Below are 1,153,433 nucleotides of genomic sequence, written 5' to 3' on the forward strand. Positions count from 1 at the left end.
ATTTACCACATGGCTGAAGATCTTCACCTTGGCTGTCAAAACTTAGAAATAATTATTTTAAAACACACAATCTAAACAAGGCATCTCAGATGTTTACCTCATAGCATAGCACTGATTTGAATTTTGTCGCTCCAGCACGTTTAGTGTTCAACTAAAACAGCTTTGTTTTTTCTATTCAGCATTCAACTTTTCCTTTAAGGTCAGAGTACGTCTGCTGCATCAGTGGCCTCCTTGGGCCAAATATTAGGTACGATGTATTCGCTAAGCCAGTTAATTCTTACTAAAAGTAGATCTTTGCTTACATCTGTACCTTCTTCCCTAGGAGACAAACTAATAGGTAAAAATGCACTCACTTTAAAAGTTGGGGCTCTCAGCAGATGACTGAGTGCTGTGCTAGGGGTAGTCTCACGAGCTACCTAACCCAGGCTGCTTATAAAGGTCATAGAAAGTTCTTCAAGGAAAGTATCAATCTGGCCAACCCCCTAACTTTACCTGCTCCCAGGATTGCTAACTTCAACACAAGCTATAATTCTTCGACTACTGTAACTATAAATAGTAAGCTACTAACAATGGAGAAAAAGAAAACAACAATAAAAATAGAAAAACCCTTTATGTTCTTTTCCACAAGTTGGTTCCCAAAAGTTCCTTCTTTTTTGCTGAAAAATGATATTGTTAAGCTTGTCAGAAGAATGCAAAACACAGATAGATCTCTCCCTCAAGGGCAGTGTGTAACCAGTAGCTGACAAAGATTTCTGAATATAAGAAATAATCATATGGCAGATTAACTTTTGGCTCAATTTCTCTACTTCAAAGTGTCCTTGCCTCAAAGTGGGATAACAAAGACCACCCACTTAAGCACAGAAAGACAAATCTTAGAACGTGTGTAAACGACTATTCTCATGCTTTTCCATTCTTGTTTTTGTGATTCAAAATGTAATACATTTGTGTGGTAATAAATGTTTCTCTTTGATCACATTTAACCTGGACATTGTTAATTCATGGCAAAGAGTCAAAGAAAGGAGAATGGATCAAAAAGCCTCTAGGTAATAGTTTCTAAGATTCAGGAGAGGAGCACCTACGCAGTAGTTTCAGACCTGTATAGCCAACGGCCTGTTACATTAGGTTATCTCAAAAGCACATCAGATGCAAGGTGTTATAACCAAGCTCATTATGTTCCTCTTCCATCCTCTTCGTCTTCCAAAGTTCTCCTAACTCACTGAATCAATAGGCCATCTTTGACTCACCCCTTTCCTCCCTCATTCACCCTATCCCAACCCATTAAGATGTGTTATCAAATTAACCCATTATTGTGTTAATTTTATCTACTTTATCACTCTGGAGATGGCCGCTGTCACCACCCTAACTGCTCACCTCACCAGTCTCCTAAGTATCCACACTATTTGCCATCAGCCCTCTAGAGTCTATTCTTCACATTAATGCAGGTTACCCGTTTTCCACTGAAATTTGCAATCAGGATTTTGAAATAGTTTGCAAACACCAAAGAAAAAATTGAAATATGTACACTATAGAGCATAATGAAATGAATATTCATACACCTACCACCCAAGGAAAAAAAATATATATATATGCACAAATGTAACTCCCCTGTGTAAAATCCACATCATTCAGAGAGGTTTTGATTCTTAGGTTATAGCTGGTGCTTCTTACTTCAGGATCTTTGCTGTTACTGGTTAGAATATGCTCTCCCTGTCTCATTTCCTGCCCTTCTAACCTCTCTTATGCAACCCTTCTCAAAGTACCCAAGGCTTTCCTTCATAAGCGTGTACACTTGAAATGGTGTATTTATGACTGTTACAAGTCTAAAAGTTCCATGTTGGCACAGACTATATCTTTTTTGCTTATCACTTCAGCAATTGTACTCACATAATACCCTGGCACCAGTAAATGTTTGTTAGATGATGAAAGGTGAATTGGCTGAACTATGGATGGAGAGCAGGGGAAGGAAAAACCCTTAGAATTTCCTGTGTCATATAGTCACTACATATAAAAATGACTTCTCCCCATCAGTGAATCCTACCTTTAATGAAGTCTAGCCCTTGAGGTTGTATGTCTCACATAAAGATTGCCTTATTTAATTGCTTCAGCTTTAGATATGCTTCATGAACTTCAACCAGTGGACCTCTCCATATTTTTCTACTCATTTAGCTACAGTCTATGTACAACTGCCCTTAGGCCTAGTATTTTAAAAGTTCACATCTTTACTTTGACCTTGCTCAACTAAGAATGTGTACTAGGTACCAAAGATTAAGAGCTCAATAAATTATCCACTGCTACTATAACTCAAAAAATTTTAACCGAACACAGGTTTGCATTAAGTATATGTATATTAAGGATATATATATATATACACTTGAAATAGATATTCTATAGCTGTACATGTGAAGGTAAAATATTAAATTCACAAGTACCTTCCGCCATGAACCAGCTATGAGCAAAGTTGCTTAACATGTATATTTATATCTTAAATATCTTAAGAAACTGAAATATGAAGTGTTTAAAAAAAGTTTTTTTAATGTTTATTTATTTTTGAGTGGGGGAGGGCAGAGAAAGAGAGAGAGACACAGAATCCAAAGCAGGCTCCAGGCTCTGAGCTGTCAGCACAGAGCCTGACGCGGGGCTCAAACTTGTGAGATCATGCCCTGAGCTGAAGTCAGACACTCAACTGACTGAGCCACCCAGGCATCCCAAATATGAAGTGTTTATTCTCACAAATCACCTAGAAACAAATTTTTGCTCTGAAAAGTCAGGAAAAACTATTCTTTATGTATAAAATGAAGTTACTTCTATCTTACAGGCTATTTTATATATAGAGTGAGAGAGAGAGAAAGAGAAAGAGAGAGACTGTATTTATTAGGTCCACAATTTTGACTAGGATTTAAATTCAGGTTCTGCGGTCCCTGACAATGACTCCTGGAAAACTCTTCATTTGGTTTCCTCTTCTATGAGAGAGGAGCATTGCCTGGTTAACAGGATTATCGGAAGGTCAAACAAAATAACATATGAGGAAGCACCAGTCACAGTCTGTACTCAATAAAAGTTAAAAAAATTAACAGAACTTTATAGCATTGTAGCATATACAGGTTATAAAATCCTATAAAGGTAGTACGTTATAAATAAAGCAAAGCACAAACCCCAGAGTATATCTTTGTTTATATTAAAGCAAACGGTCATAAAATCTTAGACTAAACCCCTAGAATAAAACTACAGCAGCAATTAAAATAATCTGGTTTCAAAGAGAAGGACAGAACGTGAACAAAAGCAGCATGCTGTCTGGCTGGAAAATGTATCACTGACTCACACATTAACTACCTCAGTATTAATAATAATTTTTTAAGAACTTCTGAAAGTTTTGCTCACATTATTTTTGTTTTCCAAGATAAAGCACAGAGAACCCTTTCCTCTCCTTCCGCTTCTTCCCCTTTTGTAGCTTTGACCTCCTCTGCCCACAAGCACTAGGTACCGTACACAGGGCCTGTCAGGTTAGTGCTCTGGGCTGTGTGCTAGGCTCGTAATGATTTCAAGTGCCTGACCTAACTTGACAAGACTGCAGCCTTCCCTTCATTCTCCTCAGCAGAAGGTCTGTGCTAGAATTCATTCTAAACGCTGCTCCCTCTTGGATGGTGACTTGGTTAAGTGTATCTGGCCTCTTCCTCCTCATGCGTGAGTATATCTTTAATGTTTCCTTTCTGGTAAAATGAGAAAAAGATGTGAAGAAAACTCTTGGCAGTCACTTCTGTAGACCTCAGCACAAGTATTTTGTCCATTTTTCAATATAATATATTTTCTTGACAATTTAGATACCAAGACTTAATTTAACATTTATAAATATTTAAGAAAAAAGGAGTCAATTTGGAAACTTTATCAACAAGTCATCAAAACAAGGTTTGTTTTTTGACAGTGAATGTACAATATTGTATGGTTTGCCATTACTTCCTCTCTAGAAAGAAAGGTAAAATGAGAGATACAGTTTATAAGTAAGTCGTTATAAGCTTAGATTTTTCCAACACTTAAAGAGACATGAGTCAGAAAAAGTGCAATCGAACAAACCAACTGCAGAAGCCATTTTTGCAACAAGACCACATATTAGATGATATTAAGTAATTATTTTTTGTTAGGTGTAATAATGTCATTAAAGTTGTGTTTTTGTTGTTTTTAAAAAAGATCTTATCTGTCAGAGATACAAACTAAAGTACTGTAAGTAAAATGATTCACATGGGATACCCTTTAAAATATTCCAGCTTATAGATGGGTAATAAATATAATAGACTGGAGTAGTCTAATACTGTTGTTAACATATATAATAAACAAAATAGTGGAATTTCATGTCTATAATAAGTGGCATCCGGTGTAATGCACCATACAGACAAAAACAAAGGTATTTAGGTTACACATTGCTAAGCACACCTGTGACTTATGAGAGTGAATTTAGTATCAAAATGTATAGGGGTGTAAGGGTAATACACAGGTAAGAGAATGGAAGGAATACACTGGTATCACAGGATCTCCTATAACTCAGAGAAAGGTAGAAGGAGAGGTAAGACAGCTGGGTATCTGTCTACATTAGAATTAATGTATTATGAAAATAAAAGACAACTTCTGGATGAGAAACACTTTCTATCCAGACTTGAGGCCACCACATATTCTCCTCATCCTTTATTTCTGCGGTGTAAGCATATCACCAGAAACTCTTGATAGAATTAAATCCTCAACATTCAAAATGCTCATATCCAATGTAGTTCCAGTCCATAAAAATAAAACATTCTTTATGTTGAATGCATTTTTATGCATTCAAGAACAATAATCTAGACATTTTTCATGTAGGACTTAAGTAGGAGTAAAAGCGAGTTAAACCATTCAGATAAAAATGCAACTAAAGCTTCATTAGCTGCTTTGATGACTCATGAACATTTATATTTATACTATTATGTGTGATGCTCCATCCACATAAAAAAGGCATTCTATTTCTTTATTTTTTTTATTTGACAAGCAGCAATATCATGTTTGTCATTTTAATGTAGATACAATTATTAGGTTATCTGTCATATTACAATATTTAAGTTTTTTATTTTATGTCCTTTAAGATACATTAAAAAAAAAAACAAAAAACACATCAACTGCAAACGTGAAGGGGAGAAAAAGCATGGTACCCAACCAAATTTCCACATTTCAGCAATACTTCACTCATTCTTTTAATAAAGTTTTAAGAAATGTCATAATGACATGAGCTTGAAATATCTCTAGGCATTTTCTCTGACGCTCATGACGTGGCACTGGTGATGTTGTAAACAGCAGAAAAACAGGGGCTGCCAAATGACCAAATTATGGAGGCACAGGCCTGCTTTTTCCCACAGGAACACACCAAATGGTGATGGCAATGATCTTCTCACACCCACACTAGAGGAGAGCGACATCACGCTACGTAACTGTATTCATCTGCTGACGCTTGGCTGCGTTCGATGTACTGTTTGTCTATCAGAACTTCAATACACTTCTTAATCATGCTGATACTAGGATTAAACCTAGCTCTTGACTGGCTAATCACCTGTTGGAGAGAGACATTGATGTGTCAAACTACTGCTAATCAGTCAGTTATAAATCATTACTAACTAATCGGATATGACATGCTTCCAATGCATTGAGTGAGGTTCCATCAAATAGACCTAATCCATATGGGAAAAGTATGCTTAAAGTAATTATGAAATTATATTAATTAAACTGAATAAAATCATCCTAAATGCATGGGTATGATACATCAAACAAGTGAATGCCATGAACAGTATTAAACTGTTTTAGCTCAGAGGGCATTACACAAGGGGAGAGGGAACAATTTAAATCAATTTTGATGACATAAAATTTTTATGTAAAATAGGGGAAAAGCCTAATGTTTATGTTGTGAAGGAATTAAAATGCAAAACACAGATATAGCAAAATCTAATAATTTTCACACATAACAAAATTAAACTATTCACTAATCTATCTAAATACATGTACACATGCTCCAACTTCCATTTCACCCTTGCCAAACTTTCAAGTCCTTGCTGAACTAACACTTTCTCCAGAAACCTTCCCCCCAAATCCCCTAAGTCAATGCTTCCGTGTACATTCTCACAGTACTGTATCTCTTTCTCAGTGCATGTTAATGGAATTTTATATTTTTTGCTTGCATACTACTTCAGTCATGTATTTCTTCCCTATTAGATGGTCAGGAACCATATCTTGTGTTGCTCTGCACCACATCCCTAATGATGTGCATAACCCTCTATCACATGGTAGACACTCCTATATTTATGGAATGAATGAATACTTGATACAGTCAATTTCCTTCAATAACTGGACAGGAGGCTCAATATACTGGTGAACTTAGCTCTCTAAATCTAAGCCAAGGGAAATCTGAACTTAATACTGAAATTATAAGTGAGTACTGTTCTCATTAAGTAATGAGACATTTCTTTATGCTATTTGGGAATCATATTATTTCTGTATCATGTTTACAAAGAAACATTCCTAATCCATACATTGATAATACCCTTTGCCCCAAAAAGCCTTGAGGACTTCCCTGCCTTTTACCTCTTGAATAAGGGCATTATGCCGAAGTACTTTTCGTGCTTTCATGATACGAACTATAGCAGCTTGGAGATACATTTTCCGGTCCTCATCTACAGCACTTCTAGTCTGCTCCATTTCCTGTTTCACAGGGGGGAAAAAAGAGCAAATGAGACACTAGTCACTGAACTTTTCATAATTCATTCTATCAATGAGTTTAAATAAATTTCCAATCAATACTGAGCATCAAATTATGTAGTTAACACGTGCCCATTACCACATAACCATTACCAAAGGAATATCTACAGTGAGTTATTTATAATTTCTTGGGTTAAAGTTGGAAGGTTATTAAAAAAATTAACACTACTGTAAAATGTATTTAATGTAAATAAGCAATAAAGGAGAATTTAAATGATTTTCAGATTTTCAATAATTTTCAAATTTCTGTCCTGTCGGGGAGTACAGACTATATACCACATATATGCTTTTAGATGCTTTAGTAACTGTGCATACTGGATCAGGCCTCAAGGAGAAGAGCTGTGAAAGATTCTATTTGGCTCAAGCAGAGAAGCAGGGAAGGATGAGCCACAAAGGGCCTATCTCCACACAGCTCAAGGAAACACAGTAGAGTGAGGCATAGAAGCAGGCAATGCCACATTAATAGGGCTCTCATAACAGCTTTTAAAAGACAAAATACAACCCACATATTATAAATTATTATTCAATAGCCTAGAGAAAAATGAGATCTCAAACATTTTTGTGTTGAAATTTAGTCATAATTAACTAACATCTGTCTCCCATGGGGGAATAAGTTCTTGGAGAGGGCCCGACATCCTATCTTTTAACTGGACATGGGGCAGGATGTAAAGTTAGAAACATTTTCAACTTCTCTTTGAAAGAAATAGGTTATAAAGCTTTTCTTTATTTTACAAATGAAAAATGTGAGAGATTATATCACTAGTCAAGGTAGGAATTTTTGTGAAGAATGCAAAGCAATGCTCCACATTTTGTCTAAAAGCAAATGTGACAATACTACAATACCCTTTTCCTTAAATACCCATTATATTACTATTTTTATAATCTAAGATACTGGCAGCGGGTTTGTTTGTTTGTAAGGTTAGTAAATGCAGAGAATAAACCAGAAAAAAAATGCATCAAATTATTACTTTTGATGTGCAAAGTTTTGCATTCTCTCAGTTACACTTGTGAAGTCCAATGCTTAAATATTTCCAAGAGAAACAACATTAAAAAGCACTTACCTGTGGGGTGTCTTTCTGCATCGATGTAGTAATTTTAAATTTTGTTCTTTTACTGCTAAAGTTCATATTTAATGAAAATGAAGATTCTGCATCAATGTCTTCCTATAATTAAAAATAATTCATTCATACTTATCAAAATTAAAATCATTAAATAGGAGTTGCTGCAAATAATATGCCTTAAAATGAAATGGCCAAGCAAAGAAGACTCAACTCTCATCATTTTACATTACAAAGATTATTTAAGAGAAAAGTAACTGTCTTCTGTCAAAGAAAGCAAAAAACAATTCTTTTCTAGTTTTACACTTGAATTTTAATCTGTTTAACATTTAGAAATAAGCTATTTTATGGCCCAACTATTATGTATATTACCACTAGATAAAGGGTCAAAGCTCATTGGCTTAAACAGAATTTAACATTTTAATTTTTATGACCTACTGTCACCCCATTTTGAAAAAGTGAGCAACCAATGGTCTTGTGCTGCAGTAACAAAATATCGATGATAAATAACTGGACTACAGAAGCAACTGGTTTCCCGTGGCACACGTGACTCTGGCGTGGTTCTGATGAAGTTTACCCTCCAATTCATGTTTTATTCACTCTGCCAGAAGCAAGTGGCCTGTTCTCAAGTGAAAGTTGTCAAACCAATTTTTATAATCACAACTTCTCTATCAGGCTTAAGAAAGCCACTCATGTCCTATAGTGAGTTTTCTCCATCAGCGGGATCAAAAAGCACTTGGCAAATGAACCATCTTCAATAATAACCTAAGAAGTTCTGCTAAGGAATGGCATTCATAATTAAAATTTAATGTGCGAATAAGCAATCTGTATTTATTTTGAACACTCCTGGGCAGCAAAAATAATACATTTTAGAAAACTATACAACTTCTTAAGCACTTAATTTAGCTAAAAATTTACACTTCAAATTTTAAGTTTTAAGTTTAAAAATTCATGCTTAAATTATAACTAATTGCATTAATTAAAATCTTAATATTAAGAAGTTAATATTTTGTTAAGATTCTGAAGTCAGAAAAATTAATCATTTCTCAGTATTAAGAAAAGCTTTATTTGACTTTCAGAATACATGCTATTTAAAGCTGCTCAATGATAGGCTACAAAATATCATCGGATTAAATGAACTGATGAGAGAAACTGTAGGCTATTAACTTCACCAAAACAAAAATGAAACACAATTTATGAGAATTTTTTCTTATAGGCACAATTTGAAATAGGACACTTAACTCATATCTGCTTCTTAAACAACGATTTAAGTGTCTAAAATATACTGTAACAACAACAAAAACTTGTTATTAGGAAAAAAAGCTACAAAGAAAAGAAGTAGATTGCTGGCTTGCTCTTCTTGTGACAGATATTACAAATATATGGTGGTTATTAGTTGAGTCCTGGAATGAGGGAACAGGAGATTGAGAGCATTTGGGATGGTTACACAAACTAAATATGCACACAAATAAACATCAATAGATGGTCATTTCCTATTACAGAATCATGTAATTAAATATCAACTAAACACATGGAACAAAAAACAAAGATTTACAATATGCTACTGTTTTTAACCTCAATTAACCAGAATCTACTCAGTGGCAATTCTTACACAATTTTCAGGAAACTGTCACAGTATAGGACAAACAAAATCAAACTGTAAAGGGCACACAGTCACCAACTTCTCTGTGACTGCACAAGCTCACAGCTGTAAGGAGCCTACAGTAATGCAGCTGGCTCCGCACTCAAGTGTGTTCCAAAGTACAAGGGACATTGCCAATTATAACCTTACTTGAAAAACTGCAAACATCTCATGAAAAAGCTGTAATGTTTATAATGCTTAAATTCCCCATACCTTTTCTGAATCATGGTTAATCATTTTCACATCAAGTAATGATTTGATTGTTTTTGTCAGTTCCTTTTCATTCATTTGAGTGCTGTCTTGAAGCTCTTTATAGCTGACAGTTTCACTGTTGTTAAAGGCAAGAAGAACTGCCATTTGGTATGTTGTAACCATGGCTACATATGGTTTGCCCAAATAGTTCATTTTAACTTCACCTACAATTAAAACAAAATTGTGACAATAAACTTATCATCAAAGAAACATTTCAAAATTACTTGAGTAATTGTTTATTTCAGCTACTTTCTCCTGAAAGAATGAGCCAAGGACTTATTAAATTGTTATAAAGCCATTCTTGCCAGCAATGTAATCATTTTGTTTGTTTGGGGGGTGGAGGGAGGACTGTTAGTTTTGAGTAGGCAGTATAAATCACAATTAAACTAAAATACCTCTACCAGTAAGTAACAATGTCTCTAAAAGTTAATAGGAAAGCTAAGACTTAGGCATGAAAAAAAGCAGTAAGAGGAGGTGAGGGTAGGAGGAGAAATGGACAAAAGGAGAGAATGACAGCCTGCTACCAGTAACTGCCTCAGGGGTGTCTATCTGGCAAGGTTCAAGCACACAGGGAGGTCTACAAGCACACGGGAGATGCTTCTCCTGTGGCTCTAACCTCCAGTTTCTGCCAAAATTTAACAATGCTATTTTGTCTCATAAACAAACATTTTTCTTCTCAGTAACTTTCTAGGGGCAAACAAATGGGAGAAGAGACAAAAAGATACATTATTTTGATGAAATAGTTGATAGAATAAACAAGTTCTAGATACTACACTACTCTGGAAAGCTATAAAGGATACAGCGGGTTTAGGCTCACTGAAGTTCTGCAACACCCCAGGGAGGCAGTGCACTGAAAAGTTTATAATAAACTGTATGACAAACATGTATGCACTCTATAACATGTAAAGTTAACGCAGGTCAACCAACAATTTCCTTTAGGACATAAAGCATAAAGCTGTGGTTTAGTGGCTGTATTTCTCTCTGTCTCTTACACACCCTGAATTATTCGACTATTAATGGATTATAAACTAAACCATTACAAGATCTGGTTTTAAAGCTCTACATTATACTCAAAGAGGCTATATTTCACATGAACTTACCCCAGAGGCTACATTCTCCCTGTGAGTGGTAATTAGGATCTCTGATCAAGATGTTGTGCTTATTTATTCATTATGTAATTAAAAAATTTAAAGGATATCAAGTCAATTTGCCACTGATTATCATGCAGATGCCTATTCCAATTTTTATTGTGCTTCAACCTATTTCAAAAATAACTGTTATTCAGATAATTATTTAGAAACCCTAAAGAAAAATATGCCTTATCTCTGAATTTTCATGAAAGGAGGGCTTAACAGAGTTTAAGTAAAAAGTTAACATTAGGAGTGTCCTGCCAACAATCAGTACCAAAAATACTTTAAGGACTCTCACCTCAACATTTCAGTTTGGGAAATATGGTGAGAAGCAAGATATCACATAAACTGTACATAATTTGTGTAATGACTGTTTCAATCATATGTCAGAAACAAGTACGAAGCAATGCATCAAACATGCAGATGATGAAGTGGGACCTCAGGCGACACTTTATGGATGCTATAACACGCTGCCATGGGTTTGGACACAGAATGCATCTCCTGCCACACCAATGTGCCATGGGTTTGGACACAGAATGCATCACCTGCCACAGTCTTTCATCACCACCAGAACCCAAGGAACATTAAGAGACAATGCAAGGAAAGGGTCAATGTAAATAAAGGGTCAATGTAGCATTTATTATTAAGTTCATTCTGCAACATTTAATAAGAGGAAAACTAGTTTTGTAATACTTTTTTTTTTCCCCTGCTATTTTTTAGTTGTCAGCATTAGGGGCACATGGGCCTCTTGCCACCTTTTCAGTACCACTGAAAAGCACCACAGTACTCATTAGCTCACAGAAGAAAAAAAAATGGGAAAAGCATAGAGGGAATATGTGGGGCAGGGTAGGAAATCCCAAATTTGGACGATTCATTTAGTTACTGCCATAAACAGAAACAGAAGATACAAACGAGGTCATTTTACCTACAGAACAGGCTGGCAAACTTGATGAAACTTCAAACTAGAACAAAACATTCTGATACACACAAACTTTGAAAAAATAAGCCAACCATAACTCAAGAGGTATTTACAACTACAGGAAGTTAACAAGTGGGCAGAACTCTCTTAATAGTTTCATCCAAGTTACTTTCCCATTACCTGTCGGCTCCTTAGTCCCTAAGGGAAAGCTTTTCTTTACAGAAGAATGTCAGCTACTAAATGCTGAATGAGTGATAGAGTATCGCCAATTTGCAATCAGTAATGAAATAACTGATTCAAGCCATGATCATCCGTGGGTGCCAAAACCATTAGATAGAGCTGTTCCTGAAAAAGGGTATTCATATGGGACCTAGGTATCTCCCCTCAGATCACCTGTTAATTGAAAAGGGAAAAGAGTATCTTTACAATGAAGCTATCTGGTGGTCACCACCTTAACCAGGTGTCCAACATTAGAGTCTCTAATAGTGGGATAACCTGATATTATATGCCTTCTGGTACATTATGAAGTATATAGAGCTGCCTAAGAAGTATTCTTGCCGACAGTATAATTTGAATAGAATCAAACTTTTGAACCTAATTTCAGAAATACTAATTTACAGAAAGTATAGGGAATAGAAAACAAATCAAATACATCTACAATAATGTGACAAATCCAAAACACTGTCTGGTCTTTTCAAAAAAGTATGTCAAGAGGGGTAAAGGGGGTTAAGGAAGAGGTGGTAGGGAAAGGAAGTAGGAAGACACAATAACCAAATGCAATCAGTGACCTCTGATTACATTAAAACAGGCATTAAGGTCTCTTTGGGGACAACCAAGGAAACCTAAATATGGACTGGACATTAGGTAATATTAAAATCCCTCACAATTTTAACTGTCAAAGTATTTGAAATCAATAATGAAAGAGAATTCAGTCAAGGATAGGATCATTACCTTTTAAGGTATGTGCAATATGGTGGGATTTTGATTTTGGCAAATTTGCCAGATTAGATTTTGGCAAATAATCAATACTTATATGACTAATAGTTCATTAATTGCTTATATAATCTAATTATATGTATTATTTATGTATTATCTACATAGCTATGTATTAACCAATGAAGTGTTACTTCCCTTGAATTTATTTCTCAACTTATCTCTCAGCAGCTGACTTGGGATTCCTATAAAATCTTGATATGCCATAAATAAAATTTATTTATATCCAGTGTAAGTTTCCAGGTTCTGTATTTGTCATTTCTTCATCCAGTTGTTCTCTCAGAATAATTCTACCCAATGTCCTAGTCATAAATCCAATGGAATTTTTATCTTTCTCTCATTCAGTATCTCTGTCACATCTGATAGCATAGATTGCTTACTTCTTAAAATTCTTACCTCTGTTGGTAATATGCTCTCAACATTCTTCTTTGCCTATCTTGGCTAAGTCCTATTCATCCTTGAAAACCAAGTTTAGATGTTATTTACTCAGAAGGTTTCCTTCACCAGGAGCTATTTGCTACCACCAATTTATGGGAAACTAAAACCCTGGGCTCACCTATTACAACATTCAAAACATTTACCATAATTATTTACTTGTCTATCCTCCCATTAGATGTGAGCTTTTTGAGGGCTGAGGCTCTGTATTTTATCTGTACTTGGCATACAGAAGTACTTGGGACAAAGATGTTCTCTGGGTTATAAATGAATTTTTCAAAGTGAAAGATGAGGCAATAGGCTCAGAGAAGTTAAGTAATTTGCTCAAGGTTATAGACTTAATAGGCTAATAACCTGACATCTCCTGATTCTAAGTTTCTCCAAATATCACTTTATACCCCATCTCCAACCATTTGTAAAGACTCTTGGATTACAATACAAATAATACCTGGAATAATGTACAAATGGATTAGGAAAGAATAATTTTGATTATATGTAAAGGTATGAGTAATAGGGGTTCTCAAGAAACAAAACTCTTAGTCTAGAATGAGAGCCAATGTTTTAAAGGAGCCCTGGAACCTTATGACAAATGTGGGAACCACAGAACAAGCATCTTAAAGACAGATGGTGTTTGACAACTTTTGCTAATGAGTAAATGAATAAATGAGAAACAAAACCAAAATAAAATTTTACCCAATGGTTTCACTAATAGATCACAGGTATTTTCAGTGCTTTCAGTGATTCAAAACAAAAACGAATTTACAAGGTTAACAATATCTTTTCCAAGGAATAAACTATTTGACTCTAATGAAGACACATATACACAACATTGAAACAAGACAAAAACAAACAAATGAGCTCCAAAAATCTGGTTATCATGGACCAGCTTTGGAATTCTGTATGTTCAAAAACAGAAAAGGAATGTTGTTCTCTTTCCTACCTAGGTGTCATCAGTAACAGTTTTCAGGTCAAATTCCAAGAGCAAAAACTATGTCGTTTTTTTTCTTTATTTCTATTACAATTAAGTTGCTGAACACCAAAAAAGTGAGCCCCTCATTAAAATACTTTAGGAGGTTGATTACTGCTGAGGTAATGAGAAAAACAAAGAGAGTTTAAACTCCCCAAGACAGATATTCATGGATATCAAAAATAAATTAAATTCGGGGCGCCTGGGTGGCACAGTCAGTTAAGCGTCCGACTTCAGCCAGGTCACGATCTCGCGGTCCGTGAGTTCGAGCCCCGCGTCAGGCTCTGGGCTGATGGCTCGGAGCCTGGAGCCTGTTTCTGATTCTGTGTCTCCCTCTCTCTCTGCCCCTCCCCCGTTCATGCTCTGTCTCTCTCTGTCCCAAAAATAAATAAAAAACGTTGAAAAAAAAAATTAAAAAAAAAAATTAAATTCAAGTACATTAAGATATATTAGTTCTTTTAGTTATCTAAAACACTGGTCGAGCATGTTTTTTCTTAAAACCCATTATATTTACTAAATGAGAATAGAAAAAATTCATAACAGAATGTAAAATTAAAGGTCAAGTACAAATTGGCCACTTATTAAATATCATTTCTGGGGCGCCTGGGTGGCTCAGTCAGTTAAGCATCTGACTTCGGCTCAGGTCATGATCTCGTGGTTTGTGAGTTTTGAGTCCTGCTTAGGGCTCTGTGCTGACAGCTTGGAGCCTGGAGCCTGCTTCGGATTCTGTGTCTCCCTCTCTCTCTGCCCCTCCCCCACTCACGCTCAGCCTCTCTCAAAAATAACTAACGTTAAAAAAAATTTTTTTTAATCATTTATTTCACAAACTGCTGAAAAAATGTAAATGTCCAACTTGTTCAATAAAGTTAAACTTGTGTAAGTATGTTTTATCGTGTACTGATTACGTACTAATATGTATTACTAACAATGAGACATCATATTCCAAATATAAATTAGTCAAATAAATGGTAAGATAAATTTTTCTTAAGTGAGTGAATAGAATTTCCTAATAAAGATTATGGCACCTGATTGATCAAATTTTCTTATACCATTTCTAAGAGCTACACCCTTAACAGAGATACCTTTTCCTTCTTATAGAAAGAGAAAGTTGACTCAATGAACTTTTCAAAGCAGAGCTTTAGCAAAAGTAGAGAAATTTTTGAGTGTTTGCTTTGGCTAACATCTTCAGGCAACTCAGATCAACTGCACACAGTCTACAGTCATTCAGTTATGAATCCTACTGTCAAATAAGTGGACCCCACTGTTCCAGAAAGAAGCAAAGGACCAGATTCTGACTTTTCTAAAATTAAAAACTACTGGAAATTAATTGGGACACTCTGGAAAAAGTATTTACTATTGCAGTTCACTATAGCACCAAAAAGAAAAATCAAATGCTTGTATCTCCTTATGATCCTATAATGTTTAATGAAATTTCTGAGGACATTTGACATATTTAGAGAAAATAGGTTTTTTTTAAGAGTATCTGACCTGTCAAGTCTTGGTTTCTAAATAAAATTTCTACTGTCTATATAAAGTGGTTTGTTACAGAAATGTAAGAAACCATTACAAAATTCAGACATTTTCTTACCAAGCAGTAATAAAAACAGCATAATTTTATACTTATACTATTAAAAAGTGCTGCACTTGAACTTCATTATTAGTTGCTTTAATGATAACCAGCAAGGCAAACAGAGGAAAAGAGGTTAAAAACTATCGTTAGAAAAAAATAAAACAAAACAAAACTATCATTAAGCTGTAAGAAATCTCTTCCATTAAATTATTAACATAATTATATCAGGTAAATTTCACTACACTAGATATAATTAAATGCATTTTACCTGTACAGAGATAATGTAACCATGTAAGTTTCCTTCCACTAAAATGCTGGCTGTAAAATAATTCAAACTGTAGAAAAAGAAAAAAATCAAGTTAATTTCAGCTACTATAACATAACTACCTAGCTATTACTACATTGAAAAAGTAAAAAAAATGTTCATGTTAGAAAAGACATTGTAACCCATCTGGTATACTTACTCATTGTATAGATGAGAAAACATATCCATGGCAAGTCCCTGACCAAGATCTTACAATTATTAGTCTAGCTCTTTTCACTTACAACTTTGTCCAGGATTCTCTCCACTAAACCACAGCCCTGTACAGTTGACTATTTGTATAAATTCAGAAATGACATAGTCAATGATTCATCTTGAGTTTGGAATGATAGCCATTTGGACTTTACAAATACAAACTACAGACCAAAAACATCATCATATATTTCCAATATGAAAATGGAAATCATACCTTCATTTCTAATCTCCTATTTGCCAACATATATACTCTTGCTAAAATGACAGGTTGATTAATATTTCTGTGGTTACCTATAAGGTGACATCTACAATTTAACTTTACATCCAGTCAAACACAAATACAAACAAAGTTTCAAGGTACTCATCTTTGTATCTTCTTTTGTTGATATTATTATTAAAAAATTAACATTCTATTATTGTGGCTTTGAAAATTAAAAAACATCTTCCTTGAACTGAATGTATAATTGTAGGACATCAATCCAAAAAGTACCTTTTAAAGAGCCAGTACATAATTTATAGTGAGAAAACAATGCTGAAATGTAAAAAAAAACAAACCTCAATTTCATTATAACACTAAAAAATAAACGCATCATGTCACAATTCAGAATTATGGACATACTTTCAGCCATGATGTGCCACATGTAATAGTTACACCTAAAGCTTTTATCTGTATATCAAACTTAACCTTTTTTATTCCCAAAACAAAGTTTCAATAAAGCAATCACCAATGTTTGACCTGCCAGCTGCATACTTTCACTCTTTACAGCAGAAGTTTATAGCTGTCAGCCAAGAGAATTAGTGAATTCTTTTCAGCAGTTTATTCCAAGTTTGCCTGGTCCTGGGAAGCTAAAACTTGTTGAGCACGCTTTCCCTCCAATAGCATGATAAATAGGAAATGCCTGGCACCTAAAATACTTAAGATTTTCTGCTTGGTTCTAATCTAGACAAAGAGAAAAGTCAAAATAATGTCATCAAAGAATCCTAGAAGCGGGCTTTGACTAATCATCTCCAGGGGTGTCAATAAATTCAATTACTACTACATAACTCATAATTTTATGATGAATAATTTACAATGAATTTGTGGACAAAAGCAAAATAAAACATTTTGAAATCAAGAAAATCAAACTTTAAAATGCTCTTTATAAATTATTTAAGTGCAAAACTAGCTCCAGGATGTATATTCCAAGCTCTGAAGGCACTTGCTTTGCCTCTTTATACTCCTAGATCTATCAGTCAAGTTTTATTGATAATGATATAGATACATCAACAGAAAACATTCTTTTACCTTAAATTTAAAATCTGATTATAAAGATTTTCATTTCTGTAAATCATCAAGAACAAAAAGTCTCAGTTCCAAATGGAAATATTATAATATTCATCTGGTATTCAAAGATAAAAGCTATAAAACTTTGCTTCATTATATCATTAAACAATTATGTTACCAAAGTTTAGTAGTAAAAAATATGTCTTGCCTCAACTTCTAATTTTAAAATAAGTAACAGGCTAGGACAGCATCTTTTAAATGCCGTTTGAGGGTATTAATTAGAACTCAAGAGGCCTTAAAAATGAATAATTCCTATTCACTTCTAATAGCTGAATTAATACAGATTACTTTATATTTCTTCAGTATTATTCAGATTTATGGACCACATACAAAGGAAATATAACAAGATTTAATGGTCTAATATGCAAAAATAAATTATTTTTTATTGTTTTAGTTTTTTAACGTTTATTTATTTTTGAGACAGAGAGAGACAGAGCATGAACAGGGGAGGGTCAGAGAGAGAGGGAGACACAGAATCTGAAACAGACTCCAGGCTCTGAGCAGTCAGCACAGAGCCCGACGCGGGGCTCGAACTCACGGATCGCGAGATCATGACCTGAGCCGAAGTCGGACGCTTAACTGACTGAGCCACCCAGGCACCCCAAAAATAAATTATTTTTAATTAAAGTTTAATTTCCATAGTTTTAAGATTCACATGTGTAAAATGAAAGTAAATTTTTTGTGAAATAACCACATATTTTAAGATGTAAAATATAGAAAATATCACTAAGGCAAGATGAATTATTTACATGTAAAAATGTACACTGTTAAGTACACAGATGGATTTTCATTCCTATGTAACTGAACCCTTGGATTTACTAGAAAAAAAATAGGAGGACAAACTCCCTCTACTGGTAATTAGCAAAAATCCAAATGGAGAGGACAATATTCTTGGAATCATAAATAGTCAGAAAAAAAAAAAACCGCTGTTTATAAGTGAGGAAAGTGAAACCTGATAAAAGTTATACATTAATAAAGGCTGAAGGGTTTAAAAACCTGATGTTGGAAAATGATTATTTCAAGAGGAGAGAAAAAAAACAACATAAAGTTAAAAGGAAACTATTTGTGGCAGCACCTGTTTTCTGCCTTAATTGTGATTCAAAAACTTGGGCCCTTAAGAAGTAAGTTTTAATACTGTCAAAGATGAGAGGTTAATTTTCTTCCACTTGCCAGATCACAAATACATCAAAATGCCTTACCTGGCTACCCAACCCCTACTCCTAGCTTGCATCTATCCTTTTTGGAAAATCCGTACTAACCTGGGCTCACACTATGCCCACCCAAATGAATGCTTTTCTTCATGTAGTTTCTAAGATGGTCGTGCCACCATGCCTTTCTAAGGAAGATGCAAGAAGTCCCTAAGTTCAACTCCTATTTTGAAAGCCTACCTTATGCCTCGTATCTTGAAATCTACCTGGTTGGTTACACTACTCTAACTCTGCTATTACCATTACTACTATAACTGTTACTTCTTCTATATTAGCTACCATTTATTGAGTACTTATTATACACCAGGCTAAGTGCTTTACATGATCTCATTTTATCTTTGTATCAGCACTCTGAGGTAGTCCTCTTATCAGTTAAAATATTAGAAAGTTATGTGCCCAAAGTCACAGAGCATACATAGTAAATAGCAGCATAGGAATATAAAATAAAAAACTATGATTCCAAAGCCTGTACTGTTATTTTATTTATAATGCTTATTTTGAAAGAAACAAAAAACATACTTACTTTAAAACATGACTCAAAATATCCATTACATATATCTCTAGGGAATAGTGTAATGAAATACCATTTTCATTTTTAACTTCATAACGTATGCATAACCCACTGGTTCATGAACAACCTCAAGTTAGTGTCCAAATAAGGGACTATAAACAATAATGAAGATTTCTCTAGAAAAAAATGTTACCCAAACTTCTAATCAGTCAAGAAATAAGAAACCTCTTTTGGTGAGTTAGTAAATCAAAAAGGGTTAGTTGCAAGAGAAATGAAAACATGTCCACTAAAAAACTTGTACACGAATGTTCACACCAGCATTATGCATATATTAAAAAGGCGGAAACCACCCAAATGTCCATCAACTGATGAATGGACACATATGTGGTACATGCATACAAGAGAATACTATTTGGCAATAAAAAGGAATTAACTACTGATACATGTTATAACATGGGATGAACCTTGACATTATGCTGAGTGAATGAAGTCAGTCACAAATGATATGACTCTGTATGAGATGTCCAGAATAGGCAAATCTATAGAGAAAGAAAGTAGACTGCTTCAGGATGAGTGGAGTGGTGAAGGGAGTTAAGGAAAAATGAGGAATGACTACAAATGGGTAGGGGGTTTTGGAGGGGCGATTTTGGGGTAATAAAAATGTTTTAAAATGGATTGTGTGATGGTTGCACAACTGCGAATATACTAAAAACCACTGAAATTGTACATGTTAAATGGGTGAATTGTATAGTGCTATGGTTTGAACATCTGTGTCCCTCCCAAATTCCTATGCTAAAATCCTACTGCCCAATGTGATGGTATTAGGAGATGAGGCCTCTGGGAGGTGCTTGGATCATAAGTATGGAACCCTCAGGAACAGGATTAGTGCTAATAGAAGAGAGACCTCACAGAGCTCCTTAGCGCCTTCTACCACGTGAGGACACAAGAAGTCTGTGGCCTGAACATGGCCCTCACCCAATCACACCGGCACCCTGTTCTTAGGTTTCCAGCGTCCAGAACTGTGAGAAATAAATTTCTGTTGTTTATAAGCCACCCAGGCTGTGGTCTTTTGTTACAGCAGCCTGAACAGGCTAAGACATATGTTATACGAATTATAGCTCAATAAAGCTGTAAAGATACAGTCTCTACAGTCTTTTTAAAAGCTTTTTGGTAAGCATTGTAAGGTTTATTTACAGTTGCACTTTAAAGCATTTTTTCTAGGTTATTTCACATTCCATATATTTACCTAAATCACAGTCCAGAAATAAAAATAACTATCACAGGGGATAAATGTGGAGGCTCAAAAATGGCTCCAAAACTGAATGAAAAATTAGAAAATGATCATTTTAAGTACTGTGTTCTAAGCTGTCTTCTAATATCAAAATTTCTATAACTTAAAACTGCTTAAGAGAAGATAACAGATTTAATAAAAATGAGACACACTTGACAAAGAACTGGATGACACACTTAGCATTTTAGTTTTTTTTTTTTAGTTTATTTACCTTGAGAGAGCAAGACATGGGGCTCAGTCTCACTAACCTTGAGATCATGACCTAAGCCAAAATTAAGAGTCTGACTTGGCCACCCTGGCAACCCCTTAGCATTTAGCCAACTTAGTATTTAACTGACTGAGCAACCGAGGCACTGCCTTAGCATTTTAGTTTTAATATTAGGAACCACAATAATTTACATTTTTCCTACAAGGCAGACTAACTATAATTTGTGAATATACTTTTATATCACATGAGCCCTCAAGGCTTTGTAAAAATATTTAAATATAACGTGAAGACAATTATTAAAATTTCTTTGGTCTTCTAATATATTTTCTGCAAACTTACCATCTGTACACTTTTTTCCAATTCCTGGGGAATTGCAAATGTAGATGAAGGAGCCTGAGTAAGAGGCCATGCACCAGCCTACGAGGAAAAAAGTTAAACAAATAAATATCTAACTTAAAAGTAAATATTTTTAAAATGATTTAAGCAACTAACACCTTTTTTCTTTAATCTCCCTTAAAATGTTGATAAAGCCCATCAACATTTCTATCATGACATATTTCATTCCAAATCAATATAACATGTAACTTTAGAAGATAGCATCCACTGACTGAAAGAAATGTAATCAGGCATCCATTATTAATCCTTTGTATCAGAGTTTTTGAAATGGTTAGTCATACCTGTAGAACATATATTTGAAAACTAATTCCCAAATCTATTACTGTGTCTTGATTTTTGATAAAATTGTTGAACTTATTGTTGAGATCAGCACTGACACTCATATCTGTATACATCCGATGAAGCTTGCTGGTAAACTCATAACCACAGGCTTGCTGTAAAAGAAACAGTTGTTTTTAAAAATAAAAATAAAAAACCACATTGATTATTAAAAGGATGTGATAGGTCTACAGTCAAACATCCTGCTTGTATATTTACACCAGAGGCCTATATTATTCATAATCTAAAGCAGCTATTCAAAACAAAACCTTTCAAAAAAATTTTTCTGTTTAAATGCAGAATAAATGAAAACACATATTTATGAAACAATAAATTTCCCTTTAAAACAAAAACTTTTCTATAAATTCATATATCCTATTTCAACACTACAAAATGTCCACTATATGTAAGACACCTTTTAAGGTTTATATATAGTATTAAACACACATGAAAGATGACTGGGAATATTTGAGCCAGTAGTCAATTTAAAAAGGAGGGTATTTAGACATATTTTTAATGCCGTCTATTGAAATCTACCTCTTTGAAATTATTTAAAACTCTGTCATCACCAGGTCAGAAAATTTGGATCTCTAATCTTGGGATACAAAACGCTTTGTGTTAACATCATTTTTAAAATTTAAAAAGTTATTGATATATTTAAAAAGGACCACATATTATATTCTGTGTCTACTATATAGGAAAATGATCAACTACTGAATAACACAGGATAAGAACCAGCTACTACTTATCTCATCAGTCCATAAGCTAAAATGATGTAGAAATATTTACAAAGGAAATCAACTGTACTCCAAACTTGTACTTAAAAGAATAATTTCGGTGTATTCATTTATAAGTAATACAAGTCTTTTGTAAAATTAACACTGTTTATATCTTGTGGATAATTTTATATCAATATATAGAGAGGGATTTTGTCCTTTCAATGCAGAATTTGCATATCCTACCACACAAATATACATTCTACATTTTAACCAATCACCTATTGATGAAAGATTTCGTTACTACATATAATGCTGCAAATAAATATATTTATGTGCTAGTGGAATAATTTTTAGGACATTATTAGATCACAGGTTTAAATTACCTTTAATTTATTGATCATGGCTTCTTCAGAATCCATAGACATAGATAACCCGTGAATTAAACGCTTCGCCAGCATTCTTGCGTAGAACTACATTAAAAAATTTTTTTAAAGATTACTTCCTTTCTGATGATTTAAAGTTCAAAACTAAATCAAAGCAGACTGAAACACAAATATAACTTCCTTATTTATAACTTACCTTTTGAAAAACATCTTTATCATCGATATACTTGAAAACAGTGATGAAGCTCGTGAGTTTGTCTTCTACTTCATTCTCAGTCATCCCCTTCGCTGACTTCTTTAGTAAGTTGTCACAGTACTTGGCAAGCTGAAGTAGAAATTGACAGTAAGTTTTAGAAAGGGCCCTTCTGTACATATCATGCCTCAAAGGAGGCAAGGTGGCAAAAATACAAAATAAGATCAATGGACAGGGTCTCTGGCATCCTAAAGCTTTTATTTTAAAAACATGAACATGACCTTAAAATATAGGTCTTAAGGTAAAAACCAAAACAACAACAACAAAAACAAAAACACGTAGAAACAACCCAAAAATCTAATCAACATGTAGTGACCAATAAAGCATTGATACAAATAATGTAAGTTTCAAAAGAACACCTAGATGAGTTTTGAGAGGCTCTGTAATTTATTATGTTAAATAAGTACTTTTCTTTTAGGCTATCAAAAACTTACCATCAATTTTTTTTAGAGTTCAGATAAAAAAAAATCCCTAATGCAAATTATTTCAAAGCAAACGTATTTTAAACCCCAAACATAAAATGGAATATTTTCTCCTTCAGTTATTCCTTAAAAACAAAAAAGGCTTCAGCATATGGCCAATTGCATTCCTTAAATATATGCCAAATTATACACAATGTATATAATCACTTTTATTTTTAATAATTTAATTTCATCTATTTTTCTGAAAGAGACTACAAAAGCAAATTAATTTGATGTTCTCCTCAGTTTTCTTTTTCTAATACTGATTTTCCGTAAGATTATTTTTAAGCAATCATCAAACTTACCAGTTCAGGTGCTTTGCAAACAGACTTGGGTTCTCTGTAATTTACAACCGATGTAAGGGCCTACATAAGAAAACAGACCAATAATTAGTCCCCAGGAATAGGGGAAAAGTGCAGATGGTTCAACAGAGAATGTTATTATCTGTAAATCCAAAAATTAGTGGCTCACACAAAACACAGCATTCTGATGGTAGTGTTCTTGTTTTCATATTTAACACAGGGTAAATTTCTCTAACTCTATTCCTCATGGTAACTACATAAAAATTATATATATTGTTCCTACTGAAAATATTCTCTATAACTCATTATTGCTATTTGAACACAGATAAAATAAGACTACATTTTAAAAAATTTTACAATAGCTATGTAAGCAAATTTTCCTTTAAGGTATACTAAAATCCAAAAGTTTGTAAAACGTATTTATTTTTCTTTCAAATATCATTGTTATTTCAAATATTTCAAATATAGTAGCCTAAGTATTATATTTAAAGGAAAAATCACTACGAAAGAATATTAAAATTACACATGCATTTTTGAAGATACTAGTTTATTAAAAATTTCCCCTATATTGCATACTCATGGGAAATTCAATTCCCATATAATTCAAACATTTGATTTAACCACTCAGTTATTAATCTAAAAGTTTTATTTTGAGGCGCCTGGGTGGCTCTGTCGGTTGAGCGTCTGACTTTGGCTCAGGTCATGATCTTGCAGTCCGTGAGTTCAAGCCCCGCAATGGGCTTGTTGCTGTCACCTGTCAGTGCAAAACCCTCTTTGGATCCTCTGTTCCCTCCTCTCTCCGCCCCTCCCCTGTTTGTTCTTTTTCTCTCAAAAAATAAATAAAAAACATTAAAAAAGAAAAAGAAAAAGAAAAAAAGAAAAGTTATATTTCAATTTTGACTTTGTCTAGATTAGAAGTCATACACATAATCAGTTAGAAGCTCAAATTCTGAAACTGCCTAAAGAATAGTGATTAAATAGAATTATATATACACATTAAAAAGTTACCTTATCCAATGCACTCATAAAGTGCTGATCACCATTTAAAACAGTGTTGATTAGTTGAACAAATTTACCATGTACTTCCAAAACTGACTCCACAAATAGTGTTGGCATCTACAAATATGAAATACAAAGTACAAAATCACATTTTAAGAAGGATAAAATTAGGCTCACTAAAGAATTGCTTCATTACGTGTAAAGTTTTTCCCAAGCAAATTAATGTTATATACACATTATATATCTAGATATCTAGATAACTAGATATCTAGATATATATCTACATATAGACCCTCAAAAATGTTTTTAACTAAGATGGCTTTAAAAATCTAAAACTTTGGTATGGAAATTAGCTTGTCATTCAACATCATTGAAATGCAGGACTCTAGTTCTTTTGCCAGAAAAACCGACTAAAAACACTTCTGTGTTGGAATACCGTATCTTAAGGGTAACAAGATACAGCCTCTCAACTACCAGGCCTATCACTTTCATAGAGGATAATATAAACAAAAACTGCCTTCAAAGCTACTGAAGGCTGAGAGGGAAAGGAGAGCTAAAAAGCCAGAATCTGTGAAAACAGAGACCCCTGGAACTAAGCAGTACAATTCCCTACATCTCAGAGGGAAGAAGTATCTAGCAGTGCAAAAGTGAGTTTTTGATCTTAATGGAGGGAACTATGTCAGCTAAAATTATCTGGGTCTACTACAAATGTATTCTCTTACACTCCCACCCCCTTGTCCTTGACACCAATCTCTGCCTCTTTGCCTAGTACCATTTAACACCCAGAATCTAAAAAATATAGATTAATAAACCTAGGCTTTACAAAAACGGAAAACTTATTAGTGTGGCAAAACCATTACTGTGGCAGGATATAAAAATCACTGGAGTGATGAGCATTTAATAAATGCTCCTAAACAATGACATCCCTATAGAGATTACTGCAAATGAAGAGCCAAAAGCTCTACTTCAGGAAAAGAAAGAAGTAACATTTCATGTCATGTCTATCTTATTTGTCAAGCCATCACTAGTGATAACAAAGGCGGTGATCCAAAAAGATTTGATGATACGAACACATATTGAGAAGAAAGACACCTTGTTGTAAACGGTCATTTGACTGACAAGGAACTCTTCAGAAAGATGGGTGTTAGGAACATGAGGATACTGCTGGATATTCTGGGTAGTAAGCATATATTTAGGGAAGATTGTTTCAATTTAAATTTGCTTCCTGGACTACCAAATTCAGAGCATTTATAAAGAAAGCAAATTGTAATTTGCCTATACTGCCTTTGATAGATACCATTACTACTATAACTATTAATGCCAGTTACATAGAAACACAATCATTTACAAACAGCAAACATATTTTTCTGTGAGAAGTTAATTAACAATTGCTAAATGAACACATCAGTATAACTAAGAAGCCTATCTCATTCAATGACTTTCTAATAATACGGTAATTCCAAAATAAGGACAACAAACTATAGGTTTAAAACATATTTTAATAAATATGTTTCATTTGTTATCATGGTAGGACTCTTCTGCCATTGTTTAAAATAGTGAAGTCAAAAGAAAAACTCCATGATATTCTGATTAAGAGAAAAACATCCCAGCTCCTTATATAACTCACATTTTCCTGAGTAAGATTACTGGTTGCTCTAAGGCCCTCATCATGGATATGATTTTGCAGCTCCTGAATCATATGAGGTAAACCAGTGGACACAGCACGAAGTAAGACATACATATTTGCCATGTCTGAAGAGAAAAAGAAAATTTGATTATTAAATTTCCAAAGAGTTCAAATAATATTTTAATGCAATAGGTAATATATGGTTCAAAATGCAGAGTTACAAGAGAATGCAGAGAAAGTCCCCCACACCCATCTCCAACCATCCAGTCCTCCTTTCCCACAGGAAAGGAATACTGTAGTTAATACCTTTTCAAAGATGTTTCATGCACATTCAAACAAATACAGATAGTCTTTCCTCTGCATCTTTTTACACAAAAAGTGTAGCCCGTTTTATGTATTATCTGCAATTGTATAACACACTATTTTAACTTAAGAGATCTTTTTATATCATTACACAGTGTATTTCACATATTTTATAACTGCATAGCACATTATATGGCTATATTACAAATGCTTACAAATTTATGAAAATTTGGTTGTTTCCAATCTCTTGCTATTACAACATTACAATTACTAAACCTGTATATTAGCAAGCATATCTGTAGTATAAATCCCTGGAAGTGGGATTGTTATGTCAAAGCTTCATCCTCTAAACAGATCCTTATAACACAGCTCCCAACAGCAGGAAGTTCCCTTGCCAACAATGTGTTATCAAATGTTTTGATCTTTCCCACTGAGAGGTGAAAATGATGTCTCCGTGCAGTATTTTTAAACTTTTTATTGAAATATAACACACGCATAAAAAGTGTGCAAACATGTATCTAAATGAATTGTCATAAGTGAACACATAAACACCCACGTGATCACCCTGGGTAAGAAACAGACATTTCCTACACCTACAAGTTCCCTGCACGCCTCCTCCCAATCACTACTCCTCTTGCTCTTCCTCAAAGGCAATCACTGTCATGACTACCAACCCACAGATTAGTTTTGCTTGTTTTGATTTATAAAAATGGAATCATACAATTCCTTCATGTTTGGTTACTTTGGTTCAACATATTTATAAGGTTGATCCACATTTTGTATGGTAGCTGTAATCTGTCCATTTTCACTCCTCTATAATATTTCACTGTATGAATATACTGTACTTCATCTATTCTGTTATTGAACATTTGAACTGTTTATGGTTTGGGGCTGATACAAATAACACTGCAATGAACATTCTTGTACCTTTTTGTACGTATTTGCACACAGTTTGGGCAGGGGATTATGTATCTGGGAGACAATGTCAGTGTTTCAAAGCAGTTGCATCAATTTATATTCTGAGCCTAGTGTATAACAAGCTCTCTGTACTCCACACATTTCCTAATGCTTATTATATTCAATCTTTTAAATTTTATATCAAAATGTGACTATTGATATCAGTGTGGTTAATTTGTATTCCCCTATTTTAATAAGATTGAGGGCCTTTGTATATGTTTACTGGCTACTTGGATACCCTCTACTCTGCAGTAACTGTTCAAATTTCTTGACCATTTTATACTTTAGACATAAACCTTTTTCAGTCATTGCAAATATATTACCCTATGATTGCCTTTTGATACTTTTAATGGTCTTTTAATGACCCAACGTTTTTAATTTTAATGCAGTCCACTAGATCAATCTTTCCTTTGTGGTTAGTGCTTTTTGTGTCTTATTTAAAATTATCTTTCCCTACCTCAAGGTCATGAAGTTATTCTCCTACATTATATTCTCACAGTGTTACTGTTTTACATTTAGGTCAAAAGCCTACAATGTATTGACTGATTCTGGACATGCTGTCTGAGGTACAGATCAAATTTTACTTTTTTCCCCAAGTGATTATCCAATGGACTCAGCACTATGTGTTAAAAAGACTATACCTTTCACCCATTGCTTTACAGTGTTACTTTGGTCGTAAATCAAGTATCTATTGTATGTATGCATGGGTTCTTTCTATGCTATTTTATTCTATTGGTCTATCTCTCTACCCTTACACCAATGCCTCGATGTCTTAATTACTGTAGTTTTATCATAAATCATGCTATCCTGCAGTCTTCCCATTATGGTCTTTAAGACTGTTTTGACTTTTCTTAGTCTAAGAGTTTAACTTTCAGAATTAAAACAAACAAACAAACAAACAAACAAACAAAAATCAAACCACTTCAGTTTTGAGTATATTCTCCTGATCTATAAATCAATGTTGCTTTCAACAGTGTTTAGTTTTTTGGGGCGCCTGGGTTTGTTAAGCGTCCGACTGTGGCTCAGGTCATAATCTCACAATTCATGGGTTCCAGTCCCACAACGGGCTCTGTGTTGACAGCTCAGAGCCTGGAGCCTGCTTTGGAGTCTGTGTCTCCCTTTCTCTCTGCCCCTCCCCCCACCTCTCTCTCATGCACGCACACGCGCGCACACACACACACACTTTCTCTCTCTCAAAAAAACATTAAAAAACCAATGTTTAGTTTTTTGTGTAAGTCTGGCACATATCTTGTTATGTTTACTCCCTGCTAGTGAAAATTTTTAGTGCTATTTTGTCTTTTTTAAAAAAAAATCCCATTTTTTTACTGCTTATTACTAGCATCTCATTGCATCTTTATTTTGTATTTTCTTCTATTTTGAGTGAGATTAAGCATCTCCGTGTATTTACAATCTATTCACGTTTCCTCTTCATCTTCTTTGCTTTTTTTCCTGTTTATTAGAAACTCTTAATGTATTAAGGAAATTAGCCCTTGTGATACACAAAAATGTGCAAACACATTTTCCTAGTTTTACTTTTGACTTAGGAATATACTTTGAACATATACTTTTCCAAAACAGTCTTTCAATGTAGATTATTAAAAATCTGTAAAAAGGCACATCGAATATCTTAGAGACTATTACTAAAAATACTTGAAATCTAAGGAAGTTTGAAGATGATGTAAAAAGTGGGTTTATAATTTAATATCTATTCATAGTTACTGTTTCATATCACTTACCATTTTTTTTCTCTTGTCGGATGATATTATGACATTCTGCATGTAAGAACTGTAAGTGGTCTGCTACCATTCGTTGCTGACATTCATGAATCACTTTAGTATATGAACTTGGATGCAAGTATTTTCGACATCGAATTTCTTCATCTTTTAATCTACCTAGAACCTTTAGAAATATATTCTTACAGTCATGACCTACTATGAGGAAAAACCTGTTATCAGTAAGTAACTTAGGTAGCCTCAATTTAATGGCTCAATTAAATATGGCCAGGTAACAAATAAAGATTATATAACCAACGTAAGTCCACATTCCATAAATGATTTCAATTTTTTATTTAGGCTACTAGCTATCACCTACATTTCACCAAAATCTTATGAATAAGAACTAATAAAGTTAAGTGGTCTACATTTTGTCTTCATTTTAAAGGCAAGTTAATATGCAACAGGAAAAGTGGGTAAAAATTATTAAAAAATAGAACAGGTGGTTACTTTATGAATATTTAACTATCAAACTAAAAAATAATTTACATCAACTGGATCAAGTAGATTAATCTAATTATTTTATATTGGTTCCTCTTATAAAATGTAAATGTAAACAGTATGTACATTAATTATCACATTAAAGATTTCATTAAAATTTTTGACAGTCAAATATATTTAGTCTTAGTTAAATATGTCAATCAAGATCTTTAGTAAAGCTTATCCTATATAAGAAACTTTGGGCTACAAACAATATACTGATTAATATTAATAAGAACCAGCTAATAAAGATAAAAGCTAGAGAATCTGGCTAATTTCTACCTCAAAACAAAACGGCATTTGCAATAAAAATCATGCTAGCATAGTATAGACTTTGAAAATACCCTGCAATGCAAAGCTATATAACTAGAGTTTTTGAACTTAACAGGTCCCAGAGAACTATGTATAGGTAAGCCTTTAGGGAGTACTACTGATTTGTCTGGGCATAATTAGATAATACTGGGGGGAGGGAGTGCCTGGTGGCTCAGTTGGTTAAGCATCCAAGTCTTGGTTTCAGCTCAAGTCATGATTTCATGGTTTAGAGACTGAGTCCCACGCTGATAGCATGCAGCCTGCTTGGGATTTACTCTCTCCTCCTCCCTCTGCCCCTCCCCTGCTCACACTCTCTCCCTCTCTCTTAAAGTAAACAAACAAAACTTAAAAAAAAGAAGCTAATACTGGGATGAAATGTGATGTTGAGAGGGGAAATAAGACATCATTCCTGGATACCTCTCAGATACCTTTTGATGAAAATGAGGTAAAGATGGAAGAGAGATTCATGGTCCTATCTTTGCTACCCTGTGGAACCAGGAGTTCAGAGCAGACACAGAAACCAAAGGTAGCCAAAAAAGTATCCAGACTAAAAGATGATGGGGCATCTGGGTGGCTCTGCTGGTTAAGCGTCGACTCTTGATTTCAGCTCAAGTGATCTCATGCTTGTGAGATCAAGCCGCACATAGGGCTCCAGGCCCTGTGCTGGGCATGGAGCCTGCTTAAGATTCTCTTTCTTCCTCTTCCTCTGCCCCTCCCTGCTCATTCATGTGCATATGTGTGAACTGTCTCTCTCTCAAAAAATAATAATAATAATAATAGCCTATAAGATGTTTATAGCACATATTTAATCAACGAAGACAGTCATTTTGGTCAGTAAGTTTTTCTTTCAAAACAAAAATATCCCTTAAAAGGATTATGCCTATTAATCATTATAGTGCACTGTAAGTGACTTTAGTGTTTATGGGTTAACTAAATGCAACAGGAATTAGAGTCTGGAGGTGAGGAAGGATGAGTAAAGGAAAAAAAAAATAATGACAATCGGGAGAAGGGTACGTATCAACAGGAAGGTAGACAAGAGTGGAGTATCTCCGTGCAAGGCTTCAAATAGTTACAAAATCACTTATAGCTGGGGAGGAAAGGCCAAAACTACAGGTAAAATACAGAAAGAGAAGTAGGACGGCTACATTAGTCTGTAAATTAAATGAACTACTTTTATATATGCTATTTCCCAAACATAATTTCCAAAGGCCCTCCTTTTTACAGTTTGAGATATAATTTACTTATTGTATGATTTACCCATTTAAAATATAATTCAATGGTTTGGGTGTATTACATTATTAGTGTTTTCAAAATTGTGGTAAAATATATATAACATAAAATATGTCACTTTAACCACTTTTTGACTGTGTTCGGTGGCATTAATTACATTCACAGTGTTGTGCAACTATTTCTAAAACTTTTTCACCACACCGAACAAAAACTCTTTAACCATTAAACAATAACTCTCTATTCTCTCCTCCTCCCAGTAACATCTCAACAACTTTCTGTCTCCATTAATTTATCTATTCTAGATATCCCACATTCTAGACAGTGTATGGTTCTACATAAGTGAAAATACAGTATTTTTGCCAAGGGCCTCCTTGTGAACCAAATGTAACAAGGAGTGTACGTATCACTGATACTCTGTGCATACTTTTCAGGATTGGACCTAGAACCTTTAACAAGAGTCTAAGATGCAAAAAGGGCTTGGAGCTAAGAACCACTGACTTAATGTAACCTCTTAATAGATGGAGAAACATGTCCCAGAGGCTTACTCAAGGTACCAGAGCTAGTGACAACAGCAGGAAGAGAATAAAAGAGCTCAGACTTCTAGACCTGGGCTTTGTGGAATATATAATGTATCAGGAAGTACAGATATTTCTTAACCTGTCATCTATGGAGGCCAGTCTATAATTATTCCACTTATAATACGTTATTTTTCTTGGCTAAACAAACTAACAGATATCATCCTATAATAAAATGCTTGAAATTCAGTACAGCAAGTGAAAAAACCTGGCTAAAAATTTAATACATCTTATATGATGGCTGACTTTATAACTATTCCTTTACCAAGAAAATACACATACAGTTTTAAATATGGTAATCAATAAATGTTGGTTTAAGGATTAATTAAAGTTTCTTCTGGAGCTTTTACTCAGTCTTCCAAAAGTTGAACAGACCCAAAGAGTAACCTATCCAAATATCTAGAATTATTATATTTTTCCTTATTTTCACTTCCATTTTAAAGAAGAAAAGATAAAAACCCACATACCTCGCTTCTATGTTTATCCTATGCCTTAAACTTATCTACTAAGCATAAATATAGTTTATCCTTTAGCCAAGACTGTGAATATTAATTTTAAAGGCAAGCAAATCAAGCAATCAGGATTTATCAAAAAGCATCAACCATGATGAAAATTGGATAGCACTTTTTCTCATGGAAAATGCCACAGCAAGAACAATGATTTATCAATAGGAGGAATTGCACATTAATTATAACCCAGAGTAATGATCAAACAAATAAAAGCTTTTTCCACTTTCTTAATTAAGAAAACAAATGTTAGATAAAACCATGCCTGACATATAAGAGATGATGCATTTAACATAATATGCTTTCTTACCTTTTCCATATACTGTGAGCAGTTTGATTCTTGTAATAAATTTGAAGCTTCTTGTTTGTAATATTCTCCTGTTTCAGTCAGAAAGGGAGACTCAAAGATTTCCTGATAAAACTAAATAAATCAATTAAAATTTAATTAAAAAATGAGAACAAGTAATTTAAAAAATTAAAGGTCTGATTATGTTTTTAAAGGAGGCTTTTTACCTTTAAGGGGAATTTTTTCTTATACTGTTCAACATGAACAAAGGAGTTAATAACCCCATGGATTACTTTCTGGTTTGGGTCTTCTCCACCACGATCACTAAAACAAGGTATAACAAAAAATATTGAGAATACAATTATCTATGGAAAAATAGCAAAGAATGCCAAAATATGGCTGTTAATATTCTATTGGTCTAATCAATTTATAAAGCATTTTAAACTTAAGAATAATTTTTTTCATATCATAGCTGAATTAATATTTATGATAGTTAATGTAGTCATTAGATGTCATTTCAATAAATGAGAAAAGTGTTAATCATAAATACTACATTGATACTCGGACGATACTACTTTCATTTTAGAGTAGACATGAGGCCATTAATTCAAGACTTTTAAGACTGATGGTTAAAAATATTTGAATTTGACTTGCCACAAACTGTTACTAGAGGATTTGGTCAGAATTCAGTCTGGACCATTACAAGTATGCCCATAATAATCTGACAGTACACATAAACTCTATATATTATTACTCCCTGAAGGGACTAATAGGTGCTATTCTCTAAGAGATCTGCCACTGAGTTGCTTCCCATGCAAACACAAAGGTTTTTGGAAATTTTAGACATTTAGTGAGATATGTTTCAGTATTTCTATATCCCTTTACAGCTGCAAAGGAATCTAAAATCACCTCAATTATTCATGTGACATTTGGTAAGTTCCTACTTAGCCAAGGCACTATTTGTAATGCAAGTTTTATTTATCAAAAAATTGTTTTTAATGTTTAATTTATTTTTGAGAGAGAGAGAGACAGAGCATGAGCGGGGGTAGGGCAGAGAGAGAGGGAAACACAGAATCTGAAGCAGGCTCCAGACTCCGAGCTGTCAGCACAGAGCCCGACGCAGGGCTCGAACTCAAGAACCGCGAGATCACGCCCTGAGCTGAAGTTGGACACTCAACCAACTGAGCCACTCAGGCGCCCCTAAGATGCAAGTTTTAAACATGGTAACAAGTGTAGGTGAATGTCAGGCTTTCTAATTACAGAAAGAGGTAAATGAAATAGAAAAAAATAGTTTGCCTAAAGCCACAGCCCAACAGTCTGGCCCAAAGTTGGGAGTTTCTGACTCCAGTACTAATGCTCAAATCAAACCATTATGCGGTCAAAGGTATACCTTCCTCCTGGCAATCTTTCACCTCACTTTAAAATGTCTTTTTTTTCCCTCTGAGTTAATATTTATTTTACAGAGAGAACAACAGAAAATACATCATCACCATTCCATTGTAAAAATATCTTGTTCTTTACAGTAGGATAAAAAGACTTTCTAACATTTTTGAAAAGTGTTGAGGCAATGATGTTTACATATTAGTGTCCCTCCCTGCATCTCTCTAATACTCTTTCATTCTTTCTTTAATTATCTGGATAGTCTGGGGGAAGGTTTTTGTACTTGAATAAATATAGGTATAATAATTCTGTCAGTTATAAAATCTCAGATACAAAATCTACATTTTGATATTACTAATAAAAGCAATGAGTTCCTATAATGTCACATACACTGCTCTGCTCACCTTCTATTAGTTCCTTCCTAAATCCAAATTAAATCTGGTGAAATAATGATCTAACCTATCTCATCTATTTGGAACACACCAGATTTTTTTTCTTTTAACTTTGCCTAGGGCCAAACAAAAATCAGTCAAGAATGAGAAACGTCTGAATTTTTGGAAAATTAGACTACTAAAATTCTTTTCATGACCAAAGTCTATTCTCCCTGCTCAGCACCAGGGAAACTTCCACTCCTGATATTCTCAGCATTCTTGCCATTTGTTTCTGATCCCAAAAGGCCCAGGTAAGCTGGAATTGGGTAACACACTGTCTAGAAGAAACACAGATATTCCTAGTGCTTAATAACTAAGCTGTCCTCCCTAGAAAGGTAACAGCTGAATTCAGAAACTCTTAGGCATAATTATTCAATCTTTAAATCACCACACACTTTTATAACTATACAAAACATTATAAATATACAGCATTTCTATTAGGCTGACAGATAATGAAAATAAACTGAAATGATACCAAGTTAGTAATACACAAAAGCACTGACTAAATTGGTCATCTGAATAAACTCTAGTTTTCATCTAAGAACCTTGGTCCCAAGAGATAAACCCTGAGAAAAGAAATGAATTTTTAGAAATATCGCTAATTATTTTATCTTAACAGGACTGTGTGGCAAATGTCTACAAAAGTCATAATGAAATTACCAACATAATGAAACCAATCAGCTGAGATGATAGGGACCAAAAGAAATATTTAGCATAGACCTTAAGACCAGGATTTTAGAGTCAGGCTGCCTGGGTTTGAGTTCTGGCTGCATTAATATGTCACCTTGGGCAGGCACTTCTTAACCTCTTGGTACTCACTCCGATCTCCTCTTCTGTAAAGTGGGGATAATAAAAGTACCTACACCTCATGGCTGTGAGGATGTGGTAAAGATTAAGCATAACGCAAGAAAGCATGTAACACAGTGCTTGGTGTAGGAATAAACAATTAATAAATACCACCTATTATTTTAAGTACTAATAGGAACAAAATGGAAGCATTTTTAATATATTAGAGAAGAGAATAAAGAGGCCAAAAAAGCACTGATTGTCATTTTAAAATCAAAGCTTTTGAAGCCTATGAAATGAGCTTTTAACTCAAACAGCAGACCAAATTTTTGACAGTCGTCAAAAGTTAGGCTGGAACTCTCAAAAGTCTTGATACTGATATATGACAAGGGGTACATTAATCTCTTAGTGAAACCTTCCCTTTACCCGTATGTTTAAATGAAAGTAGCGTTCCAGCAAACTAAATGCAGTCCCCTGTCCCTACTGTAAATCTGGGAAATGACAGGAAGGTTACTTTTTAGTACCCCATTGTTGGCGGTAGCCCTTGGACTTAAAGAAATTGAAAAAAGATGGAAAGAAGACAGGACAGTGTGGGAAAATAAAACTATACGCAAAAATGCACAAGAGAATGAAATGCTACAAGGAGAGGATGGGAAGGGAGTAGAGGAAGACAGGCAAAGAAGTGGCAGACACCGAAAGCTGGACAGCACAGAAAGTTGATAAAACCATCCAGGACATGAGGAGCAAGAGTCAGTCTCTGAAGCAAGACGAGTCGCAGCTCTGTGTGTGTGACCCTCTGGGGCGGTAAGGCGGGGCATGAGAGGCAGCGGAGCTCAAGAAGGGAAACCGCTGCAACCAGAAGACTTGCTGCGGCCCTCACCTGAGAACACCTTCTAGTTTCCCCTATTCCCACCCGAGAAAGGCAATGGGAAATCGAGGAAATGTTTTACCTTCAGACTGGCAAGATTTCCTAACAGCAAGTATTGCTGAATGGCAGAGAAACAGGCATTCTCACATTCTGCTTGTGGAAGAACAAGCGCATCAGAGGGCAAACTGGCAAAATTCTAAATGCATGTACTCTATGGCTCCAAACAAACATCTGCATTCATGCATGATAAAAAGCAAGAGTTGGATTAGTGGGTAAACTGGAAACAACCTAATATACACCATGAGAAGGGTTTAATAAAATGAGGTAGGACCATACTAAATAAATACTAAGTAGCAGTTTAAAAAGAATGTGGTATAAACTAACAGAAAAATTATCAAGATATATAATTGAATAAAAAAAGAAGTTAGTAAGTATGTACATCATTTATGATTTTCAAAAGTTAGAAAAAATCACATAAAAAAGAAAACAATCTCTGTATTGTACTTATTTCTGTATGTAAACATAAAAAGACCTAGGAAAAGGTTTGTAAAGACACTTAAGCAAATAATAACAGGGATTATTACCTCTGGGAAGAGAAAGCCTAAGAAAAGGATCTGGAACATTCAAAGTTTTTCAAGAATGTATGTACCACTTGTGTATTTAAAACTAAGTTTTTCATTGAGTAGCTAATTACATGGTCCAGGGAAGAAAATGTACAAGGTGAGTCTGGCACATCCTGACACACTAGGTAACAAGAAAGGTTGCAAGGATGACTAGGATCTTCTCAAAAAGACCATGGTGCCACCTAACCAAATGGAAGCAATTTAAACTTTAGTAAAACACCACAATGAATAGAAACAAATCAAATGTATTTAGGTCTATAAGATCATCATAATATACTGGGGGAATAAGGCTAATTGGTCACTTTCTGAGGATAACAACAACCCAACTCATTATCTTGACAAATGGGTAAAGAACAAACTGAGCAGTTATTTTACCCTTCCTATATGAACTTCACCATTGGGTAACCAAATAGTAGACGAAGGGAAGCATGTCTTTATAAAATTATTGCTTCCAGGTAGGAGTTAAAACAAAATGATAGAAATAAAGTGACAGTTTTATAAACCTCATTAAACAAAAGACGTCAGTATTCAGCATCAGTGGTTGCTTATATCCAAAACAAGTGAAAAAACAGACATTATGAAAGAACAAAGTATCTATAGTTTCGTCCGAGGGAACCAAGGAGTCTGCCAATTTGCAGGAAATAAAGAGGACAAAGGAACATTTTTTGGATGGACAAAACTAAACTCTTACAGAGTCTAGGAATATACACGTGGGTGATAAAATCATAAGAAATAGAAGAAAGGAACTACCTTACAAGTCAGCATAAAGGTAACTTTTGCATAAAGGAAGGGATGGGACACATATAAAGGTTTCAGGGGTGGCTGGCATGGTTCTATTTCTTGACTTGGGTGGTAATAACAAGAATATTCACTTTATAATAATTCATTAGGCTGTACAATTGTGTTGTGCAGTTTTCTGTATCTTAATTTACATTTAAAAAGTTAAATAACGCACACACAGCAAAATCCCCCCAAATACAAAAGAAAACTGATATAACAATATTAATATGTGCCAGAATAAAGAAAAAGAGCACAAGATATATGATGTTACAACAATAAAAATAATTAACCATGAAGATAATAATCCGATATTTACTCAACTAACAAACAGAGATTGAAAATGTATGAAACAAAAACTATTAATTGCAAGGAAAAAAGTCAATAAATCTAAAACTGAGCTGGGAAATTTTAAAATACATTTTTCAGAAACTCTGAGATTCAAAAGAATAAAGATTGAGTTAGATTTTTGTCTTTATCTAAGACTGTATTTTTCCCTCAGTGAAGTCTCTAGGGTCTAAACAACTAATAAATAAAAATGACAAACACATGGATGCATCAGAGAAAGCATACATCAGCCATACCAGGCTATGTTACAAAGTGTTCCAAATTCAAAGAGGAGAATTTCATTTCAATTTTTGCTTTTGTTTACAGAGTACTCAACACTAAAAAGTTAACTACAGAATTACTGGGGAAAAGAAATGCAATTCTGAATCCTTCTAACATTAAAAACTCAGGGTTTTCAATGGTATCCTTAAGTATCTAAGTAATTCCTTTTATAAGCATTTAAAAATATATCTATTTATTTCCTTTTTATAATTTCATATATCCAATTTTAATTTTAAGTAAAACTAAAGTCCTTGCAGAAAATTTATAGCACAATATTTATTTTCCATATTTATGCTTGCCTCTTTATATATTACTGAAAATATTCAAATTCTTATACTACAACATTTGGATCCATGAAGTTACACTATTTTATTTATTAAAATTATAAACAACTTTAGGTTGTTACTGCACTGAAAGTCCCAGTTGGCAATTCTACTATATTAATATGAAAGATAGATAAGTTACCATATGAACAAAATTACTTCTATCTTTCCAAGTGAAGTAAATACTGAAAAATATGCAATATACAATCTATGGTTACATCATGTGTTTTCTTCCTTATATATATATATGAAGGAGCACCTTTACTTAAAAATTCTACAACCTACATTCCACTTTTAAACCTAATATTTCTCTGAAACACTTTTCTTCAAAATGAATGAAACTGCGATTATTCCTATAGTGTTTACATAGCTCAAGAGAAGCCATCTTTATAAGAATACAATTAAGCTGAAAGAGTTCAGTCCCAGTTTATATCTTAAAAGCAGATGATGCATGATCTTTAAGCCATCAGCTCCTCCTTTTCTCCTTTTACATCATTTTACATTGCTGTCTTTTCTGTCTGTCCTTTTAAACCTTCTTCTTGTCTTTCCTGCAGAGATCCACTTCACCCAACTGAAAAGTCATGAAATTCTAACTATAGTTTACTAAGTATTTCAGCATTCATGCTCCGTAAGAATCCTCACTTAGTGGAACATACTGATTTCACAAGGAAAAATCTTCCATTAGTCTGACAGGTAACTTTACTTCTTCAAACGCTGAGATGGGCCTCAATTTTCTGAAATCTTCAAAGAAGTTACCTCAGGACTGGAAATGCTATAATCTATATATTTTTATTATAATATGGGAAATGTAAGACAATTGCATGTGAGATCACATACAAAAATTCCTAGGCTCATGGGTGGTGGTAGGGCATAAAATATATGTAATACACATAACCAAACTTACATTAAGAAGTAATCTTTTCTTTAAAGATAGCAACCAAATTAATTCCTTTACTGATGAGTTTAATACTACACAGCTGAAAGAGGGAAAAAGTGTATTACTCTGCTTTAAAAAAAATTATAATCATTATAAAATTAACTGAGGTAGAGATTATCTAACCCAAATTGTAGGAAAGAGCAATCACATTAGTATCAGATAACTACCTATGTGGAAGAAGCAAGCGTTTTTAGCTAAAGGACAGTGTTAAAAATCATAGGGCCAAAAAAAAAAAAAAAAAAAAAAAAAAAAAAAAAAGAAATGTAGACAGCTGCTGGAACACAGTTTCAAAGTACCAGTATCTGGTATGGTGAATATCTAAGAGCAAACATGCTACTAAGTATTTAAGAATTAGGAAAGACATATGTTTTTATCTTTTAGCAACTCTTGGCCATTGTGATAAAAATAATCTTTCAGACTACATTAAATAATTTTAGTATTAAGTGAGACCCATCTACGGAAGAAGGAAACGAGTTCTATCTGTCAAGGATTGCTGGTTCGTTAGTATTCTCTACTCTGAAGTTTTTTAACGTATAATCTTCTCTTCACTTCTGTGCATTGTTTTCAAACTATGTTTCCTAGTGCTCTCAGCAATTTACCAGTCTCTTGTCAAAGTCTCTTGCATTATTGTCATCCTATTTATGACAGTTGCTTTCTTATTTAAATCTAATTAGACCTCATATAAAACCATATACTGGAAAACAGAAATTTCAAGTTGAAAGGGGCCTCCAAAGGTCAGCTGATACAACCTTCCCTATTTCACAGGAATCCAATGAGGTAATTTATTCAGGAAACAGAATTATAAAAGAAATTGGAATGCCCTGATTTCCAATCTGTCTGTTGTTCATACAAATTATTTAGAGAGGGTTGCTTAAAATTTAAAAGGAGGTGGCGGGGGGGGGGGGCAAGAATCTAGACCTAAGGAATCAAGGAAGATTAAGACTATGTAGGCTGAGAATCATTTTTCTGAAAACATCTATAAATACTTTCTCAAGAGTTTGGGAAGTAAAAAAGCATAACCCCCAAGGATGAAAAAAAAAAAACAAACTGATCCAACCAAAAGGCGTTTCAACCTGTTAAATCCATTACAGATTTGAAGAATAACAGATAATGTTAACTGAATTCATAAGAAGTGTTAAAAGGTTAAGCTGTCTTGACAAACTTTACATAAGAACCTGTTTAAAGAAAAATACCTACACAAACTGGATTGCTTTAAGGAGTTATTATAAAAAGTTTTCACTTGGATATTAATTTTACTGAATACTTATTGTACCTTATTATGCCTCAGGGAGTGTAGTAAATACTTTACATAAAGCATCTCATTTCATCTCAACAACAGCCATATAAAATGGGTATTGTTAACACTCTCTTTTAGTAACTTGATTTAGACAAAATTCTTTTGGCATCAAGGGAAAAATAGCTGGCAGCTAAATCACAGAAGTGTGTAAAAATATTCCCTAGGGAACAAGTTACTCTACTCTGGTATTTTAAAAACTTGTAATTTTCAATCAATTTTCACTTTATTTTACTTCTTACTCCTAATCGCTCTTTTTAAAAAGTAAATTTCATCATTTGCAGTAGGAAGTATGGGCAGTAATTCAACTATTTCTTATGCTTTTAAAAATTATTAATGGAGCTCTAACACAGGGCTACAATAAGCTAGGTAAATTATTAATGCCTTTATTTTCTTTAACTGAGATTACCAGATAGAAAACAATGCTTAAATATCAGGAATTCTACATACTGTCTCACATTAGGAACCCTTCCTCAACCTCCACACTATATAATCATATCTCAGCTGAACGAATACACAGATTCCTGTAAAAAAAAACCAAAACTTTGGTTAGAGATTTTAAAGTGTCCCTCTCACCAAAGATTCTATATCCATTTCAGTCCAATCTAAAAACAGTCTTGTCTCCAAGAAGAAGGAAAGAAAATAAAAATAAGAATGGGATAATAAAAGAGAAAGAAAGATACAACAGGGAAGATCAACTGAGACAAAACTGATTCTTTGAAAAAAAAAATCCAACAAAATACACAAATCTCTAGTAAAAGTCCTCACGAAAAGATACATGCAAGCAATATTATGAGTGAAGACATCACTCCAGATGGGGATTAAAAGGAAAATAAAATACCAAGTGACTAAAGTTAGTATCACAAGTGAAAAAAAAGAAAGTATTGTTGATATACTCTACTCTTTGATATTATATGATGAGAAGGGCATATATATCACCATGTGGAATTCCTCCTCCAAACCCATCATCTCAGTCTAATCTGACCCAACATCAGAGAAATCAAAGTTGACAGACATACTACAAAATACCTGATCACTAATTTTTAAAAAAAAAGTGTCAATTCATGAGAGACAACGGAAGACTAAAAATATCTCCACCAAGTAGAAGAGACCAAGAGAGACATGACAGCTAAATACAATGTTGTGATTTAGACTGGATCCTGGAGCAGAATCAGTGAAAAACTGAGAAAGTACAAATACAATCTGTAGTTTAGTTAACAGTTTTATACTAATGTTCATAAATATACCATGGGTTGTGAGATGGTAATATTAGGAAAAGAGAAGTATACAGGAACTTTCTGTATTGGCTTTGCAACTCTTCTATAAATTTAAAGTTCTTTCAAATAACAACTTTTTTAAAGTAAATACTGTCAACAACTACTTCCAAAAATTCTGAAAAAATAACTCACAACGGACTCAGAAGAAATAAATATCTGACTACTGAAAAAACTACAGGCAGTGTAAAAAATTCTGAGACAACTGTTTTGGGATCCAGCACTCTAAGATTTGGCAAAAAGCTGGAGATTGGAAAGATGGCAGAGTAGGAGGATAGTGAGCTCACCTCATCTCATGGACACACCAAGTCAACAACTACATCTACACAATTCTGAAAATAATCTGAAGACTGGCAGAACAAATCTTCCACAACTAGTTGTAGAGGAAGCCACATCAAAAAAAAAGTGTGAGAAGGGGCGCCTGGGCGGCTCAGTTGGTGAAGCTTCTGACCTCGGCTCAGATCATGTTCTGGGTTGATGGGCTCGAGCTCTACATCGGGCTCTCTGCTGTCAGCTCAGAGCCTGCTTTGGATCCTCTGTCTCCCTCTCTCTCTGCTCCTCCCCCTTTCTCACTCTCTGTCTCTCAAAATAAATAAATAAAAACATTAAAAAAAAAAAAAAAAAAAAGATGCGAGAGACAGAAATGCAGTCAGGAACCAAACCCTAAGCAACTAACCACAAGTGGGAGGGATATCACAAACAAGAAGGTGTGAGGGGATTAGACCCTACACCAGGGACCTCCAGCCCTGGGGACCCACACTAATAAGATGAGTCCCCATAATGTATGGCTTTAAAAAATCATCTGGCTTAATTTCAGGAGCATTAAAAACCAGCAGAGCTTAACCCCTGGAGACCTGGAGGGCAATAGGAAACCGAGTCCTTGCCCTTAAAGAACCAGCACACTAAATAACTTGGCAGAGACACAGCATAGAAATAGCAGTTTCGGGGTGCCTGGATGGCTCAGTTGGTTAAGCATCCGACCTCAGCTCAGGTCATGACCTCATGGCTCATGAGTTCAAGCTCTGTGTCAGGCTCTGTGGTGATAGCTCAGAGCCTGGAGCCTGCTTCCGATTCTGTGTCTCCCTCTCTCTCTACCCCTCTCCCGCCTGCACTGTCTCTCTCTCAAAAATAAACAAACATTAAAAAAAAAAAAAAAGCAGTTTGAAGGTGCTTGGGGTATATGTGAAGATTTACTGACTAATCTTAGAATATGTTGACGGGGCAGGGATCTGCAGGAGACTTCTCCAGGAGCTAAAGTGTTGGTGGGTGCCATTTCTCTTCTACTCCCTGATCTATATAATTGGACACAGTTCTAACACTCTCCCATCTACACTGCTACCACAGCTGGTCCTCACCGCCCCAGTGTTCCCCTACTGACCTGCTCCACCCAAGAAACCCATCTCAGCAGACAGCCTTCCAAAGTGGCTCTTGCCCTGTCACAATACCATACACTAGCTCATCCGCAGTTCCGGCAGCCAGGCCTCTTAGCTGGCTGCACATGGAGCCAGCCCTTGTTCTTCAGTATGCTAACAGTGGTGGCAGAGACTAACTGCAGACAGCTAGGGTGAGTGCTGGCCCCAACTACCAGTTAGCCCAGGCACTTAACAGCTGGGCCTCTCAACAGTGTGGGGAACAAATCCTGTCCAGTGCCCCAACAGCAGGCAAAGTAGGTTACTGTAGACAGTTGGGCTGAAGGCCAGTCCCATCTACCACCATGCCCACAGCAACTGTGGCTCAGCCACAACAGGAAGGCCCATGCAGCTTACACAGGGGACACCAATGGAGCACCTGGTTTTGCTGACGAGGGGGGGATTGTGCTGCAGGGCAATACAGGACTTCTTCTACACAAGTCTACTACTTTCAAGACCAAGCGACACAGCTAACCTACTATATACAGAAACAGATTTAGACAAAATAAGAAGGCAGAGGAATACACCTCAAATGAAAGAACAAGACAAAATAACAGAAAAAGAGCTAAATGAAATGAAATATTTCTCATAAAGAGTTCAAAGTAATGGTCATTACGATACCTGACTTGAGAGAAGAGTGGATTAATTCAGTGAGAACTGCAACAAAGATACAAAATATTAAAAAGAGTTGAAGAACACAATTAGCTGAAATAAAAAATATACTAGAGGGAATCAACAGCAGATGAGAAAATGCAGGAATGGACCAGTGATCTGGAACAGGATAATGGAAAGCAATCAAGCTGAACAGCAAAGACAAGACAAAACAAAACAAACCTAAAAAAGAGAGAGAGAGAGAGAGAAAGAGAGAGAAAAAGAAAAAAAATAAAAAATAAGAATAGGTAAGAATAGGTTAAAAGAACTCTGCAACATCATCAAGAGTAATAATTTCTGTATGACAGGGATCCCAGAAAAAGAAGGAAGAAGAGGTTGGAGAATTTATTTAAAGAAACAATAGCTGAAAATTTCCCTAATCTGAGAAAGAAAACAAACATTCAGGTCCAGGAAGTATAGACAACTCTTAACAAGACAAACCCAAGGACGCCCACACCAAGACACATAATAACTAAAATGGCAAAAAATTTTTTTTAATGTTTATTTATTTTTGAGACAGAGAGAGACAGAGCATGAACGGGGGAGGGTCAGAGAGAGGGAGACACAGAATCTGAAGCAGGCTCCAGGCTCTGAGCTGTCAGCACAGAGCCTGACGTGGGGCTCGAACTCACGGACCGCGAGATCATGACCTGAGCCGAAGTCGGCCGCTTAACTGACTGAGCCACCCAGGCGCCCCTGACAAAGAGAGAATTTTAAAAGCAGCAAGAGAAAACAGTTTTATACAAGGGAAATACTATAAGACTATCAGCTGATTTTTCAGCAGAAACTTTGCAGGCCAGAAGAAAGTGGCACAAGATGTTCAAAGTACTGACAGGAAAAAAACCTACAACCAAGAATACTCTACCTGACAAAGTTATCATTCAGAATTGAAGGAGAGACAAAGAGATTCCCTAGACAAACAGAAGTTAAAACTTATCACCACTAACCCAGCCTTACAAGAAATGTTTAAAGAGAGTTCATTAAGTGGAAAGAAAATAAAGGTATTTAATTTCACATCAATTTAAAAGCAATTATATCTACAAAAATCAGTCAAGAGATAAATTTAAAAGATGTAAAATATGCTATCATATAAGTAAAATGTGGAGGGAGGGAGTAGAAATTTAATGATTTCACAATGTATTCAAAATTGAGCAACCATCAACTTAATATAGCCTGCTATACACATAAGATATATATGACCCCAATGGTAACCAGAAATCAAACACCTATAGTAGATACACAAAAAATAGAGAGGACAGAATCTAAGCATAACACTAAAGCAAGCCATCAAACCACAAGGGAAGAGAGTGAGAAAAGAAGAACAGAAAAGAACTACAAAAATAACCAGAAAACAACAAACAAAATAATATTTAATAAGTACATACTTATCAGTAATTACTTTAAATATTTATGGACTAAATACTCCAATCAAAAGACGTAGGGTAACTAAATGGATAAAAAACCAAGACCCATCTATATGCTGCCTACAAGACTCACTTCAGATCTAAAGACACATCATACAGAGTAAAAGTGAAGGGATGGAAAAAAACATTCTATGCAAATGGAAGTGGAAAAAAAAAAGGCTGGAATATAAATACATATATCAGACACAATAGACGTTAAAACAAAGACTGTAGCAAGAGACAAAGAAAATCAGTATATAATGATAAAGGGATCCATCCAACAGGAGAAGAGAACAAGTGTAAATATCTATGCATCCAACATATGAGCACCTAAATATAGAAAGCAAATATTAACACACATAACGGGAGAAATTGACAGTAATACATTAATAGTAAGGAACTTTAACACTCCACTTATATCAGTTGTTAGATCATCCAAACAGAAAATCAATAAAGAAACAATGGCTTTGAACAACACCTTAGACCAGATAGATGGACCTAACAAGATACATATAGAACATTCCATCCACAAACAGCAGAATACACATTCTTTTCACATACATATAGAACATTCTCCAGGACTGATCACATGTTAAGCCACAAAACAAGTGTCAATGAATTTAAGAAGACTGAAACCATATCAAGCATCTTTACCAACCACAATAGTATGAAACTAGAAATCAATTACAAGGAAAAAAAAAACACTAGGAAAAAACACAAATACATGGAGGCTAAACAACATGCTATTAAACAATCAATGGGTCAACAAAGAAATAAAAGAGGAACTCAAAAAATTCATGGAGACAAATGAAAATAATAGTCCAAAATCTTTGGGACACAGCAAAGCAGTTCTGAGAGAGACGTATACGTTCATACAAGCCTATCTCAAGAAACAAGAAAAATATCAAATAATCAAACCTTACACCGAAAGCAACTAGAAAAATATGAACAAACTAAGCCTAATGTTAGTAGAAGAAAGAAAATAATAAAAATTAGAGGGGCGCCTGGGTGGCTCAGTTGGTTGGGTATTTGACTCTTGTTTTCGGTTCAGGTCATGATCTTATGGTTTGTGAGTTTGAGCCCCACACTGGGCTCTGTGCTGACAGTGCAGAGCCTGCTTAGAGTTCTCTTTCTACCTCTCTCACTGCCCCTCTCCTGCTTGCTCATGCTCTCTCTCTGTCTCAAAATAAATAATTTAAACGAAAAGAAAATAATAAAGATTAGAGCAGAAATAACTGGACACTAAAGAAAACACAAGAAAACACCAATGAAATCAAAAGCTGGTTCTTTGAAATATAAACACAACTGATCAACATTTAGCCAGACTCATACAAAAAAAAGGGGGGGGGGTGCTCAAATAAATAAAATCAGAAATGAAGGAGGAGAGATAACAACCCATACCAGAGAAATACAAAGAATAAGAAACTACCACTAACAATTACATGCCAATAAACTAGACAACCTAGAAGAAATGGATAAATTTCTAGAAACATACAATCTCCTAAACTGAATCAGGAAGAAATAGAAATTTGACCAGACCAATTACTAGTAATGATAATGAATTGGTAATCGAAAACTCCCAACAAACAAAAAGTCCAGGACCAGATGGCTTCCCAGGCAAATTCTACCAAACATTTAAAGAAGACTTAACAATGATCCTTCTCATACTATTCCAAGAAATAGAAGAGGAGGGAACACTCCAAATTCATTCTACAAAGTCAGCATTACCCTGACATCAAACCAAGACTATCACTAAAAAACCAAAACAAAAACAAAAAAAAAGAACAAAACAAAAACTACAGTCTAATATCCCTGATTAACACAGATGCAAATATCCTCAACAAAGTATTAGCAAACCACATTCAACAATGCATTAAAAGGACCATTCAACACAATCAAGTAGGATTTATTCCAGAGATGCAAGAATGGTTCAGTATTCATGAATCAATCGATGTGATACCTTACATTAACAAGAGGAAGGATAAAAACTATATGATCATCTCAACAGATAGAGAAAAAGCATCTGACAAAATACAACATCCATTCATGATAAAAGCTCCCGACAGGGGCAACTGAGTGGCTCAGTAGGTTAAGCGTCAGACTCTTTGATTTCAGCTCAGGTCATGATCTCACAGTTCGTAGGTTCTAGCCCCACAATGGGCTCTGTGCTGACAGCATGGAGCCTGCTTGGGATTCTCTCTCTCTCCCCTCTCTGCCCCTCCTCTGCTGTCTCTCTCTCTCTCAAAAATAAATTAATAAACATTTAGTAATAAAAAAAAAAACCCGACAAAGTGATTTAGAGAAAACATACCTCAGTATAATAAAGGCCATATATGAAAAACCCACAGCTAACATCATATTCAATGGTGAAAACCTGAAAGCTTTTCTTCTAAGATCAGGAACAAGATAAAAATGTCCACTCTTACAACTTTCATTCAACATAGCACTGAAGTCCTAGCTGCAGCAATCAAACAAGAAAAAGAAATAAAAGGCATCCCAATTGGTAAGAAGTAAAATTGTCACTATTTGCAGATTAGGAACAAGACAAAAATGTCTACTCTCACAACTTTCATTCAACATAGCACTGAAAGTCATAGCTGCAGCAATCACACACAAAAAAGAAATAAAAGGCATCCAGATTGGTAAGAAAGAAATAAAATTGTCACTATTTGCAGATGATATGATACTATATATAGAAACTAAAAATCCCACCAAAAAACTGTTAGAACTAATAAATGAATTTAGTAGGCTTGCAGGATACAAAATTAATATACAGAAATGTGTTTTGTATACACTAATAACACAGAAAGAAATTTAAATTTTTTTTTTGAAGTTTATTTTTGACAGAGAAAGACAGAGTACGAGAGAGGGGGTGGGGGGTGCAGAGACAAAGAGAGGGAAACACAAAATCTGAAGCAAGCTCCAGGCTCTGAGCTGTCAGCACTGACCCCAACAACCCTGACGCGGGGCTCAAACTCATGGACCATGAGATCATGACCTGAGCAGAAGTCGGACGCTTATTTAACCAACTGAGCCAACCAGGCGCCCCAAGAAATTTTTTAAAATTTCTACTTGTAACTATACCAAAAAGTATAAGATGTCTAGAAATAAATTAACCAAGGAGGTGAAAAACCTATACTCTGAAAACTGTAAGATATTGATGAAAGAACTGAAAATGACATAAACAATGTTCATGGATTGAAAAAATCACTACTGTTAAAATGTCCATACTACCCAAAAGGAATCTACCAATTCAATGCAATCACTACCAAAATACCAATAGCAGTTTTCACAGAACTAGAATAAGAATCCTAAAATTTGTATGGAACCACAAAAAACCTCGAATAGTCAGAGCGATCTTGAGAAAGAACAAAGCTGGAGGTATCACAATCCCAGATTTCAAGATATACTACAAAGCTGTAGTAATCCAAACAGTATGGTACAAAAACAGCCATATAGGGCAATAGAACACAATAGAGAGCCCATGCTTCTGTGGTCAATTTATCTATGACAAAGGAGGCTAGAATATACAATGGGGAAAAGATGGTGTCTTCAATAAATGGTGTTGGGAAAACTGGACAGCTACATGCAAATAAATGAAACTGGGACCAGTTTCTCTTACCATACACAAGAATAAAATCAAAATGGCTTAAAGACCTAAATGTGAGAGGTGCTTGGATGGCTCAGTTGGCTAAGCATCTGACTTTTTGGCTCAGGTCATGATCTCACAGTTCATGAGTTTGAGCCCTACGTCAGGCTCTGTGCTGCCAGCTCAGAACCTGGAGCCTGCTTTGGATTCTGTGTCTCCCTCTCTCTCCGTCTCCCACTCGTGCTCTGTCTCTCTGTCTCTCAAATATAAAATAAACATTTAAAACATTCTTAAAAAAAAAAAAGACTTAAATATGAGACCTGAAATGATGAAACTCCTAAAAGAAAACACAGGTGGTATCAGTGTTAATATATTTATGGATATGTATCCTCAGGCAAGGGAAACAAAAGCAGTAAGAAACTATTGGGACAACACCAAAATAAAAAGCTTTTGCACAGCAAAGGAGACCATCAACAAAACAAAAAGGCAACCCAGTGAATGGGAGAAGTATTTTCAAATGATATATCCAAGAAAGGATGATATCTAGAATACATCAAGAACTTCTACAACTCAACACCAAAAAACCCAAAAAATCCAATTAAAAAACAGGCAGAGGATTTGAATAGACATTTTTTCCAAAGAAGAAGATGTACAAATGGCCAACAGACACATGAAGAGATTCTCAAGTCACCAATCATCAGGAAAATGAAAATCAAAACCACAATATCACCTCACATGAGTCAGAATGGTTAGTATCAAAAAGACAAGAAATAGCAAGTATTACTGAAGATATGGAGAAAAGGGAATCCCCATGCACTATTGGTGGGAATGTAAATTGGTACAACCACTGTGGAAAACAGTATGGATGTTCCTCAAAAAGTTAAAAATAGAAATATCATATAATCCAGTAATTCCACTGCTGAGTATTTACTCAAAGAAAATGAAAACACACATTCAAAAAGATATGGGCACCCCTATGTATATATAACATTATTTGCAGTAGCCAAAATATGGAAGCAACCCAAGTAGCTACTGATAGATGAATGGATAAAGAAGATGTGGTGTATATATACAGTGGAATATTACTCAGACATAAAAAAAAAAAAAATGAGATCTTGCCATTTGTGAGAACATGAATGGACCTAAAGGGTATTATGCTAAATGAAATAAGTCAGACAGAAAAAGACAAATGCCACGTGATTTCATTTATAGGTAAAATCTGTAAAACAAAACAAGTAACAACAAAAAATCCAGACTCTTAAATACAGAGAACAAACTGGTGGATGTCAGAGGGGAGGTGAATAGGGGAGATAGGCGAAATAGGTGGGGGAGTAAGAGACATAAACTTCCAGTTATAAAATAAGTAAGTCATGAAGATGGAAAGTACAGCATAAGGAATACAGTCAATGATAATGTAATAATGTATGGTTACAGATAGTGACCACACTTAATCGTGATGAGCGCCGAGTAATGTATAGAATTGTCAAATCACTATTTTGTACATCGGAAACTAACATGTCAGCTATACTTCAAAATAAAATAAAGGCAAAAGGTTATTTTGTGAATGTGCAAGAAAAAAAAATTCTTCTTACAAAGAAACCCTAGACGCAGATGGTTTTGCAGGGAGTTTTACTAAACACTGAAAAATTTTACAGAAACTCATCTACTCAAAAGAAAAAGATGGAATAGTTCCTAATTTAACCTACAAGAATGAGCCTAATACCAAACCCAGACAAAGACATTATGAGAAAGAATAATTATAGGCCCATTCCACTCATGGATATAGATTCAAAATTCTAAACAAAGTATTAGCAAATCAAATGCAGCCATGTTATAAAATTATTACAGACAACAACCAACCTGGGTTTTATTCTAGTTATATGAGGATAGTTTAATATTAGAAAATTCATAAATGTAACCTACCACACTAAAAGATTAATAGAAAAAAAACTTTATCTCTCAATAGAATCAGAAGTCATTTTATACAATCCAACACCAAATTCAAATTAACTTCATCATTCTGATTAAGAGTATCTAATAAAAAGTTAAAGGAAGCATCATTTTAAATAGGGAAATGTTACATATGTAACCTTTAAAATCAGGGGTGAGACAAAGATGCTCATTATCCATCACTCCTCTTCAACACTGCTGTGGAGGTCCTAGCCAATGAGGTGTTGTGTGTGTGCACAGGCAAGTGCACGTGTGCGCATGCACACACACACACACACACACACACACACACACACACACAAGGGAAACAAAACTATCGTTTACAGATTATGATAGCTGACATAGAAAGCACAAAAATGAGCACAAATTATTAGAAATGATCTTTTTTTGGGAAAAGAAGCTACAAATGACGGAAGTTAACATGGAGGCTAAATGTTAAGATTTATATATTAAAGAGCCTGTTGTATTTAAATATACTAGCAGAAAACAAATAGAATGCATAATTACACAGAACAAATTTTTTCTAACAGTATCAGAAAATACCAAGTATCCTGAAATAAATCAAACAAAGGAGTGAAGAACCTTTATAGATATATTTATAAAAACTTAGGAGACATTAAAGAAGGCATTAAAAATAGCAGATATGTTCATGAATAGGAAGATTTAATACAGTAAAGATGTAAATTCCCTCCAAATGAACTTATATATTCAATTGAATTTCAATCCTACAAAAAATTTATTCTAGGCAACTTATAATCACCTTTACAAAATATGACCAGGATCTGTGCGAAAAAAAAAGTAAAGGGGGGCACCTGGGTGGCTCAGTCAGTTAAATGTCTGACTTCAGCTCAGGTCATGATCTCAGTTTGTGAGTTCGAGCCCCGCATTGGGCTCTGTGCTGCCAGCTCAGAGCCTGGAACCTGCTTCAGATTCTGTGTCTCCCTCTCTCTCTGCCCCTCCCCTGCTCACACTCTGTCTCTGTCTCTCAATAATAAATAAACGTTAAAATAAATAAATAAATAAAAAATAATAAATAAACGTTAAAAAAACTAAAAAAAAAAAAAAAAGTAAAGGGCCTTATGAAAAAGTAAAGGGCCGAATAACAGCCAGAACACTTCTAGCTTATGGAGGGCAAGTCTGTCTGACCAGATATCAAGACTTATTATGCTATAATAATGAACAGAGTGAGATATGGGCCAAAGATAGACAAACAAATGGAACAGAGCCCTCATATGGAACCACACTTGTAGGAAAACTTTGGTATCTAACAGAGGTCTGATGTCAGAACAGAAAGTAGGAAGAATTAAAAAAAAAAAAAAAAAAAAAAGGAGCAGGGAGCCTTGGTGGCTCAGTCAGTTAAGCGTTGAACTCCTGGTTTTGATTCAGGTCCTGATCTCACGGTTTATGAGACCAAGCCCAAGCTCAGGCAGCACACAGCCTGTTTGGGATTTTCTCTCTCCTTCTTTCTCTGCCCCTCCCCTGCTCATGCTCTCTCTCTCTTTCTCTCAAAATAAATAAACTTAAAAAAAAGGAGCTATAAAGTTAAAATTTTTTTCTCATTTGTCACTTAAACTCTTGTCTTTGTTTCTGATTATGCAAGAGAAAGGATACTAAAGTCATGATTGTTTTGCTGCTGAATGATAATGTCAGAATAAATAAAAACTTTTCCAATTCAACAAACATTAAGCATAGAGACTTATTTCAGATTGCAATCTGCCAAATGATTCTCTTAGGGAAAAAAGAAATCTGCCATATAAATGTTAAGGCAGCAATTCTGATCCTAGGAATCCATAAACCTTCTAAAACGTACATAAAGTTTTGTGTGCATATGCATATTGAGTATTTTTATGTGAGGAGGCTCTAAAGCTTTCATCATCTTCCTAAAGGAATATAAAGTTTCCACAAAAAATAAATATAACCACTGTACTTAAATAAACAAATATTTAAGTACAAACTATTCTCAGTAGTTACTTATGAAGAGAAGAAAGTTACAGCTAAAAGGAAGAAAACAGGGATATTCACATATTATGTGCCATTTAAACTTAAAAAAATTTTTTTTTAATTTTGAAATAATTACAGATTCACAGGAAGCTGCAAACATAACAAAAGCAGTCCTGGACATGTTCACCCAATTTTCTCCAATGGTAACATCTTACATAACTATGGCACAATGTCAAAATCAGGAAATCAACATTGATACAACCTATAGACCTTATTCAGATTTTGCCAGCTTTAACACATAATCATTTGTGTATATTTGTATTTATGTAATTCTATGAAATTTTATCACATACCTAGATTCATGTTACTACCACCATATTCAAAATATACATCTACTGTATCACCATAAAGCAACTCCCTCATACTTATAGCCTCATACCAACCACTAATCTATTCTAATTTCTAAGAATATATTATTAGGTATTCGTAATACTTCTATAAATTCCCCCAGTGCATGTACATATGTGTGTGTAATACTGTATGCAGTATTTATACGTATGTAGATATATACATATGCACATTCATATAAACAAATGTACACACAATCTTAAATGCATAGAGAATTTTTTCAGAGAATACTTTAAATCCTTAATAGTGATTTGCTTTAAATAACAGTATTGAAGGTATTAGGGGAAAAATGAAGGCCTTCTAATTTTTTTTTTAACTTTCTATATATTTTTAATTGTGTACAATCAACATATTTTATAATTTTTTTGTAGAACAATACTTTTAAATATCCCTTGTGTAAACTTTTCACTGGCCAGATTTAAGAAACCATTAGTTCACAGTAATTTTTTTTTTTTAATGTTTATTTTTGAGACACAGAGAGACAGAGCATGAACGGGGGAGGGTCAGAGAGAGAGGGAGACTCAGAATCTGAAACAGGCTCCAGGCTCTGAGCTGTCAGCACAGAGCCCTACGTGGGGCTCGAACTCACGGACCGTGAGATCATGACCTGAGCCGAAGTCGGATGCTTAACCGACTGAGCCACCCAGGCACCCCTATTCTTTAGACACTTGTAGAAAATTCCTAGGAACGCAGGGGTGATTACAGGAAAGGAAACTAAATAAGCTGATAGGAAATCAAATTTGTAATATGCTCTGCTAAACTTTAAGTTTAGTGGAGCTCTTTCCAAAAAGAAGTTGTAGGTACATATAATAAAATACCTCTCTGTTAGCCTTAAATCCTAATTCTCATTCTGCCATGTACTAGTTATGTGACCTGAGTAAGGTGATTGCCTTCGCAAGCCTCATTTTCCCCATTTGTAAATGAGTCTATGATAATATTCACCTTCACATCCTGTTCAGACAAGTTTATCAATGGGGAAATACTTAACACAGCCACTTGTCCATGTAACGGAAGTTATATCTGGCCATATTATTTCAAACAACAATGGGTAAAGCAACATAGTGGAAACAATACTAAACGATACTAACAATACTAAAGCAACATAGTAGAAAGACCCAAATTGGAAGTTTCTAGGCATGGACTTTCTTTCCTTAGCTATATCAAATTCAAGAAGTCGTTTCTCTCTATTGAAAGTTCAAATTATTTACTTATAAATAAAACTGCCTCCTTAAGATCATACAAAGTACTATGTGTGAAAATACTAGAATACTCAAAGCACTATAAAACTCAAATGTATATAAAAGCTAAAATATTGGAACTGGGAATGAAAGAAATATTCTGTGAATTAAAAAAACAAGCTTAATGGATATAGAGTTGGTAAGTTGGAGACAGGAGCTGAAGAGAAAAAAAAAAAAAAGAAAATAGGGGCTGGAGTCAAATTAGTCTTCTTAGAGTGCCACCACTGATGTCTTCATTTGTAAAATGGAAATGGAAATAGTACCAACATCCCAGCGTGGTGAGGATTAATGGGATAATGGCAGTAAAGCTTTTAGAACACTTCTTGGCACATAGCTCCCATATTTATTATTTGTTGTCGTTACTATTTACTGATTTATTATTTATTATTTTAGAGAGCAAGACAGGGCGCAAGCAGGGGAGATGAGCAGAAAGAGAGAGAGAATCCTAAGCAGGCTCCATGCTCACTACAGAGCCTGATGCAGGGCTTGATCCCATGACCCTGGGCTCATGACCTGAGCCAAAATCAAGAGTCAGACACTCAACCAACTGAGCCACCCACGTGCCCCATTATTGTTATTATTATTATGCCTTAGCTTACTTAGCTGTAAAAGGTGGGATAACACCGACCTAATAGAGTACACATGAAAAATAAATGAGGTATTAGTAGGGCATGTCAAATAATACTTTAATGGAAGCTGATTATAACAACAAAGCTAAGAACAGTTGGCCTAATATCTCTAACCAAATAATCTATGCATCTTTTCCAGAATATCATATACTTGCATTATTTTTCTTATACAGTTAGAAAATTTCTTAAAATCTTCCATCAAATTCATTTTTAACAAGCTAACAATCACACTTAAGAAAATTTACTAGGTTGGGACAAACATATTAAAAGAGACATTTCAAAAAACTAACATTCAGAAAATTTTAACAATATTTTCAATAAACTTTCAATGTAAAATAACTGAATTCCAAGTTAAGAAAAAAGTTAATATTTAATAGAAAAATAAATTATGTTAGAACCTATAAATATTGTTGGGAGTATTCTTTTAATTATTGTTTAGTAGAGAAAAGAGAAGAAAAAAATTGTTCCACCCTACTGCTTTAGTATTGCCTTTTCTTTCCTCACTACCTAGGGAAGCGACAGGTTTTTAAAACCAAGTTATTAATTGCTACCATCTACTTTCTACTTAGCATTAACAATAAATTTTAAAATATTCCATTACCCTTTTTCGTGGCTTTATGTTTTTCTTTAGTTTTTTGTTTTTAAGTCCCTTATTTCCCAGTAGGAGCTCACAGAAAGAACAAGGCTTTCCTTTTTTTTCCCTCACATAAAAAACTCCATATTTGGGTATTCTTTAGAGAAAGCATTTTCAGATGGAGTGGCCGTTATCACGTTGCAATTCACTGGTCTAGATAATTCCTACAATATCAGTTCCAATAACCTGATATTTATTATATACACATCTGTGTGAGTGACTTTTAGTGCTTTAGGTTCCCCAAAGCTGAAGCCTAGTAAGAATCTTTTAGGCCAGAATGGATGCAAGGATGTTCTATTCTGGACTCCACGGGAAAACTTACTTTGTCTCCAATTCTATTCACAAAGCAATTAGGTAAAGTCCAAAACACTGGGTCCTGAGTAAAATGAGAAGCCATTTTCCCATAAACTAACCTCACATTAATAGGCAAGTTACTGATTTAACACTGGGGCTAAGAGGTAACCAACTACCTAGAAAAATCTGTTTTCTTGAATAGGTAGGTTACTCTCATCAGGATTTAAACTGACAGAACATGTTCAAACAATTCAGCACTGCCCTGGAAAATCCAAGAGGGTACCAGGCTTGCAACAACAAATTATAGGTCACTTCCTTCAGGGATTTATTTATTTATTAAGTATATTGGACCAAAGACCTGCCAAAAAAAATTATGAAACAATTTAAAACATTGCCATTTAGATGGAAAATGAGGCTCGTTTAAGTAACACATGGCCTATGTCTAGTCAACACCCATGCAACAGTACACTATTTGAAACCATTTCAAACAGCAAATTAGAATTGACTCAAGAAGATAAGTATCAGTACTCACTTTTTTATTTCTCGGAGCAGCATTCGGATAAGGATGGTCTGAAGTGGTTCAACCATCAATTTCCTCCACATATCCAATGCTAGCTGCCAGGAAAAATAAAAATTATCAAGGCTGAACTACTTTTAACATTTGTTAAAATGTTAAAAGACTCTTCAAAGCAAACATACTCTTTCAAGTATTTATAACCAAACTTTCAAAATTCAAATGAAAACTGAATATACATAAAAAATAAATTTCTAAGTTATTTATTTTTTTGAAAGAGAACGCACGCAAAAGAGAGGGCAAGCAGGATAGGGGCAGAGGAAGAGGGAAAAAGAATCCTAAGCAGACCCCACACTCAGCACAGAGCCTGAGGCGGGGCTTAATTCCACAACCTACAGAACCTGACCTCAGCCAAAATCAAGAGTTCAATGCTTAACCAACTGAGCCACCCAGGCGCTGCTAAATTTCTAATTTAAAATGAAAATGACTACCACATCAGACTTGTACAAGAAACAGAATTAAGGTTTTATCATTAACTGAAAGTCTTAAAGACATAATTGATTAGATTTTTATGAAGTAGAATTTATTGAATGTTAAATGCCCAGTATTATGGAAAGGCTAAGACTAATAGAAATAAAGGAATTATGTTAAAGTGATTTAGCTGTTGGCTGATTTTGAAATTACAAAACCTCTCATACAAACATAAAAGGAAGGTCAACTAAAAGAATAATAAAATAAAACATTCCTGTACTCACCACTCAGTTTAAGAAACACAACTTCCACATTACCATTGTACCACATATCCTCCTACTTTCCCCTCAAAGGTTACAACCACCTTGAAATTTGTGTTAAATCATTCCCTTGCTTTATAGTTCTACCAAATGTCTACATGTCCCTATAGTATTTTTCTTGTCTTAAGTCCAGTAGAGTCAACACACAGTGTTCTATTAGTTTCAGGTGTACAATATAATGATTCAACAATTCTATACATTATTCAGTACTCATCAAGGTAAGTGTACTCAATCTCCTTCACCTATTTCACCCAGCCCCCACCCACATCCTCTCTGGTAACCAGTTCTCCGTAGTTAGGAGCCTGTTTCTTGGCTTCTTTTTTCTTTCCCCATTTGTTTTGTTTCTTAAATTTCACTTATGAGTGAAATCATATGGTATTTGTCTTTGTCTTATTTCATTTAACATTATACCCTCTAGATCCATCCATGTTGTTGCAAATGACAAGATTTCATTTTTTATGGCTGAGTAGTATTCCATCGTGTGTGTGTGTGTGTGTGTGTGTGTGTGTGTGTACCAATTCTTAACCATTCATCTATATCGGTGGACACTAGGGCTATTTCCATAATTAGGCTACTGTAAATAATGCTGCATATACATAGGGGTGCATAGATCTTTTTGAATCTGTGTTTTCATTTTCTTTGGATAAATACCCAGCAGTGGAATTACTGGATCATATTTCTATTTTTAATTTTTTGAGGAATTAAAATTAAATTACAAATTTTTAATTTTAACCACTGTTTTCTTCAGTGGTTGCACCAATTTACATTCCCACCAACAGTGCTTGGGAATTTCCTTTTCTCTACATGCTCACCAACATTCACTCTATCTTGTCTTTTTGATACTAGCCATTCTGACTGGTGTAAGGTGATTTTTCATTGTGGTTTTGATTTTTTCATTTCCCTGATAGTGATTTGAGAATCTCTTCACGTGGCTGTTGGCCATTTGTATGTCTTCTTTGGAAAAAGGTCTATTCAGGTCCTCTGTCCATTTTTTAATTGAATTGTTTTTTTCGGTACTAAGTTGTATAAGTTCTTTATGTATTCTGGATATTAACCCTTATTAGATATGTCATTTGCAAATATTTTCTCCCATTCACTAGGTTGGCTTTTTGTTTTGTTGATGGTCTCCTTTGCTGTGCAAAAGCTTTTTATTTTGGTATAGTCCCAATAGTTTCTTACTGCTTTTGTTTCCCTTGCCTGAAGGAAACATCTACAAATATGTTGCTAAGGCCGCTGTCCAAGATTTTACTGCCTGTTTTTTCTTTTATGAATGTTATTGTTTCAGGTCTCACATTTAGATCTTTAACTCACTTTGAGTTTATTTTTGTGTATGGTGTAAGAAAGTGGTTGTTTCATTCATTTGCATATAGCTGTCCAGTTTTCACAACACTATTTACTGAAAAGACTCTTTTCTCCACTGTATATTCAAGCCTCCTTTGTCATAAATTGATTGACCACAGAAGTGTGGGTTTGTATGCATGGGCTTTTTATCCTATTCCATTGATCTATGTGTATTTATGTGTCAGTACCATACAGTTTTGATTACTACAGCTTTGCAACATAGTTTGAAATTAGGGATTGTGATACAGTTTTGTTCTTCCTCAAGATTGCTTTGGCTATTTGAGGTCTTCTGTGGTTCCATACAAATTTTAGGATTATCAGTTCTAGTTCTGTGAAAAGTGTTATTGATATTTTGTTAGGGATTACAGTCAATCTGTAGATTGTTTTGGTAACTCCTTGGTTTTTCGTTTTTTGTTACGTTTCTTTATTTTTGAAAGACAGAGAGAGACACAGCACGAGCAGGGGAGGGACAGAAAAAGAGAGAGACACAGAATCCGAAGCAGGCTCCAGGCTCTGAGTTGTCAGCGCAGAGCCTGACGCAGGCCTCAAACCCATAAACCATGAGATCATGACCTAAGCCGAAGTCATACACTTAACCGACTGAGCCACTCAGGTGCTCTTAACTCCTTTTGGTTTTAACTGGCATCTTCTTGAGCGAGGCTGGGCATCTTTTTATATTTTTATTGTATGTCTTAGTTTTTTTTCTGTGAAATGCCCATTCATCCTTTTTGCCCATTATTCTATTAATATTTATCTTGTTTTCAGTAAAAACTAGGAGTTCTTAAATACTGTAGAAATTAATCCCTTGACATATATACTGCAATTTGTCATAGTTTTGTGACTTAACTTTTGAGTTCTTTTAAAAGTGTTTAGTAAAAATACATTATATTTTAATGTCTCCATTTTATCAATCTTTTCCTTTATTGTTTGTATTTTTCATGTCTTTTAAGAACTTCCCTAGCCTAATGTCAGGGATATGTGTGCTCTTATATTGCCTTCTAAAAGTTTTCAAGTTTTGCCTTCCACATTTAAAATCCAATATATTTTTCCCATAGAGAGTACAAATTATTTCAGTATCAAAAATTGACTGCGCCTCTGTTTCCAACTTAATTGCATCTATACAGCTATTAGTCTGGTTTTAGCCTCTATTCTGTTTCCCTGGGGTAACTTTATTCTGATCAATTGGTAATTCCATTTCAAATAAGTAAAAGCATCTGCCTTCCCAGAAGGAACATTCTTCAAGTTTCCCCTTATTTTTATATTTTTAAATAGCACCAACAGGGAAAAAAGAAAGTGATACAAAAGAAAATGTGATCTTATAGCTGTGGTGGGAGAGAAAACTAAAGCCTTTTGAAAGCAAGCTGGTGGTGCTATCAAAATTCAGGATGCTTTGACTTCCAGGTACCAACTCTACGACAATTTCTGCTCATGTACAAAGAGATGTATACTTAAATGTTAACTCTCTGAGTGTGAGGTTTGTGTCTATTTTGTTCACTACTGAATTCCTAGCATATAGAAAAGTGCCTGGCACACAAATGGGTTTAAAAAATACTTAATAAATGAACAAATGAACAATGATATTCACAGTGGTATTTTCAACAAGAACTGTAAACTAAGGAGAATAGTCTAATAAATGATAAATAAATTATTTTATATCCCTATTATAGAATACTGAGCTCTCACAAAAATAAACTTATATGAAAAGAACACCTCACGTGGATGGAACTAGAGGGTATTATGCTAAGCGAAATTAGAGAAAGACAAATATCATATGACTTCACTCATATGAGGACTTTAAGATACAAAACAGATGAACATAAGGGAAGGGAAACAAAAATAATATAAAAACAGGGAGGGGGGCAAAAACATAAGAAACTCATAAATATGGAGAACAAACAGAGGGTTACTGGAGGGGGGATGGGCTAAATGAGTTAGGGACGTTAAGGAATCTACTCCTGAAATCATTGTTGCACTATATGCTAACTAACTTGGATGTAAATTAAAACAATAAATGAACAACAACAACAAAAAAGAACACTTAGACACATTAACCAAAAAACAAAACAAAACAAGCAAGAAATACAAGTTCCAAGATATATGGTGTGATATCATTATGGTATATATGCTATGATTCCATTAACATTTAAAATTAAACTGTATGTATAAATATTTACATGCAAATGTGCAGGTAAAATTCAGAAAAGACAAAAACCAAATGGTTTATGGTGATTTCCTCTGGGAGAAGGAGTGAGCTTGACAACGCTGGTGATAAGGGACCATCATTAAAATATTCTTATAATCCTACTAACTAAAGCAACTACTGTTAAGATTTTATTTCCCACTAATCCATTACTCTGCATCCTTTTTCCCCCTGCAGTTTTATTCCTATTAAACATACAATGTGTCCACATTTTTTCATAAAATATTTTCCCCTTTATTAAAGTTTCTATGAAGTATTTTCTATTACTAATTCATCTCTTTGCCTTTATAACAAAAGCATATTGTATATATTCTTCTATGTATGATTTTTTTACTATTGGATATTGGACATTTGGATTGTTTACCCATTAGTCACCCTTACTAACAATGATTACAAGGAATACTCTTAAACATTTAAACTTTTTTTTTCCATATTTATCATTTTCACAGTGCAGATTACTAGACATGGGATTACCTAATTAACAAATATTAAACATTTTAAAGTCTACTGAAAGACGATGACAAATTTCTTTCTAAAAGGATTATTCTAGTAAAACTTTCCTCATGCTGCATCTTAGCTGTTTATTTCTTTCATTAACACCCATCACAATTTAACATTAATTTCTGTACTTATTTGGCACTGCCTCCCCATGAGGACAGGGAACTTCTGTCTGTTTACCATTGTATCCCCAGTGTCTGGTTAGTCAACAAATACGTAGTACGTGAAATAAACAAACATTGTACTAGAGTATTTCTTTCACAATGAATATATGCTTTATGTAATTCCCACATTTAAATTTGCACTGTGCCTCAAGAATCTGAATGAATTACTTGACCTGCACACTTAATTGTTTCACTCTGGATTTAATTACTTTTTAAAGTTAAAATAAATTTGTCATGGGACACCTGGATAGCTCAGTCGATTGAACGTCTGACTCTTGATATGGGTGCAGGTCATGATCCCGGGGTTGTAAAATAAAGCCCCACATCAGGCTCTGTGCTGAATGTGGAGCCTGCTTAAGGTTTTCTTTCTTCCTTCCTTCCTTCCTTCCTTCCTTCCTTCCTTCCTTCCTTCCTTCCCTCCCTCCCTCCTTCCCTCCCTCCCTCCTTCCCTTTCTTTCTCTCTCTCCTCTCTTTCTTTCTTTCTCTCTCTCCCTCCCTTCCTCTCTCTCCCTCCCTCCCTCTCTCTCTCCCCCCTCTCTCTCTGCCCCTCTGCCACCCGTGCATGCACACACACATGCTGCCTCTCTCTCAAAATAAACTTAAAAAATAATTTCTTATATCCATAAATCTGTATTTCCTCTCAAGTCCATGACCTTTCCACTTTTTAACTGCAAGAGTCTCAACATTTTTAAAATGCATTTTATGAGCTTTTTTCACAGTGGAACTATTAACCTTGTCATTTATTCATCCATCATTAATCTAATTATTAAAATAATACTAATCACATCTCTTCTGTTCTCATCTATGTGAAGATTCTTAGGAAATCACTGCAGTGTTTTATTAACATTTAGGATGTCTCAAATCTTGACAATTTTGGGGGTGCCTGGGTGGCTCAGTCAGTTAAGTGTCTGACTCTTGATTTCAGTCTAAGTTGTGATCTCCTGGTTCATGGGTTTGAGCCTCATGTCAAGCTCTGCACTGACAGCACAGAGCCTGCTGTGAGAGCTTTCAGATTCTCTCTCTTCCTCTCTCTCTGCCCCTCCCTTGCTCGTTCTCTCTCAAAAATAAATAAACTTAAAAAAAAAATTTCGACAATTTTAAGGTAGTCAACACAGTGTCCTTGAAAAAAGGACAGTGAATGAAATTACCTCAATATATATATAAAAACACTCCTATGCTTGCCAGTCATTTAAAGAATTTCCTACCTCTCCTATTTCCATAAGTGGTTCATTCATATCTACACCACCGTAGCCATACTGAAGGTCAGCTTCTGTCAATTTATTCTTTTTAATAAACTGGGTGTTGAGATACCTGAAAAACAAATATAATATTATTATTAAAGTAAGTAGGAAAACAAATAACTGTTAAAATCAGTAGTAAAACAAATAACTTGCAACTTTAAAACAATAATTTTGGGTTATAAATCAACTATAAAATAGTTTGGTAATATATCAAATTAATTACGCAGAAATTAGAAATATAATTAAAAAGGAACAAAAGTATTAGCCAAACTTTCTCTGCAAGGCCTTAAGAGCCAAAATATATGACCTCTAGAGTGGGGGAAAAAACTCTATCACCCCAGTTTCACTTCAAAAAAACTCAAGGGTAGGGGCGCCTGGTGGCTCAGTCAGTTAAGCATCTGACTTTGGCTCATGCCATGATCTCGCAGTTCGTGAGCTCGAGCCCCACATCGAGCCCCACATCGGGGCTCTGTGCTGACAGCTCAGAGCCTGGAGCCTGCTTCAAATTCTGTGACTCCCTCTCTCTCTCTGCCCCTCCCCTGCCCATGTGCGCAGTCTCTCTCTCTCTCTCAAAAATAAACATTAAAAAAAATTTTTTTAAAACTCAAGGATTTGGTCTAAAACTTTTCAGTACTCATATAGCCCAATAACTCCTCCCTAAGGGGCTTCTATAATCCTTCTACCATCTAATTAACTCATTCCCAGATTCTCTTGGTAAGTTCACTTTGTAAAGAACTAAACAAAAAAAAATGCTTAAAAAATAAAAATCCAGGTAGTCATTCAACTTATATTTCATCACCAGGAAAAGATGTAATTAAACAACAACAAAAAGAGATCATGATCAGTAGACAGAAAATGAAATAGACTGTTACAGACAGTAGAAAGTATGGGCAAAACTGACAAAGGTAAAATCACTTTGTCTACCACAGGACAATAGCTTTATAATGTTTCAACATATTCTAAGACAAGTAACTAAGAATTACTGAAATGAATAGAGTTCTTTAAAGTAAATAAAATATGTAGAAAGGGCTCAAAACATTCTAGTACTGGGGTACCTGGGTGGTTCAGTCGGTTGAGCATCCGACTTAGGCTCAGGTCATGATCTCACAGCTCGTGAGTTCGAGCCCTGCGTCGGTCTCTGTGCTGACAGCTCGGAGCCTGGAGCCTGGAGCCTGCTTCGGATTCTGTGTCTCCCTCTCTCTGCCCCTAACCCACTGGCATTCTGCCTCTGTCTCTCTCAAAAATAAATAAATATTAAAAAAAATTTTAAAAAGAAACATTCTAGTACTCACTTTTCACAATCCTAGATTTCACTATAATGCCTTTGATACATATATTTTTAACATTTATTTATTTTTGAGAGATAGATACAGCACAAGCAGGGAAGGGACAGACAGACAGGGAGACACAGAATCTGAAACAGGCTCCAGGCTCTGAGCTGTCAGCACAGAGCCCGAGGTAGGGCCCAAACTCACAAATCACAAGATAAAGACTTGAGCCAAAGTTGGACTCAACCAACTGAGCCACCCAAGCGCCCCTCACTACAATGCCTTTAATGCTTACTTACCACCTGAAAGGTTCTGTCATGTGTATATAGTTAAAGACATATAAATACTTAGGCAATAACCACAAAATCTTTATATTAAAACGCACACTTTCTAATGTTTGTTGCATCAAAATGAAAAGTCCACTTTACGTGTGCAGACAACTAAAACTGAAAACAAAGGCAACAAAAATTTCAACTGTGTTATTTTACCACCAACTCTAGGAGATGATGCAAAATACAATTCTTGAAAGTACAACTCCAAAGCTGTATAGACACAACCATGTACACAAGTTGCACTCCCACACTAATTTCAAGCCTCTAGACTCCAAGGCTTAAAACCTTGGTACTTTGTTTGATATTTTAGTCTCTGCTACCCATATGTGCAGTGTCCTAATATATTTTTCCTGCAAAATGTCATTTCATCCTTCCTTCTATTCTCACTACGATCCTCATAATTTTATCCTTCCAATTGAAGAAAGGGAAATAGGACTGACAGAGACAGAAGTAAGAGATAGAGAAAGAATGGCTTTTTTTTTTTTTTTTTTTTTTTTTTACCTGAAATAGAAGATTTGGGATATCTGGCCTGAAATGAAGATATATAAATTGGAGAGATATTTTAACCTCTGGCCTCTCATTCAGGTGTCAGCTCAAACACATTTCTCTCAGGCCTGACCTGATCCCAATCCAAATGAACTTTAATTTGCCACTTCACTCCCACTGAAGTGACTATACACAACTGTTTTATATTCTTCATGGTACTTACTACTGTGTGAAATAATCCAATTCTGTTATTTGTTTACTTGCTTTGTACATCTGTCACCTCTCTAGATTATAACAACTACAAAGCAAGGACCTGGCTCACACACAGCATCCAGAACCAGTGGCAGGTAAATATGAAGTCCTCAAAAAATATTTCCTTGATGAATTACTGAATAAATAAATGGTAACATTCCAGACAGCAGGAATAACAAAAGCTAATATTAGAACACAAACTTGGAAAAGCAGCCTGGAGCCAGATCATAAAAGCCATGAATGCCAGGAAATACAAGTAATCACTAACATTTATAGAGCTTATGTTACATGTCAGGCATACCCCTAAGCATTTTATACAGCTGAATACTATCAGGTACATACATGTGGTACTATTATGATCCTCCTTTTATATGTAAGAAAATTGCAGCTTAGAGAGCTTAAGGAACTTGCCAACAGTCAATGTGCTAGTAAGTGGAAGGGCTGGCACAGAAACTCATGAGTTCTCCCTTTCTCATTCAACAAATATTGACTGAGTGTGAACTCTATGTCAGGTACAATGCCAGGCACTAGGGACAGAAAGATGAAAAACAAAAATGTGGTCTTTCCACACAGAGTTTACACATCTGGGAGAATATACAAATATGAACAAATACAATATTTCAACTGTGACACATGCTCCCTGAGTGGAGGGACTTAATTACCATATCTTTACCATTTCTATGTGCCTTCCTATATGAATCCTTTGCTCTCAACCAGTTTCTTTTTTGGTCTGTGGTACCACCACGGCGATCCCAGTAAAAGATTAGAAACACTTCTCTCTCATCCTTCCATTCTACTCTTTTAATCAGCCGGTCCTCATCTCCTCCTAAACTATTCATTATTCTCTCCCATTACTTTCCTTCTCTCTTCCAATGTCTCTTGTTAATTCTCTGCTTGGATCATGTGCAACACTCTCATGTGCAACACTCTCATGACTGGTCTCTTTTTTCTGTTTTGCCATCTCCAATTCATCTAAAAATTCCACTTTCAGGATGTCACTAACCCATTCAGAATCCTAAGTAGCTCCCTTATACCTATAGAGTAAACTTCTTAGCATAGTGGTTTGTTAACTCTGAAGAACTAGCTGCTAGACCTGAAGAAGTCTGGAATCACTAATCTGTTTCAATGATCTGTATGTATATTCTTGAGCCAATATACTGGTTTAGTGGAGCTTTATGTTTCCATTCTGACAGGACAAGTCACTATTCTCTTTACCTCATGGAATAAAACTTTAACTTCCATTAATTGTAGCTTTCTCATTCCAGATTTCTACCCTTAATGTTAAATTTAAGCTTGACAAGACAAGCTTTTAAAATAATTTAAAGATGTAACTTAAAATGTAAATAGTGTAAGTTTTCATTTTGATATGGATACCTTTTTTTTAAGTTTATTTATTTTGAGAGAGAGAGAGAGAGAGAGAGAGAGAACAAACATACACAAGCAGGGGAGGGGCAGAAAGACAGGAAGAGAGAGAATCCCAAGCAGGCTCCACACTGCCAGCCATGGCCCAAACCCATGAACTGAACCCATGAATCATGAGATCATGACCTGAGCTGAAATCAAGACCTGGACTTTTAGCTTAAAAGACTGAGCCACCCAGGCACCCCGACATGGATACAATTCTTAACTGGAATATTTTACAGTCAATTTTATTAATGACACATTTGTTTTTAAAGACATATGTTCTAAGAAATTATAAAAGAAAATAGGTCCCAATAATTTCTTAAAGGCAATACCTGATTGTTCTTCTCATGTATGATGCAATAGTTTTTATAATTTTTGTGTTTTTATAATTTATTTTACCTACAAAGTGCTTAATAAGTATCCTTCACTTTTCTGGAGTATTAGCACTGACACAATTAAAAATAGTACTTGCCAATAATGAACAGCCTAAAGTAACTCTGAAGCCTCAGAGAAACCAAGCATTTCAATCTATCATAGGAAATTGCATTACAAAAATTGTTCTCATGCTAATACCTACTGGATTTCAAAAGTCGTTAATACTCCAAGGGCCAGCAGGGTCTAAAGAGCTATGTAGTACTGGGAAAGGCAGGCAGGAGTATCAGCATTTTCCTTATAGTCAGAATCCTTAAATTACCTATATTAATGCATATCCATCTTAGAAATCAATCAGGATAAACAAGAGGGTAGAAATTACTTCATAAAAATATTTAAAAACACTTTTGAAACAAAATTGAATTCTTCCTTTATATTTCTCTACAAATATATCCTTCTCTACAAATATATCCTTACAGACTATGATTAAAAATGATAGCTAGCCTGGATAACCTCACTACCCTACAATTAAAAACTATCATTAAGCAGTTTTCATGTAATTACTGCCAACTATATCCTCTATAAAAAGGATCTTACCACCTATTCTACCAATATAATTAAATAAATGATGGTCAGCCACATGATGCCAGCATCACAGAGGTCAAATACAATTCTCTGTATGTGAATCCCATTAGCCATTAGTTCTAAGTCTTTGCTATAGATAGTGGAAAGTTACTACATGATTTTAGAGAGTGATCAAATTTGCATGTTAAAAAAAATATGAGTTTAGTAAATAGGATAAATTAGCAATCAAAGGTTGGAAGACTGGTTATAGGGACTTTATCATTAATAGTCCAGGTGAGAAATGATAAACAGCTTGAACTATAATAGCAATGCAAAGGAAATAATGAATTTAAGAGACATTTGGAGGATGTGACCAATAGAGATCAGGGAGAAAGGACAACCCTAAGTGAAGGAAGAGTAACTGAGACTTTCGGCATTTATGCCTGGGTGTACAGTATTACTACCAATTAAAAATAGTAATACTGGGGTCAGTATACTGGGGACAGTATATAAAAGATTACATGCTCAGTTTTGAAATCTGCAATACTACAATGTACCCACAGAATAACCTGGAGGTATAGACGGGTTAGGTAAAAATACTCCTCTGAAACCTAAGACCACCCGGGATATACAAATATTTTGGTGGTTAGTAATATGTAAGTTGTAGCTAAAACCAGAAGTAATTGAGATCATCCTAGAAAGAATGCAAAGTATAAGATAAAAGATGAGAAAAAATCTACCTAAATGACTAGAAGAGTGAATCTAGGATGAGACGAAGGTAGAATGAAGAAGTTGAATGGGTTTAATGTGACCAATCTGGGTTGGTATTAGCACAAATTTTTTTCCACTGAATGACCTTGAGCAAAATCATTTAACCTCTCTGAGTCTAGTCTCTTCAGCTGCAAATTTGGCAATATCAACTACCTCACATGGTTTATATACACACACATTTGTGTATATACAATATATATTTAATAAAAGTTCACTAATATTACCAATTTTTTATTAATATTACCATTAATTTAAATTACCAAATTAATTTTGGTAAACAGAGATGCAGATATAGGAGAACCTAGAAATCTAAGAAAAAATAGAAAAACAACTTAAATCTTTACCAAAATGTCTCAGCTCAAGAGGTATCCCACTGCACACAGCATACTGCACTGGCATATAGTCTTAAATACTCTCTCATGTTATCTATATACCAGTGGCCCAAGCTTCTCAGCAATAGCAAAGCATGCATGTGCTCTCAGTTTCATCCTCAAAATTCCTGTAATTCTCCTAATTTAGCTAGGGAATTCTTAAAGTTCTATTTATGCCTATCTCACTTTGGTGGATGAGGAAAAAAAAAAAAAACATGAAATGTCAAGATGTTTAATGTATGGCAAACACTGTTTTATAAAAGCCAAAGCCACAGTAAATCTTGTGCCTGTCAGCAATTGCTGGCTTCTGATTTTATTACACTTGGCTCTTCTAAGAAGATATAAAAGCTAATGGCTGTTGAAATAAGTTCCAGTTTCTAACAGAAGCAACTTACAGTAAGTAAACTCCAGTGTTGTTATAAAAGCCTACAGGAATATGAATCAGTGACAAAGGACAAACACGCCAAGCAAGAGAACCAAGCCCTGGCCTCAGTGTGCTACTCCAGCAATGCAGAGTGTAACTGTACAGATGATGTTTTGAGAATCAGCTTCACTCCTCGGTTTCTCCCCAATGAAAAACTAAGGCAGGGGTCCATCTCAGCCCATGCCACAATGCAGATGCCAAAATTATCACTGCCTCATCAGAGGCCACAACAATTTCAAGAGCAGACACCCTAATTCCAAGGGTGAAAGGCCTAGGTTACTTAATGCCACTATTCCTTATTTATCCAACATTCTTCAATAAATAGGTCTCTGCTTCATGTACCCAGAAATTTATTTCCATCGTCTATGTGAATAGGTTAGAGAGGATCAGTGTGGACTACCATAGGAACATGCAGGAATGACAGTTAACACAAAAGATCTACGCAGGAGACTAGGTAGAGCAAGGACGAGGGAAGTTCAGAGAGGAGAATGTGGAAAAACACAACAGGATTACTCATTCAGAGGGGCGCCTAGGTGGTTCAGTCGGTTAAGTGTCTGAATTCAGTTCAGGTCATGATCTCACAGTTTCTGAGTTCCAGCCCTGTGTCAGGTTCTGTGCTGACAGCTTGGAGCCTAGAGCCTGCTTATGATTCTGTCTCCTTCTCTCTCTCTGCCCCTTCAGTGCTCGCACTCTCTCTCTCAAAAATAAATAAACATTAAAAAAAAAAAAAAAAGAATTAGTTCTAGAAAAGACTGGCTTCTAGAAAAGCCATCTAGATAGATATGACAGCATCAAGAAAGACAAAAATGTGAGAGACCATAGGGCATTAACACACTGTAGGTAATTCAATATGCCTATAGGATAGGGTAGAACTTCAAGAGAAAAACTGCTGAGTGCTTTGACAAAGAAGTGTTTCCACAAAACATAAAATACTGAATCCTAGAGTCCAAAAAGAGCATACTGGCAGGGAACACAGGCTTGGATTTACTCTGCTAAGCTTCATCCAAGCTGAAGTTCCACTTTGGAACTCTTGTCAAGATTTAGCACATAGAACTACAGAATTAAATACAGTTTTAGTTTTCAGAGAATAACTTTCCACACACTGCCTGGCTCCCATATTCCCCCATGACCCAGACTACATTTTCCCCATAGCAGACACAGTCCATATAGCAGGGAACACTTTAGCTCTGTTTATTTCTATGGGTAAGAGGTGATTCAAAAACCAAAAACCAAAACTCCTTCAATTACTGAATGCAGGCAATACTATTTATAGATTGTCAAGAGTTTCAAGGCATACTTACCTATACAAGCAGTCCATATAGTCTGCACCTTTGCTATACTCCTCCCAATACCTATGATACATAACAAGTACTTGCTCTTCAGACTCCAGAACTCTCTATATAAAGAAGAAATATACTTTTACTTGCAAAGCACTAATTATTTTCATTTGTAAGGTATGAAATTTATCAAAAATTAATGTTCTAAAATGACATAATTCTATTGTAAATTACATTTACAAATTACATTCTAATTTAACTACTTTTAAGAACACTGAAATGATCAGAAAAAAATGTGCCTTAGATATGAAAATAAAGCATACATACTAAAGAGTAAACTGTTTCACTCTCTAAAGGGACAAAATGTAATGGTGTGAAGCTGTCTTCGGGCTAGAATATTTTATTAAGATCAGTTTATTTTTTTTTATTTTTTATTAAAAAAAATTTTTTTTAATGTTTATTTATTTTTGACAGAGAGAGAGAGCATGAGGGGCAGAGAGAGAGGGGGAAGACAGAGCATGCATAAGGGGCAGAGAGAGAGGGAGACACAGAATCAGAAGCAGGCTCCAGGCTCTGAGCTGTCAGCACAGAGCCCGACACGGGACTCAAACTCACAGACTGCGAGATCATGACTTGAGCCAAAGTCAGATGCTCAACAGACTGAGCCACCCAGGCGCCCCTAAGATCAGTTTAAAGTAGGATGTAATTCTACTGCCATGTATCTGTGTACTTCCTCAAATCCCTCACTTTTGATCATCCTGCTAGTTACATAAGTATATTATCACTCTGAATTATTCACTTATGTAAATAAGACTACTTATGAAAATTAACACCTTTTCTATATTCCCCAAATAAGCTGTTTTATATTTACTTAGTAGAAATCTATTATTTTTTGAAAAATGAAAATGAAACATTTAGTGTGAGGTCTAATTTTTAAAATAAATCTATTCTCACAGTAAAACTAGACTGAAATGATGTTCAAAAGATCTTAGGTTCTTTTATCTCAGTTCTTTTATTAACTGTCCATATGACTTTAAGTAAGTCGACCTCAATTTCCATCTAATTAATTCTCTGATAAAATACTATGCTTTTAAACTTGGGATTTTAATAATTAAGGCTCAAGAGACACAAATAACCTATAAATAGTATTTTTTGCCTATCATATTAATAAATTAATTAAAAATAGCAACTGCTATTAATAATGCTAGAGAAAAGAGCACCCATAGGAACTGATACTGCTGGCTGAATAAATATAAGAACAATTTGTTACTGTAGGTCAAAACAATAAAAAATGTTCATGACCTATGACTCAATAATTCTATGTCTAGGAATTCATCCTATAAAAAACTCAGCTGCACAAAAATAATTTAGCTACAAGGATATTCACAGAAGCACTGTTTATAAAAACAAATTACATAAATTGGAAATAATCCATATGCCCAGCAGTATGAGAATATTTAAACAAATCATAGTACCTCCACACAATGAAAACTTTTACATCATTGCCAGGATTATAAAAGTTCATTTAATGACAAGAAAGAGACTTACATTATTATTAAAATCAAAAAGCAGATTATAGCTAAGCAAAATTAGTCAGAGAAAGACAAATACATATGACTTCACTTGTATGAGGACTTTAAGATACAAAACAGATGAACATAAGACAAGAAAAGCAAAAATAATATAAAAACAGGGGGACAAAACATACGAGACTCTTAAATATAGAGAACAAACAGGGTTGCTGGAGGTGTTGTGGGAGGGGAGATGGGCTAAATGGGTAAGGGGCACTAAGGAATCTACTCCTGAAATCACTGTTGCACTATATGTTAACTAACTTGGATGTAAATTAAAAACTAAATAACTAGGAAAAAACCTGTATATGACTCAGTTTTCTAATAAAAAAATAAAGCAAAAGTATGCAAAAGACAAATATCAAGTTTTATATATATATATTAATATATGCCAAAATAGATGTAGTTAATTCTGGAGGCATGAGTGATGTTTGGGTGATGATTTTCCTGTTTTTGCTTACCAGAATGTTCTAAATTATCTAAAACGGCAATGTAATGCTTTAGTAATTTAAAAAGTTCCCTCCCCCAACAAATCAAATTTTCTTCTCACAGGTAAAACTGCTTCTAATCTGTTGATTATGTTAATAATTTACTTTGTCATCAATAAATTAGCCAACTTCTTTTTTGTCACAGGATCTGAGAAAACATATGGTGTATAATTATATAAGTAATCTAAACTTTCCTAAAATTATTTCACAGTATCATTTTTAAATGCAATTATACCACTATTAATTTTGAAGTTTTTTTTAATGTTTATTTATTTATTTTGAGAGAGAAAGCAAGGGAGGGGCAGACAGAGAGGGAGAGAGAATCCCACGGAAGCTCCGTGCTGACAGCCCCATTCAGGGCTCGATCCCATGAACAGTGAGATCATGACCTGGGCCGAAACCAAGAGTCGGATGCTTCAACAACTGAGCCACCCAGGTGCCCCTCCTAGCTTTAATAATTGTACCACTGCTATGCAAGACGTTAACCTTAAGAAAACTGGTAAAAAGGATACATGAATTCTGTATTATTTTTGCAACTTTTCTGTAAGTCTGAAAAGTATTTCAAAATAAAACATTTAAAGAAATGCAAACTATGCTAATATATAAAAGTACAAAATTGATAAATGCCTCATACAGGTAACAATCATGGTATAACCAAAGTTCACTAGATTATCATAGCAGAACTTCAAAACTTCACATACTAAACATTTTAAGAATAATTTAAAGTATGTTATTAAAATTGCTTTTATCAACTAACAAATGTACATATTAGAACACTAAAATGTATCTGCCATATATAATAAAAAGTAGAGCATTACCTTTAAAGGTTTTAAGGGAAACATCAAACAATCGATTATGCTCTGGGGTTATCACCACTTTAAAACATAACTGCACCTAGCCATGCCCAAGGTCAGACACCTTATTATATAGTGTTGTTTTATCTCCATTTTAAAGATAAAGAAACGGGGCGCCTAGGTGGTTCAGTTAGTTAAGCATCAAACTCTTGATATTGGCTCAGGTCATGATCTCATGGTTTGTGAGATTGAGCGCTGAGTTGGGGTCTACGCTGACAGCTTGGAGCTGCTTAGGATTCTCTATCTCTGCCCCTCCCCCTGCTCACATGCTCTCTCTCCCTCTCTCTCTCAAAATAAACTTTAAAGAGAAAAAAAAACAAAGAAATTTCAATCCACAAGGTAGATTAAGTGAGTTGCCCATGGTCACATGGCTAATAAAAGGTAAAGTCCAGTTTATAGCCCCAACATGGAAATTCTTTTGTTCATACAAAGATCAAATCTGTGATGTTGCCCTTGTACATATGACATTACTAACTAAAGTAACTGGTCACAAGGACAGTCTCTATCATGCTTTTTAATTTATCATTTCCCTTTTTAGTTTTAGGCTTTTGTAAGACTTTATGTAGGATATGAAGAGGCAGCTAAAAGGTTGAAAATAATAGAGATTTACCAAGAGGTGGGAAGAATAAGAGAAAATTTGGTTCTAGTAAACACCATCCAGAGGACATAGAAGCAAATTTTAAAGTTGAGCAAACCTTGATTTGAAACCCCACTCTTTCAGTTACTAATTATACAATCTTGAATAACTAAACCTGATATCCTTTGGAGAATCTAATAACGTAATGCTTAACTCATAGATCTTAAATATATATAATCAGAAAAATGTTATTTAGGAAACAAAGCAAATAACCTTAATCTGATATAAATTCTGCACTGGAAAACAGTAAACTAGTCAAGTGACTACCCAGGTACAAACATATTTATATCATGTATGTATCACTCCTTACCTTGTGCAAATGCCGTACGTGATTTTCCAAAAAAATCTTAGTTTCTGTATAAAGTCTTTCTCCAAGGGGTTCAGGATAGGCCACACATAAAGCATAGATATCTCTAGTTAAGTTGTTAAGGTTTGCATATTCATTAGCGATATTATTTTAAAACAAAAGATTTAACTCAAGTTTGCCATTAAAAAGTGAAATATTTCAAGCAATTTAGGATTCTACAGATATAGAAAGAGTAAAATACATAGCCATGCTTACTTTAAAAAGCACTGAGTTATTCATTTACTCATTCGACAAATATTTCTTGAGAATTATTAGACAGCATTGTAAGGAAAATGGTTCTTCTCTAAGAGGTTAAAATTCAGAGTGGGTTCTGGGAAATCAAGTTACCCAGAAACCTACAAAATAAAGTTTATGTAAGAATGGACATAAGCATAATATCAACAAAAGGCTATAGAATATCATAAGAAGTAGATATGTATAAGCAATTCTGAGAAACAAAAGTTACAAAAATTACTAATGTGACACATTTTCCTACATCATAGTACTCATCAAAATACACTGCAACCGATACACTATCCTTCAGCATTTATTCCATTAGAAGAATTGTAATATGAATAGTAATATTAATCAATTAAGTTTTTGAATACCAACTAAGTACCCTGCTAGGTATCACAAATGGTAGATATATACTGTAGCAGAGTTTTTAATCCTGAGACAGAGGAAATGGGATCTGAATGAGACTTTAGCTTTACTAGCCAGTGATCTTGACCAAGTCTCTTAACCTTTCTGCACTGTCATTTCCTCATCTCTAAGGTAAGGGTAACAAACCGTCTCTTGATATCTCTTACAGAATCTTTGTAAAAACCAAATAAACTCATCAATGTTAACATGCTTCATAAACTGCATTACTGACCAGATGGTTAAGATAAAGAACACATGAAGCAATCTGGGAACAGCCTAACTGGAGATGCAGATAAAAACTGAAAATAAGGTTAATTATTTGGGATGGATTCAATTATTTAATATGCTTTTCTTATATTATAAGTAAAATTAATATAGTTAAAATAAGGATCCGGAAATATGGCAAAATAAAAATTATAGAGGTAGAGGGGACCTGGCTGTGACTCTTGATCTCAGGGTTGTGAGTTCAAGCCCCACATTGTGTGTAGATCAGTACTAAAAACAAAAAACAAAAAAACCTTAAAAAAAATTTCCATTATTAAAAAAATACAGAGGTAGGATGCAGGTTCTTCCTCTTCTATAGCCCCATAACATTTTACATATTCTTCTTATACAGAATTTATTTTTATATAATAGAAATTATTTATACCTTTTCCATCCGCACTAGCCTGTTCTTAATTATCTCTGTATTCCCAGCCTCAAGGCACAATTCCTGGCACATTATAGGCATTTATTAAACACTTGGTGATGGAAGGAAGATAGGGAATCAGTATCACATGCTCTGCCTATTTACCTAGTAGCCTTACTCCAGAAAGAATAAGCAGCCCTCTCCACATGAGGTCACTGACAGGTAGACTTTGGTCAGACTTTCCCAGGTTCCTTCTAAATCCTTTTATTTTTAATTACAATTAGTAATTGATAAAATATTTTCATGTATATATGTACATATTTCTTCGGTATGCTATTATGCTAAACATAAACAAAAAATGTTTACAGCAAAAAAGAGAAGCAAAAATATCCATATAGTGCAATACTGCTGCACCAGATTTTTTTGTAGAAAAAAGTACAGTATGAAACAAACTATTACAATTTTATTTTTTTATTTTTGTTTTAATGTTTATTTATTTTTGAGAGAGAAGGGACAGAGTGTGAGCAGGCAGCACAGAGCCCCATGTGGGGCTTGAACTCATGAACCATGAGATCATGACCTGAGCTAAAGTCAACACTTAACCAACTCAGCCACCCAGGCACCCCTTACGATTATTTTAAATCAACTTAGATACAATGAAAATTTTAAAAATAGAAGATTAAATATAATAGTATATGAGAACTACTTACCAACAGCAACAAAAATATATTAACCTATATTACAAAAAAAGTAGAAATTTTAACATGCATCGCCTAAGAAAGAATTTAGAAATTTATTTCTATATAAATTTATTTCTATATAAATATAGAAATTTATACCTAAATTTGTAAAAATTTAGAAATTTTACAGAAAATTGATAGTAGCGTGGGGAGAGAAGAAGAAGAAAGGTATAAATACAGAAGAAAGCTGCCCTAAAATAATGTATTAGATGAGCTCCTGGATCCAGCTTGGAGCCCCTCTAAGTTTGTTATAAATTCCGTGGGGAAAAAAAGAAGTCCTAGTTCACTACATAATTTAAATCTCTAATAGTTTTGTGGTTTTTTACCATAGAGATTTATATTCAGTCTCAATTAGGTATCTCAATCTTACCCTAGTAAAATCAGATATAAAAGTGTTGTCAGAATTAAACGTATTAGAAGTGAGGAGAGGGGCGCCTGGGCAGCTCAGTCAGTTAAGTGTCCGACTTCAGCTCAGGTCATGATCTCATGGTTTGTGGGTTTGAGCCCCACATGGGGCTTTGGGCTGACAGCTTGGAGCCTGGAGCCTGGAGCCTGGAGCCTGCTTTGGGTTCTGTGCCTCCCTCTCTCTGCCCCTCCCCAACTTGTGCTCTGTCTCTCTCTAGGTCTCTCAAAAATAAATAAATGTAAAAAAAAAAAAATTTTTAAAAAAAAAGTGAGGAGAGTGGTTACTTCTAGTGACTGAGGGGGTAAGAAAGGGTGCTCTGGGATGCTAGGAGTGTTCTATTTATTGGGTCCATGGGTATGTTTATGTTATGAAAATTCACCTGTGCATTAATGAGTCAGTGTATACTACACTTAAATTTAAATTTAATTTTTAAAAAAAGACTAAATTTAGCCAGGATCCAGATCAACAATTCTTTTAGCAGAGATATGGTATATTTAAGATCTTTTAAGTTCTGAATACCTACTTCAAGAAATTTCATCCATATTTGCTCTCTTCTTCCTGAAGCCATATATACACTTAATTCTAGAATACACAACTTACTTGATACTGAAAAATTAACATGATTCAATACCTTAATTTCAGCATGATATGCTAATTATGTGCCCAAATGGTTTCTATCACCAAAATTAGTATCTCAATTTATCCACCACATGTACATGTAAACAAAATTGATTAAAAGGACTTTACACTTAGGGTAAAAGGATCTGTGCAGGGCAGGAAATACATGGAAACTATTTCAACCCATATACAGGACTTATATACTGTTTGACATCTTCAGTGAGAATGTACTTTTGCATTTTTCTTTTTTTTTTTTTTAATGGTATCTCTGTGCTTTTTGGGTTTGTACTTTTTTTTAATTTTTAAATGTTTATTTATTTTTAAGAGAGAAAGACAGCTTGAGTGAAGGAGGGGCAGAGAGAGGGAGACACAGAATCTGAAGCAGGCTCCGGGCTCCAAGCTGTCACCACAGAGCCCAACGTGGGGCTCAAACCCACAAACCACAAGATCACAACCTGAGCTGAAGTTGGATGCTTAACTGACTGAGCCACCCAGGTAATCCCTACTCTTGTATTTCTTTTTAATGGCGTCCACCTTGATAAATCTTTTAATTGGTTATCTCATCATAGTTTGGGGTCTCAGTTAACCACTGTATCATGTCACTTAACTGTCTAAAATATATTCCTAAATGTTATTTTTCTCTAACCTACTGAAATATCTAACCACCCTGAAAATGTTTAGGCCTTAGGAAGAGCACCCAACTCTCTACCACTCAATTGTGATTTGGTTATAGACAAGGCACTTTTAAAAGACAAAAAAATGGGAAATAACTGGAGGTCAGATTTAAACATTGTCTTTTCCAAAGTTCTTTTCCTCAAGTTACTCCTTAGTAATCCAGGATATAAAAATCCCTCTATTATGAACTTTCCACTTAAAAATTCACACCGTCAAAAAACAAAACTGTAGGGGTGCCTGGGTGACTCAGTCAGTTAAGTATCTGACTCTTTTTTTTTTTTTTAATCTTTGAGAGAGAGAGAAAGATTGAGAGAGAGAGAGAGAACAAGAGTGGGGAAGGGCAGAGACAGACAGGGAGACAGAGAATCCCAAGCAGGCTCCATGCTGTCAGTGCAGAGCCGGACTTGGGGCTTGAACCCACCAACTGCAAGATTCCAACCTGAGCCAAAATCAAGAGTCAGTCGGCTTCTGACTCTTGATACTGCCTCAGGTCGTGATTTCACAGGTGAGATCAAGCCCTGGGAAGGTCTCTGCACTGAGCATGCAGCCTGCCTGGGATTCTCTCTCCCTCTCTCTCAGCCCCTCCCCAGTTCAAATGTGTGCATATGCATGCGCATACTCTCTCTCAAATAAATAAACATTAATTTTTTTTTTTAAAAAAAGCACACAACTGTTCCAGAGGAAAAGTTCTGAACGCTGCTACAACCAAAAGACAGTGCTGACCAGCAGCAAAACTATTTTAGTTCATTTTCTCTATTAAAAGGTGCTTCCTATGCTTGGGTTTAATTTTGAATTTTAACACTATTAATTCTGTTGTGCCGTGGGTCAAAAACAATGAGTTCTACAATGGGAATGAAAGTAAAGATCATCCAAAGCAGCAAGACACACACCATCAACCATTTTCTAAGAAAGAAGGAACACTGTATTATTACTTTTGGGGTCTTGACACTGGGATGCAAAATCCACCTTCCTTTACTCTGCCTCTCCTTCCCCTCAACTATCACTATCCCTGTCTTGTCTTTTTCTGTCTGGGCTCTTGCCTCCACTTCCCCCACCCCACGGCCCTCATCCTGTGTGTCCTGGTCCTGCTGAGGGCCACTGCAGGTGACTCTCATGAGAGACAAGAAAAAGAGGGGCACCTGGCTAGCTCATTCGGTGGACCATGCAACTCTTGATCTTGGGGATTACTTAAAAATAAAATCTTTAAAAAAAAAATTAGGGGCGCCTGGGTGGCTCAGTCGGTTAAGCGTCCGACTTCAGCTCAGGTCACGATCTCGCGGTCCGTGAGTTCGAGCCCCGCGTCAGGCTCTGGGCTGATGGCTCAGAGTCTGGAGCCTGCTTCTGATTCTGTGTCTCCCTCTCTCTCTGCCCCTTCCCCATTCATGCTCTGTGTCTCTCTGTCTCAAAAATAAATAAAAAAAACGTTAAAAAAAAAATTAAAAAAAAATTAAATGGCAGAACACCTGGGTGGCTTAGTTGGTTATGCATCCTACTCTTGGTTTCGGTTCAGGTCATGATCTCACAGTTCATGGGTTCGAGCCCAGCTACTAGCATGGAGCCTGCTTGGGAATTTTCTCTCCCACTCTCTCTGCCCCTGTTCACTCTGTCTCTCTCTCAAAATAAACATAAAAAAAAAAAATTAAAAAGAAAGAAGAAAAAGGGAAAAAAGTGAAGACAGAAAACCAAACCCTGGTGAAAAAAATAGTTACAGAGAGGGAGGGAGGCAAACCATAAGTAACTCTTAAATACAGAGAACAAACTGAGGGTTGATGGGGGGGCAGGGAGTGAGGGAGAGGGGAAAACAGGTGATGGGCACTGAGGAGGACACTTGCTGGGATGAGCACTGGGTGTTGCATGTAAGCGATGAATCATGGGAATCTACCCCCAAGCCCAAAAGCACACTGTATACACTCTGTTAGCCAACTTGACAATAAATTATATTTTAAAAAAAGAAAAGAAAAAAAGAAAACCAAGCCCAAGGAAGAGAAGTACAATGGGTTCTCATTATGAAGATATAGCTTGCAGATTTGTAAAGATGTGCTTTTAAGTTATTTATATTATATATAATAGGAAACAAACTTTAAACAATGCTGGTTTAGTTTTTTTTTTTAAAAAAAGGTAAAGATGATCTGAAAATTGAAAATGGTACAATGACCAAAACAGTAGCGGCAATAAAAGATAAAGATCTTCTTTATTGACATTTCTGAAGAGGAAAAAAAAACACACAACATGTAAAAGATGCAGTATCTATGAAATCATCTACTAGCAAGCATGGATATAAAATTATTGGTTAAATGGAAAAATTTTAAGTGTAACTACAGAATCACAATAACTGAATTATTGATTCACAATAACTGAATTAGTCTGATTTAATTTGGAATAGAGTGAAAATGTTACTGATGCTTCAAGCAGAGACAACTACAGATAAAACCTTTTCCAATCTGTACAATCTAAGAATGATGGGCTACTAAGTGCCAAGGTTAGTAAGAAGTTCTCCTAAAATTTTTGTCAGGATTGTCAAGGATGGAGACGACCTACTTCAATATTTTTCAATGTAGTCAAACCTGGTGTGTGTTGGAAAACATGCCTGACAGAATATATATTAGAGGGGGCGCTTGATTGGCTCAGTCAGTTAAGCATCCAACTTCGGCTCAGGTCATGATCTCATGGTTCGTGAGTTTGAGCCCCACATCAGGCTCTGTGATGACAGCTCAGAGCCTAGAGCCTGCTCCAGATTCTGTGTCTCCCTCTCTCTCTGCCTTTCCCTGGTTGTGCGCTCTCTCTCTCAAAAATGAATATTAAAAAAATTTTTTAAAAAAGAGTATAAGGGGACTTGAGCATTTTACCTCCGCATTCTATCCTACAGTATCAGTAAAGCATCTTATCACATCAGTAAGCCACAACATTCTCAACTGTGAAATGGGGCTAGTAATGCATATTTCACAATATCACTGGTAACAAATTAACTGCATACATATACATGTTGAAAGAAAAAATTACGACACACAAAAAAAATGTACCACAGTATGATTCCATTTATATATATAAAGTTCCAAACACAGAAATAACCAATAATTGTTAGGGCTGTATATATAAGCAGTTATACTATTAACAAACAACAACAACAAGGAAACAACAGGTGCAAAACTCAGAATAGTAGTTACTTCCAAGGTAAAGGAGTGGAATCGTGAACTGAGACAGACCTGTAAGTAGGGGGGAGAATTGGATTCTGGCAGTGTTCTAGTTCTTAACCTGTGCAGTTATTATGCGGGTGTTTGCTTTATAATTATCTGTTCAATCCCACGTGTACATCTTAGGAATTTTTTAACATATGTACCAGTTAACCCTTGAACAACATGCGAGTGAGGCCCGCCAAGCTCCTCAGAAAAAAAAACACGTATAAATTTTCATTTCCCCAAAACTAAGCTAATACCCTACTGTTGACTTTGCCTCAAGTGAAACATAAACAGTTGGTTAACACATATACTGTATTTTATATGTATTAGATACTGTATTCTTACATAAAGTAAGCTAAAGAAAAGACAATCTTATTAAAATTGCCAAGAAGAGAAAATACATTTACAATACTATACTGTATTTATTTAAAAAAAGAAATTTATAAGTGGATACACAGAGTCCAAACTTGTGCTCTTCAAGGGTCAACTGCTTCAGATTCTGTGTCTCCCTCTCTCTGCCCCTCCCCCACTCATTTTCTCTCCCTCTCTCTCTCTCTCAAAAAAATAAACATTAAAAAAAATTTTTTTTTAAATCACGTACTATCACACATAGTGATACACAATTTGGGGGAGGCTTTCCATTTTCAAAAGATTAAAGTTTTATAGCCTCTAAAATTTATACCTAAGAAATCTGAGGGTCAGAAGTCACCTTATATTCTTAAGCAAAAATAATAGGGAAAAGGTGAGAATTTTACTTCAAAACAATTAGTAACACAGTCCTTTATTTTCCAAAATAAAATTTAAAGTAAGAAATTCCATTCTTAACTTTACCATTTCTGCAGCTTTCTGTAAAGGGAGGAGAAGAAAATTCACACACAGGTCAAGAATAACTGGATGAATCACACAATAAATATCTTAGAAATAATAATGACTGGACGGGCACTTTCCAGAGAAGTTGGGTATTTCTAAGACCAACTCCTTTCTCTGTTCATTATTTTAGTTGAAATAGCCCTAAAACTACCTATGTACTCATCTAATGAAATCTCATTAACACCCAAGTGGCCTTTAACACTTGTTCCTTTTTATTAAGATCCTACGCAAAAAAGAAAAAAAAAAGATTCCTACCCAAAACCAATCCATGATGTTCTACGAAAAAATTAATTCAATAATAAGTTCTTCAAAGGCAGAATCTATATCAATTATCCTCTAGATACACTGGCAAGCATAGGAATTAGATGCTGAAAATCTCATATTCAAGTCTGTGCTCATTCAGTTACTACCTGCATGAGTCTGGGCAAGTCCTTTAATCTCTGAATATCAATTTCCTCATCTGTTACATAAAGACAATAATTATATCCGCCCCACAATCTGACAGTCTTGTTTGAGGTACCAAGTAATATAAAAACATCTTTGCAAACTATGAAAGCTCCCAGGAACATTACCATCATTTTATTTATCTTAGTGCCTAGAACATAGGTAGCCTAACAAATGTTTCTTACTAACGACTACAACTGTAATGAAAGAAATGGTTTGCTACTGGTCTAAAAGAACTTCGCTGTTCTTGTATCAATATTCAGCTTAATATAAAAACTGAGTTAGGCATTGAGAACAAGTTGAATCACTGTTATAAAATCCAAGCTTTTCTAAAGAATGTATGCCTACATAGAGAGGGTAGCCACCCTTTAGACCCAGAAGACGGCTAGAGAGGGCAGCATAGAGTTTGAGAGAACTCTGAACCTCCACACACATTCTGGTTAATACCTTCACATTTCAATTTCCCTTTCTGGGGAAAGAATCTGGTTTTTACAGTATCCACCCAGTCGTCAAGGCCTCCTTCAGGGCCCTGGGTTACTGCCATGCCATTTGGACCCAGAGACAACCAGATCTCAACCCGATCCCTTTTCTTTACCCTGAGACATGACATGTGTGGGGTTTCCTACGGTAAATGACTGAAGCAGTTCAGGAGTCTGACAGTAAATATGTTCCAAAGTACATATGTTGCCCCCATGCTCACCCAGCCTTGGGCCCTGGAAGACACTGCGTACAGTTGGTGAGACTGCCATCCATAGCTTTGCCCCAGATACCCAGATGCCAAGGGTTCCTAGAGACCCCTTTAACTTTCCAAATACCAAGAAGCTGCAGTATTTTAATATTTTAGAGTTTTTTCTTGGTGCCAGAGTTTATACCCCAAGTGCTGGGGTAGAATAGTAATTTTATATATATTTGTAAGTAATATATATTATGTATATATTTTAAAAAAGAAAAAAGATAGCTGTCATGTAGGAATGCAGGACATCAGGGTTCAGATTGTTCTAGGGAAACCACAAATTTGTATTTTCATATAAAACTGCTAATTCATAAATGTAAACAAACCAATTAAGAAACATATTTCTAACTGTCAAGTCATTAAACTTGCCATTCACTACCTAGAACACTCTTCTCCCAGGTATCTGTATGACTTGCTCCCTCACTTTAGTCTAGTTCAAATATCACCATCCTCAGAGAGGCCTTCCAAGACTATCCCATCTAAAAGAGCTGCCATACTCTAATCACTCTCCATGGCCTTACCCTGCTTGATTTTTCTCCACAACATTTATTACTACCTGTTAGTAGAAGCACTGGCATTAGATTATTTTAATACCTGTTTATTGTCTGTTTCCCTTAGTAGAGTGAAGGGAAAGTGGTTTGTGTTTTACAACTGTGTTCCCAAAGTCTCAAGCATACCTGCCATATACATAAGTGCTCAATAAGTATTTGTTAAATGAAATGTTATCAGATTGCTGACTGCCTCATACAGGTGATGAACTTAGAAATGTAAACAATACATTTGAAAGTAATCACAAAAGCATAAACCTGTTCTCACTTTTCAACAAGTTTGTCAATTTTAGGACATTTATCAACGTTCACTGATACCTTTATTGATACAATATCACTATCAATACAAGAACATTTATCAATGCCACTAAAGGATACGAGAAGCGATCGTTCCATGTTGCTCTTTCAACGTATTCCAACATGACAACAGCTTTGATTGTCGTTAAAAGTTTGTTCCATGTCTCATCAAAATCTACTACTCTTGGTTTCAAAGACATTGTGCAAGTTTAGTGTTGAAATCTGTTAATTAAAAACAATAGTAATGTTAGCATGAATTCTACAGACAAGTTAATTGTTTTCAAAGCATCGCATAATTCAAGAGCATGATAGACAAAAGAGAGGAGAACCTAGCACATAGTAAAAAGACAATAAACACTGGCTACTATCTTTTCATGACTACCCAGATGAGGAATTACATAGAATATTTACATTCATTACAAACTCTGGGAAATGGAAAGCTTTTACTACAAACTGTTTATGACCAAGAATGTTGTTCCAAAGATTTAGAAGCCTCACTTAATGTGTTGAAGAAAAAAAGGCTGGACTGTATTAGCCAAAATGCCAACTCCTCATGAGAAACTCATCATGAGAAATATGCAAGAGACACTTAATAAAAAGGTTTTGGCTCCAAATCCTCGTATGTGCTTCTTAAACTGGGGAACGAGGTAGTATGTGGGGGAATATGAGAAGACACAAGAAAGTAAAAGGGTTTATTTTCCCAGAGCACTAGTTTAGGCAAAAGATTAGGGGAGGAAATTTACATTTCTATCAAAACAAATGAATTGTAGAGTAGAACGCAAAATTTATAGGAACTTAAAGATTTTTTAAAAAATGTATAGATTTCAAAGACTAGCAGGGCCGCAGCAGAGAGCTGAGGCTCCATCTTAGACTCTCGGAGTATCCAGTCCCATTCTCCTAATGAAAGCACAGCTCTAGCATGGAACCTCTGGTTCAGGTGACCTGACCTGCCTAGCAGCAAGCTAAAAGATTCCTTTTGCCTAACAGACAAGCTATACTCTACAAGTTAGCTGGTTTCTATAACAGAAGGATCCTAAGGTTAGCTGGCTCAAGTGCTAGATTCCAAACACTTCTCAATATCATATCAGAAAAACAATTAAAAGAGACCTCTTTTAAAGTTAAATTTAATTGCTGAAGGGAATACTTTTCTGACATGTGTTTTAACACACTCCCCAAAGTTTTCCATTATGACTGGAACTGTGAACACCAAGCTAGTCTGTAGGCAAGGGCCAACTAAGGAGGAAACCCTTTCTCTTATCTCCTACTGTGGGAGTAGGAAATCAATGGGGAGGAGGGAAAGAAGCATAAAGAAAAGGAAGAGAAGACAAGGGGAGGAAAGTAGGTACACAACCGGAGATAGCCCTAAGCCCTTCTTACACTTCTGTTCTGAGAAGAATCCAAGGAGTCCAAGAGACTTCGAGGAAGAGAAAGAAAAGGAATCAGAAAGAAACCAAACAAAATTCAAGAGGATATGTCACACTGAATCAACATACCAAAGACTAACCACTGGGCTTTATTTAAACTTCTGGTACTAACCAGAATGGATAAGCAGTAATCTGTGAGAGCGAGAGGGAGGGAGGGAGGGAGGGAGGGAGGGAGGGAGTGTGTGTGTGTGTGTGTGTGTGTGTGTGTGTGCGCGCGCGCGAGCATGTGCTGGGAAGGGGTAGGGGAGAAATGGGAGGGCGGGGAGAACCTAAATCTCTAGCTTTACATCAGGGAATTAACCTTAACTCCTTGCCACTCTTATTTACCACATCCTATCCGACTGTGTTCCTGAATATTTCTTAAATCCATCCATTCCTGTGTAACCCTATAAATGCTCTGGGATCAGAGCCTTACCAACTCTAGTTTGTATTAAAATTTCATTCACCAAATAAATAATAACTTAATATTTATATGGTACTTACTATGAGCCAAGCACTACTCCAAGTGCTTTACATAAACTCATTCAATTCTCCGAATCATCTGATTAGGTAGGTCCAACTCTTTCCTCCATTTTCCAGATAAGAAAAGTGAGTCAGGGTGATTAAGGCTAAGAAACCCACTTAAGGTCACAGCACTACTTAATGGTGGCATCAGGAGGATTCAGACCTGTGTTGGATCCCATGCTCTTAACTGCTATATGCAACTATACTGCCTAACTAGCATCTTTGGTGAATACTTAAGTACTTGCCAGGTACCATTCTAGCCTCTGAGTATATACAGTGGTCAATAAATAAAATTCATGACCTTCAGGGCACCTGGATGGCTGAGTTGAGTTGGGCATCTGACTTAGGCTCAGGTCATGATTTCATGGTCTGTGCTGACAGCTCAGATGTGGAGCCTGCTTCAGATTCTGTGTCTCCCTCTCTCTCTGCCCCATCCCCACTTGCGCACGCACATGCGCATGTGCTCTCTCTCACAAAAATAAACATAAAAAAAATTTAAATTCATGACCTTCAAGGTCAGAATCTCAGAACTGACACTCAAAGACAAATTACCTACCTAAACCAAAAAGTTGACGTCACTCTTGTACTTACAGCCGCTTGATATTTCCCACTATAGATAGCACTAAGTTTAAGCTCATTGACAACATGATTCTATGATTTGACCTTAGACTAAAGCCTCTCTCCAGGTTCCTCTTCTCATGCGACTCCCTTCCTTAACATCACAATCCAGTAATTTCTCTCTGCTTAGAGGTCACTGAACACAACAGGCTGATTCATATAACCAGCCTTTACATTTTGTTTTCTATACCTAAAATTCTTTTTCTTCCTCCCTCCTACCCATTCACCTAACTCCTACTGACACTATATAGCCTTGGTTCAGTATATCTGCCTTTAAAAAACTTTCTTGGGCCCATTTAAACTAGGTTAGGTGCCCTATCTTACGTATTACATGAGAATTCTATGCTTATTTCTATTAGAGCATTAACCAACCTGAACTGTAATTATCTGAGTATTTCCTGAGGGTAGGGCCTATTTTGCAACTATATATCAAAAAGTTGTCAGTGTTCCCTTCATAACAGTTTTCTTCCCTTAAAAAAATGGGATATACTATCCACTGCTTGTAAATTATTTTAATGGTTGCATAGATTGCCTTTTAGCTTCATTCAAGTTTTGATTCAAATGAATCATAGTGCCATTGACTTCTCTTCTGAGGCCAACAGATTTATGGTAAAGTGGGATCATGTGCAGTGATAATCCATACTTAGAGGTCAAGGTGAAAAAAACACCAGCCTAGTGAAACATACTAGAAATTCATGAACCAATAGCTGAAAGTATGCTAAAACTGTCTACTAAATTCTCTGCTTGTACAATAGAAAGTTCACATAACTAAAAAAAATCTAAGTTCTTTTATCTAAATTGCTTACATGATAATTTATTCATTAAGAACTTATGTAAGAATACTATAGAGCAAATAAAGAAACAGGGCCACAATCACTGCACTATTCTCCTACATCTTCCAAGCTGTCTGGTAACTCATAAAAACAAGTAAGAGTCTTCTTCATCCCTGTGCTCTACTAGGGACCACACCAAGGTCCTATGCCTGACAGCCTGCCAGGACCATTTCCATCCCCACTCAGATTATGTCCCACTGAGTATCCACAAAGTTCAAGTGTCACATTACCACTTTAGCTTTCTTCTGAGTTCCACTCATGCAATGTTAGGATTTGCAACACTTAGGCAGTACATAGGTACCATGCCTAAGGCCCAGGAGTATTATGAGCCCTAAAAACAAATCACAGGCTCCAAATAAAAAAACAAAAAAAAAACCCAAAAAAAAACAAAAAAAAATTCATGTGTCATTTTATTTCCAAATAACATCATCACTATTAATTATAGTATCTGTAAACTTTTCATTGCATTTGAAAACAACTTATAGACTAGATTTTCTCAGAGAACCACTTCTTAATATGTATTATCAATAGTAAATTTGGGGCGCCTGGGTGGCTCAGTCGGTTAAGCGGCCAACTTCAGCTCAGGTCATGATCTCGCGATCCGTGAGTTCGAGACCCGCGTCAGGCTCTGTGCTGACAGCTCAGAGCCTGGAGCCTGTTTCAGATTCTGTGTCTCCCTCTCTCTGACCCTTCCCCATTCATGCTCTGTCTCTCTCTGTCTCAAAAATAAACGTTAAAAAAAAATTAAAAAAAAATAGTAAATTAAATAATTACAAAAATTATTTACATAATTATAGTTATATGATCCAGAAATTCCACTCCTACATATATACCCAAAAGAAAACATGGCCACACAAAAACTTGTACACATATGTTCACAGCAACATTATTCATAAAGGCAGAAATTCATAATTATTCATAACTCAAATATCTATCAACACTTAAATGGATAAAATACATTATATATATAAAATGGATCATTCTTCCTCAATACAAGAAAAAGAAGTATTGATAGATGTTACAAAATGGATTAACCTCAAAACCATTATACTAAGAGAATGAAGTTCGTCATAAAGGCAGTCTTCAGAATGCCTTCTATGCTATGTACGTTATATATTCAAGCATTACTAACCTTCAACCTGCAAGTCAGCAAATCCAGACTGTAGGAAACTACTGGATAATCAGATTTCTTCAATAAACTATGCACACAGATAAGAGAGAAGAGAAAAAGAGAGAGGGAGAGATATACGGAGGGGGAATTTAACTAAGACTAAAAAGCACATTAATCAATCACAGTATGAATGACTTTGTTTGGGTGCAGATTTGAGGTCTTTTACATTAAATTATGATACCCCTGGAAACTTAGACAATGATGGGATATCTGATGACCTTAAAAAATTATTTTTTATAGTTTTTATAATGATAATTTGTTTTAATGAAAGTCCTTATCCATTAGGGTCATATTCCAAAATATGTATGAATGTAATGAAATTCTGAGATACGCTTCAAAATTAATAGCTTGCTTATGAATTAATAATTGTTGAGAATGAGTGACAAGTACCTGAGGGTTTATTTTACTATTTTTTTGGTATATATTTGCAATTTTCCAAAGGAAAAAGGTAAAAATCCTCCTCCTCAACAGCATTAATAGTTTCATAAACATGGGGTAGGGGAGCACATAAAAGAAATAAGAATACTTAAAAAAGAAAAAAGATATTAATCTAAGTGGTCCAACATGCAATCAGTATGTATCTAAGAAAATCAGAATGAGAGGCAATCATCAGAGAAAAAAATATCCTAGAATGAAGAACATGAGTTTTCCATCTAAAAAAGATCAACACAATACCCAGAATATTTAGTTTTAAAAATAAACAAGAGGCACCTCTCTTTGACATATTAAAAGACTGGGGATGAAGAAAAGATTCCAAAAGTTTTCAGAAAAGAAGAACAGGTTACAACAAACCCTGAGTTGGAAAGTCTTTAGATTTATTGATAGCAACGCTGGAAGCTGGAAAGTAATATAAAGCAATGTTTTCAAAATTCTCAGGGAAAATAAACTAACCACCTAGGATTCTCTGTCAAGAGTGATATCAATTTACTTCCCATCCAGTCTCTTTTCGTAGGAAAATAAAAAATATATTCTATCAGGAGGAAATGAAACAAACAAAAAAAAAGACTTGGGATTCCAGAAAGAGAGGGATCTAACAAAGGAGAAAGGAACAGGAATTTTTCAGAATAGCACCTATGCAGATTTTAAAAACAATCTGCCCAGGGGCACCTAGGTGACTCAGTTGGTTAAGCCTCCCACTTTGGCTCAGGTCATGGTTCATGAATTCGAGCCCCATGTCAGGCTCTGTGCTGACAGCTCAGAGCCTGGAGCCTGCTTTGGATTCTGTGTCTCCCTCTCTCTTTCCCTCTCTCTCAAAAATAAATGAACATTAAAAAAAATTTTTTTAATAAAAAAATAAAAACAATCTGTCCAGATAGACACAGAAGAATAAAGGGCTCCAGGAGTGTTATCCTCAAGAAAAGGAGAAGCAGGAACTAATAGACTATCTCAGGTGTCAAACAAACTTTTCTTGTAAAAAAAGTAGAAAGTAAATATTGTAGACTTTGAGAGCCATTAAGTCTCTGTTACAACTACTCAATTCTGCCACTGCAGCACAAAAGCAGCCACAGAAAACAAGTAAATGAATGAGCATGTTTGTACGCCAATAAAACTTTACTTATGAAAAACAGGGAGAGGGAAAGATTTGGCTGCTGGGCCATATTTAGCCTGGACCCTTCCCTCCACACCCTCACTCTCATTGGGTGCTATGTTTGGACACAGAAAGAAGCTGGCAGCTCTGGTGGAGAATTTGGGGGCAATTTAGGTGCATTACATTAAAACGTAAACAAAGGATTAAGTAAAGACTTCCTAGTTAGGACACAAAAAGCCTGAATCATATCAACGATATAGTGTTGTAGGACACAATATCAGTGTATAAAAATCTGTTGCATTGGGGCACCTGGTGGCTCAGTCAGTTGAGCAGTCAACTCTTGATTTCAGCTCGAGTCTTGATACCAGGGTCGTGAGATTGAGCCCAGCACTGTGCTCTGCACTGAGCGTGGAGCCTGATTAAGATTCTCTCTCTCCCTCTGTCCCTCTCTTCCCAGCTCATGTGCCCTCTTTAAAATTAAAAAAAAAAAAAAAAGTTTTATTTCTATACACTAATAACTATCAGAAATAGAACTGAAGAAAACAATCCCATTTACAATTGCACCAAAAAAAAAAAAAAAAAATACTTCGGAGTAAATTTAATCAGAGGTGGAAGACCTGTACACTAAAAACCATAAGACACTGAAGGAAAAACTAAAGAAAACAAATGAAAAGATATTCCATGCTAAAGACACTCCATGTTAAAATGTCCATACTATCTAATGCAATCTACCAAGTCGATGCAATCCCTATCAAAATTCCAATGGCATTTTTTTCCCCACAGAAATAGAAAAAACAATGCTAAGATTATTATGGAACAAAACAATAACACAAACTCACACATACAGAGAACAGACTGGTGGCTGCCAAACATGGGGAGTGAAGGGTGAGCAAAATGGGTGAAGGTGGTCAAAAGGTATAAACTTCCAGTATTAGAATAAACAAGTCCTGGGGATATGATGTACAACATGAAGACCACAGTTAATAATACCATGTTACATATCTGAAAGTTGTTAAGAGAGTAAATCTTAAAAGTTTTCACCACAAGAAAAAAATGTTTTATAACTATGTATGATAACTGATGTTAACTAGACATACTGTGGTGATCATCTGGCAACATATACAAATATTGAACCATTATGCTGTAAACCTGAAACTAATGTTATATGGCAATTATACCTCAACAGAAAAAAAAAATGAATGAAAAGAAAACGAAAAGCTGCAGCCTGGGAGAAAATATTTTAAGACATACCTGGCATAGGACAGATACACACACACATACACACACCACACACACACATGCACGACTAGTATCCAGAACTCTCAAAGAAGTCTATGTAAAGAACTCTCAAACTCAATTAATAAGAACACATACAATCTAATTAACAAATAGCGAAAAGACCCAAAGAGTTCAGAAATACCGATGGCAAATGAGAACATAAAAGAAATTCAACATCATTAGTCATTAGAAAACTGCATATTAAAACCTCAACAAGATACCACTATACACCTATTGGAATGGGTCAAAAAACCTGACAGAATCAAATGCTGATGAGGATGTGGAGCAACAGAAACTCTCATTTGTGCAAGTGGAAATTTAACATGAAATAACCACTAGGCAGCTTCTCTTAAACATGTATCTTTTCATTTGACCTAGTAATCCCATTCCTATTAGAAATAAAGGTAGACATTTATAAAGAAACCTAAACACAAATTTTTAGAGCACTTTAATTCATAACTGCCCCAAACTGGAAACAACCCAAATGCCCATCAACTGGTGAAAGAAAAAACAAAATGTGGTACATCCACACTGTGGTATACTATTCAGCAAAAAATGGAACAAATTACTGATATATGGATGAGAACAGATGATGGATTCTCAAAAGCATTAGCTAAGCCAAAGAAGAGATTCATTAGACTACCTATTGTAGGATTCACTTTACATGACATTCTGGGAAAGGCAAAAATAGAGAGACATACATCAGATCACTGATGTCAAAGGCTCAGTAAAGACTACAAAAGAGCAATAGGAAACTTTTGGGGTGATATTAACTATGATGGTAGTTACATGACCATACAAAATTATCAAAATTCAAAGAATTTTTTAGGGTAAATTTTTCTAGGTGTAAATTACACTTCCGTAAACTTGACCCCTCAAACTCAAGATGTCCATTCTTCTGCAATATTCCACATCTCAGTAAATGACATCCTCATTCACTGAATTGATCAAGCCAGAAATTTTATTAGTCATTCTTGATTTCTCTCTTACTGTTCTTTACAAATCAATCCAATCAATAAGTTATTCCAACTCTATCTTCTAACCACTCTTGAATTCATCTGCTTCTTCCCATTCCCACTGATAACACCTTAATCCAAATCACCACCTCTTACCTGGCTACTGCCATAGATTCCTAAGTGACCTGCCTATATCTTTTTCTGATGCCTTGGTACATGCCACATATCATGGCCAATGTAAGCTTTCTAAAATGCAAATCTTATCATTTCATACCGTCTGCTTAAAATTCTTCAAAGACTCTAACTTAAAGTCTTTAGTATGTATCAAATATTTTACTGTTTAACAAAAAATAAAACTCTGTGCTGTCTTAATTTGATACTCTAACATCCTTCCCAGAAAATTTGGTAAATATTTTACTAATATTCTGAAAACAAAAATTTTTTAATCAGTTACCAGTTCTAAGAGAATAGCTAGGCAACCTAAGATAAAGAGAATAAAGAAATAATCAGGAAAATCACATAGATAGGCTATCTAGATTTCTGACAGAACTGTTCTAAAATCTCAAATTTTAAGTTTTTCTCCTTACTACACATACTTCACTCCTCAGAACACTAAAAGGTGACCTGTCACTAGCCTTTCCTTTCTCCTGAGAATCTTAACTTTCCAGTAAGTTTTAGGTTTCTGAGGCTGAAAGAGAGCTCCAAAAGAACATGTTACTGCCCAAACTATGATGTGGTAACACAGCCTGACAAAATTCCTATCCCTAAAAATGTTTTAAAAACAAATTTACTGGGGCGCCTGGGTGGCTCAGTAGGTTAAGCGTCCGACTTCAGCTCAGATCATGATCTCACGGTCTGTGAGTTCGAGCCCCACGTCAGGCTCTGTGCTGACAGCTCAGAGCCTGGAGCCTGTTTCAGATTCTGTGTCTCCCTCTCTCTCTGCCCCTCCCCTGTCCACACTCTGTCTCTCTCTGTCTCAAAAATAAATAAACATTAAAAAAAAAAATTAAAAAAAAAATAAAATAAAAATAAAAACAAATTTACTAATAATAACAGAAATTTAAAAAAAGATATAACTGCCAAGATCAGATGGATTTTAACTTGAATCAATATTGTTCTTCACTTAGACATTTTTCATATAAAGATCTAATTTGGATAATTACATTTCAGCAGGTAAAGCAGTTAACAGAATCTCAAAACACTGAATTTTAAGTATAGAACTGAGGTTGGTACATAACTGGATAAATATTTTATTTGAAGTATAAACTATTTTAGTAAAATGTATAACCATGTTTAACATCTTGATGAAGGTGACTGTAGCTTAACTACTGATAAATGCTTTAGTGTGCCACATTTCAGCTGACTTCCAAAAGTAGGATTCATCAATAATGTAAATAGCTAAACACTTAATATTGTGGTTCTCTTTTTAGTAAAAAACAAAACTACCAAATGACTTTTTATTTCAGTATTGAAATACAGGCAAAAATTTGACTATTCCAAAAATTACCAATAAGATATAATACTGGGGCCTAAATTAATTTCAGGTAAGTCAATATACCATATAATTTTTTTTCGGTAAGCTTTATGCTCAGTGTAGAACCCAATGTGGGGCTTGAACTCACAACGTATCAAGACATGAGTCCAGATCAAGAGTCAGATTCTTAACCAACTGAGGCACCCAGACGTTCCCATAATTTGTTTTTAAGTTTTTAATGTTTATTTTTGAGAGAGAGACAGAGAGAGACAGAGCAAGAATGGGGGAGGGGCAGAGAGATGGAGACACAGAACCCAAAGCAGGTTACAGGCTCTGAACTCTCAGCACAGAGCCCGATGAGGGGCTCGAACCCACTAACAGTGAGATCATGACCTGAGCTGAAGTCAAAAGCTTAACAGACTGAGACACCCTCGCGTCCCCATAATTAGTTTTTTAAATGACATTTAGCGGGCTTACAGCAGGTTATATTTGAATTAATGTAATTAGAATATAACTAATTATAATTAATATAAATTGAAAGAAAATACTTTAAAGCCTAATACAGAGCATTATTAACTTTGGAATATTTTCCATTTCCATAAGAAATGTTACCTCTACTACACACTGACTAAAAACACTACTGTTGTTTCATTTAAAAATAAGCTCCAGGATTCATCTAAACAATTTCTTCTTGCTCTATTCAAATGAGAGAGCCATTAGATAGAGCGAAGAGATATCTTTATTGTTTGGAGACATGCCGTACAATGCTTTTTGTTGCAATAAGATTTGATCCACAGAGCTCTAAGTACTCTACAACGGTCATTTCTGTATGTTCAAAAAAAAAAAAAAAGGAGGAGGAAGTGGGGGAAAAATAATAAAGAGAAATACAGTAGTCTCTCATCAATCTTGGTTGGCAAAATGTAGATTGCAGGAAGAAAACCCGTAAGTCTCAAATAAAAAAAAAAAAAAAGGAGGAGGACAGTGGGGAGAAAGGGATTATGCTATAATAAATAAGTTATAGAAGGCAAGTGCTTCCAAACTAAATCCACCTGACCAGAATTAAAGACCCTTCTTTCCTCAATGAACTTGAAATTCTCCTGCAAGTCAGTATAGACTGTACTTTTTTTCAAGTTTTCACATCGCTCTTATCAGCATGAAGTTTAATGTCCTTTTTACTTGCTTTCTCACTTTTTTCTTTTCTTAATAATTTAGGCAAGGACTTTAAGACATCAACCAGCCTTAAAAGAAAAAACAAAAACATTCTCATATACCTATCTCAAATGAGTTACAGAATGTGAATCTAACTCCCTCATGGGTAGGCAAGCTCAAACTGGCATGCATACTAGACAAAGCCATTACCTTTTCACAATAATTGCCTTTTCACAAATAATTGCAACATCCAGAGCACAATTTTTCCTAGGCCTGATCTCCTACCCAAACATTGAAAAGGATTACACTAATCACCCTGTCTTTACACTACCCAAAGACTTGCAGTATTTGTTATCCTATTCTTTTGAAAGATAAATCATATATATTTTAAAATATTGGACTTAAATTTTTTTCACAAATACAAGGATTAATAGTAATTTGCTTTAGCCAAGTTTTTTGTTTGTTATGGGTTACATGACTTTTATGGAGGAGGGGAATCACATTCTGAACAGTTACTACTGGTTTATTATTGGCTGTAATAAATTCAGAGTCCTTGCTTCACCTTCCAATTCTTACCAACTTTATTTATCACTATTTCTCAACTGGTCCTTTTTTCCAAACAAATTAATGTACTTGCAAGCTCCTGTATATTAATTCCCACTTAAGTTCTAGCACAGCTATAGAAGACACAGACATGGGAGAATAAGAAAAAAGTGATACAGGGGCGCTTGGGTGTCTCAGTCAGTTGAGCATCCACCTCTTAATTTTGGCTTAGGTCATGATCTCACAGTTCATGAGATGGGCTATAAGTGCAGAGTCTGCTTGGGAGTCTCTCTCCTCTCTCTCTGCCCCTCCCCCCTCGAAAATAAATAAACTTAAAAAAAGAAAGAAAAGGTGACACAGCTATGGCAGATACACATCAGCTTTGCTGACCACCACCTCCTGTTTAAAATCCCCAACACAGCTTGAACAACACAACCTCTTACCATCCCATTCTTTCACTTAAGTGTCCCTTAAGGTAAAGAATAAAGACAATCCAACATAGCAAGTTGTAAAAATAAATGACACCATAATGACACCAATTTTCCCATAGGAGGGACACTAAGCAGGATGTACTTTGCCCATTCTTTACCACCATCGTAACACCTAACTACAGGGTTGTTAATAACAATAATAATAGCAAACCTTTATTGACTGCATATGTTCCAGAAACGATGCTGTATACATTTTATACATTATCTAATTCCTCAGAATAACCCAAAATGGCTATTATTAGAAACTACAGTTGGCTCGGAGCAAGTGGATGGATGATAGTTAAGCCTTCTACAAGAAGGCAAGTAGCACCTAAAAAGTCAAATGTCTCAGAGTGGTGGAGGAAGTTTCTGCTAGATGTCAAAACATAAGAAAGAGGGGCTCCTGGGTGGCTCAGTTGGTAGAGCATATGATCTTGATCTCAGGGTTGACTCTTGTGGGTTGAGCCCCACACTGAGAGTAGAGTTTACTTTAAAAAACAAACAAAACATGAGAAAGAAAGAAGGAAAGGAAGGAAGGAAAATACTAGACTCAAAAATGAAAGGGTGTGGGGGTGCCTGGGTGGCTCAGTCAGTTAAGCAGCCGATTTTTTATTTTGGCTCAGGTCATGATCTCATGGTTCGTGAGATCGAGTCCCATGTCAGAGCCTGCTTGAGACATTGTCACTGTTTCTCTCCCTCTCTGAAAAATAAACAAACATCTAAAAAAAAAAATTAAAGGGTGTCAATCAAGAAACTATTCTGTCAATGGCAATGTGATCCTAGACTAGTTACTATTTCATTTTTTCCATCTGCACAACATAAAAACAGTATGGGGGCACTTGGGTGGCTGAGTCGATTAAGCATCTGACTTTGGCTCAGGTCATGCTCTTGTGGCTCATGAGTCCGAGACCCGCATCAGGCTCTGTGCTAACAGCTCAGAGCCTGAAGCCTGCTTCGGATTCTGCATCTCCCTGGCTCTCTGCCTCTCCCCCACTAATATTCTCTCTCTCTCTCTCTCTCTCTCTCTCTCTCTCTCTCAAAAATAAACATTAAAAATCTTTTTAAATAACATAAAAACAGTATAACAAGGCAATATTTATAAATACATTTCAAGTTTGCTGGACAATGCTAAGTTCAGGTAGTATTATTTTCTACTCTTTTCTGTAATTTAAATTTTCCATCCATGCTTTTGAATCTAATGAAGACCAAAACTGTATCACTGCTGAGATCTTTATGCCTTTACTCTTTCTCATACTTTATTCCCAAACTATCAATTAAAGACTTTCTTTCATTCTACTTTTCTCATAAGCAGTTCATTTTAATGTTTATGGGTTTCAGATAGGAAAAAATACAATTCCTTTCATCATAATGCCAATTTCCATAATCCTCAATTATCTTCTTCATAACTGCTTTTTTTAGCCCTCTAAACTTTAACTTCCAAGCTCTAGTCAAAGTTTGGAGATCTCTAAGTGCCAACATAAAGCCATCTACAGAAAATCCGTACAAAATACCCTGTCCTTACTTACATTATATGCAAAACTTAACTCAAGATGGAAGAAAAACAGGGGCGCCTGGGTGGCTCAGTCAGTTAAGCATCTGACTTCAGCTGAGGTCATGGTCTCCAGGTCCGTGAGTTCAAGCCCTGTGTCAGGCTCTGTGCTGACAGCTCAGAGCCTGGAACCTGCTTCAGATTCTGTGTCTCCCTCTCTCTCTGCCCTTCCCCCATTCATGCTCTGTCTCTCTCTCTCCCTCAAAAATAAATAAAAGCATTAAAAAAATTTTTTTTAAAGATGAAAGACATATACTTAAAAGATGAATATATATAAAATATAAAAGATATAATATATAATAAATATAATATATATAAATTAATATTTAATATTTAAAATATAAAATAAAATATAAAAATATAAAAACAAAAAACTCAGGGGTAGGGGCACCTGGGTGGCTCAGTCAGTTAAGCATCCAACTTTGGCTCAGGTCATGATCTCATGGTCCATGGGTTCAAGCCCCACATCGGGCTCTGTGCTGACAGCTCAGAGCCTGGAGCCTGCTTCGGATTCTGTGTCTCCCTCTCTCTCTGCCCCTACCCCGCTCATGCTCTGTTTCTCTCTCTCTCAAAAATAAAAAAACATTTAAAAATTTTATTTTTAAAAAATCCATACTTAACGAAAACAAAAACTCAGGAGTGCCTGGGTGGCTCAGTCAGTTAAGTGTCAGATTCCTGATTTGGGCTCAGGTCATGACCTCACGGTCACATACAAGCCTTGTGTCAGGCACCGAGCATGGAGCCTGCCTAAGATTCTCTCTCCTTCTGCCTCTCTCTTGCTCACTACCTCTCTCAAAAAACAAAAACACACAAAAAAACAAAAACTCATAGAAGAACACACAGGGGAAAAGCTTTGTGACACTGGATTTAGCAATGATTTCTTGTATATGATGCCAAAAACACAAACAAAAGAAAACATAGATAAACTGGTCTTCATCAAAATTTAACTTTATGCACCAGAGGACACTATCAAGAGAGTGAAAAGAATCCACAAAATGAGAAAAAATATCTACATCTTACATGTCTGATAAGAGATTAACATCCAGAGTATATAAAAGAACACCTTAACAACAACAAATTTTTAAATGGGCACAGAACCTGGGTATTTCTCCAAACATACACAAATGCCCAACAAGCACATGAAAAGATGTTCAACATTCACAAGTCACTAGGGAAATGTAAATCCAAAGTACAGTAAGATACCATTTCACATGATGTCTATTATCACAACAAGCAAACAAGCCAAAAATGAAAAATAACTAATGTTGGAAAGGATGTGGAGAAATTGGAATCCTTGTGCAATGCTGGTAGGAATGTAAAATGGTGCAGCCACCATGGAAAACATTTCAACAGGTCCTCAAAAACCTAAATACAGAATTACCATACAAGAGCATCAACTGCTCTTCCAGGTACACATCCAAAGGAACTGAATAGTAGGCAATGGAAAAGATACTCGTGTTATAACATTTACTGCAGCATTATTCGCAATAGCCAAATGGTGGACAGAACTCAAGTGCCCATTAACAGAAGAATAGATAAGTAATTGCAATACACATGAAAGAAGTATTATTCATTCGTTAAAAAGGAGTAAATTCGGATACATGTTACAACATGGATGAACCCCCAAACAGTATGTCAAGTCAGATAAGCCAGATGCAAAAGAATAAATACTGTATGATCCTCCTCTCATAAGGTACCAAAAGAGGCACATTCATAAGACAAAAAGTAGACTAGAGGTTACCAGGTGCTGGCAGGGGAGGGAATGGGGAGCTATTGCTCAATGGTTGCAGTTTCTATTTGGGATAATGAAAAAGTTTTGGAAATACATAGTGGTGATGGTTGTGAAGACATTGTGAGTACAATTACTGTTAGCGAACTAACTACACACTAAAAATGGTTAAAATGGGAAATTTTGGTACGTGTGTTTTACCACAATAAAAAAAAATACAAAAGCAGGTACTGTCCTTTTCATTTATTTGTTTTGAGAGCCAGAGGGAAAGAGCATGCATGTGAGCAAGGGATGGGTGGAGAGAGGGAGAGAGAGAATCCCAAGCAGGCCCTGTGCTATCAGTGTACAGCACGACGTGGGGCTTGATCCCACAAACCACGATCATGACCTGAGCCAAAATCAAGAGTTGGACATTAACCAACTGAGCCACCCAGGTGCCCCCCTAAAAAAGATGCTGTCCTTATAAATGCTTAAAATCCAGATCATATGGACAACAAAGTTCTGATGCAAAAGAGAGTATCTGAATCTCAGTGCAAAGTGATCTCCAAAAAATTTTAAATATAATCAAGACAATATTTAGAAGTTCTAATACTTGGAATACTTCTAATATTTAGAAGACAAAATGTCATTATTTTTGGTTCATATAGACTTCTACCAAATAAAAGAAATACTCTGACAGATAGTTTAACATGTTTCTTAAGGCTCAGGACTATTTGTGGATCTTTTTCTTGTCACATTCATTATTTTGGTAACTTCATACTACTTATGTGATTATTAGGACTGTAAGAAAAGTATGCTCTATTTCTCAATGTCAGAAAATAGTTATAAAAAAGGGGGATGGCTAACATAAACTCTACAGTGTCTAACTGGAATCAGTTATCAGTATGAACTCATGGTTTTTAATACAACATACATACACACATACAAATAAAAAGGTACAGAAATAAACATGGATGTTTTTGCACACATGGATTAATGTGTATACATAAATATATTTCTAGCTCTGCTGGGAGGGCCTAGGAGCAATGACACCTCAGCAGTAATAAGCACACATAGCATCCAGATCTTGGTTTCTAAGTATCATTCTCCAGTAGAAGGAACCAGAGCTCCTTGGAGAAGTGACTGATTCTAGGGCTGCAGCAGAGAAATATAAGATGAACCTGGAAAATTTTTGGTGCCAGAAAAGTAGAGCTTTCTTAAAAAAAAGAGAATGGAAGTATGTCGAAAAGACAAAGAGCCAACCTGAAGGCCACAGCTGGAACAATCTGAGCAACAAAATAATGACAGCATTAGATTATAAACCACAGAATAAAATAAATATCTATGACTTAGTACAGATATAAACAAATTACTAAATAAAGAGAAGGGGCAGTTCTTCTTTACAGAAGAATTCCAATTAATAAATGTAGAAGGGGGACACATAGGAGGCTCAATTGGTTGAGCATCTAACTCTTTTGATTTCGGCTCAGGTCATGATCCCAGGGTCATAGGATTGAGCCCCATGTCGGGCTCCATGCTGAGCATGGAAACTGTTTAAGGTTCTCTCTCTGTGTCCCTCTACCCCTCTCCCTACTTGTGCACTCTCTCCCACTCTCTAAAATTAAAAAAGAAGGAGGGGGGATCAAGCTGGAAACAAAAATTTAAAAATAAATGTAGAAGGGAAAACAAAATTTTAAAATAAATTTTGTTTTTTTGAAAACAAAAATTTAAAAATAAATAAATACAGAAGGCAAACAAAGAAATATAGAAAGAAATGAGAAAAATAAAATCACCATCAGGCAAACACCAATATGATAATTGCTTCAGGAAAGATCTACCAAGAATACTGAAATGACTGAGCAAAAGTTTGAGAAGAACAAGGATATCTGCACGTTTTCAAAGACTCTCCCAAAGATATCTTATAATTACAAAAGGAAAAATAGTGACTCTACAAGGAGAGAAATATGACAGACACGACTTCAACCATATAAGAATTAACATCACCTCAAATAGGATATACTGACATCCTGTACTCTGTGATGTGCAGGACTCAACATTACTTCTGTAGTATCTTTGCCAAACACGCATAACTTCAATAAATCAAGGAAATATCAGACAAACGCAAACTGAGAGACATTCTACAAGATAAATGGCCACACTCATCACAAGTGTGAAAGTCATGAAAGATGAGAAAAGATCATATCATATGAGACTAGGGAAACACAACAACTAAATGCAATGTATGATTCTGAATTGAATTATGAAACAGAAAAATGATACTATTGGAAAAACTAGTGAAATTCAAATAGGGTCTGTAGTTAGTAGTATTGTACCAATGTTGATTTCCTGGCTTTAATCACTGTGCTCTAGTTGCATAAGTTATTAACATTAGGGAAAGCTGGATAAAGGGCACCTGGGCGAAGGGTATATGTTTCAAAATTTAACAAAAAAAATTTTTTTAAGTATTCTATGCATGTTCTCAACTGAATTAAAACAAAGTTGAGAAATTCAAGAAGTATTTACACAGCATAAATCCAACATTTCATTATTAGAAAAGCAACCTACATTGAAACAAGACTTAAAGTATTAATAGATACTTATTATGTATTTACAGATGCCAGAGATGTTGCCTTCAAGAAACTTACAGCTGGTAAGAGAAACAATAATAACTGTCGACCTCAATAATCAAAAAACTCTGACACAGACACAATCAGGTTATAATCCCATGATTAAATAACAATTAGTCACATCATTCATAAAGTATATAAATGAAAATCATTTAGATAACTAAAACCTTGAAATAGGACATTAACACCTACACATTTACAGAATTTAAGTTAGCTTAACACACTCACTACATATATTTCACATGGTAGTCTTATACCTAGTAATTAGTGTCTAATACTTTAAAAAGGACCATTAAATATTTTCCATCAAAGATTATATTTCTCCAATGCAGAAATAAGTTGGCTTACTTTTATCTCTAGCAAAAAGAATACAAGAGAATAGCAAAAATAACCACAAAAATAGAACTGAACTAAGTTTTTAAATCAAGAAAAATCGCAGAAAAAAAAAACCAGGTAAATTTAAAATTTATATAGCAAGTAGCTAAAGACAGCTAACAGGAATTCAAAATGTCAACCAATATATAAAGTGTTATACATTCAATAAAAAATATTCCATCTCCCCAACTCCACATAAGTCAATCAACAGAGTTCAATCATACCACAAAAGGTGTAGCAGATGCAATATCATGATCTTAACACTACTCATTGTCTCAAAACTTTTAAGAATCAAAAGAACTGCAGTGTTCTCCAATAAGCCTTCCTAAACAAAAAGTAACAGAATGACTCTACATATTCTTTTTTTTTTAATTTTTTTTTAACGTTTATTTATTTTTGAGACAGAGAGACAGAGCATGAATGGGGAAGAGGCAGAGAGAGAGAGAGAGAGAGAGAGACACAGAATCTGAAGCAGGCTCCAGGCTCTGAGCTGTCAGCACAGAGCCCGACGCGGGGCTCAAACTCACAGACCGTGAGATCATGACCTGAGCCGAAGTCTGATGCTTAACCGACTGAGCCACCCAGGCGCCCCAACTCTACAGATTCTTAAAGATAGTAATACAAGGTTTACACTAACATCTGCAATGTAATAGAAACATTACTACTAAGATTCAAACCCAGCAAAGAGCCAGATTGCTCTGAACAGATATTGTGATTAACTGATTACTGAGAGAGGATTCACTCATACATCTTAAATATCAGTAACTTGTTATAACCTCCTAACATTCCAAATCTGTCTCTTTTTCCTAGACTTAACAATAGCCAGTCAAAAGTCTTCACGATATTAAGATTCCAGGGCTGATCCTGTCATTAATTTACTTGAATTTAATTGACAGTATATACAGGAAAACACTGCTCCCACAGATATTTTCCAGCCAATAAAGAGAACAGGAAGATAAAGTGAACACAAAAGAAACAGAGCAAACTTTTATAAAAAGTCTCACAAAAAGTAACAGCTCTTTAAACAACTCCACATCTGTAGGTCCAAAACTCAGAGAGCAGGGACCAACTTACAAAATGTTGCAGTATTCCGGAGCCTTCTAAAATTCTTTCTACATTTTTTCCTTAGGTGGTCTCATCCTGTTTCATTAACTTTTAAATACTATTTAATACTCTAAAAAATACATGGTGTCAAAGCAAGTGAAGTATGCTACCATTTTGGCAAAGTGGAGAGAGGGATATATACATATTTGTCTGTATGTTCATAAAATATATCTTTGGAAAGATATGTACGAAAACTAAAACCCTGTTTGGCCCCAAAAAAACTGGGTGATGATGGGAGACAAGAAATAGGGAAAAATTTCTCTAAACCCCACCAAACATTTTCTGAATCATATGAATGTAGTTTCTTTTCAAAACATAAACAAACCAACCAGTAACTGCTGATGACTCCCCATCTCTTTCTCTTCCCACTAGAATTGAAGTCCTGTGAAGACAGAGATTTTTGTCTATTTTTGCACTACTATATCCCCACTGCCAGGACCATAGCTGGTGCCTGAAAAACATTTGTTGAATGAATGACTTCTTAACCTCTCCACTAAATTCCAGATTTGTATATCCAAATCTGGATATACAGATGTTCTCACCTTCACTTGAACATCTAACAGGTCTTACTTAACATGTCCAATCCAACTTTATCCCTATGTTTCCCTCACCACCTTCTCATCTCAATACATGGCATCACCAGCCTCCAGCTGAAGCCCAAAACCCAGGAGTCACTGCTGATCCAAGCAACTACACTCTCATGCAAGCCACAAGTTCAATCAATACATTTAGCTCCAAAATATACCTCAAAAATCTTTTGTAACTTGTCTCTAACACGCCAGTCACTATTCTATTCAAATCTACCACAGCCTTCTCTCTGTCTCTCTGCTTCTCTTCTCCTTTTATTCAATCTCCTCCTCCAGTCATGTTGCAAATCACTTCCATCTTGACAAAAATTCCAACAGCTTTTCAATGTACTTTAAGAATAAAGGCCAAACTCCTTTGGACAATAAGACCTCACAAGATCTGGCCCCTGGCTATGACCTAACCTCTTATTCCCCACTACGGTCCACCTTCACTGAGCTTCTTTCAGTTAGCTGACCCCAAGCTTGATATCATCTCTGAGAATTACCACGTGCTGTTCCCTCAGATAGGAATACTCTCCCCTCAGACGTCCAAAGGCTAAATCCTTCTGACTTTTCAGTTATCAGGTCAAAGGTCCCCTAAGACCGGTTTTTTTCCTGACCACAGCATCTCAGTCTTCTCTTAATACCACAACTCCCCTATTTCCTTCATAGTACTTAATGATTCTCTGAAATTATTTTTATTCCTTATGTATTATGTCTCTCTCTCCCACACCAGAATCGAAGCTCCAGGAGGGCAGAAACTCCACTTCTTGCTTACTGCTCTATCCCCTAATGCCTGTGATAATGCTTGACATACAAACGAAATACTTAATATTTAAGTGAAAAGGCAAAACCAGCTCTAAAGAAGGTCCACAACATTTAATTTAATGACAAGACTGTTGAGGATTAAAGACATGGATAAACCATCTTAATAGTCATAAAACACTGAAAATCACCAGAGGATGGAGCCTGAAGTAAGATTATTTCAGATGCATCTGAACATTCAAATACATAGAAAAGGTATTTTTCACACACTATGTGCATGCACACTGCAGAAATGTTCCCCCAAGTTATAAACAGCATCTGAAAAGAAAAAAAGGATAACTCAAAACACTGTACATCTGTTATTTCATCTGGGACTCTTTTGGAAGGGCCTTCCAAACACTGTATTTGGGCAAAAGAGGCAAAGGATAACCAATTTGTTCATTTGTCTGTCTTAGAAAGGAATGTGAGATTCTAAAGGGTAGGGTATTGCCCTTTGAGTGTTTTTAAATTTCTATTAGGTAGTCAGTAGTCAATCAGAACAAAGTGATTATTTCTCATATTTTACTTTGTACATTTGGAACAGACCTAGTTCAAAGATTTTTATACTGTCAAGTCAAAACACCTACAGTGAATGTTAATAGTTTATATCTTATCTCCAAAACTTAAACTTCTACGGTATTGCCCATCAACTGGTAATAGTAATATCCGAGGGAAAGGAGATGATTTAACAATAATAACAGTCTGCAATTCAGAGATATTTTATTTACATGAACGTATCTGTGGGGTTGTAGGTAATGGTCCAGACTCCCTAGTGTGTAAATGCTCTGAGGAGTCTAAGAATCTTATTTCACCAGACCCTAACTGTAGAGACAGGTCTGGCGTGCACATAGGATACTCCTCCCCACAGCTATCAATCTTCGCTGTCTGCGGAAACAAAAGTGAAAATACTCGTGGTAAGGATATAAGAGACTGATGCCCCCCCCCACACCCCCAAACACAGAGTTGTGTATCCGTATGAGCTCGTAAACAAGCAGAAGAGTACACGCACTCTCACCTTCCCTCCTTCGGAAGAAAATGGGGCCGAGGGAGGGGCGGCCAAGGCCGGGTAGGGGAGGCCCGGGATCCAGTCCAGGGGGTGGCCGGGCTTAGGGGTCAGCGCTCCGGGGAGCCGGGGTCCCTTATAGGACACCATCTTCCCTAGCCGCCCCCCTTTCATCCCTTTCCCCTCCCCCCTCCCCGCCCCCAACTCCTTTCCTCCGCCCCATCCCCGCCACCCATTAACCGGGAAGCGAAGTTTCCCGGCGCCTGCAGCCCGGCTCCCCGACCCTCAGCGGGGTTACCTTCTGCAGAAGCGGGACAAGGGACAGGGGACAAGGGGAGGGGGAGACAGCCCGAAGGAGTGAAGGACGAAGCCCCGGGCGAGGAAGGTGGGCGGCGGCGGCGGCGGCTGTCAGCTCGCGTTCCCCTGCTCACAGCGCTGCCATTACTGTGCGCCGAGGCCGCCTCCCCGGCCGGCCGCCGCCACCGGCCCAGGAGACACGGGGGGTGGGAGCGAAGCCCGGGGAGACCGCGCGCCGGACGCTCACCTGCCACGGCGCGCAAACACAGCAAAGCTCAAGGCCGCCGCCGCTCCAGGACGGGACAGGGGCGGCGGGGAGAGGGGAAAAGGGAGTAGGAGGGGCTGGTTACGGGATCCGTAAAACAACCGTCCTCCTGATCGCCCGGTTTTTCCCCCCGACACACACGCTTCGATCTCCTTCTTTCGCTACCTCCAATACCCCCCTCAGAAAGCAATGGTAGAGTCCGCGTTACGGCAAGCGCAGAGAGCCTGGTTTAGTTCAATTGCGAAAGGCCACGGAAATCGGCATTCAAAGTGACTCCTTGCGGTACTCCCTGCGAATGAGGCAGTCGTAGTTGGCTGAGCACAAGAGACTCGACCCACCAAGTTTTGGGACTACTAGTCACAATACTACTAGTCAGGTATTTTCAACAGAAGTATTTTCCAGACCTATGTGAATATTCTGATACCCCCACAATGGGGGATCTTTTCAAATGATCAAAAATGTATTAGCAAAACTACCTTCCCTTCTGACATACTCCTTTAGCAGGTTTTGTCTATAGCCAAATTCTAAAACCTTTTCCCTTCCAACGCTCTTTCTTAAAACTATCTGTGCCAATCCTTTAAGGCCCATTAAAAAATCCTGTTTGCTTCCTTGTCCAGGATATCAATTCTCTGCTATTCTCATAGAAACCCATCTTTTGCTGGTAAAATAATTGGCAGATTGATTTGTGAGGTAAACAGAGTTTGAAGACTTTCCTGATGAGACTTTGGTGCTGTTAATAAATGTGACTTTTTGATATTGTGAGATGAGATATGTCAACGTATGAAAGATCTACATGACACAGTGAGCCAATATTTTCCAAATGTCCGATGCAGGACATCACAAAATCATGCATAGGTAAAGGATACATTCAAAGTTCCAGGTAGACCAATGGAGATAGTTAAATATATGTTTGAGTGTGTTTGTGTGTACACATACATAAAAACAAGGTACAAAAGATTCCTTGATATGATTTCAGATTCTTCATTGCAAATAACCTCTAAGAAATTACCACTTGTCAACGTTTCTGTAGCATCAGAGAAGAATATTCACACTTAACTGAAAAGACTATTAAATTCTCCTCCTAGAGCCTTCTATTTTCTTCATATACTTGAATCATAGAGAACACTTTTATTAAGCCAGATATTAAAGAGATATGCGGGGGCGCCTGGGTGGCTCAGTTAAGCGTCCAACTTCGGCTCAGGTCATGATTTCATGGTTCATGGGTTTGAGCCCTTTGTCAGGCTCTGTGCTGACAGCTCAGAGCCTGGAGCCTGCTTCAGATTCTGTGTCTCCCTCTCTCTCTGCCCCTCCCCTCCCCTTCTCTCTCTCTCTCTCTCTCTCTCTCTCTCTCTCAAAAATAAACATTACAATTGTTTTTTTTTTAATTTTTTTAACGTTTTTATTTATTTTTGAGACAGAGAGAGACAGAGCATGAACGGGGGAGGGTCAGAGAGAAAGAGGGAGACACAGAATCTGAATCAGGCTCCAGGCTCTGAGCTGTCAGCACAGAGCCGGACCCGGGGCTTGAACTCAGGAACCGCGAGATCATGACCTGAGCCGAAGTCGGACGCTTAAACGACTGAGCCACCCAGGCGCCCCACAATTGTTTTTAATAAAATAAAAAAATAAAGAGATATGCAAAAATGTAAAACCATGCCATTCTTCTAATTTTTATTTTGGAAAATATAGTTATTATTCATAAAAATATGTGATGTATGTTGAAATGTGTAGGCATTTATGACTTTTTAATAATTAGGGTTTTTAAATTTCCCTTGTTAATTCTAACATAGTAACTATTGCTGGATATAAACCACATAAACATAAGCTCTTTGAGATCCTCAATAATTTTTAAGAGTGTGAAGAGGTGCAGAGACCAAAAAGTTGAGAACCAGTGCCCTAAGTTCTGAACTGCCCCTGCTCTTGCCACTTTCCTTTTAAACCCTAGGTGGAAGTGAATTAGCATGAAGGGTGACAGACATGAGTCACTATCATTGTAACACCCCCTATTTCTAAATTCCAGAAACCTCTTATCCCTTCATAGCTTATCCAACCTATATAATACGGAAATTACGTTTTGAAAAAAATTGTAGCATCCGAGCCTTTTAATATTAAATTGAGATTAGTTCTTCATTCCAGAAAAAAAGATATTGTTTCTGGCCAACACTTCAACCCACTACTTCAAGCAATGTTGGTCTTTACCCTCAAACCTAACCTCAAACCTTAGTTCATCTATGAATCCTTTCTTTGTTTTAATTTTTAGAAGAAATTACATATATTACTTAAAAAATGTGTTTTCAGGGCACCTGTACGGGTCAGTCACTTGAGCATCTGACTCTTGATTTCAGCTCAGGTCATGACCCCTGGGCTGTGGGACGGAGCTAAGGGTGGAGCTTGCTTAAGATTCTCTCTCCCCCGCTCACACTCTCTCTGAATAAATAAATAAATAAATACTTAAATTAAAAATATTAAAAAATTTAAAAATGTGTTTTGGCCTACATAATATTTATTGAATTCTTTTATTTGTTTCTTGATTTCTAAAGTATACATGTGTTTTTGTAAAAAAAAAAAAAAAAGCAGAGAGAGAGAGAAAAAAACTTTACCTATATTGCAGAAAAAGATGACCATGTTTAAATTGATAAATATTTCTCAAAAATTTTTCCATGAATATAATTAAATACATTTATGCAAATCAGATCCTGTTATAGATATGCTCTTTAGTAGTCAGTTATTTACATTTCAAAATCTTTATGATTTTGGTCTGAGACCATTAAATAATTCTTAGGCACAGTAATTTATAAATTAGTATTTAAAGAAGAAAACTAATGAAAAATATTTTATGTAGAATATCCTAATATGTCATTATATAAATCAGTAAAAAAAAGTGTGTCTATTTCATTTCCCACTTGTGAGTATACATAATCTTCTCTTTAAAAATTTTCCAAGTTCATTTCCTAATCTCCCTGTACCTACTATCTGAGGAGCCCAACCAGAATCATCTTCTGCCTTTATAAGCTTCCTTTACACACATGAAATCCAAAAAACCCTTATTTTTCCTGGACATTTGTGATTTCAAACAATTTGTCTCATTTTTACATTCTGTATACTAAATCTGACTCATCTGTCCTTGAATCTTCACTGGGAATTTGCATTTCCTGGTTATATAGTTTTTAAATGTTTTTCCACCATTTGTTTCTAGTAAACAAAAAAATGAGATATTGGGGGCGCCTGGGTCGCTCAATTGGTTGAGTGTCCAACTCTGAATTTCCGCTCAGATCATGATCTCACAGTTCATGGGATGGAGCCCCATATTGGGCTCTGCAGTGACAATGGAGGCTGCTTGGGATTCTCTCTCTCCCTTTCTCTCTCTCTCTCTGCCCCTTCCCCACTTGCTCTCTTTTTCTCTCTCTCAAAATAAATAAAACTTTAAAAAAGAGAGATATCGAAAAACAGTTTTCATGTTTGGAGTAGCTGATTAAGAAGCTGCTTTGTGCTTATAAAAGTGCAAGGCTGCTCTTTGGGGAAATATCTGACTGTAGGACAGGGGCAGAAAATACACAAGATGAGCCTGGAGCATCTTGTAGTGTAAGAAGGTAAGGAAGTCCTCAAAAATAAAAACATCCATATTGATTGGAGTATGTATGAGGGCACAAGAGCCAAGTGAAAGAATTTCCAATGGCCATAACTAGAACAATTTGGGAAAGAAAATAAAGTATTAGTGAATTATAGCCCAAAGTATAAAATAAATAACCGTGGATTCATACTAATATAAATAAATGATAGAATAAAGTAATAAATGGGGGGGAAGAAACAATCTTATCTCCTGTAGGAGAATTCCAAATAAATTATGTAGATACTCCACCTAAAGGAAGGGGAGCATCGGGGCTCCTGGGTGGCTCAGTTGGTTAAGTGTCCAACTGCGGCTCAGGTCATGATCTTGCAGTTCATCAGTTCGAGCCCTGCATCAGGCTCTGTGCTGACAGCTCAAAGCCTGGAGCCTGTTTCAGATTCTGTGTCTCCCTCTCTCTCTGTCCCTCCCCCACTCACACTGTCTCTCTCTTTCTCTCTCTCTCTCTCTCTCAAAAAAATTAATAAACATTAAAAAAAATGGAAGGGGAGCATGACTCCCCATTTTGGGGGTGTGCACCATAAAAGTGACTTGCTTCCAAAAAATAAAAAGAGTAACTTTACAGTGGAGAAATATCACATAGCCAGATGATTAAAGTCAACATTAACAAGATAACTCATTGTTGATAATATGTTCCCTTGAAGTGATGTGATGAGAATGGCACTTGACCTCTGTGATCTTCCTCCCCAAAATGCACAATTCCAATCTAATCATGAGAAAAACATGAGACAAATTTCATTAGAGGGGCATTCTGTAAGATACCTGAGAAGTACTCTTCAAAATTGTTAAGGTTATCAAAAACAAGATAAGTCTGAGAAATTGTCAGCCAAGGGTAGACATGACTAGTGAATGTAATGTGCATTCTGGATAGGATCCTTGAACAGAAAAATACATAAGGGAAAATCTAAGGAACCTAGAATCATATGGATTTTAGTTAATTATTGTGTATCAGAATAGGTCCATTAATTTTAACAAACATACCATACTAATAATGTAAGATGTTAACAGGGAAAACGGGCTGTGGAGAAGAGGGTATACAGGAATTCTTTCTCCATTATCTGCTCAATTTCTGTTTAATATGAAAGAATTTTTTAAAAGTCTATCAATGAAAAAAACTCATACAACTGTACACTTAAAAAAAGAAAAAGTACAAGGTTTCTAATCAGAAAAGCTAGGAGCCTATGAGATTTTTCTGCATGGTAAAGTAGAACCAGATGAACAGGTTATATCTCTGCCTCTCCTAGACAATTCTGGTTGAAAGCTATTTAAAGAGGGGAAAAAAAGTATTCTCTTTCAAAAAAAAAAAAAAGGAGGGGTGCCTGGGTGGCTCAGTGGGTTTGTGAGTTAGGACTTTGGGCTCAAAGCTTGGAGCCTGCTTTGGATTCTTTGTCTCCCTCTCTCTCTGCCTCTCCCCTTCTCACACTCTGTCTCTCTCTCTCTCTCTCTCTCTCAAAAATATATAAACATTAAAAATTTTTTTATTAAAAAAAAAGCCTTTAAATCCTTTGTATTTCTTTGTAGTCACATTCAGATAGGTAATTTAACAAGACCAAAGACCAAAACTGTGTTGAAAGAGAGCTCATTTTAAAGAATAACTTTCACGATTTAAGATAGTACATTTAGAAGGTAATTTCTAGGAATTGGAAAGAGAGAGTGAATCTGAGTAATGGATTACAATTAGTAAGATGTGATATGTGAATGAAGGAGAGGTGACATTTTCCTCAATGGTTAGATCGTATGAAAATATATGTGTCACTAAGCGTAGAACAAGAATCATGATCCACCCAGATAAATGCAATGGGGAAGTTGGGAGAACTTGTAACATAACAAAAATAAGTAATATAGGCCATCCTATTTAAGGAGAAAGGGACAAAGCAGAGCAAATCAAATGTGGCAAATCTGGAAGCAAACTAATTTACAGAAAGGGTAAATGGGCTAAAAGACACTCTTTGGACAGAGGAAGGTGGTCAGTCAACAGTGTTAACTTGTGCCGAGTGGGTCCTAAATGCTTAAGCATGCTTAACATCAATGTTGTATAGGAACTATACAAGAATATGCAACCAGATTTCTAAAGTAGAGTATTAAGTCAAAGCAAGGTTAAGAGCCTTAGCTGGGCATCAATGCCTTTTCCAATAAGTAGCCATACATGAGTCAAGTAAGCAAACACACACACCATCATTAACCTACAGTTTACTTGGCTAGATTTCTGTGGGAAACAAATAAGACTACCATTATACTAAGAATTGCACAATAGCTTACTATTTAATAAAAACATGCTGTGAAAACAATTCATGTATCACACCAACCTAAAAAAAGTTACCAACTACTTCCTTCCAAAAAGATGTACTTTGCTGGTAAAAAAAGATAAAGTGAAACACTTACAATATATAGTCTTGGAAATCAGTGTATGTGTAAATTTGGTAGATCTTTTAACCTACACTATTTGTGACAAGGATTCACTGTATAGCCTAGATCCTCATCACATTTCCTCTAAGACTGTTCAGGAAAGACTGGAAGTGTGGCCTCTTTGCCCTGTTTGACAGTTTGTTTTCCGATCTTATTTATTTATTTTTATCTTAAATTATCATACAGCAAAACTGACTGGGGGAGGGGTCAATTTTAACACCCGTGTAGATTTGTGTAGCCACCACAGAATTGGAACTCAGAAGAGTTCTGTCACCCTCAGCAAGCTATTTCATGCTATTTCTTGATATTGCTTTGTTTTCTTTCCATGTCATCCTGGGTTCTCATCCAAGTTCTTTCTCATTTAAGTTTTTCTCTCATCTTCTCTGATTTCTGACCAATTGATCCTAGCAAAGAATATGGGAAAAGACAATGACTGTTATTTGTGGATGGGTATCTGGTAGTAAAAAGAAAGAGGAAGAGGAAATAGGAGAGGAAGCCCTCTGGGTAGTGGAAAAGCAGGAAATGTATTCAGAACAGAGTTTCCAGTCTTCCATCTGGATAAGTCTCATTACCAAGGAAGTCTCTGCTTCCTCACCTATGAAAGTAAGGAGTTGGGAGAGCTTAAATTTATGTAAGAGACACAGCCCAGCACCTGGAAGTCAAGATGTTCTACAGGATTACGATGAAAAAATTCTTTTACAATTTTAACAGTTAATATGTAATTTTATTCTAATTCAGTTGCTGTCTTATCTAGATTCTATTTTCTAAAATAGAAACCACAAACTGTGTAAAAATTTGAAGATAAACAGAAAATTTAAAGATTATGTCTACTAGCCTAACGCTGCTTCTTACTAAGACAATTATTTTTTTTACCGTTAGTGATAGAACACTTAAGTCCAGGTTGCAGAAGAATACTAGGTTAGAAGAGTCCCAATTCCACATTTTACAATTCTATTACAGGCTTTACTTATGTACAGGAAAAGAATATATAAGTTGAATCGATGAATGAGGAGCAATATTGACGCTGACCTGCCTATCACCACCACCCCTCTCTACACTATGAAATGTGAATGTGCCTCTGAGATAAAAGGGTGGCATCAATGTCACCACATGCTTATAACTTGTGACTGTCAGTCATCACTAAGTGTACTCCTTCCTGTTGAGACCTGATGCTAATCTAGAGTCCTTCTCAACACAATGACTGTGGCCAGGGAGCCATTAACAATCGACCAAGGTCAGCACGAGAGTTGAAATGCAATTGCTCTTCTTGATGTATTTGTTTTGTGATCCAAGCATATATAATTGATTGATTCCATTATAAGTTCAAAGCAATAATAATGTATGAATCACTGTAAAGAATGAAGCACCTAACAATACATGTTTACTGTTTGGATCAGTCAGGACTCTTTCAACCATAAATGGCAGAAACAAGTTCAAGCACAAAAGAAAAGTATTGGTTCACATTTAAAAAAAATTTTTTTAATGTTTATTTATTTTTGAAGGAGAGAGAGACAGAGTGTGAGTGGAGGAGGGGCAGAGAGAGAGGAAGACAGAATCCAGAAGGAGGCTCCAGGCTCTGAGCTGTCAGCACAGAGCCAGATGCGGGGCTCAAACCCACAAACTGCGAGATCATAACTTGAGCCAAAGTCGGACACTTAACCGACTGAGCCCCCAGGTGCCCCAGTATTGGTTCACATTAACTAGGAAGTCCAGAGAGCTAGCTGGCACAGGTAGATGCCCTAAAGCAGTACTTTTCAAATTTAAATGTCCAAACAAATGCCTAGAGATCTTGTTAAAATACAGATCAGATTCATAGATCTGGGAAGGGCCTGATTCTGTTTCCGACAAGCTCCTTACTGACGTTGATGCTACTGGTCCACAACCACACTTTGAGTAGTAAGCTCAGGAAAAGGTGCTGAGAAAGTCACTGAGAGAGTGAATCTTAGAAGTTCTCATCACAAGAAAAAAAAGAAAAAAGAAAAAACATTTTTGTAACCATGTATGATGATGGATAATACACTTGCTGAGGTGTTCGTTTCATAAAGTATACAAATATCAAATCATTGTTGGTACACCTGAAACTAATAAAATGTTATATGTCAATTATACCTCAAAAAATGCAACCAAAATAAGTGAAGAGAAAAGGTGTTAGGCAACCATCATATATGCAATATATTGCTCTCAAAGAGTTTTCAATCTAGTCACTGTTTTTAATATACATGGACACCATCTAAGTTGGCAAAATATAATAGAATATACTCTTTGCATTTTCATATCCACTACTACACTTCAAATCTGCACTGATTATAGCATTCAAAGATATTCCAGTTGGTCTCATTTACTGGGTACTATGAGGAAAATAAAAAAGGAGCATCTAATCCAGTCTCAGAGATCAGAGATACAGACTCATTCAGCACCCACTCAATTCTCTTCTCCTTTGCCTCCCTCTACATAGAGCAAACACTTCCTTGCAGCTAGGGATAACCATGTGACACATTTCTGGCCAATGAGGAGGTAGGCAAAAGTCCCAGGGGAAAAATTATCTTTCCTGAGTAAAAAAAAAAAAAAAGTCTCACAAGAGGCTTTTGTTCTTTGCCCTTTGTCTCTCATTATTTTCTTCCTGCCTGAACTTGGGCACAATGTCTTTAGATGCAGCAACCCATCCAGTGATTTTAAGGACAAAGGACACACCCTGAGGATGGCAAGGCAGAAAAAAGAATCCCCAGTCCTTATAAATATCTTTAAGCCACTGTTTCATCCCTATATTTGTTATTTTGTGAGACAAATAAACCCATTACATCTTTAAGCCACTGATGATTTTATTTTACTCCTAGCTAAATGCATTTCTAAACAATACAGATGCATTCCTTTTGGAAAGATATATAACCTGAAAGCTAAAAGCTAAATACTAGATATTAACCAGGCAAAGGAAGAACTATGCTATTTGTGTTTAAATTCATATTCAATTATTAAACTTGAAGTCAATAGCTGAGTTTGTCAGAAGCCTTTAAGCTCCACTAACAAATCTTTGTTTATAAATCAAGTATACTCTGTATTAAAATTTTAAAAATACCTGCCTTCACTTCTTCTTGTTATTAATGCTCAGTTTATAATTTTGATGGATTAAACTTCTTTCCCAAACATATACAAGCTTTATTAAGTAATTTCTCTTAAACGTTTTAAACCATCATCACAAAGTTAATATATAAAAATTGTTCAAGCATTTCACACACTAAACAAAGCAATGTCAACTTTACTGCAGTAATGACAAATCTTCCTTAGGACATAAATACTTTTACAAATCTATTCTAAACATACCAGCTTACTAATCAGATCCTTACCATCATGTTCTTTTAAATATGTCAAATTAAAACTATATTCCATCAGTCTCAAACTTTTTAAAGTACAAAAATAACATAGACAAGGTACACAATTACCATAAAGCTTAGTCTTTTTTTTTTTTTTAATGTTTATTTATTTTGAGAGAGAGAAAGAGCAAGCAGGGGAGGTGCTAAGAGAGAGGGAGAGAGAGAATCCCAAGCTGACAGCATGGAGCCTGATGCTGGGCTCAATTCTGTGAACTGGGAGACCATGGCTTGAGCCGAAATCAAGAGTCGGATGCTTAATTGACTGACCCACCCAGGCGCCCCAATAAAGCTTATTCTTAAACCAAGCAATGAAGTATTAATACCATGGGCTTAATTTACCTTTTCTACATGTCTGTTTATTTCTACCTCTTCCCAGGCCTGCAAAGTCACATTCTCAGCATAGAAGAACAGAAATATTCTCAGACTTGCTGAAGTCACCCCATATGCGATTCAGAACTGGGCACAGGGGGAGGGTTGAGTTGTAGTCAGGACTCTGGACTGGGACATGGGTTCAGAATGCTACTTCCAGCATGATTGTTTTATTTTGCAGTAACACACTAGCCCTTCCTGCTGTCATCACTGACCTGCTTTGGTAACAAGGGATCCCACCCAAATCCCTGGCTTTCAATTAGGATTTAGAGTAAGTTTGAATTTTGTATAACTTTAACGTGTCCTCTGGGTATACCTTAAGTTTCAATCTTACCCATTTTCTTACTTTGGTTTGCTATATAATTTCATGTGGCCTGATTGAGATAGATTAGATTAACATTCTTATCTGAATTACAACCAGTACCCGCATTGCCTGATTTACACTGAAGAGACACTGTGGCTTCTTTGTATATTCCCTAGAGATCTCATCAACCATCATTTTACAGCTATTTTGTTGATAATCCCCCTCTTATTAATGAGCTACACTATTACTCTTCAATTTTAAAGCTGGACTTCTAAAGTAAAACTTAACATAATAATTTGTATTGTTCTTTTATAATAAGCACAAAGCAGCAAAACTAATACTAATACTAAACAGCAAAAACAAGGTGAATAACAAGATTTAATGTGAATATATCTTAATAGAGCCACTTTTTGTGTGTGGAAATTTACAACTACCATTTTGGTGCATTGTTTTTTGTTTTAGGGGTTTTTGTGGGAAAGGATTGTATTTACTTACTAATTCATTTAATTTATTTTTCTAGCTTTATTGACATAGAATTGACATACAACATTGTGCGAGTGTAAGGTGTACAATGTAATGATTTGATATATATGTATATTGTGAAATGTTTCCCATAGTAAGGTTAGTTAACACATCATTCATCTAACATAATTATCATTTTGGTTTTGTTGTTGTTATGGTGAGAACATTAAAGCTCTACTCTCATAGCAACTTTCAAGTATACAATACAGTATTGTTAACAATAGTTACCATGCCATATAATAAATCCCCAGAATTTACTCATCTTACACCTCAAAGTTCGTTCTCTTTGACCAACGTCTCCCCATTTCCCCCATCATTCAGCTACTGACAGCCAATCATTCTACACTATGTTTCTAGGAGGTCAATGTTTTTAGATTTCACATATAACTGAGATCATACAATATATGTCTTTAACTAAGGCTATTTCACTTAGCATAATGCCCCCAAGGTCCATCCATGTTGCCACGATAGGAGGATTTACTTCTTTCTCATGGCTTAATAATATCCTATTGCATATATGTACCATATTTTATTTATCTATTCATCCACTGATCAACACTTAGGTTGTTTCCATGTCTTGGGTATTGTGAATAATGTTGCAATGAACACGGGGGTACAGATATCTGTTTAAGATAGTGACTTTATTTCCTTCAGATATATAATCAGAGCTGACATTGCTGAATCATATGGCAGTTTTAATTTTTAAAACTTACTTTTAATTTTTTGAAGAACCTCCATACTCTTTTCCATAGTGGCTCTTCCAGTTTACGTTCCCACCAACAGTGCACCAGGATTCCCTTTTCTTTACCTCCTTGCCAGCATTTGCTATCTCTTTCTGATAATAGTCATTCTAATAAGGTGTGAGGTAATATTTCACTGTGGTTTTGACTTGTATTTCCCTAATGATTTGTGATGTGAAGCACCTTTTTATGTATTTATTGGCTATTTTGAATGTCGTCTTTGGAAAAAAATGTCTGTTCAAGTGCTCTGCCCATTTTGTATTTGGATTTTTTTTTTTTTTTTTTTGCTATTGAGTTTTAGAAATTCTTTATACATTTTGAATATTAACCCTTTATCAAATAAATGATCTGCAAATATTTTCTCCCATTTCACAGGTTGCCTATTCATTTTGCTTATTGTCTCTTTTGCTATGCAGACCCATTCAGTTTGATATAGTTCTCCTTGTTTATTTTTGTTTTATTGTTTATGCTTTTGGTGTCATAGCCAAAAAAATTATTGCCAAGACTGATATCAGAGCTTATCATTTATGTTTTCTTCCAGAAGTTTAGTTTCCACTTTTAAATTAAGTTCTTAATCCATTTTGAGTTAATTTTTGTGAGTGGTGTAAGACAGAGGTCCAATTTCATTCTTTTGTGTGTGGATATCCAGTTTTCCCAGCACCATTTATTAAAGAGACTCTCTTTTTTTCCTACTGAATATTCTTGGTTCCCTTATCAAATATTAATTGGCAGTATATGCATGGGTTTATTTCTGGGATCTTGATTCTGTTCCATTGGTCTCTGTGTCTGCTTTTATGCCAGTACTACGCTGTTCTGATTACTATCACTTTGTAATGTATTTTGGAATCCAGAAGTCTGATGCCCCTAGCTTTCTTTCTCAAGAATGCTTTGGTTATTCATAGTATTTTGTGATTCCATATAGATTTTAGGATTGTTTTTTCTATTTTTGTAAAAAATGCCATTGGAATTTTGATAGGAATTTCATCAGATTTGTAGATGGCTTTGAGAAGTATGGACATTTTAATAATATTAACTCTTGTGATCAATAAACATGGAACACTTTTCCATTTATGTGACTTTAATGTCTTTCAGAAATGTCTTATAGTTTAAAGTGTATAGATCTCTCCTTCTGTGGTTAGATTTATTATTCCTAAGTATTTGGTATTTAAAAAAACTTTTTTAATGTTTATTTATTTTTAAGAGAGAGACAGAATGCGAGTTGGGGAGGGGCAGAGAAAGAGGGAGACACAGAATCCGAAGCAGGCTCCAGGCTCTGAGCTGTCAGCACAGAGCATGACGTGGGGCTCGAACTGGTGAACTGTGAGATCATAACCTGAGCTGAAGTTGGATGCTTAATCAACTGAGTCACCCAGGTGCCCTAGTTATTTGGTATTTTTTATGCTATTTTTAAAGGGATGGGTTTCTTTTTCTTTTCTTTTTTTTTTTTTCAGGTAATTCATTCCTAATGTATAAAAATGCAACTGATTTTTGTATGTTGGTTTTGTATCTGAAACTTTGCTGAATTCATTTATTAAATCTAACAGTATTTTGGTGTAGTTGCTTGAAGATTTCGTATATATGTATCATATCATCAGCTAACAGGGACAACTGTACTGCTTCCTTTCTAATTTGGATGCCTTTTTTTTCTTCTTCTTGCCTAATTGCTCTGGTTAGGACCTCTAGTACTATGTTGAAAAAGACTGGTGAGAGTGGACACCCCTGTCTTGTTTCTGATCCTTAAAGAGCAAGCCTTCAACCTTTCACGATTTAGTATGATGGTTAGCTGTGGCTTTGTGATATATGGCCTTTATTAAGTTGAAGTGCATTCCTCTATATCCAATTTGTTGAGTGTTTTTATCACCAATGCATGTTAAATTCTGTCCAATGCTTTTTTCTGCATTTATTGAGATGGTCATATGGCTTTTATTTTTCTATTAATATGGTATATCACATGTATTGATTTGCATATGTAGAACCATCTTTCCCTCCTCATAATAAATCCCGTTGGATTATGGTGTATGATCTTTTTAAAGTACTGTTGAATTCGGTTTGCTAGTATTTTGTTGAGGATTTTTGCCTATACATTCATCTGGGAAGTTGGCCTGTAATTTTGTTTTCTTGCAGTGTCCTTGTGTGGCTTTAGTATCAGAGTAATTCTGGCCTCAAAATGAGTTTGAAAGTATTCCCTTCTCTTCAATTTTTTTGGAAGAGCTTGAGAAGAATTGGTATTTTTTGAAGTTTATTTATTTATTTTGAGAGAGAGAGAGAGCACGAGAGAGCATGAGCAGAGGAAGGGCAGAGCAATAGAGGGAAAGAAAGAATCCCAAGCAGGCTCCATGCTGTCAGCAGGGAGCCCAAAGTAAAGCTCCATCCTGAAAACCGTGAGATCATGACCTGAACCACAATCAAGAGTTGCACACTTAACCATCTGAGCTACCCAGGTGCCCTGGGAAGAATTGGTATTAACTCTTCGTAAAGTCTTTGGTATCATTTACCCATCAAGCCATCTGGTCCTGGGGTTTTCTTTTTTGGGAGGATATCGGTTACTAAATCAGTATCAATAACAATATTGGTCTGCTCTGATTTTCTATTTTTTTATGATTCAGCCTTGGTAGCTGTAGGTGTCTGTATAGTGGCAAGAGCCAGTTGAATATACAAATTTAGTTGGTGGGAACCAGGGCAAGCAACAAGAACCAGGGCCAGCTGTGGGGCACACTGGTGGCTGTAGGGGTGCTGGCTGTCAACATGCACTGCCATGGCTTATGGGTCCTGCCAAAGGTACAAGGCAATGGAGTTGGAAGTTAGTCTGGACTCATGCAGGTATATAACTAGACAGGCTAGCTAGCTGCAGGTGAGCCTCACTGTACAGACCAGTGGCAGGAGGCAGGGCCAGATCTGTACCCACATGAAGCTGCAGGAGCCTAGGCTATGTGCATGCACTCCTGTGGTGCCATGGTCTCTCCACAGGTGCATGGCAGTGGAGGCCTGTGACGTGGGTTGAAGCAGGAGCATACAGGCACACAGCAGGGATGGGATAGCTGCAGGTGACCCTAGTAGTGCCAGCCGGTAATAGGAGATGGGGCTGAATCTGGGCCCACAAACAGCTGTGAGAGTCTTGGCTGTGAGCATGTACTTCCCTGGCTGCAAGATCTTGCCATGTTCTTTCACACATCAGTGGAGGCCAGTGACAGACATCAGGCCACTGGCATGTGGGTGTACACCTAAAGGGGCTATCCTCGACTGTACACACATTGGTGGAGGACAGCTGTCAGGGTCTAGGTTGGCATCCTGTATTTGTTGGCCGTAAAGGCCTGGACTTCAGCAGGCACAGGGAAGGGGGTAGTGTGGGTGGAGGAGAGGATGTTTATGAAGCCAGAAGAGACTCAGGCACCTGGCATCTGGGAATGGGAATACCTATGGGGTGAAAACTGGTAAAATCTGGAGGATGCCTGTGACAGCTGTGCTGGTCACTGGTTTCTTCAGTGGTGAAACCTGCTAGAGTACTCTGTAGTACTGGTCACTGGGAACCAAGGTCAATCCCAATGAGAGACTGACATTGGTAGTTCCTGTTTTTATTCTGTGTTCCTAGCCATCTCTGTAAGTCTCAACTTTGCCTGTCTCTGAGTGGGATAAAACCAAAGCAGGTCCTTTATGGGGTGGGGTGGGGTGGGGAGTGCTTGAAAGGCTGGGAAGCTGATTACTCACTCTGCTCTCCCTTTCCCAGTGAAGGGAACTATTTCTAGCTTGGGAGTTCCTATTTGGCACTGAGTAATGCCCATTTGGAAAATGGAATGATGCAGGAAAAATGAAGATGTTTTCCTTCCCCTTTTGTGCAGTAATTCTCCAGTTTTTTGTTCCACAGTGTTTCTGGAGTTTTTAAATGGACTCCACATCTCTCCCAGAGCTGGTTTTGGTCATGGATAGCTATTTAATTTTTTATCTTTATAGGGAGACAGAGGCTAGAGTCTTCTACACTACCATGTTGATCTGGAACATTGCTTTTAATACTTTTCCTTTAGAGTATCTTTATGCATTCATAGCCTTTTATAGATTAAAATTATTCCAATAAATATAATTATAATTCTTTGAGTGCTCAAATTATTACAGTTTGGCCAGGGAGATCTTATTTGTTCCTATGTTTGTTCACTGGTACTCCAGAATTTTGATTCTGGCAACAAGATGCTCTGTGCCCATTTAAAAATTCCCTGTATGGAGATAAGAAATCAAGAAACTTTATAAGGAATACCAGTTCCCTATAGTAGTGACTAGTATTAGAGACTAAAATTTGAGTATTAGGGATATATGTTAGATTATTCTTCTTAAACACTGGACCCAGAGTAACAACACAGCAAAGGCAATTCAGTAACAAAACTAGAAACACAGAATTTCTTATGTGAGAAATACTATGCAGCTGTTAAAAACAATAAGATCAAAGATTCTTCATGAAGCACATATTCTCAGGAACTAAATAGACCTTCTTTCTTCTGCATTTCCAACCCCAGCCTATTTCCTTCTCCCACACGAAATAGTTCCTGGGATCAAAAGCAGCTGGGGGAGGTGTTGGTCTTTATTGGGAGTGATGACTCATGTGAGGAGATCAGAACTCCACGGTGAATACCAATATTAGTATGCTAAAAAAGGGCTACTCTTTTAGTAGATTTTTTATCTCCCTGCCCCCCGGCTCTGAGGCTAGAAGAACACAGGGGAAATGGGGAAGAGAACAGTTCCCGGCAAGAAAATGCTAGCCTGCCTGAACACTGTAACAGGCTAGCATTTATTCATCTTTCACCTCCTATAGCCTTTCTGCTCATTAATATACCTTGATAAGCAGACCTGAAGTTCAATGATAAAATAAGAAAAGGAATAGTCATTCTATAGCTCCCAAAGGGAGAAAGGCCAGGCAGGACAAGGAGTTCTAATAATGATTAAACTGAAGTGCTGGAAAAGACAGATAAAAATCTGAATATAAAAAAAAAATGAACAAACAAAAGTACTTAAAGGGATTCAAGTACAACACTTAAAAATAATTTTTCAATTAAAAAGTTCAGCAGACCAGTTCAACAAGTGGTACTGAAGTGACTGGACACCTACAGGCAAAAAAAAAAAGAAGAAGAATTTCAGTATAAGTCTCATACCTTATATAAAAATTAACTCAGGGGCGCCTGGGTGGCTCAATTGGTTAAGCATCTGACTTTAGCTCAAGTCATGATCTTGCATTAATGGGTTCAAGCCCCGCATCAGGCTCTGTGCTGACAACTCAGAGCCTGGAGTCTGCTTCAGATCCTGTGTCTCCCTCTCTCTATGCCCTTCCCCTGCTCATGCTCTGCCTCTCTGTGTCTCTAAAAAATGAACAAACGTTAAAAAAAATTTTTTTTAAAAACTCAAAACTGAATAACAGACTTAAAACTATTGAACTTTTAGAAAGAAACAAAGGAGAAAGTATTCAAGATGTAGGGCTAGTCACAGAGTTCTTAGACTTGACAATGAAAACGTCCTATGAAAGGAAACAATTGATAAATGGGTTTTATCAAAGTTAAAAACATTCTGCATAAGATTCTGTGAAGAGGATGAAAAGACAAGCTACAGGGTGGGATATTGTATGCCATATACCTGACAAGGGGTTTACTACGGTCTGAATGTTTGTATCCTCCCAAAATTCATATGTCAAAATCCTAACCTCAGAAGATGGTATTAGTAAGTGGGGTTATTGGGAGGTAATTAAGTCATGAAGTTTCCATCATCATGATAGGGATTAGTTCCTTACAAAAAGGCTCCATGGAGGTCCCTAACCCCTTCCACCATGTAAGAATACAATGAGAAGTCTACAAAGAGCAGGGGGCCTTCATTTAAGTATGCTGGCACCCTGAGCTCAGACTTCCAGTCTCTAGAACTGTGAGAGATAAATTTCTCTTATTTATAAGATACCCAGTATGTGGTACTTTGTTATTGTAGCCCGAATGTACTAAACCAGTGCTCACACCTGGAATATAAAAAGAATTCTCAAAACTCAATAGAAAACCAAAAATTCTAAAATAGAAAATAGACAAAATATGAAGGGACATGTCATTGAATAGGATATACATATGAAAAATAAACACACCAATGTTCAACCTCATTAGCTCTCAAGAAAATGCAAATTAAAACCACAATGCACTATCACTATATGTCTTTTAGAATGACTAAAATAAAAAATAGTGATAATACCAACTGCTGGTGAGAATGCAAAAAAACTTGATCAATTATTCATACATTACTGATTGGAATACAAAATGGAATCAGTCACTCTAGAAAACAATTTGGAGGCTTCTTTAAAAAACGAACACCTATGTGGCTCAGTGGGTTAAATGTCAGACTCTTGATTTTGGCTCAGGTCATGATCTCACAGTTCTTGAGTTTGAGCCCCACATCAGGCTCTGTGCTGACAGTGCAGACCCTGCTTGGGATTCTCTGTCTCCCTCTCTCTCTCTGTTCTTACCCCACTCATGCTCTGTCCCTCTTTCTCTCTCTCCCTCTCTCTCTCTCAAAAATAAATAAATAAACATTAAAAAAACTGAACATACAACTACTCTGCAACCTAGCAATTTCACTTTTCAGCATTTATATTAGGGAAATGAAGACTTAAATTCACACAAGAAGCTGTATATAAATGTTCAAAGAAGATTTATTTGTAATAGCTCCAAATTGGAAATAACCCAGATTTCCTTCAGTGGGTGACTGGGTTATATGACTTGAAAAATAGAATGAAAAGAAAAATAGGAGGAGCAGAGGGCAGAAGGAAGAAAAGGATATGAGAGAATGAACTTACTCTATGGACCTCATTTTGTTCGGGTAAAAGGGCAATCCTTCTTGGGTGAAATAGTGCATCTTACTGGATGAAATAATATGTATGTAAAACAATAGCAAGAAAAAAAACTTATACAATGATAAAAGGTACAACTTTGTATATATAATATTTATATTACACATAAAGCACAAATAATCAATATGTAAGGAAAGATAAATATAAATACAACATATATACAGCTTTTAGATTTGGATATATATACTGAATAAAAATAAGTAGATACAAAGTTAAGTAATTTAAGGAGGCCCATATGGTAAAATAACACTTGAGCTATATCTATACCAACAATCAGACCAAACCTAATGAAATTGGTCTCATTTTGTGATAAACAATATTTTTTTCTTTTAAGATTGTTTTGATCACAAGATGAGAGATTATAGGGAAAAATTTTGTTTCAAAGGAAAATCAGGCACATCTTGTTTATAGCACATCTTTCTTGCTTATCTGTTTTTTGGGGGAATCTGCTTTTCATTGTCTTTGAATATTTTATACTCTCCAATTTGTAAATAACTTATAGCAACTGAAATACTTCTTGCACCATAAACATGCAATTGATTTCACTCTTCCCTCTCTTCTTTACATCAATAGAAAAAACCATTTCACAAGTCTCAACAAGTACAAAAAGTTTGAAATCATATCCTGCTTCTTTTTCAACCACGCTGCTATCAACCACAAGAAAAAAATCTGGAAAGACCACAAACACATGGAGGTTAAATAACGTGTTACTAAATAATAAATGGATCAACCAAGAAATCAAAGAGGAAATAAAAAATACATGTAGAAATATAAAAATGAAGATGCAATGGTCCCAAATTTATAGGATGTAGCAAAAGCCATTCTAAGAGGGAAGATTATAGCTATGCAGACCTACCTCAAGAAGCAAGAAAAATCTCAAATAAACAACCTAATCTTACACCTAAAGGAGCTATAAAAAGAAAAAAAAAAAGCCCAAAACCAGTAGAAGGAAGAAAATAAAGATTAGAGCAGAAATAAATGAATTAGAAACTAAAAAACAATAGAATAAATCAATGAAACCAGGAGCTGATTCTTTGAAAAGATCAACAAAATTGGTAAACCTTTAGACATACTTACCTGAAAGAAAGAAATAGAGAAAGAAAGAAAGAAAGAAAGAAAGAAAGAAAGAAGAAAAGAGAGGACTCAAATAAAATCAGAAATTAAAGAGGAGAAATAATAATCAACACCAGAGAAATACAAAGGAGTGTAAGAGAATTATCATGAAAAATTATATGCCAACAAATTGGACAACCTAAAAGAAATGGATAAATTCCTAGAAACATATAATCTCCCCAAACAGGGAAGAAATAGGAAGAAACAGAAATTAGGAAGAAATAGAAAATTTGAACAGACCAATTAATAGCAATGAAATAGAATTAAGAATCAAAACCTCCCAATAAACAAAAGTCCAGGACCAGTTGGCTTCACAGGTGAATTCTACCAAACATTTAAAGAAGAGTTAATACCTATACTTCTCAAACTATTCCAAAAAATAGAAGAGGGAAAGCTTCCAAATTCATTCTATGAGGCCAGCATTACTCTGCTACCAAGTGAGATAAAGACACTATGAAAAAAAATAGCTACAGGCCAATATCTCTGATGAACATAGGTCCACAAATCATCAAGTATTAGCAAACAGAATCCAACAATATATTCAAAAATTCAGTCACCACAATCAAGTGGGATTCATTCCCAGGATGCAAGGATGGCTCAATAGTCACAAACCAATCATTGTGATACATCACATCAACAAAAGAAAGGATAAAAATCATATGATCATTTTGGAGCTCCTGGGTGGCTCAGTTCGTTAAGCATACAACTCTCTTGATTTTGGCTCAGGTCATGATCTCATGGTTTGTGAGATTGAGCCTTGCATTGGGCTCTGCACTGACAGTATAGAGCCTGCTTGGGATTCTCTCTTGCTCTCTCTCTCTCTGCCCCTCCCCCACTCATGCTCTTTCTTTCTCTTAAAATAAATTTGAAAAACGTAAAAAATTTCTTTAAAAATCCTATGATCATTTCAATAGATGCAGAAAAAGCATCTGACAAAGTACACCAATTAATGATAAAACCTTCAACAAAATAGGTTTAGAAGAATCATACCTCAATGTAATAAAAGTCATATATAAAAAACCCACAGCTAACATCATACCCAATAGTGAAAAAATGAGAGCTTTTCCTCTAAGGTCAGGAACAAAACAAAGGTGTCCACTCTCACCACTTTTATTCAACATGGTACTGGAAGTCTTAGACAAAGAAATTGGATAAGAAAAATAAATAAAAAGAACACAGGTTGGTAAGGAAGAAGTTAAATTATCATTATTTGCAGATGACATAATACCATATTTAGAAAACCCTAAAGACTCCACCAAAAAACTACTAGAACTAATACAAACTCAGTAAAGTTGCAGGATACAAAATCAATATACAGAAGCCTGTGGCATTTCTATGTACTAATAATGAAACAGCAGAAAGGGAAATTAAGAAAACAATCCCATTTAAAATTACACCAAAAACAATAAAATACCTAAGAATAAACTTAACCAAAGGGGTAAAAGACCTATACTCTGAAATCTGTAAAACATTGATGAAAGAAATTGAAGATATTCTATGCTTGTACATTGGATGAATTAATAATTATTTTTTTAGGTATTTTATTTTTTTAGGTAAGCTCAATGCTCAACATGGGGCTTCAACTCATACTCCTGAGATCGGGAGTTGCATGCTCTACTGACTGAGCCAGCCAGGTGACCCAGAAGAATAATATTCTTAAAATTTCCATACTACCCAAAACAAATTTACAGATTTAATGCAATCTCTATCAAAATACCAATAGCAGTTTTTACAGAAATAGAGAAATAATCCTAAATCTTATATGGAACAACAACAACAAAAAAAACCTTGAATAGTCAAAGCAATCTTGAGAAAGAACAAAGATGGAGATATCACAATCTGAGATTTCAAACTATACTACAAAGCTATAGTAATCAAAACAGCATGGTTCTGGCACAAAAATAGACACATAGATCAATAGAACAGAATAAAGAGCCCAGAAATGAGCCCACACTCACATGGTCAATTAATCTACAACATAGGAAGCAAGAACATACACTAGGCAAAAAGAGAATCTCTTTAATAAATGGTTTTGGGAAGGGGTGCCTGAGTGGCTCAGTCAGCTAAGCATCTGACTCTTGATTTCGGCTCAGGTCATGATATCTGAGGATTTGTGGATCCCTCGTGGGATTCGTGGGATTTAGCCCTTCATCGGGCTCTGTACTAACAGTGTGGAGACTGCTTGGAATTCTCTCTCTCCATTTTTTCTCTGCCCCTCCCCATTCATGCTCTCTCTCTCAAAATAAATAAAACATTAAAAAAATAAATGGCTTGGGGAAAACTTTACAGATATCAGCAAAAAAATAAAACTGGATCACTTTCATACACCATTAACAAAACCAAAATAGATTAAGGACCTAAGGGGCGCTTGGGTGGCTCAGTTGGTTAAGCATCTGACTTCAGCTCAGGTCATGATGTTGCATTCCTGGGTTCAAGCCCCACATCGGGCTCTGTGCTGACAGCTCAGAGCCTGGAGCCTGCTTTGGATTCTGTATCTCCCTCTCTTCTGCCCCTCCGCTGCTTGCATTTTGTCTCTGTCTCTCAAAAAATAAAATAAAATGTTAAAATATTTTTTTAAAAAGAACTTAAATGTGAGATTTTAAGCCATTAAACTCCTAAAAAGAAGACATAGTCTTCTTTGAACATCAGTGTTAGCAATATTTTTTTGGATCCGTCTCCTTAGATAAGGGCAACAAAAGCAAAAATAAACACTTGGGGCTATATCAAACTAAAAAGCTTTTGCCCAGCAAAGTAAACCAAGAACAGAATGAAAAGCCATGAAGATATTACTGAATGCAGGAAGATATTTGCAAATTATATATCTGATGAGAGGTTAATATCCAAAATATATAAAGAATTCATACAACTCAATACCAAAAACAATGCCAAATAATCCAGTTTAAAAAATTGGGCAGATGACTTGAATTGACATTTTGCCAAAGATGATATACAGATGGCCAACAGACACATGAACAGATGCTCAACATCATTAATCACCAGGGAAGTGCATACCAAAGGCACAATGACATATCACCTCACACAAGTCAGAATCGCTAGTATCAAAAAGCCAAGAAATAACAATTGGCAAGGATGAAGAGAAAGGGAAACCTCATGCACTGTTGGTTGGGATTGTAAATTGGTGCAGCCACTATGGAACACAGTATGGAGATTCCTCAAAAACTTGAAAATAAATATATCATATGATCCAGCAATTCCACTTCTGAGTATTTATACAAAGAAAACAAAAACACTAATTCTAAAAGCTATATGCATCCCTATGTTCATTGCGACACTATTTACAATAACCAAGATATGGAAGCAACATACGTGTTCATCAATAGATGAATCAATAAAAAAAATGTGGTACATATATATGGAATGGAATGTTACTCAGCCATAAAAAGAATGAAATCTTGCCATTTACAACAACATGGACGCACCTATATGTTAAGTGAAATAACACAGAGAAAGGCAAATATCATGATTTCATTTATATATGGAATCTAAAAAATGGAACAAACAAAACAGAAACAGACCCATAAACAAAGAACAAACCAGTAGTTTCCAGAGGGGAGGTGTGTGGAGAAATGGGTGAAACAGGTGAGGGGGGATTAAAAGCTAAAAATTGATAGTCATAAAATAAATAAGTCACAGGGTTGTAAAGTACAGCATAGGGAATATGATCAATAATATTGCAATAACTTTGTATGGTGACAAATGGTAAGTAGAGTTATCATGGTGCCCATTTCATCATATAAATAAATATCAAATCACTATATTGTACATGTGAAACTAATGTAATATTGTATGCCAACTATACTTCAATTTTAAAAAGTTAACAAAATAAAAAATAAAGAAATGAAGAAGACACAAATAAATGGAAAGATATTCTCTGTTCATGGATTGAAAGAATCAATATTTATTGTTAAATGTCCATACTACCAAAAGCAATCTACAGATTCAATAAAATTCCTATCAGAATTCCAATGGAAGTTTTCATAGAAATAGGAAAGACAATCCTAAAATCCATATGGAAACATATGAGGTCCCAAATGGCCAAAGAAATCTTGAGAAAGAAAAAAGCTGGAGGTATCACACTTCTTGATTTCTAACTATTTTACAAAGGTGTGGTAATCAAACAGTATGGTACTGGCATTAAAACACACAGAGATCAGTGGAAGACTATAGAGAGCCCATGCACATATGGTCAACTAATCTTCAACAAGGACACAAAGAATACAAAATGGGGAAAGGATTGTCTCTTAAATAAGTGGTGCTGGGAAAACTGGATATCCACATGCAGAAGAATGAAATTGGACTCATATCTTATACCATACATAAAAATCAATCCAAAATGGATTAAATATTTAAACCACAAAACTTTTTGAAGAAAACATAGGGGAAAAAATCATTGACATTGGTCTTGGCAATGATTTTTTTGGATATAATACCAAAAGCACATGAAGCAAAAGCAAAAATAAACGAGTGACAGTACATCACACTAAAAAGCTTCTGCAAATCAAAGGAAACAATTGACAAAATGAAAAAGCAACCTATAAAATGTGAGACAATATTTTCAAACCATATATATGATAAGGGGTAATAACCAATATATATAAGGAACTTTTACAACTCAATAGCCCCCCAAAAAATCCAATTTAAAAATGGTCAAAGAACTTGAACAGCCATTTTTCCAAAGAAGACATACAAATGGCCAAAAAGTACATGAAAAGTGCTCAACATCACTAATTATCAGGGAAATGCATATCAAAACCACGATGAGATATCACTTCACACCTGTTAGGATGCACATTACCAAAAAAATCAGAAAATACCAAGCATTGGTGAAGATGTGGAGGAAAGGAAACCCTAGCATACTGTTGGTGGGAATGTAAATTGGAATAGCCACTAAGGAAAACAGTATGGACCTCAAAAAATAAACAATAGAGCTACCATATGATGTAGAAATCCCACTTCTGGATATTTATACAAATGAACTGAAATCAGGATTTTGAAGAGATACTTGCACCCCCATGTTCACTACAGCATTATTCACAACAGGCAAGATATGGAAACAACCTAAATGTCCATTGATGGATGAATGGGTAAAGAAAGTGTTTTATATACATACAATGGAATATTATTCAGACTTTAAAAAGAAAGAAATCCTGCCATTTGTGACAACATGATGGACTCGGAGGACAACATGCTAAGTGAAAGAAGTCAGAGAACAATAAGATATCACTTACAGTATGTGGAATCTAAACACTTATAGTATGTGGAATCTAAAATAGTCAAACTTGGGGTGCCCAGCTGGCTCAGTCGGAACAGTGTGAGACTCTTGATCTCAGGGTCGTGAGCTCAACTCCCATGTTGGGTGTAGAGTTTACTTAAATAAATAAAACTTAAAATAAAATAAAATACGGGGTGCCCGGGTGGCTCAGTTGGTTGAGCATTCAACTCTTGATCTCAGCTCAGGTCTTGATCTCATGGTTGTGAGTTCAAGCCCTGTATTGGGCTTCATGCTAGGCATGAAACCTACTTTTAAAAAAGTAAATAAAATAAAATAAAATAAAATAAAATAAAATAAAATAAAATAAAATAAAACACCCAAACTCATAATAAAATAGTCAAGCAGAGGCAAGAATGGTGATTTTCAAGGTCAGGGGGTAGGGAAAATGAGGAGGTGAAGGTCAAAAGGCCCGTAGTTTCATTCTGTTAGGTAAATAAGTTCTGGAGATCTGCTATTCTGCATAGTTCCTTTAGCTAACAATACTGCATTATGTACTTAAATTTTGCTAAAAGGGTAGATCTTATGTGAAGTGTTCTTAAAATGATCACCATTATCTATGTCATCATATCATAAAGGGAAAGTAAGGAAATTTGGGGAGGTAAGGGAAATGTTTACAACTTTGATGGTGGTGATAGTTTCATGAGTGTATTAATCCCAAAGTAGAGTTGAGTACATTAAACATGTGTAGGTTTTTACATGTCAGCCTCAATAAAGGGGCTTAAAAAAAAAAAGGAAGATAAATAGCAACAATTTTAAAGTCTTTGACATATGGTATTCCTACATGAAAGGCATGATTTTTACTTTTTTTAAAATCATATTTCAATACAGGAATACGAAATAACTGAACTAAATTTAGCATTTAAACACAGAACTTTATGTATATTGGATGCCCTAGACTATTTACAAGAACTGATGTTACTTTTTAAAAAAAAATGTTTTTAATGTTTATTTAATTTTGAGAGAGAGAGACAGCACATGAACAGGGGAAGGGCAGAGAGAGAGGGAGACACAGGAACTGAAGCAGGCTCCAGGCTCTGAGCTGTCAGCACAGAGCCCAATGCAGGGCTCAAACCCACGAACCATGAGATCATGACCTGAGCCAAAGTCAGATACCCAACCGACTGAGCCACTCAGGTACCCCAAAACTGGTGTTACTTGACAGAGGAACATTTAGAATGTTTTTAAAAGTAGAATTAAAAAAATTATAGGTCATATTCTCTGATCATAATTTCCTCAAAATGATTTTCATTTTAAAAATTTGTTAAACTTATTTTCACCATAACTACCAGAATTGTAATTTCTCACCCAAACTATAATTACTCATACCCATTTAGTTTATCCATAAATGAAAAATAATTACGCTTAAGTTTCTAGGTTGTTGATGGTGATCCTAGTGCCATTCACAGAGCTAGAGGATATGAGGAGCCCATACTTCATGATCTCATCTGTGGGTAATCAACCATGCATAGCACAGGTAATATACAATAGGGAAAATATAGTCTCTTTTTTATATGAGGTTTATTTATTTATTTATTTTGAGAGAGAGAACAAGTGTGGGAGGGGCAGAGAGAGGGAGAGAGAATCCTAAGCAGGTTCCATGCTGTCAGTGTGGAACCTGGTGTGGGGCTTGATCTCACAAAAAAGGTGAGATCATGACCTGAGTGGAAATCAAGAGTTGGAGGTTCAACCAACTAAGCCACCCAGTGGTCCCTATAGTCTCTGTTTTTAAAGTTTTGATTTAAATTCCAGTTAATTAACATACAGTGGAATATTAGTTTCAGGTGTACAACATACCAATTCAACACTTCCACAAACACCCAGTGCTCATCAAAGCAAGTGCACTCCTTAATCCACATCACCTATTTTACCCATATTCCCATCCACCTCCCCTCTAGTAACCATCAGTTTGTTCTCTGGAGTTAAGAGTCTATTTCTTGGAAATGAAGTAGATGTTCATATACCATCAAGCTAATAAAGGGGAATTCTTTGGGTTAACAGATTTGTGGGGGTGGGGGAGGTATTGCTGGGCTGTATGTGCATGGAAGAACATGATGTTGGCAGAGAAAAGACTGCTCATAACCTTAGCAGTCAGTTAGCCAACACTCTGATCCCACAGTTTCTAGGTACTTGAGCAGTATCTCAACAGCAATCTTTTACTTCCAGGTTTAGACATCTTCTGGGCTTGGGAGACCTGCCTAGGTCATTTTCTTGATAGGGAGGGTATCACAAATATTAAATATTCTTCTATAGCTTCCTGTGACTATTAACTCCAGCCCTACCCTCTTTAACTCTTTTCTCCTAATTTTTTTCCCATTTTCCTGCTAAAATTCCTGATCACCCTCTGGGAAATCAAACCCAAATCACTAGTACCTTTTCATTCCATTCAGGAAAATGTTCCCTTCCAACTTTACTCCAATTCCTACCCCCTAAAAATGGGCGGGAGAACTCCCAAAGCAGGAAAGGAAAATAAGAAGCCATGCTAATTTTTTTTCAGTGTTAAATTTCCACACCCTGCTACAAAGAACACAAGAAGTATGAGTTAATATATAAAGAAAAGTATGAGTTCATGTTGTCCAATTTTGTCCTTCAATCTCTGAGATAGGCAGGACAAGTGTTATTATCCCATTTTACAGAAGAGAAAATTGAGGTCTAGAAAGACTAAAAGACATAATTTCATCAGAGATGAGAACTTTGTCTGTGAGAATAATAACCAGAATTTAAAAATCTCTATTTCACCATTCTCAAAGCCCATTGCTGGGTCACTATTTCTTTCTTTCTTTCTTTCTTTCTTTCTTTCTTTCTTTCTTTCTTTCTTTCTTTTTCTTTTTTAATGTTTATTTATTTATTTGAGAGAGAGAGTGCAAGTGGGGGAGGAGCAGAGAGAAAGAGAGAGAGAGAATCCCAAGTAGGCTCTATGTGCCCAGCACAGAGCCTGATGCAGGGCTCTATCTCACGACTGAGAGATCACGACCTGAGCCTATATCAAGAGTCTGAGGCTTAACCAATGGAGCCACCTAGATGCCCCAAGGGTCACTATTTCAATATCAAGAAGAGCATTTTAGAATGACTAATTGAGCACGTAATTTGACTTTCTTTTTTTCTAGTAAAGATGATAGGTATTAAGCCATCAACAGACATTCATTTACCTCATCTCTTTTGGCAACAGTGGCATACAATTGTGGGACAGACAGTCCGTGGCTACAGAACCAGTTGCTTTCACCACAGAACTGACTGGTATAAATGAAGATCAAATTTTGACCTCATTAGTAGCATAAACTAGCCATACATGAAAAACTGTTTTAATATTATCATATTAATTTAATCAATGTCACTGATTTGATTTTTAGGGTAAATAATTATCCCTGCTATTCTGCAAGTTAGAATGAAGAGCTGAGTAATGAAAGTGCCAACACAATAGATTCGTGCCTATTAATTTCCAAGTGTAGAACCTCTGAGACCAAGATTTCAACCCCTCTCAGGTAATGGCATGCTGGATCTTCTTACAGCCCTGTCACCACTCACACAAACACTCCTGTTTCCTCTGAATCAACTCCTACTTCTCCTATAATACTCCAACTCCAAACCAATCTTTTGCACAATTCAGTCTACTCCAGTGACAAAAACATAATGGGAAGATGTGCCAGATAAGCCCAGAATGAGAGCAGCTGCTTTTGATATTGGTAGTAGCACAGCTTGTGCTCAGTTCATTGCTCTAATTCTGGCACACCAGAGGGGAATGGTTTCTAATTAAAGGGAGTAGTAATAACAGACCACAAGAAACAGGAGATCCAATTGTAGCTCTAACATCACACAAGTCACTTAAATGTCTGTGAGTCAATAATAAGAAACTTGAATTAGGTGATCTTCAATGTTAGTTCCAGCCCAAACTGTTGAAATTCCATAAAAACTAAACTAAATAATGGAAAGGGAAAGAAAAAAATCAGTATGAAAAGCTAATATTTTTTCATTGTTTAATATGTTGGGTCTTTGTAAATGACCTAAGCAAGAAACCAATGAGATTTCCGGATATTCCACCCCAAATCTACTTGGTGCATAATGTTTATTTCAATGTATGATTTTCTCCAGCCTGATTAGACTAATATTGTTCTCATATACTGCCCCTTACTCATCCTTTCCCAGATGTATTTAAAGTTTCACAATGAGATGAAACTTCACCAAATCCAGGACTTGAGGGCTCCTCTTTAAGAAAAAGAACATAAAGTTACAAATAAAAAATATTAGGGCCACAGAGTGCCTGGGTGGCTCAGTCAGTTAAGTGTCCGACTTTGGCTCAGGTCATGATCTTGCAGTTTGTGAGTTCAAGCCCCCCATCAGGCTCTGTGCTGACAGCTCGGACCCTGGAGCCTGCTTCAGATTCTGTGTCTCCCTCTCTCTCTGCCCTTCCCCTGCTCAGGCTCTCTCTCTCTCTCTCAAAAATAAATAAACATTAAAAATAAAAGTAAATTTTAAAAAATATTAGGGCTGCAAGAAGGGCCTTGAAAGGAAATTTAAGCTTCACTAGATTTATGGTAAACCACTTCAGTCTCCAACATTTAGAAGAGTTTAAATACACCCCATTAGTTGCAAGAAAAGAATGCTACTATGATACACACATACACATTTACACACACATACCCCCAAGGATGCACAAATCCAGAAGATGGCGCCAGATGCTTCTTTACTTTTTTGTTTTGTTTTGTTTTTAAGTAAACTACTGCCAACGTGGGCTCAAACTCAGGATCCCTAGATCAAGAGTCACATACTTTACTGAGCCAGCCAGGCACCCCTATTTTTTTACTTTTCCCATTGAGTTTCACCCCTTGATTTTCTGGTCTCCTTCCCTTTTCTCTCCTCCCTCTTCACTTCCTGTTTTCTACTCCTGTTTATTTTGGCTGCCTAGAACCTTGGTGTGGCAGAGGAAGGGAGATTGCAGGCCCTCTTTTCTGGTTTTTGTGTTAAAGATAGGTGAAATTTTAGGAAAGCATAGTAGTGTGCAAATACTAGGCATTCAATAAATCAATGTCAAATTAATTCAATTTATAGGTCAACACAGAATCAAGATTCTTAAAGGTACATTCAGGCTCCAGAAATAGGTTAAAACAAATAGCGTGACATTTAGGAAGGATTAAATGTGATGCCCTGGATTTAGGTTCAAAATAATTAAATAATTACACACAATAAAGAGAGTACAATTAATGTTAGTCACAAGCTTTATTTTTTTCCTCTTTTTTTAAAAGCTTATTTATTTTGAGAGAGAGAGAGCAAGAGCGTGTGCACTTGCATGGAGGGGGGCATCTTACCCTCCATGAGGTAGAGGGAGAACCCAAGAGAATCCTACATGGGAGGTGGAAGTTGTGCTTGATTTCACAAACCCTTGAGCCAAAATCAAGAGTCTGGACACTTAACAGACTAAGCAAGCCACCTAGGAGCCCTAATCATAAGCTTTAAAAGAAAGCCACAAACCTACCTCCTGAAAAAGGTAGTCTCCTTAAAAAAAAAAAAAAAAAAAAAATCTGTGAAAATGTAAACAACATCAACAAACACGATAAACACCATAAGAAAAAAAGCTTCACACACAAAAAAATGAGATGTTGGCATGGGACAATGTCTTTTATATGTAGATAGCTATGAAAGATGAGAAAAGTATATCCTCAAGAATACTGAAATAAAGGATTAATGGGCTAGAGGGATGCAGGCTAAATCAAAATGTGTAGATCTACTGTTACCATTATAACTCCTTTGGGCAATAAAGAAAAAAGATAAATTACGTCTGCATTGCCCTTACCTGGTTTTGAAAGAAGAGTGATTTTAATCTAAAAAGAGACTATAGGCAATATGTTTGAAAGCAGGGTGAAGGCCAAAACTTTAGAGACAAGGTACGTTACTTCAAGCACTTCCCATAATTGCCAATAAACAGATACGCATAAAGTGTAGTGCGTAAGTGTTACCTCTGGAGGCAATTAGGGACACAAAGATGGGAGAGTTGTATCTTCACTGCAAACCCTTCAGTGTCACTGAATTTTGTACCAAGGTTATGTATTATCTATTAACAAAACAAGTACAAGACCTTGTTTCTATTCTTAATAAGTTTGTTGCTCAGAGATTACCTCTGCTTTAGAATTTGTCATAGTTCATTGTAATTTCTTTAGAGGAATTGAGGAATTCATGAGATTTACGTGTTTGGAAAAGAACATGCTAACCTCAGAGTGGAGAACAGATTAATTAAAGGGAGGCCAAAATGGATGCAGGCTGACCAGGAAAGAGACTATTGCATTTGCCTAAGTGAGAACTGACAGTAGTTTAGAATGGGATCACGGTGGGAAACACAGGGAAAAATGGAAGGTTTGGGAGATATTTTGATGGCTTTGATATAGGAATTGAGGGAGAAGAAAGTTATCGAGGAAGAATCCTAGTTTCCAGATTTGTGAACATATTAGTTATCTGTTGCTGGGCAGCAAATTATCCCCAAACACAATAGCTTAAAAGAATATTTATTTTCCACAGATTCTGTAGGTTGGGAATTTCAGGGTTGCTCATGAGGTTTCAGTCCAGATATTGGCCTGGGCTGCAGTCATCTGAAAGACTGACTGTAGTTGGAGGATCCAAGTTCACTCGCATTGCTGCTGGTGGAAAACATCACCTTCTCAGTGACTGTTGGGAGGAGGCCTCAGTTCCATGTCGTCTGTATGGACCTCTACAAAGGACTGCCTGAGTCTCCTCATAACATGTTAGCTGTCACATAGGAATTCAGTGTTCACTGAACTAATGTTAAAAAATAGGGGTGCATGGGTAGCTCAGCTGGTTAAGCATCTCTTTATCTCAGCTCAGATCTTGATCTCATGGTCATGAGTTCAAGCCCTGTGTTGGGCTCTGCACTGGTCGTGAAGCCTACTTAAAAAAACAAACACAAAAAAAACCTCAGAAACTAAACATTTCAACAAGAATTATACATTTATGTACCCATCCTTTCATTCATTGATTCACTGTATCATTATTGCCTATTCTGTGCCATGCAATGTTCTAGGTGTTGGGCACAGCATTCACAGAGTCCTGGCCTCAATTAATTTACATTCTAACAAGAAGAGACAGATAAAAACTAGGTAAACAAATGAAAAAGATAATTTAATCTAGTAATTAATACTCTAAAGAAAATTAAACATAGTAGTGGAATAAGGTGATAGGGGTGATAACTAAGGCAATTGGGAAAGGCCTCTTTGACGGGGTGACATCTGAGCTTAATTGGCAAGAAGTGGCCAGTCACAAAATAATATGCAGAACATGATTTCAGACAGAGGGAACAGCAAGTGAAAAAAGCCTGAAGAATGGATGAGTTTGGTATGTTTGTGGAATAGAAAGATGGCCACTATGATCAGAGCATAGTGAACACATAAGAGAGCATTACAGCATGAACTGAAAAGGAAGACAAATACCAGATCTTCTAGGAAGAAGAGTTTATAAACCATGGTAAGAAGTTTAGGTGTCATTTTTTAAATTTCTTCTAATATTTATTTATTTTTGAGAGACAGAGAGAGAGAGAGAGAGAGAGAGAGAGAGAGAGAGAGAAGACACAGAATGGGAAGCAGGCTCCAGGCTCCAAAATGTCAGTGCAGATCCTGATGTGGGGCTTGAACTCACAAACTGTGAGATCACGACCTGATCCAAAGTCTGATGCTTAACCAACTGAGCCACCCAGGTGCCCCATTTTAGATGTCATTTTAACCGCATGGGAAGTCATTGGGAGTTTTTCTGTTTTGTTTTTTTAATTTTTTTTTTAACATTTATTCATTTTTCAGAGACAGAGACAGAGCGAGAGGGGGCGGGACAGAGAGGGAGACACAGAATCCGAAGAAGGCTTCAGGCTCTGAGCTATCGGCACAGAGCCCAATGCAGGGCTTGAACCCACGAACTGTGAGATCATGACCTGAGCTGAAGTGGGACACTCAACTGACTGAGCCACCCAGGCGCCCCGTCACTGGGAGTTTTTAAGCATGGGCAATCTAATCCAGTGATCTGGTTTACCATATTTTAAAAATCCACTTGTGTTTTCTAGGGCTGCCACACAAAAATACAACAGGTTGGGTTGGCTTAAACAACAGAAATTTATTTCCCCACAGTTCCAGAAATTAGAATTCAAGATCACAGTATCAGCAGTGTTGGTTTCCTCTGAGGGCCAGAAGAGAAGGGTCTGTTCCAGGTCTCTCTCCTTGGCTTGCAGAGAGCTTGCTGCTTCTTCATGTGTTCATTCCTCTGTGCATACACCCTCTCTCTCACACACCTTATCTTTTCCTCTTCTTGTAAGAACACCAGTCGAACTGGATTAAGGCCTCACCTTAATAGCCTCATTTTAATTTAAAGACCTTATCTCCAAATATGATTACATATTTGAGGGTTGGGACTTCAACATATGAATTTGAGGGGGACACAATTCAGTCCATAATAGAGGGCAAAATGAAAACAAAGGGGCACATGGATGGCTCAGGTTAGGTGACCAGCTCTTGGTTTCAGCTCAGGTCATGATCTCATGATTTGTGGGTTTGAGCGCGGTGTCAGGCTCAGCGCTGACAGTGTGGAGCCTGCTTGGAATGCTCTCTTCCTCTCTCTCTGCCACTCTCCCCCACCCACCCCCCCCCCCCCGTCTCCAAATAAACGAATACACTTAAAAAAAAAAAAAGAATGGAAACATAGAGACCAGTTGGGATGCTACTGCAGTGTTGTAGCTAAAGATGCTAGTGGTTTGGATTAGGGTTTTTACCATAGGAAATAGTGAGGAATGGTTGGATGTTAGAAGTAGCATGAATGAGTCGAGAGAAAGAAAGGACTCAGGGATTATTATCAAGTTTTTGGCCTGAGCAACTGGGTTGCCATTTGCTGAGACTGAGATGACCAGGATGGGACAAGTCTGCAGAGAAAACAAGAATCAAGAATTCTATTTTGAACATGTTACATCTGAAATACCTATTAGGCATTCAAATAGAGATGTTAAATAGAAAGTTACACATGTGTGTCTGAAGACCAGGGACAGATATATATTAATTTATTTGGGAATCATCAGTGTTTCAGGTATCATACTACTCAACAAAACTTTTCTTGTTGCCTGATTCAATTTCTGCAGAGTACAAACTTCCAGTCTCCTGTCTAGAAATTGAGACTGCAGTCAGAGAGGACTGATTCACTCAAATGCACAAGGATCTCTGTGTGAAGAGGAATCCAAAAGTGTACCTGATGCCTCTATAAATTCTCAACTGAATCCTACTTTCAGCCTCCATATTATGACATACCTGGTACCTACTTGTCATGAACCTCTTTGAAGTTCCTCACAGTGAATCAAATTGCTTCTCAGTGGTATGCCCTTCTGTAGCTTCTATCTACTATTAGCTATCATTCTTCCATATATTCAATCTTACAAAAATTTGCAGAAATCTCATCTGCTAGATCTCTGCTTTTAGCCAAGATGGAGAGACTAGAATTGTATTTATCCTCCTGCCTAAAACAAGAAACTCAGACAAAACACATAAAACAGCAGTTTTCAGACAATGGATAACAGGCAGTGCAGGACTGTGATCCCTGAGGGAAGGGGGAACAAATGGTGAGCCCTACATTGAACCAGTTTACTTCTGCCTGGAGGCAGTTTCCAGGCTGCAGCACAGATGAGGAGAACCCAGACAAAGCCTGGATCTTTGGCTGAGTTGAAGAGATAGATATGAGAGTTCAGGGAGGCTAAAGTCCCCAGAATTTGCAGGACAGAGTAGTTCAGAGGACAGAGCTCTGTAGGGACAGGTTGAGACCTGAAGGAGACTGGCTGAATTTTGAGCTGTGCGTGCAGGAAAAGAATGTAACTGGGTTCAAGGAAATGACCTATGTAAAATAGTAGACAAAATTAATTCCTAGACCCTACACAGGGCTGGGAATAAATTATTTGTGATCCCATAAGACACAGTGGAAGGATCTTGCATTATACAGGGAAGTCAGATAGAATTCTCAACAGATTATTGCCTTAATTATGGGATTAAAATCATCCAAGACTAAAGGCTGCTCTTCACCTAACTGACTAATCTTAATTTCAAAAGGATCTGATTTCAAGTACTTATCTATACACTATTTAAAGAAATTCAACAAAACCCAGTAACAAACAATGCAAAATTCACAATGTCTATCATTTGATTAAAAATTATGAAGCATGTAGGGACGCCTGGGTGGCTCAGTCGGTTAAGCGTCTGACTTCGGCTCAGGTCACGACCTCACAGTTCGTGGGTTCGAGCCCCGTGAACCCCTGTGTCGGGCTCTGTGCTGACAGCTCAGAGCCTGGAGCCTGCTTCAGATTGTGTCTTTCTCTCTCTCTGCCTCTCCCCACTCGTGCTCTATCTCTCTCTCTCTTAAAAATAAATAAAAATTTAAAAAATATTTTAAAAAATTATGAAGCATGCAAAGAAACAAGAAAATATCCATAATCAGGAGAAAAATAGAAAAATCAATCAATAGAAACAAATCTAGAAATAACAGATATAATGGATCTAGCAGACAAACTATTTAAAACAGATTTTACAGATACATGTGAATATATATACAGATACATATTCACAAAGGTAAAGGGAAACATGACCATGATGAAGAGAGAAAGAAAAATATTTTTTAAAAGCCCAGGTAGAACTTCTTCAAATGAAAATAGGTCTGAAATAATAAAAATACATTGTATAGGATTAAAAGCAGACCAGATATTGCAGAAGAAAAGGTCAGTGAATTTGAAGAAAGAGCAAATAGAAACTATCCAAAATGAAGCACAAAGAGAAAACAAAATGAAGAAAGCATCAGTTACCTGTGGGATACTATGAAATGGTCTATATGTGTGTAATTGGAGTCTAGAAACATGGAGGCGGCAAAAAAAGTTTTGAAGAAATAATAGCTAAAATATTTTCCAAATTTGATGAAAACTAAACAGATCCAAGAAGTTCAAAGAACCACAAACAGAATAAAGAAAAACATTATAAGGCACATCAATAATACACTATATAGAAAAAACAGAATTAAAACATAATTCTCATCAGAAACAATGAAAGTGAGAAAAATATGGAGAGGTATCTTTAAAGCATTGAAAAAAAATTCAATATAGAACTCCTTATCCAGCAAAAACACCTTTCAAAACTGAAGTCATAATAAAGACTTTTTCAGAAAAATAAAAGCTAAGAGAATTTGTCACCAACACAAACAGGACTTTTTAAAAATATAAACCCATAAGGGAAAGGAGAAAACAAAAAAGAAATTAGGAAATACCTTGAACTTAATGAAAATGAAAATGTAATGTGTAAAACTTTGTAAGATGCTGCTGAAGCAGTACTTAGAGGAAAATATGACATTGATGCTTTCACTACAAAACAAGAAAAGTGTCAAACCAATGAATGATTCAAGTTTCCACCTTAAGGAATAGAAAAAGAGGGCAAATTATACCCAAAGTAAGCAGAAGAAAAAAGTAATAAAAGAGCAAAAATTAATGAAGTAGAAAACAAAAACAGAGAGACGTCAATGAATCCAAATACCATTTCTTTGTAAAGGGCAATAAAATTGATAAAGAAAAAAAGAGGGAAAAGGAAAATACAAAAATTACAAATATTAGGCTTGAAAGAGAGAACATCACTACAAATCCTACAGACATTAAAGGATAATATGAGAATACTGTGAACAATTTTGTGCTAATAAATTTGACAACTTAGATGAAAGAGAAATTCTTTACAAAGTACAAACTACCAAAATTTACTCAAGAAGAAACAGATAACCTGAAAATACATATATCTACTTTTTTTTAATAGTCTTTATTTATTCCAGGTTTATTGAAATATAATTGACACATAACATTGTGTAAAGTTTAAGGTGTACAATGTGACTGTTTGATAGAGGAATGTATTACAAAATGGTATACCACAATAAGGTTAGTTAATACATCTATCACTTCAGTTACCTTTATGTGTGTGTGTGTGTGTGTGTGTGTGTGTGTGTGTGTGTGTGTGTATGTGTGTGTTGAGAACTTTTAAGATCCGCTTTTAGAAACTTCCAAGTATGCAATAAAACATTGTTAACTGTAATTCCCATATTGTACATTAAATCCCCAGAACGTATTCATCTTATACCTGGAAGTTTGTACCCTTTGACCATCATACCACCCATTTCCCCTACCCCCCAAGCCCCTGGCAACCACCAGTTTACCTGCTGTTTCTATTCTGATGGTCTTTAATTTCACAATAATGTGTCTGGGTGTGACTTCTCCTCTTACTTCTTGTTTAGCACTCTTCAAGCCCTTTCAATCTGAAACTATTCTTTTTTTTTATAATATAGGAATATGACTTGTAAGAATTCTAAAACACTATGTCAAGTGTTTAGTATGTGCACTACTCAGTAAATTTAAGTGCTATTATTCGTCTAAGTGTTATGACTGGCCAAATAAATGAATATTTGGCATTTCTTTCAATACTGCTAGCTCTAGTAGAATAATGACATTGTCTTCTTTACTACTCAAAGGCTGGCTAACATAATACACTGTGTGTCTTCTATTGCCATCTCTATGCTAACAACTCACAAATATGTATCTTCAGCCAATCTCTCTTTTTCTTTTTACCTCCATACTGGTATATCAAATTGTCTACTTCGACATTTGCCTATTCATAAGCATTTTAAATCAACATGTCCAAAAATGAGTTATACTTACTGTCGAACATGATGTTCTTATAAATTTCCCCTACTTGATGTGACTTCAAACCCATCAAAAACCTAGAAATTTTCCTTAGATTTCCATCTAGCTTTATTTCTCCAATCCATCAGTCATAAAAGTGATTTTGGTAAGTCCACTTATCTGCATTTCCAATGACACCATTGAAAGACAAGTCACCATGAACTGACACCATACTTACTAGAATTCTAAATGTTTCCCACCTCCAATACATCCCTCCAATTCATTTTCCCAGTGCTTCTCAAACTTGAGTGAACATAAGAATCATCTGAGGAGTTAAAAAAAATATTAGTTTCTGGCATTCATGCACAGATATTATACCTCAATTAGTCTTAAGCAAGGCCAGGTATCTGTATATTTTAAAGTTACCCAGAGTTGACTTTCAGTTTGTTTTGGGGATATAGAGAGCTGGAAGGAGCATTTCTCTCATCACTGCAATAGAAAAGAGGCAAACTGGGGTGCCTGGGTGGCTCAGTTGGTTAAGTGTCAGACTTCAGCTCAGATCACGATCTCATGGTTCATGAGTTCAAACCCTGGGTCAGACTCTGTGCTGACAGTTTAGAGCCTGGAGCCTGCTTTGGAATCTGTGTCTTCCTCTCTCTCTGCCCCTCCCCTGCTTGTGCTCTGTCTCTCTCTCTCTCAAAAATATATAAACATTAAAAAAAATTTTTTTAATTAAAAAAAAAGGAAATCAGGTAAACTAACCTCAAATGCCCAACTATATTTGAAGCTGTCAGACAGCTGAGGTCACAGAGCAACCAACTGGCCCAAAATCTAAGGAAATACAAATGTCCGCAGAAAGAGAAGATATATCAGCACTAACATACTGGGATGGACACAACCAGTCACTGGTAAGATAAGTTCAGCTAAAATAATTGAGAAATTCATGAAGGCTGAATGTGAGCTGTCAGCACAATATGAAAATCATAGTGGCTGCAGAAATGGACCGTGTCTACACCTTCTTATGGGCTCTTTCTCCACAAACCTTACCAGCACTTATAAGAAAGATTGGAAAGAGCCCTAATAAAGTGTCCATTGGTGTGCAATCTAGAAGAGGACAGCTCATTCTGTGATTCTTCACTATGGAATGAAAGTCTTAATCTTTCATTAAAATGAAGAGCAACACATACTATTGTACCCAGGGTGCTGAGGAAAAGTAATTTCAGCAGGGAAGGAACAGGGGGAAAAATCCCACTCTTGGTGGAGAGACAGGAGAATTGAGAAGAACACAGCCTCAGAGATCTAGGGATCCATAGATTCTGCTTGAAAACTAAGGCTTAATCAGAAAAAGAGAGAGAGTATGATCAAACCACTTCTCTCTCCCCCTCCCAGCACTGTTCCCCTCCAAGTTAACAAATTTGGAATAAAAAATAACATCAAAATACTGCTGGGTGAATGACTGCAGATGTAAGAGTATGCAAAGAGATCTCTGAGACATATAACAAAGCAAGACCTAAAGCTCAGGGTTGAACAGACATTACTCTAGGAACCCAACCCAGCCCTAAACACAAAGTCTAGCTACAGAAATTTTAAAATTAAACTCAGCTCAAGCCCTACCTAGATTAACCTCCTGCCTCCCCTCCAACTAAAGGCCTAGGAGGAGGAAAGGTACCCATTTCCAGGCATAGAAATTATTCTACTGCCCAACACAAGAAGTCCGGTCTTCAACCAAATATTACATGTCATACAAAAAGGCAAAGAAAACACATTCCTGAGAGACAAAGCAATCATCAGAACCAGATTTAGATATGACACATATATTGGAGCTATCTGACAGTGAGTTTAAATAACTATGATTAACATTTAAAGGTTCTGATGGAAAAGGTGGACAACATGCAATATCATATGGGCAATTTTAGCAAGAAAGAATCAAAAGGAAAATGTTAGAACAAAAAGCACAGTAACAGACATGAAGACTGTTTCAATATGCTCATTAGTGGACTTGACATAGCTGAGAAAAGAATCAGTGAACCTGAAGATAATCAATAGAAAGTACCCAAACTAAAACACCAAGAGAAATAAAAGTAAAATATAACAGGGCAGAAAAATCCAAGGGCTGTGAGATATCAAGCAGCCTAGCATCTGCATAATTCAAACCCCAGAAAAAGAAGAGAATAGGGAAGCAGAAGAAATATTCAAGCAAAGGACAGTTAAGAATTTTCCAAAATTAATGGTAGACACCAAACCAAAGATCCATGAAACTGAGAGAACACTAATCAAGATGAATTAAAACACACATACACACACCACCATCACCACTACCAGTGGTATATCATATGCAAATTGCTAAAAACAAAAGACAAAGATAACATCTTGAAGGCAACCACAGGGGAGAGGAGGGAATGACATGAAGACATGAATTACAGCAGACTTCTTGTTAGTAACCAGGCAAGCCAGAGGACAATGGAGTAGCATCTTTAAAATTCCGGGGGTGGGGGGGGGGTGTGGGACTTATCAACCTAGAAATCTATGCCTAGCAAAAATATCTTTCAAAAATGAAGCAGAATTTAAGACTTCTTTAGACAAAGAAAACAAACAAACAACAACAACAAAAAAACAGAGATTCCATTGCCATCAGATCTATTCCACAAGAAATGCTAAAGGAAGTTCTTCAAGAGGATAAATTATGATAATGGATTAAAACTTGGATGTACACAGGGGCGCCTGGGTGGCTCAGTCGGTTAAACGTCCAACTTCAACTCAGGTCATGATCTCATGGTTTGTGAGTTTGAGCCCCTCATCAGGCTCTGTGCTGACAGCTCAGAGCCTGGAGCCTGCTTCAGATTCTGTGTCTCCCTCTCTCTCTGCCCCTTCTCCACTTACACTGTGTTTCTTTGTCTCTCAAAAGTAAACATTAAAAATATTTTTTTGAAAAACTTAGATGTACACAAAGAAATAAAGAATGATGGATATGGATAAATGCAGATAAAATATTTTTTATTTTAATTGCTCTAAAAGATAACTGTTAAAGTAAAAGCACTGCAGTCTTGTATATTTAGAGCATATGTAAAAGCAAAATATATGACAACAATAGCACAATGAATGGAAGGGAGGAATTGGGAATATACTGTTGCAAGGACCTTACGTTATATGTGAAGTGGTATATTACTAGAGGATTATATTAATTCTGTGTAGACCATAGGCGTGAAAGAAAAAATTTACAGAAATATGTGACCATGAATTCCACAACTGCATTTCATTTTATGTATTTTATTTATTCTGGGATTTCTGGAAAATTCTCAACAATAATTCCTCCACCTTCCCTTAGCTTTTTTTTTTTTCAATTGGGAGATTTTCATTAGGAAAAATATTTATACTTCTACCTTTCATATATTTCCTGTTTTGTTTTCCACTTCATAATTCCTTCCTTGATCTGACCATCCAGTTCATGAAATAACTCTGGAATTATACTGTTCTGTTCTTCAACCCAATCGAACTCACAAATGTTTGTGCATTGTGTTTCCAAAATTCTTCCTTCTTTCTCTGAAGCTTTTTATGAAGCTTATTTTAAATGTTTACTTATTTATTTTTGCGAGAGAGAGAGAGGAGAGAGAGAGAATCTCAAGTTGGCTCAGTGCTATTAGTGCAGAGCCTGACAGGGGGCTCAAACTCTTGAAACTGTGAGATCATGACCAGAGCTAAAATCAAAAGTTGGACACTTAACTGACTGAGCCACCCAGTCACCCCGAAGTTTATTTTAAATTCTTTTCCACTTTGATCCATTAGTTTGACTTCCTCTGATACAAGTAGTTTCTATAACCATTTTACTTTAATTGGTTATATTGCTCCTTATATGTTTCAGAAGATTTCCCCCTCTGTTTATATTTACTCTTTGGGATCATCAGCTGCCTTGGCTAGTAATGCCTATCCAAAGGAAAGGAAGAAAAGCCTAAATATTGGTTCATGCTCCTCCAGAAGAGGTTAGGACTGGGGAAATGGTGTCTCTAGGGCAGTGATCTGGCTCAAGCATTCACTGTTTTCTCCACTTTGGGCATCACTCACCTACCCTCCAGGGTGTCTGACAATCCCTCTCCACCAGTCACTGCTACTGGTGGGAGAGTACAGGTGCAGGCCAGCCAGTCCATACTCATTGTGCTCTGCTCCTGTCTCATAGGCCACACTTCCAAATGTCTTTGGCAGTTCTTGTTTTTTCTACCTACCCCTTAAAAGTTGCTATTTTCTAAAGCTCCTTGCACATTCCTATTTTCCGTAACACTGGGCAGGTTTACATTTTTATTGCCTTTACACTGTGCCTGCACAAAATAACATTCAGTGTTTGTTAAACGATTTTCTAATTGAAAAAGCCAAAGGACCTTTCCAACCACATCTTTCTTCTTGGAGGAGCTAAGTACTCTCAGCTTCAGAGTACTTGTTTTTAATAGTTCAGTTATTTATCTTAAAAAGGAGTTAAACTGCTAAACAAAACTTAAATGCAGAATAATTCTAAAGTTCCTCCCAACTCTATATTTCTGTGGGTCCACATTTGTACTGTAGAGTTGCTTGAACCATATACTTTTACCATGTTTAGTCTCTGATGGATGTCAGCTTAACATTGAGAGGATTCATTGCTAATTTTTAGCTCTCGGGGAAAGTCACTGTGGCTAGCCTTCTACACAAATATTTTCGTATTCACATCTAGATTTACTAGAAATCTTCAAGGAGGGTTTTTCTTCTGGAATGCTTTTCCTTACACTAAATTGCTCTTCTGAACCATTCTGAAGTGATTCTGTTGATTCTTTTTATTAACATCCGTTTTTTACTATTTTCAGAACATAACAAAAAAGACTTTGGCTTCTGATTTCTTATTCATAACCTAGTTAACCAGATATAAAGAAAATAAAGAAAGAAAGAAAACTGACCAGTAAAAGCTGAAATTATTATCCTTCTTGAAGAAAACATATGAAAAAATCTTTGCTTTCTAGGAGAAGATTTCTTATGTATGATACCAAAGGCTTGATCCATAAGATAACAAATTGATAGACTGCATTTCAGCAGTTAAAAACCTCTTCAAAAGGCTTTAGTAGGGTAATAAACAAGCTGAGAAAGGGAGAAAATACTTGCAGAATGCATATAGAATAAGGACATTTATCAGAATGTGTAAATAATTCCCAAAATTCAATAATAAAGTAAAAAAAAAATTTTGTTAGTGAGCAAAAATACTTCACCAAAGAAGATACAAAGAGGGAAAATAAGCACATAAAAATGCTCAACTCAACATCTTTAGACATTTGGGAAATGCAAATAAAAATAACAGCAACATATCTCTGCATACCCATAGAATGGCTAATTGCAACATAATTAGAAATATGTTTTTGGTTTCTGCCCCTGGGTTCCTGACAGAGCTCCTAAAACTCTTGTAATTTGCATAGTGATAGGGATGTTAGGAGCATCTTTTGTTTTAACATTTGGTCTTTGGTCTTGGTTCCTGACATAGGGCTCCTACCTCTTTTGGATTTCCTGAGTGATAGGAGCATCTTTTGTTCTAATGTTGCAACTCTTGGTGGCCTCCTGGATAGCTTCAGGATGGAGGCTGGTTATCAGAAAGACCAGGCCATGATTAGAAACGTGGAACTTTTAGAACCACCCCCCTCCTCTGGGGGCTAGAGATTGCCTATCTGATGCAGCCTCCATAAAAATCTCTAAACTACATTCTGAGAGCTTCCAGGTTAGTGAACATATCCATGTACCAGGACAGTGGCACACCCCAACTCCAAGGGACAGAAGCTTCTGTGCTTGGGATCCTTCCAGATCTATGTATCTTTTCATCTGGTTGTTCATTTGTATCCTTCATAATAAACTAAGTTAAAAAAAAACCTGGCCACCTGTAGAGACCGCATGAATCTTCAAACTATTATATTCAGAAAGTTTCTTTTTATCTCTACGTGAATGTTTACAAATTCTTCATACTAACAACTCAGATTCAGAAATCTCAAGTGAATCTATACACAGTCTTAGAAATCAATGCTAAATTATCAGTTGTCATGCCTGGATGTGGGTAACTGGGTTTCTCAACCATGAAAATAGTTTCTATTACAAAAAATGTTACATTTCATTTTAGGAAAATGATATCCACATGATGGCACTATAACCTACAAAATAAGAGGTTGTCAATTTATGAAGACTAAGAACTTGGTAAATTCTGGAGTACTTGCTATTGATGAAGCATGCTTAAAAATAAGGCATTTTATATACAGATAATATGGATATCATTTCCCTTATATTTTATAGAGACATACTGGCTAATACTTAATTTCCAGTGCATTTTTCACATGTCTCATTTAATAACAGCATCTTAGTTCTGACCTTGTAGAAAACAGTTATTAAACATTTTTAGCATATGGCACTGAACTAGATAGGTCAAACAAAACCAAACGAAAAGGTATTTAGAAGCCTGTTGTGAGCATTCAACTGTTTTGGAAGCTACTTAATGCATTCCCATAATGTCATGTCTTCCCATAGGTTATTTTAAAGGCTAATCTAGGAATAGGGACAGAGCCATCATGAAGTTATATTCTGGCAGGGGAGATAGGCTTTAACTACATGTTGACATTATTAATTACAATTATAGTAAACACTACAAAGGAGATGTCTAAGTAAAATAAAAACATATAAATGGTTAAAGGGTTTTAATCCAGTCTGCCAAATAAAAGGAAGCTTCACTGAAGAAGAGATCATGAATGAGGCAAGCTCTGAAGGATGCTTAGAAATTAAAGAGCTAAGGGGCACCAGGGTGCCTCAGTCAGTTAAGGTCTGACTTCGGCTCAGGTCACGAACTCGCGGTTTGTGAGTTTGAGCTGCACGTCGGGCTCTGTGCTGACAGCTCAGAGCCTGGAGCCTGCTTCAGATTCTGTGTCTCCCTCTCTCTCTGCCCCTCCCCAGCTTGCACTCTTGTTTCTCTCTCTCAAAAATAAACATTAAAAAAATATTTTAAAAAAATTAAAGAGGTAAAAGAAAGGGAAAAGCATTATAATCACAGGGAATCGCATGTGCAAAAGGACCGAGGCAGCATATATCAGTAACTGAGAACATTAACAAAAAGCCATCCCATCTTGATTGATCTATACAAATCAGCATTTAGTTCAAATGTTTTATTATCAATTCATTGATCTCTAAATGTGAACACTGTATCCAATTTACGGATGAACTATATTTTAAGTTTGATAGAAAACTAGCTGTTTAGAAGGAAACATACTTTTCCATGGCAAAAATAGTATAAATAATAGTACTATGAAGCCTATCTAAGCCACACTGTAATTACAATGGACTGTTCTCCTTGAATAAAGTATGTTCCCCATATATATTTCTCAATGCCTTAAATAAACAATAGTTCTGCATTATAAGTAATTAACAATAGAAGAAAGATAAAGTAGAAGTAATTTTAGAATGTATATTGTATGCTGAAGATAGAGAATAATTTAATTAGAAAAACCTTTAGGTGATCAATGGAGGCTTCTGGAAGTTCTAAACAGAACTTCTATGCACATTAAAGAGTTCTTTACAGACAGGGCATTGACTCCTGTTTTAGCCTAATTTTACTTTAAAACTTGAAACTTTCTTTTCCTTGGTATAGTTGTATTACTAGCTCTACTTTTTTTTGCCCAAACAGCATGATTAAATGTGTTCTAGTTCCTAAATGAAATAGAATCAGAGAAAGTAAGAAGAAAGGGTTTTTTCCCATCCTTTAGCAATTGAGCAGGAGTTCAAAAGAGGAAAGGAGAAACTAAAGGATGAGTGTGTGAACATGGGGGAGTGGGCACAGGTGTGGCTGTGTAAGAGGAAGCCACCGCATCCCAGTGACAAAAGGAGAGTTTTGCAGCCTATAGTGAACCTGAGTTACATGAGCACTTAAAGGCACCAAGAAAGGGAGTATGGCAGATGTTAAAAAAATCTCTTCAATGAAGAAAGTAATAGAAGGAAGGTAGATCAGAACCCCCCTTCCTCTGTCACAGGTAGTGAGGTCAGCCAGGGATATTTAATAGCATCCTGTGACTTGTCAAAGATAAAGCTGGACACTAGTGAAAGTGGTAAAGACAGGTTTTTAATCATATCTCTACTATTGCAATAGAGAAAAGAGTCCAGCATGAACTGAACTCAACTTGGATTTGTAGAGAGGCGACTGGGTGCTTTAAAGGGAGGAGGGGGGAATAGAGAGGGGGAAGAATGGAGCTCAACAGAGTCTGGGAAGTGATCAGTTACAAAAAGTGACAAGGCAGAGTTGAGCCATTTAGATTTGTTAACTGGTACTTATGGAATCTCTTACCCTCCCACAGAGATTGGGAGACAGGGGTCCTTTCTTTAGGTGTTGGCAAGAGAACAAGCTATAATTTCTTTTGACAGCTTTGAGTTTTCTTGGACAAGCAATTCAAGTGGAGCTAGAGTCATTCTAGGGCTGACACCTTGAGCTGTTAGAAACTATGTTTGCTTGTGTTTTGTTCAAGTCTTTAGAAGTCAAGGATGAGGCTTAGGTGAGAAAAGGGCTCAGAGCAGCCTGTGTAAAGTTTGGTTAAGGAGAGACTATTTGTCAGGCTAAAGTGCAGTGGACAATTGGTTATTCCTCTGGATACCATTTTCACATATTGTAAGTTCAAAATGTAACTACTGTACATGTCTTAAGGATTAAACTTTACTAGATGATTTCAAAATGTTTCTACCACGTCTTCTACCATACTATGAATATGATATAAACTGACTATATAAATAATGATAGCGAATAGTTACTGAGCTTTGTACTATATTAAAGCCCTTATATTTATTAATTGATTCTTCACAAATGCCTTATGGGATCAGTATCATGATTCCTCTTCTACAGCTAAGGAAAAGTAGGCTTGAGAGTGGGGCTAAAATTTTTGACATAATTTTGGCAAAAATTGTGGCACAGAGCCCTTTTCCAATATGAGATGTATTGGTAATAACAATCTCTCTGTTCTTAATGCCTGGCCTCTCCCATGCTCTAGTTCTTAAAGGCTTGAAGAGGGCTGTGTGTGTATGTACATATATATGTATATATACATGTATGTATATGTACATATGTGTATGTATATATACATATATATATGTCTGTATGTGTGTGTGTGTGTGTGTGTGTGTATATATATATATATATATATATATATATATACATATATATACAAACAGTCTCTACCCTGTTACTTTTCCTCTCTTATTCTTTCTTTCCACCCCTAAACCTTTTTGCTGATAACCTGATTTATTTTCCAGAACAGTGACCCCAAGTCATAGCACTGACACCTTCTATTCCTGTTAGCCTAGTCTTTTTTTCCCTTCCTTTTGATCTGATCAGTAGCCCATTTCACCATCTGAATTGATCCTGATGCTTTTTTACTCAGTTCTTGCTGGCTCTTGATATCTGTTTTTAATTTGGCTTACTTGATTTCTCCTTTTTCTGACAACCATGCACACATCTGAGTTTCAATAGCTGCCATTTCAATGTAATGGAATTTAGTCTTCAGAATTTAGTCCTGATGAAACAGTTGTTGAAATGAGCCCTCTTTGTCATGGGAGATGCTGTTTTATTTCAATCCAGTAACTTTCTAATCCTCTCGTAACATGGGGCTCAATTCTTTTAAAGGATTTTACATTGGATTTAATTCTGAGACCAGTTTCAAATTTCTTTTCAATAATTAAAATAATTAATAAAGTACTCAGCAGTTCATATGCTCTATGAGTCATCATTCATGTCTCTGCCATGCTGGTGTTCTTCTGGCATCTCATTTACATACTTAAAAATAGAAAAAAGAAACACTAATTACTATCATTTTTATATCAAAAATATTTGGAGAACTAATTCTATCAAATTCTGCAGTTTCCAAGGTTGAACAGTGGTCAGTTTTAGACAAGCTTCTTAGTTTTCCAGTCCTTATGGTTCTCTCTGACATTAGCTATAGTGTGATTCTATGTGAAAAAAATAAATCTTGGCAGGCAACTGAATTTGTGGTCAATAAAAACATGTAAAAAACATTTGAAAGTAGATTTTCATGATTTAAAAAATGATACATGACAGTTTAATGACTGCAAACAATCTCCTAGTTTTAAAGAATTCAGTGGCCTGAGTTTGTATTATAATACTCATCCTTTTACCATGGTTCTAAGTATTCTGCTGAGTTCACAGCCAGTAGATATTGATGTTTAAGTTTATAATCCTCAAAAAAAAAAAAAAAAAAAAAGAACACACCCCCACATATAAAAGGATATTTCCTATGCTGGAAGTAGGACTGTTAACTTTCTTGTAGCAGGAAACATTTCTTCCCAAACAGCAAATTGGAGACATCATAAATCAAGTGCATATTACATTGACTTCTTTTCCTTTTCTCAAATTTTTAAACTGGACACACTATATTTGTTAGAGTCTCAAATCCTAAAGCTTGAATAGAAAGGGCCTGTGTAAATACCTTTCAAGTGAATCCATTTTCTAATTCTCTCCTGCGGTAAATTAATAAAATAAACAAAAAAGGAGTGTAGCCATTTAAACAATGCAAAATTCTGAGATCTTGTGGTATAGTAGTAGTAGCACAGGGTTAAAAGTCACAAATCCTGGATTCTAGTCTCGATATTACTATTGGTTAGCCAAAGCAAGTATTGTAACTACTCAGCCTCCACGTCCTAATTTAGTTTCCTTAAATTTTATTTATTTATCCGGGTGCCTGGGTGGCTCAGTTGGTTAAACGTCTGACCAGCTTAGGTCATGATCTCATGGTTCGTGAGTTCAAGCCTCGCGTGGGGCTCTGTGCTGACAGCTCAGGGCATGGAGCCTGCTTTAGATTCTGTGTCTCCCTCTCTCTCTGCCCCTCCCCTGCTCACACTCTGTTACTTTCTAATCCTCAAAAATAAATAAACATTTAAAATTTAATTTTATTTATTTTTAGAGACACAGAGCGAGTGGGAGCGGGGGAGGGGCGGAGAGAAGCAGACAATCTCAAGCAGCCTCTGCACTGTCAGCATCAGCGCAGAGCCCAACACGGGTCTGGAACTCATGAAACCGCGAGACCATGACTGAAGCGGAAATCAAGAGCTGGATGCTTAACCGACTGAGCCACCCAGGCGCCCCTCCACTTTCTAATTTATAAAACAAAGGGGTGGATTTAGAGCTTAGATTCCACACAAGTCAATGAAGGAACTTGCACAAGTAATAAGGTATTAATTATAACTCACATTTATTCAGTGCTTACTCTGGGCCAAGCACAAAATTCTATATACTTACATGAATTAATCTTCACAACAACCTATGAGTCAGGTACTAATACTATCTCCATTTCATAGGCGAGGAAATGGAAGCACAGAGCAGTTTAGAAACTTGCCCAACATTTGCACAGCTAGTAAAGTATCAAAATTGGAATTTTAACTCAGAATTCTGGCCCTGTTTCCTGACAACAATCATTTATCGCAAGCAAAGAGGAGACATTTTATTTCTAAGAAGATCAGTAAAGGAGATAGCATGTAAGCTAGGTCTTACAGTATGCAGAAGATTTTAACCGGCAGATATAGAGAATTGAGGAGAAAATGGAGTGAATAAAGCCCAAAAAGATTGGAAAATATAAGGTAATTATATGGAACAGTAAGTAGTAAGGTTTGGCTAAAATGCTGCCAGCATTTAATCTTGCAGCACACTAGACTCATCTGGAAATCTTAAAAGAAGTGGATTTATAGGTTCTTTTTTTGGGGATTCTGACTCAGTAAGTCAACAGGTAGGGCCTATGGCCTAGGAACATCTTTTCAACAAGTTTTTCACATGACTCTGCTGTGCAGCAAGGTATAAGAAGCAGTGTGGTATAAAACACAAAGGACTAACATGGAATAGGCCTGTATACCTAAGTTGGACTCAGATCATCAAGGGCTTTATGCCAAACTAAGATACTTGGACTCAGCCAGTAAGATCTCACTGACTTTTTTGCTTTAATTAAAATTTTACATTTTTAGAATATGTAATGCATGCATGTAGCAGAAAATTCAAGAGGCCAACAAAAGGAACTCAATCTGCTTTCCACCTTTGACTCCTTAAGTCCCAGTCCCTCTTAATCATTCAGGATTTTTAAGAAGAGAAATCACAAGAGCCATGTATTGGGAAAATGAACCAGATAGAAATATTTAAGAAGAACTATATTGGAGGCAAGGATGACCTCAGTCACACTGGTCATAGTGGGAATGAGAAGGAAAGGATGGATGCAAATTTCTACACATGAAAGCAATAGGATTGGTGTTAGCATAGGACCTAGAACATAGCTTTAAATTATAAACTAAATGGATCCTCAATGATATGAGTATACAATGACCAAAATGACTCCATGATTTAGGGGCGCCTGGGTGGCGCAGTCGGTTAAGCGTCCGACTTCAGCTCAGGTCACGATCTCGTGGTCCGTGAGTTCGAGCCCCGCGTCGGGCTCTGGGCTGATGGCTCAGAGCCTGGAGCCTGCTTCCGATTCTGTGTCTCCTTCTCGCTCTGCCCCTACCCCCTTCATGCTCTGTCTCTCTCTGTCTCAAAAATAAATGTTAAAAAAAAAAATTAAAAAAAAAAACAAAAAAAACCAAAATGACTCCATGATTTAAAGGCAGGATGACTGGAAACTGAAAAGTGCTGCTACATTGTTGAAATAAAAACAATGTTCAAGAATGGAAAGGGAAGATGATATAGTTTTGAATCTATTGAGTTAGAAATGATCATAGGCCATGTAAGTGAAACTTCTATCAGATAGATGGAAATATGATTTGGTGCTAGGAAGAGAAGTTGGGAGCTTGGGGTATAACTTTGAGAATTTCCTTTCCAACAGAAATGGGAATGATGAAATAAGGAGGACGATGTAGAAGAAAATGATCAAGGGCAGAAAATTCATAACTATCTGCATTTAGAGAAACAAAGGTGAGTGAAGCCAAGAGAGTCAAATGTCATGGAAATTCAGAGGTGGGGGGAGACCTTAAGAAGGTAGTATTAATTAGGAAAAGAGGTCAAGGAGGATGAAAAATGTAAAAAAAAGTTTCAGATTCTCTAATCAGAAAGAAGGGGGAAAGAGGGCAAAAATCAGACAGCCAGGAAATAAGAAATGAGTAGGTGGTAAGGAAGTGAAAATAGCAAGTGCTTTCTATTCTTGAGAATTCTGATAGCGAGAGGATTGGCAAGAGCTGGAACAACAACCATCTGGGCAAAAAAATGTTATGTGAACGTGCACCCTAGAGCTAGAAACTCTGTAGCCTTCCTTCTGGGAAAAGCAGTGTCAACAGTTTTCAAGTAGAGGCAAAGATATGAACACATTTGCAGGGAGAGGAGAAGGAGCTAAGAGGAAGAGAGAGAATAAAGGTACAATATGGGAAAGAAAAGACACCTATTTTGGAGTGGTGTGGTGGCTCAGTTGAGCATCCAACTCTTGATTTCAGCTCAGGTCATGATCCCATGGTTGTTGGATCAAGCTCTGTGCTGAGCTTGGAGCCTGCTTAAGAGTCTCTCTCTCCCCCTATGCCCCACCACTGCCTCTCTCTCTCTAAAGTAAAAAAATAAAAAAAAAAAAAAACAGTAAACATCAAAAAAAATGACACCTATCTTACAACTGTATTTGGAAGGAGGTGTTCCTCCTGACTCACAAAGGGAGGGATAATTTAAGAGATTTTCAGGGGAAGAGGGAGTATTTGGGTGTGACTGACAGCCCGTACTTTCTCAGGAAAGTAGGTGCTCTAGTTGTTTCTCAACAGAGAATTAAATATTGCCTAGGTGAGGAACCCAAAAATCTAGACACTAGACCAATATAAAAATGGCTAGTTTTTTTTTTTATTGAGCACACACTTTATGGTAGATACTTTATTTAATCTTTGTAACAATGCAAAGAAGTAGGTACTATTATTCTTCCTGTTTAAAAAACTTATGTCTTCATAACCTGCTCTTTTTTATCTCTGATATCCCATTAAAATTTTTTCTACCTTTATCTTATGTAAAAAACAAAACAAAAACAAAAACAAAAAAACCCCTGAAAAATCAGCTATTGGCATTTCTAATGAAATGTTTGAATTATTTGAAAGGGATACCCCTGAGAGGCAGGTGATTTGTCTCAGAGCTCAAGCTTCTTTTAGAATCCTTCACTATGGGATGCTCCCACTCCCCAAAGATGTCTACATTGTAATCACTGTTAACCTATGAACATGTCAGATTACATGGCAAAGGGAAATTAAAGTTACAGGTAGAATTAAGCTGTATTACAGATAGAATTAAGCAGCTGATCAGCTGATTTTGATACAGGAATATTATCCTGGATCATCAGGATGGGCCCAGTGGTTCTACCAAGGAGAACTGGGACGCAAGAGAATCAGAGAGATGGCAGCATGAGAAAGAACCAGCTGTTGCTGGCTTTGAAGATGGAGAAAAGGAGTCATGACCCAGGGAATGTGGGTGGTCTCTAGAAGATGAAAAATGCAAGGACATGGACTCTTCCCTGGAGCCCACAACCCTTTGATTTTAGCCCATTGAGATGTTTATTTTTTTTTTTCTCAGCAACTTTTCTAAAAAAAAAATTTTTTTTTAATATTTATTTATTTTTGAGACAAAGAGAGACAGAGGATGAACGGGGGAGGGTCAGAGAGAGAGGGAGACACAGAATCTGAAACAGGCTCCAGGCTCTGAGCTGTTAGCACAGAGCCCAACGCAGGGCTCGAACTCACGGACCGCGAGATCATGACCTGAGCCGAAGTCGGAGGCTTAACCGACTGAGCCACCCAGGCGCCCCTCTCAGCAACTTTTCAAGTGGTGTCCTTGACACTGGCTTTGTGCATGACACATTCCTGAGTACTATAGGACTGTTAGATAATAAATGTGTTGTTTTAAGTAAGTTTGTGGTAATTTCAAATAGCAGCACTAGGAAATTGCATGTACCTTCCCCGCTGCTATGTCATGCCCTCTCTTTTCAGATCCCAGGTACTCTCCTGTTCTCAAAAGCAGGTACTCTCAAGGATTTGACATTTACATCTTAGTGTATGTTGCTTTACCACTAATTCTTACATTTAAGCCCTTTATTCATTTTATCCAGAGACAGACAGACAGTGTGAGTGGGGGAGGATCACAGGGGGAGTCAGACACAGAATCCAAAGCATGCTCCATGCACTGAGCTATCAGCACAGAGCTGGATGTGGGGATGTGGGGCTTGAACTCAAGAGCCTATGAGATCATGACCTGAGCTGAAGTCAGAGGCTTAAGGGATTGAGCCACCCAGGCACCCCCATTTTAAGCCCTTTAGAATGTGTACTTTGTTAAAGAAATTTAGGAACAAACAAGTAGGTGGAGAACAATGTTCTGGGAAAGAATGATCACAATTTCCCCTCAATCACTTGTAGATAAAAATCCATTCATCTTGCACTGGTCAACCTTGACCACAATGAATGGTATGATTTTGAAGATTTGGTAATCCTTTTTTATTTTCTTCCCTTCTAATGACCCTCCCCCGAGCTAAAATGAGCTGTATTATGGATGCATAAATATTCGGTGCCAGCCTTGTCTTACTACAGACTTGGTTGTTTTGTAAATTTAATTTGTAAACTCGCTAGTGTTCCTTAAGAAATTACTATTTATCAGGCGGTGATGGGCTTTATCTACTATACTGCAAGGAGGAACTTCAGAATTCTGCTTATGTCAGTAGGAGGAAGTGAACTTACCAGGTTTTCCTCTTATTTCTGTTAGTATGCATTACAGCTGAAAGTAGTTCAGGTTGGCCAAAAACTGGCAGTGAAGACAGTTCAGAATTTTCTCCCACTCTACGGGGATCCTAATATTTCACAAAGCTTCCCTTTTCTACCTGCTCTACGTTGACAGATTTTTTTTTTCTCAGTAACTTTTCAAGTGGTGTCCTTGACACTGGCTTTGGGCATGACACATTCCTGAGTACTATAAAGTTGGGTGGTAATCATTGTTTGAATTCGTTTTTCCTTAATGTAAAGAGACTTATCTATAGGCTACAAAGCCTCCATTTCTGAGGGCTTACTCAGCCTTACAATTCAGTACGTTCTGAGTATGCGTAAGTGGGTTCCTAGTTTATAACGGGTCAGCAACGTTCCTCTTACTGGAAAGCCCTCGGTTTCCACTGGATGAAAACTAAACTCTCCTCTTTTTAAAGGCAGGGATTTTTGCTTGTCACCAAAAGCCTTCCTTTCCTCTGTCACATCTCCAAGTGGGGACTGTCGCTGTTTCTCCACGACACTGACGCACAAAGTCACTGTTGAGGCGGCAGCAGTCTGAGAACAAGCCAGCTGGGTTTCCCAGAAAGCTCAAGTCCAGGACCTAAAAGCGTCTTTCAGAATGGCAGACGCTGCAGGAGCGTGTGAGTGGGGACGCTCCAGGTGTCCGCTCAGCAGCCCCGGGAATCCGCAGGAAGCGCCTCTGGCCGGTAAAGACCCACAACGCCCGCGTACCTCAGCTTGGGTTGGGATGGGAGACGCTCTAGGCCGCAGCCCAGAGAACAAGAGACCTCGAAGCAGAGAACCCAGCACGGCCGTTAGCTTAGTTTGTAATTAACCAGGCTTCCGGCGCACGCGCGGCGGGGCGGCTTCCGGCTTCCAGCCCACCCCTCAGGCCCTGCCCTGGACTGGGTCTTCCTCCCGGGGCAGCCTAGTTCCTCCTCCGGCCCCGCCCCCCCGACCTAGTCCTCCTCTCCACCCTTAGGCCCCGCCTCCCTACCTCACTACCACTTAGGCCCCGCCCCCTGGCCCTTCATTCCCCTCCCCCCTCCCTCCGTTCCATTTAATTGTTGGATTGTCAGCGCTGCACTCCCGCTGGCGGCCAGCAGGGGGCAGAGTTCGAGCTTGGATTTTTCCGCCGGGCGTCCCCGGGGAAGCAGTCGTGGAGTGGGGGAAGGGAGGGCGGGGCGCGAGGACGCGGTTCGGTCGGCTGCTGCGCTACTTTTGGTCCCGGCTCGGCAGGGAGGCCGCGGCTGCCGCATCAGAGCTGACGTGGGGGCGACGTGGGGCCGCCGCCGGCGCCGGCGCCGGGTTGCTGGGCGGCGGCGCCGCTCCTGAGCGGCGGTCGGGCTCGCCGTCTCCACCTCCTCCCGTCCGTAATCAGTGACGAGGTCCGCTACGTAAATCTCATCGCGGCGGGTAAGTGGTGCGTCGGCCGGGACCCACAGACCTAGGAGCCGGCGACGCGGCGCAGGAGGCGGACGCAGGAGGCGGAGCGGAGCCGGGTCGGGGGCGTCGGGGGCGCGGGGCAGCGGGGCCGCCGGAGCCAGCGGGGGAGCGGGGAGGGCGGGAGCAGCCCGGCCACGGGCGCCGGCTCCGGGGCTACCCGGCGGTGCGGCGGCCTCTCAGTCTCCGGCTCCGCTCGCGGACTGCCTTCGGGTTAGTAGCAGAGCTCTCCCGATAGGACAGCGGGGCTGGTCTGCTCTCTCAGCAATCCTTGACTCCTTTTGAACTTGGTACAAGTTGGACAAGTCTTTCGGAAAAAGCCTTATTGCTCTGATGAGTGTGGTCCTCCCTCTTTGAGAAGAAAAGGAAGCGAGAAGTAAGGACGTTGGTTTTTATTTTCACAGCCGACGATTAGTAGCACTTTTGTCTCAATTTTACGTACTCAGGTTAGATATAAATCAGCGTTAACCCCTTTCTTCTCCGAAACAAGAGCCGGGGACAGCAGTGTTGAGTCACTGGGTCTTCACACACGATAGACCTGATGATATAGTGCGAAGACTTTTATGATAGCCGAGAAGGAACAAATCCGTGACAGCGAACAGAAATTTCAGGTTTTGTTCTGTACTTTCGACGTTTGCCTTTCTAGAACCACCTAGCAAGATTCCCAGAACTTGCGGAAGAGGGAATAGACACATTATTCACCTTACTGCCTATTACACGTATGCTAGATCCCTAACTTTGAAATCGCTGAGACGTTTCCTGCACTGCGCTAAGCAGAGCAGCTGTCAGCTTACGATCACATTTTCGGCAGTTTTGACTTACAGGATCAGCCTGAAGGTGACTAAAACTGAGAGAGCCCCTTTTAACAGTACCTCTTACCCACGTAACTTCTTAAAATGTCTTCCTTTTCAAGCTTAATTTGGCGGGCTGATGAGAGTGCAGCCAGCTTCCCTTTAGAGAAATACAAACCTAGATGCACAGCGATAGAGGTCCGGTATGAAAATCGTATTAGATTACATTAATAATTCATGTTCTCTGGTTCCCCTCCCCCTTCCCTCCCCCTTCCCTCCCCCTTCCCTCCCCCTTCCCTCCCCCTTCCCTCCCCCGCCCCGCTTCGGATACCACATTTTTCTCCTGGTCTTGGTCCTATTTTTGGTTAACAAGCTGCTTTCCCTTCACAGTTTTTAAATCTTTGAATTTTTTTCTCCCAAGGAAGGCAAACTGCAAATAGTGTGTTTTGGCCAATAAAAGCTAGGTATTAAAACAATAGTGTTTAAAGAACTGCTTACTGATCCAGATACAACTTTAAAAAAGATATTTAAATGGAAATGGGTTTGATCTTGAATGAGTGAACACTTAAAGCATTGTCATATTAAAATAATTACACAAACATTTTTGGTACGAATCTGTAAATAGATCAGTGTAAGCAGAGGCTTTCCCAATGACTTTGCTGGTCAACCTGGTATCGTTTTGTTGAGTGTGAAGTTGTAATTATACCGATGTTTTTGTGTACATATCTTGTAAGAGTATATGAATAAATTTTTATTCAATGGATAAACACAGAGGAGCTCTTCAGTGTTTGTTTTTGCATTGTCCTGGAAAGTTAATAAAATTTGCTTCTACTGATGAATTTAACAAACTCCAGACTCCATGGACCACTTTAGTTTCCTACGGAGGCAAGTCGTTACATGATCAAAATATGAAATCTTGTTTAGAATTCTGGCCATTTCATGAAAAGTAGATTATTAACATACATAAGGAATCCTGACTGAAACTTGACTAGTATATACATATATTTCTGATCTGTTTTCTCCAACTTGATATTCTCTCCAAGCGAATAATGAGCCAGAAAATTGAGCCAGGTTTATTGTTGAAGTGGTAGTCCGTTGGAAAGCACTCAAATGTCCTGTTCCATATAGATAGATTTTTTTTAAGTAAAACTGAAGAATCCTAACACTCAACCGCTGAACCTTTGATATTTTGACATGTAATCAACATTGGTCATTAAGGAAATAAGCCTGAAATATCTTTGAATTCTGTTAAGTATTTTCTATTGAACTAATGGATTCCATATATGTATTAAAAAGTCAACCTTGAGAAGAGTTATTGTACATTGAATGCAGTTTCAATATTATCAATACAGATAGATTATACAAGTAAAGATTTCAGGGAAAGTTTCTCATCCAGTACACATAGGTAGAAAGAAACATTTTAAATCATTTTGTTAGCTTCCTTTTAGAGACTATACAAGATATTGTAATATATTTAAAATACTTTCTATCCTGAGAACTGTGCAATAAAGAGTGCACTGTTCTTAAGAGTAAATCCTTTCACACATGGGTTTTCTTTTTCTGATGCTTTAGGATATCCAGGAGAGAATAAGGGAGAGTGAAGAGGAAAACCCAAGGATAACACTAAGTGTGATTTTATCCCACTAAGTGGAATATTACTCATGAAGACAACTTGAGTCTTATTGGTATAATTCAGTTATAGCAAAGTTTAAAAAGTAAAATATCGATCTTGCACATCTTTTGATTGACCTTGCCCGGAGTGTTAGAGGAAATTGTCAGCAAGGTGAATGTAAAACAGTTTTGAGGAAAAGCATAATCTAGGAAGTTATGTGGGAATTTTGCTTAAAGTCTATTGGAATAACTCACTGGTTAGGGCAGATACTTGCCTCCGAGAAACCTCGCTAGGAGCTCTTTTGTGAGGCTGTTTTGAAGTATTACAGCTCTCCCAAAGTGGGAAGCATCTTCATGCATATTTTCTGAACACTGATAACCAGACCAATTAAATGTCAAAATCATGTGAAATTCTTTTTTTTTCATTTTTTAAATTTTTATTTATTTTTTTTTGAGAAAGAGACAGAGTACAAGCAGGAGAGAGGCAGAGAGAGAGGGAGACACAGAATCCAAAGCAGGCTCCAGGCTCTGAGCTGTCAGCACAGAGTCAAACGAGGAGCTTGAACTCATGAACTGCTAGATCATGACGTGCGCTGGAGTCAGATGCTTAAATGACTGAGCCACCCCGGTGCCCCAAAACCATATGAAATTCTAACAATGGAGCTCGTGTGATTCTGATATTTTACTTTGAGAATTTCATAAAATAAACTCAGTTTTTTCAGTTCCCTTATTAAAACTTTGTTTTTAAACACAGCAGACTTAAATTTAGACTATCCAAAACTCAAAGTCAAATGTCATACAGTTTTGCTCATAATCTCAAATAGCCTCAATTTTTTTCATTGATAGCCAAAATGTTTTTTTGTTTTTGTTTTTTTTTTTTGCTTAGAAATGTTTTAAACTGGAATTTGTGTCCTAGCATTGATATGATAAAAGCTTCTAGCTCAAGTGTTGGAAAACTGTATCATGCATAAAGACCAATATACTGTATGTGGACAGTTGGGATGCGTTTGCTCTTCTTTATACTGATGGAGTAATTAAATTTAACACATTTAAATATGTTTCAGCACTTTGAAAGGTAGCAGTTTTGTTCATATACACAAAATAGGACCTATCTAGTTAAGTATAATAACGTTGAAATTCATTTCTCTAAGTTTTAACTAATTCAAGTGTCTTATCTACTCTTTCCCAGATTTACTAGTCACTGGAGTTGTATTTCATGTAGATAAGTATTTAAAATGTACTTAAAGTGCAGTAATATGATGCTGAACAAGAAAGCCCTGCAATGACTCTAGTCAAGCAAATAGCTCCCACAGAAGATCTTTAAATTTATTTCCTTCCCTGAACTGGTGGTAGTGGAGAGGGTGGTATTTGGAGAGATGGAGGTAGGCGATGATTATTTGAATTTTTTCATTTCCTCCCCAGCAGCCAATTTTGCTGTTCATTGACTGTCAAATAGCCAAAGGCAGGTGCCCGGTGGGGAGTAAATTGAGAAAGTGATACTGAAATAGTTAATCCTTTGGTGATTTTATAAAGAGTTAAGATTTCTTAGACAGTAGCTCTCTGAAGCAGTTAAATTGGAGTGGCCTTGAATCTGTATTAAAAAACCACTTGATGTTTTGTTTGATTCATGTTTAAAATATTAAAGACATTATTTACAAGTGTTTCAATTATTTCTAAGTACTGTTCCTGGGTACTTCTGTTTTTACACAAAAGTGTAAAGAATGTTATTGGAAAGTTATTTTAACTTTGTGTCACAATGATTACAAAACTTTAAAAGTGGTATAATGTCCTGTTACTGCTATCCCACTTTGTTTTTCCTGGATTCTCCTTCACCTAAAATGCACAACAAGCGTAGGTTCATCAGTGTCAACTTAAGGTATTTGGCTTTTTGGAATTAGTTCTCGCTTCTAGCCAGCCCTACCTTTCCCTAACTTTTTAATGATTGAAAGTTTTAATGATTGAAAGTCATGATTGAAAAGAACCAGCTTTATATGCACTTCTATTCTTCTTCCCTTATCTTTCAAACCTTACTTGCTGTTGGTATTTAAATCATGATTAACCTATGGAGATCTACTTTCCCAAGGAAGTAACACCTTGCTTCATCCCAGAACCAGAGAAACATTGTATTTTTCTGTGGTCTCTCTTTCTGCTTCCATAAGAGGGTATACTGCCTTTTATTCCATGTTCTTTTCTTTTTATTTTGACCCTAGTCCAAAAGCAGGACTTTTTTTTTTTTTAAAGGAACTTGCCTTTATTGTCTTTCCAAGGCATTCAACTTAGTTTTCATAGAAGCAGCTCTCCTTTTTAAATCTTTTAAATCTATTTAATAATTTAATCTAACATATTTAACAGAATAGCAAAATTACAATAGTAAGTATGGCTGGCATAATCAAGTCTGGTGATAAATATGACTAACTCCACAGCTGTTAGGAAGACAAGTGCTTGGGAACACTAGAGAATAACTTGTGGACATTATACTGTAGGTTTTATAGAAGAAATAGAGAACATTGGCTAATAACAGAGAGTTGGTTGGGGAGGAGGAAGTTGGTTAGGTAAGTTTTTATATTCTAGTAAAGTTGCTCAAGAAGTTTGATTCTTACATAAACCTGATTTTTCCAAAAAGTTAAATTAAGATAAAATGTAATTAACCACAGCATGGTAGATACTCAGATTTTGTAAGTGTAAATATAATGCTGTTTTTCTCTAATCAGCATATCTTAAATCCCTGTTCTGGAGAGCTCTATATTAAGGGGTACTTGAAGCAATGAAATTAATTGAATCTGTACGCTGGAGAATGAATAGAACAAGACACTGATGAAGAGTAAGGTGAATGTCAAATGTTATTTTGGTATTCAAACCTAATATATGATAGGAAATTTTTTATCAGTGTAAGTGGTTTTTCTCTAGATATAGCACAGAAATTTACATATAGGCAAAGATTTTTTAACTCATTTTCTCCCTTAATATAAGCTCTTATTTGTCTATAAAAAACTAATCTGTGATGTGCTTTCTACTCTAAAAGAGAAAATTTCTTTAGCAGATAGGACCTTAAAATTATTTTTGTAGAAAATTGGTAGTATACAGGACATTTCATCAGTACCCTTTGTGATTTTTAGGCATAAGGAGATCAGCTTAAAAATGATAACCTCAGACTATATCATGAAATATGATGAATTCAAGGGGTATGTTTTAGGCTAAGTAGAATATTTATCATATTAAGCTCAGTATGAGAACACATTAGGATATTTGTGCTCAAAACCATTCAGGTGTTTGGGTATGTGGGAGCAGGGGATGCTAAGTCAATCCTTGTCTACCCAAGGATAGCATGTTCTAGGACATTAAAACCAGATTTTGGATGAGATCAATAGTATACAGCTAAGTTTTCCAAAGTATGCATAGTTTATGCTTTAGTAAAATGGGATCACCTGGTTTACAAATCCCCACAAGGTAATTTTGGACTTGGAAAATTGACGTAATGGAAAGGTTTGGTATACTTTAAAATCTGAATGCTTTTGCAACAAACTTTATGAAGCCTCTACCAAGTACCTCAAATTATAATGCCAGAACTTTGGCTATATATGTATACATATATATTTTTTAATTTTTTTAATGTTCATTGATTTTTGAGAGAGACAGAGTGTGAGCAGGGGAGGGGCAGAGAGAGAGAGGGAGACATAGAATCTGAAACAGGCTCTAGGCTCTGAGCTGTCAGCACAGAGCCCAACGTCGGGCTCGAACTCACGAGCCGTGAGATCATGACCTGAGCTGAAGTTGGACACTTAACCAACTGAGCCACCCAGGGGCCCTGAACTTTGGCTATATATTAAGGCAAGGGGTCTATTGGAGGATTTTGAATAAGGAAATAAATAGCATGTTTGGATTTGCATTTTGAGTAGAGTGTTGTGGTCTAGTGGAGTGGATTAAGAGGGGTTGAGGGAGAGGTTTAGTGAAGTTATAGGGAGAGATGAATTGCTTTATAGGGAGGCAGTTATTGCTTTAATCATGTCAAATAATAAGTTTCAGAACTAAAGGAGTGGCAGTGAGGACAGAGAGAATACAGCAGAGTCAAGATACAGGAGACATATTTATTGAGGCCCATTAAGGTAATGGTCCTTGCTTATATTCCAAGCACAGTTAGACATTTTGTGTTTATTATTTACATTTTCTCCTCACAACAAGATCTCCATTTGACAGGAAAGAATGCTTGGAGAAGTTTCTAATTGTCTGATCTCATATAGCTAATAAACAATAGAACTCAGGTTGACTGTTAATAGTGTGTTTTTATACCACACATTGTTGCTACTAGGCCATGTTGGAGGACTCCCAGATTGGGTGGCTGGGGTGGCTGAGGCAGTGTTGATGTCAGTCACTAAGATAAGAGTACAGCAAGAGGAAAGATTTGAACATTTGGGGCTTGAGGATCTGTGAGCAAACCATTAAGAGATATATCTAAAGGCAGATACATATGGTTGGAGCTCAGGAGAGAAAAGTGTAAGCTGGATATGAAATCTGAGATCTATCAAGTAAGGATGAAGTAAGCCTAGGGAATGTGGGGGGGGAGAATTTTATGATGGGAAGCCTGGGAATACCAGCCTTTACAGAGTGGCCAAAGAAGACTGAGGACAAAGGGCTGGATAATTTGGAAGAAAAGCATGAACACGGTGTCCTAAAGAGTTCAAGGAGGACAAAATTTGTGGAGTAGGAAATGCTGTAGGAATATAAAGATAGGGACTAGAAAGCATCCTTTTAGATTTGGCAAGCAGGCAGTCAATCTGTGATGATTTCTTAGACAGTAGTTATGAAGAAATCATTCTTTGATAAGCCTGAGTCAGAATCAGTTTTATCTGATGGTCATTATTTGGGTACGAGACTAGTCATTTTCTCATTTTCTCTTGGTATCTGTGGTGACTGAAGCTCGTACTTTATTCAATGCTGATTGCCTCTGGGAAGAGCAAGTGGGTGGCTGTTCCTAGACTTCAGTGAATACCTTTTGCTACTTTTTGAATTCTGAACCATAAGAATTTATTACTAAGTCAGAAATTAAACAAAGAAAATGGTATTTCCAAGAGAAATATAGAAATTAGTAGTTTACTTCTCTATTATTCAAATAATGTTATTAGTATTCTTTGTTTAAATGTCTGTCTCCCTCATTAAAATGCAATCTCCTGGAGAGTGGGGACATTTTATCATTTGAAAGGCCTGACATATCATGGGTGCCAATCACTGTTTAATAAATAAATGGTCCCTGCCTTTAGGTTACACAATTTTTATGGAAGGTTAAGTTGTCCCCATGTAAAACGACAGTAGAGTATAGCAGAATAAGATTTAGTCCAAAGGACAGCGCCATCCTCGCTTTTTGTTCATGTTGTAAGTAGCCTGGTTCAAATGACCATCTCCTGTTGTCCCTATGCTGGGAGATGGGGGACAGATGGTAGCTATAACCGTTGCCCTAGTGCCCTTAGGCCAACCTGCCCACTCAGTTTTAAAAGGACACCATTTTAGAGGGGGCCACTTAGGAGGGAACCCTGAAAGCAGTATGTCTGTAGCTAAGCACAACCATTGCTGTTGAAGATGCCTAGAAGATACTTAGGGCTGTGGACATTTGTCTTTTCCACCTCTAAAATAAGCGCTCCCAATTCCTTTGTCTTTTTCTTTGCCAGTTTTACTTCATATTTTTAAAGGATATTAGTAACAAAAAATGGGTTTTAATTGGTAGAGTGTCTAAAACAACTTTTTAAATGGATTGAAGGCTAGTGGAGGAGATTTTAAAGGAACTGGTAATATTTTACTTACAGTTAAAATTCTTTGACAAAAGCCAATTTTGACGGGCACCTGGGTGGCTCAGTTGGTTAAGTGTCTGACTCTTGATTTCCACTCAGGTCATGATCTCACGGTTCATGAGATAGAGCACCTCATTGGGCTCTATGCTGACAGTGTATAGCCTGCTTGGGATTCTGTCTTTCTCCCTCTATCCGGCTCATGAGCACGTGTGCGTGCTCTCTCACTCTCTCAAAATAAATAAACTTAAAAAAAAAGCCAGTTTTAAATTTAAGGTAAATAAAAAATGGTTGACAAATTTGTTGCAGTGGAATGAAATTTAAGTCAATGATAAATTCACTCCATTTATTAAGTGATTATTATTTTAAAATATAGCTGATTCCATGAACTATATGTAGCATGTATTAAATGATTTAGACAACACTACTTTCTCTTTGGTAGAAAATAACCTGATAAATAGCTCATGATTTATGTTTTAAATTTTTTTCCTAGAACAAAATTGCATAGAAGTGAGATTGAAAAAAAAATACAGACTTGTTTTCAGCTTTCTATTCTTTTTTTTCTGTTTTATAGAAATTAGGATATTCTCGGGTATTCTGTTATCGTTTTGAGAGACTTTTTTTAAAAATAAAATGTTATGATCTCCCAATTCAACATCATAATTTTTCTGCAGGATAAATAAAGAAGAAAACAGGGAAGGAACAAAGCATTGATTACAAATGTCTTAATAATGAGCAAATGTGGCAGGAAAAAATATATTAAGACAAATCTAAGGTAAGTGGATATATGTTTTTCTGTTCTTTTGAAAATTTTGCTTAGGTAAAAATTAAAATAATAGATAAGTGAATAATGTATATATGTTAACATGCATCCATAAATGTATATGTATGTGTATATGTGTATATTATACTAATAGAGAATGGTAGTGTGTACCCAAAGTGGTCAGCCATTCAATTAAGACATTCATTTATCTTCTACCCTGTACTGTGCTAGGCAATGGGGGGAGCAGTGAACCTTTTACATTCAGCTTTTTTTTGCATGCTGGCCTTTTCATTTAGAAAGGAGACCATGTATAAGGATGTGGACAGAGTCTTAGTTTTTTTCCTTGCCTTTAAGCTATGCTTATACCTAACGTAAAACAAAACAAAGTCTCTACCATATTTTTACAAAAATCCGTATAGAGTTTTTCAAGTTTTCTTTTTGGCTGCTTTCAAAAAGCCTTGGTATTTCTATAGTTATAAATATAATTTTATGAATATATGCCTTCGTATTCATTTCTAGAAGGTATATAATAGGTTGTCTACCTATTGTGTTGTACTATACAAATAGTACTCTACTGCTGTACTTCAGAAGTTATTGCAGTGTGATGTAGTTCTATTAAAGTTCTGGAAAATAACAGAGTAAGCAAACAAATACAGGTCTCTCCCTCTGAAAGTAGTTCAGCCTAGAAGTCTTTGAAAATTGTGCTAATGGATGGATCTTATTATTTTAAGACATAGCTATATTAACATTTTATTAAACTGAATCCTGATATATTCAGAGCATATTGGGGTAACATTTATTTTTCTATCAAAGAAGAAAATGGTTTGCATTTCAGAAGAAATTTAACCTTCATTAAAAAAGTATATTGTTACTATTAATCATTTATAAATTCAAATATGCCCATTTTAACAATCCTTATCTGTTTTTTAGAATTGTGGAACCAACTACTTGCCAGTATTTTGCTTGCTATTAGTTTATAGTGCTTAATGGACTTTTGTTTTTTTTAGTTTTTTATTATTTTCTATGTCTTATTTTTAAATATTGTATAATTTATAATTACTAATTGGTCTATCTTTCTAATAAGGATTATTATTTAAGATTAAAATATTGCTTGGGGCGCCTGGGTGGCTCAGTCGGTTGGGCGTCCGACTTCAGCTCGAGTCATGATCTAACAGTCCGTGAGTTCGAGCCCCGCGTAGGGCTCTGTGCTGATAGCTCAGAGCCTGGAGCCTGCTTTGGATTCTGTGCCTCCCTTTCTCTCTGCCCCTCCCCTGCTCATGATCTTTCTCTCTCTGTCTCAAAAATAAATAAAAACATTAAAAAAATTTAAAAGATTAAAATATTGCTTAATTAATTTATAGATTATTAACTATAGTACAACTATGTTTAATATTGATAGAAAGTGAGATTTTAGGGAAAATACCTTATGATACCTCTCTTCAATTTTAACTATAAAATACATAATGAACAATGAAGGATTATAATGGATTTTTCTCTTACACTTTATTTAAAAAAATTTTTTTTTAATCTTTCTTTTTGACAGAGAGAGAGAGAGAGAGAGAGAGCGAGAGAGCAAGTGGGTTAGAGGCAGAGAGGGAGACACAGAATGTGAAGCAGGTTCCAGGCTCTGAGCTGTCAGCACAAAGCCCGACGCGGGGGCTCGAACTCATGAACCATGAGATCATGAGCTGAACCGAAGTCGGACGCTTAACCGACTGAGCCACCCCGGCGCCCCTCTCTTATACTTTATAGATGAATTATGTCTGGACTAGTGAGGCTGATTTACAGGTGTTAGGATTTTATGTACATCATTTATACTGAGTTCTGGGTCCTGTATCTCCTGCTGGGATACTGTTTGAAAATGCTTAGTATAGTGCTTGACCCATATTCAACATTTAACTCTTAGTTGACTCTTCTTCCCTGAGTCCTGGGGTTGGATTTTAGTGGGTTTAAGAGAAGAGTTGTACTAGAAAACAGTTGGATATTGACAGTAGAATAAAATTGCTTGAAAATGATAAAGTCTGTATTTTAAATTGATAGTGCTGGCTTTACTCTCCTGTAAATGATTTTTACCTTCAAATAAATAGATTTTATTTTATTTTTTTAATATGCTTTTATTTTTTATTTTTTATCTTTAAAGTAATCTCTGCACTCAGTGTGGGGCTCAAACTCATGGCCCTGAGACCAAGGGTTGCATGCTTTTTTGACTGAGCCAGCCAGGTGCCCCTCAAATAAATTGATTTTAGTATCAAACTTTTACTGAATGATCTGTACTGGGCATTATACTAGGCATTCCTGAAGAATACAAATGGCATAAAATTAGATCCCCTATATCCCAGTGTAAAAACAAAGCATGTCTGGATGAAGATTATAACAACAGTTGCAGCATACTCAAAAGCACATCTTTATTATAAAATGTTGTCTAAACTGGAATGCCCAGAACGCTAGCTGTGGAAGGAACCCTAGAGTCATAATCATAAGACTTCTTGTTCACTCTCTGTCATGCTACCTATTATGTACCCTATAGAAAGTCACTTGATCTCTCTAAACTGTACTTTTATCATTTTAGTGACATCTGACAGTTGCATAGTCTTCCCAAAAGTTGATTAGTTTATTTAACAATTATGGTAGATTCTGTAGTAGGCACTAGGAATACATTGAAGTATAAAATGTAATCCCTGTCCTTGAGCTTCTTACACTAGTGTTAGTACTTTGTGAACAAATGCATTCTATGCTAGACAGGTGCTATAATGAAAGTACTGCATAAAATCCTTTGGGAACTCAGAAAAGAACAACTAATTCTGTCCCTGGCTGTTAGAATAGGCTTTTGAAAGATGGTGTCCTTCAGCCAGGCCTTGAAAAACTAGTAAGAATTTGCCTATTGGACAAAGAATGGATGAAGGGTATTTCAGGAAAAAGGAAGAACAGATAGCAAAGATTAGAACTGGGGGAATAGGATGTTTACTTGAAAGAAATGGCTTATGAGGAGGCTGGAATAGAGAATGTGGGAAAGAATAGAGTGACTGGAAATGAGGCCATAAAAGTGAAATGGAGTCACATTGTGAAAGAGATTGAATGGCAGTTTGGTTTGGTTTGGTAATTGAGAATATGGACTTTGGAAAAAGACCTTAGTGTAGAACCTGGCTATGCCGCCCAAAACTTTGATGGTAAGATCAGATTCTTAACTTCCTTATATTTGCTTTTTATCTCTAAAAGAAGAACTAACTATACAGGTCTTATAAAGTTGTTAAGGATTAAAACTAGTATGATTTTACCACATGGTAGGCACCAACCAATAGTTGTGGTTATGATTATCATAAGAACTTTGAATTTTATCCTACAGTCAATAGGGAGCTACTAAAGATTTTTAAGCAGAGTAGTATTTTAAGCAGAAATGTATGCTTGAGAAAGGGAACTGTTAGCAGGGATTGGAGTAGGGAGATTGAGTGGTGGTGGAGAAGGGGATTAACTTGTTCATTAGTAGGTACAGTCATCACACTTGGTAATAACGCTGTAGGGAATGAAAGAGAGTCTCACAGATGACACCCAGCTTTTCTACTGAGCAATTGGATGGATGGTGAGGCCCCATTTTCTGAGGTAAGAAACTCAGAAAAGGAACATATTTGTGGAGGAATAAGAGGAAGTTAGTTTTGGATCCAGTGAGTTTGAGGTACCTGTAGGGCACCTATTTGGAGATGTTAGGCATTCAAATATATGATTTTGGAATTAAAGAGAGACCTCTGGGCTAGAGATCTAGATTTGAGAGTGATAACCCTGAAGCTTGGTGTTTGAATCTAGAAAAATGGATGACAATACCCAGAGGGAGATTTGAGAGTGAGGTGAGAAGGCAAAACAGATTCCTGAAGACATGCAGTGTGAAGGTTAACATTGAGTAAGGGGAGGAATTAATTAGCAAAGGAGCTTGTGGAATTGTCAGAGAATCCGATGAGAGCAGAAAATGCAGTATAATGACATCAAGATAGTGTTTAAGAAGGAAGATATCAACAGTTTGGAATACTGTTGAGGGATCAAACCAGATAAGACTTAAAATGAACATTAGATTTAGTGACAGATTGGTTACCTTTACTAGAGAAGTTTAGTGAAGCAGAAGTCAGTTTAGGGTTGTGTAGGAATAGGTGAGAGGTAAAGAAATGGGATAGTGTTGGGGCGCTTGTGTGGCTCAAACAGCTGACTCTTGGTTTCGGCTCAGGTCATGATCTCACAGTTCTGTGGGTTTGAGCTCCACATTAGGCTCTGTGCTGACAATGTGAAGCCTGCTTGGGATTCTCTCTCTCCCTTTCTTTCTATTCCTCCCCTGTTCACACTGTGTCTGTCTTTCTCAAAAAATAAATAAACTTTAAAAAAAGAAAGAAAGAAAGAAAGAAATGGACATAGTGTTGGTAATTCTTTAGTTTAGCAGTGAGAGGAAGAAGAGACATTCAAGGGAATAGTTAGAAAAGAACTTCTGGTTCAGTGTGTGTGTGTGTGTGTGTGTGTGTGTGTGTGTGTGTTTGAGATTGAAGAGATTTGAATAGGTTTAAATCTTGATAGGAGGAAACCATTGGAGAGGGGAGAGGATAGTTGATACTATAGTGCCTAGAGATCCAGAGGACAGATAAAAGAGTTTAAGAGTGGGGAGGCAGGAGGCAAGGTAAAATAGTGGGTATACAGGTAAGTGGCTTTTGATATGGTGCCAGGAAATTGAGGGAGTACTCATCTGAAACAGGAAGCAAGGTCTTACATTGAGTGTAGGTGAGCTCAGGGATTTGAGAAGAGGGAGAAACATTTGAAAGAGTTGTACAGAATGGGAAAGTAAGTTCACTAGGGAAACAGTAAGATTGCTTCCCATTTGAGGTTAAAAACCACGAATTCAATAGCCTTAATAATATTGTTTAATAATTTTATTCAGTATTGTTCATAGAGTCATAGAGGAGATTGAATTGGTTTTATCTGAAATTGGTATTTACTAGGCAGATACAACAAAAAGAAAAGGGACAAGAGAATTTAGAGTATTGGGAGACAGTAATTGAAATGAGAAACCATGGATTCTAAGCTGAGTAAGATGAGATATGAAGAAAGGGGGAGGCTGATGGAAAGGGAGAAAGTGGTCTGGAGATCTCAGTGTGGTGGAACAACAGGTGTGATGGGAGTAATCAAGGGTGGGTGTCACCTGGGAGAATAGAATGTTGTAGTTAGGGTGGGATGTCAGAATCATTTCATAGGTGGAATAGTTTGGGACATGGTCTAGGTCCATTGTAAGACCAGCTAAGTAGATGGCTGAAGTGGAGTAGAGAAAATCTTGCACTAAAGCATCAGGGTGAGGCAGGGGTCCTTCCTTTGAGTGTTGAACATAGAATAGTGGAGAGGAAAGCTCTTAAGTCAAGTGCTAAAGTCTTCACTTTACATCCTGGATGTAGAGAAGATGATTATCATATGGATGAATATAAGATGGTACACCTAATATCCTTGGGCCTCAACAGAACAGGGATTTCTACAAAGACACAGAGGAGGAACAGCTGAGAAATAGTGGGGAACAAAGAGGATACCAGGTCAACATTCTAATCCTGATTAGGTGTGGGAAGACAAGCTGGTCCCTCTTGAGAGGACCGAAGGGGGTGTTGGGAGTTCCAGATAGCACATTGCAAGGGCTTGGAAGAATAGGAGTAGGAATAAGCAACTGAAATACGGAGGGAAAGGAAGCACTATTTATGAGAGGGACAGTGGAGTATGGGAGGAACTTACATCTTTGGTGGTGACTGGGGAAATAGGAATGTGAGGTATTAATGGATATGATTCTGGCATGGAGGAAGGGGCATCATGGTTTAGTCATGGCTTACAGGGAGGCCAAGTGTGATATGTCATCTTTAGAATGGACAGCAGCAGTTGTGAGGAGCAGCAACTCAGCAGCTTGGTCCAGTGTTGGGAAAGGAAGTTATAATGGATGACACCACATGTGGCGGGGAAGATGAACAGGGGTGGCTGCTGACCTCCCAGTTCTGCCTTTCTTTACTGGGAGGCTCAGCTCATCACGGCATCCTGATTTGGCTGATATTTAGCTCTGTGGGTTTTTGTAGCTGATCTGGTACTGACTCACATGTAGACACACGCTTGTAACCTGTAGCTTTGGTGCTTGAATACTCTTGACTAAAAGAAGGAATATTAGGGAAGGGACAGGTATGTGAAAACTGTAGATTGAGGTGCATCATAGGAGGGGAGTGTGCACAAATACAGACTTGGGAGTCATCTGCATACAGGACTGAAGGAGCCATAGTAAGTAGATTGAAAAAAGGAAAAGGGCAAAGAATTGAACTGTGGGAAATACCCAGGAGAAAAATGGTCCAAGTAAGGTGATTGAGATAATGTATATAAAAACACTTTCATGTGTAAAACAATTAAAATGCTTAATAACTTACAAAGTCTTTTATTACATCTCAAAAAATGAGTCCTAGTTTCAGGTGACCTTTTAAGCATTAAAGTTTTTTTTTTTTTTCTTAAATGTTTATTTTTTGAGAGAGAGAGAGAGAGAGAGCGAGCACGAGCAGGGGAGGGGCAGAGAGAGATGGAGAGAGAGAATCCCAAGCAAGCTCTGTGGAGTCAGCACAGAGCCCACTGTGGGGCTCAGTCTTAGGAACCATGAGTCATGACCTGAGCTAAAATCAAGAGACAGATGATTAACCGACTGAGCAACCCAGGTGCCCCCAATAGAGCTTTTTATGATGAGAGTCTTCCTGCATTCTATTATGTGTATCTCTTTCCTTAAAGTAGACTGAGTATATTAACCTTTAGTTGATGACTCAGGATAGGTATGATACTTATCATTATTGAATTTTAACTCCTACATTTTTCAATTTCTTGAATGTAAAGAACTTGGCAACTTTATGCTGTATGGACCCAATTGCCACACACTTGGAATTCTAGATCTGCTTATTATATTCTGTATCATTCCCCCTCCATCCCTGCCATTGTCAGCTGTCACTTCTTATATCTAGTATTTTTAGAAACTAGATGATTGAGAATTGTTTTGAAATAAAAATCAATGAGTTTAAAGTATGAACCCGTGAGAAGTTCTCTTTGTTTTATAAGTTTTAGTGTATGGATCTTAGGCCATTTGTTTTGCCTGTTACCAAGTAACTTTGGCTTATTGTTGACTTGTTTACTGAATTCTGTATAGATATCAAATAGTTGAAATGTTATACTATATAGATGGACAAAATACACTAAAGGACCTAGAGTAGAGGAGGCATATGAGTGAGGTGGAAATTTTTTTTCTTTCTAGATCATTAAAAGCTATTCTTTCTCTGGTTCCGTTCAACCTTTTCTAGCCCTACTTCTACAGTCCTGCTTTGCCTCTTCCTCACTGAATCTAAGTAGGCTCCCTTAGCAGCCAGATTCTCTACCACCATCAGCTATTGTGTTTTCTAACTATGCTCCATACTTTACTTTCTCTCATAGTTCTCCTTTCCTCTTCTACCTGGTTAAATTCTTCTTCTTGTTTAATATACAACTCATATGGCCCTATCCTCAGGCAGGTATAATCCTTACTTCCTATATTTCCCAAAGCATTTTATGCATAATATCCTTGACACAATTTAAGAAGTTACTTTGGGGCTCCTGGGTGGCTCAGTTGGTTAAGCGTCTGACTTTGGCTCAGGTCATCATCTTGTGGTTTGTGTGTTTGAGCTGAGCCCCACATCAGGCTCTGTGCTGACAGCTCGGAGCCTGGGGCCTGCTTCAGAATCTGTGTTTCCCTCTGTTTCTGCCCCTCCCCCACTCTCACTCTGTCTCTCTCTCTCTGTCTCGAAAATAAAATAAAAATAAACATTAAAAAAAAGTTACTTTACTTGTGTTCCCCTTTTGTGGGTCTACCTGATAGAATTGACCAATAAGCTAAGTTTTTCCTAAATTTTAATATACATCAGAATCTCTTGGATTTAAAAAAATTGGATGTCCCAGAAAGTTTGATTCAGTAGATTTGGGGTTGAGCCTGGGAATCTGCTTCTCACCCCCCACCCCAAAACAAGTACATTAGTTACTTCTGATAAGGGTTGTCCAGGGACCCACTAATGAATAAATTCCTTCAGGGCACGGACTGTGATTTACCCACTTTTGTTTTTTTAACGTTTATTTATTTTTGAAACAGGGAGAGACAGAGCATGAACAGGGGAGGGGCAGAGAGAGAGGGAGACACAGAATCAGAAGCAGGCTCCAGGCTCTGAGCCATCAGCCCAGAGCCCGACGCAGGGCTCGAACTCACAGACCGTGAGATCGTGACCTGAGCTGAAGTCGGACGCTTAACCAACTGAGCCACCCAGGCGCCCCAACCCACTTTTGTATTTTCAGGACCTGTCATGTAGATGGAGCTAACTAAATGTTTCTAAAATGAATAGTTTATTGGAGAAGGCCTTCTAGCATATATAGTGTTTGAGTTGAGACTCAAGTTCTTGGCGGAGCCTTAAGAGAGCTTTAAAAGGTGTAAGAAATAGCATAAGACAACATTTCTCAAGTTGTTTTCAAAACACCACTTCTGGGACCTACCAGGTGGAAAAAGTCTTTGGTGGGCAGATACTTTTGGAAAATGCTGCCTATTGCACCCTTCACCTTCTGAAAGCACACTAGCATATTCAGGCTTCTTAGAAGTTCAGCAAAGAAAACCTTTTAACCCTGGATACTTACAACTTTTTCATTAAGTGTTCCATTACCCTCTCTTTTTTAAAAAAAAGTTTATTTATTTTGAGAGAGAGAGAGAGTGCACACAAGAGCAAGATGGGGAAGGGCAGAGAGAAAGTCCCAAGCTGGCTCCATGCTGTCAACACAGGGCATGCTGGGCTCATTCTCACGACCACAAGATCATGACCTGAGCCGAGATCAAGAGTTGAACGCTTAACTGACTGAACCACCCAGGCACCCCACCCCTTACCCTCTTTTAATGATAATACCTTTTCATATCCTGCAGAACTAATGTTCTGAGGTATTCTTTTGGGAACTGTTCACATAAGCAAAAGCAGAGCCTTAAGAATTGTCAGTTGATACAGGGTGATGATCTATCCTTAGCTAGACTATTCTGGAAAATAATGAGAGATAAGGGGAATTGGGGAGTGTTGAGGGAAAGACATTTTTTTATAGTAGACTGTAGGTTTTTATCTTTTATAATTGCTCTAAATTGTCATGATCAGTTGTAAGTACTGAAAATGCTTTTCAGTAGTGAGGAGTAACTCATAGGTTTGAGGATGGAAGGCTTGGATTCAGGTAATGACTATTGAAATACAAAAGAAGATAATTGAGTGCAAGACATAGATGAAAGATCTGTAGGATCTGTAACTACCTCTGGAAGAAAGGTCTGTACATTTTAATTCAAAGTTCTAAGTGGCTTGCATACTTATGGGCTATGTATTTAGACTACCAAACTGAGAAAAACACATTGTATCATTGACAGTTGAAAAGATGTATAAGAGTAGGCAACACAGTTCCTATAAGTTTGTAAAATTTGATTTTGTTTAATTTATTCTGTTTGTAATTTCTTCTAGCAGGATAAAATATAGAAATATAGAAATATAGAAATCATTAACTTAAATTGAAATCACAGACAAAATTATGTCAAAAGTTTTTCCTGAAAAAATTAGATTCTCTTTTTTAAGGAACTGGGGAGTTGCAGAATATGTGGTCAACCCTGTGTGATTCAGTTTGAGGGGCTTATCAGAAACTTAGTGCTGGCAAAGCTAGACACATCTTTATATTATAATGCATTTAATTTAGACAATGGGGAAATTCTTTGATAGTATATATTATCAAGCAGGTATATTAGGCCTTGAGAGTCCTAGAATATTTATACTCACTGTAAGATAGAAAACCTACTTTTTTCACTCATTTATACTAGAGGGCTTAAAATAATTATCAAGGAGACATTCTTATAAGGTTAAAAAAATTTTTTTAATAAATGAATTCCCATAAAACATTTTGCAGGGCTCCCTTGGTAATGTTTGTGTGTGGTGAGCAGAGTTAGTTTGGAGAGTTAAGACTGCCACTGAACCTATTTCTTAAAAAGTAAGGCAGAACAGTTGGATGACAGAAATGAATATCAGAAGGCCAGGTAAAAGCAGAGAAATCTTTCAGAAAGGGCCTTAATACTTCTTCCTTTTTATTGTCTTTTCAGACAAATGACCATGGAAACAATTGAATCTCAGCAGGATGGAAGTGTAACAGATTCTGTGGCAGAGAGAGAATCTGCTGATATGCAGACCCAGACTGGTCAAAATTCAATCCCTACCTTAGCTCAGGTAAATTTAATGTAGGCAGTAGGCAGGCACTGATGAAAGTTAAACTATATGGAAATTCTATTTTCTTGAAGTTGACCTTAAGTTTCCTCTGTTCCCTGGTTATCAGCCATTCTTGCTGATTTGATTTCAAAGAGAAGATACGTATTTTAATTACTTTTGCCTTGTAACAGACACTTTGCTGTGCTCCCTCCACCACCACCACTTATGCAAAAGGAAAAACAAAAACCTGTCTACGACATGTAATCCTCAAGTTACTGTTTGAGAAGTTTGGTAATTCCAAGTTGGTATAGTCTTATATTCTCGGGTAGAGATACTGCAGAAATCTTCCCATTTGCCTGGTATATATTTGCTTTGATCTTTATTTTCTTTTTAGCTAGATCTTTGAATTGGTCTCATTTAGAGACTACCAGTATGAGTTAGTGCCTGGTTTTCAGCTCCTAAAATTTATTTCTGAGATATGTATAAAAATATGTAGTAAAAACAAACACATTTGTTTATTTAGCTCATCAAATATTTATTGAGTACCTACAATGTGTAGGTATTTTGCTAGATGCATGGGGAGGTGTAGTTTCTGGCCTTAAATATCTCATGGTTTAGTGGGGAAGACAGGTGTTTGAATGATAATTCCAATAGTGTAAGAAGTGCCATAAAACTTTATGTAAGGCTGACAGAGGAGAGGGAGCAGCTGCTAACTGGGAGTACTTTGCGGAGGATTCTTACTTTTGAGCTAGATGTAAAGGGTTTGATGTAGGAGTCTGCCATGCGGACAAGGATAGGGAAGCATATGGTAGGCCAGGAAAGAGTGTGTGCAGAGGCACAAAGCCAGAGAGTACATGGTGTCAGGGAACTACAGGTGTAGAAGCTAATTGGAGCCCAGCCTCAGGGCTAGGATGCTGAGTTGGTAAAGGTATGCAGAGGTCATGTACATTTGAGAGTGTAGAGTATCCTGGATTCTAAATATTCTTGAAATATTTTCCATGTTCACTATGTTTAGAACACTAGTAGCTGTGTGGACTATGTGGAGGTTGGATTGGAAGTCAACCAACGGGTAGAGAGGACACCATTTATGTGGAATCATGGTATTATGGGATATGGTGGAGTGGTGAGATTTTCATAGGATCTTGAAGGGAGGATAGAAAGGACCCAGATGGCTGACTGGAGGTCCAGGGGGAACACCAGGTACTTCCTGGGTTGTTTCAGGCCAGACTGGTTCTTGTGAGGTCCTTCATCCCCAGGACAGGACCCCAAGCACCCAGCCTGCTTTTCCTTCCTCCTTCAAACTTCTAACACCCACTCACCCCCTGGGGGTTTTCTCACAAGTGTTCTGTGGAACTGCATCTCCCTGGCAACACCCCCTCTTTGTTACCCTGACACAGGCATGCAGACCTTTTGCTATTTAAAAGGGGGGGGCAGCCTTTTTCTTATTAACAAAATGTATGTTCATTGTAGAGAATTAACAAAATATGTATTATTATAAAGAAGAAAATAAAAACTGTCCATAATCTTGACATCCAGAAATTTAATCATTGTTAACATTTTGGTATATATCTTTTAGTCTTATGATCCGTATAAATAGAATACAGTACGCATATATTTTTTCATAAATTTGTGATCCTCTAGAGCTTTTATCACTATGATTCCTGATCTGTAATTCTGCCCTTCTTTGCTGAAGCAGTATTTGAAAGCAAATCTTCCTTTCGCCTCCACCACCCTCCTCTTAGGTACTGGCTCACTTACCCTCACAGAGCCTCCCCCTCCCTCTTGTGGGCCTGCACAGTCAAAACAATAGCTCTCCATTGTCTAAAACTGATAATTTGCAATTCTGAGGACCTTCAGCCGGGGTGACACCCAGCTCTGTGAGCGTCAGTTCAGAAGTTGGTAAAGAGTTCAAGTAATGTGAAGTCTGAAAAATAAAAATAACCTTGAATTTATGAGGTCTTAGAATTAAATAAGAGCCCAGCGAACAGAAACTAGATTTTAGTAGATTAGAAAATGAATAAGAGGTAGAGGAGGTAGAAATTGGGAGTATAGATTCTTCAAGAAATTTTTCTGTGTAATTATAGAGAAAGATGGATCTGTGAGACAAAGGAATGAGAACAGGGGTATGAGAAAGAACAGGGGTATGGGAAAGTTGAGTGTTTTGAGGAAAATGGAAAGAGAGAGACGTGTGAGAAGGCTGAATCAGACCTAGGAAAAGCCTGTGACTTACATTTATAATGCTTGCTTTTTTAACTGTCTCAACTAATCAAATGTTGGTATTTATTAAATCTGAATAGCAAGTACATGAACTTGCTCTAGTATTTTATTTTCTATGTGTCTTAAAGATTGGATCAAAAAATAAACTATGGTTTTTATCTTACACACATTAAGCATGTTGAGAGATTAAGATAACCCTTGTGTCGAATCATTGATTATTTTGGTTAACTAAGAGTTATTCTCTGTGCCATGCATGGATCATGATTTTTTGAAGAATTAAGACACAGTTCTTAGTAGTCAAAATTTTCTAAACATGATTACCAATTTATATTCTTGTGATGCCTGAAGCTGTTCATTTATGAGGTATTCATTATTATGCAATACTATATAAGTATTAGGAAATCAGGTTGAACTCTTTTTTAAACCTATAATGCATACTAAAAGTGACTACTCTTCTGAATAATTCCTGATGTCAATGTATACTTGCCACCTGTTTCATTTTTTTTCAGATTAGAGGACTATTTTGTATAGAGAGGAATTTGTAACATTTAATTTCATTTTTACATGGTCAAATTATCATTAACTAGTATAGGAACAAAAAGACCAAAAGATTTGATCAGTTTGATCCTTTGCATCTGATCATTTGTTAGTAGTAGTTTTGAGTACCCTGGCTTTTCCAAAGCTTCTGCTAATCAAGGGTACTCCAAAAACCAAATCAAGGGTACTCCAAAAACCATCACATTCATGAAGATCTGACAGCTTGAGCTTGCTCTGTGCCCTCAGGCCTCTGTGTGTACAAAGGGAGGCTAGCGTTTTAAGTTTCCAGTTTTTCTGTTTTATAACTTCCCAGATATGTGGAGTCTTTTCCTTCTGTGTATCTTCAAAAGTATATAGAAGTCACAGTGGTGATAATGTCAAAGAGCTGGAAAGCAGGAGTTTCCATAAACAGACCCTGGGGTGGCAAATCCTGGAGGTTAAATTGCGAGTTGGCTTTCTTCTTGCCTGAGTTATTTTTCATGTTGATTTATTTTTAATTGAAGCTGCTTTCTTCTTTGTTAAGTGTATGTGTTGCCATGTAAGACTAGATTCCATTCCCCTCTCCCCTTGGAAAAACTCTTGGTAATAAATTGGAGAGTTTATTTTATTTTACTTTATTATTATTTTTAAAGTTTTTATTTAGAGAGAGAGAGAGCGCAAGAGAGAGCACACACATTCAGGGGAGGGGCAGAGGAAGAGAGGATCTGAAACAGGCTCTGCACTGTCAGCTCAGACCCCTACTTGGCTTGAACTCACGTGCCGTGAGATCATGACCTGAGCTGGAGTCGGACACCTAACCCAGCTGGGCCACCCAGGCATCCCTGGAGAGTTTATTTTAGATAACCAAACCAGGAAAAAACCCTGTCCAAAAGCCAAAATGGTGAAAAGCAAAATTACTATATATGTGTATATATATATGTGTATACACATATATATATACACATATATATATGTATATGTGTGTGTGTGTGTGTGTGCGCGCGTGTGTGTGCATAAGTATATACATATGTATATGTTACTGTATATACAATTAGTTTTAAAATAGTCACACATCCTCTGGAAATAATATAATCTTTAAATGGATAATGGGAAGTTAAACTTTCTTTTATAATGTAAGCTTTCAAACATATACAAGACTAGAACAATGCTACTATAAATTTATATGTATGTATATATAAACAGTTACTAAGATTTTATAGTCTCATCTACTTTTTTTGTTGAAGTATTTTAAGCAACTCTGCAAATTGCAGACATCATGTCATTTTACTCCTACTTCTGAGTATACAACTTATAAAAGATTATGGACTTTTTTTACTGTGACAAATGTCACAGTCATACCTAATAAAATCAAGCATAATTCCTTGACATAATATGTACTTCTTATTCACATTTCCCATTTATCTCACAAATGTGTACTCTACTCTGAAAGCAAGATTGAGGACACCCTGAACTTCACTTGTTGTAAGCCTCTTGGGGATTGTTAGTGCCACCATGAAGATGTGGGTAGGTGAGGTAATAATCCACATGGAGCCACTGGAAAGGATGGGCTTTAAAACTAGCTTTCTGGAGCCTCATTCCTTAGAGCGGCTGATGAAGTCTGTGGGCCTGAGTTTGGCACCTCTTCTCTGAAATACCTCTTCTTTATAAATGACCAGTTCTCAAGCTTTCAGCAAAGATGAAAGGAGCAGAATCACAGGAGTCATGGAGCTCGAAGCTCTGGAGATAATCAGGGTCATTATATTGCCTCAAGAGAATTTGTTCCAATATAAAATTTAATCTTTCCTTTGGACCTGTGTATTTTTGGAAACAAGGAGACTATAGGCAGCAGAGAAAACCACTGGGGACTGTTCAAGGATCATATGCTCTGCTGATCTCCTTTCTTATCCTGTCTGTTCTAAATGCAAACAGTATTTAAAGAAGCACCTCAGAATAAAGCAGGCCCAGGGGCGTCTGGGTGGCTCAGTCAGTTAGCAGTTAGGCGTCCACTTTGGCTCAGGTCATGATCTTGCAGTTCGTGAGTGCTGACAGGTCAGAGCCTGGAGCCTGCTTCAAATTCTGTGTTTCCCTCTCTCTCGGCCCATCCCCTGCTCGTGCTCTGTCTCTCTCTCAAAAGATAAACATTAAAAAAAAAAAATTTTTTTTTTTAAAAAAGAAGAAGAAAGCAGGCCTGGCATGCAGCAAGGGGTTGAAGCAGGAATGATTTAACAAAAGACACATTTCAGTGTATGAGTTTTATGTTTTCTGTTTCAATCTGGTGGACAATTACGATGACATTTCTCATTGCTTTGGCTAGCTGTGCCAAAAATCCACCTTCTTGGTCCTAAGTAGGACCAGGAAGGATGTGTTTGGCTATCACAAAATGAAACAAAATAAAAGCAACATTTGCTCTTGATAATGGGTCAGCAGCTTCCTATTTGTATGCTAATGATCGGCTGCATTGTGTTTAGTTTATTTAGTATATTTACTGTTACCTAACTAAATCTAGTTTAAGCTTAGTGTTTAGTTGAATCTTGGTTTTCCGACTTCAACTTACTAATTCCGTTACTTGAGGGATTCTTCCTGAAGGAGAAAAATATTCCTCTCAAGATTTTGAGGTAAAAATTTTCATTTCAGTATTAATTTTCTATTGCTCCTTATTTTTATGTATTCCTTCTTCTGGCTCTTTTTCATTGCCTTAATTTAATTGTTTATGTAATGTTTTATTCACTTAGAATGATCTCAAAAATGAACAAAAGTTGGAGGAAAAAGTAAAACTGAATTTTTTTCAGTAAATGTGAAATCTGCATTGTATGATATTCTTTAGTCAACTAATTCAAGAAAATACAGTTTTGAAATATAACTCATTCATGAAGGTAATTCAAGGTTTGAGGGACATAAGTGAGAGTAATTTGTGAACTTGTTCAGTTTGAACAAGAACGTTATATTTCTATATCTGTACTCATATTTTGTAATTTTGTATATAATAGCTAAGTACATTTCTTTAAACGTTAGTTTTTAGTTGTAGGATGCACTCTACATTTGCATCTTAGTGATAAAACTTTGAATAAAATTTAATGTTTCAAAGGTGCTTTAAGCAGGTTTAAAGCAATCAGAGGCAAATTGCAGAAAAAGATTTAGTTTTTATACTTATTATAATCAGAAAGAAATACATACAAATTAGTTTTAGTGCTGGAGAGATTGTTAAAGATTTTCCCTCATTTGTAATGATTTTCTATGAGGTTTGGATACCTTTTGTTTCATGTTCCAAGTTCTCAGCTTTAGTAAAACATGTGGTTTGTCACTAGCAGTAATGGAAAAAGAACCGAGTGTAAACATTGTTATTCTTTTTACCCTTTTCTCTGTGATTGTTTTCTAGTAAAAGAGTAGGCTCAGGGAATGGTTTATAGGTAAGCTGACGTTTAAGAGGTACAGACTTTCAGATTTGCCAGATGAAAATGTTCTGAATGAATGTTTCACAACAGTGTCAATATAACTTACTGCTGAATTATAAACTTAAGATGGTTAATGGCAAATTTTATTCTAACTTTATGACAATAATGGAAAAAACAACAAAAAGTAGACATTGAAATTTGAAAAAAGGGAATGTTAATTTTTGTGGTTTCTTCTTTGAATAAGATTCAGAGGTTATTTAGTTTGTCTGATTTTAATTTTTAACATTGCTACGACCTTTGTAAACTCCAAACTGTTAAAGGAATTAGATTTGTTAAAAGAACTACAAAACACAGAAGCTTTTGGAAATTTTCACTTCATTGATTAATTGTGATGGCAGCTTAATAGTGCTCTTCAGAAATGTGAGTTTTATAAGCCTGACAGCTAAATCTCTCATGGTTCTCCAAAATGGCATTGGAGAGAAAAGCCTGCTTATGGTAGTGAATGTGTTAAGTAGACACAATATCAAATGAAGATGAAGCAAACAGAAATAGTTCAGGAAAAAAAACTTACCTTTAAATAGGTATGTTCTATACAGCAGTAGACCTCTACTTTGGCAGATAATACCTTTTTTAAAAAAAAAAAAAAGATAATGGGTATATATTTGATAATCAGATATGTTAATACACTGATAGGTATTGCTAGTGTAAGTTGGTCTCCCAGGTCCTTAGAACTTTCTAGTTTTACCTTTTTTAAGGACTTATTTACTACTTTGCACTTGGTGTAAGGAAAAGGAACTCTCATGAATACATATATGCACAGTTTGAATTAAATGTAGCTGTTTACTTAAAAGTAGTGAAGTATTTTTCGTACTATTTTGTAACACTAAAGACACAAAATTAGTTTCTTAATGTTTATATATAGTTTTAAGTTAATACTTAACACTGAATTCTTTGATCTTCATTTCTTAAAAACATAAAAATACTAATTTCATAGATTAAGGTAAAGGAGATGCGGTGTGTGAAGTGCAAGTACAGTGCTTGGCACCTGTTTGCTTTTATCATTACACCAACCTGCCTCAGATGGTTAGAGTGGTAGCAGTTAGGCCAGTGGTTGCCATTAGGCTTTAAGACGAAGTGGCTTATACTGGTTTAAAAATACATTGTATTAGAAATTCATTCAAAAGTAATATAAATCTACTGACTATGCTCAAATAGGCCTCCAGAGGGTATAGAAAAGGAAAGATAATTTATAGTTGTTTTATAAGCAACATTCTGCTATGATGCCATGAACTTTCTTTAATTGGTATGTTTTATGCTCCTAAATTAAAAAAAAATTTTTTTTTAATGTTTATTTTTGAGAGAGAGAGATAGAGCGTGAGTGGGGGAGGAGCAGAGAGAGAGGGAGACACAGAATCCAAAGCAGGGTCCAGGCTCTGAGCTGTCACCACAGAGCCTGACACGGGGCTTGAACCCACAAACCATGAGATCATGACCTGAGCTGAAGTCGGACGCTTGACTGACTAAGCCACCCAGGCGCCCTTATGCTCCTAAATTTTTATACTTTGGATTTCTTTTAGGGATTTTAAAACATTGCAAGAATTTCTGTATGCCATTTGGCTCTAAAAACCTAAATTATGATTTATTACTAGACTTTAGAGTTCATGTTAAGACCAAGTTTCATTATAATGCGTTTTTTAGGAGCAAAATTCTTTGACTTGCCTGTGTATGTACTCTGACCTTTGGACTGAAACTGAAAAAACTTAAGGATGCAATTTGGTCTAGTCATATTCTGTCACTGATTGGGATTTTGAATTTTGTTAACTTCCCACCTGAATTTTCAAGGAAGACTTAAAGAGTATTTTAACCTTTGCAAATCAGAGGATTAATACATGTAAATTAATTAACCTCTAAATTCGTGACTAAATTATTTAAATGAAATGCAACAATAATAAAAATAACAAAAGTGAGTATTTACTGCATGCTCAGTATATGCCAGGCACTTGGGCTCTGTCCTCATAACAACTCTGTAGAAAGGTACTTCTTTCATTCTTAGCACTTGTGGAAAATAAGTTATAGAGAGACTGAATAACTTTTCATAGTTCACACAGCTAGTTAGAGGCAGAGCCAAAATTAGAACCCAGGCAATCTGGTTTTAGATTTCATTAAGCAGTCTACTTGTAATACATAGGGTACTCTGTGTTGAACCAGACAGTACCTTGGAAATTCCATAATAATGGAATATAATAAATACATGTTACATATAGTTGCTGTATAAAACTATATGTGTGTCTACATACACACACACACATGCAGTACTATGCAGTATCTATTACATATAGACTGTATACTATTATCCCTTCATTGTTTAGTGGCAGATTAAGATAGTTCCATTTTTTTAAGTTTATTCATTTTGAGAGAGAGAGAGAGAGCATGTGATCAGGAAGGGAGAGGCAGAGAGAATCCCATGCAGGTTCCACGCTTTCAGCACAGAGCCCGATGCGGCACTTGATCTCAGGAACCGTGAGACCATGACCTGAGCTGAAACCAAGAATCAGACTCTTAAATGACTGAGCCACCCAGACACCCCAGGATAGTTACATATTTAGATTCCAACTCAGCTTTTCATCTGGGGTGTGTGAAGAGCATAGAAAATTTAAATTTTATCCATTTTGATGTATTATTAATTATTTCCATGTTATATCTAGCGCCAGTACCCATTTTAAGTGTTGAACCATAACTCTGGGCCTAGAGCACCCAGAGTTTTAGAATTATATTTTATAAGATGATGAAGAAATCAGTCCCATTGCCTTTGGTACAATCAATTTATTGAATGCTTTCCTGCCAAGAAGCTAGTTAGTTACTATATCCACCAAATATGGGGCCATAGTTATTTATTACTTTTTGTGTTTGGTAAAAAAATACATGAATCTGCAGTCTTAACAAGTTTAAGTGTACAGTTTAGTGGTGTTAAGAATATTCACATTGTTGTGAAACAGATCTCCAGAATATTTTCATCTTGTAAATCCAAAGGTCTGTACCCATTAAATACAAACTTTCTTTTACCTCTGCTTTCACCCCTGGTAACCACCACTCTACTTTTTATGAATTTAACTACTTTTAGATACTTCATGTAAGTGGATGGATCAGTATTTGTCTTTTTGTGAATGGCTTATTTCACATAGCATTATGTCCTCCAGGTTCATCCGTGTCATAGTATGTGATAGGATTTTTTTCCATTTAAAGACTGAATAATATTCCTTTGTGTATGTGTGTGTGTGTGTGTGTGTGTGTGTGTGTGTGTGTGTGTGTGTATACCACATTTTGTTTATTATTACTATTTTTTAAAGAAGTTTATTTTTGAAGTAATCTCTACACCTAATGTGAACCTCGAACTTACAGCAGGAATCACACATTCTTCCAACCGAGCCAGCTAGGTGCCCCTGTTACTACTTTTTTTACGGGGTTTTGTATTTGCTTTTGTTTTTGTTTTTTTGCCAGTTCAGTACTCTTTAGGAACTTACACCAAGTTATTGCTTGAAGAAACAAAATAAAATAATTCAAGTGAATTGCAATTTGCTTTATAGACATTCTTACAAAGAGTTTTTTGCTCAGAAATAAAGATTAACCTGAAGTTTGGCTAATAAGTGGTTTTCAACATTTGTTCTGTGGTTTCTGGCTTTTGGCATATACATTTTTTATTCGTTATTAGAAATGATCTGTATTATTGTTAAGAGTAGTTTCAATATTTATGATTCTTATATCTGCTCGGTAAATGCCATTTTGGGCTCAGGATTTCACTGCAGCTTCATTAGGTGTGCTTATTTGCATCTGGCAAATATGTAATTATGATCAGTTTTAGTTTCAGTCTTACTGAAACCAAATATAAAATTGATTTTTAAAAGTTCTCAAGTTAAAAGAATTATGACTTCTTTAAGATAATACTCATTTTCATAGTGCTTTTAAAATATAGTATGATTAATGAAGCACATCTCATATTGGTTAGCATAAAAAATGATGTTCCAACTGTTACAAATAGGAAGTTCAAGATACTATAAGGATCAGGTAGGAGAAACAAATCAGCTAGAACATTGTTTTTCAAAGGCTGAAGAACCCCTAATTTTAATTTGTGCTCAAATGATCCTCCATTTGATGTATGTATAATCAAAATAGACTCTGTATAATTGAGAATGACTTGATTCCAATATTTGCTTTGCTTTCAAGAGGAGAATTTAAAAAAAAATTTTAGTTTTTATTTTTATTTTATTTCATTTTTTATTTGTTTTGAGAAGAGCACGAGCGAGATGCAGAGAGAGGGAGAGAGAGAGTCCCAAGCTGGCTCTGTGCTGTCAGTGCAGAGCCCAATGTAGGGCTTGATCCCACAAACCCATGAGATTATGACCTGAGCCAAAACCAAAGAGTCAGATGCTTAACTGACTAGGCCATCCAGGAGCCCCAAGAGGAGAATTTTTTTAAAGAGACTTAATATTCAGCCATTTATATTTACAGTACCAGAAACTGTGACCCACTTCCCCCTTCTTATAGTATTCAGGTTATAGATTTCATATAGTATCTGTTTATGCCCCCTACATAATAAAAGCATGTGACACAACAGCATTCCCATGGAGTTCTCTTTAGAATTTTAACATAGTAGATATAAAAATCTGAGTCTTACGTGCTAAGTGTGTTATCAGTAAATATTTGAAATTCCCAAGGTAAAATTAAGTAAAATTTAACTGTATTGAATTTTGCAGTCTGTTAGCCACACTTAAAAATAGAAAAGAAAAGAAACTCTGTAGGAAAGAAGGACGCTAAAAATGAGACGAAGTCTATATTTTCCATTTTGTGTTTTCTTCATTTAGTACAATTAAGAACAACTTTTCATTTTTTTAATGTTTTTATTTATTTTTGAGATACACACACACACACACACACACACACACACACACACACACACAGAGTGAGTGGGGGAGGGGCAGAGAGAGAGAGAGGGAGACACAGAATCAGAAGCAGGCTCCAGGCTCTGAGCTGTCAGCACAGAGCCCGTCACGGGACTTGAACTCATGAGTTGTGAGATCATGACCTGAGCCGAAGTTGGACTCTCAACCAGCTGAGCCACCCAAGTGCCCCAAGAATAACTTTTAAAAAAATAAAATGAAATATTTTGCATCTTATTCAGGTGTTCACTTTTATAATGTTATCTCCCTGATTCCAACCTTAAAATATGTGAAATATTCTGTAAACACTTTTTTTCTCATAGAAGAAACAGACTCTTTTAAGAATCTTGTTTTAATACACAGAAATCAAGATAGTTTCCCATCTTCTTGCTTAGAGTATTAGTAGATTTTAATTGTAGTCCTTAAAATAGGTAATGTGTAGATTTGATTTCTCAGGAGCAGAAGTGACAGTGAGATCTGCTATGATGTGAATTCACATTTTTTCCCACCCTTTATTAACTGTCTTGAATGCAGGCCCAATAGCTCTGTGACATTTGCAGCTGCACTGTGACATCATAAACCCCATCATAAGGGAACCTGGCTACGGATTGGAGGTAGTCCACTAGGTGCTAATCAAGTGCTGTGTTACAACATTGTGAGGTTTTCCCAGTTACGAGTGTCATTATAAGGATTTTTAAATTATTATTGCAAAGCCAAGTAAGGCTGTCGGTTGCATCAGTTTAACTTCAGATCAACTACTGTCTAGTGGGGTTGGTGGTGGATGTGGTGGCATCAGCATAATCTATGTTTCAGGCACCCAATAGAAGAGGATTATTCAGGGGATCTGGAAGAAAAGGTAAATTATGTCTACTATGAGTTCATTCTACACACTTTTTGAGCCTCATAAAAAGAGATATAAATATGAAATATAAAATATACCCATTTTATTTTTTTGTTTTTTGAGGAGCTGTCTACATGACTGTTGGAATGTGATGAATATACTCATAGATCTTCCTATGGCCTTCTCCCTCTCTTCATTTAAGCTTTTTATAAAAGCAACTGTTCCCTCCTCTGAGAAGCTTTCCACAACAGGTATATTTTGATTAGCCTCCTTCCACACTACCCCTGCCTGTCACTCTCTGATCTCTTACTCTGCTTCATTTTTCTTTGAAGAATTTAACACCACCCAAAATGATACATTTGTCTCTTCATCTGTTTTCTGTCTCCTGATCTGGGAGAGCAGAAACTTTTTCACTATCTCCACTGTCTAGACTGGTCCACATGGCAGGCTCCCAATAAGTATTTGTCAAGAGAATAAAAGAATGAGTTAATTCATAAGTATGACTTGTTTCTGTGAGATTTTTTGTGTGTATTTAGCCTTGGAATGAGTAGTTGACATTTATAAGAAATATTTCTCTATTCTACCTGCAGTATGCATATTTTAGTTCAGATGAACTAAAGTTTATGTCCCTTTACCAATGTCTTTTTAGGAAAGACTTAATTCTCTTCTTTTTCCAGAGCTTCTTTAGAATTCTGTTTGCACATTATGAATAAAGTAATTATAATACTTTTAATAGATTGCTCTTTCTTAGTGTTGCTCAGATCTTTGTTTTTTTGGCTCTAAGGCATCAGTCACACAATTCTCCTTCTTATTAGCATTTTCACTTCGTTGCCCTACCATTGCTTTCAACCTGGCCTACCTAAAACTGAATCTACCACCTGACACAAAACAAAAAGATGCTTCTTTATTTACCCACTTTTGGCTTTAGAACTTCCATGCATGTTCTTGAATCATTGCCAGTGTTCGTTCTATGCCACCTGTGTACAATACACCACTTCAAGGATGCTGTATATTGCACTTGTGGCCCATGTGATCAGTATAATAGAATGATAATACTAAGATGTAAATGTAGGGAGCCACATGAGGTTTTGTTTTGTTTTTTAATGAATAACAGTGGTTTAGCCTATTAACTCTACCAGTTCAGTGATAGGACTAATACTAGTCACATCAGTTTTGGTAAAATCAATGGGAATAGAATGTCTGAGTATAGAATGTCTCTAGATCTAAGGGTTTTTTTCTGTTTTTGTTTTTGTTTTTTTTTTTCCCAAAGATATATCTTAATTCTAACTCTAGGGTATGTCATTTCTGCTGGTTCTCTACGTGTATTTCAGCAGTTTAACAAAAGAGCTGACCCGTGAGCTTTTGCACTGCCCAGAGTTTGGACATAGAGAAGTTTCACTGTAGTTATAGAATTCCTATAACTCATCTCCAGAATTCTAGGAATACAGTTTGTATTAGCTCCCTTTCCACAGCAGGTATTCTTGATACTAAGCCACTTTGATAGAGTGATTATTTAATAATTTAAAATCTTGAAAATTATACTTGAAAGGTAAGTAAAGCAACTTAGAACATGATTTATATTTATCAAACCTGTATGAATCTTTCTTGAGTTGTTCATTCTTCAAAATATCTAACGTCTTTGAAGCTGGATTTCCAAAATTTAAAACTTTGCTTAAAAGCTTGAATTTTATCACTGACCATAAACACTGTCAGTTGTTTTTCTTGAAGTGACAAGCTCACTTCATTTGCTTTTAAGAAAATGTTTTCCTAAAGCTCAAGTTTGAATAGCATAATTTGTTTGGCTATTGGCCATTCTTTTGAGAAAACTGATCTTCCATCTCAATCTGCAGGTCCAGTCTATAATACTTATAGTACCCTTGGGTATAATTCATATTCTATTTTACTCAGTCTGACATCTGAACTATCAGGGTTACTGGATATATTGGTTCTGGCTGTGCTGCTGTGGTGTAGTTGATATCACAGCCTGCTGTGGTGCTCAGTTCTTTACGCTGCGAGCCAGGGCCTAAGAGCTACATTGGGATACAGCAGCAGTTTTCAAAGTGTGGTGTGCACAACCCTAGGAGAGACTCCAGGAGACTTTCAGGAGGCTTAGGAGGACTAAAGTATTTTCATAATAATGCTAAGGCTTCTTTTCCTTTTTCTCTATATTGATACTTGCACTGATGGGTGTAAAAATAGAAGAGGGTAGGGGTAAAGCTGTTGGCACCTTAGCATGAATCAAGTCAGAGGCATCAAACTATGCCAGTAGTCATTGTGTTCTTCATGGACATTCTCTTGCAGTTTTCAAAAAATACCAGTTTCACTTAAAAATGCCCTGGTGAAGCAATAAATATTACCCATTGTATCAAACCTTGACCCTTGAGTACATGTTATTTTTATATTCTGTGTTAGGAAATCGGTATGTTTACTGAAAGCATTTCTGTGTAGTAAAAACTGACGGTGTTCTTGAAGAAAAACACTTGAGTAATTGAGTGGCGAGATGAACTAGCTGGGTTTTTTTCCCATAGGACATCAGTTTTCTTAAAAGAATGGCCAATAGCCAAACTATGCTATTCAAACTTGAGCATTTGGAAAACGTTTTCTTAAAAGCAAATGAAGTAAGCTTGTCACTTCAAGGAAAACAATTAACAGTGTTTATTGTCAGTGAAAAAATTTAAGCTTTTTAAGCAGTTTGAATTTTGGAAGTCCTGCATCTACCATTGTGAACTTGATAGTTTTTCAGTATTTATAGTATTCTGATGAGATTGATGTTGATTTTAATGAATGAGATTTTCTGATAAAGTATCATGAAATGTGTCCGCATTTGGGAGATCTGCTTAACTGAGTGAGCCATTATTTTCCAGATAACTACTGCATGGTGTTACAGAATCATGCATGGGATCCATTCAAAGTATAAGACTGGTCCATGGATGTAACTGATATGGTTCCAGATTCCACATTGCAACTAATCTTTATGTGAAGCAACCACCTGTTGAGTTTTGGTGTAGTAACAAAGAACACTATCCACATATTTTGAAAAAGCTATTATATTACTCTTCCTTTTCCAATGATATGTCTGTGTGAGGTCCAGATTTTCTTCAGGTATTGACTAAAATAACATATTGCAACAGATTCAGTGCAGAAGTAGGTATGAGAATTCAGCTGATTTAAATTAAACCAGACATTAAAAGAATTTATAAAAAAGTAAAGCATTGATACTCTTGTCACTAATATTTTGTTTTGGAAATGTAATTATTTTTAGTAAAATGCTATTTATGTTAGCATGTAATGGAATTGTTATTTTTAAAATGTAAAAATGTTTCAGTTTTCATTTCTAATATGATAAATATCAATGCACATAACCAATGGTATGCTGGAGCTGACTTGTGAGAGCCACTTATGTGCATCTTTTTCCAACTTTATGTTCAGTGTCATCCATTGGTAACTTGAAATCTGCCACAGTAGGAGTTTTTACATTATGGAAATCAGCAAACCTTTCAAATCAAGGTTCTCCTTTCCCAAAAACTGATTGACAAATGTTGACAGCACCCTACTGGATATAAATCACATAAACAAAAGCTTTTTGAGTGTTCAGTAATTTTTAAGAGTATAAAGGTGTCCTGAGAGACTAAAAAGTTTGAGAATTATTTGTGTGGTGAAAAGAATACCTTTTGGTAACTGGCCCACAAAGGGGTGGATGCCCTTTTATTATTCGTACAGCTTTGTCTTTTGTGCTGGTTTGTCATTTGTAAAACAAATCCTCCCCCTTTTTTTTTTAACTTCTAGTTATTAAATTTATCGATTCTATTATGGCATGATCTTTTTCTTTCCCCCAAAATCTAACGTAGGCAATAATACTGCAAGGGCGGGTGGGCTGAATTTGCTCTGTGGGCTACATTTTGGGTGTCTCTGCCCTTTTCTGTTGGTTATGTAAGCTCATATCAGGGCCTGGCTCAAGTTGTGGCTTCTACACAAAGCCTCTACTTACTGTTCAGGCCCATGCTGATCTTTCTATTCTGTATTCCTTGACTTTCATGACCTGTACAATGGAGCAATTAGTTCTATACTGTTTGGCGTGCTATTGTTTCTTAGGTGTTAGTTTTGTCAATTCTACTTTATACCCTAGTGCACCCAGTACAATGCTCACCACATAGGTTCTCTTGCATGGATGAACGATTTTTACTTCCAGGTTACCGAAGAAGTTTGCTTTCTAAGGAAATGATCTTGTAAATAAATCTTATTATTTGTTATAAACCCAGTTTTTAGTAATTGCTTTAAAGTATAAGTAGATTGGAAAGTAGATTGGTGTTTCTTAATGTGAGGCACTACACAGAGACTTCCTTCAAAGTTTGTTTTAGATCTTGTGGTTCTACTACCATTCATGATAGAAGCTGGTAGCTTATTTCACTTATTTCATATCCAAAGTCTTTGGTTCTTGAGTAAGTTATAATGAGTAGTGAAACAGTAAAAAGAGGCAAAGTTTCTAAGATTACATTGGCCTATAGGATTGGGTTGTTTAGTCAGTAGGAAACTTAGCAGGTTTTAAATCCAGGGGAGTGGAGGTATTGTGTTTTGCTGGTACAGGTCTCTGTTGAAAGCACTCAGGGGTGCTGGGAGATGGCTGTACTCTGTGCAAGCTGAATGATGGTTCTGGCCCTCTTCTCTAGATGCTCGAGCTAGCAGGGAGGGAATCTGTAAGAGGGCCATACCAGCTCCAAGGCATGTACTTTCTCTGGATCACACACACTAAGGGCATGAGGGGTCTTGGAATTCCTCTGGCCTGTGCCTTTTTTGTGATTATGGGGGGATAACAGTAACTGATTTCCATTAACATAGAGACAAGGCATTAACTTGCATCTGGAGTAATACTAGAATGTGGCAAACGTTTCATTTATTAAAAAATAATTCACCGCATTTAAGTTCTGTCTCTAATTTCTCTTAGGAAGTTAGGTACTTTATACTCTGGCCAAAATAAGGATTCACTGTTGGTAGTCTTGAGGTTGTAGTGAGGTAGTTTAACTGCTTTAGAACTTTGCGCTTGGAACATTCTTAGCCAGCGAAGCATGGGAACTGAAAGTGAGGAGCATGGGTTCTTTAATATCTATCACATCAGAGAATGACTGTTCCAGCACAGTAACCGCCTCCTAATGGTAAGTAACCCAGCACGCTCATCGTTTCTTAGAAGCAGAAGAAAGAAAGGAAGAATTGGCCAGTCCTAATAGTGATTGGTATTTCTTTAAAACAAAAACAAAAACAAAAACAAAAAGAACAGAAAATGATCCAGTCTTAATCCTCAATGATGATCGTTTTTGCAGGTTTCTGTAGCTGGATCAGGCACCGGAAGAGGCTCCCCAGCTGTAACTCTAGTGCAGTTACCTTCGGGCCAAACTGTGCATGTCCAGGGAGTAATTCAGACACCACAGCCATCGGTTATTCAGTCACCACAAATACAAACTGTTCAGGTTAGCTTCCTTCCTGGATGATTGGTCTTTGACTTTCTTCAGTTTTTTTTTTTTTTCTTTTCCCTTTTACGAATTCATTTATCATCTTTTTTTTCTTTGTGTAGCTTTTATGCTCAAATCTTTTTATTAGAAGTTTGGAGGAATTTCCCTTTCCTATGTGGAGTGTGTTGTGCCCTGTGAGATACATAGATTTGACCAAAGATTTGCAGTTTGGTTGTTAGCTCTCAATTTGCAGAATGAGTAATTGTCAGATGAGTAATTCTTTGAGTTGTTGCTCTGTACTCAAACACAGATTTATTTAGCAAAGCTCTCCAGTGGTGCTTAAAAATATTTTGAGGATTCTTTGGCAAAGATGTCTGATAAACACAGTAAAGATTATAGTATTGGCTGTTTTCATGAATACTGACATTAGTAGGTAGGTGGAAATTTCAGTTTATCTTTAATATGTGTAATTTGTAGGAAACATAGGATATTATTGTCACCTTGGTGTTAGACTTCTACATCACGAACCCCACTCAGATGAAACCTTGGTTTTTGTAGACAGGATTATTGTGGTTATGATCTGGAGATCTATTTTATTATTTATTATTATCAAAGTTGGTCACGAATCCTTAACATTTCTTGAACCTAAAACATTTTTTTGCATCAATAGATATAAATTAAGTATGCATTTTTTAAAGTTTTTATTTAAAAAAATGTTTTTAATGTTTATTTATTTTTTAGAGAGATAATGTGAATGGGGGAGGGGCAGAGAGAGAGGGAGACAAAGAATCTGAAGCAGGCTCCAGGCTCTGAGCTGTCAGCACAGAGTCCGATTAGGGGCTCGAACTCACAAACCATGAGGTTACGACCTGAACCAAAGTTGGATGCTCAAATGACTGAGCCACCCAGGTGCCCCAAGTTTTTATTTTAATTGCAGTTAACAGTGTAATTTTAGTTTTAGATGTACAATATAGTGATCTGACACTTCCATATATCACCTGATGCTTATCATAAGCACACTCCTTAATCCCCTCTAGCTATTTCACTCATCCCCCCACTCCCCCTCTCCTCTGGTAACCAACATCAGTGTGTCCTCTGAGTCTGTTTCTTAGTTTGTCTCTCTCTCTCTTTTTTTCCCTTTGCTTGTTTGTTTTGTTTCTTAAATTCTGCATATGAATGAAATTATATGGTCTTTCAAATCAATCATTTGTTTTTCTCTGACTCACTTATTTTGCTTTCCATTATACTCTCTAGCTCCATCCACGTTGTTATAAATGGCAAGATTTCATTCTTTTTTATGGCTAAGTAATATTCCATTATATATATATATATTTATCCATTCATCAGTTAATAGACATTTGGGCTGCTTCCATAATTTGGGTATTGTAAATAATGCTACATAGGAGTACATGTATCCCTTTGAATTAGTGTTTTTGTATTCTTTGGGTAAATATCCAATAGTGCAATTCCTGGATTATAGGGTTTTTAACTTTTTGAGGAACCTCCATACTGTCTACCACAGTGGCTGCATCAGTTTGTATTCTTACTAACAGCACATGAGGGTTCCTTTTTCTCCACATCCTCACCAAGAAGGATGTTGGTGTTTCTTGTGTTGTTGATTTCAGCCATTCTGATAATTGTGAGTAAATATGCATTTTTAATTTAATTTTTTAATTTTTTTAATTTTTTTTTTTTTTTTTTTTTTGAGAGAGAGAGAGCACACACGCATGAGTGGGGGAGGGGAAGAGAGAGAGGGAGACACAGAATCTGAACCAGGCTCCAGGCTTGGAGCTGTCAGCACAGAGCCTGACAAAGGGCTCAAACCCATGAACCATGAAATCATGACCTGAGCTGAAGTTGGACACTTAACTGACTCAGCCACCCAGGCACCTCAAGTATGCATTTTTTAAAAGCATACTTTCTTGGTTATTGAATTTATTTCTGTTCCTTTTTTACTTCAGTAATTATCCTTTAAATGTTGAAATTTACTTGAACATAGTTGATGACAGAAAGATCTTGAGGAAAACATAGATATGCATACTTAATCTCATCCCTTGCATATTTGAGTACAGCTTATTGCAGAATAATGAAACAGTTTGCAAAATTATATTTGAAGTAATAAATCCACATTCATTAAAAGCTTAGCTATCTTTCCTACACAGCTATCTTTTCAAAAGAGTAAGAGTCATTCTTAGCAGTCTTTTTTTTTTTTTGTTCTTTTCCATAATGACCCTTGATTCCAAGACTTTCTGAATCTTTCTGACTGTAATTATAAAACAAGAAAGTCTTTCCACTCTCCTTTTTGAATTATGACTTCTGTTGGGGTGCAGGTATTTCTACTCTAGTTTTAACTTGGCTGCTGTTGGAAGAAAGTATTATCTTATATTCAGTAAGCTTTTTTGGATTTTGTTATGTGGATGATTTAATTGTCTTGGTAGAGGTAAGTGCCAGTGGATCTTGTCTTAGAATTCCTACTTGTTGAACAGTGGTCAAGTCACTTAATGTCTGTACATGAACTTCGGCTTCACCTTTCTAAAATGGTTAAAATAGTATCCTACCTCACATAAGGGGTTAGTTATAATTATATGAGAGATGTGTGAAAGCCCAGTATAATGTGGTAAATGTTTGGTGGTGATACATGATTGTTGATTGCAACAACATTTTTTCTAAGTTCTATTGGTATGTGTGCTTATGTGTGGAGTGCCTATGACCAGAGATGCATAAGATTGTATGTGTAGGTGAACATAGATGTACATCAGTGTGCCTTGGGAAGTATATATTCCTGCTCATATTGTTGACGTGTTAATAAGTTCTTTTGATTTTGCCCAAATCAAATTTTCATATAATTATAACAATAAGGAAAGTGAGTTTTATAAACTCAGAACTACCCTATGCCCTGAATTGGCTAAATATATTGAGAACTGTCATGTTGTAGAGATCCGTTATTTTAGTTTTCACCCTTTCCTTATAATCATGTTATTATCATGTGACTTGAAAAATGAAACCTTACTTAAAACTCTGACCTTTCTTTTAAGGAGAAATTCCTTATTTTGACTTTCAGGAGTTACCACCATCAAGCTCCAACCTTCTTGAAATATAAATCTTAACTTTAATCAGGCTTCTTTATTTTTTTTAGTATTTCTTTTTTTTAATGTTTATTTACTCTGAGAGAGAGAGAGAGAGAGAGCGAGAGAGCGAGTGAGCAGGGGAGGTGCAGACAGAGACAGAATTCCACTCAGGCCCCACACTGTCAGTGAAGAGCCCAGTGCAGGGCTTGAACCCATGAACTGGGAGATTATGACCTGACCTGAATGAAACCAAGAGTCGGACGCTCAACCAATTGAGCCGCTCAGGCGCCCCTTTACTTTTTTATTTGCTTCTTTGAACCTATCTGATGTCTAACTTGAAGACCTAGCTCAAGTCAGCTGTGGTATTGTGAAGAGGGCAGTGAGGTAGAGATGCTTTATTTTGCCTCTCAATCCCCCGCTGGATTTGTAAGAGTATGTTCAAGGTTGAGATCTTAGGTCTTACGTATCTTATATTTAGTCCTTTCCTGTGAAGCCTCACCTGCCATTCCAATGACTTTCATTTGCATTTCTGTACTATTTATTATCTGTCCCATTCCTTTCCACACATACCTGCTCTACAACTGAAATGTGTATGTCTGTGCTCCTTTTCCTAATGCCAGGTGTGAGCTGCTTTAGTGTAGGTTCTGTGTGTTCTGTTGCTGGATGCTTTGCCAGCAGCTGGTTTAGTACTGCACACACAGACCCTTCAGCACCATTTTTTGATTGAAGGAGGTCATGTATTTTCTGATGCATTTCAGAAACTTTTGTATTATAGGTAGCAACAATTGCAGAGACAGATGAGTCTGCAGATTCAGAAGGTGTAATTGATTCTCATAAACGTAGAGAAATCCTTTCACGAAGACCCTCTTATAGGTAAGTCTCCTACTGTAATGATACTTAAAACAAATTTTTTTTTAATGTTTATTTATTTTAGAGAGAGAGTGCAAGCAGGGGAGGGGCGGAGAGAGAGGAGGAAGACACAGAATCAAAGCAGGCTCCAGGCTCTGAGCTGTCAGCACAGAGTCCGATACGGGGCTCAAACCCACAAACCGCGAGATCATGGCCTGAACTGAAGTCGGACGTTCAACCGACTGAGCCATTCAGGCGCCCCTGTAATGATACTTTTTCCAAAAAAGGAGAATAATTTTATATCAAAGCAGTTAGTCCATTATAGCTTTTTTGTTTTAAACCTCATTCAAATATCTTAATTATTTCTGTTGTTTAATTATGTTTTAGAAAAATACTGAATGAACTTTCCTCTGATGTGCCTGGTGTTCCCAAGATTGAAGAAGAAAAATCAGAGGAAGAAGGAACGCCACCTAACATCGCTACCATGGCAGTACCGACTAGCATATATCAGACTAGCACGGGGCAATACAGTATGTATGCTGCATTCGATATGGTACAGTGCTAGCTTTAACTCTTCTCTAGTTACATTGAAGCAACTTGGGTTCAGCATTAAACTGTTCCATTTTAAAATGCATCATAATATCCAAACTATGTATCATAGAATTAAAAGTAAATGTTAAAGAAGGGAGAGATTTGTACTGACAGCTGTCATATACTTTTGAAAAGTCAAAATTTTTTGACTGAATATAGAAGAAAACTTTTGGGTGAAAATAAAGGGAGGGTTTGCCTATTTATATGTTTATATTCATGTCTAGTAAAAGTTTAAAACTTATCTGTTTTTTGTTGTCTTTATAAGATGCATGTGAACATAAGCTATAAATGTCTGTATTTCATTCTTGTTGGCTTTTGTTACCAACAATTACAATATTATGCTTCCTAATCTAAAAGAGGTACATAATGTTTTCTAAATTATGTTTTAAATGTAATTATGTTTTCACTACTCTTTGTTAATTTGTGCTGCAGCTTTTTCTAGAAGAGAATGGAAAAATGATTTATTTTTAAAAACTGCAGCCATTGGACAGATCATTTTATTTGAAATTTTAAACATCAAAAGCTGTAAATAAACAGATACATTCACATTTAGTCTTGTGCATTTTAATGGGCTGTTAATTCTGTGCTTTTTGCTCTAATTAAAGCACTAATTTTTTCCCAAATCAAGTACATTTGATATACATAAAAATGCTTTAGTAAAAAAACAAGAGCTAGGAAGAAAAGAAAAAAGGGGGAAGAAAAGCCAGAAAAAGGACAGAAAAAAAAAAACCCATCTTTAAAAAAAGCTACTTAGGTAATGGAATATGTGTGGTAATAAGTACTATGTTGGTTTAAATATGATGGTAAGATTTTACATATGTCTTCTGTTTTCCCTTTAAAAAAAAGTAATACCTAGAAAAATTCTCAAATCTTAAGATGTGGCTGTTAAACTATAATCCTTAATATGTGAACAGATCTTATGTAGTCACTAGTTTTTTTAGAGGTTTTTCTTTTGGTGGTGGCAGATTTGCAATATTAAACTAAATCTCCCTTGGTAATTCTGGTTCTTCAGGTAGCTCGTACCATGATACCTAGCAGAATTGGGGTATAATTTGTCCACAGCCTCTATAGGGTGCTGAGTGGACATGTCCAAAGTCAATATTAGGAAAAGGAAACTCCCCACTGTCTCTGTAAAGAGTTACACCTTGAGGTTTTAACTGTTATTTTTCTTGTATTACTTCTCTGATTTAAATGCCTTTTTGTCTGGCCCAGTGGGAATATATGGTGGGAGTTTTAGAACTGTAAGTCAGAATTTGCCAACTGGTATGCCTCTGCAGTGTAGCACACAGGTACGGGAGTGTGAGTGCCTCATGCCTCCATCCCCAAGCGTGGCCCACCAGGGCTTGGAGCTGCTGGAGACTCCTGGCTATTCAGATCTGGCCTTGAGCAGTGGGCTGTGTACATACTATCAGTTTCTATTTGTGATGTGGTAGGAAAAAGGTTGGAAATCACTGATAAAATAATGCTAAGACATCTTAAAGTTTGGGGAACGATCTAAGATGCTGTCACCTTAAATATTTCCTGGCATTTCCCAGTGCTGCTTCAGAGTTTATAGAAGTGGTGATCTCTTTACAAGTGATACAGAGGGGGGTGCTGTAGTTTATTTTGCCTAGTTTATTAGCTGAAAATCTGAAATTGTGAAAACATTGGGTTGAGAGAATTTTGAGGCTACAGATGATGTGGAGGAGGCACTGGGTCCTGCCATTCACTAACTGGATCAGAGAGAGAAGCTTTATTTTCCCATCTCAGGGTCTTTGAATTGGGAATAATACAAAATTGTCAAACTCTGGGCAAAAGGAAATAACAGGTAAAAGTGGGAGAAAGCCAGACATGCTACTTTTGACACAAAACAGAGCTGTAAGGTAGCTATGGCAGTGTCTCCTACATGGTCATTAAACTTTTCCCTCCAGCTAACAACAGAGCCTTTATTTCTTGTGCTCTGAGTGTGTGTGCCTGCAGCAGGGGCTTTGTGTGAAACGTCAGTGTGGGTGTGGGGTGGTCAAGTCAGGAGAATAGCAAGTCAAAAGTTTAGAAGTCGGACGTTTATCTGTTTGCCACATTAGAAGTCATGGACTGTCTTTTATTGAGGTTTCTTTAATTTGGACCCATACACTAGATCCTGGTAGTTATTTTAATTAAAAGCTGTGGTTGTTCTGTATGTGCTGTCTGCAGGTAAAAATTACCAGTTTTATTGGTTCATGAAAAGTGACACTAACTTTGTTAAAAATGCATCTGTTAACACTTAGCGACACTTGCTTAGGTTTATAATTGTTTCTTCTGAAAGGTGAATACTAACATTTAAAGTTTTTAGAAGACATTTACTTTAATTGGAGGGTAAATGTATATTTACATATAGACAAGATCCATTTTAATTAATCGTATTTCTTAGTAGGAATAACTTCACAGATATTAATGCTTTCACGTTGTTCCTGGATATCTAGAAATAGAAACAATTACTGGTTTTTAGACTAGAGGAGTTTATTTTACTAGAATTTTTGGAGATTCTTCTGGGTATCTGTTTTCAAGACCCTTTCATAAAGTTTTACTGTAAAATGTGTTTTTTTTAGGTTTAATTCTTTCTTCAACTTTTATTTGTGGATGACTTTCCCCCAACTTTGTTTATTTTTTCAAAGATTATCATTTTTTTTTAATGCTTATTTATTTTGAGAGAGAGAGAGAGAGCAGGCACATGAGCAGGGGAGAGGCAGAGAGAAAGAGAGAGAAAAAGAGAAAATCTTAAGCAGGCTCCATACCCAGTGTGGGGCCCGACATGGGGCTTTATCCCACGACCCTGGGGATCATGACCTAAACTGAAATCAAGAGTTGGTCGCTTAACCAACTGAACCACCCAGGCTCCCTCAAAGATTATTATTTTAGATTGCTTATTTTTAATTTGGTATAATGAGGAAGTTGGGGTTAAAAACAAAAAGAAATAAACTAAAGGACTTTGTGTGTCAAAGTTGAAGAAATAAAATATAAATGAGTGTACTCAGGCTTTCCCATATATAATCAGTTATATTATTAATAATTGAAAGTTAGCTATATGACAGAAGTAGGCCTTACTGTTTCAACTTACTTTTTTAATCACAGAAACTAAGAAGTGAAAGTTAGAATAGGCTACTCCCAGGGAATAGTAAAAATAACTCTAAATAGGCAGGGATTCATTATTGCAACACCACGTAAAAGACCTACACTTGCAAAATCTTTACTGGAAGTACAGATCTTAGTGATAGGTTCGTTGTATGCCAATTAAGTCATTCTGGCCAAAGAAAATCTTGTATGTCTCAAGAGAATATTTCTGAAAGATAGCAGTTCAGATAATCTCAGAATCAGCAAAGAATGTTACTTGTGCCGAAGACATTTAAGATCTCCATTAAATGAGAGTCATACACATATATCGAGTAAAAGCAACTAAAGACATTTAAGTTTGCAGTTTCTTAATTCATTAAATTTTCTCTAATGAAAAAGGGTTTTTTTTGTTTGTTTTGGGTTTTTGTTTTCTAATCCCTTACTCTGCTATACCTGACCTCTTCTCTTACCAATTAAGGACTATCACCCAAGATTTTTTTTTTTTTTTTCCTAAATGTCCCTTGTCTCCGCTTGCTCCTACTCTATTTTATGATGAACCTTATTAAAATGTGTCTGTATTAACTCATCCTTACTGGAATTCTTACACATTAAAGGTAAGTGGCTCAGTCCAAAATCCATTATAAAAAGAGATCTATGTGAACTTTTTGGGCTGCCTAAAAGAATTTAGAATTCTCAGGAGACCTCTCCTGTGAGTAAACACCAATTCCATTCCCTCATAAAAGGAATTTGCATGATAGGTGCATACATTCTAAAGTAAATGCAGTTGCATTTATAATTCTTAGTAGTGACTTTGCTTAAATTCTCCCAAGATAGCTTTCAAAGCAAACATAGAAGGTATCTGCTTAATGTAAATCTGACTTTTTAATCTTGGTGTTGCTATTGTTACAGCATGAGGCTGTTTTGGTCTTTCTTTAGCTGTATGCACCTCTTGGCTTTCAAGGCACAAGTACTCACAGGTTCTGTTCTATGCTCACTTTTTATTTATTTATTTATTTATTTAAAAAATTTTTAATGTTTTATTATTTATTTTTGAGATAGAGAGAGACAGAGCATGAACGGGGGAGGGTCAGAGAGAGAGGGAGACACAGAATCTGAAGCAGGCTCCAGGCTCTGAGCTGTCAGCACAGAGCCCGACGCGGGGCTCGAACTCACAGACCATGAGATCATGACCTGAGCCGAAGTCGGACACTCAACCGACTGAGCCACCCAGGCGCCCCATCACTTTTTAAATTTAAGTCAGAATTCACTGACTTAGGGTCTGCTGTTCTTTTTTAAAATTAATTCAGTGAAGTTTTATTGACATTTTTTTTTTTTTTTTGCAATTTGGAATAAAGATGGTTTTAAATTCTAATTAAACATTTACATGTTTATGTGTTTGAATTGGCTCCTACATACAAGTTTAGGACTGTAAAGATGTTAGTATCAAGTAGAAAGAAGTCAGATGAAATCTTAATTTAAGTAAATTTTATTCCTTCCTCTTTTGGTTATGAACTCTTTTTTTTAGTTTTCCACCCTTATTTATCTTTCTCTTCTTCATTTATTATGAAGGCTTGAAAGTACTACTTTTTTAAATTAAATATTATTTTTTTACCAAAATCCTCAAATTTTCATCCCACACATAATCTTTTCCTTACTCCTATGATATTAGTAGCTCTAGGGGAGGAGTGCTCAATGGCAATGAGTAGAAGTCACAGATTTTTTAAATACAGGAATTTTAAAGAACTTAATACCTAGACTAGTTGATATATCATACTGGTTACTGTGATGTATGGTAAGTTGGAGATGGGGAAACCATACTTGGGTTAATACGGATTTGAAACCAAATACCATGACTGTATAAGGATGTACACAGAGACATTTGTATAACCACTAAAACCACCTTAGTAGAGCAATATTTAGTGCATTAATGAATTACACTCTAGACATACTCTTCATGTGAGGTCAATGTGCTCAACATTCAACCTGTGTATAGAGTGAGCTACTTAATTATGGGGTATAGCTTACCTGACACTTTAGGAGTAAAAAAAAAAAAAAAAAAAAAAAAAAAAAAAGCTAACTCTCACAGCAACTAGGACAACTACCCTCTACCCACCATTACTACTACCAATAATATGCTAGCAGGCTTGAATCACTTACTAACAGACATTGAAGTAGAATTTAATTGATTATATAATCTACTGTTCAATTTTAATTCAGTTTAGATAATTTTATCAAACTAATGTTTGATGACTTAAAAGAGGAAAATCAGTATGCATATAATCTAAAATAAAAACGCTTTTAATTATGCTTGAGTCCCAATCAGTCTTCGTGGACCAGTGTGAACTCTTCATTGTGATCAGCAGTGTGGCCACAGATATAAGCTTTTATGCCCCAGTTGCATGTGTCATAAGAAAACATTAATAAAGCCTAGGTCCCCAAAGTAAAATTAGTAGGAAATACAAAGGTATTTTAACTTCATTAGTTACTAATGGCCTTCAGAGGGGCCTATCATTTTATTTAAAAATGATTAGCCAGATGTATCTGGGATTTGCTTTGAAATACTCCAGACCAAAAACAGAAAAAAAAAAAAAAAAAGTTTGGGAATGAGTGGGCAGGGAAAATAGATGACACAAAATTCTTTGTACTTCTATGTTTGCTAGAAAATGTCCATAAGTTTTAAAAAAATAATTAGGTAGGGTCTCCTGGGTGGCTCAGTCAGTTGAGAGTCCAACTTTGGCTCGGATCATTGTCTCGTGGCTTGTGGGTTCGAGCCCCGCATCGGGCTCTGTGCTGACAGCTCAGAGCCTGGAGCCTGCTTCGGATTCTGTGTCTCCCTCTCCCTCTGCTTCTCCCCTGATCGTTCTCTGTCTCTCTCTGTCTCTCTCAAAAATAAATGAACATTAAAAAAAATTTAAAAATAATTAAGTAAAACAAAAGATGTGACTAAACTCAGTTAATTTCATCATAAATTTTCCTGCTATGTATCTTGATGTGTGTTTACTGAAAGCACATATTTTGCTATCTTTGAATATTTTGTAGCCTAAAAGTTTGCTCTTCAAATCTTGAATACACACACACACACACACACACACACACACACACACAAAATCTAATTCTAGTATCCTGAAGCATTGGGAAATCTTGTTAATTGTCAAATGAGAGGTAACATTTTGAATGGGAAGATCTTCTGCCATTTGATAATGCCAAAATCAAGAGGGCCTTTGGTATAAAAAATAAAAGCCAGGTTAAAGTACAAGACTTATCAGTAGAAATGTTTTCCCCTAGAGCTAGGTTGTATGCATATGTGTGTTTAGGTTTATTTTCCACATCTAATTATATAATGACCAGAAAATAAAATGCTGAGAGGAACAAATTCTTGATATATCAACTTTTCACTGTGTGAAAGCAAAGAAGTTTTGATGGGAATTATGAGGAAACATTGAAAAAAAAAATAAGAAAATATGGAAAGAAAAAAGTAAGGGTCTTTGTTATCTATTTCATGTTCTTACCCTCAGCAGCAACTACTCTCACCTTAGATTTTTTTTACAAAAGGCTAGTCCCAAAGCTTGCTAATTGCATTGGCATTGAAAATTAAGTTGTAGTTAGAACGTAAAGCCATACTTTATTGAATTCTAGATTCAGGAATGGCTCAGTTGTTTATGATACAGTTTGTCACGAAATGATAACCATCATTCATCGTTAATGCCTGCTATACACTCAGCTTTGTGCTTCTCCCACACTGTGCATACACGGCCGGTGCCTCTTCTTCTGACACTAAACTGTCAACTGAAAACACACATTCAAATATATGATAACATATGAAATTCATTCACATCCAGGCATGAAGATCTGAGGAAGCAATACCTCCTCTTTTTCTTACTTCTCTTTTAAGAAAGTAGGCATAGTTAGGTTTCTTCCAAACGCTTTTATTTATTATAAAGGGTGAACCCTGAGACCCTTGAAATCTTATTTTTAAAATGTGTACAGAGGGGCACCTGGGTAACTTAGTTGGTTAAGCGTATGACGCTTGATTTCAGCTCAGGTCATGATCTCACAGTTTTTTGGATTGAGCTTCATGTTGGGCTTTGCACTGACTGTGTGAAGCCTGCTTGGGATTCTCTCTCCCTCTTTCTCTCTCTGCTTCTCTCCCCCACTTTCTCTCTCTCTTTCTCTCAAAAGTAAATAAACTTTAAAAAATAAAATGTGTACAGAACATAATGCTCTACATGAGCCAGATGAACAAAGGGCTATTACGTGAGTTTCTCAGCCTCAGCACTGTTATCATTCTATAACTGATTCTTCACTGTTTGTCAATCATATCCTAGTGGTGGCCTGTCAAAGAACAAAAACACAGAGAATGCATCTTGCTGAAACCTTTTGAAAATATTAACCCATCTTTCTCTTAATTTAGGCCCTAGAACTAAAGATTTGTCGTTACTCTTTCCAGTAGTTCTGACAGATTTATACAATCTAAATGGGCCTAAACCTAAATGGGCCTAAACCTAAATGGGCCTTTGCTTAGATCCTGGAAAAAAACGATAGAGAATAAGTTGGAAATATTGACATACATTCCCCCACTACTGTAACATTCCTGTAAGGCATTTGCATTGATCTATAGGCCTTGTGTTATTCTGATGTGTTGTTACCTTCATTGTAAATCTAGTGAGCTGATTTATATGTGATTTTTTTTTTTTTTTGAAGGGTTCTACTTAATGTCTGGTACTTAAACTAAAACATAGGGTCATACTATTTATGTTAAACTATACTGAAGTCTCGGATATTTTAACAGGAATTGAAATTGAATTACCATTGAATTGAATTAGAGTAAAATTCAAAAAGAAAACATTTGATCCGTTCTTTGGAAACTTTTGGTTAATATGTTAACTTTTAAACATGGCTGGCAGGTCTCAGTGTTCAGAGGAAGTCTACCTCATTATCTGCTGCTATGAGCTGCAGTTATTCAGGACATTTGGTAGACATAAATATTGTAGCACAAATTCTTTCAGTAGTTATTTTTTAAGATCCTTTCCAATGTAACATTTTATATTTCATATTTTATATTTCATCACATAGTCAAAATGGTAAAGGTTGCAGTTTTGTAGACTTAAGTTTTAAAACCAAAATATATAGTAATATAGGTTCCATTAAAAGCTACTTTCTTGGGGCGCCTGGGTGGCTCAGTCGGTTAAGTGTCCGACTTCAGCTCAGGTCATGATCTCGCGATCTCGCGGTCTCGGTCTGTGAGTTCGAGCCCCGCGTCAGGCTCTGGGCTGATGGCTCGGAGCCTGGAGCCTGCTTCCGATTCTGTGTCTCCCTCTCTCTCTGCTCCTCCCCCGTTCATGCTCTGTCTGTCTCTCTGTCTCAAAAATAAATAAACGTTAAAAAAATAAAAAATAAAAAAAAAAAGCTACTTTCTTTTGATAGGTTAGAAAGTAGTTAGCTGAATGAAGGTATAAATTCATTGTAGTTGTGATGCTCGATAGAATTGCACTGACCGTGTTTTAAATATTAGAAGAATGCTATTTATCTATAACTAAAAACATCTGGAAGAGTGGAGAAAATCAAGAAGCTGAACTTTCTCCCTGTCTGCATCTCCACTCTTCCTCTTAAATAATTTAGTTGGTTGGATACCACGGAGGAGGGAAACTCCGTGGGTTCTATGTATTTCAAATAATTCTGAATATAACATATCTTCAAGGGTTGATGAGATTTTTCAGAGTGTTTTCCCATGAAGAAGGACCTCCCTATCAATTCAGCATAGAGAAATAAGGGTAACTTGAGAATGAGGAGTGTTGGTAATTAATATGCCCGCAGTATATTCTTCCAATACGGGATTATTAAAAATGAATCTTGAAATTCTCTAATATTTCTTTTCTCTTTCTGTTAAGTTGCTATAGCCCAAGGTGGAACAATCCAGATTTCTAACCCAGGATCTGATGGTGTTCAGGGACTACAGGCATTAACAATGACAAATTCAGGAGCTCCTCCTCCAGGTGCTACAATTGTACAGTACGCAGCACAGTCAGCTGATGGCACACAGCAGTTCTTTGTCCCAGGCAGCCAGGTTGTTGTGCAAGGTACATTTTATTAATCTAATACATTTAGAATACACTATCACACCATTTAGTGGTGATTTTATAGTTTTATGAAATATACAGGAGGCAGATTTGGGGTGGGGGGAGGCACTTTAAAAGGCTTGAAGAGGGAATATTTTAGTACGTTAAACAAGCTAAATTATATGATTTTTACTTTTTCGTGGGCTTTATTGGCTCTAAAGAGAGGTTCCAATCAGGGTGGCATGATGGGGAAAAAGGACTTGGACACATGAGAGAATTTTTTAATTAATTAAATATCCTTTCTCTGGGGGTTATAAATATTATACCTAATACATATTTTTATTACCTGGTCTATGAAGATTTAAGTATCCAGTGCATGGTGTACTGAATTGGGGGTTTTCCCCAGATGTTACACTCAAGTCTAAGTTCTAGACATCTCATTCCAAAACAAATGCTGATATTTGTTTCTCTAGACCATTCTAGGTATCCACTCTATTTCATATGGAAGTAGTGACATAAAATAGTTGGGATGTAGCCCTAAGCTTTCAGGGTAACCTAAGATTTCAGTTAAATTCAAGTTATACATTGTTTTAATATCATTCATTTGTGCTCATAATAACTATAATGTGTTTAATACAACTTGCAAAAACCCTATATTTTAATTTAATAACTCTATTCCTCTTGGCATTTGCTTAGACGTTCGATGTAGCACTAATTTTAAGGGGGGTAATATTCATTCTTTTGGTTTGAAAGTCTTGCAAGTGTGGAAAAAAAGCAGATTCTGACTGACGAGTCTCTTGATAATTAGCTTTACCGTTAGGTGTTTTGGAGGTTAATGTGGACTATAATAAAAGTATATGAAGAACTGAAGGAGTTCATTTATGGAGTAAAAAAATCCATAGTACTTCCCTAGTATTTTGTTTTCTTTACTTTGTAAAATCAAAATCATCTGTTTTATTTCCCGATTCCCATGAACCCTCTATGTCTAAATAAATAATCATAAAAAGTCATCATTTCTTCTAATTTATCTTTTTTTATGTGGAAAATCTACTGTAAACCTGATATTTTAACATAAGGAGAGTTTAAAAATGTTTTGTGTTTTGCATAGATAATACAATAATGAGTTTTGTGCTTTTGGGGTTTTATTGAAGGAATCTTCTCTTCTGTAAGCCAAAGACATTTTTCTATACTAGTTATATTAGCTTTATAGCTTTACCTTTCACATTTATGTCCTTAGTCCACCCCAGGTCCACTTCTGTATATGGTATTAGGTGGGAATTCACTGTCATTTTTCTCCACATATGGAGCCAGTTTTCTCCTACTAATGGCTTACCCTTTCCCCATTAACTTGTGGGGCAATGTTAATTATATAGTAAGTTCTCATGTATTCTCAGATCTGTTTCGGAACTGTCTATTTTGTACTATTGGTCTCCTTTTCTGTATGCCAGTACCATACTGATTTGTTCTCAAACAGAACAAGTTTCCCTTTTTTATCTTAAAAAAAAAAATTCTATTAGTGCTGATTTAGCTTGTATGACCCATTATTCTTCCATATGCATTTAGAACAAATTTGAGTTTCTAAATAATGATACAATAATAAAACCAACAATGAGGTTGCATTTAACTTATAGATTAATTTAGGGGAAACTGAAGTCTTTTTTTTTAATTCAAATATAATTGACATATATCATTAGTTTCAACTGTACTGGTTTGACATTTGTTTAAAATACAGTAAGTGATTACAAGTAAGTCTAGTTAACATCCATCACCACAGTTACAAATTGCTTTTTTCTTGTGATGAGAACTGTTAAGATTTAGTCTCTTAGCAATTTTCAAATAGGTGACATAGTATTATTAACCGTAGTCACCATGCTGTACATTATATCCCCAGGACTTTTTTGTACCTTTTGATCCCCTTCACCCATTTTACACCCTTCCTGCCAGCACCTCCCTGGTGCCAGCACCTGCCATCTCTGGCAGTCACCAGTCTGTTCTCTGTATCTGAGTTCTGGGTTTTTTGTTGTTGGTGGTGAAGATTCCACTTGCAAGTACCATCATACAGTGTCTTTCCTTTGTCCGACTTCACCTAGCTTATTGCCTTCAAGTTCCACCCATGTTGTCACAGATAGCAAGATTTCCTTCTCTTATGTATAATAATAATCCAGTGTGTGTGTGTGTGTGTGTGTGTGTGTGTGTGTGTGTGTGTACACATACTACATTTTCTTTATCCACTCACCTATCAATGGACACTTAGGTTGCTTCCATATCTTGGCTATTGTAAATAATGCTGCAATGAACATGGGAGTGAATATATCTTTTCCAGTTAGTGTTTTTGTTTTCTTCAGGTAAATACCCAGTAGTACAATTGCTGAATCATAGGGTAGTTCTATTTTTAACTTATTGAGGAACTTCCATACTGTTTTCTATAGTGCTGCACTGATTTACATTCCTACCAACAGTGTACAAGGGTGAGGGAGAACTGAGGTCTTCATAATGTTAAACTGACCTATTCCAAAGCACAGAATGTCTCATTTATGTAGATCTTATTTTAACTTTTTTTAACAGTTGAAAATTTTCTGAATGGAAGTCTTCCATATTCTTTGTTAAGTTAGTTCCTAAATGCTTTATGGTTTTTGTTGCTAGTATGAATGATACATTCTTCAGTAGTTGCTGGTGTAGGGAAATATCACTAACTTTTTAAAAAGTTTTTTTTATTTATTAATCTTGCCAAACTGAAAATTACTTCTAGTAACGTGCATATTCTTTGTGAATCTATCTCTGATAGTATGTGAATGTTTATATCAAATACTAGTAAGATGTTTGTTTCTTCTCTTTCAGGCTTTATTCCTTTTGTTTTCTTTTTTGTCTTTTCCTTTTTTGCCCTTTCCTTTTTCTCCCTTCTGTTTAAAATACTGGTGGGTAGGAGTTCCACTTCTATGTTCAATACAGGGTCAGTGGGCATTCTCATGTTCCTCCCTATCACCTTACATCCTGTCATTCCTTTGGAAGGTCACAGCAATTTGTGAGTTCTCAGACCTTTTCTAGATTGATCCCTCAGCAGTATTTAACACGGTTGACTTCTGCTTCCTTCACTTTCCTGATACTGCATTCTTACCATTTTTTCTTCTCTTTCTTCTACATCTCTTTCAGTCTCCTTGGTTGGTCCAGTCTTCTGCTGCTCATCTCTTCAGTGTTAGTGGTGTTAGTCAAGATTGAATCCTGGGCCCTCTTTCATCTGACTTGAGCACTCTGCCTGACCATGGCTTCAGTTCAATGTGACCATGCCCCTGATTCCAGCTGGCTACTTAGAGGTTCCACACACATCTCTTGACTTTTTAAGACCAAAACCACATCCATTTTCCCCACCCCAGTTCTCCTTTGGTTTACCCTATTTCAGCAATGAACTACTGCCCAGCCTGTTGCTTCAGGCTAGAAACCCGTGTGTCATCCCTTCTTCCTCCCAGCCAAACCACACATCTCTCCACACCTCTCCACTCTGTCCTCATTCTACTTCCGGCTACCGTCCCCTCTGACCTGTCATTCCCTCTGCCAGGTGGCTGCCCTGAAGCTGGTAGTTGTGGAGTAGCTTCCTGATTTTCCTAATCATGCTAGAGGTGGCAGATCCCTTTTTGGCCCAGTTTTTTTGAGAATCGTTCCTGAAAGTTCAGGCTCCCTTTCTTCATCCCTCTCAGTAATTCTGGGAGCTACTAATAATCCTTAAAAACAAAAGTCTCTGCCTTCAACCTTTTCTTTTTTCCATTTTACTCTCACTTCTGCAGTTCAGAGTGGTATTTCTAAAATTCAGATCTAATCATGTCAGTCTCCTGTTCAGAATTCTTCAGTGATTGCCTGTTTCTTGTTAGACAAAGTCCAAAATCTTTAACACCCAAATTGCTGCTTGATCTAGGCCTTGCTTCCTTTACTAGACTTCTCCCTCTTTTGTAATGCAGCTGTGTGCTGGTTTTCTTTAATTTTCTGTGCTGTGCCATGCTCTCTCACCTTTCCAGGGCTTCACACTTAGCCATTGGCCTGACAGGAGCACTTATGCCCATCATTTGCAGTATTTGGGCTTCATCTTAGATAGTATGTCCTCCAGAAAGCCTTGCCCGATCCTGCAGATCTGGTTCAGGTAATGTGCGGTCAGTTCCTACTGTACCTTCTTAGACTACGTGAGACATGCTTAGACAGTAACTTCTGTTTCGATAGGGATCCTTAGTACCTAGCACAGTCCCTGGCATATGATAAATGTTTAATAACTATTTATTAAATGAAAGTGAAATTCTCTTCTTCTGTGAAAATGTTATTAGTTCTATGTGCTGGTTAACTGAGTTTATCTGGTCCATGGAATGTATTAAAACTTCACTAACAGCAGTAATCAACCAAACAGCGAACTTCCTTCTTTCCTTTCTTTCCTTCACCTTTTTTTATACTAATATTTATTGAACACCTAAGTGCCAATTTAAAGAAATTAGATTAAAATCAATTTGAACTTTCTGAAATTGGTAATAAAATTGACCAGTACCCTTGAACCCAAACCGTTAGGTAGGGCTGGAATGGAAAAGAGTCTGTCATGGAGCCTCTGATTGGGATCGATGTCCGGGTTGATCTCCAGACTTTCTTACTTAACTAGATGTCTTCAGTTCATGTGCTTTGGAGAATTAGTAGAATCTTGAATACTCCCAGAAATTCCACCTCCATCTGAGTATAAAGTCCTGCCTTTATTAAAAAGTGCTTAGTTGAATAAGGCAAAAATGTGGTGGAATGCCCTTTCGTTGGCATAAGGTTAGGTTGAATTCTAATCATGTAAGCGAATGGGTTTTATTCAACCCACTGGAGAAGATAAAAGTCCTGAGTGCCGTGTCACTTATTTTTGTGTAGTAGACATGCAAATCATTTCTTTTCCCAGACTATGGTCTGTTATATGGAACAAGACCTAATTTTTTGTCTAACCTTGCCACTGTTAAATCTCCTGTAATGATCTAGCTCTTCATGCACTGAACATTCATTAAGTGATCCAAATAACATTTGGCATTAAAATAAAAATTATGAGGGGCACCTGGGTGGCTCAGTTGGTTAAGCGTTCGACTTTGGCTCAGGTCATGATCTCGCAGTTTGTGAGTTCGAGCCCTGCATCAGGCTCTGTGCTGACAGCTTGGAGCCTGGAGCCTGCTTTGGATTCTGTGTCTCCCTCTGTTTCTGGCCCTCCCCCACTCACACTCTATCTCTCTCTGTCTCTCTCTCAAGAATAAATAAACATTAAAAAAATTTTTTTAAGAAAAATTATGAGTAGTAATTGTGATTTATTTATGAATTTTTTTTTAAATCCCCGAATTCTTTTCATGGGATTTTAACTTAATAAAATAATTGAGCCTCATGAAGTTGCTGTTTTGTGGGTCAAAAAGATCAAATAGCAAATTCCTGTGGTTCAAACTAATATTTATGGAAGAATGCTACATAATAGTGGTTACATTTGGCACAGTGAATTTTTTAAATGTATTTACTCCTTTTAAGTGAAATTAGCAAATTCTGTGTCACCTTAGGAACAGCTGGATTTTATGGTGCTGTAGCAATAGTACAACGAATAAAACTGTTAAGTGAACGAAGGTGGATGGATATTTCTTTCTTGATGAATTTAGAAGTGTCTAAGAAATACATTTCTGTGTATTTCACAATGTTTTTCTGGGCTGATTATCAGGTTTTTGTTGTTTTTAATCTCCATGTTTTTTCTCCTAAGTTACGAAAAATGTAGTTTATACCTCGTTGTTTTTCTAGAAACCTTGGATAGAACAATAATAAAGAAGTTAGTTGCTCCATAAGAAACAATCTTTGAACTTAATGCTAATGAGTTGGGGTTTTTTTTTGTTTTGTTTTGGTTTTTTTGCCAGAGCCACCACAGATTTCTATGTAAAAATAAGAAACAAAAACATTAATATGGTTTATTACAGGAAGGTTTTTTATAGGGGTTTGGTTTCATTGAGCTCCTCTGTGACAAAGCAAATTGATGGCAGTGATAGGCTAATGATGTCATTGTGATGTCAGTTACTCCTACTTATCCTGCACATGCTTGCTAGTTTGGAACACTGTATGTGGACCTGTGATAGGGGAGGCAAGACAGTTCTGTATGCAGAAGCCCATCATGGCTGTAACTGGAGATGAAACAGGTAAGGATTTTAAAGAGAGATTTAAATTAATTCTGATTTTTTTTTGAAGTTTAGAAAAATGAGGACCCTCAGTGTTTCAAAAAGTGCTAATTTTCTATTAGCTGAGGGGTAAGAAGTTTCCTTTAATATGTATCTGTATGTATTCAACACACTCTGTTAAAGCATCTTAGTGTAAGTGCTTCTTTGCTCAGCATATCGTTTGTTTGACCAAGGCAGTAATCCTGTCTCTCGTCTTCCACATACTGCTTTACTAAAATAAGCTGTTACTTCATCTGCAACCTGTTGCAAATCCAATGCAGCTACAAGTTAAACATACGTAGTGTTCAACTTGTAAAAAATTAAGCTTCCGATTTCATTGTTGTGTACAAACGTTGCTCCAAAACAGAATAGGAAAACCCATCGTGTTAGGGGTGTTTGTGTGCCTACTTGTTTCTTTCCTCCTGTATTTAAAATGGTCTGTACCTCAGCTAATCGAGTTCAAAGAGCTGACGTCACTACATTTCCTGGAATCGTGTTCCGCAGGGAAGTGGAAAAGTTAAACTCCAAGCGAGCTGCACATTGACGTCAGCCCCGAGTCATGCTGTGATTTAGTCAGTTCCTTTCTGCTTTGTCAAGTGCTGCTGACAGATTTAGAGCTGTTAACTAGCTCGCCGCTGCCACTATCTCCAAGATCGCTCTTAGACTGAATAGCTTTTCTCGTAAGCCTTACTTTAACATTTCTCTTGATCTTGAGGTAAGTATCTGCTTGACGAGGGGGAACGCTTTGTGAAACCTGTAATGCTTGGCTGAGCAGAACTCCGCAGCCGTCTGTCCCGCTGTGGACGGACGTGGGAAGGCTGCGCCTCCTGCTCAGGCCGCCCGGCACGTGCCCGGGGAGAGGTGGGCTCAGGAGCTCCAGGGTTTCCGTACCCTTTGGTGGCTCCCGGCACTTGCTAGTCAGAGTGCCCTCTAGTGCTCAGTCAGGGAAGTGCTGGGCTTAAATTGTTTCCCACCCCGTCACAGTGCTTTAAAGTTGTGGTCTGAAATCCTTCCGTGGTTTGCTTTTCTTAAGTACAGGTAATGATTCTGACTTAGTTACTAATATCCTGTATGTGGTTGCATCGTTGTTTATTCAGGGATGTCTCATTTCTAACTCTGTTCTGAATTTGCACTTGAATTCCTGTAGAATGGATGATTATGAACAGCTTCACCACGGTTTAGTTTTTCAGAGTTAGTGGGTCTCGGTTCTCTTCCTAGATGAGAACATTCCATTGTTTTGAGCAGCTAAAACCGGTATTAAAGCGTTTTGAAAATTATCTTGAGGCACTATTATTTTTCTCAGGAGTTTTTATGAAATTTTAGAGAAGCTATAGATTACAGAAGTTCTCAAATAACAAATTTATTGTAAGATATAGATGGACTTAATCTCAAATACTACATGTCATATGCTAGAAGCAAAAGGCATTTTGTGCATATGTTTATTTGCTAAAAATTTTAATTGGTTTATATCTTTCTTACTTTTAATTCCAATTCTCATGTCTAACCATGAGAGAAAAGTAAAATATAAAAGATTTGAAAATACACAGAATATATTTAAAGATGAAAGTTAAAGGTAAAAATTTGCATATATTTTTAACCATTGTTTGTAAATAAGTGAACATTTTTATACATTTATGTGACAAAATGAGCATGCACCATCCTTGAATGGATTTTTTTTCACAGTTTTATTCATAATGGTTAAACATGAGTTAGTTTTTCCAAATTAAAAATTTCCAAATGCTAAAACTAAAAAATGTCAAACTTTTTTCACAAGACCTCATTTAGTTTTGGAAATCATTATTTTTAGAATCTGATTAGTTTTCACAGAACCAATTCTATTTTGAAATGCTGTTTAAAAATGAGAAACTTTTTTTTTTTTTTTTTTTTTTTTTGAAGAACCCAAAGAGCATAGGGTTTAAGAGACTTTTTTGAAAGAATAGTAGAGCAGCTTTAGGACCCACCTTTGGATTATATCATTTTGGGCTACTTGTGTGGATTGGTGAACCAAATGGATTGATCTAGATATTTGGCTTATGCACTTTTTTTACCATGGCCCACATTTTACATCATGATGCAGTAGACCTGTGTGTGTGTGTGTGTGTGTGTGTGTGTGTGTGTGTGCATAAAACAAATTTTAAAAATAATGCTTATCTTTACATATAGTAAAGATGATGTACTTTTCTATTTTTTTTTTTAATTGCTATTCTTGGCTCATGAAATTGATTTTATAGCTTACTAATGGGCTACAACTTGTAGTTTGAAAAACTGATATAGACCAAAATCAGGTTCCTAACAATGACTGGTCTGGGAAGAGTTTTTATGAGTTTTTAATGTTTAAAATTGAGAGAGAAAGAGAGAGCACAAGCAGAGGAGGAGCAGAGAGAGAGGGAGACACAGAATCTGAAGCAGGCTCCAGGCTCTGAGCTGTCAGCACAGAGCCCGATGTGGGGCTCGAACCCATGAACTCCCAACTCATGGATCCTGACCTGAGCTGAAGTTGGACACTTAACCGACTGAGTCACCCAGGAGCCCCTAGGAGTATTTACTTATAGGATCATAGAATCAAAGGCAGAAAGCGAATACCTAAGGTTTATAGAATTGTATTATTGATTCTTTTGGGTATAGTCTAATTTTTTGTTAGAAATAGTTTTTGGCTTTATTCATAAGCTGATTATGTTAAGAGCCTAATTCCATATGTTTTAGTCTCTGAGTCTAAAAAATTCTAATATGTTGTATTCAGCCTGGATTTCTGAACTGTTAGAAACAAACGTTCCAACTTATTCATATTTGGAAAATAATATCTTAGTTAATATTTGATGCATGAGAATAAGAATACGTTTCACGTTGTGAAAGGGGGGTACTTGAAAAGGTTTTCGTTTGGGAATTTTCACATAAAGAATGGTTTGGATTAGGTGTAACAGCTTAAATTTGGTAGCAAAGCAAGTTATAATTATGTTGTAAGTGGGGAAAAAACCCCAAGTCATTTATCTACCTTAAGTTTTAATTAAACTCCAAATGTGTATGGAGGTTTACTGACATTTCTATTGTGCTATTTTCCCACTATTTTTGAAAAAATTTCAGTGAAATATTATTTGGGATGATTGTAAAACTCTGCCTGGTTTTATTTGCCTATATGACTATATCACCTAATAAAATAATTATACTTTGCATTTATGTAAGCATGAAAATAAAAAAATAACAATGTTGCAGTATACGTACAAATACAAATGTGGTCAGTGCTATCAAAGAAACTATCAGATCATGAGAGACCTATAGGAAGCAGGTAATATAGGTTAAGGTAGGCCTCACTGAAGAAACTATATTTAAATACCCAAAAGGAGAAGCATTTTCCATGTATTCTTACTGATGCACTCCGAGCAGATACTATTATGTTCATTTTTTGTATGACAACATGGATCAGTGTGGTAAATAACTCTTCCAAGTTTACAAAGCTAACAAGTGGTGAACCAGTTTGGATCTTCAGACTTCCAGAACAGACCTTGTCTCGTTCTGTTTCCACAGAACATTCACACAGAACATTGCTCCACAAAGGTCACCTGAGAAATTAATGCTAATGTTAGATGTTAATGTTAATGTTAATGTTAGATGAGTTACCTATCACAGAATACTACATGCTAGTTATAAAACATACAAAATTAGGTTAGCATCATTTTAAGTAGTCAAAGTGGATTTTTTCTAGAGTATTTATTATTACTCTCATAGGACAATAGAGTGTATTTGCTATGATATAGAACCTTTAATTTCAATATTTATAATTTCTCATCTACGTAAACTTTTTTTGACTCAAGATTTTCACTTAAACAATTCAGGAAGTTCCCTCTATGTACCTTAAAGTAAAAATATTTAATGGCTTAATTCTTTGTGGTCTATGTGTCATAGTTATCGTAACAAGTTTGAAAATGTTCAGTGTTTAAACAGTCATGTTTATATAGGGTTTAATTTTCCTGGGAAAAGTAGAGCGGTGGAGAAGGAACAGTCTCTGACAGTGTGAGACACCAGGCAAGGACACAACTGATTTGCACATTGGGAACACTGGTGTGGTGGTAGGAGAGGAGTGAACCAAATGAGAAAAGTGAAGACATCGGTAGCTTCTTGGAGCTACAGAAAAAGTCCCCCGCTGTATAAGTATGACTTCAAACTTACCTCTATTGCTTGTTCCTTAGGTATATTTGGGATTAGGGACACCTAGCAAAGTGACACATGAAGGTAGGAAGCTCCATTTATAAGAATGTTGTTATTCAGTTAATGCGGTCAGTACTGCAGAGATCTCAATAAGATATATACACAAGCAAGATCACCACCATTTGGGATGCGGAAAAGTTGTTCCACTTTGAAAGCTATCAGGATAGGCATTTGGCTGAATTTCTTATTTCTGTCTTTGTTAGGAAGAAACAAACACCTCTTTGACTTGTGAGGCTTTTCATTGTCTTATTGCCAGTCTGATGAGCTTGCACCATTTGGTTATTTGTATTTCTCCACCTTTGAGGTTCCATTCTAAATGATTATAAACATTGAAAAGGACATTTTATATTATCTTTTAATAACTTATTTTCTAAAGGAATATAATACAGCATAACAATTTTTAATAGGCATATTTCTGGACAAAATAAGGAATAAGAGCCATACATTTCAATCATTCTACTACCCAGGTTTGTTAGAAGGGAAACTCCAGGGGAAAATATATTTATGGATGTTATATGCCTTTTAACTAATATACAGCATAAGCATAATTTGGAACATTGTCTTTCAGAACTTAAGGAAGGGAAGAGGAAGGGAACTAACATTTGCTGAATGCCTACCATGTGCCAGGCACTGTGCTAGACACTTTGACATACATTACAGGGGTTATTGTGAGTATTAAATGAGATAATGTATCCCCATTTTACAGATGAGGAAACTGAACTTGCCCCAAGTCACATGGCTGGTAAGTGGCAGAGCTGGACTAGAATCCAGACTCCAAATCCCGTGCTTTTTCTCCTATACCGTGTTTATAGCTTGCAAAGAGAGGTATGAAGTTAATGACCAAAATTGAGAGTTCTAGGAATTTTCTTTTCCCATGAAATATTGATACTAAACCTAAAACACACTAAAAAATTCATGTCAGGATAGTTGGACATATACTATAGTTAGAACTCATCTGCTTCTCAGGTGCCAGATGACTAGTATCTAAGGGAAGAGTAGGAAATAATGCCACTTTGAATAAATACAGAGCATCTTGTAAGGGCTTCCCATGTCTCAGTGTTAAAGACTTAAAGACTTAGCTATAATAACAGCTAATAATAGTCTTAAAATAATAAGACTGCTTATTTTAAACATTCAAATGACAGCGGGCTTGTGCAAAACCCTGGGAAGTTCAAAATTTTTGTAGTGTATGTGTAAACCCATCAAGCATCCATTATATGCCAAGTAGCATGCTAGATTATAGAGAGTACCAAAGTAAAAAAAACATATCCTTGACTTGTATTTAAAATTTTTATTGCCTTAGAATAAATTAGTATGTAAATATCTTTTTCTTATTATCTTCAGTCATAACTGTAAAGCCCCCACTGATGACTCATTTATTTTCAGAAATAATGTATACAGTGAAGTACTAGAACAAAAAATAATGTGGACACTTTTAGTAGTTAGATGGGACAGAAATTGGCCTTTATAGGAGTACAGAGATAAGACTGTGTCATCAAAGAATGTAAGATGGTTCTTTGAACTGTGATTCTAGGTATCCAATCTACTTTAAATTACCACTGAATTCATACTTCTGGAAACTGAAGTTAACTAAGAGAAAAACTTTTTTTTTTTGCCACTTGTTTCAACAACAACATTTTTTGACATTTGGATTTTCTCAAAATAAGAGATTCTCTTTGCCCATATCTTTTTAATGTATTTACTAAGATCATAGTTGAATATATGGAATTCATCCATTGACATTTACTCTGTGACCACTAAAAGTGTACCATCATATAGATTCTTTGGGATATTACAGACATTTCTGAATTCCTACTAATTAATACTAATTCATATTTCTGTCATAAACTACTGAGCTGCAATCTGATTTTTACTGAAGGAGATAAATATAGAGTATGTCTCAAACATTGTGATAAAACCCAATATATTAGCTGACATCGCAGAACTAATACATCTAAATATATCATCCCCTTCCAAGTTATCATTTTGAAGTGGTATTTTATTTCCCTAGCTGTTGGCTCAAAATCTTTTATTAAAAATTTTTTTAATGTTTATTTATTTTTGAGAGAGAGAGAGAGACAGAATGTGAGCAGGGGAGGAGCAGAGAGAGAGGGAATCCGAAACAGGCTCCAGGCTCTGACCTGTCAGCACAGAGTCCGACGTGGGGCTCCAACTCACAAACCGTGAGATCATGACCTGAGCCGAAGCCGGACGCTCAACCGACTGAGCCACCCAGGCGCCCCTCAAAATCTTTTAAGCATACTTGCTTTGAACTGCTTTTATCCTCCATGGTACCAAATTTGGTCCTTTGAGGGTGGTTTCAGCTTTTGGAAACAGGCAAAAGTTTAGAACCATTTCTGGTTTTAAGACCAATGAATGAACTTTATTTTTCATGTGTGAAGTATACCTGCCCCCCTTTTTTCCTTTAAAAAAATATATATATATCCTTAAACAAACTTTTATGGATCATATAAGCATTCTGCTCTAACTTTATAGTATAGAAAATAGCAGATGTATACAAAAGGAGAGAGAGAGTATAATGAACCCCTCTGTACCTTCCTATTAATTTTGTTGCACTTCTCTGTGACCAGTGTGTGTGCAAAAGAACAACCCAGACCAAGGTCTGCATCCACGCTGCCTGCAAATGTCAACATGATGACATGTAAACTTCTCATCCGTCACTGGCTATTGTTCCAGTTTTAGAAAGTCTGTGTAGCCTCCAGCTGTTCTATTGTTTCAACCTTTATTATCCCATAACCTTCTTCCCTGGATGTGGGTAAAGAGAAAAGAGGACAGAACAATGCAATTCTATGCTCCATTCTATCTCCTCTGACAATGAGATTAAAATATAAAAAATCTTTAGTCAGCAGTTTATAACTGTTTATAAAATTATCTTCTTAAACATTTCCAAGCTGTAAGATAATATGGCATAGAATGAGATATCTGTGTATATAGTATTTTAAATAGTCACAAAAACCAATTTAGGATTTTCCCCAAGTTTATTAATAGAGACTTTGCTGGTGATCATTATATTTGTCACAGTTACTATTAATCACCATTGTTTTTCAAATTATAGAAGGAAGGGGCAGTGCAACCTTTTAAATGGTATTTTTGTTAATCTTATGAAGACCGTTAAGTGATCTTCCCCCAAAGCCATTTTTAAAATTTTTTTCTTTATTTTTCACCTAATTCTTAAGCTCTGGGGGGGGGGGGGAGTGTGTGGCGGGGAACTGGCATTTACCCAAAAGGAGCACACAGATTAGTTTTTGACTGACCCTTTAAATTGGTTGGCTATTTTCAGTGATAATATTCCATTTAAGTGGAAAAAGTCTGTGTCCCTTTGGTGTAAAAGTTCAGTTCTTACTCAATAGTTAGAATACATTTTAATGAAGCATGGAAGTGATGTGTTTTACATTTTGATTGGCATTGGTTCAGTCCAATTTTTGTAGGATTTAATAACTTTAAAAACTCTTTTTCTTGCCTTTAGCTTTGAGACAGCATGAATTTTGTAATATGTCGGAGTGTCAAATTAACTCTGGACAATACCTTCTCAAAGTTGAAACAGTGGTGGTGGAAACATATTTCATCACTTAAATCCATCTGCCTTTTCTAGGAAGCTATGTTTATTGTAGTAGAAAAGCAAATTTTGAGTATAAATTAGGAAACTTGGAGGACTTTTAGTATTCAATCTGAATACTAAGTAAATATTAAGTCTGTCATTTGACTATGATTGTACTATAATTAGAAAACCTTTTAAATGAATACGTAGAAATATATTATTTTCTCAAGAAACCCTCAAAAGACAAAAATTATCATTCCCCAGAGAAACTAGATTTAAGTAGAGCTTTGCTGTTTTGTTTTTTATTTTGTTTTGTTTTTTAAACAAAATATAGTAAGCTAGTATTTTCCTTCCAGTACCTCACTCATCTGGTAGTAGGACTTGTATTTAAAGACATTCAGTAACTGTTTCAGGCCTGATATAGGGTACAGGAAGACCTCTTATCTGGAATATTCAGAGAATGGAGATATTCTGCTTAGCTAAAATTTTTGCAGTGGTATGCTAGAACCAGCTCCCACTGGTATGTAGAGTGATTATTAAATTTTCAGGGTTTTTGTAAGCTGGTTGTAAAAAGAGCCATTATTAAAGATTATATATAAAGAAATACATACATATTTAATAAATAAGTTACATTAAAAAACAATGAATACTCAAAACTCATCACTTCTCATAATTTTATCTCTGCTCTTGAGGTTATTTACATGTCTTTTATCTGTATGTGCTACTTACTGTGTATGTCTTCCCATCTCTACATTCCGGGAGGCCACCCTGCTAGCCTGAAATTGGCCATGGTGAAAGTATTTCCGTCATACGCATTGGTAAACAGGTCAGGACTGTTTTCCCCCGGAGAGCTGGTTATTAAACATTTGTCAGCATGCCACTGAGTTTAGGCTAAATGAACTATCAGTTGAAGCACTCTCTACTTTAGCCTTTGATAAACACCTTTCTAAAATGCACTGGGATGTTTTTCCACCTTAAATGTATAGAGCATGCTGAAGATTATTGTTCCAAATTGTTCCAGGTGTCTTTGATACCTCAGACTTCTTTAATGCTCAGAATAATCATCTTAAACATTAGCAAGTTTATGACATGTAAAAAGAAATATGTTATTTCCAGGTCAATTTTATATAAAATATCACGTTGTAAATTGTTTATATAAATTTGTAATATTTTGTTTCATTGCAGCAGCCACTGGTGACATGCCAACTTACCAGATCCGAGCTCCTACTACTGCTTTGCCACAGGGAGTAGTGATGGCTGCCTCACCAGGAAGTTTGCACAGTCCCCAGCAACTAGCAGAAGAAGCAACACGCAAACGAGAGCTGAGGCTAATGAAAAACAGGTAGGATGTTTCACTGGGAATCAGGAACCACTTACTGGGCACATAATTTATTGCTGTGGGGCTTTTAAAGAAATTGCTTTTTCTAAGCCATTTCTCCCAAGTTAACTGTTATGTGGCATATTTGGGTTTGTGCTCTGCATGTGATGGTAATTAGATTGTCTTCTAATGAGAGTGCCTAGCCATGAAACCATGGTACATCCTTATGTGTCAAAAGGGTAATGTGTGAAAGATACATTAATGTTTTTAATCATGATGGAAGTACTTTATTACAAATAAAGATTTTTTTTAACTTGGTACTTTGTGAAGTAGGTAATGAGTATAATTTTTTAGTTTCTTTATGGGCAAAATAAATGTGTGAGTTAAGCATTTCTAAACCTTTTAGGGGCACCTGGCTGATTTAGTCATAGAGCCTTCTATTCTTAATCTTGGGGTTACGGGTTCAAGCCCCATGTTGTAGGTAGAATTTACTCAAAAAAAATTAATTAAAAATCTTTTTTCTAAGCCTTTTATATGTAGTTTCCTTCTTTTTAAAAAATTTATTCTTGAGAGAGAGAGAAAGAGAGACAGAGCATGGGCTGGGGAGGGGCAGAGCAAGAGAGGGACACAGAATCTGAAGCAGGCTCCAGGCTCTGAGCTGTCAGCACAGAGCCCGACGCGGGGCTCGAACTCACAAACCGCGAGATCATGACCTGAGCTGAAGTTGGGTGCTTTACCAACTGAGCCACCCAGGCGCCCCTATGTAGTTTCCTTTTATCTAGTTTGTAACTTTGTTGGTTCTCTGTTATACTGAAATACATACTAATTCTGATAAATTTTAGTCAAGTGCAAATACAAAGCAACAAAGAAATAAAATTACTCATAGCCCCATCATCTAGAGATGCCTATTAATGTTATAGTATATGTACTTTCAGTTTATGCTGTCTCCTTTTCTCACTTATTCTTGTACCATGTCTCTGTATTTTTATTTTTTAAACAGGAGTATGTCCTAAAAATGCTGTTTTCCAAAATTCTTTAATTTGACTTGTATATTTCTTGGTTAAGTTTTTATGATGGAAAATGGTGCAAATTAATCTGATTTTCAAAATGAACAGAATAGTCTAAGAGTTCTCTCAGTTAAGTCTTGTTGCCTTATTCCTAATAATGTTCTCATTGTAAGAACACAAAACATTTCAGAGGAGATCATGTGCTTACCTATGACCAGGACCACATGGCGGTAGTTTGTTTAGTAGGCATTATTAGCAAGCTAGTTAATCTAGAAATTGTGGCCTCTGAGCCGCTATGATTCAGAAATAAGTGGTGACTTCCTAACTGTCCTTTGTAACTGAATGTGAACCAGTAGCAGCTATGTTCAGTTTACTAACAGCCCTTAAAATGTCACATTTTTATACATTATAGAACTCCTTAAAGTGGCTTCAGTTCCCAAGCAAATTAATTATCACAGACCACTAGGTGGAGTTTTGTACAGATTATCAGAAATAGGATTATTCAGGTATACACATCTTTCCCAGGGCTTGTTCCAAATTAACTAAGTCATGCTGGATTCATATTTTCCATTGTCAGTGTTTTGCTCAGAAATCCTGAAGGAGCTGAATGGATGGGGCTCACATGGTATCATACATAGTTGTTTTATGGATGGTCTCTAACTCAGATGTGATGGAGGAATATGGATATTATGAAACTGTACTTTCAGAGGTCTCTGGAGCTGTGAACATAATTGCTTGTGTGGTCACAGCAGGAAGTTTTGAAGTTCAATAAGAAATATAAAATGTGATCATAATGCAGACTGTAAAATTATTCATTGGTGTCTTATTTTCCTAAAGAAAATAAAAAGACCTAGAAAGTAGCATTCTTCTTTCCCTTTTGTCATTATTTTATACCTTTATTTTTAGATTAAAAAATTGTGTCAGTAGAACTATCAAAATGAAATTGATGAACTGTTAGGCAGTGGGTTCCTATAAATGTGCCCCACAAGTACCTACACATGCATAAGAAATTTCCCTGGCCAGAAAAATCATGAAATTTTAGGTTTTAAAAAAGTAATCAGCAAATTACAACTATTGGATAGCGTTTGTGTTTGGGCTGTGAATAACCAAGGGAAATGGAGCCCTAACCTTGTAGGTGTTATTTTGATCTTCTATGGCTGGTCCAGAGATATGTACAGCCAGAACAAAAGCTGAGCAGTGTCATCAGGGATCCAGGTTTCTCCTCCCTGCTCTGTCATCTTCAGCACTGACATTTGTTCTTATCATCACAACATGGCTGCCACATATCTAGGCATTTCATCAGGCGGGAAGAAGGGTAAAGGGCTAGAGCCCAAAACTGGGGCTGGCTGAGTCTAACCTTTCTGAAAACTTCTCCTGGAAGACCCTCCCAGCATCTTTCTTTCCTTTTTTTTTTTTTTTTTTTTAATGTTTTATTATTTATTTTTGAGAGAGAGCATCCACGTGAGTGGGGAGGGGCAGAGAGAGAAGGAGACAGAATCTGAGGAAGGCTCCAGGCTCTGAGCTGTTAGCACAGAGCCCGATTTGGGCTCAAATGCATGAACAGTGAGATAATGACCTGAGCCAAAGTTGGACACTTAACTGACTGAACCACCCAGGTACACCAGCCCCCCTACCCCCCTGCATCTTTCACCCACATTTCCTTGGTTAGAAATAGCTAATAGAATCCCTAGCTCCAAGGGATTCTGAGAAGGATCTATTCTAGCTTTCCAGATCTCAACTTCAGAGCAGGACAAGGGAAAAGCAGATGATCAATGGCTAATAGGTTGCTCACTTGAGCAAGTACCATAGGTAGGTTTTAAGTGCTTCATTTCTACTGTTTCTTTCTTTAACTCTCATGTAACTTTCACATAAGAAAGGGTGTGGTTATGATCCTTACTTTACAGAAGAGGAACTCAGGTTCAGAGAGGTTAAGTAGTAAGTTGTAGCATCCTGCACTGGACAGAACCTGGGTATGCGATCAGGCAGTCTTTATTCCAGAGCCTGCCCGCTGTACTATACCAGAGTCATCTCAGAAAGACCTCAGAGTAAGCTTCAGATTTAACTTCATGGAACGTATGTAGGTTTTACTTATTAACCTGAAAGACCTCTTATACATTTCCTTTTTTATTCTTTGGCTGGCATTTATGATAGATATGATAGATATTTCTCCCAGTCCAGTGACAGTTTGTGTTTCTTTACAGCCGTGTCAACATTTCCTCTTTGCTATGTATTTCCTCTTCATGCTGAGGATATATCCAAATAAATGCACGGCCTGAAAACTGAGCTAACTATTAATAGAAGAAACAGGTGTTTTCCATAGCTGGGAAATACTTAGGAATGTACCATCTACTGGTGTGATCATTTAAAGCTTTGTGTTTGGAACATTTTCACTGGTAACATGCGCCTGCACCCACATGAGATATGAATTATGATATTTATGACAAATAGTATACTTTGGTAAAGAAAATGAAAAAAATAAATATTTCACAACACTGCTATTAGATATTTCAAATTTCATTTAATGGTAACTTGCTTTGTAAAATGACTATCTCCCTTCCAAATCTAGAATTTAATATAATGATCCAATCATGAAAATCTTGGTATTAATAAATGTATTTTAGTTCCTTTATAGAAAAGTTTAATTATGTTCTCAAACTGGCAAATTTATGAGCGTGCTTGGATTTATTCTCAATTTTTCCCGATGCATCATTTAGATTAAATAAATCTGTATTAAACAGATTCAGTTCACTTTTTACATTTTTTTTGTTGTTGTTGTTAACTAGTTGAGAAGTCTGAGAGCTTTGTGAGTTCACAGGGTGAGGGCATTGTTCTTGGCTAGGAAGTAGGAGTTGATCTTTTCCTGCAGTTCACTGGGATTTCAAGGTCTTTTTTCTGCTGATACTGGGTCCCACGGAGAAAACACAGATAACAAGTTGTTAGTGAGAGTAAACCATCCTAAAAATACAGCAGAATTGGCCAAATCTATTGTGCACATCACTCCTGGTTCAGAATTGGGGCACTGTGAGTCGGCATTATAGTAACTGGTGTTCAGCCATCCAACACAGCTTTTGTTAATATATGTGTGAGTTATCTGTTTCAGTGTAGGCTTTTTTGATATGAAGCACACCCCAAAGGCAGTTATTTTCAGTTGACTACTCCAAAATAACACTGTTATCAGAGGGTGCATTCTACAGAGGACTTAAATGATGTGGTTGCCACCCCCTCCCACCCTAAAAATCAGGAGAAAGAGAAAAATGTTGGCTGTATTTATTCTTTTTTGGTGGGGCTATACATGAAAATGACTAGCTCATCTGTTTGTGTTTGTTGCTTTGGCTGGTCTGTCCTTTGGGCATGCCTACAGTGCTTCAACAATCTGTATATTGGGTTATTAATGCACTTGATTAGAAAACAGTCTTGAAATACACTTTTGGGTTATATAGTAGCTTCCTTTCCAAAATTTTAATTGTGGTGCTTTGACTTCATGGCTTTAAATTATCTGAATTACTGAGTGTTGTATTATGTACCCTCCCTTCTTCTCTTCCTTAATTTTCAAAAGCAGAGTCCATTTCATTTTGGTTCATGAAAATGTACATGACTTGCTTCCTGTTGTCTGTATCCAGGTTGTTTTCTAGCCAATAAACTGCTTCTTGCAGTCGTGGTTGAGCTTATTTGTTTTACTGGTATTTAGTCTTGAAGAATCAAAATCTCCAATAATGACATTTCAAGTTTCTGAGGATTAATTTTTTCCAGTATTTTTGATCAAATAAAGTTAATTCATTGTGATGGAATATGTGGCTTTTGGTGGACAAAAATAACGAAGAGACTTAAAAGGATCTGTAAGTGTTTTTGTAGAATTTCCACTTGGGAATGTGGTCCTATTGTTTTAGGTTACTGAAAACCATTCTGGTCACTGTGATCATGGAATGTGTGCCCTAAGAAAACACCATGTACAACGAATGATGGGCAAATTGTGCTCTCAAGTTGGTCCTGTTGTTTTAAAGTAATCTTATAAAAGGCATGTGCTTGGTTACATTTGTTGTGTGGCTTTGTATAAACCTTACCTAGGATTGATTGGCTGTTGAGTTTGGGGGGCAGAAGTTCATTTGAGCTGGTCTGAATTGTGCTGGGAAGTTGTTCCTGTAGTCATTTGCCTTGTGTTGGTTCCAGGGAAGCTGCCCGGGAGTGTCGCAGGAAGAAGAAAGAATATGTCAAATGTCTTGAAAATCGTGTGGCTGTGCTTGAAAACCAAAACAAGACTCTCATTGAGGAACTCAAGGCCCTCAAAGATCTTTACTGCCATAAAGCAGAGTAACTGTCTTTGACTTGGACCTTGTTTACTATGAACTCTAATCAAGGCAGGAGATGCAGCAATTCTACTAATTGCCATGTGGACTTGTGGAAGGGACACTTGTGACCCTTAAGAATCCAGTTTGGCTTAGTGTTTGACATTGAATTGGGAACGCTGTTCCAAGATTTGGAATGCAGCCATGATCACATTTAGCAAGCTTACTTCAGCCTGCTTGTCAATAGCATGCAAAAAAGTGTTTTGTTTCCCCCTTTGCTTCTACTTTTTTTCAGGGAAGCTGCTAAAGAATGTCGACGTCGAAAGAAAGAATATGTAAAATGTCTGGAGAGTCGAGTTGCAGTGCTGGAGGTTCAGAACAAGAAGCTCATAGAGGAACTTGAAACTTTGAAAGACATTTGCTCTCCCAAAACAGATTAGTAGAAATATTTAACTATGAACTGATTACAACATGTACAGTTGCTTTTGAAGGCAATACAATATATAGCCAGCAAGAATTACGGCTTTTTTCCTTTGTATCATTCATCATATTCTCTAACCTCTGACATTCCTAAAATGCCTCACTGTACGTAGTTAACTATTAGCTATAACTTCAATTTTTTAAAAAGAGACAGCTGTAAAAAATGTATGTAACATTCTTAAAATGCAATATTTGTAAGACTTGTTCCATTGCCACATATTTGCAGTTCCTAACCTCTGTGTCATGAATAGTGTCCTATGCAATAAAATTTTTTTGCAGGTCTTTAAAAATCATTTTAGGGAAGGATGATCAAGATAATGCATCCAGCAGTACAGTAAAAGCAAACCACAAACAAACAAAAAAATACCTCAGGAAAGAATTGAAAGAAAAAATTGAAAGAATCTAATGATATGCCTATATGAAAATAATAGCCTATAAATGAATTTATGGCATTTGCAGATTTTTATATTACTTGCTTTGTAAAGAAAATATTGTATTGCTGTCCTTGAATGCCATAGTTGAAGAGAGTTTTTAATAGAACCATGTTGGTTACACTTTGTAGTGTGTGGTGCTCATTTAACTATCTGAACCTTTACTACAGTTTTTACTCTATTGTGTAATATAAAAGATCTTGCAGAAAAGTTCTTAGTGTCGGTTTGAATGAATGAGCCTAATGAAAGTTATGACAAATTTTTAATATTTGGAATGTGTTAAAAGTTGACGTTAAAAATGTATCTGCATAGCTTCACGTGTGTGGAAGCCTGTTTCTACACTGGGTCATGCTCTTTGCAGATGCCCTTTGTGCCATCTCATCAGTAGGATGGCCCCAGAGCTGTTACACAGAAGAGCGGCTGCTGGAGATTCAGGTTGTGTGATGGAGTAGGCCTTTCTGCAGATAGTCTGGAAATCTCCTGTTGACGGCCCCTGGTTGTGAGTTTGAGCTAACAGCCATAGGAGTTTTAAAGTAAAAACCAAAACAACCCAAGATTTTATTTTCCCTTTCAAAACATCTTGAAATCTACACCAGATCAAAGATTTTTTTGTCAGCACATCCAGATGAAGTTCACTACCAGCGTTATTACTGGTATTTACATTTCGTTCTGTTTTTATAATAAAAACCTTCAAGGTATAAGCCCGAAGCCCTACTGGTAAGATGCTCTGTCATCTCTCCTTCACTCCTGAGACATTTGTTGAATGCCTACCATGTGCTAGACTCTGCTCTGTGTTCTCTCATAACTTGTGATTTGTTCAGGGTGTGCCCCCCCCCCCCAACCCCTACTTTCAATAGTGGAACCTGGTCAGTATGTCAGGGAGGTACAGAAACAGGAGGTCATTTGTTTCGTGTCTAACTGCTGTACCCCCAGCCCCCACCAGCCATAATTCTTTCCCTTATCTGTAACTCCCAGAGGTAGGGCCTGCCATTTGGGCCTTTCTTTAGAAAGACCTACCTACCTTCAGAATCTGAGCTCCGAATCTCTTTTATCTCAATTTTTGTCTTTTCTTCTACAGAGAAGTAAGATGAGGAAAGAAGACAAGAAAGAAAAGAGGAAAGGAAAATCCCAAGTTTCAGGTGAAAGAAAATGGGGCTTCATATTCAGTCAGTCGCTGTAAATCAAATGTGTGCTCAGTGTGGAGCTGAGAGGGAGACACAAGGATCAGCAGACAAGATGTAAAAAAGTTAGAGGCAGTGAATGCCATATGTTAGAATTACAGACAGATGTAGGCAAGGATTAAATAAGAAACTATCATGGAGGAGGCAGATTTTGAACTGGGTCTGAAGTACGTGATAGTGTGGGGGAGGAGGGTATTCGGGACGGGGCATGCAGCGCATGCGCTATACTCCAAGGAGCTTGAATTTAGAACGTTACTCCTCGCACAAGAGTTTAGTTTCCAAGAGAGGGAAAGCCTGTGCATGTGTTCCTGTGTGGTCTCTGCGCTATAAAATAGCTTGTTATTTCAGAGGAAGGAGATTGCATCTGATTACTTGGGGCCACAAAAAGCAGGTGTCTCCTCATTCCCCAGTGGTTTAAACTAGGAGGAGATATTATGCCCTCCCCAAACAAGAAGTGCAGAGGTAGGAAATCCCATGCTTGTTTAATTTAGTGACTTAACAATGGGCTCACGACCAGATCATTGCTCCCTGTTTTGGCTGGTTCCCCCAATCTCAATATTGCTGCTACAGATGCAGGCACCAGAGAGGGGACAAGTGGCACACCCCATTCTTCTGTCCTGTTTTAAGAGCAAAGAAGACTTGCACACCAGACCTTCAGCAGCAGATTCCCTTGAGTTTTACCAGCTAGATTTTCACCAGAACCTCCCTCCATAACCAATCACTGGCAAGAGGAGTGGATTACTAGTGAAGATTCTACCCTTGGGGCCGAGGGGGTTTCAGGCTTCTACGAAGCATATGGCCATCAGTGTTGGATCAAACTGGGGCTCTGGGAGAATGGTGTGTGGGCAGCTGACAACGTAAGGAAGACACGTGAGTGCTTCAACTGTCCAGGAAGTTAAGTGGCGGTTGTTAAGAGGGGACTTGGGCCAAGCTCTCAGAGGTGTGTGGGAACTTTTAATTCTTACTTCTCCAGTGTGTCCCTGAAACAAAAACTTGTGCTACTAAAAATACAGTTTGATAGCTCTCCATTCGGCCTTCAACAGATACTGACTACAACCTCTCGCTAAACAGCGAGCAGCGAATTGGAAGCTGCATGGATATTGTACACCTTGTAGAACAGTGTTGCATAGAATCCACAGCTGTCATTGCATTTGTGTCTCTTTTTTTTTCTCCTATAATTTTCAGAATCTGGACTTATGCATGTAGAAATTACTGATCGTGAATTGTGGGATTACGCCTCCTTTTCAGATTTAACTAGGTAGTTCTCGATGTTAAATCATTTGAAGCGAGAAAATAAAGGAAATGAATTTCTGCCGCATATTTAAATGTGTTTCAGCTCTAGGCTTGCTTGAAGGAGGACCTTTCACATCAGCAACCACACTTCTAGGTTTTCTTCATTATATTCTTCTTAACGTCCAGTACGGTCTGTTTCCTACGTGCTGAAAGTACACTTTGAAAACAAATGAGGACTTGTGAAACCAACACAGTTTTTCTAGTCTACAACCAAAAGAATGAAGCAATTTGGACACGTGTGAGCTAAGCAGAGTTGCAAGCCAGCTGGCTGGCCATGATGCACTGATTTTCCTGTTTTATAGTATGTACCAAGGTTTTCAGGAACTTAAATGTGGCTCATCTTTTCTAAGGTCGTCCCAAAGACACAGGCCTGATTCTGAACTACTTGAGCATGGTATATTTCAATATTCTATATAAATCCATTTTATCATAGCTACGTTTCATATTTATGCATTTTAGAATTCCAAATGTATTTTAGTGCAAAGCATTTTTAACATGTTTGTTCTTCAAAGATCCATTTTGCCATGGGGTGCTGTGTGACAGCTTACAATGAGATTTAAGATATTTCTTTTCAGGGCCATCTTCTTTACACATCCACACATAATTAATTCCATCAGGGATGGAAAATGATGAGTAAAAGGAGAAAGCTAACCTTGTTATATAACTTTGTTATACTAGATTGTACTTGCTCAAATAAAGTGCGGCCCTTGTTATTTCCAAGCCAGTCTTAATTTTCAAAAGGATGCCGAGTTTTTTTCAGATTTCTTTATCAGAAAAATATTTGGGAAAAGAGCATCGAAAAGCTGAGCCAGCATGGGTTATTTGGAGTACACACACACACACACACACGCACACACACACACACACACACTTCATTCACTCTCTGTTCTTTCTTTTAATTCAGGTCTTTGCCTTCCCTGGGCAGTAGAATAGAACTGGACATAAAGCCCTGCTCTAAATCTACAGTAGGTATTCCTTTGATTCCTCTGTGCAGAAACCAGTCAAAACCTGAAATAATTCTGAACCAGAAAGATTTTCCTTTTCTTTGTCCCACCTCCCATGGGGTCTGTCCATCACCTCCCAGTTGTGGGGGTGCATAGGCAGGGTAGCAACCACGGGCACTCAGATACTCTGAAGGGCATGTGAGGCTGGACTTTCAGCTTCCCAACTCTCATGAGGGGAAGACATATGCTCTTCTAAGTTACAAATTGACTTTTTACTTTTCAAAAATTAGCATGTTAAAGAACATTTTTTAATGTAGGTAACACATATTTGAGGTTCAAATTTCAAGAGCTACAATGGCATATGGTGAAAAGTCAGTCTCCTGTCCCTGATTTGATGCCACCTCCTGGGAGGGCAACCACTATTACCAGTTTCTTTTTTGTGAAAGAGATACCTTTAATTCATCGATCATGCCACCTGCTTCCTTAAATTATTATCCCATCGTCAGAGCTGTGTGATCTGTAGTTTCTGGAAAGAGATATAGAGAGTCAGCACGTTCATTCATTCCTTCAAGTCAACAAGTGAGGTTGCATTAGTAAGAGTAAGTCCAGAAGGAGAGAGGACCAGGGGCTGTGACAACCATGTGACTTCATGGACTTTTTTGTTGTTGGACTTTCTTCAGTCATGTGCTGAGTTCTATGGATGCTATAACCATGCGGCTGTCATCAAAAATAATTGCTGCCATTTACAGAGTGCTTACTCTGTGCCAGGCACCAAACAATGTGCCATATAGGGCTTATCACAGTTAATTCTCATAACCCAACAAGTGTTGGTGCTTTTATTGTCATCCCCAGTTGGCAGATGAAGAAACAGGCTTGAAGACAAGGGCAAGTAACTTGCCCAAGGTTCCATAGCTGTCAGAGCTCAAGATCAAGAGCAGAACCAGGCAAGGGGAGGGGCGCCTGCATAGCTCAGTCAGTTGAGTGTCAGACTTCGGCTCAGGCCATGATCTTGCAGTTCATGAGTTCAAGCTCTGTGCAAGCTGTGTGCTGACAACTCTGAGCCTGGAGCCTGCTTCAAATTCTTTGTCTCCCTCTCTCTCTCCATCTCCCCCCCTCGCACTCTGTCTCTGTTTCTCTCTCTCTCAAAAATAAATAAACATTAAAAAAAAAAAAAAGAAATAAAAAAATGAAAGAACCAGGCAAGGGACACAATGCCTCTGCCTCAGGGCTCTGACCAGCCTGGATCAACTGTAGGAGAGGGACCATAAGAAGTGCATGCTGGCCAAGCAGGTGATGGCTGCTGTGGTGATAGTTCTGTGGTTCCAAGTGGTTATATCTAGAAATCTCCAAACTTTTTATTTCCTAATGAGCAAAAGCATTTATTAGTTTCTCTGGTTTCTAAAATCCCTGATTTTGATCAGAAGAAAATGACTCTGTAGTTTAACTGGCTATTGGCACATCACATCAACAGTTGTACTCATTGAAGTCAAATCATCAAGGTGAAAGAAGTCCCGAAAGTGTACAGTTGACCCTTAAACAATATGGTTTGAAGTTCATGGGTCCACTTGTACATGATTATTTTATGGTACAAAACTGTAAATGTGTTTTATGATCTTCTTAACATTTTCTTCATCTAGCTTAGTTTATTGTAAGAATACAGTACACAATATATAAAATGTGTTAATTGACTGTTATCATTAAGTCTTCTGGTCAATAGTAGGCTATTAAAGTTTTGCGGGGGGGTCAAAAGGGTTGGATTTTTACAGCAGGGAAGGGGATGTCGGCACCCCAACCCCTGCATTGTTCAAGGATCAACTGTAGTTTACTCCTTTAATTTTATAGACCAGAAAGCCAAATTTCAGGTTAATTTACTTAACTACTGATAGCTCTTGGCCATGGAGAGACCAGAATACTCAGACCTTTTAACTAGTATAGTAATCTATATTACCATGATGCCTTGATTTTTTTTTTTTTTTTTTTTTTTTTTTTTGCCCCTGTGGTCTGATGAGAGGGAAGCTCATGAAGGAATGCCTTGTCACTCACTGTAGGAAAGTCCTGCTGGTCTCTGGGAAACAGTGGGAGGATGCAGGGACCCTGTCAGGTCTGTCGTGGCCTACTACTTTATGAGGACATTTGACATACGGTGTAAGGGTCTCTAGAACAAATAGCTCTCAACAAGCCTTAACACCAAACAAGTGTTTGATGAGCTCTGGAAAGCACGGACTTATGGCAGACCAGTGTCGGTTTGACTTAGGAATAAACTTTAAAATTCTTATGTTTTAGGGGCGCCTGGGTGGCTCAGTCAGTTGGGTATCTGATTTCAGCTCAGGTCATGATCTCGCAGTTTATGGGTTTGAGACACGCATAGGCTCTGTGCTGACAGCGGAGCCTGAAGCCTGCTTCAGATTCTGTGTCTCTCTCTATCTCTCTGCCTGTCCCCTGCTCATGCTCTGTATCTCTCTCTCTCTCAAAGATTAACATTTTAAAAAATGTAAAATTCCTACCTTTTAAACACAGTAACTATTGGTACACTTTTGAGGAAGTAAGTAGCCTAATAGGGAAGCTATTAAAAATCAGCTTTTTAGATAAAGGATAACATGACTGTACCTATATGTTTATTGTTTGGCATTCCATATATCTAGAATTTTTATTTAGTAGGTATGAGCATTTCTATTTTTACCCAGTTGCACTCCTGTTTCTGAAGCACATTAAATTTTGGAGAACACACTCTGGGGTCAGGCCTCACCCAGTTTTCCCCTAAGTCATGGATGGTTGCACCCATCCAATATTTACTGAGCATACAAGACTATTTAGTGTTATAGCCACAGCCCAACATGATGCATGTGCCATTTCTGTAACTCCTTATTCTGTTTTAAACATTCTTAGTCTATGAAGGCTTAAAAACTGATGGGTAAATAAGTGATTTTAAAATGAATCATTTTGCAGCAAAATTGCTGATTTTGTTTGAATTGCTTATAATTAGTTATTTTAGGTGGTTAGAACATAATGGAAAATGAGATCAATGTTAAAGAGTCTTGCCCCCCCATACTATGTGTGGGTGTCACTCAGCTGTGGCCATGGATAGCATTTTAATTCTTATCTTAACCTGTTATCAGACTGTGGGGTTCCAAAGGATCGGGGGGCATGATCATATCACTAGAAATTATTGATAATACTGGGAAAGTACATCTTTCATTCACTGTGGGAGAGCAGTGATATTTTCAAGCTTAAAAAATGTAGTATATCTTGTTGCTTAGTAGATGTCAAGATCAGCATTTGTTTTGTTATCTTAGCTTGAAAGTTCAAAAAAATGTGATTGGAGATTAAGGCACTGATGATATTTGGCAATTGCTTAGAAGTTACATTAGTGACAGAGTAGTGCTATGCCTTTGAACAACTGAAATTCAGGGACTTTTGATGTGATATATGAAATTAGGAATAATAGCAGAATGTTAGAAATTCCAGATTTTGTAACATTAATCCATTTCAATATGAATTTTTAAAAAGTAAATACACAGATTTTTTTTTCACATACAAAAATGTTTTAAAATACACAGGCATGTATGCTACTTTGATCAGCCAGAATTCTTACTATCTTTTTTCTCACTTAGCTCATAGTGTTAAAAATAACACATTTGCTGCCACTAAGATTGCAGCTTTTAGACAATGCAAAATATATATATATATTTTCAGGCATAGTATAGGTCTGTATTATTTGCATGGTTTCATTTATCCTTTTATTGAGATGTCTGAATTGATACTACCCAGCTGGATTTTGTTGGGAATTTAGACCCTGAAGGGCAGAACACAAATCTCTTTTATCAAGGGTACATAACATGCCTGACCCATTAATCTTTCAAGTCAAGAGACATGACTTACGTCATTAAATGCCTGGTTGCTCTTGCTCCAGAAATACTTATAGGATCATGCAGTTTGGGGGAGGGCAGGGGAAGTTGGCAGACCAGTGCTTAGTAACTGGAGCTCCCAGCATAATGGTAGAGAGTGAAAAAGACTGGGTTGCCGTGGATTGCAGAACAGCTAGGGGCCCCTTCCACTGCTGGCATAGACTTCATTCACCAAAGCACATTAGGACTCCATGTGTAATTTTTCAGTCATAAGGCATTTTCACCTTAACTAATTACTTGAATATTTCTTCCAGAGCATTTAGCATCCCAAGCATCGTTGTCTCATGACTTACTTTACGGTTATTGAATCAGACAGTGGTTATCTGTGTTTTTCAAATCTGCCCTGGATAGAAAGAACTACAGAAACAACAAAAATCCCCAATGTTACAGATCATATAAATTGCAGAATGAATAACGGATGTGATTTTGTTTAAAAAAACGCTTATTTTTGAGAGAGAGGAGAGAGAGAGAGAGACAGAGAGAGGGCATGAGCAGGGGAGGGGCAGAGAGAGAGGGAGACAAAGAATCCGAAACAGGCTCCAGGCTCCAAGCTGTCAGCACAGATCCTGATGCAGGGTTCTAACCCACAAACTGTGAGATCATGACCTGAGTCAAAGTTGGATACCCAACTGACTGAGCCAGCCAGGTGCCCTGGACATGTGTTTGAATCTAGGGTCTATGGCTGAGAGCCCACAAGACCTGGTTCTAGTCCTAACTGTTCAATTAACCACCTTTGTCACTTTGGCCAGATCACTTAACATGTCACTTAACCTCTGTCTTCTCTACTTTGACCTTGACATTTGGTGATACTGTGAAGGAAACAGTTGACCCTCAAATTTCTGAGAAAAGTTAATGTAAGTATCATCTCATCAGATCCTATTTTTTCTTATCTCTGTGAGCAGTTTCTGGATTCCTGGTACTCAATCATTAATCCAAGAAATTGTCATTCACGTTGCTTTTAGTATTAACCAGGATTCAAAAGCAAAAAGCCCTTAGATTGAAACTGACCTCATGATGAAGGCAGGGCATCTATTTTGATTTGGGAAACCTAGGTTTGACACTTGAAAACTTTATTTGGACAAACCTTATTTCCTTTACTTGTAAATCTGCTTAAAATGTGAGAGAAAAATTTCCAGCTCACAAGTTTCCTCCGCCCTTAATCATAACAGGGCTGCACTGAGCAAAAGGAAGTTTTAGCTCAGAAATAGTTATGGTTTTCAATGTGTATTAGGTTTACCTTCCTATAATCCAATGTATTTTATGTTTTCAGAAGATCTATGGAGGTAATGAGAGAGACCGTACTCCTTTTAAAAGATTTCTTCATATTACCTAGTTACTTGAAAAGTTCACTGGTTAATGTTTGTCTAACTTAAAGGGAATTAGACCATTTTAAAAATTCCCCTTTAAAATGTACAATGTAAGATAAAATAGTTGTAAAAAGTCAAAGTTTATATGTTTACTACAATGTATAAGTAGTCCAAAACTAGTTTTAATGATTTTGTTATTTTCAGTAAGAATGAATAGCTTATTCAAAACTATTGTGGCTTGAAGTTAGTTTTATTTATTGTATATACCATGAATAAAATGATTTGATAGCTTCAATCATTGTAGATCTGTATAAGACAACATTTGAAAATGTTTCCTGGGGCGCATGGGTAACTCGGTTAAGTGTCTGACTTTGCTCATGTCATAATCTTGTAGTTTGTTGAGTTTGACCCCTGCGTCAGGCTCTGTGCTGACAACTCAGAGCCTGGAACCTGCTTCAGATTCTGTGTCTCCCTCTCTCTCTGCCCTCCCTGGCTTGCACTCTGTCTCTCTCTCAAAAATAAATAAGCATTAAAAAAAACTTAAGAAAATGTTTCCTTATTCCTGATGCCTAACTCTTTGATAACTTCAAGCACCTGAGAGCCAGAAGAACAAAGGCATTTCTGTAGTGAAAGACAGCTATATCTAGCAGTTGCTGGCTTCTTCTTAGAAAATTAGGTTTATGGAAAAATCCTTCATGGCTGACTTTGCTGACATTCTGTGGTCATAGGAAGCATTGCAACTAATTTGTTGCATGTAACTTTCTTGAGGTATAATTTACATTCCATAAAACTCACCTGTTTTAAGTATACAATTCAATGATTTTGTGCAAATTTGCTAAATTGTGCAATCATCACCACTATCCAGATTTGGAACACTTTCACACTCCAATAAGTGTTTCACATTCCAATAGTCAACTAATTTGGTTTTATTTTGTTTGCTGTGATACAGAAATGGTTAAGTAGGTTTTGTAATTTGAAATGCCTGGAAATTTCAAAATAACTAGAAAAGAATTCTATTCCTGAAGTTTTTGTTTTTTTTGTATTTCTTCAGCTAGCATCTAGGCTTTGAGCCACACTTAGAAAAAAATCAGAATTATTACATCTTTGGTTGAGTACATTTCACACAATCAGGTGAAGACTACACTCAGAAATTAAAAGATCCATTGTTATTAAGCCTATTAAGGGATTAAACATGTATTTTTAAAGTATTATGATTTTACTGATATCCTATTTGCCACTCAAGGATTTGTTTATAATTGAAGGCTTATCCAAATCAAAGGACCTTACACCCTGTACGAGCTGTTAGGGATCAGAGGCATAAACACTGCCTCTGTTTTTGCAAAGCTTATTTGTCATTTCTGTTGATCTGGTCCTGAGAAGCTTGGTTTCTATCAATAGAACATTAAACTAAAAATCCATCAACCTTTGCTCCCTCACCTCCTCACCCCTCGATGGACTCTGAAGTACCTCAACACATTGTAAGGTTAAAAAAAAGGGAGAAGAAATGGAATAGATATTGGGACTTAAGGCAAAATTTTCACTGATGAAATTATATATTTTTATAGAGGTGTCTTGACCCTATTTGAATAATTGTGAATCCTGGCGCTTAATTCTTATTTTTGATCTTGATACTTTAGAAAAACAGGAAAGAATATAATGTAGTATATGGTTGTCTTGGGTTTCATGATCAAGACTGGAATTGTTGATTGTACACATCAAGCTCTTCATCCTATTCTGTACATTCCATCTCCACTAGAAATTTTGTGTGCGTTAATAGTAGGAATACCATGTAAATTTGAGACTCAGAACTGGCACTGACTCCTCTGTGCCTAGAGAGGTTCACCAACCAAGACACTGTGTGTCTTTGGGCTTTGTGTCTTATCGGTGGATACAAAGAGAACACCACGTTCCAGTTACAATACTGACAGGTCATTGTGTGCGTTTCAAGATGTATCTATAGGTGGCCTGATTAACGATATGTGGATAGTTTATGTACTTCTGATGTCCTGAAAAGGGTGTAGAATGGGCAGCACAGGTCTTTGTGCACCTGGAAACTCCTCTAGGTTACCAGGATGGTTTCCTGGGCAGTGAGAGGCATCCATTTCCAGTTGCTCTGCCCTAGATCCTCCAAAAGGAAAATGTGTGTGTGTGTGTGTGTGTGTGTGTGTGTGTGTGTGTAACTCTGTGGTAGTAGTATCCATGTATACATTCAGGGCATGAACAGTTGCAGAAATAAGGGAATGCACCTGATGTCTTGCTCACGTTTTGGAGTTCTTCCTGTTATCTCTGACAGTGGGTACAGCTGGAAATAAACTAGAATCTAGTCAGAAGTTTCTCATCATGGTGGCTGTCAAACCAACCTGCCTTGGTGCCAGAGATTGGGAAAGAATTACAGACCAATTTAGGTTTTTAATATGGAAGCCAAAATCTTGAATAAACTATTTGCAAATATAGTTTAACAGTACTTTTAAAGAATAATAGAGACCAGCTAAGTGGAGTTCATCTCAGGAATGTAAAAATGATTCAGTATTAATAAATCTATGAATATAGTTCACATATTTATTAAAAAGGAGAAAATATCTCTACAGATGCCAAAAATTTTTACTACTTTCAGCACCCGTTTCTGATTTAAAAAATCTATAGTAGAAAGGTTTGTATGATTTTAAATATGTGTGTGTCAAAGCACCAGTTAACATCATATTTGATGCTGAGGACAACAGATCAATAAAGGAAAACAAACAAGAGATGAAACTGACCACTCTGATTTTTCCTTTGACCCCTCTTTCCTCATAAAATCTTATCTTATTTTCATTTTGTCTTCTATTTTCCCCAATCTCCATTTATTGCTATAATCACCACTGGTTGATTTCCACTGCTCTGCCTTCGCAAAGAGCAACCAAGATGGTGAGTGGAAAGCAGCATCTTCTGTTTTTGAGGAAAACTTAGCCCTGGGCTCCTATGTATCTTTTTGACTTGTCTCTCTTTTGTTGGGAGTATTAAGGTGATTTTTATGGGATTTCCCCCCCACTCACCTACCTTCCTCTTATACTGCTCCTGGGGGTGGGAACTGGGATGAATTAGAAGCATCTAGAACCCTGCTCAGTCAAGAAGATAGTGGGAATCTGCTGTTTTTCTCTCTTGTTGATGAGTTTTTATTTTATTTTTTTTTTAATTTTTTTTTTTTAATTTTTTTTTTCAACGTTTATTTTATTTTTTGGGACAGAGAGAGACAGAGCATGAACGGGGGAGGGACAGAGAGAGAGGGAGACACAGAATCGGAAACAGGCTCCAGGCTCCGAGCCATCAGCCCAGAGCCTGACGCGGGGCTCGAACTCACGGACCGCGAGATCGTGACCTGGCTGAAGTCGGAAGCTTAACCGACTGCGCCACCCAGGCGCCCCTTGATGAGTTTTTAAAGATTATAAGTGTGACACCCCCTCCCCCACACACACACCTTTTTTATTGCTACAGCATCATTTTGCTTTTAATCTCCCCATTTTTGTAATCATTAATTTGGGGGAGATATTATCTTTTCTGAACTCTCTCTCCATTTTACACTCAAGGTCCAGAGTGGACATATAATTTAAAAAGAGAAATTGGCAACTTTCATGGGAAAGTGAAGGATCTGTGGCAATCATGTTTGGATTAAGACCATATTCTATTTTATCTATAAAATGGGAACCCCTGGAGCCTGCAGTATCAGGTTGGGTATGATCCTGGCTATTAGCAAGTGGGGAAACTCATCTGAGGTGAGAAGATACCAGAAACCAGGTATGTTACTGTGGAATGCAGGCCAGGAACTAGATAGGGACTTTTTTTGTCCATCTTTGGAACTTGCCACAAAATGTTGCAGCAATGGGAGCCTCAGAGGCAGAGAGCAAGAGAGATTTAAGAAAGAATTTATGGAGTCACACCTTCAGTAGTGGATTGGGTGGATTTAGTGCTGTCAACCCACTGGTTGACACAGGAAGTGTTCCTGTGGCAGAATGCTTGGAAACATTCAGAGGGAGACTCGGCAGTAAAGTGTGTTGTCAGGAATCATATGTCAGATTTCTAAACACACACTGACAGGAGAAAAGACCTCTGCATATGTACTAAATCAGAAAGACTTGTGCCACAAGCACAGGGCAGATGTGGAGCTACTGGAAGCAGTCTGTGAAATTGGGCTCTATTGGACCAAGTTACCAGGAAAGCAGAGCACTACTGAGGAAACAGAGGCCCTGATTCTATCTGGTAAGGAAGCTAAGTTCAAGAGGAAGAGAGGGAAGAAACCACATCGAGAGTCTTCTGGGACCAATAGTGTGGTTAGATGTGAACAGTGGAGTGGAAGCAAGCATAACTCAGGATGCTAAATTCTTGACCACAAAGTTCTGGGAGACAGAGATAGACATGTCTCACTGCTGAGCCAAAGTGCCCTTGGAGCAAGCCCAAGGCCATGATCAAGACTATGTATGCCCTACTTTCTCTCCAGTGTGGGGCCTTAGGTCATGGTTAGTGTTGTGATGACCAACAGGCATTGCTAGGGCACACTTGTTGCCTACCATGGCAACAACTTCACGGCTTTGGGGGATTCACTGAGTTTGAAATGTGTATTATTGCACTGGCTGCAAAGAGGATGGACTTTTTTTTTTTTTTAAGTTTATTTACTTAGAGAGAGAGCATGAGCAAGAAAGGAGCAGAGGAGAGAGAGAATCTCAAGCAGGCTCGGCATCATCAGTGTGGAGTCTGATGTGGGGGCTCCACCCCCTGAATTGTGAGATGATGACCTGAGCCTAAATCAAGAGTGGGATGTGTAACCAACTGAGCCACCCAGGTGCCTGAGGACGGGATTTTTATAGGATACTATCCTTGTGGTAAAATCCCTACTTTAGTCATGCAGATGTCAAGGAGGGCAAAGGTGGCTGAGCCAAAAAAGACCTGACATCCTAGTCCTCTTTCTCTCTCTCTCTCTTTGCCCTCCTCTCTTGCAAAAGCAAAGACTAGCTGAAGAGTGGGTCAATTAGTGATGTTTGTGTGTGTCAGAGTGCTGGGGATGGAGCATCGCCCTCCACCATTGAGATAATAAATTTGTGTTGTTTTCAGCCACCCAGTTTGTGGTAATTTATTCCAGCAGCCACAGGAAACTCCTACAGACTCCTACTCAATCCTACAAGAGGAAGTGTTCTTTACTATGGAGCCTCAGCCCAGACCTACTGAATCCAAAACTCTAGGGAAACTGGGTTTAATTTTTTTTTTTTTTTTTGAGAGAGAGAGAGAGAGAGTACGAGCAAGGCAGGTGCACACTATTAGCACGGAGCCTACGTGGGGCTCAATCCCATTAACCATGAGATCATGACCTGAGCCAAAATCAAGAGTCTGAAGCTTAGGGGTGTCTGGATGGTTCAGTCGGTTAAGCGTCCAACTTCAGTTCAGGTCATGATCTCACGGTTCATGGGTCTGAGCCCCATGTCAGGCTCAGGCTTTGTGCTGACATCTTGGAGCCTGGAGCCTGCTTTGGATTCTGTGTCTCCCTCTCTCTCCACCCCTCCTCCCTCATACTCTGTCTCTGTCTCTCAAAAAAATGAATAAATGTTAAACAAATTTTTTTAATTAAAAGGAGTCTGAAGCTTACCCAACTGAGCCACCCAGGTGCCCCAAAACTTCAGTTTTAAAAGCACTCCAGGGCTCAGTGTGGAGCCTGCTTTGGATTCTCTCTCTCCCTCTCTCTGCCCCTCCCCTGCTCACACTCACCTTCAAAATAAATAAGCATTTAAAAAATAAAAGCCCTCCAGAAAATTCTGACACCCAGCTAGAGGTGACAACTGCATCTGTAAAGACTCTTCTTTTCCTCACCTGCCATAACCAGGGTCTCAGGCTTCAGAGGATGTGTTTGGGGGAATGGATTTATGCTGAACCAGGAGCACAATCCCTTTGTGAAGCAGAGAACATAATTTCAAGATACTATAGGGGAACAGAAATTATTTTTCCTATACTCTCCTAGGTTTTCTGGCTGGGGCCCTATAAACTAGGCTGATAAAAGACAAATCAATAAGAGAAAAGCAAGCAAAAGTTCATTAGCATGTGTACCACCCTTACACCTGGAGTATTCAGAGATGAGTAACTCAAAGTGGTGCTTAGAACTCGGGCTTATGTGGAATCTCAGCAAGGGAACACTAATGTGTTACAGAAGCGATGAGACAAGGGAAAAGAACCTTGAGTCTCTGGCAAGCCAAACTGTGGGAAGGCACATAATGACAAACTAATGGTAAATAAAAGTTTAGTAGAAGTTGTTATGTAGATTCCTCTGGTGCTGTCTCCAGGGTGCTTAAGGTCTAAAGTTGTCTCTGGTGATTAATTTTGGTCCTTACTAATAGAGAAGGAAGGGGGACACCTTTGTAAACGTATGTCTTGCTTTCAGGCAAATAGGGGGAGGGCAGAGAGCTTTTCTTGTATCTGCTTCTTAGTTGCCTTCAGCTCAAAATAATCCTTATGCAAACGTGGTATATATTGGGGTGCATATTCTGACACCCTACAATACCTAATACCTTAACCATTTCCCATAATCCAGTATGATTCATACATTTCTTTTTAAAGTTAAGAAGACACAGTAAAAATAATTAAAAATCTAAATCTTGACATTTCAAATTCACCTTTTGTCTCAGATGCTATAAATTTTGTTTTGGGCTTAAGACTTAATCTATTTTGGGGCACCTGGGTCGCTCAGTTAGTTAAGCATCCTACTTTGGCTTAGGTCACGATCCCCAGTTCGTGAGTTCTAGCCCCACATTGGTCTCTGTGCTGACAGCTCAGAGCCTGGAGTCTGCTTCAGATTCTGTGTCTCTGTGCCTCTTTCTGCCCCTCCCTGCTCACACTCTGTCTCTCTCTCTCTCTCTCAAAAATAAATATTTGGAAAAAAAGATTTAATCTTTTTAGGAGGAAAAAAATGTCACTGCTTGAAAGGAAAAAATATAACATGTTAATAATAGGTATTAGAAAAAAACAAAACTCCCAAGTAGATGTCTCCATTTTCCCTTCACCTTCCCCTGGATGCAGCACAAGTGAGAATACTCAGTGAGGTGCCACCAGGATTTCAATGGCTATCACAGTTATTTGTCCCTCCACAAGGGATGAGCACAGATGTAATTCTAAAGAAAAATTCAAGTATATGCTCCTGATGAATTGTCACCAAAGGTAAGTGGATTTCTTTCTATAGTTATTGTGCATAGATTAGTGCCCAACTAGGAGGAAAATGCTTAATGGACTATCTGATTAAAGAACAATTTCATTATAATAACCACTAGTTTTATGCCAATGCATAGATACAATGTAATGTTACCAATTTACTTTTTAGAAGAGCTCCTGAAGAATATAAGCCAATTACTTTAGTAAAAGCCCTATATTGCACCAGGGAAAGATGAAACATTGGACTTGATTAATCACAACATCTGCTGTATGAATTAATCTACCATGAAGAATTAATGGGACTGTCCTTCAAGAGGAACACCAAGGAGAGAAATGATGAATAACTTGACTTACAAAAACAGGCAGTGGGCAGGATTTGACCTACAGGCTCACTTTGCCAATCCCTACTCTAGAGCTAAGGATGGTATTTACATTTTTAAATGATTGGGAAAATTCAAATGAACAATAAATAATACTATGTGAAAATTATTTGAAATTCAAATTTCAGTGCCCATAAATGAAGTTTATTGGAGTTTGGCGACCCATGCCTGTTCATTGGTGTGTTGCCCATGGCTACTTTTGCCCTACAATGGGAGCGTTGAGTGGTCCTGACAGAGACTGCATAGCCCACAAAGCCTGGAACGGCTACTATCTTGTTCTGGCCGACTATGTGAATTAAATCTCAGCTCTCTACTTAGTAGTAGTGTCACCTTGGACAAGTGACTCTAAGCCTTAATTCCTTGCCTATAGATATGCAGGTCAACACTAGGGTCCAAATGGAACCCGGCAAACAGAAATAGTTCCTACGTTCACTGAATCCTCATTTAGTGAGAGGTAAAGATCTCCTGGGGACTTGCACATAGATCGTACTTATTGAATCATTTCCTTTAGTGAAGTTAAAACAAAGATATCTTAGGATCCTTGGAACTTGAAATCAAGTGTCCTGTGATCAGACCTCTGACCTGATTTCTTTTGGGAACTTACAGGGAAACTAAGAATGAAAAAGCAAGAACAAGCCATGGGAAAATGAGAAAAATATAGTTTGGAATTGGAAATTCTGATCCTCAGAATCCTCACTTGTTAAATGAGATGTAAAACACTATGCAAATATATACAGTTGCCCAATTAATGTATTTGGAGCATACTTACACTAAAAAATTACTTGGTTTTTTTTATCTGAAATATAAATTTTACTGGGTACACTGTATTTTTATTTGCTAAATCTGTCAACCCTATATATAAACCTTAGTAATTTGTCATAAAAAGGCTAAATATGATCTTTGCTAAAAATATATTCTATCAGTTAATCATTTCCCCCAAAACCTTCCTATGAAAAAATTGTGCTACAGAAAGGGGCCAAAAATGTTTAATTTTAGAACCTACTAAAATTTGCAAACTGACGGCTAGAGGGAGCCAAACTGATAAAGAAACAAATGACACCCCATATCCTGGGCTGATTAGTCTTCCTGCAGATTCAAAACAAGCCCTATGTGTGAATCAGTCACTTTTCTAAAAGGTATATATTTTTTACTTTCTTGAAATAACATAATTAGGACATTCAATGTCTAAAAAAAGGTAACAAACAATAAATGGGTTTCAACAAAAGGATCCCTTGTGCTATATACCTTTTCCATTTGCCTGCAGGTGAAGATGGGCTGGAGCAGGGAATAGAGCAGAGACTCGTGTGAAATACCCAAATACCGAATTCTAAGACTCATTGCACAATGCATTTAACTTAACATTATAAGCAAGAATCTAATCTGAGGAATGATTTATTGAGCCTGAAAAAGCACAAGAAATCTCCAAAATCTCTCCTTGCAGCCCAGGAGATGTCATCCTCCCCAGTAATTCTCTCATTAGAGGGGAAATCTTAGCATACATTTGTCTTGCTGTTGCTCCCCAGACCTGAAAGACAAGAGATTTTTCTATTTTCCTTTTCCTTTCCAATGATTCCCTTACACTCTGTTTAAAGGAAAATTGTTCGGGATGCTTGGGTGACTCAGTCAGCCTCTTTATTTCAGCTCAGGTCATGATCTCGCAGTGGGGGAGATTGAGCCTTGCATTGGGCTCTGCGCTGACAATGTGGAATCTGCTTGGGATTCTCTCTCTCTCTCTCTCTCTCTCTCTGCCCCTATTCCACTCATGTTCTCTCACAAAAACGAACATTAAAAAAAAAAAGCAAAATTGTTCTACGTTTAAATTTTTCAAATGACCATCCATTGTTAAAGAACAATATGCTTGGAATAATCTCTAAGCCAGCCAGATTTGCCTCTTGAAACACAAAGAGAGAGTATTTGGAATTTAGGGCATCTTTCTCTTCTAAAACCTGTTTGCAAGCCTGTGATCTTCAAAATTCTCAAAAACAAAGACTAGACTGCAAAAAATATGTAATATTTTCTCTTTGCCTTCCTGCCATAAGAATGATAATCCTACCTGAGGCAAATGGATGCTGCCAACAGAATAGAAGGAGGTCATATACCTGGAGGCACAGGGAGAAAAGAACATTATGTATTTTAAAGATAATATTCATTACAATGATTATTCAGCACCAAAGTCAACCCAGCTTTATCAAGTATTTTCTTACACCTGATGTTTATCTAGTAGTTATTCAGATACAAGCAAACAGAAATCATTCCTAAGTTCTTGCACATATATTCTCAAGTAGGATGTAGAAATGTTCCTATTATTTGGAGGTCATCCAACTATCCACAAACATTAGAACAAACAAATGGAAAATATTTCTCAATGCCAGAACTACAGTAGAAGATTAACTAGGAATCTAAGTGGAAAAATAATTTCTCTAAAAGAATTTTTTCAAATGATCATTATTTGTTAAAAATTATGCCACTGTAATAATGAAAAGAACTGTTGATCTGGGGCAGGTGCATGGCAATCATGCCATCTACTGCATGACTAGTTAATGTTGGGCCACCTGGTGTGAGAGCTGGGAACCAGGTAGAGGGTGATGGGCAAGACAGAGATCTTGCTTGTAACCAAGGAGCTGGAACAATTATGTGTGGATAGTTATTAACCACTTTAAAAGATTGAATAGCAATTTGCAAGTATATAGCAAACATCTGTGGAAATAAACAAAGACCACCAAAATGAGAAAAGCCAAAGCTATTTATTGTGAGCTTGCTATAGTAAGGGAGACAGCCACCGTCCCTTGTGTTTTGGTGGGGACTCAAAGGCAGGCAGAGGAGTGGGAAAGCTTTATAAAATGCACAAAGTGGGGGCTTCAGGAGTGCTTGATTGGAAGTTGTCGGCATGGGGAATCTGTAGATGGTCTAACTAGAAACAGGACATCCTAGGTGATTGGTCAGGGTGCATATGTGGCTTTCTCTGGTTGGTCCTACGTTGGAAGCAGGGACAAAAATTAGGGAAGCTGTCAGTTATTAATCAAGTCCTGGACATTTTAGGCTGATTGTTACAGTAGTTATTGTTTAGCTTCCTGCAGTGTCACTGGAGATTGCCATCTTGTTCCCCTTAAGTCTGATTTATAGCAGGCCGGCTTCCTGGGTTGTTTATTGTAGATAAGAGGTTGGTTTCCTGGACAGGTTGCTGCAGGTTGCAGGTCAAAGTTTTATTTTCATACAATGGTCTGGCCATTGACCATTTGTATATTCAGTCTGTCATATCCCATTCCATAATCTAAATAACGGAAAGAAAAACTAAGCAAACATACCCAAAAGGTGTTGGTGATAGGTCAGTTTTAAAATGTTAATCATTATAATCTTCTAGAATTAAGATACTTAAACTTCAGATATATTCTACACCCAAACAGGTCAGGTTGCAGATCTTACAGACAAATCATTTATGTTCAAAAAACCAGTGTCCTAAAATTGTGTACTTTATTAGGTAGATTGCAAAGGTATATATCCTGTTAAATACTATACAGTAGAATATAACCTCCATAAAGGACAAAACTTTGTATTGTTCAGCACTTTTTCCCTGGCACCAACAGGGAGCAGGATCTAATACAGGGTCTGATACATAGTAGGCACAAAAGAAATATTAACTGAATGAATTAATGCATGTTTCTACCTTTTTTATATATCTTTCTTTTTAATTGTGGTAAAATGCACATAACATAAAATTTACCATTTCAAACATTTTTATTTATTTTTAATTTTTTAAAAATGTTTTATTTATTTTTGAGAGAAAAAGAGAGCAAGAGCAGGGGAAGGACAGAGAGACAGTGGGACAGAAGATCTGAAGCAGGTTTTGCACTGAGAGCAGCAAGCCCAATGTGGGGCTTGAACTCATGAACTGCTAGATCATGACCTGAGCCAAAGTTGGATGCTCAACCAATTGAGCCACTCAGGTACCCCTACTATTTCAACCCTTTTTACATATACTTCTGAGTAGTGTGAAGTGCATTCACATTGCTGTGCAACCAATCTCTAGAATTCTCTTCTTTTTTCTTTTATTTAAATATTTGAGAGAGAGAGCATGCACGCATGTGTGCAGGGTGAGGGGCAGAGAGAGAGAGAGAATCCTAAGCAGGCTCCACACTGTCAGCACAGAACCTGGCACGGAGCTTAATCCCACAAACTGTGAGACCATGACCTGAACCGAAATCAAGAGTAGGATGCCTAACCAACTAAGCCATCCAGGTGCCCCACTAGAGCTCTTTTCATCTTGCAAAGCTGAAACTCTGACCCATTCAGCAATTCCCTGTTTTCCCTCCCCCCCAGCCCCCCAATCCATCTCTATGAATTTGACCACTCTAGGTAACTCATATAAGTGGAGTCACAGTGTTGTCTTTCTGTGTCTAGCTTATTTCGCTTAGCATAATGTCTTCAAGGTTCAGCCTTGTTGTATCATGTGACAGAATTTCCTTCCTTTTTTCAAAAAAAATTTTTTAATGTTTATTTATCATTGAGACCAATCAAAAGATTGGTCTTTAAGGAGGCAATTTTCATTTATCCAGAAGTTTTACTTGCATGGAATGGAGGCCTTCCTTGTAATGCCACATTAGTGCGATGTTACTATTTACATATATAATAATCATACAGATGCCTTTCAAATATAAATCATGATATAATAAGTACAAACACTACACTAAAACAACATTTTCAGTTAATGGTGTCTATGTGATGGCAAAATTTTTATTGATTCAGGAAAGAGGGAATCCATTTAGCTGGGAACAATCTTGGGGAGTTGAATATTAAGATCTAGGATATTTGAGGTGGATATTAGAGTTTTCAGATTTCTATAGGATTCCTGGAGTTGTATCCTTTTTCCTCTCATCTTTCTCTAAGCCAAATTTACAAACCAAACCATTGAAGAATGACAAGTCTAACAATTAATTACCATTTGGGGGGGTATATTGAACAGCCTCATGTACAGAATGCCAGGAATCTGAAAGAAGTCAGGAAGTGACATACGCCCTGAGGGGGGGGGGTAATGACATAGTTATGACACATAAGGGGCATTATTACAGTGTGTGCGGGGCTGCACATGGGAGGAATGGGTAAAAGTCAGGGAGGGATGTGCACTCCATCCCATGCAAGAGCTACCGCTGCCAGCCCATTGATAGCTGGCTGGCTGACAGGTGTGTCCAGAGGCAGCAGGCAGAGGCATGGTGGTGAGCGCTGTGTGTGAAGCATGAGAGGACCCCCCAGAGTCGCTAGGAAAGATAGGTGATCTGGGAGTCAAGAGTAATGTTTGCCAAAAGGTTGGTGAGGGGTTCACCCACAGATACGAAAGCCAGGGAGACAAGCAAGGTTAAGGAATGCAAAAGGATCTGAATAAAAGGTATTGAAACTGAGAATAAACAAGTAATTAATAGTTAAAATGTCAGGGAGTTGTTGAAGTATGTGTGAGGAATATCACAATGGGGCTATAATTTCATCTCTTGAATTGGGAAAAGGCTGTCGTCACTTCTTTGTGTTACACAACATGGTTCCTTTGTAAAGGAGGGTGTGTTGTTATTCCAGGTTCATGGGTGAGGAAACTGGGCAGTGAACCCACGCCCCTTCAGTCATATCAACATCAGAAGCTGAATTAGGACTGGAATTCACCGCCTTGCAGCATTTTGCTAACAGGTGAGCCTTGATCCATACTTTTCCAGTGCCAAAAATCTATTCTTTCCTAGAAAAAGCTTTTGTTTCTAATAAATGTATCTTATGTTTTAATGGGCAGTGGGTTGTGGGGACAGGGGAACTTGTACAAACTTATCCAGTAAAAGTCTTCAGCAATGTTAGCTTAAGAAGTGGCCCGAATTTAGGTGATTGTGCTTGTTTAGAGACACTAGGTTTTTGATGCCTTTACACTGAGACATCAATTCAGTAGTTCTGATTCTATATTAACCATTAAGTATGTGCTGGACTAATGATTTTTATCTAATGATTTTTATCTAAATGAATATCTATTCATCTGTTTTTTTAGGCAATGAAGCAAGGGCTTTTCATGTATGTTTGAACCTTCAGTGGAAATTGCAGAAAATCACTAAAATGTAAGATTATTGAGATTGTTGTTTAAAGCTTTTTGAAAAAATAACTAGATTGATAGGAAATGTGTCCCTGTCACATGTTATTTTTTACCTGAAATTTTCTTTATTTGGTGGTTGAATATTAAAGCCCTAGTTACTTCTAGTTAGTCACAAAATAGCTCAAGGCACTTGCTGTATTCTAGAATGTTCCGTAAACAAGTGTAGTTTAGGATTTGTAATAACAATAAGATACCAAGGTGAAATGGGCTAATCCCTTCTTCCTATCTCACCTCTTATGGTAAGGAGTTCTTGTAGAAAAAATCACCTGGTTGCTTCATGAAGGATCCTATCGGTTCTCAAGTAAAGGGCAGAATGAAGCGGTGAAAATCAAGAATCTGAAGGCATGTTTCTCAAAATATGGTGGTCTGTGTGTCATCAATCAGGGTGTTCTGAGATGTGTGACAGAGGTGAATACTCCTGGGCCTTGGAAGAAAAGTTTGGGACAGTGCATGTTAAACAAGCTCATCAGGTGATTCTGTGCATGTTAGGTTTGAGAACCAACACATTTGAAGAGGAAAGACCTAACTTTTGTTAAGGTCAATTCTGCCCGACATAGTCTCTTCTAGACACTCTATCATGTCTGCAATCTCTTTTTATTTTTAAATTTTTTTTTAATGTTTATTCATTTTTGAGAGAGACAGAGCACGAGCAGGGGAGGGGCAGAGAGAGAGGGAGGAGACACAGAATCAGAAACAGGCTCCAGGGTCTGAACTGCCAGCACAGAGCTGGACGTGGGACTCAAACTTGTGAACTGCGAGACCATGACCTGAGTCAAAATCAGATGCTCAACTGACTGAGCCACCCAGGCACCCTGTGTCCACAATCTCTGAATGAAAAATGGTTCACTTAATTTTTTTAACACTTCCTGAAGAAACAGATTCATGTGCATTCATTGTGTTCCTTTTCAAGAAATGAAAATACATTTGGGAGGGTTAAGGGGCCCTCACCTATGTTCACATAGAGAATAAGTCTTACTGATGTCTGAAGCCAAAGCAAGATGTACAAATGAAATACAAACAAAACCATAAAACTAATAAAAATTCAAATTGGCAATGTTGATGTGAGACAGCTGGTGTTGTTTGCTGAAACTAAATCTTACATGTTAGGTTTATAGCAGAAAGATATAGCTTTGGGGCCAGCTCTATTTTTGATTAAAGTAATATGACCGCAGGCAAAGCTTTGTTTGTTAAATCAGAATAATTAGACTTCATACTTAACCAAACTTTCTAGCAAGCAATCTTTCAATGAGGTCTACCTGTATCTTTCAGACACCCACAGTCCTCTAGATCAGGGGTTTTTCTTTTTTCTCTAAAAGGCCAGATAGTAAATCCATAGGTTTTATAGGTTAAGAGACAAAATTGAGGCAGGTACTTATATAATAAGAAAATGTCTTGTCACACAAATCGGTACTGCTGAATAGTGATACCAATCATAAGCATGTGATTTCAATAGGAAATATTACTTGAGTCATTTATAGAATTCTATTATATTCTTTCCTTGATATGTACCTTTTAGTATGTTACTGTAGATTAATCAGTTCAATTGAAAGTTAAGTGGAAGTTAGATGGATTTTGCACAATTAGATGGATTTTGAAATATTTGACTTTTCTTTTGCATGTGAAGCAAGGTCCAAAAAATACTTCTGGAACTGTAGGTTGAGCTTGGAAAATATATTCTCTGAAAATTCGTGTGGGGTGGATATTTAACTTCTTGTTTTAATTTTTGACAACATAGGAAGTAAATACAGCAGCTTGATACTACTTGTGATTCAAACAACATTAGTTGTCATCAAAATGACTTTACTGCAGTGTAAGTTTTGTATGTAAGCTCAGCTTTGCCTAATAGTTTTAGGTTCAATTCATTAAGAAACATCAAATCTGCAGCAAAAGCTAATTTCCAAATTCACTCACTGTTAATTAACAGTGATTGAAGAAAGTCCTCATTCAGAGGAATTTCAATTTTGATCCTGGGCTGAATATAATCTCAATATAATTTCATCAGTGCTAAAATGTCACACTGCTGTATGGTAGGACAATTAAGGATTTACTTCTATCTATGACAAAATTTATGGTGCTGAAGATATTAAGTCCATGAGAGTAGAATTTCACTATTGACACTGCCAATTCCGTAAGACATGATATCAAATATGTTCCTCAGAAGTACCTGCTGATGGGGCGCCTGGGTGGCTTAGTCGGTTAAGCGTCCGACTTCGGCTCAGGTCAAGATCTCACGGTCTGTGAGTTCGAGCCCCGCGTCGGGCTCTGTGCTGACAGCTCAGAGCCTGGAGCCTGCTTCAGATTCTGTGTCTCCCTCTCTCTCTGACCCTCCCCCACTCATGCTCTGTCTCTCTCTGTCTCAAAAATAAATAAACATTAAAAAAAAAATTAAAAAAAAAAAAAAGAAGTACCTGCTGATAAGGGCATCTGGATGGCTCAGTCAGCTAAGCAACCGAATCTTGATTTGGGTTTGGGTCATGATCTCAGTGCAGAGCCCACTTGGGATTCTTTCTCCCTCTCTCGCTGCTCCTCCCCAACTTGCACACATGCTCTCTCTCAAAATAAATAAACATTAAAAAAGAAGTACCTGCTGATAAATAATACAATGAATATAATGAAGTCTTTAAACACCTTAAATTTTCAAAATCTGTAAATTCATCCAACTAAGAGCTTTTCTTCTCCACATATATTTTTATCACCATCAGTTATAGCACATCTTAGCAGATTCTACTTCAGGTTGTACTAGATTAGTGTGTTCTCACTGTTTTCAAAAATATTCTCAATTATAATTGTTTCATACAGACCATTCATAGGTGAAACTCAGTGACTTTGGGTCTGGCATTAGTCCTTGAAAAAACAACTGAACAGTATGTTGACTTATCAAAAGCCAAGGAAAACCCCTTGAAATTATTTGACTTCTTTTTAAATGGACTATTGATATTGCTTCCAATGTCCTAAACTCTTTTGAGTCACTTTCCCCCCCAAAGTTAATAGTCTTAAACCAGTTTATTTTCTCTGGACACATTTCTTTGGCTTGGAATCAAATATGACTTAATTAACACCACTGGTCAATGACTCGCTTTATCTAACAAATGAACTATTTGGAAACTTTCTTCGGTTGCAGCTTCATTTCAAAAAAATTAGTGAAAAAAATTATACCTTAATGAAGTATTCCTTCTTCTACTTTCCACTTTTTCTGACAAGTGGTTTCCTGTAAGTTGGGAATATTGTTATGATTGCTTAGTCCTAAGTAATACTGACAGATACTGTAGGTTTAGCACAATGATAACATCACTTCATAATAAAAAACACAGTTCTTTGTCATCCAATTGATGACAAAATAATCCATAATCCATTATGTCTTACACGTGTAATATTTGAAGTTTACTTTTCTCCCATTTTTGTCTTGACATGATGTGCATGAACTTGTCATAAAAAATTATAGGCCCCTCCCCCTGGTGCTCCAGCCTGACTTCCCTCCCAGACCCAACCTGCAGAAAGGCTGCCCAGAGGAAGAGAGGAGGGGAGGGTGTGTGGGTCTGTGTGGGCGCTGATGTTCTAGAACTTCCACGCTACCCCCAGCTGCACGAGGAAGTTGGATCTGGCCTTCTTCAGGATCTGTCCTTCTTTGGGTTCCCAAGGTGTCCCACCAGATGTCAGAAGTGGGTGGAGAATTCTGGGAGAGCAGACTTAGAAGATAAAACACCTGATCAACTAAATAAACATTATCAATTATGTGCCAAACATTTTGAGACCTCTATGATCTGTAGAACTAGTCCTTATGGGACAGTTCTTGGAGATAATGCAATACCAACAATGTTTGTTCTTGCCAGTCATTCAAACAATCCACATAGTAGACACAAAAAACAAAAGAAATAAGTGAAGATAAAATCAAGAAACTGAAACAGAAAAAACAATGATGAAAATTCTGAAGAGGAATAAAAACAAAGAAATAAATGATAGCAATGCTCAGAATCCCAGTGCGGAAGAAGGGGCTGAAGAACAGGATGAAGACATTTTTCATCAACTCTTGAAAAGAAAGAAAACAAAGAATACTTAAAATCTTTATTTGAAATTTTGATTCTTTAAAAAAATTTTCTAGTTTATTTATTTTGAGAGAGAGAGAGAGACAAAGAGAGAGACAACAAGCAGGGGAGGAGCAGAGAGGGAGAGAGGGAGTGAGAGACAATCTTAAGCAGCTCTGCACTGACAGTGGGGCCAAATTCATGAACAAGTGAAATCTTGACCTGAGCTGAAAGCAAGACTCATATGCTTAACCTACTTAGCCACTCAGGTGCCCCTGAAATTTTTATTCTTATGGGAAAACAAGACATGCCTCTGGAAGGGCATGAAACTGATGAACTCCCAGAGGATCTCTTTGTTCAAGCACTGCTGGAGCGTGGGATAAATTCTGGTGAAGAAGTTGATAGAAAGCATTGAGACAATAGCAGTTAACACATTGTTCTGCTCGAAAACATAGCAGAGGCAGATGCTAGAGATCTGTGAGAGCTGCATTTGGGAGGAAACCCTCGGGGAGTGAGAGGCTGCCACTTCCTCTTTTCCATCATCACTGATGCCATAGTGGCATATCATGGAAGAATATTTGTCTGTGTTGGTGAGGTTTGTTGATGAATCTCATAACCTGAGAGAGGAATTTGTAGGCTTCTTGCCTTATGAGGTTGATGCAGAAATTTTGAAATTTCATACTGTTGATAATGGAGAAGTGGGGATTAAGCTGGAGTATTATCATGGCCAGGCTTACATTGTGTCCAGTGGATTTGCTTCCAAAATGAAAGTTGTTGCTTCTAGACTTTTAGAGAAATATCTCCAAGCTGTCTATACACTTTGCTCTTCCTGTGCCTTAAATATTTGGTTGGCAAAATCAGTGCCTGTTGTGAGAGTACCTGCTGTATTAGGAACAATAGAGGAAGTTTGTTCTTTCTTCCATTGATCTCCACAACTGCTTTTAGAGCTTGAACTGAAGGAAATTTGTCATTCCCAGTGGACAGGCAGGCATGATGCTTGTGAAATTTTAGTGGACCTCCTGCAAACACGTGTTTTATGTTTAGATGGCATAGTGATACAAACCTTGGGTGGAATAACTATATAGCTGGGAACAGCTTTTGATTTCATTCTTACCATTGTTGTTCCTAAAAATGTTCTATCTTTTACAAGAGCCTTTGGGAAAAATCTCCAGGGGAAAACTTCTGATGTCTTCTTTGTAGCCAGTAACTTGACTGCAGTGCTGAATTCATTAAATGAAATGATGGAAAATATTGAAGTTTATCATGAATTTCGGCTTGAAAAAGCTATAAATTTGGCAACCAAACTTGATATTCAGCTGAAACTCCCTGGAGAATTCCACAGAGCCCAGCGAGGTAACCTGGAATCCCAGCTAACTTCTGAGAGTTACTATAAAGAAACTCTAATGTCCCAACAGTGGAACTCATTATTCAGGAACTGAAAGATACATTTTCAGAATAGCACCTCAGAGCTCTTAAATGCTTATCTCTGGTACCCTCTGTCATGGGACAGCTCAAATTTAATACACTGGGGGGGGGGGCACCATGCTGACATGTACAGAAGTGACTTGCCTAATCATGACACACTCTCACCTGAGCTGCATTATTGGAGAATCAAGTGGAAACACAGAGGGAAAGACATAGAGCTTCCATTCACCATTTATGAAACCCTGCACCTGCAAGACATCAAGTTTTTCCTAGTGTTTATGCATTGCTGAAAGTCCTATGTATTCTTCCTGTGATGAAGGTTGAGAATGAATGCTATGAACATGGGTAAAATTGCCTCAAAGCATACCTGAGGAACACTTTGACAGACCAAAGGTCAAGTAACTTGGCTTTACTGAACCTAAATTTTGATATAAAACATGATCCTGATTTAATTGTGGACACACATATCAAACTCTACAACTAAGAGCTTCCTACAGATAACTCAGAAACCATTGAAAATACCTAACAGACCTCTAAAGTGAGCTTTATCTTGGGTACCTGAGTGGCTTATTCAGTTAAGCTTCCGACTTCAACTCAGGTCATGATCTTGCGGTTTGTGAGTTCAAGCCCTGGGTCAGACTCTGTGCTGACAGCTCAGAGCCTGGAACCTGCTTCAGATTCTGTGTCTCTGCTCTCTGCCAGTCCCCCACTCACGCTCTGTCTATCTCTGTCTCAAAAATTAATTAACATTTAAAAAAGTTAAAAAAAATAAAGTAAGCTTTCTCTTATGCTTGTTATTTGGAAAAATCTGTAAGAAATGTGAAAACATCTTATGGAAAAGCTGTCTGGTGTATATAGACCATTTATCACTAATATCTTGTTTGAAAATATTTTTTTAATGTTTATTTTCAGAGACACAGAGAGAGAATGCAAACAGGAGAGGGGCAGAGAGATGGAGAGAGAGAATCCCAAGCAGGCTCTGCACTGTCAGTGCAGAGCCCGATGCAGGGCTTGAACCCACAAACTGTGTGAGATCATGACCTGAGCCAAAATCAAGAGACCACACTCAACTGACTGAGTCACCCAGGTGCCCCACTCACTGAATATCCTGACCTATTGACTTCTCATGGAGTATATTAGCCATTGATAATCTGCCTATTTAAATGGCCCCTGATTGAACTCTCATGTTTTGGAGATATAACTGTTATTCCAGAAGATAGCATTGAAAGTGCCATATTACACTTCTATAGGATCTCTGCTAATGGCACTTTGAAATTGTTTTAGTTAAGTCATTTTAGACATAACATTTATTATCACTGGATCCAATTGTTGGGTATTGAGTTATCACTTCTTAGAAGAAATAGATTTTGAAGAGGTGTGGGAGGAAGGAATACATTTTATAAAATGTTACAATGAAATTCACAAGTGACCTTTGAATAGTAGGAATGTTAAGTATGTTAAAGATCTGTGGGGCACCTGCGTGGCTCAGTTGGTTGGGTGTCTGTCCTGACTCTTGATTTTGGCTCAGGTCATGATCTCACAGTTCATGGGATCCAATCCCGAGTCCCGCTCCGTGCTGACAGCACACAGCCTGACTCGGGATTCTCTCTCCCTCTCTCTCTCTGCCCCTCCCCCACTCAGACACATTCTCTCTCTCACTCAAAATAATGAAATAAACATTACCAAAAAAATCTGTAATGGACAGTTAAGTTACCAGACAGTGAGAGAGAAACATGTGAGTTTGCCAAGCAAGGATTTCAGTGTAGATTTTGTCTTTACCAAATGAACTTAAAGGAACAAGCTACAGTTAAAAGTGTAAATGGAAATGAAAAACGTTGAAAAAAAATAAAAAAAAAAAAAGTGTAAATGGGCAAGCCTGCCATTGTTGTGCATCAGTTTGTTGCTGTTTACACTCTTTTGTTGAGCCTCCATCTTCATAAGCTTTTTAGCAGGTATATGTCGAACACCTCTGTTTCATGGTCAAGACAGGATCAGAGGCCATGGACACCAACAACTGATTTGTCTGTTTTCCTCTTTTTCCATGGCTGTGTGTACTGCTTCATCTCATCTTATAAACAAAACTGGAAAACTTACAAAAATAAGTGCTTTGTGGTTTATCTAGAAATAATACAGAAAATATTGCCGTTATTTTTGGTGAAGAAAATCGATTTTGTATAGTTTACTCCAACCTAAATAAAATGTGAATTTAAAAAATACATATAATATGTCATGCTATGGCAATATGTACAACACTCAAAATGCTGTTCAATTAAAAATCGTGACACTGCTTGTGTCACTGAGCAGTTCCGCACAGCGATAGAGGACATCATACAATCCCTGTCATAACTACTCAACTGCCATTGAAGTACACAACATGTAAACAAATGAGCATGGCCATGTTTCAATAAAGCTTTATTTACGGGCACTGAAAAGAATTTCATGATGTTCACATCACAAGATACTATTCTTCTGATTTCTTTTCCCATCATTTAGAAATCTAAAAACCACTCAAAAACTGGACCACACAAAAACTGGACCACACAAAAACTGGCAACAGGTGGGCTTTGGCCCACAGACTGGTTTGCCCACCACTGCCCTAGATTTAAACTCAGGCCTTTTTAAAAATCATGACTTTAACTTCTGGTACCCTTCCCAGGGTGGGATTGTATTTTCAGCCTAATTTCTCAAAGTAGAAAAAAAAAATGTGGTCTCCTAGACGTTTCAAACATAACCAACCAGCAGTTTGGAAAGGGGGGCCCTGAGATAGCACATCGCTATGGAAAGTCAGTCGCTCTCCTCACCCCTAGGATGGTCTTCTACTAATATCTCAGAAAGAAAACAAGAGCAGTAGGGTCAGAGAAAGCACAGTCTCCCTGTCAGACTGAGAATTTGATCCAGTTTGTCCTTTGTCTATTTCCACTTCAATGCCTTTTTCTGTTCTTTTCTGGGCCCTCCTGCTCCCAAAGCACAACTTACTCTGTAGTGGTATCATGTTACCTGATCCTTCTTATCACAACCAAGCAACTGATGAACTAATTCCTGCTAACTCCTCTCAGAGTCTGTTCGACAAGACCTTAGAGGGAAGAGAATCTTGAATCATGGGTTTTATTTTAGGTCAAAGCAGAGCAAATCTTACGTGTAAGAGTCTACCTCCTGCAACAATGACCCTGCTCCTGCCATAGCCCCACTCCAGGGTGGACTGAGACCATTCCATCATTCCCACTGCCCTCTTCCCTCTTGGAATTGTCATAGTGTGTCAAGTCTAGGACCTGGATCAGGGACGAGGCTGAGAAAGCATCCAGTTGGCAAACCCTAAAAGATACAAGTTTTTCCTAAAATAAAGTTTCTAAACACTGGCTAAGCATGAGGACTACCTACAAAACTTCAGAAAAATGTGCCTGAGCCCCACCTGAGCTCAATCAGATGGTTTTCCAGGGTTTAAAATCACTGTCCAGTTCTCATCGCCAGGCAGGGCCTGCCATCAGGGCTTGATTTCCCTCTGCTACACCCAAATCCCAACTAAAGATAACTGAAGGAACTTTTGAGATCCCTGAATTACCTTAGAATCTAACAGTTAAATTTAAAAATCTTTGGGGGACACCTGGGTGGCTCAGTCAGTTAAGCGTCCAACTTCAGTTCAGGTCATGATCTTGCAGTTTGTGAGTTTGAGCCCCACATGGCATTCCACACTGACAGTATAGAGCCTGCTTGGGATTCTCTCTTTCTCCCTCTCTTTCTCTCTACCTCTCCCCCACTTGCACACTTACTCTCTTTCTCTCAAAATAAATATATAAAACTAAAAAAAATTTTTTTTTGTAAATTCTTTGGGATTCCTGAAAGGCTTGGTGTGTTAAATAATGAATAGCATGAGCATCAAACCTAAAACTTGAAGAAAGTCAGGGTGAATCCATTACAAGTTGAGAATTTCACTGATTAATACTGGGACCAGGACTCTAAAAGTTTGGATTATCCTGGTATTGACTTCCCTTTAGATTCTCTACAAACCATATTGAGGAAAAACTACTGACCTTGGACTTCTCTGAACCAGTCTTTTCTGGAAAGAGTTCTCAAGTACCTTGACCCAAACATGACTTGAGAAAATATGTAGAAATAGAACATAAGAAAGTATTACTAGCATTCTAAAGGATAAGAACAGAGTGAAGAGGGAAGAAGGAAAGGAAAAGAGAGGAGAGGAGGAGGGGAAAGGAGCAGAGCAGAGCGGGACAGAAGGAAAGAAGCAAGATATATCATTTAAAAAGCATTTTTAGGGGTACCTGGGTGACTCCATCAGTTAAGCATCTGACTCCTGATATCAGCTCAGGTCTTGATCTCATGGTTGTGAGTTCAAGCCCCACATTGGGCTTCACACCTAGCACGAACCCTACTTAAAAAAAAAAAAGCATTTGTACTTTCTTAAAGTGGATGTTGAGAGAAGAGTGTCTCTACTTTTAAGAATGCTATGATATGCTTGGGAATGGTCCACAATAAAAGTCTTAACAATTGAAGGACTGGATATATACTGAGAATATTAGTAGACTGGAGATATATGATAATGAAGATAATAGTGTGAAGAAATAATTTGGGGCATATTATGTTCTACACTTGTATGTTTTCTTGACAAATGGGGAAAAATTAGATAAATGGAGAAGAGAGTTGGAGGTTAGGGTTTCTGCAATACTTTTGGTTGTGGATCTCTGGGTTATTTCTATTGTCACTTATTGAACATACATTTGCAGTTTTTGCACTTACATAATTTATTTCCTTGGAGGGCATTTTGCCTGTAGTGACCCCCATGTGTACTGGATCTTTACCTTGTACAGCCGGAGTTGAGAACCATTTGAATAGAGTATTGAAAGGACAATGCCAAAGGACTCAAGTTATTCCTCCCACACCTGACTTTAAATGAGGATTTCAGGATGTACAAAGGCATCATGCCACTAAAGTGTGGCCTATGGTTGCCTTGAGTTAGCTAATTTTCCTTAGCGGTTAAGGACAAAGTGGGCTTTTCAGGATATGGTGCTCTAAAGCATACAGCTTACAAGAATCAGGAACACAGAATAAGTCTTGGTGGGTTGGTCAAGGCAGAGGCGGACATGCAGCCTCAGTAGCATATCACTGACATGCTTACTTCCTCCCTTCACTCTGAGGGACACACTTGCAAGTGACCTGCAGGAAAGGCTATGAGTCACAATGCAGAAGGCAGCCCCATTCCTCATGTTCTACAGGTGTAATTATCTTTTACAATCTAAATGACATAAGCCATCCTTGGGTAGGTTATGGAGAAGAAAAGATGACAGAAGAGGCTTTACATTACCTTCAGATAATTTGTTAAAGGAGAAACTTAGCATGCTTCTCTTGATTACCCTGTGGGAGGGCTGTTGGTTTAAAACTCTCTCAAGCTGGACACAAGCATACATATTTATTGTTCTATTTGTAAGCCATATAGAGAGGATCCTCTTGTGTAGAACTAACAATATTTCTCAGTGATAGTGAATGAATAGAACAGAATGGAACAAGAGCCCTAATGGAGACTCAGTCACAGAGATTCTCCCTCCAGCAGATGGTGGGTGGGAAATCCTTAGCAGCAAGATAAATCTTAGTCAGAATTCTTGTTTCCTACTTGTGGTTTAGCAAGAATTTGTTGATTTGATTTGAATGGAATTTATTTACTTTCTAAGGCTTACCTTGAAGGATGACATACTGTGAGTAACGATAGCATACAGAACAGCCCTTTCCAGAAGAGACTCATTTCACCTCACCCTAGGACTTTTGCAAAGCTATTCCCTGTGTGGGTTCTGCTTACATATTCAAAATTTCCTGGTTTGTCTAGTTCTACAACTGCCAAGTGAAGAATGGACTAAACAGCCCATTGAGGGGAGCAGCTCATAGCTTTCACATAGCAGAGAGCACTCATTTCTGCTGGGATAAACAGCCTGTGTCCAGTGTTTCTAGGCAGTGGAAAGATGGGAGTGGATTTGGTCTGAATTCAGTGGGAAGCCAAGGGAGAGGCTCCTTTGAAGATGCAGGTATGGAAGGAAGATGATGGGGCTCCTGCTCTCATTTGTGATAGAAAAAGATGCCAAGTATTGATTCCCAGAATTAAGACCAAAGCAACTAATTAAAACAAAACAAAACAAAACAAAACAAAACAAAACAAAACAAAACAGTTCAGGCATGACTGTGGCCTTTTGTCTACCTTATAAGTTCCTGATTGAGTTGAGTAATGTCAGGTAAATAGTTGGGAGGCAGAATAAAGTAATTGATTTACAAAGTTGAGAAGGTGATAGGTTAACACCCAGCTGAAAAAGTGAGAGAACCTGAGATTGTAACTGAATCACAATATTTGGCATGCTTAGATGAAGTCAGGCCCACGGTCCTCAACAGGCAACTCATTACATTTGATGCATTCAAGTCTGGAAGGATGTGAGGTGGGGCTGAACTCTCTATTTGAAGGGGATACTAAAGGCAAAAATACAGTTTGAAGAGATTGAACAAGCATCAGAACCATAAACCGAAATGTTGGGAAGTATTAGACCAAGAATTCTTTTAAACTTTGATTAATATTTAAGGGCCAAAATAGTAAAGGTAGACAACATGCAAAAACAGAGAGATAATGTAAGCACAGAGAAATGGAAATTAGTTTTTAAGATTTTATTTTTAAGTAATCTCTACACCCAACATGGGGCTTGAGCTCAGAACCCCAAGATCAAGAGTTGCACACTCCATCCACTAAGCCAGCCAGGCACCCTGAGAGATGGAAATTCCAAGAAAGGATAAAAGAATGCTACACATGAAAAATACTGTAACAGAAAGAAAAAAATGCCTTTGATGGACTTATTAGTAGACTGGACATGGCTAAGGAAAGAATTTCTAAGGAAATGACAACAGAAACTCCCAAAACTGAAAAGTAAAGAGAAAAAAGACTGGGGGGGGGGGGGGAGGAAGCCAGAGCAGAATATCCAAGAACCGTGGGACAATTACAAAAGGTATAGCATACTTATAACAGGAACACCACAAGGAAGAGAAAGAGTCAAAGGAATAGCGGCAATATCTGAAGCAATACTGACTGAAAATTTTCCCCAAATTAATTTCAGACACCACACCACAGACCCAGAAGCTCAAAGAACCAAGCAAGATAAAGGCTAAAACAACAACAGCAACAACAACAACAACAACAACAACAAACTATTCATAGGCATATCATATTCGAAGTACAGAAAAGCAAAGATAAGCAATCTTGAAAAAAGTCACAGGAAAAATACACCTTACTGAAAAAGGAGCCTGGGTGGCTCAGTCAGTTAAGCGTCCGACTTCGGCTCAGGTGGTTCACGAGTTTGAGCCCCATGTGGGACTCTGTGCTGACAGCTCAGAGCCTGGATCCTGCTTCAGAGTCTGTGTCTCCCTCTCTCTTTGCCATTCCCCTGCTTTTACTCTGTCTCTCTCTCTCTCTCTCAAAAATAAATAAAACATTTAAAAAAAAAAAAAAGGAGCAAAGATGATGGGGCACCTGGGTGGCTCAGTTGGTCAAGCATCTGGTTCAGTGCTGACAGCTCAGAGCCTGGAGCCTACTTTGGATTCTGTGTCTCTTCTCTCTCTGCTCCCTCCCTTGCTCTCTCTCTCTCTCTCTCTCTCTCTCAAATAAAATAAACATTTAAAAAAAGGGGACAGGGGAGTCTGGGTGGCTCAGTCGGTTAAGCGTCCGACTTCGGCTCGGGTCATGATCTCGCGGTTCGTGAGTTCGGGCCCCGCGTCGGGCTCTGTGCTGACAGCTCGGAGCCTGGAGCCTGTTTCAGATTCTGTGTCTCCCTCTCTCTCTCTGACCGTCCCCCATTCATGCTCTGTCTCTCTCTGTCTCAAAAATAAATAAACGTTAAAAAAAAAATTTTAAAAAAAAATAAAAAAAGGGGACAAAAGGAGCAAAGATGAGCATTATATCTGACTTCTGCTTAGAAACCATGCAAGCAAGAAGAGAGTGGAGTGAGATATTTATAGTGTAGGGAGGAAAAATCAACAACCAAGAATTCTATACCCTGTGGAAAATAAAAATAAATAAAATAAAATAAATTTAAAAAAATTAAAAAATAAAAGATACAAGCTGTCAAAACTCAAGAAATAGATAATCTGAATAGGCCTGTATCAAAAAAATCTAATCAATAATTAATAATCTTCTCAAACAGAAAGCACCAGGCTCAGATGGGTTCACAGGTGAATTCTACCAAATATTTAAGGAGGAAATCGTACCAATTCTCTACAATCTCTTTCAGAGGATAGAAGCAAGAGGAATACTTTCTAACTCATTCCTTGAGGCCAGGATTGCCCTAATACCAAAACCAGAAAAAGACATTACAAGGAAAAAAACAAACTACAGATCGATATATGTGTGAACATAGATGCAAAGTCTTCAACAAAATAGTAGCAAATAGACTCCAACAATGATAAATAAGAATTATATACTATGACCAAGTGGATTTGTCCTGGGTGGGCAAGGCTGATTCAATATTTGAAAATCACTAATGTAACCCACCACATTAACAGGCTGCAGAAAAAAAAACCACACGATTGCATCAAGAGATGCCAAAACACATTTGACAAAATCCAACCCCTATTCATGATAAAAATTCTCAACAAAGTAGGAACTTCCTCAACTTGATATGGAACATCTACAAAAAACCCACAACTAACGTACTTAAAGGTGAGAAATTTGAAACTTTCTCACTAAGATCAGGAACCAGGCAAGGATGTCTCCTCTCACCACTGCCTTTCAGCACCATACTTGAAGTCCTAAGCTAATGCAATAAAACAAGGAAAGGAAATAAATGGTTTACAGATTGAGAAGGAAGAAATAACTATCTTTGTTCATAGAAGACATGATCACTATGTAGAAAATTCAAAAGAATTAACAACAACAACAACAAAAACCTTCCTGGAACTAATAAGCAAGTATAGCAAAGTGACAATATAAAAGGCTAATATGCAAAAGTCAATTGCTTTTGTATATACCAGCAATGAACAAGTGAAAGTTGAAATTAAAAACACATTGCAAATTACATTAGCACCCCAAATCAGTGAAATACTTAGGTATAAATCCAACAAAATATGTACGAGATTTATCCGAGGAAAACTACAAAACTTTGATGAAAGGTATCAAATAACTAAATAAATGTAGAGATAATCCATATTCATGGATACAAAGATTTAAGATGTCAGTTATTCTCAACACAATTCCAATCAAAATCCCAGCAATTTATTTGTGGATATCAACAAACTGATTCTAAATTATGGATGGAGAGGAAAAAAAAAAATAGCCACCTCAATATTGAAGGAAAAGAACAAAATTGGAGGATTGACACTACTCTACTTGAAGAATTACTATAAAGCTACCACAATCAAGACAGTGTGGCATTGATGAAAGAATAGGAAGAGAATAGAAAGCCCAGAAACAGACTCATATAAATATAGTCAACGGATCTTTGACAAAGGAGCAAAAACAAGAGAACAAAGAAGAGATAGTCTTTTCAACAAATGGTGCTGGTAAAACTGGACATCCACATAAAACAACAACAACAACAACAACAACAACAACAACAAAAAGAATCTACACACAGTCCTTAAACTTTTCACAAACATGCAGAATTGATCTAAATATAGACCTACACATAAAACACAAAACTATAAAACTACTAGAAGACAACATAAGAGGAAACCTAGATACTAAACCCAAATGTTGGTGATGGCAATGACTTTTTTTTATTTAAAAACTTTTTAAATGTTTTATTTAAGAGAGAGAGAGAGGGGGAGAGAGAGAGAGAGAGAATGGGGTAGGGGCAGAGAGAGGAGACCCAGAATCCAAAGCAGGCTCCAGACTCTGACCTGTCAGCACAGAGTCTAACATAGGCCTCAAACTCATGGACTGTGAAATCATGACCTGAGCTGAAATCAGAAGCTTAACCGACTGAGCCACCCAAGAGCCCCGGCAATGACTTTTTAGATACAACATCAAAGTCACAATCCATGAAATAAATAATTGATAAGATAGATTTCATTAAAATTAGAAACTTCTGTTCTGCAAAACCCAATGTACAGAGAATAGAAGTTAAAACACCGACTGGGAGAATTTGCAAAAGACACATCTGATAAAGGATTGTTAAACACGCTGATTGAAAAATAGGCCAAAGACCTGAACAGACATCTTACTAAAGAAGATATACCGATGAGAAGTAAGCATGTGAAAAGATATTTGACATCATGTCATTAGGGAATTGCAAATTAAAACAACAATGAGATACATACCTATTAGAATGTCCAAAATCCAAAACACTCACAACAAATACTGCTGAGGATATGGAGCAATAGGTGCAGACACTTTGGAAGACAGTTTGGTAAAACTAAACATACTCTAACCATATGATCCAACAATTATGCTCTTTGGCATTTACCTAAAGGAGTTGAAAACTGGGTTACACAAAAAGCTGCATACAGATGTTTATAGCACCTTTATTTATGACTGCCAAAACTTGGAAGCCGCCAAGATGTCCTTCAGTAGGTAAATTAGTAAAACAACAAAACAAAACTGTGGTACATCTAGATCATGGAGTATTAATTATTTAGTGCTAAAAAATAAATGAACTATCAAGCTATGAAAGACATGGAGGAACTTAAGTGCATATTGCTCAGTAAAAGAAGCCAATTTCAAAAGTATACATACTGTATTCAAGACATTCTGAAAAATGCAGTACTGTAGAGAAAATAAACACATCAGTAGTTGCCAGAGGATGGGTGGGGAGGAAGGAAGAATAGCCAGAGCACATAGGTGGTGAAAACCATTCTGTATGACACATGATACTACAAGAGTGGATTCATGTAATTATATCTTTTTTAAAAATTAGTTTCAGGAGTAGAATTCAGTTATTCATCACTTACATATTACACTCAGTGCCCATCACAAGTGCCGTTCTTAATGCCCATCACCCAGTTAGCCCATCCCGCTACCCACCTCCCCTCCAGGAACACTGTTTGTTCTCTAGTTAAGAGTCTCTTATGGTTTGCCTCCTCTCTGTTTTTATCTTATTTTATTTTTCCTTCCCTATGTTCATTTGTTTTGTCTGTTAAATTCCACATGAGTGAAATCATATGGTATTCGCCTTTCTCTGACTTATTTCGTTTCACTTAGCATAATACACTCTAGTTCCATTTACATCATTGAAAATGGCAAGATTTCATTCTTTTTGTTGGCTGAGTATATCATCTTCTTTATCCATTCATCAGTCAATGGACATTTGGGCTCTTTCCACAATTTGGCTATTGTTGATAGTCCTGCTATAAACATTGGGGTGCATGTGCCCCTTTGAATCAGTATTTTTCTATTCTTTGGATAAGTACCTAGTAGTGCAATTGCTGGACATGAGGTAGTTCTATTTTTAACTTTTTGAGGAAGCTCCAACCGTTTTCTGGAGTGGCTGGACCAGTTTGCATTCCACCTACAGTGTAAGAGGTTTCCCCTTTCTCCAAATCCTTGCTAATATCTTTTGTTTCCTGAGTTAATTTTAGCCATCCTGACAGGTGTGAGGTAGTGGTTTTGATTCATATTTCCCTGATGATGAGTGATGTTTGGCATTTTTCATGTGTCTGTTAGCCATTTGTATGTCGTCTTTGGAGAAATGTCTGTTCATTTCTTAACTGGGTTATTTATGTTGGGGGTGTTGAGATTGATAAATTCTTTATAGATTTTGGCTACTAGACCTTTATCATCCTATACGTCATCTGCACTTATCTTTTCCCATTCTGTAGTTTACTTTTTAGTTTTTTTGATTGCTCTCTTCACTGTGCAGAAGCTTTTTATATTGATGAAGTCCCAATAGTTAATTTTTGCTTTGGTTTTTCTTGCCTCAGGAGATGTGTCTAGTAAGAAGTTGCTACAGCTGAGGTCAAAGAAGTTGCCACCTGTGTTCTCCTCTAGGATTTTGATGGTTTCCTGCCTCACATTTATGTCTTTCATCCATTTTAAATTTATTTTTGTGTATGTGTAAGAAAGTGGTCCAGTTTCATTCTTCTGCATGTCACTGTCCAGTTATCCCAACACCATTTGTTGAAGACTCTGTCTTTTTTTCCATTGGATATTCTTTCCTCCTTTGTTGGAGATTAGTTGACCATATAGTTATGAGTCCATTTCTCAGTTCTCTGTTCTGTTTCATTGATTTATGTATCTGTTTTTGTACCATACTGTCTTGATGATTATAGCCTTGTAATATAGCTTGAAGTTGAGAATTGTGATGCCTCCCACTTTGCTTTTCTTTTTCAACATACTTTGGCTATTCAGGGTCTTTTCTGTTTCCATACAAATTTTAGAATGTTTGTTTTGCTCTGTGAAGAATGCTGGTGTTGATAGAGATTGCATTGGATGTGTAAATTGCTTTGGGTAGTATAGACATTTTAACAATATCTGTTCTTCCAATCCATGAGCATGGAATGTATTTCCATTTCTTTGTCTTCTTTATTTCTTTCATAAGTGTTCTATAGTTTTGTAGAGTACAGATCTTTTACTTCTTTGGTTAGGTTTATTTGTAGGTATCCTATGGTTTTTGGTGCAATTGTAAGTGACGTCAGTTCCTTGATTTCTCTTTCTGCTGCTTCATTATTGGTGTATAGAAATGCAACATATTTCTGTACGTGATTTTATATCTTGCAACATTGTTGAATCATGTATCAGTTCTAGCAATAGTTTGGTGGAGTCTTTTTGGCTTTCTACATAAAGTATCATGTTGTTTGCAAATAGTGAAAGTTTGACTTCTTCTGATTTGGATGTCTTTTATTTCTTTTTGTTTGATTGCTGAGGCTAGGACTTCCAGTACTATTTTGAACAAAGTGGTGAGAGTGGACATCCCTGCCATGTTACTGACCTTAGGGGAAAAGCTGTCAGTTTTTCCCCACTGTGGATGATATTAGCTGTGGGTCTTTCATATATTCATATATGGCCTTTATGATGTTAAGGTATATTCCATCTATCCCTGCTTTGTTGAGGGTTTTTAAAATCAAGAATGGATGTTATATTTTGTCAAATGCTTTTTCTGCATCTATTGACAGGATCATATGGATCTTACCCTTTTTTTATTAATGTGGTGTATCACATTGATTGACTTATGGATATTGAACCACCCCTGCAGCCCAGGAATAAATACCACTTGATCATGGTGAATAATTATTTTAATGTACTTTTGGATTTGATTTGCTACTATCCTGCTGAGAATTTTTACATCATGTTCACCAGGGATATTGGTCTGTAATTCTCCTTTTTTGTGGATTTTTTTTTTCTTCTGGTTTTAGAATCAAGGTAACGCTGGCCCCATAGAACAAGTTTGGAAGTTTTCCTTTCATTTCTATTTTTTGGAACAGTTTCAGAAGAATAGGTGTTAACTCTTCTTTAAATGTTTGATAGAATTCCCTTGGGAAGGCATCTGGCTCTGGCCTCTTGTTTGTGGAGATTTTCGATTACTGATTCAATTTCGTTGCTGGTTATGGGTTTCTTCAAATTTTCTATTCCTGTTTCAGTTTTGGTAGATTATATGTTTATTTTATTTTATTTTTTACACTTATTTATTTTTGAGAGACAGAGAGAGACAGAGCACAAGTGGGGGAGGGGCAGAGATAGAAGGAGACACAGAATCTGAAGCAGGCTCCAGGCTCTGAGCTGTCAGCACAGAGCCCAATATGGGGTTCGAACTCACAAACTGTGAGATCATGACCTGAGCCGAAGTTGGACGTTTAACCGACTGAGCCACCCAGGCGCCCCGGTAATTTATATGTTTCTAGGAATTTATCCAATTCTTGCAGATTGCCCAATTTGTTGGCCCATAATAGTCTCTTGTAATTGTTTGTATTTCTTTGGTGTTGGTTGTGATCTCTTCCCTTTCACTTATGATTTTATTTATTGGGTCTTTCTCTTTTTTTTTTTTTTTTGATAAATGTGGCTAAGGGTTTATCAATTTTGTTAATTCTTTCAAAGAACCAGCTCCTAGTTTTGTTGATCTGTTCTACTGCTTTTTTTGATTTCTATATCATTTATTCCTGCTCTAATCTTTATTATTCCCCTTCTTCTGCTGGTTTTAGGCTTTATTTGCTCTTCTTTGTCCAGCTCCTTCAGGTATAAGGTTAGGTTGTGTATTTGAGACGTTTCTTGCTTATTTAGGCCTGTATTACTATATACATCTCTCTTATGACACCTTTGCTTCATACCAAATGTTTTGGACTGTCATGTTTTCATTTTCATTTCCTTGCATGTATTTTTTAAATTTCTTATTCAGTTTCCTGGTTAACTCATTCATTCTTCAGTAGGGTGTTCTTTAACTTCCATGTATATGTGGTATTCCCAATTTTTTTCTTGTGGTTGACTTCAAGTTTCATAGCGTTGTGGTCTGAAAATATGCATGGTATGATCTCAATCTTTTTTTTACCCATTGAGGGATAAATTGTGACCCAGTATGTTACCTATTATGGAGAATGTTTGTTCCCTGTGCCCTGAAAACAATATGTATTCTTCTACTTAAGATGAGATGCTCTGAATACATCTATTAAGTCCATCTGGGCAGTGTGCCATTCAAAGCTGTCGTCTCCTTGTTGAACTTCTGCTTAGATGATCTATCCATTGTTATAAGTGGGGTGTTAAAGTCCCCTACTATTATTATATTAATATTAATGAGTTTCTTTAAGTTTGTTACTAATTGGTTTATATTTGACTTCTCTCCAAGTTGGGGACATAAATACTTACAATAGTTAGATCTTCTTGTTGGATAGACCCTTTGTTATGATATAGTGCCCTTCTTCATCTCTTGTTATAGTCTTTGGTTTTAAAATCTAGTTTGTCTGATGTAAGTATGACTACTCCAGCTTTTCATGTCCATTCGCATGATAAATGTTCTCCATCCCCTCACTTTCAATCTGGAGGTGTCTTTGAGTCTAAAATAAGTCTCTTATAAGCAGCATATTGATGTGTCTTTTTTTTTTTTATCCATTCTGATATCCTATGTCTTTTGATTGAGGCATTTAGTCCATTTACATTCAGAGTAATTATTGATAGATATGAATTTAGTGCCATTGTGTTACCTGTAAAGCTGATATTTCTGTAGATTATCTCTGTTCCTTTCTAGTTTTTGTCACTTTCGGTCTTCCTTTCCCACTCAAAGTGTTCCTTTTAATATTTCTTGTAGAGCTGGTTTAGTGTCACAAACTCCTTTAGTTTTTGCTTGTTTTGGAAATTCTTTATCTCTCCTTCTATTCTGAATAACAGCCTGACTGGATAAAGTATTCTTGTCTGGATATTTTTCCCATATAGCACGTTGAATATATCATGCCACTCCCTTCTGGCCTGCCAAGTTTCTGTGGATAGGTCTGCTGTTAACCTTATGTGCCTACCCTTTTAGGTTAAGGAATTTTTGTCCCTAGCTGCTTTCATAATCCCATATCTTTGTATTTTTCAAGTTTCACTATGATATAAGTTGACCTGTTTTCATTGATTTTGAGGAGAGTTCTCTGAGCCTCTTGGCCTTGAATGCCTATTTCCTTTCCCAGATTATGGAAGTTCTATAATTTGTTCAAATAAAACTTCTGCCCCTTTTCCCCACTCTTTGCCTGCAACTACTATGATCTGAATATTATTGCACTTTATGGAATTGCTAAGGTCCCTAAGTCTATATTCGCGACCTAATAGTTTACTAATAGTTTTCTTTCCCTCTTCTTTTGAGCTTCATTATTTTCCACAATTTTATCTTCTATATCACCCATTCATTCCTCTGCTTCTTTCATCCTCATTGTGATTATACCAGTTGGTTTTGCATCTCAGTTATAGTATTTTTTATTTCAGCCTGACTAGTTTTAGGTCTTTTATCTCTTCAGCAAGGGTTTCTCTGGAGTCTTCTATGCTTCTTGCAAGCCCAGCTAATATTCTTATGACTGTTGTTTTAAATTCTTGTTCAGATATATTGCTGATATCTGTTTTGAGTAAATCCCTGGCTGTGATTTCTTCTTGATCTTTCCTTTGGGGAGAATTACTCCATCTTTTCATTTTGCCTTGATTTCTGTCTTTTGTGTGTTATGAAAGCTTGTTATGTTTCCTGCTCCTGAGAGTAATGCTATATAAAAAGGGGGTCATACGCTATCCCAGGACCCGGTGCTTCAGGGAGTGTTTCTGGTGTATGCTGTATATACATATACATACATACATGCTTTTGTTTTTCTGACTGCTCTTTTCCCCAGGTCAGTCCTTTGTAGAGTTTCTCCTTGCTTACAGTGGGGAGTGTTTTGACATTTAACTAGGCGTGCTTTGATTTGCTTGTTAAAATAAGCCTAATTAAAAAAAATTAAAAAGCCAATCCAAAAATAAATAAATATATAAAGAGAAAATGAAAAGGAATAAAAAACAAAACAAAACAAAACAAAACAAAATAAAACAAATAGACAAATAAAAAACTATAAGCCTGGGGTGCTTGGGTGGCTCAGTCGGTTAAGCATCTGACTCTTGGTTTTGGTTCAGGTCATGATCTCATAGGTTTATGGGTTCAAGCCCCACATTGGGCTCTGTGCTAACAGTGCAGGGCCCGCTTAGGATTCCCTCTCTACCTCTCTCTCTGCCTCTTCCCTGCCTGCCTTCTTTCTCTCTCAAAATTAAATAAACTTTAAAAAAAAGCCACACAAAACATTACCCTGATTTCAAAGAAAAAGGAAGACAAAAAGAAGCCTGATCTCAAAAAAAAGAAAAGAAAAGAAAAGAAAAGCAAACAAAAAACTATAAGCCTGATTCCAAGGGAAATAAATAAATAAATAAATAAATGCCTGGTCCTATTTCCACCAGAACTGAAGCTGATGATTTGGAGCACTCTATGATTAATAGACTTGGTGAATGTGGGGGCCTGTGATGGTCTTCTGGGGGTGAGGCCCACTGTCCTAGCTCACAGTCAGACCTGCCCTAGTAACGATGCATTCGCAGGGTGCAGGGAGGCAGGGCTTGGTGTAAGCAGCTTCAGCCTCCACTGGGGGTGCTGTGTTGCTCACTGAACTCCAACCATACTGGTAGGCCAGGGGAAGATGGCATTACACTGCTGTCTAGTCTCTAGAGAGGGAAGATTGCACCTGCCACTATTGAGGAAGCACTCACAGACAAGGGAACAATCTCCCCTCTTGTGTCCCAGCTTCCATCAGATCCCTGCCCTCACCATGTCTGTGCCCAAGCTGTCAACACACCCGGTGTCACAGTTCTCCTTTGTTTTACCTCTGGCACCCAGCCCAGATCCAAAACTCCAAACCTTGAAGGGCCTGGTACGATGCAGACCTTCTCCTGTCCTTCAGAGGAGAGCCTCATAGTGCTGTGTCTTGTGCTGTTCTGTCCCAGAAAAGCAGTTGCATGGCTGCACCGGTGCTTGGAGTTTATGGTGAAGCACAGCAAAAAGCAGAGACCAGATTATATGCCCTCTGTCTGTATTTCTGTCCTTTGCTGATGAACGGCCACTCAATGGTGCTGGCAAGGGTCTTTTGTCCTTGGAGAGGCAATATACCCCTCTTCCAAATGTCTTTTAGGAAGGGGAACATTCTCTCCCAGTGGGACCCAGGAGATCGTTACACCATGCTGTCTGCTCCCAGGATTCTGCCCTCTTCCCCAGGTGCATTGCTGCCCAGCTGGCTTGACTGCAGCCAATGGTGCAGACTTCTAAAACCTCAGAATTTGAGCTTCCCTGCTTTGGGGAGTGCTTTTCTTGTGCAAACCCAATATGCAGCTGTCCCCTTCTCTCTTCTCTCTCCACCAAAGGGTTCCCTCTGTGGCAATATAGCTTTCCTCTCCCCCAGTTCACATCACTGCATCTCATACCAGACATTTTCTCTCCCTGTAATTGTGCAACTTGTTCTCTTAAGCCTCAGATTGATTTCCTAGGTGTTCAGAATGATTTGCTGTTAATCTAGCTGTGTTCAAGGGACAAGACAAGCCCAGGATTCCCCTACTACTCCACTAATCTTAACTCCCTCTCCCTCATGTAATTATATTTTTGTTAAAACCCATAGAATGTAGGGGCACCTGGGTGCTCAGTCGGTTAAGCATCCGACTTTGTCCGACTTCGGCTCAGGTCATGATCTCGCAGTTCGTGAGTTCCAGCCCTGAGTCGGGCTCTGTGCTGACAGCTCAGAGCTTGGAGCCTGTTTCAGATTGTGTCTCCTCCTCTCTCTTCCCCTCCCCTGCTCGCACTCTGTCTCCTTCTCTCAAAAAATAAACATTAAAAAAAATTAAAAACAAAAACCATGGAATGTAGACCACTAAGAATGAACCTTTATATAATCTATGGATTGGGGTAATGATGTGTTAATGTAGGTTTGCTGATTGTAACAAATGTACCACTGTGTTGCAGAATGTTGATGTGAGGGAGACTGTGTGTATATGGGGATAGAGAATATCTGGAAACTCTCTACTTGTCACTCAATTTTGCTGTGAAACCAAAATTTCTCTAAAAATAAAGTTTATTAATTAAAAAATTATTTACTGTTAAATGCACAGATCTTAAGTGTATAATTAAATCTGTTTTGATTAATGTATATACCCATGTAATCACTACACCAAATCATAATTTAGAACATTTCCATCACCCCAGAAAGGTTTCCTGTATCCATTCCCTTAAGCAATTATTGTTCTGATTTCTATCACCACATATTGGTTTACTTCAGTCTTGGAGTTCATTTGAAAGGAATCATACAGTATATACTCTTTTATGTCTGCCTTCTTTCACTTAACATATATTTTTTATTTTTTTTATTTAAAAAAATTTTTTTTAACATTTATTTATTTTTGAGACAGAGAGAGACAGAGCATGAATGGGGGAGGGTCAGAGAGAGGGAGACACAGAATCTGAAACAGGCTCCAGGCTCCGAGCTGTCAGCACAGAGCCCGAGGCAGGGCTCAAACTCAGGGACTGCAAGATCATGACCTGAGCCGAAGTCGGCCACTCAACCGACTGAACCACCCAGGTGCCCCTTAATATATATTTTTTAGATTCATCCATAGTTTTGAAAGTATCAGTAGTTCATTTTTTTTATTGTTGAGTAATATTGCACTAAATAAATACATCACAATTTGTCTATTCAAACTTCTTTTGTTATTTTATTATATTATATTATATTATATTATATTATATTATATTATATTATATTTTAGAGAGAGAACATGAGTGGGGGAGAGGGGCAGAGGGAGAGAGAGAGAGAGAGAGAGAGAGAGAGAGAGAGAGAGAATCCTAAGCAAGATACATGCCCAGCATGAAGCCCAATGCAAGGCTCAATCTCACAACCCTGGGATCATGACCCAAGCTGAAACCAAGAGCCGGATACTCAACCAACTGAGCCACCCAGGTGCCCCAATTCATCATACTTCTTCTGATGGAAATTTGGGTTGTGTCAAGTTCCTGCTTTATATGTGATGCAATTATAACATTCTTTTTTTTTTAAGAGTTTTTAAAAAGTTTATTTATTTATTTTGAGACACAGAGAGCATGATGGGGGAGGAGCAGAGAGAGAGAGAGAGAGAGAGAGAGAGAGAAAGAGAGGGAATACCAAGCAGGCTCCATACTGTCAGCGCACAGCCCAACTTGGGGCTCAATCTCATGAACCATGAGATCATGACCTAAGTTGAAATCAAGAGCTGGACACTTAACTGACTGAGCCACCCAGGTGCTCCAACAATTATGACATTCTCTCACAAGATTGTGTGGACACATAATTTCACTTCCCGTGGGTCATAGGGTAGTTCCATAAAAACTGCCCCTTGCTTTTCCATAGAAATTTTAGCATTAAATTTCAGTTACTACAGGGGCACCTGGGTGGCTCAGTTGGTTAAGTGTCTGACTTCAACTCAGGTCATGAACTAGCGGTTTGTGAGTTCTAGCCCTGCATTGGACTCTGTGCTGAAAGCTCAGAGCCTGGAGCCTGCTTTGGATTCTGTGTCTCCATCTCTCTGCCCCTCATTTGCTCACACATTCTCTCTCTCTCAAAAATAAATAAACATTAAAAAAATTTCAATTACTACAAAGAGTCTACTGGGATTTTGATTTGCATTGGTTGAGTATATTGACAATCATAGTTTTTCTCCTTTATTCTGTTAATACGGAGAATTACATTGTTTTTCAAATATTAAGCCAATCTTGCATTCCTGGGATAAACCCTACTTAGTCATGATATGTTATCCATTTTCACTTCAACTGCTAATTATTGGTAAGGATTATTGCCTCTCTGTGTACGTTCTACAATTTTCTTTTCTTGTCTTATAAGTTTTCCTGGCCTTATCTCTATTCTGACAGAGTTTGTGTACAATGACGTTATTTTTTCCTTAACTATTCACCAAGACCGTTGGCCTAGAGTTTTCCTTGTCAGAAAATTATTGATTACCAAATTCAATTTACTTAGTAGATATACAATTGTTCAGGTTATCTTCTTTTTGGTAAATTGTGTTTTTCAAATAATTTGCCCACTTCATCTGAATTGTTGAATTTACATTTTTCTGTATTTTTCATGATCAGTCTTACTAGAGGTTTATCACCTTGTTTGAATTTGTTGAGGAATCAACTTTTGGCTTTGTTAATTTTCTCTATTTGTTTGTTTTCCATTTCATTGATTTCTGGTTTTTATTTCCTTCCTTCTATTTACCTTGGATTTAATTCGTTCTTCTTTACGTATGAAGCCTCTATGTTGCAACCTTAGGTCATTGATATTTAAACAATATTTTTTCTTTTCTTATTGCATAATACTTTAGCATTTTAAAGTATTGATTTCCCTCTAAGGAAGTACTGCTTTGGCTGCATCCCATAAAATTTAATATGTTGTATTTTCATTATAATTCAGTTAGGAATATTTTCTAACTTCCATGTGATTTATTCTTTTGTTCATAAGTTATTTAAAGTGTGTTGGGGCTTTTCTTCATATCTTAATTAAATGAATTCTAATTTAATTGTGTTGTTATAGAATATATGCTATAATATTTCCCTTTTTTGAGACAATAAGACTTAATCTATGGCTCATTATGTGTCTATTTCATGAATTCTCCATTTTACTTAAAAAGAATATATATCTTTGTAGTTGTTGTGTATGGTGCTGTATATGTTTGTTTGGTCAAAGTAGTTGACAGTATTATTTAAATCTTCTTTCACATTAATTTTTCCCTTCCTTTTAAAAAGTCTAATTTTGGTTCTGTAGATACAATGACTTATTAACTTTAGTCACATACACATATAGACTTCACAGCTGCCCATCCCACAAAGACCTTTACGCTAAGGAAACCCACCCAAGAATTATGCCCCTGTGAAGCCATGAAGGCAACATGAACTGGTTTTGAAGATTGCTCCTCAGTTCCTAGTTTCTCACAACTCCTGCCAACCTACTTTCCATTACAGCATAGAACTTTTGTTTCTAAAATCCAGTCTCAGGGTGCCTGGGTGGCTCAGTCAGTTAAGCAGCTGACTTCAGCTCAGGTCATGATCTCACGGTTCATTAGTTCAAACCCCACATTAGGCTCTCTGCTGTCAACACATGGCCCACTTCAGATCCTCTGTCCCCGTCTCTCTACACTTCCCCTGCTCATGCCTTCTCTCAAAAATAAATAAACATTAAAATAAAGTAAAGTAAGATAAAATCCAGTCTCTACTCATGATTTGGTGGTTAGCCTTATGGTTCCCAGTATTTGTCTTTCATTCTACTGCATGGATTCTGGCTTAAGGCACTCCTCTGTTTCCTAAGGGGGAGTCAAGCAACTTGTCAGAGGCCACCTGCATGGGTATCAACAAAGAATTTTAAAGCGTTGCTCAAATCCTCTCTGATTTCTGCTATAAGACCTACTTATGAGCCCGTTCCTAAAGCATCTTAGGAGAATTTATGTGCCAGACATTTAAAAGATACTGCCTGATTCCCATGCTGAGAATATGAGACTGATAGATTTCTCTTGTTTTAATAATTTAACAAATTATTAATGAAGCTATGCTTTCTCTAACTGATAACAAACTATTAAAATGGAGTATTAGCGTAGACATTACTGCCAAAGCTGTCATACATAGAACAACAGATTTGGCCTGAAGGAAGGCTGAGAAAATTCAAGCTGAATATCAAGTGGAAGCAGTTTTATAGCATAAGGTCACCCATGAATGCCTTGGCAACAGCTAAGCATTCCTTTGATTCTTTTATTAGATTGGCTGGCTGTTCCCTACAAAAAGCAGGGCCTTGAATAGAAGGGACCCAGAAGTTGGGTGTATTGAGGGGAAAAAAAGGAAATTATCAGAATACGGGGTTTGGTCCAAGGTAGGGGCTCTTTTTAGTAATAAGTTCCCATACATACCAAAAAGTAAGAAGGAAGCTGAAGAAAGACAGTGGTCCTAAAGATGTCTCCTGTCTCATGGTGCCGGCTAGGGGAGCGTTTCTAAGAGTGGTGTCAACATCTCATGGAAACTTGTTAGACATGAACATTTTTAGGCCCCATTCTAGATTTCTTGAATCAAATTCTAGGGAAAAGACAGCAATCTGTATTTAACCAAGCCCTACAGGCGGTCCTCATGTACAGCGAGTTTGAGAACCACAAGGAGAAGGCCAGTCCTAGGTGGGCTGCTGAGAGGTCACTGCAAGGGTGAGTTGTATGATGGCCACCACCACCACCAGGCACCTGCTCAATTCCCTTATGCTTCTTCTGGAATTACGTTTAGATTTGGCCTCCTCCATTGTGTATGTACACACTAGGAAGCTTTGAAGTAGAAGCTATAAAAAGTTAAATTAAATTTATTTTTTCATAAGATAATTCTCCACTCACATTACAGCAGTATTCTATTTCTTGTAAACAGAAGGAGTTCAATAAATAGTTGTTGAATGAATGAATGAGGAGTGCCTGAGGGTACCTTCAGTCAAGCATTAAAGCCTAAACCAGGACAAAGGCATTAAACAAGCAGATATTTCTATGAAAATATCTTTTCTAAGAAAAGTATCAGTTATTTTTTTCTGTATCAGTTTATCCTTTCCCCTAGTATTGCCAAATGAATAAAATTAGCATTATTCCTATCCCCTAGGAGTGCATGGTTTTCTTGTTCTATGTGAGTAGATAACAGGCTAGTAAAAAAGCCAACACAGAATGAGACACTGAAGAAAATGCTCCCTCCAAGAAATGCAATTACACGAATTAAAATGCATTCAAATAAACACTTCCTAGCCACCTGGCATGTACAATCATTTATACTGTGATTTCATATTTCTCGGGATTTTCATATGTGTGGTACTATCACTGGCATGGTAAAAATGAGCCACAGGATATTACAAAGTTAATATAGAAAAATTCCCTTGAAGAGTAATGAAGATAAGCATCATTCTCAATAGCAACAATCTGAGAGCTTTATCTGGGATAACTTTCATTATTGCTTCTTTAAAAAAACAGTTCTTGAGATATAATTCACATACCATAAAATTCATCCTTTTAAAGTGTACGATTCTATGGGGTTTTTAAAGTAATTTGTGCAATCATCACCACAATCTAATTTTACTTTAATTTTTATACTCAACCCCCCAACACACACAAAAATGTTGTACCAATTATCACTCAATCCTCATTGCTCTCTCCAATCCCCAACTGTTATCTACTTTCTGCCTCTATAGATTTGCTTATTCTCACCCTCTCTCTCTCTCTCTCTCTCTCTGTGTGTGTGTAATGTTGCTATTTTATTTGTTCTCTAGATAGTGACGGTTAATACCTACTGAGAGTTAGTTATATGCCAGTCATTACTTTGAGCACTGTATACATATCAGCTCATTTAATTCTCAAATTCCTTAAGGTAGTTGCAGGGTCTAGCAACTGTGGGTCTGTCATGCAGTAGAAAGTTGAAGACAAATCATTCTTGCTCCAAGTCCCCAAGTCAGTGTCAAGGAAATCCACAGGCAGTGTTCCAGGGATGGGTTAAAGGTTTAATGCCACAAGGCTTCCCAGACTCTATGGTTAGTGTCAGAACTTCTGTGTCCCTTGAAAGAGTAAGATTCCTATCAGGTGACCTGCTAGGTGCTTTTCTGTCCATGCGACCTGTCCTTAGAGGTTCTGCCTCTTCTGGTCAGACCCCTGTCCTCTGACAGGCTCAGGAGTTTGAGTTTTCCTCTCAGTCACCTCCACCTATCTTTCCAGCTCACTCTTTTAGCCTTATGCCAGTGGCCCTTCAACCCCAGGGGGACTTCCAATCTACTTACCTCACTGCCTGCCTCTTGTTTCCTTCTGTACCTGCTGGGTTCCCCAGTCCATCCTTATAATTACTCCCTGGCTTACACCCTCACCTCACATGCCCCTCTCTCCTCTGTTGCATTTATAGAAGCAACAATCCCAGTCCTGGTAAAAAAAAAAAAAAAGTAATAATAATACCCAAACTTGCATCCAGGCAACTGAATGTGGATGGAGAAAAACGCAAACCCATGCTGACTTAAAACTGTGTCATGGACTAAAACTGTGTTGCCTAGAAGCCCATGTTTCCCTATCCCATTCTGTCCAGCACTCCCCTAAATGTGCATCTTGCCTTCATTCTCTGTCAAGTATCCAAAGCCACTGCCTTCTTATTTTCAACAGGTCAGGCAGCTTGCTGGCACTCTCTGGCCTGGCCTGGGTCCAATCCCACATGGGTGTGCCCGTGCCCTCTTATGAGGGCTTGCTGTTGACCACCCCTTGCCCCAACCATATGACCCAGTGCATTTGGCAAACACAAGTTACAATGAGCAGCTCTGGCTCAGGGTTACCTGATGTTCTGTGGTTAGATATATCAGCTCTCACAAGACCAATTGCCTGACAGGAGCTTCCTTATTTGAAGTGGTAGCCAGCCTTTTTTTCAGAACCTGAGGGGTCTATGTTGTGCTTCTCCTACCCGGCTTGCCATAAACTCCCACAGCATTGTTTCCTAGCACAGGTACCTCAGAGGGCCCAGCAACATGACTGCTCACACCATGACTGGTCTTGCTGCAGGTCCTTTTTTTCTCTGGGTCCCCTCTGGCAGCCTTCCATGTCATCTGCCAAATGGGATAGAGTAATATTCCCAAGTGTAGAATATGCCACCTCCAGACCCTGAGAGGCTGATCACGCAGTGTGCCTTTTTCTTAGTGATGGGATATCAGCATGCCCCAGTCCTCTGGAGCTCTGAACACCTCACTGTGATGTAGCAGGCTCCTAAACCTTGACAGGCTTACTTCCCATCCTCTAGACTTCTGGTGTCTTCACTTCTTCCTCTGGTATGATTAGCACCATTCTATCAATATAGTGGACCAATGTCTTACTCTGTGGAATGTCCAAGTCCCTTTTCAGCTAGAATGTGACTGAAGACAGGGAACTAACATAGTACTGGGGAAAGAGTGAAATGTATATTGTTTCCTGCCCATGTGAATGTTCATTGCTTGTAATCCTTCTTTCTGATAGGATGGAAAAGAATACATTTGCCAGATCAGTGGCCACATATGTGTGTACCAGAGGTTGCTTTAATGTGCTGTAGCAAAGATGCCCCATCTAGCACAGCAACTGCCATTGGGGCTACTGTTTGGTTACAGCTACCACAGTCCCCTGTTATCTGCCATTATCTATCCAGCTTTCTTAGGAGCCAGATTGGTGAATTAAATGGGGATATGAAAGAGACCACTAGCCCTTCATTCTTTAAGGCTTTGAAGATGGTATTGATTTTGAGGCATTGTTTTCGATTTACTACCTTGACTGAGGAAGGAAGGAGTTGCAGAAGTTTCCACTTGGCCTTTCCATCGCAAAAGCTCTTATCTTACGTGGGTGAGGGTTCTGTCAACTAAAAAGTATGCCCAGTTTTATTGTTAATTTGGGACTGCTGAAGGGACCAATGTGTACGTCTGTGAGCTGAACCTGGACCGGGATCCCACTGACTCTCTGGTCCCATCCACTTCCAGTATAGCAGGGAAGGTATGGTGGTACTTTGGATCCCCGGGTAACAATGTCAATTCAGACTGTCCAATAATCCTCAAAATAATCTAAGCATTCTCCTTTCTCCAATGCATGGTTACCTGTGTAAGCAGCCATAGTTCTCTGTGGAAGTACTGAGGAGTCACTATTGAATACACCTGCCATGCTTTTGCAGACACTGGTTTCTCCTTCAGTCAGTAAGTTCTGGGTCTAAGAACAGGCTCAGGTCCAGAAGGTGGGCAAGGGATCAATGACTTTGATTTTTAAAAAATGTGTTCTAATTAGCCCTCTTCCTGGTTCCCTGTATGGGGACTCCCTTAGCTGCTACTCCAACTTGTCCTCACTCACCTTGATTTTAATGGTTAAATGCTGCCACCTGCCTCTATCCTTTTGGACAGTTGCAGTGCTTGTTGTATGTCAAGGAGCCCAGTTGTGAAGGGTATCTCCTTTCATTGGTGACAGCCTCCAGAGGACAGTCACCACTGAGCTCCTCACAATTCTCACCCCTCACCAGCAGTCCTGTCCCCGTCGCTCTGCTAAATAGTATCTTCCGGGCCCTCATTTGGAACATGGCTTTGTGAGACATGCCTTCCTTTCATGTGGCCCAGCACTTTTTTCAAGCTTCCAAGAGCTATCCTCACAGTCTCAACACTGCCAGTGTGTTAAATCCTGCATTACCGGAGTGGATAACTCCTACTTACCCAACCTGATGTTCAGTTGCTCTGTATCTAGCACCTTGGGGATTCCATTCCATGTATATTCCCAGCTCCTGCAGGAATATATTAGTTGGATTCTGCGTCTCCTTTGGTGTGTAGTCCCTCTCTTCCATTGGTAGGCTCAGGACATCCTCAGATGGGCTATGCTGGGGCTTGACCCCTGTGATGGTCTGGCTGCCAGGAGAGGAGATGGGAGTAATCCTTAGGGTTGATAGCATGGTGTTGCAAAGCACTCGCCTCATTTGAGGCCTCTACAAGATCTTTAAGCAAAGGGAGGGTACTATTTTTTAATAAGGGAAAATGGATCACTTCTGCAGGCCCAGTGGCTTCAAGGTTCTCAATTGCATCTTTACAGATAATCTCATCCCAAGTTTTAGGGGTTCCACTTCTTTGCTATTAGACCCTGACCCTGTACAGAGATGAGAAGGGGCTGAGAAGTCAACCTTCTCTGAGCTCTGCTACTGTTAAGATTAAGCCTTGAGGCCCATCCTCCTTTTTATCAGCTCTCCAGGTACAGATTAGGATTTCCTTAAACATTGCCAAGAGACCCGCTAGCTCTCATGTTTTGTCCTGAATTGGTGATGAATCAATTTTCCTGAACACCTGTCAATAACACCTGTTATTTCTTCTCAATGAACCTATGTGCTTAGCGACAGCCACCCAATTCCATAGTCTTTATAGTTATCATTTCCCTCTTACCTCTTGAGGATCAGAGGTATTATACCAGCCACTGTATCCTATTCCAGTCATATCCCAGTCTAGTTCACTGTGGGTAAAAGTTTTAGCAACAGAACTACGGCATTCCAAGACCTATACACACTGCACTACTACTAGTGATGGGGTCCTTGTTGCTAGCCTGCCAGCAAGCGATCCAGCTCAGAAGTTCCATTTTAGAGTCTACTTCCTAGGAGCTCTCCAATCTTTAGATTATTCCCTGGAAACAGAGAGATAGAGCATTGCATGCTCAAGGTTTGTTGGGAAATGCTCGAGAGACATGTGTAAGAAAGTGAGGTAGACACAATAGAGCAGAGAGAGAAGCTGACCTATAATGCAGTTGCAGCTAAGCCACTCCTACAGGGTACTCTGGGATGAAGCATATACCTTTGTGTCCCTGTGTAAACTAGTCTTGGGAAGGGAAGTAGCCTTGGGCAAGGCAGTGCCCTGTGGCTGAGGGCATTTCCCAGTGAAGGACATGGCTCTGAGCCTATGCGGCAAGCAGTTGTGGGTGAGTGTGTCTGCCCTAAAGAGACGATCTAGGCAGATCTGTTATGCCTGATCACTCCAGCAATCCTATCTCTCTCTCACTTTACCTTCCTCTCTCTATTGTCTCATCCTCCTCAGCGTACAATTCTGCTGGTAATCCCTTCCATTAAAGAAATAAACCTTTGTTATTGGCTTGGCTCAGAGGAGCTTGAGGGAGCTGAGCCTCCAGGTATTGCAATAATTATCAAAACAAGCCAAAATGAAAGCGAGAGTCAAGACTTTAACTGCTTAAAGCAATAGTGTAGAGCAAGAAGCTAAATTGGAGAAATCACTGACTCTCTCTGCCTTCTTGTTTCCCTCAAAGAACTGCCTGTCAGTCAAGGGTCAGTTGATTAGGGGTGGCTAATCCTTCTCAGTGTCTCATTGCTGAAAGATCCTGGGGTTTTCTGGACCCTTGGGCTGGGGAGAAGGAAAAGGAGAAGTGCTGGGAATGGAAAAGAACTGAGCACTGAGTCAGGGTGGAAAGGATGTCTCCAAGGTTTCCCTTCCTTTCTCCAAAAGAAGAGGCATCTGAAGGCTTCAGAAGACCTCAGAGAAAGAGGCTTTTTTTTTTTTTTTTAATTTATTGTCAAGTTAGCTAACATACAGTATAGTCCTGGCTTCTGGAATAGATTCCCATGATTCATCACTTAACATACAACACCCAGTGCTCATCCCAACAAGTGCCCTCCTCAAAGCCCATCACCCATCTTCCCAACCCCACCCTCAACTCCCCACCCTCATCAACCCTCAGTTTGTTCTCTGTATTTAAGAGTCTCTTATGGTTTGCCTCCCTCTCTGTTTGTATCTTATTTTTCCTGCCCTTCTATGGTTTTAACTTTCTCAAATTCCACAAATGAGTGAAATCATATGATATCTGTCTTTCTCTGACTGACTTATTTCGCTTAGCATAATACCCTCCAGTACTATCCACATTGTTGCAAATGGCAAGATTTCATTCCTTTTCATGGCCAAATAGTACTCCATTGTATATATTAAACCACATCGTCTTTAGCCATTTATCAGTTGAGGGACATTTGGACTCTTTCCATAATTTGGCTATTGTCGAAAGCACTGATATAAACATTGGGGTAAATGTGCCCCTTCAAACCACCACTCCTGTATCCTTTGGATAAATTCCTAGTAGTGCTATTGCGGGGTCGTAGGGCAATTCTATTTTTATTTTTTTGAGGAAATTCCATACTGTTTTCCAGAGTCACTGCACCAATTTGCATTCCCACCAGCAGTGCAAGAGGTTCCCCCAAAAAGAGGCTTCTGTTGGAGGTGCCTGGATCAGACTACAAATGTGCATAAGAGCAAGGTTAAGCCAGAGGAATCTGAGTCCTTAACTGCAACTCCCTTCAGAGGCTGCAGCACACTGGCTGTGCACCAAGTCTGTGCACCTTACAGCCTTCCCCTGTAAGGTCTGCCAGGGAAGGCCTTTGTAATTGCCTATGGTCAAGTTTGAAAGATTACACTGTTAAAGAACAAAAATGCCACCAAGTAAATTTTAAAGATCTAATTGGCTTTATTAATGAATTCATGAATTTGGCAGCATCCTATCTAACAAGTAGAGAGAGAGGAGCTCTGTTGAGCTGCAGGAAAGGCAAGGTTTGGCAGGAAAGGCAAGGCAAAGAGGGAATGGAAAAAAATGAAATTATTAGCAAAGAATGCATTGTTTTAGGCAAGGTCACCCTCCTAAAGGGAACAGGAGTCTATCAGTAAATTTCCCAGTGTTGACCAGGAAATTCCAGGTTGACTGGGGCAGGGGGTGAAAATGTAGTTAAGTTAGGTATTTACCTAAATCTTAATTTGGTGGCATGGGGCCCTTTAACATAAGTGGCTCCATTTGGGGCCTGTGGGTTTCTTTTTGACAACACGTAAGTTTTTAGCCTGGAGCTAGACTCCTCACTCTTTTCTTATGGCTCCATTTTTCTGCCCCTCCCACTAGCAAAAAACTTTTTCTATCCATTCTTTCCAATTTCTTTCCCCTCATTGTGTCATGAACTCATTTCCATTAGACTTTTGTCTCCATCATTTCATTAAAACTGTTTTTTGCAGATACCCAAATCTCAATGTTTCATTCGTGTTTCTATGGGCAATTGATTTTCAACAGGTATACCAAGACCATTCAGTGTGGGAAGAATAGTCTTTTCAACAAATGGCCCTGGGCCAACTGAAAAGCTACATGCAAAATCATGAAGTTGGATCCCTACCTCACGTCATTTATAAAAATTAACTCAAAATGGAGCAAATAACTAAATGTAAGAGCCCAAACTATAAAACTCTGAAGAAACATAAAAATCATGACCCTGGATTTGGCAATGGATCCACCAAAAGCACAAGCAACCAGAAAAGAAAAAAATTGGACAGCAAGAAAATTAAAATCTTTTGTGTTTCAAAGGGCACTATGAGAAAGTAGAAAGACAACCCATGGAATGGGAGTATATTTCTACAAATCATATCTTATAAGGAACTTGTATCTGGAATATATAAATAACCCTTACAACTCAATAATAAAAAGACAACCCAATTTCAAAATGAGCAAGGATTTGGATAGATATTTCTCCAAAGACAATATACAGATGGCCAATAAGCACATGGGAGATGCTGAACACCATTAGTCATTAAAGAAATGCAAATCAAAACCACAATGAAATACCACTTTATACCTACTAAGATGGCTATAATAAAAACATCAGATAAGAATGGTTAGTGAGGATATGGAGAAATTAGAACCCCTCATAGACTTCTGGTGGGAATGTAAAATGGTATGGCCTCTGTGGAAAGCAATTAGGTAGTTCCTCAAAAAGTTAACATTTGACCCAGAAATATATAGTCAATAGAAATGGAAGCATATGTCTACACAAACAAATTGTACACAAATGCTCAGAGGAGCATATTATTACTCATAATAGCCAAATGATTAAAACAACCCAAATGTCCATCAACTGATGAATGGGTAAACAAAATTTGGCATATCCATGCAATGGAATAGTATTTAGTCTTAAAAAGGAATGAAGTACTGATATATTTTACAACTATGGATGATCATGGGTAAGGTGATGAAAATGTCCTAAAATTGATTGTGATGATGGCAGCAATACTCTTTGAATATACTAAAAACCATTAAATTCTACACTGTAAAAGGGTGACTTGTATGATATGTGAATTATATCTCAATAAAGATGTTACAATAAAAGAGATATGAATGTTTCTAAATTTAATAGTTAATTTTTAGTTCTCGTCTTACTGGACTTCTCAAAAACAATTCAGAGTTCTTCCCCATTCATAAAATACTATCTTTGCTTGGCTTCAGGGACATTACTACTACTTTATTTTATTGCCTGCTCCTTCTATTTCATTGGATCTTCCTCATTTTACCCTTTAAATAAAGGAGCGCCCCAGGGCTCAGGCTTTAAACTTTTCTTGCTACTTATTGTCTAGGTTATTTTATCTTAATATTTTAAAATTGAAGTATAGTTGACACACAACACTGCATTAGTTTTAGGTGTACAACATAGTGATCTGACAACTGTATATGCTATGCTATGCTCACCACAAGTGTAGCTACCATCTGTCACCATACAAGGCTATTATAACACCATTGACTATTATTCCCTATGCTGTACCTTTTATCCTCATGACTTACTCATCCCGTAACTGGAAGCCTGTATCTCCCACTCCTTGTCACCCACTTTGGCCATCCCCCATCTCCTTCCCCTCTGGCAACCATCAGTTTGTTCTCTATATTTATGGATCCATTTTTGGGGCATGTGGTTTTAAATATCATTTATATGCTAATAGCTCCTGGATTTATATTTCTAGCCCAGACCTCTCCTTTGAATTTCAGACTCACAAAATTAACCATTTTCAAATTAGCTGTGTACTAAGCAATTCAAACTTAGTATATAGAAGACTGAGCTTTTTAAAAAATATTATTTATTTATTTATTTATTTATTTATTTATTTATTTATTTTTGAGAGAGAGAGAGAGAGAGAGAGAGAGAATGAGAGAGAGAGAGAGAGAGCACCACCTGCACGCAGGGAAGAGGTGGAGACAGAGGGAGAGAGAGAATCCCAAGTAGGCCCTGCACTGTCAGCTCAGAGCCTGATGTGGGGCTCAGTCCCTTGACCTGAGCCAAAATCAAGAGTTGAATGCTCAACCGACTGAGCTATCCAGGCACCTCAAGACTGAACTTTTGATTTTCTACTTCCATCACCTGCCCAAATCAGACCCTCCCTGTGACTTCCTTTCTCAGTAAATGGTAGCTTCATTTTTCCAGTTGTTTAGGGCAAGACTTTGAGCCATTCTTGACTTTCCTTTGTCTCTCACATCCCCTTCTAACAATTCTATCAACTTCATTTTCAAAACCAATGAGAATCAGAATCATTCTTACTAGTTCCAATGCTACTCGTCTGGTCCAAGACACCATCATCCCTCACTTGGATTATTTCAGTAATCACTTTACTTGTCTCTGTTTTGACCCTTGCCCCCTACCCCTTGCTTCTGTCTATTCTTATAGCAGCTACAGTGATCCTTTTAAAATATAATTAGACCCTGTCATATGTTTCTTTTTTCTTTTTCTTTTTCTTTTTTTAAAGTAGGCTTCATGCCCAGAGTGGAGCCCAATGTGGGGCCTGAACTCACAACCCTGAGATCAAGACCTGCGCTGAGATCAAGAGTTGCATGCTTAACTGACTAAGCCACCCAGGCACCCCTGACCTTGTCATATCTTTCTTTTCAAAATCTCCCAATGGCTTCTCATCTCACTCAAAGAAAAATCCAAATTCTTATTATGGCTCACATGGTGCTCCATGACCTGGCTTTTGATTACCCTTCTTATTACATCTCATGCTTCTTTCCATCCAATCACACTGGCTTCTTTGCACCTAGAAATGTCTAGCAGAGAGTAGAGGCACTTCAAGTAGTTGTAGAATAAATGGTTAGATGATTTGAGCAGCAGCCAGTTTGTGGTAAATTGAGGAGTAAATGTGAGGTGAGAAGTGGAAAAACATTTATAGAGTTTGGCTATGAAAAAGAGGCAAGAGACCAGGCATTTATAGGTGGAGTGGGAAGAAGCTAGAGATAGTTTTTTTTTCTTTCCTTCTTTAAGTAGCGTCTTAGTGTGTTTAAATAATGACAGATAATAGCCAGGAAAAGGGTGGGCTAAATATCTACGATATTCCAAATAAATGATCAATTTTTGAGTGGTGGTTTGAAGCAAAGGAAGAATAGAAGTGTGTTAGTAGTTGGGCCACCTAAGCCTCCTACCTGAGCCAGGTGAACTGCTATAGAACAGAGGGATATGCTCAAGAGCGATCATTTGAGCAAAACTTGTGTTCTGAGAAGAGAAAACAGGCATTTGGCACGATTCTTCTGCTTTTCACCATTCTTGTGCCTGCACATTTTCTTCTTTTCTCTGGTTGCTGATACTTTGGTATTAGAAAGGAAGGTGAAAGTAAAGTGAATTTGCACTGTTTTGAGTGTCTATTATACAGATCACTCTGCTAGTGTTTGCTCTGTGTGTGTTTTTGTGTTTCAAATCTGTACATTAGTCTTGCAGGATAGGTGTTTGTATTTCCGTTTTTAAAGGAACAAAGATATGGTAGAGCATGCTGTAAACTACTCTGTGATAGATAGGATGAGACAGGAGACAGGAAGGTCATGGAGGAAGCTAGATGAGGGTAGGGTAGGAGGAGAAAGCTCCCAAGTAGGTTGTACCAACACAGAAATGTGTGAATTAAAGCTTCCACCAAAAAGGAGGCTCACTCTGTGCACCCTTTCTGTCTTTTAGCCTCCTGAAATCAAGTGTTTGCTGCACACTGAAAACGGGAATGTGAGAGTATATGTTGTTGTGAATTCTCAATGAAGAAGCTATTACTGTGATGTTAGAATCCATAAGTTGTATATTGCTGCTTAACAAAAAATGAAAGCAAAGAGATCAATCTTATGGTGCTCAAGCATTGTATGCCCGAGAGAGTTCTAGCTTGTAATTACATGCTATGTTTCCAAGGTTGTACTTCTTTCAGTGTCAAGATGTGCTGTGCACTGAATGAACTTCACCTGGGTTTCACTGCCCCACTGGGATCATTTAGGTAAAATTCTGTAATCTACAGCCTTACTGAAGTCAGTGGATTCTCCCTGGAGCCCAAACTGGCTTTTGACTCATGTTCCTTTAGGAACTCTCTGGTGAACATACTTGTGAATAATTCCAGTCTGTTATAATTGATGATACTAGATGATAGAAACTATTCTCTACTTAAGTGAATCAAGCCACAGTAGACACTAATTTCTTTCAGTTTTATAATTCAGTGCATCGAGGATGAGATAGGAGTGGGTAGAAAATATAGTATTTTATTGTACACACTAGAAGTATTAGGTAGGGCCGGTTATTGTGATTTGAGAAAGTCAATGGTGGAGGAATGATGTGCAGGGGTACGGACAGCTATGACAGCAGGTAATGGATGTAGTGAGGGCTCTAACCATCTCCAAGGGAAAATGTTCTGTTCCATAAAGCGTTTTTAAAAATAGTTTTATTGAAGTATGCTTTACATACAATAAACTATGTATTTAAAATATATAATTTGGTAAGTTTTATGTATGTATACATCTGTAAAACCATCACCATAATCATGAAAATAAACATATCCATCATCTGCAAAGTTTCCTCATGCCCCTTCCTCTTTTTAATGCCTGTGGAATCTGTAATGATATCTCCTCTCTCATTCCTGATATTGGTAATTAGTGTCTTGTCTCTTGCCAGTCTTTCTAGAGGTTTATCAGTCTCATTGATCTTTTCAGAGGAATGGCACTAATTTTCCCTACTTTTCCGTTTTCAAATTTGGTGATTTCTTCTTCAATGTTTGTTTCCTTCTTTCTACTGGTGGTAGGTTTATTTTGCTCTTCTTTTTCTGGTTTCTTGAAGTGGAAATTTAGACTATGGTTTGAGACCTTTTGTCTTTTCCAATATAAGCATTGAATGCTATAAATTTCCCTCTAATCACTGATTTAGGTGCATCCCACAAATTTTGCTATGTTCTAGTTTCAATTTTAATTTCCTTTGGGACTTCCACTCTGACTTTGAGTGACTTAGAAGTGTGTTAATTTCCAAGCATCTGGAGATTTTCATCTTTCTATTACTGAGTTCTAGCTTAATTTCATTAAGTTCAGAGAACACACCTTGTATGATTTTAATTCTTTCAAATTTATTAAAGTTTGTTTTATGGTTCAACTGCTCTATCTTGGTGAATATTATATACGTACTGGAAAAGAATGTATGTTCTGCTGTTAACTGTTGGAATGTCCTATAACTACCAGTTAGATCCAGTTCGTTGATAGTGTTGTCAGTTCTTCTAGATCCTTGCTAATCTTCCACCTACTGGTCCCATTACAGGGAGAGGAGTGTTTACCTGTGGATTTGTCTATGTCTCCCTTCAGTCCTGTCAGCTCTTGCCTCATGCAGTATTGCAGTTCTGTTGTCATGTGTACACACATTTAGATTGTTATGTCTGCTTGGTGAATTGAACATTTTATTATCGTGCAATGTCCCTTTTTATCCCTGGTAATTTTTTTGTTAGAAAGTCTACTTTGATGTTAATATAACCGCTCCAGGTTTCCTTTGATTAATGTTTGAGGGGTATCTTTTTTGGGGTGGTATATCTTTTTTTATTCTTTTACTTTTAATTTACCTATATCATTATGTTTGAAGTGAGTCTGAGTTTCTAATCAGCTCTAAAGGCTGACTTTGTGGTTCTAAGTGAAACTTAGAACTTAATATCATGTTCTGACTTTGTGGTTCTAAGTGAAACTTTCTTGTTGATTTTTATTTAAAAATTTTTAAAAATATTTATTTTTGAGAGATGGAGACAGAGCACAAGCAGGGGGAGGAGTAGAGAGAGAGAGGGACAGAACCTGAAGCAGGCTCCAGCTGTGAGCTATCAGCACACAGTCCAAAGCGGGGCCCAAACCCATGAACCTCAAGATCATGACCTGAGTCGAAATTGGACACTTAACCAACTGAGCCACCGGGGCATCCTTAACATTTCACTTTTTAATGAACTTTTGGTTTGTTTCCAGGTGTTAACTATTGCTAACAAAATTGATATGAACATTCTTGTGAAAGTCTTTGTGTGGATATGTGTTTTCACTTCTCTTAGGTAAATGCCTACAAGTAGGATTGCTGGGCTATATGGTAAACATGTTTAACTTTCTAAGAGAATATCAAACTGTTTTCCAAAATAAATGTTATCACTTACATGCCACCAGCGACATACAAGTATTGAACTTGCTGCACATAAGTTATTCATAGTTAGTACTGGCAGGCAGTCTTTTTAAATGTGGGTAGTAAATCTTATGGTTCGATTTCCATTTCCCTGGTGACTGGACATTGAGCATCCTTTCATGTGCTTATGAGTCATTTCTAGCTCTTCTATTGAGAAATACTTCTTCAAATCTTTTGCCCATTTTTTTATTTGGGTTGTCTTGAGTTACAGAAGTTTCATTATTCTATTTTCTATTCTAGTAATATTCTAGTAATGAATCACCTGTCAGATATATGTATTTTCAATATTTTCTGTAGTCTGTGGTTTGCCTTTTTATTTCTTTAATGCTTTCTTTCAATGGGGAGAAGTTTTGGAGCACCTGGGTGGTTCAGTCGGTTGAGCGTCTGGCTTCGGCTCAGGTCATGATCTCACAGTTCAATAGTTGAGCCCCACGTCATGCTCTGTGCTGACAGATCAGAGCCTGGAGCCTGCTTCGGATTCTGTGCCTCCCTCTCTCTCTGCCCCAAGCCACTCGCATTCTGTCTCTGTCTCTCTCAAAAATAAATATTAAAAAAAATTTAATGGGGAGAAGTTTTAAATTTTGGTGAAGTCAATTTACAATTTTTTTTATGGTTTGTGCTTTTTGTGTCATAAGAATTCTTCGCTTATCCCAAGATTGCAAAGATTTTCTCCAAAGTTTTCTCCTTGAAGTTTTAGCTCTTACATTTAGGTATATAAGACATTCTGAGTTAAGTTTTGTGTGTGGAGTGAGAAAAAGGTCAAGGGTTTTGTTTTGCTTTCATAAGGATATCCAGTTGTGCCAGCACCATTTGTTGATAAGAGTATTCTTTTCCCATTCAATCACCTTGCAAACTTTGGGGAAAGTCAACTGACCAGATCAAATATCCACCAATGCATAAATATATTTCTGGATTCTTCCTCACTTTCTTGATTATTATAGCTTTATAGTAAGTCTTAAAATCAGGCTGTGTAAGAAGACCTCCACTTTGTCCTTCTTCTAAGCTATTTTGACTATCTTAGGTCTTTTGGATTTAGAATCAGCTTTTCAATTTCAAAAATCCTTCTGAAACTGTGATAGAGATTGCGTTGAATCTATAGACTGAGGTTCTGTTTTCCAATGCATGAACATAGATATCTCTTCACTACTTAGGTCTTTTACATTTTTGTTCAGCCATATGGAAACAAATTTGACAAGAAATTTCATATTAAAATAATAAATAAATAAATAAATAAATAAATAAAATTAAAAAAGAATGCATAAAGAAAAAAAATTTTGGTGAGCAATATTTGAGTTTTCATTGTATCTTGTACATACTGTTAAATTTATCCTTTCATTCTGCATATTATTATAAATGATGCTAATATTCATTTTCTAATTATTTGTTGATGGTATATAAAAATATAATAGGTTTTTGTATATTGACCTTGTATCATATGACCTTATTTATATCACTTATTAGTCCTATAAGCCTTTTTGTACACTTCTTAGGATTTCCTTCAGACACAAATATGTCCCTGTGAATGAAGAAAGTTTTTCTTCTTTCTTTTCAACTTTTGAGCCTTTCTTTTTCTGACTTTATTGCACAAGATAGGCCCTCCAGAAAAGTGGAGAAGTGGTGAAAGTAAATGTCCCACTTTATTGCCAGTCTTAGCGTGGAAGCATCTGGTAGCTTCACCATTAGGTATGTTTTATTTTAGGGTTTTTTCAGTTTTAGTTGTTGGTTTTGGGGTTTTTTTTGGTACATGCCTTTTATCAGGTCTTTGCCTTTTAATTACTTTGCCTTTGAATTACTTTGAATTACTCCTCGATTAAGAAAGTGGCTTTGTTGGTATTTATACCTTAAAAGTGTGTTCTATTTTGCTATGACTTTTAAATAGTTTTTTTTTCTTTTTCATTTATTGAAATGAATATATCTTTATTGAGATATAATTCCAACACCATATAACTCATCCATTTTTTTTAAGTACCCTCCATTTCAGGGCTTGAACTCACGACCCTGAGATCAAGACCTAAGCTGAGGTCAGATGCTTCACCAACTGAGCTACCTAAGTGCCCCTAATTTGTCTATTTAAAGTGAATGATTCAATGGTTTTTAGTATTTTCTCAGAGTTGTGCAATCAACACCATAATTAATTTTAGATCATTTCAGTCACTGCACATTTACCCCCAACTCTTCCAGCCTTGGGTACACAATAATCTATCTGTATAGATTTGACAATTCTGAACATTTCATATAAATGGAATCATGTAATGTGTGGTCTTTTGAAGCTGGCTTCTTTCACTTAGACTAAAATTTTTTTTTCAAGTTTATTTATTTATTTTGAGAGAGAGAAAGTGCAAGTTGGGGAGGGGCAGAGAGGGAGGGAGAGAGAGAATCCCAAGCAGGCTCTGCACTGATGGTGTGGCTTGAACCCATGAACTGTGAGATCATGACCTGAGACAAAGTCCGACACTTAATTGACTGAATCACCCAGGTACCCCTAGGCTAATGTTTTTAAAATTTATCCAAGCTTTAGCATGTATTAGTACTTCATTTCTTTGTATTGCCAAGTAATATTCCATTATACAACCAGACCACATTTTACTTAACCATTCATCAGTTGTTGCTGTTGTTGCCACTTTTTTTTTCCTTTTATGAATAATGCTGCTATAGCATTTGTGCACAACTTATCACGCGAACATAGGTCTTCATTTCTCTTAGGTATATATTAGGAGTAAAATTGCTGGGCCATGTGGTAACTCTATGTTTGATCTTTGGAGGAACTACCAGACTGCTTACAGGCTGTACCACTGTACATTCCTAGTGGTAGTATATGGGGGCTCCAATTTCTCCACATTTTTACCATCTTTGTTATTATCTTTAGGGTTATAGCTATCCTATTGGGTATGAGGTGGCATCTCATTGTGGTTTTGCTTTGCATTTCCCTAATAGCTGGTGTACATTTGTACGTCTTTGGAGAAATTCAATTTTTTGCCCTTCTTTACCTAGGTTGTCTTTTTATTACTGAGTTACAAGAGTTCTTTATATACTTTACAAATTTCCTCCCATTTTGTGAATTGTCTTTTCATTTTCTTGATGGTATCTTTTGAAGGACAAGAGTTTTAATTTATTTTTTAATTTTTTTGAAGCACAAGAGTCTTTAATTTTTATAATGCTTAATTTATTTTTTCTTTTGTTTTCTATGCTTTCAGTATCATATCTAAGAAACCATTGCCTAATTCAAGATTATGAAGACTTACTCCTATGTTTTCCTCTAAGAGTTTTATAATTATAGCTATTACACTTGTGTCTTTGATTCGTTTGGGGTTAGTTTTTGTACATGGTGTGAGGTAGGCTATCCAATTTATTCTTTTGTGTGTGAATATTTGTGGTCCCAGCATCATTTGTTTAAAAAGTCTACACTTTCCCTCATTGAATTGTCTCAGCACTGTAGTCAAAAATCAATTCATTGTAAATGTGAAGGTGTATTTATGGACTTTCAGTGTGAGTCATTACATCAAAACCACAGTCTTGACTACTTAGCTTTCTAATAAGTTTTGAAATAGGGAAGTAGGAGCTCTTCAAATTTGTTCTTGTTTTTTGAGATTTTTTTTGGCTATTGTGGGTCCCTTAAATTTCCATATGAATCAGCTTGAAATGTCTACAAAGAAATCAGCTGGAATGCTTGTAAATACACTGCATCTATAGACCAATTTGTGAGTATTGCTATCTTAACCATATTAAGTCTTCCAATCCATGTATGTAGGTTGTTTTTTCCATTTATTTAAATCATCTTAATTTTTCAACATTTTATAGTTTTTAAAAAAAATTTAATGTTTATTTATTTCTGAGAGAGAGAGAGAGAGAGAGAGAGAGAGACAGCATGTGAGCGGGGAGGGGCAGAGAGAGAGGGAGACAGAATCTGAAGCAGGCTCAAGGCTCTGAGCTGTCAGCACAGAGCCTGAGCTCAAACTCAGGAGTCACAAGATCATGATCTAAGTTGAAGTTGGGTGCTTAGCTGACTGAGCCACCCAGGGGCCCCTCAACGTTTTATAGTTTTTAAAATATATTTTAAAGCATAAGTTTTGCATTTATTTTATTAAAATTTATTCCTCAGTATTTTATTTCTTTGGAGTTGTTTTCTTAGTTTCATTTTTAGATTGATTATTGGAAATGTATATACCTGCAGTTGATTTTTGTATATCAATCTTATATCCTGCCATCCTGCTGAACTCATTTACTAGTTTTAATCTTTTTTAGTAAGTTCTTTAGAATTTCTACATAAAAATCATTGCATCTGCTAACAGCATTTTACTTCTTCCTTCCCAATCTGGATGCCTTTTATTTCTTTATCTTGACTAACTGCCCTGGCTAGAATCTCCAGTATAATATTGAATAGAGGTAGCAAGAGGAGACATCTTTATCTTATTCCTGATCTGAGGGGGAAAGCAGTCTTTTACCATTATGCTAGCTGTACATTTTTTAGACATGCCCTTTATTAGATTAAGGAAGTGCCCTTCTATTTCTTGTTGAGTTTTTTTTTTTAATCGTGAAAGTTTAAATTTTGTCAAATGCTTTTTCTGCATCTATTGAGATGATCATGTGGTTTTTGTCCTTTGTTTTGTTGATATGTATTACATTCATTGATTTTCAGATGTTAAACCAACTTTACATTTCTGGGATAAATTTCACTTGATAATGGTGCATAATTCTTTTTATATGTTTCTGGTTTCAGTTTGCTAGTATTTTGTTGTAGAATTTTGCATCTGTTTTCACAGAAGCTATCGGTCAATTTTCTTTTCTGGTGATGTCTTCTGGTTTTGGTGTCAGCGGAATACTGGTATGATAGAATGATTTGGAAAGTGTTTCATCCTCTTCTATTTTTTTGAAGAGTCTGTGAAGAGTTGGTATTAATTCTTATTTCAGTGTTTGGTAGAATTCACTAGTGAAGATATCTGGGCCTGAAAATTTTATTTTGGTAGTTTTCTAATTATACCTCTATCTTTTTACTTGTTATAGGTCTATTTGAGTTTTCTATTTCTTTTTTAATTCAATTTCAATAGTCAATTTTTCCGTGTCTCTTTTAGGCATTTGTCTCTTCTACTTATTTAATTCGTTGGCATACAGTTATTCATAGTATTCCTTATAATCTTTTTTAAATTCACACACTAGATGTTTAATTATACATTACAATTTTATTTTTGTGTGCATATTTGTTTAACAGTCACTGAATTTCCAGGCCAGTTTCAGGTAACTGAAGAGACTTTATAATTAGTTTATATTGTCTAGATCCAAGGTATGCTACAAACACAGTCAGAGCAAATGGGAAGTAACATCTTTCTAAAGACAGGCTTAGAAATTCTAGTCCAGTAAGTTAAGATGCTTCCTTTCTCTGGTAGCAGGGCTGGCTCATATCTAACTGCTCTACAACCATTCATAGGTATCACCAAGAAAACAGGATATAAGACCTGTGTTATGGTACAGGTTTCACAAGTCAAATCATCTGTATTCAAAGGTAAATTTACAAAACCTTTGTAAGATGCATATGCTGTAATAAATGGGATCACTGCGATTGGTAAGCCAGCAGCTATATGAGCCTGTGTCACATTTAAGATGTGTTGATAAAGACTATTTGCTCTTAGACCACAGATAGCAGCATTAAGTCCAATATATGTTGATCCATGTTCAAAGAGATTCCTTTCTGCTTCTGGGAGTTCATTAATTTTTCTGGTTATGGTACTGAAAATTAAATTTCCTTGACAATATCATCTGGTTCACGATTATCCATCTTGAGCCTTATGCTCTCTGCACAGCGGTTGGTGCCTCCACCAGTCCTCCTCTGACAGGGGGCTGAGTGAATGGGGGCTCACTCCAACCTTTGCTCAACTAGCCTGAGTGCAGCCATCTTTGGCTGACAAGTGACTCTTCCTTATAATCTTTTAAAATTTCTATAAGTTAGTAGTATTGTGCCCCCTTTCATTTTTGATTATATCAATCTGAGTCTTTTTCTGTGTGGTCAGACTAGCTAAATATTTGTCAATTTTCTTTTCTTTTCAAAGAGCCAAATTGATCCTTTAAATTTTTCTGTGCTGTTTTTCAATTTTCCATTTTATTTATCTATGCTCTAATCTCTGTTATTTCTTTCCTTTTGTCTGCTTCAGGTTCATTTTGCTTTCTTTGCCATAGTGTTTCTAGGTGGAAGTTTAGGTTATCAATGTAAGATATTTCTTCTTTTTAAATTTGGTGTTTACATTTATAACTCTCCCTCTAAGTACTATTACTGCATTACATAATTTTTGGCAAATTGTAGCTTCATTTTGATTCCTCTCAAAGTATTTTTATATCTTCCTTGTTATTTCTATTTTGATACATTAGTTATTTAGGAATATATTATTTAACTCCACATATTTGTGAGTCCCCAATTTCTTTCTGTTATTGATTTTCTTCTTTCACCCCATTATGGCTGTAGAATATACTTTATATAATTTAAATTTTTAAAAATTTACTGATACTTGTTTTATAGTCTAGCAATGATCTATCCTGGTTAATGTGCACTGGAGAATAATATGTATTTTGCTGTTGTTTGGGTGGCCTATAAAGGTCTTTTAAGTATAGTTGGTTTATAAATGTTGAAGTCTCTGTTTCCTTGTTTATCTTCTTTCTAGTTATTCTATTATCGACAGTGGAGTATTGAAGCCTCTGACTATTACTGTTGAATTGTCTATTTCTCTCTTTAATTCTGTCAGTTTTTGCATTTTGGTGGCTCTGTTGGTAGGTGCATATATGTTTATATAATTGTATTATAAAAACATGATTTTTTAAAGTTTATTTATGTATTTATGTATGTATGTATTTATTTATTTAATATAATTTATTGTCAAGTTAGCTAACACACAGTGAATACAGTGTGCTCTTGGTTTTGGAGGTAGGTTCCCGTGATTCATTGCTTACATACAACACCCAGCGCTCATCCCAACAAATGCCCTCCTTCTCAAAACATGATTTTTTATAAACATGTTTATAATTGTATTATAAACATATAGGTTTATAATTGTAGTATAAACAACAGCATATTATAAACATATGTTTATATAATTATATTATAAAAGCACGATTTTTTACAAACATATGTTTATAATTGTATTATAAAAACATAATTTTTTATAAACTTACACTTATAATACAATTATAAACATGAATGTTTATCTGTATTATAGGCATATATTTTTATATAATTGTATTATAAACATATATATGCATTTACCAACAGAGCCACCAAAATGCAAAACTGACATTATATATATATATTTTTTTCTTTTAGTCTTTTTTTTCAGCCTGACAGTCTTGGCTATTTGATTGATTGATTAGTACACTCACATTTAATTTATTATGGATATAGTTGAACTTACATATGCTATTTTACATTTTGTTTTCGATATGTCTCATCTTTTTTGTTCCTTTTTTCTTCCTGTACTACTTTCTTTGTTTTACGTAAATATTTTCTAGTGGAACATTTTACTTCTTTTAACAATATTTTTCACTGTGTTTTTTGTTATTTTCTTTATTATTTTTTTTAGTGGTTTCTCCAGGGTTTACTAAATACATCTTAACATATTAGAACCTACTTTAGACTTACACTAGCTTAATTCCAGTGAGATATAGATATTACTGCTATATAGCATCTATCATACTTTGAGTTCTTTGAATTTCTTAAGTGTGTAGATTTTTATTTTATTTATCTTTTTAACATTTATTCATTTTTGAGAGACAGAGAGAGACAGTGTGAGTGGGGGAGGGGCAGAGAGAGAGAGGGAGAAACAGAATCCAAAGAAGGCTCTAGGCTCTGAGCTGTCAGCACAGAGCCCTAGGCGGTGTTCAAACCCATGGACTGGGAGACCATGACCTGAGCTGAAGTCAGACGCTTAACTGACTGAGCCACCCAGGTTCCCCAAGTGTGTAGATTTTTAAAAATAAAATTTGGGATGTTTTCAAGTCATCATTTTGTCTAATCTTTTTCCTGCTCCTTTCCCCTCTCCTTCTGGTACTTCTGTTACATGTATGTTGGTGTACTTAATGGTATCCCACAAGAAAGGGAACTCTCTTTCCCTTTGGAAAAAGAATGCAAACTGGTGCAGCCACTGTGGAAAAATAGTGTGGGGGTTCTTCTGGAATGGTTATCTGAGGCGCTCCAGGTACCTGTTCCCCAGTGAAACAACCATAACTGGTAAATAGTAATTGTCCTGAGGAAATATATCAAATGAAGAAACATTTATTCAAAAAAATTTATTAAATATCTGTAAGAACAGCCAGACTCTGTGGCACTTGAGCCATGGCCTTTTACCTCCCCAGGACATTTTGTAGAACAACAGAGCAATCATCTAGCAATTAGTGAAGCCCAATATTTATGTATAATACCAAATGAAGCAGACAGCTTAACAAAGAAGCTATGATGACAATGTCACATCAAATAAAGAATATGTATAAAGGTATAGAAACTATTTTTCAAAACAAATGGAAATTTTACAGTACAAAAGTACAATAAAATTCTCTCTAAAGCCAAGCTTTAGCTAGCTGCATCCCACAAACTTTGAAAAATATTTTCTCTTTTTCTCTTCTCATTTCTTTTGTGACTCATGGTTTAATTTCCAGGTATTTTGTAATTTGCAGATAACTTTCAGTTATTGATTTCTAGTTAAGTTGCATTTTGTCAGAGAAATCCTCCATGTGATTTCCATCCTGTTGAATTTATTGAGACTAGTTTTACGGCCCAGTATATGGTAAATGTTCCACTGGCACTGATTATACTGTAAAGTCTGCCATTGCTGGGTGAAGTGTTCTATAAAAGTCAATTAGATTCAGTTATTTGACAGAATTATTCAAGTTGTCTATATTCCTATTTACTTTTCTACTATTTCTATTAATTGTGGAGAGAGGTGCTGAAATATCCAACTCTAATTGTGGATTTGTCTTTTTCTCCTTTCAACTTTGTCAGTTTTTCCTTCATGTAATTTGAAGCAATTGGGTGTATTCCCATTTAGGAATGTCATTTCTTCTTAGTGACTTGACATTTTATTATTATAAAACATCTTTCTTTATCTCTGGGAGTATTCCTTGTTCTAAAGTCTACTTTGTCTAATATGAAGATAGTCATTCCACTTTTCTTATGTTTCATGTTTACATGGTATATCTTTTTCCATCCTTTTACTTATATTTTTCCTCTGTCTGTACATTCACAGTGAATTTCTTGTGGACAGAATGTGGTTAGACTTTATTATCCAGTTGGACAATCTCTGACTTTTTACTTACTTATTTTTTTAATGTTTACTTATTTTTGAGAGAGAGAGAGACAGAGTGTGAGTAGGGGAGGGGCACAGACAGAGGGAGACACAGAATCTGAAGCAGGCTCCAGGCTCTGAGCTGTCAGCACAGAGCCCGACACCGGGCCCGAACCCGCGAGTGGTTAGATCAAGAACTGAGCTGAAGTCAGATGCTTAACTGACTGAGCCACTCAGGGGCCCCTCTGACGTTTAATGGGGAAATTTAGTCCATCTTCATTAAGTGTAATTATTGATATGGTTAGGTTTAAATCTACTGTTTTGCTATTTGTTTTCTACTTGCCCCATATACTTTCTTTTTTCTTCTTTTCCTATCTTTTGAATTAAGTGAATATTTTTTTAATATTCCATTTTACGTCCTCCATTAACTAATTTATTATATTACTTCATTTTACTTTTTAATGGTTGATATAAGGTTTATGGCATGCATCTTAAATTATTAGTGTACCTTTAAATAGTGGTGTGCCACTTCTGCAATAATGTAAGAATTTTCATCAATGTGTAGTTGACCCTTGAAGAACACTGGGGTAGGGGCACTGATCCAACCCCTCTCATAGTGCAGCCAAAAATCCACATAAAACTTTTGAGTCCCAAAACTTAACTACTAATTAATAGCCTACTGTTGACAGGAAGACTAACACATATTTTGTATGTTATAGTATTATATACTGTATTCACACAATAAAGCTACAGAAAAGAAAATATTATTAAGAAAAACATAAGAAAAATGCATTTACAGTACTGTATTGTATTTATCAAAAATAAGTCCATGTGTAAGTGTACCTGTGTAGTTCAAACCCATGTTGTTAAAGGGTCAACTGTACTTCCAAGGTCCTTCTCTTTGGTCAGAATTTGAACAGCTTGTAGATCTCTGTGAGCTCTGGGGGTTGTTCATCTTAGAGCTCCTTCACTAATGTTCTCTGCCTGGCCTCATAGAGTCTTACTCTGTGTATTAACCAAAGATGCAAGGGGGATCCTCTTCAGATTTCTAGCTCTTGCTCTGCCTAGCTTACTCGTTTCTGGTACTCTGCCCTGAAAATTCCAGCTGCCTCAGCCTCCCTAACTCTGGTCACTGTTTCCTCAATTCAACAAAGTTGCCATGTTCTCCTAGAATTACCCTTCCCTGCATCACAATCCAAAAAGTAGCTCCCGAAAGAAAACTGGGACCATCACAAGCCTCACTTTATTTGTATCGCTTCTCTCAGGGGTTATAGTTCTGCTTCCTCTGTTATTCACTGTCTGAAAACAATTGTTTTATGTATCTTCTCTGGTGTCCTGTTGTTTGTTACAGTAGAAAAAATCTAGTACCAGTTACTACTTCAGGTCAGAAGCATTTGTTTACTCTTTGGTTATATTTGTATTTCTTATAACTTTATTTTTGCATTTGCCTATATGATCTATTTTTTATTTATTGTTACCATATGGTTCTTGGAAATACATGTTCATTCCTTTCTACTACTTAGTAATTGCTTTCTCAGAGGGTAAAATATGCTTGCAGATATACTGCTTGAAGAACTTTTAGGCTAAATATGAGGTTTTTTTCAGACAAGTGATACAAGGCCTGTTATTATTCAAGCTAATAGCTATTCAAGCTAGTTTTCACCACATTTTTATTATTAATTAGTATTTAGTGTATGTAATTTTATTCATTGGCTCCTAAATAGAATAAAAATGTGACTTTAAACAACAGAAACATCACAATCTCAGAGTGACTTAGGTATTGGACAGGAGGTTTTTCAGTCCCATTTCTTGTTGGGTGAAAGAACTAGATTCATGCCACTTTTGTGCAAGCAGTGAGCTGAGCCTTTCTTAAGAATTTACAGTAAAAAAGATAACATAACTCAAGTATGCTCTCTTCATAACTAGGAAATTCCAATATGTATTAGCCTAAACTTGTCTTATAATGGAAGTTTATCTTCTTTTTTCCTATCCTTACTGGAAACTAAGATTAGATACATTTCATTTGCCCAAGTTTCAAATTACTGATAAAGCAATGGTATTTTTTATACAGCAGTGGGAAGCACCAAATATCTATTTGGGGACTTTATATTTTTTAAAAGCATTTCTCAGTTACTTCTGGTAACAATAAGATCCTATTCTTATTGATAAAGTTCAGTTTATATAATACTCTCTGAGTAGTTGACTCATAGTGACTCCCTATTTTTCTTACCTCAGTGAGTTCCAATATCTGTGAAATTAAAAATAACTATGATTTTGCTAAGAAGAGGTAGAGATTACTATACAAATACCAAAATATATTATAAAATTGGTATAATTAAAACAGTGTGTTATTGAGGCAGGAATGGATTGATAGATGAATGGAAGAGAATAGAGTCTAGAAATAGACTTAAATATATAAGAATTTAGTATATGTTAAAATTAGCATTTCAAATCAATGAGGGAAGAAAGGAATTGTTTAATAATTGGTGCTAAGATAATGGGATAACCATGTGGGGAAAAATCGTATTCTTATTTCATAATACATGCAAAAATAAAATCCAAAAGGATTAGAGTTAAACATAAAGATAAATCACTGAGGAGGTGCCAGGGTGACTCAGTAGGTTAAGTGTCTGACTCTTGATTTTGGCTCAGATCATAATCTCAGAATTCATGAGATTGAACCCTGCGTTGGGCTCGCCCTGACAGTGTGAAGCTTGCTAGGGATTCTCTTTTCCTCTCTGCCCCTTCCCAGATTGTGCTCTCTCTCTCTCTTTCAAAGCAAATAAATAAACATTAAAAAAGTTAAGTCACTGAGGAGAAGATATTCACAATTTTAAAGGAGAGGAAACCAAACCCAGAAACCTGAAAGAAAAATATTAGCTCATGTACATGGGTATGAATGTATAAGCCTGTGTATGTGCGGGTATGTATGTGTGTATGTCTGAATGAGCTTATGCATAAAAATGTCTGGAAAGATCTATACCAAGCTCTTAACAGTGGTTATTTTTAAGGGGAAGGGTCAGAAAGGACTTTTACTTCCTTTTTTCATGTCTGTTTATGTCATTACTATTTTGTTACAATTAGTATCTGTAACAACTATAATCAGGAAAATTTTTTTTAAGTTTATTTATTTATTTTGAGAGAGAGAGAGAGAACACCAGCAGGGGAAGGGCAGAGAGAGAAGGAAAAAGAGAATCCCAAGCAGGCTCCAGGCTGTCAGCGCAGTGCCTGTCATGGAGGCTCGAACTCACAAACCACGAGATCATGACCTGAGCCAAAATCAAGAGTGGGACACTTAACCGACTGAGCCACCCAGGTGCTCCAGGAAATTCTTTCAGTTTTTTTTTTAAGTTTATTCCTTTTGAGAAGGAGAGAGAGATAGTATAAATGAGAGGGAGTGAGAGAACCTCAAGCAGGTTCCAAGCTGATAGCTTGGAGCCTGATGCAGGGTCAGAACCCATGAATCTTGAGATCATGACCTGAGCCAAAACTAACAGCCAGATGCTTAACTGACTGAGCCACCCAACTGCCCCAGAAATTTTTTCATTTTGAAGAATGAGTGCATAATGAATGGATATTGCCTATGCACACATGATGAAATAAAAGCTACCATTTATTGAATGTCAATTATGTGCTAGCTAGCCCCTTTTTATGACTGATTTAGGGCCCAACACAACCCCATGAGATAGGTTCTACTTTTAACCTCCTTTATAGCTACTGAAGCAGGAAAAGATTGATAGATTGATGTTAAGACAATTGGAGGAAAGACCTCTTTAGAGAGGTCACACAGCTAGTAAGTGGCAGGATCAGGATTCAAACTCAGACAGTCTGGCTGGCCTTAGAGCTAAGATCTTGATTAGAACACTCTACTAGCAAAAAAGAAAAAAAATATGAAAAAAATAGGACACTCTATTAGCTTTCAGAACAACCATTACCTGAACACAGGCATAATATCCCTTTTTTAATAGATTTATGGTCACTATGTTTAGACATGATGGAGGCCCAACTATGAATATAGACTGAAATATGAATATGTTTTCATCAACACTAGAAAAAGACGTCTGAAAGAGGGTATAAAGACATCCCTGGAAATATCCTAGAGTGGAATCATTTATGTCCTACCCAGGAGAATGAAGGTCTGTGGTGAATTGTAATCATCATTTTGCAGATAGTTCTTGGCTGCACAGAGCTTTTATGCATTGAATGTCTCTTCTCATTTCTTCAACACCTGAGATATGTGAATCTGACATACAAAGTCTTCTCTTCTGTCCAGAAGCAAGTTTTTATTGCTATCTTTCTATCAAAACAGGTTAATACTTTGTTAATATTTTGAAATCAAGAACAAAGCTGTCAATCTGAGATAAACAATTTGGGAACACCCAAAGGCATCTCAGGAGGAACAATTTATGGTTGACAAATTCAATCTAGATCATAGCCATTGACAACAATATTAATTCCTCAATTAGCAGTAAGAGTGGAGTGACCATGCACACTAAAAGATAATCAAGTCTGAGTAGAAAATTGCATTTTGAGAAGTCCAAATATAAATGCTTATTATAGGTACCATATTCCTAATCAGTATAACCAAAATAATTTATTAGGAATTAAAGAGACAAGGGAGGAAGAGAAAATGAAAACCATGAGTTTCTATGATATAATATGGGAGAGGACTATTCTATGATAGTCCTCTCCCATATAACAAATGCATATTGGACTTACAAATGTTTTCTTTCTTCCTGGGGATTTTGATCAATGAAGGTTTAGTGATATAGGTTTAAATATATTCATCTCACTTCCCAAAGTGGTGTTGGTTTGCACTGTTCCACAGGGCAGTGCACACACTTTTAGCCCTTGCTGGCTGCATACAAATCCTCAAGCGGGGCTAGGAAGGAGCGGAGAACGCTTAGTGCACAGTCACTACTCGCTGAGAAATCTGAATGTTGTGCCCTGATCTCTTTGCAAGAAAGCCAAGAGTTGGGTTTATATGGGGAATAGTGGGAAGCAAGCTTCCATTGCTCTGTACAGGGCATTCATCACGGTCTGCCTGGGATGAGAGTTAACCAGGAGCAGGAGAGAGACCATTCCTCTTACCTACCGGGTGCTAGCCCTGTACTAGACACCTTGTCAATGATCTGTATCCTGCATCAGAGGCTGAACTTCTAGAGGGTACCAACCTCTCTGACTCTTCTGGTATCTTTGCAGCTCCTCACATGATAGAAGTTCATCAGATATTTATTTAGTTATGGTTAAAAGTTGTACGTTAGAAGTTGTTGAAAGTAAGGCTGAGGAAGTTAAAATGTATAGTGTAATAAGTAAGGATCCACTGCAGATTCTTGAGAAGGCTTTTTTTTTTTTTTTTTTTTTTTTTTAATGTTTTGGTTAGGTTATTGCAGGGTTTCTCAACCTTGGTACTATGGACATTTGGGACCAGATTTTTTTTAAAGCTTATTTATTTATTTGAGATGGGGGGAGAGGCAGAGAGAGAGGGAGAGAGAGAATCCCAAGCAGACTCCACATGTGTCAGCACAGAGCTCAATGCAGGGCTGGAACACATGAACCGTGAGATCATGACCTGAGCTGAAACCAAGAGTCAGACGCTTAACCGACTGAGCCACCCAGGCGCCCTGGGGCCACACCCTGGCCCCAGCGTTAAAGGTGTGTACACTGCCCTGTGGAACAGCGCAAACCAACACCACTCTGGGAAGTGAGATGAATATATTTAAACCCCCAGTTGGGGGGCCTGTCCTTGTGCATTGTGGGAGGTTTAGCAAAATCCCTAGCCTCTACCCACTAGATACCAGTAGCACTCTGCAGGTTCAACAACCAAAAATGTTTTTCAGACATTGCCAAATGTCTCCTGGGGAGCAAAATTGCCACAGTTGGAAACAACTAGGCTATAAGGGGGAATGGTGACGTTAGAGGCTGGGAATATCAGATGCTCAGATCAGAGGAAGAGGAGCCAAAGAAAGGAGGTAGATGAGGGGCGCCTGGATGGCGCAGTCGGTTAAGCGTCCGACTTCAGCCTGGTCACGATCTCGCGGTCCGTGAGTTCGAGCCCCGCGTCAGGCTCTGGGCTGATGGCTCGGAGCCTGGAGCCTGTTTCCGATTCTGCGTCTCCCTCTCTCTCTGCCCCTCCCCCGTTCATGCTCTGTCTCTCTCTGTCCCAAAAATAAATAAAAAACGTTGAAAAAAAAAATTAAAAAAAAAAAAAAAAGAAAGGAGGTAGATGGAAGATAATTAATTCAAGTGTAATTTGATCTAAAGATAGTGACTCATTACTGGTATTATTACAGCTACATGTAGTATTTTGGAGTCTAACACAGAAGTGTTGGGTCGTACTGAACTAAAAATCTAAGGAACAATTCATGAGGGATTCCCTATTGTCTCTTCTGGAAAAATAGGAATCCTTACATTGCTTGGAGAAAACCACAGCCAGAGTTGTTATGGAAAGGTTGTGGCCGATTGTCGTTTTGCTGGAATTAATTTCCTCTTTATATAACTGGAAATACCAAATTTAAACATGCACCTTTTAATGCAAATTGTTATTTTATATTTACAAAGCTTTCCGTTTATTGTGCAAGAGAAAACTTTCCTGCGGGTATGCTGTAATTCCCTCCTGCTAAGACGTAGATTATAAAAATCCATGCTGTTACTCTTTGCAATGTGAAACAACACTCTTTAAAATGTAGTGGATATTATCAAATCGGTTTCAGGAGAGGCTTGAGGGAGCAGGAAAATGAAGTAGATATTAGATGCAAAACAATTTGGTTTTGAAAAAACTGCACACTTGTTGTTTATTCCAGTGACAGGAGCTAATAGTGAGTTCATTGTAACCAACTAATGTTGCAGCATCTGGTATAGTTTTAACAGAACTGCTGTTCAAGGCAGAGATTAGGTGAGGTTTAGGCTGCCCATGGTTTGCTGCCATGCTTCATTTTCTGAATTATCCTTATTTTCTGCATCTGTAAGAACTAAAGAACAGTCATACTATCTTTCTGTATTTGAGTGTTGATAATTGGGATATGTGGATGCTTCTAGGTATATGTTCATCTGGAAAAGATATTTGCTTGGTGGCCTTTACACCGATGACATGAAATTCTCTGATTGGAATCTGGGTCCTGATACACAATATTTAGAGGTTCTTGATACATGATCTTTAGAAGTGACAACCCTTGGGACTATGGTGCCAGTCTGGTCCCTTATAAAAGTACACAGATATGCTTGGGATCACTTACACTGTGTTTCATTTCTACCATGAAACTGGTTGATAAAAGATACATGAAATCCACTCATATTTTTCAAAGTGAGTTTCTAGGGTTGGAAAACATCCTGTGTGAGTTTGCACTTTAAATTCTTGTTTTGTGCAGCCCCTGGGTGGCTCAGTTGGTTAAGTGTCTGACTCTTGGTTTTGGCTCAGGTCATGATCTCACAACTGGTGAGTTTGAGCCCCACATGGGTCTCTGCACTGACAGCGCGGAGACTGCTTGGGATTCTCTGCCCCCTCTCCTTCTGCCCCTCCCCTACTCATGTTCTCTCACTCTCTCTCTTTCTCTCTCAGAAATAAACATTAAAAAAATAAATTGTTTTATATACCATCTTGAATTTATCATTGGGCACAGTGTAAAAGTCAGCCCCAACCATTGTGTTGCCTTGTGCAATATTTCAATCTCACAGGACAGTTCTGGGGGAGGAGAGGTCTTCCTGGTGGGGCATTAATGACACCAGCCTCTGCTCTAGGTTTCCAGAAGCCTCTTCCCTAGCTTCCAGTCCATCCATTCCAGCATCTCAGGGTAGAACTCTTCCCCTTCTTGTGGGGACCAATAAAGGGCAAGTGCAAAGCAACAATTAATGAAGGTTGTTGGTCATTCAGAATGAGACATCCATACTGGTGGAGGCTATTTGGGAAGATCTGTCCTCCTCTCTGGTGTCCCTTTTTTTCTGTTTGCTATTCCTCCTACTTCTCCCATATTCCTCTATTCCCTTTCTCCCTTCTCTCTTTCCTTTCTTCCTTCATTTCTTCATCTGTTTCAGGTGCTGTAACAAAATACTGTAGGCCAAGTCCTTTATAAACAATAGAAATTTATTTCTCACAGTACTGGAGGCTGGAAGTCCAAGATCAGAGAGCCAGCAGGGTAGGGTTAAGACTCTCTTGGGGTCACTTGTTGTGTCCTTGCATGTTGGAAGGGGCTAGGGAGCTCTCTTGGGCCTGTTATAAGGGCACTAATGCCATTCGTGAGGTCTGAGTCTTCATAACCTAATCACCTCCAGGCCCCGCTTCCTAGTATCATCACTTTGGTCATTAGGACTTAACATATTAATTTGTAAGGGGACACAAACATTTACACTATAACAATTTCCTATATGATATAACAACCTTCAGGTTGCAAAGCATCCAACAATAATCTTGGCTTCTGCGTATAATTCTGATTTCTTTTAGGATGCTCTTTAAGGAAAAGTTTAGTCTTTAGGGGACCAGGAAGGTGGCAGTAGTTCTATTTCAAATAGTTTTTTGGGTTCTTTTCCTCTCAAATAGTTTTTATAAAAAGTAATCTCTATGCTCAACGTGGGGCTCGCACTGAGAACCCCAAGATCAAGAGTCACATGCACACACTACCTACTGAGCCAGTCAGGCACCTCTCCTCTCAAATAGTTTTAAACAACGTGTCTGGGAGTTCAACCATCTACTATAAGGGAATTGTACCAAATACTGAGTACTCTCATCCCTACCCCAGTGGGTGGGATCCCACGCCCTGGGGAGCAGCAGACTGTAGCACACCTGGTCCCTGGGCCAGACTGCAGGGTCTCACCTCTACTGCTCACTAGCATCCTGGATTTCAGGCCTCTGTTCCCTGATTCCTAACACAGCAGTGACAACAGCAAGCTGTCATCAGGTTGTTACGAGGGTTAAATAGTTTATCAATATAAAGTGCTAGCCCATAGTTCACACTCAATAAATGTCAGGTATAATGATATCACCATCCTTGTCCTCAAGGAACTTGTAAACTAGGGGAAATGGGACAACAGACATAAAAGATTTACAAAAGAGAGTCTGTCATAAAGTTTTACGTGTTAGGGTTTAAATGTCACAGGAGTTTAAAGAAGAATGAAATTTTTCAGGGTCTGTGGTCAGGTAATGTTAATAGAGGCGGAAGGTTGTTGAGGCCAACATACACTAAGCACTTACTACTTCTATTACTCAGTCACCCAACTGAGCGTTTACCCCATGACATTCACTTTGCTAACCATGCTTTGCTACTCTGAAGAAGAGGCATAGTTATGATCTCTGTGCTGGGTGCTGGGCTAAATAACCCTTCTATACATTGTGCCATTCAATCCTTTCAACACCCCTAGAATCAGGCGGTCATATCTCCATTTTACATATGAAGACACTGAAGTTCAGAGATGTTAGTTTCTTTAAGGTGACAGTGGTAATAAATGACAGAGCTGGGACTGGAGCACGGGTTATCTGATGGAAGAGCATGCAAAAAGAGGGGTGTGTAAGGTGTGAAAGGCTGACTGAAATAGGTGTGGAGGGCAGGAAACCAATGAAGCCAATTCTAGTGGGAACAGAGAGTTTACTGGGAGCTAGAGATAAAATGGGATTGCTATGGATGTCTCCTTAGAAAGACACCACAGGGCAAGTAAAGGTGCTTGGACTTCACCTGGTGGCAGTGGGAAGCTCACTGGCTCCTAAGCCCTGGAGAGAGAAACATGATGAAACAAGTTATTACCGAGTTTAGCCTGGCTCCAGCCTAATGGGCAGTGGCACATTAGAAGGGTCAATTTTGGCTTGAGAAGGCAGACAGGCAAAGGAAGTAGGATGGATGCAGGTGTGAGCTGATGAGGGCCCAGAGCAGGGTGTGCTGAAGAGAACAAAGAGGAAACATCAGATCTACGGGACTCCTTAAAGGCAAATTGCCAGGTCTCTGTGCCAGCTTGGATGAGGATGGTACATGAGAGAGGGAGGATCAGAGTGCTCCAGAATTTCTTGCCCTAGCAGTACTGAAAATAGTGATGTTTCTGATGAAGCAATGAAAATCAGGAAGATATGTGGCGAAGGCTTTTTGTTGTTGTTGTTTTATGCACATTGAGCTTAAAGCTGCCTCTGGGAACCCTGTAAAACATTTGGGCTAATGGAGATTGGAGTATGCATGAGAAGTCAAGGCTGGAGACAAAGATTTGAGAACCAGCCATGTGGAGAAAAAAAGGATATATCTCTAAGGCAATGATAATGCATAGGGTTAGGTGCCAAAACAAGGAAAAGAGGCTGCAAAGGGAAAGAGAGTGATTGTTTTGGATAGTTATGGGAAAATCAGGAAAATAGAAAAAATAACGGCACCCTATATAAGACAGGTCAGAAGGTGATCACTTGGGCTCTTTGAGGAAGGAAGCTCATGGGCTCAGTAGATTGTGAAGGTGGAGAGAGGCCACACAGAAAGAAGTAGGTGGGGGAGGAATGGAAGGGAGTGAGCAGAGATGATGGAGAATCTACAGACTTCCAGGAGTTGAGAATTAGGATAGGCCTACTGTGGAAGGGGACACAGGGCCAAAGGAAGGTTGTCTCTGTTTCTTTGTAGAATTAAATGGTGTGGGGATGTTTGAAGGCATGTGATTGGCCGTGGACACGGAGAATTTCACAACTCTACAATTATGAAACAGATAGGTTTAACATAAAAAAACTTTGGGGAGAGGATCTTTTTGCAGTTTTCTTAAATGGAAGTGGGGACAGTACAGACCATGCCCCCGACTCAAACAGAAGTGGAGATTTTTCATTGACTTTATCACAGTGACCTCCAAGCCTTTTTTTTTTTTTTTTTTTGGTTGCTTATATCTAGTAGTATAATTTTTTTGAGAATTCAGTTTCAATGTATACATATTTAATTTTGAATTTTATATACATATACTACCATGATTAGCTAATATCTCAAGGTACATCATTCACCAGGGTGAGTACATTACTAAAAATGTGTATATAATTTTATAATTCAAATGTTGTTCTTGGGGCTCCTGGGTGGGTCAGTCAGTTAAGCATCCAACTCTTGATTTTGGCCCAGGTCATGATCTCATGATTCATGGGATCGAGTCCCTCATCAGGCCCTGCACTGACAGCACAGAATCCCTGCTTGGGATTCTCTCTCTTCCTCTCTCTCTGCTCATCTCTCTCTTCATCTTTCTCTCAAAATAAATAAACAAACTTAAAAAAAAATGTTGTTCTTGATAATTTAGAATTATTTTGGGGTGATTTCCTATTAGAATTGATTATGTCGTCATTGTTTTTACCTTGTACTTGGCTGAGGGTTTGTTTAGTAAAGCTATGTAACATAATCCATATTAACTAGGTCTTTGCAAACTCCTGTCTGTAGAAAGTGGGCCCCACACCTTCTTCAGGGAATCACACATCCTGTTCTTGACCCATGGCTGTCTAATGTAGGACTGTGTGAGTATACCAGGGTCAGTCTATATATTAAACATTCATACAACCTAATTCTCCTCTCCCTCCCTCTTTCCCCCTCTACCTTCCTTCCTTGCTACGAAATGGATATCCACAGATGCTCTACTATTTTCTCTTACCTCCCAATAAATCATCTTACCTTGGGGCATGTGCCCCCACCCCTGCCTTGGAGAACACAACTTTAGAGAGTGAAAAACTGAGGAAATGGGAGAATCACACTTATTATTATTACAACGCAGCACTTCTTTTTTGTTTAGTGTAGGTTTTATGCCTTGGACTGGGAATCAGGAACTTGGGTCTTAACTTTCTCTTTGTCTACAACTTGTATACTATGCCCTAGGGCAAGCTCCTTTATCCTCCCTGTGCCTCAATTTCCTAATTCACATACCAGGGATGAAAAGACCTGTCATACCTTACTTAAATGGCTGCATAGGTTCTCATGGACTAATGTATGTGAAAGTGTTACAAAAACTGGAAAATGGCCAAATGCATTGCAATTTCATCTCTAGACCACACAGATTCCACATGGTACACCATTCCCCCCACCCCCAAATTCTTTACAATGTAGCAAATCCTTTGATCATTATTACTTCAAGTCACTGAAGTGTAATGCTTACAGGCAGAACTATGCTTCTTGTTAGCTAGCAATGCTTACACATTGCTTTCTGGGGTCACTGGGCATATAACTGTTACTTCCCTGAGGTCCCTTCTGTTTCACACTGTTACTTCCCTGAGGTCCCTTCTGTTTCACGTTGTCTCGCAAAAGCCCTGTTCTTCCTGTCAACAAAGTCTCATGCCTGCACTTCCTGCCTGTTTGATGGGCAAGTGTCTCCAGATGGTTCCCCTTAGTGTGGACTCTGCCAGGCACACCCAAAGCCCAATCTATACACCACTCAGACAATTCAGAACACAGAAAGATACCACACAACTTGCTTTGCTTAAATAACCAAGATGAAAGCAAAACAATTTTTTTGTGTGGGGCTAGAATCATTTTTGAATAATTTTTTCTGATGATTCAATGTTTGGAAAATTTAGGAAAGAGAGATAAACAGAAAAAAAAAAATGACCTGTATTCCCAACCTCTTTGAACATTTTGGTGTAAATGGTACCATTTCTCCCTTCTATTAATAGGAATAAAATCATTGTTTAGTAATATTATTTTAAAATATGTAATAACATACAGTGTATCTTGTTATTAAATATTCCTTTCTAATATGATTTTTAATGGTGCATTATATTCCATTGAATGGATCATATTTACTTAACAATAGGCTATTGTTGAACACTTGGTGGTATTTTGCCTGCAGAGTAGTAGAGCTGGCCAGTGGGCAGGGATGGGAAGTGAAAGACACAGAGGGTTTCCCCTGAGCAGATACTCCAAAGAAGATACTCAGGTGAACCTTTCCCCTGTGTTCTTTTTCACCCATTTCCTTAATGGTAGAACTTAGCCACATGTTCACTACTGCAATGCATATCTTATATAGCTGTATTTTTTAATAAGTTTATTTATTTGTTTGTTTGGAGAGAGTGACAGAGAGAGAGAGAGAGAGAGAGAGAGAGAGCATATGCATGAGTGAAGGAGGGGCAAAGAGAGAGGGAAGGGAGAATCCCAAGCAGGCTCTGTACTGTCAGCTCACAGTGGAGCTTGATCTCACAAACCGAACTGTGAGATCACGACCCTAGCTGAAATCAAGTCAGCTGATCACTTAACCAACTGAGCCACCCAGGTGCTCCATCATATATCTCTCTTTTTAAATGTATCAATGATTACTTCTTTTGGGTGAACTCATAGACATGGAAATTTAGGATTAACTGGCTTAAAATATTCTAAGGCTTTTGATGAGTATTGATTGCAAAATTGTCAAAGTTAGAACCAACTTATATTTCCTGGAGTGGTGTAAAATACTCTTCATCTCTTCAGTGTTATTGCCAACATTGGGTGTAATTTTAATGTTTATTTATTTTTGAGACAGAGAAAGTAGGGGAGGGGCAGAGAGGGAGACAGAGGATCCAAAACAGGCTCTGTGCTGACAGCAGGGGCTGACATGTGGGGCTTGAACCCACGAGCTGTGAGATCATTACCTGAGCTGAGTCAGACACTTAACTGACTGAGCCACCTGGGTACTCCTTGCATGTAATTTTCTTTAAACATATTTAAAGAAATATTGACCCCAAATGGCAGAAGACAGAAATAATAAAGATTAGAGAAGAAATCAATGTTATAAAAAACAAAAAGTAAAAAACAGTAGAACAGATCAATGAAACTAGAAGCTGATTCTTTGAAAGAATTAACAAAATTGATAAACCCCTAGCCAGTTTGTTCAAAAAGAAAGAGGAAAGGACTCAAATAAATAAAATCAAGAATGAAAGAGGAGAGATCACAACCAATACTGCAGAAACACACACAATATTAAGAGAATATTATGAGCAGTTATATGCCAATAAATTGGGCAACCTGTAATAAATGGACAAATTCCTAGAAACATATAAACTACCAAAACTGAAATGGGAAGAAATAGAAAATTTGAACAGACCCATAATCAGTAAAGAATCAGTAACCAAAAACCTCTCAAAAAACAAGAGTCCAGGGCCAGATAACTTTCCAGGGGAATTCTACCAAACATTTAAAGAAGAGTTAACACCTATACTTTTGAAGCTGTTCCAAAAAACAGAAATGGAAGAAAATTTTCCAAACTCATTGTATGAGGCCAGCATTACCTTGATTTCAAAATCAGACAAAGACCCCACTGAGACTAATTTTGCTGATGAACATTGATGCAAAAATTCTCAACAAGATACTAGCCAACTGGATCCAGCAATACATTAAAAAAATTATTCACCATGATCAAGTGGGATTTATACCAGGGATACAGGGCTGGTTCAATATTTGCAAATTGATCAATGTGATATATCACATTAATAAAAGGACAAGAACCACATGACCCTCTCAATAGATGCAGAGAAAGCATTTAAATACAACATCCTCTCTTGATAAAAACCTTCAAGAAAGTAGGAATAGAAAGATCATACCTCAAGATCATAAAAGCCATATACAAAAGACCCACCACTAATATCATCCTCAATGGAGAAAAACTGAGAGCTTTCCTCCTAAGGTCAGGAACAAGACAGGGATGTCTACTCTCGCCACTGTTATTCAATATAGTTTTGGAAGTCCTGGACTCAGCAATCAGACAACATAAGAAATAAAAGGATTCTGAATCGGCAATGAGGAAGTCAAACTTTAAAGATTCCACCAAGGAGAGCTTGGGTGGCTCAGTTGGTTAAGTGTCCGACTTCAGCTCAGGTTATGATCTTGCAGTTTGAGTTTAAGCCCTGCATCAGGCTCTGTGCTGACAGCTTGCTCAGAGCCTGGAGGCTGCTCAGGATTCCATCTCCCTTTCTCTCTGCCTCTCCCCCACTCATACTCTGTCTCTGTCTCTCTCAAAAATAAATAAACATTAAACAAAAAAATTTTTTAAAAAGATTCCACCAAAAAACTGCTAAAACTGATCCATGAATTCAGCCAAGTCACAGGTTATAAAATCAAAGCATAGAAATCCGTTGCATTTCTATACACCAATAATGAAGCAGCAGAAAGAGAAATCAAGTAATTGATCCTATTTACAATTGCACTAAAAACCATAAAATACCAAGGAATAACCACAACCAAAGAGGTGAAAGATCTATACACTAAAAACTATAGAAAGCTTATGAAAGAAATTGAAGAAGACACAAAAAAATGGAAAAATATTCCATGCTCATGGATTGGAAGAAAAAATATTGTTAAAATGTCAATACTACCCAGAACAATCTACATATTCAATGCATTCCCTATCAAAATAACACCAGCATTCTTCACAGAGTTAGAACAAACAATCCTAAAATTTGTATGGAACCAGAAAAGGCCCTGAATAACCAAAGGGATCCTGAAAAAGAAAACCAAAGCTGGAGGCATCACAATTCCAGACTTCAAGATATATTACAAAGCTGTAATCATCAAGACAGTATGGTACTGGAACAAAAACGGATACTCAGATCAATGGAACAGAACAGAGAATCCAGAAATGGACCCACAAACGTATGGCTAACTAATCTTTGACAAAGCAGGAAAGAATATCCAATGGAATAAAAACAGTCTCTTCAGCAAGTGGTGTTGGGAAAACTGGACAGCAACATGCAGAAGAATGAACCTAGACCACTTTCTTACACCATATACAAAAATAAACTCAAAATGGATGAAAGACCTAAACATAAGACAGGAAACCATCAAAATCCTCAAGGAGAAAGCAGGCAAAAACCTCCTTGACCTCAGCCGCAGCAACTTCTTATTCAACATGTCTCTGGAAGCAAGGGAAACAAAAGCAAAAATGAACTACTGGGACCTCATCAAAATAAAAAGCTTCTGCACAGCAAAGGAAACAATCAGCAAAACTAAAAGGCAACTGACAGAATGGGAGAAGATATTTGCAAATGACATCTCAGATAAAGGGTTAGTATCCAAAATCTATAAAGAACTTATCAAACTCAATACCCAAAAAACAAATAATCCAGTGAAGAAATGGGCAAAAGACATAAATAGACATTCTCCAAAGAAGACATCCAGATGGCCAACTGACACATGAAAAAATGCTCAACATCACTCATCATCAGGGGAATAGAAATCAAAACTACAATGAGATACCACCTCATACCAGTCAGAATGGCTAAAATTAACAACTCAGGCAACAACAGATGTTGGCAAGGATGTGGAGAAAGAGGAGCCCTATTGCACTGCTGGTGGGAATGCAAACTGGTGCAGTTGGAAAAGTGTGGAGGTTCTTGAAGAAATTAAAAATAGAATTACCCTATCACCCAGAAACTACACTACTATGTACTTATCCAAAGGATATAGGTGTGCTGTTTTGAAGGGGCACTCACACCCCAATGTTTATAGCACTGTTATTGACAATAGCAAAAGTACGGAAAGAGTCCAAATGTCCATTGACAGATGAATGGATAAAGATGTGGTACACACACACACACACACACACACACACACACACACACTGGAGTATTACTCAGCAATCAAAAAGAATGAAATCTTGCCATTTGCAACAACATGGATGGGGCTAGAGTGTATTATGCTAAGTGAAATTAGTCAGAGAAAGACAAGTATCATATAACTTCACTCATATGTGGAACTGAAGATACAAAACAGATGAACATAAGGGAAAGGAAGCAAAAATAATATAAAAACATGGAGGGGGACAAAACATAAAAGACTTTTAAATATAGAGAACAAACTGAGGGTTGCTGGAGGGGTTGTGGGTAAGGGAATGGACTATTTAAATAGGTAAGGGGCACTAAGGAAGATTTGTTGGGATGAGCACTGGGTGTTATATGTAGGGGATGAATCACTGGATTCTACTCCTCAAATCATTATTGCACTATATGCTAACTAATTTGGATGCAAATTAAATAAACAAAAAATAAAAAACAAACAAGCATACTTTTCAGCGGGAATACTTCTGTTTGTTTACTAAGTTGTCATATGGGTATCTTGCCAAAGAAACTTCTTGGTTTTTGGACTCTATTAGATGGTTATGAAACTGTTTATGTTCTTGTTTACTTTTAAGGGAATAACTGCAGCAATGAGGAATGCAAGCCGAACATACCAAGATAGTGTAGTACAATCACAACTGAATACCAGGATGTGCTGACAGACAAGAAATCAATAACTGATGTATTGGTTAGAGGATGTTTTACGTTACAAAGTGTACGGACTAACATTTAAACATGAGAAATTTATTAAAGATGAATTTAAAAAATTGTGATTTTGAACCTAGGTACATTTTTGAAGATTAACCATGCCAATTACCTAATTCTTTTGTATAGATCATGAGGTGACTCCTAGATTTTAGGGAAATAGCTGCTTTTAAAAAATTTTTTTTTTCTTAATGTTTATTTATTCATGAGAGAGACAGAGAGAGCGTGAGTGGGGGAGAGGCAGAGAGAGAGGGAGACACAGAATCTGAAGCAGGCTCCGGGATCTGAGCTGTCGGCACACAGTCTGATGCGGGGCTCGAACTCAAGAACCGTAAGATCATGACCTGAGCTGAAGTCGGATGCTTAACTGACTAAGCCGCCCCGGAAATAGCTTCTTGATGTTTGATGTCTGAATTTAATCTCTATATAACAGATCTCCCACCAACCATGATTCTGGCTGCTAACAATATTTGATACCACAAATCAAGTTTGCCAAGGCACTCAAGTGACTCAAAATTGGTTAACAGTGGCAAATCAATATCTGACATATTACAGTATTATCTTTTCTATATTCTCACACTAAGGGCTGATTTGTGTTCTCACCCCTTCCATAACATGGGAGAACCCTCCTCATGTGACAGAAACTCTGTGTGTGAGGAACCATGAAGTAAAAAAGACAACCCATAGAATGGGAGAAAATACTTACAAATGATATATCTGATAAATGTCTTATTCCCAGAATATGTAGAGAACTCTTACAACTCAGTAACATAAAGATAAATAACCTAGTTTTAAAGTAGGCAAAGGACATGAATAGACATTTCTCCAAAAAATACACACAAAGTCCCAATAAGCACACAAAAAGATACTGAACTTCATGCAAATCAAAATCACAATAAGAAGCCACTTCATACCCAATGGAAGGCTATAGTGAAAAACAGGCAATAACAAATGTTGATAAGAATGTGGAGAAACTGGAATCCGCATTCATTGTGGGTGAGAATTGTAAAATGGTGCAGCCATATTGGAAAAGTTTTGTCATTCCTTGAAATTTAAACATGGAGTTACTATATGACCCAGCAATTCCATTGTTAGATATCTATCCAGGAGAAATGAAAACATATGTCCACACTTGTGTGGACATATAATTCTCAAAGCAGAATTATTTATAATAACCAAAAAGTGAAAACCACACAATGCCCATCAATTAATGATTGGATAAACAAGGGTATATCCATACAAGAAATTTTATTTGGTGACAAAAAGGAATGAAGTATTGATAAATTACACAACATTGATGAACCTCACTACATGCTAACCTCAATTATTCAAAATGAAAGATGCCAGTTGCAACAGATCGCATATTATATGATGATTTATATGAAATGTCTAGAATAGACAAGTCTGCAGACACATAAAGCAGATTACTGGCCTAGACCTGGAAGGGGTAGGGAGAGTAGGAATGGTGAATGATTGCTAATTGGTTCCTTTGGGGATGTGTAAAGGTTCTAAAATTAGATTATGGTGATGGTTGCACAAGTCTGTAAATATATTAAAAACCATTGACTTGTACAGTTTAAACAGCTGAATTTTATGGTTTGTAAATTATATCTCAATAAGGTGGCTAAAAAAGTGAACATAGTTTCAGGGACAATATGAAGTCGTTTCACATATATGAAACCAAGTTCCCAGAAAGGGGAAGGTGAGTAACAGATGGCTAAAAAACCTCTCACATTTAATGAAAACTATAAACCACACACCAGGAAGCCCAAGGAATCCCATGCAGAATAAATACACATATTTGCATCACAAACTGAGGTATATCACAGAAAAATTGCTTAAAACAAGGGATTAAGAGAAATATCTTAAAAGCAGCCAGAGAAGGGGAAAACCCATTACAAACAGAGGAATGTAGATAAAAATTATAGCAGACTTCTCAGCAGAAATATGCAAGAAAAAGTGAAATGACTCTATAAAATGCTGAAAGAATAAAAAATCAATTTAGAATCCTATATCCAGTAAAAATATTCTTCAAAACAAAAGCAAACTTTTAAATAAACAAAAATGGAGACTTTGTCACCTGCTACTTGAACTAGAAGAAATGTTAAAGTTCTTCAGGCAAAAGGAAAATGCTATCTGATGGAAAACTTGAATTTACACAAAGGAATGAAGAGTACCAGAAATGGTCAATATGTGAATATAAAATAATTTTTGTATCAATTTATTCATTTCTTCAGTGGTAACTGATCAAAGCAAAAATAAACAAAAAACAACAACAACAAAAGCACATCTTAACACATGTGGAAATAAAATGTACAACAAGGGCTCAAAGGACAAGAGAGGAAAAATGCAAGCATAATATTGTAAGAGTCTTACATATCTTATATAAGGTATGGTATAATATTATTTCAATGTAGATTGAATAAGTTAAAGAACAATATTGTAAATCTTAGAGCAACCATTAATAATTAGGACAAAGGGAAATAGCTTATTAACTACTAGTGGAAGTAAAATGGGCTTTTAAAAAACAACCCAAAAGAAGGCAGGAAAAGAAGAACAATGTAGATTTGGAAGTTCATCAAGAAGACATAAAAATACTAAATCTGCATGTGCCTAAAACAGAGCTTCAAAACATATGAAGGAAAAACTGATAGAAGTGCAAAGAGAAACGGACAAATGTATAGCTGGAGACTTCATTTCCCCTCTCCTAGTATTTGATACAAAAAATAGAAAATCATTAATGATATAGATGATTTGAACAATCCTACTAAACAACTGGATCTAATTTATATTTATAGTATGTTTAGCCCAACAACAGTAAAACACATTTTTTTTCAAGTGCACATGAAACATTTACTAAAATAGATCAAAAGCTGGGTCATATAATATGCTTCATCATATTTAAAAAGATTGAAATAATTATAGATCGCATTTTCTGAAAACATGGAATTATCTGAAATTATTTAGAAAATCCTAAAATATTTTAAAATCAAACAACAAAACATTCAAATTAAATAGGCTATGGGTAGGAGAAATCACACATTATAAAACATTTTGACCTGAATGAAAATTTTAAAATATGCCAAAATTTGTAGGATAAAAAGAATACTTAGAAGAAAATGCGTAATTTTAAATGCTCATGTTATAAAAGAAGAAAGTGCTAAAATCAATCTAAGTCTCCATATTAAGAAGCCAGAAAAAGGGTAGCAAATTAAATCAAAGTAAAAGGGAGGAAATCATAAATATAGGAGTTAAAAGTGATAAAGTAGGAAACAAAATAATAGTAACATAGAATAGATATTAGAAAATCAATAAAGCCTAATAAAACCTCTTTGGAAAATGACAAACTTGATAAACCTGTAGCCAGACCAGTTATGGGAGAAAGAGGGAGAGAGAGAGAAAAAGAAAAAAAAAAAATGACCATTAGTAGAAAAAAGACAGGACAATACCACAGATCTTGCAACCATTAAAAAAAATAAAGGAATATTACAGCAAAAAATAAACCAAATATAACAACATAGGTGAAAAGGACAAATTCTTTGAAAGTCATTAACAATAGTGACTCAAGAAAAAATAGAAAATCTGAGTAGCCCTATATATTCACTAAAGATTAGTAATTAAATTAATAATTAAAATAAAGATAAAAATCATTCATTAAAAGCTACCCACAAAAAAACCCAGGCTCAGATGGATTCACTAGTAAATTCTACCAAACATTTAAGAAAGAAGTAATACCAACTGTGTACAAACCGTTTCCAAAAAAGAGAGAACATTTCTCCACTTTTTTTTTTTTTGAGGCCAATGACAGTACAAGAAAACTAGTAACTGATACACCTCATTGAACATAGATGCAAAAATTCTTTTTTTAAATTAATTAATTTTTAAGTTTTTAATGTTTATTTATTTTTGAGAGAGATGAGAGACAGAGCATGAGTTGGGAAGGGGCAGAGAGAGAGAGGGAGACACAGAATCTGAGGCAGGCTGTAGGCTCTGAGCTGTCAGCACAGGGCCCAATGCGGGGCTTGAACTCATGAACCCTGAAATCATGACCTGAGCCAAAGTTGGATGCTTAACCAACTGAGCCACCCAGGAGCCCCAAATTCTTTTTTTAAAATTTTATTTATTTATTTTGGAAGACAGAGAGCATAAGCAGGGGAGGGGGAGAAAGAGAGAGGGAGAGCGCGAGAGAGAGTGGGTGCGCATGTGAGAATCCCAAGAAGGCTCTACACAAGGGGCTTGAACTCATGAACCCTGAAATCATGACCTTAGCTGAAATCAAAAGGCGATGCTCAACCAACTCAGCCACCCAGGTGCTGTAGATGCAAAAATTCTTAATGAATCCCAAAACACATCCCTTTGCATGTATATTCATAGGGATATATAATTTTTCATGAATCAAATGATACATTCAGGTATGTAATCTGCTTTTCCCCCTCAACATTTCATGGTTCTCTAAAATAAGTGTAGATATATATATATACATCTTTAGTTTTATGACTTCATAGATCCTACTGTATGTAGCAGAATTTACTTAACTAGTCATTGCTTCAAGGGCATTTAGGTTGCATCCAGTTTTTTCACAATTATAAATTAAATGGCAATAATTACCATATTTCACACAAATAACTTAACATCTATGAATGTTAATATTCTTTTCAAATATTTTTTAAATCAGTTCTACAGATTTGTGAGTGGAGAAAACTATTAACAAGAGTGGAAGTATTTTTATTTCCTGAGAAGGAAAACCTTTTTCTACTCTATTCACAATATTACCATGTGCACCTTTTAGAGTATGGGAGAGGGAACCTAAATCTTATTCCTCTCATCTGTTTAGCGCTTAAAAAAAATTTTTTTTTAACATTTATTTATTTTTGAGAGAGAGAGCAAGAGCGAGTGAGCAGGGAAGGGACAGAGAGAGAGAGAGAGAGAGAGAGGGAGACAGAATCTGAAGCAGGCTTCAGGCTCTGAGCTGTCAGCAGCACAGAGCCCAATATGGGGCTGGAACCCATGAGCCATGAGATCGTGACCTGAGTCAAAGTCAGCCACTTAACCAACTGAGCCACGCAGGTGCCCCCTGTTTAGCACTTTATATACAGAAGTGTCCCAAAGCAGAGTTGTGACCTATGCATTCTTGGAGCAGGTTAAAGTAGTGGAAGGTCTTAGGTCTGAGTCTTCTCTGCACTGATTTTACTGTTTTTCACCTGAGCCCCTCCCCCATCACTTGGTGCACCCCTCCTCCATCATGTTTTCCTCTGAGTACCCCAGGCCCATCACAGTGCCTCCTGGCTGAGCTCCACTCAGAGTGCGTCTTGTTCTCTCATGGCTTTTTCTCTAGTCCCTCTGAGTTTTGTGAGTGAAGATGTTGCCCTGTGTTCTACCTTTGGAGCCTTGAGAAGTGATCCATCTGGCTAATCAGATGTATTAACTGGTACTGTGCTAGTAGAGAACAGTAACATTTTCATGTGTGAATAACCCAAATAACACTTATCAAAGGCAAAATGAGACTAAAGCCTTATTGCCAAGGGAGGCCAATGGGGAATTTCAAGCATCCTGTTAGGCAGTTGATGGCATTATCACCAAGCAAAGGGGGGACTTTGCATCTTCAGGCCACACTATTGAGGGAGGTGCCAGCTTCTCTCCAGCCCAGTATCATAGCAAGTATTCAGAACTTATGAAATTGATCTCATTTTCAAACAGAAGACCCAATCGTTGGGGCTGATGCTAAAAGGTATAGATATGAAACGGGGCTAAAGGCAGAAGGTACAGATTTTCACTTCTTTCCTTGCATCACTCATTGTTTTTCTTGGTATTTACCATACAATGACTGTTCAACATTCATTAAAACTTAGCGTCACATATCCTGCCAAGGTAAAGTTCCCAAGAAATGCAACTAAGTAATAGAAAGAAGTTTCTATTAGGTTTGTAACAATCATGGCTCTTGAAGGTCTTGGGATAAGGTGACATTATGACGAAACATTGCAGGTTATTATCAGCTATAAGTTCACCTGCTGGACAGAAGGAAAATAAAAATAACAGGACACACTGAAGCAATTCAGAACTTGGAAAAACAACATGCTGAAGAATTGTCAGGACTGGATTTAGAACACAGCTCTCTAATTATATGCAGCCTCCCTTTGTTAGATGTATAAAACCACTGTGGTCCATCACAGGGAAACTAAGATTGACACAATTACTGCTTCCGGAGATTTACCTGACAGTACCTTGATGCCTGTTAGGTGTTTATTTTCATAATACTGGGGCGACAAAAAAATAAGACAAGTTCTGTTCTCTACTTCAGAGTTTACTTGGAGAGAGGTGGGGAAAATATAATAAATCCTGGGGTAAAGGTGTATATAAAATGTTGTCAGAGACAATGGAAACTCATCCAATTACAGATCATAGAATGGCCAGAAGTTCCTTTCTGAGCTTTGAGTTTCAGTAAGGAAACAATTGCAAAATGGCATAAACTCTCTAAAATGTTATATGGCAACACTTATCAAGAGATTTTAAGATGTTCCTATCTGGTCAAAATGACTCAGACTAATTCCTTTTATGGAAATAAGTAGATGCAAAAAAGATCAGTATATCAAAATGCACACCTCAGAACTGTTTATTATACTGAAAAGAAACAAATGGAATGTCCAATAATTGTGGAACGTTTAATGAGTTATGGCACATCTATATAGGATATATTTTGCTGTTGTGATAGTTTTTAAAAATTGTTAACTGGTTTGGGAAAGTACTTAAGACACTAAAAAAAATGGAGGCTATATGATCACATTATTATAAAAGAAAATATATGGGAAATGATCAAATGGCTGAAGGAAATCATGCTACCCTCAAAAAAGGGGAAAGTATTAACAAAATACAGAATGAGAGCTAATACGAAGGAAATGTCATTAATCTCTGACTTTAAATAGAGTAAATCCAGTGGTGTTTTCTGTGCCTTGCACATCATCTCAGCAATGTTCTCAAAGAGGCTCTTAAGCTTCTAAGCTCTTAGGTTTTTTTCTCATTTAGTTTAAAAAAAAAAAAAAAGTCTGTTACAGGCCTGCTTATCTGCAACTGGGCATGTTTCCAAGTTCACATATATATATATTTCTAGAATGACGTGGGAAAACTGGAACCAGAATGACTGTTTAAAAGCCCTCCTGTAGAAGTTATAAGAAGTATTTTGAAATCAACAATCTTTCTTTTTCTTTTTTAAACAAGTGTTACTTTTTCCTTTTAAACCGTTTTCAGTGGGAAGCTAAACTAGATAATGAATTCGTGATAGAGTGTAATTGCTGTTATTTTCTTTCAGATGCTATGAAAAGTGTAAGGATGTGTACCTCCTAATAGAAAGAAGGAATAACATTTGTGAAGTGAATAACTGGCAAATTTAGACAGGGTTTCTCAACCTTGGCACTCCTGCCATTTTGGGCTGTACAGTGCTTATTGTGGGGGCTGTCCTGTGCACTATAGGATGTTTAGCAGCATCTCTGGCTCCTACCCACTGGATGTAGGAGCATTCCCTCCCCAGCGGTGACAAGAAAGGTCTCTAGACATGGGCAATCTGCCCTTTCACTGATTTGGACAAACTGGCAAAATTTGTCAACTGAATGAACATGGCTTTTGAGCATGTATGTATTCCATGCACGTACACACATGCATACACATATACGGCATATTACCTTTTTTCTTCTGGATTTGGGTGCTTTCAGGTTTAAAAAAACATGAAGCGTGGCAATCTGAGCTCTGAGATTCCATTTTCTCTTTTTGAAGTGGACAAGTTAATGAATGACACTCTCTAATGTGTTTCTTCCTAATACAGTCAGAACCAGGCTCTGAAAAGCATAACTTCATTTCATAAAGTTGTTTTCCTGGCTAATTAATTTGCAAGAAGGCATAAAAGGTAATAAACACTTTATTGCCTGTAGATCTCTATGGATCTCAAAAGCTTTACAACGCAAGAAATACTTCCTCAAATATTTCAACACACAATAAAAGGGAATTATCAGTAAAGACTTTCTACAATCATCACTAACACAACCCCCTTTCCCTGCCTCCAATTCAGTAGGTCCTTCCTTGCTGAGAATAAAGGATGGAGAGAAAGAAAAGTACCAGAAGACTGAGGGGGTTAAAAAAGGAGCGTGTTCAGGTTGCCTAACGTCTTATCAGGTAACAAATAGTCCTTGAGCACTTCCTACATGCCAGGCACATGGCAAAGTGCTGCAAAGAAGATTCAGGGAAGCAAACAAGGGTGTCTTTTAGGAGTTTAGAGTTTAGTAGGCAAGATGAAAGAAATTAATGCATAAAAACAACAACTAGAAAAGATGGATGGTTTTAGATAAAACCTATGTGAGTTTATGGTTTCCAGCATGCAGGACTGAGAAAAAACAGTGCTTGTGCTGGGCCTTGAAGGCTAAGAAGGATTAAAAACACGTGGAGCTGGGCAGCAGAGGAGGAAAGGTGTTCAGGTAATGAGGTCACACGAGTAAAGTGAGACCAGAATGACAGGCCTGTTAACTGTGAACAGTGCTGATGGGCTGGAGAAAGGTGGGCCTGAATGCCAGGCAGAGTGGAGTTTTTATTCTACAGCCAGTGAGAGGCTATTGACAAACCTCAAGCAGGGAAGTGACAGGATTGCCCACTTCAGCAGGATCTACCCAGCTGCTCCTGGGGACACTAGGGCTGTCTGAATGTTGAATTATAGCTGTAGTGTTTCAAGTTCCCTCGAGATCATAAATGTGCGGTACAGGCAATAAGTTAACACAATTTATCAATTATCTTTATTTTACTTTTAAAATGCTGCTAGTTTTTGTCATGTTGGCAACAGGGTCTAACGTGAGGCCAGTTAACTAACATAAAGGTATGCAAAGTGCCTGGCTCATGGGAGAAATCCCCTCCAACATCCCCAATGCCAACCATCTTTGGTTGACTAGAAAGACTAGAAAGACTTCTTGCCTGTGTTTGGAAGAATATAAGGTAGCAGAAACCAACTTTCTAGCCTTTTTCCAAATAGTCAGTGGAGGAGTCATGAAGAGAGGTCCAGAAAAAACTTTTTGAACAGGAGAGAATTAATTTCCTGGGTCAGGTGGATCTTTAACATCTACCACAGTATGTCTGTAAGACACACATACAGCATAGTATGCTCAGTTCCAGTTCTGGGAATACTGAAAGAATGCTGTATTAAAATAATGCATCAGGCAGTTAATTCTTTCAATTTCCATGGGGACTAATCTGCCTTTTGGAGGAACAACTTCTTTTTGCTACAAAATCTTACCTTGGCTCGAGCCTGCCTACTGCATTTTCCCATTCCAAACTGCGTTCTACTATGGGCAGCCAAGTACACATGATGACTGCCCAGTTGTAGGTCAGAATCCCCATTTTCTGGGGGCCAATGAGTGAAAACTGCTGACACAGAGACATAAAACTCTATCAAAGGATAGTATCAGATCCTCACCAAATCAGGATCAGATTTGGCTGCACATTACTTGGGAATGCAAAATAACAGTGGCTTATACAACATAGTTTATTTCTTTCATGTAAAAGAAGCATTACAGGGACAGATCTTAGTTCATGGCTTTCATCTTCAAGGTCAGTTGGTATTACAAAGCACAGGCTAGAATTTCAGCCACCGTGTCCACATTCCAAGAAACAAAAGAGGAAACACCACCAGAGAGCTTCTTGTAAGATTCACCTCACATATCATTGGCCAAACTAGTCACATGGCCAGCTGTCATCTTTGAGGGGGGTATGCTGCTGGTCCTCACAAAATGGAGGATTCCATAACAAGGGAAGATGGGAGGACTGATCCTGAGTAGAGAAGTAACAGCCTCTCCCAGTCAGACCAACCCTGTGAGATGTTGGGATTTGCCTTATCCTAGTTCTCAAAGACTGCACATACCTTTACCATTTCTTTTTTTTTTTTTTTTAATTTTTTTTTTCAACATTTTGGGATTTGCCTTATCCTAGTTCTCAAAGACTGCACATACCTTTACCATTTCTTTTTTTTTTTTTTTTTTTTTTAATTTTTTTTTTCAACATTTTTTATTTATTTTTTTGGGACAGAGAGAGACAGAGCATGAACGGGGGAGGGGCAGAGAGAGAGGGAGACACAGAATCGGAAACAGGCTCCAGGCTCCGAGCCATCAGCCCAGAGCCTGACGCGGGGCTCGAACTCACGGACCGCGAGATCGTGACCTGGCTGAAGTCGGACGCTTAACCGACTGCGCCACCCAGGCGCCCCACCTTTACCATTTCTATTCCTGCTGAGCACAGAAGAATAAAGATTGAGTTTGGCAATGGCAAGAGAGAGATTAGACTTCTTAAGGCTGGTTAGCCTGGGGATAGGTGGTGAACTCTCAGTTGTGTGGTAGATAAATCAGTTTCCTTGTGGGCCTTCGCCCAAAAACCCAAAGACTCTGTCTGTCCCCAGCTTCATTATTTATTCCATAAACAAAGGTTTGACTCATGGATAGGAAATATGTGGCACAAGTGCTATCTCCTGCTCCTCCTCCTCCTTTCCTTAGGGCAGCATTCTTCCCTGTTGGGCTGGAAACAGGACCTTAGAATCCTTCTCAACATATTGTTCCTGGCAGTTACTCTAGTACAAAAGACTTGGCATTAGTGTTTAAATATACTAGCCATCGTTAACTGCTTGTGGGAATTTTCACTCTGACAGAATCTCTGGGTATAATTCTTTACTTCATAGGAATAAATCTCTTATAGTGGAATTTTACATGCATCCACAGGGGAGAAAATTACTTAATATATAGTCTTGGCATTCTTCAGATTTCACCACTAAGTGACCACAATCACTCACATAGATGGACATGTTCTACATCTGATCTTTTGATTTTTTTACCTTACTGGATGATGAATTTCTCAAGGGCAAGAACTATATTTTACCATTTTTGTATCCCCAAGGTGCCTGGCTCAGTACACTTCTGAGAAATATTTTATCAATAAATGAATCACCTACCTTGGTCAAGGTCAAGTGGCTATCAAAGCAAATACTTCCCCAATAGCTGGTTACATTGTAGACTACTTACCTTCAAGTACTAGGGAGAGGCCTTATCTACAGTGGAGGTCACTAGAAAATAAGAGGGTGACAGGAAGAGCGTTGGTGGTACCACAGACAAAGGGTCTTGGTTTTTCCATAATTGCCTCACAAATGTTGAGTAACTAACACAGAAACCTGGTTACCAAGTGATAAGGAAAGGGCAGATATACTGAGAAGGTTTTTTTCCCCCAAGACTCTACCCATTTTTCTTCTTTTGACCAAAGTCCAGGCCACTAACTTGGCTCAGTGTTTTCTGTATTCTAGGAGGTGATTCAGGGCATTGTGCAAGTGACTGATCCATATTTCATGGATACAAGTGTGACTGAAGACCTGATTCAATTAAGGTAGCTTATTCTCAGTTTTTTATAAGTAGATTTTATAGATTAATACTAATACCAATCACGTTTTAAATACTGTGGTTCCATTGAAAATTTTGTTCAAAAAAAGCTACTACTCCTAAAAAAAAATTTAAGAGCACTGACTTAGCTGGTTCACCCAAGTTCCATATTTAACTCTTCACAATGACTACAATCTTAAATAGTCATCGTAGCAAAAGCTGAAGGAAAGAAAAATGCCCAAATGATTGTTTTTGCTTAAAGAGCAGGGTGTGGGTTATGAGTAGATGCAGGTTGATATTTTCTCAAAACTGACTGAGTTGAGGACAGGGGTTTTGGCTTGCAGTGCTCATCTTTTCTCTCTCCCTCTGGCCCAATCCTGGGCTAGATTTACCCTACTGAGGAAGTGTCCTTGCATTTAGATTCCCATGTGGCACAATGTCAAAGATGCTGTGGCTAACTGCACATGTTATTTCTGCATACGCTTCTCTTGCTTCTCTTCAACTTTCTTGTGTGTCTACTTACTCTGGTCAGAAGGGTGGTGCCCACAGAAATAAGGCTCCCCTCTCTTCTTCAAGTCTAGAGCTAGTCCTAAGCAGTCACTGCCAGCTTCCTTCAAAAAGAATAGAAAAGGAAAGAAGCAACACTAGAATCTCTTTTTCACTCCAAAGCTTTGCAGATTTCTTCTCTCATTATTCTAACCTGCTTCTCTCCTCCCTTCCTGCTCAGTGATACCTACTGGTGGGGGCAGGAGGTGTTGGGGTGGATACAACTGAGAGGGGACCTTATAGACTTCACAGTAAGAACCAAGGTTCAAATCTGATTACACCTTTTCTCAGTAGTCTGATCTTGGGTTTAATTATCAGAAAGTGTCTTGATTTGTAAAATGTGGGAAACAGCATAGGCTGAGGATGTAAAAAAAAAAAACAGTACAGAGCATGGCTTCTAACAGATGTTCAATAAATGACACATTTCATTATCATCTTGGTATCACCTTGCTTCTGCAACCTCTTCTAAAGTCTCATTGTGTGTCAAAGAGGAGGTAGCTCTCTGTGGAGGAGGTATGTTTGTGTTGAGGTATGTGTGTGTTGGGAGGGGCAGGGGGCGTGACACTCAGGTAAATCACTGGTGAGGATTTAGCACTAGGTCTGGGCCTGTTGTTGACCAAAAGTCACACTTCTGAATAAGCCCAACAGGTGCACTCCTAAAGGGAACATAGCAGGAATGTCAAAGACGGGATGGGGAAGGTGGGGAACCAAAAAACCTCTGCTGACCAGTGGCTGTCCATCCTTTGGCCAAAAATCTGTGGCTATCTCTACCCCTAGTCCTGTCTTCCCTCACCTCCAGAGGCTCTTTTCAGTTAACACTCCCGAATGACCTGCCAGCACAGTAAGCTTGCAGATGGCACTCTGTCTCTCCTATTAACCCTTTCAAGCCATATCATTAATATAAATACTAAAAATTCTGCAATTAAATGAAAAGTATTTAATATGCATGAGTGGATATGCCATACACATATGGTTCAGTATTTGGGTGCTTATAATGTCCAAATTATAAAACAGCAATCAGAGCAGACAATATGGTAACCCCTGTCCCAATTTTCATCCATCTTACCCACACACTGTGGCCTTGAAAATGTGAATATACGCATTCACTGACTTGCAGTTATGTCCCAAACTTTCCTGCGAAGCAAGACGGTCAGAACTGCTTTAATAAAGAGCATTATTGTGTCTTGTTGCTCTTTACCCACCTTTTCAGGTCTGCAGTTCATTGGAACTTCTTCCCTTTACAGTTCCTTTCTCATCCTGTCAACATCAGCACTTTGATGCCATTTATTTTCCAAGGACATCTGCTACTGATCCCAACAAATGGCATTAATCCAGTTCAGAGCATTAACTGGATAACACGTTGCTGATGCTACATAAGTGTTAGTTCCCTTACTCTTTTCCTTCCCTTTTAGTACTTGCAACTGTCACTAACTAGTACTGAGACGTGGAGCAAATCAAGGCACTTAATCTTTCGCGACTTCAGTCCCCTTATATATAAAATTAAGAAGGTTGTGCCAGATTTTTCTGTGCTCAAAACCATTTTTTCCCTGAGTCTCCTCGTGCCTTCTTCATTGACTACTTGGAAAAAGAGTGGGGAGCTTATTTCTGCCACCTTATGCTCTTGAGGCAAGAAGGTCTTTCTGGGGTGTCGGGAGGGAATGGAGCCCTCGATTTCCTGAACGTCTGCTGTGAGCCAAGCACTCTAACATGCCTCAGGTCAAACTGGTCGCGGCAGGACACAACCCGACAGCATTCAAAAGTAAAGAAAGATAAGTGGTGTTATCTGTCTCTACTTCACATTAACTTCCTAGAAACTCAAAGCACTCTGCAGCTAACTCAACATTAATGTAACCCAGGGGGCCCCAAGAATTATTTCACCGCTTAATACAAGGCCACTAAGTTCTGGCAAACATCAACAAGTGAGAAGTCCCAAATCAACATCCAGTTTCCTTTTTAATGCTTAAGAGAAGAAAAAGAAAGAAAGAAAGAAAGAAAGAAAGAAAGAAAGAGCTTTCCCCCCGCCCCCTGCCGGGTGTGAGCCACGCAGGCTCCATCACCCCAGGGCGGCGGCCGCGACCCCAGGCCTCCTCCACCCCGTGCCCCCCGCCCTCCCCTCCGGCTCCTGGTCTGCGCCCCCGCTCGCTCCGGCCCCTTTGCGGACTACCGGGACCCGGCCGGGCCCAGGGCGGCGCAGGCCCGCCACACACACCTCTCGTCCCAGCGTTAGGCCCGAGGGAGGTGGAGGACGCGGAGACCGGGAGGGTAAGGACACCGAGGCGCTAAGCTTCCAACGGCGTGGACTGCGGCTCCTCACGCCTGCCTGCGTGAGGCGCGGCCCCAGGTCCCGACCCCACATTCGCGCGCGGCCGCGCCGGCACGGGACCTCCCTCTTCGGCCGCCGATCTGCTTCCAGGGCAGAGGGAAGAGGCGGCGACGGGGCGGGGCGGGGGCTGCGGCGGGGGAGGGCGCCCGAGCATCCTCGCGGGCAGCACCGCGCCTCGCTGCGCGGGGCTTGAGGGCCGTGCCCACGTCCGCCCGCCAGCTCTTCCGCCCCGCGCGGACACGCGTCTCCCCCGCTTGAACCGGAACCTCTTGCGGAGGCCAGCGCCGCCGCCGGGGACCCGGGGGCCGACCGGGAAGCGCAGGGGGGAGGCGGCCTGCGCGGCGCCGCCCGCCATGGCCGCGGCGGGGTGAGCTAGGCTCGGCGGCCGCAGTCGCGCGGACCCGAGCGCTCCTCCGCCGCAGACAGGCCCGCCGGGCCAGGGCGGGCGCGCGCGAAGGCCGAGGGAGAGCCTGGGGAGCCGGGGCCGCCGCCCGCTCGTCGCCGCCGCCGCCACCGCCCATGGCGAGGCCCCGCCGCCGCCGCCGCTGCTGCTGACCCGGGGGCCGGCCGCGGCTTCCGCCCCCTCCCGCGGCGGCGGGCGGGCGGGCCTCCCCTTCACGCCCCCGCCGCCCGCGCCCCGCGCCCGGGGACGGGGAGGAAGGCGAGAGCAGCAGGAGTCGGGGGGCCACCGAAGATGGGGAACACTACCTCGTGCTGCGTGTCGTCCAGCCCCAAGCTCCGGAGGAATGCCCACTCCCGACTGGAGTCCTATCGGCCCGACACGGACCTGAGCCGCGAGGACACGGGCTGCAACCTGCAGCACATAAGCGACCGGGAGAACATCGACGGTGAGTGCGGGCGAGTCCGGGTGGCGGGGCGGGGACCTCGCTGAGCCCCCTTCTGACGTCCCCGCACCCCGCCTGCATCCGCGGTGCTCTGCCTGCACAACCGGGCGTCTGTATGGCCGAGGCTGCTTTTGCTTTCTCAGCCTGCTTCTGTAACCAGGGCAGGACGATGTCTTCGTCTCCGTAACCCGGGAGCTCGGGGTCCTCCAGACCCCGAGTGGCCCTCTCGGATGTACCCCCGAGTGAGCGGCGGGGAAACTTTGCCAGCGGGCGGCTCGGGAGTACCGTGGGGGCAGAGGGGCGCAGGTCGCGAGGTGACAGGAGCTGGCCCTTGTCCAGACTTGAGCGGCCAGTTCTGGGGCGGGGGCGGCCCGAGAGCCTGCGTTCCAGGCACTGTCTGAACGTAGCTACAAGCCAAGTTGTGCACGATCAGAGCTCGTTTGTCCTTTAAAAGGCGAAGGGAATGGATGATCCTTGGTGTAAATGAGGAAGGAGTGAATCCCATTTTGGAATCAGTCTCTACCTAGAGTTAGTTAACAGGGTTGGCATGTATCAGCTTTCCCCGGAAACTTATAAATTGACCCCAATTGGCAGTTCCCTATGTCAGTTAAAAACTTAAAAAAAAAAAAAAAAAGGTTTTTTTTTTTTTTGGGGGGGGGGCGTGTAGGATTGGATAGCTTCACACGAATAATTAAAAAAACACAAAAAACAAAACTAGATTATTATTAGAATGGTTTGGAGACAGCTTTGGGTTGTCACCCAGTTTTTCCTTGGGGTAGAATTACAGTCCTATAGATTTCTGATTGAGCTGAGTGGCGTTTGGTTTGGACTAGTGTTTGTAAAGGAAGTTAAAGGATTCATCACTGTACCTAGTAATGTTTATGTATTTTATTGGTCTCAGTATATTTGTTAATACTAAGTTATCCTTAAGCTGCGTGGCTTAATATCTATGGATAGGTAGTTTATGCATTATGCTTGAAACACAGTTTACATAATTTTCGACTTAAAAAATGTGAAATTGGTAACATATTCTTATGACAATGTGATTATTTCTTTTTTTTTAAACCCCCAAATCTCACAGTTGATGTAGTTGAACAAAGATGAAAAATTTTTTTGTTGAAATGAATTGACACAACTCTGTCACAAGTCATTCTTGACAGCTTTGGGATGTAGAATTTCCTCTAGCGTGGAAAGCCAAATTTAAACTGCTAAAGGAAAGAATTTTCTTACTGTTTAGCCTCTTTTAATTTCTTCTAAATAGTAATGTCATCTCTACTGGACAGCAGTTTTATTAAATGAATACCATATATTAAAGGGACTAATATAACATCTGGTTTATAGTAGACATTTAGTAAATTAGGGTTCCATATGGTATTTGTAGTGTAGTTATATTAGATTTCCATTATCTTAACCTATTATTTAGATGTCTTTGCCCTATAGTTCTACTTTAATTTTATGCATTTAAAGGCATCTAGTAGAATATTAAGGTCTGGTCTGTCTTGATCACTGGTATGATCTAAGCAGCTGAAAGAAATGTCATTTCTAGTGTATAGTAAAGATTTAGTAAGTATTGTATTTTAAAGGAGTGAATGAATGAATGAGTTTATTATAGAAAGCTATTACCCAGTCTTATACAATGCTGACAGGCAAAAACATTTGGAAATAATTTCTCCGTGTTGTGCACTATTACTGAGAAGAGGCTTTATGTTTTAGATAATGAATTAAAAAATAGAGATGAAAGAAAGATTCATACTTCTTAAAGGCAAGCTATATATTATTGACTATAATAAGGAAATGGAGAAAAATAGTAATTATAACCATTTATTTGGCACTAAGTATTGGAAGGATTTTGCCAAAGGAAAATAGAATAGTATTGTGTGTTCTTTCATTTGAAAGAAAACTAGGTTTTGGCCATCAAGTCATTTTTGAGAAAACATATGGAAGATTACCACCTCTTGTTTTGGAAGTTCAGGATAGTGTAAGAGACTCTGGGGCAGTTTAAGAAGATTTCTAATCTAGGTTAGTAGTTTCTTCCCATCCCAGAATTCACCCCAGATGATGCTAGTTTAAATCCAGATATACGAATTCACTATTTAAACAATACTCTCTTTGTCTCTCCCGTTCAATAAGTAATACTTATAGGATTTACCTATCCATAGTTCTCAATGTTGGTTTCAATTACACCAGAGATCTAGGCGTGGGCGTTGGCATTAATATGTTTAAAGCTCTCCAGGTAATTCTAAGATGCAGGTAGGATTGAGAATCCCAGGCTGGATAAGTCTTGAAAGTGTTACCTGTTGTTCGGTGGCATTTTCCATAGATATTCATTCAGTATCAGAAGCTGGGAAAAGAGAACAGATTTAAGTAGCATATAGAAATAGATACAGATTTTAAGTTCTGAATTATATTGCTAGATGATTAGTGAACACTCTAAAACCACAGCTGAAACATTCTTGATTCTGGTATGTAACAAAAGCTGAAGTGTTTAGATACCATCTTTATATCCCTTAAGACATCTCAGACAACTAGACTTGAAAAGTTCAGAGAAGTTCATGGGGCTTCTGTGATAGGTCAGCTTCTTAAAATCACAGAGACATGAGGTATGAATCCATGTTTTCCTTGCCTAAAACACACAATGGGTAATATTTGTCCTGTACTGTTTTAGTGACTGAGTTAGGGCAGTTAGGCTTCTATGACACCTACCAGCAACTTGCCCTGTACTCAGTACCTTAGTGTTAGATTATTCATATTTTTGGAATAATACATATTAGACTCATCATCTCTGTAGATATTATTTCTCATAAAATTATTCTGAGACTGAGAAATAACAGAAAGACTTAATGACAGTGACAGTAATAATTGCACTCCTTATATATTGTGTACTCTGTGTCAGATGCTGCTCTAACTGCTTGATATCTATTCATTCTTTTAGTACTCACAATAACCCTGTGGATAGTATTAACTTTAAGACAAAAGAATGAGGCAGAGAGAGGAGAAATGACTTGCCCAAAGTCATACAGCCAGTACATGACACATGGAAACTTCCCATTGTTGCTTGGATAGCCTGGGGCAGGTTGTCTGTCTTTGCAGTCATAGCCACAGTTTCTCAGAGGAAATATCATCTATCTGCAATAGAGTGCCCTTCTCTAATTAGATTATTTCTGTGGGAGGAGAGAAAGAGGGGTGGATTTAAAGAGAATTTGAGATTTGATGAGACCGAGGAAAGTAGAACAGGATGCCTGTAACATCTGTACCAAAGTGTCAATTTAGGGTTTTGCCTCAAAATGATTGCTAGCAGTTTCATCCTTTGTAGATCAGTTGTCTTCTTTGACAAGCCAATTTCTCTATTATTCTGTATCTAATCTGTTAGGAAAGAATGGCCCTCAACCTTCAAAATATATCCAGAATCTAACTGCTCTCAAAACCTCTCCTGCTGCTCTTCTGAGCTAAGCCACCTAACTGGTCTCCCTGCTTCTACCCTTGCCCACTACAGTCTGTTCTCAACACAGCAGCCATGGTGAGATCCTTTATAACAAAACAAAACAAAACAAAACACAACAAAACAAAAAAAAAAAACCTAGCATGTGACTCCTTTGCTCAAAAACTGAGTGATTCCTTATTCCACATCAAATAAGAACTTTACAATGGACTTTTACCATGGAGTCGTTATAATAGACTTCAAGGCCCTGTGTGATCTGCCTGCCTTCCTGGCTCACTTGCTAGCTCACACAAGCCACATGGGCCTCCTTCAGTGCTGGTTTTTGAATAAACCTGACATGTTCTCACCCCAGGGCCTTTGCTCTGTCCCTCTGCCTGGAGTGTTTTTCTCTGTGTTTCTTCTTGGCTAACTCTCTCAACTGCCTTCAGTCTTGGTTCAAGCCTCACCTTTTCAGTGAAGCCTTCCTGCATTAACAGGAAGGATGTTAAATGGGCCTGCATTTAACATCTCTCCTGTTACCCCATCAGCAATCCTGGTACACATTCTCTGAATTACTGTTTTTCTTCCACATCACCTATAATGTGCATTATAAATATTTACATACATATGTCATAACAACAACTATTTCTGTCTGTTAGTATTTAAGTTTTACTAGAAGATTTTCATTTTGTTCACTGATGTAACCCAAGTGCCTGCTGCCCTGAAGACACTCTTTGTTTGAATGAATGAGTGAAGCCAACAACTTCAAGACATCGGAGTCAGAGTATCATCTTGACTATTTATTGCATGAGAAGCATAGGAGGGAAATAGAGAATGACAAGACTTGTAATAATGAAAGTAGAGTGGATATGTAACTTTTTGGTTTTGTGTTTTGACCTGAGAGGTAGCAGGTACGGCAAAATCCTGAAAATGAAACTTAAGAAAGGTTTTAAAGTGGGGCATCTGGGTGGCTCAGTCGGTTAAGTGTCCAACTCTTGATTTCGTCTCAGGTCATGATCTCACGGTTCCAGGAGTTCGAGCCCTGCATCGGGCTCTGCACTGATGGTGTGGAGCCTGCTTGGGATTTTCTTTCTCTCTCTCTGCCTCTTTCTCTCTCAAAATAAGTAAACTTAAAAAAAAAAAAAAAGAAAGAAAGAAAAGAAAGAAAACATAACAAAGAAAGCATAACAAAAGGAAAAAAAACCCTAAACTGAAATAAACTATGGCTAATGGAAGTCTGCTTAACAATGTGATATATTTAATCTTTTTTTCCTTATCTCTTCAGATGAATGGCTTTAGCGGTGGCTTTCCATCCTTAAAGATCAACATGAGGCCAAAATGCATAATAAACCAAAAAGTACTACATGAACATATGCAACTATGAACATAGCCACTCATGGTGATTTTCTTTAAACATGAACTGTATTCTAGGATATACAGCAAATGATGTTTTCACTTCCCGTAGTCAGAGAAGCTAGAAGCCTAAGGGGCTCATCCTCGGTATGGGAAAGATGACTGGAAAAAGTGCTCTCACTGTTACAAGGGTGAGGAGACAAAAGGGCAATTTAAGATCTAAGCACCTGTTATAGTATTAGCTTAAATTATTGTTCTTGGGTTTTTTTTTGTTTTTTGTTTTTTTTTTTGGATATCTGCAGCCTTATCTCTTTGGCTTCATTTTTCTTGTGTCTCAGACCCACTTACCATTTCCAGCCTGATTAGCAAAACTATACCTGGACTTTCATTCCAGGCTAAGATTTATTAGCTGCACTGCTTGTAAGACTTGGGAAGACACCCTGATCAAGCATGGCCTGATGCATATTAGGCAATGTGGAGAGGTACACTTTAAAGGTTTGCTGAGAGCGCTGTTCTCCAAAGCACTATGATGATTCCATGACCTCTACTACACTTATTTTCCTCTCTATTTTAGAATCATGGAGTCATTGCTCCCCACCCTCATTTTACGGATAAGGAAACTGAAATTTGGAGAGGTGCTGTCTCTTGCCCGGGTTATGCCAATCATGGACAAGGGCAGTAGAATTTACTATGTGTTAACTTTGGGCCAAGTGTTGTGCTGATTACTTGACCTGTATTTTTAAAGATCTTTATATCTTTCTCTCTATTTTACAGAAGAGGAAATTGAGACTCACAGGTTAAGAAATTTGCTCAAGTTTTCATAGCTAGTTAATGGCAGAGTTGGGATTCAATCTGCTGTCACTTGCTAAAGCTCCACCTCTCAACTGCCCTGTGACAGCTAAGTAGGGAGTGACCTGGGTCTAAAATCTGGCCCCCCTCTTCCCATGCCTAGCCCATGCCTGCTTTAAGCCATTCATTCATTGTCTGTATTCTTTGGGTTGACAATACTTTGTGATTAGGATTTTTACTTTTCTGCCTGCTTTTTGAGAGGAGTGAAAGATTAAATGATTTTGTTGAATGGTAAATTTTCTCACCCTTTTCTACAAAGCTGATTGTCTCTGTTATCTTAAGGAGACAGATTACTTTCACATTTCTGGTTGGATGAAACCAACACAAAGATTAAATTTTGTTGGTATCTAGGAAAGAGCAGAACCAAAAGGAAAAAAATAATAAGATGCAGGACCTGTGAGTGGCTTTGAAATTCTGTTTTAGTCACACAGGGTCAGAGATTTAGCTCCAAGCGTGTCATATTTAGTTTACTTTAAGGAAGCAGCATTTGGTATTTTTCACAAGAGTGCTGTTGATGGTATCATGCTTGTCATACTTCAGAGTACAAATCCTTTTATGAGTCAACATATAGGCAGCCAGGCTCAGTCCATGGCAATAGCAGTTGATATCATGTGTTCAGTATCATTTTCAGATTTTCAGCATATGGCTGGAAGGAGGGAAAGAGTTCATTTTCCCTGCAGCATTTTGCATCATCTTGAAACGTTGAGTAGTTTGTTGCTGGGATTCTTGGTCAGGAGATTGTTTCTTCTCTGTACTCTGAGACTCTCAACATTATTCTATCCTACCTTTCCTGAAGAATGAATCAGGGCTCAAGAAGGATAAATCCAGGACAGGGTCTTCCCAGGTGGTTTATGGATGTGCCTTTAGCTCTGTGAAGTGTGGTGGAGCGCAGAGAGCAGGAGCTGAATAATCAGGAGACCTGTGTTCCAGACATGGCTCTGCCTTTACCGGGGGACCTCTGTCCTGCTGGGCCTCACTTTCCTTTTTGCTTAAAAAGAATGTGTCTAAGAGTACTGTCTTGCCTTATGCCCTGAGGTACCTAAAATGAGAATCAAAATGAAGCTGAAATGCTTAATAAACCAAAAAGTACTAGATGGATGTGTGTCATTGAACATAGTACTTATGTTGATTTTCTTGCATTAAATATTAAATGTGTTCCAAGATATATAACAAAGTGTGTTTGAACTTTCCATAACCAGAGAGGCTAGAAGCCTGAGGGGCTCATCATAGTAAAGACATCAATGCAGTCAGTGTTCATAAGGTAGTGCCAGAAAGATAACTGGAATTTTAGAGCTGGGTAGGATGAGGTTATACACAGCAGTATAACCTTTGAATGGGAATCTTGCTGGCAGTAGAATTTGGAATAGAAATATTACTCTTTTCTAACATTTATTGTCCTTCTGGGTTGCAGTCTCTCCAAAGTCATACCGTGATGGCATGCAATGAGCAGTGGGACTCCTGGGAATAATAGAGTCCACCCAGGCAGTCTGCTGACTGTGCCATGGGAGCGACCTTCCTACTAATGTTAGTATGTACCCTTAGATGGAGGATGAAGCCAGGTTTTTGTTTTGTTTTGTTTTGTTTCTATTCTTCAGAGAAACTTTTAAGGTGCACATGTGCATAAATTTATTATATTAAAATACTACTTGGGGTGCCTGGGTGGCTCAGTTGGTTAAGTTTCCAGCTTCATCTCAGGTTATGATCTTGGGGTTCATTGGTTTGAGCCTCACATTGGGCTCTGTGCTGACAGCTCAGAGCCTGGAGCCTGCTTGGGATTCTGTGTCTCTCCCTCTTTCTCTGCCTCACCCCCATTTGTGATCTGTCTCTCTCTCTCTCAAAAATAAATAAACAAAAAAATAAAAAGGAGAACTGATGGGCTGAAAAATGAGCTCAGTCAGCCTGGAACAAGTTATTGGAGGCTGTTTGTGCCCATTTCTTTCTAGAAGGAGTCTACCTAGATCCACAATTGCAGAGAGCTCAGATCTCTAACCCATTTCTCCCTTCCTTCTCTCAGCTGCTTGTAGCTGTTTCCTCTGGCTCTCTTCCTTTACTTCTAGGGGCTCTTTTCACTATCTGCTACTTGGAGGAAAGGGGTGTTCCAAAGCTCCAATCGATTGTTGTCATCTGACAGATGACTTCAAATCAGTAAGATTTTGCCTGGAAAGTCTTTCAGTGAATCTGAGAGAAGAGATCACCTCAGGAGTTGGTTAGCTACAAACTACTACACTCTGGACACCTCTGTTGCCTTCCTGTCAAGGTTGTTTTTATTTTATTTAAAAAATTTTTTTAAATTTTATTATTTTTTAACATGTTTATTTTGAGAGAGAGAGGGAGAGAATGTGGGGGAGGGGCAGAGAGAGAGAGGGAGAGAGAGAATCCACACTGAGAGTGTGGAGCCCGATGTAGGGCTTGAGCTCATGAACTGCGAGATCATGACCTGAACTGAAATCAAGAGTCGGATGCTTAATCAACTGAGCCATCCAGGTGCACCGAGTTTTTAAAAACTGGATTGGAAAACCTTGAGATCTTTTTTTCTTCATCTTTGTCAGAATATTGACATTTTTTTTTTTACATGTATTCATTTTTGAGAGACAGAGGCAGAGCACAAGCGGGGGAGGGGCAGAGAGAGAGGGAGACAGAGAATCTGAAGCAGGCTCCAGGCTCCGAGCTGTCAGCACAGAGCCTGACGTGAGGCTTGAGCTCACAAACCGCGAGATCATGACCTGAGCCGAAGTTGGATGCTTAACCAACTGAGCCACCCAGGCGCCCCCAGAATATTGACATTTTATACATTAGTTTTGACTTTGTAAAGAAAATTTTATTTTTGATTTGTTTTTTAATATGGTTGAAAAATTGGACTGAAAGGCGGTTCTAAAAAGGAAGTTCTAAAATGTTTGGCAATGCTAATATTTCTAGGCTAAGTGTCTAGTTTTTCATGGTTATACTACCTTGATAAAAAATTACTGTAATCTGGCTTCATTACTTTGTAACTGCATTACCTAGTACATGAATTTTAATTCCTGGGTCATTATTTTGTACGCTTTATTCCCTACTGGGGATGTATAGGGGGGCTTCATTGGGTATGATACTTGTAAGTGCCACGCTCAGTGGAAATGTACTAGCATCTGTAGACATGTCAGTTGGCTTTTGGCACTGAGAAAAATACAGCTGGGTATAGTAAAGATAATTGTTAGCAATTGCAATTGCATCCTTGCCAGTTTGCTTTTTGAGCCTTGCAGAAATCTTAGTTGGACAATGAAATGCAAGTCACTTCTATTTTGGATACCTCTGATTATAGACCTTCTGGCTTTAAGGAGGAAGAACAGGAAATACCCTGCATGGGAGTTCATGTGTAATATAGCTTTGTGTTGCAAAACTGTAAATGTAGTGTTTAAAACATTTTATAAACAAATTCTTTCCTTTGGATGGATGCTTCTGTTCTTGGTGGGCAAAAAGGGAAAAGAAGTTATTAAAAATATTTTGATTATATTTGGTAAACTCCATGTCTCACTCTGCACATTTACCACTAGAGGAATTAGTGCATGGATAGATGGGTTAAGAGGTCCATTCTTTGCCTCTCAAGAAAAGATTTCACTCTAAATTCAGTATTCTGTCCATTATGACTCTATATTTTTATAGAATATTAGTTGATTACAGCTTTTCCATTAAGTATAATCATAATTATCCTTTAAGCTGTCTCTTGGTTTTAGGTATGGATGCAGACTTTGTATAGTTGCTTAAAAGTCTAGGTTTTAGGACTTCCTGTGTATCCTGTCAAAGTCCAGGTTGAAAAATGAAATCATGATGCTTTGTTTAATTTAGTTTCAAAAATTTTAAACTCACAAATTCATCAAGGATTACTTCATTTCCAGTGAGTATTACTTTTGTCCGTTTATATGGGTAATTTTATTTTTCCACAGCCTTTTTTCTCTCCAGTTGTGTGTAAGCGTGCTGTTACTTTAATGTGTAGTTTTACTTGAAAGCATTGGTTAACAGGGTTTATATATAGCATTAGAGATCACCGCCTTTCTTCTGAGAGCTAGAGTAGATGTTACTGAAGAGATACAAGTTGTTTATTCACTTTATTTTTGGCATATATTTGACTCTTTTCTGTAAAGTAAATCTAATGTCTGATTTTTCCATTTCTTATATTTTGTAGGAAGTAAAGCCTAGCAAAGCTGATATTCAGAAGTATTAACCACTCAGGGATAAATTTAAGGGGTAGGGAATATATTCTTGCTTTGTAAACCATTTGCTTCTGTAGAAGATGGTGTTTCTGACAGGCCACATATCTTAAGCACCATGCGTGCTCTCTGTGCACACTGGGCTGTTGTAGGGTTCTCTTCTGCAGTAGGAGGGTTACTTTGTAGCTCAGGTTATGAAGCTGTTGGCAGCCTCTGGGTGTTGGAGGTCAAGTGTATGAACAAAGGAGGTGAGGAGGAGCTGTGGCAGAATGGTTAAGGTGGGACAAGTCAGGGAGGACCCAAATGCAAGGCAGCATGCATTATAACAGCCAGGCCAGGCCCTGAGAGGTGAGAAATAGGCATCAGAAGTGGAATGGTTGCTTTTATAATTGGTGATGTTTGGGTGCCTCTGCATCCTTGAGACCAATTTGGGATGGATAGCAGCCGTGGCAGTGATTTTCTGAGTTGATGGAGATGGTCTCCTGGGAGAGGCCCTGTGGCCTTCTGACATGAAACCAGGAGACTGGATATCCAGATAAAATTGTCTTCTCTCATTTAACTAGTACATATTGAGAGGAACATTTGTTGAGTTTTTTGAAAATGAAATTTGTTCTTGTGCCTGGGTATTTATAAGACAACATTGTGACAGGACTAGAAGGAAAGAATGAAGGGGATTGTGGGAAGGAGTGTTTGGCTGAAGTGAAAATCTAAGTGCAAAGGGCTCATGTCTGTAGGTGAGTGTGTACAGTATTCTGCTAGATGGAAGCCACTTACCTCCACTAGGCATGGCTTAATGCAGCCTTGTCCTTGCCCCTTAGTCTCCTGTGTCCTCAGACTGGATCTATATATTCACTTTGGACATGGAAGGTTGATACTTCATGGTATCAAATGAGTGCTTTTTTCCTTGCTATCTGTATCTGGCTGTAATTAACACTGAAACGTGTCAAACTACAATATTGATATTTAGTAGAGAATAACAGTATAAATTGACAATGTACTTTTTAGTTTTTTATTTCTCAAAGTAATGTTCATATGGGTTTTTGTCTTGTTTAGCCACATTCACATGTGAAAGTGTATTTACTGAGCCTAGCTTCTTAGTGTAAAATTCAGGGACCTTTTCAGTAAAGCAGGAGTTCTTAATGAAGCTATACCAGGGTTTCTCAGCCTTGGCATTATTGACATTTTGGGTGGGATATTTGTTGTTGTTGGTGGGGGCTGCCCTGTCCACTGTAGGATGTTTAGCAGCATCCTTGCCTCTACCCACTAGGTGCTGGTAGAGTACCCCTACTCTCAGTCATGACACCAGAAATGTCTCCATACATTGCCAAATACAATTTCCCCAAGGAGCGACTCTCCCTCTACTTCTCTTGAGGACCATTGAGTTACAGGCTCTAGGATTCAAGGTGAAAAATAAACAGTAGAGTAACTTCCTAGTGGTTTGGCTATCTTGGTCACTTTCACACATTCAACGCCTGGGGTAAAACTGTATAGACTCTAGGCTGCACTGCTCCAGGGAGTGCCATTAACTTCAGACTTGATGTGAATGATGCCCTGCCCCTCCTCTACCAGTTTTGCACAGCATTGCATTGTTCATTTGAACTGTTTAGAATTAGCATCGTGTTCTAAGATGGTGCTTCTAATGGTATTATTGACAGAATAGACATTGCCTGCATTTCTGACAATGGATGGTGTGCACCAGGGAGTTGTGTAATTTATTTACTCAAATTCAAAAATCACTTAATCTTCTTCCCTTACAGCTTCTCTCCTTTTCTTTTCTTTTCTTTTCTTTTCTGTTCTGTTCTGTTCTTTTCTTTTCCTTTTTCTTTTTTCTTTTACTTTTACTTTTCCTCTTTCTTTCTTTCTTATTTTTTAATATACTGAAAGGTACGGTGAGTTTTTCTTCTTTTAGCCAACAGTTTTATTTTTTACTTCAATTTTAAAATCGGCTAGTGCTGTGTGTGGGTTTTTCGTATTTTATAGTACTCACAGTGGGTTTTCCTTTTGAGAGTCTATTCTGATAAAGAATATAAAAATGGAATGTCTTGTATAGTCTGTAATTCTCTGGTCTATGTTTTCTGACAGTAGCTTTGGCTTGGTTTGACAATGCTCAGTGCAATTTAGTATTTTATGGATCTTTTGAAATTTCATCAACCACAGCTTGATAACCTGGCCTCCAGGGTCAGGCAGTGAACACAGGATGTTTGATTCTTGGGTCTGACATTCAAGAACATCTTAGTAGAAACCTTTGGGGCAGAGTTGGGAAACCCTTGTTGCATCTGTGTGGCACTGTTACACATTTAGGTAAAAAAATTTTAAGGAGGTACCTATTTATTTGATTTCAAGAGTCAGTTTCTTTACCTGAGGACACTTCTGCTGGAATAAGGACGTGGTGGCATTGGTTTATTGAAATAGAGGTTAAAAATTTAAGTCTTGATTTGTAGCTTGTCTAGATGAAGAATGCTCCAAGAAATGTGGTGGTGTGTTGTATTCCTGACAATTAATTGTTTTCTCTAAAAATATTTGAGCCAAAAATGTCAGTCCCTTAGATGTAAAAGTATAAAGATACAAATGGAAGTGATTCTTGAACTTGAAGATATTTTCCAAAAGCCTGAGGTTTGAAAATGTATAATCAACCTCTTCTGCGCCCATGTAGCACACATTGTTAAGAAACGTTATCATTATAGAATGCAGCTATTCATTAGAGAGGTGGTTTTCAGCACCCTTGTTACAGAGCACAGAGGGAAACAGGGTTGCCTGAGCCATTACTACAGGATTGAAAAGGCTCCTGGTAGAAAGATGGGAAGACCAAGTGTTCAGTGCTGTGACTATTTCTGGGGCTGTCAGTGTCTGCAGAACCATTAGTAGCATTTTTGGAGTCATAAGAAGGAGCCTTACCTTGTTTATAAGGCACATCTGGAAGGGACGTGGAAGATAAACTCATCTGATCAAGCTAAGCCATGAAGAAATAGTTAGACCTTGGTTATTTCTCTTTATTTTTTCTGTATTCTCCAAAGTGACATTAAGTATTATTTTTACAGTGAATCTAAAGCTTAACCAACCCCAGTATATGCCTGTTTCCATGAAATAAGGTCTCTCAGGGAAGGTCTAGCCTTACCCAAGCTAAATGTATTCTTGAGCTCTTTCACCTGCTTTTCAGATGCAAATTATATACAAAGCCTATTTGCACAAAATGAAAATATGACAAAACATATTTTGTACCACATAAGGGCTTTTAGCAGTTTGTGGGGACCAGGGATATAATTCTGAAACAGAAAATTATGATTATAGAATATTTAAGATATTTTCATTTTAAGCATATAAAAGCATTGGAACAAGAGGAACAAAAGTGCTGCTTATTAGGTGCCCTTACAGGACCTCTTTTGGTGAACAGTTAACTAGCTAATTATTAGGGTATTGTATATGAAGGGGTATTTATGATGCATTGAAATCCTTTCTCTTAATAAAGACTGATGCTTTTCTTGAGTGTCTTTAGCTTACCAGTTTATGGAGCCATTTCTCCTTGTACAGCTTGGTGGTTCAATTTAGCCAGCCCATGGTGGGAGTGATCACTCAGATCTAAATTAGCTGTATTGTTTGTTTCAGACCGTGTAAATAGTTCATCTAATTTAGATATTATTATAAGATGCTTGGTAAATGATGTTTTGGCTTCCATTTCACTTTTTTTACTCCACTGAAGTCTATCTAGAATACATGTCTTGTTAACTATTTTTTATTTGAAAATAACTGTTAATGCTGATGGTGGCTGTGGCTGAAAACTGATCACAATTTTTTTTTTTTTTTGAACCAGAGTTCAAAAGTGGTGACAGGTTTTTAGTTTGGAATTCTTGCTGCAGATAAACAGACCGTATTAAGCAGAATGCTAATACTGGAGGAACTAGGCAAACAAAGTGGGGGTGAGTTCCTTTCCTTTTAAACTAGCATTTTAGCAAGTCGTAAATCCTCTATGTGGATGTGATTCTAGAATGTGTTCTTTTCAACCACAGAGAAGAAGTTGGAGAGAAAATGGAATTTAGTAGGCAGGTATTGGCTGAGAGATGCCTATTCTCCAACACGTTAGGGGGAAATTAGTGGTACCTGCAATGCCTAGGCTCAGAGTCACGACTACAGTAGTCAGATTACTCTAGTCGGTCCATAGAATTCCCCCTTGTGGTGGGGGCATTTTTAAGAAGTGTGAGAATTTGATGCCCACTGCCCCCTCCCCCTATAGGATTTTAAGGTTCAGTTCTTAAGTAGGTCAACAAACATTGGTTCCTCTAAGTGCTAAGTTCCCTGTTCCCTGCTGGATGCTGGGAATGCAGTAGCAATATAACTTGGACCTTGCCCTTAAGGTCCTAATGATCTATTAAGGGAGACAGATCTATAAATAAATGATTGTAGTATACAGAGGTAGAAGGGAGGCCAGAATGATTACCTCTGCCCTGGGTGATAAGGGTATGTGGTCAGGGAAGGCTTTGCCAGGACAGCCCTATGGCAATGACAAGAGGGGTGGGAGTGGGCAAGAGAGAGGAAGTGTGCTACAGGCAGATGGAAACTGTTTCTGAAAGATCCAGGATGCATTGGGACATAGGTTCATTCTGAAGTCAGTAAGTAATGTGGAACTTTTTGGTGGCTTAATACCCAAAAATCTTACATAATGGATTATGCTCATTAGGAGGACATTTGTTCTAAAAGATTTCATGATGGATGGATGTGCATTGGAGAACAGTTTTGTGTATTTTGCATATCTTCTAGATTTTGTAAAAGGATTACTCAAAGTTGTAACATGGAAGACAGAATAGAGGTTTTCAGACCTATGAAAGCAATATGCTGTTTTTGTTGAGTATGAGAAAATAGAGTCCTAGAACATTCATACTGTCAAGTACCATAGAGATCCTCATTTTACAGATAAGGCAACTGAGCTAAGAGGGATTGCTCCTCAGCATCACACAACTAGTTTATAGTGGTTTGCAGCCTGAGAGCAAGTCCCCTGATTGGGCTGGGGGAGGAAAAGAAGCAGGAAGGTTAGAGCCTTTTCACTCAACACTACAGTTCCCACAACAAGGTTAAATATTCCCAAGAAGAAGTTAATCTTGACCCATCTTAATTTTTTTTTTTGTTTTTTTTTTTTTTACAACCTGAATGATAATTATGTCTTAGAGAATTATGTTAGTTATTAAGCTGTGTAACCAATTATCCCCAAATGTAGCAGCTTAGAGCAACAGTATTTTTTCTGTTTCTGTGGGTCAGGACTTCAGGCATAGTTTAGCTGGGAGCCTTTGGCTCAGGTTCTTCCATGAGATTGTAGTCAAGCTGTTGGCTGGGGATATAGTCCTCTCAAGGCTCAACTAGGAGAGAATCTGCTATTAAACTTACTCAAATGGATGTTCATGGCAACAGATGCTCTTTGGTTGTTGTCAGCAGTTCCTTGCTATGTTTGCCTTTCCTTAGGGCAGGTAGCAACGTGGTATCTGGCTGTCTCCAGAGGAAGCGATCTGAGGGAGAGCATGAGAGACCCCCAAGATGGGAGCTACAGCATTTTTATAACCTGAGTTTGGAAGTAACATGCCATCATTGCTGTTTGTTAGGCTCAAGTCTCTGAAATCCAACCTATACTCAAGGAGATGGTATTACATAAGAGTGTGAAAACCTAGAGATACTTTAGGGGCCTCTTGGAGGCTACTTACCACAAACATTAATTACGTTTCTTTTGGTTGTAACAGAAGTCCACTAAAACTGATTAGAGTGGAGAATGGGGAAGGAAGAGTTATTGGAAGTATATGAGTGTATTTTATGAACTGCCATGGTGCAGAACATAACTGAGTCTTACAAGGACTTGGAATTGGGAGTTGAATAGCTTGTAGGAATTGAGGCAGCTATCTCCTTCAGTATTTTGCTTTTAAATTCTCTTGTCAGTTTTAGTTGATCTTATCTTTCTCTGTGTCTCATATTTATTTTTCTGTAAATCTTTATTCTCTTTATAAAATAGCTTTCTTTCTTTGAACATGGTACAAATGGCTACCCCAATGTCTTCAATTCTAGGTCCACAAAAGACTGACTAGAATCTCTGTGTTCTAATTCCCCCGGAGAAAGGATTGAGTTCACTCAGATTATTTAATAGGATGGCTCCCCCCGACAAAAGGTGTCCAGTCATCTATGGCGTAGTGAAGGTCAAGGTTGGGGATATAGACAGGAAGCCTTTCCACTGTTTGTTGTGGAGAATGAATATAAAGGGTGAGGTTGGAGGGGTTAGTGAATGGTTGGGGAAGCAGATTTCAGAGAATGGCAGTTAGAAATAGTTTTCTCATATATTTGTTTTTTAAGATCATTGTTTTGGTTTTCCTAAGGCATTCCCAAATATAGTAGACCTAAAATGAGTGAATTTGGGTAAAACTCAGGTTGGGGAGAAGTTAGCACCCTCTTTTGAAAAGATGAACCTTAGCGTTAGCAGAAAAGCATGGTTATGTTAAGAAATTAAAAAAAAAGTCTTTGAGACTTTTGGTGACTTGAAAGCTAGAAAATAAGTAAGTTTTGAATAAAATTATAAATAAAATTACAATTTATTTCTCCCTGAACTTGCCCTTTATAAATTCCAGGTTTGTCCACTTTTTACAGAATGTTCTTATGCTATGAACATCTGTCAGCTCTCCCATCTTAGATTTTTTTTTTTTAGCAGTTTATATAACTTAAATTAACTTAGCACTTCTAAAATGTTCCATTTAGTGTCTTAACATTCACTATGCTTTTGGCTCTAATTTATTTAAATAAATTATAAAAATGCTAAGAAGGTTTTTATTGACATTTTTGCATGTTTGTTTACTTCCATAGCATTTTAAAATAGTGTACACTTTGACATAGCTGTAAAGATTGTTGTATTATGGAGTGCCTGGATGGCTCAGTCAGTTAAGCGTCCAACTTTGGCTCAGGTCATGTTTTCACAGTTGGTGAGTTCGAGTTCCACACGGGGCTTGCTGCTGTCAGCACAGAGCCTACTTCGGATCTTCTGTCTCTCTTTCTCTCTGCCCCTCCCCCCACCTCTTTCTCTCTGAAAAATAAACAGCTAAAAATTTTTTTTGCATTAAGAAGATAGAAACTGAAAGTCTTTCCTGGTAGTGTTTTTCTTTTTGCTTTATAGATTACTCAGTTGATTAGATTTTTGCCCTTAGAGTTTGATTTGAGCAGTCAATAGCAGCAATTAAAGCAGAGTAAGTATGTGGTAAATGCTTAGCTATATACATGTTAAGACACTGTTTTGTTGGCTAAAAGTTGAGACTGGCAGAGTAGCCTCTGGGAATTGCTATATGGTAGATAGCTCAGAAGTCTCTGAGCGGGGAACCTGGTGATATATATGAATGGGGGAAGCAAGGCAAGTGGCTTTGGGGCAAGGTGGGTGTGGAGAGCAGAAGAGTGATTCTAATTATGGCAGGGTCTACTTAACTTGATTTCAGTAAAGTTTGCTGGGTGGTGCTCCTTTGGAAAAATCTACTCCCACTATTTAACCAAATGTATTACATAATATTCCATTATTGTAGATTTAAATTTGGTAATAGTGCTATTTCCTGTTAGGGTCTGGTATAGAAAAATGACTCTGTTTGTAGTTGCAGAGATCTCTGGGAATATACAGCAAGTTTCTCTGGCTTCTTATAATTAATTGCTTCTTAGGATTTATTCTGTTTAGTCTGTTCTTTCTTACAATCCTGTCTCTCCCCTTAACAAATGTGGAGTTGATTATGTCATTGCCCTGCCTAAAACCCTGCTTGGCTCTTATGGTTCGAGTAAAACACAAACACCGCCCGATGGCTCACAGTCATTAATTAGTATTTGTTGCTGCCTGCCACATAAAACCTCATTTCTCACGTAGGGACCTCAGCCATAAGGGCTTCCTTGATGTTTTTCAAACTACCAAGCTTGTCCCTGTCCCAGGGTCTATGCAGTTGTTATTGCTTCGACTTTACAAGGTCATACCAGAGGTGATTAGCTGGTTGGCTCCTGGACATCCTGTGTTACCTCCTCAGAGAGTCTTTTCCTAGAAACATAATGCAGAGAAAGGAACCCTCCCACCACTGTGCCAGCTCCCTCATTTTCTCATTTTACCTTGTTTGCATATTTGTTGTATGTCTTCCCCTCCCCATAAGAAGATAAACTCCATGAGGATATGGACTATGATATCCACCATGATATCCCCGTTACCTAGAACAGTACTTGGCACATGGTGGTTGCTCAGTAAATATTTGAATGGGTAGAGATACTGCATTCATTTAACATCTAATAAACATTTCTTTGTATTTTACAACCTTGGCATTAAAAAACATTTTTTTTAATGTTTATTTATTTTTGAGAGAGAGAGAGAGACACAGAGTGTAAGTGGGGGAGGGCCAGAGAGAGAGGGAGACACAGAATCCAAAGCAGGCTCCAGGATCTGATGCAGGCTGCAGGCTCTGAGCTGTCAGCACAGAGCCTGACGTGGGACTTGAACCCATGGACCATGAGATCATGACCTGAGCTGAAGTTGGCTGCTTAACCAACTGAGCCACCCAGGCTCCCCACAACCTTGGCATTTTTAAAGAGCACATGTTATTTTATAAAATTTCACTCAGTTTGGGTTTGTTTGATGTTTTCTCTTGATTAGATTCAGGTTTTATATACACTTTTTGGGAGGAATACTGCAGATATGATGCATCATATCAAGAGGCACATGTTATCTGTCTCAGCATTGGTGAGCATTGTGTGGTTAAGGGTGGTACTATTCAGGTTTCTTAAGTAGCTTTAATTAATAATAATTAATAAGTAATTTGTATGGAGATTGAGAGTATGTAAGTATTCTATTTCTTTTTATTTTTTTTTAAGTTTTTTTTTTTTTTTTTTTAACGTTTGTTCATTTTTGAGAGACAGAGACAGACCATGAATGGGAGCAGAGAGGGAGGGAGGGAGGGAGGGAGAGAGAGAGAGAGAAACAGAATCCAAAGCAGGTTCTAGGCTCTGCGCTGTTAGCACAGAGCCCAACGCAGGGCTCAAACTCACAAACTGTGAGATCATGACCTGAGCTGAAGTCAGACGCTCAACTCACTAAGCCACCCAGGCATGCCAGTGAGTATTCTATTTATCAAAGTTTTACTCATTAGTTGTAATGTCTGTTGATAATTATTAGCATCATCTCAGTTTTCCTAGTAGGCACTATAAGGAACAGCTCTTCCTTCTCCCCATTTGTATAATTGTCAGCATTGAGTCATGGATTTTTATTGTATTCAGTGAGTTGTAACCTGTTATTTTTTGTTGCTTCAGTTGTCCCAGAGTTGGTTGGTGGGAGCCTCTTCAAACTGGTTCCTTTCCAAACTGTGTTCTTTAGATGGGTCCTCATCATTCCTGAGCACTTCCTTAGTTTCTGGCAGGATATTTGCTGTTTAGAAATAATTTTTATCTTGGTTTGGAAAATCTGCTTTCTTCCCTCTTACAAAATATGGATGTAATGTTTTCTTTTACAGAACATCATTGTAACATCAGTAGCAAATCATGATGCCTGAAAATGTGACCTTAAATAACTTTCTCTCTCTCTCTTTTTTTAAGCTGTCATGATTTTGCCTGTTGTTTCTGTGAAATCAAAGAGCAGCAGCTTATCTACCTGTAGCTTAGGGACAAACTAACATTGTGTGAGATGGTCAGCAATATTTATTGAGTACTGCCACTGCATAAAGCTATCTACCTGGAACTGATAAAACTATAAAGGAAAGTAGAAGAGAGCATATCTCTGCTCTTAAGGATGGGTTTAGTGGAGGAAGACAAGATTGTACTGCACATAAGAACAAGTGAAATTGAAAAGGTGAACTTTTGCAACTGTCTTCTTTATCCTGCTTACATGTAAAGATTATCATTTGCTTTGTAGCAGTAGTCTCAAGAACTTGGCGCCATTTGTGACCACCTCTTCTAGAGCTCATACACACAAGACAAGGCAAGGCCAAGGCCTGACTAATTTGGTCGGTAAAGATACAACAAATCACTTCTGAATTTTGATGGTTGATTACTTACACACAGAGAAAAGAATAAGCCAAAGGTACCAGCTTCCTGTAATCCTTTTCCAACACACCAAAGTGACACTAAATAAGAGAGGCCAGTGGGTGCATGTGTCATGGGATACACTCTGCCAAGAAGCCAAGGCTAGTTGCAGCTAACTGAGCTTATATTTTGGAACTCTGTTCGGTGTGGGGTGGAGGAGTGTGCAGAAGGCCCCATACTTCACCAGAACCCAGGAGCCACCTAGATGCCCCTGTAGCGTTGAATTCTTAGGTTTTGTCCTTGAAGTTTTTCTTTTCTTAAAAAAAAAATACAGTATTTTGTTTGCATGTCTTTGCCGACATTTCCTTAGGGTGTGTTTCTAAAAGTCATGTTTTTGAGACAAAGAAAACTTGATACATAGTAGGCAGGAATTAAAAAAAAACTGGATGCTATTTTTCAAGTATATGTGAGTAATTTGTAATATAGGTTTGAGAATTGTCAATTTGCTCACTGAAATCTTCATTAATTCATTAAAGAAATAATACTCAACATCTATGGAGGACCACAACATTATATTAAGTGCATAAGTATTACAGAGATACACAAGACATGGCCTCTGACTCTAGGTCGCTAAATTTGAATAGATCATGAAATTCTAATTGTGAAGATAAGAAGTATATACATTATCATTTAAGGCACTGTGTCATATGTACCATGTTAGTTGTTACAAAAGTAGGTGCTAAAATCAGACCAAAAAGAATGTGCTGTAAGAGGTCAAAGGTGGAAGAGATGACTTTTGACCGCAGGTGATTTGGGATAGCTTCAGGGAAGAATGGTTTGGGCTTGGTCTTTTGGGTGGGTGGTTCTTGTGAATAGAAGAATATAAGACTTTTCAGATAAAGGGGGAATGACAGTGGAAAAGGCCTAGAGGAGGGAAAGTACAGGATTTATTTGGGTCATGGTGAATGGAGTCAGTTTATTCTCAGAAGAGGGGTAGAATAGTCTGGACAGGTCTTGGGTCTGTTGCAGCCTAATGTGTTCATGTGGTATAGGGCCCTGAATGCCAAGTTGGGGAGTGTCAGGGTTTTTGGGTAGTCTGCTCACTTGATTAAAGAGGCCCCAGGAAGATTAATATGTTGGAGATATGAGAAGTAGATGGGAATGGGAAAAGATCAGAATCAGTGACATCAGTTGTGTTGGTTCACTGAGAATATCTGTGTAAGATAATTGGATTGAAAAGGAGGGTATACAAAGAAGCTATCCTGCTACTGCCACACTCCCTTTCCCTAACTCTGACATTGCAAATGTGCTGAGTCAGAGCAAAGGCTTTCACAGAAGTCTTTGTATTTCTACCCACCTGATACTGAGTAATTATGAAATCATTGTTGAAAGAAATGAGTGAAGCAGCAATATAATTTTGTGCCTAAAGGTGTAAGAGTGAGGGAAGATTCAAGAGTTGACCCTGAATTTTTGCAGATGGATGCTGTTCTAGTAAAGGAGGTTGGAGAAGTAAGGAGGAAGAATTGGCTTTGAGAAGGGAGAAGGTGAAATTTTTGACTTTAGATGGGTTTATACAGTCTTTCTTGATGGTAAGTGATAGTTTTTCCAAAATTCATTTTAATAGATTCCTGTAAGAATATAATTCTCTAGGGGTGCCTGGGTGTCTCAGTCAGTTAAGCGTCTGACTCAGCTCAGGTCATGATCTCCCTGGTTTCCTGCCTTGCATTAGGCTCCAAGCTGACAGTGTGGTGCCTGCTTGGGATTCTCTGTCTCCCTCCCCCTCTCTCTCTGCCCCTCCCCCACTAATGCTTACTCTCTCTCTGCCTCAAAATAAATAAAACTTTAAAAGAAAAGAAAAAGAGTATAATTTTCTAATTCAAGTAATATGGAAAAATCTGAATGTTCTTATCCTCGGACTGGTGTCAGAGAGATGATGGAAGGATCCAGATTTATAGTCAGTTTACTTGATTAGAATGTGTGTTACAGTGCTCTTGGTGGTTTGGGATCCTTTGATCTCATATCTCAGATGATTTCTGGTCTTTTAGTTCTTTGACCCATAAAGTCCCCATCCATCTGAACAAGACAACAGGCATGCATGCAGGGGTGAAATTGAAGTACTCAAATAACAGAATTTTTTTTTTTTTATTCCTGTCTTTAGGTTATTCAAGTTAGCATTGCTCTACATCAACACTAGTAACAGAAAGCTGACTAAATTCTGCATCCTATTTGTCCCCCATGTAATTAGATATACCAAAATGTTGCTTTTTGATCACCAGACATATGTTTATAAATTGGTTAAAAATAATGTTATGCATTTAACTAATTTATTTTTTTAAATTTTTTTTAATGTTTATTTATTTTTGAGACAGAGAGAGACAGAGCATGAGTGGGGGAGGGGCAGAGAGAGAGGGAGACACAGAATCCGAAGCAGACTCCAGGCTCTGAGCGGTCAGCACAGAGCCCAATGCAGGGCTCAAACTCACGAACCGAGAGATCATGACCTGAGCCGAAGTTGGATGCTCAACCGACTGAGCAACCCAGGCATGCCCCGCATTTAACTAATTTAAAAATGTGGTGGGAGGGTCAGATCATTAGGATAATCTTTGAATTCATATTTGTAGTAGTGTAAAATATTAAAGATGACATTTCTAAAGAGTTTTGAATTCTTATGTGAAAGTCAGCTTTTTTTTTAATGTTTATTTATTTTTGAGAGAGAGAGAGAGTGGGAGCAGGGGACGGGCAGAGAGACAGGGAGACAGAATCTGAAGTAGGCTCCAGGCTCTGAGATGTTAGCACAGGGTCTGATGCGGGGCTCGAACTCAGCTTTAAAAAAAAAAAAAATTTATTTTGAGAGAGAGAGTGAGAGAGAGAGCGCACAAGTGGTGGTGGTGGGGGGGAGTAGAGAGAGGGAGAGAGAGAGACATAGTCCCAAGCAGGCTCCACACTTCTGGTGAGATCGCTACCTGAGCCGAAGTTGGACGCTTAACCAACCAACTGAGCCACCCAGGTGCCCCATATGAACATTATCTACATTAGTATGTTTATAGGCAATTCACTTTTGTGAATGTTTTTCATTTTTCTAGTTCATTTTTTCTAGCTCCTGTTTTAGTTGAAATGTGGACATTTTTTTATTGTGAGTTTGCCTAGTGCTGGTTTAAGTCCAAGTACACCATATATATATATACATATGTTACTATATGTTTAACAGTCAACTTAAAGGTATTTTAAAAAAATTTGTTTTAACCTTTTATTCATTTTTGAGAGAGAGCGAGTGAGACACAGAGTGTGAGCAGGGGAGGGCAGAGAGAGAGGGAGGCACAGAATATGAAGCAGGGTCCAGGCTCCCAGCTGTCAGCAGAGAGCCAGACACGAGGCTCCAACTCACAAACCGAGAGAGATCATGACCTAAGCCGAAGTCCGATGCTTAACTGGCTGAGCTGTCCAGGTGCCTGCCCCTAAACAAAGGTATTTTTAAACAAAGGTGTGATTTTTTTTTATCATGTTGAAATTTGGTGATTAGTACTTTGGAAGGTGGGAAATTCCAAATGCGGGTGAAAGATTTTTATCACTGGGCTTCATACTTAAGAGTCTGTTCTATCTCAAACTTACCTGGTAATGTTTATTGAGCTGGTGAGGCTTATGGAGTATAAATAAGATAGGTTATCTTTCCTGGAGGACATTGCTTATCTTCTCTTGAGGACATTTGAAATTGAAAGCAAGAATAACATAAATTTGTTACTCAGCTAGAAAAGAAAAAAATACTTATTTTCATATTTATGTTTAACTGTCCTCTTGATATAAAGACTTGGGTGGCAATGAGTGATTGATTGTTTAACTGCGGTGTTAATATCTTTTTATTTTTTTAATTTTTTTTTTAAAATGTTTTATTTAGTTTTGGGGGAGAGAGAGAGAGAGAGAGAGAGAGAGAGAGAGAGAGAGAGAGAGAGAGAGAGAGAGAGAACGGACTAGTGGGGAAGAGAGAGGGAAACGCAGAATCCGAAGTGGCTCCAGGCTCTGAGCTGTCAGCACAGAGCCTTATACAGGGCTCTAACTTCAAGAACCATGAGATCATGATTTAAACTGAAGTCAGACACTTAGCTGACTGAGCCACTTAGTTGCCTCAATATCTTTTTTTTTTTTTTTTTTTGAAGTTTATTTATTTATTTTGAGAGAAAGAGCATAAGCAAGGGAGGAGAAGGGAGAGAGGGAGAGAATCCCAAGCAGGCTCCCCAGTTTCAGCACAGAGACTGATGCGGGGCTCCATCTCACGAACCGTGCTCATGACCTGAGTTGAAATCAACAGTTGGACACTTAACCAACTGAGCCACCCAGATGCCCCCTCATCAAAAGGTCAAAAGAAAAGCTAGATTCATTTCTTCTGTGCTTAACAAATAAGGAGTCATTTCTGTGCCTCCTATTGCTAGTAGATAAATTATAAACTTCACAAATTAAAAGCCACAGAAGAATAACCGGAGCTAAAATTGTCTGATTTGTATGCTCTTGTCAGGATTACCTGCTATTGGGTTACCTATTGCAAATTGAGATGGTTTTGGTTAACTTCCCTGGGTTTTGAGTTGTCAGTTCTCTTTTGCCTCCATTAATCCTTGTATGCTTAGAAATTTCCAGTTAAGTGTAATATTAGATAAAAAGAAAATAATTATAAACCTAAATAAAATCTTTAGCTAATAGTATTAATATTAGTTTAAAAATTATACTATGCCTATTGACCTTAGGGGAAGCTGAGGGAAGGGAACTGAAATTTTTACAGTTCTTCTGTAATCTGAAAATTATTTCAAAATAAGTTAAAAGTGATTAGACTAATTTATCAACTACAAAATGATTAGTGTATTACAAAACCGGATGCAAGAATTTATTTATCTATTGTAGTGAATGGGAAGAGATTCTTTTATCTTTAGATGGTTGAATTTCTTGTTCATGTTCATTGACCTGAAAAATTAAGTGTGTTTAGTAAATTGCATACTTGTTCTTTCTCACTTTTTGTATCTGTATGTGTAAGTATATGCACAGATACCAATTTTTGTATGCCCTAAGTGCCTCTAAATGAAGTCATTGGCTTTCTAAAAATATTAATTTCATTTTAGCTTGTTAGACATATGTTTTGATGGGATGGTGGCAATGATTTACTTTTTGAGAATAAAATAGATTCCTTTATTTTGCAAAAAGCATGTGATTTGGGGCTTCATGTGCAAGTTGAGTGATCAAATGCTTTAATACTGATTTGGATCTAAATTTAAGAAAAGAGGTTGGGGGTGCCTGGGTGGTTCAGTCAGTTAAGCGTGTGATTTCAGCTCAGGTCATGATGCCGTGGTTTGTGAATTCGAGCCCCAGATCAAGCTTTGCACTCATAGTGCAGAACCTGCTTGGGCTTCTCTCTCTCCCTCTTTCTCTGCCCCTGTTCTGCTCTCTGTCAAAATAAATAAACTATAAGAAAGAAATGAGGTTGATTTTGTTTTGTTTTGTTTTGTTTTTTGAAATGAACTGGTTCTGAATTCATTTCCCAAGAACAGTGAAGAAGCCTTTTTATGCAGTGGACATATTATTGAACTAATATTAACATTTGTAGGTTTCAGCTTAAGAGAATTTCACTGAGATGCATACTTACTTTATGTTTAATTTAAGTTATTGGTGACATCTGTATTAACAGATGAGAGTTTGAGGTTTTTCAGCAATTGCTATATGGGCCATGCTGTAGCTTAGTGTGGACACTAACCTGGAAGCTTGGGCTGCATGCACTTCCATTTTTTATTAGTTAAGCCCTATTTTATCTTCTTTGAGACTAACCCTTTCCTTTTGTTCTAGGGCAGTGCTCTCCATTAGAGTTTTCTGTGATGATAGAAGTGTTCCATATCTGTGCTAATATGGTAGTCACAGCTACATGTTGCCTGCTGAGCACTTGAAATGTGGCTAGTGTAACCAAGGAACTGAATTTTGAATTTTATTTAACTTTAAAGAATCTAATGTAGATAGTCATGTGGCTAGTGTCTCTTGTTGGATAGCACAGATCTAGGGCTGTCCTTGCTAGTTCTTGCATGTGTACTTTGGATGCCAGTTTAAGTGTGATAGAAGGGAATAGACAGAGACATTCATAGAGTAACTGAATTGTGCACTGTTCAAGATAAAATCTCCATTAAAAGGATTTTAACTGACTTGCTGTGGAAACAATGTTACCTTGTTGACTCATTGGGATACCTTGTGTGAGAGGTACCTTTTGGGTACTTTTATAAAACTTAATTTTTTTCACATTCGCTTTTCCATGTCAGTAAATATACTTCTGTTTCATCATTTTTTTAAAAAGTTTATTTATTTATTTTGAGAGAGAATGAGAGAGAGAGAATGGGAAAGGGGCAAAGGGAGAAGGAGAGAAAGAATCCTAAGCACTACTAGTGCAGAGCCTGATTTGGGGGCTTGAACTTACAAACTGTGAGATCATGACCTGAGCAAAGGTCAAGGGTCGGATGCTTAACTAAGCCACCCAGGCGCCCCGAGTCTCATCATTTTTAATCCCTGTATTCTATTTTATGACCCTGGCATCATTTGCTTGTCTAAATCTATTCATCCTTTTCTATATTACATACAATTTTTATATTACATAAAATTCTTAGAAGACTAATCAAGTATGTACATTTTGGGGCCACATCTTTGTTCCTTAGGGAGTTCTTAAGATTAGATTTTATGAGTCCAGGATAGGTATATATTTAGATTCTGGTTTGTTTAATGTACATTGCCAAAGTACTCCCTGTTGCCACCTGCTCCCACCTTCCCCACAAGGTTGTGCCAGTTTACCTTCTAAATTGGCATTTGTGAAAGGTGGTTTATCAGAACAAGAAACATTTTAAGGGTTTTATGTTTACACAAAGGTAGCTTTAAGGTAGCATCCACATATTCATAAATCTTTGCCTATTTTTTCTGCTTTGTTCAGGGCAAAAATAAAGTGACCCTGAATTCTTGGGTTGACATTGGGGATGTCTTTAAAAGGGCCTCTGTGGAGCAAGGGTGAAGCTCATTTGGTCCATTGGGAGCTCTTGCCAACCTTCCCTCTGTCTGTGGTTCTGTACATGCTGCCTGTTGCATTGCTTAATAGAGAAACCTGGTTCCTGGAGCCCTTCAGCGCTCTCTTCACAGGCTGAGGAACACGGCTCTGTGTTACTGCCCTGTGCACCAGTGCTGCTGCCTTCTCTGATACCAAAGGCATAGTGGTGTGGTGTTCCTGAAGCTGGCACATCTTCATTTGGAGTTAGCCAGCTAGCTGTCTGGTCACTGCCTCCAATCTGGCATTGAAAATAGGTGCTTACTTTACATTTGGGACAAAAGGGGGCCTTTTTTCTTTCACACTTTTGGTTAGGATGCTACCTTATCTTAGTGCTCAAAAGGTCTCAAGTTCAGAGGCTTCTTGAAAGAAAGTGGCCTGTGTTATTTTTTTTATTGTCTTTATAAATAGAGCAGTTTCAAGTTCACAGCAAAATTGAGAAGTACAGAGATTTCTCCTATACCCCCTGCTGCCCCACATACATAGCTTCCCCCACTACCAAAATCTCCCACAAGAGTGATAACATTTGTTACAATTGATGAGCCTACACTGACACATCATAATCACCCAAAGTCCATAGTTTACCTGAGAGTCCACTCTTGGTGTTCTATGTTCTGTGGCTTTGGGCAAATGTACGGTGATATGTATCCATCATTATCATATCATACAGAATGTTTTCACTACCCTTAAATCCTTTGTATACCTTCTGTTTGTTTCTCCCTTCCACCCCAACCTCTGGCAGCTATTCATCTTATTACTGTCTCCATAATTTGGCCCTTTCCAGAATGTCATATAGCTGGAGTCACACAGTATATATAGCCTTTTCAGATTGGTTTTGAAGGAAAGGAAAAGTTATTTTCTATCTGTTAAGGTCTTATAGCTGGACTAAGAATTAAATTTTATATGAGACAGATTAACAGGAGAAATAACCAAAATTTTATTCTGTGCACAAGGTGGCACAATAATGAAATTGACACCTCACTGAAATGACTGAGGCAGGCAATTTTTATACTTTTTAGACAAAGAGACAATACATCTGCAAGGAAGTGATAAGACAAAAAAAACCCCTAACTTTGGAAGCATCAATTATAAGGAATTATAAGTAGAATTTGGGCTGGGGCACTTAAAAGTAAAAAGTAATAAGGGGTATTTATGCAGCCTTCTGGGCTCTAAATTTCCCATCTCTGGTGATGAGGATGTCTCTTTACCTTCAGGTACAGGGAGGGCAGCTTTCCCATGGGAGATTTAGTTCCTGCTTTCAGGGGGACAGAAGAGGGTGTGAATATTCGTCTTAGGTAGGAAGTCTCTTAAGTACCTTTTATTCAGAATAATCAGTATGCCAAAGTGGCACATTTTGGAGCAGCCTGCCCTTGCCCCTACAGCTTCTTTCACTTAGTACTATGCATTTAAGGTCCCTCCATGTCTTTTCATGGCTTGATAGCTCATTTCTTTTTAGTGCTGAATAATACTCTGTTTTCTGAATGTATCACAGTTTATCCATTCACCTACTGAAGGACATCTCAGTTGCTTCCAAGTTTTGGTAATTAATGAATAAAAGTGCTCTAAACATCTGCAAACAAGTTTTCGTGTGGACATAAGTTTTCAGCTCCTTTGAGTAAATAAATACCAAGGAATGTGATTGCTGGATTGTATGGTAAGAGTATCATCATCTATGTTAAGAAACCACCAAATTGTTTTCCAAAGTAGCTGTACCATTTTGCATTCCTGCTAGCGGCTTAATAATGAGGGTTCCTGTTGTTCTGCATCCTGGTTTGTATTTTGGCCATTCTGTTAGGTGTGTAGTGGTATCTTGTTGTTTTAATTTGAGTTTCCCTGATGACATATGATGTGGAACATCTTTTCAGGTGCTTAGTTGCTTGCATTATTTTAAGTAATTTTTTTATTTTATTTTTTTAATGTTTATTTAATTTTTGAGAGAGCACTAGAGGGGGAGAGGCAGAGAGAGAGGGGGACAGAGAATCTGAAGCAGGCTCTGTGCTGACAGCAGAGAGCCCGATGTGGGGTTCACCCCACAAACCATGAGATCATGACCTGAACTGAAGTTAGATACTTAACCGACTGAGCCACTCAGGTGTCCATAAGTAATAATTTTAAAATTGTGGTGGGAATAGACCTATACTAAAACAGTAGCTGGGGATGGTGCATGACTGGACTACTAGCAGGGAGATGAAATCCTCACATTGTAGAATGGATGATGAAAAGATCTTTTAATAAGTACTGAACATATGCAAAATGTAGGGCTGCATATGGATGAGAATATAACCATACTTGCTCATTAAAGAATAGAGAGCTTATGTGGGAAATAAGATTTACAGTGAAAAGTTACAAAAAAAGAAATCTTTATTATGTAAAAAGGTGAAAGAGGTGAATGGATTAATGTTTATTGAATATGTGTAGTGTGCCTGGAACTGTGCTGTGCTTCATGCCCGTTATCGACTTTGTTGTAGCCGTAGAAGAATATCAGGGGTACCAATGGGTAGTGTTGTGTGAGTGTTGCAGGCCATGAGATCCATGTTGGAGGAGGAGGGTTCAAGTGGAACCTTGGAGCCTATGTGGAATTTTGATGAAAAGGAGAAAATGAGCTTTCTAGGCATGGAGGGTGGTACGAATAAGGCTTGCCTCTCAATTCTGTGAGGGCAGAGGCAAGTCCATCCTGTTTACCATCATACCCCAGAGTCTAGCACAGCACTTATAGATGTTCAACAAAAAGTAATGAATAAGTGGTATGTAGTAGGTGCCCAGTAATTATTTTGAATAAAGTGAATTTGAAGCACGCGTTTTAGAGAGTATTTCTGGCACTATAAAAAGTTCATAGAAGTGAAGAGAGAAGACTGTAGAAGTCATCTGGGGCTCTGCTAGGGAATTTGAGCATTATTCTTAGGCAGTGAGGAATGTTTTTCTCAGGGGATGATTGAGTTGGGAGTTTTTAGGGGATTCACTGGGTATTCGTGGGTAGGATATATTGGAGGGGGGGTTAAAAAAAGGGAAATCAGAATTCCTGTCTGAAGACAGGGATATTTCCCAATGTCATTGGTTGTTCTTACCTTTAAAGTTAGTGAAACGCAGGAAGACCCATGAGTCAGGAGGGTAGGTCTCCAGTCAGGTTGCAGGTTAGACTCTCTGCTCTGCCATGTGCGAACTGTGAGAATGTGGGTCTGTTACTTAATAACTTTCTTCAGTTGCAACTTCCTTTTCTGTAAAATGGGGATAATAAAAATATCTACCTCATGGAATTGTTGCAGGCATAAAAATGAAAGAAAAGATAAGGTGCTTGGTACAAAGTAAGCACTCAGTAAATATTAGTTATTAATAATATTGCTAGGTAAAGGTAATTTCTTATAACATGGGCTTAAATATCATGGGTTTTACAGAATAAAACACACTTTAAAACTTTTGACAGTTTAGACATCTCTGGAATGCAGTTCTGAAAGAGCTGGCCTCCCTAAGGTGGCCTCTTCTAGAGGAGTTAGAAGCAGATCTCTTCCCTCTTGAGTGTATTGGGTTGAGGTAGGCCTGCTGCAGGCATGGGGATTGCCCTTCTCAGTTGGTGTTGAAGAGTTTCGATGGAAAGAGTCATAAAATCATAGATTTTTAGGTTCTCAGAGGGGCCTCAGAGATCATCTTACTGGGCTCTCCTTAACCAAGGCTCAGAGTTATCTGAGGTCACCAGGTTGGGCTGAATGAATAGATCTCCAGACTCCACACTGGTATGCTTTCTACTACTGTATTCTGAGATCTTATCGCTGTTTATATCCAGATTATTCAGTGTTCCACTTTTCTGGTGTACAGGATGGAATAGTGGTAGCCTGCCTGTTATCTTGTGGAACTTCCTGCTGATCTGACATCATGGAAATCTGTCCAGTTTTCTTTGTGGGAGTAGTCCAGTGCTAAACTTATAAAAAGCAGTTTGGACTAATAAATTATCAGGCAGGAATAGCCTTACAGTGTATTGTGGACAGGATGAGTAATGAGTATATGAAGTGCTGGTGACTGCGTAGGTGATGACTTCTACCCATGTTTGGTATCAGTGGGATAGAGGGACAAAGCAGGACAAATGAGCCTTGACAGAGATCCTGCCTGTGACCTTAGACACAGGAGCCTCATATCTCATCCCGCCAGGAGCATCGGCCAAATTGTTAAGGGTGTGAACATTGTTTGGTGTCAGGGGTAGGTTTGTTCTTAATCACATTTGCAAAGCTAAGGGTAAAAAGGCTCAACAGAGTTTAGGAGCTGTGGTCTCTAGTAAGGCTTAAAAAGAACTCTTGTCAGTAATCACTGAAAACTTAGGATTCTTGCTTTCAGAAAACACAGAAGAAATCAATTGTTTATGGGAAAGATTTGTGGAAATATAAATTAAGAGAATAAATTCTTGACTTAATATATGCTTTTGAGAAAACTGCTCCATTGGGCTTTCCCCTATTGAGTCTGTGTTACCTAAGATTTTCATAGGATTTTTATTACTGTGCTGAACCGACACTTCAGTAAGCTAAAGATATAGAAACATTTGCAACTGAAATGTGTTTAACAGATGAAGTATACTACTGTACAATTGAATATTTTTCTGCTTCTGCCCATTATCACATGTGTGTATTTCATGAATTGGACCCCTGGGAAATCAATATTTTTATTATATTAGAGGTGACCAAATACTTTAAAAGCTGCATTTGAATTCTGACCTGTGTAACCTTAAAATTTTCAGACCATTTTTAAGAACGTTTTTAAGTGTGACCTGTATATGTATGTGCACCAGAATTACCAAAAATACAGATTTTTAGGGGCACTTGGGTGGGTCAGTCAGTTGAGGGTCTCGGGCTCTTGGTTTAAGCCCAAGTCATGATCTCAGAATTGGTGAGTTTGAGTCCCCTGTAGGGCTCCTTGCTGACCTTGCAGAGCCTGCTTGGGATACTCTCTCTCTCTCCCTCTCTCTGCCCCTCCCCTGCTCTAGCTCTCTCTCTCCCCCTATCTCCTTCTCCCCACTCTCAAAATAAATAAACTCAATTTTTTTTTTCAATGTTTATTTTTGAGAGACAGATTGTGAGCAGGGGAATGGGTCAGAGAGAGGGAGATAAAGCAGGCTCCAGGCTCTGAGCTATCAGCACAGAGCCTGACGCGGGGCTCAAACCCACAGACTGCGAGATCATGACCTGAGTCGAAGTCAGATGCTTAACCAGCTGAGTCACCCAGGCACCTCTAAATAAATAAACTTAAAAATGTTTTTTGTAAATAAACAAAAATACAGATTTTGAAATTAGAATTTATAGGTATGTGACTGGGGAACATGTGTTTTCAGTAATTGTGCAGATGATTTGCCCTTTGCTTTATACCTTGTTCAAGCCTCATGATTCAATCCCAGGATTTCACAGATGAGGGTATATGCTTAAAGAAGGGAAGTGAGTTCTGTTACCCCACATATTCTTTGGGGATTTATGTATATTTGCTGTGTGTCTGGAAGCGGCCTAGGTATGAAACCTAAATTGAACACTGTAATTATAAACTTAGCTACTTATAGACCTTAGATGATAAAGATTCTCAGTCTTCTGCTCTGTTTTTATCACTGTGCAGTTATTCCAGAGACTTGGCCAGATAGTGTGAAGCACTTCATATTTCCTTATTACTACTCTTCTTCCTTGGGTCTACTATTTCCTATCTAATCTTAGATAGAAGCCCAATTCATTGTTGATTGTCTCTTAGTGGCTTATTTCACTTACTGTTGTATGAAGTTTTTAAAAAAGAGGCTGGATTTCTTTTCCTGTCTTGCCCACTTGGCCTGTGTGTTCCTTCAAAATAGGGACTGTATATGGGTGATGTTGGTAATACCACTGCCCAGCCCAGTGCAAGAACACAGGAGGAGGTGATATCTGTTCAGTGACTGGCTGAGCGATGATGAGAGGGGACCTGGACAGCTAATGTTTCTTTGTTCATTCCACTTTGACTCTCTCTCACAAAACCTCCCCTTCCTGTTTCCACTGTTGTCACAGAAGTGCCTGTTTTTTATTTCCCAAGGCTTCCCAAGGTTTTATTTAATGGTCTTCCTTGCCTCTGCTTCTGCTTTTAAATCCGTTCTTCACAATCTTGCCAGGCTAACTTTCTGCAGACATTACTTTGAACAAGCCACTTCCCTCCTCGGTGACCTTCACTGACCCTCACTGGCACACCCAGTGACACCCTCCAAAATCTCACTTCTATCTGCCTTTCCAAAGGTCTCATCCTGCCCTTTTCAAACCAAGTCTGTACCAGACATGACGGGTCTTTTCATCCTCCTCACAGTTTTAGATGTGGGACTTGAGATTAGGAGGATCAGGGCAGGACAGAGACGTGGTTATTCCTATGGCAGTGGCAGTAGGCCTTGGGAATTCAATACCCATGTTGGGAAGGCAAGTAGAGGAACAAGAAACAGAAAAGGATGGCCAGTTGGGACAGGAACCAGGAGAGGCAGCCATAAAAGTCAAAGGAAGAAAGAACTTCAAGATGAAGAGGATCATCAATAGTATTGTCTAGGCAAGTTGGTGAAGGTTGAGTAAATTCCATTGCATTCAGTGGGTTGTTAATGGTACTCTCCTGTATTCCTTAAAGATTTATTTATTTTATTTATTTTATTTTTATTTTTTCAATATATGAAGTTTATTGTCAAATTGGTTTCCATACAACACCCAATGCTCATCCCAAAATGTTCCTTAAAGATTGAAATGAGAACAGAAGCTACACTGCTACTTTTAAGGTGACAAAGAATGCAGCAATGAGGGCAGACAACTCATTTTGAGACTTGAAAGTGAAAAGGCGTATTTTTTTTTCCCAAATGGCAGATGCTTATGTGTTTTGAAGGCTCAGAGGATAAGCCAGTATAGAAGAAAAGATTCAAAATAATTTGAAGAGTGAAGCTAGAGGAGGAGGCAAAGGATGGGGTTCTCCCAGGGATTCCCTTAACTCTGACAGCGAGGAAGGAGGAGAGAATGAAGGCAGGAGGGAGCCACTGCACTCAGATTGCTTCATTTTTATCTGTCAATAGAAGAGGAATTTCACTTGTTAGCAGTGTGCATGGGGTAGTTTGAATTGATTCTATGAAGATTAATCTTGCAATAGTCTGTCTTGTGTATCTTCTCTTCACAAACTGTAGGTGACTCACTGTGAGTTTTTGGCATAAAGCCCCAGTGTCTTCCATGGCATGCAAGGGCCATGACGTGTGTCTCCAATCCATCTCTTTTAGGCCATTTCTCTCACTGTGTGCCTTCACAGACTGTTCCATTTGTCATTCTCTGAATATTCCCTAGCTTGTTTGCGACGTGCTTTTGCTCACATTGGCTCATTCTTTTGCAGGGTTTGCGCCATGCCTTTGCTCACATTGGCCCATTCTTTTGCCGGGAGTTACCCTTTCCTGCTCCGCCTTCCTCCTTTGTGTTTCATTATGTGCTAGTTAACCGTGTATCTCATCTCATAGAGAATTGAAACACACTGCTTAAAATTAATGTTGTTTTTATTTGTGCTTTTATTTTCTCTGCCAGGTTAGGCACTGGAAGAATTTTTAAATCCAGGGGTAATTTTAAATAAAATAAGAAAACGTGCCAGTGTGGACATGCCTGAGTTGGGCTGACTCGAGTTTGAATCCTGATTCTGCTTCTCCCTGGATTTAGTTTGATATCACTTTGTTAATTTAGAAAGTGAGGATAATAAAACCTACTTTTCAGGGAGGTAGAGTCTAGGCCTGACACATAATAAGTGCTGAGTAGATTTAATAATGGATTCTTTGCTTCCCAACAATATTTGGCTGAATATCTGGATAGATGATGAAGGATTGAGCAGAGTGGATTAGTGTCCTCTCCCATTACCTTGAGTGCAAGGATGGTGGATTCTCTTCTACTTTGTTCTTTCGTTCCAGTGTTTATGTAGCTACTAAAATGTATACCATAAAGAGGAAGTGAATGACTCTTTATGACTATATAAATTTGTTTTCTGAAGTGCCCCAAATAACAGTTTCATTTTTTTTCATGGTGATTGAATAGAAGGAAGTATTTGTTCTAAGAAAGTAGTATACATGTGGTTGATAGTGTCATTTTGTACAGTTTTTTTTTTATTGAAAACTAGTTGGAAATAGCACATAATTAGATGTTTATAATATTTATAGCAAGAAGCGCAGCTTATAAAGTTAAAGTTTACCAGTTAAAGTCACTATGCTTTGTTCTTGCCCAAAGACTTCTGGGCATATTGAATGATTTATTTTTTGGCCCTTTCCTTTTCAAAACAAATGCTGAGGCTTCAAAGTTTTAGTAGGGCAGCTGTGTGAAGTGTACATATCATAAAGCTTATGAAACTAGAGATGGAATATTACCATGGGGTTAATTTTTTTCTTATTAATTTTTAATGCATTTGGGGTTGTTCCTGGGTAGTGGATCCTTCAGTTTCTCAGTAGGAATACAAATGTCTCCTAACAGAGAAACAGTAAAAAGAAACTTGCTCTGTGAGAACTAGACAAACCAATATAAATGTTTTAACAGAGTACTCTGTTGATATCCAAAGCTAGTCACAGGGAATTTTATGTGTAATCCATATTTGTGATAAATGAGTGCACATTAATTTTTAATGCTATAAATATGTCTTATGACATAGAGACCAGTGGCAAAACATACTTTCAAACAGATTGTGTTGACATGTTTTGCAATTGCAGGTACTCTTTCATACTTGAGCCAACTGAAGGTATTATTGAGTGGTGATGCAACTTTGATCTTTGCAAACTGCTTTGTGGTTTGTCATAAATGCATTCTGAAACAATTTATATTCATAGCATGTTAGATATCCTAATAAATGTGTCTGGAAGATACGTAAATATGCCAAAGATAATGCTGACAGAACAGGGAAAAGTGGTCATTGCCACTTTGAAATTTCATTGCAATTTCTTTGTAAGAAATTAGTATTGTTAAAAACAGGATGCAAAGGAGACAAAAGCATGTGTCACCACTTGTTAGGAAGTGGTACTAACTAAGCATGTACTCTGATGCTTGTCATTTCACAGAAGAAAAGGCTTAAGAATAAGGGTTTAAACTATAAGAAAGGAAGTTGAAAAGCTCAAGGGGAAGAGTGTGGACAGATCCCTGCCTCTTATGGAATGGGGTGGGGGCGGGGTATTGGAGTGGGGGACGGTGGGAATCTTAAAAGTATAATTTCTGGGGAAAAACAAGAACTTATATTAGTTCTTTATTGCTGCCAGAACAAATTACCACAAATTTTGACTTATACCAACACAAGTTTGTTATTTCTGTGTTGTAGCTTGGAAGTCTGCTATGGGTCTCAATGTGCAAAAGTCAAGCTGTCAGTAGGGCTGTGTTTCTTTTTGGAAGCTCTAGGGGAGAGTCCATATCCTTGCCTTTTCCTGCTTTAAGAAGTTGCTCACTTTCCTTGGCTGTAATGCCCCTTTCCCCATCTTTAAGGTCAGTGACAGTGGGTTGAGTCTTTCTTATACCTCATCACTCTGATTTCCTGTTCTGCCTCCTTCTTCATTTTTAAGGATCATGGCGATTACATTTGGCCTATCTGGAAAGTGTAGGATACTCTCCCTGTTTTAAAGTCTGCTGGTTAGGGAGGTGCCTGGCTGACTCCGTTGGTAGGGAGTGTAACTCTTGATCTTGGGGCCGTGAGTTTGAGCCCTTAATGGGTGTAGAGATTGCTTAAATAAGTAAATAAGAAAAATAGTCTGCTGATTAGCGCCTTTAATTCTGCCTGAAATGTTAATTCTCTGTTGCCGTGAAAGGTGATATCTTCCTAAGTTCTGGGTATTAAGACATAGATATCTTTGGGGGTCATTACTATGCAATTTTGTTTTATACTTTTCTTCCAGCTAAAATATTTATTTATTTATTTATTTATTTATTTATTTATTTATTTATTTATTTAAGAGGTGGAGTTGGGGAGGGAATGTGAGCAGGGGACAGGGGCAGAGGGAGAGATACAGAGAATCTTAAGGAGGTTCCACACTCAGTGCAGAGCCCGATGTGGGGCTCGATTCCACAGCCTTGGGATCATGACCTGAGCCAAAATCAAGAGTCAGACACTCAACTGACTGAGCCACCCAGGCACTTTTCCCGTTAAAATTTATAGGAAGCTTTTGGGGTCGTGTTACTGCAAAGCACATTCCCACTTCTGTGATTGTATTCCTAAGGATACTAGTTTTCAGTGTTCTGAGTATCAAGTGATAATATTTGAATTTTGGTAGGGTACTGAAATTCAGGGGAAACTACTCTTTCCAAAAATCATCTGAGACTTGGTTTCAGTATAGTTAGGCCTTAGTTTTTGCTGCTTTACAAATGTAATAAATATTGCAAAACCTCAGTTACACAGAGTATACCCTTGGAAATCAGGAGCACCACTGAAACTTAGAAGTACTTGAGAGAAATTTTATTGGTAGGTAAAGAAACAAGTTCTCAGACTATGGCAGGTGCACGGAGAGGAGCTTAATAAGGGCAGAAAGTTAAGTGCCCTGTTTGCCTGCTGATATATTTAGCAGTCTTTTATGGAAAGCTATGGAGCAAAGCAAAAACAATAGGAGAAAAAGAAACACTAAGGACTGAAGTAAAGCAGAGATGAGAGAATAAGAGAGAATACAGTGGTGGGACAATGAATGGTGTTAGAACCACGGTCAGCAATGACAGAGAACTGCTCCATGCTTGGTAGTGGGCTGGTGGCAGGACAGCTGCTACCTATACTGTATCTCAGAAACTCTAGGGGATAATTTTTGAATCTGTCAGTTTCTGAGTCTGAGCTGTGGTACATAATGGCCTCATTAAGGAAGGGGACTCTCTTTTATCTCAGTATTCCCTCAGCCTAGCAATTCTCAAATTTGTCTCAGGACCCCATTTATAGTGTTAAAAATTATTGAAACCCTCAGGAATGTAAAATGGTATAGTTACTATGGAAAAAAGTTTAGTGGTTCCTCAAAAAGTAAAACAGAGTTACCGTGTGACCCAGCCATTCCACTCCTAGGTATATCCTGAAGAGAATTGAAAACATATGTTAATACCAAAACATGTACACAAATGTTTATAACAGTGTTATTCATAATAGCCAAAAAGTGGGAACAATGTGAATATTCATCAGTGGACGAATGGATAAACACAATGTGGTGTGTCTGTGTACATGGAGTATTATTTAATTAGCCATAAAAAGGAGTGGAGTACTGATACATACTACAACATGGATGATCCTTGAAAACGTGCTAAGTAAAAGAAGTCATTCAGAAAAGGTAACATACAGTATGGCTCAATTCATGTGAAATATGTAGAATAGACAAATTCATAGAAATAGGTAGGTTAGTGGTTGCTAGGGAATGGAAGAGGGGCGAATGGGAGTTGACTGCAAATGGGTATGAGATTTCTTTTTGGGATGATGAAAATGTTCTGGAATTAGATAATGCTGATGGTTGTATAACCTTGTGAATATACTAAAAACCACTGAATTTTCAAGTGGTGAATTGTATGGTATGTGAATTATATCTAAATAAAAAATTTATTTAAAAAAATTTGAAAAATTATTGAATCTCCTCAAAGAGAGTTTGTCTATAGATATTTATCATATTAGAAGCTAAAATTGATAATTTAAAAAATAATTTATTAAAACATTATACCCATTATGTTAACATATATGACATATTTTATAAAAAAAATAACTAAAGTTTCCAAAACAAAACAAGTTAGTGTTAAGAGTAGCATTGTTTTACATTTTATATATTTTTTTATTATATCATTTATTACGTGCTTCTAAAGTCTGTTTTGTGATACATTGCTTTGATTGAAGTATTAGAAGAAAATCCAGCCTTAAACAGATGTGGTTGGAGAAGGAAAGGAGTATTTTCTTTTAAAAAATGTTTAAAAATTATGTTTTTATTTTCCCAGTTATGCTGAGATATAACTGACATACAGCACTGTGTAAGTTTAATGTGTACAGCATAGTAACTACTTACGTATATTGTCTAATGATTACCACAAAAGTTTAGTTAACATCAAGAATCTCTTATACATATAAAAAGAAACAAAGAAAATGTGATTTTCCTTGTGATGAGAAATTTTAGGATTTACTCTCTTATATTCTTTTAGCAGCTTTCAAATATACCAGACAGCTATGTTAACTATAGTCATCATATTGTACATTACATCTCCAGTGCTTATGTATCTTATTCCCGGAAGTTTGTATTTTATATGACTTCATATGAGTCCCCTGCCGTCCATTCTCCCCTCTGCAACCACGGATCTGATCTCTTTTTCTATGAGTTTTTTAGATTCCAAATATAGGTGATATCATGCAGTATTTTTCTTTCTCTGACATATTTCACTTAGCATAATACCCTTATGGTCCATTCATGTTGTTACAAATGGCAGGATTTCCTTCTTTTTTTTGAGGAACCTCCTTACTGTTTTCCATAGTGGCAGTACTGATTTCCAGCCTCACCAACAGTACACAAAGGTTTCCTTTCCTCCACATCCTCACCGACATTTGTTATCTCTCATCTTTTTTGATGATAGCTATTCTAACAGGTAGGAGGTGTTATTTCATTGTGGTTTTGACTTGCATTTTCCTAATGATTAGTAATGTTGAGCATCTTTTCATGTGTCTGTTGTCCATTTGTATATCTTCTTTGGAAAAATGTCTATTTAGGTCCTTTGCCCATTTTTCAATTGGATGATTGAAAAATATATTTCATATCTTCATATATTTTGGATATTTATCATATAGATGGTTTGCAAATATTTTGTCCCATTCTGTAGGTTTTTTCATTTTGTTGATCTTTTGAAGCCTCCTGCTTTGTTCTTCTTTCTCAGAATTGCTTTGGCTATTTGGAGTCTTTTGTGGTTCCAAATAAATTTCAGGATTGTTTTTTCTATTTCTGTAAAAAATGCCATTAGACTTTTGATAGGGATTGCACAGAACTTATAGATGGCTTTGGATCGTTTAGATATTTCAACAGTATTAATTCTTTCAATCCATGAACATGGAATGTCTTTCCACTTATTTGTGTCTCCTTCAATTTATTTCATCTGTGTCTTGTAATTTTCAGTGTAGAGATCTTTCACCTTCTTGGCTAAATTAATTCCTAAGTATTTTATTGTTTTTGATGCTATTTAGATGGGAGTGTCTTTATTTCTTTTTCAGATAATTTATTGTTAGTGCTTAGAAACACTACTATTTTTCGTTAAATTTTTATCCTGTAATTTTACTGAATTCATTGATGATACCTAACAGTTTTTTGGTAGAGTGTTTAGGATTTTTTTTGTGTGCAAAATCATATCTGCAAATGGAACCAGTTTTACATCCTTCTTTGTAATTCTGCCTTTTATTTCTTTTTCTTGCCTGATTGTTCTGGCTAGGACTTCCAGTATTATGTTGAAAAGGAGTGGTGACAGTGGGCACCTTTGTCTTTTTCCTGATCTTGGAGGAAAACCTCTCAGCCCTTCACTATTGACTATGATGTTAGCTGTGGGATTGGGAGTATTTTTCTTCTAGCTTTTTAAATATGAATGTGGATATTCTTTGATACTGTAGCAAAACTTGACAGGTGATAGTTTATTAAAGATTAGTTGCAATGTGGAATCTGAACCCATTTGTTTTGTTATATTAAAATTTATTAATCTAGCTTGTACTTGGAAGGGGGTATTTTACCCATGCAAGATTTTGTAACACCATGCTTGGATCATTTGGAAGATATTGCTTTACTATTATGCAGATCTTCCTATTGTTGACATATTTCATCAACCTATTTATCTAAGATTGCTTTTGATTCATCAGTGATCTCATCAGAAAAGTCTTTTAATTATTGGGAAGTTTCAAGATTATCGTGGGAGATAGGAGTTTTCCAGAGTTCTGACTTCTAGTGAAAGCTCAGTTTTATCTTTGGCCGTTAGTATTAAAAGTAACAGGCTTCCTTTGTCAAATATTTTCTCAAAAATTAACCACTATGCAAGCCTGAATAGCCATGGTTGGTCATTAGTTCTTTCAGGTAAGAATGGTATCCTGTGAAAAAGTGTCTAGGTAAGTTTACAACTCAAACTTTGCCACATGCTTAGGTGCTTTTCCTCAAGGTGACCATTGAAATGCTTCTGATTTCATCACACAGAATATTAAAAGATACCCACCCAAGGCTAGAGCTTTAATAAAACTAATAATCTTTACTGCTTCATCAAGGGCATTCTTAAGTGAAACTGACCTTTTTTTTTTTTTTCTTTTCTTCCCCTGTGAGTGCGTGAGGTAAAGAATAGAATAACTACTGTCACAGTGTGGTGTCACTGACTAGCTTTGTGCAAAGGTGTCAGCAGATTTACTATCCATTGCATTTGCACCATTACTGCTGATGTCAACACAGTGAAAAGACAAAAAGTCTCAGTATTACAAAGCAAGTAGTTTTGACCTTGCAGAACCCCTGAAAGTTTCTTGGTGACCCCCAGGGATTCAGAGACCCCGTTTTGAGAACTGCTGGACTAGCACACAGTAGATGTTAAGAATGTATATCCAAACTGATATTATTGTCTTGTATTATTTGTAAGTCTGTCTTCTTTCATCCAAGCTCTTATTTTTCATCCCTGGTACTGGACATAGTGTCCCAGAGGGATTAGGACATCGATAATTATGAGATTAATGCACGAACTCCTGTGGGCTAGGAGTGGAAGGAGGGCATGTTAAATAGCCGCCTGTTGTTCTGGATGCTAAGGTGGAAGAGGCTGCTTTACTGGATGCAGAGATCACCATTTGGTGATTTCTTGATAACTTTAATAATGAATGACACTAGATAGCTGAAGAATTTGTATATTTGACTTCTGGCTGTTTTCCTACCTGTCAAGGAAGGGTGCTTGTGGGTGGTATTTGAGCTCATGAAGATGTCTGAGGCAGGCAGAGTGTGTGTAATTTCCATAGCCCGCTCTTCCCTTGTTCATTTGGACATGTAGACAGAATGCAGATGCCTGTGCAGTACAGACATGGGCAGGTCGAGGAGTACTTTGCCCCAAAACAGCCAGTGCCAATACTGGGATCACGTTTCACCTAGGTCCGTTTTTGCATTATGACCTGGCTTCTCAGCACTTTAAATAGTGTGTCTTATTTGTTTGTTTCATTTGATGACAAATGTTTGTGAGTACTGGAGCAATACGTTAAAGAGTTGGAGGAGTTTTTTTGTACACTTTATCCCAACCCTGCTATTTTGATAACTAACCTGCAAGTGACTGTTGTCATATTTAGATTTTTCAAAATGTACATCTGCTTGGCTTTTGAGCTTTTTCTTATTACAGATACTGTTTTAAGTTGGAGAAGTTGCTTTCCTTTGTAAGTGGATTCTCTGTGATGTGACCAAAATACCTCTCTTTTTCTAAAGGGCTCAGGAGTTGGAAGAAGACCTCAGATCTTGGTCTTGGTGGGTGTGATAAGACATGTGATCTTTAGTGTTTTACTACATAAAAAAGAGATTTTACCTGGTGTTAATCTATGTCCTAACCTAGGAACCTAACTTCCTAGAAAGGGTTGCCTGGAGTTCTCTCTGGTTGCTTCTTATGCTACAGTGGGGTGTATGTGTGGTAAAAAGAGTTATTAGGAAGGTTTTTGGTTTGTTTTGTTTTAGTGAACTAGTAGCTCCCTACAAGAGCCGTTAGAGCAGAGAGAGAAGGGAGCCTGAAGGACACTGGAAGAGCAGAGCTGCATGTTGGAGGAGGGAGCTGGAATGCAGGATGTTTTGAGGAAGATGGGCTCCCACCTCAAGGACCTATGTAAGGTATGTGTAGGCATTATGATTGTCCATGTGATGTCCTGTATTCTGCCCCTTTTGATCCCCACCATGATCTTACAGGGAGATGGTATTACTATACTTGTTTTATAGGTGTAGAAAATGAGACTCATGAATGTCAGTCTAAAGGCATATAATTATGGGCTGGAATGGGCACCAGTCCTCGGGCCTCCTGCTTCCTGATGGACACTTGCGTGTTTTAATTAGTGAGGCAGGTTTCTCATGGCCAGAGTCAAGAGAGACATTGGAGGAGTTGGTGTGCTAAGTGGCTGCCTTAGAGCAGGCTTGAATTGAAGTCAGGAGTATTCGGGGTCTTTTGCTTGGGGGAAATGCTGTTGCCACTCTGCAAAGGTAGGATGGACCCTACTCAAAATTCGATTCATATGTCAAAAACTGATGAGGCCACAACCACCAAGAGAGTATGAGAAGGCTCATACTCACATATTGAAGCTTTGTGAGCACAAGGCAGGTTTTGAAGCAGGTCAACAGTATTGTGAGAGGGCAGGGAGAAGAGACTGGCTTGGCTTTATTGTGTAGAGATGAGTTTGGCTGAAGTCTTCCTTGCCTGCCTGCTTGGGCTTGGGTGATATGAAATTCCTGCTTGTGCCAAAGGAGGGGGCCCTGGGTTTTCTCACCAACTTGTCCAAATGTGGGGCAGGGAGGGGTAGGGCTTGAAAGCTGTCAGCGTTCCAACATCAGAAACGGAGCCAGACTGTATTACAGGCAAAGACATCTTTCTCCAGGGACCTAGCAAGTAGCAGTTTGATTCTAGGGGAGTGATTGAGTGAGCAGTTGGAAGGACTTTTGGATTTAGCTATGATTATAACTCTGCATGATCTCAGCTCTGCGGATCCTGTAACTGCACTTCTCCTCTCCCGTGATAGAATTAGGCATTTTAGCTGATTTAGAGTGTTAGACTATTGGGAACAAAGGGTAGTGTGTGGGAAAAGAAGAGAAAGTGGTATAGAAAGACCACAAATGCAGGGATATTGCTTTCTTCTACTGAGAGCTTTCTCTTGCTTGTCTGGTCTCCATCCCAGCCCTGTTTTACCCTGGGAGTTGTTAAGTAGTGAGTTAATATGGGCCAACAGTCAGTGGAGCCATCTGTTGGAGGATTTGAAACCCTGTTTCACCACACAGGATGGGGAATTCGAGCTGTCTCTTCCAGAAATTTTGGTACTTATCATGCCGAAGCTGTGCAATAAAGGAGGTCGCACAGCTGGGTAAAGAAATGCACACGGATTAGTAGATTGAATGAGGAGGACTACTTTGTGATGGCACTTTTTGAACTTGGAAAACCTTCAGTTATTGGTTAGGTTAATGGAAGATGTTTTCTGGAAGCCAATAGGACATGAACTCTGACAGACTACTATGTAGTTATATGTTTTAATACTGAGGAATTATAATATTGGTTATCAAAGTTGAAACCTCTATTCTAGTTCTTAAAACTTGCTTTTACTTTTTGCATTGCTTTAGTGGAAGAGAAGATGCTGCTTTGAGGTTCACTCGGAGCTAGGGAAGAGATACGGTTTGTCTTTTTTCAGAAGGTGACTTTACTGTGGTCAGTGGTGTCTTTCAGAAACATGACTCTTAGGATGTTTTCTTAAGTCAAATTATGTCATTTTCTAGGGTACTGTAATTTTTTTCCCCACTGTTTTGGTCTGTCTGAACTATTTTTCCTGTCTTTAAAGTTTTATTTTAACTATGTGTGTTGTGTACATTCAGACAGACATTCTATTCCAGCTTGATAGAAAGTGTATTTGTCTGGTCGTAGGTGTTTTTCCTGGCTTATAATAGATTCTCTAAGTTTTGCTGACATTTTACTCGTTATTTGTACAGTTAGCAAATATGATTAATTACAAATGCCCATTCTTCCATCTTTTGAAAGTAAAATTTCTCCAGAAAGCCTTTGAGTCATTTGTGATATGTATTCATTCAATTCATACAGCAATTTTTGGGGTAAGTCCCTCACTCAGGATTAACATTGTTGTATCTGTTACTGGTCTTTTATCCATGAAGGGTAGAAAGAGTCAGGTTATTTCTGGGGTCAGTCACCATTCTCAGATCACTGAGGGCTTGGATCTGGAAATGCTCGTCCCATTTTGGTTTGTGCTTTGTAATGAATGCCTAGAATTAGTCTGACATCCAGTCATTGAACATTTATGTGTAAAGCATTGATTATGCAGTGATCACTCTGGGAGATGACTGGTGGTCTGAGCTTATTTCTGGAATGTCTCCCCTTCAACCTCACTCCTGATTTGCACCAAGGAATGGAGTTGTCTTTCCAGTGTAGGAGATATAATAGGGTTTTAGAGTCCAAAGAGATCTTAGAAATTTTTATCTTTCCTGTGTTTTACATGTAGGCATATCATGTTTTATTGTTCTTTGCTCTATTATACTTCACAGTTACTGTTTTGTTTTGTTTTAACATATTGAAGGTTTGTGGCAACTGTGCATTGAGCAAGTCAGTTGGTGCCATTTTCCAACAGCATGTGCTCACATTGTGTTGTGTCACATTTTGATAATGCTTGGAGTATTTTAGACATTTTCATTATTGTTATATTTGAATTGCTGCAATCGTATGATAAAATTTTAACAGATGAAGAGTTGCTTCTTATGGATGAACAAAGAAAGTGGTTTCTTGAGATGGAATCCACTCCTGGAGAAGATGCTATGAAGATTGTTGAAATGACAGCAAAGGATTTAGAATATTACATAAACTTAGTTGATAAAGTAGCAGCAGGGTTTGAGAGGATTGATTCCAAGAGAAGTGCTGCCCTGGGTATAATGCTATCAAACAGAAATTGTGGAAGGAAGAGTCTATCAGTATGACAAATTTCATAGTTGTCTCATTTTAAAACATTGCCACAGCCACCCCAACCTTCAACAGCTACCATCCTGATCAGTCAGCAGCCATCAACATTGAGATAAGAGGGGCACCTGGGTGGCTCAGTCGGTTAAGCATCTGACTTCGGCTCAGGTCATGATCTCATGGTTTGTGAGTTCGAACCCCATGTCGGGCTCTGTGCTGACAGCTCAGAGCCTGGAGCCTGCATCAGATTCTTTGTCTCCCTTTCTCTCTGTTCTCCCCTGCTCATGCTCTGTCTCCCTCTGTCTCTCAAAAATAAATAAACATTAAAAAAATAAAATAAAAAGGAAAAAGGAGATAAGACCCTTCACCAGCAAAGTGATTTACAATTTGCTGAAAACTGATGATGGTTAGCTTTTTTTAAAAAATCAATGAAGTACTTTAAAATTAAGGTATGTACATTGTGTTTAGACATAATGATATTGCACACTTAATAGAATACAGTATGGTATAAATATAACTTTTTAAAAAATTTTAAATATAACTTGTATATGCAATAGGAAACCAAAAAATTCATTTGATTTGCTTTATTGCAATGTTCTGGAATCGAACCCACAATATCTCCGAGGTGTGCCTCTATAAAGAATATTAGGATAACAACTAAGTTCAAACATTTAGTTTGAAAAATAAAAAAAAAAAACAACAAAATTAAAGAGATCTCTATATATTCATCACCCAGATTCAATAATTTCAAGATACTGCCCAGGTGCAGCCATTATGTAGAGAGCCCTTAACTATGCTTTCTTTTTATTACCTTCAACAGCCCCATGGGGGGCAGATATTATTATATCTCTGTTTTTTTTTAATATATTTTTTTACTTTTTTATTTTAGAGAGAGAGAGAGACAAAGAGCACACATGAGTGGGGGAGAGGGGCAGAGGGAGAGAGAGAATCCCAAGCAGGACCAATACTCAGCATGGAGCTGGTTGAGGGGCTTGATCCCACAACCCTGGGATCATGGTCTGAGCTGAAATCAACAGTCAGATGCTCAACTGACTGAGCCACCCAGATGCCCCTATATCTTCACCTTGAAAATGAGAAAGCTGAAAGGCCCAGAAAGATTAAGTAACTTACCCACGGTTACACAGGAGCCAGCATTCAAAGCCTGTCTTTTCACCTTGTCCACTGCATTGCCTGAAGAAGTTTTACAGCTTGTCTTACACATTGGTAAGCTGGAATTGGACTAGAAATGGGAACAAGAGATCTGACCATTGCATCATTTCTTGATCATGATTATTTTCTTGTGACTTATCTCTTTCCATTAGTCTTTTTTATCCATCTAATTTTACCCAACATTTTAACCATGTTAGGGAGACTGTGTTATCCCAAGGACTGAGTGGTGAGAATAGTCTGCTCTGGTGCAGGTGATAAAGGGTGCATTGTTTGTAGGGAATTTAATGACAATAAAAAAGCCATCCAAGAAGTTTGTCTGAGAAGTCTAAAAGTCTAGAAATGTGCCTGCAATTCTAAACAGTGTCAGTGATAACATATTCTTTCTCCAAAAGTCTTTTGTTGGTGTGTGTTCTAAATAATTGCTAAAGTAACTTGAATTTTAATAATATATATGTAAGCTTCAAATGAGCACTTTTTGATTATCCTTTAATAGAAATTGTGTACTACATGGAATTTAAATCAGAGACTCCTAATTATACAGTTGGCCCCCAACACTGGGGACTCAGCTACACGCATTCATTTTGAGAGATTTTTAAGAGTTTAAAATTGTTCGAGCTTGCCTCGGACATTTTTCTTGCATTTAACCCCTGTGGGGCTACATATTTCTGCATTTAAACAGTAGATTTGAAATGAACAATGATAGTATTATTGAGGTTTATAATTCTGTCATTGCGTGTGAACCACTTGGAGTTTTTGTTTCTGCTTAAAAATTAAAACAGTGGAACAGTGCAAACCTTGAAGTGTAATAGTTTTGTTTGGTAAGTGCCAATTTTAGTTCATACAATAAATGTTTTGCTAAATTTGCATAATATGTATTGAAATTTATCATTTTAAAATTGATTCTTTTAATACTAAAGAACAACTCAAAAAACAATAGTTATTGATTTTTTACATAACTGTAATAGAAAATAATGTTTTCATATGAAGAGAGTGCGTTAAAAAATCTTTCCCAGGTGTTGAATTAACTAGGTATGCCATTGTAGGCAGGATGCTTTTTCTGTGATTCATTTTTTTAAATATTTATTTTGAGAGAGAGAGAGTGTGCATGCAAACAGGGGAGGGGGAGAGAAAGAATCCCAAGCAGGTTCTGTGCTCAGTGCAGAGCCTGTTGTGGGGCTTGATCTGACAAATCATGAGATTGTGACCTGAGCCAAAATCAAGAGTTGAATGCTTCACTGTCTGGGTCATCCAGGCAGCCCTCTATGATTCATTTTTAAGAGGCCAATTGAGAATCTTTCATATGTGCATCTGGACCCTTTGCAGTGTCCAGACAGGAAGAAACACACACAGACATTACTTCTCTTGATGTATTTAGTACTCTGTGCCAGAAATTGCTGGCACTTGATTCACCTTTATCTCACTAAGTCACCTGCTGAGCTTCTTTCAGGCCTTTCTTCAGTGCTGACTGGCTGTGAGACAGAGCTGTGAGAGCTCCCAGCAGGGCCTGCTGGGCTTGCTTCTCAGTTTATAAGCATGCAAAGGATGAAGCGTGCAAAGAGGGGAAGAGCATCTGCTGTGGGAGGCTGACTGGCCTTGACACTAGTGGTGAGAGGTCTGGCTCCTTGCTCTTACCTTTGCTTCCTAACTGATTTTGCCCCCTGAGGACATTTGGCAAGGTCTAGAGACATGTTTAGTTGTTGTAACTGGAGGGGGAAGTGATACTGGCATCTAGTGGGTGGAGGCAGGGATGCCGCTAAACATCCTGTGGGGCACCGGACAGGCTGTCTACCCCTCTGACAGACAGTTTTCCTGCACCCGATGTCCATAGTGCTGAGGCTGAGAAACTCTGACTTAGGGCAGATCGCTTAAACTTCCTTAGTCTGCTTCCTCATGTCCTCAAAATGGGGAAAATAATTATACTTCTCTGATAAATTTTTTGTGAAAAACTATGGGAGTTAATACATTTCAGAGCTCAGTTGTTATTACTGTAATGATTATGATTAATTTAGAAAACCCAAAGGGTGAAAAATCTGCTGCTGTCATATTCTCAAGACCCATACAGATATTATACTGTTTATCTCCTTAGTACTATAAGCGGATAATAATGCTCAGAATAGTGACCTTGAATCAGGGAATTGACTTAGAAACATTCTTAACAAAAAGTAGGGTTTTTGACTAAATGCTAGTTTGTCAGTGTTTTTCAGACTGCTCTAAGTTAACTGGGATGTTTATTTTAAATGACCTAAGCCCTCCCTTGAAGATTTTGATCAAGAGGTTAGAGTCTGGGAATCCTTAGTTTTAACAGTAAACCTAGGTGATTTTTAAGATCACTTATGGGAAACTGCCCTTTGAGGTTGGAAAAAAGTTTCCTTTGTCAAATAAGTTTGGGAATCCCTGACTTAGAGTTAAGCAGATTTCTTTTATACAGCTCTTCACTGAATGTTTAATGTGATAAATGGCATGCATTATGGGGAGTGGGAGTAAGAATATATAAAGGCAACATTTCCCAAACTTACTTACATATGGAATCCTCTTTGTATTAATAAGCACATGGCAGTATGACATTCCACAGACAACCCTTTCAGAAACAGTGAATTATAACAACTTACTCTTGACAAATTCTAGTTAAAGGAGGGTTTCCTGTTAGTGTTTTAGCAGGATAGCTATTTGGCTTTGTAATGCCTGGAAGATAAGCAGATGGGAGTAATGACCTTGCACTGGAAGAATGGCATTGATACAGATCATGACTCAGTAGAATATAACTTGAACATGCATTGATTCCATCTGGGTCCGCACACTTATGCACTGACATGGCTCCAGGCCAGTCCCATACATAGGATTGGCCTAGCATACTCTCAGTTTGGATTTATGGAGGAGCTTCCCTTAGCAAACACTTTTGTGGACTTATGATGGCAGCAGTTTTGCCCTCTGAGAATTCTCTTGGCTCCTCATGTGATGCCTTGGGAGGGCTATCTGATTTCTCCCCTAGATGTACACCCATGTTTGACTCAGAAATTTCTGCCAGTGCTTAGATGACTGATGAATTCCTTTTGGACCGCCACTTCATCTCTAGGAACTCACATTAACGCACAAAATCAGATCCAGGGACCTTTATTCCCAACATGTGGATTGAGCTCATCGGTAGCAAGATAGCAGAGACTCAAGACTATAACAGCTATAGGCCTGCTGAGAATTGATGGTGGCTAATAATCTGGTTGCTTACATCTTTCATTATTGAATTTGAAAGTGTTAAATTTGAATTATATAAATATGTGAATTTAAAAATTAGAATATTAGAGATAAAACCTAGAGCTCTACCAGTTTATGCCTTTTAATTGCTATACACTATTCAATTGTATCCTTATACTCGATTTTATTTAGCTATTCTGTTTTTTTCTAACTCAATGCGGTGTATTGTCTCTCATAGTATATGCAAATATTGATGCCAGGAACATTTTGCATGTCTCTTTGGGCACACATTTGCATGTTTTTTACAGGATACATGCCTAGAAGTGGAGGTATTAGGTCAAAGAAATTTCATATATTTGTAAAATGTATGTAAACTTCAGATTAATACACTTTTGTTACTTACCCTTTTTAACCCTAATTGGCACACAGTGATTAACCAAGAATAGGAAGGTGGGAATGATTGGCCTCCCCCTGCCCCTGTGTAGGCAATAAAAGGGTCTGTTGTCTGGAGAGGATTTAAGATCAGTGAGAAAGCTGACTAAAAAGTAAGACTTTTTAAAAAAAATTTTTTTAAATTGCCATGTACCTGCTATTCTAAACCGTGTCAGTGATAATTCTTCCCCCACCAAATCTTTTGTTGGTCTAAATTCCAAATATTTGCTGTAGTAACTACTTTGTTTTCCTTTTTTTTTAAGTTTATTTATTTATTTTGAGAGTGCATAGGAGCTGAGGAGGAGCAGAGAGAGAGAGAGAGAGAGAGAGAGAGAGAGAGAATGAGAATCCCAAATAGGATCTATCAGCCGAAACCAAGAGTTGGACACTTAACCGATGAGCCACCCAGGTGCCCCTTTTGTTTTACTTTAATAAACATTCTATTTTACATGGAAGTTAGATGTTGTGCATTTGGCTCCATATATGTTATGGTGGTTTACACATTAGTTATATGAGGAAGTTCATAATGATTTGTAATCTTGAGCTCACTTTGGGCATTATGTGTGTCTCCAACCCCTGTGGTACTGCTGTGTTAAACAGTGGATTGAACAAACAGTGCTAGCACAGTCATTGTAATTCTCTCATTCTGTAGGACCACGGGAGTTTTTGCTTGTATTTAAAATTTACGGGGCACCTGGGTGGCTAAGTCGGTTGACTGAAGTCAGATGACTTTGGCTCAGATCAAGATCTTGCAGTTCATGAGTTCTAGTCCCACATCCACTTGCTGCTGTCAGCCTGTCAGCACAGGTCTGCTTCGGATCCTCAGTCCTCCTCCCTCTGCCCCTCCCCCACTTGCACTCTCCCAAAAATAAATAAATATTTTAAAACTTAAAATCATGAAAGAATTTGAGATATAATGTTATTAGGTACTTGCAGACTTTAGTTCATACGTGAACTACTTTGTCAACAGTTTTTCAAATATATGCTCCCAGCAGCAAAGTTTGAGAGTTTCAGTTGTTCCACATCTTCACCAACACCTGATGTTACTTTTTAAACAAGGGAAATTTAGTTTCACCGTGCTCCTCCTAATAGTAGACAAAAAGGTTTTAAAACCCAGTTGCCCTTGGCAGTATGCGTCATTAGAACCATCTGATGTAAGATATTGATATGTGTTCCATAAATGAGAAAATTGTGGTCTCTCCTTCCAAGAATGAGATATTTAGGTATTTTAATTGAAAGTGGCAGTAGCTCTTTGTTGAGCCACTTGAAAGAAAAAGGGTTAGCATTGTACTGTCAATTTCAGTGACCATTAAGACAGTTTATAGACATAAATATGTGTGAGTTTTAAACATCACTGTGTACTGTACTAGTGTTTCCCTTGATTTAAGTGTCTTGCTCCTTTATTTATATATTTATTCCAACAGTCTGATTAAAATAAATAGCGGAATAGGAAATGGTTGTACTTTTGGACCTCTGGATGTATAATTCCATTAGATTTAGCTCAGAATGTGTGTCATGTTACCTGGGATGGTTACCGTGGTATCATCTGGTAGAAAAATCATTCATCACATTCACATTAACCACATACTTCTGTGATTTCTTTTGTTATCTTTGTATTATTCCAGAGTCTGTGGGGCCTTATGATCCTTAGCTTCTATTAACCTTGGTGTTAGAGAAAAGGCAGGTCTGGGTTGGAAAGGGGATCCTTAGTAAAGCATATTAATTATTTTAATTTTAATTTTACAGGCCTCTCCTAGGAGAGCTGTGTGTATCGTGGTTATATATTTCTTTTCCCTTTTAGTGTGTTTAGAGGTTGGAGGAATTCCAGTAGGAAAACATAAAATTAGAACGACTGACAGTGAGTCCCTCTGAGTGCCAGGGGAGGATAGAAATGAAGAGGAAGCTGCTCTACACTAAGATAACAGTAAACCCTAAGGTGCAACAAGACTATTTGCTCAGTGTTCTCTTGGCACGCATGCACATATGGAACAAGGATAGAGGAAAGGGGACTGGCTTTAGTCAGTCTGTTGATCAGATATGCAAAGTAGAATGTCAGGTGGTTAATCCTGAGATGAGGAGATAAAAGAAAGAAATCAAGAAAAGGGAGGAGGGAAGTATACTCATACACATGTTCTTAAAAGTGATTGTTATACATGCAGTTGGTTATTTAAAAACTTATTGTGGGCAATTTTCTAAGTTCAGAAAATGAGACAAAATTTTGGATTTAATGTAATAATAAATTTAGCAGTTCATGCATAGAATGTAGAATTTACCCCCTGGGTGAACTTACCACCAGGATCCACCAGATAATGTTTAGAGCCTCAGATCTTTGGACAGATTGCGAACACAGCTGTAGAATTCTGTACCCAAGCCTGGCTTCCCTGAAAATAACCAAATTAGGTGTGGCCCTTCCCCTCTGGCCTCAGTCCTGCTGAGATTGTGCTCCCTGGAGTCATCTCAAGTGAGCAAACAAATACTGGGCTGGTATCCAGGGGAAGCCACCCCCTTTGCTTTTTCATGCTCTTTAATGTTTTCAGAATGTGGCCTGGCAGGTAATTTTGGGGCTATTTTGGACTCCTCTGGAGAGCAATTCCAGAGGAGTAGACGCTCTCTGGCTCCAGGCCAGTGTTTGGAAAATGATTCTGCAGCTTTTCCTGGTTATCACATTTTAATGTTGTGCTCCATTGAAAGCTATATTTGTAGAGTCTCAGTTGACTGAGACTGAAGCAGAATAGACTTACAGCAGACATTTTGGAAGGTATGTGAGCATTTTGTATACATGCCACTTAAGTGTTCAGAGTGGCAGCACTGGCAGAATAGTTGTGGCCTTGAATTTGGTGAGTAGTTTGTCTCCCAAAGCACAGCTCTTTTTGCTGGTGAGTATATGAAGGATGTTTTAGGAGCAGTCCCTGGAGACTTTTTATAACATGATGAATATGTACAACTTGGCATTTGCATTTCTGGATTGAGCTTTGAGGTTTACTGGCCTTGATCTTCTGGCTGAGTATGGCTGATAAAGGGTTGGTAAGAATAAATGTGCTCTTTTCACATATAAATAATTATATTTTCCAACTGAAGGGCTCTTTAATAATTTTCTATTGCTGCCTTAACAAGTGACTACATACATTGTGCTTTAAGCCAGTACAAGTGTATTATCCTACAGTTCTCTACTCCAGAAGTCTGACATGGGTATTAGGTGGGCTAAAGTCAAGGGGTTGGCAGTTCTTCATGGAAGTTATAGAGGCAAATCCTGTTTTCTTTCCTCATCTTGGCTATTGCTTTGGCTCCTGGTCCCCTCTTCTATCTTCAGTGCCAGCAACATAGAATCTTTGAACTCTGCTTCTGTCTTCACATCTCTTTCTTCTTCTGTCTCCTCTTTCCATTTCATTTTTAATTTTTTTTAAAAAGCTTATTTTCAGAGAGAGAGAGAGAGAGAGAGAGAGAGAGAGAGAGAGAGAAGGGGCAGAGAGAGAGAAGAGAGAGAATCCCATGCAGGCTCCACTGACATGGGGCTTGAACTCACAAACCATGAGATCATGACCTGGGCCGAAATCAAGAGTCTGATGCTTACTTAACCAACTGAACCACCCAGACATCCCACCTCTTCCCATTTAAGTGGTATAATTATATTGGGCTCACCAGATAATGCAGGACAATTTCTTTGTCCTAAAGTCAGTGGATTAGTAACCTTAATTCCCTTGCAGTTTTAATTCCTTTTTGCCACTGTAAGGTAACATATTCACAAATTCTTGGGATTAAGATGTGGACATCTTTGGGGCCGTTATTTTGCCTACCACTGTTTCTTTCTGGGTTTTTGTACCCTGATCTGTACCAAATTAGTAGAACTTATCTGTTTATATGTATTTCACTGCTACTACCTTTCATAAACTTCTCAAGGGCAGGCTCTGTGTCTGTATCATCTTTGAATTGCCAGTATTACCAAAGCACCTGGTGTACATATAATAGGGTGCTAAGTGTTTGCTCAAACAGAACTGTTTGAGCTCCCTGATTTTATTTATGAACAAACTTAAGAACTAGAGAATTGTGACTTTTACAGCAAAGCAGAGAGAATTCAAAAACCCTTTTATCTGTTGACTTCCATAAAGCCATTAAATGCCAGGCTCAGAAAACCTGTGTGTGCAATAAGAATGCATTATTGTTACCATCTCTTATAAAGGCATCATCTGATACTGGTCATGAGCATGAAACCAAATAAACAAAATGAATTACCGCTTGTGTATCAGAAAGCTGCTCTCCTCTAAACAGAGAATATCACTTAGTAATAAATCAGCTCGGCATTTAGTATATGGAAAGTGAGGAAAATTTCATACCAAGCATTTTGTTGACTTGCTTGTAAGGATTATACTTTCAAACTGTGAGAACTATCAGATTATGTTTTTTATAAAATATAGTTATATATTAAATCAATACAATAGCATAATTTGATCCTACTTTATGGCTGAATATAGATAAATTCTTGTCAATTAATTTTGACTTTGTCTAAATGCATTTTGTGTTATCTTTCAATGATTAATTGGTAGGAGCAAACCTGGGATGGAGAAACACCCCAAAAAACTTGCCCAAGATGCCTGGTGAGCCAGCAGACAGTATCCTCACCCCAGGGGCAGGAATGCTGAGAAAACTTACATTATTTGGGAAGACTGGCACATATTCAAGTGGCTTTAAAATAGAGTTGCACATCTGTTGCATTTGTTTTGGCATTTGAAATTTTTTATATCGAAGCTAACCTTGATGAAAACATGAGGTTTTCTGAAATTTTTGTTTAAATGTTGGTTGCTTAGAGGATGTGCCTGCACCTCTGGTTTTAGTGAGAGCCAAAGGTTGACAATTGTCAACTCTTAAAAGGGCTTCCTTACCTTTGCCTTATGTCAGGGTCTTGGGAACTTTCTGAGCCCTCATGTTTCAGTCTCATTTCTCTGTGCTTCCTAACACATATCCAGGACAGGCTGCTTTCTTCTTTGGCATTCCCCAGCCCAGCAGACCTACCAAATGTACCTCAGCCACCTCAGGGGTCTTTGTTGTTGGGCAGTGGTTTTCAAACTACTGTTTATGTTTTGAAGTGCTGGAACTCCTGGTTTTTAAAAAAATGCCATCTTATATTGACACTCAAAGTATACAAAATGGTTTATGGTGGAAATGCTCAGGTTAATGCTTAGTGGGAGCCCAGAGCCTTCCTGCTCAGTGCTGGGGCCTGAGGCCGAGTATCTACAGATCCCTCTGGCAAACACAGAACTCAGTTGAAAATTTCCTAGCAGAGTGGAAAGAGCACAGATGCCATCATTTACTAGATGTGTGGGTTTGGGCAAGTAACACCCTAGTTTTGAGTTTTGTCATCTTTAAAATAGGAATAATACCTACCTCATGGGGTGGTTGTAAGGACTAGTAGAGATTATGTTTGTAAATGGCCGGGGATCTAGTAGATTCTCAGTAAATGATAGCCTCAGTTGTTGCTTTTGAGATTCTTCTCTGCCTTGCCCCTTTCTCCTTCTTCCTGTTCTCCTCCTCCTCCTCCTTCGTCTTGCTCCTTCCCCTTACCTCTTCTCCCTTCCTTTTCCCAGTCCTCTTTTTATCTGCCTGCCCTTCCCTGCCTAGCTAGTACTGGTCCCACTTTCTCCATGACCATCTCATTGCCTGTTCCTAGTCACATGAATCTTAGCTGTCTCTAAGTTCTGATAACATTTATTATGTGTTCTTGTAAAGTGTTTTCGAAACAACATTTTGTGTTGATAAAAGTAATATATTTATTGCAGAACATTTAGAAAATGTATATAACCCTAGAAGAAAATAGCTGTAAAATCTTTGAAGACAGGAGCGCTCTTTTTATTCTTTTTTTCTCTTCCTGATTTATGAATGTAATCATACTTTCTGATAGATTATTCCTATTAGTTTTAAGCCTCTGGTGTTTTATTGGCTAATTTGATTTTTATGGCAAAGGAGGGAAAGGTCTTTCCCATGAATATAAAGACCAAAGGAAGGTACTCTTCAAAGTGTTGTGAAGGATGTAGAGTGGTCCAAGGCAGGATCCCTGCCCTCAGGGAGGTTACAACTCAGATGGGGCTAAATGCTTTGAAAAATAATCTGTGGGTTTATCAAGGATGAGGAGGTCAGCTGGGAGGGTCTGGGAAGACCTCAAAGACATTGGGATTAGAACCAGATCTTGAAATGATTTAGGATTTCATTAGATGTCAAAGGGGCTCATTCTGGTGGTGGGGAAACAGGTAGAGGAGAGGTGAGGGGCAGGTGGCCAATTAGGTGGAAGGGCATGTCCTTGTAGAAGAGCCTAGGAGAAGGTGAGGAACACCTTGAATCCCAGGCTCATCCTGGAGAGCTCTGGAGGTGCTGCAGAGTTGTGAGTAGAGCAGTGGATTCCCATGATGCATATGGTGGTCTTCTTGATAGGGTTTCATGGGTCCCTTAGGCTCTCTTCTTTTCTTATTTTTCTTTGTGTCCCTAGTCTCGATAAATGCCGTTGTTCTATTGTTTAGTTTACTGATTCTTCTTTCTCCTTGGTCAGATCTGCCTTTGAATCCCTGTAGTGAATGTTTCATTTGGGGTATTATATATTTCAGCTCCAGAATTTCTTTTTTGGGTTTCTGTCTCTTTATCAGTATTTCCATTTTGTTCACAAATCATTTTCTTGACTTTTCCCACTTCTTCCTTTAGTTATTTGCGTATCTTTAAGACTGTTTTTTCCCCTTAAAGTTTATTTATTTATTGAGAGACAGAGCCACCACGAGTGGGGGGAGGAGCAGAGAGAATCCCAAGCAGGCTCTGCACTCTCAGCACAGAGCCCTACTGGGGGCTCGAACTCATGAACTATGAAATCATGACCTGAGTTAAAACCAAGAGCTGGACACTTAACTGACTGAGCCACCCAGGCACCCCAAGACATTTTTTTATTTTTTTATTTTTATTAAAAAAAATTTTTTTTTAATGTTTTATTTATTTTTGAGACAGAGAGAGACAGAGCATGAGCAGGGGAGGGTCAGAGAGAGAGAGAGACACACACACACAGAATCCGAAGCAGGCTCCAGGCTCTGAGCTGTCAGCACGGAGCCCGACGTGGGGCTTGAACTCATGAACTGTGAGATCATGACCTGAGCTGGTCGGACGCTTAACTGACTGAGCCACCCAGGTGCCCCAAGACATTTGTTTTAAAGTGTTTCTATAGTAAACCCCAAACCAGCAGAAGACAGGATATAATAAAGATTCGAGCAGAAATCAATGCTATCTAAACCAAAAAAACAGTAGAACAGATTAATGAAACCAGAAGCTGGTTCTTTGAAAAAATTAACAAAATTGATAAACACCTAGCCAGTTTGATCAAAAATAAAAAGGAAAGGACCCAAATAAATAAAATCCTCTTTCAAGAGGAGAGGAGAGATGACAACCAACACAGCAGAAATACAAACAATAATAAGAGAATATTACAAGCAATTATATGCCAATAAAATGGGCAATCTGGAAGAAATGGACAAATTCCTAGAAACATAAACTACCAAAATTGAAACAGGAAGAAATAGAAAATTTGAACAGACTCATAACCAGTAAAGAAATCGAATTGGTAATCGAAAATCTAATAAACAAAAGTCCAGGGCCAGATGGCTTTCCAGGGAAATTCTACGAAACATTTAAAGAAGAGTTAACACCTGTTCTCTTGAAGGTGTTCCAAAAAATAGAAATGGAAGGAAAACTTCCAAACTCTTTCTGTGAAGCCAGCATTACCTTGATTCCAAAACCAGACAAAGACCCCACTAAAAAAGGAGAACCATAGACCAATTCCCCTGGTGAACATAGATGCAAAAATCCTCAACAATATATTAGCAACTGGATCCAACAATACATTAAAAAAATTATTCACCGTGACCAAGTGGGATTTATACCAGGGATGCAGGACTGGTTCAATATCTGCAAATCAATCAGTGTGATACATCACGTTAATAAAAGGACAAGCACCACATGATCCTCTCAATAGATGCAGAGAAAACATTTGACAAAGTGTAGCATCCTTTCTTGATAAAAACCCTCAAGAAAGTAGGGATAGGAGGATCATACCTTGAGATAATAAAAGTCATATATGAAAGACCCAATGCTAATATCATCTTCAATGGGGAAAAACTGAGAGCTTTCCTCTTAAGGTCAGGAACAAGACAGGGATGTCCACTCTCGCCACTGTTCTTCAATATAGTATTGGAAGTCTTAGCCTCAGCAATCAGACAACACAAAGAAATAAAAGGCATCCATATTGGCCAGGAGGAGGTCAAACTTTCACTCTTTACAGATGACATGATATTCTATATGGAAAACCCAAAAGATTCCACCAAAAAACTGCTAGAATTGATCCATGAATTCAGCAAAGTGGCAGGATATAAAATCAATGCACAGAAATCGGTTACATTCCTATACACCAATAATGAAGCAACAGACAGAGAAGTCAAGGAATTGATCCCATTTACAATTGTACCAAAAACCATAAAATACCTAGGAATAAATCTAACCAAAGACGTGAAAAATCTATACACTGAAAACTATAGAAAGCTTATGAAAGAAATTGAAGAAGACAACAAAAAAAAAAAATGGAAAAAGATTCCATGCTCCTGGATAGGAAGAACAAATATTATTAAAATGTCTATACTACCGAAAGCAATCTACATATTCCACACAACCCCTATCAAAATAACACCAGCATTCTTCACAGAGCTAGAACAAATAATCCTAAAATTTGTATGGAACCACGTGGCAATGAGAAAGAATGAAATATGGCCCTTTGTAGCAACGTGGATGGAACTGGAGAGTGTTATGCTAAGTGAAATAAGCCATACGGAGAAAGACCGATGCCATATGTTTTCACTCTTATGTGGATCCTGAGAAACTTAACAGGAACCCATGGGGGAGGGGAAGGAAAAAAAAAAAAGAGAGGTTAGAGTGGGAGAGAGCCAAAGTATAAGAGACTCTTAAAAACTGAGAACAAACTGAGGGCTGATGGGGGGTGGGAGGGAGGGGAGGGTGGGTGATGGGTATTGAAGAGGGCATCTTTTGGGATGAGCACTGGGTGTTGTATGGAAACCAATTTGACAATAAATTTCATATATTTAAAAAAAAAATTTGTATGGAACCAGAAAAGACCCTGAATAGCCAAAGCAGTCTTGAAAAAGAAAACCAAAACAAGAGGCATCACAATCCCGGATTTCAAGCTGTGTTACAAAGCTGTCATCATCAAGACTGTATGGGTACTGGCACAAAAACAGACACTCAGATCAACGGAACAGAATAGAGAACCCAGAAATGGACCCACAAACGTATGGCCAATTAATCTATGACAAAGCAGGGAAGAATATCCAATGGAATAAAGACAGTCTCTTCAGCAAGTGGTGTTGGGAAAACTGGACTGTGACATGCAGAAAAATGAACCCAGACCACTTTCTTACACCTTACACAAAAATAAACTCAAAATGGATGAAAGACCTAAATGTAAGGAAGACAGGAAGCCATGAAAATCCTAGAGGAAAAAGCAGGCAAAAACCTCTTGGATCTTGGCCGCAGCAACTTCTTACTCAACACGTCTCCAGAGGCAAGGGAAACCACAGCAAAAATGAACTGTTGGGACCTCATCAAAATAAAAAGCTTCTGCACAGTGAAAGAAACAACCAGCAAAACTAAAAGGCAACTGATGGAAAGGGAGAAGATATTTGCAAATGACATATCAAATACAGGGTTAGTATCCAAAATCTATAGAGAACTTAGCAAACTCAACACCCAAAAACCAAGTAATCCAGTGAAGAGATAGGCAAAAGACATGATAAGACACTTCTCCAAAGAAGACGTCCAGATGGCTAACAGACACATGAAAAAATGCTCAACATCACTCATCATCAGGGGAATACAAATCAAAACCACAATGAGGTACCACCTCACACCTGTTAGAATGGCTAACATTAATAACTCAGGCAACAGCAGATGTTGGTGAGGATATGGAGAAAGAGGATCTCTTTTGCCCTGATGGTGGGAATGCAAACTGGTGCAGCCACTCTGGAAAACAGCATGGAGGTTCCTCGAAAAATTAAAAGTAGAACTACCCTACGACCCAGCAGTTGCACTGCTAGGTATTTTTCCAAGGGATACAGGTATGCTGTTTCGAAGGGGCACATGCACCCCCGTGTTTATAGCAGCACTATCAACAATAGCCAAAGTATGGAAAGAACCCAAGTGTCCATCAATGGATGAATGGATAAAGAAGAAATGGTATATATATACAATGGAGTATTACTCGGCAATCAAAGAGAATCACATCTTGCCATTTGCAACTACATGGATGGAACTGGAGGGTATTTTTGCTAAGCAAAATTTTGCTAAGCAAAATTAGCTAGTCAGAGAAAGACAAATATCATATGACTTCACTCATATGAGGACTTTAAGATACAAAACAGATGAACATAAGGGAGGGGAAGCAAAACTAATATAAAAACTGGGAGGGGGACAAAACATAAGAGACTCTTTAATATAGAGAACAAACAGAGGGTTGCTGGAGGGGTTGTGGGAAGGGGCATGGGCTAAATGGGTAAGGGGTATTAAAGAATCTACTCCTGAAATCATTGTTGCACCGTATGCTAACTTGGATGTAAATTACAAAAATAAATAAATTATTAATAAAAAAGTGTTTCTTTAGTATGTATGCTATCCATTGTTTTAAGGAATCATTTCTGTTGATTTTTTTTTCCCTTTGAATGGGTCATATTTTCCTGTTTCTTTGTATGTCTTGTGATTTTTTTGTTGTTGTTTGTTAAATACTGGACATTTGAATTTTATAATGTAACTTCAGAAATCAGATTCTTTCCTTTCCCCAGGGTTTGCTATTTTGTTGTTGTTGTTGTTGTTGTTGTTGTTGTTGTTGTTGTTGTTAGTATTGAGCGTTAGGTCTTTTCTGAGCCTTTCCTTGGGCATGTGCAATGACTTTCTGATCTTCCCTGTGTATGTAGTGTGTGCATTTTTTATTTCTAGTTTTTTAACATCTGGCTCCCCAGAGAGGAAAATGGGTAAAATGAAGAGGGCAAAATGCTGCCAGCTCTTTAAGTCCCCAGGGTAACACTTCATCCAGAAGGGGAGGGGCTTGCAACAAAAGTTGCCAGCCTCTGTCAGCCTCTGTGGTCAGAAGCTACAGTCAGCAGTCAGGACATGGATCCTTGATATTTGGAGGACAGGTTAGTTTTTGCCCACCCTGGCTCCTGCAAGCTGTATGCAAGCTGCTGCAGGAACACACTCACAACTGGGAGTGGGGGATGAATTGCTACTACTGTGCTAAGAGCTGGTATTGACCCGACCGCGACCGCAATATACTGTCTGGTTCTTCCCTGGAAGTTGCCCAAGTCTTCAACAGACTTCAGAGGGCCAAAGTAGTTATTTCAGACAGATTCTGCCCCTGCAGGTGGGGGAGGGAGCCAAGTTGCTGGTGCTTCCTACTGTCTCCCCAGGGTCCTACTGAAGGATTTCTCTTTTGAAACCTCATGGTCATTTCTACTTGTTTCTTTTTGTTCCTGTTCCCTGCTTTTTCTTCCTCTCTAAAATAGGAATTAGGAATTTAGGGGTGAAGAGAAGTAGATGCATAATGAAGCATCATCATTTCCTTTAACAAAGTAATAGTTGTTTTGTTTTATCCTCCTATGTTTCCTCATTAATCTGCTTTCTTAAAAGTGACCCAGACTAGTGACTCCTGCATTATTCTCCCTGGAGTCCTGTTCACTGGGGTAGTAATAATGGGGAAAAAATACTTTCACCAGAAAGAGATAGGTGTAGTGCTGGCGTCCTGAGCTATGTGTTGTGTGACTGCATGTCACTTTTAATTCCTATAGCCTTTTTTTTTTTTTTTTTAATTGAAAAAGCATTACCTCATGTTCTGTTGTTTCTGAAAGAAGACTCCATTTAGGGCTTGGGGCTCTTTGGAGAGGCAGAGCTTGCATCCTTTGTGGCTACCTGAGAGCCCAGTGTGTGAGTGTCATGGGATTGGCACCTAAGAGAAGATTCTGGTCTCTTCTAGCACACATATTGCTATATGACAGTGCAATTGGTCTCCCAGAGGGCTAGGATCTCTATAAGCTTTTTCATATCACTTGTCCCAGCACAGTGTTTTGCACAGTGTTGAGCAAGTGCTCAATAAATAGTACATGCAGCAATGAATGTGTCATTCTAATGAAAATTAGACCATCTCTTGTAATCTATGGTAATGAGATCAGGGGAGTCATGGAATATGGAAACCAATAGAAGGAGCCTGGAATAGAGACAGCTGTATTTATTCTGAAAGCTTCCTTTTGATTAGTAGTTTCATTCTCACTCCTTCCCAAACCACTTATCAGACAAGCTGACTGGTGTTTCACCTCTCTTATTTACCTCACTCCTCCCTAGCTGAAGCATGAGAGAAGGCAGGCCGCCAAGAGAAGGACGGGTGCAGGGGGAAGTGAGGCCTGGATAATCCCTGCATTGGATAATTAGCTCTTCTTCTTGGTCCTGAGTAATTGAATGTTATGCAGTCTCCTGTGGTACCGTTAATGAGCCATGGTGCCCTGATATTTCCACTGACTCTCTAAGGAACAATTTCTTCCATTCTGGGTTCTCTTTTTGTGGAGGTGGGGCAGTGCTCCAGCTTTGCTCTGTAGGGTTGATGGGGGAGCTCAGGACAATTCAACATTGGCCAAGGGGGCACTTCTATGAGAAAAGAAGATTCCTGCTGGGCAAGGGTCACCTCCTACCTGTGCAACTATAGGGGTGGTTGCTGAGGTTGGGTCCAGCATGCTGGAGTCCTCTGCTGGCTCTTTCCCCATGAAGCTCACCAGGCAGGAATCTGTACGTCTGCTCTAGCCTACTAATGCAGCTTTGTTTTTCTTGTGGGGTAAATGGCCATTTGCAAGGTTCCTTTAAAGTTCTGTGTTTCTAGGCCTCTCAATTTTAAAGGGTTGTAATCCTGGTTCCTATTTGGTATGGAAAATTTGGAAGCATTAGAATCAGATCAGTTTTTCTGCCTATTACAGTTCCAGTGTTGGGTTTACAGGGGGGGTTATTCAAAGTAATACTTATTACAGAGGTGCCCCAGTCACCTGTTTGAACCACCACCTTACACTTCATAACACAGTGCTGTTCCCTCCCAGGGCCAGTGTCCCTCTCCCATTGCTGCATGAACTCTTAAGGAAAATAAACGGGGCAAAACAAATGTGAGGCTAGTAGGAAACTTTTGTATTCTGAAGAAAAGAAGCTGTGTCCAGGGGTTTTGTCCTGGTATCTGGGCCTGTGTGCAAGCAGCAGTGAGGTCTCTGGTAGACTCTTCCTTTCAAGTCTCTTTATCCCAGGTAAATATATTTAGCTTTATTGGCCTGAAATTTGGCCTACTAAGTTCAATAAATTTTACTGTTTTTTTAGATACAAATATTATACTTTTGGGATTCTAAGGGGCTATCACTTATTTTCTCCCACTGTAGTTCAGTTAGGTAGTTTTTGACTGGCCACCTAGCTGAGATCTCCAAACTAAAGAAGAAGAAGTTTTGATTGGTGGTGTCAGAGGTTAGGGACACTCAGATAGTTAGGGGTTAAGTATACTTTGGAGGCTAGGACAGGTATTTGACATGGGGCCCTGGATTGAGGAGGATAAATTCTAGGAGGTGAGGGAGAGACACAGAATTTGTGGTGGGAGGGAATCAAGATATATTTCTGGGGTCAGCCTTATATGCAGGGCACCAAAAGAACCCTTTTCCTAGACTGAAGACGGAGAACTCTGCCTAGAAGTTGTAATGCTGGCAGTGCCTGAGTTATGTCTGAATAATCCCAGGAGATTCCTTATTTATGAAGAGATACCAAAAGCTGCCTCAGTGAGCTGTTGGCTACCTCATTTCCTGCCTACCTACTCATGTGTGTCCTTCCCTTCTGCTTTCCTTTCAGCTTCTCATGTTGCTCCCCATGTGAGGTGGAGGCTGTTCTGGAGAGTGATGTTATTATCGTATGTCAGGGAGAAGGAAGGGGCCGGCTGGCTTTCCAGGCTCAGGATCCACTTTTGCAGGCTCATCATGCTCATCTCTCACTGTAGTGCCCAGGATAATAATGAGTGACTTTTAGAACCTCCTTTGAAATTGGCATAGATTTTACTTGAGCCCTGCCTTTAAGCATGGTACCTGGCTGAAAGATGGTCAGGTAATGTAGCATCACAGAAGACTTTTAACTGCCAGTTTCTAACCTTGGGTTAAGATTCTCAGAAGGAGTGATGACCTAAAATAAAAGAGTCAGGAATCACTGCTTTTATGTGAATGTTTCCAGGACAAGAGGCGAATGGAAAAGCAGCGTGACTCTATTCTGTTCTCCAAGCAGTGGTGTAGGAGAAACGTCCTTATGCAGATGGAGTGGGGTGTTGGTGACAGCAGCGGAGGATAGTAGTATTCCAGGGGCCTGTGGAAGGCGGAGCACACAGGCACATGGTTGTGGAGTAGGACCAACAGGCCAGTAGCAGATCTTCCACCACGTGTGAGCCACTTGGTGGGAGCCTGGGGCTGTGTGCAGCTGCCTTTCTTTGCAGTGGGTGTGGAGACAGATGTGATCCTGATACACTAAATCAGAAGACTGGATGCATTTTGCCAGAGAAACAGAAGTGGCCCAAAAGCAAGTGGAAATTGGCTAGATGATACAATTTGCATTCCTCAGAAGTTTGTCCTTTTGTGTGAGGTAGATTCAGAGTTACTGCCCTTTCTCATCCTCTTAGCAGGTATTTTTGTTATGGTCATGGAGCCCTATTGTTTGGTCATTACTCCAGGCTTATTTATATTTCCATTCGATGCCTTTTAGTTCCTATATTCTGACATCTGGGGCCAACAGCTCTGTGTGATACAGATATCACCGAGTTCCCAGTGGCTGAAATCATTTGCCATCCAGTCCTTTAAATGTCAGTCTGTAATTCAGACTCCGAGAACATAAGTTTAAAGTTTTTTTTACTTATTTATTTTGAGAGAGAGAGAGAGCGTGTGAGTGCACGAGTGGGAGAGGGACGGAGAGAGAGAAAGAATCTGAAGCCATTAGTGCAGAGCCCAATGCGGGACTTGAACTCACCAACTGTGAGATCATGACCTGAGCTGAGACCAAGAGTTGGATGCTTAACCAGCTGAGCTACCCAGGTGCCCAAAAACATAAGTTTTAGTAACTGCTCTTGAAGTGGGGAGCCCCTTGTATTTTACCGAATGCATAACATGAAAGTGTCCAGTTAAGCAAATTTTCCGATGAAATGTTTCTTTTTTTAAAACTGAAAATGTGCTTCATTTTTACTGTATAGTTTAACTAAACCACATCTGTAGGAGTTATTCTTAAGCTATTCTTGGAAGATGGTTAGCCTGAGAGCCTGGTTGCCCCACCTAGCTTCCTCTGTGTGGGAATAGACATACACAACACATGGGTTCCATGGTCTTTTAGTTCTGCCCTTAAATCCACCCTAGCGCAGGATTATAGCAGAGTTGCTGCAGAAATGCATTTTGAGTTCTAAATAAATATTGTAGGCTGACTAGGTTTCTCCATTTTTTTTCATTTCATAGTTTATGAAGTTACTGCTTTAGACCTATTGCTGTGTGTGCTTGATCATAAGACAGTTGATCATAAATGCATCTTGAAAACGGAGTCATTGTGAACATCCTCCCTAATGTGGTGTTCAGATCATAACTCCCTAACAGGCTGTGAAGGCTGTGGACCCCATGCCTGGCTGCTGACACTCAGCTTGACTGCCCAGAGTTTCTTTTCCATACTGAGGACTTTTTTTCCATGCTCAAGGATGCTTGGCCAGGGTCAGGCTTCCTTTGGGCATTGGTGCCTTGTGCTTCTCTGCTCTCCTCTCCTGGAAGCCTCCTGCCCCACCACTGAATTTGGGTGCTAGAATATTGGAAGTGATGAGAAGATGGCTATATGATCTCAGGTCCCAGCCTGCCTGCCATACGGATCAACACAGGAAGCACACTTATAGATTAAAATCAGGGATGAGCATCTTACTGCAAAGGAAAACACAGGCTATTTTGTATGTTTGTTTGTTTGTTTTTCCTTAATTAAAAAGGGGTTATATGTTTTATGCAATAGATTTTTTATTTTTATATGTCAGAGTTTTGGCAGGGAAATATATAACTGGATTTCCCCTTTGCAGATCCCAATAATATGCTCCCTTGATGTCACATGGGGGAGAAAATTCTACAGCTGTTGTATTGAGAACCCTGAGGGAGCTTTCTTCTATCGAATGGGGATATTTGGGCTGAACACAGGATCAGCCTCCAAACTGGTGGTTGAGGCCACATACCCATATTGCAATGGAAGGCCAGGCTTACTGTTTTCCTTTTTATAGGGGCACTCAGAAAATATGTGGAGCTGGAGTCTTACCGAAGCCTTTTGGACATGCCAATCTCTCTTTTCTGGTTTAAGCCACATGGATAGCCTTTCTTTATATTTGGATTCCCTTCCAGCAACATATATTTGATGTGGGCAGTTTTATAGAGGAATCCTGGTGAGCTCTGTGAAGTCCTAGATACTTTAACTTGTAGTTTGGTGAATAGGCCTTTCATTCAGAATCTCCTTGGTACAGGGCTTGTTCCCCTCTTAGAGAGGAAGCAGCACAGTTAATGCCTTCTCATCCCCTCTCCTCAACTTTAGGAATGAATGTTCAGGGCATTTCTGTTGGTCCCTTTGAATTAGCCAGTTCACAGAAGGAAAAGACACTTTGTATCATTGTCTGGAGCCTTGTAGTTGCTGACCTGATTGGATTATTTGAAATAACCGCTTAATGCTTGGTTAAGACTGTGCTTTGTTGGGGGGAAAATACTTGGTTAAGACTATGTTTTGTTGAAGTAGGGGAAGACTGTGCTTTATTGAGAAAGCATATTTCTGTCCTAAAAAATTAGGAGTTGGGGTGCCTGGGTGGCTTAGTCGGCTAAGTGTCTGTTCTTCATTTTGACTCAGATCATGATCTCAAGGGTTTGTGAGATCAAGCCCCACTTTGGGCTCTGTGCTGACAGCATGAAGCCTGCTTGGGATTCTCTTTCTCCATCACTCTCTGCCCCTTCCTCACTCATGCTCCATCTCTCAAAATAAATAAACATTTTTTAAAAATTAGGACTTTTTCCTGAACATCTCTCTTATCCTCCAACCAAAACAACTATCAGTAGATATTTCCAGAGTTATCTGTTTGTTAGATAATTGGGATTGGGAATATTAATGGTGCAGTATGTACTTAAACAGTATTTTCAATGGGGAGAACTCAAGTACATGAAAACAAGGGAATATCTATTCCTTCCTCCCAGTACTATAACTTGGCCACCCCCTCCCCTTTCTTTTCTGGAGTCCTTTAAATCATTTTGGAATGGAATGGTTATTGTTGTAAGTTGAACAGTTGCTGTGGAAACCTTAGCATGAATTTACAGACTATGGTGTTTGTCTTTTTAATAATAGGCATACAGTGGCATTGCTCTGTTATTTTAACATGCACTTTATTTCTTTTGAGAGAAGAAGATGGTGGAGAAGAAAAGAGACTTTTGAATGTGTGCTTTATGGAACACTGAAATAAACTGTGCTCTGAAGGACATGCAGAATTGTCCACAACAAAGGTGCAGCATGACAGACCCCAGCCAAGTGTTGGTTGCGTTTGCTTATGTCTGGCACCAGAAGTTCCTTTTTTGGTGGAGTTTCATACTGAATGTCCACTGCGTAGAAGCCTTGGACTCTTGCTGCCTTTGTGATGATTCCTTCTCAGGTCTAATAAGAGTAAAACAGGGGAGCTGAGGGGCAGAGATATGTGCAAGTTCTACGTGAAAGAATATTCACTTGAGGAGACAAAGCTGCAGATGTGTTCTTTTGTGATCATGATGCTTATCTGTCTAGTTAAATCTTCATTGCTTGTGTGGTAATATTGAAACCCTAGAATCTGTGAGAGGACCCCAAAACACAGTTTCCTTTTAGCTCTGTTATTTCCAAATGAAATGATTATCTGCTAGTCTTCTCTTTGAATAGCTATCCTGAACAGAATCAATTCTAAATTTCCCAAAGTATTTTTTTGGAGGGTGGATAGGGAGTGGCTACTTTCAAGCAAAGGCATCTTCCTTTCTCGTTCTGAAGTACTTTTTTTTTTTTGCTCAAAATTAGTGTAATAATGAACTGAGGGAAATTTATTCTCAGAAGAGGAAAGGAACCAAAAATCTCCAGCTTTGCTTTGGGATGTTGGAGGTGCAGTGAACAAAGGCTTAGAGAAACTGACAGTAGAAGTTGATTAAAACAAACCAACAAACCATACTGTTTCACTATTAGGGGCTCAACTCTGTTTCCTTCCATCATCCTGCTTAATTATTGTTCGTGTTTTCTAGTTATGGAGAAAAGCAAAAATAAAGAATTAGTCTTTCGCTTTGATCCAGGTGCAGAGATGGAGAAGTCACATTTACTCTATGTGATACCTTATTACTAGGCAAACAGACTGCATTAAGAACGCCTTGTTTTGCCCCCAAAGACTGTTAGGCTATGTATTGCAACCAGGAGTTAACAAGATTCTGCCCCAAATCCAAGTCGGGGGCTGTGATGCTGTGTAGCCAGCTGCCTTCATGGGGATAAGTCTGGCATCTGCTGCTGTGAGTTCACTTGAATACCAATGAGCCTGCTGCGGTGTGCCCAGCTTTTAACAATGATAGCTTCAGTGCCTTCACTGCCTTTTTTTTCAGGTCCTCTGCCTGAGAGAGCCCACCGTGGTAAGCAGGCATGGGTGCCTGGCTGTGGGTGACGGCATGCTGCTGTCGCAGCTGCTGTCTGAGTGTTTGAGGTGGGGCAGCTGCACGCAGGGCGGCTGGGCCACACACTCCGAGAAGTTTGAGTCACTGTGAAGTAACTGCAGGCAGCTGGGAAAGAACAGCTGTGAACAGAAAAAAGGCTGCTGTCCTGCTCACTGGAGGCTGGGCCAGAGTGGCAAGAAGATGAAGGAGCAGAAAAATATAACTCTAAAGTTAAAAAAGAAAGTCTTAATTTAAACTGATGTACAGATGATTCCTAGGGAAGAAAGGCATAGTGTAGGGAATGCTTCAGAGAACTCACATTAAAATAAAAGTTAAATATGTAGGTAGAAATATTCTGCCCCCGTGTGAACAAGTTATCTATGATTCTTATTTACTGCTTAAATGTACAGGAGAGCAAAATAATAAAAAAGAAATCAACCTAGTTCTGTCCCCCTCAGAGGAAACTATAGATATGTGGGAAGCACTGAATTTTTGGAACAATGTCAAAGCACAGACTAAACTGAGGCTTTCCCAACTGTTGAAGACCAAGTAAAACAGTGAAACAGAATCTTATGTCTTGAGCAGGACCAGAAAAGAGGCATGCTCATGAGTGATACAGGTGGATATAAAACAAAGAACTTGGTTCTTTCCGGCTTCCATCCTTGCTCTAGTTGTATACCAGTCTCACAGTTTGAAGCCCCAGATTGGGGGACAGTTATTAAGAGAGATTTTAAAAAGTTCTCTGAGGCTAAGGGACCTACCACATGTAATCACAGAAGCATTGTGGATAATTTTCGGGAAATCAACAATGGGAAAGAAATGTTACAAGATAAGGTAAATAATGTTCTGATTTTCCTAAAAGGGAGCAAAGACAACCTCTATGCACTCTGGACTGGTGGACTTTGCTTTTTTTTTTTTTTTTTTACTTTTGCTAGAAAGGCTAATTAAACAGTTAATGGCTTTCAGAAATAAGAGCTAACTGAGAGCAGACCTAAGTTCAAACAGGGCAAATCAGCAGAAAGATATCATACTCATTTTTGAGAGAGTTGCTGGACAGGACAGTCAAGGAAATGCTCTAGAGCTCTGCTTCAAAGCATCCAAATCACTGATAGGTGTGTTTTAGACACTGTCGGTCTGGGATGGTCCCAAAAACTTTGCATTTCTAAAAGTTCCAGGTGACACTGATGCTGCTGGTCTGGAGAACACCGCTCATATATTTACTGTTGCTGGACATGGGGCAAGTCTTACAACTTTTGGAGAATATAGAAAGACATTGTCGGTTGGGAGTATTAATGGTGGTTGGTGGAGGGTGAGGGGCTTCTGTCTGATTAAACAGCATATGCAACTTTGTCATCACCATTTTACCTTGAACAGATTCTTCCATGTGTTGTTAGAGTACCCCGACCTTGACCCTCACCTGTTAAATAATTTCATCAGAGACTAAAATGACAAAAAATGTGTTTGTCAAAAAAGGAGCACCAGAAAATTGGAGAGGGAGGCTAGTTAATAGTGTTGAATGGCAGAGTGTGGCTTTAAATGCTCTTGGTACATTGGGACGTTGGACTGATAAAACAAGGTAATGTTTAGCAGTGATACATGTGAAATGTCTGCAGGTTAGCTATATAAATATAGGAGGCTTGAAATCATCTCCTAGGATCAAGGCTTAGGGATTTGGGTTGACTACTATATTGTTTGAAACAAGGTTATGGTAGGCTGTATCTTTCCCATCTTGCAGCCCGTTTGTGCTGCTATGCTAAACTGGGAAAGAAAAGAAAAAGCCAAGATACGTTTTGTTTTCTCCTAAGGGATTTCTCCCAAGGTCAGGCCATATCTATCAGGCCATTTGTTATAATTCTAGCACCATAGTTTAGGATTTTGACAAAATTGAGGGTATATTTTGAGGGATAAGACCAAGATATTTATGTATTTTTTTTTAATTTTTTTTTTAACGTTTATTTATTTTTGAGACAGAGACAGGGCATGAACAGGGGAGGGGCAGAGAGAGAGGGAGACACAGAATTGGAAACGGGCTCCAGGCTCTGAGCTGTCAGCACAGAGCCCGACGCGGGGCTTGAACTCACGGACCGTGAGATCATGACCTGAGCCGAAGTTGGACGCTTAACCGACTGAGCCACCTAGGCGCCCCAAGACCAAGATATTTAAAGGAATGTTGACGGACAGAGATTACCTAGAATGGTTGGAGGAATGTGGCATGCTTAGCCTTGAGTCTAAGACATCACATGACAGTTGTTTACAAATATGAGGATGTTCTATGCGTCTTACAAAATATCTCTGGGTAAGAGTAGGTCCAAGGTTGAAAAATAGGGGGATGTAAATTTGGCATCAGTATTAAGAAATATTTTATAATGATGCAAGGTGCTTTAAAAAGTGGTAAGTTCTCCCTAAATGTTTGTGTTTAATCTGAAATTTGATGACTATCTGGAATGTTGTAGAAAGTCTTGGATAGCTTTACTGGGGTAATAACACCAGGATCTTACTGGCTTATATAGCCTTTATGAGGAGTGCAGGTGAGCTGGCCTCATGGAGGTCCCATGGATCTTTCCAGGTCATTCATTGTCCAAGAGAATGGGGAATGCTTTTGATTGAGAAGAAATTGTAATTATAAGTAAGTCATAAATTTAGAAAAGCGTGATGCCAAGTAGCTGCCAAATTATCTCCTGAATTTCCAAGTTACACTGTATTAAATTTACCTGAGAAAATGGTAGTGAAGATACCACAGAGCGAGAGCAAGATTCTCAATTGCTTCTTGGGCTTTTTTTTTTTTTTTTCTTATGCAAAAGTACATGTCAGCGATTTGATTGTTATCGTTGTCTAAACATGAGTGTTTAATAGATGGTTGGAATAGGGCCCAGCTGGAAGGACGGACCTGAACCACCTGCTTACATGACCTTGTTGCCCTAGAGATCACTCCAGCCATGACTAAGTTGGCCTCTGGAAGCAAAATAATCCCCGGGAAACCGGGGAAGGAAGAGTCCAACTTAAGCACAACAGGAAGGAAATTCAAGCCTGGGAACATGTTCTTAAGCCTCTTATATTAGTCATATCATTAATGCTAGCTTTCACAACTCATCAACACTCAAGTCTCAGGTTTTAATACAATGGAGGTTTATTTCTTGCTTACACAAAATCATATGCTGGCGAGGTGACCCTTTTCCATCTTCTCCAGGGTCACTTCAGCAAGAAGAGAGAGATGCAAGAGGTATATTTAACTGCCTTACTTTGGAAGTGAGAAACATCACTTCTCCTTTACAGTTTATTAGCCTGAACCCATCACTTGGCCCCAGCTCATTGCAAGGGTGACTGGGAAATGAGGGAAGCACATGAAACACTAACCAGTCTTTGCTATACTTCCTGCACTGCATTGACCTCTCGTAATAGCTTTTCTGTCAAGGAGGTATGCCAGAATCAGTCATCTTTATGGATTGTAATAGAGGTGTTTTCTTTCTGCAGTGCCTTTTAGGGAGTAGTAGAAAAGGCTGACCCCATAGGCAGTGGAACATAGTGGCTTAGAGCATGGGCTCTGGCATCAGAGTCAGAATTCTTGATCCACTACTTACTGTGTGACTGTGATCAAATTATTAAGCTACTCTGCCTCAATTTCTTTATTGGTAAAACAGGGTCACTCATAGGACAGTTGCAAACATAAAATGATTATTAAGTGAGTGAAGTTTAGAATACTGTCTGTACTTATCATTGTCGCTGTATTTTCTAATCCTGTGCTAGTAAGATCATTGGTCCTTTGCATGTATGTATATCAAGAGCTAATAAGTAATCCTCATGTCTGGTTTTGGTTTTATCTATAGGGGAAAGAAAAGTTGATGATGGTCAGTTTCAATTAAAAGGTTTGAGTATGTTTCTTTGTCTTAATGAAGGGAAAGGTTAAAATCCAATTCCTCGGGATGCATTTGTAAACATTGGATGCTTTGTAATGGTTTGGGTTGTGCACAATTTTAATTCTCCTGTGTTTGCCTTCTGTGGCTTCTCTTAGGTATTTGAGGGAATTAAATCTGCATCTTTTAATTGTGTTAATTTATTTTAACTTGCGTGCTTCAGTAATAATGAACAAAGCAGCTATCAGAACTGATTTCGCTATGCTCCAGAGAATTGTAAGAGATTTTATGCTGCATGCATTAAGGATCTCTCAACATGTCTGTGGATTGACAGAGCTAGGAGAGTGAACAGCAAGCCACTAGGAATAGTTGACCTCTCCAGCAATCTGTTCTCTTTTCTCATCAGCTGTTTCCAAGGAAGCCTTCAGCAAGATGCTGTGTGACATTCAGCTGATACCATTTGCAGTCAGTCTAAAATAACTTTAAACCCATGGCCTTTTGGAGGGTGTCTCCTTTAGGAGAAAAATCATCAGTAAAGCTTGAGGCTGAGGTTGTTAAGTGTAAAATGGATTTTTTGCTGCAAGGTAGAAACTGAATCATTTAGCCTCAGTTTTAGTGAAGGGCTGAGAGTTTATGTAACAGAGAGCTAAGTGCTCTCTTTTATATCAGGGCTTGCAAACATTAATGGTTGGCAGCAGGGACAAATAGGAAACTTTCTTCTGTGGCCTGGGTAGAGTGTTTAATGAGCTTGTCTCACAACCAGGCTGCCTAGGGGGCCCTGTCGGTTGGGCCTCCAACTTCGGCTCAGGTCATGATCTTGTAGTTCCTGAGTTTGAGCCCTGCATTGGGCTCCCTGCTGACAGCTCAGAGCCTGGAGTCTGCTTCGGATTTTGTGTCTCCCTCTCGCTCTGCCCCTTCCCCACTCGTACTCTGTCTCTCTCTGTCTCTGTCTCTCTCTCAAAAATAAATAAACATTAAAAAGTTTTTTTAATGAGCTTGTCTCACAACCAGTACATACTTGTATCTGCCTACAGTTGGGATAGAGGAATAGAAGGGCTTGGAAACCCTCCTTGCTATATCACTGCATCTTTTCCAAGGAAAGCTACTGTGCCGCAAAGCTCACTCTGCCTGGGAGGGAGAAATTGCAGAGAACAAGGCAGAGAAAACATGCCCTTGTTTGAGCCTGCAGAGGAATTAGTCAACCAGTTTCTATATATCAAGCTCTGAGAGCCATGTAGTATGGACAGAATTTTTTTTTTTTTTTGGTAATTTTTCTTAATGTTTTAAATTATTTTTGAGAGAGAGAGAGAGAGAGAGAGAACTAGGGGGGAGGGGCAGAGAGAGAGGGAGACAGAATCCAAAGCAGGCTCCAGGCTCTGAGCTGTCAGCACAGAACCCAATGTGATCTCAAACCTGTGAACCAGGAGATCATGACCTGAGCTGAAGTCGGATGCTTAATGGACTGAGCCACCCAGGCAACCCAGACAGAATTTCATATAAGGTAACTCTTTTGTCTGCAAGACATTGTGCACTCAGGTGTGGTGTGTACGTAGTTCTACGTAAAATTATAACAAATGAGATAAGTTATTACTGAGAATATGCTATTGGAACTCAGAGTAGGGAGAGCATGTGCATGAGAGGCGTGTAGGGGGACCATGGAAGGTAGAGACAAACATAGCATAGTGGTTCTGGGTATAGTCTGGCTCTGGAGTCTGACCAACTTATATGAATCCTGGCCCCATTGCTTACTCATAGGAGATCAGACATAGGCAGTTTATTTGCTTGTGTTCAGTTTCCTCTATGGAATGGGGATAATAATAGTATCTATATCATACAGTAGTTGTGAGTTAATGCATGTAAAGAACTTAGGATGCTATCTTGACATACTATGAGTTATTATTTAGGAGTTTTTGAAGAAAAATTAATTTAAAAAGTAGGTTGAGTTTATTGTGAAGCATCTCTAATGTGATATGATGCTAAAGAATTTAGATTTTATCCTATAAGCCTTAAAAATTTTAAGTAAATAAGTGGCATGAAGAAAGTGTTTTCAGGACATTGGAACACTGACAGAGTGGTCCAGGATGGATCTGAGGTAGAAAGAAACTTGCAGCAGGAAGACGGACTTGGAACCTATTGGAATAACTAATACAGGTGTGTTTGGTAAGCACCTGGTAAGGGTGATGGCTGGATTACATTGGACCTTTCCCTTTCGTTGCAGTGTGGAGAGGTGCTAAATTATAGATTGAGAAAATGACTGGAGATATAGTTTGGAGACTATCCCAGACTAGACCTCTGTAGACATGCCATTAAATTTAGTTTCATTTAGTTCTTTGAATTGATCTTTTTTAAAGGAAATTTTTAATGTTTACTTATTTTTGAGACAGAGAGAGGCAGAGAGAGAGGGAGACCCAGAATCCGAAGCAGGCTCCAGGCTCTGAGCTGTCAGCATAGAGCCTGACACAGGTCTCGAACTCAGGAACTGTGAGATCATGGCCTGAGTTGAAGTCAGACGCTCAACTGACTGAACCATGCAGGGGCCCCTGAATTGATCGTGAATGCTTTATTTCATAAAATGCTATACATTAAAATTAAAAGAAAAAGAAACATGACTGTCATATTTATTAAGCACAGTTCAGATTTGGTCCAGGAAATGATTTCTTCCTTATCCAATTTTGTTTTTCTCTACATGAAGAGTCTTGGTGACTCCTGTTCTTAATTTTCTTTTGTTCTTCTTCTTTTTTTTTTTTAAATAATTTTGGTTGAATGTTTATTTATTTTTGAGAGAGAGAGGGAGGGGGAGAGCAGGGGAGAGGCAGAGAGAGACACACACACAATCTGAAGCAGCTTCAGGCTCTGAGCTGTCAGCACAGAGCCTGATGCAGGGCTTAAACTCACAAACTGTGAGATCATGACCTGAGCCGAAGTCAGACGCTCAACCTACTGAACCACCGTCTGTTGTTCTTAATTGGGGTCCTATGCCTGTGCTTTCCTGATATTTTTCCTGTGCTGTCTCTCTTTTACAGATAAAATAGTGGAAATATCATCATGTATATAAATTCCAGAAATTTTCATTTAAACAACCTTGCTTCCTAGAGAAACCTGCATCATGCTTTATTTTGTGTTTGAAAGGAGTGTATATAACAGTTCCTAAATGATTCATGTCCCGCTCTGTGCAAGAGAAGTGTTTAGTAAAGTTCTGGAATTGTTAGGCCTTGTATGCAACAGAGACTAGGTTGTGGAATCTGGTCCTAATGGCCTGGTTGGGGCTGGTTCAAGACACTATGTCCTCCTGGATATTCTGGGTCTTTCTCACTGATGTCTTCTTTCTTGAGAAGATGTGAAGCTGCTGCGATCATATTTTTATGCCTCAGACTCGGCACAGGTAGCTTTTTGGTGACTTTACACCTATTCTTTCTGAATATCTTTGACTGGAGGTGCAAAAAAAAGATGAAAATGGCCAGAGTGTGATTTGAATGATGTAAAACCCACACCTGTGATGGGGATTCTAGAGAGTGAATGTGGGATCCAGGATCACCTTATCCAGTCGCTGATAATTGAATCATGAAGAAAATCACTGTCATACCTCAAAATCTCATTTGAAAATGGAAACACTCTCACCTAAAAAATAAGAACTGAATGATAAGTAAATTTAAAAAAAAAATAGCTTCCAGGTTGCAAAAATAGATGCTTTCTTTTGGTGGTTTTGCTTGTCAAACCTAAGCTGAATGTGAATGGAGGATAACTCTTAACTGTTTTGGAATCTAGGTGGAAATGAGTCTGAATTGTCTTTTCCAAATCTTATGTGAACTATGTCTTTTGGCTGCCTGAAGTGAAAAATGTGTCATTGTTTACTAATTCAGAATCATACCCTGTAGCATTTTAGGCCAAATTTGAGCCTGTCATAGCCAAATGTAAATTTGCATATTTTCATTTATTTCTTAACAACACAGCCAGCTGAATTGATAGGTCTGTCTTCTGAGCTCAGGCTGCATGCCTTCATGCCGGTGCCTGCTCTGCTTTGGTGCTGGGTCTTAGGTGCAGGATAAAGTCCAGAGAACTCGGCTAAGGCCACAGGATGTAGGCACACAAGTGTCCAAAAAGCCACCTTTGGAGAAGCCCACCTATGTGTTTTCTTAGGTTACTTTTCTAAGGCCAAGTGTAAAAGGAAAGGACATTTCTTTTTTTCCTTCTTTTTGAAAAAATGTTTGTTTATATTTGAGAGAGAGAGAGGCAGAGAGAGAGGGAGACAGGGGATCCAAAGCAAGCTCTGCGCCGACAGCTGAGAACCTCATGTGGGGCTCGAACACACAAACCGTGAGATCATGACCTGAGCCAAAGTTGAACACTTAACCCACTGAGCCATCCAGGCATCCCAGGACATTTCTTCTTTAACAGGGCATTCCTGCTTTGTGGACTTTTTGTTACTTTCTCTTCTCTGGAAGCTACTGTCTTCATACTGTAGGATAAATCAACAGCAGGATTCATCAGTAACAGCACATGGGTGTTTTATGCTACTCCCTCTTTAATTGCAATACATCCCAATTCTTCTCCTGCTCAGCTTGTTGCAGATTTAACAGTTCAGTGTCCTCCTGTTCTATCCAGCTGCCACATTTCTGCGTTTTTCTAGACCCTGTTACCATGAACAACCCAGAGCTTTCTAGTCTGCTTTCATGTTCTCATCTCCAGTCTAAGGCCAAGTAATTTTCTTTCAATTCTCTTTGGTATTTAGAAGACTCAGGTTGTTTTTGTCAGGCACTCAGTTTCAGGCCCCACTGGCTTGTTTTCAAAACCACCCTGCTAGTCTTATTCAGTTGCTAGTGAGTTTGCCTACCCAGATTCCATTAACCTGGAGTCTGGAGTAAACTTTTTCCTCTAGTTATGGGAAGTTCCCTCCCTGTTTTCTGAGCTTAGTCACTCATTTTCACTCAGGATGCCATTTCTCACCCTGTTTGTATTTTCATAACTTCTGATTTCTTTCTTGGCCTGTTAGGTTTGAATCAAGTCGTTCTGTACTTCCTTCTATTTTTGCTATTAATATGAGTACAGCGGTTAGTATAGGTCAGAAATTGTTCTCAGTCTTAGGTGAATTTTAACTCAGTCCTCAAAAGTCTTATGAGGGTAGGTACTCCTGTTATGCCTGTTTCACAGGTGGGGAAACAGGCACAGAGAGGGTAAGAAACTGTGCCAGGTCATCAGGTTGCTAAGTAGGGGAACCAGAATTTGAACTTAGACAACCTGACTCCAGAGCCTGGTGTTGTAAACAGTGCTGTATAGCACTTGCTAGTTCTTGGTATCTCTGCTCTCTGGAATCTTTTTTTGTTTTCATCTGGCCACCATGGCCCATGAATGGGTTAGCCCATTCATACGGTTTTCAGCCACAGTTTTATGTAGGCAGTTGTGATATTTTGGAAAAAGCTTCTGACTTAGAATTAGGTCTGTGGTCCTGGTTTCAACATTTACCTAATCGTGTGACTTTCGGCAGGCTTCTTTAACCTCTCATACCTCAGTTTCCTCATATTATGGTCTGATCTAACTCATTGGGGTTTGGGAAGTTTAAATATGAGTAAGTACTGAGGTGCTTTGTAGATGTTCAGAAAATGGCAGTTATTATGCTTATTATTAAAAATGTTGGGAACTTACTAACTTTAGAAGTATCTATTTTTAGTTAGCATTTAATCAGTCAAATCTGGTTTATAATGGATGGGACCAAAAAGAGGTTTCTCTTAATATTCATTCAGTTTGGGAGAAAGCAAGGACTTATTTATTTATTTATTATCACTTAAGAGCTGAAGGGATAGGAGGAAGTTTGCCATTCAAAACAAAATACTTTTAGCATCTAGTTTAGTATGAAGATACTTATCTTTTGCACATTTTTTCCTGTTTACTTTATCGTTAAAAACTATTGACTCATTTAATTGTCTAGCTAGAGTAAAGGCACTTACAAAAGTTTTCTAAAAGCACAATAAAATAGTATTTGCTTTCAGTAAATTGCAGTCTTTGAAACTGACTTCAAATTGTGTTAGGTGGTCCGAAATCATCCAGTTACTGCCTTAATTACCAGGGCTAAAAAATCACTTGATTTATGAATTACAATTCTGAGTATGTTTTGTATACTGAGCTTTCCACCTCCCTCAGTTTCCTAAAATAAGATGACTGGCCCTCCTTGGGTAGCATTTCATCTCTGTGATGTCTGCCTTTAATTCGGGTTGACTCTTTATAGGTAGGTTCCTTTCATTTATTTTATTTAATAGTTTTCTACTGAAAGAGCCTTTTTGGGGGAAAGAGCGTGTGCATTGATGATGTGTGTTATAAGCAGCAGGTTATATACTGCAAACTAACACTTTATTAAAGAATTTTTTCCCTCTGAGTTTGTTGAATGGTAGCAGATGTCTGAGTTTGGTTTCAATAATTAAGTCCTTTGGAGACCTGTGCAAGGAAATCTTTTGTCCAAGAACTTTGGCCTGCCTTAATTCCTGGGGTTACTGGCCATAGCCAGATTAGGTAAATGATTGGCCATAGCCAGATGAGGTAAATGATTAAAAGTAGCAGAACTCTTTCATAAACATAGTCTTCTGAAAATTCTCAAATTAGCTTTTTCTAAGTTCCAGTAATGATACACTTATCCAAAGGTCAGTTTTTCAGTTGCCTAGTAGAAATCACATTTTAGAACATCAGGGTTGGGAATGAGCCTTCCTGAATGACATCTGAGTGTAGCAGTGAGGAAACTGAGGCCAGGGAGGGTAATTCCTATGCCAGTCATATGGTGTCAGACCCAGAGAGGGTAAGAGCCTGACTCTGCAGTCAGACTGCCTGGGCTGCCTATGCATCTGGGCACTTGGAAAAGTTGCTTTGACTTGGCCTTGTTTCTTCATCTGCCCAAAGTGGGTTGTAATTCTTTCTGTGCTGTAATTTGTGGTTCCTGGAGTATTTTCTCATTCAATATCTCATTTGATGCTCACAGAATCATCTGATGGAGGCATGTCTGTTATTATTGAGTGCTGGCCCAGGGTCATCCAGCTTTTAAGTGGCAGGATCAGTGCCTTGTCTTATAACATGGGAGTGCAGCTGAGAACCAACGTGTTGTGTCCCAAAATGTTCCTGAGTAGGCACATAAGGGTTACAAAATTCATGCTTTAAAACTCTGAAGGACTCTGTGATTTTAGATAGCCCTTTTGCTGGGAACCGATTTGCTTTTAGTACAGTTCTAGAGAAATGCCTAATTCACGTTGTCCTTCAGCTGTACCAGCTCGGGATGTGAAAGTAAAAATGTCAGATGTAGCATTGGTTATAAAAACAAACAGAACCATGGTTTCTGCCACTAATACCCTCTTCTTGCCCTAATAAACTGGCTGGGATCTTAGTCTCTGGGTATTTTTTCTGGTTCTGAAGAGGTCCTGTATGCTGTGTCCCGAGAGTAGCTGTGGAAACCCCTCTTCCCACGCTATGCATGGGTAGTCATGTTCCTGGGTATACAGGGAGGCAGGCACCATTCCCTGATGCAGAGATTGCCAGACTGATATGGGAGGGTCTCCCTCCAAATAGGATTGGTTTTGGGATTGCAGTTCCCAAAGCAACTAGTGATACAACCCATTTATTTTATTTGTTCTTTATTATTTTCTCCCCTGTGTTGGCTAGGAACTTTGGACAGGCCTAAAGATTATTGCATTGGTATTGTATTAAAAATTGTTCTGTAAATTGGTATAACCTGATTGGAAGGCAGCTGGACAATATCTGTTTAAATTTATTCATGCCCGTTGACCTAGGAATTTCCATGTCAAGGAATTTATCCTAGAAATAGTTGTACAAGTTTGCAGAGGTCTAGAGAGTTCATCACAGCATAGTTTACAATAACTCTTTATTGGAGCTTGGTTGTATAAGTTATGGTACATTCCTAGACTGGGATATTATACAAGGCTTAAAATGAGCTTTGTTAAGTACTACTATGAAAAGGTACCTCAAATAAGTAAGAGGAGCTCATTGAAGAGCAGTAAGGTAAGAATGATCCAATGTTGGTTTGTAAACAGAGTGTGGGGGAGTGACAGACTACAGAGGAAGAAAGGAATGAGTAAGAAAAACGTTTTATGAGCAGTAGTCTATGTGTTTAGAGCAGCAGTATACCTGGGTGGAGGGAGTCTATTTAAAAAAAAAATTTTTTTTTTAACATTTATTTATTATCAAGAGACAGAGCATGAGCAGGGGAGGAGCAGGGAGAGGGTGAGACACAGAATCTGAAGCAGGCTCCAGGCTGTCAGCACAGAGCCTGATGTGGGGCTCGAACTCCCAAACCACAAGATCATGACCTGAGCCAAATTCGGACGCTTAACCGACTGAGCCACCCAGGCACCCCAGGGAGTGTAACATTATTGAAGAGGACTTTCCACTTCATAAACTAACATTTATGTATTGTGTTAATTTTTTAAATTTTTATATACTTTTGAGAGAGAGCGTGCATGTGAGCTGGGGAGGGACAGAGGACTTGAAGTGGACTCTGCGCTGACGACAGCAAGCTGACACAGGCCCACAGTCAAGAACCGTGAGATCATGATCTGAGCCAAAGTTGGATGCTCAACTGAATGAGCCACACTGGTGCCCCCTGTATTAAATGTTTAAATAAATACTCACATGTATTGCTTTTGCATTCAGAAAAACTTAAAAACAAAACCAACAGATAATTCCTTGTCAGTGACTCAGCCAGTGCCCGTGACCAGCCTTGAACCTGATGCTCCTTTGGAAGAGGAGGTTTTCATGCCCCGAGAGGTTTCAGGAAGGGACTGCAGTCTCTTGCTATCTCCTTGGGAGACTCAGCCCTGCGGTCAGCCAACACCACCAAGAAGCCTGATCGGCCTTCTCACATCAGAGCCTTCATTCAGTGGAAACCCTGGCTCCTCTTTGCCCAGCACTGCACCGACACATACAACATGCATATCTACACCCATTCTCACATACTCAGGCCCCATCCCAACCTTCCCCCAATATATACACACAATGAGTAGCACTTAAGCCTTTGCTCTGAAACCTCTACAAACATGCTGTGTTGCCTGGTTTCCCAGCTGGCAACAGTTATTGAAGTGAAGGAGACAGAAAAACCATTGAAATACCAACTAAGGGGGGCACCTGGGTGGCTCAGTCGGTTAAAAGTCCAACTTATGCTCAGGTCATGATCTCATGGTTCATGGGTTCGAGCCCCGCATCGGGCTCTGTGCTGACAGTCCAGAGCCTGGAGCCTATTTCAGTTTCTGTGTCTCCCTCTCTCTCTGCCCTTCCCCGACTTTCTCTTTCTCTCTCTCAAAAATAAACGTTACAAAAATAAAAAGAAATATAAACCAAGGTCTCAAAAAACCCCACCACAATTCAAACTCCATTTAGTGTTGATGCAACTATCCCAGGGTACCTCACTGTTAATACATGGTCACTGAGGTTTATGGTAACATTGGACAGGCATCAAGAACAGGCAAAATTCTATTTAAAACACTGTTTAGGAAGACAGAATTGTGTGCAATATATTTTTAAAAATTCTCTTAGAATTTGTTTAATAGTGTGGTATATTAAAGTGTAGGTTATCTGGAAATTTTCTGAGGCTGACCAATGGTTTCACTGACTTTAAAGCCAAAATCCGTCTTCTTGATACTCTCTGTCTCAAATGTAAAATGTCCACTTGAGGCCAAAAATCTTTCTGGAAACTCCTCCATGCTGGAGCAATATTCTGAATTTTCATTTCTGCATAAGCAAGCACTCCAGCAGAAAAGACCTTGGCAATTGTCTCCTGAGGAAGGAGCCAAATTTTCACCTGCCTATGTGCCACAATAGACTTTGTGGTGTATTCATTTGTATTAGATTGACTTATAAAGAGCTACTACTGTGCCTCTGGGGCTTCCTGTTTTGGCCTAGACAGATGGAACCACAATTGTAGAAACTTTGATGCTTTTCGAAAGTATATTTGTGTCTAATATCATCCTCAATGGGGAAGAACTGACAGCTTTCCCCCTAAGGTCAGGAACAAGACAGGGATGTCCACTCTCACCACTGTTATTCAATATAGTATTGGAAGTCTTAGCCTCTGCAATCAGACAACACAAAGAAATAAAAGGCATCCGAATCGGCCAGGAGGAGGTCAAACTCTCACTCTTGGCAGATGACATGATACTCTATTTGGAAAACCCTAAAGATTCCACCAAAAAACTGCTAGAACTGATTCATGAATTCAGCAAAGTTGCAGGATATAAAATCAATGCACAGAAATCGGTTGCATTCCTATACACCAACAATGAAGCTACAGAAAGAGAAATCAAGGAATCGGTCCCATTTACAGTTGCACCAAAAACCATAAAATACATAGGAATAAATCTAACCAAAGAGGTGAAAAATCTGTACACTGAAAACTATAGACATTGAAGAAGACACATAAAAATGGAAAAAGATTTCATGCTCATGGATTGGAAGAACAAATATTGTTAAAATGTCGATACTACCCAAAGCAATCTACATATTAAATGCAATCCCTATCAAAATAACACCACCATTCTTCACAGAGCTAGAATAAATACTCCTAAAATTTATTCGGAACCAGAAAAAACCCCAAATAGCCAAGGCGATCCTGAAAAAGAAAACCAAAGCAGGAGACATCACAATCCCAGACTTCAAAGTATACTACAAAGCTGTAATCATCAAGACAGTATGGTACTAGCACAAGAACAGACACTCAGATCAATGGAACAGAATAGAGAACCCAGAAATGGACCCACAAACGTATGGCCAACCAATCTTTGACAAAGCAGGAAAGAATATCCAGTGGAATAAAGACAGTCTCTTCAGCAAGTGGTGTTGGGAAAACTGGACAGCGACATGCAGAAAAATGAACCTGGACCACTTTCTTACACCATACACAAAAATAAACTCAAAATGGGTGAAAGACCTAAATGTAAGACAGGAAGCCATGAAAATCCTAGAGGAAAAAGCAGGTAAAAACCTCTCTGATCTTGGCCGCAGCAACTTCTTACTTGACACGTCTCAGGAGGCAAGAGAAATAGAGACAAAAATGTACTACTGGGACCTCATCAAAATAAAAAGCTTCTGCACAGTGAAGGAAACAATCAGCACAACTAAAAGGCAACCGACAGAATGGGAGAAGATATTTGCAAATGACATATCAGATAAAGGGTTAGTATCCAAAATCTATAAAAAACTTCTCAAACTCAACACCCAAGAAACAAATAATCCAGTGAAGAAATGGGCAAAAGACATGAATAGACACTTCTCCAAAGAAGACATCCAGATGGCTAACAGACATATGAAAAAATGCTCAACATCACTCATCATCAGGGGAATACAAATCAAAACCACAATGAGATACCACCTGACACCTGTCAGAATGACTAACATTAACAACTCAGGTAACAGATGTTGGTGAGGATGTGGGGAAAGATCTCTTTTGCATTATTGGTGGGAATTCAAGCTGGTGCAGCCACTCTGGAAAACAGTATGGAGGTTCCTCCAAAAACTAAAAATAGAACTACCCTATGATCCAGCAATTGCACTACTAGGCATTTATCCACGGGATACAGGTGTGCTGTTTCTAAGGGACACATGCACCCCAATGTTTATAGCAGCACTATCAACAATAGCCAAAGTATGGAAAGAGCCCAAATGTCCATCAATGGATGAATGGATAAAGAAGATGTAGTATATATATATATATATAATGGAGTATCCATCAGCAATCAAAAAGAATGAAACTGCATGGATGGAACTGGAGGGTATTATGCTAAGTGAAATTAGTCAGGGAAAGACAAATATCATATGACTTCACTCATATGAGGACTCTAAGACACAGAACAGATGAACATGAGGGAAGGGAAGCAAAAATAATATAAAAACAGGGAGGGGGACAAAACAGGAGAGAGTCAAATATGGAGAACAAACTGAGGGTTACTGGAGGGGTTGTGGGAGGGGGGGGATGGGCTAAATGGGTAAGGGGCACTAAGGAATCTACTCCTGAAATCATTGTTGCACTATATGCTAACTAATTTGGATGTAAATTTTAAAAAATAAAAAATGAAATCAAAAAGAAAACATCACAGTGAGGTAAAATATAAAAAGAAAGTATATTTGTGTCTTATGCAGAGTAGAACTAAGATTTTTAAAAAAAATTTGGGAGCTTTAAAATAGCTATTAAAATATCAGAATGAAGAACTGTGGCAGATATCAGAGATCGTCGCCTCTGTTGTGTCTTTCATACTAGTGTGGCTAGCTAGATAAGGAGCCCTGCCTAGAGGCTAACCCCAGGGCAGTGCATCTTAACTGTGGCTGCCCAATGGAATCCCCTGAAGGACTTACAGTCTGCCAGGCCTGGGCCCCATCCCAGACCTACTGATTTTGAAGTTTTGGGGTAGACTCAGGCATTAGCATTTTTTAAACTTCCCAGAGAAGTTGTGCAGCCTTCCCTGTTGTGCAACTTCCCTGTTGTGCAGCCAGGGTTGAGAATTGCTGCAGACGGGTGGATTAATGAGTATTTGTTGTGGAGAACAGCTCTCCCTGTGTGAGGAAGAACACACAGTGTTTTAAGTTCCATTCTTGCCTTCCTGCCCAAATGTCCATATGAAGAAATGAGTATTCCTTCTTCTCTTTGATATATCACACTTGTTAGAGTTCATAAATTAAGAATGGAAGGAAAAAAAACCCCAGAAAACTGAGGTTGAAAATGTAAACTGAGACCAAAATGAGACTTAAATGAGAGACCTGAAGGCTTCTTATGACTTAGGTTCTCAGTTTTGTAGCAGCCAGTAAACCAGTGGTTCCCAGGCTTTCTTTGTTCACTTTAGCCCATCTGGGCTTATCTGGGCTGCCAGCAGTATGCTCTAGGTAGAGTGCTGTGCCAGGGCTTTGTGTTTTCACACTGTGTGTGTGTGGACACACACACGCACACACATACGTAAATGTGGTTTTGAACCAGTCTCGGCACCCCTTGTGATTCACTGAAATAAAGCATTCCTGCATGAAGTAGAACAGCTGGAATACATTAAATATCAACATTTGCAAAACTGTGCACAAAACCGTGGGTAAAGATTCATAAGTAAAGAGTGGACAAGAGTAGATACTGTATACAGCCATTTATATGAAATGGGCAAATCCAATTTATACTGACAATTCCAGTTTACAGTGACAGAAGCAGATCAGGGCTTGCCTGGACGCAGGAGTGAGGGCAGGTACATTGAGAAGGGGCACAAGGGCATGTTTTGAGGTTATATCTTGATTATGATATATGGTATATAAACTTGTTGAAACTCAAGTAGGTACATTTAATATGTAAATTACTACCTCAGTAAAGCTTATTTTTATTTTTTTCAAGTTATTTAACTTTCAGTTGGTTAACATATAGTGTAATATTAGTTCCGGGCGTGGAATTTAGTGATTCATCACTTATATACAACACTTAGTACTCATCCAGAGTGCCCTTCGTTAATACTCATTGCCTGTTTACCCATCCCCCTACTCACCTCCCTCTAACCATCAGTTTGTTCTCTATGGTTAGGAGTCTGTTTCTTGGTTCGCCTCTTTCCCTGCCCCACCCCCCCATGTTAATTTGCTTCGTTTCTTAAATTCCACATTTAATTTGTCTTTCTCTGACAATTTTGAATAAAGCTTGTTTTTAAAAAGTAGACAAGGGATAAAAGTGGACAAGGAGTAATGATGTGAGTGGAGAGTGCTGGTGTTGCTGTGTATCTGGGGTTTGTATGTCATGAGCATTTTCCAGGGAGGGACATGGTTATTTTCTCAGTGCTTAAAAATCTTACTTCATAAGCACGTATTGTAGTTTTCCATCTATGCCAGCAAGGGTGCAATCAAAAAAGCTAATTTCAAAAAACTTACAAAATAAATTGTATTACTCATTGCAGCTCCCCCACCCCCCTTTTCTTTGATGCATATGATTGAGTATGGTTATATCTGGCCCCCAAATTCACTCCATGGTGGAGATGAATCTCAGAATAAACCCATTGTGTTAGCTCATCATATAGCCAGGGCCTGCCTTTGGCATGGAAACATTAAGTTACAGATGGTATTTTTATTTTTCCTCTTAAAAAAAAAAAGCCTCAGAGCCTGGGTGGCTCAGTCAGTTGAGCATCTGGCTCTTGGTTTTAACTCAGGTCATGATCTCACAGTTTGTGTGTTCAAGCCCCACATCAGGCTTTATGCTGACAGTGCAGAGCCTGCTTGGAATTCTCCCTCTCCCCTCTCCCCTCTCCCCCTCTCCCCTCTCCCCTCCCCCCTCTCCCCTCTCCCCTCTCCCCTCTCCCCTCTCCCCTCTCCCCTCTCCCCTCTCTCCTCTCTCCTCTCTCCCCCCCACCCCCAAAAGGCCCAAATAACAAATTCTTTTTAAGCTCCCCATGAGCTTCCGATTATGGCCTCTAGTTGGCAGAAGCATAGGAAAGTTATCCAAAGGATCTCTTGGGGAGAAGAGATGACAGAGATGTGATAGAGAACATGGGTATAGAGCCTGACAGACTGGCTTTGAGTGCCAGCTTTGCCACTTACCAGCCTGTGATCTTGCACAAGTTACATATCCCTTCGGTCCCTCAGCTTCCTTATTTTAAAATGGGTATAATAGAATCTTTCTAAAAGCCTTGTGGTAAGAAATAACTGAAATAATGCACATAAAACCTTTTGTGTTATGCTGGCACATAATAAGTGCTCTATAGGTGTTACTATGTGTTTGTATAAATAATATAATATTTATTGGTGTATATATACACACACATGCTCTCTATATAAATATATAAATTTATATATATATGTATATATGTATGTGTGTGTGTGTGTAATTTGTTGTGACCACAGAGTCATATACATAAATAAATGATATAGATCACAAGGAAGTTGGAACTAGCTTTTAACTGACTATACCAAAAATAAGGTATAATGCCAGGTGGAACTTGTTACAGGTCTTGGTAAGACAGGCTGAAATCCAGTCTCAAATTATATCCCTTGTTGGGATTTAAGGAAAAGCAAACCAAGTGCTGACATTTGCCAACTGTTAGAGGAATCTAGCACCACAAGCTGTTTCTTGGATCACGGTCCCCTCTGGGCCTGGCAACAGTTCTTGGCAGGAACCACTTAGCCAAGACATCTAAACTTCACTTCCTTTTGGTAAAATACCTGTTATTACCTAGTGATAAAGTGGGGGAAAGTCACTTTTACAGTTTGTGGGTGCATAAATTGGACTACTCTTGATTGACTCATTCTTTCTATACATGTATAAGTACATTCTGATTATAAGTTATTCTTCTATTCATTTAATGTCTATTATTATGCACTTACTGTAAACCAAGCATTGGGTTAAAATGTTGGACAAAAAGAGATGTTGCCACTGCTCTTCTGTTGTTTGTAGTCAGGCGGGCTAAAAGGGCATTAGAAAAAACCACTTGATGAGATGAGTGCTGGGTGCATCCCATGAAAGCCTAGAGCAAAGAGAACCTGACAACCCCTGGCTCAGAGAAGATTTTGCTGAAGATGTGATCACTGAGCTGAGTCTGAAGGATGGGTTAGGGGAGTGGTGGTGTGGGGTGTGTTGAGTAGAGGGGAAAGCATGTGAACTATCATCCAAGAACTGCGGGAAGCCAGTCTGGCTAGAACAAGAGAGTGAGAGGGAGGAGGAGTGAGGTAGGGTGAGCCCTGAGAGACAGGCAGGAGCTAGTTTAAGTAAGGCCTTGTAGGACATAATAACACTTTTGGAAGTTTTACTAAGAGCAATGAGAAGCAAGGGGTTCAAGCAAGGGAGTGGGGGGAGAGAAAGATGGAAGGCTGGAGGGAGATGCATACAAGGCAGAGAGACATAGAATTGGCTGGCTGCTCTGGAGAATAGATTAGAAAGATCTAGATTGAATATGTGAAGATGAGTCGTATAGGTGAGAGATGATAGAAATGAAGAGAAGTCAATGTGTTTGAGAGAGAATCAGGTGGTAACATTGATAGGTTGTGTTGGATATGCAGGGTGAAGGAACTACATTCTGGTTTGTGCGACTGCATTGTCAACTTCAAGCGCAAGAGAGGTCAGGTTCAGAGCACGAGGATCTATTCGAGTATGAACTGCCTTTGAACTCCAAATGGACGTGTGTAGTAGGAAATTGGACAGATTGGTCTTGAGCCTAGTGGAGAGGTCTAAGACCAAAGCATGATTCTGAGCCATCTTGTACAAGTGAGCCTACCAAAGGAGAGGGTACAGAGGCTGAGTCAGGAAGTGGCCTTCAGGATGGACCTTGAGTGCCTCTAATACTTAATGGCGTGGTAAAGAGGCTGAGTCTGAGGGAGCCTGCAAAGGGGTAGCTAGATTGGAAGGAAGAAAGCATGCAGAGAAGAATGGGATGGTGAGCACACACAAATGCTGCTTCAGTCAAGAGGGTTTTGCAAAGCTTGTGCACTTAGCCACATGTTAGTCAGTGGCAGCCATGGGGAGGCAAGTTTTGGCAGCAAGATGAGAGAGCCAGAGTGGAGTGGGTTAAGAAGTGAGGACGAGGTAAGAAAATGGAGACATCCTATCTAGTGACTCTGTCAAGAGCTTTTGATTGGTAGCTGTAGGTTGGGGTGGAGATACTAAATGAAAGGAAAGTTTCTCCTCTTCCCTTTAAAAATGAGACTTGAGCATGTTTAAATATAGATGAGATTAAAACCAATGCAGGAGAGAGAAGGGATAATTTATAGTGTTAAGGTTTCTAAGAAGATAAGAAGGGCTAGAATCTGGTGTAAGGGGAGGGATTAGGTTCAGGTGGGCTGTTATAACAACCGATGCAATCTTGGTGTACCAGTGACTTTTTATAGCTAAATTCTGAGCCAATTTATAGTTACTTTCTGATGTTTTTAGATTTGATAGTGTTTCAGGACACAGTCTTAATGTTCCTCATTTCCAGTTAGGAGCAGAGGCTTCTATCTCTCTCAGTACTTAAGGACCTTATAATAACATGAAACTAGTATTTATGTGGTTGAGATAATGTGCCAAGAGAATTACACTGTGTTTTTTTTACCCCTTCAGCCAAGATAGAATTTTATAAAAATTATTGTAGTGGTGATTTCATTACCAAGAAAGTTCAGTAACTGTGTTTTCTATCTGTAGATTTATGTATAATGACTTGAGTAAGTATTTTAGAAATTATATGGCAAAACAAAACCCATAAGTAAATATTTTCTGTAAGGAAGTGCTTCTTTATGTTACCTTCCAAATAGCATCTAGAAATGTCCCAGTGCTAATTGTGCTAGAATAAAGTACTTTTTATATGGACACAGAGTTCAACTTTGTATTAATAAAAGAAAAAGAATGGAAGGAAATACTGTATAATGTTGACAAAATGGAGGGATTTGGGGTTTTTATTTTTCCTGTATTTTCTAAACAATTTTCAATGAGCATATATATTTTTAAAATGAAGAAAATAGGCAATAAAATTCAGCTTACAACATTTCATATATTCCACACTCTATTATAATTATTTATTTTTTTAATGTTTGTTTATTTTTGAGAACGAGAGACCAGGTGAGGAGCGGAGGGAGAGAAAGGGAGAACAGAATCTGAAGCAGGTTCCAGGCTCTGAGCTGTCAGCACAGAGCCCGATGTGGGGTCTGAACTCACAAACCGTGAAACCATGACCTGAGCTGAAGTTGTACACTTAACCAACTGAGCCACCTAGGCACACCTGGCCAGTAATGATTTCTGAAAGGAAATATTTTGTGTGGTAGAAAATGTGTCTTATTCCTAAGACATATTGAATTATGGTTTTTCTTACATATATGGTTTATCTTATATCTTCTTTTAAAATACCAGTTTTGGAGCCAAGTTAAGCTGGCTCTTTATCTTAGCAAAGCATGATTTCATTTCACAGTGATCATTTGGTACCAGTGACTTTGGCAAATAAATTTAAAAGACAAACTGCTTCATTTGTACATAATGGTTCCCTTGAAGAGAGTCTGAGAGTCAAACAGTAGATAGACATAAATATAAAGGGAGTTTCATTCCCAGAGTATAGTAAAATTGGCAAAACCCCTTGCTGTGTGTGACCTTAAGATCTTTAAAATTTGGATCCTTGTAGTTGAGTGATAGATAAAGCATCAAGTTGGTCATTTTGTAGCACTTTATTTACTTGATAACATCTGACGTCACTTTTCTTATTTTAAAAGTCTCTAAGCATTAACTAGTGACACGTAATACTGAATAGCATTCACTGAAAATAGCATATCCGTGTGCAGTGTAAGTAAAATGTTACCTTAGGTTTTGGAGCATTAATTGGATTAATTATGTAGTCATTGTATATGTCGTCTGACCATGGTAATGTGTGTGTCAGAACACATTAACCTTTCAAATGTGTCAGGAGGCATAATGGTGTTCATGGTTTAACATTTAAAAAATTGTTGTCAGGGGTGCGTGGGTGGCTCAATTGGTTAAGCATCTCATTCCGGCTCAGGTCATGATCCCGCGGTCTGTGAGTTCGAGCCCCACGTTGGGCTCTGTGCTGACAGCTCAGAGCCTGGGGTCTGCTTCCTATTCTGTGTCTCCCTCTCTCTCTGCCCCTTTCCCGCTCATGCTCTCTTTCTCTCAAAAATAAATAAAGGTTAAAAAAAATAAAAAAAAATTTTCTGATGAACTTTAATTTTTAAAAAGATAGTATAAGTCTGTATTCAAATATTAGTGCATAAGAAATTTAGATCATACATAAGAGAGATTGCATGTTTGTGAAACTGAATTTTACTGCCAAATGTGGTATTTTATTGGTTCTTACTTTTGGTGACTGAGTGATAACATAGATGGGAAAAACCAGCCACCTGGAGTTAATCTGTCCTGCAAAAATCTGACTCCCCACGGCTCACCCGCTTGTATGACAGATTCCTGACATGTGAGAAGAATTGAGTACAATCCTTTTTGAAGCTAACTGAAGTCTTTATTGTGGCTGTTTCTCAAATTTTGTATGTACATTGACAATTTAGTTTTCACATGGAATTAGTTTTTCAGGATCGTGTTTACTGAGTAAGCTTTAGGGAAAGTTTTACCCTCCCTAGGGTAGCAAAGTCCTTGCTTGGCCCCTACTCAGGGTACAGCACAAGTACTTTTTTTTAACCTAAATATTTGAAGAGCAGCCACACTGTTTAGTTTTAGTATTTTTTCTCCTTTTGTTTGTTTTTTCCATTTTGATGGGATTTTTTCCATATACACTATAAGCTCATAACAAGTATTTCTAGTCACCTTCTACTAGAATCACAACACCAAGTGCTAGTGATCTAACCAGTCTGGGTAGTGTGACGTAGTCTTTGATTTAGAGATGCTGTCTTAAAAGAAACGTGATAAATTCACTAGATTGTCTTTGTATCTGACAAACTGAGATATTCAAGGGAATATCTTAAGGTATTCTTGTTTAGAAAAATAATTTGAAGGAAGGTATCACTCAACCACACAACAGTTGTTCCTTCTTGATCCTGTACACCTCTCAAAGGCATGCTTGACCAAGGGAAATCTGTTACAATGAGGACTGTTACAATGAGGACAATGAGAGATGATTGTGTTAAAGAACGTGATGTTGATTTTGGAGATTGCACTGGCAGGGGTCGAGGGGTATATGCATGTATACTCTTATATCTGTCAGCCTGTCTGCATCTTAAGCTGACCGGTACTGTCCCATGAACTCTTTGAGAGCAAGATTGGGACTCAGGGGCATGTCCCCAGAGCTGGTCTGTTGTCCTGTACCTAGTAAGCATTATGTAAATGCTGGGCGAACCAAAATGCAACCATTAAATGCAATCTAGTCCTGGCTCTCCAACGAGTTTTCATCCTGTAAATAGCATGAGGACGTGAGACTGGCCAGAAATGTAGCGCTATGGGAGTTAAAGGTGGAAGCTGCCAACTTTGTTTTGTTTTTCTTTCTAATCTTCCTATGGCTGATGCTGCAGTAAAAATCAGACTGGATATTGTGAAACACAAAACTTGAAATGACAAAAGAGATGAAACATCCAGCTTTAGTTTCTCTTTTAAAGTTATTTTGATTCACTAAACAAGTATCAGTTGGTGGGGAAGAGCCTTGTGTTTGTTTTAATTTTTATTGAGAAACACCAGGATCATCTTGGGTTGGGAAATTTGGGTTCTTTAGGTACCTCCCATACTGAGGCCAGAGTTTACTGAAGTAATTTCAGGGCCTGAACCACATCCAGACTTCTCTCCCTTTTTTCAATCAAAATAATGATAGTTAATGGTTTAAATAACATGTATGACTATCCTGGAAGGGACTATAAATTACCACAAGGGACCTTGGGAGGGGGGGTGTAGATTTGGGGATTGGTTAAATGTACCAAGGACTCATCAGCTCCTCACCTAACTACTGCATTCCTGGGTCTTGACTTTTCTTAGGCGGCAAAGAGAAAGCATCTTGGGCAATTGTCCTTTTTCATCATACCCTAGAGGCAGCACTGAATGGAAGTACCTTTTTGCTTTTCTAGCATGTTTAGTTCACCTATCATTTAGATCTGCAGAAGATTAAAATGGTTAATAAGTTGTGGGGCCAGGTGACTGAGGTTTGAATATTTGGTCTGCCAGTTTCTAGTTTTGAGACATTGGGCCAGTTATTTAAATCTCTTCATGCCTCAGTTTTATCATCTGTATCATCTCATTGTGCTATCTGAACATTAAACTCTTAAAAAAAATTTTTTTATGTTTATTTTTTTGAGAGAGAAAAAGAGACAGAGTCGAGCGGGGGAGGGGCAGAGAGAGAGGGAGACACAGAATCCAAAGCAGGCTCCAGACTCCAAGGTGTCAGCACAGAGCCTGATGCGGGGCTTAAACTCATGAACCATGAGATCATGACCCGAGCCGAAGTCAGATGCTCAACTGACTGATCCACCCAGGTGCCCCAGTGCTAGCTGAACATTAAATGAATATGCGCATAAAAAAATTAGCTCAGTGCCCAATATGTAATAAGCGTTCAGTAAATGCTATACAACCTGTTCTAATACTGGGTATGTTATATTCTAGCTGTCTCAGATATGTAGATCAGCAGCTCTCAAAATCTGGTCCTTGGTCCTTTCAGGGGTAGTTCATGAGGTCAAAAATACTTTCAAAATAATGCCAATAATTATTTGTGTTTTTCACTATGACGCTGCACTAATGGTACAGGGGCAGTGGTGGGTAGAACTGTTGGCTCATTACCAGGCATTAAGGCAGTGACAGCACATTGTGGTTGTTACTCTCTCTTGCTGCAAACTCACAGTAAAAAGAAAAAAAAAAGTTTACTTCAGAATATCCTCAACAAAGCAATAAAAATATTAATTTTGTTACATCTTGCCTCTTGCATACACATTTTTTTCAGTATTCTGTGTGAAGAAATGGAAAGTATGTATGAAGCACATCTGCTTCATACCAAAGTACAATGGTTGTCTCCAGGAAAAGCAACTGGGGATTATTGAGTTGCAAACTAAACTTGCCTTTTGTTTTTGTTTTTTTTTTTTTTTCTTTTCATGGAACATCATTTTTAGTTGAAAGAACAATTGAGTGATTTATTCAGGTGGCTATTTTCCTGAAATAAAACGACATGGTCCCTTTAAGGAAAATGGCTGTCAATATTTGTTGCCAGTGATAAAGTTTATGCTTTCATGGAAAAATTAGAATTTGGGGAAACTTGTATCGGCTACCTGAGTTTTTAACAGTTTACTGTTACTTAAAGACTTTTCTGATGAGATGGGGTTATACTAATGTGATTTAAAAAAAAAAAATGAATAATGAAATATGTCAATATTTAGAAGATCTACATAATTCAATGAATAAATATTTTTCAAATGATCAACATAAAATTTTAGGGAATCTTGCTTGAATAAAATACCCATTCAAAGCACAAGAGAGACCAATGGATTTTTATGTAACATACTACAAAGGTTCACTGATGTGATTTCAGATTCTGAATTTGCAGCTAACCTTTAAGAAACTAACACTTGTCAAATTTTTGGCAGGATATCAAAGAAGAATATAATTATCTGAAAAGGCTATTAAAATACTCTTCCCCTATCCATCTTCATATATGTGAGGCCAGATTTTCTACATTTACTTCAATCAAAGCAGTGTATTGGCATCGATTGAATGATGAAGCAAATAGGAAAACTAGCTGTCCTCTCTTAAGCCAGACATGAGAGAGATTTGCAAAAATGTAAGATAACATCACTGTTAAAATTTTTGCTTTGAGAAATGTTACTTTTTGTAGAAATACATTTTTATTGTAACATAAAACTTTTTAAGATGAATAAAGAAATATTAAAATTGCTCAATTTTAATTTCCAATATAATAAATATCAAAAGATACAACTCACATAAACCACAACTATTTTGAGGTCTATAATTTTAAGAGTTATAAAGGGGTCCTAAGACTAAAGAGTTTGAAAATAACTGATGTAGGTCCTCCCTGGCTGTGTAACATTAGATAAGTTATTTAAACTCTTAACTTCTGTTTCCTTATCTTCAAAATGGGAAGAAAATGGGGTTGCTATGAATATAGAGGTAACCTCTTTAAAGGAACCTAGCTCAGTTCCTAGTATTTAGTAGCTGTTGCTCTTTTGGGGTCATTTCAACCACATTGTAAAATCTCTTTATGTGTCTGTGTATTAGAAATATGCAGAATCTCTATTATTGCTGGGATAGGTGTTTAAAAAATACCTATTAAACAAGTGAATTGGTCTTAGAAGAGTACCTTTGAAATAATCCTTGATTATTCAGGAACTGACCTTAAGTATTGATTTATAGTTTAATAGTGATGGGCTCTATCAGTAGCAGTTTTAGCATAACATTAAAGAACAGCTTTGGAACAGAGAAGACTTTGCATGTCCCACTTGTCTTGTTCCTGGCTCTGCCACACATGAACTCTGTGACCTTAGAGAAGTCCCTGCCTCTCAGGCTGATCATTAAAACAAAACAAAACAAAACAAAACAAAACAAAACAGAAAAGTGGTGATATGCTGAAATCCTACCATAGAGTTTCAAGTTCAAGCCATAGTGGATTTCATAGTGATTTTTTTTCTTAAAGGCACAGGTGGAGGGAGAAGTAGGAAAGGAAAGAGGAACATGTGGATGATTTTGTGACTGAAAATTAGAAGTTATCAAATAGATGAATTAGAGATAACCATTTGAATTGCATAGGAATTTTTCACTTTAGGAATAGATTGGCCGCATAATAGCACCTTTAGTGCAGAGTATTAACTGCTCAACACAGAAGCTGATTAAGAGATGAAAATTAGAGTTTAAAGAGTAACTATTATCAGAAATGAGGGTAATGACTGAAGTTTTAACCCAATTTAAGAAGAAAACAGATTTCTTTGTTCATACCTGTGTCACTGGTATAACATTGTTTTATGCAACAGGTGTATTTCCAAAAAAGTTATATATATAGAACTAAAAAAAATTTTTTTTAAGTTTATTTATTTTGAGAGACAGAATATGTGAAGGAGGGGCAGAGAGAGAGGGAGAGAATCCCAAGCAGGCTCCACAGTCAGTGTGGAGTCAGATGTGTGGCTCAAACTCACGAATTGTGAGATTATGACCTGAGCCGAAGCCAAGAGTCGGTTCTTAACTGACCAAGCCACCCAGGTGCCCCTGTATATAGAATTTTTTTAAAAATTTAATATTTAAATTCATCTTTGGTTACTTTGGGTAAACCTTTTTAAAAAAATTTTTTTAGTGTTTATTCACTTTTGAGAGAGAGGGAGAGAGAGAGAACGCAAGTGGGGTAGGGGCAGAAAGAGAGAGGGAGACACAGATGCCGAAGCAGGCTCCAGGCTCTGAGCTGTCAGCACAGAGCCTGACGTGGGGCTTGAACTCATGAACTGTGAGATCATGACCTGAGCTGAAACCGAGAGCTGGACGCTTAACCAATTGAACCAGCCAGGCTCCCCTGGATAAACCTTTTTAATGAATGTGTTTAAACACTAAGCCTGTTAATTGCAGAGAAACATGATTATATAATTTGTTACAATTTGTTATAGTTTTTTTCCTGTCCTTTGATCTTGTAAGTGAAATTGCTCACATTTAATTCTTTCCCTCTCTCCCTCTCTCTCCCTTCTGTAAGCTTTCAAGGGGCAGGGGTGTGGTCTGTGGGGAGGAAGAAGAAAGAGAGGGAGAAATAGTCCTTGAGGTTATAACCTTTGAATTCTCTCTGATCTAGCAGACAAATGCTTTAGAAGCCAATGCTGCACTTAAAAAAATGGCTAAGCTGTCATTCTTTAGAGTTTTGACTTGTATTCTTATTGCAAAATCCAGTAAAGCCACGTTCATTTTGTTGAGTAAGGTGAAGCATCCTAAGCATGTGGTCTATAATCAGGCTAAGGAGACCCACAGTCTGGGTTAGCCCTCTGGCTCCAGCACTTAGAGGGTGTTGGTCTTATGTTGAGTCATGTAGCTTCATATTATGATCCTCTGTTTTCATATCTGTAAAGTGGAGAAAGTAATATCTATACCATGGGTTTGATGGTATTGAGGTATGTAAGGTATTTAACGCAGTGTCTGGGAAGAATGGTGCATTTTCTACTGTTGAGGAATGGCACAGGCATAGGGAGAGCATATCGTGGACAGAGTATCAGTGTGCGAACCTTCTTGGTATATCACTGTGAAATATTTGAGTCACATGGCACATTTTTATTGGTGGAAGTTAATACTGATTGTCTGACAGTGGGGAAGGAGCATTAGAATTGAATCAGAAGAGCTAGGTTGGAATTCTGGCTCCATTACTTGCTGTTTTAATTTGGATGGATATTTTTATTTTTCTCAGCTTTGGTGCCCTCATCCTGAATGAAAATAGTAATCATAGTTGCCTGAGAAGACTATTGGAATGACAACCCTAAGAGTGCCTGTTGTACAATAGCCCTAATAAAGAGGAACTCTCTAAATTTTGTAAAGTTAACTTTCTAACTGCTTACCTTTGACTGAAACTTTGAATTTTAGCCAGTCCTTCATGTAATTTTTGTATCACTTAAGAATAACTGAACAGGGCACCTGGGTGGCTCAGTCGGTTAAGTGTCCGACTTTGGCTCAGGTAATGATCTCGCTGTTTGTGTGTTCAAGCCCTGCGTAGGGCTCTACGCTGATAGCTCAGAGCTTGGAGCCTGTTTTGGATTCTGTGTCTCCCTCTGTCTGTGCCCCTCCACCCCCCTCTCTGTCTCTTTCTCTGTCTCTGTCTCTGTCTCTCTCTCTCTCTCTGTCTCTCTCAAAAATAAATGTAAAAAAAAAAAAAAAAAGAATAACTTAACAGACTACCGTGCACAGTGGCCATAAGATTACGATATATACTTTTGCTTGAGTGTTTTTATAATGTTTTAAGTACTTCTCCCTTCTCTGCTTTTCTTAATAAGATATCTGGTAGAACATATCTCATCAAGAGAAATAATCCATTCCTTCCAGTAAAACGTTTGGATCACAAAATAAAAATTTCTTCAATATGGAAACAAAACCAAATTCACATTTTGGGTTTTATAAATTTAATTATGCTTAAGCTTAGAAAATCAAATGTTTTCTGGAAAGGAACTTTTCAGTTCTTCCTAGGAGAAATACAGTAATAGAACATGAAATACAAAACACATATTTTAATTGCATAGTGTAAGAAAGGACAAGATCTCCAATAAAATTTTCTGGTATCTCCCCCAAGTTTTTTTTTAGCAATATCTTCACCATGTAGAATTTTAGAACTGGAAGGTAACCCTAATAGAACATCTAGCTCAATTTCATAGCTGAGAAAACTGATGCTCAAAAGGGGTCACAGCTAGTCGGTGGCAGAATTGAGAACTGTGACCTTGGCCTCTGGAGTCTCACCTGAGTGGCTTCTGTTAGGCATAGGACATTCTGGGGCTCATTGTGTTCATTTGCTTGTCATTTTTATCAGTGCCTTTTATTTGATCCTTACCTATCTGGAATGTGGTAAAACATTATTAAATCTTTTTAGTTGGACTAATGTTCTAGTACCATGAGTACCTTGGTCTTACCTCCTGAATGAGGATTCACTTTGGGACAGGGATATGAACATAGCTTCTCTTTAAAACATTATGTCAGCTAAAGTGCCCCCCCCCCCCGATTATCTCTGCCCCCCCTTCTACTGTGAGACCTTTGAATGAAAGAAAATAATTTTCCCTTTACTCTTTTCTCAGCTTTTAAATTTATTTTTTTGCCTTATTTTTTATTTAATGAAACACTCTTTCAGTTTCTTTTTAACCTTTAACTCTAAGGAAATCTCATATCAATGTAGTTGTCTGACAGGTTTTTGTCAAATAGTAAAACACATCTATTGTCAAAGAAGAGAAGCAAAGTAGAATAATTAAGCAGATGATGTTAACTGTTATGGATAAAAAGATATCCAGATTTTCTGATGTATATCCAATATATTATATATATATATTCTCTTAGCTCTGCTGTCTTCAGAAATAGTAGTTTTTGACAGTGATACCTTTTATTCTGAGAATTTGACTGGTATTGGCAATATTTCCTTGACAGTAAATTGGAGTGCTACAAAGTGTCATCAGTCATATTCACACTCTTGTGAGTAGACAAGAGAGGGAAGGAGGGTGGCTGCTTGTGAATTTTTTTTTTTTAGCTAGAGAATAAACTTTTGTTAATTAATTCTCTTTAGAGTATTTTAAGTGACATGAAGCATGAAGGAAGGTGCAGCCCAAGTTGATAATGTGATTCTGATGTGGGCTCCCATTATGGGTTTGGATTTTTCCCCTACAAAGGCAAGTCTCGAAAAGACTGGCCTGGTGCCATGTGTTATTATGTTGTTTCTCTCTGTCTGAATAGGGGATTTGGGCATAACAAGTTCAGGGAAAAGCAATGGCTGTGTAATTTTTATACCCTCATGAATTAGTTATGACTCCCACGGCCCTCAATGAAGGCTCAGCTGGGCAGACTGTTGAGTAGCATGTCCACAAGGTGGAAGGAGACTGGCCGTTGCCTGGAGAGTTTTACCCTGTCTTCATTGGTGGGATTAAAACTATTCAAATGAGTGTTCAATTTTAGGGACTTGCACTATTTGGCAAATGGTCTTTTAAAAAGTCAACAAAGACAAATGGATTAATTTTGAACTTTATTTCCTGTGTTTATTCTTTGTCCTGATGTGACTATTTGTCAAATTTTTTTTCTTTTTTTTTTTTTTTTTTAACATTTATTTATTTTTGAGACAGAGAGAGACAGAGCATGAACGGGGGAGGGTCAGAAAGAGGGAGACACAGAATCTGAAACAGGCTCCAGGCTCTGAGCTGTCAGCACAGAGCCTGACGTGGGGCCCGAACTCACGGACCGTGAGATCATGACCTGAGCCGAAGTCGGCCCCTTAACCGACTGAGCCACCCAGGCGCCCCTCAAATTTTTTTTTCTTTCTTTCTTTTTTTTTTTTTTTTTAATTTTTTTTTGTTTATTTATTTTTTGGGACAGAGAGAGACAGAGCATGAATGGGGGAGGGGCAGAGAGAGAGGAAGACACAGAAATCGGAAGCAGGCTCCAGGCTCTGAGCCATCAGCCCAGAGCCCAACGCGGGGCTCGAACTCACGGACCGCGAGATCGTGACCTGAGCCGAAGTCGGACGCCCAACCGACTGAGCCACCCAGGCGCCCCACAAATTTTTTTTTCTTAAGTTTAAGAAAAAGAATCCCTTTTCTGCTAATGAAGTATTACTTTCTAATCCCAGGCATGCTTTGAATGAAGTCAATACGTAGCTATCTTTGGAATGATTCTTCCTGTTTCATTTATATTGCAGTCCTGAGAATGTACTTTTTAGCCAAGTCTAGGCAAATTTACTGTTCATAACTATGGCTGTTACTTGGGGGTATACAGTTAACTGCTATCTGATTTATTGGTTCTCGTTTCCCCTTTTCTTCACTTTGTGCCCCTTAGTCTTCCTTTTTGCCTTTTAATGTATTATCTTCTATGTTCTCCCTGCCCAAACTTAATTTTAGAATGTAAATGAACAGAATTCTCTATCTGCAGTGCTGAAGGATGGTGGGCTGGTGAAGGAGAGTCAGGGGAAGAGGTGTTGAAGGAGAAAACCCAGCCCCCTTTCTTCACAGGCTCTAACGGCATGGGGAAATGAGACATCGATATGTACATGTCCCAGAGATGGAGGGACACGGTCTGTTGAAGGCAAGTAAATGGAGGAGAAAGATTGGAAACAAATATTACAGGAATAGGAGTCAGAAGTGCCATGTGCCCATCCTGGCCAGGGCATTTAGTAGCTGCAGAACCCTTAGATAAAATGCTCACCTCCCTGGTAATTTGTTTCCACATTTGTAAAATAATGGAAATAACATCCACTCTACCTATTCACAGCCTTATTGTGAAGGTCAAATAAGATAGAATGTACACAGAGGCCCCTTATAAAGGGTTAAGTCCAGTGTGCAGAATAAGCCTGCATACCCTTGGGAAGCAGTGTAGCCTAGGGGGTCTCAGACAGGGCTATACTGTAGGCCATATGGCCCACGTGCATGGAGGACTGGTTCTGCCTGAGGGTAAGTAATGTGAAAGATTATTATTAAAAAGATTATTTATTTATTTAATTATTTGAGAGAGACCAAACCAGGGAGGGGCAGAGAGAGAGGGAGAGAAACCTTAAGCAGGCTCCGTGCTTTCAGCACAGAGCCCAACATGGGGCTCGAACCAAACTGTGAGATCATGACCTGAGCTGAAACCAAGAGTTGGACGCTTAACTGACTGAGCCACCCAGGCACCCCCGAAGGATTATTTTTATACTAAAATAAGCAAATGCACATTGTATTCATAGAATGCAACATTTTTCCTTATATTAAAGATAATATGACATGGTCAAGCTGCCATTATATCTTTGTGCCCTTCCTGAGTTATTTGTTGACTTACTTTTTTTTGCTCATTAGGATATTTCAGTGACAAACTTTGAATTGTTGATATAGCCAAAAGCTTTTATATTTAGGAGTATGTGGACTTATACTAAGGTGTCCTTCCTAACCTCCTTGAGCCTCATCTTCTTCATTTATGCTATGTAGGTATCAATTGGTAGGTTTGGGTGAGGATTGAGTGAGATAATATCTGGCACACAATGGTCAGTAAGATGTTTAAGTTCCTTGCATATTACCATAGTAATAATGATGATGTATAGTTCCTCTTACCATTCTCAATCAGAAAGCTCATTATAGGTGGAGGTGGTCAGCAAGAATTTTAAAAAGTGAGGGAGATGTAAACTGAGTTACAAAGGATACACTCTGGATAGTGCATAAGAGCCCATATCAGGTGGACAGAGGAATGCATAGATGGGAACTGGAGAGGTGGGGGGGGGGCAGGGTCAGCACATCAGCCCAGTTTGAGAGAGTGGGCATGAAGGACAGGGGAGGGCAATAGTGGGATGGGAGCTTGGGAAGTTTTGTTTAGGGTCAAGGGAGCAGGGCCTAGAATGCCACGCCAGGAACATTGACTTTTGGAGAATACAGAGTTTTTGAAAGGTATGTTTGATGGTGGGACACAGTGCTCACAAAGTAACTCTTTCCAAGGTAAGTTAATTCTCAATATGTCTCCCTGTTTGTTTGTTTTTTTTTTAATATGTAATTTATTGTCAGATTGGTTTCCATACAACACCCAGTGCTCATCCCAAAATCGCCCACTCAATTCCCATCGCCTGCTCAATTCCCATTGCCCACTTTCCCCTCTCCCCCACCCCCCTGTATAACCCTCAGTTTGTTCTCAGTATTTAAGAGTCTCTTATGGTTTGGCTCCCTCCCTTTCTGTAACTTTTTTTTCCCCCTTCCCCTCCCCCCTGGTCTTTTGTTGAGTTTCTCAGGATCCACATATGAGTGAAAACATATTGTATCTGTCTTTCTCTGCCTGACTTATTTCATTTAGCATAACCCTGTCCAGTTCCATCCATGTTGCTACAAATGTCCAAATTTCATTCTTTCTCATTGCCACGTAGTATTCCATTGTATATATAAACCACATCTTCTTTATCCATTCATCGGTTGATGGACATTTAGGCTCTTTCCATAATTTGGCTATTGTTGAAAGTGCTGCTATAAACATTGGGGTACAAGTGCCCCTATGCATCAGCACTCCTGTAGCCCTTAGGTAAATTCCTAGCAGTGCTATTGCTGGGTCATAGGGTAGATCTATTTTTAATTTTTTGAGGAACCTCCACACTGTTTTCCAGAGCAGCTATACCAGTTTGCATTCCTACCAACCGTGCAAGAGGGTTCCCATTTCTCCACATCGTCTCCAGCGTCTATAGTCTCCTATTTGTTCATTTTAGCCACTCTGACTGGCGTGAGGTGGTATCTCAGTGTGGTTTTGATTTGTATTTCCCTGATGAGGGGTGACGTTGAGCATCTTTTCATGTGCCTGTTGGCCATCTGGATGTCTTCTTTAGAGAAGTGTCTATTCATGTCTTCTGCCCATTTCTTCACTGGATTATTTGTTTTTCGGGTATGGAGTTTGGTGAGTTCTTTATAGATTTTGTATACTAACCCTTTATCTGATATGTCATTTGCAAATATCTTTTAACATGGAATCTCTCTTTTTTTAAAAAATTTTATTATTTTTTAAAATTTACATCCAAATTAGTTAGCATATAGTGCAACAATGATTTCAGGAGTAGATTTCTTAGTGTCCCTTACCCATTTAGCCCACCCTCCCCCCCACATCCCCTCCAGTAATCCTCTGTTTGTTCTCCGTATTTAAGAGTCTCTTATGTTTTGTCCCCCTCCCTGTTTTTGTATTACTTTTGCTTCCCTTCCCTTATGTTCATCTGTTTTGTATCTTAAAGTCCTCATATGAGTGAAGTCATATGATATTTGTCTGTTTCTGACTAATTTCACTTAGCATAATACCCTCCAGTTCCATCCACGTGGTTTCATTCTTTTTGATTGCCGAGGAATACTCCATTGTGTGTGTGTGTGTGTGTGTGTGTGTGTGTGTGTGTGTGTACACACACACACACACACACACACACACACACACACTACATCTTCCTTATCCATTCATCCATCGATAGACATTTGGGCTCTTTCCATATTTTGGCTATTGTTGATAGTGCTGCTATAAACATGGGGGTGCATGTGTTCCTTCGAAACAGCACACCTGCATCCCGTGGATAAATGCCTAGTAGTGCAATTGCTGGGTCGTAGGGTAGTTCTATTTTTAGTTTTTGGAGGAACCTCCATACTGTTTTCCAGAGTGGCTGCACCAGCTTGCATTCCCTGTCTCCCTGTTCTTTAACACGTAGCTAAGAAGATTGTCCTGAGGCACAAAGCATTGGCTGCTCTAGAGTCTGATACTCCCCCTGCCTTCCTTTTGTCAGAACCCAGCACAGGCATCACTCCAGTCTCGCTTCTGACTTTCTTCACCATGGCCTTGTCCACTGCTGCCATTTCTCACTTTACCTCCCAACTTGGCTGAAGAGTTTCCAGTTGGTCTACAGTGGGGTGACCATGAGGGAATCTGGCTTCACCTGAGTGTGCAGCGTATTAGCCTATGTCACATCTCAGCTTGAGCCTTGCTCCAAGGAGAGATGCATTGTGATGATTGTGATGTTTCTGAGGTTTTAAAACTTGTGCCAGTTTTGATGTCTGTCCATTTGATGAAAATGGAATTTTCAGAAAGCTTAAAATGAGTTATTTTTTTTTTTCATTTCTTCCCTATCAGTGACCTGGTTTACAGGTTCATAATTTAAAATGCCTGTTTATAAAAGCATTTGGTGTGACTTGATGGAACTGGGTTTGAACTATCAAAACAGGTGAGGGTTTTATGTCCTGTTTGTCCTGTGTCTTCAGATAAAGACCTGATCCTTTGAAATGTCTTTCTATAGTTGTGGCATTAGGCTCAACATTTATAGCATACTTTTTAAAAAAATTTTTTAAGAATGTTTTTATTTATTTTTGAGAGAGAGAGATACAGAGCATGAGCAGGGGAGGGGCAGAGAGAGAGAGGGAGACACAGAATCCAAAGCAGGCTCCGGGCTCTGAGCTGTCAGGACAGAGCCTGATATGGGACTCAAACTCACAGACTGTGAGATCATGACCTGAGCTGAAGTCGGACGCTCAACCAACTGAGCCGCCCAGGTACACCTCTAGCATACTTTTTAGTTCAGTTATTATTTGACTATTAAAAATATTATTTTAAATGAAGCTAGATATCCATATAGCAAGAATTCGCTTGGTAAGTTCAGGGTTTATAAAATCTGTAGCTGTGTTTAAGTAAGTTCCCTCCTAGCTTTAGATGAATCCTTCTAGGTCTTGTCTTCAGTTTGAGAATTTTTTACTTTCTCTTACAAAGTATTAAATTTAGATAATAAAAAAATGGAAAGGAATGAAAATAGTAAATGGAGAAAATTGTCCCATTTGCCCCAAAGCCTCCTCTGCTCCATAGATGCCAGTTCTCTGTAAGCAAGCACTCTTACCAGCTTCTCTGTAGCTCTCCACAGGCAGTCTCTGCATTTATAGATATACTGATATAAAGTGTGTATTTATCTTCACACAAATGATAGCATAATACACACTGCCTTGGCCTGCTTATTTTCCAGGACAGTCTACCTTAGGGTTCTTCTTGTATCCAGAATGTAAATTTCTAACTTATTCTTTTTAACAGTTATGTAACAATTTATTGTACAACTGTTCCATTGTTTATTTAACCAGTCTTCTGTTAGTGGACATTAAAGTTGTTTCCAGAGTTTTGTTGTTATTCAGTGAATATCCTTGTAAGTAACAGGTCATTTGTTACAATCTGCATAATTGAAATATTGCCCCTACCTACATTCATAACCACATCAGATAGTGTTACACTTTTGGCTTCAATTGTCAAGTATAATTTAGAAAATTCAGAGAAGAAGGAAAGCCTTTTGTATTTATCATATTTTTGCATACCCTATTCTTTTTTCATTCCTGATGTTCCAAAGTTGGTTTTTACTTTTGTCATTTCCTTTGTGTTTCCTTTGTTGTTAGCCATTCTTTCAGGGTAGGTCTGGTAGCAACAAATTCTCTTAGTTTTCATGTGATTTCCTCTTCATTCCTGAAGGATATTTTTGCTGAGTATAAGATTCTGGGTAGACAGTTCTTTTAGCACCTGTTAACAGTTGTGCTACTTTCTTCTGATGAGAAATCTGTAGTTTGTTTTTGTTTTTCCTTTATAGGTGGGTGTCATTTTTCTCTGGCTGCTTTCAAGAAGTTTTCTTTAGGGGCACCTGGGTGGCTTAGTCGGTTAAACATCCGACTTCGACTCAGGTCATGATCTCGCGGTTTATGAGTTCGAGCCCCGTGTCAGGCTCTGTGCTAACCGCTCAGAGCCTGGAGCCCACTTTCGATGCTGTGTCTCCTCTCTCTCTGCCCTTCTGCCACTTGTGCTCTGTCTCTCTGTCTCTATCTCTCAAAAATATGTAAACGTTAAATTTGTTTTTTAAGTTTTCTTTGTCTCTAGTTTTTAGAAGTTAAGTTATTGATGTGAATTTCTTTGGTTTATTCTGTTTAGGATTCACTCAGCTTGAGTCTGTAGGTTTATGTTTCTTGCCAGCCAAATTTGGGAACTGCTCAGCTGTTACTTTTTAAGTACTTTTCAAGTTCTGTCTCTTCTCCTGGGATTTCAGAAACATGGATATTAGATCTTTTGTCAAAAGTTCCTATTGGCTCTACTTGTTTTGTTTTTGCTTTTGATATAGATTTTTAAAAAAATTCCAATCTGTTTCTCCATTTTTCTCTTCTGTTGAGGTTGGATAATTTCTTTTGCTCTTTTTTCTTTTTCCCCTTGGTTCACTGATTCTTTCTTCTGTTTCCTCCATTCTGCTGTTGAGCCCATCGACTGAGCTTTTTGTTTTGGGTGTTGTATTTTTCAGCTCTGAATTTTCCATTTGGTTCTCCTTTTTCTGTGTCTGATCTGAGACTCCGGTTTTTTTGTGCTACTGCTTTCTAGTTTTGCATTTGTTTCAAGTGTGTTCATAACTGATTGTTGAATTTGATTGTGGCTGCTTTAAAATTTTGTCAGATAATTCTAATACTATTTCTTTTTTTTTTTTTTTTAAGGTTTATTTATTTTTGAGACAGAGAGAGACAGAGTATGAACGGGGGAAGGTCAGAGAGAGAGGGAGACACAGAATCTGAAACAGGCTCCAGGCTTTGAGCCATCAGCACAGATGCCCGACATGGGGCTTGAACTCATGAAACGCGAGATCATGACCTGAGCCGAAGTCGGACGCTTAACCGACTGGGCCACCCAGGCGCCCCTAATACTATTTCTAATAATGCAGAGACAGTGTCATCCTAGTTTTGGCATATATTGATTTTCTTTTTCTTTCTTTCTTTCTTTCTTTTTTTTTTTTTTTCAGTTTGAGATCTTCCAGCTTCTTGGTATGATGAGTGATTTTTTGATTGAAACCTGGTTTTCTTATCATGCTTTAAGACCCTGGCTCTTTTCTAAACCTTCTCCTTTAGCTATTTTATAACATTGCACTGATAGGAGACAGAAGGGGCAATGCCTTGTTATTGTCTGATAGGGGTAGAAGTTCAGGTTCTGTTGATACCTAAAGGGGGTGTTTGAGGTGGGGGGCTCTCTATTACTGCTGTTGAGGGAGTTTTATTACTGGTCAGTGGGGAATGGAAGTCCCAGCTAGCTCCCTACTTGGCCTTCTCTGACCCTACTGTGGTGGGGGTGTTGGGGCACCTTGTAGCTGCCTCTTGAGGGTAGACATTTAGCTTCTTACTTAGCCTTTGTTGGTATGAGTGGAGCTGGGGCCACACTCTTTTCTGAGGTGTTTGTTTGGAGTAGAGTGGTTATTGTTTAAAAGTTTCGTGTCTTACTAGATGGGTACCTTTGTGTTTTGTCTAGAGATGGCAGGTTTTTGTTGGTCTGCATTTCTTCCTTTTGCCACTTACCAGCTTCTTCAGCTCCAAGTCTCAGCTGTAAGAGGTAAAAAGAAAAAAAAAAAATCATAGAACCCACCACTGTGTGCTCTCCACCTTTCAGAGTCTTCTTATGTTTGTTTTATATATAATGTCCAGGGATTTTTTTTTGTATTTAGCAGGGAAAATACATTCATTCCATCTTCCTGAAAGTGGAAGTAGCACATGCATTTTGATTTTGATAGGTATTTTCAAATTCCCCACCACAGAAGTTTACATTTCCCACCAGCAGTATATTCGAGTGCCTGGACCAACTTGGGAATTTTTAAAAGTAGAATGTTCTAAGGTGTCCAAATCCCATGACTTATCTGATTTGATTGAAGTGCCCTGGTGGGAGAATTAGAGAGGCTCTCCGAATGGTCTTTTGTGACTAGGAAAGTCATCTTCTGGGTGTCCTTATTTGACTTTCCATGGGCCTGAGGTTCCTACATTCCCATCCTCTCTTCCCAACTAGGAGCAGAAAGAAGAGGGAATCCACCAGGGACAGATGATACAAGGTGCTTGCTGAGTGCACCTGTGAGTAGCATGCCACTCTCCCCTTCCCCATCATGATACAGTCTTCCCTATTGTAGTCTGCCTTGTACCTTTGTCTTTGGAAGCTGGATTTCTGGAATCTCCAGGCTGCATATGTGGAAGAAAAAGTGCTAGTTTTGGTATATAGAAGCCCTGGTCCCTCCTCCCCCGCCTTGTCACTCGCTGGCTATATGACCAGGGGCTGCTGTCGTGTGCTTTCTGACCATCTACAGATGGAAGGGATTAAACTGGATGATCTTAAAAGAGTTATTCCTGCTAAGGTTAGTTTTGTGATTGCAGTTTTCTTTAGGTTCTTATAGGTATTCATGAAGATGTTCTTTGTTTATTACTTTGGTTAGGGAAAATTTCTTGCTCATTTTCAAGCCTCTGAAGAATGGCTCAGGATTTCCTACTGCTTACTGTGATAGAATATGGTCTGAATTTATTGAGAGAACTGTTTAAAATAATCCTGTGGGATTTCCTTATTCTCTTTAAGGTAGATGCTCAGAATTCAGCGGTTTGAGAATGCTACCCTCACATCTGCAGAGATAATACCATAATGATTAATCTTTGGCAAGCATGCCCACCTATAACTGAACCATAAACTGAAATCACTTTGTGGTTGCATGTTACACATGTATTAGAAACAGGAAAAGGGTGTGTGTGTGTGTGTGTGTGTGTGTGTGTGTGTGTGTGTGTGTTAAGGCGTGAAGGGCGGAAAACAAATGCTAACTTCCTTACTTTGTCACTAAAGGTGGTTGTAGAACAGAATTACAAAATCCAGATCTCTGTATTAGTAGCCACAGATCCAGTTTTGCCAAGAAAGGAAAAGAAAGAGTAGCTAGCATTGAAACAAATGATTGTCTGTCTTTAGCTTAGAAAATGGCACAGATGCTGTTCTAAGCTCTAGCAACAAATCTAGAAATTAACCGTGGTGGACAGGCAGCCTTACAGTAGAGGCTGAATAAGATGTAGTGAAATGTTTATAAAGACAATGATGTAGTCATTGCCTTTTATTTTTATAGCCACTCAGAAATAATGAGAAATGTCTTATTTATTGGCATAATTGGGGAATGAAGTAAATTACATACATGTGACTTTCCTAAGACTTGAAGCTTACCACTTTAACAACTTTAAAGATTGAAACTTTTAATTTTGCCTATACTTGATAGAAATCTTTCTAATATGGTATAGTCAAAAGAACTTTTTTTTTTTTTTTTTTTTGGCATATCCTTGGGAAAGTACTTAAGCTTTTAGGCCTCAGTTTGTCCATCTGTAAAGTAAGTTGGACCCAATGATCTCTAAGGTCCATTCTGGTTCTGAAAGTAAGCACATCTATGGTATGTATGATGGGCTTTCTTGTTTTCTAATGCAGTGTCTTTTATACAGGATTCAACTCTCCTTGATGATTCGGCAGTTATTTAATTGTGCTCAAATACAGAGTGACCATCAGCCTTGATTGAAATGTATGAAACTATTTTCTCTGACCTTCAACTGGTCTGAATGGTTGTACTTCTAAAAGTATTGCTTTGAAAAATTATTTGTTTCTGTTTATAGTAATAATAAATGCTCAACAGAGAATTTAAAAATTGGATACAAATATAAAGAAGAAAAAAATATTCACTCTGAAGCCCCATATCCCTCAGAATATCACTTTTAACATTTTATTTCCTCCCAGTTTGGTTTTTCTAATATATTTCTTTACATTGTTGAAATTACATTACATTTATGGAGTTTTCCTTTTTGTGAAATGGGGACAAAAATAACTACTTAAAAAAATAAACTACTTTTATAAGGTTGCTTTAACTAACTGCATTTGAACTTTATTAACTTCCACAATATGCAGAACACATCAACACACACCCTATCTGTGTTATCACTGTGTACAAAGGAAAGGCAAATGGTAGGGCATGAGGACATAAAAATGTTCTCATGAGAGCAAAGTGCATGAGTTATTTTTAAGTATATATTTAGGTTATATAAATGCTTTTCAAACACTTTCTTTTTTAAAAATGTTTATTTATTTTTGAGAAAGAGCACACACAAGCAGGGGAGGGGCAAAGGGAGAGAGGGAAACACAGAATCTGAAGCAGGGTACAGGCTCTGAGTTGTCGGTGCAGAGCCTGACATGGTGCTCTAACCCATGAACTGTGACATCATGACCTGAGCTGAAGTCAGACGCTTAACCGACTGAGCCACCCAGGCACCCCTTAAACACTTTTAAGTGTTGAACGTTTTTTGAGATAATTATCATTAATAGAGTAGGAGACTCTTGAATAAATGATTTATCCTTATATTTCTTCCATACATGGATAAAAAGGATGGAATAATATTGCTTGTTTATTTTTTTAAAGAAACAATCATTTTCAGAAAGCTAAACACAATTATTTTCCATTTCTTGTGGTTTTTCTTATAACAGCTAATCTGCTTACGATTCTGCTTAGAAGAGAGCAGCTTCGGAAGGGTATTACTGGGAGGCAGGAGGGAGAGAACGTGGGACTATTTCTAGAGCTTCTGGGGTGGTCTGTGCTTACTTTTTCCTGTATGCCTCTTGGAAATTAACTTACCTCAGACATTCTTCTTTTCCTGGGGAATGACATCTGTACTCCCTGTATCCAGGTGGTTCCCAGTGTTCAGCATTGGCCTTTTACTTTAGCTCTAGACCAGCAGTCAGTGGACTGTTCTGGAAAGGCCAACATGATCTCTGTCTCAGCTGCTCAGCTCTGCCATAGTAGTACAGAGGTCACCATGGCAAATGAATAGGCCTGGCTGAGTTCCAGTAGAACTTTACTTACAAAAACAACTTGGGGCAGGATTTGCCTACACTTGCCCTGGACTTTTACTTCCCATGTCTCCTCCAGATGGTTCTTTCCTAGATGTCCTCTAATAAGCTTTGAGGTTTCTTAGCGCCGCCATACCAGTGTTCTAGGCCCCTGTCTGTGGCATCTTGTTTTTGCACAGTTGCGCCTTGGAACATCTCCAATAGTGGCAGTTGCCTGTAGGAAGGGAAAAAAAGACCTCAAGGAAAAAAAAAAAGGCCTTCCGACTTTTGGAAATACAGAGACCCTGGGTAGCAGAAATGATGGAGCTTGAAGCAAATTCCAAAGGAGAATGACCTATATGTAGTTGAGCACACTAGGACTCCAGTCCCTTGTTATTTTGACTTCTCATAAACATTACATACATTTGTTAATAATACTTGTTAATTATGCTATTAGAGAGATTGTCTAACTTATAAATTAACTAAGCTGAAATATGTATAGATTTTCATATAGCGTCATTATTTTAAGACCTCTTTTTTTACATATCATTTGATTTGCTTTGTGTTCACATGAAGTTGTTAAAGGACGGCTGCTCTTCTATTATATAGCCATGGGACCGAGGCATTGAGAAATGGTGTGATTTTTCTCCAGCCGAGAGTATCATCGTTGCCAATCCAGAGTTCATTCTATGTTGTTAACAGCACCTCCCTGACAAGACCCCATTTGCTGGAAATAGAAAGGAGGAGTCTCTCAGGGAGCTAGAATGAAATGAATAGCATGCATATAGAATATTTACTTGAGACCAGGCCTGTAATAGAAAATCAAAGACGATAAATTTTCTTCTTTTTTACTCCCTCATCTTTATTAAAGAAAGGGATATGTTAAGATTATACTGACTAAATTGCTTGAAATATAAAATTTTTGAAAATCTCAGTTTTATAGACGCTTTCCTCTTGCTAAAGGGACATAGAATCTAGTAGTAGAAGTTTAATACAGAAACTTAATTCTGATTTCCAAGTGCTACAATTATAAAATAGCCTGAGCAAAAACATACTCAATAATATCTTACACTTTAGAAGATGGGCTCTTGTTCTCTTTGCATGACCTTTCCCCATGGGGAATGTTGTGGCTTAAGGGTGAGGTGGAGTGGTGGGGGTGGGGGAGATTCTGCAGCACTGACAGGTGTTTTAGCCTCTTCCTTCTGAATACAGCCTGTTTTACCATGTTGCAGAATGGAGCCATTGTAAGTGGAGAACAAGTTGGCTTTTAAGCTATTGTTAGCAAAGCAGCAGAAACAGTCTTTTTTGAAATTACTTTTACTCTGGCAGGGACATTGACAAGAAGAATAAGAGCTTTCCCAGATGTTATGTGCTTGTGGCCTTAGAAAATGACACAGGGTTTCTTTTCCTGTGTATCTGCATTTTGTACACTTGTTTTCTTAATTTTAGTGCTCCACTAACATGACGTTAGCTTAGAAATTGGGCTTGTAAATGGAAAAAGCAGTAGGTACTTCAGTTGGTACTGGTGTACCTTATTTTAAAGTACGGATTCCTTTAATAAAGTTAATTCAGTTAATGAAGCTTTTTACCTTTGACTCATTGTAAAATAAAAGAAAATGTGTTTCTCTGGAAAATAAACTTGGGATTAGGATTTAAGATGATCACACTTAAGAAAATACTCAACCTTATAAAAGAATATATCAAAGGGAAAATTTTCAGATATAGTTTAATAGAAAACATATACAATGGTGAAATAGTTATAAAGAAATGGGATTTTGAAGAACAGTTTCAATGTCTGAAGAATAAAGCAATAGTGAGAGTGTACCTGGGCATAACACATGGGATAGAAATGTCAGTTACCCTACGTGACAGGCAGAGAGTGTTAACATGCTCGTTATGTATAGGGTCATGGGCTAGGGTTGGGCCTTTGCAGACCTTGAAGTCAGGGCTTGTTGCCCTTCAAGGCTCATGGTGGTAAATCAGAGAAATAAATGGCTCTATGTTCACTGGATGGCAGAGGTTAAATATCAAATGAGCTGTTATTTTAAGTACTGAGGAAATGTAGAGAAAGGAGCATCATGTAAGGTCTCTGAGTGAAGGCACTAGATCAGAGTTGGGTTTGAGCAGAACTCAGGTAGGCATACAGTAGAGAGAAAATAAGGCTTTCTAGGCTAGAGGAATAGTGTGAACAAACCTGGGGTGAAAATTAGCATAGGGCAGACTATGCTGCTTGAAGTGACGACTATCATTTACATCTCGTCTTTGGCTGCTTTTGCTCTGCAGTGCAGAGTTGAGTAGTTTCTATGGAGACTGCATGGTCCACAAAGTCTAAAATATTTACTATCTAGACCTTTATGGGGAAAGTTTGCTGACCACTTAGGGGTGGTTCATGAATAAGTACATCAGTTTGGTAGAAGTGGAAGATGTAGGTATATACATAATAGAAATAAATAAGGGACAAATTACTGGTAACCTTGAATGTTAAACTTAGAACTTTGAAGCAGAAGCAATGTGAGTCATTAAAAGGACATAAAATTAATTCAGTTTATTAGCCATCAATTATGCATCAGGCATAATCAGTATGGGGAGAGAGATGGTTTTATAATTAAAAGGTTTTGAAATAACATGACCAGAGACATCTAAAATCATTTGCGTAGCAGGTTCTTTGGTGGGAGTTAGGAAGGCCTACTTATAGGACTTACATTTGAACATAGTTTTAAAAGACAAATAGGAGTTTGCCTGTAGGACAAGGACTGACTAAGGAAAACCATTTGAAGTATAGAGGTATGAAACAACATGATTCTTTTGGGAACAAAAGACATTGTCATGTTTGGAACATACAGACTGTGAGTAAATGAAGCTGGGAGGGGCCCCAGGGAGGAATGTCAGCCTCACTGATGATGGGTGGTGAGAAACTAGAGGACTGTGGGATGGGGCCATGACCTGCTACTTTTCCCCTTCATTTCATGTATTTTTGTTTTATAGGTTTTTGGTTTTGTTTTTTTTTTTTTTTTTTTACAAATTAAGTTAGATTTGTATTTTTAAAAGATAATCCTAAGAAAGCAGTGTGGGGAGTAGGTTTGGGGATGGAGGAGACAAAAGGTAGAGAGAGGAATTAGGAGTATATTGCAGTAGTCCAAGTGACAGATGATGAGGACTTAAGGTGGTGGAAGTAATGATGCAGATGAGAGAGGACCTTCTAAATACAGTTCAGTGGGAGAACTGACTGGATTTGGACATGTGAAGGATCCTGGGAAATGTTTAGGTTTGTGCTTTGGTTGGACAAGAAGGTGACCAGCAGTGCCACTTAACTCAGTTTGTGGTTTTGGAATAAAGGGTGCATTTTGGTGGTGGGTGAGTTCACACCTCTGGGACAGTAAATGCAACCACCCATGGGTGGTTGGCAGTACAGGTCTGGAAATCAGTGGAGAAGAATGCCTTAAAAGATAAAATTTGGCAGGTATTGTAAATAAGCAGTTGCAATTGTAGCAGGAAATAACTTCACATAGCGGAGCATGTAGAGCAAGAAATCAAATGTAGGTAGAGCAGGGAGGGATGTCAGATTCCAGGAGACACGCTGCCCCTCCTCCACTCTTACCTCCCACTCTCTCCCCACTGCAGACATTGCTAAATGATCACCACTCATTCCCACTGAGCCTGTGGGATCTTCAAGAGCTTCTCAAGGCAGTGCATGAAGAATTGACACAAGTTGGGGCAATCCTATATGAAATCGCAAAATGTAAGGGTCAGAGGAAGAAAACTGCATGGAGACACTGAGCTTAGAAGGAGGAGTTAAATCTACATCCCTACCAGAAAAGATGGAGTGCAGTTAGAGCTGAAATTTGTTGGCAGATTTGGGAACTAGGAAGTCGTTGATGACTCTGGTGAGAACAGTTTCACTTGAGAGGAGACAGAAGCCATGTTTTGAAGCTACTTGGAGCAGGGTGTAGGAGGTGACAGACTACTTTTCATAGAAGCTTGATTAGGAAAGGAGGTAGTCAGGGTGGAAACCAGAGGGAAGAAAAGGTGTGGAATGTGTGTGGGAGATAGTTCATATCTTAAATAACTTTTCTTCTGTGTAGTAAACCTGCTGATACATCTTCTTTAATGTTTTATTTGCAAACAATTTCAAACTTCAAATTGGACTAGAAGCACTAACTTCACCTGTAGTCACCAGTTGTTCACATTTTGCCACATTTGCTTTATTATTTTCTTCATACATACTGGTTTTTTTTTCCTGAACTATTTGACAGTCAGTTGAAGGCAGTAGGTGCTTTTGCTTGTAAATATTTCATGTTTTATGGGTTGTACTTAGCCTTTACTCTCATAGGAAAAGGTCTTTGGGAAGCTCTATTAAGAAACAATCAGAAAGTCTCCTCCACCTTTTGTGGTTATGTGTCTCATGGGAGAAAATTTGGGATTGTACTATACTGAAGACTTAAATACACCTTTTTTTTTAGATATTGATCTCTGTTGGTGGGTACCGGTGAGCAGAAAAGGTGAAAGGAAATGATGGCAGTTTAGACCTTTTTGAAATAATTGTGGCTGTAATCATATAGTCTGATAAGGAAATAACAGGCAAGAAAGCAATGATATACTTTTAACCAATATTTGATGCCACAGTGTAATACTCTGTTACTTATTGTCTGAGATGTGAGATAACAGATCAGTGAGGTTCAAAATTCTTTTCAAAATACTTAACAAGTCTAATAAATCTCTAAAGTGTTATCTCTGATTTAGGCACTGGACAAATATGCTTACTGGAAAAATGTGGAGTTTCCCCCTAAATACAGAACATTTTAGTAAAGGCTTGGCAGCGTACAGTTGCCATGTATAGTGTATATTTTGAACATAAAACTCATGAACAGGAATTACAATGTTATATCAAGTTGTCTTTCATGAGTGGCTTCCCTTCTTTGCAAGGGTCTCTATTGGTGGAGAGCAGTGGTCCATTTGTGTCCAGCCTCCTTGGCACCAGCTTGCTGGGCCCAGGAGAGACTGAGATGGATGTGCTTTACTGGTGAAAACATGGTAAACCAGAGAGATATTTTTATTTATACTTAAAAGCAGATGATAGGAAACATCGCTCTGGTTCTTCAGATGTTAATGATCATCCTCATCATCTCAGTTGTTTCTCTTATGGATTTTTAGCCACACAGTTCTGTTTCTTAAGAAAATCTGGCAAGATTGAAAGTCATCTAAATAAAATCTTATTTCTAAAGTTTTAATGAGTTTTAGGTGTTACTTAAGGTTTTTTAGCAGTGTCATTTAAGTACCTTGAAAGATTTATAAATAATAACCCAAGTATAGCATTTCTGCCATATAATGCCAGAAGTAATGAGCACGTGTGACACTTTGGGGAGTTTTTGGGTATTATGTGGTTGCTGTTCACTGGTTTGCTCAATATATTTTGCAAATGTTGGCTATTTGTGCTTGGTCTATAATTTTATTGGAAGATGTGGCTGTAATCACTGATGGTTTATAAGGAAATAACAGGCAAGAAACAAATGATATGTTTTTAACCAAAATGTGTAGGTTGATCCCTGGATTTCCTTTGATAAAGGTGTCTGGTGCAGCACTTGGCTGCTCATGGTATACCTACTTGCTCATGTTCTCCTCCCCGAAAGGCCACTTGTTCCACGTCTCTGCTTCTGTGCTCAGCTTGCCTCTAGCCCATTGCTCCCGTCCTGTAGCTTGTGGAGGAGAGCACCTCTGCCGCCAGGGAAAGGCAGTGAACCGCTGGAGCTGCAATACATCCATCCTCCAGCACTTACTAGCTGTGTGACTTTGGGCAAGCTCTTTAATTTCTGCATGTTTGTTTCCTTGTTGGTAAAATGAGAATGATAATACCATTAAATGAATTGTATTCAACAACAAATAAGTTAATATACATAAAGTTCTTAGAACAGTGCCTGATTCATAACCGCTGTGTCTTAGGTGTTATTGTGATAATGTTTATATAAACTGTTATTATGATGTTATTCTTATGTGAGGTGACATTGTTGAGCAGAGACCTGAGAGCTGTGGGGGAATGAGCCATGTGGCTATCTGGGGGAGAAACCTTCTAGGCATAATGGGCGTGTGCCTGGTAGGTTTGAGGAGCACCAAGATGGCTCATGTGTGAGAGCAGAGGGAGCAAGTGGGACCCTGAGAGCTAGGTTGCAGGGGCAGCAGGGGCAGAGCATGTTTCACCTTAGGGCCATTGTGAGGACTTTCTCAGTGGTACTCTGAGATAGGTACCATTTCAGTGTTTGAGTAGACATGCTCCAAATTAGGTTTTGACAGGATTCCTCTGGCTGCTGTGGAGGAGTCAAGGGCAGAAGCATGAGTCTGGGAGAGATGATGGGTTGCAGCAGCATGAGTAGTAAGGAGTGGTTACATCCTAGGTGTGGCTGACCAGATTTGCTAATGTATTGGATGTGTGGGTGTGGGAAACAGGAGTGGAACATGAGTCCAGGTCTGCGTCCTTTAAGGGGTGGAGCTACCATCTGGTGAGTTGGGAAAGACTGGAAGGGAGTAGGTTTTGAACATGTTAATTTTGATTGATGCAGTAGGTAGTCGAGGTTGTAAAATGGTCAGTGTGGGAGTTCAGGGGAGAGAGATCAGTGCAGGGGACAACATGTGGAAGCCATTGCATGTTGAAGCTATTTAGAGTCTGGTGGCTGAGATCACCAAGTAGGCTAGTTTATGTAGAAAGGGAAAGGACTGAGGTATTAAGGATTAAGTCCTGAGTCCTGGGGAGGGGAGATGAAGAAGGAGCAAGGGAAAATGAAGAGGAGTTGCCAGTGTGGTAACCTGAGCTGAGAGATGGGGTGGGGCGGTCAGCCTTGGGGAGGAGTAAAGCGTGTGTCTTAGTAGGAACCAGAGGGTAGAAGTGTTTGAGGGGCAGAGGCAGGTGGGTAGGCAGAGTGGAGGCGGGAGTGGGTACAGTGCTTCTCCAGGCTGTCTTCTCAGCTGGATGGGCAGCAAGTTAAGAGTGAGAAGGGTGGTAGGAGTTTGAGGAGAGGGAGGGCAAGGACTCTGCAAATAGAGAGGGGCTGTGTAGCAACACCAAGGGCCCACTGGAGGTTTGTCAAGAATTAAGAGTGGGACCAGTCACATGACTGTGCATGTTTCTCCAGCTGGGTACAGCCACTGGGGCAGATACGGAGAGCATGAAGAGTTGAATTTAACCTCCTTTGGGGTTTACCAATGAGTTCTGTAGAGGGATGGAGGGGTGTGGTGACAAACTCTATACCAGGGAGCCACTACATTGATGACTCATTAACTCTGAGTTGGATAAAGAGGGAAGTGAGGGCACAGAAGGGATTAGGTAGCAAAAAGGTAGTAGATTCATTGTGTATGGTCTTGATGGGTTGAACAATTGATTGGAACTGGGGTTGGAATACCAGAGTAAGTGAGCTGGGATGATGATGGTTGGAGGGGACTGCTTAGCTTTGAGGTCAGGGAGTGTCGTCATTGGTTACTACAAGGTGTATGACTGTGGAGACAGAAGGCCAGGGTAGGGTGAGGACATGGTCATGGCAGACAGGAGGTCAAGGAGGTAGAGGGCAGAACAGTGGCAGGGTCACTTACCTTGATTTTTAACGTGGGAGAGAAAGTGATGAGCATGGCCCATAGGGAAAATGAGTCATGGTGTGAATGTGGCAGTGTAGTTTGAGAGAAAAATACCAGACAGTGTAGAGAAGTGGTGTCCTCAGAGCAGGGAGGTGCAGGGAACACTGAGTGTGGCGGATATAGCGTATTTTGCTGAGGATAACTATGAGTTTCAGAAGGAAGGGTTTTGGGAGTTGCAGAGCCTTTTGAGGGTAAGAATTGGGATGTTAAGGGACAGCCTGTAGGTTTCTTGAATTGACTGAGACAGATGTTAAGGGACAGAGTTGTAGGTTTCTTGAATTGACTGAGATAAACAGGGATAAAGGGATTATTCTGTGAAAGATTTCTGTAGTGTATTAGGAAGAATACCTTGTCGGGATTTCATAGTTCTAGAGCTGCTGCTTTATATTCTGAATATTGGAAATGAGTACTCAAGGGGGATGGTGATATTATTGGTTTTTATTTTTTACCCTTGGTAGATCAGTATTTCTTAATAAGGTCTGGTAGATTATTTTTTTTTTAACTTTTTTTTTTTTTTTTTTTTTTTTTTTTTACTTAATTTTAAAATTTTCTCTCCTCTGTTTTGGAGCAGGACACTATTAAATGCAAGGGGTCAAATTTCTTGTCTAAAGTAGATTGTGTTGCTAAAGGGCGCTGAGTATGCTAGAGCAGTGGGCTGGGAGCCAAGGCATCTGTGTCACTTAACTGGGACCTTGTAGAGATTACTTCCTCTGGGACTTTACTCCTTTGTTTAAAAAGGGTGAGTTGGGGGTGGGGGGATTCTACTATAAGATCTTTTGGTTTTAAAATTAAACTCTTCCATTCATTTATTAAATTTATTAAAAATGTTTCTTGCAATAATGATCTCCAGTTTCTTTTTTTTTAAGTTTATTTATTGCATGTTTACACACCAGCTAACAAATTTTCTACACAAGTTAGTATTCTTTTTAAAGTGTGTTTACACTTTTGGCATGAGCACTGGGTGTTGTATGGAAACCAATTTGACAATAAATTTCATATATTAAAAAAATAAAAAAATAAATAAAAAATAAAGTGTGTTTATAGAATAAACATGAAATTTCCCTGCAGAGGAGGTACTCTTGGGAAGGATGACTTAAAGAACACTGAGACCATGTATGTTTTATAAATTGTGAAATAATCTTCTTCCCATACTTCTCCTTCCTTATATAAAAGTGAATTAGAAGTAGAGAGGAGGAGAGAAGAAACATGATTTGTTCATCACAGATTGATCAGCTGCTTGGGTGTAGTTGTTTTCTTTGGTAGGCTTAGAGCTGGCTGTATTCTTAGCTTTTTGTGTGCATACTTGGGAAATTGTAAATGTTACCAAGTGCCTCAGACTTAGAATGAGGTGGTAATTTTCCATTTCTTCTTAAAATAACTAGAAAATCAGTGATTAACACAGATTCTCTTGATATCAGAGTATAACCAGACTAAAGGCTGTGCTGAACAAGTGAAACCAGAGTAATTTTCCAAGCAAGTTTTGTTTGATTTGGTTCTTCTTTTTTTAGCCTTTGTGAGGAATAATTCTGTATGACACTCAACTGAAGTGGTTAGATTTGAGAAGTAAAAGTTTGCCATATAGGTTGAGAACAGACACAGAGACACCAAAGAGCATCCTGAGGCTAGTACCTTCTAGTTTTTGGGTCAGCCCAGCCTTGACCTGTTACCTGGGGGCAGGCTTGGGGCTCTTGTCCTTCACTCCCAAGAACAGTGCAGCTCAGTGTGAGATTGCTGACTGCCTGGGTTACGGACTCCTCCTGGGGAATTGTCTGGGCAGTGCACACCGTCTCCTTCCCACTGTTCACCCCAAGCCAGCAACACACATTGCTCTGTGGAGCACTTGAGTCCATTCCATGGCGACTTGAATGTCAGCAACATTGAGCTTTTATTCATACTTTTATTTCAACTTTGTATTATAGTGAACTATTTAATAAGACCGTGTTCCCCTTTTTCTTTAATAGTTCAAATAGTAACATATGCCAAGATCCAAGTAATACTTTGTTAGTTTAATAATTTTCTCTGTGTTCCTACATGAATTAATGTATTTGGGTGCAAGTGAAGGAATAGGGTAGAACTTGTCCTGTTGAGTGTCAGAGAAAAGATGGTAAATAATGACTACCTATTGGAGATGTAAACTGTGAGCATGTTGAAAATATCCTCCTATGACAGTTTGTATTTCATTCCACATTTGGAGCTCAGAGTGATTATTAGTTGTCCTATGAATTTTGTGCATCTCTGAATATACCTTTAGATTAAATGCTGCATAAATGAGACATGAAATACGGATTTCTTCCCTTGTATTCAGACATCAGAGTAGCTTTTTAGATCGTATCAGATCAATAGTAATATTTGGGTGGTCTGCCTTAAAAAAAGCATAACCCTGCTTATCTTAGAATGAAGCAGTATTCTTATTCAGAGATAAATAAATTTCAACCTTATTTAATTTTTAATGTTTGTCTTCCCATTTCATGGTTTGACGTTCTTACTGACATTTCTGCTATTTTGGAATAAATTTCTTTGTTCTTTGAGGTTGAAAACTTAATGGTAGAATTTATAAACCTTGTGGCATTGGTATACTTAAAAAGGGAAGTTTGGTATATCATTATCTCCATTTTGAATGTGCAATATGCCCATTAGAGAAAAATTGGAAAATACATAAAAGTTAAAAACAAAAGGAAAAGTTCCTATAGCTTGCCTTATACAAGGAGAATATTTATTCTACTTATACAAGGAGAATATTCTGTGAATATTTATGTGTAATTTCTTCTAGTATTGTAAGAAGCTAGATTTGTTTAAAAGAAAACTACCATTACTGAAACAGCAAACCGCTCCCCCCAATCTATATAAAATATAATTGTGCTGATACTGCATATAAATTTTGTATATTCTTTTTCACTTAGCAAAGATTTCCCCAATTACCAATGTATTAAGCATTTTTTAAACATTTATCATTTTTAATAGCTATAAAGTTTTTCTTATAGTAAATTTGCCACCTAGTTATTCAGTTCCTTATTGCTGGACATTTAGGTTATTTCCTGTTTTCCTTTTCCTATTATAAATAATGCAGTAATGAACATCTTTGAACCTGAAGCCTTGTCTGCACATCAGATCATCTCAGTAGGGTAGAAACCCAGGAGTGGAGTTAATGACTTAAAGTTGCAGATGCACTCTATAAAATTACTATATGAGAAGATACGTGATACTAATATTTGGATTAGCTGGAGCTACTTATTGGATGTCTAAATTGAGCAGTATTTGGTAGCTTATTTTGGATTCTTTTTAGTTTCTTCTCTTAAGTTACTAGATCATTTGAAAGATTTTAATCAGTAGATGAAAGGAAACCTGGTATATTTAAGGCTCTTTGTAGTTGGCCTCACGCTCTCTAGTAATAACCATATTGGTGTTTTACTGATCCACTTGTGGTTTTCCAGGTTTTTGACTGTGATCTGTAGTAAGAAAATATTTTACATTTGAATCCAAATCTATATTTTATACTCATGGACACACATGAAACAATATTCACCCTTATCATTTTATATTATGTTCTGAAATTTTCTACTCTGTTTTATTTTATTTTTTAAAAATATGAGTCATGGTCCTCCAAATTGATACCATATCTTCCTAAAGGATCCAACTTGGATTGAAAAAACATTGCACTATATAACAGATATGAATTCAGTGAAACACATTTCTTTTTTCTTTCTGACTGCCTTTACTTATTCTTTGTGTGGGTAGGAATCCTGGCAATATCTGCGACATAAGCATGTTAGTATCTTGCCCAAGGGCACATAGCTATTAGTGGTCAAACTGGGACATGAGCCAGCTCTGGGTGACTCCAAAGCCCAGGATCTTAGCACCATGCATTCTGGAGCCTTTACACCTTACAGCACATAAGCCATTCCACCCTGGGTCGTGTATCCAAGAGGAGGACCACATGACTTCTGTAGGAAAGACACCGCTAAGCTGGTTAGGTACAGGTTTACTGAAACACTGTTTACCTTGAATGGGCTATGAAACCCACCCAAGAACTGTGGCACAACAAGCAGAAGTAAACCAAGGCATAACACAACTTTTCTTTCTGAAGTTTGCTCCTTGAAAAACCAGGCAAACCTGATCACGAATGGTGGAGAGTTAGAAGTGGAAAGCAAGGTTTTGGTCAGCGGAGGAACATCTTCACAGAGGGCTGAAGGATCAGTTGAAAATGCAAGTCTGATTACTTTTCTTGGTCCCTCACAACCTCAGTGGCTTCCCTTTGCCTTTAAATGTCCAGCAGGTGCTGAGCAAAGTGTATCTGGAGGAGGTGGTGTGTGCAGTGCCCAGTCTCATTTACTGAAGTGACTTTATGCCCAGAAGGGAGTGCTCTCTCTGGTCACAGGCTTCGTTCTGGCTTTGTTGTTGAATAGTCCTCACCAAAAAGAGTAAGTCCAGTGAGCGCTTTGTGGAGGAGGCTGGCATTAACTTACAACAAAACCTTGAAAGGCTTAAACTTCTCAGGATAATGTGGATGACCAGCTGGGAATGGCATGTGGAAAGGGGCATTTTACCTAGAGGGTTTTCAGAAGAGCCTGATGTTACTGAAAACTTTCTTTGAATGAAATGTACCCTTCCATTGGAGACAGTAACCATGAAAAGTTTAGATTTTAATGCTCTCTCTGGGATATTATAATCATGGAAGAAGATACCTCTTTCTCCTCATCAGTTATAAAGCCATCACTGAAATCAACACTAATCAGTGATAACATTTTTCTCTTCTTAAAGGGCAGGTCATTATATCATGTAAACAAGTAACATTTTCTGTTTTCAACACAGTCACATTGATTGACTGAAAGATAGAAAGTAGACATATATTGTTGATTTTGGATTTCTTGGAATACTGAGAAAAATATTGCCTTGAAAATCACACTTCATCAAACCTGGCAGATTGCAATAGGAAAAAAATTGAATAAATGTGGATGTTTTCCCCTTCTTTTCTCTGACACAGGGACTCTACCAGCAGCTCCACTTAAATTTCCTTCAAAAATTTAAAAGAAAATGTTCTCCATGGGGTTGCTATTAACTGAACCAATGAGACTGGACATGCCTGGGGTACCTCTGAATCTCAGCCCCTCCACTTAGTCTTTGGAGCTAGGCAAGTGCAAAAATGGGTCCTTGACATCTCGTGGCCACTTACCTAACATGCCTAGGGCTCTGCAGGAAGTGGTTGGCTTGGCCACCCGTCCTTTGACTGGGTCTTAAGAGGAGAAGGAGCCAGGACTAGTGCTGAGCCTTAGCTTTCATTTTATTTTATTTTATTGAACTCTATTTAGTAGATTGATAAACCAGAAAACGTGAATGACCCTTTGAAGACCCTGATAAAATCTGGCTTTATTTTTCTTTTATAGTCATGCTGACTTAAAGTAGCAGACTCTAGGTACTTTGCAGTAACATTATAGCCCAGTGTTTTTCCTCTCATATTTACCCCATGTCTCATTGTCTCAGGTTTTGCAGAGGAGTAACGGTTATTGTTGTGCACTGGTGTGTGTATAATTGCACTCACATGTGTTCAAGATTATAAAGTTGATTTCACCATTCACCAAATAGTTATGGAGAGGTAATTCACACATTCTCATCCTCTGTGTCTTGTTTCTCTTAGTGCAACCTGGATCAGAGCCTGATGTGGCAGCAATGCTTGAGCACTCACGTGGAACAAAAAAAGAATTAGGACTGAGCTTCTATTGTGCTAGGCTAATTGCCTTATTATTGATTCAGCTTTAGAATTGAAATGGATTGTTTAAACATTTTTGTTTTTGTGATTGTTTTAATTCAGGTTTTATTAAACTGGGCAGCAGATCTTTGATGCCAGGATTCTGAGGCACGTTTATTTGGATCTTCCAGTGTAGCTTTTCTGAATGCAAATCTTGTCCATCTGGCTGCCTATTATCCATCCCTCTGAAGCTCAACAGACTTGATTAAATTCAGAACAGCTCTGCCTTGGTAGTTGCATCTCAAATTTTGTCATTAGTTATGCATCGTATTTCCTTGTGTCTGAGGTGACCCTCAGAAGACACAGTATTCCTTTTTTATTTTCCTCAGAATCAGAATGTTTGAAAGGCAGGTTGTAGTTACAGATTGAGGTAGGAAGTAAATTCTTTTTTTTTTTCTTAAATTATCTTATATATCACATCTGAAAGTGAGTAAAATACCGATGGGTGGTTTTTTCTCATTTGCAGATGTGATGAATTTGACTGCCAGGAATCATAGAAGTGCTGTAGAATGCCATACAGGGACTGAAAAAAATAATCTTCAGATTCTGTGGGATATAAATGGCTGTAAAAAGAGGTTGACTTGTTCTGCTTTTCTCATGTCATCTGTTAATATATGCCATCTGATTCAAGCAGTGAGCCAGTTCTTTATTCTCTCTCTCTGAAAATTCTGAAGGGGATGGTGAGGAATACATGTTAGCTACACTTCAGAGTAGCTATCTGACCATGTTTTCTTATGTGTTGGCTCCACTGTGTTTGTCCTGAATTATATATTCTGGTTTTCCATCCTTGAGGTAATACTTTTATAATCTTATTTATTTACTTGGCTTATCTAGTTTCTTTATTACTTTCAGATAATTTCTGATTATATAGGCATGATTTTAGTGTTCCATTTTCTCCATTTGCTTTGGGTGTTACTCCTAATTCAGATCTCTATGTCTGCCCCGCTTCAGTCTGGTGTATAATCAGTGTTCTTGTTCTCATCTGTTGGTGTCTAGGAGCTCCTGGTTGTTTTGTCCACAGGTCTCATTGCATGTTCTCCCTACCTGTTCTTTCTTACTGGGTAGACAGAGCTCAGCCAGAGGAGGCTGTGCCTCTTAGTGCCTTTAGTTTCTTCTGACAGATGATGTGCCTTGCTGGAAGTAAGTAACGAATCTATAGTCATCTTTATATTGGATCCTGCACATTTATTTCACTGTAATCCAAATTCAGGCTTTAGTTTTTAACTCTCTTCTAGGGAAATCATAAATGCAAAAATATGAGTTGGATTCTCTCTAAAATTTTTTCCATCTGTTATTGTTTGTTTCCTCCTTTTCCCTTTCCCCTCTCCCCCCCCCCCCTTTTTTTTGTTTTTTTGTTTTTTTGTTGTTTTTTTTTTGGTGGGGATAGGACATGATATATATTTTTTTTCTTTGTTTAAAAAACAATCGGAGGCAGTACCTCCTCTACAAGGTAAAAGTGGTGTTTTGTGTTTAGGAGGGTAGTTTCTGTATATTTGTCCTTGACTTCTGTAGGGGAAGTGGGCTTTTGCAGGGTGATGGTGGAGTTGGGGGGCATGTCAGTGTGCTGAAGGACCCCAGCCAGCACATCTCAAGAATTGTTGATCCTGGTGGCTATATACCTATAACTGGTTACTTTGATGAAATTGTACTTGCCTGTCTTTTAAGGTTGAAAAGAATCAACTTTCTCCTGCTGTCACAGTTTGTTGGTATTTTCCTGAATTTATTTGTTTTAGCTCATAAGGAGTCTATAAAAGATTTTGAATTGTGGATGTTAATTATGGAAGAGAAATTTTAACTAGATTACTCATTCATTACTTTCTCATTCAGCAAATTTGTGGAATGCTTACACTCTGTTGGGCGCTGTAGGCTTCAGTGATTCCACAGTGAACAAGATAGAAAGTCCCTTCCCTCAGATCTCTTCCCTCAGAGATTCCATTGTAGTGAGCTGGGAGGGGTGAAAGCAGAGGACAAGCAAAGTACTATAATCTTGCTTATCTATTCTCTCAGCTGTCTGGAATGCAGGAGACACATGGGGAGTGTGGCTGAAGCCCTTCCTAAAGTCTGTGTGCTGAAATTTTAAACCAGTGCTCCCCAAGTCTGGCTGTATGTCTTATTCACAAGGGGTTTCTACTTTCAGGGACTCAGTGCCCTGGGCATGAGGGGGTACCACTGCCCTAGGCTCTTTCCCTAGGCAGACTCCTCATGCTCCTCCTTTGCATTCAGTCCTAAGCAAGTGAAATAGCTTCCTTTCTCAACCCTTAGTCGATTAAAAGCAGAAAATGGAGAGGCAAGAGTGCTGACCCACACACAGGGAGAGAGGAGACAGAGAAGTTAAACCTGAGAAGCAGAACTCCTTCAAACACCTCAGGACCTCAAGCCTGAGCCACATCAGAGAGAATAAATTCTATTTAGCACATGCAGGGAAGTCCATCATATTTTGTAAAGAAGTTTTAGTCTGTTAAAATAAGTTTTGGGTTTAGAAGAGGGTAAAATGAGATGGAGTTTGCCCAGATGGGATTCCTCAGTGGAATGCGGAGGGATGCGAACCCACTGTGAGGGAGAGCAGAGAGAAGGGCTGGCACTGTTAGCAGAGAGGGCCGTGCAGTCTCCTCCAAAGCGGGGAAGGACTGAAGTGGATGGCATCTTCTGAGGCTCCGTGACACCTAGTGTTGCGGCAAGGTGGGCCCCAGTTTTCTAGAGTTTGTAGGAAGTTACATGGTAGAAGATTCAATGTTTTGTTGGAATGACTCCCAGTCTAATAGACGGACTGGGAGAATGGTGGTGTGCCCTTTCTGGCTGCTACCCCAGCTCAGCCCGTCATGCTGTTATGACTTGCCTGGAGGCTAAGGATGGGCGGGTAATCACTATACCCATTCCTTAATCAGGCATGTACTGGGTAAGCACCTATGTGGGGCTCACCTTATGTTGCATATCATGGCGGTGGGAGGGAGGGTATTTCACACCAGGTCTAATAAGTATAATTAATTGATCTCCCAGTTCCTGACTGATTGAAGTCAGGCTGAAGTCAGAAAGAAAGAAAGAAAAGAAAAGAAAGAAAGAAAGAAAGAAAGAAAGAAAGAAAGAAAGAAAGAAAGAAAAGAAAGGAAGGAAGAAAGAAGGAAAGAAAGAAAGAAAGAAAGAAAGAAGAAAGAAAGAAAGAAAGAAAGAAAGAAAGAAAAAAGAGGGATTACTGGCTGAGGTAAATGCATTGATTGGTGTAGTGTAAAACAACATCCGACAGCCTGGAAATGAAGACACAAAAGCTGTAAAGACCTTGTAGCTGTTGCATGCTTGTGGAACAATAGGGGACATTAACATGACATCTGTGGATGCCAGCTTCATGGGTCCAAGGTAGCATTGTGTTACAGAAAAGAATGACGACCTGTGGCTTCCGTCAGATCTCCCTGATCTTCCAGGCCCAGAATCTGCCTGCTACTTACAAGTGAGCTTGGGGGATTTTCTTTAACTTCTCTAAACCTCATTAAAAAAAACTATGGTGAGGACAAGCATAGCAACTTCAAGGTTATGGTGGAGAATTGGATTTCCTGTAGGTGAAATGCCTTGGTACAGTAAGAATCAAGCTGTTATTATAAATAGAAAATGAGCAAAGGGAGAGAAAAAGGGGAATACTTGTAGCAGAAGCCCTGAGGAAATAATCAGCATGAGAAATGTTTGTGGAACACATTTATTGTTTTATCTGCTCCATTACTTAAAGGTTTTCTACAGTTTCATGAAAATGGCATCGCAGTAGTATGACACAGTACAGTACTGTAAGATTCCTAATTCAGTTACTTCCTCATTTTGGCACACGAGGTTCAGTCCTTTTATTTCTTGATCATTTATTGAGTATACATGATAGGGAAGGCTCTGTGCTAAGCACTATATGTGTTTTAAAGTGAACAGGATATAGTATTTGTTATCAGAGGAGCTTGTATGTGGAGATTGGGCTCAGACATCCAGGTATCATAAACTGCAGAAGGAATATGAAGGGTAAGAGCAGTAGGACAGGGCCAACTGTGGGCAAAGTCAGCCTGAAACACTGACTCATGACCTGGATACCTCCCAAGGCCCTCTCATGGCTTGGCTGATGGCCTCCTAGTTATGGAAACAAAAGGAAAAGATCTGAATTCAGGATGACACTTTTTATTTCCTGTGCTTGAGGTTTGATTGATGGTTGAGTCCAGAAGCACTTTCTTTAGGACCATTGCCCAGCATCTTGGAGATCCTTTTTTGGGGGTTGAAGGGATGCCTTAGACCAGTTGATGAGAATTTGATCCAGAGATCAAATTGCTGCCCAGTTTCTCATGTCGTATATTCTTTGTGGCAGGTATGGGCTTCCAGTAGTTTTGTGTTTAAAAGTAGAAAAAAATGTCTGATTTGTTATGTGGCTGTCTCAACATTAGTAACTTTATTTGCTGCTGATGTTATTCAATGTAGCCTGCTTCTAAAATGCATAAATAAATTTTGTTATGGACTGAATTTCCTTATGCTTTTATGTTTTTATCCCTAGCACGCCCCACTCCCCTACACACTCTCACCTTACACACAATGTAAGTTGCTTCACAGTCTGTTCCCCACCCCGCTCCTGCCTCCAACTTAAGGCATTTGCTTGAATGGTGGCCACACTCTAAGCAATGGAATACTGGAGTTTGATTCTGACTCTAACAATAAAGTCTTTGCAGCTCATCCATAAGCCTCCAAAAGTAGGAATCCAAAAGGATAGGAATTTTTATGGTGGCCTTAATTAGTATTAGTATTACCATAAAGGAAAGCTGATATTTTTACTAAAAGAACAATATTGCATTTTTGTATCCAGAGAAACAGTGTTTTTCCAAGTGGCCATGTTAAGAAGTGGACCTTTTTTGTATGCCTCTTTTGGAATGGCATTCGAGCTACTCTGCCAGCAACAGAAGGATCTTGATCTCATGACTGGATAGTTTTCTTCTCTGCTTTTCTCCCATATTTTCACTCCTTAAGATCTCCATTTAACTTCTCTCCATCCCTGCACTTGCCGCTTTGCTGTTGTTTTGCCATTGCAATCCGCAAGGATCCTCGAGAACAGGCTTGTAAGAATCCTTGAAAACTGTGACATTCTGAAGCTGGGAACCAAGGTGAGCTTCATTCTGAGCCTAACAGGAAGCAGATTAACTTTCAGAAATGCTGAGGGTAAGGTCCCTTTCTGCCATAACCTTTACTGCATGCTGCATTTGGCAGACAGGGGTGGAAGTGGATTGAAAAGTCACTCCCCAGCCCGGGTCAGAAGCACCAGCTATTCCCCCTACAGCAACAGCTTGCAAGTCTGGAACCGCCTGTGTAGGCTGTGTCCTGGACTGCAGTGTTTTGTGTCCTCAGGAGGTGTTGCTCACTGCTTTGCCATGGAGAAGGCAAAAGAAGAGAAGAAGTGATATTTTTGTTCATATGTCGTGATATTCTACCTTTATTAGGGATATTTGGGGAGATGGAAACAAAAAAGCCAATGGTAAGGTTGTGGGGATTTCCATTCATTGAATGCACCACACCGTTCATCTCTTTCAGCAGATGGATGTTCCTAATCTTCATGGCTTGTAGGTGACTTACTTCACTAGAGGAGTTCAAGCTAGGGTTTTGCATTATAAAATCTTTTTTTTTAATGTTTATTTTTATTTTTTTACAGGTTTTATTTTTTTATGTTTTTTAATTTATTTTTTTTTTTCAATGTTTTTTATTTATTTTTGGGACAGAGAGAGACAGAGCATGAACGGGGGAGGGGCAGAGAGAGAGGCAGACACAGAATCGGAAACAGGCTCCAGGCTCCAAGCCATCAGCCCAGAGCCTGACGCGGGGCTCGAACTCACGGACCGCGAGATCGTGACCTGGCTGAAGTCGGACGCTTAACCGACTGCGCCACCCAGGCGCCCCTAATTTATTTTTTTTAAATTTACATCCAAATTAGTTAGCATATAGTGCAACAATGATTTCAGGAGTAGATTCCTTAGTCCTCATATGAGTTAAGTCATATATTTGTCTTTCTCTGACTGATTTCGCTTCGCATAATACCCTCCAGTTCCATCCACGTAGTTGCAAACGGCAAGATTTCACTCTTCGATTGCTGAATAATACTCCATTATGTGTGTGTGTGTGTGTGTGTGTGTGTGCATATATGTACGTATATATATATGTGTGTGTGTGTATATATATGTGTGTGTGTATATATGTATGTATATGTATATGTATATGTATATGTATATGTATATGTATATGTATATGTATACGTATACCACATGTTCCGTATCCGTTCATCCATTGATGGACATTTGGGCTCTTTCCATACTTTGGCTATTGTTGATAGTGCTGCTATAAACATTGGGGTGCATGTGTCCCTTTGAAACAGCACACCTGTATCCCTTGGATAAATACCTAGTAGTGCAATTGCTGGGTCATAGGGTAGTTCTATTTTTAGTTTTTGGAGGAACCTCCATACTGTTTTCCAGAGTAGCTGCACAAGCTTGCATTCCCACCAATAATGCAAAAGCGATCCTCTTTCTCCACATCCTCGCTAACATCTGTTGTTGCCTGAGTTGTTCATGTTACCATTCTGACAGGTATAAGGTGGTATCTCATTTTGGTTTTGATTTGTATTTCCCTGATGATGAGTTATGTTGAGCATTTTTTCATATGTCTGTTAGCCATCTGGATGTCTTCTTTGGAGAAGTGTCTATTCATGTCTTTTGCCCATTTCTTCACTGGATTATTTGTTTCTTGGGTGTTGAGTTTGAGAAGTTTTTTATAGATTTTGGATACTAACCCTTTATCTGATATGTCATTTGCAAATACCTTCTCCCATTCTGTTGGTTGCCTTTTAGTTGTGCTAATTGTTTCATTCGCTGTGCAGAAGCTTTTTATTTTGATGAGGTTCCAGTAGTACATGTTTGCTTTTATTTCTCTTGCCTCCTGAGACGTGTCAAGTAAGAAGTTGCTGCGGCCAAGATCAGAGAGGTTTTTACCTGCTTTTCCTCTAGGATTTTGATGGCTTCCTGTCTTACATTTAGGTCTTGCATCCATTTTGAGTTTATTTTTGTGTATGGTGTAAGAAAGTGGTCCAGGTTCATTCTTCTGCATGTCGCTGTCCAGTTTTCCCAGCACCACTTGATGAAGAGACTGTCTTTATTCCATTGGATATTCTTTCCTGCTTTGTCAAAGATTAGTTGGCCATACGTTTGTGGGTCCATTTCTGGGTTCTCTATTCTGTTCCATTGATCTGAGTGTCTGTTCTTGTGCTAGTACCATACTGTCTTGATGATTACAGCTTTGTAGTATAGCTTGAAGTCTGGGATTGTGATGTCTCCTGCTTTGGTTTTCTTTTTCAAGATCGCTTTGGCTATTCAGGGTCTTTTCTGTTTCCATACAAATTTTAGGATTATTTGTTCTAGCTCTGTGAAGAATGCTGGTATTATTTTGATAAGGATTGCATTGAATATGTAGATTGCTTTGGGTAGTGTCGACATTTTAACAATAGTTGTTCTTCCTATCCATGAGCATGGAATCTTTTTCCTTTTTTTGTGTGTGTCGTCTTCAATTTCTTTCTTAAGTTTTCTATAGTTTTCAGTGTATAGATTTTTCACCTCTTTGGTTAGATTTATTCCTAGGTATTTTATGGTTTTTAGTGCAATTGTAAATGGGAACAACTCCTTGATTTCTCTTTCTGTTACTTCATTGTTGGTGTATAGGAATGTAACCGATTTCTGTGCATTGATTTTATATCCTGTGACTTTGCTAAATTCATGAATCAGTTCTATCAGTTTTTTGGTGGAATCTTTTGGGTTTCCCTATAGAGTATTATGTCATCCGCAAAGAGTGAAAGTTTGACCTCCTTCTGGCTGATTTGGATGCCTTTTATTTCTTTGTGTTGTCTGATTGCAGAGGCTAAGACTTCCAATACTATGTTGAATAACAGTGGTGAGAGTGGACATCCCCGTCTTGTTCCTGACCTTGGGGGGAAAGCTGTCAGTTTTTCCCCATTGAGGATGATATTAACGTTGGGTCGTTCATATATAGCTCTTATGATCTCCATGTATGCTCCTTCTATCCCTACTTTCTTGAGGATTTTTATCAAGAAAGGTTGCTGTATTTTGTCAAATGGTTTCTCTGCATCTATTGAGAGGATCATATGGTTCTTGTCCTTTCTTTTATTGATGTGATGAATCATGTTAATTGTTTTGCAGATATTGAACCAGCCCTCCATCCCAGGAGTAAATCCCACTTGGCCGTGGAAAATAATCTAATGTACTATTGGATCCAGTTGGCTAATATCTTGTTGAGGAGTTTTTCATCCATGTTCATCAGGAAAAGTGGTCTATAGTTCTCCTTTTTAGTGGGGTCTTTGGTTTTGGAATCAAGGTAATGCTGGCCTCATAGAAAGAGCTGGGAAGTTTTCCTTCCATTTCTATTTCTTGGAACACCTTCAAGAGCATAGGTGTTAACTCTTCCTTAAATATTTGGTAGAATTCCCCTGGAAAGCCACCTGGCCCTGGACTCCTGTTTATTGGGAGATTTTTGATTACTAATTCAATTTCTTTACTGGTTATGGGTCTGTTCAAATTTTCTGTTTCTTCCTGTTTCACTTTTGGTAGTGTATATGTTTCTAGGAATTTGTCCATTTCTTTCAGATAGCCCATTTTATTGGCATATAATTGCTCATAATATTATCTTATTGTTTCTATTTCTGCTGTGTTGGTTGTGATCTCTCCTCTTTCATTCTTGATTTTACTTATTTGGGTCCTTTCCTTTTTCTCTTTGATCCAACTGGCTGGTGGCTTAACAATTTTGTTAATTCTTTCAAAGAACCAGCTTCTGATTTAATTGATCTGTTCTACTGGTTTTTTTTTTTTTTTTTTTTTTTGGTTTTTTTGTTTTTGTTTTTTTGTTTTGGTTTCCATAGCATTAATTTCTGCTCTAATCTTTATTATTTCCTGTATTCTACTCGTTTTGGGTTTTATTTGCTGTTCTTTTGCCAGCTGTTTAAGGTGTAAGGTTAAGTTGTGTATCTGAGATCTATCTTCCTTCTTTAGGAAGGCCTGAATTGCTATATACTTTCCTCTTATGACTGCCTTTGCTGCGTCCCAAAGGTTTTGGGTTGTGGTGTTATCATTTTCATTGGCTTCCATATACTTTTTAATTTCCTTTTTAACTTCTTTGTTAGCCCATTCCTTCTTTAGTAGGATGTTCTTTGGTTTCAAAGTATTTGTTACCTTTCCAAATTTTTTTTTGTGGTTGATTTCGAGTTTCATAGTATTGTGGTCTGAAAATATGCATGGTATGATCTTGATCTTTTTGTACTCGCTGAGGGCTGATTTGTGCCCCAGTATGTGGTCCGTTCTGGAGAATGTTCCATGTGCACTGAAGAAGAATCTATATTCCGCTGCTTTAGAATACATTGTTCTGAATATATCTGTTAAGTCCATCTGGTCCAGCGTGTCATTCAAAGCCATTGTTTCCTTGTTAAGTTTTTGATTAGATGATCTGTCCATTGCTGTGAGTGGGGTGTTGAAGTCTCCTACTCTTATGGTATTACTGTCAATGAGTTTCTTTATGTTTGGGATTAATTGATTTATATATTTGGGTGCTTTCTCATTTGGCGCATAAATGTTTACAATTGTTAGGTCTTCTTGGTGGATAGACCCCTTAATTTGGATATAATGCCCTTCTTCATCTCTTGATAGTCTTTATTTTAAAGTGTAGATTGTCTGATATAAGTATGGCTACTTTGGCATTCTTTTGTTGACCATTAGCATGATAGATGGTTCTCCATCCCCTTACTTTCAATCTGAAGGTATCTTTAGGTCTAAAGTGGGTCTCTTGTAAACAACATGTAGATGGATCTTGTTTTCTTATCCATTCTGTTTCCTATGTCTTTTGATTGGAGCATTTAGTCCATTGACATTTAGAGTGAGTACTGAAAGATCTGAATTTATTGCTATTATGTTGCTTGTAGAGTTGGAGTTTCTGGTGGTGTTCTCTGGTCCTTTCTAATCTTTGTTGCTTTTGGTATTTATTTATTTATTTATTTTTATTTTATTTTATTTTATTTTATTTTATTTTATTTTATTTTATTTATTTATTTTTTCCCATCCTTTTTCCCCTCCCAGAGTCCCCCTTAAAATTTCTTGCAGGGCTGGTATAATGGTCACAAACTCCTTTTTAATTTTTGTTTGTCTGGGAAACTTTTTATCACTCCATTTTATCTCTCCTTCTATTTATCTAACAGCCTTGCTAGATAAAGAATTCTTGGCTGCATATTTTTCTGATTCAGCACATTGAATATATCCTGCCACTCCTTTCTGGCCTGCCAAGTTTCTGTGGATAGGTTCGCTGCAAACCTGATCTGTCTTCCCTTGTAGGTTAAGGACTTTTTTCCTCTTGCTGCTTTCATGATTCTCTCCTTGCCTGAGTATTTTGTGAATTTGACTATGATATGCCTTGTTGATGGTTGGTTTTTGTTGAATCTAATGGGGGTCCTCTGTGCTTCCTGGATTTTGATGTCTTTCTCCATGTTAGGAAAGTTTTCCACTATGATTTGCTCACATTACCCTTCTACCCCTATCTGTCTCTCTCTCTTCCTCTTCTGGGACCCCTATGATTCTGATGTTGTTCCTTTTTAATGAGTCACTGATTTCTCTAATTCTTAAATCATGCTCTTTTGCATTAATCTCCCCCTTTTTTGCTGCTTCATTATTCTCCATAAGTTTGTACTCTATATCACTGATTTTCTGTTCTGCCACATCCATCCTTGCCACTGTGGCATCCATTCGAGGTTGCAGCTCAGTTATAGAATTTTTTATTTCATCCTGACTAGCTTTTACCTCTTTTATCTCTGCAGAAAGGGATTCTAACCTATTTTCAACCCCAGCTAGTATTCTTATAATTGTGATTCTAAATTCTGGTTCAAGCATCTTGCTTGTATTTGTGTTGGTTAAGTCCCTGGCTGTCATTTCTTCCTGCTCTTTATTTTGGGGTGAATTCCTTCATTCTGTCTTTTGAAGGGAGAACAGGAATTAATGAGGTAGAAAAAATTTAAAAAATTTAAATTAAAAAATATTAAAATTAAAAAGTTAAAAACAAACACCTCCCCCCCCCCCAAATCGAATAAATGATGCTAGATAGATCCTATGTGTGTTTTGGTCTGGGTGTTGAAAGTGGCTTGATAGATTAGAGAAAAAAGGGGGGGAAATAAAGGAAATCATTTGGAAATTTGAAGAAGTGAATACTAAAATGAAATGATGGAAGTAAAATAGAATTTGAAAAAATTTACACAAAAGTAAAAAATGTAGAAAAAAATTAAAGAAAAATGTTTTTAATAAAAATTGAAAATAAAAATTTTTTCTCTTTCTGTGTTCAAGAAAAATAAAAGAAACAAAAAAGAGGAAAGAAAGAAAATTGAATAGATGGATCGTCTAACCAACTGAAATACGACTGACATTACTTTGTTTTTCCCTAAAAGTCAAACTATGAAGTGCTTTATAGTCCATAAACGAATCAGGTGGTGAGACTTGTGTTCTTGAGGAGCGAGGTTGGCCCAGTTGGGCGGGGCTTAGTGTAAGGGCTCCGTTCCTCACTAGATGGTACTGGTAGCCTACTGGGGTGGATTGTTGTGGCAATTGTAGGTGCTTACGCACATGCACGGGAGTGGTGAAAATGGTGTCGCCCAGCTACCCAGTCTCTAGTATTGGAACTCTGTTCTCCCCAATTAGCAATTGCACAACAATTGTACACCTGTCCTTCGTCTTCGGCTTTTGTCTACTCCCCGCTTCCACACTGTCTGTGAGCAAGCCCCAGGCAGCACCTCCCTTCCAGGTTTTGTCTCAGATGCTGCTGCCTTCCCTGGTCCCCCACTTCTGAGGGACTGCGGCCTTGACCCACTCTGCCCCTCTGTGGAGGGTCTCACCGAGCAATGGCTGGGTGCCAGCCACACCCAGGAACGCCCACAGGACCGTGCTCCTGCTGATGCCCAGAGACTACAGCCAGGTGCCAGCTCGCCCCAGAAAAAGTTTGTGAGACAGTGTAGCAGCAGCGCCTCAGGGATTATGGAAAATCACAACACACATCTGGTACCAGGCTTCACCCCCAACGACCCTGTTCCAGCACCAGCAAATGTGGCCGTTCTTTGCGGTCTATTGGGCCCAGGTGGCCTCACAACCTCTACCAAATGTCCTTCCAGCAGTGGAACTGCTTTTCCCCGTGTGGCCCAAGAACCTCTCAGACCCCACTCTTTTCCTGGGGATTCGCCCTTCCCACCAGAGCACCATCAGGTATCGAGCTGCAGAGTTGCAGACTCTGTGCTCCCCCTGTTTACAGTCTTAATGGAATTTAAACCCTCTCCTTTCTTTCTCCTTTCTCCTTTCTCCCTTTTTAGTTCAGTCCCTGAGGCTGTTTCCAGTTTTCCACTTTGTCTCCAGCTTCTTTTGGGGAGGGGTGCTTTTCCCGTATTCTCCTCCCGCCCCTGCCCGCCCTGTCTCTGTCCTCTCTCCGCACACAAAAGTGGCTCCCTGCCTTCTGTGGCTTCTCTCTCCCCAATTTCACCTCTCCACACTGCATACCTGCTGAATTCTGTGGTTCAGGTTGTGCAGATTGTTGTGTTAATCCTCAGATCAGTTTTCTAGGTTTAGTGTTTAGTTTTCTATGGTTTAGTGTTGGTCTGGCTTATTTCATGGACGCGAGACACACAAAAAACTTCCATGCTATTTATTTGTTTATTTTTGAGAGAGAGAGAGAGAATGTGTGTGAGTGGGAAGGTGGGGAGAGGGAGAGAGAGAGAGAGAGAGAGAGAAGGAGGGAGGGAGAATCCCAAGCAGGCTTCATGCTCAGTAGGGAGCCCAACATAGGGCTCCGCCCCACAACTATTAGATCACGACATGAGCTGATATCAAGAGTTGGACACTTAACTGACTGAGCCCCCCAGGCACCCCCTGCATTACAGACTCCTGCAGAAGGAAGAACCAATGATTTTTGGAAGAACCAAACCAATGATTGGTGATAGGATTCATGAGCTAGTGGAGGGTAATGAATAATGAAACCCCAGCAACACCAAGTTTAGAAAGGAAGCAGAATCAATGATACTGATTACAATTTGAAACAAATGACATCATTACAAGACCTTGGGAAGTATATGTCAAACAGAACTTTTAAAAAGATTTATTAAAATAGTTAAAAAACTGATTAAATTTGGGAGTGCATCCTTGGAGAGAAAAGGTGGAAAAAATAATACTTCAAAGGGAATTTATGCATGGAAGCAAATGATAAACACTTGCACAGCTTAAAATTTCTACCATCATTTGCTTTAAAATATGCAGTTGTAAGCCTGATTTGGGAAATAAATTCATGCTGTTGACCCCTTCTCTGATCATGGACAAAGAAACTACATCATGGAAGGTCAAGAGTTACACAGTAGTTATCATTGAAGCTTTCAGAGTAAACCGTAGGCAGAGAAGGATCAGGAAACTGCTGCCCATGCTGGGTTTGCCTCCATTACGCTGGATGGTAACAGGTTAGCTTGTTTAGAGTGGAGGAAATGGTTCCAGGAAATGGGGAACATGAGCAATTAAAGGCATTTAGCACAGCTGTAAGTGTTTGGGGTTTAACTGGATTAATTTCCCACAGGTAGGTTAAACCCAGCAGCACACCCATCCTGTGAGTCTTCCCGTGCTTCCTCCATCCTCTGTGCCTAACCTCTGTGGTTGGCCCCATTATCAAGTGCATTGTCCCTCTATAATATCTTCAGACCATCCATTTCTCTTAACCACCTTCCTTCCCACCTGGATTATGGCCACAGCCTCCTTCCCAATATCCTATCTTCCAGTCTTGTCTTCCTTTCGTTTGTTTTTTCCTACTGTGCATCCCTGATGATTTTTCTTAAGTGTGTATTTGATCATGTCTCATCACTCCTTCAGTAGTTCCCTGGTGTCCTTGCAATAAAATCCTAACTTCTCAAGAACTCTTTCTCATCACTTCCTCCTTATACTATGACATATTTTAAGTGTGTCTTAAAGGCCTGGTATGCCCTTTTTTTTTAAACTTTTTGTCTTTGATACACTGGTTTCGTCTGCATTAAATACCCTTACTCTTCTCCCCTTTAGGGTGGCTGACCCACCTATTCTTTCTGGAAGCCTCAGCTCTCTCCTTGGTTCTCCGATAGCACTTGTCCCTAGTAAAACACAACTGATTTGTCTGCTTCATGCTAGCCTTTCTTCCAGCCTTTATACTCTAGAGGGCCACAGGGTCTTTCACTGACATATTTCTTGCACATAATGCCTACATCAAATTGATTCTCAATAAATAATTGTTGATTATTGAATTAAGTAATGATAAGGGAGTTAAATGTCTCTTTTCCTGGCTTTCAGAGTGTCATTTTTGGACACTTTTTAGTTGTCTACAGTAGCAGATTTCTTCAATATTACCCATACATAAAAGACCTAGTTATTTGCCTGGTATTAAAATATCAGTGATCCAAGTGGTGTTTTCCTATTTCAATGGTAGTGCTAATTCATGCCTCTCAGGAGAGGCTGGTTGCTAGGAGATTCTTTCTCTTTGAATTAATCTACATTTGTGTTAATGGTTGATCCTTGCCAATTTTTCTTTTTCTTTCCTTTAGTTATTGAGAAGAGCCCCTTCATTTGATCATTCTTTTATGTCATTTCCATTTTCTGTTAATTATTATTGAGTATTTGGACTTTGTACACATGGTCCCTATCCTAAAGTGGTACTGATTCCACTCAGGCCTTATGTGGGGCCCATGAATCCCACAGGCTTTAACCTGCACTGTCTCTGATCATCACAGGACCCAATGAAGCTCTCAGTTACCATTGTCCTTATTTTATTGAGACTCAAAGAAGTAACATGATTAATTGGCTAAGCAGAAACCAGAATTCAGTCTTTTAGCTTTCCATTGCACATTTTTAAATCTTGTTTTCTGCTGTACTTTAAACACTGTAATATGTGGTTAATAATATGATGCCAGGACAAATTAAGCATTGTTCAATTAATTTATCTGATGCATGATTTTTCTGGTTTTTTTTTTTTTTTTTTTTTAAGTTTAAACTTGTCCCTTCACTTTCAAAATTTTTTCCAGTGGATATCTTTCTAAACAGCAGCCAGATTTGTATTTTTGAACATCATCAGTGGCTTGTCCCACTTTGTTCACAGGAAAAATGCAGCTTCTTGTTCTGGCATTCATGGTGTTCTGCAGTTTGGCCTGAATCCACTTTTCTTGCTTTTCTTTCTGAACTCTCCAGGCTTGCTTGTATGTCTCCTGGCTATCCCCTAATAAGTTTTTGTCCACCATGTGCCTTGGCCCATCCTCTTCATTCTGGCTGAAATGCTGTCCTACTCTGAGCACCTTTCTTCAAATAAAAATCTGTCAGGTTCACTGAAATCTCATCTGTTCTAGGAAATCATCTCTGTTCTACCAGTAAAGCTTGGAGCACTTCCCTCATGTGATCCTTTCTGCATTCTGAATCTCTTAAGGATTATTTGAGGAAATATTATTTGTGTGTATATTTTATATTTGTGTATATTATTTGTGTGTATGATTATTTGTGTGTATATGTGTCAGGAGATAGAAGCTCCTTGATAGGGTGGACCGTACTGGAGTATCTTTGTGTTAATATGTGTGTTTGGTTCAGTACTGTGGTGGTGTATCAGAAGGTATCTGAATACATTCCCTGACCTTTATGCAGTCAGTATGCATTTGGGGGATTGGACAGTCAAACCAATGGTTGTGGAGGTAGAAGAAAATTGCTAGAACACAACATGCACCAAGCTTGGTTGGAGTGGAGAAGGACAAGTGAGTGAACCTAGATGAGTCAGGAAATCTTCCAGGGACTACAAGCCTTTGACTTGAGGTGGGAGCAGCAATGCACTGACCTAGAGAGGGTTGTTCTTGGCAGAGGGGATGGTCTGGTCAAGCCCATGAAAAACCAAGGATATTAGCTGAGGGAGTGGGGGGGGGGGGTGGCAAAGTATAAGGGTATAAGTCAAAGATAAGTGGGAAATCAGGTCAGCCAGTTGTATAGGGCTGACCAGTTATACAGAGGAATGATGACTGAGCATGTAAGCCAGTGAGAGCTAGTCCTGTTTTCTAAGTGGATGATTATATGCAAATAACAGTTTTGTTGTGTGTCCCAGGACTGTGGGTATAACAAAATATTTTTGAATGTGTCAGCTTGTATCTGTGCTTCCACTAAATCTAATATGGGAGTAGGCAGCAGCACTGTTCTTGTTGTTCCCCCCCACCCAAATGACTTTCATAACCTTTTTTATGTTCTTCCTTGCCTGACCTCTAGTGGATGTAATAGTAATCAGCAAAATGCTCAAAGGAGAGCAATGTGAAGCAATGTGAAACAATGGAAAAGCCACTGCCTGAATTTTCAGTTTTAAAGTAGAAGAGATAGTTTGTAATATGAACTGTGAGTAAACAGGGTGATAATCTTTAAGCTTTCAAACACTTGGATTGGTAATTCTGTGTGCAGGGACCTTGTCTGATGTTCAGTGCTATATCCCCAGCTCACCATGTAGCAAGGGGTCTGACATGGGGTAGGTATGATGCTGAATAAGGATGTGTGTGTATGTGAATAATTGTATATGTGTATGAGTTGTGTGTGTGTGTGTGTGTGTGTGTGCGTGCAGAATATCTATACATAGACATTTATTTTAGCTCTTTTTATAAAATACTATAATTTTCTGTATAAGATCTTATAGTCTTGTTAAATTTAAGGATAGTTTTTTGTAGCTTAGTAAATTGAGCCTTTTTAATATTATCATTATTACATTTGTTAGTTGTTTATTGCTCTAGGCCACAGTGTCTCTCCGTGAATGCCCCATTGGCATTGTGAGGCACAGTTACTCATTGTGTGGGACTATGGTAACAGATAAGTAGCAGCTGCTTAGTATCATAACAGCCAAAACTGTCCCCATACACTCTAAACACCCCTGGGGTAAGGGAGATAGTGCTGCTCCTTTAGCTGAGCACTATTGCTAAGGTAAATGAATGATAGTAATTTCTATATCTTAATTTGTATATAATGCCAATAGATTTGTAAAGCCCCTTGTATTTTCTAAGTATAGGATTATATACAAATACCAACAGTTACGTTTCATTCCAATCCAATAAATCCTCCTTTTATTATTTTTTTTCTTGTCCCATCTCTTAACAATGTTGCACCGAAGGTAACTGGATCCCAGCCTCATTCCTGACCTCAGGAGAATGCACCTAATGTTTCACCATTAAGTATGAGGATTGCTTTAGGTTTTGGGCTAACAGCCTTTATTAAGGTTTAGGTTAAAGAGATTTGCTAAGAGTCTTTTATCAGGTTAAAGAGATTTGCTAAGAGTCTTTTTTATCCTGTATGGTTATGGAGTACAGAATCACTATTAGTTGGACTTTTTCATTTTATACATTATTAACTCTTTATCTCTCTGTGCTTTGTTCTAAGTGATTTTCTTAGATATGTTTTTCAGGCCACCAGTTCTGTGTTCAGGTGTGTCTAATCTGTAATTTAACCCATCTATTCAGTTTTAGATTTTAATGACTGTGTTTTTAATTTCTGGAATATATATGTGTTTACATGTACATGTATACATACATGTGTATGTGTATATGAATATATATATGGACATGGGTTTTTTCCAAAATGCTCTCTTTGCCTTATGTTTTTCTTTATGTGTTTAGGTAGCACGTATTTATTTAATGGTCTCTATACAGTTGTTTTATTATCCCAAGTTCTTGGAAGCCGAATCTTGCTATGTGTTGTGTCCTCTGACTCTTGCTTGTAATGGATTATTTCCTCCTGTGTCTTGCCATTTGGAATGGTGAGACTGTCTTTAGAGAGCATAAGCTGGTGGAGCTCTGGGAAGCAGGATTTTTCAAGTGGTTTACAATTAATTTTGTCAGGTAGCCAGGGATATCTGACATGCGACCAATTTTGTATAAATGTATCTAGGGATTCCTGAACTATGTGTGTAGAATAGAGCAGAATTCCAAAACCACATGAGAGATACGAACACACCAATGTTTACCAGTTACTAGGTGATTAGGAGCCTTTTCCTCTCTCCCTGTCTCACTCCAGCTTCCTTTTACCTCTGGGTTCATGACATTGTTTTTTTCCAATTTAGTTTTGTTGAGATTGTAGCCCATATATGTAAAACCATCACTTCTAACTTCTGTTCACTCTAAGGGCTTATATCCTATCCTGTAGGACATTAAAATAAAGTTTCTAAACCAAAGCACTTTCTTTTTTAGTTTTTTTAATTTATTTTGAGAGAGAGAGTGCATGAGCAGGGGAGGGGCAGGGAGAGAGGGAGAGAGAGAATCCCAGGCAGGCTCTGCACTGACAGTGCAGAGCCCCATGCGGTGCTCGATTTCACAAATTGTGAGATCATGATCTGAAGCCAAAATCAAGAGTGAAACACTTAACCGACTGAGCCACCAGGTGCCCCTAAACCAATGCACTTTTATTTTTTTATTTATTAAAAAAATTTTTTTTTAATGTTTATTTATTTTTGAGAGAGACAGAGACAGAATGCGAGTGGGTTGGGGCAGAGAGAGAGGGAGGCGCAGAATCCAAGGCAGGCTTCAGGCTCCGAGTTGTCAGCACAGAGCCCAATGCAGTAGTTGAACTCACAAGCCGCAAGATGATGACCTGAGCCGAAGCCGGACGTTCAACTTACTGAGCCACCCAGGCGCCCCCCAAAGCACTTTTAAATAAATGATGTTAGATTAGTAATTATGCCAGGATAATAGGTGAGACCTAAGACCCAGCTCACATTGCTGGATGGCCCATCCATGCTGGAAGACCTCAGTTCTGTTTCTCGTTAGGGCCTCAGGTCATGTCCCTCATTTTCTTGGCATACTCTCTTGTAGGCCTTTCAAAGGATGTCTTATATTTTATTTCACATTCTTAAGTGCTTGTAGTGTGAGAGCTTTTAGTTTTTCTGCTGTATTGGCAGAATAATCTGTCTTTAGTCTCAATGTTAAGATCTTTAAGGGGCACTTCGGTGGCTCAGTGGGTTAAGTGTCTGACTTTAGCTCAGGTCACAATCTCATGGTTCGTGGGTTTGGGCCCCGCGTCGGGCTCTGTGCTGACAGCTCAGAGCCTGGAGCCTGCTTCAGATTCTGTGTCTCCATCTCTGTCTGCCCCTCCCTGGCTCACGCTCTGTGCCTCTCTATCTCTCAAAAATAAACAAACATTAAAAAAAAAAGATCTTTATCTCCTTTGGTTCATCTTAAGATAGAGTATTAGAGACAGTGGAGAGACTTGGGGGGGGATGGGAATAGGGAGGGAGAGTAAGAGGAGGAAAAGAGTGAGTGGAGGAGAGACTGAGAGACAGGTTGGAAAGAGGTAGAGACGTGGATAGGTAGGTTGATGGAGAGAAAAAGAGCACACGAATGAGAGTCAGACGTGTGTGCAGAGAGATGCACACAGAGACACAAACATGCAGGCACAGACTCAGACCTGGAAATTCACCACATAGGTGTGTGGACCCAGAGATATGTGCTCACATACATGGTCCACCCTCAGGGGTGCAGGCAGCTAAAAGTAGAGAGTAAAAACAGAAAATAACCAAATCTAAGAGTGTTAGAATAGTTGTAGGAATAAACTCAAAATCAGCGGGAGTAGAAAAGATGGCTTTAGAATTAACTGGAATTTTGGAACCAGCAGTTTGCTGCCACAGCAACAGTGGTTATTATAAATGGGAATGTGATGTGGGCTGTTGGCATTGGGCTTGCCTGGTAGCAACCGATGGAGCAAACCAGTCGGGGCATGGGGGTCAACCATTTGATTTTGAGCTCATTGCACTAATAAATGGAAATAATCACTGATTTTTAAGCAGTGGGACAATAGTAATTTTTTAAAAAGTAAATGAACCTGATTTAAAATTAACAGTCTATTTGTTGATTTCATCATTGCCTTGAAGATCATAGCCAGATTTAGAAATATATCTACCTAAAACTGAAATTAAAAGTTTGAGATTTTGATCATGTCAAATATTTGTCTAAAGACAGGAAATGATGATCACCTGAGGCTGGCAGTGCAGAAAAAAGAGGTAAAAGGTGGAAAGTTTCTGTTTTGTGCAGGTTGTCTTTGGTGTCTCCTCTTCCATCCATATTAGACCCAGTACATTTTAGGCCTTGCTGCACTTTCTTGTTTTCCTTTTTTGGTTTTCCTAGCATTCTAGGCCAGGAATGATAGATGATGACTCCTGCTTATCCTGGGAATTATTTTATTACATGAGTCTTTTATAATGCTGGTGCTGGTTTAAAAGCCAAGATGAGTAATTGTGGACCTTTGATATTGCGACATCTGTGGAAAGAACAAGAAAATTAGGTTACCTGGCATAGGAAAATACTGCTGAATTAAACTGGTTGGCAAGTACACCCTTTGATCTTTTTCAGTTTTGAATAAAGGGATTCCATCATCACCTGTCCTCAGCTGAAATGGGCTGAGAGCGGTGTGACCAAACATCTCTGTTATCACCTGAAAGTCAGGCAGTAGAGTATTAGAATGTCTGTTCCATTAATATTTTAATTTGACTGTGTATTAATAAATATCATCATGATAAAGAAGCAGTCAGTAGTTTAAAATTCTGCTTCCCAAGATTTAGGTTGAAGTCAGTGCTAGGAATCCCATAACATTTCTTAAAACTGCCTTTTCTCTCTGAAGTATCACTGCCTCAGAGGCTAGTTCATCTTGTCATTATGGATCACCTTGTCCTTTTTTTTTTAATAAGAGGTAGGAGAACCTGTATCAGGAGTGTGAAACACTGAAGTTTTAAACATCAGTTTCCAACCGGGAGTCCTTAGAAAACAGATATTGTATAATGATGGTTTAGCATTATCTTTATTGTCTTTTTTAGCATGCATATTTTGAGCGTTTTTTGTCTTTAGCACTGAACTAGATGCTGTGGAGTAATGTTTTTTTAATACCTTAAAATTTTAATAGCCGTTCTTTATGGGGCACCTATTGTGTGTTAGATATCCTGTTTTTTGCTTTATATGAAAAAATTCTAATCTTCACAGGAGTCCTCTAAGTTAGGTTATCTGTCCATCTTATAGATGGGGAAAATGACACCCAGAATAGTATGGCAATTTGCCTAAGGGCATGGAGTTAGCAGAGATGTATTCAAATCTAGATCTTTTACATTATGTAGGGTGCTATTTCTACTCCACCATTTGAGCTTCTCTTTGGGGAGTGAATGATTCTGAAAACTCTAGTACAGTTGATTTTCAGCATTCTTAATGTGGGTTGTAGAATTCATAGAGTGTTCTTGATTGGTTTTTTATTCTTTTGTTTTCTCTGCTAGAATTTCACACCTTAGAATTAGAAGGATGCTCTGTTAGAGCAGGAACTTGATCTGTTTTGTTCACTTCTGTATCCTCGGTGTGTGGAACTCAACAGTACCTGGCACTTAGAAGATGCTTGTTGATTAATGAATGAATGAAAAACTTGGCAGGTTGGACTTGCCTTGACAAACATCCACAGTATTCATACTCATGGTATCTAATAAAATGCTAATTTGACCCATCATAATGTAATTATTAAGGCAAATATGTGATAGAAATAACATTTTAAAATCATCTAAATACATATTTTGTCTCACCACCATTACTTTGAAAATCAAGAATGCATTCTCATGTCTAGGAAATAGTTCATGTAGATAATAGGAAAGCTAAAGACACAGACATGTTTACCAACCCAAAGTCATCTTTTGTTATCACAGGACTGAGCACAGTACCTGGCATATAGTATAGACTCAATGAGTATTTGTTCAGTTTAACTTAATTGAATTGAATGGACTTGCCAGGAGGGGAAAAACGCAGTATAACAAATGCAGTGCTTTCCTTAAGCATTTTTAAGCACACTATTCTTTGTCTCATAGGATTTGGTTAGATATTTCATTCTTCATTATTTATTGCTGGTCCTGTACTTTGATGGGGTCATGTACTTCATTTTGTCTCACTGACTAAATTGTAAATTCTTGTCGGATAAACTGCATCTCAGCCTTCTCTGTGCCCCTTCCAGAGATTGCCCAACTGCTGACATCGCAGAGCTGTTGGCTCCTATGTGGTGTCACTAGCCAGCTTATCTCTGTGGGTCTTTTCTTGGGGATGGAAGTACTGCAGTGGGGATTTGCCCTTTTTAGTCAGAATAGTGTGGTCTCCACTAAAATTATATTTAAATGGCACCCTGCCAAGCAGATATTTAATTCTGTAAGTTATTACTTCTTCTGGATAAGTTAGCACATTAGGTACTTCAGGAGTTTGATGGGCCAGGTGGGAAAAATCAAAGCCTTGAGTGCTCTGGTAAGGTGAGTTTGAGGGCAAGGCTAGGGCTGTGTGAGTTTCCAGGAGAGTATTTGCAGAGGGTGAGGAGTACTTAATATGGTGGTGGATTGAAGGAGGATTATTGGAACAATTAGTGTTTAAACTATGACTTTAAGATAGGCAATATACTGTCAGTTAGGACTTTAGCAGAATGGTTAGCATTCTTTAGCAGTGAAGTTTATTTCATCTGTCATTTCTGATTTTAAGCTTAATATTTCATGAATTTCTTCCTTTTGATTCTTGCCATTCAGAAACATCACTGAGCTGAACTGAGATGACTACACTCTTCCATGTGTGTTCAACTTGTTAACATTTGGAGTATCACTTTTCCTGATTGTCTGCAGTATGGGGATTTTTTTCTCTATGTCTAAAGTAGTAGTTTTGTCATGCTTGACTTCAGAGTATAAGTTTGGGTGATATGGCCAGTTTATTTTGCTTGGCTTGTGAGAATGCTGCCTTTTCCCATTTTTTGTTCCCTGAAAAGTTGGAGTTCTCTTGCCAAAGCACATATTGTAATTGCCATATTTCTCTTCAGGATCTGGGGTTGCTCTTTTAAACCTGTGTGTAGGATATGGCTGCAGTTCCTTGTACCTTTGTCTTCTGCCGTTGTGCATATTTAAATCAGTGACAGATAAACTGGGTTCTGTGGTTGGCCCACCTTCACATTAAGTTGCTCTGAGAGATCTGGCTTTTAGACTTGTCCTGTGCAAAGTTAGCCTGTCGGCCTGTACGTGGCAGAAGTTTTAGCACTTTCCTTTCTGTGGTTAGGAAATATGAATCTGGGTTAGGATTGGAGAAAATGCAAACCAGCATGTTGTTAAATGCTTTTTTCTGAGTGATGTCCTGGCAGCTTGTGAAAGTGTTGCGCTCTAATGTATCAACATCTGGGCATGCTTTCAGATGACAATTAGCTGATGATCTCTGATGTCCTCAGCAGTGCTCCATGTACTCTTGCATCTAGAAGAAGAGATTTCCTTGATATTTCTTTGTGTAGAGACTTCCTGGTTATTTCATCCAGGATCTAGATCCTAAAATTTAAATTCCAGGGAGAACTTGAGAAAGATTATGTGAACCCAGCTTTAAGGGCTTCTGGATTTTCCTCTGTGTTGTCTTTTGCCTGCTTCCTATTTCATACTCTAGTCCTTCTAGGGCAGTCAGGATCTGAGGCAAGATCAGGCCTAGAAGGGGTAGTGGGAAAAACCCTGGACTCTTCATTTCAGCTGGAGACCAGAGTTTTGGTTCACTTAACCTCTCAGCCTCACTTGCCTTATCTGTGAGTATCATGTCAAACTCTGATCTTGAAGACTCCTCTGAACTCTTTATGACTTGCTCTGTGTCATTGAACTGGGTAGAGATGATACCTGGCCTGTCACTCACACAGAAAACCATCTCTGACATGAGCGAGTGTTATGTTCAGACCTACAATTATGACTTGGCCATGAAAGAAACCTACAATAGCCTGTTGCTGTATCACACTTGGTAGGGACAGTGTAAAACATGATTCCTGCTGTTTGGGTTCTGCCAGGAAGAACAAGCAGTTGCTACCATCCCCTGCCCCCTGTGGCCCTGTTCTGTGTAGACCAGGAGGTGTGTACACACATGGTGGCTGCTGGCAGGACAAAGGCACCTCCACTCAGGGGTCTCTCACAGCCCATAGTCTTTCGTCATGAGTTCCTTACAGCACGCGGCCAGTGCTGGTGGGGACACTCATCTTGGTGTCTGTGTGCCAGTCCTCTCTGACCTGTGGGAAAGGGGTGTGACAGCCACAGCCAAGAGAGCCTCAGGGCATCTCATAGGAACACCAGCATGGGCTGTAGAAATAATAGGCCAGGCACCTAGAGGATAATGAAGGCTTGAAATCATTTTTCACAAGTTGTTTTAAAATGTAAGTGTTTGAAATTACAAAACTTAAAAAAAAACAAAGTAATAAAAATATGCTCAAGGCAGGAAGCTTAGAAAACATGGAAAAGCAAAAAAAAAAAAAAAAAAAAAAAGAAGAAAGAAAGAAAAAAGAAAAAAAGGGCTCAGTTGCATTATTCAAAGGTAACCAAATGTTAGTATATATTCTTTTAAAATGTATTCTATACCTATGCATATCCTCCCCCCAGATGATATCATGCTGCTTTCTTTACCTAATGGCATATGGTATTGCTATTTCAACATTAATAAAATATTCATGTTGAATATTTCATGTTTTTTTTTTAAATTATGAAATAGTCTTTATTTGTTGAAGTATATTGGCATACAAAATATAGTTTCAGGCGTACAACGTAGTGATTCGACAATTCTATACATTATACTGTACTCCCTATGATGAATGTAGTTCACATGATTTTTTTATGGTGGCATAGCATTCCACCATCTAGGCACACTATTATTTACTAGAACAAATGCCCTGTTATTGGCAGCCCTCTCTCACAATCTGTGAATGTCTCCATTCTTAGCAATTTCTAGGCTTTGTGACCATTATAGCATAGAATCCTGATCTCTAGGGATTGTCTTCCAGGATATTCTTGAATTAAAAAAAATTTTTTAATGTTTTTATTTTTGAGAGAGAGAGAGAGAGAGCGCATGAGCAGGGGAGGGGCAGAGAGAGAGGGAGACAGAGAACCCTGCTCTGTCAGCACAGAGCCTGACATGGGGCTTGAACCCATGAACCATGAGATTGTGACAATGTATAATTGACTGAGCCACCCAGGTGCCCCCATTCTTGAATTTTGAAGTGGCAGGCTCTCAATTCCCTAAGAAATGGCTGTCTTGTGGGCTTCACTGTTGACTTGAAACAGAAAAACTTTACATTTTTGCTTGCGGTGAAATGACTCTTAAAGAGAACTGGTCTGCATAGGATGGCCTGTCTATTTTTCAAACATCTAGATTAAAAATCTGTCATTAGACAGTCTTCCCACAACCACACCCCTGCAAACAAAACAAAACAAAACAGAAAACAAACAAACAAACCTGGTTTGGTAGATGAGTCCAAAATGGGTATTAAGGGAACCAACCAAGAGGTTGCAGTGCTCACACTGTCCAAAGCTGAGGAATTGGGTGCTTGCTTTTGCTCCACCACCAGCATGGAACACCACAGGCACATTGGTTTTCAGTTGATATTTTTCTGTGGGGACTATAAGTTAAGGTTTTGGAAGTTAACAACATTCATCATGGCTGGGATTACATATATGCCCTCAGTTTTCATATGCTGAAGTCTTCAAAAAAATAATTGTGAGTAGCACATTTGTTATTTGACCTTTTTAGAACAAAATTCTACTTGAACAGGAAACCCCTTCATAAAAACTCACTTTCACCAGGAGATATCTGGCCTAAATTTATCTATCTAGTTCAAACTGAGGCAAGTATGAGAATTGTCTTTTTTGGCCTTTCTCCTCCCATCGGCTTTAGCTATGAAACTGCTACACTGTGTATATAATTTTAGTAGTTGTCATAGAAGAAGGACCAGATAATTGAAATAGCATTTAAGATTCAATTTGCATTTCTTTAATCAAGCACCCAGTGAGAGGTCAGGAACTATAGTCCGGTAAGTGATTGACTGATGTGGGAAGATTGCCTCACTTCAGAGGTTTGCTGAGGTGAGTCTCTGTGGATGAGTGATTAGTAGGTGTTGCTTCTGGTATGTATATGACCGTCCTTTTTTTTTCCCCTTTCCTTTTATTTTTGACTTGATTAGCTGTTAAAACTAAAGATAGATACCATCCATTTTTATTGGTATTGATTAGTTTTCTTTGAAAATTTATTGAAATAATTGAACTCAAAATAGTTTTCATTCTGATTGCAGAGAGGGTTGACTACTGGAGACTGGAATCTTAGGTCCCACCTGGAGGGGCTAAGCAGCTGCTGCGTCTCAGCCCATTGTACCATTGGGGTGGGGAGCCAGTGTTGCCAAATGATCTGATTTCTCAAGAGAAGCTGGAAATACAGATTTTTTTTCTTTGTGGTGTATGCTCGATATATAAAAATCATTTTATGTTGGCTCAAATTAAAAAGAAATGGATGAATCAGATGAAACATATCCATGGCCCCAGATTATGCCCACAGATGGCTAATCTGAGGCCTCTACTCTGAAGGATAAGTTTCGCCTTTTTAGAAAAGAACTGTTAATTAAGCAGAGTTTGTGGATGCTGATTTGGCTTAGATCATTCTATTTCAATCACCTGTAATAAGGAAATACCACTCACATAACTGCAGATTTTAGGTGAGTCCATTGTAGCACATAATTCTCCTTCAGTGGTATAACTCTTTCTTGCTGTTCTGTAGTATCCTGGGCACAGAGCAGACTTTTAAAAAGAAAATGAAGTTTTAGGCCAACAGATCTCCCAGCAAGTGTCTAATTTTTGTGTGTGACTTTCTCAGATTTCTAAATAGTAGTGTTCTCAATTGGACCTAGAAGGATCTATCAACACAATAACTAGGTTTTTTTAAATACATCCTTGAACGTATTAGCAATTTAAGGTTAAAAAAAACTGAAAATTAATCTTGACTTCCCTTAGTTATCAAATGAATATTGATGTATTTTCTTTTTCTTTCTTTAAAGATTTGAACATGGAATTCAATCCTTCAGACCATCCTCGGGCCAGCACAATATTCCTCAGTAAATCTCAGACAGACGGTAGGTTACTAATTTATTTGTGTTTCTTAGGGGGAAAAAAGGCTCATGTTGGTAACCTAAGTCTTGATTTTCTACTGGATGTGATTCTCAAGGTAAAAATAGAATCCCCTTTAGTAATCCCCAAAGTGTGTTGTTTGATGGTGTTCTCTGGGGTTTCTTTCTTTTGTAGTAAGTTACGTTTTTAGAATTTCCTATTTGCAGCAACTATCCTCATTTTGCCAGTTTGCTGAATTATTTCTGTGTACCTTCTATAGTAGCAGTTTTTACACTAGAGTCAGACATTTTCCTTTAGGAATTAATATTTACATAAAACTCTAAAGATCAGAAGTGTTTGTTTTTTTAGTTTGTTAAAGAAAGCAAAATATAATCCTTAAATATAAGCAGTAATATCTCTGTTGTGCCATTTGAGAACTGAATTGAACCTGTATACTAAGGTAGATGTGTTCTTTTTGCCAAACATCTACTAACCAGCTTATTCTGCAATCTTTGTGGTTTGTCCCAGGTATGTGTGGAATTTCTATTAGGAGGTTTTCTCTCTTTTTCAGCCCCTAGCTTATCTCACTGTTCCTTGGCCCTTGGCTACAAAAGGACAGATATAAGTTATACAGTATAGTGAACATGAAACTTCTCAGTTGGTTTCCTGTAAAAGAGTAGCAGGAGAAATTTGTTAAATGACAATGTAGTGACCAGGATATTATTTTACAATGCTAGAGTTCTATGTGATTCAATCCGTGAATCACTAAGCTAAGCTCTAATTTAGAGAAAATCTGAAATTGACTAGAAAATAATCAAACATATGTTAAGACAGAGACTTCATTTATAAGAACTGATAACTTTTCCATAATGTTTAGATGACAATTTTGACATGGCATAATGCTGAAGTAATATTGGTGATCTTTACTTAAGCAGGCCACTGACTTGATCTGAAAGAATTGGTACATTTACAAAACAATCAATGTTTCCAAGTGTAAGAATAATGATTCTAGGCGTCAAATACCTGTGAAATAAGTTTTGAATATATTGGGTAAAAGCAAAACAGAACATTTTTCTCTTGGCCTAGTAAAGTGGGAAGCCACTGGGGGGTAGGATATTACAAGGGAAGAAAAGTGACAGTGGGGATGACGGTTTGGAACAATGAGAATCTAAAACAAGTTTTTGTACTTAATGAATGCAAGGTTGGCATACTTTCAGGTTTGGGTCCTGTTTCCTGTGATTTCAAAGTACATCATTCAAGATATTTTCTAACTAGATGCAAATAGAATTTCAAAAGAGCCTCTAAATAGATGACATATACCTTGATTGTCATGGTAAAACGAAATGAGATTTTCTGACCTAACAGAAGGATTGCTCAGAAATGAGTTGGGAGGAAGTGTATCTTCCCCCTTCACCTTTACTGTAGATCTCATTGCCCCTTCCTCTTCTGGAACATCAGGGTATTGGTTACTCAGACCCTTCTGTTTAATCCTTCAGTTTCTCCTTAAAAGCTGGATCTTTCCATTCAACATGTAAACCTACTTGAGTCACACAAGAAATACAAGAAAAGGGTTGATGGGGTGTGGAAAGCAGGGGAAAGTGGGTGATGGGCATTGAGGAGGGCACCTGTTGGGATGAGCACTGGGTGTTGTATGGAAACCAATTTGACAATAAATTTCATATAAAAAAAAAAAAGAAATACAAGAAAAGGAAAAATAATCAATAGTCTCTCCCTGAGCTTTCCTCTCTATCTCTGCTTATCTCAGCATTCTCTTTTCCACTGGGATCTTCCCACCAATGCAGTTCTGTGGAGCATATATGGTAAGGTTGCTTGGGGACATTCTGGCTTCTGTTAGCTCTTTTGACCTCTTATGTGGCATTTGCTGCCTTGCTCCTTAAAACTCTGTTTTGGCCTTTTATATTTAAACAGGCCAATTTGTTGAAAACAAGTCTCTCTAACGAACAATTGCTTTATAAATAATTGAAAGAAATAGGTTTTAAATATAGGTAAATTTGGTAACTTTAATAAGTTAATTCTTCGGTGTATTGATTATCAGTCAGGGAGTTATTTGGGGAATTGGTCCTGAGAAACCCTCCCTTTCTTTAAGGTCTTTCTCAGGCATCTTGTCCATTTATCCCTTTAATGTTGGTATTTCTAGGTTTCTGTGCTTTATTATACTCTCTTATCTTCTGGGTTTGCGCACAGTTCCATGATTATGGTATCCATTTCAACTATAATGTCTAGCCAGATTTTTCTCTGCAGTGTTCAAATCCCTTGTGTCCATCTGCCTGCTGGATATCTTTATATGTCTCTAATTCAGCATGTCCCAATCAGAACTTAGTAACTACACCTGACACCCTGCATTTTGTAATCTACAGGTCCTCCAGGTCAGGGAGGCCTTGAATTTTCCTAGACTCCCCCCTCTTCCCAAGTCTCACATTGCTAGCAGTAGTGCTGGAGTGGACTCACCCTGACTTGCAGGAGCCGGTTGTGCGCATCTCTTCCCAGCTCCAAGTTCATTGACACCATCTTGGGAGTTTGAAAATAGCCACAATAGGAGTTTTTACACCATAGAAGTTGGCAAATGCTACAAATCAGGGCAGTTTTTTTTGTTTTGTTTTGTTTTTTAAGGCAGCTGTTAAACTTTTACCAGCACACCATTGCAGCCAGGTGATCAAGGTTGTATTATTTTTTACCTCTTAGACGTCCCTTGGATCTGACTGCTCTTTACCCATTCCCATTGCTGCCACCTCAGTCGAGACTCATATTTTCTCACTTGGATTACTCAGTAGCCTCTGGACTGGCCTTTGACCTTATCTCTTTCCAGCCCTATGTCTCTACTATTGCTAGGTGAAAAGATTTTCTGTAAATCGGATCCGATTATGCCACTTGCTGGCTTAAATTTTTTTCAGTGGCTCCTCAGTTGCCTTAGAATTAAATTTCAGATGCCTTAGTATGATAATAGACAGGACCCTTCATCATCCATGAAGTGCCTGACTTCTCAGCCCACTTCCTTCTTTTGAATCTCTGTGCTTCAGCCATATGAAATCCCTTGCATTGCCCCTGGTATGCCATGTGCCCTCATGTGCCTTTGCGTTTACCTGGAGTTCCCCTTCTGTCTTCTATACAGCTCATTTCTTCAGTTGCCAAGACTCATTTCAGCTATCACTTCTTCCCTGAAGATGTCCTCGATGCTTTGGGCTGGGTTAAGTGGGCCTTTGGTGAGCTTGTGCTATAGTATCTGAATGCTTTCTTCATAGTGTGAACCATATGGGGGTATTTAGAGCGATTTTCTTGTCTGTGTTGCCAAATAGCTCCCAGAGGGAAAGGAACATGTGATAAAGGATCTCAGTATTCCCTGTGTGCCCTGCTCTGCCTGGTACAGAGGATATATTCAACTCAGATGATTGAAAGAAGGAAATAAATGACACAGCCATAAGACATTTTTTATTTGTTTGTCATCATTCTTTACTTGCATAGACTTACATTTTCATTACAAGACTTCCATACTTTTTTTTTTTTTAATTTAAAACATTTTTTAATTTTAGAGTATGAGCAGGGGAGAAGGGCAGAGGGAGAGAGAGAGAGTCCTAAGCAGGCTCCATGCTAAGCGTGGAGCCCAGCGCAGGGCTCAGTCCTACAACCCTGAGATCATGACCTGAGCTGAAATCAAGAGTCGGATGCTCAATTGACTGAGCCACCCAGACACCCCTAAGACCTTCATACTACTTTTTTTTTTTTAAGTGTTTATTTATTTTTGAGAGAGAGAGAGACAGAGACAGAATATGAGCTGGGAAGGGCAGAGAGAGAGACACAGAATCTGAAGCAGGCTCCAGGCTCTGAGCTGTCAGCACAGAGCCCCATGTGGGGCTCAAACCCATGAACCATGAGATCCTGACCTGAGCCCAAGTCGAATGCTTAACCAACTGAGCCACCTAGGCACCTGTAGACCCTCATACTTCTAAGAGTAGTAGAGCAGTTCAAAATTGTAGGTCCTTCCTATACCAATTTATTTTTAATTGGAAGAAATGTCATAATGTGAGATTATAAGGCACACAGCACCCTTTAGATTCCTTTCTTTTGAATCTGGTGATCCCTCCTTTCTTCTTGAGGTTGATGTACTCCTTTAGTAGTTTTGACTACATTTGTGGGTAGGAGGCTATTGTTGGGGTGATGGCAGTTATGTTAGGGCAGCTACTGCCTGGGACCACAGCCAGGTGTTCTTTTGCCTTTGCAGCTCTCTGCTGTGCAGACCCATCATCCTCTTTCCTTCTTCAACACTTTATGGTCTGATGAACACTCTCTGTCTGCCATGCTCCCCACTGGCCCACTGTCTGCTCTAGGTGGTATCTGTATTAAGTCATTAGGAGTTAGATTAGAATCTACTAAATTCTTTTCTCTGTGATATCAAAGAGATGTAAGCTGGCCTTGGATCCTTTTTCTCAGTGTTCAAAAGGAGACTGGAAAGTTTATCATAACAGAATGATAATGTAGTGCTTGCCTAATTAGATCTCTACCAGCTGGCTAAAGTTAGGGGTATTCTGTCCAAAGCCAGACTGATGGCTCACTCAGTCTTTTCCTCACACAAATGGGATGTCATTGCAGTATTTCTTTTATGAGAGCCACTCAACAAAGAAGGGACCAGGGCTTCCTCTCAGGAGCAGGTGGGGTCCTGGGGAGTTGCCAGGTGAGAGAGAAATTAGTTAGCTTGGCCTACCTTGGTTTTTCATGCTATCATTTTGGCTTGTGGGGAAGAATTACAGTTCCTAGTAGCTTTATCTTTTCTATACTATTTTATTTATTGTTTTAAAGATGTGAGAGCCTACTCTTAAGTACTAGGAGAAAGCAGCCAAACCACATCTTTTTAATTTTAACTAGGTATGGTTTATAGAGGTTCTTTTGCCTTAAAAAAGAATTTGTACAAAAATAAAAACTTATGTGTGTGTGCTTGTGTGTGTGTGCGTGCACATGTAATCTGTGTTCAAGAGTTCCTTGAAACAATTAAAGGAATAAAAACCACTGTTGAGTGACTTGAAGCCAAAGTAGAAGTGTTAAAATTCAGAAATAAAAATATGAGCCATGGTTTTTTTGCACATTCTTTCAGAAATACTGAAATTGAAAAAACTGTTTTGTGGCCTTCCTTTGTTTAGGGTCATATTTTTGTTCCTGGGCAGTGTTGAACTTCTCTGTCATGAGGGAACCAACCTTTTTGTACTCCTTTTATCTGGCATTTAGAAGCAGCTGACCCTGTGCCCTGCCGAGAATCTCTTCCATCTGAGCATTCCCATGACCTTTCTCTTGTCACCTTTCCCACATGTCCCGGTTCTCTTTGTTACCCTCTCTTGTGCTGTGTTCTACCATGCCCTTTTCTCCACCTCTCTGTCAGTCACTCTCTGTGTCTCCCTTACAGCTTATCAGGTTCCATAGGGAATATTTTTGCTGTTAGATATGGAAGAATCCATAGGACCCCAAAGCTTTTACACCAGTGATTTTCATAATTTTTTTTCTTTCGCTTACATACCATGGGAATTAATTTTGAAAAACTATGAACTCCTTGAACATTTTTATGTTTGCCAAAAAATTTTCATCCTATCCAAGGATGTAGTTTTTGATGTATTGTAAATATTGACATTTTAGAGTAAAACTATCTGTCTTTAAAAAAATGTTTCGGGGTGCCTGGGTGGCTCAGTTGTTTAAGCGTCCAACTTCAGCTCAGGTCATGATCTCACAGTTCGTGAGTTCAAGCCCCACGTTGGGCTCTGTGTTGACAGCTCAGAGCCTGGAGCCTGCTTCAGATTCTGTGTCTCCCTCTTTTTCGCCCCATCCCCACTCATGCTGTGTCTCTCTCTCTGTCTTAAAAATAAATAAAACATTTAAAAACATTTTTTTAATGTTTCACATAAAATCTCAATACCTTAGTGATTTGATAATCCACCATAAATATACCATAATTTAAAAATGTATGAACAACTCTTCTTTAACAGTTGGAAATTTCATATGATTTCTTTTTCATTTTGAACTTGTATTTCCATGTCATTTTCTCCATAGAGTTTTATCCTAATGTAATATATATATTTTTTAATGTTTATTTTGGAGAGAGAGAGTAAGTGTGCACACATCCCTGTATGCAGCGGAGGGGCGGAGAGAGAGAGAGAGAGGGAGACAGAGAATCCCAAGCAGGCCCCAAGCTGCCAGCCCAGGGCCTGACACAGAGCTCAAACTCACCAACTGGGAGATCATGACCAGAGCTGAAATCAAGAGTCAGACGCTTAACCGACTGAACCATCCAGGTGTGCCTAATATAATATATTTCTATGGATAGGTCTGCTGCAAATCTGATCTGTCTTCCCTTGTTGGTTAAGGACATTTTTTCCCTTGCTGTTTTCATGATTCTTTCCTTGCCTGAGTATTTTGTGAATTTGACTATGATATGCCTTGTTGATGGTTGATTTTTGTTGTATCTAATGGGAGTCCTCTGTGCTTCCTGGATTTTGATGTCTGTGTCTTTCCTCAGGTTAGGAAAGTTTTCTCCTATGATTTACTCACATAACCTTTCTACTCCTATCTCTCTCTCTTTCTCCCTCTTCTGGGACCCCTATGATTCTGAGGCTGTTCCTTTTTACTGATTTCTCTAATTCTTAAATTGTGCTCTTTTGCCTTAATCTCCCTCTTTTTTTTCTGTTGCATTATTCTCCATAAGTTTGTCCTCTATATCACTGATTCTCTGTTCTGCCTCATCCATCCTTGCCGCCACGACATCCATCCATGATTGCAGCTCAGTTATAGAATTTTTTATTTCATCCTGACTAGCTTTTACTTCTTTTATCTCTGCAGAAAGGGATTCTAATCTATTTTCGACTCCAGCTAGTATTCTTATAATCGTGATTCTAAATTCTGGTTCAGACATCTTGCTTGTATCTGTGTTGGTTAAATCCCTGGCTGTCGTTTCTTCCTGCTCTTTCTTTTGGGGTGAATTCCTTCATTTCATCGTTTTGAAGGGAGAAAAGGAATTAATGAGGTAGAAAAACTTAAAATTAAAAAAATATTAAAATTAAAAAATTAAACACACACACACACACACACACACACACGAAATCGAATAAATGATGCTAGATCCTAGGTGTGTTTTGGTCTGGGTGGTGAAAGTGGCTTGATAGAGAAAAAAGGGGGGAAAAAAAAGGAAATCCTTTGACAATTTGAAAAAATGAATACACTGAAGTAGACTAAAATGAAATGATGGAAGTAAAATAGAATTTGAAAAGATTTACACAGAAGTAAAGAATATAGTAGAAAAAAATAAAGAAAAATATTTTTAATAAAACTTGAAAATAAAAATGAATTTTTTCTCTTTCTGTATTCACGAAAAAGAAAAGAAATGAAAAAGAAAAAAGGAAAAAAAGGAAATTGTTTGAATATTTGAAAAAGTGAATACACTGAAGTAGACTAAAATAAAATGATGGAAGTAAAATAGAATTTGAAAAAATTTACACAAAAGTAAAGAATATAGTAGAAAAAATTAAAAATATTTTAAATAAAAATTGAAAATAAAAATGAATTTTTACTCTTTCTGTATTCAGGAAAAAGAAAAGAAACAAAAAAGAGAAAAAAAAGAAAGAAAATTGAATAGATGGACCTGCTAACAGATTGAAATATGACTGAAATTACTATGTTTTCCCATAGAAGTCAGGCTATGAAGTGCTTTATACTCCATAAATTAAGTAGGTTGTGAGACTTGTGTTCTTGAAGAGTGAGGTTGGCCCAGATGGGCAGGGCTTAGTGTAACGGCTCTGTTCTCCACTAGATGGCGCTGCTAGCCTACTGGGGTGGATTGTCGTAGAGCTCATAGGTGTGTATGCGCATGCGCGGGAGCAGTGAAAGTGGTGTCACCCAACTACCCATTCTCTAGTATCAGAACTATGTTCTCCCCAATCAGCAATTGCGCACCCATCCTTTGTCTTCAGCTTTCGTCCACTCCCTGCTTTTTCACTGTCTGTGACCAAGCCCTAGGTAGTACCTCTCTTCCGAGTTTTGTCTCAGATATGGCTGTTTTCCCTGGCCCCTTACTTCTGAGGGACTGCGGCTTTGACCCATTCCACCCCTCTGTGGGGGGTCTCACCGAGCAATGGCCAAATGCCGGCTGCACCCAGGAAAGTTCCTGAGACCATGCTGCTGCTGATGACAAGAGACTGTGGCCAGGTGCCGGTGTGCCCCAGAAAAAGTTCAGGAGATAGTGTAGCAGTAGCGTTTCAGGGATTTTGGAAAATCACAACACACATCTGGCACCAGGCTTGACCCTTAACGATCTTGTTCCAGCGCCAGCCAATGTGGCCATTCTCCGGGGGTCTGTTGGGCCCAGGTGGCCTCACAGCCTCTATACCAAATGTCCTTCCAGCAGTGGAACCGCTTTTCCCCATGTGGCCCAAGAATCTCCTGGACCCCACTCTGCTCCTGGGGATTCGCCCTTCCCACCAGAGCACTGCCAGGTATCGAGCTGCAGAGTTGCAGACTGGGTGCTCCCCTTGTTTACAGTCTTAATGGAATTTAAGCCCTCTCCTTTCTCCTTTCTCCCTTTTTAGTTTAGTCCCTGTGGCTGTTTCCAATTTAACACTTTCTCTCTAGCTGCTTTTGGGGAGGGGTGCTTTTCCCGTATTCTCCACCCCACCCCCTCATTACCCCCATCTCTGTCCTTTCTCCCCCCGCAAAAACCGTTCTGTGCCCTCCGTGGCTTCTCTCTCCCCAAGTTCACCTCTCTGCACCGCATACCTGCTAAATTCTGTGGTTCAGGTTGTGCAGATTGTTGTGTTAATCCTCAGATCAGTTTTCTAGGTGTGTAGTATGGTTTAGTGTTGGTCTGGCTATATTTCATGGACGCGAGACACACAGAAAACTTCCATACTGTTCTGCCATCTTGGCTCCCCCCAATGTAATATATTTCTAAAAGTCATTTATTACACTGTTATACTTCCATTCTATGAAAATATGGAACTAATTTTAATTTTTATTTCTCACAATTATGAGTATCTAAATGTTAAAAGTAAATTCTGGATTGATGTATCATTATTGTTATCATTAGCCCTTAGTCGATGGAAACAACACAAACATATTAAAATTTTAATGAATAATTATTGAACAGAAAAGTGAAATAATTTTTAGAAAAACATCTCTTACTGAGATGCTTCTATGTAAGAATATTACACATTACTGGAATGAGGTGTTAGTCATCATCAAATTCTTTGTTTTTATAGATGTAAGTGCTGAGGAACTTTGCTCATATACACAAATAACATGGGAATAGTAGGAGATTTGTTATAGTAATATCACTAAATGCTTTCTATTTCATCTGGTTCTTATGTAAAAAAATCTCCAAGTGATTTATCATCCAAAATAATTCCTAATAATCAGCTACAGTTCTGTCTTGTTCTCCTTCAGCTTTGTTGGCAGAAAGGAATTGGAATCCTTTGATTTGCAAGAGAATTTCTCACCCAGTTATAGAAACTTCTCACTTCTGCAGTTTCTGGGAAGTACACCAAAAAGACTTTACCAGACATATAAAAATGACTTTTAATTATATCTGTTGTTAAAGAATACCATTTGCATTTGGTGGCACTGGGTTTAACCTGATTGATACACTCAGGAGCCTTGGGAAAATAAATCTGTGATTCATTTCAGAACCCCTTGTTTGATTCCTCTGACCCGATTGCAGTCTGTATACCCCCCTAAAGCGGCGGTGATCTTCACTGTATTATGTTTTACTGCATTTACATCTCTAAGCCATGTACAGTGAGTAGCCCATAGAAGAAACTCTAATATATGTTGGATGAAACATCCCCATCTGTCCTTTTCCTCTGAACTAATGTTTTTAGCTTCTCTTTTGATTTAAATATATTTTTGTCAGAATGTTCTGTGTCCTTCACATGATCTTGTTGGCAAAGGTAGGCATCATTGTCAAACCAGACAGTCAAATCAGACTTACTTTCTGTCAGAAATGGTCTGATTTCATTTCTCTTCAATTCATGTCACGTGTCAGTACACATGCCCGCGACCACCTTCACTCTTCTGATCCTGGTAAATTTCCAGACAGGGATAATGAAGTATGTGTCTTGCCGGCAGCCTGCTGCACCTTCATGCTCATCCCTGTGCTCCCCTTGGCCTCTCCTTCAGAGCCTGCATCTTTGAAGGAGTCTAAACCTTGAAGAGGCCCGGTGCTAATAGAAACTGTCATCATTGTGTGGTATCTGTAGATTCGGAGCCAAAAGTCCTCACTGCACCCCTAGTAGAAATGTCCACAGGACTGGGTCGATTCCAGGCTGTGCTTTGGGTCATGGAACCTGGATTAAAGGCAGCAGACTCAGTCCTAGTGTCTTGTTTGTCCCCTTTGGTGCCGCTGCAGAGGTCTTTCATGTTGGGTTGGTGAATGCCCAGGATGGGTTGTCATGTCTTTTTTCTGAGACGTGGGAGAAAGGTAGCTGTGAAAGAGGAGGTGGGGATGGAGCCCCTGCCTCACACCTCAGCCATCTTCAGGAGTTCTTTGAACACTGCTGCTCTAATCCAGCCCTGAGTTTCCTTTGACAAGATCATCTTGGGGAAAGAATTATGAAAACTAGTATTGCCTTACCCTATCTTTTCCTTCTCGTCTGGGGGAGTAGAGGCCTAAGACATATGAGAAGTCCAGAGTAGTGAAATGCCAGTCCATAAGTATGGGGCTGACTGTGATTTTGTTCAGCCTGTGGCAAGCCCCTGCTTGCAGGGAATCATTCTTCTCCAATTTGGCAGCCAGGGCTCTGGGACTGACCTTAGGCTCTTCAGTGCCATTAGTTAGCTTTATAGTTATGTAATCTCCTGGGTCATATTTTCCTATAAATTAGCAATGATCATAGCTGTCATATTGGTAGATTGTTGTCATGAGGCAATAGGAAGATGTCTTGAACTTCTAGTAAGCACTCAGTCAGTGCTGACAGTCAGTGCCTACTCTTGTACATGTGAAGCAGATACTTGGGTCCCTCAGTGCTGATACCTGGGACTCCCCTGAGCCATCCTATCCCAGGACCTCAGGCAAGGAGAAGCCATCCCCTCTCTTGGCACTGTAATTATGTTTTCCAGATGCGTATTTCCCACCACCTGATAGACATTCCATCTGGCGATCCCACAAACCCCTCAAGGTTGTCATATCTAAATTGGAAGTCACCATCTTTTTTCTCCTGTCTACCTCCTCTTCCTGTTTTTTTCAAGGATAAACCCGTGGTCAGTCTGGGTCCACAACCAGCAGTCCAGGAGCCCTGTGATCAACGTCTTACATCCCATCTATCACCTAGATAGTTGGTATCTCTTCTTCCAGTGTCGTGACCCACAGCTCATATTCCCTTGGTCTGTGACCACTGCCCTTTCTCACCTTCCTGTTTCCATCTCTGGAAGCTGCCAGAAGGAGTTTTCTGGCTGCCAGAAAGAGTTTTCTGAAACACAGTTCCACTAGGACCCCTCCTGCTCAAACTGTCCTTCTCCATCACCCACAAGGGACAGTGAGCCCTCGGCATGGCATGCAGTCATTCCCCTTGGGCCCTTTCTGCCTTCCCTGCCAATCCTCCTGTGCCTCCCACTGTGTGCTCCCACAGTTGTGCTGCTTCCAGTCCTGAAAGGCCAGTCCCTTTGCTCTGTCACACCACAGCTGATGCAGCATCCTCTGTCCTCAGTGCCCTTCCCTAAGTCTGCCTCTTAGGTGGTGCTTCCTGGACATCCCCACATTTCCCCCATTCTGATGGACATTTCCCCCATTCTGATGGACATTTCCCCAAATGTAACATCTCTGAAATCAGGACAGGCAATGGCTTCTCAAAATTTAGTTGGCAGGATTTTTTTTTCCTTTCTTAGTGGCAAATAGAATAAAGGTGTACCATAAAATCAGTGGCATTAAATGCAGTGGGGTTTGTATATTCCCGTATTGTGGAGTTGATTTTTTTTGTTGTTTGTAAATAAAGAAATAGTGGGTTGATGTATCCACTAAATTCCATGTTGCTTTAGGATAGAGACTGTTTTCCTCATTTTGCATTCTGTGTACCAAGCACAGAAGCCAGCAGGTAGAAGAAACTTAAAAAGAAAATGTTTTGAATGAATAAAGTAATGAAAGAATGAAGCCAGGGAATCATGATCCATCCTGGGCAGACATGCTACAGCATTGTGACAGTCTCCGTGACAAAGTGGCTTTCTGTTTTATGCCGCAGCATCACTTTCTTCCACGTTTCCTAACTTTAGTAAAAACACATTCATTACTTGAGAGCAGGAGAATGTAGGTTTGTTTTAGGCTTAGGCAGTGTGTTTGGACTTCCCCCTCCCAGGTCTGAACTTGACAGGACCATCCCAGCTTCAGGACAGCTCCCCTGTTTCTACAATCATTTCTTGACTTAATGAAGTAGAGTGATGTGGGGACTCTTGGCCATACTAAGCCCTGCAAGTTAAATGGACAAGGGAGGTCTTTTTTGGGCTCTGTGACCCACTTTTCTTGGAAACATCGCCTTGCTCCAGTGTCTGATCTCTTGGGCCTTCCATTCTGGAGAAAGCTGTTTGCACAGTACAAACTCCGCTGAAATCAAATTAGACCCAGCATGTCAGTTTTTCCTTAATATGCCTTTTACTTTATTGTCTCTCCTAACCTAACCTATCTGTGCTTTTCCCAGATTTAGTCGTCAGAAAATTGCTTAGTGAGCTGAGACCCAGAGCAAAGGCTTGGGGTGGTAATTCATCCCAGGTGGGGTGGAGCTTCATGCCATCACCACAGCTGTATTCTGTTGTTAGCCTGTCGCCCTCTGGCGTGTTGGTAATGATAAACTCTTTTCAACAAACAACTTTCAGCTCTCCTTTTTAAACTGTGAGGACCTTCAGTCTCCCTTCATTTAGCACAAGCTGACCCTTTCTGTCCTTGTCACAGCCCCTCATGTTTGTAGCCTACCATACATGGTTGGAGTTTGTGGTGAGCTGCTCCATGACAAATAGATGGCAGCTGAATTCCATTGCTAAGTCTGAGTCAGTCAAGTACCAAGTCAGTCAGTACCAAGAGCAAATAATACCTTGGAAAGATTTCCTGAAGATAGTCTTGTTTTAAAGCACAACCTTCTGGAATCAACCAGCTGCAAGTTTACATCCATCACTGTCTGTATGATCTTGTGCATCTGATCCATATGGTCTTCCTGAACCAAAGTAGATGAGAGTACCTCCTCATGACCTTGTCAGGGAGACCAAATATGTAATCTATCAAAGCTCTGAGTGCAGTACCTAAGAGAGCATAGGTTCTCAGTAGGTGCGGTCCTTATTCTGGGATGTAGGTACTCATTTGCTCACTTGGACTGAGTTTCTTCCCTGACCTCGGTCTCTGCCATCTTAGCATGTCTCAGATGTGGGTCCTTCTTTATGCTGACTGCAGTTCAGTCCTTCACGCTGAACACTGGGTGTGACTGGGAAGAGAAGTGATGACTGACTACCAGTGGAAGAGTGAAGGGTGGTGTCTGGGTTCTGCTGTGCCCAGGCCCATCTTTTTCTGTCTACATTTCTTGATACAGATAGGTCGACCCTCTCATTTACAAGTTGCTTTCACACACCTTGGAAGCAAACCAGGAAGAGGTCAGATAGCAAACAGCATTTGATAGCAGCCCTTTATAAAAACCATACAGAGCACTTTGAATCTCACCTTCAAAAATCAAGTGAGGGGTGTCTGGGTGGCTCAGTTGGTTAAGTGTCTGACTCTGTGGCTCAGGTCATGACCTCATGGTTCGTGGGATTGAGCCCCACGTCAGGCTCTGCACTGTGACAGCACAGAGCCTGCTTGGGATTCTCTCTCTCCCCCTTTCTCTGCCCCTCCTCTGTTCTCTCTGTCTCTGTCTCTCTCTCTCTCAAAATACATGAATAAATTAATATTTAAAAAAATCAAGTGATAACTTCACCACCATGTACCAGAATAGATTTCTGGTAGGTCAACTAGTTGTAGGTTAACAGTGATGCATATAATTATAAATATCTACAAACAGTATAAGTGAATGTTAATCTCATAATGGGGAAGGGGGCATGTAAGCTTGTAAGACCAATAGGAGAAATTGCCTAAACTTGAGAACTTGTGTCAAAATGCATCATAAAAATTAAACCATCAAATGGGAACAATATTTTAATACTTAACGACAAAGGATTAATATACTCTTATGTACTAAAGAATTGTCATACAAACAATGACACTGCTAACACCAACAGAAAAATGGTCAGTATTTCTGTTGGTGTGCTGATATATGTGCACATACATGTTTGCACATGTTTATATATAAATATATTAAAATGCAAAAATGCACATGGCACATCTGTGTAAGTATGTATAGAGAAAAGACTTCCTTTGATACGAAACACACTAAAATACTAAGTTATCTCTGGATTGTTGGATTATATATTTTTTCTTTGTTTCTCTATATTTTCCTGATTTAAATTTTTATTTGTATTTTTTTCTTTATACTGCTCTACATTTTCCAATTTTTTTTTACAGTAAGCATACATTTATAATCAGCAAAGTTCTAAAAGAATCCATTTTATTTATATTTCTGTGCTTCTGAGTAAATCCTTTGACCCTCCAAATGTATTCTCCAAAGTAAACAAAACATTTAAAGTTAGTTGGTAGTTTATTAGATGGACACTTGATCTTTGAATGGTTTTCTCCATAAACCTATGGAGAACCGTTACTTTTGTCACCTATTCTGTCTTCTGGAATCTTCTGTTTTCCACAGCTGATCTGCCCTAGATGTCTTTGCAGTTCTTCTTACCTTTTCATTTTTGTTTTATCTGCCTTGCTTATTTAGATTTCACTTTGAATGTAGAGAATGCCCCCTTCCTCTATACTCACGTTTAAAAATAAATGCTGGTGTAGGACAATTCAGAGTGGGCCAGAGTTCTTGGGAAAGGTGCAGGAGGGGCACCTTGTTGGGTACTGACCTCATCAGGATGCCCAGTGCAGGGCCTGTACGCATGGGGTGAATGTTCCTACACAGCACAAATCTGTGCCTGCCATTGGTGTTCATGACTTACATCCCTGGCAGGCTATGAGCTTAGAAAGGCTGGAACCTCAAATCATCTATGCATTTGCCTTCAAGCTGTGCTTTCTAACGGTACTCAATGGTTGTGTTTTGAATTAAGTGAATGATTGAATTCACTGAATTATTGAAAACTGTGGAAATTGTGTGGTAGTCTCAAACTTATTATAAGAAAAATTAATATGAACTTTAATTGTTTAAAGCATGATCCATGCTTACCCACAGGAAAAAAGAAAGGAAAAGAAAAAAATTTATTTTGAAACAAATTTTTGTGGTCCCAATTGGCTCTGCTATCCCAGCAATCACTTTTACATCTCAAAACAAAATTCTGTAATTCTCTACATTGTCATCAAGGCCTCCCTGTGTGGCCTGCCAGTCCCTCACATTCAGAGTAATTAATAAGCTAAATAATTTTTCTTTGTGGAGTAGTTTAGCTCTATTCATATCAGATACTAATTATCTGTTGTCAAATGGAACTCATTTCATTCAGGTTACAGGCACCGGGGACACTGCCTTGGGAGGGAGGGTAGTGCAGAGACAGGAGCCTGGGGAACCCAGCAAGCCATCCCTGTCTTTTCCCTTGTAGTCACTCCTTGTCTGGGCCTGCAAGGGCAGCTTCCTCATTGTCAGAGGAAGGAGGCTGGCTTACCTATTTAAGGACTTACTTAGTCCTCACATTTTGTGTCCACTTGCCATTGGGAGATCTATTTTAGAGATGGAACAGGGAAAACCAAGATAATTTTTTAAATGCCTATCTATACAAGAGATTAGCTGAAATTGCATTTAGGTTGTTAACAAATCCTCAGCAATTAGGCTTTTTTTTTTTTTTTTTTTAGAAAATTGTATTCTTGAGGCGCCTGGGTGGCTCAGTCGGTTAAGCGTCCATCTTCAGCTCAGGTCACGATCTCACGGTCCGTCAGTTCGAGCGCTGCGATGGGCTCTGGGCTGATGGCTCAGAGCCTGGAGCCTGCTTCCGGTTCTGTGTCTCCCTCTCTCTCTGCCCCTCCCCCGTTCATGCTCTGTCTCTCTCTGTCTCAAAAATAAATAAACGTTAAAAAAAATTTTTTAAATAGAAAATTGTATTCTTAAAAGTAGAATTTTTCTTCTGTGACATTGTGACAAGGGAATGTCACATAGCAACCTAAGTGAAGTTTTGGCTCTCTCGGATTACAGACTCTGCCATTTTCTCCTCATTTTATCTGGAGAAGACCTTTAATGCTAACCGTAGCGTCTTTGCTGATTTTAGAGGGCTTATTTTTAAAACCTCAAATACGTTTTCTACTTAAGTCATTATGGACTATTTTAATAGCTACTTAAAAATTCTCTTAAACCATCATAGATGGGATCAAAGGAGATAGCTATTATTTCTTTCCCAGGAAAGTGAGATTTATAATTGACACCAATTTATTGCCTGTTTTTCCAACAAAGCAAAATATGACTCTTAGTCTCTCAATTATGTAAGAACTCTGAGGACTCCAGAGATTTTGATTGATAGGTTATTAGTAACCAAAAATATTCCAGTTTAAAGATGATTAAAGCTAATATCAGAAATGAATTGGCATATTGCTTATCCCATTACACAAAACAAAATGTGTAAAAGCCATTTCAATTTCAGAGCTGAGTAATGGCTTCAGTGGTTTCAGATTTATTTTAAAGACAGATTTGGATTTAGGTAATATAATTCATCTTTTTTTGGTGATACCATTGTAAGAGGTTCCACTTATTTTTAGTATTTTTTCTCCTATGGTAGTATCTTAATCCTGCTCCTGCTAGCTTAGGGGAAAAGGAATAATTAATTGTAAGGGCACCAGGGTATCCGAGAAACCTTACAAGTCATTGGAAGTAAGGACTAAAATCCATTAGGAACTAAGGAAGCACCTACCTTCCCCTCATCACTCTCCTGGCTTCCATTCATCTCTGCATGGCAGCTGTGTTGGAGATCAAGACTAACCACCACCCCCCAAAAGTTTTGCTTATTCAGTAGGAGGAGTCATAGCTCTCAAAGTATAGTCATACACATGGCTATGGCTTATTACAAAGAACATATACAAAGCAAAATCAGCACAAGGAAAAGGTGCATGGGCAAAGTCCAGAGGAAACCAGGGACAGGCTCCAAATAGAGTTCTGCAGGATGCACTAGGTTTTCCCAGTGACAACTCGTGACGTGCTGGCCAGGGAAAGTCCTTAGAGATCCAATGCCCAGGATTTTTACTGAGGACTGGCTAAGTAGGCAGCCTCTGCCTAGTATGTACCAAAATTCTAGACTCCCAGGAGGAAAGCAGGCATACAGCATAAGCCATATTGTTTGTGCAGTGAGACACTTTTAACAGTTATGGAATGGTAGGAACCATCCCCAAATCCATATTCCCAGGCACCTCTCTTTCAAACAAGCCATTTTAGAGATGGCAGTCAGACCTTCTGTGTTCACTCTTTTCTGCACAGGAGATGCACTTCATCCCGCCCACCCCATACCGTCAGATAAGGTGCTGGCAGTGATGGCTAGCAGCAGCAGGTTCCCAGGAGAGAGAATTAGCCCAGCTAGGAATGGGTACCTACCTGGTTCCAGGCAGTTATGGCCAGGGTCACCTAGTACAAGCATGGGTATTGGGAGTTATTTTTGTTTGTGTAGGGACTGACAGTTGGTTTGGGAATTCAGGAGACACTCCATCACGAACTCAGTCATAGGTATGCATGTGTGGAAAAGCCTCTCAGATACAATGTAGACTTGATTTTGCAAAGGCCCTCTTAGCGGTGGCATCACAAAATAATACAAAATACAAAATAATGATTCAGGCCCTGTGAACCCAGATTTTGGATCAGATTCAGCAGGCCCAGTTGCTCTGAGGGAAATAGGGTAATATGTAGGTATTTATTTGTATAATAACAGTGAGGGCCTAAGATAATTCTGTAATAGATTTGGATACTTTATCCTTGGGTATTTTACAATTGTTCATGAAGTTTGGTTTTTACTATTCTAATTTGAACCAGTTGGGCTTCATGGAAATCTCCTGATTCTTCCCTCAGATTTATATTTGTAGAAGATGTACAAGAAGAGTATATACTTTTACAGTATTCCTACTTGTTTAGTGTGGTTTTGTTTTATTTTTTGGTTACAAACTTTCTTGTTAAAACTTTCAGCCCATACTATTGAAGATTCTCCTCTGTTTTTGATTAATTCTTAATTTTTCCAGTAGCATCCATAAAGAAGCTCTAATATTCCTTGAAGTATGGATATCTTTTATCTGCTGGAGGCTGGGTGATACAGGGCATTAAGGTGACCTTGGAGGCAGTTCCCATAATTGGGAGACACAGAGCCTCTGCACAAACCTATTTCTGGATGCCCTTGGAAGGACTAAATGTCACCCAAGGAATTTGCTGGAAAGCCCATCAGGTCTACTGCCTGTATAGAAAGTGTTTCCAGATCCCTTCAGCCAATGGAAACCACCACAGAAATGTCATCCTACCCCTATGTGGTAAAGCAGCTCTGACTAGATGCATAATAATTTAGTACTGACATGCGCATGTGCACACACACATGCACGCAAAGTATGTATGCCAGGAAGTTCAAACCCAGTGCTTCCTGTTAGATCCTGACTTTTCTTTTGTTATGGTTCACATGTGGATGATGCTTCTTTGGAATTAGGTCAGAAGAAACCCTGCAGCCTCCACACTGTGAATAGCAGACACTGTTGTATATGCACTTGAGCTCCCTGTGTGTGTGTCTGGTCTCCAGCATGGCCAGGGTGATTCACAGTCTGTGTGCTGTGCATGTCAGTGGCCTGCAGATGAATCCCTCTGATGCCAAGTGTAGGCACCTTCTCCCAGCAGCATCCTCAGGCTGGTTTTTGCTTTGTATCTCAAATATCTTTGACATAGGAAGAGGGACAGCAGTCATTCCAGGGATATTAGGACTTCTCAGGAAAACAAATGTTTCCTTGTGAATTGAAAACAGAATGTAAACATAGGAAAACATTTCACAGGCCCCTCAGTCAGAGCAGCTGAAGGGCTTTTGAAAACTAGTGAATCTGCATTTGGGTCATGGCCTGCCAAGAAAAAAGTCCACCTCAGATGAGGTGGATTTGTATGCTATTATTTCAGGATACCCTGAGATAGCATTATTGATTCCCAGGGACCAAGGATGTCATCTCCTTGAAGGAGGCCCATTCTTCATATCCTCTGCAGTGACCTACTCAATAAATGTGTCAGCTGACTATTATGTACTCTCAGAAGTAAGTCTTCAGGAAAGAAGAGGCAAAACTCAATTATACTAAATAGTTTTAATAATCCTCTGAGCTCCCTGTCACCCTTCTATATCTTTGGGGCTGAGGACCCCTACTTTGGGGAACAATAACACTGGTGTAAGGAAGGCTGAGCCATTCAGTATAGGCCATGCTGCATAGACAGCAATAGGAGAAATGATCTTTTAGACAGGGCAGTGTTTTTTGTTTTTTTTCTTGGTGGTTGTTTTTTTAATGTTTATTTATTTTTGAGAGAGAGAGACAGCGAGTGGGGAAGGGTCAGAGAGAGAGGAAGACACAGAATCCAAAGCAGGCTCCAGGCTCTGAGCTGTCAGCACAGAGCCCAACGTGAGGCTTGAACCCATGAACTGGGAGATCATGACCTGAGCCGAAGTCGGACGCTTAACCTACTGAGCCACCCAGGCACTCCAGGGCAATGTTTTTTTATTGTGACTTTTACCAGCCTTTCTGAGGGAGAGGGTGCTGCAGGATGCTCCAGGAGGCCGCCTAGTGAAAAGCCTGGTTTTTATTCATTAGCACCCAGCACGGAGAGTAATTGGGTTCGGTGATAAAGAGCACCATTGATGTACATTATCTTTCCCTGGTCTTAATGCTATGTTATGGGTATTGTTGTTAAATATTTCACCTAGATTTTAGGGACCTTAATGGGTCTGGTGGGTTAGAAACAAGTATTCTTATTATTGATTAATCATCTTAAATTAATGGATGCATATAGGTTTTGTGAGAAATTTACTAATTAATATATTGTTTAGTTACTGGAAAGCTGTCACCATTCAGTTAATCATAGCTGCAGTTGTTTTGTTAGGGTGCTATACCTTAAGTGGGTGTATGGTTTGCTCTGTTAGCCAAGTTCAGATCTGCATTTGTGCAGGTCACATAGTCTTATAAATAGGAATTGAGCAACTAGGTATGTTGGTTGATGGAAGGATGGGACTGTGACACAAGAGGCCCAGTCCTCTCAACGACCTGCAAGGGGTTGGCACGCAGGCATGTAACATTTCTGTTGCATCTTTTGTCTTCACAGTGAGAGAAAAACGCAAGAGTCTCTTCATTAACCATGTAAGTGAAGCTGTCTCCTTGTGTTCTTCATAATGATTATACTGTGTAAAGAGCTTAAATAACCATGTCTGTAATAGGTGCAGATGGTTCATGTATTTTATCAGTACGTGGAAGAATGTGAAGAATGTTATGATGTACTCACTTTGGTTTGTAATTGGACAAGCATGGCTTGATATTTCCATTGCCCCAAGGGTTTTTTCAGAAGCCCCAAACTGCAGTTGTTCATGGGAAGATGTGTGTGAACAACACCATAGCACATACTATGCAGGTACAAATGAAAGCCGCTTCTTTTAAATTCCTCATTCTCTCCTTCTTCTACCCCAACTCCCAAATTACTATTTTTTTTGTCTGTAACTCACTTCTATTTGAATAAACACAGAATTATTTCAAAGAGGCTATCTGCCTCCACACACTCTTTCCTCTCCTCAATTGTTATTTATAGATCCTCTAGTAGAGTTTATGTGTTCTTTTGCTCACAGAAGAATAAACTTGATAACTGTTTAGTTTTAAAAGGATTACAAAAATTCAGCTCTAGACTTTTGGCCGTCCCAAGCTGTATCTCCATCCCCTGCTGGCCAGGCATAAAGTGTCCCTGTGAGCTACTTTGTTGTTCCTCCTTGAGCAGCAGATGCAACTGGCTGGCTACATCTCTGCTCCACTCATCCTCCCACTAACCTCCCCACCTCATGATACCCCAGCTTGTACCCTGCAGGAGTGTGGAGACCTGCCACTTTCCTCTCCCTCCACATAGATGTCTCTTCATTTAGGAAGGAAAACTGTCTCCATGAGGTATGGAATGGTGAAGTAGGTAAAATTTACCAAAATAAGTGTGCTATAAATGCTCATACTGAAAAAAGGAATGATGTATTTGACCTTACAAGGGTTTTTCCTCAAAATTTCTAGACTGTCTGTATGTATTTGTCGATTATGAAGTATATGGCACTGAGGCTGTGTTAAAGAGACTTATAGCTATAATACTGCCTTCTCTGACCTTTAGAAATCTGGAAAAATGCAGTTGAAAAGAAATTCATAAGCTGGGCCCATGCTCTCAAGGGGCTCCATGCTTGGCCATTAGGAGGTCAGTAATTCCTTCTTAGGCAGTGTCAGTGTATATACGCATATACAATGTTCAAAGGGTCAGAGAGGGGGTCTGTAGTTTTTTTTTTCAGATTCTTAAAGCATTCATGACCTCTTCCCTGGCCTTCTCAAATTTTGAAGCATCAATATGTAAAGCATCTCTGAAGTTAAATGTTATGTCACAAGGAAAATATATACCTTTCTTTAAAAAAGTGGTATATACCTAGACATAGAAATTTGAGTGATTTGAACTAATTTTATAAATCCTTACTTTTCATCTATTTGCCTGCTGGATGCTCTTGGATACCTTCTGACTCATTAGCACGTCTGCCAAGGGACTTGCAAGGGAAAGAGGAACTGATACTGCAGTCACGCTACCTTTACATTGCAGCTGTATTAAGGTGTTTTGAAGAAAGAGGAAGAACATGCCACCCTGTTCTGATTGTGGCTAGCAAGACAGAGTTGTGCTCTCATAGTGCTAATCTGCAGATCTGTTTTTATATTTTCTCCCACTTAACATCACACTTTGTGTTGTATACAGACATGGCACACACTGAGTAAATATCTCTTGGGCTCAGAATATGGATTAGAGTGGTGGGCTATGTGTTGTAACCCAGCTCAGCCCTCAGACTCTTACTGTAAAACCTCTCATATCCTGACACAAGGAGTGAAATCACACAGTTGTTGAAATCTGCTCACATGTACTTGTTCCTGCATAAAAGAAATCTCTGTGCTGTCTTATATAACAGATGACTGTGCAACAGCATGACCCTCCAGTTCATGAATAGACCAGTTGCATAGTAGCATATTGGCTCTGCCTGTGCTGGGAAAAGCCATTGGAATGTGCTATTCCAACCAACTGAAATGTCATTTGAGTGAAATTACTGCAGATTCATTTAGGCTTATAAACCAACTGTGCTTTTCAGATTTTGAGACACTTGGGTGTTATAAGTTAGAGCAGTAGACAAAGGATGAGTCATCATCAATAGTACAGTCTATTGAGTATTTTGCCATGTTTGTGCCAGGCTGTTCTAATTGGTTTAACCTGTTTACTCAGTAACCATGCTAGGTAGGTACTATTTATCATTTACATTTTACAGATGAGGAAAGTGAGGCACAAAGCAGTTAGCCAAATAAACAGTGGAACGAGAATTGGGACCCAGGTGATCTGGCTCCAGAACTCCCCTCTTAGCTCTCATCCCTATATACTGTTTCTCAGAGGATGTTGCCAGTTCTTGCCAGTTCCCATTTGAATGGAGGTTTAGCTTCTTTATCTGAAGTTAGAGATAATTTAATTTTTATGGGATAGTTTGTAGGACTCATTTCTGAATACGGGCCCTAACCAAAATTTGGTATCTAATTTGTTGTTAAACTGTGAAATGATGGTTATTCTTTGCCCTTGCTTATAAAACACTTTGTTTTTTATTTGCTTTATTGTGAGGGATATTGTTTCTTTAATTTCTCCTTCGAGTTTCTGAAGAACCTACTTAGTACATGTTGCTAAGATAATCTACAAAGAGGCTACTGTTTAGGAAAAATGAAAGCAGTGGCTATAGGTAAGCCATTTGAGAATGGTGGGGGTAGTCAGCTCCCCTTCTGGATAATGATGACTTCAGGGGAAATAACTTCCATCAAGTGGAGAAGAATAAGATTTTTCTGGCTCCTAGCTATTGGTACCTTAGTAAGTGACAGGAGTAGACTTTGGGAACAATCTACAGGGAAAGGATCTACAGTTAGAGAATGGAACCCCAGGCTGGAAAAGAGATGGGCCTTTAATTGCCTGAGAAGAGTTAAGACAGTTATAAAGGAATAAGTAAAAGGAAGCTGCTTTTAAAAGAATTATTATAAGTTCTAAAGCTTGAAACCATTTGAGGGTAAAGTTCTCTGGTATTTTGACAGTTAAATTAGGGTGAATTATAAAGATTAGTATTAGAATCATCATCTATATTTTAGATGTAATTAGTATTAACAGTTGTAGGAAAATTTAGTACATTATGAAAGACACTTAGGTTATTAAAAGAGGGTGGGCTAAAGAGCTTTACTTAAAGCTCTTATTCAACATTTGCTAAAGTTTTGGCTTTGCTTTTTAAGGTTAGCTACTTTAATGAATCTTTTAATTAAAATGTGAAAATCTCTGATTATAAATTGTGAGTAGCATTGCAAGTATCCAGAGTCTGGAATCACTTTTGAAACTTAGGGAAAACTCATGCCTTTTACTTTGGTCTAATTTTTCTATGACATCCTTTTGCTACTTGGTGATGGCATACCTAAAGTGAATTGATCATTCTAAGAAGTCTTTAAAAAAAAAAAAAAAGATATAAAAAGAATGAACAGGAAGTTGAGTGGCTGGCCTACCTTACTCTCATGCAAAACTGTTACAGTATTTGTCTTAATAATGAGACAGGTGATAGTTCTAGGAACTTGGTGAGAGAATAAAATAACTAAAGGGTGTTATTTATCAGTTAAGCAACAGGCACACTTTTAGCTGGACTTGGAGCCAAAAGGATTTTGCTCGAGTCCTAGACCTACCACCTGATAACTTGGGGACCTTGAAAAAGTCTCCGTCTCATAGAATGGGTCATAATTCCTGGCCTGCCTGACTCAGATGATATAATAGAAAGGAAGGTGATTTTCAAACTAATTTTAACACTGTATAAATATGCTGATGTTATTACTGTTACTGTCTATTAGAGTATAGGTAAATTCTGTTTAATTTTCCAAGTTCAATATCAAAACTGATGAAAGTCTTTCTGGTATTTTGAGTATGGATATAGTGTTTTCATAATTGTTAAGATCAGAGTGGAATATATTCTATTCAACTTTGTTTGAGAATATTATTGTAGAGAGTTCACAGTCCTCTTTAGTAGAATTCTGAATTGATTTCTGCCTTCTAGCTTTCTGCCTTCTAGCTTTGAAGATCTTATCTTTGGGATAAGAGTAGATTCCTTCTAAAATGTGTCTCTTCTGGCTATACTCTTCATCTGTTAACCCATAGAAGCCCAAGAATGAAGTGAGTTTGATTCAGGAACTGAAATTTTAAAAATTCTAAATCTTGTTTTGCTTCTTTGGGAAATTTGCTCTTAATATAACACAAACTTATTGACTAACTGTTATGTTAACATCAACACAATATGCTTGGACAGTATGAAAGAAGCCTCATTACGATTTTAATCTCAGTAAGAATCTAAAAGTCCGGGAAGATTAAAGAATCCAACTTACATTTTGAAATAATTTCAAATTTATAGGAAAGTTGTAGTAATACAAGAGTACAGAATTTTTACAGCTCACCAAGGGAACCTTAGATACTCTGGTTCTTACACACTCGTTCACTTGACACAGAATGCTGAAGTAGTGGACACAGTTTGTTATATTCTCTCAGGTTTCTTTTAGAGTGTCTAGAAATAATAATGGTGTGCATACTGATAATGTTGAGACAAATGAGAAGTTTGTGTAGGATGTCAGGTCTTTGAATGTCTTGGTTATGTATATAGAGCACCTTTTCTTGCCCTGTTTCTTTCATGTTTCTTCCTACCCACTCTTCCCTTTCTTCATTCTGTTACTCTAGTTGTGTGGCACAAGTAAAGTGAGGCTTGTAAAATGTAATGCTCTGTACAAATATAGCTGACAGGTGGAATTGCTTCCCTGGTGCCTTCCTAGGTCATTTTGAAAACTACATTATCCTTGTTAAGACAAGTGAAGGGGTCACTGAACCAGTGTTAGGCTTTGTCCTAGAAAATTCATGGCATGTTGTCGGTGGGAGTTGCTGTGTTTGAAACCCTGATCTTTTGTATGTACTGTTAGGATCTCATCTGTGAATAAGCCAGCACAAATTCTTGACCACGGTTACCTGGTTTTCATATTGCTTAGACATTGCTATATGGACAGAAGGAGCTGTTCTTATAGGACTTCAGTCTGTGACTTCCTAGTTCCTTTGTTGTCATTCACTAAGGGTAGAGGGGGCACAGCTGTTGCTCACGTGAGCCAGACAGGCACCCTCCTTACTATGCCACTTTATTTTTTACTTCCTTGCTCTCTTAACCTGTTTCAACTTCATCACCTTGCTTAGGGACTTCTGGAGTAGAGAAAGCAAAGAAAAAACATGAAGTCTGAGAATGAGCAAGGACTTTGCCAGAAAAGCCCTTCAAGAAGCAGATTGTCTTTCCTCTTACCTTTTAAGCAGAGGTTCCCACTCCAGCATCTGTGTGTTACAGTCTGCTCTTATATTTTATATAAACATTGTTATATATATGTATGTTATATAAAGTTATATGTGTTTTATAGTTATATATGTTATATAGTCATATAAGCACATATAACTTCTACACACATTTATATTTAACTTTTTTTGAAAAAATTCAAACTTCTAGAAGTTGTAATAATAATACAATAAATTCCCATATACTCTTAACCCAGATTCACCAGTTTTAGGCCAGTGTTTTATCACTTTCTACCCATCCTCTGATCATTATCCAATATTATTTTTTCTGAATGTTTGGGAGTAAGATTGTCTGCATTATTCCCTTTACATCCTAATACTATATTGTGTATTTCCTAATACCAAGGGTATTCTGTGTATAACTACAACGTTGTTATCAAAATCAAGAATTTGGAGCTCCTGGATGGCTCAGTCAGTTAAGTGTTTGATTCTTGATTTTGGCTCAGATCATGATCTCATGGTCGTGAGATCGAGTCCTGAGTTGGGCTCCACACTGGGCTTGGAGCCTGCTTGGGATTTTCTCTCTTCCTCTCCCTCTGGCACTCCCCTGCTTGTGTGTGCGTGCGCACGCTCTCTCTCTCTCTCTCTCTCAAAAAAAATAATAATTATGAAAACAAAAAACAAAATCAAGAATTTAACATTGGTACAGTTCTTTTTAATTAACTAGCCATAGTCCAACTGTGTTAAGTGGCCGCATGATAATGTCCTATGTAGCGTGTTTTTCTCCGGTACTGATTTCAATCCAGACTCACACATGGCATTCAGTTGATATGCCCCTCAATGTCCTTTAATCTGGAGAGATCCTCAGCCTTTTCTTGTCTTTCATGGCATTGGCATTGTTGAAGAATACAAGGCCAGGTATTTTATTTTATTTTATGTTATTTTTAACAGACTATTTCTTATTTTGGATTTGTGTGAACCATTTGCAGCCAGACTACTTCATGGAATCCTCCCTTGTCCTTCTTAGTGCTTCAAATCTAGAGACACAATATCCATCTGACTTCATTGGTGATGTTGATTTTGATCACCCTGAAAGATGCTGTCCAGATTCTCTACCATGTATTTAACTGCTTTTCCCCTGCCAACTATTAAGCAGTCTGTGGGCCATGCAAACATCCTTCTCCTTATCTCCATCCCTAGATTTAGCATCTATTGATCCTTCTTGCTTGAACCAATCCTTATATTTTGGTTGGAAAATGCTAATTTTCCAGCCCCACTGCCTCCTCCCCATTTGGCAGTTGTCATTCTGCTCTCAGGGGAGAGGGCTCTCTTCCCGTCCACCCATTCTGCCATCCATCCATCTTTAATATGGACTTCTGGATTTCTGGGTTTTTTTCAGTGATTTATAGCCATTCCTGTCTTTAATTATTTTGATGCTCACATTTCCCTAGATTTGTCTAGTGGCAATCTTTCCAAACTGGCTCTGTGTTCTTATGGCATGCCCCTATCATTTCTTTCTCTCTTTCTCTGTCTCTTTCTTTCTTTCTGGCACCCTCTTGCCAAATTTTTGGCACAGTAAGATATTCTAAGCTCATTTTGTCTTTCCCTGGGTCCACCCTGGAAGTAGCCATTTCTCCAGGGAGCCCTGATTTGTTTTTTCAGCCGCAAGCAGTATTAGACACCCGGATCTAGACTTCATGTGTACTCATTGCTGCTGTCAGCATTTCTAGCTGGCCCACTCAGCAGACATATCTAGGAAAGAGACATTTTAGAAATCATTAATTTGTACTAATGCCTTAATTTCCAGTTCTAGTCCATCCTATCAGGTTTTTTTCTTGCTTTTGGTTTTTGACTATTTTTTCCTTTTGTGAAAATTTATTTATTTAATAATTATTAATTTAAAAAACAGATTTATTGAGTATACATGTCATAAAATTCACCATTTTAAAGTATACAATTTAATGGCTTTTAGTATATTCATAGAGTTGTGCAACCATTACCACAGTCAATTTCTGAACATACTTATTTACCCCAAAAGAACCCTTGCACTCATTGGCAGTCACTCTCTGTTCCTCATCTCCCCCCAGCTCCTGGAAGCCACTATTCTGCTTGCTGCTTCTACAGATTAGTCTGTTATGGACATTTCATATAAATCTAATCATACAATATGTGGCCTTTCATGACAGACTTCTTTCACTTAGCATGTTTTCAGGGTGCATCCATATTGGAGTGTGTATTGGAACTCCACTCCTTTTCATGGCCAAATACTGTTCCATTGTGTGGATAGGCCACATTTTATCTATCTAATCACCAGGTGATGGACATGTGGGTTGTTTCCACCTTTTGGCTATTACCATCAGTGCTCCTATGAACATTCTTGTACAAGTTTTTGTGTGGACATGTATTTTCATTTCTCTTGGGCATATACCTAGGAGTAGAATTGCTGGGATATATGGTCATTCTATATTTAACATTTTGAGGAATTGCCAAACATTTCAGAGTAGCTGGTCTTTGATTTTTAATGTTGTATTTGTGGCCTTATGGATTCAGTTTTAAACTCTGATCAACAATAAGCTATTTGTTTCTTCAGGTTACAACTTTTATTTTTTAAATTTTTCCTAAAAGAAGAAATGACCTTCTGAAGCCAGAAATGTTTTTAGCAGTATAGCTGCTTTCATTGAGAATTCTGAAGGGATGTTGCTTAAGAACAACTTGGTGTAGCAAGAAGACTTTATTAGGAGTCAAGTGGCCTGAATTCTGATTGTTCTGATATGCTTTGTGATGCCTAGTTCCTGTCTGACTTGGGGAAATGCTTTGCTTCTGTCACCCATAAAGAGGAATGATATCGCTTGTCTCCCAGAATTGTTTCCCAAGATAGTTATGAATGGCAATGGAGATAGGATATGTGTGGACCCTTAAACAGTTGCGTTGTGCATATTTGCACTTCTGCGACAGTTTTCTAATTATGTAGAAGAGCAAGCTCAAACCAAACAGGAAAGAAACTTGAATTTCTTACATTCTGAGGTAAATGTATATTCTTACATTTTAAGACCTACATTGGATGAACATCCACCCTACTTACCCCCAATATTCTGGAATATGCTTGTTTCCCACCCCACCCTGCCCCAAAAAGTACAGCCTGGACTATATATGCCATTGCATTTAAGAAATTAAGTAACAGAAAAATATTAGTTGGAAAATGAACCTCTGTTTTTTTTGTGGCTGCAGCAGTAAGTAAACCCTGTGCTTGTTGGTGTGCAGAAGCCTCCTGAGGGAGCAAGGGGCCCCTGCATGGCCCTCAGTGCTATCAGGGAACCCCTCTACGTCAGATGATGCCAAGCCTAAAGGATTATAGTTCTGCATTTTGCCTCACAGCGCCAGAATTTTAATGAGAAAAAGTACTTCCCATTGTAGAGGCAGTACACTGAGCCATAATAAAGCCGAGATTTGACCTGGGAGTAAAGTACATTATGAATGTAATTATTTTGTGGTGACAGCATGCATGACTCACAATAGAGCAAAATTTGACCTCAGTGTTGGCATTTGCCCAGTTTTTGTTCTTGAGATCCAATGTTGGTTTATTTTCTGCTTTCATAAATTAATGATTTTGTCTGCTTCTGTTCTTAATTCCATGGTTGTTTGCTTTTTCTTCTCATCTTTTAGTCTTTCAGAACTTATCGTCTTTCCCTGCTATAAAAATTGATCCTGCCAAAAGCTGTTCAGTCTCCCCTTTTTTTTCCCCCATGGAATATTAGTTTGTTACTACCTTGAGATCAGAAATGAGGGGTCTTTGTTTTGTTTGTTTTCTTCTTTTGTCATTGTGTCTGAGGCCTGTGGTGGTATTGGAAGGGCTGGTGGAGTTCTCTGTCGCAGCCCTGTTCTTGGCTGTGAGTGCTTCTGTGCTCTTGGATAAGTGCCCTGAGTTTATATGAACTTGGGAATTGTACAGAATGTCCTTGTATCCACTCTGTATTGGCTGTGACTTGGGTAATGATACTTTCTTAACCCAGTGAGGAAACTATCACACTCTGCCTTCATGATTTTGTCAGACTATCTGCACACCGTGAGTGTTCAGGTGGTGGCAGGTGGTGGCAGTGGCCACCTGTCTCTTTGTCCAGTGCTCCTGTGCTCTTCCTACACATGTTTGCACACATTAGGCCTTCAGTTAATTCTTAATAAAGGAATAATGGTGCAAATTTCATTTCTCTGTGCTTTGAGAATCTAACCTTCTCAATCAAGGTCATGGTTTGCCCTCCTTAGGATTAAAAAAAAATGAGGGAACTTTCATTTTTATATCATTTTTTTCCCAAACTTTTCCAACTTTTTTCCCCTGCTAATACTACCTCATATTTTTTAATGCTTTTTTTTTTGACCCTTAACAAAACCCCAAGAAGGTCAGTTTTGTCCAGCCACTGAAAATGGGAAGTTAAAGCACAGAGATTAAGGAAGTGTTATTACGTGACTTCATAATATTCATTGATCATGTCCATGTGCTAAGCATTCTGCATATTGTCCTGGTAGAGCCCTCACAGTACCATGATGAGGGGTGGGTTCTGCTCCCCGTATTTCACAGATGAAGACATTGAAGCATATGGTGACCTTATAACTTATTGCCCAAACTGGGACTCTACTGAATGTGAAAGGGGGTGCTTTTATTGGTTACTCGGGGACAACAGGGGCAAACTAGGACTGTCCCCAACGAGTCATCATCCTATGTAACCAACTTGCCCAAGTTTACACAGCCAATCAGTGGCAGAGCTACATCCTGAACTCTAGGCTTTCAAACTCCGACAATAATCTTGCTTCACCTGTCCTGGAGTGTCTCATCCACATCAAGCTAATTCCTAGCAGGACTGCAGGAGAGCCAGGACTTTGGCCCCTTTCTGCCAACCACTGCTACACCACAGTATGTCCTGAACATGTTATTATTTCACTGTCCAGTGCCATGAGCCCTTGCCATGAGCTCCTGTTTGCCAAGTTGTTAATAAATGGCACTCTCCTTTCTGCTCTTGGTAGGAACGCATGGACTTTGGAGTCAGATGTGGCTCTAAATGTGGCTTTGAATTCTGGTATCTTAGATTTGACCTTGGAAACATGACTTAATTTCTCTGACTTCCTTTGATTTATCTGTAAAATGAGAATTCTGCCTGTCTTGCTAGGGGTTTGTGAGCTGTAAATGAATACATGTAAAGTATCCAGAATACTGTTGGCTTTTATTTCATGGCCATTAAATAAAAGTTGTTGTTGTTATTGTCATCGTTTAATTATGCCTAAGTGTAGTGTACATGCAAGGAAGAAGTGAGTGGTGACCTGGGAAGATGAAGAGATGATAAATGTCCTCTTCCTACAGTGGAGAACCTCTGAATCATTTAAGCAAGGAGGTGACATGATCTGATTTGCTTTGTAAAAAGATCACAGTAGCATCAGAGGAATACTGGTTTGGAGAGAAATGAACCTAGAGGCAGGATGGTTTTTGCAGTAATAAAGGTGAGAAATAATGGAAGCCATTCATACGCCGGTTAGTGGCTGGAAAGATGTAGAGGAAAATTCTTTTGAAATATAGTTTGGAAGTAGAATCAATAGTACTTTTTGCAAAGATACCAAAGGAAAGACAAAATATTCCTGAATATTTTGTAGATTTCTGGTTTTAAGTCATCATAATTGACTGGAAGAAGAGATTAATTTGCCATTTGAGGTGCCTACGAGGAACATTTATGTGGAAAGCTCAGGAGAGAGGCTGGGCCAGAGAGGAGAGATTTGGGGCTCAAAGGAGAGCAGGAGGAAGTTGAACTAACAGGAATAGAGCAGGACCCCCTTGGGGGGAAAGAACACAGGGAGGCTAAAAGACAGTCACCTTCCACTGAATTGAGAGAAGCTGAGTCCACAAAAGGGGACTGAGTAGCCAGAAGGATAAAAGGAGGCTAGGAGGGAGCTTGGGATGGAAAGTACTCATTGTGGTAGAGCTTGGAGTTCTTTGTGAATGGGTATTATGTGTGGAGTGTGAGCCAACTTTTAGAAAAGTTGAAGAAGCTGAGTCATTCACTAGCCCCAGCCTGGAGGGTATTAGGTCTTTCACTGGAGGTGAGTGAGGCAGTACTATAGGTTCATTTTCCAGGGAAGAAGAAGCAGTAAGGTGAGTGGGTGTTTGCCTGATGGCCTCTCAGTTTTCTGAGATGCGTGCTGCCTGTGGACAGGAGCTCAGGGTGAGGCAGCAGAGGATCTGAGAAGGTGGTGAGGGGGGGTTGAAATAGTTGGGAGAAGAATTTCTGGTCGTTGTGGAGGGTCCAGTGGAGATCTTATCTCTGGACCCCCATTTCTCTTTGTCCTGCATTTAGATTGTGTGTGTGTGCACGTGCACGTGTGTGTATATATCTTTGTATCTGACAGACATCTGATTGGAGTTACAGAAAAGGATAATCTCATTATTTGGCACACATGATAAGTCTTCAATAAAATCCTCTTAAATATACAGTCCAGCAATTGTGTGTTAGTGGATCTTGGTAGAAGTAATAGGTTATTGGTGTGAATAGGTGGACTAGATGTTCTTCTTTCCATTCTAAACTTTTATTCTGCATATTTAGTACTTAATTTGTAAAATACACACTATTTCAAAGACAGTAACTTTTATTTCTCAAAATACTTTGAACAGTAGTTTAAAACTTATTTCCTTAAAATCCATAATCGGCTTCTTGCTAACTGGACTGTTCTCTGCTCCCCTTCCAAGCAGTTTATGGTTGGCATTATAATATCTGATCTCTCACCAAGACAGCTGTCATTCTTGGTACTGTCTTTCTAAGCCAGCTAACTATAATGCTATGCCCTTCCTTCTCTAGTAAAACACTGTATTTGTCATTTTCTTCTATATACTTCTAGTATTCTAATATGTTAACAGACATTAGCATAAAAAGCATTCCTATCGCTTTCTTTGACATGTTTAATGTACTTTTTATTTAACGAGTACTATGTGCTGGCCCTGCTCTAAGCACTTTACAAATACTAACTCATCTACTCCTCATAATGACCTGTAAGGTAGCGTCTGTTATCTTCATCTCTGTTTTACAGACAGGGACAAGGAGGCACAGAGAGGGAGGCTAAGCAACTTGCCTGGCTCACAGAGTTAGTATGGCCATGTCAGGGTCACACCTGGGGTTGTGACCCTAGCACCTACCTGTCCTTTCACCTGCTGCTCTCCAGTGCACCATGGCCATAGGATTTATGAGGCAGGACTAGAACCTAAGGGGAAGAGCTTATATGTGCCAAACATACACGTCTACAAGCATACTGACTTTTTAGAATCATGGGACAAATAAATTAATGTTAACTTTATATTATGTTATGTAATACTAAGACTGCACTCTGTGCTTATGAAAAATATTTAACAAACTAGAACACAGTTTTCTGTGAATGTCCATGGGTCTCCGATGCTTCAGAGGCATTGCAGAGGTCAAACTGTCCGTGTTGCAGGACGCACACAGTAGTGGTGCTGCATGTCAGAAGGTGCTGATGCCCGGGCTGGTCTCTTCCCTCTGCTACACAGAACAGTTCAAAACAGAAACCAAAGCAGGAAAGCAACCCCAGAGGCAAGAGCTTTTCTTCTACAGGCTTCTAATTATTTCAGCTTTTTAGTGATGTGAATTTCAGATCCAGAGAAGTTTGCATTTTCTGAATCTTGTAGTCCTGACAGTCAACAAGTGACTTAACACCCAAATGATATTTTAGAGTGATGAGGCACCCTGCAACTAAAAATCTTTATAACTTAATACCTAGGATTTATTTTCAATTTGGAAATTGTGATGTAGTTTGAACGCTTGGTTGATGTTCCCCTGGCAAATTGAGGACTTTGGCACACCAACCCTGAGTGCTAGGAGGCTGTGCTCTGTGGTGCTGGTCTCGAGTTAACCCTGACTGTTAGAGACTGTGTGTGCCCTGGGGTGTGTGTGCCTGCCCGTGGGCTCGTGGAAAGGGGTTTCTTAGACTATGAGGGAGATTGTGTTCACCTGAGTGCATCTCTCATCTCCTCTCATCGACTCTGATGCTCATGCAATTCCCCTCACATTTTAATCTTGTGAAATTTATGTCAGAGGGAATAGTTGAAACTACTCAAAAAATAAGTTATTATTGTCCTTTTGCTTCATGTTTGGAATTATACCTAAAATTACCCTGTTATCTCTGAAAATTCATTAATACATCAATTAATTACTGAATTTTGGTGTTAAACATAATATCTGTTGAGATTATTGTTTGTGGTAGATTTTGCACCCATGAGGAAAATTTCACAAGACCGTAAATAGCTATATTACGTTCTGAGTTTAATAGTGTGTCTTGTGTGACTTAAATATGATTGCTATAAGAGCTTAAGAAGAGAAAAAGAATTTTTAGTGCCTTTGGATTGTCTTAATGAGAATGTTGTGATTAACTTGTTGGATGTGAAAATGCCATTTTAAAATTGACATTCTAATTGTAACTTGATCTTTGCAAGTTTTCTTTGTGCCATTTCCTTACACAGGCACAGAACAGTGTGAACTTAAGAAGGAAAGCCCAAGAACTGAATTTCCTGACTTTGGTTATTTCCTTCTGACCCAGATGCTATTTATATAAAACCAGTGCTAGGGAGGCTTATAATGTTTCAGTAGTGCGGTGCCCTCTAGCTGTGATTGAGGGAACTGGATACTTCAAATAGTGACTATTACCATTTATAGTTTAGAGGGGAGATTCTATTTATATCATCGTTTTTGTATTTCTTAGGCTATTGCATATTTTCATAATTTTATTGCAAAGAAAACCTTATTAAAAGTAAATTTTAAAGTGTGGAATAGAGCATTTGGTTTCTGATTACCTTTAAGCCTTCCTTGTAAAGTGTGGTCACTGAGGACTTTGTTGCAGTTTGGCAGTTGAGGCAGACAATTTTATTATCCCTGAGGGCTTATTTGTATTGGTTGCTGGAAATGCCACTTGGACTGTCAACATAGCACCAGGCAAATGGGAACTTGTTTGGGTGATTTGATTTTTTGTTCCCCTTACTTGCTTTTGAACAAGAATTATCTGGAGTAATGTCTACTAATCATATTGCCAAAAATCTACCTAGTATTCAATTAGATGTCATCAGTATATGATAAAAATCTGTTTTCTTTACTAATACCTTTCAGAAGTAGTTCTCATTCTGAAGTTCTTCAAAGAGCTCATATTTTATACATTTGTGAAAGAATCAGTCATAAGACTGAATAGGAACCACCTGAAGGTCATCAATTGGTTGTATATTCCAAAGTATCAGAAACCGTCCCCTTTAAAATATCTTTTGCCCCTAAAAAAAGAATACTTTATTCTTTATAACTTCATTTCCTGATATTCAAGCAGATTAACCAGAAGATCTAAATTTACATTGGTTGCATTTTCCATGGCCTCCAAATCAGCTGTACCTCAAGAATAGAGAAAATGGGTACAATTGTCTCTTGCCTTGATCTTGATGCATAAAACCGGGATGTTGCCTTAATTAGAGGCTTTCACTGATGTAAAGATTAGTGTGTTTCTTTTTTTACACAGGCCCCAGGGCAGGTGATGTTTATGGACTCTCTAACACACTCTTTGATGCTTGATTGCAAGAGAATACTGTACTCCCACTGAAGGCGGCTAACAGTGCTTTTGGTGACTTGTACATGTGGAAGAACAAGGAGTTTCATTGTAGGAAGAAAGTATTTTTGTACTGTTCTTGCTGGTAGTATTAATGTTTATTGCTAAGACTTTTTTTTCTGTGGTCTGCTATCAAGTTTAAGGTGATGATGTTTCTTGGAAGAATTTTGAGCTCCATTTAATTTTCCTTCTTTGTTGCCATTGTTTTCTAGCATCCTCCAGGACAAATAGCGAGGAAATACAGCTCCTGCTCCACTATTTTCCTAGATGATAGCACAGTCAGTCAACCAAACCTCAAGTATACAATTAAATGGTGGGTATACACAGTTTTGCTTAACTGAATGCTTTTTCTACTTAACCTGATAGCTAACTGGTTGGTTGTGGGGTCTGAGAGTGGTAAGATTGGGCTGGAGAAAGCCATTGACTATTGAGGAAATCTGTTTAAAAAGTAACTTTGGTAGTTAAAATGTGGGGTGTTCAAAATATTTGTGCACATTACCATTTACATAAAAGAGCAAATTTAAAAATTATTTCAAATATAGGTGAAAGCATGTATTTGATTTCTGTGTATACCTCCTACCTTCCCACTTTTTATTAAAGCCATCCTGGAGTAACTCTGCTAATATTTTACCTTTGAAATAAAGCGGGGCTTCTGTGGTCCCCTTTAAGACTTGAGGCTACAGTAGAAAGCAGGCCTGGTAGTGAAAGTGTATTTGCCCAGAGTCAAGAGATCTGAGTTCTGATATTGAGTCTCTCACCAACAGGGAGGGTTTAGTAAAACCCTTCTCTTTGTAGCCTTGTTTTAAAGTGGGGTTTAAGGGAGGAAGGGGAGTCTTTGGATAAAATCCTTTCCCTTTTGGGGTTCAGTTTCCTAATTTTAAAATGGAAGATAAGAGGAAAGGAACACTGTTTTTTCTTTTATGTTTCCATTAGCATTGTGATAATCAAGACCTTTGACAGAGATCACAGAAAACCGGATGTGCTGAGGTCTGTGGTCATCAGTTCAACTGCCAAAAACCTGGGATATTTTATTTCTATATGTGCTTCAGAAATTACACATTTAACAACAGTCCAGTTTAGTGTATGATGTGTTTTAATTCCTAAATAAGAAGTATTATTTCAGTGGCTTACATTTTCAGACTTAGAAGCCCTACTCTGAGTGTGATCAATATGTGACAATAAATCACAGCCTCAGTCAGGTAGTGTTGACTGTAGCAGTCTTCTGTGGACAGCATCCACTCCAGCTGGGAGGGAGAGGTGGAAGATAGAACCACTTCAAGGCAAGCTGCCTTCTCTCCTGAAAGGTTGCATGTTTTCTAAGATCTAAGTAGAAATGTAGCTTCTTCCCTTATTACCTTGGCTTTTAAGAACCTGATAAATGACAAGTGGGCATAAACTCACAGTCCATGATTGCAGCTGGGAAGAGGTATGCGTGTCAGAGCTCCACAGTGTGTGGCCTTCACTAAGCCACTTCCTGCCTTTGTGCCATGGCTTACTGCCAGGACATAGGAAGTACAGTATCTCTTGGAAGTATTTTCTGGAGTAAATCACTCGTGGTTGTGGAGAGGAGTGGAAAGCCCTGAAGATCTATGTACCATGTGGCTCTTGGCATCTGCACAAGTTCCAGAGAGCCCAGAACAGAAGCTGCTAACTTCTCTTTAATCCTGGGATCCTCTTCGACAGGAAGGGAGGCCAAGTGGAGCAGAGGGCACCTTTACTTTCAGGGCCAACAAGAGCTTTTGGAATTTACAAATGGATCCGACTCAGTTGCTCAACACTTTACCCTTGGGTAACTTAAAATTGCCACTGCTTGTGACATAGACAGTTAGGAGCCTAGTGGGAAAACTGGGTAGCACTTTGATATGTCAGTGTCACCCAAGTTACAAATGTGCTGCTGTGCAAATCAGTGGTTCCAACCCCTGGTTACATCCTGGAGTCACCTGGGAGCTGAAAAACATGTTGATATCAGCAGTTTAATGTCTCGCCATACAGTTCTGGTATCTGGATTTTTAATACCCTCCCTAGGAGATTGTAGTAGGTAGCCAAGGTTGAGAACTCCTGATGTAAGTAAACAGTTCCTCTCCTGTCCCCCCACCAAAGTTCCTTGAAACTTCTAAATTATAGACTAATAAATGGAGGAAAAAGAGCTGAAAAGCTGGCCCAGTTAAATAGTGGACTGTTGAAACAAAACATTCAGTGTGAATACTATGACTTCCCTGATCCAAATGACATTTCCTTTGCACTAGCTAAATGTGAAAGTTCTTCAGTCAGTAGTTCATTTATTTTAAAAAGTGCCCCCCCTTTTTTTCAAAGTTTGTATTTTGGGGGCGCCTGGGTGGCTCAGTCAGTTAAGTGTCCAACTTTGGCTCAGGTCATGATCTCATGGTCCGTGAGTTCGAACCCCGCGTCGGGCTCTGTGCTGACAGCTCAGAGCCTGGAGCCTGTTTCGGATTCTGTGTCTCCCTCTCTCTCTGACCCTCCCCTGTTCATGCTCTGTCTCTCTCTGTCTCAAAAATAAATAAACGTTAAAAAAAATTTTTTTTTAAAAACAACAACAAAGTTTGTATTTTGGACCTCAGAGCAGGGTGGTCCCTAACTGAAGTAGGTCGATCAGAATCTTCCCTATAAATGCTTCCATCTCACTCTTGGCTGGGTTATAATCAAGGAGGTAAAAAGTAAAAAAATATTTCAGGGTGTTAGCAGGCCTGGGTGAGTTCCAGCCAGGGTCTTTGAAGGTGTAAGGAGAAAGGGATACTCGGAAGGGAGAGAAGAGTCAAAAAAGCAGGGTAGGAAGAAGCTAAATCTGAATGCCCTCCTGTTCTAAAATTGTGCCTTAAACTTATCCTGCACCTATCAAAATGAAACCCCTATTTCCCCTTTTCTGCTTTTTCTGCTTTACCTAAATCCAAGGCCTCTTCTTGGTCCCTTCCCCCCAGACATTAAAAATACCAAAACCATTAATACAGTTGAGCTTCGTTATGGACACAGTGAGTATCTTTGGGCTGAAAACCAAGTATGACCTTGTTTCTTTGAGAAAATCCTTTGAATTCTAAACATCGATTTCTAACCTAAGTTTTAAGAGAAACCCCTTCTTCAAGTTGTGGGCTGCCAAAATGAACACATGTATTTACAAATTCTAGTTGAGGAGTGCATGGAGGGGTGAGTGCTGTTCTGAATGGAAAGTTGAAGTGTAAAAGTGGGAGCATTCTGTGCTCATTCTTTTCATAGGCACGATTTCTGTTTTGACAATTTGAATTTTCCCATTTTTCCCCTAAATGCCAACAGCTGTGGTATTGAATTTAGAGTTTGCTAGCCATCCCCCCCCCCCGACACACACACCTCTGCAGCTGACCTCTGTCTCCCCTCCCGCCCCCCAGCCAGAATCCCCTACGGGGGCATTAAAGGAAAGGGTGGGGAGCAGGTGGGAGCTCCTCAGCGCTGGCAGAACCCACCACCTCTTGGTCTTCAAAGGTTTTAGGCTTGTCACATGCTTTGCTGTATTAGCTCTAGGCTCCTACAAGTACAGGGCCAACAGTCACAAATCTGTTTTGCTTTCTTGGTCAAGAAAATAGTATTTCTTTATTCCAAGCTATGTGGCAAAAGCAGTTGAGCAAACCCTTTGATCCAAACGTACTTCTGGTTTGGGTCTAGCCCATCTTTGGTGAGACCTCACCATTTTCTGAGTACGTATCAGAACTGAGTAGGTCTCTGAAGCCTAAAGCGTGGGACTGATGCAGTTTTCCACTGACTGCCCTTTGCCCCCAGCAATCACTTCTTCCAAGATGACTGACTAAACTGGCCTATGGACCTGTACTGTATGTGAATTCTGAGCTTGGTTTTCTTAATTTTGGGGATATAACCTCAGGTGGAATTTGTCCTACAGTGTGGCTCTATTTTTCATGGAGGCCTAAGGTCATGATAATGTCCAGTCTTGCAGTCGGCTCAGGAGATTTGGAAGATAGTGACCTTGGGGCCCTGAAGATTTTAACTCAGTTTGCAGAAGCAAATTATGAGATGCTTGAGATGAAATTATTGATAGGGGAGTAACCATGATAATAATGTCTTTTGTTTTGGATTTTTGTATTTGAAATAATCCTTTTGTATATTTCATTTGGTTATAATAACATCTCTGTGACGTAGGTTGAATTGTCCTAATTTTATAGATGAGGAAATGTAGGCTCTGAGAGATGAATGAACTGTAATAAATGAAGGATCCAGGTTTTAAACTCAGCTTATTCTGACTTAGTCCGGGGATATTTTTCCTATGTCACACTCCACACAGAGGAGGCAAGAACCATTATCTTTTTCAAGCAATCAAAGTGACTAAACTAGTCACTGCACCAAACCCAATCATATGAAACGTCAATCTAAATCTGACATTAGATTAGAAAGCAGTCACACAGTATGACTGTTAAACGAATTAAATGATAATTTCATCCTTTTCCCTAGAGGCAACGTGTTAGAACTAAAGGGCACAAAATCATTATACTAGTCAGAAATCCTGGTATCCAGTATCTGAACCTGAATTTTTCTCATTTGTGAAATAGAGTCAATAACATCTGCTGCTTTTCATATCAAGGCTGTTAATGTATGCTTGAAAACAGTATTATTATTATTATTATTATTATTATTATTATTATTATTATTTGATTCTGAAGTCCTTTCACCCAAGTTACAATTCCTTCATTAGCTTAGATGCTCTTGAATATGTTAGGAGAAAGAGAATATATTGCCATTTGCTCATGAGGACTTTTAACATTTATCTGAATAATGTTTTTCAAAAATCATTTTGAAGGAATAGGTCTGGAGAGACATTTGGAAGACTAGAGATTTCTTGTCTATTGTCATAGGAAGTCATAGGTAAGCCACTGAGCTATTTGGAATCCAACGCTGAGTCAGCTGTGTTTAGGACTGAGCCCTCTACCTCCGTGTTGTGCCTGGATGGCAGTTTCTGTGCTCCAAGTACCCAGAACACAATCTGATGCAGTCAGTTAGTGATATTCTTAGAAGCTTAAAAAATAAATTTTGGTTTCCTCAATAAATTTTAAAGTAAAACAAAAAGTAATGGAATGATCTTGACAGCTTACAAAAAAGGAAATTAAAAAAAAAAGTGGCCAGTTAACATGAATAACCCCACCAACTTCATAGGTGATCAGAGAACCCAAATTGAAAACAAGTACACTTTACGTTGGAGAACATTTTTTCAGAATATTCAAGGTGAGTGTCAGCAAGTATAAGGTTAAAACAGACACTGATGGGGAAATACACTGGTACATTTTTTTTTTCTGCAAAAATACTTGTCAGTTTATGTGGAGAGCCTTCAATTATTAACGACTCTAGATTGAGTAATTCCCATTACAGAATGTTTTCTTATGGAAATAATATAGTCATAGGTTGCACAAATACTTGTCTCTGAAAATATCAGTATGGTGGTAATTATAATTACGAAATATTAGAACCAACTTAAATGTTCAATAGTAGGGGGATAGTTAATAAATTATTCAGTAACTATATAAATGGAATATAATCAGCCATTTAAAGTCCTGTTTTTAAAGCGTACTTTAATGGTAAGAAAAATATTAATGAGGACAAAAGTAGGATGTAAACCTATTTACACATATAATTGAGAGACAGAAATAGATATCTGCATATCTCAAGTAGTCTTCTTTGGGCAAAGGGTTTACTTTTTCTTTTTGTTTTACACTTCCTATATTTCCCAGAAGTTCTACAATATGAATATAACGCCTTTTTAATCAGAAAAGCATTATTTGAAAAAAAATATTCAGGAGAAGGGAGTGTCTTCATTAAATTCAGATCTTTTAAAATGTTAAATAAAAATTTTAAGGTAGTGTTACAAATAGGATTTATATTACTATTTTAGCAAGTGAATGAATAAGTTAGGTGGATTGCCAAGAGGTTACTGATGTAAGAGAAAAGAACAGCAAACCACTGTGGGTGATACTCACTTTTTTCTGGTAGTTATAAATAAACCAAAAATTTTCTAAACTGGGAGGTAATAAGTTGGAAATTTCTAAAGGTGCTTGATTTGCACTACCTGTTTTTACATAGTGTCTATATTTTACAGGTGAAGAAAGCTAAAAATTTCAAGTAGAAAGAGAATTTGTTTCTAAATACCTCTTGAGGTTTTGGTGTTTCTGGAAAAGATTTAATAATTGCTGGAAATGAGTACAAGATTGATTTACTTTGAAGAATGATTTTTTTTTTAAAGAGATTTCTTGATCAGCATTCTGCTTTAATTGGGACTTTTGAGATGGATTATTTGACTTTTACTTAAATTTAAATATTTTATGATTAGATAATATATAACATTTTGGATACGCTTATGAAACATTGAACCCTGCATTTTATTTTACAGTGTAGCTCTCGCAATATATTACCACATCAAAAACAGGTATGTGGATGATTAATTTTGTGCTAAAAACATTACACGTTATCTCCTACTATGTTTTTCTCTCTTTTTTTCCCTATTATGTCTACTTGCTTCAGCCTTTATATTCTCTAGTCATGTTTTCTTGGAATTTCTAGAGTTAGTACAATTTACCAAAACTTCCCAGGTAAGTGCCAAACTGCTTCTCAATCAGAGGAGACCAAATGGGTGTTTGTGTTTGAAGCCAGCAAAACAGAACACATCTTGATAATGCTCAGCTTTCCTCTTCACTCTTGATTTCCTGTATAATTTGTTTAAACATTCTTTTATAAAAATTATTTTAAAAATTTACTATGTGCAACTTCAACATGAGAAAAAAATGCTTATAGTTTTAAATCAGTAGAAGAAATTATGGTATAAATTTAGATATAAACTATTTTAATGTAGTAGAATCCTTCTCTCTGATATAAGTGAATCTGGAGACAATTTAGTTAAAGTCAGTTGAAACAGGAAATCATAGGAAAATCATTCTAAAAATTTACTTTGAACATCTTATCTCAACATAAAATGTGTAAAAAGTACATTCGTTGCCATATTTTTATGCAGCGTCAAAACTTTTGCTTTGAGTCTGAGGCGTTGGTTAGAGTACCAAAGTGACTTTATTTTATAAGCCACACCTGAAATTCATCCTTTCCATATTTTTTTAAGTCAATAGTGACAAAACTTAAGACATTTCTAAAATAATTTGAGTGTAGAATCTTTCAGGTTATGACCACACATAATCTACAACAAATTTATTTTTAGTGATAACTTTTTATTGGGTGTTTCCAAAGCATTCCTTCTTTATTTTCAGAAGAACAAAGCCACTCTCATTGCAGTCATATTTCATTGATTGATATATAACATTTTCATATGTTACATGAATATAACAAGTACAACTGGTGTGAACCAATTCTGGGAACAAGCACAGCCACCTCATGGTTAGCATGGCTCTCAGTGAGGGGAGCCACATCATCGTCAGTCTGCTTTACAAAGGGGACATTGGAGAGTTGTGGTAAGTCAGAGAAGTGGAGCTTTCATGACAGAGCATCTAATGAATGAACAATGTTATGGGAAAACACAAATACCTGGAAGCAAACACTTGGGAAGGTGTTCTCTGCAGTGACCTTTCTCAGTATTGTAATTGTGACTCCCAAGTTCTTTCTGGTGCTTGAGAATTTTGGATGTAAGAACTTAGAAAACGGAGCATAGTGGAACTTTGAACCTTGCCCAGAATAACTTATCAGTGAAAGTACAGATTTGGTCTTGCTGCCTGTTTCTAAGATAACAGTTCAGACTTTTAAACATTTAAGTCTTACATAACACTATAATACCACTAGTGAAACTTGAATGTGTTCTCAAACCACTTTTGCATTAGCATCTCTCTGTCAGTGATTTCTCAGTTCTTAGACTGTTGTGCATCTCAAAGTTAATTTGTAGCCACAACTGAAAGTAATAAGAACCATCTTTATTAAGCATTTACTCTGGCTACCCTGGTTGCTATTTATATGCTTATCTCATTTAGTTTATAAAACAGTTCCATGAGGTTATACTGATATTATCTCCATTTATCTTAGTAAAGAAACTAAGGCACAGAGAAATAATTTGCTTAAGAGTACAAAGCTAATAAATTGGGGAATTGGGGATTGAACCTAAGCAATATACTGAGACCTTAAATCGTATAATCTACTGGGGTAATGGTGATAAAATGGAACAAAAGTTAGTGAGTAGAAGTGGAGAAAATCCAACTAAAAAAAGTGAGCGTTTGTGAACAGGCATGATAAGCCCACAGATTGTAACCTGAAGGCCTTTGGAAAGAGGCGGCATGACTATGCAGACTTTTTCCTGATAAATCATATTGGGCTAACCTCTGGAACTGGTGATAGATCCAGTAGCTTGATTGAGAGGGTGCTGCTCAGCTGGGATACGTAGCTTTCAATGAAAGTGAGAGCAAAATCCATTTTCTCAGAGGAGTCAGTTTTTTTCCCAGAGTCATTTTAGCTTAAATTCTTATTCCTCATTTTATATTTTTGATCCTATATTTTCATTTTTAAAGTTACTTCTGGTGAATATTTCTCTAGAATGCTGAATAGCTTTTTAGGGTCTCTCATTCATCAGAAATATTGAACAGGAGTGAACTGCCCAAGGAAATGGGATGCAGGGCCAGGCTTTGTCACACAGCCCCTTGAAGATCTTGCAGAGGCTGTTAGTGAGATGAGGGACCAGCTGATTCTTACTAGCCAGGTCGTTATAAAAGAAGTGTAACTGGGTGCACCCAGAAGGAGCTGTCTTTATGTTTTCAGACCCTGTTAGCAGGTCCTGCCTAGTTGAACCTTTCTTTTACTTAGGCTTATCTAAATCTTTGTTGCCTGTCTTCCTGTAGGCTAGTGAAAATGAGCACAGGTATGAATGCCCAAAGCTTTAAAAATAATTTCTGTTGTGTAAACATAGTAATGAAAACAGAGTTGTTCTGTTAAGCTCTTTCTTTCTGTTTTTATACAGACAGTAAATTTGTAGAGCAGAAATTATAGTGTTTGCTACAAAGGGTATATGTTAGGGACAGGTCTGTACCCTTCTGATATTCACAAGCCTAATCAGCATTGGAAGCACAGACTGTGGGAATTATATGATGTTACTAAAAGCAATGGTTTCCAAATTTGCTTTTTAAAGAATAGTTTTTAGGCCGAAGGCAAGTGACATAAAACAGATGAAAGGAGAGCTGTTGCTGGTGAAGTATGGTTGGTGTCTACAGAGCCCCGCTCAAAACACTGTGCCTACAGGGAAAGCCATCACTTTAAATGGCATTTACTGGCCCTGGTAACAACGAGCCATTCTTTTATAGGTTTATAGGTTACTGAATTAAGCTTTTCTACATGTCACCTCTTGTTTTTCAGTGTAAAATTTTGAAACTCTTAATTAACAAAGTGTTTAAGTTGCATGTTGTGAAAACTTCAAATTAGTTTCTAGGACACACTGAATGTTCATTTTTGCCCTTGAACTTCTTTCCTATCAACTACAACATAGTAATGGTTTAAGCATATCCATCAGCCTTTGCTCAGAAAGAAGATGTTTAAAGAAGTTTATCACTTGCTTAGATTTAGTTCATTTGAAAACTCAGAAAATGAAAATCTAGATTTTTTTTACCTTAGGTTAATTCAATTAAATGTGGTTCATAACCTTTATTTCATAGACTGCTCAAACAAAAATGATTAAATATTGTACATAAGAAAAATTATTGCTCATGGGTAGCCAATAGCATCTCCTACATTTAACACTGACTTCAGTTTCTTAAAACATACTAAGTCAAAATATTTTTTTTATTTTATTTTCAATGACATTCTTATAGAAAGTAAACTCCATTTTCTTTTATTTTCCCTACCAGGGACCCAGATGGAAGGATGCTCTTAGATATTTTTGATGAAAACCTTCACCCTCTTTCGGTAATCTCCACCTTCTGATGTTGTTTAATTATTTCTCTTTTGTTTTTATTGGGTGGCCAGTCATCTGAAAACATTTCCTTCCCCAGAAATCCGAAGTGCCACCAGATTATGACAAACACAACCCAGAGCAGAAGCAGATTTACCGGTTTGTTCGGACACTGTTCAGTGCTGCTCAGCTGACGGCTGAATGTGCCATTGTCACCCTGGTGAGTGCCTTCACGATGACACAGCCATTCTGTAGTCCACTGGGTGGGGTGCAAGCAGGGGATCTCACCAGGTGCCCTAGGGAAACCACATCTTTGCCTTCAAGATTGTCTTTTTTTTTTTTTTCTGGGAGAGTAGAGAATGGATCTCCCAATAGAGGGAGTGAAGTCTGTTCCACAGTCCCCACCTAAAGTCAGTGGTAAAATCACCTTCAGAGCCAGTAAATGTCAAAATGTTAAATGCAGGTAAGTAAAACCTTGGGCCAAAGAGAAATAAGAACTAAAGCCACTCACTTCCTGCTAACATCCAGATTTCCTGTTGTTGATTCCCTACAAAGGTTTTAATGACATGAATTAGAGATGAAGAACATATACATCCTATATGAATGCCTGCTATATATTACTGTCTTCTCTTTTGTGATTTTTGTGATAATAATGCATCTGTAAGATATTCAAAGACAACTTGGAGGTAATCTGCACTTTAAGACTCAAATAAGAGATAAATATCTATATTCTTACTTAGATTCTTAAAACTTTAGGGGCTATTTAGGTCAGCTCTCATTTGGGAAATAGATTTGACAGTGGAACCCATTCTCACTGACCTTTATGTTGTGTGCAACTCAGATAAGAAGTTAGCTCTGCCTGTGAATGAGCCATACCAGAGGAAGATCAGAATGCCATTCCCTGATGTTTCTGAGAAGAGATTATTGTCTAATAGAAAGTTTGCAGGCCACCCAAGGACCTTTTGTATCTCTGCCACACTAAGAGCTTTGTGCCCTTCAGCTAATTCAACAGTAAACCTGTTTGTTTATTCATTCATTTGTTCATCCATTTGTTTGTTCACTCTTTCTCTCACTAAACTTGCCACCTACTGGGTAAAACAGACATTCATTAAGTAATTGCTGGGTGATTTAGAATGATTCTACGTTCTTCTGTCATATCTGAGAAGTATATTTATTGCTTAGCCTTCTTCCTCCAAAGGATTTCAAGTTCTTAAAAAACAAACTGCAGGGAAACAGGGTTGAAATTGTTGAAAAGGGAAATGGCGATGAAGAGAAAAGATGGGTAGGAAAACCAGATGAAACCATGGATGAGATTAGTACTAAACTTCATACCATGAAAAAGATTTATCTTGAAGCTGCTGAGATGGAATGTGGTGGGCATATTTTACCTTTAATTCCTACGAAAATTATGGCCTGACTCTGACTCGATTGTTAAGAGAAGGCTAGTGTCCTGTGGAGGACACAGGACTGAGATCTTAATCCCTGCCGCTTCCCCAGTTTCAGCCCAGATGTTGAGAGAACATCTAAAGTGTTCTCCCCCAGAGGGTCATGGGGACAATTGGTTAGTTCATGTCTTTAGAGTACTGTAGGAGTGGTACATTTTTATTGGTAATTGTAACTACTGACATCTTCACTCGTCCGGATAGATAAACTGGTGGCTTAGCAGGAGATTAGCTTGTACTGGGGTCTTGATAGCTACAGTTCAAAGATGAGCAGCTTTGGGGTCCCACATAGTGGGCACAGCACTGCAGACTGATTCTCTTGTGACTGAGAGTCAGCCTGCACACCTGTGGGCAGAAGGCAGATAGATGCATGCTCTGGGCAAGACCCTTGTATGATAATTCTTCCTTTCTTTGTGTCCCTTGGAATTAGAAGTAGCCATTTAGAACAGGTTCAGTCTAGAGTTGACAGAGATGCATTAATCTCTACTTTTCTCCTGGGCATTCTCTTGGCATCTTGGCATGCCACCCAGGAGGAGGTGGGTGGTAGGGGAAGGACAATAGTTCTCTCTGGTCCTGCTGCCCACGAAGAACAGAACTGCAGCCTCCCTGTGGTAAGAGAGCTTCCAGGACCTTCAAATACCCAGAATGGAGTTATAACTCGAAGCAGATATTTCATAGCTTCATTAACAATAACTAAATATCACTGAATATATTTTTTAGCTTTGCAGAATATTCTAAAAGCTATGATATGTGTTATTGATACTGACACATTTTAAAAAAGAGGTTGAGGTAATTAATATTGCACCTTGATGATCTCTAATGTTTTCACATAAGGGCACTGTGTAATATTCTCAACAACAGCTGTGGAAAGCTGGGGTTGGGTAGAAGGCTATGGTGCCCAACTGCCCCTCCATACAGCCCATCCTTTCCCTCAGGACTTATTGCAGCTGGGTTATACTTAGAGCCATGAACAATCTTTTCAGTCCCCTGTGTGGTACCTGGATAACAAACCATAGCTCCCTGTCTAAGCCAAGGATTTTGATTATGAGGATGAGAAGCCCACACAAAGAGGCTAAGGCAGGAGATTTATTGGAAGGCTCAGGAGTCCCATACATGCCTGTCCTCACCCTATAATGAGATCAACAGCAGGTTCCTTTCTCTGGGGCTGTCTCTTCTTGCCTCTGCTCCACCCTTTGGGTCTACCAGTACTAAATTCCAGGCTGCCTTCTGTTCAGATGGATGTGGCCGGGAAGTAGCTGGCCTAACCCTGACTCTCTGTCACTTTTTCACTTAAGGCCCAACACTGGCTAATTGAACCTCTGGTGTTTAGTTTAGATTTTGGAGAGGGGATGAATTTTGATGGCCTTCATCAGTGATTGGCTCAGTTCCTTTGAAAGGGGCCCAGGGCTCTGTCCTGAGCCATTGTTTTTCTCACTGTGTACTTTCCTTTGCTCAAAATCTCTGGTGCTTCCCCATCTTTCTCTGAGGATGACAAAGAGAAGGCCCTTACATGACCTGTAGCAAGATTAGGCCACCTCTCATCTCAGCTCAGCTGCTACCACTCTTCCATCTGGGCCTCTTGGTCTTTCCTGCACATACCAGTACTTGCCTTGGGACTTGGGCACGTGACACCATCTGGGCCTAGAATCCTCTTTGAAGGATGTGCACGTGGTGCCTCCCTGCCTTTCTTCAAGTCTTTGCTCAAAGGGTAGTTCTATAACCTGCTTCCTCGCCCCCCACATTCCCTTCTCATCATTTCCTGCTTTCTTTTTCTTCATAGCACTTATCACCAGTTAACATTCTTTAGGTTTTACTCATTTATCTTATTTTGTTTGTAAGTTTTATGATTAAGATTTTTTAAAAAATCTTTTTGTCTTTCTTGTTCACTACAATATGACCAGCATCTGGAACACAGCCAGGTACCTAATAAATATTTATTAAATGTCAGAGTAAGTATAGTAATAACTACCTACTACTGAAGTAAATAAAAGTGGTATTGATGTACCTCACACTTTGCCTGAAACACAGGGAGCATTCAGTAGCTATTTGCTGTAGTCTTCCCGTACCCTGGGCGTTTTATAACTTTAACTCCTATTCTGCTGTTTCACTGCTTACGTTATTTAGGTAAGCTTTCTGAAGGGAGGGTGGCAAAGTCTTTAGCTCTGGAGACATTGCCCAGCCAAGCCCCTGACTGAGTGTTGTCTACAAGAATGGTTCTATCTAGAGAGTGGCAATGATGGGTTATGGGAGGGAGAGAGGAAGCCATTTGGAGAAATGTCTATTCAGATTCTTTGCCCATTTTTAAATTGGATTGTCTTTGTATTAGTGAATTCTAAAAGTTCTTTATATGTTCTGGCTTACAAGTCCCTTGTCATGTAATGATTCACAAGTATTTTCTCCTGTTCTCTTGTTGTCATTTCACTTTCTTAAAGCTATCATTTACAACATAGGTTTTCATTTTCATAAAGCCCAATTTATATATATATTTTTGTTTTATCTTTTGTGCTTTTGGTGTTGTATCTAAGACACCATTGAAGAGCTCAGGGTGATATGATTTACTCCTGTATTTTCTTTTAGGAGTTACGTGATTTTAAGGCTTACATTTGGGTATATGATCCATTTTTAACTCGTTTTTGTGAGGTAGGGGTCCAAATTCATTCTTTTGCTGTGGATATCTAGTTTTCCCCTTGCCATTTGTTGAATTCCACTTTCCTCGTTGAATTGTTTTGTCACTGTTGTCAAAAATCAGTCATAAATGTGCAAGTTTATTTCTGGAGTTTCAGTTTTATTCCATTGATCTGTATTTCCTTATGTCCATACCACACTGTCTTGATTACCATACCTTTGTAGTTGAAGTCAGAAAGTAAGACTCTCCCAACTATGTACTTCTCCTTCAAGATTTTTTGGGCTGTTCTGTGACCCTTACATTTCCATATGAATTTTAAAGTTAGCTTGTTAAGTTTCCGCAAAACAAACAAACAAAACCATCTAGGGTTTTGACAGGGACTGCATTGAATGCATAGATCAATTTGGGAAATATTTTAGTCCAACACTAGCAAGTCTTACTATCCATGAACATGGGGTGTCTTTTCATTTAGATTTTCTTCAGTTTCATTCACCAGTTTTATAGTTTTCAGTACATAAGTCTTATACTTTGTTTAATTTATTCCTAGGTATTTAATGCTGTTTCATGCAATTCCTAAGTAGAATTGTTTTCTTAATTTCATTTTCAGATTGTTTGTTGCTAGTGTATAGGAATAGAATTTAATTTTGTAAATTGATCTTATATCCTCCCACAATGTTGGACTCATTTTAGTTCTAACAGTGTTTTATTAGATTCCTTAGAATTTTATACACGCAAGATCATGTCATTTGCAAACTTTACTTCTTCTGTTCTAGGCTGGATGCTTTTTATTCGTTTTTCTGGCATATTTGCCTTGGCTAGACCTCTAGCTTATTGTGAATAAAAGTGGTGAGAGTGCACATCCTTGTTTTATTCATGACCTAACAGGGAAAGGGAAAGCTTTCGGTCTTTTTCTGTTAAATACGATGTTATTTTCATAGATGCTTTTTGTCAAATTGAGGAAGTTCCCTTCTGTTCCTAATTTTGTGGAGTGTTTTTTTTCTTAAAAGAGTATTTGATTCTGTCAGATGCTTTTTCTGCATGTACTGAGATCATGTGGTTTTTGTTCTTTATTGATATGTTAAAATCAACCTTGCATTCTTGGGAGAGATTATCCCACTTGGTTGTGGTATACAATTATTTTTATGTGTTGCTGGATTTGCTTTGCTGGTATTTTGTTGAGGATTTTTTCATCTCTATTTGTAGCAGATAGTGTTCTTTGATTTTCTTATGATCTCTTTGGTTTGGAGTCAGTGTAATACTGACTTCCTGAGTTAGGAAGCATTCCTTCTTCTGTTTTTCTGAAGAGTTTGAGGTTTGGTATTAATTCTTATTTCAGTGTTTGTTAGAATTCACCACTGAAGTCATTGGTCAGGATTTTTCTTTCTTGGAAGTTTTTATATTAGGAATTCCATCTCTTTCCTTATAGGTCTGTTCCAGTTAACCTATTTCTTCTTCAGTCAGTTTGTGTCTTTCTAGGAATTTGTTTCATAACTTAATCCAATTTGTTGGATAACAGTTGTGTATAGTATTCTCTTAAAATTCTTTTTAGTTATGTAAAATCTGTCATAATGCCTCATTTTGTTTCTGCTTTTACTAATTTCAGTCTTCTTTTTTTCTTGGTTGGTCTGACTAAAGGTTTATCAATTTTAGTGATCTTTCTTTTTAAAAAAAAATTTTTTTTTTTTAACGTTTATTTATTTTTGAGACAGAGAGAGACAGAGCATGAACAGGGGAGGGGTAGAGAGAGAGGGAGACACAGAATCTGAAACAGGCTCCAGGCTCTGAGCTGTCAGCACAGGGCCCGACGCGGGGCTCAAACTCACGGACGGCGAGATCGTGACCTGAGCCGAAGTCGGCCACTTAACTGACTGAGCCACCCAGGCGCCCCTTTAGTGATCTTTCTAAAGAACCAACATTCAGTTTTATTGATTTTCTATTTTTCTATTCTCCATTTCATTTATTTCCTCTCTATATTAATTCCTTCCTACTGCTTGCTTTAGTTTTAGTTTGCTCTTCTTCTTTTTCTTCTAGTTTCTTACAGATATTATTTAGAAATCAATTGTATATTATTTCACTTGGTAGAGAATTAAAATACCCAAGTGGGAGTTAACCAAAGAAATTATAGCTTATGGTGGAAGGTTAGTTATTGATTTGAGATACTCCTTTTTTAATATAGGAATTTAATAAATTTCCCTCTAAGCTTCATTGCATATATTTTGGTATGTTGTTTGGTATGTTAATTTTTATAGATATATTTTCTTGAGTAAGGTTTTATTTCAGATATATAGAAAAATTGTGAAGATAGTACAGAGTTCCCATATATCTCACACCCAGTTTATTACATCTATAATATTATATAACATCCAGAAACATTATTGGCTTAATATTTGTATGATATTTTGTTCCAGTTAAGGAGCTGATACTGAAACATTATTAACTAAAGTTCGTGCTTTATTCAGAGTTCCTTAGTTTTTACCCATTGTCCCTTTTCTTTTCCAGGATCGCATCCAGAATACCACAGTACATTCAGTTGTCATGTCTCCTTAGGCTCCTCTTGTCTGTAATTATTTCTCAGATTTTCCTTGTTCTTTTTTTTTTAAGTTTTTATTTTAATTCCAGTTAATTAATTTACAGTATTATAGTGGTTTCAGGTGTACAATATAGTGATTCAGCAATTCCATACATCATTAAGTGCTCATCATGGTAGGTGCACTCCTTAATCCCCATCACCTGTTTCACCCAGCACCCCTCCTCTGTGGGAACCATCAGTTTGTTCTCTATAATTAAGAGTCTGTTTCTTGGTTTGTCTCTCTCTTTTTTCCCTTTGCTCATTTGTTTTGTTTCTTAAATTCCACATATGAGTGGAATCATATGGTATTTGTCTTTTTCTGACTGACTTATTTTGCTTAGCATTATACTCTTAGGCTCCATCCATGTTATTGCAAAGGGCAAGATTTCATTCTTTTTTATGGTTGAATAATATCTCATTGTATACACACACACATATACATGCAATATATATATGTATACATGCAATACACACATATATATATATATATGCCATATATATACACACACACACACACACACACACACACACATACACACACACACACACACGACATCATCTTTATTCATTCATCAATCAAGGGGCAGTAGGCTGCTTCCACAATTTGGCTATTGTAAATAATGCTGCAATAAAGTTTGGGGCGCATGTATCTCTTTGAATTAGTGTTTTGTATGCTTTGGGTATGCAGTAGTGTGATGGCAGGATCATAGGGTATTTCTAGTTTTAACACTTTGAGGAACCTATACTGTTTTCCACATCGGCTGCACCAGTTTGCATTCCCACCAACAAGCGCATGAGTGTTCCTTTTTCTCTACATCCTTGCCAACACCTGTTGATTCCGGTATTGTTGATTTCAGCTATTCTGACAGGTTTAAGTTGGTACCTCAATGCGGCTTTGATTTGCATTTCCCTGATGGTAGGTGATGATGAGCATCTTTTCATGTGTCTATTGGCCATCTGTATGTCTTTTTTGGAGAAATGTCTGTTCATGTTTTCTCTCCATTTTTTAATTGGAGTATTTGGTTTTGGGTTTGAAGTTTTTCTAAGTTCTTTATATACTTTTGATACTAACCCTTTATCAGATATGCCACTTGCAAATATTTTCTCCCATTGTATAGGTTGCCTTTTAGTTTTGTTGATAGTTTCCTTTACTGTGTGGAAGCTTTTTATTTTGATGTAGTCCCAAGAGTTTATTTTTGGTTTTGTTTTCCTTGCCTCAGGAGTCATATCTTAAAAAAAAAAAAAAAAAAAAAGAATTGCTATGCCTGATGTGAAAGAAGTTACTGTCTGTGTTCTCTTGTAAGATTTTTATGGTTTTAGGTCTTTAATACATTTTGAGTTTATTTTTGTGTATGGTGTAAGAAAGTGGCCCTGTTTCATTCTTTTGCATGTGGTTGTCCAGCTTCCTAACACCATTTATTGGAGAGACTGTCTTTTTCCCACTGCATATTCTTTCCTGCTTTGTTGAAGATTAATTGACCATATAATTGTGGGTTTATTTCTGGGTCTTCTGTTCTGTTGATCTATGTGTCTTTGTGTATGTGTGTGCCAGTACCATGCTGTTTTGATTACTACAGCTTTGTAATATAACTTGGAGTCTAGAATTGTGATGCCTCCACCTTTACTCTTCTTTTCCACGATTGCTTTGGCTATTTGGGGTCTTCTGTGTTTCCATACAAATTTTAGGATTGTTTGTTCTAGTTCTGTGAAAAATGCTGTTGATATTTTGATAGGGACTGCATTAAATATGTAAATTACTTTGGATAGTATAGACATGTAACAATATTTGTTCTTGCAACCATGAGCATGGAAAGTCTTCCCATTTCTTTGTGTCGTCTTCAGTTTCTTTCATTTCTTCAGTTTCTTTATAGTGTTCAGAGTAGGGGTATTTTACCTCTTTGGATAGGTTTATTCCTGGGTATCTTACTATTTTTGGTGCAGTTGTAAATGGGATTTTTAATTTCTCTTTCTGCTGGTTCCTTCTTGGTATGTAGAAATACAATACAAATTTCTGTACATTGATTTTGTACCCTGTGGCTTTACTGAATTTGTTTATCAGTTCTAGCGGTTTTTTGGTGGAGTCTTTGAGGTTTTTTGTATATAGATAGTATCATGTCATCTGCAAATAGTGTAAGTTTTACTTCTTCCTTACTGATTTGGATGCCTTTTATTTCTTTTTGTTGTCTGATTGCTGTGGCTAGTACTTCTAGTACTATGTAGAATAAACATGAGAATGATGTCCTTGTTTTGTACCTGACCTTAGGGGAAAAGCTGAGGGTGATGTTAGCTGCAGGTTTTTCATATATGGTCTTCGTTATGTTGAGGTTTGTTGAGGGTTTTTAATCATGACTTGAAATGATCATTTAAGTTTTATCCTTCCTTTTGCTAATGTAATGTGTCACATTGATTGATGTGCAAATATTGAACTACCCTTGCTTCCCAGGAATAAATATCACTTGATTGTGGTGAGTGATTTTTTTAATGTATTGTTGGATTTAGTTTGCTGATATTTTGTTAAGGAGTCTATGTTCATCTGTGTTCATCAGAGATACTGGCCTGTAGTTCTTTTTGTGTGTGTTGTCTGTATCTAGTTTTGGTAATCAGAGTAATGTTGGTCTCATAGAATTAATTTGGAATCTTTCCTTTTTCTTCTTCTTCTTCTTCTTCTTCTTCTTCCTCTTCTTCTTTGTTGGGGGTGGGGAATAGTTCAAGAAGAATAGATATTAACTCTTCTCTAAATGTTTGATAGAATTCACCTGTGAAGCCATCTGGTCCTGAACTTTTGTTTCTTGGGAGTTTTTTGATTACTGATTCAGTTTCATTGCTGATAATTAGTCTGTTCAAATTTTCTACTTCTTTCTGTTTCAGTTTTGGGAGGTTATACATTTCTAGGAATTTATCCATTTCTTCTACATTATCCAGTTTGTTAGCTTTATAATATTTCATAATATTCTCTTATAATTCTTTATATTTTTGTGGTGTTGGTTATTGTTTCTCCTTTTTCATTTCTGAATATGAGTCTTTCTCACTGTTTTTTTTTGGGGGGGAGAGGGGCGCATCTGGCTAAAGGTATATCAATTTTGTTGATCTTTTCAAAGAACCAGTTCCTAGGTTCATTGATCTGTTCTGTTGTTTTTTAGTGTCTATTGCATTTATTTCTACTCTAATCTTTATTATTTAGTTCTTCGTATTGTTTTGGGGTTTTATTTGTACTTGTTTTTCTAGTTACTTTAGGTGTAAATTTAGGTTGTTTATTTGAGGGTTTTCTTGCTACTTGAGGTAGGTTTGTATTGCTATAAACTTCCCTCTTAGAACAACTTTTGCTGCATCCCAGATATTTTGGATCATTGTATTTTCAAATTCATTTATCTTCATGTATTTTTTTAATTTCCTCTTTGATTTCTTTGTTGACCCATTCATTGTCTAGTAACCTGTTTTAACTTCTATTCTTTCCAGAACATTTCTTGTCGTTGATTTCTAGTTTCATAATGCTGTGGTTAGAAAAGATGCTCTTAATGGTGCGGAGCCTGCTTCAGATCCTTTGTCTCCCTCTCTCTCTGCCCCTCCCCTGCTCATGCTCTCTCTCTCTCAAAAATACACATTAGAAAAAAAAAAGATGCATGTATGACTTTGATCTTTTTTAATTTGTTGAGACTTGTTTTGTGGCCTCATGTATGATCTATTCAGGAGAATGTTCCATGTGCACTTGAATGTGTATTCTGCTGTTTTAGGATGGAATATTCTAAATATATCTGTTAGATTCATCTGGTCCAATATTGCATTTAAAGCTAGTTTCCGTGTTGATTTTTTGTTTAGATGATTTACCAATTGCTGTGAGTGGGGTATTAAAATCCTCTATTGTTATTACTGTTGATTACTTCCTTTATGTTTGTTATTAGCTGCTTTATGTGTTTGGGTTCTTCCATGTATGGTCCATAAATATTAACAATTGTTATATTTTCTTGTTGGATTTTTTCCCTTTATAAATGTGTCCTCTTTTGTTTTTTGTTACCGCCTTTGTTTTAAATTCCATTTTGTCCTATGTAAGTATTTCTACCTTGGCTTTCTTTTCACTCTATTTGCATGATAAGTACTTTTCCATCCCTTCACTTTCAATCTGCATATGTTGTTAGGTCTGAAATGAGTTTCTTGTAGACAGTATATAGATGGGTCTTGGTTTTTTATCCATTCTGTCACCCTGTGTCTTTGGATTGGAGTGTGTAGGCCATTTACATTCAAAGTAATTACTGAAAGTTACGTACTTACTGCCATTACTTGTTTTATGGTTGTTTTTGTGGTTCTTCTCTGTTCCTTTCTTCTCTTACTCTCTTTGCTCATAATTTATCAGCTTTCTTTTGTGATATGGATTTCTTTTGTGTGTTGGATTCCTTTCTCTATTTTTTGCATGTCTGTTACCAGTTTTTGATTTATGGTTACCATTAGATTTGTATATAACATCTTCTGCATATAGCAGTCTGTATGAAGTTGATCATCACTTAAGTTTGAACCCATTCTTTACTTTCCCTGTTATGTTTTAGGTATATGGTGTATACTTTACATCCTTTTGTGAATCCCTTGATTGATTTTTATAAATATACTTAATTTACTGCTTTTTGTGCTGCCATTTTTTAATTTAATTTAATTTAATTTTTATTTTTTTATTTTTTTTTTTACTTTTGCTTATGGTCTTTCTTTTCCATTCAAAACAATCCCCTTAGTCCCCTTTAACATTTCTTGGAGGGCTGGTTTAGTGGTCATGAATTCCTTTAACTTCTGTTTGTCTGGGAAACTCATTATCTCTCCCTCTATTCTGAATGATAGTCTTGCTGGATGGAGTATTCTTGGCTGCAGGTTGTTTCCTTTCAGCACTTTGATTATATCATGCCACTCCCTTCTGGCCTGCAGAATTTCTGCTAAAAAGTCTACTGATAGCCTAATGGGGTTTCCCTATATGTAGCAGTCTTTGTTCTCTTGTTACTTTTCACATTCTCTCTTTATTACTACTTTTTGCCATTTTAATTACTGTGTCTTGGTCTAGATCTCTGAGTTGATTTTGCTGAGGGCTCTCTATGCCTCCTGGATCTGGATTTCTGTTTCCGTCCCCAGATTCAAGAAGTTTTCAGCTATTATTTCTTCAAATAAATTTTCTGCCCTCTTTTTCTCTCTCTTCTCTTTCTGGGATCTGTATAATGCAGTGTTATTATGCTTGATGTTGTCACTGAATTCCCCATACCTATTTTCATTTTTTTGTTATTTTTTCTCTCCTGTTCAGCTTGATTACTTTCCATTACTCTGTCCTCTTGTTGCTCATCAGTTCTACTTTCTCTAGTCTACTATTTGTTCCATCTTGTGTATTTTCAATTTCAGTTACTGAGTTTTTCATTTCTGATTGGGTTTTTTTTTATGTTTTCTCTCTCTTTGTTGAGGGTTTCACTGAAGTCCTGCATGCTTTTCTGAAGTCCAGTGAGTATCTTTATGACCATTATTTTCAATTTTCTATCATGCTTATTATCTGTTTTCTTTGGGTCTCTTGATGTGATTTTGTCCTGGTCTTTCATTTGGGACGTATTCTTCTGTCTCCTCATTTTGTCTCTCTGTGTCTGTTTCTATGTATTAGGAAAGTACATCTACATTTCCTGCTGTTGAAAATAGTGGCCTTTTGAAGAAGAGGTCCTGTAGTGCCCTGAAGTGCAATGTCCTCTGTCACCAGAATCTGGCATTTCAGGGGTATCTCCCATGTGTGTTTTGTGTGCCCTGCTGTTGTGGCTAAGCCGCTTTTGCCTTCAGTCTAGTTGTCTACAATGGCTCTCTTTGCCTGTTTTGGGAAGGCTTAGTCCCTATGTTGTTAGTGGGCTAGTCTGGGACTGCCTTGGGCTTGAGTTGAGTCAGACTAAACATTTGCCAGAGATGTAGTAGCACCGAACAGCAGTGGGCTTTCCCTGTTTTGTTGCCAGAGACATTTTCGTTGGTGGAGGGGGGGAACCTGCAGTCATACCAGATGTCTGCCCTCAGCCCACTCCTGGGGCCACAGTCGAACTGGTATGTGTGACTATCTTCCCTGTTCCTGGGTCAGCAGTCACTTTGGGGTTGTGCTAGTCCTGGTTGGGGCTCTTTGCATACTGCCAGAACTCATTAGAGAGGACAAGACGGCAGGAGAACACAGGTGCAGATAACCATTGTTAGCAAGGTTTGTGCTGGTCCGCTAAGGTAAGGGACCTAAGCCTCGGGGACTGAGGCCTGCCAGGTTGGAGAGGGTAGATTTGCAGAAGCACCTGGGCTCAGGACATGCAGTATTAGCAAGGTTTGCTTGGGTCTGTTGTGGGAGGACATCTGGAGCAGAGGCCTGGCTGGAGGTGGCATGTCTGCAGGAGAATGTGGAAGTGTGGGGCACACAGTGAGCAAGTTAGGTGGAGAATGTTTGCAATGTGCGGTTCCAGCAGGTGTCCATGTGTTTATGCTGGGGAGCACGGGAGGGAAATGCCCCCCTCCTCAGCTCCTTTGTTCCTGGAGAAGTCTCCCAAGGATCTCTGCCCTCCGGACATGCTTGAGGTTAGTAAACAAATCTTCCACCCCTATGCCCCAGGCATTTTTCAGACTGCAATTATTATGCTGTTATTTTCCATGGGGCTGTTTACTGTGCTGTTTAAAGGGCAGGGACTCAGTTTCCTTTCACTCCTCTGCTCTCCCAGAGCTGAACCCACTGATTTTGAAGGTGGTGTTAAACCCCACTGATTGTAAGAACTTGCAAAATTCAGCCCCTCTTGTTTTCAAAGCCCAGTGTTACTGGGGTTTGTCTTCCCCTGTGAGTTCCGCCTGCAAGCTCCCTGGTGTGAGGTTCTGTTTCTCTCCCCTCTCTATGCCCATGTGCCCCTCCCTCCTGGGGACAGTCCTACAAGTCCATTTGTCTCCCAACCGCATCTCTGCCCTTGCTATCCTCTTGATGTGTCCTCTTGTCTACATTTAGCTGTTGAGAGTTTGGTCTGCCAGTCTTCAGGTTGTTTTCTGGGTTATTTATGCTGATGTGGGTGTTAACCTAGTTGTATCCGTGGGAGGAGGTTAGCTTAGGGTCCTCCTACCCCATCTTCCTTGGGAGTTCTAGATTAACTCTTTAAAATAGGATTGGAATAATTTCAGTATCATCAAGATTTTGGTATATATGTATTTGTATTTGCTTTTTATTCCTCCCCCATGCCTTTGAACAGTTTTATTGTGTGTGATCAACTGAATACTCTGTAACTCTAATTGCTCACTAACCTATATTTTCTAGAGACTCCTTAGGATAGTCCTCATGAATTTAAATCTGAAAATTTAATTGAGCAAGAATGTCCTATTAGCAATGAATAGTCTAGGAATATTGTTTAGGAAAAATCAATTATTATTTTACTTGGCAGAGAATTAAAATACCCAGCTGGGAGTTTAGTAAAGAAATTGCAGCTGACCCTTGAATATGGCCTTACTGACAAGTTCTGCTAAATTGCATGCTATTAAGTGGAGCTTATTATGAATGCCTCATCTCCTAACATAACAACCTGCTTCCCTTGGTAATGGAGTGTATTGTAATATCTAATTCCTTTAGTTAGACCTAACGGAAGATCAGACATGGAATGATATTTTTTAGGTTCTTTTTTAGCATTAAATTTATTTTTGGAGAATTTGTATTTCAACCAAGTTCCTTTTTTTTTCCCCCCTAAATTTTTATTTAAATTCTAGTTAGTTAACATATAGTTAGCATATATTGGTTCCAGGAGTAGAATTTAGTGATTCATCACTTACATATTAACACCCAGTGCTCATCAATAACAAGTGCCCTCCCTTTTTTTTTTAGTTTGTTTTTGAGAGAGCACAAGTGGGGAAGGGGCAGAGAGAGAGGAAGACAGAATCCGAAGCACGCTGCAGGCTCTGAGCTGACAAGTGCCCTCTTTAATAAGTATCATGCATTTCAGCCCACCCCCTCACCTCCCTCCATCAACCCTCAATTTGTTTTCTATTGTTAAGAGTCTCTTATGGTTTGCTTCCTTCTCTTTTTTTTTTCCACTTCCCCTATGTTCATTTGTTTTGTTTCTTAAATTCCACATATAGGTGAAATCCTATGGTATTTTCTTCCTCTGACTTATTTCGCTTAGCATAATACCCTCTAGTTGTATCCAGGTTGTTGCAAATGGCAAAATTTCATTCTTTTTGATGGCTGAGTAGTAGATTGTATATACAGACCACATCTTTATCCATTCATCAGTCAACAGACATTTGGGCTCTGGGGTGCATGTACCCCTTTCAGTCTGTATTTTTGTATCCTTTCGGTAAATACCTAGTAGTGTAGTTGCTGGGTTGTAGGGTAGTTCTATTTTTAAGTTTTTGAGGAACCTCCATACTGTTTTCCAGAGTGGCTATAGCAGTTTGCATTCCCACCAGCAATGTAACAGGGTTCCCCTTTCTCCTTAGCATTAAATATTATCTTAAATATCATCTAGCATGCTTATTAATGTCTACCAACTATGGTATAAAGTAAGTAAGAAGAAAATTGAGTGGCCACCCATTTGCATTGAGCTAGTGAGAATCTGTTTCAGTGGGGAGCTGGGAGAGATTTGCTTACTTTATCTATGGACAGGAGTAGAGTCTTAGGGTGTAGGGTGAATGTTGTTTCACAACCTCCTTTTTCTCATGCTTTAAAAATCTGGAAGCTTAGTTAGGTCCAGTCTTAGTTTTCTGCTCTTAGTTCACTTTTATTACACATTTTATGATTCTACTTTTTAATTCTTTTGAGTATAGTTGACACACTATGTTACATTAGTTTCAGGTGTACATCATAGTGATTTGACAAGTTTATACATTATGCTATGCCCACTGCAAGTGTAGCTCCTCTTGATGGAAAATGAAAAGAGTTAGTTGTCAGATTGTGACCCCCACAATCTGGGGTCCCAAGGACAGACAGAATCTGGCTGAAATTCTGCTTGACCTGGCCTCGATCTTTACCTGAAGAATTAATTTTCACACAAATAAAAGTCACGATCTAAACATTAGCTCACTCATTTTGTTCATTTAATATAATCAATGCCATTAAAAACTAAAATCTTCAAAAATTGAAAAGATCATTGAGCTCTATTCAATCACCTACTTGTTTTCACCAGTAGTTGTCACAGCCAAATGCTATGTCATGCTACTGTTCAGTGAGAGAGATTTGGAAGCTCCCACAAAGGTCCATAGGATTCAGTTAGCATGCCATGTTTTGTGACTTCCTGGGGCTTACTTGAAAGCCTTTTTCACTTTCTGCACTTGGCACAGTAGAGTGGACCCTGTCTCTCTGGGGCTGTGTCCTCTGAACTTCCTTGTTCACCACTGCACCTGTCTTACAAACCAAGCACTCAGTTTTACCTTTAAGTCCACTCTGCCTTCATAAATACAGTTCCCTTTCTTGTGATTATTCTCTTCCCTAAATCTCCTACACTAAAATGTACCCTCCTATTGCTTTATTCCAGAGCCAAAGCTCTTCTGTAGATGCTATTCCTTATTTGTTCTGCAGGATGATGTGTCTGTTAAACAAGCAGCCTGAGGTCACACCCTGTCCGAGCATTGTGCTAGATTCTGGGCACACAGTGGGAATGAGATGCAGTCCTTGTCCTCTGGGAATTTGTGGCTTACTAGGTGGAGAGACTGGTGAGGCAACTACATATGCTATACTGAGAAAAACACAGCAATGGGAGTGAATGGGAGGGTCACCCAAACTAATTTGGGGTAAGTCAAAGTAGACTTGACCTGTCATGGTTTCCTATTTTATTACTTTCAGTACATTTAGGACTGGACTTCTTCTTAACAGTTTATTGGCTATTTTGTCTTTGGGATTTGAAATATGTTAGTAATTTCGTGTCATGATTTTGTCTTTTAGTATAGTGCCCCTGATCTGTTCTGAGGAATACCTGGTATCTGAGATGACCCATAAGAATCTAGGTTTTTAAGATATAAAAAATTATTTTTTCATTAATAAAGCCCTAAAAACAGAACAGTAACCTTTCTAAAGCAAAAGAACCATTGTTCATCTACTTACTCATTCAGCAAACATTCGAGTGCCCGCCACCACCCCATCTTGGCAAAACCCCTATTTCAGTGGAAGAGAAAACATTCTGAACCCTCCTCCAAACTTCCCAGACAATTGACCAATACAAACTGGCAAAAGAAGCCATGACTTCTGCTGCTTTGGAGGAAGCATATGACTCTCCTCTGCCTGTGATTTAGGGATCAAGAGAACCACGGGAGACTCTGTGGAGGAGCTGCAAGCTGATGGTCTGACTTTTCTTTTTTTCTTTTTTTGTTTTTTTTTAAACATTTTTTTTTTTAATTTTTTTTAACGTTTATTTATTTTTGAGACAGAGAGAGACAGAGCATGAATGGGGGAGGGTCAGAGAGAGGGAGACACAGAATTTGAAACAGGCTCCGGGCTCTGAGCTGTCAGCACAGGGGCCCGATGCGGGGCTCGAACTCACGGACCGCGAGATCGTGACCTGAGCCGAAGTCGGCGCTCAACCGACTGAGCCACCCAGGCGCCCCGGTCTGACTTTTCTTAATCGGCCTGGAGTTTGGCTTCCATTAAGGATCATTCCTTCCTCTTTCCCTCCCTTCTTCTCTTTCTCCCCTCTCCTTCTCTCGCCCTCTTTCCCTCTCTCTCCCTACTCTCCCTCCTGTTTCACCCCTTCGCCTCCCCTGCCCCTCTCCACCCACACGGGCACTGCCTGAAGTGTTTTCACATCTTTAATTTTATTTTTCACTGTGAAAGGGACCACTTCCGTTTCTTTCTTTGACACCTGTGTAATATTGTAAGCCTAATTCAGCACTTAGAGACACCTAGGTTTGCCTTGTAGCTTCTTCTTCAAAGTATACACATCTTAAGCACAGAACATTGTAGATTTTACTTCTTTGCTGCTCCTTCACCCTCTCCAGATGTTAAAACAGGAGGGGCTCTTAAGGCTCTGACCTGGCCCTTTTTTTTCCTCTCTCCTAAGCTGTATCCCCAGGTCATCGTATCCATGCTTAATTCTGTTTTGTGTGTCACAGACACTCGCATTTCTTATCTGAATGCTGTTTCCTTTGAACTTCACAAAGGCGGGTGCAATTCCTGCATGGATGGCATCCTCTGGGGTGTCTCAGACATAAAACGTCCACCTGTAACTGCCTTTCCCCCACGAGGGCTCCCCATCTCAGGAAGCCTCGGAGTCTCCTACAGCAGCCCCACCTGCTTGGTTATTGGGGTCACTGGACTCTGGGATAGGACTGTCGGCTTCACTGCCATGTCCCCAGTGAAAAAAGCCAGAACAAAAAGACAAGTATTGAATGATTCCTAGAGTAGTCAGATTCATGGAGACAAAGTAGAATGGTGGTTGCCAAAGGCTGGGGGGAGGGGGAACAGGGAGTTGTTTAGTAGGTAGAGTTTTAATTTAGGATGGTGAAAAAGCTCTGGAAATATAGATTGCTGGTGATTTTACAACAGTTTGAATGTACTTAGTGCTACAGTACTGTACACTTAAAAATGCTTAAGTGGTAAATTTTATGTATATTTTAGCACAATAATAAAAAATAGGTCTATCAACATTGTATTTAGATCTACACTTGCCTCAAAATAAAAAGTTTACATATAGAAACATAAGTTTGTTCCATTTACATTGTTTGTTGAAATTTATATTGTTTTTGTTGAATTTGTATTGATATCATAGCTGATAGAGTAAGAAATTAACCTGTGGTACCTGGAATTTGCTCCTACCTTAGAGTCTTTTAAGATACAGCTACATCCACACTGTTCAATTACAGCATGTGTTTGTTTTACATTAGACTAGCTGAGCTCTTTGACTCTTTAAAAATAAGTATGATCAGATGATAAAAATTTGTTTAAAGGCTGGTGAAACAGAGTCCGTTTTAGAATTTATGTGTGCTAGCAGGTAGGACAAAACAGCTCAAGTCCTTTACTTCTGGCATTTTCATGTCTTCCCAGGTATACCTTGAAAGACTTTTAACATACGCAGAGATAGACATCTGTCCGGCCAACTGGAAGCGGATTGTTCTAGGGGCGATCCTTTTGGCCTCCAAGGTTTGGGATGACCAGGCTGTGTGGAATGTGGATTACTGCCAGATCCTGAAAGACATTACGGTGGAGGACATGTGAGTGTGTGTATTGGGGTTGGGGAGTGAGGCACAGTTTGGGTAGGAACCACATACCTTCTGAATAGTCTGTATGGTATGGAGTGAATGAATTTGACTAAATGTCTCTTGTGAGTGGGCACAACAAGGACACACTTGTGGAATATTACATGCAAAAACCTGTACTCCACTTCATTGGGGATCATGAGCAGGCACTGGTTACACTTTTTGATTTTGTAAAACTAATTTCTGAAACTATATTTATATTCTAGGCAAACATTCCTTTACCTTAATTTTAGAAGGTGTAGACTAGGGCGCTTGGATCGACTTCGACTCAGGTCATGATCTCATGGCTGATGAGTTTGAGCCCTACGGTGAGCTTCTGCTATCAGCGTAGAGCCTGCTTTGGATAGTCTGTCTCCCTCTCTGCCCCTCCCCCACCCTCTCTCTCAAAAATAAAATTTAAAATAATTAATTAAATAAATAAATAAATAAGACCGGTGTTGACTAATGCCGTAAGCAGTCTGTGATGGATTTTGTTCTGGCTCTGTATCTCACTGCAGACCACCAATAACAGTGCTCCATACCAACAGCCTAACCCAAAAAGCAGAAGAGCTAAAATACTATCTGTTTCTGTTTAGTTTCAGAGAGAATTTGCAAGTTCAGTTGCTTAAAATCAACATTTTGTTCATGAGCCCTTTCATGTGTCTCATTTGGGCTGCATTTCTCTTCCAGCTGGTCTCAGAGCCCCAGCTCAGTGAAGTGTCACAAGCTTTGAGGGTGGGGGGCATCCACTCCCACAGCTCTCAGGGCAGCCTTAGGATTTCCCAGATGATTCAGTCCACAGATTGAGGTGAGGATTGTTAACAGGAGACCTGCAGGCCTATAATCTGGGATTTCTGGGATCTGGGAATACAGGAAATAGATTTAAAGCCTCTTAGAGGAGAAAGGAGCTGTTCTGTAAAACAATCAGGATGAACTGTTTACAGTTCCTTATGGTTTTTAGGCATTTCTGACACTATTCTTGCTGAAAGTCTTCTCATGTTCCTCCAGCTTCCTTGAGAAAGCTTTAGGCTGGAGGAGGTTCCCAGCTGTGTCAGTCCACCTCCATTCCCTAGACCCAATAATCCTGGAGATGCGGAACCCTCACGGTTCCATTGTGGGGGTGTCATGTGGACACATCACCACTAGCGCCCTTCTTGCCTCTGGTTACTGATTTGATGGCACCTCATTTTTGTGGTACCCTGTGAAGCACACTTGTTTATATTCGTAGGTCTTTTGTTGCAGAGCTTATTTCTGCTATAGACCTAAAAACTCCTTCCTGTGTCTCTAATTCTTTCTTATAAAAAGTAAGAAAAGTCTAAATAAGTTTTTGATAGTAAGGAAAATTAAAGTCTTGATTATATTTCAATGTGTAAACAGCTACTAAAATAATTGTTATTCAGACCACAAAGGAGGGTGCAAGGTGGTAAGAAGTGCTGACTTGTTTCCTTTATTGGGAGTTACTCTCTCAACTTCTTGACATCATTTGACACTGGATTGTGTGCTGCGGGAATGACATCATGGTTGTCATTTTCTTGTTTGTGCTGATGATGTATGTATGAGGGAGGAAAAATTTTCCCTTCTTCCCTTGTTAGGTTGTTTGGTCTGATAATTAAATTGATGTAAGACAAATAAACAGGAGGAAAACACATTCCATTTTGCACATATGGGAGCCCCATAAAAATATGGGACTCACAGGCAGTCAGGCAAGTGAGACTTGTATGCCATCCTGAGCTAAGGAATGGGATAAGGGCCTAGGGCCTCAATGGGGAGGAGGGCAGTTCACAGGAAGATAAAAAGAGCAGATGCTTGGTAATCACATGTTTGCCCCGCCATGGCCATGCAGGCTTTTCCTTTCAGGACAGTGAGCCTCAGTAAGGGCTGGTGGTGGCCTGCCTTTCTCTCCCAGAGCAGAGGAGTGGGAAAGGAGGAGCCAAAAGGAGAACCCACACACTTGGTGTGTTCTTGGGGAAGTCACTTTAAAGAATGAGAAATGAAAGATACAGGTCTAGAAATCTGTTCCCTAATGCAGTTGTATTTTTAGGCGTACTCGGAACGCTTTGTGTGTTGTAAGGGAGCACATACGCCAGCATGAAGACCAGCGCTCCTTGGAGCGCTGCAACAGATACCCAGTGTTATGGGCCGAATTGTGTTCTGTCAAAATCCTGTGTTGAAGTTAACCCCCAGGACTCAGAATGTATCTGTATTGGAGAGAAGGTCATTCAAGAGGTAATTAAGTTAAATGGGATCATTAGGGTGGGTCAGACAGCATAGGCAGAAGGACAGCCATGTGAGGACACAGAGAGAAGATGACCATCTGCAAGCAAGAGAGAGGCTTTAGAAGAAACCAACCTTGCCATCACCTTGACCTTGGCCTTCTAGCCCCCAGAACTGTGAGGGAATGAATTTCTGTTGTTTAAGTCCCCCAGTCTATGGTATTTTATTATGGCAGCCCCAGTAGATTGGTACAGATTTTGATACTGGGAAGTCGGGTGCTGCTGTAATAAATACCTAAGATGCTGAACTGGCTTTGCAACTGGGCAATGGGTAGAAGCTACAAGAGTTCTGAGGCACATGTTAGAAAATCCCTAGATTACCCTGAAGAGATTGTTAGTAGCAATATGGTTGTTAAAGGTGGTTGTGATGAGGACTCAGGAAGAGGAGAGCTTTAGAGGAAGCCTCTCTCACCTTAGAGTATACATGTATGACCACCAACAGAATGCGGAATGTTGCTAGAAATACAAATGCAAAAGGTGCTTCTGAAGTGAGGTATCAGACAGAAATGAGAAGCATGCTATTGGACACTGGGCTAAGGGTAATACTTGTTATAAAGTGGCAGAGAACTTGGCCAAGTTGTGTTCTAGTGTTTGTGGAGAGTAGAACATTCAAGGAACAAATTTGAATATTTAGCTGAGGAGATTTTTTAAAGTTTATTTTATTTTTAATTTTTTATTTTGAGAGAGAAGAGCACAAGTGGGGCAGGGAGGGAGGGAGAGAAGAAAGAGAGAGAGAGAGAGAATGAATCTCACGTGGGCTCCACACCATCAGTGCAGAGCCCAACGTGGGGCTCCATCCCACGAACCCCAAGACCATGACCTGAGCTGAAATCAAGAATTGGACACTTAACTGACTTAGCCACCAAGGTGCCCCTAGCTGAGGAGATTTTTAAGCAGAATGTTAAAGGTGCTTCCTGGTTTCTCCTTGCTGCTTGTAATAAAAGCTGAGGAGAGAGAAATTGAAGAAGGAATTTTTAGGTAAGAAGGGACCAGATGTTGAAGATTTGGAAAAATTCAAATTTTCTAATCTCTGCCTATCCCTTTTGCAAAAAATGAGAAAGTGTGCTCTGGAGAGAAGAGTAAGGGTATGGCTGGACACTGTTTGCCAAAGAGATTACAAGAGTGGCTCAGGGATCAGATCAACCATCTCAGCAGACATGTTGCCAGCTTACACTAAAGTGAACAGAGACAGGACAAAATGAAGGAAGGCTCTCAGACTTCTGGGATTCTACCAGATGGACCAACAGAGCTCTCCTGCTGTGAAGTGTTAGTCTTCAAAAAAGGGGAAAAATGACCCTGAAGGCAGTTTGGAAACTGGCAGGGCTGCCTTTGCCACCATAGGCACAGCAGGTACAGGTCTGGGGACACGGAGGCTGCCTTCTCCTGGCCAGAGGAGGTGGGGCTGCTGCCACCTCAACAGGCTGGGTGATAGAGCATCAGCTGAAGATTATTCTCAAGCCTTAAGATCTAATGCATTTGCCCTGCTAGATTTCAGACTTGCTTGAGACCCAAAACCCCTTTCTACTTTTTAATTTCTCCCTTTTGTAATGGGAATGCCTGTGCAACCATTGTACTTTGGAAGCAGATACTTGTCTGGTTTCACAGGTGCAAACCTGGAGAGGAATTTTGCCTCAAGATGAATCATACCTCCAGCCTCACCCATGTCTGATTTAGATGAGATTTTGGACTTGGAGTTGATGCTGGAAGGGGTTAAGACTTTTGGACTTTTGGGATTGGGTGAATGTATTCTGCACGTGAGGTGGACCAGAAGGGTTGAGGGCCTTCTCTCTCGAATGCATATGTGAAGGCCTAACCTCTAGTACCTCAACATGTAACCATATTTGGAGATAAAGTGTTTAAAGAATTAATTAAGTCAGAATGAGGTCATTAGAATGGACCTTAATCCAATATGATGTGCCCTCTAAGAGATTAGACAGTCTTGCGCTATTTTGTTATAGCAGCCTTAGCAAACAAATACATCCAGTAAACATTATTGAAATAAGGAATGAAATCCAATGTGGTCAAGAAGCCATTCGGAGGTGTGTGTTGCTGAACAAGCTTGTAGAGATAGGAGCTTTAAGTGATTTTGTAGCATCTATACAGAATTGTAGATTTACTGTTGGGACTTTTTAAAATGAGTGCTTGATTTCAGTCTTTTCCAGGAAATCTCTATGAGCTTGGGGAGAAAATGGCTTCTAAGTACCCCTGTCTGTGGAGAAGGAGCATTGTGGGATATCACTGGAAGCTAAGAGCTATGGCACTTCGCAATGTGTCAGTGTTATGTCAGTAGCTAGTATTCATTTCCTGGTAGAGGCAATCTGAGCTTTCCTTTGGAGCTCCTTAGCAGGAAGAGGATCCACAAGTTGCAGATGGAAAGCTTTATAAAATGTGTTGTACTTCCAGGCATCCTTCTGTCTCCCTCTGTACCCTTCTCTCGGTTGCTGGCCTTGCCTGTGTTCTAGCATCCTGATGTGACCTTTCTGTGCACAGGTTCATTTCCAGCCAAAGAATCATCTAACAGTAAGGAACGTGACTAGGAGCCCCTTTCAAGGGACAGTGGGGTTCTGGCTTGGAAGGCAGCTGACCGTGTGGGCAAGTGGCTGGGAATGTACGTTGAAGAACATTGTAAGACAAGTAACCCTGAAACTTGTGGGTAGAACACTCAGGGCCACCAACATCAGACTTCAGGCTCAGGCTGATGTTGTGCAGCAAGACAGGGCCATGGGCCAGTAGGTCTCTTTCTCTCTTGTTAACAGTAAGTGGTCACACCGTTGTAGGTCAACATTGAGCACTTGATGACAACTGCTGTGGATGGGAAAGAGGATGATGAACTTTGATAGGCAAAAATGCTGTCAAAAAAATTACACTTTGGGTTGTTTTGTTTTTGTTTTGCAATAACCTAGTAAGAGTCATTTTCATATGTAAACGAAGGAATCTCAAGGAGAAGCCAAGAGACTTGTCTTAGTGCTGCAGAGCAGATAGAGGAGCAGAGCAAATCCTCAAAACCTCCATAGGTGTAGGGTACCTGGTCTTTAGTTTTTGGTTTTAATTGTGATAAAATATACATGACGTAGAATTCACTGCTTTAACATTTTTAAGTGTGTAGTTCTGTGGCATTAAGTACATTCACATTGTTGTACAACCATCACCAACTAGAAACTCTGGTAATGGATACAGAAACTGTATAAAATAGTAAGTTCCCATTTCACCCTCCCCCACGGCCTGGCAGCCGTCATGCTGCCTTGTCTCTATAAATTTCACTACTCTAGATACTTCATTTAAGTAGAATCACACAGTATTCCTCTTTTTGTGACTGGCTTATTTCACCTAGCATAATATCCTCAAGATTCATCTACATAGTAGCACATATTGGAATTTCCTTCTTTTTTAAAGTTGAAAACATTCTAGTCTGTGTACATACAGTATTTATCCATTCATCCATCAGTAGACTTGGACACTTGCACTGCTTCTACCTCTTGGCTGTTGTGAATACTGCCATGAACACAGGGTGCAAATATCTCCTTGAGTCCCTGCATTCAGTTCTTTTGGCAGGTATATAGCCAGAAGTGGGATTGCTAGACTGTGGGTGGCTGGTTTCTAAAGTGAACCCGTTTTTTTAGAAAAGCGGACAGATGATAAATGTAGAGATGATCAAAACAACTCTCCTTACTCTGTTTTAGAAGCCCCTTTGTAAGTTGCTAAATTGTGTGAATTCAGGGTTTCTTTACAGTTTTGATCTAATATAACATATTTCTGAATATATGTTTTGTGAATTGACTTGAGTTTATTTCTTGTAAAATTTTACAGCAGAACTATTTTCTCATGATTATTTATTTGAGGGCAGTAAATCCATCAAGCCCATTCTTTCTGTGTCACTGTTAGTATTTTTTTTTAAGTTTATTTATTTATTTTGGGGGAGAGAGTGAGCACGTGTGAGCAGGGAAGGGGCAGAGAAAGAGGGAAACAGAATCCCAAGCAGGCTCCATGCTCTCAGCACAGAGTCGGATGCTTAACTGACTGAGCCACCCAAGCGCCCCACTGTTATTATTATGACTTATCACATAGAAAGTTGTTGCATGTCCCTGTAAGATGTACTACTACAGTTTGGAAGTTCAGATTTGAGGAATTATTTTTATTTTCTAAATCTTGCCTTAGCACAACAGCTGTAAAGCCCATATTTCCCTCAGAACTTAAAAAAAAAAAAACATCCAAGAAAAGCCTGAAGAAAGGCTGTTCTTTTTTCCCAAGGAACCTTGGAGAGAATGCCATCTTGTCCAAAAAAAGATTCCTCTTGACTCTAATCAGAGTGTATACCCTCAACAAGAATCATTGCTATCTATATACCATTTGGGGCAGGGTTAACAGACTAGCTTTCTTACAGAATTAAAAAGACAAGATTTTCTTAGCATCAGGAGAGTAAGAGCTGCAGTGGTACCTTTGGCCACCAGACGGCAGTCTGTCCCCAGGCAGCTCCCACCATCCCCCAGGAAAGCTCCTTCAAGCCCATTTGTTTTGGCACTTCTGGCCTTAGCAGTATTTTTGGCTCTCTTGTTTTATTAAAATCTTAGCTAAGTTCCGATATTTCACAGGATGATCTTTGTTACATCTCACTTAAGGGAGGCATAAATAAAAGTTATTTGAAGTAAAAATTATCCCAAATAAGTCAGTAATTTAGACTCTTGAAAAGAATAAAATTTAGCACAATGTGCACATTTGGAGCTCACCACCTTCACTGGACTGTCTAGAAACATAATGCAGTTATGCTGTTTCTCTGATGAAAAGATCTGAATGTGACTTTTCCATGTTCCCATCTGAAGCCCTCAGACCTTCACTAGCAACTTGCTGACATTTCTTAACTCATTTTCCCAGTACCTTTCATCTCTAAAGCCGCCTGCCCTTGCTCAAATCCTGGCCTTCCTTCCCTGTCACCTCAGTGCTCCTGGCCCCTGTTGTCACAGCAGCATGAGACTGGGACAGAGTCCCCCTCAGTCTCTGATGGCTTAGTGAGGTGACACCAGGAACAAACTGGGACTAGGGTACACTGTGGGGACAGGATGGTGCTACGTTAGTTTGAGATTGCAGAAAATCAGGTGTCTGTATATACAGGAGCCAGAATTGGGTGGCTTGGCGTTCGGTGGAGTCAGCGGAGGTGGGGTCAGGGCTTAGGACCGGGGAGACCTGGCACTCGGGACAGGGTTGGTTCATCAGCCTTCAGCTTCAGTCACAGGAGATGGTGATCAGGTATCCTGTCCCCCACTCCCTGCCAGAAATACCCTGCCCCCACCCTTCTTCCTCTCCACCAGAGCTCTGCATTTCCCAAACTCAGTTCATCTGTTACTTCTGTGGAAGCCTTCCTCTGTCTCTCCACCCAGGCTGAGCTTGGTCTGTCCCATTCAGTAACATGAATTATTGAGCACTAATTGTCAGGCATTGTGCTAGGGGCCAGGTATGTAAACTCCGATGTCACAGTTTCTGTCTCTGAGGAGACAGGTAGAGGAGGCTGAGTTAAGGTGACACTTGGAGTGAAGTGTGATGGACAGAAATAGAGGGCTGTGTAGTGTACTTGGGAGCACAGGGTGCGACGCTGAAACTGTGTGCCCAACCCAGGACCAGTGCTCAACAGACAGATCCATCACCAAGGACTTTTCTCCTTCCAGATAGTAACTAGCAATAAATGAACCTGATCTAAAAGATAATTGATATGGGAAAGTTCTCCATATAGATGTTTTATCATTTATTCTGACTTCCCATCATTCATTTTCACCCAACTATATAGATGGGTGAGCCAGATGGATCTTAATACCTGTGACCAATGCCTGTAGGTGAGTAGGTCTAGAAGCGTGGGCCGGGACCAGCTGCATCAGCATCTTGTGGGAGCTTGTTAGAAAGGCACATTCTCATACCCGCCGAGCCAGAGGATGGGGTGGACTCTGCAGTCTGTGTTAAGCCCTCCACATGACCGGATGCATGCTCAGGTTTGGGAACTGCTGCCTTCGTTGTTCTGGGTTGGGAAGTCCCCTTTTTTGCAAGTCCAGGGCTGTGATTCACTCTCCCGCCCCCTGCTTTGCGGAAGAAAGCCCCTACAGCAGCTCCTCCACTGTTCCCAGGAGGCAAGGAAGAGCCACTGAGGAAAGGTAGGCCTCTAGGCTAACAGTGACTTTCCCGTGGGCTCCTGTCTCAGGCCCTCACCAGACTTCACTTGACAGCTCTTGACTGCTTCATCTGCCCCTTATGTGATGGTTCATGCTGAGATTTGCAGCCAGAGCCCGCTGTGTGTGTGTTGGGTCTCAATGAAATGAATCACCCTGAAGCACTTCCTAGTGATCATCCCAGTTAATCAGGCCTCATCCTTCTGGGCACTTGATCATTCGGCTTTTAATACCAGTTTAGTGGTTAAGCTGCAACTCTGGTGTCCAACCAGGCAATTAATTAGATATCTTTTCTCCCTTGGAGGTTGCAATTTTCTGGAGTCTGGTCTCCAGCGGCTTGCCTTGGCGGGCCACGCAGCATGGTATGGCAGCTAAACATGTGCTGTTTTGTCTTTGCTTTGCAGGAATGAGCTAGAACGACAGTTTCTTGAATTGCTCCAGTTCAACATCAATGTTCCTTCCAGTGTTTATGCCAAGTATTATTTTGATCTTCGTTCTCTGGCAGAAGCAAACAACCTGAGCTTTCCCTTGGAGCCCCTGAGCAGGGAGAGGGCTCATAAGCTTGAGGTAAGATGCTTCAACATACTGGGGTTTTATGCACTATTGCAGATGCATCATCTTGGTACCATGGAAAGTGTGAAGTCACAATGCTAATTTTTCCCACTATGTGTTGTTGTAAAATAAGGACAAGTTACCCTCGATTTAGATTTGGTCAATTCATTTAGTTGATTATAATTCATACTATCATATTTTTAATAACCTTCTTAATACCAGTTTTTATTTAATGTACATTGATTCTATTCTTGAAATCTTAAAAAAAGAGACCCAATTCTTAAAAAAATAAAGTCACAAAAAAAGTATTTCTTGACATGCACTCTTATTAGGAAAAAGATACCAGGTGGCCCTAATGATTGGGAATCCCAAAAGGTTTGATTCTACTTTTTATTTTTTATTTTTTCAAAATATTTTCTCCATAGCCCAGTGAGAGCTGGGGCCAGCATCATTGGTATTGGTCTGGATTTAGGGCCTTCACGGTTAAGCAGTATGACTTTTGTAGCTCAGCTTCATATTTGCACCAACCTCTTCCCATCTGACTATTTGATTGGATGGAAAGTAGTGGGGTGATAAGAAGGACCACTGGTGAAGCGCCTCCCTCCAGAGAGGGGGGCTGAGGCCCTCTGTAACTTCGTCCTCAAGCACTGTTGTGTCTTATTCCGTAGAACCTTTGATCAAAGCAATGGATGGTATAATCATGTCCCAAGCTTGGTGACACCCAAGAGGTCTGTGCTGCCTGCCCCATTGTCCAGTCTGAGTGAAACGTTATCCCCTATTCAGTACAGGATCAGGGTGGCCAGAGTGGTCTAACAGGTTTAGCTATGAACAAAACAAAGTGTAGAGGTAGTGGGGAAGAGATCATTATGGATTGCAAACTTAACAAAACAAAAATTTTAACTAAAATTGTAAAAGGTAAATAATATGCTAATCCCCAGAAGAAACATAGTAAAACTATGGAAACAACTGAATGCGGAGCACTGCATTTAAAATAAAAAGCCAGTGAGGTTTTCAGAACTCTGCACCTGCTGTAATTGTGTACAAGCCATTAGGATGCAACTTCTCGTTTAAGTCTTCTTCCATTTCTCTTGAGCAAGAAATGGAAAACCTTTCCTCTGAAGGATATGCTGCAAGGCAAATGTTGTCAGACTTTCACGAGCACACATATGAAATAGAATTTGATTTCACGGTGCCTAGGAGCCGTTTCAGCCTGGACAGCAGGCTCTGGAAGCCCTAGTGCCCAGTGGCTCCTCTCATGCCAAGGAGAGGAGCCACTGGTCTGTGGTTCTCTGAGGGACAGTATCTTGTGTTGCACGTCAGCCAAGTCGTGGACACACAGGCTGAGACTGGAGCAGTCGGTGCCTGCTGTTAACTCCAGCAGGTTATCCAGTTGGGAAGAGGGAGCACTCGCCTGCTCCTGGGGCCAAATGCTCCATGGGCCCGCTGGGCAGAGGAAGTCAGTAGTCCAGACAAGACTCTCTTCTCCCAAGAATCGGAGCTTCCTAAGATGCAGGCCTTCCCTCCTTTGTAGGGCTGGACAAGGCACCATCTGGAAAAGCAGTTGGCATGCCTTTGAAATAATTTTTAAGGAAGGAGATTTCATTATTTTCCAGACTCCAGCATCCCTGTTAGTCCATCTGGTTAGCAAGCCTGAATCCCGTCATGGAAAGCGAGGAGGAGTGAGACATATTAGAAGTTGCTGTTACCTGAAGTTCTGTGCCTGCTCAGATGAACCGCCAAATGGCTGACTTGACATGTTAGTTGCAGGGTAGAGTGTAGAAATAAGAGCACACCAGGAACCAAGACAAATGCAAAGTGGTCTTTTCATTAGCCTGGTCACTTCTCTTTGAAATAAATTAGTATCTCTGAATGCATGTAGGAGATGGGATTAAAGCAAAGAGCTTGCATAATGAAATCTAGAATAAGATAGTACATTGCAAATTCATTATTATGGTGTAACATTCAGACCCATGTACTGTTTGTAAGCTAAGAAACAACAGATGGTAATCTCAAAATGTTTAAATAAATGAAAATTATTTACTTTCAAAAATCATTGCTCTAATGTCTGTAAAGAATCTGATTTTGTCTTTAAGTATGTCACCTATATTATGTATATGAAATATATTTCACATGAGGAATTCTCAGTGCTATAGCCCATCTCCTGCCCTCATTCATCTGTCATTTGGAGGAAGATATCCTCAGCTCCCGTCTCTCCCCTCCGGTCCATTCCTCCTGCTGCCACTGGAGTTGCTGTTCTAAAGTGGACTTGGTGGGTTTTGGAAACTAAACGAGAATCAGTTTATTTTGGAGAATAAACAAGAATAAACACAGTACCCTGTGTTTCCAATACTTTGATCATTCCCTGTTATGTGCATGCCTCTGTTATATGCATATCTCGATTGGAACTCACACATCCATTTGACACATATTTACACATACTCACTTAGGGTCTTCTGATACTCGACACTGGTTACCAGGCACCATCAAGAACAAAACTAACAGAACCTGCCCTTTTGGAGTTTATATTCTGCTGGCAGGACACGGACAGTAAACAGTAAACATAATAAACTGGCTAGTATGTTAGAAGGGGAGTAAAATAGAAGAAAGGTGGGGAGTTGCTGTGGTCAGTGGCCTCACTGAGTGGGCCGTGTTTGCATGAGGACTTTAGCGTGGGACGTCTTAGCCTGGCAGAAACCTCCAGGCTGAGGGAAGAGATGCTGCAAAACCTGCAGCTGGGAGCAAGCTCAGGCTTAGGTGATGGGGGTTGAGGGGGCCACAGAACAGGGTGGGTGAGGCCAGGAGGGAGTATGGGAGAGGAGATCGCAGAGCTAGCTAACGGGAAAGCAGGGAGAGCAGCTGGAAGGATTATTGTTGTCCTTCCTGTGAGAGCCGTGATGATGTGGTCAGGGTCGGCTGCTTCTGTGCCTTTGTCCCTTGATGGTGACCCCTTGGCAGTGGGTACTGTGTCTGTTTCCCTGGACCCTGCATCATTCTTGGCCTGTTGCTTGAATTGTATACAAGTTAAAAGACTTGATGTTTGCATCATCGGGAATGAAGTCAGCTCCACCCCTGGGTCGTTCTGACAGAAGGGAAGGTGAATGTGACTAGGACAAGACATCTGGGGTGGTGTGAGCTGGCTCAGCCTTTGTCATCACCGTGCCCTTGACCCACACCCAGCAGCAACCCTGAAAAAGCCACGACCGGGCTCTGAGCCCCAGGGAAGATCTAGCCTTGCTCTTGGCTGAGGCCTTCCCCTCCAGAGTCTCACTGTCCTCATCAAGAAAGGGAGGACAGTGTGGATTGTGCTTTCATTCCATGCTGCTCCGGGCCCCTCCTGGTCCCCTTCTTCATCAGTCATGTAGAGTTGACTCAGACATCTGGTCATCTGTGCAGACTCAGTCTCCAATAAATGACTACTGTCAAGTACTGAGCTCTGTTCCCAGCATGGCCCATCATGAAGCCCTGATGCGTTATGACAGCCTCGCAAGGGGGGTGCTCAAAACAGGAACATACCCGGGGTCACACCCCCTTAAGCTTGCCCCCCAGGCCACACTATCCTGTAATTTTTTCACATTTTGAGATGATTTTCTCAACTAGACTGTAAGCACTTTGGAGACAGGGCCTGTGTCTGCACTTCTGTAATAGCCCCCACTGTGCCGGGCACAGATCAGGGCCACAGGGTGTGAACTCTGCAGGGCAGGACCTGCTGTTGGTGTTTTTCCTGACTGTCCTCCATGCGCAGCAGTGGTTGGGGGTGTGGAGGGAGTGAGGGGCTGGCACTGAGGGGACAGTGGCGCCTGCTCTGGAGCCCTCCCTGACCTGACTTATCTCTCTTCTGCCCCTCAGGCCATCTCGCGCCTCTGCGAGGACAAGTACAAAGACCTGAGAAGACCCACGAGGAAGCGGTCAGCAAGTGCTGACAATCTGACTCTGCCGAGGTGGTCCCCCGCCATCATCTCCTAACCGTGGGGGTCCCCATTGGAGGCTGTACCATCCCTCAGTTTCTCCTTTAGTTTGAGAAAAGATAGACTTGGGGTGGTTTTGTTTTTGTTTTCCTTTCCTTTTCTTTTTTTAATTCATAGCTCTGTCAGGCTGCCTTGATGACTGCCTCCAGGCTGCGTGGCCCACACGCAGCAAGGCCTCGAGGGAAGTGAAATCAGTATTCCGGAAATCCTGTTTCATGCCTTTCCCATCATCATTAACAGCACTTCCCTCATGGAGGAAAAGGACTCTCATCCTGGAGAAGGAGAAAAAGGGAAAGGGAAGTCGTGTAGAGGCAGGGAAAGGGTTAAATGGCTCAGCCATTTCTTAAGTCCCCGTCTGGTCAGTAGATGAATATGATGAAAAAACACAACAGTAGGTAACAAAGTTGGATGTGCATTAAAGACAAGAGTGCTGCGTTTATCACCTCCATTTGGATCAGTATGTTCTGTAAGACTTCTTGCATTCCTTCTAGCTGCTTTTTTGGGATTTGGGGGATTTTTGTTTGTTTTTATTCTGTTTTGGTTTTGGTCCCACAGAGCAGAGAATATAGTTTGTACCCATCATGGCACAGACATCCAAATAAATAGTATTGGTTGTTTCTCTCTGCACTATTCCTGTGAGCTGTCTTCTGAGCTTTCTTCCTCACAAGTGGGATGCGCTTGTTTCATTTCTGTACACCTTTATTATATACAGTTTTTCTCCAACGGTGGCAAAATTAACTTGACTGTAGTGCTGAACCAAAAGTATCCCTTTCCCTTCTTATTTCCTCACCCCAAGAAAATTCTAGATCACATGGGTGCTTGTGCCTTCCAATTTTCTTGCAGTTTTTTTTTTTCCTATCTGACCTGAAGTCGTAGTTACAAATCAGTCAGACTTTGTGAACTGAAGGAAACAATGTGCAGCAGAGGGTATTCTCTGGTTGAAGTTTTTTCCAGAGTGCTAGGTGTTTGCTTGAAGTTACTGAGTAGGAGCCATTTCTGTGTACCCCCTGCCCAGTTCATTCCTCTACTTCCATGTCCATTGTTGCAAGCAATATTCTTCTCAATTTTTATATGTTTACTTTAAATCAAAGTTAGTCTATTTGTATAAAGTTTTTTAAAAATCTAAAATTAAAAAAAAAAACAAGGGTGAGGGGTTATTCAGCGGGAAGATCAATGAAGGGCAAAATGTTAACTATTAACCGAGGTATTTTTCACAGGATGATTGAATAAAAAAACTCAACTTGCATTTTCATTGTGGGTGCTTAGAGAAGTTATACAAAATTCAAACTGTGAAGGTTTATGCTTCATTAATTATGACCGTACTTTTTTGTTTTCTGACTATCCCTAATTTCCTTATGGGCTAGATAAGAATCTTTTATATCAAGTAAAATAAAAAGGTTAATGATAGAATATCAGAGTAAATTTGATATTAAGTCTAAGAATCTGAGTCAATGAAGCATATACTGCTTTGGGGTTTTGCGTATTTCCCTGGGTCACAATGACAGGTTTCTAAGTTTTTTCCCATTTCAAGTTTCTGCGAGGCAAATGGCAGCAGATACTCTGTGTTTCACCTTTCTCCTCTGTGAACTTGGAAAACTTTGGAATCCTATTCGTCTTGGGTACCCTAAGGTCATGTGCACAGACAGGCCTACTCCTGATGGAACGTACTTTGGAGATGGAGGGGATTCAGAAAGTTGAAATCCCAAGATCCCCAACCCAAATGTGCTAGTCCGGTTTCAATGAAATTTGTATCATGTGTAAACAACTGTTTGGACCAGAAGTATTGTCAAGTTGTTTCTGGCCTAAACTTCCAAAAGCAAACAAACTGAATCTGAAAAGTTAATTATCTTTCCCTTGTGATGGTGTTGATATACTCTGTATGGGTACCAAAATTAGCTTCTCTCTTCAAGTAAGAGTTGGATTTAGAACTTTAACTAGAGATCTAAAAATGTAGAAAATATCATTTTATATTCCCTAATCTATATAGCTTAAAAAGGGACATATTTTCTTAGCTGAATATGAATACCTCTCAAGCATAAATTAGTTCCTCTCATGTAAAGTATCTTATTTTACTGATCCATTTCAGGAAAGAGGTTCTGCTGCCTTTAAAGCAGAAAGCTTATTTTTATCCCTTTTATTTGAATGAGAGAGATTTGAAAATTGAATTATGTAAATATTTCAATGCATCTGCTATTATTTTGTGGAGTTTATTAAACTACTTTAAAAAATTGTATAGTCTATTTATTGTATGTATGTACATACAGTCTGATAACTTAAAATTTAAAGTGGATTCCGTAAAACCTGACTCAGTCTTGTTTAGACTATTGAATATTGTTTTAGCCTTGTGCACTGGACTCTACCTCTGTATAGGAAAATTTTCCATATTCATTAATAAGTATTGATCTGTATTAATTGGTTATGTTTCTTGCACTAAGGATTTTTAAAACTCTGCTGTAAGTGTAGATTTTAGTTTTACTTTTGCAGTATGAATCACTTGACACATAGGTAGATACTTTAGGTTTGTTTATTTTTCTACATGATGATGAACACTTAAATTTTGTTCTCTGGTTTGTTCTAAGTTTGCCAAAAAGAAACCCCAGCAACACCCAGTACAGTACCTATTGGCAAATCATAGTGACTGTAATTTGTTTGCAAGGTGATTCGATGCTCTACAATTAAAGCTGGATTGCTATTTAGGACTACATTGTCTTAGTGTAGTTTTTGAATGGACAGTTTTCATCATTAATAGAAGATGAAGAAAACTACACATTTTGTTGACTTTAATTTTGGATTTGACTTAACAGTCATTGGGAGAATAAGTACATCCCAGTGATTTTTTTTTTTTTAATTTGTTTTACACTTTCTTAACTGGGAAAAGGGAAAGAAGTCAGGGATTTAAAACCAAATTGGAGGGCAAGGTGGGAGATCCTACCATGATCCGAGATGTGTTCCTATGCCTTAATGCACTAGGTGAGGCCGGTGTCAGAGCCTTGTACCCATCGTCTGGCTCCTCTTCTGGGCTGGCTCTCCCGAGTTCCTACTCTTGGTCTTTGGCAGGGGCATCTCCATCTTGGGGTTTCCCTTGGTTCTGGGGATTTTGATCCTCAGCTTAACTGCAAAGCAGAATTTTGGGAGTGAGCGATTTTGATCCTTTCCGGCTGCTTTTGGTAACCTCTCACCTGGGGCCATATTTTACAGCTTTGAATTTTTTAAACAATAAAATATAATTCCTGGTTCATTGTAGGTACTTAATAAGTGTTAAATAAATAAATACATAGAACAAATAGTGCCTTCTTGCTGCATTTTTTTGAATATTATGTTGAGATAAAATTCAACAGGTTTTATAGATGCTGAGTATGAACCTCTTCTTTGCAAGAGCAATGGGAAAAGTGTTACTAGTCATGGAAGTCTTGAGCAATTCACAAAAGTATCAAGCATCTCTTAGAAACCTCTAATTGAGATATTGCATGTCACTTTTGTGTTGATACCCTATTTTGTATTAATGACTTTATCTCCTTTGACTTCATTGGAATCCACATCTCAAGACTATGTTGGGTGGATCTTAGAGACATGGATCGTCTTTTGAAAGGCCAACCAGAGAGAGCCTGTATTGTTGAAAAAGAGAAGGAAATAAGAAACATACCCTCAGGGTGAAATGGGAAAAGAATACTTAAGAAGATTTATTTCTTAAACCATATGGGAATGCAAGGAAAGTACTACACATAACTTCATTAAGATCATGATTTGCTGTTGCTGAGTGTAGAGCCTTCTAAAGCTATTGCATCTAAACCAGATGCTCCCTTTCTACCCCGCCCCTGCTTTAGGGAGCTGCAGAAATGTGCTTGCAGTCACAAAATGGGTGATGGAGTGTGGACCTGACCAGTTCAGCTGATTTCCTTTCCGGTCTTCCTGTTTGATTTTCTAAGTTTGAACTTCTGAAGGTGCTGAAGGAATACTGAGTCACTTTCCATTCGAAGTTTCAAGAGTTCAGTGATCAGCACTGAAATGGTCTGCTTTTATTCACATCTCTAGACTGGAAGTCTTTGCAGGGTTCTGTGTGTCTGCATTGCTGTGGGTCTTAGCAGTGAGCACTCAGGTGAGGATTTGTCCCAGCCTCTGTGCTATCCGTTGTAGGTCTTTGTAGAAGGCCTTCTGGACGGACCTGTGACAGTAAGAAATGTGCTCTGAAATACCTTACTGAGTGGTGTTTGGATTTTACAGTTCTCTCCAAGTTTTCCTGTGTCTTTTAGTGCCTTGATATAGGTACAGGTCTTTAAAAACTTGGTTTATATAAATAAGTTATTTGAAATGCAGGATAGTAGAAGGGCATTCCAGAATAATTCTGTGCCCTTCATTGATTGGATATGGATAAAGAGCAACTAGCATATTCATGAGATAGGGTTCTTGCCATACAACAACTGGGGAGAATTATCTCCTCTTGTGTCGGTCATTTTGACTGCAGGTGACCTGCTCACAAGGTTAGTCAGAAGTACCAGGCACCTGCTGTCCACTAGGCATTGCACACAGTGGGAGTCCATCAGGACTAAAATCTGGCCCCTGTCCATGTAAAGCTGAATTGATTTGGTCTGGATCAGTGGTTCTGACATGACAGTAAAGAAAATAAGACACACATTTCATCCTGTCATGAGCATGAAGAAGAATATCTAAACCTGTTTCTGGTAAGAAACCTGTGTATGAGGGGCTTCTTGAACATCATTTCTTTCCACAGACATTCGTGGAGTTCTACGATCATTAAGTGTTACAGATTGGTATTTTGTGAGGTCCTTAAAGCTAATGTGATTGCTACCAAGAACATGGAGGAGAAACCACTGGAAAATAAGAATTTAGTAAAATGGCAGTTATAAGGTCACTGTACAAAAGTGATAGTTTCCCTAGTCACCAGCACTAACCAGTTAGAGAATACAGTGGAGCAGAGATGCCATTCGAAACCATCACATTATAACCTGAGAACAGAAACATCAAATGCTTATGATGGCCACTCCAGCTTTAAGCATGTAGCACAATTTAATTCATTGAATGCTTATCAGTTTCAAGGTGGCTGCTGCTACTCCAGATGATGATGCTTAGGCTTGCAGAGGTGGGCCCACAGTCAGAGAGTTGGCCTGACTCCAGAGCTTAATTTTAGCCAGCCTGCTATATGGTCTTTTACTGCCTTCATTAGGGAAGAACACCTGTCAAGAAATGTGTTCTAGTCTTCCCTGCCCCCCAACACACACATTCATGCCATTCCAAAACCTGCAAAATGACCTTATTGGGAAGTGGGGTCTTTGCAGATGTAATTAGTTAAGATGAGGTCATATTGGATTAAGGTAGACCCTAAATCAAATGACTGGTGTCCTTATAGAGGGAGATTTGAGGGCACTTGGGTGGCCCAGTTGGTTAAACATCCTACTCTTGATTTGGGCTCAGGTCATGATCTCACTGTTTTGAGATCAAGCCCTGCTCTCAGCACAGAACCTGCCTAGGATTATCTCCCCCTCTCTGCCCCTCCCCTGCTCGCCCTTTCTCTCTCTCTCTCAAAAAAAAGAGAGGGAGATTTGAAGATACATAGACCTAAGGACAGCATCCGTGTGACAACGGAGGCAGAGGTTGGAGTGAAGCAACAACAAGCCAAAGAATGTCAAGGCTTGCTAGCAGGCTGGGGGAGGCAGGGAAGGAGTCTTGAGGCCAAGGCCCGATGCTTCAAGCCTCCAAAACCATGAGAGAATCCGTTTCTGTGGTAAGCCACTCTGTGCGTGGCGATGCTGTGGCAACTCTCGGAAACTCATACATGTGCCATTCCTAAGTAAAGAAAATGCTGCACTTTACAGGCAGTCATCAGAAAAGACCCAAAGGGACACTGTGTTCCTGGGTGGGAAGTCACGGTACTGTAAAAATGTCCTTTTTCTTCCCTACTGCTCTCCCCTTTGGCCAGTGTTCTCTTGAGCACCCCAAGTTCTGTCTCCATTTAAGTCCGTTCTCTGAGCTGGAATTTCTGTCTGGTGTGTTCCCCCAGAAACTGGCATCACTCATTTAAGACTCCTGCTTAAAGTCACGTGTCCAAGAGGCCTGCTGTGACCTTGCCCCCTCAAAGGCCACCCTCCTCATGGCTTCTGCAGCACCCCACTTTCAGCCTCGCCTGGTTGCCATCGCTGCACTCTTGTCATTTCTTCAGGGGCCTCCTGCTCCTGCTCCTTCCACACCGCTCAGAGGGCAGCAGTCCTGTCTGTGTCCACACCTAACCGGGACCTCACCCCTTCAGAGGGATGGAAGGGCATTTAGAGAGTTGGAACCGAGGACAGCCTTGAGGCAGGCTTAAGGAAAGAAGCAGAACTTGAACTGGATGTGTGTGGGATCTGGATAAATAGGAAAGGAATCTGCTCAAGAATGTTCTCTCTCGACATTGCTGATGGACAGTGTTAAGGAGGCATTACTGTCAGTACAGATGTACGTGGAAGACTTTGGAAATCAGCCGGAGAAGTTTGAACAGTGTCATTCAGTCTTTAAGTATTTGCCTTTAACATAACCTTCATCTCCAGAAACCTACTTACTCCTTATATTTTGGGTGCCTTCCGATCACAAAGTTTTCACCTTATCTCAGCAGTCCCCTAATGTTAGTGGAGCAGATGTTCCCATTGCTTTCCAGATCGGAGCTGAAGTCAGGAAAGGCTCGGCAAAGGTGTCATCATCAGCCACCCATGGAGCTTCCAGTTCATGTACGGTTGCCCCTAAAACTGCCGAGGAGGCCAGCTTCACCTGTCATGTGAATCGCCATGAGTGTTATCCTTGGAGAAGAGACAGCTGCAGCATTTAGCTTTTTCAAATAAGCTTGGCAATATCTAAAGCATGAATAGAGAGCTTGCTATTTTTATGGTTGCTAAGTATAGATAGCATGCAGATGGTGGGTCTGGCCTGTTAATAGGCATTTTACAGAAACCTAGGAGTTGCTATTTCCAAGCTGCTGCTTGGCCCTCCAGTGATATCTTCTTCCCATCAGGTCTTAGTTCAAGTGCTGTAGACAATCTGGAAAACAACTGGCTCCTCCCTTAAATTGTAGCTTCTCCTCTGGCACATGTGGGTCTTGCTGGACTTTTATTTTTCTGTACTTGTGATTTCTCATTTTTTAAGTTTGAGGCACATTTTCCAGCTCAAAATAATGCCCAGCCTCTGATTTTCACTGGATGTCTTAGTGTGGATTGTTCTTCCTCACCTTATCCTTATCCTCACCTCCTACCCATCACTCATGTTAGCCTCCTGGTTTTACTTCTTTCATGGCGTGTCTCTGTCTGAGAGCACCAGCTTATTTACTTGGGGTTTCGGTTGCCCACCTCTCTAGCAGAGGCAGAGACTGCCACTCCTGTCTGCAACAGAAAGCTGAATTTACTGCACTCTGAGGGAGGGACAGCTGTGAAGCACTGTCTCTGACCCAAGGGGAGAACAGATCTCATAAAGGGTGCTGGAGAGCATGGCGCTTGGGGATTTCAGTTCCCAGAGCATTTAGGGCTTGGCGGGCATTTACCTGTGGAGGTGTGTTTACTTAAGTGAGGCTGATGCTGACTGCCTGGCCCTGACTGCTGATGTGAAGTTCTCATTCAAGGGGCGCCTGGGTGGCTCAGTCGGTTAAGCATCCGACTTCGGCTCAGGTCATGATCTCACGGTCCGTGAGTTCGAGCCCCACGTCGGGCTCTGTGCTGACAGCTCAGAGCCTGGAGCCTGTTTCAGATTCTGTGTCTCCCTCTCTCTCTGCCCCTCCCCTGTTCATGCTCTGAAGTTCTCATTCAAGTGAGAATGGGTTTAAACCAGTTCTGATGGTTACTCGTGTGGCCAAATAACCACCATCCTTCCCAAGTGGAAAGAAACTTTTACCCCATCCCCACCCCCATCAGCTCTCTAAAACCAAAGATATCCTGTCTTGTTCACCACCGTATCCCCAGAGCTTAGCAAAATGCCCATTCTATGTTCAGTAAATATTGTTGAATGAATGGGTGAATGAAACGTCTTAATGGAGAACTGGCCTCAGCTTCCCCTATGCTGGGAGGGTCTGTGAGATCCGAACTTTGAAGGATTGAATGAAGAAGATGAAAGATAGAGTATATGTTAGTCTGTGGCTCTAGAAGGGAGAACAGGACCCAGTGGTCAGTATGAGTTACAGAAACATGGATTTCTGCTTGGTGTAAGGAAGACTCTCTAAGGGTAGCAGCTCTCCAGAGGTGGAAATATCTGCCTTGTCCTGATGTTAACTGAGAAGAGCAGAAGCAGGGGCTGGACCAAGAAGAAACTCCAGGGGCCTGATTCCTCACTAAGTGGGCAGGGGCCTGACTTTCTCAGAAATCCTGTGGGTTGGACATGTGGTCAAAGATGGTATTTAGTTTGTCTTTCAGGTAGGCTACTTCTGCCATAGTATATCTCTTTCCTATTGTTATTATCACTGTGGTAGAATCAAGATCTTCGGCACCAGGTCCTAGTTATTGTTTGCAAAGATATCGATCCAAAATATTCTCCTTTCCTTGCAGAAGGTGTCATTTGCAGCATTGGAAGATTGGAGGTAATTGATCAAATGTGTTGACTGAGCCATTTTGAAAGGATGGAATTTAGAGGGACATGGCCAAACAGGTTCCCTGCCATCCATTTATAAATGACCTATTTTTGTTCCTCTATGGATTCTCTCCTGGAGTTTTAGAAAACATCCCCTGCCTGCATGCCTCTGTAGCTCAGTTCTACCTGGGGCATCAGGCGCCAAGTGGACATGTGTGTTCTGTTTTAGGTGGAGAATCAGTTCTCACCATGTCCATGATGACCTCCGGGGATACAGAGGAGAGGGGTAAGAATCAGTGAGTGGACTCAGAGTACAGGATTTGATCTGTATAAAGGATAGAGGACAAGTATTTGGGGCTGCTGGGTGCCTGAGCTAGCCCTGGCCAGGATGGCTCTACTCATACTACTGGCCATCCGGAGCTGAGAATACGTGCCAACATCATTCGCGAGGGCAGAACTGGCCAAAAACACAGACTTGAAAAAGCCAATGGTTGAATAGTGGTTCCTTCAGTCTTTTAGGCAAAAGTATTCTGGCCACATGGGGGCATCTACCCGGTCACTGAGCCCAGTGGCAAAGGTACACTGGCTGCTGATGGCAGAGAGGCCGCTGATTGCTGGCTGAGGAGAGAAGCCACATGGACTCTGTCCAGTTCTGGGCTTGACTTGTGCTCCCTTCGTGAGTTGCTGTTCCCTGTGATTATAAAATAGAACTAGAAAGATCATCTGGTTCAACCTACTCACTTGATGGGCAAGAAAACTGGGGTCCCGGGGGTCTCTGGAAGAACACTAGGGTTACACAGGTTTCTGACATGCCCCTGTCCCATACAATGCCTTCCCCTTTCTACCATCATTCTCTTCAGTTTGCACACAGGCTTGTGAGAAAGAAGAAGGTGTGCCTTGGAGGTCCGTGGCCCCAACAGCTGAGGCACCTCTCCCTGTCTGATGCCATGGGGCCAACAGGGTGGGGCCACCAGCATAATCCACATTTAAATAATGGCAGCTACCGTTTCACTGCATGCTCACGCCAGATGTGCACACATCAGTTGTTACTATTGTCTGCTTCTGCAGCACAGCCCTTTCATGTGATGAATGCCTCTCTGGAACCCCAGTGTATTTAGGACAGAGACACACAGATCTGCTTTAGTGGAAGAAATCATGGAAGGCCACCTTCCACCCACTTAGCAATTCCCAAAATCCCACTAGAAAACCTCAACGTTCTAAGAAACAAATTTGAGAATCACTTTTTACATTATTTTTTAAATTCTCCAATTACCCTATGCAGTGGTATTATTCCCCCCCCCCCCCACTCCTTTCAGCTTGGAAAATTTAGGTGAAGAGAAGTTAATTAACTCGAGGGTGGCTGAGCAAGGATTTGAACTCACGCCAGTCTGATTCTTAGCCAGTCCATTGTTAAAAAGTCTGCCAGGAAGAAGAACAAGCTTCATGTGATTTCTTGGATTTTCAAATTCTGTTCATTTTGCTTCCCTAGAAATCCTGGTAACAATAACAACAGAGATGCATCAAGAAAATATTGCTTTAAAAAGTTTTGCGAGTGCAAAGCCACTGCTTGAAAAGAATTGAGCACATAGAAAAGAGTTCTCTCAGTAGTCAATGGTCTATTTATTAAAGAGCCCAGTACTGAATACCAATGAAAATACTTTCCCACCCATTGCCCCCTTAGGTGTCCAGCTCATTAATCCACAGCACTGCCCTCCCTCACTACCTTCATGCTCTAATAAACGGGGACTTTGAAAGGCCCACTGGCTAGTACTAGACACGGCATTTTGAACATGAAATTGGACACTTGTGGGTGCTTGAGGTTTTTAACTCCAATTACGTATTTTATCTTTTCAGTCACTGGGCAGCAGCAGAAATTGCTCGTAGCAAAACCTACTCAAATCCTTTATTTTGTTGTTTCCACTATAGGACCTTCGCTTTTGCAAATTGCTTGACTTACTGCTTTCCAAAACTTTTAAAAAGCTATAATTGTGTTACAAACATAAGCTCTGGGGACACTGCTACAATAGAAAACTTTAATACTAACAAGGCAAGACAGTCTCTAAATCTACCCCATGATGATTTTCATCTTCCCAGGCCTGTTCTTTTGAGTTTCCAGAGAATACAGATTTGCCCTGCAGCAAATCTATGTCCACGATACCCAATTAGCCCGACTTGGTGCAACATCAAACTTATTCTGCTACTTTCCATCATCAGGGTCTTTGGCTTTTTTGCAACTCCCCCCCAGTCTCACTGATCAAATCTCTTGGAACCAAATACTGGGGAAATCTGAATGTCCCTAGCTGTTGAAATATCTGTGATTTTGTGAATAAACATTTGCAGGTACTTGTGCATCTTGTTGTTTATGTAACCAATTATAAAGAAGAATTGTGGCATTAAATTATGTTAAGACATTTCCCCCATCCAGATTCTGACTGCATGATACTTGTTAGAGTAAACAGGTTCTGTTCTTAAGCCCTCAGATCAAAGAGTTGTCAGCTTGGAATGAATTGAGTTGATGACTTGATGCTCCTGTGGAAATGTGTGGCAGTCAGACACGACCTGTTAGCAGGAAAATGTCCTGAAATAACTGGAACACTGGGCATAACACAGGATTTTCTAGCATTGCAGTTTATTTATTTGGGGTCCAAGCCCAAGCCCAAAGCTGATGCTCAGGGCCTTGAGGGTAGTGGGAGACCTTAGAATGGCACAGAGAAAGACGATATAGAGGTGCCAGCTTTATGAGAGCTGACTCAGTTATGAAAATCAACTCCCTGTTGATTCAAGAGGTCTTAATGATCGCTTCCCTCTAGCTTTGCTTGGAGGAAGTCATCCGGGCCACGCCCCTGCCACCCACTGAGCATTGTTTCTCAGAAAGCCCCAGAAGGCTTGTCTGGCTCCAGCTTCCCACGGATGATTCTAGCAGAAAAAGTGTTTATGAAAGTGCTGATGTGAGGCACACAGCCTCATTCCCTTTGGCAAAGAAGGCTTGCACTAGTAGCATGGGTGCAAATGGGTAGCTGCATTTGGAGAGGGAAGATGAAGGAGGAATTTGAGCAGCAGGTGACAGCGGGAGTCAAAGTTAGGGAAAGGGCATTTTTACAATGGGTTGGGTTGGTGGACGCTTCCTATCTCTGCTTCCGCAGAGTGGCCAAGCCCTCATGTATCAAAATAGAGGTCTCGCTGTACATCTACAGAAAGGGAAGGTGCATGTGGTGGGAGCTTGTAATATGGAATGTGTTGAAAAATCAGGGAGATGCCCCTAAGGAGCAGGCCGCTCACCCGTCAGTCTTCTTCTGCTTGAGAATTTCTGAGTCTCGCCTCCAGCCCAGGACATGCCCATGTCCAACTGCCACAGAAACCTCTGCTTGACTGAACCTGCTCCCTCTTACTCCCCATCCATGGTCCTTCTCTGGGGTGCCCATCTTAGAGAATGGCAGCCCTGTCTGCTCGGTTGCCGAGGCTGGGAGGCTCCTTCCTCAGGTGCTCCCACCCCAGCACACAGGTCCCCCCTCAGCCGCCACCCAGCAGTGGAAAACACCTGCAGACAGGAAAGCACCATGTTGACACAAGGTCCTCTGGGTGATACTGTGAAGCTAGGGGAGTCATTTCATGGAGAACAGTTGCAGAGTGAAAATACATTAGCTAACCCAACTTACAGGGAAATGTCCATTCCACAAACGAGGCCGAAGGCACCGTCAGGCACGCTGAGCTGGGGGCCCGACACTGAGTGGGAAGCCTGAAGGAAAGGTGAGGTGCAGAGAACTCTGACCCAATGTCCAGGGAGAGAGAGTGCCCTGTGCACATTCTACATCCAAGCATCCAAATCTTTGGACAAGCATCCAAGATTTAGGGCCTGGGCCTCAGAGCAACTTGCACTTAAGCAAGAGTCATTTATTTGTTCTTTGTGCACAGTCGTTCAGAAATAGCCCCAATCTAAGCTCTTAGGCACCACAGGAACACGAGAGGCATTTCCCCTTAAGCTGGGTGTGTTTGGTGCTAGTAGCAAAGGCACTTACCACCCAGAACAGGCTGCAACCATCTGGGAAGGGAACAGAGGTCCTGCAGCTTAGCTCAGCCGCGTTGCCACAGGCTCCCCCTTCGTGGTGCTGTCTCTGGCCCCATCACACATATGCCCCACACAGGGTGCCTGGGCCCCAGGGGATCAGTTTAGTGTTTGCTGCACCACCAGCTCAGCTTCTGATGCGAGTCTTCAGTTAGACTTCTTATGACTGCTGGAAGTAGCATTTGAATTGCTCTCAGTTTCCAATTCTGGACCTCTATGGCTTCATAGGATTGTACAGAAAAAACCCTCTGAAAGTCTGAGTGAATCCTCTATTGTGTACACATGTGTATGCTCTGTGGTTAAATGGGAAGACTGCAGTTCTGGAAGATTCAGAGCTCTGACTCCAAATTCTAATGTGAACTTGGACAAATCCCTTTACTCTTTATATCAGTTTGCCAGGGCCACCATAACAAAGCAGCACAGGCTGGGGGCCTTACACAACAGAAATCCATTTTCTCACAGTTTTGGGGGTTTCTTCTGAGGCCTCTCTCCTTGACTTGTAGATGGCTGCCACCTCCCCATGGCATCTTGTGGTCTTGTTCTGTGTTCCTGCATCATGGGTATATATCCTAACCTCCTTTTGTTTAAGGACACTGGTTGGATGGGTGAGGGCCCATCCCAATGGCCTCATTAACTTAATTGCCTCTTTAAAGCTTCCATCTCCAAATTCAGTCACATTCTGAGGTATTGGGGGTTAGGGCTTCAACATATGAATTTTGGGGATACACAATTTAGCCCATAACAATTTTCTTAATTTCATTTTTGCTTCTTAATGTCTGAAGAATTCCTTTAGATGAGCCAATGACTTCTGAGGTCTGTTTTTTCTCTACCAATGTTGCCTGGGAAGGTGTGCTTCTCTCTTTCTTATCAGATTATAAATACTTAGATGGCGGTAGTCATGCTGTCTTCCCCATCTGAAGATAACACACATCCCCTTCCATCCATTGTCACTTGCTGATGCTGCCATTGCCAAGGTTATCTGAACCTCCTGCCTAGCTTGAACTTCAGAATGGCAGTCAGTGAACAGAGGGCACTCAGAGGAGGACTGAGCCCAGCCATACTGCAGCTGCTGTGCTCTCTGGCTCCCCTACATCACAAATTTCATTAAATTTTTAAAAAGTGTTTATTTATTTTTGAGAAAGAAAGAGACAGAACATGAGCAGGGGAGGGGCAGAGAGAGAGGGAGACACAGAATCCCAGGAAGGCTGGGTCTGAGCTATCAGCACAGAGCTGGATGTGGGGCTTGAACTTGTGAACCGTGAGATCATGACCCAAGCCGAAGTCAGATGCTCAACCAACTGAGCCACCCAGGCACCCCCATAAATGTCATTTTTAATAAGGGCTCCACTTGTCACAGATACTTTAAGAGCACCACTTGAAGGGAGGCACAGGCATACCCCTGCTCTCAACCTAGTTTTGAGTGTGGTTCAGGATATGTACTCCCACCCCACATCTGCTAATGGTCCCTTAACTAGTTTAGAATCAATGCGTGTTACCTCCTTCTGAGATAAAGAGACTGGTGGGCTTGATAGGAAAACTCAGCAAACTCTCATGTTGATAGCTAAAGTAAATTCTTGCCTGAAATCATCCTTTAGGGGAAGGCTTTTCTCTACTCAGCTCCGAATAGAGGAAGCATCCATGTAGCTAATGTCAGAAGCTCATGCACATACTATCCTTGGTCACTTAAATTGCTCCTAATGACCATTTGAAACAGTTGTACTTTGAGACATCTTTTCACATCTTCAACTTCTGGTCTGTCTCCATGTTCCAATCTAACAAAAAGAGGGATAAACAGGAAACTAGTTTTACATTTTGGTTGTCCTTGAGAACTGGTAGAAAACACTCCTAGGAAATCCCCTACAATTCCCAACCTATTCGGTCCATTGCTGAGGATTCTTGTTGAATAACAGCATTTTTTTTTCCCATTGAGCCAAAAAACAAAACAACAAAAACACATTTAATTTCCAGCCATTTCTCTTTTGTCAGAAAAATACCCTCAACTTTGATAACTCTGGCAACTATGGCAACAGTATGGACTTTGTTTCTAAAGAGCTAAGTCTGGAATTCAAGTAAAAAATTAGAAACACAAATAAGGGAGCACCTGGGTGGCTCAGTTGGTTAAGCACTGGACTCTTGATTTCAGCTTAGGTCATGATCTCATGGTTCATAAGATCAAGCCCTGTATCAGGCTCTGCGCTGACAGTGTGGAGCCTGCTTGGGACTCTCTCTCCCTCTCTCTCTGCCCACCCCTGCTCGTGCATGTGCACACACACTCTCTGTCTCTCAAAATAAATAAATAAACAACAAAAAAGAAATACAAGTAAGAAGAACTCAATACCTGTTGCCTTTTAGGGTGGATTATTTACTGATGTCATAGACTACACATAGTAAGCCATTTTGCTATGGAAGCTCAAAGGAGCTAAAATGTGTTAGCTGTGTTATCTGGCACAGCTAGAATATTTATCTAGAAACAGGCTCAATTCACTGACATCTCCATCACTCCATACCTATCTTCATTCCATTGCCAAAATCCACTGTTTTCATTTAATAACTTAAATTCTTAAGTTAAAATATTTCACTATCATTTCTTCACTGTCTTATTGTAAAGATATCTTTTCACTGTCTTAAGATATCTGTCCTTCCTTGTAAAATGAAGAAAATGAAATGATAAAAACAGAAATGTTTTGAACCTTTTTTCTAATCTGTGCCTCAATGCTCATAGCACCCCTGGTGAGCCACAAGATTGTAGGCAGAAGTGTTATTCTTCTGAAAAACTTAATTCATGGTGGGGCTTCTGGGTGGCTCAGTTAAGCATCTGACTTCAGCTCAGGTCATGATCTCACGGTTCATGAGATCGAGCCCCGCATCGGGCTCTGTGCTGACAGCTCGGAGCCTGGAGCCTGCTTCGGATTCTGTGTCTCCTTCTATCTCTGCCCCTCCCCCACTTGTGCTCTGTCTCTCTCTGTCTCTCAAAAATAAATAAATGTAAAAAAAAAATTAAAAACACTTAATTCATGATGATTTAAAAATTTATTCTTTTTCTTATCTGTTCTTCTTTTGTGATTTTCTCTCTTTGCAGTCTCTTCCCTTTGTTCTTCCTCCTCTTCCATTGCTTTTCATTTTTCTTCCTAAAAGGTACTCATTCTGCTCCATATGTGATTATAACCAGGTTTACCTATCATTTTCATGGCCTGGTTAGGATACTTCAGATCAGATTACTTGCAGAGTCCTGGCAGCAAATACACATCTCCATATAGCAAGAATAAATGGGGGTTGGGGAGGATATTGCTCTTTCTCTATGTCCCCAGAGTAAAGGGAAATTGGGGTCAAGGTTGGCACAGATCATTAAGTAAGGTTTCTGCCCATAGTGATGACAGAATAAATGTTATTGAACTAGATCTCCCACTGTAAATAACTAAAAAGGCTGGATGAAATATGCGAAGCGAAAGTTTTCAGTTGTTGAAAATAGGCAGCAAAGGACTGCAATCTCTGACATTAGGGGAAAAAATGAAGTAAACCCTATAATTGCTTCAGTCTACAATTACTTCAGCTTTTTAACTGGAAGCAATTTTTTGGACTGTATGCAGGGAAAACCCAAACAGAGTCTGGAGGTCTCACTGAGTTGAGAAGACAGAGATTAGAGTTTGGGGAGACTGACACAGCTGGAGGGTATAGGACAAGATACCAGAGAAAAGGGAGAACTCCAGAAATGTGCATACAAGTTCCCTTGAGTCTTTGGCTAAATGCTAAGCTACAAATGCAAAGAGCAAAACTCCATAAGGTCAGTAAATGGAAGCTTTAAGTTGAAAAATTCCTAGGCCTTGCATAGGGTAGAGAGACACTTAAATTCTGGCCAGCCAAACTGAAGTTACCTTGTTAAACAAGGGAATATTCAGTAAAGACTTTAGAAATGTAATACCCTCATAGTAGGGCGAAACTAGATCCACTTTAACAAAGCTTAAAATAAGCCTCAGAAAGATCAAGCTAATAGACAGCTTAACTGCCTGTAAAATTAATTCTTTTTGAAGGAAAATAAAATCCAGACGTTCAACAATGTAACACACACAATGTCCAGCATTCAATAAAAGTAACTAGACATGTGAAGAAGCAGGAAAAGGTGACCCACAATGAGGAGAGAAATCAGTCAGTATTAATAGAGCCAGGAATAATAGATCTGGATAATGGAATTAGCAGATAAAGACTGTAAGACAAATTATTCTAAATAAACTCAAGAATTTAAAAGAAAACAACTATGATGAGGAAAATGACTATATTAACACCTGGAAAATAGTCTTCAGGACAAGGAATATTACTAGAGATCAAGAAGGACATTTCATAATGATAAAAGGGTCAATTCATCAATAAGACATAAAAATCTTAATAGGTATGCACCTGATAACAAAATTTCATAAAAGTAGTCAATCAGGAAATAACATCTATAGCTGCCATTTTAAATTAAAAAGGGAAATACTACATGGCTATTTTCAAAGTTATCTTTGCCACCATAGGTTTACTGAGTAAACTATCCTAGGGCATTACTGGGGTGACAGAAAAACAGTTTAACAGATTTGGCTTTGACCTCAAGGAGTTCACAATAAGGTTGAAATACAGAACACACACACACAGTAATTAAAAGATTAAAACATATGTCTCATGTATTCTTAAATTTCTGCCTTTCAATTTTTGAATCAAACACATCATTAAGCTCTTGTTGGCTGTTTCCCATCTCCAGGTATTAGTTCCTGGTCTTAAAAACATTTTAGTAGCTATTTAGTCATCTCTCCTATGCCCAAGTGACCTTATGGGGACCCTAAAGTAGATCTCTGGTATTAACACTAACAATGATCCTCCACCAGATTCCCAGTTGACCTTTCTTCTAGGTTCAGCTATAACCCTCAGAACGCGGAATCTGGTGGAGGATCATTGGGTCCCCATAAGGCTTGCAGTGAGCTTCTATGGTCTCCTTACCCTGCTTTCTACCCATTGGAAGCAAGCAGTGAGTCCTCTACACTCACATTAGTAGAATACATTTGAAGAAAAAAAAAAAAAAAAAGATAAGTTCTCAGGGTGATTCACGCCCATTATAGTTAATTAAACCAGTCCCACTTAAGAAGACAAAGGAGCCACTCCTTGGGAAAAATCATTCTTAAAAATCCACTTTATACCCACAATTTAATCTTTTAAAATTCAGTCATGTTTCTCAAGAAAACTGCCTAGAGGTAGTATTGGGATTAGAATGGATTATCCCTAAATGAGCTTTTCCAAAAATCCAAACTCAGCTAAGAAGGGCTCTTTGTTGCCTTTTAATCAATGATTGAATTTATTTATGCCACTTCTTTCCAAGAAAGATTAAAGTAGCTTACCACAAACCTGCTATAGATCTTACCTAGTTCCAGAAAGGAACTGCCCAAAAGAGAAGCCTCATTTAGTGTTGCCTGGGAATGAGAGCTTCTCTATGAAGTTCTCCCCAGGTTTCCCAGTTGCTTCCATTTATTTGTATTGTGGAAAGACTATGGACTTTGGAGTCAAATGAATTGGGAAAGAATCCCAGCCTTGCCACTACAACCTGTGTGGTCTTAGGCAGTCATGAAACATCATGGAGCCTCATTTTCTTCATCTATAACATACTTCATTCATGTACACATACACATACACATACACACATACTCCAAATACTAGTTCTCTCCTTAATGCTCACCTTATACCTCTATTGTAGGCCTTACCATTTATTACACTTATATGACCATGTCTTAGATCTTCTGGAATCTGGGAAGTTGCTCATTGTTCTTCCTGTTAGGATTGTATTTGTCTGCCTCCTTCCCCTTAGTGGGAAGGGCTGTGTCTAAATTCACTATATCCGTATCTGGACACAGTATCTGGCACCGAGTAGATGGCATTATTATTGTTGAATGGAACCCTCACTCAACAAGCTCTCCATTACCTTCTTTAGTGAAGAAAAACAAGAACAAAGCAAAATTTTAAAACTCCTCCAGGCTTCTCTCATAGCTCCCTCACAGCTGGGACCATAGCACTCTTATGGGGGTAAAGGGTGAAGAGCTTTGATGTCAGGACCTGGGTTCAAGTTCCTGTTCTTCCACCTACTAGCTGGGTAAACTTGAGCCATCAAATAAAGGAATATGTGAATCAAAACTACAATGAGATATCACCTCACACTTGTCAGAATTGCTAAAAACAACACAAGAAACAATAGATGTTGGTAGGGATGTGGAGAAAGTGGAACATTCTTGCACTATTCATGGGAACTCAAACTGAAGCACCCATTCTGGAAAAGAGTATGGAGTTTCCTCAAAAAGGTAAAAATAGAACTATCCTACAATCCAGTAATTGCACTACTAGGTATTTACAAGAATACAAAGATACTAATGCAAAGAATACAAAAATACTAATTCAAGGGATACATGCACCCTGATGTTTATAGCAGGATTATCTACAATAGCCAAATTATGAAAACAGCCCAAATGTCCATCTACTGATGAATGGGTAAAGAAAATGTGGCATATATATGGTGGAATATTACTCAGTCATAAAAAAGAATGAAGTCTTGCCATTTGAAACAACATGGGTAGAGTTAAGAGTATTATGCTAAGCGAAATGAGTCATTCAGAGAAAGACAAACAACATATGATTTCACTTATATGTGGAATTTAAGAAACAAAACAAATAAGCATAGGGGAAAAAAGAGACAGAGAGACAAACCAAGAAACAGACTCTTAACTATAGAGAACATCTGATCATCAGTAGATGGAGGTGTGGTGCCAGGAAGGTGAAATAGGTGATGGGGATTAAGGAATGCACTTGTGATGAGCACCAGGTGTTGTATGGAATTGTTGAATCACTACATTGTACATCTGAAACTATTTTTACACTGTATGTTAACTAACTGGAATTTAAGTAAAAACTTAAAGAAAATAAAGGAATGTGTGTACACTGGCCAGGTCAGCCTGGCACGTAGGAAGGGCACAGTGCTGTTTATTTCCTCTGAGCTGTCCCCTATTGTCACCCAAATCACACTCTTCAATATAAAAGTGATATTCTTGGGGCGCCTGGGTAGCTCAGTCAGTTGGGAGACTGACTTCAGCTCAGGTCATGATCTTGCAGTTCGTGAGTTTGAGTCCCATGTCGGGCTCTGTGCTGACAGCTCAGAGGCTGGAGCCTGCTTCGGATTCTGTGTCTCCCTCTCTTTCTCCCCTCCCCCGCTTGCACTCTGTCTCTCTCTCTCAAAAATAAACATTAAAATTTTTTTTTAAAAAGTGATATTTTTTAAATTTATTATTTAAAAAAAAATTTTTTTTTTTAACGTTTATTTATTTTTGAGACAGAGACAGAGCATGAACGGGGGAGGGTCAGAGAGAGGGAGACACAGAATCCGAAACAGGCTCCAGGCTCTGAGCTGTCAGCACAGAGCCCGACGCGGGGCTCGAACTCACCGACCAGACCGCGAGATCATGACCTAAGCCGAAGTCGGCCGCTTAACCGACTGAGCCACCCAGGCGCCCCTAAAAAGTGATATTCTTGACGGTTGAAGGCGCCTGATCCAACTCTGCATTATCACCCAGTCATTCTATTTTAAACTCGTCCGTTATCCTCACACTTAATTTTTCTGCTTTGTTGTTTGTCTTCACTTTCATATGGAAATAGAACTTCGTAATTGCACGGCTGGTTTCTGTGGAGGTCCTGGCTGTACCAACTGCATTGGAGCAAATGAAATGGATATTCCATACCTTCCTTTCATTTTGTTCCTTAAGAGAAAACCTGAGTTAAAAAAGACTGCCTGAGGAGATCCCCCTGTCTCTCAAATTGCCGGTGTGCTGGGGAAGGATATTGGCTCAGAGACAAATTAACTGTCGCCTGCTCTTTGAGACACCACTGTCTAGGGTTCTGAATATATCCTTCACTTATAACAAACAGGCTAATCACTTGTCACAAATCAAAGAGGTTGTGAATGCTTGGAGGGTTAGCATTTAACAGTTGTGAGTTTTAAAATAGATCAAATTCCTTCATGCCCCCTTCTAGTATTACATGGTAAAGAACAGAGACAAACGTGAAGTGGGGGCAGGGGGGGCATGAACAGGTTTGTTCTTTATTCATCTAACACTGAGCTCACACGACAGTCACAGTCACAGCCACCCAGTGTCTTCCTCCCTTCCTTCCACAAAGTTGGGACAAAATGGTTGATGACAAATGTCCAATGCCAAGGAAAATTGAGTCAGGAAGTGCTCAAAGTACCTCCGGTGTGCTGTGACTTCCCTGTTCATTGAGCAAAGGGAAAGAACCACTCTGGCTGGTTGGCCAAAAAAGGCCAGCCCTTTATGAAAAAAAAAAAAAAAAATGAATGAGGTGAAAGAAGTAGGAGAGACAAGAAAAAGTGATCTTAATTATAGCTACCATTTATTGAATGTTTCCACTGTGCCAGGCAGTTTACATGTTTTATCTTGTTTCCTTCTCTTAACAGCCTAAGAGGTAGGTGCTATTGTTACCCCTGTTTTACAACTGAGGAAATAAAACCCAGAATAAGTGATGGGTCTAAGACTCAAATCCACATTATTCTATTGTATGCTTTCTACTCTTGATTGCTAAGTTGAACCGATGCTCAGCTGAGAAGCAATGAGGGTAAAGGAAGATCTCTGGACAGTAAGGAGAACTGGAGTTTAGTTGTGATCTTGAGGGAGCTAAGGTGGTGGGGCAGAGAGGTGGGGCAGGGGCATGCATAAACAATTGATATTGTGCAACGATATTGCCCAATTGATATTACACGTCATGAGCATAAGCACAGGATGTTATGTGGGCATGAAAGAGGTAGTCTTGAGTGGAGGAGAAGGCTGTCTCTGGAAGCCAGCCAGAGAGGAGATAAGATGCTCTATATGTAGGAAACAGCTGCGGCAGGTGTCAGAGTCAACTAGATCATGGGAGCTGCAAGAAATTTGGGTGTTTTGGCAAGCAGAATGCTGAGTTGGGGAGAGAGGAGGCCAGGTCTCACAGGGCTTGGTGAGCTCTACTTGACATCATCCTGGAAGGTATGGGGAGACGCTGAAGGGCTTTAAGCAGTGTAATTTTTTTAAAAAAATGTTTAAAGCAGTTGAGTGCTGTGATTTTGCCTTGGCTGAGATGGATCTTAGTGTCATTCACCTAGTTTGGACATGTGAGTTTAAGGTGTAAGTTCTCCAGGGTGATGTCCAGAATGGAGCTGAACATATAGTCTCTTATTTTCCCAAGCAATGCAATTCTGAAAATCTCATTAAATGAAATATGTAAGAGACCAGTATTCTCTATTTCTAGAGAGCTTTAAAGAAGAAATCCTGAAACATTTGTGTTTAAGACGCAATTTTAATTTTGTTCTTTCCTTTCTAGACTGAACACAGAGTTAACTAGCTTAATAATTAGCTCTTTGTTGAGGACAAAGATTTGCCCCTTTGGGTCTGATCAGTGACTCCTATCTATGGATCAACTCTGTGAAGGTGATTAGATCTTTACTTCTGGTCGCTAACAATATAACTTTTATTTTCTAATTTTCCACTACCTTTTCCAAAATAATAAAGGCAAATCATGAAATCAGGGAGGAATTTGGCGACTTCCTCATAACTGCCCTCAGATCCTAAGAGACCTCTTCTGGCGCTCTTCTCTAATGCGCCTGTGAGCTGGGTATTCTTCCATGTGTTCCCACAAAGCACTCCATACTTTCCTTATGCTGTATCCATCACACTTTACTGTAATTGCTCACTTATTGCATTTTAAAATTATCTTTCTGCCATAGGCAGGAGCCCATTAGCTTTTTCTCAATTATATTCCCAACACTTAGCAGAGTTCTTAGTAGGTGTTTGATACCTTTTTTAAAAAAGTTTATTTTTTTTGAGAGAGAGAGAGAGGGAGGAGAGAGAGAGAGAGAGAGAGAGAGAGAGAGAGCTGGGGAGAGGCAGAGAGAGAGGGAGAGAGAGGATCCCAAGCACAGAACCTAATGCAAGGCTCAAACTCACAAACTGTGAGATCATGACGTAAGCAAAAATCAAGAGTTGGACACTGAACTGAGCCACCCAGGTGCCCCTCAATACGTTTGAAATGAATGAATCTTCAACTCCATGAAGTGGATATTATCATCTCCCTTTTGAAGATAACAAACCAAGCTCAGATACGTTGATATTTGTTCAAGACCAAACACTGGTAAAGTGCTTGGAACCAGGACTGAACCTAATTCTTCTAACCTCAAAGTCTGTGTTATTTCCATCCTATTACCTCTGACTACAGCACCTGCTTTGATGGATAATTTTTAGCTGATTTGACTCTGAAAACAAACACCAGCAGTGAAAGAAATAGGCGTATCTGTGGCAAGTGCAGACCCCCATTAGACACCTGCAGTGGCCATATGAGAAAACAGCATGGACAACTAGAAATAGTTCCACTGTGTGCCTCGTCCCTGCTCTGTAGTGTGGCTCTAATGCTTCATTCTGTGACCGAAATGTTAAACGATGTTACTGAAAGGTTGTACTAGGTAGTATGGTCCACATGTTCACCCTGGAAAGGATTTTTGGGCATTTAGTAACTCTCAAAATGTGCTATGTGGCATAAGCCCAGGATAAGTAGAAAGGAGAATAGAAACTAATCAGGAAGGACTTGTGGATCAGGATATCTGTGAGGCTCCCTCCTTTACTTGCTTCAGTCTTTGTTCAAATGTGCTCTTCTTAAGGAGGTGGCTACCCCATTAAACCTTGACATCCTCGACTTCCTTCTCTGTTTTATTCTTTTCCTTAACATTTATCACTATCTAATTAATTTTGCTGATGATGTTTATCTTGTTTATTGTCAGTTCTTTCCATTAGAATAGAAGTTCAATGAGGACAGAAATGTTCATCTGCTTCATTCTCTGCCATTTCCCCAGTGCCTAGAACAGTGCCTGAGACATAGTAGGTGCTCAGTAAATATTTTAAAAAAATTTTTAAAAATGTTTATTTATTCTTAAGAGAGAGACAGAGCATGAGCAGGGGAGGGGAAGAGAGAGAGAGGGAGACACAGAATCCGAAGCAGGCTCCAGCCTCTGAGCTGTCAGCACAGAGCCAGATGTGGGGCTCAAACTCACAGACCGCAAGATCATCACATGAGCTGAAGTCAGACTTAACTGACTGAGCCACCCAGGTGCCCCAGTAAATATTTATTGACATAACTGTGTTCATCACACTATAAACAATATTTTGAAAGGCATCAGTAAGTCAGAAGGCATTGATAGTAACAATAATGAGTAGAGGATGACTCCTTTGGGAGGGTGAGAAAATCCATTGGATTTGATTTCAACTGACATCTGAGTTTCTTAGTCCATTTGGGCTGCTATAACAAAATACCATAAACTATGTAGCTTATAAACAATAGATATTTATTTCTCACAGTTCTGGAGGCTGGAAGTCCAAGGTCAAGTTGCTGGCAGATTTGGTGTCTAGTTAGAGGAAGGTTTTGGCTCAAAGAAAGCCATTCTTTTTGCTGTGTCTTGCTCCTAATACTATCGTCTTGGGGGTAGGATTTGAACATACGGATTTTCGGGGGACACAAACATTTAAACCATAGCACTCAGGAAGACTGTTCTAATATACTTCCCAAGATCTGTGAACATAAGGCAAGCTTATGATGGAGACTTTCACTTCTTCACAAAGAAAATCTGTCCTGAAACTTTTTTCTTCCTTTGGGAGAGAAGTCACACCTCTCTGCTTATAAGAACCAGCTTAAGTGCCGCAAAACAAACTCCAGGGGACACTGTCAATGCCATCTTGGTAGAGAGAAGACATCTGTCTCCCTTCCCAAAAGCAGTGGAGTTGAACTGGAGCTAAAAAATACAATTTAAGAATGACAGCTTCGGCGGGTGGGGGGAGCCTGGGAGGCTCAGTCGGTTAAGCATCTGACTCGATTTCAGCTCAGGTCATGATCTCATGGTTCGTGAGTTCGAGCCCTGCATTGGGCTGTGCACTGAGAGTGCAGAGTCTTCTTGGGAATCTTTCTCTCTGACCCTCCCCAACTCATGCTGTCTCTGTCTCTTTCAAAGTAAAGAAATAAACTTAAAAAAAAAAAAAAAAGAATGACAGTTCTGGGACCATAGGAGCAGGAAATTCCTACCAGAAGAACATTTCCACCTTGTATGTGTTCTTCAGGATCTCCTGTTGCCTAGGTTGTTAATTTTTAGCTGTAAATCTAGTGTGGGGGAGTATGTGGATACAGGTGGTAGAAGGTCTACACATAGCTGGCTCACCCTAGATTACCTATGCTTATATTGTCAGAAAAGTAAGTGGTTATAATCAATTTTGTTACTAGATTTACATATGCAGATGATGTGTGACTGCTGGCATCATTAGTCTGTTGTACTGATGCAGCTACTGAACCTTTGCTTTCTAGCCACAATCCTGAATAAGTCATTTAAATCCTGAGAACATGAAAACCTTCATTTCTCAGATTAGATAATCTATTCCTTAAACACACACACACACACCAAAACAAGACAGATGCCATCATTTCCAAGTCCTCAAGAAGCTGAATTCTATTTCCCTACAAGCCATTTACCTATGAGTCTCGGAGGAAAAATACCCTTCTCTGGCCAGGTTTCTGGGCCGGCTGATCAGGGCCCTGGGGCACCCATCCTCGGGAGGAAAAGCCACTACAAGACCCCTGCCTTCCTTCACTGGTGCCTGATTCTTGGGATAATAAGAATAAAGATGAATAGTTTGAGTACACATCATTGGCTAGACACTGTTCTATGTGTTTTAGGTTTTTCTCATTTGTTCTTCACATTCTAGGGTAGGGGTTAGATAATGTTATTTTACAATGAGGAAACTAAGTAATTTCCCAAGGCCACACAGTCAAGAAACTAGAATTTTATCCAGGCTGTCAGACTCCAGAACTTGTGTTCTAAACCTTGATATTAGGCTGCCTTCTTGGCCAAAACATAAACAGTAATGAAGATGGAAGTGGAAAAGTGTTCTGACTGAAGCAGGTGTGGGATGGGTGGGGTCTGTGCCTTGACCCCTCCCTCCTCTGACTCTGCAGCTCCTGGGGCTGCTAGAGTCACACTGCGCTTCTGAATGGACACTTTATCAGCCCCAGCTTCTCTCCTCTAGCAGATCCCTATTATTAGTCAATCTTCATTATTCATGGATTCTTTACTTGTGAATTTGCCTAATTGCTACAATTTATTTGTAACCACAGAATCACGAAGGGGCTGTCATGGTTATTTGTGGACATGCACAGAGCACTGAAGAGTTTGTCACCCACGTGCATGTTTCCTGGGAAGAACATGGTGGTGACGGGCTGCCTTCTTGTTTCAATAACTGTAAACAAGCTTTTTTTTGGGGGGGGGCATCCACTTAATGGCAAGGTTTTCAAATTTTTGTGCTTTCTGTTGGTGATTTTGCTTTTAAAATGCCCCCCCCCAAACACAGTGCTGAAATGCTAATATTCCCAACTGCAAGAAGTCTGTAATGAACCTCACAGAGAAAAATACATGTGCTAGTTGAGCTTCAGTCAGGCATGAGTTACAGCACTATAAGCCATGAGTTCAATGTTAATGAGCCAACTATATTAAATATATATAAAAACGTATGTTAAATAAGTTGTCTTTTAATAGAAACCCACATAAAACAAAGCTTTGTATTGACTGATTGAAATGTTGTGACCAGACCAACTCTGTATTTCCCTTAGGAGTCCCTAGCAATCTTTAATTCAGTGTTTGTGGCCACTTTATAGAATATATCTACCATGAAAAATGAGAAATGACTGTAGTTATTTATTGAGAGCCTCTTATAGGCCACATAATGTGCTAGAACCTCATTTAAATTAATCCTAATTCTCAACAACTCTGTAAACAAAGTATCATCTCTAATTTATAGATGGTAAAACTCAGGCCTAAATAATTTGGCAACATCATTAAGCTAGAGGGAGGTGTGCCAAGGCTGAATAGCATATGGCTCTGTTGTTCTCTTTCCTTTTGACTCAGTTCATTTGTGAACAAATTCCAGGTTGGCATCTTGTGCAATTCAGCCATATCCATGTCCCTGACTCCCACTGGATTTCCTTTCCATTGGGTTGATCACAGTACTTTCCAAAAGCTTTTCTCTGCTCTATAGTCACTCAAATGGAAATCTCCTCGTTGATTCCAGGATAATTTTTTTTGAACCAAAGTGTTTTATGAAAAAGTTCCCTAAAGTGATTTTCCCATCATGTTTCCTTGCCAACCATCTTGCAACGTTCCAGATGGCTGTGAGAACGGAGGTCACTGTGTCACCCTGCTCCACAGTGCTGGGGGCCACTGCTATGACACTGCCCTCTGTCATTGAGCTCTGCTGGGGTGCCCAGCTGGCCTGCCTTCCCTTCCTTCAGCTACTCTCCACTGTCCCTGCCCCTGGCTTGCTGTCTATGATCTCCCTCCAGGTGTCACTCCAGGAGAGCATCTGTCTCCTTGTGGGGGGCAGGGCCAGGTACTGGTTGTGGTAGCAGGTGAACAAGATGTGCTCCCTGCTTGGGGTCTCCTCTTGGCCTCAGATAGTGTCTTTGTCTTCAGTGACCAGGTCCCCCAACACCATCATTATCACGATAATTCACTCCACAAACTAAGGCCCCAGGTGATTGTCCACCCAGCAGGACTTCTCACCCACATAGTGTTCATACTTCATTGGAGGGCTGGTGCAGATGAAGACCACAATGTCCTGCCTGGTTTTCATCTCTGTATGGCTGCTAAGGCTCCAGGCATAGGCTCCAAGTCTAAGAAAAAACCTCGGGCTTCATACACATTGGCCACTTTGTCTGCCAGGTCTGGCAACAGGGCTGGGTACTGCTCACTGCAAGCAGCTCCCTCCAGCAGGGAAAGCTGCAGCAGATGTCCCTCAGGAGGCTAGCCTCGAAGTCAGCCAGAATCCATGTCCTGTCACTGGCACTGGGTCTGGAAGGTTGGGAAGGCTGGGACTGGGGGCTGGGATAATTTTATGGAGAGCCATGTATTTGATGCTCCAGACACGCTGTCCTTCTCCTCTTTTGTTCACATCTTGCTTCTGGCAGTCACTGGGGTTTAAATTTCCAGGCAGAGCAAAAATATCTTCTAGCAGGAAAAGGGCAAAGAATGGAAATGACACGGACTTAGAGAAGCAAGATGAAAACAGATAAGGGTGGGGAGAGACAGGCAGTGTTACCTTTTCAGAAGATGCCATGGGAGCAAAGGGATAGACAAAGGGCAGGAACCCAGAGGAGTAGACCCTGAGATGCGTAAGTAATACTTTGTTTTTATTTTATTAATTTTTAAATTATTTTAAAAAATATTTATTTTGGGGAGAACACAAGGTGGGGGAAGGCAGAGAGAGGGGGACAGAGGAACTGAAGCGTGCTCTGCACAGACAGGCTCACAGCAGTGAGCTGGGGCTTGAACTCACAAACCTCAAAATCATGACCTGGGCCAAAGTCGGAAGCTCAACTGACTGAGCCACCCAGGTGCCCCGATTCTTTATATTTTTAAATCATTTTAATGTCTGTGATTTTATTTTGTATATCACAGCGACTCGGTGTAGGCAAAGAACGCATTTTTTTTCTGCTTTACTGATGAGAAAACTAAGGCATCAAAAGCTATAGTGATTTACTTGAGGTTGTAAAATTCTATTTTATTCTGCATTCAGAATAGGTTATTTTATATCACACAGAAAAATTCAGAAATTAGTTTCCTGATATTTCAGATTTTAAGCAGTATCACAAACAGTCTATTAGGAAGCAAAGATATTTTCCTTTATTTTATACTGGAACCACATGGCTATTTCAATATTTTTTACTTAACTACAATTTCTCTAAATTTCATTGTTCATGTTGAAGCATTTGACTAAAATATAGCAAAACTACTGTGCCTTTTAAGGGGGTCAAAATGTTTTCTGTGGGTGGAAATGTGTCATGTGAATAAAGATGAAAGTAGCTTTGTTGTACTCCTCTTCTGGGAATCTTTTTAGGGATATTACTAAAGTCAAGAATAGATCAGAAATGAAGAAAAGATGGGAATAAAAGAATAGCTTTCATGGAAAATTGAAATCATTCCTTTTAAAGTTCACAATTTCCAGCCTGATGATAGATCCCCAGCCTTGCAAGATGGGTTCCTCCTAGCTATAAAGGTGACAGCCACGAGAGGATTTTGATGCAACTGTGATTGATGTCAGCAGGTCCAGACGGTGATACTTTATTACAAATTTAATGGACATTTATTAAGCTGATTCAACGGGAGCAGCCCTGGCTAGATGGGGCTGGGAGAGACAAAAGGAAGACGCAATCTATGAAGGTGTTGGGGGCCAGTTAGGGATGGAAATTCCAGTGATTTGAGTTGTTGCACACCCACTACATGCTAGGTGCTCTCAACATCATCATTTTGTGTCTTCCTCCTACAAACCCTGAATGAAACAGCATGATTCTCCCTAATGCAGGGATCCTGATCCTTATGAGGATATGTAGGGAGATTCAGTGACTTCCCCCACTGACCAGGTAGCTGCCCCAGGCTTTGTACCCAGGCCTTTTGTATCCAAGTAAAAAGCTCTCATCACTCACCCAAACAGGAAATAGCTAGAGAGTCACTGAGTCACAGCCTAAAGTTGGGACACATGTCTGAGATGCAGACTTATGCTTTTATCCATGGTGTAGGAATTCAGAATGAGGGCCAGACCCTTGCATGCCAGAGTTAAGATGGCTTATGCTTCATAGAGAAGACAAAACATGAATATTTTAATGCTTCTTTAACAAGTGAAGGGGTTATGGAAATGTTTGCAAGGAGAAAACACCTTTTTAGTGGCAAAATTTCCTTAGCCAGTTAACAGAACTGTTTCTTTCTTGGGTTAAATGTAGTAGCTTCTATTATATCCTGAAGCATCTGGCTCTCCCAGGAGAGACATGTGAGCACTGCCCTGGGCCTGGAATGTCCCAAGAGGGTAAGAATAACCCACAATGAGAGACGACTCCTGCTGTCTTCTGGTCACTGCAGTTGTCAAGAACGCTTTGCCTCAGAGGACAGCTCAGGGCTGTCTCAACTTGGAGATGGAAAAATCGCCCACCACCTACCCCGTTCCTGGGCTCCAAGCTTTCCTTTTATATCTGCAGCTCTCACCTTTAAGTCTTTTGTAGGGAAGATACATTTATTCCTGCAAAGATTTTCCACTTTCTTGGAGAACGCAGGCTTCCGATGTCTCCAACAACCTTGAGTCTGTGATGCTAGGAGGCATGGAACGTTTGGACCTGCTGGGATTCCTTCTCATCACCTTCAATTGCAACATGACCATTGTGGGTGAGTATAGGAAACAGCTCCAAAGCTCTTGTGTTTTTGTTTTCATCACTTTGCCTGGCCTGTTTATTGCATGAAGAAAGGGAGCTGTGTGCTCAAGCTATACTTTTAATCGCTCCACAGCTCTACCATCATTTAAGGAAGGCTTGGATGTGAGTGTTCTCTGCTGGGGCCTGTTCTTGCTGACATTCAGGTACTGAGCCTGAAGGACTGAAGCAAAAGGAAGGAGGATCTTTGTGTAACTCTTCTCTGGCTACCTTATCAGGAGAAGGAACAATATAGTAAAAATTAAAGAGAGATTAATGCCTTGATTACACTTTCTTCCTGTTCATCCTTTTCTTGAAGTTTAATTTGTAAAAGATTAGTAATTTCTCTTGTGTATTTCAAGCCAGATCCAAAGTTTAGTTTATTTTTTTAAGAAAGTAATAAATATTTCTGAGTTTGATGCAGACGCATTAAATTTTCAGAGAGGTATGGTATTCCTGGAAGAAGGAATTGAGTAAGGGATTAAAATATACCCATGAAGTGGTTGATATTTTTCTTACTCATTGTTTTGTAGAATTTAAAAAAAGTCAACTTGGTCTTACAAGTTTGAGTCAATGACCTGATCACATAATTCTATTCTTTGAGTTTAACTGCTTTTGTTTATAACAGAGCTTTTTCTGATGTCAGGTGATGTTTTCTGCATCTTGTCACAAAACAAAATATTTGCAGATTATTTTAACTGAGTCTTAAACATGTTAGGAAAGAGTTAACTCATGACATGAAAATTGGACTTGAGGTTATTTTGATTTCCTAGGTTGGTCTCATTTATTCATGATAAATTGAAGAAAGAGGAATCTCAATATATCATAACAACTGGAATAGAAGGAAAAGGAATTCTGAGTCACTGACAAACCTGAAAAGTTGAATGTTGTTAAAGAAATTTGATTCCAAGGACCATAAAGCAACAGTAAAGATCTTGTGGACCACTATCATAAATAAAGACCACTAAATTAAAATTAGCAGCTACACACAGTTACACAAATGTGCTAACAGCCTTTCAAAAGCTTATTATCTATAGAGAATAATAAGATCTTATTTACATCATTAATTTGCTCAGCTCAACTTTCTTTCTAGAAGCTTCAGTCTGGGAGACATTACCACAAATCTGAATTAGTGGAGTCAAATCAAACATCTTTAGTCTCTAACACTTCTTTAAAATCTCAAAGCCTTTAACAAACAACTAGCCCAGCACAGCGCCTGACACACTGCAAGTGCTCCATAAATATTTGGCAGATGAGCTAAGTAGCAGAGGCTGTAGCGGTGACTAAAATACATGCTTACTGACCTCTCAGTTCTCCAGCCTCCACCCTGTAAATACTTAAGACATGGTGTTGGGTGCAAATGTGTTTATATGCTGGTGATGGTGCCCTACCTGCTTCCTCCTTTCCAGGGAAGGTATGGCTTATCTTCATGATACTGCTGAGGATGGTGGTGATCATCTTGGCAGGCTCCCCCGTATACCAGGACGAGCAGGAGAGGTTTGTGTGTAACACCCTGCAGCCAGGATGCGCCAATGTTTGCTACGACATCTTCTCCCCGGTGTCCCAGCTGCGGTTCTGGCTGATCCAGAGTGTGTCCGTGCTCCTCCCTTCTGCCGTCTTCAGCGTCTACGTGCTGCACAGGGGGGCTGTGTTGGCCGCCCGCGGACTCTGCGGGCCGGACGGCGGTCCCGGGGGCCCTGACCCCGCTGACCTGAGCCCCGGGGACAGGGAGCGGCGCCTCCTGACCGTGCCAGACTTCTCTTCTGGCTACATCGTCCACCTCTTTCTTCGGATGCTGACCGAGGCAGCTTTTGGTGCCTCGCACTACCTCCTATTTGGATTCTTGGTCCCAAAGAGATTCTCTTGCACGCACTCTCCCTGCACCAGCGTGGTGGACTGTTACGTCTCTAGGCCCACGGAGAAGTCCATTATGATGCTTTTCATGTGGGCGGTCAGCGCGCTGTCTCTGGTGCTCAGCGTGGCGGACCTCGTCTGCAGCGTGCACAGGAGGGCGAGAGCGCGCGGGCGCGCAGCCGCCCCTCTCCCCCGGTCACGGCCTGCGCGGAGCCTGGGCTCGAGGCCAGGTCAGGTGGCCGGCGGCGGCGGCGGTGGATGGGCAGAGGTGGGGGCGTCCGTCCACCCCGGCCCGTGGGCTGCAGGGGAGCGTGCAGACAGCCCCAGCCGCAAGTCCGCCGCATCAGGGCGAACCGGACTTCCTGATGAAGAGGACAGTGAGGTGATGTCCTCAGCCAGCGACAAGCTGGCCGTGGCTTGCAAAGAGCCGGGGAGCAGGCCCCACAGAGAGGCCTCCGGGGACCCAAGGGACGAGGGTCCCACAAGGTCAGAGGAGCACCCCTTAGCGCCTCAGAGCCGGCTGGCCCGGCGCTGTCTGTCCGGTCAGCTGCAGCCCCCCGACCGGCCTGCCAACCCAAGATCCAGAAAGTCCGAGTGGGTCTGAAGAGGGAACGCCAGGCAGCCGGGGGCCGGGGGGGCGGAGGGGGGTGCATAGTCCAGTCCAAACGGAGACCTGGCCCACGAAAATGCACATCCTCTTCGGCCCATGTGAAATCCTCATCAACCGGCGGAGAGAAAGGCGAGCCGGCATGGGACACATGGACTTTGTGCGGGACTCAAATCCTCAAGATACAGATTTCAAGTACATAATACTTTCCCTTGACCAAAGCACTTGAGATTGTGCTTTTGACAATGTGACTGGAGGCTAAAATGATTAGAGAGTGTCAGGTGACTGATTAATGTGACACTCTTGTCCTTCATGATAGTATGTGCTTAATGTACAGCACGTTGCCTTACATTAATAGAGCTCATTCATGTGAGTCATTATAGAATTCTTTATTTTGTTTTTGTTCTTCTATTTGGATAAAAGGGGCACTGTTACGCATGTCTTTAATAGATGTCAGTTTAACTTCTCCCAACCCCTTTAATAAAACTTCAATTCTGATGTCACACTTCACAATTCACAGTGTTATAGAAGAAATGACAAATGCAGAGAATGTGGTTCTCAACCATTGGGGACTCTGGGCGGCAGGCATCTTAGACTGTCTTTGCTTGTGACTGTAAGATGCCTAGGCATGGGATGGATCTCTGGCATGCTTGTTCCTTTGCTGAGTGGCTGTCCTCACTGAGTAGAGGGAACACGTTTTTGCTTATCTTTTTATTTTTTATTTTTAATTGAAGTGTAGTTGACATAGAGGAGGCGCTGGTGCTGCTGATGTGTGGAGGGAGAGCTGTTACATCTTTTCTAGGTTTTGTCTGTGTCTGTTAGGGAGTTGTACGGTTAAGGTTGCCCTGAGAGTCTTCATGTTCCAGGGGAGCACATAAGAAACACTGTTAGTGTTGTGGCCTCACAGTCTGTGTTCACGTTTGTGGCTATACACTAGGAACAGAAACTTCCCGTGTCTGGACGTGAGCTTCACATAAGCGTCTCTCTGCACCTTTCAGTCACCCTGGTTTGGGCCTAGGTGCTGCCCAAGTTAGAAGTGACTTTGTTAGAGATTTTAGACTTGCTTTTAGCTGCCACATAGATGGACACAGTGTAGCAGAAAGAACTACTACAGACAGGATAAACCTGCCTACCTTCCTCAAGAGGGGAGGAAGAGCTATCTGGCTAGACTTCCAGAATTGATCAGTGTCTTCTAGTCTCCAAACACGAAATGGCTAAGGATGAGGAAATTGCCCTTCAGTCCAACAAATAATAAAAACGGTGAACCAATGCACTCATGAAAACGATGGCCACTTTCAACTGTTCTAAAGAAGAATTTGACAGTGAAATATCTGCCAGGATGGAGAATAACATCCTGCTTGATCTATCAATTTATATTTATCTATCTATCCATCTATCCATTTATCTATAGGTATAGATATCTACAGGGTATCAAAACAGTTAGTTAAAACTTAAATCTTCCAAAATTGTTTCTGGCATAAAAATACTTGAATGAATGTGTCTATTTTTAATATATTCAGTAAATCTCTTTCTCTTGCTCCTCATTTCACTGAAAACTGTGAGCCATGACTCAGACTCCTTTCTTCAATAGTTAGATCAATGCCTGGCACACAGCAAGTGCTCAATAACGGTTCAAAAATCTATTCCTAAAGTATTCAGGGTCAAATTGGGTTCTTATCCCTGGGAGGGTGCCATTCTGGTGGACCTCCCATGGTTGGGTATAGTCATAGAAATGTAAGAATTATCTACTGCTTTATTACTATTTTAATTTTTTTAATGTTTATTTATTTTTGAGAGAGACAGAGTGCAAGTGGGAGAGGACCAGAGAGAGAGAGAGAGGGAAACAATCTGAAGTAGGCTTCAGGCTCTGAGCCATCAGCATAGAGCCCAACGTGGGGCTCCAACTTGCAGACCGTGAGATCATGACCTGAACTGAAGTCAGACACTTAACCGACTGAGCTACCCAGGCGCCCAGCTCATTACTATTTTACAAAATAAGCTCCATGGATCTCTCAAGCACCCCAATACTAGTCTTGGTAATATTGAGTGGGGAAATCAACCCAACAAATGGTGGTGGTGTGTGCCCACGCAGGGTGCCTGGACAACAGCTAGGAAAGGAAGGTGGCAAGGGCTGAGCTGGAGTTTTCTCTTGGCCACAACCCCACAGAGAACTGAGTGGAGCATGTCTGTGTTCCTTCTCCTGCCAGAGTCTATACTCAAGTTTGGGTCTGCAAACAAACTGGTCTTATTTGGGTGGTACTGGGAACGGCTACTTTTGCCTCTCTGCTGATGTCCAAAATCCAACTATCAGAGAGCCAGAGCCTTGAGGTTTGTTTCATGGAAAACTGTAAATACTATTCAAAGCAATGGGTGCCAAGAGAGATGGGGAGAGGTAAGGAGCCAAGGGTAAGACACCTGGATTCTCATCCCATATCACCATTACTTGGCAGGTCACTTCATCCCTCTGGGCCTCAATTTCCTTCTCTCAGTGAAGGGGAACCGAGACTAGATGATTTATTAGTGCTCTACAAATGTAGAAATTTGTCAATGCCATGTGCCACGTGCAGATGTAGGGTTAATGGGGCGCCTGGGTGGCTCAGTTGTTTAAGCATCCGACTTTGGCTCAGGTCATGATCTCGTGGTTTGTGGGTTTGAGCCCCACCTCAGGGTCTGTGCTGACAGCTCAGAGCTTGGAGCCTGCTTTGGATTCTGTGTCTCTCTCTCTCTGCCCCTCCCCAGTTCACGCTCTGTCTCTCTTTCTCAAAAATGAATAAACTTAAAAAAAAAAACATTAATAGGGGTTAATTTATTAGACCCTTCAATTCTGCTAACTGCCTAAGCATGGGTTTTGATAGGATGAGAATGGTAAGAACAGGACAGGATTAGTCTCACAGGAAGGGAAGCTAAAGAAGGACATTAGCTCAGGTCTTTGGATGTAGTGTGGCTGGAGAGGAGAAAAAGGTGACAAGAGTGAAGAGAACTGACTGAATTGGGCCTAGAACCCAAATCTCTTGTACTTTGAGAGAGTCCTCTAATTATGATCATTTTAGATAAGAATGGCTCTTAGGTGGTTTAAGTGTCCATGTGTGTGCATGTTGTGGTGGAGCTCTTTTGTCTTTGCAAGGTAAGAATGGCTCATTAGATATTGTGTAACTTTCTAGGAACTTTAATTCAGAAGTCTTCCCAGGTTAATGTCCAGGTGGTTTTCAGGTGGTTCAGCAGTGATGGGAACCCACTGGTGGAATCCAAATGCTGAATCAACACGTACTACAGCTAGCTGTCTGCTGAGACAAACACAAAAGAAAGATTATGAAAATCAATGAGATTATGCTTGTGTGTAGCCAAGAAAAGTATTATTTATGGAATTAATAAATGTGACTTTTTTTTTCTAGGATGTTGCAATCTCTTGTGAGGACCTACTTGGAATTTTCTGAGTGTCAATGTGGTTTCAGGCAAGGACAGAGCAGGGTGGTGCTTTGCAGATGAAGAGAAGGGGCATCTAGGCTTCTCAGGCACAGACTTGCTGAGGGTCTCTTACAATGGAGACGCTTCCCCTCCCCCGCCCCCAACTTGAGAAGTCCAATTTCAGGGGCAGGGGCAGCTGTGGAGTCTGGAAGTCCCGCCAGCTGCATTTTGGTTGTGCTGTAGGTTACATGTTTCCTAGAAACCTAGAAAATGTTTCCTAGATGTCTCACCCTTACCATTTGAAATATATATATATATATATATATATATATATATATATATAATTTTTTTTTCCTTTCTCTTGTCAATCATAGAACAAATCTGTTCCTCGGGGAACTTGCTCTTTGTGTTGTGACCTGAGAGAGTGAGTGGCAGAAAATAGAGCTGAAAGAAGTGACTACATTTTTTTCAAACTGAACTTGGATGAAATTAGTTTCACGGAGAATTCAGGAAATTAAAAGTCAAATGCAAAAACCAGGTTTATTAAGAAGTGTTCCCTCCCTCCCCAGACAAGCAGAGTAGAGACATATCATGTTTAAAATAGTGAGTGATTGTAAAGAGCGTGCCTACCTGGCCATGACAGCGGTTGACCATTCACTTCCTTGGCCATCTTACAGCTGAAAGACTCCCCAGTCTGTCACCTGTGTGTCACTGCTCTGGTTCCTCTCCCTCCATGGAATTCCATGGAATTCCATGGAATCCTCCAACCCTCCACCTCTTTCTCTAGCAGTGCTTCTTATTCTTCACATAGCTCCTGTGAGTGTTTTATCAACGGGCTGAGACAAGATTTCGAATCAATGGAGCTATGTTGATAAACCAGTATTTATGAGTATTGCCTCTGTATCTAGCATTTAATCTCTTATTTCTGTTTCTATGAAGCTAAAAAAAAACCAAAAAACAAAACAAAACAAAACAAAAACTTATCACATGACAGGCCAGCAAACTGGTGGGAAAGAGTTGTAACAAAATGTCATTGTTTTAGTATCACTGTTGAAACAACTCCTCTGATTCCTGTCAACTTTAATTTTCTCAGGGCTGATCTGGGCACTGTAAGGACTACCTCATGTTGTAGGCGCTGTTGGGTAGCTCAGATGAGAGTGTGGATGTGGACGCCCCATGAGAGAGACAGAACTGTGTGTCTCGATGTTCCCTGGGTGGTGAACTAGTCCATGCTTGACACATCACCCTAAACAGGTCTCTCCAGGAATTTGTGATGATATAATATTTGCACGATGATATAAAATTTGCATATTTCTATATGTCCACAGATGTAGGAATGCTCTAAACCTTCTTCCCATATCCTTTCTTACCAACAGAGGCCTCTCTTGGACCATACTTAGGACACAATATTTATAAACACGAAAATGGTAATTTATGTCTGGAGGTAACTCTTGACCATTTCCACGCTTCTATGTTTTTGCTTATTTCTGCCCAGAAAAATCAGGATTTAGGAACTCTCAGCAGCAGATCTGGAAATTGTATTAGGTTACTTTGGATAACAGAGGGGGTGAGAAATTAGGGATAATGGAGAAATTGTGGGCAATCTGGCCTCATGGGAAGGAGATCATTTAAAAGGACAACGAGTCATCCTCTTGGGGTTAAGATGCAGTTCCTTATTTCTATTTAAATTTATTTATTTTGCCCACAAGTGTCAGATTGTCCTTTACCTTGGCTTTTCATGTGATCAGGATGCTAACTGCAAAGGGTTAGCTGGAGATGTAGATTCATAATAAAAGATGACAGCCAAGATACACAATGGTGGAACTGAGTAAATAAGGCAAACCCAATGGTGTGACTACTCAGGAAGGTGGTAGTGGGTGCCAACAGAACATAAATATTCTTTCTTCCTGTAAGATTCCTCAGCTGTGTACTAAATAGGTACAAAAATTCCTTTATGGTTTTAAGTTGTCAAATAAGGAATCTGCAATGGTGCATGAGGTTTCTCCCCTTGGGTTATGAAATGATGTGTTATTTTATGTTTAAGATTTTTTTTTCTCCTTTTCTTGTGCTTTAGAAAGTTGAAGTACTTTTGATCTCAGAAATAGTATTTGGGAAGCAATTTAAATATCCATAAATTGGTCTTCCTCACCTGGGATATTTGATCTGAATAAAGCCTCAGGCGTTACTAAAGTTTATGCTAAGCGTATCCAGTGCCATTTCCTTCAGAAATGAAAATTCAGTAATTTTATAGAGGTGGTGTGTGTGATTAGCCATTAGAAGGAAATAAAGTCTTATGCTAAAGCAAGTTCATCATATTTTGTTGTGTGCCCACAGTGGTTCTTCAGGGGAAGTAAAGAGGTTGGTTAAGACTTGTACTCCAGAGACAAGGAAAGTTTTCCATTCTTTCACTAAGAGCTCTGAGAACATTAGTTTTCTCTTTGTGTTTATCGTTCCTCATGTATAAAAAGAAGTGTCACTTTTCCAGCTAGAAATGTGATATTTGTCAGTGTGGATTAAAGAGTTTTTACCTTTTTTGAAGTAAGATAAATAAAAATATTAAAGATTACTCATTGTATCTGTGTATGTATTGAGCATCTTTTCTATGTCTGGTACTTGTGCAAGGCATGGAATGACTCACAAGAGAAAGATGAGGAAAGATTATCCTTGCATTGGACAATCTCCTCCAGTGAGACAACTGGGGAATACATGAAGGCAACACATACTTAAAAATTAAATTTCACGGTTTAGACTTGAATATTTCACCATAAAATATCTATTTTTTTTATAAGTAAACTATAGTTTTGCCAAACAGCAAAACTTCTGGCATAAAGTCAAGGAATTGGGCTGCCTCCATTACTCAGCTGGGGAATGGAAGAAGGCTAAGCTTTCAGTATTAACCCTCTTCACTTTCTTGTGGCACTCGCGTGCCTCTTCTTTGGGCTTCTTCTTCTTCTCTGCCCTAGCTGACTATAGCTGCTAATTCCAGATAACCCGCACTTCACCCCCCAGGAGGTCTGCAGAACCCCTTTCCCTCAGTACCAACCACAGCATCATGGAATCTTCCATTCATCAGGGACCTTAGAGACTCCAGTCAACAACTCATTTTATGGGGGAGTTGAAGGTGCAGGAAGGTGAAGTAACTCATTTAAGATAATCTGGTCAGTTAGTGGCCAACCCTTTTCTCTCCTGGCTGGTTTTGCCTCCTTTTATTGCTTCAGAATGCCTTTTTGAAGGAGTCATATAGAAGGGACTATTGTTCACAAAACTTAATGTTCACAACAGTGTAAGATTTCTAGGAGTGTTAACAAATTAACAGAGGGTTAAGAGTCACTTTAATAGTGGTATTCGAGGCAATATGAGGGTCCTACAGTAGATCATAGAAGAAGAATGAAATTGGTGTTTGATTACAAATTAGATCAAACATTTTTTTTTTAATTAAAAAAATTTTTTTTTATTTTTATTATTGAGAGACAGAGAGACACAGAGTATGAGCAGGGGAGGCATAGAGAGGGGGAGACATAGAATCTGAAGTAGGCTCCAGGCTCTGAGCTGTCAGCACAGAGCCCAACGCGGGGCTTGAACTCACAAACTGCAAGATCATGACCTGAGCCGAAGTCGGTAGGTTAACCAACTGAGCCCCCCAGGCACCCCAAACATTTCTTGAAATTAAAAAAATTATAATGGAATTATAAGAACACAGAAGTTTTGAAATAATGCCCGTATCCTTTTTCCATAATGCAATAACATAATCTTGTATTCTTAGCTTCTTAGGTTTTAAAATTTAAGTTCTCATAAAATATTAACTATTAAACTAGCTTCAACTACATTCTTAATATTATTTGGGATGCTGCCATAATTTCATAGGTTAAATGTAAAATGCCAACCTTAAAAATGCCATTTCCCTCTGGTGCTTTGTCTACAACTTAGGTGATCTCCCTCCAGGTTGATGGGTTGTCTGAGCTCTCCCTACTAAGTCTGTCAGTGAAGTTTTCCAGTAGGCATATAACTGAATCACAGTGAGGCACATTGATTATATTTTACTAATTAACCAGGAATTAAAATAGTTGTGTATAAAATATTTAAATTCAATAAGATTTACAAATTGGGTCAACCTTTAAAAGAACTTAATCAGCTTGTGTTTAAAGGCCTTCTATGTTGTAATTATTTAAATCATGATTTTTTTTCTTTCATACTTGAGAAAATTGCTTTTCTGGAATAAGTTTCAGTCCAGAATAAACAAAAAAATTCAACTCTATCTTTTCTAGCCCATGGCTCCTAGCTGCCTTGATGAAGAGCTGATCTTGGCTTGCTCCCTGGCTCCTCTCCCTGATCTACTTTATTTCAACTCAGGAACCCCAGACCCATCTACACCCTGGAAATTGGGATGCTGAGAAAGATTTGTCTAGAGGAGACAGATGTTCAGGAGGCAGAGTCTACATGATTCTGTTACTGGCTGGATTGGGGGAATGAGGGAGAGGAGGAGATCCTGGCTTGATTGACTTGGTTACATCCTGCTAAGAGGAATTCCTGGTGGAGGAGAAGGGATGCTAACAGTTTGTGATTTAAAACTGCCAAGGTTGAGTTGGCTGTGGAGCATTTAGGAGGAGATGCTTAGAGGGAAATTAGACTTATTGGACCAGAGTTCAGAAAGTGGTATGACAGGAGATAGATATGGGAATGAGCAATATAGAGCTGTTGTTAAATCTTTGAGTATTCTTGCCCACAGAATCTACCTCCTGCTTCAGGTAACCCCACATCTCCTTGGTAACCCTGATGGACAGGAAAAGTGAATGGTGTCAGCAAGGCTATCAGGATCCTTACAATCGCTGCTTACAATCTCTTGTTTTCCAATTTAGGAAGCAGAACCTTTAGCAAAGCAGCCTGATTTATTTACCTTGAGTGGTGACTGGGTCAGAACTCCAAAAGTTCTCAAATATCCGTGTTTGAGTTTAAAACTCTAAACTCTTTCCTTCTGTGTTCCCTCTTCTGACACTACTCAGGTGTCCATGCCAAGTCTGAAGGGATAGTCTTTACCATACCTCAGGTGGGCTCACAGTCTGGACTCCTCCCCTGGCCGAAGAGGCTCTTACTCTCTACTCACTTGTATTACTATGTCATTGTAAGTGGGAGTGTTCAGGTGTCCTCCACTACCTTATTTGGTGGAGAGAGCTGAGAGTTACTTATTACTAATTTTATAGACATGAGTTAGTGTCAGACTCGATTATTTTTGAAACTGTTCTTATACTGTTGTTTCCCTTTTTTGTTCTGGTTGCCAAATTGTCTTTTTCTCAGATTGAATTTATCTTTTTCTTTGAAATACTAAATTTCAACATGCTAATATATTTTATTGCCACTTTTACTTTCCAGACACAAATGGACAAGATGCCCCAGGGACAATGCATAGGTTGCTGGGAAGAGAAGATGGCCAGGGTAGTGGCCTGAAGGGGCTTCTTGGCAGCTGACTTTTCTGGAGAAAATGGCTCTAGCACCCAAATTTGTGCCATCATAAATCCAAGGTTTCCAGTAGGGCCCTTAACACTGTTCCCCTAACTCGATATTTTTCTAGTTAGCTCACTTTTCTTTTCTCCAAAAACCATTTTAAACTTCTCTTCTATCCTCATATTTTTACTTCCTGCTATATGGAGAAGTCATCCCATGGGAACTTCTCAACTGCCCATAACTATTTATTCTGTCTCCTGACCTCCTGTTTATAGGGCTGTATTTCTCACTAGAGTCTAACTCTGAATAAGGACCTACTAGTGCCAGGCAGTGTTTTGTGCCCTCTCTGGATTTTTTAATACAGTATATCATTATCTTCCACAACATAGTTAGAATACTATAGGGGTATTCAAGACACAGATGAAGAAACAGTGGTCAGAGAAGCTTCGATAAGCCCCATGTTCCCCACTGTAGCCCATTAATATATGGCATAGTGTTTGAGACTGGGTAGGTGTTCAATGAAAATTTTTAAAATTAATTTTCACTTAAAGCCTATGGGACAAGGGAAGCACATGGGGAGGTTTGAAGACATAAGGTAGAGAGGGAATCAATAACAGAACAGTTATTTGAGTTGATAGACAATCAGACAAAGAACACAGGTAAGGGGATTGGCTTTCAGCATAAAGGAGAAATCTTTATTTATTTATTTATTGCTTATTTATTTTTGATAGAGAAACAGAGCGTGAGTGGGGGAGGGGCAGAGAGAGAGGGAGACACAGAATCTAAAGTAGGCTCCTGGCTCTGAGCTGTCAGCACTGAGCCTGACACGGGGCTCAAACTCATGAGCTGTGAGATCATGACTTGGGCCAAAGTCAGATGCTTAACTACCTGAACCACCCAGGTGTCCAGAAAGGAGAAATCTTTAGAGACCAGAGGCAAAGGGCAAGGGTGGGAGCAAATAAGGATGTTCACTGGAGGGAAAGGGAGTTTCTCTAGGCCAAGTGTGTTTAGAGAGAGAATTGAGGTACTAAGGGTGGGGAATTGAGAAGAGGATTTAAGTATGAAATAGCACTGTAAGCAACAGGGGCAGAAGCTGACCACGAACACACAAAAGAGGTCACCTGGTGTTCCTGTGCCTGGAGAGAGCACTTATTGAGTGTCTACTGCATGCCAAGAGCATTGGCCATGTCTTTTGATCTTCTCAGTAACCTTGTGAATACTATTTTATAGGTAAGGAAACTGAGGCTCACTTTCTCAAGGTCACACAGCAGTGGAAGAAGCTGGGGTAGGAATTTAAACCTGACTCCAAAAACCTGTGTTCTTTTCCCACACCCCACTGCTTCTTGTGAACTTTTGGCTCATTATGGAAAAAAGCTCTCCCCACACTGTAATCAACTCTTGGCCAGCTCAAGGCTTTTTAATCCTTTTCTGGGCTAGGAACAGAGAAGATGCTTATGGTTGCGGAAGTACTACCTTGCCAACTGCTGATTTTTTTAATCAAAAGAGGATTTCTCAGCTGCTTGATTAACCCATTCTATGTATCTCTCTCAAATCCAGTACAAAGAAGTTTGTTTGCACTTGATTTTTCTAATCAGATACCCAACATGCACAGAATCAGTCTGCCTTGGTTATAAGTAAATTTAACCATGCCTTTTTCCACAACTTAAATTTCAAAAGTTATATAAAACTTTTAAAATACACTTCTCATAAAGTGAATCCAACCAGTCTTTAAAACACAGATGTGAAATGTTATTTCTAAAACTCTTATGTGTTTTTTTCTAATTGAGTGGGGCCCACCTATGGCTGATTTTTTAAATTAACCATCAAAGACTCAACCCTTTAGTTAAGTATTCATGCTTGGATACCTTTTAAAATCCAAATCCAAATGCCTTGGGAGGAATGGCTCCCTATATCATCCTTTATGGGTCAATTGCATTTGATGAGCATGATAGATCAGAAAAATGACGGAGATAGAAGGAGGAGGAAGATGAGAGAGGGCCTGTTCTTGGGAAAGAGAGAAGTTGTTGGCACCAAAGAGGGAAGAGTGTGAAAAGGAGGAGAGATGGGAGTCACAAAGACCAACTTTGTGTAAGAGATGCCAAGAGATAGAGAGGGGAGCCCAGGCAGGGAACACCAGGACCTGTAGCTCTTTGTACTTGAGGAGATCAAGGGCAAACACCAGGACCAGAGGGTAAGGCAGAATTTAAGGCCCTGGAATCAGAGTGAGGCTGGAATGGGGTGTAGATGCAACATGGTGGCTTTGAACATTTGGGGAAATGAAGGAATGGTTGCTTGCCTTTGTGGGCATGTAGATCAAAGAGGTCTATAGGGCCTAGCTGATATATTAATAATTGCATATTTCTAAATGGGATCATCAAAGGTCCACAGAAGATTCCTCTGAGTCACTCAAAAGTAAAGGAGTGCATGTATCTTCTTTGTGGTAGGATGGATGGGGTGTTGGAAAACTCTGCCCAGGTATAACCCCCCAGTAGAACTTGTCAGTAACCCTGGATGTATTTCTAACACCTGTATTTATTTCTAATACATTATTACCCATTTAGGTACTATTGGGTCAGAAAGCATAGTTTCTATAATATTTTTTTATGCCTCACAGAAATTCTGGTATGGACAGGGCATGTACTCTGTTCTGTATTCCTTTCCTTAGAGTCTTACTGGGTTTGGCTAGTGAAGAGACTAATAGGTTTCAATGTAAATAAAAGGACACAGGACAGAACTTGGTACCTGAGAAGGAAATATGGAAGTCATCAAAGAGGAAGATGCAGAAAGAGAGTTCACAGGATCCCAAAGACACATTTCACCTACTTTTTAAGTTGGTCCTTGCCCCAAGCCCAGCAGAGTGCCTCCAGATAGGTTCTGGTTGAATGGGGGATATCATGGGAGATTTAGAGGCAAAATATAGGTCTGGAGAATCACATAAAGGAGGACATAGGATGGCATCCAAAATGTTTCAGTAAAGGCTTGATTGTGCTAGGGAATTTACACTGCTGATAATCCAAATGGAATTAACGCCTTTTGTTGTTAACTTGACACTTCTCACACAAGTTAATGAATAGCTTACAGTAAAACTAAATCAGTAACTTCAGGGCCTAGAAAAGAGTTATTGACTCACATCAGGCCCACCCTTACTTTATTGAACTTGGAAACATCTGTGTTAGTCTTGTACTAATCCTTCTTGAGTTGGCACAATATGATTGTGTTGGAAAGTCATGGAATTCACCACATTCATCCTTTAATTAGACTAAACTTGGATTTAAAAGCTTCTGTGTGATTTGGAAAAATCCAATCTTTGGTCTCAGACTGCTAAATCCTTTGAGAATTTTGAAGTGCAAATATATAAATCATAATACAGTGTTAGGTTCTGTTAATCTTAAGAGTATGTGAGTCATTTTAAACCTAGAGTATTTTGGACTTAGTCATTTCCTTCACATGAAATCCAACTTTCCAGCATAAAAATTATGAAGTGTAAAATTTTCCAGTGTATGGAATTACAAGTCTAAAACATGGAAACTGCATGGATGTAATATTGCTGGGACTACAGCTTTTTGTTGCAACTCTGATGTAATTTTTTTTTTCCTTCATCTGAACTTTTTTTCTATATTATTTTTTGCTTCTTCCTATTTATATATTCTTCTTGCTATGAACTGTAAATTCATTTTCTCCAGGGTCAATTAGTTTCACACGAAGAAAGTGTCTACAACTGAATATGGTGCAAAAAAATCCCCTCCCATATCATGACAGTTAATGGAGACACCGAATGTAATTCTCAGTTCTCAAAAAACATGTGTTGAATGAACAGACTTCTAGAATGGCATAAATTTTAAAAATAGAAGAAATTCTTTTGAGTGGGTAAAGCACTGATCCTTAACCATTATAACACATTGGACATCACAAACATCTCATTGAAGAGTATATATTTTGAATTTCCTTCTCTGTTTTTATAAATAGAGATTTAAAATATCTGATTTTTGTCTCAATCATATCATTTGTTCCTCAGAAGAACTGTGTGAGAAGAGCAGAGCAACAGTATGTTAATTATACCTCAAGGGGAAAAAAAGGGGGGAGGGAGGAAAAAAAAGAACAGCAGAGCAATAATTATTATCCTCATTCATGGATAAGGGAAATCAAGTCCAGAAAAATTGACAAGATTATAAGCTACTTAAAAACTAGGGCAAGAACACATAAATTCTGATTTTAGTCTTTTTTTTTTTTTTGTATTTTACTACATTACTTTCAGTTGAAGGCAGACTTAACTATGGTGAAGAGAAAGATGACATGTGAATATATTAGTGTGGGGAGCTGTGGTAGTCATTAATGGCATTCAATAAGTATTTCCAGTTTCTTTTTTTGGGCACATGCTAGGATTACTTCCCTGTGCCCTTTCGGTACCATATAGCCATATGACTTGCTTTGGTTAATGACACATGTAGATATGACACCTGTCATTTCCAGGAAGAAATTAAGAATCAGTTGATATATTCCTTCCCAAATATACAGGGACAATGGAAGCACATGCCAAGATAAAGCTTTCACCAACCTGGATTTCTGAGCACCTAGGGTGAACAGAATCCCTTTGCTGACACATAGTGGACACATGTAAATGACAAATTATTTTTTGTTGTGGTAAACCATTGAGATTTTGGAACTGTTATTGTAGCAAAGCCTAACTTATTTTGATTGATACAGAAATTAAAGAGCATAAATGGGTAATGCATGGATCAATTGGTAAATGGGTGGATGGATGGTTAGAGTAAAATGGATGGACGAACAAAATAACTAGTGGCTGGATGAGGTCCAAGAGATAAACCTTTTCTCTTTGTATCAATATCCTAAATGCACTGATTCAAATAAGGTGCAAACCACTGGGTTCTAGAAAGGGACTTTTATACATTAGGACACACTTATATGTTCATTTTCACAAGCAAAGTATCTATAGCTACATACTGTACTTCTTTTAAAAAAATGTTTATTTATTTTAGAGAGAAAGAGTGCAGAGGAGGGGCAGAGAGAGAGGGAGAGAGACAATCACAAGTAGAATCCACTGCCAGCATGGAGCACAACGTGGGCTTGATCCCATGAACTGTGAGATCATGACCTGAGTGGAAATCAAGAGTCAATGCTTAACCAACTGAGCCACCCAGGCGCTGCTATATACTGTGTTTCTAATCCTAGTATGGTAAGCAGAATAATGGTCCCCCAAAAGTATCTATGCCCTAGTCCCCAGAGTTTGTGAAGATGTTATTTTACATAGCAAAGGGACTTTGTCAGTATAATTAAATTAGGATCTTGAGATGTGATTATCTCTTATTCTGGATTATCTGGGTCAGCCCGATGTAATCATAAGGATCTTTATAAGTAAAACAGGGAAGCAGATGAGTCAGAGAAGGAGACGTGATATCAGAAGCAGAGGTTGGAATGATGTGATTGCTGGAAGCGGTCATGAACCAAGAAAGGCAGGCAGCTTCTAGAAGCTGAAAAAGGCAAGGAAACAGATTCTCCCTTTAAGCCTCCAGAAAGGTTGTAGCTCTGTCAAACCATGATTTTAGCCCAATAAGGCCCATTTTGGACCCCTGGCCTCCACAACTATAAAATAATACATCTGTGTTGTTCTAAGTCATGAAGTTTGTGGTAATTTGTTAGAGTGACAATAAGAAATGAATATAACCAATTATGATTATTGATATTTGAGCTCAAGAGACCAAATCTCTTAGCAAAGGAATACAGCAAATCCATCACCACTTCTGGGGGAAACATGCGACATGATTTGTAAACTGCTTAAGCAAAGCCCAATTCAGATGGGAAAGTTTTCTCTGACCCTACCATCCCAAGGTGGCACTAAAAGTTCCTGAAGTTATTTATAGCAGCACTATCAACAATAGCCAAAGTATGGAAAGAGCCCAAATGTCCATCGATGGATGAATGGATAAAGAAAATGTGGTATATATATATAATGGAGTATTACTCGGCAATCAAAAAGAATGAAATCTTGCCATTTGCAACTACGTGGATGGAACTGGAGGGTATTATGCTAAGTGAAGTTAGTCAGTCAGAGAAAGACAAAAATCATATGAATTCACTCATATGAGGACTTTAAGAGACAAAACATATGAACATAAGGGAAGGGAAACAAAAATAATATAACAACAGGGAGGGGGACAAAACAGAAGAGACTCATAAATATGGAGAACAAACTGAGGGTTGCTGGAGGGTTTGTGGGATGGGGGATGGGCTAAATGAGTAAGGGGCATTAAGGAATCTAGTCCTGAAATCATTGCTTCACTATATGCTAACTAATTTGGATGTACATTTAAAAAAATAAAAAATAAAGTTAAAAATGGAAAAAAAAGTTCCTGAAGTTGTTATTGTTGGTAACATTCTCTTTGCATTTGTCTCTTCTGCCTTAGAGTTCCCAAAATAGTTGAATTTGCATAACCAGATTTTTTTTTTTTTTGGTTATTAGAATAAATCAGTTGCCCATTGCAGCACCAGAAAATTGTCGACTGGCACCATCACAGATCTAAGAGAATTCTGAGTCTGTTAATTTCTTTTGACACTGGACCCTGCAGGTCCTGTGTCACTTGTTAGTCCTTAAGCTCCTTGGAAACAGGAACAGGTCTTAAGTCTCTTTGCATCTTTTTCTAGGCACTGGCACAATGTTTTAGGGAAGTAATTTTCTGTACAACATCATAATTTTGGGAGCCTACTATAAGGTAAATAAGATAGTGTCCTGGCTCTGAAATAGCACACAGTCCAGTGGGAGAGGCAGAGAGACAGACATGTACAAATTAGATATAGTGTTGCAAGGGTTATATCAAGAAGGATGAATTGGGAAGACAATTGAGAGGAATGAGTTGAGAAAGGAGGAACAATAACTCAGTGTGAAGTGGTCAAGGAAGACTTCAGAGAGGAGTTAAAAATTTGCCTGGGTCTTCAAAAATAAAAGATCCCTAACTAGCGGTTTGCTAAGAGACAACAAACTTGCAGGCAGAGGGTAACACATTCAAAAGCATGACGTGTTTGCAGGGAGCATTTGCAAAACAGTGAGAGCTAAAACAGAAAGTGGTCAAGAAAGGTGGTACCAGTCACCGGCTTTATGCCTTCATTTTCAAGTACAGATGTGGGGTCGGTTGTACAAGCTGAGTAGTTCTCAAATCTACCGAATCAGAACCATTGAAGGGGGGTAGTGCCCAGGCACCAGCATTTTATAGACAGATCCTACTGTACAACCAGAATCAAAAACATTGACTTAAATGGGTTCACAATTTCCTTCTAGATCAGAAATGACATGATGCTATGAAATGATACCTATTATTTGGTTCTAACAAACTGCTTTTAATATCGACTTCCATTTTAAGAATATTATTTCTAAAAATAGAATTTTTGATAACCAAATTTAAAGTTTGTGTATTTTAAGGTTTCAACAAATATTTTATGCTTCTTAAGAGTAGATACATTTTTGAGATAATTATGGTTTCTAGGAGAAAATAATTTATTTGCATAAGCTAGTATTTATCAGTCAAGATAAGATAACATGCTTCTTTGAAATCAGGTGTCCTGATTTCAATGTTCTGTCCCTGGGTTGGGAATACAGTCAACTTCTAAGCCTGTACTATGCCCTGGGATTTATTTTCCTACACAGAGCAATTTTCACAGTAGAACATTAGGCTTGGTCTGGACTCTGGACAGGATCAATATTGAATTTTTTTCCTATATAGGCAGATGTCCCATATGAAGTAAGGAGTGTTATTATATTAGAAAGGGCCCTAAATCCACTGCTGTGCAAGGCTTCTGCTATCTATATCTTTTAAGAATGATGTGTTTGTTTTATTTATTACCATTGCCAATTTGTCCATTTTGCTTTAAAAATTGCACATGAGAAGAAAACAGAGGCAAAATGCTTCATGATATTGGATTTGGCAGTGATTTCTTGGATATGACATCAAAAGAATAGGTAACAAAAGCAAATAGGTATAGGTAAATGGGACTACATCAAAATTTAAAACTTGCATACATAACAGGACACAATCAACACAATGAGAAGGTAATGTATGGAAAAGGAGAAGATATCAGCAAATCATATATCTGGTAATCAAGAATATATTAACAACTCTTACAACTCAACAACAACAAAAAATCATATAACCTGATTAAAAAATGGGCAAAGGACCTGAATAGACATTTCACCAAAGGTGATACACAAATAGCCAACAAGTATATAAAAAAAAGCTTGTTATCAGTAATCATCAGAGAAATGCAAACCACAATCACAATGAAATATCACCTCAGAGCCATTAAAGTGGCTACTACCAAAACCTGGAATATAACAAGTAATGGGATTGCTGGGAAGATGGTGGAGTTGGAGGACCCTAAGATCGATTCATCTCATGGATACAACTGGATAACACTTACATCACTGTAAATAACCCAGAAAACAACCCAAAGGCTGACACAATAAACTCCACAACTAAATGTAAGGAAGAGGCCATACTGAAGAGGGTAGGAAGGGCCAAGACTTGGTGGGAAGCTAAACTTACCTGTGGGACTGTCCTTGGGAGGGAGGGACCTGAGAAGGGAGAGAAACAGACTACCACACTGGAGAGTCCACACAGGAGAGATGATTCTGTATAACATTTGGCTTTAAAAACCAGAGGGGCCAAATTTTGTGAGTTCTTTCAACCAGTGGGACTTAAAGCCTAGAATTTTAAAAATCAGTAGACTGGACTCTGAGAGAGCTGGGAGGGTGAGAGGAAGCTGAGTCCCTGACCTTAAAGAGATAGCATAACAAACAGCTCATAGAGATATATAGCGTGGAAGCAGCATTTTGAGAAATGCCTGGGGAATACAGGAGAAAGGGTTATTTATTAACCTTAGAGCATATCCTAGAGGGGCAGAGATAACTGGGAGACCCCTCCAGGAACAAAGGAGCTGTCAGGTGCCATTTTCCTCCCCAGCCTCCCAGCATAAATATTTGTCCATCCACCTGTAAGAACCAGTGCTCCACAGACTTTCACTACTTAATTTGTTTACACCAAGCTCTGCCCATCCAGGCTTCAGGGATCTGCTCTCAGCACCAGGCTTGCCTCATTCCGGGCACTATGGTCCCCTTCCCCCAGAAGACTGGTGCAAACCTTGCCAACACCACATCTTCCCACCTGCCCACTTTGCAGGGCCTCAGTCCTGGGGCAGCAGCAGTGGATCCCCTGTTTTGATGGATCGCATGTAAACCTTGTTAAAACTGCGCACCATGCACCACGTACTTTGAGGATCTGCACCTGTACCCACCCTCCAATACACTCTTCTCAGAAGCCTATTCAAACTGGGGCCACAAGCCTGGCAGTGTGCTAGCAGCCCTGACAGGGGCCAGCACTGCTCCAAAGTGATTCTTGACCTTGGGAGAAGAAAGATAACTACATACACCAGTCAGAATGCAGCACCAGCAGTGGGTTGGGTGCAGACAGTTGGTTTGATTGCAGGCCCTCCCCTCTCCAGTGAAAGCTTCTCAGAGAACAACACAAAAAGTGCCCTGCAGTTTGGTGCTACTGAATCATTGGAAATGTCTGGTCTGACTCAACTCAAGCCTAAGGCAGCGAAGACTGGCCTACTAACACCGCAAAGACCAAACTCTGCCCACAACAGGCAAAGAAAGCCATTGCCAACAACTGGACTAACGGAAAAAGTGGCTCAGCCACAATAGCAGGACACATACAACACACATAGAAGACACCACTGAAGGGCCAGGTTCTGGTAAACAGGGGATCCTACACTACAAGGCACTATAGGACCTCTTCTTCAGAAGGCCATAAGCAAGAGACATAGCTGACTTTTCTAATACATAGAAACAGACACAGAAAGTTAGAAATAATGAGGAGACAGAGAACTACATCCCAAATGAAAGAATAGAACAAAACTACACCAAGAGACCTAAGCAAAACAGAGATAAGTAAAATTTCTGATAGAGAATGTAAATAAATGATCATAAAGATACTCATCAAAGACTTGAGGAAGAGTGAAGGACATTAGTGAATCCTTAAGAAAGAGAAAAAAGAATCAATTAGGGGTGAATAATTCAATACATGAAATTAAAAATACACTAGAAAGAATAAATAGTAGACTAGAGTAAGAAGAACAAATAAGTGACCTGGAGGACAGAGTAATGGGAAGTAATCAAGCTGAGCAGGTGAAAGAAAAAAAATTCTGCAAAATGAGAAAAAACTTAGGGAAATCAGTGGCTCCATCAAGCATAACAACATTTGAATTATGGGGATACCAGAAGGAGAAGAGAGAGAAAAGGGAGGAAAAATTTATTTGAAGAAATAATAACTTAAAACTTCCTAAATCTGGGGAAGGAAACAGAAATCCAGATCTACCTGGCACAGACAGCCCCCATAAAAATCAACCCAAGGAGGCCCACACCAAGTTACATAGCAATTAAAATGGCAAAAAGTAGTGAAAAAGAGAGAATAGAAGGAGAGGTAAAGAGTTTCCTAGATGCACAAAAGTTAAAGGATTCGTGAACATTAAAACAGCTCTACACGAAATATTAAAAGGGACCTTAGACCGGAAAGGAAAGATCATAAATAAAAGTAAGAAAAGTAGGAAGCAAAAAGGTAGTAAAAATAAGTATATTTATAAAAATCAGTCAAGGGGCTCCTAAAATTAAAAAAAAAAAAAGTAAAGTATGACACCATACATGTAAAACATGGAGGGGAGAGGAATAAAGAATGGGTTCAAACTTAGGCAGCTATCAACTTAATATAGACTGCTATATGCAGAAGATATAAACAAACCTAGTGGTAACCATATACAAAAACCAGTAATAGATATGCAAAAAATAGAAAGGAATCCAAGTATATCACTAAATAAAGACAACTTACCATGAGAGAAGAGAGCAAGGGAAGAAAAGAACAGAGAAGAACTTGAAATACAACCACAAAAGAAGTAACTAAATGATAATTTATACATATGTATCAATAATTACTTTGAATGTAAATTGACTAAACACTCCAACAAAAAGACATAGAGTGACAGAATGGATAAAAAAAATAAGACCCAGCTATATTCTGCCTACAAAACTCATTTCAGACTTAGAGACATATGCAGATTGAAAGTGATGGGATCGAGAAACATCCAACATGCAAATGGGTATCAAAAGAAAGCCAGATAGCAATACTTATTTTGGACAAAAAAATTTTTAAAACATAGACTGCAACAAGAGACAGAGAGGGACACTACATAATCGTAAAAGGGCACACCAACAAGAAAATATAATAATTTTAAGTATTTATGCACCCAACATGGAAGCTGCCAAATACATAAAACAGTTAAAAATAAACATGAAGGAAATAATCAATAGTAATACAATAGTAGTAGCTTTAACACCCCACTTACATCAATAGACAGATCATCTGAACATAAAATCAATGAGGAAACAGTGGCTTTGAATGATGCATTGGACTAGATGGATATAACAGATATATTTAGAACATTTCATCCCAAAACAGCAGAATAAACATTCTTTTAAGGTGGACATAGAACATTCTCCAGAATAGATCATATACTGGGCCACAAAACAAGTCTCAACAAATTCAAAAAGATCAGAGACATACATGCATGTTTCTGACTACAGCTTTATGATCAACCACAAGAAAAAATTGGGAAAGAACACATATACATGGAGGTTAAGTAATGTGCTACTAAACAAATGAATGGGTAAACTAAGAAATCAAAGAAAACTCAAAAATTACATGGAGATAAGTGAAAATGAAAACACAATGGTCCAAAATCTTTGGGAGGCAGCAAAAGTGGTTCTAAGAGGGAAGTTTATAGCAATACAGGGCTACCTCAAGAAGCAAGAAAAATGTTAAATAAACAAGCTAATCTTGCACCTAAAGGAGCTAGAAAAACAAGAACAAACAAAACCTAAAACAAGCAGAAGGAAGGAAATAATAAAGATTAAAAGATAAATAAGTGATATACAAACTAAAAAAACAATAGAGCAGATCATGAAACTAGGAGCTGGTTCTTCAAAAAGATCAACAAAATTACACCTGTAGCCCATTAAAAAAAAAAAAAAAGAAAAGAAAACATAAAGAAAAGAGAAAGGGACTCAAATAAACAAAATCAGAAATGAAAGAAAAGATATAACAACCAACACCACAGAAATACAAAGGATTATAAGAAATTATTATGAAAAATTATATGCCAAAAAATTGGGCAACCTAGAAGAAATGGGAAATTCCTAGAAAAATATAACTTACCAAAACTGAAACGGGAAGAAATAGAAAATTTGAACACACCAATTACCAGCAATGAAATTGAATCAGTAATCAAAAAACTTCCAACAAACAAAAGTCCAGGACCAGATGGCTTCATAGGTGAATTCTTTCAAACATTTAAAGAAGAGTTAATACCTATTCTCAAACTTTTCCAAAAAATAGAAGTGGAAGAAAAACTTCCAGCTTCATTCTATGAGGACAGCATTACCCTGACAGCAAAACCAGATAAAGACACAGCAAAAAAAGAGAACTACAGGCCAATATCTCTGATGAACATAAATGCAAAAAATCTTTAACAAAATATTAGCAAACCAAATCCAACAATACATTAAAAAATTCATTCACCATGATCAGGTATGATTTATTCATGGGTTGTCAGGGTGGTTCAATATTCACAAATCAATCAATGTGATACATCACATCAATAAAAGAAAGGATAAAAAATGTGATTATTTCAACAGATGCAGAAAAAGCATTTGACAAAGCACAATGTCCATTCATGATAAAAACCCTCAACACAGTAGGTTTAGAGGGAATGTACCTCAACAGAATACAGGCCTTCTATAAAAACCTCCAGTGAACATCATACTCAATGGTGAAAAACTGAGAGCTTTTCTCCTAAGGTCAGGAACAAGACAAGGATGTCCACTCTCAGCATTTTTATTCAACATAATATTGTACGTCCTAATCACAGCAATCTGAGAGGAGAAAGGAATAAAGGGCATCTAAATCAGTAAGGAAAAAGTAAAACTCTTACTATTTGCAGATGACATGATAGTACAAATAAGAAAACCCTAAAGACTTCACCAAAAAACTACTGGAACTGATAAATGAATTCTGTAGGGTCACAGAATACAAAGTCAATGTATAGAAATCCACTGTATTTCTATACACTAAATACAGAAAGAGAAGTTAAGAAAACAATCCTATTTACAATTGCACCAAAACAAATACCTAGGAATAAACTTAACTGAGGAGGTAAAAGACCTGTACTCTGAAAACTATAAAACACTGAGGAAAGAGACTGAAGACTACACAAACAAATGTAGACATTCCATGCTTATGGATTGGAAGAACAGATATTGTTAAAATGTCCCATACTACCTGAAGCAATCTACAGATTTAATGCAATACCTATCAAAATACCAAGAGTATTTTTCACAGAACGAGAACAAACAATCCTAAAATTGAAACCAAAAAAGAGCTCAAATAACCAAAGCAATCTTGAAAAAGAAAAACAAAGCTGGAGGTATCACAATTTCAGACTTCAAATTATATTACAAACTGCAGTAATCAAAATAGTATGGAACTGGGACAAAAATAGACACACAGATAAATGGCACAGAATAGAAATCCCAGAAATACACCCACAGTTTTATGGTCAATTAATCGCTAACAAAGGAGACAAGAATACACAATGGGATAAAGTCAGTCTCTTCAATAAATGGTTGTGGGAAAGTTGGACAGCTACACGAAAAAGAATGAAACTGGACCACTTCCTTACACCAAACTAAAATGTGTTAAGATGTGAGACCTGAAATCATTAAAATCCTAGAAGAGATCATAGGCAGTAATTTTTCTGATATCAGCGGTAGCAGCATATTTCTAGATATGTGTCCTGAGGCAAGGGAAAAAAAAGCAAAAATAAACTCTTGGGGTTATATCATAATAAAAAGGTTCTGCACAGCAAAGAAAATAACCAATAAAACTAAAAAGCAACCTATGGAATGGGAGAAGATATTTGCAAAAGACATATCCAATAAAGGGTTAATATCCAAAATATATAAAGAACTTATACATTTCCCACCAAACCCTCAAATAATCTAATTTCAAAATGGGAAGAAGACATGAACAGACATTTTTTCCAAAGAAGACATACAGATGGCCAACAGACACATGAAAACCTGCTCAACGTCACTCATCATCAAAGAAATGCAAATCAAAACCACAATGAGATATTACCTCACACCTGTCAGAATGGCTAAAATAAAAAACACATGAAACAGCTAGTGTTAGGATGTGTTGTTCATTTTTGGTGGGAATGCAAACTGGTATAACCACCATGGAAGACGGCCTGGAGGTTCCTCAAAAAATTAAAAAATAGAATTGCCATATGATCTAGTAATCACACTACTCAGCATTTACCCAAAGAATATGAAAACACTAATCTAAGGGATATTGTATTCCTATGTTTATTGTAGCATTATTTACAATAGCCAAGCTATGGAAGCAGCCCAAGTGTCCATCAACAGATGAATGGATAAAGAAGATGTGATATAGTGAATGATGCTCCTGTATAGCTATATATATACAGGAGCATCATTCACTATAGCCAAGAGGTGGAAGCAACCTGAGTGTCCCATCAATGGATGGATAGACAGAGAGGATGTGATGTATACATCCACTGGATTATCAATCACCCTTAAAAAAGGAGGAAATACTGTCACATGCTACAACATGGATGAACTCTGAGGACGTTATGTTAAGTGAAATAAGTCACAAAAAGATAAATATTGTATGAGTCCAAGTTCTATGAGGTAGCTATAATAGTCAAATTCACAGAAACAGAAAGAATGATGGTTACCAGGGATTGAGGGGAGGGGGAATGGGCGTTGTTTAATCTGTAGAGTTTTAGGTTTGCAAGGTGAGAAAGTTCTGGCGATGTTTCACAACAACGTGAATATACTTAACATTACAAATATGTACACTTAAAAACTGGTTAAGATGGTAAAGTTTGTGCTATGCGTTTTTTTTTAACCACAGTAAAACATAAACAAGACAAAATATACATAGAAGCATCACTACAATAAAAAACTGGCTCTTTAATAATGGTAGCTGACTTGTTATAGGCATTTTATCTGTATTAAGATTTAATTTTCCCAACAACCCTATGAAGTGGCACTATTCTTAATACCATTTTACAGATGAGGAGACTGAGGCAGAGAGAGGACAGGTAACTTGCCAAAGATCACACACAAGTGGAGCCAGGCAGTGGGTTCAGAGTCAGTGTTCTTAATGTCTCTGTTTTATTGCCTTTCTGCAGTTTACTGGAGTTCCTCTAGTTAATCATGTAAAAATAATGTTCTTTGTAAGATACTTTCCAGAATGATTAAATTGAATAATTAGCTTAGTTTTGGCTCTCATAGCTACATATCTCATATAGCTACTAGATACTCTTTAATAGTATTACACAAAGTTTGTATCCCTTTCATGACCTATTACCCTCTGCTCAGACTTCTTATAGAAATTCATGAGGCTTACCAGTTAAGATCTAAAATCATATTTGTTACATAGACTCAGGAAAACCTCAGAGTTTACTTGCAGTAATGAATCTTATTTTCTGGGTCTCTGGTTAAGGACTTGTTACATCTTGCAGGGATCCACAGAAAGTAGATTTCTGCACTGCATAAACATTATCCTAAAATTCCAAAACTTGAGCAAAGTTCCATCATTAGGTAAGATAGTATCAGGTTCCCTTTAAAGATGCATACACATACTGACACATATTTAGGATTTCAGCCAACCTGCCTCCTGGACTATAAAATGACAGACCACCTGTTTTTGGAAAGTCATGCTCTTGTTAGGTCACTACAGGATGAGCTTTCACTTCCAGCTGAGTTGGTTCCACTGAATAAACATTTACTGAAGAAAAAGAAAACATTTTAAATATCCTTCCTAACTAATATATCAACATCGTTGGTTCCTTTTAGGTCCACAGATTGGGTTTAATTTCTAGTTTAATAGAATTACCCCTATGTAAACAATTCTTTCTTACTTCTTTACAAGTGAAAGAAAGCAGGGTTTTCCAAAACTGCTCTGTGTGGTTACATCTTCAGTTCCAAACAACAAAGCATGAAGTTCTGCCTTTGGACCAGGTGAGGGCACTCCTGTCGTCTCCCAAATATTTACTTACTCAAGGTGACAAAAAGAAAAAAAAGAAAAAAAAAACCCACTTCTATTTAAATCAGTCAAGTTGGATGACAATAGCTAGTTTGCTTTATCAATTTCTATTTTGTTTCATTTTAGGTCACAACACCATATTCACTTATGTTCTCTGGTTTTCAACCCTGGCCACATATGAGAATCACTTAGGATAGTTTTAGAAACTTTGACTCCCACATTCCATCCCCCCAAATTTTGATTGCATTGGTCTGGGGGTGGTGCCACAGAATGGGTATTTTTAAGAAACACCCGAAGTGCTTCAGATTTGTAGGCAGGAGTGAGAACCACTGCAGGGTGTTACTTCATTAGAAACAAGTTAAGGGACCTATGCTGGAGATTGTTTCTCTAATTTAGAAAACTCAGCAGATCAACCTCTGAGTGGGAAATTGGAAAATAGTGCATTTACGTAAGTGAGACAACTACATGCCACCTTGAAATATTCTTCATGACTCATCCTTTCTCGCATTAAGTTTTGGATCTGTTCTCATTAGGTGGTGGATCTTTGGGGAGTAGCTCACTCTTTAAATAAAAGTTTCAATACAGCTTAATTACATTTTTAGCTCACCTTACTGTTAAATAAGGTGATATAAATAGGTACTTTGTTTTTTGTGAATAGTAGTTCTCTGCCAAGGCTTGGAAACCCATTAAAACTTGGTTAAGCATCAGACCCTTGATTTCAGCTTAGGTCATGATCTCACAGTTCATGGGATTGAGCCTCCTGTTGGGCTCTGGGCTGACAACATGGAACCTGCTTGGGATTCTCTCTCTTTCTCTGTCTCTGCCCCTCCCCTGCTTGCATATGTACATGTGTGCATGCTCTCTCTCAAATAAATACACAAACTTAAAAACAACAACAATAACAAAAACCGTGGTTGTTTAGTTAAAATTTATCTTGACTTTGCTCTTGCCTGGCCAGTCTTCCTTTACTTCCATCCTTCTGTAGCCACCATTTGCCCTTTCAGATACTACCCATCCTCCTAGGTCATCTCCTAGGGCCTGTGGCTTAAGTCAGCTGAACTAATTTGCTTTTTGATTTGTTCTCTCACTCCTGAGATTTCCAGGATGCTCTCCTTGTAGTTCATAGGCCCCAAGCTCTTTTCCTGCTCCCTTCCTTTCCCTTCATTGCCCACTGGCTCTGTTGTTCACCTTCCATCCTCGACCCTGAGCTGGGCTCTTCCTGAAGGCCCCTGAAGCTTCTGCTGACCAGGGCAGGCATTTCCCACATTTGGCTCCTCTCCCCACTATGAGCTCTCCAGGTCACTGCTCCTCCTCACTAAGCTAGCAGGCAGATTCTGTGCCCTTGGGCCTTTCGTATTAACTAAGAAAATGTTCACTATGCCAATTATTGCATTACTGTGATCATAGGCAGCAAAGATTAGGTGAGTTGGCCTAAGTCAATCAGGGACCTAAGAGGCAAACCTTTCCAAAGCTATCTGGCAGACTCTCAGTCTGTGTGTATGTTCTTGTGTGTAGGTCAGCACCAAACTGTGGAGAAACCTGTACTGTGCTCTGATTGTGTAACTAGTAAACATAGCTCTGGTAAGATCATGATGTTCAGGCATGGATGCACATAGTGATGATCTCAGGGATTTACAGAGACAGCAGAGCAGCTGGGAAAGAACTATAGAAATAGGAATGGCAAGTAGGATTAGTGGCTTCTAGGCCTAGGTCTGCTCTTGATTGTATGAACTTTGGCATGTCTGGACCTCTTTGGGCTTCTGGGTTTGGGGATCTGGTTACAATACAGCTTCTAATTCAGCAAGCAAGACTTGAGATTCTACATATCCATCATGCTCCTAGATCTTGCCCCTGCTAATTGTCCATGGAGTAGCAAAGTTCTCCATGACCCTGGGATCTCTGTCTTTAAAAATTCCATGATCTTGGTAGGTGACCTCTAACATCTTTAGTTGTATCCCCTTGACCAGTGCTTCCTCCTTCCCTCCTGTCCTCATTAGCCGTTCTGATTCTCATAACAGGAAGTCTTCAGATGTAGGCTTTGTAAGGCTGCCTCTTCCCTATATGCAGCCCCTGCCCCCTTAAAGGCCTGGTCTTCCCACACTGTTGTGTATGGGAATCTTCCTCCCTCAGGGCTCAGACATTCCAGAGCAGATGCTTCTCCCTTCCTCCCTTTGGCTGACCTTGTTTCCCAGCACAGTTTCTATTCTTTGGTGTGTTCCCACAAACACCTGGCTGGGTAACCGGGACAGCCTGCATCCCACCCAACCCAATAGCATTCATGTACAGCACTGAAGAGTGTCCACTGGATTCAGCAGATCAACCTCTAAGTGGGAAACTGGAAAACAGTACATTAAGCGAGCCAACTACATGCCACCTCAAAATATTCTTCCTGATTCATCCTTTCTCCCATTAAATTTTGGATCCATCCTCATTAGGTGGTGGATCTTTGGGGAGTAGCCCACTCTTTAAATAAAAGTTAATCAGAAGATAATTTCAGAAAGAACTTAATTACATTTTTAGTATAAAGTTTATATTGAGTATTTAATTCAATAAGATATTGTGGGGCCTTAAACTGAAGAATTCAAAATTATGAATACAAAATGCTTGCAGGCCCTCTGTGTGGGCACTGTGCATGGGACAGGGCCAGCATTGTGGAGGCTCAGTATTTTTGAATGAAGGAATTGAATGAAGGAACCTCCCAGTTCTGGAACTTTGGGTACCACAAGGTGGCGGTATGGTATCACACGTGGAAAGCAGATGGTTACACGTGATTTGTTTTGGAGAGACTTTACAGAATGTTTGCACCTATACTTTCAATTGCGTCCTGTACTCTGCAACTGCTTGAGTCTCTGTGTAATTTTTCTTTTGGCAAGACATTCTGATTTTCTTCCCCGAAACTTTCAAGGATTATAGGAACCAGCAATGCCATCAGTGCAAGTTAGGAAACTGTAATAATGACAGTTTGCTCTTTAAACGTTCTTATACACTCCCCCCCCCCCACTCTGTCCCCTTTTATAGTACTTTCAAATTGCATTTATTATAAAGCAAAGTGGTTCACATGGCTTTCCCCACAAGTAATTATAATGAGCTTTGGCTTTACTAATGGATTTAACCATATTAGATTTTATTTACACTATCTTCTAGCCACACATTCACCATATCCCCTCCCTGCTCCCTCACCTCCCATGTTTGACAAAATTAAAAAACAAAAAACAAAAAACAAAAAACACTTGTTCCATATAGTTAATGTAGCACAAAGAGGGTGTTCTGGCAAGGAACCTATTCATTTGTCTAACTAAGGCAAATGGCCAAAATGAGACTTTTCCTCCATTTTCCCACCCCCCCAAATAAATTTTGAGTCTTTTATTCTATTAATAGATACCATTTGGATATTAGCAACTTTGCAACTCAAGTTTTAGTTTTCAAGGCAAAGAACCAGCACTTGTGTTTCAGTATGTTTCTAAAATCAGTCTTTAGTGATTACAGGTGCAGGTCTTACTAAAACCTTCTAAGAGTTGTCCTCAGAATGTCAGGAGGGTTTTTTTGCTTGTTTAATAAACTTGTTTATATTGTGCACATTTATAGTCATTTTGCAAAAGCTATCAAGTATGGCATTTTACAAAGATATGTTGAAAAATTAATAAAGGAAAAAGCTTCAAAGTTGGACATTTCCCACTGTCACATAGTTGGAAATGTGTCAATAATGAGAATGCTGCTATGTTAGAACACCAATATGCTAAGTAGTGACTTTTAGCTCTCTCCCCACCCCATATATGTGGTAAAGACTATGGGAAGTGCCCTCAAAATTACACTTTATTACTGAAACTGTAAAGTTTATGGCTGGCTTATATACTCTATATGAGTGTCACCACACGGGTTCGATGCAGGCCACTTATTGGTACTTAAGTTACAAAACAGTAATTCTTTAATAAATAAAACTGCTGGGAGGTGAAGATTTTACAGTGCCTCTGACTTTAAGAAACATAATCAGCATGATAGCTAAAGTAGGTGTTCTTTTATGGCATATATAATTTAAAAATCCAATTACCACCAAGAATTACTCTGGAAAGGATTTGCAAAATGTTTCTACTAAGAAACTCTTCTTAAAAGCCTCTCACACGAGAAAGATCAGCCAAGGAAGTAGTTTCCATCCTATTAATTAAAAAAAAATTTTTTTAATCACGAAATATTCCTATTGAGAAAAGTAAAGAGAACAAACATTTTAGCAGGATGCAGAGAACACGTCGCCTCCCGCCCTGCAATGTTTGATGCCCCCCATCATTAGCAGGGGTAGCTGCCCATTTCTTATCTTGATTGACAGGTTAATAAGGGACCTGGGGCTATCTTTTCAGTATGAACACACAACCTTACCAATTACTTTTAAATTATTGCTAATCTGTCAGAAAATAACAAGCATGAGGAATAAAAATATCTGGAAAAGTGAAATGTCTGAAGAAGCATTTACTTCCGGTGCTTTTAAAAGGTTCAGTTCAGAAAACTTGCCAGAATTTACTCAATAGAATTTAGGCACTGAGGTTTTTTTTTCCTTTTTTTTTTTTTTTAAGAAAAACTTGTAGTTTATAATAGTTCATTGGTTCAATTAGGGGCGAAAAAGAAGGGAGTTTTGTAATGCAATTGTCCAGCAAAGGAAAACGCTTTAAATTGGGGGATTATGTGCACAGACCACCTGTAGGGCATTCAGAGCCCTTTTCTATAATGCTTCAACCCATGCCTAGCTGCCTGCAGGCTGGCTAACAATGCCGGGAAAAGCTGTTTAAAAGGCTGAGCGCACTTGTGCCTCTGGTCTTCACTAACTGTTACAAGTCTTCCTCTCCCTCGCTCTCTCTCCTTTTTAAAGTAAAAGTCCCACATCCCTTTAATGGAAGAACTTTAAGGCTCCGCGGTGGCCAATTGGTCTGCACCAAGAGGAGCCGGGCAGCAGGGAAAGAAACTTCAGACTATACAGCACATTTGGAGAGGAGAAAAGATCAAAGTTTTTCAAACTCAAAAGACCAAGTTCCCTACAGATTAACCCTATTCATTTAGCTCCTCTTAAAGGAATGATGTGCTGGGCCACTGGGCAGACAGGTAAAAAGTTCAACAATTGCCAAAGCATTCTTCTGCTAATTCAACAGCCTTCTGCTCAAATAAATTAGCTTAGTCTTGACAGAGGAACAATAGCTTTTTCTCTAGAAAAAGAAGCACATTTGATATACACAAGCCTGGAAGGTTATTAAGATGTTAACCCGTTAGCTTAATCCATTAAAGAACGCCTGCTCCGCTACCAGATAGTCAAGTGACTAACACTGTAAAGTGCGATCGATGGTTTAAAACATTAACGTCTGCACTTCAGCAGTGTGTTCGGTCCCTGAAAACCCAGGTGCTTTCAAAATCAGGCACGCCAAGAAATAAATGCGGGGTTTTGAAGCCTTTAGTCATATTATACAAGATAAATAACAAGGCCGAGTGCAATTATTGCCTTGCAAAAGTTCCACTTACATACACTAAGGTGAGTGTTGTTATCCATGGATCAGAAAAGAGCTCTCATGAAAAACACCATCTTTGGGGAAGGTGCAAAAACTCAATTTTGATTTCAGTTCAACAGTGATATTTACTTTGCTAACAACTTAAGAACTAGAGTTTAACAGGTCATTTTCTCCATGCCTAAGGTCAGAGTACAAAATGAGAAACCAGAAAATGTCCATTTTTTCCAGCGTGTCCTTAGCAAGCACTTTAAAGGTAACAGCTTAGAAGAGGCAGGGGGAGAGGGCGATGTTTAAATCATTTATCAAAAGTCATTTTATTGACAAAATAGAATACTTATATTTGTTCTTACAGGGGTGGCCTCTAAACTTTTTACAAAAAAAATGTACAGACTGTATATCTTTGAATATGTACATATTTTACACATTTTTACAATTTAACAAATAATTATATAAATACATCCTCTAATGTAAGAAACCCGTATTGATTTGGGGTGTATAATTAAGACATTTCTTGTTTGTTTATTTAAGGCATTTGCCTGGTCATTAAGAATACCCAAACCGTGCAATTCCATTAGGTCGCGGTCATCCCTCCTCTAGGATATGTTAGGAGTAAGAATTTACGTAGGGAGAGTAGAGGGAGAAAAACAGGTCCCTCAGGTGAAATCTGTAGATCTGGCTTCAAGCTCAGCAAATGGCAACCAGCGAGGGCTACAAACCTTGCGTTCTGAAACGCAGCAGCAGAGTCCACCCTCCGCTGCCAACAGAGATTAACGCCTGGCGAGAGGAGCTCCACGCATATCAATGGAGGAAAGGGGGCTGGGTCTGGGAGCCTTCAATGCCAGGTACTTTGTTCTAAGCGAGTCATTTAAGTCCCAGCTAATGGATACCATTAAGAGTTCATTATCATGCTAATAGCAATCAACACGGTGAAGGGGTGGGAACCTCAGCCCGTCGACTGTCCCTTCGCAGCACTAGGTTTCCTCGCCCCCCTCCCCATTCCTTCCGGGTGCCCCCTCCCCTCCGCTCAGACCTGGGACAATGGCATTTGCTTTGGATAAGACACGGAGCTGGCCGTGCCAGATCGCCACGTCAGGCCGGTGCTGACGTCGCTGTAGAGGGATCCCGCCCCACCGCCCGGGACCCCGCCCCCACCGGACCCCACGCCCCCACCACCTCCCGGCACCCCACTCCCCCCTGCGGCCCCAGCGCCTGCGCCCCCCGAAGCACCCTTGCTGGCCCAGCAGCAGCGGGTGCACAGGGCGCGCCACGACTCGAGAGTCTTGCCGGACCAGACCCACACGCCCGAGGTGATGCCCACCACGAGGCACATGAAGTACTTGAGCATGAAGACGGCGTAGTCGGGCCGGCGCGCTTGGTCTGGCTGCAGGTCCCGCAGACACGGGCAGTTGTGCGTGGCCTCCCAGCGCGGGCGGTTGTGCTGCTCATAGAAGAGGCAGGCGACCACGACGGCGGCGGGCACGGTGTAGAGTACGGTGAAGAGACCCAGGCGGATCATGAGCTTCTCCAGTTTGTGCGTCTTGGTGGGGCCGCCCTGCTGCTTGATGACTGAGCGGATGCGGAAGAGCGACACGAAGCCGGCCAGCAGGAACATGGTGCCGATGAAGAGGTAGATGACGAGCGGCGCTAGCACGAAGCCGCGCAGGTTGTCGAGGCTCTGGTTGCCCACGTAGCAGATGCCGGCCACCGGGTCGCCGTCCACGGAGCTGAGCGCCAGGACGGCGATAGACTTGACGCTGGGCACGAGCCACGCGGCCAGGTGGAAGTACTGCGAGTAGCCAGCGATGGCCTCATTGCCCCATTTCATGCCCGCCGCCAGGAACCACGTGAGCGACAGGATCACCCACCAGATGGAGCTGGCCATGCCGAAGAAGTACACGAGCAAGAAGACCACGGTGCACAGCGCCGGGCCCGTGGTCTCGTAGCGCACGTGCTGCTCCACAGCGCCCAGTTCTTCGTACTCGCCGCGCCCGCCAGGGCCACCCGCGCCCGCGCCCGCCGCGCCCGCGCCCGCTGCCGCCGCCGCGCCGCCCGCGCCTCCCGTACCGCCCGCTCCGGGCGCGCCGCCGCTGCACGCCACCTTCTCGTGGCCCGCCACCAGGCGTACCAGGTAGCCGACGGACACGAAGAGGTAGCAGGCCGACAGGAAGATAATGGGCCGCTCAGGATACTTGAAGCGTTCCATGTCGATGAGGAAGGTGGAGACGGTGGCGAAGGTGGACACGAAGCACAGCACAGACCACAGGCCGATCCAGAAGACCGTGAAGGCGCGTTCGTCCTGGCTGAAGAAGGGGTTGTGGCAGGGCAGCGCGCAGTTGGCAATCTGGCCGGTCTTGACGCGGTTGTAGAGGGGGTGCCGCTCGCTGGACACGCTCACCATGGGCGCGCGGCACTGGCAGCCCGGCTCGCAGGGAGCGGAGCCGCCGCCAGGGGGCCGCGCCTTCCCGCCGCCGCCGCCGCCGCCGCGCGTGGGGGGCGCCGCTGCGTCCACGCCGCCACCGCCCCTGCCGCGGGACGGGGGCCTGGCCCCGGGCGGGCGGCCGTGGCCACTGCCGGAGGGCGGCTGCTCACCCGGGGGCGGCGGCGGCAGGCGGCGCGGCGGATTGGGTGCGGCTGTGGTGAGGTCGGTGCGGTTGTAGTCCATGCACAGCGTGTCGGGGTTGCCCTGCTCCGGCAGCCGGTCGCAGCGCATGCGATCGGGCCAGGCGAAGCCGTACTGGCGCATGAGGGGTGCGCAGCCGGCCTTGGCGCGCTCGCAGACCGAGCGGCAAGGAGGCAGGGGCTTCTTGTAGTCCTCCAGGCAGATGGGCGTGTACATGCTGCACAGGAAGAACTTGAGGTCGGGCGAGCACTGGATCTCTACTAGCGGCCAGAACTGGTGCACCTCAAGGCCCGCCTCGTCCTGCGTGTCGTGGTTGAACTGGTTGGGCATGTACGTGTAGTTGTAGCCGATGCCCTTGCACAGCGGCACGGTGATCTCTTGGCAAGCCAGCTCCTTAGCCGAGGCAGCCGCCGCACCGCTCGAGCGCTGCAACAGCGCCAAGGCGGCCAGCAAAGAGGTCACTTCCAACAGGTAACCCCACTCCATGCTGCGCGCCTCGGCCCGGCGCCCTCGCCCTCCAGGCGGAGCGCGGAGGGGCGCCGGGGGATTCGGCGAGGGAGCCGGAGAAGGGGAGAGCGGGTGCCCTGCTGGTCTCCTTGCTGCCTCTCCCGGAAGGCGGGCGGAGTGAGGGGGTGGGGGGTGTCTTGCAGTTAACCTAGTCCCTTCTCGGGACGCGTCCGCACCGCGGGGCCCGAAGCCTGGGCAGCGGCAGTGAGGGTGGCCGCAGGCGTGCACCACAGTCCCCGAGAGTCTGCCCTGATGACTCCGGGTCGGTCGAACTCAGCCCTCTCGCAGCACAGTGGCTAGCCCCCCGCTCATCGTCCCTCTCTCGCTCGCTTTCTCTCCGGCGCGCCCGGCCACTTCTCCACGCGGCGCCGGGGACGGTGCGGTGACTTTGCTGGGCACAGAGGGCGGCGGCACAGCAAGTTTCCTTTCGGGCCTCGGTGCGCAGTCAAGATGGCTGGGCCAGGCCGCTCGCCGCTCAGGGTCAGCCCCTGCAGCCCCCTTTCTGTCCCCAGGGACTCATGCTTGCCCCCAACGCTGCGCTGCTCTGCCGCCGGAGTTCGGGACCCGCCTCCGCAGAGGCCGCCGCCCTCTCTCCCAGGCGTCGGTCCGTCGGTCCGCCGCCGGGACTGACAGACTCCACCTCCGGTAAAAGTCCGCTCCGCGCTTCGGCCAGGAATCCGGCGAGGTGTAGGCAGTCCCCTTCTTGCTAGACACACGGAACCAAATCCAGACCAGAAGGCGGAATAGACACCTGAGCGGCGCGGCCCGCGCCCAGCCACCACTGCCTCCGCCGCCGCCTCCTGTTCCTCCACCTCCTCCTCCTCTTCCTCCTCCTCCTCCTCGGCGGGAGCAGCGCCCTTCACCCAACTTCCCGGCTCCGGCCCAGCTCACACCGCCCGGCCGGCTCATGAATATTTATACAGCGCGGACTCGGTCTCCGCCCTCAGCCGGGCGCGCCAATCGCCAGGAGAGGGGGCGGAGTCTACGCGCTCCCAAGTCTCGGCCTTCCTTAAGGCGGCCCGGAGTGTCCCCGCGGCCATGCGAGCCCTCTGCGGATGGAGAGTTTTGGTAACCTTGGGTTTGACCGCAGAGACCGAGGTTTTGCCACGATTGTCTCCACAGCGCTCAGTGCATTTGAGTTCTTGGTTCCTTTTCCCCGAGTCTGCACTTGGGGACTGGGATGGGGGTTTTCTGCCTGCGCGTGCGTTTTTAGGCTCCTTTCAAACAAGTCACGTCCCTGCCTACTGCTGCTGCCTGATGTGGGTGACCCCGCGCCCCTCTGTGAGCCGGGTCGGTGGGGAACCCACCCCCACTGGAATGCACGGGACCTTGACTGGGGCCGGGCTGTGCGGGAGAACCGGGAAGGTGTGCTCCTCTTGGGGATTTTAGAATGATGATGTTTGAGGCTTGGAAGCGTGAGAGGAGTGGGAGACTGCAGTTCATTCTGGATAGTGGGGCTGGACCGAGGGCGCCCCAGAAGGTGTACGGGAGCACAGCCGCCAGCACGCGAGGGGCGGGAGAGGCTCCAGGCACAAGGGCGGGCCCAGGATTCTCCCGCCTCCGCTGATTGGTCAGGGGAGCCTCAGTTTTCTTGCCTGAAAAGTGGGGTAGTAGTACAGATTTCAAAGGGGGTTCCGCTAATTAGGTGGGATAAAATACGTAAAGCATCTGGGACGAAGTTCTTCCTTATGAAGATATAGTTCCCTTCCAGAAAGAAAAAAAAGAAAAAGGAAAGAAAGGGAGAGGAAGGAAGAGAAAGAAAGAGCAAAAGACAGAAAGAAAAAGAAAAAAAAAGTAAGTAAGTTATAAATAGGACGGACTGGAAACTGCGGCTGGCTTCCCTCTCTTCGCTTCGTACTTTTGGAACATATGTATGTCTATCCAAAGTTCACATTCTTTCCAGAGCCTCCTTTTCTACCGTGGGAGGCGGTGCTGAGCCCTGGCGCCGACGCACAGACACGTATCAGCGATCCGCAAGGAGCAGAGCGGGACCTGGGCTGCTTTTAGCAGCCACTTGGGACACCGCCAATGAGCACTTGCCCCCGCCAGCTCCGCAACTACCTTAAGACAGGGAGGGGAGGCGGAGGCCTGAAGGGCCGGCGGCCTGGCAGGTTCATTTACGCTTGTTAGGACGTCCCAGGGGGTTGTCTTTCTCCTAGAATGGAGTGTTTATTTTTTAATTGATGTGCTGTTTCATTTAGCGCTTGTATGGAACTCATGCTGTGGCTGTAATTACTGTAATCTCGGGAACAAGCATTTCAGTTAGCCAGGAGGGTGGCAAAATACGTTCTCTCTCTCTCTGTCTCCCATTCTCTCCCCCCATTCTCTCTCTCTCCTCTCTCTCTCTTTCTGTTTCAGGATTTTTGCTGTTTGTCAGGTTTCATGGCAGGAACGAGTAGGACTGGAGAACCAAGGTTGTTGAGGGTGTGGGAACAGAGAAGAATTAAGGGTGCATTTGAGGCCAGTTCAGTTTTTTGGGGAGAGGGGGTATGGTGGTGGTAGTTGTCTGTTTAAAAACAACTCTTGTCATGAAACAAAAATAATTAATTAGCAGCATTTGTATATTGCTTGAGCTAATGGAATCTGCGTCTTCCTCCCGTTTTCTCTAGCTTAGTTCAGCAACCTCATTATGCACCACATTCTAAACAGGCAGAACTACCTCTGCCCCCCCGCCCTCACCCACCCTTGGGTTTTGGCAAATTCTGTATTTTGGCCAAAAATTCTAGGCATATCTACCAGGCTGTATATCTTTTTCTTTTTTCTTTTAATTGAAATCTAGTTAAACCTCCTTATTCTGAAAAACAACACTTCCTTCCCACTTTTGTTTTGGAAAAACTAAACTCCGTAGGAATCAAATTCAAAGGCTTGAGAAATACTGTAGTAGCTAATTCAGCAGAAAACGATTTCTATTCAAAAATGCAAAGACTTGACCTTTACTTGGTCTTTTTTATGGATTCCTTTCCCCTTTCCTCCTATTTGGAATTCCCTTTTATGGTGTGCTGAATGTAGAAAGTCACCTCTTTGGTTAGTACCTTGCTCATCCTGGGCCATTCCCCAGGACAGTCAGCTGCAGAGCAACAACAGGTAATGGCAGGAGCCCTGAGAGCAGTGAGAAGGCAGTCCCCTCTGTGAGGACCCGCCTGGCACGAGGTTGCCCAGACCACGGATGGGGAGGGGCTGGTCTCCAAAAGCAACACAGGTGGTGAAAAGTTCTACTGCTTTTCTTCAGTAGGGAAACTGTCAAATAGCAAAGTTTAGAATTACACTATATAAATTTACTAGAATTAGGTAAAAACAAACTGACATTTGAAAATTGAGGCTGAAAATAGTTGGTTTTGGCTTTTAATCGGCATTTCAACTTTTTTTCTTTTTTCTTTTGAGACAAGATGAAAGCTCTGATGATGTGGAATGTGGAAATTTTTGGTAAGTATATTAAGCTTGCAGGAGAAAATAAGCAGACAAAAGTTCAGAGCTCTCAAAAATCATAGTACAAGCTATTTGGGAGATCTTACTGATTTGTGAGATTGAAACCATTTACGTAAAAATCATTAAAATTTACTTTTAATTGAGAGAATATAAGAGTAGCATTTAAAATTACTACTAAATGGCTACTTAACAATCTTTGAGAGCAGAAGAGACTTATGAAGCTAATTAGTGTATAAAAAGCAATGACAGCTAAAAGACACCAGAATCATTTATCAACATTGCTGGCTAAATAATGATCTTTTTTCCTCTTGTATGTAAAGCAGCTGTTTTTTAAGGGAGGGGAAATAGTTTTAGCAGTGACATAAATAATGTAGGAAACTTTCTAGAGGGATTTCTGAACAGATGTCTTGTTACTGAATAGCCTACAAGCATAATAATATATACAGTTGAGGCAGGAAGCTAACTCAGAGGAGGGAATATTTCATAAAACATTGGATACCAAATTAGATAGGAGACTATCAATATAGTGTATGTCTTGAATTTAGAAACTTTGGGGAAATTATGTTTCAGTGGATTATAGTTTAAAAATCCAACATAAAAATCTTGATGCCAGAGTGGGCCCATGTATCAATGTCAATAAAATGATTCATTCAAGATTAAGTGGAGAACCCTTTAGTAACTAATGAAAATTCTCAGGCATTATATAAAACAACAATTGTTTCTCCTAAAAGCTTATTTTCTTTCAGGGAAACAACCAAGTACTATATTATTAGAGAATATACAACTTGATAGGGTAATATTGGGGTTTCTTGGTGTTTTAAAATCTTTCAAAAAATTATGTTTTGAATCACCCACTACATAGATGGAAGAGAAGGTAGAGGTCAACTGGTCCTCCTTCAGTTGCTATTAGAATTAAAATGGGTGAGATTATTTTTATATTCTTCCATGTTAACATTAACCTCTATTAAAGATCACCCTCTTGTGTTTTCTCTACAACTAGGAAAAGGATCCTGTCAGAAGGAAGTGCTCTGCTGTGTCTGCTGTAAGAAGGCCCAGTTGTGAATGGATGGAGATAATGGAGCCAAACACAAATGACTGGCCAGGAGTCACATTCTCACTTTACATGCAGCTGCCATTTTAGAAAATGGCAATTATATTGTCATTATTTCATTTTATAATTCTTCTGGAATATGTTTTGGAAATCAATAATTATGCTTTTTCTTCATCCACACTGGAATATTGGCCAGATACCAAAACTCTTCATGCCATAGGATGCGTTGTGCTTTAGTTTGGGAACTTTCCGGTGCAGTTGACCAGTAAGTAAAACTGGATTAGTTAAGAAGGACACTTAATTACTATCATATGTCAATAAATCTGGAAGCAGGGAGTTCCACCATTGTGACTCCATGTTAGGCCTGCAGATAGGCTTCTAGCTCTTGGCTTCCCCTTTGGTTCCCTGGGGCCTCCCATTGTCAAGTCCTCACATTTCATGGGACCACAGCAGAGGCAGGAAGAGTGGCAGAAACTCCCCCTTTGCATCTGTTCCATTAGAAAAGAAAACCTTTCCTTGAAGATCATCCGCTTAGGTCCTACTGTTGGAACCTGCCATGCCACTCTTAGCTGCAAGGGAGGCTGTGAAAGTGAGGATCTGGGGGGTGGCTGGTGGCAGGGCTCTAGGAGTAAGGAAATCAAGGAAGTGAGAATGGCTGTTGAGAGATAAGCAACAGTCAGGCACACATTGCTAGTTGAAATTAACTTTCAAGGAGTCTCATTTTGCCAACATGCCTCATCTTCCAGAGTATTTTGTTCAGGGCTATGAATTAAGTGTGATCTAGACCCAAGAAAACCTTGATATCTACATTTTTTTTTTCCTTTTGAAATTCACACAATACAATTCTCTGTACTGTTGGTGTGAAATAAATGTCCAACAGTTTACTACTTGTTTCACTCATAATATGTATAAACAGGGTACCATAACTGCTTAGTTCCTTTTTGTTAGGCCCCTCCCTTCCCTTTTGGAGACTTCATTAAAAACAATGACACAATTCTGGAATATTACATTGTTTCTTTCTTTTAAGTTATATGATATGACTTAAAAAAATAGACAAATATAGACAATACAGAGAAACGGTGTTGAATCCTCTCTCTGAAGGGCTCATGGAAGTGAAAGAATCTTTATACTAAAAAATTTTGGGGGCATCTGGGTGGATCAGTCAGTTAAACGTCCAACTTCGGCTCAGGTCATGATTTCAGGCTTATGAGTTCAAGCCCGCATTGGGCTTGGTGCTGACAGCTCAGAGCCTGGAGCCTGTTTTGAATTCTATGTCTCCCTTTCTCTCTGCCCCTCCCCCACTTGTACTCTGTCACTGTCTCTCTCAAAAGGCAAGAGTTTACTTCTGATAACAATGATCCATTTTAAGTGATGGGGGTGCCTGGGTGAGTCAGCTAGTTAAACATCAGATTCTTGGTTTTGGCTCAGGACATGATCTCTTGGTTGGAGAGACTGACCCCCTGTTCAGGCTCTGTGCTGACAGTGGGGAACCTGCTTGGGATTCTCTCTCTTCCTCTCTCCCTGCTCCTCCCTCTGCTCACATTCTCTCTCTCTCTCTCTCTCTCTCTCTCCCTCAAAATGAAATAAATAAAAATTTGAAAAAATAAAATTATGGTCTGAAACCATAATAAAACTTACATGAGTAATACAATAATAACTATATGGGCACTAAGGGCATGGAAGTGGTGATGATGACAATGGCATTTCTTTCTATTTTGTTTATCTTTGACCAGGTTCAGGTAAACATATATAAATTTTTTTTTTTGAAAGAGAGAGACAGAGTGGGGGAGGGGCAGAGAGAGAATATTAAGCAGGCTCCACACCTAGGGCAAAGCCCAGTGTGGGACTCGATCTCACAAACTGTGAGATCATGACCTGAGCCAAAATCAAGAGTCAGATGCTTAACTGACTGAGCCACCCAGGTGCCCCAACAGGCAGTAATTTTTTTAAGTGTATTTATTTATTTTGAGAGAGAGAGAAAGGGCACGTGCATGAGTTGGGGAGGGGCAGGGAGAGAGACTCCCAAGCAGGCTCTGCACTGTCAGCACAGAGCCCATGGGACTCCATCTCCAAGAACCTTGAGCCAAAACCACGAGTCAGATGCATAATCGACTGAGCCACCCAGGTGTCCCTACATGTAATTTTATTCAAGAGGTGACAGCACTTGTTTTTTTGTCTGGTGTGAGTCTTGCATGCTTTCTCAGAAGCAAATGTACTTCTAAATGATTAACCTTATAGTTTTCAGTAAGTTTAATTCATAGTATATTAATTTATAGAGACAAAATAAGAAAAAAGGGTGCAATTAGTATGTGAAATTTACTGAAATCATATCATATCACATTAATATGAACTCCTGGTGTGCTTTCCCAAAACAATTCTGTAGAGTTTAGTTTGAAAAGTCTTAGTCCAGAATGTGTTCAAAATATACTATCAAGTGAAATAAAGCAGGATATAGAACTATATGGTATGAGCCCAGTTATACTATTATGTATGTGTAGAAAAAAAAACTGGAAGGAGTTCACAAAAATATTACTCATAGTTGTGGTTGAATTGGATTAATTAAGAGTAATCTTTATTTTCTTTTTTTTATAATGGTCTGAATTTTATACTGAGAAAAAATTATCTTGAAACAACCCCAGGTTTAGCATTTATTATGCGTTATTTTTGGCTGTTCTTTTTTAAAATGTTTTATTTATTTGTTTTGAGAGAGAGAGAAAGACCGTGCAAGCAGGGGAGGGGCAGAGAGAGAGGGAGAGAGAGAGAATCCCAAGCAGGCTCCACGTTGTCAGTGCAGAGCTGGATGTGGGGCTCAATTCCACAAACCATGAGATCAAGACCTGAGCAGAGATCAAGAGTTGGACACTTACCCAGGTGCCCCTGGGCTGTTCTTTACTTTCCATATTTTGTCTTTTTTCCTTACATGGATGAAAATTACCAGAGAGCAAGAATCATGTCTTAGTTATCTCTTTCTCCCCACAGAAATTCTATCCCATGTATAACACTATGCTGTCAAAGCATGTTAGTCGATTTACAGATTGACTTATTGTCCTTACCTTTGGTATGATTCTGTCTCCCAGTGCTCCAGAACTATCCTTCTGATTGAGAATCTGCAGTTTTGAATGTGGTGAGAGGGAGGAAAGGAGGAAGGAAGCTTGTTACTGCAGGGCCACAGAACTGGCATTAGAAGCAGAACTCTGGGGGTAGGTACCCATGGGGACAGGTAGCCTACAGCCTCTCTGAGCTTCACTTCTTCATGGTTAAAGTATGGAATGACACACATGAGTCCCCCATTGGTTGTGAGAGTTAGATATGCTACAAGCTAAAAGGCACCAAGCACAACGTCTGGACTTAAATGAATTGAGCTTCATAAGAGTTTTCTCTTAATGCTAGAGTGATAGGAAATGTATCTATGACCACGAAATTACAGACGCAAGATGAAGTTATCCTGATGTTATACTTAAATTTTTTTTTATTGTGAGGAAGATCTTTCTTACCTCTCCTTCATAAATTCTATAAATATTTAGTACCGATTGTTTTGGTTATTATTGATGTGTAGCACTGACCCCAAATCTTGGTGGTTTAAAATAACCTTTTGTGTGTGTGTGTGTGTGCTCACAATTTTAAGGGTCAGGAACTTAGGAGGGGCTTGCAGACCTTGCTTGGGATTTCCCTTGTAGGACAACAGTCATCTGAGGACTTGACAGGGTTAAATGACCAAGGTGGCTGAATCAATCAGCTACCAGTTGATGCTCTCAACTAGAACACCTTTGCGTGAACACCTTACCTTCCAGTGTGGCAACATCAGAGTAGTTAGACTCCTTGGACCCCTTATAGGGTGGGGCATTCCCCAGAGTGAGCATCTTAAGAGAAGCAGGTGAAAATGGCATGAACTTTCTCGTTCGTTCGTTCTTTCTTTCTTTCTTTCTTTCTTTCTTTCTTTCTTTCTCTCTTTCTGATTTAGCAGCAAATTTATGCAGCACCCCTCTGCTGTACTCCGCTGGTTGAAGCTGTAAAAGCCAGCTCAGATGGAAGGAACGTCAAACACATTGGGGGCCATATTTTAGAACTGCCACACCAAATAAGTGCTGGGTCCTATGTTAAATGTTAAAGCTATAAAGATAGATGAGACACTGTATTAGTCTGAGTTCTCCAGAGAAACAGAACCAATGGGATATATATGATTTATTCTGAGGAACTGGTTCATGCGATTTTGGAGGGTGAGAAGTGTCACATCTGGATCTGCAAGCTGGAGGTTCAGGAAGGCCAGGAGTGTAGTTCAGTCCCACTCTGAAGGCCTGAGGACAAAGGGGGCTGATGGTGTCATTCCCAGTCTCAGGGCAGGAGAAGACTGATGTGTCAGATCAAACAGGCAGAAAGGGGCCAATTCTCCCTTCCTTTAACTTTTGGTCTATCCATGTCCTCAGTGGATGGACAATGCCCACTCACACTGAGAAGGGCAGTGTGCTTTAGGATCCACTGATTCAAATGTTAATCTCTTCCAGAAAGGCCCTCAACAGACACACCTAGAAATAATAGTTAGCCAAATATTGGGGTACCCTGTGATCTAGTCAAGTTAACACATAAAATTAACCATCACAGATATTATTTCTTTTATAGGAAACTCACATGGGACAGCTACAGATATACAACTACAAAGCCATTTCATTGAAGTATTTACAAACTACATGGAAATAATATTAGGGAACAACTGAATGTGCTGAAAAGAGCTGGGAAAGGCCTTTGCAGAGGTTTTAGAGAATGATCACTGAGTTTGCTAATTTGAGGAGAGGCCTAATGTTCTAAGCATGGGACAGCATTTACAAATCTCCAAGATAATTGCCTTTGCATTTGTTACATTTGCTCATGTAACAGCAAGAACATTCCTTTAACAGAAACATTTTTATTTGCATTTAATCAGTTAATATAATTTGCACCTTTGGCAGGTTACATTTGGATAGACAGAGTTCAGTGTATGTTTTCAGCTTCCAATAACGAGATGCTAGCTCAAAGTGACCTAGAGGACACATTATCTCATATTACCTGGGATCTGGGGGTGGGATGGCTGCAAAGTTGGTTAATACTGTGAAACCATGATGCCCTAGAGACGGGGTCTTTTCTATTTCTTTCTGTGTTAGCCTCAGTATGTTGGTTAGTTTCCCTCATGGTTCCAAAGCGGTTGCAGATCACTGGTTACAGTTCATATCTTCACACACCAATATCCAGAGGTAGAAAGAGGAATATTGTCTGTGTCTCCAGCCTTTCCTGGAACAGAATTGGGTGACAGGTCACAACAGTGAGCCCTGCCTAGCTGAGGAGGGATCATTTGAACAAAATCAGGGCTTTTCCACCTAGGAAGAAGGGTAGGGGGACAGCCTTATGTAGGTAACCATGGGTCTCTGCTGGAACCCCACAGCCTGTTACACACACATAAGAAGCTGGTATTTCTTTGGGCCTAGCTCCTATTGTCCAAGGTCAGACACTGTATAACCTAGCAGTCTTTGAAGAAGATTCTCGTGCTCTTTGTCAATTACCAGCAAAACTGAAGTCTGTTCTCCTCCTTTCCCCACAACTGTATGCAGGTGGGATCTGTTAATAAGATTCCAGTTATTTGTTTCACTAGAGCAATGTGTTTTGCTTAAAAGGATAGTATATTTCTGCTTTCAGAAATCCAGTTGCCTTTAGGGCCTCTTGGCCAAGGCCAGGTTGGAGAATGGCTGTCTGGCAGAATGAGCTGGGTGGTTTGTAGTGTTTGCTCATGTCCCTGTCTCACCACAAACTCCCTGCAGGGCAATTACTTGAAGGAACACCTTACTAAACAGCTGGGAAGCATGACTGTTAAGGACTGCCAGAGATGAAAATTTATTTCTCACCTGTGTGGTTTCCAGAACCACATGGCTCCGAGTAATGAAAAGCTTGCAAGAAGCTGCAGAGAAAGTAGAATCCAGAGGAACCATATGGGTGTTTCTGTAGTTATGTCCAACTGCCTGCAACCAGTGCCCCCAAACAAACCCATGCCTAGAGAATTATGACCCATGAAAGATTGTACTTTATCTCTCCTCTAGCATTTTGTGTCTTATTCAATTTCACTTTCTGTATATTATTCCTATCTTTACAACATTCATGCTTCTTAGGAGAATCTTTGTGGCATAATGACTGAGCAATGTTTCTGTATTGATCTTGGCAATTGCCTTTCTTCTGTAGCTGCTAGTTCAAGGGGTTCCTTGCTTATGCAATCTTGCCTACAAACCTTTTAGTAGAATGTGATTACTGGACTTGTTAGGACAGGGTTTTCTACCAGGAGATTCCCCTGTCTCACCCAAGGTAAACCAGATACACCTAGGTGGCTTTTCATGTTACCTATTTGCTCCCACTCCCTTTTGTAACTCTGTGCCTCGGTAAACTACTGTCACTCTTGGGGGAAAAATCGCTCTTCAGATGTATTTTCTTTATCATGTTCTGCCACTTTTGGGAGCTTATAAGGAAGGATTCTCATTTTACTTGTTAGCCTATTACCCGGTTGATTATTAAATCATTATGTTTTCCAATGGGATCCATGTGGTCTCTGAATTCCTATTTCAAAAAATATGTCTATCTTCACATCTCCCGTGACATCATCTCTTCATTTTGTATGTTTTTGGTCTTATCCTCCAGTCTTAAATAGAACAAAACAATTCACCTTATGTTTTATCTGTCAAAAATCTGAAAAGATTCATTTTCCATTAAGATTCTATTGGAGTTTGGTTACCTTGTGGTAATAAAATATCAAGGTTTCTGCTGGAAGGTAATCCATTGCAATTATACACCCCGATTTTTTTTATTAGAGTAAAAAATGTAGGTAAAACTAAGAGTGAACCCTAACCTATAATTCATAATTGCAGAGTGATGAATGTGAGCCTTGTTCCTAAATCCTCCAAGTGAGCAATGAAAACTGTACTTAGGCAACGAAGTTTGGATTCTCTACAAATAGTTACTATAGGGAATAGTCACTTCACTTAAGAATAGGAGTGACCAGAATAAGGATGGAAGTAGTTTGATCTGTGTTACATTGGTAGTGTATTGGAGGATAGTGAAGGAAGACTGGATGGACAAGGTGGGAGTAGAATAATAATGTTATACTGCCATTTATCGCATGCCTTTGATGTGTGAGGCTTTGGGCTTGACTTTTTTTTTTTATCGTTTAGGATGTTTTGGCTATTAGTAACTGTTTACTCAAACTGGCTCATGCAAGATGAAAATTTATTTTCTCACATAACAAGAAGTATAGAAGTAGGGTAGATTTCCAGGCTGGTTGATACAGGTTTTCAAAATTCATCAAAGAATCAGGTTCTTTCTGTCTTCTCTGTCCTGCCTCCCTGAGGGTGTTGACAGTGGTGACCTCAGGGTCACAAGATGGCTGTAGCAGTTCTGGGCTTCATGTCTAGAGACAATATCCCATGAGGTACAACAAACAAACAAACAAACAAACAATAATGGGGCTATTTCTTTTCCCTTTCTTAGGAAGACACCTTTCCCCAAAATCTGGAATACTACATGGCTGTATTGGGCTGGACCCCCATTCCTAAACCAATCATTGGCAAAAGAAATGGGACTACCACACTGACTTAAAGAAATCAAGTTTCCCCATCTCCTGAGCTGACAGCTGACTTTGTTTAATTTCAAAGACTAAACCGGAGTTTCCAATTTCCCACAGTTTCACCAACACTGGGGAGATCACACTATCGGTCTAATTTTACAAAGGAAACTCATTTTTTAAATCTGTGTTTCTCTTTGCTAATGGTATATATTTTTTGACCATTTGCATTACCTTTTCTACAAATTACTTCTTATTCTTTGTCCATTCTTTCCTCCTGCGTTGTTTTGCCATTTCTTTATTTATCTTGATTTGGTGAAGTCCTAAAAATGTCTTGGATATTCATCCTTTATGCTTTGAAGATGTTTTCTCTTGAGTCTGTGGCTTATATTTTTGTTTTCTTATTATATCTTTGGTAATACAGAGTCTTAAAAATTTTAATCTACTCAAATATATCAGTCTTCTCTTTTTTTATTTTTTGGTCTTGTTTAAGAAATCCTCCCCTAACATGTAAAGTTATTCATGCTATATTTTTTTTTCTAAAAGTTTGGAGGCTTTTCTTGTCATATTTAGGTTTTAACCCATATGGAATTTATTTTTGTGATTCATGTGAAGTAGGTATCTAATTTTATTTCTTTGCTTATGCATTGCCAGTTAAGAATATAGTTACTCAATGGTCCATTAATTTTCTTCATTTGTAAGGTCACCTCTAGTGTATACCTGTACACTTATATGTACCTAAGTTTGTTACTAAGTTCTATCCAGTTACACTAATCTATTTTTTACCTCTGCACTAACACATATTTTAATTACTGTGGTTTTATAAGCTTTAGTTTCTAGTAGGTGAGGACATATTGATCTTGATTTTCAAAACTATCCTGGTTTTTTACATCTATTTTCTTCCAAGAATTTCAGTACCACTTTGTTTAAATTTTTGTGAAAACACTGTTGTGTCTATGGCTTTGTTTCCCCATTAGTCCTAATTTGTACCATTTGAATAATTTTCTTAAATAATCTTGTCGGAAGTTTGTTCATTTTTTTTTAGTCTTTTTTAAGGAATTTGTATTTAGTTTTGTTGAATCTAACTTTTATTATAATTACTCTTTTGAATCAAGAATTATTTAGAAGTGTTTTTTACTTCTAATTTTTATCATGTTTTGGTTAGAGAACGTATTCTGTATGATGTAGATTTTTTTTATGAGTTATGGCTCTGTCTAATGTCAAGTTTTGTAAATGTTCTATGTGTGGGGGAAAGGTGTATGATTTTCCCTGTTGTATGCAGGGTTTTAGAAATGAAAATTGAAAAATTTAAGTTAAAATATCCTATTGAAATTGTGAATTTCTAGGTTCTTCCCAGTAAATCCAGTTTTAGGCTGTGTTGCTGGGTGCATAAAGATTCAAAATTCTTAGATTTCCTGGTGGATTGCTCCTTTCATTATTGAGTAATAACTCTCTTTATTCTTAATCATTCGACCCCCTTAAAGTCAATTTTGCTGATGGTTATATGTTTAGATGCGGCTTTGCTGTTGTTATTGCTAGTATTTTTCACAGATTTAACACCCCCCTTGCTTTTACTTTCTTTTTTTTCTTTCAGGTTTTCTATGTCATTATGTTTAAAATGAGTCTCTTATTAACAAAATATAACTGGATTTTCAAAATACAATCTGGAAGTCTCTGTATCTTATCTAGGAAATTTAGTTTTCTTTACATTTGTTATGATTACTATTATATTATATTTCATCAAATCTAAGCTGTGATTGATTGTAAGATGCAACATCATTTAAGTTACTATTAAGAAACAAAAAATATAAGAATTAAACAGTGACACAATGTTTATTTGAACCTTATTCAGAGCCCTTTTATAGTTAGTTATAGATATTTAAAAATAATATGTTGATCTTATGTATAAATATAAGGGAAATAAATGAATAAAGTATTTCTAAAAGCCATCATATTCAGAGTCTAACTCTTCTCAGTTAGTTTTTGACTTAGCGTTACCAAAATTTGTGTTTGCCTGGCCCTATCACCCTCTGTGCTATCAAAAGCAGCATTTCTCAAAAGAACTAAAATAGAATAGAATGGGCTCTTCTACTGACTTGGCAATTATATAGAATAAACCTCTTTTTGAATCTAGCTTTGGGAATGTTGTTAAACCTGTTTGATTCATCACCTTCTCATCACTCTCTCCCCACAACTGTTTGGTTCTTAACACTTAAAATACTGCTCTACTATTTTTTGCAGGTTTTTCTTCTGAGGTACTGACACCAGTGCAAGTTTTGGTGCTGGCACTTTGATGTTCATGTATACATAGTCATTGACATCCATGTTACAGCTTCTGCCTGGCCAACAGTAATTTTAAAACACCATCAGTTGAAATACACGTTCTGATTTCAAAGATGTTAAAACGTGAATGCATGTGCAGCTTAGAATGGATGAAACATTTTATAATTTAATTACATACAAAGATGAAAGTTATTTTATGCTTTATTCTGATTTCTCTTTGACATACCTTTTTTTCTGGAATAAGTTCCCACCTTTCCTGCCTATCATTGGATCAAGATTTCTTTAGTCTCCATTACTAGACTGGAAGTTACACATTTTATTTTATTTTATTTTTGTAAACTAAGTTTTTAACATCCATATTTGACTTAATAAAGTTATTCAGTATCTCTATTCACTTCTTTTTTAAAAATTAAAGTGTAGTTTATATACAATGCTATATTAATTTCAGGAGGACAACATAGTGATTTGACAATTCTATACATTAATACTTACCATGATTAGTGTAGTTCATCGTCTGTCACCATACAATGTTACTACAATATTATTGACTATACCCATATGCTGTACTTTTTATCCCCATGATTTATTTATAATTTATTTATAACTGGAAGTTTGTACCTCTTAATCTTCTTCACCCATTTTACCCACCCCCAATTTTCTCCGCTCTGACAACCACCAGCTTATCTCCTGTGTTTATGATTCTGCTTCTGTTTTTATCTGTTGTTTTTTAGATTCCACATGTAAGTGAAATCATATGGTCTTTGTCTTTCTCTGTCTGACTTATTTCACCTAGCATAATACCCTCTAGGTCTATCCATGTTGTTACAAATGGCAAGATCTTATGTTTTTTTATAGCTGAGTAAACTTCCATTATGTATATATACCGTATCTTTTTTATCCATTCATTTATCGATGGACACTTAGGCTTCTTTCATAACTTGCTATTGTAAACAATGCGGCAATAAACACAATGGTGCATATATCTTTCTGAATTCATATTTTTGTATCCTTTGAGTAAATTACTGGATTATATGGTATTTCTATTTTTAATATTTTCAGGAAGCTCTATACTGTTTTCCACAGTGGATGCACCAGCTTGCATTCCCACCAATAGTGCACAAAGATTCCTTTTTCTCCACATTCTCACCAACACTTGTTCCTTGTCTTTTGATACCAGTCATTCTGACAGGTGTAAAGTGGTGCCTCATTGGGGTGTTGACTTGTATTTCCTTCATGATGTTGAGTATCTTCATGCATCTGTTGGCCATCTGTATGTCTTCTTTGGGAAAATATCTGTTCAGGTCTCTGTCCATTTTTTAATTGGACCACCCATTTTTTTTTTTTTTTTTTTTTTTTTTTTTGGTGTTGAGTTCTAAGTTCTTTATATATTTTGGCTATTAACTCCTTATTTGCAAATATCTTCTCCCATTCAATAGGTTGTCTTTTCATTTTGTTGGTGGTTTCCTTTGCTGTTCAGAAGCTTTTTATTTTGATGTAGTCCCAATAGTTTATTTTTGCTTTTGTTTTCCTTGCCTGAGGAGAAGTATCTAGAAAAAATGTTGCTAAGGGTGATGTCAAAGAGATTACTGCCTAGGTTTTCTTTAGAAGTTCTATAGTTTCAAGTCTCAAATTTAGGTATTTAATCCATTTTGAATTTATTTTTATGTATGATGTAAGAAAGTGGTCCAGTTTTATTCCTTTGCACATAGCTGTCCAGTTTTCCCAGCACCATTTGTTGAAGAGATTGTCTTTTCCCCAATATATATTCTTTCCTCTTTTGTCAAATGTTAATTGATCATATAAGTGTGGGTTTATTTCTGGACTTTCTGTTGTGTTCTATTGATCTATGTGTCTGTTTTTGTGCCAGTACCATACTGCTGTGATTATTGTAGCTCTGTAATATATCTTGAAATTTGAGACTGTGATACTTCCAGCTTTGTTCTTTCTCAAGATTGCTTTGGCTATTCAGGGTCTTTTATGGGTTTATATAAATTTTAGGATATTTGTTCTAGTTCTGTGAAAAATACTGTTGGAACTTTGATAAGAATTGCATTGACTCTGTAGAATGCTTTGGGTAGTATGGACATTTTACCAATTAATTCTTCCAACCTGTAAGCATGGTATATCTTTCCACTTGTTTGTGTCATCTTCAGTTTCTTCAATTATTTCCATTGTTTGTGCTGTCCTTTATAGTTTTCAGTTTCCACGGTCTTTCATCTCCGTGGTTAAATTTATTCCTACATATTTTATTCTTTTTGGTAAATGGAATTGTTTTAATTTCTCTTTCTGCTACCTCATTACTGGTGTAGAAACAACAGATTTTTGTGTATTGATTTTGTATCCTGCAACTTTACTGAATTTATTTTTTAGTTATAATAGTTTTTTTTTTTGTGGAGTTTTAGAATTTTCTGTATATAGAGAATTCTTCCTTACCAATCTGGATGCCTTTTATTTCTTTTTCTTGTCTGATTGCTATTACCATGATTTCTAGTATTATGCTGAATAAAAGTGGTGAGAGTGAACATCTTTGTCTTGTTCCTGATCTTAGAAGAAAAGCTATCAGTTTTTCACCAATAAGTATGATGTTCGTGGTGGATTTGTCACATATGGCCTTTATTATGTATGTTTTCTCTAAACCTATATTGTTGGGAGTTTTTTTTTTAATCATGAATGAATGTTGTCAAATGGTTTTTCTACATCTATTGAGATGATTATATGGTTTTTATCCATTCTGTTAATATGATATCTATTCACCTCTTTATTTATTTAAAATTTTTTTTTAACATTTATTTATTTTTGACAGAGAGAGACAAAGCACAAGCAGGGGAGGGGCAGAGAGAGAGGGAGACACAGAATCTGAAGCACTCTCCAGGCTCTGAACTGTAAGCACAGAGCCCAATGTGGGGCTTGAACTCATGAACCGTGAGATCATGACCTGAGCCAAGATCAAAAGCTCAACAGACTGAACCGCCCAGGCACCCCACTATTTACCTCTTCAGCAATTCATTACATTTATTGCTTTGACTCTACTGCCTCTTCATTTCATATGTTGTTTTCTAGTATTATAGTTCCAACTTGTTTTTAATCATCCAAACTGGTCATCATCATTATTATTGCCATGATTTTTTATGATCAATACTCCTATTTATTGACACTTCTAACCATGTCTTTTCTTAGCTTTCCTCCTTATATCTGCTTCTTCAAAACACATTGCCTCTTTCTTCTGTGTTCAGTTCCTTTCTTCATGAGATATATCTCTTCATGTTTCAAGGTTAGTAAAGTGGATCCAAGAAAGGGTAAACTTCTGGGACTTATTCTTTTAAAACTATAGCAGTCAGCCTAGTCATTATGGTGCCCAAAGTGTCAGCCAGCATGATTTTTCTTTGTGTAGTTTTGGAGTTCTGTCTGCAAATACCACACAAAATGTTATGGTATCATTTTTCCTAAATGATTTAAATATAGTATGAATTTAGTTAGTAATTACTGTTTTTTGAAACATTCAGAATCTAGTGAATTATCATTTTGAAACTGACATAAGCAGAGATTAAATTTTTGTCACTTCCGTTCATCCAGTCCAAATTTTTATCTTCTAAAATTTCTGATGTTTCCGCAGTGTATCACATAAAGTTAGTCCACTGTCAGCAGGGACTGACTATTTTATTATTCTCTGTCTATACCACAGCTTTGTGGTTCTGTGGGAAAGGAGTTCTGCTAGACAAAATACCAAAGTTATCTCTTTGGCATGCTCATATAACTTACAAAGAGCAGGGCAAAGGATGCTTCATTTTGTTGATCAATTAGAATAAAATAAACAGAAACTAAGAATGAAAACTCCAGTTTTGTAATAACAGTTATAATTTTTTTCAGAAATCATGGAATATTAGTGATGATAATTATGTAATATTATTTTCTTATTGATTCTTCGAATCTGTGCCAAATGCTATGTTTCTATGATTGATTTATTATCTTGAAGACAAAACTTAAACTACGATCACAAAACAAAAAATTTTAAAAATATAGTTTTTCACTTAAGTGTCAATTTGCAGTTTTAAGAATTCTATGCTTTTCTTTCCCAGTCTCTTATTCTTGTGTGAATACGTGTACAGTTCCACTGTAGAACACATACACACACACCCTCACACACACAAACACCATTATTCACTAGATAGAAAACCATTTTCCTACAAGGATAAAATAGGTGTGCACTGGGGTGCCTGGGTGGCTCAGCTGGTTAAGTGTCTGACTTAGCTCAGGTCGTGATCTCACGGTTTGTGAGTTTGATCCTTACATTGGGCACTCTGTTGTCAGTGCAGATCCTGCTAGGGATCCTGTCTCCCTCTCTCTCTGTCCCTCCCCCACTTATGCTCTCTCTCAAAAATAAATAAACGTTTAAAAAATAAACAGGTGTGTACTGCTCATCTACACTATGACTCATCATCATTCGACATTTTGAGAGACTGTCTAATCTCTGAGAAAATGTTAGCCTCTTAGATTTTTTGGTTTGACATCACGCAACTATTGGATTAAGATGGGGTGTGTACAGTGATTTCCATAAAGTTTCTTGATTGAGAGGTGTGTGTGGGGTTGTTATTTAAATTATGACATTTAGAGCATCACATATCCTTTGTTAAGTGTGGAATTCTTCCTTGGTGAAATAATATTGTAACCGATGCAGGTGTAAAATATTTTGCTGCTAACATTAAAATTTTTCTTCCAATTCACTGAACAATGCAGTACACTAGATAAAATAATTGGCTAAAACTCAGAAAAATATTAAAACAGTTCACAAATTTATTATATGATGACTGTTACTTATTGGCAGCAACGGAAAGCAAAACAACTGGTCTGACACAAATAATCTGGAAAGTAAAGTCAAGAATCTGTAATCTGCCAGAACGTTTCCCATATGTCACTGAAATATTAACATATACATAAAACTTTCCTTATTTGATAAATTAATTTTCTATTAAATATTTGGATATTATAGTGAGAATTCTGTAAATATTAACTTTGAGTTCACTCAATTTTCCTTAAAGTGAATGAGATTATTCTGTAGCCACATTTTTAGTCCATTCAATGCTGTTTAATGTTTATTCCAACTGTACCACTAAAAGTTTCAATTAATACTGACATGTTAGTTTCTGAGAGTGTGTTTATTCTAAAAGGTCTAATTTTTTATTGAGCAAAGATGATTTATTTGCTTGAGTTTGGTAGGCACTGCTTTTATATTTAGGAGCCTATTTCATCTAATAAGATGTTAAGAGTGCTGACTTATACACGTAGACAATATTGATTCTGGTGTTCTTCTCTGAACTCCTTTCATTATCTCTTATACTGTATTATTGACATATAGCTATTTGTGTGTGATAACTTGCAGCTCTAATTCCCTTCACTTCTTTTTACCTCCTCCTGGGTTTATTTACATGCAGCATTGCTGCTAATTAGCTTCAGGGAGGGAGGAGGGAGATTTCTGTACATCTCTTCGTTGTGGTCCCATGAAAAGCCAGTCCCTATACCTGGGAGGGACTCCATCTTTCACTCATTACCTTCAGTAAACAGAGCCTGTCCCTCCAGTGACCAACTGCTGTGTTCACAGCTTCCAGTGAGGAACTGAGCAATTTGCCAAATTAATTTTCCCCCCTTCAAGGTAGTTCTCGGTGGGTAATGCCTATGTATATGCACTCTTAACTGGATGTCTTCTTATAAGTATGCTTTCCAAGATGGAAAATTTGGAGATGTAAAAGGAACATCTTTTCTGTCCCTTGTGACTGATTTTTCTAGATTATTGAAAATTGTATTTTTGTGGTTACATTGTACAAATGTTTTTGAAGAGCCTTGGTCAATTTTGAATTGGTTTGTTTATACTGAGGGTTTTTATCTGGTCACTGCATGGTAATGAAGAAGACAATAGGTTCTGACAATGTTTTTTCATAGGTATTTTGTGCTGGGGGAAGGGCTGACAGCCTTACATGCTGCCATGTTCTCACTCACAACTTTTGAGTTTCTTTCTGTCTAGACAGAGTACCCATAGTTGTAACATCTAGGCATTCCTATTTAATTATTTTTCCCCCCAGCAAAAGCCACGCTGAATTTTTCCAGAAGTCAGAATTGACTAGGTGAGATTCTGTGTCTACATGAGCTTCCTGGAAAGGTTAACACACTTTCCTTCTTGAAACCTCTTTAGGGCAGACCGAGGAATTTTTACTCAGACTTCTTTCCACATACAACATCAATAAATATGGAAATTAAAGCTTCAAATCTCACTTCTGATGAAACAATATGCTGTCTAAATTCAGTTAATTGCAAGGTACTTAGTGTTGAAAAACAAAGATATGCTAATCTTATTAAAATGTGCCTAGTTAAATTTAGCTATAAATTCCATTCAGGGACCCCTGCTTTATACATTGTTCCAAGTCAGAATGTCTGGAAAGAAAACCACCCACTGTGCAGGATACAGAGTTACTAATTTGGAAAGGTGAAAAGTTTAATTATGAGTCTATTTTCTGGGGAAAAAGTGAAACAAGGCTGAATTCTTAATTTTTTTTGTTTGTTTAGATTAAACCATCTGAAGGACTCTTTCACATTGTTTACATTCATATTACTCCGACAGTAAGAAAAGCTTTTAACATTTTTCTCTGTTTCATTTGAATTGAGGTTGTTTTTAATATATACAAATGAGGGAAAGAGTCTTAACTGAAGTAGAGTTCAACACTGTTTAGACAGATTTGAACAATTTTTAATTTTCCAGACAAAGTGTATAGCAGGTTAAAACCTAACTAGGCATTAAGAGACCAGAGTTTCAATCCTGACATTTTTGCCCATCTTGGTAGGCAAGATTGTAGGCATTACAGAGCCTTTCTATATTTCAATTTCTTTATATATAATCTGGGATAAAACAATGATGTATTTAAAAACAACTTTTATTTTTATTATAAAATAAAATATATGTTCTTTATAGAATACTTATAACACTTATAAAATTGGTATATATGTATATATACATATATATTTACATACACACATGCACTCTACTATCCATAATCCAATCACTCAGATATAACTCTATTCAATGTTGGTTACATTCCTAGCCACATAGCCATTCATCTATGCACACCTGCATGCATATATGCATCTGAGCATCCATTAGCAAATAAAAGATCATACAGTAGCTATTTTTTATAAACATCTATATTCAATTGCTTTATGATGACTATATTTTCATATTATTAGATATTCTTTGAAAATATGATATTAATTTTTTTAAAAACCACCCATATGTTATTGAACTAGGACAATATTGTTGGGTGTTTGGTTTGTCTCATTTTGCTTTGCAAGGATCCTGCAGGGAAAATCCCCATGTGATATATTCTTAGGCACATCTATGGTTATTTACAAATCTGATTGTGGCACTCCTTTTGCCCCTCAAGTCAAATCATGGTCTGATATACAGAGACCTCTAACATTCATTAGAGGTCCCCTGCCAACATTTGCTGTTGGTAGCTTCCTTGCCCACTGGCTTCAGTTACACAAACCCACTGTCGTTTCCAGAACTCACAGTGTGTCTCCTGTTGGGAATTTATTTCTTCATCTCACCAATCTGGCTAACTTAAATTTATTCTCCAAATTTAAACTCGTGCATCATTTCCTTTTGGAATTGCATCCTGAGCCCCATTTCTCCCACTGCACATTGTTGAGCAGTGCCTCCTCTGTACTTGGCCACTGGGATTCCATTCATCTTCTATTATAGCACTTACGCTCCATCAAAATGGCAGAGCTTCCTGTGTACTTCCCCTCCTGGATGTGAGGGTGGAAGTTATGCTTTGTGCATTGCTGTATTTCCAGCAGGTGGCACAGTAATAGGCACATATTTGATGCACAATAAACATTGGTTGAATGAAAAAATTAATGAATATTCCATTACATTTCTTGTGTGGGTTAGACACCATTCAGTTAATGAAGGAGAGGAACATACTTGGGAGAGAAAAGGAAATAATAGGAAATCCTACACTAGGTTTCTGGATATCTGGATAGAATACTATGTTCAAAAGTTTGTTAAATAATAAACATAAGTATTATAATGTATTATGCAAGAAAGTGTATTGAATACATTAGAAACTTGGGTGGGGTAGGGGCATAGTTTCTGAATATATCAAGCATACCTTTGTACCACTATCTCCATTTTATCCCAGCTGCTACTACAATGACCAGTTCTCTGCAAGCTCCAACCAGTTTTGTGCAGGTGTAATCTGATGGTGTAATCACCTCAATATATGGCAGTTCCTGTCTCTACTAGTCTTAGAGCTTCCCTGAGTGGGATGCCTAACCATGAGAATTGGCTCAACACTCAAGCATAAGCAACTAAGAGTGTGAGTGTGTGTTGGGGGTGGGGAGGAGTTAATGGGGAGTTTTGCCTGAGGTGCCACCCTTGACCAACAAGGGCAAAAGCCAATGAATAAGCTTTTCCCCTTTACCTCCCCCAGGCAGGCAGTTATGACATGCATCTCAATGAGACTCCTCAGAAGGTCCTGGCAGGATTCAGCACCAGTTGCCTGCAGCAGTGGCCAATTCAATTACACATCCCTACAGCTGCTATCCCTTTGGCCCTGTTTCATCCTTCCTAATCCTTCCCTTCTGTGTCTTGGGGTCACTTCCCAATTAAACTACCTGCACACAAGCCTTTGTCTCAAGCTCAGCTCTCAGGGATATCCAGTCTAACAAGGACCTTTACAGTTTCTGGCTTAAAACTATAGGGAGGTCTCATGCTCTTGTACTCCAGAAAACTACAATTTTCAAGAAGAAAGATTCTTTAAAAGTATGGAAAATAATTTGGTTGTAATGTGTTTATTTCTCCCTTTTTGAAGACCCAGAATTTATGGATTTTTTATAATGCCTTCAGAAAATAAGAATTATTTTTCTTGCCTCTGAGAATATACCTAAATACTGTATAAGTTTAATACTGAGGGATTTAGCTGTTGATATCTTTCCTTGGTTTTATTAATTAACCATATATTGATACTATTATGCTTGTGGTAATTGACATCCTTTTTTTTCTGAGCTGTTTATTTTAGGAAAGTTTTATTTGACTATATCAATTCTAATTGAAATCCTTTGCTTAAAGAGGGAATATTAGTGAGTGTACTTAAAATTTTCAAAATGGTTAGGCATCTAGGTGCTGTAGTCCTAAGAATTCATTCCATTCACTTACCACAGTAAATTCTTATATGGCAGGCATTATGTCATGTACTCAGGTTACAATAGAAGTTTGAAGTGGTTCCTGCTCTTAAGGTGCTGGCAGGTTGGAGAGAGGCCTCCTTGTAATAAGCAAATGCGATGGAGTCCTGTGGGTCCCATGCCAGAGCAGGGCACTGCCTAACCAGAGGGAGTGGAGGATTTTACTGGGAGTAGAAAGTGGGAGGGGGAGTAGTTCATGAAAGCTTCATAGAAATGGTAACATTTGGGTCTCATCTTAAAAGCGATGCCAGGGACTCTGAGTAGGGTAGGTCAAAATCCAGGACGAGGGGGGACAGTATAAACAAAAACAGAAGCACCTGGGAGGTGGTGGGAGATAATATGGCTTGGATTTTATTATGTAGGCACTGGGAGCCACTGAAAATAATTAGGCAGGAGGATGATTTGACCAGCAACGTGGCTTATTATAGGTGAGAACAGAGACAGGAGCATTAATTTCAAGACTTGGCAGAAATTAAGATGAAAGGCACTGAAGTCCTGGGTCAAGACATCATCGGAGGAAATGGAGAGAAGGGCTTGTGTGGGAGTAATGTATTTAGGGAGTCAGTATTTAGGGCCTCCCATTGGTTGGGAGCAATGAGTCAGTCTGCTTTGCTGAGTCTTAGGAGAATTTAGTGGTCTTATAGTGCCCTAATGGGCGTTAGCCCCTGAGAATGGGGGATGTAAGGCCCTAGGCTCATCTATAAAATTTTCACAAATTTTTATATCAGCTTTGTCCTTTGTTCATGTTTTTTTGTTGTTGTTTAAAACAATTTTTTTAATTGTTTACTTTTGAGAGAGAGGCAGAGTGTGAGTGCAGAAGGGCAGAGAGAGAGAAAGAGAGAGAGAGACAGAATCTGAAGCATGCTCCAGGCTCTGAGCTGTCAGCGCAGAGCCTGATGTGGTGCTGGAACTCACCAACTGGGAGATCATGATCTGAGCCCAAGTAGATGGCTCAACTGACTGAGCCACCCAGGTGCTCCATCCTTATTCATGTTTGATTACCTGTTCCCAGGTTGGCAAACTTCATGCAACCCTCCATCTTTATAACAAGTGATGAGATACAGGGAGTGAGCTTATAGATATAACTTTTGCACACATTTCAGAGATGTTTTTCTTAAAAGTCTCATACAGGAATCCTACTGCTTTGGAAGTGGTACCACTCAGTTCTGACCATAGACCCAGAGACAGTGGATAGCTGGACCTGGGGGATTCTAATATCATGGTTTTAATGATCTTTCTTCTGTTTTTCTTAACATCCAACATGATTACATTTAAACAGCGCAAACCTCCATAAACCATAATACAAATAGAGAGCAAGTAAAGGCAAATGTTTTCAAGTGAAAAGGGGAAAGAAGAAACTATATTCACATCTGTATATGACTACACACTTATAGAAGATATATGCTAATATTTTTTCTGAATACATTCTTATTATTTTCAGAAAAATTGAATTTTTAAAATAGTACATGCATTGAAACAATTTAAAATTGATTCTTTAGGGAAAGCATTTGTTCAAGTAAATATAGTGTAACTGAGTCTAATACAAAAGTATAAGCTCTTAGAATGCAGTAATAATAATAATAGTTTACCACTTGTATAAAAAAGTAAACTATATGCTAATATATGTATGCATGTGTGTGAGCTTTGTACACACAACACACACTGATAGATACATTACATCTATCTTTATATATATATGAATATGATGTGTCTGTATAGCAAACAATGTAACAAAATAAATTCACAGATAACAACATTCAGTGGATATCTGTAATGATAAACCAAGTCATAGTACAAAGTAAAATTGACCACTATGATAAATTGATTACATAAATGACCCCAAATTTTCACTGCTTCCTGTATCCATACCTTTGGCAATATGATCTTGCAGCTACTTCCAGTGAAGGATGAACTATATCTTCCCATCCTAAATCTGGCCTACTTTGTGAATCATACTGGCCAACAGATTGTGGCAGAAGTGACCATGTGCCACTTTTGGCCCCAAGAAGACTTGTCCATTTTTGCTAGGTCTCCTCGAACCCTGTCACTGCAATGACAGCAAGTCTGGGACAGTCCACTGGAAGATGAGAAAGTACATGGAGGACAGCTGAGTTTTCCCCACCTGAGACTATCCTAAAATAGCCAGCTCCTGGTCAACCCACCTATGAAATATAGACTTTTGAGTGACCCACCAGAATCACCCAGTGAACCTAGAGACTTGTGAGCAAAAGATAAATGTTTATTGTTGTAACCATTGATGATTTGTTTTTGTTATGCAGCATTACTATGGTGATAGATAAATGAAAAAAATACATTCTTAGATGTATAGATGCATATATAATAATAAAATTGGTATAAAGCAAGTAGCAAAAACAGTAAATTGGAATGAATTTCAAGATATGGAGACTAATATTTTAATATAAGTCAGTACAAGCAAACAACAACAAAAATGAATTTGAAGGAATGTTAGCCTCATGGATGCCCTAACACATAGTAACTGAATAATAGGTCTACTGGCAGTAGGAAAGTATGATTTAATTTAAATAATAGAAACTAGAATTTTTGTTAACATTATAGCTAATGAAAGTGCAAAAATACAAAAACACTTTTTTAAATTTCTCTACTTTCCCAAAATTTAGAGAATCATCATTTTGAGTTATCACTCTTCCATGTGATTTACTTAATCAATGGTATTAACTGCAGTACAAACAATTGCTTTTATTTTCCAACAGTAAAGTCATTACTATTTTGAAACACTCATGTATAGACAAATGATGTGTGATCTTTTATTACCAACCTTCTTAAAATCTTAGAATCCTGGAGGAGGCAGTATACTCCCAGACACTTAAGATGGGAAAAAAGCACATGTAAGGGAAGGTAAATATTATAAAGGAAACTGAAGAAGAACCATCAGAGATACAAGAGGAGATCCAGAAGAGACAGCCAAAGGAGAATACAATTTGTAGAAAAGAGTAGTCGGCAGGGTTAAATGTTGCTGAAAGGTTCAGATGATACAAAAAAGTATCAATTCAATTTGACAACATGCCATTAGCGATCTTAGAGTAGTTTAGTCAGATAAGCTGCAGGAGAAAAATGCACTGCAGGTAGACCATCCCTGTGAAGAAGTTGGCTACAAAAAATGAGAAGAAAGGGTTGTATCTAAAAGGAGATACAGGATGTTTCTTTTTTTATGATGAAAATATTTTAAGAATATTTCAAATAAATAGTGAAGGAATCAGTACACAGATAAGCATAGCAAGAATAAGGAAATGATCATATTAAAAGAAGAGAGTGCTGTGGATACAGTGATTTATTGCAATTTAAGATTCAGAGATGATTCAGGTATGGGAGGCTGAGAAAAGACTGATCACAAGAGGGGTTGCTGACAGAGATTTAGGAACTTTGAAGAGTGTTGACTGGGTTTTTGACATGGATATTGAAGGATATTTTCACTGGGCATAGAATTATAAGTTGATAATATTTTTCTTTAAGCACATTAAATGTCATCCCATTGTGTTATACAGTTGACATTTGAACAACACAGGTTGGAACTGTGAGGTCCACTCATACATGGATTTTTAAAAACACAGTAAAGCACTGTTAATATATTTTTCTTTTCCTTATGATTTTCTTAATGTCATTTTATTTAGCTAACTTTATTGTTTTTTTAAATGAAATTTATTGTCAAATTGGTTTCCATACAACACCCAGTGCTCATCCCAAAAGGTACCCTCCTCAATACCCATCACCCACCCTCCCCTCCCTCCCACCCCACATCAACCCTCAGTTTGTTCTCAGTTTTTAAGGGTCTCTTATGCTTTGGCTCTCTCCCACTCTAACCTCTTTTTTTTTTTTTCCTTCCCCTCCCCCATGGGTTTCTGTTAAGTTTCTCAGGATCCACATAAGAGTGAAAACATATGGAATCTGTCCTTTTCTGTATGACTTATTTCACTTAGCATAACACTCTCCAGTTCTATCCACATTGCTACAAAAGGCCATATTTCATTCTTTCTCATTGCCACATAGTACTCCATTGTGTATATAAACCACAATTTCTTTATCCAATCATCAGTTGACGGACATTTCGGCTCTTTCCATAATTTGGCTATTGTTGAGAGTGCTGCTATAAACATTGGGGTACAAGTGCCCCTATGCATCAGTACTCCTGTATCCCTTGGGTAAATTCCAAGCAGTTCTACTGCTGTGTCATAGGGTAGGTCTATTTTTAATTTTCTGAGGAACCTCCACACTGTTTTCCAGAGTGGCTGCACCAAATTGCATTCCCACCAACAGTGCAAGAGGGTTCCCGTTTCTCCACATCATCGCCAGCATCAATAGTCTCCTGATTTGTTCATTTTGGCCACTCTGACTGGCGTGAGGTGATATCTGAGTGTGGTTTTGATTTGTATTTCCCTGATGAGGAGCGACATTGAGCATCTTTTCATGTGCCTGTTGGCCATCCGGATGTCTTCTTTAGAGAAGTGTCTACTCATGTTTTCTGCCCATTTCTTCACTAGATTATTTGTTTCTCGGGTGTGGAGTTTGGTGAACTCTTTATAGATTTTGGATACTAGCCCTTTGTCTGATATATCATTTTCAAATATCTTTTCCCATTCCGTTGGTTGCCTTTTAGTTTTGTTGGTTGTTTCCTTTGCTGTGCAGAAGCTTTTTATCTTCATAAGGTCCCAGTAATTCATTTTTGCTTTTAATTCCCTTGCCTTTGGGGATGTGCCGAGTAAGAGATTGCTACGGCTGAGGTCAGAGAGGTCTTTTCCTGCTTTCTCCTCTAAGGTTTTGATGATTTCCTGTCTCACATTCAGGTCCTTTATCCATTTTGAGTTTATTTTTGTGAATGGTGTGAGAAAGTGGTCTAGTTTCAATGTTCTGCATGTTGCTGTCCAGTTCTCCCAGCACCATTTGTTAAAGAGACTGTCTTTTTTCCATTGGATATTCTTTCCTGCTTTGTCAAAGATTAGTTGGCCATACGTTTGTGGGTCTAGTTCTGGGGTTTCTATTCTATTCCATTGGTCTATGTGTCTGTTTTTGTGCCAATACCATGCTGTCTTGATGATTACAGCTTTGTAGTAGAGGCTAAAGTCGGGGATTATGATGCCTCCCACTTTGGTCTTCTTCTTCAAAATTACTTTAGCTATTCGGGGCCTTTTGTGGTTCCATATGAATTTTAGGATTGGTTGTTCTAGCTTTGAGAAGAATGCTGGTGCAATTTTGATTGGGATTGCATTGAATGTGTAGATAGCTTTGGGTAGTATTGACATTTTGACAATATTTATTCTTCCAATCCATGAGCACGGAATGTTTTCCATTTCTTTATATCTTCTTCAATTTCCTTCATAAGCTTTCTATAGTTTTCAGCATACAGATCTTTTACATCTTTGGTTACATTTATTCCTAGGTACTTTATGCATCTTGGTGCAATTGTGAATGGGATCAGTTTCTTTATTTGTCTTTCTGTCGCTTCATTATTAGTGTATAAGAATGCAACTGATTTCTGTACATTGATTTTGTATCCTGCAACTTTGCTGAATTCATGTATCAGTTCTAGCAGACTTCTGGTGGAGTCTATCGGATTTTCCATGTATAATATCATGTCATCTGCAAAAAGTGAAAGCTTAACTTCATCTTTGCCAATTTTGATGCCTTTATGTTAAACAACAGCAGTGAGAGTGGATATCCCTGTCGTGTTCCTGAGCTCAGGGAAAAAGCTCTCAGTTTTTCCCCATTGAGGATGAGGAGATCTCAATCATTGAGGATGATGTTAACTGTGGGCTTTTCATAAATGGCTTTTATGATCTTTAAGTATGTTCCTTCTATCTCGACTTTCTCGAGGGTTTTTATTAAGAAAGGTTGCTGAATTTTGTCAAAGGCCTTTTCTGCATCGATTGACAGGATCATAGGGTTCTTATCTTTTCTTTTATTAATGTGATGCATCACATTGATTGATTTGCGAATGTTGAACCAGCCCTGCATCCCAGGAATGAATCCCACTTGGTCATGGTAAATAATTCTTTTTACATGCTGTTGAATTCGATTTGCTAGTATCTTATTGAGAATTTTTGCATCCATATTCATCAGGGATATTGGCCTGTAGTTCTCTTTTTTTACTGGGTCTCTGTCTGGTTTAGGAATCAAAGTTATACTGGCTTCATAGAATGAGTCTGGAAGTTTTCCTTCGCTTTCTATTTTTTGGAATAGCTTGAGAAGGATAGGTATTATCTCTGCTTTAAACGTCTGGTAGAACTCCCCTGGGAAGCCATCTGGTCCTGGACTCTTATTTGTTGGGAGATTTTTGATAACTGATTCAATTTCTTTGCTGGTAATGGGTCTGTTCAAGCTTTCTATTTCCTCCTGATTGAGTTTTGGAAGTGTGTGGGTGTTTAGGAATGTGTCCATTTCTTCCAGGTTGTCCAGTTTGTTGGCATATAATTTTTCATAGTATTCCCTGATAATTGCTTGTATCTCTGAGGGATTGGTTGTAATAATTCCATTTTCATTCATGATTTTATCTATTTGGGTCATCTCCCTTTTCTTTTTGAGAAGCCTGGCTAGAGGTTTGTCAATTTTGTTTATTTTTTCAAAAAACCAACTCTTGGTTTCGTTGATCTGCTCTACAGTATTTTTAGATTCTATATTGTTCATTTCTGTTCTGATCTTTATTATTTCTCTTCTTCTGCTGGGTTTGTGGTGTCTTTGCTGTTCTGCTTCTCTTTCCTTTAGGTGTGCTGTTAGATTTTGTATTTGGGATTTTTCTTGTTTCTTGAGATAGGCCTGGATTGCAATGTATTTTCCTCTCAGGACTGCCTTCACTGCATCCCAAAGCATTTGGATTGTTGTATTTTCACTTTCATTTGTTTCCATATATTTTTTAATTTCTTCTCTAATTGCCTGGTTGACCCATTCATTAGTAGGGTGTTCTTTAACCTCCACACTTTTGGAGATTTTCCGGACTTTTTCCTGTGGTTGATTTCAAGCTTCATAGCATTGTGGTCTAAAAGTATTCATGGTATGATCTCAATTCTTGTACACTTATGAAGGGCTGTTTTGTGACCCTGTATGTGATCTATCTTGGAGAATGTTCCATGTGCACTCGAGAAGAAAGTATATTCTGTTGCTTTGGGATGCAGAGTTGTAAATATATCTGTCAAGTCCATCTGATCCAATGTATCATTCAGGGCCCTTGTTTCTTTATTGACCGTGTGTCTACATGATCTATCCATTGTTGTAAGTGGAGTGTTAAAGTCCTCTGCAATTACCACATTCTTATAAATAAGGTTGCTTATGTTTGTTAGTAATTGTCTTATATATTTGGGGGCTCCTGTATTTGGTGCATAGACATTTATAATTGTTAGTTCTTCCTGATGGATAGACCCTGTGATTATTATATAATGCCCTTCTTCATCTCTTGTTACAGCCTTTAATTTAAAGTCTCGTTTGTCTGATATAAGTATGGCTACTCCAGCTTTCTTTTGACTTCCAGTGGCATGATAAATAGTTCTCCATCCCCTCACTCTCAATCTGAAGGTGTCCTTAGGTCTAAAATGAGTCTCTTGTAGACAGCAAATAAGTGGGTGTTGTTTTTTTATTCATTCTGATACCCCATGTCTTTTGGTTGGCGCAATTAGTCCATATACATTCAGTGTTATTATAGAAAGATATGGGTTTAGAATCATTGTGATGTCATAGGTTTCATGCTTGTAGTGATGTCTCTAGTAGTTTGTCTCACAGGATCCCCCTTAGGATCTCTTGTAGGGCTGGTTTAGTGGTGACGAATTCCTTCAGTTTTTGTTTGTTTGGGAAGACCTTTATCTCTCCTTCTATTCTAAATGACAGACTTGCTGGATAAAGGATTCTCGGCTGCATATTTTTTCTGTTCGTCACATTGAAGATCTCGTGCCATTCCTTTCTGGCCTGCCAAGTTTCAGTCAGAGTCAGGGTCAGAGTCAGAGATCAGAGATCAGCGTCAGAGATCAGTCACGAGTCTTATAGGTCTCCCTTTATATGTTAGAGCATGTTTCTCTAGCTGCTTTCACAATTTTCTCTTTATCTTGTTTTTGCCAGTTTCACTATGATATGTCATGCAGAAGATCGATTCAAGTTATGTCTGAAGGGAGCTCTCTGTGCCTCTTGGATTTCAATGCCTGTTTCCTTCCCCAGATCAGGGAAATTCGCAGCTATTATTTCTTCAAGTACACCTTCAGCACCTTTCCCTCTCTCTTCCTCCTCTGGAATACCAATTATGCGTGTATTATTTCTTTTTAGTGCATCACTTAGTTCTCTAATTTTCCCCTCATACTCCCGGATTTTTGTTAATCTCTCTTTTTCTCAGCTTCTTCTTTTTCCATAATTTTATCTTCTAGTTCACCTATTCTCTCCTTGCCTCTTTAATCCGAGTTGTAGTTGTCTCCATTTTATTTTGCAGTTCATTGATAGCATTTTTTAGCTCCTCCTGGCTGTTCCTTAGTCCCTTGATTTCTGTAGCAAGAGATTCTCTGCTGTACTTTATACTGTTTTCAAGCCCAGCGATTAATTATGAGTATTATTCTAAGTTCACTTTCTGTTACATTGTTCAAATAGTTTTTGATCAGTTCGTTAGCTATCGCTGTTTCTTGGAGATTCTTTTGAGGGGAATTCTTCCCGTTTCATCATTTTGGATTGTCCCTGGAGTGGTGCGGAACCGCAGGGCACTTCCCCAGTGCTGTCTTGAATAACTTGCGTTGGTGGGCGGGGCTGCAGTCAGACCTGATGCCTGCCCCCAGCCCACCGCTGGGGCCACAGTCAGACTGGTGTGTGCCTTCTCTTCCCCTCTCCTAGGGGCGGGATTCATGTGGGGTGGCATGGCCCATCTGGGCTACTTGCACAGTGCCAGGCTTGTGGTGCTGGGGATCTGGCATATTATCTGGGGTGGATCGGCAAGGTGCACAGGGGTGGGAGGGGCAGACTCAGCTCGCTTATCCTTCGGTGATCCGCTTTGGGAGGGGCCCTGTGGCACCGGGAGGGAGTCAGACCTGCTGCCGGAGGGATGGATCCACAGAAGCACAGCGTTGGGTGTTTGTGGGGTGCAAGCAAGTTCCCTGGCAGGAACTGGTTCCCTTTGGGATTTTGGCTGTGGGATGGGCGAGGGAGATGGCGCTGGTGAGCACCTTTGTTCCCTGCCAAGCCGAGCTCTGTCGTCCGGGGCTCAACTCTCCCTCCCGTTGTTCTCCAGCCCTCCCGTTCTCCGAGCAGAGCTGTTAGCTTTAATCTTCCAGATGTCACGTCCCTCTTGCTGTCGGAACACACTTCGTCTGGCCCCTCCGCTTTTTCAAGCCAGACTCGGGGGCTCTGCTTGGCTGGCAGGCCGCCCCTCCACCCCGGCTCCCACCTGCCAGTCCGTGGAGCGCGCACCGCCTTGCTGCCCTTCCTACTCTCTTCTGTGGGCCTCTCCTCTGCGCTTGGCTCCAGAGACTCTGTTCTGCTAGTCTTCTGGAGGTTTTCTGGGTTATTTAGGCAGGTGTAGGTGGAATGTAAGTGATCAGCAGGACGCGAGGTGAGCCCAACATCCTCCTATGCCGCCATCTTCCCAGCATCCTCCTAGGTTAATTTCATTGTGGTCTAAGAGAAGACCTTGTATAATTTCTATTATTTTAAATTTATTCTGGTGTGTTTTATGGCCCAGAATGCAGTCTATTTTGGTAAATTATCCAGGTGATCTTTAAAAAATATTTTTTTTAATGTTTATTTTTGAGACAGAGAGAGACAGAGCAGTAACAGGGGAAGGACAGAGAGAGAGGGAGACACAGAATCTGAAGCGGGTGGAACTCACAAACAACTAGATCATGGCCTGAGCTGAAGTCAGACACTTAACTGACTGAGCCACCCAGGTGCCCCTCAGCTGATCTTGAGAATAATATATAATCTGCTGTTGTAGAACAGATTGTGGAATAGTCTATGAATGCCAGTGATTGATGTTCCTGTTGAGTTTAACTATGTCCTCATTGGTTTTCTGCCTGCTGGATATGTCCATTTTTGATAGAGAAGTATTAAAATCTCCAAGATAATAGTGTTGCCATCTATTTCTCCTTTCGTTTGCATCAGTTTTTGACTCACATAGTTGAATGCTCTGTTGTTAGGTATATACAATTAAGAATTATTATATATAACTAAGGATTATTAAGTCTTCTTTTTTTTTTTTGAACACTTATTTAGTATTGAGAGACAGAGAGAGACAGAGCATGAGCAGGGGACGGGCTGAGAGACGGGGAGACACAGAATCCAAAGCAGGCTCCAGGCTCTGAGCTGTCAGCACAAAGCCCCACTCGAGGCTTGAACTCACAAACCGGAAGATCATGACCTGAGCTGAAGTTGGTCACTTAGCCGAAGGAGCCACCCAGACGCCCCAACGATTATTATGTCTCTTAAAGTATGGATCTCCTTATCATTATGTAATGCCTCCTCTATCGCGGGTAACTTTCTGTGCTATAAAGTCTGCTCCAAAATTAATATAGCCATTTCCACTTTCTTTTGATTAACATTAGCCTGATATATCTTTCACCATTCCTTTACTTTTTGTTTATACTTAAAGTGGGTTTCTTATGGATAACATATAGTTGGGTCTTTTTGATCCACTCTGACAATCTCTTTTAGTTGATGCATTTAAACAATTGATGTTTAAAGTAATTATTGGCATATTTGGATCAGTATGTCCCATATGTGTTTCTTTTTTCTATTTCTTGACCTTGTTCTTTGTATTTTTGTCTTCCATGCTTTTTCTTTCTTTTGTGGTTTTAATTAGTTATTTTATATGACCCTATTTTCTCTCTGTTCTTAGCTTGTTAATTATATTTTTTCTTTCTTTCTTTGTTTTTTTTTTTTTTTTAACCTTTTAAGGTGGTTATCGTAGGGCTTGCAATATATATTTACAACTAACTAAAGTCCTTTTCAAATAATATTATACTGCTTCATGGATAATTCAAGTACCTTATAATAATGAAATATACCTAATTCTTCTCTCCTGTGCATGTGTCATTCATTTCACTTATATATAAGCATATATATAACATCTATCTATATATAGCAAATAGATTGTTGCTATTATTATTTTAAAAACTTAGCTTTTAGATCAATTAAAAATAAGAAAAATAAAAGTTTTTATTTTACCTTCATTAATTCATTATTGGATGCTCTTGCTTTCTTTATGTAGATCTTCAAAGTTCTGACCTATGTCATTTTTGTTCTCTCTGAGGCACTTCTAACATTTCTTGCAAGGTAGGTCTATTTGCAACAAATTCTATCAATGTTTGGTTTTCCAATAAAGTATTTCTCCTTCACTTTTGAGGAATAATTTCTCATGTTATAGAATTTTAGGTTGATGGTTATCTTCTCTCAGTACATTAAATATTTCAATCCATTCTCTTCTTGCTTGCAATGATTTCTGAGAAGTCAGTTTAATTCTTATCTTTGCTACTCTATAATTAAGGTGCTCTGTGCTTCTGACTTCTTTCAAGATTTTTTTTCTTTATCTTTGATTTTCTGAAGTTTGAGTATTATATACCTTAGTGTAGGGTTTTTTGTTTGTTTGTTTTCCTATTTATTTTATTTGGTGTTCCCTGAGTTTCTTGGGTTTGGGGTTTTACATCTGACATTAATTTTGGGAAAATCTCATCATCCCTTTAGATATTTTTTCTGTTCTTTTCTCTTTTCTTTTCCTTTTGGTATTGCTATTATGCATATGTTACACCTTTTATAACTATCCCAATGTTCCTGAATAGTCTGTGCTGGTTTTTCCAGTCTTTTTTCTCTTTGCTTTTCAATTTTGGAAGTTTCTATTGTCATATCCTCAGACATGTTTTTCCCCTCATCTGTGTCTAGACTACTAATGAGCCCCTCAAATGCATATTTCATTTTTGTAGCAGTGTTTTTGATTTCTAGCATTTCTTTTTGATTTTTCTTAGAATTTCCATCTCTCTGTGTACATTATCTGTCTACTTTTTCCATTAAGGCACTTAGCATAGTAATCATAGTTTTAAAAATTACTGGTTTGATAATTCCAATATTTCTGACATATCTGACTATGGTTTTGATGCTTATTCTATCTCTTCGTACTGTGTTTTTGCTGTTAGTATGCCTTCTAATTTTTTGTTAGAAGGGAGACATGATGCACTGGGTAAAAGGAATCATGATAAATGGTCCTTTAATGATGGAGTGGTAAGGTGTGAGGGGAGGAAAAGCATTTTATAGATCTCACTGTTTTGATGGGCCTCTGATTTTAGGCTGTGAACTTCACGAGTGCTTCCCAGTTTTTTGTTTTTCGTTGTTTTTTTTTTTTTTTTCCCCCCCCTCTTGGGTGGGACAGAATGGTTAGAGTTGGCTGGAGTTGGGTATTTCCCTTCCTCCAGGTAAACTAGTTTTTCCTGATAGCAGACCTGGTGAAGAAGAATAGATGCTCTGGTATGTTTCAAAGTATTTCCTTTTCCCCTTCCCTATTGGAAGTTCAGTGGAATTTCCCTCCAATATTCACTGTGAAGACCCAGTAGAGCTCACAGAGTTGAAACACACAAAAGCATAGTGGTCCCCAGCAACAGGGTTCCTCTAGAAATTTTTACTTTCAGACTTGCCCACACGGAGTCTCCAGCCGTTTGTGAAATACAGTTCAGATTTTCCTACCTCAACACTGGTTCCAGAGGAGGCTTCTGCTTGTAGGTTTCTGCTCAGGTAAATGTGTTTCTCTATATCCACTTGACTGTCTCTCCGATCTTCAGTGTGGCAGTTTATCCTGTGACCTTGCTTCTCTGACAGATCTAAGAAGAGTTGTTGACTTTTCAGTTTGGTCAGCTTTTAACCTGTTGTTAGGATGTAGTTGGCAACTTCTTAGCTCTTTACATGCAGGACCAGAAACTGGAAGTCACTAAGTTTCATTCTTGGAGAGTTTGTTTTAAAAAGCAGCTGACTTACATTGTCAACATATCTGTGTATGAGAACAAATATATAAAATAAAAACCTGTGTGAAACTTCACATTGCACTGTGGTGCAGAGGAGGCCAAGTGACTGCTTTGGAACATGTAACAACATGTATTAAAGCTGACATTTGATTCCATTATGGAGAGTCCTGCTAGGTATAGATTTGCTTATGTATGACACCAAGCATTCTCATTTTTAATGATATATTTTGGACTTGAAAGAGTTTTGGCTAGTTACATCATGTTCATGCATTAATATTTACATATATATTTAAATTAATTTCACGAGCAAAGTGGGTTTACTACAGATATTTTAAGATGTAAGAACAGATGTGTGCTGCTGAAATACATTAAAATCCATCCAATGAGTATGTTACTTAAAAAGAGTCTAAAGTACTTTGAGTAATGTTAATTAAAACATCCTAAAATTATTTCCATTTTCTGTCAGTATAGCTACAAATCTCTTCTGGACCTTTTTTATATTTTTGAATATAGAGTATGATGGAATTGACTGATGATAGATGTGAAAATAAGCTGACTAAAACGTTTGAGAAGGTGCCTGACTAGCTCATGTAGGTGTGCTTGTAATGTTGTTTAGTATGCTGCTCAGGAAGGAAAAATTCACATGTTTCCTAGTAGTAGAATTGCTGACCTTGACTGGGAAGAAACTTCAAAGAGTTAAAGCACTTACTCTTTATATTTTAGCTTTTTTTCCTGATTACATAAATAATATATCCTTGTTAAAAAAATTCAAAAGAGCACAGAAATGTGTAGCACAGAAATTAATAGCCTCTTATAATCTTTCCTCTGCCTACTCACCACTCTTCCATGATAATTTATGTATATTCTTCCAAATTTTGTCACATATGTTGCCATAGTTACAATTATTATTGGTGCATATTGATATATCGTAAATACATTCTGGCATTAACTTTTTTACTAACAGTATTTTGAACATTTTTTTGGTTGGTCTATGTAGATTATATGTTCATTAAAAAAAGTACTGCATATTATCTTATTGCTTATATTTTGCCATAGTTTATTTTACCAATTGCTTATTGTTGAATAATTGTGCTCTTTCTAATTTTTCCACACTTAAAAATATTGCTTAAAGAATATCTTTGTGCACTTGTGAAAGCATTTCATTAGGAAAAATTCTGCAAGTAGAATTGCTGAGTTAAAGGATGTGCATATTGGGGCGCCTGGGTGGCTCAGCCGGTTGAGCATCCGACTTCGGCTCAGGTCACGATCTCACGGTATGTGAGTTCGAGCCACGAGTCGGGCTCTGTGCTGACTGCTCAGAGCCTGGAGCCTGTTTCAGATTCTGTGTCTCCCTCTCTCTCTGACCTTCCCCCGTTCGTGCTCTGTCTCTCTCTGTCTCAAAAATAAACATTAAAAAAAAATAAAAAGAAAAAATAAAAAAAATAAAGGATGTGCATATTTTCAGTTTTAATAGCTAGTGACAAATTACCCTCCAAAAGGCTTATACCAATTTAAACTTCTGTTTACCAGTTTGTTAGTCAACTCTGATTATTGTCCTTCTTCTAAAATCAATTTTATGATAAAAAATTCTTGTTAGTGTTTAAATTTTACATGTAATAGTAAATATACATATATATTATATACATGTAAAATAATAATACCATTAGTGAGATTGAACGTTTTTTGATATGCTTGTTTGTAATTAAAACAATGTTTAAAAAAATTTTTTTTAACGTTTATTTATTTTTGAGACAGGGAGAGACAGCATGAATGGGGGAGGGTCAGAGAGAGAGGGAGACACAGAATCGGAAGCAGGCTCCAGGCTCTGAGCTGTCAGCACAGGCCCAATGTGGGGCTCGAACTCATGGACCGCGAGATCATGACCTGAGCCGAAGTTGGATGCTTAACCGACTGAGCCACCCAGGTGCCCCTAAAACAATGTTTTAATGAGTACAATTTCTAGTTGAGTACTTTACTGATAAAGTTACTCGACTTTCTTAAATTTACTAGACAACATAATATAATTGCTGTTCTGGTTTTGGTCCATGTTATTCTATAGATGCCTGTAGCTGATGAGTCTAGCTGAAAACCATCACCAGATCAAGCTTAATTTATCTCATAATTTAAATGATACTAATATGACATCTCCAAAGTTATGAAAAGTTAATTCTGATGCTGTTGACAATATACTAAACATCTGGATGTAATGTGAAAATTTAGTTTGACTATCTAGAGACTACCCAAAAAATCTGGATGTTTGGTTTATGTAGTTGTGTCATTTCTGTCTTTAAAATTCTTTATCCTCTTTCTCTATATACTTGTCCCTAATGCTGCACTTTTCAATGTGCTTGTAAGGAATAAATATATGTCTTTTGTTTTCCCCTCTCCTTTGAAATTCTCTTAAATTTCAGATTTATTTATGTCCTGTCCAGTTTGAATACCTATTGACATATTAGTGTTTTGAGAGAAAAATGAAAATTAGCCTATCTTGTTAGCTAGCCTTACTTTAATTTCTTACTATGGTACTGCTAAGCATTGGCTGCAATTGTTTGAAAGCTAACAAACTGGTAGAAATGCCAGCGTATCTGCCTTCCTTTGCCTCAGAGAGCTAAGTCAACTCGTTCTACATCTCCTGTGCTCATGTTCACTTGCAACCGTGTATGCCTTTCTTCCCACAATATCCTCTTCCTTCTTACTTTTATAAAGAGCATGGAAACGACATACCATGGGCTCACTGTTCTATCTCCACTTCATTGCCTCTACCTCATCTGTTCTTAATTTATATACTAAGATGAACATTCTCCCTGGATGTTTGCATTGGTCACTCTCTTTATTTCTGCATCAATACCCAGAATCTTTGCTCTGAATCTCCTCCCCACTTCTGACATTTAATCTCACAGCAATTCTGATCACAGCTAATTCATTCATTTGAACCTTTCCTCCTTCTAATGAGTCCTTGTACTTCTAGAGCTCTAGGGGTAGCCCTCTCCTCCCTCAAAGTCATTCAAAAGCCCCCTCTCACTGAAGCGTATTCAAATAAAGGGGATTCAAGAAAGACTTTGGATCCTTAGCCCTGAGCCCACTGTCTGTATGTCTGTTCATAAATGTCTTAGCATGTTAAACCAATCCTGTTTCTTATCATCTACTTTTTCACTCCAATTGCCTTTTTCTGCACTGATTCATTTGTTCATGGATTCATTTATTCCTAAGATATTTATTAAGTTCTCACAGGTATATAAGGCAACACTAAGTGTCTCTTGGGATGGAGGGCAGCAGTAGAGAGGGGGAAAAGTGATTTTTCCTTTCTTTAAGGAATTTGCAGTCTAGAAGGAGATCGAGTCATTTATTTGCAGAAAAGTTGATACTACATATGATTAAGTGACAGATGTTTGGTACAAGATGGTACAAGCATTATGTGCCTTGGGATGTTAGAGGGGAGAGTAATTTCTTTTGAAGGGAGGATGGAGTTGGGAGGTAGGTATAAAGGAGCTGGCCTTGAAGCACGGATAAGATTTGAGAGGCAGGGGAGAGTGAGGGAATTCTGCAAAGAAGAAAGGAGATATGGCAGGTAGACAGTCTTGATGGGATGGACAGGGTGTGTGGATATACAAACCTCCTCTGAGGGTGTAGCAGTAATTCATGTGAGGTATATATATGTATATATATATATATATATACATATATATATACATACACACACACACACAAATATCTATACAAATATATACAAATATATCCTTATTTGGGGAGAAATTGGATTAAAATAGTACTTTTTATCAGACTGCTGATAAAGTAACCTTAATAGAAATGTATGAGAACAAGTCATTGTATGCAGAGAAAACCAAGATCAGTGAAACCTACTAGGAGTCTTAGAATAATTGCAATTTAAAGTATCTTAGAATTATTTCCACACTCAGAATGAATTTTTTTTATTTGAAAAGATTTGGTAAGTGGAAAATTACTTCTTTTCCCTCTGCTATATAATGAGCCATCCCCTCTTGGGCCACTTGGAATTCTTCCGCAAAACTTGGCAAATGAACCATGGGTTCTAACAAACATCAAATTCCATGAGTTGAAGAATATTAATACAACTCAGAATTTTGGGCAAAATTTTGGACAAAATATCATTTGTGTGGGGGATAAAACTAAAAGAATATTCTTATAGTGTGTTTCTGTGTACTATATGCTCTATTTAAATAGCCGATTTGTTATTAGTTTTATGAACAATTCACAGCATTGATAGTGTGTTTATTTTTCTTACATCTAAGTTTTTCTTATATCTGAATCACGTGTTGTTTTGCATCCGTGATTTCTCAGTGAAAGCTCAGTTCCCAAGTCCTTCATCCATTCTTTCTCTCTTTCCTCTTACCTTCACCCCCAGGCCTAATTATGAAACGACTTCAAATAAATACAAATTTTTAAACAAAAAAACATTCTGCTTCCTGTGAACAATTGACTAGTTTTTTTCCCCCTCTTTTCTCTTTGAGAGTTCTAATTCACTTGGAGTACTGTGCAGTTGGCCAGGCCTGAGATTTCTGGGAGCTGTAATTGTGTCTCATTAATTCTTACAGTAATGGAGGGTAACTATAAGGAACATGCAATTAGTGGTTTGGTCAATGAACAGAGCAGTTAATCAGCAGACAAAGGATGGGGCTCAGGGCCCATTAGACTGAAAGGAAGTGTTAGTGCCGTCCTGGGCTCCAGGAATGCACTTGGACATGCCTGCCCGTTGGACAGCCTCAGAAGACTATGTTTGTCTTTTTGCTAAACCAGCTCTTTTTTTTTTTTTTAATTGGTGTGGTATGTGTTTATTCAAACACTTGAGAGATTCCTGAGTATCCTGCTATAGTACACCATGCATTTTTCTCACCTCATGTTAGCTGGTATGTTTTTTTTTCTCCCATTGCACAAATAAATGCCAAATACACACACAACAAAAAAGCAAAAACAAGCCAAAAACCGACCAACCAACCTTCAACAACAAAAAAGGAAGAAAAAAAGTACAATACTGCTTTAGTGAAGCATATTAGAGATAAAGATCCTTAGCTGACGCCTCTGTCATCAGAAAATAGATGAATGCAGAGACCAATAATGTTTAAATAAGCCTTTGTGTTGTCACTCAGTCATAGCCTCCATATTCGTCACTATAAAGTGGACCTTTATACTTTTGAATGGAGGTGCTTTAAATACATGTAAATGTATGCAGATAAGCATATGAGTCTTAAAATGTTTCAGGCCTTATAGCTACAAGTAACCTCAATTGTATGTTTTCTGTGAGAAAGTCTTGTCAAACTATTCTAAGGCTTCGAAACAAAAGTTAACCTAGCAGAATAGGGTTGTTTTTTCTGAGCAACATGGACCATAGTGCCCTTGCCTAGGAAATCCATGTGAAGGTTACAGACAGAATCTTGTGAAATGCTGTAAATGTGAAGTGATGATTATATAAGAAAATGGATTTATCAATAATACATTGCCCTGGGGTAATTCTGAGCTTGAGCAAACAGTTCTTCAAATAGAATGACATCTCTACTCCTAAGTAAAGCATACATTTGGAATAAAGAAGGAATGATTACATTTGCTTTTAAAAAATGAAACTAGCTTAATAATTAACTTATTTCCTGAGTCAAGTGCAGGCCTGAAAATAAAGGTAGAGTTTTTTTTTTTCTTTCTCCAAACCTGTCTGGTGTTTTATCTTCCTGGGATTCACATTGGAAATGAAGAAATGTTCAAAAAATGAATTCTCTGAGGCATTATATTAGAGATTCAGCTATTTTTGAATAATTAGCTTCATTTGTTAAATATTTGAAACATTTTCTACTTGGAGGTAAAGAATAGCATAGTGGAAGATGAGAATTACCAATGATATGCATTTTTCAGAAGGATCCTTCTTATCAATTAATAAGGCAGAGTAGGCCCATTCTACCTCCTATTTCTCTTATTCAGATTTTCTTCTCTAAAGAGATATTATTTTTTATTCAAAGCATCACAGAACTTCTATGTTCAATGCTGCGCATTGTTTCAGAAACTGGAAGGCTGCAGCAGCAGGAGGTGGGGAAGGCAGCAGTCACTCAGCTCCACGTTAGCCAGCTGGGTATAGCCAAGAGTCACCCTCTGAGACTCAGTTTCCTCATCTGTAAAATGAGGGTTTTTAATCTAGGTGATCTCCAAGGTTTCTTTTAACTGTGTTCTTTTTGACGTTTTTAGGACAAACAGTGGAACAATTTCAAGTGTTATTTGTGTCTTGCAGTGTAAACATAGGATTTACAAGCCACGGAAGACGGGATTTGGGTTTGCTGCTGCCTCTGCTGCTGTGGGCTATGGCATTGTTAAAGGAAGATATTAGTTGTGAAAGGGCTTTCTCTCTGATCATTTTTCCCTCTCTTGTCCTGATTTGCCTAATTGCTGACAATCTACCTTGTTTCCTAGTGAATAAGGCTCCTTCATCTTCTGGAGATTGTTTTAATTCCCTTGGTCTTTTAGATAGCAGATTGTCTGCCTGCTTACATCTGACAGTGGTCTCTGCTGGGCTAGTTTTTCAGGCACTGTTTCATGAATCGGGAACAAGTCGACTTCAAGACTCTCTGTAGGAATGATAGGATTTTTTGGTTGCACATTGCTTTATAAAGCAATCTGATTATGGAATATATCTTCTAACCATGAATGTGTTTAGTTTCTCATCAGAATAGTTTGGTTTCACCTCAACCTCCTACCCCATGCAGGGATAGAGTTGTTCACATATAGGGTGGCTGCACCAGCTCCTGGCTGGAATTTCTGCTTATGTTCAGTCTTTTGGTCAACAATGTCCTTTTGCTTTTCAGGTCTTAATGTGACCACTCCTCTTCCTCTAGGTCTTTAATAATCTTTCAAATTCTTAGGGATCCTTTCTTCTTTTTTAGATGTACTGGGCAAAAAAGTCTTTCCATTTTTTTCTGCCAAGATTTTCTTCAGGATAACTATGACCTTTAAAGAACCTAAGAAAAATCAGTAAATGTTAAACATATTTATTACTTATTTATAGCTCAGTCAGAAACTCTCATGCCAACAAGGGCCAAGCAGATAAGCTAGGAGGCAAGTGAGCCAGATAGAAAATTACAGAAGGTAGGGGGAGGTGGTAGAGCCCTCCAGAACACTGGCCTCTGCTACAGAGGGTGGCCTGTACTCAGTCCAGCCAATTACTGTCATATGGGGATGTGGCCTGATATTGCCAGAGTTTCTGATTTTTAAAAACAAGTTGGAACTGCAGATTTTATATGCACTCTTCCAATTTTTAAATTATAGCCAATAAAAATCTATACCCTGTTCAGAACAAATAAATTACATGTATGTCCAGATCAGTCACTGAGCTGCCAGCTCACCTCAGCACAGGGCAATAGCAGAGGCCCAGACTATTTCCTTTTGTTAAGGAGTAGATGGGGACACTGAGCAATCTAGTTATTTTCTGTCCTTCAAAGTTCAGATGCTCAGGATACATTTAGATGTTTTACTGTTTAAATAAACCAATTTGATTGAATTCTTGTGAAGAAATTTGGACATCCCACCCTGGAAGGGACGTACTTTCTCATATATTTCAGTGGAATGTCACTTTAATGTGAATACACTGTCATGGGTACCTGACTTCATGTTAAATACCAGAGCAGATAATGACTGGTTTGATATTAGAGAGACTTCCCAAATGACACCCAGCAACTCAATGTTCCAAGAACTTATTAAATGACTGTTATGTGTCGAGTACTGCCTAGGTTGTGGTTATGTTATTCAGTTCCATAGATGTTTGCAATGGACTGAATGTTTGTGTCCTTTTCACCTCCATTTATATGTTGAAATCTTAATCTTCAATGTGATCGTATTAGGAGGTGGAGCGTTTGGGAGATGATTAAATCATGAGGGTAGAGCCCTCAAGAAGGGGATTAATGCCTTTATGAAAGGGACCCCAGGGAGGTCTCTTGCTCTCTTTCCACCATGAAGACACAAAGAGAAGTCAGCAGTCTATAACATGGAGGAGGGCTCTCACCGGAACATGCTGGAACCCTGATCTTGGACAGCTAGCCTCCAGAACTATGAGAAATACATTTCCTTTGTTTCTAAGCCACCCAGTCTATGGTATTTTGTTATAGTAGTCTAAACTAAGACAGTGTCTCTTGTTAAATTATTTAGACTGAGGTGGTTCTAGTATCTTAGCAGCCTATGTAAGCAAGCCAAAACTGGCAGCCTATGTGAGGAAACCAAAACATAGCCACTCGGAACTTGCCTACTCAGCTCTGTTACCTAACCTAGTCCAATTCCTTGTTATTCCAAATAAGGAAGGCAACCCTGCATTAACCAATCCATGTTTGTCTGGTATAACTTCTTGCTCATGCTTACTTTGGGCTATATAACCCTGTGGCTTTGTATAGCTTTTCAGAGCTCCTTTCTGTTTTCTTGACTGGATGCTTTCTGATTCATGGAATTGCTAAATAAAAGCCACCTAGATCCAACAATTAAGTTTCTGTGATATTTTCTAACACTCTTTTGAGATGAATTTGAGTAGCTTTCTTTCAGTGATCTATGTTTTGGATATAGGTGCAATGATCAAAATCTTCTGTTACATTGCAAGTCCTAGAGAAAATAGTGCATGCACGTATCATCAATTATTATCTATTTTTGGCAATAAAACTTAAGGGGGCACTGATTATACTAAGATCTTTATGCTGTGAGATTTTGGGTGAGGAGAGCAGAAATCTAGTTCTGACTTTATTCTCAGGAAGGTCATTCATTAAGTTTATTCTTTCTATGATATTCTCAAGAAACTGGTTTGGAAATTGCCAAATGGAAATGGATTATGTGTCTTACAGAAGATGCTTTTGTGCCCGGTGTAATAATCAGAATGCTGCTGGATTTCCAAAGGGGGCAGAGGGTGAGTCATGCCAGAAGCATCTCAAGAAGGACAGAATTACAGATTAAGGCACTCATTGTGGGATGGTAGTTCATACTACCAGAGGCTCCCTCACACTGAATTCTTGCATTCTCTGCAAGAATTGTTAAAAGAGGAATGCTATTGAAAGATACACTGTGTAGTTTTAATTTGTGTAGAAAAAAATGTGAAGTCTGGAGCCCTGAAATGGGCCACAAGAAGTAGAATTTAGGGTTAATTTAACTGCAGGGGAAGAGAGGAACTGAAAATTTTAAAAACATGGTCCTACAGGTGAAATTCAGTCCTACGGCAAAGATACATCAAGATTTCCCCTGACTTTTCCTCTTATCTTCTGCCCATAGCACGTGTGTTTTTCAGGTTGGAATGTCAGTGGTGGAAAGTTCCATATTTGTGTGCAGTGCGTGGAGTATGAGAGCTGGATGTCAACTCTGGGGTCCGGAGAAGGTTGCAGTAACTTGTGCCTACTATCTTCAAAACTAGCCTGGAGTCCAGCCTTCTCTGCTCTTCTGTTCCACCATGCCTCTTTTCTACATCCCCTGCTTGTCCTAAAGTACTCTGTGGTCCCAGGCCCACAGCATGATGGTACTGATTAATACCAGACATTCATAAAACTTTTTGTAGTTCCATTTGGGAGGAGTTTTTTGTTTTGAAAGTGTAAACTAAATGGGAAAGAGATCTTCAGTTTAGGGTTAGTGGAATCAATTTGTTTATTTCTTTAATTTTGAGGGGTTGGGCAAAACAACAATGTGCAAACTCAAGTAACACGCAGAGATGGTGAAGCTGTTCTTGAACTCTACCTGGATATGCTAGGTCAATAAGGCACTTAAATGTCAGATATTTTTTCACAATTAATCTTCATACCACCTTGTGATGTTCTCATATCCTACTTATGTAGAAACCAAGACTTGTCACAGAACATTAAGAGCTAGGTACAATCCCAATATCTCCTTGACTCCATGGCACATGCACTTAAACTCCCTTGCAAAGGGCTCTGGTCCATGATCTCAATATTTATTGAGACTGACATCCAATGATTCCATGCTGGACAATTACCTTCAGAATAACAAAGTCATTTTCTATTTTAGAACACCTATTATTTTAAGAAATTGAAGTTTTTGTTATACATTTGGTTGAAGAGGTCAGAGTAAGTATAGAGAATTCCCTCAGTGCATTCGGGAGGAGATCTTACTCTCTGAAAGTCTCAAAGAACAGAAAAAATGGGAGGGAGGCAGGACTTATGTTAGATTTGGGCAAGTGGTCACATACTGTGTATGGTTTAACTGGGTTGCCAAGGGCCTCCTGCCACTTCCGAAATAATTCTGTCACCATGATAGCACATTATTAGCCATTCTCACCATTAGAAATTCATCCCTTTGCATTAAAATGATCTCAAGAACTACCTTGAAGATCTACAAGTAGTAGGAGACCTGGCTAAAATAACATATTAAAACTTTAGCCTGAATGATTTGATAATATTAGCAAAACTTTGAAATAATAAGAAAAAGACAAATAAATTAGAATATATAAAAAGTATTAAATGGTGTACAAATAGTAAAATAATAAAAAAAAATAAAGGTAAAATGATCAATAGTAAAGAAACACTGGAGAATTAGTGAAAACAAGGGATGGGATTTGGGAAAGTTGGGGGAAGCAAAAGCAAGGTACGAACATGGTGAAGACTGGACAGGGAACAGGACATCAAAAAAGCCTCAGGGAGGTGAAGAAAGGGGGGTGGTGAGACAGATATGACCTGCTACAGAGGTTAAATTCAGGTAGGTGCTCTTTCCATTATCATAGCAGAAATTAAGCAGAAATATGCCCATGATCTCTTACCGGCACTTTTGGTTTCATTGTTTTAGAGAACACAAAGTTTACTTTAGCTATGTAAACTTACACATTTCAGACAAGGTGATCACAAACTTAGGAAAATTAGAGAAAGAAATAAATGTAATACTGAAAGCAAAGAAACAAACATTCTAAACTTCTTCCTTTGTAAAACATAAAAGCCATAGCATAAACCCAAATTCTGGAAAAATCAACTACAACGGGTTATTCAGAATGTGTGAAATTTATGTGTACCTCCAGCAGACTATCATTTAGCTTCCTGTATATCCTGTATATAAGTTTTAAATGGAAAATGGTGGAAACAGTAAATTATGTGATGGTGAAAACTTCTTTACCACTTTATGATCAAGAACTACTATTTGCAGCTGTGTTACAGAGCTACTATAGAAAAAGGCCAAGGGGCACCTGGGTGGCTCAGTCGGTTAAGCGGCCAACTTCAGCTCAGGTCATGATCTCGCAGTCCGTGAGTTCGAGCCCTGCATCGGGCTCTGTGCTGACAGCTCAGAGCCTGGAGCCTGTTTTGGATTCTGTGTCTCCCTCTCTCTCTGACCTTCCCCCATTCATGCTCTGTCTCTCTCTGTCTCTAAAATGAATAAACATTAAAAAAAAAAAGAAAAAAAAAAAGAAAAAGGCCAAATGTTGATGTATAAAAGCACATGCACTTGAAAAAAGCCAAAGCAAATATGAAGGGACCAATAAGAGGAAGATTTAGAAAGAACTCGATACAGACTTATGGAACCATGTGAACCTGACCTTTGCAAAATGTCCATTACAGTGGTGGGCATGTGGTAGGTTAAAGGAGTATGACTGATTAAAATGGAGATAGGTTCTCCTGTGTGTGATGCAGACTCTGGTCTGATCTGAATCCATTTGGGTTGGAGACGATGCAGGTGTTCCAGGGAGCCATGTAGATAGGCTTCTGGGGGTGTGGAGATGGTGGTACCACAGCCTTCTCCCATCTCCCTCTCAGGTACAGATGTTCTCTTGAAATGCTTTCTATTTAAAGGCTTCCAGAAAGTGAGCTTAAATGGTAGAAAGAGGAGTCAGTGAGGGCTAACTCTGAATTATTGATTTAGGATACATATCAGCATGGGCCCAAAGACCTACAGATCCATCTTTTCCTTCCATAATCCTTCGGTGGGCTGCCAGTAAAGGGGCACTATGGCAAGCCAGTGTAAGGTGAGGAGAGAGTCAAAGAGAAAGACTGGTTCTTTGTCTGTTAGGAGGAATAAAGATATTTAGAGAACAGCTCCAGGCAATCTAGGGTCAAGGCAAAATTGCGTATGTGCAGATACTGGTCTTTCCAATGTAATCCACATTTAGAATAAAAATATACACATCTGTACTGTTGGGTTTGTTCCTAACCGAGATGTAAGGGCCACAGAAGTTGGCAATTCAAGATTTGCTTTGTGATTGACTGAATCCCAAATTGAGAGGGAGAATAAAACTAAAGTACCCTAAATTTGTTGCCTCAACATTTTGAAAGGCAAGGCCAAACAAAGGGTGCTGGTGAGTATATAGGGTATAGGATCCTCTTCTCTTTAGTTTGCCCTCTTCCTGAGGCTTGGTGAGCAACTGGTGGAAATATGCATCTGGTACTGAATGACACAGATGCATGTATTTCACCAGCTTTGGGATTTATAAATTTGTGGTACAACTTTGGAGAATTTCAGGGACTGCCACCCTAATAGAACAGGGAAGGAAGATTGATATGGCTCTGCATGCCTACTTTTCATTTTAATGAGTGGCTCTGAAAGACAAGCGGGCTGCTAAACCATTTATTTTTCAGATAATACCAGAACGGACTAGAAATACATTCAGAAGGAAAACACAGTAATTAATTTGTCACTGAAACCTGAGGGGTCCGGCTCCACTTATAGGTGATAATGAATGTTTTGCATGTAATTAGCAAGAATAATTAGCACGTTCCTGGTAACAAATAGACTGACTGGTACTCTGCAAATAAAATTAATTGTTGTGCTAACAGAGGCAATTGTGTCTCTTTATTGTCTGACAATGTCCCTTATTTGCACTAATACCCACTTTAGACCTCTGCGGCTTTGTGCAGATAGGAAGGGGAATCTATAAAATTGTCCCTCCTCCATCTGCTTCTCAGAAATTTCGGGACCACCAGGGGACTTGTTTGTCAAAACTTGTTAAACAATTTGTAATCTTTAACATGTGTTTTACTGTATTAACGGATGAACACATCAAATCAACTTGCTGGTTAAGCCGGAAAGCTACTCTAATCAATCAAAATGCTGGCATTTTTAAACTCTGGAACTTTTTTTTTTTTTTTTTTTACCTTCCATTCCAGTTTCCAATGTTTCCGATGAAAACATTGAACCAGAAATGAGAGCGGGGGAAACTTCCAGTTAAGCTCTCCTGATGCATCCTGAGATGACTTTTGCCACCTGAGAGTCTTCACTGGCAGACTGCTTGAGTTTGTAGGCTTGCAATTGTGCCGCTCAAAAGAAACATGGGGGATTTGTTTTATAGTCCTAGAAACTGCCTTCGACAACATGTAACATTTATGCACACAGTGGGCGTCTTTCTCCCTAACTTTGAAACACATTGTTCAAATTTCTAAAGCTTATAATATGGGAAATAATTTTAATAAACATAAATATTCTAGTAATTCTGGGAATATTTGCAGAAGTTGAGAACACTGTGGCCCGTGATGGAACCACATCCCCGTGGGTACTCCCCACACCATCAGTGTAATAAATGATCACATCAACTGAACAGAAATCGAATTTAGGCTGGTGGTGGGGGCAGTGATAATTATTTTTTTAAAGGATTTTTCGAATAGGAACCCAAATTTTTGAGCTTTTACTTTTGCGAGGTGAAACATATTTTGTAAAAATTGAGCTCCTACTGAAAGTAAATTTGACAAGGGATTCTCAGATAATGGTGAGCTTGCAATACTTGGTTCATACCTATATTACACTTTATATATTACAACTTATATCACACTTCCTAAAGTTGGTTCTATATTTATCAGATAGTAAACCCCTTGATAGAAGAGGCCACATCCAATTATCCTCATATTTCCAGCACCCAGCAAAGTGCCCTTTGAGGACTTTATTTTTTTTAATGAATAATCCTTCAGAAGGAGTCAGGGCCAATCATTTCCAGGTGATTGAGTATAGATGTAAACGGACAATTATCTTCTGTGACTTTCCTATCAGGGACCTGAGTTTTTGAGCTCTTACTTTTGGAAGGTGAAACAATTTTTTTTTTTTTAAATTTCCTGCTTTGGTGAATTAACAACCAACTTTAAATGGAATAAATGATAGCTAATCATTTGGCCCTTAAGCTTTTCTCTTATGTGAAAGTATGCTATGAATTTTGCAGTTAGGTTGCTTAATATTGTCCACTTTTTACACTGATGCCACACATATATCCAGGATTTCCATTAATCTAATTGAAATGATAACATGCAGCTTTGGCAAAAATAAATTGCAATGGACTATATTCTTCAGTGGTCAGTCAGGAGGAGGAAGACTATTCTAAAAGGGAGAAAGTTGCATAAGCCAAAACTTTAACGAGTAGAAAGATTAACCTAAGATCTACTTTGTTTTGGAGATAAACTGGTTTTATCTTCTAACTGGGTCCTTAACTTCAAGATTAGAAATGACTCCTGGGGTGCTTGGGTGGATCAGTTGGTTGAGGATCAGACTCCTGATTTTGGCTCAGGTAGTGATCTCACAGTTCCTGGGACAGAGCATCATGTCTTGCTCTACACTGACAGTGGGGAACCTGCTTGGGATTCTCTTTCCCACTCTCTCTGCCCCCCCCCTCCCCACTCACTCAAAATAAATAAATAAGCTTTTTTAAAAAAGTGACTCCTTGCTCTCTAATACAGTTGGATTTGCATTTCTTGTTCCCCTGACATTCTCATTTGTAATCCTTGTTAATTAAGAAGGTGGCATTGCCTAAATTCTTAAGGCCAATTTAGAGGTTTTATTAGGCTAAAAAGTTACTTTGAATTGTTTTAATTTGTTTAGTGTTCATTAGGGTGAGTGAATCAAGAAAGCTTTCTTTTTCCCGGGAATAACCTCAAGTAGGGTTTCCACTGGGTTTTCAGGAAAAGAAAACAAATGTTTGGTTAGATTTTTAGGGGGTACAAGCAGTAGAAATTATAAATATTTTGTACACATGTGACAATATACTAGAATTAAGCTTTTTCATAGTTTTTTTTTTTTAATTTTTTTTTTAACGTTTATTTATTTTTGAGACAGAGAGAGACAGAGCATGAACGGGGGAGGGCCACAGAGAGAGGGAGACACAGAATCTGAAACAGGCTCCAGGCTCTGAGCCGTCAGCACAGAGCCCGACGCGGGGCTCGAACCCACCGACCGCGAGATCGTGACCTGAGCCGAAGTCGGACGCTTAACCGACCAAGCCACCCAGGCGCCCCAAGCTTTTTCATAGTTTTAGGTAAAATCATAGGTTTGTAAATGTTTCTAGTTTGACTTGCCACTCACCATTTCTGTGCGACCTAGCTTCAAGTTTGGACCTTTTCTTTCTTCTTCTTTAGCTACTGTTGTCATTGCCATGTTTCATGCTGTAGCAGGAGACAGTGAGTGTTAGGGGCCATCTTGGGATGAGAAGATAGTTTCTGGCTGCTGGGAAGCAAGGGGACTGCTTCGTAGCTGGGATTTCTGGGTGAGTACCCCAGGAATCCTTTCCACATGCTCAGTGGAAATGGAAAAGTGTATTTTATGAGTAATAAGACACTGGAATTTGGTCAGTTAAGAAGACTGTACTCAGGGGTGTGTGAGTCCTGCTTTTCAGAATTCTGAAACATCTTTGAGTCAGGGGTTTCTGGAAGTATATGGAATTGATCAGACCATCCTTAATCTGCATGTTATTTTGTTTTTTCACTTACATTGAAACTGAAAGACATAGTGGATGAGTAGTAGAAGGAGTTTAGGTGTACAGGGTAAAGAAATTAGGAGGAGAACATACTCTTTACAAACATCTGAATGAAATAAAGGATATATGTCTATTCTGCTCTGGAAATCTGCTGATGCTAGTGAATGGCCCTTTAGGTTTCAGCAATTAGACCTAAGATGTTAGAAATTGTAGTTGAATTAAATATGAAACAAAGACGCCCTTTTAATATTAAAATCCCTATTAAAATTCTTCATGGCAAACTTTTAGATTACTTTCAGTAAGAGCCTTTTCAATTGATTGCACCTGATTCCTCGAGCACGCAGAGACTCCTTCATTTTTCCCATCCAATTTTATATACAAACAGTTTTTTGGTACGTGAACTCCTTGGTATAGTGTAATGGGGCAAATGTGCTCTTGGATTAAGTACATCATCACGAATCCCTCCCTCATTGCCCTCCCACACCCCTCTGCACCCTCTCTTCCCCCAGCCCGGTGTCTTGAACTTAACTTACTAGTTTGACTTTCCCTGAACCAGAGCAATGAACTCATAGAATGATTTTATGGTTGAGTAATTATGTCTCCAGGTGTTTGACATTTAAACCTTGAAGCTGAAACAGGAGTCTGGTCTCTCTGTATCCACTCATGATGAATGTCCTTGAAATATTCCACTTAAATTCTCAGCTGTAGTCAGTTTGCACTTCAACTGTGGACATCATTAGGAAATGGAAAAAAGGAGTCTTTCTTCATTAATAATTGGGAAGGCAGCCAGTCCTGGAAGCAAAAAGCTTTCTTTTGAGCTGGCATGGTCTGTCTCCCCCCCACCCCCACCTCCCTTTTCACTCCTCTCTAGGTCAGAGTAGAAACTGGTGACCCCAGCAGTGGTGGCTTGCTTTGTTAAGCTGTCCACATGTTGACTGATATTTGGCAACCAAATGTTTTAAAACATTTATATGTTGTTACAATAAGTTTATGGGAGCAGACCTGTGTGAAGCATCTTAATATTCCAAACGGGTAAAAACAAATCTTCTTGACTCTTGCCTTACAAATGTCATCACACTAATGGACAATTCTATCAATTGCAGGAAATGACCTAAATAATTTTGAGCAAGATTGAAACAAATATTATAATAGTCACAAGGCTGATTCTAAGGGGTGGTCATTTCCTTTACTTCTGAAAGCCTCCAGAGATGATTTGCTTTGACTGGTGAGTCTCACTGTTTAATTTGATTAACTAATTTGATAAATTTCCAATAAACTATAATGTTTCTTTCTTATTGATATATAAATTCTCTTCTGAGGGAGAAACATTTTGTTGCTCCAAGGCTGTCAAATATATTCTGAGTCAAATATATTCTAAGAGTGTTTGGGACATATATGAGCCACCTTTACATTCATGCATGTCAAACATGAGGCTTTGTCTGGAATTCAGTGTCTCATTCAGTGTGACTTTACTGGCCACTTAAGGGAAGGGTGGGGACAAACTGAAAGGAATAACTGAAATCACACCAAAACAAATTTAGAAGAAAAATATTAGTTTAGATATTGGAGAACTCCATGGCATCAGCACTAAGCTTGAGAGACCCAGTGTCTCACCCTTAAGGGAGTCTTTCTGATCTCATTCGTTTCACAAGTGAATTTGAGCTCATTGACTAAACACTTAGCCTGCTTACATTAGATAGATACCACTTTGAACTTTAAAGCACTTTTCAAAGTCTCTTCCTTGACTATTACTTTATAGTTATGTCCTAGGAATAGTAATGTGCACATCCACAACTAACACTTGCTCAGCACTTTGTGGTTTACTGTAGCAACTGGTAATGACTTCTGCACGAACCATCCTCCTCACCAGCCTGGCCCTCTCCAGAGCAGCCCAGGCCGGGCACAATAATCAGCACAAGATACATGATAAATGTATATTTCCATTTGATCCTCACTACAACCCCGAGATAAATAGGGCAGAGATGAAGAAACCTAAACCTAGAGAAGGGGAATGCATTGCTCATGGCCCTAGTGGAGCATGATGGAGACAGAACTCAAACCCAGGCCTTCTGACCTCTAATGCAAAGCTCATTTCATGCCATCATTACTGATGAGGAACTGTTACTAAGAGTTTAAATGGTTGGTTAAACAAGCACACAAGATATTCTGGAAAGCCCCTAAGTCTTATTTTCCTCTTTTGTCAACCATCCCCACTGGCCATATAGTGAAATATGTGAGCTACCTGACTGAGGTCTACCATGTGCCATGTTCTTGGGCTAGAGTTTTCTACACGTGGATTTGTTAATTCTTGTAACAACTCAGGGGTACGTGCAGTCATTATCCTCATGTTACAGATGAAAAGACAGAGGCACAGAAGGGTGAAGTGACTTGCCCAACTTTCCTCAGTTACTGGCAGAGTTGGAATGGGACCTCAAGCTATCTGTCACTAGAACCTGTGCTCTTAAGTCAAGAGACTTCAGGCTTTCACCTACTGCAGTGCAGTGTGGTGCTGACTTCTATAGCATGATGCCTCACTAAGCCCATTCTCACCAGGAAACTAACACCCGAGGTTGAAGCCTTCTGAGGGGATACTGAGCTTGGTGAGAAGCACATATAAGGATGGGTCTTTCCACATCCATCGATATCCAACACCACACCTTTTAGTGCACAGATCCAGTCTCTCCTGCTTGAGGAAGGTACACAGAGGAGTCATCTTTTCTAGACTAGAAGAGAGAACTAGATTCCCTTCTGCTCTCTATCCAGTCAAAACAACACCATCCCAATTTTTCTCTCTCAGGGTCTGCTTTCTTCATTTTGGTCAGTCTTTAGTCTTCCCAGGATCTTCATTCATGCCTTCATATCCCTTTTAAGATATGGAGACAAAAATTGGACGCAATAACTTTAATAGACAATTAACCAAAGCTAATTAGACCTCTGGGTCTATCTTCCAGACTTGCATATCATTCCCCATTACGGCGCCCCGCTCCACACTAGCTGTTCAGCAACAGCACCAGCTGGTGTTTGCTGTGTGAACACTCTAACTCCCTGGGTCTCGGGTGTCATGCTAGGGTGGCCTTTCGGAAGGATTTTTTTAAAATTTCAAGATATGATGACTTACATTAAACTCTTGGACTTCTTCTGGTTTTGATGAGCCATTAACAATTTTTAAAAATTTATTAATTCAATATAAACCCCCTTTTATTAAAAGAAGTATTTTTGATAAATGATTGTAATTCCAAATATACTTTATACATTATGTTATTTTGTGTAGAAACCTAAACACAAATTGCCAAGACTGTACACTCTCTTGAGGTAGCTGACTCATTGGATCACATGCGTGCACGCACACGTGCGTGCACACACACACACACACACACACACATACACACACACACACTTGAGAAAGTTTTTCCCCACAAGTCCAGGGTAAATTATAGCACAATCTATATGCAACTTTGTGTTCTACTATGCTACCAAGGGAAGTGGTGAAAAGCCTATTTTAGACTCATAAAAAGCTAAGAAAACACTGGAAAAGACAGAGAATTGCAGTATATTGGCATAAAGACAAGCAGATAATTCAGAAAGTTGTTGTGGTATGTTCTACAACTGTTGGAGTCTTTGTGCCAAAGATTTCCTATTCAAATTTAATAGTATTCAATGGATTACACAGAAATATGTTTTATATTATATAACTATAATTTTACCATAGGCATAATATAATAATGTAATAAAATGTTTCACTGTCTGTTTGAAGAGGGACAATTTTATAGTTATAAAATTACAATCATTGTATTCTCAAGGTACATAAATGAATTCATTACTCGGTACAGATTCAAGCATAGAATACTATTTGAATAATGTAACCCTTAAGAATGTACTTAATTATTCCTAAAATAAATTTAACATTGATAGTTCTTGTTTTTATGATTCAAAAATTGGGAAGAACACAAGAAATATAAATACAGAATTAAAATAAACCTAGATATAAGAACATTTGATTGTTGTTAATTGTTGTTTAAATGATTATTTTTCCAGTAGGTGTATTTGTGTGTGTGTGGTGTGTATATGCATGTTGGTGTGTGTGCGCACACATGGATGTGGTGTATGTGTATATACATGTGTATGACAAGTGTCTTCATGAGTGACCATGCACACACACATGTGCAATATGTGTGCACACATATGGCACCACATGCATGTGCATATTTATATGCATACACATGCAGGAATGGCACACGTGCGTACTGTGCAGAGTGTGTGGTATGTGAATGTGTGTGTACGTGTGTACACACGTTTGGTATGTATGCTGTGCATGCATGGCATGTGTGCACATGTGTTCATGTGCTGTGCGTGTGTGCATTTGTGGTGTGGTGCATGCTTTATGCCAGTGCGTGCACATGATGTGTGTGTGTCCTTGTACGTATAGGTGTGTATGTGCGTTGTGAAGCCAGAAACAATATGAGTTTAGGCATCTGCTCTGGCAATTGACTCTGTCTTCCTGGATCTTGCAGTGTTTTGACACTGTCTGAAACAGAAGCTTTATTGCCTGAGGGCTACTAATTGCACTGACTACGTTTTTCTCTCTGGATTTCTCATGACATTGCTGGTGACACACAACATTAATGTTCAGACTCTGAAAAAAAATTTTTTTAATGAGACAAATGTGCATACAGCTGTTTTCAGATACAGATGTTTTCTCATGGTAACCATTGACTTCCAGCAATACATCCTGGAGGGACAAGAGAGGTTGAGAGGAAATGGGACACTAAGGAAACTAGAGGCATTCTCCAGCCAGCCCACCCGCCTGTGTTCCACCCTAGGCCAGTGCATTTCATCTTCATAGTTTGTCTCTTTGGCTTTGCTCATTTTTTCCCTATTTTTTGTCCTTTTACTATCTTAACTTCTCTAATTCCAACTGCCTATTCCTTAAATTCAAGAGTTTTCATAGTCTAAAACCTGCCAAAGCTCCCTCAGTCCACCCTAATCCTAATTTCTCTCTCTATCCCAGTGCCAGGTACTGTAGTAAGCGCTTTCCATGTTTTATCTTGTATGATCCTCCCAATAACTCCATGGAGTAAATACTATTATTATCTCAATTCTATTGCTTTAGGAAGTAAAATTCATGTTAAACATTTGCTCAAGATCACACAGATATTATGTGATTGCTGAACCATGTTATGTCTGCTGCCATCACATTACACTGCATACTCACTCTTCTCTGTAGACTTTTAGCATATGTTTTAGTGATGCATATTCAAATTTTTAGTAATAGGTCACTTGCTGTCTGGACCTTGCTTTGTTTCTTGTGACTAGATCCCATTTGTTCAAAGAGATTGTGATCATCCTGTGTCTCTTAACTAGCAAGTTTTCTGTTTATCTTTGGATTTTTTTTTACCATTTTATTTAGTTTGAGTTTATCCTAATTTTATTATGTTTCATTCATCTCTTTCTTACTTGCTGTCTTTTCATTTCACCTTTTATTGTGTGGAAATTAAATTTTATTTCTGTCATGTATTGGTTTCATTTGAACTTGTTAAATGTAAAGTAAATTAGTGACTTTCTTGCTCCTCTGGAAAAATACAAGGACTTATAACCGAACTCCATTAACCCCAACATGCCCACATGCTATTGCTGTCCAGTCTTTGAGACTGACTCTATTTTGTAAACCTCAAAAATCAGTTGTTACCAGTTTATTATTTAATTTCTTATGTTTAGCTTTATTCAAATTTACTAATTTGAATTTACCAATTTCTTTGCTGTCCATTTCTTTTTATGTCATAGATTTTCCTTCTTCCTAAAATTCTTCCATTAGAAAATTTTCAGATTCTTTTAAAGTATGAAAATATTTTGATTATTGTTTTGTTCTTAAAAGAGGGCTTTGCTCCTGAAAGATACTTTTGCTTGATATACCATTCTATATGTATGGACAGAAAATGTCACCATTTTGAAGGTATTCCACTCTTCCACTATTGCTGCTGAGAAGTCTACTGTCTGTCTAATTGTCCTTTGGTTGGTGATCTAGATTTTCTTTTTGGGTGCTTCTAAGATCTTAACTCTTCTTAAACTGTTCCTCATTTTGACTAGGTCTTGAAGAATTAATGTTATCTTTTGGTTTATTTGCTTGGAATACTTTTTCTTTCATTTGTGGATTCATGATTTTAATTGATCCTGGAAACTTTTCAGCTATTATCTCTACATAATTCCTCTACTCTATACCTTTACTCTTTTGCTAAGGTTCCAATTCCATGCATGTTAGAGCTTCTCATTCTTTCCTCCACATTTCAACCTCTCACACTTTTTCTTCTTTTTCTCCTCTGTACTGTATGCTAGTAATTTATTCACATTTATATTCCAGCCTAGCTGAGGCACGTGTTTAGTTTTCCAGGGCAATTTTTTCAGTTCTATTTTCTTATTATCTTACTTGTGATTTTCCTCTTACATTTTAACCTCTCAGCTTCACTGGCATGTATGTATGTGTGAAGCTGAGAATGTTGAAATAAACGCAGCTGTTCTTACTTCAATAATCAGGCATGTGAATACTGGCCCAGATTTTCATCCTATGTAACTTTATGGGAACTCTCCCAAGACATGATTCAGATGACTGACCTTAAACAACCACCTCCCTGTTCATCCATCAATCATTCACAAATCCATCTGTTTCTTAGTAGGTTATTGCAATTGCACTGAAATACCTAGCATCTACAGTCTCAGGGGAAATGTGTTGCAATCCTCATCAATGGTAATTTTCTTTAAGGAACTGTTAGTACAGAAAACAAGACTTTCACAATAAATTTTAAGTATGACTGTATTATCTGTATCTACTTCAACAAAACCAGGGACAATGATTATAGTTATTTGGACTGCATACAGTGGAGCTAGTAGTTTACCAACAAGGAAAGTTTTTCTTGAGGTGAAGAAAAAAGCTCCATATTTCCCATCTGCTCATGCCTTGACCGTAAATGTAGTGTTTTAACATTTGCTTTGCCAAATTAGTGTGCTTTGCGTTAGGTTGCTGAGTTGCCAGATTGTTTTCTTCAGTTGAATCTGTGTATTTTTATTCAGAAGATGTCTTGAATGGACATTTGGAAATGTCCTATAATGTGGGAAGCTTATCTTCAGGTGTGTGCACGTGTGTGTGTGTGCACCTGTGTGTGCACGTGTGTGTATGCCCCTGTGTGTGTGTGTGTGTGTGTGTGTGTGTGTGTATCTGTTGGGTATTGAGGGGCAGAGAAAGACATAGGAAGGAAGAATGAAAAAGATGTGGCTGCTGTCTCCATCTTCATTTTCATAATTATATCACTTCTATTAGGTTTCCATTTTAAAATAAAGTACAGCCACAATCCCAATCACAACACCAACCATCTCTCTCAGGAGCATGAGAAGCCACCATTTCTAAAGGTACTCTTGATATCTCTTCCTCTTATATATCCTTAACTATGGGATACCTCATAAGCCTTTTCTGTTAGTTTCCAGTGCCTCCCTTTATAATCCACTTCCTTGGGAGAGATCATTCACTTCATAGTTTTCAATAACACCTTTATGCCATTGATTTTTAAATATTGATGTGTTTAGATGATACATTGCAAATTACTTACTGGCCATCTTTGTCTGGATTTCTTTAGTCACTACAAGTTCCACATGTACAAAATCAAAATTATCTTCCTCTACAAACTAATTTCTCTTCTTAATGTCTTCATTTCTTTTAGAGACCTTACTTGGTTCTCTTGTTAAAAATCTTAAAACTTTTGTCTTCCTTCTATCTCCTTAGCTAGAACTGATTTGTCTATTAGGCATAATAAGCACAGTGCCCAGGACCTATGATAGTTTTAGAGGAACATGGAAATGTTTTAATTTCTTTTAAAAGATAAAGAAAACCTGTTTTAATATGTAATACTGATTGAGACCACTACCTATATACATTTTGTGGACGAAAAAGCTCATGAAGCCAAAGTGCCTAGCCCTCAGTGACTATTCAGTCTTCGAGTCTTATTGATACTTTTAATGCACTTAACCCATTTATTTTCATTTTGCTTTATTGTGGTAAATTCTATTTACTACTCCATTGTTTCACATCAAATAATATCTGCTGAATTCTATTGGAACCCTAGGATAACATATGAGAGTGGGTTGGACAGAGGGGAAGTCTTCTATAAAAGCTAAGTGAACCCAACTTTATGCCTCACAAAAGTAAGCAAGAGTAGAAAGAACACTGGCCTTGAAATCATGAAAACTAGTGGCTGGGGTATAAATCTGAGTCTTGATTTCCTTAATTTTAAATTGGTTTAATAATCAGTTTACTTTTCTTATAGTGTGGTGGTGAAGACCAGTAATTCAATGGAATTGAATTAATTGTGTAAACTTTTAATTGTTATATAACTTCCTTGGTGTTGATTCTTGGATCAAGAATAGAAACAGATTACCTGAATTTATCAAATTTAAACCCTGACTGACTTCAAGACTTTTAACTTGGTTCCACTCTCTTTCTTTCACCTAATTTCCTACCAGACTTCTGTGTACTGATCTTTCAATCTTCTGTTTTCCTCACATCCACATGTCTGTAATTAGCAACTCTACCACTAAAATGCTTTTTATGGCTCCCTCTAAGTCAAATGTATTGCTAACCCTGTGTGTATTTTTCCAACCAGTTTCCATACTCCTTTAGGACATATTTTATTCTCTTTGTTTATCCCATAGAGCAGCACCCTGTATCTATTTTATGTTATTACTTGATTCCCATGCCTTTGTATATGCTGTTCCTCCACCCACAGTATGTCCTCCTTCCCAGCCACCTTCTATAGCCCACTTATCTTTCAGAGTCTCACTCAAGGCCTGAATTCTTCATAAAGTGTTTCCACTATTGTGCCCCTGGGACTTCTTTCTTCGCTGAACTTCTGTTGCACTTCCTGAATAGTTTAGCACCTGGTTTCACAGCATGTGCCTTTCTAGAAGTGAAAGAAGAGAATGTGTTTAGGTAAAAGCATTGTCCACATTGTAAAGGGATTAAAAAACATTTTGGATTGGCATGGTTTGAGCCCAAAATATATCTTACATAATTAAAAATGACCAATGTAAGATTATCTTCATTAAGAAATATAACGTAGAGGGGATGTAGGTGACTCAAATGTAGACTAAAATAGTGTTTTTTTGTCATCATTGTTGAGAGAATAGCAGTTCAGGATTTAAAAACTATTAAGGAAATTAAAATGTAGGCATCTGAGGTCCCAATATGGCCTTAAAGAAGCTGACTACAACAATATTTTGTGTAATCCATGTGTGGTAACCTAACTCTGCTCCAGGAACCGTGAGCTGGCTTGACACCTCCTTTCCCTGCTTAATTGCTATGATTAATTTTTGCACTTGTAATATAATACTTGGCTCTGTACTATAACAGGGACCCAAAGGTCTCAAAGCTGTTCAATTCCTGAATAACTAAAGAAATTCATGAGTGAACTGGAGGCACTGAACAGCCTTTATGAATAGCAACTGGCTGTATGGGTTGAATGTGAGATCTTTCTGGATTCCTGATGGTGTAGGTATGGTGTGTGAATTCTTTCTGTGGTATAAGGGAAATATCTAATGACAGCAAATTGCTTACTTTGGACCATTTTGGACCTGGTTTTAACATTAGGGGTAAAAACATACCACATCTGCTAAAGAGTCAGACAAGGCATTTTATTGCAGTCTGGTCCCAGTGAGTGCCTGTGGCCCACCTCAATCAAGCCTTGAGTTCAGAACCTGAGGAAAACTGATGGTTGACTGGTAAGTCAAACTGAATGATTTTTACTGGGGCACATATCTGCATTGGGAATGGAAACTTCAAAACCAGGGGGAGGGAAGGCTTGGGGGAAGGGGTTTTGGGAGGGCTAGAATTGAACAGATCGATGCCTTATTTAACTATAGGTGACTATTGATATACTGCGGTTTGGGGACACTTGAACATTTTAAGTTGTAGGGCAGGATATTTGGGTAAATGGGTGACCTAGAGACATAGAACTTCCACGCTCACAAATACTCTTCTAATAACCAATTTTATCCTCTCTCACTTCCTTTCTGACTTCCTCCCCTTTTCCTCAAACTTTCTGATATATGCACATACCAGAAACCTAGAGAAATTCCTGTCAAATATCTGCTAAAGAGCTTGGACTGAAGAAGAAAAAAATCCAAAATGACAAAATAATAACATTATTCCTGGGTGAAACTATGACATAGCTGTAAGTCAGAGGGGTGCCTGCCATAACTTAAGGATAAATCCTGCCATTGAAAACTGAGAGTATCCTCATCAGGTGCACAGGTAGTAAATGAAAATGGACTGACAGGACTTCAGGATGTCCAATTCTTAGGCTTCTCCTGACCTCTGTGAACCACTAGCCTTAGAATCCCAACAGATTTTTAAATTTTATTTATTTTTAAATTATTTTATTTTTTGAGAAGACAGAGGAGAGAGAGAGACAGAGCGTGAGCAAGGGAGGGGCAGAGAGAGGGAGACAGAGAATCCCAAGCAGACTCCAGGCTCCAAGCTGTCAGCACAGAGCCCGATGCAGGGCTCAAACCCAGGAACAGTGAGATCATGACCTGAGCCAAAGTCGAACACTTAACTGACTGGGCACCTAAGCGTCCCATTATCCCAACAGTTTTTAAGGCCCCCTTACTTGATCCTGACATGGCTGCCACACAAAATGGAAAACTGGGCATACAGGAGGGCTTTCTTTGGAGATCCATCTATTTAATGAAGACACAAGGCTTCCTGTGGTGGCTATGCTATACCATGCTCTGGAAGGTGGCGATTACACTTGGATTAGCAGTAGAGTATCTGGGCACCTGGGTGACTCAGTTGGTTAAGTGTCTGACTTTGTTTGGCTAAGGTAATGATCTTGTGGGTTCGTGGGTTTGAGCCCCGCATCGGGCTCTGTGCTGATAGCTCAGAGACTGGAACCTGCTTTGAATTCTGTGTCTCTCTCTTTGTCCCTTCTCTGCTCACGTTCTCTTTTTCTCTCTCAAAATAAATAAATAAACGTTAAAACAAAAGACAGTAGAGTACCTTCCAAACCATAGCAGAAGACAAAGAAAGAAAAACCAAAACTTCATTCCTCTACCCCTTGCCCCAAACAAAACCATTTTGTACTGACTCAATTTTCTTTTCTTCTACATTGGATCAAAGGTTGCTTTGTGAATTTGGAACACAGCCAAATTGATTTTTTGAAGTTCATTTATTTTGAGAGAGACAGAGAGGAAGTGGGGGAGGGGGCAGAGAGAGGAAGAGACAGAATCCCAAGTAGGCTCCATGCTTGCTGTCAGTGCAGAGCCTGTAGATGGCTTGAATGCACAAACCATGAGATCATGACCTGAGCTGAGATCAAGAGTTGGATGCTTAACCAACTGAGCCACACAGGCACCCCCACAACCAAAATGATTTTTATTTGGCAATACTTAATAACTGGCTTACCCAAATCTCCCTATGAATGGAGACAACATAGAAAGTATGAAGCTATACTCTTTTTGATTAATTTTTGAAGTGGTAATATTTTCCTGAAAAAGGTTGTTATAAGAAACAAGAAAGTCAATGAATGCAGTGAATAAATTGCCAAGTGAGGAAAATAAAATCAGTGAAACAGAAATAAAACTTGAAGAGTGTTTAGAAAACAAAACGGTAAAAGATAGGTGAAAATATAAGAGAAAAAAAAATAGTTATGGAAGGTATTTATTAAAGATGGTGTCAATGGATAAGAAGGATATGGATAAGAAGGATAAGGATAATAAGTCAAAGGACAATAAGTATGCTGATAAAATGGAACAAATTTAATATAAGTAATAAGAAAGCATTGAAGAAAATTTTCTTGACCTAAAGAAAGACTTCAACGAAAATATTTAAAATGATCTAGGTAAAATTATTAAAGACCTACTCCTAGATATCATATCAAGAAATTTAAACACTGGAGCCAAAAATTCTATAAGCATTTAGGAAAGAAAGCAATGAGGCCGTGAGGATAACTACAGATACACCTTTAAAACAATGAACATAAAATTTGGTTCAATATAGAGAACTTTGAAGAGAAATATGCAAACCTGCTGAGGTAGAAACTGATCACCATCCCTGGCATTCATTCTCCATTTCTTTTCAAAACAGAAACCCTTGGTTTTAGCTGGTCACCTGGCTTCCCAGATGGACACTACATTTCACAGCCTTGTTTCTACTAGGGGGTGGTCATATGACAGTGCAGACCAGTAAGATGGGATCAGAATTGGTGTGTTAAGTCATTCTCTTAAAGATGAGGCTGCTTAGGTTGGGCTCTCTTGTTCCTTCCCTCAAATTGGAATGTCAGCCTGGACCTTTGAGAGGAGATCAGTACCTGGAGGACTTGGTGGGTCCACACACTATGGGAGTCTGGGTTTCTGAGTGACTCTGGAATTGCTGATTGCTCCCTTTGGACTGTGACATGTAAGAGAAGTAGACTTCTTCCTTGTCTGAACAGATAACATCGTTAGGGCAATGTAGCCTGTACGCTAACTGAAATGCCCAAGTGTTGTGCACATAGGCAAGTTGTCAATTATGAATAATGTCAAAGAAAGACTTTCCTATAAAAAAAAGTAATAGCCTTTTAACAAATGTTTCTGTAGCGATTGGATATCTATAAGTAAAATAGCAATCTTGACCTAAAACTTACACCTTATATAAAAATTAACTCAAAATGGACCACAGACCTAAATGTAAAGCATAAAACTATAAAACTTTTAGAGAAAACAAAATGAAATCTTTGGGAGTGAGGTAAAGAGTTTATAGATATAAGAGCAAAAGTGTAATCCATAAAAGGAAAAATTGATAAAATGGGCCTCATCAAAATTGAAAAGTTTTACTCTGTGAAAGCTTACGTGAAGAGAAGGAAAAGATAAACTACATACTGGGTAAAAGTATTCGTAAACCACATATCTAACAAAGGATTAGTGTCCAGAATATGTAAAGAACTCATAAGACTCAAGAGTAAAAAACAAAACAATCCAATTAGAAAATTGGTAAAATACATGAAGAGACATTTCAACAGAGCCTATATACAGATGGAAATCAGTCCATGAAAAGATGTTCAACATCATTAACCTTCAGGGAAATTCAAATTAACACCACAATGAGATATTACTACACATTTATCAAAACAGCTAAAGTTAAAATTTTAAGTGACAATGTCAAAGGTTGGCAAGGCTGTGAAGAAACTGGATCACTCATACATTGTTGGTGGGAATGTAAAATGTTATACTCTGGGAAACAGCTTGGCGGTGTCTTAAAAAACTAAACATGCTATTACCTATGACCTAGCAATTGCGTTCATAGGCAGTTATATCAGAGAAATGTAAATTTATGTTCACACAAAAGCCAGTACACTGATGTTCATAGCAGGTCTACTTTTAATAGCCCCAAACTGGAAGCAGCCATGGTGTCCTTCAATAGACAAATGGTTAAACAAACTGTGGCACATCCAGTCAGCAATAAAAAAGAACAAATTATTAATACACTCAATTAATTATTAAAACAATGACTTGAATTAATCTTTAGGGAATTATAATGAGTGAAAAACCAATCCCTGAAGGTTATATGATTCTATTCATATAACATTTTTGAAATTTGGAAATTTTAGAAATGGAGAGATTAGTGGCTACCAAAGGTTAGGGGCAGGGTGTAGGAGTCAGATAGTGTGATTTAAAACGGCAACTGTAGTGATCCTTGCTATGATGGAGCTGTTCAATATTTTGATGGTGGTGGTGAATACACAAATCTACACAAGTGATAAAATTGTATAGTGTGCACATGTGCACACACAGAGATACAAGTAAAACTGGGGAAATTGGAATAAGATTGGTAGGTTTTATCAATATAAAAATCCTGGTTGTGATATCATTTTGCAAAATATTACAACTGAGGAAACTAGGTAAATGGAATATAGAATTAGTCTGTATTATTTCTTACAACTGCATGCGACCTTACAATTATATCAATAAAAGTTTTAATTAAAAAGTGAAGTTATCCAGGAAATATCCAACTACCTTACCTACGTAAACTAGTCAAAAACATTTCCTATAACAATGAAAAATAAACAAAATTAAGAACTTTAGTTGGGGGGGCACCTGGGTGGCTCAGTCAGGTAAGTGCCTGACTGTTGATTTCAGCTCAGGTCATGATCTCATGGTTTGTGAGATCAGGCCCCGCGTCGGGCTCTGTGCTGACAGCACAGAGGACCTCTGTCCCTCCCTCGCTCACTCATGCAATCTCTCTCAAAATAAATAACAAACCATTTTTTTAAAAAAAGAACTTTAGCTGAAAAGAACTGAAAGTTAACTGCAGAACAGTAGCTAATTACAAAAAAGAATTATATATACAAAGATATTTTAAAGAAACAATCTATATTTCATATCATAAAATCACATCATAAAACTGATAAAGTTGTGTTGGATGGTGGAGTGGTACAAAAGTTCCAACTTATATAAACACCAAAAAATGTTGCTTTTATTATATACGGTATTAATAAAACAAAGAATAGAAATTGTATGATCATCTTAATAGGTGCAGAGAAACATTTGACAAAATTCAATATCCATTTAATGATTAAAAACTCTTAACAAAGTAGGTATAGAAAGAATATACCTTAACATAATAAATGCTGTATTCAACAAACCCACAGCTAATATTCTGGAGGATGAAAAACAGAAAGCTTTTTTTCTAAGATCAGGGATGAGGCAAGGATGCCCACTTTTGTCTCTTTTATTCAACATAGCATTAGAATTCCTAGACACAGCAATTAGGCAAAAAGACCCCCAAACCAAAAACAAACAATCCCGCCCCCTCCAAATTGGATAGGAAGCAGTAAAACTATCACTATTTTCTGAGGACACAATACTATATATAGGGAACCCTAAAGGCTCCACCAAAAAAATGTTAGAACTAATAAATAAATTCCATAAAGTCACAGGATACAAAATCAATATACAGAAATCAGTTGTGTTTCTATACACTAACTATGAGCTATCAGAAAGAGAAATTAAGAAATAATTCCACTTAGAATTACAAAAAGGTAATGAAATATTTAGGAACAAATTTAAGTAAGGAAGTAAAAGTCCTTTTCTCTGAAATCAATGTCATAAGACATTGATAAAAAAATGGAAGATAGTACAATTGAAGAAAAATATGCTGTGTGCAAGGATTGGAAAAATTAATATTGTTAAAATATCTATACTACTCAAAGCAGTCTATAGATTCAATGCAATCCTCATAAAAATGCCAATAGCATTTTTCATGCAACTGTAGCAAAGAATCCTAGAATTTGTATGGAACCACAGAAGACCCTGAATAGCCAAAGCAATCTTAAGAAAGAAGAACAAAGAAGGGGGTATTATACCCCGAGACTTCAAACTATACTACAAAGCTATAGTAATCAAAACAGTATGGTACTGGCATGAAAACAAACACACAGACCAATGGAACAGAACAGAGAGCTCAGAAATAAACCCAAAACTATATTGTCAATTAATCTATGACAAAAGATGCAAGAGTATACAATGGGATAAAGACAGCATCTTCAATAAATGGTGTTTGGAAAACTGTGCAGCAACATGCAAAAGAATGAAACTGAGCCACTTTTTTATATCATACATAAGAATAAACTCAAAATGGATTAAAAACCTAAATGAAATATTTGAAACCATTCAAATCCTAGAAGAAAACATAGTAAGCTTTTTGACACTGATCTTAGCAATAGTTTTTTTGGGCCAGTCTCCTTGGGCAAAGGCAACAAAAAATAAAATAAACAAATGGCATTACATTAAACTAAAAGCATTTGCCCAGTGAAGGAAAATAATCAACAAAATGAAAGGCAATCTACTGAATGGGAGAAGATATTTGTAAATCATATATCTGATAAGGGGCTAATATCCAAAATATATAAAGAACTTCTACAATATCAAACAAAACAAACAAAAACAAATGGGTAGAGGACTTGAATAGACATTTTTTGCAAAGAAGGCATACAGATGGCCAACAGGCACATGAAAAGATTCTGAACATTGCTAATCATCAGGGAATTGCAAATCAAAACCACAATGAGATATCACCTCACCCCTATCAGATTGGCTATTATCATAAAGATAAAAAACAAAGGATGAGGAGAGAAGGAAACCCTTTTACATTGTTGGTGGAAATGTAAACTAGTACAACCACTATTGAAAACAGTATGTGGCTTCCTCCAAAAATTAAAAATAGAGTTATCATATATAGTAATTCCACTTCTGGATATTTATTTGAAGAAAATGAAGACACTAATTCCAAGATGTACATGCACCTGTATGTTCATTGCAGCATTATTTACAATAGCTAATATACAGAAGCAACAACCTAAGTGTGTCCGTTTATAGATGAATGGATAGAGGAGATGTGGTGTGTGTGTGTGTGTGTGTGTGTGTGTGTGTGTATGTGTGTGTGTGTATGTGTATAATGGAATATTAATCATAAAAAAGAATGATATCTTGCCATTTGCAACCACATGGATGGACCTAGATGATATTATGTTAAGTGAAATAAGTCAGAGAAATACAAATACCATATGATTTCACTTATGTCAAATCTAAAAAACAAAACAAACAAACCAAAAACCAAAACAGCAATAGACTTATAGATACAAGAAACAAACTGTTGGTTACAGAAAGGCAGGGATTGGGGCGGGTGAAATAGGTGAAGGGATTAAGAAGTACAAGCCTCCAATAAGTAAGTCATGAGGATGAAATGTACAGTAGAGTCAATAATATTGTAACAACTTTGCATGATGACAAATAGTAACTAAACTTATCATGGAGATTATTTTGTAATGCATAAAAAATATCAAATCAGTAGGATATACACACAATAGAATATTGCATATTGATTATACTTCAATAAAAATTACTTTGTTATTGCTATTGATAATTAAATGCATATTTAATAATTATTTTGGCAAACTTGGTTGCCATCATAAGAATTAAAAACAGAATTTCTACCTTCTGAATCATTGTAGAAGAAAAGCAACTTGTACAGTCTACAAACACACACACACACACATACACACACACACACACACCAAACAAAAAACCCCCTAAGAAACACTATTAAAGTAAGTATAAAGTAAGATGATACAAATAAGATCAAATCAAACAATCATAAGAGATCCAAAGTGAGATATATATTTTATTAAAAGATTTGTGGTCTGGAATTAAGTTAAAATAATATTTAATTGTAATATTTAATTGTAAAAGGCCTGGAAGTAAAGGAACTTGTATTAGGGTTGGGACACCTTGAAGCCTGATTTTGGGACAGGCTTGGGGATGGCTCAGTCCACATGTTGTAGAGTCAGGAGCTGGTTATAACCCAAGAGATAAAAATCTGGGATAAGAAATTAAAACATAAATGTAGGCGAAGTCCAAACAAAGTGTTATTCTAAGAGGCTAGACATTGAAGCAGGATACAGATACAAGTCAACCAGAGAGATATCAAGGTCACTTGACAGCAAGGGGATTCAGCATGAAGGTTATGATATGAAATCTGGAAATATTCCTTAAGTCATTGGGTCATAGCAGGGTTTTAAAAATATCTTTTGTTTTGCTGTAATTGGGAAAGAGCTTTTCAAAGTATAAGGCCAAATCAAAGATATCATCTATGGGAGACACTTCTGAAATAATTGATGGGGAAAAATTACCTCCTAAAAGTAACTAAAGGGTAGGATGCCTGGATAGCTCACTCAGTTAAGTGTCTGACTCTTGATTTCAATGCATGGTTCAGTCTCATGGTTTGTGGGATAGAGCCCCACATCGGGCTCTGTGGGGACAGTGCAGAACCAGTTTGGGATTTTCTCTCTTTCTCTGCCCCTCCCCTGCTCATGCTCTCTCTCTCTTTCAAAATAAATACATAAATAAACATTAAAAAAATAAAAAAAGGAAAAGTAACTAAAGGGCAAGCAAAAATAACTGCAGGATGGGAGCAGAGTTCTTCTCCTTGAAGTTTGTGTATACCCTTCCCAATTTTCACCTATGTGTTCTCTTGAACACTTTCCAATTAGGCTTCTGCCCCTGCTGCTTTATCAAACTGCTATAACTAAAGTCATGCATGGCTCCGCCGAATGGTATCCACTGGCCACTTTTCAGTCCTCATCTTTACTGACTTAAGCACTGGCTCAGTTGATCACTCTGTGCTGGAACATTGTCTGCCCTTGGCTTCCGGGACACCATTGCCCTGGCCTCCTCCCAACCTCCTGACCTCCCTTCTCAGCCTCCTTTGTTGGATCCTCCTCATCTACTTAACCTCTACTTGCTGGAGTAGCCCAGGACTCAGTTCTTGGACCTCTTAAAACAATTTAAAAAGTGCTATCTATACTCATTTCCCAGGACAACTCATGCAACCTCATGACTTTAAATCCGGTTTATATGTTGATGAAGAAGAAGAGAGAGATTTGGGCTGTCTTTCTAGGAAAGCCAAGGCAGAGTGTGCTTTGAGACCACACTTATCGGTCTCAAAGGCTGGATGAAAGACATCATATAGGTCAAGGTTTCTCAACATTGGCACTATTGAGCTTTGGGACAAATTCCCTGTTGGGAGGGTTTTCCTTTGTAGAGTAAGGTGGTTAGCAGCATCTTTGGCCTCTACTCTTTAGGTACCAGGAGCAACGCCCCCACCCTCCACTGCCTAAGTTGTGACACCAGCGGCGTCTCTAGACAATGTTAGATATCCCCTGGGGTGCCAAATTACCCTGGTTGAGGGCCACTGGCATAGATCATCAAAGAAGAAGGTTAGAAATAATCCCCATAGAGAAGAAGGAAATGGGTGTGAATACTCAAGAAATTGGGTCAATTTACAAAATAAACATGAAGAACATTAAAGCTAGAGAAACAAGAGGATCCAAGGTAGGGTTGTTAATCTTCTGACTGCAAAGAAACATTTGTGTATAGTTGGTACCAAAGTACCTTTAAGGAATGATAGAAAGTCCCCATGGGCCAAGCTGACTGCTTATTCTGTATAAAGTTTCAGTCTTTATGAAGGGAGGGAATGAGTTAAGTGGTTGGCAAGAGAAATCAAAATTCTAGATGTTCATTTGCTTGATTGCTGACCTTCTTAATAATATTCTTTTTCCATTTAATGTTGCCAAGTGAAACTGAGTATTCCTTATGGACTCATAAATACATAAGCCCAGGACTTGTTTTAGCTCAGTAATGTTTCTCTAGGGCCAATCAACGTGGTCAATCAGATTAGCTATTAATGCATCAATCACAAAATGGTCATTTTAGGTTGACTGTGCAGGATCCAATGAGTCACTTACTGTCATAATAGCTAAGCAAATTAGATTGAGCATTGGAAGTTAACTATAAAGAGTCTCTTAGATTTAGGGTTTTTCCTTTTCTTTCTTTTTCCTTTTCTTTCTTTTTCCCTATCTCCCTTATTTTCAGCTTTCATGAATCTCCCCCCCCCCCCCCATTTCATAATAATATTCTTTTGTTGGATTCAAAGAAAAAGGTAAGGGGTAGAGTAGAGTAGTTAATTTAGGGAGAGAGTAATATATTTTTGACAGAAGTAGGGAAGGAATTGCAGTATTTTAAACAAACAAAATTCCAAAGTCACCATATACAATTACTCGTCTATTATGAAAATAATTCTTACTGGATTACAAAGAGATGATATATTCACACTGCTCTTAATATTTACCTTTTGTAAATCTTATATTTGTCAGCTTGTGGTTGATTATAGATTTTTTTTTCATGTGCTCAGACCAACTGCTAAAGTAATTTAAATAATGGTGTGATTTATCCAGTTTCTGTGTCTTGTTTTATAGTATTTCCTATAATTGACATCCATAAAATGTCTACATCTTGTAGTTTTTGTTGAACCAGTGATTATTTTTATTTGAACTCACAAATATTAAATTCAATAATATCAACCTGATTTTGCTTTATGTATATTCAGATGGTTTTTAAATAAAAGGCAAGGTGGAAAAATGAATGTAATGCTAAATTTATTATGACGACATTGGAAAAGAATGTCAAAAAGGAAGCAGGAAGTTTGAAAAAGTCTTGATTATGTTTCCATAAATATTTGTTCAGAAGATGCGGCAAATTGTAACGTGCAAAAGCTATTGAAACAAACTTTTTCTTTTTCTTCCCCAGTTTTGCAGCATTTTTAGCAACATTTTTTCTCTCCATTCAGTAGTATAAATTTGCATGTTTTGAGGCTGCATATTTAATAATTATGAGGAAATAGAAAATTAAAGGCAAAATTCTCAGCTTCGGACCACAAGTTTTGTACATATAAAGTTGCTGATGGAATTATAAACACAATGGTATTCATGTGTGAGCCCCATTTACTACATCTTGATGATTTCTGAAGGAAGTGATCCAGACTCACAAATTCTTATGAAAGACAAGGAGAATATATTTCAGTTCATAAGATAAAAATGAACTTTGGTGCAGATTTGCATTTATTTTGCTTAAAAGAACTGGATTGTGTTTTCAAAGGTAGATTGAGAATCTGTTTTACTAAACAAATTCCTAACAAGTGGACCCACTGCAAGACTTTATCCAGAAAAAAGTAAACATTGTTCCAGCAAATTGATCAAAATCCTACTACCTCACTTATCTTTCCCTCAGATAATATCCACTAATTTGAAAATCTCCTGGTGATGACATCTGGGTATTTTTTTTTCTGACTGAGGAATGTCTTTCCAGGAGTGCAAAGTTTATTGTAGTGGGAAGACCCCGAATTGCAGTTCTTGCCAAGGTGCTGTGAAGTCCCCAATTTATTTTGGGGGAAGTCATTGGATCTTTGGTTCCTTATCTGCAAAATAATGGGGTTGAAATAGAAACCTTCCATGGTCCTTCCTGGCATCTCATGCTGACCTGCCCAAGTGAGATGATTATGGCAAATTAGGGGAACTGCTAAGGGCAGTGAGTTGCTTTGGATCTTTTGGCCTAAATCATAGATCAAAAAGATGTATATATATCTTTTTGTTTTAGAGCTTTATTAATTTGGTGAACTTATATTTTTGTTACAAATTAATTTCTTCTTCCATCAAGGTTGCTTTTGAAACAAAAGAAAACCTAAATTTTCTGCCTTTTTTCCTTTAAATATTCTTCATTTTTGAATTTTTCAGAAATCATTATGAGTATTATTTTCTAATTCAACTTTAGATGGAAGTATGAACTAGCTGAATAATAGCAGTTTAGAAGAAAATCTATGTCTTGTTGATATATCTTGTTGCTACATTTTGTTGCTAAAGAGGTAAACAGTTTGTGGTAAACTGTAGTGAGAATCAGGATTTTGGCATAAGATAGATTTTATACATTCAGAAAAGAGGTGTTTGTGTCTAGCTCTGAATCCAGACTTCTGATTGAATGGATGAAGGAAAATAAAATTGGCTTTTGTATTTATTCATTATGTTTCATCTCTGAACTTTGTCTGGGTCAGGACATCTTACTCTTGAGTTACCACCTTCACCTTGATGTGCTTAATTTTTTCTCTGTGTCATTACCCAAACTCCTAAAACTCTACTTATTTCACAAAGCCTTCATCAACAAACTGGATAAAAATTTGTGCATTCCAATACCCTCTACCCTTTTACTCCCCTTCAACCTTTGGTTTTGGTACAGGAATAGAATAAAAGAAGGAATATACTCATTTTGCTTTGAAGAATTTTCATTCACTTCAGGGCTTCTGAAAGGTTAAAAACCATTCTTGTGCCTATTCTTCTGGGGATATAGTCTCACCAAAGCTGAGGAAAATGTCCTTGAATGTTTTAATTCAATTTTCAAAATATTTGTTCTCCAAAATAAATTGCCTAAACTCCACATTTTTGCCTTATTCAGTTTTAATCTGCATATATCCCAGAGTATGATTTTCATGAAGTTATAAATTAGAGAAATCTGGGTAGGATGTGAATAAATAATAACCATCTCATGTGACTTGTACAGAAAGATGCATGAGAGTCCTTGATAGGTCAGTACTGCAAAAATTGGAGGACCAGTTTTAGTTTCCAACGTTAAGCAGACAGAAGTCTTCTCTAGAAAATGATGTTAACCATCCCACATCATGTTCCCCAGCAGGTCTGCTACCCTCTCTGTCTCCTGCCCATTACCACAGGCTGAGTTTGATTTGGTAGTGGATACATCAACATTACATTCCCTGTTAGACAGTCAGCTACAGCAATACAGGTTCATGCTCAGAATTTCTCAAAGGTATTAGGGGAGAGCAGAGGCTTCTGTAGAAATCCATTAAGCACATATGGAGCATGAGCATATGCAAAGCCCAAGACCAACCAAGTACCAGGCTCCCTAAATCAAGGAGTAGACATTCCAAAAAGGCCACAGGACAGGGAATCAGTCCTTGGCCACCCTAAAGGGATTTCAAGGCTCTTTCCTGAGAGAACTGGAAACAGACATCTGCTGTAAATTCTTTAGGGGACGTTGACTATAACTGACATAGAGTGAGTTTTCTGTTACCCCAATTCCTGAATATGAATTTAGTTATTCTCAACAAATTTGTGTTGCCTCAGGAATCCCTCATAAATGCCCTAGCATTAGATGCTGTGACAAATAACCACCCAAATTTTGGTAACACAACATACTAGAAGTCTGATGCAGGTGTTCCTGGCCAGCAGGGATATTAAGGGATTTAGCTCCTTCCATCTGTGGATCTATCCTGTCCCAAGGTTTCAAACTTTCTCAAGGAAATTCCAGATGGGGAAGCAATGCTTTACCTGTTTTGGTCCTTGTGGGTGACACTTTATCACCAAATACAGCCTCAGAAAATAAATCTGATAAGGTCAGATTCTAGTTCTTGGTTTAGGGAAGGCCTGTGTCTTAGTCTGCTCAAGCTGTTATGACAAAACACAACAGACTGGATGACTTCTTAATGACAGAATTTTATTTCTCACAGTTCTAGAGTCTAGAAGCTGGGTGAGAGCACTCTTCTGAGTCACAGACTTCATGCTGTGCCCTCACATGGTGGAAGGGGCAAGCAAGGGGCCTCTGGGGCCTCTTTTATAAGGCACTAATCCTACCCATGGGGGGAGAGCTCCTAAGGGCCCTACCTCTTAATACCATCACTTGGATGTTAGGATTTAACATATAAAATTTGGGGGAATACAAACATTGAGACCACTGTGGCCTGTGAACCAATATAGAAAAAGATGGCCAAAGATAAGTCTGTTGGAGGACATCTGGGAAAGGTTTTCTTCCCCTTAAAAAAGAGAACAGAGTTGTTTGTTTTTCCTTTTTTTCCTGTAGACTGTTATGTGTGGATAGGATGCCAATAATAATTACCAGTTACAATTACTACTGAGGGTTAAAAAATGAAGAAATATAAAGCAACCAGATACTTGACACTATTGTTAGGCTGCTGAGTCAATCTGGAAGTCAATCTCCTTACTTCTGAACTCTTTTTGTAATATAAAATTTAGCAAAAAAAATTTGTTGTTGGAGCTACTTTGTGTCAGGTTTCTATTTCTCATCAGAGGAATCTTTACATAGGAGCTTCATTTTTGTGGTGATGAGCAGAAGTAAAATTTGATAAATAATTTTTGTTTGTAGTTACTGCATGTAATGCCTGGTGTACATATGAAAAGGCAGAATTATTTGTCCTTAATGACTTACCAACACATTTCAAATGAGCAATGTTGGATGAAAAGTAGCTGAGAGTATGTGTGTTTTCTTTTCTTTTTTAAAAAATTTTATTAATGTTTACTTATTTGTGTGTGTGTGTGTGTGTGTGTGTGAGAGAGAGAGAGAGAGAGAGGGAGAGAGAGAGGCAGAGTGTCAGAGTGTCAGTGGGGGCAGAGAGAGAGGGAGACAGAATCTGAAGCAAGCTCCAGGCTCTGAGCTGTCAGCACAGAGGCCCACGTGGGGCTCGAACTCATGAACCATGAGATCATGACCTGAGCCTAAGTCAGAAGCTCAACCGACTGAGCCACCCAGGTGTCCAAGGACTTGTGATTTCAGTTCTCTCTGGCACTATTTTCTGTGAGCAACTGTTTTGTATATTCTGATCATTGTATTCAACTTTATCCTTTTGGTGTACTACTGAGCTTTATCTACTTTTTAGGTACTAAAAAGCAGCTGAAATGAGTCCAGGGTGTCAATTTTCAAAACATTATTTACCAGGAATATTTTGGTATTGCATGCAAAAAATGTGTTTGATATTTTTAAACTCAGAGCAGGTCACATGTTCATGGTGTATGAGGAATGACTTCATTTTTAAAGTAGCTGCTTCAATATAATTTGTAGTCTTGGTCTAGTCATTGGTGAACTTGGACCCTAGGAAACTCCATTTCTTTTGTTGCCTTTCTTTCTTTAGAAAAGAACATAAGATGGGCAGTGATTGCATGGCCTCCCTTCTCAGTGAAAAGTTTGCTTTTGGAGTTAATTCAGCATTGACCTATTGCTGCATAACCAACATCAGGCAATTTAATGATAATGGGAAAATGCGCTGTGTTCGTTAATAGCCTTTTGGAAAATTCCCAGGGTAAAACAAACAGTGCTTATAATTATTCACCTATAAAATGACCCTTTTATCATTTAGAAATTGTACAAAACATTATGACTATTCCAGTTCAGAACTTGATGATGGTTCTGCCCTTCTGCAGTAAGAATTTCCTTGTGGAACTCCAACTATGTGTTTTTTTTGTTTTTTTTGTTTTGTTTTGTTTTTGTTTTGTTTTGTTTTTTGTTTTGCCTGGGCTTTAGTAACATGTAGAGCATTTTGTTACAGAAAATGGTCAATTAATTTCGGTTGCAACAGTTTAATATAGTTCATCACTATAACACCATGATGCTAGTTCTAACATGATGCAGAGATTGCTCTGATCCCAGAGATGAGTGCATTCTTTACCTTGTGGTAATCCAGCTCATTGGTATATCTCCTGACTTTGGCAGAAAATTATAGCATTCGCAAGATTCATTTTCATAGGCATTTTTTTCCTTCTCTTCTGTGTGGGGATTAAATAAATGTTTATTATTTTTGGCTTTGCTATTGATGCTTTTTTTGAGCCAAATATAAAAATAATTCTGTGTCTTAGTTTTCCCTGCTTTTTTTCCACAGGACACTAAAGAATTTCCTAAAAAGTAAAAATTGGCATTGGAGGGTGGGTCTCATTCATTCATTCATTCATTCATTTATATTTATTGAGGACCTATTATATTCCAGACAGTTTACTAGCTTCCAGGGGACACAGAGGCGAGGAAAAGCAAGCATGTTCTTGGTTTATGGAACATTACCAAGTACTTACAGGGAAAAGAATGTTTCTGCAAACCATCAGCCTTATTAATTACGGTTCCCAGGAAACAGAATAAATTATTTAATTAGCTAGGAGAAAAGGTTGCACAGCAATACAGTTAAGGGTAGAATAGTGAAATTCTTACCAATGTATCTTGGGGCTTGTGAAATCTGATGGGACAATGGAGCATATGAGAAGAGGAGATCCCATGATCTGCATGTGCTCCATGGTTCTTACTTGCCTCATTGACATGTACCATTTTTGATTTTCCTAGCTACAGGATTCTGTCAGACCCACAGTGTGTGGGTGTTCAGTAGAGGTGCTGATATCACTGAGAGGTTTATTTAAACTACAACCTACTTTGAACACAGAAAGAATGCAATGGCGTTCCAAGAAACAGAAATGACCAAGGAGCCCTATCATATCCATTCCTACTTGTGTTAATTCCCATAATTAGCCAAATGCACTATAAAGGAAGGAAAGAAGGAAAGAGAAAGATGGGGGGACCCATAAATCCTTTTCCATTAAGTCTTTACTTATTGGTAAGATAAAGGTAGAGAATGTTGGTCAGACTATCAAGAAGTGAAATAAACAGTAGAATTAATTTTGTGCAGTGTTTCTACTGTTTTGGTAATGCATGTATATGCTGTGTAAACTATGAAATGTCAGTTATGAAATTTATGAAATTTATGACATTGCATGGGAGTTAAATACTCCTATATTTATATTTAAAACTGGCATTGTACAATATACAGATGATGGTAAATGCAATAATTCAGAATTTTAATTTTTCTTTAGTGTGACATTATGAAACCTATCATGCCAAATAAAGAATGACCATACAAAAGAAAAGTTTTCTCTTTTAGAACCTTTACCAGCACCTTGTCCTGTTCTTTTGGACAATGGGCCCGCATTTTCATTTTGCACTGAGCATTGCACATTATGCAGCTGGAACAAGGACTCCCAAGTCCAGCATGGAAATGGTGTTTGACACCATGATGCCAAGGAGATTGTACAGATAGACCACAAGGTAAGAAGAGAAGAGACCTAGGAACCCAAACATTTCAAGAGGGAGCAGAAAAGTTGTAAGAAAAGAAGAGGCCTAGGAACCCAAACATTTTAAGAAGGAGCAGAGAAGCAGGACCCTTGAAGGAGATGAAAGGAATAGGGAGAGATTAAGAAAGTCAGGAGAGTGAAGGTGAGATGGAAACAAGGAAGCAGTAACCCCAAGGCAGATAAAACTCACAAAGGGGTCAAGAAAACCAAGACCCAAGAGTCTGGTAAAGAGCAAACCCTCAACCCATCCATTCCATGTGTAGGTTCCAAGTAGTCAGCCCAGAAGTCAATTCACATTACCAAATTTCCAGTTCCCTTTGGGTGCACAAGTAGTACCTGGGCAGGCACTCTCCTCTCCATAGTCTGGTGCTCACTGCCACTGGGCCTGGCTGGTCCTGATAGGCATCCTGTGTTTCCACACCTATGGACCTAACCTCTTGCAGGCTGCTCTTATGTATGGTGGTGGATTGTAGAGCAAGCCTTAGCATCCTCTGGGTATCCCTGACCTAGTTTAGTGCTCAGTTTTACTTTCTAAGAGATTGCAGGACACTTCCAAGTATCTTGTGGATATGGGTAGAGAAACTCCAGTTTTCTGTTTTTGGGTGCAGGTCTGAATATAAAATTTGCAAACTGAATATGCTGGTTTTCTCAGGGGACAGGGAGATTAGTTTCCTCTTCCCATGCCTGCATTCCTAAATTACAGAAGGTGGTTGATCCCCAACTGTGCCACCAAACTGCTAAGGAACTACATCTTCTGCAGTGGGCACACTCATGCCTGGATTAGGGTTGGTAAGAGGTCCCTGCCAAATTCTGCTCCTGACTATGCCAGCATAAGGTGTGGATGGCCACTGATTTGCCTGGCCTTGATATGCACCTGTGAGGCAGGAGTGGAAAGGGGGAGGCTGAAAACTAGTCCCAGAGAGGTAGGGAGTCAGGGAGAGGAAGACCATGCCTCATTGTCTCATGGGGCTTCACTTACAAAATACAAATTCTAAGATTTTAAGGACAATTCTGTAAAGAATTTAAGGACAGAGACAGCAGAGCAATAAGCCCTGAGCTCGGGGCCGTTATACATGAGCAAAGCTCTGTGAGAACCTGCAGATTGGGAGGTGGTGAGGTCAGCTCATCTGGGGCAATGCAGTTTCCTTACTGACTTTTCTTTAAGTGACGAGTATGGCAACTGTTCACGTGTTAACTTCCCCTGATCAAAGAAGAAACATAGTAGCTGAACACTCTTTTGTTCTTTGTCTCTGTTTTCTTTTACTTGTGGGAGATGCTCATTGGTTCCAAGTGCATGATAGTATATTTGAGAATCATGGGCTGAGATCACATCTTCCTGGTCTCTTTTAATGGGTTGTGAGGAGATTTGAGATTATGAGATTTGATTCTCAGCCTGGGGCAACTTTGACTCCCCAAAGGACATTGGTGATATCTGGAGACACTTTTTGGTTGTCATAACTGGGTGGCACTGGTTGCTACTGGGATGACACTAAATATTCTATAATACACAGCCTTCCATGACAAGGAATCATCTAGGCCAGAATTTCAATAGTGATGAGAAATTCTGTGCAACGTTATGATGTATATTCTCAAGGTTCATTAACTTGCACCTTTGTTTCGAATACTTGAATATTATAAACGCAGAACTAACAAATGGAGATACTTCTGTAGGCTAATGGAATTGTATTTAACTTTCCTCATTAAGAATGAATTCTTACATTTTTATGCCAAACCCATAAGAGAAAAGAGGGAGAGGTGGAACTACTCTTGCTTTTCCAGGCAGTTCCTGGGGCACTTTTCTGAAACCCCAGAATTCTGCTCAACACAGTTTGAAAAATGTTCATCTAGTTTAACAGCTCCTCAGTCAATCTGTAAGTAAATGGAAGGTTAGAGAGATTAAGTGATTTTTTTAGGATCATACAGCTGGATGGTGATAGATCAAGGTCTTCCAATTCAGTGCTCATCCAAAATAGAGCAGACACTTAGTATTGCCCATTTTTAAAAATCTAGACACATTTCACAGATAAAATATATCTGTGTGGCCTATTGAAACATAATAAAATCACATAAATTTGCTAGGGCTGTAACAGTATCTTCTAAAGTTTCTCTCTTTGGCTTATAGATGGCTACCTTCTCCCTGTGTCTTCACATTCCTCTGTACCTGTTTGTGTCCAAATTTCTTCTTCTTTTAAGGATATAGGTGAGAAAGATGGCAGTGTAGGAGGACGCTGGGCTCACCTCGTCCAGCTGATTGCTTAGATTCCACCCACATCAGCCTAAATAACCCAGAAACCCACTGGAAGACTAGCAGAATGGACTCTCCAGAGCCAAGCGTAGACAAGAGGCCCACGGAAGAGGGTAGGAAGGGCAGAGAGGTGGTGCGTGCTACATGGACTGGCAGGAGGGAGCTGGCAGGTGGAGGAGTAGCCTGCCAGGCAAGGCAGAGCCCCCAAAGTCTGGCTTGCAAAAGCGGAGGGGCCAGACTGCGTGAGTTCTGACAACCAGTGGGACTTAACATCTGGAATGTTAAAAGTCAACAGCTCTGCTCTCAGAGAGTGGGGAGGGCAAAAGGATGCTGGGAGGGAGAGTTGTTGAGGCCTGGAGGGACAGAGCTTGGCAGGGGAACAAAGGTGCTGGCAAGCGCCATTTCCCTCTCCCATCCCCCAGCTGAAATTCCAAAGGGAACCAGTTCCTGTCACCTAACTTGCTTGCACTGTGCAGCCACCCAACGCTGTGCTTCTGTGGATTGATCCCTCCGACAGGTCTGCCTCCCTCCCGGTGCTGCAGGGCCCCTCCTGCAGGAGACCACTGAGGGCAAAGCTAGCTAAGCCTGCCCCTCCCAGCCCTGTGCACATTGCAGATCCACCCGAGCTAATACACCCTTGGCCAGATCTCATTGAAGCAGCACCACAAGCCTGGCTGGGTGCAGGCATTCCAGACAGGGGCCACACCACTCCACAGTGAGTCCTGCCCTGGGAGAAGGGAAGATAAGGTACACACCAGTCTGACTGTGGCCCCAGCGGTGGGCTGGGGGCAGACATGGGGTCTGACTGCGGCCCCGCCCACCAACACAAGTTTCTCCAGACAGCATAAGGGAAGTGCCCTGTAGTTTGGAGCTACTGCAGGGACTAGCCAAAATGATGAAATGGAAGAATTCTCAGAAGAAACTCCAGGAAGTAGCGACAGCTAATGAATTGATCAAAACCTATTTAAGCAATATAACAGAACAAGAATTTAGAATAATACTCATAAAATTAATCTCTGGGCTTGAAAAAAAGCAGAGAAGACAGCAGGGAATCTATTGCTACAGAGATCAAGGGACTAAAAAATAGTCATGAGGAATTAAAAAATGCTATAAATGAGGTACAAAATAAAATGCAGGTGGACATAGCACAGATTGAAGAGGCAGAGGAGAGAATAGGTGAATTAGAAGATACAATTATGGAAAAAGAGGAAGCTGAGAAAAAGAGAAATAAAAAAATCCAGGAGTATGAGGGGAGAATTAGAGAACTAAGTGATGAAATCAAATGGAACAATATCTGTAGCATAGGAATTCCAGAAGAAGAAGAGAAAGGGGCTGAATGTGTACTTGAACAAATCATAGCTGAGAACTTCCCTGACCTGGGGAAGGAAAAAAAGCATTGAAATCCAAGAGGCACAGACAACTCACTTCAGATGTAACTTGAATTGATCTTCTGCACAACATATCATAGTGAAACTGGCAAAATACAAGGATAAAGAGAAAATTCTGAAAGCAGGTAGGAATAAACAGGCTCTAACTTACAAAGGTAGACACATAAGAGTAGTGGCAGACCTATCTACTGAAACTTGGCAGGTCAGAAAGGAATGGCAGGAAATCTTCAATGTGATGAACAGAAAAAAATATGCAGCCGAGAATCCAGTAAGTCATTCAGAATAGAGGGAGAGATAAAGGTTTTCCCAAACAAAAACTGAAGGAATTCATCACCACTAAACCAGCCCTACAAGAGATCCTAAGGGGGATGCTGTGAGACAAAGTACCAGAGACATCACTATAAGCATGAAACCTACGGACATCACAATGACTCTAACCCCATATCTTTCTATAATAACACTGAATGTAACTGGACTAAATGCGTCAACCAAAAGACATAGGGTATCAGAATGGATAAAAAAAACAAGACCCACCTGTTTCCTGTCTACAAGAGACTCATTTTAGACCTGAGGGCACCTTCAGATTGAGAGTGAGGGGATGGAGAACTATCTATCATGCTACTGGAGGTCAAAAGAAAGCTGGAGTAGCCATACTTATATCAGACAAACGAGACTTTAAATTAAAGGTTGTAACAAGAGATGAAGAAGGGCATTATATAATAATCACAGGGTCTATCCATCAGGAAGAACTAACAATTATAAATGTCTATGTGCCAAATACAGGAGCCCACAAATATATAAGACAATTGCTCACAAACATAGCAACCTTATTGATAAGAATGTGGTAATTGCAGGGGACTTTAATACTCCACTTACAGAAATGGATAGATCATCTAGACACACGATCAATAAAGAAACAAGGGCCCTGAATGATACATTGGATCAGATGGACTTGACAGATATATTTAGAACTCTGCATCCCAAAACAAGAGAATATACTTTCTTCTTGAGTGCACATGGAACATTCTCCAAGATAGATCACATACTGGGTCACAAACAGCCCTTAATAAGTATAAAAGAATTGAGACCATACCATGCACGCTTTCAGACCACAATGCTATGAAACTTGAAATCAAACACAGGAAAATGTCTGGAAAATCTCCAAAAGCATGGAGGTTAAAGAACACCCTCTAAAGAATGAATGGGTCAACCAGGCAATTAGAGAAGAAATTAAAAAATATATGGAAACAAATGAAAATGAAAATACAACAATCCAAACGCTTTGGGATGCAGCAAAGGCAGTCCTGAGAGGAAAATACATTGCAATCCAGGGCTATCTCAAGAAACAAGAAAAATCCCAAATACAAAATCTAACAGCACACCTAAAGGAAAGAGAAGCAGAACAGCAAAGACAGCCTAAACCCAGCAGAAGAAGAGAAATAATAAAGATCAGAGCAGAAATAAACAACATAGAATCTAAAAAAACAATAGAGCAGACCAAGGAAACCAAGAGTTGGTTTTTTGAAAAAATAAACAAAATGGATAAACTTCTAGCCAGGCTTCTCAAAAAGAAAAGGGAGAGGACCCAGATAGATAAAATCATGAATTGAAATGGAATTATTACAACCAATCCCTCAGAAATACAAGCAATTATCAGGGAATAGTATGAGAAATTATATGCCAAGAAACTGGACAATCTGGAAGAAATGGACAAATTCCTAAGCACCACATACTTCCAAAACTCAAACAGGAAGAAAATAGAAAATAGAAAATTTGAATGAACCCATAACCAGCAAAGAAATTGAATCAGTTATCAAAAATCTCCCAACAAATAAGAGTCCAGGACCAGATGGCTTCCCTAGGGAATTCTACCAGACATTTAAAGCAGAGATAATACCTGTCCTTCTCAAGCTGTTCCAAAAAATAGAAAGGGAAGAAAAACTTCCAGACTCATTCTATGAAGCCAGCATTACTTTGATTCCCCAAATAGACAGAGACCCAGCAAAAAAAAGAGAACTACAGGCCAATATCCCTGATGACTATGGATGCAAAAATTCTCAACAAGATACTAGCAAATCGAATTCAACAGCATATAAAAAGAATTATTCACCAAGATCAAGTGGGATTCATTCCTGGGCTGCAGGGCTGGTTCAACATTCACATATCAATCAATGTGGTATATTACATTAATAAAAGAAAAGATAAGAACCATATGATCCTGTCAATTGATGCAGAAAAAGCATGTGACAAAATTCAGCAACTTTTCTTAATAAAAATCCTCGAGAACGTCAGAATAGAAGGAACATACTTAAGCATCAGAAAAGCCATTTATGAAAAGCCCACAGCTAATATCATCCTCAATGGGGAAAAACTGAGGGCTTTCCCCCTGAGATCAGTCCACTCTCACCACTGTTGTTTAACATACTGTTGGAAGTTCCAGCATCAGCAATCAGACAACAAAAGGAAATCAAAGGCATCAAAATTGGCAAAGATGAAGTCAAGCTTTCACTTTTTGCAGATGACATGATATTATACATAGAAAACCTGATAGACTCCACCAAAAGTCTGCTAGAACTGATACATGAATTCAGCAAAGTTGCAGGATACAAAATTAATGTACAGAAATCAGTTTCATTCTTATACACTAATAATGAAGCAACAGAAAGACAAATAAAGAAACTGATCCGATTCACAATTGCACCAAGAAACATAAAATACCTAGGAATAAATGTAACCAAAGATGTAAAAGATCTGTATGCTGAAAACTATAGAAAGCTTATGAAGGAAATTGAAGAAGATATAAAGAAATGGAAAAACATTACATGCTCATGGATTGGAAGAATAAATATTGTTAAAATGTCAATACTACCCAAAGCAATCTATACATTCAATGCAATCCCAGTCAAAATTGTACCAACATTCTTCTCAAAGCTAGAACAAGCCATCCTAAAATTTGTATGGAACCACAAAAGGCCCCGAATAGCCAAAGTAATTTTGAAGAAGAAGACCAAAGTGGGAGGCATCACAATCCCAGACTTTAGCCTCTACTGCAAAGCTGTAATCATCAAGACAGCATGGTATTGGCACAAAAACAGACACATAGACCAATGGAATAGAATAGAAACCCCAGAACTAGACCCACAAACGTATGGCCAACTCATCTTTGACAAAGCAGGAAAGAATGTCCAATGGAAAAAGGACAGTCTCTTTAACAAATAACGCTGGCTGAACTGGATAGCAACATGCAGAGGAATGAAACTAGACCACGTTCTTACAGCATTCACAAAAATAAACTCAAAATGCATGAAACACCTGAATGTGAGACAGGAAACCATCAAAACCCTAGAGGAGAAAGCAGGAAAAGACCTCTTTGACCTCAGCTGCAGCAATTTCTTACTTGACCCATCTCCAGAGGCAAGATAATTAAAAGCAAAAATGAACTACTGGGACCTCATGAAGATAAAAAGCTTCTTCACTGCAAAGGAAACAATCAACAAAACTAAAAGACTACCGATGGAATGGGAAAAGATATTTGCAAATGACATATCGGACAAAGGGCTAGTATCCAAAATCTATAAAGAACTCACCAAACTTCACACCTGAAAAACAAAGAATCCAGCGAAGAAATGGGCAGAAAGCATGAATAGACACTTCTCTAAAGAAGACATCCGGATGGCCAACATGCCATTGAGCATGAAAAGATGCTCAATGTCACTCCTCATCAGGGAAATACAAGTCAAAACCACATTGAGATACCACCTCAAGCCAGTCAGAGTGGCTAAAATGAACAAATCAGGAGACTTTAGATGCTGGAGAGGATTTGGAGAAATGGGAACACTCTTGCACTATTGGTGGGAATGCAAACTGGTGCAGCTGCTCTGGAAAACAGTGTGGAGGTTCCTCAAAAAGTTAAAAATAGATCTACCCTATGACCCAGCAATAGCACTGCTAGGAATTTACTCAAGGGATATAGGAGTGCTGATGCATAGGGGCACTTGTACCCCAATGTTTATAGCAGCACTTTCAACAATAGTCAAATTATGGAAAGAGCCTAAATGTCCATCAACTGATGAATGGATAAAGAAATTGTGGTTTATATGTACAATGGAATACTACTTGGCACTGACAAAGAATGAAATATGGCCTTTTGTAGCAATGTGGATGGAACTGGAGAGTGTTATGCTAAGTGAAATAAGTCATACAGAGAAAGACAGATACCATATGTTTTCACTCTTATGTAGATCTTGAGAAACTTAACAGAAGCCCATGGGGGAGCCGAAGGGGAAAAAAAAGTTACAGGGAGGGAAGGAGACAAACCGTGAAAGACTGTTAAAAACTGAGAATGAACTGAGGGTTGATGGGAGGTGGGGTGGGAGGGAGGGGAAAATGGGTGATGGGCATTGAGGAGGGCACCTGTTGGGATAAGCACTGGGTGTTGTATGGAAACCAATTTGACAATAAATTTCATATAAAAAAAGGATATCAGTTATATTGGATTAAATCTCCCCTTAACGATCTCATTTTAATTTATTTACCTCTTTGAAGATCCTATATTTAAATACAGTCCATTGTGAGTTATCAGTGGTTAGGACTTCAACATAAGAATTTGGGGGGAACACAATTTAGCCCATAACAATATATAGATATCAATTTTGTATTTCTTGTGTTGACCTTAATAAATGAAAGAGCCAGTTATTTTACAAACAATGTGAGTTTATTTGGGAATATCAGACAATTGCAATTCAGGACAAGCAAACTATGGTGAACCATAGGTAAATCTGGAGAACAGAGTAGAGAGACTTCCTTTTATACAGGAAAGAAGGAAACTGGAAGGGGCTGTTTTGCTGACTTTTCATTGACTGGGCTATTGTTGGGCAAGGAGCAATTCTTCCTTCCTCTTGTTGGGGTGTGTAAAATAGTCTTCTTTCTGTTTGGGGACTAAGTGGTTGTGTGTGAGAGCTTCCTGAATTCATTTAAAATGTGTCCTTTACAGATATTTCTTGACTTACAATGGGGTTATGTTTCAATAAATCCATCATAAGTTGGAAAAGTTGGAAATACTGTAAGTCAAAATTCACTTAATAAACCTAACCTACTGAACTTCATAGCTTAGCCTAGCCTACGTTAAACACACTCAGGACACCTTCATTAGCCTTTTGTTGGGAAAAATTATCTAAAACAAAGTATATTTTATAATAAAGTATTGAATAGCCCATATAACTTATTGAATAATGTACTGAAAGTGACAATCAGATTGGTTGGATGGGTACAGAATGGTTGTGAGTGTATTATTGATTGTTTATAATTGTGACTATGTGGCTGACTGGGAGCTGTGGCTTGCTACCACTGTCCAGTATCACAAGAGAGAATTGCTCTATGTACTGCAAGCCTGGAAAAAAGATATTAATTCAAAGTAAGTTTTCTACTGAATGCATATTGCTTTTGTGGCATTGCAAAGTCAAAAAATTAGAAATTAGACCATCATAAGTTGGAGACCTTTTGTATTTATTTTCTTATTTTCCCTTTTTAATCAAGATTTTTCTTCAAAGTCATCTCTGGTCAAGAGTCAGGCTTTTTTTTTTTTTCATATTTAAGGATTTCATCCTTCAGTGTCAGGAAGGGCTTTCCTTGGTTTTCATTTCCCATGTATGAAGGAAGGTACATAGACTGGAAATGATTAAGGCCACATTTGAGAAACAAGGAAGGGTAGGAGAAAGAACTCTCAAGCATTTCCTATATGAAGTCTTTATTTCATCAAGGTCAAAAGTGTTGGAGATCATCTTGAAGTGCTGAGCTACCATCACCCTATTGGGCAAGTTGTTTCTACAAAAAGTTTGACAGGAAATAGGTATAAAGCTTAAAAATAATTATACAGAATAAGATGAAGAGCAGACATTCTTCAAAGAACCACCCCAGCCTATAGAGGTCTTCTAGAAGCCTTACAAAGAGGAATTACATTATTTATATTTCCCTTGGGTGCAGGGGAACAGATTATATTTATATAGAGAAGAACAAGGGATTTCTGACATCATAACAGATCAGTTTCTGGTAACAGATCAAACAGTCAGAAAGATTTCCCCTTGTTGCAATAGATTGGGCCAAAAAAAGAAAGGGAGGAAATAAGCTAAGAAGCAACAGTAAGATAAAGGTATACAGGCCTAGTCTAGTCATATTGGCAAAGCTGTTGCCTTCAGCTGTTGTCAGCTTCAATTCCTGAAAATCTTTGTTTTCAGGTCAACAGTTGGTGTGTGGGTCCAGTCAGGGTTTGGTACTTTCTTTAGATGTGACACATGGATCCAAGAGTCTATTCCTTGGAGGAGGAACCAAAAAGTGTTGGGTAATAATACCTGATATGGGCCCTTCCAACAGGTTGAAGATACTCTTTCTAGAAATATTTTTTTCCAACAGATAACTCTGGGCTACAAGGTGTGCTTCATCTCCTGGGATCATGCTGTGGAAATACTGTTCTACTAAAGCATGGTTATCCTCAACAGATGCATTTATCAGCTGTGAATCAAAAGAAGCAGGAACCAAGTATAGTAAAACATTGGATTGTGAGTAACTTGTTCTGTGACTGTTCCACAAGATGATCAAACATTTCTAATAGATTTTAACTCAATAAACAAGCAGTATCTTGCAATATGAGTAGCATGTGATGCAGAATGTCACATGATCACAACTGAGGCAATGGTTCTTCTCTCTCTCTCACTGAGGGATTGTGGGTGGTCATCTCCTATGCTCAGATGCTCAGTCTCAGGTCATGGTGTTTGGCAGAAATCAGTGATTTTTCAGAACGTTGAAAGGTGCCCACAACTGACACTGGTGTATTTTTTGTCACTTCAAGCACCTATAGTCAGTCCTTGCTTTTCCATACAAGAGTAAGCTTAGGAATACTTTGATTCATTCTAGGTCAGGCTGTCTGCAGATATAGACCCTTTTCTCCACTGCCTTATTGCCAGGGACATTATATACAGTATATGACAAGAGTTTATTAATACTGTACGGTAGTCAACATCCATGCGAGTGAATACAATGGCTCCCATTCAGAAAAAGATTCCATTGAGGCAACAGATAGCAGTGATTCTGTTAGTAAGAGTGAAAGTTGTCCTATATGATAAACTTCCTCTCTCTTATCTCCCTCACACTAGCCATGAAGGTTTTCAAAGTTAAGTGCAGGTTAATTTGTTTATTTTTCTTTATATTTTGTATTTTCTTTATTATTTTGTATTATATTGTGGTATTGTGATCATTTTTATATGAATATTTTGAGTTGTGGAATGAATTATCTTAGTTTCCATTATTTCTTATGGGGAAATTAGCTTTGATATACAAGTGCTATGGGTTACAAGCATGTTTCTGGAATGAATTATGCTCACAAATCAAGGTTTTACTGTACATTGGGCATATTGTGATTATCTCAGGGTTAGAGTTTATGGATTCCAAAAGGGGCAGACCTGAGATTTAACAAAACACTTGACCAGTGAAGTGGGTTCCCTGGTCACTATGAAGTTTGAGATCACTATGAAGTCCCAAGTAGGGATAATCTTTTCTAGTAGGATTTTAGCCACAGAAGTAGCAGTAGCTTACCTACAAGGGAAAGCTTGAGGCCAGTGATAAAACATACAAACCATTACCAACATATATTTATATCCATGAAATGGGGGAGGCTGAATAAAATTCATTTGCCAAAACTTGAATGCTCCATTAGGTGATTTAAAGTGTCCAGGAGCAGTGAAGACAGCTTTTCCTGAATTGTATTTCAGGCAGGTGGGCCTAGTAATGCAGATACTTTTTGCAACGTTATTAATATCTTGCTAATAACTTTTTGGTGTATAAGAATTATCATTTTATCAGTAGACCAATGATTTAATGCATGTACAATAGTCAGTAATGGGAACTCAAGAGTCTCTGGCAGGACTGGCTTATTATTTGGCCCAAGTCAAGGTTTTTTTTTTTTTTTTTTTATTGAACCAATAATTCCTTTTCTGCCAATTGTTGTGCATCTTCAATTTTTTCTTGATTATCATTTGGGGATCATCCCTTAGGACCATGACAAAAGTTTGGTTGTTAGTTCCTTTGAAAGCAGCATTCTTTCCAAAATCATGAGCTACTCCAAAGGTATACCTACTATCAGTATAGATATTTGTAGTTTTGCCTTTGGCTAAAATGCAGGCCCAAGCAAGAGTGTACAATTCAGACTGTTGGGCCAAGGCAGCCAAAGGCAAAGGTGATGCCTTGATGAATTCAAAAGGAATTGCAATAGCACACCCAGCATAATATGTACCATATCCTTTTACCTTAAAAAAAAACATCAGTAAACCATGAAAAGTAATTGTTACCCAAAGGAGTTTTCTGTAAATCAAGGGAGTCAGGAAGTGACCTGTCAGAATCAGTCAGGAGAAGTATTGCCCTTAAAGGAAGGAAGATGGGTGGCAGAATTAGGATGTGAGAAGTTGTGTGAGAAGTGATTAGCAAGAAGATTTCATAGTTGGTGGGTGAGATAATGGCTGAAAAGTGTTAAGTGTGATAAGCGTTCAGGAGTGATCCAGAGTGCAGAGTTCTACTATACAAGGTACAAAAATGGTCAGAGGGGAGCCCATGACTATCTCTTCAGTGGCTTTGACTTCAGTAGCAGGAATGCCTCTGAGGCAAGCTTGGGGGGTATCCTTGTGCCAAAGGGTCTAGCTATTGGCTATAATACCTTATGAGTGGATGGTAGTTCCTATGTTATTGGGTGAGTATTCCAAGGGCATTCCCTTTCCTTTCACATTCAAAAAGGTAAAAGGGAAGTTTATAATTGAGATGTCCAAGGGCAGGGAGATTTATCAAGATTTCCTTCAGTACTTTCCTTCCTGATCTCCCCAAATAATAGGGCCAGGGCCTACCCCCCCCCCCCATCCATTTTAGTTTTGGGTTTGGGGAAACCTATTTGAATCTAAATGTAGCCCTTGTTCTGAGATCAGGTGTCCCAAATATTAAACCCGACATTGAGCAAATTTGAAATTTTTCTGAGGAGACTCTATATCCCTCTAAATCTAAATCCCTCTAGATCCCACCAGGATCTCTGGGCTCAAAGTTTTAACAGGTGGATGCTATCTTCTTGTGAAGAGGTGTGAGAAAGGGAGCAGAGAAGCAAGTGGTCTACATATTGTAATAAAGTAGAGCCTCCAGGTAACTTTATATCATCTCAATCCACTTTTACAGTGGGGAGAAATAGGAATGACTTTCAGTAAAACCCTGAGGCATTACTATCCAGGTGTATTGCTTTTCTTCCCAAGTAAAGGCAAAATGATATGGGCTGGCCTTCACTTTGGGGCAGGGGATAATGAGGCCTTGAGCCTTATCATCTTATATTATGGGCTTGATGCCTTACAGCTGATCCCGTAGGGACAGATGATTAGTATTTCTAACATTAGCTCTAGTGTCAGAGATGGGACAGAAAAATGATGTGGGTCATTTATTTACTCAGTTGGCTATTTTGGTTGCTGCTATCAAATTCTCAAATTATCCCCCACTTTAGGAAGAAAGAAATTCCAGCATAATATTTCTCTAAGAAATCTTGGCCCAGTAAATAAATAGGGACAGAGAAACCAAGAAGCACTATTTTAGTACTGTGAGGCAGGAGGTGCTTAATAACAGTGGTGTTGAGCACTGAGAGTATAGCTCTAATGGTTCATATGTTATGAATGGAGAGTTTCATTTCCAATATGGAGAGCTCTTTCTCCAAGTTAGTTAAAACAGAAGATTGGGGAAAGTCCTTGTAGTTCTTCAGAGCCCCATAATTAGGGAAAGGCTACTTAGAGGGCTGAAGGTGCCTGGGACATTTAGGTTTCTAACAATCTTTTTCTAATGTCCTGGCTTTTTGCAATAATAACATTGACTGGGAGGGGTTTTGTTTTGTTTAAGGGCCTCCATTTGTTGAAATGGAAAATTATGGATTTCAGTGGACTACCTTTCAGTTAAATCTCTAGGGTACAGGCAAGCAGATTTGCTAAATTAACTAAATCTGGAGTGGACATAGTTTCTCATTCCATTCTGGTCTTTTTAACTGAAGGGAAAGATTCTGGTTCAACCTGTTAAAAAACATAGACTTGAGGCTACCTAAATAGATTCAACATCCATAGGAAGGCCAGAATTTTGCTTAAAAACAATATGGAGTTGGTTAATCATGCACAGACTCATTGGGCTTTTGGGTACAAGCATGAATCTTATTTCAATCAAGAGGTTTTGGGAAAGCCATGGGGACCGCCCAGTGAAGTCATTTAGTGATTGCCAAGCATGATCATATAACAAGACAGGGAGTTGTCTTACATTTGCAGTTCTAGACATTTTTCAAGATCATCCCAACTAGCTGTTTTTTTCCATTGTTGGGCTTGGTCTTCCCCAATGAGCCTGTGAACTAGGTGGTACAAACTGGAGAAATCTGGTTGGTAGGTCTGGACCACTATATTAAGTTCCTCAGCAAATCTATGAGGTTCTTCAGTAACTTTAGGAAAATCTTTGACTATAGCTTGTAGTTCAGCCTTAAGTTAGGGGACATAGGAAATTAGGATCTTAGCTTTAAGATCCTCAGAAGGTCTAATTTTAAAGGAGTAGGTTCTAATGGGTTCAGATGAGGAAGAAATAGAGATAGGTTCAGAGAAAAGAGAAGTTTAGTGAGAGGGTTGAAATGAAGAAGTGGAGGGTACAAAAAAAGTTTGGTAGGGGAAGAGGAAGTTTGTGTGCGTGTGTGTGTGTGTGCGGCAGGGTGAAGAGTCTTCTGATTCCTTTTTCCCTTTTGTCAATTGTTTATTTGCCCTAGTCAAATTACCATTTAGAAATAGTTTTTGTAAAGAGGCAATTTTAGAGTCCTGAATACATTTGGAAGCCTCAAGATACTAACTTGAATAGACATTTCATTTAGTTTGTTTTATTTTAGAGTCATGTTCTTTTAATTTTGTTCTAAAAAAAAAGAAAGTTTGGGGAGATTGAAAGTTCTCCATAATAACCATTAAAGTTCTAAATTGTTTTTGGTTAAGTTGATCCAATTAGTTAAAAATGTGCATCAGGAGAGAGCCTAGTTTTTAAACAAAATTTGCTGGTGTCCCAGAAGGTGTCCTGAAATAATTTGGCAGATAGGGATCCCATTACTTAAAACCCAGAGTTCAGGAAATGGAAGAGTATACTCACCAGAAAGGGCAATGCCTTCATGAAAATAGATCCTGAGTAAAGTCAAACAGCTTATCTAAAAGGAGGGAGCTTGGGTCAGAGAGACTTACCAAGCTGAAAGAAAAAGGACAACTCATGGAAATGGAGAGCTCAAGAGGCTCAGGTGTGTACCTCACATGATTCCAGGGGTCATTAGTTCCTCAGAGTTCATCTCATTTGGATCCCACTTCTGACACCACGTAAGGTTACCTTTAAAAAACAAAAGAACTATCTATTTCACCCGAAAAATAAATTTATTTGAGAATAACAGACAGCTGCAGCTCAGGACAAGCAAACTATAGCAAACAATAGGCATGTCCAGAGAACAGAGGGGAGGTGTTTGCTTTTATAGGGGAAAAGAGAAAGTTGGGAGGGACTATTTCCCTGAATTATTATTAGCTGGGAGTTTGATAGGCAAAGAAAAATAGTTCCTGCTCCCTGCTAGGGTGTGTAAAGTAAGCTTCTTTTTTGGGGTATGAGTGGTAGTGTGTGAGAGCTCCTGGTTCAGGGCTTGTTGACTCTATTGTAAATGGGGTTTTTTAATTTATTTTCACAGTTGAAAAGAATCATCATTATCCTCAAATATCTTAGCAGGGCACTGCTCATCTGCTTTATATGAGATTTGCTCTTATTTGTAAAATGGAAATAAAGTTACCTACCCTTTTTCAACCAAGTCACTGTGAGAGTGATCCACAGAAAGTATTATAAAATACCTAATGTTGGAAAGTGATCCAAAGGTACTCAATGTACCGTGAGATCTTTTGATAGAAATCTTTAAATAAATTTTGCACACTGGCAAGTCTGAATTATAATTACATTGCATTATAGTTCTTGCCATGAGCACATTTATGACAAAGTTGGGGGCTCCCCAAGCACTTTCTGCATGCCAGGAATATAGAAAGCAGACTCGAGGAAACAGAGGCAAGGGATTTAGCACTCATTAGCTTTGTGAATTTATCAGAAATATGAGCTTTGAGATTTTATACCTGCCACTTTCTGCCTTCAGAAACCTAGGAGCTTATGTTCAAACTCTATGTTTGAACTTTGGAGAATGAGGTTTCTAGTCTTGTACTTGAACTGTGTAGTTGAGGACTTTCATGTAAAATATCTGTATTCAGTTGTACAGTGTGGGGTTTGTTCAAAGCAAGTGATGCTTTCTAATTTTGGGAGGATGTGCAAATCTAGGTTGAGAGAATTCTCTAAACAGGGGAAGAATATTTAGTGATATTGCTTTATATTTATATCCTAGAAAAAGAAAGACGCTATCAAGTTATGATGTTGATCTGAATCGACAAAAATGGCTCTTTGTGAAGTAATGACTTAGTTGGATCTTCAAAGAGGAGTTTCTATTTCTGAAGTATATTCTCTGTAACTTTCTGTGCCTGTCTTCACTGTCCTAAACTCTGACTGCTGTTCCCTTTTGCTTAGATCACTGCTAATGTCCTAGTCTCTTGTCCACTTACCCAGTCAACAGAAAGATCTTATTTGATTGTTCCCTCTACTCTTCCTAGAAATGTTTGAGTGACTCTCAATTCCTTAGAGACTTAAATTCATCCTCTCCTGGTGTTCAAATTCCTCTTCTCTCTAGGCCTTCTCCTATAGTTGTTACCCTGTTCACCTGTGAACCTTGAGATTTAACCCTGTAGGTCTGCTCACTATTGTCCTGACACCTTTTGGGCCCCTGTTCAAGTTGTCTTCTATTTTTAAAATACCCTCCTTCCCACTTTATAACCTGCCAGATCCACTTATTCAGTTCCAATCTCTGTTCCTCCCTCCCGAAGTCTTCTTAGATCACTTTAGCAGGACTGAACTCCAGACCTGCCATACATCTTGCCATCTACCTTGTACCTGAGCTTTCCTTTATGTGTCAGTTTTCCTAAATAGGCTAAAATCTAAAAGAGTGGAATTGTGTCTCATTCATGGGTCATTTGTTACCCTATGGACCCAAAAGTGCAGTGGATGGGCAGAGAGAAAGGGAGAGAGAGAATCCCAAGCCGGCCCCATGCTGTCAGTGTAGAGCCCAATGCGGGGCTTGAACTCATGAACAGTGAGATCATGGCCCGAGATGAAGCCAAGAGTCAGATGCTTAACTGACTGAGCCATCCAGGTGCCCCCACGACATTTTTTAAAGGAATAATTTACATACTATGGAATTCATCCATTGTAAGCATACAAGATTTTTCTGCAAATGTGTAGAGGTGCAGAACCATCACTGCAATGCAGTTTTAGAACACTTCCATTACCCACCAAATTTCCCTCGAGCCCTTTTGCAGTCAGTCTTTGCTCCCACTCTATATCCCCCAAGTCCTAGAAATCCACAGATCTGCTTTCTGTCTCTAAAAACTTGCTTTTTTATGGACATTGCCTATAAAGCACTTATTCTATCTATCTATCTATCTATCTATCTATCTAGTCTTTCTGTTAACTTACCATGATGTTTTGATGTTCATCAATGTTGTAGCATGTGTTGGTATTTTGTTCTTTTTCACTGCTGAATAGTATGGATATGAAACTTTTTAATCTTTTCACGGGTTGATGATTATTTGGGCTGTTTCCAGTCAGTAGCTATTATGACCACTGCTGCTGTGAATATTGGAACACAAGTCCTTGTATAGACGTATTTCCTTTCCACTGGGTATGCTCTTAGGAGTGGAATTGCTGAAATACATGGTAATGTTCTATTTAGCTTTTTAACAACTGCCAAACATTTTCCAAAGTGTATGTATAATTCTACATTCCCATCAGCAATTAATGAGGGTTTAAGTTTCTCTACATCCTCATTAACAGTTGGCATTGTCTGTCTTTTTGAATATTGTTATTCTAGTGGATGTATAGCAGTATTCTCATGATAGTTTTAATGTGTATTTCTGTAATGCTTAATGATGTTGAACATCTTTTCATGTGCTTATTACTTATGTATATGTCTTTTTTTGGTGAAAAATCTATTCAAGTCTTGCTCATTTAAAAAATTGAGTTGTTTTTCTTCTTATATTGAGTTGTAAGTATTTATGTATTTTAAATTCAAGTCCTTTATCAGATGTATGAGTTAAAAATATCTTCTACTAGTCTGTGGCTCATCTTTTTATTTTCTTGTGTCTTTAGAGGCAAAATATTTTTAACATTAATGAAGTCCAATTCAACACTTTTTCTTATGACTGTACTTTTAGTGTTGTATCCCAACCCTTTTGCCTAAGCCAAGGTCACAAAGATTTTCACATGTTTTCTGTCAGTAGTTTTATAATTTAAAACTTACTTTAGGTTTATGATCCAATTTGTATTATTTTGTGTATACTGCCAGGTAAGAGTCTAAGTTTCTTTTTTTCTTTTTCTTTTCTGCATATTGATACCCAGATGTCCCAGCACCACTTATTGAAAACACTACCAGTTCTGCATTGAATTGTCTTGGTATCTTTGTCAAAAATTAATTGGCCATAAATGTAAGGGTTTGTTTGTGAACTTTTAATTGTGTTCTATTGATCTATGACTATCCTTACACTAACATCTCACAATTTTGATAACTGTAGCTTTATAGTAGGTTTGGAAATTGAGTCAACTTGGAATATGTGGAGACCTTATCAGGGCCCCAATGCCTATTTCACCTCCTGGAACTCTCTGTTAAGTCTCTGAGTAGTCTGCTGGCTAACTGTTTGCTTTTACCATGACTGCTCCTTAGAAAAGTAGAGCTACTATCCCTCTCTGTTGGCCAGGTGTAGCTATATAATTGTCATGTCCTAGTGGGATGAAAATGCAAGGACTCTTGATCAAAAATTATGACTCCTTTCATTTCTGCTGGTTTAGATGGGATAGGCTGTATTACTGTGTTTATTATATTTTAATTATTTATTTATTATATTTTTAAAAGCACACCCTAGATCATACATTTTTCTAATGATATTTACAGTTTTTAGTATTTCTTTCCTCCTTTTCAACATGACACTAAACACCACTCCCTAACCCTCCTTTTATGGTTGTTATCTAGGGTTTTGTTTTGATGTGTTTCTTTAATACAAAAAGAGTTAAATTCATTTTTTTCCATTAAATTTTAATTTAATTAACTGGTATGCTTTTATCATATGTTGCACTCAATATTATGTTTTGTATACTGTAAAAACTTTTGTTAAATTAGGGTTTAGGGAGATAAACTCTTAGTTTTTGCATGTCTGGAAGTACCTGTATTTTGCTCTTAATTTTGAGAGAGTGGTGTAAAAAAAATCTAAATTGGGGGTTGCTTTACTTTATTTCTTTTGCATCATTGTCTTCTGAAATCTATTGTTGTTGATGTAAGTCGAATTATTTTTCCTCTGTAGGTAATTGTATTTTCTCTCTGGTGGCTTTTAAAATTTCTATCATTAACATTTCTTATAATGTGCTTATCTTTATAAGCAGTAAGCTCCTTGACATTGGTTTTGGTGATGATTTTTTGGATTGGACACCAAAAGCAAAAATAAACAAGTGGGAATGCATCAAACTAAAAAGCTTCTGCATAGCTAAGGGAAACCATCAACAAAAGGAAAAGAAAATATTGTATAAAAGAAAATATTTGCAAATCATATATCTGATAAGGGGTTAATATCCAAAATATATAAAGAAGACCTACAACTCAATATCAAAAAAAGCCAAATATGATTTAAAAATGGCATAGGATCTGAATAGACATTTTTTCCAAAGAAGGCATGCAGAGATGGTCAACATGCTCATGAAAAGGTCCTCAATATCACTAATCATCAGAGAAATGCAAATTGAAACTAGAAGGAACTATTACCTCACATTTGTTAGAATGGCTATTTTCAGGCTCATTTTAAATGGTTGGTATTTATTTATTTATTTATTTATTTATTTATTTATATTTGCCTAGTCTTTCTCTGTTCCTACTCCTATTTGTCATTGGTATTTCGATTTTCTCCACCAGGATCTCTGGGCCACAGTCCATACTAGATTTTATAAGGTAATTTTGGGGAAACTTATCTCAAGTCATAGTAAGGATATTGCAGATTCAGTCACTGAGTCAGCAGGTGGCTTGTTTAATTTTTGGCCACGAGGCTGTATCTAAGCCTTCCAATCTTTCTAGGGCTGTAGCTTGTTCAAATCTGGTATTTTAGGGAGCATTCAGTCTTGTTTGCCTATATGCCCAGCACAGAGCACCAAAGTAGCCTCTGGGTTCAAGCTTCACCTTGACTAGTTATGTGACATAAAAAACACCTGGTTTTATCTAACCCACAGGAACTAACCTCTACCTACCACCACCAGCAGGTTTGTGGCTTTAATCAGACTTACTGTTTTACTTCTCTCTTCTGTGGGTATTTTTCTCTTATTTTTGAAAGTGGTTCTTGTTTTTTTTTTCATTTTAAGTTCTACATTTTATTTATAATTGCTATGTGTTTGAAAGAGAGAGTATACTTAAAAGTGTGAATCACCATGCTGTTGTGACTAGAAGACTAAAAAAACTTCTAATGCCTATTTATCCCTTTCAATATTCAGTTAAGAGGCACTCCTGATTTAAGCTTCTTTAACACTCTCATTGTCTCTACAGCTTTTTAAAAAAAGATTAATCTGTATTCTGTCTTATGAAGTCTTTTCTGTTATTATCTTGATATCAACTATTTTCATTACAATAATTTTTTTGTCATTTCTTATCTTTCCAACTGGATTATGAGTTTCTTAAGTGCAAGGAGTATATTTTACTTTCTTTATTACTCTACAGCGCATAGAATAAAGCTTTGAATTGATGTTCTCTATGATTCTGTGCATTGATTATTCTACATAAAGAGCATGTGTTAATGAGTTCTACTTAGGGAAACCATTTGATCAGGACACAGCCTCTAGATGTGGGGAAATGAACTTTTTTTGGTGTTAGAGGTAAGGTACCCTGGCATTAACTTTCTTTGATCAAATCCTATTGATGAGGTGAATTTACATTGAATTCTGGAACCATGTGGCATTTGACATGGGCTTTATGAGGCTTTTTTCCTGACCCCTCTATCAGTTAGATTGTGTTTGGCTGCTAGAAACTGAAACTCAAAACACAGTAGTTTGAAAAAGTAAGGGTTATTTTTTCTCCCATAAGAAGTGGGAAATAAGGCCAGACATGTACAATGCAGCCAGGGTTGATATGGCAGCTCAAAAGTACTGAGAGAGACTCACATTCTTCAATTGGCCTCCTCCTCAACCTTGGTGGATGTATTCCTTTCAGACTGTGTTAAAGTGGCTGCCATATCTCCTGCCCTTGTTGATGCCTTCAAGATAGAAATGAGAAGGAAGCAAAAAGGACAAAAGGCCTATGTCAAGTTTCCTTTTTGATCAGGAGAGTAAAGCTTTCCAGAAGTGCCACCCAGAGTCTTCTACTTACATATCATTGGCCAGAACAGTCATAGTGAGTCTAGGGAGATGTTTATTTTTAGCTGGACACATAGCTACTGTATAAAAATAAGGAATTTTATTAGTATGAATGAAGGGGAAATCAACAGTATGTAGGCAAATTACAGTGTGTACAACCCCTAACACTTGTTTTATAGATATGGACCCCCCCCCCCACCTGCCGCCAACCAAGGGATTTTAAAGAGTTTTCCAGTGGATGGTAAGGAGAATAGATTGTAGGTGGGTGAGATGGTGGGCAGATAGACTAGTAAGCTACTGATGCAGGAATCTAAGTGAGAAGTTTGTGGCAATTATGGTTAAGGGGTGGAAGCAGAATTCAGATGATATTTAGGAATTAGAATGGATAGGATTTTGTGACAGTCCTAAAACTAGGAACAATTTTCTTTCACTGTTAGATTTTGATGAGTTAAAAAATTCAAAACCTCTTATTTTTCAGCATTAGGGAAGGATCTGCATTTACATATTTTAAATAGGGGTAGAGGGAATAGGTACAAGCCAGCCTGAAATTTCAGGCATCAATAAACCAAAAAGTTGTCTGGCATTTTAAAATAGGGGATGCTATATAAGGGCTTCAAATGTTGTAAAAATTGAGCTGAAAACATTGTGAGAACAATCTTCCTTTTTAGGAATTTGGAGTCAAAGCAGCACATATTGACTAATTTGAAAAGAACTGAAATGCTATTATAAAATTCACAATTAGTTTTATGTAATAACACTGTTCTTGTTTGGACCAAGTCACTCATCCTGACTCTATATTGGGAATAATGATGGGTGTCATGTCATCTTTTGGCTAAATCAGTAAGAAAAGCTTGAATTTCTAGGTTTAAGAAAGCAGTGGGTTACCTTCTGAAGGCTACTGCTACTGAGCTGTCATTTGAAATGCCAGCACATCTCTCAGCTATAGGTCAATGGGAAGTCTCACATTTTCTTTTGACCATAGAACAAAGCAGCAAATATTAACATGCTTGGGAATGATTATAAGAGCTGAATACTATGAGTTTGACTATTTCAAGAAGATAAAAGACTGGTAGTCTTAGGGTGTGGATTATATTTCCCCAAATCTTTTTCATTTACAAGGTATGGTCTAAGACAATGGAAATACAGAGTTAAATTCATTAAAGTGCTACATGATAAGATTGTAACTGGTATGAAAAATGAAACCTTAGGAAAATGGAAGATTAGAAGGGGTTTATAGGCCAAGGAGAGGAAGCAAGTTTGATTGAATTTATGTACTGGCTACATGACCCTGAACTTCTGGAGGTTTCCACATATAGTCATTAGTCATGGTAAAAGAAACAGATCATCTGGATGTTTGGCTTATAGTTTTACACCTCACTAGATATTATTGTGTGTTCTTACTGGAACACATATCTGGAATTTCAGCCATGATGGAAGCTTTTTTTTTTTTTAATGGTAAAGTAAAAGCCTAAGCAAAATGAGAGCTTTATAATTTATTCTTCAAACATTTTGGAGCTTATGGTAAAGATTTTTACATTACAATGATGTCTATAGAAAAAAAATCAATTCACTTAATTTCTTAAAAGAAATCTTTTAATGATATAGGTCAAAATAAAAATGTGACTTTCTTAGGTATACATTGTTCATCCTGGCATTTGGCTTCAGTTGTGCACATAATATCTTTTCTGCTATGATTGGCATCATTCTACCTTGTTAGACTTCATGGAGCTATAGAATGGGAATGTAGTCTTCTATGGTCTGAATATTTGTGTGCCCCCAAAATTCATGAAGTGAAGTCCTAATCCCCCAAAGGTGATGGCATTAAGAGGTGAGGTCTTTGGGACATGCTTAGGTCATCAGGGTGGAGCCTTCATAAATGGGACTAGCATTCTTATAAAAGACACCCCACAGGATTCCCTAGCTCCTTCTACCATGTGAGAACAGTGAGAAAGGGCTGTTTATGAACCAGGGAGAGGACCCTCACAAGAACTTGACCATGTTAGTGCCTTGGATTTCCCAGCTTCTAGGATAGAAATAAATTTCTATTGTTTTTATGCTACCCAGACTGTGGTATTTTACAGCATTCTGAACAGGCAAAGAGTTTGAATGACAAACCTAGCGCAGTGTATATTATTATTTTTCTTCCCAGAAAGTAACATTCCAAAGATGATGGTTTCACTTGATGAATGGATATACAAAGCAAAATCATTATGCCCCTAAATATAAATAATTTTCTAGGATATACTTCAAAATTTTAAAGTCAAATGGTAAATACAGCTGTCATGTGTGTGATTCTTTAGAGATAAAACTTTTCTATAAACATTAGTAATTGCAATGTTTTGCTGAGAAAGTTAACTTGTGACTCTAATTATTGAAAGCATTAATTACCTTACATAATTCTGTGACCTAGAAGCTAGGGCAGAGTATAATTTTGATTGTCAGTACAGTATAATTCTTTGAGCTGGTCTATTTCTAATGGGGAAAATGACTTAAATGATGCGATTTTTAATTTGTATTTATTTATTTTTATTTTTTTAGGAGAAGGAAGTTTCTTAATGGTTGTTTAGAACAATTTACTGACTTGAAACTGAAACTCAGAGCATTTGACTTATCCATGGCTTGAACATCTTTTTAGTTTGCCAGGTCTATAGGATTCTACAAAGAATAAAGTATTGCATATAAAGAACATAATTGGGAATAATTTTTAAAGTGTTCTGATATGTGTGGTGATGGCATCTCTATTAAAAATTATTGTTTTTATCTCTTCATCATCTCTTTTCTCTTTCTTATAAAGAAGCCATTTCATGTGGGTGCAGGCTGTGGGGGGGGGGTGGTTGACCTCTCTGCAGGGGGCCAGAGCACATTGGCTTGGCCACTGGGAGTTCTGGATTCTTCAGGCCACATGATGAGTTGAAGAATGGGTACAAGAGAGCCCTCCCAGGCTTGTTGCTAGAGCTACATGAATGCAATACTCTCTGTCCTGTGAAATTGCTAGTTTTGAGCCTAAAACTGCTAATGATCATCTGAAGAGAATGAAGCCAAAACTGAAAGACTGTGTCTTGATGACATTTGAGTGTTTGGATTCCACTGTGCCTGAGGTCAGGTGTTCCTCCAGATGCCTTTCTAATTATGTGAACCAGTAAATTCTTTCTTTATGTTGAAGTTATTTGGAATTGGTACTAGTCTCTAGTACTTGCAACCAAATCTTGAGTTATATAGTGTCCAGGGAACACAGGAATCTCAAGCATTTCTGTGCACCAACAATGTTCAAATGAATAACACATATTGATTATCTAACAAGAAGGAAGAAAGAAGTAGGCCAGGACGTTGGGGTCTGGGCTGCTACCTTGCACAATCCAGAGCCACTATTTATGTAGAAGACAATGTGAATGGCATCCCTGTAGTTGTATAGCAGCTCAACTGGGAATTGTTAGGGTAAAAAAGAGTGTACCATTAAAAAATCCACTGTTTTCACTCAGAGAATTTTTATCAGTTTCATCAATTCTGTGGTGAATTATTGTACCAGAAGATACATTAAGGCAAGGTGGGGAACCCTTGTGTTTCGAAGTAGGTGGAGCAAAGGTGGTGTAGGGCAGAGGTGAAGAACAGGTTCTGTGTGGGCTGACTTCCTGGCCCTCCATCCTGGCTCTTCCCATCCCAGCACTGTGGGCACATACTTCATGGCTCAATCTTCTGTTCTGTGAAACAGAGGTGATGGTGGTATCTATTCATAGCTAAGTGAAGCACTTAGAGCAGTGCTAAGCACATGGTGGTGTGCAATGAATGTTAGCTATATTTTTTTAAAGTTTATTTATTGTTTTTAGAGAGACAGAGATAGCATAAGTGGGGGAGGGGCAGAGAAAGAGAGAGAGGGAGGGAGGGAGAGAGAGAGGGAGAGAGAGAGGATCGCAATCAGGCTCCATGCAGTGTGCAACGCATGATGTGGGGCTTGAAACCATGAAACCATGAAATCATAACCTGAGCTGAAATCAAGAGTTGGACGCTTAACTGACTGAGCCACCCAGGTGCCTGTTAACTATTTTATGTTTTTATTTTTTTTAACAGGTAGATGGAGGGCCACTTCTGTTTCATATTAACTGAGTGCCCTGAGAAAGTTGGCCAGAACACAGACTTAGGCAGGGAACTTTTAGGGATCTGAATTTCATAATCCTTATCCTTAGAAGTTAAGTTCCCTTTAAATTACTGAGATTCTAGTCACTCTCCATCTCTAGACTAACCCACATGCATCCATGAACTCTTGATACTTGTGTGGAATCCCTTTTGTTGTGAATGATTAAGGAGAAGCATGAGCCTGACCATTGATAAAGAGGGGTTAATATCTTAGAAACTAGTCTGAAGAAACAGCTGCTGACTAATAGACCCACTCATATAACACTTGCCTGATGGGAGTCTTCAGTCCAGTTAAGGAGCCAAGATGTAAAATGCATGGAGAGCTAAATGATATTGCAGAGCTCACTACAGAGCAGACTGAAGGAGAATGCCAGCAAGGAGCTGAGAGTCACTGTAGATGGGCTGAGCTGCAGTGAGTGCCGGTGGGAGGATGGGGGGGGGGCGTCAGAGAGAGGTGAGATCACCCTTAGACAGGGAGGCAAGGCAGGCTAGGAATCAGTCACTTTAGGTCTTTTGTAAACATTTAAGAGCCTGGGCAGGTGCAAGAAGTATTTATCATTTGAATTAAAGAATGTATTCAAGAGGATGAACCTGACATCATTTTGAGGCTGGCTGGTCAATACAGAGAGGTAAAATCCTTAAAAAATTTGGCCTCTGTTTTGTGAGCTCTGCAGTGTGTCTCTGAATTCACTCTGTGGGTCTAGATTTGGCATTTTCAGACCGGTCTCCTCTCTGGTGGAAATGAGGGAAAACTTTCTGAGACATCTTTTGCCCCAAAAGAAATTTCTGTGAGAAAAGCACATGAGAACTACTTGATAGCTTATTGCTCTTGAATTATTAACCAGTATCTGGGGTCCTAAGCTGCCAGTGCACTGATTATTCTCCTTCAGGAGAGTTCTGGCTTTCAGTACAACATTGTTAGCCAAAGCAGGAAGACTGCAAATGGAAGGAATTGAACGTTGTTCCTTCTGCACACAACCTTTCCTGGTATCCTGACAATTGTAAATAAGCGTCCGTTAAAAGATGGTGATAGTCTGCCTGCATTTTGCTTCTTAATTAGTTTTCTTGCTGAGGGGAAAGTAATTTATTATATATCATGTATTAGGGAACTGATTTCACATTATCCAAAGCTGAAGTCTAAAATTATTCATTTCAAATATTTGCGTCTTCTTTTTTCCTCCAAAATTCTGGTTAGAAGTAGTATATTTATGTTTTCTTATTGGCTTAAAATGGTAATTGAAGTACAAAAGGCACAGACTTGAGCTATTTGTAATTCTACAGTCTGGCTGCTGGTATTTAATATAGCAGCCTGCAACTTCACGTGTCTCTTTAGGCCCTGTGTCAGACTGTGGCCAAATACTTTGTGATGAGTGTGGTTGATTTATACATCTCACACCATTTGGAGGTCCAAAATAAGAAACTAGAGGAGTGTGCTCAAATCCTATTTTGCTGACTAGGACAACCATAGGACAACTAAAATTGATAGAAGGATCAAGATGGCTTTAATAATTAGTCAAGCACTGCATTTTTATGGTTGGCATCAAGATTGTCTTAAGTATTATTTCTGTGGTAGAGCCCCTCACTAAAGAATGTGGTGAAAACCTCAAGACAAGGTTTTCCTGGCTATGTGTGTGTGTGCTGTGCAACCTTCCTCACAACTCTGTAGCATAGACCACCCATTCAGACTGTATGTTACCATATATGGAAGACAAAGGAACAAAAATTGTACAAAAGGCACACCCTCCACCCCCGCTGCACTTGGGGCTCAGTCTGTTGGGTCTTAGTCCACAGAGCCTGTGCTGGCACAAATAAAGCTGCTTCCTGGAAAGAAATCCTCCGTGTTCCGACTCTCTATGTGTGACTCACCACTACATGTCTATAACCAAGTTGTGTAGGACAATATTCCTGTCCTCAGAAAAGTGATGATTTGGTTACAGACTCATCTATGTCGGAACTTAAGGAACAGACAAGGGCAGGTTATGGCAAACATGGAGTCATCACCATATCTGTTGAGTAACTCCCCTGGGCAGCACTTGTAGTGGACACAAAGGAGGCAGTCTTCATCCTCAAAGTGTTTATAAGTAATGTCTTAGGAAGTATATGAAAATGTAAATTACTATATGGGGTACCAGTACTTAATCCCTACTGAGCAGGACAGCCTAGAAGCTACCAGAATTCGAAGGGGAGAGATATTACTCTGACCTAGTACAATTGGTCAAGGTTTCATTGAAAACGTGGCATAGGAACTTGATTATTGAGGTGAGAGTGTAATTTGGAATTAGAATTACAATGAGGCGCAGAGAACATAGTCCCCAGAGAATGACAGGAGGGAGATCCCTGAAGCTGGATTAGAATTCAGAGGCACTAGCATCAACCCCTTTTCTGTGGGTTTCCCCTTTTAGGACAATGGCTAACAAACTGTGATACAGACTAACATGGCTGGTAGTACTTGGTGAGGCAGATGAAATCCAATGGATTCTAGATAGTACCAGATGATGGGTGTTATTTGATTTTTCTCCAAGAAGCCTCTGTTAGTGACCGAGTTGGTCATGTGTGGTCTTTTCTGAAAAATGAAGATTAGGCTGCTTTCAAAATGTCTTAGCAGTCATAGAGTTGGGCAGGTAAACTTCTGACGTGGTTTGTGGAGGATTTTAATACTCAATGTCATGTAAAAGGAACCCTTTTCAGGCAGCACCTTTGTTTCTCAAGCAACAAACAGGGGCCAATTCATTGGTCTGTTTGGAAAGAGTTACTCAATGAGAATAAGAACTTTACCTGAGGTCAGAGTGTCTGCCAAAAGCAGGGGAAAAATGCCCCAGTGGGAGGAGAAGCGGGTTCCGGTGAAACAATGTTGCTCTGGCAGGAAATCCATCATTTGAATTTAGGCGATGCTGCCACAGCATAACAGCCTGTTACCTGGTGACTGGATGGAGCCAAGCGTGGAGTCCTCAGTGATTGGGCAACGCACCCCTCAGCGATTGGGCAAGGCCCCAAATCTGCAGTGACTTGAAGATGCCAACAAGAGCCATTCAGGCCTTAGGTTCTGCCAGTCTGAAGACTGTCTAATCCTCAGTGCCTCAAGCCCACTTTCAAAAAAAAAAAAAAAAAAACCAAAAAAACCAAAAAAACCCCTGAGGCTATTTAAATGCCCTCTTTCTGATTTAAACGTATTTTTTTTCACTAGAGATGGTAGTGCTGTCAGAATGATTCTCCAGCTAGTAGATTCTTGGGGCAGGATCTATGTTCCTGCATGTGAGCTACTACTAGGGAAACATGAGGACTTCAAAACTTTGAAAAAATTAAATAATTGCTATAATCAATAGGCATATTTATGTATTAAGATTTGAATTCTTTTGGTAATTCAAAGGTTAAGTTGTGCTGACAAATTTTCTTTGTATCTAAAAAGCCTGAAAAGTCAAAAGGAGAAAAATAAATTCTCTCTCCATCTCTCTTCCACTCTCAGCTTGGGGAAGAGAGGGAAAAGAGGAGAGAGAGGGGAAGGGAGGTGGAAAGAGAGAAAGAATTTGAATCTCAGTCTTCAAAACATCAAAAGGTAAATGTTATTATAACTTGAGGCTGTAAGTGGAGTCTGAGGCTTCACTAAAAAACAAACAAACAACCAAACCAAACAAACAAAAGACAAAACCACAAAACCAAACGCACGTGTGTGCGCGCACACACACACGCGTGCACACACACATGTAGAATTGAAATGTCTCATGTTCTGCCTTTTCCATGGCAAAATGAAGAGGATCTGTTACCCGCATTATTCTGACTCCATTTTTGCTTTTGTAATCCAGCTTCTGTTCCCTCTGGTTTCTTGATTGAACTTTTCAAGGTTTTCAGTGGCTTCCTTTTCTGCCTTTCTGCAGCCTCATTCTTCCTAATGTCTCTTGGCATTTTACCACTACCTTCATCCTGAAGCGCTGTCTTCCCCTCACTGCTGGGGTACCGCATAGTCTTGTTATATTTCCAGCTATTCCACCATCCTTGTGAGCCATGTCCCTTCTAGTGTCCTCTAATTTGTGAGGAGGGAGTGAGGTGATGTTTGTAAAGATACTTAGTACAGTATATAGCTATCCAAATGAAAAGATTTACTACCTTGGTAACAGTCTAACATTTGTCATTTTGTCTTCTCTCAGCAAAAATCAATCCGTTTTTCAACTACCTATTCCCTTTGGATATCTTGCTTTTCCTCACTTCACACTGAAATGACCACATCTTCCTCACGCTGGCCCTTCATTCCACTATTATTGCATGTACTTACTCAACTTGGACAGAGGGTCCAGGAGGATGGTGACTATTGTGTGTGAGTCACAACTGGTCTCAGCTTCTATCAGTGAAGAGAGGAGTTGACATTCCACTAAGAGACCTTCTGCCAACAAGCATAAGGTCCTGTTAGAAGGATGGAGTAACCAATAGCCTTGGTCTCTGACCACCAATAGGCCTCCTAAAATTACTCTTTTTTTGGGTTAATTTACCTGTTCATCTTTGTTTCCTCAACCCTTCCAATAATTTTGTAATCAGTTCAGTGTATTCACTCCCTGTGCTGAAAATACCTGGCATTATTTCTGTTTTGCTAATACCCTTTGTCTTTCAGCTCTCCTCAGGACATGCAAGACCCTTTTCCTATAGCATGTTTCTTTGCTCATCACCATAATCTAAATTTTGTCTCCTGAATTCAACACTAGTTAGAAATTTGACAAAGGCTTCATGTGGGGATATACATTGTGTGGGTGGTGGTGGTAGTGTGGTAATACTTTTCATTTTAGCAGTTTGTTATAGTCCTTTTGAAGAATATAAAAACATAAGTAATATTTTTTACTTTGATGCAGACTTTTAAGTATAATGTGACTTTGGGTTGTGTCTGGAGAGAAAGCATACATGAAGTTTTAGCATGAAATCTTAATAATAACCAAGAATGCCTGGTACAGTCCCTTGTGCTCTAGAATTTTATGACTATCTCAGGCCCCAGGGAGCCAGGTAAGATAAAGGTTGTGTAGGCACCAAGGCCTTCAAGTAGGTGAGTTGGGGCTAATATCTGTGCTGCTTTGTGCTCTACACTGTGGATTCTCTATAAATTGATTTAATATGAATTTATATAAATCTATTCTTGTCATACTTACAGTAACCACAGCTGGGATAAAAGTTAATTTAACTTCATTTCATTCAAAATGATTTGAAGAGAGAGGGGCTTTTCTATCATATCCAGGTGCCATATGGGCTGTGGCAAGGTAGAGTGCTTCTTCTTTCAGAAACCAAGGTGAGCCAAACTCCTTGATGGAAAGTCATTAATGACTTCCAGGAAACATCCCCAGTCTATTCTAATTGTTCAGTAACTCCTGAGGGACAAATGGATGATTGTTCTTTGGCAGAGTCTGAATCTGAGCCTCAGTGCTTAAAATGCATGGAATCCAATTCTAATTGAGAAGAATTCCAACTCCCCACCTTGATTTAAGCTCCCCTTACTTTTTTATTAACAACTATACTGAAATGGAAATTAATGCTTAATTCAATCAAGTTTGTCCAAATTGTTAAATGATTCTAAATTGACCTGAGTTCCAGCTTTCTTTGTTCAGATATAATTGGATTGGAACATGTCATAGCATGCTTTTCTTGACATTTAGTTGCTGATAAATGTACAATAAACTCTGTTTAATTCTAAGCTAAGATATTTTTAAAGATGCATCTGTACCCTATCTTTGGATGACATTTCTACAACAGCAAAAATGACCAAGGCATGTGAAACTAAAGGGAAGCCCCATGAAATAACAATACTTTAAAAAATAAAGAGCCCTGAACTCATGGCATATTAAATGAGATTATAAAAGTGAAGTGCTTAGCATAGTGTCTGTTGTACAACATATGCTCAATTAAGGCCAGGGGCTGATACAGAAGTTTTACCAGCAAGGAGGAATGAACATAGAAAAATAGCTAGTCAATGTTAATTGATAGATCTGGAGATTAGGTATTAAAAAGGTATTTTTTTATGAAATAAATATTACATTGTTTCCACCTTCCTCCATGGCTTGCCCAAATCATTTCACTCTTGATGTCTTGAGACAACACTTAGAAGGATTCTAGGTTGATAAGGCACCTGGGTGGCTTAGTCAGTTGAGTGACTGACTTGATTTCAGTTCAGGTCATAATTCCAGGGTTGTGGGATTCAGCCCCTGTGTTACTTAAGATTTTCTCTTTCCAAGTCATGTGCTATCTCTTAAAAAAAAAAAAAAACACAGAAGAAGAATTCCAGATTGCATAGCATACAGGTAACCTGTGAGCTTCAGTTATTTATTCTTAACCTATAAGGCAATAATCATATCTTTGTGACTAGTGATTGTGCCTTTTGTGCCAATAGCCCGAACAACTGTGGGTGGGTCATATGACTATTTCTGTATCTAATGGACTATATGATTTTGACCTGAATATACAGGAAAGGCATCTTAGGAAATGTCAAATTCGAATTAGTGTTTTTTAAGTCATGGCTGACCACAACTGAAACAATCTGAACAACTGAGATCCAGAAGTACAAAAAGTTTTTTAAATTCTTGAGGGAGAGTGACTTTTGTATGACTTCTGTTTATTTAACTCTAAGATAACAACATAAAACTATGTTGATGAAGACTAGGGCTTAAATTAATTGCTTTTTCCTAGATACTTTATCATAAAGAAGAATTTTTGCTTAATTTTCAAGAATTATTCCCAGACTTAAACCTACTTAAAAAATAGAATTTTTCAGTCATTTTTTTTCAGACTTAGAGCTTCACAGTTAGAATAAAAGCCAACTTAACCTTACTTAATTGAAATTGATTTCTTTTTTTGTTTCATTTTGGTTTTGGTAGTTTGGAAAACGTTTTTGTCTACTATGTCTATAGAATATTAAGAATGATCTAAAGCTTTTGGCAGTATATTTTTTCCCTACTGAGGGTGGTGATAGAAACTTAAGAAGAATTCACTAATTCAAGGTTTGAATATATGGTACCTTCTGTAATTGTCAGTTGACAGAATCATACATATTTACATCTTTCTTTTTTTTAATCACCAGAATCCAAAAAGATAATGCTATAGGCTAGGGTTTATCTCGTAAAAAGAAAAAGTGAGAAGTCATCTGTCTAACTTTTTGGATTTAATAGGCATTGTAGAAATACCATAGCCAGGTAGACTGACATAGACATAGCTGACAGCCATGCTATCGGGATGAAATTATGATTTATAACTATGAAAGAATATTTTTGTGATAGCTGAATATAGGAATTTTTGTGTAAATCATATATAGCAATATTTTGCAGTATAGGAAGCATAGACAAAACTACAATTCTTTTTATTTATTTATTTTTATTTATTTAATTTTTTAAAATTTTTATTCATTTTTGAGACACAGAGAATGAGCACGAGTGAGGAAGGTGCTGACAGAGAGAGAGGGAGACACAGAATCTGAAGTAGGCTCCAGGCTGTAAGCTGTCAGCACAGAGCCTGACACGGGGCTCGAACCCACAGACTGTGAGATCATGACCTGAGCCAAAGTCGGCTGCTTAATGGACTGAGCCACCCAGGCGTCCCCTACAATTCTTTTTAAAGGTCAAGAAAACGCTTACAATTCCAACTCTCTGTTGGAAAGGGAAAATACACAAATTGTTCACAACAGGAAATTTCAACTCACAAACTTCTGGTATTGGAGAAATAAGATTCAAAAAGCCAACAAGAGCACTATAGAAAAGAAAACTCAGGCCGATATCCCTGATGAACGTAGATGCAAAAATCTTTAACAAAATACTACCAAACTAAATTCAACAGCATATTAAAATGATCATACACCATAATCAAGTGGGATTTATCCCTGAGATGCAAGGATTATTCAATATATGCAGAACAATAAATATGATATATCACATTAATAGAATGAAGAATAAAAGTCATATGATAATTTAAATAGATGTAGTAAAAGCATTTGTCAAAATTCAACATGAATCTATGATAAAAACTCTCAACAAATTAGGTATAGAAGGAATGTACTTTATCATAGTACTTTATCATAATAAAGGCCATATATGACAGGCCCACAGCTAATAACTACTTAACAGTGAAAGCTGAAAGCTTTTCCTTTAAGATCAGGAACAAAGCAAGAATGCTGAAATCTTGCCACTTTTATTCAACATAATACTGGAAGTCCTGGCCAGAGGAATGAGGAAAAAAAAAAGACACCCAAATTAGAAAGGAAGAAGTAAAATGTAAAGTAAAATGTACCTGCAGATATGATTGTGTATATAGAAAACCCTAGTGATTCCATCAAACTATTGGAATTAATCAACAAAATTTAATAAAGTTGCAGAATATAAAATCAACATACAAATATAGTTTCATTTATATAAAATGAGAACAAACTATCTAAAAGATGAGTAGAGATACAATATTTAGGAAATAGTTTAAAAAAGAAGGTGATAGACCCATACATTGAAAACTGCAAGAAATTGATGAAAGAAATTGAAGAAGACATAAATAAATGAAAAAATGTCCCATGTTCATGGACTGGATGAATTAATATTAAAATATCTATAGTGCCCATTTAATACATCCTTATCAAAATTCCAATGTTATTTTTCATATACTACACTTGATCTTAGCCAAAAGGCTGAGAAGCGATTGTTATTTTTCATATAAATAGAAAAAAATTCTAAAAATCACAGGGAATCACAAAAGATCATGATAGTCAAAGAGATCTTGAGAAAAAAGAACAAAGCTAATTTCAAATTATATTACCAAGCTATAGTGCTCAGGATTGTAATCAAAACACTATGGCACTAGCAGAAAAACAGACACATGGACCAGTTGAACAAAATAGAGCCCAGAAATAAACCCACACATATACAAGCAACTAATCTTCAACAAAGGTGTTGAGAATATTCAATGGGGAAAATGTTCTCTTCAATAAATGATGTTGGAAAAATTGGATATTTACATGCCAAAGACATGTAATTAGACACAAACTATGTGTATATGCTATATAAAAAAACTCAAAATGGATTAAAGACTTAAATGTAAGACATGAAACCATAAAAATTTTAGAGGAAAACATAGGTAAAAAGTTCCTTGACGTTGGTGTTGGCAATAATTTTTTTGATATAACATGGAAAGCACAGGAATAAAAGCAAAAGTAACCAAGTGGGACTGTACCAAAATAAAAAGTTTCTGCACAGTACAGGAAAAAAATCAATAAAATCGATGTACAGAATGGAAGAAAATATTTGCAAACCATACATCTGATAGGGGGCTAATATCTAAAATATATAAGAAACTCATATGACTCAATAGCAAAAACAAACAACAAACAAACAAAACCTCAACATCAAAACAAACAACAACAAAGACAAAGAACAGTTAAAAAATGGGCAAAGGAGCTGAAAAGACGTTTTTCCAAAGAACACATGTAAATGGTCAAGAAGTGTTTAAAAAAGCGCTCAACATCACTAATTTTTTGGGAAATGCAAATCAAAACCACAGTGAAATATAACCTTATACCTGTGCGAATGGCTATTAAGAAGTCAAAAAATAACAAGGGTTGGCAAAGAAGTAGATAAACGGAAACCTTGTGCACTATTGGTAGGATTACTATTTATTGTACATAGAACAATGGAATACTATTTAGCCATAAAAAGAAGGAAGTCCTGACATTTTTGGCAACACTGATAAATGTAGAGGACATTATGCTAAATGAATGAAATAAGTCAGGCATGGAAAGACAAATACTGTATGATCTATCTCACTTTTCTGTGGAATCTAAAAATGTCAAACTCATAGAAACAAAGAGCAGAATGGTGGTTGCCAGAAACTGAGGGTGAAAGAAATGAAGGGATATTAGTCAGAGTACAAATTTTCAGTTATAAGATGAATAGGTTCTGGCAATCTAATGAACACCATGATGCCTACAGTTAATAACACTGTATTGTATACTTGAAATTTGCTTTGAGTAGATCTTAAATGTTCTTACCACAGACACAAAAAGGGTAAATATGCAAAGTTTAATTAACTTGACTGGGGTGTCATTTCACTATATGTGTGTATCAAAATATCAGATTGTACACATTAAATATGTACAAAGATTAATGTGTCAATCAGACCTCAATAAAGCTGAGAAAAATCAAAAAAAGGAAAGAAACAAAATAGAAACGTATCCTATTTTCTGCCCTTGATGGTGAAGTTTTCATTCTATTGCCAAAATTTCAATTCGGGAACTTGCTAGGTAAGAAAAAAATTCTATGAAATATTAATGTTTCCATCTTGAAAGTCTTATAATTTGCTCCCCTCAACTTTGTGGCCAAGAAGCAAAGATCAAAGCTTTGTTAGGATTAACAAAATGCATTTATACCAAGAATGAAATATTACTCTGGAAAGGTAATATGAGTGAAAACACTTTGGATGAAAAATACTAAACAAAAATTATAGAGATTTGCTGTTATTTAAAAAAAAACTTGGGTCTTTTACTATGAGAATTATGTTTCTTTTTCTTTTTTCTTTTGTCTTTTTTCTTTCTTTTTTCTTTCTCTTTTTCTTTTTGTTTATTTTTGAGAGAGAGAGCATGAGTTGGAGAGGCACAGAAAAAGAGGGAGGGGAGAGAGAGTATTCCAAGCAGGCTCTGCGTTGTCAGCGCAGAGTCCAATGTGGGGCTCAATCTCATGACCCATGAGTGGAGATCATGACCTGAGTGGAGATCAAGAGTCAGATGCTTAACCCACTGAACCACCCAGGTGCCTTGTTGTTATAGCTGTTCCCACCCCCCACAATGATTTAATGGCTTTATCTTTACTTTCTGTCACTAAGTTTGAAAATTTATTTAAGTACATTTTTCTCTAATATTCACACCATGAATGAAATAGTAACTACTTATTTCATCCTTATAAGAAGACAAATGTAGAATGAGATAATTCTTCCTTATTAAGCACCCCATTGTCTAGTTGGCTTTGATGACATTTTAATTCTGGATACAGACGATTATTATTTAATTACCTTTACATCATGTAATTATATGACAATATTTTTGACACTTGCTTTTAGTTTTATGACCATTTTATAAACAGTGACTTAGAACTGGTTTTAGGTTTCATTGGCCAAAAGTTTTACTGTATCTTTTCTATTTTGGGGGTAATTATTTTTCCTATAACTTTTACTACAAATTTCCCGATCTTGACTTACTTAATTGTATCTATTTTTTTTTTATTATATCTTTCAGTGATTTCCTCTTTCAGATTGTAGGTACTACTTTCCCAAACTCCATGTGTATGTGTGTGTGTGTGTGTGTGTGTGTGTGAGAGAGAGAGAGAGAGAGAGAGAGAGAGAGGCATTACATTTATGTTTTCCTTGCATTTGAATAATAATTTCAATGACTATATGTTTCTTGGATCCATTATCTTGTGGTATTTAGAGTTGTAGAGAAGTCTGAAGCAACTTTTATGGGCATTTTGTTTTGTTTTGTTTTTTGCTAAGTAAGCTGCTCTTCTGCTTGGATACTTATAAGTTTGGTTGTGTATCTTTTTGAATGACCCAAATAAATCTTTGCATCAGCTCCTTTGCATCACAATGATCTTGTGCAGTAGATTTCAGGGAAGTAAACTTTTAGTCTTGTATTTCCTTCAGCATTGTCACTTCTTTCTTCAGTGCTGACTGATCACTTAGTCCTCCAATCCCCTGTCTGTCCTTGTGAAGCTCCTACCACTACTTTCATGCCTTAGCAGGATAATGAAGGCCAATTTTTCCTTACTGCTGACTTATTTATTTTTTTTTTCAAAATGTTTATTTATTTATTTTGAGGGCATGAGCAGTGAAGGAGCAGAGACAGAGAGAGGAAGACAGAGGATCTGAACTGACAGCGGGGCTCAAACCCACGAATGTTGAGATCATGACCTGAGCTGAAGTTGGACATTTAACCGACTGAGTACCCAGGTGCCCCTTTACTGCTGATTTCTTAATTCCTCACAAGACTACCTTATAGCTTTTTTTCCACTAAAACTTGAAGGCTAACTAGAGGATATCATAAAATAGTAAAAAACTCTTACAGAGGATTCCATACAGGCTAAGGGAAGACAATAAAACAAAGATAAATATTTTGTTGGAGTTCTTTGCTTCCTGATTCCTGCTTTTCTGCCTTGGGTTTCACCCAGCTCTTTCACTTCCCTGAGAGAGTCCTTCCTTCAATTATTCAGTATCCCTTGCCACATTATTAAGAACATCCCATCCCCAAGCATCAGCAGATAATTTTTAATTGAGGTACAATCTGCAACAATAAACAAATCTTAGGTGTACATCTCAATTAAATTTTCCCTGGGTACCTCATTTCCCACAGGACATTTCAGGGGACCTACTAATCCACAGCCACAGATTTCCCAGAGCATGACCTAGAAATTCTGGCTAACACACAGGACTTAGCACAGTAGACCTTGGTAGGTTTGGGCTTCTGAGTCAAGCAAAATAATCCAGAGTGCACTTTGTACCACACTGGTCAGTCTCCCCAGTGTCTCTATCAGTGTCATATGAGGATGAGCTTCCTTCATCTTCACTGGGATTTTTGGTCCATGAGTAACACTTGGGCAGCACACAACCCTTTGCAAAGACAAACAATAATTTGCAGAGAGGGAGGTCTTCTAAAATCTTTTAAAATGAACTCAGGTAATTATTTTCCTAAAGGCCAACATGTACAGGGTTTCCCTGCTCCTTGTGAAGATTGTGTTTCACACTGTCAGGATCCTATTCTTACCCTCCTGCCCTCCAGAGCCCCCTGTACATAGAAGCAGTGCCCTGACGGTGCCTTCCCAATTTGACCACTGTCTGCTCTGGCCATGGCCACTAGATATCTGAGAATGATTTTTTCTTCATTTAAGGACCGTTCAAACTGTGGGCCTGGATCCCTCTCTCCCTCTCCATCTCTCTAAGTGTAATGGGAATAGATGCCTTTATTTCTTTTCTTGCATGGAACAGGACCCAGAGGCATGGCAAGAGCGGTCCCCAGGTTGCACCTGGAGGAATTAAACAGCTCACAGAATCTGTCCGGGGTTATACTCATCTTTCGTGCTTCAAGCTGCTTGTTGTGAACTACAGATGTGCAGATTCAGGCCTTTCTTTAGTCTAGGGATTTCTTCCCCTCAACTCTTTAAGTATTTCCTCTGTTTTGTGCTGGTTTCCCCTTCTGCAGTATTGCTCATTGCACTGAATTTTTTGTCTTCATGTTTTTGGCTGTCTGTCATTGACCCTAGCCTGATTTCTTTTGGGGGGAATTGTACTTCTCTCACTGGATACATTCTGAGGGACTGTTTATCTGGGAGTTCTGCCCTCCTCTAGCTGAGGAATGTGAGTCCTTCCCTGTGGAATTTGAATTTTGAACAGAGTGATGAAAAGACCAACCAGGGCTGGAGTTCATTTTCTTCAGTGATTGTCAGGATGAGACTTTGGAGCAGTCCCTGTCCACCTGACCTGGGCAAGCATTCTGCTTCTGTCCAGCCTAGATCTCTAGCCTTGCCTGGACAACACAGTGAGTTTCTGGATTTTGAGTTAACCAGAGCTGCTTCTCAACAACTTAAGAAACCAAAGAAATGTAGTTAGTACATGTGTGCATAGAATGCATCTCTTTGAGCTGTCTTTCTTATTTATTTTATTTTCATGGCTTTATCTTTCTTTCACTGAGTTTGCCTCGCACTTCAATAATTTTTTAGCAGATTCCAAAGTTTTGTAGATTGCTGTCATGTGTTCATCACAATTTAGTTCCAGCTTATTTCCTTCAGTTTCATTTTCAGCCCTTGCCCTTCCCCACTTCATGTTCCGGCCACATTAAATGGATTTTCTTCTTGACTTTGTCATTCTTACCCTAACATTCCTGCTAGTGCATGGGACATTTCCTCATCCTAAAATATTCTACAAAATTTTGCTCAAATACCATCTCCTCTTGGAAACGTGTCCTGGATCCCAAAACTCCATTTTTTTTAATGCTTCCTCTATTGGGATCCCTTAGCACTTGCTCTTTTTTTTTTTTTTTTTTGATCTGTTATTTGAATTGGAATTATTTGCATCATATCTGTCTTTTCCAATAGACTGGGAGCTTCTTGAAGATAGAGTCCATGCTTTACTTACCTCTGTATGTTCAGTATCTAGCATAAGCCCAGCATGTTTTATCTCTTCAGCAAATATTTATTGACTGACTGAAGGAACAAATGAAAGTTACTCACAGAATGCCCATCCCTGGAGTAAAAGGTAGACTCATCAGGAGTTCTTAGCCTGCTGTTGCACATTGAGCACACTTGCTTGTTTAGGTGTGTGACTCTCCTTTGCAGGAATTATGCTACAAGAGTAATATTGATATGTTACCTTTGGATGATTGTTGATTCTGGACATCTTACTTCTGATATTAAAACATATGTTTTCCTTTGGACTGGTCAAATACAAGAAAGCATTCATTCACGTATCCATCCCAGCCATATTTATTAAGTGGCTGCAATGTGCATAGTTTGTCACTACATAAAACACAGAAATGAATCTGATACGATACAACCCTCAAGGGAGACCCAGTAGATTGGCTTAATGTCACAATAACTATGAATCAGGTATAAAGTATCACAAAGGATCTTTGCCTGAGGCCCTTGAGCAGAGACTTGGTGCACAGTCAATGCTTCAATATCAGGAGATGAGAAGGAGGCAATTTTGAAATACTCATTTAAAAGAGGTAGCTTTTCTTTTTTTTGTAAATAATGAAGTGTATATTTCTGGTATTATAAAGGGCCCATTTGGAGACTTTTTAATTCATAATTTGAACTGACTGTGAATTTCACTTGGAAGTCTTTTATGTTGGAAGCTTTAGAATAGTCTTTAAGGGACTATAAAAACTCTATTACAAAGCCCAAGGAGGTTTAGTTGTCTTAACATTTTAACCAAGTTTTCACAATGAAAGAGACAAATTTATTCAAGCATTTTGAGTTTTTGTCACCTGCCTGACAAAAATTGATGGCCCTTTGTTTCCTCTGAATTGACTTAAAGCTCACACAAAATTGGGTGAAAAGTGATTAGGAAAAGCTGAAGCTACTGTTCCCAGGGGCCGGGTAGTTGTGTTGCAGAGGAGGCTTACACTGAACTCGTGTCTGCATATGGGGATCTCTCACTAAAGGGATGTTAAGGCCTGCCTCCCACAGCTACCAGGCAGGAAGATTCTGATCCCAGGAGAGCCTGCAGCCATGAAGAAGATCACACAGACCCACAACCTCAGTGAGGAGAAGCACCTGAAATCTCAACCAACCACAGCTAGTGTTGAATGGCATCTACAGAATCGTCTGCAGTTGGTAAACTTGGTGAGGATTCTGTACTTACCCTTTCTTAAAGTAAGCACATAAACAAAGTCTAATGCTAATTACACAGGTCCTTGCAAGAAACAATATTCTAGTGCAACAGTTGTGGCATAGGAGAAATGGGGGACCTTCAGAAGATCCAAACAGAGTGATATCTCTAGCTATGCTGGGGAGGATTATCAGTAGTTTCTTAACCAGGAAAAATGGGAACTCATATCAGAACAACCATATATCCTTTATAGTTCATTATATGAAAATATGCCTACTTACTTGTCATGATTCTCACTATACACAGTGTGTTCAGGTATTCTCAACAAAATCTTTTATCATCTTTGGAACATTATGAGCTAAAGAATCCTTCCAGATATTTCTAAATATATATACCATGAGTGAGTGGATCTTACCTGATCATTAGAATCAGTGTCAGGGATAGACAAACAAAACTAGATAAATAGAATTCTGTTTGGATACATTTCAGGTTAAAGATTTTTTTTCTTGGAATTTGTAGATCTAAATTCACTGATTTATGCATGGATATGTATTAATTTACATCCATCTATCCTACAAATTAGGTTGAATTAATTAATATTTATTGAGTACCTGTTATAAGTAAGGAATTGTACTAAACACTTTTCTGGAAAATTCAAAGCATTATGTCAAAAATAAGTCTGTCTTTAAGAGACTTCCAATTTGAGAAATTAAGACATAAATATGGAAAAAGTTAAATAAAACTCCAAGTGCTAAGAATAGTTCAAAGGGGCCAAGAAAGAGTTCCATATGATATTATAGATTCAGTGTGAATCCAGTCATAATCCAGATCTAGTCACAAGGGGAGCAGGTATCTGCAGGGCTGTGGAGGCAGGAATTAGTTAACAGTTGGAGTGGCTAATGGGGTTTGCCTAGTCCAAAGAACAGGAGGGAAAGTGGTGGAAGTTTCAAGCTTGAGTAAATCCCCAAAGCTGGAAAGTATCAGGAAAGTTTGAGGGTGATGAGTAAGCCAGGGATTGTAGAGGGGTGGGGGTGGGAGGTGAGAATGGAAGATACTTTGGGGCCAGACTAGAGAGATATAATTAGATTACCTATCTCTTAAAGGGCAAACTGATACAAAATATAAGTAAGATGTTCTTTTAAATTATATAAATATTAATTTTAACTTTAACTAACAAGGAGTAGCTTAGTATAATGGGAAAACCAAATAACCTGGAAATTAGAGGTCTTGGAGTCTGCTGCTACAAGCAGTCTATGGCAAATTCTGCCTCTTCTAGCTTTTAGGTAAAATGCAATCACAAGAACAAATGGCCTTTTAGGTCTTATCCAGTCCTAAGATCTAATTTCCTTTTTGGTCACTGTCAAATATCCTGAGTGATATGGCTTATTAATCCACAAATGGATTAATTTTGAAAAGCAAATGATCTGTAATTTGGAGAAATAAGCAAGTCACTGATTTCTGTTTTTACTTGTGTACAGAAAGGAAGGAAGGAAAGACAGGGAAGAAGGAAAGAAGAAAATAAATAAAGAGAAAGAAAGAAAGAAAGAAAGAAAGAAAGAAAGAAAGAAATCCAAGAGAAAATAAAAATCAATTCTCCCAGTTGTTAGTAAATTCTGACATGTACTCCCTCTCATTCCACATACAAACGGCGGCAAAGAGCATTTAGACAAAATATTCTGTTCAATAAATGCTCCTTGTCTTAGAGCAGGTTTTGTTGGCACTCTTCAAATTTCACCACCCATAGCAGCAAATTTCACCAATGGCCCGGAGAGCAGAGAGCAGATGGGGAAGGTTATTAAGGTAGGCTCTGGTGAGTTTTATGTTCCAATGTGCTTTGCAGAAAGGACACTGGAGAATTTGAGAATGAAAACAATGAGTAGCTGACACCTTTCTTGAGTAGGCAAGTCATTGCTTTCTCTTAAATAACAAAACATTTTAAGAAGATAGGCCAAACTATCTCAAAAGATTTCTTTAAAATATTCAGGGATGTCTGTCAGAAAGACAAGGAGATTGTAAATAAACAATATTTAACAATATTGTTAAAGGGAATATTCTAATACAAATCTATAGTCTGAATGGCTAGGTGTTTGGAAAGCCTGACATTAAGTAAAAGAATATTTCTACAAGTCAGATGACCATCATTTACCGAGGCTATTTCAGTTTTCCATTGAAGAATGACATGCAGAGCTGAGTGGGTTTCCATTCCATGTGAGTTTTGCAGTTGTTTTTCCCTTTTTGTATGGATTGAATTAATTTCTTCCATGTGTAGGTGGACTGTGAGATCCTGTGCCTCTTACTTGTGGATTATTTCTGTAAGGACATGGTGCTTTACAGGATTGTTTGGGTCATTATATAATGAGCAGAATTCTGGCATCCCCATTTAAAAAAAGGCTATGATTATCATTAATACTATTTTTTTTGTTTTGCACAATTTTTCCAAACAATAATAAAAAAGCAAATAGAAATATAAAATCATGGAAAAATCTCATACCATTAAGAGGTCATTAAACTTGGCAAGAATCACTGTATTCAAGATTTTGGTCTCATTTCTTGGTCTTTGGATTACATTTTAAGAAAATAGAGATTACATAAATTTTAATACAATAAATGATGTTTGGCTAAATCTTACATTTCTTTGGGGAAAAGATAAAATCTTGTGAACTGAAGATGGAGAACCAAAGTTAATTCTTAATGACTCTTCATTATTATTTTGAATCCAGTTTTTAACCACCAGAAATGATCTAAATTTGGGGGAAGTTTGTACGATTTTGGAGGGCCCTCTTCAAATTATGAATATAAAATTAGGTATGAAATTGAATGATAATTTAGAATGAAAAAATAAAACAAAACACAAATTTACCAAAGCTGACAAATACCACAAACTTTACAAATGCAGAAAACAATTTACTTATTACACTAACCCACAACATGCTGCTAAAATGCTTTTTTCACTACATTTCCTTAATTTACAGTTCTACACATCAGATGATTTGAAAATTTTCCCACATCTAGCTTTTGCCTCCATCTGTTTCAAAGATTGTTTCTCAGTTTTTCTCAGTGAGCACCATGGGACTCATTCTTACAACAATGAGACCTCTGGCTTCCACCCTTAGATCATGATGCCAAGTAAGTCGGCAGGATGGACAGCAGGATTTTTGCTGGAAGCTGTTACTATCCTGTGATGGGTAGCAATAACTACACAGAAGTGACTGAAAATATATAAATATGTCCTTGTAGATCCAAATTAAATGCATCCTCCACTCATCTCTCTTATAAGAAGCCAAAAATGCCCATGGTCATTGCAAGTCTTCTCAACACTTTTGTAATATGACAGAGGGGAAACTGGGGTAGAAAGAGACAGAAACTTCACTTTATCTCTCTTAAAATGTCTCCCCCTGAAACTTAGAAAAAGCATGTGCTATTGTGAACATACTTCTGGGGCTCCTCCCTGCTTTACCCAGAGGTAAAGTCACCTCTGCTAATGTTTACTTTCCCTAATAACATATTTTTGGGGAGCAAAAGTAATGTCAGAGAACCTTTGTTGGGGAAGATCATCTATGTCCTCTTCTATGTTTCCCTTTTTCGCCACCTGTCAGTTACTTTGAGACATTTGGCATGTAGCTCAGTCTTCCTTTCTCTGCTTTCTTCCCTTCCCCAGATCCTGGTTCAGTCCTGATGACTCCAGAGTCCATATTGGGCCCTCCCTCACCTTGACCACTCAGTATAACCTCCTCAGCAGCAGCTTTTTCCACTCAACCACACTTACTATGTGTTTTCTCAGACCTGGACATCATCTGGAATTGCTCTGTTTCTGATTTCTGCTATCTGACCACAATTTCCTACCTTCCCACCTTTACCCTATTTTAATCCTATGACCTCTGCTCTTTCACACTGTAGAACATTCCACACTCTTGAGTCCTTCCGCTTCTCATTTCTAGCAGTCCTTCCATGACCTCAATCTTTTCTACTATGTAGCATCAACTCCACTGTTCTATCATTTCAAATACTTTGAGTACTTTATCTCTTCCTTTTTAGTCTCCAGATCCAATTCTCCTTCATAATTTCAGGGATTAATCATTGCCTCCCTCATCCTCCCAGCTCCCCAAACCCTACCTTCTCCACCAGCTCTTTTCATGCCACTTTATATCTATATAAGGGTTTTCTCCAAGTTAATAACAAGCATTTATTTCAACTCTGCTCCTCCTCTAACCTCTGAAATATGGACATTGCTGTGCCACTGCAAAAATTTATTCAGCTGAAATCAACAATGACCTCTTGGGGCACCTGGATGGCTCAGTTGGTTAAGCCTCTGACTTCAACTTTGGCTCAGGTCATGATCTCATGGTTCGTGAGGTCCAGCCCTGAGTTGAGGTCTGTGCAGACAGCTCAGAACCTGGAGCCTGCTTCGGATTCTGTGTCTCCCTCTGTCCCTGCCCCTCCCTAACTTGTACTCTGTGTCTCTCTCTCTCTCAAAAATAAATAAATATTTAAAAAAATTAAAAATTAAACAATGTCTTTTTTTAAATGTTTACTTATTTTTGAGAGAGAGAGAGAGAGAGACAGAGCTTGAATGGGGGTAGGGCAGAGAGAGAGGGAGACACAGAATCCGAAACAGGCTCCAGGCTCTGAGCTGTCAGCACAGAGCCAGATGCGGGCCTTGAACTCATGAATTGCAAGATTATGACCCGAGCTGAAGTCGGACACTTAACCGACTGAGCCACCCAGGTGCCCTAAACAATGATGTCTTAATTGAAAAATCCCATGGACACTTAATGATGTTTTTAAGTTATGAAGTATATCAAATATTTTGAAAAGTACAGATAATAAAAAGATGCAGTCTCATATGCTCAATACCCAGGTATAAAAAATGCTATGTTTAGGATATTTAAAGTTTTTTGTTTGTTTAGCAATAAAACGTTACAGAGATATATTTGAGAAATTTTGTATTTATTCTTCATCCATTTCCTTCTTTCCCTGACAGCTAGATAGTATTATGAAGTTGGCATTTATTCAATATGCAGTGTTATTTTTTGTGTTTTAAAAATTCACATAAATGGTAATGCATTACATACCAAAAGCAAGTCATAGATACTTAATGTATAGTGCATATATAAATCTGTGACTTGCTTTTCTTATTCAAATTATTGTGTTTAATTTTATTATAAATTATAATATTTAATTATATTTAATTTATCTACCATATCTACTATATTTAATTTAATAATATTTAATTATAATAAATTATAAATATATTATGTATATATGTACATATGTACATATGTATATATGTATATATGTACATATGTACATATGTATATATGTATATATGTACATATGTACATATGTATATATGTATATATGTATATATGTAACTGATACAGTTATATCTTGCTTATTTTGATTTATTTCAAGTGATCTAATTTATGAACATACTGCAATTTATTTGTCCTTTTTTCTATTGACAGTCAGATTATTTCTCATTGTTCAATATTCAAGTGATGCAGCAATAAGCAATCTAGTACATGTCTCCTTGTGCATAAGTGGCAGAGTTATACTTTGTAATAGGGTTCACATCCAGTCATCCAATATGTCTATTTTCACTTTTACTAAACCTCATCAAATTATTCTCAAAAATGATATATCAATTTATGCAACCATTAACAACATGGGAGCTTTCATTTCTTCAAATTCTTGCCAATTCTTGGAATGTTAACACTTTAAAATTTTGCCAAAATTATGGACATGAAATGATATCATATTTCAAGTTTACAATGATCTCCTTATTAGAGACTATGGGAATCTTTCTGTAAATTTTCTGTTTGCATTCTTTATTTCCTTTTTTATTATGTGGGATTCTTTTCACATTATGACTACTGATCTATTGCTTTGGAATATGGTTCTGTACTTCTAATTTTCTCTTAAAAATATTACCTGTGATTATATATATATATATATATATATATGGAACAGAGAGAGTTCAAATCATGGTCTTAAAATGTCATCTTGACTAGAAGTTCTGGATTTGTTTAGTATGCTATGTTTTTAATGACTTTCAAAGTAACATTTATTCACTGTGTGAAATATGGGAATTTAAGAAAAACATCAAGAAAAATATTGCCTATTTCTGGGCGATCACTTACAATATTTTGGCATATTCCTGCCTATTTTTTTCAGTTTTTTTAAAGATACATTTTTACATTCTGTTTATTGGCTGACCTTAAGGGACATGTTCTTTTTAAAGTTTTTAAATTTTATTTAAATTTTTTTTAGTGGATTCCTATTTAAATATATTTTATCAGGGACAGAAAGCTTCTTTTGGAAGGCAGACACATAGCAGGATGCATGGTTCATGTTGGTTAGCTCATTCATTCTGTGTGGACCTGCCACAGGGTGGGGCAGTCCTGAGTGTTCACATGACCTAGGCAGTGTGGCTGATCTTTCTCAGTTTGACTGTATATAACTAAACCTCAAATTATTGCTACAGAAAGTGTCATAGAGTGAGACTAGAGTTTCCTAAAGTGCCTTCTTTGAGTAATTTACTTACTAAGAGAATCTGGCTAAAAAGAGTTCCTTCTTAAAAAACTCACTCTAGCAGGGCACAAAGGCAACATTTAAAACACTATCCTTCCCTTCAGATTCAGAGATTTATATTCTAAGAGTAAAAATATATAGAGATATGAGCCAAGAAAAACTGTGTACCTTTGTTTTATCTTCCCAGATATGAATACCATCACTACCCTATCCTCCTGTCAAGCATTCTTGAACTTGTTTAGTTAAGGTGGAATTTTAAAAGACTAGGTAATTCCATTTATTTAAAACCTCAAACTTTATTTCAGTAAGAAAAGTAAGATAGTATTCTTTTTGAAAGATTGTCCCCAAAGTTCTGAATGAATAGACCAAGTCTTAGAGTATGCTCAGGAACACAAAAATCTTCCTTTAGCTATATCTCTCTTCTGTCAAAGACATTGCATTAGTTTGTCACTGTGAGAAATCAGTTCATGAGTTTACTCTTTTGACACATTCTTCTCTTGTCCCAGATATGTGGGTTTCAGGAATACATTGAACTGACTCTGGAGAGGTTTGAAAGCCCTTTGCACCCCAGTACTTCTAGCACAAACTTCATTTCAGTCTGTTCTTTCTTTATTTTTTTTTTCAAAAATTATGGCTGAAACAAGGAACTTGAGCAATTAATTGAAAAGAGAAATATGATTTTTAATCTGTATAGCAGTTGTCATAGTTCAACTTTTTTTGTAAATTATTCGTAAATACCCTATCCCCAGCAGTCATTTGCCCCTTATGATTCTGGGTTTCAGTGCTACTTTCACCTGACTCCTCATTACCATTCTCTAAGCAGTTGTGCTAATTCAAGACAGACATGTTGGAAAGAATATCTAGATGTTGAGTTGTTCTCTCTATCTTACCTTGTCTACTATCATCTCAACTGAAGTTCTACGTGGAAATCAGTAATTGTGTTTCAGAAAATCTGTTCTCTTTGACCTTTTAGATGTATTCAGTTTCCAAAACTCACTTTTCACTGGAATCTGTGGAATCTTGTACCTTTTTTGTGGAGGTCCCTGCTAAATCCCCTTTAGACTTTTTGTTAATGTATGTTATTAATTTTCCCCAGTAAAATTCAGCCTTGGAGCCTGGTGACAGATATGATTCTGTGTAGTTGATGATGAGTATAAATTTAGGTGGCTTCTGTTCTCTGCAGTGAATGCAGAGACATAGGTCATGTTGGTGAGGCCTAGACTTTCACACCAAAAGCCTTTTTGTGTTTTCTTAAGGTTTCAGGAAGTGTGAGTCACTTATTTAGTGTAGCACAGTTAAGAGCAAATTAGATTGGTTTTTCTAAACCTATGACATTTCATGTGTCTACTTATTACTAAGTCACTGAACCATCCTTGGTTCTGATAATGTTGTAATGCACTATGCTGAGGTGAGAAGCTGCACATTCAAGCTTATGGTGTTTTAACCAGGCATGGCTCAATTAACCTCTGACCTTTCTCAAGTTCATCAGGAAATAGCCTTTGGTGCACATTGCTTAATGCTAGGTTTGTGGTTAAAATTACACATAACCCAAAAAAGTCTAGTAACAGGAAATGTGTAAGAACTAATCCATAGAAACAAAAACAAACCTTTGACTTACCTACAATTTTATTGGAATTTCCCTCTTGACTCCATTTCCCTTTAAGTCAATAAAAAACCAGTGTTACTTGTTAAAACTGCTGGATGGCTTTGTTAGCAGCCACATTGTGGGCCTTCTATTCCATTTCTTCAGGGGACTTTCCTGAGTCTAAATGATCAGTGGAGGACTTTCTCAGGAATGCTTACAATAATCATGGTTGTTGCACATTACCCTGATTAAAACTTCCTAATGTAATGAGTTTTACCTAAATTGTATCCAAGGTACAGAGCTGGATTCATGAACAAATTAAGTAGATCATGTTTTGATAGGGAGGCTTATCTCTGGCCAAGATATATTCTCAATGGTAGATAAAGAACAAATGCTAACACAGAAGCAAATGAATAAAAGTATGGTGTGCATTGTGGAGGGAGGCAAAGGAACATACACTGCCTTCTATAAGAAGTCTTGAGGGGCACCTGGGGAACATGTTTCTATCTGTCCTCTGGCAGTTGATTGCAGACCTAAGGCGATTAATTTTATGTCCCCTTGTGTCTTTGCTTTTTAATTTCTAAAATGGAAATAATAGAACACATACATCCTCTGTATTTCCCAGGATATTTTGATAGTAAGTAAGTAAAATAATAGCTTTTTAAAGAGGTTTATAAACAAAGAATCTCAAAAGCATAGTGGCTATAATCCTAGGCTTTGGAGTTAGACAAATTTGGTTTTATTTAATTCCTACTTCTTCCATTTACTAGCTGTTTGCTCTTGGGCGAGTTACTTTACTTTTCTAAACTTCAGTTCTAATCTGTAGAAGATAGCCAGTCACATTGTCTGTCACCTAGTATGTAAAACATTCAGAATGGTGTCTGGGATGCAGTACTATTATACGATCGTTAGCTACTTTATGTGGATGACATAGATGATTGCATTGTCAATATGGATGAGGCTATTGATGTCAACAGTGTGAAAAGTGTAAGAAACTTACACTTGTTTCATGACTGAGCAGGATCTGTACTCCTGTCCTCAGCTGAGTGAGCCTTTTCTCCAACCTGGTCTTCCTCTGAGTCTTGCTCCTTAGCTCTGTGGGCCAGGATGTTTCTTTCCAGGAAGCTGAAGTCTAGCATTGAGCAAAACATGCTTGATAGTAGGCAAGGCCAGCTGCATCCTGCACCAAGCTGTTACTAGAGCCTCCCTCTGCCCCCATAGCATCTTCCTTCTCCCTTCTGACATCCCTTCTCTCCTCCCCCAGTCCCGGCACCTATCTGGGTCACATTCCTGGCAAGCTCTCACTCTCAGCTGGTTGTCAACTATGGTGTCAGCTGATAACAAAGCTATGAACTGATAAGGCTTAATACCTTCAAGTGGTATTTTAAAAGGCCAGGAAGCCTTCAAGAACTAAAGAAATAATAGAGTAATGACAGGCATTAACTCTGTGTGTGTATGTGTGTTGGGGAGATACTGCTAACTTGGGGCCAGGAGACTTGACTGTCATTAGAATAAACCCTACAGAGACTATCTGTACCACCTCAGTCACAATAAAGCAGTTTCTTTGGTCTAAAACTGAAACTGATCTCACTTAAGAACTAATTGAAGTCACCGGTTTTCTCTTTTAGATTTAATACATTTTACTCTTAGCAGTGGAAGCCTCAGGACAAGCATAATGAAAATACAATTAATTAAAATGTTAAAATATTTATATGACACATTCTCTGTAATTGAATAAGAGAGTAACTCACCCCATGGGCAGAAATAGGATCGTCACAAAGAATAGAATAAAAAGTAAAATAGTCCTTAAGAACAAATTTCTCACTAAGTGTTTCAAGTTGAAGATCCCCAAGTTAAGAGAACAGTAAATATAAGAAGGCAAAAGTTCATAGTATTTCCTTAACAGGAATTTCATTTCTCTCTCTTGCCGTGCATGTGACAAATTAAACCGGAGCAGTAAATTGCTGGCTGCTACAAGCTAAACCATGCTCAGGAGATTTGAAATCCAATAATGTTACAGTACAAGCTGGGAGAAAATATAAACCTCTAGGGAACTCTCTCGTAAGGGATTTACAAATATTCAACTAATTTTGATTGGGCAAGGATTTGTTGATTACAGTGTGGCCACAGGTATGTGTGGATATGACCTCAAGTGTATGTGCATATTGTTTTTTAAATATTTATTACAATAGTGTTCTAAGGGTTACAACTAATAGTATTTTGAGTTTATTTTGAATGATGAAAGAGAGGTGACCCTTAAATCCTCTACTGCAATAGAAGGACATTTTCTGTATTTCTAAGAACTTTCTGAAGGTTTCTGAGCCCAGTGGGAACAGCAGAAGTAAGTTACAAGCTATGAGAAGGTTGACATTGCTGGCCGCTTTCAACCACAGAGCAAGCTCCATTCATTTATTCAGCAACTATTTATTGAGTTCCTGTTATATGTGTGGGATTTGACCAGACTTTATGGGCACATGGTGAGCAAAAAAGGCACACAGCCTCTACTTTCATGGACAAACACAGTTTAGAAGAGGTCCACGGAGCTGTATGCATGAGGAAGTCCCCCTGGTCAGGGAGGTCCAGGAAGACTTCCTTTGTGAAGATAGCAATTGGGCTGATATCTGAGAGATGAATACAGGGTATTCAAGGAAAAGAGGGCAAATGGGTGCCTGGCTGGTTCAGTCAGTGGAGCATGTGACTCTTGATCTCAGGGTTGTAAGTTCGAGTCCCACACTGGGTGTAGAGATTACTTAAAAACAAATAAAATCTTTAAAAAAAAGTGGGAAAGGAGGCAGAAAAGAGAACTCCATGCAGAGGAGGGAGTATGCTGTGTGTGAGGAACAAAAGGAAGCCAGTGTGGTTGGAGCCCAGAGAGGGAGGGGAGGGCTTCCAGATGAGGAAGAAAGAGAGGACAGATCATTCAGAACCCTGGAGAAAGACCACTGACTGCACCACCTTCTCTACTCCAATAGGAAAAGGGAACCTTATTTAGAAAGAGAAATTGAGAGTCAAAGACTACTATGATTATCATCAAACCATGAGGCAACATGTGTTATGATTAAGAGTGCAGACTAGGTAACAACTACCTGCAAAGGAATCCTTGTGACTGTCTGGTATGGAGTCCTGGCTATACTGCTTACTAGCTGTGTGACCTTGGAAAAGTGACTTAACCTCCCTGAGTCTTGGTTTCATTATCTGTAGAACACCTTGTAGGGCCATTGTGAGGATTAAATGAATTAATATACAATGAAGGTTTAGAACAGTGCATAGCATGCTGTAAATGCTATATAATCATTTAACATCACCATCACCACTGTCATCATCCCTGTGCTTAATTATTCTCCAAGGATACTACAGCATGGGCCAACAAGTGCTACATTTCACAAACTCACAGAAGGTAGGTACTTGTCATACACTTTATTTAACTTCATAATAACCTCTGGAAATACATATTATTATTTGCATTTTAGAGATGAAAAATTTGAAATTCAGAAGGTTTAAATATCACATCAAACAGTTTAGAACTGGTAGAGGCCAGATTCAAAGTAAGAAGTGTCTAAATTCAGTCTGTGCTAACTCCCAGCTAAGATCCATCTGAAGATGAGGCATTAACATTTATGAGCTTTATATGGGGGTGCCTGGGTGGTTCAGTCTGTTGAGCGTTTGACTCTTGATTTCAGCTCAGGTCATCGTCCCAGGATTGTGGGATCAAGCCCTGTGTCGGGCTCTGTGCTGATTATGGAACCTGCTTAAGTCTCTCTCTCTCTCTGTCTCTCCCTCACTCTGTCCCTCAACCCTGCTAGTGCTCTCTCTCTCAAAAAAAAATTATGAGCTCTATATGGAACCAGCTGATAGTTAAGGGACTACTCCCATAGGCTTTTTAGAGGAGCATTTGATTCTCCCACATGTCTTCTTGTTTTAGGGAATGATGGGGGCAGTGAGAAGGATGCAAAATGCATTTTAAACTTTAGTTACAGTTTTATTCTTCCACTTTCAAGACATTACCTAATCTCCTGAAAGGTTGAACAAACATTTTTTTTTTTTTGGAAGGATATCTGCTCTTAAAAGCTGAAGTATACAAAACACACAAGGTGTGGTCTAAACTGATTTGAGAACTATATACAGCTCTGAAAGTGGAACACAAGTGTCTGCTGTGCTGCCAATAAGTCTTTATCATGGAGACAGAAAATTAGGGAAACATGTCTGTTGTGCTTCCCTAGAAGCTTCTGAGTAATTCTGTTGGTAAGAGTGGCTTCCAGACATGAATAGAATTGTTCTCCAGCTGTTCACACTTCACCCATACTGTAGCCAGATGTAAAATCCTGAAGAGCTCTGTTTCCAAAGTTGGAGATGTAGAGATACAGTGGGCCATTGTGGCCAGAGCAATGAACCACAGTTTTTCCCACTTTGCTATGGAGGGTGCTTCTGAAGGAGTAGATATTGGCTTCAAATTTGGCAGAAGACAAATGGACTCACATTTCCCTGCTGTTTTCTTTCTCTGTGGTCAGTGTAGGAGCTGGGCTGCCAGGTTTTGTTTCCTCTCCTGCACCTTGTCCTGATACTTCAGCCTCAGGAGGCTTCAGGAGCCTGGGCAGTCCACATCTCACACTTCTTGAGCTTGCAGGAATATCTGAGAGGCACCCATTTTACAAATAAGTCATGTGCCATGTAAAATGGAAATGCTTTCCATGGTAGTTATTTCTGCCTTTTTTGTTCACCATGTGCCATTAACAGTTTGGTGTAATGGAAAGGCAGCTGACCTTAGAAGTGGATTGGATCCTGATTGGATTGCAGGAGCGCCTTCTGCCCGTCTAGTGCTGCCACTCTCTGTGGTGTTCACAGCACACTGCACATTGTCCTCAAGGTTCACTCTCACTCTGAAACACCCAGTCCTTTATCCTAATGTCAGTTATAATAATATATTTATCCTAAAGATTAAGTTATATATCACAGTATGGCAGTTGTGGTTAGCATTCATTATTTCAACAGCTGCTTGATTTCAATAATTTTATTTCTTTCATCAACTTTTCGTTTAGCAGTGTTGTTGGCAAAATGTGTGGAATACCAAGGGAAGTTTTACAATGACAAGAAATGTGCTCTTGAAAAGATAACTTTTGTCCCCAAAGAGATTCTGGACAGTGTGGAGATTTGTGGTATACTGTATTTAGCGACTGGTATTTCTGAAAGTTTCTCAACAAATGTTACCCCTTGACCCTGCTGGGGATCTAAAGAATTTGATAATTTAAACTAAGTGGGACAGATTCAGGCCAAAATATTAAGTTAAAAAGGACAAAGTTGGAGAATGTGGTGTTAGGTTTGGTAAGCGAGTGGGTTTGCCAGTATGGGACCCAGAGACAGGCTGACCTACCCACCATGTAGCCCTGGCTGGGTGAGGCCTCCTCTGATGGTGAGTCTATTAGTTTGCTGGGGTACCATAATAAAATGCTACAAGTTGGATGACTTAAAACAACAGAAATTTATTGTCTCACCTTTTTAGACGTTTGAAGTCTCAAGACAGGTATCACCAGGCTCCTGCTCCCTATTTGTCTGTGTAAAACAAGGGAAGATAGAATTTTGTTTTTATTTTATTATGTTTATTTATTTTTGAGAGAGACAGAGTGTGAGTGGGAGAGGGGCAGAGAGAGAGGAAGACAAAGAATCTGAAGCAGGCTCCAGGCTCTGAGCTGTCAGTGCAGAGCCCAATACAGGGCACTCATGAACAATGAGATCATGACCTGAGTTAAAATCAGGAGTCGAACACTTAACTGACTGAGCCACTCAGGCACCCCTGGATTACATGTTTTGAACTCAGTGTTCTGTTTCTGGTGTCAGAAGTCCTCCAAAGAATGACTTCTTGGTGGTGTTGCATTCTGACTTTTTCCTGGTCTCCTCAGTCCTCCAACATCTGCTTTCTTCCACTTAGAACCACCTTGATCCAATCTTTCTACATTCAATCGTTTTTCATTCAACTCCCCCTCATAAGCCTTTTTAAAAAACTTACCTCTCTGGAATTGTTCTGAACTTCTAACCCTTAATGCTCCATCATAGATGATGATCTGTTCTGGGGAGAGAAGTTTTGGGTGGCTGCTTCCTACAGAATTCACTTTTATTCATATGGGCTGGAGTCACAAGTCTGATACAGAAAACTATGTCAGTCTTTATCACAGTTCAGTGGGCATCAGTGAGTACAAGAGACATGAAACCATTGCATGCAACCCATGACATGTGCATGGGAGCTTCATATTCTTCTTTGGAGCACACGACCCCACAAAGAGTGTCTCTCTGGGTTACTCAGGGGAGTGTCTTCATCTGTCCTTGGAACAGGGAGAGAGATGGCAAACAACCTCACTTTCATTTGAAAAGTTTGTTTTTCTTTTTGCCAAAATTTCCCCTATCGGTCCCTTATTCTTCCAGATATATTTAAATCTGGAAATCTCCCTCTCAAAAGAGGCTGATATGAATGATGGCATCCTGAGGATCTTGAGCTCCAACACTTTGGAGGATTTAGGTTTCCAGTTCTTTAGCTTGGTGTCAACCTTAAATGCAGACATATCACATAAAAGAAGTAATGCTAAAAAACTATTATCCATTAATACCTAGGCATGGATTTGTTTCCAAAATTAGACTTATGGACACTAGGGATTGAGAAAAGTGACACAGGATGGGTATGGTTTGAAGAGCCAGCATGGGTCCACGGCAGATCTGTGTGGGGGTCCCTGTTGGTTGATTTGGGACAGTTAGGAGAATTTTGAAAGCTGAAGGAAGAGTGACAAAAAGAAGGAGAGCAAAAGAAAAACACAGAAGTGATACCCCAACCAAATGTGTTCTCCTTTAAAAGATATGCTTGAACAAACCTGTGTGAAAAGATTACATGGTCCTAACTGGGAATGTATATGAATGAAGAATTCTTATGTATTTGAAGAAAAAAGGGGACAGGAAATTCAGCCTTTGTTTCAATTCACTTTTCCTGATCATGGTGGCTTAAAGTGGTACTGGGAATGTTAAGACAGGCTAATCCTTACTTACAGAGATGCCTAAGTTCCCACAATAGTCAATAAAATGTTCTCAATGAAAACTAACTTTTAAATTGCTTTAGAAGAAGTTGCTATTCAAAGAAATGGTGTGGTGGCTTTGTTTTCAATAAAACAATCTTTTGTCATTGTTTAAGTGAATAATAACTGCATCTGCTCTGTAAATCTTTATTGCCTTGTTTCAGTTTGCTGAGTGCACTTGCATTGATTCTACCAAGTGCCGGGAACCTGGAACATGCTGTGGACAGTTAGCCAGAGTTCTAGTTCAACAGGTCAGGATAATCTGAACAGCTCTTGAGTTTCTCACACAATCCAAGCTAACTGTTGCCTGACCAAACAGACAAGTGCAGTTGGCTGCATAAATAATTCTCTACATCTGTCTGAATAAACAGTACAATGGCTGATGAAGGCACTGTGTGTTAAGTACCATGTCCAGTACTGATGATTTACATAACCTATTCAGGGAGATTCTCCTGATGAAACTTTCATCTTTGCAGTTCATGCTATGACATTACCAGGAAGTATTGTTTGTGCTTGCAAAATACAGCTACATGCTTATATCCATCTATGTTTATGTATGTGGATGCTTTTAACACCAGGGTAACAGCAGGTCTGCCAGAAGGAGAGGAAATTTTCTACTGAAGATGCACAGTGAATTCTGTGACTTGAAAGAACCTCTGATTCATTCTTGGACTCAACATAGCCAAGAAAGAAGGTTTTTGGGAAAACAATAACTTGAAGACCATAGATAAAGTTAATCCTAAACTTGAGAACATTAAAGCCAGGAAGTGGAGGTGAATTTAAAAATCTTGTTGGCAGTTATTCTGTATTCATAGTTGTAATTACTTCCCCTCCTCTCCATTCTTTTCTTTCTTCCAACAAAGATGATGCCAGTGGAGGATGAGTTGAGAAAAAGGTTTAATATAGTGATTCTGAACTCTTTTTTAATACCATATTTTCTTTTTTTTTTCTTTTTTTAATGTTTATTTATTTTTGAGAGAGAGACAGACAGACAGAGAGAGAGAGAGAGAGAGAGAGAGAGAGAAAGAAAGAGAAACAGAGTGCACGCAGGGGAGGGGCAGAGAGAGAGGGAGACACAGTCTGAAATTGCTCCAACTCTGAGCTGTCAGCACAGAGCCTGACACAGGGCTCCAACTCAGGAACCGCGAGGTCATGACCTGAGTCGAAGTGGAAGTGGGTTAACCAACTAAGTCACCCAGGTGCCCCAGTGATTCTGAATTCTTATCTTTAAAGTGACTTTGCCACCAGGTTTCCTTGGGCATTGAATTCAAATCACTTTTGTTTAAAAAGTTTGGTTTTCTTTTCATTAATTCCCTCCCCCCCTCACCCCATTGCTCCTTTATTCTTCCAGGTATATTTAAATCTGGAAATCTCCCTCCCAAAAGAGCCTGATATGAATAGTGGGAAGTCTTCCATGTTGAGAAATTTCTGAGCTCCACCAAACCATTCCCAGGCAGGTGAACAATGATTCAGCATTCATTACAAAATGACTCATGAGCAATCATGATCATTTTCAGGGACAGAGACAATTATTGATTTCATGGACTCACATGTGATCGTGATTACTTTCAGGGACTTACAATTATCAATTACCCATTCCCTGATTAATTAAGTGCTTAATCTTCCCACCCATATAATGTGAACAATAGTACACTGTTCCAAGCTGCCTATTATATTTCCTCAAGACAAAGACTAAAGTGAGTGGTAATGGAAAACTCAGATCTGTCCCTCTAGATTTCTTGCCTCTGAAGCCAAATACAGTAGGCACTGTTTAGTGTTAACAGACTCTCACATTTGCTCTAAGCTAAGATTATGCCCTTCTTCACAAAGCTAACACTTAACACATTTTGTCTTTTAGCCTCAGAATCATCACTCCTTTAAAAATCTTTGCAAATAGTGAACAAGGCAGCCTGCTGGGCGAGAAAGAATGTCTCAGATAAATAGCACATTTCTTGGTACTATTGTTTCCTTCCAGCTAATGCTTCATTTCCCTGCTGCTTTTTCAAAAAGCAGCTTTTCCTCTGCTACACTTCTCTTGCCGTTGGGCCTCTGTGTGGGCTCAGCCATCACCTCGTTCCTCTGTGCAATGCTACTTCCAGACTCTCCCTTCCCTCACTCCTCTTCCCCAAGAGCCCTGGATGTGAATGTCCTGCCTGCTGCCCTACCCTTTTTGCTGTCATCCTGAACCCCATGGTGGCCCCCCTGGCTCACTGCTGCTCTTTCAACACAGCCATTACCCCAGTTCTTGGTGATTTAAATATCCTTGCAGATGACCCTTTCAATGTTCTGTTCTCTTCATTGTCCAAAGACCTCAGTCCAGACACCACCTCCATCCCTTTTTCTGCAGTCATACCGTGCCATAACTAGTCTTCATAACTGATGTTTCAAGCATCCCCAGTCTCCAGCCACCTCCTCCTTCCACTTGCACTCACTTCCTTCCTACCGCATCATCAAGACTGATCCAACAGTTCATTTGCCCTGTTTCCCTTTCATTGTTCCTCATCCCCTTGCTGTCTTCCTTCCCCTTAGTGCCCAGCTTTGATTCCAACTTCATCATTATACTCACTCCCTTGTGTCATCCTCCATTTCTGTCCCATCTCTTCTAGGTAGACTTACCTTGAAAACTCTGGACATTGGTTAAATACAGTTTCTACCTACTTTGTGCCCGCACTGAGTCCCTTAAATGTGGCCAGAGAAAAACATATGCTCAGGATGTCAGCGCTAACTTACATTTATGACCACAAGCCTGTGGTGGGCATTAGTGAGTGAGGCAGTCAGATCACATTTCCCTGATCCTCGTGGCCCTTGTCCACAACTCTGCCTCCTCTCTTTCCTCTCCTGCCTTCTTCACCTAGCTGATAGTCTTGCTTCCTGTTTAACTGAGAAAGCAGGGGTGGTCAGAAGAGAACTTGCACACACTTTTCATTTTGTCTGCCCACCTACCTGCCTCTGGATCAGTATACCATGCCTTTCCTTCTGTTGCAAAAGGGCAATTGGCCAGGTTCCAAGGGTGAGAGACAGTTGAATGCCTTGAAAAGCCATGTGGGACCAGAGGATGAGACCTGCTCACCAATGCCCCAGCAGAGGTGTGAGGGGGGCAGAAATGTGTCAATCTTCAGACCTTTATCTTCCACCACGAGGAGGTCACTCTCATCCACCCAGACCCTATGCTGGAGAGTTAGAAGACTTAACATTTCCCCAAAAGGATGGGCTTACCTAAAAAGACCATCTGAACCAGTGCTGATAGGGGGTGGAATCTTGGATTGATTATTTAGTGGATCACTCTCATCCATGCAGACCCTACGCTGGAGAGTTAGAAGACTTAACATTTCCCCAAAAGGATGGGCTTACCTAAAAAGACCATCTGAACCAGTGCTGATAGGGGGTGGAATCTTGGATTGATTACTTAGCTTAAAGACGATATTTAAACTGGAAGAGATTTTTTATTCAAAAGTCTGTTTTCCCTCTTACCCATGTTGCAACTCATGAGTTATAGAAAAAGGGAGATAAGCCACACTTTCCACCCCTCCTTGCTGTCACCTCTGTTGTGGCCTTAGGTAAGCCCCTCCAGCCATCACTTTGGCTGTTGCAGTGTTTTCCTAGCTGTCTCCACTGTGCACACTACTGTCAGCACCTCCTCTTCAAATGCAAGTGGGGCTGTTCTACCCCTTTTCTTACTCCATGTTCAGGGTTAAGGCCCAGATGTCTGGCCTCTCTTACCTGTTACTACTTCACAGTAGGCATTTGATATTCAAGGGTGCATACCTTTGGGTCCTTGAGCGTGTGCTCTGGTCTCCAGCCTTCAGTGCATGTTCTCATGTGTCTCCTTCCATTGGGCTGACTCTCTCTACCCTTGTCTGCCAGGTGAACTCATACTCATACCTCATACTCTATTTGATGGGCTACCTCTGATGTTATGACTCCATCAATACCCTGGATAGAGCTAACTACTTTCTTTTTTGGGCTGCCATGGTACCTTGTCCATATACTTCTATGATGATGTGTACAACAATTTATTAGAGTTCTTACTTATACGTCTCTCCTCCTCTGAGAGTGGGGACCAGTGCTGACTCATTGTTGAACCATCAGTGTCTAGCAGAGTGTCCTGCACATAGTAAATGCTCAGTGAATATTAGCAGAAGGAAAAAAAAAATGAATCAACTAACAGAGTGTTTACTTTTTTCCTAGGTATTGGGCCTAGTCACAGATCAAAGAGGTAATAAATATAGCAATTTTAAAAAGTGAATGGTAAACAAATGAAATGAAATAATAGTGACTTAAATGACATTTTAAAATTAGGTACCCACCTAATTTGAATCCCAAGAATCAGCAATGCTATTTGAGGATAAGTCATGCCGTTTCTCCCTCTCATTTTCAAAGTAGGACTTCTAAACCAAATAATGCTTACCCTTTTTCTTTTTTCAAATAATCCTTACCCTTTAAAAAAATTTTTGTTTTTAGAAATAGTAGAATATGTACAGTGCTTAATCAGGAGTGTTCAATAACTATTGCATGTCAAGGATTCATTTTGCAGCACATTAATAAATAAACAAAATGCAAGAAAGCATCATTTAGACATTGGAACATGCTGATTGAGTTGTTGGAATAATCAGTTTCATCACTTCAGACAGTAACTGTGACCCAGGAGCGTATTATCAGTCTTGCTGTAGTTAAAAGTCTTCACTTTGCTTTGCTGTGAGTTTGTGTACTCCATTTCACTCGTGCTACCAGATGCTTGTTCTGACTGTAGCTGTACCGGGAAGCTGAGCACTGACAGACTCCACAGCTGATAGCAGGCAGTGGACTTTGGTTAAATATGGAGAAACTTTTCTCTATATATTGTAATAAAGCATCTTTGCATTATATTCAACCCAATTCAACCCAATATTACCTTATTTGCCTCATTGACTATAGAATACTTCTACATATGCTCAAGTCTTAAAGAAATTGAATCTAGCAGCAGCTATAAATAATTAAACTTAACCTAGCTGGGACTTGCCAGTATAAAGATATTACAAATTCAGAGCCTTAACAGGGACAGTAGAAGAAGTGATTTATCATTGCTAAGCCTAACAACTATCAGCTGCTGTGTCTGTGTTTCTCCTTGTCTGGCTTGTTGCTGAGTCCTCAGGTCATTGGTGGCCACAGAGCCCTGTGGCAGAGAGACACGAGAGGCCAGAGAAACACTTGCAGTGGTTTCTTATAACTGGTCCTTAAAAATGTGCAGGTTGCAGTGAGATTTCCTTGGCTAACTGCAATTTACGTTTCAGTAAGGTCCTACACATTAGGGTAAGGTGTCAGTCCAGCATTAGTATTAGAAAGCCATGGTTACACCAGCAGGGAAAAGTGGGCCTCTCTCAGGAGCATGGCTCCTGCTTCCAGCAGCAGATACACCTCTTATCTTTCTTGCTTTAAAAACATAACCATTTATCATTAGATAAATTCACTTCAAAATGGGAGCACAGTTGTTACCAGATCAGTCTCAAACTATTCACTTCTGTGACAGTGCTTAATTATGATGTCAGTTTAGCATGAAAGCTTCTGAGGAAGACTTTATATAGTCTCTTATAAACTTGATTACCGATTCCACATGAGAATTCATGTAAGGTACTATTCCTAAAGGTAAAGATTAAATGAACACCAATTGCCTTGAAGATGAAATTGTTACCAGAGAGATAAAGAGTGTGTGTTTTCATTTTTCTCAGGTGTGACGAGGGTACTTGGATGCGTTGTGTGTGAGGCGTAAGCTGGGTAAGCATTCTTGTGCTGCTGTCATCACATGGAAGTCAACTTCACAATGACGAAAAGCATCGATTGTCATGTGTTCGTGGTAGGAGCCCCAAATCACAGATAAGGCTGGTTGGTGCTAAAAGATGTCATAGGTGACCACAAGGCCAAAGGGGCTCTGGAAGAGAGGTATTTAGAAGGCAGATAGTATAGCAGATTATTATACTCTAAGTATGTAAACAGAAAAAACTCCTTGTGGGGAAGAATTTGGTGGAAGGAAAGAAGGAGAAAGGTCAGTGAGAAGAGGCTGTGTAGAAAGAGAAGGCTGATGTTTTAAAACAGACTCAAAATACTGTATCTCAATTTTGTCCAGAGACAACCTGCATAATGGCACCAGGCATTGCCTGTGGTTGAGTGTGAAACTCCAGCTCCAAAATTCCATTTTTCCAAGACGCTCCACTGTCTCCAGATGAGAGGCTTGCTGCGTCAGGATTCAGGTACCACTGAATGGATAAGGGGCTTCTTATTTGAACTACCTTTTAAGCCCCGTGGACACCAAGACCTGCTCAATGACTAATCCACTCGGGACAGCTGGTTTCTCCATTCTCTTCTTTGAAAAACCTCTTGAGATGGAGATTCCAAAATATCTCTTAATTTAGTGGTTGAGAACTCAGAATAGAGATATTTTTTTCCTGCTTCAATTGACAATTGTTTCCACTTTTTTTTTGTTCCTCTGCAAGAGAGGGAGCTACTCATCAGCATTGTCTTAAGAAAATTACTCTTACATTTGACCTTATGAAAAAGTCATTGTGTAATCATATCTAAGCAATTCTATTCTCTTTGCATGTTTCCCTAAACTTAAGGAAATTTATATGAAATGAAATGCTGTATAGTAGTAGGTAAATAACATTAAACATGTTTATGCATCTATTTATTAATTTGCCAGCCATTTATTGAGTGCCTACTATGTGCCTACTATTCTCACTCTGGAATCAGTCACAGGGTGCTCTTGCACAAATTACTTATTTGGTCTGGGTCTCCCCAAGTTGTAAACTGGTGATGATCTTTGTGAGAAGCAAATGCTTTGGATGCATGAGATGTCAGCCACATATTAGATGCTTAATTACTTTTAGATTTTAATTCAGGAACTATGGCAGGTTGAAAAGTTTAAAGGAAAAATAATTCAGACCTTGTCCTCAGGAACGCACTGTCTAACAGAGGCTGGGCGATATGGCAGAGATGTGAGGAAGCTTGGAGGCCAAACCTGCTCAGGACTGATAAAGAAAAGCTTCCCTGGGGGGAGACCTTTAGTCTGGGGAAGGGGGTGTAGGTGAAGGTGCAGTGAAAGGTCTAAAGGTAGAGTTTCCCACTGTAGCTAGACACGGCCATCAAATATCCCTTTTGTGAGGGGGTTGGGAAAATTGTGGGCTGTTGTCACAAAACATTCCTGTGACACCAGACAATTCTCTATTGGTTGGTGGAGGACAGAGCCTGGGGAACAGTACAGTTCTCCTCTCTGGGCCCTCTCCCTGGCCAGCCCAGCCTCCAAAGGCAGGCAGCAGGAAGCAAAACCAGTGGCTCGGAGCTTTCAGTTCAGGGTCCAGGGCTCCTTGGCCTCTGGAAGGTGCCCTGCAGGAAAGCACTCCTGGACACTGCTGAAAGCCTGGGAAGGATTATTTGTAAGTGAATGTCCATTGGATGAATTGACACAGTTCTTAGATTGGTGTAGACTGGTCAGAGGCTCATCTTGGTGGAGGGAGCTGAGTTGGCTCTCAGACTCTGTTTCCAGCTTCATACTCTGTTATCAAAGCCTTGGCCTGGGTTTTTCAGTCAGTCTGCAGCAACTCTGATTCCTGTTGAGTTTCATATGCACGTTGTCAGAGAATAAATCCCTGAGAGACCAAAATGAGATACAGCAGGAGAAATCTCTGAACAGCAGGTCCTGACTTGATAGAAAAAACAACGGGGTCCCTGTGAGAATAACACTCCTGGCCGGGTTCCTGCTCCAAAGGCCAGGCAGGTCACTGGAGTAAATGAGGCCAATGCTGGTGCAGCTCCCTGTGCTTGGCTGGGCCCCTCCTGGCTCCTCAGCTCATGTGTGCCCTGTGTGCTGTTCAGCACGAACAGACAATCTGAATGGGTTCACACCACTTCGACTCCTAATCTGTTTTGGACAAGGAAATGTAGTTTACATAATTCCTGTCGTGTGTTCTTTTCTCTGTGCTCTTGTGTTACCATGACTCACCTTCCAGGAAACTGATATGAGGTTGTGGGCTGTGAAGGGTGGAGCAAACAACATTTGAATAGTGGTGGTGGTGGTTGGGGGGTGGTGAGTTTGCCAGACCCATTGGACTTGGGTGGTTTGAATGTCTGCCAGGCTCTGGGTAATATCCTTCAAATCTGAAAGGCTTGGTCATGTCACCACAGAGCATCAGCTGAGGCAGATCCACCATCCTCACTAAAGCCCTTGCACTGCCCTTGCCCCGCCCCCCACCCATCCATCCCTGGTGATCACAGGGATACAGTAATTACCACTGCTCCTTCTTGCAAGCTTACTCTAAGCCCTGTATGTGCATAATCTCTCAACGTCCATCAGATCTGAAAGGTAGCAATCAGAACAGAAAAGAAAGAACAGAAACAGAAAAGGAAACTGAGGTCCAGAGGCTGAGGACACTTGTTTGGATTTGCAAAAGTTTATATGAAAGATTGGAAACCCAGGCCTGTCTTAATGTCAGAAGCTCTGATTTTTCCCATTATTCTATTGCTTTAGGTAGTTTTAAAAATTTGAGTCCTATGCATATGTATATGCCTTTGTTGTCTTAGAACTGAAGATCTCAAGAAACATTTGTATCACAGGGGTGACTGTCCCATTGGTCTTATTTGAAAAGGGTTCTTAGCCATTTCCCATGACCCCTTTGCCCAAATCTCTAATTTTCTTTTTATTCTCGAGCCATTTGTCCTGAAGTCTAATCACAGATGGAACAGTTTCTACTCTATTTCCATCATCTCTAACTATACATTTCTCCAAGGTAGTCCCAGCTCCTGCTACCCATTTTTCTTGTTGATGGTGCAGACTTTGCATGAAGCCACCCTCTCCTGCATAGTTGCCTTCCCCGGAATTTGCTGCTGAAGTAAATTCTCAAAATAAGCCTCCAACATATTGTGGCCTGAAGGAGCAGAGCAGTGGTGAGAACAATATAATTCCTAATAAAGTCAGTACCTGTAAGTTAGGGTATGCATGCCAGTAAAAAGTGTAGAAGTTGCTATAACTCCCTCCTTCCTGCAGAGCTTGCTGCCTTTCTGGGCCTGTGTGACATTGTTTGCTCCCCCTGCTGTCACTTCACACTTTACCGAGTCTCTTTAGAGAACACGTCATGATTTCCCCCTGCAGCAATGATGGAAATATGTCATAGATGTCAAAGGCAATGGTTCTGGCAGAAGAAGGCAGACAGGAATAAAGATACTCTGAGCAAAGTTTGGTGATCCCCCCACAGTACTAGAAGATTTGGTCGGAGAACATTTAGGGTGGACTAAATAGTGTTTTTTTTCTTTTAATTAAGTAACTGTTTTAGAGAGGAGCCAAATACTTTTGTGATGGATTAAAATAATTTATAATTCTTTAGGAGAAAATATGACATCTTTTTTTTATTGGTATAATACCTAGAAAGGCCATTTTCCCAAATTCTCTTCAACTACATATTGTACAATTATATTTGTCAAATGAAACTTCCTACACATTAATGCAGTAGATTAAATATGTTAAATAACTTCACCAACAGGAGAAATGCAGAAGTTAATATGAGTACAATTTTTGTGAATTTCCATCATTGCATGAAATGTATAAGGCTTCTTATGTTCTCTAATGAGGAGCTTACGTGGCTTGTGGGTGACTTAAGGTTACAGTCAGAATCATAATGTTGTTATTGGCATTGATCTTAGTATCACATTACCAGTGTTTCCCATCAATTGTTTTTCTTATTTCTAAAAAGGAAAATAAAGAAAAGACATGAAATTAAAATTATTCACATAAAATTGCTCTGTGTAGACTGGATGTTTTTAACCTTATATGAATAAAATGATAGAAGAGGGTGTTTACTTTGGTAGTCAAGATTATTCATCTTAATGATCAGTTTACATTTATAAATGTTGAAATGCATGGAGTAAATTCTTTTATCATACTTCTAACTAAAACTCTGGACTATTTCCAAAATTAGTAAATTTATGAGATTGAAAGTGACCTTAGACTTTGTACCTCCTCATTTACTGATGAGGAAGAAGAGACCCAATGGACCAAGTTCCCTGAAATCAAATAGCTAATTAGCAGATGAGTCAGAACTAGAACACAAATCCCTGCCCAACAAATTATCGATCCCTCCACAACTGCTAAACAGATTTAGGCTTGTGATCATTTTGGGAAAATCAATGGTTGCTTCCTTGTCTTCTTACTCTATTTTTATTGTTATAATTTTTAAACTCAAGAATATCCAAAATTGTTGACCCATTAAGTTTTCCTGTGTGTCTTTGTTCCTTGGAGGCAACAGGAGGTTCCCAAGTGCCAAGTCTCATGTGCTCCAGAGGATCTGTGGTTTTGCATAGCCACCAGGCTCCATGCATTGGCAGGAGCCTGAAGACTATGGTGTGTACCAACTTGTGGTCAGTAAGTCTCCTTCAGCCCAAGACCATCCTGGAAGAACTGCCACGGGGTCCTGAAACTGCAGCAGGATGCATAAAACCTACATAAAACCTGGACAAAAGAAGGGAAAGATGAGATCAGGAAGGCCTTGCGTGGCATCAGAGTGACTTCAACCAGACCAGAGGCTGGTCAAGAAATCTGATTCATAAATGTTTGTTTCACAGTCAGGCCTGGGCGGGAGCTCCTGAAGAAAGGATTTAAAGAAATTCAAGGAAAATTTATTGGCTCCTGCTTTCAAAAAGCTCATGATCTTTTGGGGAGAAATTCCTCACATATCGTACCAAGTATTGTAAGGTAGTTGTAAATTGTATGGAGAGGAAAATTCTAAGTCTTTCCCTCCCTTCCAGTCCCCTTTCCTAATTGTAGCAGTCACTAATCAGAGTCATCCCAAGACTCTGGTTGGCTACTTACATGCTTTAAAGGTCAAAGACCCAAACGCCATGTTCTCTTTGTTGGAGATCCCTAGGCTCTGCCTCTTCTTACACATCCAACTTGCTCTTGCTTGACTATGGGCTTGCGTGTTTGGGAATGTTGCTTGTAGCTGTGGTCAGTTACTTTCTGATTGCAAGATTGGGATTTGAAGGAAAAAGGAAAAGCCCTGCTTGGAGTCTGAACCTAGGGCAGGTGGTCAAGCCTGCATTAGCAAAGGTCAGCTTTGGAGTATCTGTTCCAAGCCCTGATGGCAATAAAAGAGCATCTCAATCTCCTTTATTGACTAGAGTTCCTTGTGAAAGCACTTCTTCGGGAATTTTACCATAAAAGGGTGATTGGCAGGGCAGAATGCCAGCATTTCTCACTCTTAGCTCTAATATTGTCCGTCTTCACCATCACCCTTTATGCCAGGTATTAATAAGAAAGATGGTATTATGCAACCAAGAGACTGCTAGTTTGGGAACCATCACAACCAGCAGATGCAATTCTGGACAAAGCATCTTTAGCATTAGCCAAAGGCATGTTAGTATACATAAGCAAAGGCAGGGTGAAAGAACACCAAAAAGTTTCTGCAGTGAATGTTTCCCTTCAACAAGAGATCATGTGTCCCCTAGAAAGCTCTACCAATATGTGCATAATGGGTATCTGGTGGTGAACTGATGTGGTTGGTTTGGGGGCAGAAATGTCACGAGGCCTGACACAGTACAGCTGGCCATGTCTTGGAAATGGTCCCTGAGACAGGCAGCAACGGGATTTAGAATAAATCTGTTTAACTAAAGATTTGCTCTGGGAAAGCAGGATGCAGGACTGCAATGATAAGGACAGAACAAAACCACTTTTGAAAGGGTTGGATTTGTGATGGCTGGCACCTAAGCACCCCTATACCACTAAAGGCTTTCTTTCAATTGAGCTCTTGGACTGGGAGCCATGGTATTGACAGATGACATCTATATGCGTCTACATTGGACCTCTTTTGGTGGTATCGGAGGCTAACATGAAATATGCTAAAGCAGGTTCCTAAATAAAGCAGAGAATTCTTAAAAAAAACATTTGTAGGCCTTTTCCCTAGGCCTTTTCCTCCATGGTAAACTTAGAAGAACTCAAGTTGACATCATTGTGTGAAATTCATCATAAAAAAAAAGAAATCCTATTGCCATAATGAAATGATGAGGTCCTTCACAATATGCAGTTGCACTTTTAACAATACCTGTATCTGTGTAAAAACCTGTGCTAGAACGTGCAAAGATAGCATTCTTGAGCACTTTTGCTGTTTCTTTTTTTTTTTTTTTAACAACTTTGCAATTGATTCATTTGTTTGGTAGGTGAGGTGAGGGGATGCTGAGAAGAATAGGACAGGGATTGAGGGCAGGGGCAGGGAAGAATGAGTGAAAGGGAAGTGAGTGGCTGCCTTAACAATTCCTTGTTACACAATGGTGATTGACAGTGATTAATCTAATTTGGTGAATGATGGTGATTGATCTAATATGACCTTTAATGTGGTGAAATAACATAACCAGGATAAATTTGTGTAAGTGACAACTTATTTGAATTACACTGAACACTTGGATCATATATTAAAAAATTGTATCTACTCTTTAATATTGGCTTAAATCTTATCTCCTTAACAAAACCTTTTCTGAGCACCCTAGCCAGAATTTTTTTTTTTTTTTGGTTCTCTTTACATATTTTGGCCATATCATTCACTTGAAACTAATCTCATGGAGCTCTATTTCACATAATTATTTTCATGGGTACACATGTCTCATATCTCCCAATAGACATTTTTCTTAGGGAGGGAGGGACCACACTTCAAACGTTTTCCTCATGTGCTTCTTGCACTGTGTTCTGTGCAGTAGATCTTAATGAGTATTTGCCGGGAGCCTGATATTTGGAAAGTTTGGCTCATTTTCAAGGCTATGCATTTTAATGGTACTGATAGAAAAACTAAGTCTTTAGACTTCAGTTATGTAATTCATTGTCTTGACTTCATTTTAATAGGACATTGACTTATTGTCCAATATCTTTTCTCTTTTCTAATATGGATAGTAATTAACTCATGAAAATATTTTGAAGAATAATAAATGAATAAAATCTGGCAGCCAAATATAAGTATGAAGATCTATCTTATTTTATAATTTTTTTAATGTTTATTTCTGAGACAGAGAGAGACAGAGCATGAGTGGGGGAGGGGCAGAGAGAGAGGGACACAGAATCCGAAGCAGGCTCCAGGCTCTGAGCTGTCAGCACAGAGCCGGACAAGGGGCTCGAACTCACAGACCGCGAGATCATGACCTTAGCTGAAGTCGGAAGCTCAACTGACTGAGCCACCCAGGCGCCCCTGAAAATCTATCTTTAAATTAGGTAGTATTAATGAGATTGACAAAATTTACCAGCCAATAATGTGATGAGGTTATGAGTTACAGTTTTGAAGTTCTTTGCATGCATAAATGTTTTTACAAACCAGATTTCTAGTGACTAAATGGAAGATGATTTGGATAAAATAGATGGAATTTTGTGGATAATTCTGAAGTGTATGAGAAATTTAAAAAATCCTGAGGACTTATGATAGGAATATTTAATACCGTAATCCTCTCAGCCTCTTGAAGTCTATTTAAATAGAACAAATACTAACATCGTTTAAAATTTTAATTAGTCAGTTTGATTAGATAGTACATATGTATGGTAAACAAACTCAATGAAACTAAGTCTTTCTTTTACTTCCTGTCTCCTAGACCCTGGTATCCCTTCCTAGAGAAAACTACTCTGTTTCTTGCATTTTCTTCAGGGATATTCTCTGTGGATACAAGCATATTTCTAAATATGCCTTTTCACCTTTCTGACATAAATGCTGGCATACTAAAAAGAAAGTCCTACCCCTTGCTTTTTTCACTTACCAATGTATCTGGGGATTGCTCCATATCAATATATGTGGGTGTACTTCATTCTTTTTAACACTGTAGAGTTCTATGCTAAGGTTAGGTGGGTAATTTTTCAGCTTGGTACTTTCAAGGTTGTTGTAAAATAAGGGTAATTTTTAGTGGGTATGCCTTCTTCAGAGCAGGTTTGTGCTTTTGATGTGCCATAGAAATTGCTGAAAATGTATGGCTGTATTCTCTGGAGTTTTGTTCACAAAGTCCACATTATAACCTTCACAATTACATTCCTGGGGCCCCTCACTTTCATGTTTCAATTTAGTCTGGTTGTTATTTTGTACTATTTTATACTGTCATCAGCCCTGAGCTTTATTTTTGAAACTCTTCTATTTTTGGATTTCTTATCTTTGTTGTCTTCAGTTGCAATGTTTGGAAGAGTTTGTTAAAGTTAATTTTTTGAGTCCTCAAATATCTGAATATATCTTTATTGTGTAATCACAATAAACTTGATAGTTTGTTTATAGGTATCTAGGCTAAAAATAATTTCCTCTAAAATATTTTAGGTTTAGCCACATTCATTATTTCTATTTAGAATTCTGATTCTTTTTCTTTGAATGTAATACATTGCTTAGATCTAGAAGCCTTTAGGAATCTCCATATCTGGTTTTCCGACCTGTCATTGTAATGTTCACTCTTTTGTTGCTGGACATTTGTTTAGCCCTTTTAATCTGGAGAATTTTATCTTTTAATTCCAGAAAATTTCTTGTATTACTTCTCTGATAATTTCTTTCCATTTCTATCTTCTTTTTTTTTTCCATTTACAGTTTCTGGAATTCATATTTCTTGAGAGTTTGGTCACTTAGATTTAAACATTATTCTTTTCCTCACATATTTTATTTCTTTGTGTGGAATGTAAGTTCTGTGAGGGCAGAGATTTTTGTTCACTTTGTATTCCTACTACCTAGAACAGTGCCTAGAACATGGGAGCTACTCAATATATTTGATATTCTCTTTCTGTTCCAAATCTAATTGATTTCAACTTTATTTTCCGCTCAACTGTTAGATTTTTATGTCTCCTATAATTTTACTTTTCAAGAATTCTTTCTTGTTTTCTGATTTTTCATTGACTATAACGTCTTGCCTACATTTCACTGATGTAATATAATGCTGTATATTTCCCTGAGGATATTGCTATTATTGAAGTATTCTTTTAGCTCTTGCATTCTATTTCATTTGGCTCATTTGTCTTTCTTTATTCTCTTCCTCATGCTGGGCTCTTTTTTTTAATTGGACATCTTCTGTGGACTTGTATGGGGATTTCTGGCTGGAGGACTTCACTTTAGATACCTAGTAGGGAGCTGGGTTTTTCACCAGGTGAATTAAACAGATCAGAACCTGGAGGGCTTTCCTTTGTAGCTACTCAATTTCTTCTGAAATTTCTCAAAAATGAGAGGGCTGTCTCTGTCAGGGGACCAGGTCTCTGGCCATGCCATGTGCATGTTTTGAATGAATATCCCTGTTACAGACCTGTGATGCACTTCTGCTTTCTATTAAGGCTGGTGCTTCCAGATCCCAAGGTTCCCACATTTAACTTTTACAGGAGGGAAAAAACCTCCATTTTCCTGCCCAGGTGTGGTGGGACACTTACTTGTTGTAAGTGTCCTAGGTAGAGGGTGGAGGAGGAGGCCTAAACACTGCTTTCACTTGTTTTTTGATGCCACTGATACCTGATCTATCTGGGGCTGTGTTGAACAAGGTAACTTGTTTCTAAATGGTGTGGCTAAATGCATGCCCTTTACGTTGTGGCTTTGGCTGCTTGCAAAAGCAGGTTTCACTCTTTTGTTCAGGATGCCATGTAAAATTTGTCAAAAGTTTTCATCCACTGATGTCCCCTCTCATGCTTTACTTTAAGCGTGACCTTTTCATTCCTTTATTTTCATTTTAGCAGAGTTTGCAGAAGTGAGGAATAAGTTTATATAGCTTACGCACTATTTTTTATGTGACGGAAAGCCAATGTCTGTTTTAAACTTTATTTATTTATTTTTTTAAAAAGCTTATTTATTTATTTTGAAAGAGAGAACCAGCAGGGAAAGGGCAGAGAGAGAGGGGGACAGAAGATCCAAAATGGGCTGTGTGCTGACAGAGAGCCTGATATGGGGCTCAAACTCACGAACCCTGAGATCATAACCTGAGCTAAAGTCGGACGCTTAACCGACTGAGCCACCCAGATGCCCCTTAAACTTTAAATCAGAATGTTTAAGCACACTTATTTGATTTTGATGGCTATAAAACATGTTTTGTTTCCTCTTGATATGTAGAATGTACAGGTAACAATAGTGTCACAGTGAGCATCCTGTGAAGTGAGGCTTGGCTGTCTAGAGGGCTTTAACTGACAGACCCTTTCAGAACCTTAGAATTACCCTGAGAAAACACCCTCTCACTCTGGCAGTGTTTTGGTAAACATAAAAAGGAATAGCACGGTAAATTGCCTTTGGATAGATGTGTGGCACTTAGCTCTTGCCCACACAGGTAAAATAGAGGAAAATAATGACAAAATGAAAATGTCAACATAGCTTTATTAAAGATAACTCACTTGAAAATTGTAACTTGAAAATACATTGTTAGTACCATATTCAAAGGAAACAACATACCCTTAAACAAACACCTTATATATGGAGAAGTAAAAATATTTTGTAAAAATAGCATATAAAGTTAAGATATTTAAACTAGCTACTAGTTTACCATTTTCAAAACTATCTTTCCCACCTTTTTTTTTTTTGACTTGGTTGGCGTCAATTGATCTGAAAAATCAGACTGTGTTTTTTCCTGGAAAATCTTGGGGAAGTTGATGACTCCTGGAATCAAAATTAAAAGTGCAGAGAAATTTTGTTAGTTCAAGGTTATGGAGCAGTATTATCTCCCCCTGAGGAAAATGGGCTGATAGAAAGGGAATGGTACAATTGGTCAGCAGACTCTACTTCTGGTCTGGGCTATGCCTCTGACGGCCCAATGGACTTAAGTTAGGGTAATTGACCTTCCTAAGCTGTGCATGATCATAGAGAGAGACTAATAAAATTGTTCTAGACTACCTTTAAAAAATTGTATGAAGGTCAAATATACAAATACAGTGTAATACAAAAACAAATAAAGTGTAATACAAATACAGGCATAATTTAAATTTAATTGAATATGTAAATGTTTCCCATTTATTTGCCAGAGAAGTAGAGTATAGGGGACTGAGCTTGACCTCTTCTCTTTTATTACATACTGTTTAACCTTGAGTAAGTCACTTGACCTCTCTGTGCCTCAGATTTTTATCTACACAGTAAAAAAGATGATAGTACATGAGGTCATGGGGTTATTGTCAGACTCAAATAATAGAAGCCCTCAGGACAGTGCAAGCACTATCAGCTAGAAGCTTACTACCAGTAGGGATAATTATAAGCTAATAATCATGATTTCAAATTCACTAAGTAAAATTCTATATTTGCATTAAACTGAAGCTGAGTATCCCACATTGATTACAAAGGGGGGAAAGTTTTTAAATCTCATCTTGAGTTACTAACCATATAAAAATCAACAAGTTTGTTTTAATTGTAAGATCATTAATCAGGTCAGTTTTACGCTTAAGAACAAAACTCTTCTGATTCAACTGAGCATTGCTCTTGCCCTCATCTCCTTAGCTACTGCCTTGCTTTTTTCCTCTGCTTTAGAGCCCCACCTCTTGATTCAAGTTGCTTCCACATGATGCTGCCACTTTCTCACCTCCTTTTTCTCTTTTACCCACTCCAGTCTAGTGTCCAATTCTTACACTGCACTGCATTGCCACTAGATTTACCAGTAATCTTGCAGTGGACACTTTAAACCATCTTTGTCATTGAGCAACATTTAACACAGCAGACTGCTCCTTCTTCTGGTAACATTCTGCCTTTGTTTCCTTTGGTGTCACTTCCCCCTCCCTTTTTCTTCACTCCTTTTTTCTAGACTTCTCTGGTTGCACTTCTCAGTCTCCCTTTCCAGTTCTATCTTCTCTATCCACTTTAACCATGCCGGTCAGATTCTCTTGTCATGTTATATTCTCTGTCCCCAGGTGATGCCATCTAAACTAGTGTTGGCTAACTTGTCTATAGATGGCTGAGTAATAAATATTTTAGGCTGTACAGGCAATAAGGTCTCTGTTGCTGCTACTCTACTCTGTCATTGTATTAAGAAAAAAAGCTATAGATGATAGGTGAACAAATATTGTCTATGTTCCAATAAATATTTATTTACAAGAACTATGACTTGTGGGTCATAGTTTGCTGATGTCTGATCTACACTTTCTAGAATTTTCTTCTGTGCTTCAGACTGGTATGTTCAATGACTTGTTGAACATCTTACAGGGACTGCATGTTTAACATCTCCAATGATACACTTGTGACTCTCTTACAGGTCCACTCCATACAGTGTTCCTGACTTAGTGAATAATGCTAGGAAGTAGAAAGTCCCTGTTATGAGGAGCTGTGTGTTTGGAAGTTTATTCTTACGGATTGTGGGGCCAGGCTGCATGGGCTCAACTGTTAGCTCTTTACTACTACTCCTAATGGTAGGTATTATGTTACACTGTGCTTTCTTATGTTTATTATTATTATTTCTTTCACTTTCACTCATTGACGATCAATCAAGGAGTCTTGGGATTTTACTCTTTATGTATTTCTTGCATCTGTACACTTACCCCTATTTTCTCTGCTGACACCATAGTTTGAATTAAGACCTCCTCGAGACAAGTTTTTGTTTTTGATCTCAGAACTTCACAGGGTTCTCCCTGTTTACTCTTGCTGTGGGCCAGTTCATTCTTTGTAGTGTTCCCAGAGGAGTCTTTCAGAAATGCAAATCTATATCATCCACCTTTTAAAAATGCTCCAATGATTTTCCAATGCTCTTGATATAAAACCACCATTCTACAGCTTCAACCTGATTTGGCCCCTGACTATTTCTCCTGCCTCATTGCTTACTTCCTCCTGGTACAGATGGATGCCCCTGCCCCCACTATTCCTGATTTGTGCTTTCTAACCACTGGGGTCTTTCATTGCTTCAGGTGTAAACACTCCTTCGCACCTCAGGATCTTTGCACATGCTGTCCTAGCTGCTTGAAATGCTCTTCCTTGTCCAGCTTTACCTAGTAAATTCCTTCTATACTCATACATGCATGTAACACCTTGCATTTCTCTTCGTGTCACAATATTACATGATTTGTTATGTTTCTTGTTTAAAATTGTCTCTAGCACTAGAATGATACTCTTTGAGTATAGAACCACGTGGTTCTTCTTCATTGCTTTTTTCCCAGCATCTAGCACAGTGGTTTTCCTCAGTAAGTATTTGTTGAATAAATGGCCTAAATACTTTATACCAATAATTTGGCTAAAATCTCAATGCCTCAGCTATGTGTTGACTTAAATATTTTGTATTTGCATAGGGTTTTATAATTTCATAAAACACCTGCACATATATTAAATATGTGAAATACATATATTAAATACATAAAATACTTTCACATATATTAAATAAATAACTAGCATAGAGGATAAGGTGTGACAACTCTGATTATTTTGATTCTATAGATAAGAAAATCCAGTATGGGTCACATAATTAATAAGAGAGGGAACATGGCTTTTGTGATACCCACTCCATGGGTCTCCTCTCTAATGATTCTGCTGTTTTCTTGGATGTCAGGACAAAGTGTTGGTCATGGGCATCTCTGGCTGCTATGAAGAAGAAGCCACTGCTGGATTGAGACCAGCTGAGATTTAATTTTATGGCCTAAGAAATGAGACTTTATTGGCAGAATTGTTCCAGTTGCCACAGGAGCACTGGATTAAGATGAGCAAGAGCCTCAGCTGAGGGGAAATTGATGTGCTGGTGCTCTGAGACCTCAGTGGGATAACTGAGCTAGAGGAACTGCCCATTGAACCAAAAGTGAGTGCCAGCTGCATGTGTTGTCTAGTGTTTGGTGCTGTGGGATTCAAAGGTTGTATGACCTGGTCTCTGCTCTCAAGAATCTTGAAAAATCAAAAGTAAAGCACATGAGAATACATTTAACAATATAAATTATACTTTTACTTTATATGATAAACATGGCACACAATACAACATGCTATTTATTGATTTTTTTGAAAAATGTAAACTTTAGCAAAGCTTGAACCATAAGAAAGAGATAGGTGGAAGAGACAAATTTGTTCATTGAAAGATGATCTATGGGAACCTACCACATGTGAACCCTTTCTCTAGGTACAGCAAACAAAGCATTCCCTGTTCCAGCTATTATGGTTAGGTGAGGATAGGGAAATAGCAAGTCATATTCCAGAGACAGTGAATGGATCGATCACTGCCTAGAACTGCACTATGGAATATGGTGCAACTAGACCCATGCGGTTATTTAAATTTAAATCCCTTAAAATAAAATAAGATAAAATAGCAAAAAGTTCAGTTCCTCAGTCACATTAGCCACATTTCAAGTGTTTAATAGGCATATGTGGCCAGTGGCTACCATATTGGACAGAACAGATATAGGACATTTCTATCATCACAGAAAGTTGTGTTGGACTACACTATCTTAGAATGTAATAATTAGTTGAAAGCAGTCTTTAAAATGAGTAACTTGGTCTTGATGGATAGATTGGATTTTGGGGAGGAGATGCTTGACCTAGGGAAGGGTGTCACCAGGACAGTGACTGTGGGAATGAAAAATCGTCTTGCAGATAGGCAAGGATAGGCAGAATCACATGTGAAGCTGCAGCCAGTGATGAATGACTCTGAGCTTCTAGCCTGAGTGACCAAAGAATGAAGCTACCTTAAACAGGCACTGGGGAGTTAAGAGAAGGAACAGTTTTAAGGACTATATAATGAGAACAGTTTTAGACAGGGTTCAAAACAAACAAGAAAGCAAGTAAGGATGTTTAATGAAGAGTAGATGATAAGAGATTGGAAAGAGAGCATCTGTTTTGTTTGGTATAATTAGCTTTTTATGAGTTAGTCAGCCAAAGTGTTAGACAAGACTGTCCACATCATCTTTGAGCTGATTTGCCTGATTTTCTAGCTCAACTGGTGTTAAACATGTAGGATTTGAAGATCTGGGCTTGGAAAAAAATTGAGCCTCGGTTTTCAAACTTAAAAATAAGGGTTAAAATGATGTTTTTGAGTTCTTATTAAGATGAAATGCATTGTTAAGTGCCCAGCACAATCACTGGCCCTGAGTAGGCAATTCATAACTGGTAGGACTCTCCTTCTCTAGTCTAGGTGCAGACAACACCAAATCTCTGACGATTATGATTCAGTGGGTTTCTGCAGTTACGTGTCTCCTGCAGAGCTGTAGCAAGCCTGTGTGACACTGGGCTCTCCCTCCTGATGGAGTGACAGTGGCTTCCCACCAACCAGAGAAGCCACAGGGGGCAGAGAATGAGCTCTAGGCTGGGGTCAGTCTGGTGGCATGACCTGGCCACTTGACTAGTCTATATCTGTAAAATGACAAGGTTGAACTGGCTGCTTCCTAGGGTCCCTTCTGATCTAGATTCTGTGATCTCAGAGTTCAGACTCAGGAAGAATCTCGTGTTCATTTTCAGAGTATCAACAATCAGATGGGACTTATTTAGATCTGAGATTGAGAAGGCAGATATACCTATGCAACTTGAAATGCTTCTATACAGAGAAAAAAAAAACACATGTATTTAGATGACAGAACAGATGCAGAATAAGAATTGGCCCATTTGACCTTGTGAAGCCATAGCAGTGACCTCTGTTCGTGGAGTTCCTAATGTGGGTACTGAGGATCCCTTTTGAAATTAGAGTATTTAGAATCATTGGAGCCACTATTAACTAAAATGGACTCCTCGATCCCATTGTGAATGACAGAGGTAAAATGATTGTGAGGAAGTAAACGAGGCAGGACACCAGGCAATCACAGTTTAGAATGCTACCTTCCCACACAGAATCTGGACTTTTATCTAAAAGTCCAGGAATCCAAATTATATTGGGGGTATGGCGAGAAAAAAGTGTATTATGATGAAAATCCAATTAAAAGAACAATTAATTGGGCACTTACTACTCACAAAGCACTTTGCTTGATGATTTTAAGGAGACAAGGATGAATCAAATAGGCTTGGTGCCCTGAAGGAATTTATAATATAAGAGAGTGGGGGTGGGTAGGATAGAAGAAAAATAAACAACAAAGGGATGAGTCCATGTTTCCAAAGGAGATTAGCTTGTGATAAATGCGGATAACCTGGAGGTAATATCTGAGTTATGTGCTGCTGGCTAGTACCATAAAAACCTGAAAAGAGGCAGACCAGGGGATGTTCTCTGAATGATACCTCTGCCCCACCCTATCCCCCATGCTTTGCTGCCCAAAAAGAAATTGAAAAACTTTGGTAAATGGTGACTTTGCGTTGTAAATCATATTTAAATGAGACAGCTGTATTTTTGTGCTTCATGCTTAGCCAAATCCTATTTAATTAACCTACTTAGACTTGTTGATTGAGGTTAATTAGACCCTAGGATTGATGTTAATTGCCATTGTAAACGGCCAAAGTTATAGGCAGTACATTTTGAATTTGGTAAAAAAAAATTGAGGTAGAGGTCTATATTTCTTAGCTTGCTTACTTTTTTCTCTTATGCTTCCTCCTTCTTTAGATAAAAGGGCATTCCTCCATCCCTAATTGTATTTTACTTTGTTTTTATTGTGGATGGTGGGTGGATGAGATATTGCAGGAGCTAATTCTGTTTTCATCAACAATTCCTTAGGTATATAGGCAGCCTCATTCTCTTGATTCCTCTTTTTCTGTCTCCCTTCTGATTATGCCCCACCCAACATGTACACATATGTGCACACACATACACACGTGTTCACACACACAAATGCACACATGCACAAAGAAGTGCATACATACACATGTTCACACAGCGCGTGGCACACACACATGCACACACCACACACATGCACACACCACAGTTTACTATTTGTCTCCAAACTTGCATGGATTTTCACAGGTAGCTGCATGCTATTTATCCATGGAGGGGAGTGAATAAAGTCTTATTGGCAATTTGATAGAACACTGAATGGACTACCAAAGAAAATAAGCAGTTTTTTTTTTTTTTTTTTTTTTGCAAACTGTGTGAATGTGATGGTGTGTGAGGAAGGCAAAAAGGAAGACAAATAGATACAGTGAGAGAGAAAAGAGAAAATGCTACATTTTCAGAGCCAGAATGTGTACTGGGAATGGTGTGTTTCCTATTTATTTCAGACATGAGTTCAAATTAAGAAGGATAAATTCTTGTGCCATTTCCATAACTGACTTCTCCCATCACATCTTCTCCTCAGTTTCTAGGTCTTCTTTATTCTTTACATAAACTCAGTTCAGCTAAAGCTGTCACATTAAAGTGTCTCTCTCTTTAGCACATGCAAGTACACATTTCTAGATGTGTGAGATGCTGTGTGTATTTATACAAGATATCTAAATATGAAGTTGGACCTTGGTGCTATCTTCAGTGAGCTGCTCTGGGGGACATTTGGACACCACCTATGGGCTTTATGCACATCCAGTTCCTGTCACTGCCTCCTGTTCTCTTGATAAGTGATGGTTCTCTGTCTCTGAGCTCTGACTCTTGTCCTTTAGCAGATAGCTAATAGGCGGTTTCCAGTCTTCACTAATTCCTCAGTTGAGGTGAGCACATTTGACAGACACATCAATAACTAAGTAGTGACTAAGACGGCAGAAGAATCTTCATCTATTTCTCTTATGATGTGGACTTACACTTCTGGAACATTGTAGTTGTAAGGAAAAGGGCAAAATGAACTTTCATAAACAGGAAGAAACAAGAAGGTGTGCTTCTGTGTCTGTGTATTTATGGGTTTGTGTCTATTGAAGCTATTTTTAATTTTATTATTATTTTTTGCAACTTGATGTGTTTGGAGATAAATATACATTTATGAAATCATCACTATGATCTATGCTGTAAATATATCTGTCACTTCTAAAAATTTCTTCCTGCCTTATTTATTGTTGCTATTATTATTGTGATGAGAATACTTAACATAAGAGCTACCTCCTTAACAAATTTCAAAGCGTATAATACAGTGTTGCAAACTATTGGCACTGTGTTATACAGTAGATCTCTAGGACTTCTTCATCTGGCATAACTGAAATTTTGAACGCTTTGACTAATACCTCCCCATTTCCCCCTCCACTTGGACCTGGTAACCACCATTCTACTCTCTGTTTACATGAGTCTGACTATTTTAGATTCCATAAAAAGTTGTATAGTGTAGTATTTGTGCCTGGCTTATTTCACTTAATGTAGTGTCTTCTAGGTTTATCCATGTCACAAATGGCAGGGTTTCCTTTTTTGTTTTTCCCCTGAGGCTGAACCATATTCCATTCTGTGTTTATACCACATTTTCTTTATCCGTTTGTTCATTGGTGGGCATTTAGGTTGTTTCCATATCTCGGCTACTGTGACTAATATCAAAAGCTTGGGAAAATAAATAGAATCTTAGCATCTCATCTTCTCATTTTATTAACCATCTCACTCTTCCATGGACAATCTGCTCTGTGTATGTGTTTTCTTAATGATAAAAAATTCTTCTGATTTTCTGGTTAATATTAAGGCCACTTGGGTAATTCTGTGTTGGAGCTATACTACATTTGGCTAAGACTATACATGTTGTTACCTTATGTTTTTTACTAATGCAGTTGTGTATAGTGATAGCATCAATTAAAAGTATTTTGAGAGTGTACTACTTAGAATCATGCCAATTCACCTTTTTCAAATAAGATTAAGACTGATGTTTGAACAACATATAAAGAGCTGATTTATTTCAGTGTATATTTTAATAATTTAAGTTTAAAAATCAAATATTTGGTATCTATTTATTATCTTCTTTGCAAAGCTCTTCTTACAAAGAGAGGTGGTGTAAGTATTTTCATATTTATGCCATGAACATTTTTTACGTCATTATTTTATGTCAGGCCTTTTGTTTTAGGTGCTGGGCATTCAGAAGCGAGACACAGTCTCTGATCTCAGGTAGCTCACAGGTCACAGCAGAGAATATGGTTGGGTCATGACAGACTGCTTTGGCTATAGGGTGGAGGCTCCAACTATGGCCAGAGCTCTAGGGAATTGAAAAGCTTCTTGGATATGGTAGTTCCAGAGATGATTCTTGAGAAATAAGTAGGAATTAGTCAAGTTAGGGCTAGGGGTTTGCTTTCAGGAGATACTGAGGATATTTTTGATCCAAATAATGTATACATTGTTCTTATGTTTCCAGGCTCTAACATATATGGTAGAATTATAAGATTTATTTATTTAAAATATTTATATTTTACCTACTTTCCAAAATTGCTTACATCGATGAGGGTGGTGATGATGATGGTGATGATGATGATGGTGTGTGTGTATATTTATATGCACTAAGAATATCTGAATGAAAATTAAATACCATAGACTGAGAAAGGAGGATGGAAGTAAAATTTTAAATTTTTTATAATTCAATACTAAATGTAGCTCTAAATACATGTATGCCAAGGCATAGATTTTATACTTCTGTTTGCCTGATAAAATAAAATGTAATTCATCAGATGAAATAGGCTTTTTCTTGGTACCAGATTCCAAAAGAAAGGTATTGTGTGTATTTAAGAAATGTATTTAAGGGACTGTGAGCAATTCCTTTCTGAAATATTGTTTGTTTCCATGGGCTTTTAGCAACACGGAGCAGAGATTTCAAACCTGTATTCTTTGGCAAGTGCCTGGAGGGCAGAACCTCTGCTACTGATTGAAGGGACATCCTAATTCATCAGACACCAGACACACAGGTGGCAAAACTGACATTTCTTATGAAGGTTGAGGAGCACCAACTGAATACTTCCTTGTTGGGAAAGCCATTCTCGCCCCAGTGTGGAACAGCTTTGTGGAGCAGCTTTGGATCTGTCTCCTTGGTTAAAACCCTGTTGTTCCATGCATAGATCATGGAAGGGATGAGTGGGGCCTGGAAAATGTCAAAGGGCAGTTATTGCCAGTTGGCTGGCCTGAGCATGGAAGAACTGTGCTATAATCCCTATGGACCACTTGGTCTTAAATACTCCTGCCTGTCTACACTGGGAATTAGCTACACAATATACCAAAAAAGAACTAAACTAGCCTCTTGGGTGGAGTTATTTAGTATCTTTAATTTGAACAGTGAAGATGGTATGGGCCAAGTTGTGGTTTTTGATTCCGGCATTATTTTTACTGAGTTATTCTTTTTGATGGTAATTAGATGTCAGGTCCAATATTTTTCTTGAGACCATTTCATGTTCACATTAGTAAAAACATGTCTCTAATCCATCTAAAAGATGCATCAAATTATTTAAACATAGAGAAGGAAAGGGGCTAGAAAATAGTTTCATTTCACAACATTTGGGATTAAAATTGGATCTGTGAGAAAATTACTTCTGTCCTCTCAAATTGGTAGTAATATATTATGAACCAAGGCTTGAAGGGGCATCAGTAATCTACAATCTATGTGAGGATCACACAGTTTGACACATGAGCAATTTCCATCTATAAAATCAGGAGCTTATGATAGAGTTAGCACGATGAATTAGCTTTCTGGGGTTAAGAGGTGGTGGTGGTGGTGGCAGTAGCAGGTGAAACAGAGGACACACTGAATGTTAGTGGGAGCATTTGCTTGCATATCTTATATGTAAGATAAAAATATTAACATATTTCACTCTTGCAAAACACTTATGTTACAAGGGGCTTTCACATACATCAATGGCTTTTGATGTTCACAGCAGTCTTACAGAATACAGACAGCAATAAGATTATCCTTGCTTTATATACGAAGGAACAGAGATGAAACTCTGAGAAGTGATAAATTCATGATCACTTAGGAAATATGCAGCAAATTTGGGATTGAGACATGGGTTTTCTGACTCCAAATCTAACACTCTTTCACCAAATGTAAACTGCAATTCATTTCAGAGAAAGCTAATATAGCATTTGGATAAATTTGAAAGTCATTTAATAGAAATTATGTACCTAAATGTTAAATTATCAAATCACTGTGCAATATTCCAAAATCCTAGAATTAGCACAGGTTTAGACTGAACAAAATGAGGAATGTAATTATTTAAGTGTCTTGCTGTAAAATAAGTATAATTAGAAATTTATCTAGTTTGCAATGGGGAAAATATTGTTAAGATGTTCTCAAATCCTTAGAAACAATGAAAGGCTGTAGAGAACAGTTCAGGAATTTTGCTCAATTATGACAGCTGTCCAGTTCTTTCTTCTCCAAAAAACATGGTACCCAATGATGTATTTTCAAGCAATGCATTAACAAGGATGTGATTGCCATAAAAGACATGTAAATAAGTCTCTTTGGTGGGCTTATAGTTTAGGTTCTCTCTACCTTCCATTCCAACAACTCTGGGAATGCTTTATGATATCATTGAACTTCAACAACCAGCAAAGCTGTGCCCCAAAGGGACAAAGTATGCCCTGTTCCTGAAGACATGTCAAGATATCCCTGTGCAAATGTGTGATGAGTTGACAGAACAAAACCTCCGCCCTATTACCAGAGCCTCCCCTTCCCTTCTTCAGACTTCACTAGTATATTATCTGTGTTCTCAACTGGTGTCAAAAGACCCAGAGCCTTTTTATTTGTCTCTATGGATTGTTGATTCACTCTCAGCATCAGAGAAGGACTTTCTCCCTTGCTCTTCCCTGTTCATCCTCCCTACTCCTGCTAAGAAGAGCTGTCACTATTTCAATAACTAAAAGCAACAGATCATTATATACTTTAATCTATAAATAAACATTTCTTCCTTTGAACTTTATTAAATTTAGATGTGTTTTATTTTGAAACAATCTGGCATCCCTATCATTTAGACATATAAAACTGGCAATTAATTTTGGTCTTTAGGAGTACTGGTGGTCTAGAAACAGTGAGTTTATGCCAACAAAAGCAAATGAAAACCTCAAACATGTAGACATAATGCTCAAATAAGAAAATCACAAAGTGTTAACGCTCAGTAGCTATGCAACTTGTTCCTGATGGTGTCCATCAAAATTCTTGGCTTATTTAAAGAATTTTGAAGATGAGAATTCTATTTTCTGAAACATTATTCATCTGAATAAAATAATTATTCAGTGAAAACCTAAAAATTAAGTCATAATTTGTCTGATTATGAAAATATTGAAAATTATATAATGGCAAATATATTCTTATTAATTATAAATACATTAAAGATTTGAATGTTTACTAGATACAAAGCATTGTGCCAGATTCTACAAGGAAGTTTTGACAGTTTTGTTTTCAAAGAGCATACAAACCAGTGAAGGAGAAGACACCAAAACTGATTGTTTAGTATAATAACCAGCTCTCCTAGACACTGAATGACTTCTGAGGCTGGGTCCTAAAAGGCATTGCAGCTTCTGCCTTGGTCTTTGGATTGCTCATACTGGGGGGAGTCAGACTTATGCTGGGAGACTAGCCCACTGGGAAGGCCCTCTGGAAAGAAGTGAGACCTCTGCCAAGAGCCAGCACTAACTTGCCAGCCAGGTGAGTGAGCCATGTCAGAAGTGGATCCTCCAGCCCTAGGAGACTGCAGATCCCTGTGACTCTGGTCAACACCTGCTGTACCTTCAGAGAAGACCTTGAGCCAGAACGACTAGATGAGCTGCTCCTGAATTCCTGACCCATAGAAACTGTGAGAGGCAATTAGTGATTATTTTTATTCTCAGCAAGCAGTTTTTGGGGGTGATTTGTTACTCAACAACAATACTGAGCCTCTAGCATGTGCCAGGTGCTGTTCTGGGGGTCAAATGCTAATCAAGATGAACAATGTCTGTCATACTCCCAGCTTATAATTTATCAAGGATATAATCAAAGAATAAACATGAGAGAGGCTCTGTAAAGATGGCTGAGTAGGAAGCACCATGAATCTGTCCCCCAACTTAGTGATTGCACTGGCAGAATCTGATGTAACCATTTTGGAACTCTGGAGTCTGTTGAAGGCTTACAACTTCCAGGGGAGTACTTGGTGGGTAAATTGAAGTTAATTTAGATAAATTTTAGCTTTTAGCACAGTAGCAGCTACCCATCACTCACCCCTAGCCACACAGCAGGCAACTGTGCATGTGTTCCTAGAGAAACTTGCACAGAGCTTATGAGAGCCAGGGTGGAAAAAAACAAAAATCCTCCAAATATCAGTGATCTGTACTCTGATCACTAATTGCTGCTTCTAATTACAGAGGTGCAGACAAAGAGGCTGGCAGCCATTGTTATTGCACCTTCCCCTCACCCCCACCATTGTTGCAAGCCCTCCCTCTCTGGCTGAAGTGAGTTCCAGGGGGATTTAAAGAGCTGGTCATTTTCTCTTTCCCTTTAATTTTTTTGCTTTTTCCCCTTTTAGAAGCATGACATTAAAGACTAGGAAATTAAAAAAACAAAACAACTGTATACAAGGGAAAAATTAGAAAGTGATCGCACTAGCCCAGGGAAAGGCTCAGAAAAGACTTGAGAAAATCTTAAATTTACACCTCAGGCTGATCCTCAGCACAGGGACAACATGAAACAATAAAGCAAAAAGAAAAACAAAGAAACCCAGCAAATTCCAAGGGAAGAGGAGAATCTGATTTCCAGAGTTACCACATTATTAGATTCAAATGTCTAGTGTTCAACAAAAAAATCACAAGGCATACAAAGAAACCAGAAAGTATGGTCCATTCAAAGGAAAAAAATATATCAACAGAAAATGTCCCTGAAAGACTTAATGGCAGATACACTAGACAAAGACTTTATTAATTAATTTATTTTTATTTAAATTTATATGAACACATGGTGGAGTATTGGTTTCAGGAGTAGAATTTAGTGATTCATTGCTTACATATAACATCCAGTGCTCATCCCAGTAAGTGCCCTCCTTAATGCCCATCATCCAATTAGCCCATTCTCCCACTCACCTCCCCTCCAGCAACCCTTAGTTTGTTCTTTATATTTAAGAGTCCCCTATGGTTTGCCTCCTTCTCTGTTTTTATCTTATTTAATTTTTCCTTCCCTTCCCCTATGTTCATCTGTTTTGTTTCTTAAATTCCACATATGAGTGAAATCATATGATATTTATCTTTCTCTGATTGACTTATTTCACTTAGCATACTACAGTCCAGTTCCATCCATGTTGTTGCAAATGGCAAAATTTCATTCTTTTTGATCACTGAGGAATATTCCATTGTATGTATATACCCCACATCTTCTTTATCCTTTCATCACTTGATGTATATTTGGACTTTTTCCATAATTTGGCCATTGTTGATAGTGCTGCTATAAATATTGGGGTGCATGTGCCCCTTAAAACCAGCATTTTTGTATCCTTTGGGTAAAAGCCTACTAGTGCAATTGCTGGGTGATAAGGTAGTTCTATTTTTAACTTTTGGAGGAAGCTCCATACTGTTTTCCAGAGTGCCTGCACCAGTTTGCATTTCCACCAACAGTGTAAGAGGGTTCCCCTTTATATGCATCCTCACCAACATCTGTTGTTTCTTGTGTTGTTTATTTTAGCCATTCTGACAAGTGTGAGGTGATATCTAATTTTGGTTTTGATTTCTATTTCCATGATGATGAGTGATGTTGAGCATCTTTTCATGTGTCTGTTAGCTATCTGGATAACTAGACAAAGATTTTAAACAACTATCTTCAAAGTGCTCACAGTATTAGAAGATGTGTAGGAAGCCAGGAAAATAATATGTGGCTAGAATGGAAATATTAATGAACAGATAGAAAACATAAAAAGAATTCTGGAGGTGAAAAGTAAAAAAAAAACTAAAATGAAAATTTTACTAGAGGCATTCAAAGGCAAATTTGAGCAGGCAAAAGAAAGAACCAGTGAACTTAAGAAAAAACAATGGAAATTACTGACTCTGAAGACCAGAAAGAAAAAAGGTTGATGAAAAGTGAACAGAACATCAGAGACCTGTGGGACTCCATTCAACAGACAAACATCATGGTTGTATTGTTGTGTGCATCATTCTGGAAGTCCCAGAGACAGAGGAGAGAGAAAAGGACAGATAGAATATTTGGAGAAATAATGGATGAAAATTTCCCAAATTTGATGAAAGATATAGAGATCCAAGAAGCTCAGTGAACTCCAGGTAAGATGAAGTTAAAGAAACCCACATTATAACCAAGATTTCAAAAGCAAAAGCAGAAAACAGCAAGAAGGAAATATTGTCACATACGAGGAATCCATAATAAGATTTCTCACCAGAAACTTTGGAGGTCAGAAGACAGTAAAATGATATACTCAAAGTTCTAAAAGAAAAAAGAAACTGTGGACCAAAAATCCTATATCTAGCAAAACTACCCTTCGAAAGTGTAAGAAATTCAAGACATCCCCAGAAAAACAAAGTTGAGAGTATTTGTGATCACTAGAGTTGTCCTGAAAAAAATGATCAAGGAGGTCCTATAAGGTGAATGGAAGGATATATACAGTAACTTGAAGCCATATGGAGAAATAAAGACCTCAATAAAGGTAAATACATAGATTATTATAAAAACTAGTGTTATTGTAACAATAGTTTATAACTACTTTTCATTTTCTACATGATTTAAGAGACTAATAAACTTAAAGAAAAAAAAACAGTTATTAGTAAAAAAGCCAGGATTACTATAACTTTGGTGTGTAACTCCTAATCTTGTTTTCTACATAATGTAAGAGGCTAATGCATTTAGAAGACTTATTAGCTTATGTTTTTAGGCACATGATGCATAAGGATGTAATTCTGGGACATCAACAACTGTAAGGAGTGGAGACAGAAAGAAAGAAGCAGAGTTTTTGCATGTTATTGAAGTTAGACAGTTCTAAAATTAAATTAGATCCTTATAACTTCAGGATGTTAAATGTAATACCCATGGTAACTACAAAGAAAACAGCTATAGAATATACACAAAAGGAAATGAGAAAGGAATTTAAAAATCTGACTATAAAAAATAAAAAATACAGAAGACAGTAATGCAGGGAATGAGGAACAAAAAAAGCTTTAAGGTATATAGAAAATGAAAACAATGGCTGAAGTAAGCTACTTATCAGTAACTACTGAAATATAAATATATTAAATACTCTTATCAAAAGACAAAGACTGGCAGAATGGATAAAAATATGTGATCCAACTATATGCTGTCTACACGAGACTCACTCAAGATCCAAAGACATAAACAGTTTGAAAGTAAAAGGATGGAAAAAGATAATCTATGAAAATAGTAAGCAAAAAAGAGCAGAGTAAAATAGGCTTTAAATACAAAAAACATTACAAGAGACAAAATAGGGTGTTAATACATTAATAAAAGATTCAATACAGCAAGACAATATAACAGTTATAACATTATGCACTTAATGACAGAGTATAAAAATATCTGAAACAAAATCTGACAGGATTGAGGGGAGGAATATAGTTCTATAATAATAGTTGGTGATACCAATATCCGACTCAATAATGGATAGAGCAATTAGACAGATGAAAACTAAGGAAATGGAGAACCTAAAAAACACAATAAACCAACTAAATGTAACAGATATATACAGAACATGCTACCCAAAAACAAAAGAATAAACATTCTTCTCAGGTGTACATGGGGCATTTTCTAGGCTGATAATATGTTAGGCCATAATTAAGTCTCAGTAGATTTACAAAGATAGATATATACTGTGGAAATAAGCAACACATTTTTAAACAACCAATGGATAAAATAAAAATAAGGGAAATTAAATAATACTTAGAGATGGAACGAAAACAAAAAACACAACATACCAAAACTTACGCGACACAGCAAAAGCAGTGCCAAGGAGCGAAATTTATAGCTGTAAATACTTACATTAAAAAGCAAGAAAGGGGCACCTGGGTGGCTCAGTTGGTTGAGTGTCTGACTTTGGCTTGGGTCACGATCTCATGGTTTGTGAATTTGAGTCCCACCTTGGGCTCTCTGCTGTCAGCATGGAGCCTGCTTCAGATCCTCTCTCCTCCTCTCTCTCTGCACCTCCTTTGCTCAAATTGTGTCTGTCTGAAAAAAAAATAAACATTAAAAAAGAAACAAGAACGATCTCTGGGGTGTCTGGGTGGTTCAGTCAGTGAGGGGTCCAAATTTGATTTCGGCTCAGGTCATGATCTCACTGTTTGTGAGATTGAATCCTGTGTCAGTATCTGTGCTGACAGTGTAAAACCTGCTTGAGATTCTCTCTCCCTCTCTCTGTCCTTATCCTACTCGTGCACATGTGCTCTCTCAAAACAAACAAACAAACAAACAAACAAACAAACAAACATTAAAAAAAGGAAGATCTCAAATCAACACTCTAACTTCATAACTTAAGGAACTAGAAAATGAAGAACAAACTAAACCCAAAGCTAGAAGAAGAAAGAAAATGATAAAGATTAGAGCAGAGATAAACAAAATAGAGAATAGAAAACAACAGAGAAAATCAATGAAACCAAAAGTTGGTTCTTTGAAAAGACCAACAAAATTGACAAATACTTGGCTAGATGGACTAAGAAAAAAAGAAGACTCAAATTACTAAAATTGGAAATGAAAGTGGGACTTTCGTACTGATTCTACAGATATAAAAATGATTATAGGAAACTATAATGAGCAATTGTATGATAATCTAGTTGAAAGGGCAAATTCCTAGAAACACAAAACTTACCAAGACTATATCACAAAGAAATAGGAAATCTCAATAGACCTATAACTAGTGAAGAGATTGAATTAGTAATAAAAAATCTCCCAACAAAGATAGCCATGGATCTAATGGCTTCACTGGTGAATTCTACCAAACATTTAAAGAACTAATACCAGCCCTTTTCAAACTTTTCCAAAATTTAGAGGAAGAAACAACTTTCTAACTCATTCTGTGAAGGCAGCATTGGCCTGTTATCAAACCAGAGATGCTACAAAAAGAAAACTACAGACCATGTCCTTTATGAACATTGATGTAAAAATTTTCAACAAAATACTAGTAAACAGAATTCAGCAGCATATTAAAAAGATTATATACCAAGAGAAATACTGTATGATTGCACTTCCATGAGGTACTCAGAATAGTCAAAATCATAATGACAGAAAGTATAATTCTGGTTGACAGGGGCTGGTTGGGGAGGGGAGAATGGAGAATGAGTGCTTAATGGGGACAGAGTTTAAATTTTATGAGATGAAAAGAGTTATGGGTTGGATGGTGGTGATGGTTGCATAACAATATGAATGTATCTAATAACCAGTGAACTGTGCACTTAGAAATGGTGAAAATGGTAAATTTTATGTTGTGTATATTTTACCACAATTAAAAAAGCAAAAAAAAAAAAAAGAGTAAGTATGATGGAACCATATGTAATATTTTAACCAAAAATTAAGACTAAATATGAGACATTTCAAGTGAATTGTAGTTTACAAGGGATAGGAGTCAAGAGTAGATGAAGGTAACTGCCTGACTTGGTGAGGAGGAGAAGAAATCTTGAGAAGAGGTGGGGTTGGCTGGACTAGGAAGGAAGGGGGCGAATGATGTGGATAGGCAGAGTGTAGGAGGAAGGTACTCCAGGAACAGAAGAAAATAAGCAGAGGCAGCAAGGTGGGAACCCATGCCTAGGATGTGGTGAGTGAATCAACGGAGGCAAAATGGAGAATGAGGGGAAGATGTATCAGGCCTCATAAGAGAGACTTGGTTGCCTAGCTGAGAAGGTCAGATCTGATCCCCAAGGCAACAAAATCATTGGAGATTTTTGAGTTGGTACATGGCAGTGTAAGATTTTTTAATTGGCTATTTATAAGAGTATTTTTAAGAGTGTTAATCACCTGGTATATGTCTGCTACTGTGCAGGGAATTTATGGGGACCAAATTAATAACAAACCATCTTTTCCTTCAGGGAATGTATGATCTCATTGGGGATAGAAAATATGCATGCACGTGTGACAGGAGTCATTGTGACAATAAGGCAGCAATACTCATTTAGAGGATCAGTGTAGTCAATAATGATAGCAAAAGCTTATATTGTGCTTACTATGTGCTAAGGACTATTCGAAGGGTTAGCATATATTAATTCAATTAATACAACACCTGCATGAAGTAGGCAACATTAGTATCCCTATTTTACAGATGAGAAAACAGAGACATGGATAATTTAAGTACCACTCTGCTGTCCTCCCCCTCCCAGCCATATCAGAACAGTAAATAGATGAAGGGTTTCAATATAGAAGCTACTAAAGGCTACCCTATCATGCCTTAAAAGAAGTAAGCTAGATTTACTGAGGCCTGGATTCTACTAACCCTTTCAATCTTCATTAATTTGTTTATGTTGTAGTCAGGGTAAATTGTTATTTGTTATCCAGTTTGGGGGTGTAGACCTAGTATCAACATTACTGAACTCTTGTTTCACTGCATGGTGGGGGTAAAATGCTACAGTAATGGTGTTGGAATACATTAGAAGTTGACTCAAACCTAGGCTACTTCTTTTAGTTACATATGGCACACCTATATTTCTATAATTAATTAAAAACAACAACAACAACAACAACCTAAGTATTGAGATGGTAGTTACAATGTAACAGGTTTTATATGTAGAATACACATGATGTGTTGAAGTGCAGACCCAGGAGTCAGAGCTCTGAGTTCTTGCCACAGTTCTGCTTTTTTTTTGATTGTGTGATCCTGGGAAAGTCGCCTTTCTGACCCTGCTTCTGCATGGCAGAGCTCACATTACCTGCTGTCCTTCGTTCCCAGATGACTGAATAAGATAATGATGTGGAAGCTTTAAGAAAACCAAGAACCTGGGCTTGACACTTAATTCCCTGTAAAAAGGATCCTCTGTGAAAAGGAGAGAATACCTTTTTCACAGGGTTGTTTGGAGGATTCTCTAGACATTATGTGTGAAACACAGTGTGCTAAATAAACATTAGCTACACACAGACCATCAAATATTATACAAATGTAAGGTAGTATTATTTTTATTTTTCTTGGTTGTATCTCACAATTTTCTGAAGAACACCAAAATTTCCAGGCTGAACTGGGAAAGCTCTGGAATACCACAGTATGGCTTGTCTAGTGTTTTCTTTCCACCAACTTGTTTTGAAAGCAGAAGTACTGGAAATATTGCATAAAAACCCAGGCTGGCCAGATTTCAAGTCCTATTTCTAGACCAGAGTGGTTTGGATTGGTTTGAATAAGATTCTGAACATTTGGATGTGGAGACAGAACCTAACCTCAGAAAACTGAGAAATGACAAACAAACTGAAAATTTTCAAATTATGGGATGGTTTAGGGGCTATGGGCAAATGTCCATTAGCAACTAGGATGCAATTATCAAGCTTGTTTTTAAGCCATGTCCAAAGAGCCAGTTTTTGTTTTCAGTTGCTCTCTTCTGAAGTGAAATTCTTGCTTGCCTAGGCTCTGGCAGCAGTAGTAATTAGAAGTATAACTTATTTTGGTCAGTTTTCTGTTAAAAGTTTGCTTGAAAGTTATAATGTTGGTAATAACTAATTGGTGCTCACTTTATAGTTTTATATGTTATTCTTATGTATTATTATATACAACTTTAATATTTAATATTATTCGTATAGATTAATAATGAATAATTATAATGCATAATTATACTAATTACATGTAGTTATTATATGAATTAATAATTATCATAGAATAATTATAATTACCTTGTAAAACTTTCATTGAGTTCTTTTCATATATCAGACCATGTTGAACGCTGAGGATAGAGGTGAACATGGCATAGGCCCTGGGCTTAGGGAGTTTGTCCCTTGTCAGGGGAGGCAGACAAGTTGGCAGCCAGTTGTGTTATAGTGTGATGTGTGTGGTCTAGTGGCCACTGAGTACTGCCCCCATGATGAGGGAGGGCTTTTATTTAACATCAGTGATGTTAACATCAGTGTGACATCAGTGATGCTTGTTCAGTGCATGTTCTCCATGCTATTCCCAATTCTTGAAATGTAACTCTTGTTTGTATTTTACAGATGGGGAAACTGAGGCTCAGAGAACTATGTGGCAAAACTGGCATGTGAATCCAGGTGTGTCTGTCTACACCTTTTCCCACTTACCATGTTTCAAATGTGTTCCTGTATATCCGTGGCTTCCTTTTTATCTGGAATCCAAGAAAAAGCTGGTCTGCTTACTTGGAAGACCCATAAAAAGCTTGGAAAGGGGTATCGATTCCTCTTTCATGAAGTGGTGCACTTGGGGGGACAAAGGGGAAAAAGCAGGAGGAGTTTCCATTTATTCCTGCCAAGAGAAATGCTGGTTTCTACAGCTGCTGCTGTGTATGCAGGAGGGACCGCTGGAGCATCGGTGGCCACCTCTGTCCTGCTCAGAGAGCTCACAGGAGAGTAACATGTTACATGGTGCCATGAATTTTTAATGACTTGGGCTTGAAAAGTAGTTTCAGAAGGTGAGCAAAATAGTAAGTTAATTGAGCACTGCTGCTCAGCCTTCCTCTCCCAGTGTAGTTTTCAAGGAAATATGGCTGAAATATCAGCTGTCAGATGATGAATATTTTAAAGAAAATTCTATTATGCACCCAAGGTTCACTCAGCTCGGTAATGAGAGTAATGAGGACAGTTACCTTTAGGGAAAGGAAGTGAGATCACTCTTGCCACTTACTGGGGGCTGGTTTGACAGGCATCTGCTCTGAGCATGGGGCTATGTCTGGGGAAATCACAGCTGCTTGTCGTAACCTCACCCGGTAGGAAAAACTCCACCTTACAATGGTTTGGAGCTCTATCTGTGGCAGAGAGCTGGCTGCAAACTATTTTTATTCCCTTGGCTGATCATTGAGGTAGAATCCATCACCTGATGAATATTCAATGAATGAAGTTAAAAAAAAAAAATCTCTGCTCTCCTGCAAAGCCCTCCGTGGCCCAAACAGAAAGAAATCACAAAGGCAAGAGAGGAAAAGCCGGGAACATCCCCTTCCTCCTCAATATGAACGCTCTCCACAGACACCAGAAAAGGTATGACCTTGGGAAAGGCAAAGGAAAAAGAATAAGTTTTCAAATTACTTCAGAGACATAACCAGAGAGAAAAGAATATAGCCTTGAAATTAAGAGAATATGAAAAGTGAGCCGAGTGTATCCCAATTACTTTTGCTACCTCTGATTGAATATAGGCTGTTTGGTTTTTTCCTTGACTTTGGAATGGAGGTTTGGGCTCCAAAGGGTGAAAAAGCACCACTTTATGCTGCTACAAGGAACATAGCTCTGATGGGGCTGCACTGCCTGCAGTTGCTAAATAGCACCCACCACACTTTTACCAAGGAAAAAAATAGAAAATAATTCTTTCTCCAAAGGCTGTGTTATGAAGTCAGTTTTGCTAGTTGTGCAACTATTACTTGCTGAGCCAGAATGGAAATAGTTGGTATTTTTGCCCATGCTGTTCCAGCAGGATTTGATGAATGTTGTGCCTGTGGTGACTCTAACCTATCCCAGACAGGAGGGTAGTTTAGGCATCAGCTGTTTCTCTCATCATCCTGCCTGTGCTCCTTCCCTGCTCCCCACTATGGGAGCTCATCAACCATGTCATGTTCATGGTGCATGCTTCCCTGGGTGTTCCCAAACCATCCCCTGTTGTCCTTGCAGTTCCTACACTTCTGAGTTACTAGCCAGTGATGGTTTGCTTGTTGTGAGAACATCATGAAAAGAAACTGAGAAGTCAGACACTCACTGTAGGACATTGTTGTTTTTAATTACTTAAAAAATTTTAATTTCAGTATAGTTAACATACAGTGTTATATTAGTTTCAAGTGTACAATATAGTGACTCAACAATTCTAGAACATTCTTCATAATAACAATTAACACAGGTACTGTGTTGTCTAGATACCTGGTACTTATTAGGCATGGTACAGCTTGTTTCTCTGCAACCCAATGGCATATATATCATTTTCTTAATTTTACAAATAAGGATAAATGGGGCTCAAAGAGCTTAAGTGGTATGACCAAAATAATACAGTTTAAAATGGAGCAGCTAGGGGCGCCTGGGTGGCCCAGTCAGTTAAGCATCCAACTTCGGCTCAGGTTATGATCTATGGTTTGTGAGTTTGATCTCCATGTTGGGCTCTGTGCTGACAGCTCAGAGCCTGGAGCCTGCTTCACAGCCTGCTTCTGTCTCTCTCTGTCTCTCTGTTCCTTCCCAGCTCATACTGTCTCACTCTCTCTCCCAAAAAAATAAAGATTAAAATTTTTTTTTTAATGGAGCAGTTGGGGTAACCCAGATGAGTATAACCCCACAATCTGTGCTTCCCTTTTTCTCTCTCTGGAAGGACATGGGATAGAAGAAGGTAGACTGGTTTGGGGGCTGGGGGACTCTTGCCAGGACCCTGTCAACCTTCCCTGAGCAGTTGGGGAGGTTAGAGGAAGTCCATTCTATTCTGCCTCTGCTTTGTTGCTTCCTTGTCTTGGGTGGTCATAACCTGGCTGCAGACAACTATTTGAGGAACCTCAGGTAGCCAAGCACACACAGGGAACAGGAAAGGGGTAGTGCATGAGTAAGTCAAGCTGAAATCTATGCCCACCCAGAAACAGGGTTGCAGTGGAGATGGCCAGGAGACTTGGGCAGGTCCTGGCACGTAAAAGCTGGAGCAGGAATGCTGGATGGTGGAAAAAATGCACGCATTTGGTTCCAAACTTTAAGTATGTCAATTTAAAAATAGGAACAGAGATGTTTAGTTTTCACCTAAAATAATACAGTTTTTCCAGCCCTGTAAAAAATTCTGGGTTTGTGTTGCAGTGAAATAATGCCTAATGGAAGGGGTGAGTAACTCAATTGTGGAGAGCAAAGCAGACTTTTTTGCCATTATGATCCTACCCTACCCAGTATCTGCTGGTGCAGCCTCTAAAAAGTGGAGCGTTCTAGGCCATTTTAGTATACTTACTGGTACTTACTGAGTAGCTGCTACATGCAGGCATTTCATGTGTTTCCTTTCCACTTAAGACATAAAATAATCCTTAAAAAAAGTAATTACTGTTTCCCCCACTTTTACCAGAGGGAACTCAAACTCTAAGATATTGACTGCTTTGCCAAAGACAGCACAGCTAGTAAGCAATGAGACAGAGATTTGAACTCAGACCGGATTGCCAACCCTGAATTTCTGTTAGTTCTGATGTCTTCTCTATGATCAGTGGTGCTGCTGCTTTGTAGCATTCTCTGTCATTTTAACCTATGTGTCAAAGTGGCACCACCACGTCCAACTCATAGGGAAATTCTCCATTGGTTAGATCTGTTTGTACCTTAGGGTTCTCCTTTTATTCTCACATTACCTCACAGAGAGTTCAAGTTCCTATACCCATATAGGACTGACATATGTCAGTTGTCCACAGGTGATTGGGGCTTCCGAGCCTAAAGATAATTTTTCCTTTGGGCTCCTCTACCATGTTTCCTGTTCTTATGCCAGAAGGCTTTCATCAGTGTCACCTGGGGACTCCATGGTTCCTCTTGAGTCCTTACTCCTCACCCCCAGCCATGTCTTATCTAGTCCTGGAGGGGACATCTGGTTCTGCAGACATGATGCAGAGGATATTGCCTCAAACTTAGGTAACATTATCCCCCTAATCTCATGGGTTGGGGAAGAGAAAACAGCCCTCAGGAACCAACGAAGGGAGAGAGAAGGGGAGAACAAGCAGACTGCTACTTCCAGATAACCTGCCTTGGAACTGACCTAAGCTAACTTAGTCATTCTCCGGTCAGAGGCCTAGCCAAGTATTGTTGAGCCTGAAATGTATTCAATAGGTGACCCTTGTTAAGATAAAGACTACAAAACTGTGACCAGCAAATTAGATACGGAGCCTGAGAAGAGGCCTGTACAATGAAGCTTGAAGCCTTGAAGCTGAAGTGTCATTAGCTTCACAGCAGATCTGCCTCTCTGCAGTTTTTAGCTTAAATTTGGTAAAGAGCCACTGAGATGAGATGTTGGAGGTGGTAAGGGATGGCTACTCCTTCATACCCTCTCTATCAGGTTATAATGAACTGACACTTATATACAGACATTTATTAGTCAAATATTCACTCCAAGTAGGCACAAAGCAGTTTATAAAACCTGTTCTTGCAGTGAAGACCCAGCCTCTGGCCTTTTAGTGGTTCCCACCACAAAGGGTATGTCAAGGCAAGCCCAACAGCACTCTTGAGGTAGATTCTGTATCTTCTAGTCAGTACCAAGCACTTGACTGCACCTTGTACTGACCTGTGCTAGACTTTGGGTGTATTCCTTAGGGGAACTCCCTACAAGCCCTGTGCCTGGCTCTGACCACTTCATGCAAGAAGGGGAGTGTTCCTAAACAATTTTAGTGAATCCATGTACCCTGGATACTGTTAATATCACCAGTGAAAGACAATTTCTAATATTTATCATGCTACTTACAAGTCATTACTTTGACCACAAAACCCATTTTTGGGTTTGATACCCAGTATGCTCATTCACAAAATGTTAGTTCTTAACAAATATTTAAAAATTTGTTTATTATTATTTAAATTGTGATAAAAAGCACATAACATAAAATTTACCATCTTAACCAGTTTATAGCTCTGTGTCAATAATACATTCACATTGTTGTATAATTGCCATCAACGTCTATCTCCCAGACTCTTCACCTTACAAAACTGAAACTCTGAACCCATTAAACACAATGCACCCTCCCCACCTTCCCTAGCTCCTGGTAATCATCATTCTATTTTCTGTCCTTATGCATTTGACTACTCTAAGTATCTTATATGAGTGGAATCATATACTATTTGTCATTTTGTGACTGTTTTATTTCACTTAGTATATCCTCTAGGTCTATTTATGTTGTAGCAGGGGTAGAATTTTTTTTTCCTTATTAAGCTCAAATAATATTCCACTGTGTGTATACACCACATTTTGTTTATGTATTTGTCTTTCAGTGGCCACTTGGGCTGCTTCTACCTTTTGGATGTTGTGAATAATGTTGAACATGGGTGTACAAATATCACTTCATGACCCTACTTTCATTCTTTTGGGTATATACTCAGAAGTGGGATTGCTGGATCCTATGGTGACTCTATTTTTAATGAGGAATTGCCATACTGCTCTGCAAAATGTCAGTTTTCAATGGAAATAATGATGAAGGAAGAACTCATTGTGTGGCCCTTTGTGGCACTGTGCTGCCGACCTTCTCTGGGCTGGGCCTTCTAACGAGCACCCAGGAACTGACCATTCCCACAATGGAAGTATAAACTCGCTGCCTTTTACATAGCAACACAGTGATTATACTGAAATGTTGCAGCTGGTAACTCACAGATACATGACATTCTGTGTTTCCAAACAGAATGGGAAGCCCTTTGATGATAAAAATCAGGTCTAGTATTTATTTCTTCCTTTGCCTTATGATAGTTACTCATTTAAAGGAGGTGGGGAAGTAAGAAAGAGCACTGACCCGGAGATGAAAAACCCATCTGCTTTCCCAGTTCTAGTAGTTGAGTCTTTTCTTTCTCTAGTAAGGGAATCTTGGGCAAACCCACCATCCTTCATCCTTGAAATGCAAAAGTTCCATACTGTCCTTTCAGTAATGTTGTGTTGTTCCAGTGGAATAACACAACTGAAAGCATGTGCATTTCTCTTATACAAGGATATTGTCATTTACTGGCCAGTGGTTTTCCCAGGGAGGAGAAGATAGGACTTCTTGATCATGATTTGCATCCAGATAATGCTGTCTCCCAGGCACCTGAGATTCCTCCAAGTGAGGCTAAGTGGAGGACAGCCTCTTCCTAAGGCATTTTGAGGCAGATGTCACATCCTTTGTTCTTCTTTTCTCAAGTCTGATCCAGCACTTGGGGGTGGGGAGGAAGGAGAGGGGAAGAAAGCAGGAGGTGGAAGGAGGTAGGTGGAGTCTTCTTTTCTCTTTAGATTTTGAGATGACTGATCAAACTGCCACCCAAGCCTATTTCTACCACTTAGCACTTAACTGCTTCATCTTACCTACCAATTAATGGTTCTAATCAGTGACTTAAGCTTGTATCAGATCAAATGACAAAAACCTGAGTTCTGGGCTCTGCTTGGCAGGCTGTAGGCTTACATTGAGGTCTGCTTGCAGGGACTTTGAATGGAATTTGTCTGGAGAGAAAAAATAAGACATCTCCTCTTTGTTTTTAATTAATGCAGTCACCAGTTTTTCATCCCAAAGTGTCACACACAGAAAATCAAAGAAGCCCTTGTATAAATAATAAGAAAAAAGGTTCTGTCTATTAGTAATGGAAAGCATTTTCAAGGAGAGCTTGATAGAGCTCTGATAGGCTTGGCACTTCCTTCAGGTAAAATCTCTCAAAAATCATAACATAAATTATACATTTGTTCAAGTCTTTTTATGATAGAATATTAAGAGTCTCATTTTAATAGTGTCTTAAGGAAAAAGAAAAAAAAATATAAGAACCACTTATCTAGGTCATAACACGAATCCTGATTCAACTAAAATGTGAAAAACTTTTAGCTTTTTTTTTTTTTTATTATTATTGGCTTTTGTTTTAGTTTAGTTAGAGGCTTGAAAAGGATTCTGTGAAAAAGATTATTCTAGGGATTTGTTTTTGTTCTCTCACCAGTTTCTCTGGAAAACTTGATCAGGAAGGAGTAAAGGATGATTTTGTTTCATTTGACCTGTCAGATCTGAATCCTCAGTTGGAGACAGAATGGAATTGCTGAATATCCTCCAGCAGTTTGCCATATTGAGTATTAACTGTCAGTCATGGGATGGAGAGCTATGAGCTCAGTCCCCTTTGGGGCTGGTTTGTTTCCTTTGGGTTTGTTGTGTTAAACCTACTGAAATGTGCTAGCTGGAGCACGCCATCTTTAACTCCTGTTGTCTCTGTGAAATGTATCTCTAGGACTTGCCAAGAGAATGCAAGCTGATCTTCACTTCAGTAAGCAGAATTGCCTGAGTGCTAGTTGCTATTTACATTTTCATTCTTCCAGAAGAGGTTTCTCTAGATACTCCCCATTCCAGTGCCCCAATCCATCGAGTTTCTCACCTGTGACTCCTCTCTTGCTTTAGAAGGTTCTGGAATAGATTTGATGCAAAGAGGGTAGGATGACAGGCAGTCAGGACACAAACCCACTGGGATACATTCTTTACTTGCACTGTTGTCTTCTGATGTACATTATCCCTCTGCTCATCACAGCCACCATATAAAGTTGGCAGGGAGTTGCTCTCCCAGCTATTATGGATTGAATGTTTGTGCCTCCCCCCTTCAATTCATATGTTGAGCCTCCCCACCCCCAACTTTGATGGTATTAGAAGGTGAAGCCTTTGGAAGGTAATTAGGATTAGGTGAGGTCATAAGGGGGGGGGGGATTAGTGTCCTCATAAAAATCACAAGACAGCTTTCTTTCCATCTGTGCTCTCTACCATGGGAGAATACAATGAGAAGTCAGCAGTCTGCACCATGGAAGACAGCTCTCATGAGAACCAGATCATTCTGGCACTCTAATCTCAGACTTGCAACCTCTGGAACTGTGAGAAATAAATTTCTGTTGTATATAAGCTAGTATTTTGTTATAGCAGCCTGGGCTAAGACACCAAAGTTGCTGAAGGTCACATGGCCAGCATATGACAAGCCAAACTTTGAATAAAGAGAGATTTTTTGAGTCCTGGTCTAGGATTCCTTTCATGATATGATGCCACCTCTTGGAAATTGGTGTTAGAAGATCTGAGGAACAAATGGCTAATGTGAAATTAAAAGACCCAGGTAGAATGCCAATCTGATCCATTACTACTCCTATGACATGAGCATTTAAACACTCTGAATCCTTGTCCCATTTTCTGTCATGTGGTTCTACACCAGTCCTTGTGCATAGGCTTGTAAAGATCCTTCCAACTCTCTGAAACACCTCTTAAGTCTATTAAAAATCTTGAAGTCAGCTGCATTTGGCATCTGACAAGTTAATTAATTAGGTCCAAACGATGGGATGGAGAAAGTCTGGGTGTAAGAACTCTGGAAATGCTGTTGCCTTGGTCTTTCTCATTGTAAAAATAACAAAAGAAAAGAACCTTAAAGTGAATTGGAAAACTTCCCATGATATCAGGTAGTTACTTTATTGTAAATGAAGGGGTAGAATAATTAAAGAAAAATCACAACTCCTTTCTTAGAATGTTAATTCACTGACTTACCAACAAATACTTAATGATTATGCAATATATACCAGTCAACTATTCCAGGGGCAAGTTGCAAGCAGGATGGATGAACTCCTTTATTTTCTGGGTCTTACATTCTAGTGAGGAAACAGGGATAATAAAGAAATAATGCAATAGTACACAAGAAATCATCGATGTTATGATGAAAGCAAAATAGTGAGAAGCCAGTAAGAATAACTGGAAGGCTTCTACAAGGTGAGGGAAGGCTTCTGTGAAGAGGTGTTGTCTGCACTTCATCCTGGATGATCAGGAGCCAGCTACACAAGTAATGGGGAAGAGCATGGAGCTGGAGGAGTCAGACAGGCATGCTGATTATCTGGGCCAGTGGAGAGAAACTCTGAAATGAGCATTCTAAAACTGTGGTTCATTCAAAAGTGATAAATGGTTGTCCTTGAATTTATCATTAGAGGTAAACATCCAGAAGGCAGATGCATTCTCACACATGAGACAGCCACACTTATATCTTAGAAGCTCAGATTTGGTCTACAGTTCCTCATCCTGCTTGGAAAGTAAAGGAGGAGTGTGGATGTCTGCAAATACATACTGTTGTGCACCAGGTACAGTCATAGTCCCTGCTGAGTAAAGACTTGTGAGGTATGATTAGGTGAATCAGGCTTACTGAAAGGAGTAAATTATTCTCTGGGTTTTGAAGTTGGGGACAGAGAGAAGCTGAGAAAGTGGTTTGGGTTAACTGAGGACCCAAGTTGACTGTAGCAACAAGCAAGCAAAATTTGGTGCCAATGAGTTAAGTTTGGCTGATGCAGGAGTTTTTCCAAGGGACTAGAGAAAGGGAAAAGGATATTGGTGGAAGACATCTGAGGGTAAGCTGAGGCAATTAGATTTCACGGGATAGGCAGTGGAGAGTCTTGGCAGTGCCTAGAAATGGATTTGTTGTAGAGGAGTCACCTACACATGTCTATCTCTCTGGAAAATGATGCCTAGAGTGCTTATTCCCTCCCTCTTATCATCATCATGCCATCCATCCCTCCTCCACCAGTCTGCCCAGTCTGGAAGGCTGGGTGCATGCCTCACTTGTCTGGTTAAATATGCTCCTCCTTCCAGATGTAATCAACCCTCCCCTGAGCTCAGAGGTTTATAACATGGAGGTTGCCATGACAACAGCATAGCAGAAATACCCAGAAGAATTTAAGCCAGCCATGCCAGAACAAACTAATGTCCATAAATTAGTGGAGATTAGGGACAAACCTCATGCGCAGGTTAGTCTTGAAAGGTAAACAGGAATTCCCATCTGACAGAATACAAAGGATCAGAAGCTCAGCTGGCACTCAGCATATGGTGGACCTTGGTCAGGAATTTATTCCTTGTTTGCCTTGTTGATACCTTTACAAAAGTAAAAGTTGCTGTGTGATATTCTTACTTCAAAGCTTTTACTGTCTTCTCATTTCTTCTCATACTGCCCTGCACTTGTATACTCTTCCTCTTTCTTTTTATCAATGGGTTGCCTTGCAATTTTTCCTGGGATGAAATTTAGTCCTACTAAATTTCCATAGCCCCTCAAACCTCATGCAGAGATCAGTAAGGGTTACTGGGCCTTCTAACTCCACCTCTCTATCTGGTCTCCTTTTAGCAAAAATGTAACCAAGCCTCAAACCAAAATTTGGAAAGAAAAAAAATTAGTCTAGCTACAGTTATCATTTTCCAAATACTTTGCAAATCTTCTCTATCCTTCTCTGTCATTCATTCATAAAAATAAATGGTTTGCTTTTAAAATTCTTTTGTCTTGGTGGCTCTTTTTAGGAGTTTGGAGGATGGTTCTTAAAGGAGTGAAAAGTGGCCTATTTAAATTCCAATTATTTTGCCCTGAAATGGTAGATGATCCATGATTCTTTAGTAAAGGGGAAGTTGCAATTTATGAAGGTTGCTGCATTTTTTAAAGTAGCTGTTCAGGGGTAAATGCATGCCTACGCCATAAGTCTTACTACTAATACTAGTATTATCTAAATGATTGCAATAAAACAAATTATACTATACAAAATGGCTACCAAAAGGAACATATGCTTGACTTCTGCTAATCTGAAAGAAAAGTAACATCAAGTGAATTATATTCTTTGTGAAAAGCAAGTAAAGATTTCATGTAAGCATTTTGATCTCAGTTAAATCCCTGATAAAGGCAAAATTATAAAATGGGCTAGTAAACCTCTTACTTCTCCGTCTCAAATTTCAGTGCCAAACCTCCTTTTCTGTGCCAATTGCTCTCATACTGCCTAAATCCTGGGCAGAAAATAAATGATTCTGATTATTTTAGTAAACAGTTGAATGCATATTCTAAGCTAGAATCTGAATAAGCCAATGCACCTAGAAGTGAGAATCACTAATACATGTCTATCTCTCTGAGAATTATTTGCCTCCTAAAAACAGTATGGCAGCAATAACAAAAGACAGAAAGACAGCAGTACAGAGAGACAGAAAGAAAAAGATATACTGATATGATCAGTCATTGGAGTATTATTTGCAATAGCAAAAGATTGGAAATGTCTCAAATACCCATCAATCCAGGCAGACCTAGATGAAAACTATGACCTAGCACCAAAATAGAGTATTATGTAGCTATAAAAAGAAGTGAGAAATATTTTATATACTGTTAGGAATTAATCTCCAAGATATTTTAAGTGAAGAAGAGTAATTAACTTATCTAAACTTATCTAAAAAGGAGGGATAAGAATACATATATACATATTTGTGTGAGTGTATTCCTTCATCTATCATCTATCTATCTATCTATCTATCCAAATACATGTTTATATAACAAATATACATATTTATATGTAATAAACCAAAACCTAACAAAAATTTACTCAAGGTGGAAAGATGAAACAGAATGGAGAAGACAGAGAGAAGGTAAATTTCTCTGAATATATTTTCTTTTGTAGCTGCAATTTAGAAGCCATGTAAGTGTGCTATAAAATCAAAAAGTAAACTTAAGTTTAATAAGTAATTCCTAAAAATAAAATAAAAAGAGTACCAAAATGAATTAATAAACCTAACCATATATCAAATTGGTGGCATAACCACGCAGAGAATTATTTCAAGTGGCTTTAAACACAATAATTTGTTTATACAGCTCTAGAGAAGTATGCCCTAAGGACAAAACAGCAACAACAAACTGTTGAACAATCTTGAAGTGTTTTTAGTAATCATATTTTTAGGAATAATATTGGTGTCGCCAGTCTAAAGCTATTAGCTACTATCAGATAAGGCAATTGCATAATTTTGTTACTTTTATTAGGAACTAATCTCAATATAAGAGAAACATGTACAAATATAATATTACAGAGATTAAAACCCTGGAATCATAAATTTTAATTGGCAATGCTTATATAAACTCATGAAATATGTTTTCTTTGGAAAAAAGATATACCCTGGTTGAGTCCTAGATGTAGAAATAATGATCAATTCATCATTGATTATTGCCTGTAAGTGCGGATTGTGGTCTCAAATATGACCTTTCATATCTGAGAACAAGCATTTATTAGATAAATGGCTGATTCCAGGTCAGGGGCAGGAAATAGAAAAGGTGACCAAGTAAGCAAGTTATTAAAAGTTATTGTCAAAAGGAACTTTGAAGCAATTTGAAGAGGCTACCACTGGTAAAAGATAGGGTAACCTGAGTATTAGTAGCAGCAATGGACTGTAATATATCAGTCATGTGTAAGTCAGTGGGATCATAGTAAAAGACTCTTTTGAGGGTGCTGGTGAAACAACCGGTAATTTTAGAAACTAGTAAATAAAGGAGAAGACTCAAGAACACTTGGCTCTTCAGAGGCACATTTATCCTGCATCCCTAGGTAACCAGATTGTCGATGAGGGCCAGCTTCTCCACATAGAAGTATTCTACCTATTAGATAAAAGAGAAATGATAGAAGTAAAATATAATTTTTCAATCCTAAATGAATAGATCCTGACAATAATCATCAATGGCAGGTAACATAAAAACATGAGAGACAAGGTGATGTTATGTGTTTCTTGTTGCAAGTGTAAAACACCACCTATGACACATTTTTGCCAATAAACAGAACATGAACCTGATCACATATCTAGACTCAATTACCGGGAAATACAGGGGACAGAGGAATACATTAAATGACACCACGTGGATGCAATCAGCAAAATCCAGAACTTGAGAAACTTTACATAAGACCCAAGTTTTTCAGTGACTACATTGCAAAGAAAAATAAAGAGGAGAAGAAGGAAACATAAAGGTTTAAAAATACTTAGAGACATATCAATCCTTTGTAATGTATAGTCCTTTTTTAAGTTCTAATTCAAAGAGACAACAGAGGAAATTTGAACATTAATTGGATCTTTGAAGATATTGAGGAACTATTCAATGTATTTTTGGTGTGATAGTAGTGTGGTGTGTTTAAAAAAGAAGTCCTTTTAGGGATTCAAACAGAAGTACTACAGATAAAACCATATTATGATGTCTAGGATTTATCCCCTACAAATGCAGTAGAGTGTGCATGGGTAGGGGGAAGGAATAGGGTAGAGATCAATAGAGTAGGGGGAAGGAATAGGTAGAAAATAGGTAGAGTTTGGCTATGAATTAGTAAATGTTGCTATTCAGTATGCATATGTGGGGGTTTGTTTAGTTTACCATTCTCCCTGCTTTTGTATATGTTGGAAATTTCTCATAGTAAAAGAGTTAAAAATAGTATAACATGAAGAAGAAAAACAATTTAACACAGAGAATAGATAGTGGCAATTTCGGGCCTGGAGGCACCAGGGAAGAATGGTTTCCTGGACTCTGCAAATCATACATAGGTGACCATATGGTCTGCCTTTGTTGGGCATCCTTGTTTAGGAATTATATTTAACAGATCTATTTCACTGTGCACTTCAGTCTTAATCTGCTGATTCTCTAAAAACTGGTGTCTGTAACTGCCTTCACAGCCTTGGGCAACCCCACATGCACTGTTAATCAAGTTTGCTAAACTGCCACAAAGTCTAGGGGTCATTGATCCCCCTGGACTCTGCTCAGTGCTATTGATTCCTGCCTGCTGCCCTGTGGTCTTGTGACCTCTCTGAATGCCCTGTGGCCTATGTTTCCTGTCCCTCAAGGAGCACACTTGTCTGCTCTGTGGTTTCCCTCGCAGCAGAGAAAGCAGTGTGATGCCTAATAAAATCTACTGAGCAACAATAGGGTTCAAGGTTGGCTCCTCCTGCAGAGGAGTTAAGCCTTATCTGCTTTCAGCACCACTCTCCCTGTGGTACTCAGCCAGACTTGTTGAAGATTTTCAGAGCAATTGGTTTGCAAGCTGTCACTGCTAACCCTGGATCTAGCCTCAGAGTTGACCTTTCTCCAGGCTGGATTATTTATGTGTATCCTGCAGCCTCACTAGGGAAGTGTGTTTTGGCTCCCAAACAAAGATTACTGTCTCCTATATGACCTCAGAATATTTCCTTGCACATGGCTCTCCACTGGGACACTTTGCTGAAGTTTGCTGACTTTTTATTTTAGTTACTTGAGAGTGTTTCATTCTTAAGGTACCAGGGGCATCTCTTTGGGGACCAATTGTACCCAGTACAAATGGGTTAAACAATGTGTGCTATAAACAGTGGGTATAATTTTCAAAGACGAGTTCTAGAAGTCTTTGGAGCAGTGTATAGTAGCACTGACCAAGATAAAGAAGACAGAATATATTTTAGGATTTGGAACCATGACTTAATATTGCTTAGTGGTTAAGATCATGGCCATTGTCAGGCCTGACCTGGCTTTAGATACCATCAGCTCTACCATAGCAGTTTGATTTTGAAAAATTAGCTCCTCAGCTGGGTTATAGTACTTAACTCAAGAGGGGTAAAGAGCAAAAGAGATATTATGTATATGCTTGCCACACAGTGACTGCTCACTACAAAGTAATTATTCAAGTTATTTAAAAAATTAATCACAATACATAATCATAATTCTTATAGTGACAGTTTTATTTTACTTTTTAATTTTTTTAATGTTTATTTTTCAAAGAGAGAAAGAGAGAGAGCTAGCATGAGCAGGGGAGAGGCAGAGAGAGAGAGGGAGACACAGAATCTGAGGGAGGGGTCCAGGTTCTGAGCTATCAGCACAGAGCCCAACACAGGGCCTGAACCCGTGAACCCTGAGATCATGACCCAAGCTGAACTCAGAGGATTAAACAACTGAGCCACTCAGGTGTCCCTATAGTGACAGCTTTTAAAGCTCATAGCACTTCATACATACATCTATTGTAACAGTTAATATCTTATACTGTCATTATTCTATTGAATAGTTGCCTAGCCTACTAAATGTCAAAAACTCTTATTTTTTTCCTTCTTAGTATTTAGTGTTTGCCTTGACATCCAATTGGTATTCAATATTTGTTGATTGAAAGCATGGTTGTGACTATTATCAGCAACAAATGCAACTGTCTTTTTAAAATTAATAAACACAGCATGTATGTGCACACTTGTGTACCTCCACATCTATGATAAAAATAGTGATTGTCCCCAGTCACTGATTCATTATTACTTCTTTCAGAAGTGACTATTGAAGGCAAATTCAGGAAATCCCTCCAGATGCTTGCTCCTCCTTCTTTATACTGGAGAGAGCAGAATGTAGAGCAAGGCCATTGCACGGTGCTTAGAGGAAAATAAGCTTGCTGTTTCAGAAAATGACCTTGCTGTTTTTCACATACATAAAGGCTTTTGAACCATGGTCAGAAGGATATTAACTGTGGGTTTTTTGTTTTGTTTCTTTTGTTTTTTCGTGGTATGTGTGGTACCAAATCTTTTTTATTGACCTAGGATTTTCCTGGATTTTTCTTAGGTGCTTCTGACTTTTTTTTTGTTCTTCTGGGCCATCAGATATGGAGCACATGATGTTTGAGGAGTGCCTGTTATGTTAAGGCATAGTGACTATATGCATCAGGCTCAGATAACTCAGACGAGTGTCAAAGACATCTTGATTAGGCTTTCTGAACAAAAGTATAGTCCTTTGTTAAAATAATAATATGACCATCAATCTATAATTAACTATAGTTACATTGTTATTCACTTAGAGTGAAGGCACTATTTGAAGCAAGATTTAAAGAAATAAATCTACTCTTTTTTTTCAAATCTACAATTTTCTTTGTGTATATCTGTGTGTGTGTGTGTGAGAGAGAGAGAGAGAGAGAGAGCGAGCATGGGGGAGGGGCATAATGGGAGGGAGAGAGAGAATCTCTATGTCCAGTACAGAGCCCAACATGGGGCTCGATCTCACAACCCTAGGATCATGATCTGAGCTGAACTCAAGAGTTGGATGCTTAACCGACTGAGCCACCTGGGCACCCCAAATCTACAATTTTATTAAGGCTTATTCATTTTATTTCTCTAGGGATTTCTTTCTTAGACCATACCTCTCTTCTGGTTAGAAGTCCTTTGCTGACTGATCACACTTCATTGAGCAGAGCTTTGAATGCACCTAGAAGTGCCCTGAGGTGGGTCTGGGTTTAAGTCAAATGCTTCTTTCCTCATACTATAAAAATGACAACACTGACAATAAAGAAAACATAGACAATACCTCCATAATCTTTTATTACAGGTACATAAAAAAATATAAAAACATTTTTTTCAACCTCTCTCTTCCAATGTGAGGCATAATACCTTCAAATACTTTAAGGTATCATTCTGGGAAAACTTTCATCTCCCACTGTAGTTTTTCTCACTGTGCATCTATACCTTTAAATACACACACACGCACACACACACACACACCAACCACTATATAATAATAACAGAATTTCAATCTTTTCTGACATTTTTGAAACTTTTAGTATTCAGATTACCCTTTGAAGGAAGGAGGCATCTCTGAAGGATGCAGAGACTGCTCCAGGACCATTTCTTGCTGATGCAAGCCAGCAATATGTTGGATGAAGACAGATTTTCCTGAAATTCAGAAAGTCAGCTTTAGTAGCTTCCAAGTCCTTCTCTTCTGGAGACCTTATTAGTGTAAGTCACTTCTGTGTTTTCTAAAGGAACACTCCTGGTGTATTTAAAATACACCATTTTAAAAGCAAACAAGAAATAAAGTTCCCATATTGCTGTCTCCTAAGACGGAAAAATATTCTATACATCTTGCCAACTCCATCACGGTAGCATTGATTCTAGTTTTTTCCCAGGAGGATGAAGGAATAGACGAACATGAGCATATAATCATATGATTTAGATACAACCCTTATTGACAAGCCCAAGTGACTATTTCAAGGCATTAAAGGAGAAAGTCCAGGGGCAACATCCTGATTAAACATAGTTAACTAAAGTCAGAGTTCTACATAAATATACTATGTGTCACTGCTGATTTTCTCTTTTAGCACAACTGAAAATAATTTGCTTACATTGTGTCTGTCATCCCACCTTGAGTGGAATTCCCTAGTATAAGGAATACCAAAAGTAGGGTTGCCTTGCCCCTGAAAAATGGTGCAGTAGATAAAGTTTGTTTTGCTGCCATCTTACCTTCCTTCTCCTTATGTCCTGATTTCCTGTAGTTATTTCTCAGGCTCTATCCTGTGTCCGATTCCCAAGGGCCTCCTTGCTGTCAGTTAATAATAGCTTTCAATGCTGTTATTCTTCTCAGAGTTTTTGCATTTTAATAGAGCCCCCGGGGATTAAAATGCCTCCAGAACCAAAAGAGTGAATCTCTAATGGTGGAATTTTAGGTATTTGTGACAGGCATTGTGGGAGATTTTATGGGGAGGGTTCTCTCTAAAGACAAACACCCTGACAGCCTTCAACTCCACTGACTTGGTATGGTTGGCCCTACAAAGGAGTATGGGAATGTGAATTAATCAGCAATGAAATATTAAACTTTCCTGAAAAGAAAACCTTAATCTTTGCTAATTATAAGTTAATGTTTTAATCAATTTTCCAATTTGTGAATATGTGGCAACATTGGAGGGGTTTTCTACCAGAGAAAATTATGCAATATATCAGGGAAGATTTCTTGAGTGGTAGTGCAAGAGAGATCTGAGATTGTTGGGATGCAAATGCTTAGCAATCTATGTTCCAGGTCTTACCCTCTTACTTCAGTAAGCAATCACATTGACACAAAGTAGAATCCCTGGATTAACTCTAGGCACAGGCCTGAAATGCTAATAAACCTCATACTGCACTGTTGTTTCCATATACATTTTGTTCATGGACAAAAAAAGAATAGAAGCCAGGATATTCTTCTCACCATTGTCCAGTACAAGAGGATGTCAGATTCCTGCACTTTATCTGGACCTCTCTATCACCCTTTTTTTCCCTCCCCCTGCTAAGTAAACAGTGGAGCTTCATCCATTATTCAGCTATCAGAGACTGTCAGGATTTTCTGGCTGTGGAACTTGGGAGTTCTTACATTTCTTTAAAAATGTGGAAAAATGTATTTGCAAAACTGCTGGAAAGGGAAATGAAGAAAGATATCAACTCCTACAATATAATTAATCCTTGTGAGCATCTCCCCCAGAGGGCTAGCTTGAGTTTTTCCTTAGTAATGGGAATTTAGTTTTATTTCTTTTTTTTTTTTTTTGGTTGTCATTATTCACACTTAACTACCTGTGGCAAGTACTATGGAGGAGAGAGACTATTGTAAACAGATTTGGGGCACAGAGGAAGGAAGGGCTTTGAAACTGTGCCCCGTGAGAAAAAGCACAGAGCAGCTGTGCACGGCTCTACCTTAGAGCTGTAAACACACCGCCCTCCCCACCAACCAAGAGTTACAAATTCTACTTTTATTGCTCTTGGAAGGTGTTCTGCAATGTTTTCCATGCTGAATGCTGCAGTTTGAAGTCTTTTTTGGAAAGATTTTCCAGGTCAAGAGTTACAGTTATAAGAATATTGAAAGGAATGTAAACTCTTGTGCATGTAAATATATATTTTAGGGCTTTTTATCTTTGTAATCAGGTATGGTGACCTCTATACTTGGAAGTAGAGAACAAACCTCACAAGGAGGGGAGTGAAACACAAGAGGGATGCAGAGATGATTGCAGGAGCCTCCTGAATACTTAAAATGGACCCTGTCTCCACTTCCAGATGATGGTCTCTATAGGCTGCTAAGAAATCACAGAGCCTGAATTGTCTTGTTTCCTCTTTGTTGTGGTAGGATGCAAGGAGCTCTGGACATACAGACAGAAAATTGAATTTAAATTTAGCAATTCCATTTTCTATGCCTTGTAGAGTTGATATCTTCAATCAGGGGATTCACTGAGTCCCCACATTTTGTGAAAGTTTTCTTTTCTTTTCTTTCTTTCTTTCTTTCTTTCTTTCTTTCTTTCTTTCTTTTTTTTTTTTTTTTTTGTAAATTGTGAAGTACCATTAGAGTGCAAGGCATAAGGATGATGGAGAAGTTATTGTGGTGAATTTAATCACAATTTGCATCAATGAAGCTAGAATATATTGTTAAAGGCAGAAAGAGTGCTCAGAATAGAAATGGGTGAGCCAGTGTTTGTACACAAAGGAAAGGAAACAAACCCATTTCCTTTTTTTTTTTAAAGAAAAGTGATTACTGTTAGAGTAGTGCATTACTATTAACTTGATGTAATAACAATTTTAAAAATCATTGAAAAATTTTCTCATGGTAGGATATAAGTATTCAGGTAGAAATAATGATAATAATGATAGCTGACACTCAGGAAGCACTTGGTATATATGTAGGGAGAAATATTGAAAGGAGTAATCTAGTTAGAGGGATCCATAGCTTGTGAACAACTATACATCAGTCACCAACATTATCTTAAAGAGAAGAGGGTCTCAGGGGAATGTTACAGAGTCTCATATGTTTCAGTACATTTGTCAATGGCAGCATGAAAACAAAGAAGACATCTGTGCAAATCCAGGCAGACTGGACAATAATTGATGAAATGATCAAGATTTAACATAGAATCCAATGAAAACACATATCTGAGCACTCACAAGATACAATTAAGGAGGCTGGTCTATAAAGATAAATATAATGGAGATTTTTATTTATTTAATTTAACAGGAAGATAAAAACAAAAACTAAAATAAGATGCAAAAAATAAGATAAGATAATATAGGACTTAAATCTGAATTTGAATTCATTTTAATACTAATTTGTGTGATATATATTTGTGAAGTATACTATGTTATATATTACTTATAATATATAAATACTAAGGTACAGGTATCCTGTCCTGGTGGGTACCTGCAAACTCGATTGAGACAATAGTGAATTCTAACATTTGGTTTAAAAAAATGAATTGTGTAAGAAATGACTGAGAAAGTTTGGTTTAACAAATGTTCACATGAAATGGAATTGGAGGTTTTTGTTAACAAGAAAGTTTTGTTTTAACCAGTATTGTAAATTAGTTACTCAAAAAGATAATGGCTGAATTGATGAATTGCTCAGGTCAAAGAAGAGTCCATTAGCACTCTAAAATTGTCAACCCCTATATGAAAGACTGTGCTCAGCTCCCCTATATGAAAGACTGTGTCAGATTCTGACATGGATGGGCTAGAGTAGCCTTCAAGTTTTGAGTAAGGTAATGAAGGATAAGAGTGCAGGTCATAAAGGGGAAATTTGGGACAGGATAACATCCTTCAATGGGTTATCTGGTATCTCAATGATTGTACCTGTGGGATATTACATTATAGAGGTGATTAAGTGACAACATAGAAAGGTTAATGCCATTGAAAGAAGATTTACATTACTTATAATCCTTAGATGAGGGGCATGTCATGTCATGCAGGGCCACAAGGGGAAGCACCAGTGTTGGTCAGGAGGCAGAAAAGAGTGAGGAGAAGCATACATTTTATTGTGTTTTCCATGGGAAAGGCAAGGCAGGACAAAGGAATCAGTTTAGGATTGGCTGGTTTGAATAATTCTAGCAGGGTTTAGGATATAGGGGATACTTCCAGTTGTCTGATTTCTGGCTGTAAGTTGATTTAGGGCAGAGGAAATATTGGCTTGGTGTGTGAGAGTTGGATAAGGAAGTGACTGGGGGGTGACTAGAAGTGATTGGGATTTATTGCTTTGTTTATGGAAAACATGTTCACAGGTGAGTTTAGGAATTAGCCCTGCAAGGAGCAGTCTACTCCTGGTCAGCTAGCCTTACAACCACAAGATGTTGAAATATCATAAAAATATAGAGAATAAAAAATATGATTAATACATCAGGACACAAGCTGTAGTTCTAGAGGAAGAACTAGGAATCAGGGGAAGAAGTTTTGGGAGGCATATTTTAGGGAAAAAATTTTTCCATGAAATAGAGCCATCTAAAAGTAGAACAGATGTCTTTGTCAAACAGGGAATGCCTGAACCCAGATATATTCTGAGATGGGAGAACCAGGTCATTCATGTTTTAGGTGGGATTCTTTCAACAACTGGGAGGTTGGAATAAGGCCCAAATCATAGATTCTATTATTCTATAGTTACTTGCAGGCCTTGTGTATGAAAAAAAATTATATGGGAACTATTTCTCTTTGTGTTCTTCTCCTTAACTTCTCAGAGATAGAACTAATTTAAAAGGACAACAATTCAGCAATGGGAATAAATGGCATTTTTTTTTACATAGTTGTAATAACTGGGGCTCTGACTGGAAGGATTGGAAGCAAGCCACTGGAAAAAGAACCCCTATTTCAGTGCCAGTTAAGGGGAAGCCAAGTAGCCAGACGCCTTAGTTAAAAACAATGGGCTGACCTTGAGTTCTCTTGAGAAACTGGGGATTATAAGATTTGTATTGGCAAAGTCTTTCTATGAAGTCATTCTTCCACTAAAATGTATTGGGCCCTTGCTTTGCCCTGTTCATTGGGGACTTTACTGTGTGTCAATACCATCTTTTGCAATCAGCTAATTTATTAGTTATCATTTTAATGTGCTCCTATTAAATATTAAAAGATTCTAATGAATAGTAAGATTCTCAGTTTCTTCTTCCTTAAAATGAAGAGGATGTACTAGAATGATCTGTAAGTTTCCTTCTGATTCTGAAATTCTTTGATTCCATGATGTTCTCTAAAAACTCTACTCCTTGGATTAACTCAGTATGCTGTGTGTCTGCCCAGTGGTGTTTTAGGTGCTTTCCTGTGTTAGAAGGTAGGCAAATATTGCTCTTATTTATAGCCAAAGAAGCTGAGACTTGGACAGATTAATATGTCCAAAATCACATACAACAAGAGGAAGGTTAGGAGAAACTAAATTTGCCTGTGTAAATCTTTCTATCTATTATAGAGTTCTATACTATAGTGATGAGCATTAATAGCTTTTAGTGAATTATATTGAGAATGCCATTCTTTGTTTAACAGTAAAATTACTGTTCAGCTTGGAAGTATTGATCATTGTATTGGAGATCTGGGAACAAAATATGGTAACCATGGTCCCGTTTCCTCCCTTCCCATTAAGAGTTTGCTTGTTTTTTCTTTCTGGTAGGGCGTGTGAGGGGGAAAAGCAAAATGGAAAAGAAATCTATTTGAAAAGTTATGGAAGTATTTCGATTTTTCTTCTATTTAATTAAGTCTTTTTCATTGGTTATATTCTGGATGATTTACTTTTCTTCCCTGTGACTTATTTATTTTATAACTGGAAATTTGTACCTCTTAATCCCCTTCACTTATTTCGCCTTTTTAGGTTTTCTTTTCTCCATAAGTTTAATGTCATTTTTTTTGTTTATTCCAACATTACTTAAGGTAAGAAGAAAATTCACTCTCACTTTTAAAGTTCCATTTTTATATGAAAGGACAGGCACCTGCTTTGCTTTCAAAATTCATCTGAGCTCAGGATGCCTTTGAAATTGGGTATTTTATGGCTATGAAGGTTGTTTGAGAATTCTGGACATTCAGGATTCAATTAGTGCATTTGAACTCTTATCCAATGTTAGGAAACAGGCTATTTCCATTTGCATGGCTTCTGAATACTCATAGAAATTGTATGAAATTAGATTTCCTTCTCAGACATGGATTGCTATATCTCCATTCATTTTTATCAGCTGTGTGGTCCTCTTAACTGAAAATGCCACTTAACGTGTTTTTGCAATAAAACCCCACAACTCTACTTATTTTAAAATAAACAGACGAACTATGTGGAGTATGGTTCTTTGTAATGCACAAAAAATCAGGAATGTGGGGCTGTCAATGTTATAAATTCTTGATGTTTAGGCTCAAACATCTGTCAGGACTTTGAATTGTCTGAAAATTCTATACTAACCAACATGACTGAAGAGTTTGTGCTGCCATGTGCTCAGAATTAAAACATGGAGGGGGGAACGTTAGATTAGTTATTCTAGAACCTGAGGAATTCAGTATGTAGATCTGCTTTTGCTTCATTTTTTTTTCCTTTTGCCTTTATTTTAAAATATTTTAATGAAAGTTTTCCCCACTCGGTTTCCACTATATACTTGTACAAGTGAACTTTGAGGTGTGTGTGTGTGTGTGCATGCGTGTGTGTGTGTGTGGTGTGTTGCATGTGCATGTGACAGTTTTATTGGGAGCAATGTGGGGCAGGTAGGACAGTTAGCAAAGTGGCTAGGCAAATAGGCTTTAAAGTTAGATAATTTTTGGATAGGAATACTTCATTTTTGTCTACTGTAAAATGGAGTAATAAAATTACCTATATCATAATATCTTATGAAGGTTAAGATAATTAATGCACGTAAAGTGCGTAGTATAATGCTTGGAACATAGCAAACACCTATGTTTATATAATTAAATGGAAATGTTAGTGAATCTTCTTTATCAATAGTCATCATCATCATCATCATAATAAGCATCAGCATCACCTTTGTTATCTTATTTTAAAATACAAAAGAGCTTTGAAATTCTTCAAAACCTTCAGAAACAAATCTTTCATATTTATTTTCTAATATATATTTATTGCATTAATAATAAATTAAGAAGTGTATGAGTGTGCGTGTGAGTATTAGTGTATGAGAATATTTGAGTATGTTTGTGTGTTTTAGTAGATCCAAGTTTTGAAAACTCTATTTGCTCTTATTAGACTTCACTTAAATTAAATGCTTTATCCATTAAACTAATGCCTGGTATTAACACAGAATAATTCCTGTCTACCCTTTTAAATATACAGATACACTATTGAATATGTTGTTACAGTGAATATTAAAATAATGACTAATACACAAGGGGCCAATTTACAGGAGCCCTTAATCATGGCTTCCTACAACTGGGCTCCTGTTGGAAATATAGAATTATAGACCAGTAATTGTATCTAATTGAACACTGGAAAACTGAGTGTAGGCTGATAGAAACCAGCCCCCAAGCTCTTTTCAGTATAGATTTTAAGAAATTAACATTATCCTGGGTATAATCTTGCTTTATCTTTGTCTTTTCTCCTCTACTTCTCTTGACTTGCCATCCACAACCAGAAATTCATAATGGCCAAAATGCTCAGTAAACAACTGCTTTCTCCCCACTGGTTGAACTTATATTCAACATCCATTGTCAGGTGTTTCAGAATGGCATCTGTTGGAGGACAGGTTACAAAAACCACACAGTCTTTCTTTTTGTTACAAGGTAATAAGCATATGACTGATTTCTCTTTATTTCATGTGACAGCCAAAAGATAGGAAATGTGAGATTTGTCAAGTAGCAAAATATTAAACACTCACAGTCAGAATACAAACATTTGCTTATGCTATATGTAGAAGTGTTGCTGTGAACACATCATATAATAAACTGAAAACAAACATGGTCAAAACTTATTCTGACACCAAAGTGCTAATTGATAACTTGGTAGAGTGGAAAGAGCTTGCAGATCACCATTGGAGATCTGGATTCTAGGATTGGTTCTAGCAGCCAGGTGATTAACTGTCACCTTCTTGGGAGTCTCATTTCCTTATTTAAAAAGCAAGAGTTTGGTTGCTAGATAATCTCTGCAGTTCTTTAAAAATGCTATAGCTTGCCTGTGGCATTTTTCCAGTATTTATAATTTTATATAAATACGGTGCTTAGTTTGTGATTCCTTCCTTCCTTCCTTCCTTTTTTCCTTCCTTCCTTCCTTCCTTCCTTCCTTCCTTCCTTCCTTCCTTCCTTCCTTCCTTCCCTTCCTACCTTCTTTCCTTTCTTCCTTTGTCTCTTCCTCCCTCCCTCCCCTCTTTACTTTCTTCTACTCACTTTCTTCAAACACAACAATTGAGCATATACTATGTGTCAAGCCTAGCAAAAGGCTAGGATTTACAGAGTGGACATTTTAAAAATTATATAAATAAAAAATTAGTTTTAGGTTTGTAAGGACAATGGAAATGAAATTCATAGCATGTGAGAGTTTGTAACCGGGAACCTAACTTGCTCTATGGTGGACGGATAAGAATAATGGTTTCAGCAGATGACATTTGAGCTTGACTGTGGAAGAGGAGTTAGCTAAGGGACTGGGATGAAATGCAAGTGTTCTTATTAGAGGGAAATCATATATTATATGAAGGCCCTGAGGCAGGGAAAGTAAGGGTCAGTGGGAAGCCGAAAGAGACTGGAAATAAAAGAGCCAGGAGGAGAGTGGCTGATTAGGTCAAACTAGGAATTCTTATCTTTATACTCAGAACAATGAACAGCAATTGCATGATCTTCAAAAAGTTTGCATTTGAAATATAATATTTCAAACATATTGGAAGTTATAGAATGTAATAAACAAAGATCTATGTATTGACCACAGAATTTTATTAAATTTGGACATTTTGCCCTAATTTTCTTGTTTTAGAGTAATGTAACACTGTAGATGTACTTATAAAACCTTTATGCATACCTTGTTGATTTCACCATCTCCTCAGAGATAATCATTCTATAGCATTTGTATCCACAATTCACTTTCAGGCTTTTACATTGTCACTAAAACTTTACATATAGCCATAAATAATATATAATATGGTTTTGTAAGGTTTGTAAGGTCATTTACTGCTAATGATATTTTAGTGTGTGACAATACCATTAATATACCATTATTTATTTATGCATCTTCCAATTAATAGACATTTAGGAACTTTCCTATTTTTTTTGGCTGATACAGACAATGCTGCTAAGAATATCCTTTTTTAAAAATTTAATTTATTTTTTTAAATTTGTATTCAAATTACTTAGCATATAGTGCAACAATGATTTCAGGAATAGATTCCTTAATGCCCCTTACCCATTTAGCCAATCCCCCCTCCCACAACCCCTCCAGCAACCCTCTGTTTATTCTCCATATTTAAGAGTCTCTTATGTTTTTGTCCCTCCCCCTGTTTTTATATTATTTTTGTTTCCCTTCCCTTATGTTCATCTGTTTTGCATTTTAAAGTCCTTATATGAGTGAAGTCACATGATATTTGTCTTTCTCTAATTTCGCTTACCATAATGCCCTCTAGTTCCATCCATGTAGTTGCAAATGGCAAGATTTCATTCTTTTTGATTGCCGAGTAATACTCCATTTGTGTGTGTGTGTGTGTGTGTGTGTGTGTGTGTGTGTACACATACATACCACATCTTCTTTATCCATTCATCCATCGATGGACATTTGGGCTCTTTCCATCCTTTGGCTATTGTTGATAGTGCTGCTATAAACATTGGGGTGCATGTGCCCATTCAAAACAGCATACCTGTATCCCTTGGATAAATACCTAGTAGGCAATTGATGGGTTGTAAGGTAGTTCTATTTTTAATTCTTTGAGGAACCTCCATACTATTTTCCAGAGTGACTGCACCAGTTTGCATTCCCACCAGCAGCACAAAAGAGATCCTCTTTCTCCGCATCCTTGCCAACATCTGTTGTTGCCTGAGTTGTTAATATTAGCCATTCTGACAGGTGTCAGGTGGTATCTCATTGTGGTTTTGACTTGTATTTCCCTGATGATGAGTGATGTTGAGCATTTTTTCATGTGTCAGTTCGCCATCTGGATGTTTTCTTTGGAGAAGTTTCTATTCATGTCTTTTGCCCATTTCTTCACTGGATTATTTGATTTTGAGTGTTGAGTTTGATAAGTTCTTTATAGATTTTGGATACTAACCCTTTATCTGATATGTCATTTGCAAGTATCTTCTCCCATTCTGTCGGTTGCCTTTTAGTTTTGCTGATTGTTTCCTTCGTTGCGTAGGAGATTTTTATTTTGATGAGGTCCCAATAGTTCATATGTGCTTTTGTTTCCCTTGCCTCCAGAGACGTGTTGAGTAAGAAGGCTTCCTGCCTTACATTCAGGTCTTTCACCCATTTTGAGTTTACTTTTGTGTATGGTGTAAGAAAGTGGTCCAGGTTCGTTCTTCTGCATGTCGCTGTCTAGTTTTTCCAGCACCATTTGCTGAAGAGACTATCTTTATTGCATTGAATATTCTTTCCTGCTTTTCAAAGATTAGCTGGCCATATGTTTGTGGGTCCATTTCTGGGTTTTCTATTCTGTTCCATTTATCTGAGTGTCTGTTCTTGTGCCAGTACCATATTGTCTTGATGATTACAGCTTTGTAATACAGCTTGAAGTCTGGGATTGTGATGCCTCCTGCTTTGGTTTTCTTTCTCAAGATTGCTTTGGCTATTTGGGTTTTTTTCTGGTTCCATGCAAATTTTAGGATTGTTTTTGTTGTAGGTTTGTGAAGAATGCTGGTGTTGTTTTGATAGGTATTTCATTGAATATGGAGATTTCTTTGGGTAGTACTGACATTTTAACAATATTTGTTCTTCCTATCCAGGAGCATGGAATCTTTTTCCATTTTTTTGTGTCTTCTTCAATTTCTTTCATAAGTTTTCTATAGTTTTCAGTGTATATATTTTTCACCTCTTTGGTTAGATTTATTTCTAGGTATTTTATGGTTTTTAGTACCATTGTAAATGGGGTCAATTCCTTGATTTCTCTTTCTCTTGCTTCATTGTTGGTGTATAGGAATGCAACCGATTTCTGTGCATTGATTTTATATCCTGACTTTGCTGAATTCATGGATCAATTACAGCAGTTTTTTGGTGGAAACTTTTGGGTTTTCCTATAGAGTATCATGTCATCTGTAAAGAGTGAATGTTTGACCTCTTCCTGGCTGTTTGGATGCCTTTTACTTCTTTGTGTTGTCTGATTGCTTAGGCTAAGACTTCCACTACCATGTTGAATAACAGTGGTGAGAGTGGACATCTCTGTCTTGTTCCTGACCTTAGGGGGAAAGCTCTCAGTTTTTCCTCATTGAGGGTGACATTAGCATTGGGTCTTTCATATATGGCTTTTATGATCTTGAGGTATGCTCCTTCTATCCCTGCTTTCTTGAGGGCTTTTATCAAGAACAGATGCTGTATTTTGTCAAATGCTTTCTCTGTATCTATTGAGAGGATCATATGGTTCTTGTCCTTTCTTTTATTGATGTGATGAATCACGTTAATTGTTTTGCAGATATTGAACCAGCCCTGCATCCCAGGTATAAATCCCACTTGGTTGTGGTGAATAATTTAATGTGTTGTTGGATCCGGTTGGCTAATATCTTGTTGAGGGTTTTTGCATCCATGTTCATCAGAGAAATTGGTCTATAGTTCTCCTTTTTAGTGGGTCTCTTTCTGGTTTTGGAATCAAGGTAATGCTGGCCTCATAGAAAGAGTTTGAAAGTTTTCCTTCCATTTCTATTTTTTGCAACAGCTTCAAGAGAATAGCTGTTAACTCTTCCTTAAATGTTAGGTAGAATTCTCCTGGAAAGACATCTGGCCCTGAACTCTTGTTTTTGGGAGTTTTGGTAACTAATTCGATTTCTTTACTGGTTATGGGCCTGTTCAAATTTTCTATTTCTTCCTGTTTCAATTTTGGTAGTTTGTGTTTCTAGGAATGTGTCCTTTTCTTCCAGACTGCCCATTTTATTGGCATATAATTGCTCATAATATTCTCTTATTGTTTGTATTTCTGCTGTGTTGGTTGTGATCTCTCCTCTTTCATTCTTGATTTTACTTATTTGAGTCCTTTCCTTTTCTTTTTGATCAAACTGGCTAGGTGTTTATCAATTTTGTTAATTCTTTCAAAGAACCAGCTTCTGGTTTCATTGATCTGTTCTACTGTTTTGTTTTGTTTTGTTTTGTTTTGTTTTGTTTTGTTTTGTTTTGATAGCATTGATTTCTGGTCTAATCTTTATTATTTCCTGTCTTCTGCTGGTTTTGGGCTTTAGTTGCTGTTCTTTTTCCAGATCTTTAAGGTGTAACATTAGGTTGTGTATCTGAGAACTTTCTTCATTCTGTAGGAAGGCCTGGATTGTTATGTACTTCCCTCCTATAACCACCTTTGCTGTGTCCCAGAGGTTTTGGTCTGTGGTGTTATCCTTTTCATTGGCTTCCATGTACTTTTTAATATCCTCTTTAACTTCTTGGTTATCCCATTCATTCTTTAGTAGGATGTTCTTTAGTCTCCAAGTATTTGTTATCTTTCCAATTTTTTTCTTGTGGTTGATTTCGAGTTTCACAGTGTTGTGGTCCGAAAATATGCATGGTATGATCTCAATCTTTTTGTACTTGTTGAAGGCTGATTTGTGTTCCAGTATGTAATCTATTCTGGAGAACGTTCCACGTGTACTGGAGAAGAATGTATATTCTGCTGCGTTAGGATGAAATGTTCTGAATATATCTGTTAAGTCCATCAGGTCCAGTGTGTCATTCAAAGCCATTGTTTCCTTGATGATTTTCTGTTTAGATGATCTGTCCATTGCTGTATGTGGGGTGTTGAAGTTCCCTACTATTATCATTGTTATCAATGACTTTCTTTACGTTTGTGATTAATTGATTTATATATTGGAGTAGTTCCACATTTGGAGCATAAATGTTTACAATTGTTAGGTCTTCTTGGTGGATAGACCCCTTAATTGTGATATAATGTCCTTATTCATCTCTTATTACAGTCTTTATTTTAAAATCTAGATTGTCTGATATAAGTATGGCTACTCCAGCTTTCTTTGTCGATCTTTAGCATGATAGATGGTTCTCCACCCTCTTACTTTCAATCTGAAGGTGTCTTTAGATCTAAAGTGGGTCTCTTGTAAACAACATGTAAATGGATCTTGTTTTCTTATCCATTCTGTTACTGTATGTCTTTTGCTTGGCACATTTAGTCCATTGAAATTTAGAGTGAGTACTAAAAGATATTAGTTTATTGCCATTATGTTTCTTGCAGAGTTGGAGTTTCTGGTGGTGTTCTTTGGTCCTTTCTAGTCTTGTTGCTTTTTTTTTTATTTTCATCTTTTCTCCCCTCATAGAGTCCCCCTTAAAATTTCTTTCATGGCTGGTTTAGTGGTCACAAACTCCTTTAATTTTTGTTTGTCTGAGAAACTTTTTATCTCTCCTTCTATTTTGAATGACAGCCTTGCTGAATAAAGAATTCTTGGCTGCATATTTTTCCAATTCAGCACATTGGATATATCCTTATACTCCTTTCTGGTCTGCCAAGTTTCTGTGGAAAGGTCTGCTGAAAACCTGCTCTGTCTTCCCTTGTAGGTTAAGGACTTTTTTCCCTTGCTGCTTTCATGATTCTTTCCTTGCCTGAGTATTTTGTGAATTTGACTATGATATGCCTTGTTGATGGTTGGTTTTTGTTGAATCTTATGGGAGCACACAGAGGTGTGCTTCCTGGATTTTGATGTCTGTGTCTTTCCACTGGTTAGTAAAGTTTTCTGCAATGATTTGCTCACATAGCCCTTCTACCCTTCTCTCTCTTCCTCTTCTGAGACCACTATGATTCTGATGTTCCTTTTTAATGAGTCACTGGTGTCTCTAATTCTTAAATCATGCTCTCTTCCCTTAGTCTCCCTCTTTTTTTCTGCTTCATTATTCTCCAGAAGTTTGTCCTTTATACTGCTGATTCACTGCTTTGCCTCATCCATCCTTGTCGCCATGGCATTCATTTGATATTGCAGCTCAGTTATAGCATTTTTTAAATTTCATACTGACTAGCTTTTACTTCTTTTATTTCTGCAGGAAGGGATTCTAATCTATTTTCAACTCCAGCTAGTATTCTTATTATAGTGATTCTAAATTCTGGTTCAGACATTTCGCTTGTATCTGTTAAGTCCCTGGCTGTCATTTCTTTGTGCTCTTTCTTTTGGGGTGAATTTCTGCTGTGTTCTGTGGTTCAGCTTGTGCAGATTGTTGTGTGAATCCTCAAATCAGTTTTCTAGCTGTTAGAATGGTTTAATGTTGAGCTGTACTTCATGGACATGAGATGCAAAAAACTTCCATGCTGTTCTGCCATTTTGGCTCCTCCCCCCAAGAATATTCTTGTACATGGCTTATCATATAAACAGGAGTTTTTTTTTAAGGAAATATGCCTAGAAGTAGAATTGTTGAATTGAACAATACATGCTACTTTCAACAAATTACTTTTCATTGTCTGTTTTTCAATCTTGATATATACAATGGTTTAACAGTAAGTCTTGGTATGTTATATAGCATGTACTTGTTCTAGTTCTTTAAATTTATCTTTCATATGAATTAAAAGATCAACTTGTCAATGATTTGCCTTTTCCTGTCCTTTGTTCATGCTTATTACTATGTGTTTTTTTTCTTCTTGAGTTTTCTGCACCTATGGATTCTAATCCTTTATGGATTGTATGCATAGTAAATAACCTCTCCAGTTCAGTGATTTATTTTATTCATTGACTTTTCACTCTTGTTCTTGATGTTTCTTGATATGCAGTAAATTTTAACCTTTAGTTTACTTAAAATGTTGCATAGTTTCATTATGGGTTGTGTTTTTCATTGTCCAAATTAAGGAATAATTTCTCAAGGTGCTGAAAATGAATTTATTATATTATTGTCAAAAGTTTCAAAGTTTGACTTTTCACTTATATCTTTAATAGAGCTAGAATTCATTTTTGTGTGTAGATATAATTCTACTCGATTTCCATATGAATAATTCATTGTTCTAACACCATTAGAGTTTTCCAACTTTTTCCTTACTGACTTCTATTATTGCTTTTGTCATATACTTGGTTTTCAAAATGTGTGGTCCTCTTTTGCACTCTTTGTTGCATTCCATTAGTGTATTTTTGGATCTCACTGCTATACAGTATATAACAGAACTTTATAAAAATCTTGCATGGTAAGTAATTATTCCAGTTGTTTAAATTTGCTATCCATATGAATCTAAGGATCAGCTTGTCAATGAAAAACACTCTTGGACTGTTAACCACAATTGCTTTGACTTTATAGATTTGTTTTTGGAGATACGATATTTTTAATTTTTTCAGGGATGAATTTTTGCATCCATAAATATTGTTGCTTCCTCATTGATTCCATACCCCTTGTATGTCCACTAAGAATTTTTTTATACAGTTCTTATAAATTTCTTATCAGATTAATACCAAGTGCTTATAATTTTCAAGGCATTGTAAGGTTAACCAAAGCAGGAATATAATGGAAGGAAGTTAACAGTTGGAATAGGGCAATAGCCCTAGATGAGTGTCTCATTTTTAGGCAAACTGGGGGGGGGGGCAGGATTCTCTGCCATGTGGGACAGCTAAAATTCAAGAATATCTATAGTATTTCTGACATGAAGAAAGAGAAGACAAATTTTGGCAGCTGAAGTCTATGGAGAGTTAAGGAGGATTTATAGAAAGGAGAGAGCCCACAAGGGAATCCCCAGATTCTCTGTAGAAACTGTCCAAATCTTGCCTGATTTTTGATCCAAATGTACCTGAGACAGAGTTTGAGAAGCTCAGCTAAAGATGAAAGAAATGAACTGAGATTTGAGTTGCCATTTAAGCCACAGAGTTTTCAGCTTCAGTCCAACTGTCTTAATTGCCTTGTAAACAAGTAAAAGCAATCCAAACTCTTAGGAGGACTGTAACAGAATTCAGAGTCTTCATAACATAATATTCACAATGTCCAGGATACAACAATATTATTCAAATTTGAAGACATAGGAAAATGTGAGCCATTTTCTAGGGAAAGAAAATAAACAAATACCAATCTCCAGATTTTGGGATTATCAGGCAAGGCTTATGAGGCAGAAATTATAAAAATCTTCAATGGTGTAAGGGAAAATATGTTAATAATGGACAAAGAGAAAAATCTCAGCAGAAAAGTAAGAACTATGAAATATGAAAATCCTAGACCTACTGAGAAATAAAATATATGAAGTACAAAAAAAATCACTGGATAGGCTTAGCAACTGAATGCAGATGATAGAAGAAATCATTTAGCTTAAAATTGATCAATATAAATTATCTAATATGAAGAACAGAGAGAAAAAAGCTTGGAAAAAATGAACAGAGCCCCAGAGAATATAAAATAATACTACAGATCTAACACATGCATAATTGGAGATCCACAAGTATAGGAGAGAGATAATGGACAGAAAAATTTACTTAAGAAATAATGGCAAAATTTTTTTCCAAATTTCGTGGAAGATAAATTTATACATTCAAGAAGCTCAGTATATCCCAAGTAGAATAAGTAGACAAAAACATGCCAAAGAACATCATAGCCAAACTGAAAAAAAAAAAAGAGGAAGGGAAAATATTGAAAACAGAGAAAAATGATACAATATATAATTGGAAGTAGTTATTGAAATGACCATTGACTTCTCATCAAATAATGGAGTTCAGAAGTCAATAAAATAACATATTTAAAGTGCTGAAAGAAAAAGAAGAAAAACGCTGCCAACCCAGAATTCTACACCTAAATAAAATATTCTGAAATAGTAATCATAGTACATAAATAAACATTTTCAGGTTAAAAAACTAAAAAGTTTATTGCCAGCCAACCTGGCGATGCTTACAAGAAATGCTTCAGTTACAAGAGACGCTGAAGGAAGTTTGTCATGCTTAAGGGAAATGATCCAGTTCTTTAGGAGGAAATTAAGAACACCAGAAATGTTATAAAACAGTTTCATTTAAAACACTGTATTTTCATTTTAATTTCTTTAAAGTACATATTCTTATTTAAGGCATAAATTATAACAATGTGGTGTTTACAAAAATGTGTGGATATGTATAAAACTATAGCATGAAAGCTAGAGAGGGTGGCAAACCTACCTATACCATTGTAAAATTTTGGTATTATGTATGAGGGCTACAGTATTAGCTATAGTCTTTTGGATTCCCTCTGTGGAAGATCATAGCATCTACAAATAAAGGAAAATTTTGTCTTTTCATCTAATTTTCATATACCTTTTTTCCCCCTGTTCTCTTGATTTGAAGGGAACATTTAGTGTAATGTTGAATACAAATGGTGATAACTGGAAACTTTAAAAAAACTCCATGACTTGAATAAGATTTTTCTAAAGTTTTACTATGAAGTGTAATATTAATATTGTTATTAGTAAGTTATTTAGTTTAATAATTTTCCTAATTCTTTGTAGTTTCAAATACAATTTGATAATGAAAAGGTGTTGAATTTTATCAAATGCCTTTCCTTAATTTATTGACTTGACAATTTTTCCCTTGTAATCTCTATTTTGTATTGTATTGTATTTCTTAAGTTGAAATATCATTTAAATACTTGTATCTCTCTTTGTCTTGGCAATAGTTATATTATTATATCATATAATATTTTCTTAAGCATTTAAATTTGACTTGCTTTGTAAAAATTAATTTAAATTTTTTTAAAAATACCTTTAAAAATGTATTTGCAACATTGCTCCTGTCTCTTTTGACATTGATACTTACCAAATGGGTACCTTTTTATTCTCATCTAACTTTGAAACAGTAAAAGAGAAATTATTTGTTGCATAAAAGTTTGGTAACACTCAACCTCTAGAAGACTATAGGTCTGATAAGTTTTGAGAGAGATTTGATTACTAATTTAATTTTAAAATGAATTATTGATTTATTCAGTTATCTATTTCTTCTAGTTAATATTGGTAATTTTTAATGTTTAAAAAGTTATTTAAGTTTTCAAATTTATTTTTATAAAATAGTTTATTGAATTATCTCAATTTTACATATTTCTATGCCTACAATCATGGCTTCTTTTTATTCTTAATATTATTAATTTGTATTTTCTCTTTTTTCTTAACCAGACTTATGGGTGATTTGTCTATTTTATTATCTTTGTCAAAGAACCAGCTTTCTTTCCTTTCCATTTTCTTTTTTAGATGTATTCTTTCCCACCACATGTCTAGATTGAATATTTAACTCATATATGTTTGATCTTAATTTTTAAAATTAATACAGTTAACACCTTAATTATATAATTAAATATCCTTATGGCTTCATCTCATAAGTTTTTATGCAGTTAATTCACTATTGTTCAGTTCTAAACATTACCGATTTCTATTGTGAATTCTTGTTTCAACTATAAGTTCCTTTTGTGAGCACTTTAAAGTTTCAAATTACACTTTTTTTGGTGTTATGTTTTAATTTTCATTTATAACTTAATTACATTTTGGTAAAAAAAATGTGGTTTATAGAGTACTAAATCTTTGATTTTCATTGAGACTTCTTTTGTGACCAAAACATCATCATTAGAAAATAATGATGTAAAAAGAATATATGTAGCCATTTCTTTGGGTGCAGAATTATATATAGTTCTATTCCTTTCTATCCCACTTCTATGCATCCTTATCCATTTTTCCTTAATTTTTCCCTAGTATTAAAATTGTAATAAGTTTGTTTTTAAATAATATATTTGCATGCCATATTATTTATTTCTGTATTTTAAACTTACAGTTTCTTTCTTTTCTTTTTCTTTTTTTTTTTTAGATCATCTCTTGAAAGTAGCATATGGTGGGAGTTATTTTCTTAAGCAAATCAGTTAATCTCTTTTAATGGATGGGTGAATCCTTTTCAATTATTATTATTACTGATATAGTTTTAACAACCTTTTTAAAATTTTTTTAGACTATCACTCCTTATCAGCTTTTTCTACTCCATTAGATTGATAAAGTTTTACAGATTCCCCCTTTTATTTATTTATTTTTAATTTTTTAATGTTTATTTTTATCTTTGAGAGAGCATAAGCTGGGGAGGGGCAGAGAGAGAGAGGGAGACACAGAATCTGAAGCAGGATCCAGGCTCTGAGCTGTCAACACAGAGCCCGACGTGGGGCTTGAACTCACGAACCATGAGATCATGACTTGAGCCTAAGTTGGATACTTAACTGACTGAGCCACCCAGGCACTCCAGATTCTCCCTGTTAAGTCTTTATAGATTTAGAAGCTACACATTTCTTTTAAGTTTTTATTTTACTTTATTATTTTTTCAAATTTATGTTTTGTTTAAATTCCAGTCAGTTAACATTGTATTCTATTAATTTTGGGTGCACAATGGAGTAATTCAACAGGTCCAAACAACACCTGGTGCTGATCACAATCTCACTCCTTAATCCTCATCACCTTTTTCACCCATCCCCACACCCACCTCCCTCTGGTAACCATCAGTTTGTTCTCTATAGTTAAAGTCTGTTTCTTGATTTCTCTCTCTCTCTCTCCTCTTTTTCTCTTTGCTGTTTGTTTTGCTTCTTAAATTATGCATTTGAGTGAAACTATATGGTATTTGTCTTTCTCTGACTTGTTTCACTTAGCATTATACTCTGTAGCTCCATTCATGTCGTTGCAAATGGCAAGATTTCATTCTTTCATTCTTTGTTTTTTATGACTGAATAATATTCTAGTGTGTGTGTGTGTGTGTGTGTGTGTGTGTGTGTGTGTGTGTGTATCTTCTTTATCCATTCATCAGTTGATGGACACTTGGGCTGCTTCCATATCTTGGCTATTGTAAATAATGTTGCTATAAACATAGGTGTGTATGCCTCCCTTTGAATTTTGTTTTCTTTTTTCTTTTTGTATTTTGGGGTAAATACCGAGTAGTGTGATTGCTGGATCATAGGGTACTTGGGTAATTCTATTTTTAACTTTCTGAAGAAATTCCATATTTTTTTCCATAGTAGCTGCACTAGTTTGCATTCCCATCAACAGTGCAAGTGTTCCTTTTTCTCCACATACTCACCAACATCTGTTGTTTTTTGCATTGTTGATTTTAGCCACTCTGACAGGTTCGAGGTAATATCTAATTATAGCTTTAATTTGCATTTCCCTGATGGTAAGTGATGATGAACATCTTTTCATATGTCTGTTGGTCGCCTATATGTCTTCTTTGGAGAGTTGTCTGTTTATGTCTTCTGCTCATTTTTTAAATTAGATTATTTGATTTTGGGGTGTTGAGTTGTACCAGTTCTTTATATATTTTGGATACTAGCCATTTATTATATATGTTATCTCCAAATAACTTCTCCCATTCCATAGGTTGCCTTTTAGTTTTGTTGGTTGTTTCTCTTGTTGTGAAGATGATTTTATTTTGATGTAGTTCATAGTTCACTTTTGCTTTTGTTTCCACAGCCTCAGGAGACATATCTAGAAAAAAGTTGCTACTGCTAATGTCAATGAGGTTACTGCCTGTGCTCTCTTCTAGGATTTTTATTGTTTAAGGTCTCACATTTAGGTCTTCAATCCATCCTGAATTTGTTTTTGTGTATAGCACAAGAAAGTGGTCCAATTTATTTCTTTTGCATATGGTTGTCCAGTTTTCTTAACACCATTTGTTGAAGAGACAGTCTTTTTTGCATTGGATATTCCTTCCTGCTTTGTTGAAAATTCATTGACCATATAGTCATGGGTTTATTTCTGTGTTTTCTATTCTGTTCCTTGATCTATGCATCTATTTTTGTGCCAGTAGCATTCTATTGATTACTACAGCTTTGTAATACAACTTGAAGTCTGGAACTGTGATTCCTCGAGCTTTACTTTTATTTTTCAAGATTGCTTTGGCTATTTGGGGTCTTTTGTGGTTCCATACAATTTTAGAATTGTTTGTTCTAGCTCTCTGAAAAATGCCGTTGGTATTGTGAGAGGGATTGCATTAAATGTGTATATTCTTCGGGTAGTATAGACATTTAAGAAATATTTGTTCTTTGAATATATGAGTATGGCATGCTTTTCCATTTATTTGTGTCATCTTCAATTTCTTTCATCAGTGTTTTACAGTTTTCAGAGACCAGACCTTTCACATCTTGGGTTACGGTTACTCCTAGGTATCTAATTATTTTTGGTGCAATTGTAAATGGGATTGTTTTCTTAATTTCACTTTCTGCTGCTTCCTTATCAGTGTATAGAAATGCAATGGATTTATGTATATTGATTTTGTATCCTGAGACTTTCCTGAATTTGTTTTCAGTTCTAGTAGGGTTTTTTTGGTGGAGTTTTTCAGGCTTTCTATACATAGTATCATATCATCTGCAAGGAGTGAAAATTTTATTCTCCCTTACTGATTTGGATGCCTTTTGTTTATTTTTATTGTTGTCTGATTGCTATGGCTAGCTTCCAGTACTATGTTGAATAAAAGTGGTGAGAGTGGACATTCTTGTCTTTGTTCCTGACCCTAGGGGAAAAGCTGTCAGTTTTTCCCAATTTAGGATAATGTTTGCTGTGGGTTTTTTCATATATGGCCTTTATTTTGTTGAGGTGTGTTCCCTCTAAACATATTTGGTTGAGGGTTTTTTTTTTTTTTTATCATGAATGGTTGTTGTACTCTGTCAAATGTCTTTTCTGTGTCTATTGAAGTGATCATATGGTTCTTATCCTTTCTCATCTTGATGTAATGCATCACATCGATTTATTTTTGAATATTGAACCACCATTGCAGCCCAGGAATAAATCCCACTTGATTGTGTTAAATAAATATTTTAATGTATTGTTGAATTCTGTTTGCTAGTATTTTATCGAGGATTTTTGCATCTATGTTCATAAGAGATATTGGCCTGTAGTTCTCTTTTTCTGTTGTATCTATATCTGGTTTTGTTGTCAGAGTGATCCTGGCTTCATATAATGAATCTGAAAGTTTTCCTTCAACTTTTATTTTTTGGAAAAGTTTAAGAAGAGTAGATATTAACTCTTCTCTGAATGTTTGGTAGAATTCACCTGTGAGGCCATCTAGTCTTAAACTTTAGTTTGTTGCTTTTTGATTACTGATTCAACATTTTTTGCTGGTTATCTGTCTCTTCAAAGTTTCTGTTTCTTCCTATATCAGTTTTGGTAGGTCATATGTTTCCAGGAATTTGGTAGGTCATATGTTTCCAGGAATTCCAGGAATTTCCAGAAATTTCCATTTCTTTTAGGTTGTCCACTTCATTGGCATATATTTTTTCATAATGTTCTCTTATAATTGTTTTTATTTCTCCGGTGTTGCCGGTTATTTCTCCTCTCTCATTAGGGATTTGTTTATTTGAGCCCTTTCTCTTTTGTTCTTGATATGTGTGGCTAGAGGTTTATCAATTTTACTGAGTTTTTCAAAGAAACAACTCCTGGTTTCATTGATGTGTTCTATTTTTTGTTTGTTTGTTTCTATGTCATTTATTTTTTTATTATTTTTTTATTTTTTAAATGTTTATTTATTTTTGAGAGAGAGAGACAGAGCGTGAGTTGGGGAAGAGCAGAGAGAGACAGAGACACAGAATTTGAATCAGTCTCCAGGCCCTGACCTGTCAGCACAGAGCCTGACGCAGGGCTCGAACTCACAAACCTGAGATCATGACCTGAGCTTAAGCCAGATGCTTAACTGGCTGAGCCACCCAGGCATCCCTCTAGTTTCTATGTCATTTATATATCCTCTAATCTTTATTATTTCCTTCCATCTGCTGGTTTTAGATTTTTTTTTTTTGCTTTTTTTCTAGCTCCTTTAGGTGTAAATTTAGGTTGTTATTTGAGATTTTTCTTGCTTCTTGAGGTAGTACTGTGTTGCTGTAAACTTCCCTCTTAGAACCACTTTTGCTGAATCCCAAAGGTTTTGGACGGTTGTGTTGTCATTTTCATTTGTTTCCATATACTTTTTAATTTCTTCTTTGATTTCCTGGTTGAACCGTTCATTGTTTTGTAACAAATTATTTAATCTCCATGTATTTGTGGTCTTTCCAGATCTTTTCTTGTGGTTAACTTCTAGTTTCAAAGTGTTGTGGTCAAGGAAAGATTCATGGTATGACTTTGATATTCTTGAATTTGTTGAGGCTTGTTTTGTGGGATAATATATGATCTATTCTGGGTAATGTTTTGTGTGCATTGAATCAATATGTATTCTGCTGTTTTAGGATGGAGTGTTCTGAATATATCTGTTAAATCCATCTAATCCAGTGTGTCATTTGAAGCCATTGTTTCCTTGTTGATTTTCTATTTAGATGATCTCTCTATTGATGTAAGTGGGATGTTACAGTCCCCTAATATCATTGTATTATTATCAATTAGTTCCTTTATGCTTGTTATTAACTGTTTTATATATTTGGGTGTTCTTATGTTGGGTGCATAAATATTTAGAATTTTTATATCTTCTTGTTGGATTATCTCCTTTATTATTATGTAGAGTCCTTCTTTATCTCTTGTTACAGTCTGTTTTAAATTCTATTTTGTCTGATGTAAGTATTACTATTCTGGTTTTCTTTGACAGCCATTTGCATGATAGATATTTCTTCATCCCCTCACTTTCAAACTATAGGTATCTTTACACCTAAAATGAATTTCTCATAGGCAGCATATAGATGGATTTGGTTTTTTATCCACTCTCTTACCCTATGTCTTTTGATTGGAGAATTTAGTCTATTTATATTCAAAGTAATTATTGATAGAAATGTGTTTGTTGTCATTTTATTATTTGTTTTATGGTTGTTTCTGAACATTTTCTGTGATCCATTCTTATCTTTACCTCTTTCATGGTTTGCTGATTTTCTTTAGTAATATATTTGTGTTTCTTTCCCTTCATTCTTTGTATATTTATTAGTGTTTTTGATATATGGTTACCATTAAGTTTGTATATAACTTCTGCACATAGCAGTCTTTTTTTTTTTTTTTTTTTTACACATAGCGGTCTATATTAAGTTGATGGTCATTTCAGTTTGAACCCATTCTTTTCTCTTTTCCTCCCCATGTTTTAGCTGTATGTTTTTATATACAATATCATTTTTTATGAATTCCTTGACTGATTTTTGACAGAAGTATTTATTTTTACTGATTTTGTGATTCTCTCTCTCTCTCTTTTAACTTTTGTCATTTCTACCTTTATACTGTTACATTTGGTCTTTCTTTTCCACTCAAAGAGTTCACTTCAGTATTTCTTGCAGGGCTGGCTTAGTGTCATGATTTCCTTTAATTTTTGTTTATCTGGGAAACTCTTTATCTCTCCTTATATTCTGAATAATAGCCTTGCTGGATAGAATATTCTTGGCTGCAGATTTTTCCCATTCAACACTTTGAATATATCATGACACTCCCTTCTGGCTTGCAAAATTTTTGTTGAAAAATCTCTTATGGGTTTTCCCTTGTAAGTTACTTTATTCTTTGTTTAAAAAAATTTGCATTTATTTATTTTTGAGAGACAGAGAGAGATAGAGCACAAGTCAGGGAGGGGCAGAGAGAGAAGGAGACACAGAATCTGAAGCAGGCTGCAGACTCTGAACTGTCAGGACAGAGTCCAATGCAGGGCTTGAACCCATGAACCATGAGATCATGACCTGAGCTGAAGTTAGACGCTTAACTGACTGAGCCACCCAGGTGCCCCTATTCTTTTGTCTGGTTTTAAAAAATTTGTTTATCACTATAATTTACCAATTTAACTACAGTATGTCTTGGTGTGTGTCTGCTTTTGTTGATCTTGATGGGAGTTCTTTGTGCCTCCTGGATCTGGATATGTGTTTCCTTCCCTAGATTAGGGAAGTTTTCAGCTATTATTTCTTCAAATAAATTTCCTGTCCCCTTTTCTTTATCATTTTGGGTCTCGTATAATAAAAAAGTTATTAGAGTTGATAGAGTCACTGAGTTCCCCATGTCTGTTCTTGTGTTGCATAATCCTTTTCCTCTCTTGTGCTAAGCTTGATTACTTTCCATTACTTTGTCTCCTAGGTCCATAAGTCATTCCTCTGCTTCTTGCATCCTGATGCTTTTTCTATCAAGCGTGTTTCTCATTTCATTTATCGAGCTCTTTATCTCTTATATATTATTCCTTATCTCTGTTTTAAGAGTCTCAGTCATGCCTTCACTCTTTTCTCAATTTCAGTGAGTATCCTTATGATCATTGCTTTACATTTTTTTTAACCAGGAATGTTACTTATATCTGTTTTGCCTAAATCTCTGGTCATGTCCATGTCCTGTTCTTTCATTTGGGATAAATTTCTGTCTTCATGTTTTGTCTGCTTCTCTGTGTATGTTTCTTTGTGTTGGGAAAGTCAACTATGTCTTCTGCTCTTGAAAGTAGTGAGTTTATGAAGAAGAGGTCCTGGAGTGCGTTGCAGTACAGTGTCCCCTGTTCACCAGAACCTGCCAGTTCAGGAGAGTATCCTGTGTGTGTTGCTTATACCCTGCTGTTGTGTCTGAGTTACTTTTCCTTTCAGTGCAATTGTCTGCACTGACTTTCTGTCTGTTGTGTGCTGTACTTGCTCTCTGTGGTTTTAATAGAACCTATCCAGGCAAGTTTTGGGGTGGTGTGCTCACCAGGAACTTGAAGCAGGTTGGCACTATTAGCAAATTTGTACTGGGCCACTAGTCCTATAACAGATTCTCCAAAGTGATGTGGTGGCTGGGGGATGTGCACCCAAGTGACCAGAGGCATGAGGTTCAGTGTGGTGCAAGGTGATGGCTGAGTGTGGCTGGGACCAGGTGGTTGGTCACCATGCAGAGTCTGATGCAGCACCTGTTGGCAGCTGTGCATCTGATGCCAGGTGGGATGCACAGGCAACTTAACAAAAATTTTTTTGAGCCCATGGCTAAGACTAGTAGACTTGGAGTGGACAATTCTTCAGGAGAACTCATGGGCATAGTGTGCTGTTAGTAGTTTAGGTACCAAGTGTCTCTGCAGTGCCACGTCCTGCAGTAGTTCTGTGTTTATGTTGGGGGCAGGGGTAGAGGAGGAAAATGGTCCTGCCAGTTCCCTCATTTTCAAGGAAGTTCCCGAACACACTCTGAAATCAGTATGAATATATCTGTCTCCTGTTTGCCCCTCACATTATGCATACTGCCCTTTTTACGTTGCCTTTCTGTGCAGTCTGCTATCTCTTTAGGGGCAGAGACCTGGCTATTGTTTGCCCTCCTGGCTTATTCAGTGCTGAGTCAGCTGACTTTTAAAGCTCCAGGCTCCAAGTCCAACTAGTTTTAAAAACTCACAGAATTCAGCCCCTCTGACTTTTAAAGCCCAGGGGATTAGTCTGCCCTCTGTGAGTTTCCTGGTGTGAGGGCCCATTTCTCTGCCCTATCCAGGTGGACAGCTCCCCCTCTCTTGCAGGAAGCCTCTCCATGCTTTTCTGATCTTCCTAAACTTTTAGATGCAGCTTCTTCTCTATATTTAGTTGTGGAATTTGTTCTGCCACTCTTCGGATCAGTCTCTGGTTTATTGATATAAATGTGGGTTGGAGTGAGGTCAGAGTCTCCTTACTCTGCCCTCTTCCCAAGCTCCATCTTGGAAGCTACACATTTGGTTTCTATTCTTTAGTTATTCTTAACTTGTAAACCAACATCTTTTTAGTTATAAATTTTTCTAACATAGCATTTCTATCCTGCCTCTGAATGTGACGTGGTCCTTAGCACATATAAACTATCTGTAAAATATTCTATCCATCTTGTATTTGTTTCTTGTTTCCTTTAAAAACAAGGTTTTGTTTTTCTGTTTAATATTTGTATTTACCAAAACATTTTATCTTTTTCTCTGGTCACCTTTCGGTTTTCCTTCATTTTGCCACATTTCACTTACCCTTTTTCCCCCTTTTCTTGAATTAATCATTTGATATTTTTTATTAATTAAAAAATATTTTTAACGTTTTTTTTTTTTTTTTTTTTTTTTTTTATTTATTTTTGGGACAGAGAGAGACAGAGCATGAACGGGGGAGGGGCAGAGAGAGAAGGAGACACAGAATCGGAAACAGGCTCCAGGCTCCGAGCCATCAGCCCAGAGCCTGACGCGGGGCTCGAACTCACGGACCGCGAGATCGTGACCTGGCTGAAGCCGGACGCTTAACCGACTGCGCCACCCAGGCGCCCCTAAAAAATATTTTTAAATGAGGGTCTGTGGGTACTTTTAATTTTTCTATGTCTTGAATCTTGAGTTATAGTTTATCTGGGTATGAAATTTGCGGTTGAGATTTACTAATTTTTCTCAAGTTGAAGATATAATTTCATTGTCTCTGTCATCTATTGTTGTTGAGAAGTTCCACTGTAATTTTAAATGTAATTCCTTTATAGATAATCTGTTTTCTCTCTTGTAGCTGTAAACATTTTCTTTTTATTCTTCATGTTCTTCAGAGTTTTACTCTGATGTTTCTGGGAATGGCTTTACCATTATTTACCCTGATTGGTACGTGGAATGTACTTTCCACCTGAATATTAGTCTGATGTCTTTCTTCAAATTTGGACAATTTTAAATTCTGGATAGTGCTTCCACTTCCTTGTCTGAGAACTTCTGTTGGGTATTTAGAGCTGCTCAAGTCATTCTCTGTGTATCTCAATTGCATAAAATCTCTCTGTGGTACATTCCTTGCAATGCACCACTTCTCTATGTCAGGGCTAGAAATATCGCATTTACTGAGTTTTTTTCAACTCAATGCTTTTATATTATTCATTTATTTCTATTCAAAAATTTTTCAGTCTTTTAAAATGGAAGTTATTCATTTATCTTATTGGACAAGTCAAATATCTATTTTAAAGTTTGGCACATGACTCCCTCAAACTTAGTTTCCTATGGGACATATTCATGTTCTGAACGTTGATTTTGTTGGCTGTCTACCTCAGTATTAGATTTCTTCCTCTGTTTTGGAATTTTGCTTTGCAGGCTTATTTTGTGTGGGAGGCTTTTGTTTTTGTTTTTCTTTTTTCTGTTTCCTTTTGTGCTTACCCTTCCTAGGCCAGTGGTTTTGTGGTTCCCTTTGCCCAGCTGCTCAGGACTCCCTGCTCTAAACCTGGCTTTAGAGGACTCCTGTCCCACAGTGGTACTGGGGACAGTATCATGGCTTACTTCCTGACTTGACTGGGGACTTCATTTCTATGTTCTGTTTTCTTCCTGGACTTGTAGCTTGCTAAAAATTCTAGCCCCCAGGGGATGGTTAGCTACAAATTTTAGTTTATTTACTTTCTTTTTTGAACATTATTGGGAGTGGGGGTCAGAGTTATTAAGTAATTCTAGCCTGGATCCCTATTTTTGAGTGGAGGAATTTTATCCTCTTTACCCCACTGGACCCAAACTGTAGGCTGCTATGGCCTCCTTCTAGAATGGGTATCTTACAGGCCCTGGCCTCAGCAGAGCAAGAAAAACTTGTGTTTCTCTTCTGTTTCTGGATAATATAGAGATTTATCCTGTTTTTAGATCCTTATTAATGCCTTTAGTTTTCTATTTTTCTATATTATCTATTTCTTATCTGTGTTTGGATTGAGAGAGGTGTGTCCCATTAATGAGTCTTAATTAGGGAATCAATGGATAGACTTATGTTTTAAAAAGAGCCTTTGGTCATTGTGTAAAACAGTTTGAGGGCCACAGCTGGAAGGCAGGGAGGCAGGTTATATGGCTATTTTATAGTTCAAGTGAGGTGACCTTAACTTGGACTTGGGGGATAGCAGTGGAAACAAGAGAAGGTCATTGATGCAATTTACATATAGCTGCTAGAAACCACAGGCGTTTTTCATCAAATGAAATGGAGTAGTGTCTCCCTCCAGATATTCCTATGTTGGTATTGCAAATTCCCACGAGAGCTTTTCCAGGTGTTACCCCTCTCATTTTGCTCTTATTACATTGTTTTTTAATTCTTCACTTTTTATTTTAAAATATCCCTTCCACATCCTTCCTCTTCACTGTTTTTCTATCCCACATCCCATTCCAGTACTCACAGTTGCCAGCAGAGTCCAGGGTATGTGTTCAGGAAGAGGACCTGGGCAGGGGTCAGACTGGGAAGGGGCCCTAGGTGGCTGCTGAGTCTCTTCTCCTGGGCTTGGGAGGGTTGTGAGATTCTTCTCAGCCTCCCAGCCCCTCCTCCCATACCACCTCCAAGCTTCCTCTACTGTCTAAAACCAAGTGGGCTTCTGAGCTGCTGCTGAAGGCAGGGGTGGCTCACAAGCACAGAAGAGAAACTTTCTAGAGGCTCTTCCTCCCTATTCTCAATCTTTCTAAAGGCTCCCTATTTGAATAATGGCGAATTTCTCACTCTTTCAATGTGATCTCAATTTCCTATTCAAGTGTCTTCCTAAATAAATCTATCCTGTATGAACTCTATCCCCATCCAATGGCTTCAAAGCAGCTACAGCTGTTGCATTTGGGGAGGGGTAAAATGTAGAGGTAGGTGAATCCTGTGTAAAATTAAATTGTGGCAACAAAGGACTCAAAACCATTTATATCTGTTTATAGACTCTGAGAAAGGATGAACTAAGTAGGGGGGAAATTTGGTACAAAAAGGTGGCATTACATTGTCCCCTCTAATTTACTACAACATCCCAAGTATTTACCAGGTCTTTCAGATCAATCTCTTGTTTTGGACTGGCTTTGGTAAGTTAAACTAGTAAGCATTTAGTAGAGTGATAGGAGATCTAATTTTTTCTCATGAAATCTGGGGAACTGGTTAGGTAATAAATAATAATAATGATAATGATAACAAATTCAACCACTGAAACATGGAACAAGAACTACCCTTGTATTTGTGTCTATTGGCACCAACATGAAGAGATTCTGTGAGAAGCTCTCATGGTGCTTTCTGTTCCTTCCTCAACATTTCATTCAGATAAAATCAGAGTGCCAGGTGAGAATGAAGGGAAAGGAAAATCATAAAGGGCCACAGTGAAGTCTGAGGGACAGAGGAACATGGAGGAAGGGAGTTGATAGACTGACATATTTGCTTGTTTATTCAAAAGACATCCCTTTAATGCTTAGTCCATGCCAGTCTTGTACAAAGTATGAGGATGTGATGTGAGCAGAGAAAGCCCTCCGCTTCCAGGACAGGCCCCAAGACAGATATATATTTGTCTGTGGTGGATACATCTAGGACAGGGAATTAAAAACATGTGCCCTCTGAAGGTGAGGGAGGTTTGTGGGCTGGTTGGAACACTGTTTCCCAGGTCAGTGGTTCAGCTGCCTGGGAACACAGCCTGTCCCTTCCAGGTGTCTCCTTCCCAAGTGCTTCTCAGCCCGGAATTCAGGGAGGAGGCATATTTTGGTTCTGAGCCAAAAGTGGGGAGCAAGATTTCTCAGAATTATGTTTCAGACCTGGCAAAGCTTCCACACTGATGACCAAAATCAACTTCTCTTGGAGGCATTTCTTTTCTGCTTTTCTCTCTTACAGGTAGGAAAAGAATAAGAATGGGGAGGGAGGGCAAAGAAAGTCATGATGCTGAGGCCGACTGGAGGGTAGTTTTCAATGTCAGGCACTGAAAACTTTTTTGAGCCCTAGCCGGTGCCCAGGGTTTTCCTGACATTCATACAGATGACAGGCCTTCTCTAGAAGTTAATGCTAACTGGGCTATAAGAACGCTGACAGAAAAAATATAAAAGCACGAGCAGCATTATAGCAAAATCAGTGCTCAGTCACTCAGGTGACTGAGTCAGAGCAATCACAAGAAGGGCATTGTAGAAATAACTTTTACTGTATCTATGCCTCCCTCCTCAATATCACCCCTTGTGGCTATGAATACCTTTGAGATTTTGTGTGTAATTCTTATAATTTTGGTACAAGGACTTATTAGACTGTGCAGGTCATTTGAAACCGTCAGGTCCCAGTTAATTTGGACACTCTGCTAAACACGATTACTGTCCACGTGAGTTAGGCTTCCAGGGAGAATATTGAACAATGGGAATGTCGTTTATCTGTAAGTAATGTCAAGCCTGTAATGAGAATGCATTTTATTGGGTGAGGAAAGAGCTCTTGCCCTTGGCTCAACAAGAAGTCATACTAAACTGCAGCCCCCCCTGGGGTCACTGGACAGAAAGGGTCTTTCTTCACTTGGGTGTCCATTGACCAGGGTGCCCATTGCATGTGCAGCTAGGACCCTTCGAACACTGAATGGGCTCATCATCCCCAGGCTTTCACTGGTTTTCTCTTTAGCTGCACACCCCTGCACAGTTCATTACTGAGGTGAGGAGAAAATGCCAGCTTCCATGGAAATTGTGGAAATGCTATCAGACATTAAGGGTTAATGAATGTGAACAGGTGTGCGATTAGATGCAGCTGAGAATAACAAGGCTCAGCTGCTTGGCTCCTTGGTGCTTATTATAGTCTATCTTTAAAGCTGCTAAAAGAAAGCAAGGGATTCTGTTGCTCAGGTGATTTTTCTAAAACAATTTTTTCTTTTTCACTAAGCATTTTCTTTTTTGCCCATGTAGCTAATAATCTCATTTCTTGGTGGCTCTTCCCTCAGAATTGGTTTCATCATTGGCAGCTCCAGAAGGTTGACTTGCTCGCACACAAGTCTCTGCATTGTGAATCCAGAGTGTATGGTAATTGGCAACGGTAAAAACTGGCCCTACCAGCCAGAAGTAATTTACAATCTCATGTTTCTAATCAGTGCTTTATAAGGAAAAGCTTGCGCAAATGGTAGAAACTTTTCATAAGTCTTGTCTCTTTCAACAGAAGACGCTATATTTTAGTCTCAGAACTTTATTGTACTCTTTTTTGAGTGTTGTTGCTAACATTGGAATTCCTTCCAGTCATCCATTGGATGACATTGTCCAATTTCTTTTCATCATGTGCATGACACCAAAAGTAAAGAGTTGAAGGCTCCCAGAGATTGCCCCCTCCCAATAGGGGCCCATCCATGAACAATGTCTGATGGGATATGGAATGTGGAAAAACACAGCTTTTGTTTCTGGGTATATTTAATTAACCAAAGGTGACAAAGTCTATGTCATATACAAAGTGCTAAGGATTGATTGGACACATAGGAAACTAATTCTTCTCTCATAGAAATTGTATTTGGAGGGGGGAGACCAGGCCCTATTATGTAATGAATCCTAAATATTTTTCATCATATTACCCTTGTTTTAAAACTATGGAGTCAGAACAAGATTTGGTTTCCCATTGATGACATACCTGGAGCTCAATCTGGGCTCTGGCTCCATTAGCAGATTTAGACACCTAGTTGGCAGTTTCTGCTGTGGGAATTGTCAGCTCTTGCATCTTGGGTTTGAGCTACTCAAATTCACGCCATAAAGGGAGACCAAAAAACTTGATACTGAATATTCACTTATGGTGAGAAACCAAAGTTCAAAGAAGACTGGGATATTACTTATAACAGCATCACATACAGACATTCCTATAGCTGGGTTCGTTGTGGGAAAAGATGCAAACAGCATGTCTTGCATTTCTCAAAAGGGAAGATGTCTCCTATGGTGTTCAGAACTCTCCTGAACACATTGTAGGTTGAAACCTATATTCAACATTCATGACAGGAGGGGAGAAGTGAGGAGGGGCTCTCAGGGAGCTGAATGTTAGATTCTGGAAAATGTCCCTGACCACAGTGGTAGCTTTCCACAGCTGCAACTGGATGAACTTTTAATTATCCATTTCAGGGAAGCAGGAAGGAGAGGTTCTGGAAGCTCACTCCAAACCCTCTTAACTGCCCATGTTTCTCCCAACCTCCTTGGTATGGTAGAAAATCTTCCGAAATTAGACTGAAATTTTAAAATGCAAATACTGGGGGCACCTGGGTGGCTCTGTTAGTTAAGTTTCTGAATTTGGCTCAAGTCATGATCTTGCAGTTTGTGAATTTGAGCCCCATGTGGGGCTCTGTGCTGACAGCTCAGAGCCTGGAGCCTGCTTCAGATTCTGTGTCTCCCTCACTCTCTGCTCCTCCCCTATTAGTGCTTTTTCTCTCTTTCTCTAAAAAATAAATAAATGTAACAAAATGTAAACACTGGTTGAGGTGACACACTGAAATTTATCCCCAATAAATTAGGATCACACTACTGGTCAAGTACAAATGAGTGATAACAGACTTGCTTTTTAAACTTTCATCTAGGGAGAGGTAGAGGGAGGGAATTCAGGGCAACTCTGGGAATCTGAATGCAGGGAGAAGGATTACCAAGAGGAGAAGCAGAAGAGAAACCTTATATCTGAAATGATGGTGATAGAAACATCGATTGGTTTACTATGTACTAGGCACATACTAAGTACTCAATTCTGTTCAGTCCTAACAATACTATGAAGTAGGGATTATTCACTCCCATTCTACAGATGAGGAAGCAGAGGTTTCAGAAGCCACACAGTGAAAATCCTCAGATTTCCAGGAGGCTCTGTGGACCTTTGTGGCATAGCTTCAAGAGTTTATAATTTGCTTTTTTGTTTCTTTTCATTCAGGTACTTTGATACAAAGAAAGTTTTGTACTCAAAGCACCATTAGCTGAGATTTTCCTTTGTACTCAAAAAGCCGAGTTCCTAGCAAGAGTTTAGAGCAGTGATGCTAAGTACCCGAAGAGAGTTGCTGGATGGAATGTAGACATCAGGGAGACAGGCCTAGGCCAACATTCCTGGGAAGCTCCCAGAAGGGCCAAGCTGTGGGTAGGGTCTTGGGGAGAAGAAAGAGGACAGAGGCATCCACATTTGGAAAATGGGGAGGATAAATAGGTTGCAAAAATATTAGAAATATAAAAAAAAACATAAAGAAATTCATTGGTCCCTTGATGGGAGTAAAGATGAAAGAAAAGAGGGAATTACAGTGATGGAGATTCTGATATTGGTCAACTAGAGAATGATTCTACTGTCTCTTCTGACTGGAGTCAGATTTAAGCTCTAACTCTGTCCTTGGATCATTACCACCTGTCTCTCTCACACCCTTGGGTACTCTTTATCCATTACTTGCTCTACTTTTCTCCTCAGCATCATCATGCTATCTGATAGACTTATTTTGTTTTTGTGTCCAAGATTGTAAAGTCCCAGGGTGGGGATATTTGACATCTTGTTTTTTTTGGCTATATCCCTAGAATTTAGAGCAAAAAAGACCTAAGTGTTCTGTCTCTGTCTCTCATATATATAGATATAGATATAGATAGATAGATATAGATATAGATATAGATATAGATATAGATAGATATAGATAGATATATATCCTTAATGTAGATATGTACATGTAAATATATACACATCTATCTCCAGAGCATTGAATCATATTTTATATTTTATATATTTTTTAATTTTTGAAGAAAGGAGGAAATTTACTACAAGTGGTAAATAGATAGTTTATTGTATTAATCAGAAATATTTCCAAATCAATATTTAGGAATAAGGGGAAATAAAAAGACCCAGAGAATAGAAAGACCTGACAAGTTTGTGTAAGTCTTGCATGTCTGGGGCTGCCTGGGAAGAAGGGAGTCAGGGGATTTCATCAATGTTTCTGGCACAGATGCCTGGGGGCAAGAATCCTAAGGACCTTAGTGACTGGAAGGTGAGGAGCTGGTACTGAATCTTGCAGCTGGTGCCTTGTTGCTAGATAAGGAGTGGGGCGTGGGCAAAATTAGTCATATCACCAAGCCTTGATAGAATGATGGAAAAGAAATACTCTAGGAACATGATTCTGCCAGTCCCTAGAAGAACATAAATTAAGATCTTCGATAAGGAGAAATTAAGAAGGTTTTATGTCTCCTTAAATCTCCTTGTACTGAATTAAAACTACAGAGAAAAGCTTTTAGTGCAAATAAGCCCTACATTTACATGTACTCTTAGTATACTTTGGTGATTTATTTTTTTATCTCTCTTATTTTCTGGTAAATACATTTGGAATTATACATTTCATCTTTAGTATTACATTTGTTTTATCACATGCATATTGACACAAGCATTTTTATTATTCAGTTTTAAGTATTTTCAAATTTCACATAACTTCTTCAAATAAGATATATTTAGTGGTGTTTTTGTTTCTAGACATATGGTCTTAAAATTTTTTTTTAGCTAGCATTTTTTGTCAATGATTTCCATTTCTACTTTGTTGTGATAAACAAACATGGTCTATACTGTTTTTTCCTGCAATTTATTGAGGAGTGCTATGTGGTCTGTTACTGGTCAGGTTTTATAAATATCATATGTATGTTTAAAAAATCATTTTTATGTTTGGTAGGTATGATTTTTCATGTCTAATATTTCAAACTTATTAGTCACACTGTTTAGATATTCTATATGCTAATTTTTGACAGCTTGATTTATCACTATAAGGATTCTGTTCAATCTCTTTGATAAGCTATAATGTCAGATGCATATAAGATAATGATCCATTTTTATCTCTATATTTCAACCTTTGTATTTATTTAAAAACTTTTTTATTAACATTTATTCATTTTTTGAGAGTGAGAGAGACAGAGCGTGAGCAGGGGAGGGGCAGAGAGAGAAAGGGAGACGCAGAATCTGAAGCAGGCTCCAGGCTCCAAGCTGTCAGCACAGAGCCTGACATGGGGCTCCAACACATGAACTGTGAGATCATGACCTGAACTGAAGTCAGATGCTTAACTGACTGAGCCACCTAGGCACCCCTATCTACTTACTTATTTTTAAGTTATTATTTAAATTCCAAGTAGTTAACATCCAGTGCAATTCTAGTTTGAGGTGTACAATATAGCTGATTCAAAACTTGCACTCCTTAATCCCCTTCATCTGTTTCACTCATCCCACCCTCCTCCCACCCCTCTGATAACCATCAGTTTGTTCTCTATAGTTAAGACTCTGTTTCTTGGTTTGTCTCTCTCTTACTTTCTCTTTTTTTCCTTTGCATATTTATTTTGTTTTTTTAAATTCTACATATAAGTGAAATCATATGGTATTTTTCTTTCTCTGACTTATTTCACTTAGCACAATACTCTCTAGTTCCATCCACATTGTTGCAAATGGTAAGATTTCATTCTTTTTATGGCTGAATAATATTCTGTTGTGTATCTATCCCACCTCTTCTTTATCTGCTCATCAGTCAATGGACACTTCGGCTGTTTCCATAATTTGGCTCCTTTAGATAATGCTGCGTTAACCATTGGGGGGTGCATGTATCCCTTTGAATTAGTATTTTTGTATTCCTTAGGTAAACAGTGAGTAGTACAATTGCTGGATCACAGGGTAGTTCTATTTTTCTTTTTTCTGAGGAAACTTCATAGTGTTTTCCAGTGTGGCTGCACTATTTTCAACCTTTGTATTCTTAAGTTTTAAATGGAGAATATAGTTGTCCTCTCTCTTTAACCCAATCTGAGCTACAAGGTTTTAATTGGTGAGCTGATTTCAATGTAATAGCTTATGTATTTTTATATTTATGTATTAATTACAGTAACAAACAATTTTGTAGTGACTACTCATCCCAGTCATGGTTCCAACAACTTCATAGATGTAATACACTTAATCCTCACATTAACCTTATGAAGTAGATGAAATCTTTTTATAAATGAGGAAACTGAGGCACAGTTAGGTTAAGGAAATTACTCAGAGTTACACAACAAGGAAATGATACAGCTAGAAGCCAGGATACAAGCTCAGGGAATCTGGTTCTGGCTTCACATTTCTAACCATTATGCCATGGTGCCTCTGGGTTATAATTAGAGTTTGATTAGGACCTCTCTCTTATTCATGTTTTTTACTTATCTATTATTTTGTTTATTATTTCCTCCTTTAATGCTTTCCAGTCTTTGATCAATTTTGCTTTCTAGTTTGATGGCTGTATATCATATCTACCTGTCTTTAGTACCTTTTGTGTTGAACCTAGGGTAAAAACAAGAAGCTATGTTAGTTTGTCAGGTAGGGATCTACGGGGCAACTTGAGTTTGACCTCCTCTTCCATCTAATTTCTGCAACTCTTCAATATCAACCCTCTAGTGTCATTGGTTTTAGTCTCTAGAACCCTCTGCTCCATTTTCCACATGTCTTTTTTGTCTGTTACTTTTTTGTCTCTTGTCACCTGGAATTTCCTCTTCTCTCTTTTTCAATATTCAAATTCTACCCAGTTTTCAAATGCTTAGCTCCGATTTCTTGTTTTCTGTAGTCTTCCTTGACTTTATATGACAGGGTTCTTAGATTCCTTCTAGCTAGTCTAAGCAAGAAGATTTATTCATGTGTATTAAATAGCTTACAGAATCCCCAGGGGGTGTGAAAACCAGGTCTGGATGCTACACTGCTGGTAACCACCCCAGTCAGGAGATGTAAGAAGGTAGTGAAAATTCCACTGCCACAACCTCATGTCTCTTTGCATCTATGATAATAGGGAAGGGACACAAGAACTTCAACCAGTGTTACCACAGAAGCCCACACTTATGCTACTGCATTAGTAAGAATAGCCCAGCTATATATGTGATTGCCTCTACAGAGGACAGACTTCTTACGTTGGTGCAGCTCTTAGGCAGCACCTAGACTATCTCCAGAGCCCACAGCTCCAAAGTAGTCTGAGAAATGCAGATTGTAGCTTTGGCTTGGTGTTCTAGAAGGCATTTGGAAAGAGTTGGGGAAGTAAACACATATCTGCTATTATTTGACTATTTTGATCCTATATGATTTCTGCCTACTGTGAACTCCCAGAGATCTTATGCTCTGGGAGCATAAGCTTTAATGCATTTTTTTTTACCTATGTTTTTTGGTTTCTAGTAAAGCTTACTTGTTGTATTCTTTTAACTAGGCTGTTGAAAAAGTATTTGAGGACTTTTTGAACTTCAGAGTACCCAGAAAAGTATCATATAAACAATAAATCTTTGTTGATTCAATAATGTAATTTCTAGAGACTGAGTTTCTAAAACTGTGCTCTGTTTTAAGAATTTTTTTTGTAGGCAAAAATAGGAATTTATAAATCTGAGCACACATATCAAGAATGTGATTATTTGCTTTACAGGAGAATTCTTCATTTTAACAAAACATTTTAAAAGGTTTAGTGCAGGTTTTATTTTTTAAAATGCATGCTTAGAGGACTTAAGATATAAAATGTGTGGCCATTATTTACAGAAAATCATATTACAGGTGACATATAAGTAATGCTTCCAACACCATGTACCATTTGAATATTTAGTAAAAAATTAGAACCGACAGAAGACCACATGTCTCCAACTCTGACAATAATATATCTGACAAAATTGAAACAGTAATTTAGAATGGCCTGATAACATAAAACCATCTTAAAGATAATTCCTTATATTATCTACAGCATGTTCACGTCTGACCTCTGAAACAAATTTCAACGTAGTTTATCTGGGTATTTATTTAATGTGATGATTTCTACACATTGTTTTGGCTTTTATGTGGCTCTGTATTTATCATACATGCAACATACAGAAAAGATATGTACTAAGATTTGTCTCTTTCCCACTCTCCCATTGTCTCTGCCATTGTCCTACTTTAGGCTCTCTCTCTCTCTTTCTTTTTGTCTTTTTACAATTTGGACAAATGTGATAGTCTCTTATGTCTCTTTGTTTCCAGTCTTTCCCCCTTTCTCTGTTTGGGAATGCTTTTGACTACAAGCAGTAGAAAAACTTGGCCTAAACGGACTTAAACAAAGGAAAATTTATTATGTCAAATAACTGGGAGTCCAAAGGTAGAACTGGCTCAAGATATAGTATTATCAGTAGGTGAGTGATTGCATGAAGAACCCAGGCTTGCTCTGTCCTCCTACTCTGTCCTCAGAACCAGCTTCACTGTGGTGCTGTCTGTGGTGGCTCCTGGCAATGGGAATTGTGTGTGTGTGTGTGTGTGTGTGTGTGTGTGTGAGAGAGAGAGAGAGAGAGAGAGAGAGGGAGATAAACAGACACAGACACAGTGAGCTCCCTTAAACATGCAATATGCACCATTCTCTTCAGGCTGATTGGCTAAGACTGAGTCTCTTGAAAATTCCTGGAAAGAACAGTGGTCAAGGGAATGCAATCTATTGACTAGCTTAGACTTACCCTGTGGAAGGGCAAAGACAGCAGTCTCTACAAGAATCAGATGGAACACTTGATTCCAAAAGAATTGAATAAACCAGCAAAATACTGAGGTGGGGGCAGGGTTAAAGGGGCCAGTAAAGAACAGCAAAGCTCCTGGGGGCTAGTAATTTTGGGAATTAGTACCTCCCTTAAGCCTGAGGTGCAAGGGGAGGGAAGAGTGTTCCTGAAACACAAGGATAGTTATAGCTGTGGAGAGTCCAGTAGAGAGGAGCCTTGGCCCAGCTGCTAGGGCCTCCCAAGGCTGATCCCAAACAGAAGCCAAAGGGCAAAGAAGGCCATATGATGCACAGAACAGAGTGAGAAAGAAAGGAATGAGACTAGTTCTGGAGGTACAAATGCAGACTAACTGTTACATCAATGGAATATAATCTGATAGATTATATATATATATATATATATATATATATATATATATATATCTGAAAAAGAAGGGGGAAATGGGAATCAGGTGGCAACCTCTGTGTCCATCACGCCCTGGAATAAGGATTTCATTCTATGCAACAGCCTTCATCAACATCCAGAAGAGCACTGGACTGAGGCCTGGTATGTAGGACTTGTTCTACCCTATAGTTGCTGCATGACCTTGAGCAAATCTCTTACTTTAATGAGCCTATTTCCTCACTTATAAAATGGAGACCAAAAAAAAAAAAATCACTTTTTAGGGATGTTTTAAGCCACAAATGCAATAATTATAAATTTCTCATACCCATTTCCAGGTTCTTAATTCTCCCCATCCAGCCCCTGAATTGCCCCAATCTGGTATCCCAGCTTAGTCTTTTACTGTGGACTGTCTTCACTCATGGCCTGACACCGTGACCATGGCCCATCACCACCAGCCCCTGCGGCCTTTGGAGAGCTCTCCCTCCCCTCACTTGACTTCCAGTGTACACTTTGCCTTCCTTCTCTCAACTGCAACTGTGCTTAGGCTCACACATTGGGGAATGAAGAAATTTGTATAAAACAAAGGGATTTCTTTTTACCAGATGTGAGATGTTACTTTACTTGAACATCAAGTCTAGTTACAACATTTCTGGAACACAAAACAAAATGAATTTCAAGCCAATAAATTTTTAAAAACTAGTAATTGTCACTGCAAAATGCCTACAAAGACTGACATTATTTGATATTTTAGTTTCAATTTGGTATCTTATCTTCACAGTGGCCAAGACCTCGTTGATGTGGTTCTGGCTGGGTCCTGCACTACTAACTCTCCCAAGACCCCAGCCTTCCTCCAGTGGGTGTGCAATCCTCTCCCCTTCTCCATTATTGTCAAATCATGTGCCTGCCTTCTCTGATCTTGCTTGTTGTAGAGAAATAACTCTATTTAGAGACTGTCAGTCTGTATATAATTTTTATAAAACTGGATGGTAGTACAGAACTAAAGTCTCAGTCTTCTGCTTTAGTCTAAGACTTAAAAAATGAAGCAGAAATAAAAGATTCCAAAACTATGAAATATTTGAATAAAGCTCTCTACTCTGACCCCTCTGTCTTCCAACTAAATACCCAGTAAACAGACCAAGTGAACCTTGTCAGACAGCTTGAATATCCCTTATCCCTGCAGTACTGAATCTAAGGAGAGCTGCATAATGCATTTACATAATTGCACAAATTAGAGATACCTCAGAATGAAAGGTTTCCTGGTGATTCTTCTCTGCCCTTTCATTTGCTGGTTACAAAATTACCAGCTCTCCTGCAGAGCCACAACATCTCCTCTCCCTGGGCCGAGTTCAATGAACAATTGCCCTGCTCCCGTCTGGAAATGGCTATCCTGAGACACCTGAATAGGTGACCTTTCCTGGGAAAACCCGAGCTCCAGGGGCTGGCGAGGCCAGCCACTAGGCCTGGGCCAGCCACACCTCCCTCCCCTGCCCCAGGCTTCCCCAGCCCAGGTGGCTCCAGGAGCCAGGAGACCAGTGGACAATGCCTGCCGTCCCTCTGTGTGCCTCCCCTACCCCAGCCCTCAACCCCAGAGTCTGCAAAGTGAGAGCCTAAGATTAGGCGGAATCCTGGTGATGCATATTTATTAGATAACTTAGATAGCTTATCTTTCCCACCTTTGATTATAAATTTCCCTTTAAAAGTTCTGAAAGGTTAACTGCACTGGATTTGCTGGAAGCACCTTCTGTAAATTGAACATAGTTAATTTTTGAAAGTTTTAAAGCAGTAATTGAAAAACTAGATTCCATTGTAGTTTAAGAGGAGTTTGTTTCTTCTTTTGGGGGTTCTTCACCAGTCAAAAAGGCAACACACTTGGTTTTAGTTGCTGCCCTGACACTAGCAAACCTTGGTGCCCTAACTTGTTTTCCCATTTGACAAATTGCAAAATACAATGTCTACCCCACCTGTGTCATGTGATTGCTGTTAGAATCAAGTAAAATAACTTTATGTGAGTAATGAAAGAAATGTATAATCACCCAAAAGTATAAAACAGTGTAGTAAAATGAGCATGTATTTTGGAGTTGGAAACCCTGGATTTAAGTGCTGGCCTATCTACCATGTGCTATGTGAGCAAATGCAGGTCAATTCATCAATCTGATCTAATTTCATTTTAATTTGTGAAATGGAGGTGACAATAATAATGCTTGCCTGCCTCATATTGATGCTGTCAGGATCAAACGGGGCAGGGTAAGTACATGTTCTTTGTAAAACTGTAGAGGTAGTAAATTACAGATAAATTCCTGCTAGGTGCCAGCTATTATGTGATATGCACAATGTGTTCTTTAATCCTCACAAGACCCTTTGAAGGAAATAGTACTATTTTCCCACTTTCTGGTTCAGAAAACTGAGGCTTAGAGAAGTGGAACCACATACTAATCAGTGGAGCCAAGACTGGAATCTCTGCCTCCTGAGCTGGAATTTTTTTTTATTTTTACTTTTTAACATTTATTCATCTTTGAGATGACAGAGAGAGACAGAGCATGAGTGGGGAAGGGGCAGAGAGAGGGAGACACAGAATTCGAAGCAGGCTCCAGGCTCCGAGCTGTCAGCACAGAGCTCAATGTGGGGCTCGAACTCACTAACTGCCAGATCATGACCTGAGCCAAAGTCAGACTCTCAACAGACTGAGCCACCCAGGCGCCCCCTGAGTTGGTGTTTTTATTCACTGTCTACACAGCTGTGGATTACTGTTTTGCTGCTTCTAGTGTTTCAGTAAATGACAATTAAAAAAGGCATAGAGGGTGTTATTTTCTTAGAGATGAGAGTTCTTATTGTCGACTTGGTAACACTCCCTTAATGGAGCAACTTTTATATTCCTCAATTATGACTGTACTTAATAAGATGTTAAGTTATAACTCCTTAGGAAACCATGAAAAGAAGGGAGAAGATCTGCTTTGGGTAGAAAAATGAAGAAATGCTCAGCTTAACTTCGAAGATCTACCTGTGAACATTCTGCAGCTATCTCTTTGTTTTCCCTGTAGAATTTGGTAGTTGTATCCAGCACAGGAAATATACTATTGGCTTGAATGAAAGACAGGTAGTCTCCATTTGGGTCTGGTAGTTAATTCTTGACTTTATCCCTAGGGGGGAAAAAAAAAGAAAAAAAAACAAAGGTTTTCTCAATTTATCAAGTCACTGCAGATTTTTCTCACAGAAAAGTGAAGGCAGTAGAGTTATCAGATTCAGCTGGTTTTTACAAAGATTTCCAGCTAGTAGTTTCCATTTCCTCACCTGATCTAACTTTCAACCTGGGTTGGGTGTGGCCATACTGTTTTCTAAAGCCATGATCAGATGGTCCCTATTATCCCACAATCTGATACCCACTGAGATACAGTGAATGGATGTTGCCTGTGAAGATCCCATAAGTAGGAGTCTGAACTCCCCTCAGTAGTCCCTGGATCCCCACCTCCTTTTACCTGGTATTTTCAGAACCTCTCCAACATTCCTACTTTGCAAGCATCAGAATTAGGGGAAACCTAAGGTACCTCTATTGCAAGAAGAAGGTGCTTTGAACTGCAGGGAGAAGGGGTAAAGGAAAAGAGAATAAAGACCCTAAAGGCATTGGGGCCTCACAGCTCTAGGGTAGGTTACTTGGAGGAAATACATGCTCAGAGCCACAGTCTGCATTTATAATGCAATGCAGGAAAACAACTAATCTTAATTCTTACCCTTTCCATTCCCTCCACTTTTCTTTTTTTCTTTCCTCCCTCTCTTCCTACCTTTTTCATTTGTTAAATGCAATTTGATGTTAACAGGATCTCAGAGAAGAGTACATTTATTTTTCTGATGTATGTTTCATAAAGCAGAGATCTAGTTATATATTTCCATTAGTATTTTCCTTCTCAACACAAACTGACCATCTGTAATGCTGTCATTTATTTATGGATTCATTTGTTCATTTCATTTGTTGAGCATAGACCTTTTTTTTCAGTCCTAGTGTTTTTAAGAGTAAAAACAATGAGAACTAATATTTATTGAGTATTTTATATTAGCAGGCCCTGTACTAAGTGTCAACAGACCAAAAAATTCACTAAATGGTCCCAACAGATTATTACTGCCTGTTTTCCATGTGGAAATGGAGGTTTAAAGAATATAAATAACTTATCCCAGATCAGTAGAGCCAGGGCTTGCACACAGTAGTTTGATGATAGACTCCAGCTTTGCTGTATGCTGTCTTCTTTCTAGACTAGTGGTTCTCAAACTTTAGCTGCATCAAAATTGCCTGAAGTACTTTTAAAAGTATGGATTTCCAGATTTCCCTCCTAAAATTTCTGGTTCATGAGTCTGATCATTTGCATTTCTAATGAGTTCCCAGATGATGTTAGTGGAGACTCTACTTTGAGAACCACTGCTCTAGCTATATTACCTTTTTGTACCCTCCCTCTGTGATCGAGTTGCTCTAGGAAAGGTGAAATGTATGCTTGCAATTAATTTGCAGCTCAGATTCACAATACCTATAAAAGGAAGAACCAGCTCTCTCAGCTGCCACATCTGTACCTGTGAAGTCCTCTTGGATTCTACTAGGCCTTCAGTGTTTCCTAAGAAATTATTCTGGCTGAGGGAGCCTGGTGGCTCATTTGGTTGAGTGTCCGACTTTGGCTCAGGTCATGATCTTGCAGTTAGTGAGTTAGAGCCCTGCATCGGGCTCTGCGCTGACAGCTCAGAGACTGGAGCCTCCTTCAGATTCTATGTCTCCCTCACTCTCTCTGCCCCTCGCATCTTGTGTGTGCTCTCATTCTCTCTCTCTCTCTCTCTCTCTCTCTCAAAAATAAATGAACATTAAAAAAAAGAGAAGTTATTCTGACTGCAGAAGATATTTAGTATGTCCCAACGTGCTGGTGGTGGAAGAATTACAAACAATATATGTATCTAAATAATCCCCAATTTGTGTCTGCTCAATATACTAGGGTCAGAGTCTATCTATCCTGGAACATCATTCTGAATCTTGAAAGCAGATAGTAAAAACAGCAGCTGTACAGAGACTGTTTATTTATTTAATCCCTCATGTAAACACAGTGATGATGACAAATCATCACTTGGCCTGTCAACATGACCGTGCCCCAGCAGGGGCCTTGTCCTCATGTGAGCCTACTGGCCTTTTCCTGTGTCTGAAAACAGTTTCAAAGAGGAAATAGAAGGGAAATACAAGTAAGGAAATGGTGTTGAGTTGCAAAACATGGATAAAACAATTGGCATTGCAATTCTCAGGACAAACAGGACCCCACTGGACCGTGGAGATACAAACTCTAGAGGGGGCGGTTCTGTTCTCTAGCACCGATGGTTTGTACTTTTTGCAGCCTTGGATTCATCCTGCCTCTAAGGAAGCTATTTACAGTTTTGCACAGTGGGACAGTTTTATGAGCCAACCCTCTCATTTTTATGAGGGTCCCCGGGGTAAAGCAGTTATACAATCTTACACCCGCACACCGACTGAAGTACAAACAATATAAAGTAGGCCATCCAGGCCCGTAAAGCAGGCAATGCCAAGCAGTCGTGATTTAAGTTCAGTTCAGCGGTGACCTGGCTTATTACGATAAGATAGAGGAATGAATAGAGCCTACGCAGGGAGAAAGAGCAAGTGAGTGGGAAATAAATAATTCATTGGGCTCCTTCCAGAACCTGTAAGTTGAAGGGACAGAGATCTTGTTATCAAAAAAAGGACCAAAATTCAATTGCTAGATTGATCTCTCAAATTATTTTCCAGATTGGTTTGGTTAAAGGAAATAACATCACTTTCCACCAAATATTTGGTCAGCACTCCATCACAACACAAGAAGGCTTTCGGATCTTAACATGGCTTTCCGTGACACACCAACTTTTCCCCAGTGAAACTGTTGAGAACAAGGTCACTGGGTGTGCTTGTATTTACAAATGAGATTGCTAAGCTTTGACTTTATAAGAAGACAGGGTTAATTATGAACTAGACTATGGATCTTAAATTTATCAGCAGGCTAAGTAGCTGGTGACTGCCCCAATCAGAGTCAGCTTCAAGGAAATGAAATGGGACTTATTTACATTTAGAGTGATGCCCAGCTTCTTAATCACCTCAAAGCATTTAAAAATTAACTTTACTACCAGCAGCTCAAGAGGCATAATGAACCCTGGGAGGGTGTTTGCTACTCTTTCTGCCTCCTCTTCTTAAGCTGCCTATTCATTATTTTAGCCTGTGTTCTTTGCCTGTGTCTTTTTGCTATAAACTCTTGGAAAGTTTTTTTTTTTTTCTATTTCAGTTTTGCTAAATATCTGTGGTTTATTTGGTGAGTCTCCTGATAAAGCAATTTTCTGCATTGCTAATGATCACCAGGGTAGCTGAGTGTATGTACACAGTAAGAGAAAGGAATCACTCTTGTAAACTTTTTTTGATATGAAATGTTTCAGTTAAATTGGTCAGTTGTCAAAGGGTTGTTACGGGTTATCCATGCTGGACAAGAGGGGTGACCCAAGAGGCTAAGTTATTACTTTCCACATGAACATGTAGTCATTTAAAAATGAACACTAGTAATGATTACATAAATTTTGTATTAGAAGTGCTAGTCAGGGCATCTGGGTGTCTCAATTGGTTAAGCATCTGACTCTTGATTTTGGCTCAAGTCATGACTTCACATTTGTGAGATTGAGCCCTGAGTCAGACTCCATACTGGGTATGTAGCCTCCTAAAGATATTCTATCTCTCTCTCTCCACCTCCCCCCAAGTACCCCTCTCAAAAACAAAACAAAACAAAAACCCCAAACAAACAAACAAACAAACAAAATGAAGTTGCTAGTCAGCCAATAAAAATGACCAGAGCAGTTTGGGATAATATGTGCGTGTACAAAATGGCAGTTTCCATCACGTTACTTTAATACAATCTATAATTCTACTTAAAATTCTTATAATTTAGAACTACAGTCTCTATTTCATAGTTTTTAAAATTAAAAAAAATTTTTTTTAATTTGTTTTCTTTTTTTAATGTTTTATTTATTTTTGACAGAGAGAGAGAGAGCATGAGCGGCGGAGGGGCAGAGAGAGAGGGAGACACAGAATCTGAAGCAGGCTCCAGGCTGTGAGCTGTCAGCACAGAGCCCAATTCAGGGCTTGAATGCATGAACTGTGAGATAGTAACCCGAGCGGAAGTCTAATGCTTACTTAACCCACGGAGTCACCCAGGCACTGTATGTATTTCATAGTTTTGAACTCACCAGAGAAAAATATGATTTGCTGGAGTAGTGTGAGTGATAGTGACATCCTCCTTGCCCTACTCAAACAGTTGTAAAGATTCATCAGATTTTTGTCAACTGAAAGGGACTGTGCTATATGTAAGCTATTTTAACATTCCATTCTTTAATATTTTAATGTGTGTACCCATTATTTTAGTTTAAAAATAGTAATTATATAAAAAACCATCCCTTTAAAATAGTTACATTTTTCTTTTTCTCTAATAATTGACAAGGTAAAACTTTATTTTGAAGAAATTTACTATTTTCTAGAAGGGATTAATGGAAAAAAATGGACCTAGGTGAAGTATTATTAAGAGTGCTTTTTTTGGTTATAGAAGAAAGAGGAAATATTTGCATTTAAAGGATTGGGTGCTTTATATTTAGGAATCCTTCATGATATGAATTTGGGTAGAAGGAGGCCCTTCCTCCTTGCTAATTACAGCAGCTGAGAGGCAAAGCTGTGGGTTCTTGAAGTTTCAGCTTTGACACAGAAGCAGGTTTACCTAATGTGGGACAGGAGGGAAACCTGAGTTCTGAGAGGCCATTCTTGAAAAATGAGCAGAAGCCAGTGACTCTGACCCTGTGTCTTTATTCCAAGCAGAACACCCTGTACTTAGTGCTCATATTGTGCCAAGTCGGCTGGAGGAAGATTGGCGGCTACACCTCTTGGGCTTTCCCATAACAAGATGTTCATCTCTTGAGGCTATCCTGGTGAGTCAAGCCGTACATAAATCCATTCTAATTAAATATGCTACTCTCTAGGGGCAGATGCCTTCATTATAGGGACTTATTTCAGGGGAATATAGATATGTGCATATCTATATTTTAGTGATAGACACTAGTGTCTGTTTGCAAGCAAGCGAATATACCCCCCCTTCTCCTCTCATCTTACATCTTGCTATCTAGAGACTCACACAAAACAAATCCCTTGGGATTGAACATACTTTCAAATATGTGAAGCCAAACCCTTCTCAGACACATGCATCTTTCCATTATGAGTACAATGAGAAGCTTCCAATAACTCCAAATTTAATGGTGCCATCTCTAATTGAAGCACCTGGCCCAATTAGGAATTAATGAGTGCTTTCTGATGATAAAGATAATGAGTGCTTTCAGCCACAACTAAGAAGCATTACTTTTTTTTTTTTTAAATATAGTCCAAAGAAGAAAAACAAATCTACAAGTAGTGGTCAAAATTTTGTCCTTTTCTTGCTTGTTTTTAAAAATCAAGGTTACACAAATGTTACACAACAAGTTATACCCAAACTCCAAACTGACTCATTAACCAGAGTGCTGCAGAAATAGAGGAAGTAAGAGAAGCCGCTAGAAGCACATTACATGCTGGGGAACAGATTTGCTTCTCCCTACTCTTATCGCCCAGAGCCATAGTTAAGCATGGGAAGGTATCATGAGCAACAGGTGGCAGGAATATTCAGGTCAGCTTTGTTTCCTTTCCATGTTTATTATATGATGATTGAAGAAGAGTGAAGTACTGAGTCACCAGACCCTTGGAAAGTAATGTCACCCTCTAATTCAAGGATTTTGTTATTGTGGGACACCAGGTATTTGAAAAGACAGCAAAATGAACCAAGGGGTGGACATTAAATACTTTATACATGTAATCATATTTATAAGACTTTTGAGTTATTCAAAAGCAGACTTTGACTTTGACATGGAGAAGTTTACTTTAAAATTTTTTTAATGTTTATTTATTTTTGAGAGAGAGCGAGAGAGAGCAGGGGAGGGTCAGAGAGAGGGAGACACAGAATCTGAAGCAGGCTCCAGGCTCTGAGCTGTCAGCACAGAGCCCAACGCGGGGCTTGAACCCACAAACCATGAGGTCATGACCTGAGCCAAAGTCGGATGCTTAACCAACTGAGCCACCCAAGTGCCCCTGGAGAAGTTTACTTCTTAAATTTGTGTCTGTTAATTTGTTTTTAAGTTTATTTTATTTTCAGAGAGAGAGAGAGAAAGAGAGAGAGCACATGAGAGGGGCAGAGGGAGAGGGAGAGAGAGAATCCCAAGCAGACTCAACACTGTCAGCGCAGAGCCCAACACAGGGCTTGATCCCACAAACAGTGAGATCATGACCTGAGCCAAAATCAAGAGTTGGACACTTAACCAACTAAGTCATCCAGGTGGCCCTGTCTGTCAATTTTTATGTTTTCAAAATAATTATGAATTACATTAGAGAGACTTACACTACTTAGGTGAAGAAAAAACTATTATTATTATTATTGGTGTAGGTCTGCTGTTATATTTCTAGTATAGTATGCTTATATAGTAGTCTAGTATGCATCTATGTAGATTATAGCAGATTCATTTGCCTTACATTGATGACATTCCTGCTCTTATGTATTCTGATGGTATGCAGTTTCTTTAAATTCTTCCCTGGAGACAGTATCCAGAAACTCATAGTCAAATTGGGCTTTATTCAATATTCTTATGTTGAGATTTCCATGGGTTCAGTAAAGGCCTTCCTTTTGGTTCACAGAAATGATATTTCTGGGTTCTTGACAATGAGGATGCATACTGAAAGTCTATTTCAAACTGGGACAATAATCTTTTAGTACTATATGCATTTTTACTTTACATTTTATGAAATTTGACTTTAACTTTAAGGAGAATATCCTTTGTCCTCAATTAAAATAATGTCTTTTAATAATTCCTATTTCTGAGTGTCCAAAGTAAATCAACACCAAACTAATTCTAATGAAATAACTTCTTTAGTAAATAAGGGGATGAAGCTTTTGATCAAAACACTAGGGGATCATGATTTCTTTTAATTTACTGATGCTGTATTAAAAATGTCAAACCCTACCCTAACATTACAATGGAATGTCTATTCTCTTCAAGATGATATGTGGTACATCAAAGTATATCTTCAGAATCTGTTTTGAATTTTTGGAGGGAACTCTCTATGTGCCTTTGCTGAAATTCTTTGTATTTTAATTGAGGTATAATGGACATATAACATTGCATTAGTTTTAGGTGTACAAAATGATGATTTTGTATATATATATATACATATACTGAGAAATGACAACCACAATAAATACAGTTAATATCCATTACCACACATAATTACAGTTTTTTTCTTATGATGAGAATTTTTAAGATCTACTCTCTTGTCAACTTTCAAATGTACTATAGTATACTGTTAACTATGGTCACTATTGTAGATATTACATCCCAGGACTTATTTATCTTCTAACTGAATGTTTGTACCTTTTGAACACCTACACCCATTTCACTCACCCCACCCCCTACCTCTGGAAATTACCGGTGTGTTCTCTGTATCTATCAGTTCATTTTATTATTAGATACCACAAAGAAGTGAGATGACAGTATTTGTCTTTGTCTGACTTATTTTCATGCCAAGATGCATTTTAATGCATAATGCCAAGATCCATCCATGTTGGGTGTACACACACACACACACGCATGCGCGCACACACACACACACACCACATTTCCTTATCCATTCATTCATCAGTGAACACTTAGGTTACTTCCATATCTTGGCTATTGTAAATAATGCTGCTATGAACGCTGAGGTGCAGATACTTTTTAGGTAGTATTTTTGTTTCCTTGGATAAATACCCAGAAGTAGAATTACTGGATCATATGACAGCTCTAATTTTAGTTTTTGAGGAAACTGTCTTCCACAGTGACTGTACCAATTTACATTTCTACCACCAGTACACAAGGGTTCCTGTTTCTCCATATCTTCACCAATACTTCTTATCTTTTTGATAATAGCCATTCTGACAGGAATGAAGTGATATCTCATTGTGGTTTTTTTTTTTTTTTAATTTCCCTGATGATTAATGATGTTGAGTACCTTTCATGTCATGTGCCTGTCATCCACCTGCATGCCTTCTTTGGAAAAATGTCTATTCAGATCCTCTGCTCAATTTGTAATTGGAATTTTTCCCTCTAGTGAGTTGTATGAGTTCTTTATATATTTTGGATATTATCCCCTAATGAAATACATAATCTGCAAACATTTTTTCCAGTTTTGTAGGTGGTCTTCTCATTTTGTTGATGGTTTCCAGTTGCTGTGCAGAAGTTTCTTAGTTTGCTACAGTCCCACTTGTTTATTTTTGCTTTTGTTGCCTTTGCTTTTAGTGGCAAATCCAAAAACATCATCCCCAAGATGGATGTCAAGGAGCTCACCCCTTATGTTTTCTTCCAGGATTTTTATGGTTTCAGGTCTTATGGTCAGGTCTTTAATCTATTTTGAGTTGATTTTCATGTATGGTAAAAGTGGTCCAATTTTATTGTTTTGTGTGTGGCTGTCCAGTTTTCTCAGTACCATTTACTGAAGAGACTAACATTTCCCTATTGTATATTCTTGGCTCCTTTGCCATACATTAATTGACCATATTGTGTGGTTTTATTTCTGGTCTCTTCATTCTGTTCCATTAACCTATGTGTTCATTGTTGTGCCAATACCATAGCGTTTTGATTATTATAGCTTTATGATATAGTTTGAAATCAGGAAGTGTGATGCTTGCAGTGTTGCTTTTTTTTTTTCTCAACTGATATGGCTACTTGGGGTGTTGTGTTGTTCCACACAAGTTTTAGGATTCTTTGTTCTATTTCTGTGCAAAATGTTACTGGAATTTTGTAGAGGTTGCAATGAATCTGGAGATTGCTTTCATTAGTTTGACTTTATAACAATATTAACTCTTGCAAACTTTGAGCACAGAATACCTTTCCATTTATTTGTGTCTTTAAAATTCCTTTCCTTTTTTTTTAAATAAAATTTGAGACAGAGAGAGACAGAGCACGAGCAGGACAGGGGCAGAAAGAGGGGAGACATAGGATCTGAGGCAGGCTCCAGGCTCTGAACTGTCAGCACAGAGCCCGATTGGGGGCTTGAACTAATGAACCATGAGATTATGACCTAAGCCAAAGTTGGACGCTCAACCAACTGAGCCACCCAGGTGCCCCATATTTCTTTCCCTTGTTAAAAATGCCTTATGGTTTTCAGCATAAAGGTCTTTTATTTCCTTGGCTAAATTTATTTTATTTTTTTTGGTGCAATTGTAAATGGGATTGTTTTCTTAACTTTTATTTCTGATAGTTTGTTACTAACGTATAGGAAAGCAAATGAGTTCTGTATATTGATTTTGTATCCTACAATTTTACTGAATTTGTTGATTAGTTCTAACAGTTTTTTTGGTGGTGTTTTTTGGATTTTCTCCACATATCATCTGCAAACAAAGGCAATTATACTTTTTCCTTTATTATTTCTTTTTTCTGCTAATGGATCTGGCTTGGGCTTCCAGTAGTTTATTGGATAGCAATGATGGGAGTGTGCACCCTTGTCTTGTTCCCGATCAGGTTTTTATCCTTCAGATTGTTAAAATGGTGTATCACGTTGATTGATTTGCAGATGTTGATTCATCCTTGCATTCCAGGGATAAATCCCACTTACTTGGTCATGGTGTATGATCCTTTTAATATTGTTGAATTTGGTTTGCTGATACTTTGTTGAAGATTTTTGCATCTATGTTTTATGGCCCTTTTTTTGTGGTGTCCTTGTCTGGTTTTGATATCAAGGTAATGCTGGCCTTGTAATATGAGTTTAGAAGTGTTCCCTCCTATTTTCAAGGGAGAGTTTGAAAAGGTTAGTATCTATTCTTTTTTAAATATTTGATAGACTTCATCAGTGAAGCCATCTGGTCCTAAACTTTTGCTTTTTGGGGGAGGTTTTTGATTACTGATTTGGTCTCCTTACTAGAAATGGGTCAGTTCAGATTTTCTATTTCTTCATGATTTGGTCTTGGTAGGTGTATGTTCCTAGGAATTATCCATTTTTTTTTAGGTTGTCCAATTTGAGCAGGAAATGAGGGTTTTGGGAGGTGAGTGGGTCATAAATAGCATTAGTGCCCTTATTAAAAAGTCCCTAATGGGTTCTCTGGCCACCTTCTGCCATGAGAGGGTACAATGAGAAGTCTGCAGCCCAGAAGAGGGCCCTCACCTAACCATGCTATCACCCTGATCTCAGGCTTTCAGACTCTAGAACTGTGAGAAATATATTTCTGTTGTTTGTAAGCTACTCAGTCTGTGTTTTATGATAGCAGACCTAAGACAGTTTTATTTGTGGTTAAGTGGATAAGTGTCATTAGGAATAAACTTTTGTCTCAGGAGTAATACATCCATGGTGAAGCTTCAGCTGATGCAATAGGAAAGTTATATTTTAAAAAATGGAACAAAATTCCAGAGATTGACCTCTAAGCCATGTCCTGCCAGGTTAGGCAGACTTTGTAATCAGGTTGGAGATTATTTTAATGGAGCTAAGTAAGGAAGAACACCATTTTTTAAAAAGTTTATTTATTTATTTTGAAAGAGACAGAGAGTGTGAGTGGGGAAGGGGACGAGAGAGAGGGAGAGAGAGAGAATCACAAGCAGGGTCCACGTGGTCAGTGCACAGAGCCTGATTTGGGGCTCGATCTCACAACCGTGAGATCATGACCTGAGCTTAAATCAAGAGTCCAATGCTTAACCAACTGAGCCAACCCAGGTGCCCCAGAAGAACACCATTTATAAGGAAATATGGTGCTTATCCTTGAGAATCTTAGAGTCTAATGAGGAGATGAAGCAAATAGACTTAAAATGACTCAAGAGTGTGATCAAACAACATGTCAGTAAATAAAAATATTATGTAATGAGAATCTAAGAATTATCCTGATTTTTTTTCCCATAAAAAAGACTGACTTCCGATTCTGGTAGAGAAGGTCCCTGTTCTACAACCACTGTGGCTCTAAAAGGTAGTTTACTTTGAAATAACAGCTAGGCAGACTGAGTTCTAATCTTGTCCCCACTGCTTGCTAACTGGATGAACTTGGGAGAAATTTCTTAGAGTTTTTAAGCCTCAAATTTTTTAACTCTAAAATGAAGCCAAAAATAATAGTCTCTCTTTCATAGGTTTTGTAAACATTTATAAACTGTAAGGCTATACTGGGTAGGGCACACATACTTGCCCCTTCTTCAAGGCTAACTGGAGAATGCAGGTTCTGGGCATGAGCTTATTAGAGCTTCTGAAAAGAATCAAGCTTAAATGGCTAGCAGTTGGCACCCACTCCAGGTACAAAGTAGGTGCTGTGGGTTAGCTGGTTAGAGCATTTCTCTTAGGAATCAACTACTTGTCCTTGCAGGGACTCCACATACAGTACATCTAGTCTCAACTTGGAGGTCTACTCAGAGCAGAGGTTTTCAAGGATTCTGGCAGGGCCTGGAGACCCTTAAAGTGGGGGAGGTGGGCCAGAACTGGTCAAGTGAGATAATTCAAGGTAGAAACCAAAGATAATCTGCTTTTCTCTTAGGCGGACACCCTGGGGACAGCTTGCCTCTGTCCTCAGGAATTACTCCTCGAATTCTGCTAAGAAGTTTGTCCATGAGAGTAGGAAACAGCACTGAGTCTTGATGTAGAGCAACTCAAAATTCCTGACTCAATGACTGGGGAGGAATAAACTCCCAGGCTCAGGCCAAAATTCCAACTAAGCTCTGGGAAGGTCTGTCCTGAGGCTTATCCTCAGACATGGGTGTCTGGCTCCACCCTTGTGGGGAAATGCTTTGGACAACACTCTTCTTTGTGGCTTTGGGGCATGGAATACCTGCCAATTCCTCTCAGATCCCCTGCCTTATGCTGATTTTCCATCTCTTTATGACCTTATTTTTGTGATACTTTGTCTGATATAAACTCTCCTGGCCCTGGCTGATTCTTGGATTTATTTCATAATTGTGGTCAATATTAACTTTAAAATAAGAGTTAATGTAGCTGAAAGTACCAATGTCACCCAATTGCCAATTGAGACGAGAAATTCCAGAAGGTGACATTGGCTTACTTTTGGCTTTAGGGACCCAAGCTATACAAAGTCTGTTTTCATGAAACAGGTGTGATAAATATTTCCCTTGAGTGTGTAAAGGATTCTCAAATCTGCCTTCTTTCCTGGTTGAAGGATAGGATGGGGGTGGCAGACCAAAGGGGATCAGAGGTGTGGGTCAGGGTCGTGGTGGATAAGTGGGGCTGCCTAGAGCAGGACCAGAATCTTGTTTTAGGGGATGTCCCAAATAGAGTGGTAACCTTATTTCAGGAAAGAAAAATTCCGTGAAGCTCCCCACAATAGTCTCCCTCGGAGAAGCAGCTGTCTGTGGGAGGTATCAGAAGGCTGCACAACAAAGACGCCTGGCCCAGTTTTACCATGGTCTAACCTCAGTGTGAGGGTACATCTTCTCCTACTGTTTGTTTCTTCTCTTGCTCACTCTGGTTAAATAAAAAATCAACTTGGCAGGAACATTATGTTTCTATTTATTTGCTAGAGTGCTGGACACACAGAGCATACCTGATCCATGTTAAATGGTAATACTGTGACAACAACAAGGCAAAGACTGTGGACCAGAGGTGGCATTTAGAAAACCAGTGGCAAGTAGGAATCTGAAAATACATACACTTTTGGGCAAAGCACTCACCTTTGCCATTAAGTAGGTTCCAAAATATAGTGCATCCTGTGACAGATTTAAATGGGGGCATTATTCATAAGTGGTAAAGTATGTGCAAATTGTAGTGAAATCAAGCTGTGAGGACAGGAAATAGCATTCAGAGGAGCCCAGTGGTGTGGCAGCCAATGAGCAAACTAATGGAGCGATGGATCCCAGAACAGCTCAGAAGCTGCCAGGGTAATTATCCCGACCTTGTCACCTTAGCCAGTTTGGCACCTGGGCCGAGACTGCAGGTGGAAGATGCAACTGGGAGTGTTGGCTGGAGACTGTCTTTTCAGGGCTGCCCTTTGTTCTTTGTTTGTTCTTATACCAGCTGTGGGATGGTGGCTCTTGTTAACCAAAGCACAAGATAGGAAAGTAATGACTTTTAAAAGAGATCATTCTGATTAGCTGTGAAAGCAGATTTGCTGCTGTAAGAGAAAATGAATCAGTAATTTGAAAATGTATAATGCACAACTTCTAACATCCTCAGTAGAGCAGTTTGGGTCATTTGCCTTTATTTAAAAGGCCACACACTAGGAATAACATGTCTGCAGAAGTTGAGGTGAATTTCTCCCAAGTGCTGGGCAGTGCATTTTCCTCAGACCCTCAACAAGGCAATGACCAGAGTGGCCCACAGCACCTTGGGGACTGCAGCATGGCTCTGCCATAAAACAGAAGAGACAGGAGGGCTGATAAAGTCCCCATGGTGGGGGCTCAGGACACTGGGGCCCTGCAGACTCTGCAAAGGTTGCCCTTTTATCCTACCTTTCTCAGAGAAGAAAGGTTACCTCTGGGTTCCATAGTCCCCAGGACATCTTCTCAGCCTTAGAGGGGCTTCTGGGAGGGATGAAGGGTAGTTTCCCACAGTGCTTGGAACATGACAGGCTTCTTGCTTTAAGAGCTGGATGGGAAGGTTGTGTGGCAGGATATAAATAGTTTGTAGCATGGGGTCTGCCCCAGACTACCCCCAATCCCCTAAAGGTACTGGGGATCCTGGGTTCCCAGCCTAGCTCTGATTAAGTTCCTCTGGCTGTTGGTCTCTAAGAACTGAGGATCCTCTGTGGCATAAGTGACCTTCTGAGGCCTTTGGAGCTTGGCTCCCTTTAGCCTTTTGCTTATAGTTGCTCCACTTTAGCTCATCCTGCAGTAGATAATAATAATTCCTCACATTTGAAGAGAGAACACTTAAGAATTTTCAAAATCTCCTTGCACCAGTATTTCATCTTCATAGTCACCTTGTATAGTAGATATTATGTCTGTTTTAAAGATAAAAATCCCAAGAGAGAGAGAAGGGGGAGATCTCCCCTCAGTGAGTCTCATGTGGATGAGTCACAGCTTGAATCCAGGCTTGTAGCCACTGGCCTGCTGCTGCTGCACTGGGGCCCTGTCTTCAGGAGGCCCTGGACACTGTAACCTGGACAGTGCAGCATGGTGGCAAGTCTGGGCTCTGCAGTCTGGCTGCCTTGGTAAGAGTCCCAACTCCACTACTGATCAGCTGTGCAACTGAGACAAGTGTGTTCACCTATGTGCATGAGTTTTTCATCTGTAAAATGGGGCTAGAAATAGTGCCCATCTAGTAAGATTGTACTAACACAAACTTGTTAGTATAAGTAAGGTGCGTATAATAATGACAGCTACATTTGTGCATTAATTCGTTTTATCATCATACGAACACTAGAGGACAAATTCTCATTCCCATTTTAGAGATGAATACACGGAGGCACAGAGAGACAAAGCAAACTCTTAGTTGTAGAAAGACCAGGAACATTGCTATTAACTATGACACCAGACTTCCTTTTAAAACAAAGGTTAGCACTGGTAAGCACTCAAAGAATGTTGGCTGCTACTGTGGTTGCTATAGGCTCAAGGTGGTAAGATAGAAGGGTCCCACCACCCCAGGTACCTCCTCTACAAGTCAGTTTCCTGTGGCCAAAATACCATGGTCAGGACTTCAGTTTGGCTGAATAGGACTTTTACCCTCTGTTAAAATGAAAACCCCCCTGGGACACCTGACGTTAAACCTCAAATTGCTTTGCATTTCAGTGACTGTGAGGCAGGTTTGATGGGGGACAGGGAGAGAGATCTTGAGGACGTTGCTCAGAGAGGTAATGAGGGACATTGCCGTTGGCGGGGCGTGGTAGAATGAGGTGGAAATTTTGAAAAAAGGGAAGATGAAGATTCACCTATCTTACAATTTTTGCCAGCTGCTAAAATGATCTGTATCGTACAACCTCATTAGAGCTCATTTTCTGAGCGCTCTTCTCATGAATTGTTTTAGTGCCATTATGTGATGGCAATCACAGACTAATAGGACTTCTTTGACAGATGAGTATTCAAAGTGCAGAGAGGTCATACTAGACAGTAAAAATCCAGTACTAGCACCCCAGAATCCTACCTCCCTGTGTGAATACAGTCTGCTTCCCTGTGCTCTAATAAACTTTACAAGGAAATATTGCCTATGACCCCAGTAATAAATCAAACACCTCAGTGTTGAGTTTCGTCCTTGGCCTCAGCATGGGAGTAAGAGTTAGGGGCTCTTCCGCACCAGTTTTGCCACCATAAGTCAAGTCTGTCTGGTGGAGAATTTGCTATTTAACTTACAGCTTCCAATCTCTTCTCCTGAAACTCAGGTTTAATGATGTCTCCCTGCCTCCCAGGTATGTAATGAGGGTTAATTAGATAATGTTTGCATAAGGCTTTGAAGATGAAAGCGCCATATAATTGTTATTACATATCATCTCTTCCAAAATCCAGGAATGCTTCTACTTCAGGGAACACTTGAACGTGTCTTTACATGTATCACTTGCTTTAGGATAAAACTTGTCAGGCATCGGTGAACTAATGATATTGTGTAGAGCACAGAGGATCAAACGGTCATAACAAATGATAGGCACTAAGAACCCCTTGGATTACCAGGAAGCAGCTGTCAGTGGGCGTGGTGACGGAACAGCCCACCCATTCAGTTGCTAGCTGGCCGCAGTGCCCAGGTAACTGGATCCCAGCACACGGGAACATGCATCAGTAGAGAATGCCATGAGACAATAGTCCAGAAACAGCTGAAACAGACAAGAGGGACAAAAAGTGACATTTTGGAAGAGCTGGGGTGGGGCATGTCATGAGAGGGGGTTTACAATAGAGTGAAAGACCCTTCTTACCATGTTTGAAAACTATTTCAAGAGTTTCCTGATTGGTTTCTTTGCTTCTTGTGCAAATTCCAATATATCAATCCATGTTCCTTCCACTGTCAGGATGTCTTGTATTTTTCATCACAGCATTCTATGTGTTGTAAATCTTCAGTACTATCTACTTGCCCAGAAAGTTAATTTAGTCCTTTTAAACCCTTACTATTACCTTCAAGACCCTCTATCATCTGCCTCCTTCTGATGTTCCTATTCTTTTCCCTCACACATTCCCTGTGTGGGAACCCCCTCCCAAACTACAGCAGGCCACACCACCTCAGGAAAAATGCCTCTCCCCTCCTCCAGCACCTTTATGTATACACAAATCCTGGACATTTAACCCAGTTCCTAATTCCTTTCTGACTCTTTCTCTGTGCAGATTCCAAAAGTTTTGTTTTTTCCAGTCAATTCTGTTTGCTCTTCAAAACTATAGCATCTGTCTTTTTTTCTTATATTGGTACATATCTATTTATATGAATATTTCCTATGTTGCTATTTGGACTGCAAATTTAGAGATTTACCTTCACACAGAGTGCTTGGTCAGCAAGTTTTAAACTCCATATGAGGAAGATCTCAATACCTTACACAGTACCTCACATACAGTAGCTGCTTATTCCAGTTATCTACTGCTGGGTAACAACCCAAACTTAGTGGTGTAAAATAACAACAATTGTTTATTATTATTATTATGATTTTTATTATTATTACTACTTGTGGTCCTGAGGTTGACTTGGCTCAGGTAGGAGGTTCTTGCTTAGAGTCTCTCATGTGATTGCAGTCAGATGGTGACTGGGTTAGACTGATCTCAAAGGCTTCTTCACTCATGTCTTTGCTTGGGCTGAGAAGACTCAATTGGAGCAGCCAGTGCTTTTTAGGTTTATCTCTCTATCTCTGTTTGGTTTCTCCATGTGGTGTTTCCAACATGTCTGTTTGAGGGCAGCTTGACTTCTTACACAGTGACTCAAGTTTAAAGGCATATACCCCAAGAGAATGTTGCAGAACTGCATGCCCTTTTTCTAACTTATCCTGGGAGTCAAGAAGCATCACTTCCACTGCCTCTGTTGGTTAATGACATCATATACCAGAACATATTCAAGGGGAGGGGAATTAACTTCCTTGGTGGGGAGGAAGTTTCAAAGAATCTATGGAAATGTTTTAAAAACCACCAAAGTACTCAATAAATACTTGTTAAATGATTGATTGAATGAGTAAATGAATGTATGGACATTTTTACTGTTTCCAGTGTGAGGGATAGGAAATATAATAGTGGACTGAAAATTTCTTATTATTTCCTTCAACACACCAAAGATATTTGTTTATTTTTTAACATGTTTACAACTCATGGGAAAATATGATTTTCTTTTGTCCTTCTCATTAGACCATGTTATGGACTCAAATTAATGGTTATGAACTTCATTTCTTTAGATATTATTTTCCTTCTTTTGTTGCCCCAGAAATACCCAATAGCATTAGCTTTAACAAAACGTTTATTTATTTATTTTGAGACAGAGTGAGAGAGAGCAAGGGAGAACAAGCATGAGCACAGGAGGGGCAGAGAAAGAGACAGAAAGAGAATACCAAGTAGGCTCCCCGTGCTCAGTGCAGAGACCCACATGGGTTTGATTCCATGAACTGTGAGATGATGATCTGAACTGAAACCAAGAGTGGGATGCTAATCCAACTGAGCTACCCAGGTGTCCTGTAACAGCATTCACTTCAATAAACCCTCACTGGCATCTGAGAAAACAAGTGTGATAGTCCATCATTGGTGCCTTTTCTTGCTTGTTCATCTCATGCTATTAACCACTTTGCTGGGGCCAATTAAGCAAGGTTTTAGAAACTTCTTCCAAGCTTCTAAATTGCTCTGAGATCTATTTTAGAGTAAAGTGGTCGATAAAAGAACAACAACTTTGATGTTGAGAAGATGCAAAAATATCCTCTTACTCCATACCACCTTAGATCCTCTATGTTTAGGTGCTTATGTGAGTGCCTTAAAACATCTCTTAGCTCCAGATCTTGTTCTTGATGATGAAGAAAAAAGCTTTGGAGGCCCTGAATTATAGGACTCTTTAAATTTCAATGGCTAGAATGGGAGTTTGTGGAACATGAGAATTTCCATCTGATTTTCTGTCTTCCCCGTCTCCAAACCTGAGCTAGCATCCTACTTGTGTGGCTGGAGCACCTCAGAGGAAGCCATTCTAGTCAGACTACAACTCTCTGACACTGTTTGGTAATATTGCTTGTTTGCCTACCGTGTGTCAGGATCTAATAGAGCTGGGATACTCTGTAGAGGAGAAAACAATTTTTGACCTGAATTTTGTGGAATAAGATGGCTTCCAGGTCAAGAAGTACTGGAGATTGACTGCTGGGTTGAGGTTGCTACAGGCCAAGGAAGGACCTGGCTGAATTTACGGCACTGTGAACAGGGCCTGAGTCCAAGTGAAGGCAGATCCCTGCAAAGGAGCAGAATGTAAAAGGGGGAAAACAATAATAATTGAGGCCAGAAGGAAATGCTGGGATCTAATTATGAAGGGTCTTGGAAACCTGCTAAGGGCTTCATTCTTTATCCTTTAGGGGGTGGAAAGCTGTGTCAGGCAGGAGGAATTTTAACAGTGACATAATAGAGATTACTCCTGAGATTTGGAATTATAATGCTTGTAGCAATGTGGAGGCATTTCCCTGTTTGAAAGGGAAAGAAAATCGAGCAAGGTTGAGAAAGTTGAAAATAAATGTGAGTTTTCTGTTTCAAGGCTTTGGGAGGCTGACGACACCACTCACAGACCAAGGCACATGGGGAAAGGAGCAGAATTGGGGGAAATGGAGAGTTCAGGGCCCCCATGGTGGATTTCAAGTACCTCCAGAAAACACATTCCTCCTGAGGCCAGAAGGTATAGAGGTATTTACTTTAACAGTGTCTTCCCCTATCATTTTATCACATTAGAAGACTTTTGGCATTTATCATCCCCTTTAGCTTTTTTTTTTTTTTTTCATTATTCCTTTAGACTTGGTTACTCAAAGTGTGGTCAGACCATCAGTTCCAGGAGCTGGTTAGACAATCTCCAGTCCCACCTCAGAACTGCCAATCTGGAATCAGTGTTTCAACAAATCCCTAGCTGGGTCATATGCATGTTACAGTTGGAGAAATGCTGCCTTAGAACTATCTCATCCTCCACCTCCCTCTCTGTTCACATCTTAAGTTACCTTATTAAAACTTCAAACGCAAAATGGTCTTATCTTCAGTTGGGCATTCTGAGTTCCTGTTATGGATCACTACTAAAATGGGAATGGGAAGCCTATTGCTGACTTCCCTTCCTACTGCTGGTGGTCCAGGTGGTTCATGGAGGGGGAAGCTTGTGTTTAAGATGCTGGGGCAGCATGGTCAGTAATCATGACTTCTAATAGGTGCCATGAGCCCCATGGGCAGGAGGCATCGCTCATTTTTAAAGGCAATGTTTTACCCATGAACATGTTTCTCCTAGGTGAAATGTTTTCCTATTAATCCTCATATAATTGGGACAAATGCTGCTGCTAAGAATATCCATTATTTACCTTATGTTTTGTGGCTCCCACAGAATGCCTGTCTTTGTTTCTCTGTATCTCCAGTAACTCATCTCAATGGTGTGGACTGAAATATGTTAGCTTCAGTTTTCAGACAAACTTATTCCTTACTGAATTTAGGTTTTCTATATGCTTCTAGGCTTTTCTTGACTTACATAAATGGATGTGTTGCTTTTACTAAGGAACTACTTCTTACCTCAGTACTGACCTGCTGGCCAATAGGGTAAATAAAATTATTTTATTGTGACTTTTAGTAGGGACTCAGTTGCTGCAGTGTGTTGGGTGGGGTTAAAAATATTGATTGTCATCCATGAAGGCCAGCTGAGAAGGCATTACATTTCTTCTCTTCTACAATACAGCTGAGAGATGAGCTGTTCTCTTTACAAACACTCACAAAAAAATACCTGGATCTGAGATTCCTTATATGCCAATCAATAGGCTTGATTATTTAGACTAGATTTATTCTATAACATAGCTAGGAGGATACAGGAAACTGAGATTCTGGCTACTTCTTTCACAAATGACGGCAATGGATGTGACAGTTTCTCCCTTGATTAAAAGATCTGGATGTAATAAATGATGCTACTGATTTGCTTGCATAATCCCAACAAATATCTTATCCTGTATCCAGAATTCCTTGTAATGAGTAGAAAATGGCTTCTATGTCACTTTGGAGGTTAAGAATTTTTAATATATAATGACAAATTCTCTGTATAAGTTACATTCCATTTCTTGACAGTGCATCCTATCACATACCCTTTGTGGGTTCTATTTTGAAGAAATTGAGTTGTCTAAAAAATAAAAAAAATATTCTGATTTTCTTAGCATAATTTCATTTATGTTATGTTTTAAATGATTTTTCTTTTTATGACATATCTAGCTATTAGAATTTCATGATTACTTCTTAAAATATTGGCTCAGGATCATTAAAACAAACACCATTAAAAATAGCTTATTAGCTTTAAAAATAGTATAAAAATTTAACTAATCATATTCCCACCACACACACACACACACACACACACACTCACTCTCACTTTCACACATAAAGTGTAATTCCATGGCAGGCAAATGAGCTGACTGTGTAGTGATTTAGCATACAGTCCTACTTCTTACATCTGTTTGGATTTAGCTCATTTCCCTGGTGCTTAAGCTGTTAGCTCACATGCAAATACCTGCTTGGAGGGGACAGAGGCCTGTGCTGCTTTGGGCCTAAATTGATTGCTGAAGTTACAGGATTGAAATGCCTCAGGTAAAAAAATTCAGTCAAAAGAAAAACATGAAGTCGACAGCTATGTAAAGCATGCTGCCTGACAGCCAGGGGTGCTGCAGGAATGGAGGCATGCTGCAAATAAGGTCAGCAGAATTAACACTCAATTACCCCTTGACTATGAAAGGCTATCAAGGGGGGGATGCCAGTCACCCAAAGAAATTTCTGACTTCAGTGAATTTGTAGGTTAACCCCTTTCTTTACATTACCTGTCTGTAAATTAAAGATAGGTAATTTACTTTCTCTGCTCTACCCCATTTTAACTGTTCTCTTTATTATTTGTAACTGTTTTGGCCTCTTAGTGCACAAAATTGTACGAATATGACCAACGCTACTCCTTTTTTTGTATCCATTAAAATAATTATTCCAGCCTCAGACCTCCTTTTCCTTCCTTTGTCTCCCAACTGCATTACCAGTTGTCTGGCTTCCATAAGGTACTCATTCTCATATTTTTAGTGGACATTCTCCTTCTACATATGAATCTCTGTGAAAAATATATTTTTGCCATGTGCCATGAACTTGACCTAAATATCAGTGTGCCATATACCAGGTTGAACTTTTCTCAACATTGTTTTTCAGCTCTGTCTTTGGTAATTAATCATTTCTTTTGACCTCTGATTAATATGGATGCATAAAACACATTTTAAAAATATTTCCCCTTATTTAGCTATTATACAATCTTTATAATATCTCTGTGTTTACTGAGTTCTCTGGAGGTACAAATCAAGAAATTCCTGTGCTATAGGGCATCTGCTAACACAATTTTATGACATATTGCTAGATTACCCACCAAAATGCTATAACACGTATTTGCAAAGTCACTAGCACATGTGAAACTTCCTATTTCCTCTCATGCTTGCTGACATTGGCTATTGTCTGAATATTTATTTTTTGGTCAGTGTAGCTCTAAATCAATGCCTATGTTTTGAAATTTTCGGGTTATCTACCAGTGAGGACAAACATCTCTTCATATCAGCCATCCCATTTGTATCCTTTTTTTTTTTTCTGTTGGGTTGCCTCTTGTTTTACTGATTTATAGGAGTTTCATAAATATTCTGGGTATTAAACTTTTCTTGGTTATATACATTGGAGATATCTTCTCCCATCTTTCACCAGTCTTTTAACTTTGTCTGTAGTATATTTTGTGGAGTAGAGATATTTAATTTTGATGTAATCAGATCTTCCTATTTTTCTCCTTCCAGGTAGTACCTTTCTGGACATCCTCAAAAAATCTTCCCTGATCCCAGTATCATAAAGCTATTCTCCCCCAATAGTTTGTTTTATACTAAAGTTTTAAACCCATCTGAATATTCTTGTTTTTAGAATAAGATGGGGATATAACTGCATTTTCATTATGATGAGCTAATTTCCCCAGCACCATTGATTACATAATTCATGTTTTCGCTGTTTATGTGTGATGCCACTTCTATCATAGCTCAATTTTCATATGAGTATGGATCTGTTTTTAAACTCTCCATTTTGTTACAATGCTCAATTTTTAAATCACTGGACCAGAGATATAATCTTTTAATCATTACAGCATGTACAGTGTCTTAATGTCTGGTAGAGCAATTCTACCTACATTGGTCTTGTTTTTTCACAATCCAGCTGGAATTTTGATTAGAACTGCATTAGTGTAATATATAATCCTTTTTTTGCCTTCTACCTCTGCGCATGTGGAATACTGTCTCTAAACAGCACATGAATTCTGCAAAGTTAATTTTGAAAGGTCTAAGTTTCTAGAAAAGGAATGAATTTCTGTGCTAAATCAAGCTTTCAAATTCTTTAGTAGAATACCTATGTGAAGGTTTTGATAAATGCTTCCATCATGAATCCTGATTTATTCATATATGCATGTACCGACTCGCCAAACAATATTGAGCCTCTTCTGTGTATCTAACACATACTAAGTGTTGTCAAGACACATTTCCAAGCTTCTACATCACTTACCTGTTTTAGGTGAACCAACTACACTTCTTGGTTATAGGGAACTTAACTAGTGCTTAGAAAATGAGACTTTAGAGATCCATATTTTGTATTTAAGAACTATGTTTATGTATGTTAGTAAATAACATTGACACTGCCATAATTAATGCTGTCAGCTTTGGATCCAAATATTGGCAAATATTCTATGGAAATCTGGAATTTGGTCTCTGTTCTGCCACCAACTAATAGGCTAGTTAGGTGATCTGAACCTCTGTTTCCTCCTTTATAAAATTTGAATTTATGATTCTTTGACAAGTGTGGAAGCTTTGATTATACATGCAAAGGTATCTGTGGGTCTTGGTGGTGAAGTGACTGGCATTGAGTGATTGAGTGGAATAACTTCCTGAGGGAGGCAGATATGGAGCAGAGTGCTGAAGAAGAAAAGGGATGTGGGTACTGAAGAATGAATGAGGCAGGGATAGTGGCAAAGAAATGCAACCACACAGGTGGGGGGTGGAAGGTAAGTATTTCTGGTTGAAATATATATGAGCTGAGTTTGAAGGTCAGTGGGAGGTGAGAGTGTCAGTTTTTGGTAGACCTTAAAATAGTTAATATTAATATTATGATTAAAAATGTGTGCCCTTTGTCTACTTACACTGTATAAAGCAAAGTCATATGTTATCCATTTGATCTTTAGAATCCCATCCTTACATATATTAAGTATTCTTAGCTTTATTTTGCACATGAGGAAACTAAGGCACAGAAGTTCAAACAAACTGACCTTCATCTTGTCAGACTGGGACTGGCACTTAGGCCATATGTTTTCTGACTTCAAAATGCCTGTAATTTCTACTTCATCACAGTGTACAAACCAGAGGTTTAATTTGATGAGAGAAGCATCTAGGAAGGGCCTATAGCTCCTTCTAAGGTTTCTCTGGCTGTCTTAAGCAACCAGTGGTCTGATGGAAGCCCCCTTTAAAAAAAAAAAACAAAACCTCAGCTAAAGCCAGTTGTTGAGATAGACCGTGCTATCTTCAGGGCTTTCCACACTCTTTGACCACTCCAGATCAGATAGTCAGTGAGGGGCTGAAAACAAACCCTGGATTCCTCTCTTCATATTTGAGTTTCTTCATATTTGTGTTCACATTTGTGTTGCAGCTTCCTGATTTCACAACACAGGAGAGTTCAATAAGTCTATAAATGACGCATATTTGGTTGAATGGCTAAGATGGACTCCTATCCTTAAAACAGCATTATGAAAATGGATGGAAACAGACTTAGAGCCAGGCAAGGCTTCCCAACCATTTGGGAAGCCCCTGTTTCATTAGCGTAAGCTATGCTGGGAGCTGGGGATCAGCACACTTTGTAGTCTTAACCAGGGGCTCAGGGCTTGTCTTGTGATTTACTGTCCAGGATGCACTTGGGAAGCTATGTGTACTTTTTGTTTTCCAGAAAGGTGGTGTTGATAGCACTTTCTTAAAGCTAGCAGGGATTTTGTCTGTGTTCATCAGAACTTTAGATACCTTGAATTTAAATTTTAAGATAAAAATTTTCATTTTTCTGCTCTTCTTTCAAACATCATTCTTTTCAAACAACACTAATTTTCAATAACTTAAATAATTTTCCAAGAAAATAAAAGAAGAGGGATTCTATAATTTGATGCTTTATAGCTTTAAAGCATCAAAGTTTCTAAAATTTGTTACGTTGGTATAGTTACTATTTTGCTTATCTTTATATTGCCAGAATAATTGCTGAATCTCCCAAGTCTCTCAAGGGAGAAAGAAAAAGGGAGCATCTTTGTTTTCTACCATGAAAAGAAGACATTTCATGCTGGTGACCAAAGGTGCAATTTTAGTATTTTGTAGTATGAAATTTTTCTGTTGGCAAACTAGACTTTTGGTAGTGTGATAGGCTTTAAAAAATTACTGGTGCCCATTGGCAGAGATTCTTATTTATTGATATCAAAATATACTAGGTGATTTAAATTCGCTACCAGGGTTGAGAGCCACCGATGCGTAGACCATTCCCCACCTGAAGAGACTTATTTTGTTAGGAGCTACATGCAAGAAATAGACCAAGTAGGACATTTTTGTTAAAGACTTATTATGAATCTTATATTTTATTTTATTTTTTATTAATGGGATCATTTTAGATTTACAGAAAAATTGCTAGATAGTATAGGGAATTCACCATACTGAAACCCCCTATACATAGTTTTCCCTATTATTAACACTTACTTGTTAAAATTAATGAACCAATATTGATACATTATTATGAACTAAGAACTATTCAGATTTTTCTAATTTTTATCCTTTTCTGTCTTAGAATCCCATCCAGGATACTGCATGACAATTATTCAGTCAATGTTCCTCTTAGCTGTGACAGTTTCTGAGACCTTCTTTATTTTTTTTATGATCTTGACAGTTTTGAGGAACACTAGGAACTCTACTCTTGTAGAGTGCCCCTCTATTGGAATTTGTGTGATGTTTTTCTTATGATTAGACTGGGATTATAGGTTTCGAGAAGGAAAATCACACAGGTAAACTGCCATTTTCATCATATCTTATCCAGGGTATATAATATCAGTTGTTGATGTTGACCTTGATCACCTGGCTGAAGTAGCATTTGTCAAATATCCCCACTTTAAACTTATCCTTCCCCCATTTCTTGTACTGTAATATTTGGAAGGAGATCATGAAACAGCCCACATTTAAGGATCAGGGCATTATGCTCCCCTTCCTGTAGGGCAAAGTATCTACATAATTTATTTGGAATTCTTACACAGGACGAGATTTGTATATTCCGTTTCTCCATTTAATAATTTACTCATTTATCAGTATGGGCTTAAGGATATTTATTTTAGACTTTGGATTATAATTCAATGCTACGTAATTTAGTTATCCAAATTGTTATAACTTTGGACATTGGGATTCATTCACTTGGTTCCTGTCCCTTCTTTTTGACATACCCTCATCATTATGGGATGTTTTGTTTTGTTTTGTTTTGTTTGAGTACTTTATTTTCTGGCACTACAAGATGCTCCAAGTTCATCTTGCATATCCCTGCCTTCATCCTAGAATCGTATCTCCATAGTATCCTGGTTCCTTTTTTTGGAGAATGGTATTGGAACACAAGATCTGGAAGCTTATAGTTGTCTTTAAGACAATTGGAGTTCCATTGGGTAAAAACTCTAACTTAATCACCATGGTTGGCTATTATGTTAATTCTGGTTAACTGAATATTTTTATTACCATTAATTCACTCATGCTATGACATTTTGGAGGAAGAGATTTGCCTTTAATTGCTCTTCAGTTTATTCAGTGTAACTTTTGGTATTTGTGGACGACATGCCCTCAGACATGTTCAGAAAGTGGAAATAGTTAGCTTGGGCCACTTACACTCATGGTTTACTGTATTATTTATTTTCCAGTTTGCTTTTATGTAAATAAAACATATTCTTTTTCTACTTTCCTCCACCCCCAACTATGACTCTTCAACAATGATGACGTTTTGGGACCTTTGACTACAGAGGCCAGAAAACTTGTGGTATTATTTTTGACTCCTACCTTATATTTTAGTAAAAAGTAACTTCATTTTAGTGCAACATGTTGATACTCAATGAGTAAAATCATTTAATTGCTTGGTCATAGCTCTATGAAAATGTATACACAGAACTTGAAGAAAATATACTAAAATGCTGAGTGATATTGGTTTCAAATGACATATGTGACTTTTTTCATTCCATTTTTAATAGAAAAACACTAAACTAATTTTTAAGAGTCTATATATAGGCATCTATGAGACCAGTGTTGGCCTTCTGCTTTGCAAAGTTCCATGCAGCTGTCCTGTCAGTTTCCATCAGGGGTTGCTTTTCTGGCAACTTCTGTCTCCCCCTCTGCCTTCATCAACATCATAGAATTCTGCAAGGCTGGAAAATTTATTTTTTATTATTTTTTAATATAATTTATTGTCAAATTGGCTTATGTACAACACCTAGTGCTCATCCCAACAAGTGCCCTCTTCAATGCTTATCACCCATATTCCTCTCTCCCCCACCTCCCCATTAACCCTCAGTTTGTTCTCTGTATTAAGAGTCTCTTATGGTTTGCCTCCCTCCCTATTGTTGACCTCAGTCCTCTCAGTATAATTTTGCATTTTCAAAAAAGAATTCATCAGGTAAATTAATGACTAACTGGTAGAATATATAAAAAGAAACTTATATTTGGGAGTTCATACATGCCCTTTGCCGTTCTCAAACCCACAAGTAGGGGAATTTATGCCAGGCACTATCAATGACTGCCTGTGACGTTGGATAAATTATTTTACCTCTGGGCCCTTATTTCTTCACGTTAAAAAACTAAAAGTTTGAACTTGATATATTGCTAAAGTGATTTACATATCAAGACATGATATAGTCTTAATTATTTATTTTTGGTTTTGTTGCCTTTGCTTTTGGTGTCATATCCTAAAAATCATAGCCAATATAAAAAATAAACAAGTGGGACCATATCCAGTGAAATGTTTCTGCACAGCAAAGGAAACAATAAATAAAATGAAAAGGTAACCTATGGAATGAGAGAAAATATTTGCAAACTGTATATCTGATAAGCAGCTAATATTCAAAATATATAAAGGACTTTTAAAATTCAATAGTGAAGGGGTACTTGGGTGGCCTGTGTCAGGCTCTGTACTGACAGCGTGGAGCCTGGAGCCTGCTTTGGATTCTGTGTCTCCCTCTCTCTCTGCCCCTCCCCTCCTCATGCTCTGTCTCTCTTTCTCTCTCTCTCTCAAAAATAAACAAACATTAAAAAATTATAAAAAAATAAAAACTATAAGTTATAATTCTATTCATTTCCTTAGTAGTATATATTAAACCCTTGAAGACAAACTATGACATAGCTGGGCTGATTATTTTAAAGTAGATTGATCCAATTTGATTAGTCACATAATGGAGTTTTGAAAAATCATCTACACAATAGCTGATTTTATTGTGTTTCTACTTTACCTCAGCCAAAAGGAGAAGGCCCAGGATAGAACATACAGAAGTTTTCTTTTGAAATGTGTGGATATCTGAATGTTCCCTGAGGATTCTTCCTCTGGGCTGGGGTCAGGCAGGGCCAGAGTACATACATTCTCCAGGGTCATCTTCACTGTAGCTTGTGCAGACAGCCATCTGGTGGGTTGAACTGAATGCGGGCCTCTAGGAAGATGCCAGTCCCCAAATATCTTCTTAACTTTCTGTTCTCAGGATGGGATTTGTGCATTGTTCCTTTGTGTAGTCAGTTTTTTTTAAAAACAGATCCCAGTACACTAATAGATTCTTTTAAATAAGACTTAATAGATTGATACAATATCTTATGCCCTTACAAGAAGAAAGGAAGTTTGTATCTTACTAAATCATGAGAACTAGCCATTGATATGTGGCAATGGCATGCTAATGGAGTAATTGGGAAGCTAGCAAAATATAAAAATTTCACCTGCTTTCTAAATTTTTCCAATGCTGGTCAGCTAAACCTACACCTAAACCGTTTGGGCATTCATATTGATATGATGCCACAGCCATATCATACAATATGCTTACTGCTTTCAGAGAGAGTGTGAAAATATTCTGTATACGTGTTTGTTACTGTGGGGCTCACATGAAGCTGTGAGGTCTTGTGGACTCCACTGTAGTTCCAGTGTCCCAAGGTGAGGATCAGAACTTGAGTTCCTTAGTCACGTAGCCATTCATCCCCTAGATGAAAAATCTTATAGCAACTCCAGGGGGCTTCATTTTATGTCACAGTGACAGTTTTCAGAATTCCACACTCTGGTCAAGCTTTTCAGATGACTGCATCACTGCCAAGTTTAATTTAAATGGGGCCACTTATGGACAAAAGAAAGATTGAAAGATGGGATGTCAAATGCTGGCTCTGCTCACATGGTCCGGTTTCAAGCTGTTTATGCAAAATAAGTACATGACCTCTGACATTTCATCTAGGAATATCTTGGGCACTCACTCTTGTTTAAATGATCTAATTGATGATAAAGTCTCAGAGAGGAGGTTCCTGATGTACCAATGATTTGCTGGTGGCCTGTTTTCCATCCAGGTGCTACTGTATATAATGGAACTAGTTTTACAGGCCCAAGTGTTCTGGTTTATCCTTCCAAACTGTTTCAGCCTCACAATTGACCTTCTTCGGTTGGTCTGATGTGATTAATACCGAAGTCCTGGTAATAATTTGTGGTGTATGACCTAAAGGGAAAATCTTATTGAGTTAATTTCATAGAAGGAAGTTTTGAGGGAGGAAAAGTGCTCACTCAGGCTACAGGCTAGAGACATCCAGTAAGTCTGGAAAATGTGCATTTGCATGATTAGAGAGGAGACTGGTGAACACTACACAATAAATGTGAATGCTATTATTGGGTTTTGAGTTTTAAATCTAAATATTGAAATGGAGTTAAGAGGCGCCTGGGTGGCTCAGTCAGTTAAGCATCCAATTCTTGGTTTCAGCTCAGGTCATGAATCATCTCACGGTTCATGAGTTCAAGGCCTGTGTTGGGCTTGGAGCCTGCTTGGGATTCTCTCTCTCCTTCTGTCTATGTCCTCCCCCTGCTTGTTGTCTGTCTCTCTCTCTCTCTCTCTCTCTCTCTCTCTCTCAAAATAAATAAATAAATAAAGTTTTTTAAAAAAGTTAAAAAATAATAAATGGAATTAAGGTAGAAATGCATTATCAAATTTTTTAAATCTTTTTTTATCCTTTTTTCCTGTAAGGAAAAAAAAATCTAACTAAAAGAAACAGAAAGCAAACAAGAAAAAAAAATAACCCCATTTCCAGTAAAGGAAATATGCAGCGAGTAGTTACAGAAATGTCTATAATTGTTTTAACTTTTTAAGGTTTATGGCACACATTTCCAGACACATTGCTTAATAATGATTATCTTGGACAGAGTCAGGTTTTTCTTGTCACTGTTGGCTTCTTTCCATGAAGCAAACATCTGGGGGGAACATCTTAAACTGGATCCTCTACTTCCTAAAAATAATAAAACACAGAGTTTTACATCCTTTTTATTTTCTGAGACTAAGTAGATGTATGTTCTTATATTGCATACGTAGTTTAACTAGGGATACATATCTATAAGAAAGTTTCTTTTCAAATGATTATTTGAAAAAAATTTTAAAAATCTGTTAATAAGTATTTGAACTTGTGTAGAGTGGAGAACAAATGCCTAGTTACATACCCCAAATTTTAAACTTTCTCTGGATGCTTGACATTGTGTGTGTGTGTGTGTGTGTGTGTATGCAATAGATTACAATATTACTGTTGGTTTTTAGCATAAATCAAACCTACCCCACAAGCAGCACTTATCATATGAGTGAATAAAAGTTTTAAACTTGTCAAAGATTTCTTGAATATGTGGCACTGTAATTATTTAAGCCTACACATTAGAGATTTGGATCAAGTTTTGGGGAAAAATGAACCATTTGGAACAACGAATTTCCAGGTAAAGGAGATGTCATTGCCATGCAATGGATAGAAGTCCCCAGCTGTCTATCTGAAGATGGCGGCAGCTGCCAGCTCTTTGGTCTCTTAGATTTCAGATGGACTGTCATAGACACTCAGATAGACTTGAGATATCTTTTACACAAAAGCAGGTGTTGTATGTAACAAAACCCAAAACCAAGACAAAAACTATGACTTGGACACAATTCATAAACATTGCTTTTATGTTTTGCTAAAATTGCCTTTGTAGTTAGTGCTGGGGGCAGGGTTAAAAGTTCTCTTACACTGATGTTAAATTAACAGTTAAAAAATGCTCAAAAATTGATAAGGGGTTACATTCGTTTTTTAATTTCTTGCTCAATAAATAACTGAAGGATTTTCTAGTTGTCAAAAATGAAGAACTGATCAAGATGCTATTATTGATTAATTTTTAAAATATTTATTTTTGAGGCAGAGAGAGAGAGAAAGAGAGAGAGATAGAGTACAAGCAGGGGAGAGAGAGAGGGAGACACTGAATCTAAAGCAGGGTTCAGGCTCTAAGCTGTCAGCACAGAGCCCAATGCAGGGCTCAAACTCATGAACCATGAGATCATGACCTGAGCCGAAGTTGAACGCTCAACCAACTGAGCCACACAGGTGCCCCAGATGCTATTATTAATTAATAACAGTATTGTTATCAATAAAATTATGATTTTAGTTTGAAAATATTTTATTAATCTTTTGTAAGTCCCTCTGTAATTTACTAAAGCAGATAGTTGAAAAATTAAAGACAATAAAATAATTGCTTTTTCTGCATAATACTCATCATTCCCCCTGAGATAATGGTTGTTTTGAAGGTGTGAATAATGAACTGAAAAAATAAAACAAATGTTTTTAGAGTCCATTATGGGTCAGTCACTTGCAATGCATCCTGTGGGGTATGTAGCATTACTCTCATTTAAAAACAAGAAAGGATAGGTTCAAGTGTGGTTAAATTGTTCACTCAAATTCTCACCACTAACAAGCAGCAGTCCTGGAGGTCTGAATCCACACTTGTCTGACTCTGAAGCCTAACTCTGACATGCCAACCAGACGGAGCATGAGAAATATTTCCTCTATCATCAACACTCTGAAAGAAATTCAACTATTAAAGTCAAACATAAGCTACTGTGCATTACTTTTCTTCCAGGAATCTCAAATTACAGATGAACAATCTGGTGTGATTGTTACTATCTCATGCCTGTTAAATAGAGTCACACAGTCTTTGGGCTAGTCAAGAGAGGAACAAGGCAGAGCCAAGGGACATTCCCATACAGCATTAAAGACATTCTCAGAAGCATGTTGAAAGGAAGATTATGCGGCATCCTCTACTTCCCAGCAGTAAAGGTACAATTTCTAGGCCTAACAATCACCCCTTTCAGACTTTTCTGAAGCTGTGGTCTCTTCCAAAATGTGAAAAATTACATAGTGTAGTGGGGCATAGTTTACTCTTTCTTTATGGACTGTAAAAGTTTCTTTTCAAAGCTTTATAGGGTCTTAGAGGGCAATGCCCAGCTGTCTAATTTCAGCACATGTGAAAGTTTGAAAAGTAACAAGACAAAGTGTTTATAATGTGTAGATTAGACCACAAACAATAGAAAGTTATAGTAAGCTAGTATGACATGTGCAAAGCAAAGTCTTCTCAGTGTATATATGAATCAGGTGCACTGTAAATAAATTCAGTAATCTCAAACTTTTAATTCTTCATCCTTAAACATTTTCATCATCTATTGTTAGCCAGTACTGTGTGTATGTATATGAGTGTGGGTGTGTGTATGTGTATGTAGGTGTATGTAGTGTGTGGGTTTTTTTGTGTGTGTGTGTATGTGTTTGTGTGTATTTGTGTAGGAGTATGTGTCTCTTTGTGTGCATGTATGTGTGTATATGTATGTGTAATGTATGTGTGAGTATGTGTGTGCTGGATGTAGGTATGTGTTTGTATGTTTGTGTACTCATCCTGCCTTGCTTTACCCAGGCACCCTCTTTGAATTCAGAGGACCTAACAGATCATCTCCCAGACTTTTTCAAGCATTTCCTGATTTTTGTTGCATAAGGTCATTACATAGGAAAACTATAGAACCTACTGTTTTCCCATAAATGTTGAAAATTCTATACACAAGGTGGATGGAGCACAGAACTTGGATTCAGAGACCTGACTAGAGCCTCACTTCTGCCACTAACTCATCATGTCAGTCTGACAAGGTTTCCTTTTCCCCAGCCACAATATGGGAGGGTGACAAAGAGGCCAAAGGTCCCACCTAATGTAAGCATCTCACCAAACATCTTTGTGTGTGGTGGGTGGGAGAGAGAGGAAGCTGTAAATTCAGTAGAGTAGTGATTGTGCTAGCTCTATAGCAGCTGCTAGATCACCCTGGTGATCCTCAGTGACTTTATACAACTCAGAGTTAAACTCTAATTTTATGAAACCTTATACATTTACAAAAATGACCCATAACACCTTCTGTGAAAACTGAGATGCTGCAATCATACCCTAAAAATGCACTAAATGATTATATCATTTTCTGTGAATTTAAAGTTTAAAAATAATTAAAAGTATTGAATAAATAATGTTATTAATTATCATCAAACAAGAAAAACTATCAGCAAAATATAGCATATTCCAACTCTTATAAAATATGACCCAGAAATAAGTGAGAGCATTGAGGACCACACGGAGAAGACATTTTGGCTGAAAAGTGTCCACTGGCACAAGTTTTTTCTAGTTTTATAGAAATAGTGGTAGTCTTTGGTAAAATTTCAAATTCTTCACAGGAAAATAAAAATCGTACTGAGATTTGTTTTCTAGCCACAGTTCGTGATGAGCTCATCAGAGGCAATGATCCCCTTTTAGCATATTATGGCTCTGACACACAGGTTAACAAAATAATAGCATTTTACAGAATTTTAAACTTTCAAAATGATCTTGCTATAGCAGGTGCTCAAAAATATTTAAATTTAGATTTAATTTATTTTAGGGTGTTGTCAGTGTTAGACACTGCACTGCTAGTTATATAATAATTTAGGTGTATTTCTTTGTTCCAATTGTACAGATAATTAAATAAATTAAATCTAAGTGATACTGTTTGCTTAGATCACTAAGCACCTTAATACCTAATTTAAATCCCCAACTGGTACTCATAGTACATATGTTTTGTAAATTATTTATTTTGTTCATCTTTTCTTCCATTTTCCTTATTCATGTTATTTTAACCTGTTTAACTACTATAAATCACCTCAGTTTCTTGTTTTTCTTTATTTTCAATTTTGTTTATAAAGGAGGGAAAATAAAACTGATGAAATAAATGATATATAATGGTAGTATTTGCCTTAGCTATTGTTCTGTTGCTAATATATGACAGAGCCAGGGCTGGAACCCAGGCTACCTGCTTCCCTTTCTTAAGGGATAGATTCTAAAGGATCTTACACATAGGATCACTCTTTTAAAAACTGCAACTCTACCTTTGAATAATTTACAAACTAGTTGGTGAGAGAGAGAGGAGAAGAAAAATTAGAAAACAAATAAACCCATGGACCAAGAAGCCATTCAGTAGCTTTCAAGGGCAAAGAGGATGTGATGTCAGGTTTGTTCTTTTCTTCCCTTCTTCTGTCAACCCCCTTGAAGTTTGCAGCCTTGAAGTTAGAGACCAGAACATACTTAAATGGAATTAAAAGAGAGAAGGCAAGTCTGGCCATGCAAAGCTCTGAATAAGGGGGAGTTTCTTTCAAATTGGGTAACTTGGTTAGCAAGTGGCACTTTTCTAGACATCAAAAGGCAGACAACAGTAGGAAAAAAAAAGTGCCAAATGCATTAACCAACCTAATTGAACATATTTTGTCAACATGCTATGTGAGAGCTTCTGCTGTAGACACCAGCTTGGACTCAGTCAGTGCAGCTATAAACTCAGAATGTGTGAAGTCTGGAGTGTCGAGATACTTCCTTGAACCACACCACAGATCTGGTGTCATCATTTGTGATTGCTCCCTGTAATTTGCACCTATGTGTTTATGCAGCTCTGTGTATATCAGGCAACATGATTTTCAGTTTATTGACATTCTCCAGAGTGAAGAAGAGGGAGAGATAGAGAAAGAAAGAAAGAAAGAAAGGAAGAAAGAAAGAAAGAAAGAAAGAGAAAGAAACTTAGAAGGTGCCTTCCACATAGGTGTTTATAAAGTCTATGCTGAATATATAAATAAGTAAATGAGTGAAAAGTAAATGAAGAAGCAAATAAAGTAGATACTCTTGGTTAAGGGCCTGATCCAGGAATTTTACAATTGTAAATTACGATTGTACAATTTTTGTGAGAGAGAGACGATCCTAATTTGGTCAGAGATATAGCTGATCCTTTTAATGCCCCAGTGCTGTATAACAGTTTTAGGGATGTAGCAACTTAGAAAGCTATGTCCTTTGATATTATTTTTACTAAAGACAGCCAACATGATATGGACAAGTTATAACATTCCCTTTAAAAAACAGAGATAAATCTGTGGTTTCAATGAATTAGCAAATAGACACATATTGCTGATAAGTATATTCTGGATTGGAAAGAAATGTAAGACATGAACTCTGCATTCAAGCACAGACCAAGCTGAAACTCAGTAGATAATCAGAGGAAAGTACAAAGCAGCAAGCAAGCAGTAAATGAGGAATTCATATTTGTTGAAAGCTATAGAAAGTCAAAAAGGTTGCAGCAACATGGATGGACCTTAAGGGCATTTTGCTAAGTGAAATAAGTCAGATAGAGAAGGACAAGTACTCTATGATCTCAATTATATGTGGAATCTTAAGAAATAAAACAAAACAAAATGAAATGAAAAAACTAAGCTCATATATACAAAGAACACACCGGTAGTTGCCAGGGGTATGGGAGGGAGTGGGTGAGATGGGTGAAGGGGGGCAAAAAGTAAAATCTTGCAGTTATAAATAAGTCTTGTGGATGTAATGCATGATGTAGAGCATGATGACTAAAATTAATGATACTATATGGCATATTTAAAAGTTGCTAAGAGAATAGACCTTAAAAGTTCTTATCAGAAGAAAAAAAAATTTGTAACTATATATCAGGATGGATATTAACTGGACTTACTGTGGTAGCCATTCTGGAATGTAGTCAAGCTTTGAATCATTATGGTTTACATCCTGAAACTCACCTAATGTTGTATGTCAATTATACCTTGAAAAAAAAGTCAGAAAAGAGAGTGTGTAAGTCATTAAATCACCGGTAGCATCTGAGTGGGGCATTAAAAAGGCAAAGGAAGAGAAGGGGTTTCGAGAAAAGCATTTTAGGGTCATGTCAGGGGTAAGCCTAAGGGGGAAGCTCTGTGGGGAAGTAATGTAAACAAAATAATAGAGGAAGCAGAGTAAGACCAAATCATAGTGGCACATGATTCTTTATGTTTTGCTGCAAAAAGACAATTTGTGGACTCGAGACAGCCTTGAAAGACCAAATATCATTAACAGCACCACAGCTAATTCTTTGTTATTTTAGTAACATGAAACTGAAAAAGAAGTGAAGGGATGGAGCAGACCCCAATTCCTGATTTAGTCTCAGATTACACAAAAGTTTTCACCTATCTGACCAAGTTTTTTAAAAACAATAAAATGGATGGGTTTAATTGTTGGCCATATCTCCTTGACAAGGATACAAAAGAACCCAGGAATTCTAGAGGAGTGGAGGGATCAGAGGAGGGTTAAAGAAGGGGAGTTGATTGTGAATCTGGAGGAATTAGAAGCCAGAAGATGGATTTAAACATTCCTGCAATCCACTATCATCAGTGAGTTTTTCCTTGGCCAGTGTATTTATTTCTTCTGTGGTGCATTTGTTTCTTCTCTCATCTGATATTTATTTTACCTCAACTATGGGAATGCACTGCTCTGGTATTGATTAGGGATATTCCAATGAATAAAAGAAGAACTTTCAAAGGTGCTAGGGACTATGGGGCAATTGAGATAAAGTTACATATTTTGCTGTATCATAATTGTTTATCAGGTGAAATATAGAGGCATTATTTGGTAGGTGAATTGGCCAGCTGGAGCAGGCATGAAAGTCCCTTATTCAGGGAAAGTTAAATAAACGAATCATGTGTAAAATGTGAGTGATTTGCTTTCTTATAGAGCCAGGAAATTCAGAACTTGCTTCCTTCTCAACTCCCACTGAACTTCCCTTCCCCCGCCAAAAGACAGGGCATTGGTTGGGAGTGGGCAGGGGGGAATCCTACCAACCACCTTTACTTTTGTTGTCTTGGTTATGTTTTGAATTTAGAAGAAAGAGTAATGAAGACTTTGAAGGGTTTATCATAGTGGGCAACAGGAACCACACAATTTAATCTGTTGTCCCTTTCCTTAATTTTAAAATTACAATTCTTCCACTTCAAATGGACTTTGATCTCTTTTCTAACCAGTCTTTGCAGAAATACAGTCTGGATAATTTGTGTCTAGTATATATACTATTGATACAAATGTCAGGTGTACATACACCCACTTATTGGTTTAGCCTAATTTATCATTACTGGATTTTCATGTCTAGCCTAGGGCTGGGTTGTAAGAGAGACAAAGTACTTCCACATTTCCTTCTGCTTGCCAAAAATTTCTCCACGTCATATTAATTTGAGTCTTTGATTTTTTTTTCAAATCTTGCTTACCTTTATTTGTGAACTGAATTCTGTTTGTATGCTTATTTATATTTTTTTCTGAAAGACATTTTATAAGGTATTCCTCATTTTTTTTTTTTAGGATTTACAAATTATTTAAGGCAGTATTCTTTAATCAACCAGAGTTCAGTGTTTTAAATTGTGTTTTATGAAGACACTTTGCTGTCAAAGCAAAAACCTAATGTAATACTCCATTGTATTTACTAGCAAACTCTAGTCAAACCATCATGCTCTTGAAATAAGGAAAAAACCTACTGAGGGCCCCCCAGTCCATTTTATTGCTGAGGAAACTGATGCATGAGGGCACTGTGTAACTTGCTCTTGGTGGAACTGAGTAGGCTGAATTGGACTCACTTGCCTCTCGCCTACTATGTAAGGCTCTCCCTGTGTCAAGCTCTTTTTGAGGCTCTTCCCCGTTAAGTGACTTCTGAAAGTTCCTTCCTGCTTTTTGTGCTCCAACAATGCTGGGTCTGTTGGTTCTGTCTTGCTATGTCAGAAATAGGAGCAGTACCTCATGGATGCATGATTATGTTCTGAAAGACTTACGAGGCTTCCTCTGGATTTTTCGTATAGCATGGAGATGGTTTTTAAAAATTGTGTCTCAGCTAGTACTCTGTGCTTACCTCTAATGTGGTGCAGTCTACATGAACTTCCATTCCTGATGCGTATATACAGTTCTTGCTTGCTCTTCAATTCCCTGCTGATACATATTTGGAGAACGTAAGGAGGTGAGATTCTAGAACCCAGTGAGTAGGCATGTGTGGACATGCTTTTCCCTGAAATTTATTGGCCTCAGGTAAACGGTCAAATGGTTAACTACAAATCTGATTTATATCCTGACTGAGACTGATAATGTTGGGGGTTTTCCAATACTGTGAGTTATGCTTTGTGTGTTTGTTTCCCCAGCAGCACTGACTTTCCTGACTTTATTTTTTGTCTTGACTCTATCTCCACTCATCAAGTGGTGACCTTGCAGTCACCCAGACTCGCCCTTGGTGATGCAAACCTTTCTCTTTTGCTCACCATGGGGAATAGCGTCGCTGTACTCCATCCATCCATGGTGTTGTACACCTTTCTGGCTTAGTTTAAAATTCCTTATTGATTAATTCTACAATTAAATGATTTACTTTATTTTAAAGATTGAGAGGATATGATTTTAATACAAAGAAATTTTAATAAGCTCTGTGTGTAAAAGCAAAACAAAATATCAGTAACAACTGCTTTTTCTCCCTGATGTGTTCATGGAGTATCTTCTAACCAAATTATGGATGTGGTATAAGCTAGAATTTGCCTTCACAAATACCTACTTTATAATAATTTTGCTCCAATCTTACATGATATTTATTCACTAAGAATTAGTGTAACATGTAACTCCCTATATGTCCTTTTGCAGCTGACCTATTTCTGTAATTTCTATAAGGTTTTTGGTGTGCTAATTTCCTATGATGTAGCACAGGGATGCACTTTCCGTAGCTTACATTTTTCCTCACACTTGCTTGGTGAGAGGTCTCACTGAAAAAATGACATTCTAAGTATAAGATAATGATTCTTTCACAGAGGCAATTCTGGGATTTAACAATGCATGGCAGTTAGTAGGGACTAAAAAAAGATATGTTGAATGAATGTGTGAATATAAATTGTACCAGTGCAAGCAGAGGTACAGAGACTGGACATGAGGGCATGTGCAGGGAATGATGAGAGCATTTTAAGGACAGGAGTGAAGAGGAGAAGTGAGACTGGATAATTGTATGCTCATTTCTAGCTTTGCTCTTCCACAGGCACCACCCACAAATACCTCTTCCTCCACTCAAACCCTCCCATTGAGACTCAGGCCCAGATGGTTCTATTAATCCAATGTGTTAGATGATGTCTGCCTCCCATAAAATTCTTGTTCACCCTAGTTCTTTGTCATGTAATTATATATTATGTTGGACAACTTTCATAGTGAATGGTCAAGGGAGAGTGATGCTTATTCTCAACTCTGCTTGTTTCCAGGAAGAAGGATTTTTCCTTAAACACACTGGCCTCTTGCCCTGAGAAGTGAACCTTGGATGAGAAAGAAACTGGGTGCTCATAGCATGGCCCCTTTCTCTGTCATTCTGTCATGGGAGCCAGGTTGCTCAACACATTATTCCTTGCTTTGCTATTTGAGAAGTTTTTTGAGGACAACTTTGACATGAAATCCTGTGTTTTTTCACTGTGTCTATGAGTGGGTGATTTTGTCTAATTCTGGGAGTTTCATATTAGGGGGCCCATTATTGCCATACACCAAGGGCACATTTTCCAACCCAGCCATTCTCAGTAATGAAGGTATTATTTTGATTTTCATTTTCCTGCTACTTGCCTGTTTCCCAATTGATTCAGAACACAGTTATGGTAACCCCAAATAAATATTTTACCTCTGCAATGAGACCACAAACACAAATAAGGATGATAATAGATGCTTTGTCCACTTCTTGGTTCATTCGCTCTTTTATTCTTTCAGCAAATATTTATGGGTTATATATCATGTCCTCTGTTGATAGATGGTTTTTGTTTCCTCTTTAGTATTAGGGCTACATGATAAACATGTTTAAGACTCAAATATTTGTTGATGTTAAAGAATTTGGACTTTATTTCATAGGCAAAGGAAAGTAATCAAAGGTAAATGAGAGAACATCAAAGTCTTCCTTCTCTCATCCCCATCAGAGATGAGGTTTTAAATCTAATGGAAATAGGGGTCACATTGACTTAACTGCACATGCATGTGTAAATAATTGGTCCTTTCCTACATGCAGGTTTTGCTCATATTTGGATAAAGATGCCACAAAGTAAATCTGAGGAATGGAGGAGTGTCGGGTGGATGCAGAAAGAGTAGGTTAGGAATATTTAAGTACATAGGTAAGTAAGTCTCACCAGAGGGTCGTGGCACACTTAACACATAGTAAATGATAAAAAGGCATTATGTCTGCCCTTTGCCATTTCCTTTTCTCCTTGTGAGGTATCCTAAAAATCATAATGAATAAACAAAAACTCTGTTATTGGTTTTTACACTCCTTTTCTCCTTAAAGACATAGCACTAGTCTTGCCAGGCTGTTCCTCTGGAACAGCCCAGCTCTTTTGATGGATAGTCCCAACTAGATTTAAAGTCTTAAATTTATTATATCAAGATATGGATTGTAACATTTGATACTTCACAGTAAGGCTATAACCTGGAAGTCTCACATCATTGAGTTCATTTACAACAGAGAAATGCAATGTGTCAAATAGTTGCCTTCAAGATAAATGGAGCCAGTGATGAGGGAAGATCATCTTTTTTCTTTTGCATGGGAAAATCTTAGCCCTGCTGGGCTATGTCTGGGAAAAGATTCCCATCCAGGCTCCCTGCTGCTAGGAGGGCTGGCCTAATCCAGGACAGAATTCAGCCCAGAGTATATGGAAATGGAACAGACAGACTCTACAGGCAGAGTCCTTGGGGCTCCACCCAAAATCTGGAGTCAGACATCACATGTCACTGAAAAATAGCTTCTTTTTACCAGAGACATCTCATGTAATCAAAACCAAAGCCTTTGTGGTTCTGTTCAGAATAGTGTGTGACTTGTCACAATGTGTTTGCAAAGTCAGAAGGAGCTTTAATGAACATGTGTGTGTTTTATTCCCCAGCCACATCCACCTCCACAGCAGGGGTTAGCGCTCAGTGTGATATTGGTTTTCACCAGCTGTTTGGAGATCAAGACACATGACAGGTGGGTAAGGCTGGCAGACTCAACAGCTTGCTTTCTGATTGCCAAGAAATAGATTGGCTAGCTACAAATGTTCTGAGAGGTTGGATGCTTTATGCATGGAAGGACGTATGGCCACCCTGAGAGGGAAAGACATCAACATATCCTAGGTGTGCTTGGGTGGTCCCAATTTCAACCACTGTAGGCACTTTCAGACCATGGGACAGACCAACCCAACCCTGTTCAACCCCATGTATCAGTATACATGTGTAGGTTGATTAAAAGGCAACAGACAACACCTCTTTCTTCCAAATTGAGCTCGGTTGCCACAGGGTCTAAAATTTCATCATTAGGAATTCAGTATTTAGATCTTGAAGATCTTGAAGTCTTTTGTAAAATTTTTAGGAGTGTCTGTTAAAACAGCTGCTTTTATAAGTTATGAGGTTAGAACTCTTATCTCAGGGTGAGTAGGTATCAGGAGTGGAAGAAAGTCACTTAAATCTTGGTTGATAGGGCAATGGAAGAGAAACTCAATTTTGTTTAAAGTCTAGTCCATGGGTATACCTCATATGGTATCATGCTAATTTATTTGCTGACATCCTTAAAACAAATAGAGTATAAAATTGTTGTTATTGAGATAAAGCAAGATTCTTTTATGTTAAAAACACTGAATATTTTGTTTAAAAACGTTAGAACATATGTGGTGCCAATAGAAAACAGCACTCGTTAATCTCTAAAACTCCTTGTAATCAGGATAGTTAATGTTAAGATTTCTGGGTCCTTGATATTAGGAAGAATTGGGAAAGCCTTAGGTACTGGAGGGTATGGAATGACTGATTGGAAAATAAAACAAATGTTGTAAAACTCGATTTCTGCTATTATATCATTTCTGTTGTTTTTTTTTCTTTACTACAAGGCAAAAATAAACTGCACTAGAGTCAGAGAGAGTTTGAAGAAACCTAACAGGCTTCCTCTTACTCAGTTGCAAGTAATTAGGTCTCTCTTATTGGACATACATGATCAAGGGCAAGTGGAAACTCTCTAAAAGGAAAAAAAAGGCACATCTACCATTGGATGTGCTCCTGTTGGAGGAGATAAATTTAGCAGGCTTTAGTTGACTCAAGGCCAGGGAACACCAGGGTAAATGGCCACGAAAATGGAAATGTCAACATCTTTTAGATTAGTAAGAAATCCACATGTTTTCAGTTATGCAAAATGACTAAGTTCTAGAGATCTGCTGTACAACATAGAGCCTACAGTTAACAATACTGAATTGTACACTTAAATGTTTGTTAAGAGGGTACTTCTCATGTTAACAGTCTTTACCACAATTAAAAAAAAGAAATTTATCTAACTGTACTTACATGTTTGATTTTTGTCTAAATTGTTTCTTAATTAAATATTGAATATTCTTTTTAGGATAATTTTGGTAGTATTGTGTCCTACATTCTCAAATTCAGATAGCTGTGTCTGTGGGAAGAACTATCTAGACCATGAGAAATCATGACTTACCTGTTGACACCTTATGTTGACTGTGGTATGAGGACATTGGAGAAAATTTAAAAGGTCAAAGGGGTTAGATACTAACCCCTTAGTTGTCACCACACCATTGAAATTGCCCTTGCTAATATCTATTGCCTCCTCTTTGCCAGATCAAATAGAATTTTGGTCTTTCGTTGACCTTTCTGTGACATTGACACTGTGGACCAACATGCTCCCCTTAAATTCTTTTCTCTATTTCCTTCTCTGATGGCACTTTCAGCTAGTTCTCCATCCCCTGTGCAGATTGCTTCTTTTCAGGCTTTTCCACAGGCTTCTTTCTTGCTCTCTTTGAATATTGGTGTTCTCTAAGCTTTTACTGCTGTTGAACCTTTTCTCTTTCTAATCCATTGTCCCAAGCAATCCTCCATGTACCCGTGGCTTCTCCTGCCTACTGTTCAAGTCTGCAGCCCCTTCGCCAAGTAAATAGGGCCCTCAGTTTTATGCCATACCTTTTTGTCTGACTTTCAATTTTATTTTTACCATTTAACTCCTTGTGTCCAAAATTACACCACTTTCATGTTATATGCTGTTCTTTGTACAACTCAGGCTGTTCACTGTCGCCATGCCTTGGTTTGTGTGTCCCCACTGCCTGGGGTCATTATCTCCCAGTCTCCCATACTCCCCCCCCCCCCCTTCCTGGCCTTTTCTCCTGGTGAACTCCCACCGAGGAGTTCCTTTGACTTCATTTGACAGAGTTAGTCATTGTTATCTCTCTTTGTCACTCCCTCTCTACCTTATGTTTATCTATAGATTTATGCACTTATGCTGAATGCAATTTTTATGTTTCCTATTAGATTATTACTTGTGCAAGATCAAAGACTAGATCTTATTCATTTTTTTGTAACTCCTGTCTTTTCCAGTGACCATATTGACATACATAAGAAACTTAATAAAGAGTTGTAAACAGAATTTATAAAGCCAATTCTTAATTCTACAAAATGGCTGACTGCATGGATCAGTTTGTCTGACTTTTATTTTTCTCATCTCATACCCTTAAATTTTAAGGATAATATTGTGTTGACCAAGCAGCTAAATATGAAGCCTGAAATGACGTATTTTCAGATGCATTCGGAAATGTTGTCTCTGAGTACCCCCTGTTTATTCTGTAAACTGGATGAAATTAGATCACCCTGGTCTCATCATATCTCATCTGTATGGGTTCCCATTCAACATATCCCATGTGTTTACTTAATCTAAATAAAATTCTCACCCCAACCCCCCGTCTCAGCTGATAACCACACCTTTTACTTTGCTAGGAATATAAATGTCTATTTTCAGAAATAGAGCATCAACTTCCTCTCTGTCCAATATTCCATCTCAAATTTGTTTATAATACATCTTTTTCTCCTTTTCTTAAAATTTTTTTTAATGTTTATTTATTTCTGAGAGAGAGACAGAGCATGAGTGGGGGAAAGTCAGAGAAAGGGGGAGACAAACAATCTGAAGCAGGCTTCAGGCTCTGAGCTGTCAGGACAGAGCCCGACATGGGGCTTGAACCCACAGACTGAGAGATAATGACCTGAGCCAAAATTGGACACTTAACTGACTGAGCCACCCAGTCCTCCTCTCTCCAGGAGAGAAGCAGCGGGAGTCCAGCCCCTCTCCTTCTCTTCTGTTGTAGAAAAAGGTGTACCTTTCTCCTATGATCCCTCCCCTCCTCATCCTTCTTTCTTCTCCCTCTCCATCTCTTTCACTTCTTTCTCTTTCTCCTCCCCCTCTATCTAAACATGTACTTTTACTTCTTTCTATTTTTTTCATTGTCCCTTGCCTTAATTTTTTTTTTAATCTGTCAACATAGCCTTCTTTGCTGGTTCTTTTCTTAGTCTCAAACATATTAAAATCTCCTTTATCCTAAAAATACTTCCCCTCAAATATGCCTACCTTTCAAGGTATCAGCCCAAATCCTACTTCACAACTGCCAAAGTCAGTCTTTGACCTAGGACAATCTGCTTTATGCCTCATCACTCTTGCTGCTTGTCTTGTTGGGTCCCTTAGCAATTGCCCTCTTTTTAGGCCTCATCTTTCTTATCTCATTGTGAATCAGATACTGTTGCTTGCCCCTTTCCCTAGTTTTTTGGGCATATGTTCTCTTATTTTCAGTTTTGGCCTTTCTGACATTCAGTTGTAGCTTCTGTATTAGTTAGTTAGGGCTACAAAAACAAAGTAGCACAGACTGGGTGCCTTACACAACAGAAATTAATTTTCTTATAGATCTGGATGCTAAAAGTTGAAGGATCAAGATGTCATCAGAGTTTGCTTCTTCTCTCTCAATGAGAATCTCTCATTGGCTTATAGATGCCCATATTTTCCCTGTGTCTTCACATGGTCTTCCCTCTGTGCATGTCTGTGTGCCATCTCCTCTTATAAGGACACCAGTCATATTAGATTAAGGCCCATGCATATGACCTCATTTTACCTTACTTACCTCTTTAAAGGCCCTATCTTTAAACACAGTCACATTCTGAGGTGCTAGGGAAGCTCAGACTTCAACGTATGAATTTCAGGGGTTTACAATTCAATCTACAACAGCTTCCATTGTTGGCTTCTCCCTCTTTGCCTCTTTTATTTGTTAGTGCTCTCAGGAATTGTGTCAGACTTATCTTTATGCTCTTTCTGCAACAGTGTTTCTCAAAATATGGTCCCAGTAATTGCCTGTACTTGTGGTTACAAATAACTTATCCCTTAGCCACATCCCAGACCTCTTGGATCAGAATCTCTAGGGAATGGCCCAAGGACTATGCCTCTTATTGGATGATACCTGCTTCCTTTAAAGTCTGAGAGCTATTATTCTGCATGGTCCCTGGTCAACCCATTTACTGCCCTGGTTTAGTTGCTGCCACTTTTGTTGATATCTTTCAATTTAGGGTTATTTACTACTTTTGAAGATTCAAATACACTTACCAACTATCATATGGACAGATCCACCTTGACGTCTTATTAATATCTCAAATTCCACATGTCTAAGGTCAAATGCTTTATCATTCTCCCTAAAGTTGGTTCTCCAAATATTGGAACTCATCTAATGGCATTTCTATCTACTTATACTTCAGAGCTGGAAATAGTAAAGTTATTTATTTCTCCTTTTGATTTACCTCCCCTTCACCCCACCCCCATAAAACTTGGGTGATTCTTCCACAGAAATATCTTTTCAGTCTGCTGCTTCAGTCTGCTGGGGCAATTTTTTAACAACTCAGACTCCCAGGCTCCAACGCTCTTCTGATTCACTAGGATGGGCAGAGATCCTAGTTATTGGGAGGGTCAACAACTCTGGGAACACCTAGCAGCTGTATTCTAGCCTGCAGGATAAGAAACAAACTTCTCAGTTTAGCTGCTTCTCCATATGACTTAACCTACCTCTTCTGCCTCATCCCCTGTGCTTACCTTCATGTCCACATGAGACAGGACTTACTAGGGTTTTCTAAATATGACAAAACATCTCACCATGACTTTGTAGCTTCTTTTACCTGAAATTTCTTTCTCTATCATCATCAGCTAGAAATCTCTTATTCATCCTTTAGAGTCCAATTTAGATATCTCCTCTTTGGTCAAGTTCCCCCAGCCCTTGGTGCCCGTAAGTTTGTCAGTCATATTTCTGTAGCACAATTACTATATTGCAATGCAATTTAGTTACACATATGCATATCTATCTTTAAAAAAGAGCAGAAAATCCTCAAGTATCTAGTACCTAGTGACACATAACAGAAACCTAGTAAACATTTATTGGATGAATGATTTGGCCCAAAATTTAACATCCTGGTGTCTGATCTTATAAGGATAGGAGCCACAAGAGCTTCTTGCCATGATAAGAGCATGCTTATATTGGAACAACATTGTAGCTATGGTCTAATAGAACAGATATGCTCTGAGGAACAGGGGACAACCAGAACCCAACAGGCTACAGCTCAGTATAGGACTCTAGACCCAATAGAGTAACCAATGTCCATCAGAAAAGGGATTTACTATCATAATTAAAGGATGTGGAAGTTCATGGCACAGGATATTGTAAACATGTTGTGGTGGATTAAAAATATTCACAGATTATTTGAAGTTCTTTCCACTAAGACTTGGAGTCCGTTTCCCCACCACTTGAATCTGGACTGACTTTGTGACTTGCTTCGCTGAATAGAACACTGGATGTTTTATTTCATGGCTTCTGAGCAAGGCCTCAAGAGTCCTAGTAGTTTCTCCTCTTGCCCCTTGGAATGCTTCTACCATAATGAAAAAAAAAAAAGAGCCCTGCCTAGCCAACTAGAAGATGAGAAGCCATATGAACGTGTACCAAAGTGCCCTAGCAGACAGCCCCAGGTAGTTGCCAGGTATGTGAGTGAGGTCACCTAAGATGAGGAATCCCCTGCTGATCTGCCAACTGACTGCAAATGCATGAAGGAGCCCAGCCAATAATACATGAGCAGATCACTACCTCAGCCATCCCAGCTATACTCCACTCTCACTCTCAACCCCCAGAGATGTGACCAGATAAATGGTTGGTTATTTTGCACTGCTAAGTTGTGGGATGGTTTGTTATGCAGTAATAGATAATTTATACACAGCTTGATAGACATAGTAGTGGTATTTTGGAACACTAATTACCCAAATAATAAGACATCTTCTAAAATCTGTAGAACATCAGAGCCTGCCCCATCTAGCATGACCATGTTTTCAATGATCATCTAGTGCCTGGATGTGTGTTATGTAGAAATGGAGGTTGTCACTGTCAGATGTGTTAAAATGTACCTGGAATTGTAATGGCCTTTCAAATTTGACCCTTTCCTGAGAATTCTTTAAAAAAGTGATTTTCAGATTTCTCTTTTATTCTTAATTTCTTATGTATTGTTGTTTTAAACAGCTTCCTAATGCCATACAAACCTTGAATCATGTGTGGGAATAATTTATAATCATAGCCTTATCTCTGAATCTTCAGTTCCATGAATCCACAGCCATGATGATGAACTGGTGACTGATGGGTAAACACATTGGCAGGATCTGTAAGGGCTTGGTGATGTCTGGCATGAAGTGCCATATGGTTTTCAGGACCCTGCTCTTGAACAGATGTAGTGTTAACACCCTGCTGTACTTAACCCCTATGATGGCTTTTGTCTGTCATCATATCTCAATGTATTTCAGAATTCAGCTTCTGTTGTAAGTTTTTCACTCCTCTCTTGAAAAGATTTCATTACATTTTCCATGTTTTAATCCAAACAGCCAATGCCAAAAAAAAAAAAAAAAAGACAGAGAGAGAGAGAGAGAGAGAGAGAGAGAAGAAAGTACAGCTGTAGTGAGTCATTAAAGTGATTCTTCCAGCTGTTTAACTATTATGTCTGGCCCCATAGCAGCCTCTAAAAGGCTAAGAAAATGTTCTGCTTAGACTTTCTAGGGTGAGAGTTTACAGATCACTGATTTTTCTTACATTAATAAACCCTTATTATCACCTCTTGGAGCAATGGAGCAGAGGAACATAGGGAGGAAACGAAGGATAAAAATGTTTTAGTATAGTAATAAAAATCTTGAGTACTGGAGTCAACAGACCTGGGTTTAAATCATGGCTCAGCTGCTGATTAGCTCAGGACACTGTGAAAGCTATTTAACCTCTCTGAGTCTGTGTCTTTATCAGTAATATGAGGATATTATCTAAGTTATAGAGCCAATTTGAAGTTTAAATGAATGGATATAAATTTAAAAATGCACGTAACTGGGGCAGTCAGTGATCCAAACACAGAACTGTGATATTTTGCCAGTCTGGAGGCTTTGCCTACTTCCCCCTTTATTCCTTCGCTGTCAGGCATGGGCTATGCATTGTGCTTTCCCCAGCAGTTGGGGTGTCTAGGACGAGTGCACAGCAGGCTGCAGTGTTGAGCCAGATGGCCCAGGTGTATTGCTTTCATGAAATTTACAACACAGGGGTATTTACACCTGTCACAGCTGTCACTCATTACAGATGGATCAGACGGTGTTCCCTGAGAGGTGAGCATGGATCTGTCACAATCCAGCTCTGCAGAAAAGCTGGTTTTCTTCCCTGCCGTCTTGCAGTGTTGGGCAGATACTTTCCTGCCTTTCCCAGGCAGCAGCTGTAGCAACCAAGGAGGAAAGCCCTATTTTGTACTCCCCCTCCCTAGCCCCTTGCCATCCTTGGGTACTCAGGGATTGGGAGGAGGGTGTGTCCTTCCTTTAAGAGAATGCTGGGCTGGTAAGAAAATAACCCAGGGGTTGGAAGGCAGGGCACAGTGCTAGGGCTGGTCTGGGACTGGAGCCAGGCAGTTTCAATCTTGCTGCGAGTTAGCAATAGCCCCTTCTGCGAATCACTTAACCTCTCCAAACACCAGCTTCCTTCTGTGATAAGAAAAAATAATAAAAGTTTTGAAAAGAATAACCTCCAAGAAACCCACCAGCACTGTATACCTCTGACTTTATATTAGGAGAACTCACCCTAATTTGCTAAATTAAGATATCAGAAATAAGAACAACAGCAACAGCAAGAACAAGAAAGCAGGTCTCAGTGACACATTGAGCACTTGGCTTTGCCTCCTATTTATTTTCCGAAGCCATCATTATGGCTGCAACTTACCAACTTTTGGTTTTGAATTGGATTGAGGGAAATCCAAATTAATGGCAATTCTTTTTTTTCTTATTAAGTTTTTAATTTTGATTCCAGAGTAGTTAACAAACACTGTTGTATTAGTTTCAGGCATACAATACAGTGATTCAACAATTCTATACATTGTTCAGTGCTCATCATGATAAATGTACTCTTAATTTCCTTCACCTATTTTACCCCCTTTCCCGTGACCATTAGTTTGTTTTCTATAGTTAAGAGTCTGTTTCTTGGTTTGTTTCTCTCTCTCTTTTTTCCCTTTTGTTTTGTCTCTTAAATTCCATATATGAGTGAAATCATGTGATATTTTTTTTTTCTCTGACTGGCTTATTTTGCTTAGCATAATACTCTCTAGCTCCATCCACACTATTGCAAATGGCAAGATTCCCCTCTTTTTATGGCTGAATAATATTCCATATATATATATATATATATACATATATGAAATGGCATATATATGTGTGTGTTTATGGAATGGCATATATATATATATATATATATATATACATATATGTGCCATCTTGTTTATCTATTCATCTATCAATGGACACTTGGACTGTTTCCATAATTTGGCTATTGTAAATGATTCTGCAATAAACTGAGGGGTGGATGTATCCTTCTGAACTAGTATTTTTGTATTCTTTGGATAACTGCCCAGTAGTATAGTTACTGGTTTTAGGGTAGTACTAGTTAAAAATTTTTGTGGCACCTTCAAACTATTTTCCACAGTTACATTCCTACCAACACTGCAGAAGTGTTCCTTTTTTTCCACATCCATTCCAACACCTGTTGTTTCTTGTGTTGTTGATTTTAGCCATTCTGACAAGTGTCAGGTGATGTCTCATTGTATCTTTGATTTCCATTTCCTTGTTGATAAGTGATGATGAGCACCTTTTCATGTGTCTGTTGGCCCTTTTGATGTCTTCTTGGAGAAATGTCTGTTTGTGTCTTTTGCCCAGTTTTGAATTGGAATATTTTAGTTTTGGGTGTTGAGTTTTATCAGTTCTTTATATATTTTAGATACTAACCCTTTATGACTTTTTATTTTGATGTAGTGTTAGTAGCTTATTTTTGCTTTTATTTCTCTGGCCTCAGGAGACATATCTAGAAAAATTTTGCTATGGCCAATGTCAGAGACATTATTGCTTGTGCTCTCTAATAGGATTTTTATGGTTTCAGGTCTCACATTTAGGTCTTTAATCCATTTTGAGTTTATTTTTGTGTATGGCATAAGAAAGTGGTCAACTTTCATTGATTTCCAAGTAGCTGTCTAGTTTTCCCAATACCATTTGTTGAATAGACTATCTTTTTTTTTGTTTTGAATATAATTTATTGTTAAATTGGTTTCCATACAACACCCAGTACTCATCCCAACAAGTGTCCTCTTCAATGCCCATCACCCACTTTCCCCTCTCCCCCATCCTCCCCATCAACCCTCAGTTTGTTCTCAGTATTTAAGAGTCTCTTATGGTTTGCCTCTCTCTCTCTGTGTAACTTTTTCCCCCTTCTCCTCCCCCATGGTCTTCTGTTAAGTTTCTTAAGATCCACATATGAGTGAAAACATATGGTATCTGTCTTTCTCTGACTTATTTCACTTAGTATAATACCCTCCAGTTCCATCCATGTTGCTGGAAATGGCCAGATTTTATTCTTTCTCATTGCCAAGTAGTATTCCATTGTATATATAAACCACATCTTCTTTATCCATTCGTCAGTGAAGAGACTATCTTTTTCCCATTGCATGTTCTTGCCACTTTGGTTGAAGATTAATTGACCATATAATCGTGGGTTTCTTTCTGGGATTTCTGTCTTGCTCAATTGATCTATGTGTCTATTTTTGTCCCAGTACCATACTATTTTGATTACTACAAATGACAATTCTTAACAGAAGCATTAAATCCTTTTGTCCATAAGTGTGAGAAAACATTTCACATGCTGACAAGAGAGAAATAATTGGTAGTAGCATACATATTCAGAAAAATATTATAAGATTGCTTTACTAGGAGTTAGCTGGAGTTAACAAGAGGGAGAAACATTTATTAATTTGAAAAAGAATAAACTCATTTCTATTTTCTTATCACTAATCATTGATTTATCTCAGAAGAGGATGTATTACAGAAATACATTATAAAAACCCAATGTTCCCTAGAATTATTGACCAATCATAAAGATTTGGAAAAGCCCAAGGAATTATCCACTCATATATTGTTATGTGATTGAGGATTTTGACCACAGGAGAGGAGCTAACTCTAATTATCAATTGGGATGCTATTTAATATTATATTTTATATCACTTTAGGAAAGAAGGTGAAGATAGATCTCAATATTCCTCCATCAGAGGAATATGGCTTCACTCTTCACAGAAGTTGAACTTCTAGTGATTTGTGGTATGAAAGCTTTCTGACCTCAAGAATAGTAAGGTAGTGTGTCCATAAAAATGAACAGAATCCATAAAACTCATGGTTATTGGTATATATGTGAAATGACATTCTCCAGTGCTTTTTAGCCCCTTACTTCCCTCATGTCCAGTAGTGCTAGGACATGATGACAAGTGGCTACGGTCCACCAGACAGGGTGGCTGTAGTCTCATTTAGGAAGCAAACTGGAGGCTTGGCCATGAGGCTGTCATAACTTCACCCCTGCCCTGACAGCAAGCTGAAATATCACAGATTTCTTTTGGGGCCTTTGCTCCTGCATTAGGGATACAATATAACTGAGAGATCTCATAAAACACCCTTTACTTTATCCTAGAGTCATTTTTCATCCAATGCAATGCTAGAAATATCTTAGGAGAACCATCCAGCCTATTCTCATGCCTGCTTCCACTTTAATTTTTGGGTCTACATTAAATAAAATGAATGACATAATATACATTTGATTTGTTTGTATTCTTGTATCCTTAGACTTTCTATCAGTGAAGGAATAAGTTAAACAGGGCATTTGGTCGATGATGATTATTGTGGATTGATGGATTGATACTTATTCCCTTGAATAAGTATATTCATGGTATATATATATATATATATATATGTATATATATATGCACACACATACATATGTGTTTGTTTTAGAGAGAAAGCATGTGCTCAAGTGTGCTTGTGTGCTTGTGTGCATGTGCACACATGAGCAAGGAAGGGGCAGAAGGAGAGGAAGGGAGAGAATCTTAAGCAGACTCCATATTCAGTATGGAGCCCAAGTGGGGCTGGATCTCAGGACCGTGAGATCATAACGTGAGCCAAAATCAAGAATCAGTTGCTTAACCCACTGGGCCACTCAGGTGCCTCTCTCAAGGTTTTTTAAGGCTGGTATTTTATAACTTTGGAGATGAGTTGAAATAACCTAAATTCATAGAAGCAGACAACTTCTGTTTTTCACTAAGCAGTAGATTAACTTGAGACCTTCCTTTGTGAGGACAGTCTATGGTAAAGGGAGCTCTTCTACTTTTCAAAATTTTCATATCCAAATGGAATTTGGTTAATTAGTGACATGATTTAACAATTTAGAGACAATTATTGATTATGGGAAGACTTTCATTGGTTGGGAACCAGCCTCTTTCACATGGGCAAAGCAGCTATTACATATTGTATCCTTACATATGGCTGCTTTCTCAACTGGCACTGATTTTGTTTATCATGGTGATTGTGTACTACACTTTGACTTATTTTTTTAAAACTTTATTCATTTATTTATTTTGAGAGAGAGAGAGAGAGAAAGAGAGCATGAACAGGGGAGGGGCAGAGAGAGGGAGAGAGAATCTCAGGCAGGCTCCACACTGCCAGCAGGGAGCCTGGCAGGGGCTTGAACTCATAAACCATGAGATCATGACCTGAGCCAAAATCAAGAGTCAGGTGCTTAACCAACTGAGCCACCCAGGCGCCCCACTCTTTGACTTATTTTGATGAACTCACTGATTTTGGATTGGTCATATGCTGTTTCACATGTGTTTATTTGCATACTTACTTAGTTATATTTAGACTTATTTTTTTCATTTTTGATTAAAAAATTAGTGTTTTAGTTACTAATTAAAATATACACACAACTATATATAATTATTAATCTTCTTTATTATTGAAAGTTCTCTAGGAAAAAATAAATTTGATGTCATAGATATGAAACTGTTAGGACCCTAACACATTTCCTTCATTTAAATCAGCATTTCTCAACATTGGTACTGTTGATATTTTTGGCTGAATAATTATGAGGGGCTGTCTTGTGCAAATAGGATATTTAGCATCATTCCTGGTTCCTGTCCACTTGTAGCACACTCCTTTCCCCAGTTGTAACAATCAAAAATATTTCTAGGCATTTCCAAATGGCTTCTGGTAGACAAAATCACCGCCTCGTGAGGAATACTGATTTAAACAATTATATTTATATTATCATTTGATAACATGCAGTTTCTTAGAAATTAAATTCTCAGATTATAACAGTACAGTCTTTGGAATGCTTAGAAACATATTTTAATAACATGTACAACTTTATCATCAGTACTAACATGAAAGTAAGATATTACTTTTAAATATGTATTCAGATTTTGTCGCTGGAACTTAGCACTCTACTGCTCTAAAATTTTAAAAATTAAATCTTCATCAATCAGGAAAATTATGACTCATTATGTCAGATCACTGGGTTTTTTAAGTTTTTTCTTTCTTCATTTAAATATTATTTATTATAATGTCAAAGTCAATTTAATAGCTTATACCATCCCTTCAATTTACTAGTTCAAATCCATGAAGACAGTCTAATTTATTAGAATTCTCTTCAATATAAGCATAAATGACTCTGTGTAAGAGTTTGAGGCACTGTCTTATGAAGGACATGCTAGAGCTTTAGGCAAGCAGCTTTGGGAAAACCACATAACTGCTCAAAAGTCTTTGTAGATCTTGACTATATTTTAAAAAAAATTAATATTTATTTATTTTTGACAGAGAGAGAGAGAGAGAGAGAGAGAGAGAGAGTCAGAGTGTGAGCTGGGGAGCGGCAGAGAGAAAGGGAGACACAAAATCTGAAGCAGGCTCCAGGCTCTGATCTGTCAGCACAGAGCCCAACACGGGGCTTGAAGTCACGAACTAGGAGATCATGACCTGAGCCGGGGTCAGAAGCTTAACCGACTGAGCCACCCAAGCACCCCAATCTTGACTATATTTTAAAGAGTTCAGGTTATAATGAACTTTGTGTTCATTGGCTGGCACTCTGAATTTTAGGATGCTCTTGTGAGAACAAATTTTCAATAAACTTCTACTGTTGGTCTATTAACTAATTTTCACAAAGGCATTTATGTTATGGCTGGCTTCCAATGTGATGGCCTGTTCCTCCTCCAGGACCTCCAGAACCTCCAGGTTCTAGGCCCTCTATTTCCTTTAGACCTCACCCTCTTTAATATCTTCTTACTTTTCATAGAATGCTCTCTCTTCTTGGGCTGCCTTTTCCTCCCACTCATATTTCAAAACATCATTTCCTACCTTCCCTGTGGAACCATCTTGAATATCTTCAATGTCAATCTCCTCTTCCCCTGACTGCCTACAACCTCTCAGCTCCCCTCCGCATATAATTTCCTCTGTTTTATTTTGTCTCTGCAAAATTCTTTCACCCAGAAGTCTGGGCATTCCTGGAGGGAACTTCATCTTTTTTTAAATTCTGGTAGCTTTGTCACTTAAGAAAAAGTTTTTTAAGTTTATTTATTTAGAGAGAGAGAGAGAGAGAGAGAGAGAGAGAGAGGAAGCAAACCTGTGAGCAGGGAGGACAGAGAGAGAGGAGAGAGAGAATTCTAAACAGGCTCTGTGTGCTGTAAGCACAAAGCCTGATGTGGGGCTTGTACCGGTGAATTATGAGATCATGACCTGAGCTGAAATCAAGAGTTGGATACTTAACTGACTGAGCCACCCAGGCACCCCAAGGTAGCTCTGTCACGTTATAGAGGCTCCCTATACAGGACTGTCCTGTTATGCACACAACTGTTTTAAACTCCTCGCCAGTTTTCCTTGTCTTTGCTATATAGGGCAGAGCAAGTTTCTCATATTAATTCATTTATTTGCTTCTGAATGAAACTCTTCATGTTACACAATTTGCACAATGATTATAATAGTGATCTTTATTGTTTCTGTTTGATTAAAATTGAAGCAAACTTTTTCTCCCTTTCCCTTTTTGGAGTCTATCCTACTGTAGAAGAGATGCTGTGGAGAAATTCCAAAGTGATTGTAAGTACTGCTAACATGGATTAGTCTGAACCAGACCGTCACATTCTGTTAGTCATACTAATGGAAAGAGAAGGGCTTTGATATTCTTGGTGCAACATAAGATGATACCAGACAGAAACTTGCATACAGATGATTGTTTAATTCTTTTTGTAATTTAGTAGAGACAATCTGTCTTTTTTCCCCCTTCTTATTGCCTTGCTTTTTGAAGATAATTGGAGGGAATAGATCTAGAAGAAAATCTAGGCAAAATAAATAAATAAATAAACTAACCTAAAAATAAAAACTACACAATTAACCTTAGCCTTAAAGAAGTTCATTCAAAGAGAAGAATATTGAAACATAGGGAAGAAATGCAGATTTCTGTGTTCATGGAATATGGCGTTATATCTGCTGACCCACAGTCTAAAGGAGAGAGTGACAAATATGGACATACGTGTACCTGAGTTGTTTTCTCAAAGGCTGTATCTTTCTGGCTTTGCTGAAATTTTGTCTTTGGTAACTTTGGCTGATGAATTATAGGAGAGGAGGAAACTCTGTGGATGTTGGAGAGTTGGGTAAAAACTGGTAACTAAGTGGCTTGTGGGCTTGAGGCTTCTCCTTTTTTCTTTTCTCCCTAAAGGGAGTCCTGGAAAAGGAATGTGGTTTGACTAGGGAAACCGAGGCCAGATCTGACCTGCTGCTTCTTGCAGTTTCAAAGAACCCCACTCCCACCCTGGCCCTACCCTAAGGCCAGACTAGACCAGTTACTGTAAGTCTCTGCATTAGAAATGGAGCTGTCGCAGCACTAGGGAATGGCTGTTTTCTTAACATTCCAACTCAAACACAAAGTGCTAGAATTTCCTCAAGGTGCACGAATACTGGTGAGTGTGATGATTAAGATTAATGACCAAACCCCCTCTTAAATTTCAGAGGTTGGTTAAGCATCAGGAATTTGGGGTTACACTATGACTCATTGCCAAGATTGTGGGATAAATTATTTTGAATGAACATACGATTATCTTTTGTTTTATTTTTTTCTCATACTTTAGCTCTTTCTTCATCACATCATCCAGCTGAATTGAGCCATCTATGACCTTATGCCTTACATTCATTCTTCTTTGAGAATAGACTTGAAGCAAGCAATCAGTGGAGAAAAAAAATGGAATCACTCTTCACTGTGCACCCAACTTCCATTCTTTCCATGTTCGTAGCTCCTCTTCATACAATAATGCAATTCTGGGGAATGCAGTTCCCCAAAAAGTAGCAACTGAAATAAATATAAGTTAAAACCAATTAAGTAAAACTTAAGGAAAGTCTACAAAGAGTAATTAAGGGAAGCTTTTTGAGGGTATATAGTTTATCACTGAAAAGAATCATGCTTTGCCATAATTTCTTCCATGGCATGGACAGGCTGTCAGACTGAGAACCCACTCTGAGTTTAGAATAGCCTCATTCTTCCTGAGGTCTTACATCATTTCCTACAGGTTGGGTCTTCAGATTGAGTCATTCTGGGCACAGGAGAGGTCTCCTGGTTCTCCTGGCTTGGAGAAAATTTGATTATACAAGTTGACCGAAGTCCAGGATTTATTTCCCCAGTGCTCTCAGAACATCCTGTGCCTCCTTTACTGTGGTTCACATCACAATTTATTCCAAATGCCTACTCAATTGTTTCTTTCCCTCACCAGACAGTGAGCTCAGTGAGGTACAAACCCAACATTGCTCACATTTAGCTTCTAGACTATTTTTGGCACTAAATAGTTGCTCAACAAAATTTATAAAATAAATATGTCTCACCAGTTTGGATCCAAACTTTCTTGTTTCTTTGGAAGATTGCTTCTAGAGCCATGTCTGGATTTGTATCAGGGCTGAGGGTGTTCTGCTGTCTGGATACCTCTCTAGGTACTATATCCGTGCTGGTAGCTGTCCTTTAGCTGAACTGGTTGTCATTGCTGTCTTTTGGTAGACATGTTTAAGCTGATATGCTCCAAACTCCAAGTAGCACACTGATATCTATGTTTACAAGAGGTTGGGAGGTTTGACGACATTGGAGACTGAGTGGTGTCCAGGAGGCTGGAGTACAGGGAACTCATACCACCAATCGACCTTTCCTTCATTTCTCTCTTCCAAGCAGTCTACAAACTGAGATCAGAGACACAATCCAGCTGTACTGTGTCCCTTTCACCTAATTATGTCGCATATCTATGACTTTCCCCTTCAAAAAATAACTTCCAAGACTTAAAGCACCAAAGAGCCATCCCAATGGAAGCTGATGGTAAGACATGGGTATGTTTAGAAATTGCAAGTAATAGTGGCTCTTTTTGAAGTGTTTCAAATGTAAACTGGGATTCAAATGCACAGGGCTCACTGTCTTGAAGGACCTGCTCCCCACCCCCACCCCAAAAGAAGGGAGATTATGAGATGCAATACTTTGCCTTAAAGAAAGAGTGACTGTTGTTCAGTGTATTTCTATTAAGCACATAGTACACATTCACACACACACACACACACACACACACAAACACACAGAGGCTAAGCATGTCCTGAATACTGTCTCTCAACTGTTTGATTCAATGATTGTTATTAAGCAGTAAACCCACGCCAACTGTACAGTCATTGTGTTTCTAAAAAACGTAAATGTCACTTTTTTGGTCTTTAAAAATTATTAAGCAGAGAGAAAGATAGCAATTTCCAGTGTTTGCTTGGATGGTAAGATGCAGGAGAATTAGCATTACTCTTGAGAGCTGCCATTGGTTAGCTGGAGGGAAAAAGGATATCAATTATACATAATCTAAGAAGCCTCTGCATAATAATCAGGCCCAGTAGGGGCTTTGGGGCAGCTTCGTTATTCTCTTGTAAACACAAGAGCCCAGATAGACATGTCAGTCAGGAGTAGCGGCAGCAATTCTTCCTTTTTAACACCTTCACATTCTATTGCTTCAATATGCAAACAAGGCTGTTTAGCTGAGGGTAGAGCCGGTGCTAATGAGCTCCCTGCACTAACCCTGAAGTAAAAAGGTTCTGTTTCACAGCTGCTCAGAGACAGCTCCTCTGGGCATGCTCAGGTATTGGAAAATAATGCCTTTTAAACAGAGAAATGCCAATCAGGATTTTGTGCATACTTTCCCTTTTCTCTATGTGCTAATGCAATTACCTCATAACTTGTGAACTTCCAGTGCATTTGTCTGGTGTTTTCTCTCTAAATGATATATTTGGAATGTGGATGTGGAAAGAAAATGCTTGCAAATGCATGCAGTAAGTGTAAAAGTAAGCACTTTTTAATTTCTAGAGGATGCTACTTTGAAGCTAATGCTCACATTTCTGCCTTAAAAGTGGACTGTTCTTTTATCTTCTTTATAAAAATATATAATTATTATTCTTTTTTCCTGGGGTCACTTAATGACATAAATGGACAATGCAGATCAGGACAGGTTCCTCAAGCTGAGGGTTTATGACCCAGCCTCTGTGATTTGGGAGCTATAGTTGGTCCCGGGCTGTGGGCATCACTGCAGCTAGAAGACTCCATAATTTGCTGAGCAAAGACACACAGGGCCGAAGAGAGGGGGCAGGGAGGGAGAAGGTTTCTCATATCAGTTGACAGTTTCAAATCAAGATACAATACATGATGGCTTTTCAATATCCAATTATTCTCATGAATAAAGAAATCTTTTGCACAGAAATATTCACCCAATCCCCACTGGGTTAATTTACCATCTACAGAAACCACTCAGCTTTGCTGGCTAAATGGCATAGTATGTGATTTCTTGTGTAATTATAAGACATCCTTCTTCTCACCATTAATTCAATCTCAGGGCCATGCCTTCTAGGTGCCTGACATAGGAGACAGGGCCTGTCCATTGTGCCCGATAAATGGATGTAAAGTACAAGCACAAATATCCTCAACTCTTAACCAGTGTTTTAACTCTTTACTCATAAAAAGAGGTGCTGTATTTCCCATCCCTCTTAGTTAACCAATCAGTGGGCAGGTTCCTAACTACTGTCTCCATTTATGACAGTACAGCCAGGTACTACACAGTCAGCAAGAAAGCCTTTCTACTGGAATATTTCAGCATTTAAATTATTTATTACGTTAGCTTTATGGCATATCACAACCTATTTGAGACAGGTAGAGTGAACTCCCTTCTGCCACAAGGAGGCTCATTAAATGGCCATCATGACTGGTCAGACTTAATTGCTTTACACCAAGTAGTTCTCTGTCATAATTCAAATTCCTAGCAAGGCAGCTGACCCCAATTCTCAGGGTGATTTGATTCACCCCTAACTTGGAAAATGAGAGCAGGCTAAGAGTTCACTTGCACATTTTAGCATCTGGTTAAAAATGTGCAAGCTGGTGACTTACTGTGTAGGAAAGAAATCATTGGCAATTGCATGTGAAAGCAGTTAATTAAATTTATAATCAATTGTTAATTTTTGTTAATTTGTTTAAATTATCATAAAATTGTTCAAGTTATTTTGAAGGAGACATGTTTATAAAGCTAGCTATGTTATAATGCTTTATAAACTTGTTTATGATTAGAACAGATTAACAATGCTATTGCATTCAAATTCAAGTGCTAAGTCCTGGCTATGACTGCTTGTACATCTAATATTCAAAGGTCATGCCATTTGTTCTGAGTAAGATAAAGATATTAAGCCAGGTGAATTTTAGATTTCTAAATTTTGTGCTATTATGGTATAGTTCTTAAATTTGTCTTCTGCTTTCTTGTGAGAAATAGTATAGTGTATGGATTAGAGTGCAGACTTTTGAGGTAGACTCCTTTTGAGTTCCACCTCTGTGACTATACTGGATGAGTGATTGTGGTGAGGTTACTCAACCTCTCTGTACCTTGGTTTCCCCATCTACGATATAGTTGTAATGATAGTACCTAGCTCATAGAGTTCTTGAAAAGATTAAATGAATGAGTACATATTAAACCCTTAGAATTCAATTCACACTAACTATTGTTGTTATTGCTCATTGTTTTGGTGCTTTGCCTTAGAGCCATTTATATGGTAAATACATCTAGATATGTTTTCACACATGGTTACCACCATAAAGTAGTATAGACGTCAATTTGCTAACCTAATGCTAAGTAAACAGTTTGTCCCTCTGTCAATTTACCCAATCTCTTTAATATTGATAATTAGAAATCTGGACTATACTAAAGTTTGTACTAGGGTGAAGCACCTGCCAACAGATTCATCCATTGCTTTACCAAAAGCTCTTACATGGCTAAATGAACCCCAAGGTATTCCTGTATAGTTCATATTTATATCATTCATATATCTCTTATATTGCTAGGAACTCCCCATAATGCACTACTGGAGTCATTAAGCAAAGAATAATGGTGGGTATTTTCAATAACTTAATTTTCTCTTGTACTATAAAGTGAATTTATCTTTTGATAATATGTTGTTATTGAAAGAGAATCTTAGCAGAATAGTAATTACAACAATATAAAATATACTCAGATCTGTTCTGAAGGAAGCAAGTAGTTTCTCAAGACAATGCAACCTAAATGAATTGTGGCATTACTCTCCATTTTTGCCATATCCTGGATATGAGTGGAGGAATAGATGAATCTTGAGAAACTAGTATAAATTGTTGTTAAAAAATTGTTTTTGCTTTTCATTAAGCTGCCATTTACTCTATAATTTGAGGGCTTGTTATGCCCAGAGTGAATGTGGCATGTTGAACAACGTTTTCCATAAAGGCGAATCTCTGACAGCCTTATAATTAACTGGATGGTAAAGTAAAGGTGTATTGAGATTAACATACTTTATTTCAAATATCAAAGGGAGAGAGGGAGGGAAAAGAGGGGAAACATTTATGTTTTGCATTTTGATTAGCTCAGGGAGCTCCCCTTTAACTGGAGGATGGATATAGCAGGAGGGTTGAAGAACTTAGAGTACAAATGACTATTTTTGAAAGACATCTTCAAAAATAAGACAAGTTGATTCCTTTGATTTTTTTTTTTCTATCCTCAGATTTTGCCACAAATCTGGTAGGTAAGGGGAAAGATGTTATCTTCTAGTATGATTGCAGTCAGGGCTTGTGTCATGGATGTACAACCTGACTGTGTCCTGTAAAACTCAGAAGATTCCCACATTTGGTTGAAGCTCTATATCACTGTCTCAAAATTCTTTTTTTTTTTTTTTTTAAATTAATGTTTATTTTTGAGAGAGAGAGAGAGAGCCCAAGCAGGGTAGGGGCGGAGAGAGAGACAGTGACACAGAATCCAAAGCAGGCTCCAGGCTCTGAGCTGTCAGCACAGAGCTCAACACAGGGCTCAAACTCACAAACTGTGAGATCATGACCTGAGCTGAAGTTGGACGCTTAACCAATGGAGCCACCCAGGTGCCCCTTAAAATTATTAATAATATTTTGAAACAGGAGCTCCACATTCATTTCATACTGGGCCCCACAAATTATGTAGCTAGATTAGGTTGCAAACAAGATTTGGACAATATCGATTTTATTGCCAATTTTTTTTCTCTAAGATAACTAGGATGAATGTTTGCATAAGAGAAATGTTATTTTTTGAAATATTCCATGATTTATATTCTCTTACATTTAAGCCAACTTCTCTCTTTGTATCTTTTTCTTCCATTAAGGATGAGCCATAAGACAGGGATTAGGATAGAGAGAGATATGAAACAAGGCAAGGAGAACCAAAGGAAACCCTATCACTTCAATGTGTGGAGAATGGCGGTGAGAATAAAAGTGGTGGTGCTTTTAGAAACATCACATAGGCATGAAGGAGCACTAGAATACCAGGCAAGCAGCCTGCTCCCCTGGACATGGCCTGGGGAAGATTGACAATACCTACGAACACCTCAGACTTTGGGTCAGAACCCATCTAACCCAGTGTGGGGTTAATGAGTGGATATGGCAGCAGGAGGAGGCCAGAACAATGGGCCCATGGCAGCACCCTTGGCTCCCTTTTGCATGTACATGATGTGCAGAGGATTCAAACATTTGTGTGTGCTCTACTGAGGGGATGCTGAGCTGCTGAAGGGTCACTGGATGTTGGAGGCTGGAGGTCAGAATGTAGAGGCTATCATGTATGTGAAGGACTCTGAGACTAAAGGCTCAAAGTTGGGGCAATGCACTCATAGGAGCCAGAATGTCATTCTTCAAGGGGAGACAACAGTAGCCACATGCCTCAGGGTTATATATCAGGGACAAGACCAGAGAAGACACTCTCAGCAAAAGACACCAAGGATCCAGTGGACACATGGATTCCACACCATCTCTTCTCCCATGATGCTGAAGACTACACGAGCCAAGACCTGGACCTTGAAAAAATGACCTTGACAAAGAGATTAGTTACCACAAGGAATTCTTTGCATATTGAATCATTCTGAGTTTGTAAGATTGTCTGTATAGATCTATCTGCTCCCCTGTCTGCTCTCCTCTTTAGCAAGGGGTTTGAAGTGGAAGATTAGGTCTGCTATAGAAAGAAAGAAAAAGAAAGAAAGGAAAGGAAAGAAAGGAAAGGAAAGAAAGAAAGAAAGAAAGAAAGAAAAAGGAAGTTATATTCTCTTTGTATACTTTGTGAAAAAATGTGCAATACTGAGGTATTTTAATTAATAATAAAATAAGGAGTTCTGGTCTCTACTATGTGTGTTCAGTAAACTTTTTATAATGTGTTACATTATCCCATTTCATTTTTCTCTACCTTCTTTTTCATCCCTCCTCCCATATCCCAAATTCTGGAAATTGCTCTGGATGCAAGAAGAAACCCATAACCTTCATTTGCTCCTCATTTTAAAGGGAAATAGGCTTTGTATTTGTTTGGACTATAGTAGGGGAAAGATTTACATATGTGAGTTTTTTGGTTTCTTCCAAATATATGCCCAGTTATGCCTGCAGTGTTTTCCCCTGTACACCTGGGGCAATATATGTATGATATTACACAAGACCACTGGTTCTCAACTGTGCTGCACGTTAGAATCACCTGGGGAGCTCTTAAAAGTACAGATGTCCAGGACTTGTTCCATTTCAATTAAATCAGAACCTGGGGTGGAGAGTTCAGGGGCAGGCACAAGCATCAGGAGTGTTTTAAACTTCCCAAGAGATCCCAATATGTAACTAAGACTGAGAACCAGAGTTCAAGATAGCAGTGCTTTCCAAACTCACTTGATTATAGGAATTACCCATGGTACTTTTTAACTCACAAATTTCCCAGCCTCTTCCATAGCAATTTGGATTCAGCAAGTTTAGCTTTGGACCTAAGATTGTGTATTTTGAATATATAGACAGAAGGAATTAGAAAAAGAAGTTGTTTAGAATGGGTGAGAGAGATTTTGGGGGTTGGTTAAAATTTCTGGAGGTTTTTTGTTGTCATTTTTTGAAAGGGACTAAATAAGAAAATGAAGAAAGAGAATTATAATAAATGTGGCAGTAAGTTATACATTTGGATTCTATTTTTATATTCTAAGAGAAAAATAGTGAAGAATTGTTGTTACTTTACACTTTCTTGTGGAGGACTATGTTTTACTGAATTAGACATCTCTCCAAAACTGGACTACATGGGTCTCTATATTCACCTGGGGTTATAAGAAAAATGGAGGGAAATTTATCTTAGGATAAAGGATATAGTGAAGAAGTTAGGGGCTTGAGGAACACCAGGAAAGTTTGAAGCAGCTCCTGAGGAGAATGGGGGAAGGATCTCACCAAACACATAGAATAAGTTAACTCAGTTGTGTGAGATAATAGGTGAGATGGGATAGCATCAGTTTCTAAAAGCCCCCTATATGATTGGTTTTATGGTTTTATTCAGCATTTCTTAGCCATACAAATGTTGGAGTGGAGGAAGGAGTGAAAGGGCGGGCCTACGCCGGCTGACTCCTCCTCCCCTTGAGTAACCTCCCACTCATCCCTTCAAACTTCCCGATCAAAACACGCCCATTGACCTGTGTAACAGGACTCCGACCCTTCCCCAGCCAATTGGCTGAGGCCACAGCCATCACCCTCACAACTGCCCCTAGGCCCCAATAAAACCTTTGTCCTTTTGAAACTCGCCCCCCCCCCCCCCCCCCCCCCCCCCCCCCCCCGCATCTCACCCCTGTGTCAGTGCAGGTAGGGGACTGAGCTCGAGCTAGCTCAAATAAAGGCTCTTTGCTTTTGCATCGGACTTGGCTCCCTAGTGGGCTTTGGGGATCACGAATTCTGGGCATAACAAGGAGAAAGCTAGATTAATGACTAGATGGAATTTTTCAAAAGGGTAATGTAGAGCATACGAGCAAGAGAACTGAGTGTGCTGGAAATATGATTATTTTGCGATGGTTATTGCTTTAGTATTGCTACACTAATGCTATATAACAAACACCCATGATCCTCGACTACATGCATCAGGAAGTTTTATTGCTCATGTGAATAGGATATGGGTAGGTGATACTGCTGACCTTGTCTGGGTGGGCTCCTTCATACTTCTGGGATTTGCTGGCTGCTTGTTGACCTTGGGTGTCCTTAGCTAGAATGACATAACCGAAGGATAAGAACAAAACAAAGCTATAGAGCAGAATGTGGACACAATGCAGGTGAAGAATGGGTGCCATTTTTGCAGTCTACTATAGTAGCTGTCAATGAATTTTTAGCATCCTTTGAAATCATACTTATAAGGGAATAAATATTTTGTTAATATAGGATCACATATGGAAAAAATCAATTAGATATTTTTTCTTTAAAATGCTTGATATTACTGTTACCAGTATCTGATCAAAACTCATTTAATCACCATCAATGTCTCTGAGGAGCTAGACCAAGAAATACTAATTTTTCATCATTCCCTTTTTTTTTGTGACCTATATGTGTGCTTATATATTTTAGTGATCTCGACCACAATTCATTAAGCATTTTCAAGACATAAAATGTGAAGGTTAAAATTAAATTCTGCCTTTATAAAATCATTTTTGGTATTGTTTCCCTCAGGACTTTAATTGGTTAAAAATGTGCTAAGACATGCAAAAGAACTCTGTATTTTGTCTTCACTGCGAAAGTGCCTGCAGTGAACTTTTTCTCTACTTAAGCTAAGTAGTTAATTAGTTCAAGGTACACCTGAGATATGATCTTAGAATTTTCTGTTAGCAAATATTTATTACAATGGTAGTCACATTGGTCTTGCTTAGATTTGGGGGGGAGGAGTTACAGTAATTTGAATATGCCATAAAGACCAGTGTTGAAACATATGATGATAGTTGAAGCATTTGGCTACCTAACAAAAAACACCAACACTTCTTTCATAGGATGCTGTCTCATCTTATGACATGTTGTTTTCCACCTCCATATGCACATTTAATTTCTCTACAATCATCACTTTTCTGGGGACCCTATTATATGATCTCATAACATCTTACACTTTTCAGTTATAGAAATTGCTTATAATGTTTAGTGTGGTGCTTTGACTCTCCCTGATGCATTGTGAAATTCATATGGGTAGGGCTCTGTGGGTTTTGCTCTCTGTGAACATCTCAGCAGTTAGCACAGACTAGGTACTCAGTGACTACTGTTGCATGAACAAGTGAATGAGGGGATCCTTTGCAAAGATAAAATAGGTAACTGCCTGTCTTGAGTGATTTGCAGCATTCTGGGGGTGTATATTGCTGTCTCTGGTCAGATCCTCACAAAGATTTCTCTAACATTAAGCTCTGGGATCATTTGAAAAAGACTAGCTGCTCACAAATCCTGAAAGAAAGGTGAAACTTTTCCTCAGGCCCCAGGTGCTCAGCTTACTTTTCTTTACTATCTCCTTTGGCTTTGCCAAAATTGAAACTGGAAACCCCATTGAATTCTTGCTCCTGGTTCTCATATCTTAGGGTAGATCTTAACAAAACCTCCTCCCTTTTCAGTTTTAGTCCTGGAGAGCCAATTGGAATAGAACAGCAGTAATTTGCATCTCTAAGGTTTTGTAACTGGGTGCGTGCCATTTTTTGAGACCCTGGCCTCAGGGGTGCAAAGCTCCCCTGCAGGCCTCTCTGAGTCCTTGCCAGTCTTTAGTCTGGATGGTTCTGCTTCCCTGAGCCCTAGGGACTTCCATGTGATCAACACTGCCTGGGATTAGTGATAAAACCCAAAGCACCAGGGCTTTTACTTTGTTTTATTTTTATCCTTCTTTTGCAAAAGGAAGAAAAAAACATTTCCCCATGTGTTTTATCAATGTACATATATGTTTTTAGTCAACATATTTAAAGGAAGAGAAGAGAATCACCCCTTCCCATAGCCTCTTAGCTTGTAGAGAGAGCCCTTTTAATATCCATGCTTTTAAAGATATGGGGAAACACAGCTACACTGAAAGTTTTTTCAGTTCTCAGAGATTTCTTTGCTAATCTGCCTCTAGCACTGGCCTAAGCCTTCATGGAACCCTGAGTGAACATTACCTGAATGAAGCCTTAGGAGTCTCTGCCTACATCTGCATTCATACCACTGTCGTTATTCTGCCTCCTTTTAAATCATAAATCAGCCATTGACAGGTTTGCAACATAAAGTCATGAATAACTCTCCCAGGTATTTAAGCCTGGAAATAAGTAGAAATAAACAAAAGATAGTAGCTTTTGAGGCAAATACTATCTTTAAGCTAAACCAGAGTCCATTTGCGTGAGTGTTTTTCTAGGGACTTCATTAATGATTTGGAGGAGGCCAAATACTTTCAGATCTGTATGTTTTATTTTCTGACATTTATATGCAGAGAATATCCAAATAGGTGAGTCTGTTAAGGAGACTCTCTATGAGCTATAAAAGAGCAAAAGAGATGGGCTAGAAGGTTTTTATTCCTATTCCTCAACTTATTCTTAGTCAGATATCACTGCCTTCCATAAATAAACACCCAGAGAGAAATTTTATCTTCTAGGTGAATAGTTGGAGCAGATAGCCTAGAGGTGGATAGTAGGGTGGTCCAGAGGTGGGGGTGGATAGCTTCTGGCCATCTCTTATCTTATCCAAACTACAACCAAACTATTTTATTTTTATATTTTGGGAGAAAGAGGAAGAAAAGGTTAGTTATTATTTAATTAAATCTGCCTTTTATGGTGATGTAAACAATTGAATTTCAAAAGAATTGTCTATTAGGTACTTTTCCTGAAATGACTTCAATGTGATGAAATCCATGTGTATTATTTTAATATCATACACTAGTAATTATCAGCTGATAAAATAGTTATGTATTTATTATAATATTTGCTAGGTCTTGTAGGAAATATGTAGGTGAAAAAAAATATAATCCCTGCCTTCAAGAAACTTCTAATTTAAGGAAGAGAAGAAATACACATATAAAGAAACAACTTTACTAAGACAATTAGGACCATTGTGTGGTCCAGACAGTAAGTATGGTTTAAGGGCAATGCATGGATCTTACAGTTCTGCTGACTGTTTTTTCTATGCTTGTGATCACCGACAGTCTGTGGCCTGGAGCTTCTGTAAAAGTGCTAATCATAAATATCATATTCCTGTTTGTAGCAAAGCTGTGAAATTCTGCACTAGCAAAGTATTTCAAAGTTCCGAATGAAATCCCTTGAGGTACTGTGTGAAAAGGACCCATATTTGCTAAAGCTACTTGGAGTGAAATTCAATGTCTGGCAAAAGATCCCCTCTGGGTGAAGTATGGGAAGTGCTGTCCTGTCTCTCCCTCTCTCTTTTATTCCCATTCCCTTTTTGTCTCACCCTTCCCTCATTTCCCCTGACCCCTTTGCTCACTTTAGTAGATTTCCTAGTCTAATTGGGATCCTCTACAAGAGAGGGTCAGTGAAGGCTGGAGGACAAAGGAGGGATATTTTGAATGAAGGCAGAACTTTATTTGCCATTAAGTGAAATTTTGTATCTAAAAAATACACTACTCTATATCAAATTCGCAGCAATTAAAACTCAACTACATCATCTAACTATACTAAGCTGAGTATAATAACTCTTGGGATATAGTTTTGAGTATTCACATTATAATTGCTAAATCATAAAATGAGTCAATTCACACTGGGTCTGTAGGGCATTAATATCTAACAGTGAAGTTCTACCATGGTGGGAATTCCATTCAGTTCTTCTTCTTCCAAGAAGCAAAACATTTCCATTAACCCTTGAAGAATGAAATACACAGGAACTCAAGTAGTCAGATTCTAGTGGATACTGAAATAATTTGGACAAGGGAATATATGATTAAGATGATTGGGCTGTGCATAAGTGGAAGGGGCTGAATCCATCGCAAAAGGACAAGACTGGATGATGGGCATGTGGGTGGATTCATTTCGCTTTTAGGACCTTGAAAAGAACATGGTGGGACAGAAATAAGGGACACAATGGATAGGTATATATCTTCAGGGAGGGTAGGATACCTTTTGGGTACATTTTTAATAGGCAATTATAAAAGCTAGCATTAAGTTTTAGAACTTTGAAATCTAGTAATGAAGCAAAATACGGGAAAATGAAGTATAAAATGTAACTCTTATTCACACCACTGATGCTGCAGATAAAATTTAATCTCTTCTTTGTTGGGGATACTGTTAATATAGATGTTGGTTTTCCTTATGCAACATTTTTCATAGTTATAGGATGAGTATGATATTTTTATTTCACAGTATAATTTTGTTGGTGTTAGAATTTTGATATCCTCTGGGGAGGAATTAGGAGTTTGGTCAGTGGGGAAATCATTTTTCATGTTACCAGTCATATTTGTTTCCAGAGCCCTGGGCATGAGGGAAACCATAGTGATCTCAGGACTAGGAATGGTTGACTCTCAACTGAATCATCATCACTGAAGATGTAAAAAGCTTTACTTTTCTAGTAGAAACTGTATGGTTCACTTGATTGCAAGATTTTCAGGCAAACTAAAGTAGATGAACTATGCAGGCAATATGGAAGAGGTGTGTCGGTTTGGGGTGGGAAAGGCAAAAACAAGTTTGTTTCCCTGAATGGTTTCAGCTTTAATAAGCGTATTGGGTCAGCAACCACCCCTGTTTACCTGAGATGAAATATTTAACACTTGTTTATTATACCCCTCACATCTGGTTTGCCCTCTTGAGTTTATTAATTTTGGGTCTGGGTTAGACACAGGACTAGTGGTCTAGTCCTGTGTCAATCTCTTCCATGAGCTTTGTGTCCAGCTTTGGAGAGAGCCACAGACTCGAGAATCCAGTTAAATGGCATTCTCAGAAATAAGATAAATTCAGAGCCTCCCTTCACTGTTGTTCTAGTCCTTGGGGACTTTGCAGAGGAGGACTTACCTTCTAGGTGCTTGACTGTGCAAATCTGGTGATAAAGGCATAACCAGAGACTCTCTTCTGTTCCCACTGAAGTTCCTAAGGTGCAGGTCTACCTGAACTTGACCTCCTGAAGGAAATCTGAAATAGACACTCAGGCCTCAGTGTCATTATTACATGTGAAAGAATCAGGATACAGGCCCTGTCATAAAAATATTCCACCAAAAATGGTATGAAACATCTTTAGCATCTAGAGCATGACTCTCAAGGCAATATATTACCCCCAAAGGGACAAAATTTAGTTTTTGGGGGTGGAGCAAAAAACTTAGATATTCAGTGTTGTATGGTCCTCCAAGGGGCTGCAATACATACAGCATATCTGTGGTATTAAAATTTTACGGTGTGGCTGAGATTGTGATTAGGGGAAAAAATGTCTAAAAAAGCTCCTTAAGGGGGCAAGACTGAAAAACAGTTAAGAAACATTGGTCTAGAAGGAGATATGATTTTACAAGCTATAGCATTAAAGTCTATTTCCTAACCCTTCTGCATAGAGCGTTAACATAATCCACTGCTTTTTGAAAGAAAATAGGACCCAGGAAATTTTGATATTAGAAAGAGTTCAGTATATGAAAGTAACAGTAATAAAAACCTTTAAAAATAGTTTATACCATCTTTGAAGCACAGAAATCTTACTGTCTCCAAAGTTTTGCCTTGAGCACATTTAGAAGGGGACAATATTCATATCTTAGAAGATGGACAAGAACAAGTGCCTGTAATTCTCACTGATGTGTTAACCCTGAGGATACAGTGAGACTGTCTTGGTATCCATGGAAAAACATAGATCATCTGACACATGTTTCTCACTGTATGGGTTTCTGAAGTACATAAATCTTGCTGTGGATATAATGCATTTAATCATATATTGGTAAACAATGGCAATTGAGAATGGTGCCTCTGTTTTATGATGTGGTGTAATCCAGGAGATCTGTGACTGACATGTTTATAGGAGTTACTTATTATTATTATTTTTTGATGTTTATTTTTGAGAAAGAGAGAGACAGACCTTGATCAGGGGATGGGCAGAGAGAGGGAGACACAGGATCCGAAGCAGGCTCCAGGCTCTGAGCTGTCAGCACAGAGCCCGATGCGGGGCTCAAACCCACAAACCACGAGATCATGACCTAAGCTGAAGTCAGATGCTTAACCAAATGAGCCACCCAGGAGCCCCAGGAGTTATTTTTGATGGTAAGTAAACCCTTTAAAATATTGTCATTTACATTTCCCATAATTATTTTTTTTAAATTTTTATTTGAGTATAGTTGACATACAATGTTACATTAGTTTTAGGTACACCACATAGTGATTCAACTTCTCTATAGGTTATGCTATGCTCACCACAAGTGTAGCTACTGTCTGTCACCATACAACACTATTATGATATCATTGACTATATTCCCTATGTTGTGCCCTTTATTCCTTGACATTTCCATTCCAAAACCAGAAGCCTGCATCTCCCACTCCCTTTCACCCATTTTGCCCATCCCCTAACTCCCTCCCTTCTGGGAACTGTCAGTTTGTTCTCTGTATTTATGGGTGTGATTCTGCTTTTTGTTTGTTTACTCACTTTTTTTTTAAGATTACATATGTGAGTGAAATTGTATAGTATTTGTCTTTCTCAGTCTGACTTATTTCACTGAGCATAACACCCTCTAGGTCCATCCATATTGTCACAGCAACCTAAGAATCCATTGACAGATGAGTGGGAGGTGTGTGTGTGTGTGTGTGTGTGTGTGTAGGATTATTTCCAGAATTCTTTTGAATGGTCATCTGTTTTCATTTGGTAGATGAAAACATGGTAGCTGTTGACTAAAATCTAAAAAGTTTATATGATAGGCAACATATAAACTTTTTAGATTTTAGTCAACATCTACCATTTCTCTTACCCTTAATAATAGAATTGCATTATTTTTAAACACATTCCTTAGAAATAGTTACATTTCTAGAGGCTATTATGCTAAGTGAGTTGCTGAATTTTATCTTCAGGAGTTCTAACAGGTTCTTACAATGAATATCTGGGAACAATCTCTTCATGCTTCTAGCAGGGAGAAAAGTAACAAAAGTATTTTGAAATACACCATGTCATTCCATTCTTCTTAACAAGGCCCGCCCTCGGGAGAAAATATTTTACCATAGCCTAAACTTTTGGGATTTTGCCAGAGTCTAAGCAAACTGAGGGAAGATTCTAAGAAAGAATAAAAGAGAAATTCTAGGTATAAAAAACACTGTAACAGAAATGAAGAATGCCTTTGATGGACTTATTAACAAACTGGACATGGCTGAGGGAAAAAAAAAATCTCTGATCTCGAGGATACGTCAATAGAAGTTTCCAAACTAAATATCAAAGAGAATAAAGATAAAAAATAAGGAACAGAACATCCAATAACTATGAGACAACTATAAAGGTGTAACATACACATAATGGGGATATCAGAAAAAGAGAGAAAGGAACAGAAGAAATATTTAAATCAATAATGACAGAGAATTCCTTCAAATTAATGTGAGACACTAAACCACAGATTTAGGAAGCTCAGAGAACACTAATAGGTTAAATGCCGAAACAAAACCAAAAACAACACTTCCCCAAACCTAAACTATATGTAGGCATATCACATCCAAACTGCAGAAAATAAAAGATTTTTTAAAATCTTAAAACTTACAATTCAAAGGCAGAAAACACCTTACCCATATAGAAGCAAAGGTAAGAACTACATCTGACTTCTCAGAAACCATGTGAACAAGAAGAGATGGAAGTGAAATATTTAGTATTGAGAAAAAACAAAAACCCACCAACCTGGAATTCTGTGCCCTGTGAAATAATTCTTAAAAAGTGAAGGGGAAATAAAGACTTTATCAAACAAAAATTGAAGGGGTTTGTTGCCATTAGACCTGACTAACAAAAACTGGTAAAGAAGTTCTTATTAGAGAAGATTGATATCTGTCATTCCAATTTCTATTTTGATCCACAAAAAGAAAAGAAGACCATTAAAGAAGGAATAAGTGAAGGTAAAATAACTTTTATTATTTTTCTTACTTTCAATTGTTCTAGCAGATTGCAGTTTGTTGAAAATAGTAATAGCTACAATGTATTTGATAATTGTAGTTTATGTATATAAGTGAAATAAAGAACAACAATAATACAAGGTACAGGAGGGGGAAAACAATAAGACTCATACAGTGGTGTACTGTTCTTTGAAAGTTGTCTTGGATTAGTTGTAACCATATATTGCAAACTATAACCATTAGAAAAATTTAAAAAAAGAGAAAAAGAAAAGAAATACTGATGTGTTAACAAAGGAGAGAAAATAGAATTAAGGAAAGCCATCATTTAAAACCAGAAAGGGGAGAAAATGTGGAAGATAAAGATGGAAACAAAGAACAAGAGCAAGGAGTATAAAAACAGTAACAAATGTTGTAGTTAAACTATCAATAATCCCTTTAAATGTCAATCATCTACATATACCAATCAAAATTCAGAGATTGTTAGTGTGGATCAAAAAACAAGACCCAAGTTATATGTTTCTACAAGAAATGCACTTTAGATATAAAGACACATGTAGACTACAAGTTAAGGGATAGAGAAAGATATGCCATGCTAACACTAACCAAAAAAAAATTGGAGTAACTATATTAATTTCAGACTTCAGAGCAAGAAAAATTATCAGGGATGAAGAGGGGCATACATAATGATAAAGGAATCAATTGTCTAAGAAGACATGACAATCCTTAAAATGTATGGAACTAACAGTAGAACATCAAACTATGTGAAGTAAAACATTGTAAAGAGAAATAGATAAATCCACTATTATAGTTGGAGACATCAGCACCCCTTTATTAGAAATGGAATGAGAAGACATAAAATTAATAAGAACATAGTTGACCTTAATAATGCCATCAGTCAGCTGGGCATAATTGACATTTATAGACTGCTTCACCCAGGTACAGCAGAATACACATTTTTCTCAAACCCACATGGGGCATTCACTAATACAGGGTACATTCTGGGCTATAAAACATACCTTAGTATATTTAAAAGAATAGAAATCATACAATGTCTGCTCTCAGATATAATGGAATTGAACTAGAAATCAATAAGTAAAAAATGGATGGAAAATCCAAAAGTATGTGGAGATTAGCAACACACTTTTAAATAACACAAAGGCCAAGGAAGAAGTCTCAATAAAAATTATAAAATATTTTGAAATAAATGAAAATGAAAATACAACTTATTAAAATTTGTGGTATACATTAAGAGAAGTGGATAGAGACAAATTCATTGCATTGAAAACATATGTTAGAAAAGAAGAAAGATCTAAAATCAATAATGTAAGCTTCCACCTTAGGAAACTAGGAAAAGAAGAGAAAATTAAATCCAAAATAAGCAGGAAAAAAAGAAATAATAATAGCAGAAATCATTGAAATTGAAAACAAGAAATCAATAGGGAAAATCAACAACCAGTGTTTAATTTTTTGAAAAGATCAATAAAATAAAAAAGCTTTTAGACTTTCTGTTTTCTTCTAGACTGAGAAAAAAAAGACACAAATTACTAGTATCAGAAATGAAAGAGGAAATATCACTACAGATCCTATAGTCATGAGGATAATAAAGAAATACTATAAACAACCCTATGCCCATATGTTTGATAACCAAGAATAAATCGACCAATTCCTTGCAAGACAGAATCTCCCAAAACTCATACATGAGGAAATAGAGAATCTGAATAGACCTATATTTATTTAAAAAAATGAATCAATAATGCATAACCTTCCAAAACAGAAAATACCAGGCATGAATAGGTTCACTTGTGAATTCTATTAAACATTTAAGGAAGAAATGGTACCAATTCTTAACCATCTCTTTCAGAAGATAGAAAAAGAGGGAATACGTCCTAACCCATTCTACAAAGTCAGCATTATCCTAATACCAAAACCAGCCAAATGAATTATAAGACAAGAAAACTACAAATATTTCTCCTGAACATAGATGAAAACTTCTCAATAAAATATTAGAAAATAAAATTCAACAATCTATGAAAAGAATTATGTGCCACAACCAAATGGGGCTTATCCCAGGTATGCAAAAGCTGATCTAACACTCTAAAATCTATTGTTTTTCATCACAGAGACAGGCTAAGAATAAAAATCATGTGATCCTATCAAGATATGCAAAAAAAAATATTTGACAAAATCCAATACAAATTTTTGATAAAAACTCAGTAATACAGGAATGCAGGGCAACTCACTCAACTTGATAAAGACTATCTACAAAATCAAAAACAAAAACAAACAAATGAACAAAAAATCCTATAGCTAACATCATACTTAATGGTGAGAAACTTGAAGCTTTCTCACCAAGGTCAGGTACAAGGCAAGGATGTGTCCTCTTATCATTTCTTTTCAACATCATTCTGGATTTCCATCTAATGCTATAAGACAAGAAAAATAAGTAAAAGCTGTATTAACTGGGAAAGAAGACATAAAACTCTCTTTGCAGATGACATGATCATTTATGTAGAATATCTGAAAGAATTGACAAAAGAGTGCTAGAATTAATAAATAATTACAGCAGGGGCGCCTGGGTGGCTCAGTCGGTTAAGTGTCCGACTTCAACTCAGGTCACGATCTCGCAGTCCGTGAGTTCAAGCCCTGCGTTGGGCTCTGGGCTGATGGATCAGAGCCTGGAGCCTGCTTCTGATTCTGTGTCTCCCTCTCTCTCTGCCCTTCCCCCGTTCATGCTCTGTCTCTCTCTGTCTCAAAAATAAACATTAAAAAAAAATTTAAAAAATAGTAATTATAGCAAATTTGCAAGGTACAAATTAAATGTATGAAAGTTAATATCTTTCTTATATAACATCAACAAGCAAATAGAATTTGAAATTACAAAAAATACCATTTACATTAGCATTTCTAAAAATACTTAGATGTAAATCCAACAAAATATGTACAAGATCTATATGGAGAAAATTATGTGATGAATTTTCTCAATGTGATGAATAAAATGATGAATAAAATCAAAGGACTTAAATAAGTGGAGAGATATTTTATGTTTAAGGTAGGAAGACTCAACATTGTCAAGATGTCAGTTCTGTCCAACTTGATGTATAGATTCAATACAATCCAAATCAAAATCTCAGCAAGTTATTTGTGGATATCAAAAAAGCAATTCTAAGGTTTATATAGAAAGGCAAAAAACCAAAATAGCCAACTCAATATTGAGAGAACAAAGTTAGAAGACTGACACTACCTGACTTTAAGACTTACTGTCAAGTTATAGTAAATCAAGACCCTGTGGTATTGGTGAATGAATAAATAAATTAATGCAACAGAATAGAGAACCCAGAAATAGACCCACATAAATATAGTCAACTTATCTTGATGAAAGTAAAAGAAATACAATGAGAAATTCTTTTCAAGAAATGCTGCAGGAACAACTGGAAATTCACATGCAAAAAAAAAAAAAAAAAAAGAACCTAGATAATCTAGATACAGACCCTATATCCTTTAGGAGAGGACATTCAAAATGGATCATAGAGATCCACAACTATAAAATTCCTAGAAGAAAACATAGGAAAAATGTAGCTGACGTTGGGTATGGCTATAATTTTTAAAACACAACACCAGAGACAGGATACATGATAGAAATAATTGAACTTTAAAAACTTTTGATCTGTGTAAGACACTATCAAGAGAATGAGAAAACAGATTGGGAGGAAATATTTGCTGAAGATATATCTAATGAAGGACTTAACCAAAATATGTAAAAGGTATTAAAACTCCACAATAGTAAAAAAAAAATCTCAGTTAAAAAATTCGGTAAAAGACCTGAAAGACCTCACCAAATAAAACATAGATGGCAAATATACTATGAAAAGATGCTTTACATCATATGTCATTAGGAAAATGTGAATTAAAACAATCAGATACCACTACACACTTATTAAATTGGCCCAATTTCAAAACACTGATAATACCAAATGCTGTTGAGGAGGTGCAGCCATAGGAACTCTCTCATTCATTGCTAGTGGGAATGCAAAATGGTTCAGCCACTTTGGAAGAGTCTGGTAGTTTCTTATGAAAGTAAACATAGTCTTACCATAGTTCCACCAATTATTCTCCCTGGTATTTTCCAAAATGAATTGAAAATTTATGTCCACAAAATACCTGAATATGGATATTTGTAGCAGCTTTATAATTGCTAAAACTTGGAAGCAACAAAGATGTCCTATAGTAGATGAATGAATGAATGAACTGGGGTATGTCTAGACAATAGAATATTTTTTAACAGTAAAAAAAATAATTATGAAAAAATACAGAGAAAATTTAACGCATGTTACTAAGCAAAAGAGGCCACTCTGAAAAGGCTACATACTGTATAATTCTACTACATGACATTCTAGAAATAGTAAAACCATGGAGACTAGTAAAACTAGTAAAAGAACTAGTGGTTGCCAGGAATTAGGGGGAAGGAGGCATGAATATGCAGAGCACAGAAGATTGTCAAGACACTGAAATTATTCTGTATGACACTTTAATACTGAGTACATGACTTTATATATTTGTCAAAATCCATAGAATATGCAACACCAAGAGTGAGCCCTGTTGTAAATAGACTTAGGGTGATAATGATGTATCTATAAAGGTCAACAAATGTACTACGCTGGTGTGGGATGTTGATAGTGGGGGAGGTTGTGTCTGGGTAGGCACAAAGCATATGGAAACTCTGTACTTTCTGCTCAATTTTACTGTGAACCTAAAACTGCTCTGAAACCTAGCCTATTTGAAAATGTAAATTAGATGTCACTCCTCTACTGGAAATCTAATAGAATATATGAACACACAGACTTGTATGCAAATATACATAGCCACTTTAGTCATGATAGACCAAAAATGGTTGGGGAAAAGGATCTTTTGGATCAAAGAACCCAAAGAACCAAGAAGAAAATAATAAAACAATTAGTGTTCAATTTTGGGATATTGGAGATATTCAGCCTAAACCAGAATCATCGCTGAGGATGTTCCTCCACTCATAGGAGGCAAGAGGACCTCTTCAGGCTTGGGCACCATCCAGCTGGCTGCTGAGATTAGTCCTCGGAATGAAAGGTGCAGCCCCATTTGGACAGGGAAATTTGTTTTACTTTCTGTATGTGAGAAGCTGAGCATTGGCATTTTAGGCCGGGGGTGTAGTTTGTTCTCTCTCCACATAGTGCATGATTTGCTTTGCTATATTTTGGTTCTTGTTGGGCTAGGTGGTTGTTAGAAATCCCACCCGTCCCTTACTGGGACTGACAGTAGCTTTTTACAGTAGCTTTTTCAAACTTGGCTTTATCTTTGGCCTCTCTCTTAGTTTTGCCCTTCACAGTTAATCTTTTGTCAAATATTTCCTGACATTTTCTAGTTCATTCTGTCCCTCTTCCTCAGCCACAACCAGCTAAAGCTGAGCCGAATATACCACTATTAACTCTAACTCTTCTCTGCCTTCTAATTTATTTTGCAAGCAGAAGCGAGCATCATATTTTTCCTGTTGGTATTGTTTATGTACCTCTAATTTAAACTTCCTGGAGCACATCCCAATAACCTTTGGAATCAATTCAAACATAAGCATATGACCACTGTCACCTCTTTCTCTTCTCCTCCTTTTCATATTCCCTTCCCTCTTCCACAAAGCTGATTTGACTCTCTTACAGCTAATGTTCTATTATCATGTAGATTCAGTCCTTATTATGCCTTAAGCATACTGCCCATCAAATCTAGTGCACAGCACAGACCATTCTGCATGTCCCTGTAGTGCCCTTTCACACTCCCTAGTTAGTTGGCTGAGAAGGTCACCCTGTAAAAGTTATTGTAGTGGGTTGTCTCTGGAACCTCAGGTTGTGACCTTATTTGGAAACTGTCTTCACAGATGTAATTAGTTAAGATGATGTATTAGCCTATTCAGGCTGCTGTAACAAAATACTGCAAGCTGGGTAGCTTATAAACAACAGAAATTTATTTCTCACTGTTCTGGAGGCTGGAAGTGTGAGATCAAGGTGCCAATGTGGTTGGATGAGGGTCCTTTTACTGGTTCATAGCTGGTGATTTCTCTCTGCATCTTCATGTTGTGGGAAGGGCTTGGGAGCTCTCTGAGATCCTCTTTGAGAACACCTCCCTCCTAATACTATCACCTCTGGGAGTTTAGATTTCAATATATGAATTTTAAGGGAACACATTCAAACCATACCAGACGAGGTCACACTGAGTTAGCCAATGATTTGTCTCCTTGTAAGAAGAGGAGAGGACACTACAGATACTCAGAAAAGAAAGCCACATGTAGACTGAAGCAGAGGCAAAGTGAGGCCACCACATGTTAGGGAACACCAGGAGTCACCAGAAGCTGGAAGAAGCAAGGAAGGATCTTCCCTTGAATCTTTTAATGGAGTGTGGCCATGCCAACACCTTGATTTCGGACTTCTAATGCCTCCAGAATTATAAGATAATAAATTTGTTTTAGACACCAAATCTGTGGTAATTTGTTACAGCAGTCCTAGTCATCAAGGTGTAATGAAGTGAACATGAAATGAATCCTGGAGTAGATTTAGGTTTTAAGGTATACACTCTTATTTACTTTTTAACCTTGTGCAAGTAACCTAACCTCTGAACCTCTGTTCCCTTATTTGTGTAAATAGAGATAACCATATATATGTTACATGGGAAGAGTGAGAATTCAATCATGTAACACATGGAAAATGCTGTGGGAGATTTCACTTTCCTCTTTTCACATTCCTACTTCAGTCTATCCCAAAGATGTAAGAGGGAACACTGGAAATGATTGTTTTCTCTCAACCTCCGTACTTATTCCTCCTAATTCATTAGTACTCTACCTAGTCAGCAGTTGACATTCATTCCCCGATGGGCTCAGCACTTGTGTTGAAGGTGAGAGCAGGCTTTCTTGCCTTCTTTCCCACTTCCGTTTCCTTGGGAGTAGTTGGCCTCTCTTTCTCTTGATCTCCTTGGCACCTGGGCATGTGAGACAGGCCTGGGTTCTGCAGCCTACCGCTAAGTCAGACTTCTTGGAGTCTGATAGGTCTTTGTCCTGTCTCTACAGACCTGAACAAGTAGGCTGATTTCAAAATAAAGATTCAAGAAGCTACCTAGCCTAAGCCGTGTTTTCCAATCCAGGTTTACCAGAGATTCCTGCAACTGGAGTTGTGGATTCTTGTAAACTGATAATGACTGGGATTTATTTTTGTTTATCTCTATGCTTCCCCAATTAGACTTCCATCAGGGAAAAGACCTGAGTGGTGTTGTAAACCCCAGACAGCCAACAAAGTGCTCAAGGAATGCTAATTCTTTCATATCCTGTGCTGACTTGTTCCCTGGAAGAGTGACTAGAATTTATGAAGGTGTACATGTAAATATATAGATGGTAATGATAACACCTGTTCATTTAACCTAAAAATGTAAAAGGGAAGAGACTTGATGGGAGGCTCACTCATCCTGCAAACTTGGAATTACCAATTTATCTTATTTTCAGTGGACTGGTTTTTCTACCATGCATGTCACAGTGAGACCCTGGATAATGACTAATGGCCTCAGCAGGTGAAAAACGCCTTTATTCATGAACAGAGGTTCATTACACTGCTCCTGCCTACGCTGAGAATTTTGCTGGCTTCAAGTAAAAGATTCTGTGCTGATAAATCCCACTGGTAAGAGAAAAAGTTTGTGTTCTCATAATGTGCTGGAATTTCACAACATGTACATTCCACAGCAGGACTCAGACTCTGAAAAGAAAAAAATAAATTTATGTACCCATAAAGGTAATGTTATAGATTTTGCAAAATAAGTCTGTCTTTTTTACCTTAGACTTTTTGCTAGTCCTGCTCCCTGCAGCATGCTCCCTTTTTACTTCCCAGACACCCAGCCTCTTTTCCATTGGTACCCCAAACAGCACACATGAGGTTGTGCCAGGTCACAGCAGCCCTCTCATATCCACAGCAGATGCTGTAGATTCAGCCTCACTGCAGACTCTTGAGGCTACCTCTTGGTCATTTATACACCAACTAATTTAACAGAGCTCATCTTGGTTGCTGCACCAGTTGGGTACTGTACTCTAGATCTTGTTCTTATTTAAGAGTTGGGGTTTTGTCCTGCAAACTCTCTCATGGAGTTACCACACAAATCATTTTTTCTAGACCTTTCTCTCCTTTCCTCTACCTTCTTTCTCCTCTCTTTCTCTTTCCTCCTTTCTCTTCTCACCTCTCCTCTTCTTCCCTCCTCTCTCCTCTCCTTCTCTTCTTTTCTCCTTCTTCCCTCCCCCCTTTTCTCTCCCTTTTTCTCTCCTTCTCACTCTTCTTTCTTCCATTTTTATTTGGAATGCCTGGAAGGAATGAGGAGGAGCAGGGAAAGGGCAGGCTCAGTAAATTGACAGGGTTTTCAGGAAAAGGGTGGTTTTCTAATCTAACCAGTTAGGCTTCCTGCATGGATGTGGAGTTTTAGGAATTTGTAAATTAGAAAGTGATGTTATTTGGCAAATGACAAGGGAGAATGAGTGGAAAACACTGGCTGCCAGTCTGACTGGTAAAAGCATTAGGTATGGGGATCAAACATGGGTGGTGATTTGGATGGGTCTGTGCTTGAAGGAGAGGCAACCCTTCAACAGAGACACCTGAACTCAGGTAAATAGAGGATGTTGTTTGGAAGTGAGAAAACTGAGGAATGACAAAATGGTGTGATTACATCAAGGTTAAGATGTTCACAGTGATCAAGCTAGAAGAAAGCTCAAGTTCAGGGGTCTGGGTTCAGTCAATATCTTCACTCAGTTCACCTTACCTATTAATGGAATATGAATTTGTCAAGTCAATAACATTTATTAGACTCCAACTGTGTGTGGAGCAGGTTCTAGGTATTTTGTGTGGAGGTGTGAGTGTGTGATTGTGGGAGAGGTTGGAATAGGGATGAGTCTAAGAAGCTGCAACAGCATCTTTGGGCAATTGGATGCTGGTGTGGAAGTGAGACAAGTAATTAAGAACAAAGAGAATACATGAGTGCTGCCCATAGAGAACAGGGGAAACTTCTGGTTAGGTGAGTTAACTGAGCTTGTATTTACATAAACCATATCTTTCTATATTTACCATATTGGAACTTAGAACAGAAAAATGTCTGAGATGGGAGATGAAGGACATAAGGAACCCTTGTCTAGAAGCCCGGTTACAGCCTCCTTCTCATTGTGCCATGCCAGCCTCACAAACAGAAACAAAGACAAAGCTCTGTTTCTTGGTCACTCTCACCAATTCTCTTACTTTAGGTCCTTGGCTTGCTCTGTCTCTCTCTCTCTCTTCCCTGCCCTCTGTGTTGCCTTCTCTGTCTCATTTCCTCTTTCTCTTTAACTCTCACATGGTTCCTCCTCCCCTCCCCCTTTTCTTTCTCTTCCCACCTTTTCCAGTTCTCTCTCACCATATATGCCTATCTCTATATGGATATTTCATACTGTTCACATGTACAAAGTGTGAATATAAAGTAATAACATTTCATATCTACACACAAAAGTCATGCTCATATATACATATATGTATCCATGGCATATGTATAATTTATAAGAAATGTATGTCAATACTGTACTCACCAAGTTTAAGAAAGAATAGTACTAGTAACTTTAAAAGTTCCCATGTGTCCCTTTCCAGATACATCCATTTCATTTCTGCAGTCACACTGTCCCTTTTTCATTTCCTATATTGTTTGTGTCTTTCCAAATATTTTCTTTATATTGCTTGCCAAATTTGACCAATATAGTTGTCTTTTCAACAAACCAACTATGTACCATTAAAAAAATAGATGAAGGGGATTAAGAGGTAAAAACTTCCACTTATAAAATAAATAAGTCGTGGAGATTAATGTACAACATAGGGAATATAGTTAATATTGTAATGTTAAAAATACTTTTTATTGCCTTATTTTCTCTTATTTTTATTCTTTCCTTTTTCTTCTTCTTTTGAGAAGTGTTATTCTAACACAACTTTTTTTAAAGAAAAATGTTTACATGATATACTCAGCTTGTTTATTTTTAATCCTTCTTTTTCAAATGTATGTGTAAGACCATAACCCTATCTATGTAATTTTAAATATATCTTACAGCTTTTAGAAGTAGTATTTTCTATCACCATTCAGTTTTAAGTATTTATATTATTTTTTCTTATTTGACACAAGAGTTATTTTGCCATGTTTTAAAATTTCCTAATATGTGTATGTACATATACACATTTTAATGTTACATTTTTAATTTTTTTAACATGATAAATGTACTCCTTAATCCCACTCCCTATTTGGCCCATCCCCCCACCCACCTCTTCTCTAGTAACCATCAGTTTGCTCTCTATATTTTAGAGTCTATTTCTTGGTTTTTTTTTTTTCTCTCTCTCTCTCTCTTGTTTCCTTTGTTTGTTTTCTTTCTTAAATTCCATGTATGAGACATCATATGGTATTTGTCTTTCTCTGACTGATTTATTTCACTTAGCATTATACTCTCTATCCATGTTGTTGCAAATGGCAAAATTTTATTTTTTTTATGACTGAATAATATTCCAGTGTGTGTGTGTGTGTGTGTGTGTGTGTGTGTGTGTGTAATACCTTTTTTACCCATTCATCTATCAGTGGACATTTGGTCTGCTTCCATAGTTTGGCTATTGTAAATAATGTAAACATCAGGATGCATGTATACCTTTGAATTAGTGTTTTTGTATCTTGGGGGTAAACACCCAACAGTGCAATTATTGGATCATAAGGTTGTTTTATTTTTAGCTTTTTGAGGAACCTCCATATTGGTTTCCACAGTGGCTGTACCAGTTTGCATTCTCACCAACAGTGCAAAAGGATTCTTTTCTCTGCATCCTCATCAACGCTTACTGTTTCTTGTGTTTTTGATTTTAGCCATTCTGGCAGGTGTGAAGTGATATATCATTGTAGTTTTGATTTCATTTCCCTGATGATAAGTGATGTTGAGCATCTTTTCATGTGTTCATTTGCCATCTGGATGTTTTCTTTGGAGAGATGTCTGTTCATGTCTTCTGCCCATTTTTTGATGGGATTATTTGTTTTTTGGGTGTTGAGTTGTATCAGTTCTTTATATATTTTAGATATTAACCCTTTATTGGATATGTCACTTGCAAATATCTTTTCCCATTCTGTAGGTTGCCCTTTAGTTTGGTAGATTGTTTCCTTCACTATGCAGAAGGTTTTTACTTTGATGTAGACCCAATAGTTTATTTTTGCTTTTACTTCCCTTGCCTTGGGAGATATATCTAGAAAGATGTTGCAATGGCCAATGTCAGAGAGATTACTACCTATTCTCTCTTTGAGGATTTTTATGGTTTCAGATCTTACATTTAGGTCTTTAATATATTTTGAATTTATTTTGGGGTATGGTGAAAGAAAGTAGTCCAGTTTCATTCTTTTCCATTTGGCTGTCCAGTTTTCCAATACCATTTGTTAAAGAGACTGTCTTTTTCCCATTATGTATTATTCATTCCTACTTTGTTGAAGACTAATTGACCATATAACTGTGGGTTTCTTTCTGGGTTTTTTGTCCTATTCCATTGATCTATGTGTCTATTTTTATGCTGGTACCATACTATTTTAATTACTACTCTTTGTAAAATAACATGTAATCTGGAACTCTGATACCTCCAGTTTTTTTATTTTTCAATATTTCTTTGGTTATTCAAGGTCTTTGTGGTTTCATACAAGTTTTAGGATTGTTTGCTCTAGTTCTGTGAAAAATGTTGTTGGGATTTTGATAGGGATTGCATTAAATGTGTAGATTGCTTTGGGTAGTATAGATATTTTAACAATATTGTTCTTCCAACTCATGAGCATGGAATGTCTTTCCTTTACTTTACATTGCCTTAAATTTCTTTCATCAATGTTTTAGTTTTCAGAGTACCTCTTTGGTTAGGTTTATTCCTAGATATACTATTACATTTGTGTAATTGTAAACGGGATTGTTTTCTTAACTTCACTTTCTGCTACTTCATTATTAGTGTATAAAGATGCAATATATTTATGTAAATTGATTTTGTTATATTGTGACTTTACTAAATTAATTTATCAGATTTGGTAGGTTTTTTGGTGGAATCTTTAAGGTTTTATATACATAGTATCATGTCATCTGCAGATAGTGAAAATTTTATTTCTTCCTTACTGATTTGGATACATTTTATTTCTTTTTGTTGTCAAACTATTCCAAAAAATACAAGATGAAGGAAAACTTCCAAATTTCTTCTATGAGGCCAGTATCATCCTGATACCAAAACCAGATAGAGACACCACAAAAGATAAGAATAAGAATAAGAACTACAGGCAAATATCTCTCATGAATATAGACACAAAAATGCTCAACAAAATATTAGCAAGCCAAATCCAACAATATATTAAAAAAAAAAAGTCATACACCATGGTCAAGTGGCACGTTTGCATCATGATGCAAAGGTGGTTTAATATTTGCAAAACAATCAACATGATACATCACAACAGTAAGAGAAAGAATAAAAACCATATGATCATTTCAATAGATGCAGAAAAATCATTTGACAAAGTACAGCATTTATTTTATCTGGCCTCAGATGATTCTTTTACTTCCCAAAAAGTTAAACATTTTTTATTTTATTTTATGTTTCTTTAAATGTTTCATCCATCATTTATAGGTTCGTTATTAGAGGATTTCTTCACATATCTATCATGATATCTAGGAATGGAAGTCCATTTCTCAATTCTTATTTATTTATTTATTTATTTATTTATATTTTTTTAAATGTTTATTTATTTATTTATTTTTGAGAGAGAGAGAGAGAGAGAGAGAGAGAAAGAGAGAGAGAGAGAGAGACAGATTGACAGCACCAGTCGGGGAGGGGCAGTGAGAGAGGGCGACACAGAATCCGAAGCAGGCTCCAGGCTCTGAGCTGTCAGCACAGAGCCCGATGTGGGGCTCAAACTCACAAACTGTGAGATCATGACCTGAGCTGAAGTCAGAGGCTTAACTGACTGAGCCACCCAGGCACCCCCCCCCCTTTCCCAACTCTTTATACACATATGATGTGTATCTCTATGACTTCCCTTAATTCCTTTATGTTCTCCTTACTTATGCTACTGTTAGTTAGACATAAAGTATTTAGTGATTATAGAATTTTCATGTTTTATATTTTATTGCAATTCATATGTATTATAGAAAGTTTGAAAACCATAGCAAAGTGAAGAGAAAAAAACTATTCATAATAACTTGTAAGAATCACTCGACATTATGGGAAGGGTACATCAGGTTCATTGAGGTATAATTTATACATAAAGTCTACCTTTTTTTAACTTTACATTTAGATGAGTTTTGACAAATATTTACAGTAGCATAGCCACCACCACAACCATAGTATATAGATCATTTCAAACACCACTCCCCCTAACTCTTGACCCTGGTAACCACTCGTATGCTAGCAATACAGTTTTGTTTGTTCTAGAATTTTATAAAGATGGAATCATATAATATAAAGTCCTTAGTGATTGGCTTTTTTAGCTTATCATAATGCTTTGAGATTCAATATTGTTGCATTGAATCAGTAGTCTGATCTTCATTTTAGATTCTGAATAGTATTCTTTTGCATGGCTATATCAAAATTTGTTTATCCATTTGCCAATTGGTAGATATATGGATTATTTCCAATTTTTGGCTATTGTGAATAAAACTGCTCTGAAGATTCATGTAGTGTGCAAGGCTTTGTTAGACATACCTTTTTATTTCACTTGGGTAAGTACCTAGGTATTACTAGGTAATACTAGTATTACCTGTACTAATAGTACCTGGTATTACTGAGTCATATGGTAAATTCTATATGTAACTTTATAAGAAACTGCCAAACTGTTTTCCAAAATGGTTGCTTCATTTAGGATGAAACTAACACCAACATTTGATATTGTAATACTTTTTTAGTTGTAGTCATTTTGGTGTGTATGCAGTGGTGCCTCACTTTGGTTTTAATTTCTATTCCTTTAATGAATATTAATTTTGAACATTTTTTCATGTAGTTATTTGACATCTGCATATTATTTTTGAGAAAGTATCCTTAGCCCATTAAATTTTTTTTATCTTTTTAGTAGAGAGTTATAAGTATTCTTTATACAGTTGACTCTTGAATGACATGGTTTGAATTGTGTGGGTTCCTTTATATGTAGATTTTTTTCAATAAATACAGTATAGTACTATAAATGTATTTTCTCTTATGATTTTCTTAATATTTTTTCCTCTAGCTTACCTTATTGTAAGAATACAATATACTATATATATATACATATATATATATATCATATAAAATATATGTTTTTAAAAAAATATTTATTTATTTTTAGGAATGTGCAAGTCAGGCAGGAGCAAAGAGAGGGGGACAGTGATACAAAGTGGACCCTGCACTGACAGCAGCGAGCCCAATGTGGGGCTTGAACTTGTGAACTGCGAGATCATGACCTGAGCTGAAGTCGGATGCTCAACTGACTGAGCCACCCTGGTGTACCACGTACAAAATATGTATTAACTAACTGTTTATATTATTGATAAGGCTTTCAGTAAATAGTAGACTATTGGTAGATAAGTTTTTGGGGAATCAAAACTTGTATATGGATTTTTAACTGCATGGGGGTCAGTGCCATAAATTCCTATGTTATTCAAGGGTCAATTGTATATTCTATATCTCTGTCCTTTACCACATAAACATTATGCAAGCATTTTCTGATTTTTTTCTATTTTCAACGTTTATTTATTTTTGAGATAGAGAGAGCATGAGTTGGGGGAGGGGCAGAGAGAGAGGGAGACACAGAATCTGAAGCAAGCTCCAGGCTCTGAGCCTGATGCGGGGCTTGAATCCATGAACCACGAGATCATGACCTGAGCCAAAGTTGGATGCTCAACTGACTGAGCCACCTAGGAATCCTGTACATTTTTTTTAAAGTGTGTGGCTTGCATTTAATTGTCTCAGTCTGTTCTTTGGAAGAGCAAAATATTTTAATATTAAAGCATTCAAATTTACCAATTTTTCTTTCATACTTTGTGGGTTTTGTATCCTCTTAAAAAAAAAAACACATGCTTGGGCGGTTCAGTTGTTTAAGCATCTGACTTTGGCTCAGGTCATGATCTCATGGTTTGTAAATTTGAGCCCTACATCAGCTCTCTGCTGTCAGTGCAGCTTCAGATCCTCTGTCTCCCATTTTTTCTGCCCCTCCCTGACAAGCATGCACTCTCTCTCTGTCTCTCTCTCTCAAAAATAAACATTTAAAAAGCAAATCAAACAAAAAAACCACATATGCTTAGTCTGAGACGTACTAAGAAAACCTACAGTTTTCTTTTATGTTTGCTATTAAAAATTTTATAGTTTTAGCTTTTACATTTAAGTCTGGGCCACATTTTTCAGTGTAATGTGAAGTAAGCAAGAGTAAGAGTCAATATTCTGTTCTTTTCTCCTTCCTTCCTTCCTTCCTTCCTTCCTTCCTCCCTTTCTCTGTCTCTGTCTCTGTCTCTTTACATATAAAAATCCAATTGTGTCTGTACAATTTGTTGAAAAGATTATTTCCCCATTGAATTGCCTTGGCACCTTTGTTGAATAGTAATTAGTCTTACAAGCATGTATCTAGTTCTGGCCTTTACATTCTGTTCAACTGAAAAATAATCATTATGCCAACATCACATTGCCTTATGACAGTGCAGCTTTCTAGTAAATATTAGGTAGTCAAAGCCTCCAATTATGTTCTTTCCTTTCAAAATTGTTTTGGATATTTTTGGTCCTTTGCATACTTACATACATTTTAGGATCACGTTGCCAATTTCTACCAAAATCCTATTGGAATTTTTATTGGAATTACATTGCATATATAGATCAATTTGGGAAGAACTGGTTTCCTAACAATATTGAATTTGACATATCTCTTCATTTATGTGATCTTTAATTCTGGCAATGTTTTGTAGTTTTCAGTGTACAGGTTTTAGCATCTTTTGTTAAATTTCTCAATAAACTTTTCATAATTTTGTAAAAGATACTTTTAAAAAAATTTATTTTCTGAATGTGTATTACTAATAAATAGCAATAAATGACTTTTGTACATCAATCTTGTATCCTGTGACATTTTTAGTTTTACTTTTTAAAAATGTTTATTTATTTTGAGAGAGAAAAAAAGAACACTAATGGGGGAGAGAGAGAAAGAAAAACAGCATGAAGCTGGATTTTGGGTTTGATCCCATGAACTGTGAGATTATGACCTGAGCTGAAATCAAGAGTCAGATGCTTAGCCAACTGAACCACCCAGGTGTCCCTCCTGCGACATTTTTAAGGTCACTTATTGGTTCCAGTTTCTTACACCATACACAAAAATAAATTCAAAATGGATGAAAGACCTAAATGTGCAACAGGAAACCATCAATATCCTACAGGAGAAGACAGTCAGCAACCTCTTTGACCTTGGCCACAGCAACTTCTTATTGGACATGTCTCTGGAGACAAAGAAAATAAAAGCAAAAATGAACTATTGGGACCTTGACAAGGTAAAAAGCTTCTGCACAACAAGGGAAACAACAAAGCTAAAAGGCAACTGATGGAATAGGAGAAAATATTTGCAAATAGTATATTGGATAGAGAGTTAGTATCCAAAATCTATAAAGAACTTACCAAACTCAACACCCAGAAAACAAACAATCCAGTGAAGAAATGGGCAGAAGACATGAATAGACACTTTTCCAAAGAAGACATCCAGATGTCTAACAGACACATGAAAAGATGCTCAACATCACTCATCATCAGAGAAATACAAATCAAAACCACAATGAAGTACCACCTCACACCTGTCAGAATGGCTAAAATTAACAACTCAGGCAACAACAGATGTTGACAAGGATGTGGAGAAAGGGGAATCCTATTGCACTGCTGGTGGGAATGCAAACTGGTGCAGCTACTCTGGAAAAAAGTATGGAGGTTCCTCAAAAAGTTAAAAATAGAACTACCCTACGACCCAGCAATTGCACTACTAGGAATTTATCTCAAGGATACAAAAGTGCTGATTCAAATGGGCACCTACACCCCAATGTTTACAGCAGTGCTATCAACAACAGCCAACTTATGGAAAGAGCCCAAATATCCATTGACTGATAAATGGATAAAAAAGATGTGGTATACACACACACACACACACACACACACACACACACACACACACAATGGAATACTACTCAGCAATGAAAAAGAATTAAATCTTGCCATTTGCAACAATGTGGATGGAACTAGAGGGTATTATGATAGGCAAAATAAGTCACTCAGAGAAAGACAGATATCATATGATTTCACTCATATGTAGAATTTGAGAAACTCAACTGATGACCATAGAGGAAGGGAAGGAAAAATAAGATAAAAACAGAGAGGGAGGCAAACCATAAGAGACTTAAATATGTGAAAAAACTGAGGGTTACTAGAGTAGGGTGGGATGGGTTAAATTGGTGATGGGCATTAAGGAGGGCACTTTTTGGGATGAGCACTGGGTGTCATAAGTGAGAGATGAATCAATGGGTTCTACTCCTGAAGCCAAGACTACTGTATATTAACTAACTTCAATTTAAATAATAAATAAATAAATAAATAAAATTAAAAAAATAAAGTCACTTATTGGTTCTAGAAGATTTTTGATTAATTCTTAAGGATCTTCTAAATAAATCATCAAGTTGTCCTTGCATGAAGTTTTTCCTTTCTGATATATATGCATTTGATTTATTTTCCACACTAGGCCTATTACACTCATAAGCCATTCATTATAATGTTGAGTAGAAGTAACAACAACAGACATTCTTATCTTGTTCTCTCCTTTAGGGGAAGAGAATCATTCAGTCCTTCTATTAACACCATTAAATATGATGTTAGCTGCAGGTTTTTGTTTTGTTTTGGTTTAGCTGCAGTTTTTTTTTGGTTATATCGTTTATTAGGTTGAGGAGATTTTCTTTTATTCCTAATTTGCAGGGTGTTTTTTTTTTTTATCATGAGAACTGAGTTTTGTCAAGATTTTGTTTAACTGTATTTATTGAGACACTCATGAGTTTTTCTCTTTTAGTTTTTTGATATGGTGAATTAGGTTGATTGCTTTGTTCAAATTGAGCCAATCTTAAATTCCATGTATAAACTCAACTTGGTGGTGACATATAATCCTTTGGTATATTGCTGGACTTTGCTAATAATTTGTTAAGGACTTTGTGTCTGTTCACAAGGCATATTGATCTATGACTCCTTTCATGAAATGTATTTTTCTGATGTGGTATCAAGGAAATGCTGGCCTTATGTAAGGTGGAAATGGGTCCCCTCCACTCCTCTTCTGTTTTCTAGAAAAGTTTAAATACAATTGGCATTATTTCTTTCTTGTTTTGTTGAATTCATCAGTAAACCAATTTGGTCCTAGAATTTGCTATATAAGGAATAATTTTAACTATAAATAAATTTTCTTTTATTTTTATTGTCCTTTAAGATTATGCATTATTACTTTTTGTTTTTGAGTGAGCTTTGGTAGCTTGTAAATGTCAAGACATTTATCCATTTTATCAAAGTTGTTGAATTTTTGCTTTTATTGGTCAGTTTCCTTTTAAAGAGATACTACACACGAGAAAAATGCTATTTTTCTTTATCTGCATTAATAATCTCCAGTGGTTTTTATCACATGGGATAGATGTGTACAATTTACCCTTGAACAACATGGGTTTGAACTGCATGGATCCACTTATATGCAGATCTTTTTATAGTACAGCACTGTAAATGTATTTTCTTTTCCTTATGATTTTATTAATAACCTTTTCTTTAGTTACTTCATTGCAAGAATATAGTATGTAATACATATAACATAAAAGTATGTGTTAATTGAATAATGATGTTATCCATAGGGCTTCCAGGCACTAGTAAGCTATTAGTAGTTCAGTTTTGGTGAAGTCCAAAGTTATACATGAATTTTTAACTTCATGGGGTTGGTGCTCCTAATCCCCACATTGTTCAAGGGTCAACTGTATTTCCATCAGGTATTATAGTCCTTTTGCTCGAAGATTTTTTTACACCATTCTTAAAGCACTGGTCTGCTGGCAATAAATTTATCTGCTTTTGTGAGTCTATCAACATTTTTATTTCATCTTTTGCAAGAAATGTATGCTGGATATAGAATTCTAGGTTGATATTTTTTTCTTTCTTTACTTTAAAGATATATTTCTATTATTTTCTTTCCATATATATTTTCAAAGTCTTTTTAAAGAACAGCTTTAGGTAAATAACAAAGTGTAAAGGGAGATACAGAGATTTTCTTCCACACATACATACCCTTCTTTCCCCATTATCAACATATCAATATCATTCACCAAAATGGCACATTTTTTACCAAGGATGAATCTTTATTGGCACATCATAATCACCCAAATTTTGTGGTTTACCTTAGGATTCACTCTTGGTGTTCTATATTCTATAGGTTTGGATAAGTTGTATAAAATCCATTATTACAATGGCATATAGAGTATTTTCACTGCCCTAAAAATCCCCTGTGCTCTAACTCTCCTTCCCACCTCACCTCTGACAACCACTTTTTACTGTCTCCATCATTTTTCCTTTTAAATGTGTCATATAGTCAGAATCATACAGTAGGTAGCCTTTTCAGATTCCCTTCTTTCACTTAGTAATATGCATTTAAGTTTGCTCCATGACTCTTCATACTCTTCATAGTTCTACAGTCATTTCTTTTTAGTGCTGAATAATATTCTATTGCCTGCATATATCACAGTGTATTTATCCATTAGTTTACTAAAGGACATTTGGTTGCTTCCAGGTTTAATAAATTATGAATTAAGTTGTTATAAACATTGTGTTCAGGTATTTTGTGGACATAAGTTTTCTACTCACTTGGTTTAAGACCAAAGAGTGTTTTTGCTGGATTGTATGGTAGGAGTATTTTTAGTTTTATAAGATGTTCCCAAACTGTCTTCCAAAGTGGCTGAACCATTGTGCATTCTCACCAGCAATGCATGAAAATTCCTGTTTCTCCACCTCCTTTCCAGTGGTATTATTAGTGTTCTGGATTTTAGACATTCTTATAGATATGTAGTTTAAGCCCAATGTTGTTTTAATTTGCACTTCTCTGATAACATATGATGTAGAGCATCTTTTCTGACATTTATTTGCCATCTGTATATCTTCTTTGGTGAGGTGTCTTTTAAAGTGTTTGGCCCGTTTTATTATTAGGTTGTTTGCTGTATTATTGTTGAGGTTTTTTTTTCTTTTTCTTTTCCTTTATTTATTTTTAAAATTTTTAATGTTTATTTTTGAGACAGAGAGAGAGACACAGAGTGCGAGCAGGGGAGGGGCAGAGAGAGACATACACACAGAATCTGAAGCTGGTTCCAGGCTCTGAGCTATCAGCACAGAACCCCATGTGGAGCTCTAACCCACAAACCATGAGACCATGACCTGAGCTGAAGTCAGATGCTTAACCAACTGAGCCACCTAGGTGTCCCTAATTTCTTTAAGTTTATTTATTTATTTTGAGAGAGAGAGAGAGAGAGAGAGAGAGAGAGCGCACTCACACACTCATGCGTGTGCACATGAGTGGGGGAGGGGCAGAGAGAGAGGAAGACAGAATCCCAAGCAGGCCCCATGCTGTTAGCACAGAGCCTAACAGTGAGGCTTCAACTCATGAACCATGAGGTAATGACCTGAGCTGATGTCAGATATTTAACCAACGGAACCACCCAGGCACCCCTATTATTGTTAAGTTTTAAGAGTTCCTTGTATATTTTGGATAATAGTCTTTTAGCAGATGTGTCTTTTGCAAATATTTTCTCCCAGTCTGTGGTTTGTTTTCTATTTATTTTGATATTGCTTTTTGCAGAGCAGTTTTTAATTTTAATAAAGTCCAGTTTATCAATTATTTCTTTCATGGATTGTGTCTTTGGTGTTGTAGCTAAAAAGGCATCACCATATCCAAGGTCATCTAGGTTTTCTAGAGTTGTATTCTAGGCTTGTGTAGTTTTGTATTTTATATTTAGGTCTATAATACATTTTGGGTTATTTTTTTCAGGGGGATGTAAAACCTGTGTCTAGATTAATTTCTTTGTATATAGATGTCCAGTGGTTCAAGTAGCATTTGTTGAAAAGACTTTGTTTTCCTCCTTGAATTGTCTTTGCTTCTTTGTCAGAGATCACTGATTATTTTTATGTGGGTCTATTTCTGGCTCTCTATTATGTTCCTTCAATCTATTTATCTATTATTTCACCAATCCCACATTGTCTTGATTACTATAGCTTTATAGTAAGTTTTAAAGTTGGATGGTGTCAGTTCTCCAACTTTGTTATTCTCTTTCAATATTGAGTTGGCTATTCTGGGTCTGTTACTTCTCCTTATAAACTTTAGAATCAGTTTGTTAATATCCACAAAATAACTTAAGACTGTAATTAAAATTACACTTACACTAAATTGGGCACATGAGTGGCTCAGTTTGTTGAGTTCAACTCTTGGTTTTGGCTCAGATCATGCTCCCAGGGTCATGGGAGCCTCATGTCGTGCTCTGTGCTGACCATGGAGCCTACTTAATATTCTCTCTCTCTCTCTCTCTCTCCCTCTACCCTCATCCCACACTTGCATGCACTCTCTCTCTCTCAAATTAAAATATAAATAAATAAAATTGACTAAATCTATAGATTAAGTTAGACAGAACTGACAGTTTGACAATACTGAGTCTTCCTAATCATAAACATGGAATATCGCTCCATTATTTAGTTCCTCTGGTTTTGTTTATCAGAGTTTTGTAGTTTTTGTTATACAGATCTTGTATATATTGTGCAAGATTTATTTATACCTAAATATTTCATCTTTGGAGATGCTGATGTAAATGGTATTGTTTTTTAATTTCAAATTCCACCTGTTCATTATTGATATGTAGGAAAGCAATTGAATTTTGTATATTAACCTTGTATCCTGAAATCTTGGTATAATTGCTTATTAGTTCTGGGAGTTTTTTGGTCAATTCTTTCAGATATTCTACATAGACAATCATGTCGTCTGCAGAGACTGTTTTCTATCTTCCTTCTGAGTTAATATACCTTTTATTTCCTTTTCTTGTCTTATTGCATTAGGTAGAATTGAAGAATGATGTTGAAAAGGAGTGGTAAGAGGGCACATCCTTGCCTTATACCTGATCTTAATGGAAACACTTTAAGTTTCTCATGATTATGATGTTAGCTGTAGGTTTTTTGTAGATAGTTTTTATCAAGTTGAAAAAGTTACACTGTACTCCTAGCTTCCTGATAGTTTTTATTATGAATGGGTGTTTTTTTTTAGTCTGTTGGTATGATAGGTTACATTAACTGATATTTGAATGTTGAACCAGCATTGCATACCTAGGCTATATTTGCTTTGGGCATATAATTTGTTTTTTGGTATATAATTCTTTTTATATATTGTTGGATTTAACTTGCTAATATTTTGTTAAGGATATTTTCATCTATGTTCACAAGAGGTATTGATCTATAGTTTCCTTTTCTTGTAATGTTTCTGGTTGATTTTGTTATTAGGGTAATGTTGGCCTCATAGAATGAGTGAGGAAGTATTCCTTCTGCTTCTATCTTTTAGAAGAAATTATAGAGAACTGGTAAAATTTCTCCCTTACATTTTTGGTAGAATTCACCAGTGAACCCACATGGGACTGGTGCTTTCTTTTTTGGAAGTTTATTAATATAGATTCAATTTTTTTAACAGATATAGGCCTATTCAGATCTTCTTTTATATAGTTTTGGCCAATTGTGCCCTGCAAGAAATTTGTCTATTTCACATTGTTTGTCAAATTTGTGGGCATAGCATTGATCATAGTATTCCTTTACTATCCTTTTAATTTCCATGGTGTTTATGGTGATGTCGCCTCTTTCATTTCTGATTTTAGTGATTTGTATCTTATTTTTTTCCTTATATAGCCTAGCTAGAGGCTTTTCAATTTATTTGATATTTCCAAAGAACCAACTTTTGGAAATTTCTTAATTTCATTGATTTCTGCTCTGATTCTTATTATTTTTTCACTATTATTTTAAACTTTATCTGTATTTAATTAGATTTTTTTCCTTTCACTGATTGCTACTAAGCATTTCTCATTATTGCTGTGCCTTTTGCAATTTGATTATGATGGGAATTGGTATAGTTTTTACTTTTTTTTCACTTTGGGTTTACATTTTTATCAAATTTTGAGGTTACACTTTTTAATCAAATCCTTTAAATTATTTGTCTCTTCACTCTTTCACCTGTCCTCAGGAATCATATATGAGGCCACTTGATGTTGTCCTAAATATCATTACTGCTCTGTTCTTATATTTTCAGATTTTTTGTTAATGTGTTTGATTTTAGATAGTTTTCTTTTTTGCTATCTTCAAAGTCACTGATTTTTTCTTCTTTAGTGTTTAATATGTTGTTACTCCCATCCAATGATTTTTCACTCCAAATATTTTGGTTTTCATCTCTACGAGTTTCATTTGGGTATTATTTATATTATCTATTTTTCTCTTTGCCATGTATGTTTCTCTCTACCTTTTTGAGCATTCAGAATATGTTTTTAATAGCTATGCTAATCCTTTTGTCACATGTATATTTTTCTGGTGTGTTGATTATTGTTATTATTGAAATTATCACTTGAAATTATTATTGTGATTAGTTGATTTTTTCACTTTCTGATTATCTTTCTGCTTATTTGCATGCCTGGCAAGTTTTGGTTGGGTTTTGGTAAATGTTGGATATTTTTCTGTATTCCTTTAACTATTTGGGGGCTTTGTTCTGGGACCTGCTTTTAATAGTCGGGACAATTTTATTTTTTGAAAAATTGTTTTTAAGCACTTTTAAGGTAAGTCCAGAGTAACCTTTTGTCTGGGACTAATTTGTTGTCTTTATCAAGGCAATACTGTTTTTCAGAATTTACTTGATGGCCCATCTATTATACAGCTTTTCACTATGACTGATACAAATGTAAACCATTCCTGGCTCTATGGGTACTCCAGGTATTATTCTATCTACCTTTTTGGTGCTTTCCTTTATGACTTCAATAATTTCTCTACATGTATGTGTAGATAGTACCAAGCCAATGACTCAAGTGGACCCCTCTCAGATACTTGGAGCTTTCATTTTATGTATCTCTCACCTCTTTGTTACTCTACTATGTAAATTCTGTCTACCTTAGCCTCCCCAAATTCTGAACACTGTTTCCTCCAATTAGTGAGACTGATAGACTTTGTTTTGATTCTCCTCTTTTGCAATGACAGCTGGCAACTCTCCAGGCAGTGAGCTGGGGCATTTCCAAGATTCATCTCATTTGTTTTCTTTCATTCAGGGATCACTGTCCTGCACTCCTCTTGCCCAATGTTTGAAAACTGTTGTTTTATACATTTTTTGTCTAGTTTTCTATTTGGTTAAGGCAGGATAGTAAGTCTGGTCCTGTTATTCCATCATGGCCTTAAGCGAAGTGCTATTACTCCGCATCTTAATGCTCATTCTTCCGTTCTTCCATGCTTCCAGTGCTCTATATGTAAGAAGACACATATTTTTTTTTCACATTAGTATAATACTGTATTTTCCATCCACTTAAGAATTATGAGAATTTGTACATGTTATTACTTATTCTTACAGGATTTTTTTTTTCGTTCTGATGAACATCTCTTTTGTTGGCTGTGCATCTTAAATTCTCTGGAATATATAGGAGCATCCTGTCCTTTCTGTTAATCCTGCTCTCTCCTTCCTCTCTCACAACACTTATTCTTATTACATCAAAGAATGTAGATTTAATCAGGGATTTCTGCTAGGCAATACAATGGATATGTTATGCTAACAGTATATCAATAGTGCCCTATATCTTTGTTAGTTTTAGCTCTTTATCAAGATGCTTTCAAATTTTGACTTCAGAACAATAAGGTAGATGCTACTTTCCATAAATTGCAGTTGAGGAGATTAAGATTCAATGAACTTAAGTTGAGAGGCAGTATAGTGGTGTGAGAGTTTGGACTCTGTTGTCTGAGTCTTCCTTGCTTTGAATTCCACTTCTGCTACTTATTGGCTTTGCAACTGTCTGCAACTTATTTAACCATTTTGTGCTTTAGTTTTTTGATCTATAAAATGAAGCTAATAATAATGTTTATGTCATAGGTTTTTTTTTGTTTTGAGTACTGATGACTTTACACATGTTAAATTATTAGAGCAGTGCCTAAAGCACATTAGCTCCTCAACAAATGCTTATTATTAATTGACTCCTCCAGGGTCAGGCATGGAATAAACATCGTTTGAAGTTCAACCTTATTCTTCTAACTTGAAGTATACACTTTCCCCTTTATATGAAGTTGATGTGACTATATAAATTATGATTATTAAAATCTTGATGAATTTTTAAAATTTCCTTCTTGGTTGCTAAACTCATAAATTCAGTTTAAGCTTCAAGTCAGACTGTATAATTCTGAGTTATACTCTGATGAGAGATTCCTTGTATACCACTCCATTAAAAATTTCTGAAATAATTTGTATTTTTGTTGTCCTAAGGATACCAAATATTTCTTTGAATGTCTTTGATACCAAACTAATTCCATTTTATCTCATCATGGCTGAGAAACTCATTGTATATCACTAGAAATACAACTCTCACACTTCCTTGTAGAAATTAATGTTTAGTGTATAGACTTGGTAAGGGAAATGATGTCAAAACAGGATGAATTTGAGAGTTCTAGTATCTCTGGGTTTTCATGATACCTCTCTCTTTCTTTTATTAAGAACGGGCAAGGGGCGCCTGGGTGGCTCAGTCGGTTAAGCATCTGACTTCAGCTCAGGTCATGATCTCACAGTCTGTGAGTTCAAGCCCCCCATCGGGCTCTGTGCTGACAGCTCAGAGCCTGGAGCCTGCTTTGGATTCTGTGTCTCCCCCTCTCTCTGCCCCTCTCCCACTCATGCTCTGTCTCTCTCTCTGTCTGTCAAAAATAAATAAATATTAAAAAAAAATAAAAAAAGAACGGGCAAGGCAGTGGAACTGTCCATTATGTGTACTATGTCAAGATAAAAATTGAATTCGTTAAACTATAAATTTAACTTTTTTGAGACTCAAGAATAATTTCCATGGGGTCTTGAATTGGACTGGTTTAAAGCACTAACTGATTACCAAAATTAACAAATCAAATATTGTTTGAAAAATATCTGATAGCAATGTTGGCTTAGATTTCAACTGTTCATATATTTAGAAACTATATTTAGTTATTTTATTATTTTTTTAATTAAGAAAAAGGTGATCAATATCTTCCATCCTGAAGGAAGTGGGAGGTGGGCCAAATAGTCCATATCTATTATCTCTTCTATGATTTATTCTTCCCCTTCAGAGGTTGCAAATAATTTTTGATTGTGGAAAATACCATTCTTTGCTAATTTCATGGTAACAGAGAATCTTATTAATCCTCTCTTTTCTTTAGAAAACAATTAAAGAGAAATTCTTCTCTTTTTTTTTCTGTTTCAGAGTAGGATTTTCATCTGTGGGGATAAGTAGCCCTTGTAAATCTGCTTCTTTAGCTTCTTTCTTATTTAACAATTGTACCAGCATGTGCAGAAAGAGAGTCTCTGATTGCCTTTGTCTGCTCTTCCTCTGTCCTCTCTAAGGCAGTCATATTTTCCCTAAAGACTGAGCTGGAAATTTTTCTGGTTTTTGCCAGTTATACTTCTACAGTGATACAGGGAAGCATTCTTTCACCCTCTAAGTTGTCTTAGTGCAGAAATGGGCATTGCAAGTATGCTGACACCTCTCCAGGATGTGCAATGGTTCCATTCACTCCCTTGATTAGTTCTGTTGGGAGTGGACATTATTGCTTTGGTGCATGTACAGCCTCAGGCATACAAAAGAGCTATGGAGCTATATGGAACTTCAAATACTCAGGTACACCACCTACACTAAGAAAGGGCTCTTTAACCTATACTACACTATTGGTATTATGAGTAGGGTCATAATGACAACATGGGTCAATTCAAATCATCAAAGAATAGATGTAACCCCTAGTTTGAAAACTCATTTGTGAAGATGACTTGGGACAAATCCCTTTGGTGGGATGAATCTCTCAGGGGAAAATCTTCAGTAAACATGGGGTCAGTTCTCTTAGTTCAGGAAACATATGATCTCTTGAAGATTGATTTATTTTTACAAAAGACACAGGCATAGGAAAATAGAAGAAGGCAGAAACCATTCATCAGAACACACTACGTGTTATGTGCCAGGGCCTCCTCAGCATTTTGGGACATGTGAATATAAATAAGACCTGGTCTGTCTTCATGCATTTTGTAGTATAGTAACAGAGAAAAATGTGTATAAGAGTTGGGTTCCTTCCCCTTCATGTGCAGTAGAAGGCCTGATCTGATGTGCTTCTGGGATACTTCTTTCAGTTTATAGAGACTGACTGGGGAGCTCTGAACACCCAACAGGGCTTAACCTGAATTTCTGTCAAATAAATGGTGTGTACAAGTGTTGATTGGTGGGGGCAGTTCTGCTGGGTATGCTCTAGTGCTGTATGCATAGGATTGCAGATATGGGTTGTTTTGGGCTGAGAGGAAACTTATTTAATTTCTTCCCTCCTGATCCAGAAGTTACATGGTGTTGTGTTCATAGAAAGCCCTGAAACCCCCCAAGACACTACCTGGCTTATGCCGGGGATTTCCAAATGTCCTGTCTTGTACATTTCCGGAAGAACTACATGGAAGAGTGTGTAAAATCCCCCCTTTATCCTTGAGTTTCCTCGTTACCCAAATTATTTGGGGTTAGGTATTTCACCTCTTGACAAAGCTTTAGTATTTTGTGAGCCAAAAATTCAAAATTGAGGTGGAAATATTTTTCTATCATGGGAAATTACTCAGGATGGAATAAAAATGTGTTTTGCTTATGGCAAAATTTGCAAAACTTGCTCAGTGAAAAATACTTATTTTTGTTCGGTGATGAAGCTGGAAAAAAGTCAATTTTTCCCATTTCTCTCCACGTGGGTAATCTTTGAGGATTGTACTCCCACTCACTGCATGTGTTCCATTTTCCTCTGGGGCTATAATCAGACCAACAGGGGTGAATATTTTAGTAGAAACATAAAGACCTAGGAAGATAGGTACCTCACAATTGCACAAACCTAAATCTGGAGTCGATTCTTGGTGCACTGACTTCCTTTTCTCTTGTTACATCTTAAAAGTATAAACTTATTGGTAGATTTATACAAACTAACACCTACAGCTCTCTCAACACAGTGTACATGAGCATTTGGGTGAAAGCATGTGGTGTCTAGTGCCAGCTGATCCTTGTCTAAAAGCCATTTGCTATTCCAATTGGTGGGACAGCAAGTAGGTTAAAATATTAATTATACAACTGCCATAACTTATCAGGAGAAATTAGAAGTTTCTTAATTCAAACAGCTGCTAATTAATTTGCCTTTCCCAGTTTTAAGAAATAATAAAGTAAAAGAAAGAATTAGCATAATCTGAAGCAAATCTGACAAAAATTGTTGATATTTCATTTGTATCCTTTGAAATAATGTTACACTGAAAATAGTTTGTATTGTGGAATTAGTTATCTAGCAATAATTAGTAGTTTTAAAGGATGGCTGGCGGGCTATAAAAATTAAACAAAATTTTTTTTGTCTCATTAACAAGAGAGTCAACATTTAGGAGTACTGAACATTTCAAGATTATTGAGCCCTGTGACATGACATGATAAAATGATCAATATATGTTTTGATAAGTATGTTCTTTTCTTGGTACCTGCTCATTAGGGAGATTTTATTTCCAAGTCTATCACTAACTTCAGCAATTGTTCATGTTAGAAATAGAGGAAAATGATACAAATGATGATTTTTTTTAATTGAAGTTAGCCAATATACAATGTTACATTAGTTTCAGGTGTACAACATAGTGACTGGACAACTCTATATGTTATACTATGTTCACTACAAGTGTAACTACCATCTGTCACCATATAATGCTATTACAATACGACTGACTATATTTTCTATGCTGCACCTTTCATTGCCATGACTTATTCACTCTATAACTGGAAGCCTGTATCTCCCACTCTGCTTCACCCATTTTGCCCATTCCCTCCTCTCCCAACCCCTCTGGCAACCACCAGTTTGTTCTCTACATGAAAGCTCTGTTTCTGCTTTGTTTTGGTTTTTAGATTTCACAAATAAGTGAAATCGTATGGTATTTGTCTTTGCCTGACTTATTTCACTTAGTATAATGCCCTCTAGGTCCATCCATGTTGTTGCAAATGGCAAGATCACATTCCTTTTTATGGCCAAGTAATCCATTTTATATATGTAAAACATCTTCTTTATCCATTCATCTATTGATAAATACAGGTTGCTTCCATATCTTGTAAATAATTCTACAATAAAAATAGGAATGCATATATCTTTGCAAATTAGTGTTTTCATTTTTAGGGGAATAAATACCCAGAACTGGAATTACTGGGTTGAATTGTATTCTTACTTTTAATTTTTTTGAGAAACCATCATGTTGCTTTAGACAGTAGTTACACCAATTTACATCTTCTCATCAACAGTGAACAAAGGTTCTCTTTTCTCCACATTTTTGTCAACACTTATTTCTTGTCTTTTGGATACTAGCCATTCTAATTGTTGTGAGGTGATATCTCATTATGTTTTTTATTTGCATTTCCCTGATGATTAGTGATGTTGAGCATCTATTCATGTATCTGTTGGCCATCTGTATTTCTTTTTTTGGAAAAATGTCTATTCAGGTCCTCTGCCCATTTTTAAATTGGATTGTTTGCTTTTGGTGTTGAGTCATATAAGTTGTTCATATATTTTGGGTATCAACCTCTTATCAGATATATCATTTGCAAATATCTTCTCCCATTCAGTAGGGTGCCTTTTTGTTTTATTGATGGTTTCCTTTACTGTGTAAAAGCTTTGTATTTTGTTGTGGTACTAATAGTTTATTTTTGTTTTTGTTTCCCTTGCCTGAGGGGATCTATTTAGAAAAATTTGCTAAGGCCAATGTCAAAGAAATTATGCCTAGATTTTCTTCTAGGAGTATTATGGTTTCAGGTCTCACATTTAGGTCTTTAATCCATTTAGAGTTCATTTTTGTGTATGCTGTAAGAAAGTCATCCAGTTTCATTCTTTTTCATATAGCTGTCTAATTTTCTCAGTGTGATTTATGGAAGAGGTTATCTTCTCCCTGTTTATATTCTTGCATCCTGTGTCATAGATTAATTGACTAGATAAGTGTGGGTTTATTTCTGGGATCTCTCTTCTGTTCCATTGATCTTTGTGTCTATTTTTGTGCTAGTACTATACTGCTTTGATTTCTGTATCATTGTAGTATATCTTGTAATCTGGAAGTGTAATACTCTCAGCTTTCTTCTTTTTTGTCAAAATAGGTTTGGTTATTCAAGGTCTTTTATGATTCCATACACATTTTATAATTAATTTTTCTAGTTCTATGAAAAATGGTATTTTGAAAGGTATTGAATTGAATCTGTAGATTGCTTTGGGTGGTATGGACATTTTAGCAATGTTAATTCTTGCAATCCATGGATATGGTATATCTTTTCATTTATTTATATTATCTTTAATTTCTTTCATGAGTGTCTGATAGTTTTCCAAGTTATGTCTTTCACCTCCTTGGTTAAGTTTACTCCTAGGTATTTTAATCTTTTTGACACAATTGTAAATGGAATTGTTTTCTTAATTTCTTTCTGCTCTTTTGTTATTAGTGTATAGAAATGTAACAGATTTATGTGTACTAATTTTTTAACCTGCAACTTTACTGAATTCATTTATTAATTCTAATTTTTTTTGGTGAAGTCTTCAGGGTTTCTAGGTATAGAACAATGTCATTTGCAAATAGTGAGCTTTGCCACTTCCTTACTAATTTGGATGTGTTTTATTTCTTTTTCTTATTTTATTGCTATGGCTACGACTTCTATTTTTATGTTGAATTAAAGTGACAAGAGTGGACATCTTTTTCTTGTGGTAATGTTTAGAATGCTGTGTGTGTGTGAGTGTATATGATGTGTGTGCATGCAAGGTGTGTGTGAGCACGTGTGTATGCAAAATAGATACTGCAACATTCTCTGTGATGATGTGTCTATGGGATTTATGTTTCTGGAAACTGCCACCTTTTTAAGATATTTATGTACTCTCTCCAGTGCTTCTGCCTGGATTTCTATCCTTAAGGAGGAATATCCTTAAAAAGAAAATTTCCTATGGCTGAATCATTTTAGGGGTGTGTGTGTGTGTGTGTGTGTGTGAAAATTAATATGATGCTGAATCCTTTAAAAAATCTTATATTCAAATTACCTTTTAAGTAAAATGCAAGGTATTTATTTTACCATAAAAGATAAGAGATGCTTGTCTACCTAATTTTATGCCTGCTATTTTTTTATACATTCCTGGGATTCTCATTAGCTTCTGTTTCCAGCCAGCAATGCAAACAAAAATGGTAAGAGTCTTAAGTGTCAAAACATAACACCCATTACTTTTTCTTTCCATTTCAGCAATTGAGAATTAAGAACAAGGAGAAAGATAAATGTAGGTCTAAAGTCAGCTTCCTTACTGATAAATTCAGTTGGAGAATGTGGCTCTTGATTTGTGGGCAAAGGGTTTGTTCAAACATCCGAAATGGATTAGATATACTTATGCCCTTGTCATTGGTGGGCTTGGGCATCTCCAGGTTGCCACCTGGAGCAGGCTGCAACTGCAAGGTAGAAAGAGAACCAGCATCATATCCTTCGTAGGCAGGCTGGCTTTCAGGAGGCTGAACAGAAAATACTGTCATCACTTTCCTCTACTAACTCATTAGAAAAGTCACTAATAGCTAGATGCAAATGAGCTGGGGGACAAGAAATGGGGTAGGGAGGGCAAGTCCCACTCAAGTGCCTCCTTATGGAATCATGAAGAGTGGGGAATAAATGTTCCTCTCTAAGAGGAAATAGAATTGATTAATTCTTTGAACCATAATATGCAGTAAGACAAGTGATTTATGTAGAGACTTAGTTCTATAGTTGGTATATTTATCTTTGGTAAGATATAGTTCTTTTTACCAAGATAGTCTTGTTTGTACCTGTTGACCTGATATAGCTGTTAATAGATCTTTTACTCTCAATCCTGTTTCAGTGTGGATGATAAATTATATGGTCCCCATAGCTACTGGGGATGAAGAGGTCAATATATTGAATCTCAGATACCCTGAGAGTAAACTCATACTTGTGTTATTCTTGGAGTTTCAGATTATTTTCCAGGATATTCATTTGGTGGAATTTCATATTAGCGAGAACTGAAACTATTCATCAGTGTGAACAATAACGACAGTGTTTGTAGCAATGTGAAACCACCACTTCCCGTGTGACTTTGGTGAAGACCTTTCCAGACTGCATATAATGTCCTTCTGGACCAGACATTTTTTCATTTCAGAGATGGTGATTTAAAGAGAATTTCCTACTTTTCCATGACCACAGCTGCAGCATTTATTGACAGGTTTTGTCTTTTATGACATAGGGATTATGATGGTATTAAGTCTCCAGAGAGCAAGGCATTCCTGGGGGAAGGGAAACATAAGAAACAAACTGAGGAGTGGGGGATAGAGGTAGAACTTAAGAAGACATTATGAGTTGTTCTGAAGAAGTGATATTTACAGCAGGATATAGAAAATTATTCTGGCCCCATAGCATGGGACGAAATGGCAATGTGACTGGAATCCGAGGCAAACTATTTGCCTGCTCTCTCTGTTAAACTACAAGAGGGCAAATTGTTATCAGCAAGACTGCACATGGTCACATATATTGCCCCTGGTGTTGAGAGGAAAATTTAAAAATCTCTATTAAAAGTGTTGCAATTCAAGATCAGAATTTGAGTTTCTTCTATTAATTGATGAAAATTTCCTAGGCGCTGTCAGAAACCATTTCTTAATCAAGGCTCCAAACTAAAAGAGGTGTTAACTAGATAGCTGGGCTACTATTCTTAGTCATCTCTATGTCGACCTGCTGTGTTGACATATTTATTCCTTACTCAGCATTTGAGAAACATGTTGGCTGCAATTAAAAGCTCTGTAAGTCTGAGGTGTTATATAGAGAACTAAGATAAAAAATTAAGCATTTGTATCCTGCACATTTCTTTAGAATATGTGACATTGAACTAAATTGAGGAAGTAGGAGAAAGTGTTAAGATGTCAAGGAGTATATTTGCATACAATCATAAACTTTAAGAGCTAAAAGGATTCCTAAAGATAATTTGTTCCCAGATTTTGTTTTACTAATGAGGAAACAGAATCAGAGACCCAAAGGAAGATTAGTCACTAGACAAAGGAAGGAATAAGAGTGAAAACCAAGAGGCGAAAGAAGATGTATTAAGAAATAAATATTGTATTCAATATGGTTATAGCATAGAGTGTGATAGAAGGAGGGCGGAGAGAGGTAAATTGGAAGAGATATGCAGGAACCAAATCCAGGAATAGAAGGTCTTAGAAGCCATGCCACAGACTTGGGAATTTGTCCTACAGATGCACTAAAGAGCAGGAGAAAAGGGAGGTAAAAAGTAGTCAAAAAGGGGCTGCATTTGGAGGGCTAAGTGAGGACACATGTTCTCCCCCTCTTGACTCCATTCCCCTTTAAAAATGTAAAATAAGTCTTTAAAAGAATAATGCAAAGAGAAATGGAAGGTTAGAGAGAAAGTTATCTTTGGATAACTTGTGAGGAATCCCTGGAAGCTGGAAAGGGTTGAGGAAGCAAAGCCTAAAACATGCATGGGGGAAAACAGGTGGAAAGGTAAGAGCAGTCAGCTCTCAGACATTTTGGGAAAACAATGCCACGTGACTGCAGACAAGACATACAGCAGTCATCTGTACTCATTAACCCAGCTAACCTGGTTTTTCAGTCATCATGATAAGAAAGGATTATTAGGTGTTTAAGGAAAGCCAATGTGAGGTAGGGGGGTGCTGACTACTTCCAGAGAAAACAGAAATGATTCAGTGAACAGAACTGTGAAAAAAGGGAATTATCAAGTACTTACTATGTGCCAGGCACTCTTCTAAGAACTTCTCATAAATGGACTCATCCCTTAATTCTAAACTGTAAGAGGTAGGGACTATCACTAGCCCATTTTTAAATTTTTTTTAATGTTTATTTTTGAGGCAGAGAGAGACAGAGCAGGAAAGAGGGGGGCCAGAGAGAGGGAGACAGAATATGAAACAGGCTCCAGGATGTAGGCTGTCAGCGCAGAGCCCAACGCAGGGCTCGAACTCATAGACCATGAGATCATGACCTGAGCCGAAGTCAAATGCCTGACTGAGCCACCCAGGTGCCCCACTAGCCCATTTTTTTAAATGAAGGAAATGAGGAGCAGAGAGGTTAGTCAATTTGCCTAAAGCCACAGAGCTAGTAAGTAGTGGAGGAGATTAGAACAGACTGTTTCTAAAGCCTGTGTTCTTAACTGTTTAGGGAAACACTAAAAGATAATTTCCATAAAGGGGAGACCATTCTCAGCCTTAAGAATGAGAGAATATGGCCAGTACTGTGCACAATGAGTAGCAAAAGACCAAAGTGAGAGACCACCTGCAGAAAGCACGGGTTTTCAGGAAAGATGGCAACAACTTACCTACAGAGAAATAAGAATCCCAGTGGTGTCAGAGTTCTCATTAATGAAGACAATAAAGCCCTTTCCAAAAGTGGGTCCACCTGGCTGACTGAGAACATACCCCTTCTTTACCTCCTTCCCTGCCAAAAGAGAGGAAAATATATTCAACCTTGAATGTTTCACATGGTAAGTTCATGAGGAGAAATAAAGACAATTTGAAACATTCAAGAACTCAGTATTTACCATACACTAACTGTCTCTGAAACAAATATTCAATATTCAATAATAGATGGTATTGAAATGAAAAATGAATTTAAGAAATGATGGTGGTCACAGTAGTGATCAAAGAAGTACAGAAAAGATAAAATAACTACTAATGCATAATATAAAGACAGTAAGCAGCAATTCAGAACTAAAATCAATGGTATTTATCAACCCAGGAGTGGTGAGGAAAGGGTGAGTATAACAGCACACTAAGTTTCCTTCTGTTTCTAAAGAGAATAATGAAATAAGCATACTTATTTTAGTGTGTAAAAATTTTAAGAGCAACTATTAATAAAACAGTATTGGACTTTATCACTTCTAGATAACTCGAGGGGAAAATGCAATAAAGAAAAATTGACCAATACAACCAAAAGCAAGAAAGTAAAAGAAATAAAAACAAAACTTAAAAAGAAGGGGCAGAAATCAATAAGAATGAATGTTAAATAGAGAAACTGAGATTACAGAATTAAGTTCTAATTAATGTGAATTAAATTCTGCTTCAAAAATTATCACTTTCAGACAAAAACATGTCAAAAACTCTGTAACAGAAAAAATGGTGAAAATAATAATAAAATGTGTTTCTCACAAATTATACTTCAATCTTATGAACAAATCTGATTGCAGTACTCAAGATATTTAATCCTAACTTATTAAAAGAAAAACTGTACTTGATTTTGATGTATTGAATTCAGGAGTACAAGGATGGTTCAACATTAGAAAATATATTATTGTGACTATAAAAAAGAGATAAAAGAAAGCATCACATTCATATAAAATAGTTGTATTCTCTTCAATATAGCACTTTTTCCTACCTATTTACAGGGGTTATTTATGTATTTGGGATATTAACTGCCATCTGATATTTACCTTGAAAGTGTTTTTTCTTTTTTCTAATATCCTATATTTTGAATAATTTAGAATGTTACTGCTTGAAGACTAAAAATATTTTATTTTCTGGGTTTTTAGATCTTGTTGAAAATATATTTTCTTTTGCCTAGGATTTCATTTTTACATTCTCTTGTATTTTTCTTCTACTACTTTTATAATTTTGTGTTTCTACATGGCCATTTGTAAAAACAACAAACTGAGAACAAACTAAATGTCATTGGTGAAATCATGGTGCATTCATACAATAGGACACTCAGTATAAGTTCAAATGAATAAGCAGGATTATATGAATGTGTGGAAAATATGAATTGAGAATTATATTAATGTAATCTGGAAAGATCGCTAAGATATGTTAAGTGAAAAAAACACAAGGGAATACTATGTGGCAACGAGAAAGAATGAAATATGGCCTTTTGTAGCAACATGGATGGAACTGGACAGTGTTATGCCAAGTGAAATAAGTCATACAGAGAACGACAGATACCATACGTTTTCACTCTTATGTGGATCCTGAGAAACTTAACAGAAGACCATGGGGGAGGGGAAGGAAAAAAAAAAGGTTAGAGAGGGAGGGAGCCAAAACATGAGACTCTTAAAAACTGAGAACAAACTGAGGGTTGACGGGGGTGGGGGGGGCGGGGGTGGGTGGAGGGAAGGGAGGGTGGGTGAGGGGTATCGAGGAGGGCACCTGTTGGGGTGAGCACTGGGTGTTGTATGGAAACCAATTTGACAATAAATTTCATATTAAAAAAAGAAAAAAGCAAATCATAGAATGAAATGTAATAATTGCATAAATGTGGAAAGATGTCTTTATAGAATACAAAGGCACAGGGAACATCCAAAATGATACCAAAAAGTGGTCACTTGTGGGAAGGTGAATTAAATTTTCACTCTGTTTTGGTATCAAGAAGATAGTATTAGAATAAAGAATAAGGAAGAGGGAAAATAAAGATAGGGACAGCTGTCCTATGGGAATCTTAAGAGCTTCTTTTCTGGCAGCATCAGATTGGAACCAGGCCACTGTCCTCTAGTCACATACTTCTCTGAACTTAGCCTGCACAGCCATAAGAGCCCTGGACTGATAGCCAACATGGTGGGAGTACCCAACTCCTCCTCTGTCACATGAAGTTCATGAACTCAGTTGACCCTTGGGGTGGGGAGGAGGGGGTCAGCATAGGGCAGGAACCAGATCAGTGGACAGAGGTACCTTGTTCAAGAGACCTGGGTTCAAAACCTGACTCCACCCTTCCAAATCTCTTTATCCATTTCTAGGAGAGGGACAACAATGTATACCTGATCAGGTGCACGTAGGGTGAATGTGATACATTTCTAGCATAGTGCCTGGTAACTATTTCTTCTTTTAGATTACAAAATGAAAGCTTTTAGTGTTCTTTGTGGTTCTAATGTTTCATGGATCTTTTGAAGTCGTGGAAGGTAGTTGGTGGGATAGTTCTTTTTAGTCATTTCCATCAGGTACATGAAGAGCATTTATTATGGTAGTCTCTCACTGAGGCCCACTAGATTAGATTAATTATGTGCTATGGATTAAAATGGATTTTAATTATGGACTCAAATGAGATCCTGGTGTGATTCATCCAAGGCAATGTTAAGACTTTATTTTTTTCTAATGGTTCTGATAGAAAGAGCGGAAGGTTATTCTTGGAACATGAAAAAGGCCTAAATAGCCACAGCTGGTTTAATTACAACTAGGAAGAGATCAGAGGGAAGAAAAAAGATGAGGTATATGATTCCATAATATGCTAATTAGAAATTTTCACATATGTTGATTTGCAAAATACAGTCAATACATATCAGGTATTTTTGCAAAGATCTTGAAGAGGAAAATTACACTATTTTATGAGCCTCTACTTTCTCTGAAGATAGTAACTTTCCAAACCACACTGGTCACGGATGGAAAAACAACCTTCTGCAAATATTCTGCAGTCAGGTCTTTTCAATCTTGGTGAATGAAATGAATGTGCTGATTAAGGGCTCTGTAGGAAAGTGACATGTGCAGAATTATAATAGGAAGGTGGCAGTGATTCAACCGTTGGGTCATTTACTTTGGCAACCATTTAATGCAGGTGACAGTGCTGTGGTAGAGGGAAAAAGAGAGTCATCCCAGTTACATTCTGCAGCATTTCCTTATTTCTCCATTTCCACTCCTTATATAATTTTGCTTTTTACTATAGTTGTTTGCATATTTGTCTCTCCAATAAGGTTCTTAGCTGTATGAAGGCATAAACTCGACCTGTATTCATCTCTTGATCCTGTAGCACTTAGCACAACACATTAGCACTTTGCACTAATAGCTACTTAATAAATGCTTGCGGAGTTGAATTTTTAAAGGTTTGGTGTCCTGTAGATTTATTCCATAGATTCTAGTTTAAACAGGTGGCTATAAACATAGGCAGATATGGGGTTTGGATTTTGTGCTTGGTCTGAGAGAGTTTGAAACTGACCCTTTTTTAAATCTATTGATTCCCAATTTTTATTTGACAGAAGTGCATGAGTGCATTTCTGGTCAGGAGCAGTAGTTGGAGAGCAGCATCTGAGGTAGTCTGATTTTTATTTTTTTATTTTTAACTTTTTTAACATTTAATTACTTTTGAGAGATAGAGCATGAGTGGGGGAGGGGCAGAGAGAGAGGAAGACAGAGAATCCAAAGCAGGCTCCAGGCTCTGGGCTGTCAGTGCAGGGCCCAATGTGGGGCTCAAACCAACAAACCCCAAGATCATGACCTGAGCCAAAGTTGTAAGCTCAGCTGACTGAGCCATGCAGGAACCCCTTTAAATATTTTTTTATTCCTTATTCACTCAAGTATGAACTCATAACAACATAGCTTATTTATTTATTTATTTATTTATTTTAGAGTGTGGGGGGTGCAGCAAAGAGAGAGAGAGGAGATGCAGAATCTGAAGCAGGTTCCAGGCTCTGAGCTGTCAACACAGAGCCCCATGTGGGGCTTGAACTCACACCACAAGATCATGACCTGAGCCGAAGTCAGACACTCAACTGAGTCACCCAGGCGCCCCAGAGCTAATCTGATATTTAAAAAACTCCAAAGAAGAAAGATTAAATCAAAGGAGCTGAAATCATGTCTGGAGCTGACTGATTCTAATTTTGAACACCTCTAGGTATCAGTAAATCCTTCTTTCTGTCTCACTCCAATCTCACAAAATACATTTTAATCCCCTCTTTTCTTCCCTTTTCTCAAGGGAGTGATGGGCTCTGGTCACTTTACTATATTATGTCAAAATAGCATTTATGCTGTTTACTGTGGCAGCAAGATTACCTCTTAGCCCCTGGTAAGGTCTGTTTTTCCCATTAACTGGTGAACTGCAGAGTTAGAACCCATCAAGGTAGATTACAGTTTGAAGCTCTGCCGTCAGTATGTGCCTGATTAATTTCTTTAGCTCTGATATTAGTCCAGAGGCAGAGAGGTTCAGTTGGGTAAAAAACATTAACCGCCTCCTTCATTTGGGGCTGATTGATTGGTAGCTGAACAGAAGGCATTTTTTTTTTTTTTGGCCCAAGATTAATGGAAATTCCACTTCAGATGCTCCCACTGAAAGCATAAGCTTTGTTATACTCATGCAAGGAGGCGGGGGGGTGGGGGTTGGTGAAGATCAGGTTTCTTTTCTTAACTGTTCTTAACAGCTTTTTCAGAATTTTAGTTTTCCCCTTCGCTCAGCTAGCAGAGAGAGCTGGTGACAAGACACTGACTTTGAATTGGGGGATGGGATTGAAGGCTGATCGGCTTCTTCCTCAGTCAATGTATTAATAAACAGTTCAGAAAATAACATGTCAACTCAGATTTCCTCTCTCAGCAGTGAATAACATTTCAGAATACTTTGGAGGTGCTCACAAGCGCAGTGCATTATTTGTGATTGTCCCCACTTCCCTCCCTAGCATGCAAATTCATTTCCTCTTCCTTTTCCTAAGCAGGTTGTAATGTTTCCTGCTTGCCTGAGTATCATTTTCCAAGGGAGGGATCACATCTTTGTCCTGTGTTTTAGCCCTGCAGTATAAATTCTTGATGTAACCATTTAACAGGACTGAAATTTATGTGAACCAGTTAAAACTTGGGACAAAACAATGAGACAATTTAAGCCATTAAAAATATGTTACCTAATAGCTGAATTATCTTCTAATATTAAGTGGCTGCTTAAATGTCAAGCAGGGTAAATCTACATCCTGTACTTTCCAGGAAGAATTAAACTTGAAATCTACATTGAGGTCAATGTATAATAATCATAGCTAACATTTATCAAGTGATATCGATAAGGCTCTTGCTACTTATGTGCACTATCTCATGTAATCCCAACAACAATCCTAAGAGGTAGGTGCTATTATTGTTACTATTTTGCAGTTGAGATAACTCTAGTTTGGAGAGTTAAGTAAATTGACCCTGATTATATCACCAGGAAATAGAGAAAGTGGGACTTGAAATGAAAGCTAGTAGCTCCAGGTGAAAATAGTAAGCCACTGTGTTATATTTCCAGATAGACTGCATGGTTGAAACACTCCTGTTGACTGCCAACTGCTTAACAGCAGCATCTAGATATTGTTTTCTCAATAGATGTAGTTGGCATCAGAATTACTCTTCTCATCCTAACATTTTCTTTTATTTAGATTCTAGAGTGTCTGCAAATACATTTCTGCCAATGGGTAGGTAATTGTTTTAGCAGAAGAACACTTAAGTTACCTCATGGACGAGTAGGAACTTCAAATTGGACTTGAAGAGTGGATAGGGTTTGCAAAATTTAAAAGGAGTGATGATGGTAAGTTGAGCTATCTGCTGCCGTAAGATACAGCCTAATAGAACTGAGACTTTCAGCATATCTTCAAAAGGCAGAAAATAATTTTCTTCTTAAGTGAAAGGAAAGCATTATTCATTTAACTCATTGAAATGAATTTTACTGTAATTTTCACTCGTGGCCCTTTCAAATGCTTCAGTTGTATATAGCATTATGTGTGAATATATATCAATTTTTGGCTTTCTAGCATTTGAACACCCTTCTGCTTGGAGGCTCTCCTTCATCATGCAGATCTTGATGGTAGGGAGGGCCAAGATTCCCAACAAAAGCAAAAGGAAGGGACAAATAATCCCTTTTCCCCACTTCTTACCACCGTTGTGACCTGGACTTGGCCAATCAGATCGTCCTGCCCAACACTGTGAGGCTTTCCGTAGAAATTTATAGCAGTGGTGAGTGTCCAGGGGAGGCAATACCAGCACTGGGACCATAGCCATACTTTCCGGTGCAGACTTGGCTGGGTTCTGGGCTACTAGGTTTGCTCTGTTTTCTGCCAATATTATTTCCTAAACTTCCCAGAATTTTTTGTGAACTCCCACTACGCAATATTTAATGCATGTAAATCCCCACCAAGTAAGCCACAGTTGTTGTTTTTTATAACAACATTATTGAGGATCATTCATATACCAAATAATCTTTCACAGTTGGCTTTTGATCTATGTGCTCATAAATCCCAACTGGTAAGAAATGTGTAACTGGATTTTAAATATACAATAGAACTGTAAAAAAAAAAATAATAATACAAATATCATTAGAGAACATCTGTGAAAAACAGAAAAAATCATCCATAACCACAGCATTGTAATATAATTATTACACATTTGTGGTTTTAAAACTACTTTTTTTAACCTATACACATTTCCACAATTAATCTCATATCTTATCCAGCTTTAAAAAGATTCTTATTGGGACCATAGCTCTTTCAGCGATTATAATTGACCATGAGATTCTGGGAGATGTATTTGAAAAGTGTGTAATAATAAAGAGACAGGATCAAATATGCTGTCTCCTCCACTTAGCATTTATTGAGATAAGCATTAGCCAAATATAAGAAAAGTCCTTTTAGCAAATAAAGAACAATGTGTATAGAAGGTTCTTCATTTATACAAAGATAAAAATGTAAGGGCCATGAGAATAGATCAGTTTCTTAGGGGGAAGCTGTGTGGCAAAAGCCACACATGATTTACGCGGATACATACATTCAATTTGTATGATCACATTTAAATTATATTATGTAGATTATGTACCCATGTGCTGGATACGGGAAAATAATTACTGAACAGAGTTTCTCTTCTCAAAGGCTTTACAATCAAGTTGGTGTGATAAGATGTGTAACATTGGACAAGTAAAGAACATATTATGAGGCATAGACATAAAAGCGGTAGGTAAGGGATAGTGTGATGTCATTCTTACGTTATCCAGGAAGGACTCCTTGGACTTAAGCGCACTTCAGATGTGTCTGCTGAAAAATGAGCAGGATTTGGGTGGATGAAGAGAAACAGGGAGAGCAAATTGAAGGGCCAAAATTACAAAGATACTGTAGCAATGGATTGTTACTTTGGTGGGATGTTCTCCCAGACTAGCTTCAGTTGTGTGATAATGATCACTTGGATCAGTAGTTCTCAAACTTTATGATACTGAGATCCCTTTACATTCTTTAAAATTATTGAACATGCCAAAGAATTTTTGTTTATGTGGGTAATTTCTATCAGTTTGTGTTAGATTTGAGAAATCAGAAAAATGAGAAATTTTAAAACATTTATTACTATATTTAAAATAACAATACTAAATCTCTTACAAGTTAAAATAAATAAAATATTTTCATGAAATACAATTACATTTTCTAAAACAAAACATTTTTGTGAAAAGAGTGGCATTGTTTCTGCAAATCTTAAAAGAAGACAGCTGGTTCTTTTATCTGCGTCTGCATTCAATCTGTTGGAATATGTTGTTTTGGTTGAAAAAGCTGAAGGAAATCTGGCCTTACATAGATATGTGGTTAGAAAGGGGAGAAGTATTTTAATAGCATTTTCAAATAATTGCAAATATTCTTCTGTGGTATTATACTAGAATTCGACAAGAAGTCACTTCTTTTTTTTTTAATGTTTATTTTTGAGAGAGATAAAGAGCGAACAGGGGAGAGTAGAGACAGAGGGAGACAGAGGATCAGAAGCGGGGTCTGGGCACACAGAAGAGAACACAATGTGGGGCTTGAACTCCCATGAGATCATGACCTGAGCAGAAATTGGATGCTGAACCAACTGAGCTACCCAGGTACTCTGATAAGAAGTAATTTCTTAAAAGTTAGTTGCAGTCATAGAATCTGAAACCATATTAATAACAACAAAAGCAAAAGGAAGGGACAATTCTGCTACATTATAATCTATTGGTCTATTGTAGACTTAGGATGGATCTTATGCCTGTGTGTAATTTTGTAACTTCATGCACTGGTCACTTGGAAAATATTAGTTTGTATTGATCTTCCATATACTGACATATTCCATTAAACAACATCAAAAGATCACATTTGTTATATCATTCCTCCATCTCTTTAGAAAAGTCTCTAACTATTGGGAAGCTGTCAAGCTCATGGTGGCAGACACAAGTTTTGCAGCGTTCTCGTTTTCACTTGAAAGCTAGATTCTTATCATTGGCAAGTTCTGTCAGTCCTCTCCCTTGAGCTGACAAGGTCATGTCATTCATTTTAGAGACAATGCCTGACAAATACCCAAATCTGAAGGACTATTGTTTGTCTGTCCATAGTTCCTTCAGGTAAAAATCTATTCCTTGAAAAAGTGACTTGTTCAGTCCACAATTCAAATGAATGCACAAGTACTATCCCAGCTTTGGTATACAGCAAAAGTGATTTGTGCATGCTTCCTGTTTTGTCATGCTAAATATTAAAAAGACATGCATTCTTGTGTTGAGATTGATAAAATTAATCAATTTACTTCTCTATCACACTGAGGACATTCTTAAGTTCTTATGTAGCGTTGACTTTTTTTTTTTTCTGACTTTGTGGCAGTGAAGGCTAAAATAACCGGCCACTACTGCCTTTTGGAGTCTTGATTTGTGTGAAGGTGTCAGTAGTTCTATCCATCACTGCTTTTTATCATCAGTGCAAATGTCAGCAGAATGAAAAAGGCAAATAATGTCTTTGTGTTATTATGAAAATAGTTTTGACCACATGTCCCCCCTTGAAAGGTCTTAGGACCCTCAGGAGTGTGTGTACTTTGAGAACCAATGATCCAGAGTTAGAAGGTATGCCTATATACCAGGTATTATGCTGTGATTTAAATGTACTAACTTATTTAGTTCTCAAAGCAACTGTCTTTAGGAGATCATACCACTATCCCTACTTTACCCATGAAGGCACTGAGGCCCAGAGGTTACCTTTCCAAGGTCACACAGGTGGGACACAATAGAGACATAATCTAGCTTTAAGCCAATTGGTATACTTGCCTTGCTTCTGAACCGAGTTGGATAATTGCCATTCGTTCTGAACCCATGGCTGGTTATAGGAAGCTTGAGTCTCACATTCATGGTAGATGGTTCTGGTATCACCAGTGTCCTGATAGGAAAGAGTAACCAATGAGAAAGGCATGGGAATGTAGGAACCTCTTCCAAGTTCTATCTGCTAGATACCTTCCACTGCCTTCAGGATCCACCCCCACTCTTTCCCTAACCTTGCAGTTGACTTGCAGTCTCTGATAACAAGTGCCAGTGTGCACCTTTATAAGCCTGAACCTGGAGAGGAAAAAAAGGATTGTGAGGAGGAGTTTGTCTGTAGGAACTTTGGTGGAGGGAGGCTGTCAGTCAGCCTATCACCAGCCTAGAAAGGATCCTAGGGAATGTATTCACCAACCTCATTATTCTCCATGCCTTCAATTTTCTGTTCCACCTTACTGAAGGAAGCCAGAAAGCAGGAGTGTTCCCTGATGCAGTGGAAGGTGTTTGATTGGCATATCTTATATTTCAATTTGGTATTAAGTTTTTCATGTTATTCATATAGCTAGAAGATAAACTGGTATTGGTCAACAACTGTGCTGATGACCTACTTTAGATATCACAATGATTCTTACTGGCCTGATGGTGAGTAGAACTTTCTCTATAGGCCTGGTGCTGGCTCCTCATTTACAGGGCTTGCATATGGGAACACACTTTTTCCCCTTTCCTATCTGCCTGGATTGAAACTATTGTGTCAATAGTTTGTGTCAATTGCTCTAGGATGGAGAGCCTTCAGCTCCCTACCTGAAGTAACTAAGTGGGAATGGCAGCTGTTACTTTATTTCTAGATCCTAGCTTCATGTGTCCATTTGATATCTTGTCAGCTCTCTCTCCAACTGATTCCAGGACTTCAATCTCAAATGCTTTTTGCACTGCTTCCCAGAATTCTCCAGCCCTACTGGTGACCATCACTTAGTATCCACACCTGTTCTTTTTGGAGATACAAACATGAACTAATTAGTCTTTAGTCAATAATGTAAATAAAGAAGAATTGGAGGAGTACAGAGTTGAAGCACTTTGCCAGATGGCCAAGGGGCTGAGTCATCTATGCACTGTTCAGATGCATCCATTGAAGGTTACTATGATCATTAATTTTTTGTGTCATCTTGGCTAGGGCATGGTTCCCAGCCATTTGGTCAAATACCAGTCTAGATGTTGCTGTGAGTGTGCTTTTTAGATGTGATTAACATTTAAATAAGTAGACTTTAAATAAAACCAATTACACTACAAAATGTGCATCAGCCTCACCAGTTGAAGGCCTTAAGAGAAAAAACTGATGTCTCTTGAGGAGGAAGGATTTCTGCCTCCAGGCTGCCTTTGGACTTGAATTTCAACATTAACTCTTTCCTGGGTCTCTAACCTGTTGGATTGCCCTGTAAATTTTGGGCTTGACAGACTCCACAATTGCAGGAGACAATTCCTTAAAATAATTCTCTCTATATATACATTCTGTTACTTCTGTTTCTCTGGAGAACCCAGACTTAAATGGACCTTGATTTATGTATTTGGAATCTGAGTATACAGGGAAAGGTATTCAAGAACACAACCTGGTTGGCTAAAAATGTGCAAATCTCTTAAGCAATTATAGTGGTTAGTTCATTATTTTTAGACCTGGCTGCACATTAGAATCAACTACAGAGATTAAAAAAATACTGATGCCCAGGCCTCACTTCAGATCAATGAAGAATCTCTCAGGAGTGACCCTGGCAGTGGGAGTCTAAAAGACTCCAGGGCAATACTAATATGCAGCCCAGGTCAAGACTCAGTAACTGTAGGCAGTCTCTGGGAAGAGTGAAGGCAGTTCTGAGAAAATACAAAGAGAGCCCTTCTTCCTGGGGCATAAAATGCAGCCACCTATAAGGGACAAATTAACCAGGAACAATACTCACGCTGATTACACCTCTTCACCCCTAGCATTCACTGCCAGCTCACTGGAACTTTCAGTTTCAGGAAACTATAATTTATGGAATTTCTTTGAAGATGCCTCTGTGAATAATGCATATCTGTCTACTGTCCATCAAATGATTTTGTCATTCTGAGTGGGTATGACCAATATGAATAGTCAGAATTGAGCTCCTGCTGGACATGAAGGAGGATCACCCTTCTATTCATAATTATCTTATGTCATTGGAAAAGAGCTTTGCCCTGGATTCACAAAAGACTTTGGCTTGACACGTTACCTTACCGTAACCATATGCTACTGTGCAGGCTAAAAAAATAGTGTCTTTGAACACTGACTGGAATTATATTCATTTCCCCCCAAGATAAATAGATTCTATTGAACATATTCATTTTTCAAAGACCACTCAGTATCAAGGAACATGCATCTGATCTTTAGGTGGGTGGTGCTGTCAGAGCCAGATGAAGTCAGTGGAGGCAAATTAGTGAAGGTTGTGCCCCAGGCCTAACCTCTCCTTGGTCTAGGGGCCATCCCATTGTTGCTGTAAGGTTCCCTCTGCTAGAACCTTGGCCTCTAACCCTAATTTATTGAGGTGAAGCTTGAAAGTGGAGCTATTTTTACCTTTTGGGCACAATGATAGCCAGCACGGAGAAGGAGTGTGCTGGGCAGCAAAGTTGCAAGGGATGTGAGTATTTGCCTTTGTTCTTTGTGCATGCATTTGCTCCCAGGAACTTTTCCCACCAGGTGAGGTGCCTGGCCTGGGGAGGTGACTGTGTATATTGTGAGGACTTTGCCAAGCTACTGCCTCCTCCTGCAATGATGCTACTGCCCACCTGCAACAGTGGTACCACTTTGCAGACACAGTCACCTTTATGACCTCATGCTGTTCTCATTTTGTTCAGGCAACTATGAATATCACCATTTGTGGGCAAAGAAAATCATAAAGAAATGATGACATCCTGTCGGTGCTTGTTCTTACATGATTAGGGAATGGAAGCCCTAGGGCTAGAACCCTGTCCCAATTCCTATTCTAACACTCTTAAAGCCAATGCTGTATTTATCTGCTTCTCTTTACCAGGAAAGAGGTGTTATTTGTGCATACCTTTGAAAAGAGAAGGAAAGGTCCTTTGGAGAGAGAGGAAAGTTGGGAGCAGCTGCCAGTGCCCCTACTTTGGGTCCCTGTAAGCAGGTGGTGTTCCAGGGGCTCCTCACACACAAGACCCCATGAAAGGTGAAGAGAACATGGCACTGCCCCAGTGCTCACAGGCCCGACTGGGCAGTGGATGAGTGGAGTAGCTCCTGGAGTGCCTGGATCCCTTGTTATCAGGGAAAGGCCCTAGAAGGGCCAGGTCTGGAGAGTCTCCATGGCTGGAAGGGGCCAAGGGGCCAATGAGAGGCTGACATTCACTGCAGCTCTGGAGCACATGGACTGGATGATTGCAGGCTGGGGTGGTTGGAGGGAGGGAACCAGGGGGAGGCAAGCCTACCCCAGAGAGATGGTGGCCCTGTCTGGAGGCCTTGTGTAGTGGGTGGCAGAACAGTTTGCCAAGAGTGAAACTGGGTGCACGTTTGTATGGCTCAGAAGTATGGGACAGCGTGTGTTTTCCTATGTAATCTGATCAATGTTCATTATTACAAAAATTTTATCTTTGACATTAATAAAAGGAGAACAAGTATTCAGATGATAGGAAGTCAGTCCACATTCCCTCAGTCCAGGTCACATTGTTCCAAAGCCTGACCTCAGTGAGTGTGTCAAGGGGGTCTACACTTCTGGCACACCACAGACTCCATCAGCTACTATCACCCCCCAACAACCAATGTGAACTGTTATTTTGCCTTCCAAACTAGCAATGAAAACATGGTATTACTCAAGGATAGTGAGAAATTTTTTTTATGAAAATGAATGTTTAAGGATGCTCACTGCAGTATTATCTATGGTGGCAAAAGCTGAAAACAAGCTAGGTGCTCAAATAGGAGAATAGGTTAACACACAACCCTATAGTGAAGTTTTTAGAAGTGGTGTTTCAATGAATATTGAATGGCATGGAAAATGCTCAAGTTATATGGTAGAAGAAATAAGAAACAATAAATAATATAAGAAATAATATGGGGCACCTGGGTGGCTCAGTCGGTTGAGTGTCCGACTTCAGCTCAGGTCATGATCTCACAGTCCACGAGTTCGAGCCCCACGTCAGGCTCTGTGCTGACAGCTCAGAGTCTGGAGCCTGTTTCAGATTCTGTGTCTCCCTCTCTCTGCCCCTTCCCACTCATGCTCTGTCTCTCTCTGTCTCTCAAAAATGAATAAACGTTAAAAAAAATTAAAAAAAAGAAATAATACATAAATTGATATAATCATTGTTTCCAACATCATAAAATGTACACACACACACACACACACACACACATTTATACACATTTATGCATAAAAAACCTTTTAAGGGAAACATCAAAATATTAGTGATTAGCTCTGGAGATTATAGGATTAGTTAATGATGATTTTCTGTTCTAATCTTTTACTTGTCTATATTCTTAAATTATCTACTTTGAACATATTTTTATTACTAGAATAAACGCAAATGTTATTAACATACACAGAAGATCCCCATAAAGTTTGTTCTATTAGTTTTAGTTAGAAGCAAGATGAGGTAGAAGAAAGTCAACATGTTTCTTGCATCTGTCATTCATTCATTTGTTCAGCATTTATTGAGAAACTAGTATGTCCCAAGGTTGTACAGCATTGGGATCCAATGTTGAGTGATGGGAGATGAAAATAGAAAGGTTGATCTCTGATCATGCTAAATGATTAGGGCTTTCTTTTCTAGGTCAGTGTTGTTCGAATTGTGGGTGTCAAAATCCAATCACAAGTCATGAAATAACTCGGTGGGTTATAGCCTGTGTTAAAATTAAAAAAAAAAAAGAATACAAAGGACTAGAATAGAAAATATCAGAGTATATCACCTATATTAAGTATTGTTTGTGAAATTTCTTTTTATTAACTTTAAAAACACTTTTTATTCTGAAGCAACTCTAGGTTCATGGGAAGTTGAAAAGAAATGCACAGGGAGGTCCCAGGCACCTCTCTTCCAGCTTCCTCCAATGTTAACATTCTAAACACAGTCCTGCAAAACCAGAAAACTGACATTGGTATAATCAATAGAGCTTCTTTGGATTTCACCAGTTTTGTACACATTAATTTGAGTGTGCACATAGAGATCCATGTGATTCCATTGCACATGTAGTCTCATGTATTCACCACCATAATCAAGATACAGAACTCTATCATTACCATAGGTCTCCCTTAGCCACACCTACCTTCATCCCTTCCCAGCTCCTGCCAACTGCCAATCTATTCTTCATGAAATATACTTTTTACTTGTGTGTGTGTTCATACATGTGTGTCAAGACATAAAATGTACTTCTGTGAGTTACAGTAAAAAGAATTGAAAGATACCACTGCATGCTACAGAAGGATTGTAGGCTGGGGTGGGGAAAGCATAGAATAATCATTTTTATTTTAGAGTTCATTCTGACAAGAGTATTGAAGATGAATTGAAAAGAAGAGTGAAGTGTGGGCAAAGGGGCTAGCTCTCTGCCTCACCTGCAATGCGTTATCTAGGAATGATATAGACCAACTTTCCTTCATTTGCTCATTTTTTTTCTTTCCTTTTCCCTTCTTTAGATCATTAAATATGATCTATATAATATGACATCTCTGTTGTATAATTTGTTATATGCATAATATAATATATGAAACTATACCCTTTTATGATATATAATAATAATAATAATAATAATAATATGACATTCCCTGCTAGTGTTAGCAATTCTGTGCTACACTCCTCAAAATCTTATGTCATATAATGACAGCTATATACCAACTAGTTAATTAGGATGGTGACATGGTTAATTAATTATATTTCACAATAATTAATTAATTATTTCCAATTATTTATTTTTCATGATAATTAACTCCATCCATGTTAGTGATAGTGATATTATGGTTCTGGTTATTGTTATTTGTGTTTGATTTCCTTCACTATTCTTTTATTCTACTCTGTGAATTTTTTAATTCAAAATACTGAGGTTGGTTGATTTAACTCACCATTATCAGTAAAGTTTGTCATTATCATTAAAGGGTAGCAAGCAATTTAAACAGTCATTGTTACTGAGGAAGTTAGGACATGAGCCATTTCACAGACAGCAGTGAATTTCAGTTCTGGTTTATTATATATCTACTCTTAGTACTCTTTTGCATTTTGCATTGGAGGGGATGAATAGAAACATGGGATGTATAAAGGGAGTTTCAAGAGTACTTTGTAGGTGAATGATGTGAATACTTACACACCACATTGGCTTTTTTTTGTTTGTTAGTTTTCAGATTTCATGGTGGGTGAAGCCACATTTGGAGGACAAAGACAAATATGAACAAAATGGACAGGGCCTATCTAGGTTGAAATCACCACTAATTAGATGGTATGCAAAAATCTAAAAATAAAATGCTCAGGACTCAGATTTAGTGCATATACAGGGGTGTTAGCTGACACATTAAGGAAGAAGACATTGGCAGTCTTAGGAAACCATGGTGATCTTTAACAAAGCGGCTAGTGGGAAATATTCTTCAGGAGTCGGTAGTCAGTGGTCAGTATGAGAATCATAATATTTTCTGTGTCACATCATTGTTATGGGTATAAAATCTACCATATAAAAACAAATAAACAAACAAACAAACAAAAAACAAATCTACCATATAAATGCTGTCTTTTGTTACTACCATCAAAATACTGTTGATTTAATAAATACTTCTGCTTTTATTTAAATGAGCATATCAGAGGTAGGGTGGGAGATGACAGTACTAGAAAGGCATTCAGTTCCTTTCCCTTTATAGATAGGGCTCCAGAACTATACTGTGCACGAGCTACATAGACACATTCCAATTCTGTTTCACACCCAACATTGTTTCGACTAATTCTTAAGTTCCAGTCTCTACCAACTCATCTGGTAGATCCCTGCTCTACAAGGGAGCTCTTTGATATTTCTAAAGCCTATTGTCTGTAAAAAGACATTTTTCTTTGCCTTCTTGCCTTTTGACTCTGAATCCATGGTGAAATCTTAAGCATTTTCTCATTAAACAATGACCTGGTCAGAGTGCCAAGATTTGTCTTAAAGATGAAACTTTGCTCAGCCCTAAGATTTTTGGAGCAATGTAACCCTGACTTCCTCACAGTCTGCTGGATGGTCTCAGGAGCCTATTCCTTCTTTGGCAGGAAATGGAGAGAAGGTCATCCAGGAGATCTTCCTGCATTCTGGTCTGGGATTCTCTTTAAGTGTGGATTTGCAAAAGAAAAAAAAAAACAGGGTGTCTTGTTTCTATATAGACAGTGCCTTGTTTTTACAGACTGAGCAGCATTATTCCCTTTTTCTTTCCAAGATATTGGGTAATCTTTTAAACATATTAGTTAATAGAAAATGATTGGTCAAGGGGCTGGATCTTTTTGGCAGAATCTGTAGCTGTGCTCTCCAAATGCTGGAGTTATGGTAAATTGGAATTCTTTCATTTGTCCGGAGCAACTGGAGACTATGATTCTGCTATAGGTGAGTGATACCTCATCAGAGCCCTAACCTCCCATGTGGTCAGCTCAAGTGGGAAGCGAGGAAACCAGAGGGCTGGCAATTATCCTGTTTCTGGGAGTTGAGTTGCCAGTTATTTGAAAAGATGGGAGTAAAAATACCAGTGCAAAGCAATAAACACAGGAAAACTGATGATTTGGAAGAATTGTCAGTGTATTTACTTCAGATTAAGCTTTGAAGTCAGATGGTACATTAGGCTCTTTCTTTTTCTTTTTAAAAAATGTTTTCTGGAAGAAATGTCAAAAAATCCTAGTAGGGGAGGATTGTGAAGACAGACCCTGGCTAACAGGTGAAGTTCTTAGGCCTCCTGATCCATTGCAACTGCCAGCCCATCATGGTTGAGGAAACACTGATGTTACTAACAGACTGGGGAGGTGGGAAGTTGCTTATGACACCTGTTAGCCCTGTGCATGCACTGTTCTGCTGTTCTTTATCTTTTAAAAAAACTATTAGCCTGTGATGGCATGAGGAAGGACTATGGGGTGTGTGAAAGAGAAATCATTGACGGTTTTGAGCAGAAATGGGATGACCTCTGTTGTATCAAACTAACAGACACTGAGTATGATGTCTGTGACTGGGTTATATGGTTCACTTTCCAGACAGATGCAAATACCCAGAAATAGTAACTAAACTCTGTGCAGAATTGATGCATTTCTGGGTGTCCCTGGACTCAGAGCTTGTGATGCTATCTTAATGAACTGTGGAAGTCAGAATAATCAAATCTTTAAGCTGTGTCCAATTTCTCTTAAGAAAAGAGATAGCCTGAGGCAAAATGCCTCAGGTTTCAGGAGGAAGCATCTAAGTATGTAAGGGAGGATCATTATCATCAGGGAAAGGAGAGGTGACACTGAGCCTGTCACTTCCCTTGCCCAAGCAACCTGGGGCTGTATGAGGGAGGGGAAATGAGCTTATTACATTTAAGAAGCTAGGCAAAATTTTTCCCCCCAAAATATCTTAAAAATGGAGCCAGTGATGAACTGAGGAAAAGAGCAGAGTTTGGGAAGAGAAGCTTATATTAGCTGGATAATTGAATTAAGTTTTACATTGAAACTTGAGTGTGTGTTTTTGTATGTGTGTGTGTCTGCGCATGCATGTATGTGTATTTAATGTTTGGTCAAACAAATGTGCCCCAAATCATTAAACAGTCTCTTAACTACAGAGAACAAACTGAGCTTTGCTGGAGGGAGGTTGGTGGGGGATGGGCTAAATGGGGGATGGGTATTAAGAAGGGCACTTGTGATGAGCACTGAGTATGTAAGTGATGAATCAACTGAATTCTACTCCTGAAACTAATATTACACTATATGTTAAATAACTGGAATTTAAATGAAAACTTGAAATAAAAAAATGTCCCCAAAGTGGTACTAAGAAGGCAATTATGTAAGATTCTTTGTATTCAAAGAACTTTATGTACAAATTTGCTCTTTTAAAGGGTACATCATTTGAATATTGGCTCTAGTGCATTTTTATATTACTTTCCAACTTTTGTGTGCCCAATAAATATTTTTCTCTATAATCAGAATCCATGCATATGTGAAATACTCTCGTATATAAATCACATTCTATTTTAATTTGGGGAAAATATAAAATTTTTATTACAAAATAAACAAACTGTTAAAATGAAAAAATCTGGTAATATAAAGATTCAAGAATTATATCATGGTAAATTTTACCATATGTGAAATAGCCCTCTCTTGGTAAGACTCGGCTTTCCTCATTGGTTTCTATTTTGTACAATGTTATTTATATTATGACATTGTGCTTTTTTGTATTATGATCTAGAAATACCATGCCTCTCCCAGTTGATTTTGAGAGGTAATCTTCTGACCCAGTCTCTAAGATAAGCAAGCTATCTAAAACATGTCCCCAAATATGTTTAAAGTTATAAAATAGAAATAGGTCAAAAAATAGGATGATGGTACATTTCTTTTCTGTGAATGAATATATATCACTAATGCCCATGTCAATGCATGTTTGATTACTCTCTTTAAGTTACTTGATTAATAAAGATATCATTTTCTCCATTAGCCAGGATGGAATGAGGAGTTAGGAAATATTTATATAAAACTTAAAAATTATCATTCCTTCAGATGAAATATGTTAGCATGCCTTGGGTAACACTCATATCATGAAATTGTTCTAAATAAAGCCCAAAGAGAAATCTTTGGAGTGTCTCAACTTAGAGTTTTGAAGACCTTTTAGTTTCAAAGGCATCCAAGTGAAAATGACCTTTCCATTGAATAATCATCCATTTGTCTTCCCACAGCCTCCGAACTTTTTGGTCTTCAGTTCCTTAACATAGACACCCACATCACTAAATAGCCCCTCAGCTCCCAAGCACTTGAGCCTCTTAGGCGCCCCTGTCTCAGCGGTCATTCTTACCATGTAAGAATAGTCTTCCATTTCTCACTCTTTCTTCAATACGAAGGTCAAAATTTAAGGTCCACCCTCTAAAAAAATACTTTCCTGTTTACACATTAACTTAGCTTCTTTTTGATCTCATTCCTACAGAAACTAAATTTGGTCACATTGCTCCTAGCATGTTGTGAGCTTCTAGAGGGGGATTTGCACTATTTTATATTCTGTACCTGTTGAACATGGCAGCTTTTAGAAGTCTGTGATTCATATAGGGCCATTATTAAGAGTGACGATTTTTCTGTCCCTCCCCCCAACCAAATCCCTCATATTTGTGCACATGTAAAATCAAGAGTCTCACTACATGAACAGTGGAAAGGGGACAGTATGTCTCACATGGGTTGTCTGAAAGACTTCTGGGAAGAGGGGTGTCACCAGTGGGGTTTATCAGTTGATTGTGTGTGTACTTATATCTCCAGCAAAGCATGACCTCCTTCCTCATGGGCAGACTCTCTGTAAACTCCATGGATAGAGTCACTATCCAGCCACAGGCAAGAGCAAAAGGTTAAAATCCCCTAGGCTGAACTGCCTCTCTCTGCTTCTTATCCTATGGCTGCCTCTGATGACAGTCTGCCACTCAACAGCATTTCTAAAATAGCATTGTATAATTAAAGAATTCACTGTGGAACATTTAATAATTTAGGATATTGTCTCTAAATCTGGAGGGGCTTATATGTTTGGGAAATATTAAATGTTAGCATAATTTGGCAATTCCAAAAAGTGTACGTGGTAAATCAGCAACTTCACTGTCTTCACCAGCATTGCTCTACAGGTGAAATGATGTTGTAAACATGGCACCATAACATGGTGTTTCATGTGGGGTGGAGAGAGAACAAGGTGAGACTGACAGATGCAAATTGTAAAATGGAATTGTGTTCTTTTAGCCTCTCCATAAGATTGTGTGTTATGAAAAGAATATTTGGTTTGAGGTCAAGAATTGCTTTAACTACTTGTATGATTTGGGGATAGCCATCCAACCTTTCTTTTCCCGTCTCCTTATGTATAAGATGGGGGTGAGAATAGTACCTCTTCAAGTTAAATAGCAGCTAACAGGTTTAAGAGTTTATTATGTGTTAGGCACTTTTCTAATAGCTTAATAATGTTAACTTTTTTCATCCTCAAGCCTACATGGTCAGTATCATTATGATGACCATTTTACAGATATGAGGTGAGGTACAGACAACAACCAACTCTTAAGTGGTAGAATTATAATTATTCAGGACATCTCCTCCAGAACCAGGAAGACACACTGATTCTCCAACACACTGGTTCTTCACATCCTGTGAACCATCTACACAGGATGGTTGTTCAGGTCAAATTGCTTCTCATGTAAAACACAAATATTAGATGTTATAGTATTCAGGATGATGTAGGTATAAACATATACCATTCTTTTGCTGGCTAGTGTGTAATTGTGTTTTGAAGAGTTTGATTTGATCCATGTTCTATTCAAATTCACAGAATAATAAACCACATATTAATAGGATTATAGACTTCCTGAAATGTAGGCTGAAAAAGCAAAAGCTATCTGAACATTGGAGATCAAGGTTAAACCTTTTTTATTACTCAGGTTGCATTTTTTTTTTTTGTATTAGCTAGGGACAGCTTGAGAGGCAGTTGGGGTAGAGTTATTAATAACAGGGCTTTGAACATTGGCTTTGCCACTATTATCTTCAGGATAGTAGGAATATCACTTGGTCTCTGTGCCTTGGGTCTCTTTATAAAATGTGAACAATAGTGTTACCTTCTTTACAGGTTGTGGTGAGGATTACGGTAATATGTGACCAGCATTTGGAAGAGTATTTGGCACACAGTGAGCTCTTCCTATAGAAATTAGCTATTATTATTTAGGCTTTTGCAGAATATACTTTGTTTTCAAAATTACTAGAAATCGCATCTAAAATAGGCAGACAGTGGCAGATTTTTCCCTGATAGTGTGCCTGTGAGGAAGGGAAGTATGGGGAGACAGAGAGTGAGAAAATATGAGAGAATATATACCATACATAAACTAGATAAAAACTCATAGAGACAGACAGTGGTGACTTGGCAGGGAAAAACATGAAAATGCTTTCTGGGGACTATATGAAACTCCCAGTGGGAGATCCATAAAGGAATCCCAGAAGGCAAATAGGCATGCACCTTGGCCTCTCTCACGCCAGCCTGGTCCTCACTCAGACATAGGTATGAGCTGGTTTGGAAGGCAGGTGTCTGCCACAGGCTAGAGACTGGGGGAATCTGATTCTAACTCATTCTCTCAGCGCTATGGAGGCTCTATTCTATTGCATTTTTCTTTATGTAAGCCAACATTTTTCAGGACAGATGTTCAGGGCCCTCTAAAATAAGCTTATTTTTCATAGCAGGCATAATCTGAGATGAGCATATCTCCAGATTCAGCAGAATGGCTTCTGTGTACAGCTGGAGCTTACATTTCTTAGCATGTTAACGAGTGTCAGAAGTACTCCTCAAAAGATATTCCTTTATTAGCATCCTTTTTTTAGTAGTTTGGATTCAAGGCATTAAAATATCTTCAATCACACCACATTTAAATAAAAATAAGGAAAACACATTAATAAAGATGCCATATACCATATATCTTTGAGGATGAGGAAGAAAGTCAGCTTGAAATAGTGAACCAGTTGAAAAGCATGTCTTTGCAGAAATTTAGCATTTAATTGTTTCCAGTACCAAAAGAGACAGATTCTCATGAGTTTTACACCATGTGAATCAGTTCTGACTCTTGATTTTGGTTCATGTCATTATCTCATGGTTTTTGAGTTTGAGCCCCGTATTGGGCTCTGTGCTGACAGTGCGGAGCCTGCTTGGGATTCACTCTCTCCCTCTCTCTCTACCTCTCCCCTGCTCTCTCTCTCAAAATAAATAAATAAACTTAAAAAAGACCCACATTAAACCATGTGAGTCTTACTAGACCTGCTTTACTGAAAGTACTGGTTTTTAATTTTGCACAATGTGAAAACGATCACATTTTAAATGCAATCTTATTTATATCATCAACTCATTTAAAAGTTTAAATTATGCATCTTAATCATTATCACAATTCTGGAGAGATTCAAATTAATATGCTTTTATGTTTTTAAGAAAGGTGTCAGTGCTTCAGTGCAGCAGATGTTTTAAAATAAACAGATGAAGCATTATACATGATTAGTTTTCTGAATTGCCAAGCTTTTCCTTAAGGTTCTGTATGTGGTTGGGAGAAAGAGTGAAGGCCCAGTGGGAGTATAAAATAGAAACCAGTTTGAGATCATACTGACTGGATTCAGAGTCCTAGTTCTATTACTTTATAACCTTGATATCTTAGACAAGTCAGTAAACCTTCTGAGCCTTAGTCTCCTCATCTGTAAGGTACAAGTTTTAAGGTAAAGGTGAGAGAGTGTATATAATAAATATATAAAAGACAGTGTATATAAAAAATAGCAAGCACAGTTCTTGATATCTGTTACTCCAAAGATGGTGATTTTTATTAGTAGTATAGTGGTTTTATAATCTTCCCACAAATTGTTTGATTCATCTCCCTTCAGAAAGTGGAAACTGATTGTCCTCCCTCTGGATGTGGACTGAACTTAGTGACTCATAATTAATAGAATGTGGTTGTAGTGATGATGTGTAATTTCCAAGACTAGGTCCTAAAGAGGAGACTTTTGCTGTCAGCTGCCATGTTGTGATGATGTCTAAGCAGTCTGTGGAGAGGTCTGCATGGAGAAGCCAGCATCGGGGAGAAACTGAGACCTCTTGCCAGCTTTCAGCTCCAAATTGCTGGCTATGTAAGTGTGCTGCCTTAGGAGGGCATCCTCCAAATCAGTCAAGCTTTCAGATGACTGCAGTCCTGGTCAACATCTTATCTGCAGTCTCCTGAGAGACCCTGAGTCAGAACCATCCTGATTCCTGTGAGATGATAAGTGTTTCTTATTGTAAGTCACTATATTTTGAGGTAATTTGCTACACAGCAAAAGACAAATAGTACAGTAAATATAGCAGCAAAACATCCCAGAATGGGATGAAAATCCTAAATTAGTTAGCAGCCTCTGCCTGTGTCTAGGCAGTTGCAGTTGATGCTAAAAATCAAAGGGGTGATTAACCTGCTAATCTATCTATTTGTTTAACAAATGTACTAGGTGCTAGCTTTGAATAAGGCCTTTCATGGGTCCTGGGAACCATGTGAGCTGCAGGAACTAGGATGAGTTACTAGGAAGAGACCAAGGCTCCCAGTGGTCTTTATGCTCCAGATCTAACCAAGGTCTTAATGTTACCTCCTCAGGATCTTCTGTTCATCCACGTCTCTCACTGCCACCTCCCTTATGCACACCACAATTGTCCTTTCCCAGGATCCCTGGCTTCCTGCTTACATTCTCATCCTATTAAATAATGTACATCTATAATTATGAATTATAAGTAGCTAGAATGAACTATGTACATGAAATCAAATTATTTCCCTTCTTAGAACATTATGGTGTCTCTCCATTCACTTTGAAAACAGTCAGACCTTTTCTGGATTATGAGAGCCTATATGATTTGAATCTTGATTACCTTCCTTTTTTAATACATTATCTCCCACCACTCTCTGTTGGTTGATTATGCTTCAGTTACACTAGCCTTCTTTCTGTTCCTCAAACTCACTGTGGGATATTGTCACAGAAAGGGTCCCAATAAGTCACCTTTCCCTGTATTCATGTTCTTCTGTGGCCCTCCAATATTAACTTTGACTTGGTCCTGTGACTTATTTTGACCTATGAGACAAGAACAAAATTGACATAAGAGGAGGCTTGAGAAACACTACACACTGGGGATTTTTTTCTCCTTGGCTGCTTGTGGAAGAAGACTGAATTACCCTGCTGTTTCATGAACAACACATGGCTCAGTTTCCTTCATTATCTCTGCCAACCTTCACTCAATCTCCAGACATGGGGTGAGCCCTATACATGAGTGAGTTCAGTGGTCATGGGATGCAGTGCTATAGCTGAGCCCAGCCAAAACTGCTAACCTACTGTGACAAACACATGATGTTGTGTTAAGTCACTAAGTCACTAAGCAGTAGATAACTGCTACACACCAACCTTATTCCTATCCCTGGGTCCTAATACTAATTGTCCCCTCTGATTTGTATGTTTTCTTCCTACATCTGCTACAGAGGGCTCTTTTTGGTCAATTAGATCTCAGTTTAAACCTCAGGATGTAAAAGGCCTTGCCTGACCACTCATCCCAAAGGGGTCTTATAGTCACTCTCTGTCATGTCATTATGTTTTTCCTCAAATCATTATCTCCTGTTTTCTTGTTCACCATATTTTATCACATCTAAGACACTGTTGGTTGTAATACATTCCCATTTCAGAAATTTTGAAATGTGGAAAAATGAGTGCTTTGAATTGATGAAATACAATATTTGATTATGTATTACTTCCTGTCTTCCTGAGAATATAGGCTTCATGAGAGTAGAGACCTCCTACTTGGTCTTGCCCCCCTTTAATCATTCTCTACACTAGAGTTAAAATAAATTTTCTAAAACACTTATATAATCACATCACTCTTCTACTTAAAATGGTTAACTGGCCCCTCCTCTTAGGATAAAATCCAAAATGCCTACATGGCTCCCGTACCCTTAACGATTGGACTCTTGATACATTCATCGAGATTCAGACCACCCTCTGCTTTGCTTTTCTCCAGTAGCACCTATCTTCTGTCAGGTCTTAGACCACATAATTCTGGCCTCAAAGCCACTACCATGCTGACTCTCTGCCAGATGTTCTTCACCAGCCTCTCTGCCTGACTGCTTTGTGCCAATCATCCATCCTCAATTGTTACACCCTCTGTGAAGCCTTCTCTGCCCCTCTCAACGGACTTAACTTCCTCTCTCACAAAACCCTACACCAATAACTATTGTAATAATTATAAAATATTTGTACAATAATTTATTTCATACATGTATTGAATACCTACTATGTAGCAGACACAAATTTAGGCACTGAGTTCACAGAAGTAGATGGAAACAACAAAAATATACACCCTAATGGAGTCTATGTTTCACTGAAGGCAAATAGTCAATAAATAAAATGGATATAGAAGAAGTAACATGTTAATTACTGCTTGGAGAAAATTAAGGAAGGAAAAGGGAAATAAGAAATCCTAGTGGTTAAGGGGCTGCAGATTTACATAGAATGTTCATGAAACAGTGAGAGGATGACATTTGAGTAAAAACTTGGAGATAAGTAGCAGATATTTGGGGAAAAACAGTCTGGGATTGAGAATAGCAAGTCCAAAGGTGCTGAGGCAGGATCCTGGTCACTGGTGATGAATTTTAAAAACATTTCATTCCATAATTTTCACAGTGCACTAGTGGAAGAAGTAGAGAAAAAGCAGTTTATTTTTCCTTTAAATACATGAGCCTTTACATGAAGATACAGTCCCACAGAATATGACTAAAGCACAGGCAAGTTGTACTTGGGTCTTGCGAAAGAGGCAAGTCCAAAGAATTGGTTTCTCAACTCTTTATTAGATTCTGTGTATGCAGAGGGAGGAAAGAGTCAGGTGGAGTCATCCTGAAAGGGTCCACATAGAAAGTAGGTCTTGGTTGTCAAAGGAGGAGCAATTCTTCCACCAGTGGGACCCAGCAGAGACAGCAATCTAGGACCTGATGTAGGTCCTGCAGCCTTAAGTAGGCCTTGAGGCACAGTCACTGGGCCTTCTCTCACATAGAGTGAGCTGGATATACTCCTAATTGGGAGAGAATGGCCAAGTATCAGGGATCAAACCAGCCAATATCATCTACAGGAATCACCTAGGTACTTATTGAACTGTTTTCTTCTCATCAGTGGGGTCTAAGTACTGATGTTGAGGCTGCACACATGCACAGCCCATAACCTACCAATCCTTTTTGAACACATAACTAAAAGCCAACTCCTCACATCCATTTCAAACGTAGAATTGATGCATAAAATGATGCATTCTAAGCAAGTTGCATCAGTTAACTGTACATCTTAGGATCATAGACATCACTTTGGAGTCTGATGACTGAAGAACCTGACTACAAAGCAAAAGAAGATTAGCCAACCTAAAACCTCACCAAGACACCTGGGAGGAGAAATAATGAACTGAATTCATGTCAACATATACATAACAGATATCTAATAATTTCCTGAAAGCAGGTTTTGTTAAAAGTGGGAGAGAATAGGAGACTCCTGAGTGTTCAAGTGTGAAACTGACATGGAGGAAAAAGGGAGGATGCAAAACACAACTCTGTCAAGTTCTAAACTTTATTCAAGAACTAGCTTAGTTTGGCTGTTTCTTTTCTCAGTGGAAAGGAGATCTTGGCCCATAATGTTCTTGTCAAGATTTATTATTTACCAAGGCTTCAAATTCATTGCTTTTTCTCCAGATAGTATATATGATATTTTTATGATTCTGTTCAATATTTTGTTCATTTATTTTATATGTTTATATTTATCCAACAAATAATGATCATTGCCCTGAAATAAGTTGTATAGAGATGGACATGTGAAGATCTTTTCCTATGTATCAATGGTTTCTAAATTTGTCTGTGTAACAGAAAAGACAATACATAAATTTAATAACTTAACCACTATAATGTTATATAGTTTAAAAATATGAACACCTGTAAGTTAGTATTCTGCTGAACATCCTTCCAGAAACTATTTTATTGCTTTCTCTCTTTCTTTTTCTCATGTTTGTTCATTACCTAGATAGTTTTGAATACGTTCCTAATAGGAAGATACAGACTTTCCCATTATAGATATTAAGCATATATATGATTATAATAAATCAATTAAAAATCCTGAAGCCTTGTATGAAGGATGGTTTTGTTAAATTCTTAATGTAGTCAAATAATAGAGGTTTAGATTTTAAATATTTTTGCTGTATTAAACACCATCATATTTAACATATTTGTGTATACATTTTCCAGATGTGGAATTATTAAACTATCCTGTGTAAGGGCTGCACTCACCAACATTACACAAATGCCAGCTGTGAGGGAATGCATGTTATGTATATCATGGCATTTTGTGATTCAGGTAAAGTTGATTATTATCATTTTGTTGATTTTGGGTTTCTGTAGATGTGTGATGCAGAAATTGGAGGAGGGGCTAGTTATAGGAATATTTGTTCTGTTAAAGTCTGTTGCTGCTTCTAAAACAACAACTTCATCTGAGTGGACAAAGAAAGAAAAAAAACATGCCTTATTTTAGGCATAGTCCCACGTTTAATTTTGAGGCAAAGCCCCTAAGAGTGCTGCAAACAGCAATGAATGGTGTGGACCAAAGATCTGTTTCCCTGTATGGTGGAATACCAATTTGTGCTCTATTGGCAAACAAAATGAACATCTAACAGGGTATTGGGCTCAATACTTTACAGTATTTCTCGTTTTATGCTCATAGTACTCTGACAGCAACTACCTTGAAGTAGCAGAGAAGTTGAAGTCACTGATTCAAGCAGTATTTGATCTAGAAAGTATCTTGACTATAATACCTTATAGATATGAAGATGAAAATAAACTTGTAAGGAAATTTTAAACAAAATAAATTTTATTTGAGTAAGATATTAACTCATAGATACCTATATAATACTTTTTTAAATAAGGTTCACATTAATTTGTTATTTATTCAATTATTCAAAAATATTTATGAGTACTTTTTATTTGCCAAGCACTGGGATGTACAGTGGTGACCAAGGGATACATGGACCTTGTCTTCATAAAGAGATTGGACTGTGGAGGGGACAAGCAGGAAAGCTGGCTGCCACAGGCCTGGGGGCTGAAGCCACTCAGGGTGAAGTCCAACATGCCGTGGGATATAAGGAGAGAACCCAAACTTCAACCTTAGGTCCAAGGTTTATCTTTAAAGCAGATTAAAGGTAAATACAAGTGGTTAACTTTACATGTACTACTTAAAAACAAAATGTAGTCCTGTCTAAGAATTCTGTTGGGAATATTAGACAGCTATGACATGCAAGGCTCATGGATTGGTTACTTTTTTTTTTTCTAACTGGCCTCATGGTATGACCAGAATTTCACATAAAGCTTAGAAAAACATGTAACTTTTGGAAACTTGGCAGTTTCTTGAGTTTAATGTTTCTCATAATTTATGAATCTCATGGGAAAGTTATTTATCTCTAGTTTCTGGGATTTGCTAGAACTTTATAAAAATTGTCTAACAGGCAGCTTTTGGAGAGAAAAAGATTTCCAAAGTTTTTATTTTGATGTTTTTATTAAAGTCTCTTGACACCAGATTTCCCAGCTGATGAGCCAGATTCATTCAGATGGGCTTCAGTGTGAAAATTGGGTGTGTTCCATGGTGATGCTCATATCCAGCACTGCCTCATCAGAGCACCCTAATGGAGTGGCCTTGTCACTAGGGCACCAGTGATCTTCTTGTGCAAGGGACTATTTCTGTCTTTGCTCCCTATGCATCTTCAGAATGTGCACTGCCTGACACAGAGTAGTCGCTCAATGATTATTTGTTAAATGAGAGAAGTGTATATCTGGGAAAACTTCAAATACAGAAAGATAAGTGGAATGTTATTAGGTTGTCTGCCAAGGCAGTCCCCTTTCCATATTACAAGTCCCTTTAATCTACTTGCCTCATAGATGTGTAGTATCTGGATAAAAGGCCACCTTAGGTGAACATAATATGTTGAAATGGCTATGATTTCCATGATCTATTCTATTCTTCAATGTCAAGTCAGACCTTTCAGTAAATGGCATCACCATTTCTCAGGATATCCTAGAGAAGCATTTGAAACATGTGTTTTGAGGAGATGAGTTTGTTGTTAAAATATAGTGTGTTTCTGTATGTTTATTTCAAAGAGGATAACAGAGGAAGGATGGTATGTTATAATTATCTTTAATATTGCACTTCTTCAATTATAATTTATTATAACTGAAAGGAACAAGCTCTGAAACCTAGATTAGGGGCTTTTCTGATGTGAGCTGCTGGCCTCAGAGGTATACACATGGTACGTGCTGGATCTGAGCAGAGAATGCTTATATCATGTCAGCAGTCCAGGAGATATTATCCACAAAACTGTATGGTATTCACTATCTAATTCCTTTCACTTCTTTTGGTGAAGACACTGGAAAAGCTGATTGTAATCTGAGAATACCTCTTTTAAAGAAACATCAAGAGAGTTAGTGCTACTAGAGAAGCTAAAAGATACTAAAGTATTTGTTACAAGTGAGGAAAGCTTTAAAACAATGTAGAATAGGAATTCTATTTTCTACATGTAACACTTGGTGACCTCTCCCCTACCTCAAAAGATAGTGAAAGAGATCTGATAGGGATGGCAACTGTCACTGCTTATGGATGTTACACTTACTTTCTAATGGTAAGACAACAAAAGGCCACACTCTGTGGGTATTCAATGATCAGACAAAACCATTGAGAAGCATGAGGGTCTTACCTGAACACTGATTCAAAGAAGTGTTCTAGCACTGGAAAACACTTAACAATATGTAGAGAAAGGAAACTTGGATTGATGTTTAGGTTGTCTACTAAAATGATCACAAGAGAGGCATAGATGGAAAACTATTCTGCACACTAATTTTTCCCCCAGCAATTATGGTATTGGTTTTATAGGGTATCTTTCACCTAAATTTTAGGCAGCATCTGTAAAACTATAAATTCTTTCATCAGAATGCCTGGAGTAATTGTAACACTGGTGTATAGATAATTATTTAAGCTTTGTGTGTATGGATATATGTACAATTTTATCACATTAACTTTAATTCAGTTGAATTCAAAATTATACACTAGGAAGGGTGATATGTATGTATATGTGTATTGGTGTGTTATGAAGCTAAATAAATTATTGAACATGATATGTGAAATGTGTTTTATTCAGTATGATAGGTATTTTATTCAGTATGATGGGTATCATTGTAGGAAAGTAGAATAAGGTAAGCTTATATTCCATTTGATTTGAATATTTAAAATTTGTGTAATGTAAGTGATTTTTCTTATTTGCTGTACAAATTATTTTTCTGCTCATACTGTTTCTAGTGGTATGCCAATATATGTGCTATAAGTATTTTTTTTAATTTTTTTTACGTTTATTTATTTTTTGAGACAGAGAGAGACAAAGCATGAATGGGGGAGGGACAGAGAGAGAGGGAGACACAGAATTGGAAGCAGGCTCCAGGCTCTGAGCCATCAGCCCAGAGCCCGATGCGGGGCTCGAACTCACGGACCGCGAGATCGTGACCTGAGCTGAAGTTGGACACTTAACCGACTGAGCCACCCAGGCGCCCCAAGATAAGTATTTTTAAGAGATATGCCTCCCTAATGATCTAATAATAGTCATTTCAATAAGTAGATAGACATAATTATGAATAATATGTCTAGAACCTTTATGAGTTGGGGGATATAAAATAGGATGAGGTCCATCAGCTGCAAAAGCAAAAATCCTAGGAAACATAATTATCTACTAACTATGTCTTTTGCTGTGTTATTGATGTATAAGGGAAGGGGACAGTGGAAATGATTCCATGGAATAATTGGAGGAATGAAAAATGTAAGGTAATTGTTAAGGAGTGTGTGTGTGTGTGTGTGTGTGTGTATCGAGATATCTATCTATATCTATATCTATATCTATCTATATCTTATCTATATTTATCTATATATATCTCTATCATCTATCTATATCTATAATCTATATCTATCTATCTATATCTATATCTATATCTATATCTATGTATCTATCTATATCTATCTACCTATATATATAGATGTATGTATATATAGATAGATAGATATGTATGTTTATGTATCTCATATATAAATGTTTACTTCATTTTTCCAACTATAGTTATTTCATACTTTCCCACATGATGATTAATGTAAATCAGCTTTCATTTATTAAATACATTGATCTTGTTTCAAATTAATGTACAAGATTTGTGAGTAATTGTGAATCAGTCTTATTAGATCTGAGTGTATTAATATGATGTAGTGTACTTATTTTATTATTTTATTTTTTAAAAGTTTATTTTTATTTATTTTGAGAAAGAGAGAGCATGAGCAGGGGAGGGGCAGATAGAGACAGAGGGAGAGAATCCCAAGTAGACTCAGCGCTGTCAATGCAGAGCTTGACATGGAGCCTGATCTCACAAACCATGAGATCATGACCTGAGCCTTAATTGAGAGTCTGATACTTAAATGACTGAGCCACCCAAGTGCCCCTACTTATTTCTATTTTTAAATGTAGTTATACTTTTAATGTACTTTTGGAGTTCCTTCCTAATACCTTTTATTATGGTGCTTTAGTCTGTAGCAAGTCTAAAGTAATTAAGATTTTTTTCCAAGAGGAGAGGAGAGAAGTAACAATAATTCCTTTCCTGAAGAGTTTCTTTAGTTTAAAATGTTTATGTGAGAAAAGAGAATTGAAGAATGTATTTCACATAAGTATTAAACAGCTTTTAATTAATTACTTTATGTCAGAGCATAGAAACATATATTAAATCTATACATTTATAGACACATTCTTCTCTAGTAGTCTGTCAATTAGATATTTCTTAGTATTTACAATTATAGTTAAGAAATCTAATGTTAGTTTGAATGTCTTTCTCATCTAGGTAAGCATTTTTTTTTGTAAAAAATTAGATTCTTTTATTTATAGAATTTTGACAAGAAAATATCTACATACATATTTTATTTTAATTTGATACACTCTTTTCTTTGTGATACTTGGGGTTCACTTTTGTCCTGATACCCCAAGTTCATCATCAGCTCAGGAGATTTTTTTTGTGACTATTTCTTCTCTATAATTTTCTTCATTCTCTTCTCCTTCTAATAAGTCAATATTATATGTTTTGGATCCATATTTCTTAAGCTCCCTTCTGTAGTTTCTATTTTATTTTCTTTTTAAGTTCTGGAAGAATTGCTCAAGATGAGGTTCCAAATCACCAATTCAGTTTTCTGAAGCAACAGTTATGCAATAATATTCATTTATTGGTTTATAAATTCTATCAAGTACATTTTTAAATCCCAGAAAGACTTTCTGGTTCTCTGATGATTCCTTTGGCACAACAACCTGTTCTTTTGTGAATGTGATAGTCTTTGAAACCAAGATTCACAGTTCTTGTTTAAAAAATAACTTGACCTATTCCTTAATTTTCTGTTTATTTTTAAAGTTTTAATTTAAATTCCAGTTAGTTAACATATAGTGATATATCAAGGTGTATAGCATAATGATTCAACACTTCCATACATCAGAACAAGTGCATTCCTTAATCCCCATTACCTATTTAAACCATCCCCTCATCCACCTCCCTCTAGCACCATCATTTTGTTGCCTGTAGTTAAGAGTCTGTTTCTTGGTTTGCCTTTCTTTCTTTTTTCTCTTTGCTCATTTTTTTTTCTTAAATTCCATATATGAATGAAATCATATGGTATTTGTCTTTCTCTGACTGACTTATTTTGCTTAGTATAGTATTCTCTATCCCCATTCATATACTTGAAAATGGAAAGATTTCATTCTTTTTTATGGATGAGCAATATTCCATTGTATGTGTACACACACACACACACACACACACACACACATATATATATCCCACATCTTCTTTATTCATTCATCAGTCAGTAGAAACATGGGCTGCCTCCATAATTGGCTAATGTAGATAATACTGCTATAAACATCAGGGCACACATTCCCTTTGAATTAATAGTTTTGTATTCTTTGAGTAAATGCCTAGTAGTAAAATCGCTGGATTGAAGGATAGTTCTATTTTTGAACTTTTAAGGAAACTCAACACTGTTTTCCAGAGTGGCTGCACCAGTTTATGTTCCTACAAACGGTGAAAGAGGATTCCTATTTCTTCACATTCTCACCAACACCTGTTGTTTCTTGTGTTGTTGATTTTAGCTATTCTGACAGGTGTGAGGTGATATCTCATTGTAGTTTTGATTTGTATTTCTCAGATGATGAATGATGTCAAGCATCTTTTCATGTGTCTTCTGGCCATTTGCATGTCTTTTTTGGCGAAATGTCTGTTCATGTCTTTTGTCCATTTTTAATTTGATTATTGTTTTTTGGGTGTTGAATTATATCAGTTCTTTATATATTTTGGCTATTACCCTTTTATTGACTATATCACTTGCAAATATCTTTTCCCACTCTGTAGGTTGCCTTTCAGTGTTGTTGATTGTTTCCTTCACTGTGAAGAAGCTCTTTAGATGTAGTTACAATGGTTTATTTATTTTTTTTAATTTTGTTTCCCTTGCCTCAGCAGACATATCTAGAAAGAACTTGGTATGGCCAGTTTTAAAGAGGTTACTTGCCTGTGTTCTCTTCTAGGATTTTTATGGTTTTAAGGCTCACATTTAGGTCTTTAATCTATTCTGAGTTAATTTTTGTACATGGTGTAGGAAAGTGGTCCAGTTTCATTGTTTTGAATGAAACAATGGCTTTTCATTGGCTTGCCAGTTTTCCCAACATGATTTGTTGAAGAGACTGTCTTTTTCCCACTGCGTGTTCTTTTCTCTTTGCCAAAGATTAATTACTATGTAGTTGTGGGTTCATTTCTGGGTTTTCTATTCTGTTCCATTGATCTATTTTTGTGCCAGTACCATACTGTTTTGATCATTACAGCTTTGTAATATAATTTGAAGTCCAGAATTGTGATGCCTCCAGCTTTGCTTTTCTTTTTTAAGGTTGCTTTGGCTATTTGGGGTCTTGCGTGCTTCCATACAAATTTTAGGATTGTTTGTTCTGGTTCTGTGAAAAATGCTGTTGGCATTTTGATAGGGATGGCATTAAATGTGTACACTTCTTTTAGTAGTATAGACATCTTAACAATGTTTATTCTTCTAATCTATGAGCATGGAATGTTTTTCCATTTATCTGTGTCATCTTCAATTCCTTTCATCAATGTTTTATAGTTTTCAGAGTATAGGTCTTTCACCTCTTTGATTAGGCTCATTCCCAGGTATCTTACTGTTTTTTGTGCAATTTTAAAGGGGACTGATTTTTTAATTTCTCTTTCTGCTGTCGCATTATTGGTATATAGAAATTCAACAAATTTCTGTACACTGATTTTCTGTCCTGTGACTTTACTGAATTTGTTTATCAGCTCTAGCAGTTTTTAGGTGGAGTCTTTCAAGTTTTCTACACAGAGCATCATGTCATCTGCAAACGGACAGTTTGACTTCTTCCTTGCTGATTTGTATGCCTTTTATTTATTTTTGTTGCCTGATTGCTATGACTAGCACTTCTAGTACCATGTTAAATAACAGTGGTGAGAGTGAACATCTCTATCTTGTTCTTGACCATAGAGGGAAAGTCGTCAGTTTTTCCCCATTTAGGATGATATTAGCTGTGGGTTTTTAATATATGAACTTTATTATATTGAGGTATGTTCCCTTTACACCTACTTTGTTGAGGGTTTTTATCATGAATGGATGTTGTGTGTTGTCAAATCCTTTTTCTGTGTCTATTGAAATGATCATATTGTTCTAATGTTTTGTTTGTTTACCAGGAGTGTTTTTATTGCTTATTTTGTTTGGTTACCCTCTTTAAGGCTGCTGATTTTTTATAAATGACCAAGTGTCTATTTATTTATATTTATAGATCAATAATTAGGTTGATCAATATTAAGGGCCACCAGGAATTTTGCAGATCACTGTTAAATTTCCCTTTGAATATGGGAGCTGACTTTGGAGATCTTCATTTAATTCATTCAACAGGCATTTCTTGCATATAATAAATTTGTGAGCTATTGTGAGCTAAGCACTGTTCTGGGCACTCGGGAAACAATAATTTTAAAAAAAGCAACAATACCTGGCCATGAGAAACTTATATTGTAGTGGGGAGAGAAAGGCAAGGCAATAAACACAGAAAATACAGATGATGGGTGCTATGGGAAAAATAGAGCAGGGTATAGAGGATTGGAAATGCTAACAGGGAAGGGAGGTTGCTGTTGTAAATTGAACAGAGGATTCAGAGTGGGTCTTATGGAAAGGATGACATTTGAGCAAGGACCTGCCTGAAGCAGGTGAAGAAGCAAGCCAAAGATGAATCAAAGAAGGAGTGTTTCATTACAAGGAAACAATGGGTGTGATGAGACCAAAGCTGGGATGTGCCTGGAATGTTCCAAGAACAGCATGGAGGCAACTATGACTGCAGGGTTTGGGTTGAAGGACAAAGAATTGGTGATAAGGTCAAGGAGTGATATAGAACTGAATAATCTGGGGTTTTGTGAACTTTGGTTTTTAGTCTGATTGAAATTGAGAACCATCAGAGGTTTTGAGTAAAGCAATGACAATTTGATTAATATTAAGAGGATCACATTGGCTGCCATGTTGAGAATAATAGCAACAGGGCAAGAGTGAAAGTAGGATGACCAGTTAGAAAAGGCTATTGCAATTATCCTAGGGGAACAGCAGTGATGCTGGGGCAAGGTAGTAGCAATGCCAGCTGTGAGAGGCAGTAGGATTCTAGAAGAATTTGAAAAACAAAAAAAGGATCTGGTGGCATATTGCACATAGGATATAGGAGAAAGACAGGAGTCAAGGATGACTCCCAGATTTCAGGCCTAAGTGTCGAAAAGGAGGAATAACTATTATTGAGACAAGGTTTTAGGGACAGATCAGGAGTTTAGTGTTGTACATGCTATATTTGAAATACTTGTTAGATATCTAGATACAGGTAGGCATTTGGATGTGTACATGTGCAGTTCATGGGAGACATCCAGGGTAACGATAGTAGTTTGTGAGTGACAGGTTTAGTGCTGGTATTTAAAGCTATGAATTCACCAACAAAGTAAGTGTAGGAGAAGCAGTCTAAGCACCAAGCTTACAGGCTTTTCTTGGACCTACTGATTGGTGTGTTTCTGTTTAAGGTATGTGGGAGGGGAATATGCTGGTAGGCCACAGACTCCTTCAAGTAAGGAAGGAAGAATTTCCCCTACAGGTGGAGCACATTGGGAGATATTTCTTCCATCTTTGACAGGTTTTTGCTCATTTGGCAACAGTGGTGTGAAAAGGCTAGTTAGGTAGAAGACTGCCTTGTGTGTCTCTAGACTTACTGTCCATGTAAGGGGTCCACTGTGACAGATTTATTTCCTGAGAGGAGCAGTTTTGTTGATAGAAACATGAGAAGTGCTGTAGTTATCCTCTGTGTGCACAGAACATAGCATGAACTCAGCCATCAATGCTTTCAATGGGCTTGCGGAGTTCCATGACGTGGAACGTGGAAAAAGTGTTTTTTTGTTTGTTTGTTTGTTTGTTTGTTTGTTTTTCTGGGGTTTGGTTAAGAAAATGCATTCATTTAACTTATCTAGAGGTCCCCTCTTTGCCCTGAATTGGATCTTAGGCCATTAGTTTATATAATTAGGTGTCTGGTAATATCATCGTTTTGTTTTTATTTTTATAGAAATTATACGGTTTCCAAATCATTAATATAATCTTAATCCATCTATTTTTTCCCAGTGCTATAATGGATGTGTGTGTGTGTGTGTGTGTGTGTGTGTGTGTGTGTGTGTTTGCATTTGCATGTGTACTTACATGAGGATGTGAGAGATACCATTCAATAAGATACGGGAAAATTAGAAAGGTGAATATGGATTTGTCTTGAAGTAGAAGCCATTTAAAAAGTTTCATTGTGTTTCAAGGAAAGATATGTTTTAATTACTCTTTAAAATTTTTCTTTAAAGGCACATGAGATTATAAAATAACCAATCATAAGAGATCCAAGTAAATATTTAAAATATAATTTATATTTTATTTTTAGTCCTAGATGTTAAAATGTTAATAAAAAACATCAAGAAGCTTAAAGTCTCTGGAGTCATTATAAAGCTACAACTGTGTAAACAGCTTGCTTCAAATAATATCAAAAGAAGAGTTAACCTTATTAGATGTAGTTCTAACAGCAACACAGCAAAAGGCATGGCAACAATTGTATCTGAAGATTAAACTAGAGGAAGGCTGTCCTTACAAAAACTACAATTAAATGAAACTTTATTTGGTGCAATTTTCATTTGTAATGCAATATTTCTTCTTACAGTTTACCAATATGGCTTAGTTTTGGATCTATAACCAATTTTGCTGCCCACATTATAAAATGAAAAAGCAATTAAAATGCCAAATTCAGAAAAACAATGCATCAGACCATAGGGACATTTTGTGATTCATCATATTATTTGTGATGTGGCAGATATAATAAAGCTGGAGTGGAAAGGAGGCATATAATTTTGTGCATACTAAACAAGAAAATAAGGTGATATAGAAAATCCCTTTCTACTGTGCTTTGATCCCAAATCATAGTACTTAATTTATACTTAAAATAATTTCCATAATTAACAATCCCACTCTTTCAAAATAATATACCACACTTTAGTTGGTTTATCGAATAAAGTTATTTCCAAAAAAGTTTTGAAGGAGGTTACCAATAAGACAAAAATAGAAGATATACACTATATATGCATTTAACATACAGAATTCCAGAAAATGGATTGTATTCTTAGTATTTCTATGCCAGAGCCACACTGTTAGCCCCCAAATGGAAAGTTTACTGCTGTTTGTAGGTTTGACTAAGACATTTGTTATATAACTAGCAATATCTTTTGGCATTTTAGTAATTAAGTCCCCTTGGAAAAGAGTCAAATCTAGGCTTCTTCCAATATTTTATCTTTTTTATAGTACTTTTAATGAGTTATTATCCAGGGATGCTGTTCTGGCTATTTTCCATCGGGCATACCTCCACCTAACCTGTTCTTCTGTGTCTTGCTGTGTACCAGGACGGTTGACCCCAATGGACCATACTACCTGAATGCCTTTGTCAGTGCCAGGTAGTGAGGTGCAGCCAGTGGGAGAGGTCAGCTAGAGGCTAGAAGGAGAAAGAGAGAGAAGTGGGGGAATTTACCTCTTCCTCCCTGTTTCTGTATTTTATATTTGGAAGTGGCCATGTCACTCCACATAACTGCAGTTTCTTCCCATTCCTCCTCCAGAGTTCCAGCCCTCACAAGGATTTGGTCACATTATCCACTGTCCATCTGTGCCCCTGCTGCTCAAAAGGTGGTAAGATCTTCCCTCAATTCCTGGGTGTCTCAATCTTTTGCAGTTGCCCTTAACCCTGTGCACACTTCTGCAGTTGTCTTATTAAAATGTCTTCAATTGAGTCATCAGAGTAGAATTCTTCCTCTGCCGTCACCCTGCCTGACACAAGCACAATGATGCTGATATGATCAAGCCTGTAGGCACTTACAGAGATTTGAATCTATTCTGTGATGACTTCTGTGCTGCTCGGTAATAGTGATACCTTAGTTATGACAATTATAAGATAATGGCTTTATAAGATAAAGACCTGCATTTTGAGACTAAATTGGGTAAGGATGCCAGTGTACAGGCAGTAGCTTTAAGAAAAAGAGGGAGGTGGTGGCCTCTTGACCAAATAATCTGACTTCCCCAGTCTGATTGAGCATTCCAGTATTCAGTCCAGACCCCATAAAAGGAATGTCATTGTGTCTATTTCAACCTCTGAATTTTCTTTCCAGGAAAATTTTAATGCATCATTTACATAGCCAGAGGATGACCATGAAAAAAGGGTTCTTCTTCAAAGGTGAAATCTTGAGGAGACAGCAAAGGTAAATGAACATTCTATGTATCAGTGGAAATACCTTTTGGAAACTATACTGTTTTTACATAAGAGCTAAAAATTGGCAGTTACTCCTGGGTCTTGTGTATTTGGTGCAGGGATATTTCTTGAGATTTCTAGATTCCTTTTTCCTAGTACCTAGTCCATGTTTGCCTCCACAGGTAAATTTCCTCTCCTGGCCTTTTCCTTATGCGTAAGGGAGCTAATTCCTATAGGTTTCATTTCCTGGGCTCCACGGTTGGCAGTTTTCTCTTAGATTTGGCTAATGGGAGACACTTGCTGAAAAGCAAAGACCCAGAGGAAAGAGATAGATCTGGGATGATCTTCCCTATTCTCTCCCTTGTCTGTGTCTGTGCCAGTGTTCCTCAGTAACAGAAGCTCCTGCTGGATGTCTCTGCCCTCCAGATGCTCTCACAGGGCTCTGGCAGCACATTGTCATCTCCCTGTCTTTTCAGCCTTCCTGGTATTAATAGTTTCTCACTGTTCCGAGTTTGGGTGTCTCAGTAGTCCTCGCTAGTTACCTTAACCTTTTCCAAGGCTCTTTGTATAACTCTCTTATTAAAGTACTTTTACTTGAAGCATCTGCATTGTATTTATTTCTGTTCTCCTTTACTCTTTCTTTAATTTGTATTATTTTAGTAGTGTTAGCTCTGAGATAATATGCAATTGGCTTTACTGTTGCAATTTTAGAGCAATGCTTATCCTGTCATTTTTAGAATCATGTTAAAATAATGTCATTAGAGCAGAAGCAAGCTTAGTAGCATTTATACATAAAAGTTGACCAGTGGATGCATTTTTTTTTGTAATTGGAAAAAAAAACCCAACAAATAAAGCCAAGAATAATCCCAAGGCAACCCTCTCAGTAGCTGAGAACATGCTTAACAGTTGTGGGTTGAAAAAATCTTTGTAAATGTCCAAAGAGTAGAGAAGTCTACTTTGCAAGCAACAGTGAAGCACATAGTTTTACAAGCTGAATCAAAATTAGCTCTTTTCCTGGTTTATAAAAAGACAAACTATGTGACCCTTTGGATTTATGATCTAATTTTTTTATATCCTTTAGTCTAGGATTTCCTTTTAGTCTATGGTTCTGTTTTAAGATAACACATTTTTTAAAACTACATTGTCATTGCTGAATAGAATTATATAACAATTTAATACAATTATTTAATAAAGATGTTAAAATGTTAATATTTTATTTAAAAACATATGTAAACATTTGTAATGGAGACAGAAACAGAATTGGAAAAATATGGGCAGAGTGCCTTGAAGGATTGACTGAGAAAGGAAAAAAAAAAGAAAAAAAAAAACCAACCAAAACAAAACCTCAAAGAAAACAGGATGTGAGTCTCTGGCCAGCAAAGCAAAAGGATAAAGAGAACAGAGAATGATTAGGTTTTAGGGTAAGACAATTAACTTATTCTCTTTTCTCAAAAAAATCAGTAGAAGTTTAGTGGTGCTGAACTATGAATTAAAACAAACAAACAAACTAAAAAAACCCCAAAACAACTAACTAATTTAATGGCTTGAAATGAAAGAATGGGCCACAGATTCTTGGAAGGTGGCAACAAAGCTGTTAACAGATCAAAAAATTTGGAAGATGAATTGATCGCAGCAAAGGGTAATTCCAACAGCAATGGGGGGCATTTTGGCAAAGCCATTTTGAATAATCGGTTTTGACAGAACTACACAAAAATGACCCTATCAAAGAGTAAAGTGTTTTAAAGTTATATCCCTGCCTCTTGCTCCACCCTCGCCCACCAAGTTTATGGGTCTTGTTTATTCATGTTTGCATTGTTTACATTTTTTATAGGCAGTGATCGTTTCTTTTAGTTTAACTATATTTTATTTATTTTAAAGATTTGAAAACTATTTTTATTATTACCAGTACTGAATTATGTAACTTTTATAATTAAAAAAAGCAAAGATATTTTTAGACTTTATATATTTTTAATGATTTATTGAGATATAATTTACATACCATAGCATTCGCTCTTCTAAAGTGTACAATTCAGTGATTTTTAGTGTATTACAGATATGTGCCACTGCCACCTTAGTCCATTTTAGAAAATTTTCAGCACCTCAAAAAGAAATTCCTTATCCTTTAGTTATTTTTTTTCTCTCATTTCACATTCTCCCAAGCCCTGAGCAACCACAAATCTACTTTTGCTCTGTATTTCCATTCTGGAAATTTCCTATGAATGGAATCATATGCTATGTGATATTTTACAACTGGCTTTTTTCACTTAGAATAACATTTGCAAGGGTCATCCATGTTGCAGCATGTATCAGTACTTCATTACTTTTCACTGTCAAACAATATACCATTGTACAGCTCTGCCACACATTTTGTTTATCAATTAACCAGTTGATGGGCATTTGGATTGTTTCCCTCTTTGGTTATCATTAATAATGCTATTAAACATTAGTGTACAAGTTTCTATGTGGATATGTTTTCATTTCTCTTGGGTAAATATGTAGTAGTGGAATTCTAAGTCATGTGATAACTCTAAGTTTAACCATTTGAGGAATTACCGGACTGGTTTTCAAAGTGTCTCCACCATTTTTTATATTCCCACCAGCAGTGTTTGAGTGTAGATGAAATGATATAATATTGTTGTTTTGATTTGCATTTTCTTGATGACTAATTATCTTGAACATTGTTTCATATGCCTATTGGTTATTTGTATATCTTCTCTGGAGAAATCTATGTTCAGATACTTCACCCATTTTTATCTGAGTCATCTGTCCTTTTATTATTGAGTTGTAAGAGTTTTTATATATCTTGGGTGCAAATACCTTGTCAGATACATAGTCTGCAAACATTTTCTTCCATTCTGAAGATTGTGTTTTCACTTTCTTGATAGTGTTCTTTGAAGCACAAACTCACTTTATTTGATAGTGTCATTTAAGGCACAAAAGTTTTTAATTTTGATTAAATATAATTGGTCTAATTTTTTTCTTTTGTTGCTTGCGATTTTTGGTGTCATAGCAAAGAAACTTTTACCAAATCTGTGGTCATAAAGACATACTTCTATGTTTTCTGCTAAGAGTTTAAAGTTGTAGCTCTTACATTTAGGTCTCTGATCCATTTTGAAGTAATTTTTATATGTGATGTTAGATAAAGCATCTAACTTCGTTCTTTTCATGTGGCTATCAAGTTGTCCATCATCATTTGTGAGAAATCCATTCTTTCCCCACTGAGCAATCTTTTACCCTTCTCAATATCACTTGATCACAGATGGATGGGTGTATGTCTGAACTCTCAATTCTATTCAGTTAATCTATATGTCTACTTTTGCATCAGTACCACACTGTCTTGATTACTGTTTTTCTGTAGTAATTTCAAAATTAAGATATGTGGGGTACCTGGGTGGCTCAGTCCGTTGATCATCCGACTTTGACCCAGGTCATGGTCTCACGATCTGTGAGTTCAAGCCCCGTGTCTGGCTCTGTACTGACAGCTCAGAGCCTGGAGCCTGCTTCTGATTCTGTGTCTCCCTCTCTCTGACCCTCCCCCACTCACGCTCTGTCTCCCTCTGTCTCTCAAAAATAAATCAACATTAAAAAAAATTTTAAAAACTAAGATATGTGAGTCTTCCGACTTTATCCTTTATTTTCAACATAGTTTTGCTTATTCTAAGTCATTTGCAATTCTACATAAATTTTAGTATTAGCTTGTCAATTTTCAAAGAAGCCAGCTGGGATTCAGATAGGGATTGCACTGAATTGTAAATCAGTTTGGGGAATATTGCCATCTTAAATCTTTCAATCTATGAATATGAATAATTACTATTTATTTAGATCTTTTAAAATTTCTTTCACCAGTATTTTATAGTTTTTAGAGTATAAGAGTTGTACCTCCTTGATTAAATTTATTCCTAAGTATAGTATTTTATTTTTTACTGCTATTGTAAATGCAATTGTAAAAAATGTAACTAAAATTTTTTTTTAATATTTATTTTTTTGAGAGAGAGAGATACAGACGCAGTGCGAGCAGGGGAGGGACAGAGAGAGAGGGAGACACAGGATCTGAAGCAGGCTCCAGGCTCTGAGCTTTCAGCACAACACAGAGCCCAACAGGGGCTTGAACTCATGAACTGTGAGATTATGACCTGAGCCAAGGTCAGATGCTTAACCCACTGAGCCACCCAGGCACCCTTGGAATTGTACTCTTAATTTCATTTTCAGGTTGTTAATTGCAAATGTATAGAAATGTAATTGACTTTTATATTGACCTTATATCCTGCAAACTTGCTGAACTCTTTTATTAGTTCTAATAGTTTTCAGTGGATTCCTTATAATTGTAGACATACTAGATCATGTTATATGCAGATAAAATAATTTTCTTCTTTCCTTCTGACCTAAATGCATTTTATTTACTTTTTATTCCTAATTGTCCTGACAAGAACCTTACGTACAATGTTAAATAGAAGTGGTGAGAGCAGACACCTTGTCTTGTTCCTGATCATAAGGGGAGAGAACTCAGTCTTCCTTAAATTTTTTTTTTTTTAACATTTATTTATTTTTGAGACAGAGAGAGACAGAGCATGAACGGGGGAGGGGCAGAGAGAGAGGAAGACACAGAATCCAAAGCAGGCTCCAGGCTCTGAGCCATCAGCCCAGAGTCCGACGTGAGGCTCGAACTCATGGACCGTGAGATCGTGACCTGAGCTGAAGTCGGACACTTAACCGACTGAGCCACCCAGGCACCCCTAGTCTTTCATCATTAAATGTGATGTTAGTTTTTCATAGATGCCCCTTATTACATTGAAAAGTTTCACTTCTATTCCTAGTTTGTTGACTTTATATTTTTTTAATCAGGAAAGGGTGTTGGATTTTGTCAAGTGTGTTTTCTGCAACTATTGATATAATTATATTATTTTGGTTTCTTTAGTTCATTGATTTAATGCTTTCTCTTAATAGATTTTGAGATGTTAAACCAACCTTATTATTTTTAATAAATCCCACTTTTTTATGGGATATAATTCCTTTTATATATTGCTGGGTTTAATTTGCTAATGTTTTGTAAAGGATTTTTACTTCTGTATATATGAGGGATATTGGTCCATAGTGTGTTTTCTTTGTGATATCTTTGGTTTTGGTATCAGGGTAATACTGGCTTCATAGAATGAGTTAAGTAGTCCCATCTCTTCTATTTTTTGGAAGAGTCTGTGAAGAACAGGTACAAATTCTTTAAATTTTTGGTAGGATTCACCCAGGAAGACATCTGGACCTAGGCTTTTTCTTTGGGCAGTTTCTTTTAATTCTTAATTCAATCTCTTGTTATTGACCTATTCAGACTGAGTTAGTTTCTGTAATTTGTGTCTTTATAGGAATTTCTTATTTCATTTATTTTATCTAATTTATTGGCATACAATTGCTTGTAGCATTCCTGTTACATCTGTAGGGTTGTAGTAATGCCCCTTTTTTATTTTTTATTTTAGCAAGTTGACTCTTCTCATGTATTTAATCAATCTAGCTAATAAAAGTTTATCCTATTCAGCTTTTCAAAGAACCAGATTTTGGTCACATCAATTTTCTCTACTGGTTTTTTATTCTCTATTTCATTAATTTCCACTCTATCATTCCCATCCTTATGTTTGCTTTAAGTTTAGCTTCTTTTTCTGGTGCCTTGAGATGGAAAATTAGATTACTGATTTAAGATTGAAAAAAAAATACAGGCATTTACAGCTATAAATTTCCCTCTCAGTACTGCCTTAATTCCATCCCATAAGTAATTGCATGTTCTTTTTATTTTCATTTGTTTCAAAGTGCAGTTAAGCCTTAGATTGTGAGTAACTTATTCTGCAGGAGTTCCACAAGATGAGCAAACATTTCTAATAAATTTTAACTTGATAAACGAATGATGTCTTGCAATTTGAGTAGTATGTGATGCTGAAGGTCACATGACCACAACTAAGCCAATGGTTCTCTCTCTCTTGCTGCGAGATTGTGGGTGAGCATCTCCCATGCTTGGATGCTCAGTCCCAGGCTGCAGAGTTTGGCAGAAATCAGCAATTTTTCAGAATGTTGGAAGGTGCCCACAACTGGCACTAGTGTATTTTTTATCACTTCAAAGCATGTATGGACAGTCCTTCGCTTTTCCATACAAAAGTAGGTTTAGGAGTGCTTTGCTTCATTCTAGGTCAGGCTGACTGCAGATAAAGACCTTTTCCTCAGCTGCCTTATTGCCAGTTACATTAAATACAGTATATGACAGGAGTTTATTAATACTATACTGTAGTCAACATCAGTGCAAGTTGGACCCCATGCAGAAAAATGTTAAAAAGAAGGGTGGTAAGGAAAAGGGGATGATTTAGGTAGAAGTAAAGAAGGAAATCATCAAGAAGTTCTAGTGGCTGAAATTGCAAGACTTTATAAGTCTACATCTGCAGAGGAGGAGGAGAAAAAGGCAGAGGAATCCTTCACTTCAAATGAAATTAGGGAGATGTGTAAAATGTGGGAAACAGTGCAAAATTTTGTAGAAAACACCACCTGAATAAGGCTGTAGCAGTGCAAGTGATAAATCCATTTAATGAGAACGCAATGTCACATTTCTGCAAAATCCTCAAAAGGAGGCAAAAGCAAGTGTCATTGGATAGATTCCTTGTTAAAGTTGTACAAAAAGAAAAAGATTCCATTGAGCCAATAGATAGTGATTCCCTTAGTGAAAGTTGTTCTACATAATAACCCTCCTCTCTCTTATCTTGCTCACACCAGCCACACAGGTTTTCAAAGGTAAGTGCAGGTTAATTTATTTTTCTTTATATTTTGTATTTTTATTATTTTATATTAAAGTATTGTAATCATTTTTATACGAATATTTTTGGGCTGTGAAATGAATCATCTGAGTTTCCATTATTTCTTATGGGGAAATTAACTCTGATATACAAGTGTTTTGGATTACAAGCATGTTTCTGGCACCAATTATACTCACAAACCAAGGTTTTACTGTATTTTCTAATTTCTCTTTTGACTTTTCTTAGACCTATAGTTTATTTAAGAATACGTTAATTTCTGGGCACTTGGGTGGCTCAGTCAGTCAAGCATCTGACTTCAGATTTTGGCTCAGGTCATGATCTCACAGATCCTTGAGTTTGGGCTCACATGGAACCCAGTGTTGGAGCCCCACATCAGGTTCTGCACTGATGGTGCAGAGTCTTTGGGTTTCTCTCTCTCTCTCTCTCTGCCCCTCCCTCACACTCTCTCAAAATAAATAAACTTAAAAAAAAGATTTTGTTAATTTTCACCTAATTATGGGATTTTCAAAATTTTATGTTGATTTATAATTTCATTCCACTGTGTCAGAAAACATTCTTCTTACTATTTCTCTCCTTTAAAATGTATTGAGGTGTGTTTTATGGCTTAGTATATGGTCTATCTTAGAACAGTATATTCCTCTGTACACTTAAGGATGATGTATGGCCTGCTTCTATTGGGTAGAGTATTTTATAGATGTCTAGTTTGTTCAGATGTCTAGTATTGTATAGATGTCTAGTATTTTATAGATGTCTAGATGTCTAGACCTATTTTATAAGGTCTAGTTTGTTCATTGTGTTGTTCAATGTTCAACGTTCCATCCATTATGGAAAGTGGAGTTTTGAAGTCTCCAATTAGTATTGTTGGATTATCTATCTGGTAATATTTATCACTTTTTGCTTCATGTATTTTGGTATATATTTGTTATGTATTTATATGTTTTCAGTTTTATATTTCCTAATGAACTGACCCTTTTATCATTATGAAATATTCCTCTTTATCTCTAGTAACTTTTTGTTTGCTTTAAAGTATATTGTGTCTTAGTATAGCCAGTCCAACTTCCTCATGCTTGCGTTTGCAGGCTAAGTATTTTTTCATTGTTTTGATCTAATTATATCTTTGAATCTAAAGTGTGTCTTCTGTAGCCAGGATCTTGCTTTTTGTTTGTTTGTTTTTTTATTCCAGTCTGAGGATCTCTACATTTGATTGGATTGTTTAACCGTTCAAAGTTAATGTCTTTCTTGATATGGTTAGAGTTTCGTGTGTCATTTACTTTTTGTTTTCTATATGTCTTTTTTTTGCTCCTCTATCACTCCTTTTCTATTTTCTTTTTCTTTAAGCGAGTAGTCTCTAACATAGCATTTTAATTTCTTTAATGATTTTTTTCTCAGTATTCCTAACAGTTACTTTCTTAGTGGTCACTTTTACAGTTTTCCATAAACATACTAACATATAAGTATCAGGTTCAAATTTGTACTAACTTAATTCCAATGAAATATAGAAATATTAATCCTATAAAGTTTTATTCCCACCTCCCATTCTGTAACAATTTTATTATACATATTACACTATAAAAGTTACAAACCCAACATTATTTTTATAATTATTACCTTATATAGGATTATCTCCTTTAAAGAAGCTAGGAGAAGAAGGCAGAACAAGAATATATTTATAGCCTTAGTTATATTGCCCTTCTTATCACTTCTGGATCTCTTGATTTGTTCTTGTGGATTTGAGTAACCATTTGGAGTGATTGCTTAGGCCACTACAGCTTTGCTCCAACCACATCCTCTGTGCTATTATTTACAAATATATTGCATTTCTGGGGGTCCCTGGATGGCTTAGTTGGTTAAGCATGTGCCTTTGGCTCAGGTCATGATCTCATGGTTCATGAGTTTGAGCCCCTCATTGGGCTCTGTGCTGACAGTTCAGAGCCTGGAGCCTGCTTGGATCTGTTTCTCTTTCTCTGTCCCTCGCCTGCTCACACTCTGTCTCTTTCTCTCTCAAAAATAAATATACATTTAAAAAAATTTTAAAAACCACAAATACATTACATTTCTGAATATTTCAGCTGGAAAATATATGCATTTTGTTTTATAGAATTGCTTCCTCAATTAGTTGACAAAACAAAAGAAAGGCATACACATTTGTATCTCTTTTAAAATTACACAGTTGCCTTCATTGGTGCTCTTTGTTTTTATATATTTTTTTTACCCTCTGGGATCACTTGCTTTAATCCTGAAGAATTTTCTTTAGTATTTTTTGTAATATTACTTTGCAACAAATTATCTCAGTTTTTGTTTATATGGGAATTTCTTTAACTTCGTATTTGAAAAACAGCTTTGTTGGATATAGGGTTATTGGCTGACTGTTGTTATTGCTGCTGCTGCTGTTGTTATTGTTTTGAGACATCTTAATATATACCACTGTCCCTGGCCTTCATTGATTCTGATAAAAGCTCAGCTATTATTCTTATTGGGATTCTCTTGTTAGTGATGAGTCACATTTCCCTTGCTGCTTTAGGATTTTTTTCTTATCTTTGGTTTTGAACATATTTACTGTTTATGAAAGTGAATCACTTTTGTTTATTCTCTTTGGAATTTGTTGAGCTTTCCATATGTGTACATTTATGTTTTTCAATAAATTTGGGGATTTTTCAGCCATTATGTCTGAATATTTTTTCTGTTCCTTTCTTCCCCTCTTCTCTTTCTGGTACTCCTATTAAAGGCACATTGTTGCAATTCATGGTGTCTCACATTTTCCTAAGGCCTTCTTCATTCTTTCTTTTTTTTCTCTGCTTCTCAGATTGTATAATCTCTTTCAATCTATCTTTAAATTTGTTGATTCTTTCTTCTGGTGATTCACATCTACTATTGAGCCCTTCTAGAATATTTTAGCATTTTGGTTATTGTATTTTTTAAGTCCAGAATTTCCATCTGGTTCTTTTAAAATAATTTCCATATCCTTATTGATATTCTTTATTGGAGGCACCATTGTAACCAAACCTTCCTCTACTTTTTTAATCATGTTTTTTCTTAAATTCTTTGAGCATATTTATAATGCTTTGTCAGTTAAATATGATATATGGTCGCTCTCTCAGAGTTTCTATTGCCTACCGCCCCCCCCCCACCGCCCCCTCCCCCCCCCACCGCCGCCCCCGTTTATAGGTAATACTTACCTTTTTTCCTGCATATTTGGACATTTTAGATATTTTAGATATTATAGTCTACCAACTCTCAGTAGTAGTTACCCATACTTCTGAAGTGGGGGCGGGGGAAGGGAGCTTTGGTACCTGTTAGTTTTATTTATCTGGCTGTTTTGCTTGTTTTTTATTTGTTTTGTAACTGCATTATTGTGGTGAGGGCCGTGCCCCACCCCATCCCACAGTGTGAAACTTCTGATGTTGTGCCTTGGGAGTACAGCCTTAGTTCTGTCAAAAGTCATGTTGGGATGACAGTATTTTCACAGGGCTTTCTTTGCCTCTTACCATTGACCTCACCCTGCTATCTGGTCAGTATTTGAGATACATTCTGACCCCCTGAAGGCTCCTCTACACTGTTTCTTTCACCAGTTTGCTCCAGCAAACTACTTAGGCTATAATTTAGCTTCTATTGTCAGTGAATCCACCAACCTCACCCTAATTGCCATCACAGAAACCTCTGCTGTTTTGAGAGTGTCCTTAGGCTTTAACTGCTTTGCTCTCTGTTGCAAATGAAGTCAGTTATTTGGGAAAAGAATAGCTTTTATTGGCTTCCCTTTCTTCCCAGGCAAAAATCTCTGAGCTAAGAATTAGGAGCTGGGGATGAGACAGGACCAAGCTTCTCTCTATGTGACACCACTTCTTTAGGAAAGTAGTGCTTAGTTGGGGGAGACAGAGCAACATCCCAAGTCTTCTTGGCTTGCCTCTTTGAATATAGAACCTCTATCTTTCCAACTGAGACAGGACAGTCAAGACCCATGTGTGTGTGTATCTATATAGAAATATATTATATGTAGTATATGTTTAATACAAATTAAATACACACATTATTAATATATCTTTTATAATTTAATATTTTAATAATTAATATATAATTTTGACAAGTTTTTCTGGAGAGTGGGCCTCATGCTATCATGCCAGAAGTGAAATCTCAGTTTTAAAGTGGATTTGCCTCCAGATGAGCTAATGGTCCTAGTCTCCACAGACAAAGATGTTCTATATATGAACTATATTAAAAGAAATGTAATTGCGGATTTCTTGTACAACCTAAATGATGTTTTCACTTTTATATCATTCTAATTATGTATTGTTAAATATAAAGGAGAAATATGAAAAGTTGTGCTATAGAGCTTCCAAAATATAGATGACTTCTCAGAGAAAAAGCAGATAGTTTGCTCAGAGTGGCTGGTTGTCTGTTTTGGGGGTGAGGCGTTATTGTTAAACATGGCTCTGTCAACCCATGGGGGAGGGGAAGGAAAAAAAAAAAGAGGTTAGAGTGGGAGAGAGCCAAAGCCTAAGAGACTGTTAAAAACTGAGAATAAACTGAGGGTTGATGGGGGGTGGGAGGGAGGGGAGGGTGGGTGATGGGTATTGAGGAGGGCACCTTTTGGGATGAGCACTGGGTGTTGTATGGAAACCAATTTGACAATAAATTTCATATATTAAAAAAAAACACACAAAAAACATGGCTCTGTCTTCTGTAGTTGGTCTGACCAACCTCAGTCTCATCTCTGACTCTGCATTCTTGACCCATATCTCTTTGCTGATGCCCACCTTACAATCTGTAGGTCTGAAATGTGTAAGGCTTTGCACATTAAGTTATGAGTATAAAAGCTTATCTTATAGTATCTTATTTTACTTTTTTAAGTTGTATCAAAATGTTGGGGATCAAAATAGGCTGTGACAGTGTCAAAGAGCCCCTGGCGCTGAAATGCCTACAGTGGAGACACCAGGTCAAAAATGTTATAAATATGTTCCACAGAGAAGATATTTTTAGCAACCTCTGGACATTGGTGGCTTGGGTAAGGAAGGGGAGAACTGAGGAATGTATGCCAATGAGGTGTTCAGTGAGCCTTGTGAGGAGGATGAATTTCAAAGTATTCAGAGAAATCTGAGAAAATGAGGAAATGGAGGCATGTGTCACTAATATCGCATAATTCAAGGATCCCATATGGTGAGGCAGTATGACTTTTATTGTAATCTAGGCATACTCAGTGATTCTTTGCAGTTCAGATGAAACATTAGAATATTGTGGTAGCTTGGATATTCTGTTAATAAGACCTTTTATTGAGACTTTTTACAAATTTTCAATATATTCAGGAGGGCTGGAAAAGGAGAACATAACATATGCAATGGCAATATTTCATTGCCACTACTTGCTGTGGAGAATTAATGAAAAAAATAATGGAGTATAGTAAATTACTGTACTTATTGATTGTAAAAAATAAAACACTAGTCATTTGTCTATGCAAAATTAGAATGTCACTAATGTTAACTCTTGAGAATTATCAAATCAAGACAGAGAGCTAAGGCTTTGAGTTTGACATACATTGCTTTTGGTCATTTGTATTTTCTGATTCCACAAATGTCAAGTGCCATTTCTGAAGGAGAAAATGCAGAAATACAAGGATTTTTTCATTCTTGCTCTCATTAAATTCAACTATACTCCCTATCCACTTACATTGGATGCTTCAACAACATTTTATCAACTTAAGTGTTCACAGTCTCTCAGCTTTCTGGCCCGTAAACAAAGATAAATATTAGAATTAAGTTAGTGTTTTCTTGGAAGTTCTGTTTACAATAAAGGAAATGGATAAATAGCATTCTAATGCCTTAAGTTAGAGATGCATCAATATTAGTTTGGAAAAAATGTTTTTTCTCAAACATAGCCCATAAATTGAAGTAAAAACACTCCCAATTTATTGCTCAATGTATACATACACACATGTACTTGTATGCATACATATACATGTATGTATATAGGTACAGTATGTACTTGTGTGCATACATATACATGTATGTATATAGGTACATGTGTGTGCATGTTTTGTATGTTGGTGATAATCTAACAGTATCTATTAAATGAGTATTAGATAATTTATAAATAAATATCTCCATAGTCTTTTTGTGATGTTTTCTATTCCTTAGTAACCACACAATAGTTACTGTATATGAAAAGGTTATTCGTTACTTTACACTTTGCACTATGACAATGTGAGAATAAAGGAGAGAGCTAAAATGACTGCAATCCATTCAAAATTATTTGTCAAATAGGAATGCCTTAAGTTGGCATGTGGTTCTTTAAAATAATACGATAATTTTATGAATAATTTTAATGATCAATTCACAGTAAAGTATCAAACATTCTCCTACTGATCGTTCCCTCAGTGGTCATTTGTTAATCTGTTTATATTTTAAAATAATGTATGTGCAGCATATACTCCATTAGGAAGGACATTCAGAGAGTTCTCAGATGAGAATATAGAGAATTCAGGCATTTATTCAGAATGAGACCAGATGTTTTCCCAGGAGTCTTGCATTCCTAACCACAGGCCAATGTCTGCCAGATTTGAGTGTTAGGTCTCAAAAACTAAACACACTAGGCTTAATGCAAATTAAATTAGAATGAGAAAAGTAATTACCCAGGACTTAACTTAACAATGGCCAACTAAAGAAATTGAGATGACTGTCCTTCATACAAGGATGTGCTGCTGATCTGCTATTAACAAGGTAAGTTCCTGTGAGATATTTTTCTTGGGTTGTAGTTGTGAGGGGTAGTGCTGAATTAGCTATGTCTTCTCAGGCTTCCTGTCCCCTTATTCCTAAAGGTACAATTGAGAAAACAGCTGGATGGGCTTAAGGAATAACTTCCTTAACAAAAAACTGCATAACAGGAGATATGGTTTAATACATCTACAAAAATAAGCATTGGCCTATGTGCTGAAAATAGTTCTTCTAGGTGGGAGGGCAGGTGGAGGCCATGCTGATAAAATGTAGGGCAATCTTGGTCACACAAATCATGTAGTAGGCCGAAAATATTTTCTGCTTTCCTTTCTCCTCTGACTTTTTTTGTTTGTTTGTTTCCATAGGAATTTGGCAGGGAAGGGAGACTGAGGTGAGGGAAGCTGATGATTTACTGCATTTGCTTAACATTGATTCATTTATTTATCTGAGCTAGCACTGATCTCACATCCTGAAGATTTACTGTGCAGTTGAACGGGGTGGAGGAGAATTCAGAGCACTCTGGTGAGAACTCATAATAATGCTGAAACCTGAGGCCAGATCTAATTCCCATGTAAATCCTGCTTGGTCTCAACGTTGTTTTTGTGCTGGGGAAGATGTGATTTTGTTTGGGTTATATCTGAACTACACTGTATCGTCTGTATCAGGATTAACTTCATCTACAAGAAAGCATTAATTCTTAGAGGTATGGAAGTTTAGAGCTGGAAAAGATACCTGGTTTAAGTTCTGATTTTACAAATAGGAAACTAAGGGAGTCACTCAAGGTCACACAGCCCATTAATATCTCTCCCCAGATAACACAACAGCTTTTAGTACATTGGGAGATTACCTTTAACCAGACATAAAAACATCAGTTCTGAAAAAGCTGAGATTTCTCTGGCTACAGTCCTGATTTGCAGTGTCTTTAATGCCTGCCTTGTCTTGAACAATCCCAAATACAACAATAAACTTTCTGCAATCTTTCAGCCATGCATTAGAGTAGGTACATTTGTGGCAACTGAAAATCTCAAAGGATATAGCTACAGGACTCATCTTGTGATAGTGTAAATAGCATGATATAATTTTAAAAAATACTCTGTTTAGCTGCAAACATGGCATACAAGCCGTCAGAGTATGTTGTGGGAGATATATGCTCCTAATGTGAATTTATAAGTGAATAGTTAAGAAGTTGCCAGAAAAGGCAATGACATATGTTTATATTCCTCCTCTGAAATCTTCTGTTTTTTTCTCATGCTCATAATAAATTGGAGTGCAGTAGAATTCAGTGGATACCTCTGCTTCACTTGTTTTATATTAAACAGCTATTTATAGATAGCTTTTTATCTACCTGACACTCATTTTTCCTACATGAAATTTTTCCCCCACAAGAATTTAGGCTGAAATAAGGGGAGTTTATTTTCCAGAATAACAGAATTTTATAGAAAGAATGCATGTTAAAGACTACCTCTACTTCTCTATTTACTATTGGGAAGCTAAGTAACATAGACATAAGAACACTTATACAGGAGGTAGAACTGGGATTAGGTTTTCTAGAGTTAACATAGTCTCCTTCTACCATAACAATGTCTTATTTGTTTTTTTAAGTTTATTTATTTTGAGAGAGACAGAAAGACTACAAATGGGGGAGGGGCAGAGAGAGAGAGAGAGAGGGAGAATCCCAATCAGGCTCCCTGCTGTCAGCACAGAACCAGGCATGGGGCTCTGGGCTCATGAGATCATGACCTGAGCTGAAATCAAGAGTTGGACACTTAACAGACAGACTGAGCCACCCAGGTACCTCAATGTCTTCCTTATTGGTGTCTTCCTAGATGAAACAGTGATTTCATAAGTGAGAATTAAAACAAAAAAACAAACAAACAAACAAAGAAAAACTTTAAGACAAGTTCTACTGACTTGGGCAAAAGGAATTTTGTTCTTGACACAGCTAATAAGTTCACATTCAGATATGACCTATAGACATGTTTTCAAAACTGAAAACCTATCTCATTACTCCTATAAAAGGAAAAATAAATAATTTATACCAATTTGGTATTAGGATAAGATTTTGTAAATATACTTCGCCCCAAAATGGACAAGTATAGAACCATCAGCATGAGCCAGTTTCACTAAGAGTATTACATTTAGACTGGGACTTGCCAGTTGGGCTTGGATGCTAAATGTACATGGAAAAACCTTTCAATATGGGATTATGGTTGGGATTTAGGAGTCATCTTGCCTTACCTTAATTTAATAGATGAACAATGAATGCTATGAGAGTTGTGGCTTGTCCAAGAACAAAAGCCATATTAGTGGTTTGGCAGTAAAGCTCATTGATTCAACCTTCTGACCTCCACTTAGTTGTCTGCCCATGTACTATACACTTCCCATGACCAAATATTCCAAGATTCTCAAAAGTATGATCTACTTGAACATGGTCTTGACATAGACATTTTCTTCCTGAACCAAAAGAGCTGTGGTATAGCCATGGTGCTCAAAGGAAGTTTGAAACTTGAAATGTATGGGTGCCTCATTCAAGTTCCAGACCACAGTCCTTTATATACAGTCAGCCTGCCTTCACCCAAACTTTTAAATATATTGAATGTGTTTAATTGCTGTTTAGAGTTAGTCAGATTCCTCCATGGAGTATGTAAATCCCGGCAGGTATCTGGAGCAAACTACAATCTTTGCCTAATCTAAGCTTTCATTTAAAGTTTTTCTATAAAATATGAATTTGTGAATGGGAGTTGATGGCGAGAGGCTGGGGAGTTACAGGATATTGAATGAGCTGTCACATTACCATAACCTGATTTAGATCCCCAGAAGGCAATTGTGCCTGGAATTTTCTGGGCTGAAATGCTGATGGGAGAGTTATACGTAAAGAGGTTATGACAGACTCAGCCTCAGGAGTGACTGTAAGGGCAACGAATTGTGACTGGAGGTGAAATTCATGGGTATGTAAAAGAATGCTTTCAGGGAAGGACATTACTGGGGCAAAGAAGGAAAGTTAAATTTGGAATTTTAAGGGCATAGAAAATTTCAGGATCAGAACAACTTGTAGCAGGTGCATTGAATCATAAATCATGAATTAAAAAAATACCGCCACACGTCAGTCATCGCAGTAGAGTAGCTGAAGCATTGATTAACTGATACCGTTTTAGAACTTTTTAGTAGCAAAATCTTAAATTTCCAATTCTGTGGGCAATCTTTGTCCTACACTTCACATCTCCAAGCTAAGGGGTGGGCTGACCACTAGTTAGTAGCAGATTTCTTGTAATTGAACGAAGGCAGCAGTTCAGAAAACTCCTTTGTTAATAGGAAAATGCTTGCAGTGAATTTTGTAATCTCCCCAACTCTAATTCTATGCTATGGTCTTGAGAAGTACAATGACAAATGCTTACTCCCCAAGAGGGTCACTAATTCTGCTTGCAGAGCAAGGCCTGGGCTCAGTGCTGACTCACTGTGTCATCTTGAGGGGACAAATGAGATCCTGAGAAGCAGAGACTTCACTGAGTCTGAGGTCTCATACATACTGAGGCATGGAGTGAAAAGCTAACATTCGTGGAGGGCTTACTCTATGCCAAGCACTTTTCTAAGTACTTTTACACGTATTAACTAATTTAGGCCTCAGGATTCCTCCCTACAGTGTGGACTAGTATCAGCCTCCACTTCGAAATAAAGGAAGTTTGAGATGACTTGTCCAGGCTGCACAGATAGGATGTGGTGAATGTGGAGTTTGAACTCAAGTAGTTTTATTGCATAGCTCCTGCATCTAGTACTGCCAGGTGTCCTGAAACCTTTCCCCTACATCCAGTTCCTATTTTCTGATAGGGCATCTTTGCCCCTTCCTTCAGGCAAGGGGATCATGGTTCAAACTGTATTTGTCTTATTCTCCCATATTTATGTCATGTCCTGGAAATAATGATTCCACTGCAGATATTTCCTTATTAAGTAATTTTTTTTGAGCTGCTGCTTCAGAAAGCTCAATTTACAAAAGATCTATCATTAACTAGTGGTCAATCTTTTCCCCTTAGATTGGACCACAGATTGATCATGGAAATAGAGGGAGATTTATGCTTTTGCTCCTAAAAGGCTCCACAATGGTACTGTTCCATTAATACCTCAGCTACTTAACTCCATGTGGCTATGTTTTTTTTGCTCGTGATTTATGACACAATGTACCTCTACATAAGATTTTGCTCCTGAAATCACCAATGCTCTTAAAATTTCAAGGTTAACTCTTTACTTTTGGTCCAGAATTATTTCATTGTTATCAACTCTATGTTAAAAGAAACTGTTGGATATGAAAATAAAGACTAGGTACACCTGGGTGGCTCAGTTGGTTAGGCCTCTGACTCTTGGTTTTGACTCAGGTCATGATCTCATGGTTTGTGAGTTTGAGCCCCACATTGGGCTCTGTGCTGACAGTGTGGAGCCTTCTTGAGATTCTTCCTCCCTGTTTATCTCTGCTCCTCTCTTGCTCATGCTCTTGTTCTCTCAAAATAAATAAACTTAAAAAATAAAAATAAAGACTAAAAATTACCAAAAAAAGGGAGTAAAAATCCCAGGCCATATTAAAGGTATACATGTCCTAACTGTTCATTCTAAACCACATAAAGGATGCCACCAACAGTTGCTTTTGAACTGTCTTTTGTTGGCAGCCAGAACCAGAGTTAGTCCATGGTTTTCTGTGGTGACTAGTCTAAAACATAACTGCATACAACTATATTATTGAGTAGGCCATTTTGATTAGATTTTATTCATTCACTTTTATTTATTGATTCAATACATTTACTGAATTCCTAGTATGACCAGTGCAGGAAAGTCCCTGTGTGAAGAGTTTATAGTCTACTATGACTATAGTACTGTGTAATAATTGGACAAGATTACAAACAAGGAATTATTTCAACAGTTTTCATCAATGAATTATGTAGTTGGAAAAAAATCAAAAGTGTGTGAATTACTCAACTTGAGAACAATTGTATCCCAACAGCTCATTTATAAGTTAGCTATATGGAGACCAAAACATATTTTCTTCCAGGTTGGATCACAGAAATTGTAACTGAATGACATTTTCCCACTTCATTTAAATGCTGGTAGCAGTGAAGAAGAGCATGGTAAGAAAACAGAAAGGAGGAGGGTAAAAAAGAGAGTAAAAGTGAAGGCAGTGTGAAATGGTGACTAACATGATCTGACCCTGACCCTGGGCAAGTTCCTTTATGTCTATGAGCCTCAGTTTCCTTACCTGTAAAAGAAATAATATCACCTAACTCTCAAGAGCATGCAGCATCTGGCAAACTGGCCAGCACCTCCTTTCTCGGGTATCTACAAACCCTCCACTTTCTCGTGCCCTAATTTCCAGACCTCTAAACTTCTCCATCAATATTAGCCAAAATTAGCACATTCTCTCAAATTATCTTTCACCAAAATTACCTGCCTTTTCTTTCCAGCTGTTCAAAACTCTGATTAACTGAGGATTGTTGATCTCAGCTGGGTGTTAGGAGGAAAACAATGAAATCACACAAATTCATGAAAGGCTTGACGGTCTCTGAAATCTCCTCAAGTTAGTTGCATTAAAAAAAAAAAAAACTGCTTATTATCCAGGAAGCATGTCTCAGTGATGCGATTTCAGTCAGCATGCCAAAGTGAAGTCAAAACTTCAGGCACAGTAGGGGAAAGATATTTTTGGGCTGGTGGAGGTCAGCTCATTCTGCGCACCTGTCCCTGGTCAGCTCCATGCTGCATTTCCTTTTTCACAGTATCTTTCCTTTCTTTACTTCTGAACCTCCAATTTCTCTAAAGCTTTTTTGCCTGCCCAGAATGGCTTTTTGGCAGTAGCACCAGGGGTTCCAGAGGTGAGGAGACAAAGGGAGGAAGGGGCATTTGCACATGCTGTTCATATTCCTGAGTCATTTATAGGTAAGGGTTGTCTCTACTAGCATTTCAGATGCTCTTTACAAGGCTGTGATAATAGCTGTGGGATTGTTTAGATGTGAGTTTGGATCAAAATGTTCATTGGCAGTGAAAGTATAAATTAATAGAAACTCTAAAGATGCTTCAGTGGCCTTACAGATAAGTTTTGTAAGCAAGATTGACTTACAAATATTTTTAACAAACTGCAAACATTTCATGTTTGAATCGGTATGGATCTTGGAGATTTATTTTGTCCTGGTCCCTCATTTTAAATACAAGGAAACCAAATCCCAGAAAGGTAAATATGAATGGCCTCTGTAATTGCTCTTGTTCTCATTTCCTTTGGCTCTTCCACTGAGCTGCGAGAACAGACGTGGCCTGTCAGTGGTGAAGTCTGTCCATATTACTAACTTGAAAGCAGGTTCCTCCCAGACGTGAGGCTTTAAAAAGAAGCTGCTGAGTAAAGGAAAGTAGAGGGCTAATTATGTGGCAACTTCTCTGAAGGGTGAGGCTAGGAATCAGGAAGGGAAACTTCCACATTTGCATGCTCAGAACTGCTAACAAAAGGCCATCTTGATAACATGACTCCTTGCTCACATTAGCAGCGGTGGAAAGATGTAGAAATGATACTAGCGGGATTGTTCGAGGAGCTGGCCTCATTGTATACAGGACTATTATGTAACACCACAACCCCGATGTTTCTTCTTCATACGATAATTAAGGAAAAATTACAGTTTGTCAAAAAGGCTAAAAATACTCTACCTCACTTAGTGGATGGGAGTATCAAATAAGGTAATCTATGTAAAATATTTTATAAACCAGAAGTGTACACAAATGCACGATGTTCTCACTCTGCCAACCACTTTATACGTGACATTTTTACTCCATCTTTCCTCCTTCAGAATTGATTAAGTTTTCCTTCAGGCTGGCATAATTCTCATGATGTCAGTCCATGAGTAGAGGTGCAGTTTTTTATGGTTAGGACTTAAATGCATTGCCAGGGGGAGTATGGAGGGTCAGAATCAAAGCTCGGTAGATTTCTAGTTATCACTGCTCTTTCACATTCCTCTGAAAAGTGCAGGTCAGTGGGCAAATGCTCTAGTGCCTGCTGGGGATATCTGACCCTGAAAATAGTGAAAAAATTAAATTAAGATTTTTTATTGTGCCCCCAGCAAAAACAGTTACCGAACCAGTCAAATGTTAGTGTGACTGAAGCCTTTGGTCATAATTGTGATTCTAGGCAAGTTCTTAGAAAATGTGCCTTCCTCTTAATAAAATGTTTTAATTATATTATATAATTTTTGATCTTCCATGGAAAATACCATCATTTATTCTGGTGAATCCTTGAATTTCCACTTCTCTGTAGCTCGGCGTTTTAACTTAATCATTGCAAAGAAATTCAAGAACAAATAATTTTCATTGCTTTGTCCTTCACCAAGTCAGTATTTGACATGTGCTATCCATATTTCATATATAAACAATGATAATTTCTCCATCATTTAAAAGGTATATGTTAGTGTCAGGCGTTGTGCGGCGTAAAGATAGGAGTTAGAGTCAAAAATAATTTTTGCAGTTTAAGGCTTTATTGGGAACTAAGGTTCCGGGCGAGATTCCGTGACTCAAGGAGAGAGTCAGAGAAGTAGCGCCCAGGTATGGTGGGGTAGGGTTTTTAAGCTGTAGCAGTTCCGGGTTTAGGCTCAGGTTTAGGCTCAGGTGGGTCTTTCTCTCCTGCCATGTTGTGCTGTTGCTGGGTAATTGGTTGACCTTCAGTTCCGTTCTGGAGAGCCGCTCAGGGCTCGCCATTGGGTTGTGCTGGCGCTTGGTGATTGGTTGCCCTTCAGTTTCTTCCGGCGCGCTGACGAGAGGACCGTCCCTTTCCAGGGACATCCTAACAGTATATAGATGTATAACTCAGTTATGGAAGCTATCCAAGAGTATATTCATTTTGAAATTACTCAGTTAAATAACAGAGTGTAATAACTTTATTTTCTAATGTATGTGTTTAAAAACAAATTACAACCATTATATTTGGCTTAAATACACTTCAGGGCTTTATATAAGTTATTCCTAACATCTCTATTGACCTGATGATGCATATTGCCGAAGACTATCATAAATATTTTTAATAACTCACACAACAGGAACCTTCTTGCAGGAAGGTAGGATTTGCCAGTCTGACATAATTATGGATGGGCAGAAAAAAGTATATAAGATCACAGAGGAGGAAGCAGATTCCGCGGTCCAGAATCCAGGCAAAGACAAGGCAAGGGTGAAGAGTGTACAACAGCCAGGGATTGGGAACATCCAAAGGGTCAGATAGATATCAGATCTAAGAAATCAGCTGTCAGAGAAGAAAAAATAGCCCAGGACCCCTGTGATCACACAACACCAACCACTTGATATCATTGGAGTTGTTTTTAACCCAACATGGGCTACTTTGCAAATTTAATTAATGCTTTAGAGCCTCTCCAAAAACATGTACCCTTTCTTTAAATGAGAACATGGTTCATTGCTGGTAATCCTCTAGGTGTTCGTAGACTCCAACATGAAAACTATTCTCATTTGATGCAAAGCCTTTTTTAGTTAGGAGATGTACATTTTACTGGACGGTCATGGTTGAAGGTTACTTATCATATACTGCATCTACCTGATTTTTAAGATAAATGAGGCCAATTTTAAGTTTCTGTTTGCCCTACTAATAAGGGGTTTTCATAACCCCCTTCTATTTTTTTTATCTATCTGAAAAACCCAAAACAATAACAAAACAAAGCACAATAAACCGGATAGGGAAAATGATTGATCGTTTTCTGAATTTGCCCAACTGCAAACTCTTCTTCATGTACTTCCATTACCAATTTGGAAAATGAATGTCGGGAACATAGTGGCATTTTTAGATTTTTAAAAAATTTTTTAATGTTTATTTATTTTTGAGAGAGAGACAGACAGAATGGGAGTCGGGGGCGGGGGGGGGGGGGCCAGAGATACAGAATCCAAAGCAGGCTCCAGGCTCTGAGCTGTCAGCACAGAACCCGATGCAGGGCTCGAACCAATGGACTGCGAGATTATGACATGAGCTGAAGTCAGACACTTAACCGACTGAGCCACCTAGGTGACCCTAGACTATTTTATATGTGGTTTTACTGAACCTGCTAGGATGCTATTATAGAAACTTTCATATGCATTCAAAGCAGTAGAAAGCAGATCCTTCAGTCACATGAAGTGCACATGTTTCTCTACATTTGGGCTTCAAGGAGGTCATCAGCAAGCCTCACGTAAGTTGTGTTTTGTGAGCAGCGAGTGGCCAGCCCTGAACTGCAGGATGACTCTCAATATGGGGGTGATAGGGCCAATATTTTGGATCTACACTTTGGTCAGAGGTCAATTTTTGCAGATATCTGCTCAATACCCTGTTTTCATTTTCTTTGGGTATATATCCAAAAGTGGGATTGCTGGACATATGGTTGTTCCATTTTAATTTTTTGATGACCCACCATCCTGTTTTTCATAGTGGCTGTACCAGACTACATTCCCACCAACAGTGTCCAAGGGAACACTTTTCTCTATCTTTGCCAATATTTGTTATCTCTCATCCTTTTGATGATAGCCATTATAACTGGTGTGAGGTGATATCCCACTGTTATTTTGATTTGCATTTTCTTGATGAATAGTGATGTCCAGTACCTTTTCATGTACCTGTTGGCCATTTGTGTGTCTTTTTGGAAAAATGTACCTCAGCCCACATTTTAATTAGATTTTTTTTGCTATTGAGTTGTATGAGTTCTTTATATTTTTCAGAAATTAACCCATTATCAGATATATAATTTGCAATTTTTTTCCCTTTTCATACATTGCCTTTTCATTTTGTTGATTGTTTTACTGGGCAGAAGTATTTTAGTTGGATATAGTTCTACCTGTTGTTTATTTTGTTGACTCTTTTTTGATTTATTTTTTGAACCATTGGTTGTTTAGGAATGTGTTGCTTAGTTTCCACATATTAGTGAATTTTCCAGCTTCCCTTCTGTTATTGATTTTTAGTTTCATACCACTGTGGTTGGAAAATCATACTTGGTATGATTTCGATCTTCTTAAATTTTCTAGGCTTTTTTTTTTTTTTTGGTGACCTATCATATGATTTAACCTGGAGAATGTTCCATGGGTGCTTGAGAAGTATGTGGGTATTTTGTTGCTGTTGGATGGAATATTCTGTATATGTCTGTTAGGTTAATTTTGTCTAAAGTATGGTTCAAGTCCAACAGTTCATTGCTGATTTTTTTGTCTAGGTTTAGCCATTGTTGAAAGTGAGGTATGAAGTCCCCTACTGTTATATTTCTTTCTATTTTCCCCTTTATCTGTTAACATTTGTTTAATATATTTAAATGCTATAACATTGGGTAGAATGTTGTATATGTTATAAATTATATATGCATAATTTATAATATATTTATGATTGCTGACCCCCTTATAATTACATAATCACCTTTGTCTCTTGTTCCCCTTCTTGGCTGAAGTCTATTTTGTCTGATATAAATATAGCTACACCTGTCCTTGTTTAGTTTCTATCTACATGGGATGTATTTTTTCATACCTTCACTTTGAATCTGTGTGTCCTTAAAGCTGAAGTGAGTCTCATATAGACAGCATATAGTTAATTATTGTTTTCTAATCTGTCCAATACCTATGTCTTTTGGTTGGAGAATTCAATCCATTTACCTTTAGAATAATTATTGATAGGTAATGACTTACTAATGGCAACTTGTTAATTGTTTTCTGGCTGTTTCATAGTTCCTTTGTTCCTTTCTTCTTCTTTCCTGCCTTCCTTTGTGAATTAATGATTTTCTGTATTGGTATGCTTTGATTCCTTTCTATTTAAGCTCTTTTGCAAATCTGCTGCAGGATTTTGCTTTGTGATTACTATAAAGCTTATAGAAAACAACATATATCTTATATAGATTTTAGATATATAATGTAATATATATGCTGATATTTATTCTGATACCTTCAATAATGTACAAAAACTCTTCCCTTTTAATCCCCTCTTATATTTTTGATGTCACAATTTAAATTTTTATATTGAATATTCGTTAAAAATTATTGTAGTTTTAGCTATTTTTATTACTTTCTTCCATTAATCTTTATGCTAGTTAAAATGCTAGTTAAATAGTTAACACATCACTATATTAAAGCATTAGTCTATTCAGAATCTGACTATATACTTATGTTTTCCAGTGAGTTATATATTTCCATATGTTTTAATGTCACTGATGAACATCTTTTCAATTCTGCTTAAAGAACTCCTTCCAGCATTTTTTGTAAGGAGTATTTAGTGGTATGAATTCCCTCATATTTTGTTTATTAGAAAGTCTTTATCTTATCTTTATTTCTAAAAGACAACTTTGCTGCGTGAAGTATTCTTGGTTGCTAGTTCTTTCTTTCAGCACTTTGAATATATCATCCTATTTTCTTCTGGCCTGCAAGGCCTCTGGTAAGAAATCTGCTGAGAGCCTTATGTGGCTTTCTTTTATGAGAGAAAATTTTTTCTCTTGATGTTTTTAAAATCCTCTCTTTTTCCTTGATTTAAGCAGTTTTATTTTGATATATCTGGGAGGAGGTCTTTTAGATTAAAATTTTGGGTTGTCCTATAAACTTCATGAACTTAGATGTTCAAGTCTCTCTCCAGGTTTGGGACATTCTCAGTCATTTTTCCTTTAAATAAGCTGTCTGCCTTTTTCTCCTTCTTTTCTCTTCTGGGACTCCAATGATGAATACATTATTTCTCTTAATAGTATCCTATAAGTCCTATATGCGTTCTTTATTCCTTTTCATTTGTTTTTCTTTTGCTCCTCAGATTAGATACTTTCAATTGATCTTCTCTAGCTCACCGATTCATTCTTCTTGGCCAAGTCTGCTATTGAAATTCTCTATTGAATTATTCAGTTCTGTCTTTGTATTCTTCAGTACCAAAATTTGTTTGGTTCTTTTTTGTGATTTCTGGTCTCTTTGTTGAATTTCTCATTTTGTTCTTGCATTGTTTTCCTGATATTCTTAAATTGTTTTTCTGTGTTCTCTTGTAAGCTAATTATTTTGAATTATTTCTTGAGAAATTCCTGGATCTCCATTTTTTGGAGGCCAGTTATAGGAAATTTACTGTATTTCTTCAGTGGAGTCATATTTCCTTGATACCCTAGCCTTGTGTAGGTGTCTTAACATTTGAAAGAGCAGTAACCTCTTCCAGACCTTATGGACCGATTTTGGTAAGGGAAGACTTTCACCTGTGAGTGGGAGCATGCCGGAGTGTGTTGTGATCCCAGGTTCAATGGTGAAAGGTGCCAGGTGTATGGGAGGGGTGCCATCACATCTATGGGAGCATGATGTCCCTTTGGCTTGGACCACTGGGGTCCATAGCATTGACAACTGTTGGTCCTTGTTATATACTGTGGGGGGTCTATTGAGACACTCAGTGGCATCTGTAGGCCTAGCAACAAGGGATCAGGGCACAGAATGGTGGGAGCTAGAGCTGGTGATGAGCACACTAGGCTACAGGGGCTAAGAGTATTTGCATATTTAGTGGCAGGAGCCAGTTGCCGACATACATCTAGTGCTGTGGACCAGGGCAGGCAGCAAGGTTCAGGATCAACTGCAGGCTCACTGACAGTTGCAGGGCCCTGGCTGTTGACATGTTTTCCCATGGTTTCACAATCTCCCCCATAAGCATGTGCACTGCCATGGATTCTGGTGATGAGAATCAGGCCAAGACCATATAGTTGAGTAGCTGGAGGGACTAGCTACAGGCAAACATGGTGGTTCAGGCTAGTGATAGAAGACAGGGTCTTATCTTGCCCATAAGCATTTGCAGGGGCCCTGACCATTGGCTTTTCTTCCTGGTGCTGACCAATCTCCTGTTAGGTGTGTGCAATGTAGTGAAGGTGGGAGATGGACATGAGGCCAGCAGCATACAACTGTACAGCCAAAGGGGCTAGCCCTGAGCCCATAAACAGCAGAGGGGATCAGCTGTAGGATCCAGTCTGGCATTTTGCATTTGTGAAACCACAGAGCCTGAGCTGGTTGCTGTTTCCAGGGCTCCAAGATGGTCAGGGGTAGGTAGGAGTGTGGGGTGGGGAGGAATTCCAGTGACAGGTGTCAGTGATTGCAGATATCTGTGAAGCAAAAGTTGGTGAAGTATGCAGTTATTCTCAGGTTTTTTTGTTCCATTGTGTTGCTAAAATTTCTTAAGTGGTCTCCAGAGCTCTTTCAGGCTGTTCATGGATAACTGTATAATTGTTAATATTTGTTGGGGAATGGAGGTTGGAGTCTCTTACATTGCATTTTGATGACACCAGTCTGCAACTCTTAAATGTTTCATAGCAAAACAACGTGTGTGTGTGTTTGTGTGTGTGTGTGTGAGAGAGAGAGAGCATGTGCAAATGTGATAAAATGTCAACAATGTTTAAATCTCAGTGAATGCTATTTTTCAACTCTGTAAGTTGAATTACTTCAGAATACTATTAGTTGAAATATTTCAACCACACTTTGAAATAGAAAGTAAAAAAAAAAAAAGATGAGGCAGTATCTCTTTTAGGGAGCACTGGATTTCATCAGACACTGTATGCATTTGATTTTTTTCTTAAATATCTCACTCAGAAAGCGTGATTACTCCAGAATCTAAATCTAAGTCTGTCAAATCCCATAGCCCATGTTCTTTTCATTAATTTTTACTATCAAATAAATTGTCTGTTATGTGCCTTACTTAAAGATTCATGTGCCAAGTTCCAGTCTACTCAGAGCTAGGAAAAAGTTTCTTTCTCCTGCTGAGTCACGGTAATTTTACCAGGTGATGCCTTATGTAAAACTTTTCCTTTGGGACCACAGTCCCAAGTACAGCTCTCAGATCAGACCCACTCAGTGGAAGTCCTGCTCTATTTCTTCCTTTCTTTTTTTTTTTTTTTTTTTTCGCATTTATTTATTTTTGAGAGACAGAGAGAACAAGCATGAGCAGGGGAGGGGCAGAGAGAGAGGGAGATACAGAGTCTGAAGCAGGCTTCCTGCTCTGAGCTGTCAGTACAGAGCCCCATGTGGGGCTTGAACCCACAAACCCTGGGATCATTACCTAAACCAAAGTCAGATGCTTAACTGACTGAGCCACCCAGACGCCCCAATCCTGCTCTCTTTGAAATAATGTAAATTACTGAATCCCTTTAAACTCTACTTTCCACATCTGGATTGAATGAGACAATGTATGTAGAGCATTTAATAGATATAAATAACCTAATATTTTAATGACATTTTGTGAATAATTAGTTTATATGTTTTATATCACTGTTAATTTATCCATACTTTCTGGTGAACAATTTTTTTTTCTTTTCAAAATAATCACTAACAGTATTGGTCAGGACAGTCTAAGTTATGTGGTAACAAAACCCCTCAAATTTCCATGGCTTAGCAGAATAAACAAAACCCTGAGCAGATTGGCAAGAACTTTGATCCATTCAGATATTCTGTCCAATGTCCAGAGGAGGTTGTCTCCACCTCTTATTCTTGGGAACACACAGCCTCTTCAGCTGAAGTGGCAGGGAAGAGAGAACCTGGAGAATCACATGTAGAATTCTCATTGCCTCTGCTAGAAAGTGATACATGCCACTTTCCCTCACATTTCTTTGGTCTACACTATACAATGGGATTGAGAAGAGCATCTTCCACAGGTCTAGGAAGAGACAACTGATATGGTGACAGTTGTAATCTCTCCTCAGAGCCCCTTGCATTACTTATTGCCCATTTCCTTTATCTTAATTTAATGTATCTTTTTTTTGTTTGTGTATGTGTCTGTGTTTGTAAATTGTTTCAAGACAAATATTTTTTCATAAAAAGAGTCTGTGGAAAATGACTTCCTGAGATTTTTCCTAGGAAAATTGGATTTGTTTATCATTTTGCTATTTCTACTTCATAATATTGTGTTATTTGAGGATATTTTTTTGTCACTTTGAGAATTTACATCTATTGTGCTTTGTTAGTTTCAGGGCACTTATGCCTAGAGAATTTAGTCATCTTCCAGAACTATTCCACCAAAAACCCATCCTCAAATTACTTATAGTCATTAGTACTGTTTACATTCTTCCTGAATGTTAATACTTTCTGGATGTAACACTTAATGGAAGATTAATCTACAAAGAGCAATGGTGATAATGCACTCTCTCTTAAAACTAACATTATCTTAAAAATTGTATGTTTTTCAAAATCCAACCTATTTTAATTATGGCTAGGCACCATGAAAAACAAACCAGCACAAAGCCTTCAAAAAGAGCTGGTTGTAAAACATGCATTTGAATAATGCCAACAACAACAAATAGGAAATCCTCACTAGTTTATGATTTTGAAAATGGAAATAATGTGGCTCAGTTTGAAAAGGGATTCAGAATGTGAAATGCTTAATCTTTTATTTTTTATTTTAAGAATTTTTCTGTAAACATGATGACTCTCAGCCTGTCTTATTATTTTTGCTTCCAAGTGGTCAGAAACAAAAGAGGAATCTTATTTCTTAGGGTATCTTGAAATTTCAGTTTCAGATCCTACTGAGTAACAGACATGGTAGAAACAAATGAAAACAAAGGGCTTATTACTGTGAATTTTTTAAAAACTATTTTCTTTTAGATATAATTTAAATATATAATTCAAATATATATAATTTAAATATAATTCAATTTGAATTTGGGTACTCAGGAGGTCATAATTATTCCAAGGCATTAGGTACTGGAAAAATGGGAATGCTACCGTCACCTCTAGGTGTTAGAATTGCTGCCCACTTTTCCTGTTCCAGAGAGGGGACTATGTAAAGAAAACAGAATCCTTCTGGAGATGTCAGGAATAGTGTGCAATGATATTAGACACTCAAACTATCATGCCAAAAAATATAGTCTATTTACAAATCTGTTGATTCTGCTTCCAAAGTTCCTCTTGAATTGCTCCTGTTCTACTGTCATCAGCCAAGTTCAAGTCACCATCTTGTTTTGCTCATACTGCTGGGCCCTCATGGAAGCCTGATGATCTATTCTAGAAGTTGCCTTGGTGTAGTCTCCATTCTGAGGTCTGAGAGATAGTGTAGAAATGGATTGATGATGCTCCTCCACCACTTTTCTCTTCCTGGACACATTTCGGTGGCTATCTACTGCCCATAAGATGAAGTCTCAATTTCTAACTCAAGTCTGGGAGGCTTGTCCTGATGGTCCACTTATCTCTCTCTTGAGGTTCCTTTGTTGCCACTTGCCCCCTTGTTTTCTTCATCTCAGCTGTGTCTCTCCTCTGCCACATAGCAGGACCCTTCTATTTGGGTTGAAGTCCATCATGGGGGAATAAAGGACAGGAAAGAGGAGGATGAAAGTAAAAACTTAAATAACTATTTGAATAAAGACTGAGTTAGTGGGCCACACACAGTAAAAACTAGAATTAACAAAAATATTCTTCCTCAATCTACACATGTTGCTACAGATCTTCCCTATTCATCTATTATGGTCTGACTGGATAAATCACTTCGTCCAGTGTCTATAATCTGGACAGTTTCTGTTCAGAAACACGGCATCTTTATGGAGAGGAACCTTAGTGACTGAAGGGAAAACTTTTGACTAGGTACCTATGTGTGATGTGTTGCTCTAAATTCATGGCCTGGTTTCATAAATCTTCCTGTTTGTAGGCACAAGTCTACATTTTTAGTTTCAGGTGGAACCCTCTATATCCTTTTCATTATTTTTAATGCATGCTTTTGCGGGCTAGTGGATATAAGCTCCAAACTGAATTGATTAGTCACTAAACAATTAAATCTTGTCTCTTTAAAAAATGACTATAAACAAGGGTAGGTCAGCATTTTTATTCAGGAACAGGACAATGATATGATTCATTGGTTGGATGTAGAAACTTTGGGACTTGTCTTGAAAGTGCATTTGCATGGCAAGCACACCATTTCTTGTATAGATTTTATGTTTATTTGTGGTAACTCTGCAGGATGCTGAAGGAGATTATAGGGAAACTAAAGCCACAGCCCTCCCAGCCATTGTTACATTTAGCAAAATGGTTAGACATTTCCCCTCTGCACATGCCCTAATATAACAATCACTTGTTTTATCACTTAATTGTACAACATCATGTTTTATTTTCTGAGCCCTGCTTGTCTCAGATCCCTGTGCATGCAACTCCAGGGAGAAATTGTCTCACTCCTGCCTCTTTCTTAGTGTCTGCTACCATATCTTGTATCTAGCTGAATTTCAATAAATGTTTTATGAATAAATTAATGGTGACCTTGTATACGTGTCTGTTTAGCAATAGGAACTGGCTAGTCTTTATGTACCAGACTGAGAATATCATAACCAAATAGAGTGTCCAAAGGGGAATTTAAGTAATAGTTTGTTTCTTGGTTATCTCATTTTTGGAATTTCATTTTAGGCTTAAGGCCTTCTTACAGAGATTGTAGGGTTGGTTTCAAATAATCTTAACAGTTGAGAGTTGGAGGTATGTTAGATAATTAGTGAAGTGTACAGATTTAGAAATGGAGTACCCAAGAGACAGCCTTCATTCCAACTCTCAGAGCTCACTGTTGTCCAGGATATGAAGAACCTGGATCTCTCACTTCCATTCTGGTGTTTTTTTGCATTCTGTGAGAAATTAAAGTTAACATAGCTGAGAGCTGATCACCCTGACTTTAGTCCTGGCCTCCACTATGGCTTTTAACTAGACATTTCTAAAACTATAATTTCAAATTTGCTTATATTTTAAAAGTGTATTAAAACCCTAGCCATATAACAAAGCCTCTGGAGTGGTGGGGACTATTAATATAAGGGTGTGAATTCAAAGGACAGCATTCTAATACTTTATGTGAAACAGCCGATAGGGCCAATCTGCTTCTAAACTATAGGAATTAGGAAAATAATATATCTGAAGAAAATACCTCAGCTTTAAAAATTAATTCTATTTTCCATTATAAAAAGGATGTTATGTATGTAGTATATTTGGCAATTAACTTTGTAATTTCTCTCTTTCTTTCTTTCTTTCTTTCTTTTTTTTTTTTACTTATTTCAAAAGCACAACCCTTTACTAAACAGTTTTTACAGGGGTTTCTGGCCTCAGCCTTGACATTCTCCACAAGAATAGACACTTATTTTCTCTATGATAGTTGGTAGACAAAGACACTCCTCCTGTGAAAGGTATCTTTCTTTAGTTCTTAAATTATTTTGGTTATTTTAGTGTGGCAATTATTGGCAAATATGAGGCACATTTAGAACTGATAATTTCTTCCTCTTTAATTTCATCAAGTTTTATTATAGAAAAATGTGGAAATTACCTGAAATAATAGATCAGTACATTGATTCCATAACATTTGGCAACCTTAAAACTAAAATTAAAAAAAATTCTCAGCATGTGCATTTTGCTTTTTACAGATTTGCTTTGCCTAATCTTAGGCTGATTTTAGGTTCCATATTTCCTATAGGTTTTTGCTACTCTATTTAGAGTTCCAAGTTTTAACCTCCCTGCAGGAAATCCACTAGAATTCTTTCTGGGAACATTGTGGAAGGGGGTAAACATTGGCTTTTGTTTCTTCTTTTCTGGGTTTAGTGATTTTTTTTTTTTTTTTTTTTTTTTTTTTTTTTTTTTTTTTTTTTTTTTTTTTTTTTTTTTTTTTTGCCTGTTGTCACCTCTATGGTGACACTCAAGTTCTGGGCTAAATTTTCATTATTATTCAAAAAGGATTTTTTTAATTGATAAAAGCCTAACTTGCCCTCCACAAAATGAGTTTTGCTAATTAAAAGGCTCTGATTCTTAGTGTTAACACCTGTCGAATACCAAACATCTTAGTGTTAATCCAGGTGGTGGCATATCAGTTGATTGCAGAAATATTTCATGAGGCACAAAGAAGAAGGCAAAAATTAATTACTACTTATTGAGTTTGGTTAATAATTACTCTAGTTTCCATCAGCTTAAAACTAGAATTATTTTCAACGTCAAACTTTCCAGAAAAGAGTGTCAGTGATTTGGGGGTAATGATTTTGTAAGAGAAAGTAAGAGGATATTTAGTTTCCACATCCATCATTTCTACCCACATTTAAAATGGTGAATATTACTTATTAAAAGCACCAACCTTTATCTTTTCTGAGAGATATCATACAGAGGAATAGCAAAAGAACAGTATTCAGAGTTATAGCAAAAAAGTGGCACCAGAAACCTGATAATATTTTCTATGTCATCACTCTGACATCTTTATGGACATTTCATTCACATATTTGTGTTTATTTTATTTGTCCTATTTATTTATAATATATATATATATATTTATTTATTTGGCAAATATAAATTTGCAAGGGATTTGCTTAAGAATTATTTCAGCATATAATAAAAAATGAAGAAATATGGCATGTGTTTAAGCTTAAAATTTATTAAGGAAGAAAAGTCTATGCTTGTTATTATATTGGGTAAAACCCATCCAGTACTTATGACAACTAATTATTAGGCATAACTGCTGAGATGGTTTTAAAATACATATGGAAATTCTTTGAACACCTCCTTTAAAAAGAGGGAGCCTAATTCCTCTCTCTTAATGAGGGCTAGTGACTGGCTTCTAATGATTAGAACATTGTGAAAATGATGCTGGGTGACCCATGGGCTTCTGCTCTCCTGCTCTCTTCCACATACCAGGGAAGCCCTGAGCTGACATGGTAGAAGTTTTACTCCCTTGAAAAGGCCACGAATGAGAAAAATCCCACAGAAAGACACATAGAAATAGAAGGAGATGCTTGAGAAACAAGCCCCCACAGTTTGGGTCATTCCAGCCCTGGCACCAGACAGATGACAGAAGAATCCAGGTGACATCCCAGCCAGAGCCCTCACCTGACTATATTGTCATGAGGGCACCTGAATCAGAATTGAGCAGCCAAGCCACTGCTAAAGTTCTGACCTCTGGAAACTGAGAGGTAGTAAATGATGACTGTTTTTTTATTTTTAAAGTTTATTTATGTATTTTGAAAGAGAAAGAGGGAATGGACAGAAAGAGAGAGAGAATGGGAGAGAAAGAATCCCAAGCAGGCTCCGCACTGTCAGTGCAGAGCCTAAAAGGGGGCTCAAACTCATGAACCATGAGATCATGACCTGAACCAATATGAAGAATCAGAAGCTTAACCAACTGAGCCACCCAGGCGCTCCATGATTGTGGTTTTAAGCAACCAAGTTTTGGATGGTTTGTTAAGCAGTTTTGACACCTGGAACAACTACCACTACTGAATTGTAGAGGGTTTTAAAGGCCAAGTCATAAATGCTCATGCCCAGCAAAGGTTAAATCATCAGGAAAATGCCTTTTAAAACCAATAGATTTTTAAATGACCCATTTTCCAGGGCTGGAGAGTAATTTGAAATGTGTCTAGTAGGGCTTCTTTAAAGCTTCTGTCAACAGGTCTTGGCTGGGTCTGTGTCAACCCTAGGCTGATTTAATTTCAGTAAACTGCAGCAACTTACCTGCTATTTTGGGTCCTGACCAACACTTTTCTCTTGATTAGTGGTTCTGTGTGTGTCTCTTGGGTGTGTCTGTGTGTTTTGCATATTTTCTCATTTTATGTGAAAGAATAAATAATAGTATTGTGGTGGTTTTATGTACAAAGTGCCAAGTTACTAGGAAGAAAATATTGTTTATCAACTGAGCTTTAAAATAGATGTTGGAGAACTCTGAGGAAAAGAATGAATAAAACCAAGAGGAAAAAAAAACCTCACCATTTTTCCCCTTTATCTACATGAATTTTAAACTAAGTTAAAAATAACATTAAGTGGTCTAAAGACCTAACTGAAACTTTGAAATAAATTTGTGGGATTGTCACAATTACTCATATAATTACAGTATAAGGTAAGATTGTAATAATTAAAAAAATCTGACAATTATCACCAAATCTTATTTTATTAATGGCAGGGTAGTATGTGTTATGCTACTTAATTTACTCTAAACTGAAAACATAATTCTATACCCAAAAGATAAAATTATTTATAGTATGAGTAAAGATTATTCTATTACCTGAGTTGTATGGGAATTCACTTATAGTTTTGATGCCCTCTGGGAAAAGACATACAGAGCATGATAGAAGAATTCTTTCCTGGTCCAAACCTCCTTTTGTCATCAGGGAATACATGTGTTCAGGCATTGAAGAGAAAGAGAATCTAATCCCGTTGCTGTCCTTAGTTCATGTGAGCAAGAAAATGTACTATGTTAGAGACTATTAAAAGTTAAATATGTTGAATATATTGCTCAAGAAATTACTTCCTAGAGAGTCAAAAAATTATCAATTTTAGATATAAATGTTAATACATTTATTGTAAATCATGTATTTCATAAACATATGGCAGGTTCTTCATAGAACTATAGATATACAATAAATATTTGCCATGGTTGATGATGCTGCCTTAGCAATGGGGATAAGTGAAAGTCACCTCCACAAAAAGCGTGCACGTCCAATGTCGTTGCCAGGTTCTTATGGGATTTCATCCTGAGCTACCTTGCTCTCCATTGCCCTCATTCTGGATGGAGCAGAATTCACATTCCCAATTTTAGTAATGATAAAGCAGAAGTATTTCATGTTGGTCTACAATTTAAATTATAATAATTTTAAAATCAAATATTGGTATATTTTAATGGAGAGTGATAGGTGATCAATAATTGGGTTGAAAGAATATTGCCCTCATTAATCAAAGTGAAAATGCAGAGGTTTGTGATACATTTATATGAAGACTTTTCAAGGTATGAAAGATAATCTTACATTTGTTTCAGAAAAAGTGTTGTTTTAGGCATTGTGCTGGATGAATTTAAAGATGCTTTCAACACAGAACTTCCAAATATTTTGAGGTGGTAAGATTTGCACAGAAAGAGGCTCAGAGAAAATGCTTTGGGCATTTCTATTAATAATAGCTAATATTTATTGACCTGCATGCTGAACACTCACCTGACAACTTTAAGCTTTATTATTTCTTTTGACCTTTACAAAATCCCTGAAGTTTTCATTATGATCTCCATTTTCTAGATGCGGATGCTGAGGTACTGGGAAATGATTTGCTAACTGCCATAGAATTACCTGGGAATCCAAGATTCAAACATAGGCAGTTTGGCCTCAGACATTGTAATTATTGTATATTTCAACCATGGAATAGAGCAGTTTCTTCTGGATGCAGTGGTGGTAGGGTAAGGAGGGGGAGGTGATTGTAACTAAAATAAAACACAAAGAGAGGCTTTCCTCTAGGTAATTTTCAGTCTTTCTTTTATACAGAGTAGGGGAAATTCATCCTGCTTCTTCCTTGGAATTACAGATCCTGAGTATGAAGACATCTTTTATAATCCCAATTTAGCAATGGCCTCAAGCTGTTCCTAACTTCAGAATGTTGCATGATTGACTCAAACTGACAGTGATGAACATATTTTGGCTGACACTCTACCAAAATTTGGGTTTATTTATCTCATTAATATTTTTCTTTAGGCAAAATATATTTGTAATGCCCTTTCTATTTATAAAATGGAAATGTTTCTTTTCTTGAGTCAGATGACCTTCTGTGACAGGCAACTGAGAAGCAGAAGGCAGATGGTTTAGGTGCCCCCTTACCACAGTTTTTAAAATGCAATCTCTTTGTAAAAGGATGTAAGTCTGATTCAGGGTAGCAGTCCCTGTACATCATTTTGGTGTATTTTTTTTAATATGTTTTGAGCAGAAGCTGCATTCCTAAAGCAGGATTCCTGCCATGCACACCACAGTTCTGAACACAAGTCCTGATAGAAGGGATGTTATTAAGCTGCCATACTGGGTTTCTTTCCACTGATAAGGCTTCTCAAGGTGTGAGATTAAAGCTCCATTCCAGACCTGAAACAAAGATTTGGGCTCCTGATGCTGTAGCTATTTTCTTCTTCTTCTTCTTCTTCTTCTTCTTCTTCTTCTTCTTCTTTCTTCTTCTTCTCCTTCTTCTCCTTCTCCTTCTCCTTCTTTTTTTTTTTTATAAATCCCTGCATGCGCTGCATTATTGAGAAGCTTGTAAATAAGCCATATTTATGATATATCCCTTCCATAAAGAAGATTCAAATACACTGAAAATCCAAAAGTGAGCCCTGAATTGATTTTTTAAAATGTATGTATATATTCATACATTTGAGTATTCTCAAAGCAGAATTGTTACTTAGCAACAGGTGCGGGCTTCTGCATCTTGGTTTGAACATGTCCAAGTGTGAGGAAAAAGTTGGGGGAGATTAGGTTTAAAAAAAAATAATTATTCTTGAAAAGGAAAATCCCTAAAGAAGAAATTATTTGATAGGTTCTTATGAAAAGTTTTGTTGTCCAGATGTCTCATACAAAAAATGCCAAATGTATCTCAATTACCTAGGTAAGTTAGCCAGAGGCGTTTTGTTGATCTGAAATCATTACTTCAACTTCAAATTGTTACAGAGAAATCTTGATTAACAAGACTTAGAGTACTGCTTTTTCTTAGGAACTTCTTTCCCAATCCACAGCACTGTTAGATGTCTTGTTGCTTATTGTAGTCTTGAAACTCCAGTCCAGTAATTATCATCCTTGGAGATGATGTATTATATAATGCTATATTATATGAGGATCCACTGCATACTTAAAAGGTGTGGGTCACATCTTCTGGGGCTTCCTAAGACAACCCAACAGGGGGATGATGAACATTCTCAATTTGTGTATTTGGCCCCCCTCATGGACACATGGTATTATGCCCATATGTCCATACTTATTTCTCTGTTATTAACAATCATGCATAATCACAGTACTGGCTGCACTGGAATTGATGGTATGTCAGTATCTCAGTATATGATGGACCTGGGGGTGAGGGGAGGCCCATAGTAAGTGTGAAAGTTGAGGTTGCTCGGGTTCTGTAAGTGAGAGAAGAGGAGGCTTTATTCCATGGCTTGTCAGACAGGGAAGGGAGGAAATGGAGGCTGGAATAGAAGAGAGAGGCTAGGGCCTTTGGCAAGGAGCTCCTAGGTAAGAGTTTCAGGGAACTAAGAAGACTTTCTGAAGAGAGAGAGAGGGAAAGGGATAGCCAAAAGTCAGAACACTTACTACCTTAACTACCAGGTTAGAATTTGGTTTTACAAACCGGTTAAGGGTGTAACACCATTTAGAGCTGAGGATGAGAATGTCAACTTCACTTCTCAAATCTCTTAGGACAGGAGTCCTGTTTATTTAAGATAAATTCCATATAACCAAGCAAATAGAAATTGTCAGAAAAAAAAATTCTCATTTACAAAATTGGAAAAAAAATCTTTCTACTATGGTTACAACGCCTTAACTTTGTAATTTGCAAATTCCCTTTTAAAAAAAGAGCTAGCTATTTTTCTGGATCCTTAGGAGACCTGTGCTAAGTACTTTACATATATTTTCCTTTGTGATCACATAAGTAACCCATTGTGTTTGTGAAAGGGATGAGTTAATCCTATTCATATAGGCCCAAATGACCAAGCCTCCATATGGGAGAGGATCTCCTGCAGAGCCCAGAGGACAATGTCATGTCTCTTTAGGCCTATTTGACAAAAGCAGCAAATTTTCTTCCAAAAGCTATGTGGCTACAGATACTGTGAGCAGCAGGAAAGCCTTTTCACAGTTAAGGAATCTTGCTGCCTGAAATGAGAGCTGCCAGGGATGGCAAAATATCGAGTATTTTCCTCCATTATTACTTTATATTGGAATCAATTTGCCAACCAATCCATTACACTAGTGTCCCAACAAATAGCCTGTATTTTAATATTCACATGGCGGGGATGTTCTTCAAAAAGTTATATTCTATCAGATTTTACATTCCCTTTTGTATCCAAATGCACAAAAGCAAGGTTGAAATTCTAGTTGGAAATATTTTCAGTAAAATTCATTTTTAATGATAAAATTAGATAACCCTATTCTTTTCATAGGCTATTTTTCCTCCAAGATCAAACAAGGGTTTACAAATATATTGTCTTGAATGTTAAGTTTAAGTCTTTGGTGCTGGACTAAAGACATGACTAGCAAATTAGAAACGTGTTCAGATAATAACTGCCCACAAGAAGACAAAAGGATTGGCTTTGAATTGAAAAGGTTAAAGGAACTGTACTCATTTAACCTAAAGAGAAGGGTTATTTGATGACAATCTTTATATACACATGCATGATGGCTATGCAGGAAATAGCCAGTAACTGTTTTCTATCTTTACTTGAAAAAACAATAGGAAGAAATGGTATTAAGCAACAGTATAAAAGATTGAATTCAAACCTAAAAAGGGACCCTGGAAGAGGGATTATTAAATATGTGAAAGAATCTGCATATTTTTTCTAGAAGATAAACAAAAGTGAAGTAGGGTGTCATCTGCTTGCCTATTTTAGATAGGGTCTTGCATGATGGCAACAAGATTAACATAGTAAATTCAAAGATTTACTTAGGCTTCTGATATTTTATTTTATTCCAATTTTGTGTTATTTTGGCATTTACTTTTGTGAAACATAATACTAAAAAGCATTAGAACTTGGGAAATAAATTCAGCCAGAACCATTAAAAAAATCCATTGTTGTACATGGCTGGTCTGAAATAGCCTCTTCAGTTTATAGGGACAGGGTAACCCTGTGATACTTGGAATTTTCAGATTTTCATTGGAAATTTTTTTTCTTAGTGATCTTCCAAAAACATTGAGAGAAAGGTGAATTAATTAGTCAGTGTGATTAACTCCTTAAAATAAATGATATAAACTTATTTAGAACATAGTGATATTTATAAAATAAATGTCAAAATAGAACTTTGGATAACAGTTTTTTATAATTCAATTCTTGCAATGAAATTTAAAGATAACATGTAACTAGATGATACATTTACCTTTTTTTAAAGCACTGCTTTATATTTGCAGAAAAGTTGTGAGGATAGTACAGAGAGTTCTCATACCCCAGTTTCTTCTACTAATAACATCTTACATTAGTTTGATGCGTTTGTTACAATTAATAAATCAATATGAGTTCATACTGATGTTTCTCACTCTGGTCTATCACCATATGGATCAAAGGCACCTCCTTTCCTAGCTTATTTGTAAACTCCAACCTGGCTTCCACCATCCACTGTGCATTTATTCAATTATTCAACTCTAATATACACATATATAGAATCAGATTTAGCCAGGACCCCTGTGGGAAAAAACTGCAACTAGAGTATAATGCATTGCAGTTCTTTCTGCCTTCAGTCCTACAGTCTGTTCAGTTCCAAATTACTGAGGACAGAACCTTCCCATCCCCTTCAGTGATTTGTTCCATACATTTGTGCACAAGTTAGATTTTTCTGAATCTGTATTTTATCCTGATATCTGTCCAACTTCTGAAAAACATTTAAAAATGTGTTGTGCGTTATTTAACTCTTAGTGCTGTAAACCATGGGTTTTTACAAATACCTCATGTATCCATTATTATATTACCATAAAGAGTAATTTCAATGCCCTAAAAAATCCTATGTGGCTTACCATCTCAATACTCCACCCCATTCCTTAAACTTCTGGCAACGACTTATCTTTAAACTTTTTAAAAATCTTTAAAACTTTTTGCCTTTTCTGGAATACAGTTTAATTGCAATAATACAATATATGGCCTTTTAGAAGCTTATCAATATGCTTATCAATATGTACTTAAGATTCTTCCACGTGTTTTTATGACCTGATCATTTATTGTATGGGTGTACCACATTTAGTTTATCCATTTTCTTTTGAAGAACATTTTAGTTGCTTCCAGTTTTAGTGATTTTGAATAAAGCTGCTGTAAACATTCATGCACAAGTTTTTATGTGGGTACAGATTTTCAAATAAGTTGAGTAAATACCTAAAAGTACAATTGTTGAGTAATATGCTAAAAGTCTTTCAGCTTTGTAAGAAACTGCCAAAGTGACTTGCCATTCCAAAAGTGACTATGCCATTTTTATTCCCACCAGCAATGCATGGGAGGTCCTGTTGCTCTACATCCTGGCCATAATTTGGTATTGTCAGGTTTTTTCTTGGATTTTAATCATTCTAATAGCTGTATGTTTTGGACATAAGCTCTTTATCAGATACAGGTTTTGGAAATATTTTCTCCTAATGTATGACTTGTCTTTCTATTCTTTTAACAATATTTTTTGCAGAGCAGAAGTTTTTCATTTTAATACAGTCTAAATTAGCATTTTTTCTTTTATGGATCATACTTTCGCTATTATATCAATAAACTCATTGCCAAACCCAAGGTCATATAGATTTACCCTATTAGTTTTTCTATAACTTTTACTGTTTTTCATTGTCTTTCAACACTATTTTCCACGTTGAGTTAATTTTTATGCAAGGGGTAAGATCTGTGTCTGGGTTCATTTCCCCCCCATAATTGCTGCAGCACCATTTATGGAAAAGATTACCATCTCCATCGAATTTCCTTTGCTTCTTTGTCAAAGATCAGGTATTTCATTTTTGATTGAGAAGCTACATCAAGGAATACCAATTATTCTTTCATGGATTATAGACTTATCGATAATGTATAATGAAAGTTATTAGGTATTTAGACCGTTTGCCTGAACATTGATAAAAACAAAAGGGTGAAGAGGAAGAGTAAAGGAGATATTTATAAAGAAATGAAATAAGTCAATGTCATGTCTGGATCTTTATACTTTTAGGTTATAAATATACTTATGTAAGTATTCTTTTAGGTTATAAATAGGTCCATGGAATACAACTTGATCTGTCACAAAATTAAAGAAGTACAAGGAAAGGAAGCATCTAAACATTCTATACATTTATTGTGGATAGGAGCCAGGAGAGGACTAGATGCAGGCTTGAGGTCAGGTTGGTTATGCTGGGGTTTGCCCCTCACATCACATGAACTAACACCTCAGTTGTGACGGTTAATTTTATGTCTCAAACCGACTTGGCCAACTGGTGTCCAGATTGTCAATTAAATACTATTCTGGGTCTTTCTGTGAGGGTGGTTTTTTTTTTTACAAGATTAACATTAAATAGATAGACTGAGTAAATCAGACTGCCTTCCATAATGTAAATGGACCTTATCCATTCAGCTGAAGGCCTGAATAGAACAAGAAGGTTGACCCTCCCCTGAGTAAGAGAGAATTCCTCCTGCTTCATGATCTTCAAACTGGGATATTGACTCTTCCTGGGTTCTCAAGCCTGCCAGCCTTCGACTGGAACTACACCATTGGCTCTCCTGGCTTTTCCAACTTTCTGACTCACTCTGGAGATCATTGGACTTGCCAGCTTCCATAATTGTGTGAGCCAATTTCTTATAGTACATCTCTTCATATCTATCTATCATCTATCATCTATCTGTTGTCTATCATCTATTCTACTGGTTTGGTTTGTTACTAATACATCAGATTTCCTTTTTACATTCCTGTTTAGTAAACATACCTTTCTACTTTGTAGAACCCAATTGTCATTTTGTAAGAGATAAGTCATCTTACCAGAAGAATTCTTTATTGTCAATTGGCTGAAGGCTCTAATAAGACTACTTTCCCCTTCAGCATTCTCCTTCCTGATATCCCTGGATAAAAAGCCATAGCCATGCTGGCTGGGGAAGCCTGAGTCACACACCTGAGTCTGTTTGTTTTGTTTTGTTTTTGCTACCATTGTGTTATCTGGGCTATGTTAATTTTGCAGTATTAATTAATTCAGCAAGGTTGTGCTGAATAAGGGTTTCTACACAGCAATGTGTGACTTAAGAAGTAGAACACCACTTTATTCTTTTTCTGCTCTTGAGCAGGGACTTGACTGATTTTAGAAGTGCTACAAGGGTAGCTCACCTCTGCAATTAAACGAGATCCCAGAATTTGAGCCTTAGAAATGAAATTTTCTCAAGGCAAAGTTCCAAGTTTTCATTCTGCTTGAACGGAAGAACAAGATTAAAAGAGAAAAATGGTTGTATTGAGACAGAAGACAAAACTCCATTTCACGTTGGTCTGTTTTAGCAGTTAATTTCTTCTCAAGAGGGACATTAAGTCTTTTTACCTGGCAGACAGGCTCTAGCTGTTTAAACCCAGTGTGGGCCATGGAATGGAATGAATGATTAGATTTTTGCATTAGTCATAGAAAGACAAGGTGCATATTATTTTCCCCTGCATTTCATCATGAAATATAGGCTATCCTTCCACTGAATATTTGTTTAACCAGGTCATAAGAATTCTTAATTCAGAAAAAGGAAAAAAATAGCAACTGAGAACTAGGACCAACACACTTTAGAACATTTGCAGGTGTTTCTGGACAACAGGAGCACACTTGGTTACTCACCCTGTACTTCACCAATATCTTAATCAGTCATTCTGGCCAGTAACTCTCAGCTCAGAAGTGAATTCTGTAACAAAGAAGAAGACTGTACATTTTTATATACTGTAAAAATGCTATTACTTTGTATTTAATAAGCTTCAAACTTATACTAATGCAAATAATGTGTGAAAATAATTGGAAATATTTAATGAATTTTAAGTTTTTATTTATATATAAACTTCTATATTCAACAAACTTCAAAACAAGTACATTTCTATGAATAACAAACTTCAAAATTCAATAACTTAAAAGTATTAGTGATTCAAGGAATGTCCCATGATGTCCTTAACTCTTATTTCCACACTAAATTTTACATTTGGAAACACATTTTAATGTTTTTGATACATCATTATGACTGCAGAGCCTTTTTGAAGACTTAATTTTGCCACTCACCTCATTTTGCCAATTATTGTCCATTTATTTTTTGGTTCATAGTTATCCTATATCTGAAATAATAAAATTTACATTCCACAGAATAAAAATATCTGGTCCCAACCAAGTCTCTCTTTGCATGGAGTCCATATAACCCAGTGCTTAGTTGTAGTTCTTAATGCCTACAAACATACTGGAGCACAGAGAATCATCGGTAAATATTTGTCATATGTACTGTCCCATACCTGACCCAGGCCAGAATGCAGTAGGAAAATTGTAAACACTTTTTCCCTACTGAGAGGAAAGATACTATAGACTAATCAGTCTGGCTCACATTATAGGGGAAGATGCTGAGAAATATTCCAGGAAAACAGTGGTGGTATTTCAGTAAAATGAGAACACATTTTTGGTTATTAGAAATGAAAAAATCAGTTTCAGGGGAAAGCAATATTCTCTCATCATCAGCACCAGTTTGGTAGTTCAAAAATACCTTTCACAAAATTATAATACTATGTTAGTTCCAAGAGGGCTTTTCCTACCTTGGTAAAACTCAGAACTGCTCACACCTTTACCATGTATATAACTAAAAGTGAAAAGAGCCCTTCTTATTTGTAATATTCTTTTAAAAATATCACATAGATTGCATTTTCTGTGTTCACTACTTTTGATGTCAGGAACTGTGAACCATGTGTGACTCTTGTTTCAGTGAGGGAGCTTCCTTGCACCCCATACCGTTTGGTTGATTGTTTCCAAATAAAGTTATCAAGAACTGAGAACTTCTATAAGGATCCTTGGCTGAAGAAATGTGTTCGTAACACAAAATAAGGAAATAACTCCTTTATGAGTTATATGGGCCCACTTTTAGATTTATAAGCATTAATATCTCTATAAAAATCTACAAAGCATTAATAGACAAAACTATTCTGGGGTAGTAGCTTATTAAGTCACGGTTTCTACATGCCCTCTTGAGATATTTGCAACATAGTCATTCATCTTGCATTAACACATGGCATTTCGCTTAATTACTGCAGTGTACATTCATAGAATCACTGCTTACTCAATACAGTTTGAGACTGAAATGGTTGATGTTTCAGTTAATACATGATCAAATAAATAATATTCTCATGTAACGTGTTTCAGGCTGCCTCCTAATTTCCTTTCCAAATAGGCATCTGGTTTTAAATCTGGCTCCATGTCAGTCTTTGAAGGGCAGTATTTGTAAGTCTTAAATTTGTCCTGGCTGCTGACCTTAGCAAGGGGATGTCAGAGAAGCAGTGCAATGGAGTGCTTGAGGCAGGATCGCTTTTCAGAGCATTATTTAATTTTGGTTGTTGGCTCAGCTCACTCATCAGAGACTGCTATTTCCAGCTGCACTGCAAGCTCTCCCACAGTTTAATTCTTTGCTTATTTTTTTAGAAATCCTCCATCCAAGCACCTCAATAATGTGCCAAATTATGACGATGACTTCACACCTCAGCTAATTCACATCTGCAAGGAGAGAAAACAATTTGCAACTGAATCCAGCCTCACTAAATACCCTCTTAACAAATTCCCTTTGCTTCTCAGCCGCTCTGGAGACTGCTCAGTAAATCCAGATTTGTCAAGAAATGTACATACAATATGATTTGCAAATGCAATATGCTACCTATTTATTGATTTGTCTATTGACATTATGTTTATAGTCTTTATATAACTCATGTATTAAATTAAATCTTGTACTCAAAGCACCAAAATAGAAAAATTATGTATACTGAGCAATTATATACTATTATGATATATTCACCTTAGATATGCACAAAATAGAAATACCTTTACCATCTAAATATTTATTAAACACCCTATGTCATTGCTTTCTTAACTTTTCAGGAATCAGAACCAATGTTATTAGTCTTAGCTGATGTTAGTATTTAAAGATGCCCTTAAATAAAGTGCCCTGTCAGAAAATTATAAATATTTATGAAGCACTCCATATAAAACAGGGACCAATCTAGACTTTAAAGATATAGTAGGGAACAAGACAAGCAGAATCTCGGCTTTCATGGAGTTTGGGTTTCTCTTTCCATCTCTGCTCTCTCTCATGTGTGTTTATTTTTTGCAGGGGAGAAAATTAGTAAATAAATAGGTAAAAAGTTATGTTTAAAATTAGATATTGAAAAGTTCTATCCAGAGAATAAAATCAAATTATGTGACAGGGAGTCACAGTGTCTACTTTAGATTGGGTGATTTATGAGGGAAGGAGTTTCTGTGGACACAATTAAGCTCCTTCAGACAAGAAGCCAGGTACCTGACGATCTTGTGGTAGAACAATCTGCGTGGGAAGGACAGCTGTTTTAAAGTCTCAAGGCAGAAATGAACATGGTCTATTCAAAGAACAGATGAAAAGCAGTGGTGGCTAGAGAGTAAGAGATAACAGGAAGAGGAGGAAGAGGAAAATGTGAATATACACATTAATCATGTATACCCTGTGCACTATTTGTCAGGCACTAGGCTAAGCATTTTGGATCTATGAACTCTTCATTTTCAATACAGCCCATGAGCTGAGTGCTAACATTATCTTCATCCTATAGATGAGGAAACTAAAGCACGGAATGTTATAATAGCTTGTCTTAGGTTACACAGTGGTGATCTAGCTCTGTGTTCTCGGTTGTCAGACACTCCACTAAATGAAGAGTTTGGATTCCATTCAAAATGTGAGGAGAGTGTTGTACTGGAAAGTTTTACTAGAAAGGTGATTTGATCTGCCTTACATTTGAAGTGGTTCATCATTATGGTTTGGTGATGGATAGTGGATGAGGATGGGGGAAAGACAAGAGTAGCAGCAGAAAGACTGCTTGGGAGGCCATTGTGACAGTCAAGCATGAAGTATTGGTGACTGATCCCAGTATAGGGACATGGTAGTAGTGTATATGTCACTGGATTTGAGATATGTTTTGGAACAGAGCCAATAGGATTTACTCATGGGTTCAGTGTGAAGGGTAAAGGAGAGAATCAAAGATAACTCCTAGCTGTTTTATTTAAGTAATTAAGAAAAATATAATAATGATTAATATGAACATGATAATTGTACATAACATTCATGTAATGGTTACTGTGTGTACCTGGCATGGTTCTAAGCATTTGTATTGACACCTCATCACAACTCAAGGAAGCTACTATTATCTCCAGTCTTTTAAGGTGAGAAAACTGGGACACCAAGAGAGTAAATAATTTGCCCAAGGTCACAAAAGTAGTTATGTGATGGATTTCAACCTAGGGCACTTGGTTGTGTAATCTGTATACTTAAGTAAGCACTTCTATATGGACCCTCATTTGCTGTTATTTCCTGGGTCTACTAGCATAAGAGCTGGCTTTTCTTCTGGGGAGGAGAAGAAATCAAGAGTCCCACTGGCTATGTTAATGTTGACATGGCTACTAGACATCCATATTAAGATTAAATCAGGCATTTGGAAATATGAATTTGCAGTTCTGGGGAGAGATAAGTATTGGGACCTAGATTTGGAACTCTTGAGCATATATAAATGACATTTAAAGCCATGGATCTGGCTTACATCACCTATAATAATAATAGGTTATATGTGTCAAACACTGACTATGTGTCATACATATGTGTCATACACTGTGTCATACATTGACTAATTTATTTTCACAATTACTTGAGTTAGAAGTATTGTCTAACTACTGTCATTCTCACTTTTTATAGATGTGAAAATTGAAGCACCAGTTTTACCCTACAACCAGGAAGTACGAATTTCATTGTGAGGATGAAAAGAGGTAATTTAACTTTAATGCTATTGGTAGTAACAGTAGTAGTCTCTATTGTGATTATTTTTGCGTATATCATCTGAGGTTCATATAGTACCCAATAAATAAAGTTTAAAGTATATGAATGTCTCAACTTGGTTAAAGAAAAACAAAAAAAGCAGAGTGCATCATTCACTATGTCTTTGTTGTCAAAAAAGATAAGAAAGTGAATGTTGGGGGAAAAGATCATTCTGGGATGGAAGAAGGAATAATTTGGCAAAAATCATTTAGGACAGATTGCTTTTCATTGCAGCTCACTATATTTACATGCAGATAAATAGGATAAAAAATATTTTCTGTGATTATTTCAGTATGATTCATTTTCTCATCTTCCTCTACATCTCTAATAAATTACTTGGATTTGGGGGTCTTACTGACTTTTCCTTAAATCTGGCTGGTGCCATGGCCACCTTTAATGTAGGTGAAATGGCGCAAAATTTAGAATGTGAAAAATATTTTCTCTACAAATTCTGGATTTTTTTTTAATCCTGGGAAATTACATGGTATGCTAGTGTCAGTGAATACTTTTTCAGAAACTTGTTTCCCTGTCTCTCTTTTTTTGTTCCCCAAAGAGTTGTTTCTATTTCTCAGTCCATCTAGCACATCTGTGTGATGCTATCACTGCAGGTGCTGTGTTGCTAATACAGCATAGATTTCCCTGGGTAGTGGGGCTGAGCGACGCCTTTTCTTAAGTCATTCAAAACAAGACTGGCTATATAAACCACTAGAGAATACATACTGTAGGAAACAAGATTACCTAATAATCTGTTGCATCTCTATTTTCTGTTTTTCCACAAATGGCTAGTAACATGAGCTGTCACAGTTATGGATTTTATTTTTTTTTATGTCATATTTACTGTTTGGTTTTGATTTCTCAGGTAGTGAGGATGAGAGTGCTTTTTTAAAAATTTATTTTGATGTTTTGGAATTTTACAATTGAGTTGTTTGACAGATAAAATATTAGTTTTTCTGAACAACAGTGGATGATATTAACACAAGCATGCCAGAGAGAAGGGGACTCAAACCATGCCTATTGGCAGGTATAGGTCAGTATTAGGTGTAGCTTCAGTTTAGGTTACAGAGTCTGTTCTGTATGACGTAGATTCTTAATTTATGTTTTTAAATTAAAATTTATTTTTATCAAAATCATATACATATATAGTTTACAACTCAAACATTCTTCCAAAGCTTAGCATTCAAATAGCAGTCATCTATCTGCCCTTTCAAACTCCTGAATCCTGCTTCCCAGAGGCAACTATATTTCTGATTCTTCTTGTACCTTAATATTCGTAAATAAATGGGTTTTGATATTCTCTTTTAGGTTGCCACTATTGGAGAAAATGATTTAGCTTGTCTACACATACTCTTTGCTGTAAAAAATATGTCCATTCCCCATCCTTCCAATAAAAGCATATTAAAAATTTTGATTAAATCACTATTCAGTGTTTAATTATGACTACATAGGTATTGTTCAAGGCTAAATATACCCATGCTTAGATGCTATAATTATATTTCATATCTTTATAATTTTCATCTTAGAATTAAAATGTCTTTGAAAAACCACCTGATTGTTTTATTTACTTTATATCAATCTGACATACAATGTTACATTAATTTCAGATGTGCCACAAAATGATTCAACATCTCTATATGTTATGCTATGCTTCTCTGTGTAGTTACCATCTGTCACCACACAATACCATTGACTGTATTCCTTATGCTATACCTTGCATCCTCATGACCTATTCATTCCATAACTGGAAGCCTATACCTCCTACTCCCCTTTACAATTTCAGGCATTCAGATATATTCAGGTATTGAAAAGAATATAACAAATATACATGGATACATCACCCCATTTAAGAAGTAAGATTTTATAAATACCACTGAAGCCACTGATAAACTTTTTTTTTTTTTATAGACTGTTTTTGATCACATTTCCCTTCCTGTCCATTAGAGATAAATACCATAAATCTTTGGTTATTTATTATTCCCATGAAGTATTTATAGTATATATTCCTCAGCAACATATTACATATTTTTAAATTTGTATAATTGCATCATACTGTACATATTCTTATACACCTTACTTTTCTCCATTTATGTATTTTTGAGATTTCTAATGCATTGCAGCTCTAATTCATCTTATTATTATAAATATCCCATCATGTGTCAATACACACAATGTGTTTATTATTTTTTTAAGTTTATTTATTTTTTTTCAGAGACAGAGTGTGTACAAGCAGTGGAGGGGCAGAGAGAGAGGGAGTGAGATAGAATCCCAAGCAGGCTCCACACTGTCAGTGCAAAGCCCAGAGTGGGGCTTGAACTCACAAACCATTAGATCATCATCTGAGCCAAAATTAAGAGTCAGAAGCTTAACTGACTGAGCCACCCAGGCACCCCTATTCTTCTTATATTTTCATTTGCATTTAGTTTACACTCAAAATGCTATAAAAATATCATCACAAGAATTCTGGTATGTGTCCCCTTGTCCATAAAGTGGAGTTTTTATGGTATTTATACTTGTAAATGGAATTGATGAGTCATGGGACTTGCTCCAATTTTAGTAGATAATGCTGAATATCTCTCCAGAAGATTAAGACAGCTTATAACCTCAATACACTGTAAGTGGTAACTAGTGGTAAGCATTGTAACTATTTTTAAAATAGTTTCTTTTATTTATTTTTCTAGCTTTATTCAAGCATAATTAACATACAGTGTTATATTAGTTTTAGGTGTACGATATGATGATTCAACAATCCCTATACATTTTTCAGTGCTCATCAGAATAAGTATACTTTTTTTTATTTTATTTATTTTTTTAAATTTTATTTATTTTTATTTATTTTTTTAATATATGAAATTTACTGTCAAATTGGTTTCCATACAACACCCAGTGCTCATCCCAAAAGGTGCCCTCCTCAATACCCATCACCCACCCTCCCCTCCCTCCCACCCCCCATCAACCCTCAGTTTGTTCTCAGTTTTTAACAGTCTCTTAGGCTTTGGCTCTCTCCCACTCTAACCTCTTTTTTTTTTTTTTTTTTTCCTTTCCCTCCCCCATGGGTTTCTGTTACTTTTCTCAGGATCCACATAAGAGTGAAATGAAACCATATGGTATCTGTCTTTCTCTGTATACTTTTAATCCTCTTTATCTATTTCACCCATCCCTCCACTAACCTTCCCTCTAGCAACTACCAGTTGGTTCTTTGATTTGAGTCTGCTTTTTTGTTTTTTATTTAAATCTTTGTTTTGTTTCTTAAATTCCACATAAGTTTGAAATAATATGGTATTTGTCTTTCTCTGACTTATTTCACTTAACATTTTACCCTCTAGGTCTACCCATGTTGTTGCAAATGGCAAGATTTCATTCTTTTTATGGCCAAATAATATTTCATTGTATATGTACACCACATCTTACTCTTTCCTCTATCAATGGACACTTGAAAATTCCAGATATCAAGATATACCACAAAGTTATAGTAATTAAAACAGTATGGTACTGACACAAAAACAGACATATTGATCAATAGAACAGAATAGAGAATCCAAAAATGAACCCGCACTTTTATGGTCATTAATCTATGACAAAAGAGACAAGAATATTCAATGGTAAAGAAGAGGGTTTCCAATTACTGTTTATCATTATCTATACTTGGTATAATCAAACTTAAATTTTATGCCAATATCTTTAATGTAAATTGTTCTTTTATTTTTCCCTTCCACAATTATTAGTGAGGATATCTCTTCCTAGATTTATTGGCCATTGCATTTTTCAGCTGTAGATTTATTTGCCCATTTGTAGGTCTTGTTTGCCTTTTACTTATTAATTTTGGGGACTTTTTTTTAATATATTTTGGATTTTAATAATTTCTTACTTTAATTTTTGCAAATGTACTTGATCATGCTATAACTTATTCATTAATTTTAATTATAATGTATTTTGATATTTGATCATTGCTAATTTTAAAATAGTTAAATTTGTCAATTTTTTTTCCTATGTTTGGCATTTTTTCTGTCTTGTGTAAGAATCTTTTCCTACACCAAGCTCATAAACATAGCCATTATTTTCTTCTGATTTTTATGGGTTGTTTTCAAGATCTTTACTCCACCTGACATTGATTTTCATGTATATTGCAAAGTTAGGTATAATTTTATTGTTCCTATATGGTTAGCCATGTCCTGGCATTGTACTTTCTAGTGTTCATACTTTTCAGGCTGATCTACAAGGCCACCCTATCAAGTCAATTTATTTGTATGTGTGGTATTTTTTACAAATTTAAATAGATTCTGTTCCATTGATTTATCTTTTTATTTCTATGTAATTACCAAATTCTTTTAACTACTGTAGTGTTATAAGAAGTTCTGATATCTGGTATGATGGAATCTTTCTATATAAACTTCTCATCTTATTCCTTCTCTTTTTCCTTCCTTTGTTTCTTTTTCTTCTTCTTTTTCTCCTTTTACTCTTATTTTTTTCTTATCTTCTTTATCTTCCTCTCTTTTTAAGTATTTTTCTTTCATAGCATCATATCTCTAAGTATTACTCTCCTATTGCTACCTCTTAGTCATTTTTTCTTCCCAAAACTGAAGATGGCCTTTGAACTATTTCCTCCTCCCATCTCTGCCACCTCACATGTGCTTTTCCTATTCTACCTTTCAGGTAGAATTATGTATTAATTTTGGTAAATTAACATTCAGTGTTTATATTATCAAAGCCATGTAGATGCTATTAAATTAATGGTGTTCTGCCTTTCCTGAAATTTTTTTTATCACTAATAATTATCTTGTATTTCTATTTCTTACATTCCTATGAATTCAAGCCATACTGTCTTTCCCAATTATCTTATTCCCCTTGCAAGGCATTCAGATGCATCAGGTACTCTGTATATTTAATTTTGATGAAAGCCTAAAATTTTTTGACTGCCCCAATATAAGCTGTTTCCCTCTGTACCTGGTGTATGGTGGTCATTCTAAAATTAGGGTAAAGCATCAGCCTAGGTATTCCCTCTGTTTTTATTCTACATCCAACATTCTCTGAGTTTACTCCTTATTTTAGTGAGGTACATACTCTAGTAAATTCTTAATAGAAGATGTATAAGTAGTAAATCTGTTGAGGAGTTGCCTGTCTGACAATGTATTTATTCTACTTTTACATGGTTTTAAAAACTTGATTATACATCACATTTTAATTGATAATTTCTTCTCAAAATATGATTGCATAGTCCCGTTGTCTTCTAGCTTCCAGCATTGTGGTTGAGATTTATGATGCTACTTGGTTCCTGAGTATTTAATGTGACTTGGTTGTTTGTTTTTCTCTTAAAGATCTTAGGATTCTTTTTTTTTCTTTTTCCCTGTTGTACTGAAATTTCATTGTAATATGTTCTGGTGCATGTCTTCTCCATTCATTTTGGGAAAAAGTCGTTGTTAAACCTGGGTAGTTTTTTCATGATTTTCTGATAATTTCTATCCTTTGTTTTACCTTCTCAGTTGGACATTAGTGTTTTTTGCATTTAAAAAAAAATGATTTGTTATGATTAAATGATAGCTTTATTCTGGTTCCACTTATTTCCTTCATTTTACACCCAGGCCCAAACTCATCTTCCATCTAATATGTTTGATGGCAGAGAGAAAGAGAAATGTATTATGCGATGCTCTTAAAGTCTCTAGTTGGTCATGGTAAGTCACTGGCCAGATATAAATATATACTTCTTCCACAGGGATCTCTGTAAGTCACATGGGAATAGACACTGATATATAATTCTCCTATACAGAAGAGATGAATACTTAGTAACAGTAATCCAATCTCCCAGAATAGAAAGGGAGATATGTTTAATATATTGGACTTCTTAATATGAATCATTGAAGAATAATTAAAATGATAAGAAAAGTTATATTTGGGATATTTTCTGTACATTTATACAGCTTTGAGAATTTTAAATATATTGATTTTTTCAATATAATCTATCGTCAAGTTGGCTAACATACAGTGTATACAGTGTGCTCTTGGTTTTGGGAGTAGATTCCCATGATTCATCGCTTACATACAACACACAGTGCTCATCCCAGGTGCCCTTCTCAATGCCCATCACCCATTCTCTCCTCTCCCCCCACCCCCTCCCCATCAGCCCTCAGTTTGTTCTCTGGTTTTAAAAGTCTCTTATAGTTTGCCTCCCTCCCTCTCTGTTTGTAACTATTTTTTCCCCTTTCTCTTCCCCCATGGTCTTCTGTTAAGTTTATCAAGTTCCACATACGAGTGAAAACATGATATCTGTCTTTCTCTGACTTATTTCACTTAGCATAATGCCCACCAGTTCCATCCACATTGCTGAAAATGGCAAGATTTCATTCTTTCCTGTTGCCAAATAGTATTCCGTTGTGTATATAAACCACATCTTCTTTGTTCATTCATCAGTTGATGGACATTTGGGCTCTCTGCATAATTTGGCTATTGTTGAAAGCACTGCTATAAACCTTGGGGTACATGTGCCCCTGTGAATCAGCACTCCTGTATTCTTTGGATAAATTCCTAGTAGTGCTATTGCTGGGTCATAGGGTAGTAACTTAAGTGTAATGATTGAGGAGAAATACTGGTGATTTAGTATCATAAAATATATTAATTTTTTATTTTTTAATTTTTGTTAACATTTATTCATTTTTGAGAGACAGAGAGACAGAACAAGTGGGGGAGGAGCAGAAAGAGGGAGACACAGAATCTAAAGCAGGGTCCAAGCTCTGAGCTGTCAGCCCAGAGCTGCATGAGAGGCTCAAACTCACAAACCACAAGATCATGACCTAAGCTGAAGTCAGATGCTTAACTGAGCCACCTAGGTGCCCCTTAAAATGTTAAGATATTTTTCAGTGAGATACTCAGAATGATGACTAAATTAGATGAAAAAAAGAACAAAACATGAACAAAACACGTAGTTCAACAGAGATACAAACCATAAAAACCAAAACAAATTCTGGAGCTTAAAAGGACAATGACTTCAATAGAAAATTCAATAGACAGCTTTAATAACAGACAAAATCAAGCAGAGGATAGATTCAGTAAGTTTGAAGACAGGTCACGTGAAATTACCTACTTAGAGGAACAATGACAACAAAAAGAATGAATAAGAGTAAAGAAAACATGCAGGGACTATGGGAACACCATCAAGAAAAAAAATACATGCATTGTTGAGAGTGTCAAATGAATAAAAGAATGAGAAAGTGGCAGAAAGCTTGAACCTAAAGAGGTCTACCAAGCTATATGATAATTAAATTATCAAAAGTTAAAGACAAGGAGAGAATTTTAAAAGCAGCAACAGAAGGGAATCATCATATTCGAGGGCACCCCCATAAAACTATCAGTGGATTTCCTCAATAGCCATATTGCAGGCCCAGAAAAAGTGAGGTTATATATTCAAAGTGCTTAAAGAAAGTTAAAAACCTGCCAAACAAGAATATTATATTCAATAAAACTGCCCTTTAAAAATAAAAGAGAGATAAGGACTTCCCCAGGCAAACAAAAACTAAGGGAGTTTGTAACACTCCCTTGAGGGGGAGGAGTAAAAGTGAAAGGTTTTTTTTTTTTTAAAGTTTATGTATTTATTTTGGGAGAGAGAGAATGAGTGAGGTAGGGGTAGAGAGAGAAGGATAAAAAATTCCAAGCACTATCTGTACTGATACAGCACAGAGCCCAATGTGGGGCCTGAACTCATGAACCATGAGATCATGACCTGAGATGAAACCAAGAGTCAGTTGCTTAACGGAGTAATCCCACACCCAGGTGCCCTGAAAGTGAAGGGTTTTTGTATGCAATTGATGTTAAGTTGTTACAAGCTTCACATAGGCTGTGTATTATTACTGTTGTAAGAGTAAATTTTATATAATCCTCATGCTAACCACAAGAAAGAAAACATTGCAGATATAAAAAAAGATAAAGAGAAAAGAAAGTATATTGCTGCACAAAAACTCATCAAATCACAAAGGAAGTAAGCAAAAGAGGAATAGAACAAAAATATACTATAAAACATACAAAAGAATTAATAAAATGGCAATACTAAGTTCTTACCTGTTGATAATCACTTTAAATGTAATAGAGTAAGTATCCAGTCAAAAGACACAGAGTGGCAAAACAAATATAAAAAGATACAACTGTATGTAGTTAGCAAAAATCCCACTTTAGATTTAAGGCCACACATAAGCTGAAAGTGAAGGAAGAGAAAAGAGAGCAGATGTTACGTACATCAGACAAAATAGACTGTCAAAAACTGTCATGAGACAAAAAAAGTCTGTAGTGATAAAAGTGTTAATTCAACAGGAAGATAGAATAATTGTAAGTACATATGTACCCAACACCAGAGCACCTAAATATATAAAGCAAATATTGACAGACTTGGAGAAATAGACAGCAATATACTAATAGTAAGAGACTTTAATATCCCACTTACAATAATGGACAGATCATCTAGACAGAAAATCCATAAGGACTCAGCCAACTTGAACTACACTATAGACCAAATGGACCTGACAGAGATATACAGAACATCCCTTCCAACAGAAGTAGAAGGCACATTTTTCTCAAAGACTTATGGAACATTCTGGAGGATTGATCATGTTAGTTACAAAACAAATCTTAAAAATTTTGAGACTAAAATCATTCAACATACTTGTTTCTTCACAACAATGTAATGAAACTAGGAATCAGTAACAAAGAGAAAATGAAATTTTGGAATTAAACATGGAATTAAGCATGGAATTAAAACAAGATACTCTTGTACCTCATTTGGATCAAAGAAGAATCAAAAGGGAGATTAGAAAATATCTTAAGACAAATGAAAATGAAAACACAACATATCAAACTCATGGTATGTGCCAAAAGTAGTACAAAGAGGGAAGCTTATAGTTTTACTTGGAAAAGAAGAAATTTATAGTTTAAATTGTTCATCTCAAATGAACAACCTAACATTGTGCTTTAAGGAACTAGAAAAAGTGGAAAAAACTAAGTCCAAAGTTAGAATTAAGGAAATAAGATTAGAGGAGAAATAAAGAGGTTGGGGTGGGGGGACAGAGAAAGAGGGAGGCAAGGGAAGGAGAGAGGAAAAATAGAAAAAGTAGACAAAATGAAGAATTTGTTCTTTGAAAAGAAAAACAAAGTTGATAAGTATTCAGATGGACTAAGAAATTAAGAGAGAAGACTCAAATAAATAAAATCAGAAATGGAAGAAGAGATATTTGAGCCAATGACATAAGAATTTAAAAAGTCATGAGACTATTATAAACTATTTTATTTCAACAAATTGGACATTCTGTACAAATTGGACAATACAATTTACCAAGACTGAATAAAAAAAGAAATAAAAAGCATAAATAGGCCAATAACAAATAAAGGAATTGAATCCATAATGAAAGTCTTACAATAATAATAAAAAACCATAAGCAAATGCCATCAAAGATGAATTATACCAAACATTAAAAGAAAAATTAATATCAATTTTCTTAATCTCTTTCAAAAATTAAAAGAGGAAATAACACTTTCAACACTTTTTAGGAGGCCAGTATTACTCTGATACCAAAGACAGACAAAGGCACCGTTATAAAAGAAAAGTATAAGCTAATATCCTTGGTAAACATGGACGCAAAAATCCTTAACAAAGTATTAGCAAACTGACTTCAACAGGATATCAAGTATCATACATTGTGATTGAGTAGGAGTTATCCATGGGATGCAAGGATAGTTATATATGTGCAAATTAATCAATGTGATATTAACAAAATAAACAAAAAGTCACATGATAATCTTTAAAGATGCAGGAAAAACATTTGGCACTATTCAGCATGTTCTCATGATAAAAACTCTCAAAATATTAGGTATAGAAGGAACTTACATCAACACAATAAAGGCCACATATGAAAAACCCACAGTTAACATCTAAAAACTTTTCCTTTAAAATCCAATATAAGACAAGCATGCCCACTGTCATCAATTTTATATACAATAGTACTGAAAATCCCAGGCAGAGTAATAGACAAGAAAAAGAAATGAAAAGCATCCAAATAACAAAGGAAAAGGTAAAATTATATCTTTTTGCAGATGACATGAATGCATGTGTAGAAAACGCTAAAAATTTCACAAAAATATATTAGAACAACGGAATCCAGCAAAGTCACAGAATACAAAATCAATGTACAGAAATCAGTTACATCTGTCCACACTAACAAGTTATCCAAACAGAATTTTAGAGAAACAATGATGTTTATAGCATCAAGAAGAGTAGAACACCTAGAAATAAACTTAGCCAATGTGATGAAAGACTTATACCCCGAAAATTGTGAAACACATGAAAGAGATTAAAGCAGACATAAATAAATGAAAAGATATCCCCTGTTTATGTATAAAAAGAATTCATATTTTTAAAATGTCCATATTGGGGCGCCTGGGTGGCGCAGTCGGTTAAGCGTCCGACTTCAGCTCAGGTCACGATCTCACGGATCTCGTGGTCCATGAGTTCGAGCCCCACGTCGGGCTCTGGGCTGATGGCTGGAAGCCTGGAGCCTGCTTCCGATTCTGTGTCTCCTTCTCTCTCTGCCCCTCCCCCCTTCATGCTCTGTCTCTCTCTGTCTCAAAAATAAATAAAAACGTTAAAAAAATTAAAAAATAAAATAAAATAAAATGTCCATACTACCCAAAGTGACCTACAAATTCGATGCAATCTTCATCAAAATCCCAAACAGCATTTTTATAGAAATAAAAAAATCCTAAAATTCATATGGAGCCACAAAAGACTCCAAATAGTCAAACGATTTTAAGCAAGAGAAACAAAGCTGGAGGCATCACTCTTCCTGATTTCAAAATATATTGCAAAATGACAGTAATCAAAACAGTAGTATAGTACTGGCATAAACACAGGCACATAGACCAGTGTTACAGAATAGAGAGCCCAGAATTAAACCTACATATGGACAGTCAACTGACCTTTGACAAGGATGCCAATAATACATAATGGGGGAAGAATAGTCTCTTCATTAAATGGTATTAGGAAAACTGGGCAGCCACATGCAGAAGAATGAAATTTGTCCCTATGTCATACCATACACAAAAATCAACCCAAAGTGGATTAAAGACTTAAACTTAACACCTGAGACCATAAAACTCTCAGAAGAAAATATAGGGTAAAGTCTTCTGGACATTAGTCTTGGCAATTATTTCTTGAATATGACACCAATAACACAACAACAAAAGCAAAAATAGACGAGAGAGAATACATCAAACTATAAAGCTTTTGCACAGCAAAGGAAACAATCAACAACAAGAAGGCAATGGAATGTAATGGAATAAAAATTTTGCAAGCCATATCTGATAAGAGGTTAATATCCAAAACATATAAGAAACTCACATAATTCAATGGTAAAAAATCTAAATGACCTGAGGAGGATCCAAGATGACAGAACAGCATGGAAGTTTTTTGTGTGTCTTGTGTCCATGAAATACATCCATACCAACACTAAACCATCCTACACACATAGAAAACTGATTGGAGTATTAACACAACAATCTGCACAACCTGAATCACAGAATTCAGCAGGAATTCACCATGAAAGGAAGAGCACGAAGAAACGACAGCCAGGGATTTAACCAACACAGATACGAGCAAGATGTCTGAACCAGAATTTAGAATCACAATAATAAGAATACTAGCTGGAGTTGAAAGTAGATTAGAATCCCTTTCTGCAGAGATAAAAGAAGTAAAAAATAGCCAGAATGAAATTAAAAATGCTATAACTGAGCTGCAATCACAGATGGATGCAGTGGCGGCAAGGATGGATGAGGCAGAACAGAGAATCAGTGATACAGAGGACAAATTATTGAGAATAATAAAGCAGAAAAAAGAGGGAGATTAAGGCAAAAGACCACGATTTAAGAATTAGAGAAATTAGTGACTCATTAAAAAGGAACAAAATCAGAATCATAGGGGTCCCAGAAGATGAAGAGAGAAATAGGGGTAGAAAGGTTATGTGAACAAATCATAGCAGAAAACTTTCCTAACCTGGGGAAAGACACAGACATCAAGGAAACACAGAGGACCCTCATTAGATTCAACAAAAACCAACCATCAACAAGGCATATCATAGTCAAATTCACAAAACTCTGACAAGGAAAGAATCATGAAAGCAGCAAGGGAAAAAAAGTCCCTAACATACAAGGGATAACAGATCAGGTTTCTAGCAAACCTATCCACAGAAACTTGGCAGGCCAGAAAGGAGTGGAAGGATATATTCAATGTGCTGAATCAGAAAAATATGCAGCCTAGAATTCTTTATCCAACAAGGCTGTCATTCAAATTAGAAGGAGAGATAAGTTTCCCAGACAAACAAAAATTAAAAGAGTTTGTGACCACTGAACCAGCCCTGCAAGAAATTTTAAGGGGGACTTTATAAGAGGATAAAAGGTTTGTGTGTGTATATATACACACATATATGTATATATACACATATAAATGAATATATATATTCATACCAAAAGCAACAAAGATTAGAAAGGACCAGAGAACATCACCAGAAATTCCAACTATACAGGCATTGTAATGGCAATAAATTCATATCTTTCAATACCTACTCTAAACATCAATGGACTCAATGCTCCAATCAAAAGACATAGGGTAATGGAATGGATAATAAAATGAGATCCATCTATATGCTGTTTACAAGAGAGCCACTTTAGACCTAAAGCCACCTTCATATTGAAAATAAGGGGATAGACAATCATCTATCATGCAAATGGTCAACAAAGGAAAGCCAGAGTAGCCATACTTATATCAGACAAGCTAGACTTTAAAATAAAGACTGTATCAAGAGATGCAGAAGGGCATTATATCATAATCAAGGGGTCTATCAACCAAGAAGACCTAACAATTGTAAACATTTATGTGCCAAATGTGGAACCACCCACATATATAAATCAATTAATCACAAACATAAAGAAACTCATCGACAGTAATACCATAATAGTAGGAGACTTCAACAGCCCACTCACAGCAATAGACAGATCATCTAATCAAAAAAATCAATCAGGAAACAATGGCTTTGAATGACACACTGGACAAGATGGACTTAACAGATATGTTCAAAACATTTCATCCTAAAGCAGAAGAATATACATTATTCTCCAGGGCACATGGAACGTTCTCTAGAATAGAGCATATACTGGGACACAGATCAGCCCTAAGTAAGTACAAAAAGATCGAGATCATACCATACATATTTTCAGACCACAATGCTATGAAACTCGAAATCAACCACAAGAAAAAATTTGGAAAGGTAACAAATACTTGAAGACTGAAGAACATCCTACTAAGGAATGAATGGGGCTAACCAAGAAGTTAAAGAGGAAATTTAAAAGTATATGGAAATCAATGAAAATGATAACACCACAACCCAAACCTCTGGGACTCAGCAAAGGCAGTCATAAGAGGAAAGTATATAGCAATTCAGGCCTTCCTAAAGAAGGAAGAAAGATCTCAGATACACAACCTAACCTTACGCTTTAAGGAGCTAGAAAAAGAACAGCAAATAAAACCCAAAAGCAGAAGAAGACAGGAAATAATAAAGATTAGAGCAGAAATTAATGCTATTGAAATCAACCAACCAACCAACCAAACAAACAAACAAACAAACAAACAAAGTAGAACATATCAATGAAACCAGAAGCTGGTTCTTTGAAAGAATTAACAAAATTGATAAACCACTAGCCAGTTTTATCAAGAAGAAAAAGGAAAGGACCCAAATAAATAAAATCAAGAATGAAAGAGAAGAAGTCACAACCAACACAGCAGAAATAAAAACAATAATAAGAGAATATTATGAGCAATTATGTCCCAATAAAATGGGCAATCTGGAAGAAATGGAAAAATTCCTAGAAACATACACACTACCAAAACTAAAACAGAAAGAAATATAAAATTTGAGCAGACCCATAACCAGTAAGGAAATCGAATTAGTAATCAAAAATCTGCCAAAAAACAAGAGTCCAGGGCCGATGGCTTTCCAGGAGAATTCTACCAAACATTTAAGGAAGAGTTAACACCTATTCTCTTGAAAGTGTTCCAAAAAATAGAAATGGAAGGAAAACTTCCAAACTCTTTCTATGAAACCAGAATTACCTTGATTCCAAAACCAGAGACCCCACTAAAAAGGAGAACTATAGACTGATATCCCTGAGGAACATGGATGCAAAAATCCTCAACAAGATATCAGCCAACCGGCTCCAACAATACATGAAAAAAATTATTCACCATGACCAAACGGGATTTATACCTGGGATGCAGGGCTGGTTCAATATCTGCAAAACAATTAATATGATTCATCACATCAATAAAAGAAAGGACAAGAACCATATGATCCTCCTAATAGATGCAGAGAAAGCATTTGACAAAATACAGCATCCTTTCTGGATTAAAACCCTCAAGAAAGTAGGGATAGAAGGATCATACCTCAAGATCATAAAATCCATATATGAACGACCCAATGCTAATATCATCCTCAATGGGGAAAAACTGACAGCTCTCGCCCTAAGGTCAGGAACAAGACAGGGATGTCCACTCTCATCACTCATTCAACATAGTATTGGAAGTCTTAGCCTCAGCAATCAGACAACACAAAGAAATAAAAGGCATCCTAATCAGCCAGGAGGAGGTCAAACTTTCACTCTTCTCAGATGACATGATACTCTATATGGAAAACCCAAAAGACTTCACCAAAAAACTGCTAGAATTGATTCATGAATTCAGTAAAGTTGCAGGATATAAAAATCAATGCACAGAAATCAATTGCATTCCTATACACCAACAATAAAGCGACAGAAAGAGAAATCAAGGAATCGATCCCATTTACAGTTGCATCAAAACCCATAAAATACCTAGGAATAAATCTAACCAAAGAAATAAAAAATCTATACACTGAAAACTATAGAAAGCTTATGAAAGAAATTAAAGAAGACACAAAAAAATGGAAAAAGATTCCATGCTCCTGGATAGGAAGACCAAATATTGTTAAAATTTCAATACTACCCAAAGCAATCTACATATTCAATGTAATGTCTATCAAAATAACACCAGCATTCTTCACAGAGCTAGAACAAATAACCCTAAAATTTGTATGGAAACAGAAAAGACACTGAATATCCAAAGTGATCTTGAAAAAGAAAACCGAGCAGGAGACATCATAATCCCAGACTTCAAGCTATACTATAAAGCTATAATCATCAAGACAGTATGGTACTGGCACAAGAACAGACACTCAGATCAACGGAACAGAATAGAGAACCCAGAAATGGACCCACATACGTATGGCCAACTAATCTTTGACAAAGCAGGAAAGAATATCCAATGGAATAAAGAAAGTCTCTTTGGCAAGTGGTGCTGGGAAAACTGGACAGCGACATGCAGAAGAATAAACCTGGACCACTTTCTTACACCATACACAAAAATAAACTCAAAATTGATGAAAGACTTCAATGTAGGACAGGAAGCCATCAAAATCCTAGAAGAAAAAGCAGGCAAAACCCTCCCTGATCTTGGCCGCAGCAACGTCTTACTCGTCACGTCTCCAGAGGCAAGGGAAACAAAAGCAAAAATGAACTACTGGGACCTCATTAAAATAAAAAAAACTTCTGCACAGTGAAGGAAACAATCAGCAAAACTAAAAGGCAACCAACAGAATAGGAGAAGATATTTGCAAATGACATATCAAAGGGATAGTTTCCAAAATCTATAAAGAACTTGTCAAACTCAACACCCAAAACACAAATAATTCAGTGAAGAAATGGACAAAAGACATGAATAGACACTTCTTTAAACATGACATCAGATGGACAACTGACACATGAGAAAATGCTCAACAGCACTCATCATCAGGGAAATACAAATCAAAACCACAATGAGATACCACCTTATACCTGTCAGAATGGCTAACATTAACAACTCAGGGAACAACAGGTGTTGGCGAGGGTGTGGAGAAAGATCTCTTTTGCATTGTTGGTGGGAATGCAAGCTGGTGCAGCCACTCTGGAAAACAGTATGGAGGTTCCTCAAAAAACTAAAAATAGAACTCCCCTACAACCCAGCAATTGCACTACTAGGCATTTATCCATAGGATACAGGTGTGTTGTTTCAAAGGGACACATGCACCCCCATGTTTATAGCAGCACTATCAACAATAGCCAAATTATGGAAAGAGCCTAAATGTCCATCAATGGATGAATGGATAAAGAATATATATATATATATATATATATATATATATATATATATATATACAATACAGTATTCCTTGGCAATCAAAAAGAATGAAATCTTGCCATTTGCAACTACATGGATGGAACTGGAGGGTTTATGCTAAGTGAAATTAGTCATTCAGAGAAAGACAAAAATCATATGACTTCACTCATATGAGGACTTTAAGAGACAAAACAGATGAACATAAGGGAAGGGAAACAACAATAATATAAATACAGAGAGGGGGAAAAAAACAGAAGAGACTCATAAATATGGAGAACAAACTGAGGGTTGCTGGAGGGTTTGTGGGAGGGGGGATGGGCTAAATGGGTAAGGGACACTAAGGAATCTACTCCTGAAATCATTGTTTCACTATATGCTAACTAATTTGGATGTAAATTAAAAAAAATAAAAAATAAAACAAGTTAAAATTTAAAAAAATCTGACGGAATTGAAAAATATACAAAGTAACTACATTGTCATTTCTCCAAAGAAGACATATAAAGATGTATATAAAATTGTGCTCCACATTAATCATCAGGGAAATGCAGATTCAAACTACAATGAGATGTCACCTTATCATTCAAAAAAAAAAAATAAAGGTAACAAATGTTGATGAGAAAGTAGAAAAAAAAGGAAACCCTGGTACACTATTTGTGGGAATGTAAATTGGTGCAACTGCTATGGAAGACAGTATAGAGATTCCTCAAGAAACTAAAAATAGAACAACTATGTGATCCAGAAATACCGCTTCTGAGTATCTATCCAAAAAGAATTGACGTAAGGATCCATAAGAGATATAGGCACTCCCATGTTCATTAATTATTCACAATAGTCAAGACATGGAGAATCACCTAAAACAACCATCCATGGATGAATGTTGTACACACATACAATGAAACTTATTCAACCTTAGAAGAGAAGAAATCCTAGCATTTCCAACCACATGGATGAACCTGGAGGATATTTTGCTAAGTGAGATAAAAATACTATACAGAAATACAAATGCTATATGATATCACTTATATAATGAATGTAAATTAGTTAAACTCGTGAAAGCGGTGTTCAGAATAGTGGTTGCCAGAGGTTGGCGGGAGGTACTAGTCAAAGAAAATAAAGTTTCATTTACACAAAATGAATATGTCCTAGAGATCTGTATAGCACAGTGTCTTTAGTTAATGATACTGTATTGTATACTTAAAAATTTACTGAGGGTATAACCTATGTGTTCTTATCACAAAATAATAATAATAACAATAATAATATTAATAATACTAAAAGAAGGAGAAGGAGGAAAGTAAAGGAGGTGAAAGAAGTGGAGAAGAGAGGAGAGGAAAGATGGAAGAGGAAGAGGAAGTGGAGGGAGTTAGAGAATAAAAGAGTGTGGGAGGAAATTTTAGGAGGTAAATGGCTGAATGGCCTTCATTGGGGTAATGGTTTCATGGGTGTATACTTATCTCCAAACTCATAAAATTGTGTGTGTGTGTTTATTTTTATTAATGTTTATTTATTTTGAGAGAGAGAGAGGATACTAAGTGGGCTCTGTTCTGAAAGCAGAAAGCCCAATATGGGGCTCCAACTCACTAACTGTGAGATCATGGCCTGACCTGAAGTAGGATGGTTCACTAACTGAGCTACCCAGATGCCCCATAACATTGTATATATTAATTATGCACAACTTTTTGGTGAATCAAAATAAGGAAATGGGATTTTTCTTGAAATATGCTGTCCTTTAATAGCATTGTAATTAAGAAAGATATAGATATATAGATATATAGATATCTATAGATGTAGATGTATATATCTACATATCTACATATATATACATATATCTACATCTATAGATATCTATATAGATATATACATACATATATCTACATATCTATATATATACATATATCTACATCTATAGATATCTATATATCTATATATCTATATATCTATATATATATCTATATATCTATAGATGTAGATATATAGATAGAGATATATGTTACATACACGTATATACTTATGTGTGAGTGTGTGTTGTATATAATAGGAAATATATTGTGCCAAATCATCTTCCACTTCATTTTGCAGTGTTTCATAGCTTTCTGTTCATTCAAGACAGGAAGTATGAGAAATCTGTTATTTTAACATGTTTAAATATTAGCTGAATTAAGTTTATAATACATAGACAAAAGTATTTGCATGTGGCTGTGTTTTGTAACCTCTGTTTTTCATAAAGATATTGGTCAGTACCATAATCTTTTGGGGACAATACGAAGAACATCTCTTTCAGCCTCCCACCTCCAGACAGAGCCAACAGAGCCCCGCCACCACTCCTGGACAGAGTTCTGCTTCCAACTCCTAGGACAGTTAGCTGCCAAGTCCTCTCTGCCCTGGCATAGGCACAGGGAGGGTGGCATGTGGCCTCCAGGGTGCTCAGGCAGGCTGAGGTGTGCTGGCAGTCAGGGGGCTTAAAAAAACCAAACAGCAAACACCTCTTTTAAAAAACTGATACATAGGGGTGCCTGGGTGGCTCAGTTGGTTGACAGCCCGAGTTAGGCTCAGGTCACGATCTCAGTCAGTCTGTGAGTTTGAGCCCCGTGTCAGGCTCTGTGCTGACAGCTCCGAGCCTGGAGCCTGCTTCTGATTCTCTTTCTCCTTTTCTCTGCCCCTCCCTGCTCGTGCTCTGTCTCTCTCTCTCAAAAATAAATAAACATTAAAAAAATATAAAGCTGATACATTTAGGGGTTCCTGGGTGGCTCAGTCGGTGGGGCAACTAACTTCGGCTCAGTCATGATCTCATGGTTCGTCGGTTGGAGCCCCGCGTCAGTCTCTGTGCTGACAGCTCAGAGTCTGGAGCCTGCTTCGAATTCTGTGCCTCCCTCTCTTTCTCTGTTCCTCCCCTGCTCATTCTCAGTCTCTCAAAAATGAATAAACGTTAAAAAAATAAAAAGCTGATACATTTGAACACATTTATTTAAACATTTCACAGTCCCACTTATAATCAAAATAAAAAGTGTCAAAAATATAGTGCACAAATAAGGGCTTATTTCTGTGAATAAAACCCCAAAGTCTCCTCCTAGACAATCACCTCTGTTTTACAGCCTTAGGTAGTTAAAATAATTGTGATAACTCTAGATAAGTATCTCTAAGTTTAGATGCTTACTGGAAATGAACCTTCTAATCACAGATTGTTTCTGCTAAAGGAACTTTCCTCCTCCTGTGTCCAGCGCCACTGTCTGCAGCATCCAGAGTCAGAAGTTGGAATACTTGGGGGCACCTCATCAGATTTATTTGAATATATATTTCAGTTTCATAAAAGACATTTAAAATAACTCATTATGAAAAAATTAGATCTGTAGGAAAAAAAAACCAATTGATTCTTTCTTGCTCAGTGAATTGCACAAACAGATTTGCCTGCCCTTTGGACTGTTCTGTTTAATCCAAATTAATGATTCTCATGGCCTAAGCCTCTAAGATTTGGTAATAGTGACTGTTCCCTTTCTCTGTAGTGATCTTTAGGCACACCAGTCTAGAATTCCAATAAATACAAAAAAAATGTAAGTAGGAAAAAGATAACTAGTCAGTAAGATTTCAGGACCTCTTACTAAGAAAAAAACTAATAAGGAAAACAGAGAGGAAAGAAATGAAGACATAAATAGATAAATACTATACGCCTTGTGAAGGAAAAGATAAGGCTAGTAAATTTTTTAAAAAGGTACTCCAAGTACATAATGTTGGCAAGAATCGTTAACAGGAGGTGGATGAATTTTTACAAATATAAAAGGAAAAATATGTACTATGGAGGTATGCTAGCACCGCTCAGCAATTTCAGAGTGCTTTTCATCTTCAAAGAATCTTGCATGTTAACTAATTAATCCTTCCAACACCCTTGTGACGTAGACGTGACAAACAAGGACAGAAATAAGTCTAAAATGACTATTCTACCAAACTCACTGGTTGAGAAAGAATTATGAAAGCATGCTAGTTACTAATGAGGAAGATCCTAGATGGATTTTATACAGGATTGTGTGTGTGTGTGTGTGTGTGTGTGTGTGTGTGTGTGTGTGTAGACTTTCAAAATTTGTTTATAGAAATAGAGAACAAGTGATGGAATTAAAAAAAGAATTTACCCCTACATGAGCTCAGTTAATGCTAATATGAAATTCTCAAATAATCCAAACTTAAACCGTAATATTAACAGCAGTTAGGTATTTGCTTTTTATGACATGTAATTGATACATTTAGATGATAAGTACCTAAAACTTTAGTGGGAAAAAGGGAACAACTCTTACTGGAACTTATATTCTGCACAATCCTGTAACATGTAATTTACATTTTCTTTTTTATTTATCCAAATACAAAGACAGGTGTGCAAGACCTAATTAAGTGAGAGATCTGAAAATTTAAGCTCTTAGTCATCAACTACTTATTTTGAAACTTATAAATGAGGCTGTAGTTAGTTTTTTAAAGATCCAAGTCTGTTTCCTTTTTCTCTGCCTGCCTGTGTAATACCATGACACTTGTTTACTATTAGCCTGTTGTGACAGCAACATATCTTTCCCCAAACTTGTAGAAGAAAATAGCATGAGCTCATGACCACCCTAGAATGATAATAGCGGTGCCATGCTGTTGGCACCCTGAGGTGATAGTAGCAGGGAGTCACATTATCCACTTACAGAAACAGCCATTCCATTCCAACTTAATGGGATAACAGCAGTGAGTCTCACTGATTATAAACCTGCTAACATATGCACCATCTTTCATTCCCTTTCTTGATGGTGATTCTCATTGTAGGCATTATTAGCCTTACTGTGGTGCTCTTTAAATTGTTACTATGACCTATGAAACAGTATTGATCCACAAATGACAAATCATTAAATATATCTAGAGGGAAACCTGGCTGCATTTTCTATACCACAGCTACAAAATTTTCCTTTTAATGTATTAGGACTGGAGGTTACCATGGGCTTGAAGCCTCACCCTATCTTTCTCTGTGTTAGCTCCACAGCATTATGTTGAGTTTCTATCTCTTCCCTTCCTTCCTTCTTTCCTTCTCAAAAAATAAACATGGATTTTCATCTCAGTCCATAATTTCCTTAATAGTGCATTCTGATAGCTCAAGTCATATCTATTATTGCCCAATGCTTTCAAATATGGTGCAAAGTTGTAGGCTGTATCCATTTAGCCATTCAATTAACAGATGTTTTTTAAGTACTTACTATATAGCAGTCACCATTTTAGTCACCAGTGATACAATAGAGAATAAGACAAATTTTCTGCCTTCATGCATGCAGCACTAACTGAGGAGACTGATACTGGAGTGCACATAATGAAGAGCTATTTATTTTTATTTGGTCATAAAATTCAATCATTATACTGTGTTCCAATCACTCAGATACATTTTGTTGCTCTAAATTTTTTCCCACATTTTTATGTTGCTACTTGGGATCATTTTCTCTCCAATTTTTTTTCTTTGTTTCAGTCTGTTGGCAATAAATTTCCCATATTTTTCTTTAAATTTTAAAAATACTCCCTTTGTCTCTGATTTTCAGCAGTTTCTTTATGATGTGGCTAGTTGTGGGGTCTTTGTGTGTGCATGTGTGATTATCCTGCTTGAGATCCACAGTTTTTCTAAGATCTGTATGCTGATTTTTTGTCAGTTTTTGAAAATCTGTTATCTTTTCAAATATTGTTTCTTCTTTAGTCCCCCTCTCTCTCCTTCTTCTGAGCTTGCAGTTATATATGTTATAATTTTCTCTCTGTCATATATGGATAGAGTTTTTCTCTTTATTATTCTTTCTTTTGGTTTGGTCTATACTTTTATCAGTTTCTCTTCACAAGTTCATTAATTCTTTCTTATGCTGTATCAATTGGCTGTTAAGCCCATCTATCAAAGTCTAAATTTCAGTCTATCACATTTTCAAATCTAGAATTTTATTTTCTTTAATCATTTCAATTCTCTAGTAAAATACTCTATTCTGCCGTCTATTTTTTAAAATATTAAATATATCTGTTCTAGAATCCATCTTTGATAACTTTAATAACTTGGTTAAATGAGAGTTAAAGTTCTCTCTTAGTCATGATTCTTGGTATGCCCAGTAATTTTTTTATTCAACAATGGTCGTCGTGTGGGCTCTGAATATTAACTTTTATGTCCAAGAGAGTTTATCCTAGCCTGTACTAGAACCATACAGTAGGGTCAGATGACAATCTGATCAAGAATTGAGTTTACATAAGGCTGTGTCACAGGTTTTTTGGGCTTTTGTATTGATAATTCTATCTCTGGTTATTCCAACAATTGTAGGGTTTAAACTTCCAGGGTGCCTACTGAGATCTCAAAGTATTTTCTAGCATCTCTCCCCACTGATACTCTCAGACTCTGATTTCTATATCTTTAGCATGGTGCTGTTCAGTCAGTTAGAAAATGAGAGTACACTAAATTTTTTAAATTATTTTCCCCTTAGAATATCATTATCAGAAATATATATGGAGTAGATAAAGGGAACCCAATTAGAAGATTGAGGTACTAGTTGGGGTATGAACTAATGAAGTCTGATGCAGGGAGTTGGCAGTAGGAATATATATTAAAGGACATAAATGGAAACTTTTGTGAAAGAAGGATGAGTGGGTAAACTTGTTGACTATGTAAAGGTTGATGTGTCAAAATTTCTTCACAATTTTTAGCCTAGGAACCTGAGATATATTATATGGACAATTGGAAAGTGAGATTGTTAAATTAAGAGAATTTAGAGGTGGAAATACATATTTGAAGGTAATACACACATAGAAAATTATTAAAGACTTGGTTAAGAACAGACAGAGGAAGAGGAGAAGAGAATGGAGAACAGAATCATAGTGATCACATACATTTTGGGATGAATCTGGTGACAGATGACTTCTCTTGTCATGTGTCCAGTATGTGCCCCTTAATTTAAAGGCACAATCCCATCAAAGGAAAACATTTGCATTTAAGCACAGTGTTTAGTATTCATAAGGGACTTGAGATGAAGTAAAACACGAAATAATTTTATGGTTTCTATTCTTTATGTCTTTTTGTGCCAGAAAAACTAAAACTTTTATCAGTATGTATATGTAGAGACTATCAATCCTTCATTATTAATGAAAGATTTAACTCTTTTATCCTTTTCAGGGCTGAAATTACAAATACAACCTATTGAAAAGTATACATGGAATTCTTAAATCCTGGAGAGTTTAGGATACATGAGTAGAGCAAAGGGAATGTTGTCAGTGTTGAAAGTAAATATACTCTGTGTCAAAATGCACTGTGGAGCCAGTGGTATGTGATAAGATATAGAAGCTTGCTTTGGAACTCTCCTTGTAAGTGCTAGGGTTGGGGTTTTAATAACATAACAATTCTTTGGGCTTTCTGACAAGGAATGCTTGAAAGCATGCAGCACTGCAGCAGGCTTATCAGTCAACTTCCAGGACAAATAAAGCAAGAATTTTTCTTTATTAATCTTCAGGCAATACATTTGCCTCAGCTGTCAGTTACATTTGCTGAGAAAAAGTAACCTTAGTGATCTTTGCAACATTCGCTAATTTAAAGAGTACATTGGTATGGAAAGGAACCCATACTTTGAATAAAAAGCAATGAATTTGGTTGGGGCTTTCTGTAATTTTTCAGACTTCTCTGGCTGACATTGTTAGATCACGTTTTTGGAAAGAAATACAATAAAACAATGGGAAAATATGTACTTGAAACATATAATTTGTGACTTCTACCCATGGACTGTAAATGTAAATATATATCTTTATATAGTTTTAATATCTTGATAAGAACATAGATTTATGGATATTAAACTTTATTTAGCATAGCCAAAGTTCATAAGGCTGCTATATTTGAAGATCTAGTTTAGACTTCAAAAAAACCTTCTCATCTTTACTATTTCTCACCTGTCCATCTGATTCCCATCACTAGCAGTATATATTCTTATAAATTCCAAAACTGGAAGGAGCAAAAGTAACCAAATTTTCTGCTAACCTAAATGCCATTTCAAATGGGAGCATTGTGTGTGTGTATGTATTTGCAGGTTGGTAGATTGGCAAGTTGGTACCATCTAGAGCAGTGATTATCATGATAGCAGCACAATGGTATTACTGAGGAGCTTTAAAATGTACAGATGCCTGGGTCCCACCCAGAGATTCTGGTTTAATTGGTCTGAGTTGCAGCCTGGACACAGGGAGTTTTAAAACTCCCCAGATAGTTATAAAATGCAACCTAGAAGAAAACTCAGGCAATTCAATTCCCTAAAGTAATTCTTATAACTAACTTCTTAGGAAACCCTGCCTGGACTTTTCTCTCATAAATAATACTTAATCTTTAGGGTTCTATACATAGGTATTTGCTATACTTATTCAAATAAAATTAGTGTGCTTTTGGTGGGGGGTATAAAAAAACACATACTCTATTTTATATGTATTATAGGTAAATTTGCCAGATTTAGTAAATACAAAAGGAGAATACACAGTTACATTTGAATTTTAGATAAACAATAATTTTTTTAGTATAAATATGTTGTATGCAATATTTAGGACATGCTTATACTAAAAAATTATTTGTTGTTTATCTGAAATTCAAATGTAGCCAGTGTCCTGCATTTTTATTTGGCAGCCATAATTACATGACATGCAGAAAATGTTTAGCCATTCCATTTTAGTCAAAACATTTTTGTTGACTTGCAACCAATCACCTATGAAACCATTTTATATAGGTCTAATCAGTTAAGTCACACAGAACAAGCAATGTAGCCAGTGTGGCTGAGCCATTTAACCCAATTCACTAAGCCTCTTGGCCTACTTACTCATTAAATAAAATCACTTTGTCTAAGATATTTATAGAAGAGATCAATTTTAATTTCCTTAACCTCATGAGTACACAGTTTGTAATTCCTCCAACAGAGATTTATCAGCTTTCTAATAGAGTTCTGGGGTAAAACCTGGGTGCCGAAGGGGTTCACTTCTACTCCAACATAAGTTGTCTGAACTGTCTTAATCTGTAGACCAATTTTCTCTACAGCCCCCTAAGGAAGGAACTTGTTGATTTTGGCAGTGTTTACCTTTCCTACAAACAAATTCAACATTTTCCAGACCGGCTGGCTCTTAAAAAATCACATGAGAGCTAGGGAAAAACTGCCTTTAGTCTGCTTCAGAATTACCCCTCCCCACCCCCAATTTCTAGGAAAAGCTTTCTGTTCCTCACAGACACTGGAAGATAATCTATGGAGCCATGATTATTTAGAATCTGTGGAGAAGGCTGTACAGTTCTGAGTTAAGTTCTTTTCTATAGCGTAGTAGAAGAATCTGTCAAATAAGATGAAATGTTCCAGCCTTAATTAATAACAATATAGACTTTTACATGAAGAAAAGGGGAAAGAAACTGATTTTTGTTTTTTCATAAAAGTGAAATGTTTAACAATGACATTTTAAAAATAGAGCAATAACATTTAGCATATCATATGCTTACTTTCACTTACCATTGTTATTCATCTTTGCTTTGGAAAGCTTGAATTGCTATTGAGTCCTGTCTTTGTATCCCATTCATTAGTTAAGATGATCATCTCTTTTCCATCTCCCCAGCCACCTCCAGCCACCATCCCTCCCAGTCTCTTAGACCAAAATGCTTTTAGCATCATGTAGCAGCATCAGTAAGTCTTCTCACCCGAAAGAATCTTCCTTTGCAGGCATTAAGTGGAGGCTGGTGTCACTATTAATCGAGACATCCCAATTTATGTTTTGCAAAAAGAAAGTGTAATGCATTTGCTTATTAGAATTTCCTCACATCTGCTTTTTATTTATAAAAAAATTCAGATTTAATTGAGTATTCTCCTAGTTCTGTGAGTTTATATGCTAGAGATTGCAATTTTATTTATCAAAATGGTCTTGGTCTGAAAAGCATAATTGACATTTGTTCCCTCTTGATATTTCAGTGTTATTTCTGGTGAATTAAAAACTATTTATCTATTTAACAATTTTTTTCTCCAAGTGATAACCTCATTGGTTTCAATGTTTAGAAACTAAAGAGTTAATGTCTCAGGCTCTCAGACATCCTTTCTGGTTCTTGCCAGAGCCAGCATCTCCCACCTTCCTCAGAGATCTTTTCCTGTGAGCTTCTACTTCTAGGGTATCCTTGGGGAAATGCACATTTTCTCCAATTTGTTTTTTGTCTCTTCCATTTTCTCTTCTTCCATTAATTTTTTTTTTTCAACTTCAGAGTGCTCTACCAACTGTCTTTTACAATTTAGCCTAACTCTGGGGTGTGTTAAGATTTTTTTCTCTCTGCTTTCTATTCCTGTTCTTTCTCTCTAATTCTGCACTGAAATGATTTTCCTTTCTCTTCCAAGTGTCTTCTCTATTGGATCACTTCCTTTCTTTTTTCAGTCCCTCTTCCTTCCTCAGAAGAGCTGTTAACAATGAAATTTACTGTGCTAATTCTTTGGCTTATTTTTGTCATTCAAGCCAGGTCCTGGCACTACTTTGCTTCTGTCACCTAGATTAGATTGATTATAGGGGGAGGAAGGTGACTGATTTGTAATTCACTGCTACAGGCATTCTGAAATGTTGGAACCAAACCTGCAACACTTTGATTTAATGCTTCAGAATGAACTTGAATATTAGCCAAACTCACCAATTATTTGGCTTATATGAGTAAACCTGAGCTGCATTTGGGCTTACACTCCTCTTGTCCCATGAGTCCTGGAGCAGAATTCTCTTTGCAGGTGAAATCCAGAGGTCATTTGTGGTTGGGACTCAGTATAGCTACTTTTTATGGTTTGTGGTAAAAACCAAGGAGTGGGAATGGGGGAAAGGAAAGATGTAGATTCTTCTCCTCTCTGCTTTCACAGAATTCATCATTCTGTTTTTCTTTTTAAACAAAGCCTTATCTATACTGAAAATTTTAGTGTTTTAGTTTTTAAATTATTGGTAGTTGAAGTTATACACACTTAGTTTACTCCTTGTTTTTGACCCTTTTGAAATATAGTGTTTGATACAGCTTTGAGCTTTTGTGCTTGTTTGATAAAATATGCTTCAATGTCACGTAGATCAAAATGAAAGTAATGTTTCCCTTGCATTTCGAGTAATTGGCTCTCCTGATAACTATACCATGGCCCTCTTTTACATGTATTTAGGTAACCTAGAATTTAGAATCAATATTCAGGCCCCATAGCACTGCTATTGTCAAATATTGTCATGTTGTTTTCTATAACAACACTTTTCCCCCCATGAGAAATGTACTGTAATGACCCTAACTGTCAAAGGGGCTCAGAAGGCACATATCAGGTCTGTGCAGACTCAGTGAGTCGGCCCTCTTGTTGGTTCATGTCTGAGGCCATAACAACTACTTACTGCCAAATAAGTCACCAGGGACATTCTGGCAACCTGGAAGTGATTTCTATGTGGGATGATAAGAGCTTCCCAGACACAATTAAATCTGACCAGGAACTATATTAGACAATTCTGCCAAATTTTTATTAATTTTTATTTCTCCCTTCCTCCCACCTTAATTGCCTTTGCTCCAAGGAAATGACATTGATATTGGATATACCAGGTTAATGAGTTGCTTCTTAGTCAAACTAAAAATAATCCTGAGCTAATTTTATAATCCATTGATTTCCAGAACAAGTTTGACAAAACCCATGAATTTCCATAGAGAGACTCAACTTCTCTATGTGGATGCTTTGAACCATATACAGATACTGGCTATTTGTAACAAATAATCTTGTGTTTTGAAGGCTTAAACAACCTGGCTAAATGTGGGGAAAATGTTAAGTATCAATAATAAAAACTGGCTAAAATGTTGAACTCACTTTGTAAAATGTGTATTTTGATTCCAGTGTAAAGAAGCATTTATATATGACATACACAATACACAAAATTCTGAAACGTTACAGAAGCTATAAGTGATGCATGCAGGCTTCAAAAAATTGATTTATCTGTTAAGAAATGCAAGACTACAGAAAGGTTTATATGATATCTGTTCTAAGGATGGTATGGTAAAGTTGGTGCAGCCATAGGAAGACATGAAAACTAGACTTAGGAGGAAGTTTATCATACTTACAGGTCCCAGAAAGAGAGTCACTGCATACTATGCAGGGCCACCTGGCCAGGAGAGGTGCCAGGTTTTGGTCAGGTGGCAGAAGATAAGAAAGAAAGGAAAAGTCTAGGGTAGAGATTTTATTGGGTTTTTTTTTCCTTTTTTTGGTGGGAAAAAACAAGGCAAATCAGAATAAAGAGTTTAGGATTAAGTAATTCTTGGGAAATTTGGGCTCCAGGGGTGGTCTGTGGTTGGTGGTACCTGGGTCAGGGATGACTTAGACCTTGGTGTGTGAGAGTTAGATAAGCAAGTGGTTGGGGTGTAGACTTGAATTGATTGGTTTGTTCTTGAAAAGTGTACCCTAGGAAATGGTTAGCCCTATCAGGATCTATCTCTCCTTGGCCAGGAAGCTTTTTAAGATGTCAAATCATAAAATACAGAATATTAAAAAATTATCAATATGGCATCTTTAGTAACTTTCACAATAAGTTAGGTGCTATGAATGTTAAAATATATAGAAGACATAGTTTCTGTATTTCACAATCCCATACTGTGTGGAACAAGGGCATTTTTAAGGGAAATGATTATACAAGAGAAAAAATAAAATATCTTAGATTTCTTGATAAAGTAGGAGTGAGTAGGATCCAAAGCATAAATAGAAGTAAGGGTCTCAAGTCTAAAAAGATGCTGCTCCACTGTTGTACACATTGTTCAATTAAAAAAAAATATTACTAATATTTTTAAAACCTTCTTAGTTGCCATCCTTAATAAATTCTTACCTCTGCTCTCAGAGCTAACTAACTTTTGTGTCTATCTTTCCTTGCTCTTTTTTTTTTTTTCACACTCCAAAGTCTAAATAGTTTTTTTTTTAAAGACTTAATTTCATGAAGAAATTTTAGGTTTACAGTGAAATTAAAAAGGTACAGAGATTTCAGTTTTGTTGATTGTTTCCTTCACTGATGTAGTTATTCTGATGTAGTTCCAATAGTTTTGCTTTTATTTCCCTGGCCTTAGGAGACATATCTAGAAAAATGTTTCTATGGCCGATGTCAGAGACATTACTACCTATGTTCTCTTCTAGGATTTTTGTGCTTTCAGGTCTTACATTTAGGTATTTAATTAATTTTGAGTTTATTTTTATGTATGGTGTAAGAAAGTGGTCCAGTTTCATTCTGTTGCATGTAGCTGCCCAGTTTTCCCAACACGATTTGTTGAAGAGACTGTCTTTTTCCCATCAGATATTCTTTCATCCTTTGTTGAAGATTAACTGGCCATATAATTGTGTGTTTATTTCTGGGTATTGTTTTCTGTTCTATTGATCTATGTGTCCATTTTTGTGCCACTACCATACTGTTTTGATTACTACTGCTTTATAATATAATTTTAAGTCTGGAATTGTGGTGCCTCCAGCTTTGCTTTTCTTTTTAAAGATCGTTTTGGCTATTCAGGTCTTTTGTAGTTTCATACAAATTTTATGATTGTTGGTTCAACAAAACTAAAAGGCAACCTACTGAATGGAAGAAGATATTTGCATATTACATGTCTGATAAAGGGTTAGTACTCAAAATATATTAAAGCTTACACAACTCAATACCCAAAGAATAATCCAATTAAAAATGGGCAAAAGACATGAATAGATATTTCTGCAAAGAAGGCATCCAGATGGCCAACAGTCACATTTTTTTCTCAGAGACTCAACATTACTCCTTATCAGGGAAATACAAATCAAGATCACACTCAGATACCACCTCACACCAGTCAGAGTGGCTAAAATGAACAAATCAGGAGAATATAGATGCTGGAGAAGATGTGGAGAAACGGGAACCCTCTTGCACTGTTGGTGGGAATACAAACTGGTGCAGCCACTCTGGAAAACAGTGTGGAGGTTCCTCAAAAAAAAAAAAAATAGATCTACCCTATGACCCAGCAATAGCACTGCTAGGAATTTACCCAAGGGATACAGGAGTGTTGATGCATAGGGGCACTTGTACCCCAATGTTTATAACAAAGACAGTTATGTTTTCCTTTACAATCTGTGTAGTTTTTATTTCCCTTTCTTTTCTCATTGCATTAGCTAGAGCTTTCAGCATGATGTTGAAAGGAGTGATAAGATGGGCCATCTTTATGTTGTTTCTGATCTTAGTGGGAAAGCTTCAGTTTTCTTAAACATTAATGTTAAGTTTTTTGTAGATGTTCTTTACCAAGTTGAGGAAGTTCCTTCCCAGTTGACTGAGAGTTTTTCAATATCATGAATGGGTGCTGGATTTTGTCAAATACTTTTTCTGCATCTATTGATTGGACCATATTTTCTTTTTCAGTCTATTAATGTGGTGGATTACATTCACTGATATTTGAATGCTGAACCAAACGTGCATACATGAGATCAATCTCATGCTGTCATGGTAGATATTTATTTTTATATATTGTTGGATTCAATTCATTAGAATTTTGTTGGGGATTTTTCCATCAATATTTATGAGAGATTTGGGTCTATCATTTTCTTTGCTTATAGTACCTTTATCTGGTTTGCTATTAGGGTAGTTACAGTTTCATAGAAAGAGAATGACTTAGCATGTAGTCCTCTTTCTATTTTTGAAAGAGATTATAGAGAACTGTTATAATTTCTACCTTAAATGTTTGGTAGAATTCATTAGTGAATCCATCTGGTTAATCAATTCAATTTATTTAGCATATGTATGCCTACTGAGATTGTCTATTTCTTTTTGTGTGAATTTTAGAAGATTGTGTCTTATAAGGAATTAGTCCATTTTATCGTGGTTATCAGATTTGTGGGCATAGAGTTGTTCATAATATTCATCATAATCTTTTTTTTTAAATGTTTATTTATTTTTGACAGAGAGAGAGAGAGAGAGAGAGAGAGAATGAGTGGGGGAGGAGCAGAGAGAGAGAGAGAGAGAGAGAGAGGGAGACACAGAATCCAAAGCAGTCTCCAGGCTCTGAGCTGTCAGCACAGAGCCCGATGCGGGGCTCAAACTCACAGACCACCAGATCGTGACCTGAGCCGAAGTCGGACGCTCAACTGACTGAGCCACCCAGGTGCCCCTATCATAATCCTTTTAATGTCTAAATTATCTGTAGAGATGCCCCTCTTTTATTTCCAATATTAACAATTTGTGCTGTCTCTCCTTTTTTCTTCTATTAATTTTATTGATATTTTCAAAGAACCAGCTTTTGGTTTCATTGTTTTTCTCTATTGGTGTCTTGTTTTTAATTTTATTGATTTCTACTTTAATTCTTATTATTTCCTTTCTTCTGCCTACTTTGGATTTAATTTGTTCTGCTTTTATCCTAGCTTAATTTTTATATGCAATTTATTTATTTTTATTTATTATTGAAGTGTAATTGACATACAATGTTGTATTACTTTCCAATGTACAACACTGATTTGACAATTCAATACATTGCTCAATGTTCACCACAGTAAATGTAGTCACATTTGTCACCATACAACATTATTACATTATTATTGACTATATTTCCTATGCTGTACTTTTCATTTCTGCGACTTATTTATTTTATGACTGGAAGTTTGTGACTCTTAATCCCCTTCATCTATTTCATCCATTCCCCCACTCACCTCCCCTCTGGCAACAAGCAGTTTTTTTTTTGTTTTTGTTTTTTTTTTTGTATTTAAGAATCTGTTTTTCTCTTCATATATTTTCCCCCCTAGTTACTTAAGGTGAAAGATTAGATGGTTTATTTATTTTTTTTAAGTTTATTCATTTTTGGGAGACAGAGAGACACAGAGCATGAGTGGGGAAGGGGCAAAGAGAGAGAGGGAGACACAGAATCCCAAGCAGGCTCCAGACTCTGAGCTGTCAGCACAGGACCTGAAGTGGGGCTTGAACCCACCAATTGTGAGATCATGACCTAAGCTGAAGTCAGTCGCTCAACTGGCTGAGCTACCCAGGTGCCCCTAGATGATTTATTTTAGATCTTTCTTGTTTTCTAACATATGCATTGAATACTATAAATTTCCCTTTACTGAATCTCACAAAATTTAAAAAGTTGTATTTTCATTTTCATTTAGTTCAAAATATTTTATTATTTCACTTGATATGTCTTCTTTGACCTATGTGTCATTTAGAAGTCTATTGTTTAATCTCTAAATTTTTAGGGGATTTTCCAGCTTTTTTTTTTTTTGTTATTGATTTCTAGTTTAATTTCATTGTGGTCTGAGAGTAGGCATTGAATAATCTCTACTTTTTCAATTTGTTGAGGTGTGTTTTCTGGCTCAGAAATGGTATATCTTGATGAATGTTCCAGGTGGTCTTGAGAATTATGTGTATTTCTGCTGTTCTCGGATCAAGTAGGCTATATATGCCAATTAAATGTAGTTATTGATAATGTTGTTCAGGTCAGCTCTGCCTTTTGATTTTATATCTGCTGTATGTGTCCATTTCTTTTTCTTTTTTTTTTTAACTATTTATTTTTGAGAGAGAGAGGGAGAGAGAGAGAGAGAGAGAGAGAGCAGAGAGAGGGAGAGAATCCCAAGTAATATCAGTGCTGTCAGTGTGAAGCCCAAAGTGGGACTCAATCTCTGAACTGTGAGATCATGACCTGAACTCAAATCAAGAATAGGCCACTTAACCAACTGAGCCACCCAGGTGCTCTGGATGTGTCCATTTTTGAGAGAAGCCTCCTTAGTCTCCAGTCATAAAAGTGAATTCATCTATTTCTCTTTTCAGTTCTATCCATTTTTGCTTCTTGCTTTCATTTAAAAGAAAAGTAATTTCACCATTATCAGCATTATTGCTGTCAAACACTAAAAGATACAGGGTAGTAGTTCCCAAACCATTTGCCTTGGAAATCTGGGACACAGAGGAGATGTGGTACTGAGAGATCAAAGAATTTATGTATTTATATGTGTGTGTGTGTATGTGTTGTGTATGTGTGCATGTGAATATATATATATATATATAAATATAATATATATATATATTTTAGTATCCATTGACCAGAAAAAAATATATATTATATATATTATATATACATACTTATATATAAACAATTATAATGACATTTTTTAAAGTAAAAAAAATAAATGTTCAGCTCCACTAGTGAATTTTGATGGTATTTACTGGCAAACATGAAATAAAATAAAATAAGATAAAACAAAATAAAATGCAGAAAAAAACCACAAAAAATAGAATATGAGAGTTTAAAGTAAAGGAATGGTCAGATCCAAAGCAATAGTATATTTCTCCATCCATTTACTTTTTTTTTTTTTGTAGCACAAAAAAGTTTATTTTTATTATGTGTTCTTTTTTGTTAAGAAAAATTTTTTATTTATATAAATAAATTTATTTATTTTTAATTTATTTTCATTATGTGTTGTTTTTGTTTATTTTTAAAATTTTATTTATTTATTTTTCTCCCAAGTTTTTATTTAAATTCAAGCTAGTTAACAGTGTAATATTGGTCTCAGAATTAGAATTTGGTAATTCATCACTTAAATATAATATCCAGTGCTCATCACCACAACTGCCCTCCTTAATGCCCATCATCTATTTAGCCCATCCCCACCACCTCCCTCCAGCAATGCTGTTTGTTCTCTATAGTTAAGAGTCTCTTATGGTTTGCCTCCCTCTCTGTTTTTATCTTATTTTATTTTTCCTTCCCTTCTCTTATGTTCATCACTTTGTTTCTTAAATTCCACATATAAGTGAAAACATATGGTATTTGTCCTTATCTGACTGACTTATTTCACTTAGCATAATACACTCTAGTTCCATCCACATTGTGGCAAATGGCAAGATTTCATTCTTTTTGATGGATAAGTAATACTACATTGTATGTATATACCACATTTTCTTTATCCACTCGTCAGTTGATGGATTTGCTGTTTCCATAATTTGGTTATTGTTTATAGTGCTGCTATAAACATTGGGATGCCTGTGCCCCTTCAAAGCAATATTTTGTATCCTTTGGATAAATATTGAGTAGTGCAATGCTGGATCATAGGGTAGTTCTATTTTTAGCTTTTTGAGGAACCTCCATACTGTTTTCCAGAGCGGCTGCACCAGTTTGCATTCCCATCAAGTGTATAAGAGGATTTCCCTTTCTCCACATCCTCACCAATATTCGTTCTTCCAATCCATGAACATGAAATGGTTTTTTTTTTCATTTTTTTGTGTCTTCTTCAATTTCTTCCATAAGTGTTTTATAGTTTCCAGAGTAACCATCCATTTACTTTTAATTTATATGTGTCTATATATTTAAAGTGGATTTCTTGTACACACCATAAAGTTGGCTCTTCTTTTTGATCTGTTCTGATAATTTTTGTCTTTTAATTGATGCATTTAGACCATTGATATTCAAAGTGATTATTGAAGTAGTTGGATTAACAATCTATGGTATTTGTTACTGTTTTCTGTTTGTTGACCTTATTCTTTTTTCCTATTCTTATTTTGTCTTTTTCTCCCTTTTGTGATTTTAATTGAGGATTTTATGGGATTCCAACATCTCCTCTTTGGTGGGGTATGAGTTATGCTTTTTTTAAAAAACTTTTTTATTGGTCACACTAAAGATTGAAATAAGCATTTACAACTAATCCAAGACCACTTTTAAATAACACTATACCACTTCACAGGTAATGTAAGTACCTTACAATAACAAATTAATCCTAATTCCTCCTTCCAACTTCTTGAATCATTCCCTTTATTTATTTCACTTATACATGAGCATACATAAGCAAGTATATACACATAATCATTCATAATCAAAGATATTGTAACTATTATTATTTTCAACAGACTCGTGTCTGTTAGATCAATCAAAAATAAGAACAAAATTTTATTTTACCTTCATTTTTTTTGATGCTCTTTTCTTCATGTCTGTCTTTCTGACCTATATCACTTTCCCTATCTTTAGAGAATCTATTTTAGGGGCTCCTGGGTGGCTCAGTCGGTTGAGCGTCTGACTTCAGCTCAGGTCATGATCTCACGGTTCGTGAGTTCGAGCCCCGTGTCAGGCTCTGGGCTGATGGCTCGGAGCCTGGAGCCTGCTTTCGATTCTGTGTCTCCCTCTCTCTCTGCCCCTCCCCCATTCATGCTCTGTCTCTCTCTGTCTCAAAAATAAATAAACATTGGGGTGCCTGGGTGGCTTGGTCAGTTAAGCGTCCGACTTGGGCTCAGGTCATGATCTCACAGTCCGTGGGTTCGAGCCCCGCGTTGGGCTCTGTGCTGACAGCTCAGAGCCTGGAGCCTGTTTTGGATTCTGTGTCTCCCTCTCTCTCTGCCCCTCCCCTGTTCATGCTCTGTCTCTCTCTGTCTCAAAAATAAATAAACATTAAAAAAAAATTAAAAAAAAACATTAAAAAAATTTAGAGAAACTATTTTAATATTTCTTGCTGGGCAAGTCTATAAACTCCCCCAATTTTTGTTTGTCTGGAGAAATTCTTTATTTCTCCTTCAATTTAGAAAAATAATTCCACTGGGTACAGAATTCTGGTTGATGTTATTTTTTTCTCACAACACTTTAAATAGATCACTCAACTCTCTTTTTACTTGCATGATATCTTAGGAAGACTTGTAATTCTTATTGTTGATTCTCTATAAGTAAGGTGTTTTTATCCTCTAGCTTCTTTTAGGATATTTGATTTTCTTTAGTTTGAAAATAATATGCCTAGGTGTAGGGATTTGTTGTTGTTGTTTTGCATTTGTTCTTGTTGGTGTCTTTGAGTTTCCTAGATCTACGGCTTGGTGTCTGACATTAATCTGGGGAAATTCTGTGTCCTTCTTGTTTTTTAAAAAAATTTTATTGTTTATTTATTTTTGAGAGAGAGAGAGACAGTGAGTGGGGGAGGGACAGAGAGAGATGGAGACACAGAATCCAAAGCAGGCTCCAGGCTCTGAGCTGTCAGCATGGAGCCCAATGCAGGGCTCACAAACCACGAGATCATGACCTGAGCAAAAGTTGGATACTTAACCAAGTGAGCCATCCACGTGTCCCTGTGTCCTTACTGCTTAAAATAATTCTTCTGTTTCTTTATTTTTATCTTTTGGTATTCCCACTACATATATTTTATGCCCTTTATATTTACCCCATAGTTTTTGGCTATTCTTTTTCATTCTTCTTAAAGTTCTTTCTCTTTGCTTTTCATTTTGGAGGTTACTATTGAGATAACCTCACACCGAGAGATTTTTTTTCCTCATACATGTTCACTCCACTAATAATCTCATCAAAGGCATTGATCTATAGCATTTCTTTTTGTCTCTTAAGATTTCCATTTCTTTGCTTACGTTGCCCATATGTTCTTGCTTGCTGTCTACTCTATCCATTAGAGCCTTTAACATATTAATCATAATTAATTTAAATTTCCAGTCTGATAATTCCAATATCCCTTCCATATCAGAGTCTCATTCTGATGCTTGTTTTGTCTCTTCAAACTGGGTTTTGTTTTTCCTTTTAGTGTATATATTAATTTTTTTCTTGATAGCTGGACATGATATACTAGGTAAAGGATTTTAGGTAAATAGACCTTTAGTTATGTGATGGTAATGTTTGGGGAGAGGGGAAGTGTTCTATAGTTCTATGAATAGGTCTCAGTCTTTTGGGGAGGTTGAAACTCTGGGCTATGAATATCATACATGTTTCTGGGTTTTTTGCTCTTCATTCCTTTCTTGAGACAGGATGACTTGAGTGGACTGAAGTTGAGTATTTCCTTTTCCTCAAAACAGTGAAGCTCTTCTAAACCCCTAGTCATTCAAGCTCTTACCCTTCTTCTAATCAGAACCATGAGGGGATTTTTCTTTGAAATTCACTGTGAGAACCATTTCAGGCCCTTGGAGTTAACATTCACAAAAATGTGAGGCCCCTCCATGACTAAATGGTTTCCTCTGGAGTTTTTAACTCTCTGAGTTGTCCATACTAATCTTCCAACAATTTATCAAGTACTATTCAGATTTTCCTACTCTGGCCTGGTCTACAGAGATTTCATCTCTTGAGTTTAGACTCTGGTAGGTTGTGATTCTCTGTATTTGCCTGTTGGTCTCCAATTAAAAAAAAAATCTTTATTTTTGAGAGAGAGACAGAGAGAGAGAGAGAGAGAGAGAGAGAGAGAGAGAGAAGCTGAAGCAGGCTTCAGGCTCTGAGCTGTCAGCACAGAGCCCGATGCGGGGCTCAAAGTCACAAACTGAAAAATCATGACCTGAGGTGAAGTCGCTTAACCAACGGAGCCACCCAGGAGCCCCAGTGTTGGTCTCCAATTAAAAGCAACAGTTTGTCCTATAACTTCCCTTCTCCTACAGACCTAAGAAGAGTTGTTGATTTTTCAGTTTGTTCAACTTTTCACTTGTTAGAATGAAATGACAATTCTAAGCTTCATACATGCTGGCCCAAAAAACAATGCTATGTTATTTAGCTTTGCATATTTTTGACCTTTATAGAAAAGGAATAACAAAATACATATTCTTCTGCTATGTGTATTTTCACTAACCATTTTGTCTTAAAATTAATTCATGTTGATGAACTTATTGGTGGTTGAATAACTTTCAATGTTCTGGGATATTTGTGTGTGTGTGTGTGTGTGTGTGTAATTTATCTTTTCTATCAATAAACACTTGAGTGATGTTCAATTTTTTGTTTTATAAACAGCATTTGTATGACAATTTTGTACATTTCCATGTTGTCATACTTATGTAGAAGGTTTTCTTATGGAATATCTTCTATCATCTATTATCTATCTATCTATATATCTATCTATCTCATCATCATCTAGTTAGCTAGCTATCATCTATCTGTCATCTATAAGATCTATTTATCATCTTTTATTACTATCATCATCATCATCTGTTTATTTTCTCCAGAATGTAATTATTAGACTAAATGTATACACCATCTTAAGCTTTAGTTGGCAATGCTAAAATACATGCCAAATTACTTTCCATGGCTTGAGTAACTCTGGTATGATAAAACTTCTTGATTTTTGATAATTTGATGTGGAGGAAAACAATGCCTTACTGCAATTTTAATTTACATCTTTTTTTATTCCTAGTGAGTTTTGGCTAAATATATTTCCCCTTCAAATGCCTTCTTATGCTATTTGCCATTTTCTTGCTACTCATTAATTTAGAGGAATTGTTTGATTTATAGGATTCTTTTAATTTATACAATTGTAGTGACTAATCATTTGTCAAATGATATGTGTTGCAATTATCATCTTTTAATTTATGTTTTTTTTTAATTAATTGGTGTCTTTGATCAAGAGATTTTAATGTAGTAAAATATATTAAAGCTTTTCCTGGTGCACCTGGGTGCCTCAGTAGGTTAAGCATCTGATGCTTGGTTTCAGTTCAGGTCATGATCTCTCAGTTTTGTGATTTTGAGCCGACATCAAGCTCTGCACTGGCAGCATGGAGCCTGCTTGGGATTTTCTTTCTCTCCCTCTCTCTCTGGCCCTCCCCCACTTGCGCTTTCTCTGTCTCTCTCAAAATAAATAAATGTAAAAAAAAATTAAAATTTTTTCTTTATGATTTATTCTCTTCTCTTTGTTTTTAAGAAATCTTTATCTACCATGAAGTATTAAGGAACACATTTTCTTCTAAATGTCTTAATAATTTGACTTTCACATAAGACTTAATCAATCCAGAACTGATTTTTATATGTTAAGTGATTTTTGTGTGTTTTGTTTTGACGTATATGAGTGTATACCCAAGTACTATTTGTTGAGTAATTTATTCTTTCTCCACTGAACTATATAATGTCACAGATATTCTATGTCAAGTTTTCTTATATGCATGGATTTACTTTCAAGCACTCTTTTCTTCATTGGTCTATTAGTCTACCCCTACATTAATATTATATTAATTACCGTAGCTTAATTGTATTTCTTGATATCTGGGATTCATGGCATCTCCAATTTTTCCTCCTCTTTCTTCTCCCCCTCCATCCCTCCACTTCTCCCTCCACCCTCTCTTTCTTTTCTTTCTCCCACTCCTCCTCCTCCCTCTTCACCTCTTCTTCTTCCTCCTCCTCCTTTGTCTTCTTCATTTTTTTTCTCCCTTTTTCTTTAATTGTCTTGGCTCTTCTTGGCCTTTTTTTTCCAATGCATTTTAGAATCTATCCTCTATCTATCTATCTATCTATCTAGAAATTGCCTTTTAGATTTTTATTCAATCTAAGGAGCAAGTTGTCTAAAGTGACATCTTTATGATAGTAAGCTTTCCCATCCAAAAATCAATCTATTTCCTTTTACTGAGGTCTTCTTTAGTATTTTTTAAATAAAAGTTTGGAATTTCTCCATAAAAATCTTACACAATATTAATTATATTTACTGGCAGGTATATTATTATAGTTTCTGTATAACAAAATATCCCAAAACTAGTGACTTAAAATAATAATTTGTTATCAGCCCTTATAGTTATATGGATTGGGATAGTTCAACTAGGGACTGGTTCTTATTTTGTGTATAACACTGTCATACAGTGTTAATCAGACCATCAGATAGTGATGGTGGTGAAGCTGGTATCACCTGAGGGCTCAACTTTGAAAAATTGTGGACTGTTTGATGTTTATTAAACATGTACATGGCTCTTGAATAGAGACCATCTACTCATCTTTTACTGCCATGTTCATATTTACTGATAATATCATGAGTCATTAGGATAAAGATCTAGGATGCTAGCAACCAGCTTTCTCACCACCTGGAAATAGCTTATGTGAGAGGCATAATAGCTTATGGGAGGGGCAGAGAGAGTGAATCCCAAGCAGGCTCCACAATGTCAGCGCAGAGCCTGATGCAGGGCTTGAACTTACAAACTATGAGATCATGACCTTAGTCAAAATCAAGAGTCAGACATTTAACTAACTGAACCACCCAGGTGCCCCAAAAATTGATCTTCTTATAGTGTGTTGGCTTTGTTTAAAAGAGATTGCCCCGTAAGCAAATGTAGTAAGAGCAGGTATTCTAAGAGAACAAGGTAAAAGCTATACAAATTTTTGCCATGTAGCCTTGAAAGACACATAGCATCACTTCTGCTACAATGGCAGAAACAGTCACAAACTCTCCTTTGAATGAAAGGAATAGCAATGCATTTTGGAGCCCTATTATAAAACTGCCACACCAGGAAACTTCTTATCTTATTTATTTTTTGTTGCTACAAAGAAGACTAATGATATTTTTAACTACCTGCATTTTCTGTTAAGTGTATAAAAATGCAACTAAATTAAATATTAATTATATATCCAAAAATCTTCCTAAGGTATCTTACTAATTTACGTAATTTATCTGTACGTTCTTTGGAGTTTTTCATGTAGTAATCATATCATCTACAAGTAAGGAATGTTTGTTCCTTCCTTTGCAATCCTTATATTTTAAGGTATTATTATTATTATTATGTATTATTGTTGTTATTATTTTATCCAATATGGAAAATTTAGATATACATGATAATGCTCAACAGAAATGGTAATTTTAGGGGCACCTGAGTGGCTCAGTTGGTTAAGCGTCCGACTTCGGCTCAGGTCATGATCTCATAACGGTTGTGGGTTTGAGCCCTGCATCAGGCTCTGTGCTGACAACTCAGAGCCTGGAGCCTGCAGAGCCCTGAGCCTGCTTCAGGTTCTGTCTCTCTCTCTCTGCCCCTCCCCCACTCATGCTCTGTCTCTCTCTGTGTCTCAATAATGAATAAAAGTTAAAAAGAAAAGAAAAGAAATGGTGATTTTAGTCTTGCTCCTGAGTTTGAAGGGAATGTTTTCAGATAAAGAAGATTCCTTCTATTTGTAATTTAATGTTTTGTCTTATTGTGAATAGGTACTAAATTTTATTCACTATTTACTTTGCATCTATTGAAGTAATCCTATTTTTTTTTTACTTTATTTTGATAGTGCATTTAATTAATAGGTTTCCTTAAGTTGAACCACTCTTGTGCTCTTGAGGTAAACCCAATGAGGTCATACGGTCTTAATACATTATCTTATATTTGTTTTCTTATATTTTACTTAGATTTCTGCATTTATGTTCTTGAGTGAAATTGGCCTATAATTATTTTTTATCTCATGCTTTTTTTTGTCTGGATTTGGTAACAAGATTGTAATGACTTCAACAATAGGGAGGGTTCTGTTTCCTTTACTCTGTTCCCTTTTCCCTTTCTCTGAAAGAATTTTTTTCCCCGTGAATGTGTAACTGAATGAATCTGTAAAACAACTGATGCTTTCTTGGTAAGGATGTTTTAAAGTGTGATCAATTTTTCAAAACGGATGTAGCAAGTGACGTTTTCTACTTCTTTTTGAGGTAGTTTGGGTAATTTATATTTTTGTAAGGATTTGTCCATTTATCCTAAGATTTTAAATTTATTTGCATAAATATATTCCCAATATTCTTATAGAGACTGTCTCTCCTGTCTGACTAAATATATTCTCTTTTTAGTTCTTAATATTATTTTTACCTTTTTTCTTCAGTCTTGTGATGGGTTTCTCATGTTTATTATTCTTTTTGAAGAACTAATTTTCTTTCTATTTTATTAACTTCTGCTCTTGGTTTATTATTTTCTTACTTCTGCTTTCTTTTTTTGGTGCATTTATTCTGTTTTCTTTTCCTAACTCTTTAAAGAAAATGTTTGACATATTAATGTTATCTTTCCTTCTTTTTTAGTACAAGAATTTTAGCTTTTAAAATTACCATTAGTCTTTTAGCACAATCACACAAATATTTATATTTAATATTTTTACCATGTAGTTCTTTTTTTTTAAGTTTATTTATTTATTTTGAGAGTGAGAGAGAGAGCACAGGAGGGGCAGAGGGAGAGGAGAGAGAGAATCCCAAGCAGGGTCTACACTATCAGCATGGATCCCAATATATATATACATATTATATATAATCTGTGAGCTATTCAAAGTTACATCTCACACACTTCCAATTTACGGGATTCAAAAGTTCTTTTTATAACTTAATTGTGTTGAGATTAGAGAAGGTATTCTTCCTGATACATGATTTTTTGATGTTTATTAGACTTGCTTAATGGTATAGCATGTCTTTAAATGTTTCTGAATTTTCAAGAGTTTTGAAAAATGCTCTTCAACCATTCCATATAATATCCTGTAACTGTCTATTAGGTTCTAAGTTTCTGAATTGTGTTGCTCAAATTTTCTAATCTCTAATAAATTATGACTCTTGGAGAATATTAAAACATTCCACTATGATGGGATTTCCCATTATAATTTTTTCAATTTTTCCATTATATATTTTAAAGTTTAATATCATCTTCCTGGTCAATTGAATATTTCACTATTATCTAGAGACTATATATTTTTCTGTAGATATAATTGTTGCTTTAAGTCTGGTAATATGCTTCATCAGCAACTTTGTTTTGGAAGGAGGAAGGAAATACTATTTACCTGGTGTATTTTTTTATGTAATTTCCTTTCAACATTTTGAAACTCAGTTTTCTATAAAAAATAATTTTTATATTTTAAAAGGAGGTTATTTATATTTATTATTATATGAATATTTAGGCTTACTGATACCATATTTTTTTATTTCTATTTGTCTCACTTTTTTAGGTTTTACTTTTCTTCACCTCTTTAAAGTACTTGTTTTTTTTATTCTATTTCCCCTATTTTTATATTTTAATTATTACCTGAACAAGTTCAGCAAAATAAAGTTAAACAGAACTTAATAATGTCTAAAACTAGGGATGCCTGTATGGCTCAGTCATGTCCAACTTCAGTCCAGGTCATGATCTCATGGTATGCGAGTTTGAGCCCAGCATTGGGCTCCTTGGTCTCAGCACAGAGCCTGCTTTGGATCCTCTGTCTCCTTCTCTCTCTACCCCTCCCTGGCTCACATTCTTTCTCCCTCTTTCTCAAAAATAAATAAACATTTAAAAAATGTCTAGGGGCGCCTGGGTGGCTCAGTCGGTTAAGCGTCTGACTTCAGCCAGGTCACGATCTCGCAGTCCGTGAGTTCGAGCCCCGCGTCAGGCTCTGGGCTGATGGCTCGGAGCCTGGAGCCTGTTTCCGATTCTGTGTCTCCCTCTCTCTCTGCCCCTCCCCCGTTCATGCTCTGTCTCTCTCTGTCCCAAAAATAAATTAAAAAAAACGTTGAAAAAAAAAATGTCTAAAACTAATCAGTATCTTTACCGTCTTTCTGAAAAATTCAAAATCTCGAGAGGGAGAGAGGGAAGACGGCAGCGTAGGAGGACGCTGGGCTCACTGCACATCCTGCTGATCACTTAGATTCCACCTACATCTGCCTAAATAACCCAGAAAACCGCCAGAGGATTAGCAGAACGGAGTCTCTGGAGCCAAGCGCAGACGAGAGGCCCACGGAAGAGGGTAGGAAGGGCGGCGAGGCGGTGCGCGATCCACGGACTGGCGGGAGGGAGCCGGGGCGGAGGGGAGGCTCACCGGCCAAGCAGAGCCCCCGAGTCTGGATGGCAAAAGCGGAGGGGCCTGACGGACTGTGTTCCCATAGCAAGCCCGACTTAGCGTCTAGGAGGTCATAAGTTAACAGCTCTGCTCAGACAGCGGGAAGGCTGGAAGACAAAGGGAGGGAGAGCTGCTGAGCCCCCGACGACAGAGCTCAGTTTGGTGGGGAACAAAGGCGCTCGCTAGCGCCATCTCCCCCGCCCATCCCCCAGCCAGAATCCCGCAGGGAACCAGTTCCTGCCAGGGAACTTGCTCGCTTCGCGCAAACACCCAACTCTGTGCTTCTGCAGAGCCAAACCTCCGGCAGCGGATCTGACTTCCTCCCACTGCCACAGGGCCCCTCCTGAAGTGGATCACCTAAGGAGAAGCGAGCTAAGCCTGCCCCTCCTGCCCCCCCCCCCCCGTGCACCTTGCCTACCCACCCCAGCTAATACGCCAGATCCCCAGCACCACAAGCCTGGCACTGTGCAAGTAGCCCAGATGGGCCATGCCACCCCACAGTGAATCCCGCCCCTAGGAGAGGGGAAGAGAAGGCACACACCAGTCTGACTGTGTCCCCAGCGGTGGGCTGGGGGCAGACATCAGGTCGGACTGCAGCCCCGCCCACCAACTCCAGTTATACACCACAGCACAGGGGAAGTGCCCTGCAGGTCCTCACCACTCCAGGGACTATCCAAAATGACCAAACGGAAGAATTCCCCTCAGAAGAATCTCCAGGAAATAACAACAGCTAATGAACTGATCAAAAAGGATTTAAATAATATAACAGAAAGTGAATTTAGAATAATAGTCATAAAATTAATCGCTGGGCTTGAAAACAGTATTGAGGACAGCAGAGAATCTCTTGCTACAGAGATCAAGGGACTAAGGAACAGTCACGAGGAGCTGAAAAGCGCTTTAAACGAAATGTAAAACAAAATGGAAATGATGACGGCTCAGATCGAAGAGGCAGAGGAGAGAATAGGTGAACTAGAAGATAAAGTTATGGAAAAAGAGGAAGCTGAGAGAAAGAGAGATAAAAAAATCCAGGAGTATGAGGGGAAAATTAGAGAACTAAGTGATACACTAAAAAGAAATAATATACGCATAATTGGTATCCCAGAGGAGGAAGAGAGAGGGAAAGGTGCTGAAGGGGTACTTGAAGAAATTATGGCTGAGAACTTCCCTGAACTGGGGAAAGAAGAAGGCATTGAAATCCAAGAGGCACAGAGAACTCCCTTCAGACGTAACTTGAATCAATCTTCTGCACGACATATCATAGTGAAACTGGCAAAATACAAGGAGGAAGAGAAAATTCTGAAAGCAGCAAGGGATAAACGTGCCCTCACATATAAAGGGAGACCTATAAGACTCGTGACTGATCTCTCTTTTGAAACTTGGCAGGCCAGAAAGGATTGGCACGATATCTTCAGTGTGCTAAACAGAAAAAATATGCAGCCGAGAATCCTTTATCCAGCAAGTCTGTCATTTAGAATAGAAGGAGAGATAAAGGTCTTCCCAAACAAACAAAAACTGAAGGAATTTGTCACCACTAAACCAGCCCTACAAGAGATCCTAAGGGGGATCCTGTGAGACAAAGTACCAGAGACATCGCTACAAGCATAAAACATACAGACATCACAATGACTCTAAACCCGTATCTTTCTATAATAACACTGAATGTAAATGGATTAAATGCGCCAACCAAAAGACATAGGCTATCAGAATGGATAAAAAACCAAGACCCATCTATTTGCTGTCTACAAGAGACACATTTTAGATCTGAGGACACCTTTAGATTGAGAGTGAGGGGATGGAGAACTATTTATCATGCTACTGGAAGCCAAAAGAAAGCTGGAGTATCCATACTTATATCAGACAAACTAGACTTTAAATTAAAGGCTGTGACAAGAGATGAAGAAGGGCATTATATAATAATTACAGGGTCTAACCATCAGGAAGAGCTAACAATTATAAATGTCTATGCGCCGAATACCGGAGCCCCCAAATATGTAAAACAATTACTCATAAACATAAGCAACCTTATTGATAAGACTGTGGTCATTGCAGGGGACTTTAACACCCCACTTACAGAAATGGATAGATCATCTAGACACATGGTCAATAAAGAAACAAGGGCCCTGAATGACACATTGGATCAGATGGACTTGACAGATATATTTAGAACTCTGCATCCCAAAGCAACAGAATATACTTTCTTCTCGAGTGCACATGGAACATTCTCCAAGATAGATCATATACTGGGTCACAAAACAGCCCTTCATAAGTTTACAAGAATTGAAATTATACCATGCATACTTTCAGACCACAATGCTATGAAGCTTGAAATCAACCACAGGAAAAAGTCTGGAAAACCTCCAAAAGTGTGGAGGTTAAAGAACACCCTACTAACGAATGAGTGGGTCAACCAGGCAATTAGAGAAGAAATTAAAAAATATATGGAAACAAACGAAAATGAAAATACAACAATCCAAACGCTTTGGGACGCAGCGAAGGCAGTCCTGAGAGGAAAATACATTGCAATCCAGGCCTATCTCAAGAAACAAGAAAAATCCCAAATACAAAATCTAACAGCACACCTAAAGGAAAGAGAAGCAGAACAGCAAAGACACCACAAACCCAGCAGAAGAAGAGAAATAATAAAGATCAGAACAGAAATGAACAATATAGAATCTAAAAATACTGTAGAGCAGATCAACGAAACCAAGAGTTGGTTTTTTGAAAAAATAAACAAAATTGACAAACCTCTAGCCAGGCTTCTCAAAAAGAAAAGGGAGATGACCCAAATAGATAAAATCATGAATGAAAATGGAATTATTACAACCAATCCCTCAGAGATACAAGCAATTATCAGGGAATACTATGAAAAATTATATGCCATCAAATTGGACAACCTGGAAGAAATGGACAAATTCCTAAACACCCACACTCTTCCAAACTCAATCAGGAGGAAATAGAAAGCTTGAACAGACCCATAACCAGCGAAGAAATTGAATCGGTTATCAAAAATCTCCCAACAAATAAGAGTCCAGGACCAGATGGCTTCCCAGGGGAGTTCTACCAGACGTTTAAAGCAGAGATAATACCTATCCTTCTCAAGATATTCCAAGAAATAGAAAGGGAAGGAAAACTTCCAGACTCATTCTATGAAGCCAGTATAACTTTGATTCCTAAACCAGACAGAGACCCAGTAAAAAAAGAGAACTACAGGGCAATATCCCTGATGAATATGGATGCAAAAATTCTCAGTAAGATACTAGCAAATCGAATTCAACGGCATATAAAAAGAATTATTCACCATGATCAAGTGGGATTCATTCCTGGGATGCAGGGCTGGTTCAACATTCGCAAATCGATCAACGTGATACATCACATTAACAAAAAAAAAGAGAAGAACCATATGATCCTGTCAATCGATGCAGAAAAGGCCTTTGACAAAATCCAGCACCTTTTCTTAATAAAAACCCTTGAGAAAGTCGGGATAGAAGGAGCATACTTAAAGATCATAAAAGCCATTTATGAAGAGCGCACAGCTAACATCATCCTCAATGGCGAAAAACTGAGAGCTTTTTCCCTGAGATCAGGAACACGACAGGGAAGCCCACTCTCACCGCTGTTGTTTAACATAGTGCTGGAAGTTCTAGCATCAGCAATCAGACAACAAAAGGAAATCAAAGGCATCAAAATTGGCAAAGATGAAGTCAAGCTTTCGCTTTTTCAGATGACATGATATTATACATGGAAAATCCAATAGACTCCACCAAAAGTCTGCTAGAACTGATACATGAATTCAGCAAAGTTGCAGGATACAAAATCAATGTACAGAAATCAGTTGCATTCTTATACACTAACAATGAAGCAACAGAAAGACAAATAAAGAAACTGATCCCATTCACAATTGCACCAAGAAGCATAAAATCCCTAGAAATAAATCTAACCAAAGATGTAAAAGATCTGTATGCTGAAAACTATAGAAAGCTTATGAAGGAAATTGAAGAAGATATAAAGAAATGGAAAGACATTCCCTGCTCATGGATTGGAAGAATAAATATTGTCAAAATGTCAATACTACCCAAAGCTATCTACACATTCAATGCAATCCCAATCAAAATTGCACCAGCATTCTTCTCGAAACTAGAACAAGCAATCCTAAAATTCATATGGAACCACAAAAGGCCCCGAATAGCCAAAGTAATTTTGAAGAAGAAGACCAAAGCAGGAGGCATCACAATCCCAGACTTTAGCCTCTACTACAAAGCTGTCATCATCAAGACAGCATGGTATTGGCACAAAAACAGACACATAGACCAATGGAATAGAATAGAAACCCCAGAACTAGACCCACAAACGTATGGCCAACTCATCTTTGACAAAGCAGGAAAGAACATCCAATGGAAAAAAGACAGTCTCTTTAACAAATGGTGCTGGGAGAACTGGACAGCAACATGCAGAACATTGAAACTAGACCACTTTCTCACACCATTCACAAAAATAAACTCAAAATGGATAAAGGACCTTTAATGTGAGACAGGAAACCATCAAAACCTTAGAAGAGAAAGCAGGAAAAGATCTCTCTGACCTCAGCCGTAGCAATCTCTTACTCGACACATCCCCAAAGGCAAGAAAATTAAAAGCAAAAGTGAATTACTGGGACCTTATGAAGATAAAAAGCTTCTGCACAGCAAAGGAAACAACCAACAAAACTAAAAGGCAACCAACGGAATGGGAAAAGATATTTGCAAATGACATATCGGACAAAGGGCTAGTATCCAAAATCTATAAAGAGCTCACCAAACTCCACACCCGAAAAACAAATAACCCAGTGAAGAAATGGGCAGAAAACATGAATAGACACTTTTCTAAAAAAGACATCCAGATGGCCAACAGGCACATGAAAAGATGTTCAACGTCGCTCCTTATCAGGGAAATACAAATCAAAACCACACTCAGATATCACCTCACGCCAGTCAGAGTGGCCAAAATGAACAAATCAGGAGACTGTAGATGTTGGAGAGGATGTGGAGAAATGGGAACCCTCTTGCACTGTTGGTGGGAATGCAAATTGGTGCAGCCGCTCTGGAAAGCAGTGTGGAGGTTCCTCAGAAAATTAAAAATAGACCTACCTTATGACCCAGCAATAGCACTGCTAGGAATTTATCCAAGGGATACAGGAGTACTGATGCATAGGGGCACTTGTACCCCAATGTTTATAGCAGCACTCTCAACAATAGCCAAATTATGGAAAGAGCCTAAATGTCCATCAACTGATGAATGGATAAAGAAATTGTGGTTTATATACACAATGGAATACTACGTGGCAATGAGAAAGAATGAAATATGGCCTTTTGTAGCAACGTGGATGAAACTGGAGAGTGTGATGCTAAGTGAAATAAGCCATACAGAGAAACACAGATACCATATGGTTTCACTCTTATGTGGATCCTGAGAAACTTAACAGAAACCCATGGGGGAGGGGAAGGAAAAAAAAAAAAAAGAGGTTAGAGTGGGAGAAGGCCAAAGCATAAGAGACTGTTAAAAACTGAGAACAAACTGAGGGTTGATGGGGGGGTGGGAGGGAGGGGAGGGTGGGTGATGGGTATTGAGGAGGGCACCTTTTGGGATGAGCACTGGGTGTTGTATGGAAACCAATTTGACAATAAATTTCATATATTAAAAAAAAATTCAAAATCTCATGCTTATGATCACTTTCTTTCCACTTTGTATACTTTAATGCAAATATTTTAAGCTCTATTTTAAACTCTATTTTATTAAATTCTATAAAATGTATTATTATTTCCATTGTTGTCTGTATAACCGTCGTTTGACTAGATTTCCAGACATATTACTTTCTCTTTCTTTCTAGAGAATAGCCTTTAGAGTTTCCTATAGAGAAAGTCTGCGTTTTAGAAAATCTGTCAGTATTTGTCTAAAAAGTGTTATTATTTTCTCTTTGAAAGATTTTCCTTCTTTAATTATAAAATTATTTGTCTTACCTTTTGGTTTATTCATTCAAAACTTTTAATTTATTGAATGTTCTCCAACTTTTGCTCTTTAAACAATCTACTGAGTTAAAGAAGTGGCAAAAGGTTTTATTACAGGATTCATTTACATTGTATTTAATGTTTCATATCATTTATCTTCAAAAGACAAATTAAAACAAAACTAAATTCACTTATTGGCTAATGGATCAACAATGGCTGATTTGAGTTAAAATTCATTTTAAATGCCATTGTTTAAGAGACAATGCATTTTGATGCAAATTTCACTTGCAATTTCAAAAAATCATACTCATTACATAAAGCTAATTTTGAGTGACAAGATCAATGCTCAGACCAATTGGTCCCATTTTGACATCACATGTTTTAAGGGTCCTGACTCACATAATAGCTCTACAAAATGGCACTTTCTGATATGAAGTAAAGTCAGAATAATGACTGAGAAGAGATACTTAAAATTCTGCCAGAAAAGGGACATATTAGAGTACAGGGGTCACATACTAGTGACCTGAGAATAAAATTTGGACCCTTCCCCAAGAAAGGAAAATAACTGCCTTTAGCAGATATTCTCTCTTACTTCCTCAGGCTCACTAATTTATGTTGCCGTTAGGGCATTTGAGGTTTGTGCTTCTTGGTGTTTCAAGCTATTGCGGAAGAATTTCATTAACTGTATCTCTTAGGTCACTTTGTTATATATAACAATATATACTATGAGGGTCTCTGATACATTGATCAGATTGTATTACCATGACTGCAAAATACTCATTCACACTCTTTTAGATAATGGTAGATGGTTTTAGATTATCTTACCATAGATACTTTGACACCAGCAAATCAAGAGTCCAATGATTCATAATCTCCAATGTCAAATTTCTTCATCCAATTTACCTTCCTTATAGCAATCTTCATAGGCAATTGAAACATGTAGCTTTGCCTTGACTTAAGGTATTCAGCCTTAAGAATATATCTGGTAAACAAGTTAACTCTAGGTCAACAAACATTTTGCAGGATTTTAGCCTTTTAAAAAATGTGTTACCTTCTCTATATTTCACAAATAAAAATAATAATTAAATGTGAGTATAAAAATGCTGTCCATCATCTACCCCTGAGTGTACCAGAATAGATCTATGTAGTAGAGCAAACTTCCAAAGTTCATTTCCATTTTAATTCAGATTTTCTAAAGAATGAATATTCAAACCAGTATTTTTATTGTTTTAAGAACATTTAACATTCTTACCATCAATGAATAAAGTAAACAATATTATAAATAAAACTATTTGAGACAGGTGTTCTTGCTGAGTAATTACTGGCAAAAATGGGGTTTTGATGGCCTCGATGTAAGTGATGACTCATATAGTTTTAACCACTTGTAAATTGTTCCCTATCCACACAGGCACATGTGTATTCTTCAAGTGAAAAGTGCTAGATTGACAAATAACTCATATAAATATCTTTATTGTTAAAATTTTAAATTCAAAAAATTAAAAAGAAAAAAACTATAAACATTTTCAATAAACATATCTTCATAGATAAAGTCAGTATAAATATAGTGAAAAAATCTAAAATATAATGTGAACTAATTGCCCAAGAACCTAAAGTCTGTTAACCAATTCAATTTGGATTTTTGGTCACTTAAAAGTGTGTTATTGGGCAATATGTGTGAATGAAGTAATTTTTTTTTCTTTAGCTTTGCTGTCTTTGTTTTATCAAAAGGAGATATTTTTCATATCTGAAGAATAGAAATTTACCTTATTTTCTTATTTCATAAGCATCACCTTTCAAAGTGATTCTGAAATTGGTTATCAAACCTGAAAGACTAAAATTTTTTAGTTTGATTTGTGCTGTTTTTTAAAAAAAAATTTAATGTAATTTCTGTTTACTTGTAATAATCTGTTGAGTTTCCTCTGAGATGTGCATGATTTGTTTTAAATTTACTTCAAGAACAACAATTTGATAGAGTTATTACTCTGGGTAGTTTTGTTTGTTTCTTTGTTTCTTTGTTGCACGAGAGACATCACGGTTTCTACTCATTTTCATCCTTACAGTAATATTAATCATATTGTACATAAGCTTGGATGAATAGTGCATGCCTTGTTTTTTTGACTGCCATTGTGGCCTGAATCGTGATCCTACCTTCTCTGCTGCAAGCGTATTAGTATTGTGACTACTCAGGAACCATACCATCTATCTCACTTGGCCCATACTGGTCTTTCTCAGTATCAATAATATACTTAAGACTTGTAATTTTTATCTACCAATCTTGTCCTCATTTGAAACTATATTTTAAAAATTATATCACTTTGGGTATGCCTGAGTGGCTCAGTCGGTTGAACAACTGACTATTGATTTTGTTGCAGGTCATGATCCTGGGTAGTAGGATCTAGCCCATTTTGGGCTCTGCATTGAGCATGGAGCCAGCTTGGGATTCTCTCTCTCTCTATTTCCCTGTGCTCCTCTCCCCAGCTCATTCTCTCTCTCTCAAAGGACAGAGAGAGAAAGAAGTGAAGAATGATGCAAAAAAATCACAAACCTTGGAATTTCAGTACTTTTAAGTTATTAAGGATAATCCCTTGGTGAGTAGTGATACTAAACATAGTCAATACATATTTTGGCGATCAATTATGAAGTTGAAATTTTAAAAAAGGCATTAAAATTAAGAATTTATTTTAAAGTCCAATTTGTGATCTTCCACCCACTTTCTAAGAAATCTGCAGTGTCAACAAGTCTACTTTGGTATCAGCTATGTAAATCAGTCACCAACTTTTCAAAACCCCTACTACATATAAGTATTTCTTTCCCTAGCTATCAAATAAATAAACAAATAAATATTCATACTGGCAGGAGTGGAAAAGTGGAAGTGGAGATTTTTGCAGAAGTACATTTAACATAATATTTCTAAGTTTCAAACACTTAAATTGTTGTTTCTCTATACCTACAGTAAAATGTTGGGAAGCTGCATCATTTTTACCTAGTGTTTGAAATGCACCCTAGCCTCTGAACAGATGCCTCTGGGAAATATGTGCCCCATATTGAGAGAATGAACATTAGGGGAGAATATGACTTTTAGAATCAAGAAGAAAAGTTTGCATTCTGGCTATGCCACTTTTTTCTTATGTGATTGTAGGTAGCATACTTCAGCCCTCTGAGCCTAACGTTCATATTTTTTTAAGGACTGAATGAGGGATGCCTGGGTGCCTCAGTCAATTAAGCATCCAGCTTTGGCTCACATCAGGACATCATGGTCAGTGATTTGAGCCCCCCATCTGTCTCTGCACTGTAGCTTGGAGCCCGTTTCAGATTCTCTGTCTCAGTCTCTCTTCCCCTCTCCTGCTCGTGCATGCACAGGCACTCACAGATGCTCTCTCTCTCTCTCTCTCTCTCTCAAAAATAAATAAAACATTAAAAAAATAAAAGAACTGAATGAGACAACATATAAGGGATACAAAGCAATTTCCCTGGCATATAAGGAATGTTCAATAAATATAAAAAGTTATTACTAAGCAAATTATGTATTGTGGAAGAATCCCCTTTTTAGTACCCTGCTGATTACTCCATACGTTTTATTGTTTACTTTTTTTTTTTTTTTGGCAGGGAGTGTGGGGAGAGAGGAGAAGAGGGAAAGAGAGAATCCTAAACAGGCTTCAAGCTCAGCACAGACCCCCAGAGGGAGTTCCATCTCACAACCCTGAGATCATGACCACAGAAGAAATCAAGAGTGGGACACTTAACTGACTGAACCACCCAGGCACCCCTGTTTACTCTTTATGTAAGCAAATTATTTGGAATTAGTTATACTTTGAAAAATTAAGTTTAGTTGCTATGTTCTAGCATAACCCACGAAATGCTAGGTAGGTGTAACTACTTGGAAACCCAATTGTGTCAGGTTTGGATTTGTGTTGGTGACTTTCTTTTTCGGGGATTCTAGCAGCTTCTAAGTTACACCCACCCATTCCATTTACCCATTTGTGGAGAAGTAGAATCATTCTCTTGCAAGAAGTTGAGTTTTGCAGCTTGTGAAATTCCCTGGTTAACACTGCTGACAGTTTGGGCAAAGAAAAACCCTATCTGAAAAGGCGGCTGTTTGATTTGACCATGGCATCTTCCCTTCTGGAAGTGTCACTGCCGACAAATGATGGTATATCTGCTCTCAGTTTTTGTTGTATTCTGTCTTACAACTGACATAAAATGACATCTCTAATCCTTGTGCACTTTGGGTTACAGCCCCATATGTCAAAATAAAAGCCAGCAGGGGAGGCTGAGAAGTCTTACTAAACATCCTCTCTCTCTATCCACCCTCCCTCCAGACTGCCCAGTCCACGCCTGTGGCAGCTATATTCTGAGAGGTGAGAGCAGCTGGTTACAGCACATGTAAGCCCAGCTTGGGTTTGTATGGATTGTTAATGAGCTGTCAAGAGTCACAAGAACATTTCAGGAAAAAAGAAATACATGTGAATGCCATATATTTCAAGAATCTTAATACTATAGTAACATATGGCAATTTTTTTGGGGGGGGGATTTCATTAGCAATTGGGGGAAAAGTTTTTTTTTCTTGTGCTTTTTATTATTCATACAACCAAAGGGAGGAACATGGAGATAATTCCAAATAAAAAATAATGCCATTGTTATTTTCATTTGGCACTGAAATGCTGTTTGTGATTTTCTTTGGGCCACAGATTTTTTTTTTCAGGTAAAATTTTGTTTTAATGCTTACATTTTCTGAGCTCATCAACTGCCCTGGGTTGGAAGTACCATAGTAGCAAACCAGTCTGCTCAAAAAGACCTAATCTACATGTAAATCACCACCTCCTAATGAGAGTGATAATTGCGATGATGCCAGCAACTAAAGTTTATTGATTACTCATTATGTGCCTGGCACTTTTATGAGTTTCTCAGTTTTGTCATCTGTAAAATGAGAAAATAGTATTTACCTCAAAGGTTTGCTGTAGAAATTAATATGCATAGAACACATGGAATAGTGCTGGACACATAAAAATATGTTATTAATGTTGTACATGGGATCATTTAATCTTCATTACATCTTTGTAAGTCAGTGCTATCATTGATGCCATCTTACAGATAAGGAAATTGAAGGGCAAATGAAGTGAACTTGCCTAAAGTCTCAACAGTAAGTGTCAGAGCCAGCATTGGAACCCAGGTGGTCTGACTCTTGACTAAACCTACTCATATTGTTTGAGCTTATCTATTTTCCTGGGAAAGCCTTGTCATCCAAGGGTGAATGATTTAGAATTATTTATAATGCATATGATTAAAGCTCATGGGGATCTATGATTGTTCGAATTTGGTGAAGTAACTGTATAACCTTGTATTTTAATCCCCAGAAGAAAAATAAGGGAGATGAACTAAATGATCTCTAAGGATCTTCCCAACACTATGAATGGTCTGTAAAGCTATGAAGTTTATACTTTTTCTCAGGCAATTCACCTGGTTTTACTTGACCTCCAGACAAAGGGATATTGGTTTAAATTGTACCAGAAAGATTTTTTTTAAAGAATGCTTTCCTAGTAATAAAGTAGTAAAACACTGAAAAAAAGAAACTTTTAAAGCTTCTTACCTAAAGCTCTATAAGAAGAATGCGGGCACTACTACTTGGAATTGTCAGTTGACTCTTACTGCCTAGAGGCTGAGCACAAACTAGGTTATAGATTTCTTCAGCTAAATGGTTCTATTTTTCCAATGATGTTAACTCCACAGTAACTGTTAGGATTTACGATCCTAGTCAAATAATTAGCCTTAGCATCAAGCTGTGAGATTAGTGTAGGTAAAGGGAAGCAGGCAAAGGCTGCACTCATAATCCCCCACTTGCCTGAGAAGAAGCAGGTATATAAATTAAAGGGTACTTTGTGGGCTGCAGGAAGGAAGGACTTCAGCAGGATCAGCTTTGGCCCATGACGAAATTGTGAAGTAGACTAGGTTTTCTTTGGGCTCTTCCAGCCACTTTGTGCTCTGCTCTTCCCTTCGGGAATGTGTGTGTCATGATTTAAGAATTCCTCCAACACCCAATGCTAGTTTTTCCTTCCTTTCTTCCCATATCCATTCCCATAGGTCCAATACTTTGGCAAGAAAGGGCCCATGATGGTTTAATAGGTAATACCTTTTAGCTAACCTTTCTGCTTTCATAGCTGCCTGAAATATTCAGGCTAAAATTTAACATTCGGGGATAATTTTAGACAAAGAAGTAAGATGTTTGTATGTGAAATGTCTTGTTATGTAAAAAAGGAGATGGCTTCTCACCCTACTTATGGGCAAGGGCAGACTTACCTGGAAGTGGGAGGATTAGAAATACCAAGTGAACATCTATTTTTAAAATGTGAGAATGTAAATCAACAAAGTGGAATGAAATTTTGAATATATTTGGTTATTAAAAATTTTCTAAGAAATTATTAAGACATCATGTTCAGTTTATTTTCCATGGTTTCTACAAGTTATTTAAATTAATCACAGTAGTGACAGTGGTAGAATAAAGCAAAAGGGAGTTAACATAATCAAGAACAATAACATTTTAGTTGTCATGATTAAAACCTAGAAAGAGTCTTTTATAGTAGGTGTGTTCATTAACACACTAAATACTGAGATAATGAGACAATTTCATTTAAAATAATAAAACAAAATTTGGGACACCTGGATGGCTCAGTTGTTAAGTGTCCAACTTTGGCTCAGATCATGATCTCATAGCTCATGAGTTTGAGCCCTGTGTCGGGTCTGTGCTGACAGCTCAGAGCCTGGAGTCTGCTTTGAATTCTGTGTGTCCCTCTCTCTCTGTCCCTCCCCTGCTTGCGCTCTCTCTCTCTCTCTCTCTCTCTCTCTCAAAAATAAATAAGCATTAAAAAAAACTAAAAAAATAATAAAATTTAACCAAATATTTATATTTCCATTTTTTTTGAAAAATAGGCCCACATATGTATATAATTTCTCTTGCTAATTTCAGTTATTTATGGTAAGATAAATCCATATTATTACAAAGCTGAATTTTCTCTTATTTAAAAGATCCTCTGTTTAAGCTCCGGGCAGGTTGCAATTAATTTCAAAGAAATTATTATTTTCTTAGACATCTACAAATATTTTGAATAAACTCATAAAAGTCTTTTTTGACATATAACTTGCCCAGTTATAATATCCCTCCCCATTATGTGAAGACATATTGGTGGGACATTCTTAATTATCTACTATTTCTTGGGCAATATGTCATACATTATCCTATTTAATCTTTACTGAAAGTTAACTATCATCATTTCTGCTTTTCAGATGAAGAAATTGTAGCTCAAGAAATAAAATGAGTTACCCATGATGCCATAGCATGGGTATGCTTTCCATCATGGGAAGGGATTTAAGGCATGGCACACCCAACATTAGTCTATGAGAAAAATGCACTTTAAAATCTCTCTTATTTCCATATGACTTAATTTCTGAAGCTAGCAAGGCCTACTGTTTTCTTTATGCATCAGAACTGCTAAATCATGGTCCAACGATGTCCTGTGGACTAAATACTTTCTCCTTTGGATAGATAATAAAGCAGACAAATTTGTTTACAGTTGTTTTCTAGGAATGCTTTACAACTATCATGTAAATGTTTACAATTCACCTTGGATATGACATTTAGTTGGATGTTTAATGTTAAGATTCATTAGGGGTAAAGAAGTCTGGGTGAAATTATATTTCACTAACTGAAACCTATGCTGTATTTCCAACCTACTCTATAGGTATTCTAAAATCTCTTAGCTTCTGGAATGAATATCTGAATAATATGAATATTTTGGATCCACTCAATTCTAGAACCAAATCCCATGAATGTTTTTCTCAGAGCAGATATAATCTTTGGATGTGGCCTAGGATTATTCTTAGCTCCTTAGAAGCTCCTTAGAACTCCTCCCAGCCTTCATAATAGCAGTTTTCTTGAGTCTCTTGATATTGTTAGGATGTATTAGCAACTTCCTCCACATCTTTCTCCCCTTTCTGTTCCCAAATACTAACTGGTCTCCCATGAAGTAAGCCAGAACTCAGTGGATCCTTAATATAAAATGTAGTTTTATTGGCCATTTACATTTCTAAATTGTTGTGATAAAGATGCCATAACTATTATTTATGAACTCATTTATTTATCTCCAAAATACCATTGATACCATCACTATAAATCTTATTAGGTTATATTAGAATTGGCAAATCTAGATAATTTTATAGCATCTGAAAATATTGTTATTAAATGTCAACTATATGTAATCATCTAAAACTTAAGACTTAAACTTTCTGGTGTCATGTGTAGATATTTTGATGATATCATGTTTTTTTTGATTATTATTTCATGAAAGTCATGGTATCCTAGCTTACTGATTCTGAAATAGTTTGTTTGGGTAGTTGTAGAGTGGGTATTAAATCATATGGTTGTTTGCCTTCATTATGGCTATGTCTTTAATATTTTATATATGTCTCATTTCACAGAAAAAACCTGCAAAATTTTCGTATTTACCTCTCCAAAGATACCCATGTCTTTCTGAAGTATACAATAAGGATTCCAGGAGAGAAAAGTGTTGAGAATGACATCTATGGCAATAAAACAAACACACAAACAAACAAAAAACAAAAATTTACTTCAGGAAGTTAGATTTATTCAATTGAAGTAGCTGATGTATAATAAGTAAGCCCAAATAAATTACCTGTGGCAAACCGATGAGAATGTCACCCTATCCACTACTACAGGGTTTTGATTCTTAGGCAAGGTAGAAAGCCTTCAGCCACCTGTTTCCATGGAATGGATGGCAAGAATTGAGGTGCCATGAACAGTGTTCATGTTATAAAGGGCCACCATAAACAGTCTGTAGAGCTTGTTTTTATAGCAGTATTTAATATTTAGGAGTTTATGAACATCTTTTCATTTTCCTCTACAATATTTTCATAACCTTATATTTATAAATTTACTGATCCATTTTCCAATTCCTTCTAAACCAAAATTCATAACTGATATGTGTTTATCCACAGACCTCAGCTCTAGAAAGTATATTTAATACAGCTTGGATTCAAAGCCATGATATTTCCATTGAAAAGCTCATATGTCTAAACATTCATTTAATTCAGTTCAAAAGGAAGCTAATAGTAAAGGTCTATGTCATCTTGGAACACATAGAAAACACATAAGACACATTATGGAAATAAATTTCTTGAAACAAACCAGTCAATAAGCTTCCTTTTGGTTTATAGAAAGCTGTTATTTGGTGCTATTGGAGCATTGTTTAGTTCTGGCATAGCAAACTTGTATCACACTGGTTATTTTCGTACATAGCAACTCTTTAGAAGTACTAGATGGTGCATATAAACACAGGCTTGCATTATATTCTTATGTGTTTAAGGGTGTTGATGTTTGATTAAAATAAGACATTTATAAATCTTTATAAAATCTAAATAAAAGCATTTGAAATTGTTTTCTTTCTCTCTTTCTCCATTCAATGCTGTCCATATGCTCTGTGTGGTTATTCACAGGCATTTACTTCCCTGACCAGCACCAGTCCTAGAAATTATGCCTTCTTTACATAAACTCTTTAGGAAATAGGAAAAATATAAGAATCATGAAAAAATAATTTTCTTTCCTTATGAGAGAAGCAAAAGAAAAAAGTAGCAACCCCCCTTCTTCATTATTATATCCCCATTTTGTTGTTTTTTAAATCATTGCAGCTGATTGCCCTAAGTCCTTTTGCTCAAAGGCCTTCCCAAGGTCAAGACCATGAGATCGCCCAGGCAACCAACCTTTAGAAAAGAGAAACTCAAGAGGCAATTTGCTAATGGAGCAGAAACTAGTGATGGTTACAGGAGGAATAGCAGAAAGTGAGTAATAGCTCCTGATTCACTGGCTGGATAGGTAAAAATGAAGAGAAAATTAATTAGCAGTAAATCTAGCAGGAGATTGAACCGGGTACTGGAGTAATTAGCCTTTTGCTCTAAATCCACTTTCTGCCTCACAGTGGCTGTGTTGCACTGCCTAGCTAATGAATTCTCCTGACCTTCTGCCAGATTTCTGTTTCATTCCCAACAGACTAAGGAGCACCTTGCTATATTTGCAGAGTTTCCAAGACTCTTGGGTTTTCCTGAGCTGCTGTGACTTTGACCTATCTGGGCAAATAGATGAGGACTGAGGTGGACATTTTAGTGTTAACAGGCAGCGAAGCCTTTGTAGAGATCCTCCAGAGAGAATTGCCCCAAATCTGAGGACACATGAGAAGTTAACCAGCACCGGGAGAAAATCACAAAGATATCTGGTCTTGTTTCCTACCCTTTGGGAATCATTATAATTTATGTTTGTTTAAAAATTATTTCTAGTGCCCTAAAAGTACTGATTATATGATTTAACAAAACCTAGTTCTTTCAAGAATTCGGTGATTTAATTTGAGATGAATAGACACTCTGAGGTGTCCATAGGAAAATGGCACTCTATCTGCATTGGAGAGAAGAAGAAGGAGAAGGAGAAAAACATAATTCTGAGATCAATCAGTCATTCTGAGAACAAATTGGGCATATTGTATACTTGAATAGTTTATATTCAGAAATGATTGCTTTAGTAATGCATCTAGTTAGAAAAAAACTGAGGCCCTTCATTCAGTGATCCTAAAAAGATAATTTCATTGTGTCATTTATAAATCTTTCCAGTTGTCTAAAAATATTTTACTAAAAAGTAAGATTTATATTAGATATAAAGCAGGACCATGTCCAATAAATTTGTTCAACAAACACATTTATTCATTAAGAAGTCATTAAATTCTTAACCATTTATGGAGGACAGGAAAAGTGGGTATCCCAAATCTAAAGCTAATTATAGACAAAAGATCAAGTTCACTTATGCCAGGCACTTTTACCACTTCATTCCTCTCTGTTCTCTCTCCGGGAAGAATTCTAAAAAATGCATTGGCTTAATGAATCTATTTAGTTTGGTTAGTTCCAGAACTTGGTTTGGATACTAAAAATGTGCATATTTTCATCAGGAAGGGAGCAGACAGATGAAAAGGGATGCAGAATCACTGATTGCCACACACTTGGCTGTCAGTAATTTTGTTTTGCCATGTGATGTTCAGTGGAGTCATGGGCCATGCTGCTGTTGATGCTTATGAAGTACAATATAGTACCTAGTGTTGGCTCAGATCTCACAGCTATGTATAAGATTAGAGAGCTTCCCTTAATTTTCTAGAACTTTGGCTGGGTCTGAATATCAATTTATTGAAATAGAGGAATATAATCCATGGTGAATACATGGGAGTTAGAAGACAATTGCAGAAGTAGTATACTATTGGGTAAAATATGGGAGTTTTTTAAATATAGAAATGGTCTTGTTTAGAATTTATTATCATGTTGAAAAAATAATTTGATTTATAAATATATTATTATTTGCTAGAAAATAAGTAAAAATTATACATGATCTTTCTATGTTATAATTCTAGAATTGGAAAACTACATCCTGCATGCATAATATGGCCAACTAAATGTTTTTGTAAATAAAGTTTTATTGGAATACAGTCCCACTCATTTATTAATATATCACCTATGGGCGCACCTGGGAGGCTCAGTCAGTTAAGCATCTGACTCTTGGTTTCTGCTAAGGTCATGTTCTCATGCTTCATGACTTGAGCCCCACATCAGGCTCCATGCTGTCAGTGCAGAGCCTTCTTGGGATTCTCTCTCTCCCTCTCTCTCTGGCTCTCCCCTGCTTGTTCTCTCTCTCTCTCAAAAAAAAAAAAAAAAAAACTTAAAAAAAAACTACCATCTACAGTAGCTTTTGTGCTGCAATGACAGAATAGGTGTGACAGAGTCCATATAGCCCACAAAACCCAAAATATTTGCCATCTGGCCCTTTACAATAGAAGTTTGCTCTCACCTGTTTTGAAGGAAATATATTAGGCTGATTAGCTTCTCATAAAATTCAAAATTCAGTGTTATTTGTTAATTGAATCCAAATGTCTTTAAAATTTCAAACAATAGAAGTAAGAACTATGACTTTCTGAAAACAAAACTTTTCCCCTCTGTGTTTGGTAAAATCCTCCTTATGCTTATTTTTATGAGAGAATATGTTATTGAGAGTTTAAAGCCTTTGATGATGGGAATGGTTTCAGTAGCATTCCATTCTCTACTTTCATTTGGTTGCCAAATAAACACAAATTAAAACTAGACTTGGTTGTATCAGAAGTAGTTTCTGCAGCTTTTAACTATGGAATTCCCTGGTGGTATGATATATCTTTAGCTATTCTCTGGATAGAGATAATCTTTTGTATAGCGAACTTGACCATATAGTATCACTAGATTTAAGAAGATGCTGCCATATTAAGTCCATAAAATAGTTGGTGAGCACTTGCAGAGTACCAGTCAAATGCTTTCCTGCCCTTTCAGGTTCCCATGTCATGTAGAGTGTGGCATCTGGCTGGTCATGCTTTATTCCTATTACCCTGGTATGGCATTGTGTGGTTAGAGCAGCACTCTCAAAACTGAGTGCCTGAGTTCCAGTGGCCTCCTGGGTAGGCCTTTATCACATTTCTTAAACTCCTGTGTTTCACTTTCTTTGTATACACTTTGTAGGGTGTATTGAATGCTAAGAATTTAGAACAGTGTGTAAGTGTGAAGTGTTATTATTATTATCCTCTAAATGGATAGTAATGTAAGAAGCAGGTAAGGATCTTTGCAAAACAGTAAAATAATTATTTTTTGAAAAACAAATGTTCCACATTGCTATAGTGATTCTAATTAATTAAGCAGGATATTCTTAGAGAAAGTACTCAAATACAATACCTCTTCTTCAGATGGCAGAACATTTGTCTCTTGCTTACTCTCTCATTTTTTAGTGTTTAGGAAATAAAAAAGTCACACATGTAGTTTAGGTTTTACGCACACTGTCTTGGCTTAGGCACCACCTGCCACATTTCCACCAAGTCTACGAAAGAGACTGATTTCCTGACAGAAACAAGAAGTCTAGCAAGTCAAAACATTGACTCAATAGCTTGGTTGAGGTTATCCTGTTGTCAGACATGCATGTTTTCACCTGTACCATCTCTCTAAAGTGTGCAGGGTAATACATTTAACCATGGTTTTGGAAAACAGAAGCAGCTTAGCCAAACAGATGAAAAGAACAGCTACTGCAGTATGCAGTGTGAACCAGTTTTTGTTTTTAATGTTTCATCTTCCCTAGTATAACACATAACATTTTTATTGTGAAAACAGAAAGGCAAGTGTTAAAAGGGCCAACGTGTGGCACCTAGAGAGAATGCCAAACATAACAAGTTATCGTGTCAGGGCCTGCACAGAGCCACACCTTTAAGCATCACTCAGAGACTGGCCTCTCAATGAGTTTTATTTCCCCCAAAGAATAGTTTTGATCTGCTAATGTAAATTCTGCAGGAAGCATCAAAACCTTAAAGCTGCAGTAGAAGTTTAAATTGACCCACAATTTAAATGCACAATGATGAAGCTCCTAGCTAGGAAAATGAATAGTAGAATGAAAACCCGGTTTAAGGATCAGTTTTGAAGGAAATGCCAAAAAATGTTTTTAAAAATATACTTCCTGCAGCTTTTGTCTTTCCTTTATATTACAGCGAATTTCTTTTCTCACAGTGGGATTTTAAATTAATTTATAATTATACACACTTGCAGGGGATGAGAGAGAAATGACCTAATTATAGACCAAATGGATACCCTCTGGCTATCCTGCAATTAGAGCTACTGGGGTAATAGATGTGCTTTATCCTGCCTTGAGTGGACTCAGTGGTTAACCTGGCAGTGAGTGTTGAAAGTGGTTCATGGAGTCTGCAGCGAAATGTCAAAATCTGTGCAAATTATTTGGAAGAAAAAATAAACAGATAAAACTAAACTTGAAAAGTGATTGTAGAACTGAAACTTCCCCTGCCCTGAACAGATATAAACACAAACTGTGACCATCAAGGGAGAAAAAAATAAGCAGAGTTTTAATGCTGTCTCTGTATGTAACTAGATTCTAATTAGTTACAATTATGCTGCCAGGGAATAACAGCTACAGTGACACTGAAGAAGAAAATGCCCAGTTCTAACATAATTCCCACCATTTCTTTAGATTTCTCTTTTTTGCTGAGATTTAGTTAGAAATGATGGAGGAAGCAAAAGGTCTTAACAGGTATCTAACAGGGTCACTGAAGCAGCAAATTCCTTTTTAGTAATTCTTTGGCCTTCTTACTTTTCTCTCTGTATACTCTACAGCAAAGGGAATAATTGCTTTTATAATGTGTACTCAATTCTTTTCCCTTCTTCCAGCCAAGAGGGCATTTCTCTGCCTGTTCTTTCTGTACCCACCCCAAACAGGATACTTAACCTGCAATTTGAAAAGAGCCATGTTCTTTGTCTAGTTAACAAAAATATTCTAGCTATAGAGTTCCTAAAACCCATATGAAACACTTAGCAAATAATGACATGTCATTGAGAAGGAGAAAAAGAGCCAATAATGTACTTTACATGCATTGGGAAAAAATCAACAGAAGAGAATATTGTCACGGTGTATACAATGGCTACACAGAGTATCTCCATGAGGTGAGGAGATTGTGGGCTCGTATATGTGTACTGATGTGGATTGTGGTGGCATGTGATTGCTGACTGCAGAGGCAATTCTTGCATTTTAATTACTTGGTACTCCTTTCCATTTTCTTATATATAAATCAGATTTTCTAAAGCTGTGGAATAGTAAATACTTAAGGGAAAAATATTTTATAGCATCATTGATACATTTATGTGGTTCTGTTTAAACAAAACTAAGTAACATTCTTTTAATGAAATTACACATATTTTAGTGAGAGCTATTGGTTAAAAATAGCTTGTCTAGATTTTCTGTTGTTTCTTTTTCAATAACGACAAAAAATTTCAAATATTTACTCAAATCATATAAAGTGAAATCATGAAATATTCTATTCTCAGATCCATATATATGGGATATATTCTAAAAAGAGGACTCATTCAAGTGAATCAGAAACATAGTTCTTCCTAAAGAGAATGGGAAAAATATTGAGATTCAAGTGACAGTTTTAACTTTATCAAAATGGACTGATGTGAAAATATATAGAGTAATAGAAGATGACGAACATTTAAGAAGTAACTCAATGGAAGCAATGAAGAACAAATTGGATATCTCACAAAACCAAATAGGTAAATATGGATGGCTATTCATCTATGCAATATTCACAAGTATTTATTGTGTGCCAGGTGGGTGGTGGAAAAGACTGAGTATGGAGTTTAGAGTCTACAGGGTGATGAGCTGGACCCAGACTCTTAGGAGAAAATATAGTGATGGAAATTTTAAGAGAATAAACACAAATTTGGTTCCATTTTCATGTTGCTAAATATAAGTGAAAATACATTTAAAGATGGAATAACCAGTGGAATGAAAATAGAAAAAAAAATTCCAAATCAGAGAGCTCTGGAGTCAGACTATCCGGTTCCATTTCCTGACTCCACCACTTACAGAACTCCCTACCTTGAGTAGTCTCTGAATATATATGTGTGTGTATATATACACACACACACACACACACACACATATATATATGTATATATATATATTTGTATATATAAGTATATATATATACATATATGTGTATGTGTGTGTGTGTGTGTATATATATATATATATATATACACACACATATAATGTTTATTTATCTTGAGAGAGAGAGAGAGAGAGCAAGTATCCCAAGCAGGCTCCATACCACCAGTGCAGAGCCCAATGAGGGACTTGAATTCATGAACCGAGAGATCATGACCTGAGCCAAAGTCCGATGCTTAACCAATTGAGCCACCCAGGCGCCCCTTGAATTTTTTTTACATCACTTTTTTCCTCTTTGGAATGGGTATAACAATGGTACCAACTTACCTGCTGTAAGTATTAAATCTGTTAATGTAGCTTGAAATTTGGAGACTGTATCTATTTTATGGAAACCTTTAATAAATTTTGACTATTACTATTACAGTTATAATTAGGGGAAGGACAAATTAACTGGGCAATGATATTTGGCACACAGGTGCTTAATAAATATCTTGAATGATCTAATGAATTAATATGGAAAAAATACAAAAAATAAAGACATTTTAAAAAAGAAAACATGAGAAGACTGAAATAAGAATACAATTATTAAAACAAATGTAAGTAAAATATATTACTCTTGAAAAACAAGGACTTTAATAGAAAAAAGTTCATTTTTATTCTATCTTTAAGGCATCACTCTTCAACAAAAATGAGAGTAATGTTGAAAATATAGGGTATATCAAGCTAATGAAAACCAACAGAAAGCAGATAAGCAATATCAACATCAGACAAAGAAGAATTCAAAATAGACACATATTAAATGTGAGAAAAGAATGTTATCTTGAGATAGAATATATGATTTAGAATAAAGATGAGCAAAAATGTATCACTATGAACCTGAAGTATTATACCATATTAAAAGAAATAACCCATATAAACATAAGGAGAAACCATAAGATCTCCAAGTAAGAAGGTATAACATATTTGTCTTATACTTTACCAATTAAGTAGCCAAAAATAATTATTAAGTAGTCATTCTCATGGTTTAAAAAAAACAATTCTCCCTTTTTATAAACATAAAAATTTCACACTCTCCTTAAGTGTTCTCTAAAATTTCAAAATAAATTGCAGTATTAGCAAAATAAAATTAATGGTAAGTATAAATTTTTGAAATTATAGACACTGTGCAATTTTATATAGCAAGCAGGAGTTTGTGGCTAGAAGTTGAAAAGCCCCTGTTATACAGCATCTGAATAATATGGTTAATTAAATTAATTGGGTTTTTTTTTTATTTTTATTTTTTTATTTTTTTTAAATTTACATCCAAGTTAGTTAGCATATAGTGAAACAATGATTTCAGGAGTAGATTCCTTAATGCCCCTTACCCATTTAGCCCATCCTCCTCCCACAATCCCTCCCACAACCCTCTGTTTATTCTCCATATTTATGAGTCTCTTCTGTTTTGTCCGCCTCCCTGTTTTTATATTATTTTTGCCTCCTTTCCCTTATGTTCATCTGTTCTGTGTCTTAAAGTCCTCATATGAATGAAGTCATATGATATTTGTCTTTCTCTGACTAGTTTAACTTAGCATAATATCCTCTAGTTCCATCCACGTAGTTGCAAATGGCAAGATTTCATTCTTTTTGATTGCTGAGTAATGCTCCATTGTTGTGTGTATGTGTGTGTGTGTGTGTGTGTGTGTGTGTGTATACACACACACCACATCTTCTTTATCCATTCATCCATCGATGGACATTTGGGCTCTTTCCATACTTTGGCTATTGTTGATAGTGCTGCTATAAACATTGGGGTGCATGTGTCCCTTCAAAACAGCATACCTGTATCCCTTGGATAAATACCTAATAGTGCAGTTTCTGGGTCATAGGGTAGTTCCATTTTTAATTTTTTGAGGAACCTCCATACTGTTTTCCAGAGTGGCTGCACCAGTTTGCATTCCCACTAGCAATGCAAAAGAAACCCTCTTTCTCCACATCCTCACCAACATCTGTTGTTGCCTGAGTTGTTAATGTTAGCTATTCTGACAAGTGTGAAGTGGTATCTCACTGTGGTTTTGATCTGTATTTCCCTGATGATGAGTGATGTTGAGCATTTTTTAATAAACATTCAGGTTATATATTTCACAAAGAAAACACATTTTTTTTTTTATTTTTTATTTTTTAGAGAAAGAGAGAGAACACATGAGTAGGGAAAGGGGCAGAAGGGGAGAGAGAGAAATCTTAAGCAAGCTCCACACTCAGCATGGAGCCCAACATGGGGCGCAATCCCACAACTCTGGGATCATGGTCTGATCTGAAATCAAGAGTCAGGTGTTCAACTGACTGAGCCACCCAGGTGCCCCCAAAACAATGTTATTTTTAAGTATTTATGAGGTATTTATAAAAATTGGTAATAAGGAAAACATGAATACATTCCCCAAAGTGTTGTTTGAAACATACAAAACTACTGTTTTCACAAGCCACAAAGCAATCTCACACAGACTAACCTAGTCAGAATTGCAGTCTGTTTAACAGACTGTAGAGTGCAACAAAGCTATAGAAACACAGCTAAAAGCTAAAACACAGTTTCCTTGGAAAATAATTTTTAAACACCCTTTAAATGCATATTGACAGGTTCAATGAGAAAACAAAAACCAACATTTCATTTCATTTAAAAATTCACAGCAATGAAAACAGTATATACTATAATCTTTAGCATTTGTTATCAGTCTCTCTTGTCTGTGTGATTCTAGATCTCCATTTTGTTTATACCAGCAAAATTCGACCTTTTTTTTTTTCTCTTGAGTTAAAGTTTTTGATAATAATTTTAATAAAGGGCCTTACTGCTAAGGATCAACTCCAGAACCAAGAGAGAACAATTTGCTAAAAAGGAATAAAACAATAAAAACAAGATATTTAATCAATTAAAAAGGAGACTGGGTCACCTGGATGACTCAGTGGTTGTGCGTCTGATTCTTGATTTCAGCTCAGCTCATGATTTGCGGTTCATTGGCTCGAGCCCCGAGTCAGGCTCTATGCTGACATTGTGGAGCCTGCTTGGGCTTCTCCCTCCCTCTCTCTCTGTCCCTACCCCACTTGCATTCTCTGTCTCTCTCTCAAAACAAATAAATAAATATTAAAAAAAAATTTTGACATTACAGCAAACTTTATTACTTTCAATCTATAGGATCTCCTTGACTAAAACAAACAAACAAACAAACAAACAAACAAAAAACCTCTTTTTTTTTTTTTTAAAGAAGACTGTAATAAAATTGACAATTCAACTCCAGAGTGAGAAAACCTAACAAAAAAGCCAAACGAAATTCATGTTCAGACATTAGGAATTAGACTACATAGACATCATTAATGAAAAACAAATATTAATTTGAATTTTGGTCTAACGTATTTGTGTGTGTGTGTGTGTGTGTGTGTGTGTGTGTATGTGGTATGTATGAAATATGAATCACTAAAAGTGAAGCAATAAAAGTTAAAAGGAAAACCCCCAAACAAGACAAACCATAACAAAGTAAAGTACTTCTTATAATAGAAACTATAAAGAATGAGACAAGTCACAAAAGAATTTATTCCCAAACCTTTGGTTTTAAAAATGAGCTCTACCAGGAATTCAAGGAACAGATAAATTTTATATTAGGATAATATTGAAAGCTTTTCAATTTCCTGAGGCTTGATACTTCTAAACATAGCTACAAAAGCATAGAAAAGAACAGTATAAACTATATTCCCATATGAATATAGATAAAACATCTCTAAAAAATCATTAGCATGTTCAACCAGATAGTGTGCTTGAAGAATGTAGTACATAATGTAATTCAAGACACTGGTTGGCTTGATAGGACAGACAGGGCACTGATATATAAGACATTGAAAATGTTCTTATTCCTAGCCTGGGTGGAAATTTCTTGAGAGTGTTTTTAGAAGTTATGTTTTATAACTTATGCATATGTTGCTTATGTTTGTTTACATGTATCAAATATTGCCTTAATTAAAAATAACAGAAGACAAAAGAAAAGAAGATTATGCATAATAATTTTTACTTAGTCCAAGAATGTAAGTCTTATTAGATACTGGCAAATACAGTAATGTGATTCCTCATATTAGTAGAAAAATTCATGGCCATCATGACCAATTAACAAACAAACAAACATTAGTTATAATTCAGCATCCATTTTTTAAAAAATATAACACACTAGTCATTTAATGATGATTATACTGACCATTTCCATTGGTTAGCAAGAGGCTTTTCTGAAAACTAAAGTTTCCCATGGTTTCCACTGTATCATTTTTTTTGCCAGATCGAGTTCATTTTCAGCCTGAAGAATCAGGTGGCCACCCTGAAGCTGGTCTTCTAATTTCTTAACAATTGTTTACATTTTGGGGCGCCTGGGTGGCTCAGTCCTTAAGCATCCGACTTCAGCTCAGGTCACGATCTCACGGTCCAGTGAGTTCGAGCCCCGCCTTTGGCTCTGGGCTGATGGCTCAGAGCCTGGAGCCTGCTTCCGATTCTGTGTCTCCCTCTCTCTCTGCCCCTCCCCCATTCATACTCTGTCTCTCTCTGTCTCAAAAATAAATAAATGTTAACAAAAAAAAAAAAACAAAAAAAAACCACACCAAAAAACCAATTGTTTCCATTTTAACCATACTAGGCTTCTCATTTGTAATCTGTTATGTATACTTTCTATATGCTACATTTTTAGGAATTTGCTCAAGAACCTCAAGAACCTTTGTGTATAATATTCTTAGCCTCTTGTGTGGACTCATAAAAAGCCAATCCTATAAGGCTGGTGGTTTTCTTCAGGAAACTTGCCATGACAACCATTTAGAATCCATTCCCATAATTTTTTTTAAAAACCAAATCTATGGTAAACTAGGTATAGTTAAGATGTTTTATCTGAACCAAGAGCAGATATCATGCTGAATGAAGGTACACTAAAAGGATGTTCTGTTAATGACAAGAACTACCAATGCCTGCTCTTGCCTCTACAACCAACAGTGTTCTGGAAGTCCTAACAAGTATAAAAAGAAAATAAAAAGAAATAAGAATCCATTCACTTTGGAATGAACTTGCCATTAGTTACTATTTTTTGATACTGTAGAAAACATAAGATAATCAATTACAAAATCATCTGAACTAATAAAAATTTGAATAGGTAATCATTTATTTAGTAAAGATACCAAGACATAATAGCTTTCCTATATACATTAGAAAATACAATTGAAAAATAAACATATCCACAATAGCAAATAATCTATAAATTATTCAAGAATAAATTTAATAAAAGACATATAAGACATGTAATTATGAAACTCTACTGGGTGTCATAGAATAAAAGCTGAATAAAAGAAGTGGCATGCTATTTTCCTGGATGATGAGAGTAAATAATTTAAATGTTTAAATCTTTAAAAATTAAACTAAACTCTTGGTATGATTTAATTTTGATAAAATAATTCTTAAATTAATCTTAAAGAATACATATGAAAGAATATGGTTAGGAAAGTTTTGAAAAAATAATAATTTATCCTTTGACATATTAAAACATATTATGAAGTTATAATAAATAGACAACATTTTTCTAGTAGATTAGATTAGAACCAGACTATAATGGTAAGGTAAATCAAGACAAGTATAGATAAAAATATAGTATATGAACCATCAGGCCATATGTATTATAGTATTAAAATATTGTATTATAGGGGCACCTGGGTGGCTCAGTTGGGTAAGCGTCCTACTCTTGATCTCAGCTCAGGTCATGGTGTCACTGTCATGGGTTCAAGCCCATTGTCAGGCTCTGCACTAACAATGTGAGACTACTTGAGATTCTCTCTTTCCCTCTCCTTCTGTCCCTTCCCAACTCGTGCTCACCCTCCCTCTCTCTCTCTCTCAAAAATAAATTAACTTAAAATATACATATAGTATTATAAGTCATAGTATTATGACACATCAAATCATTAAGTAAAAAGTGAACTATTTATTTAACAAAATGAGCTAACCATATTTTATGGGCAATATTACATTGTTATGTCATACTTTAACTGTAACTAAATTGAAAACTACCAAAACAGATCCATAAAATACTTGATGCAAATTGGTGAATATACAAACAATTTTCCCGTGGAGTCAGGCCTTTCTATGCATGGCCAACTGTAAAACCATAGGGAAATGTTCATAGATTGACAACAAAAACCTTAAATAAAAACAGGAGATAAAAAAAAATTATAATGTCAGAAAACCACTATAAAACAGTAATAGAAAGCTAACCGCGAATCTGAAAAAAAAATCTAGTTTCTATAGGCAAATGACTAATTCTGATATGTGAACGTTTCTTTCAAGTTGATAAGGAAAAAAGGAACATCCTAATGGAATATTGAGCAAAAGATATAGCATGGAATTAAAAAATTAATAAATTAAAATGGACAATAAACAAAAAAAGATGCTTGGATTCAATAGTAAGCAAATAATTGCAAATAAAACAAAACCAAGGTAATAGTTTCCACCTATCTTATTTTCAAAGATGAAAATAAACACATAGTATAATCAGGATGTTGGAAAGTACTCAAACTTCTTTTGAAAATTAATCAAAACTTTCTAAAGAGTTATTTAAAAATATGTATTATGGGGCGCCTGGGTGGCGCAGTCGGTTAAGCGTCCGACTTCAGCCAGGTCACGATCTCGCGGTCCGTGAGTTCGAGCCCCGCGTCAGGCTCTGGGCTGATGGCTCGGAGCCTGGAGCCTGTTTCCGATTCTGTGTCTCCCTCTCTCTCTGACCCTCCCCCGTTCATGCTCTCTCTCTCTCTGTCCCAAAAATAAATAAAAAACGTTGAAAAAAAAATATGTATTATGGGGCACTTGGATGGCTCAGTCGGTTGAACATCCGACTTCATCTCAGGTTGTGATCTCATAGTTCTTGAGTTTGAGCCCCACATCGGGCTTGCTGCTGTCAGCCTGTCAATGCAGAACACACTTCAGATCCTCTGTCCTCCTATCTCTCTGCCCGTTCCCCGCTTATGATCTCTTTCAAAAAATAAATAAAAACATTAAAAAAAATAAGTATCATGTGCATATCCTTTAATCCAGCAATTCCATTTACAGTCATTTCTCCTAAAGAAACAACCCCTTCAAAAGTCCAAATGAATGTACATGTAGGTTTAATATAAAGTTTAGATAGATAGATAATTTATATGTATTAAGTAATCATAAACAATCTAAGTGTTGAATAATAGCAATTTAGTAAATTGATTTAAATTTAAATTCAACCAATAACCTATTACATAGTCATATTAATTATATATGACAAAAATATATCGATGGATAATGAACAAGCACATTATAAATTAGGATGCCTAACAGGGTCTCATTTGATATGAAAATAGAAATCTCCCTCTTTCTTTCTGTATGTACATACTTATGTATGTATGTTTTAGGCAGAACTGTGTCCCCTCAAAATTCATTTTGAAGTTCTAATCCCCCAAACCTCAGAATGTGAATATATTTGGGGATAGGACCTTAAAAGACATGATTACATTAAAATGAGATCATTAGGGTAATCCAATCTGACTGACATATAAGAAGAGGAAATTTGCGCGGATAAAGCAACACCAAGGAAGCAGGTATGCACAGAGAAGACTATGTGAGGACACAGTGAGAAAGAAACCATTTACAAGCCAAAAGAGAGAATTCAGAAAAAAATAAACCTGCCCACACCTTAATCTTGGACTTCTAGCCTCCAGAATTTAGAGAAAATAAATCCCCATTGTTTAAGTCACCCAGTTGTGATATTTTGTTATGGTAGCCCTAACAAACTAATGCTATATGTTTCAGTGTGTACATGAGAGTATGCATGTATAAATAAATATTACATATAAATTATAAGTATATAAGCATATCCTTTTATAATATACACGTTTATATAGAGACACATATATAACATTTTCATGTTTATATATTTGAGAGACTAGAATAATATATCCCACGATGTTAATAGTGGTTTTTTCTAGACAGTATTTACAGTTTTTGGCATATTTTTTCTAGATATTTACAATTAGTATCTGTTTTTAGAAGAACAAAAATAAATCCATTTTAATTCACAAAAAAAAAGATCAGTACTCAGTTGATTCTTGTTTTTCTTTTACATCTAGCATAGTGCTTTATGTATGGAAAGGGCATAATAAAAATTGTATTGATTAAAACAAATAAAGACTAGATTGTATGAATTGGAAGGTTTTTGTTAAAATGACTTTCAAAAGCACAATAAGCCTTCATGGAAACACAGTATTGCTAGATTCTATTTATTTTCAATTCTCTTTTCATGGTGCTCTCTCTCCTACACTCTCCAGGAGGCAAATGTTTAGGACTAATATTTGATTCTTAAGTATGTTTACTTCAGTTTTTCTTTTGAGAAGTTTAAGTTCTTTACTAATTACAGATTCCATTTTTAGGCTTGATTGGCATCCTTTTAATTTTTTTTTCTGACATTTGATTTGTCTCTTTTTTTTCTGACATTGCATTTTGGTTAGGTTATGTAGGGAGTTGGTGAAATGGTTCCCTGACTTTCAGGTTTCTCTTCGTGTGGCCCATCATCTCCCTGTTTCCAGCTCTGAAGCTATCATGGCATATTGACAAGTGAGAATGGATAGAGCCCCAGTGTCTGACATAGATAAAGCTATCAAAAAACACCCTGCAGGGGCAAGCCCCAGGTCCAAATAGGTCTTGTTAGATCTGTATAGACACTTTAGAGTTCCTCTTTCTGAACATACATTTAATCATTGTACAGATGCAAGCCATTTTCCCTTTGACCCTAAACTCTGGATCCTGAGATCACAAATCTGTACCTCCTGCAGGCATGTATCTTTTATTAATGGAAACATCAAAATTCTAGTGCAGCTTTGGCAACTCAGTTTGCAGAGAATTATTAAGCTATTTTGAGTGCTCCAGAAAAGTAACATGCATATCTGGCATTAAAAAATATCATGCAGAGATGGAAATATAATCAATCATATTTTAGATGAAGGAATAAATGGCCTTTGTGATTTATGTTATTAGTGTAAGTAGTTAATAGAAGCAAATTAGGTTTATGTGTGACAGAGACATTATCAATTAATAGCTCTTGGGTTTTCAGTACTTTGTATCTAAAAATAAAATAAGTAAAAGAAAATAATAAAACAAAATAAAATAAAATAAAATAAAATAAAATAAAATAATCCTTGTCTTTGGACCTAGAATCATAAGTGTCACCAGGCAGAAATTTATTTCCTCCCTTTTTGGCTCAATCATTTAAGATTTCTCAAAGGCACAGTAGATAAGTTAATGAAAGCAAGGCTGGTCATGGAAGGGGGAAAATCTTAAGTTTCTGTGACAATGGAAAAAAGAGAGTACAACTAATGTCATATATCTAGTAATAACCATCACTGAAATTTGTGGATTCAGAGTTGCTACAACTAGAAAATTGAAATAGAAAGACCTCATGTTGGGAATATGTGTTGCCTTTCATAGCCAAGCTTCTCAGGGATTTGAGCTCAGGACATCATCAAAGGAAGGAAGCTTTGAATGTAATATATGAGATTGCAGGTATCATTGTTCTAAAAAGCATATTTTCTGAAATATGATCTTAATTTAATTTTCTATAGCCTTTCTGGGGATGGTTTTCCTAAGGTCACCATTTCTGTAGCTTCATGGTGCAGCATTTGTGGGGTTTGGTTTCAATGACTTTGCTCAGGCAGATCCTGCTGCACTGAACTTGCCCCCATGTTGGCCAAACTGAAGAAAAATAGGTATTTCCAATTTTCTGTTATGTAACAAAGTAGGATGATGGAGATTAAAAATTAAACTACTTTTATAGAGAACCTGAGAGATGTGAAGTGGAAGGTTTCAGTTTGAAGTAAAGAGGGATTTTCTAAATGGGAACAATATTGATGAAAATCTGTTGGAAATATCCTAGGAAAGATATACTTAGGAAATTTAAACTGGATCATTTTATTCATTCTCATTAATATTGAGGCTTTAAAGGCAAAACACTAAATGCTTACTATATGCCTAAGACTAATTACCTGACATCACACAGTTAATTAGTGATGGAACCAGGTTTAAACTCATTTAGCCTGAATCCAGAGCTTTGTTAACTACCAAGTTGTATGTTTCTCTTTTATTATGAAGTGATGAGAGACAGAAAGCTACTCAAGGCAGTGAATCATAAAAATACCCTCTGGTCTAGTAGAATCTCCTTTAGATCTCAGAGTGTCTTACAAAATAATATTTTGATCAAATATAAAAAAATATGTAATTATCACAGTCTGGTGTTGATGGTACAGAAATTAGTTAAGAGGAAGAAATTTTAAAAATTTTAGAAAGATAACTATAATTCCTCCCTCATTTCCTCCCTCCCTCCTTCGCTCTCTTCCTTCCTTCCTTCCATCTTTCCTTCCTTCCTTCTTCCTTCCTTCCTTCCTTCCTTCCTTCCTTCTCCTTATATTTGATATTTATTCACTTGCTATAAAAATTGAATTGTCTTTTTCATCCAGACTCTCTAATTTTCTTTTTAAAAATTATTAGATTTTATTTTTTTTAAGACGTATCAGGTTTACAAAAAAATGAACAAACAGTACAGCAAGTTTCCATATAACCTCTTGCCTTTGTCTCAGTTCTCCCCCATTTAACGAGTATTGATACATTATTATTAACTAAAGTACATTATCTCCCTTCTCCTTGGTTGTGGAATGAATGTAGTAATTCACTTCTAAAGACTGGAGTATGGTGGAAGTAATGGTATGTGACTTCCAAGACTGGGTTATAAAAGACATTATAGCTTTTTCCATGCTTATTCTCTTGCTCTGGGGGAAGCCAATTGCCAATGTCACAACAATACCCTGTCAAGCAGCCCTATGGAGAGATTCACATTGTAAGGAACTGAGGCCACCTGCCAATAGCCATGTGAGTGAGCTATTTTGGAAGTAGGCCCTCCAACCCCAGATAAGCCCTCTGATGACAGCAGCTCTGGCCAGCATTTTGATAGCATCCTTATGAAAAAAGCCAAGCCAGGCCACTTAGCTAAGCTGCTCCCAAATTCATGACTGACAGAAACTATATAACATAGTAAATGTCCATTGTTATGTAATCTTTTGTTTTCAGCATAATTTATCTCACTGTAATAGATAACTGATACCCAAGGAGAGATGACTTGTCAGAAAATTTCCTTCTAACTCTTGAAGTAGAAAAGGGGGAAAGATTGGAAGAAAACAAGGAAGCAAGGTCTACAGCATATTGAAACATGGAAAGAAATGGAACAATGGAAACAGGAACCCTGGCTCAAACTGAAACCATGTACAAAGATCTTTAAGGAGTAGTACATTGATATTCTAGGAAAAATATTATCATGTTAGGATATAATATTGTAAGAATTTAAGAATCATCTTCTTTGCAAATACTTATGGTATTTAGGTTACCTAGTGAATCCATCCATCCATCGAATTTGCCAAGATAGAAATTTGAAGTCTAGCAGATTCTGTTCTTTAACTCTTTGCTAACTGGAAACAAAGTGCTGTTGATTTCAAAACTTAATTTAAAAAATCTGTCTCTCTTTCCTCACTTCTGCCACTGCTTTATTACCAGCACTCACTGCTTACAGCTTAGAATTCTGCAGTTATTTCCTAACAACCTCAATGTATTCTTCATAATGATATCAAAATAATCTTCCTAGAATACAAATACAATCTTGTCACTCATCTCCCTCGATGAAGTTCAAAGTCATAAACTCAACATAGAGAATCCATGATTTGGTTTCAGACTATGTCTTAAATTTCCTGATCTTCTCACATTCTTTCCTAATACAATGTTGTTTCACACCTCTCTACCTCCCTATAGGTGTAAACCTGAGCTCTGCTATTTACTTGTGTGAGTGTGTGGGCTTTTTCCTTCCTTCTCTAAGTGTCAGAAACCTCATGTATAAAAAAAAAAAGAGCAGTCATAGGATATGATCAAAAGAGTTGTTTTGATGATTATGTTATAATACATGTAAAGTACTTGGGTGAGTGTCTGATGCATAATAAATGCTTAACAAATGACTATTATCTCCATAAGTTCTCTCTACCTCCATCCTCTCTTCTTTGCCTGACCCACTCCTACTCTCTTAAGATTTAATTAAGATGTTAACACCTTGAGAAGTTTTCATTCAGCCAGGTTGACTTTGATTCCTTCTTTTTGTGTTTCTACAGACCCATTGCCATGGTAATAATCTAACTTTGTTTTTATTGTTGCTTTATTTGTCAAGCTCAATCTCTCTAAACTTAGCTCTTTATTATATATTTACTGCCTGGCGTCTGCCCATAGTATATTTAGGAAAAATATTTATGAAATAAATGAATGTACTTAGAATGACTAAAACTGGAAGCTGTCTACACCAGTAGCTTAATTTAATTATACTTTTGTGTTCTCAAAGTAGATGAAAATCAGTGAATACTCAGCAAAATTTATAAAATGTCTAATGTAACATAAGTCTTCAGAGAAACTATTATTAATTCACCCCGAATGAGATATTTCATTTCACAAATCCATCAAACAAATAAACAGGCAATCCAGGATATCAGAAGTTCCAACTTGAAAGAAATTAACTGATAGACAAACAAGTATAGAGTATTTACCGATATATATATAACCATAATATTAGACAATGTGGTATGTCTAATGAAATGACATTATCAATATTTTATAATGTACATCAAAACTATGGATAAAACCTTAGAGTTTGATTGTATATAGTATGATTACACTTGTTATATTTTTTGAAATAATATATTTAAAATTGGGGCGCCTGGGTGGCTCAGTCGGTTGAGTGGCCGACTTCAGCTCAGGTCATGATCTCGCGGTCCGTTAGATCGATCCCCGCGTTGGGCGCTGTGCTGACAGCTCAGAGCCTGGAGCCTGTTTCAGATTCTGTGTCTCCCTCTCTCTGACCCTCCCCCATTCATGCTCTGTCTCTCTCTGTCTCAAAAATAAGTAAACATTAAAAAAGAAATAATATATTTAAAATTGACAAAATTAAATAATCTTCAACAAGCAAGCAATCTGTTATATATAAGTCCCTATCATCTATGCTATTCAGATCTACCTATTCCATAAATGCCTATACCTGTTAGTATCCAAATATATTTCAGAATTAAAAGACTCATTCCCTTAGCTATCAGATCTTTCTAGGAATTGCCCTTGACAGAAAAAAATCACCTTTCTCAAGGTCATGCCCACTCCCAGGGGGCAATCTGCATTCAGTGACTGGTCAAGTTGGAAGTTTAATGTCTCAGTCCCCTCCTTTCAACTCAAGTCAATTCTGAAGAATCATTCCAGCTTTAGAGAAACCAGAGGGGTCTACTGAGGCCTTTGTTTGTGACTACAGTGAAACCCAGTTCTGCTGAATCTCCTGTGCAATCCCTCCCTTCCCCCACAGTTATTAATCCCTAAAGTTCTTCCTAATAAACTTTCTGCATGCTAATCTCTGTATGGGTATTGTTTTTGTGAGCAGTCTTCCATATAGCACGTATTAAATTTTCAAATCATTCTTATGATTGAGTTTCCATAACAGTATATTTGACTTTTTTTTTAATTTTTTTAACGTTTATTTATTTATTTATTTAAAAAATTTTTTTAACATTTATTTATTTTTGAGACAGAGAGAGACACAGCATGAACGGGGGAGGGGCAGAGAGAGAGGGAGACACAGAATCGGAAGCAGGCTCCAGGCTCTGAGCCATCAGCCCAGAGCCCGACGCGGGGCTCGAACTCACGGACCGTGAGATCGTGACCCCGGCTGAAGTCGGACGCTTAACTGACTGAGCCACCCAGGCGCCCCAGTATATTTGACTTTTAATATCACACTTGCACTTATTTAAGCACACATTCCATTACTCATGCACTCATTCACTAATTCGTCTAATTTATTAATTCTTTAATTCATCTCTTCTTTTGTGGAATTGTTAAAAGTATTTAGAAAAGCAAGTAGTACTACTTGGTTGGTAAAAGTCAGAATTGCCCTATTTCATTCATTCTGAGATGAATTTTTTTTTCTTTTGCATTGTACCATCTCTGTTACATCTTGATAGAGTGGACAGTTAGCCAGATATGAGGAAGGAACAAATGCTTTCTGACTATTAAAAAGGGCATTCTGCCCAAGTTCCAAACAGCCTGAAAAGACCCTGGGGGGATATGCATGTGTTCTTCCCTATGATTGCTGTCCTACAGTAATCTATAGCTTTATTATAATATATTTACACTGAGGGTTTTTTTTGACAGATTTTATTATTTATTTTGGAGAGACAGAGTGCAAGTGGGGAAGGGGCAGAGAGACAGAGAAGGAGACACAGAATCCAAAGCGGGCTCCAGGCTTTGAGCTGTCAGCACAGAGTCCAACAGGGGGCTCGAATTCATAGACCTGAGCTGAAGTCCAACCAACTGAGCCACCCAGGTGCCCCTACATTGAGGTTCTGATCCCACCCTGTGCAGAGGAGGGATGCCATGACAGTTCCAACAAGGACCATATAGGGCCAAAAACTTCCCTTCCCGAACTACGGGAGGAATCCCCAAGATGATTGGAAGGAACTTCAATTAGCGACCACCCTAGGTATGACTCATAACCCATGCAAGTATAAAAAACAAGACAAACCTACCCCCTGGTATAGTTGCTGCCTTTGGGTCTGTTCACTCTCCCATCTTGAGAGTATGCTTTCTTTTAAATTGCTATTAAACTCTTTCTTACTTGAAAGTTTGGCTCTGAATTCTTTCTTAACTGAACTCAAGAACCAAGGTTGGTGCTGAGGCAGGGGAGGGACCTATTATGAATACCTTACCTGTTGTCCAGACAAATCCATATATATGGTACTTGCCATTGCCTATGAAAATACAAACTGGTTACTATTGTTAATGGCTGACAGAACAATTAGAACCTCTTATTAATTTAGTTGATGTATCATTTAGAGACTATTGGAAGTTATGTGAATCCAAATTGTTGAATATATACCTTCGTTGATATTTTTGGATTAGATTAAGATGCAACCTGTATCAAAACTTGCAGAATGGTTTCTAACTTCTAAAATAATGATTGATTTATACAGAGGATATTAATGAATATTAAAAATGTTATGTAATAGATTGCTGAGGGAATGGGATATTGAAAATGTCTTGGAGTATTTCTCAATAGATACTTATTAATTTTTAAGGGAAATGTTACCTTTATAATGAGATTATAGTAGCCATCAGATTAATCAAGTAATTAAGTTTAGCAATACCAGTAGTGGAACAAACTGATATCATTTGGCTCCTGATGTGATATAATTAGACATATATAACATCACTTATGTAACATTTTATCAAAAATGTTTAACGTGAACATAATCATGAGGAAACTATTAGGAAAATCTATAATGTGAGACATTCAACAAGATAGCCTGTACTTTCCAACAAAGTTAATTCCACAATACAAACCACATTCAGATGCACACACGCACACACACACACACACACACATATAATATGGGAAACTATACCATAATAGAATAAACTTACAGATGTAATAACCAACTTGATTGAACCTTGGATCAGGGGAAAAACAGCTACAAAAGACCATTTTGGGACAGTTATGGAAGCTTAAATATGGATTGACTGTATTACTGATTTAATGTAAATTTTCTTTAATAGGATGCTGATATTATGGCTATGTTGGATAATGTTCTTTTCATAGGAGATGCACACTAAAATATTTAAGAGTGACATGTCATGATGTCAAAGCTTATTTTCAGATGGCTTGTCAAAGTCCAAATAGGGAAAGATAAGGCAACTGTGTAATATGTATAATATATCAGGGTTTACAAGTATTCATCATACATTTTTTCAACTTTCCTACAGGTTTGATAATTTTCAAAATAAAAAGCTTAGACAAATAATACTATATATGTAGAATTTACACATATATGCATACATACAAACTTACAGAATAGGTGTCAGTGGCTCGGAAAAAATTTCTGGAGACAAGAATGGAGCACTCCCAAGAAATACTGCATCATCAATGCTCTTCATTGTATGGAGGTTGATACTGTGTGCAAAGTTATAGACTTTAGCACCTCCTAATCAGAGTAGGAAGTAAATAATTCTTACTAATTTATTTTGTTTATATTCTCATTTTTATGTATGCTTAAGTGTTGTATGATAATCGTGATGTCTAAATAATTCTAGAAGAGTTTTTACTAAAATAAAAGTAAAAAACTAAAATGAAATAAATTATAAAGGGATGAGAGATGATTTTCAATAATTTAATTGTCAGGGTTCATCTTCCATAATATAACACTGTGTCTTATATTTTGTTGATGACATTTGACAGCACAGAGCCCAGCACAGGGCTTGAATTCATGACCCTGAGATCAAGACCTAAGCTGAGATCAAGAGTCAGATGCTTAACCGAATGAGCCATCCAGGCACTCTATGATTCCCTGAATGAGGAAAAACAATTACGGAAAGCAAAACAACAAAAAAGAAAATCAAAATAACAGCATAGCCTTCCATTTATTATATTTAACATTTCACTATGAACATTGTAAAACGTGCACATTTGTGGAAAGAATAGAACAATTAAACCCCAAATACATCATCCAGACTCAACAATCACTACTATTTGCTCAATGTCCACCATCTCTTTTGAAATGACCCAAGAAAACGATTTATTTATAGACAGGGTCCAAAGACTTCTCAAAGTTTCTCTTGGATCTATGCCTTTTAAGTCTGTTGCCTTAGGGGACATTTGAATGGATATACATTCACAGTATGTATAAAAATACATATGTCTATGTGTATATACACCTATATAGATATATAGATGAATACATATACACATCTATATGTAAATATATAGGTATAAACACATAATTGCCACTACATATATATGTATGTTTGCATTTATGTTCTGTGAATTCTATTTTATTGTGAGAAGCTGAAGGATGGAGGTGATTTGCTCCAGGGAATTAAGGTTACTTAAACTAGATTTCGAATTATGACCATTGAAAACTTTCATCCTTGAACTTCCTGAAATAAAGGGCAGTGAAGATAACTCAGAGATATCTTACAGCAAATAAGAAAATGATTAAAATAAACATAAATTAAAAATGGAAGCTTTTGTCAAGAACTAGTTTGGAAATATAAAATAAGCATAGGTTATTTATTATTCCTTGCTTGAAAACTTAAAACCCTGCTGAATTAAGTCACCATACATCTGAGAACATTTTACTCTGAGCTGATTTACCAGGTTTCACCTATCACCCACATTCCTGATACTTATACTTTCTTCTTACTCCAATTACAAATATTCTATAAATTAAACTCTGGTTATCTAGATTTTTAAATCCTTGCCCCATTAAAAAATACATATATAAATGGCCAAGAATGAATATATATATACACACACACACACACACACACACACACACACACACACATATTCACCTTTGCTTTGCATTCCGTGCTCTATTTGGTGAATATGCACTCTTCTGTGTCTAAGGAATTATTGATTTTGATGTAGCTGGATCTCTCCAATATGAGTCAGTTTGAAAATGCTATTTTTATTCAGATTAAAGAATTTGGAATTCAACAAGTCAATAGCATATGGAGGATGTCAGGCTGATTCACTCCCTAAGTAGTCTTTTCAGATACCCTGGGGTATGGATAAACTACATATGGATTATTCAGTTCTGACTGTACAGCATTCTATTTTAATTCCATTTTACGTTAATAGCTATGCAGAATGTCTAAGGGCAGCAAATCAATTGAACTACAAGGGATGTATTGAATCATTGATTCAAACACAGCATAGTCCTAGCAAAATATAAAATATTGATTAAAACAAACTAAAGCAGTTCTTTTCTACTTTCTTCATTTAAAGTTATTTAACACTTTGATTTCACTAGTTAGATGTAGTTATGCAAAAATTATGAGATATATATGAGACTATGTCAAGACTCTTTCAATGCTCATCATTGAGAACCTTTGAGACTTTTATTAATATTCCAAAATGACATTTTCTAAATATTTAACTTTTACTGATTAGTTGCTGCAGACATAATTTACCTATTGATATTTATTTGGCTCTGAGTCTTGGCATAGAGTGGGGTTCTTTTAAAATTATGCTAAAAAACAAGTTTTTAAAGACTCATGTAGAATTATTTATAAATGACAATTTTCTTGATAGTTTCACAATGTGATGAAAGAGACTGATTATTAACAATCTTACATAATAATGGACATGCACATCTATAAAATGCAGTTTTAAAATTAAATTTAAATCTTGAAAATAAACAGACACTATCAAAATAATTTCAAGTGTTCTAGAGAAGGTGAACAAAGGTTAAGTCCCCCCAAAACATTTCAGAAATGATGGTTTCCTCTTGGTCCAATTAGAGAACCTGAATGTCATTATGTTGTTGTGGTTCTCAGGAGCCTAATTGCACATAAAAAATCTCCCTTCAAATCATAACACATGTGCTATTTCTAAGTCTTTTTCCATCCTAAACAAAAGACGAATTATTAAAATGTGGTGAGATTTCATGTAGAATTGGCAGTAAGTTTAGAGGGCAATAACTTAACACTTGCACCGTGAAATTAAAATTTAACTCCACTCAATGTATTTCCACCGACCAGCAGCAGACAGTTGTATTTTTATTTTATTTTACTTTTATGAGAGCAGAGAGATTTAATTACTTCAGTTTAAACAGAATGGCCTACCACTGCCTGTTGACAGGGTCTCTGGTGCAGGCAAATTATGGCAGATAATGTTACTGTTCCAAGGAGCTTCCTTAGGGGTGCCTTGTCTCTCTGCTCTGAGCTGAGCTGAATAGAAGGCCCCAGAGGCAGTGGCTCAGGATCCCCTGCCAAAAAGGTACGTTTTTGCTAAAAAGAAAGATGCTTTGAGGATCAGATTTGCTGCTCAACTCTGCTGCCCCTGTAATCTCATGCTTTTTACTTTTGTAAATTCTTGTTTTTGAAGACAAAAATTTGTCCCCTTTCTTTTAGGTACAGTATAACAAGAGAAAAGAATAATTTCCTTTTAAATAAGAAATGTGGGCAGTAAAATATACATTTTTTGTTATAAGAAACAAATCATAGCTTACCTTTATTTAGGGTAGGAATGGTCAAACTCTCTCTCCTCAAACAAACAAACAAACAAACAGATTTATAACAGTGTATTTTAAATAAACGTTCTCTCCCAGTGTCTAATCCTGGAGCAGTGAATATAATTTCCAGCTAAACAACGAGTTCAGATTTTGTTCCTGTCAAATTGATGTAAAATTCAGATTACTATGTCTGAGCAGAAAAATATGGAAAGAATTATACTGACTGTAAGCATTTGCTATACAACCACGCATTTTTTTAAAAAAAGCTTAAAAATGTATAGAATGTGTATCATTGTATATTTATATTTTAAAAGCACAATGTTGTTATAGAAAAATACAGATGAGGGACGTTGTTTCTCTCTATCTGTAGCAATGACATCTCACTCTTCTTAACTAGTCAGCTATTTTTAAAAGGTAGCCTTAGGCCTAGCTTCAAGCATGAGTGGCCTGTGCAGTTAACAGGGCTAGGCAATTTAGCAGGCCCTCATACTTGGTTTAATGCCCTGCTGTCCCTGTCTTGAAATTCATAATTTTTTAACAAGGGGCCCTTCATTTTCACTTTGCACTGGGGTTTGCAAACACTGTGGCTGGGCCTGGATATCCCTAATTGTGAATAAGCTGCTGCTGTACTCCACAGGCTTAATTTTTTCCTTCTCCTTCTTCCAAGTATGTTGTATGGTTCTTGTCTGGGTTATGGGGTTTAGCCTATTTTTACCTTTCTGCACTGCTTCTTATGTTCCATTTTCATGGTGTTTAGATTATAGCAGACACGAACTTCCTGTGTCTCAGCACCAGCCATGAATCAGGCTGGGAGCTGGGACTGCAAGGCTGTCAGGGGAGCTGCCTGGTTCCAGCTTTAAAATAACAAGTGCTTGACAGCTTAGTTTACATAACTGGAAAATTGTGGCTATATTCTAAAACGCAGTTACCTGTGACATAATAACTAGGGACTTAATTTATTTAGACTTTTTCCTCACAATATAATTTCCAATAAATAAATCTCCCAGGGGCAGGAAGACATGGCAGTTCACAATGCTCACATTTTCCTCCCTGAGTTTAGACCTGCTTTCCTTTCTCGGTAGTTAACAAAACGAACACTACACCTCATAATTTTACTTTTACCCTGCTAGCAACAGCTGATGTGCAAGGCACATGAGAATGTATGGAGTGCTCATGGACTGTGTTAAAAAAAGTTTCATTTCATTTTTAATGTTTTTTTTCCCCCAATATTTTTTTTTGTGAGTAGTGTTTTTCTTTAAGGCACTATAATAGTGTGCAGAAATTAGGTTTCATTTGTATATACATTGTTTGGTTATTTTTAAAAATAAAGGTTTCAGTTAAAATGTTTAAATGATAAGTGAGGAAGGTGAAAGTAAGTACTGGAAAACATCCCCTTCCCTCCAGGGGAAAGAACAGTCATTGTCTTGTTATTATTTAATATTTATACAAGGGCAGAGACATCTAGGGCCAAGCACAATGGATGAAATTGTGCCAAAGATGAACACAATCCCTGCCTTGAGGTGCTTTCTGCCCAGGGTTGGGTCAAGAGTGCATTCAAGGGAAGGAAGCAAGCTGAAGCATCTAGAATTCCACTGTGTGGTGAGTGCCAAGCCAGCTGTGGGATTTGAACAATGGCTTTGGTTGGGAAATGGAGAATTTCTTCTGAAATGTAGAAAAGCACATGGTAAGACTAGAAGGTTAACAGTTGTCATGAGTGCCTATGAACAAGTGGACGTGGATTAATTTATTGTTAATGTTTGATAAGTGCCGATTATTAAAGTAGGAAGTTCTTAGAACATTAAAAGAAAATTCTGTGAATAGCCATTAAGATCTTGAGCAGAGGAGCACCTGGGTGGCTTAGTCCTTTAAGTGACTAACTCTGGGTTCCTTCTTAGGTCATGATGTCATGGTTTGTGAGTTCAACCCCCACATCAGGCTCCATGATGATAGTGCAGATCCTGCTTGGGATTCTCTCTCTGACTCTCCCCCGCTCACTCTCTCTGTCTCTTTCAAAAATAAGTAAATAAACTTAGAAAAAAAATATCTTTGGCAGAAACCTAACCATGGCTGACTTCAGCCAATCAGACTGCAGTTTCCAGTCTAAGTGGTCAGTCAGAAAATTCATCAATGAATTCTCTCAGAGCCAGAAATTCTCTGTGAAAGGGAACTCTGAAGAGTTCAGTCTTCGTCTCAAATTATAGCCTTGAAGATTCTATGTAAAGTTAAATGAATTGTGTTAGACTGAATAGCATTTGTCCCTCATTATCTCCATATTTATAACTTCTTAACTTACGTAGTGAATGAAAGTTTTGGTGGTGAGAAAAGGAATAAAGGCATAGAGGGATAGTTTAAATGTTTTGTGTAGCTCCTTCCATGTGTATTTTGTTTTCATTGGAGATACTCATAATCAATCAGTGTAACATGCTTTATAATACAAAACGATATAGTAAGTTAATGGTAAAAAGAGAAAGACAAAATAATTGGATGGATGATTGTGTGTGAAAGAAAATTAAAACATAATATAGGAAGAACAATAAATTCCATTCTTCAGTCCAAGGATTGGATACTTGGCAGCTCTCAGTAGATTCTTAAAAAATCATCTTAGGAATCCCTTCTCTACTGTTTCAAATCCACTAATCCTATTTTGGGTATTCTACCCTGCAAGGAGTAACAGACACCCTTTTCTTATGACTTCAGTAAGTTTGCATCTTTTCAAGGTTCTCCTCCATCATTTTTCCTCCACTTGATTTTCTCTCTTGCATAGTGCATAGTACCAGTATATGTAGTTTCTGGGTACATAGGAGATGGTAAAAAAAATAGAGAGTCCAGAAATAAATTGTCACATATATGGTCAAATAATTTTCAATGAGGGTGCAAAGACCATTTAATGAGGAAAGGCCAGTCTTTTCAGTAAATGGTACTGGGAAAATGAAAGATGCATTCAAGAGAATGAAGTTGGACTTTTACCTTACATTATATAGGCATTAATTCAAAATGAATAAAAAATTTTAACTATAAGAAAAAAAAATATAAAACTCTTAGAAGAAATCATAGGAGAAAATCTTTATGACACTGGATTTGACCGTGATTTCTTATATATGACACCAAAAACATAGGAAATAAAAGAAAAAATAGTTAAGTTGGACTTCAAAATTAAAAATTTTGTGCATCAGAGGCCACTGTCAATAAGTTGAAAAGACATCCACAACATGAGAAAAATATTTGCAAATCACATGTCTGATATGGTATAAATATCTTAGAATTTAGAAAGTACTCCTCCAGCTTAAGAACAAGAAAAAAAAAAAAGCAAATAACCCAACTAAAAAACGAGCAAAAGTTCTTGATAAAGAGAGTTTTCCAAAGATGATATACAAATGGTCAATAAGTACATGAAAATTTACTCAACACTTATAGCCATAAGGAAAATGCAAATCAAAACCAGAAAGAGACCACTTCATATCCATAAAAGTGATTTTTATGAAATAAAATAAAATAAAATAAAATAAAATAAAATAAAATAAAATGGGGTCCCTGGGTGGCTCAGTCAATCATCAGACTTTGTTTGGCTTAGGTCATGATCTAATGGTTCATGAGTTTAGGTCCCGTATGGGGTTCTGTGCTGACAGCTTGAAACCTGGAGCCTGTTTTGGATTCTGTGTCTCCATCTCTCTCTGCCCCTCCCCTGTTCACGCTTTGTCTCTCTCTCTCAAAAATAAAATAAAATAAAATAAAATATTAAAAATTAAAAAAAAAAAAGAATGGTATAAGTGTTAGCAAGGATGGAGATTAGAATATTTGTGTATAGCTGTAGGAATGTAAAAAGGTATAGCCACTGTTGGAAACAGTATAACATTTCCTCAAAAAGTTAAACGTAGAATTACCATAACACTAGCAATTCCACTCCTAAGTATATACTCAAAATAATTAAAAGCAGGAACTCTAAAATAATTTTGTATACTGATATTCATAGCAACTTTATTTACAATAGTCAAAAAGTAGAAACAATGCAAATGTCCATCCACAGATGAATGAGTAAACAAAATGTGGCATATTCATACAATAGAATATTATTCAGCCATAGAGAAGAATGAATTTTGATACATGATACAACATGAATGAAACTTGAAGACACATGGTAAGTGAAATAAGCCAGATACAAAAGGACAAATACTGTATGATCTGACCTACTTGAAATACCTAGCATAGGCAGATTCATAGAAACAAACCAACGTAGTGGTTTCCAGGGGCTAGAGGAATAGAAAATTATTGTTTAATAAGTAAAGAGTTTCAGTTTAGGATGATAGAAAACTTCTGGAGAATAGTGGTGATGATCACACAACATTGTGAATGTACTTAATATCACCAGATTGCATACTTATGTTAATAAAAATTGTATGTAAAAATGGTTAAAATGGTATTAAAAAGGCAAAAAAAAAAGAATACTCAGGAAATTTTCATGGATATACATTTCTTTCTTTTGCTCTGGCAGGTAATGTTTATCTATCCACTTTTTATTGTTGTGAAGAGGAAATTAGAGCTGCATGTTTACCATGAGACTGTGCTATGTGCTGTAACCATATTGACTTTACTGAGTAACTTGCCAGTCAATAACCTACATTAAAAATAAAGTGAGTTCAGTTAAATAATTAATTTGTACATTTAGACATAGTGTGCTGATCCTGACTGCAGTTTTAGGACCAATTAAATCTAAATACTCCTAAAACTTAACAATATGCTACCAGTATCTCCTTATCAACATTGGTGAAACAATAAAATTCTAGGCAATATGTCATGTAAACATGAAGATACTGAAGATATATATATATGAAGCTATCTGATTTTACACATATACATGTCATATCTTCCCATTTGGACTGTAACATTCCTGAGAGGGCATATGGAAAGGTTTTGGATCCCTTACAAAGCTCAGCACAAAGCTTTGAATTATTAAATATTCCATTAATCTTCCCACCTTTTACCAAATAATTTTTCTGTTTGAGGTATTGGGTGAGGGCTAGAGTAACAAAAATGTAAAAACAGAAAACCAAAATCTGTTGTTTTGTGGGCAGAGACAATTACAGTCTTACTGGTGGGGGATGAGCAACATGTGCTACAGGGGAGCCCAGTTCAATCCAGAATATTTCAATAATAGTTTTCTTGGGGGGGGGTATAATATCCACACAAGGACAGTTAGAGTAGCCAGACAAGTGAACAAAATAAAATGGAGTCACAGAAAAGTTATGGTTACTCAGACCCATGGGAGAAGACAGCTTAAAAGCTGGAGCTAAAAACCTTGCCTCCAGATTTCTGTTTTCTACTATTAGGATTCATCAAAAGTAAGTTTTGAAATAATACACTTTTTATAGAGACAAAGTAGAATGATGGGTCTTAAAGACTCATTCATGTTGACAGTCCTTTCTCTGCTTTCTCCAGTCCATAAAGTATCCACTGATCCTATTCTGGGTATTCTACCTACTTTATTAGGTTTCATCTAGTGATGAAACATAACTACTAAACACACATTACATATAAAAGGTGTTATAAAACTTACCATCAAATTAATTAAACTTGACAACAGAGTATGCCCTTTACCTTTCCTATGCCCTATTTAATTCCTACTTTATATGTATCTTTTATGTTCTACAGTTCTAGCTGGTTGCATGTGACAGTGTGCAAATAAGGGATGTAAAGGCAAACAATTAAGGATGAACTGACGAGTCAGAAGGTTGGCGAGTTGTATGTGATTTGTAATTATGACATTTTCCCCCCATGGCTTTAATGACTTAGGCTATGTTTCTTCTTTACTAATTATTTTATCACTAAATATTTACAAAATGACTCCAGAGAGGAAAAGGACAGTTCTAACTGTAAATAAATCAGTGTTTGCCTGGACATGAGTGAAGTCCTCATTTAACAACACACAATTACATTCACACTTTGTTTCAAATGTTAGATATTATGGCATAAATTTCTTATATAAGTAACTTAAGACAATTTAAAGTATGAATGAGTTCTGATGAAAGTTTTAGATTGTGATGTATTTATAAGTGCAAGATTCCAAGGTGAATGTGGAATTTAGATGTCATTAGTCTGAAAAAGCTAGGTTTGAAAAGAAATCGGAAAGTGATTTCCTATATGAATAAAATAAGAACACCAAATATGGTTTTTGAGCTTCTGGCATAAAGCATTATGGATCTTTTTTAAAAATTCACTTATTTAATTACTATTAACTGAGTAGTATGCTATTGCCGAGGTCACAAATTAGAATAAGATATACTCTGGATTCTTACAGTATAGTTTGGGAAGAGACACTGATACAAATATGCATATCACAGTATGGTATTAGTGAAATGAACAAAGTACTTAAGAGAAGACAAAGCTAATTTGGCAGGTAACCCAAAGATTTCTCCAAGGATGTGACATTTGGGCTGGGCCTGAAAATATTTCCAAGGGAGGAAGAGAGGGAAGCATTATTACGGTTAGAGGGGAGGAGGATCTTAGAGTTACCATTAAGAAACCATAGTAGTTTATGCCTAGATGATGATGATGATGATGATGATGATGGTAACTATGATTGTTAATATTAGTACTGGCTATTTCCTGCATATCAGCACAACTCCAAGCACTTATATCTTTTTTAATCCTCACAATACTTCTGTGAAGTAGATTCTTGTATCAATTTTGTATTGTGTTCTACACCAAGACTTGGTGGCTTAAAACAATAAATATTTGTTTAGCTCATGATTCTCTGTGGGTTGGCTATTTAAGCTAGAGCCCATTGGGTGATTATTCTGGTCTTGCTGGGCTCCCTTGTGAATCTGTGGTCAGCTGTTGGGTTATCAGGAGGCAGGTTGGTCTAGAATGGGCTGAGCTGTATTGTTTTTATAGCCCCATATAGTATCTGGCTTTCAGCATTCTGGCCTAAGCTTCTTCATGTAGCAGCTGGGAAGGTTTCTAAGAGAAGGAGTAGACAGAAGATTCCTGGAGTCTATGTCCAGAACTAGCACATTATCATTTCTGCTCCTTTTCTGTTGCCCAAGAAAGTCACAAGCCACAAGACCAGCGCTAATTCAAGGGGAGGAACATAGACTCTGCCTCTTGATGGGAAGAGTTATAAAGTCACTTCACAATGGGACATAGCTTTAGAAGTAAAATGAGGACTGTTCTTACAAAGAATCTTCCATAGTACTATTACTGTTTCCAATTTACAGATGAGGAAATGGAGGTTAGCCTGAGAAACTATTAAGAAGGTGAGCCATGATTTATGCTTTGAGCTGCCTAATGCCACAAACTGGACTCTGCTATGAACTGAATTTAAAAAATAATATGGGGTGATGGACTGACAAAGGGATGAACAAATGGATTGAAATGTGATAAATCAAATACTGTATAATGTTAACTACAGAATCTAGGTGTTTAGTATCCCATCTAAAATTCTTTCCACTTATTTACATTTGTCATAGTAATGGTTTTGAAATAGGGTTTTGAAAATAGGATATGAAATTAGGCTCTGGGTTTAAACTTAGGTTCTGTTACTTGTTATCTTGAGAAATATCCAGAAAATTAAGAAAGCCTCAGTTCCTCCATCTGTCAGCTGGGGGAGATGTTGACATAAGTGTCCAATAAATATGAAGGTGCAAAGAACTAAGCACCTCACATGTAAGCACTCCAATATATAATGTCTTCAATAAATAATAACTATCATGTAATAACACAAAACATGCTTGAAATCCTTTCAGTTGTAAAAGTTTTCTCCCAAAATATCTATAATAAATCTTACCTGATTCATTCCTTTAAAAAAACCTGACCCTATTGAACAAATAATCATGTATATTTTTACTGAACACTTAGTTCTTTGTTGATAGATTTCAGAAAGAGGTTTGTTACTTGATACATTATTTTTATAGAAAAATTTAGCAAGATATAGAAAATTTTAGAATATTAAGAATTTAAAATCAATGTATTTTTGAAGCATCCTAATATCAATGCAGATCAGAATTTCATTTTAAGTCATTTAATGACTTAAATGAAAAAAAAAAAACAATTCAAATCTAGATACTTAAAAAGTCTTTTATTCAGTCATTAAAAGGAATGGAATATTGATACACACCATAACAAGGATAAACCTTGAAAACATTAAGCTAAGTACAAGAAGCAAGTCATAAAAACAACGCATATTACCTGATTCTGTTTATGTGAAATTTCCAGAATAGGCAAATCTATAAAGACAGAATATAGATTCGTGGCTGCTTAGAACTGAGGATGGAGGGGCGCCTGGGTGGCGCAGTCGGTTAAGCGTCCGACTTCAGCCAGGTCACGATCTCGCGGTCCGTGAGTTCGAGCCCCGCGTCAGGCTCTGGGCTGATGGCTCGGAGCCTGGAGCCTGTTTCCGATTCTGTGTCTCCCTCTCTCTCTGCCCCTCCCCCGTTCATGCTCTGTCTCGCTCTGTCCCAAAAATAAATAAAAAACGTTGAAAAAAAAAAAAAAAAAAAAAGAACTGAGGATGGAAATAGGGGGAGGGAGATAAGGAGGCTATAGCTAACATATGGAGTTTCTTTTTAAGGTAATGAAAATATTGTAAATTTGGCTGTGATGATGATTGTACATATACACATATAACAAAAACTATTAAATTGTACAGTTTTAAATTGTTGAACTGTGTGATATGTGCCATATCTCAATAAAACTGTTACCAAAACACTTGACCAAGAGTACACAGTAGTGAACACTACAACATGTAAATGCTCACACTTTTTTTAGTTCACATATTTTGTCTCAAAAATATATTCTTACTAATACAATATTTCTTTGTAAGATTCACATTTAAATTAAATTAAATTAAAATTGACAATTTCCAATCATAATTTTAAATATACAAACAATACAATTTTTATGTATAAACTTATCAATTGTGTAGGTTTGCAATGTATTTTTTGATTTAAAGTAAAATAAACCTAAAATTTAGTTTCTTTGCTTTTCCACATCAACAAAAATATTTAACAAAGATAACAAAATTCTGAGAAGGCAGAAAAACTGGAGAAAAGATAAAACAAAACATGGTTGAATTATTAACTTATTCCTGAATAAACTAGAAACCTAAGAGAGAAGGAGAGAATGGAGATTTCTGCAAAATTCATCAGCATTAAGCAAGTCTACAAATATCACAGGATCAGTACCCCAGACGGTCAGCTTGGCTTCCAATCTTTCCCCTGGTAAAACTTTTCCAAGGTTTGCTGAGTGATGTCAATGCAAAGTTTTCCCAAACTTCCTGGAAATTTTACAAGCAATTCACTGGAGATACAAAAAATATCTGGGGCCTTAGCCAAGAGCATTCCTCTATGAATACAGGCTCTCATTTTGCTTTTTATTTTTCTTAATTGGGGTTATGCAATGTTAAAGATTTACAGTTAAGGAGAGAAGCAAAATATAAAACTTAAAGAAGAAGTAACAAATATGAAAATGATAATCCTTTTTAACCCTATTATGGACATGATTGTTTTTTCATTCTTATGTAAAAATAGGCTGGATTTTTCTACACAAGCATCCTTTTAATTAACTCTGCTATATGATAAATTCCCAGTTTAAATCTTCTTGCATCCTATTGAATGTTTTAATCTAATGGCTTTGTTAGTAAAGTGTAATTTATGTCATTTGAGGAAAAAGGCACATTTCCTCAATTGGTAAAAAAAAAAAAAAAAAAGGCAAAAGAAAAAGAATCATGTCTTATTTTTCTCCAAAAATTTTTTTTAAACATTGGCATTTTATTCATTGGTTTTCCTTTTTGTGTCTCTAATTCCATTGTCTGGACATGTCTCAGTGTGAGTACTAAATATGAGATCGACTAGGCATTTGCTGCACCTCAGACAAAATCTTATTCTGGGTTATTAGACAGTGTCTGATGATGCCGACTTCTTCTCACGGGTTTAGCAAGCACAGTCTCCGGGAGAGGCTTTTTTTGGGGAAAGATCGCTCAGGAAAAATGCGTGTCCTTGACGAGTCGTTCCAGGTTGGGTGTCCCTGAAAGTATATGGGGGTGGTGTCCCTTTAAGCACAAGGAAAGGGCAGGTCCCGCTGTTATCCTTGACCCTCTGACAAAATAGTCAGGCGCTGTTTGTAAAAGAGCCAAGTAATTAAAAGTATCCCAGGGTTATGGTGAAATAGGGCAAGTAAAATACGCTCCTGGATACCAGCTCTCTTTCAGGACCAGCTCTTTTGTATTTTCTCTCTATTTTGTTTTCTTCTTTATTTCAATTTTTCATGGCACAGTTTCCCTCTCCTACATTGTTCTTCCCTGCCTGTCAGTTGGTAAAATGATAAGTACCATTATTACTGCTTATCTAGCTTGAGTTCTTTCTGGAACTGTTTGCTTTCAACCCCCAAGTCACCCCCAAACTCCTGAACTATATTTTTTACTCTTAGTTTCAGAACAAATTATTAATTATTATGTGTAATAGGGAAGGGTATGGAGTGATTCAGTTGCACAGGGAGAGGATGAGACAATTCTCATCAATTCATTTGTATTTTTCTTTATGTTGATGTCTCTAACAGAGAGATCCAGGACGTGCACTTTGGCTACCTTTAGATTGACCGTATATCCCAATTATCATAGAACAGTTGGGTCTATGCTTATTGTGATGGCTTAATTATTAATAGTATGTCATTTCACCCTCAAAAGTGTTCTGAATTAGCTAATAGATGATGTAGTCATTCTAGTTACTTTGTTTGTTGAATTGTTGGGTCACTACTCAATAAATAGAGAAATTAGTTCTAATTTTGTGTGTAGAAAGCTATTCTCCGGGTAATCACCTGTACTTTGTTATGAAACAGCTATTTGTACCATTAGAAATGGAAAACATTCGTTACTGTTCAGATATTCATTCCTTGTATCTCTAAATTGTATTAGGAAGCAGTAGATGCATGGATGATGTGTCAGGTAGGATGAGTATGAATTGGTTATGTCACTCAAAAGCTATATAACCTTGGACAGATATTTAACTCCTCTGAGCTGTATCTTCCTTTTCTGTAATATACACATAATAATTTTTGCTCTGGATTATCATGATCATTAAATAACAGGTAGTTATATAATTATATTAATTTATATATCCACTCATCCATTTATCATCCGTCCATTAATCCATTTGTCCATCCATCCGTGTGGATATTTTATCTTTATTAAGCACAATGCGTGGCACTACAACTCAAAGTGATTTAAACTAATAAGAATGCATTATGTTGCTACACAAAACTCTAAACTTAAATAATGAAGACTAATTCATTTCCTAAATTGAGTATATTCTAAGGCTGGTTCCTAAGGATTGCATTCTAGCTACAGCAGTTCCAAGCATCACATCCACAGCTAAACAACTTCCACAGGCAGAAGAAAGTGTTGCCTCTCTCTTGAGTCCCTATCTTCTGAGGAAACTGTGCCCAAAAGCACCTCACTACACCTCCTCTCTTTTTCTACAATGCGTGCCAGCGCACTTGTCTATTATTGGTAATGGAAATGTGATCCTCAAAGTGAGTTGGCCAAGATGGCTCTTCCCGCTTGGAGAAAAGTCAATGACTAATTAAATCAGGGATCTGTGTGCTAGCAGCAATCTGTGTGCATGTGCCCAGGGTGAATGTAATGTAGTCATCAGGATATCTGAATTCCAGCCAAGGATGTAACATCAGATATCTCCAAACTTGAAATTTTCTTTCCTATTCAGGCTTCCATTTATCTGTGCATAAAATGTGTTGACTTCCTAGTAGTAAAAGGTCCCTTCAACCATTAACATTGTTTGGTTTACTTAAAAACAATAGTCCTAAATTCACATGCACACCATTCTTCTCATAATCTCAGATTCACCCACAATTTTCAGATACTGGGTAAACTGAAAGGATAATAGTATAAGAGTTAGAAGACCTGGTTTCAAGCCCAAATTCACTGCTTAATAATGCTATGACTACAATTAATGAAAGAAAAAGCTCTTTGGAAGCTATAAAGAACTTTGTGTAAAGCACTATACAAATCCCAATGATGATTAGAGTGCATTTGACAAACGACTATGATTATTAAAAAACACTTTCTTTCTTAAAAATTCAGGGTCCCTTTGGAGCTTAGTTTGCATAACTAGTTGGGGATAGTAAAACAATTAGGACTGTAGCTTGAACTGTTTCCACATCTGCTTTTTGTTTCTTCTGGAGCAGGGTTTGTATATAAAAAGAAAAATGAGGCTTTTGCTAAATCCAGTATTCCCAACACATTCACTATTCACAAATTATTTTCATATACCATGCTTAAGTTTAGAACATGAGGATGTTTGCATGACTTACATAAAAGTATAAAATTAATAAGTAGTAATAATATAAACTGCTGTTGCCAAGTACCATGCTCTTTCCACCATTCCTTTGTCTTAGTCCCCACATTTAGTCACGGCCTTCATGAAGTGACAAAGAGCACATTTCCTTGGAAGACTTCCTGTGGCACGTGTGCAGATGTTGTTTCTGCATAATAAGAAGAAAGTGGAAGCAAGGAGTATGATGCTGTGCAGCACTATGGGTCTTCCCTAGTGTAACTCCTTTGAATGATCAAGCTGCATCTCAAAGAGCTCCTTTAATTACCATCCTTAGGAGATACAGAGGGTGGAATGAACGCTGAGGGACTAGTACACTGATTTAAGCTGCTTTATATCTCTGGACCTTGGTTTTCTTATGAAAAAAGTGTGTGTGTGGGGTGTGTGTGGGTGGGTATGGGTATGTGAAAGAGAGGGAGAGAAAGAGAGAGAGAGAGAGTGTTGGGTATTGACAGGGGTGGGATTGAGATATGAGAAATAAATGGGTCTCTGGCCTTTTCCAGGGCTAGCTTTCGAAAGAGCCACTCTGTGGGGGTGGAGATGAGAGAATTTCACTATGCAGAATTACAGCTTCAGAATGTGTGTGACCAGATGACAGGGTGAAAGGACAGGTGCTTAGAGAATTAGTAACTGCTATCAGAAGGTGCGACCACATAAGAGTGGCATGGGTGAGAGCTGTACTAACTGCGGGGAGATTTCACTGGTGACCACACACCCACGGATAGGTGCTGGTGGGTGCTACTGATAGGAGCTTCCTTCAAGGCTGTAACTGGGACTGTCACAGAGGACAAAAGATTAGGCTCATGCCAGGAAATGCTTATGACTTAGAGGTTTTCAATCCTTTACTATCTGTTGTCTTTCTAGAAAGACCCAGATTTCTTTTTACACTTCATCTTTCTTTCTTCTGATTTTTGAATGCCTGAAACCATTTTAATAAATGATCTTGTTTTACTTCTTTTTTACTATTCTTGTGGGGAAGGGTCTTGAAAAATAAACCTTGTTAAAAAATTAAACCACATATATTTATTCAAGAAGCTCCCTGAACAGGTCAACAAGTAGCAGTCAGTTCTCAGCTGTCACATTCTTCGTTATCATCCTAGTACTTTGTTTTTATCCTCTTTCCTGTCTTCTGGTCATTTTTCTGCTCATTAGATATTTGAGCTTAGGGTGGGCAAGAAATGAGATGGAATTTTAAACCTGTCAATTTGAAATCTGGTTAACAGCCATGCAGAGGTGCAATGGGCAGAGAGGAGGAAATGAATTCTATTATTTTGTAGCAAAAGTAGCTGCTGTAGAAAATTAGCCTTAACTTTTCTTTCCCTGATATTAGTTGCTGACTGTGACACAGTCTTCAATATCTCCTACGGGTGAGCCTTTTCGAAATTAGGTTTAAAGAATTATTGGTACAATAGTTCCAAGAGGGCTTTCCTATCTATCAAACCTCTTAATTTATAGATGAGAAAATTACTATCTAAAGATATAAAGAGACTTACTCTTAGTGAATAGAATAGTCACCATTTATTAAATGTTAGAGAGGTTTGAGGACAAGGTCCAAAACCCTAATTTGACAGCTTTTCCATCATGCTACCTTGATTTGCCAAATGTCATAGTGCTTATGACAAACAAAGATCCAACTGGAGCACATTTATTAAAGAACATTGAAAGTAAATCTGTTGTGAAGACTTTTGTAAGTTTATAATACCCCTTAGCATAACACAGGTATCTTTAATCTCTGTATTTCCAGAGCCAACCATAGTTTATGATATGAAGTAGATTTTGATTAACTGCTTGGTTAATTAAATGAATATTTTATGTCTTCTTGAATTAAAGATTTTTTTAACTATGTATCAAGATTTCATAATTAAATGCACTTAGAAGTAGAAATATTTATATTTTTAATATTCAAAAAATCAAGCTGTTGGTTTGAGTTTCCTTTTTGATTATGCAATTTTGTTGTTATGAATGAAGCTGTGTGTCCTTGGTCCTTTCTGGTTTATTTGTGGTGGCACCAACACTGCTAATGCTGTGCTTTCTCTGCACAAAGCAGATTCACAACAAATATTATTAATTTTTAAAGTATTTTTTGCTTTCTTTCACTTTTATACCCAATACTGAAAAGATAATTATTGAATATATGGCTGCCCATGACCCTACAACAAGCTTTTCTTTGGGTTATGTCACTGCTGTGATTTTAGTATTTAAATGGCATAACTCAGTGAAATAGTAATCTTAATTTTTGACATCATTTTGTATGCTACCATAAGAGCATCATAATAAGCTAGAAATTGCACAGACTTTGAACTCAAAACACACTTGGCTTCAGTTTTCTGTTTTGTCACATAATAGCTATGTGGCTGGAAAAGCCTCAGGTGAAAATGGGGGCTAGAATCATCCTTGCCTCAAGACTAGAATATAGTGTTAATAAAATAAACACATTAAGTATTAGAAACATACCATGAGGCACACTTCCTAGCACATGGCAAATGCCTAATAAATTTCTGATGCTCAATAAATGCTATTTCTCTCAATTTGGTTTCAGCCGAACCAGCCAGATAAAGTGCCATCTTCTTATTTCCTTCTTTTGTTCCTTCTGCTACTATCCAGTCACATGAGTGATCTCTCTTCTGTCAGAAATACTAGGAGGGAATACAAATGGGAAACACATTCCTCATTTAGCTCTCAGCCTATTTGAGCTGGGCTGGGTGAAAATGCAGCCTGGCTTCTGGGATTTTTGCTCTTTTGTCATACCCTTGAGGAAAGAGATGAGTTTTACATCTGTTGCTGGATGTGGTAATATTCGGCTGAAGAGGTACATCTCCGCTGGAAGACATTTAGACCTTCTGGCTCTCAATCAAAACAGCTCTTCCTCTCGATGCTCAGTTTCGCCCCGGAGACTCCCAGTTGAGATGGTTATTGCAGATGTGAGAGTAAAAGCAGCTGATAGAAGCAGGATGCAGAAACTCAAGACCTCACATCCCCAAATACACTCTAATTG

General features: G+C 37.8%; 5 protein-coding genes, 1 long non-coding RNA gene and 4 pseudogenes across 41 annotated transcripts; 4 read left to right on the top strand and 6 right to left on the bottom strand.

Annotated features, from left to right (window-relative positions):
* Positions 1 to 2,659: 2,659 nt before the first annotated feature.
* Positions 2,660 to 160,219, bottom strand: CUL2 (cullin 2). Of its 11 annotated transcripts, XM_042991427.1 has the most exons (23): positions 106,040 to 106,206; positions 105,467 to 105,623; positions 104,891 to 105,017; positions 84,139 to 84,279; positions 74,245 to 74,347; positions 70,409 to 70,503; positions 62,828 to 62,933; positions 56,647 to 56,729; positions 32,894 to 32,990; positions 32,691 to 32,801; positions 29,242 to 29,404; positions 26,246 to 26,370; positions 24,628 to 24,735; positions 23,623 to 23,682; positions 22,800 to 22,928; positions 22,604 to 22,690; positions 21,465 to 21,617; positions 21,127 to 21,204; positions 15,997 to 16,063; positions 9,676 to 9,878; positions 7,824 to 7,925; positions 6,589 to 6,705; positions 2,660 to 5,563 (listed from the first exon to the last, which is right to left on the bottom strand). In XM_042991427.1, the coding sequence occupies exons 4-23, from the start codon at positions 84,255 to 84,257 to the stop codon at positions 5,432 to 5,434; spliced, it is 2,238 nt and encodes a 745-aa protein (XP_042847361.1). In that variant the 5' UTR covers positions 84,258 to 84,279; positions 104,891 to 105,017; positions 105,467 to 105,623; positions 106,040 to 106,206; the 3' UTR covers positions 2,660 to 5,431. The 11 variants fall into 11 exon arrangements, with proteins under 11 accessions (XP_042847361.1, XP_042847366.1, XP_042847365.1 ...); XM_042991432.1 differs by lacking the exons at positions 105,467 to 105,623; positions 106,040 to 106,206 and adding an exon at positions 106,286 to 106,466; XM_042991431.1 differs by lacking the exon at positions 105,467 to 105,623.
* Positions 160,220 to 160,511: 292 nt separating this feature from the next.
* On the top strand, positions 160,512 to 232,475 carry CREM (cAMP responsive element modulator). 22 transcript variants are annotated; one of them, XM_042991439.1, is made up of 11 exons: positions 160,881 to 161,096; positions 165,834 to 165,948; positions 169,574 to 169,674; positions 179,813 to 179,936; positions 197,131 to 197,277; positions 201,103 to 201,200; positions 201,564 to 201,706; positions 210,725 to 210,913; positions 221,981 to 222,016; positions 226,019 to 226,175; positions 231,737 to 232,475. In XM_042991439.1, the coding sequence occupies exons 3-11, from the start codon at positions 169,631 to 169,633 to the stop codon at positions 231,879 to 231,881; spliced, it is 1,083 nt and encodes a 360-aa protein (XP_042847373.1). In that variant the 5' UTR covers positions 160,881 to 161,096; positions 165,834 to 165,948; positions 169,574 to 169,630; the 3' UTR covers positions 231,882 to 232,475. The 22 variants fall into 22 exon arrangements, with proteins under 22 accessions (XP_042847377.1, XP_042847384.1, XP_042847381.1 ...); XM_042991438.1 differs by lacking the exons at positions 160,881 to 161,096; positions 165,834 to 165,948 and adding an exon at positions 160,580 to 160,693 and having other exon boundaries at positions 231,326 to 231,777; XM_042991437.1 differs by lacking the exons at positions 160,881 to 161,096; positions 165,834 to 165,948 and adding an exon at positions 160,601 to 160,693.
* Positions 232,476 to 253,600: 21,125 nt separating this feature from the next.
* Positions 253,601 to 567,329, top strand: CCNY (cyclin Y). 4 transcript variants are annotated; one of them, XM_042991456.1, is made up of 12 exons: positions 253,601 to 253,700; positions 254,086 to 254,193; positions 254,537 to 254,603; positions 489,046 to 489,120; positions 509,431 to 509,465; positions 524,538 to 524,638; positions 530,702 to 530,737; positions 534,135 to 534,192; positions 534,279 to 534,398; positions 552,790 to 552,956; positions 561,807 to 561,969; positions 565,801 to 567,329. In XM_042991456.1, the coding sequence occupies exons 4-12, from the start codon at positions 489,054 to 489,056 to the stop codon at positions 565,915 to 565,917; spliced, it is 864 nt and encodes a 287-aa protein (XP_042847390.1). In that variant the 5' UTR covers positions 253,601 to 253,700; positions 254,086 to 254,193; positions 254,537 to 254,603; positions 489,046 to 489,053; the 3' UTR covers positions 565,918 to 567,329. The 4 variants fall into 4 exon arrangements, with proteins under 4 accessions (XP_042847390.1, XP_042847389.1, XP_042847391.1 ...); XM_042991455.1 differs by having other exon boundaries at positions 253,603 to 253,733; XM_042991457.1 differs by lacking the exon at positions 253,601 to 253,700 and adding an exon at positions 253,883 to 253,903.
* On the top strand, positions 258,891 to 259,444 carry LOC122240511 (annotated as a pseudogene).
* LOC102968711 lies at positions 301,319 to 302,294 on the bottom strand (annotated as a pseudogene).
* A 12,726-nt stretch (positions 567,330 to 580,055) lies between the features above and the next one.
* On the bottom strand, positions 580,056 to 597,664 carry LOC122240264. Of its 2 annotated transcripts, XR_006219737.1 has the most exons (3): positions 597,129 to 597,664; positions 595,625 to 596,280; positions 580,056 to 580,289 (listed from the first exon to the last, which is right to left on the bottom strand). It is a non-coding gene; the product is annotated as an uncharacterized LOC122240264 (long non-coding RNA). The 2 variants fall into 2 exon arrangements; XR_006219736.1 differs by lacking the exon at positions 595,625 to 596,280 and having other exon boundaries at positions 597,216 to 597,664.
* Positions 595,738 to 598,790, top strand: GJD4 (gap junction protein delta 4). Its single transcript, XM_042991458.1, has 2 exons — positions 595,738 to 595,801; positions 597,234 to 598,790. The coding sequence occupies exons 1-2, from the start codon at positions 595,738 to 595,740 to the stop codon at positions 598,280 to 598,282; spliced, it is 1,113 nt and encodes a 370-aa protein (XP_042847392.1). The 3' UTR covers positions 598,283 to 598,790.
* A 30,192-nt stretch (positions 598,791 to 628,982) lies between these two features.
* FZD8 (frizzled class receptor 8) lies at positions 628,983 to 632,704 on the bottom strand. The gene has a single exon (XM_042991460.1). The coding sequence runs from the start codon at positions 631,912 to 631,914 to the stop codon at positions 629,833 to 629,835; it is 2,082 nt and encodes a 693-aa protein (XP_042847394.1). The 5' UTR covers positions 631,915 to 632,704; the 3' UTR covers positions 628,983 to 629,832.
* A 111,468-nt stretch (positions 632,705 to 744,172) lies between these two features.
* On the bottom strand, positions 744,173 to 744,308 carry LOC122240712 (annotated as a pseudogene).
* Positions 744,309 to 1,123,176: 378,868 nt separating this feature from the next.
* LOC107180593 lies at positions 1,123,177 to 1,123,779 on the bottom strand (annotated as a pseudogene).
* Positions 1,123,780 to 1,153,433: the final 29,654 nt, after the last annotated feature.

This window comes from Panthera tigris, chromosome B4 (assembly GCF_018350195.1).
Source record: "Panthera tigris isolate Pti1 chromosome B4, P.tigris_Pti1_mat1.1, whole genome shotgun sequence".
Taxonomy (NCBI): Eukaryota; Metazoa; Chordata; class Mammalia; order Carnivora; family Felidae; genus Panthera; species Panthera tigris.

Coding starts and splice junctions, on each gene's coding strand:
- CUL2 (XM_042991425.1), bottom strand. CDS start 84,257: ATGTCTTTGAAACCAAGAGTAGTAGATTTTGATGAGACATGGAACAAA. Junction 23,683..24,627: donor TTATGAGTGCATTGGATAAG/GTAACTTTTTAA, acceptor TTTCTTATGTAG/GCCCTTACATCGGTTGTAAA. Junction 22,691..22,799: donor ATAAAGATGTTTTTCAAAAG/GTAAGTTATAAA, acceptor TTTTTAATGTAG/TTCTACGCAAGAATGCTGGC.
- CREM (XM_042991438.1), top strand. CDS start 169,631: ATGAGCAAATGTGGCAGGAAAAAATATATTAAGACAAATCTAAG. Junction 179,937..197,130: donor CAATCCCTACCTTAGCTCAG/GTAAATTTAATG, acceptor TCGTTTTTGCAG/GTTTCTGTAGCTGGATCAGG. Junction 226,176..231,325: donor CTGAGGCTAATGAAAAACAG/GTAGGATGTTTC, acceptor TGTTGGTTCCAG/GGAAGCTGCCCGGGAGTGTC.
- CCNY (XM_007092788.2), top strand. CDS start 337,660: ATGGGGAACACTACCTCGTGCTGCGTGTCGTCCAGCCCCAAGCTCCGG. Junction 489,121..509,430: donor CAGTAAATCTCAGACAGACG/GTAGGTTACTAA, acceptor TTGTCTTCACAG/TGAGAGAAAAACGCAAGAGT. Junction 561,970..565,800: donor AGAGGGCTCATAAGCTTGAG/GTAAGATGCTTC, acceptor TCTGCCCCTCAG/GCCATCTCGCGCCTCTGCGA.
- GJD4 (XM_042991458.1), top strand. CDS start 595,738: ATGGAACGTTTGGACCTGCTGGGATTCCTTCTCATCACCTTCAATTGC. Junction 595,802..597,233: donor TTGCAACATGACCATTGTGG/GTGAGTATAGGA, acceptor CCTCCTTTCCAG/GGAAGGTATGGCTTATCTTC.
- FZD8 (XM_042991460.1), bottom strand. CDS start 631,914: ATGGAGTGGGGTTACCTGTTGGAAGTGACCTCTTTGCTGGCCGCCTTG.